Here is a 1,153,433-nt window from a genome sequence, read left to right as displayed (position 1 = left end):
TCAAGTCCTTGGGCCCTGCACCCGCATGGGAGACCAGGAGAAGCACCTGGCTCCTGGCTTCGGATCAGCACGGTGCGCCAGCCACAATGTGCCAGCCATGGTGGCCATTGGAGGGTGAACCAATGACAAAAGGAAGACCTTTCTCTCTGTCTCTGTCTCTGTCTCTCACTATCCACTCTGCCCGTCAAAAAAAAAAAAAAAAAAAAAGGATCACTTCTTTTTAGTGTATTAAATGGAGGATATTATTATGTCTTATAGTTATGTATAAGAGCTCACAAAAGATGTATCAACCTTGGGTTCTTCTTTAAAGACAATTAAGTTTCTAGAAGAAAAGAAGGGGAAGAAAGAAAGGGAAAAGAAGAAAAGGGCAAAAGAATGAAATCACCTTCGAGAAGCAACAACACAGGACAGCTCTTGTACAGACTGTTGAGGAACAGTTCTTAGCTTTTTTCATTCCATTCATTCCTTTTTCCTTTTTCTTTCTCAGATAAAACAGGAGGTGGGAGGCAGAATGGGTGGGAGGGCGGACACGGTGGGAAGAATTACTATGTTCCTAATATATTTATGAGATACATACAAATTTTAAAAAACTTCATATTGTAAGTTTATTACCCTTTTGCCATTCTTCTTTTTTTTATTTGACAGGTAGAATTATACACAGTGTGAGAGAGAGACAGAGAGAAAGGTCTTCCTTCTGTTGGTTCACTCCCCAAATGGCCGCTACAGCCAGTGCTGTGCCGATCCGAAGGCAGGAGCCAGGTGCTTCTTCCTGGTCTCCCATGTGGGTGCAGGGGCCCAAGAACTTGGGCCATCCTCCACTGTACTCCTGGGCCACAGCAGAGAGCTGGACTGGAAGAGGAGCAACCAGGACTAGAACCCGGTGCCCATATGGGATGCTGGCGACACAGACGGAGGATTAACCAAGTGAGCCATGGTGCCAGCCCTTGCCATTCTTCTTAGTTTGTTACTTGTCTATTAGTGTTTTACCACCTCCCCAAGGTGTCTACCAGGTACAAGTTTTTCATTTTTATATATTCAAAAGTATTTACCTTTCTCTTTACAATTTCTTTTTTTTTTTCTTAATAAAGCATGGTAGTTGAACAGGTAAAACCACTGCAACATTCTCAGTGAACTTCAGCTACCCTTTTTTTTTATTATTATTTGACAGAGTTAGTGAGAGAGAGAGAGAGACAGAGAGAAAGGTCTTCCTTCTGTTGGTTCACCCCCCAAATGGCCACTATGGCTGGAGCTACGCAGATCCAAAGCCAGGAGCCAGGTGCCTCTTCCTGGTCTCCCATGCAGGTGCAGGGGCCCAAGCACTTGGGCCATCCTCCACTGCCCTCCCAGGCTGCAGCAGAGAGCTGGACTGGAAGAGGAGCAACCAGGACTAGAACCCTGCACCCATATGGGATGCCGGTGCCACAGTCAGAGGATTAACCAAGTGAGCCACGGTGCCAGCCCTACAATTTGTTTCTATTTTTTAACATTTATTTGAAAGAGTTACAGAGAGAGGGATAGACAGAGAGATCCTCAATCTGCTTGTTCACTCCCCAAATGGCATCAAGGGCCAGGGCTGGGCCAGGGTAAAGCCAGGTGCTTCATCCGGGTCTCCTGTGTGGGTGACAGGAGCCCAAACACTTGGGCCATCTTCCACTGCTTCTCCCAAGCCATCATCAGGGAGCTGGAACAGAAGTGGGTGCCCATTTGGGATGACAGCATCAGAGGCGATGGCTTCGCCCCGATTGTCTGTTATTATAACACTTAGAGATTCCCACCTTCCCCTTCCTGATCCTGCCAGTTCTAGGCAGGAGAAGGATTTATCTGTATTGTCTTCTTCTGTCTGTGACAACTTGATTGTCCTCTATTTCATTTTCAAGTCAGAAATCGGCACCAAGAGCACGCGGGAGGCCTGACTGTGAGGACAGAGACAGAATAAACACCAGAGCCTCTGCCAGCTGCCTGCGGCCCTATGACAGCCCCCGCTTCTAACTGCTCTCTCCCAGGGAAAGACGCGAGGAGACAGTAGCCTCCCACAGCAAGCCCACGGACACAAAGCCCTTGACCCTGTCGTCTTGGCACTTAGCAAGGCGATTCTCGGTACTGGTCTGCAGAAGCAGGGATGACGAAAGCTGTCAGCGGTCTCTTCCCAGTACCTGACACCTGGCTGGCGCTCAGTTAATTGTCAGTTGTTAAATCCATCAGTGACGTGGTGCTTCTTCTGGACGACCTGGGCCTGGCCATCTGGAGCGCAGCCCATAAAGGAGGGGTGGTATCAGCCAAGGTCACTAAAGGCTGCAGTTTTCCATGGTCCTCAGGATCTCTGGGACACACCCCATAATGACTAGGAATTCTTTCTTGGAATGTGGTGACATGGCGAACAACTGGCAAAGATTCCAACTTGGCAACTGCCCTCTGAGCTTTCATGTTCTTTTCCTGAGAGCAACTGGGATTGCTTCTCTCACCGTCCAAGACCCTAGGACTTCTTTCTACACGTTACCCAACAATGTAGCTTAGCAGAGGTAAGAGTAAGTGTTAGCTAGTTCAGTTACCATTTGCTCCTGGGATAAAAGGATGATGTCACTCCCCCTCTTTGCGGAGGAATGACACAGGACCCTGCACTGTTCTTTTGTCTGCTCGGCCCTCCCCGGGTTTGCTGCTGGTTCTTCCCAGGTTGGCTACCGACCCTTCCACCTCCGTGGAAGGGCGGTGCCCCCTGCCACTTTCCCCACTTCCGCGGGGGAGCGGCACACCGCCAGCCGGCTCTCTCGGGGGCTGCTCAGATGTTCCTCAGGTGTTCCCCTTAGATGTTCCTGGTGCATGTTGTCTCTCTCCTCCTTTATAGTCCTCTTCCACCAATCCCAACTCTGCTACCCACACGCCGAGTACGCTGCTCTCCTCCAATCAGGAGCGGGATCAGCTCCTGCAGGTTACTGGTTGAACTGGAGGCAGCTGTGTAAAAGTTGTTTTTACTCCTCTCCCAGCGCCATATTGTGGGAGAGCAGATGCATAGAATAAGTCTTAATTCCAGTAACTTAGTCTAGTCCGAGTTGCTCCCCACAGGATGACTTACGAGTTTCCAGATACAGCTGACACTTCATCAGTGAGGGGTTTGGGGACATCAACCAGCCCATGGAGTCAAAATTCCACGTGTAACTTTCCATCCCTCAATATTTGACCACTGGGGTGGACGTTGTGGCACAGGGGTTGAGCCACTGCTCGAGGTGCCCACATTCCATACCAGAGTGCCTGAGACGGAGTCCCGCCTCCTTCCTGCTGATGGGTACCCTGGGAGGCAGCAGAAGATGGGTTGAGTGCTTGGTTCCCTACTACCTACAAGGGGGACTCGGATTGAGCTCTGGACTCCTGGCTTCTGTCTCACCTAACCCAGCCTGTTGTGGGCACTTGGGAGTGAACCAGCAGATGGAAGATCTCTGTCTCTTTCTCTTTTTTTCTCTCACTCTCTCCCCCATTGCTCCATCTTTCAAATAAATAAAAAACAAACTTTAAAAAAATGTAACTACTAATAGCCTGCTGGTGACCAGGAGCCTTAGTGACAACAAACAGTTGATCAACATATATTTTGTATGTATGTTACATGTATCATATATGATCAGAAACATAGACGAACCACCAAAGGTCACTTTTTCCTGCAATGCACAATGTGCTGCAGAGACACTGCGCATGCGGAGGCGATTTGTGTCACTTGGTGTTTTAAGCAGACACAGCACTTGAGCAGAAGCAATAGCAACAGGAGGTGGCTATGAAGTTGTTACATGAACTACACACACTGATCTGTCTGTCTCTTCCTCTCAACCATGAATGAAGCCACGTATACCTGCATGTGCATGTTTTGATAAATTTTAACTTTTTAAGATAGATTCCTGTATACTTTATGACAGTAAATAATAGGCTATTTATTTATAACTGATACATAAAAATTGTATGTATTTCTGGGGTATGTAGGTTCTCACACACGTATACCTGGTGGAATGTTCAGATCAGGGTAAACATATCTATCTCCTCAAATATTTATCATTGGTGGTAAAATAAAACTTCCGAAATTCTTATTTCTAGTTTTAAACACACAGACAGATACACACATACAGTATATTATCATTACAGATAGTCACCCTGCTGTACGACAGACCACAAGAACTTCTTTTAATTGTAACTTGGTACCTGTTAATCAACCTGTACCCATCCCTACCTCCCCCTAACCTCCCAAGCCTCTGATAACCACCATTCTACCCTCAACTTCTCTAAAATCAACTTTTTTTTTTTTAAGATTCCACATAAGGAGCCGGTATCGAGGCGCAGTGGGTTAAGCCACTGCCTAAAATGCCGGCATCTCATATGAACACCGCTTTGAGTCCCGGCTTCACTTCCACTTCAGCTCCCTGCTAATGCACCAGGGAAAGCAGTGGAAAATGGCCCTAGTGCTTGGGCCCCTGCAGCTCACACAGGACACGAGATGAAGTTCCAGGATCCTGGCTTTGGCCTGGCCTAACCCTGGCCATTGAAGCCATTTGGGGAATGAGCTAGTAGATTAAAGATCTCTCTCTCTCTCTCTCTGCCTCTAACTCTGTAAATAAATAAATAACTCAAGTAAATAAATAAAACTTTAAAAAAAAAAAACAGCTTATGGAAAATGAAAGTAGAAGGCAAGCCAAGTCAATTCTTAAAAAAACATTCCACAAGAGTGAGATCATGTGATATTTGTCTTTCTGGGTCTGGCTTAGTTCACTTAACATAATGACCTCCAGTTCCACCCACTTCTCACAATGACAGACGTCATCCTTTTTACAGCTGAATCATATTCCATTCTGTATGTGTACCACATTTGCTTTATCCACTCATCAGTGGATGGACACCAGCGTTGTTTCCATCTCTGGCCCTTGTAAATAATGCTGCAAAAACACGGGAATGCAGACATCTCTTTGACACACTCATTTCATTTCCCTTGGATACATACTCATAGTGGAATTGCTGGTTTCTAAGGTAGTTCTGTTTTTAGTTTTGTGAGGTAGCTCCAAACTTCTTTCCGTAATAGCTGTACTAATTTATGTTGCCTCCACATCGTCTTTAGCACTCTTTATCAGTGCATAGATAAAAGCTATTCTAACTGGAGTAAGATGATAACTCACTTAACTCACGGTAGTTTTGACTTGTGTTTCCCTGATTTTCAGTGATGTTGAACATTTTTTCATCTACCTCTTGGCAATTTGCATATCTTCCTTTGAAAATGTCTATTTAGATCTAGTGTCCATTTTAAATTGGATTTTTTGCTACTGAGTTGTCTGAGTTCCTTATATATTCTTGTTATTAACCCCACCTCAGCTATATAAGTTGCAAATATTTTCTCCCATTCTATAGGTTGTCTCTTCACCCTGTTGACTGCTTCTTTTGTTGTACAGGAGCTCTTCAGTTTGATATAATCCAATTTGTCTACTTCTTGCTTTTGTTTCCTGTGCTTTTGAAGGGTTTTATCCAAAAAAACACTTGCACATCCCAAAATCCTGAAGCACTTCCCCTATGCCTTCCTCTAGGAGTTTGATATTTCAGGTCTTACATTTACAGTCTTTTATCCATTTTGAGTGGATTTTTGTGCACAATGAGAGGACATGGGTAAGAGTCCAACTTCATTCTTATTCATGTGGATATTCAAATTTCCCAGCATCATTTATTGAAGAGAATAGCCTTTATTTTCTTAAAGATGTATTTATTTGTAAATCATAATTAGAGAGAGAGGGAAAGAGAGAGAAAGAATGAGAAAGAGAATCTCCTATCCGTTGGTTGATTCCCCAAATGGCCACAACAGCTGGGCTGGGCTGATCTGAAACCATGAGCCAGGAGTTTCTTCCAGGTCGCCCACTTGGGTGCAGGGGCTCATGCAATTGGGCCACCCTCCACTGCTTTTGCAGGCCATTAGCAGGGAGCTGATTCGGAAGTGGAGCAAACCGGGACTCAAACCGGCACCCATATGGGATGCCGACGATACAGGCAGAGGCTTAACTTACTATACCCTGGCCTTTCTCCAATGAGTGTTTTTAGCGCCTTTGCTAAAGATCAATTGGCTGTAAATGGGTTTACTTCTACACTCTCAATTCTGTTCCTTTGGTCTATGCTCTGTTTTTACACCCATAGCAGGCTGTTTTAATTATTACCGCTTTGTATACATTACAGCCTTGTAATACATTTTGAAGTCAGATACCATAATGTTCCCTGCTTTGTTCCTTTTGCTGTTGCTTTGGCTCTTCAGGCTGTTTCATGATTCCAACCACATGAATTTTAGAACTATTTTTTATATTTCTTTGAAGAGCATTATTGGTATTTTGATAGAGATCACTAACTCTGTAGATTACCTTGGAGAAAGTATGCACATTTTAATAATACAGATTCGGGCCCGGCACTGTAGCTTCTACTTGCAGTGCCAGGATCCCACATGGGAACTGGTTCACGTCCTGGCCCCCCACTTCTGATCCAGCTCCCTGCTAATGTGCTGGGAAAACAGAAAAGGATGGCCCAGGTCCTTGGGCCTCTACAGCCACATGGGAGACCCAGATGAAGTTCCTGGCTCAGCCCCAGCCATTGAGGCCATTTAGGGTGTGAACCAGTGGATACAAATCTCTCTATGTTTCTCCTCTTTCAAATAAATTTTAAAAAGTCTGTTTTAAAAATACTAATAACATTGATCCTTCCAATCCATTATCATAGAATGTCTCCATTTCTTTATCTCCTTCAAATTCTTTCATCATTGTTTTATAGTCTTCACTGTAAAGATATTTGATCTCTTTGGTTAAATTTATTCCTAGTATTTTTTCTTTTCTTTTCTTTTTTTTTTTTTTTTAAGATTTATCTACTTATTTGAGAGGCAGAGTTAGAGAGAGAGAAGGACAGACAGAAAGAGAGGTCTTCCAGGGCCAGTGCTGTGGCATAAGGCATAATAGGTTAAGGCTGTTCCACCTGTGACGCCAGTATCCCATATGGGTACCAGTTCACATCCTGGCTGCTCCTCTTCAAATCCAGCTCTCTGCTATGGCCTGGGGAAACAGTGGAAGATGGCCCAAGTTCTTGGGTCCCTGCACCCATGTGGGAGACCTGGAAGAAGCTCCTGGCTTCAATCTAGCCCAGCCCAGCCATTGCAGCCATTTGGGGAGTGAACTAGTGGATGGAAAATCAATCAATCAATCAATCAATCAATCAATCTCTATTTCTGCCTTTCAAGTAAATAAATAAATCTTTAAAAAACTTTAATAGCTTTTTGGTGATGCCTTTGGAGTATTCCATATATAACATCCTGTCATTCACAAATAGTGACAAGTTGACTTCCTCCTTTCTCATTTGGATAGCCTTTATTTCTTTCTCTGGCCTCGTTGCACTGGGTAAGACTTCCAGCACCAGGATTCCATATTTTATAGAGAAAGCCTTTAGCTTTTCCCCATTCACTATGAAGTGCTGTTGGTTTGTTATACATGAGGATTTTCTATTTCCATCATGCTTTTTTTAAAAAAAAGATTTATTTTATTTATTTGAAAGTCAGAGTTACACAGAGAGAGAAGGAGAGGGGTGGGGCGGGGTCCTTCCATTCCCTGGTTCACTCCCCAGTTGGCCAAAACGGCCAGAGCTGCACCGATCCGAAGCCAGGAGCCAGGAGCTTCTTCCGGGTCCTCCACATGGGTGCAGGGACTCAAGGACCTGGGCCATCTTCTACTGCTTTCCTAGGCCATAGCAGAGAGCTGGATGGGAAGTGGAGCAGCCAGGACTTGAACTGGTGCCCATATGGGATGAGGGCACTGCATGCATACAGTTACACACCAGCCCCTATCATGCGTTTCAGACTGGAGCTTTCATTTCTTGTTTTGTTCTTGTCTGGTTTTGGTATCAATTCAGGCTTCACAGAGTTTTGAAGAATTCCCTCTCATCTTATATTTTGGAATAATTGAAGAATTGGTTTTAGGTCTTGCTTACGTGTTTGGAATACAACAGTGACATCATCCAGTCCTGGGCTTTTTTGATGGGAGGCTTATCATGACTGATTCAATCTCATTACTCATTGGTTTGTTCAGGTTTCCTATTTCTTCATCACTCAACCTTGATAAGACGTATGTATCCAGGAGTTTGTCCATTTCTTCTAGGGTATCAGATTGGCTGCCATTTAGTTGCTCATAATACTCTCTGAAGATACTTGATATTTTTGTGATGCCAGTTATAATGTCTCCTTATTCATCTCTGGGTTTTATTTGAGTCTTTTTTTTTTTTCCTTTTTCTAGCAAAAGGTTTGTCAATTTTATCTTTTTAGATAACTGGTTCTTTATTTTGTTGACCTTTTTGTATTTTTTTCAGTCTCTATTTTGTTCATTTGTTTCTTTCCTTATACTAAGTTGGGGTTTGGTTTCTTTTTGTTTTTCCAGTTTCCAGTTCCTTGAGGGACAGTAATAGGTTGTTTATCTGAATCTTTTTGGGCTTTTGATGTATTTGGTTGCTATAACCTTCCTTCTTTGTTTTTAAAATTTATTTATTTATTTGACATGTAGAGATACAACGACAGAAGATGAGAGGGAGGGAGGGTGGTGGAGGAGAGAGAGAAAGAGAGAGAGACAGAGAGAGGAAGACAATCTTCCATCTTCGGTTACTCCCCAAAGGCTGCAACAGCCAGGACTGGGCCAGACTGAAGCCAGGAGCCCATATGGGATGCCGGCACTTCAGGCCAGGGTGTTAACCTGCTACGCCACAGTGCCGGCCCCCAATTTAACATTTACAGAATATGTGTTCTTCTAACAGCACATAGAATGTTCTTCTTTTTTTTTTTAAAGATTTATTTATTTATTTGAAATTCAGAGTTATACAGAGAGAGGAGAGGGAGTGGGAGAGGGAGAGGGAGAGAGAGCGAAAGGTGTCTTCCATCAGATGGTTCACTCCCCAATTGGCTGCACTGGCTGGAGCTACGCCAATCTGAAGCTAGGAGCCAGGAGCTTCTTCCAGGTCTCCCATGCGGTGCAGGGGCTGAAGGACTTGGGCCATCTTCCACTACTTTCCCAGGCCATAGGAGCTGGATTGGAAGTGAAGCAGCTGGGAAAAGAACTTGCACCAATATAGAATGCCAGAGCTTCAGAACACAGCACTGACCCTGGAATGTTCTTTTTTTTTTTTTTTTTTTAAGATTTATTTATTTATTTGACAGCTCCGGCCGTTGTGGCCAATTGGGGAGTAAACCAGCGGCTGGAAGACCTCTCTCTCTCTCTTCCTCTCCTCTCTCTGTGTAACTCTGACTTTCAAATAAATAAATCTTTTTAAAAAATGTTAAATTGAATGTTCTACAGATGTTCATTAGGTTGGTCCAAGGTGTAGATTAACTCTTTCTTTGTTGATTTTCTGTTTGCGTAATCCATCCATTTCTGAAAGTGGGGTGTTCAAATTTCCTACTATTACTGTACTGGAACCTCTCTCTCCATTTAGATCTACTACTATTTGCTGTATATATCTGAGTGCTCTGATATTGGGCAAATCTACAAAGGTACTTTAAAAAGTTCGTGGAAAATACAATTAAATAGTAATCTGCACTTTCCATGAACTTTCTGAAGATACCTCATGCTTATAATTATTTTTCTCTGGCTGAACTGATCCTTCTTCATTACAAAAAGACCTTCCTTGTCTCTTTTTACTGCTTTTGATTTAAAGTCTATTGTAGGGGCCAGCACTGTAGCGTAGCGGGTAAACCCACCACCTGCAGTGCTGGCATCCCATAATGCTGCTAGTTTCAGACCAGGCTGCTCCACTTCTGATCCAGCTCTCTGCTGTGGCCTGGGAAAGTAGTAGAAGATGGCCCAAGTCCTTTGGCCCCTGCACCTGCATGGAAAGACCCAGAGGAAGCTCCTGGCTCCTGGCTTCGGATTGGCGCAGCTCCGGCCATTGTGGCCAATTGGGTAGTGAACCAGAGGATGGAAGACCTTTCTCTCCCTGCCTGTGTGTAACTGTGTGTGTAACTCTGTGTGTGTGTAACTCTGACTTTCAAATAAATAAATAAAATCTTTTTTTTTTAAAGTCTATTGTAGTGGTGGGGGGAGCGTTTGACACAGCAGTTAAGATGCTGCTTGGGAGAAAAGAGAGGAAAATCCAGGATGGCAAAGTAGGGAGGGAGCTTACTGCTCTAGTCTGGGGGAAGATGGTTTAAAAACATTGGAGAGAGTGCAGCCTCAGGGAAGAGTTAGGGAGAAAACAGCAAAGGAAACGACATAAATCAGAAGGATACCGTGTACCTACATGGAACGTGTGATCGAGCACAACTCAGGACCCCAGCAGCCAAGAGCCTCAGCTCCAGCTTTGGAGGGAGGTGAGGCCAGACTGCAGCAGCCCAAGCCACTGGCAATAAAGCTGCAGGAAGAGCCTGGTGTGAGCCCAGCTTGGAGCCCTGTGGGGGACAGTGTACCTGGCTACTAAAGGAGGGGAAAAAAAAGCACATTTCTCTCTCTCCAACCACCGACATCCTGTAACACGCTGAGAGAGGGCAGGCATTATTTTGGATGTAAATAACAGCAACCAGCCTAGCAGAGATGCCTGAGTCTGGCTGGGAGAATTGACAGGGGGCTGAGTGCTCGTGACTGTGGGAGCCTTGTGTGCCAAGACTGTGAAAACACTGACTGTGTGGGAAGGTGTGGGTGTGGCTGGGACACTGGGCAGTCACTGTGTGCAGCTCCACACACTTGGGGCTCCCTGATTCCCTGGTGAGGGTCACTGCTGCAGGATCTGTGCTCACACTGAGGACTGCACAGATCCTTTGTGTGATTCTTCTGATGGCATAGACTAATATTGTACCCACTGGGGCTGGTGCCCAGACACTGGTCTCTTTTGAGGAGAGGAGGTGAGCATGATACTAGGAAAACAGAGCAGAACAAACCTTCACTCTGGTTAAAAAAAAAAAAAGAGGGGGTTCACCACACCTGACATGAGTGTCACCTTGGACACTCCCTTCACCCTTGGGCACTGAACAGAGCTACCTGGCCACACCCAGCACACACTTCCGGGTATTCACTGGAAAAGTAGACACTCCAATAAGCCACAGAGGCATAGTCCAAAGGTAAAATCCATCATAGGGCAAAACAAAACAAAACAAACTAAAAACGAAACAAATAAGTATCTCCACAAATGCTTAATAATAAATACAGCAATTCAAGAAAAAAGAATCAGGAAGACAACATGATGCCCCTAAAAGAACACAACATGGGGCCAGTAGTGTGGCATGGCAGGTGAAGCCACCACCTGCACTGCCTGCATCCCATTTGGGTGATGGTTTGAGTCCTGGCTGCTCCACTTCCAATCCAACTCTCAGCTATGGCCTGGGAAGGCAGTGGAGGATAGCTCAAGTCCTTGGGCCCCTGCACCCACGTAGGAGACCTAGAGGAAACTCCTGACTCCTGGTTTCAGATTGGCTCAGCTCCAGCAATTATAACCATTTGGGAAGTGAACCAGTAGATGGAAGACCTATGTCTCTCTCTCTCTCTCTGCCTCTGCTTCTCTATAACTCTTTCTTTCGAATAATAAATAAATAAATCTTTGAAAAAAACCCACAACACTTCAATACTAGAATGTAAAGATGAAAAGGTTGAAGAAATGCCAGAAATGGAATTCAAAAAATTGATCTTAGGATGACTTAGAAGCAAATCCACAAACTAATGACAACTATACAAGACATGAAAGAAAATTTCTCCCATGAAATTGAGATCTTAAAGAGAAATCAAAATGAAATTTTAGAAATCAAGAATTCACTGGAACAAATAAAAATGCAGTGGAAAACTTTAACAACAGACTTGGTGAAGCAGAAGAACGAATATCGGAGTTAGAAGACAAATCTCTGGAAATTATAAAGTCAGATTTAAAAAAAAGAAGAAGAAGAAGAAATTAGAAAACTAAAAAACAGAATTAGAGATCTATGTGATACTATGAAATGACCCAAGATATGGGTCTTAGGAGTTCCTGAAGGCATGGAAAGAGAGAATGGGTTAGAAGGCCTTTTTAGCACAATAATTACAGAAAACTTCCCCAATTTGAAGAAAGAAAGGGATGTCCAAGTATAGGAAACACACAGAACTCCTAATAGATATGACTAGAAAAGATCTTCACCATGACACATTGTAGTCAAACTCTCCACAGTAAAACATAAAGAAAAGATACTAAAATATGCAAGAGAGAAGCACCAGATTACTTTCAGAGGATCTCCAATTAGGCTCACAGCTGACTTCTCACCAGAAACCCTATAGGCCAGGAGAGAATGGCAAGATATTTTCCAAGTCTTAAGAGGAAAAAAATTGTCAACCCAGAGTACTGTACCCTGCAAAGCTTTCATTTATGAATGAAGATGAAAAAAGACCTTCCATAATAAACAGAATTTGAAAGAATTTGTCACCACTCATCCAGCCTTACAAAAGGTGCTTAAGGATGTGCTACACACAGAAACATGGTCATCTCTATGAAAGAAGGTGAAAGCAGAAAATCTCCCAATAAAAAGGAGAAAAAAACTCCCCAAAAAAATTAGAGATGAAAAAATGTAACAACAGACACCACAATATAAAAAAAAATCTGAAATTACTACAAAGTGCCATATGCTAACAAACCAGGAAACCTAGAAGAAATGGATAGATACTTGGACACATACAACCCACCTAAATTGAGCCATGAAGACATGGAAAACCTAACCAGACCAATAACCAAGATGGAATCAAATCAGAAAAGCCCAGGACCAGATAGATGGCTTCACTGCTGAGTTGTACCAGACATTTAAAGAAGAACTAACTCCAATCTTTTTCAAGCTATTCAAAAGAATTGAAAGGGAAGGAATCCTCCTAAACTCCTTCTATGAATCCAGCATCACCCTAATTTCTAAAGCTGACAAAGCTACAACAGAGAAAGAGAACTACAAACCAATTTCCCTAATGAACAAAGATGCAAAAATCCTCAACAAACCAAATCCAGCAACACATCAGAAAGATCATTCACCTGGACCAACTAGGATTTATCCCTAGTATGCAGGGATGGTTCAATATCTGCAAATCAATCAATGTGATACATCACATTAACAAACTGAAGAACAAAACCATATGATTATCTCAATACATGCAGAGAAAGCACTTGATAAAATATAGCACACTTTAATGATGAAAATGTTAAGGAAATTGGTTATAGAAGGAACATTCCTCAATGCATTTCAGACAATTTATGACATACCCACAGCTAACATCCTATTGAATGGGGAAAAGTTGGAACCATTCCCACTGAGATCCACAATCAAACAGGGATGCTCACTCTCACCATTGTTACTCAATATAGTCCTGTAAGTTTTAGCCAGAGCCAGTGGGCAAGAAAACGAAATCAAAGGTTACAAATTGGGAAGGAGCAGGTCAAACTATCCCTATTTGCAGATGACATGATTCTATATATATGAGATCCAAAAGAATCCACCAAGAGACTATTGTAACTCATATAAGATCTTGGCAAACTGGCAGGATATGAAAACAACACATAAAAATTAACAGCCTTTGTATGCATAGACAATGCCATGGCTGAGGAAGAACTTTTAAGATCCATTCAGGGCCAGCACTGTGGCATAGTGGATTAAGCTACTGCCTGCAGTGCCAGCAACCCATATGGGTGACAGTTCAAGTCCCGGCTGCTGCACTTCCAATCCAGTTCTCTGCAGTAGAGGATGGCCAAAGTCCTTGGGCCCCTGCACCCACATGGCAGACCTGGAAGAAACTCCTGGCACCTGGCTCCTGGCTTCAGATCAGTGCAGCTCCAGCCATTGCAGCCAACTGGGGAGTGAACCAGTGGATGGAATATACCTTCTTTCTCTCTCTCTCTCTCTCTCTTTTCTTTCTTTCTCTCTTTCTTTCTCTCTCTCTCACCTCCCCCCTGTTTGTAACTCTGACTTTCAAATAAATAAATAATTCTTTAAAAAATTTATCCCATTCACAATAGCTACAAGAAAATCAAATAACTTGGAATGAATTTAACCAAGGATGTCAAAGATCCCTACAAAGAGAATTACAAAGTATTAAAGAAATATAAGAAGATACAAAAAAATGGAAAAATCTTCCATATTCATGGATTGGAATCAATATCATCAAAATGTCTATACTACTGAAAGCAATTTACAAGTTTAGTGCAATACCAATCAAACTACCAAGGAAACTCTTCTCAGATATAGAAAAAAATGATACTGAAATTCATATAGAAACAAAGGATACCGCGAATAGCTAAAGTAAGCTTATACAACAAAAACAAAGCTGGAGGCATCACAATACCAGATTTCAAGACATACTACAGAACAATTACAATCAAAACAGCCTGATACTAGCACAAAAACAGATGGATAGACCAATGGAACAGAATAGAATTGCTAAAATGCTAAAACTCAACCCACACATCTACAACCACCTTATGTTTGACAAAGGAGCTAAAGTTAATCCCTGGCGCAAGGACAGTCTCTTCAACAAATGGTGCTGAGAAAACTGGATCTCCACATGCAGAAGCATGAAGCAAGACCCCTACCTTACAGCTTACACAAAAATCCACTCAAAATGGATCCTAGACCTAAATCTATGACCCAATACCATCAAATTATTAGAGAAATTTGGGGAAACCCTGCAAGGCAGGGTTCTTGGAAAAGACCCCAGAGGCACAGGCATTCAAAGCCAAAATTATCAAATGGGATTACATTAAATTGAGAAGGTTCTGCACTGCAAAAGTAGCACTCAGCAAAGCAAAGAGGCAACCAACAGAATGGGAGAAATTATTTTCAAATTATTGCAACTGATAAAGGATCAATAACCAGAATCTACAAAGAGATCAAGAAACTCCAAAACAACAAAACAACTTATTGACGAAATGGCAAAAGAGTTAAACAGATTTTCAAAAGAGGAAATCCAAATGGCAAACAGAATCATGAAAAAAATGCTCAGGATCACTAGCTGTCAGGGACATGCAAATCAAAACCACAATGAAGTCTCACCTCACTCGGTTAGAATGGCTTTCATACAGGAATCAACAAACAACAGATGCTGGTTAGGCTGTAGGGAAAAAGGTACCCTAATCCACTGTTGGTGGGAATGTAAACTGGTGCAGCCACTGTGGAAGACAGTGTGGAGATACCTCAGAGGTCTGAACATAGACCTACCATGTGACCCAGCCATCCCACTCCTGGGAATTTACCCAAGGGGGATGAAATCAGCATATGAAAGTGCTATCTGGTCCTCCATGTTTATTGCAGCTCAATTCACAATAGCTAATATACTGAATGAACCTAAATGCCCATCAGCTAAAGACTGGATAAAGTAATTATGATATCTGTACACCAAGGAATACTACATAGTGGTTAAAAAAAAAAGAAATCTTGGTGTTTGCAACAAAATATCTGAGACTCAAAAATATCATACTTAGTGAAATAAGCCAGTCCCAAAAGAAAAAATACCATATATTCTCCCTTAGCAGTGATAACTAATACAGTACCTAAAAGGTAATCTATAAAAGTGAAATTGACACTTTGAGAAGCAATGACTTTGAACAACCCTTGTCTCGACTGTTGAAGAACATTTTTTTCTATTTGTTGAACACTTTACTTAACATAGATTTAATCATATGTATATAAAGTTAATTGAAAATAGATCTTAGTAAAAAAAAAATAAGAATGTTAATAGGGGAGGGAGGAGGAAGAGGGGTGGAAGGGCAGGTACAGTGGGAAGAATCACTATGTTCCTAATGTTGTAATTATGAAACATATGAAGTTTGTTCTCCTTAAATAAAAGGTTTCTGGGAGGGAAAACATGCTACTTGAGACACTCATACCCCAAACTGGAGTGCCTGTGTTGGTCGCGTCCACCCTAACTCAGTCAACCATTCCCATCAAAACATCAGAGTTTAACAGCTGCATGAGTTTTGGGCAGACAAGTCCTGCTGTACTCACAACACTCGGAATGTGTTTTGACTTCTTGCTTATTGTTTTTGTTGTGTCTATTATAGATTGTTTGCTTTGTGGTTACCATGAAACTTAGTTAACTAATACATATCTTTTGGTTATGACAAGCTACTCAGAAATTATAGCAATATTGATTATAAAGACAGGAAAACAAAGGTTTAAAATCTAGTAAAAAAGTATATTTGTATTCCTTCCCACATTTTTTTTTTTTTTTTTTTTTTTTTTTTGGACAGGCAGAGTGGACAGTGAGAGAGACAGACAGAGAGAAAGGTCTTCCTTTGCCGTTGGTTCACCCTCCAATGGCCACCGCGGCCGGTGCATTGCGCTGATCCGATGGCAGGAGCCAGGTGCTTCTCCTGGTCTCCCATGGGGTGCAGGGCCCAAGCACTTGGGCCATCCTCCACTGCACTCCCTGGCCACAGCAGAGAGCTGGCCTGGAAGAGGGGCAACCGGGACAGAATCCGGCGCCCCGACCGGGACTAGAACCCGGTGTGCCGGCACCACAGGCGGAGGATTAGCCTAGTGAGCCGCAGCGCCGGCCCCACATTTCAATTTTTAGATCCCCTTTTGCATCTTCCTATATTGCCAGTCTCTTCCTGGCTCCTGGCTCCTGGCTCCTGGCTCCAGCCCTGGTTTTTGTGGGCATTTGGGGATGAACCAGCAGGTGGGAACTCTCTTTGTGCCTTTCTATATTGTTCTCTTTTTTTTTTTCCTTGCAAATAAATAAAAATTTAAATACAAAAAGTCTGGAGTATTAAAGAAAAGAAAAGAAATGCTAGAAAGAAAATATTTCCGATGGAAGGAAATGACACCAGAAAAGAAACTGGAACATCAGGAATCCAGGAAGAGAAGCAGAAATGATAAATATCTGAGTAAACACAGTAGACTGCTTTTTGTCTCTTAAATTCTTTAAAACATGTAGGAAGGTTGAGAGCAAAATCATCATGGTGTGTGATGGGGTTTTGGATGGATGTAAGTGTAACATACATGATAGAGAATTGTAACATGAAGCAGGGTGGGGTGGGGAGGGGGACAAAGGGTCTGACCCTGACGGAAGGTGTTTTACATTACCCTTGAAGAGGTAAGATCGTTCTGAGAAAGATTCAGAAGGCCAAGTACGTATTCGTGCATTTGAATCGCTTCAATCAATAAACCAAAATGTCAGCTGGCACCGTGGCTCACTAGGCTAATCCTCCGCCTTGCGGCGCCAGCACACCGGGTTCTAGTCCCAGTCAGGGTGCCGGATTCTGTCCTGGTTGCCCCTCTTCCAGGCCAGCTCTCTGCTGTGGCCAGGGAGTGCAGTGGAGGATGGCCCAAGTGCTTGGGCCCTGCACCCCATGGGTGACCAGGAGGAGGCTCCTGGCTCCTGCCACCGGATCAGCACAGTGCGCCGACCGCAGTGCGCCGGCCGTGGCAGCCATTGGAGGGTGAACCAACGGCAAAAAGAAGACCTTTCTGTCTCTCTGTCTCACTGTCCACTCTGCCTGTCAAAAAATAAATAAAAAATAAAAATAAACCAAAATGTATAAACAATGTTCAAGTAATCCGAAAGAAGATAGGAAAGTGCACACAGTGGGAAAGAGGGCACAAACAGAAAAAGAAGTGTCTAACTACATCCACATCAGTACTCACACATAAATATAAACATATGAATACTTAACTAAAAATGTGTGTGTGTTAGTAGGAATGGATAAAAGTCGAGACCCAACTACATGTTATCTAAAGAAACACACATTAATGACATAGGTAGGCTAAAAGTTAAAGGATAGGAAAATGCAAATATTAATCCAAAGACAGCAGAAGTGGCTATACTAATATCAAAGTAAAGTAAAAACAAGTAAAATGATCAGAGATAAAGAGGGATAATACATAATGCTAAAAGGATCAATGGAACAACCAGCCACAGAAATCCTTAATCTGTATGCACATCCCAATAGAGCCTCACAACCCGTGAAGCAAAAACTGATACAAGAAGAGAAATGGACAAATCCACAGCTATAGCCCACAGCACTGTTCTCCTAGTAAGGAACAGGTGAACAGGGAATCAGCAGGGCTGGAGAACGTAGCAACACCACCCAGCAGTGGGCTCTAACTCACACCCACAGAATACTTCAACGCCAACAAAACAGCCGGCAGGGTGGACACATTCTTTCAGGTGCACACACGATAGTCATCAAGGAAGAACACGCCCTGTGTCATAGCACCAGCCTTGGCAGACTTGGAAGCACTGACATAACTCAAAGGATATCCTTTGACCCTAATTAAGAGCAAACTAGGGATCAATAACAGAAAGACAAATGGTATATCTCAAAAATATTTGAAACTTAAATATGCCTTACGAGCCTCAAAGGAAATCAGAAAATCATTTGCAAATGACAATACACACCAAAGTATGGGATGTGGCTAATGCCATGCTCACATGGATACTTAAAGCATCAAAGGCTTATATTAGGGGAGCAAGGCCTCCGATAGACTTCCATGCTTCTGTCTCCAAAAACTATCTTTAAGAAAAAAAAAAAAAAAAAGAGGGAGCCCAGTGTTGTGGCAGAGCAGTTGAAGCCACTGCTTGGGACACCAACATCCCATATAAGAGTGCCACTTAGAGTCCTGGCTGCTCCACTTCCCATCCAGCTCCCTGCTGATGCACTGCGAAAGCAGTGGAGAATGGCCCAAGTCCTCGGGTCCCTGCACCCACATAGGAAACCTGGAAGAAGTTCCTGGCTTTGGTCTGGCCTAGCCCTGGCCATTGTGGCCATCTGTGGAGTGAACCAGGAGATGGAAGATCTCTGTATGTGTGTGTGTGGGGGGGGTGTGTTTCTGTAATTCTACCTTTCAAATAAATAATATAAATCTTTAGAGATTCCAAGATGGCAGAATAGTGACAGGGCGGTGTGCTCTAGGCTAGATAAAAATAGTAAAAAAAAAAAAAAAAAAAAAAAAGAGAGAGAGAGAGAGATAGAGAGAGAGAAAGTGCACCCTCAGGGGAGAGCTGGAGGGGAAACTGAACTGCAGTGGAGATTCTGCAGGAGGAGGAGACGCCGTGGATCTGTGTGGAAGGCGCAGACGCACAGCAACGAGCAGACACAACAAACAACCCAGCAGCCTGAGCCGGAGCAAGCGCCAGCTTTGGAGAGGTGAGATCAGACTGCAGTGGCCATGCCACTGGTGATACAGCTAGAGGGAGAGCCCAGAGCACTAGAGTGTCTCTGAGTCCAGCTCAGAGCCCTGAGGGGAACAGAGTGCCTGTTCACCCAGAAAAAATGAAAAGGGGCACATCTCTCTCGTTCCCCATCCCCCCACAACACCACAGTGCCCAGCAACTGGCTGAGAGAGGGCAGGCATTATTTTGGACATAAGTAGGTAGCAGCTTGAGGGCCAGCGCTGTGGCATAGCAGGTAAAGCCACCGCCTGCAGTGCCAGCATCCCATATGGGCACCGGTTCGAGTCCCAACTGCTCCACTTCCGATCCAGCTCTATGCTGTGGCTTGGGAAAGCTGTGGAAGATGGCCCAAGTCCTTGGGCCCCTGCACCCGCATGAGGGACCTGGAAGAAGCTCCTGGCTTTGGACCAACACAGTTCCAGTCATAGCGGCCATCTGCAGAGTGAACCAGTGGTTGGAAGACCTCTCTCTCTCTCTGCCTCTGCCTCTAACTCTGCCTTTCAAATAAATAAATCTTTTTTTTTTAAAGTAGGTAGCAGCTGCTGTGGGTCTTGTACGCATACCCAGCAACTGGCGGAGACAGTGGCCACCTCGTCAGCAGCTCCAGCGCACACACAGACTTTTACAAGCCCAGCACAACTGTGGAATTAGTAGGGCCGCAGCCAGTGGGTACTGTGCATGTGTTTAATGCAGCGATTTCACCAGAGGGAAAAATTTACACTCCCCACTGACTTTGAGTCTGGCTAGGAGTACTGACAGGCTGACAGGGTGCTGGGCACCCACATTTGACTCTGAGGTGCCCCCAGCCTCTCAACATACCACAGGCTCCAGGGCTTGGGGCTAAAACCGCCCAGGCGGAGCACCACAGGCAGTTGGCTCTAGGCATGCCTCAGCCTCTCTGTGGACAAGAGAAGCTAGTGGGGCAGAGTGGATCCTGTGGACGCCCTGACCGGGGGAGCCCTGAGAGCTAAGACTGCGGGAATTCTGTGATGGAATGAGAGGATGCAGGGAGCAGCTGGGTTTCTAGGTGGATCACGGTGTGCAGCTCCACACGCTCAGAGTTCCCTGATTGCCTGGGCTGGGTCACTGCAGCAGGATCCATGCTCACACTGAGGACTGCACAGGTCCGTTGTGCAGTTCATGCAGAAGCACGGATGAGTGTTGCACCCGATGAGGGCTAAAACCCAAGCATGGATCACCTTGGAAAAGAGAAGCTGAGGGAGTGATTACGCCAACAGAGGTGACCATATTCTTCCCTCCTGGCTACACCCGGCACACACCCTGGGTATTCACTGAAAGTGCAGACCTTCCACTAAGCCACAAAGGCATAGTTCAAAGATAAAAGCCATCAGCGGCGCCAGCACACCGGGTTCTAGTCCCGGTCGGGGCGCCAGATTCTGTCCCGGTTACCCCTCTTCCAGGCCAGCTCTCTGCTGTGGCCAGAGAGTGCAGTGGAGGATGACCCAAGTGCTTGGGCCCTGCACCCCATGGGAGACCAGGAAAAGCACCTGGCTCCTGGCTCCTGCCATCGGACCAGCGCGGTGCGCCGGCTGCAGCGCGCCGGCCGCGGCGGCCATTGGAGGGTGAACCAACGGCAAAAGGAAGACCTTTCTCTCTGTCTCTCTCTCTCACTGTACACTCTGCCTGTCAAAAAAAATAAATAAAAAAAAAATAAAAAATTAAAAAAAAAAAAAAGATAAAAGCCATCAGAGAAAAAAACCAACAAGTATCTGCACAAATGCCTAAAATAGACACAGAAATTCAAGAAACAAGATTAAGGAAGATAACATGACCCCCAAAGGAACATAACACTTCAATATTAGAAAGTGAAGGTGAGGGGCTGGTGCTGTGGCATAGCAGGTAAAGCCACTGCCTGCAGTGAAGGCATACCATAAGGGCGCTGGTTCAAGTCTTAGCTGCTCCGCTTGCGATCCAGCAAAGCAGAAGACGGAAAGCAGTAGAAGACGGCCCAAGTCTTTGGGTCCCTGACCTGTGTGGGAGACCTGGAAGAAGCTTCTGGCTCCTGGCTCTGGATCAGCCCAGCACCAGCGGTTGTGGCCATTTGGGGAGGGAACCAGTAGATGGAAGACCTCTCTCTCTTTCTCCCACTCTCTCTCCCTCTCTCTCACTCTCACTCTGTGCCTCTCTGTGACTCTGCCTTTCAAATAATTAAATAAATTTTATTAAAAAAAGAATGTGAAGGTGAAAAGATTGATGACATGCCTGCAACAGAATTCAAAAGATTAATCATAGGAATACTCAGAAGCAATGAGAAGCAAAACCATGAATTAAAGAAATCCATACATGATATGAATGAAATTTTTCCCACAAAATTGACATTTTAAGGATAAATCAAAATGAAATATTAGAAATGAAGAATTCAATAAATTAAATAAAAATGTGGAAGAAAACCTTAACAACAGACTTGGTAAGGCAGAAGAAAGAATATCCAAGCTAGAAGACAAATCTCTGTGAGTGAGACCCCAGTGGAAAGAAGTGGCCATCAAAGAAGGATGTATTTTTCTCTGAAGGGAAGAGAGAACTTTCACTTTGCTTATGGCCTTGTCTAAATACTGACAGAGTTTGTGGATTCCAAAGGCTTCCATAGCATAGGCAGCTCATGTCAAGAACCTCAGGTGATCACAGAAGTCATACAGAAGAGTGTTAATTGTTAAATTAATAACAGGAGTTACTGTACACTAACTTCTCATCTAGGACGTCTGTCCTCAACGAGTTGTATTATGAGAGTTAACTGTAAAACTTGTTCTCAAACAGTTTGTGTACATGCACAGTACCCACTGGCTGCAGCCCTACTCATTCCACAATTGTGCTGGGCTTGTAAAACTTGTTCTCAAACAGTTTCAACAAATTGTTGAAATCTTTTCTTAGTTGGTCTTCTGTGTATAAAGCTAACTGAGAATGAATCATAGTGGAGAATAGGACTGGGAATGGGAGAGGGAAGAGGATGAGGATTGGGAGAGTCGATGGGAGGGCAGCTATGGTGCGAAGAATCACTATATTCCTAAAGTTGTACTTAAGAAATGCATGAAGTTTGTATTCTTTAAATAAAAGATTTCTTTGGGGGAAAAGAAAAAAGAATGTGCTACACCCAGAAACATGGTCATCACTATGAAAGAAACTGAAGGCAGAAAATCTTCCAATAAAAGTACAACGGAAATCCTAATTACAAAATAGGTATATTTATGAAAAAATGGCAGGGCAAAGTTGTTGCTTATCAGTAGTCACCCTGAATGTAAATGGCCTCAACTCTCCAGATAAATGATACAGACTGACTTAATGGATAAAAAAAAAACAAAACCCATCTATTTGCTGCCTGCAAAAAACACATCTCACCAACAAAGATACATGCAGACAAAAGTAAAAGGCTGGAAAAAGATATCCCAGGCTAACAAAAACAAAAAAGAGCTGATGTAGCCATTCTAATATCAGACAAAATAGACTTTAACACAAAAACTGTTCAAAGAGACAAATAAGGGCACTATGTAATGAGTAAGAGATCAATTCAACAGAAAGATGTGACTATAATAAACGTATATGCACCTAATTATAGGGGACCTGGCTATTTATAAGATAGTTAATGTATCTAAAGGGATACATACACTCCAATACAATAGTAATGGGGATTTCAATACTCTACTTTCAGCAGTGGAAAGATCAACAAGACATAAAATCAGCAAGGAAACAGCAGAGTTAATCAACACTATAGACCAAATGATCCTAACAGATATGTACAGAACTTTCCAATGTACAGTTGCAGAATACACATTCTTCTCACTAGTGCATAGAACTTTCTCTAAGATAGACCACATGCTAGGCAAAAGCAAGTCTCAGCAAATTCAAAAAAAATCAAAAACATACAATGCATCTTCTCTGACCACAATGGAATGAAATTGGAAATCAACAACTCAAGAATCTCTAGAAAATATGCAAATACATGGAGACTGAAAAACATGCTTCTGAATGAACAGTGGGTTATAGAAGAAATCAAAAGACAAATTTTTAAAAATCTAAATAAATGAAGATAATATATCATATCAAAACTTATGGGATACAACAAAAACAGTGTCAAAAGGAAAGTTTATAGATATTGGTGCCTACATCAAGAAATTGGAAAGCCATCAAATAAATGACCTATCGGTTCCTCTCAAGGACCTAGAAAATAACAGCAAATCAAACCCAAAACTAGTAAGAGAAAAGAAATCATTAAAATTATAGAATAAACAAAATTAAAACAAAAAAAAAACCAACAGAATTAGCAAAATGAAGAGCTGGTTTTTGGAAAAAATAAACAAAATTGACACAGCATTGACCCAAATAACTGAAAAAAAAGGGAGAAGACCCAAATCAGAAAAATTAGAGATGAAAAAGTAAATGTAACAACAGAAACCACAGAAACACAAAGAATCATCAGAGATTATTACAAAGAGCTGTATGCGAACAAACCAGGAAACCTAAAAGAAATGGATAGATTCCTGAACACATATAACCAACATAAATTGAGCCATGAAAACACAGAAAACCTAACCAGACCAATACCCAAGACAGAAATTGAATCAGTAATAAAGACCCTCCCAACAAACAAAAGTCAAGGACCAGATGGCTTCACTACTGAGTTTTATCAGACATTTAAATAAGAACTGCCATTGTGGCCAATTGGAGAGTAAACCAGTGGATGAAAGACCTCTCTCTGTCTCTCTGACTCTGCTTCTCTCTCTGTGTAACTCTGACTTTCAAATAAATAAATAAATCTTTAAAAAAACTAACTTGAATTCTTTTCAAGCTATTCAAAGCAATTGAAAGGGACAGAATCCTCCCACACTCCTTCTATGAAGCCAGCATCACCTTAATTCTTAAACCTGAAAAAGGTAAAACAGAGAAAGAAAACTACAGACCAATTTCCCTGATGAACACAGATGCAAAAATCCTCAAAAAAAATTCTAGCCATTCAAATCTAACAACACATCAGAAAGATCATTCAGCTGGACCAAGTGTGATTTATCCCTGGTATGCAGGGATGATTCAATATTCAAAAAACAATCAATGTGATACATCACATTAACAAACTGCTGAACAAAAACCATGTGATTATCTCAATAGATTTAGAGAAAGCATTGAAAAAATACAACATCCTTTCATTATGAAAACTTTAAACAAATTGAGTATAGAAGGAACATTCGTCAAAACAATCAAGACAAGTTATGACAAACCCCCAGCCAACATGATATTGAATGGGGAAAAGCTGAAACCATTCCCACTGAGATCCAGAAATAGACAAGGATGCCCACTCTCCCCACTGCTATTCAATATAATCCTAGAAGTTTTAGCCAGAGCTATTAGACAAGAAAAAGAAATCCAAGGGTTACAAATGGGGAAGGAGGAAGTCACTATTCCTATTTGCTGATGACATGATTCTATAAATAGGGGATCCAAAAGACTTCACTAAAAGAGTATTGGAACTCATAGAAGAGTTTGGTAAAGTAGTAGGATATAAAATCAACACGTTAAAATCAACAGCCCCTGTATACACAGACAATGCCATGGCTGAAAAAGAACTTCTACAATCAATTCATTCACAATAGCTACAAAAAAATCAAATACATTGAAATAAATTTAACCAAGGACATCAAATATCTCTATGATTGCAATTACAAAGCATTAAAGAAAGAAATATAAGAAGGTATAAAAAAATGGGAAAACCAGGCTGGCGCCGCGGCTCACTAGGCTAATCCTCTGCCTAGCGGCGCCGGCACACCGGGTTCTAGTCCCGGTCGGGGCGCCAGATTCTGTCCCGGTTGCCCCTCTTCCAGGCCAGCCCTCTGCTGTGGCCAGGGAGTGCAGTGGAGGATGGCCCAGGTGCTTGGGCCCTGCACCCCATGGGAGACCAGGAAAAGCACCTGGCTCCTGGCTCCTGCCATCGGATCAGCGCTGTGCGCCGGCCGCAGCGCGCCGGCCGCGGTGGCCATTGGAGGGTGAACCAACGGCAAAGGAAGACCTTTCTCTCTGTCTCTCTCTCTCACTGTCCACTCTGCCTGTCAAAAAAAAAAAAAAAAAAAAAAGGGAAAACCTTCCATGTTCATAGATTGTAAGAATCAATACCATCAAAATGTCCATTCTTCTGAAAGCAATTTAGAGATTCAATGCAATACCAATAAAAATACCAAGGAAATTCTTCTCAGATATAGAAAAAATGACGCTGAAATTCATATGGAAATAGGAGACCCTGAATAACTAAAACAATCTTATATAACAAAAACAAAGCTAAAGGTATCACAATACCAGATTTCAAGACATACTACAGGGAGGTTATAATCAAAACAGCCTAGTACTCATACAAAAACAGATGGATAGACCAATGGAACAGAATAGAAATGCCAGAAATCAACCTATGCATCTACAACCATCTTATCTTTGACCAAGGAGCTAAAACCAAATCCCTGGAGCAAGGGCAGTCTCTTCAACAGATGGTGCTGGGAAAACTGGATCTCCATACACAGAACTGGGAAGCAAGACCCCAACTTACATCTTACACAAAAATCCACTCAAAATGGATCAAAGACCTAAAGCTATGACCCAATATCATCAAATTATTAGAGAAATTTGGGGAAACCCTGCAAGGCATTGACAAGGCAGGGTTCTTGGAAAAGATCCCAGATGTACAGTCAATCAAGGCCAAAATCAACAAATGGGATTACAGCAAATTGAGAAGGTTCTGCACTGCAAAAGAAGCACTCAGCAAAGTGAAGAGGCAACCCATAGATGAGGAAATTATTTGAAAACTATGTAACTGATAAAGGATCAATAACCAGAATATATAAAGAGATCCAGAAACTTTACAACAACAAAATAAACAACCCAGTGAAGAAATGGACAGAGGACTTAAACAGACACTTTTCAAAAGGAAATCCAAATGGCCAACAGACACATGAAAACATGTTCAGGACCACTAGCTGTCAGGGAAATGCAAATCAAAACCACATGAGGTTTCACCTCACCTCTGTAAGAATGGCTTTCATACAGAAATCAACAAACAACAAATGCTGGTAAGTATGTGAGGAAAAAGATTTCCTAATGCAGTGTGAATATAAGCTGGTAAAGCCACTATGGAAGACAGTATGGAGATACCTCAGAGGTCTGAACATAGACCTACCATATGACCCAACAATCCCACTCCTGGGAATTTACCCAAAGAAAATTAAATCAGCATATGAAAGTGTTATCTGTACTCCCATGTTTATTGCAGCTCAATTCACAATAGCTAAGACATGGAATCAACACACATGCCCATCAACTGAAGACTGGATAAAGAAATTATGGGATACATACACCATGGAATACTACACAGCAATAAAAAAAGAAGGAAATGAAATCTTGTCATTTGCAACAAAATGGATGAAACTGGAAAACATCATACTTAGTGAAATAAGCCAGTCCCAAAGGGACAAATACCATATGTTCTTGCCTGTGATAACTAATAGAACACCTAAAAGGCAATTCGTATAAGTAAAATCTACACTTGGAGAAATAATGATTTTGAACATTTCTTGCCTTGACTGTTGAGGAACAGGTTTTTTTTTTTTTATACTATTTTTTTGAACTTTTTACTTAACATAAAGTTAATTACATGTGTATAAAGTTCATTTAAAATAGATCTTAGTAAAAAAAAAAGTAAGAGTAGGAATAAGAGAGAGGGGAGGAAGTGGGGTAGGAGTGTGGATGGGAGGGCAGACACATTGGGAAGTATTACCATGTTCCTAAAGTTGTAATTATGAAATGTATGAAGTTTAAAACTGTAAAAAAAAGATTGCAAATTATTTCCTTTAACTCTAAGACACCTGCTAATTATCTTACATGACATATAAACCCTAAGAACATTTGCTGCTTGTTTCTAGCTGAAAGGGGTGCTTCAGTCCTTGAAAGACTGTTTACTCTAATTTCTCCCTTTTTGATCTCTCTTCTTTTCCCAGCTGTCTCCTACTCTCTGTAGCTTCGTCTTTCTCTCTCTCTCCTTTTCTGTTCCTTCATTTGTATCCCACCTTAATTGATCATATTTTCATCTGATATGGACACTTTAGATTATGCTTTATTTACTGAACAAAATAAACTTATATACTTCTTATTCTATATTTTGTTCAAATTCAGTGAATGGAACATTTTATGTTTCTCTCTGAAAATTAAAATATTCTGTCAAGTTACTTATGGAATTTTACTCATGAATGATTTTCAAAGCTGATACTCTCCCCTTGGCTGCTCACACATTCTCAAGAAGTGGGGACAAATTTTTTTATGATCCTGGTGAAGCAAGTACACAAAATTTCCCCCCAAAACTGATGTAACTTTCACTCTGTTATGTTACGAAGATGAAGCTTTACCTAATCTCAATTATTTTTCAAAAGTGAAACTATATTTATTTGATATTTTTTTAAAAAATTGTTTTGAGAAACATGTATAACCATTTTCCAATAACGTATTCTTTTATGAATGTCCATAAAAGGGGCTACCTCCAGGCCTGATGGCAGCACATTTGTGTGCAAAACAAGTGGACAAATGCACTCATCTAAGAGAGAAGGTTAAGGTTGACTCGCAAATTGTTGGTGTCTCTGAGTCATAGCCACTTATGTTAAAGGGTGATAATCAGGAATTAAATTGGGACTAGAAATAGATGCCAGACTTAGAAGAAAAATGGACTTGGGAGAGCATATTAAGAAGTAGATGAGCCAAACTTATTTATAGATTTACGAGGCAAAGCTAGAAAAAACCTGGTAGACTAAGAATTTCTGAACACACAGAACAGTCAAGCCAGCTCATGTGATACACAGGAAGTTTTCTGCAGAACCAAAATAGAAAAGATGTGTTACCCTCAGCTGCACTGCCGTCCACGCGGGGCCTTGCATTCTCCTCTCTGTCTTCATCTTCCGAGGTCTCTACTTCCTGGATGACCATCCTTTTCCCTTTGCTTTGGGTCTTAAGTGCAGGTTCAGAATTTTTCAGATCTCTTTCAACTTCTGACAATGTTTTCTGCAACATAGTTAAGGAAAATATTTTCCTTTAATAAAAAAAAAATACAACCTTTTTTTGTAGGAAAAAATATGAAGATATTTAAAAACAAATCAAGATAACTAAGATAAGGCTTCTTTTGGTTATCAAGTCTTTATTTCTTTACCAGAACAACTTGACTCCTTTCTCTGATTATAATCATATATGCCCACTGTAAAAAAAAAAATTTAGAATAACAAGCTTAAAAATGAAATTAAAAAGTCACTTAAACTCCTGCCACTCAGATATCACTATGGACATCCTAAGGATGTTTCTTTGCACTGAGGCACACAAAGAGGTAGTTTTATACAAATGAAATCACGATGCCCATGCTGTTTAGAGTAATGTTGAAAGTTCTTCAATAGTTTATGCCAAGTAGAATGAAAAATGTACCTATCAAACCATTCTCCTTCACCATCTCATTTTTAACAGCTTTGTTAAGATATAATTGATACAAGCCTCATGTACATACAGTGTACAAGTTGATGGATATTTTTTCCTAAGATTTTATTTTTATTTATCTGGAAGGCCAAGTGCCACAAAGAGAAAAGGAGAGGTGAAATCTATCTACTGGTTCACTCCCCAAATGGCCACAATGGCCAGGGCTGGGCCACAGTGTGAGGTGGCCCACATTCTCTTGTGAATGTATATTCACTCTCTCATTTTTAAGTAAATACTGCTCTCACTTGTGCATGGTATTTATGGCCCTGTTTTGCATTCTTATCTTTGTGGGGCAAGAACCTGGAAAAGAAGTTGAGATCTTATGCCCGTGACAGTGTCATTGTGCACTCTCAACAGCGGCAGTACCTGCACATCCTCATCACCTCGCAGGCTCAGCCCGCTCATAGTGGCATCTCACTGTGGCTTTAAATTGACATTTCCCTAATGACTAACAATATTAAGCTGCTTTTCAGATGCATCTGAACTACTTTATTTTTTGACAAACTGTACTGAAGTCCTAGGTACAGCTTTTTTCCTAGTTGTATGAAAAGCATGCATTGTTTCACTCTAAAGACCTTACTAAGGCCAACAGCCACTCTCCTCCCCTGGCCTTTTTTTTCTATTGTTTTGTTTTTACTTTTTAAAAAATTTACATAAGGGGAACAAATTTCATATGTTTCATATGTATAGTTTTAAGAGCATAATGATACTCCATACCCTACCCTCCCTCGCTCCCATTCTTCTCCTTCTTTACTTATTTTACTTTTAACTTTTACAATGAAATACTTTCAATTTACTTTCTAATCACAAGTTCAGCACTCCACTAAATAAAGTGTTCAACAAGTAGTAAGTAGAAGAACCACTGTTCCTTAAGAGTATAAACAAAGGCTATAATTCATAATAGCTAAGATATGGAATCCAACCAGATATCCATCAACTGTTGACCAGATAAAGAAAATGTGGTATAAACACAGTGGACTACTACTCAGCCATAAAAATGAATGAAATCCTGTCTTTTGCAACAAAATAGATGGAACTGAAGACCATTATGCTTAGTGAAATAAGGCAGTTCCCAAAAGACAATTATTATATGTTTTCCCTGATTTGAGATAACAGATACAGAGTACAAAAATAAATGTTATTGGGGCCAGAGCAGTGGTATGGTGGGCTAAGCCAATGCCTGTGGCACCAGTATCCCATAAGGGTGCCATTTCTAGCCCCAGCTGCTCCTCTTCTGATTCAGCTCTCTGCTACGGCATGGGAAAGCAGTCAAAGATGGCTCTAGTGCTTGGGTACCTGCACCAGCATGGCAGACCCAGAAGAAGCGCCTGGCTCCTGGCTTCAGATTGGCTCAGCTTAGCCGTTACAGTCATTTGGCAGGTGAACCAGCAGATGGAAGAACTCCCTCTCTGTGTCTCCTTTTCTCTGCAACTCTGCCTCTCAAGTAAATACATAAACTCTTTCTTAAAAAAATGATTTATCTTTCCATTCTTCAACAATGTCTTTCACAGAGAGACATTTTAAGCTTGTGAAGCCCAACTTGTCTACTATTTCATTTTTGTTTTTATTTTTTAAGGAACACAAATTTCATAAGTACAACTTTAGAAACGCAATTATTCTTCCCACCATATCAGCCCTGCCACCCACACTCCCACCCCATCTCCTCCTCCCTCTCCCCTTGCCAGTCCCATTCTCCATTGAGATTCATTTTCAATTAATCTTGTACCCAGAAGACCAACTCTATGCTAAGTAAAGATTTTAACAATTTGTACACACACTTTCACACACACAAAACTGTTTGAGAACAGGTTTTACAGTTAACTCTCAGTATAACTCATTGAGGACAGAGGTACTGCATGGGGAGTTAGTGCACAGTGATTCTTGCTGTTAACAATTAACACTCTTTGGCCAGCACCATGGCTCACTAGGCTAATCCTCCATCTGCGGCGCCGGTACCCCAGGTTCTAGTCCCAGTTAGAGCCGCCGGTTCTGTCCCGGTTGCTCCTCTTCCAGTCCAGCTCTCTGCTGTAGCCCAGGAAGGCAGTGGAGGATGGCCCAAGTGCTTGGGCCCTGCACCCTCATGGGAGACCAGGAGGAAGCACCTGGCTCCTGGCTTCAGATCAGTGCAGTGCACCAGCCACAGTGGCCATTCGGGGGATGAACCAACAGAAGGAAGACCTTTCTCTCTGTCTCTCTCTCTCACTAACTCTGCCTGTCAAAAAAAAAAAATAACCAATTATCATTCTTATGTATGATGTCAGTGATCACCGGAGGCTCTTGAAATGAGCTGCCTAGGCTATGGAAACCTTTTGAGTCCACAAATTCTGTCAGTATTTGGACAAGGCCATAAGCAAAGTGGAAGTTCTCTCCTCCCATTAGAGACAAGTACATCTTTCTTTGATGGCCATTCTATTCCACAGGGGTCTCATTCATACTCATTCATAGAGATCATTCATGTAAAACTTTTTTTTTTTTTTGCCACAGTGTCTTGGCTTTCCAGGCCTGAATGCTCTCACAGGCCTTTCAGCTAGACTAGGAAGCCTTAACGGCTAATTCTGAGGTTAGAGTGCTACTTAAAGCAATTGTCATTCTATGAGTCTGCTGTGTGAACTGCTTCCCATGTTGGACACTCTCTCCTTTTTAATTCTTTCTATTATTATTATAGGGCACTTGATCCTATTTATATGATCTCTTTAACACTTAATCCTATTTATATGTTCACTTTAACACTTAATATGATCACTGTACCACTCAAGATGGCATTTTTACCACCAATTTTAATGGGATTTGGAGTCCCATGACAAGTTTTGAAACTACACTTAGAAGTAATTCCATAGGAATGTATGCAGAACTATACAGTTCCACAGTTACTAACTTCCTCCTCCCTCTCTTATTCCTACTCTTTTTAACTGAGATCCAATTTCAATTCACTTTATACACATATGATTAACTCTATGTTAACTAAAGAGTTCAACAAATAGTAAGAAGGAAAAAAGATGAAAAAAAAACAAAGAAAATGAAACTTTTCCTCAACAGTCAAGACAAGGGCAGCTCAAGTCACCCCTTCTCCAAGTGTCATTTCACTACTACAGATTTAGTTTTAGGTGCTCTATTAGTTCTCAAAGATCAGGGAGACTATATGGCATTTGTCCCTTTGGGGCTAGCTTATTTCACTAAGTATGATGTTTTCCAAATTCATCCATTTTGTTGCAAATAACAGGATTCACATTTTTTTACTGTTGTGTATTACTTAATAGTGTACATATCCCATAATTTCTTTATGCAGTCTTCAGTTGATGGGCATTTAGGTTGATTCCATGTCTTAGCTATTGTGAATTGAGCTGCAATAAACATTGAAGTGCAGAAAGCTCTTTTATTTACTGAATTCATTTCCCTTGGCTAAATTCCCAGAAAGGGGATGCCTGGGTCATAAGGTAAATCTATATTCAGATTTTTGAGGTATCTCCATACTGTTTTCCATAGTGGCTTTACCAGTTTACATTGCCATCAACAATGGATTAATGTACCTTTTTCTCAACATCCTCACCAGCATTTGTTGTCTGTTGATTTCTGTATGAAAGCCATTTTACCTGGGGTGAGGTGAAACCTTATTGTGGTTTTGAATTGCATTTCCCTGACAGCTAGTGGTCCTGAACACGTTTTCATGTGTCTGTTGGCCATTTGGATTTCCTCTTTTGAAAAATGTCTATTTAGGTCCTTGGCCCATCTTTTAACTGGGTGGCTTGTTTTCTTTTTGTGGAGTTTCTTGATCTCTTTGTAGATTCTGATTATTAATGCTTTATCAGTTGCACAGTTTGCAAATAATTCCTCCCATTCTTTGGGTTGCCTCTTCACTTTCCTGTTTCTTTTGCAGTACAGAAACTTCTCAATTTGATGTAATCCCATTTGATAATTTTGGCTTTGAATGCCTGTGCCTCTGGGGTCTTTTCCAAGAACTCTTTGCTGTGCCAATGTCTTTCAGGGATTCCCCAATGTTCTCTAATAATTTGATGATGTCAGGTCATAGATTTAGATTGTTAATCCATGTTGAGTGGATTTTTGTGTAAAGTGTAAGTTAGGGGGTCTTGCTTCATACTTCTGCTTGTGGAAATCCAGTTTTCCCAGTACCATTGAAGAGACTAGCCTTACTCCAGGAATTGGTTTTAGCTCCTTGCTCAAATATAAGCTGAATGTAGATGTTTGGATTGATTTCTGGTGCTTCTATTCTGTTGCACTGGTCTATCCATCTGTTTTTGTACCAGTACCAGGCTGTTTTGATTAAAACATCTTGAAATCTGGTATGTGATGCCTCCAGCTTTATGTTTGTGGTATAAGTTGTTTTAGCTATTCGGTGTATCTTGTGGCTCCATATGAATTTCAGCATCAATTTCCTAGATCTGAGAAGAATGTCTTTTGTATTTTTTTGGTATCATGTTGAATCTCTAAATTACTTTCAGAAGAATGGACATTGTGATGATATTGATTCTTCGACTCCATGAACATGGAATATTTTTCTATTTTTTGTATCTTCTTCTATTTCTTTCTTTAATGTTTTAACATTTTCCTCATAGAGGTATTTGAAATCCTTGGTTAAGTTTATTCCAAGGTATTTGAAGACTTGGACTATATCTTGCCATTCTCTCCTAACCTATAGGGTTTCTGGTGAGAAGTCAGCCATGAGTCTGACTGGAGATCCTCTGAAAGTAATCTGGCGTTTCTCTCATGCACATTTTAGAATCTTCTCTTTATGTTTTACTCTGGTTAGTTTGATTACAATGTGTCGTGGTGAAGATCTTTTCTGGTCATGTCTATTAGGAGTTCTATGTGCTTCTTGTGCTTGAATGTTCCTTTCTTTCTCCAAATTACTAAAGTTTTCTGTTATTATTTCACTAAAAAGGCCTTCTAATCCTTTATCTCTTTCCGTGCCTTCAGGAAATCCTAGACCCCATATGTTGGGTCATTTTATAGTATCCTATAGATTCCCAACATTGTTTTTTAGATTTCTAATTTCCTCTTCTTGTCTTTGGTTTGTCTGTATAATTTCCTGTGCTTTGACTTCTAAGTCCAATATTCTTTCTTCTGCTTTACCAATTCTGTTGTTAAGGCTCTCAACCGCATTTTTTATTTATTATATTGAATTCTTCATTTCATTTTGATTTCTCTTTAAGATCTCAATTTCATGGGAGAAATTTTCTTTCATGTCCTATACGTATTTCAGTAGTTTGTGCATTTGCTTCTGATTATTTCTATGTAATTTTATAATCAATTTTTCGAATTCCATTTCTTGCATTTCTTCCTTCTCATCATCTTCACAATCTAGTATTTAAGTGTCATGTTCTTTTAGGGGCATCATGTTGTCTTCCTTATTCTTGATTCTTAAATTGGTGCATTTGTTGTTCAGCATTTGTTCAGCATTTTGGAGATATTTGTTGGGTTCTTTACTTTTTTTTTTCTTTGCTGTTATAGCTTTTATCTTTGTACTATGACTCTGCAGACATGTGGAATGTCTGCTTTCAGTGAATATCTAGAGGCTTATAGTAGGTGTGGCCAGGGAGCTCTGTGTAGTTCTCCAGGTTTGAGGGTGTGCCTAAGGTGACACACTCAGGTTTGGTGTGGTAAATCTTCTCTCTTTTTTTTACATCAGGAGGGAAATTTATTCTGCTCAGCTGAGCTCCTTTCCTCAAAGGAGACCAGTGCCTGAGTGCTAGCCCCAGTGTGTATAATATTCGTCTGCTCTGTCCAAAGGATCAAAGAATCTGTGCAGTCCTCAGTGTAAGTTCAGACTCCCCAGCAATGTCTCTTAGCAGGTAACCAGGAAGCCCTGAGTGTCTGTAGTCTCCCACTGGGACTGCCCAATGTCCCAGCCACACCATCAGTCCTCACACACACCTTCAGTTTTGTTTTTTTTTTTTACAGTCGCAGTACAGAAGCCTCACACAGTCACAAGCCCCAGGCCCCCTGTTAGTTCTCCCCACCAGAGTCAGGAGTCCGGAGTTTCCACTCAGCTGGTTGCTGGACACAGACAGGAGTTGGCACAGCTGTTATGTATGTCCAAAATGGCGCCTGCTCTATCGGCTTGTTACAGGATGCCATTGTAAAGTGATCAGAGAGAGAGAGGCATGTCCATCCCATCCTTTTGTATTTTTTTCTTCTCTAGTCTGGCAGGTACACAATCCCCCACAGGGCTCCAAGATGGGTTCCCTCTAGGCTCTTCCTGAAGCTTTTCTGCCAGTGGCTTGGAATGCTGCTGTCTGGTCTCACTTCAGTCTCCAACGCTGGTGCATAGTCCCGAGCCATGGGAGCCCACACCCTCCACATAGGTCTACTGTGTCCCTCTAATTTTGGTAGAGTTTCCTCTGCTGTTTTCTCCCTAACTCTTCCTTGAGACTACACTCTACTTTTTTTTTTTTTAATCTATCTTCTCCTGGAGCAGTAAGCTCCCTCCCTACTCTGCCATCTTGGAACCGCCCCTCTACTGTTTCTTTTATGGATTGTAATTTCCATATCCTATGCAGGAAATCAAGGTCACAAGGATTTTATCCTGTGTTTTCTTCTGAGCCTTTTAGTTTAGGTTTTATATTAAAGTATATGATCGACTTTAAGTTAATCTTTGCATACGGTTAAGATAAAAATGTATTTGGATAAGGCCTAAAGGTTAATACATAAACATGAAATTATCTTGGTAGTAAAATCAAAGGTGATTATCTTTGTTTGAAGTTTTTTCTTTAGAATATTGTCATAGGGGCTGGTGTTCTAGTTAAGCTGCCACTTAATATACCTGCTTCTCATACCAGAGTGCTAGTTCAAGTCCTCCACTACCTGGCTTCCAATCTACCTTCCTGCTAACATGCCTGGGAAGCCCTGGATAATAGCTCAAGTGCTTGAGTTCCTGCCCATGGAGACCTGCCATAGAGACCCATGAGACAGACCAGAATGGAGTTTCAGGCTCCTGGATTTAACCTGGCCCAATCTCAGATATATTGTGGTCATCTGGGGAGAAAACCAGTGGTTGAAAGATTTCTCTTTCCACCCTCTCTTTCTCTGAAATAAATACGTACATACATACATAAAAGAATATTGTTACACTAACTTTTTTAAAATTTTTTTTTAATTTATTTATTTGACAGGTAGAGTTATAGACAGTGAGAGAGAGACAGAGAGAAAGGTCTTCCTTCCGTTGGTTCACTCCACAAATGGCCGCTACGGCCAGCGCTGTGCCAATCCGAAGCCAGGAGCCAGGTGCTTCTTCGTTGTCTCCCATATGGGTGCAGGGCCCAAGCACTTGGGCCATCCTCCACTGCCCTCCTGGGCCACAGCTGAGAGCTAGACTGGAAGAGGAGCAACCGGGGCTAGAACTCAGCACTCATATGAGATGCCGGCGCCGCAGGCGGAGGATTAACCAAGTGAGCCACAGCGCCGGCCTTACACTAACGTTTTAAAAACAGAGCATTACAGAAAGAAAATACTCTGAAGAGGTGTTCCAAAGCCAGACTCTAAGCTTAATCCACTGAAATGCCAGCCTGACAAGTAACACAACAGGTGGATGTGGAAGGCAGGTCTCCATGGGCTTCTCCCACCTCTGAGTACATTTCAAAGCTCCTTGCTCTCGGCTGTTTTGAAGGGTGCTCATACTGAGAACAGCCTTGGGCAGCCACACTTGCATTTCTCTGCGGAGGAGTGGGCACATGTGTGAGCTCACCAGTATAGTAACCATATTTTCGTCTGGAGCACAGGTTGGGCAGATTTCTTTACAGCCCATCATAAAAGATGGGAGTTGCCACACTTCTGATTCCTCAGCTGTCACTCAAATCCACTGAACAAACTGAGCCAGTCTGGGCCAGCCCTGAGGGGCGTAGGACCGGGGGCCCTGCCAGGAACACGAAGCTCACAGCTTGGTGTGCCAGGAGAAATGCAGTCTTTTGCACCTGCCCCAGGCCACCTGATTCATTTCCCCAGGGGTAAAATGGCAGGCCCTTCACAGTTCTTGGTGCTTAGCTCTCCTCTTCAGGCCTTAATTTACTGGTGCCCTTCTGCGTGTGTCCAAGCGGTCTGCTCAGTGAGGAAGAACACCTTTCATCCGCGATACACTGACTGTACTAGCAGTAGACAGAAACGCTCTGCTATGGCCCTGGAGCTCACCCAAGTCCTACCTAGGAAACTTCTAGACCACTCTGAAGAATAAACTGTGATGGGCTCAGAGGAAAGCATGACCTACAATGCTATAAGGGAAAAATGAAAAATTTGCCCTTCAGAGGTAGGATTATAGTTTGGGACAATCTTTAAGAGCCTGTATTCTTCCAGGACAAATAAATATTAACATTTGGGGATACCTGGGATATACATGCTGTGACTTAATCCTCCACATAACTTACTCAGCAAGACCAAAACTATTTTGGGACTGGTGTGATGGTGCAGCAGGTTAAGCCACCATTTGCAATGCCAGCATCTCATATCAGAGTGCTAGTTCAAGTCCCGGCTGTGCCTTTTCTGATCCAGCTCCCTGCTAATGAGCCAAGCAGAGGGAGATGGCCCAAGTCCTTGTGTCCCTGCCATCCACATGGGAGAACCAAAGGAGGTTTCCTGGCTCCTGGCTTTGGCCTGACTCAAGGTCAGCCTTCGCAACTTTAAAGGAGTGAACCAGCAGATGGATGGTCTCTCTCTGTCCCTAGCTCTCTCTCTCCGTCACTCTGCCTTTCAAATACACAAGCAAATCTTTTTTTAAAACAATTGATATAATTGTCACATAAATACAGAAATGGCCAACTACAGAAGTAGGTGAGAAGTCACTTTGTGTACTTACCTTGGCCAAATCATTGTCAGGTTCAACAGCCAGTACTGTATTCAGATCATCTCTAGCTTCCTGGAGCTTGTTTTGGTGTTTATACGTGGTGGCACGGCGCAGAAGGGCTGAAAATTTACCAAAGCGAAAGTGACATTTTTTTAAAAGATTTTGTTTATTTATTTGACAGGTAGAGCTACTGACAGTAAGAGAGAGAGAGAGAGAGAGAAAGAAAGGTCTTCCCTCCACTGGTTCACTCCCCAAATGACTGCCACAGCCGGCGCTGCGCCGATCCAAAGCCAGGAGCCAGGTGCCTCTCCCTAGTCTCCCATGCGGGTGCAGGGCCCAAGCACTTGGGCCATCCTCCACTGCCCTCCTGGGCCACAGCAGAGAGCTGGACCAGAAGAGGAGCAACCGGGACCAGAACCCAGTGCCCACATTGAATGCCGGCGCTGCAGGCGGAGGACCAACCAAGTGAGCCATAGCGTCGGCCCCGAAAGTGACATATTTTACTACATGTTAGCGTGGTTGTGACATATGTTGCAAGTCGAGAGTATAAGTAGCACAGAATCCTAGGCAGTAACTCTGCAGAGCTGAAGAACACCCACCTTCACGTCGTAGCACACACAGCAAATGACACTGAGGTCGAGAGAAGAGGCTGCCTCAGGCGACTGGCCCTTCTAACAACCTGGCCCTCTAGCAGCCCGGGAGCCCGCCAGCTCCCACCCCAGGCCCCAGGATCCAGAAGGCCGTCACTAAACAATAATGCTTCTCAGAACTTGACTCATCAGTGGAATCTGGACTGCAAGAAGCTCCACAATGCTGAGAAGTTACTTAACACGGGGCCCACGGGGCACCTGATGACCAAGTCGGCGAGGCTGGTTCAGAATTTGAGCACTTGGCATCAGATGTTTTTGGTAGGCTTCAAAGAATCGAATTAGTTAATACTGGCCATGAATACCTTTCTTGTCCTATCATTACACAACAAGAGAACTTGTATAATAAGCCCTTATTTTGTAAATGATCAGCCTTGGTAATTCTGAAAATTCAGAAGTTTATATCTGATCTATCTTAATATGCTATTTTAAGGGCTGGCATTGTGGCGCAACAGGTTAAGCTGCAGCCTGCAACACCAGCAACACATGGGAGTCCTGGCTGCTCCACTTCCAATTCAGCTCCCTGCTAATGCACCTGGGAAAGCGATAGAAGGTGGCCCAAATGCTTGGGTCCCTGCCACCCATGTGGGAAACCCAGAAGTTGTTCCAGGCTCCTGGCTTCAGCCTGGCCCAGCCCTGACCATTATAGCCATTTGTGGAGTGAACCAGCAGATGCAAGATCTCTCACTCTGTCTCTCCTTCTCTCTTTGTAACTCTGCCTTTCAAGTAAGTAAAATAAATCTTAATTAAAAAAAAAAAAAGATGCTGATTAGCATGTCCACATCCCACATGGGTGTGCCTGGGTTCAAATCCTGGCTCTGCTCCTAATTGCAGCACTCCTGGCTTTGTAGACACTGGGAGGCAGCATCAATGGCTCAAGTACTTGGGTTCCTGCCACCTACACGGGAAATGGCTTGAATTTCCGACTCCTGAGTTTGTGCACTCTTTCTGCTACCCCCCCCCCAACTCCTGTTGCTGCAAGTATTTGTGGAGTGAACCAGCAGATGCTCCACCTCTCAAATAAATGAATGAATGAATGAATAAGAAATAAGAAAAGGAAGCAGAATGTGACTTCAGGCTTAGACCATGACAAGACAGCCAGTCACTGAGACAGGAATCGAGACAGAGTGCAGGTTTTTGGTAGAAAGACACAATCAGCTATAGACAAATTGAACTTAAAATTGAACAATTTCTTATCAATTTGAAATAAATATGAAATTATATCAATGGCCATCTAGATGGAAATGCCCACAAAAAAACCCGGGAAGGGTCATGGGTCCCAGTGTGGACTTATTATTTTAATATGTCAATAAAAATCAGAAACATCAGAAACACGATAGTAAATTATACTTAAGGTTTTTAGATAAAAAATACAAATGAGAGTATGAGCTATTTCTCTTTGAAGACACATACATATATTTTACTTCATTTCTTGGGATTGTTAGCTACCTTAGTACAAATAATTAGGGAGTTAAACTCTGAGGCCACCCAGTGGGGCTGGGAATCTGTGGGCCCCTCAGATGTAGGCAGAATGTTCTTCACAAGCAAGCTGTCAGCGGTGGCAGGAAAGCCTGTCTCCAGGCCAGCTGGCATCTCCCCCACTAACAGCTTACTGTGCCGCATGTGTGACCTTGTGGCTTTAAATCACACGCAGAGGAGGGGGCTGAGCCCCTAAGGGGATGGACAGTCTCCAGGAGACCCCCGCTACCTCCATGAGCCCCAAGCCAATCTACATATGTAAAACCCCTGTCCAGTGGGCACCCCCACCAAATGACCCAATAGAAAAAAATAGTAATGCTTTAAAAACCCGGGATAGCTCCTCAAAGCCCAGTGTCCCACGCGGGCACTCTGCCTGCTCTTCTCTCTGACAAGACACTTTCCCTGCCGTTTGCCAATCAAATAAAAGTCCCTTTTCTAATAAACGTTTCTGCCTCTTTGCAAATTGTGTCCCGGCTTTTTATTTCTATACCAAGCTGAGGAAAAGAACCCATGAAACTCACTCCTGCAACTACCCTACCCTCTGCGACCGGTACCCAACTCCAAGTTAGGTGTAATATGAAAAGCGACTTTATGAAGGTGGGAACTCACGAATGAAGTTCGAGTTTATCTGAGACATTTTTAATGCAAGTGTAGTAAGTGTCTACAAATGGTTTGGGACGGATCCTGCTGGAACTTTACAAGCATTCGGTGAGCATTTTACCCTTTATGTTTCCAGGTTCTAACTCCAGGACCTTTTCACAATCCTGAAAAGCACTATTCCAGTTCTGCAACTTGATTCCGGCCTGCGCTCGGTTGTTGTAGGCAGCTACAGTGGGAAGGGCTGAGATGCTCCTATAAAAGAAACATGCATTGGCAACCAATGGGCTTGAGGCAAATGTAAGAACAGAGAGGAATTCAGTTGAAGTGGTAAGTGAAATAATTATCCCCCGTGGACGGGCTGAGCTGGGTCCCCTCTAACTCCTCTGTTGAAGCCCCAGCCCCGCTGTATCTCAGGCAGTAGTTCTACTGCGACACAGGGATTTTCAGGAAGTTATTAGGGTGGGGCTGGCACTGTGGTGTAGCAGATAAAGCCGCCGCCTGCAGTGCCGGTATCCCATATGGGCACCGCTTCGAGTCTCGGCTGCTTCTCTTCCGATCCATCTCTCTGCTGTGGCCTGGGAAAGCAGAAGAAGATGGCCCAAGTCCTTGGGCCCCTGCACCCATGTGGGAGACCTGGAAGAAGCTCCTGGCTCCTGGCTTCGGATCGGCGCAGCTCTGGCCATTGCGGCCATCTGGGGAGTGAACCAGCAGATGGAAGACCCCTCTCTCTCTCTCTTTCTCTCTGCCTCTCCTTCTCTCTGTGTGTAACTCTGACTTTCAAGTAAATAAATAAATCTTCAAAAGAAAAAAAAAGGAGGTTATTATGGTAAATGAGGTATGTGAGCAGGCTGCAAAGCAGTACAACTGGTGTTCTCACAGGAGGAGGATTTAGGGACACGGTGAGAACGTACGAAGACACAGGAGAAAGGGCCTCAGACAAGCTAAGGAAGGAGCCCATGGAAGAACACGACAGTGCTGTCTCCCGGAACTCAGGCTTGCGGCCTCCTCAGCTGGGAGAAAACACAACCTCCCATGTGAGCCACTCAGCTTGTGGTGCTTGGTCAAGGCAGCCGTGCTGCCCACGCTTCTACAGGCACGAAGTCAACATTTCTGCCGAGGCCTAAACGCCCAGTTCATGGGCTTAAAGTGAAGTCAGGCTTCAGCAGTGACATGGGATTTAAACACTCATAGATCTCCTAAAAACCACCTTAGCTAATATCAAATATTAAACACATTTTTGAATGATTCTTTAGAACAAAAAAAAGGGGGGGGGGACAATCAATGAAAACCAGTGTCCTTTATTCAGTTGGTACTGGGTTACCAGAAACAATTAGGCTGCCAATACGAGTAGATTCTAACTGTAGGGAAATGATATAAAGTAATCTAATCAATGGAATCTGATTGAAGTCAGACAATAATCAATAGCATGAGGAATACAGATGTTAAGACAGCAAATTTTGCTAGATCAAGGGCATGAAAGCAACAAAATTAATGAAGAGAAGAATTTAAAATCTACCTGGCTGGGGGCCGGCATTGTGGCACAGTGGGTTAAGCTGTCAGTGCCATTTTGTGTCCCGGCTGCTCCCCCTGCCAATGCACCTGGGAAAGCTGTGGAAGTTGGCCCAAGTACTTGGGCCCCTGCCACCCATGTAGGAGACCTGAATGGAGTTCCAGGCTCCTAGCTTCTGCCTGGCCCAGTGGTGGCCATTCAGGCCTGTTGGGAAGTGAACCAGTGGAAGGAAGATCTCTCTTACTCTCCATCTCTCTGCAACTCTTTCTAGTAAGTGTGTGTACACACACACACACACACACACACACACTCTACTAGGCTGTTGCTTAAAATGTTGATTTTATGTCATGGAATGTCATGGAATAATGAGTACCTATGCCCAGCTCTGGATGTGTTGTGGGCATCTGGAGAGTAAACCAGAGGATGCAAGATGTCTGTGTCTGTTTCTCTGCCTTTCAAATAGTGAAAGGTAAGCAAATTGAGGCAGGTGTTGCGGCACAGAGGGTTAAACCCCTGTGTGTGATACCCTGATCCCATTTTAGCATGCCGGTCCTAGTCCCAGCTCCTCTGCTTCTGTTCCAGCTTCCTGCCAATGCACGTGGGAGGCAGCAGATGATGGCCCAAGCGCTTGGGTTCTTTTTTTTTTTTTTTTTTTTTTGACAGGCAGAGTGGACAGTGAGAGAGAGAGAGACAGAGAGAAAGGTCTTCCTTTGCTGTTGGTTCACCCTCCAATGGCTGCCACGGCCAGCGTGCTGCGGCCGGTGCACCGCGCTGATCCGATGGCAGGAGCCAGGTACTTATCCTGGTCTCCCATGGGGTGCAGGGCCCAAGCACTTGGGCCATCCTCCACTGCACTCCCTGGCCACAGCAGAGAGCTGGCCTGGAAGAGGGGCAACCGGGACAGAATCCGGCGCCCCAACCGGGACTAGAACCCGGTGTGCCGGCGCCGCTAGGCGGAGGATTAGCCTAGTGAGCTGCGGCACCGGCATGCTTGAGTTCTTATCACTGTTCTACTGACTCCTCACAGCGGCTCTGAGGTAGGCACTTTATAGCCTCAGCACACACAGGAAACAAAGGCAGGAGAGGGGAGACCCTGCTGAGGTCTGAGCTCCTGCAACCATCACCAGTCTGCTCGAATTCTTCAGCTATACGATTCCTCAACAGAACATAAGAAAGCTTTTGTTCCCTGTAACAGACAAGAGAATCTCTACTGATGGAAGTCAACAGTAGTAGAAAATGAGCAATAGCATTGTAGACATGTGCAAAGTCCCTGTGGTGAGAAGGAGCATCGTTAAGTTTCAGAATTATCTCCACACAGTTGGACTGCAGAAACCAAGTTCTACACCTCTGTGCTATCTGTTCATTCTGTCTTATGTTACACTTTCTCTGTAAAATAGGAAAGTTCTAACTAGTACTCAAACAGTATTTTTCACTTTGTGTTTCTATGTGGGTGCAAACTGTTGAAATCTTTACTTAATATATGCTAAACTGATCTTCTGTATATAAAGAGAATTGAAAATGAATCTTGATGTGAATGGAAGGGGGGAGAGAGAGGGAAAGGGGAGGGTTGCGGGTGGGAGGGAAGTTATGGGGGGGGGAAGCCATTGTAATCCATAAGCTGTACTTTGGAAATTTATATTCATTAAATAAAAGTTAAAAAAAAATAAAATAAAATAAAATAGGAAAGTTACATCCTCTGTTAAAAATAAGAGTGGGGTGGGAGCTTACAGGTTTGAGAAAAGTATTAAAAAAAAAAAAAACAAGATAAGTGAATTTATGAAACATCACAAGTATAATACCTTAAGTGATTCTGACATATTTAGCTCATTTATATTGTTTTGACCATTAAAACTTAATCATTTTGTAAAATGTTGACAAGTTCAACCCACAGCAAACAGCTACTCACCTGGTGTAATACATCACAGCCTCTTCAAAATCTCCCGAGTTGAATGCTTCGTTTCCTTTTTCCTTTTCACGAGCAGCGAGAAGACCCTTTTCCTTCTCCGTTAGACCTAGAAGTAAGTATTACAGACCTAGAAATAAATAAGTAGGTTTATATCTCGAAGTCTTGCTAAATTTGTTTTATAATTGCTCTATGTGAAAATAACATTTAATATAATTTTTTAAAAGTTTAAACCCAAGAGTGCTTATTGTAACAGAAGCAGAAAATCATAAAATAAACAAAGTCCCAAATTTAGGGATATTTTTCTTTTGTTAATCATTCACAATTTTTGAGGATTTAGAATGGTTTTATAGTTGGTTCTGTTTTGCCTGAAAGGTCCTCTATGGACTTCAAATGAAAACAAGCTCTCATCTCTTTGTTTTGAGGCAAAAAGAAGAAAATTTGGGAACTTGGAAGAAAAAGAATATTTAAAAAAAAGGAATAGAAACAAATGAAATACCATATGAAAAATTGGTCTATATTTTGAAATAGAAACCTATAGATAGGTTAATATTTGGTAGTCTTATTACATTTAAATATTTTAACTATTTCATAAAACTAGGTAGCTAAAAAGAAATGAGTGTATTTAGGGCTAGTAAATTCTGGGAGAAAATTCTATAAAACTCCATAAACTTTTAATGGGAATCTGCAGCACTCAAGAGAATGTTTTCTAGTTGACAGCTTCTATTGTAACTCAAGAAATGTAAAGACCACTAAACGACTCCTATGTTCCCCAATTACCTGATGTATCTATTCTTGTCTCAATTTTAGACAGATGTGCCCTATTGTCAACAACAATCTTTTCTTTGTAATCTTCATCGATTTTTGAACATTCCTTTTCCACATCAAATCTTAAAATAAAGAAAAACAAAAAGTGGGACAAGTAAAATACAAACAAGAAAACTTCTTATTGATTTTTTTAATTTGTATTATAGGAAGAGTATCCTTTATTTGAAATGTTTGGCACCAGAGTGTTTCAGACTTTTTTCAGATTTTGCAATATTTGCACATACATAATGTATATCCTGGGGATGGGACGTAGGTCTAGACATGAAATGTTTTGTTTCATACCTAATCACATAGCCTAAGGTAATTTTATGCCAAAGTTGCATGGTGTGGAACGCTCCTCTTACCGTACCATGTCAGTGCTTTAAAAACTCCGGGTTTCAGATTTTCACATTAGGGAAGCTCCATCTGTACCATGCCTTTGGATACATTTCCAGAAATGCATACTAGGTTAAGTCATCTGCATTCTCTCTTAAGCAAACATGCAATCTGGGGCCAGCATTGTGGCGCAGCAGGCAAAGCCGCCACCTGCAATGCCAGCATCCCATAATGGGCACCAGTTTAAGTCCTGGGTACTCCACTTCCCATCCAGCTCCCTGCTAATGTGCCTGGGAAAATATCAGATGACAGCCCCAGTACTTGAGCCCCTGCCATCTATGGGAGAGACCTGGATAGAGTTCTTGACTCCTTGCTCCAGCTTGGCCCAGCCCTAGTCATTGGGACTATTTGGGGAGCAAACGAATAGATGGAAGGCCTCTGTCTCTACCTCTCTGTAACTCTGCCTTTGAAATAAATAAATCCTTTTTTTAAAAAAGTCACTGGCATTGGGGCCAGCACTGTGGTGTACTGGGAAAAGCTACCGCCTACGGTGCCAGAATCCAATATGAGTGCCAATTCAAGTCCCCGCGGCTCCATTTCCAATCCAGCTCCCTGTTAATGCACCTGTAGAAAGCAGTGGAAGATGGCCCATGCACCCACATGGGAGACCTGGAAGAAGTTCCTGGCTCCTGGCTTCAGATCAACCCAGCTCCAGCTCTTACAGCCGTTTGGGGAGTGAACCAGGTGATAGAAGATATCTCTCTCTCTTTCTCTCTCTCTCTCTCTAACTCTGCCTTTCAAATAAATAAATATTTTTAAAAAGTTATTGGCATTAAAAAGCAAAAATATGCAATCAAGTGAGGTCTTATATATTAATCAGAACTAACTGTTCACAACTTTGTTATTAAAATTGTGACTAATTTTTCTCAATCTAAAATTTTTGCACTGTTTTAGATGACTATAAAGGTTCCATTAGTTATTTATATCAATAATAAAGAATGTAGCTTTGGGGCTGGCACTATAGCATAGTGGGTTAAGCTGCCGCCTGCAATGCCAGCATCCTATATGGGCACTGGTTCAAGTTCCAGCTGCTCCACTTTTAATCCAGCTCTCTGCTAATGATCCTGGGAAAGCAGTGGAGGATGGCCCAAGTACTTGGACCCCTGTACCCAGGTGGGAGACCCGGAAGAAGCTCCTGGCCTCTGGCTTTAGATAGGCTCAGTTTCAGTCACTGTGGCCATTTGGGGAGCAAACCAGCAGATGGAAGACCTTTTCTCCCTCTAATTCTGCCTTTCAAAATATTTTTTTTAAATGGAATGTAGGTTTTTATTTAATGAAAAAAATAAGACCAGAGTGCTTAGACAAGAGATTCTTGGCATTCTGCTAAACTAATCTAGTACCCTGAATATTTTAAAGTTTATAATATTATTTAAGAAGTTATGAAAGTGTTTTATGGTAGAGAATTTTTCAGTGGCCAATTTTATGTAGAGAAACACAAAACATACTTATCCCATTCTGCATAATCCCTTGGAATTTTCTTTTTAGTTGATCTAGTTTCAGAAGATTTTTCCTGGAAGAATAAAATGATTTACTTAAGATCCACAGGTTGTACTTTAAATGCAATGCATTGGCTTAAGACACACAAATGGAATGAATAAGAAAAACAGATACCCCTGGAGTTACAACAACTTCAGTATTATAATAAGCCTAATATACAACAGGTAAGAGAAAGGATTTTAAATTTATAGTTAATTCTAGGGATAATCTACAGCTTTTAAACTTACATATATATTAAATGCGAAAACTCATTGTGAAATGTGATTACTGATTTTCTTATAAGAAAAAAATATGGGGCCGGTGTTGTAGCATAGCAGGTAAAGCCACTGCCTGTGCTGCCTGCATTTGCATTTGGGCAGTGGTTTGAGTCCCAGCTGCTCCACTTCTGATCCAGCTCCCTGTTAATTGCTTGGGAAAAGCAGTGGAAAATGGTGCAACGTTAGGGCCCCTGACACCCACGTGGGAGAACCGGATGACGTTGCAGGCTCCTGGCTTTAGCCTGGCCCAGCCCTAGTTGTTGTGGCCATCTGGCAGCCAAACTAGCAGGACAGAGGTACTGCTAGATACAGGTTTCTCATGCCCTTTCTCCTGCTCTCCCTCTCTCCCCCTCTCCCTAGTCTCTCTGTTCCTCTCTGCCGACTGATTTCATTTCTACTACAGCTACTTGCTTTCTCCTTATAGTAGGAAACATGGCTGCAGGCAGCCTGGGATCACAACCACACAGGCCTTCCCACCACAGTGACTCCTGTCTCCACCCTCAGTAAGGATGCTACCTGATTCATGAGTGGCTAATAAGAGCCAATTCGATCATTTAACTAAGTTTTCTGACATTTTGTCTTTCCCTGAAAGTTTATTGAAATATTTTTTACTTATTCAAAAAGCAGAGAGAAAGAGAAAGAGCGCGAGAAAGAGAGAGATCTTGCACCTGCAGGTTCAGCCCCCATATTCCTGCAATAGCCAAGGCTGAGTTAAGCAAAAGCCAGGAGCCCAGAACTCCCTCTGGGCCTCTCGTGTGATTTGCAGGGATGCAGGTACTTGAGCCATCATTTTCTGCCTCCCAGGCTGCCCATCAGCTGGAAGCTGGATCAGAACCAGAGGTGGAACTCAAACCCAGGCACTGGGATATAGGATGTGGGCGCCCTAAAGAGATCTTCCATTTACTGGTTCACTCCCCCAAACGGCTGCAATGACTGGGGCTGGGCCAGACCAAAGCCAGGAGCTAGGAGCTTCCTCTAGGTCTCCCATCCTCCTCAGGCCACCCTCTACTGCTTTCCCAGGCCATTAGCAGGAAGCTAGACTGGAAGTGGAGCAGCCGGGACTAGAACTGGCACCCATATAGGATGCCAGCATTGCAAACAGTGGCTTTAACCCACAGAGCCACAGAGCCGGGCCCAGGCCTACTTCACTGACTTTCAAGAAAGTGCCTAACGAAAACCCACATGTGAAGAATACCACGCTTGTCAGTCATCCCCGCCCCCCAAGTGAAAACTGTGTCCCAAGAAAAAGTAGCTAACTTCAGCTCATAAGTCCTTTACTTTTATTTGAAAGGCAGAGTGATAGAGACAGAGACAGAGATACCACCCACCCACTGGTTCAGTTCCTAAATGCCCACAACCTGGGCTGGACCAGGTAAAGCCAGGAGCCTGGAACTCAGTCAACAACTCCCTCTGGGTGGCAGGGACCCAACTACTTGGGCCATCACCATGGCCTCCCAGGGTCTGCATTAGCAGGAAGCTGCAACTGGAAGCAGAGGCAGTCACTTAAGTACGGCATGTGGGCATCCCAAGCAGCAACTTAACTTCTGTGCCAAACACCCAGCCCTTAAGTGCTTGCTTGAGGTAACAAGTCATATCTCACTGCGCAGCCAAGAGATTTCTGCCTACTGTCACTTTTTGATGCAGAGCAAAATAAAAAGATATGTCCTCAAGGTTCAGATTTCACAAGGCAAATATCTGTTTCAAAGTCTTTATAGGTTACACTGGAATTCCTCACTGTATGGGTACAGCTGGGTGTCACAGTCTTGGTTCACGGTAAGGCACGCATCTTTCCCCTCAGTGCAAAAGCCAATGCAGTGAAAAAGACAAAGTATTACTATTCTTTAAAACAGCATTCACTTTGTGGACTCTGAAAGGATCTCTGGGGAGCCATTAGGCAAGAAAAAGAAATTAAAGGGATACAAATTGCAAGGAAGAAGTCAAACTATCCTTCTTTGCAGCAGATACGATTCTTTATTTAGGGGATCCAAAGAACTCTACTAAGAGACTATTGGAACTCATAGAAGAGTTTGGCAAAGTAGCAGGATATAAAATCAATGCACAAAAATCAACAGCCTTTGTATACACGGACAATGCCATGGCTGAGAAAGAACTTCTAAGATCAATGCCATATACAATAGCTTCAAAAACAATCAAATACTTTGGAATAAACTTAACCAAGGACGTTAAAGATCTCTATGATGAGAACTACAAAACTTTAAAGAAATAGAAGGCATAGAAGACGTCGAATAGCTAAAGCAATCTTGGACAACAAAAACAGAGCTGGAGGCATCACAATACCATATTTCAAGACATACTACAGGGCAGTTATAATCAAAATAGCATGATACTGGTACAGAAACAGATGGATAGACCAATGCAACAGAATAGAAACACCAGAAATCAATCCAAACATCTACAACCAATTTATATTTGATAAAGGAGCTAAAACCAATTTCTGGAGTAAAGACAGTCTCTTCAACAAATGGTGCTGGGAAAACTGGATTACCACATGCAGAAGTATGAAGCAAGAGCTCTACCTTACACCTTACACAAAAATCCACTCAACATGGATTAAAAATCTATTTCTATGACCCGACACTATCAAATTATTAGAGAACATCGGAAAAACCCTGCAAGATATAGGCACAGGTAAGACTTCTTGGAAAAAAGCCCAGAGGCACAGTCAAAGCCAAAATTATCAAATGGGATTACATCAAATTGAGAAGTTTTTATACTGCAAAAGAAACAGTCAAGAAACTGAAGAGGCAACCCACAGAATGGGAGAAATTATTTGCAAACTATGCAACCGATAAAGGATTAATAACCAGAATCTACAAAGTGATCAAGAAACTCCAAAACAACAAAACAAACAACCCAGTTAAAAGATGGGCCAAGGACCTAAATAGGCATTTTTCAAAAGAGGAAATCCACATGACCAACATATACATGAAAAATGTTCAGGATCACTAGCTGTCAGAGAAATGCAATTCAAAACCACAATGAGGTTTCACCTCACATACAAAAATCAACTAACAACAGATGCTGGCGAGGATGTGGGGAAAAAGGCACACTAATCCACTGTTGGTGGGAATGTAAACTGGTAAGGCCACCATGGAAGACAGTTTGGAGATACCACAGAAATCTGAATATAGCCCTACCACACGACCCAGCCATCCCACTCCTCGGAATCTACCCAAGGGAATTTAAATTGGCAATTAAAAAAGCTATCTGCACTTCAATGTTTATTGCAGCTCAATTCACAATAGCTAAGACATGGAATCAACCTAAATGCCCATCAACAGAAGACTGGATAAAGAAATTATGGGCTGTGTACTCTATGGAACACTAAACAGCAGTAAAAAAAAAAAAATGAAATTTGCAACAAAGTGGAGGAATCTGGAAAACATCATGCTTAGTGAAATAAGCCAGTCCCAAAGGGACAAATATCATATGTTCTCCCTGATCTGTGACAACTAACTGAGCACCTCAAAAGAAACCTGTAGAAGTGAAACTGACACTATGATAAGCAGTGACTTGATCAGCCCTTATCCTGACTGTTGAGGAACAGCTTACTGTTTTATTCTTTTTATTTATTTTATTTATTTTCTTTTTCTACTTAATGCCATTGGTTGAACTCCTTAATTAACACAGAATTATTCTTAGGTGTTTAAACCCAACTGAAAATTGATCCCTGTTAAAAATAAGAGAATAAGAGAGAGAGAAGATATATAGTTTGGCACATGCTCCCTCAGACTTACCCCTAAAGAAAGCTAAAAACTTGCCATGGGAATCCAAATCCCATTAAGTTGGCAGATACCAATACCATCTTACTAGTTAAAGTGATCAGTTTAAGTTCATAACTGATCATAAAGATAGGATTAAGTGTCAAAGGGATCACATAAATAAGACCACTGTCTGCTAATAATACTTGATAGCATTAAAAAGGAGGGAACGATCCAACCCAGGAAGCGGGATATAGAGCAGACTCATAGAATGACAAAAGCCCTAAACAGCATTCTGGCCTCAGAATCAGCCCTAAAGGCATTCAGATCCAGCTAAAAAGCCTGAGAGATTCTCAAACATGGAAAGCCGAGACACCGTGGCAACAACAACAAAAAAAATGACCTAAATGAAAGATCTCTGTGAGATCCCAGTGGAAAGAACAGGTCATCAAAGAAGGAGGTACCTTTCTCTGAAGGGAGGAAAGAACTTCCACTTTGATTATGGCCTTGTCTAAGGTTGGAGTTTGTGAATTCAAGAGGCTTCCATAGCCTTGGCAGCTTATGACAAGAGCCTCGGGTGATTACTGACATCATAAATAAGAGTGTCAATTGTTAAATCAACAACAGGAGTCACTGTGCACTTACTCCCCATGTAGGACCTCTGTCCTTAATGTGCTGTACTATGAGAATTAACAGTAAAACTAGTTCTTCAAACAGTACTTTATACTTTGTGTGTCTTTGTAGGTGTAAACTGTTGAAATCTTTACTCAGCATAGAGTTGATCTTCTGTATATAAAGATAATTAAAAATGAATCTTAATGAAGAATGGGATTAGAGAGGGAGTAGGATCGCTTCTCGGCCTTTTGGCTAAGATCAAGTGTAGAGAGGGAGTAGGAGATAGGATGGTTTGCAGGTGGGAAGATGGGTATAGGGATGGGGAAGAACCTCTATAATCCAAAAGTTGTACTTTTGAAATTTATATTTATTAAATAAAAGATTTCTATTTAAAAAAAAAGAAGAAAGGCTCTCTGGGACTTTAAGGGTCTCCAGACTGAGGCTATCCAGTGGCGCTAGGGGTCCGTGGGCCCCTCAGAGGTAGGTAGAATGTCCGTCACGAGCAGGCTGCCAGCTGTGGCAGGAAAGCTATCTCCAGACCTGCTGGAACCTCCCCCACTCTAGCTTCTCGTGCTGCATGTGACCTTGCAGTTTTAAATCAGCCTTCAAGTTAGCTGCAACCTTCTACCCACAGCTAGCAGAGGAGGGGGCTAAGTCCCTAAGGAGAACTGGGCTGTCTCCAAGAGACTCCCCCTGTCTCCGTGAGCCCCAGGCCAACCAGCAAACCAAATATGAAACCCCATCCAATGGGCACCCCAATAAAACGATCCAATGAACAGATAGTAATGCCTTCAAAACCTGGGGCACTTCCTCAAAGCCAGTGTCCAGCTTGGCACTCTGCCTGGACTCCTCTCGGACCAGACACTTTTTCTGTCAAATAAAAGTTCCTGCTTCTTTGAAAATTGTTTCCCGGCTTTTTATTTCTATACTGAGACCCCCTGAGCTCGCTTTGGCTTTCCAGCGGCCAGACTGCTACCCAAGAACCTCGCTTCTCTCTTGTAGGGACGCCTGGTCATGCTGCCTACTGCCCCACGAGCGAGGCTCAGCATGGACCCAGGCTAATACTGGCCCTCCAGGTAAACTCGGACATCTAGACAGCGGGCGGTCATGAGCAACAAGAGATTCTGTCCCAGTCCACAGTGGCAGTCATTTTTGGTAGAGACGGAATGTAGAGGAAATAAGGCTGCAGCCAGAGGCCAAGGAGGGAAGCGGACCCCCGACACTAACCTTGAAAAGCAGCCGCTCCCAGCTATCTGGAAAGCAGCTGTGTGCGGTTACCTTGTCTAGGGAGGGAAGATGCCCTAAGCTGTGCTTTCTGTAACTCCACTGGTAAATCTGTCCTATAATCTGCCCCAGGTGTCTCTTTTATAAACATACCAGACCAACTGACCACTGGAAGTGTGGTCCTAAGTCACGTAGGTACAACTGAAACCCACCGATGCTGTAATAGCTAAGGTGTGGTGCTGAGGAACCTATAAAGATTGTAAGAAACCTAGGCTCAGGGCTCAGTCTCAGGAAACAGTTCCACTGAGCCCACCGGCCCCAGTAAACTCCTCCTGGTCCTCCACTGTTTCTGGTGCCTGTGTGGATGAAGAGAGTTTCCCAGCCCAGGTTGCTGTAACAGTAAAAGGACTCTATGTGTAAAATGCTCAGATAAGTCCTCAAAGACTTTTACCCTCTCTGTCAGTCACTGTACACACTCCCCGTGTCCCCACAAGAGGTCCTGAGGCAGACGTTTGTAAAGAGCCTGGGGGAAAAACAGGAGGCAGTTCTGAGGCCACAATAGGTTTTCTTCACTTACCTAAGCCCTGAAAGAACAGGGAGTCCATGAGAAGTATGGACTTTAAAGGTCTTTGAGGTGTCGCCAGTCAGGACTGGCTCCAACCTTCTGATAGGCTGGTGTGAGAGTTAGACAGCTTTCAGAGTTGGAGGCAGCAGCGTTCCCAGGGGAAGAGGCCGTTTTATCAAGGCCCTCGTCCTGAGAGGCAAAGGAGTGGAGACCAGAGGTGGGATAAACCAAGACAGAGGTAGGAGTGGCAATCCCCACACTCGGAAGGTCCGTCCCAGGGGACACCCTTGCAATGATCACCCACGCAGGACTCCATCACCAGGGCCATACTGGGTTTGCCTCCCAGTGCCTGCCAGGCTGAGTCCTCATGTTACTGTTGTACAGAGAGAGGAGGTGACCTCTCTGGCCAACCCCCATTCTCTCTCCTTTATTACTCCGTGGGATCTCAGTCCTCACGAGTAGATCCCTGGTCACCTCTCACATGTATCCTCAAGAGTTGGGACCACTTGGATCCCCTGATCCTCAAGAAGAAGGTCCTGACTTTCTTCCGCACTGAGGCCTGGCCCAAATACCCCCTTAATGATGGGGAGACCTGGCCTCCACAGGGAAGTCTCAATTACAATCCCATACTCTAACTAGATCTTTGCAGTAGGTGTGAATGCAAGTGGAAGAAATTCCTTATGTCCAGCTGTTCTTCTATCTTAGAGAGCACCCAGACTTGTTACAAATGTGTAGAGTATAAAAAGTGCAAGTGCAGGTGGTGGGAGACAAGCTGAGTCTGGAAGAAGAACAAACCAGTCCAGGTGCTTCCAAGGTCACCCCTACAGTCCCCTTATCCCCCCAGAGTCCCAAGGTCAACCCTGTCCCCCTTATCATGGGCCAAGTCCCAGACAGAAAAAGGCACCTTGGCCTTATCCATGCATGCAAGGAGATGGAGTGTTTCCCTTGCAGGTGGAGGGTGGGGAGGGGTAGGTGAATTTGGCCCAGAGATTAGTATTGTGTCTTTTTCTCTGGCTGAATTCAAAGAGATTAAAAAAAAAAAAAAAAAAAAAAAAAAGACCTGGGAAAGTACACAGACAACCCAGACCAGTATGTGCAGCCTTTTGAACAACCTAAATCATGATATGATCTGACATGGAAAGACATCACCTTATCTCTTGATCAGACTCTACCGCCATTGGAGGTGGGGGGAGAGAAAGAAAGAGCAAGCTAGCAAAGTCACGAGAGGCAGGCAATGACTATTCTAACTCCCAAAATGTAAAGCAGAGAAACCGTCTGAAAATCCTAACTAGGAGGCAGGCACCGCGGCTCACTAGGCTAATCCTCAGCCTTGCGGCGCTGGCACACCGGGTTCTAGTCCTGGTTGGGGCGCCGGATTCTGTCCCGGTTGCCCCTCTTCCAGGCCAGCTCTCTGCTGTGGCCAGGGAGTGCAGTGGAGGATGGCCCAAGTGCTTGGGCCCTGCACCCCATGGGAGACCAGGAGAAGCACCTGGCTCCTGCCATCAGATCAGCGCGGTGCGCCGGCCGCAGCACGCCGGCCGCAGCTCGCCGGCCACGGCAGCCATTGGATGGTGAACCAACGGCAAAGGAAGACCTTTCTCTCTTTCTCACTGTCCACTCTGCCTGTCAAAAAAAAAAAAAAAATCCTAACTAGGGCCAAGGTGGTCCCCACTAAAAATCCTGATTGGGGTCCCGAGGATGTGAGGGACGAGCAGAATGAAATCATTATATTTACTGCTTCTTTGAGGGACTAAAAAGAGCATAAACAAAACATTCGCACCAGGAGGAATCTGAGCCTCCCATGACCTTCCCAGAAAAACTCCAGGGGACAGTGATTGAAGTTCAGGCCCCTCAGGCCCCTGCCATGGGTGTGGCCCCCTCAAGGCCCCCTGCGATGGGTGTGGTGCCCTCAGGCCCCCTGTGATGGGTGTAGCCCCTCAGGCCCCTGCTATGGGTGTGGCCCCCTGCGATGGGTGTAGCCCCCTCAGGCCCCCTGCAATGGGTGTAGCCCCTCAGGCCCCCTCGATAGGTGTGGCCCCCTCAGGCCCCTGCGATGGGTATAGCCCTTCAGGCCCCCTGCGATGGGTGTAGCCCCCTCAGCCTGCTTCAACTATGGAAAGTTGGGACACTTTCAGGACTATCCCAAGCCTGGAAAAAAGAGACCACCTCCTAGACCCTGTCCAATCTGTAAGGGGGAGCACAGGGAATCCAAGTGCCCAGGCTCCGAAGGGAGCAGGGGCCACTGGACCAGGCGTCCCACTGACGGGTGCCAGCCCTGCTCTCCAGGCTCCCAGCACTTGGGTTCCTACCGAGGAGCCCTGGGTCTCTCTGATGTGGGCTCACAAGCAGTAAGGTTTCTGCTTCACACTGGCACTAGATTTTCAGCTTTGCCCTCTTCTCCTGGACCTGGGTCCACATAAGGAGGCCGTTCGGGGTGTACCAGGCCAGCCTCTTAAATGCACTTTTTTACTCAGCCTTTGGCTTGCTCCTGGGGCAACTTCCACTTCCACCACGCCTTGGTTAAATCCCTGAGACCCCAGTCCCTCTCTCTTGGGGAGAGATATTCTAGCCAAGGTGCACGTGGGCCTGGTTCTTCCCCCTGAGGTCTGTGCCTGTTTTCCTTTAACTTAGGTAGACATTGATCCTGCAGTGTGCACAGATGGGAAACCAGTGATATGGGGAAGGCTCTTTGTGGGCTACAATACCCAGTTTAAAGAGGCATGGGGTGTAAGATGTCTACACCCAGGAAAAACTCAAGGATACTGGGACTAGGCCTATTGGAGCCAGACTCAGAGGGAATCTTCTTTCTGAATCAGTGACTGAAGACACCTACCAGGCCCTATCAACAGCTAACGCTAGAATCCGAGTCCAAAGAGAAGCAGGGACCCTGATCGTGCTAGGTGTGACTGTCCTGGCAGCATCCTCGGCTAGGCTGACATGTGGAGTGGTTAGCACTCACCGGCAGGTCCCCGACATCACCACCACTGTGGGTGACCTAGCCCAAGAAGCTGGCTTCAACTTCAGAGACTTACAAAAGTCTCTACACTCACTAGGCCAGATGGTCCCAGACCACAGACTCGCTTTGACTATAGGCTAGCTCAACAGGGAGGAGTATGTGTGGTAGCAAACACATCCTACAAAAGGCAGTGTGGTTAAAAAGCCCGTCAGTTAAAACCCACCTGACAGGTCAGGTTTGGGAACAACTAAAATCCTGCTTACCATCCACGGCATGGGTCCTTCCTCTGCGGGGCCCATTCTGTACGCTACTTCGTACTCTAATGTTTGTCCCGTGTATCCTGCACTGCCTTGTCCCATTTCTCTCTCAAAGGTTAGAATCCATCAAGATGCAAATGATATTCCAGATGGAGCCCTGCATGCAGACTGCATTCATTCACAGCTACCTGATGGCCACCACCACCACCTCAACCTTCCACACCCAAAGGGCCTCTAGGGCGACGACCCCCTGTTAGCAGGAAGTAGCCAGGACAACATCGATGCCCCGGGTCCCTACAGTAGTAGGGTGTGGATTAAAAGAAGGGGGGATTTGAGGCCGTCCAGTGGGGCTGGGGGTCTGTGGGTCCCTCAGACGTAGGTAGAATGTCCTTCACAAGCAGGCTGTCAGCTGTGGCGGGAAAGCCCGTCTCCAGACCAGCCAGCATCTCCCCCACTCTAGCTTCTCGGGCTGCATGTGTGACCCTGTGGTTTTAAATCAGCCTTCAAGTTAGCTGCAGTCCTCCACCCACAGCTAGCAGAGGAGGGGGCTAAGTCCCTAAGGAGAATTGGGCTGTCTCCAACAGAGCCCCGCTATCTCCATGAGCCCCAAGCCTATCAACGAACCAAATGTGAAATCCCCATCCAATGGGCACCCCCCATAGAATGATCCAATGAACAGATAGTAATGCCTTCAAAACCCCGGGCATTTCCCTAAAGCCAGTGTCCCTGTTTGGGCACTCCTCTTGGTCTCCTCTCGGACCAGAAATTTTCCTGTTGCCTGCCAATCAAATAAAAGTTTCTGCTTCTTTACAAATCATTCCCCGGCTTTTTATTTCTATACTGAGCTGAGGAAAAGAATCCACCCTTCCCTCTGCAACTGGAAACACAGACCATCATCTGAGAACCGGGTACCAATGCTTTAGCTGCTTCCTGGACTATACACTCTTTGAGAGCAAAGACCGAATATTATTCATTGTTATATTGCCAGAGCATGGACTTAGCACGTGGTGGGAATTCTGCAAATACGACTCTAACGATTACAGATGGTGGCGTCGTCACCACGTCACTAAGCACCTCAGTCACCTATACTCAGGCACTGCTGTTCCTGATGGGGAGTGAAAAGATCCAGGAAGACAAACTATCAGAGGTCAGAGGGAGGAAGGGCTGTGGATGTTGTTAAATACAATTGAGGAGATGGGCATTTGGGATAGAGGATAAGAGGCCACTGGGATGACCACATCCCAAACCGGAGTGCCTGGGCTTGCGTCCCAGTTGCACTTCCAATTTTAGCTTCGTGCTAGTGTGTACCATGGGAGGCAGCAGGCGATGGCTCAGTTACTTGGGTTCCTGCCACTCATATGAGAGACCTGGATGGGGTTCCCAGGCCCTGACTTTCAGCTTGGCCCAGCCCTGACTGTTGCAGGTGTTTAGGGAGTGAATGGAAGATCCTTGTCTTCCTCCCTCCCCCTCCCCTCCCCCTCCCCCCTCCCCCTCCCCCTCCCCCCTCCCTCCTAAATAAAAAAGAAAAGGAAAGGAAGAAAAGGATTCAAAGAAAAGATGAGAATAACACAAATGAGTCAACCCCCAAAGAAAGACCCGAGTTGTCACCCTGCCACAAATAACATGTCCAAGTGGATGCCCAAAACCCATTTTCAACCTGAGGTCAAATAGAATGCACCTGAAACTCCAAGGGACCCCTCCTCCACGGAGCCTGTGGGTTAAAAATAGAGACCAATCACAGAGAAATGGGGGCGGGGGCGGGGGAGGCACTAAGCAGAGAAATGACTTTGATAAGTGCTTGAAAGTAACTATTTAATATTTACATCTACAGCTAATAAGAATATATAATAAGATAGCTCTTCTATGCCTCTACTGGATATAAAATTGGTCCCTGCAACTTTCGCACACTGAATGGGACCTTACAAACTTTGGGAAAACCAGTCAGAGTAGAAGAGACGGAACAGCACAAGAAAGAAGAGAAAGGGCAGTCAACCCAAGACGCAGGTCTTCAAAGAAGAGCGCTGCTTCATTTTCACCTCCACGTGATGGGGCACAACTGACCAAAGAAGGTGACACACTCGGAGGTCCACAGCAAACATACCCTGGCTCAGCTGGAGGGCGTCACGCTCACACGCTGGCTACTCTGACTGAGGTGAGTTAGCCTCTTAGCAAACCACAACAGCCCCGGCCCGGCCCCGGCCCCGGCCCCGGCCCCAGCGGCCTACCTTGCCCACCTGAAGACAGCTGCTTGAACCACGGACCGGAGGCAAATTACCTTCCATCACCGCAAACCTTTCAGTTTCATGAAAGTGCATTTTATCTTCTTCTTTTTTAATTTCTGATACCCAGCTCTGAGAAGAATGGAGGAAAAGGAGACAAATATATGGTCTGAAATAATTAGCCAGGTGTAAAGGAAGCATTTTACATGATAGTTTCCCAGGAGTCTGGTTTTTTAGGTGACGGTGTGGTCACACCCTTCTATCTGGAATGCCATTTCTACATTTTTTCTTTTTAATTTTTTGACAGGCAGAGTGGACAGTGAGAGAGAGAGAGACAGAGAGAAAGGTCTTCCTTTGCCGTTGGTTCACCCTCCAATGGCCGCCACGGCCGGCACGCTGCGGCCGGCGCACTGCGCTGATCCGATGGCAGGAGCCAGGAGCCAGGTGCTTCCCCTGGTCTCCCATGGGATGCAGGGCCCAAGCACTTGGGCCATCCTCCACTGCACTCCCTGGCCACAGCAGAGAGCTGGCCTGGAAGAGGGGCAACCGGGACAGAATCCAGCGCCCCGACTGGGACTAGAACCCGGTGTGCCGGCGCCACAAGGCGGAGGATTAGCCTAGTGAGCCGCGGCGCCGGCTGCCATTTCTAAATTTTTAAAAACTGTAATGAATGCCCATGATGTTAAGTTGATCATTGTGGAGCTGGCGCTATGCTGCAGAAGGTTAAGCCACTGCCTGCAGGGCTGGCATCCCACCTGGGCACCAATTTGAGTCTTGGTAGCTCCACTTCCATTACAACACCTTGCTAATGTGCGTGGGAGAGCAGCGGAAGATGGCCCAAGTCCTTGGGCCCCTGCCATTCACGTGGGGGGTCCGGAAAGAAGCTCCTGACTCCTGGCTTCAAACCCACCCAGCTCCGGCCACTGAGGCCATCTGGGGAGTGAACCAGCAGATGGAAGACCTTTCTCTCTCTCTTTGCCTCTGCCTCTCTGTAGCTCTGCTTTCAAATAAATAAATGAATCTTAAACAAAAGAAAGAAAGAAAGAAAGAAAGAAAGAAAGAAAGAAAGAAAGAAAGAAAGAAAGAAAGAAAGAAAGAAAGAAAAGAAACTCCTATATGCCCTACATGCCAGACCCTGAATCACTAAGATGAAAATGAGACATAAGCCCTGGCCTCAAGGAGTTTCTAGATGAGGATGAACAATACATAGTTGATTCAAAATCTGTATGCTAATACATGAGGAGGTGCTAATACTTTTACCCAATCAGGAAGCTTGCTGAAAGGGATGATGAATATGATCTTGCAACATAAAAATAGAAAGGGAAACAGCAATGTGAATATAATGAATGCTGAACTGTATACTTAAAAGTGGTCACCATAGTCAGTGTTTTGTTTTTGTTTTTGTTTTTGGTTTTAGTTTTTGTTTTTTAGTTTTTTTTTGAAAGGCAGAGATACAGAGAGAGAGAAGGAGCCAGGAGCTTCTTCCAGGTCTCCCTCGTGGGTGCAGGGGCCCAAGGACTTGAGCCATCTTCTACTGCTTTCCCAGGCCACAACAGAGAGCTGGATTGGAAGTGGAGCAGCAGGGACTCAATCCAGAGCCCATATGGGATGCTGGTGCTGCAGATCAGAGCTTTAACCCACTATGCCACAGCATCGACCCCAAGAGTTTCTTTATAATGCTTATTAAACCAAATTGTCATGGGCCAGTGTTGTGGCACAGCGGGCTAAGCTGTCACCTGCAACACTGGCATTCTGTACCAGAGCACCACCAGCTCCAGTGCCAGCTGCTCTGATTCTGATCCAGCTCCCTGCTAATGAGCCTGGGAAGGTAGCAGATGACGGCCCAAGTGCTTGAGTTCCTTCCACCCATGTAGGAGATCCAGATGGAGTTCCAGGCTCCTGGCTTCGGCATGGCTCAGCCCTGGATATGGATATTGTAGCCATTTGGGGAGTGAACCAGCAAGGGGAGGATATATATCTCTTTCTCTCTCTCCCTGCCCTCCTCTCTGTCACTCTACCTTTCAAATCAATCAATCAATCTGTAAAAATAAACAAACAGCCTTTTGGCCAGAACCACCACCTGCCAATAATTCACCAAGATGATGAACACAAAGGGAGCGAGGGGAGGCACCGGATATGCGTTCTCGGGCCTTATAGAAAACATAGAGCTGTGCCTTTGGCCACACACATGCACATCTACAAGGAAGGTGACTCTGTAGATATCAAGGGAATGGGAACTATTCAAAAAGGGATGCCCCTTGGCCAGTGCCGCGGCTCAATAGGCTAATCCTCCACCTGCGGCGCCAGCACCCCGGGTTCTAGTTCCGGTTGGGGTGCCGGATTCTGTCCCGGTCGCTACTCTTCCAGTCCAGTTCTCTACTGTGGCCCGGGAGTGCAGTGGAGGATGGCCCAAGTGCTTGGGCCCTGCACCAGCATGGGAGACCAGGAGAAACACCTGGCTCCTGCCTTCGGATCAGCGCAGCACGCTGGCCGCAGCACGCCGGCCGCAGCGGCCAGTGGGGGGTGAACCAACGGAAAAGGAAGACCTTTCTCTCTCTCTCTCTCTCTCACTATCCACTCTGCCTGTCAAAAAAAAGAAAAAAGAAAAAAAAAGGGGGGGACGCCCCATAAATGTTACCACGGCAAAACTGGAAGGGGCTGCGGTGTTACCCAGCACGCTGTCGGCACTGTGGCAAACACACAAGTTCAGGTAAGATCTTACCGAAACAACAAATGTGCATCCTGCACATACTAAGCACTCTAAGAGCCGAGACAGCTCCCTGAAACGTGGGAAGGAAAGTGACCAGAAAGAGAGGGAAGCCAGAGAGCAAGGCACCTGGGCTCAACTGAGGCACCAGCCTCTCCACCCAGAGAAGCCCCCTTTGTCAGAACCCACTGAAAGGAGCCGCAGCTGCTGGAACCCATTCCCTGTGAATGCAAGACATGGTGAGTGTAAAAAATAAAATAAAATAAAATAAAATAAAATAAAATAAAATAAAATAAAATAAAATAAAATAAAATAAAATAAAAATAGGGGCCAGCGCTGTGTCGTAGCAGGTTAAAGCCCCAACCTGCAGTGTTAGCATCCCATATGGACACCAGTTAGAGACCCAGCTGCTCTACTTCCGATCCAGCTCCATGCTAATGAGCCTGGAAAAGCAGTGGAGGATGGGCCCCTTCACCCATGTGGGAGACCAGGAAGAAGCTCCTGGCTCCTGGTTTCCGATCCACCCAGCTCCAGTGGTGGCAGCCATTTGGGGAGTGAACCAGTGGATGGAAGACTTTCTCTCTCTCTCTCTGCTTCTGCCTCTCTGTAACTCTGCCTTTCAAATAAATACATAAATCATTAAAAAGAATAAATAAAAGACCTCTGGACTACTAAAGAAAAATCAACTGAATTGTCATAACTAGCAGGAAAAAAAATATTTTCTGTGAAATTCTATTTTTATCATTCAGCAAGTTATCTTGAGATTCTAACATTTGTCAGACATTCTTACAAGCAATAATCTGTATTATCTTTCTTATTTGTATAAAAGACAGGAAGGATGAAAAGTGAGCAAAGAAAGGTAAAAGGGAAGAAGAATTACAAAGTAGACAGTGAGTAAGAGAGAATGGGGAAGGGAGAAGGGCACAGGACTCATGAGAGACCAGGAAGAGAGAGCGAGACAAACTCAGGAGGTGGGCAGACAGGAAGAAGGGCAGGTTTTGCAACCAAAACCAGGCTTCCTGTGCTCTAAAAATCAGACCTTGAACTCCGCACATAAAAGGCCATCTTTGACTTGGGGATTAATTACTAGATTATCCAACGCAAGTCAATAAAATAGTAAAATGAAAAAAATGAAAGATTAAAAAATAGCATTCTGAGTTAGAAAATATATAGACCTTAAAATTGTTGTTTTTTTTTTTTAAGATTTATTTATTTATTTTAAAGTCAGAGAGGCAGAGAGAGAGAGGTAGGTAGGTCTTCTATCCGCTGGTTCACTCCCCAGATGGCTGCCACCACCAGAGCTGGGTGGATTGGAAGCCAGGAGCCAGGAGCTTCTTCCTGGTCTCCCACATGGGTGCAGGGGCCCAAGGGCTTGGGCCATCTTCTACTGCTTTCCCAGGCCATAGCAGAGAGCTGGATCGGAAGTGCAGCAGCCAAGCCTCAAACTGGCAGCCATGTGGGATGCTGGCACTGCAGGCGGTGTGGCCCCACCAGCTGGGAGCTTTTCAACTACTGCCTTTCTTACTAGGAACCCGGAGCAGCGATGCTAGCACCGCCGGAGAGACAGCAATGCCAAGGGCGAACTCTGCATTCCCGACCTTGACCCTCTGTGAGGAGCCCAGTTGTGCCTGAATTCTTTAACAGCACAACTAAGAACTAACACCCAATAAAAGACGGCAGATAAAACAATAAACACACAGGAAAAAATGAATAAAAATAATTTCTTAGGCAAAATGAAGCTTCACAGGAATGGTGAAAAAACACAGGTCAATATTTGTCCGGTGGAGAGAAAGTTTCCCTAACTATAAAGCAAACAAAAAGATCATAAATATCAAATCTAGAGTGTGATTATACAAAAAACAAAAAAAAAAAACTCTTTTTAAACTGTGAACATGAAAAACTCCATATACAACATCCATAAAGCAAACAACAAACTGAGGGGAAATTTAAAACACACAAAACTCTAACGTCTCAATAGAAAAACCAGTAAAGGAACTTCTGACTTGACAGACTCAGAGACTAGATCTACGCTCTCGCTGAACTCTAGAAAGCTGGGTGAAACGTCTGTAACAATGGTTTCCGGGCAGTGGACGAAAAGCAGAACAAGTCAATGATCTTTGGAAAAACAGAACCAAAGCAGGGTAGGCCCCACCTCTGCCCCGAGTTGCTGCCCAGAGTTTGCAGGCTGCAGCATGGGCGCTCACTGAAGCCAAGAGACAGAGTTTGGAAGACTGAGAGGATTTTGAGGGCCAAGTGCTGCGGACGAGGGAGCTGGACAGAGAGAAAGCTCTCTAAATAGGTTCTGAATAACCCCAAATCTATTAAAGAAATTGGATTCATAGTTAAAACCTTTCCTACAAAGAAAGCCCCAGGCCCAGACAGCATCAATGGCCAATTCTGCCAAACATTTAAGGAAGAAATAATGCCAGTTATACACCATTTTTTCTGGAAAATCAAAGAGGAGAGAATATGTTGCTACTCCTTCTATAAGGCTAGCATTACCCTGCTTCCAAAACTAGACAACAGTATTTAAAAAAAAGAAAACCACAGACCAGTATCTCTCATGAACATAGACACAAAAACCCTTCACAGAAGTTTGGCAAACCAAATCTGGCAATAGGGCTTATCCTAGAGTGCAAGATTAGTATAACATTTGAAAACAGTCTACATAATTAACTATAATGAACAGACTACAAAGAAAATCATATGTTCACTGCAATAAACAGAAAAAATCGTCTCATAAAACCTAAACCTCTTCATGAAAAAAATTCTCTTCAAACAAAAAACAAAAGGGAACTTCCTCAACTTCTTAAAGGGCATTTAACACAAATCTAAGGTTAATTGGTAGTTAATGGTAAAAGGTTGGATGATTTCCCTGTAAGATCAGGAAGTAGACAAGGATATCTGCTCTATGTCTACTCAACATTGTACTGTTGGTTTTAGCCAGTTCAATAGGCAAGTTTAAAAAAAATAAGGCAGCCAGATTTGAAAAGAAGTACATCTCTATTTTTATTTAGTTATTTATGTACTTATTTATTTATTTGAGAGCCAGAAATGAGAGAATGAGAGAATGAGAGAATGAGAGAGAGAGAGAGAGAGAACTCATCCATTGATTCACTCCTAAAATGCCTACAACAACCAGGGTTAGGTTAGGCCAAATCCAGGAGCTGAGAACTCAATCCAGGTGTCCCATATGGGTGGTAGGGGATCAACTACTTGAACCATCACCATGGCCTCCCATGGTGAACACCATTAGGAAACTGGATTCGGGAGCAGAGCTAGGACTAGAACCCAGCACTCCCATACAGGATATAAGTCCCAAGCATCATTCTACTGCTAGGTCAAATGCCTGCCTTAGAAGTCAATATCTGTTATTCACAGCCACAATCTTGCAGGTAGGAAATGCAAGGAATCTATAAAAACCATCCTAGAATTAATCAATGAATTTAATAAGATTGCAAGATACAAGGCCAGTAATTAAGTAATCAATTAGATAACTATAAACATGTAATGTGTAATTAACATTCAGATTCCACTGACACAGAGTATCTAAGGGTAATGAAACTTATAACAGAAAACAGAATGATGGGTTCCAGGGGCTAGAGAGAGAGGTACATAGAGAAGAGTTGTTTACTGGGCATAGAGTTTCAGTCTTACGAGGTGAGAAAGTTATAGAGATCGACAGTATAACAATGTGGCTATACTTAACATTACAGAACTGTATACTTTAAAATGGCTAGTATGATAAATTATGTTATTTTACTATCATAAAAATAAAGTTTTCATAACTGGGGTTACATAGACTAACAAAAAAATTGAAATTAAAAATATTAACATTTGTAATAGCATAAGATATGTAAAATACTTAGGAATACATTTAACAAAAATATGCAAAAACTAAGCACAAAAATCTTCAAGATATTACTGTAAAAATATTAAATACTGGGGTCAGTGCTGTGACGTAGCAGGTAAGGCCACAACCTGCAGTGCCAGTATCCCATATGGTCACAGGTTCAAGATCTGGCCACTCCACTTCCAATCCAGCTCTCTGCTATGGCCTGGGAAAGCAGAAGAAGATGGACCAAGTCCTTGGGCTCCTGCACCCACATGGGAGACCTAGAGGAAGCTCCTGGCTCCTGGATCCTAGCTTCAGATTAGCACAGCTCCAGCTGTTTCGGCCATCTGGGGAGTGAACTGGCGGATGGAAGACCTCAGCCTCTCTCTTTCTGCCTCTGCTTCTACTTCTCTGTAACTCTGACTTTCAAATAAATACATCTTTTTAAAAACTTAAATACCAAAATAAATGAAGTAGATAATGGATCAGAAATATCAATATGAAGATGTCAGTTTTTCCAAAATTGATCCACAAATTCAACACAATTCCAGTCCAAACACAAACAAGCAGAAATTGAAAAGCAAACATCTCGGAATAGCCAAACAACTTGGAAAAGAAAAAAAAGAGGTTGGAGGATTTGTACTATGAGGTTTCAAGGCGCTGTAAAACCACTGCAATCAAGACAATGATATATCAAAGACAGGCATTCAGGATAATGGAACATGGAACAGGACAGGGGGAGAAAGAAATAGAACACAGGTAAACAGCCAGCTGATTTCTGAAAACAGTACCAAGAAGTGCAGTGGGGAAAGGATAATCTTTCTTTCAATGGTTCTTAAACATGTTACTTTTAGATATTGTGTGTGTGTGTATGTGTGTGTATGAGTATGCATGGATCTCAACATTTTCTGCATGAAAATAAACTCTTTTAATTTCATTTTCCATGAACTTTCTGAAACACCTCCATATGTGTGTGTATGTATGTATTTTTCTCCAAAAAATAAAAGATCTTAAAACTACAAACTTTCTAGGAGAAAACCTGGAGATCTTGGTTTAGACAGAATTCTTAAATAGAACACAAAATCTCAAACTGTAAGAGAAAAACTGGTTTCACCAGAATTAAAAACTTTTGCCCTTTCAAAGATACTTTAAAAAAAAAAAAGGCAAGTCATAGAGTATCATTATCAGAAAACATTTGCAAAGCAAGTGCCAACCTTTCTCCTTTTTTATTACTTATTTGAAAAAGACACAGAGAGAAACAGACAGAACTCTCACCTACTGGTTAACTCCCTAAATGTCCCCAATAGCCAGGGCTGGGCCAGGTCAAAGTCAGGAGGCAGACACTCAATCTGAGTCTCCTATAGTACTTGGGTAGTAGGGACCCAAGTGCTTGAGCCATCACCTGTCACCTCCCAGGGTACACATTAGGAGGAAGCCGGAAACGAGCTGAAGCAGAGAATTACACCCAGGTGTTCCAATTCAGGCATGGGTGTCTGCACCCCATATCAGAGTGCCAGGGTTTGAGTCCCGGCTCTGCTCCTAATTGTAGTTCCCTGCTAAATGCACACTCCGGGAGACAGCAGGTGATGGCTCAAGTACTTAGGTCCTTGCCATCCACATAGGAGACCTGCACTGAGTTCCAGGAGTCAGGCTTCAGCCTGGACCAGCCCTGGTTATTGCAGGCACTTGGGAAGTGAGCCAGCAGATGGAAGATCTCTGTCTCTCTGCATTTCAAGTAAATGAAAATAAATAAATAAATAATTTTTAAAATACACTATCATGTTTTCAACTACTTAATTGATCAAAAAATGATCATAGTATCCAGTGAAGATACCAGTGACGAGTACCCAAAAACAGGCATTCTGAGACACAGTTCCTGGGAGAGTATGAAGGCACAACTTTTCTGAGAATATAAAAGTAGGCTTCAAGAGCCTAAAAATATTCAAGTCCTTTGACCAGGCTATTTCAATTCTAATCATTTATCTTGAGGAAATAGCCAGAAAGGTGCCCAAAAAATGTGTAAACAAACATTTTTATAAGGGATTGTTCTATTTATAGAAGCTGATGAAATCACAGTTCTTTTACAGGATGGAATATTATTCAGCCATGTAAAATAACGTGCTGCACACGCACACACCCACAAACTCACACCGTTCTCCTGGGTCTAAGAAGCACCTGATAAAACCAATGCTAAGTAAATACTACCGACAGCCCTTTACCGACCAACAAGCAGACGCACACCTACACACAAAAATGTCACTACGATGTCTACCGATGGCGAGAGTTACTCTCTACCTTTATGTCACTGTCAATTTTTTCCCATTCTTCTGCTGTGAAGCTGGATGCTGTGGCTGCGGGCTTGTCCTTCCTCAGAGCTCTGCTTCGAGGAGCCAAGCCTTGAAGACGCTTTTCACAAAGTTCTGTGAGTTCAGGATAATACCCTTCCTCGCCAGACCTTTAAAAAGAATCACAATTTCAGAGTTAGCACCTTGTCTAGAGGTCCTCTAGAACAGTGGCTCGCACGCTGGGCAGCTGGGTGCCCAGGCTTCCCACAGCCATCTCAAGCCTGCAAGGTGGGCTGTGGGCTTCAGGCCTTGAAACCCATGCATAGTTTTCACCTAATATGCATTTTCATGAACTTTTTAAAAACCTCCTCATATGCACAGATTTCAAAAATATTTTGCATCAAAATGAACTTATCTTTTAAATTTCATTTTCCAGGAACAGTTTGAAATACCCCCAGAACCTATGGGATGAACCAGGAAGAAAATGAGGAACTCCAAAGAAACCATCACACACTTTGAAAGTTGAATAAATAATGTTTTACATCTTCCTTATCATATATATGTTCACTTTGTGTTTTTTTAAGATTTATTTTATTTATTTGAAAGTCAGAATTACACAGAGAGAGGAGAGGCAGAGAGAGAGAGAGGTCTTCCACCCGCTGGTTCACTCCCCAATTGGCCACAATGGCCAGAGCTGCACCGATCCGAAGCCAAGAGCCAGGAGCTTCCTCCAGATCTCCTACATGGGTGCAGGGGCCCAAGGACTTGGGCCATCCTCCACTGCTATCCCAGGCCATAGCAGACAGCTAGATCGGAAGAGGAGCAGCTGGGACTAGAACTGGCGTCCATATGGGATGCCAGCACTTCAGGCCAGGGCTTTAACCCCCTGTGCCACAGCACTGGCCCCATATATATTCACTTTGTACATGAAGTAATTTTAAACTTATAAAGATAAATTCAGTATTACAAACAGGCAGAGAGAGAACTTGAAATTCCTTTTCAAGAAGTTTATATTCATAGTTCAATTTTTGTTTCAAAGGGAAAGGAAGAAGAAAATGGCAGAGAAAGAAGGTGCACAAGACACCCCCAACAGGGCTGGTGCTGTGGTGCAGTAAGTTAAGCACCCCATAGGAGAGCACCAGCTGCAGTCCCAGGCTGCTCCGCTTCTGATCCAGCTCCCTGCTGATGTGCCTGGGAAAAGCAGAGGACGATGGCCCAAGTGTCTGGCTCTAATGGGAGACTCTAATGGAGTTCTTGGCTCCTGGCTGTACCACCCTACCCTCTCCCCTCCTCCCTCTCTCCATCCTCACTTGCTGCTGTGGCCATTTGGGGAGTGAACAAGTGGATGGAAGATTTCTCTCTCTCTCTCTCTCTCTCTCTCTCTCTCTCTTCCCTCCCTCCCTCCCTCCCTCCCTCTCTGTTACTCTGCCTTTCAAGTAAATAAAATAAATCTTTTAAAACAAAACAAAAAAACCCAAATTCAATCATTCAAGGAAGAGAATTCCCTCCTTAGAGAGTTAAATAGAGACATCTGTTCTTTGTTTTTAAGAAAAATCAATCTTTTTTCCTTTTCTTATAGGCCTCTTCATTCTTAAATTTCTGGGAAACTAAATCCTATTTCCAAATTAAATTTTAAAAATCTCAAGTCAATACAATATAATTAAGATATCTGTAGAGTTTCTTGGAACCAACATTACAATTGTGTATTTCAAACTCTTTTTTTTTTTTTTAATTTAACAGGTAGAGTTATAGACAGTGAGAGAGAGAGACAAAGAGAAAGGTTTTCCTTCCGTTGGTTCACTCCCCAAATGACTGCTATGGCCATCGCTGCGCCAATCTGAAGCCAGGAGCCAGGTGCTTCTCCTGGTCTCCCATGTGGGTACAGGGGCCCAAGCACTTGGGCCATCCTCCACTGCCCTCTCCGGCCACAGCAGAGAACCGGACTGGAAGAGGAGCAACCGGGACTACAACCCGGCACCCATATGGGATGCCGGTGCTGCAGATGGAGGATTAACCAAGTGAACCAAAGCGCCGGCCCTCAAACTCTGCCATCTCATAGTCTTTTAAAATCACTCCCTCCTTGATGAAATATACATGACAATTGTCTGCTGAGAAAAACAAGAAAAAACAGTAATGTGACTTTTTTTCTTCTTCTTCCTATTTCAGAAAAGATGAGGGGCCAGCACTGTGGTATAGTGGGTAAAGCCACCGCCTGCAGTGCCGGCATCCCATATGGGCGCTGGTTCAAGTCCCAGATGCTCCACTTCCAGTTCAGCTCTCTGCTATGGCCTGGGAAAGCAGCAGAAGATGGCCCAAGTCCTTGGGCCCCTGCACCCACATGGGAGACCTGGAAGAAGCTGCTGGCTCCTGGCTTTCACCTGGCTCAGCCCTGGCCATTGTGCAGCTGTTTGAGGAGCCAACCAGCGGATGCAAGCTCATTCTCTCTCTCTAACTCTGACTTTGACCTAAATAAAATAAATATTTAAAAGAAAGAAAAGAGCTGGTGCCGCGGCTCACTAGGCTGGTCCTCCGCCTGCGGCGCTGGCACCCTGGGTTCTAGTCCTGGTTGGGGCGCTGGTTCTGTCCCGGTTGCTCCTCTTCCAGTCTAGTTCTCTGCTGTGGCACGGGAGGGCAGTGGGAGATGGCCCAAGTGCTTGGGCCCTGCACCCGCATGGGAGACCAGGAGGGGACACCTGGCTCCTGGCTTCAGATTGGCGCAGTGCGCTGGGCGTAACAGCCATTTGGGGGGTGAATCAATGGAGGGAGGACCTCTCTCTCTCTCACTGTCTAACTCTGCCTGTCCAAAAAAAAAAAAAAAAAAAAAAAAAATCTGGAGGAAGAAAACCAAAGCAAGCAAAAATGCTCTATTGGAATCAAAAGCACTATTTTGAAACCTACCATGGGAAAGACAACAATCTCAGTATATGAGAAGCTTCTCCCAATGAAGAACCAAAGTGACTCCATTTTTAAACAATAAAAAAAAGCAGCCTCTGTTTCCCATAGCAGACCCGGGTCCTCGTAAAAGCAGGCATTCAGGCATTCCAGAGATATCAAAGCTCACCAGGGACAGCTAGCTCGGCAGACCAAGAACAGCACAGTAGAGATTGCTGAACACAGTAACTCCCTGTGCCCAAAGCTTCAGTGCTGTATGTAACTCTTTTCTTGCTGATGTAGCCCTTTTTTCCTTTAAACTCTCCCTAACAAAGACCGGGGCCTCACTCCTTCCTCTGCTGTGCCGGCTTGTACTCTGAAATAAACCTTGCTTTTGCAGTTCGGTGTGATAGACTCTCTGGGGGTCTCTGCGGGGATCTAACAATCTGGGCACAGCATACTTTTTGGTGCCCAACACCATATTTCTAATTCTTTGACTTTTAGAAGGCAACCACATTTAAGATTGGCATACCAAAACATGAAACAACTTAAAGGCTTACCTGAGCACACAAAGGATTTTTTCCAAGTGTTTCACGTCTGAGCATTTTTCAATATACTTGAAATCCAAATGTTCAATGGGAATTTTAAATGTTTTTGTTGTTCCAAAGCCCCACAGTGATGGATACTCTTCGGTAGTCATGACTGAAACAGAGCAGAGGAAAACAGCAATGAACCTAGTGTGTGTATAGAATACCTAGTTTGGGTAGCAGTAACCATCTAGGTACTTCTGTACCTAGCGGGTGGAGGGGGGCCGACGCTGTGGCCTAGTGGGTTAAGCTTCTGCCTGCAATGCCGACATCCCATATGGGAGCTGATTCATGACCAGGTGTTCCACTTCAGATCCAGCTCCCTGCTAATGGCCTGAGAAAAGCAGCAGAAGATGGCCCAACTGCCTGGGCCCCTGCATGCATGTGAGAGACCTGGAAGAAGCACCAGGTTTCAGCCTTGGCCCAGCCCAGCTGTTGTAGTCTCTGGGAAGTGAACCAGCAGATAGAAACTCCCTCTCTCCCTCTCTCTAACTCTGACTTTCAAATAAATAAATCTTGAGAAAAAGAAAGGAGGTGGAGTTTTTTGTTTGTTTGTTTTCCAAGGAGGAAGGCTACTCTAACAGCAGTTAACACGTAGAGAGTTAAATTACCACAGGCTACACATTTACTAAGCAAAGCTGGATTCAACAACAAAGCAGGTTTTCGTGTTCAAACTGCTTCTTAAAGTGTCTTTCGGTGTTGGCTCTGAGTGACTTTCTGCCGCTTTCGCTGCTTGTTGCTACCCTGATCATCCTTGGGGTGCAGCACAAACCTACGCAGCATCCATCTGAGCCTCTCCTTAGCAGTACTCTTTCCACGCCCTGCCACTCACCCTCATCGATGAGCAGCTTCTAGAACGCTGGGGTTTTTGTTTCGTTTTGTTTTTTAAGATTTATTTACTGGGCTGGCACTGTGGTGCAGCAGATTAATGTCCTGCCCTGCAGTGCCGGCATCCCATATGGGCGCCAGTTTGAGTCCCAGCTGCTCCACTTGCAATCCAGCTCTCTGCTATGGCCTGGGAAAGCAGTAGAAGATGGCCAAGTCCTTGGGTCCCTGCACCCACGTGGGAGACCAGGAAGAAGCTCCTGGCTCCTGGCTCTGGATCGGCACAGCTCCGGCCATTGCGGTCATTTGGGGAGTGAACCAGCAGTTGGAAGACTTCTTTCTCTGGCTCTACTTCTCTCTGTTAACTCTTTCAATTAAACAAAATAAATCTTTTAAAAATATATTTATTTATTCACTTCAAAATCAGAGTTACAGAGAGGATGAGACAGAGCTCTTCCATCCACTGGTTCACTCCCCTTGGCCACAACAACCAAGACTGTGCCAGGCTGAAGCCAGGATCATTCGGGTCTCCCATGGGGTGGCAGGGACTCAAGTACCTGGGCCATCTTTCATTGTTTTTCCCAGGCCATTAGCAGGGAGATGGATGAGAAGTGGAGCAGCCAGAATGGCGGCTTTACCCACTACACAGCACCAACCCCTGGACCTGTGTTCTAACAACACCCTGTACATACCTCTGTCACAGCACAGAGCATGCAGTTGTGTTTCTTTGCCTTCTCCTCCAGGTTGTGAGAGATCTTACTTTATTCATCACTTTAGCTCCAGGACTAAAACAATAATAGCACTTTATACTCCTTAAAAAACACTTGTGGCCATTGCCGCGGCTCAATAGGCTAATCCTCCACCTTGCAGCGCTGCCACACTGGGTTCTAGTCCCAGTTGCCCCTCTTCCAGGCCAGCTCTCTGCTGTGGCCAGGGAGTGCAGTGGAGGATGGCCCAAGTGCTTGGGCCCTGCACCCCATGGGAGACCAGGAGAAGCACCTGGCTCCTGCCTTCGGATCAGCGTGGCGCACCAGCCGCAGCGCGCTGGCTGCAGCGGCCATTGGAGGGTGAACCAATGGCAAAAGGAAGACCTTTCTCTCTGTCTCTCTCTCTCTCACTGTCCACTCTGCCTGTCAAAAAAAATAAATAAATAAGCACCTGGCTCCTGGCTTCAGATCGGTGCAGTGCGCCGGGGCCGTAGCGGCCATTTTGGGGGTGAGCCAACGGAAGGAGGACCTTTCTCTCTCTCTCACTGTCTAACTCTGTCAAATAAAAAAATAATTCATTCATTAAGTAAAAACTGAATAAGACTGTGAATAAAGAGGCCTTGGACAGTTTTACTCAAATGATGAGGGTAATAACGACAACAGACACTTACTGTGTTCTTCTTTATGATTACTTTATTTGAAAGGCAGAGTGACTAGGAGGGAAAGACATAGGAAGAAACAGAGATCTTTTAACCACTGGGTCATTCCCCATATGGCCACAATGGTTGCAGCTGGTCCTGACCAAAGCCAGAAGCCAGAAGCTCCATCTGGAAATCACAGGTGGGTAGCAGGGGCATAAGCACTTGGGGCAGCTTCTGCTGTCTTCCCAGGGGCCGTAGCAAGAAGATGGATAGGAAGTGGAGCAGCAGAGACTGGAACTGGCAGTCTGATACAGGATGCTGGCGTTGCATGTGGCATCTTAACCAACTGCACCACAAAGCCAGTACCCTGACCGTGTTCTTAATGTCTGCTGGGCACCATTCTAAGTATGTTGTACTTGGGGGCCGGCGCTGTGGCGCAGTGGGTTAAAGCCCCAGCCTGCAGCACCGGCATCCCATATGGGTGGCTGGTTCAAGTCTCAGCTGCTCCTCTTCTGACCCAGCTCTCTGCTATGGCCTGGGAAAACAGTAGAAGATGGTCCAAGTCCTTGGGCCCTTACACCCATGTGGGAGACCTGGAAGAAGCTCCTGGCTTCGGATCAGTTCAGCTCTGGCCATTGCAGTCATTTAGGGAGTGAACCAGTGGGATGGAAGACCTCTTTCTCTCTGGCTCTATCTCTCTCTGTAACTCTGTCTTTCAAATAAATAAAATGATTCTTAAGTAAATAAATAAATAAATATGTTGTACTCATACATAGCACCTTATTTAACTCTTCAACTACTGTATCATGAAGGTCTTAAGTAGAGAGCAGTAATATTAGCATTTATGGGGTTAAAAAGGAATGTGCCATAGATGATTTCACTTTATTTGAAAATCATTGTCAACAAAAACATTAATAATTACTACTGCTTTACAGAGGTGTAAGTTGAAGAGTGAACACAGGATATGAATCGCAGTAGGGTAACTACAGAGCCTGCTTACTTAACCATCATACGAGTGTTTTTCAACCTATAGGTAGCAATCCAAGAAATCAATTTACTGAGTTCCATTGCTTTATAGTAAGACAGAATAAAAAAAGACTACCTAGCATAAAACATTAAGTATTTTATTTAAAAATTTTTTATTTAGGGGCTGGCACCGTGGCTCACTTGGTTAATCCTCCTCCGCCAGTGGTGCCGGCATCCCATATGGGCGCCGGTTCTAGTGCCAGCTGCTCCTCTTCCAGTCCAGCTCTCTGCTGTGGCCGGGGAAGGCAGTGGAGGATGGCCCAAGTGCATGGGAGACCAGGAAGAGGCACATGGTTCTTGGCTTCGGATCAGCGTAGCTGCGGCCATTTGGGGGGTGAACCAACGGAAGGAAGACCTTTCTCTCTGTCTCTCTCTCTCACTGTCTAACTCTATCTGTCAAATAAAAAAAAATGTATTTAGGGTCTTTGTTAAGTGGGAATTATGTGTGTATTTATATATACATGATTGCCAATTAAAGTACCTTTCTTATTGTGAGTCACTTTCTTTTTTTTTTTTTTTTAAACTTTTATTTAATGCATATAAATTTCCAAAGTACGACTTATGGATTACAATGGCTTCCCCCCCATACATGAGTCACTTTCAATGTTTTTGAAAACCACTGCACTAAAACCTATTGTGCAATTATTTTAAAAACAATGAGGGGCCTGTGCTGTGGCATAGCAAGTAAAGCCGCTGCCTGCAGTGCCAGCATCCCATAAAAGCACTGGTTCGTGTCCGGCTGCTCCACTTCCAATCCAGCTCTCTGTTATGGTCTGGGAAAGCAGTAGAAGATGACTCAAGTCCTTGGGCCCCTGCACCTGTGTGGGAGACCCATAAGAAGCTCCTGGCTCCTGGTTTCAGATTGGCGCAGCTCTGGCCATTGCGGCCAGTTGAGGAGTAAACCAGCGGATGGAAGACCTCTCTCTCTCTCTCTCTCTCTCTCTCTCTCTCTCTCTGCCTCTCTGTAACTCTTTCAAATAAATAAATAAATCTTAAAAAAAAATACAAAGGGCAGCAATGAGTCTAATTCACAGAAATATTTCTTTCAGAAAGCATGACTGCCCCCTGGGAGCCAGGTCATAGGTCAGCCTCTCCTCCGTATCCTGTGGGCTCTGACTTGGGGGTAGAGTCGAGATGATGAGACACAGCCGAGAAATCAGCAGCTTCCCCCAACCTGCAGGGCCCTGTATGATGAGTGGCTACCATCACAAGGATCACCTTAAGGGCCGAAGTTACAGGGAAGCCAGAAGAACCTTGAAGTGGATGCTGCCAGAGGAGAATGGGTTGCCTTAGAAGAACTGTTCCTGACGTGCAGGATCTTTGGCCAAAGGGATTTAAACCTCTAAGAGAATTAAAATAGATAGCCTTCAATGGAAGGGGTCTTGCAACCCTGGAAATGTCATAATTTGAATAAAATCTAATGAAAAACACGAGTCATCTCTGACCTGATCAAACGATTTCATTCTGAACAGCTGTAACCTTTCTCTAAGAGTCCTTTTTAAAAACTACCATTCTCCTTTTTTCTGTAGGATATACAGTCTCAAGACTACCAAAGGTTAATTCTCAAGTTCCAAGAAACACACGCACACTCAAAGTTATACAATCCTTTTCTGCGCTCTTTAAACCTTTTTCACACCTGAAATTTCTCTCTGGTTAGGAACGCCTTTGGTCCCAGCTGGATTTAATTGTTTCACCGTCCTGATGCACACGCATTTCCCCTTTTGTCCCCAAGCAGCTTATCAGCAACACGTTCCCCGCAAACTGCTGCGGACTCGGTAAATCAACCTCGCGAAAACCCGGGCACCGCGCACGGAGACACCTTTGCGGCACCCACAGGGCAGAGGCCCGGTGCCGCCCGAGACCGCAGGAAACGGCCATAGCAACGGTTTCTGTGTACAGCGCCGCCCGAGAGGCCGCCGGGCTAGCTGCAGGCCCAGATTCGGGGCCCTGTAGCCGACCTGCAAGGGTCCGACCCGCTCCCCGGCCCCGGGGCTCGGGTCTTCACGGCTGACGCAGCGGGCAGACACCCGCACTTCGCGGGTTGCGGCCTCGCCCCAACACCCGCCACTGCCTGTGGCTGGCCAACCCCGGTTAGGGTCCCCGATCCCGAGGGACGTTTGTCCCACAGCACGGCGCCTCCCTCCCCGCTCCTCCGCTAGTCTGGTCGGGCATTTGCTTCTCCGCCTTGGACTCTCACCTCTGCCCCCAGAGGGAGGGAGTGCCACGGGGAGATGGACTTTATTCCCGGGCGCCAGGCACACTTGTGCACTTACCTGATTCTCAGAACAGCCTTGAACAGACGGTCGCGCCGCAGGTGCAGGGCAGGGGCCGGGACCGAGGCAGGGCCTCCCGGCACGACTGGCTCCTCCCAGACCTGCCACCCGCTGATTGGCCGCTCAGGCCCCCGCTTCCCGGTCTACTGGTCTACTCCCGGGACGAAGGAGCAGCCGGCAGTACCACGCAGACAGGAGAATTCCCATTCCTCTAATGTATTTTAGGGCGAGCTAAAAGCACTGTTACTGATATTCGGGACTGCTGTACCGCCTGCTGGGTCAATTGGTATCTGTTTCTACTTCACTATGAAAATGTAATTAAAATTTGAGAGTCTGCGTTGCAACCTAAATTTACTTACCTCCTCCCTTTAAACAAGAGTAAGTGAAAGATAAATTCCTTCCCTCTTCCGCTTCACGCATTCCACATTTTCTGTGGGGAAACCTGTTTTATGATTTCAGGCTAGTTAAGATAGATAATGAACACAAAGCACTTAGGACAGCGCCTGGCACACAGTAGGAGTTCAAAAGATTCTCTTGGCCTTCTGCGCTTGAATAAGACATTAGGGGGCCTAGCGGTGGTGCAGCCAGGTAAGCTGCAGCTTCCGAGGGTTGGAGTCCCGGCTGCAATGCTTTCGAAGAAGTCCCCTGCTAAGGGACCTGCAGAGGACCCCAGCGGCTTGGGCTCCCGCCACCCATGTGGGAGACCCCGATGGAGTTCCTAGCTCCTGCTGGCCTCTGCCTGGCCCAGCCTTGCCTGTTGCTGCCACTAGGGGAATGACCCAGCAAATGGACGATCTCTCTTTCAAATAAATAACTCTTCAAAGCAAATAAATTACAGTCTGTTAGAAGGCACTGTTGGTGGTAAAAATGCTAACACTCAAGTTCTGATTAATTACACTATTTCCCTTGCCAGTGCTGGAGAATGTTAAATTTGCAAGTTTATTAACACAGATTCAAACTTCAGAATAAACCTTAGATTGATTATTAAATTTTGTCCCGGGAGCCAACATCACACGCCCCAGGTCCTATATTTTGTGTGTGTTTTTTAATATTTATTTTATTTATTTGAAAGATTTACAGAGAGAGGTAGAGACAGAGAGGTCTTCCATCCGCTGGATCACTCCCCAGATGGCCACAACGGCCGGAGCTGTGCTGATCCAAAGCCAGGAGCCAGGAGCTTCCTCCAGGTCTCCCACGTGGGTGCAGGGGCCCAAGGACTTGGGCCATCCTCCACTGCTATCCCAGGCCACAGCAGAGAGTTGGATTGGAAGAGGAGCAGCCGGGACTAGAACTGGCGCCCATATGGGATGCCGGCACTTCAGGCCAGGGCTTTAACACGCTGCACCACAGCACCGGCTCTGGTCCTATTTAAAAAAAAAAAAAAAAAAAAAAAAGATTTATTTATTTGTTTTGAAAGGCTGAGTTCCAAAGAAACAGAGAGAGAGATCGATCTTTCACCTGCTGGTTCACTCCCCAAATGGCCACTACAGCCGGGGCTAGGCCAAGCTGAAGCCAGGAGCTTCTTCCAGGTCTCCCACGCAGGTGCAGGGGCCCAAGGACCTGGGCCATCTTCTACTGCTTTCCCAGGCCATAGCAGAGAACTAGATTAGAAGTGGAGCAGCCGGGACTCAAACAGCCCCCATATGGGATGTGGGCACTGCAGGCAGCGGCCTTACCCACTACACAGCCGGCCCCTGAAGTTATTTTATACCTCACTCCAACCAGTAAACTTTCTCCAAAATAACATGAAGCCTGTCTCATTTTACTTCCAGCATAGGAAAAAAAATCCTCTAAGTTTCTGGGAATTGGTTATCATTCCACATACTCTAATTTTCTCTTCACTTACACTTAGAGTTTCTTCTGTTCATAATTATATAGAGAGAATTATGCTGAATAAACAAGATAAAAAGCAACTTGAAGGAAACAGACTACTTGGGAAATGAAAACGACAGATAGAGGCCAGCATTGTGGCAGCAACAGGTTAAGCTGCCGCCTGTGATACCAGCATCCCATATGGGCCCCAGTTCAAGTCCCAGTTGCCCCATTTCTGTTCCAGCTGCCAGACTAATGCACCTGGGAAAGCAGAAGATGGCCCAAGTACTTGGACTCCTGCCACCCACATGGGAGATTTGGGTAGAGATCCAGGCTCCTGCTTCCACCTGGCCCAGCCCTGGCTTTTGTGGCCATTTGGGGAGTGAACCAGGGGATGAAGGAACTCTCTCTCTTTCTGCCTTTCAAATGGGAGGAAGGGGGGAATAAAGGAAGGGAGGAAGGCAGAGAGGGAGGGGTTTAGAATCCCTAATCCAAAATGCTAGAGACCAGAGCATTTCCGATTTCTTTGGAGCATTTGTAGACTTTACCAGTTGAACACCCCCAATCTGAAAATCCAAACTCAAAAGCTGAAACTTTCTGAGGGTCATATTAGTGCTCAAAAAGCTTTGGACTTTGGAGCACTTAGGATTTCAGATTAGGGATGCTCAATCTGTATATATGAAATGAGGCCTGGTAAAGTCACACAGCCAGCTAATAAGGCAAAGTGTGGGTATTCGGACCCAAAGCCTTATAACCAAAGGCCATGCTGTTTACTGAGCTCTTAGTTACCAACTAGCCCATCTATAAATCCTAATGGTTCAATTTCAAAACCTAGCATATGGGGCTGGCACTGTGGTATACCCGGTAAAGCTGCCACCTGTGACACCCAGCATCCCATATGGGTGCTGGTTCGAGTCCCAGTTGCTGCATTTCTGATCCAGCTCCCTGCTAACACACTAGGGAAGGTAGCAAAGGATGGCCCATGTTTGAGCCCCTGTACCCATGTGAGAGACCTAGAAGAAGCTCCTGGCTCTTATTGTTGGATTGGCCAAGAACCAGCTTTGCAGCTATTTGGGGAGTGAACTAGCGGATGAAAGATCTTGCTTTCTCTCTTTCTGTAACTCTGCCTTTCAAATAAATAAATAAATCTTTTCTTTAAAAAATCTATCATACTACCTTTCCACAGCTATCACCCTGGTCCAGTCACCATTCTCATTAGCCTTAATTAGTATGAGACCAAACCCCTATAATGTAAAAGCAAGACCCAGCCCCTCACCTGTCTCTCTTAGCACAAAGTGTCCTTGACTGTTCTGTATCAAAAGGAATTCAATGAAGTAAAGCAGCAACACAGCTGCAAGGTTCTAATCGCCAGACTCAAGAAGTCATTTGCTTCTCCAACAGATAAAACCTTGTTGGCCAGTACTGTCCAGAGGGCTTTGTTTAGGAAATTCCAGGTGTGGGCAGGGGAATTCTGGGTCTGGGGCAGGTGGTGACTACCACCTACGTGTAACAGCCGCAGACCACCTGGGGCTCACTTAGCCATCAAAAGCTCCCTAAACAGCACGGTAGCACCAATCAAAGGAAGGTCAGGAGCACCACCAACTAACCAGAGTGGCAGAAAGCCCATTACCCGAGCTATCACTGCTGCTTCCCAGGATCCACCTCAGCAGGAGGCACAGCTGGGTCTTGAGCCCGGGCCCTGCACTGTGGGTGGGACTCAGGCATCTCAGTCACTAGGCTGGACACCTTCCCCCACCATCACTAATTTCCTACACAGAATTTACTCCAGGAGAGATGGAGACATGTATGTGTACATGCATGGGAAGAGGCACTTGTCGTGACACCTTCTCAGCCAACTCTTTAGATGTTTCTTCTGATTTTATTTATTTGATAGTGTGTCCTCTTTCACTAGTTCACTCTCCAAATGCTTGTACTGGCTAGGGCCAAGCCAAACGGAAACCAGGAGTCCTGCAGCAACCTAATCCAGGTCTCTCACATGGGTAGCAGGGATTCACCCACTTGGGTCACCTGCTGCCTCCCAGTATGCACATCGGTAGGAAGTCATGGCTTAAACCCAGACACTCTGATATGGCCTGGACTTAACTACTAGGCAAAATGTTAACCTCAACTCTTTACATTTCTATTAGTTTATTTCACCTATTGCTTTTGAATTTCCAAAAGCTCAATCTTTCAAGATCAGAGTCTCAGAGCAATTATAATTCTTCCACTTTGACAATGAAGCTGGTTAAAAGAAATGAATTAGGCAGTTCCTGAGTGGTAAAGCTGGATCTGGAAGCAACCTCCATTCACTGCTGTTCAGAGGGCAGGTTATGGGTTAATTTCAAACTCAAATTTATTAATTTTTGTATTAGCAAACCATTCAAAAGGATCTTTATAAAGCATCACCTTTTTTCCTTAAAAGTGTCCAAGTTGGTAAGAGGTAAAATTACTTCCATTTCGTAGATGAAAAGTCATAAAGAGATAGGTGGCTGACTGAAAACAGCTATTTTGAGTTCCAAGGTTGTTTTTAAGATTTATTTATTTATTTGAAAGGTGGAGTTACAGAAAAAGAGAAGGATAGAGAGAGATCTTCCATCCACTGGTTCACTCCCCAAATGGCCCTAATGGCCAGAGCTGAGCAGAGCCAAAACTAGAAGCCAAGAGCTTCTTCCAGGTCTCCCACATGGGTGTGGGGTCCCAAGGACTTGAGCCATCTTCTATTGCTTTCCCAGGCCAGAGCAGAGAGCTGGATCAGAAGTGGAGTAGCCGGGACTCGAACTGGCACCCATATGGGATGCCAGTGCTGCAGGCAGTGGCTTTACCTGCTATACCACAACACCATCCCCTTGAGTCCCAATTGGTGTAGCAGGTTAAGCCGCCACCTACAACGCCAACATCCCATATGGGTGCCAGTTTATGTCCTGGCTACTCCACTTCCTATCCAGCTTCCTGCTAATGGTCTGGGGAAAGCAGCGAAAGATGGCCCAAGTGCTTGGGCCACTGCCACCCACATTGTAGACTGGCTTCTGGCTTTGACCTGGCCCAGTCTGGCCACTGCAGTCAGCTGGAGAGTGAACCAGCAGATAAACTCTCTCTCTGTCTTTCCCTCTCTCTCTGTAGGTCTTTCAAATAAATAAGTAAATAAAGTAAATGGGATGCAGGTGTCTTAACCACTAGGCTAAACACCTTGTTTCAGTGTGTGTAGTTTTTAACAAAATATGGGTTATCACCTGATGGTAATACTTTAGTATAAATGATAAACACATCTTGACCAAGTGTGTGACTTCAGTATTGCTTTTAAATATAAAGGTTTCTGGGGGCTGGCGCTGCGGCATAGTATTTAAAGCTGCTGCCTGCAGTGCTGCCATCCACATATGGGCACCAGTTCAAGTCCCGGCTGCTCCACTTCCAATCCAGCTCTTTGCTATGGCCTGGGAAAGCAGAAGATGGCCCAAGTCCGTGGGCCCCGGTCCCTATGGGAGACCCAAAGATGCTGCTTGTTCATGACTTCGGATCAGCCAAGCTCCGGCCATTGCAGCGATTTGGGGAGTGAACCAGCAAATGGAAGACCTCTCTCTGCCTCTGCCTCTGTAATTCTGCCTTTCAAATAAATAAAATCTTTAATTATATACACACACATATATATAGGTTTTGAAAATTAGTCACAATAATACCTACATTTGAAAAACAGCAAATGCTTAGACAATCAATGTTTGGAGTATAAGTCTGTGGACTTCTTGAAATGCTAATTGAGACTGCTAATGTTTAGAATTACTAACAGAACTTCTAGAAGGTTTTGAAAATATTCAGATATATAAGGAACAAAGTTTTAAAGTACTACAATATGTAAATAAAACTTAATTTAAAATTCTGTTTAGAGTGCAAGTAAATATTTCTTTTAATATACTAAGGTCTACACCTTATCTTCCATTTTTAAAAGTCTGCTTTGCCATATGGTTTAGGAAAAAAGATTTCATTCTCCTGCTCCCTTCCTCACCCCGCACCCCCACCATCTGAAAAGCAAATGAGGTAAAACGGTAACCTTTAAGTTTGGTTTCCTTCAGCCTGATCAGGTATCAGCCTTGGCTCCCTCTGGCACTGTACCTGGGTTGACAGGTGAGGAGGAAGAGCCAGAGAAAGAAAGAAACAGCCTGTCATCAGCTGTGTGTTAAGAACTTCATTGTGGGGGCTGGTGTTGTGGCACAGCAGGTTATGTTGCCACCTGCAATGTCACATCACATCACATATGAACGCTGGTTTGAGCCCTGACTGCTCCAAATCCAACGTGCCTCCCTACTAATGCACCTGGGAAAGCAGCAGAAGATGGCCCAAGTGCTTGGGCTCCTACATCCACATGGGAAACCATGATGGAGTTCCAGGCCCCTGACTTTGGCTTGGCCCAGTCCCAGCCATTGTGGTCTTTTGGGGAGTGAATCAGTGGATGGAAAAATCTCTCTGCCTTTCAAGTAAATAAGTGATCTTTAAAGAAAAACATTTACATATATATACATATGTATATGTGTGTGTGTGTGTATATATATATATATATATATAAAAAGAATTTCATTGTGGAGAGCTGCCTTAGTGGGCATCTGAATTCTGAGTGCTTCCGAGTTTCAAGGCCATTAACTACCTTGCATCTCTTTAAGGCTTTGAATAAGAGTTGAGCCTGTACCTGTGAGCTGGAAGATGCCAAATCTTCACATCTTTGGCAGGTTCCCTAAGGCAGGTTCCCTAAGGGTAGAGGCAGGTTCATTCATTCAGCAGGTACATCAGTCAATCCAGATTTTTCTTCTGAACCACTTGAGTTGCAATATCAAATTCCTTCATCCCTAAATGCTTTTGTATGCATTTCCTAAGATTTACTTTGGGGCTGGCATTGTGGAGCAGTGAGTTAAGCTAAAGCTTATAAGCTGGCATCCTATATCAGAGTGCAAGTTTGAGTCCCAGCTCCTCTGACTTCTGACCCATCTCCCTGTTATTGCACCTGGGAAGATGGCCCAAGTGCTTAGGCCCCTGCCACACACATGTGGGAGAGCCAGATGGAGTAGCAGGCTCCTGGCTTCGACCTGGTCCAGCCCTGGCTGTGTTGCAACCATCTGGAGACTGAAACAGCAGATGGAAAATAATTATCCCTGCCTTTCAATAAGTAAATGCATTGAAAAAGATTTATTTCTTGGGGCCAGTGCTGTGGCGTAGCATAAGCTGCCACCTGCAGCGCCTGCACCCCATAAGGGCTCCGGTTCAAGTTCTGCTGCTCCACTTCTGATCTATCTCCCTTCTAATGGCCTGCGAAAAGCAGAAGATGGCGCAAGTGCTTGGGCCCCTACCACCCCCACGTGGAAGACCTAGAAGAAGCTCCTGGCTCCTGGCTTCATTCTGACCCAGCCCTGGCCATTTGGGGGGTGAACCTAAATGTGGGAGACATATCTCTCTTTCTCTCTCTCCCCTTTCTGTCTGTTAACACTGCCTTTCAAATAAGCAATCTTTTAAAAAATTTACTTCTATAGTCAATGTTATAATTATCAAAATTGAGAAATTAACACCAACAGAAGGTTAATAGAAGGTTCCCCAGTTTGGGTTTTCTGTTTCCTGGTCATGTAGGCTGGCCCTATTCAGGAGGCAGTAGTGGCAGGTTTTCCCAGTCTTGTCATTAAGATAAAAATGTCTGTAGGAGTTCTCTGTGGCAATGGTTAATATTTGTCCCTTTGTAACTAATAATTAATGTGTAGGAAACATATTAATCTATTCCTGCATATCACATCACCGCACACCTTAAGATAATCATCCCCGTCAAAATGTACAAGCATTGTTATGTTAATCAAAAAATTTAAAAAGACAAAATACACATACAAAAAAAAAAAAAAACCACTTTTGGGGCTGCCACTGTGGCACAGCAGGTTAAAGCCCTGGTCTGTGGTGCCGGCATCCCATATAGGTGCAGGTTCATGTCCCAGCTGCTCCACCTCCGATCCAGCTCTCTGCTCTGGCCTGGGAAAGCAGCGGAAGATGTCCCAAGTCCTTGGGCCCCTGTACCCACGTGGAAAACCCAAAGAAGCTCTTGGCTCCTGGGTTTGGATTGGCACAGCTCCAGCCTTTGCAGTCAATTGGGGAGTGAACCAGCAGATGGAAGACCTCTCTTTCTCTCTGCCTCTGCTAATCTCTGTGTAACACTTTCAAATAAATAAATAAATAAAACTTAAAAAAATTTCTTCCATTAAGTGGCTCTATCCAGTTAAACAAAATGATATTCACTAAACTACTGATATGCAAATGATCTAAATGTGCTGAAATTAGAATAAAGAACTATAATTACATTATCAGTAACTTAGAGTTTATCATTTAGAGGACTATAATAAAGAGCTATCATATACTATATGTGTGTATTTAGATAAATACATGTCTAAAGAAGACAAAGATAGGTTATAACATAATTCTAAGATTATGAAAGCCATATATAAAGGAAAGTCTGGACCATGGAAGCGTTCTTTAAAAATCTAAATTCATACAACTTAGTAAGTATATAAGGATGGCAGTAGAAACATGTCTTTTCTTTAAAACTGACATGGAGGGGCCGGTACTGTGGTGTAGTGGGTAAGGCTGCCACCTGCAGTGCTGGCATCCCATATGGGCACTGGTTCAAGTCCCAGATGCTGCACTTCCAGTCCAGCTCTCTGCTATGGCCTGGAAAAGCAGAAGAAGATGGCCCAAATCCTTGGGCCCCTGTACCTTCGTGGGAGACCTGGAAGAAGCTCCTGGCTCCTGGCTTTGGATTAGTCCAACTCCGGCTGTTGCAGCCATTTGGGGGAGTGAACAAGCGGATGGAAGACCTCTCTCTCTCTCTGCCTCTCTGTAACTCTGCTTTCAAATAAATATCTTTAAAAAAAACTTATATGAATAATTTTTATAAAATGTCAAAGACAGACATAGTATTAATAAAGCTGGAATATACTTACTCTTTGTACATAATGTTGAGGCCAACATGACCTTCCATAATGATGGAATCTTGGACAATCAATTCCGTATCTCAAATACTGCAGCAAAAGATTTAAACATTTATCTACTAATTCAAGGGAGGCCAATCCTTATTCTCTTTATATTCTGAAAGCAGAACTGTTTTGCCTGAATGAATGACTGCACCTGGAAAACTGTACCTGATGTAACAGTGTGTGTCATCCACTTTGCTTGGGTCAATTTTGTTTCACAGAAAGTGACCAATGGGGCCAGTGTTGCAGCACAGGGTGCCACGTGCGATGCCAGCATCCCATGTGAACACCAGTTCAAGTCCTGGCTGCTCCACTTTTGATCCAGCTCCCTGACCCTGGAAAAGCAGAAGATGGCTCAAACATTTGGGCCCCTACATCCACATGGAAGACCCAGTTAGAAGCTCCTGGTTTTGGCCTGCCCCAGCCCTGACTGTTGTGGCCATCTAGGGAGAGAACTAGAGATGGACAATCTCTTTCTCTGTCTCTCCCTACCTATCTCTGCAACTCTGCTTTTCAAATAAATCTTAAAAAAAAAAAAAAAAAAAGCAACCATTAAACCATTTCCCTTTCCTCATCCAAGGTTTGAAAAATACTCATACAGTATACAGAAAGGCCTATTACTTACCACAGGACATGTAGTATATGAAAAACTGAACTTAAAATGACATACGTATGCTGACAGCAAACACACTGCTACATTCTGTACCAAAGACACTGGAAATTTCACAAACATCTCATGACACAGTGATTTCCAAGGAATTTATTTAATTAGACTTTCAGAGGGCTCTAAAAATCTGCATTTTTCACAAAGACCCCAGATGATTCTAGGTTCTGCTTGCAAGCATAGTTTAAGAAAGTAATTTTAACCTTCATTTGTGTCACATTACATAAACAATAAAATTAAATTATAAGTCATGTAATCTAACTTCTTTACATTAAAAGATACCTAAATACAATATGGTTCAAAATGAAATCATACGTAGTTCAAAAAGATGCTAAACCAAAAGCCATACAACAATGAGAAACATTAACAGCAAATGCAAGTACAAATGAAGATATTCCTCTGAATGCACATTTCAACGCGCATCAAAGACCACCACTGTATTCATCTGAGTTAAGGAAAAAAAAAATGTAGTTGAAAATTACAGAAAAAGACTGAAGACTTCCAAATCACTTTACATGTGCAACAAGCTAGTTTGTTAATTTAAAATGCACAAAGACCTGGAATTCACTATTTATTACAACAACTAGATATAAAGTAAATAAAAGCTTTCAATTTTTATTAGCACTTTTCCCAACCAATGAAAAAAAACCCAATGTATCAAAAAGCACTGAATGCTAAAGGTAATAACTTGTGATTTTAAAAAAGTTATGTTAGAAAATTACAACTCACTCTCAGTGTTTAGTCTCATGTGTTGGCTCCACTTTTTCCTACTAAGTAGCATACACAATATTTGTATTACTCCTTGTATAATTTATTTGTCAAGCTGAACAATCAGTTCTTATGTAAATACAGAATCTCTGGAAAATAAACTTATGAGAATCAAAATCAACTAGTATTTCAATTATTTAGTGCTTCAGTTCTTGTCTATGAAAAATGCTAATAATATCTCTTTAATTAATCCAAAGTTCTTACGGTTTCTACCAGAAGTAGTGTCTATCAACCCCTGCATCACTCTACAGTTGGCTCCTACCTCAGATTTTAAAAGTAGAGTTAAAGGATACATCTTTTTGTCCTTTTCTTGTACATTATTCTGTATCCACATTCTCTGCATCTGATTGGATCCCTGGATTTTATTTCATTTTCAGTGTGACATTCTAGGGAGAAAAAAAAAAAAAAGGCTTACTCAAATTTAAAAGGAAAACAGTGCAGACAGGCAAATTATCTTAACCATATCAGGCAAGGGTATGATATTACAAAATATACTAAATGGGAAAGAAGAGAGTTGTGGGCAATGCTGTTTTTCCAGAGCAAATAAGAGTTTTAAGTGGTGCTACGAGGCGCTCCTTTATAACTTTAAACACCAATGACTCATTCATTCAAAGGATAAATGTAATAATTTCAAAAACAAATTAAGCAAAATACTCTTACTTTATGTAGCGTTATCCTTACCTCCACAAATATATATCATTGGCTGCTGCTTTGGGGGCTGAACGTCTTTCTGGGCGTCCATTGTCAGTCCCTGCAAACACAGAATCAAATCCTCAGTATTTCAAAGGGGTTCCTCACAAACCCGAACAGCCCTCCCTCCCCTTGTTTTTTCAGGAAAAACTGAAAGAGATCCCAGTTCCCCCTCATCTGCGCTCTTCTCCGTGCCTGGGAGTTAGGTCTAAGGGGCAAACCACACAGACACACACAAGTACTGAGAGTCGACCCCAAACTGGGCACGACAGAAAATGATCCGCATTTTGTTCCTTCATTATAATCTTCACAACAACCCTCAAGTGTCACTCCTGTTTTATACACGAAGAAAGCGAGGCTGAGAGATACTAGTTTGCGCAGGCAAAAGGATTCAGATTCGGCTCAAAACTCGAGTTCTCATCTAACACATGAATATCCCTCCAAAACGGAACAGACTAACCGCCGGGAAGAATACTAAAATAATTCCCAATGGCTAAACAGCTCAACTAAAAGAAACCAGGCAAAGCACTGACGGCACCAACTCCTCCACCAGCATCTCCTGACTCTAACCTCGCACTGGACCTTCTTAGCCCCCAAGTGTCTTTCTGGTTTGGCTCAAATACCCACACCTAAACCCCAGCCCCATAACTCCTTACCTGCGTAGAACGGAGAAACTCCGCATCTGCTCCCAACACGCAGTGTCGCTGTCAACTTCCGGCGCTGGCTTGTGACGCAAGACGAGCACCGCCCCTTCCGCCCCGGCCCGGCCCGGAAACCGAGTTTGCGCAAGACTCTAAAACTAGTTTCTTGCTCGCAACGGACTCTGTGGACATCAAGCACATTTTTTAACACTTAGCTATTCTCATTTTTCAGGAAAGAAAATCATTTTAACAGTTCTTCAAAGGAAGTTTGTATTTCTGACTCGTGAGATTGGCGGAAATGAACGCTTTTCCGGAAGGACCGAGACTAAGAGGGACGGAGGTGACAAGTGCCGGTGGAATCCTGAACGCGCCGTTCCTCTGATGACTTAGACTCGGTTAACCAGTGATTTTTTTTTTTTTTTTTTTTGTTACCCCGTAGAAAAGCACATTCTAGGCTGTTTTCAGGTTGTTGGGTACCTGTGCTGGGGCTGTGTGCCAGCCGCCTCCCGTCCTTGTCATGCTTGATCGTGTTTTTGCTCTCCAGCCCTTTGCTTCTCCCTCGCCTCCACGCCTGTTACTCGTTTTACAGTGCAGGCGCACCTGCGGGGCAGCGCCCTCGACACCTCGCACTTAAAGCTAAAGGATTTTGGTAGCTTTAGCGGTTCACTGGCCCTCCCTTGGTCCCATGTATTCCTAGGAGAAAAAAAAAAAAAAAAAAAAAAGACGTGCTTGTGGGAGTTGCATTCTTTCAAAGAATATTCAGTGGCATAAATGCCGATTAGATTCGAACATTTACATTCATTTACTTCTTTCACAAAAGATATTTTACTTAGAATAGAAGCAGAGCTAAGAAAATGAAATTATTACAACTTTATAGAAATAATTAAAGATTTATTTATTTGAAAGTCAGAGTTACACAGAGAGAGGAGAGGCAGAACCAGAGAGAGAGGGGACTTCCATCTGATGGTTCACTCTCCAATTCGCAGCAACGGCCGGAGCTGCCCGATCTTAAGCCAGGAGCCAGGAGCTTCTTCCTGGTCTCCCATGTGGGTGCAGGGGCCCAAGGACTTGGGCCATCCTCCACTGCTTTCCCGGGCCATAGCAGAGAGCTGGATCAGAAGAGGAGCAGCCAGGACTAGAACCGGCGCCCACATGGGCTGCTGGCGCTTCAGGCCGGGGGTTAACCTGCTGCGCCACGGCTCTGGCCCCAGAAATAATTGTTAACAGTTATTATAAAGTTAATTGTAGAAGCAGGCTTGCTTCCCCCACATGCACTGTGTCTTTGGTATCTTATTAAGTAGGACTCCATCCATCAACTTGAGAACTTTAGCTTCACCTTTCATTTCCAGAAGTTAAAACTGTGTGGTTGCATCTCCACAAACCAACTTGAGACATTCAACTGGGATTTCCCTGTCTTTCCAGGGGGCAGGAGTTTGGCCTAGCCCAGCTCCACTTCTCAATTCCAGCTTCCTGCTGATGGCCGTCCTGGGAGGCAGCAGTTTCTGGCTCAAGTACTTGATTCCCTCCCACCCACATGGGAGAACTGGATTAAGTGACTGGCTCCTGATTTCAACCAGGGCTGTTGTGTGCATTTGGGGAGCGAGCCAGCTGATTCACTCTCTGCCTCTGTGCCTCTGTAATAAAATAATAGTATTAGGGCCAGCATTGCAGTGTGGCAGGTAGGGCCACTGCCTGTGACATCAGCATCCCATATGGGCAGTGGTTCAAGTCTCAACTACTTCTCTTCCAATCCCACTCCCTGCTAGTATGCCTGGGAAGGCAGCAGAGGATGGCCAACTGTTTGGGCCCCTGCACACACGTGTCAGATCCAGAGGAGGCTCCTGACTCCTGGCTTTGGTCTGGCCAAGTCCTGGCCAGTGAGGCCATTTGGGGAGTGAACCAGTGGATGGAAGACACCTCTCTCTCTCTCTCTCTCTCTGCCTTTCAAATAAATAAACATTTTTAAATGGAGATTTTCACATAAAAAATCAAATATTTTTGGGGAAACAGCAATTTCCTGCTTCTTCCTCCACAAACATGCTAACACAGCATACATATGACCATCACCCCTGTTACAATCAAAGAGAAGCAGTCATTCAATACACGAGTCGCAATAGGCTTCTGTACGAGATGTATAGACAAAGTCATTATCTTAGGATAAAGATGAGAGAGTGGTTCTAGAACTGCAACTCGTTTCAAGCTGTCTTGTTTTCTAACAGCAATCAAAGTATCAAGGTGATTCTGATGATGCGTGGAGATGAATGGATCAACCCATGTAGAATTCGAATGGATCCTGCCTGGTACCCTATGAAATGGTAGGGTAGTGACAAATGATAGCACAGAGATTCAGATCTACACGTGTACATACTTGTTCCCAGTATGATACCTACCTTCCTAGCAGCTGGAACCGGGAGTTTCAGCGTCACTCCATAGCACGCTGAAGCATGCTCTATAGAAGCTACCCTTTGTCAACAAGAGCTAGCTTTCCTTGAGCACTTACTGCATGGCAGACATCACTGCATTGTTCTGTGCTAATGAGGGTGGTTGTCTTGCCATCTTGGACAGGAGTGCTTTTAACTTCTTTTAATATGGTTATGGAGATGGAAGTTGCTATTTTTGTCTTGAATATCTTTCCTTTTTCTTGTCTATATTTTAAGTATAGCTATATCATTTGTATGTTAGAATAATTAGAAAACTCTCCCATTACATTATTTTGAATGGTCCCCAAAGGAAATGTGAGCTCTTGTGGAAAGCAGGTGGGCTTCAGAATTCTGAGTCAATGATGCGGTGACACCAAACCCAAGAGAGGGAAGAGGGCGGAAAAAAGACTCTGATGGGTAAAAAACAAAAAATACAGCTCAGTAGCTTAAAGGTGGAGTATATATGAAATAAGTTCAATGTAAATGTAACTAGATGTCTTTTTGCCTTTTGGGGGGCAGAGGGATGAACTTGATCCATTGAGCAATATAAAAAAGTTATCATATGATCTTTTGCTCTTCAATCATACTATCTCAAGAAAAAATAAGTTACTGGGGGAAAAAAAAGAGAAAAGGACAATGTTTATTTTAAATAGCGTTTTGTGGGGAGCCGACATTGTGATGCAGTGGGTGAGTCCCATGTATCATCAGAAAGCTGCTTCAAGTTCCAGCTGCTTCTGATCCAGCTCTGTGCGAATTCACCCAGGAACGCAGTGCAAGGTGGCTCAAGTACTTGGGCCCCTGCCATCCATGTGGGAGACCAGATTGATTTTTGATTTCCGGACTCCTGGCTTGGCCTGGTTCAGCCATGGCTGTTGTAGCCATTTATGGAGTAAAACAGTGGATGGAAGGTGTGTGTGTGTGTGTGTGTCCCTCTCTCTTGGCTGCTCTGCCTTTCAAATAAATAAAAATAAACCTTAAAAGAATAAATGGAGTTTGGGGGTGTTACGTGGATTTTATTTACCCACAGGCAAAATTCCCTGCCCTGTTTACATTGGGATGGGGCCGGGGAGCAGACATTAAACAAAATAAATCAATACTGCCATGTTTCTGAAGATGATAACACAGAGGAAATTTAACCGAGAGACCGGATGAGATGATTGTCACAGAGATTTGTATTGAAGAGCTAGCAAGGGTACCATTCACTCCGAGAGGGATTGTGTGCGGGGACAGCTTTAAAGAGGTGCTGTTTTGAATGTAATTCACCAATTCCTCACCTCAGGTCTTCCTGGTGCCTCAAACTTGGCAACCCCCTTAGTTTCTCCCAAGCCTGGATTCCTCACCCTCTCGCCTTGTGGCCATGCAGTTGATTCTGCCAGCTGAATCGTCAAGTTCAGGTTCTTCTCCACCCCTACTACCTTCCAGAATAATGCAGTCTCCTTGTAGCCACCCTCACCTCTCTTAATTCTGTCCTCCAGCCTGTCTTCAGAGCAGTCTTTCTAAATCGCTCTGTGTTGCCTAGTAAACTTCAGACTTTCAACATGCATCCCAAACTCTTCATACCTTGCCTTCCGCCCCTTCTCAAGAATTTTCTCTTGCCCGTTCCGAAAGTCGTAGTCTTTAGCTCTAAAAAATTATGTGCCGTTTCACTAATGTGCCCAACTGTTGGAATCTTCCTGCTCTTGCACATTTTCTTTTGAGCTTGGAATTCCCTGTTGTCTGTGTTTTAAATTGCTCCCTGTCCCACCAAAATCCACCTCATGTCATGATCATTATGAAGGTAGCGCTGCACCCTTTTCCCAAGTAGCATTAGTTGGTCCCGCTCTCCTGTGCCGCAACACTTGTACCAATGAGGCCTTGAGCAGCAGTAGCCAGGCCTTGCTCCCTTTAGCTTGCCCTGTGCTTGGCCCAGTAATTGGCACATAGCTGGAACTTTGTTATTGTGATTTTTTAAAATGATTTATTTATTTATTTGAAAGTCAGAGTTACACACACACACAGAGGTCTACCGTCCACTGGTTCACACCCCAGTTGGTCACAATGGCCGGAGCTGCGCGGAAGCCAGGATCCAGGAGCTTCTTCCAGGTCTCCCAAGTGGGTGCAGGGGCCCAAGGACTTGGGAGATCTTCTACTGCTTTCCCAGGCCACAGCAGAGAGCTGCATCGGAAGTGGAGCAGCCGGGACTCGAACCAGCACCCATATGGGATGCTGGCACTGCAGGCGGCGGCTTTACCCGCTAAGCCACAGTGCCAGCCCCAATGATTGTGATTTTTGAGCATACTTCATTTAGGATGGCCAAGGGACAGTCACAAAGAGCATAAGTGCACGCAAGCGCGCACATGTGAATGTGTTTGTGTGTGTGTGTGTGTGTGTGTGTGTGTGTGAGAGAGAGAGAGAGAGAGAAAGAGAGAGAGAGAGGTAGTAGCGGCAGTACGAGTTCTGAGTGAGAATTATGTAGCATAGGATAATAGAAGCTAAATATTGAAGAAGGAGGTCTCATTTAGAGAGCAGGTGGGGGAAAGAAGGGGTCTTCGAAGCTGCCAAGGGCAGGACTGTGCCTAGTATATAATAGATAGCCAGTAAGGCCGGCGCTGCGGCTCAATAGGCTAATCCTCTGCCTGCGGCACCGGCACACCGGGTTCTAGTCCCAGTCGGGGCACCAGATTCTGTCCCGGTTGCCCCTCTTCCAGGCCAGCTCTCTGTTGTGGCCTGGGAGTGCAGTGGAGGATGGCCCAAGTGCTTGGGCCCTGCACCCGCATGGGAGACCAGGAGAAGCACCTGGCTCCTGGCTTCGAATCAGTGCGATGCACCAGCCAAAGCACGCCAACCGCGGCGGCCATTGGAGGGTGAACCAACGGAAAACGAAGACCTTTCTCTCTGTCCCTCTTTCTCTCTGTCCACTCTGCCTGTCAAAAAATAATAATAATAATAAAATAGATAGCCAGTAAACACTCATTGAACCTAGAGTTTAAAAAATTTATTTGGCAATGAGGGTATCTGGGAGTTTGGTTAGGGTTAGGATTAAGTTTAAACTATCAAACGCCGGCGCTGTGGCGTAGGAGGTAAAGCCACTGCCTGCAGTGCCGGCATCCCATATAGGCACCCGTTGAGTCCTGGCTGCTCCACCACCCATCCAGCTCTCTGCTATGGCCTGGGAAAGCAGTGGAAGATGGCCCAAGTCCTTGGGCCCCTGTACCCATGTGGGAGACCAGGAAGAAGCTCCTGGCTCCTGGCTTCAGATCGGCGTAGGTCCAGCTGTTGCGGCCGTCTGGGGAGTGAACCAGTAGCTGAAGGACCTCTCTCTCTCCCTCTCCTTCTCTCTGTGCAACTCTGACTTTCAAATAAATAAATAAATCTTTTAAAAAAAGTTTAAACTATCAAAAACAATTCACTTTTTCTCTTGAAGATTTATTTGAAAGACAGAGTTACAGAAAAAGAGAGGGAGAGACAGAGAGAAGGGTCTCCAACTGCTGGTTCACTCCCCAGATGGTTGTGGACGGCCAGGGCTGAGCCAGGCAGAAGCCAGGAGCGTCCTCCAGGCCTCCCACATGCGTGCAGGTGCCCAAGCACCTGGGGCATCTTCCCCTGCTTTCCCCTGCATTAGCAGGGAGCGCTCGGGCACTCCTCCCGCTGGGTCAGGGAGATGCCTGCGGGTACTCGGGCGGCCGCTGGGGGCGCTGCGGGGCCGGGGGAGGCGTGGCGCGGCGCGGGCCGGGGCGGGGCTGCGCGCAGCGGTTACTCGCGGCGGGCAGTTCAAACCGAAGGAGGGAAAGGCGGCGGCCCCAAGCGGACCTGGCGTGGGGGTTGCCATAGCCCGGCATCCCTGGGGGCCCTGCCGCGGCTCCTCCCCGACGCGCCCGGCTCCCCTGCCCCCAGTCCCGCCCGGGCGCCGCGCCTTCGGCCTCAAGGTGGGCGGCCGAGGGCCCCCAGGTGTGCGCCGGCTAACGGGCCCCCGGACGCCCCCACGCCCGCGCCCCACTGTGTTGTTTTCCAGGTGCCAGGGCCTGCTCGCAGCCGTTCGCTGCTCTGCTCCAGGTGCCGCCAGCCCGGCCTGGAGAAGGTCGCGGGAGGGCACGAGCGGATCCTCGGCGTCCCGGTGAGACCGTTACGCGGCCAGCCGCACGCAGCGCCTCAGGGGCCGGGAGTGAGGCTCCCGCTGCCTTTCCGGAAACCCGGCTGGGGAAGCTCCTCTGGAGAAAAACCCGGCTCGGGAGAGTCCTGTTCCCTGGAGGGGCTGCAGGAAAAAACAAAAACAAACCCGAGGGATCGCGGCTCCGGGCCTCTGGACGCGCTAGGAGCGCTCCCTGCGGCGCACACCTCGGTGGAACCGAGTCGTAGCAGTGTTGTGCCGCTGCCGTCGCGTCAGGATGAGTTGTTCAACCTGAGGGTGGTTTTCTTTTTCTTCCCTTTGAGGGACATGACTGTGGCATGAATTTGAAAGGCAGAGGTGAGAGGTTTTCTGATTTGGAAGGCTGCGTAGCTTTGACGTCTAAGAGCTCGAGACTTCCTGATGGTAAGAGCTGCCTCCTTGACAAAGGAAGACGATTCGAATACGGTTAAATAGTAAATGTGTGATTTTCTGAATCGAGAGATGCTTTTCCAAAAAAGAGCGCTTTAGAGATGTGTTCTTAACACTTGATCGGGAGCCGGGTTTTTAAAAAGCCGACTGAAACAGACTGGTTTGATCGGTCGGTGCACATTCCCTGATTTTACATGGATGCTTTTAAAGAATTTCGAGTTTTTGAAAAATCAAGTTTTGAGACCATCTTCGGGGTAGTCAAAGATGAAAAGAATGACAACAGGGAAAGCTCTTTGGAGGCAGCTGCAAATGTGTAGATGAACAGAAAAATATAAGGGGTGTGTGTCTGTGTGTGTGATGCCAGTAGCTTGTGGCTTTTAGGGGAGGGGATAATACTACCGCCTAGTTTCTAACTATTTTGCCTCTCGGTTTCCCAAATTCGAGCATAGTGAGACACCTAGTGGTAAAATAGCAGAACGGTTACATTTTATTTATTTGAGACAGCATCACTTTGTCACTCCCCAAATGCTGGTAACAGGCAGGGCCAGGTCAGGCCAAAACCAGGAGCCAGGAAATCTATCCAGGTCTCCCAAGAGCGCTGCCTCCCAGTCACACATTGTTAGGAAACGAATCAGGTGCTCTCATAAGGGATGCTGCTATCCCAAGGGGCATCTTAACCACTGCACCAGATCCCTGTCCTTTTAAAAGCATTCCCTGACCTAATTTTACCAAACCGAGTACAAACTGTTTTTTAATACAATGATTCTCAGAGATGGGGAAATTAAGATGTAATTTGAAAACACAATCTGTATTATTAATACTTGGAAAACAAAAAAGATTTTAAAATATGAGCACAGATTTTAAAATATGAACACATTGTAGAAAGCAAAGTTTGATCATTGTTTTGGCTCTTAACACGTGTGCAGAAGTTAGCATAGATCTGAGGGCATGTAGATAGCTAAGGAATATGTGTGGTGGGCATTGGGGCTCAGGGGCTTAAGCCATCGCCCGGGACATCTGTGTCACTTTTCCTGAGTGCCAGTTTGACTCCTAGCTGTTCCAATCCAGATTCCTGCTAATGCACTTGAAGCAGCAGGTGATGGTCCAAGTACTTAGGCTCTGCCACCCATGTAGGAGAACCAGGCTCCTGACTTGAGCCTGGTTTAGCCCCACTGTTGTGGGCATTTGGGGAGTAAACTAGCAGATGGAAGATCTCTGTACATCTCTCCCTCTCTCTCTGTCACTCTACCTTCTAAATAAATAAATCCTTTTTAAAAAGGAAGATGTGTGAGATTTATCTACAGGAGGTGTGGAAGGGGTAGGTGTTGTGGCCCAGCTGGTTAAGCTGCTGCCTGCGATGCCCACATGCCCTCCCAGAGTGCCAGTTCAAGTGCTAGCTGCTCTGCTTCTGATCATGCTGCCTGCTAATGCATCCTGGGAGGTAGCACTTGATGGCCCAGTAATTGGGTTCCTGCACCCATGTGAGAGACCTAAATGGGATTCCAGGTTCCTGGCTTTGCCCTGGCCCAACCCTGGCTGTTGTGGGCATTTGGAGAGTGAACAGTAGGTGGAAGATTCTCTCTCTCTCTCCCTCTCTCTCTCTCTCTCTCTGTGTCCACTTTGCCTTTTAAGTAGATGAAAAATAAATATTAAATTATTTTAAGGGGGTATATGATTCTGTTTTAATTATTTTAAAGATTTACGTATTTTAAAAGAGATGTAGATAGAGAGAGAAAAGAGTGAGAGATCTGCCATTGGCTGGTTCACTCCCCAGATGGCTATAACAGCCAGCACTAAGCCAGGCCGAAGTCAGAAGCTTCAGATGGGTCTCCCCCTTGGGTGGCAGGGTCAGAACACCTGAGTCATCTTCAGCTGCTATCCTTGGGCCATTAGCAGGGAGCTGGATGGGAAGTGGAACAGCTGGGACATGAGCCGGCACCCACACGGGATGCCAGCATCACAGGAAGCAGCTTTACCTGCTACACCACAGTGCCCGCCCCTGCTTTAAGTTTTTTTAATTAATTTTTTTTGTTTGTTTATTTGAAAGCCCCTGGCTTGAAAGGCAGGGACAGAGAGATCTTTTATCCACTTGCTCACTCCCCAAATGCCTACAACAGCTGGGGCTGAGCCAAGCTTAAGCCAGGAGCCCAGAGCTCAATCCCAGTTTCTGGTATGGATAGCAGAGACCCGAATACTTGGGACATCGCCTGCTGCCACCCTGGGTGCACAGTGGCAGGAAACTGGAGTCTGAGACAGAGCCAGTGCTCTAAGATAGGCGCTCTGAAATGGGATGCAGGCATCCCAAGTGGCGTCCTAACTGACGTGCCAAATGCCCGCTCTGAGAGTATCGTTTTAAAAGGTTAGATACTTTCCCCAGTAAAAATGATCTCCCAATGATCATAATACCATAAAGAAATGTTTTGTTCTGTTTGAAGTTAGCATTTTTTTAAAAGATTTACTTTATTTATTTGAAAGCCAGAGTTACAGAGAGAGGGGAGAGACAGAGAGAGCTCTTCCATCCACTGGTTCACTCCCCAAATGGCTGCAAAGGCCAGGGCTGGGCCAGACTGATGCCAGGAGTCAGAAGCTTCATCCAGGTCTCCTACATGGGTGCAGGGGCCCAAGGACTTCAGCCATCCTTTGCTGCTTTCCCAGGCCATTAGCAAGGAGCTAGATCAAAAGTAGAGAAGCTGGGACTCGAACCAGTGCCTGTATGGGATGCCAATGTCGCAGGCAGCAACTTTACCCACTATGCCACAATGCTGGCCCCAGCAATTTGATTTTGTAGCAAGCCCATTCTGTTACATATTTAACTGTTGTATATTAGGCATAAATAAACTACTATACCATTATAGTTCACTAAAATAAATTTTCTTAATATTGTTAAATTTTTTTTAATTTTTATTTTTATTTGAAAGGCAGAGAGAAGTAGAGGAAGGAGAGAGATCTTCCATCTGCAGGTTCACTCCCCAAATGACTACAACAGCCAGGGCTGAGACAGGCTGAAGTCAGGAGCCTGGAACTCCATCTGGGTCTCCCACATTGGTGGCAGGGACCCAAGGACTTGAGCTGTCTCCTGCTCTCTCCCAGGATGCACATTAGCAGGAAGCTGGATTGAAAGTCGAGCAGTCAGGACTCGAATCAGGCATTCCAATGTGGGACACGGGTGTCCCAAGCAGCTATTTCATTGCTGCACCAAACACCCCACCACTGTCCCCGCCCAAAATCTTTTAATAGAGGAAAAAAATCATGCCTTTGGCCTACAGAAAACTGAAGGAATGATAATTTTCTTCATGTCTTTTTCATAATCTGGAGAGGTATCAAAAACTGTAATACATTTCTTATCTTTGCTTTAAGATTTAATTCAAATTTCTTTTTCTAGAAAAGATTTATTTTATTTATTTGAAAGACAGAGTTACAGAGAGAGGTAGAGACAGATAAAGAGGTCTTCCATCTGCTGGTTCACTCCCCAGATGGCTGCGACGGCCAGAGCTGTGCCGATCTGAAGCCAGTAGCCAGTAGCTTCCTCCGGGTCTCCCACATGGGTGCAGGGTCCCAAGGACTTGGGCTATTCTCCACTGCTTTCCCAGGCACATCATCAGGAAGCTGGATCGGAAGTGGGCAGCCTGGACTCGAACCAGCTCCCATATGGGATGCTGGAACTGCAGGCTGGGGCTTTAACCTGCTGTACCACAGTGCCGGCCCCTCAAATAAAGAAGGAATGTGCATATGCTGTTGAAAAAGTTAAGGAGTAAAATATTGCCTAGTGTTAATCTTTATCCATATAATTACTGAGTATTCTTTAAGTAATTGATTTGAATTCATTATTTGCAACTTGAAGTGTGTTATAAACTGTGGTTACCCTGACAAATAGTTGTCTATTTGCTAATTCAAGTCTGAAACTGGAGCTTAGGTTTCAAAAACCATGTAGAAGGCATGAGTAGGTGTGGCATGCCAAGTTTGAAGCAGCCCCCTATCTGTGGTGCAGTGATTCATGTTCGTAATTTAGCAGTGAGATAGTGTCTCTCTCTCTCTCTCTCTCTCTCTCTCTCTCTCTCTCTCTCTGAGAGGCAGAAAGAGGGACAGATAGAGTGCCCATCCATTGGTTCACTCCCCAAAATGCCTGCAAGAGCTAGAGGTGGGCCAGGCTGAATCTCCTAGCTGAGAGCCCTATCCAGGTCTCCCACATGGGTGGCAGGAACCCAATTACTTGAGCCTTCACTGCTGCCCCCGGGGTCCAGCAGGAAGCTGGAGTCAGGGGTCAGAGGCAGGCATCCAGCCCAGGTACTGTGACATGGGATGTAGCAGTCTTTTTTTTTTTTTCTTTCTTTTTTCCCCCATAGCCAGATAGAATTTATCCAGAGAAAATAAACTTGCAGAGGTTGACCAACCGCCATCATGCTCACAGAGTGAACAGGTGGCAGAGGCCTTGACCCCAGCAGGCTGGGCCCTATAAAAGGGCTACGGGGCTAGGGGTTGGGGTGGGCGGGCAGTAGGCAGCTATGAGCTTCTCCATACTGGTCTCAAGTTTTGTCCCACTGGCTTCTAAACTGGGGAGCAATGCAGGGGGTGAGATTGAACTGGTCTCTTGAGAGAAGGCAGGGGTAACTAGAACCCAGAATGGCTGAGGCTTATGTCCTTGTTCCATCAACTCTGACTCTGAGTATAGATAAGGAGATGGAACCATTTTCTTTCTGGCTACTTCCTGCTGATATGGGGTGTTGATGCAGGGCCGGGTATCTATACCCCAGATCAGATTCATTGAAGAGCAGTCTTGTGTTGTTCCTGTGTGATGGCTTGGGATATAGCAGTCACTCCTTCCTGCAAGAACCTTTGGAATTAGTTAATTATCCATGGTGGAAACAGGAGCACTATGATTATGAAGATAAAAGGGGATATCAGAGATTGCCCGTGGTGGAAAAGATGGACGAAATGAGGAGGACAAAGGGGAAAACAGGAAAGCAGGAGTCCTGTCCAGTTAGTGGGAAGACAGGTGTATGCCTGGTTGCCACAGGGACAGAACACTCCCATTTTGTTTCCAAAACTAAAGACAGAGTCATTAGAGAATCTAAGAAAGGTGCTGTGCAAACCAGGAGGGAGTTTTCCCATTGAGAGGCAAACAGAAACTGACAGGAGGGGCTTGAAAATAATCAGGTGGGCATTAAGGCCTGGCCAGGTATATGTGAGGTCCAGACCCCTCTCTTCACTGGAAGAGACATCGTAAGGGAGGTGTGAACCTCCTTAGGGAAGGCACCCTGTTGACTTCCATTACCTAGCTGGCCTGGGAGGAGAGCTGGCCTGCATAGGCAGTTAGTATCGAATAGGTGGCATCTTTAAAAGAAAGTTTACAGCTCTGCCTTGATTGTTACTGGCCCTAGGCTGTCCTCCTGATGGTGGTGGTTACTTTGGAAGCTGGCAGAGTGAAGTGCTTTTTCAGCTTGGGGCCAATAGGATCTGTGGTTCTGACCCTTCAACCCCTAGGGCAGTTCTGTTTTCAGTGGCCTGGCTCTTGGAAGAGCTGACAGCTTCTTGCCCAATGTCCTGGCTCCTCATATTGAAAAGAGGTGCCATTTGGGGGTGGACTGGCCTTGTTGGGTCTCCTTGATGACAGATCATTGTGTAAAGCAGCTATTAATTGGCCTGCCACCTATCCCTACATTGCTCCTGCTGCCTTGCTCCTCTTCCTCCTGGTCTCTGTTAAAGTAGAACACACAGGAAGCCTTCAGGAATGTTGGCCAAGGGGTACTCAATTCTGTCCCTAATCTTGGTGGCCTGAGCTAGAAATCTGTGGTCACAGGCTTGACAATATTCTTCCTGTGAAACAAGACAATGCCCATGAGGAAAGCTATGTCCTTTTATGTAAGACAAAACATTAAGACCACCTCATCCAAAGTGTCTTATATGAGGTCTAAAGATCAAACATCCTGATGGAGAGCCCTACAGAACAAACTGAGTTTTCCATCTTGAAGAGAATAGAGAAATGAGGGTACAAGTCAGGCTTCCCAGCTAGCTTAATATCAAGTGAAAATTTAGTAACAATTTTAACTGTCAAATAACCTACGAAACATTTACCAAAAGGTCCAATGCCTTCTATGTTTTTAAGAGTATATGTAGTTGGAAATATTTTTTTGAGTAACACAAGTGTAAGCCAATTAAAACAGGGCTCTTACTAAATTTTCCCATGAACACACAGTGTGTATACATGTATAATACATTACAGGAGAGAGCAACAAAACAGTCTCAGTGATTAGCAAAGAGATTTTGGCTGCCACTACATAAGGCAGGGCATGAACATTCTTTGGAGTGAAGTTGCTCAGGACTTACGGCTGTTCTGGGTTTTTCTACGCTAGCCCCGCCAAATATATTACTGGAGACGGCTGGAATGGAGGTTTCATCTTCGTGTGAGGTGTGGCTCCATTATGTTAGGGTTTAGGAGTTCAGTGTTTGTGGAAGAAGAGGAGGTGGCTGGTTAAAGAAGACTTTATTTTAGGGAAGACAGGATGGGGGTAAGGGGAGAGTAGGGGAGAGAGGGCGGAGTTGGGGTGGGGATGTCGAAGTCAGGCTTCATTGCGTTTGAACAGCAGGCAGAATCCTTTCTGGCTGCTTGTTGGGGAGCTGCAGAGCGCCGCCTGGACCCTGATAAGGTGGGCGGGGAGATGTGAGAAAGGCTCCTGGGTGACGGGCTTTCAGAGCAATAAACATTGTGTTGCTTTTACTCTGTATTTCAGTGCCCAAGAGGAGAGAGTGGCAGGGGTGGGGGGATCGGCAAGAGGAGAGAGGCGGTTTCGGCTGCCAGTGAGGAGGAGTGGGGGAGCCAAACAGGCTCTGCTCCTGAGGCAGCAGCACCCCTGAGGGAAGAGCAAGAGTGGAAGATGAGACAGTCAAGGGTTCGAGAGGAGGCTCCAAGTCTATCTCCTGCCCAAGGGCTTGGAATGAGGAAAGTCAACCTCAGAGGAGGACAAAGCCTGGGATGTGGGGGACCTCTGACCATTTGCTGATTCTCTGTGTAGAGTTATTAAAATCTTAAGAGAAGTTTGAGATGAAAATGCCAAATTAGTATCATTGTCCAATTTATATCAAGGCCAAATTTTAGTGCGGAGATGGATTAATCGCCTCCACTTTATCTCCCACTTCAGGCCCAGCTTGCTGAGTCTTTTAAGAGGCAGGCCAGAGGGGAGTCAAAATTTGGAACTCATAGATTAAGCAAAATAGGGTCTGAAGGAAGAGGGTCCTTTTACAGGGTGTCCCCCGAGAGAGAATCACGCCAATGGAGAACCTAAGTTCTGAGTCCTCTAAGAGGAGTGAGAAGGAATCCCCACAGTTAGACCAGCGTCCCACTTCTAAGCTGCGATAGGTGGGCATTTCCCCTGATCAAGGGAAACCAATCTAACACCCAGGCCCTAGGAGGGGGGATGAACGGGTCACGGGCATTGTCCCAGTGCACTTAAGGAGACGGAGACCTCTCTTACCAATCCAATGGGTTGAGAATTAGGTCCGACGTGGGCACGGAGCAATGAGATCCGGAAAAGGCTCTGGCTGTGAATTTGTTGGGAAATAAGAAATGCAAGCGGGAGTGAGAACATGTTCTGGAGAGGTGTCAGCCACCCAGGTCAGAAGGGAGAAAAAAGGTTGTAGGAAAGAGAAGGTGAGGGGCACGCAGAGAGAGTCAAAAGGGGAAGGAGTTCAGAAAGGGGGAAAAAAGTCGGGGGTGGGGGTCACAGCTCTTACCCAGAGACCAGGTCCTCTGCTCCCCTCCTCACACAGGGCACCAAAATATAAGGAAAAGGGGGGCACAGAACAGGGAGGAGACAGGGTACAAACTCGCAGCCAGACCAAATTTAGTCAGAGAAAATAAATCCATAGAGGTTGACCAACTGCTGTCAGGCTCATAGACTGAACACGGGGCAGAGGCAGCAGTCTTAACCACTGAGGCGAATGCCCACCCTCAGAGAGTCCTTTTGAAAAGTGTTCAGCCTGGGAATTCAGACATTTCGAATGGGAACTGGATTTCTGCAGCAGACCTAATACGTGTGCATGAATATACACATGCTGATTGCAGTTAGAGCTAGTGGGAGCAACCATTATTTGACACATTTTCCAAAGCTGTGTTTAAAAACTAGCTTTTTATTTATTTATTTGAAAGGCAGAGTTAGAGAGACAGAAGGCAAGACAGATCTTCCATTTGCTGGTTCACTCCCCAGATGGCCACAATGGCCAGGGCTGGCCCAGGTGCTTCATCTGGGTCTCCCACATGGGTGTAGGGTCCTTGGGCCATCTTCTACTGCTTTCCCAGACACATTAGCAGGGAGCTGGATGGGAAGTGGAGCAGCTGGGACTTGAACCTGCACCCATATGGGATGCCAGTGTCACAGGCAGAAGCTTAACATGGTATACCACAGTGCTGGCCTCAGCATAGTGTTTTTAAAGTATATTTATCTACATCACTGAACTTTGAAAGGATATCCAACTGACTAATAAAGGCCATGCCAAATAAGCTAGAGCATTAGAACTGAATTAATTGCTTTAGTGCTGTTAAAATCATGAGATAATAAAATAATTTTAAAATTAAGTTGCTAGGTTTTTTTCTTTCTAGGAGTAATTCAAGAAAATGCTTGTGCACACTACTTAGATTATGGTTCAGTGAATTTTCATTTTAAAATTTTTTATGTATTTATTTATTTGAAAAACAGAGTTACAGAGAGAGGTAGAGGCAGAGAGAGAGAGAGAGGTCTTGCATCCGCTGGTTGACTTCCCAAATGGTTGCAATGGCCAGAGCTGAGCTGATTTGAAGCCAGGAGCCAGGAGCTTCTTCCAGGTCTCTCACATGGGTGTAGGGGCCCAAGGAGTTGGGCCATTTTCCACTGCTTTCCCAAGCGCATTAGCAGGTAGCTGAATCAGAAGTGGAGCAGCTGGGGCTCAAATCAGCTCCCATATGGGATGCTGGTGCTGCAGGCCAGGGCTTTAACCCACTGCACCACAGCACCGGCCCCAATGAATATTGTTATGTTGAAACATATACATCAGTGTATTGTGGAGTTGATTTTTTTTAAAAGTAAACTTTTGGCCGGCGCCGCGGCTCACTAGGCTAATCCTCCGCCTTGCGGCGCCGGCACACAGGGTTCTAGTCCCGGTTGGGGCGCCGGATTCTGTCCCGGCTGCCCCACTTCCAGGCCAGCTCTCTGCTGTGGCCAGGGAGTGCAGTGGAGGATGGCCCAAGTGCTTGGGCCCTGCACCCATGGGAGACCAGGAGAAGTACCTGGCTCCTGCCATCGGATCAGCGCGGTGCCCCGGCCGCAGCGCACCGGCTGCGGCAGCCATTGGAGGGTGAACCAACAGCAAAAGGAAGAGCTTTCTCTCTCTCTCTCACTGTCCACTCTGCCTGTCAAAAAAAAAAAAAAAGTAAACTTCTAAAAAATTGTCATACTAAGTTTCCAATATTACCTGTACTCCAAATCAGTAGTATATTTTGGGGCAAGCTTCCTGGCTGTTTTTCAAAGGAAGACTAGATTTGTTTTCGTTTTGCAGAAACAGAGATTCTGGAGATGTCACAAAGACACTCAGGCCAAGCCACCACTGGAGCAGGAAATGAGGTGGACTCTCCTACGCTCAGCTTCAGGCACTCAAGCTTCAGAGACTTGTCTTCTACATCTTCATTTCGAGATGGCAGCTACAAGGAGTCCTTCAAACCTTGCTGCTTCAATGACACAGATGAAGAATTTGGGAGGAAGAAGGAGAAAGGCCTAACATTAATCCACGAGCACCCTGCAACTTCAGGCTGGGGCTTAGCCCGTCCGTCAGAGACTCCCGCTCAAAGAAAGAGATGTGTCTTCCCTGCGAAGGAAGGGGATGAGTCCCCAGAACTGTGTGAAACTCCCAAAGTCAGTAGGAAAAAATGTCTGTTGCCCAGACGGTTGCATGTATCCTTCCCTCCCCTACAGGGGGAGCTGGAGTCACAAAGTCATTCTCTAGAGAGTGGCGTCGGCCAGATTCCCCACTTAGGAGACCCTGATCCAGGCAGTGTTTCTGGTCTTCCAAGGCAGAGCAAGCACAGCCCTCTGGCGATCACTAGCACTCTAAAGACAGAGGAAGTGCCGTCCAACAGTCAGAACCTGAGACTAGCTTTTTCTCACCAAAAGACTTCCACAGTCGATGATGCCAAAGATGACTACAGCCTGTTTGAAGTGGACTGCCTATCGCCCATCCAGGGAAACCATTTTAAAGACTCTATCACCTACGACTTCAGCGACAGCAGTTTAAGTGTGGATGAAAATGCTTGTCCTGAGCTGCTGGGCTCCTCCGGCAGTGGAGGCACCTGTGGGACAGATGAGGACATATTTGTGACGCCAATAAGTAATCTCGTGGCCAGCATTAAATTCCACGCAAGTGGCACCCTTTCCCCTTCATCGGAGGTGAGAGGTGACATTTCAACACCCGAAGACAGCGGCTTTAACTCGCTTAGCTTGGACAAGTCAGAAGATTCCCTCTCCGACCAGGAAGGTTCTTTCCAGGAACTACTTCAGAAGCACAGAGGAGCTCTCAAAGCAGGGGACACCGTTCGAAAGTCACGGCGCCTTGGCAGGTCAAGGAGACTGTCCACCCTCCGGGAGCAAGGCTCGCAGTCGGAGACGGAGGAGGAAGGGCAGGGCGTGCGCTCCAGCTCTGAGAGAGCAGCGGCCACGTCAGACCTCCCCGAGAGTCAGCCGCGCAGTGACCAGAGCGGGGCACTGTCGTCAAGCTTCACGGGTTTATCCAAGACGCCAGCCTTGCAACTAGTGCACGAGCTCTTTATGAAAAGCAAAAGGAAAAGATTCCAGCAGAACGGTGCCCATGAATTCTTAGACGAAAGGGATGGGGGTAAAATAGCTGTTCTGAAGTGCGTTCTTGCAGGACTGATTGGCAAGAAAATGGGTATAGAAAGGCTGGACATCTTAACAGAGTTAAAATATAGAAATTTAAAGCATATTCTTACTATGGTTTTAGATTCCTTGACTGCAGAGAGCCTATGCAGGTAAGAAAAGTTATGAAAAAAAAAAACTTTTTTGGGGGGGAGGGAGTTGATGAAAGAGAGGGAGAGGAGAGAGAGAGAGAGAGAGAGAGAGATCTTCTATCTGCTGGTTCACTCCCTAAATGGCCACAACGGCTTGTCCAGGTCACAGCCAGGAACCTAGAAAGTCCGTCCAGGTCTCTCACAGGGTGGGAGGGGCCCAGGTACTTGGTTCATCTTTTGCTGCTTTCCCAGGTGCATTAGCAGGGAGCTGGATGGGACAGAGCTGCTGGGACTAGGACCAGTGCTCCAATATGGGACACCTATGCTGCAGGCAGCAGCTTAGCACACTGCACCACAGCCCCAGTCCCTTTTATCATTTTTTTTAAGTTGTAGAGTTTTTTTTTTTTTTTTTCTGTGATTTGACTGATTGTCTTGGTGTATTGTTTGTTTATTCTGCTATTTCTACCTTTGGTTGTCTTAACATGAGGTGAAAAGCAGTTTCACTGGACTTTCTAATGGAGCTTGCTAGTGTGACTTTTTTTTTTTTCTGTTTAAAAGCACCAATATAATTTTTCCTGGATAAAGATCTTAATCACTGCCATCTGGCCATCTGGGAATAGATTGCCTAAAAGTTGAACTATATATTTTTTAATATTTTATTTATTTATTTAAGAGGTAGAGTCAGAGAGAGAGAGAGAGAGAGAGAGAGAGAAAGCAAAAGCTCTTCCATCCGCTGGTTCACTCCCCAAATGGCCATAATGACTGGGGCTGGGCTGATCCGAAGCCTGGAACCAGGAGTTTCTTCTGGATCTCCCATGTGAGTGCAGGGGTCCAAGCACTTGGGCCACCTTCCACTGATTTCCCAGGCTATGCAGAGAGCTGGATCTGAAGAGGAGCAGCCAGGACAGGAACTGGTGCCCATATGGGAAGCCGGCGCTGCAGGCAGAAGCTTAGTCTACTGTGCCACAGCACCGGTCCCAAAAGTTGAACTTTACATTTCCAAGATGGCAAGCTTTATTCCACAGAAATTTTTTAATGATTTATTTAATAGTCCACATCTATTGTCAGCTGCAAATTGTATTAAGGTTATGAAACTTGGCCAGAAATAATGAAAAACATTGTGGTGACTGAGAAATGGCAACATACAAAGGTTAGCACTTAATTATTCAATCAACATTCTAGAGCCCAGGAACAATGGTTAGCTTTCATTTGAGGGTTTGGCCAGAGACCAAGGGAATATGCATGAGTATTATTTCGTTTTGATTGCTAACATGGCAGGGGAAGTTAATTACTTTGGGGAATTTCAAGAAACCGGACACTGAAGAATTTTTATTCACAGATAGTTCAGTAGATTGAATGCTGCTACATAATTAAAGAGAAACTGAAGACATTTAGGAGCAGAGGGTGGGCTGTTGTTAAAAAGACTCAATTGTGATTGTTCATGCTGGCAATTTGGAGGAGCTGCAAGACTACCAGGAGACAAGACCCCTGAGAATGTCATGGCTAGGAAGGAGCGAAGTCACATGGGACAAGATTTCTGCAACGTGATGGTTGGGGGGAGAACATGGGAGGAGTTAGTGAACCTCTTTCGTGCCAGGTGTACGTCAAGAGTTAGTTCACAGTCTTTGCTCTTCTTGTGGTCACTGCTTCTGCTAAAATCTTTTCTTCTTTTCTCTCCCCACACCCACCCCACATTTAGTAACTGGGGGATATTATACAGAATTGTTGAATTTATAACTGGAAACTTTCTAAAATTTCTCGTCCAATCACTGTGTTTTACAGGTGAAGAAACTAAGATTCAGAGAGGTTAAGTTACCTGCCAGCAACCTCTCAAGAGGATAGGAGTAGATCCAGGGCTACAATTGAGCTCTCTCTCTCTCTCTCTTTTTTTTTTTTTTTTTTTTTTTTTTTAAGATTTTATTTACTTATTTGAAAGAGTTGCACAGAGAGAGGAGAGGCAGAGAGAGAGAGAGTGAGTTCTTCCATCCGCTGGTTCACTCCCCACTTCGCCAATCCGAAGCCAGGAGCCAGGCAGGAGCTTCTTCCTGGTCTCCCACGTGGGTGCAGAGGCCCCTTCTACTTGGGCCATCTTCTACTGCTTTCCCAGGCCACAGCAGAGAGCTGGATCAGAAGTGGAGCAGCCGGGTCTCCTTCAGGCCATGGCATTAACCCACTGTGTGCTGGCTCTGAGCTCTGTGATTTCTAATCCAGGATTTTCCCACAAGCTCCTATTTATGGTGTAAATTTATGGTGTAAATTTTGGAATAGACTTGTTGGGAATGTATTTCGTGTAACCCAAGTAGGATAATAGACTAGTGCACCCATATGTTTATGCTTTTTAAAAATGATCAAATGATAAATCTTCTGAATACTATAATTGAGATATAGGAATGCTATTTTTATAAGCTTTAGTATTTATATACAGACTGGTTAAAATTAAAAATGTGGGGGCTGGTGCTGTAGCATAGAGGGTAAAGCTGTTGCCTGCAATGCTGGCATCCCATATGGGTACCAGTTCGAGTCCCAGCTGCTCCATTTCCAATTCAGCTCCCTGCTATCGCCTAGGAAAGCAGTAGAAGATGGCTCAAGTCCTTGGGCCCTTGCATCTGTGTGGGAGACCTGGAGGAGGCTCCTGGTTCCTGGCTTCAGATTGGTGCAACCATCTGGGGAGTGAACCAGCAGATAGAAGATCTCTCTCTCTCTCTCTCTCTCTCTCTCTCTCTCTCTCTCTCTGCCTCTGCCTCTCTGTAACACTGCCTTTCAAATAAATAAATAAATAAATCATAAAAATAAATTAAAAAATTAAAAATGTGGGTGCTCACTTATGTGAGCAGTTGAGATTCAGTCATATTCCAGCCTTCCAGACACAGAGTACCCAGAATGCTGGCAGTGCTGTTGGTTGTATGAGGGATGATGGTGAGTTGAAATAGCTAGGGAGAATACTGAATAGAATCAATGCTATAGTTGATCTCTTTCTCATGAATTGACTTTCTGCCTACTCCTTTCCTTCTCTCTGACATAAAGCACACAAGCATCAGCCGAAAGCGAGGCAGTGGCAACAGAAGTGGCCTTCACTGGGAGAGCTTTGGTGCTGACGACTCAATGGTCACCGCCGTACCCGGTCCCTCTGCTTTTCAGTCTTTTCCTGCCCTTATTCCTTTGGAGGAATTTGTTAGAGTATTTGAAAAAGGCTAGATAGCTGTTGAAAGATTACTTTTTTCCTATGTAATTAATATGGTAGACATTATTGATAATTAAGCGATCATTGGATAAAAATTGTGGTTTTTCTTTAGCTGCTTCTTTCTCATACAGTGTGAATAATAAAATAGAAACTTTGTGGTGCTATTATTAACAGTATTTGTTCATTTATTTTAAAAATTTATTTATTTATTTGAAAGGCAGAATGACAGAAAGAGAGAGAGAGGGTTTCCATCTGCTGGTTTGCTCTCCAAATAGCTGCAATAGCCAGGGCTGTGCCAGGCTGAAGCCAGGAGCCCTGATGCCAGCTGGGTCTCCCGTATGGGTGTCTGCGACCCAAGCACTTGTTCTTCATCTGCTGCCTCCCAGGCATGTTAGCAGGAAACAGGCAAATGGGGCTCAACCAGGCACTCCAACATAGGATGTGGGCCTCCCAAACAGTGGTGTAGGCTGCTGCTAACGCCCTGCCCTCGTAATAGTATTTATTTGGCAATTAGGTCTCCTATTGAAGAATTAATTTTGCTTTTATTTATTTGATCAACATTGCAGAGATTTGTTAAATACAAAAAAGGAATAGGAGCATTGTTTTTAAAAATCTCTACAAACGGCCAGCACTGCGGCTCAATAGGCTAATCTTCCACCTGCAGCGCCAGCACACCAGGTTCTAGTCCTGGTCAGGGCACCGGATTCTGTCCTGGTTGCTCCTCTTCCAGTCCAGCTCTGCTGTGGCCCAGGAGTACAGTGGAGGATGGCCCAAGTCCTTGGGCCCTGCCCCTGCATGGAAGACCAGGAGAAGCACCTGGCTCCTGGCTTCAGATCAGCGCAGTGCGCAGGCCGCAGCATGCCGGCCGCAGCGGCCATTGGGAGGTGAACCAACGGAAAAGGAAGACCTTTGTCTCTCTCTCTCTCTCACTGTCCACTCTGCCTGTCAAAAAAAAAAAAAAAATCTCTACAAGGGCCAGAGCCGTGACATAGTGAATAAAGCTGCTGCCTGCAGTGCCAGCATTCCATATGGGCGCTGGTTCGAGTCCCAGCTGCTCCACTTTCAGTCCAGCTCCCTGCTAATGCACATGGGAAAGCAACAGAGGATGGCCTAAAACCTTGGGCCCTTGCACCCACATGAGAGGCCTGGATGAAGCTCCTGGCTCCTGGCTTTAACCTGGCCCAGTCCTGGCCACTGTGGCCATTTGGAGAGTGAATCAGATGGAAGTCTCTCTCCCTCTTTCTCTCTCTCTGCCTTTCTCTGCAACTTTCATGTAAATAAATCAATCTTGTAAAAAAAAATCTTCTCCACAGATGAGAATTGCTGCATTTCGCATTCTAAATTTTTCATCTTAGTGTCACATTTGAAGTTAAATCCTTTGGACTCATATTGGGTCTAAATGACCATTTATAAAGTAGTCATCTACCAATATCATGCTGAAATATGAATTCTTGGGGCCAGTATTATAGTGTGGCTGGTTAAGCCACTGCCTGCAACAAGGACATTCCATATGGGCAGCTGGTTCAAGTCTTGACTTCCACTTCTGATCCAGCTCCCTGCTAATATGTCTGGGAAAGCAGCAGAAGATGGCCCAAGTATTTGGGTCCCTGCACCCACATGGGAGACCCTGATGAAGTTCCTGGATCCTGCCTTCAGCCTGGCCCAGTCCAGCCATTGAGGTCACTGGGGATGAAACAGCAGGTGAAAGATCTCTATCTCTCTGGGTCTCCCTCTTTCTCCCTGTAACTTTGCCTTTTAAATAAATAAATTAAATAGTTAATAGCAATTCTTTCATCTGCTGAATCAGCATGAAGCAACGATGTTGATTAAGTCATATTTTAGGCAAAATTTAAGTTTACTGTCTAGCCCCTACTGCCTAAACTTTAAAAAATTTTTTTCTTATTAATTACCGTACACAAAAATGCTATTTATCTGAAATATATACAATATAAGGACTGATCCTTTTGTTTTAGTGTTTGGAAAGTCAGCAGAAATTGGCGTGAAATTATTGTTCAAGATAAAAAAGCATACTGGAGGAGGAGATTTTATATCACACAACTGAAAACAGGTTCTGAGGTAATGTATGTAATACTTCTTTGGAATGGATTTGTGTAAATATCTCATCATCCCACATTGCTGGGCAACCTAATTTGGTTTTTCCTGTTATCTTTTAACCTTTTACATTGAGCAAACATTCACTCACAAACTCTTGTTCTAAACTCCATTTCCACCCAGTCTATAAAGTAGAATGGACTACCAAGCGCCTGGAAGATCTTGGCTGGGTTTTATTGCTGTTTAAGTTTATACATTCTTGGCAGCCTCTGGATACCAATGACATGTTGAGTCCTATGCATAATTGGATACTTGTATACCTATTAAAAGTATTTATTTATTTGAGAGGTAGAGAGACAGAGAGAGAGGCCTCTCACCCACTGGTTCACTCTGCAAAGTGTAATGGGAGCCAGGCGCTCAATTCAGGTCTCTCCCATGTGGGTGGGATGCAAGTCCATGAGTTACCACCTGCTATGTCCCAGGGAGTGCATTAATCGGAAGCTAGAATTGGAAGAGGAGCCGAGACTTGAACCCAGGCACTCCAATATGAGATGTGGGCATCCCAAGTGGCCTCTTATCTGCTAGGACAAACGCCTATGCTGGCATTTTCATCCCGGTCTTTTGAGTGGATTCTACATGTGGGTAACTGTGCCAGTTTGTCAGACTGCAATGCATACATTTCTGATGTGATCCCTGCTCCCTGCTCTCCTGGAGCTCATATCCAGGGAGTGACACAAGTAGACAGGTGACGACAATACAGGCGTGGTCGGGGGGAAGCCCAGCATTCTATCGGACATTTCAAAGGAGTGTTGCACTGGGACTTGGGCATCAAGAGAAGTACGTCTCAGCTGGGACCCGAACGATGAGTTGCAGTTAGCCAGGTGAAGAAGACAGGGAAGAGCGCTTCAGCCGAGGGAACAGCACACGCACAGGCCTGGAGGTGAGTGAGCACAGCAGGTTACTGCCTGCGGAGCATTGGGAACTTGTGCCCCCAGGGATGCAGCTTTGTGTCACAGGCACCTGATGACCTTGCCCTCCCCACCCAATTTGATGGTAGATTCCACCTTTCGTAGGCACCAGTGCTGATTTCACTACCTTATTCTTGTTGTAGTAAAAAGTACTTAATGACAGTGGAAGTACATTTCTAATATGACTAAGCACAATAGTGCAGGTGACACGGGGCACAAACCAAAGTGACCACCTGGAAACAGGCGGATGGGCTTCTCAGGACAATGGAATGTTAGGGGTGGCCGTTAGTTACAATGCCAAGTTTCCTCTTTACTTTGAAGAAAAGACTTGCCTTCTCACCGCGATGTTGCTCAGGACAACTTACTGCGAGCGCCAGTCTACGCACTGCGGCAGCAGTGGGCTCCGGGAGCTTCTGGCCATGCAGATGATATATTAACCACCTTGTTAATACAGCGTTTCAGAGCTGCCCTACGTGCTAGGGACAGAGTTTAAAAACATTTTTAAGCAAGCACCTGTTAATATTTAAACTCTTAGTTCTATATACTTCTTAATGCTCCAAGGAAGAAACATGTGGGTATGTTGGCAACCACTCAGGCAATTCTAGATAAACTATCCCATCCTCATATCCTAGCCATGACTTAAAAAAAAAAAAAAACTCCTTAAAGGATTATGCTTTTTCCTTAACATTATTATTATTATGGCTTGCTTTTTAAAACATTTTTCAGAGTAATACAAAAACATGGCTTAAAAGCTCAAATTGGATTGCAAGGCTTCTAACACAAACCATTCTCTCCCCCGTCTCTTCCTATTCTCGGTCCAACAAGGCAATTGCTTTCACCTTTTCGATTGTTGTTTCTTTCCTAATATTTATCTCCATGTTTGTAAATAACATGCTTTTACAGCTATTTTTTTTCTACAGGGGAATTATATTAGTCGTCCAACTTCTCCCTACCACTACTGCTGCCCCTGCTGCCTCCCCAGCCTCCCCAGCCCCATCTCTGTCTCCAGCTCCTATCTCCTGACTTAATACTTACAGCATCTGGGAAGGCCTGCGACTAGCTGCTGACATCGTTAAGACTGTGGCGATCCTCCTGGCTTTGCCGTGGCTGAAACATGCTGTCCACTCTGCTTACATTTTCCTTCCTGGCTAACCTTCCTCCTCTTCCCTCGGAGACAATGATAACTGCCCAAGTTTTTCTCTCGTTTTACTCAGTGTTTCCTCTGCACCGATCCCCGACTCATCTCCTATTCCCCACCAGAACGGAAAGCCTCCTCTGTGTGAGTGCAAACAGACCATGTGTCCTACCTGTTTCTCCCTAGCCTCAGAGACATTCTTCCGGGGCCCTTTGCCCTGCTATTCTGACATGGACTGGCTGCTTGCCACCCAAACTGGCCTCAGGTATCACTAAACAAAGCAGAGAGCTGTGAAACAAAGTCGTCTAATGATTTTCCTGTCTACATACTGTCACTGAAAGCTCCTGGTTGAGTTCTTCAGTGAATTCATGCCCAACTGTATTTTAATTTCGGAGGCCCAGTATTTGCCTAGTATACTTAGGCACATATTTTAAAACTGCTAATTGTGTAATTTTCATGGCTGGCTAACCTCATTTCTTATATGAGGGTACTTCAAAAATTCATGGAAAATGGAATTAGAAGATAAATTTAGGAGGAAGGTGTTTGGAATGGTGGTTAAGTCACTGCCTAAGACACATCTACATCCCAAATCCGAGTGCCTGGTTCAAGTCCTAGCTCCTGTACTTCTGGTCTGGTTTCTTGCTGATGCACACCATTGGAAGCAGCAGATGTTGTCTCAAGTACTTGGGTCCCTGTCACCCATATGAGAGACCTGGATTGAGGTCTGGGCTCCCGGCTTTGGCCTGGCCTACCCCTAGCTGTTGTGGTCATTTGGGGAGTAAATGAGTAAACAGAAGATCTCTCTTTGTTGCTAAAACAAACAAACAAAAAAAAAAAAAAAAGGAAAAATAAGTTCAGGGTTGGGCATTAGGCCTAGTAGTTAAGATACATGCCCCAATCCCCTGTTAAAAAGCTTGAGTTAAGTTCCTGACTCCAGCCTCCTGCTAATACAGTCCCTGGGAGGTACAGTGATGGCTCAGATAATTGGGTTCCTGCACCCATGTGGGGGATCTGGATTGAGTTTCTGATTCTCAGCTCTGGCCATAAGGCAATTGGGTAGCGAACCAGCGGATGGGTGCTCTGTCTGTCTCTGTCTCTCAACTTGCTAACTATACAAATAGAATCGTTTAAAGATTGAAACAATTTTTTTTAAATAAGTTTGTTTTGGAGCAAAAACATTTGAAATCCATGCCTAATGTTTTCATAATGTGCAATATATGAAATTTTTGAAGAACCTTCATGTGCATGGATTTCAAAATTTTTGTACCTAAATTTATCTTTTAATTCAGTTTCCTACAAACCTTTTGCAGTACCCTCATACTTATGCTGCTGTAATTTCCTATGTCTTAGCTCTCCCCACAGTCAGGAGCACTTGTGGCAAAAAGAGACTCTCAAGGGAGAGTAAGCACAACTGTAGGTAGACATGCGAGGAAATTCACCCATAGTGCATTTTTTCCTGACAATTATTTAAGAAGGTCAATTTGTTTTGAAAAAGTCTTTCTTTTTCCCCATTACCAACCTTAAGAGAATAGAAGGCTAAAAGGATATTCTATTGAAAAATTATATATATATATATATATATATATAAAGATTTATTTGAGAAGTAGAGTTACAGAGAGAGAGGAGAGACAGAGAAAAAGGTCTTCCATTCACTGGTTCACTCCCCAAATGGCCTCAATGGCCATAGTTGGACTGATCTGAAGCCATGAGCCAGGAGCTTCTTCCAGGTCTCCCACGTGGGTGCAGAAGCACTTGGGCCATCTTCTACTGCTTTCCCAGGCCATAGCAGAGAACTGGATTGGAAGAGGAGCAGCTGGGACAGGAATTGGTACCCATATGGGATGCTTGTGTTGCAGGCCATAGCACCAGCCCTTCTTTATCTTTTTAATTATGTAAATATTTCCTGCTTTATTAAGGTATAATTGATGAAAATCAGATATACTTAAGGTGTGTATAACATGTTGTTCTGATAAACATGTAAATTGTGAGATCATTATCCAGTCAAGATAATTAACATTTCTTTTTTTAAAAAATGTGTTTTTATTTACTTATTTGAAAGGCACAGGGGTGGGGCGGGGGGAGGACTTCCATCCATTGGTTTGCTCCTTAAAATGACTGCAACAACCAGGGCTGGGCCAGGCCCAAGTAAGGAGCCAGGAACTCCATCCTGGTTTCCCACATGGGTGGCAGGGACCCAGGGACTTGGACCATCATCTGCTGCCTTCCCAAGCACATTAGCAGGAAGCTGGATGGCAAACAGAGCACCTGGGACTGGAACAGGCACTGGGATATGAGATGCTGCTGTCACAGCAGCGGCCTGACCTGCTGTACCACAGTGCCAGCTCCTAATAAACACATTTCTTGACTGAATATTAGTACTGTATGAATGTAGGACAGGTGAGAGGTTTTTTTTTTCTTTTTCCTTTTCAAATAGCAAAGCTGTTCAAATGAATTACCACCAGGTTATTTGCAAAAATAAGCCCAAGGCATTGGGTTTCACCATCTAAGCAATCCCCTAGTTCTCTGACATGTCCATAAGGTGAGAAAGCTTCAAAGAATTCCACGATAGGCTGCAGTAAAGACTCCCCTCTTCTTAGACCCTGCTTTAAGACAGGGGATACAGGCCGGTGCCGCGGCTCACTAGGCTAATCCTCTGCCTTGCAGCGCCGGCACACCGGGTTCTAGTCCCGGTCGGGGCGCCGGAGTCTGTCCCGGTTGCCCCCCTTCCAGGCCAGCTCTCTGCTGTGGCCAGGGAGTACAGTGGAGGATGGCCCAAGTGCTTGGGCCCTGCACCCCATGGGAGACCAGGAGAAGTACCTGGCTCCTGCCATCGATCAGCGCGGTGCGCCGGCCGCGGCGGCCATTGGAGGGTGAACCAATGGCAAAGGAAGACCACCTTTCTCTCTGTCTCTCTCTCTGTCTCACTGTCCACTCTGCCTGTCAAAAAAAAAAAAAAAAAAAATAGGGGATACAGACTGCTCTGTGGGCTAGATCCTGTCCATTGCCTATGGGTTTTTAAAAATACACATTTCTGTTTTGAATTGACACATGGCAGTTGTACATATTCATCAGGCACGTTGTGACAGTTCAGTACATGTGTAGGCCCCTTGGATGGTTGTCGTGTTTCTGTGTGTTTTAGGCGCACTCACCATCTCCTACCAGCTGTGCTGAAATACTTTCTTCATTGTTGTCAACCATGGTTATCCTACTGTGCTTTCTAGAACACTGGACGTTACTCCTCCCCTCCAGCTGTGCCCCTGCATCTGTTAACCATCCTCTCTTCATCCCTGGTCCTCCACACACTCCCCAGACCCTGGGAACCACTGCTCTGTGCTCCGCTTCTATAAGATTAACTCCTTAGCTTCCACGTGTAAGTGACATCACACAGGAATTGTCCTTCTATACCTGACTTACGTAATGTCCTCCAGTTCCATCCAGGTTGCTGCAGACAACAAAATGCCATTCTTTTTCATGACTGAATAGTATTCCACTGTGTGTGTGTGTGTATACATACACTTATTTTTTATTCATTCATGTGTCAATGGTACCTACGTTGATCCCCTTTCTTGCCTAATTTGAATAGTGCAGCAGTAAACAGGCAAGCACAGAAATCTTTTTGATATCATCCATGTTTTTAAAGTAAATTTTATTGGAACACATCCTCACTCCTTATTTTATGCTTTGTCTATAGCTGTTTTCTCTCTAACTGCAAAAGTTGAATAGCGTAGCTATATGGCCTGAAAAATCCAGAACACTTACCTTGGGCCCTTTTCAGGAAAAGTTTGCTGAACCAAGCCTTGAAATAAATGGAGAAATACTGATCATGCAAACGTAAAGCTAGAATTTATAGTTTTAATTTTTTTATTTTTATATTTCTTAGACTTTTTCATGTTTGGTGAGAAAATGTTTTTGGCTTTGTTTTTCTAAAAAGGAATAGTCAAAGGAGAAAATTCTGGTGATATAAAATCGTTTCCACTTCAATCTATGTGCACTGCAAAGCCATTCTGGAATGTTTTGATGTTCCAGTGTTGACTCTCGACTTCTACCACAGGGGGCTGTGTTAAATGTGGAGGATGCTGCCACGCGGCTTCATCTTGTAAACCGCTCAGCTTTAAGATCAGTGCAAGCACAGGCTAGGACTCCCGGTTCTCAGCAAGAGCAAGTTCCAACATTGTCTCCTTGGGGAGAAGTCTTGACACCCATAGCAAGCTCCTCCGTTGTTCACACCAGTAGTAAGCAGGAGGAATATGTTAAGGTGAGTATTTGTCCTAAGTTATCAGAAGTAAACATTGACAGAAATAAAGTGCCTCTACCTGTGAGCCCGGAGCATTTAGTGTGTGTGCTTTTACCGCAGGTTGCCAAAACACTTTTTATTGACGAAGCATTAAAACCTTGCCCACGGTGCCAGTCCCCTGCTAAGTACCAGCCGTATAAGAAAAGGGGGCTGTGTAGCCGCATGGCCTGTGGTTTTGACTTTTGTGTGTTGTGTCTGTGTGCTTATCATGGGTCTGAAGAATGTAGTAGAGGAACAACAAAGGCAAGAAGTAGAAAAGACGCTGTCCCAGGAAGTGCCCAGAGTAAGCGGAATTTAAAACGCCTCTAAAGAGACTAAGTGGAAAAGAAGCACTCCCCCTGATGCATTTCTTACTTGAAATTATGACTATTTTAAACACATGCCAATCCTCCCATTAATAACAGATGATGATTTCCTTCCTGTTTTGTATATATTCTAATCCATGTCATTGTATATTTTAAATCATTAAGTTTTACAATTTTTTTATTTGACTAAATCGTTTTTATTTATTTTAACATCTTGGTATTTTAAATAAAGACTTTTCAGTGTTGTCAAATGTATGTATTTCATTGTTTCATGTAACATGTTGAACTTGTGCATTTCATCATTATGTGCTGAAATGTGTTTCAATCATGAAAATGATATTCTAAATAACATTAAAAATTTTGAGACCTTAGCCTTATGGATTTGGGAGATGAATACTTGACTGAGATTAAGCATAAATAGAATGAATTCATAAGTCCCATTAAAATCACTCCATAATTTCGATCCTTGTCTTCACATATTTGGGTAGACTCCTGGTTAAGTAAAATTTACTTAACATTGAAAACTAAGACGACACAAAAGATAAACTATGTGGCACATGTAGTTATTCCTAATGGGGGTCTTAGTTAATAAGCATAAGTCATACTTTTCAAGTAAGTATTTCAAAAAATAAGTTATTTGTAGGAGACTCAGATGAAGTTCACCTCTCCTGAGTTTTTCCATTATCTTTGCTTAATTTATAGCACAAAGCAGTATTATACATTTATAACAAAAATTTACTAAACATATCTAAAATTTAATCTGTAACATTCTAGATTCAAATAAATTTATTTATTGTGGATTTGTTTTATTTTAGCTCAAAATAAAGGTTTTAAAAGAAGGAAATACACACTATTATTTCTGAATGGAGGCGTGTAAAGACTTCAAAGGTTGCACTCAACATTCCACAAGGGGGCACCAAAGACTCATTTATGGTTGTTTTGGCTTTTCTTCAAAAAAGTAAATTTAGCTTGTACGTGTTTGACCTTGATGTGCTGCGACATTGCCAAAGAGGGGAAATGTTGCTTGACTTAATTTTTAAAGTGTATATGGGATAAAGTTTTGCTAATAGCTATTACTCAGTGCTAATGAAAATACTCCATCTGGCTTGCAAGCATGTACCGTTTTCCCAGATGCCTTCTCACAGAACGCCCTGCGGGCAGGCCCTGGTTGGTACTTGGGCAATCTGTGTTTACTTGGCAGTGGCCCTGCGCTCCTGGCTGCCTCCTCCCGGGCTGCAGAGCCAGGTCAGTTGAAGGAGCCTTGGATTCGTGGCGGTTATGAATGGAGTCATCCTCCCACCGAGGATTTCCCCTGGGCAATTCGGTTCCTGCAGAGAGGTGACACTCTGTTGAAGTCCTAGGCACAGCCTCCTGAGATCACTGTGACTGCCTCCCAGCTGGTTTCCTTGCTTCTCACGTCTCCCCATTTAAATGTTTCCTAGAGATCCACTGCCAGGCTCTTGGTACTACTATGCAGTTCTGACTGCAGTTGCTTCCGAAAAATATATCAGGTTTTAGGATCTCTTAATGGCCCTATCAGTCTCTCTCACCACTCCCCTCTGTATGCTTTGTTACAGCCAAACTATTCTCCTTGCTGTTTTCTAAACTCTGCATGGGATTTCTCCCACTTCCTTCTTCTCTTGCCGTATTCAAGTCCCACAAAATCTAGCTAATCTTGTTTGTTAGCTTGAATCATTTTCTGAACTCTCCAACAAGGCAGAATTTCCACCTTCTCTGGGTCTTGTGTTTATTTATACCTTCCTTATGGTATCTCTGGCAAGCCTTGGTTTGCATTAAGTTCTTATCTTCCACCATGAAGCAAACTCCTAAAGGCAGAACGATTTTCTTTTTACCTTTTTTTTTTTTTTTTTTTTTTTTTTTTTTTTTTTTTTTTAAGATTTGTTTATTTGTTTGACAGGCAGAGTTACAGAGAGGCAAAGGCAGAGAGAGAGAAGTCTTCCATCCTATTGTTCATTCCCCAAAATGGCCACAAGGGCCGGAGCTGAGCCTATCCAAAGCCAGGACCCAGGAGCTTCTTCCAGGTCTCCCATGTGGGTGCAGGGGTCCAAGGACTTGGGTCATCTTCCACTTCTTTCCCAGGCCATAGCAGAGAGCTGGATTGGAAGAGGAGCAGCCGGGACTCGAACCAGCACCCACATGGGATGCTGGCCCTGAAGATGATGGCTTTACCTACTATGCCACAGTGCCGACCCCAGAACTGTTTTCTACTAGCTCCTGTAGCACAGGGCCTTGGCACATGATATAATATGCACAATGTGCACGAATGGCTGAAATCATTATTGATTGTCCCCATGAAAACAACTTCTATGCCAATCTCAGTTTTATTTCCTTTTTCAGCTGGTGGCATAGGGACTTTCAATTACCCTTATCTGTTTTTCAAAGAGCTAACGTGTGGGGGTGTGGGGACACTCCCCCACACACACCCCACCCCAGCACTGTGGTGTAGAAGATTAAGCCACCACCTGCAGTGCCAGCATGCCATATGGATGCCGGTTCGAGTCCTGGCTGCTCTACTTCCAATGCAGCTCCCTGCTAATGCACCTGGGAAAGCAGCAGAAGATGGCCCAAGTCCTTGGGCTCCTGCCACCCATGTGGGAGACTTGGAAGAAGCTCCTGGCTTCAGCCTGGCTCAGCCCTTGCCATTGCAGCCATCTGGGGAGTGAACCAACAGATGGAAGCTCACTCTCTCCCCCTTTCCTTCTCTATGTATCTCTGCCTTTCAAATAAATACAAGTTTTTTTTTTTAAAGCTAAAATGGGGACATCACCCCACTCGTCTGCTCCCCTTTCACTCCTCCATCCCTCCCTACCTCGGCCAATGCTGCTTCTCCCCATAATCACCTCTCTCTCTCTTCCCTCCTCACCTGCTTCCCTGCTGCTTGCCCTGTGTGACTCTGCTCCCGGTCACAGGGGCTATGCCCTCCCTCCCACCTCTGGTGCAGGGCGGCAGCTGGAGGGAGCACCATTGCACGGTGTGGTCACAGCCTTCATCAGAGCTTTTATGGTTTCCTTCCTGGCCAGCTCTGATGTTAGCCTAGGGCCTCAGCACTGAACAAGCAGAAACCTCCCCTGTCATCTCTTCTAACCTTGGTCTGGGTTAAGTGCTCACCTGAACACTGGTGGACAGAGGGCTCCTAGGTCAGCTTTTTATGTGTCTTTGTTGAAAATGAGGAAGTGTCACGAGTAGCCTTTTCTTCTCGGCTGCCACAGAAATGTACACGGCTGCCTCTCTCCTGTATTGACAGAGAGTATGCTTTATGCTCACGTTCAAGTTACTCGGTAAGGGCTCCTGAATTATTTCCAGAAGGGTGTAGGCATCCCAAGGACTGTTCTTCCTTACCCGCTCTGAGGCTTCCTAGTGTACTGCTTAATCCTGCAGAGATGCTGTCAATGTCGACTGAGGGGCTGTGGAAACCCGAGACAGTGACCTTAATTAAGATACTCACCGTCTCTCCTGGTCAGGCAGGGAATTATGTACCTGGTAAATCTCATCCCTTTATATTAAGAGCAACCCTACAAGGGTAGTGCCATTACTAGCTGCATTTTTAAAAATTTGTCAGATAAGTAAACTAAGAACATAGCCGGGCTTAAAAATATGTTTATTCCACATTAGTGAACTTAAAGCTGGGGTTAAATGTTGGCTGTTGGACCTCAACTATTCTGTCTTGGCTCTCTGCTCATACTGACCGCAATACGGCCCTCACCTATATAAGCCCGACATTCCCACTGCAGCTTCCCACCTTGTTAGAGAATAAACCAAACTGCTGATTGTTTTGACCTCAGATGAGGAAAAAGGAAATTCATTGTATTGGGCTTTTTTCTTCTTTTCTCTAATCACTGATAACTGATTAAAGAATTTTAAACATTGAGATCTTTTATTTTGACCCATCTAATGTTTTATAATTTTCATAATATAGTCTTCATTTCTTCCTTAAATATTACTCATTTTAAATTCTTTTAAAGACTTATTTATTTGAAGCCGGCGCCGCGGCTCACTAGGCTAATCCTCCGCCTAGCGGCGCCGGCACACCGGGTTCTAGTCCTGGTCGGGGTGCCGGATTCTGTCCCGGTTGCCCCTCTTCCAGGCCAGCTCTCTGCTGTGGCCAGGGAGTGCAGTGGAGGATGGCCCAGGTGCTTGGGCCCTGCACCCCATGGGAGACCAGGAAAAGCACCTGGCTCCTGCCATCGGATCAGCGCAGTGCGCCGGCCGCAGCGCACCGGCCGCGGCGGCCACTGGAGGGTGAACCAACGGCAAAGGAAGACCTTTCTCTCTGTCTCTCTCTCTCACTGTCCACTCTGCCTGTCAAAAAAAAAAAAAAAAAAAAAAGATTTATTTGAAAGGCAGAGTTAGAGAGGCAGAGAGAGATCTTCTGTCTTCTGGCTCATTCCCCAAATTGCCACAGTGGCCCATGTTGGTACAGACCAAAGCTAGGGTCTAGAACTCCATCTGGGTCTCCAAGTGGGTACAGGGACCCAAGCACTTGAGTCATCTTCCACTGCCTTCCCAGGAGCATTGATAGGAAGCTGGATCAGAAGCAGCAGCCAGAACTTGAATCTGCACTCATATGGGATGCCTGCTTGCAGGCAGTGGCTTAACCCGCTGTGCCACAACACTGGCCCCTGGTTCATTCATTTAACACACAGTGAATATTTACTGCAAGGTGTCAGGCTTTTTGTAAGTGCTGGGGTTGAGGGATGGACCTCACACACAGAGGATCAAAAACATCCTCTGGGGCTCAAATTCTCTCTTTCTTTCTTTCTCTTTCCTTTTCTTTTCCTTCCCTTCCCTTCCCTTCCCTTCCCTTCCCTTCCCTTCCCTTCCCTTCCCTTCCCTTTCTTTTCCTTCCCTTTCTTTCCCTTCCCTTTCTTTCCCTTCCCTTTCTTTCCCTTCCCTTTCTTTTCCTTCCCTTTCTTTCCCTTCCCTTCCCTTCCCTTCCCTTCCCTTCCCTTCCCTTCCCATCCCATCCCATCCCATCTAGAAGCCTTTTATATAAGATATACAAGCTTCATGTATTTCATATTACAGATTTAGGAACACAGTGATTCTTCCTACCCTACCCTCCCTCCCAACTGCACTCCTACCATTTTTCCTCCTCCCTCTCCTATTCTTATTTTTTATAAAGATCTGTTTTCAGTTAAGTTTATACTCATAAGATTAATTGTGCAGTAAATAAAGAGTTCAACAAATAGTATGAAGGAAAAAAAGAAAAACACTGTTCCTCAACAGTTGAGACAAGGGCTTTTCAAAATCATTGCATCAAAAAGTATCAATTTCACTTCTATTGATTGCCTTTTAGGTACTCTATTAGTTACCACAGATTGGGGAGAACATATGGTATTTGGTTTATTTCACTAAGTATAATGGTTTACAGTTGCATCCATTTTGTTGCAAATGACAGGATTTCATTTTTTTAACCACTGTGTGATATTCCATAGTGTATATATATCATCATTTCTGTGACCAGCGGGTTAACACCTTGGCCTGAAGTGCCAGCATTCCATATGGGTACCAGTTCAAGACCCGGCTGCTCCAATTCCAATCCATCTCTCTGCTGTGGCCTGGGAAAGCAGCAGAAGATGGCCCAAGTCCTTGGGCCCCTGCACCCATGTGGGAGACCCAGAGAAAGCTCCTGGGTCCTGGTTTTGGATTGGTGCAGCTCCAGCCATTGCGGCCAATTGGGGAGTAAACCATCGGATAGAAGACCTCTCTCTCTCTCTCTCTGCCTCTCCTCTCTCTGTGTAACTGTGATTTTCAAATAAATAAATAAATCTTAAAAAAAAAAGAAATGGCCTAATGAATATATTGAACAAATTACCTTCTTTTTAAAATATTTACTTGAAAGGCAGAGTTATACATGCATACACACACACACACACACACAGAGGAAGGGGTGGGGGAGAGAATTATGAACTGTTAGGAGATAGAAAAAATGCTTGTTCCCAGTTAAATGTAATAAGGATGTGGGTAGCTGTTATCTAAAATGGATAAGTTATGTAATTTAACAAAAAGGAATGATAATCAATGAATATCAAAAAGGGAATGGAAATAAACAACATAAATTTGATGATGTGTATTTCTAAATCTCCTTGCAACACGTGCAGTTATCATCAGGATTGGAATGTGAAGGCTGGTATCAACCAACATTAGATGTTGAGTTACCACCCAGCTCCTAGGAAAAACACCATAATGTACTGTCCTGTCAGACAGAATTCTATGTGTAAAATTTCAAAAAAGTTTCAGTATTTGCAGATAAAGAAAACTCAAAGGAGAAAAAACAGAGGCTATTTATTCAGAGGTTGTCATGGCAAAGGAGTCAACCCATTGCTTAGGTTTCACAGAGATTCGAAGACAGGCAAGTTGAGTGAAAGCTTTAAAGTGGTAGTGGGAGGGGCTAGGAGGGCTTCAGGTGCATTCTGAGTAGAGGGTGTTGGCATGGGAAGCCGGAGGTGGGTTAAAGTACCTAGTGGGCTTACTGTATGATTGGTTCAGGGATGTATTTGGCTTTCTCCAATCGCCCCTGGCTACATTTGGGAAGCCAGCAGCTACTGACCACACTGAACCTATTGTTGCCCAGCCTGTGGCTTGGCATTCATGGCTGGTTGCCTCAGAGGTTATGGGTCAGATTCTTATTATTGTATGTGGCCTGGCTATTTTCTTATTGTTTATTTAGACTTTCAGACATATAATATATATCATTACTATAAAAATTGAACTCACACAATATGAGTTTCATCCTTTGGTACTATTCATGTTCATACTCAGAAAAGTATAAAATATGACTTCAGTTTGGACCCTACCACACAAAATCCAAGGAAGAACTGGTATTTTTAAATCATGAAATGACAGATAAGATCCCTGAAAACATACTCTTGGTTGCCAGGAGATATGTATACAGACACATCCTAGCCAGTCTCTCTGGCAGTCCCTGGAAGATTCACTAAATCCCTGCAACAGGCTACATAGCCCTAATGCCAATTAATCCTTGCAATTCATGAGGTCAGTCCTTTCTTGATGTTTTGGTGTGGGGCTCACATTTGGAACCATGTGGTTTTTGTCTATGTGTAGCAGCTTAACATGATGTCAATTCTGTATTATCCCACAATTACACTGGCTTCTCATTATATCAAATCTTCAGCTTTTTTTTCTGGGGAGACTGTTTCAGATGCTCTGCAGGCCTCCCTAAGCTGAATTCTAAGTGTCTAAAAAAGTCATTTGGTAAAGTCATCCCAAAAAAACCCTTCAAATTTGCTATGTGTCCCTAATGAGAAAAGAATAAACAGACACTTAATTCTATTTATGTGGGTGTTTCCCATTAAATCCTTTGGTTGTAAACTATGAGGATACTCTGAAAAGTTTGTGGAAAATGTATTAAAAGATATTATACAAATTAAGTAGTAAAGTTCTTTTGGTGACAAAAATTTTGAAATCCATGCAAGAGTTTTTTCATAGTATTCATTCTTCATTAATTTTTTAAAGATTATTTGTACAGATGGATTTCAAAAATGTTTTGCACCAAAATGAACTTATTCTATAAGTTAATTTTTCCATGAGATTTTAAAAGTATCTTTGTATTTTAATTTCAACAATGATAGAGATGGGTTGTGGAAAAAGTTTTTGGGAAAACTGCCTAGGTTTTATCATGGGAGCAGGCAGAAACCAAATATAATTGATAAAAGTAAACAGAATCTAATCATCAGGGAGTTCAAATCCAAACCACAAAGAGACACTACTTCTTACCCCCAAGGAATAGCTATAATGAAAAAGTCAGATGATAAAAGTCAGATGGTAAGTACTGGCCAGCATGTGGGGAAGTCAGAGCCCTGGTTCACTGCTGCTGGGAAGGTAAAGCAGTGCAGCTGATTTGGAAAACAATCTGTTTCTCAAAAAGGGTAAACATGGAGTTCCCATTAGACCCAGCAATTCTACTCCTATGTGGATACCTGCATTAGTTACGTTTTCATTACTTTAGCTAAAATACCTGAGAGGAACTACGTAGGAAGAAATAATGGTTTACTTCAGCTCACAGTTCTGGAGGTTCACAGTCCAAGATTGGGCGGCCTCATTGTGTTAGGCGTCTGGTGAGGGTGGAGATGGTAGAGGAATAATCGCTTGGAGAGTTAGGAAACACTGGGAGACAGGAAGCATGATTGTCCTCCACGTCCATGTGTCTCACTTGATAATGCCATCATGATCTGGTCATGGGGCACCACCATAGCACCTTTTTTTATTTTTAAAGATTTTATTTATTTATTTGAGAGGTAGAGTTACAGACAATGAGAGGGAGAGACAGAGAGAAAGGTCTTCCATCTGCTGGTTCACTCCCAAATGGCCGTAATGGACAGAGGTGGGCCGATCTGAAGCAGAGAGCTGGATCGGAAGAGGAGCAGCTGGGACTAGAACTAGCACCCATATGGGATGCCAGCACCACAGGTGGAGAATTAATCTACTGTGCCACAGCACCGGCCCCCTCCATAGCAACTTAATCTAACCCAATTACTTCCCAAAAGCTCTACTTCCAGATAACATGTTTGGATCAAGACTCCACCCCTAATCCATCAACCATTAACATCAACCCATTAACCATTAACATAAGACTTTGGGATTTAAAGCTCTACAAGAATTCAGGAAAACAAACCCTGTTCAAAGCATAACAATACCTAAGAGAAATGAAAACATACATGAACACAAAAACTTGTACACAAATGCTCATAAAAGTATTATAACTTCCAAAAAATGGAAACTCAAATGTCCATTGATAAATAGACAAAATATGACAAAATATGGTGTAACCATGACAGTGGAATACCGAACAGTGGAATACTGAAATGTGTCATAACACAGATAAACCATAAAAACATGATGCTAAGTGAAAGAAGCCAAACACACGTGGTGTGATTCCATTCAGAAGAAATGTCCAAACTAGGCAATAGGTAGATGAGTGGTTGCTTAGGAACAGATAGGTAAGTGGTTGCTTAAGAAATGGGAGTGATGACCTAACGGGTTTGGGGCTTCTCTGAGGAATGAAAATGCTCTAAACGTGATGATAGTGACAGCTGCACAACTCTGAACATGTTAAGAAACCTTGGGTTGTGCACTTTAAGTGGGTGAAATTGTATGATGTTTGGGTTCTTCCTCAATAAAGTTGTGACCGAAAAACATGACCAAACGTTGGAACAGTTTATAGCCTAGGCCTTCGAGCTCGAGTTACTGTCTTGCTAACTTTCTGTTTTTAAATTTTGTGAGGTTGCTTTTTGGAGAAAACTACCACATGATATCCTGGTCCAAGAGCAAAGGCTTTGGAATCAGATGAACCCAGGTCAACTCGTGGCTTCCAGACTTTCAACTTGTGTGTACTGAGCAAATTTTCTCACCTCTTTAAGTCTCAGTTTCCTAAGTTACAAATTGAATAATATCAATCTCTTTGGGCTTTTATTAGAAGCCTACAGTGAACAGGTAACAAGTGTTAACTACGATTAATGTTCAAACAAATTACTGATTTCTTATCGGCAAGGCTGTCGCTCCCCCTCTTCGTGGAGGAACGACACAGGACCCTGCGCTGTTTTCTTGTCTGCTCAGCCCTCCCCGGGTTTGCTGCTGGTTCTTCCCGGGTTGGCTGCCGTCCCTCCACCTCCGTGGAAGGGCGGTTCCCCCTGCCACCTTCCCCACTTCCGCGGGGGAGCGGCACACCGCCGGCCGGCCGGCTCTCTCGGGGGCTGCACAGGTGTTCCTTCAGATAGATGTTCCTGGTGCATGTTGTCTCTCTCCTCCTTTATAGTCCTCTTCCACCAATCCCAACTCTGCTACCCACACGCCGAGTACGCTGCTCTCCTCCAATCAGGAGCAGGTCCTACAGTTTATTGGTTGAACTGGAGGCAGCTGCGTAGAAGCTGTTTCTCCCTTCTCAGCGCCATATTGTGGGAGAGCAGATGCATAGAATAAGTCCTAATTCCAGTAACTTAGTCTAGTCCGGGTTGCTCCCCACAAAGGCGATCTAAAAGAGAGATTAAAAAATCCTATGAGCATAATGCAGAATGATTGCAGTGGACTGCAACACCAGTTCACTTCAACAGCTACCTACTGAGTGGTGGGTACTCCGTCAGTAGTGGGTGTGTTGGAGAGGAGGGTGGTAAAAAGAAGATACAGCTCCCTTGACTCCCAGCTGTTTACTGGCTGGTGGGCAGTACTGGGTGAACAGGGTACACCTCTTTGAACCAGTGATTTTAACATGAATATGATTTTCAGATATGGGTTCATACCAAGTATACAGGGGCAAGAGGAGAGGCCAATGAAAGGAATTATGGGAAGGGATATTGGAGAAGACACCAAAACTGAATCTTTAAGAATGGGAACATTTAGCCTGATACAGACCAGAAGGGCTTCTCTGAGGTGGAGGAAAAACCCAAGCAAATGCCTGACAAGCCCACTTATGTGACGGCGCTCAAACGTGTATCTGCCCAATTTCAGGTTCCTATGTCAACTGCATGGTCAAAATCCCCATTGGGATGGCTAGATAACAGGTCCCTTAACCGCTTTCCCTCTAAATCCATGGATAGCAGCCCCAGCCTTCTGGCTAAGCAGGCCTAAAACCCAGGAGTCAGTCTCAACTACTTTGCTTCATTTCTGTATTCACAGTTGGTCAGGAAGCCCCCTTGGCTCCACCTAAAGAATCCAGGCAGACTCAGAGCCCTTGTCAAACCTGTGCTGGCTAGTGCGAGCCACCATCAGCTCCTGTCTGCTTCCATGCCTACTCGTCCTTCTCATGAAGTCACTTCTCTGTTCACACTCTCCTCCAGTGCACATTTCACTCCCAGTGAAAGCCAGCGCACTTAGCAGGTCCTACAAACGCCTCCACCTTTCTTTAACTCTTGTTTGTCTTCTACCGCCCTTCCTTAACTGCACTCAGCCCTCTGGCTTGGGCCCACGGAGTGGTTTATTTTGTTTTTGGTCTTGCCTATGCAATACTGAAACAGCAATAAACATACCTAGACAGGTGTTAGGCTTCTCGCACCTGTTGCCATATTCCTTGCTCCTTTAATCATTCATGTACCTGTGGGCCTTTGGCCAGCCTTGGAGTGTTCCCCATACAGGGAGCGAATTTGGACTCACTGAAATTTTGTAAATAGCTCAGATTCCCATTTAGCTAGATCCTGCTTTCAACATGGAGAAGTGATTTGAGAACGCCAGTTAAGAAGGTTTTACAACAGTGCAGGTGGGAGCCTGTTACTAAGGCTCTCTCTGCTGGTGGAGAGAACATTGCAGATTCTAGAAATAGTTGAACACAGAATTGGCAGGACCTAGTGCTTGACTGAATATGGAGTTTGGGGGAGAAGCTTCAGAGGGAAATCTTGCAGGATTCTGGCTTGAGTCACTTGGTAGATGGAGGTGTCCCTTAGAGAACACCAGACTTCCACCAGAAGGTGAGATCTGCAGATGAGGAATGGAGGAGATGCCGAGTCCTTTTGGACTTTTGCATTGGAAGGGCTCAACCAAGACTGGGGTTTTTAGGCTCGGGGGAGAGGAGTGGGCTAGAAATTTGATTTCCCATTTGCCATTCATGTTCATTTTTTTTTCTGATCAGAATGACTGTGGTCTTCAAATTCCATTTTTTTAACTGAAAACTCTTCCATCAAACCTTTTCACACATTAGTTTATCAATTTATCATCTCTTCAACAGATTCCTGGAACCATTTTTAAAGCTTAGATATCTTGACATCGCAGCCGTCTTAACCGACTGGAACGGCAGTGTGGGGGGAAGCTCTGGTTCCTAAAACCCACAGTTTTCACTTTTCACATGGCCATCGTTGCCACTGAACTAGATCAAGAGCTGTGTGGACGAGGCCCGGCTGGCACTTCTCTCCTTGCGCCTGCTTCTTCAAGATCGGCGCTCGGGCCTCCCAGCCTCTCCCAGCCTCTCCCAGCCTCTCCCAGGCGCTGGCCGGTTCTTTCCTCGCTAGGGGACGTGGCGTTTCCCCAGCATGGCGAGGGCAGGCACGCAAGGTGGCCACCGCCGAGCTCTGGTTCTTTCAGGGTTTAACAGGCGGCGGGCTCTACAGGGCGCCCCTCCTGAGGTCAGGGCGGAGCGGGAGGACTGGGGACTGCAGGCGGCGGCGGCGGTGCCCCAGCCTCGGCCCAGGGGGGCCAGGGGCCCTGGGAAGGCGCGTGACCGCCCGGCCCGGCCTTGGCCTTGGCCTCAGGCGCCCGCATTGTCTCAGCTCCATAGCAACTCGGGAGAGGCGGGGGCCACGCGAGGCTCCGGCCTCCGTGTCGGCTCCGGGGCAGAGACGGGCCCGGACGGGCGTTGGGCGCGCGGGGTTGCGGCCCTGACGGGCGGCGGCGGCGGCGGCGATGCCCGAGAGGCGGCTCGACGCGGGTAGGTGGGCGGGCCGGGCGCTGCGGAGCGCGGCGGCGGCTCCCGCCGGCTGCTGCCGGGCTGGGACGCAGGCCCACGGGCGCCTCAGGACTTGAACTCCTGGCCCCCGGCGTCTCCGCTCCCCAGCATTCGAAAAACGGGCGTCACTGCCTTGTCGTTGTTTCTCAGGAATTTCGGCTCCCTCCGGACTCCCTTTTGCAGCGGGAATAATGGCCACCTTTCTGTATTGAGGGTACTCCAGGGTCACGAGAACTGAGTGACCAAGCTGGGTTCCAGAGCCCTTTCCTCTCTTCCATCTTGAATTCCCACTTAAAATCCCACCCATGTGCAGAGAATGAAGAGGGCTAGGTGCTGTCTCAAATGATTTCACGTGCGCTAATTGGAAGCCAGACTTGAGTGAGATAATGTGGTATTTTATCTCGTTTCAGAGCCACCAGACATTACAGAAGAAAAATTTGTAAGTATGACTTAGACTGGCTACTTTTTTTTTTTTTTTTTTTTTTTTTTTTTTTTTTTGCTGGAGGAGTACAGTGCTAGCTGTGGGTTGGTGACCATGGTGACAATGTGTACACAAGACCTTTTTTGTTCTTTAACAGGTCCATGTTCAAGAAGGGCCAGTTGATTTGTAGGGTGGATGCTGGTCATGGTTAAGGTTCTTTCGCAGAAATGACCTCATGTAATTTCTCTCAAGCTCTGTAACGTCTCTGTGAGAGGCTGGTTTTATCGCCATGGTTTTCCTGGGCTGTGCCGGTGCAGTCCCTGGTCGCGGTAAACATTAGGAGATCGCCTTGGTTGGTAATGAGTGGTCAATTTATAATTCCACTTAAAATGTGCTAAATATTGTGCTTAGCTCACGCTTCTGGAGATGGTGAGCGATATTAAGTACTTTGCCAGATGCATGCGTAGTCATTTCAACATGTGCTGTATGTTCTAGTGTAGTTCCCATGACATATTAAGCAAATGCCCAACGCAGACTGATAGGAAGAAGCAGAGCCTAATTCCTGCTTTAAGGTCGGAGTCCTATTCCAAGAACTCTTTACTTATGTCCTCCAGCACTTATTTCTCTTGTTGGCCAATCATTGTATTTACTTTTGGCTTTTAGTTCAACAGGGGGAGAGGGGGAGAGAGAGAGAGTGAGAGAGAGGGAGAGAGAGGGAGAGGGGGAGGGGGAGAGAGGGGGAGAGAGGGAGAGGGAGGGAGAGGGAGGGAGAGAGGGAGAGAGAGGGAGAGAGAGGGAGAGGGGGAGGGGGAGAGAGGGGGAGAGAGGGGGAGAGAGGGAGAGGGAGGGAGAGGGAGGGAGAGGGAGGGAGAGGGAGGGAGAGAGGGAGAGAGGGAGAGAGGGAGAGAGGGAGAGAGGGAGAGAGGGAGAGAGGGAGAGAGGGAGAGAGGGAGAGAGGGAGAGAGGGAGAGAGGGAGAGAGGGAGAGGGAGAGGGAGAGGGAGAGAGAGAGAGAGAGAGAGAATTTCGCCAGCGACTTCTGCTTTCACCTTTTCAGACCTTTGGTCCACTGCTGAGAGAGGTACACACCACGCACGCACGCACGCACGCGCAGGCACACACGGTAGAGGTACGGAGGGCGTATTTGAAATTCTCCCCAGTCCGCTGACCCTGTTGGCAGAACTCTGTTTATCGGGAAATTTCCTTAAGCTGCTGCAGGCCTCCCTGAACTGCCCTTCCTTCCAGCAGGAGGTGAGCGTTTCTGGAGCCAGCTAATCCTTTCCCATACAGTTCTGGCACGAGCTGTGTGATGAGCACTCAGCAACACGCTGCTGCATATTTGAGCAGTTTGCTAACCGTCCCAGGCATTTGGCCCCATGCACCAACTCTTAATAGCTTGAAGACTCTATTAGCCACTCCTCCTCCTTTGACACTATTATCTCCCAGTTCTCTCATCCCTCCTGTGTGTTTCCCCCCTTTCTGGCTGTTTTTCCCTTTTTCCCATGAAAGTATTGACTTCGTCAAGATTCTGGTCAACAGGTTTTGTCTGGGGAAAGCTCCTCGTCTGCTCTTGTAGCTTCCGCCGCCCCTGTTTCTTGGGAGCGCCGGGTCAACACACCTGTTTTTGATACCAGCTCTGGGTTATTGGACATCATCTGGATGTCTCTGACTCACTCAGCAGTCTCACCTGAACTCATCCCCCCCCCCCCCCAACCACCACCACCTGTTTTGTTTCTTTCTGTTTCTGGTTGATGGTACCACTGGCAGCTCAGTCGCCCGAACCAGAGCCTTTCTTTTATTTGCCTCCCGTCCACCTGAAATCATTTACCGGGTTCCTTTCATAGCCAGATCCTTTCCTGCATCCTCCCAGCTACTGTCTTATTTCAGGCCCTGCATCCCTGGGCTGGACTCTGGCGGTAGTCCTAACTGATATCACCTCCTCCAGTAATTCCTCTGCCAACTCCAATTTTTCCTTTTCTAAAGCATAAAATGCAAACTCCTGTGCATCAGCTGTACTGGATTACTTGCTATTGCTTTGTTCTACGTACCTGTAGATTTTTTTTTTCCTGTGTGCCATTACTCCTGCCCTGGCCCAGTTTTGCTGTTAACCCTAAAAATGACCCTGTTCCTTGATTGCTCAGAACTTTTATTATGAGCTAGTATTTATTGACTGCTGGCTACATGCTGGTATTTAACCTCAAAACTACCCTATTAAGTCATGATTATTACCTGTATTTCACAGTTGAGAAAGGAAGTTTACGGAGGTTAGCTAACTGGGCCTGAGGCTACGCGTTAGTAACCAGCAGAGCCAGAATGTCAGACTCCACACCACACGTCAGCATTCAAAACCTTGTCTCTAACTTTTCAGTCCTCTTTAACCATACCTCCCAGTACGTTCTTCTCTGATAAAGATGGCATTCGTCCTGTTTTTGGTTTATAAAAGTACTTCCACATGCCTTCCATTCCGGCCAAACTGCCCTGTTTGCCTTCCTGCTTTTGCTGGTGAGTTTTGTCTCAGTTGCCTTTCCTCACCTACTTCAGAGTCTTGCACAGTCTTCAGTGCCCAATTCATCGGAGTTGCGCCGATCCGAAGCCAGGAGCTTCTTCCTGGTCTCCCATGGGGTGCAGGGCCCAAGCACTTGGGCCATCCTCCACTGCCCTCCCAGGCCACAGCAGAGAGCTGGACTGGAAGAGGAGCAACCGGGACTAGAACCCGGCGCCCATATGGGATGCTGGCGCCGCAGGTGGAGGATTAACCAAGTGTGCTACGGCGCCGACCCCTCTAATGTCTCTTGCAGCTAGTCATGTAACCAGATTCTGGCCAATAGGATGCAAGTTGAAGTGTTCTGTCGTACTTCTGGAAAGCTGAGGTTTATAGAGACCAAATAACAGACCCTCCCATCACATAGCTAGTAACTATGTTGAGCCATAGTTAGAAGCTGGGTTATTCTGACTGTTGCACGGATAAGTATGGAGAGAGAGAAGGCATCCTTTTGGTTCTTTTCTGCTGGCTGGAATAAGGATGTGATGCTGGAGCTGTAGCGGTCAATTGGATCATGAAGTAGAAGTGGTATTTGAGAAAGATAGTCACACAGGAAAGGGTCCTGTGCTGATCTGGGAGATGTGGGAAGCCACAGCGCTAAGCCTGTACTGCTGATGATCACACGAGAGAAATGAACTTCAGTTTTATTTAAATAGTGCTTTGCTGTTATTGTTGTGCTTCTGTGTTCATAGTGACTTTGTTCATATTGTGTTTTCTCAATCTGTGGATCTAAAAGTACAGTGCTATTATGGACACTTGAAAAATGCTTCCACCTTAACATGAAGTCTTCACCTTCAAAGCATAAAATAGCTCACTTACAATCAAATGTTTGTCGGGGACACACTACTTTGTATATATTTTAACTTTTTATGTGGAAAATTTCATTTCTTAACAAAATTGGGAGCTCTGTAGGGCTAGCCCTGTGGCTCAGCACACCTTACTATTTCCTGCATTGTGGATCACAGTGTCCGGGATATGCCATTTTATTAATATATATTTGTTGATAATTTCATACTTAGTGTTATTTCATTTATTTTTCTGCAAAATTTCCTTTGATGTGTATTTCATGTGTCTTAAGCCCCTGTCTTCTGGTGTTTTTCTCCTATGGTATCTTTGATAATTTTCTTAGAGGAAATATATACAAAAATTCAATATATTCAGTTTTCTTATTAGCTCCTTTAGGTCTGTATATTTTTAATTACATAAGCAAATAAGCAATGTATGTATGAGTACATTTATTCTTTTTTTTTTTTTTTTTTTGACAGGCAGAGTGGATAGTGAGAGAGACAGAGAGAAAGGTCTTCCTTTTCCGTTGGTTCACCTCCCAATGGCCACTGTGGCCGGCACGCTGCAGCTGGCGCACCACGCTGATCCGAAGCCAGGAGCCAGGTGCTTCCTCCTGGTCTCCCATGCGGGTGCAGGGCCCAAGGACCTTGGCCATCCTCCACTGCACTCCCAGGCCACAGCAGAGAGCTGGACTGGAAGAGTAGCGACCGGGACAGAATCCGGCGCCCGGACCGGGACTAGAACCCAGTGTGCCCGCGCCAGCCAGAGTAGATTTATTCTTATAAATAATTCAAATAGTATAGATAAAAGGAATGCTTCTCTTTAGTTATTCATTTTTGGCATTTCTCATTGCTTTTTTTTTTTTTTAAGATTTTATTCATTTATTTGAGAGGTAGAGTTACAGACAGAGAGAGGGAGAGACAGAGAGAAAGGTCTTCCATCACTTGGTTCACTCCCCAAGTGGACACAGTGGCCATGGCCAGAGCTGAGCTGATCCGAAGCCAGAAGCCAGGAGCTTCTTCCGGGTCTCCCACGTGGGTGCAGGGTCCCAAACACTTGGGCCATTTTCTACTTCTTTCCTAGGCCTTAGCAGAGAGCTGGATTGGAAGAGGTGGCCATTTGGGATGCTGGTGCCAAAGGCAGAGGCTTAGCCTACTACACTACAGTGCCAGCCCCAAGAAGCAGTCTTTTCTTCTGGAAGTATATGAGACATATAGACACAGTTATAGTATGAAGTGATAGGATTTTTTCTAGAGAAACACTGTTCTAGATTTTTGAAGATGAAAAAGGATAGATGAAGGAGAAAAAAATTTTTTTCAGGCAAATCATCAGAATGTGCAACGGTGTGGATTTGTAAAAAAAAACTTGCTGTGACTGGAGCATGGTAGTTTAAAATGAGGCCCAACAGATGGGCAGGAGCCAAACTGCACCCTTCAGAAGGGTGGGAGAGATGAAGGTTGGTGTCTTACGGACAGGAGCTGAATCAGGGGGCTCAGGTTTCTGGCCTTTAATCCTGCGGCTTAGAAGATGTTCAGATACCCAAGAATTTCCTCTGGGGGCGATGATAGTGATTTGGGATGTTTCCACTGGGACACAGGAGGCTAAGAAAGCTGTTGATAAGGAGCCAAGAAACTTGGTCTTGTTTCCTTATACATAAGTACACCTCCTATACATTTTATTGTGAACATTTTTAAACATGAGAAAGTTAAGAGTTGAATATAGTGAACACCAATAGACTCACTCCCAAGATTTCAGTTATGTTGCTACATTGCTTTTTCGCATTTATGTCTTCTCTCTATCCTACTGTCTATCCATCAACTCATCTTCTGTTTTTTAATGCATTTCAAAGTAAATTATCAAGACTGATACACTTCACTCCTAATCACTTCACCATGAGTATCATGAACCAGTTTTGATATTAGTTTATTTTTTTATGTTGATGCAAAATTTATACACCAAAACAAAAAAAATTTCAGGACATCATGTGGTGAACTTTGACATATGTGTATATACTGTATAGTCCAAACTGCCACCAATACATAGAACATTTCCATGATCCTAGAAGCTTCCTGAAGCCCTTCGTGGTTCATGCTTGCTACCACTCCCTAGAGACGACCACTGTCCTACGTTTTGCTTTCCAGCGTTTCTTCTCTGTTCATGCGTTTCTGCTTGTCTTCTGAGTCGCTGCTTCTCCTAGTGATGTTTCTCAGTGTAGACTTTGAAGGGATTTGAAATGTGCTTCAAATGCTGTTTTCTCCACTTGAGTCTCTTCTGGTTCTTCCTACCAGATCACATCTTTTCCTCCTTTGGAGGAAACGGTTTACATTGTAATTTTCTTATGGCATGTATTATAATCGTTCATGGACCGTGGTTTTTTTTTGTGTGTGTGTATATTTATCTTATTTCCTCCTTCTCCTTTATAAGGCTTTCTTTGGATTTCTTGCATCTTTTATTAGAGTTGTGAAGAAATTACATTTTATCTGATTTCAAGGTGCAGCCAAACAGCTTTTTAAGCAAAGAATTTTACCTGTCATAATTAGCAAGCACATAAGCTACTTTTGCTTAACTCTCTTTAAAAAGTAAGGAACTTGAGAAGTTTGGACTAAAAATGGAAAAGCTGACTTCACTTTCACAGATGGCACACCTGTAGTGCATGAAAAGCCAGGTTTCCAGAGTGGATTCATTTCTGAAGCAGTGTTCCTACCTTCCATTGCATCACTCAACAGAGTCTGTGTTGCAAATTTGCAGTCAGGCTCATGGAATGATGTAATGGAGGAATTGATTGGAACTCAGTTTTCTTGATTGTACCATTAACTATCACCTGTTTATTGGTTATTTGGAAGACATGAAGCCCAAGTATAGAGATTTTGTTCATTTTTAAAAATATTTGTTTGTTTATTTTGAAAGTCAGAGTTACAGAGGGAGGGAGGTCTTCCATCTGTTGGTTCACTTCCCAGATAGCTGCCATAGCCAGCACTGGGCCAGGCCAAAGCCAGGAGCTGGGAACTCCATCCGGGTCTCCTACATGAGTAGCAGGGGCCCAAACACTGGGGCCATCATCTGCTGATTTTCCCAGACCATTAGTAGGGAACTAGATCGGAAATGGAGCAGCTGGGTTTGAACCAGTGCCAGTATGGGATGCTGATGTTGCAGGCAGTGTCTCAACCCACTATTGCACAATGCCGGCCCTATTCAGTTCGTTTTAATATATCCAAGTAAGTGGGTTATAGTAATTGAGCTACTTCTTCAGGTCAAGGTCTTTTTAAAATAATTTCTGTGATTAAAAGGTTTGGAGAGTAAAGGGCTTATCTGATCCTCATTGGTCTACACAACTGTTTGCTTATGATATGACAAGATGGTTGAACACAAGGAGCTAGGACTGTGGTGTGAGAGCATGCTCATTCATTTGGAGAGGGGCAGGTCTTCCCATTCATGAGAAAATCAAACACATGGCACTTGGGGCCTTCGCTGATTTCCCATTGCGGAACAGCCCCATATCAACAGAATCCGCTGTGTTTAATACAGATAGATATTAAGGTGCAATTTCAGAATAGAAGTAAAGATTTGGATGTACCTGAGTACTTTATGGTTCTGCAGTTGTGGGTGCAACCTGAGGATGTGAGCAGACACTTAGGAAATGCCAAATCACTGCGGGTGGAAGGCGGTGCTGCTGAGAACACTTAGCAGTCCTTGGGGATTCACCTAGAAATCAGGAGTTGGTGTTTAGAAGCAGAGTATGTTCATATTTGTTGAATTTAATACTAAGAGATGGAGGTTACAATGCATTTTTTCCTCTTTTTGCGTAATTCATTCTTACTGAATTTTACAAGATTATACCTCTCTGAAACTGATTAAGAAAAAAAATAAAACAGGTACTTCATTGCAGATAGTTTATTGAAGTATGAGGCATCTGGAAATGAATATACAAGTATGAATCCGAGGATTCGCCAGAATTTTTCTGGCAGGGTAACTGGCCAAGTCCTAGGCAGTATTTAAGCTCTATGAAATGCACATTCTGTGGCTAAAAAATTAAAAATAAAATGTGTATTTTAGAAAAACTAACCGATTATACTACCTTACTATTACTGATTAAAAGCATAACACCCTTGAGCAGGTACTGGGTCTATTAGTGAAGATGTCGCCTGGGATGCTTACATTCCATATTGGAGTGCTGGGTTTCAGTCCTAGCTCCACACTCAGTTCCAGCTTCCTGCTGATGTGTACCCTTGGAATCAGTAGAGAAGGCTCAAGGAGTTGGTTCCTGCCATCTATGTGGGAGACCTGTCCTGTGTCTCTGCTTCTCCAATAAATAAGTAAATAACAATTTTTAAAGAGAAAATACACTCTTCATATTCATGGATTTTTTTTTTCTTTTGTGACCCAGTATTGCAAAATTTGGCTACCCTTATTGTAGCACAGTGCCCCCTAAATAGAAAATACTAAAACAAATTTATTGGGGCTGGCGCTATGCTGCAGTAGGTTAATCCTCGGCCTGAGGTGCTGGCATCTGATATGGGCATCTGTTCTAGTCCCAGTTGCTCCTCTTCCAATCCAGCTCTCTGCTATGGCCTGGATAGCATACCAAGTGCTTGGGTCCCTGCACCCATGTGGGAGACCTGGAAGAAGCTCCTGGCTCCTGGCTTTGGATTGGCGCAGCTCTGGCCCTTGTGGCCTTTTGGGGACTGAACCTGCAGATGGAAGACCTTTCTCTCTGTCTCTCCCTCTCACTATCTGAACCTGCAGATGGAAGACCTTTCTCTCTGTCTCTCCCTCTCACTATCTGAACCTGCAGATGGAAGACCATTCTCTCCGTCTCCTCTCCCTCTGACTGTCTGTAACTCTACCTCTCAAATAAATAAAGTCTTTTAAAAATGTATTGAATTCAGATGTTTTCTCATAAGAATTAGTAGAACATAGTCCAGCAAATACAGGCCAGAAAATTATAGTTTGAAAGGTTGTTATATTTATAACTTCCCTCAAACTGATATCTGACTTGTTCTGCCCTGTAATAGTATATGCTTAGAACTTCACTTGAGCATATGCTAACTACTAAGGCACCACTGCTAAGGTAGTGGATTTATTAAATTCTTAGTTGTTGTTTTGATCACTTGAGATTCTTAGTAAACTAAATCCTAAATCTCAGATGAGATTTCTATAAGTTCCTTGATATAAATTCTGTGATTGTTTATAACTCTCTTGTGACACTACACTTACTTAAAGAAATTACCCTGAATGTCTGTTTTCAAAAGTAGATGTAAATGTAGTATACTATCTTCCTATAGCACTGTATTTCAGTGAATTTTTCAAAAATTGGCCAGTATAACAAAATAATCAGCCATATGGAAATAATAGCATTGAGTCATATTGTCAACTTTCATGTTAGATTTCCAAAATTGAAATATAATTATGAAGAACAAAATAAACATATGTACTGTACAACAGAGTGTGCCATCATATGCTTTTGACACAATGGAAACAATTACTAATAAAATAAGGTGTTTTATGACTTGGAAGAAGGATTTTGTTTTGGCAGTGGCTTTTCGATTTTGCCAACTTTAAAAGTGGTTACACTGGTGGATGAGATCGTTACGGAAAAAATGTATACAATCTTTATGCTTAGAACATGCACATTTTCAGAGTTTGCTATGTAGAAGTGAGGCTGGACCCGCATTGTGAGGACTGTGCCTCCTTCGGAGGGAGAGGCAGTAGAACATTTTCTTCATTTAGCTTGTTGCTTTCATTTAGGACATTTACATTCTCAGTTTCATTTTAACCCCAAACACTGCTTCTCTCTTTATTGATTCTGTCTTTAGTTTTATGAAATATGTGTATTTCAAATAAGTCTGTGGAAATGTACTATGTGGTGGCCTCACTTTGTATTTGTTGATGTTTCATTGGAGTGCTGTACTGTGTATTTCATGTCTTCTGCTCTCCAACCGGGTACAATAGAAGGGTCTTTAAGGTTATGTTCCATTCCATCTTCTTACTCCTTCCTTCCAGAGGTGCCAGCACTGTTTCTTTTTATAGTAGGAATTCACTGTGACGGACTATGAAAAAGGTTTGAAGGTCTCCATGATAGTAAGTGGATGGCAGAATTAGGGAATAATGTCGGTGTGTTTTTATCATTTTAGTATAATCACAATATTGCTTTTTGCTTTTGCAGGAAGATTCTTTGGCAACAGATGATTTCCTTGTGGACTACTTTAACGAATTCCTAAGCCTTCCAGTGAGTATAGCATTATGTTCTTTTGAATATGTTATCAAAGTAAACTGTTTTGTTCATGAACTATCTTGTGAGACAATATTATCAGTACTATTTTCTTAAAATATTAAAGTATTTAGATAAAGTTTTCATCTTTTATCATTTGGGTTTGCATTGTTTATAAATTATTATTATTGAAGAAAGCTGGAACTTTTCTAACCATGATGAAACATTCTGTATAAAATCTGATACAGGAGTAGTTGAGCAGAGGTGATAAGGACAGTGTATCAAAAAACATAAATTTCTTGCCTCTAGGCAATTATTGTCATTTTCTTGGTGTAGCTATTAAAGTGGAATTTGTATTTAAGACAACTAGGTTTTTTGGGTTGTTTTTTAAGATTTATTTTTTGAAAGGCAGAATGACAGAGAAGGAGAGAGAAAAAAAAAAAAAAAGGAGAGAGCACCAATCTGTTCGTTCAGGCCCCAAATGGTCACAACAGCCAGAGTTGGACCAGGCCAAAGCAGGAACCAGGAACTCCATCTGGGTCTTCCACATGGGTGGCAGGGACCCTTGTACTTGAGCCATCATCTGCTGCTCTCCCAGGTGCATTAGTAGGAAGCGGGATTGGAAGTGAAGTACCCAGGACTCCTACCCAGCCTCCCGTAAAGATCGGATGCAGGCATCCAAGTGGCAGCCTATCCCACTGCACCACAACAGCCGCTCCAAGGCAACTGGAGTTTTATATCAGTAGTAAATGAAACTCATTATGCTGTTGTAATGCAGATGGGCACCAGTCTTAGCAGTGACAAAGTATTCAGAGGTTTAGGAAAAATGAAATGAGGGTTCATAAAAATTCTTATATTGTTGTGTGAGAGTGAAGTTAATCAGCAATGGCAGTTAGGTAAGACAAGGTTTTTATTATGTACTGCGAAAGCTTTTTCATTAAAATTTTTACCAGGGAAAATGTGAAATGTAAAGAAGTCACAAGTGATTTTAAAGGAAGTGAAATCTTTTACAACCTAACCACACTGACAACATCTTCTGACAGGAAAATACCCTTCAGTGCTTCTTGCCAATTGAGATTTTGTACATATGTTTGTATCTATGTATGCATGCATGTGTTTTGTGTGTGACTTTTCCCGCCTCAAAACAATTGTGTGCTCTCTTCTCTCCTTGGCATAACGGGGTCTCTGGAACTAGTATAAGTGTTAGAACAGGCCTGTGCAAAGATACTCAGGGAGTTCTTAATTGATCTCTCAACTTTCATTGTCCAGTTGTGTATTATAAAGAACCCAGCATAGATCACATAGTTGCCAGAATTTTATTTTTCCAGATTGTGTGGTCTTGCCTCAGGGCTCTGCAGTCTCCATGTAAAGTACATTTTTGTAAAAGTTCAAAAAGAAAACTCTCTAAAGAGGTCTAATTGCAGGGCCAGCGCCATGGCGCAGCAGGTTAATCCTCCGCCTGCAGCGCTGGCATCCCATATGGGCACCGGTTCTAGTCCCGGCTGCTCCTCTTCCAGTCCAGTTCTCTGCTGTGGCCTGGGAAAGCAGTGGAAGATGGCCCAAGTGCTTGGCCCCTGCACCTGCATGGGAGACCCGGAAGAAGCTCCTGGCTCCTGGCTTTGGTTCAGCACAGCTCCTGAAGGAACCAGTGGAAGGAAGACCTTTCTCTCTCTCTTCCTCTCACTGTAACTCTACCTCTCAAATGAATAAATAAAATCTTTAAAAAAAAGAAGTGTAATTGCAGTTTCTTAACGTTTAAATTTTTTTTATTTTTTTATTTTTTTTATTTTTTGACAGGCAGAGTGTACAGTGAGAGAGAGAGAGAGACAGAGAGAAAGGTCTTCCTTTGCTGTTGGTTCACCCTCCAATGGCCGCTGCGGCCAGCACGTTGCGGCCGGCGCACCGCACTGATCCAATGGCAGGAGCCAGATACTTATGCTGGTCTCCCATGGGGTACAGGGCCCAAGTACTTGGGCCATCCTCCACTGCACTCCCTGGCCACAGCAGAGAGCTGGCCTGGAAGAGGGGCAACCGGGACAGAATCCAGCACCCCAACCTGGACTAGAACCCGGTGTGCTGGCACCACAAGGTGGAGGATTAGCCTAGTGAGCCGCGGCGCCGGCCTAACATTTAAATTTAAAAATTTTTTTTTAATTTTTAAAAATTTATTTGACAGGCAGAGTTAGACAGTGAGAGAGAGAGAGAGAGACAGAGAGACAGGTCTTCCTTCCGTTGGTTCACCCCCAAATGGCTGCTACGGCTGGAGCTTTGCCGATCTTAAGCCAGGAGCCAGGTGCTTCTTCCTGGTCTCCCACGCAGGTGCGGGCACCCCAAGCACGTGGGCCATCCTCCACTGCCTTCCTGGGCCACAGCAGAGAGCTGGACTGGAAGAGGAGCAACCGGGATTAGAACCCAGTGCCCATAAGGGATGCCGGCGCTGCAGTCGGAGGATTAACCAAGTGAGCCAAAGCGTCGGCCCAACGTTTAAATTTTAAAGCTCAAGATTTGTGATTACCTTGACCTTTACTTGCTCTGGAAAATAAGTTCTTCTGCTTAACTTTCTTTTATTTTTTAAAAATCTCCTTTAGATTAGAGAAGTAACAATAATAATAATAAAGACAATTTACCCAAAATGTGAGAAAAATTCAGCCATAATCCTGTCATCCAGTCAAACTGGATTACCATTTTTGTATGTTTTCTTTTAGGCTTTGCATGAAAGTGCAGGGTGTGATTTCTGTGGAGCTCTGTGTAGTCATGTTTTTCGTCCGTCCACTCAGCGGACACCTGCAGTCCGACTCCATCATGTGTCCTACGCGGCCCACTTGGGCCACCTCTTCTGTGTTTTCTGTCTCTCCACAAATCTTCCTGTGCATACCCCTTTTTGAAAAGGTCCCTTTTCATGTGTATTTAGTGCCCACAGTCTGCCTTTTAATTCCCCATTCTTCACACCCCAAGGTGAAAGAAGGAAAAATGTTGTCACAGGAATTTGGGGGCAGAGAGAAGAAGGAATGATGGATTATCAAACCAAGTGCCTGGCAAGACTCTCAAACAGATTACTAATATTTGCTTTATGAGCACTTAGCTGAGAATTAGAAGCCAGCCTGAGTTTACTGAGAACAAGTGTGCCAAACTAATCTCACTTTTGGGGGATACTTATGGACTAGTATTTTAGGGAACTGTAAATTTAGTGTATTATGATTTCAGCAAAGTATTATAAAAATAAATTATAAAAAAAGTATCATAAAATAATACATTGAATCGTGTTACTTCCTCTTCTGCTCCAAGCCCTGTTTAGTATGCTCCTCATTAAACTAAGAATAAAATCCAAAATACAATATGATCTGCCTCTTGCCATCTCTCTCTTTTTTTTTTTTTTGATAGGCAGAGTTAGAGAGAGAGAGAGAGAGAGAAAGGTTTTCCTTCCGTTGGTTCACCCCCCAAATGGCCACTAGGTGCTTCCTCCTGGTCTCCCATGCAGGTGCAGGGCCCAAGCACTTGGGCCATCCTCTACTGCACTCCCTGGCCACAGCAGAGAGCTGGCCTGGAAGAGGGGCAACTGGGACAGAATCCGGCGCCCCAACCAGGACTAGAACCCGGGGTGCCAGCGCTGTAGGTGGAGGATTAGCAAGTGAGCCGCGGCGCCAGCCCATCTCTCAGTCTTGATTTCCTACCTCTCTCCTCTTGTTTATTCATCCAACTGAAGGCTAACCTGCCTGCTTCATGTTTCTCAAATGTGAATGTGCCAAGTATCTTCCTGGACTGTCAGCTTGGAACACTCTTGCCTGAGAGATCTGCATCCCTTTCTTCCTGACTTTAATTGCTTCTGTTCCGAAAGCTCTCCTTTACCAACCCCATCTAAAATAATATCACCAACACATGCTCTGCTTACATTATTTTATTTGTCTCTAAAGCCCTTGTTATTATCTGTGAAATTAATTTTCAGCTATTTAAACTGATCTCTGCAACCAGTGGGAGTTGACTCCTAATGGCCTGCAGATTGAACTCCAAATTCCTTAGTATGGAACTCAAGATCCTTTGCAATTTGACCTTGACTTCGCCATTCTAGCTTCATGCTACTTGCACCTCCCCACACACCCTTCTGTCTGCCCCAATCCGCCAGCCCATCTTGCCCACAATTCCTGTTTGTGTGCTTGGGTCTCACCATGTCCTGGTTAGTCACAGGAATGATGGGTTCCTGTGTTTGAGTCCAGCCTCTCACTCATTACCCTCAGAGCTTAGAAGCATTGCCTGCTTACTTAATTCCTCAATTTATTTCTCTGTGAAGACGATGTAACTATCTTACAAGATTGCTGTGAAGTGAGGTGATGTGTGTTAAGCGCCTCTGTGGCATTGGTGCATCTCTTTCATTTCCCTTCACTAATTAGACCATTTCCTCTTGTGTTTCTGAAACATAACTGGCCATCACTCCTTAATAGGACTGGTGGAGTATTATCTAGACAATAATCTGTGCCGCACAAATCTGTCATCAACTTTTGCCTCTTAAAAACTGTTTTTTTAAACTTTTTTTTTTTTTTATCAGAGTCTTGCACGGAAACTTACAAAAGAACCAATGCTTTTCCACTTTAAGGTCACTCAGCTAGTAAGTGACAGGGTCCACCCAGGGCCACATGGCTCAGAAGCTTTTGATTGTCCTCCATTATGGTGTTTACAGAACTGGTGGCAGAAGAATAAACTGTTCATTTGGATAACACATTCTGGTCTCATTTTGATCCTGACACATAGTATGAAACGGACTACAACAAAGTTCATGTATTTTTAGGATACATTAATAGAAGAATAGTCAAGATCAAGAACAACATTCATCTGAAGGTACTCAGTGAGTGTTTTCTTGAATAGGGTTGAGTTGTCAGACCACATTTGGAATATTGTGTTCCTTTTCGGTGCCATATGTTGAGAGTTGTTCTGCCAAACCAGACTTAGGAAGACTCAGCCAATGCATATTCATGTCAGATGAGGAAGGGTTGAAAGAAGTGTGGGTGTTTAACCTGGCTTCGGGAGAGATGGTAGGGGCGGAATGGTGCAGTCCTTTTCAAATATTTGAAGATCTGATTGAGAAGAGGGGTTAATGTATTCTGTGGAACTGGAGGACAGAACCAGGGCCAGTTTTATGAGGGAAACTGATCTTCATTCACTATAAGGAAGAAGTGTAACGTTTGTTTTCTAACAGTAAGATAGGCTGGCTTGTGAAGGACTAAACTCCATGCGGTTCAAGGTATACAGGCAGAGGTTAGCAAATCACCTTACAGGAATGTTACATTCGTACAGGGAATATATATACATGTGTGTGTGTGTGCGTGTGTGCACACGCATACCTGTATTTTAAAATGTTTTGAGGAAAATGGAATTAAAAGATAAACTTATTTTGATGCAAAAAATTTGAAATCCTTGGCAACTTTTTAATAGTACATACTTCTATGAGTTTTTTTGAGTCCTGATGTGCATGGATTATCTTTTATTTCCAGTTTCCACAAACCTTTTTGAAGTACACTTGTGTGTATGTGTGTATATGAGGGTACTTCAAAATGTCTGTGGAAACCAAAATGAAAAGATAAGTTTATTTTAGTGCAAAAAGTTTTGAATTCCAATCATACTCCTATATGGCGGGAGCCGGGACTTTCCCAACCAAAGAAAATTTGATTAATTCCTCTTCTCAGTATGTCTCACAAGCTACATTATAAATTTCCTGTGGGCAGTGATTGTTTTTATTTTTACATCGTCCAGGTAAGATCATGAAATAAACAAATGAACCTAATTTTTTCTCCCCTTCTCTCCCACCACAGTAATCTAAGCCTGAAAGTGTAGCTATGGCTGTCTGGTCATCTAGATTTCAGAGACTTTGTACGTCTGTAGTGACAATGCCCAAGGTCCCACAGTTGCACTGTGGCAGAAATGGGCCCAGGAATCAGTCTCTCTGACTCCTACACTGTTCCTTTCCATTACACCATTACATCCTTGGGACTCATTGTGAGATCCAGAAATTGGTGGTTGGTAGCCTGCCTCCATGTTATTTTTTGATGAGGGGAATCCAGGACAGTTGCCGCTATTATAAATGATTATGGCACTTTCCAAATCCTAGCTTTCATAACTTCATTCTGTTTGTTCTTGGGCCAAGTTCACATTCAGATATTGTTTTCATTTGGTGTCTGGGAGGTTTTTTTTTTTTTCTGTTTTATTTTTTTGTTTTGTTTGCTGTCAACTCTTTATGGACAAGTGTTTGCTTATTAAGTTTTTTTCTGTGCTATAGTGTGAAAACATTTTTTCCCCTTTGGTTTTGTTTTGTGTGTTTCATGCTCACTGACTGTTGTGGGATAGAGTAGAGGAGCCCACATAGATTTAGGTTGGTGCTCTGTGGGTGGTTTCAAATGTTTGTGACATTTATGGTTTGCAGAAGCTGAAGGGGTGGCCTGTTCTATACCCTCCTCGCAAGGATAGGTATGTCATGTGTTCGCCAGACCATGCTTAGCTATGTGCTTTTGGAATTTTACCATAACTTCTTTTTTTGGACTGATTCTCCACACTTTTTAAAATCTGTAAACTATTATAATTTCTTTCAGCTTCATGAAGGAGTTATATTCTAGGTGGATTTAGGGGGAGATTAGGGAAAGAAAATAGATTTGGGGAGCGAGTGGAGAAAGGGGGAATAAAGAGGCTTGGTATTCCCTTCTCAGAATTTAAATACTCAGAGATTGATTTTTAGAGGAGTTGTTGGAGCTGTATAAACAGGGCAGATCGCTGGGTGTTTTGGTAACCTTGTAGCTCAAACACAGAGGCTTCATCACCTCATGTAACTCATTTAATTAAAGATATTTTCTATACATTTTATGTGACACATAATTCCTTCCATCCCATTGGTGAATGTATAGTAAACAGCTTATGATTAAACATCTAAAATGTCAATAAAACTTACATTAAGAGTTGTTATTGGTAACTGACTTATTACGTTTAAGTAGTCAGATGTTTTTTATTCACTGACTAGGATGCATGTTTAAAATATAGCTTTGGAGCTCAATTAGTTGAGACAGAGTTGGAGCGGAGATGAACATGTATTAAATTAACCTAGTCATTAGTTTTTAATTTAAATACTGTTCAGCTAAATAATTTGGCGTCCGGGACATTTCAGTGGTGCTGGGCTGGCAGTTTAAGCACATCGCTAATTATTCACAGGTTTTTTTTTTTCCTTCTCTTTTCAAAGAATTGTGGAACCAGCAATTTATTGTGGTAAAAATATTTTCATGCACTTGCTTTTTCTGCGAAAATATTTTTCGCACATGGATGACTGGTACTACAAAGTTAGCTTTCACCACCTTCAGGTCAATTCATTTTAGAACATTTGGAAAATGATACCCTTGAAATACGAAAATTAAGTAAGGAAAAGGGCAGTCTGTAACAGCTTGCAGTGGATTGGGCTTGAGCCTCGTGCTGAAGATTTTTCCTGTCATATGATTAAAAACTGAGAATTCTCTATATCCACCTACTCAGCTTTTTTGGAAGACACTTTCCTTGCCATTCATTTTAATCTCCCTTACTCTATGTATCTTTTTTGTTGTTGTTTAATTGAAAGGCAGAATCTCTTTCTGTCTCTCTCTGTCTCTGTCTCTGTCTCTCTCTCTCTCTCTCTCTCCCACACACACACACACACACACCCCTCCCAGAGAGATTTGCTGGTTTACTCTCCAGATGCCTGCGGTAGTCAGTGCTGGGCCAGGCTAAAACCAGGAGCCTAGAACTCTATTCGAGTCTCCCACATTGGGGTCAGAAACCCAAACACTTGAGCTATCATCTGCTGACTCCCAGCTGCATTAGCAGGAAGCTTGTTGGGAAGTGGAGGTGGGACTTGATCCCAGGCACTCCCACATGGGATGAGGGTGTCCTTTGTGGTGGCTTAACCCACTATGCCATAACACCTGCCCCTCTATGTGTCTTTTGTTATTACATATTAAACTAACTTTGGGAATTTTGTAGATAACCTTAGAAATGGTTAAAACAAAGGGTTTAATGTATGAGAGAAATACTTTTTGAGCAGACAGCAGTAATTTGGGTTATAATGCAGCACCAGGTTACTTTGTTGTGTGTAGAAATAAACATCTAGTACCATCACATATGAGAGTACTTCAAAAAATTCGTGGAGGGGCTGGTGCTGTGGCATAGAAGGTTAGGCCTCTGCCTACAGTGTTGACATCCCATATGGGTGCCAGTTAGAGTCCGACTGCTCCATTCTGATCCAGCTCCTGCTAATGTGCCTGGGAAAGCATCAGAAGATGGTCCAATACTTGGGCTCTTGCACCCACATGGGAAACCTGGAAGAAGCTCCTGGCTCCTGGCTCCTGGCCTTGGCCTGGCCCAGCCCAGGTTGTTGCGACCATTTTGGGAGTGAACCAGCAGATGGAAGATCCCTCTGTCTGTCTGTCTCTCTCTTCTCTCTCTCTCTGCATCTCTGCCCTTCAAATACATAAATCTAAAAAGAAAAAAATAATGGAAAAATACAGTTAAACTGTTTATTTTGGTGCAGAAAATCCCTGAAATCCATCCATAGTTTTTCCATAAGATGGCTTTTCCATGAGCTTTTTGAAGTTCCCTGCTATGCATGTATTTAAAAAAAAATTTGGGGGCCTGGCATTGTGGCATGATGTCAGCATCCCATATATACGCTAGTTTGACTCCTGGCTGCTCCACTCCCTATCCAGCTCCCTGCTAATGGCCTGGGAAAAGCAGTAGAATATGGCCCAAGTGTTTGGATGCCTGCCACTCACATGGGAAACTGGATGAAGCTCCTGGCTTCAGCCTGGCCCAGCACTGGCCATTGTGGCCATCTGGGGAGTAAACCAGTCGGATGGATGATTTGTCTTTGTTTCTCTCCTTCTCTCCCTGTAACTCTTTCAAATGCATAAATAAATCTTAGATTTTTTTTTACAGGGCTAGCATTGCAGCATACAGGGTTAAGCCACCATCTGCATCATCAGCATCTCATATGGGCACCAGTTCGTGTCCCTGCTATTCCACTTCTGATCCAGTTCCCTGATAATGCCCCTGGGAAAGCAGTGGAAGATGGCTCAATTACTTGGGCTCCTGCATCCATTTGGGAGACCCAGATGAAGCCCTTGACTCCTTGCTTGGGTCCGGCCCAGCCCTGGCTGTTGCAGCATTTGGGGAGTGAACTAATGGATAGAAAAATGATCTATCACTCTCTCTTCTCTTTGTAACTGTGACTTTCAAATAAATATTTAAAATTTGTTTGTACCAAAAATAAGCTTATTTTTTGTTTTCTTATGTTTCCTTATTTATTTATTTAATATGTTTTTCTTGTTTTTTGGTAAAATAAGCTTATGCCATTTTCTTTTTTTTTCTTTCTTTCTTTCTTTCTTTTTTTTTTTTTTTTTTGGCAGAGAGAGATATCTTTTCATTCACTGGTTCTGGTTCACTCCTCAAATGGCTGCAATGGCCAGGACTGGTCCAAGCCAAAGGCAGGATCTCTCACTTGGGTGTCAGGGTCCCAAGTACTCAGGTCACCCTCTACTATTTTCCCAGACACATTAGTGGGAAGCTGGATTGGAAGTGGAGCAGTGAAGATTTGAACTCCTGGCGCTCCAATGTGAGAGCAGCTTTAGCCGCTGTGCCACAAGCCCTTCTGTGAGCTTTTTTGAAGTTCCTTTGTATATTAAAACAAGCAAACAAACGAAGTACCCTGAGAATCAACCTGAAGGAATAGACAGAATGTGGACCTTAAAATTCTTCTTAACCTAGACTCTGCCCATCTCCAGCTAAAAGCTGTTTACTTACTTCCCTATTGTTCTTGTAGGAATGGGGAACCTTTTTTCTGCAGCCATTTGGGGAGTAAACCAGTGGATGGAAGATTCTCTCTCCTTCCCTCCCTCTCTCTTTTTCTCTCTGTGTCCCCCCCCCCCCGATAACTTTGCCTTTCAAATAAATAAATCTTATTTTTAAAATGATTTTATTTATTTATTTGAGAGGTAGAGTTACAGAGGGAGAGACAGAAAGGTCTTCCATCCACTGATTCACTCTCCAGATGGTTGCATCAGCTGGAGCTGCGCCAATCTGAAGCCCGGAGCCAGGAGCCTCCTCTGGGGCTCCCATCCGCAGAGTTTCTGACTCTAGGGAGGGGTCTGAGAATTTGCACTTGTAGCAGGTTTGTAGGTGATACTGATGCTGCCGAGAACTATTGATTGGAAGGAATAACTTAAGAGCTACAGCATCTAATAGAAGGTGCATGATGAACTAGTCCTCTGCTTTTCTCCAGGCTGTACCTCGCTGTTGTTCCCTCAAATGTTAAACTTCAGCAGTGTGAAACTGCTTGCAGTTAGCCAAAAGGGCCCTAGTGTTGTATGCTCCTATATCTTGGCTCATCGGCTCTTTCCTTTTTGGAGTTTACTTCACGCCCTTCTGCCCTGTGAGTGCTGTTCATTCTTCAGGATGTAACTTTCGCATTTTACTTTCTCAGTATATCTTCTTTAGTTTCCTAAAGGTCGTTAATGAGTCCTTCTTTGCCTTCCCACCACTTTTTCCTATTTCTGTCGTGCTTATTATAAATGTCTGGAGTTGTGCTATCTATGCATGATTATACAAATCCAGCTATTTGTGCACTGCAGAGAGTGCAAGGGTGACAAAGGGTGGAGATGATTTTGTGCCATGCCATTCCATGAGTGCCTGTCCTGGAGAGGATGAGAGATGTGTGAGATGACAGCTGAGACTGTCCCCTCGGTGGGTCTCATCCTACCTGCCTCTCAACAGTGTAGTCATCTTATTATGCTAAGGATGATTCTGGTGTCAAAATGTTCTGATTTTGTACAATCTGAGCTTTAAACACAAGCACACTAGTTCTGTAACTGAAGAAAGCAGTGCACTTCCGTGCTGGGGAGGAAAGCCGACTGTAATGGGCTTGAGAGCAGTGTTGATGACAGCATTGAACTGTATGGGTGCTTCCAAGAATGTGACGGGATCATTTTGGCTAAATGTGATTTCACCTTATGTGCTGACTTCAGGGTTTGTCCTCCCAGTGCAGTGGGTCTTTATTGTCTGTCTGCATTTCTTATCTGTCTTCCTGGATTGTATGTACTCTAAGGCGGGATCCATGTCTTACTCATATCTGATTTAATAAGGATTTGATAAATACTTGTTGAACAAATGAAAGCACTAACAAAAGGAACAATGAAATTGGGTGATCTTACTAGAGAACTGAAGATGTAGACTCTTTGCCTGGAGGTTCAGTTAGGGGCCATCAGACTATCAGGTGTGGAATTATCTAGTTTATTAAAACCACTTTTTATCGATATATCTCAAAAAGGCAAACTACTTTGCCTGTTTCTTCTAGTTAATAATTCTGCTTCTATTATCCAGATCTCTCTCCTAAAAAAAAAAAGATTTATTTATTTATTTATTTGGAAGTCAGAGTTAGAAGGAGAGACAGAAAGATCATTTTACTGGTCCACTCCCCAATGGCCACATGGCCAGTGCTGGGCCAAGCTGAAGCCAGGAGCTTCATAAGGTCTCCCACGTGAGTGCAGGGGCCTAAGCACTTGGGTCATCTTCTGCTGCTTTTCTCAGGCATTACCAGGGAGCTGGATCAAAAGTGGAGCAGCTGGGCCACGAACCAGCGCCCACATGGAATGCTGATGTCACAGGTAGAGGCTTTATCTGCTAGTCACAGTGCTGGCCCTCTTAGCCAGATTTATTTCTTTTTTTGTTTAAGATTTTATTTATTTATTTGAAAGGCAGAGTTACAGAGAGTCAGAGGCAGAGAGAGAGAGGTCTTCCATCCACTGGCTGTCTCCCCAAATGACTGCAATGGCAGGAGCTGGGCCTACCCAAAGCCAGGAGCCAGGAGCTTCTTCCGGGTCTCCCACACAGGTGCAGGGACCCAAGCACTTGGGCCATCTTCTACTGCTTTCCCAGGCCATAGTGGAGAGCTGGATCAGAAGCGGAGCAGCCGGGACTCAAACCAGCACCCATACTGGACACTGGCATTACAGGAAGTGGCTTTATCCACTATGCCACAGTGCCAGCCCCGCCAAATTTCTTATAAAGTATAACCAGAACAGATGTGATCTTGTATTATTCTTTGTGAACATACTTCCCCTTTGGCATTTGCATTTATACTATTTTGAACATATTTCTGTATTTTGTTGATACTTTTCATCAGAGATAAAATGATCAAGGGCAGAAACAGTGTTTTATTCATCTTTGTATCCTCTAGCTTAGAACAATAATTGGCATATGAGCATTAACAAATTTTGATATTATTGAAATGGCAGAAGTTTTGAATCAGTTTTTTTCCACCTTTATAATCTTAGAATCACAGTGCTATTAAGAGCTTTCTGAGATCTCTTCTAACTCGTGACTTATAAAATGGGAAAGCACTTATTTACCCTTGGCAAAGACTCTGTTTCATTTTAATTAATTCCACAAAGAGGAATTCTTAAATTTAAATTTATAAATATTTTAACATATCATATATTTACATTTCTTATAAGTAGGAACATTTCATGATAAACACTATTCTTAGTTTCCTTTGCTGTTTTTCCTTGTGTTTTTCTATAAAATTCTTATTTTTGACCAGTTCCTTTTCTCACTTTCTTGCACTTTGGTTCTTCAGTTTTTCTACCTTGGAATGGAGATGCTCTGGCTCTTTCCCCGTTGACCTCCATTCACAATTCAAGTATTTTCGTGAGTGCACATGAGTAGCAGAACCCGAATCACACAAGAAGCCATAGTTACAGGAACTCTGGGAATGCAGTCTTTGGTTTCCCAGGCTTTACATCTTAGGAGGTTCGGATGGATCCTAAATGAGACTCTCCATTGGAAACCCTAACTGAAATTATGTGTCAGCCTAGGCTTAAGGCAGCTTTGTAGCCATAAATCCAGAGTACTATAGTAAGCCCCATAGGGAACTCGCTGTTAGGTAGTGAAGAGATCATTTAACCTTTCTCAGTTGCAGTTTTGCTTTGTAAGTTGAACATAAGAGATGGACAATTTAACCTAACGGTTAAGATGCCCGTGTGCCACACTGGAGTATCTGGGTATGATTCCTGCTTCTGGCTCCTTAGTCTAGCTTCTTGCTGATGCAGACCCTGGGAAGCAGTGATGATGGCTCAAGTAATTGGGTTTCTGCCACCCTTGTGGGAGACCTGGAATGAATTCCTTTATCCCAACTTCAGCCCTGGCAGTTGTTTGCACCTGGGGAGTGAACCAGCAGACAGAAGTACACTCACTTGCTCTCTCTCTGCCTCTCAAATAAATAAATAAATAAAAATTCAGAATTTAAAAAATTATATACTTTTAAAAATTGCCTTAAAAAGTTCCCTAGCACCTATGTGTGATGGGGACAGTACCCATGCAGAGAGGTGGTTTAGTGATCACATGAACCCAGGTGTGACAATAGCCAGCTCCATGGACTGTGCTGATTGCTCTACTCATGGGGTATGGGCAGTGTCCCTCCCCGACTCATGAGCTGGTGAACAAACATGACATCTTCCAGCTGCTACCCACAGAATCTTTTAAAACACGAATTGGAAGACTATGCTACTCCCTTACATAGGATTTTACCATGCCTCCCTGTTCTCAGGGTGTCAAAAGGAAACCCATACTTCTTAAAACAGCATGCAAAGCTTTTCATGATGTGATTCTGTCTCATCTATCTCGATTCTTTTGTCTCTGTTTCTTAAGCTATAACAACTGTAGTTATTCTACTTCAGCTGCATTGAACTGCTTAGATTTAGCCATGTAACACCATGTTGCTTCGTACCTCTGTGCCTTTACCAGTAAAACCAGAGCAATAGGAGCATAGGATTTAGAATGAAAGTACCTTGGGTTTGAACCCTAGCTTCACTCACTTCATAGGGTTGTTACTTAGCACAGTGCCTGGTTTACAGGAAGTGGCCAGTTATGCCAGTTTATCATATGCTAACCAATGTAGTATGGAAGGTGGATTGTGCTGTCTTTGGGACCAGATAGACTTGTTTCTGGAGCCCTAATCTAGTACTTCATAGCTCTGAGTCCATGTGCCATCGCTTAACCATCTCAATCTTCAGTTGTTGTTTTTTTTTTAAACTCTGCTGGGTATGCAGAAAGATTCAAGATGGTGTATTTACATCGTCTATCACACACCTAACACATGGTAGATGTCCAGCAAACCGTAGCTCCACCCCCTGTCATTTCTGCAAACTATACTTTTAACTATTTACTATGACTGACATTGGTTACCAAGGATCTCAGAGTGTCGCAGTACCTTTAAAATTTTTTACTTGAGCATCTTTTACTTGATTATTAGAGAATATTTTCTCTGCTCATTGAACTAATTGGAGTTCTTTGTTTTGCTTTACCACAGCTTTGTGTTCCTCCAGCTACCAGGTGTGAGGGTAGGAAGCAGAAAAAAGAGAGAAAGAAGGCAGTGAATCCTCTTACTCCGTGGATATTCAGAGCTAGAAGATCTTTCCCATGAGACTGCTGTCTGCCACCCCATTAATAGCTGATGTCCATCATCAACCGAGTTTAATTTATTTCCTTTCTTCAGTCAGATAAATTTGGACTTCATGTCAGCAGACTCCATTATCTCTTTTGTCCAACCATAGTATAGTTCAGGGATAGTATTTATGACATTTAGGTAAGTGGCACTTGTCTGAAACCCATGTTTGAAAGACAGGTGCAGAGGGCAACCAATGCGATCTCTTTACTCAAGAAACTTTGTACACAATTTACTGGTAACTGTTCATACTTGTTTGTTGAGCTCTGCATATCATTTTGGGGGGGATTTTGGACTCATCTTGTCTATGTGTTAGATGGGAAGTTGGAAATCAGCCTCTCCTGCCCAGACCCCAGTAACTTTACAGGTGGTCTCAGCCTTCCCACCCAGGGATGGCTCCCCTGGGCGAATCACGTATACTCAGCGCCAGATGGGTTCCCGGCTGATAACAACGGGTGATAAAACTTTGCAGCTTTCCCCCAAGTCAAGCTCCCTGGGGGAAGCTCCTCTGTCCATGCCAGGTGGGCTCCCCAGTCTGACAGCACTGAGCAGGGAAACCTTGGGAGGAATTTGATGCAATTCACACTCAGCACATCTTTGTCCTGGAGGAGGAAGAGGGAGGGGAGGAGGAATGGCAGGAAGAACTAGACCCCCTTTCCCTTGTAAGCCCCAGTCTGAATACGGACATCGCGGTCAGCACTCAGCTCCCTCCTGAGCCGCCCACCTGGCCTGCCAGGTGCATTCTCCCCATTAAACCATGCAACCTTGTTTTCTGCAGTCTGAGAGACTGGGCACTCTATCAGATTCTGTCTGGAGAGGGACTCATCCGTTCTGGTGGGTGCCCTACCCCATTAAACCTTGCTACCTTGCTTCCCACTCCTCTCTGTCTCTTGTCTAAATTTTCTCTTTCATGAAGACAAGAACCTACTCTACCCATCTCTCCTAATACATGCACTTTAATTCTTAGAGGGGGAGACACTGATACTTTAGAGATACTATCTGACATTAAAAAAAATATTTTTTTAGCTTCAAGTTTGAAGGGACATGCCAGTTATCAAATTTTAACTACAGTTGGTCTGCAGGCACTTAGTAAAATTCAAAAGAGTTTATGTTGTAACTAGGACACTTACTGACCCATGGGAGTTTAATGTCTTCTACCATGTGACTAAACATATATAATTTAACCTACAAGAACAAGTAGTTCACTGGAGGTACCCTAAAGTGAATGAATAGTCTAAGAGGGGGGATTTTAAATTTTTATGTTTATTTATTTGAAAAACAGTGTTATAGAGAGAAAGAGGGAGATATAAGGATCTATCATTTGCTGGTTCACTCCCCCAAATGGCCACAAAGGTCAGGGCTGGGTCAGGGCTGGGTCAGACCAAAGTCAGGAGCCAGGAACTATATCTGGGTTTCCATGTGAGTGACAGGGACCCAAGTACTTGGGCTATCTTTCACTGCCTTCCCAGGCTCACGAGCAGGGAGCTGGATTGGAAGCTGAGCAGCAGAAACTCAAACTGGTGCTCATATGGGATGCTGGCATCATAGGGGGGCAGCTTAACCCCCTGTGCCACAAAGCCAGCCCCTATTAAAGGGAGTTGATTCTGGATTTGGAGGGCGAAATAAGAAAAGGGCCCCCGTTTACTTCTCCTAGAGACAGAGGTGCTTAAGATGCTCAGTAGTTTATTCACTGTCTCAGAGCTACTTGCTGGCAAGCTGGCACTCAAACTCCCAGCTCCTGACTCTTGTACATTTGCTGGCTAGCTTTAAATAAAAATTGGCGTCACTTAGTAATTGCTGAGAAAGCTCAGAAATGTTACTCTTTTTCAGTCTTTATTTTTTTTTTCTGTCACAGCATGAAGGAATGGTGTTGAAATAGTCTTAAATTAAAAACACATTGTACTTAATGTTCTCCTTTTGGGAAGAGACGCTGCTGGCTTTCCTGGCTCCTGGGGATGAAAGAGATAGCAGGAGCGCAGTTTCTTCTTCCTTTACTCTTTTCTTTTTTTTTTTTTTTTTTTGACAGGCAGAGTGGACAGTGAGAGAGAGAGATAGAGAGAAAGGTCTTCCTTTGCCGTTGGTTCACCCTCCAATGGCCACCGTGGCCGGCGTACCGCGCTGATCCGAAGGCAGGAGCCAGGTGCTTCTCCTGGTCTCCCATGGGGTGCAGTGCCCAAGCACTTGGGCCATCCTCCACTGCACTCCCGGGCCACTGCAGAGAGCTGGCCTGGAAGAGGGGCAACCAGGACAGAATCCAGCGCCCCGACCGGGACTAGAACCTGGTGTGCCGGCGCCGCAAGGCGGAGGATTAGCCTAGTGAGCCGCGGCACCGGCCTTCCTTTACTTTTTCTCCCCTGCTATCCCACCCCCTTCTAAGAGGACTGCTTCCTAGAGACCTCGTGTGTATTTCTCTCTAGTTGTACAGAACCCCAGAAGCAGGATGTTTACGCAGAGAGAACTTTGTCACTGCACACGCTGACACTTGTCTTCTGGTGTAGGTACACTGGTAAGGATGCACTCACTTGGAATCCTGAACCTCTCGCCAAAGGCTTCCAAGCTCCTGAAAGGGAAGAGGGCATGGTTAAGAACATGAGCTCTGTGTAGGCAAACAGGCATGTCTGTAAACATCGAGGCTTCTTAGAGACAGCGACTCTGGAGTTTACAATATTTTAATTCTCTCATGTATATATTGCAGACATTTTCAGAGGCAATTAGATTTAATGTGGATTTTGGAGTTTTTGAGGTAGTTAACAATGCTCCACATAATCTGGAAAAACAACTGAAAAAAATCCTGCAAAACTACCAGCCTCGAAATCCCATCTATGACGTTGTAAGGAAAGGAAAGAATGATGTTAAACCTGTTCAGATTAATGCCCCTTATGAAGATGAGACCATTAATGTCAACTACAATATTATGGTAAGAAACTACATTTGAGTTTATTTCTTATTCGATAAAGCATTTGGTGAGATTACATGAAGTTCATTGTGCTTCCCTTTCTAAAATGTAACTGTTTGTTAACTTGTGTTATATTTACACATCCTAGCTCTGTCCCCTGTTCATAGCTATTTTAGGCTAGCAGCTTTATTGACGTTAGATGATCAATATAACAAGATCTAAATAATTTACCTTAAATATGTAGGATATAAGGTTAGTCCGAGGCAGTATAAAATATGTCTTTTATTTTATGATTGAGATTCATTCTAGAAAGTGTGGGTATATTGGGCATTATTCCAGTTGAATTTTATTTTTTTATAAATTTTTATTTTGTTTTATTTGAAAGGCAGACACACACACACACACACACACACACACACACACACATAGAGAAAGAGAGAGAAAGACACAAAAAAATTTTCCATTGGCTGGTTCACTCGCCAGATGCCTGTAACATTTAGGGCTGTGCCAGGCCAAAGCTAGGAGCCTGGAACTCAATCCAGATCTCCTAAGTGGGTAGCAGGGAACCAAGTACTTTGGCTATCAGCTGCTGTACCTCCCAAGGTGTGTACTAGCAGGAAGCTGGAATTGGAAACAAAACTGGAAACGCAGGCACTCTGATATGGGATGTGGGCATCCTAAGCTGCATCTTAACCCCTGTGCGAAATGTCTGCCCCTTGTAATGCTTTTTAACTCATTTTTATGGCTATGAAAATACTGAGACTGGCTGACTTTTATCTCATTACTCCTCCTTTAAAAAAATTAACTCTCTGGAAACAAAATGTTAATCTGTAAAATGACGACACAGGGTTGTTGAAAAAAATTAAAGAGGTTCGAGAGGCAAGAAGTGGCTGCACAGTTGTGGCTCAGGGTTATGGCTGCCTCTTGTACAAACGGCAGGGAAGGGTAGGGCTCCGGCAACAGCTGGAGGTCATTATTGCCTGCATGATTAGGCCTCAGTTGTCCTAAACGCTGAATTTCTTTGACACTCTTTTTCTTTTTTTCACTTTCTCCTGATAGTGTCTCAATCGTGAACAAGGAATTAAGTGGATCAAAAAAGAAAGACTTCCAGCATTTCTGGAAAGTGACTGCTACTTTGAATACAGGTATTTTAGTCCCATCAATATACCTATCCCGATTTTTTTAACCTAAAAGCATGTGTGTGTGTGTGTTATATGCTTTTATACATTCATTAGAGTTTATATTTCACCTGTTCTAGACTAAGGATGATGGAACATTGGCAAAAATAATTTAGCTTCTTCAAAGAGATTTAGCAGAAACAGTACCTAATAAATTTACTTTGGCTGTGCTTTGATCATTACACTTTTAAAATTATCTCTTAGTGAAAATGGTGTTTATGTGCTGACTATTCAAAAATGACTAACGGTGTGACATGAAAACACAATCTTACATGGTAGGACCAAGTTTTTCCTTTATGTTTCCTGACTTTTAAAGGTATTTACTAAAATTTGACCTTTGCTTAGAACAGCTGTTTTTAAAACAAAAGCAAAATAAATTTAAAAAAAAAAAGTTTATTTGTTTATTTGAAACAGTTACAGGGACCGGTGCCATGGCACAGTAGGTTAATCCTCCACCTGTGGTGCCGGCATCCCATATGGGCGCTGGTTCTAGTCCCAGCTGTTCCTCTTCTGATCCAGCTCTCTGCTGTGGCCTGGGAGAGCCGTGGAGGATGGCCCAAGTCCTTGGGCCCGTGTGGGAGACCAGGAAGAAGCTCCTGGCTCCTGGCTTTGGATCGGTGCAGCTCCGGCCGTTGCGGCCATTTGGGGAGTGAACCAACGGATAGAAGACCTTTCTCTCTGTCTCTCCCTCTCACTGTCTATAGCTCTGCCTCGCATATAAATAAATAAAATCTTGAAAAAAAAAAAACAGTTATAGAGAGTGGGGAAAGAGAGAAAGACAGACAGACAGACAGATAGATAGATCTTCCATCCTCTGGTTCACTCCCCAGATAACTGCAATGGGCAAGACTGGGCCAGGCCAAAACCAGGAATCAGGAGCTTCATCCAGGTCTCCCACGTTGGTGGCAGGGGCCCAAGGACTTGGACCACGTTTCTCTGCTTTTCAGGGAGCTGGGTTGGAAGTGGAGCAGCCAGGACACAAACCAGCATGCATATGGAATGCTCGTGTTGCAGGTGGCAGCCTTACCCACTGTGCCACAATACCAGCCCCAAAACAAAACATTTAAAAACAGAATACTTACTAATTAATGAATAGTCCTAGAGGTAAATCATCAATTTTAGAAGAGCCTGAGAGAACCATCCAGTGGAGTTAGGAAGGGATGTTGTGTTTGAATAACAAGTAAAATTTTAGCTTTTTTTGAATTCTACCCTATTTGAAACTTATTTTGAAATTGTATGATTTCTAAAATGCAGGTTAGCCAAATTGGTCTCACAAGTAAGATGGAGTGAATCAGGCATGAACTTCACAGTAGGTCCAAATTTTTCTTCCTGGGTCATGAAGAAAATACCCAGTCCACCGCCCCCAGATGTTGAAAATGAAGACAATCTTGTAATTATGAAAAAGTTCTACATTTCTCTTGGAGAGGTAAAAATATGAGTGTTTTTTCATGACTTGGCACTTCAGTGAAACTTCTTATTTTAAGGGTGTGAATTTCATTTGTACCACTGGAACAGGGAAACTAACCTTTTTTTTTTTTTTTTTGGACAGGCAGAGTTAGACAGTGAGAGAGAGAGAGAAAAACAGAGAGAAAGGTCTTTCTTCCATTGGTTCACTCCCCAAATGGCCGCCACAGCTGGCGCTGTGCCAATCCGAAGCCAGGAGCATGGTGCTTCTTCCTGGTCTCCCATGTGGGTGCTGGGCCCAAGCACTTGAGCCATCCTCCACTGCCTTCCAGGCCACAGCAGAGAGCTGGACTGGAAGAGGAGCAACCAGGACAGAACCGGCGCCCCAACCGGGACTAGAACCCGGGGTGCTGGCGCCACAGGTGGAGGATTAGCAAGTGAGCCGCGGCGCCGGCCAGGGAAACTAATTTTTTTAAAAAATATTTTAAAAACATTATTTGAATGACTGACAGACAGGGAGAAACAGAGAGATCTTCCTTCTGCTGATTCCTTCCCCAAATGATTACAAAGGTCAGGCCTGCGCCAGGCTGAAGCCAGGAGCCTGGAACTCCAGCCAGGACTCCCATGTGGGTGGTAGGGGCCATCTTCCTCTGCCTTCCTGGGCACATTAGCAAGGACCTGGATCAGAAGTGTAGCAGCCAGGACTGGAACTGGCACTCACATGGGATGCCAGCTTTGCAGGTGGTGGCTTAACCTGCTCTACCACAATGCAGGCCCCAGGAAAATATTTTCAGATACTTCTAAAGCAGATTTAGCATTAATTTTCGTGAGTGTGTGTTGACCAATTTGCTCTGTCCTCTTTCACCTGAAATGTAATTAGAATTGTTCTTTCCTAGTGTACAAGGGACAAAGAAGGATTGAAGAACATGCTTAGTATCACATAGAAAGCAGGGATAACATATCTACAGTTTCATTGCTTATTCAAAGATTATTATTATTTGAATTTGTTATTTTGTACAGAAAATGATAAATTGGGTCTTCTCCTTATTGTCTGGATTATTCTGTGGTAGTAAGATGCATTACTGTTGAACTGCCGTCAGATTTTATGATTGCAGAAATGCGGGGTTGTGTGAGTGCATTTGAAGAGATGCTATCTAGAGTTACATGTCCTTTTGGAGCATCACAATGTAGTAAAAGCTGTTGTTTGATCTTTTTCCTTTAATGATCAGATCTTATCTTAGGAAACACACTTGCAGTACAAGGTCTATAGTAAATCAAGAATGACAGGGGTCAACGCTGTGGCGTAGTGGGTAAAGCTGCTGCTTGCGGTGCCGGCATCCCATATGGGCGCCGGTTTGAGTCCCGGCTGCTCCACTTCCGATCCAGCTCTCTGCTGCAGTCTGGGAAAGCAGTAGAAGATGGCCCAAGTCCTTGTGCCCCTGCACCCATGTGGGAAACCTGGAAGAAGCTCCTGGCTCCTGGCTTTGAATCGGCTCAGCTCCAGCTGTTGCAGCCACTTGGGAAGTGAACCAGCTGACAGAAGGCCTCTCTCTCTTTCTGCTCTGGTCTCTGTAACTCTGCCTTTCAAATAAATAAATCTTAAAAAAAAAAAAAAAAAGGAATGGCAAATATGTGGCCCCTGTGCTGCTGCTACTCTGGTCCCTATCCATTACAGGCATTGCTGTCCAACTGTGACGGTTTTTCTGCTGAGCTAGGGCTTGGCTTCAAATTCTTTCCAACACAGTATTCTTAGAAGGCACTTGCAATTGATGGAAGATGTCATACAAGAGGAGACCTCTTCACCATCTTTGTTGGAAAATATGGACTTATCTTTGGTAACAGGAACAGGTTTTCATGTCTGGCTCCTATGTAACTTTGTAGTTTGGCATTTCTGTTAGCAGTGTTTGTCAAAAATGTTTAAAATTATCCCACTTCCATTATTTCCACTAATTATGCTTAACGATGTCCTAAAGACACGTTTTCTTCTTATACTTATTTTTTGATATTTATTTTTTTCTTTCACCATCTATATAAATGCCAGGAATATGATAACAATATGTACCGATAGTTGAAGCCAATAAACATGCAAAGAGAAGAATCAGTCCACAGGAATGAGTTATGATTCCTTACATGTTAACAGGATCAAACAGAGGGAGTCAATATCCAAGCTAGTTTGCTTCTGATAATTTTTGAGGTGAAAAAAAATAATTTCTGTTCAGTTTAATGCTTCATGTGTAAAGCCTGTGAAGTTTGAAAATTCAGAATTCTACTCCCTCATCCTTTTACAAAGGATTTATTTATTCATTTGAAAAGCAGGGACAGGGTGGGAGAGAGAGATCTGCATCTGCTGGTTCACTCCCCAAATGCCAAATGCCAGGGGCTAAAGCCAAGAGCCAGAAACCAGTATCTCCATCTAGGTCTCCTACAAAGCTAGCAAGGGTTGAAGTACTGGGGCCATCTGCTGTTTCCCAGGTGCGTTAGTAGAGAGCTGAATTGGAAGCAGAGCAGCTGGGACTTAAACCAGCCCTCTGGTGTTGGGATGCCGGCATTGCAGGCAGTGGCTTAACCTATTGTGCCACAACGCCAGCCCTCTCCTCACCCTTTTTGTGTAGTTCAAATAGAAAGGACACCTGTATATTGGTTTTTATCAGTTCCTTGAATGTTCCTTAATTATTTTGGCCTCTTCTTTTTTTTATTTTTTTTATTTTTTATTTTTTTTGACAGGCAGAGTGGACAGTGAGAGAGAGAGACAGAGAGAAAGGTCTTCCTTTGACGTTGGTTCACCCTCCAATGGCCACTGCAGCTGGCGCACTGCGGCCGGTGCACCACGCTGATCCGATGGCAGGAGCCAGGTACTTATACTGGTCTCCCATGGGGTGCAGGGCCCAAGTACTTGGGCCATCCTCCACTGCCCTTCCCTGGCCACGGCAGAGAGCTGGACTGGAAGAGGGGCAACCGGGACTAGAACCCGGTATGCCGGCGCCGCAAGGCGGAGGATTAGCCTAGTGAGCTGCGGCGCCGGCCTTGGCCTCTTCTTATTGCTTACTATATCAGCTTAGAATAGAGTAGTCAATAAATACATGTTAAATGGATGTATAGTTGATAGTAAATGACTTGGTTTTAAAGGGAAAAAAAAAGGTACAAAAGTGAATTAAAGTCTCATGGAGCCACTGTAGTGGCATAGTGAGCAAAGCTGCTGCTGGTGACCCTAGTAACCCTTATGGGCACTGGTTCGTGTCCCAGCTGCTCCTCTTCCAATCCAGCTCCCTGCTGATGTGCCTGGGAAAGCAACAGAAGATGGCCCAAGAGCTTGGGCCCCTGCCAACCCAGTGGGAGACCCAGATGAAGCTCCTGGCTCCTGGCTTCGGCCTGGCTCAGCCCTGGCCATTGCAGCTACTTGGGAAATGAACCAGTGGATGGAAAAATCTCTTGCTCTCTCTGACTTTCAAATAAATAAATAATTTTTTAAAAAAGATTTTAAAAAGTGAATTCGATGGTGCTGGTGTTGTGGCACAGTGGGTAAAGCCGCCACCTGCAATGCCGGCATCCCGTGTGGGCATTGGTTAGAGTCCTGGCTGCTCTGCTTCCAATCCAGCTCCCTGCTTACACATCTGGGAAAACAGCAGAAGATGACCCAAGTGCTTGGGCCCCTGCACACATGTGGGAGACCTGGAAACAGTTCCTGGCTTCAACCCGGCCTAGTTCTGGCTGTTGCAACCATTTGGGGAGTGAACCAGTAGATGGAAGACTTCTCTCTCTCTCTCTCTATATATATATATAACTCTGCCTTTCAAATAAATAAAATAAATCTTTTTTAAAAAAGTAAATTAGAGGGGTCAGCATGGAGGCACAGTAGGTTAATCCTCTACCTGCGGCACCGGCATCCATCTGGGTGCTGGTTCGAGTCCTGGCTGCTCCTCTTCCAATCCAGCTCTCGGCTATGGTCTGGGAAAGCAGTGGAAGCTTTGGATCGGCTTAGCTCTGGCCGTTGTGGCCATTTGGGGAGTGAACCCGCAGATGGAAGATCTCGCTCTGTATCTCTCCCTCTCACTGTCTGTAACTCTACCTCTCAAATAAATAAAATCTTAGTTAGACTCTTTTAAAGCTTTCTGCATATAAGAAACCATGTTTCTAAGAAGGCCAATGACCACACTGAGGGCGCGTCTCCTTTCTTTCTTTCACTTTGGTCTCATTGTGTGGCGTGATTTGCTCTATTAATTCTGCATAGACAGGGAATAATGTTTCTTCCATGGAGCCTTGCTTCCTCTGTGAGCATTCCTTAGGTTAAGTGCTGCAAGCTGATTTGGTTTGAGAAAGGAGAGATGAGAAGACTGCTGGACACTCCCTTTCCTGCTCGCTCTTTTTTTTTTTTTTTTTTAAGTTTTCTTATTTTTATTTGTTTGAAAAGCAGAACAAAAGAAAGAGAGAATTTCCATCTATTGTTTACTCCTCAAATGTCTACATAGCCAGTGCTGGGCCAGGCCAAATCCAAGAGCTAGGAAGTCTGTCTGCATCTCCCATGTGCATGGCAGGGTCCCAAGTACTTGAGCCATCGTCTACTGCCTTCCAGGGTGTACGTTAGCAGGATACTGGATTGGAAAAGGAGGCAGGACACTATTTCAGGTTCTGCAATATGCCATGTAGGCTTCCCAGGAGGCAGCTTTACACTTTGTGTCACAATACCCTGCCTCTTCTCTGCTCGTGTTGAGCAACTTAGGTTCTCCAGGAGACACGGTGGAGATATTACTGAGAGAGGAGGCAGAGGAGTTTTCCCAGGAAAACTGCGATAGGAGCTTGTGAGTCAGCTTGGGAACTGAGTTGGCTGTCTCAGAGGTACCATACAAACTGATGGCTGCATCCAGATGCAGGTGGAGTTGAAGTAGGCAGGCATACAGGTTAAAATCCATTAGGTTTGTGAGCTGGAAGACCACGCCTTTGCCACGCCCCTGTGTGACCCTATGCCCCTACCTGGCCACACCTGGGTGCCCACCAGCCAATCAGGTTAATTAACCACTCGCCTTTGGAAGTGGGTTAAAAGCCACGGTGTGTCCGCCCTTCGCTTCTGTTTCCTGGCCTCTTGCCAGGAGAGGGCTGGCTGCAGCCCTGCCACAGCCCTAGGTTTCCTAGCCTAGATACTCCTTCACGTGGCTGGTTCCCTGTACTCAGTTTGAACGCAGATTTACCTCTCTCTCTCAGATAAAGCTCTCACCCTTCTATTCATCTTTCACACTAAATAAAAGCTTAAAATGTACCATGCTGCCTCGTTTATTTATGCCGGTATTTAGAATTCTTCTCTAAATATTAGACAGGAACCCTCTCAGGCTTATTAATATTAGGGATTTAGTAATAAGCATATGGTGATATATAGCACCCCAAATTTAGGTAACATGTGGTACCCCAGATAGGACTTCTGAGGAGCTTAAAGGGGCCACATTTTCGTATATATTTTAGGGGGTCATTTCCTGTATCAGAGTCGGGAATCCATCTCCAGGAAGTAGCCAATCCAAGCAAAGTTGTGAAAACTGAGTCTGAGGCAAAGGGCTGGCTGAACCTGCAGACGTGTTCAGTAAGGGAAGAACTGTGAAAAACAACTGAGAGAAAGGTTGTTAAAAACACTGAGCCAGGTCAGACAAAATTGAGAGCATGAAATAATTGGAGAAGTTGTAAAAAATGTGCAGTGGATTAATATGCCTTAGTTACTGCCAAGTTGAAGTCAGATGGCATAAATCTCTAGTGAATCCGGGAAGTAGGGTTTGGTGCCCTGCTGTCATCAGCAATAGCCCGAGAGTACAGACTGGAGGAGAATTGATGAGAATTATGCTCATTTTTCCCTGTGATTATCGAATATGAAAAATGCCTGGGATGACATTTCCTTCCCATTGTTTTCTCTCTCTTTTTAATTTATTTATTTGAGAGGCAGGGTTACAGACATGGTGAGACAGAGAGATCTTTCATTTGGTTCACTCCCCAAATGGCCTCACTGGCCAGAGCTGCGCAGGTCTGAAGCCAGAAGCCAAGAGCTTCTTCTGGGTCTCCCACATGGGTGCAGGTGCCCAAGCACTTGGGCCATCTTCTACTGCTTTCCCAAGACATTAGCAGAGAACTGGATCAGAAGTGGAGCAGCCTGGACTTGAGTCAGTGTCCATATGGGATGCTGATGTTGCAGGCGGTGGCTTTATCTGCAATGCCACCGCATAGGGAGGAGGAGGAGGGAGGGGTGGGGTTGGGGAGGAGGGCATTGTTCTCTTAGCTAATGTATTTTTCTGAGCACAGTTTTCTTACATAGGATAATTTTCCCTTGACAAGTTGCATTGCACAAATTATAATTTGTTCATGTTTGTGATTGGAGGAATACTCCTAAATTTGCATTAAACTAACTTAATCCTTTCTTCCTAGGCTTCCTATACTCAAACAAAAGATTGGTTTGCATTAGCAAAACAAAGTCAGCAGCCAGTAGCCACCTTTTCATTGCCCTGTTGTATAACCCACGACAAAATTGAATCACCCAGTATTTCACCTATTTCTGGTAAGCAGAAAAGGACAAGAATGGTTTGAGAATTCCTCTTTAAATCCTTTTGTTTGTTCTTTAAAATAATTTTGGGGAAAAGATTATCCCCATTCCATTTATACTATTTTTTTGAGAGACAGCTTGGCATAGGAAAAAAGGGATGGATTTAAAGGCCAGCTGTGATGCTCATTAGCAGCGTGTTCTTTGATGAATTACTCTGCTTTAGGGAACCTTGCTTTTTTCATCCCCAAGATTAGAATATGGTACATACTAAATGTATGGAGCAGTCCTGGCTTAGTACTTGGTACTGAATATGCAGTCAATAAATGAGTATCTTTATTTCCTTTCATAGTTCACAAATTCCCATTAATCCTTTATAATAGAATGGGTACAGTGTTTCTTTCTCAAAGTAAATAGCTATTGATGGAAATTAGGTTTCCCTTCTATTTTTAAGTTGAGACCATTTTTCACCTTGAATCGTGATTAAATTTGTACCATGGGGAGCTCCTGTAGGTGGTACAAACTTTCCATGAAAGTAGAAGGAATTGTCCAGAAATAGGAATTATTAACTATAATACTCCTGGAGAAAAAACATGTAGATGTGATTTAGGAGAAGAATTTGGGAATTTACTAGCGGCTTTTACCTCTGATCCCTTTGAAAGTAAGGCAGCCTCTGGGGAAGAGAAGTCTAGATTCTTTAGGATTGAACCTGAGTCAAGGCGAAGACAAAAATATTCTCCCTAACTGAAAAATAGCTGGATTTATAAGTTTCTTGCTGTTTCACCAAAATATTGCACTAGAAAGTTGATGGAAAGAAGACAGTAAACATGAAGAAAAAGAATACCAGGAGGTGGTAAGCAGAAGTGACTGGCTAACCCTCTGCCACATTCACCCTTCCAATTTACAGGGTCTGTTGCTGGTCCATTTTTCTTTCACAGGTTTACCAAAGTGTAATCTGTCAACCTTATGCTGTGTGTCACTTTTGTTTTTCAAGATTTTATTTATTTGAGTGGCATAGGGAGAGAAAGAGAAACAGACACAGAGATCTCCATCTGCTGGTTCACTCCCTGAAGGCAGGAGCTGGGAACTCAATCCAGGTCTCCCGTGGGTGGCAGGGACCCGTGTACTTGAGTCAGTCCCTGATGCCTCGTAGGGCGTGCACTGACAGGAAGCTAGAATCAGGAGCAGAGCCAGGATCGAACCCAGGCACTCCAATATAGGAGGCAGGCATCCCAAGCAGCGCCGTAACAGCTGCACAGGTCCCACCTGCTATATTATAATTTTAACGACTGATTGTAAGCTTGATAGCATTTTTATCTTTTTAAGAAAGATTTATTTATTTATTTGAAAGGCAGAGTCAGAGAGAGGGAGAGAGAATCTCAATCTTCCATCCACTGGTTCACTCCCCAAATGGCCACAATGGCCAGGGCTGAGCCAGGCTTAAGCCAGGAGCCAGGAGCTTCATCCGGGGTCCAAACACTTTGGCCATCCTCTGCCACTTTCCCAAGCATGTTAGCAGGGAGCTGGATTAGAAGTGGAGCAGCCAGGACTCGAACTGGTACCCAAATGGAATGTTAGTGCTGCAAGTGGTGTCTTAACCCACTGTGCCAAAGCACCGGCCCCAGCATTTGAATTTTTCTGATAAAAAACTAAATTTTCTAAAAATTCTGATATTAATTTCAGTTCCTTTGGTATTATCATCTGTGGTAAAAAAATTTTTTCTTTATAATATGAAATATTATATCAGATATAATCATTTAATAGGCATATGTTTTTAATACCTTAATACAGTTGATCCTTAAATATTGAGATTCTATATCAGTATGATATATTATATTTAAAAATGTATAATGTTGGGGCCAGAGCTGTTTAGTAGGCTAAGCCTCTGCCTGTGGTGCCAATATCACATATGGGTGCTGGTTCAAGTCCCAGCTGCTGCTCTTCTGATCCAGCTCTCTGCTGTGGCCTGGGAAAGCAGTGAAAGATGGCCCAAGTGCTTGGGCCCCTGCACCCACATGGGAGACCTGGAAGAAGCTCCTGGCTCCTGGCTTCTGTTCAGCGCAGCTCCAGCCATTGTGGCCATTTGGGGAGTGAACCAGCAGATGGAAGACCTTTTTCTCTGTCTCTCCCTTTCTCTGTCTGTAATTCTACCTCTCAAATAAATAAATAAATAAATCTCTTAAAAAGATATAAGGTCTTTTTTGAATATCCTCAGTGTTAAGCATGCCCAATTTTAGTCTACTTACCACCCTTCTCCTAATCCCTGTGGGCAATTTTTTCCCCTTTGGTTCCAAATGTGCCTTTAGAATCACTTTAAAGGCATCCTGTCTCAACAGTAACTAATAATAATAAAAAAATTATACTTAGATCTAACCTAATAACCTTTTATGATTTAATGCAGAGAGTTTTATCTTTGATGATGGAGCCCACCCCAGGACAAAAACAGGCCTATCTAAAACTAGGAGGTTTCCTTCAGAATCTGAAGAAGAAGGATCTGTATCTCTGCAAGACACCCCTTCCCAAGCTCTGCTCAGAGTGTACCTTGAAAGGCAACAGGATGTCGATGAAAACCTGACCTTGCATTTCTCCACTTGCGAAGAGTTTTTAAAGTCCTACATACACTTCATTTTGAAAATGGCAATTCAGCGAATTACTGGAGAGCCTATATCAGAAAGCCCAGACTTTGTAAACTTCACCAATGTAGCCCAAGTGGTATTTGATGATTATTTTGAGTTCATCTCTGATAGGAGTACTGCCAGTCAACCAGTGCAGGCTGTCAAGGAAAAGTCAGAGGAGATGCTTGAATGGACGAGTCTAAGTTCAAAGAATGAGAGCATTGGCCCAGAGAGTAGGGCGGACTGGTGTATTTCTCACAGAACTTATGACATTGGCAACAGAAAGGAATTTGAAAGATTTAAGAAATTTATAAAAGGAACACTAGGAGAAAGATATTGGAAGCTATGGATGGATATTGAGAGGTTAAAAGTTCTTAAGGACCCTGGAAGACATCAAAGGTATTTCTATTTTTCAATAGTATTTTTAAAGAAAATTATAAAATACTCATCTGGGTTATTCAGGCCCAGGCAGAAATCCTGAAGTAAGTATAAAAGTATAATTTATACTTTTGGAGTAATTAATAATAAATTTTATTTTATTTTATATTGATTTCACTGCTCTGATTTCATAGTTTTCAGATACTAATAGTAGCAATCATTTGGACTTGCTTGTTTGTTCTTCCCATAAATTCTAGAGCTGCTTATAAATGAACCCATTTTTGTTTCTGTAAATTCTAGTGATATAGACTTTTTATACAGAAGTTCCCTAGTTAGCCTTACTAGCATAAGATAGATCTGTTAGACCAGTCTAAGAACCTGCTGCTCTGAGCTGCCTGCATAGTCAACAGATTCCGTGCCCTTTGGTTAGATGCCGTAGAGCCGGGTAACTGAGTCTCCCTGCTCTGGAGGTCTAATGGGCCTCAGGGCTTCTTTCCGCCAGCTCTGGATATTTTAGTTACTGTAAGCTTATGAACCTTAAGAAGTTCCTGCTTTAGGAAAGTTTTTAACCTGCTCTGCGGCACATCAACTGTAGTGGATTGCAATTCCCATGAAGGGTTTGATGGAGTATTTGCTACCTGTTCCAATGGTTTAATGGAATTCAGATCATAGAGCTCCTTGTGGTACAGGATTCTAAGAGCAGAGGTCCCCATGTGGTCTACTATGAAGCTTGGCTTGATTGTTGAAGGGGTGAAAAGTCATTACCACTTTCCATGACATCAGGGAAGTTACATGTGAGTAACCTGCATAGGTTTCTCAGGCTCCATAATGTAGCTCCCACTGTTGCCATAATGCACTACAGAGTTAGTTGTTTAAAGTAATAGTTACTAAGTTTGCTTATTTTCTTAAGTTCTGGAGATCAGAAGGCACCAGGCAGGAATCCATTCCTTGCCTTTTCCAGTTTTGAAGGCCACTTGCATTCCCTGGTTTATGCCCCTTCTTCAGTCTTCAAAGCCAGCAGCCCAGCATCTGCTCTTCCTTCTGACCTCTGCTTCTGTTCTCCAATCTTCTCTGTGATTCTGACCCTCCCTCTTAGAAAGGTCATTGGGATTCCATTGGGACAACCCAAATAGTCCAGGGTAACCTTAAACGCCTTAACTTAATCACACCTGCAGGGTCCCTTTTCCCATGGAAGGTAATTGGGATCTGGACTGCTTCGTATGGCCATTATTTAGCCTACCATAAACACCCTTTCCATTTCCTTCATCGTGAGAAATATTTTGTCTGCACAAAAATGTTTGGTGCGCCTGTAACTCAGTGTTGGTTTTCAGATAGTTCATTACTTGTCTAAAGCGTTTTTTAAGTAAAAACATTTGGGTAGTTGACAGTTGTATCAGTGTGTATGTATACGTGTTTTATTTTAGACATCTTGAGAAGATGAAAAAGTGCTATCTGGTGAGCAGTGGAGAGCACTACCTTTCTGCAGAAGTCTTATCGAAATTTCAACTGTTAGATGGATCTCAGTGGAATGAGGAACATTTGAAAAATATTCAGTGTGAGGTTCTAAAACCTTTACTTCTGTATTGGTAAGGAAAATAACGTGATTTAAAGTTATTTTCTTTCCCTTTTTTTTAAAGATTTATTTATTCATTTGAAAGCCAGAGTTTTCCATCTGTTCACTCCCCAGATGACTGCAACAGTCAGGGCTGGGCCAGGCTGAAGCCGGGAACCAGGACCTTCTTCTGGGTCTCTGATGTGGGTGCAGCTTTCCTAGGCACATGAGCAGGGAACTGGATTGGAAGTGGATCAGAAGTGGAGCAGCCATGTTTGAAATCTACCTACCTTTGTCGTATTTCATTAGTTTTACATGCACATGTGTGTGTTTAGTTCTTTGTCATTTTATCATGTTATTGATTCATGCATTTTCAACCACAGTCAAGACGGGGAACAATCATTTTACCACAAGCATCTCCTGTACTTTCCTCTTACAACTGCACCCACCTGCCTCTCTTCCCTTTCTTTTTCCCCCACCCCATCCCAACTCCTGGAAATCAATACTAACTGAAATTATGCAATATGTAATCTTTTGCATTAGCCTTTTAAATTCAGCATAATTCCCTTGAGATCTGCTTGAGTTGTGTGTATCAACAGTTTGCTCATTTTTATTGCTGGCTGGCATTTCATTGTTTGGATGTACTATATCCATTCATCTGTTGAAGAAAATCAGGGGTTTTTAACTTTTTACCCACTACACTAGATACATACACACACAGGTATTGGATGCAAATCGTTGGTGATCTGTGGCAAATGTTTTTTTATACTTGTTAGAGCTTAAAAATTAAGATGTATATAATTAATAGTAGCATCAAAATAATACAATGTCAGTTTTGGACTTATTGTGAAATATTCCATAATACTTAATAATTTATGTAGTGGCTAAACAAAGATTAATGCTATAATAAATAAGAGTATAAAAGGAAAATGGTAAGGGCAGCAGGGACTTGTGGAGACATATGAATATCCTCTAACGATGTCAATCAGAAAATTGAAGTACTTGATTTCCTGACCATTACCTGTATGATTTTTTTGGTAAGAGTCTTGTGGATATGTCCACTTACTGGTTGACTTGCAAATAAGTAGTAATATTGGATATTTCTAAGTCCGCAAGTAAAGGTTCTGAAATGTGGGATAGCATGACCACACACATCTGTACAAGGTGCTTTCTGATCCTGACCCAGTAATGCACTGTAGATTCTCTTCCACTCCCAGGAGATCTCTGCCTTCTTCTTACTCTAAGTGGAAGCCATTTCCTACCAGACCCTGAACTATGGAGTAGGAATTAGTTCTTGGGCTGTGGCATCATGGGTAAAACCTGGTCTAAGAAGCAATTACCAACAAGCCCAGATAGCTGGATTTAACCATATAGCCAAAAAGAGTTAGCCCACAGACTGAGGGCAGGATATCCATCTAATTTCTGACAGTCGTGTTGGTCTTTCTTTTAACAAATTGATGTAAAATCAATTTTTTAAACCAAAGATTTGAAATAGATAATATGAATAGTAAACATATAAAATTGAGCAGCAAACTTAAGCATTGTAAATCTTCATATATTTTAAAATGTTAGTTTAATTATATCAGTTTTTATCTAGTACTATAAGTATTGAACTACATTGAAATTATCACAGATTTTATGTTCATGTTATTGGAAGTTACAAGTTGTTTCAAAAACCTCCTCTTGGATAGATATATAGCTTTTTCTTATCAAGCAGTTAATGATGAACATGATTTTTCTTTTAAAATTTTATTTATTTATTTGAGAGGTAGAGTTACAAAGAGAGAAAGGTCTTCTGGGAAATTAGTTCACTCCCCCAAATAGCCACAAATGGCCAGAGCTGTGCCTATCCGAAGCCAGGAGACAGGTGCTTTGTTCCCAGTCTCCCATGTGGGTGCAGGGGCCCAAGGATTTGGGCCATCCTCCACTGCTTTCCCAGGCCACAGCAGAGAGCTGGATTGGAAGAAGTGCAGCTGGGACTAGAACCGGCACTCATATGGGATGCCAGCACCACAGGCGGAAGATTAACCTACTACTCCATGGTGCTGGCCCTTGAACATGATTTTTAAAATGATTTTTTCCACTAATGTATACTGGCTCTTTGTATGAATGAATGGGATTTCAGGCAGCTGATATGTCATAGAAAGCTAATTTTTAAGGGTAGGCCGCAGAAAAGAATAGAAATGATTAGAAAAGGGGGATAGCAAGAGTGATGACTTTTAGCACACTGTTACATATTCTGTAGGCTTTTAAATTTTGAGGTTTATTATCTAGTTTAATCTTAAATTTGTTTTTCCAAAAAAACAGGGCACCAAGATTCTGTGTTACTCATTCATCCTCAACAAAATATGTGAATGCTGAGCTGAAATTCTGGCACCTCCGCCAGGAAAAACCAAGAAAGGATGTTGACCCTTTTCCTCAAATGGCAACACTCTTGCCATTAAGACCTAAGTCTTGTATTCCACAGATGTCTGAAGTTCAGGTAGGGTGTACAATTGATGCTTTGATCCCTATTACACTTACATACTTGAGTATTTGAACTCTGTTACCTAAGTTTCATCATAAGCTTTGTTGTTCTTGCCAGTGTACCTGGTACAGCCAAAGTGAACCTCTAACCATACGTGGGACATGGGGGCCAGCATTGTGGTGCAGGAGGTTAAGCTGCTGCTGTGATACCAGCGTCTTGGCTGCTCCACTTCCCATGCAGCTCCCTGCTAATGTTCCTGGGAAGGCGGTGGAAGATGGCTCGAGAACATGGGCCCCTACCAGCCGCCTAGGAAACCCCAGGTGGAGTTCCAGGTTCCTGGCTCTGGCCTGGACCAGCCCTGGCCATTTTGCTGCCATTTAGGGAGAACCAATAGGTTGAAAATCCATCGGTGTGCCCCCACCCCCCATAACTCTGGCTTTCGAACAAATAAGTAAATATTTAAAAAACAAAATACATAGAACATGCATTTGGCCTAGTAGCGGTGAAGATGCCATTTAAGACACCTGCCTTCCACACTGGAGTGCCTGGATTCAGTACCCAGCTGCAGCTCCTCTGTCTTTCTGCTGATACCAATCCTGGAGGCAACAGTGATGGCTCGAGTAATTGGGTTCCTGCCATCCACATGGGAGGCTTCAGCTTGGCCTAACCATGGCTGTTGTGTACCTTTGGGGAGTGAACCAGTAGATGAGAATTTTCCTGCTCTCTTTCTCTTTCTCTGCCCCTCAAGTAAATTAATTAAAAATAAAGTCAAAATTTAAATGCACAATCTTGTCAAAATTCTGTAGTGGCCTTTTCTCTTAGCGTAAAACCAAAAAATCTTTTTTTTTTTTTAAGATTTTATTTAGAGGGAGAGACAGAGAGAGGTCTTCCATCCGCTGGTTCACTCCCTAAATGGCCACAACGACTGGGAGCTGGGCCCATCCAAAGCCAGGAGCCAGGAGCCTCTTCCAGGTCTCCTATGCGAGTGCAGGGGCCCAAGGACTCGGGCCATCCTTCACTGCTTTCCCAGGCCATAGCAGAGAGCTGGATCGGAAGAGGAGCAGCCAGGACACGAACTGGCACCCATATGGGATGCCAGCGCTGCAGGCGGAAGCTGCAGGTGTAGCCTACTACACCACAGCACCCACTTCCCCCCCAAAAGTCTTTACACAGCTGTAGAATCTGCTGCTAACCCCGACCTCATTTCCTACCACTCTTCTCTAATTTGCTCTACCTCAACCACACTAGTCTGTTTTTTCTCCTTTGAACAAAAGAAGAAGAAACTCCCTGCTTTGTATTTGCTGTCCCCCTTGCTTGGGGCACTCTTCCTCTGGCTGTCCACGTGGCTTGTCTCTCCCCAGCCCCCTCCTCCTTTGGGTGTCTGCGCAAGCATCTCTTAATCACAGAGGTTATCCTGGACTCCTCCACAGAGCACACATCCTGTTCACTATGTGTGCCCTTTGCCCTGCTTTATTTTGTTTTATTGTATTTATGACATGGTTTATACATGAGTACAATTTGCATAAATCATATGCATGCTTTATCTGTTTACTGTCCTTTACCTCCTACTAGAGTACAAGGAACTTTTCCTTGTTAACTGTTTATCCCCAATGCTTAGAACAGTGCCTGGACATAATTGTTACTTAGTAAATATGAACTGATGATTGAATGTAAAGTAGAAATAGCAAAATTAGAAGTAGAGTACCAATGCCATCTCACCAGTCCAAGTGATCAATTTCAGTTCACAATTGATCATAATGAAAGAACTAAGAGTCAAAGGAAGCACATAAACAAGTCTAGTACCTGCTAATACTAACTGATAGAATAAATAAAGGGGAGAGTGATCCAACATGGGAAGCGAGATACTCAGCAGACTCATAGAATGGTGGATGTCCTAAACAGCACTCTGGCCTCGGAATCAGCCCTAAAGGCATTCCGATCTGGCTGAAAAGCCCATGAGAGTATTTCAGGCATGGAAAGCCAAGACACTCTGGCAAAACAACAACAACAACAACAACAACAACAACAACAAACCCTAAATGAAAGATCTCTGAGTGAGATCCCAGTGGAAAGAACAGGTCTTCAAAGAAGGAGGTACCTTTCTCTGAAGGGAGGAGAGAACCTCCACTTTGAATATGACCTTGTCTAAACAAGATAAGAGTTGGTGAACTCAAAAGGCTTCCATAGCCTTGGAAACTCATGACTGGTGCATAGGGAGATTACTGATGCCATAAACAGGAGTGTCAATTTGTAAAGTCAACAACAGGAGTCACTGTGCACTTACTCCTCATGTAGGATCTCTGTCCTTAATGTGCTGTACATTGAGACTTAATGCTATAATGAGTACTCAAACAGTATATTTCGCTTTGTGTTTCTATGGGGGTGCAAACTGTTGAAATCTTTACTTAATGTATACTAAACTGATCTTCTGTAAAAAAAAAAAAAAAAAAAGGAATTATCAATTCCCAACTTGACTCTCACTGGGATTAAACATGACAATAGGTCTGATCTGATTTCATCATCATTTAAAAAATCATCTATTATTTTTCACTTTATGTTTGTGTGGGAGCAAACTGTTGAACTCTTTACTTAATGTATGCTAAACTGATCTTCTGTATATAAAGAGAATCGAAAATGAATCCTCATGTGAATGGAAGGGGAGAGGGAGTGGGAAAGGGGAGGGATGCGGGTGGGAGAGACGATATGGGGGGGGAAGCCATTGTAATCCATAAGCCGTACTTTGGAAATTTATATTCATTAAATAAAAGTTAAAAAAAAAAAGAAGTAGTGAGCATTCTTTGAGAATAGGGAAGAACAAAATAGCACAAAAACATAAAGAAAAAGTCCCCAAAGATATGTTAACCAACTTTATAGAGAAGAAATATATAACCCTACATTCTTTAAAAATAAAAAAGATTTATTTATTTGAAAGGCAGAACTACAAAGAAAGAGAGGGACAGAGATCTTCCATCTGCTGTTTCACTCCCCAAATGGCTGCAACTGCCAGAGCGGGGCTGATCTGGAGCCAGGAGCCAGGAGTTTCTTCTGGGTCTCCCATGTGGGTGCAGGAGCCCAAGCACTTGGACCATCCTCCGTTGCTTTTCTCAGGTGCATTAGTAGGGAGCTTGATCAGAAATGGAGCAGTCAGGATTTGAACCAGCGTCCATATGGGATACTGGCACTGCAGATGGCAACTTTACCTGCCACGCCACAGCACTGTCCCCCTTCCTTTCATTATTTGAAAGGCAGAGAGACAGATGGAAAGACATCTACTGATTCACTGCCCAAATGCCTCCAACAGCCCAGGTTGTACCAGGCTGAAGTCAGGAGCCCAGAGCTCAATCCAGGTTTCCCATGTAGGTGGCAGGGACACAAGTACTTGCTGCCTCCTAGGGTGTGTAGTAGAAGAGAGCTAGCTTGGAAGCAGAGTAGCCAGGACAATAACCAGGCACTCCAATATGGGATGTGGGTGTCCCAAGCAGTGATTTAACCACTGTGTCAAACCCTTGCCCTAGGCTTAGGCATTAAAATTTTTTATTAATATAAAGAGAACAGATTTCATGTATTTCATAGGTACAGTTCTAAGATGATAGGCATATTTCCCTCCCTCCCTCAATCAGCCTCCTTCCTTCCTTTCTTTTTTTTCTTTTTTTTTTGTTTAATCTTTGCAAAGACATAACTTCATTCCCGTTTATAATCACAGGCTTAATTTATCACTAACCATAATACTCAATAAGTTAAAACGTATAAAGACCACAGTTCCATGGGGGTATAAACAAGAGCTAAAAACAACAATCATATCACAAGATGTCCATTTCATTCCCATGCATTTTTTTCTATTATGCATTAACTGCCACACATCAGAAAAAACATATATTTATCTTTTTTTTTTTATTTTTTGACAGGCAGAATTAGACAGTGAGCGAGAGAGACAGAGAGAAAGGTCTTCCTTCTGTTGGTTCATCCCCCAAATGGCCGCTACGGCTGGCGCACAGTGCCCATCCATAGCCAGGAGCCAGGTGCCTCTTCCTGGTCTCCCATGCAGGTGCAGGGCCCAAGGACTTGGGCCATCCTCCACTGCACTCCCGGGCCACAGCAGAGAGCTGGACTGGAAGAGGGGCAACCGGGACAGAATCCAGCACCCCAACCAGGACTAGAACCCGGGGTGCAGGCGCCGCAGGTGGAGGATTAGCCTAGTGAGCCACGGCGCTGGCCCATATATTTATCTTTTTTGGAATTTACTTGTTTCATTATGCATAATAGTTTCCAGTTGCATCCACTTTGCTGCAAAAGACAGGATTTCATTCCTTTTTATGGCTGAGTAGTATTCCGCAGTGTATATATAGCACATTTTCTTTACCCACTCATTAGTTGATGACATCTGAATTGATTCCATACCTTCACTACTGTGAATTGAGCTGCAGTGAACACGGGTACAGATTATTCTTACGTATGCTGATTTGATTTTGTTTGGGTAAATTCCCAAGAGTTGGATAGCTGGGTCATAGGGTAGATCTATTTTCAGATTTCTGAGGAATCTCCATTCTGTCTTCGGTAATAGCTGTACCAGTTTACATTCCTACCAATAGTGGATTAGGGTTCCATTTTTGCCCACATCCTCATCAGCGTTTATTGTGTGTTGATTTCTGTATGAGAGTCATTCTAACTGGGAGGAGGTGAAACCTCATTGTGGTTTTGATTTGCATTTCCCTGATGGCTAGTGATCCTGAGCATTTTTCCGTGTGTCTGTTGGCCATTTGAGTTTCATACTATGAAAATGCCTATTTAAGTCCTTTTTCCATTTCTTTACTGGATTGCTTATTCTGTTGTTGAGTTTCTTGAGCTCTTTATAGATCCTGGATACTAATCCTTTGTCAATTGCATAGTTTGCAAATGTTTTCTTCTGTTCTGTTGGTTGCCTCTTTGCTTTGTTGAGTATTTCCTTTGCAGTGCACCAGGCGAAACACCCACCACTCCACGGGTAGCCTCCTAACTAGGTTAGGGCCTAAGTCACTTAATTAACACCTGTCTTGGAGGTGTGACTCAGGGAGCATGTCTTGTCATCTGGACAACCCCTGTACAAACAACATTATCCAACCGAGAAGTAATGGGGGAAGAGAAGAATGAGTGATGTAGTCAGTGAGAGAAATGGGAATAAGAGAGCAATACCAAAGGAGTGCGGAGAGATTAGCTTGTATGCGAAACGTGTTGTAAACTTGACTCCTCACCTGTATCTTCATCTGGCTTCCTGAGGATCATTACCATATGTTGTCATTAATGCTTCCTACTTGGACAACTCATTCTGATCTCACTTGTCTTTCCTTGCCAGAAAACATTCTAAGGAATAGAACTCAATTCCATTTTGGTTTTTTTTTTTTGGCCATTAAAAATGTAAGGTATAATTTATATACAATAAAATTCACCCCTTTTTTGTGTAAAGTTTTGCAAATGTTGACAACTGTATATGTCTGGAAACATCACAGCCACCACGTGGAGCTGTTGCTTTACACCACCTTCCCCTCAGTTCTGCTGCTTCCTGTTGTCAGGTTTTTTTGTTTTTTGTTTTTTGTTTTTCCCCAATCAGTTCCTTAGGGCTTCTTTTTTAGCTTGCTCACTCAATGCTGAAAGCTCAGAAGTGTAACTTAGGCCTGTCTCTGTGTAATACACTTATTTATTTAATTTTTTTCATTTGACAGGCAGAGTTAGTGAGAGAGAGAGACAGAGAGAAAGGTCTTCCTGCCGTTGGTTCACCCCCCAAATGGCTGCTTTGGCTGGCGCGCTGCACTGATCCGAAGCCAGAAGCCGGGTGCTTCCTCCTGGTCTCCCATGCGGGTGCAGGGACCCAAGCACTTGGGCCATCCTCCACTGCCTTCCCGGGCCACAGCAGAGAGCTGGACTGGAAGTGGAGCAACTGGGACTAGAACCCCAAATGGCTGCAACAGCCAGAGATGTGCCAATCCAAAGCCTGGAGCCAGAAGTTTCTTCCAAGTCTCCCACACAGGTGCAGGGGCCCAAGCACTTGGAACATTTTCCACTGTTTTCCCAAGCTATAGCAGGGAGCTGGATTGGAAGAGGAGTAGCCGGGACATGAACCGGCACCCATATGGGATGCCAGTGCCACAGGCGGAGGCTCAGTTTACTACGCCACAGCACTGACCCCAGAAAACTTTATTATTGTAGGGGAAAAAAAAAAAAACACATAAGAATGTCGGTGTTGTGCCATAGCAGGTAAAGCTGCCTGCCTGTGATGCCAGTATCGTATATGGGTGCCAGTTTGTGTCCTGGCTGTTTCATTTCTTATCCAGTTCTCAACTAAGAATCTGGAAAAAGCAGCCAGAGATGGCCCAAGTGCTTGGACTCCTACCCTGCATGTGGGAGACCCCAAAGAAACTCCTGGCTCTTTGCATGGACCTGGCCCAGCTCTGGCTATGTGGCTATCTGGGGAGTGAACCAGCAGAAGGAAGACCTATCTTTCTGTCTCTCCCTCTCATTCTGTAGCTCTGACTTTCAAATAAGTAAACAAACCCTTAAAAACAAACAAGCAAACAAAAAAAGCCCATGTAGGGTAAATTTTATCATCTTATCATTTTAAGTGTATAATTCAATAGTGTTCAGTGTATTCACAATTTTATGAAACAGATCTCCAATATTTTTTCATCTTGCTCATCTGACTTTATACTCATTAAACAACAATTCTCAGCTGGAGCCGTGGCTCACTTAGCTAATCCTCTGCCTGCGGCGCCAGTACCCCGGGTTCTAGTCCTAGTTGCTCCTCTTCCAGTCCAGCTCTCTGCTGTGGCCCAGGAAGGCAGTGGAGGATGGCCCAAGTGCTTGGGTCCCTGCACCCTCATGGGAGACCAGGAGGAAGCACCTGGTTCCTGGCTGCAGATAGCCATAGTGCGCCGGCCATAGTGGCCATTTGGGAGGTGAACCAATGAAAGGAAGACCTTTTTCTCTGTCTCTCTGTCTCACGGTCTAACTCTGTCTGTTAAATTAAAACAAAACAAAACAAAACAAAACACTAATTCTCTTTTCCCTTCTCTCCCAGCCCGGGTGATCACCATTTCACTTTCTTTCTCTATAACTTTGGCTTCTTTTGTGTGATAAACTTTTAATTATAAGCCCAGCCTCCTGTGTTCTCTCTCATTTGTTGGCTATTTGATGCTGTGCTGTGTTCTGAATTAATAACACAGATTTGGGTCATGATAGCTAGGAAGTTTCACATAGAATGTATTTAAGTAATTATGTTTATAGAAATCTTTAAAAATTATTACTAGTTATTAGATTCATAGCATATATACGTTTTTATTTTTTGTTCTTGATTATAAAACATCATAAATATATTCCTTTCTTTCCAACAATGATTATAATCTGTTAGAAGCTGGCATGTTAGAAATGTTTTTATGTTCATTTTTCAAATTATAAAAATAATAGGGGTCATTTCTGTGGCTCAGTAGGTTAATCCTCCACCTGCGGTACCAGCATCCCATATGGGCGCCGGTTCCAGTCCTGGCTCCTCCTCTTCCAGTCCAGCTCTCTGCTGTGGCCTGGAAAAGCAGTAGAAGATGGCCCAAGTTTTTGGGCCCCTGCACGCACTGCATGGGACACCTGGAAGAGGCTCCTGGCTGCTGGCTTTAGATTGGTGCAGCTCTGGCTGTTGTGGCCATTTGGGGAGTGAAACAGCGGATGGAAGACCTTTCTCTCTGTCTCTCCCTTTCACTGTCTATAACTCTACCTCTCAAATAAAGAATAAGTAAAATCTTTTTTTAAAAAAATAATAAACATAAATTTGGAGCTGGGGAATAGACAAATCACTTCTGATTCACCTACTTCTAGACAACTTCTAACTTTTAATTTGCTCTTAGACCTCTTCTTCTCTTCTTGTGAATTTATTGTTTCAATGCAAATAAACTTTTCTAGAACCCGGTGTGCCGGCGCCGCAAGGCAGAGGATTAGCCTAGTGAGCCGTGGCACTGGCCATGTGTCATTTTCATAGCTACTATTTTAAAGTACCATATAGTGCTACACTTATGTATTTTTCATACTCAGATAATTTCTTTCTCTTCCATTTGGACATTTTGTCTTTTATACTTTTGTATTTCTTAAAAAATATTTATGTAGCATTTTATAGTCTGGATTTAAATGACATAAGTGACAACAGCATCCCAGATGGGCACTGGTTCGTGTCCAGACTGCTCCACTTCCCATCTAGCTCCCTGCTAATGGCCTGGGAAAGCAGTGGCCCAACTACTTGGACCCCTGCCATCCACATAGGAGATGCAGATGAAGCTCCTGGCTCCTGGCTTCAGCCCTGGCTACTGCAGCCATTTGGAGAGTGAACCAGCAGATAGAAGATCTGCCTCTCTCTCTATCTCTACCTCTCTCTGTAACTCTGCCTTTCAAATCTTTTTTTAAAGCAGATAAAAATTCCGGGGTAGACATTTTACACATTGGTTAAGTTGCCACTTGGGACACCCACATCCCATGTTGGAGTGCCTGGTTTGAGTCCTGGCTGCTCCACTTCTGATCTAACCTCCTGGGAAGCAGCAGAGGATGGGCTAAGTGCTGGGGACCCTGCCACCCACGTGGAGACCTGGATTGAGTTGCCTAGCTCCTGACAGTCTGGCTCAGCCTTGGCTGTTGAGAGCGTTTAGGTAGTGAAACAGCAGATGGAAGATCTATCTCCATCTATCTCTTTCTGAATCTCTGCCTTTCAAATAAAAATGAAAAGAAATAAACAATTATATTTAAAAGATATACATTCTTTCTTATTGACCAGAGATACTTTTGTTTCATATGGTAGAATAGGTTTCCAAAGGAAGTAGAGTGAGGGAAGAAATCCTCTAGTGATCAAAGCAAGTACGGGGTATATGTACAGAGCTGGGCTTTACTCCTGTTTTTTTTTTTTTTTTTCACTTTGTTCATTATTTTGCTACTTTTTAGAAAGAAGAATCCAATTTATTACAACCTCCCAAATCTCCCAAGAAATCACTTAGAGTAAAACCAGCGATTCAGAAGCCTGTGAAAAGTATGCCTTCGTATCCAGTTTCTTCTAAGGATGATGTGATCGAGAAAGGGTAGGTGCAATTTTTATGTGTTAAAGTGCTTTTCTGCAGTGATAAGATTTTTGGAGAATTTCAAAATTAAAAATTGAAAACCAATACATTGATTTTTTTGATATGGGTTCTTGTATGTCAGTGACATCCATCAGAGGCCTGTACTTCCCATGCTTATTGTAAACTAGGAGTCAAAGTGTAGATCTAAGTAAATTTTAAAAAATGGTACCTCTGATCTCCAGCCTTTGAGGAACTGTACAATCAAGACTTATCGGGGCCAGTGTTGTGGTGTAGTGAGGTAAGCCCCTGCCTGCAGTGCCAGCATCCCATGTGGGTACTAGTTCGAGTCCCAGCTGCTCCACTTCCTATCCAGCTTCCTGTAGAGGATGGTCCAAATGCTTGGGCCCCTGTGCCCATGTGGGATATCTGGAAGAAGCTCCTGTCTCCTAGCTTCGACCAGGCCCGGCACCAGCCAATATGGCCATCTGGAAAGTGAACCAGCAATGGAAGACCTCTCTCTCTGTCCCTCACTCACTCTCTCTGTCACTCTTCCAAATAAATAAAATAAACCTTGATTTAAAAAAGGCTTCTCAAAGATTACCCTTTAATTCTTACTTGACTCTATTCCATGATTCAGTATTTCTCAAATTTGAGAACTCTCAAAAATATTGTCATTGTTTAATGTAGTATATTCTTTTGTTAAGATTTTTTACACACCTACTGTTCTAGTTCATTTTTCATTACTGTAAAGAAATATGTGAGACTAGCCTTTTTATAGAGAAGAAGCCTGGTGTTGGCTCATGACCCTGGAGGCTCACAACCCCAGCCTGGCAGGCCTCGTTGGTTCAGCCTCTGGTCAGGGTGTTCTTGCTGACAGATTCCAAGGTGGCACAGGGTGTCACGTGACAAGAAACAGGGTACACACACGTTTGTCTTGGTGGTGTTTCCCTCTCTCCTTATAAAGCCACCAAGATTCAGTCATGGGGACTCCACCCCTTTTATTCTTTATTTCCAAAGGGAGTGTTTTCGTTCTGTCTGAAGGATACCCTTTGGGATTAATTTTGAATAACTCTGCTTAATCATTTTTACCTCATTGTTATTATTTATTGAGGTAAAATTTACCACTTAATGTCCTGGTATACAATCTGATATTTTAAATGTTCCCAAAGTTGTGCAAACAGCACCACCGTATAATCCCACAATTTCATGACGCCAGAAAGAAGCTCGATACCCAGGAACAGCCACTCTGCGCTCCTCCTCCAGCCCCCAGCAGCTGCCCTTCTGTATCCATGGATTTGTATATTCTAGATGTTTCATGTGGATGGAGTCACAGTATGTGGCCTTTTTTGTTCATTTTTTAAAATTAACTTTTATCTGTGCTCATTTTATTTGAAAGGCAGAGAGAGAGAGAGAGAGAGATCAGCCTTCCATACCCTGGTTTATTCCTCAGATGCCCACAACAACTAGGGCTGGGACAGGTGAAGCCAGGAACGCAGAACTCAGTTGGAGTCTCCCAGGGTGGCAGGGACCTAAGAACTTGAACCATCGTCTGCTGCCTCCCAGGGTGCACATTAGCAGGAAGCTGGAATCAGACGTGGAGCCAGGCCTTGAACAAGGCACTCTGATATGGGATACAGGTGTCCTTGGAAGCATCTTAACTGCAGTGCCAAACGCCCGTCCCCCACCCCAACCCTGCCTGCTTTTGTATGACATCAGGTTTGCAGGGTTCATCTTGTGTTCACTTTCATTTTTGAATTTTTTTTCTGGATATAGAATTACAGATTGGTAGTTATGAGTGTTTTCTTTCAGGACTGTTGCTTTCAGACTCTGTGGTGTTGTGCTATTAGCTGTCAAGTTAATTGTTATTTTAAAAATATGTCTTCTTGGCCGGCACCGCGGCTCACTAGGCTAATCCTCAGCCTTGTGGCGCCTGCACACCGGGTTCTAGTCCCGGTCAGGGCGCCAGATTATGTCCCAGTTGCCCCTCTTCCAGGCCAGCTCTCTGCTGTGGCCCGGGAGTGCAGTGGAGGATGGCCCAAGTTCTTGGGCCCTGCACCCCATGGGAGACCAGGAGAAGTACCTGGCTCCTGCCATCGGATCAGCGCGGTGTGCTGGCCGCGGTGGCTATTGGAGGGTGAACCAACGGCAAAGGAAGACCTTTCTCTCTGTCTCTCTCTCTCACTGTCCACTCTGCCTGTCAAAAAAAAAAAAAAAAAAAAAATGTCGTCTTCTCCAGCGGCTTTGGGATCATCTTCTGATTCTGGATTTTTTTAGAGGTTGATGTGCTCAGGCGTTGGTTTCCTGTTATGTAGCCAGCATAGGACTGCTATATCTGTGGCTTTGATGTCTTTCATCTGTTTTTGAAAAAAACTCAGCTGTTACCTCCTCTAAGGTTGCTTCTGTCCCATTCCTTCCTCTCATTCTGGGATTTCAGTTCAACATAATTTATTTTTTAATACTTCTGTATTCCATAGTGGTGTCTCATTGTGCTTCCCTCCAGTTTTATTTCATTTATCTTTAATATACTGTATCTCTCTTTAATTAGATATACTCTACTGTTAATCACATATGTTGAATTCTTAATTTTATTAGACACTGTATTTTTTAATTTCTATCATTTCTCTTTGTTTATATGTCACATCATATTTTATAGTTTCTAGTTCTTGCTGAAATCCTGCTGATATTTTATCTCCTTGATCATAGTTGTTTACAGTCTATATCTGATATTTTTCAAATGTGGAGCTCTTGTGAGACTTTCCATTGTTTTGTGTTTAGTTGTTTTTTGTTCTTGTTGTCTTACCCTATTTTATGTCTTGTTTTTGTTTTATGCTATATCTTTCATTTGAGAAATTATTTGCAGGATCTATTACAGTTTTCACATTGTATTTTTCCATAAGGGGATTTTTTTTTTTGCTTTGCTTTTCTCAGACAACTCAAGCAGTAGTAATCAAAGATCATCTGAATTCAATTCCGGAGATGTTTTCTGAGCCAACAAAATGATTCAGAGTTATGCTGCAGTGTGTGTGGGAACTGGTGTACTTGTAGTAAACCCTTAGGGTACACTAGCATGCTCTATCTAGTCTACGTACTGGTGTGCAGCCCTGGGGCTTGCCAGCCAAAGGTGTGCAGGCCTTTACCTGTGTCCTTGACCCTGCTAAACTTGCCACCAAGTTTACTAGATGCATGCTTATCCACCAGACCTCAGGAACAGCAGCTTCAAGTGCTGAAGTCTCCATGTGTGTGTTTATCTGTGGCGTTATGATTCAGTAATTCCTCACTACATTGTTAGTACTCAGGTGCCTTCAAGCAGGTTCATGTCTGTATTTCTCCCACTTACCTTGTTGTCTTCTGTGTGAGAGTTGGTCCAAATTATCCTGTCTTCCATTTCCAAAAATAGCCTTTATGGTTTCACCACTTTGCTTGCCTTGTATCATCTAATTCTTACCCTGTCCCTGTGAAGAAGGCATTACTTCTATACTTTAGGTGAAAAGACATATGAGTTAAGAAAAAAATTTGAATTTTTAAAACTATATATTGTTATGACTAAGAGTCATAGAATATTATATTCAAAAAGTAGGAGATAGGGTAATAAAAAGATTAAGTTCAGCTTGTGAAATTTTTAATCTCATGTTAAGTAATTTGCAGGTTATTCTTTAAAAAAGATTTATTTATTATATGAAAGGCAGAATTATGGGGAGGAGGGGAGAAAGAGATGGGGATCTTTCAATCATTGATTCACTCCTCAAACGGCTGTAATAGCCCAGGCTGGACCAGGCCAAAGCCAGGAACTTGGAACTACAACAAGGTCTCCTACATGTGTGCAGGTACCCAAGTAGTTGGGATATCTTCTGTTGCATTGCCAGGCACATTAACAGGAAGCTGGATTGGAAGTGAAACAGCTGGGACTTGAACCAGCATCAGTATAGGAGGCCAGCATTGCAGGCTGTGCACTTAATCTGCTGCGCCACAAGACCTGCTTAGAAATTATTCTTTATGTACTAGATAACAACTTGAGAATTTTATGTGTCGTTTCATTCAAATTAAATTAAACTGTAAATAAACACATAGTTCAAAGATGGTGGCATGCTATACATTTATTCTGTATCCGGTTGGGTTTTTTCTTTTATTAAAAATTAACATATCTTAGAATTTCTTTCCTGGCAGTGAATGAACTATATCAATAGCTATACCATAGTCTGTTTTGATTCTCATACTTTTTCTTGTCTTATCTCCTCTTATAGGTGGTTGTCTTTTCATTTTATATATATGTTCTATTGAATGAAATGACTTGCTTTTTTTCTTTTGCTGTTACAGTGAATATTTTACATTTGCTATTTCATACATACAGGAGGGTACTTCAAAGAGTTTGTGGGAAATTGAATTAAAAGATAAATTTATTTTGTTGCAAAATGATTTTGAAATCCATATATTTTGGGGGAATTTTTAAAAAGTTCTTGAAAGGGGGCTGACGCTGTGGCGCAGCGGGTTAACACCCTGGCCTGAAGTGCCAGCATCTCATATGGGCGCCGGTTCCAGCTGCTCCACTTCCGATCCAGCTCTCTACTATGGCCTGGGAAAGCAGTAGAAGATGGCCCAAGTCCTTGGGCCCCTGCACCCACGTGGGAGACCTGGAAGAAGCTCCTGGCTCCTGGCTTCCGATCGGTGCAGCTCCAGCCGTTGCAGCCAATTGGAGAGTAAACCAGTGGATGGAGGACCTCTCTCTCTCTCTCTCTGCCTCTCCTCTCTATGTGTAACTCTGACTTTCAAATAAATGAATAAATCTTTTAAAAAAAAAGTTCTTGAAAAATATGCATTGTGAGAAAACTATGCATGCATATCAAAATATCTTTGCACAAAAATAAAGTCTTTTGGTTCTATTCTCCATGATCTTTTTGAAGTCTTCTCATGTGTATTTCTGTAGGATAAATTCTTAAAAGATATAATTTCTGAGTCAGATTTGATGTGCTTTTAAAGTTTTAGTGGATATTACCCAATGGTTTCTCATGGGGGTTGTCACAATTTATGCTTCCTGCAGCATGTAAGAATGTGTCTTCTTTATTGTTTTTTAAACCGTTATCACCACCAACATACTATGTACTACCTTTCTTATCTAGATAGATTTTAGAGATAGTAGTTCTGATTTTGACTGAAGTTGAACATTTTCTCATGTGTTTAAGCGTGATTTTTACTTTATTTTCTGTGAACTTGCTGTCCTCAGAAGGAGGTAAAGTAGAATTAGAGGCAGCAGATGATTAATTCAGTTTGGGACACTGCCTACGTAAGTGCTGAGGTATATATACAGTTTCTGGCACATAGTATGTGTTCACTTAATATTTGTTGAATGAATAAATAGAGAGACTAGATACTCTTGAAGGATGAGATAAAAATACATTGTGTTTAATTTCTCCACATCTTTTCCAACACAGATTATATGTACTGAAAATGTGAATTGTATGTCAGTAAAAATATAAAATATATTAGGCTATACATTGAGATCTCTATGTCCAAAGTAATTGAAATAAAACTCTGGAGTCCAGGAGAGAGATTAAAGTCTATAAATAAAAAGGGTTTGTGGGAAGCATTACGCTGTTTTTTAAAAAATATTTATTTATTTGAAAGAGTTTCCAAAAGAGAGAGAGAGAGACAGAAGAGAGAGGTCTTCCATCTGCTGGTTCACTCCCCAGGTGGCCTCAATGGCCAGAGCTGGGACAGACTGAAGCCAGAAGCCTGGAACTCCAACTGGGTCTCCCACCTGGGTGGTAGGGGTCCAAGCACCTGGGTCATCTTTCACTGCTTTCTCAGACCATTAGCAGAGAGCTGGATTGGAAGTGGAGCAGCCGGGACTCGAACCAATGCCTATTAGGGATGGCAGCACTGCAGGCGGCAACTCTACCTGCTGCAGTGCCGGCCCTGGAAAGCGTTACACATTAGCTTGTAGTTGAAGCTGGGGATGTGGATGAGATGATGGGGAGAGAGGAAGAGAGTAGTGTAGAATGGGAAGAGCCAAGTTGTCAAGCTTTACAATAAAGGCAGAGAATAAATAATCTGAAGAGGAGGACAAGAAAGAGGCATCTGAGGTGGAAGATGCCCAAGAGAGGAAAGGGTGGTATCCTGGAAGCCTAGCGAGGGAAGACTTTCAGGAGGAGGTTAAATGTTGCAGAGTAGTCAAGATAATAGCAGCAAGCGTTCTGTATTGTGGGTCAGTGACAGTTAGTGGTACTGTTACAAAGATAAATGCAAGCATCAGAAGCCTGATGACAGTAGCTTAAAGGATATGTTAGAGATGAAGAAGAACCAATTAGTATAGTCTGCTCTTCTTCTCACTTTCATTTTGAGATAATTATGGGTACACATAGTTTTAAGAAATAATAAGAGAGATGCCATATACCCTTCATTCAGAATCCTTAGTGATAATGTCTTACATAATCGTACCATAATATGGAACCAGGAAGTTGACATTTATACAATCCATCTTCCTTGCCAAATTTCATACATTTTATATGCCCTTGTGTGTGTGTGTGTGTTTGTGTGTGTTAATTCTGTCCCATTTCATCACAGCTGTACTTTGATTTGACTGTCACCAGAGTTGAGACAGTAAACAGTTTTGTTGCAAGGATCCATTGTACTACCATTTCATAGTCACAGCTACATCTCCCACTCCCCCTTCCTCCGATTTTGTCATCATGAGACTATTTCTAGTTGGGTAACGAGGGTTGACCACAATTGTGGATTTCAAAATAGTTAGGAAGGAGGATTTTTTTTTTTTTTTTTTTTTTTTTTTTTTTTTTTTTTTTTTTACAGGCAGAGTGGACAGTGAGAGAGAGACAGAGAGAAAGGTCTTCCTTTTGCCGTTGGTTCACCCTCCAATGGCCACCGCGTCCGGCACACTGCGCTGATCCGAAGGCAGGAGCCAGGTGCTTATCCTGGTCTCCCATGGGGTGCAGGGCCCAAGCACTTGGGCCATCCTCCACTGCATTCCCGGGGCCACAACAGAGAGCTGGCCTGGAAGAGGGGCAACCGGGACAGAATCCGGAACCCCGACTGGGACTAGAACCCTGTGTGCCGGCGCCGCAAGGTGGAGGATTAGCCTATTGAGTCGCGGCGCCAGCCAGGAAGGAGGATTTTGAATGTTCCCAGCCCAATAAAAAAAAAAAAGTTTGAGATGGTGGATATACCAGTTGCCTGATTAGGTCATTATACTTTGTATACTTACATGAAAATATAACTTTGTACCTCACAAATAGGTACAAGTATTGTGTGTTAGGTAAAAGTTTAAAACAAGGATGTTATAGAATCATGAATATGCAAACTTGGACACTGACTTTTTTCCTCTCAGTGTAATTCTCTTGAGATCTATTTAAGTTTTCGCATGTATCCATAGTTGTGCCTTTTATTACTGAGTAGTATTTCACAGTTTACCTTTTGAAAAATTCAATATACATATTTGGAGTTAATTAGAATCTTAGTTAAAAGTTATTGATTTAGGGGAAAGTATTTTTGTTAAAGTTATTCCTAAGTATTTTTATTCTTTTTGAAGCTATTGTAAATGGAAATGTTTTCTTAATGCCATTTTTGGATTGTTCATTGTTGTATAGAAGTACACTGATTTTTTTTAAAAAAGATTTATTTGAAAGGAGAGACAGATCTTTTTTTTTTTTTTTTTTTTTTTTTTTTTTAGGACAGGCAGAGTTAGACAGTGTGAGAGAGAGAGAAACAGGGAGAAAGGTCTTCCTTCCATTGGTCCACCGCCTAAATGGCCACTACAACCTATGTGCTGCACCGATCCAAAGCCAGGAGCCAGGTACTTCCTCCTGGTCTCCCATGGAGTACAGGGCCCAAGGACTTGGGCCATCCTCCACTGTACCCCCCGGGCCACAGCAGAGAGCTGGACTGGAAGAGGAGTGACCGGGACAGAACTGGTGCCCCAACCGAGACTAGAACCTGGGATGCTGGCACCGCAGGCAGAGGATTAGCCTAGTGAGCCACGGTGCCGGCCAGAGAGATCTTAATCCACTGGTTCACTCCCCAGATAGCCACAATAGCCAGGGTAGAGCCCTGCTGAGGCCAGGAGCCAGGAGCTTCATCTGGGTCTCCCATGTTGGTTGCAAGAGCCCAAACACTTGGGCCATTTTCCATTATTTTCCTAGGCACATTATTAGGGAGCTGAATTGGAAGTGGAGCAACTGACACATGAACTGGTGCCCATATGGTATGCCAGCGTCATAGGTGGTAAATTTACCCACTCTGCCACAATACAGGCCCTACGTACATTGATTTTTATAGTTATTTTATGCCCTGTGGTCTTACTAAATTAATTTTAATCTTTTGTCTGAATCTCTTATTTTTCTGTATAAGAACATGTAGTCTGAGCTGGTGCCGCGGCTCACTAGGCTAATCCTCCGCCTGCGGCACCAGCACCCCGGGTTCTAGTCCCAGTCGGGGTTCCGGATTCTGTCCCGGTTGCCCCTCTTTCCAGGCCAGCTCTCTGCTGTGGCCAGGGAGTGCAGTGGAGGATGGCCCAAGTACTTGGGCCTTGCACCCCATGGGAGACCAGGATAAGCACCTGGCTCCTGCCATTGGATCAGCGCGGTGCGCCGGCTGCAGCGCACTGGCCATGGTGGCCATTGGAGGGTGAACCAATGGCAAAGGAAGACCTTTCTCTCTGTCTCTCTCTCTCACTGTCCACTCTGCCTGTCAAAAAAAAAAAAAAAACATATAGTCTGAGTAGAAGGAGTGTTTTAATTTTTCTTTTAGATCAGGATACCTTTTGCTGTGGTTAGACCGTAGAGTACAATGATGAGTAGAGGTGGTAAGAGCAGACCTTCTGAGGTACCTTTCTCTGAAGGAAGGAGAGAACTTCCACTTTGATTATGGCCCTTGTCTAAATAAGGTTGGAATTTGTGGACTTAAGAGGCTTCCATAGCCTTGGCAGCTCATGACAAGTACCTTGGGTGATCACTGACATCATAAATAAGAGTGTCAGTTGTTAAATCAACAACAGGAGTCACTGTGCACTTGCTCCCCATGTAGGACCTCTGTCCTTAATGTGCTGTACTATGAGAATTAACAGTAAAACTAGTCTTCCAACTGTACTTTATGCTTTGTGTGTCTGTGTGGGTGCAAACTGTTGAACTCTTTACTCAGTATAGAGTTGATCTTTATATAAAGATAACTAAAAATGAATCTTAATGAAGAATGGGATGGGAGAGGGAATAGGAGGTGGGACGGTTTGGAGGTGGGGGGGAGAACTTGTAAAATCTAAAAGTTGTACTTATGAAATTTACATTTATTAAATAAAAGCTTTCTATAAAAAAAAAGTACAGACCTTCTTGTCTTGTTCCCAGTTTTAACACTAAGTGTGGTGTGAGCTGTAGGTTTTTTCCTAGATTCTCCATCATGTTAAGGAAGGATTTTGTTTGGCTTTTAAATCATGAATGTGCGTTGGATTCATCAAATGCCTTTTCTGCATCTGTTGAGGAGACCATGTGGCTCTTGATGTTTATCCATAATGTGATGTGCACTCCTTGATATTTGGATGATAACTGCCTTTTCATTGCTGAGATAAGCCTCATTTGCTCTGGTGTGTGATAGTTTTTAAATCTCTGTGGATTCAGCTTGCTAGTATTTTGTTGAGGGCATTTGTTTCTATATTCATGAAGGCTGTTGATCCATAGTTTCCTTTTCTTGTAATATCTTTGGCTTTAGTGTCACAGAGTGATACGCCCTGATAGAATAAATGAGAAGTGTCCTTTCCTCTTTTAATTTTTGGAAGAATTAGTGAAGAATTGCTGTTAGTTCTTTATGTGTTGGTAAGAATATACCGTGAAGAATTCTGGACTTGGGCTTTTTCTGTGTGCAGTGATCTAAAGTTATTAATTTAATCTTTTGATTGGAACTATTCGGGTTTTGTGTTTTTTTATAGTCATTTTTGGCAGTTTTTCTTTTTCAGGGAATTTGTCCATGTAATCCATTTACCTTATTTCTTGGCATACAGTCAGTCATGGTATTCCTTCACAATCCTTTCTATTTCTATGGAGTTAGTAGTGACGTGTTTTTTATTTGTGATTCAAGTGATGTGACTCCTCTTTGTTTTTTGGTTAGTCTAACAAAAGTTTTGACAATATTGATTTTTTCAAAGAGCCAACTTTTGGTTTCACTAGTCGTTTTCCTTTTGTTTTTCTGGTTCATTTATTTCTACTCTGATATTTATTGTTTCTTTCCTTCAGCTTGTTTTGAGTTTAATTTGTTCATTTTCTATTTTTTTTAAGGTGGAAGGTTACTTTATTGAGATATTTTTCTTTTCTAATATTGGCTTCCACAGCTCTCAAATATCTAAGCACCTCTTTATCTACACCCCATACATTTTGGTATGTTTCTGTTTTCGTCAGAAAAGGTATTGTTAAGGTAGAGGAGATTTGATCCATTGATACACACAGACTAGAACCCAGTGGAAATGGAGAAGTTGAAGACACCTGAGAAAGAAAGAAGTGCTCCATTTCCAAAAGGGAATGGGGGAAGGATTAAAGAACTAAGGGATTGGGATTAACCGTGGCCTGGAGGTAGGGCTCCTCTTTCTGAGACAAGATAGAAAGAAAAAATGATGGATGTGGGTGAAAATGTTCATTGATTATTTAAGAATGCTTTCAGCTGCAAATAATAAACCTGACTAGCCATGGCTTAGTTGTATTGAGCTTATTTTTCTGACCTACCAGGAAATCTGAGGGCAGACAACTGCCAGTATTGGTTCAGTGAATCAAAAGTTTTGGAGCCTGGGCCTTCCTTCATGATCAGTGGTGCAGGCTTTCAAGTCAGAAAGAAGGGAGAATCACAGTTTCCATGAACCCTGACCGTTTTGTCAGCACAACACACTTCTTAGGAACTCCCCAGCAAATTTCATTTTATATCTCATTAGTCACAGCTGAATCACATGGTTACCCCTTCTCTGCAAGGGAGTCTTGGAAAGTGAATGTTTAGCTTCAGAAACTCAGTCATGCTGGATATAGAAGCATGACCTTGGGAATGGGTGTTGGGTCAGCCAACGAACCATGTCTGCTGCATGGGTGTAGTGGCAACTCAAGATGTTGTTCCTGCATTTTGTTGGGGGAGAATTTGCAGGGCGACCTGCTCATGGACTGGAGTGGAAGTGTGTTGTTGAGGTAGAGCAGGCATGTTTTATGGCACTGGAAAATAAGATTTGCAATAATTGCAGTAGGGTGTGGAAGGAGTGGGATAGGACAATGTAAAAAGATAATGTCTAGAGTCACTAGTTCAAAATCTTTTATTAGCTCACCCCAGAATACCCTTATAATCCCTTAGGAATCCCACTTCTTGTGAGAATTAAATATTAGAAGTTGCATTTAGCATAATCTATGATATACGGTATTTAGTGTGCTCTTAACTGTTAGTGTCTTCATGCTTTGAGCCCATTAATTCTGCTGCATTTTTAAGCAAGGACTTTCCTACCTATCTTCATTTGTTTCTCACTATTCTCCTTATCTAAAAAATAACCTCCTGCACACAAAGATACATACACAGAATATATATCCTACTAATTTTTCAGAAGGAAACTCATTTCTTTTTCCCGCTAATACAACTCAACAAGACTTCTCATTCTAACACTCCCATAGTATTTATTATCCATTCCAGTAATTTTATTGTCTATCACATACACTCTTTTTTTTTTTTTGACAGGCAGAGTGGACAGAGAGAGAGAGAGACAAAGAGAGAGAAAGGTCTTCCTTTTCCGTTGGTTCACCCTCCAGTGGCCGCCACGGCTGGCGAGCTGTGGCCGGCGCACTGCGCTGATCCAAAGGCAGGAGCCAGGTGTTTCTCCTGGTCTCCCATGGGGTGCAGGGCCCAAGCACTTGGGCCATCCTCCACTGCACTCCCAGGCCACAGCAGAGAGCTGGCCTGGAAGAGGGGCAACCGGGACAGAATCCGGCACCCCGACCGGGACTAGAACCCGGGGTGCTGGTGCCGCAGGCGGAGGATTAGCCTAGTGAGCCGCGGCGCTGGCCTGTCACATACACTCTATCTCATTCAATGAGCAGTGATTCTGAGGATTGTCTTTCTGCGTAGCGAGGCCTCGTTTTCTCAGACCTGTCTCCAGGGCTGGAGCGGGTGTGTGTGGTGTTCACTTCGGATCCCCTCGCTTTGCTCAGAAGCTCTCCTCAGGTGTGCTGCGTATAGCAAAGTACTCAGAATTTACTTGTTGATCAGAAAGTTCTCATCCCTATAATTTAGGTCAAAGCCCGTCTCAAAAAACAGCAAAGTTGTTCGTTTAACATCTTTTACTGACATTTCTGAATGTCTGAAGCCCCAGCTGGATAGAAGATACACTTACACAGAAGAACAAAAGGTAAGTATTTTAAGAACTGGAGAACCTGGTTCCTAGTTTCACTGACCAATTTTCCCTGATTTTAGAGAATTTTTATTGATTTACCTTAATATTTACTAAGTAACACATTTTATTTTTCCTCGCAAAAGGATATTTACACAAAATTTTCCCTTTAGTTTTCTTTTATTGTATGGTGGCTGCTGTATACTGCATTGATTACTGAAACTGTGTCCCACTTTGGGTATGATGAGACCTCAGACACAAAATAAGATCCTCTAGTGTCTTAATGTGGTAAAAGTGATATTTGATGTTGTTGCCAGACAATACTCCAAACTAGTTGAAGGTGTTGTCATAGAATCCCTGTACCAGGTGCACTCACCTAATGCACAGAAATCAATCACTGGCATGGGGTAGTGGAAGAAGGTATGTATTGCAAAGTGCAGGACAAGGAGCCAGGCAGCTCATTCCCAGGTTTAATTCCCAGCCTGCTTAATTCCCAGGCTCCCCGAGTAGTTAGTAGTTAGGGGTGAAGGTTCTTTTAGATTGAAATCGGGGTTGCAAGGTGTGTGATCAGCTGGTGTCCAAGATCCTGGTTCATTAGTGGTGCTCATGACCCTCCTTTGATTGGTCAGTGATACCTGCTGTTGAGGGAATTTATGAGGGCCAGGTGGGCTTCACTTGCTCTGAGAGTTATGTGCAGGTGGCAGTCACATTCTGCCCCAGTCTTGGAGTTCCCTAAACAAACACTTCCAGACAGTACTGACCTCAAGTTTTGCATCTATCTACTGGACAAGCAAATTACTTGAGTCCATTGATTGGAACCTTGTCAGGCCAGCTGGACCACTCCCTCAATTTAGTGAATTCCTTTTGATAAAAGGAAGGCGGGAATACCATGGGCTAAGGGACACAGACACGGGGCTGCATCCTGCCTTTAGAGTGGAGGGGTTTGGGCTCAGAAGTATAGGATTTTTAAAAAGCACGGTATTTCCAGAGGGTGGTTACCCTGTTGATGTGGATTTAATGTGTCAATTCTAGGTAAAAATTTCATATTCACCAAGGATTGTATCATTTAGGTAGAAACTGCAGCAGTGTAAGGCAAATCTGAACATTTAGCTATAATTTTGTCTAACTGTATTGTTCTAAGCAAATATTTCATTTTCTTCTAATTAGGATTTTGTTCTTACTAAAATAATGTGTTTTTTCTTTTTTTTTTGGTTTGGAATGCTTATAGTTAAACATCATAAAAACATTAAGTTCTCGCCTCAATTTGTTTATCAATCAGATAAAGAGGAAGGCAGAGAGACAGTATGACAGGGAAAAAGCTGGAAGCTTACTTACACTCCAAATTGTTCACATTATACTTGGGTCAGATCGCAAGGAACTCTGAGTTATACAAAACAAATAGCAAGATACGCATGTGAATAGCAGATACCGTTTCCTATTCTGAGTTATACAAAACAAATAGCAAGATACGCATGTGAATAGCAGATACGGGTTCCTATTCTGAGTTATACAAAACAAATAGCAAGATACGCATGTGAATAGCAGATACCGGTTCCTATTCTGGGGCCACTCCTGTGCTTGCAGAAATAGCCGGCTCTCTGTGTTTCAAGAAAGATATTAGGGCTGCCAGCATTGTTGGCAGAGAAGCCATAAACAGCTGTTTTATGAGAACTTATACTGCCGTTTACTCTCCACAGGCCATGACCTGCATGGGGTGAGACTGTCCAGGGAGGAGCCCCCCTAAGGACAGTTAATGAGCAGCACTGAGAGGCCTTGGAGAGCATTCTTTTTATAACCCTCTTGTAGCTGTCATAGCAGCACCTCAAGGCTAAAATAACAGTAAATATGTAGGAAGGAGGCCACCAACTGTGATTTGGAAGACTCCTAAAGTGGTATCACTCTGTCTGAAACATGAAAATAATTGAGGTTGGGAAGTTGCTTCAGTATTAGGCTTGAGATCAGATTGGTTTATAATTAAAAGAATTCTGCTATAATTGGGCTTCATAAATGAACTTACATGACAGATGCAAGCATATTGCATTAATAATTGCATTTGTAGGACAAAACCAAAATAAACTAGTGAGAAAATGATAGTCTGGCAGAATCTGTGAAGCCATGTTGTGCCATGCCACTAAAAAAATTACAGTGTTTTCCGGTAGATAATGGACTTCTGTTTTGTTCCCTAGGTTAAAGCCACCTCAGATGTTGGTGCCTTAGGAGGATTTGACATGGAAAATTTGTTGCAATCTTTGTATGTAGAAAATAGAGCTGGATTCTTTTTTACTAAATTTTGCGAGCATTCAGGGAACAAGGTAGAAAATAATTCTTTACATGTAATTTTTCTTTATTTAAATTAAGTGGTGGAGGCTGGCATTGTGGCTCAGTGGCTACTGCTGCTGATGCTGGCGTCCCATATGGGCGCTAGTTTAAGTCCCGGCTGCTCCACTTCACTTCTGATCAGGCTCCCAGCTAATGTGCCCAAGTGCTTGGGTCCCTGTACCAAGGTGGAAGACCAGGATGGATTCCTGGCTCCTGGCTTTGACTTAGCCCACCCAGTCCCGGCCTTTTGCAGCCATTTGTGGAGTGATCCAGAGGATGGAAGACTGATATTCTCTCTCTCTCTCTTTTTCTTTTTCACTCTCTATCTTTGTAACTGCTTTCAAGTAAAATAAATAAATCTTTAAAAAATATTGAAACAATTCAGTACCCAAATAATATTTGGTATTTAAATTTCCATACCTGCTAAGAAAATTTATATCAATACTTAGTAAAAATCTAAGCATCTCAATTATAATTCTCTTTAGTTTTCCATCCTAGTAAAATTACTAAGAAAAATAAAATACAGAAAAGGATTGATTTGTATTACTAACAATGGTTTATTTTCAGATAAATTTATTTCAATGTAATATTTTTTAAATTCAGAGTTAATATCTGTTGATTCTTTAATTTTTAATTCTATCCATTGCAGATTACAATAAAGAATGCCAAAATTATCTTGTTTTTAAAAAATCAGTTTTCATTTTGCACAGATGAAAAATATTAATTGGCTCAATTATTAGAGTAATAATTCTGCTGTGGTATACATTTGCCCTTACATATATCAGAATACTTTCAGATTTTGGTTTCATGCCAAAAATATATGGTAAGTCTTTGGCCATTAACTAGAATACTTACTGTTTAAGTGACTAGTCATATGAGAGAAAAAGCAAAATTACATGCAAAAATATAGTGTGCTAGTGATAATACTAATGCACATTTTGTATATTGCCAGTTTGTGATAGAAGATTAAAACCATCTTAACTGAACCTGATTTATGGTAACAGTAAGGAGCTAAACAATTATTTATTTGAAATTAAAGCTTTGTAGAGCTTTAATAACTGGGTGGTAATAATTTATGTACTTTTCCCATCTGCAGTTATGGAAGAACAGTGTGTACTTTTGGTTTGACCTACAGGCTTATCATCAGCTTTTCTACCAAGAAACACTTCACCCTTTAAAAGTATGCAAGCAAGCACAAGTAAGTAGTAAATAATGTTGGTTCCATGTGAAGCTGTAAGTACAAAGAGAAATGAAATTTGTGTCCAGCCCCAAACAAGAGAAATCTGGGATTGCAGGCAAAAAAAGGCATCTGTTACATTGTTGCCATGGGATTTCTTTATTTAAATGTCAGCAGAATATTGTTTTATGATCTGACTGTGGGTCTCCAGTTTTATCTATTTTATTTGGTTTGCTTTATTTTGCTTTGCTGCCAACTACTTGTTTTTCCAATAATGAACATCTCATCTTTGTTTTGAATTTATACCTTTTGGGGTTGGTTCTGAGTGTTTTCAAAGAGCCCTGAGAGGAGACTCGTAGTAAATCATTGAAATGATTGGAAGCGGTGGCAGTGACCAGTGTTCTCTGAGCTGCCTGCAGACCTCAGCTGTTGGATACAGGAGACTGCTCACCTGTCTCAGGGGCAGGAAAGGGTGTTGTGATGCAGGCCCAGTGTAGCCTTGTGGGACAGGCACTCAGGGTGGGGAAGGAAGGTTTCAAGACCACCCCGAAGCCAAATAGAGGAGGAAGGAAATAAAACAGAGGAGGGAAACAGAGGATACTCTGCAAAGGGAGATGGAGAGGCCTGTTCTGGGGGAGGAAGGAGAGGGAACAGAATTATGACTTGAGCTGACTTATCTTTCCAGTTCTTTATTCTTAAGTTCTTCTGATCTTTTATGGAGAGAAGTCTCCAAGCCTAGAAAACTGCTTATCACTTCTCTATCTGTTGATGACTTAAATGATTCTTAGAATCCAGAATAACCCCACTCCAGAGGACCTCCCCCTGAACAGTGCTGGGGAAACTAGCTTGGTCATCTCGTTTATTATCTCATAAACTTACTCAGGACATCAGAGCATCCTGCTGCATGTTCTTACGGCCACCACCCTGACTCTGGCATTCATGTGCTTTGTAAATCAGCGATAGAGCTTTGTGCTGTTTACCATGAGGATAAGGCCTCAGCTCCTAAGAGCCCAGATCTGTCTCCATGAAATCCTAAAATTATATCTCTGATTAACCAGACCACTTTCTGAGACCACACAGTTGACCGTTCTGCTGTTAATACTTTACCTGTGATTCTGTATGTGTGCTCCTCTCTATAACCTGTGGCCCCTGTGTGCTCAAGTACCATCTGTTATTTTTATTGTTTTCATTACTACAAAGAGTACTCCTCCAAAGATCTTCAGAGGCTCAATTAAGTGAGGCTATGTTCGTTAATAATAACTACTTCCATGCATTTACAAAAGAGGAGTTTCTTTTTGAGCTTGGAAGAAGTAGTTATCTCTTAACACCATAGTGTAGGAATAAAAGCTGTTCACTCTAACAACAGCTTGCCAGGGGGATCACATACCAGCACTAAGATTTGGAGACCAGCTTGCCACCACAGACAACACTACAGCTTTTTGACATCACATACATACTTCAGTGAGACAGCACTGTAATATAATGAAAGATTCATGGGTTTTACTGTCTTTTGTACCTTCTTCCATCCCTGTGAAATCTTTCAAACTAATTGTGTCCCCAGAATAAAACTACCTTTGAATCTACCACTCTACATAGAATGCACTTTGATTTAAATTCTTTTAAATTTTTAGTTGACAAGTAATTGTGCATATGTATAGGTACAGTATGACATTTCAATACATGGATGCAAAGTGTAATGATCAGATCAAGGGACTTGGCATAGCCATTCTTCAGACATTATCATTTCTTTGTACTGGGGACATTCCAAATCCTCTCTACTGGATATCTCTAAATGTACAATTTATTGTGAACCATATTTGCCCTTCTTTGCTACACTCAGTAGTGGGATTGCTGGATTATATGTAATTCAATTTCTAGGTTTTTGAGGAAAATCTACTGTTTTCCCTAACAGTTGTACAAATTTACATTCCTACCAATAGTATTGAAGAACTCTCCTTCCTTCACATTCTTGTCAGCATTGGTTGTTAGCTTTTTGGTAATAGCCATTATAACAGGTTTGATTTGAAATTCCCTGCTGATTAGTGATATTGAGCATTTTTTCATGGACTTGTTTGCCACTTGTGTGTGTGTTCTTTTGAGAGAGGTCAATTCATGTCACTTGTCCATTTTCAAATCAGATTATTGGTTTATCTGCAGTTGAGTTGTTTGAGTTCCTTGTGTAGCCTAGATACTAATCCCGTGTCAGATGAATAGTTTGCAAATATTTTCTGATATTCTACATCTGCTGATCACTTCCTTTGCTATGCAAAACCTTTTTATTTTTTTGTTATCCCATTTGTTAATTTTTGCTGTAATTTGTGATCACATCCAACTTTTCTTCTTCTTTTTTTGTCCAGATGAGTGTCCTGTACTAGTTCCTCTGTTTTCTTCTAATAGTTTCAGTTTCAGGCCTTATTTTAAAATCTTTAATCCACTGAGAGTTGATTTTTGTGTATGAGGAGAGATGCAAGAGGGGAGTCTAATTTTTTTTGTTGTTTGTTTTTGCATATAAATATTCAGTTTTCCAGCACCATTTATGTATTAAAGAGACTGTCCTTTCTCTGACGTATGTTCTTGCTGCCATTGTTGATAATCAGCTCTAAATACAAGGATTTATTTCTTTGTTCTCTATTCTGCTACACTGGTCTATGTGTTGTTTTCATGCCAGTACCATGCTGTTTGGTTGCTATAGCTTTGTGGTATGTTTTGAAGTAATGTATTATGATGCCTCCAACTTTGTTATTTCTACTCAGGGTTGCTTAATCTATTTGGTGTCTTTTGTGGTTCCATACAGATTTTAAGTTTTTTTTTTTCTGTTTCTGTGGAGAATAGCATTGGTATTTTGATAGAATTGTATTGAATCTGTAAATCACCTTGGATAGTATGGACATTGTAACAATATTCTTCTAATCCATTATCATGGGATGTCTCTCCATTTTTTAAAAAAAAGTCCTGTTTAATTTCTGTTACATTGATTTATGTTTTTTTTTTTTTTTAATTTTGTTGACAGGCAGAGTGGACAGTGAGAGAGAGAGACAGAGAGAAAGGTCTTCCTTTGCCGTTGGTTCACCCTCCAATAGCCACCACGGCCAGCGCGCTACAGCCGGCGAGCTGCGCTGATCCGATGGCAGGAGCCAGGTGCTTCTCCTGGTCTCCCATGGGGTGCAGGGCCCAAGCACTTGGGCCATCCTCCACTGCACTCCCTGGCCACAGCAGAGAGCTGGCCTGGAAGAGGGGCAGCCGGGACAGAATCTGGCGCCCCGACCGGGACTAGAACCCGGTGTGCCGGCGCCGCAGGCGGAGGATTAGCCTAGTGAGCCGTGGCGCCGGCCTATGTGTTGTTTTTATGCCAGTACCGTACTTTCATTAATGTTTGTAATTTTCATTATAAAGAATATTCACTTATTTGATTACATTCATTCTTAAGGTGTTTCTTGTTTTGGAAGCTGTTGTAAATGGAGTTTCTCAGCAGTTTTGTAATTGACATATTAAAGTAGTACTGATTTTATGTGTTGATTTTCTATCGTACAACCTTACTGAATTCATACATGATTTAGAGCAGGTTCTGTGTGTGACTTCTTTAGGTTTTTCTGTGTATAAATCATGTCAGTCTACAAAGATGGTGAAATCCTCCTTTCCTATTTGGATTCTGTTTATTTCTTTTTCTTACTTCATTGCTCTAAGAATCCCAATACTATATTGAATAAGAGTAGTGAAAATGGACATGCTTTTCATGTTCTTTAAGGGAAATGAAATTAGCTGTATGATGTAAGCTGTGGGATATACCTTTTTTTTTTGTATTGAAGTATGTCCTTCCTACATTTAATTTTTTTGAGGCTTTCATCATAAAGAAATGTTAACATTTATTGAAATTTTTGTACTTCATTCTATTCATGTGATACATTACACCTGTTGATTTTCATGTGATGAGTCCTGTTTTCATCTGTGGAATGAGTCCCACATGATCAAGGTGTGTAAACTCTTTGAGGTGCTGTTCAATTCAGTTTGCAAGTGTTTTATTGAGAATTTTTGCATCTCTATTCACTAGGGATATGTCTGTAGTTTTTGTTTTTTTTTTTCAAAATTATTGTTCTTCTATGTTTGCTTTGCTTTTCTTTGTTACTACTTTTGAGGCTTTTGGGGGGAGTGTTCTTTCCTTTCTAGTTCCTTGAGTTGCATAAATATGTTGTTTACTTGAAATGTTTTTCTTTCTTGATGTAGGCACCTACTGTTATAAATTTCCTTGTTAGTACTGCTTTTGCTGTATGCCAGTAACTTTAGTATGTTGTATTCAAATTTTCACTTACTTTAAGAAATTTTTAAGTTTCCTTTTTGATTTCTTTACTGACCATTGATTATATGTCATATGTCATTCAATTTCCAGTGTTTGTACAATTTCTGAAGTTCCTTTTTTTATTTCTAGTTTTTATTTCATAGTGGTGAGAGAAGCCACTCTGTGTGGTACTTACCTTTTTCAACTGTTGAGTCTTGTTTTGTGGCCTAACAAATGGTATATTCTAGAGAATGCTTCATGTGCTGATTAACAGAATGGGAATTCTGCAACTGTTGGATGAAATATGCCATAAATGTTAAGTCCATTTGATCTACAGTATAGTTTAGTGTTTCCTTATTGATTTTTTTAAGATTTATTTATTTGAAAGTCAGTGTTACACAGAGAGAGAAGAAGAGGCAAAAAGAAAGAGAGAAGTCTTCCATGCTGGTTTGCTCCCCAGTTGGCCACAATGGCTGGAACTGCGCTGATCCAAAGCCAGGAGCAGGAGCTTCTTCCTGTTCTCCCATGCAAATACAGGGGCCCAAGCACTTGGGCCATCTTCCACTGCTTTCCCAGGCCACAGCAGAGAGCTGGATCAGAAGAGGAGCAGCTGAGACTAGAATTGGTGCCCATATGGGATGCCGGCACTGCAAGCAGTGGCTTTACCTGCTACCCCACAGCACCGGCCCCCCTTGTTCATTTTTTTTTTGTCTGGATGATCTGTGCTTCAATGAAAGTGGGATATTGAAGTCCTCAACTATTATTATGTTGGAGTCTCTCTCTCCTTTCAGATCTAGAAATATTTGTGTAATTGGATGCATAATTGTTTACAATTGTTATTTCCTGTTGTTGAATTGATGTTTTTATCATTAAATGGTAACCTCTGTTTCTTTTTACAATTTTGACTTAATTTTTTAAAGATTTTATTTATTTTATTTGAGAGGTAGAGTTACGGACAGTGAGAGGGCGAGACAGAGAGAAAGGTCTTCCTTCTCTTCTTCTGCAATACTCAAAATGCAAATATGTTTGTTTAGTGATGTCCCATAAGTCTCATAGGCTTCCTTCATTCTTTTTAATTTTTTCCCCCTATATTTTCTGTCTAGGTTATCTCAAAAGACCTGTCTTTAACCTTAACAATTATTTTTCTTCATGACCTGGTCTATTGTTCATGTTCTCAGATGTATTTTGTATTTACTGAGTTCTTTGGCTCCAAGATTTATGTTTGGTTCTTTTTTATTATCATTACCTCTTTTCTGAATCTCTCATTTGGATCATGAATTATATTCCTAATTTGTTAAACTGTCAGTATTTTCTTATATCTCATCAAGATTCTATATAATAATTATTTTCTTTTTATTCTTTTTCAGGCTATTTGTCAGTTTCCTTTTCTTTGGTGTCAGTTGCTAGAAAGTTACTGTGTTCCTTGGGAAGTGTCATTATCTTGGTTTTTCATGTTGTTTTGGCAGCTGGTTAACCAGTTGCCTTACCAGTTTTATAGGATGGCCTTCATACCAGAAGACATTTACCTGGTGATGTGTCTTTGGGTGTCAGTTGGGTAGGCCGCATTGGATATGGTTCCAGAGGGGTGTAATAGTGTAGTGTCCGTGTATTTCCTTCACCTGTGATCACTGGCAGCAATGCCTGGGGTTTGTGGGATTGCTCCACAAGCTTAGATGCAGCTCTCTTAGGTAGGGTAGATTGCTGGCAGCCCTGGGCATGGCGTGCTCGGCAGCTGGCGTGGTGCACCTGCTAGTTTCCCCAGGTCTCATGGGGCCAAGGCCTCTTTGGTGTAGGCAAGGTGTGACTGGTGTGGTAGCAGGGACAGAGCACCTTTTAGTGTCTGTGGACTGGGCTGCACTGATGGCCCCAAGCAGGGTGACCGTCAAGTTCCTGGGCTGCCTGTGTGCCTTAGCAGGGCTCTGGGGACCCGACCTGCTCAGGGCAGGCTGTTTTGCTGCTTCCTGGCATGAAGGGTGGAGTAGGGTCATCTGTCTGCTTATTCAGTGCTGGATGAGCCAAGCCACTAAGAGGACTGCCCAGCTGCTCCCTGGAGCCGCAGTAGGACAGACTGGGCTACCAGGCTGTTTCCCTGGTGCCTTTGTTGTGTGGCACTAGGGTCAGGCTGCTGAGCTGCTTCTCACGGAGTGGGAGGTTGGGTGGGGCCATTGAACTGGTCCGAAGGATGGGACTGGCTGAGATGCTGGTGGCAGCCTCCGGTCTGCTTCACCAGGACTTGGGTGAGGTCTCCAGATGGAGCCATGCAGCAGGAGCCTGGGCAGGGAAGGGCACAACTTGGGCTGGGCTCTTTCCCCAGGGCACGCGGCAGCCTGGATTTCCCGGCAATTGAGTGCCTATGAGGGCTGCTGGCTTCTCCAGCAGGTGTCCCTGGTGCGGGTGGGCCTCCTGCTTACCCTTTCCCATTGAGTGGAGTCCCTTGGTTCTGGATTCTCTCTGCCAGAGACAGGTCAGTAGATTCTGTGTGCTTAGTTCCCTTCCTTGTGAGGCCATTGGGTGCCCCTGTGCCCCACATCATTCTTTTTTTTTTTTTTTAAGATTTTATTTATTTATTTGAGAGGTAGAGTTACAGACAATGAGAGGGAGAGACAGAGAAAAATGTCTTCCGTCCATTGGTTCACTCCCCAGATGGCCGCAGCGGCCGGAGCTGAGTGGATCCGAAGCCAGGAGCCAGGAGCTTCTTCCAGGACTTGGACCATCTTCTACTGCTTTTCCAGGCCACAGCAGAGAGCTGAATTTAAAAAGGAGCAGCTGGGACTAGAACCGATGCCCATATGGGATGCCAGCACCACAGGCAGAGAATTAACTTACTGTGCCATGGCACCAGGCCCCCACCACATCTTTCTACGTCCCCACTGCTCTCTGGCACCTGGCCTCAAAAGCTCCAGTGGAATAGCTGTGGCATTTTCTTTGTTTTGGATCTTTTTTGTCAGAAGCATGCCAGGCACCCTTAGTCAGCCATCCTGTTGGTGTCACCTATGTGCATCTATCTATCTATCTATCTATCTTTGAAAACTACAATTATATTTGTTAATTTTTATTTCTATCATAATTTACACCAGTGTGTTTTTAAAAGATTTATTTACTTACTTGCAAGTCAGAGTTGCACAGAGAAGGAGAGGCAGAGGGAGAGAGAGAGAGAGAGAGAGAGAGAGAGAGAGGTCTTCCATCCCATGGTTCACTCCCCAGTTGGCTGCAACAGCCGAGCGGTGCTGATCCAAAGCCAGGAGCCAGGAGCTTCTTCCTGGTCTTCCACATGAGTGCAGGGGCCCAAGGCTTGGGCCATCTTCTACTGCTTTCCCAGGCCATAGCAGAGAGCTGGATCGGAAGTGGAGCAGCCAGGTCTTGAACTGGTGCCCATATGGGATGCTGGCACTGCAGATGGCGACTTTACTCACTATGCCACAGTGCGGGCCCTGCCTTAGTGTTTTACTATGCTGATTACTAGGAAGAAATAAAAGGACTTCACCAATAATTAATAAAACCCCAGACCTGAATCTACCACAAATGCTTAAATAATTTTTAAGAGAATTAGTTTGTAGTTGCTTTTCCAGATGTTCCAAAGGCAAACAGATGTGTTAATTATCATGCTTTATGACCTGAATTGTACTAACTCTTCCTCATAATTTTGGCATTTGTTTCTAACTTTCAGTTCATTGGGTAAAACAAAGGGGTCAAAACCTTGCTTGACATTACATTTAACATTCAGGAAAAAGTAAATACGTGTTTTGTGAATCAATAATTAAATTTAACCTACAAATGGACTTACTTGCATGAATTGGGAAACTCAATCACTCAATTAAAGTGACAATTAGAAAAAAATCAGTCTGCTGAAATAATAAGCACACATTTTAAAACATCCAAAAATAGCTTTTGACATGTATTATCTCAAGTAATCCTCTCAGTGCCTGTGCAAGGAAAGTACCATTTATTATCCCCATTTGCAATGATGCGAGTGCATCAATATATTTTCTAAAAATTAGTATGCATGTGTGATACATATATAATATACATACATATATATTATATATATATATATACACAGAGAGAGAAAGACATGCACAAATTTTTAAGATAAGAAACAGGAAGGAGGATGAAAATAAAACAGTAAAAATTAGAGTCCAGGAAAAGAATTGTATGGAAAATGTAGAATTAATGAGTGAAGAGGGAAGGTAAGCATGAAATGGAAACAAGGAATAGAGGATTGCTGGTGAACACAGAGAACTTTTACCACAGAGTGCCACTTAACGTAAATAGTTCTTGCTTCACTCTAAAAATTTTGCCTTATTGAATTGGCCTTCCAGAAAGTAATGTTATTTGAATGTATCACCTAGATCAGATGCTGTAGGTCAGAAAAAGAAAAAAAGTCACAGAAGTTGCGGTTGAAAGAAATGAATTTAAATCATAGTCTTGTTACTAATTGAACAAATCAGTCAGTTTCCAAGTTGGTTAGTTTTAATAAACCTTGATTTTGTGTTCTGTAGAATATTGGTAATGATAATATTCTATATGTTATTCCTCTGGACTGATATTTCTAGTTTTACTCATACAATTTTTTAAAAGATTTATTTATTTATTTAAAAGGCAGAGTTACTGAGAGGCAGAAGCAGAGAGAGAGAAAAAAAAGAAAGGCTTTCTATCCACTGGTTCACTCTCCAGATGGCTGGAGCTACGGTGATCCGAAGCCAGGAGCCAGGAGATTCCCCCGGTCTCCCACACGGGTACAGGGGCCTAAGGACTTGGACCATCTTCTACTGCTTTCCCAGGCCATAGCAGAGAGCTGGATCAGAAGTGGAGCAGCTGGTACTGAAACCGGCACCCACATGGGATGCTGGCACTGCAGACCGGGGCTTTAACACACTGCGCCACAGCACTGGCCCCTATTCATACAATTTTAACATGCACATTGATATCAACAAAGTCTGAAATTAAGAATTATTTTGATTCTCCTCTTAAGCAATTCAAAGATCTTAAGAATGCTTTAATTCTATCATACCTTGCCCGTTTTACACATACTTTTTATTAAAAGTATTAATTTCGCTTAATACCCTCCAAGTAGCAGTCATAAATGTTTTTAGTACCATCAGTGCATCTGTCAGCTTACTCACAAGAAAACCCTTTGCTGACCACTACAATTTTTTTTTTTTTTTTTTTTTTTTTGACAGGCAGAGTGGATAGTGAGAGAGAGAGAAAGGTCTTCCTTTGCCGTTGCTTCACCCTCCAATGGCCGCCACGGCTGGCGCACTGCGGCTGGCGCACCACGCTGATCCAATGGCAGGAGCCAGGTGCTTCTCCTGGTCTCCCATGGGGTGCAAGGCCCAAGCACTTGGGCCATCCTCCACTGCCTTCCCAGGCCACAACAGAGAGCTGGCCTCGAAGAGGGGCAACCGGGACAGAATCCAGAGCCCCGACCGGGACTGGAACCCGGTGTACCGGCGCCGCAAGGCGGAGGATTAGCCTATTGAGCTGCGGCGCCGGCCGCTGACCACTACTCTTTCATTGCATTCTCTCCTACAGGATTAATTTCTAAAGAATATCTCTTAGATGTTGATTCAGTAGGGCCTACAAGTGGTAAAAATATCTCAGGTTTTATTTGTCTGAAGGTGTCTTTTTTTATTTTATTTATTTTTTTTGACAGAGTTAGATAGCGAGTGAGTGAGTGAGAGAGAGAGAGAGAGAGGTCTTCCTTCTGTTGGTTTACCCCCCAAATGGCCGCTGCAGCTGGCGCACAGCGCCGACCCACAGCCATGAGTCAGGTGTGTCCTCCTGGTCTCCCATGTGGGTGCAGGGCCCAAGCACTTGGGCCATCCTCCACTGCACTCCCGGGCCACAGCAGAGAGCTGGACTGGAAGAGGTGCAACCGGGATGGAATCTGGTGCCCCAACTGGGACTAGAACCCGGGGTACCAGGCGCTGCAGGCGGAGGATTAGCCTAGTGAGCCACGGTGCCGGCCGGAAGGTGTCTTTTTTTTTTTTTTTAAAGATTTATTTATTTATTTGAAAGGCAGAGTTACAGAAAGGCAGAGGCAGAGAGAGAGAGAGAGGTCTTCCATCTACTTGGTCACTTCCCAGATGGCCCTAACACCCAGAGCTGTGCCGATCTGAAGCTAGGAGCCAGGAGTTTCTTCTGGGTTTCCCACGCAGGTGCAGGGGCCCAAAGACTTGGGCCATCTTCTACTGCTTTCCTAGGCCATAGCAGGGAGCTGGATTGGAAGTGGAGCCCATCTGGGCTGCTGGCACTATAGGCAGCGACCCCTGAAGGTGTCTTTTATTGTGTCATGGTGATTTAGCTTAGTGTAGAAATTGGTTGACAGCTCTTCTGCAGCACTTTGAAGATATTATGCTGTGGCTTCTGGCTTCTGTTGCCGTACTGAAGTCTGCTGTTGCTCCTCCTCACTGTTTGCTTTTGTGATTTTCTTTGAATTTGATTTCTGTACCTTGCCTCAATGTGTTTACTACAATTATCATTCTTGGGTTTAAGTTGCTTTTAGAATTAGAGAAATCATGCTATTCTTCAGTTCTGGAAAATCTATACTCTATATTTCTGACAGTCTTTCTACTTCTCCATTTTTTGGAGAATATATGTAAGATATATACACTGTATAATATATAAACATTATATTTGCGTTTTACAAATACTCTTGATTTTTTTCCCTTTTATCTTGTTTATTTTATTTCTCTTATGTCTTTAATAATTTTAAATATGTTTTATAGTCTGAAACTGTGTAAGTTAACTATTTTTTTTTAAAGTTTTATTTATTTGAAAGCCAGAGTTAGAGAGAGAGAGAGAGGGAGAGTCAGAGAGGGTGATCTTCCATCCACTCGTCCGCTCCCCAAATGGCTACAATGGCCAGAGCTGGACTGGTCCGAAGCCAGGAGCCAGGAGCTTCCTCCGGGTATCCTTCATGGGTGCAGGGACCCAAGGACTTGGGCCATCCTCCTCTGCTTTCCCAGGCTTATTAGCAGGGAGCTGGATCAGAAGTGGAGCAGCCGGGATTCAAGCCAACACCTATATGGGATGCCGACACTGCAGGCAGCGGCTTTACATGCTACACCACAGCACTGACCCTAGTTACCTATTCTTATATAACAATATTATCACTAAGTTTATAGCTTAAATCAGCACACACTTATTATCTCATGGTGTATGTGGGTCAGGGTACTGGGTGTGGCTTTGCTGGGTCCTCTGCAAGGCTGTAATAAAGCTGTCAGCTGGGACTGATTTCTTGTCTAGGTGTGGACTGAGGAAGGATCTGCTTCAGTGTTCCCGTGGTTAGCAGCTTTCTGTTCCTGGCAGGCTGCCAGACCGGGTGCCTCCGTGTCTTGCTGGTTGTCGGCTAACGCCCAGCCTCAGCGCTTTGCCAGGTAGCCCTCTCCATGCGGCAGCTTGCAACATGGTAGCTTCTCCAGGCCAGCGAGGGGGAGTTTCCGAGTGAAACAGGCATTTCCCTCCGATGTAATGTGATCGTGCACTTGTAATCAGATAGATCATCACTGTTGCTGCGCTCTGCTGGTTGGAAGCAAACCTCACTGTGTGTCTACTCTTGTGGAGAGAGGGTTATGAGAGGGCATGATGCTGGGAGAGACTGTTCGTGGGGGCCACCTGAGAATCTGGTTGCTCGCGTATTCAGTAGTTCTAAGAGTTGCAGTTCTTGGAAGAACTAGTTCTGCTATTTATTGGTTATGCTGACATGGTAGATTCTTTCCTTCTGTGTTTTGTAATTTTGAATTATGAGCTCTTTAATGGTTTTTTGGTTTTTTTTTTTTTTATCTATGGTGCTTCTGCTAGGCCCATTTTCAATGCTAGTTTCTTATCTTGGAGAGAAGAGAAATTAGCCAAATGACAACTAAAACCATATGAGGACAAACTCTCAATAATGAATTCTCTAGAGGTATTTTTTTAATATTACATGGAATCAGGCTATGATAAGCAGGCTGCTTTTTTCTTTCCTAGGCTTCAGAAGTGTAAGGAAACTTGCTTTTCTGTTACTCACTGTCACTATTAGATATGAAAACATGTGACTGCTTCTTGCAAACTTCCTTGTCTGGTGCTTTGGCTGCCTAGATTTCTTGAAAACCTTTCCTCTATAAAATAGCTACAAATATTAGATACAGTATCTTTTTTAAACTTTTAATTCTATTTTGTTGTGAGGCAGAGAGAGGCAGAGATAGATAGATCTTCCATCCATTAGGTCACTCCCCAAATGCCCACAATGGCCGAGGCTGGACCAGGCTGAAGCCAGGCGCTAAAAATTCAGTCTGAGCATCCCATGTGATTATAGGACCCAAGTATCTGAGTCACCATTGCCGCCTCCCACGGTACATATTTAGCAGTAAGCGGGAATCAGGAGCAGAGCTGGGCCTTGAACCCAGATGCTGGTGTCCCGAGTAACTTCTTCTTTTTTTTTTAAAGCTATATTTATTTATTTGGTAGTCAGAGTTACACAGAAAGAGACGAGGCAGAGAGAGAGGTCTTCCATCCAATGGTTCACTCCCCAGTTGGCCGCAGGGGCCAGAGTTGCGCTAATCCGAAGCCAGGAGCCAGGAGCTTTTTCCAGGTCTCCCATGTGGGTCCAGGGGTCCAAGGACTTGTGCCATTACCTTCTGCTTTCCCAGGCTATAGCAGAGACTGGATCAGAAGTGGAGCAGCTGGGACTTGAACCAACGTCCATATTGGATGCCAGCACTGTAGGCGGTGGCTTTACCCACTACACGACAGTGCCAGCCCCTCCAAGTAACTTCTTAACTGCTAGATAAGATGCCTAACCTTAAAAATGTCCTTTTAAATACATGGTTGAGGCCAGCGCCGAGGCTCACTAGGCTAATCCTCTGCCTTGAGGCACCGGCACACCAGGTTCTAGTCCCGGTCGGGGTGCCAGATTCTGTCCCAGTTGCTCCTCTTCCAGTCCAGCTCTCTGGTGTGGCCCGGGAGTGCAGTGGAGGATGGCCCAAGTGCTTGGGCCCTGTACCCTATGGGAGACCAGGAGAAGTACCTGGCTCCTGCCATCGGATCAGTGCGGTGCGCTGGCCGCGGCGGCCATTGGAGGGTGAACCAACGGCAAAGGAAGACCTTTCTCTCTCTCTCTCTCACTGTCCACTCTGCCTGTCAAAAAAATAAAAAATAAATAAAAAAAATACATGGTTGAGATAGTAAGGGAAATCACCATGGGCTTAGGATTAAGGAGTGTGGTAAAAAGTATGGCACTAAGCATGAACCGATGCTGAGACTGCCATGGGGTAAACCAAAAGCAAAAAGAGCCACAGGTACAGGAGACCAGGCCTTGGACCCTCATACTATGAAAAAATTACCCTGAGACCCGCATATGTGCCAAAATCCTTAAAGGGGCACACAAAGAATGAAATGTAGAATAGAAAAATAGAAACGTACATGCTGTTGAATATATTTTAAAAATTTATATATAAGTATAACATATTTTTATGCTAACTTTTATAGATAAAAAGAAACTAGGCTTCTGGATTGTAAACTTTGTCAAGGTTGCATAGCCAGTGACAAAATCGAGCTCAGTTGGGAGATACAGAAGCAATGCTGCGCCTTTCTCTCTCTGTTACATGAAAGTATTCAAGTCTACCTCATAGAACGTCTGGTAGGGTCACACAAGATGGTGTAGGTGGGAGTATTTTGTAGTGTAGCATGGTGCTGTATAGAGTACTCTATGGAATAAATAAATGATACTAATATTATTAGGGTCAGTTCTCAAGATTCTATCAATTACCTAGGTCAGTAGGTACTCACTTCACCAATACTAGAACTTATTCTGAGTTTAAAACTACAGTTAAATAAAAATATGCTACATGGAATCATAACCTTTTAAGAATCTCAGTTTTTTGTCTATTAACATTCACAGAGAACTTGTTTTGTGCCAAGCAATGTACTGTGAATAGGAAGATGATTAGGACAAAGTTCTTGGCTTAAAGAACCCACACTCTAGTGTGGGAAAGAGGGAATTACTCAAGAACTTCAATCATGTTTAAAGCAAAACATTACCCTTCCCTCACCCCACCCCACCAAAACCAAACCAAACCAAACCAAACCAAACCAGATAACAGCATCTGAACTGAACAAGGAGTAAGTTCCTTCTGTACAGAAGATAGCAATTGGTGATCGTTTTCTCAAATAGTCATCAGCCCCTTTTCAAATACCTGTAGGAGTCAGGGAATGATTCCCTTTATTCTCATTTTTGAGCCAAAAGCTGCTATTATTTAGTCTTATTCACGCACTGTAAAATAACACATAATAAATCTCTCTTTTGGTGACAACCCTTTATACAAACACAAAACAATGGTAGTGCACTATTTTATCTATATGAACAATTTCAGACCAAACCTCAAGTCTTTCCAGTATCGTCAACCCTGGCTAGATGCAGTTTTGACATTTGGAAGTCCTCCTCCTGATGTCTCCACCCAGTGATCTGACAGCTGGAAAACACTCTCTGGCCTAAAGCTCTGCTCAGAGACTCTTGTTTCTATGTACACACATTGCCACAAAGAAGTCACTTGATGGTCCCGTGGCAAATAAGTCAGTTCAAATGACTCCTCCCACCTTCCCAGGGTTTGCAGTAAAGTCACAAGTTCACTCTTGTGCTTGCAAGATTTCACAAGAGAAAAAGGAAACACAAGTCAGTAAACGTCACCAGACCTATATCAGGCGTGAGTGTTTTTAGGAAGCCATAAATTGAGGTGCAGTAGCAATGGAGAATTCATTAATGTGTTCATTCAGCAATTATTGATTATTATCCTCATCCTTTCTGGCGCTAAATACTTTCAGTGCCCTGTTAGGTAGGTGATCTTAGATACAGCGTGCACCCAAATGAGGTTAATACCAGGTTGTGCAGTGCAGCCCTGCCTGTGGGTTCTGCAGTTATGTCAGTTTGTTTCCTTTGCTCCTGCTCCTATGGCTGTTACTCCAGAAACAGGAAATTGGTGTAAACTGAGTAACAGAGCAGCAGTTACAGGCACTCATTTCCTAGCCTACAAACTCTCACTGAGGGTCAGTGTTCGACTTCAGTGTTTTGGATGCCAGTTGAGAGCCTCTCGTCCTGTGTCAGGATGCTCGGATTTGGTCCCTAGCTCCAGCTCCTGACGTCAGCTTCTCAGGAGGCAGCGGTGATGCCTCACGTGAGTGGGCTCCTACCAGCTATGTGGGAGACGTGGGTTGAATTTTTAGCTCTTGGCTTCATGGGCGACGTTGTGGGCATTTATGGAGTGAAACAGTGGATGGGAGCTCTCTCTGTCTGCATCTCAAATAAGTAAATACACATTTTAAAAACCCCTTTTGTTGATATTTCTGTAAACATTTGTCAAATATCTGCCATATCCTAGGCTCGCATGATCACACTGGCGAACAAAGCACACACAGGTGCTCCCCTTAAGTACACTTTCTGTCCAGGTTTAAGAATCTGCTATCTTTTGCCCACCTTTCCAGAGAACCCTGGAAAAGCTGAGAAAGAGACCATGCAAGCCCTTCCCATTAAGTTTGGATTGTCCTGACAATGTTCCCCAGAGAAGTCTGAGCTAACTTTAAATAACCAAGACCTTGGGTGTTACCACAGATTCCTTTGAAAACCTTTTTATGACACAAGAGAGGTAGTGTTGAAGATGTTTGTCCGATCATTAGCTTGTTTTTTTCTTTGCTCACTGTCATCCATTACCTTAATTGTTTAGCTTCTCTTTCCTTGGTGTTTGCAGGGCTTCAGTACTTCAGGGTGGTCCTGACATTTTCGTTAAAGTGCTATGAGCTAAGTGCTCATTCTCTGGGCGATGGTGTATTTTCAGGTGCATTAACAGAGCTCTTTTTTTTCTTTACTCTATGGCAGCATTAAGAACCAAACTGCACTTCCTGAAAGATGAATGGGCATAGGTGAGCGATGAGGTTGTGTGGTATTGAATGTGGAAAATCATGTACTTCTTTATAGCGTCATGGTAGATTTCACTGTTTTCATAATTAGGTTGTTTCTTGAGTGCTGAGCAATTACTGTTCCAGCTTTGTTTCATTATTTGTTTTTGTTACCAGAGAGATGGTGTCCCAAGTAGCAGTCAGGGTTGGATTCCCGGGCGCTGTGAATCACTGGGCACAGAATCGGCATCTGTGTGTGTGTGTGTGTGCGCGCGCACGTGCGTGTGCATGTGTGTGTATGTGCACATGTGCTGGGGAAGTGCATTTAGGAAAAACATTTGGTGTAGCCAGCTTCCTGGCTTAGAGTTGCCCATTCGTTTGCCCTATTGCTGATGTTTGTGCTAGCCACCCACACTCAGTTTTAAAGATCTCAAAACGCTATAGGGGCCGGCGCCACGGCTCACTAGGCTAATACTCCGCCTTGCGGCGCCGGCACACCGGGTTCTAGTCCCGATCAGGGTGCCAGATTCTGTCCCGGTTGCCCCTCTTCCAGGCCAGCTCTCCGCTGTGGCCAGGGAGTGCAGTGGAGGATGGCCCAAGTCCTTGGGCCCTGCACCCCATGGGAGACCAGGATAAGCACCTGGCTCCTGCCAGTGGATCGGTGCGGTGCGCTGGCCGCAGCGGCCATTGGAGAGTGAACCAATGGCAAAGGAAGACCTTTCTCTCTGTCTCTCTCTCTCACTGTCCACTCTGCCTGTCCAAAAAAAAAAAAAAAAAAAAAAAAAAAAAGTCACTGATCATTTGGATGTGATGGCCAGCTGGGTATTTTATCTTTATAATTATTTATGTGAAAATAGTTTTAATGAGCCACAGGATCTCGTGATGAAACATCACTCACATCAGTAATGTCCAGTGTTCTGTCTTTGTAGACATACTATGTTTGTAGGCCAAGCTTGCTCTCAATAAAGAGCCCTTGGTAAATCTCCCTGGAGCAACAGTGAAATATCCCTGTCCTCCCCTCCCCTACCCAAGGAACCTAAAAATCAGGTTGCTTTTTGAAACTTAAACTCTGAAATCAATATGTAATCATTCAAAACAGAGAGAAGCAGTTGTCTAGGGCCAGAATGGCTTCACAGACTTGCGAGGTTTGTACTGAGGGTCCCAGCACGTCTAAAGAAAGAATGTCCCAGGCAAGAAGAGGCCTTGGTCAGCAGTGGCTTCCCAGAGAGGGAAGTGCCACGCTCTCACAGCACCATCCTGAGCTGCCTGTTGCTCCGAGCATCTGGTCATCCGGGTCATGTTCCTGGGATCATGCAGCTAGCGCGCCTTGTTCATGTGAGCTTGCTCCCCAAGGTGCTGTGCTAGTTAACATAAATATCCAAGCTGATTGATGGTTGATTTTCTCTTAGTAAAGTAATCTCTTGATGCCCTGGTTTCATGTGTCAGTCTTATGTGCTTTGTTAGCAGAGAGTAGCATTCCTGTAAGACGTTTTTTCTTTTTTTTAGCCAAAATGTTAATATAATCATGCCTTTCCCATCACATTATTCTTTGTTCACTAATTTCCAAGAAATTGTTTATTATTAGGGGTTAAATAATTCCATTAGCTTGAATGCATATCTTGCTGTTGTCAAAGATTTTGTTTTAATGAGTTAAAAAATTGACAAAATAAAATCCTTTTTTCCCTAGTTTGCCTTATATTGCTTAGTGATAGCTGTTTGTGTGTATGTGTGCTTGTTTATTTTATTCTTTCGTGTACTTTATTGATTTTGCTTAAAGTGTCTTAAGCAATAGGCCAAATCAGTCTTTGAAACCTAGTCTATTTTGTCCCTTGAGTTTATGGTTTGTTTTTGGCTTTACTTAACACGTTCTGTTTTTCCCTTCTGACTTGTCTTCCTGTCCAAAATGATTCAAGTCTGTTTTATTCTTTTATCCTATTGGCATTTTTGGAGGTTCTCCTTTGCTTTGAGTTCTCATTAGTAGGGCCTGAGCGATTGCCAGACATTCTCCGTTTAATTGTCATCACGTTATCTTTTTTGTGCAAGTCTGTCTCGTGTTGATCTGGGCAGTAGTCTGCCTCTCAGTGAGTATCAGGATGTTGCAATCCCTAGATCCCATCCTTGAGATTCCTAATTGAAAAATCCAAAGTCCTTCACATGAAAATCCATCTGTGGAAAGCTCCATCTGTAATTTATTCCCTCTCGGCATAGCCTCAGTAGTGTTGTTGAACTCTTAGCGGGATATGAGAGGTCATTAGAAGTCATCATTTTTTCCTCTTTTTTTTTTTTTTTTTTTTTTTTGCAGAAAAAAAAGATTGGATTGCTTGAATTTGCTCATTATTTTCTTTTTCTGCCTCATATGAACTCAGATAATATTCTGTGCCCACAGAATAGAGCTGTGGATGGATATAAAAACAGACTTCTGTTTTTGCTGAAGTAAATATTTTGTGATTTCTGAAAGTATCCTGTATCACAGCATTTATATTCCGTTTGTAAACATCTCTAGGGACTGTTTTGACTTCAGCTTTTTGGAACAATTTCATCTCATTATTTTATATGAATTCCAAGGATAGAGTTATTGAGCCTAATCGAGAAGACTCAATGTTATTTTAAAGTTTGCCTTCAAATACAGCAGTATGTTTTGTTGTTTGTTACAGGTTGGTGAGCATCTGTTTTGTGGTATTTGATTATCTGTGAAATAATCTTATTCTCTTTGGGGTCCAGACACTGAGTCAAGATCCATTGGTACCAATTTTATTTCTCATAATGTGCTTTAATATTTTGTTTTTTGGGGGCTGGCATTGTGGCACAGCAGGTTAAGCTGCTGCCTGCAGCACTGGCATCCCATATGGGCACCAGTTCGAGTCCCAGCTGCTCCACTTCCAATCCAGCTCCCTATTAATGTACCTGGGACAGCAGTGGAAGATGGCCCAGGTACTTGGGGCCCCTGAACCCATGCGGGAGACCCAGAAGAAGTTCCTGGCTCCTGGCTTTGGCCTGGCTCAGCCCCAGCCTTTGCAGTCATTTGGGGAATAAACTAGCAGATAAAATTATTGCTCTCACTGTAGTTCTTCTTTTCAAATAATCTTTTTTAAATGAAAGAAAACATATTTTTTTTAAATATTTTTTTTATTTGAAAAGGTAGAGTTACAGAAAGAGGAGGGGAGACAGAGAAATCTGTTCACTCCCCAAATGACTGCAAAGGCCAGGGTTGGGCCAGGAGCCAGGAACTTCTTCTGGGTCTCCCATGTGATTAACAGGGGCCGAAGCACTTGGGCCATCTTCCACTGCTTTCCCAGGTGCATTAGCAGGGAACTTAATAGAATAGAAGTGGAGCAGCCGGTACAGGAGCTGACGCTTATATGGGATGCCGGTGTCGGCTTAATCCACTGTGCCACAATACCACCCTCTGTTTTAATATTTCTTCTTCTGCAAAACTGCTCTTTTTGCTTTCGCATGAGGGGAAGTTAACAAGTTTTTCCCACTAAGGCCTTACCTCTTCTGATTCACTTATCAGACTGAGGTGAAAATCAATATTTGCCCTTTGCTAAAGGAAAGATAGTTCAGAATGTAAACAATTTAAAGAAAGGCTTCCTGGATCACATCTTCCAGCTCAGCTTTACCCTAATTATTAAAGGGGACTTTACTATATTCTATTTTTAAAGACTGGATGTCAGTCGGCCGGCGCCGCTGCTCAATAGGCTAATCCTCCGCCTGCAGCGCCGGCACCCAGGGTTCTAGTCCTGGTCGGAGTGCCAGATTCTGTCCCAGTTGCTCCTCTTCCAGGCCAGCTCTCTGCTATGGCCCAGGAGTGCAGTGGAGGATGGCCCAGGTCCTTGGGCCCTGCACCCCATGGGAGACCAGGATAGGTACCTGGCTCCTGGCTTTGGATCAGCGTGGTGCGCTGGCCGCAGCGGCCATTGGGGGGTGAATCAACGGAAAAGGAAGACCTTTCTCTCTGTCTCTCTCTCTCTCTCACTGTCCACTCTGCCTGTCAAAAAAAAAAAAAAAAAAAAAAAAAAGGTGGATGTCAGTTAAACAGAACATGTAAGTAAACTGTGTTAGAGATGACCACAGTCTGGTATGAACTGCTATATTCTGGAAAGTGCTTTTGTCCCAAGTGAATAGCTGAATTGGCTGGTGTCATTTGCCTTTTTACTACTTTATTTACATGTTTTTAATGACAAGGATAGGAGAAGAGAAGTGTATTTCCCTTATACTCAGTGGTGTGATTTTACATATGTGACCATCAGCCCTCCAGGGAGAAAGCAGCCTTGGTTTGTGTGCTGTACGAGGTGTAAATCCCCTTCTGTGGGTGCCTCCAAGCTGCCACGTGATGTCGCTGGGTGGGAAGAGTGCCCCAGCGCGCTGCCATGCAGCGTTTCCACTGTCCAGTTGCAGGAGAGGTGAATCACCTGAAGGCATGCAGAGTAGTAAAATCATTTGGAAATGATGAATTTTGAGTCTTCATTGTTTCTAATATAATTTAAAAATTTTTATATTAATTTTTGATAATGACTGAGTTTAACAACTGTTTCAAAAAGTTCCTGAAAATTAGGGATTGGCTCCAGCCCACCATTGCTTATAGTAGGGGTGGAGAGATAAGGACAAGTATTACTCTAGTCCTCTCCATTTTAAGCTTTTCCAATATGACAGCTGGAGACCTTGGCCCCCCACCTACAAATTTGTCTCCTACCCTTTGGAGACTGCTTACAAACCTCTCTTGCTTACACCAACCAATAAAGACCCGACTTGAGACATTGGCATCTCATGTCTGAGTGTGTGCTTGTTTGAGCCCCAGCTGCTCTGCTTCCAATCCAGCTTCCTGCTGATATGCTTGGAAGGACAGTGGAGCATGACCCAAGTGCTGGGGCCTCTGCCACCTACATGGGAGACCAGGAAGAAATTCCTGGCTTCTGGCTCCTAGCTCCTGGCTTTGGCTTTGGCTTTGGCCCAAACATGGTTGTTGTGACCATCTGGAGATTGAGTCAGCAGAGGAAAGATCTCTCGCTCGCTCGCTTGCTTTGTCTGCCTTTCAAGTAAATACATGAACAAATAAAAATCTTTAAGAAGAAAGACACATCACCCTTACTGTAGAATTATCATGTTCTACACAGTTTCTATGCTATGAGCTTGGAGAAAGAACTTATGAAAAACCTCTGTATATTTCAGTTAACACAACATGTTTTTCCCTCTTTTTGTCTTCAGAGTGTACGCAGTAAAGTCATGGGTTTTGTGGGGTCTGTCTTCTTCCTGGGCTGCCAGCTGGGGCTTTGTTGATAGCACGCTGTTGGTCCATCAGGCAGAACCCCATTTCTTGCAAACTACCTGTAAGGAGACAGGAATAGCAACAGCAGACAGCTTTATTTCTCATATTTTCTTGGTGGACATCTTGGAAAATTACTAGAAGAATGTGAGAGATACATTTTTTAAAATATTTATTTATTTATTTGCGAGGCAGAGTTACAGACAGACACAGAGAGAGACTGAGAGGTTTTCAATTCCCTGGGTAACTCCCCAAATGGCTGCAATGGCCAGAGCTGGGCCAATCTGAAGCCAGAAGCTTCTTCCCAGTCCCCCATGCGGGTGCAGGGCCCAAGCACTTGGGCCATCATCCACTGCTTTCCTAGGCCACTAGCAGGGAGCTGTATTGCAAGTGGAACAGCTGGGACAAGAACCGGCATCCATGTGGGATGCCGGCCCCACAGGCAGAGGCTTAGCCCACTATACCACAGTGTGGGTCCTGAAAGATACATATTCAAATACCTTCTTTACAACTGACACGATTAGAATTCTCTTTTACTGCTATAGTCAAGGAGTGAGTCTAAGAAAAATGGACTTAGTGATACTAAATGCTGAGCATGAATGTTTTCTCCTACCTCTGAAATACTTTAATAAGTTATATTGAAAATCTACTTTTCAAATGTCCCCAATTTAACTTAACCTGGTGATATGTTCTGTTGGGTGTCCTATAAACTGGGATCAGGATCTCACAGCACACATGTTTTGATGCTGATCCTTAGTGTACTGAGGGACTCATTCTAAATCATGCGGTTCCAAAATTTTACATTTCTATCTCTCTCACTTCCAGTCCTGGCCTGGTGGTGACAGCAGAACATCATGCAATCAGTGTTACTAGGCAATCATAGAAAGATACATACACATGATCATTAAAATAAATACATCAAAACAAAGATGTGAAACGTTCCATTAACATAACTAACAGCTGAAATGTAACATAACAAATCAACACATGTGCTACAACATTTGGTATTATTCTTGACTTTGCCTTTTAAGGCTACACAGAAATTGTTCTTGTTTTGGTTGGAACACACATGAATGTCAAGCTGCAGCTCATCAAACAGCCACTACTTATGGAAAAGATGCCTTCCCAAAGGCTGTGCTCACCTTTGGCACAGCAAGGATCCTTTGCTGGGTGCATCTACAGCATAATTGGACTCAAACCTCATAGCTGTCATCATTTTGTCTTTGATACAAAGAGAAGTCCAAATAGCACAGACAGTCGTGGAAAATATTTCACTTTTTTTTTTTTTTTGTCTTCATAGTGTTAAAAACAAGAATATAATCAATAAGCCCACCACAGTGCTCATTTCTCAGGTATGTTTATCTAGGCTTTATGATGGAATAAGAAAATATTGATGTGGTAAAAGTAAGTCTGGAATGCATCCTGATATATTTGAAAGGAGATTGGGATCCACTTCTGTCCAAGAATATGCTCATTAACAAACACTTTCAAAGTGGTTTTGAAAACTATTAAGTGGGATACTGAAATCCTACATGAAAAATATCAGAAGGTTGGAAAAAATGTAAATTGCAATGGGAGAGGTCATGTTTGTGCCATCTCCTGTGTGGTACAGTTCAGCTGTTGTGTGCAGGGTATTGTCGGCAGCAAATGAAGCATCGGGGAGTCCCCTGAAGAGGCAAACAGAATTTTTTTTTTTTTTTTTTTAGCCAACAATATTGCTCCTCATTGTAACACACTTTAGAAACAAAATGTTTTTCAGGGTATCATTTTTCTACTTCCCACCTGCCATTTATTTGATTTTCATTTCTCCCAATTTGTTTCTCTGTTCATTTTTCCTCTCCAGTTCAACTCTTCCTCCTGTCTCCCCAGTATCCATCTACCCATCTGTTTCGTCTTGCTAATCTTTTGAACTACAAAATAGTCCTGAGTGTAAGAATTTTAAGACTGTAAAAGATTTCTAGGAGGAGGCATTGCTCTCCTCCCCCACTCCCCTCCATTGGACACTGATGCCAAGAAAGTGAGTCACAGGCACAGGTGTAGAGAGGTGCAGGGCAGGCCGCCCATTGTGCATTTCCTGATTACATAACCTTTGAGCGTCTCTAGGAGAGCTGGAGTTTAGAGCCGTGTTGTGTCCAGTGCCAAGCAGCCTGATCAGGACAGGCAGTGCTTGTGTTCCTTCTCAAAAACTTTCCTGCTGGGCTGTTCAAGCATCGTAGGTTAATGTTTAAATTGGAATCAGGTTGGCCACAGCTGTGTGTGAGTGAATCTCCAATGTAATGTGAATCAGAGTAGCTAACTGGAATCTGAAGGGAGCATTTTTTTCCTCCAGCATGAGCTACATTGTTATTTACTCTGTGGCTGGAAAAGAAGAGCTGGGTGGCCAATAAAGAAACAAATGTCCCAGGATACTTAAACTATGTTTCTAACCTATAATGAGACTATCCTATTTAGGTATCATACAGTATAATCTTTATATTTCATCTTAAAATCAATTGATGTCAGCCTAAAAATGATTTCCATCATGTTTATGAAGATGTTAAAGTTTTAAAGGTATTGTTTAGCTTTTTATTTTGTTTTATAGACATGATTACATCTGTTGTGTTTGGTGTATATATAAAGTTAGTTGTCAGTTATCCACTGATGCTTGTAGATTGCCTCTGGGTTGTTAGAAAAACATACTCAGATTTTAATGCAGTTGAATGTACAGTCAGTTTTCGCTGTGGCCTCACAGGGGAGTGACAGCTGAATTCACAGTTCTTGTCCTTACCCTTTAACCACCCTTGTCTTTAGCACCCTGGGGAGGTAAGGAAGAGCACCCTGTGGGCTTGGGATGCCCCAGAGCGGATGACCTCGCAAGCCCCTTTCAATCTTTCCAGTTCCATGGCTTCATAATAAGACTGATAAAGAATCTGGGAGATGGGGGCAGTATATTGCTTTTCAGGCTTATGCTGGTTATCATAGTGGGGGTTGCTGCTTGATCAAAGGCAAAATGCTTAAGTGAAAATGACCAATGTTCTGGTAAATTGGCTGTGAGGAAGGAAAAATAAAAAACAGCAGCACCAAAGAAGGGAGAATGGGAGGCAAATGAATACTCACATTTAGGTGCAACCATTTAGTGCATTTTTTAAAAGATTCTTTTATTTATTTGAAAGTCAGAGTTAGAGAGAGAAGTCTTTGATGCATTCTGTTTTTTAAGATTTTATTTATCTGGGAGGTGGAGTTACAGTCAGACAGACAAAGGTCTTCCATCTGCTTGTTCACTCCTCAAATGGCTGAAATGGTTGGAGCTGGGCTGATCTGAAGCCAGGAGCCAGGATCTCCTTCCAGGTCTCCCACGTGGGTGCAGGGGCCCAAGCACTTGGGTCATCTTCCATTGCTTTCCCAGGCCATAAGCAGAGAGCTGGATCAGAAGAGGAGCAGCCAGGACACGAACTGGTGCCTGTATGGGATGCGGGTGCCTCAGGCAGAGGCTTAGCCTGCTATGCCACAGTACCAGCCCAGTGCATTTGTTTTTACCAAGGAAATCTGTGATGCTTCAACCCACATTCTAAGTACAATATTACTGGTTCAAGATTTTGGCTTTTGAGAACAGCTGTTGAATTCATATGATTGGAAATTAAACAAATGTCTGATTCCTAGCAGGGAACACCCTCTGTCTTTCAATTCTTTTTTTAAAAAACTATTTAGTTATTTTTATTTGAAAGGCAGAGAGACAGAGAGCTTCCATCTGTTGGTTTGCTCACTCTCCAAATTCCTGCAGTGGCTAGGACTGAGTCAGGCAGAAGCTAGGAGTCCAAAACTCAATCTGAGTCTCCCACGTGAGTGGCAGGTACCCAGCTATTTGAGCCATTACTACGGCCTCCAAGATGTGCATTAGCAAGAAGCTGGAATCAGAAATGGGGCTGAAACTTTTTTAAAAATGATTTTATTTTATTTAAAAGTCAGAGAGGGAAAAAGAGAGAGATCTTCCATCTGCTGATTCATTCCCTGAATGGCCGCAACAAAGCCAGGAGCCAGGAGCTTCATCTGGGTCTCCCACAGGGGTGCAGGGGCCCAAGCACTTGGGCCATCCTCCACTGCTTTCCCCGGGCTCATTAGCAGGGAGCTGGAATGGAAGTAGAGCAGCCAGGGCTTGAACTCCCGCTCATATTGGATGCCAGCACTGCAGATGGTGGCTTAACCTGCTGTGCCACAGTGACAGCCCCTGAAGCGGAAACTTGAGCCCAGGCACTTTGACAGGGGATGCTGGCATTCCAAGTAGCATTTTAAATGCTATGCCAAGCGCCCTTCTTATCTTTCCTTTATTTACAGCTTTAAATGTCTGTCAAGAACTTCTAGGAATCTTATGTTAGGGAAATTTCGTAATTGTCCTTAAATAGTAGTAAATATAGAGAAACTATGTAATTTATCATCTAAATTCAGATGTTTTGAGAGTGAAAGTGGAACAATTAATAATTATGCCAAGACAGTTATCTTAGGCCAGAATGGGGGCAGACTATCCTAATTATAGCCCCTTGAGATTACCAGTTACACAGCTAAATAATATGCATGGACCCCTGTGGCTCCATAGAACAAAATGAGAATAGAAACTTGGCAAGGAATGTAGCCATTAAAAAATAGAGCCAGTGTCTGTCTTCATAGAGTTTATCTTCAAGGGGGAGAAACACGATGTATAGGGTCTTTGGGAGCACATAAAAAGGACACAGAAGTCAGACCTCAGAGGTTAGGAAGATGGGTCCTGTCAGATGAACAGGAACTTGGTGGAAGAGGAAAAGAGGGTGTGGCGGGGGGCATGGAGGGCACCATACAAAAGTTCTGGCCAGGAGTGCCTGAACATGTAAGAAAGTATAGAGATGTGAACTGAGAAGAATATAGTTGAGTGTGGAACTTTAATGAGTGCCGTCTTTTAAGAGAGGGGCCACTGCTGTGGCACAGCAAGTTAAAGCCCCAGCCTGCAGTGCCGGCATCCCATATGGGCACCAGTTCGAGTCCCGGCTGCTCTACTTCCAATGCAGCTCTATGCTATGGCCTGGGAAAGCAGTAGAAGATGGCCCAAGTCCTTGGGCCCCCGCACTCATGTGGGAGATCCAGTAGAACCTCCTGGCTCCTGGCTTTGGATCAGCTCAGCTGTGGCCATTGCTGTCATTTGGGAAGTGAACCAGAGGAGTGGAAAACCTCTCTCTCTCTCTCTGCCCCTACCTCTCTCTGTAATTCTTTCAAATAAATAAAATAAATCTTTAAAAAAAGAGACAGAGAGAGGGACAGAAGGAAAGGGTCAGCAAAAGAGCCTGAGAAGGAATGGAAATAGGCAGAAAACCAAGAGAAAGTGTTGGAGAAGTCAGAGGAGAGAGGAAAAAAATCAGCAGTGGCAAAGCTACGCAAAGGAACAAACAGGATGAAGATTTAGGAGAGAAGCTTTTGAACTGGCGATTATGTGGTCCTTAGCGATTTTAGATTGGTTTCAGACTGAGGAGTGAGCATGCTGTTTTTAGAGAGGGGGAAAGAGAGAAGTGGGGTAATGGTTTGAGGGTAAAACAATCAGGAAAAACATGTTCGCATGGGGGAGGCATTTCACTGGAACAACTTCATAGTATAAGGAAGTACATGCCATCTGTAGAAGCCTGGCTTAAGGAAATGAGACACTAAGGAGATGGTTAGTGTGATAGGCTTGGATGAATGCAGTCAGGCACTTGTGTGAATGGTTTTGGGCTTGGAAAAGTATCTTCCTTTGAGACATCCAAGAAACAAAACAATTTAGGAGAGCTCTCAAGAGGCAAGCTGAGGGCATTCACACCAGTGAATGGGAGGTCAAGTTCACTTTAAATGAATAAGCATGAGGGTATAGTTGGGAGCTTTAAAGAGGATGACAGGGTCTAAAACCAGGGAAATGGAGTTGATTAGAATATGCAAAAAACGTAATAAGCTTTTTTTGATCACAGCTGAAGTTTTTTAAACAAGCATTTCTTTATATTGGAGTCAGTCCTCATAGTTTTTATTAGGAACTCGAGGATAGAGTTGGGAAAATGAATGAATGATTCGGCTGACCGAGAATCGAGCCTGGGTCAAACTGCAGAGGAACTAAGGATGTTAGTGAGAGCACAGCCGAGGTACAGAAGAGTCTTCTGTCAAATCACGTACGAACGTAAGAAAAACGAGGTGGTCCTGACTTATTTAGAGATTGAGAAGAAGCTACAGATTGTGCTGAAATAAAGGAAAGCTTGCTGGGAGACATAAAAGGATGAGAAGTATGATCAGAGAGAGGTAATTATACTATTCATACGGTAAGTGATGAAGTAAAGAGAAACTTATTCTCAAGCAAATCATAAAGCAGGATTCCAGGGGCCAGCACTGTGGCACAGCGGGTTAACGCCCTGGCGTGCTGGCATCTCATATGGGCGCCAGTTCAAGTCCCATCTGCTCCACTTCCCATCCAGCTCTCTGTTATGGCCTGGGCAATCAGTGGACGATGGCCCAAGTCCTTGGGCCCCTGCACCCATGTGGGAGACCCGGAGGAGGCTCCTGGTTCCTGGTTTCGGATCAGCACAGCTCCAGCAGTTGCGGCCATCTGGGGAGTGAACCATTGGATGGAAGACCTCTCTCTCTCTCTCTCTTTCTCTCTCTGCTTCTCCTCTCTTTGTGTAACTCTGACTTTCAAATAAATAAATAAATCTTTAAGAAAAAAAAAAGCAGGATTCCAGAAGGTGAAAGAGCCAGGCAGTTGGGTAGAATGGCATTCAGCAGCTTGGCTTTAAGCTGGCATCCCGAAGTGTCCACCGCGGTACGGTTACGGCGTAGACTAGGTGAAGAGCATGCGGAGTCCCTCACGAGACTGAGGAGAGCAGTAGATCTTAGTGGGAAAGCGGAGAATGAGGGCAAGACTGGGACTGAAACGGAGGAGATAGACTCCAGTGTCTACCAGGGCTGATCATCATTTTCCCTGTCCTGTTATTCTGCTCACCACTTCAGCTTCTGTCATACTCCTCATTGTTCTCATTTTTTTAAACCGAAGAAGTTATCTTACTCTATATAAGAATTTGATACGTACCACATCAAATCTTTTTAAACTACAGCTTGAGTGTAGCTGACCCAGTGGTTTCCTACCTCATGGTGGATCATTTCATTGTACTTTAACCAGAACCTTCCGTTCTGTTGCTTTCACTTCACTTCACTTGACATCTTCTAATGTGTCTACTACTCTCTGTGTCTTCAAGCTCACCTCTTCCCTTGGCTTCTGCGGAATTCCTCTGACTTGGTTTACCCCTGTCTCTCTCTGACTTCTCTTCCGTAGACTGTTTGGCTGTTTCCTCAGGCTTTATTAGATATTAATACTACTCTATTTGATAATGAATATTTATTGATATTTACCTACATGTTTATGCTTCTCACTGTTTTCTAGTCCATCTTGCTTTGGTCTAGAGCCTTCCTTTAGTGTTGTATTAATTGTATGGCTGCTGCTGATGAATTCTGATCTAGTCTCTGGTTTATGATATCTTTGTTTTGTGTTCATTTTGGAAGAATATTTTTGCTAGGTACAGAATGACAAGTTGACAGTAATTTTCCTCTGGCACTTTAAAGACTTAGGGCTGGAGTATATACTAGTATCTAGTCCATGGCTACTTTTAGGGTATATTGAGAGCCTATGGGGTTTCCAGGGGCTTCCTCACTGATAGGTCCTGAACCACACTCACTATCCACTTAGCATCGCAAAACTTCCCATAGATCTCCACTTACAGGTGATTATAAGGACTTTGGGTTTTATTCTGTGTGAGAAGACGGAGGATGTGAGTAGTGTTGTGGTGTGCAGAAGGATTTTATACATTTGCCATGATAAGAATAGACTGTAAAAAAGCAAAGAGCAAACTGGGAAGACCAGCTAAGAGGCTTCTACAAAAAAAAAAAAAAAAAATGCAGGCAGGAGTTAAAGGTGGCACATAACTTCCTCACTAGCTGTTGAAATACTTCCTGGGGCCAGCACTGTGGCATAGCGGGTAAGGCCACCACCTGCAGTGCTGGCATCCCATATGGTGTCAGTTCAAGTCCCAGCTGCTCCACTTCCATTCCAGTCTCTGTTATGGCCTGGGAAAGCAGTGGAAGGTGTTGGAAACATTGTGAACACAAGTGGGAAAATGAGATTTATAATTTCAAATCAATCACCCTAATAACTTGTACATCCTCCAAATTTTTGTAATCTGAGGAAAAATGGCTAATTGACTATTTACCAATGAAGAAATGGAAAAAGAAAAGGGAAAAGGAGGTCTTTTGAATAAATACATTGCTTTGTCTTAAAGTAGTTTTGCCATCTTTTGAGAAAAAACCTACTTGAGCTTTTTGGACTTCTCTTTACTTTTGTAAATGCCTTTACTAAGGACTTTGCCAGCCGCTGCGGTCTCCCCCAACACCCTCTCCATTTCTCCTTTAGTATCTTTTTGCCACATACATTGCTCCTTCAGCCACTCATGACGTAGGACTCCAACAGGAGAAGAAAAAAGACATTTATCTGAACCTACAGCCACCGTTTGAAGATCTTTTTGACACAGCAGAAGAATATATCCTGCTACTCCTCCTTGAGCCCTGGACAAAGATGGTAAAATCAGACCAACTTGCTTATGGAAAGGTATTGTGGCACTGATACATTGTATGTGAGCCAGTTGGGTTTACTGCAAAACCAGTGATAAGAAGTGTTGTTAAATCTCTTGGGAATAACTGTAAAAAGTCTCGTATGGACCAGGGATTTAGAGTTAAGATTTGGCTGGGGCTGAGGTTGTGGCATAGCAGGTAAAGCTGCTGCCTGCAGTGCCAGCATCACATATGGGCACTGGTTTGAGGCCCAGCTGCTCCTCTTCTGACCCAGCTCCCTGCTAATGTGCATGGGAAAGCAACAAGAAGATGATTCAGGTGTTTGGGCCCCTGCACCCATGTGGGAGACCTGTAAGAAGTTCCTGGCTCTTGGCTTTGGCAGTCCCAACCATTGTACCATTGTGGCCATCTGGGGAGTGAACCAGTAGATGGAAGACCTCTCTCTCTCTCTCCCTCTCTGACTTTCAAATAAATAAAATAAATCTTTTTTTTTTTTTTCTTCAAAAAAGACTTGGGCAGGCTCAAAACTTGGGCAGGAGAAATATTTATGAACTTTATTTTTTTTTTCCGTTTCCCTATTGTCTCATAACAAAACTTAAATCTCTGTCATTTTTAATTTCTTGACCAAATATTTCAGAAGAGGAAATCTGAGTTTTGGTTTTCTGTGAGCCAGTAAAATATGCCAAAAGGGCTTTCTCCCTTCTTCCCACCGCTCAGCAGTGGCCTTCACTTTGATGAATGGAAAAAGCCTACCTCCTATTATGCTGAATGAGCAGATAGTGCACCCATGGAAAATGTAAGCATTCCATGTGTGTTATAGAAAGCAGATCCCCGGACTCAGTGCTCCGTCTGCAGGTAGCCCACCCCAGATGTGCAGCCGGTCACTCTGGTGGAGTGGATAAAAGTTACAGCTCATCTTTCTTCATTCCAAAAGAGATCATTGTAAACCTCAGTGCTTGAATAGTTTCACTATTCTTATGGATGGATGGAGGAAATGCCTTTAAATATTTATTTTGAATCATAGATTAAAACCATCCTTTGGTAGTTTCTATATTAAGTTAAGGCATGTACATTGTTCGTGAGGTCATATCGGGTGGAACTCTGCTATCGTTGATTCTTACTCTTTGTTCATGTCTACCCAGCAGCTTTTTAGAAAGTTATATCAGGAAAGATAGGTTAGATGAATAAGATAAATTTAATGCCAAATTGCCTTGGATTGACTTACCTTATTGGATTGTGGCTGACAACTCTTAGAATTTATTAATTTAATGACCATAATAAGTTAATTTTCATTCCTGTTTTCTCCTTGTTCTGAAAAATTAGCACAGCATTCTTCCTACTGCAAAGAAGCATATATTACACCACTAAAATTAGGATATGAAATTTTTAAAAATTCTTTCCAATCATTATTTTAAATATATAATATGTGGCATAGAGGAAGTGATCCCACAATAGTAAAAATGGTTTGGAATTATGACTGTCTTTCCTAAACCAAAGTTTTAGCATTAGTAAGATTCTTTTAAAAACTTTCTCGTGTGTCTTATTTATTTGAAAGGTGAACAGACAAACAGAAATAGAGAGGGAAAGAGATCTCCCATCTGCCTTTTCACTCCCCCAATAGCCAGGGCTGGACCAGGCCAGAGCCATGAACCTAGAACTTAGTCTGGGTCTCCCGTGTGGGTGGCAGGGTGCAACTATTTGAGCCATCACTGTCTGCCTCCTACAGTGAGCATCACCAGACAGCTGGAGTGGAGAGTGGAGCAGGACTTGAACCAAAGCATTTTGATATGGAATGCAATGTCTCACATGGTAGTCTAACCAGCTGCAGCAAAACTTCTCACAAAGTTCAAGGAGCAAAATATATACTATTTCCAATAAGAATAAAAATAAATCGTTCACTTTTAGTTCTAGAAGCTCCACAGCCAATTGACTGTGTTATGTAGACTCTGTCCAAAAAGAATAACCAAGCAGATTACCAAATCTGGCTATTTAATACATAAAGTTCTCAGGCAGCTACTCAGCCAAACTGGCTATTCCCTGCTGTAGAGAAGCAGAGAGTGGTCTTGGTCTCCTTCTCCCAAGTCTACAGAATAGTACATTCTATGCTCTGAAGACTGAGGTCTGCTGGGAGTTTTTTTTTCTTTTGTGTGTGTGTGTTTTTTTTTGTTTGTTTGTTTGTTTGTTTGTTTGTTTTTTGACAGGCAGAGTGGACAGTGAGAGAGAGAGACAGAGAGAAAAGTCTTCCTAGCCGGCGCCGTGGCTCAATAGGCTAATCCTCCACCTTGCGGCGCCGGCACACCGGGTTCTAGTCCCGGTTGGGGCGCCGGATTCTGTCCCCGTTGCCCCTCTTCCAGGCCAGCTCTCTGCTATGGCCAGGGAGTGCAGTGGAGGATGGCCCAGGTGCTTGGGCCCTGCACCCCATGGGAGACCAGGAAAAGCACCTGGATCCTGGCTCCTGCCATCGGATCAGCGCGGTGCGCCGGCTGCAGCGGCAGCCATTGGAGGGTGAACCAACGGCAAAAGGAAGACCTTTCTCTCTCTGTCTGTCTCTCTCACTGTCCACTCTGCCTGTCAAAAAAAAAAAAAAAAAAAAAAAAAAAGGTCTTCCTTTGCTGTTGGTTCACCCTCCAATGGCCGCCGCGGCCGGCGCGCTGCAGCCGGTGCCCCGCACTGATCCGATGGCAGGAGCCAGGTACTTCTCCTGGTCTCCCATGGGGTGCAGGGCCCAAGCACTTGGGCCATCCTCCACTGCACTCCCTGGCCACAGCAGAGAGCTGGCCTGGAAGAGGGGCAACCGGGACAGAACCCGGCGCCCCGACCGGGACTAGAACCCGGTGTGCCGGCGCCGCAAGGCGGAGGATTAGCCTAGTGTGCCGCGGCGCCGGCCTGCTGGGAGGTTTTAATTTGATTCTTGATTGTCTCCTCTCTTGTTAAAACAAGAAAGCCTTTGCTCAGAGACTAATCACAGTATGGAGCTGGTTATTTCCTGTTCTTCGTGAATTATCTAGTCCCCAAAGTGAGCACTGTCTGACTTCGTGACTATTAGTACGTTGAGTTTAAGCTGAAAATGTGACCCACATACGAGTATTTGCTCTGTTAGTTTACATGAGGTGTCCAGAAAGATGGAATGCCCACTGATGCCCTGTAGCATTACAGAGAAATGTATGCCTCTTTTATGGCATGCATTTGAAGTATGACTTTGCTGTCACTAACATTTTTAACTATAACTTTTGTCCCCAGAAGAATTTGCTTTCTTGGCAATTGTATTAATTTTGTAGCCAACTTATTAGCAGATTGTGCTTCCTGTTTCCCACTGTTTCATAATGCATGGACTATTGATGTCACAAGCTTTGTTCCTATTTTCCTAGGTGGAGCTGGAGGAAGAAACCCGCCAGTTGGACTCCACATACTTCAGAAAGCTACAGGCTTTGCATAAGGATGTGATTTCCAAGAAAACTGGGGTAAGATAACTTTCTTCTTAGAAAAAAATTTTATCCTGGACAGAGTTCTTGCTGTATATACTGATAGAGAGAGCGTGTAGTGAGAGATAATGTGTTGATAAAATAGGGGGTGGGCAGTTTGACTTTTCTGTTGTTTCTTTGCCTAACATGGTGCATTTGACAGCTGTCACATTTTTTTTGATACATTTAACCACAGAGCCAGAAAACAAAGCAGATGAGGTAGCATAGGATGCCAAACCATTCATTTAACTAAGACAAGGAACTTGAGTGTTTAAGCTATGTATTCATATGAATGCTAGAAGTCAAGTTTTGTATGACAGATAGACTTAGATTCATAAAACTATCAAATCAAATATGTACATCTGTATAGAAATCCCACTTAATTGATGTGGAAAATGAACAGAACTTATTATTATATACAAATATATGAGACTAAGACAACAAATGGTATGGTTCTATTTATATAAAAATATATGTACATTTCTACATGTATAGATATAAATATGTATATTATATATATATGGAAAAAGAGATATCTAGAAAGATACCAAATCTTAATGATTGTTCTGAGTAGTAAGGTTTCAGGTGATTTTTTTAAAAATATTTATTTTTAAAATATTTATTTTATTTGAAAGAGTTATACAGAGGGAGAGACAGAGAGAGAGAGAGGAGAGATCTTCCATCTGCTGGTTGACTCCCTAGATGGCCACAACAGCTAGGGCTGGGCCAGGCCAAAGCCAGGAGCCAGGAGCTTCCTCTGGGTCACCCACATGGGTAGCATGGGTCCAAACACCTGGACCATCTTCTGCTGCTTTTCCATAGCAGGGAGCTGGATTGGAAGTGGAGCAGCCCATATGGAATGCCGGCATTGCCAGGCCTTGCTGTTGGGTCGGGAAGGGCTGGGTAGTTGTCAGCCGGGAAGTGGGGCACACTTATTGGTACATGTTGCTCCTCTCCTGCTAGGCCCCTGGGGTGAGGCTATGAATACATTCTGTGCTTTTGCCCTTTCTCTTAAAAGTGGGGTTGGGGGAGAGACAGAGACAAAGAGAAAGAAATCATCTGCTGGTTCACTCCCCAAAAGGCTGTACCGGCTAGGGCTGAGCCAGTTTCTCATCCAAGTCTCTCACATGGGTGGCTGGGGCACAAACATTTGGGTCATTATTCACTGCCTTCCCAGGAGGGTTAGCGGAAGCTGGATTTGAAGTGGAGTAGCCAGGACTCGAATCCTTGCTTTGATTTGGGAAGCAGCTTAACCCACTGCACCACGACATAGACCCAAAGAAAGGGCTTTTTAAAGACTAAGCCTCCCTGTCTCTTAGCTCTTGGGATTTGTAAATTGTTCATAAAACAGCAAAACTCTTAAAATTACCTAAACATTGACTTTTATATGAATATTACATTAGAAGGATACACTATTAGTACCTTGGGTTATTGTATAACTTCAGAAAAATAATGTATAGGCGAAGGTTTTGTGTTCATAATGTACTGTCAAGAAAAACCGTAAATTGGATCCTGCTCTGTGGCACAGTGGGTAAAGCCGCCGCCTGCAATGCCAACATCCCATATAGGTGCCGGTTTGAGTCCCAGCTGCTCCGCTTGTCATTCAGCTCCTTGCTAATGCACCTGGGAAAGCAGTGAAAGATGGCCAAAGTCCTTGGACCTCTGCAGGCACATGGGAGACCTGGAAGAAGCTCCTGGCTTCAGTTTGGCTCATTCCTGGTTTTTGCAGCAATTTGGGGAGTGAACCAGTGGATGGAAGACCTCTCTCCCTGTATCTCCCTCTCTCTTTGTAACTCTTTCAAATAAATAAATAAATCTTTTTAAAAAGTTGTTCCATAATCTTATCTTCATTTTAAAGAAGCTACTTGTGTAATTCTATAAGAGATTGAAGGATGTACAGAAACATTAACTGTAGTTATCTCTGGTGGTAGTATTACATATGGTTTTTATTTTTTAACTACAAAAGACATATCATTCCTATACTAAGAAAAATAATAAAATCATATTTTAGAAACAAGTGCTTTGTATATTTTAAATGTTTGTGATAAGGGAATGGAGTGAAAAGGAGGAAAAGAATTTGATGTGAGTTAGAATCTGAACGACCTAGATTCTTCCCTTTGAATTTTTAAGTAACCTTGACCTAATAGTTTCTCTTTTTAAAAGTGTATATGGAGGCAGATGTTTAGTGCAGTGAGTAAGATGCCTAGGGATGGCCGCATTCCCTATTGGAGTGCTCAGGTTTGAGTCTCAGCTCCTCTCTTACGTCCAGTTTCCTGAGTTTCTTGATAATGTGTACTGTGATTCAAGTGTTCGGGTCGAATCCTAAGCTCCTGGCCTGGCCCCAGCTCTTACAGGCATTTGGGTAGTGAACCAATGGATGGAGGATCTCGCTGTCTCTGTCTCTGTCTATGTGTGTGTGTTTGTCTCTGCCTTTCAGATGCATAAAAATTACTATGACCTTGTCTAAACAAGATAAGAGTCGGAGAACTCAAGGGGCTTCCATAGCCTTGGAAACTCATGACTGGAGCATAGGGAGATTACTGATGCCATAGACAGGAGTGTCAATTGGTAAAGTCAACAACAGGAGTCACTGTGCACTTACTCCTCATGTAGGATCTCTGTCCTTAATGTGCTGTGCATTGAGATTTAATGCTATAACGAGTACTCAAATAATATATTTCACTTTGTGTTTCTATGGGGGTGCAAACTGTTGAAATCTTTACTTAATGCATACTAAACTGATCCTCTGTAAAAAAAAAAAAAAAAAAAAAAAAAAAAAGAAAAGAAACTATCAACTCCCAACTTGACTCTCACTGGGATTAAACATGACAATAGGTCTGATCTGATTTCATCATCATTAAAAAAAAATCATCTATTATTTTTCACTTTATGTTTCTGTGTGGGAGCAAACTGTTGAAATCCTTACTTAATGTATACTAAGCTGATCTTCTGTATATTAAGATAATCGAAAATGAATCTTGATGTGAATGGAAGGGGAGAGGGAGTGGGAAAGGGGAGGGTTGTGGGTGGGAGGGACGGTATGGGGGGGAAGCCATAGTAATCCATTATTCGTACTTTGGAAACGTATATTCATTAAATAAAAGTTAAAAAAAATTAATAAATGAAAATGTAAAATTATGAATGACTTTTTTGTTTCCGAGTTTTTTAATGAAAAGTATTATTTCATTAGGATACTGCTGATGAAACTGGAGCTAGTATTTTATCACTCTCGGATGTCTCTAAAAAAACAGAGTATTGGAATAACGTTCCTGAAGAATACAGGCATTTTAACTTTAATAGTCTGCTTAACAACAAACTGGAGTTTGAACATTTCCGTCAGTTTCTTGAAGCTCATTCTTCAAGGTGAGGAACATTACCATTTTTAATTGTATTTCTCAGTTTTCTAAGACACTAGTTTTGATTCAACATATTATAATAGTAATTTAATGCTAGATTTTACTCACATTGGTAAAAACTGATGGATATAATTATATGAAATCTGTATGCATTATTTTTTGTTGGAATGCATTTTATTGTAGCAACCTCCAAAATATTATTTTAAGTTGTTACACAATATTTGTTCATACTTTTAGCATTGGCTAACTCAAAATACCAGTACACTTTATTTTTTTCCTTTTTTTTTTTTGCAATTTCTTTCTTTTGTATTTCTCTAGACAGTTGCTATAATTACTGTTTCTGAAAAGTGTCTCTTTTATATTTTGCTAAGCCAGTGAAATTAGTATCATATTTTATACTTTATTAACTAATACATAAATGAGGCCGGTGCCGCGGCTCACTAGGCTAATCCTCCGCCTTGCGGCGTCGGCATACCGGGTTCTAGTCCCGGTCGGGGTGCCAGATTCTGTCCCGGTTGCCCCTCTTCCAGGCCAGCTCTCTGCTGTGGCCAGGGAGTGCAGTGGAGGATGGCCCAAGTGCTTGGGCCCTGCACCCCATGGGAGACCAGGAGAAGCACCTGGCTCCTGCCATTGGATCAGCACGGTGCACCGGCCGCAGCGTGCTGGCCGCAGCGGCCATTGGAGGGTGAACCAACGGCAAAGGAAGACCTTTCTCTCTGTCTCTCTCTCTCACTGTCCACTCTGCCTGTCAAAAAAAAAAAAAAAAAAAAAAAACCCACAAATACATAAATGAAATATTTTATTTTTACACAGAATCTTGGTACTTCTTAATATATTTATCTAATATAAGCGAAATTATTAGTCCTGTTTTTTTCCCATGTTAACAGAAACTGGTTAGACTTCTTTATAGCATATATTTAGTTTTCCTTCACTGAGATGAGGATTATTCTAAATTTGGCCTATTGTCAAACAGACATGCCATTTGTGGAAATCTTCCCATATTTGAAGTTGATGATATGAGTCTATTACTAATAGAAGAACTCTGAAACGCCCTCTCGCAGGTAGTATTGATAGATTTTTCCTCATCCTGGGCTCTTGTCTTCCTACACTCACGCATCTAGCCGGCATTAGGAGTGTACTGAAGTCAGTCTAACTGGCCCAGATGGGGATCAGAGACAGAATTGAATCCTTTGGTTCCACGATCTGATCGCTTGTGCTAACTTTTCAAGACAGCCTAGTTCTGTGAAAACAGCAACTTGTTTATTAGAATTTAGAGAAATAAACAAGAGAGGCAGTACTTTGTTTTTGTTTTCATCCTAGCATGGACCTCATGTGCTGGACAGACATTGAACAGTTCCGAAGAATAACTTACAGTGATCAGACTCAAAGGGAGGCAAAATCTATATATATTAAAAACAAATACCTTAACAAAAAATATTTCTTTGGACCCAACAGTCCAGCTTCTGTATACCAGCAGAGCCAGGTATCAACATATAAACCTATTTTTCATTTTGAAGTGTTAAAATTTTGAAATATTTCTTTTTGCCACTAACCTGAAAATCTCCTTTGTTCTTTTTAAATTTTGTTTGTTTTGCTTTTGTGACTTAAATATTAGGTAACTCTGATATATTTTTAGATATTCATAAGTATTTGTAAATTAAACATCTTTGAATTTCACTCACATATTATATACATGTGTTGGTCATTAAAAAGTAATTTATAGAATAAAAATAACTTTTATTTATCCATGTCCTTATTATGGACAATGCTCAGAAATTTCTGGGTCTAATCACAACTTTGTGTCTGCTGTACTTGCATTAGTTGTTCACTAATTCAACAAATGAGTACAAGAGATAAGCCAGACACTGTTCTAGATACTCAAGATGAAATGGGGACAAGATGGACAATGTCGCCGCACCTTTCCAACAAGAAGGAAAGCAGCTGTTCTCAGCCATTAAGCCTAATGTCTCGCTCTTTTCTGTTTCTGTCTTAATTGATATTACTCCAAACATAACTGATCTTTGAAAATACTGTCAATAATTGTCCCCCAAACCTATTTTTATTGACCAGGAACATACGTTTTACCCTTTTGTTGTACTAAATCACAACTCATTCTGGTCCCTCACCTGCACCACTCAGCCACGACTATGTGGCTGTCACACAGTCACACTAATAACAATAGTGTCATTAGATTTACAGAGAAAAAAAATAGATGGGGATTTAGCAGTGGGGTTGAGTGTTCATATAATACTTTTATCTCATAAAGTATCTTCATCTGTATGCTTTTGAAGGATAAAGAGTTAAGTATTATAATTATTAAGTTTGAAGTTTGTTAGTACAATATTACTACCTGAAGATCAAATATACAGCATATGATTTTCTAATAGTTTAAAAGAATGGATATCTTTATGGCATATATTTATAAAATTTAAATTTCAGGTTAATGCTAAATTTAGTAAATTATAGAAAAATTCAGAGTTGTTCACAATTAACAACAAACTGAATTAAACAGCTGGGTCTTGGGTATAGAAGGAACATTCCTCAACACAATCAAGGTAATTTATGACAAACCCATGGCCAGCATCATATTAAACGGGGAAAAGTTGGAAACATTCCCACTAAGATCAGGAACTAGACAAGGATGCCCACTCTCACCATTACTATTCAGTATAGTCCTGGAAGTTTTAGCCAGAGCCATTTGGCAAAAAAATGAAATCAGAGGGGTGGATACAAATTGGGAAAGAGGAAGTTAAACTATCTCTATTAGCAGATGAGATGATTCTATATGTATGGGATCCAAAAGACTCCACTAAGAAGCTATTGGAACCATAAAAGAGTCTGATAAAGTGGCAGGATATAAAATTAACACACAAAAATCAACGGCCTTTGTATACAAAGACAATGCCAAAGTTGATAAAGAACTTCTAAGATCAATCCCATTCACAATAGCTACAAAAAAAAAATGCCTTGGAATAAGTTTAACCAAGGATGTCAAAAATCTCTATGATGAAAATTACAAAACATTAAAGAAAGAAATAGAAGAAGACAAAAAAAATGGAAAAACCTTTCATGTTCATGGATTGGAAGAATTACTATCATCAAAATGTCCACACTACCAAAAGCAATTTACAGATTCAATGTAATTCCAATCAGAATACCAAAAAAATGAGGCTGAAATTCATATGGAAACACAAGAGACCCCAAATAGCTAAAGCAATCTTTATATAACAAAAACAAAGCTGGAGGCATCACAATACCAGATTTCAAGATATATTACAGGGCAGTTATAATCAAAACAGCCTGGTACTGGCATAAAAACAGATGGATAGACCAATGGAACAGAACAGAAACTCCAGAAATCAATCCATGCATCAACATCCAACTTATCTTTGACAGAGGAGCTAAAATTGACATACTACAGTGCAGTTATAATCAAAACAGTTTGGTACTGGCACAAAAACAGATGGATAGACCGATGGAACAGAATAGAAACTCCAGAAATCAACCATGCATCTACAACCTAAATCAATCCCTGGAGCAAGGACAGTCTCTTCAACAAATGATGCTGGGGAAACTGGATCGCTGCATGCAGAAGTATGAAGCAGGACCCCTACATTACACCTTACACAAAAATCCATTCAATATGGATCAAAGACCTAAATCTATGATCTGATGCCATCAAATTATTAGAGAACATTGGGGAAAGTCTGCAAGACATTGGCATAGGCAAATGTTTTGAAAGAGTTCTTAGAAAAGACCTCAGAAGCACAGTCAATCAAAGCCAAAATTGACACATGGGATTACATCAAATTGAGAAGCTCTACACTGCAAAAGAAACATTCAGCAAAGTCAAGAGGCAACTGATAGCATGGGAGAAAATAGTTGCAAACTATGTACCTGATAAAGGATTAATATCCAGAATCTATAAAGAGCTCAAGAAACTCAACAACAACAAAACAAGCAATCCAGTCAAGAAATGAGCAAAGGACTTAAACAGGCATTTTTTTCAAGACAGGAAATTCAGATGGCCAACAGACACAAGAAAAAATGCTCAGGATCACTAGCCATCAGGGAAATGCAAACTGAAACCACAATGGGGTTTCACCCTACCTCAGAATGGCTTTCATACAGAAATCAACAAGCAACAAATGCTAGTGAGGTACCCTAATCCACTGTTGGTAGGAATGTAAACTGACACAGCCACTGTGGAAGACTATATGGAGATACCTCAGAAATCTGAATATAGACATAACCATATTCAGACCTACCCTCTGAATATAGACCCAGCCATCCCACTTCTGGGAATTTGCCCAAAGGAAATGAAATTGGTGTATGAAAGAGTTATCTGTATCCCCGACACACATTGGAAGAAAAAATGCTCAATTCACAATAGCTGAGATACAGAATCAATCAAGATGTCTGTTTACTGAAGATTGGATAAAGAAGTTATGGTGTATGTGCACCGTGGAATACCACACAGTTGTTAAAAATAAAGAAGAATGATATCCTGTTATTTGCAGCAAAATGGAGGCAACTGGAAACCACTATACTTAGTGAAATAAGCCAGTCACCAAAAGACAAATAACATATGTTCTCCCTGATCTGTGGCAACTAATAGAGTACCAAGAAGGTAATCTGTCAAAGTGATATTGATATTGACACTTTGAGATGCGATGATTTTGAAAAGCTCTTGTCTTGACTATTGAGGAACAGATTTTTTTTTTATTTTTCCATACTATTTGATGAACTCATTACTTATTGTAGGGTTAATTGTATGGGTATAAAGTTAATTGAAAATAGATCTTTATATAAAATAAAGACAGGGCTATGAGAAAGAAGAGGAAGAAGTGTGAGAGTGTGGGCAGGAGGAAGTGTAGGGTGAGAAGAATTACTGTGTTTCTAAATTGGTATATATGAAATGCATTGAAATTTATATACCTTAAATAAGAGGTTTCTTAAAAAAAAAAAAAAGCTAGGTCCTTTGGGAGCGAATGTGGGGAAATAAGGGAAAGTCTTTAGGAATAAGAGAGAAGAAATTCTAGAATTAAGCAACTTTGACAAAACTGCCTTGCTTTTAGGTCCCTAAGATATAAACCTGGGACATGTTAACAAAAGTGGTTGTGTAACTCAATAAGCACAAGTATGAAATAAACACATGGAAGGCATTTGGTTTCTGTCTGGCTTCTATTGCATTGTGTGAGGTTTCATAGTATCTGATGCTACTGTGTGAATCTTCCATAGTAGATACAACGTGCTGAGAACTTGAAAGTCACCCATTGCTGTCAGAACTGAGTGTTGTGGTTACTACAAAGGACTTTGTCCAACCACCCTGCTTAATCATTGTCTTTACTTTTTTATGTACTTAGTTTTCACTTAAGGATACCCACACCATATTTATTTATTTATTTTAAAGATGTATTTATTTGTTTGAAAGGTAGAGATACAGAGACAAAGAGTCAGAACCAGAGAGAGAAGTCTTCTGTCCTCTGGTTCACTCCCCAAGGCTGAGCCAGGCCAAAGCTAGGAGCCAGGAGCTTCATCCTGGTCTCCCACGTGGATGCAGGGGCCCAAGCATTTGGTCCATCCTCCACTGCTTTCCCAGGCACATTAGCAGAGAGCTGGGGCAATGGAACAGCCAGGACTTGAACCAGTGCCCAAATGGCATGCTGGTGTCACAGGCTGAAGCTTTACCCTCTACACCACAGCACCGGCCCCCACATTTATTTCTATACTGATTGTGCTAGTCTTATTTCTGTTTGCTGTCTGAGTAGCAGGGTAATTTTTTTAAACAAAAGCAATATTTGCTATTACTTGGTTAATATGATCAAAATAGAGTTATGGGCTGGCGCCACGGCTCACTAGGCTAATCCTCTGCCTAGCGGCACTGGCACCCCGGGTTCTAGTCCCAGTCGGGGCGCCGGATTCTGTCCCGGTTGCCCCTCTTCCAGGCCAGCGCTCTGCTGTGGCCAGGGAGTGCAGTGGAGGATGGCCCAAGTGCTTGGGCCCTGCACCCCATGGGAGACCAGGAGAAGCACCTGGCTCCTGCCATCGGATCAGCGCGGTGCGCCGGCCGCGGCAGCCATTGGAGGGTGAACCAACGGCAAAGGAAGACCTTTCTCTCTGTCTCTCTCTCTCACTGTCCACTCTGCCTGTCCAAAAAAAAAAAAAAAAAAAAAAAAATAGAGTTACGAAGAGGAGTTCTCTTGTATTTTTACACAAAGCTATTTTTAGTAATATTTTATAAATATTATCGGTCAAAAGAGGACTAAGAAGAAGGTGGTTGTTCAGTGAGTAATCCAGAAATTTTGAATGATATGCAACACAATAGGTAGAAAATAGAATAATTTCTAGCATAATAATTTTGCAGAAGGAAGATTTGGCCCATAAAGAAATGGTGTTTTTTAAGTGGTGCTACCTGTGCAAATTAGTGACTATTTTCTGTAAAATATGACTTTTCTGTACTTCCTACTGCTTCTGTTCTCTTATAAGTTTTTGGAACAGCCCTCTATTGCTACCACTACTGTCATCTGCCATCTCCAACCCAGTGTTGTTGGTAACATAATACCTGAATCAAGGTTGTCTCTTAATTAATTAGTAGTAAATGCCTCATCTACAAAATCAAGTACTTCCTCAAACAGGTCAATTTGACTAAAATCACAGACTCTTAGGCTGTTTGCAAACTTAGAAAGAAAACTTAGAAATCGAAGACTAGTGCCTTCATGTTTCAGTTGAAGAAACTGAATCAATGGAAGAAAAAAATGCTGTTGCTTATGGTCATGCAGGATAAACATCCCTCTTTTGTGTTCTTTTTGATATATCCTATGCCAGCAAAATCATACATATACAGCAACCACCATATAAGCTGCAGTTCTCTGTTCGATGTTAGGGGAGTTGTCTGTCATTAACACATATGATATAAATAACACATATGATATAAATGTCATTAACACATATGATGAAAATTGTGGCACCTGTCGTGTACAGCAAATTATTTGGAGTAAGTGAATTAATGACAGTTAGTGCTTCTTCAACAAAGCACAAGTTTGTAGTTTCTGTTTCATTTTTATTTATTTATTAGATAATGCATTTAACTGGAGGTTGGGGGAAGATTCTCCATGACCAGCTTGATGCATCTGTTCTTGTTGAAATTCAGAAGCATGTCCTAAATAGGCTAGAAAATGTGTGGTTGCCATTGTTTCTTGCAAGTGAACAGTTTGCAGCACGTCAAAAGATAAAGGTATGTAAGATACTATAATTTTTTGGAGAGCAATTTACAGTATCTATCAAAACGTCTGTTTTGAAGTGCATACCTGTTGACCCAGCCTTTGTACTTTGCTGTATGGTTACTAAAAGCGTGGAGTCAGGGGCCGGCATGGTAGAGTAGTGGGTTAAGTCACTGCCTCTGATCCCAGCATGCCATATTGGAAGGCCAGTTCAAGTCCCAACTGCTCTGTTTCCAGTCCAGCTTCCTGTTAATGTGTCTGGGAAGGCAGCAGAAGATAGCCCAAGTACTTGGGCCCTTGCCACCCATGTGGGAGACCAGGATGGAGTTGTGGGCTCCTGGCTTTGGCCTGGGTGAACCCCAGCTGTTACAGCCATTTGGGGAGTGAACCAATAGATGTAAGAGATCTTTCAAACATTCTCCCTCCCTCCCTCCCTCCTTCCCTCCTTCCTTCCTTCCCTCCTTCCTTCCTTCCTTCCCTTCCCTTCCCTTCCCTTCCTTACCCCCTCCCCCCCACGCACGAGCTCTTGCTTTTGCTCTTTGTCAGTCTTCCTTTCAATAAGTAAATGAATAAATCTTTACAAAGGAAACCATGGGGACTGGCAACATGGTGCAGTGCTTTAAGCTGTTGCCTACAACACCAGCATCCTACGTCCGAGCACTGATTCGAGTCCCAGATGCTCCACTCCTGATCCAGTTCCCACTAATGCTTCTGGGAAAACAGTAGAAGATGGCCTAAGTACTTGAGTCCCTGCCTCCCATGTGGGAAACCTGGAAGCTGCTGTCTCCTGGCTTCTACCTGGGCCAGCCCTGGATGCTGTGGCCATTTGGGGAGTGAACCAGCAGATGGAAGATCCATTTCTCTCTCTCTCTCACTCTGCCTTTCCAAGAAATAAAGTTGACCTTTAAAAATTTTTTAAAGAAGAAAATCATTTAGGAAGGGAGAAAGGGAATATCATTATGTTCTTAGAACTGAATCTATAAATCACATTGAATCTGTTTAAAAAAAACTAAGTAAAAATGAAAATGAAATTTTTAAAAAAGCATGGAATTAAACTTTCCAAATTCTTTATAATTTATTTATTTATATGAAAGGCAGAGTTGACAGAGATTGAGAGAAAGAGAGAGAGAGAGAGAGAGAGAGAGAGAGAGAGAGAGAGAGATCTTCCATCTGTTTGTTCACTCCCCAGATGGCTGCAATGGTCAGAGCTGGGCTGGTCTGCAGCCAGGAGCCAGGAGCTTCCTCTGGGTCTCCCACGTGGGTGTAAGGGCCCAAGTTCTTAGGCCATCTGCAGATGCTTTCCAGGTGCATCAGCAGGGCACAGAATCAGAAGTGGAGCAGCTGAGACTCAAACTAGCGCCAGTAAGGGATGCTGGCATCACAGGTGGAGGCTTTACCTACTACACTGCAACACCAGCCCCAAACTTTCCAAATTCTAATCTCACCACTGCCACATATTAATTGTACCACTTTCCAGTTTCATAAATAGTTTCATCATTTGAAAAATGAGACTAATAATAGTCATTGCTATTTGTTGTGAAAATGGCATGAAATTAATGTTTGTTTAGTTTCTTAGCATGGGGCTTGCACACAGCAAAAGCTCAAATGTTATCTATTAAAGTGGTTATCTTTTAAAAAAGATTTATTTATTTATTTGAGAGAGAATTACAGACAGAGAGAGGGAGAGACAGAAAGAGGTCTTCCATCTGCTGGTTTGCTCCTGAAATGGCCAGAATGGCTGGAGCTGAGCTGATCCAAAGCCAGGAGCCAGCAGCTTCTTCCTGGTCTCCCATGTGGGTGCAGGGGCCCAAGCACGTTCTCAAGCCATAAGCAGAGAGCTGGATCACAAGAGGAGCAACTGGGACACGAACTGGTACCCATTTAGGATGCTGGCACTACAGGTGGAAGCTTAACCTATTACACCACAGCAGCAGCCCCCAAAATGGTGTTATCTTTAATATCATTAAGTATTAACATAAATGGCTAATAATACACAAGGACTTTCACTGCATATAATATGGGAGAATAACTAAGTGATAATTCCATACTATAGAAAACCATGCAGATTTCCATATAAAATTGGATTAAAATATAAAAATGAAATTTCCACATGTACTGATACAAAAGATTTTATTTATTGAATGAAGCAAGCAGGATGCAGAACAATATACGGAAGATAATCCCACCATTTTTAGTTCTATTCTTTATAGTTGCATATCTATCTGTCTATCTACCTCTTTATCCATTCATCCATCCTTCTCTCTGCTCATCTGTCTTTTGTGTGTGTTTAAGGAAAGAGGTATAATAGAATCTGCCTCCTGGGAATGGATTTGAGGAGTGAAAAGGATTTACTTTGTAAAATGGGTTTGTGATTTTCTTTTGTTTTAATTTTATATGAACCAAGTATTAGTTTTAATAATTTAAAATGTCACTTGCATGGCTGAGAACAGGCAAACTTGATCTTTATAAAAAAATAACATAAGGGTCAGAAAACACGTCATTTTGGACTTCAGTATACCAAGACATATTCCATTAATACTGCTCGAGAAGAGCATGAAAAACTTCCCCCTATATTATATTCAGTTTGTCAGACATTTTGAGGCCAACTTGTCTTGTAATATCCTTAGTCTTTTGAGCTGAGCAGCATATGTTAGTAAAACACAGTCCAGTGCAGAAGACAACATTTATAGGATGGAGAAGAGCCAACTTGGTTTAGGCACAAAGTTCTTGGAAATAAACTCTGGGAAAACTCAAATTTCCCCATTCCCTTTCTTCAGCATAACTCCAGTTCTCTGTCCTCAGCCAAGTAAAAGGACAATTGGCTCACTATTATTATTCACCACATTTCTTATTATGTTTGCCACAGTGATTTTTATTGTAACTTACAGTCATTTCCTTAGCATTCTTTGGGTGGCCAGCAAAATCAACTGCTTCTGGCAACCTTAAGCCAAAGACAAAATCAAAGAGTGAGCATTTATTATAAAAACCATTCTGGGGCATCTCACCCGCTTAGAGGAAGAGTTGACACCCAAGCGTTAGAAAAGATGGGTGCCAGAACAGCCCTGGAGCCCCAGTGAGAATTCTCAGACCTTTGCTCTCTGTTGCGGCTGTCAGAGACTCAGCCCCAGTGATTCTGCCCCTTGGCTCTCAGGATCAGTTCCGGGGTCTCCCTGCTACTGACATGGAGGTAGGAACACACAGCAAAGATCTGGCAGGAGCAGCTCCAAAGAAAGGGAAGCGGTTACGAGCAGGCAATAGCTCTTGAAACACAGTTATCCCTTGGTATCTGAAGGGCCTGGGTTCTAGGACCACCCCCAACAGGTAGCAGGATTTGTGGATGCTGGAAGATGTCAAATCTACATGTATGCTATTCACCTCTTCCCGAGTAGGTGCACTTTAAATCATCCCTAGACTACTTACAATAGTTAATACAATGTAAATGCCATGGAACTTTTTGTTATACTCTATTGTTTAGAGACGAATAAAAGTCTGTAAGTATTCAAAACAGACACAGTGTTTGTCCCCCGGAATATTTTTGGTCTACAGTTGGTTGGATGTGCAGGGATGGAACCTAGGGATCCTAAGGGCCAGCTTTACTGTGTTACCTTCTGTGTTGAAAGTTAACTTCTTACTCTTTTAAAATTTGTTTTGGAAGCATATGGCCAGAAAATAGCACAAAAATCTGTGAAAACCATAATTATCTGTCCAGGTTCAGTTCCCACGTGAACATAGGTGAAACTGGCTTCTGGGGCCGGCACTCTGGTGTAGCAGGTAAAGCCGCTGCCTGCCTGCATCCCATATGGGCTCCAGTTTGAGTCCCAGCTGCTCCACTTCCGATCCAGCTCTCTACCCTCCCTGGGAGGGCGGTGGAAAATGGCCCAAATCCTTGGGCCCCTGAACCCATGTGGGAGACCTGGAGGAGGCTCCTGGCTCCTGGCTTCTGATCAGCCAAGCTGTGGCCGTTGAGGCCACCTGGGGAGTGAACCAGCGGATGGAAGACCTCTCTCTGTCTCTCTCTCTCTCTGCTTCTGCCTCTCTGTAATTCTGCCTTTCAAATAAATAAATGAATCTTTTTTAAAAAGAAAGAAACTAGTTTGTGCATTTGGGACAATACAGTCAGGTGTTGTCTCAATTTTGCCGATGAAGAAGCTATTAGCGAATTTGAGTCACTCACCCACAGACCTGATTGTGGAGCTTCTATCCCTATTCTGATCTTCTTTCTCCTGAACTGCATTCTGTCTTATTCAAGCTGACCTTCCCCTCACTAAAACAGTTTTTTTATAGACTTATTTTATTTGTTTGAAAAGCAGAGAGGCAGAGACAGGGAGAGACACAGAGAGATCTCCCCTCCTCAGATTCACTCCCCAAATGCACGTAGCAGCTGAGACTGGGCCACACCAAAGCCAGGGCCTGAGAACTCAGTCCAGGTTTCCTTACGTGATAGCGAGGGCCCGACTACTTGAACCATCACCTGCAACCTCCCAAGGAGTGCATTAGCAAGAAGCTGGAGTGGGGAGCAGAGCTGCGACTCAAACCCCAGCAAGCGACCCAAGTGGTGCCTTAACCACTGTGCCAATGCCCACCCCTACCCCATTTTTAAAAGCTATTAAATGAGTAAATAATTAAAACCTTAACCATTCTGGGTAAACAGAATAAGATAATTGCTTTTGCTTTTAGATACAGATGAAAGACATAGCAGAAGAGCTTTTACTGCAGAAGCATGAAAGGAAAATCGGGGTCTGGAAGGCAAGTAATTGTTCTATTCTTCCTTTTATGAGTTTCATTTGTCGAAGTATTATTTTTCCTAACCTTTCTTTTGCCAAGAGTTTCTTTTTGCACAGCACCGTGGACACTGCTTTCTAAACCACGAGCTGACCACCAATTCTGTTCTTAATTAGCAAGTGGGACTGGGGGGAAAGTGTGACTCTACCAGAGCTCTGTTTGTGGAGAAGAATTTGACCTGCTCACACTTAAGAATGCATGATTGGCCTTTAAGTAAATAGATATTTCTTGATTCTGCTTGTGATGGTTTATTGAGATAAGCTGTTCCTTCCAGCATAAGGTAGTTTATTGTTGAGAGTGGAGTATGCCAGCAGAATGAGTGGCATGCTGCAGAACCAGCAGAATAGCTCTTCTTACATTATCCCCTTACATTTTTGCTTCAGTGAACTAATGAAACTATCATTTGGGTGATTAGTAAAGCCACAGTAACATGATCCCTTACCAGGAATTACCTATTTTTCTTCCTACCAAGCAAAACTTGTAGGAGCCTACAAGTTTGTGTCCTTACCCTTCTGCAGGATGTGAACGAATGTCAAACTGGCAAACTAAGATAAAAATTTATTTGAATGTTAGAGGAGTGTGCCTGTCTACCTGTTAGGATGCCCTTGTCTAAATTTTCCTCTTGAAAGGAAATAAACTTTTTAAATGTTTGTCTTTTGTTATTTTTTTACTGAAATACTAAGTAGACAGGTCTTATATAATGATCATTATATATTATTTTCTATTTAAATTACAGGTTTTAGTTAAATTACTAAGTTTTAGTTTCTGAAGAAGTAGATCTTAAAGCATTATTTGTTGAGTGGCTTTTAAGTAAACACTCGAAGTACATAGTTGTTTCTATTTATAGGGCTGTAATTTTAATATGTCCCATATGCTGAAAGCCTTAGCTTTTTGTGCAGAGAACATGACATGTGCCTCACTAACACAGTGGTGGACATCTCTTCATGGCATCTGGGTTAGCAGCATCCCCTTCACCTAGACTGCCTGAGGTGACCTTCATGCTTCAGTTTCCAACTCAGGCTCTATCCTTAAAGCCCTCCACATACAGGCTTTACTTCTCTGGGCTGGATTAGTTGCTCCTTCCATGTTCCTATGGCACTTTTTAAATAACACTGAATCCCTTCCATTAATGATCACATTTGATTTAAGGAATTTATTTTATGCATTGTCAGTAATGGCTATTTTTCTTGTATTTTAATTGTTACTATTATTCCTAAGCCCATATCTGTATACTAAAATCAGCTGTGGGGACCCTCAATAAAACTAAAGTATGTTCAGTAAATTCAATAAAATCCGTTTCCTACGCTTTTTCATATTACGGGGTTACAGAAGTTGAGTATGTGGTTTTAAATAGTTTAAGTAAAAAAGTGAATACTTCTATTTCAAAAGTATGAAGATATAAAATAAAATTAAAATATCTTTAAGCATTACTAAAACACCCTGGGTACTTCTCACTTGTATGTTATATAAGTAAATCCTTAAGAGAAATTTTATTGTTTTTAAATATGTTAGTAATCTTTTTAACTATTAATCATAATCATTTCTATTAAATTATTTAACATTTAAATGTCTCTCCTAAAAATAATCTTTCCAGTATAGAATTATAGTGAAGGCTAAGTAAATTTCTATTTTCACTATTGAATTAGATTTGATTTTTTCTTTAAAAACTGCTTCTACTTTTTAAAAGGCAGAAGAATTATATGTATATATTAATATATATGTAATAATAATGTAATATATGATCATAGCATGATGATTCTTTTGTTCAGTTTAAGAACAAAAATCATTTTGTGCACCAAAAAGTAGTTTTTGACCCAATTATAAACTGTAGTGACTGTTAACATTCTTACATAATGCAGATACATGTTCTTAATTGTCCAGTCATTTCTCTTACTCTCTACTTAAAAAAAAAAAAGTTGCCATAAAAAGAAGACAAAAGAAGAGAAATACAATAGGGAAAATTGCCAAATTCTGTTATATCCATCCCACAAATTTCAACAGCTAAAATTAAGGGCGATAGAAATTGGTAATTTTTAGCCTAATGAATGACTTTATTATTACTTTTTAGAACAATGCTAATTTTATGTGTTCTCTGTCTTGGACAGCCTGTGGAGAGTAAATGGATATCTTCATCTTGTGAAATAATTGCCTTTCGTAAAGCGTTATTGAATCCAGTTACTGCCAAACAGTTTCAACATTTTGTGGCTCTAAAAGGAGATTTATTGGGAAATGGGGTACTTTTTTGGCAAGAAGTACAAAAATATAAGGTACTGTATTGGAAGCTGGAGAAAAGCACCTCTTCTTGAGAAGGAAATTCGTTAACACTATTAAGCCTTAACTATAAGTTTATGAACTTAGATATAAGAAATTCCAGTATTGCCATCTTCTTCATACCAATGTGTAAACATTGAAGTGATTATTGTGCAGTGCTTAGATACATTTAATATTATAGGGGAAGAGGACGAGAGATCCCTGAAATGATAGTATTAGGTTTTAAGGTAATAACATGTATTATGATCTACTGAGAACCCTCCTGAAGAGAGTTGTATTTCTTATGTATCTTACATGTATTATACACATTTTTTTTCTGAAGATACTGATATTTGGTATATACAGAGAATCAAGATCTCTTTATAGGAATTTTCTTAACCATGTTTGTAGCAATAGTAATCAAAGCTACTAGATTATAAATAAACCAGCAGATTGAGAAAGACGATTTTTCATTCTAAAGAATGGAAAAATTCTTTTAAAATGTATGTATTATGTGTTTTCATTTTATTTGAAAGGCAGAGTGACAGAGACCTTCCATCTGTTGGTTCCCTCCCAAATTTGTACAACAGAGTGAGCTGAAGCAGACTGAAGCCAGGAGCCTAGAACTCAACAATCCAGGTCTCCCGAAGGGATAATAGGGACCCAAGTACTTGAGCCATCACTTGCTGCCTCCCAGGCTGCACATTTTGCAGAAAGCTGGAATTGGAAGCAGGGTTGGGACCCACACAGTCATTTCTTGGTTTTACGATTGTTTTTCCTTCAAAGCTGCACTTGAGCTCCATTTTAATATCTTTTCCAGAGTATTGCAGGAAGGACTTAAAATACTAGGTAGCTGTATTTTTTTAGATTTATTTTTATTTATTTGGAAGTCAGAGTTACAGAGAGAGGTAGAGCCAGAGAGAGAGAGAGAGAGAGAGAGAGAGAGAGAAAGAGAAAGGTCTTCCATCCACTGGTTTACTCCCCAAATGACTGCAATGGCAAGAGCTGAACTGATCCAAAGCCAGGAGCCTGGAACTTCTCCCGGGTCTCCCATGTGGGTGCAGGGTCCCAAGGACTTGGGCTATCTTCTACTGCCTTCCCAGGCCATAGAGAGCTGGATCAGAAGTGGAGAAGCTGGGACTCGAACCGGCGCCCATATGGGATGCCTGCACTGCAGGCCGCAGCTTTAACCCACTGCGCCACAGCGCCGGTCCCAGGTAGCTGTATTTTCAAAATATGCTGCACAACTAAAGATTGTGCTATAGGAGTACATTTGTTCAATAAGCATTTATTAAGTAACACATGTTCCAGGCATTATGCTGGATTGTAGGAATAAAAATGTGAATATAACATGTTGCCCTCCTCCAGGGAGGGAGGGAGCTAGCAGAAGAATATTATGCAATACATTCATTCTGATTCGTGTGCTGACTAGGTGTAGTTTTTGCACAGAGTTGGAGAATCACGGGGGTGGGGTAAACAGAAGGCCAGGGAAGCTTCAGTACAAGCGGTGATGTTTGTTTGCATCAGGTCTTGAGAGTTTGCCAGATGCAGGGCATTCCACCCGGCAAAGTCTTAATGAGTCTTCTGTGCCTTCCTCTCTTTAAGGTCTTACCTTCTACGCAATACTGTCCTAATGCTTTTCTTTATTATTATTTTAAGATTTATTTATTTATTTATTTGGAAGAGTTACAGAGAGACAAGGAGAGACAGAGAGACAGTTCTTCCATCCACTTACTCACTCCCCAGATGGCCTCAATGGCAAGGGTTGGGGCAGGCTGAAGCGAGGAGCCTGGATAATCTTCTAGGTCTCCCACATGGGTGCAGGGGACCAAGGACTTGGGCCATCTTCTGTTGCTTTTCTCAGGCACATTAGCAGGGAGCTGGATAGGAAGTGGAGCAGCCGGTGCCGATATATTATGCCAGCACTGCAGACGGCCGCTTAACGTGCTACACCACTGCACCAGCCCCTGTCCCAGTGCTTTTCATCCACGAGTATTTGTTGAGCATCTCACAAGGACAAGGCTAACTCCTGGGGACATGACTGTGATCAAGGCAGTGCCAAGGGAGGAACAATGAGCAATAGACAAGGAAGTCACAAGGATATGGTTAGTGCAAAGGCGGAGGGAGCACAACTAGCAGGGGCATCTCTTGAGGCTTGAGGAAATCACAGGAAGCTTATTAGTGCCAAGTGTGCTGAAGCAGAGACCTTACTACTAAGAAAGAATTGGCAGGCGCCGCGGCTCAATAGGCTAATCCTCCACCTTGCGGCGCCGGTACACTGGGTTCTAGTCCCGGTCGGGGTGCCAGATTCTGTCCCAGTTGCCCCTCTTCCAGGCCAGCACTCTGCTGTGACCAGGGAGTGCAGTGGAGGATGGCCCAAATGCTTGGGCCCTGCACCCCATAGGAGACCAGGAGAAGCACCTGGCTCCTGCCATCGGATCAGCGCGGTGTGCTGGCCACAGCGCGCCGGCTACAGCAGCCATTGGAGGGTGAACCAACAACAAAGGAAGACCTTTCTCTCTGTCTCTCTCTCTCACTATCCATTCTGCCTGTCAAAAAAAAAAAAAAAAAAAAAAGAATTAGCTAGGCTAATGGTACATTAGGGCAGAAGAATTTTTTTAAAAATTAATTAGGATTATATCCCTTCACTCAAAATTAAAGCTGCATCAGTTTATAATTTTTTTTTAATTTCACAGCTTATGTTCCTAATTATAGAACAGGCTCATACTTACCTGGCAGGGGAAACACCATGATCACGAAGGTGGTTTTCCCACGGCGAGGCTCATCCGTGCACTCCGGATGTGCTGACCCTTGCAATTTCCCCACGTGGGGGAAACTCGACTGCATAATTTGTGGCAGTGGGTGACTACATTTGCACTCTCCCCTAATTAAAAAAAAAAACAGGCTCACCAATAATTATATAAGATAATCTCACTAACAATGGCAAAGATGCACATTTAGTAACACATGGAACACAGGTGGTATAAATGGGCTTTTTCTGAAGTGATGCTAAATTGAATAAGAAGTGCTACCTGTTGCATAGTGTAAGATTTATCTTAAGCTTTCTTCACATATAACTATACCAAACAATACATAAAGTTTTACATGGCAGGAATGAGAATTTTTCTTTCTTTAACAGTATTCTTAAGACAGCTAATATAATACCCAGCATGCACTGGGTATTTAATAGATATTTAGTCATTTCTGGCCTAGAGTTAGAAGTTTCCAAATTTGTTTGCTTTCTAGTTATTTAGGAAACAACATCTTTAGTAGAGAGATGCCATAATTCAACCTAAGTTACCTCCTTATTTACTATTTAAAATAAAGAAAATAGTAACTGTACATTTGTGACTTTAAAACTGGATCATTGGCTGGCGCCGCAGCTCACTAGGCTAATCCTCCGCCTTGCGGCGCCGGCACACCGGGTTCTAGTCCCGGTCGGGGCGCCAGATTCTGTCCCGGTTGCTCCTCTTCCAGGCCAGCTCTCTGCTGTGGCCCGGGAGTGCAGTGGAGGATGGCCCAGGTGCTTGGGCCCTGCACCCCATGGGAGACCAGGAGAAGCACCTGGCTCCTGCCATCGGATCAGCATGGTGCGCCGGCCGCGGCGGCCATTGGAGGGTGAACCAACGGCAAAAGAAGACCTTTCTCTCTGTCTCTCTCTCTCACTGTCCACTCTGCCTGTCAAAAAAAAAAAAAAAAAAAAAAAAAAAAAAAAAAAAAAAAAAAAAACTGGATCATTTTAATATATAGGAATTATTTTTATCCAAAAAGTTATTTTTGTTATTAAACCTTGTAGTACAAACCTGAAAAACAAGCAGAAAACTGGCAGTAAAGCACAGGAAGTCTCTGCTCCCCAGGGAGGATGCAGAACAACACTAATAAATTAAATCCAACCTGAACGCCATAGGTAGAAATCTGTCAAGAAGGGGAAAGGTACACAGCAAGGACATAAACTCTGGACAGCCACACTGGCTAGCACTTGACTGTTTATGTCATTATTAACTATTCCAAGACAATTCAGTCTTCCCCAACAACAACCAACAAAGTGGATCAGAGGGTCTCACAGGCATGGAAAGCCATGACACGGTGGCAAAAAACAATCTAAATGAAAGATCCTGGTGAACAAGACCTCAGCAGAAGGATCAGGCCATCAAGGAGAGAGGCGCCTTTCTCTAAAGGGAGGAAGGAACCTCCACTGTGATACGGCCTTGACTAAACAAATTCAGAGTTGGTGAACTCAAGGGGCTTCTATAGCCTGGACAGCTCATGGCAAGAGCCTCGGGTGATTGCTGACATCATAAGTAAGAGTGTCAACTGTTAAATCAACAACGGTAGTCACTGGGTTCATGCTCCCCACGTAGGATCTCTGTCCTTAATGTGTTTATGAAACTCAAAAACAGCACTACTAGTCGAACAATACCCTATACCTGGTTCGGTTGTGTGAGTGCAGCCTATTGAAATCCTTGCTTAGTATATACTAAGTTGATCTTCAGTATATGAAGGTAATTGAAAATGAAACGTGATGAAGGGCGGGATGGGAGAGGGAGTGGGAGAGGGGTGGGCCACGGGAGGGAGGGAGGTTGGGCGGGAAGCCACAACAATACAAAAGTTGCATTTTATATTCTACTTAAAACTATTGGTTGAACTCTGTAATTAATACACAATTACTCTTAGGTGTTTAATTAATGCTATAACTAGTACTCAAATAGTATTTTACACTTTGTGTTTCTGTGTGGGAGCAAAATGTGGAAATCTTTACTTAATATACGCTAAATTGATCTTCTGTATATAAAGATAATTGAAAATTAATCTTGATGGGAAGGGAAGAGGGAGTGGGAGAAGGGAGTGTTGTGGGTGGGAGGGAAGTTATGGGGGGGGGAGGAAGCTATTGTAATCCATAAGCTGTACTTTGGAAATTCATGTTCATTAAATTAAAAAAAAAAAAAGTGGATCAGAGGATGCCCCTGGCAGTCACCACTGTGTACTCATATTTAAGTACTTCATAAAGAGGAGTATGTCTTGGGGTAATTGGAACAATATAGAGATTAAAAGATGTATAATGACACACCTTTTCACCAGCATGCCTGCTTGTGTTGCTCAGCTTTTTGAGCCTAAATCAACTTGCTGTTGAACTTAACATCTGGACAAGAAACCCTCTGCATCTACCCATAGTTTGAGCTAGGTGTCTGTTCTGGTGTTCTAGGAACCTGCCCTTGGCATACCTCTGTCATAACATTTATTAACTCTCCAGAATTGGAGTAGCGTGTTTTCACTCATCTCCTCCAACCAATAGAGACTGAATCCTTAAGGGCAGGGACTGTTTCTTTTTTTTTTTTTCTTTTTTTTTTCTTTTTTCTTTTTTTTTTTACAGGCAGAGTGGACAGTGAGAGAGAGACAGAGAGAAAGGTCTTTCCTCCAATGGCCGCCGTGGCCGACGCGCTGCGGCCAGCGCACCGCGCTGATCCGATGGCAGGAGCCAGGTGCTTCTCCTGGTCTCCCATGGGGTGCAGGGCCCAAGCACTTGGGCCATCCTCCACTGCACTCCCTCGCCACAGCAGAGAGCTGGCCTGGAAGAGGGGCAACCGGGACAGAATCCAGCGCCCCGACCGGGACTGGAACCCGGTGTGCCAGCGCCGCAAGGCGGAGGATTAGCCTACTGAGCCGCAGCGCCGGCCCAGGGACTGTTTCTTAAAGGCTCTGCTTGGTGTCTGGCAGATAGCAGGCACTCAGTGTGCAGTTGTTAAATGAATCAAAGAAGATGCTAAAGCTATTCCTTTGCATAGGGCAACCAGTGGTCAGGATTAAATGACATCTGGTTACGTAAGATTCATATGTCAAAGTTTTAGACTTCTCAAATCCAAGAGAAAGAAAATCTCTGATTTTTAAGGATAGCCTTGACATGTCCTAGTCAGAGCCCTCTTGACCTGCAGTTAAAATGTGTGTATCAATTGAAATACATGTTAACACTACTCCACAAACTGTTCTCGTAATATGTAGATCATGTATTATTCTGTCGTTCCTCCTCCTTCTTCAGGACTTGTGCCATTCTCACTGTGATGAGTCCATGATCCAGGAGAAGATCACAACTATAATCAACTGCTTTATTAACTCCAGTATTCCTCCAGCTTTACAAATTGACATTCCAGTAGAGCAAGCCCAGAAGATTATTGAACATAGGAAGGAGTTGGGACTATATGTATTTAGAGAGGCACAGGTAAGAGATCATGGCATATGGCTTGGCATATTTTAAAATAGATTCACAATCTAGATATTCTTTCAAAGCTTTTGCATTATTCATATTTGGCAAGGTTCCAATAGTCCCAATACTGAAATTTATTTAATGTAAACAATCTTTGCATATGCCACCAAAATGTAAGAAACTAGTAACCCGTGTGCTATTTTGTTTATGACAATGTGCAGCAAATAAATTCTACACTTCGACTTTCCATGGTTACCATTTTTTGTTTCTAACCTATAAAACTCCAACTAATTCCTCCTTCCTTTCCCACCATTCATTTTTCTATTTTAAAATCTGCTACCACAAAAATGTATAAAATATGTGGGTTCTAAGATTTGTATATTTTCAAAGATTGGATATTCACATAGCTCATAAAATAAGTGAGAGGAGATTTAAGTACCCAACCAACAAAGTACACAAACTCATGAAAGGAAAATCATGCCTGTTAACCTGCTCAAGTTACTTCTTTCTAAGATAAATAATAGAAAACATTGACTTGGTGAACATAATTTATTTGCATTTTGAAAAGCCTTTTAGTGATGTTGTTCCTAAAAAATGATTAAGAAAAATAAATTATAATAGGGGTAATAAGGAAGGCCTTGTCATGAATTAAGTGACATGAAACAGAGATTTAGGGTATGATTGCCCTTAGGCATGGAAAAAGACCATTATTCCTTAACATTCATTCGTGAGCCAACTGTGTTCTAAGTCCTCTGTGGAAATGAAAGTAGACTCTCAATCCAAATTATGCATTAAAAAGGCAAAAATATGGAGGAGTGATTGAGGATGTGCTGGAGAAAGAGAATACGGTGCCAACATTGTAGCATCTGTTAATGAAAAGATCTCAGAGACCACTTAGCTTAGCCTCGGTCTGCTGATTAAATGAGACCAGAGCTTGCCCATTTATATCAAAGACGTTGAGCCTTATAGTGAATGTCAAGAGCTGCTGATACTGGTTAGTTCCTGCACACTTGCAGGGATTAGAGCCAATGATTTTTATTGGAGTTCTCTAGTCGAAAATTTCTACCTGATTTCCTAAAACCAAGACCCAGATAAATCTTCTAGATGGACCTTGGAGTATCTAAAATTGAGAATTTAAATTTGGGGCCTCATTCCCTGAGTCTGTTACTCCTCCAGTTTGCTAAGGAAGCTCAGGGAATGGTGTCCTCTCCTATCCAGGTTTGCAAGCAAAAGATCTGAGTGCCATGCTCAAGTTTCTGTCTTTACCCCATATCTAACCAGTCCCCAAAACTTGCCCATCTGCCTCCTTGTTGCCTGTCATTCTACTCACTTGTCCCCCACTCCACACCCTGACCTTACTTCAGATCTACAGTATGTCTCACATTCGTTACCAGAACTCCTTGTCTGTGGGCTCTCTCCAAACCATCCAGCTGATGGCAGGCAGAACAATCTTTTTCAGATTATATGTCAATTATGTCAATGTTCTGCCTAAAATGTTTCCTTTAAAAAAAAAAAAGATTTATTTTATTTATTTGAAAGACAGGGCCGGCACCGTGGCTCACTTGACTAATCATCCGCCTATGGCGCCGGCATCCCATATGGGCACCGGGTTCTAGTCGCAGCTGCTCCTCTTCCAGTCCAGCTCTCTGCTGTGGCCCGGGAAGGCAGTGGAGGATGGCCCAAGTCCTTAGGCACCTGCACCCGTGTGGGAGACCAGGAAGAAGCACCTGGCTCTTGGCTTTGGATCAGTGCAACGCGCCGGCTGTAGCGGCCATTTGGGGAGTGAACCAACGAAAGGAAGACCTTTCTCTCTCCCTCTCTCTCTCTCTCTCATTCTGTCAAATAACTCTGTCAAATAAATAAATAAGAGTTACAGTGAGAGAGAGAGAGTTGAGAGAAAGGGTCTCCTATCCACTGGTTCACTCCCCAAATGGCTGCAACGGCCAGAGCTGAGCCAATTCGAAGCCAGGAGCCAGGAGCTTTTTCTGGGTCTCCCACGTGGGTGCAGGGGCCCAGTGACGCAGGCCATCCTTTGCTGCTTTCCCAGGCGCAGTAGAAAGGAGCTGGATGGGGAGCGGAACAGCCGGGACTTGAATCCATATCCATATGGGATGCCAGCCCTGCAGGCTGGGGCTTTCACCCACTGCGCCACAGCGCCACAGCGCCACAGCGCCAGCCCCTGGAAAGTTTTAGCTGCTCCACACTTCCCTCAGAATGAAGTCTACTACCCGCATAACATGCCTCTCCTATTGCTCTCCCCTAGCCTTGCTGAAGGATGTTCAATAAATGGTCCTTACTATTTTCCCTCTTGAACTTCTGCAGTAACCACCCTTCTCCCTTGTATTTGTCAGTGCCCCAACACTTAGTACACTAAATCCAAAGTGAATCTCCTCATTTCTGACTTTCCCATTGGACAATAGGCTGACTGAAGGCAGAGGATGTTTTTTGTGGGCATTTTTGAAACACATGAATGAATGATGAGAAGAGATCTGTCCTGGCAGAAAAGAGTAGTGTCAGACTGGAGATGACAGCAAGACTGAGCAGAGGGGCCGGCCAGCACACAGCTCACCCTCACGCGGGATGCTTCACAGCCTGGGAAGGTCTCTAGCTTAAGGGCAGCAGGCTGTCCCAGCTCCGCCCAGTAAGGCAAGTGACCTGCCTGGGAAAGCCCGCCGGACTCTAGCAATTCACCAGATCAGTCAGGCAGAGCACGTGAGGATCCACGTACTGACTGCACTGCAAGGGGGCTGCGGGCAGGCCAGCGCGAGGTTACAGTGCAGATCAGTCCAAGAGGCTTCTACAGCACGTGCAGGACCCTCAGGATGGGCTGAGTCCGGCGGGCTTTCCCAGGCAGGTCACTTGCCTTACTGAACGGAGCTGGGACAGCCTGCTGCCCTTAGCTAGAGACCTTCCCAGGCTGTAAAGTGTCCCGCGTGAGGGTGAGCTGTATGCTGGCCGGCCGCTCTGCTCAGTCTTGCTGTCATCTCCAGTCTGACATTACTCTTTTTCTGCCAGGACAGATTTTACCTTCATACTGCCTATAGAATTAAGTAACAAAACTATATTTTAGAAGGAATAAGTAATTTTAGCATTACTAATGACATTCATGTATGAAAAGAAGAATAATGAAATATGCCCCCATTCTGGACTTCGTTGCTTGCTGTAACATTTACTTTTTAGAAATTCCTTTTTTTTTTTTCCCCCTGAACAGTTGGCTTGGAGCCTAATGGGATGGTCCATTTTTCTCCAGGGCATTAGGTAAAGACCATTCCTAGCACTAAGATGTTGGACTTGATCTGATGTGGCAAGTCTTACCTTCTTGGAAGTAATGTAGGTCTCTGGAACTAATGGAAAAACTTGGCAGGGGAATTAGAGCAACTATTCTTATCTCTATAAATATCACAATTAATCACTTAATGTAAAGTGTCCTCATAGAAAGCATTTGTCCAGGATACCATTCTGCTTTTTAAAATGTTACTTTTCTTGCTCTCACATAAAAGGGAGATTATATCATTTAAAAGTTACTTGAGATTTATTCTCAGATCTGCAGCTTTGTTTAAGAGCTTTTCCAGAGGCAAAATGGTATTTCCTTTCTCTAAAAGAAAGAAAAAGGGGTTGGGGTGGGGTGGGGGGGTTCCCCGTGATGAACTGAATATTTGGAATACTTGCATAAAGCAGCAGAGTGTGTGGCAGATCAACTAGTGTATGTTTTAAAAGAAAACATAAATTTCTTATTTAAAAAGACCTAATGGATTCTTTATTAATACAATCAATTGGTTAGGGAAACATAAAGAATAAAGTGACTTTTAAGTGTGTTTAGTGTATTTTTTTAAAGAAAGGTTTCTTATTGGTAATAAAAAACCTTGATGATAAGCATATGCTGAGCTAAACTGTACCAAGAAGTCTGGAGACAATAAGTTAGAGGAAACATGGTGTATATTAAAGATAGAATAGTTAATCCATTATTATGGTGAATTAGAGTTTAAATCGGTACATTTGTATAAAATTGTAATCTGAGACATACTTTGTTTTTTATACAGATGACAATTTTTGGAGTTCTGTTTAAATTTTGGCCTCAGTTCTGTGAGTTTAGGAGGAACTTAACTGATGAAAAAATTATGAGTGTTTTAGAGAGAAGACAAGAATATAATAAGCAGAAAAAGAAATTGTCAGCCATGGAAGATGAAAAATTTGGAAAGGTGAGACCAGAGTCATTTGGGTTTGAATGTGACTTTTAAAAAGTGTGGGATAAGTGTGAATTTATAGAAAGATTTGAGCTGGGGAAACAAACAGAGGGGTGGTGGAATTCAGATTTGAGTGGCTTTTAAGCCTTCCCTTGGAACTTTCAGACTTGTTCTTGAATTCCTCAGAATACATCCCTTCTTTGGGAAGGCTTCCTTGCTACTCCTAGGCAATGTTAGCAGCTGACATCCCCTCCACTGTTCCTCTTTCTCCTAGAACACACTCTGTGTTGTCCTGTAATTAAGTTTCCCCTTGTGTTGTCTTGGCTGAGGTAGTCAAAAATAGTCTATGCCTTATTCACCCATATTTCATAAGCACTTATGCTAATGTTCAGTCAGTGCCCAACTACTAATCATTGTTTCTTGAGTAAATGGGAATTAATGAGCTAATATTACATGCTTGAAGAGTAATTTTTGAGTATTAAAATTACAGAATGGTACATCACCGTGAAGTTGGTAAATATGAGCCACAAATTGGCTGGCGTTATCCATCCATTCATCTGTCTTTCCATATGTTTATCTGTATCTTTTAAGTAAGAAGGGGTAATTGCTGCCAGGTGAAATATTTCATCTTATTTATCAGCTTATGCTTATTCTGTTTTTAAAAGAAATTTAAAAGATGCCAAGGTATTATGATGAACACTCATATTTGCACAGGTTAATATTTCATATCATTTTTTGTTTCCTTAAATGAAATTTTGCAAATAGAGTAAAATTCCCTAATCCCAGTTCTACATTCTATATCATGTCTATATTTAAGAGCCACTGTTAAGTTTGAGATATATTTTTTAGCTCTTTTATTTTCTTATAAACCAATAGTCAGACTCATTTACTGGTTTAGTAATTCACACATTAAAAGCACCACACTTAGTTGGACTGTTTTACCAGTATCTAACCTCTCTTTATCTGAGAGAACATTTATTCCCATTTTTACTAAAGTTTCCATTAGGGTTAATACATTATTTTTCCATGTTAACATTTGTTGCGGTATAGCCAAATTTGTACTTAGAGAATTATATTTTCATTGTGATGGTTGGGCTGAATCACGTAAAGGGAAATTTGAAGACGCTGGAATTGATTGGTGTCTTAAATGCTTAGTGTATTGCCCTTCCAGCTCTTTCAGAAGATTGTTGAATCCATGTGTATGCATTCATAATGAAGACAAGATACCATGTTGTATATATTTTAACATACTTGAATATTATAATATTGTATTAGTCTGCTGAGGCTGCTATAACAAAATAACCCTATTCAGGATGGCTTAAACCACTGAAACTTATTTCTCAGTTTTAGAAGTCAGGGATTTCAGATCCAGGTGCCAGCCAATGAGCTTCCTGGAGAGGGCTCTCTTCCTAGCACAGTAGAAGGCCAACCCTCTTGCCGTGACCTTACAGGGCCAGGAGAGGGAGCGTTCCGCATCTTGTAAGGCCACAGTTAGCGCCCTGTCATGATGACCTTATTTATCCTAATTACCTCCTGAAGACCCTATCTCCACAGTCCCACTTGGGCGTCAGGGCTTCAACACGTGAACCCGGGTTGAGGGTGGAGGAGTGGGGACACAGCTGTGTCTGCAACACTTGTTGGGCAAAATGTCTTTATCTTGCTTTTTAAACTCAGCTTTATGTCATTTAATTCTACTTGCACTGTGATACTTAGATCTAATTTATTCCATTTAATTGTTGTATCCTGTTCTAGTATATGAATAGCACTGTTTTATAGAACAGCTTCTTTAGTGTTGAGTTCCCCCCGGCCCAGTTTTCACCTTTCCAAACCGCATTCACTGCAGACAGCATTCCTGTACATGTCCCCGTATTCACATGTATAAATTAAAAAAAAAATTTTAGTTTTTCCAGGTGCTACAATGTTTTTCCTGTGAATGGATCAGTTTATATTACTCCCAGCAGTATATGAGAATACTGCTTTTTCCATTTGGTAGTCCCTGTCTGGTGTATTCAGATTTATTCATCTATATTTCATATCAGTTTTTGCCAGCTTGATGATTAAAATGGGATTTCATCATGCTAATGAATTTTTAGTAAGAGCAGCTCTTCATGTATTTATTGATTATACAGATTTCCTACTCTAGTAATTGCCTGTTGAGTTCTTTTGCTCCATTTGGGGATGTGGAATATTTGCCTTTACCTAGTTTTTTATTTTTAATGAAGTCTGGATATAAATTCCTGTTTGCTATAAATATCATAAAGATCTTCACAGAGTCCATTGTCCCTTTTTTTGCACTACTGCCAGCGATGTATAAGAGCTGAAGTTACTCCTTATCCTCGCCAACACTTACTATTGTGGATAGTTTGTTTTGTTGTTCTTAGGTGCTTATTTGCCATTTTTGTGTCATCTTTAGTAAAACACATCTTTTGCTCATTTTTTAAAAATCAGGTTGTTTGTTGTTATTGAATTTTTGTAATCCTTCCTTTATATCTTCTGGATCCATATCATTCATCAGATATTTTTCAAGTATTCTCTGATTCCACCTGTGGCCTGTGAGTCTTTCACCAATCAGATGAATCTCATGTGAGTCTGCTAATGTGGCTTTAAAGGCTCCCAACAGAGCTTCCCATCCTAGTCTTTTTCTCTCTTCTTTTATCAATTTGATTGATCGTCCACTGCATGTAGTACCTATTCTAGGTGCTAGGCATGAATATATTTTATATACAGTATAAAGGTATAGACAAACATACACACTTAACTGTAAGCTACATAAAACAAAATAATTTCAGATCACAGAAAATGAGCAATTAATTATTTTGAAAGAAGAGAGGACAGACCAATTTGAGTTAGTCTTAAAAAGTGAGGTGTTTAGCAAATGGTTCTAAGTATATATTTATTGGATGGGTGGATATAGAAGTGATGAAGACATAAAGTTCTTTTAGTGTTCCCCAAGCTCCACAGGAGAACTTCACTGCCTTCCTAGTATCAAGTATTTTTCTGTTTGCTAAGATACGTGGTAAATATAATATCTGAAAGTTGGAATGTATGACTTGACAACAGTGGAGAAATCTTAAATTGCTACTTCAGAAATTCGGGAGGTGTGCTTATATCATCCATGTTGTACTTTGGTTGTGGAATTGCAAAAGCCTTTGATTTGTCTTCCCATATCTGACAACTACTAACTGGTAACTGCTAACAGAGTCGGGTTCAGATCTTGACTATTGAAAAACAACATGAGGCCGGCGCCGCGGCTCACTAGGCTAATCCTCCGCCTAGCGGCGCCGGCACACCGGGTTCTAGTCCCGGTCGGGGCGCCGGATTCTGTCCCGGTTGCCCCTCTTCCAGGCCAGCCCTCTGCTGTGGCCAGGGAGTGCAGTGGAGGATGGCCCAGGTGCTTGGGCCCTGCACCCCATGGGAGACCAGGAAAAGCACCTGGCTCCTGGCTCCTGCCATCGGATCAGCGCGGTGCGCCGGCCGCAGCGCGCCGGCCGCGGCGGCCATTGGAGGGTGAACCAACGGCAAAAGGAAGACCTTTCTCTCTGTCTCTCTCTCTCACTGTCCACTCTGCCTGTCAAAAAAAAAAAAAAAGAAAAACAACATGTTTTGTAGAATAAATAATCCTTTAGGGGAAAAAAGGGAATTCTTTTGAGTAATCTTATTAACAATAAACATTATTATTAATTATTAGTAAATACAACTTTCACACATGCATTCATTTTAACATGGGAGATATAAGAAAGACCAATATAGTAGCAGATGTTTCTTTCAAAGTTTTATTGTTAGTAAAGACAGATGAGAAAATGCTGAAAAAATGAACATAAGAAGCCATGATTTTTCTTATAATATAAAAATGTGTGCTCCTAGAGACATCTCTTACTGTAAAAAGCATTGTACTTTCCTGGGTAACCATGGGCCTATCTCTTAACCCTGTGTATCTCAATTTTATCTATCAACGGTTGGTAACTATTAATCTTGCCTGTTTTTGGAGAGATTAACTTGATGTGTATATAAAACATATGCATAAGCTGTTCCATCATATACTTGTAAGATATTATTCGGTCATTTGCTCTGAGATAGGATAGCATAGTGGATATAGGAAAACACCCTCAAGTCAGACTATCTGCTTTTGAAGCCTGACCTTACATCAGTTAGCTGCGTTAGGTAAACCACTCACTTCCCTAGACTTTTTCTCTTTTTTCAGGAAAATGGAGATAGTGAAAGAACTTATGGTATAGAATTGAGAAAGGTCTATGAAGCATAATGCTTATCAGAAAGCAAATGTTGGTACTCATAGTATCTCATTAACTATCTTCCATAACAAAACCAATAATATCAAATATAACTCCCATTTTTAAATTTGTTTCAGGAAATCAAATGGAACTAGGTAGTCTATGGAAAGTTATAATAGGAGAAAGAATCTTGTGAAAAAGTTTCATTTAGTTTTATATAATCTAGTTTAATAACAGGTACTTAAAATTGGGGGAAACCCAACAGACCGGAGGGAAGGGGCGAAGAAGGAAAAGAGGGAGAAGGAGAGTGTAAGAGAGAGGGAGTGAGAGAGAGATCAAGAAACAGAGAGAGAGAGACAGAGCCACGTGTTCAGGAACAGGTGCCTCTTAAAACTTTGTAGAAGCAGCAGATCCCATTAGGATGGGGGTGGAGCTGACACCAGTGGTTGGGCCATGTGGTCACCTGGCTTCCAGCAATGGCAGGGGGCTAGAGCCTAGGATGGTGTCAGGGTGTAGATTACACTATAGATAAGACTGTGCCATTTTCCTAACATTCCCCCCCTTTTATTTTTTATAAAACAGTAGTTTTATGGGATTACATTAGCACCAAAAGATCAGGAGGGGTAGAGGGACGATGATCTGTCTTTAGAACTACTTCCTGCTGACATGGGGCAACAAAGTACTCTGTTGGCATGGGGTGATGTCTCAAGCCACTGCCGCCTGGGTGGGGAGCCGAGTATATCCCTGTAACAGTATTTGGTTGACTGCCTGGCTGGTGAAGGCCTTGGTTCATTCCATTATCACCTCCTGTAAACACTTAAACAGACATGGTAGTATAAAAGACAGGGTGAGAGGAGCAACCAATGGTCCTAATAGTGGCATTAACCAAGTAATAAGAGGATTTCATAGAGGAGAGGAAATGAGGAGGGGTCTCTGGACCCTTGTGAAAACTATCTTATGGATGTGGTTTAAAGCTGATCTCAACCAAGACTGGGAGAAAAGCCAGTCATCTTTTGCAGGTAGAGAGGTTTGTCTGTAGAGAAATTCTGAGCAATTATACAATATTAAGTTGGGGAGAGGACCATCAATACACACAGGTCAGGAGCAGAGCCATTAATGTAAGAGTAGAGGCTATGATTACAAATGAATAAGCCCCAAGTGGGCTAGACAGAGTCTAGAAAAAAGGACAGAGTCATTATTAGAGGACCTAAGAAAGGTGCTATCTAAGCCACAAATAAGTTCTCAGGTTGAGAGGCAAATAGAAACTGACAGAAGGGGCCTGATAATAATCAGGTGGGCTTTAAGGTCTTGTCAGTTATGAGGCCCAGACCTATCTATCTCCTCACATGGGGTGCATCCTAAGGGAGGTGTGAACCTCCTTGCAGAAGGCACCCTGTTGACTTCCATTACCTAGCTGGCCTGGGAGGAGAGCTGGCCAGGTAAAGGCAGGTGGCATCTCTAACAGGAAATTTACAGTTCTGTCTGCAACGTTACTGACCCTACTTGGCCGTCCGCTCAGCTGTGGTGGTTTGGAAGCTGGGTCAAGTGAAGGGCTTTTCAGTTTAGAGCCAGCAAGATCTGTGGCTCTTTGGCTCTGGGGAAGTTCCATTTCCGGTGATGCAACTCTTGACTGGCATAGCTGCCAGGGCTCTTCATAAGCTGACTTCTGTTGAAGCCCTGTCTTTCCACATTGAAAGCCACTGCAGTGGACTGGCCTGTTGGGTCTCTTTGAGGGCAGATCACTGTACAGAGCAGCCTTTAATAGGCCTTACACCTACCTTTGCATTTCTTCTGATGCCTAGCTTTCTTTTCCTCCTGGTTTTTGTTAAAATACACCAGAGGATGCAAGTCAAGGGGGTGCTCAAGTCCCATCTCTAATCTTCAATGGCCTAAACTAGAAGTTTATAGTCACAGTCATGTTGTGGTAGTCGTTTTTCTGAGATAGACAATGAACAGTGGCAAATTGAACAAAGAATCACAGTGATTTAACTAAATAAAAATTTCCAACTTTAAAAAAATTTATTTATTTGAAAGGTAGAGTTACAGAAAGAGAGGCAAAGACAGAGAGTTCTCCCATCTGCTGGTTCACTGCCCAGATGGCTGTAATGGCTGGAGCTGGGCTGATCCAAGCCAAGATCCAGGAGCAGCTTCTGGGTCTTGGGGGCGCAGGAGCCCAAATACTTGGGCTACTTTCTACTGTTTTCCCAGGCACATTAGCAGGGAGCTGGATCAGAAGTAGAGCCTGGACTCCAACTGGTGCCCATATTGGATGCTGGCATCATAGACAGTGGCTGTACCACAGTGCTGGCCCCCCAACTTTTAAATGGTAAAAAATAAGCAAAATTAACAGGCAAATTAGGAAACATATGATGTAAGTAGTAGAGTAAATCAGGGAAAAATACTCAACAGAAAACCAGGAAAAGAGCATCAACAGGCAATTTACAAATGAAATACAAGTGAATAAAAGCATTCAAATATGTTCAGCCTTGCTGGTAACTAAAGACATGAAAACTGGCAAGAAGAAAATTTTGGAAGACCCAGTATTGATTGAGGTGATGAGAAATGGCATGCAAGCTCAAATATTTTGGAGAAAATGTAAAATGGTACTTGCTTGCTAAAGGGCAGTTGATATAATATTGTTTAAATTGTTCATTCTTTTTAATCTAGCAAATATGCTTTTAGAATGTATTCTAAGAGGAAGAATCAAGAAAGTGCACAAAGATGTGTGTACAGAACATCATTTATAATAGTCAAAACCTGAATTAATTTATAATAGGACACTTATTTTTAAAATATTTATTTTTGTTTATTTATTTGAAAGGCAGAGAGGCAGAGAGGGAGAGTTTGAGAGAGAAAGAGATCTTCCAACTATGGATCCACTCCCCAGATGGCCACAACAGCCCATTATAAGCCAGACCAAAGCTAGGAGCCAAGAACACCCTGGAATCCCACATGGATAGCAGGAGCCCGAGCAAATGGGGCCATCTCCTGCCTTCCCAGGCACATTATCAGGAAGCTGGATTGAAGCAGAGCAGCCAGGATTCGAACCAACAGTGTGATGTGGGACGCTGGCATCACAAGCTTAACCCACTGCACCACAACACTGACCCCTTGAGGAGGCATTCAGTTATCTATGGTGTATCCCTTTACTCACCTGTTGAAAATGATGATATAGATTATTCACTTTATCATGCAACAAATATTTGCGTGGCTAAGACCATCCACCCACAGAAACTGGTGATATGCAATTTATTCATTTCATCATCCAACAAATATTTGAATGCATGTTAAATGTTCTACAAGTAGATATACAACGGTAAGTAATAACAAAAGTTCATCTTACATCACAGCTCTATATTTATTCACATAGCAACATTTGCACAACATATTGTCCATGAAAAAGTAGATTTGAAAAGAACATTTAGGGGTGGGCATTTGGCGTAAAAGTTAATTAAGATCCTGCCTGGGACACATACATCCCACATCAGAGTGCCTGGGTTCGAGTATCAGCTCCATTCTCAAAATCCAGCTTTCTGCTGGTTGCACACTGGGAGGCAGAATATAATAGCTAAAGTACTTGGGTCCTTACACACTCATGGGAGATCTGGATTGAGTTCCTGGCTCCTGGCTTTAGCCTGATCCATCCATGGCTACCTAAGCATTTGGGAGAGTAAAGTGGATGGGAGCTCTCTCTCTCTCTTTGTCTTTCTCTGTTTCTCTCTGTGTGTCTGACTTTAAGTAAAATTAAATTTAAGAAAGAACACTTCTACATTGATTCCATTTATAGAAATTTGTGTAATAAAATATAAATATTGAAAATATAGATTATAATTAGAGATCTATGCATTTTCCCTAGTGAGGAATCTGGATGGATATTCAGTAAAATGTTTATAGTGATTTTTCTTAAAGCTTTTTTTGGGAGTGATTTTTATATTCAGTTTCATTTTTCTCATTTCTAAATATTTTTATATTACTATTAAAGAAAATTAAAGAACTGAGACAGGCATTATGTCACAGCAGGTTAATCCACCATTTGGGATGGTCACATCCTGTGTCAGAGTGTCTGTGATTGTGTCCTGCTTCTGCTTCCAATCCAGCTTCTGGGTTCTGGGTTGCACACCTGAGAGGCTGTGTGTGTGTGTGTGTGTGTGTGTGTATAAAATATGTATACTATATATATCATAATACTATATATATAATACTGTATATACTATATATAAACACTATATATATATATCATATATATCCTATATATATCCTATAGGTTATATATATCATGGCCTATGTACTTGGATTTCTACCGCTCATGTGGGAGATCCAGATGAAATGTCTGCTCCTGGCCTCAACCCGCCCTGACCCTGGCTTTGAAGGCATTTAGGAATTAAATCAGCAGATGGAAGATTCTCTCTCTGTCTGTCTGTCTCTGATTCTGCCATTCAAATAAAAAAACAAAGAAAAGAAAATTAGAGTCTGGTGTTGTGGTGTCTGTCATATCAGGTAAAGCCATTGCCTGCAATGCCAGCATCCCTTATGGGCACTGGTTCATGTCCTGGCTGCTCCGCTTCCAATCTAGCTCCCCTCTAATGGCCTGGGAAAATCAGCAGAAGGTAACCTAAGTGTTTGGACCCCTGCCACTCATGTAGGAGACCCAAGTGAAGCTCCTGGCTTCTGGCTTCAGCCTGATCCAGCTGTGGCTATTGAGGCCATCTAGGGAGTGAACTTGAGTATGAAAGATCTCTGTGTTTCTTCTCTCTTTCTCTGACTTTTAAGTAAGTAAAAAAATATATTTTTTAAAATTATTTATTTATTTGAAAGGCAGAGTTACAGAGAGAGAGGGAGAGGCAGAAAGAGACAGACAGACCTAGAGATATCTTCTATCCTCTGGTTCACCCCCCAAATGGCCACAATGGCCAAGGCTGGGCCAGGCCAAAGTCAAGAGCCAGGAGTCTCATCTGGGTCTCCCATGTGGGTATAGGAACCCAAGTGCTTGGGCCATCTTCTGCTGCTTTCCCAGGTGCATTAACAGGAAGCTGGATCAGAAGTCAGGCATCCAGGACTGGTGCCCATATGGATGCTGGTGCTGCAGGCAGTGGTTTAAACCTCTGGACCACAGTCCTGGCCCCATAAAAATAAATCTTTTATTTTTTTAATTAAACAGCCCAACAGTAGACTGTCACTATTAACTTGATGAAACCTCAAGTTTAGCACTTAACTATGAAATATTTTTAATATGATGTTGACTCCTTAACTATAAGTTTCTTTTAACATAGCATTATTTGTTTTGGAATAATTTAACTTCATATAATTACAGATTGGAATCAAACAATATACAAGTGCTGCTGCAGGGTCCACTGTCAAAACACCTGTGATAGCCAGTGACTCTTTCCTAGACCTGCAGGCATACGGCCGACAGGTAAGCAGACAAGATGGCACAGATCTCACTTTCTTTCTAGAGTGTTGAGTAGCAGAGCAGTAACTAAAGTTGCATTTATTTGAAAATGAGGCTGCAGTTGTAATACCAGGAGAGACTGGAAGGGAATCCCCATGAGCTTTCCTAGAACATTAAAAGTTTAGCTGATCCTGGATAACGCAATCACAGAAAATAACTTCTCAATACATATGAAGATGATTTAAATTGAAGTTGAAATGACCATCTTATTGAAAAAGAGAATTAGAGAGATAATAGAACAACATAGAGCATATATAACTTGTTAAATTTCTGAGTTAAGAGATGGGAGAAGAACGTCAAATGCTGTCTCAATTTTTCATTTTTTTGAGTGGTCATAAGATTGGCCAGTGTTTGCAATGTTAATGTTTATATTTACATGTATAACTAGCACATTCATACTTTCTTCAAGTTTCATGAGTTTAATTTATGTCATTTTTCTGTGTGTGTGACTTGTACTGGGAACATCTATGTTTTAGAGTCTAACACCAGCTCAAGAGTCAATCTGGGGCAGGCATTTGGCTAGCGGTTAAGACATTCATGTTCCGTATCAGAGTACCTGGGTTGGACAATCACCCGTGGCTACTGAGTGCAGCTTCCCAGCGGTGCAGACCCTGGGAAGCAGCATGGTAGCTCCAGTCACTGGGTGCCTGGCACTCACTTGGGAGATCTTGATTGAGTTCCTGGCTGCCAACTTCCGCTTTAGCTCTGTCAGCCCAACCCCAGCCCCAGGCACTGTTGACATTTGATGAGTACAACAGATGGGAACTCTCTCTGCCTCTTAGATAATTTTTTATTTAAAAAAGGAAACAATCTTTTTAAAATAATTTATTTATTTAAAAGGCAGAGTGGCAGAGAGAGAGAGAGCCCTTCCATCTACTGGTTAAACTCTTCAAATGACCCCAAGAGCCATGGCTGGTGCAGGCTGAAGCCAGAAGCCCAGAAGTCCATGTTGGTCTCTCATGTAGGTGCAGGGGCCCAAAGACTTGGGCCATCTTTTGCTACTTTCCCACTTGCATTAGGAGGAGCTGGATCTGAAATGGAACCACTAGGACTTGAACCAGTGCTCTAATATGGGGTGCTGGGTGCTTAACCTGCTGTGCCACAACATTGGCCTCTTTTTGGCATTTAGGAATTTCAAATAAGTTCAACTACTCAACTGAGATAACCAACTGATAGACTATGAAACTCTTACCGAGAGAAGTGGCCAATTTTCTAGAACTAGATAGTGAAAAAGATATATCTAATAAGACCATGTGGAAATATATTTGTTAGCAAAAAACTAAGATTAAATTTTGGAAGCATGCTATAAAAATAAAGGGGAAGTTAGATACCAGGCTTCTAATTTTTACTGTCACTTAAAAGTCATTGTTATCTAAAAGTCTGAAAATAATCATATGACCTCCTTTGAACCCATTTCCTTATGTGTTGGAGAGAGAGAGAAAGGGATGATGATGATAATGCTGATGAGATCCTGTCATATAGCGAAAGATTATTTTTTTAAGATTTATTTTATTTATTTGAAAGACAGAGTTAGAGAGAGAGGTAGAGCCAGAAAGAGACAGAGAAATCTTCCATTCTGCTGGTTCACTCCCGAAATGACCACAACGGTCAGAGTTGCGCCAATCTGAGGCCAGGAGCCAGGAGCTTCTTCTGGGTCTCCCACATGGGTGTAGGAGCCCAAGCACTTGGGCCATCTTCTACTGCTTTCCCAGACCAGAGCAGAGGCTGGATCTAAGTGGAGCAGCTGGGGCTTGAACCTTGCCCATATGGGATGCCAGCACTGCAGGCTGAGGCTTTAACCCACTGCACCACAGCACTGGCCCCATCACAGGATTCTTAAGAAACTAAAAAGCTTTTGGAAACCAAAGGCATTTTTAAATATAAATTTTATTATTATTATTATTTTATTATTGCTATTTAATTACCCTGGCAACTTGTAAAATAGTAGTACATTGCTAGTTTACAAGTATGGATACCCTGTGTATGCCTTTGTTTTAGGTAGATTTTTCACAGTAAATATTTTTAATTAATCCAAATACAGAATTGGATCTTTCCAAAGTGCTGAAATTCACAATTCAATGTAATAGATAGATGTGACTTGAGTAACTATCAAGATAACTATAAAGTTTTGTGACATTGATTTATTGAGAAATAATATAGTTATTTTCATGTCCCCACCAGCACCCTAACCAGAGAATTAAAAAATTTTAGATCAAAGGGCAGGCATGTGGCACAGTGGGTTAAGCTTCTACCTGGAATGCCTGCATTCCATATCAGAGAACCCATTTGAGTCCTGGCTACCTTGCTTCTGATTCAGCTCCCTGCGAATGTGCCTGGGAAGTAGCAAATGATGGCTCAAGTTCTTGAGTTACTGCCACTCATGTGGGAGACTCATGGAGTTCCTGGCTCCTGGCTTCAGCCTGTCGAGGGGGGGGGGGGGCATTTGGGGAATAAATCAGCTGATGGGTGATTTCTCTCTCTTTCTCTCTCTTTCTCTGTCACTCTGCCTTTCAAATAAATGAATATCAAAAATTGAGAGAATTTTACATCAAGGCTCTAGCAAAATGTACCTTTATTTCATCATATTCATTTTTAAATTTATTTATTTACTTACCTACTTTGTTAGTAACTTACATGAAAGGCAGAGTGAGACAGAGAAAGTGAGGTCTTCCACCTGTCGGTTCACTTCCCAAAGGGCTGCAACAGCCAAGTCTGGGCCAAGCAAAAGCCAAGAACCAGGAACTCCATTTTAATCTCCCAAATGGTTGGCAGGGGCCAAGTACTTAGGCTGCTTTCCCAAAACATTAACAGGAAGCTGGATTGGAAGTGGAGCAGCCAGGATTCAAACCAGTACTCTGATATGGGGTGCTGGTGTTGTAAGTGGCAGCTTAACCTGCTATACCACAGCACTTGCCCATAAATATTTTCATGAAAATGGAGTGTAAGCTAAATTGATAATAATTTGTGGTACCCAGTTAAAAGGCTGCAAGTTCAGTTTGTGAAAATCTATTATCATCATAAATTTAGGATATGTACCTTCTCTTTAAATATGTTATACTGCAATAAAAGTTTAAACGAAGGGGCTGGTATAAGCTGTCTTACCTTCAGTTTATTTCTGGAAGCAAACATTTCTAGAATTAACTTTGAAAATTGTTTTGCCAGCCAACCTGGTGCTACTCAAAGTATATAGAAGCTCTAGAACAGGAGAGAATTCTTCTTAAAATCCAAGAAGAATTGGAAAAAAAGTTGTTTACAGGTAACTTTTGGTTTTTGCTTGCACAGTTGCTTTGTTATCCTCTATTGCAGGTTAATTTTTGAGGGCTTTGTCAATAATTCACTGTTTTTCTTAATTCTCTTATTTTTGTACAGGCTCACCATCTCTTACAAATTTTAGGTCTACTGGTTCAGCTCTGTCTTTGAAAAAGAATTTGTCTTCCCACACCGCCCAGAGTGAGTTTCCAGTTACAGTATGTCTTTAGCTATTTCTTTCTTATTTTTGGAGTTCTTTCTCTTACATGCCCATTTGGAATTTCGTGGGTGGAAGAGAGGAAAACTGATTTTCCCTAACTGTTCTGATCCCTATGTTGAGAGAATGTAGGGTGTGTGTGTGTGTGTGTGTGTGTGTGTCTGTGTGTCTATGTGTGTCTGTGTCTGTGGCCTGTCTTTTGTTTTCTCTCTTCTACTGAGGAGGAAAAACCAAAATATACCATTTTTCCAGACTGATAACATTCATATGAGTATATACGTCCTGCTGCTGATAGGTGCAAGGAGCAGCATATTCTGACAGTTGGTCCCATCATGAGCTTTTAGTACATACACTCATGCACATCTCTCTCACACACACACACACACACACACACACTCATATATGCTCCACTAACAAATCGATGGTAGGAGGAGAACTTTGCCTCTATTTTGAATGGCACAGTCACCTAGGAAGAAAGACCTCTGCAGAGTGATCATTTATTGCTTCTGTTTACTACTTGTCTTATCTTCCCCTCCATACAGAACATGTATGGAAGAATGGGCTCTCGCTCAGTTTTTCTAAGTTGGGAATAAAAGAAGGAACTGGAAATAAAATAAAAAATCAAGCTTGTGCCCTCCTCTCATACAGATATTGATGTGAATATACAGTTTCCATTGAATACTAACAGCATTTCACAAGTCCCTTGCCAATTAATCTATCAGCATAATGTAGTGTATGTGTAACCCACTAACCCAGTACTTTAAGAACCCGCTTAAAAGTCCTCTTTCTCTTTCATCTTGCAGATTAGCTTTTTGGTTTCTTAAAATCCTTAGTTTTCTGGTTCTTGGGAGGTCTTAATATTCTTAGCCTACTCATTTATTTTGTCTTATTTTATTTTATTTTTAAAAGATTTTTTTAAGTTTATTTGAAAGGCAGAGTTTCAGAGAGAAGATGGGGGAGAGAAAGAGGGAGAGAGAGAGAATGAGAATATTTTCCATCCACTAGGTCACTTTGCAAATGGCTGCAATGGCCAGAGCTGGGCCAGGCCAAAGCTAGGAGCCTGGAGCCACTTCCACATCTCCTATGTGTGTGCAGGGGCCCAAGCACTTGGGCCATCTTCTGCAGCTTCCTCAGGGCACATTAACAGGGAGCTGGATCGGAAGTGAAGCAGCTAAGTCTTGTACCAGCACCTATATGGGATGCTGGCATTGCAGGTGGAGGCTTAACTTCCTATACCACAACACAGGCCCCTATTTTATTTCATTTTTAATTTGAAAGACAGAAAGAGAGCGAGCAAGTGAACGAGCGAGCGAGCTCCTATATGGTAGTTCATTCTCCAAATGCCTGCAATCACTGGGGCTGGGCCAGAATGAAGCCAGGAGCCAGGAACTCAATGCAGGTCTCCCTCAGTAGTGACAGGGGCCCAATTCCTTGAGCCACCAGTGCCTCACAGCATCTGTCAGAGTCAGAGGTGGGTGTGGAAGCCAGGTGCCTGGGATGTGGGCACCTTAACAAGCATCTTAACTTCTAGGCCAAACGCCTGCCCCAACACCCCTCATTTTTTTTCTAGTTTACCCTAGCCACTGCTCCCTTCTGCTGGGTCCTGTTAGGCCAACCCCACACAGTGCTTCCAACATTTAGGGTATGCTAACACAGCTGTTCACTTTCTTGGTCCTTAGGAGAACTCCATGTGAGTTTTGTTGTTGTTGTTGTTTTGGATTTATAGTTCCCATATATGCTTATGTTTTTCTTCATTTGTTTTTCTTTTGCAGGAATGTTTTCCAATCCGAGTTAACTGACATGAGAGCTCCAGTGATTTTTTGATGGTCTGCATTGAAGCAGGCCTAGGCATCTAAATGAAGTCTGGCTTGTTTTACTTCCACAGTTTTAAGACTACAGCTAGTATACACATATGATATGCAAGACTGTAAAAAATGTCAAACTTATTTAGAATAAAATGACTGCTATCTAGATTGGAAGAATCAAACTTTTTGGTGATCACAGTCCTGAAGTAATTGTTCAACAAGTATTCCTTGAGCATTTACTGTATTTGGTTAGCAGATACATTCAAGTGTTAGGGGGTGAATATTCCTAGGAATAAATTGGCCCAAACATAAAGGGAAGTGCCTTCCCCCACCTCATCCCCAACTCTACAGGAACCATAAATTAAAGCATTAGTTCTCACACTTCAGTGTGCATAAGACTCATTTGTGACATTTGCTAGCAATGTACATTTTCTGAACCCACTCCCCAAGAATCTCATTCAGTAGTTCCTGGGCTGCACGTGGGGAAAGCAAACCCACACAGCTCTATACATTTTCTGGAGGGAAAGAGCAGTGTGGGAGAAGTGAGCTAGGAGGACCCGAGTCTATGGACCTCTTGACCCATGAACTCCAAAGACGATGACCCGGATTATCAGGTTAAGCTTCTAGTTTATGCAGTCCTGGAAACTTTCTTCAAAGTAGCAACTGTCATTCTGAATTCTCTGAAAATAATTAGACATTTTTAAAGGGGGAAGTTGCAGGAGACCTACCTCAGAAATCGTCTTTCTTCTGAAGCAGAGAGTTTGGGACTACTTTCTAAAAAATCATTGGAATCCTATAATTCTCTATGCTCCTGCAGTACCCCATCCTCTGTGCCCGTGGAGTTTGTGCCAGTTTCCATTCATTGTCCTTGTTCTTTATTTCCTTTTTTGTCTCCCACTCTTGTCCCTTCTTGTTTTTTATTTTTTTTTCCCACAGGCAGAGTTAGTCAGTGAGAGAGAGAGACAAAGAGAAAGGTCTTCCCTCCGTTGGTTCACCCCCCAAATGCTGCTACAGCCAGCGCACTGCACTGATCCGAAGCCAGGAGCCAGGTACCCCCCCTGCCTGGTTTCCCATGCAGGTGCAGGGCCCAAGCACTTGGGCCATCCTCCACTGCCTTCCCAGGCCACAGCAGAGAGCTGGACTAGAAGAGGGGCAACCGGGACAGAATCTGGTGCCCCAACCAGGACCACAGGTGCCGGCGCCGCAGGTGGAGGATAAGCCTTCTTGGGTTTTAACTGAACATTTTAGTGGTTCCATTTTCTCTTCCCCTCTTGCTTATCAATTATACTTCTTTTTAGAAATTTCTTACAGGTTGTCCTAGAGTTTGCAATACACAATTAGAACTAGTAAAATGCTACTTTAAAAGAACTGTATAGGGCTTCATGGATCTCTTTCCAGGTTCATTCCTTAGCTGTATCTGGTCTGTTGATGAACTCATCAAAAGTATTCTTCATTTCTGCTACTGTGTTTTTTATTTCTAGCATTCCCACTTTCCATATCTATGTTAACATTCCACATTTGTTCTTATATATTGTCTACTATTTTAGTGGAACTCTTAATGTTAGGTAGGAAGTCAGAAATGAGCTTATGTGTGTGTGACAAAGGCCTAAGGAGTTGACATCTAGATACAGCATCTGCATCTCAAAGTCATCTCCATAACCTTCCAGGTGCAGCCCAGTATCTGCACTTCAAACATCCTGCCCCATCCTGATCTTCCTGGGGGTCCTGCCCATCTGTCCTCTAACCAGGGTCAGGCTTCCTCCTGTCTGATAACTGCAGGGGGAAAACTCAGAAAGGAATTTTTAGTATTTACATCCAAGAAGTCCTTTGTTCCAGGAGAAGAGAGGAAGACAAGACCCATCCCCTTAAAAGCCCCAGCCTACATGTAAACCGGGAACTCTCTCAGGTCCTGTCTGGAGAGGTGCCCATCCGCTCTTACGGATGTCCCTGCCCTAATAAACCTCGCTATTTGCTTTCCCCTGCTCTCTGTCTCACGCCTGAGTTCTTTCTTGCACAAAGACAAGGGCTCTGCCTTCTCTGGTAACATTAACGTGTTAATCATAGTTATTTTAAACTTGTGTTCTAATAATTCCAACATCTCTGCCATAACTGAGTCTAATTCTGATGCTTTCTCTTTTTTTTTTTTTAATTTTTGCATGCTTCATAATTTGTTATTGAAAGTAAGACATTATTTATCAGATGAAAGTAGCTAAAGTAGGCCGGCACTGTGGCTCACTAGGCTAATCCTCCGCCTTGCGGCGCTGGCACACGGGGTTCTAGTCCCGGTCGGGGCGCCGGATTCTGTCCCGGTTGCCCTTCTTCCACGCCAGCTCTCTGCTGTGGCCCGGGAGTGCAGTGGAGGATGGCCCAAGTGGTTGGGCCCTGCACCCTATGGGAGACCAGGAGAAGCACCTGGTTCCTGCCATCGGATCAGCACATTGCGCCGGCCACGGCGGCCATTGGAGGGTGAACCAACGGCAAAGGAAGACCTTTCTCTCTGTCTCTCTCTCTCACTGTCCACTCTGCCTGTCAAAAAAAAATTTTTTTTTAAAAAGTAGCTAAAGTAGATACACCTTTAATGGGAGAGTATATGTTTACATGATTAGGGTTTAGGTGATATTTCCTGTTTGCTGTAGCTGTGGTTTCAGAGGCTGAAATTTTCTCTGTGCCCTTATCTTTGTCTCTCCTGTTGTTTTGGGGTTTTCCTATATACTCCTTAATAGAACATGAAGCTTCAAATTCCTTTATCTGTAATCCCTGATATGATACGGAAGTCCTGTAAATGTGGTGGTAGGGAATGGGGAGAGAAGAAGCATTTTAGTGTCCAGTGGTTAGGCCTCAGTGTTTTAATGGACCTGAATGAATACTTCTTTCCCTAGGCTGTTTGAGCTTCGGTAACACCTTCCTTTGTTAGATTCTGGTAAAACAGTTTCCCTTCAGGGTAGGCCTTGTTAAAAACAACTGGGAAGTCTGGATGTATTTCAATGGCTACTCTACTCGCCAGAAGCAGGGATTTTTTTCTCTATGTTCACAGATGCACCTGCTGAGCCTCCTAGAGCTAAAATTGGTCCCTAAAATAGGTCCCCTCAGAGTTTTTAATTCTCAAGCTAGTGTTACACTAAGACGCTAGCAATTTGATAATTATAGTTTGATAATTACAATTTCAAGTGTTCTACAGATACTTCTTTTCTGGTAAACTGATTCTTTGCATCTGCCTGTCTCTCTCTCTCTCTCTCTCTCGTTTTAGGGGTAGCAGATTGTCTTATTATCATAATTCTTTTATAAATATAAGAAGAGTTACTGATTTCTAATGTGTCCAGCTTCTTTCTTGTTTTGAAGATGGTAGTGTTGACCTGTAAGCTCCTTACATGTTGGCCTGGGACTGTCCACTGCATTGTAGGGTACTCATTTATTTCTTTATTTTAAAGATGTATTTATTTATTTGAAAGGCAGAGTTACAGAGAGGCAGAGGCAGAGGGAAGGGTCTTCCATCAGCTGGTTCACTCCCCAGATGACAAAAAGGTCGGAGCTGCACTGATCTGAAGCTAGGAGCCAGGAGCTTCCTCTGAGTCTCCCATGCAAATACAGGGGCCCAAGGACTTGGGCCATCTTCTACTGTTTTCCCAGGCCGTAGCAGAAAGCTGGATCAGAAGTGGAACAGCCAGGACTCGAATTGGCACCCATATGGTATGCTGGCACTGCAAGCGGAGGTTTTACGCACTACGCCACAGCACCGGCCCCTCTTTAGACTTTTGAACATGTTTTGTTTTGGGGAATCTCTGTTTACAGTGGAAAGTTTAAATTCTAGTTCCCTAGCATTTGTGTTTGAAATATGATTACTTCCTGGTTCTATAACACTGCAATAGTACCTTCTAATCAATAATGACTCGTTTTAGTTTCTATATGACTATTGTTAGGTAGGAAGTTAAAATTAGCCTATGTATATTTCTATATGACTACTGTTAGGTTGGAAGTTAGAAATTAGCCTGTGTGTATGAGAGGGGCCTGAGGAAAACACAGCATCTGCAGCAGGTCACCTTGTATTTCACACTTGGAAGCCCTGTCCAGACCCAGACAAGTTTACAGGTGGTCTCAGCCTTCCCCCACAAGGGGAGCTCCCAGGAGAATCCTCTCTCCTCAGCACCAGATGGGTTCCCGGCTGCTAGCACTGGGCGATACAACCTCACAGCCTTCCTCCAAGGCAGGCACCCTGGGGAAGCTCCTCCGCCTGTGCCAGGTGGGCTCCCCAGTCTGACAGCACTGAGCAGGGAAACCTTGGGAGGAATTTCACCCGATTCACGCTCAGCAAGCCCTTTGTCCTGGAGGAGGAGGGGGGGTGGGAGGAGAAACAGCTGGAAGAACTGGACCCCTTTCCCTTATAAGCCCCAGTCTGACTACAGACTGCTCGCTCAGCTCTCGGCTCTCTGCTGAGCCGCCCACCTGGCCTGCCAAGTGCATTCTCTCCATTCAACCACATAACCTTGCTTTCCCCAGTCTCGCTCTCTCGTATTCTGTCCCATCTGTTCTGACAGATGCCCCAGCCCAATAAATCGTGCTGTTCTCTGTCTCACGTCTGAATTCTTCCTGTGCGAAGACAAGAGCTTACCACCCACCTCCACTAACATTTTGGCAGAGCCAGCCAGGAGAGAAGAGGACCAGCGGTAAGTGCTGGCAGCTTCCCCCGAGGGATGCTCCACGGCTAGCCTGCTTCTCCCTTTCTCTTCCTGCCTTGTCCGTTTTGCTCTCTGGCAGCCAGAAGTCTCCTTGCCATACCCATTCACATATGGACCAAGCAGTTAAATGCCACTAGGGTGCCCATGACAGTGTTATCAGCTACCTTAATTAATAATAATTCATGTTGCTGTCTATTTAGATAACAATTCTGAATATCAGCTTGAAGAAAACAGGTGACATGGTAAGTTTTTAGCATTTATTCAGTGAAAGAAATACGCAGAAAAGTGAGGGCTTTATTTAGGGGAGAAAGAAGTCTGTACCAGGCAGAGAGCAGGCCGGGAGCCGTGCGGAGCAAAGTGTGCAGTTAGGAGCAGCCACAGGTAGCGAAGTGCATGCAGGAAAGCAGAGGCGGAGAGGGATAATAAGAGGAGGACCCAGGGCGCTCCTTTTATTTACTTCCAAAGGGGCGTGGTTATGTAGTCTAATTGGCAGGTGGGCGTACAGGTAAGGTCAGGCAGGGGCGTGAGATCACAAAAGGGGGCAGGGTGAAGGCGTGGTCTCCAGCTCACAAATCTAAATGTAATCCTATCTGCCTGCCCATATCAACAGGTGCCACCGCAAGATCCACATTGCAGGCACGCCTGTCCACTCCTGCGGCCAGTCCTCTTAGGGATATTTTCCGGGGACAGTGGTGTGCCCACGTCTGCCTTTAAACTAGCCACCTCAGCCTTTCCCTGTTCTGTGCCACCTCTGCTCAGTCCCTCGCTGTACCCTCTCAGGCCCTGTCAGGATTATCTAGCCAGAGACGGGAGGGGGCTGGCTCTCTTTCTCTGTCCCCTTCCTGTTCACTGCCCTGCCTCACTGAAGTCAGAAAGGGAAGGGGAAATGGCCGGCTACAGGTGGCCAGAAAGGTTTCCCACCTAAGCCTAAGCCGGAGAGAGACCTTGACCCGTTAACCCCTTCCAGCCTGATGGATGCTTCCTTCTCTAAAGTTCACAAGAACTTCCCTTCCGACTCCTGACTACAGCCTCTTGGTTTTGAGATGTATTTCACTGTCCTGAGGAATGGGCTCATATGCTGATCATCAACATTTCTTTTTTTCTGTGCGGTCCGAACTGACTTAGGTAATGAGAGTGTTCATGCATCTTGAAGGCTTTGTGTTCTTCTGTTGCCATTACTGAGTCTGGATTGGGAGGACTGAATCTTGGAGCAGTTTGTTCTCTGCCTGTTTGTAATGTTTGAATGGTTCTCTTAACTCTGACCCACAGCTTTGGGATCTGTCCCACAGCTTTGGTTACAATGCTCAGGTTAGATGTACTATTTTATTTTGACCAAATGGTTTGACTTTCGGTTTAGAATTTAAATTGTTAGAGTCTCCTGACTTTGGGGCTTCCAGTTGGATCCCTGGAACTCAAAGGATGAGAGTCTCAACTTGGTGAGATAGCAGTCGTCTTAGTGAATTCAGATTATGTGGAGGTTATAAAAAGATGCCAAATTGTAAAGTTGTACTCATGTCACTGCTTTCCAGCTAGAGTTGTTTTATGAAAAATAAATAAATTATGTATAGGCAAAGCTTCATATTGTTATACCAAAGTGAGCCATTACAGATTTGTTCAGAAAATTATGTTGATCCAAATGCCCATTGATTCACTTGGCTTGAGGGTATCTTTTTTTTTTTTTTTTTTTTTTTGGACAGGCAGAGTGGATAGTGAGAGAGAGAGACAGAGAGAAAGGTCTTCCTTTGTCGTTGGTTGACCCTGCAATGGCCGCTGCGGCCGGCGCGCTGTGGCCGGCGCACCCCACTGATTCGAAGCCAGGAGCCAGGTGCTTCTCCTGGTCTCCCATGCAAGTGCAGGGCCCAAGCACTTGGGCCATCCTCCACTGCACTCCCTGGCCACATCAGAGAGCTGGCCTGGAAGAGGGGCAACCGGGACTTGAACCCAGGGTGCCAGTGCTGCAGGCAGAGGATTAGCCTAGTGAGCCGCGGCGCCGGCCCAGGGTATCTTTGATGATGAATTCTTTCTTGTGTGAAGACAAGAACCTACCACCCATCTCCGCTAACAGTATTATTATTATTACTTGAAAAGTGTGTGTTCTCTTCCATCATCTTTGGAAGCATAATGCCTAAAAGAAATTCTCAGCCAATGTTTGTTGAATTAATAATACTTAAATTCCTTCCTTACAATTTAATGTAGCATATACTACATTTCAGTTAGTCGTAAAAGTACTCTTAAATAAATTCTAATTGTGCTATATTTTTGTACCAAATGTGCTTCTTGATTTTGAGTTCTCATTTTTAAAAAAGGTAACTTCTGGAAGTTTCCTAGGCTTTAAAAGCACACTTACTACTGCATATACTATGTCAACCTATACCCTTCAAAACATGGGAAAATTTAACTCACATTCACTTGTTGACATTATTATTTGGGGTGCATAAATGTATTTTGAAATTAATACAATAGTGAAGTAATCCAAAAGTAATTTGACCAGTGGGGCCAAATTCAACTTGTCTATTATTTTGAAAAAGGCAAATGCAGTATCAGGCCATAACTTAATTCACATCATATTTGTTAAATGTACATCTTTATCATTTATCATGTTGAAAATTATGTCACATGATATGTGAATAGTTCTTTCTTTTTTTTAACTGGCATATTCTTTTTTAAAATTACTGTGAAATTTCTGCCTCAAAAATGTATCAGTTGGTATAAATCCAGTCATTCAGTAGAATTTGATTCTGTTCCTGTATCTGTTGCTGCCTGTCTGATTTGGGGCCATCTATTTCATCTCGTCAAGTCTTAGTTTACTTACATGTAAAGAACTCAGGATCCTTTCTCAGCTGCAGTTTGTGGTTCTATGTCTTTATAATATTAGAGCTGTTTAGTGTGTAACCGTCTATAACATTTTTTTTAAAAGATTTATTTATTTATTTGAAAGTCAGAGTTACACAGAGGAGAGGCAGAGAGAGAGAGAGAGAGAGAGGTTTCCCATCTGCTGGTTCACTCCCCAGATAGCCTCAATGGCCGTAGCTGCACCAATCTGAAGCCAGGAGCCAGGAGCTTCTTCTGGGTCTCCCATGTGGGTGCAGGGGCCCAAGGACTTGGGCCATCTTCTACTGCTTTCCCAGGTCACAGCAGAGAGCTGGATTGGAAGTGGAGCAGCCGAGTCTCAAACCGGTGCCCATATAGGATGCCAGCGCTTCAGGCCAGGGCGTTAGACCACTGTGCCACAGCGCTGACCCCTGTCTATAACATTTTGAGCTATTCTTCAATGATCAGTTATTTCTATATTTTTAATTAGAAAATTAGATTGAAAGTTGAAAAGAATGATGCAACTTCTGTACTTATTTTCTAGAGTCAAATACTCAGTGTGTGCCTGGCCTGAAACAGTATTTTAGCAACCCCTTCTTTATTGTTTTTTCTATAAAACCAATATATGCACCTAGTAAAAAATTCGCCAGTATATGCAGATTTTAAATAGTGCTCTCCTTCCCTACTCCCATTGTGACAGAGTCTGCTACTTCCTGACATCCCCCCTACTCTTATTTCTAGTAAGGGAATCTCAAGTTTCAGCTGGAACTACCTAACTGGAGTTGACTGTCATTTCCTAATCTACCTCACAGATATCCAAGTTCAAGCCAAGGGTGTGGAAACAGAAGTGTGTAACGTCCAGTTACATCTTATAAAAATGAAAATATTTGTCAGCTATTTTCTCTCTTTCCCCTGCCTATAAACTGTTCCACAGCTGTGAGGCTGCATGTCAAGCTCCCACCATGTAGCTGAAATGTTTAAGGAATTATGGAGGTGGCTGACACTGTGGTGTAGAGGGTAAAGCCACCGGCTGCAGTCCTGGCATCCTATATGGGCACCAGTTCAAGTCCCAGCTGCTCCACTTCCAATCAGGCTCTCTCCTATGGCCTGGGAAAGCAGTAGATTGGCCCCTGCACCCACGTGGGAGACCTGGAAGAAGCTCCTGGCTCCTGGCTCCTGGCTTTGGATCAGCGCAGCTTTGACCGTTGTGGCCATCTGGGGAGTGAATCAGCAGATGGAAGATCTCTCTCTCTCTCTCTCTCTCTCTCTCTCCCTCCCCCTCCCTCCCTCTCTCTCTGTAGCTCTGTCTTTCAAATAAATAAATAAATCTTTTAAAAAAATTATGGAGTCTGTGTCTCTGTGTGACCATATGAAGGAGAGCTGCCTTGCTTTAGACTGTTATGTAAAGGAAAAATCCTTATCTTTTTGAGTCACTTAATTTTCATATATTTTTAACATCTTATCCTTTACCTTATCCAATGCAAAAATTGCTACCAGGAGTAGGGTACCACCATAACAAAAATTTAAATGTGATCAAGTAGTCAGTCTGTTGACAGCAAGGAAACAGGTAATTACAGGCTAGAAAATTGGTGACCTTTATAATATCATGGTAAAATATTTGGTAAAACTATTAATTCTGATAACTTGGAAGGCAGACTGTGTACCTGTTGTGTTTATAGCTTTCTAAAGGAAGAAGTGAAAAAAAAAAAAAAAAAAAGAAGAGGGGAGGGGAGGGGAGGGAGGGAGAAAGCGAGCATTAGTATATGTTTGTGTTGGCTGCTCCTTGCTGCTCTTGTCCAGGTGCAATGAGAGCTGTATTAGGCAAGAACTGACCAGTTCAAAAGTAGTAATGGAAGAGAGTACAGCTCACCTAAGGGAGGGGCATTCTCTTACTGTGGCTTACAAGTAAAATTTATGTTAAATAATTCGGATCTCAAATTTGGGAAAATCAAGCTGCAACTAAAGCAGAACCTTTGGTCACTGTCCTTTTGAGAAGTTTGTCACTACGGCTTTTCATCTGGAAAATGGTAGCCTTGTAACAAAGGTCAAGGTAAAGGTGTTGCCATCCTAATCGAGCCTGTTATTTTAGGTGCCACGTGTTTGGGAAAAGGAGGAATATTTTAGTAGCCTTCTCAGAAATAATGAATATTCTTCTTCATACTACACCACACTTGAAAAAATTGTAAGTTGATGGGACAAGACTTGCCCATGGCTCAAGATGAAGGCCAGGCAGCACATCTTGGATGGACCACATCTTTGCGTGGCTGCTAGTTCCAGTCTCCCGAGTGATGGCTAAGATGGACTGAGTAAAGTCAGGATCTCTTCTGATCTGTAACCTTGGACAGGCCATTTTTTCCTGCTGAGTCTGACCTGGAAAATGGAGATCACAGAAATAAAACAAAGAGCTATGGCAAGTAATAAGATAGTAAATACTAGAAGGCCAAGTGCAGTTGTCAGTGAACTTTAGCCTGTTTTTTCCCCTCAAATGTAGCCTAACTTTTTCCACTCTGATTATTTGGGCAAAAATGCAGGACTTAAAAAAATCAAATTAAGAAATGGGGAAAAGTTAGTGTAATTATTAACTTTAAAAGATTGAGGGGCCAGCGCTGTGGCGTAGTGGGTAAAGCCACTGCCTGCAGTGCAGGCATCCCACATGGGTGCCTATTTGAGTCCTGGCTGCTCCACTTCCCATCCAGCTCTCTGCTATGGCCTGGGAAGCAGTAGAAGATGGCCCAAGTCCTTCTGCCCCTGCACCAGCATAGGAGACCTGGAAGGAGCTCCAGGTTCCAGGCTTTGGATCAACCCAGCTCCGGCTGTTTGTGGCCATTTGGGGAGTGAGCCAGCAGAGGGAAGACCTCTGTCTCTGCCTTTCAAATAAATAAATCTTAAAAAGGTGGCACTACTGCCTGGAACACCAACATCATGGGTGCCAGCTGAGTCCCAGCTGCTCCACTTCTGATCCTGTACCCTGTTAATGCACCTGGGAAAGCAGCAGAAGATGGCCCAAGTGCTTGGGCCCCTGCATCCACATGAGAGACATGGATGGAGTTATAGGCTGCTGGCTTTAACTTGGCCCAGCCCTGGCTGAATGGGGAGTGAACCAGTAGATAAGTGGATGGAAGGTATGTATCTCTCTCTCTGCCTCTGCATCTCTCTCTGTAACTCTGCCTTTCAAATAAATAAAATTTTTAAAAATGCATTTTCCATAGATTTCTCATGAGTTTTTAATATATATATATATAGAGAGAGAGAGAGAGAGAACCCCAAAATAAAGCAAGTGTAAATTATGAGAGAAAATAGAAAATGTGGTAGGTTATTTAAGATGTGAAATTTCCATGATCTGCTGTGTCAAATCCATGGATCTATTTTGCTGTTTGAATTCATCAACAATAGTGTGTTCCTATATGTGGTGCTTAGTTGGATCACCTTGTTAATTCTTTACATATGCTCATCTATTCAATTCCCATCATACATGGACTGAATTACATATGTTTTTATGTGCCCCCTCTTTTTATTTTTTAAAGGTTTTCTTTGTTTTAATTTGAAGGCAGAGAGACAAGTAGATCCCATCTACTGGTTCACTCTTCAAATACTTGCAGGCACGCGAGCAGGACCAGGGCAGAGCTAGAAGCTGGGAACACAATCCAGGTCTCCATTTGAGTCATCATTGCTGCCTCCCAGTGCCTTATTCACAGGAGATTGGAGCCAGGGGCCAGCACTGGGTGGTGAACCCTGGCACTGCACTGGAACGTGGTTGTCTTAATTGCCGGGTTAAGAACCTGCTCATATGTAGCCTCTTTTTAAGTTAAGATAATATGTAATTACTAAACTTTGTTATGAAGAAAATAACTTAGGTTTCTTTAAAAGAATAATTCATTTGGTTCATATGAAAAATACTTTATAATACAGCAGTAACATCTGTTTTTTTCTGGAGGATTTTTATATTATGTGTCTGTATCATAAATACAACATTAGGAACATGGTAATTCTTCCCATCACCCCTGTCCTCCCACCCACTCTCCCCCTTCTCCTGTTTGGTCTGAAAAAGGAAAGGAAAAAGAGAGAGAGAGAGAGAGAGAGAGAGAGGAAGGGAGGGAGGGAGGGAAGGAGGGAGAGAGAGAAAGGAAAAAGAAAAGAAAGGAAGAAAGAAAGAAAATGGAATAAAAAAGCTAAGATAACTGTTCTTCAGCAATCTGAACTCAGGCTGTTCTTTGTTATTGCTTCTTGCAATTGTTCTCACTTCTCCCCGCCCCCACCCCGCTTCTTCTTTTCCCTTCCTCCCCCCCCCCCCCCACTTCTTTCCTTTTTGAAACTTAATTGTCTTTAAAGAAGAACCCAAGGATGATACATCTTTTTTTTTTTTTTTTACGATTTATTTATTTGAAAAGCAGAGTTATAGAGAGGCAGGGGTGGGGTGGGGAGAGAGATTGAGAGAAAAAGAAAAGTCTTTCATCTAATGATTCACTCCCAAATGGCTGCATTAGCCGGAGCTATGCCTATCCAAAACCGGGATCCAGGAGCTTCTTCTGGGTCTCCCATGCAGGTGCAGGGGCCCAAGCATTTGGGCCATCTTCTACTGCTTTCCCAGGCCATAGCAGAGAGCTGGATTGGAAGTGGAGCAGCCAGGACTCAAGCCGGTGGCCGTATGGGATGCCAGCACTGCGGTGGTGCGGCTTTACCTGCTATGCCACAGCACCGGTCCCAGGTGATACATCTTTTGTGAGCTTTTAGACATGACTATAACTTACGAGGCATAATATTATTCTCCATTTAATACACTAAAAGGAAGGGATTCTTGAGAACAAGTTTTACTGTTAAGTCTCATGACACAACTCTTTGGGAACAGAGGTGCTGCATGGGAAGTTAGTGCACAGTGACTCTTGTTTATTTAGTAAATAACACCCTTATGTATGACATCAGTGATCATCCAAGGCTCTTGACATGAGCTGCCATGGCTATGGAAGCCTTTTGGATCCAGTAGCTCAACAAGGCCATAAGCAAAGTGGAAGTTCTATCCTCCCTTCAGAGAAAAGTACCTCCTACTCTGGTGACCCTTTCTTTCCACTGGGGTCTCACCCACAGGGGTCCTCTATGTAGGACATTTTTTCCCATGGTGTCTTGGCTTTCCATGCCTAAAATGCTCCCCCTGGGCTTTCTAGCCAGACTGGAGTACCTTAAGAGCTAATTCTGAGGTCAGAGTGCTACTTAAAGAGATTGTCCTTCTATGAGTCTTCTGTATAGACTGCTTCCCATGTTGAAGCTCTCATTCTATTTTAATTGTCTATTCTTGTTTTCACACACTTAGTCCCATTAATATGATAAACTCATGATCATGTCTATATGGTCACTTTACCACTTGTTCCTATACATTTGATCTTTGTAAAACTTAAGGTCCTATTTTTATCAGTTTCTAGAGGATTTTAAAATTAATTGTTACAAAAAATCAGTATGCACTTTTCATTTTGTATTCTGTTCATTAATAAGGCTTATTAACGGAAAGGAAGAATGCACTTAATGGATTGTTATTTTAATTGAAGAATATTTTTGTCCACTAAGACTACTATGGGCCTGATTTTTTTTTACTCAGTATGGGTTTCAAGTTCCCATCCTGGGACCAGGACCAGAGCTGTGGTGCAGAGGGTTAAAGCCCCAGCCAGCAGCACTGGCATCCTATATGGACTCTGGTTTGAGTCCCAGCTGTTCCACTTCTGATCCAGGTCCCTTCTAATGTGCCTGGGGAAGCAGCAGAAGATGGCCCAAATGCTTGGGCCTCTGCTCCCATGTGGGAGACCTGGAAGAAGCTCCTGGCTCCTGGCTTCGGCCTGGCCCAGCCCAGTCATTGTGGCCATTTAGGGAGTGAACCAGCAGATGGAAGACCTCTCTCTCTTTCTGTCTCTACCTCTCTCTGTAACTCTGCCTTCCAAATAACTTTTTAAAAAAAATCTTTTTAAAAAAAGTTCCTATCCTGCCAGAAAAAATTCTTCTCAGAAAAATATTTTTGCACACAGAAAAATAATCATTAACTAGAATGTGAAATGAGACAAATGACAGGACGGACAAGGAACAAACACATTGTCATACAGGAAAAATGTGTTAGCGTGCAAGAGCTTATGCATACTGCTGTTAAGACAATTTGATATACCAGCAAAATGTAATTTACTGTGTAAAACTTTTATAAGTATGTACAGGGTATATGTGTTTGCACAATGGCCATTCTTACTGATAAGTCTTTATTGTTATGTGTCAACCTAAAGAGAATGGCTGTTTCAATTCAGAAAGAACTCACCAAAGATCACTGTGTAATCATTACAGTCATCAACGAATTGATTCATGTGCAGTTGGTCCAAAAGTTACAAAAGCTGTTTCTGAGTTCTTGTTTGTACCCACCACTTTAAGATTACATCAGAACTAAAGCATGCAGGACTTGAACTGACTTCAAAGACTAAACTTAGATTTCTAGCTAGTTTAAGTTTTTTTTTTTTTATTTTATTGGTTCATGTTTTCCATTTGGCTTCCATATCCTGTTCTAATTTGATGCCCCTTCTAGAATTTCATTTACTAATCTTACAGCCTTGATTGGTGAAATACATTAATTAATACTGTGGTAGAGGCTGAAGATTTTAATAATTGCATGTCTCCTCCCTGGAAAAATATCTGATGCTTTTCCACCCATGCCTGCCATCATACTGAACACAAAAAAATGCATCTTAAGTGAAACTCTAAATTTTATTTAATCAAAATGCATTTAGAGAGTATTGTTTGCACTGTTACATGTTACCAGTGCTATTAATCATGAAGCTCAAACCTTTCAATGCAACAGAAATATGAGATCTACTTTTTCCTAATTCAATTTTTTTCAAGCAAGACAATAAAGAAAAAAAACAAGCCATTTTATGATATCTGAAGGTCCCAAGAATGCAAAATCCAACATCACTCCATTTTAAAATGGGCGATTCTGCAGGCTTTGCAAATCCCTTATGACTGTATTAAGTAATACTAAGTTAAAGACTATTCCAGTTCCATAGGTTTTTGGCCTGCCTGAAAACCCTATACAGGCAGCCAAGCTTAGCTTTGCAGCTTTGGTTCAGCTCAATAAACTTTGGTTGCTGCTGTGGCACAGCTTTCTTACTTTGAATTCAATGAACCTGAAATCACTGGTATTGATTTGCCTACCAAGTTTGTAGCAGATCCAGAAGGTGCCAGACATTTTTTCTTGATTCTTAGGTCACTTGTTCTGCACACTGTCTCAGAATGATGTCAGTAGATATCAGGTCACTATTTTTTGAGCAACCATTTAGTAGGTTTAAATGCTTTGGAGAAATAGCTGGGTGGTTTCATAAACATTCTACCTTGTAGATTATGAGATTATAGTTAAGTTTTCAACTCTAGGTAAGTGATAAAGAGGTAAGACAAACCACTACTGAAACTCAAAATTCATTGAGCCTGGAACATAACATCCTTGTTTAGTGGGCTGACTTGGCTATGTAGGTTTGCTGCCTATAAACCAAAGGAGATGGGAAAGGATGCTTTGTGAATCTGTGCTGTAGATGTAGCAACCTACATCTATCTGCCAAGTTCAAAACTCTCTGCCAGGTTCTCTTTCTCTCCAAATCCTCATGTATTTGAAAGTTTTATGTGTCCCTGGAGACCTTCTGATGAATGTGATTCCTCCATACTTCTAGAATTAGCTAGTGAAAAGATAATCTATAATACATTTACCTTGAGCTCTGATGGGCAGTATTTGTTAATATGGCCCCTGTGTTCTGTCATGCATGTGTGCGCAAGCACAAAGGAATGATCAGTTGGTTCCAAAACAATTTTTAAAAGTATGAGGGGAAAAGCTGTATGTGGCTTACTGAAGCCTGTTTTCCTCATAATTTTAAAAGATCTTTTCCAAGATGTCATGCTCTGATTTTTCTAACATTTAATTTGAAAGTTTCTTTTAAAATTTGGAAACATCTAATTGAGACATCGATTCCCTGCCTCTTATTTTTCGAATACCTGTGACAGTCTCCCAGGTGCTTTAAAACGTATGCCATTTATAACAGTATCCCTCTGTTCCTAAAGGGGTGGGAAGAAGGGCCTTAAAATATAAAATATTTTTTACATTTTTTTCATGTTTTTACACAAAGTGAATGAAAAGTTCTGGTCAGTATAACATCTGGATTTCCTTACAGTAGTGATGGTGGTATTGATGACAACGACAACGATGATGATAATGATGGTGATGATTGTAAACATTTATTAAGTCATTTTTATGTGCCAGGCTGCTCTGTGCATTCCTCGCAACAACTAGAACTATCAGGAAAAATTATTTTGCATCTGAGATAGTAGGGAACAAAGAGGTGAAGTAATTTCTCCATGGTGATACTGTCATATCTTCTATCATGAAAGTATTACACTTTTCATCATGAATTCTCTTTTGATCCCCTCAAAGACCAACTGAAATTTGCATTGTCATGGCAACTAGCATCATTGTTGGGAAGAATTAAAACCAAGCTTCATATCAACCCAAATGGTCAATTTTCATTTGGCTTTAAAATAACATTGTCTGTTTCCTTTAAGTGGAATAGACTATCAAGTAGCAAGTACAGATCTCATATCTTTGTGGCATAATAGGTAGAATGATCTTTTTAGAAGTGTTTTTTTTTAAATGCATTGTTTGGCTTTGGTTTTAAACTTTAATGTAATATTTGGCCTAAAAATATACTGATTTTGATGACGTAGTCTTTTTTCTATTCAAATGTGATTGATAACACAGTGCTTATAAGCATAATTTTATATTGTTGGTCCTATAAAAAAGATTAGTCACTGAACTCAAAGTGTGAAGTGAGAATGTCCATCTTCTAAATGTGGAAGTAATTTTTTAATAGACTCTGAGATCTACTTTAATGACATGACAACTTACATATTTGTGTGTATGTATGTGGGGGGGTACTAAGTTGGCTTTCATATGTAAACTTTGCCATTCAAATATTAATGCATAGGCTCATTGTTGTTCATGAGTGATAACAGTATGAATGCTATGTAACGTCCTTCTTTTTAAAGAATAATCTTCTTACATGCTGTGATGGATACATTGGTAAGGGTAGGCTAGGCTGTACTGTTATAAGCCCTGAGATGTCACTGGCGTTTGCTTGCTTACTTTCCCACAGTGGTCTTAGTGAACCAGCTGTCATTCGTGGCTGTCCTTCAAGCAGTGCCTTCGTTTCCTAGACTCCTACCATTTTTTGAGGTAGCCATCTTAAAAGCACGACCTCATTCTAATATGTCTTCATGTCAGTACCACACTGTTTTGATCACTGTAGACCGGTAGTATGTTTTGAAATTTAAAAACACTCTTCTAATTTGTCCTTTTTCATTTTTTGTTTGTTTTTGTTCTCTGGGGAAACACACCATCTTAATTTTTTTAAAAAAAGATTTTATTTACTGAGGCCACGAGCTTCCTCCGGATCTCCCGCGTGGGTGCAGGGGCCCAAGCGGTCGAGCCATCTTCTACTGCTTTCCCAGACCATCAGCAGAAAGCTGGATTGGAAATGGAGCAGCCAGGACTAGAACTGGCGTCCATATGGGATGCCAGTGCCACAGGCAGAGGACTAATCTACTGCGCCACAGCAGTGGCCCTGTTAAGCAATAAAAGTCAACATCATTAGTAATGAGGACAACTGATGTTCGTGTGCCTCCTGGTGTGATGCACTGAGAAGAACACAGCGTCACTTCCACAGCATTCCTGCCATTCCCCACAAAAGAGTAAGCTGTCTTGACTAATGAGGATGTGTCAGACAAGCCCACATCGAATGATATTCAGCGAGTAATTGGCATGTACGCTGCAAAAGTTCAAGACCGTGAAAGACAACACTGGATGAATTTGTACAGATTGAAGGAATAGACACATGATAACTAAAAGTGATGTGTGAACCTGGATTGAAGGCAGGGCAGAGGGGAAGATGCATGTCAAACATTCAGTCAGACAGGAGGAATAAGTTCTAGAAATTACTGTACAGCATGGGGACTATAGCCAATAATCATGTATACTTGAAAATTGTTCAGAGTGGATCTTAAATGTTCACACTACAAAAAAGGTATTTTGATGATTAATTAGCTTGATATAGTCATTTGACAATGTACACAAATAATAAAGCATCTGTTATACACTACAAATATGTATGTATAGATTTTTTATTTGCCAATTAAACCTTAACAAAGTTGGAAGGGGGAGCAGAACAAAATCTGGACAGAAGTGAAATTTGAATGGAATCTGTGGATTAGGTGAGAACATTGTATCTGTGAATTTCATTATATCAGTCATTATATTTATAACTTACTTTGGCTCAAAAATTGTATTTTGTGTGTGTATATTGAAGAACATATGCAAGGATTTTTTGAAAAGTTCTAAGAAAAATGGAATTAGGAGATGTTTATTTTGGTGCAAATATTTTTTGCATAGCTTTTCAAAATACACATTTTCCAAAACTCTTTGAAGAGCCTTCATATACAAAGATTTCAAAATTTTTTTGCAACAAAATAATCTTTTCCTTCTATTTCCCATGAACTTTTATAATCCCCTCACACATGCCTGGAGAGACAGAGAATGATTAAACAAATGTGGCAAAATGCTAACAATTAAATGTTATCAGTTATAAAAGGTAGTTGGGAGTTTTGGGTACCATTCTTACAATTTGTCGGTAAACTTAACACAAAGTTCAACATTTAAAAAACTGGAAAAGTGATGGCTACATCCAGGCATTTTTAGACAAAAGCTGGGGAAGCTTGTTGCCATGAGATCCACACTGCAGGAAATACTAAGTTCCCAGGGCTGAATAGAAATGATCCCATGTGGAAGCCCACGTGTGCAAGAAGACCAAGGAACACTGGAAATGGTCAGAGTACTTACTGAGACATGGAAATCATTATGGTGTTTTAAGCACTGGTGTTTAGCTACTCTCCCTCTCAACCCCTAAAAACCACTGTGAAGGCTAAAGTTACAAACCCACAGAAATAAATAGGGGGCATCACTTGATCAGAGATTCCAACAAATGCCTGGAGCCTAGAAGTGCGTGATGGAGTAAGTACCGAATGAGGACGCAGCACTTCCTGGAAACACATACTGTAGCGAAGGAACCTGTACTCCCCAGAGCCTGGAAAGGCTTAGAAATGGCAGATCCTGCGGGGAGGGCAGAAACAGGAGCTACTGGAAAGGCTACATGCAGAACATTCGATGGACACACATCTCTGCAGAGAATGTAAAGAAAGGAACTTTATAACTAATTATGGCTCTGAATTGAGCCCTATTGAAAGAATTGTGATAATGTAAAAGCTTTGTTAATTTTCAGCTTTTTTTTTTTTTTTTTTTTTTTTGACAGGCAGAGTGGACAGTGAGAGAGAGAGACAGAGAGAAAGGTCTTCCTTTTGCCGTTGGTTCACCCTCCAATGGCCGCCGCGGCCGGCGCGCTGCGGCCGGCGCACCGCGCTGATCCGATGGCAGGAGCCAGGAGCCAGGTGCTTTTCCTGGTCTCCCATGGGGTGCAGGGCCCAAGCACCTGGGCCATCCTCCACTGCACTCCCTGGCCACAGCAGAGGGCTGGCCTGGAAGAGGGGCAACCGGGACAGAATCCGGCGCCCCGACCGGGACTAGAACCCGGTGTGCCGGCGCCGCTAGGCGGAGGATTAGCCTAGTGAGCCGCGGCGCCGGCCAATTTTCAGCTTTTAAAATCAAACTACTGGAGCAGGCGTTGTGATGCAGCAGATTGAGCCACTCTTGGGATACCTGCGTCCCGTATTGGAGTGCCAGTTCTAGTACTGGCTGCTCTGCTTCTGATCCAAGTTATGCTAATGCACCTGGGGAACAGCAGGTGATAGGCCCAGATGTTAGGATCTGCCACTCACGTGGAAGACCCAGATAAAGTTTCTGGCTCCTGGCTTAGGCTCGTCCTGTTATAGGCATTTGGGGGGTAAACCAAGGGATAAACAATCTCTCTCTGTCTCTCCCTCTTTCTGTGTCTTTGCCTTTCAAATGAGTAAATAAGACAAATAAATAAGATGTAATTTTTTAAAAACTGGGGGAGAGAGAAAAAAGACCCTTGAGAGCAGAATGCCCCCCTCTATCAAAATACACATTATAAAATTTGGGAGGTAGAAGGGGATAGGACTAGCTGAAAAGAAAGGTAAGATCACTTATGTGGGGAGCAACTCAGACTAGACTAAGTTACTGGAATTAAGACTTATTCTATGCATCTGCTCTCCCACAATATGGCGCTGAGAAGGGAGAAACAGCTTCTACACAGCTGCCTCCAGTTCAACCAATAAACTGTAGGACCTACTCCTGATTGGAGGAGAGCAGCGTACTCGGCGTGTGGGTAGCAGAGTTGGGATTGGTGGAAGAGGACTATAAAGGAGGAGAGAGACAACATGCACCGGGGAACATCTATCTGAAGGAACACCTGTGCAGCCCCCGAGAGAGCCGGCCGGCGGTGTGCCGCTCCCCCACGGAAGTGGGGAAAGTGGCAGGGGGAACCGCCCTTCCACGGAGGTGGAAGGGTCGGTAGCCAACCCGGGAAGAACCAGCAGCAAACCCAGGGAGGGCCGAGCAGACAAAAGAACAGCGCAGGGTCCTGTGTCGTTCCTCCACGAAGATGGGGAGCGACATAATGGTGCCGTGACTCGGATAGGAAACCTAGGAGGGAAGAAACGGGAAGAAGTGGGAAATTACCGGAGAGAGAGACTAGCAAAGAGCCTAGGGGAAAGCCGGACGGAAAAGGTGCCGGAAGAAGCTATCAAAAGCCTAGGCATAGACTCAGATACGGACTACGGGGGGAAGCTGGGAGAAATCTCTAAGGTCGAAAGCGAAAAGTGAAAGCTAGAACAAACAGACTCGGATACGGACTGTGGGGAGAAGCCAGGAGAAATGAGGGAGGAATATTGTTGGAAGAAAAGTTAGGAAACATACCGGGTAGAGAAAAATATGTTAGGGAGGATGAAGCCGCGAGGGCAGGCTGAGGCGGAGACGGAAGCCAGCTTGGGATTCGTCAAGTCAGCCTGGGGAGCAAAAGGCGAAAAGCTAAAGCTAGGGGCGGACCCTTGAGCCAGGTTGGAATCCGTCAGATTAGCCCGGGGAGCAAAAGACGGGAAGCCAAACCATAAGGCAGAGACGCGTAAGCTAGGTTGAATTCACCAGGTTAGCCCGGGGAACTTAGATTGAATACCGGTGGCGGAAACATAAGCTACGCTGTGTGACTCGCGGAAGCCGCTGCGTGCAGAGAGAGCACGGGGCATGAATAGATAGGGAACATGGGGCTAGTGCGAGGCCGTGGTGCGGGCGCGAAGGGGCGCGGAGACCGCGGAGTGCGCGCGCGAAGCCGGGAAGCCACGCAGATGAGAGAAGCGCGGGCTGAAGCGGCTCAGAGCCGGGAAGCCGCCACGAAGCAGCCTCGGGGCGGGCGCCGGGAAGCCGCTGGGATAAGAGAAACAGAAGTTTAGAAGTAAAATGAGAGAAATAGGAATGCTGGCAGATAGAAGTAAAATAGGAGAGATAGGAATGCCCGGAGATAGAGAAATAGAGAAAAATAGGGCCTCCCCACAACATGGCAATGAGAGAGCTTGGATTCGGTCTGCCTTATTAGTAAGATGATAAGCACCTGTGGGCGGCTGCAGGTCACCGAAGACAGGCATGTTATCGACACTAATAAGTCTCCCCACAAGACGGCAATGAGAGGGCTTGGATTCGGTTTGCCTGATTGCTAGGGCTTGTAAGCACCTGCAGGCAGTTCTAGCAGAGCAGAGCATGCGCTGCAGGGCACCGAACACAGGCACGCATCAGCGCCTAAAAACCTCCTCACAACATGGCAAAGAGAGGACCCGGATTCGGTTTGCCTGATTGATAGGGCTTGTAAGCACCTATGGGCAACTCTAGCAAGTAGAGCAGAGTGTGTGCCGCGGGACACCGAAGACAGGCACGTATCAACGCCAAAAAATAAAAAGAAAGGGGGATCTGTGGGGAGCAACTCGGACTAGACTAAGTTACTGGAATTAGGACTTATTCTATGCATCTGCTCTCCCACAATATGGCGCTGAGAAGGGAGAAACAGCTTCTACACAGCTGCCTCCAGTTCAACCAATAAACTGTAGGACCTACTCCTGATTGGAGGAGAGCAGCGTACTCGGCGTGTGGGTAGCAGAGTTGGGATTGGTGGAAGAGGACTATAAAGGAGGAGAGAGACGGCATGCACCAGGAACATCTAAGGGGAACATCTGAGGGAACACCTGTGCAGCCCCCGAGAGAGCCGGCTGGCGGTGTGCCGCTCCCCCGCGGAAGTGGGGAAAGAGGCTAGGGGGAACCGCCCTTCCACGGAGGTGGAAGGGACAGTAGCCAACCCGGGAAGAACCAGCAGCAAACCCGGGGAGGGCCGAGCAGATAAAAGAACAGCGCAGGGTCCTGTGTCGTTCCTCCACGAAGAGGGGGAGCGACAACCTATATCATCATCTAAAAAGAGGAGAATCGAAATATTGCTAACTGATGGACCCAAAGATAACTGTAAAAATGTAATACTTAAGAGTAACCTAATTCAAATGAAACAGAGTTCAAACTCTTTATTTAATAACTCTTTTAACATATATATAAAATCACTTCTACCTTCTTGCTCAAAGAAGAAAAATTGTAAAAAAAAGTTCTTAGTTACTTACAATTTTCAGAAAACAGTGATATTAACTTCAGTATTAATAAGTAGGGCCCGAAGTATTGAGTAAGATAGCCGATTATAACTGAAGACTTGCAGGGGTCACAGATTTCAAAGGACATGATTGTGAAGTTCATAATTCTTTTTTTTTTTTTTTTTTGACAGGCAGAGTAGACAGTGAGAGAGAGAGACAGAAAGAAAGGTCTTCCTTTTGCCATTGGTTCACCCTCCAATGGCCGCCGCAGCTGGCGCACTGCGGCCAGCGCACCGCGCTGATCCAATGGCAGGAGCCAGGTACTTATCCTGGTCTCCCATGGGGTGCAGGGCCCAAGCACTTGGGCCATCCTCCACTGCACTCCCGGGTCATGGCAGAGATCTGGCCTGGAAGAGGGGCAACCGGGACTGAATCCGGTGCCCCGACCAGGACTAGAACCCGGTGTGCTGGCGCCGCAAGGCGGAGGATTAGCCTCCTAATTAGCCTCCGTGGCGCCGGCCGTCAATTGGATTTAGTCGTTATGGTGGAGCCCTCATGACTAAATGATGAGAGCTTCTTCAGAGGAGATGTAGACAGGCACACACTCCCTCTTACCACGTGATGCTTTAGGTTCGCGTGGGCCTCCAGCATCACCAGATGCTGAACCAACGAGGCTACCCAGTCTTGGACTGTGAATCTCCAAAACCGTTAGCCAAAATAAACCTCTTTCCTTCAAAAGTAGCTTGGCTTAGCTATTTCATTTTAGTAGGGAGAAGCTGACTAATGGGTTTATAGATGTTCGGATAATCAACTAGAGTCATAGGTGGGAGTAATTGCTTATGGAAAATGTGCTAATTGTGGAGCGTATGAAGATAGAGGCCTGTGGCTCTTCATCGTAAGCCCATGTGCAGCATTTCATTTCATAATCATGAGGGTGGATCAACTTCATTGTGATCACTGGGTTGACTCTAGGCAAGAAAGTGAACAGGTAGACTGGAATCCATTCTTTAACAATGTTAGGTGCATGGACTTGGCCCCACAGGCAATGACAAAGTGTTGACAACCTTCAACTGGGGGTGAAGTGGTCAGTTATACCGAGATGGTATAGCCTAAGCAGTCACTGATGGTCCCCAGACAGGAGGGAGAGAGGCAATAGCCTTTCTTGTTCCTGCATCTTCTCCATATTCTCTCTCTTCTTCCTTTTCCTTTTTTTTCTTCAACATTTATTATGCTTCCTATGTTCTGGGAACCTGAGTGTATTAATACTGTCCAGAGAGTCAGTATTCCCTAAGGTGTGGGACAACATCAGCTGGTTTATTTCCCAAATCCTCCAATGGCCAGGCCTGGGGCCAAAGCCGTGAGCATAGAACAAAATCTAGGTCTCTCACTTGGGTGGTAAGAGCCCAGTTACTTGCGCCATCACTATTGCCTCCCAGAGTTTGCATTGGCGGGAAGCCACAGCTGGGAATGGAACCCAGGCACCTTAATGTGGAATGTGGGCGCCTTCACTGCTGGGCTAAACACTGCTGTGATCCTGTGATGTGATCTGAAGTGGCACGTGGCCACTGCATTAAAAAGAATCACACAAATTACACAAAAGGAAATTATACAAAAGGAAAAAAGTACAAGAACTTACACATCAAAAGAGATGTGAAAACATATCAATCCATTGCAGTGTGTGGTTCTTACGTGGGTTCTGAGTCAAGCAGTTTATAAACAGAAACAGAAATTCAAACAATGGCTATGTTACGATAGTGAGGGTATATCATTGTTTCAGGTTTGGTAATGGTATTGAAATTCTATTATAAAATAGTTTATCTTCTAGATGCATATAATGACATATTTATAGATGAAATTATATGATATCTAGGAAGGAAAGGGAGTTGAGATGCAACAAAGATGCTTCATGGTTTGACCACTGTTGGGACCAAGTAATAGCTTTTCATTATACTATTCGGTCAACTTTGTGTATGTTTGAAAATTCCTAAATTTAAATGTTTTTTACCTTTTTTAAAAGGCATATTTATTTATTTTAAAGGCAGAGTTACAGAGAGGTGTGGGGGGGGAGAGAGAGAAGAGAGAGAGGAGAGATATCTTCCATCTACTGGTTCATTCTCCAGACAGCCACAATGGCTGGAGTTGGGCTGATCTGAAGCCAGGAGATTCCTCTGGGTCTCCCAGGTGGGTGTCATCTTCTAGTACTTTCCCAGGCTACAGCAGGGAGGTGGCTTGGAAGTGGAGCAGCCGGGACTAGAACCAGCGCCCATATGGGATGCCAGCACTGTAGGCGGTGGCTTTACTACATGCTATGCCAAAGTGCCAGCCCCCAAATTTAAAGTTTTTAAAAATGCTGAATGATACAATGAGAAAGGTAATCCCTTTTCATCCGACTAGACTAAGGGGGATGTCTCTAACCTTATAAAGTCAGGTTCAGAAATTTCAACTACACATTCCCAGAATCATTTGATTTTCCAGTAATCTCCTGCCTTAAGCTCTGAAGTGATATAAAATTTACCTTGGCCAGCGCCACAGCTCACTAGGCTATTCCTCCACCTGCGGCGCCGGGACTCCAGGTTCTAGTCCCGGTCGGGGCGCCGGTCAGGGCCTGGTTGCCCCTCTTACAGTCCAGCTCTCTGCTGTGGCCAGGGAAGGCAGTAGAGGATGGCCCAAGTGCTTGGGCCCTGCACCCGCATGGGAGACCAGGAGGAAGTACCTGGCTCCTGGCTTCGGATCAGCGCAGCGCCAGCTGTGGTGGCCATTTCAGGAGTGAACCAACCGAAGGAAGACTTTTCTCTGTCTCTGTCACTGTCTGTAACTCTACCTGTCAAATAAAAAAATGTAAAAAAAGATTATATCATTTTATATCACTGGGAAAGCCCCAGTGAGCATATCAAAGTATTGATAACTGCACTGACTCTTGAACAAAAAATTTAGAAGTATGAATTTTTACATACTGTGCTCCCACATGCAAAAGTTTAAATTATATTTCTCTATAACTGAAGTCCATTTCTAATCTTATTTCCCTATCATAGCACTCCAGTGAGTTCTTGTGCCTGATTTCTTCCTTAACAAGAGAAAATGTGACCAAATTCAGTTTATCTCAATCTAAAATCCAATCTTCTCTGGAGTCGGTCAGGAATTCTTGTTAGAATTATCCCTCCCCTCTGCTCTTCTCTCGGGAGTAAGTCTCATTCTCGTGTCAGGGAAGAAAAAGGTGCCATCTCTGTTCTCTTCCTTCTCTGGGAGCCATTTAACTTTCTGAGTTCTTCACACCACGCCTGGGCCCTGACTTCTGTAGCCTGCTGTTTGTTTTTTGCACCTGTCCTCTGACTCCTCTGGGGTCGGGTCCACAGCTCAGTCTCTGATCCTGTCCTCTGGGGGAGGCAGTCTTGCTACTCAAAACATGGCCTGGGGATCAGCAACATCCGCATCACCTTGGGATCTTTGTAGGGAAGCCGAATGTCAGGCCCCACACCAGATCCCCTGGGTCGCAATCTGTGTGACGCGCAGGTTTAAGAAGCACGGCTCTCCAGCACCCTCTAGGATTGGCATGAGCCCCCTCTGTGCCACGCATGAAGCACCTAAGCCCCAGCTACCTTCTCCCTGATTCTCCTCCTGTCGTCTAACTTGATTGCCTTTTGAGTGAGGAACTGCATATATTTTGGAATTATTATAAGTTTGCTGACTGATACACTTAATTGTTGCTTGCCTAAAATTTTTCCTTAAAAAGACAAATCAAAACCTGTAGCTTGGAAGCCTATTCGCCTACTGGGAGGCTTAAATCATTTAAACAAATGACCACCCCGAGGACATAAGGATAGCAAGCTCTTCCTCCCAGGTATGTGGTAGAGGTATGGACAGTGAGACAGTCTCAGTGGACATCTCCTTGTATTAATGGCTACACTGATTCTCACAAGCAAGTCAACTTAGAAAAAGTTGAGTAAAGAGTAGTGTAGGGGTATGTAAATCCCTGGAGTTTGGGAAACCAGTTTAGCTTCCAGCAGCCCAAGGCTCTCATGGCTCTTTATTTGTCCTGAGTCAGTCTCTCTCTCTAGAAGGCAGAGGGCAAAGCACAGGTCATTGATACACTGAGCTTAGTTCCACCCGTAGTGGGGAAAACTGGTGATGTTACAGAGATGGGAAGCTTGTAGGACAGTGTTTTGGGGTTCAGGTGAGAAAGGAGGGATCTACAGGAGTCTGGGAGGTCCCCAAGGTTTGGGATTGAACCTATTCATCTCTGCTTCTGCAGAAACTACCACAAAGTCTGATCTCAGTAAATATCTGTAGAAAGAAAACTTTGATTGAGAGAAAGCATAATTTTTCTTGTTTATTTTCATGTTGAAAAGCAGAGCAAGAGAGAGAGGGGGGTCAGGGAAGAAAAGAGAGAGAGAATGAATCTCCCATCCACTGGTTCACTCCCCAAATGCCCTCAACAGCCAGCAGTGGGCCAGGCCAGAACTCAACCTGTCTCCCATGTGGATGGTTGGTTACCCAAGAACTTGAGCCATCATCTGCTGCCTTCCAGGGTGTACTTTAGCAGGAAGCTATATCAGAAGTAGAATAACCAAAACTTGATCTAGCCCTCTGATTTAGAATGTAGGAATCCTAAGTAGTGACTTAACCTGGGCCACAATACCCATCCCAAAAGAAATTTTGTATTTAAGCTATTTAGAGAAATATTCAGTATGGTCAGATTCCACTTAAAATACAAATGGCTTATGAGAAATTAAAACACCTAAAAATGGAAATATAATAAAATAAAGGAACAAATAAAACTATAGTATACTGATAGCTAATCTCAACACGGCAGCAAACAGGGAAGATAAAAACAAAATTAATGAGCTGGAGTGGGTTTTTGGCATAATGGTTAAGATGCTGCTTGAGACACCGCTATCCCATGTCACAGTGCCCTGGTTCTAATTCCAATCCTGGCTCCGTTTCTAGTTCCAGCTTCCTGCTAATGCATACCTTGGGAGGCAGCAGGTGATAGCTCAAATACTTGGGTCCCTACCATCCATGTGGGAGACTTGGATGGGATTTCTGGCTTCTGGTTTTGGCCTGGGCTGGTCCTGGCCATTACAGGCATTTGAGGAGTGAGCCAGTAAATGGAAGACCTCTCTATGTTATAGGTTTGTGCCTTTCTTTACTTTTCAAATTTTTTAAAAAAATTAATATGCTTTCTCAGGGCACTCTCAGGAAGAAGTGGCATTTGAGTCTATGTAGGGACTGGTAAAACTGTCATCTGCAGTGCTGGCATCCCACATGGATGCTGGTTTGAGACCCAGCTGCTCCACTTCCAACCCAGCTCTTGCTATGGCCTGGGAAAGCAATGGAAGATGGTGCACTTGGGCTCCTGCACCCACGTGGGAGACCGGGAAGAAGCTCCTGGCTTCAGATTTGCACAGCTCCAGCCATTGTGGCCATTTGGGGAGTGAACCAGTGGATGGAAGACCTCTCTCTCTGTCTCTCTGTAACTCCGGCTTTCAAATAAATAAATAAATCGTGTTTTTTTTTTTTTAAAGAGCCTGTTTACAAAAGGAGAAATGAAAGATGTGTGATTCCTATGGGATATAAAGAGGACTACTTACCATAAACATATTACCAAGAATGCCTAAGAGTGGTCTGAGGCTTAAAAAAATGCTAAAAGCATTCTATTGTTTTAAATAGCTTATTATGGAAAACATCAAACTTTTTTTGCATAATAAAAATTAATTTAGTAAATTCCCATGTACACATAATCCAGCTACAATAATGATTATTTTTAGGGGTGAAAAAATTATGGCCCAAAGGCCAACTCTAGCCCCCTGCTAATTTTGTAAAAAAATTTTATTGAAAAAGTCACACTCATTTCTTTCTATTTTGCCTGTAACTGCTCTTGTTTTCTGATGACAAGAGTTAGTTAGTGGCAACAGAGTCCTCTGTTCACAGTTACTATCTGGCCCTTTTAAGATTTTATTTTTGTGGTTTTATTCCCGCATGATAAACCCTCCCCAAACCCCACTCCTGCCTGCTGCCTACCAATCCCACTTGTATTATTTCAAAGACAATCATTATTGTGGTGTCATTTGATTGGTAAATATCACATTTTACCATATGTATTTATGAACAGTTATTATCACTTCTAAAAAGAGATTTAGCAATAATCCCTTAATATAATCAGTTGTTGAAATTTCCAACTGCCTCCTGGCCATAACTTCTCAGTTTTCTTTCTTTCTTTCTTTCTTTCTTTCTTTCTTTCTTTCTTTCTTCCTTCCTTTCTTCCTTTCTTCCTTTCTTCCTTTCTTCCTTTCTTCCTTTCTTCCTTTCTTCCTTTCTTCCTTTCTTCCTTTCCTTTCCTTTCCTTTCCTTTCCTTTCCCCTTCCTTCCTTCCTTCCTTCCTTCCTTCCTTCCTTCCTTCCTTCCTTCCTTCCTTCCTTCCTTTTTAAAAGATTTATTTATTTATTTGAAAGGTGGAGTTACAGAGAGGCAGAGGCAGAGAGAAAGAGAGGTCTTTCATGCGCTGGTTCATTCCCCAGTTGGCCACAATGGTCAGAGCTGTGTCAATTCAAAGCCAGGAGCCAGGAGCTTCTTCTGGGCCTCTCATGAGGGTGCAGGGGCCCAAGGACTTGGGTCATCTTCTACTGCCTTCCTAGGCCACAGCAGAGAGCTGGATCAGAAGTGTAACAGCCAGGACTCAAACCGGTGCCTATATGGGATGCCAGAACTGCAGGCAGTGGCTTAACCCACTACACCGCAGGGCCAACCCCTCTTCAGTTTTCTTGTCTTTCCTTTTTACAGTTTGTTTTAATCAAGATCCAAATATGTTTCAGTGTGCCACAACACCTGCCCCCGAAATCTCTTCTACTCTACTGGTTTTGCATGCATGTCTCTCTGACTTTATTTTATTCCTTGCACTTTATTACTTAGGAAGAAACCAGGTTGTCCTGAGTTCCCCACAGTCTGGATTCTGTTAACTGCGTCACTGTGGTGGTGGTAACATGTTCCTCTGTCCCTTGTATTTCCTGGAAACTGGTAACTGAGGCTGTCAAAGGGATTTTAAAGCTGTTCAGAGGAGGAAGACTACTGTCACAGCAGAAGGTGATGTAAAGACAGTATTACTCAGTCCTACTTTGTTCCTTTTTATCATCGTCAATATAAGACTTGTTAACAAAAGTATAGGCAATTAAAGCCCAAAATGGTTCATAAGGGGATGCATGATAGTTCATGGTGTAGGAATTGTTGGATTCTGAAATGTAAGCCCTCTGGGTATACAGGGCATAGAACCCTCTAATTCTCATTGCTTTTCTCTATTCAGCCCAATTTTTTATAAGCCATCATGCCACCAGGTGGTGAAAATGTACTCAATCTGCGGCAAAGTCCTCCTGAGCTCAGCCTGAAGGGGCTCACCCCACTGCAGATCTCACCTGGTGAGGGAAGTCTTCCAGGCCGGGTCCAACCTCTCCCCCTTGCTTACTTGGTCCCATGAGCTCTTTCTCTGTTTCTGGAACAGCAACCTGAAGCCGCCTCACTTGCTCTTCCCTGGGTAGGGACACTTTTCTCCTAGATCTTCATGCAGCTCATTCCTCCCGCAGGGACTCTGCTCAAAGATCACTGTCTCCGAGAGGAGGTCCTTGTCTAAAAGGGCACCCCCACCCTCTCTCTGCTTCACTTCTTCATAGAACTTAACATTGTTAGACGTTGTGAGAAGCATTTATTTGTGGATTCGTGTGCTCCCTGGGTCCCATGTGGGAACATAAATTCCAGGAGAATAAGAAGTTTTATCTTTTCCAAACTATGTCTCTAGTGCATAGAACAGTAGGCAGCATGTGGCAGATGTTTGGTAAGTGTTGAATGAATGACCTCTTCTATCCTGTAGACTTCTTTTGCATTAAATATTTCTATCTCGTTTTTGTCCTGAATGCTCCTCTCTGTTACCAGATTTCATGACTCTTTTCCTTAGCAAAATTCCCAGCTACTAGAGCTAATGGGCTGAAAAATTCCTCTCTCTCTCCCCAAATGGCTGGCACAGATCAGGGAACATGGTAGGAAGAGCAGGTGCTGAGTAAATACTTCTTGAATTATAGTGCAGGGATTTGCTTTAGCTTATTCTTGAAAATGAAGTTTAAACATTACACATAGATGTTGTCGCTCCCCCTCTTCGCGGAGGAACGACACTAAACCCTGCCTAGGCTTCATATCCGAGTCACGGCACCATTATGTCGCTCCCTGTCTTCGTGGAGGAACGACACAGGACCCTGCGTTGTTCTTTCGTCTGCTCGGCCCTCCCCGGGTTTGCTGTGGGTTCTTTCCGGGTTGGCTACTGACCCTTCCACCTCCGTGGAAGGGCAGTTCCCCCGCCACTTCCCCACTTCCGCGGGGGAGCGGCACACCGCCGGCCGGCTCTCTCGGGGGCTGCACAGGTGTTCCTCTTAGATGTTCCTGGTGCATGTTGTCTCTCTCCTCCTTTATAGTCCTCTTCCACCAATCCCAACTCTGCTACCCACACGCCGAGTATGCTGCTCTCCTCCAATCAGGAGCAGGTCCTGCCGTTTATTGGTTGAACTGGAGGCAGCTGTGTAGAAGCTGTTTCCTCCTCTCCCAGCGCCATATTGTGGGAGAGCAGATGCATAGAATAAGTCTTAATTCAAGTAACAGTCTAGTCCGAGTTGCTCCCAGTTGCTCCCCACAAGATGTGTGCATCCTTCATATGCCATAATCTGTAAGTCAGAGGAGACTAAAGCGAGGAGTCCTACCCATTTTTCATGTAGTAAAGGTCAAGGTAGTGCTTCCGGAAAGGTTTGCTTGGGGCCTCACATTGTAAATGTGACACAGTATCAGAGAGGCAGTGCAGTCCTTACCACCATGTCCTGTTGGCTCCCGGTGACTGTCTACCCAGAAGACTACGTGGACGCTCCGGATAGCCATGTTTACTGGATTCAATTGGTTCACCGCATTCATAAATGAAAATAAACATCAGTTCAAAGTGGGATTCTGAAGTAACTACTAACAGATCCTCCCCCCCCACATCAATTAAAAAATCATTATCAAGCATCCTATCTTAGAATAATTTATGTCTTTTGACTTTGTTATATCCTCTCAGAAGTTCAAGTGTGGTATTTCCCTTCCCTGTCCTGATGGTTTCCCCCTTTGAGTACACTTTGATTCTTTCACGCTGTCTCTATTCTTAATGCAGTCAAGTTTAACATGACTCTTTGATTTAACAGCTTCATTCCACAAGGGCCTTTATCACTCCAGGACATCTCTGGGTAGAGCTTCTGTGACTGATGTCAGCCAGCCCAATTCTGGGAAACTTCTCTGAACTACTGGCTCTGAAATGCCCGAAGGAGCAGCAACATGTGGAACTTCATTACTGCTCAGCTCGCTCCACTCTTAGCTTGATTATAAATAACCTTAGCTTTTCCCAGCTAGAACCTAGGAGGGCATCTCGCCACAACCAACAGAAACGCAAGACTGCACAATGATCTGCTTGGAAGAGTCGCCCTCAGTGGCTGCTGGGCACCGTCCTCTCAGCCATTAGGGACAACACCACAGAGCCCACACAGTAGTTGTGCTACTCCCTGTAGACTAATGGATGGTGTCGAGACAGATTTGGTTCTCTCCGCAGTCTTGCTATGGGAGGGAACCCTTGGGGCCCCATACTGCAGATTCTAGGCCTATTTCACACTATGACTCTCAGATTTGTTGTCTGACAAACAAGGATGCCTGTTTCTCTCATGTGATTATTATTATTAGTTTCAAAGTCTTAGTATGAAATGAGAAAATAAAAAAATGAGAAAATAAAACATCTAATGTTTAATTTTGATTACATATTGAATACTATTTTGGCTATATTTGACTAAAAGTATTAAAATCAATTTCACTTGTGTTTATTTGCTTTTTAATGTGGTTCCTGGAGCATTTACCCTTATGGCTAGTTGAGATTTGCATTTTATTGCACTTTCTAATACATAACATTTTATTTGAATTTTTAAAATTATTTTTGTGTCAGCGAGAGAGAGGGTGTGCCCATTCACTGGTCCTTCTCCTAATGTCCACAATGGCCAAGGCTGGGCCCAAGCCAGAACTGGGAGCGAGGAACTCAATCCAGGTCTTTCATGTGGGTGACAGAAACCTGATTGTATAAGCCATTGCCCTGTTTCCCAGGGACTGCATTGGCAGACAGGAGCAGAGGTCTGGAATTGAACCCAGGAGGCTAATCCTCCAAGATTTTAAACGCAAATCCTTGTTCACGGCACAGCTGATTTAAGAACTGTCCCTGTTGAACTGAAATCTAAATCTCAGTATATTCCAGCAGACAGTCTGATTTATTCCTAAGGACAAGCGAAACAAGCCCATCTACTGAGCCTTGTTTCCTTCTAGTGTTAGCTATGGGCTCAAGTCAGATTGCTGCAGTAATTCTCCACTTTCCAGCATCAAGGGAGACCTCGTCACACAAACTTCTTTTACCCCACTCTCCTCTCCTTTTTTCCATTGTATTATTTCCATGTGATGTGTCTTGGTTTCCTTCAGCCCCTCCAGAATCTAAGCTTCAGGAAGACGGGCTGTTTATAGCATTTGTTCACCAAAACAGTGCCTGGCACATTAAAGGCACACAACACTCTCTGGCTTCATACTCTCAAAGATCTGCAGGACTCCTACCTCCCAGGGCCAGTGCTGTGGTGTAGCAGGCTAAGCCTCTACGTGGGATGCCAGCATACCATATGGGTGCTAGTTTGTGTCCAGGCTGCTCCTCTTCCGATCCAGCTCTCTGCTTATGGCATGGGAAAGCAGTGGAAGATGGCCCCAGGGTTTGGGTCCCTGCACCCACGTGGGAGACCCAGAAGAAGGTTCTGGCTCCTGGCTTCAGATCAGCCCAGCTCTGGCTATTGAGGCCCTTTGGGGAGTGAACCAATGGATGGAAGACCACTCTTTCTCTCTCTGTCTCTCCCTCTCTCTATCTGTAACTCTACCTCACAAATAAATGAATAAATCTTTAAAAAAAAAAAAAAGACGCCTATGTCATCACCCAACACTGTCCCCCATCCCCTGTCTTGATGAGAGAATCTTTTCCCCCAGTTTTTTTTTTTTTTTTTTTTTTGGCCAGGTAGAGAGAGAGAGAGAGAGACAGAGAGAGAGTTATAGACAGTGAGATAGAGACAGAGAGAAAGGTGTTCCTTCTGTTGGTTAACTCCCCTAAGGGCCGCTATGGCCAGCGCTACGTTGATCCAAAGCCAGGAACCGGGTATTTCCTCCTGGTCTCCCATGCGGGTGCAGGGCCCAAGCACTTGGGCCATCCTCCTCTGCCTTCCTGGGCCACAGCAGAGCTGGACTGGAAGAGGAGCAACCGGGACTAGTACCCGGCGCCCCAACCAGGACTAGAACCTGGGGTGCCAGCGCTGCAGGCGGAGGATTAGCCAAGTGAGCCACGGTGCCGGCCTCCCCCAGTATTTTGAGCAAAACTTTTAGAACTAAGTTTCATTGACCAGAGTCCCATGCTCATCTTCAATAAACTACTGTGGCCAGAGGGATGGGCTACACTGTGTAGCCACTTCTGAGTCATATGTCCAATTGGAATAGGGTTTGACTCTTCTAGAATCCAGTGTTGGAAGTGAGGAAGGGTTGATTCCTGGGAAGACAATCAGGTACTGCTACGACAAGAAAGAGATAAGGAAGGAAGGAGAGAAGGAGGGCAGGCAGGCAGGCAGGCAGGCAGGCGGGGCTGGCTAAAAGGACAGAATGAGGAATGCATATTCAGAGCATCTATTTATCAAACACCATACATGCATTATCCCATTTAATTTGCACTGCAACCCAACAAAGAGGGTACCATTTTAGAGGGTAAAGCAGATTTACAAAGATTAAGAAATCTACCAATAGGAGCTGGCATTGTGGCACAACAGGTTAAACTTTCACTTGTGACTCCAGCATTCTATGTCAGAGTTCTGGTTTGAATTCCAGTTGCTCTGCTTTCTATCCGGCTTCCTGCCAGTGAAGCTGGGAAGGTGGTGGATGACAGGTCAGATGTTGGGCCCCTGTCGCCCATGCCAGAGATCCAGATGGAGTTCCTGGCTCCTGGCTTTGGCCTGGCCTGGCCCTGAATGTTGCTGCCATTTGAGGAGTGAATCAGTGGGTGGAGGATGTTTCTCTTTACCCCCCTTACTTTTCCTGATGCTCTACTTTAAAATAAATCTTTTTTTTTTTTAAAGGAAATTTGCCAGGTAGGAGATAGTGAGCTGGACTCAAATCCAGGCCTATTAGGCTCCAGAACAGAACTACTGCATAGCAACCGGCTCTCTGCTCACCTCTATCATGCAGGGTCCAGTCACCTGCCACCTTCCGTCATTCTCTGTGCTCACTGTGACTGGATGGATCCAGGTTTCCCTAACTACTGTTCGTAAACAACCACTCAGTACCACATCCAGGCCAGGTGCTGTAGGTTGAGCAGGACTTGTCTCCCCAAACCCACACAGATGTTTAAACTTTAATGTCTTAGTGGATTCAGGGTGGAGACTTGATCTAATGATGGCACCTGAGAGGTGGATCTGGTGGGGAGTGTTTAGGTCATGTAGTCTGGGAGAGAAGTTGTCTCTAGAAGATTGACTTGAGTTCAGGTTTGGCCTGCTTGTTCTCTGATTGCTGGGTTACCATGCAGTCGTTCCTCTGCACCAGTGATGATGAGCTTCCAAGGGGCACAGACCATGGGGCCACTTGATCCTGAAATGTAAGCTCTAAACTGTAAGCTGAAATAAACTTTTTCTCTCCTAAGAAGCTTCTCTTGGGTATTTCAGTTGTAGGAACAAAAGCAGACTAATACATCAGGCTGTGTGCCCTGACTGTGTTGTCTCAGATTTCTCCACTTTTCCATTAGACTGAGATGCAGCTCTGCTTCCATGTTTTCCATATCTTCCCTGATGGTTTCAATACAAACTAATCGTGGTTAACTCTGAAATTTACTACTTGTTCTCTAGGCCAGTGATGTGTGTGGGGGGTGGAGAGAGAGTGGGAACACAGTATCTTCCACCTGGACAAATTCCTTGTAAACTTTCAGCTAGGTAAGCCCTTGATACGAGGCCTGAAAAAATATTCTTGAGGTCCAAACCCACTAATGACTCAGCACTCTTCTGTGTGTCTGAAAGGTTGGACTCCCCCAGAGTGTCTGTTAAGTTGAAGACAGAGACTACCTGAAAAGAATACCCCTCCTGGCAGATCTGTTCCTGGCACATCGAAGTCACTTAATCAATCTTCGTTGAATCTGTGTCGTGTGTCCTTTATGTCCCAATTCTATCTTCTGCAGTGCTTGCTAAATTGACTTAATGCCTTGCAAATCTAGGTAATTTCAATAAAAGCTGAGCCTGATATCCCTGAGGCACATGAGCCTTGGCCTCCTACCCCACTTTCTACAAATTTTCATTTGCCTTCCTGCAAATTTGTCTTTTAATAAAAGCCTCAGCCCTTCCAACCAAAACTTGCTCAGCTGTGTTAGGCGGATAACTGCTTCTGCAGTGGCTGGGTCACATCTCTGTGGAGTGCCCGCTGCAAGGGATTGGTAATAACCTCTTTGTGTCTGTCTCAGTCTGCTAGACGTGAGCTCCTAGAAGACAGCTTATTCACCGTTTGTACAAACCAAATGGCTATTTGAGTAACAGTGGCTAGAATGAAAATGCTGGTTTGTGGCATAGTGGGTAAAGCCGCCTCCTGCAATGCTGGCATCCCATACGGGTGCCAGTTCTTGCCCCAGCTTCTCCACTTCCCATCCAGCTCCCTGCTAGTGTGCCTGAGAGAGCAGTCTTTGGGGCCCTGCACCTGCGTGGGAGACCCGGAAGAAGCTCCTGGCTTCCATCTGGCTCAGCTCTGGCTTTTGCAGTTATTTGGGAAGCAGATGGAACCCTGTTTTTCAAATAAGTAAATAAATCTTAAAAACAAACAAAAACCCGCTCATTTGTGCACATACTTTCGGCAATTCTTGGGCCCAGGATGATTGCTGGTGCATTTCTAAGAGTACATTAACTTTTTTTCACATATTAAATATTTCTTAATTCCCTAGTAATTTCATAACCCTGTTATTAGAAAGATTAATACTTCCAATTCACTAAGTAATCTGTTTTAGGAAGTCAAGTCCTCTTTTTCTTAGATCACACAAGAAACCGAACAAGCTGATGAACTTCACTTGAGAACGAGAACGACCGGAATCGCGCTAGGTTTGGACTCCTTCGGCTACCGTCGCCGGATCCTCTTCGCGAATTCCCTTATGCGCCTGCGCAGTACCGGCGTGTCGTCCATTTCTCTAGCAACCGGGAAGGACGTTGGTGTGGAGGTGAGTCTGGTCGCTGTCTCTTTCAGCGTTTCGGTCCTCAGACCTGCTGTCTGCCGTTCTCTCTGCCTCGGAGTTGAGTCGCGGCTCCGCAGCTCCGTCGCGGTGGAGCCTGGGACCTCTCATCCGCGTCGACCTCCGCTCGCCCCTCGGCGACCTCCGGAGGGCGGAGGGCGGAGGGCTGCGGGCGCCGGACCGGGTGGGCTGAGGCGGTCTCACGGAAGCCCGAGTTGGGCGCAGGGGCCCCGAGGAACCTGCAGGCTTCGGAGTCAGCCGGCCGGCATCCAGCTCCCTCTGTAGTCTGTGACCTTGGTTAGGTCATTTGCCCTGCCCGTCCCGGTGTTTCGCGGGTGGAGAGGCTTACGGGTCTGCCCGCAGTGTCGGCGCTCGGTCGGGGCCCGCTGGCTGCCGCGTTTGGCCTGGAGCTGGGGAGGGGCGCCTGGCCCGTCGCAGGTGGGCTTCCGCAGCCTCCCTGTGATGTAGGCAGGCAGATCGGTTTCACCTGCACCCTCCCGCGCGGTCTCCCCCGGTGGCCGAAGGTCCGCAGGGACTGTCCCCGGCTGGACAGTTAGGGCCCTCGAGGCAACTGCCGGGTTCCGGTCGGAGTTTTGATCATTGGCTGTGTGAGCTTGGAAACCCCCGCACCCGTAGCTCACAGGGTTGGCGGCGGGATGTAGAAAAGGTTTAGAGGAGGGCTGTAAAGAAGTTTGCACGGGCACGCTGCAGCCTACAGCGCCTGCGTCTCTCTCCTACGGCTGGGGGAGATTCTTGGAGTTTTTGCTCATTGGCGACGGGCGTGGCTCCCCTTGAAAGGTGTGCTGCAGCTGTTTGGCCTTCAGTTGGGTGGTGGTTCATTGTATGGGCTGGGGGACGGAAAAGATGGAGGCCGAGCCGGGCCACTCTGGGCTTTGTGGGCGGAGTCAGTGGCCTGTGGTCCTGAGCGTCTCTCGAAGGTCAGACAGGCATCATGCTTAGGAGTCCCCTCAGTACCGTGTTGGTCCTAAGGTTTTCTTTCCTTTGACCTACGAAGGACAAGAACTAGCATGGCGCCCAGTGCTTTGGCGAAACCTCAGATGCGGGGCCTTCTGGCCAAACGCCTGCGCTTTCATATCGTTGGAGCCTTTGCTGTGTCCTTGAGCGTTGCAGCTCTGTATAAGGTACGATCTATTTCTAGTGACTTACCTCTCTGAAAACCTGTTTCCTCATATGGCTGGGTTCTGAGGTACTGGGAGGTAAGGCCTAAACACAGGAATTTTGAAAGAACGCAGTCTAGCCCATGGTAGAGGAATGGGGAAGGCAGTTCTGAATGGGATTGGGAGGAATGAGCACAGAATGGCACCTTCATACTGTGCCACCTATGGATTGAAAGTTATGCCTTTTTAAAAAAAATTTTTTTTACTTATTTATTTGAAAGGTAGTTACAGAGAGGCAGAGACACAGAGAGAGAGGTCTTCCATTCTCTGGCTCACTCCCCAAATGGCCGCAACAGCCAGAGCTGGGCCGATTCGAGGCCAGGAGCTTCCTCCAGGTCCCCCACGTGCGTGCAGGGGCCCAAGCACTTGGGCCATCTTCTACTGCTTTCCCAAGTCACAGCAGAGAGCTGGATTGGAAGTGGAGCAATCAGGACAGGAACTGGTGCCCATATGGGATGCTGGCACTGCAGGCATCAGCCAGCCGTTATGTTTATGACTGATTGCTACAAAAGTTTATGATACTATATATGTTTATCACCATCTTGTCATTAATGGCTCATGAGAGATTTCAGGTCTGTCTTGTAACTGTTCCTACTTAATAATTTTCTGTTTCTTTTGTTTTTAAAGATCATTTATTTGAAAGGCAGAGTTAGAGGGCAGGGACAGGCTAGAGTCAGGAGCCAGAAAATCCAGTCTGGGTCTTCCACGACCATGGCAGGAACCCAGGTACTTGAGCCATCATTTGCTCCCTCCCTGGTACATTAGCAGGAAGAAGGGTTGGAAGCAGAGGTAGAACGTAATTCCAAGATCTCCCATATGGAATGTGGCTATCCTAAGTGGCAACTTATCCTGCTACACCACAACACCTGCCCTCTTTACTGGTTTTTATATGTGGGATGAGATTTGAATTTGGATAACAAATCGTAAGTTGAAATTCACTAAGCAGTGTTTTGTGGAGACTAAAATTTTTCCATATAATGGCAAGCAGATTGAATCTGCTTGAGCCGCCTGCCAGCTAGTTTCTTCCTAGATTTTTTAAAGGCTTTTTTATTTACTTGAAAGGCAGGATGACAAGGAGACACACACATACACACACACACACACATACATACACATACCCCACACCCCCCAGATCTTGTATGTGCTGATTCAGAGTTGGGCCAGGTTGGAGCAAGGAGCCTGGAGTTCCATCCAAGTCTCCCACACGGGTACAGGGGCCCAAGCACTTGGGCAATATTTTTTTTTTTTTTTTTTTTTAAGATTTGTTTTCTATCCTCTGGTTCACTTCCCAGTTGGCCACAACGGCCAGAGCTGTGTCAATCAGGAGCCAGGAGGTTTCTCCAGATCTCCTGCACAGGTGCAGGGGCCCAAGGACTTGGGCCATCTTCCACTGCTTTCCCAGGCCACAGCAGAGAGATAGATCAGAAGTGGAGCAGCCAGGACTTGACCTGGCGCCCTTATGGGATGCTGGCACTGCAGGTGGCGGCTTTACCTGTTAAACCATAGCGCCGGACCCGTGGGCAATTTGCTGCTGCTCTCCCAGGGGCATTAGCAAGGTTGGAAGTGGAGCAGCTGCTACTTGAACAGTGACTTAACCTGCTGTGCTATAACGTTGGCTCCCTTCCTTGATCAAGTCGCTTAAGGTCTCCATTTCTTTCTTGAATCTATATTTGTTCTCTTTTCCATTGACCTCTGCCTTATACAGAGCCCTCAAAGAATAAAAAAATGAACATAACCCTTTCCTCCCATCCTTTTCCTTGATGATGCTATAGACTTTGCAGGTTCAGGAGTTTATTTCTCTGGAAGTGATTAGTAGCCATCATGATTATTTGTAGGTCAGGTCAGTGTCTAGTCTGAGGACTTACACAAGCTCTCCTATGTTGTGGTATAAATTACCCCAAAGTCTTCTTGCAGATGGAAAGTTTCTTGTGCCTTTCACAGGTGGCAAATAGTTACCAAGTCAATTTCAGACTCCTCTGAAATTCATATTGTGTTGTAAACTGAATCAGAATATTTCATTGTACCTCATGAGTGGCATATTTAGGCTTTGCTATAGGGAAGGCTGCCCTTTTCTCTCTTTGATCTTTTTGAGTCTCATCCTCTGGCATTTGCCGGTCTGTACCCCTCTCCCACAAAACACACCCAGAAAAAGGTATAATCTGTTCTAGCTAAGGTATATTTCTATGAAACTGTTTTTCCTTTGCTTTGTCACCTCTTTCACCCTTTGTCAGAAGAAATGTGGGGTTCACAATAAAAGGTTGACACAAACATTTTATTATTTACCTTGTCTTCAGTTACTAAATTTCCAATAATCTGGAAAACTACCAGGCTGTTACTTTTTAGTTTGCAGTGGCGGAACCAAGAAAGAAGGCATATGCAGATTTCTACAGAAATTATGATTCCATGAAAGATTTTGAGGAGATGAAGAAAGCTGGTATCTTCCAGAGTGCAAAGTGATTGGGGATGTAAAGGTAATGTGGTCTTTGGAAATTAACTTTTCCTAAAGATGTCTTTAATTTTTGGTAAAATGCAAATAGCATATAATTCACCATCTTCGCCCTTTTAATTTTACAATTTACCATCTTCCCATTTTAATTAGTGGTAAGTACGTTCATGTTGTTGTACAGCCAGTCTCCAGAACTCTCTTCAGTCCACACCATTAAACAGCTACTCCTGGGTACCCTTTCCTAAGCTCTTGCAGCCACTGTTCTACCGTCTCTGGATGTGACTGCTCTAGATCCCTCATGTAAGTGCAGTCCCACAACACTGGTCTGTTTTTGGCTGGCTTTTTAAATTTGGCATAATGCTCTTAGAGTCAGGCAGGCATATTCTAGCTTGTACCAGAACTTAATTTCTTTTTGGGACTGAATAATACTCCATTTTGTGTATCTATCTTATTTTCGTTAGCCATTCATTTCTCATACACTTGGGCTTGCTTCCACCTTTTCACTATTATGAACATCTCTCTTCAAGACTTTGCTTTCAGTTCTTTGGGGATATATGCTCAGAAGTGGAGTTGCTAGATTGTAATAGTAAAGTTTTTCATTTTTTTCTCCCCATATTGGCTGCAATTTATATTGCTTACACTGCACAAAGCGTTCTGATTTCTCCACATCTTGGAAAGCACTTGCTGCTTTGTGTGTATTGATAAGTTTTAAGATTTATTTATTGATTTAAAAGAAAGACAAGACAGAGCTCTCACCTGCTGGTTCACTGCCCAAAGGTCAGTAACATGTGGTTGGGCCAGGCTGAAGTCAGAATCCAGAAACTCTATCCCAGTCTCCCATGTTGGAGCAGAAACCCAAGTACTCCCAGGTGCATTAGCAGTAGGTTGGATTGTAAGCAGAGGCAGGATTTACTGCTGGGAACTCCTAAATGGGATGTCTGTGTCCAAGTGGTGACTTAACCTGAGAGGGAGAGACAGAGAGAAAGGTCTGGAAGAGGAGCAACCGGGACAAGAACCTGGGGTGCCAGTACCGCAGGTGGAGGATTAGCCTAGTGAGCTGTGGCGCCGGCCCTGATAGTGTGTTTTCAACATATTTATGGATTTTCATGCCTTTTTTTTTTTTTGCTCTTACAGCTTCATGCTATTTTGATCAGAATAAAATACTTTGTATGACTTCCTTTGTTTTTGTCAAGTCTGTTTTGTGGCCTAACATTTAGGATGTTCTAGAGAACACTCCATGTGCACATGAAAAAAATATATATATTCTGATATTGAGTAGAGTGTTTAGTTAGATCCAGTGGTTTATAGAGTGTTGTTTAAGTCCTCTGTTTGCTCATTGAGCTTCTGTCTGGTCATTGTTGAAAGTGGTGAATTCTAGTTTCCACCTATTATTGTGGAGCTAGTTCTCCTTTGAGTTGTTTGTATTTGTTCATTTGGGTTGCTATTACTTGGTGCATGTGTGTATTTACAAATTAATTGCTTCTTGGTAAATTGATTTTATCATATAATGTCCCTTTTATAAGATGCTTTGGCTTAATATCTATTTTGTCTGATACTGGGTTAGCCATCCTTGTTCTCTTTTGATTATTTGTGTAGAATTTTTTCCCCATCCTTTCACTTTCAGCATGTGTGTGTTCTTAAGCCTAAAGTGGATCTCTTAGAGACAGTATATTACTAGATGGATTCAGGTTTTTTATCCATTCTGCTATTTTTGTAAAGATTTATTTATTTGAAAGAGATCTTCCATCTGCTGGTTCACTCCCCAAATGGCCACAACAGCTAGGGCTGTGCCAGGACACATTCAGAAGCCTGGACTCCATCTGGATTTCCCACATGGGTGACAGAGGCTCAAGACCTTAGTGCCCTTCTGTTGCTTTCCATGGAGTGTTAGCTGGGAGTTGTATGGGAAGCAGAGTAGACAGGACTTGAACCTGTGCTAATTTGGGATGCTTCTCTCTCAAACAGCGGCTTACCCACTGTACCACTGTGTTGACCCCACTATTTATCTTTTGATTAGGAATTTAATCCATTTACATTTAAAATAATTACTGATAGGGTAAGACATACTACAGTCACATCGTTTTCTCTGTGTCCCACGACTTTTTAAAATTCTTTGCTTCCTTCCTGCCTGCCTGGTTTATTTTTAGTGGTATGTTTCAATTCTCTTACTTTTATGTATATTCCTCATTTTCTTTGTGGATTACATGAACATGTTAGTGATAATCTATTTTGAATGCACAATTTGATCTCACTCAAAAGCTTGCATTGAGGCCGGCGCTGTGGCATATCAGGTAAAGCTGCTGCCTGCAGTGCCGGCATCCCATATGGATGCTGGTTCGAGTCCTGGCTGCTCCATTTTCGATCCAGCTCTCTGCTGTGGCCTGGGAAAGCAGTAGAAGATGGCCCAGGTCCAGGTCTCCAACATGGAGACCTGGGAGAAGCTCCTGGCTCCTGGCTCCAGATCGATGCGGCTCCGGCCATTGCGGCCAATTGGGGAGTGAACCAGCAGATAGAAGACCTCTCTTTGTCTCTTTCTCTCTCTCTGTAACTATGACTTTCAAATAAATAAATCTTCAAAAAAAAAAAAAAAAGCTTGCATAAATTCTACATTGCCATGACCTAACTTAGTGATGTAACAAATTAGGTCTTCTAAAATTTAGTTATTTGAGATGCAGGAAGAGACATCTACTGGTTCACTCCCCAGATGCCTGCAGTGGCCAGGGCTGAAGCTGGGAGCTGGAAACTATCCAGGTCTCCCATGTGGATGGCAGGAACCTAATTACTTAGCCATCATTGCTGCTTAACAGGTCTCAATTGGCATCATGCTGGAGTCAGGAACCAGAGCTGGGAACTGAACCCAGGTACAGTGTGAGATGTGGGTATCTTAATCTTTAAGCTAAATCCCTGCCTCACAAATTACGTGTTCATATGTTGTATACCTGTTAACATAGATTTATGGTTATTTCTTATACTTTTGTCCCTTAAATCCTATAAAAAGAATTGAAAGTAGGCTTAGAGTCAAAATTATAATACAAGATTTTTATATTTCCCCTTTACCAGGAACTTTATTTTTGCATTGCTTCAGGTTACTGTCTGGTAGCTTTTTTTTTTTTTTTTTTTAAACTTGAAGGACTTCCTTGAAGGGCAGGTCTGGTGGTAATTGTGGGGAGCAACTGGGAGCAACTTGGACTAGACTAAGTTACTGGAATTAAGACTTATTCTATGCATCTGCTCTCCCACAATATGGCGCTGAGAAGGGAAACAGCTTCTACACAGCTGCCTCCAGTTCAACCAATAAACTGTGGGACCTGCTCCTGATTGGAGGAGAGCAGCGTACTCGGCGTGTGGGTAGCAGAGTTGGGATTGGTGGAAGAGGACTATAAAGGAGGAGAGAGACGGCATGCACGAGGAACATCTAAGGGGAACATCTATCTGAAGGAACACCTGTGCAGCCCCCGAGAGAGCTGGCCGGCGGTGTGCTGCTCCCCCGCGGAAGTGGGGAAAGTGGCAGGGGGAACCGCCCTTCCACGGAGGTGGAAGGGACAGTAGCCAACCCGGGAAGAACCAGAAGCAAACCCGGGGAGGGCCGAGCAGACGAAAGAACAGCGCAGGGTCCTGTGTCGCTCCTCCACGAAGACGGGGAGCGACAGTAATGATCTCCTTTATTAATCTGAGAGTGTCTTTCCTCATTTTTTATTAATCTTAAGGATTTATTTATTTGACAATCACAGTTATATAGAGAGGAGGACACAGAGATTTCCATCTGCTGGTTCACAGATGGCTGCAATGGCTAGGGCTGGGCCAAGCGGATGCTAGGAGCTTCTAGTCTCCCACGTATGCGTCAGGGACCCAGACACTTGGCCATTTTCTGCTCCCCACCCCTTTTTTTAAAAGATTTATTTTTTATTTATTTGAAAGACAGAGAGGTCTTCCATCTACTGGTTTACTCCCCAAATGGCCCAATGGCCGGAGCTGAGCTGATCTGAAGCCAGGAGCCAGGAGCTTTTTCTGGGTCTCCCCTGTGGGTGCAACTTCGACTATCCTCCCTTGCTTTCCCAGGTACATTATCAGAGAGCTGGATCAGAAGAGGAGCAGCTGAGATGCAAACCAGTGCCCATATGGGATGCTGGCGCTGCAGGCCAGGGCTTTAAGCCGCTGTGTCACGGTGTCAGCCCTATTTTCCACTGCTTTTCCTATGCCACTAGCTGGGAGCTGAATTGGAAGTAGAGCATCTGGGACATAAATTGGTGCCCATATGGAATGCTAGCATTGCAGCTAGTGGCTTAACCCAGTGCACCACAATGCCGACCCCTTTTTCTCCTCATTTTTAAAAGACGACATTGCTGCATATAGTATTCTCAGTTGAGGGTATCGTATCCAGCCCACTTAATATGAGTTCATCACAAAGGGATACAGAGAAGATTTTGAACAAACAAGCCTTATTAAGTTCCTTTTAATTTATTACTATTAAATATCGTGCACTTTTCCTCCAATCATACTTACGCATGTCTGTGCCTAAGAAAGAATACAGTTTTTCAGGGCCAGTGTTGTGCTGCGGATTAATCCTCTCCCTGCAATGCCAGCATACCATATGAGCTCTGGTTCATATCTCAGCTGCTCTACTTCCAATCCAGCTCCCTCCTAGTGCACATGGGAAAGCAGTAGAAGATGGCCCAAGTGTTTGGGTTCCTGCCATCCACGTGGGAGACCCTGGTGACCATTTGGGGAGTGAACAAGCTGATGGAAGATGGATATCTCCCCCACACTCCTTCTGTCTCCTCCTCTCTGTAACTCTTTGAATAAATGAATCTTTTTTAAAATAAAACTTTAAAAAAAGTAGTTATCTCTATTTTCTTGGGTCTTCATTTCTGAAGGCTCCTACATCATGTGAGAAACTCACATTAAATTTGCTTTTCTCTTAAATATGCACGTACGTCAAAAAGGTTATAGAAAATGAAATTAAAAGTCAATTTTTGTAAAAAAGTTTTGAAACACACTCATAGTACAGATAATTTAAATAATATTTTTGAAGGCCTTTTGTATGAATTTCCAATTTTTTTGGACCAAAATAAACATCTTTTACTTACATTTTTCATGAACTTTTTGACGTGCCTTCGTATATCATCCTACAGCCTTCTGGCCTGCAAAGTTTTAACTGAGCAGTCACTGTGAATTGTATAGAGGCCCACTGGTACATGGTGATTTCCATTTTCCTTGCTACTTCCAAGATTCCTTAATTTTTGACAGTTTGAGAATGTCTTGGTGTAGCTTGCTTTGGGTTAACCTACTTGGAGTTTCTTATATTGAGGTATATTCATTTTTGTCTTCAAATTTGGGAAGTTTTTGGCCATTACTCTTCACATAAGCTCTTCGCCCCCTTTCTCCTTTGAGACTTATGTAATACATATGTTGGTCCTCTGGATGGTGTGTTTTATATGTTCCTTAGGGTTTGTTCCCTTCATTCTTTATTCTTTCTGTTCTTCAGATTTTGTAGTTTTCAGAATGATGTTGTCAGGTTTGCTGATTGTTCCTGCTAATTGTTTGAGTTTGCTCTTGAACCCTTTTAGTAAATTTTTTCAGTTCTATTTTTTGGCTCCGGATTGGTTTGGCTTGGCTTGGCTTTGTTTCTGTAATTATCTTTGTTGATATTCTCATTTTGTTTTCCTGATTTTTATCTAGTTGTCTTTCCTTGTTTGCCTTAGCAAAATTTAAGACATTTGTTTTAAAGATTTTGTCCAGTAAGTCAGAAAGGTCTTCCCTCCATTGGCTCACCCCCCAAATGGCTGCTACGGCTGGCGCTACGCCGATCCAAAGCCAGGAGCCAGGTTCCTCCTCACCACCACCCCCTCCCGCCCCCGGTCTCCCATGCGGGAGCAGGGCCCAAGCACCTGGGCCATCCTCCACTGCCCTCCTGGGCCACAGCAGAGGGTTGGACTGGAAGAGGAGCAACTGGGACAGAACTGGCGCCCCAACTGGGACCAGAACCCGGGGTGCTGGTGCCGCAGGCGGAGGATTAGCCTAGTGAGCCGCGGCGCCGGCCAAGAACCCACATTTCTTGATGGTTGTGAAGATTTGATTTGTTCCTTTGGCTAAGTCATAGTTCTTTGGTTTTGTTTGCCTGTGATCCATTATTGAAATTTGGTCACTTGAGAAAAACTGCCATTTTGCCCATTCTTAGACTGGTTCTGTGCTGGGGAAAACCTTCACAATCAGTCTGATGCAAATACTTGGTGGTCCTCTCAGCTTTTCTGGGAGTGTATCTTCTTGGGCCATGCACATGCTTTTGTTCATTTCCCTGTAATGAGGGTACTTCAGAAAGTTCATGGAAAATGGAATTACAAGGTATCTATTTTGATAGAAAAGATTTTTGAAATCCTTGTATAGTTTTTTCATAGTATACATTTTCCATGAAGACTTCTTGTATGTATGGATTTCAAAAAATGTTTGCACCAAAATAAACTCAATTTTCCAAAAAATCTTTAGGGATCGGCACTGTGGTGCAGTGGGTGAGATCTCCATCTTTCTTTCAAATAAATAAAACAAATTTTTGAAAAGCTTTGCATATTTTTTGGCCGGCCTTGTGGCACAGGTTAAACCGTCTCCTATGACACTGGCATCCTATATGAACACCAGTTCGAGTACTGGCTGCTCCACTTTAGATCTAGCTCCCTGGGAAAGCAGGGGAAGATAGCTGAGGTGACTGGGCTCCTCAGAACGCATGTTGGAAGATGTTAAGGTTCGACTTCCCAAATTTGTAAGACAAAAATGAATATACCCCAATATAAGAAACTCCAAGTAGGATAAACCCAAAGCAAGCTACACCAAGACATTCTCAAACTGTCAAAAATTAAGGAATCTTGGAAGTAGCAAGGAAAATGGAAATCACCATGTACCAGTGAGCCTCTATACAATTCACAGTACGCATGTTGGAAACCCAGATGAAGCTCCTGGCTTTGGCCTGGCCCAGCCCTGGCTGTTGGAGCCATTTAGGGGAGTGAACCAGCCGAGGGAAGATCTCGCTCGCTCTCTCTCTCATTCTCTCTCTCTGTTTTTCAAATAAATAAACCTTAAAAACAAAAATCCTTACTTGAGAGGATTCTGCTGGTTTATTCTCCACATGCCTGTGACAGCTGGGGCTGGGTTTCCGTGCAGGTGCAGGAATGCAATCTGGGACTCCCAAAGGAATCCAATTACTTGAGCCATCACTGCTGCCTCTCAGGTTCTGCACTGGCAGGAGGCTGGAGTCAGGAGCCATAGCTAGGAATTGATCCAAGCACTCTTGGCATGAGATAAGGCATCTTGACTGCCAGTCTAAACACTTGCTCCCAAACTGATACTTTAAAACCATCATTCCATGGATTTTCTCAAGTGTCCTCTTACACAACTGCTAACTTTTCCTTAGCGTTCTCTGCCGAGTTTCACCCCTGCTTCCTTCCGGAACCTTAGCTCTTTTATTATCTCCCTCTGCCCACAATCTCTTGCTGACAGATGCCTGTAAGTCTGCAGTATCCTTACAGCTCTCTCATGCTTTTGCGTCTGCTGTTGCTTTCTGCAGTTTCCAACCTGATAATTCAAATTATGCCATCATTCCCAACAGTGCTCTGAGTTGGGCAAAGTGGAAACTAGTCACTTGGGCAGCCCCCTGCAGGCTGTAATGTTATGTTGCAAGCAAGTTCCACCCTTTACTTTCTATTCTGAGGGAGGAGCCAAGAATTGGGCTGTTAACTCTTGATCGAGCTGCACTGTACTAAGGAGAGTGTGAAGAAAGGACAAGCAAAAATGCCAAGAAATTCCCTACTGTTTTGAATGTGGTCTTCCTTGGTTAGGTGTTCATTTGGTTGCAGAAGTTTCCAGAGTTCTCACAAAGCTTTCCTGGTCCGTATGTTTATTTGGTGTTGCTGTGTGACATCAGTGGTTTGGAGCTTTGAAATTCACCATCTTACTGATGTATGAAGTTACTTTATGTTGAAAACAGTTATGCTGTTACTGAGGAAAATCACACTTTCAGAAATGACTGCTGGAAAGCAAAACAGTGACTTGGTGGCTTTCCTAAGATTTCTTTTTGGCCTGCCTCGCAACAGCCCTCCTGGTAGAGTGAAAATTAAGATTGTATATCTAGGAAAGGACTGATTGGTATCTGCTATTAAAGTATGTTTTTAGTGCCTGATGAGCCTTCATGTTCTGGAATCTTACTGTGCATGTATTTCACTTTATTCAATCTCAACAAATGGTAAAGTAACAATTGAAATAGTTGAAAGATTGATATCTGCCACTTCAATCTGGGTGTATGCCCTATAAGTGAGTTTGATGTCACATGGAGAATGAAAATCTTCCATTTTTCCAGGAAGACTTCCCAAATGGTCATTTCAAGTGCACTGTCGTAAAAATAGTGCGAGGATCTGGGCTGGGGGAAGGAGACCTGTTGTGTTAGACTTAGATCAGTTTTCTAAAAGATCCAAGGGGAATTCAGATTATCAGTGACTTTTCCTAATATAAGATTTGATTCTACAGCATTATTTAGCTTGTTGCTTACCTAAAGGAGATATCTGAAATAAAGTAGATGTGTAGATAAATATCCAAAGTATATTTATCATAGGAAAATAGCAATTCTGATGTTTTGAAAATTAGGATTTTTTTCTCATTCCATGGAATGTTGTGTCCAGTAGTAATGATATTCACAAAGTGACATGGAATAGAAACTTAAGTTTTTTATAAAGGATGATTTGTGTTGATAAGTAAAAGGTAAAGGGAAAAAAATATTTTGGTTGCATTATAATCTTTTAAAAAAAAAAAGAGATTTATTTATTTATTTGAAAGCCAGAGTTACACAGCAAGAGAAGGAGAGGTAGAGAGAGAAGTCTTCCATCTGCTGGTTCACTCCCCAGCTGGCCACAACACCCAGGAGCTTCTTCCAGGTCTCCCACGCGGGTGCAGGGGCCCAAGAACTAGGACCATTTTCCACTGCTTTCCCAGGCCACAGCAGAGAGCTGGATTGGAAGTGGAGCAGCTGGGACTTGAACTGGTGCCCATGTGGGATGCCGGCACTGCAGACTGGGGCTTTAACCTGCTGTGCCACAGCGCCGGCCCTGCATTATAATCTTAACATTGCTATTTTCTCTTAACTTTGAAATTTTCAGGATTTCTACAGTGGGAATTTGTTTCAAAATCAAGATTTTATTAGGCTAATTTATATATATATATTTATTAGATTTTTATTCTTCTTGAGTCAAAGTTGGTTGTGTTTAAAAACCAATAAGAAAAAAGAAAAACAGGTTTGGAGACAGGAACAATTTGGAACAGATGAGCTTCCTTTCTTTAAAGAAAGTGAGAATGGAGCCAGGGTAGGCTTGAGAAGGAAAAAAAGTCAAAATTTATTAATGAAAGTAAAGAATGAGAGAATAGATGTGGTTGCTAGTCAGGGTGATTACGGAGCTTGGGGGAAGATGGCTCCGGACCCCAGGCAGCTGAGCAGAGCCTCTCCTGGGGCTAAAGGTAAGTGGTCAAAGTGTGGGATACATTAGGAAGAACAGATCTCAGCTGACCTGAAGGATGGTGGATATTAGAGAATGATTTTGTCATTAACTTAGCCATTCTGTTTCTCTCCGCAGAATTTCTTTGGATTGAATTCTGTAGAAGTTTGTCACTGACCTGTGTTCCCGAACTATGAAACATGAAATATACGGGCTAAGGAATAGTTTCTCTTGATAAATAAATAAATACTCTGGACAGTAAGTCTTTGATCATTATTCTGTTGATTGCTTGGGGATTTTAACTACTTATGAGTCACGTGAAAATAATTAAGATTTTAGTATTTCATAAACATTTCAATACACCTGTCATTGCTCTGATATTTTATTCATTTCACTGAGATAATCCTAGGTGCAGTTAGTTTGGTCCTGGGCCATGGGTTGAAGTGATTTCAAGAGACAAACAGGCGGAGTGCTATGGCACAGCAGGTTAAGCTGCTGCTTGCCAAGCTGGCGTCTTATATTGGCTTGGACTTTTGAGTCTTAAATGCTCCGTTTCCAATCCATCTCCTTGCTAATGCCCCGGGGAAGCTGTAGAAGGTGACCCAAGTATTTGGGTCCTTGATACCCATGTAGGAGACACATGTGGAATTGTAGGCTTCTGGCTGCAACCCCGCCCGGTCCCAGCTGTCTGTATGAGACCATTTGGGGAGTGAATCAGCAGATGAAAGAGTTGTCTTTTCTGCCTGTGTCCGTCTGTTTCACTCTGTCATTCTTTCAAATAAATAAAATCTTAGAAAGCCTTTCTTGAGCTTCATTGTGAAGAATAGTCTTGCTACTACCAGACAGAAGCAGATATTTGAAATATAAGGATCCCTATTCAGTATTGCTTTATTAAAGAGCTCACAGTATGAATACAGAATTCAGAATACATATCTAATCTGGAAAAATAGTCGTTTTAGTTATGTAAGTAGAATTGACTAATGTCTGCTAGTGATTAACAGTGTGCTGACTCTTTTATGGAGATCTTAGGACCTTTCTCTGCTTTAATTATCATGTTTTAGTTGTAATAAAAGTAGAGCTTTAAAAACTGTTTATTTTATCCAAAGCTGGTTTAATCACTGACCATCACTTTAGTAGCATAAAAACTGTCTTACCCTTCTTAGTTCATGTGCAGGATTCTTGTTAAAATTAAAACCAGTTTTTTTTTTTTTTTTTTGTAACCTATAATACTCATACATTTTATGGGGTACAACACCGTGTTTTAAGTTATGTATACAGTATATACTGATAAAATCAGGCAGTTAATAGTTCTATTTCTTGTTTCTCTGTTTGGGAGCCTACCAGCCCCTCTCTTCCAGTTCTTTATATAGTATTTAATGCATTATTGTGAACTATAGTTGCTCCATTGTGCTGTTGAACACTAGAACTTGTACTTCTGTTTTGTAACTCATTCCAACCTCCTTTTAGCAATCGCTATTCCAAGTACAGATGGATGTTTTCAAACTTCGGTGTCTGAGAGAATGGTGTGGTATTCATCTGTCTGGCTTTTTTTTACTTAATGATATCCAGTTCCATCTGTTTTGGCTGTAGTTGTCAGGATTTCTTTTCTGCAGCTGAATAATACTCCATTTGTGTGTGTGTGTGTGTGTGTGTACACAGTATTTTCTTAACCATCCATTGATGCACACCTAGGTTGATTCCATATCTTGGCTCTTTGTGAGGAGTGCTGCAACAAACATGAGAGTGACAGTATTTCTTATCTCTTTGCTATGCTGACTTCATTTCCTTTGGATATATATATATATATATGCTGAACTGGTGTAGCTAGGTAATATGGTAGATCGATTTTTAGTTCTGGGGGGAACCTCCATACTGTTCTCCATAAATGGCTGTAGTAATTTGCATTCCAACAATGTATGAGGATTCCCTCTTCTTAACTGCCCCAGCATTGTGTTTGTGTGTTTTTTTTTTTTTTTTAAGATTTATTTATGTATTTGAAAGAGTTAGAGAAGTAGAGGCAGAGAGAGAGAGAGGTCTTCTGTCCGATGGTTCACTCCCCAGATGGCTGTAATGGCCAGAGCTGCGCTGATAACGAAGCCAGGAGCTTATTCTGGGTTGCCCACGTGGGTGCAGGGGCCCATCTTCTACTGCTTTCCCAGCCATAGCAGAGAGCTGGATTGGAAGTGGAGCAGCTGGGACTCGATCTGGTGCCCATATGGATGCAGGCGTTAACCCACTGCACCACAGTGCCGGCCCGTTTTTTTTTTTTTTTTTTTTTTTTTTTAATATTATTTTAGTTACATTTTTGTATTAACACGTATTTACACATTTTGGGGGGTACAGTGTTTCAACATATGTATGCTGCATAAACTGATCCAAGCAGGCAACCAGCCTCTGTTTCCTGTTTCTTTTTTTTGTGTATGGTGCTTACCAGCTCCTCTCTTCCAGTACTTTATACTAATGTTCTACATTACTGGAAACTATAGTTGTCCTACTACATTATGGAACACAAGAACTTGTTACTTCTGTGTTTTGATATCCATTATGCAGCCTCCGTCTATGGTTTTTGTCTTTTTGATAATAACTGAACATTCTAACAAGCATGAGGTGATACCACATTATGGTTTTGGTTGGTGTTTATGTACCTGATGGCTAGTGATATTAAGCATTTTTTTCATATACCGGCCATTTGTATTTCCTTTAAGGAGCTGTTCAGATTCTTTGCCCATTTCTTAAATGTCTTTTTTTTGTTGCTGAGTTCTTTAAGTTCTTTATGTATTCTGGGTATTAAGCCTTTCTCAGATGAAAGTTTGTAAATATTTTCCCCTTTGTATCGTCTCTTTGCTGTGGTGACTGTTCCCTTTGCTGTGCAGAAACTTAGTTTGATCTAATCCCATTTGCTTTGGCCGCCTGTATTTTTGAAGGGTTGTATCCAAAAAATCATTGTATAGGCTAGTGTCTTTAACTGTTTTCCCTAAACTTTTTTCTGGTAGTTTTGTTGTCTGAGGTCTTAAATTTAGGTCTTGGATCCATTTTGAGTAGATTTTTGTACAGAGTAAGAAGTGGGAAGAAAGGTTCAAGTTTCTTTCTTAGGCATGTGGATATCTGCTTTTTCCAGCATTATGTATTGAAGAAAATGTCCTTTCTCCAGTGTATGGTTTTGACACTTTAGTGGTGAATCACTTTGCTGTAAATGTGTGAATTCATTTCTGAAATCTCTGTCTTGTTCCACGGTCTATATATGGGTTTTTAGGCCAGTACCATACTGTTGTGATTACAACAGTTCTGTAGTAGGTTAGGTTTTTTTTTTTTTTTTTTTTTTTTTTTTTACAGGCAGAGTTAGACAGTGAGAAAGAGAGAGAAAGGTCTTCCTTCCATTGGTTCACTCCCCAAATGGCTGCGCCGATCAGGAGCCAGGTGCTTCTTCCTGGTCTCCCATGCAGGTGCAGGGCCCAAGCACTTGGGCCATCCTCCACTGCCTTCCTGGGCCACAGCAGAGAACTGGACTGGAAGAGGAACAACCAGGACAGAATCCAGTGCCCCACCTGGGACTAGAACCTGGGGTGCCAGCGCTGCAGGTGGAGGATTAGCCTAGTGAGCCACGGCGCTGGCCTGTAGTAGGTCTTGAAATAAGGTGGTATGATACTTCCAGTTTGGCTCTTTGTTCAAGATTGCTCTGATTATTCAGGGTCTTTTGCACTTCCATATGACTCTTGAAAGGTTTTTCTCTAGTTCTGTGAAGAGTCTCATTGGTAATTTGATGGAGATTGAATTGAACCCATAGATTGCTTTGGGTAATGTGTACATTTTAATAACATTCTTTTAATCCATGAACATGGGAGTCTTCCCATATTCTTGTCTTCACTTTCTTTCATTAGCATCTTGAAGTTTTTATTGTAGATGTCTTCCCTGTGCTTGGCTAGATTTATACCATTTATTTGGGGGCGGGGGAGTTCCTGTGAATAGCAGTAGTTTTATAATTCTTAGCATGAGGCCGGTGCCGTGGCTCAATAGGCTAATCCTCTGCCTGCGGCGCCGGCACACCGGGTTCTAGTCCCGGTTGGGCCCTGGTCTGTCCTGGTTGCCCCTCTTCCAGGCTAGCTCTCTGCTGTGGCCAGGGAGTGCAGTGGAGGATGGCCCAAGTGCTTGGGCCCTGCACCCCATGGGAGACCAGGAGAAGCACCTGGCTCCTGGCTTCGGATCGCGCTGTCCGTGGCGGCCATTGGAGGGTGAACCAACGGCAAAGGAAGGCTTTTCTCTCTCTCTCACTGTCCACTCTGCCTGTCAAAAAATAATAATAATTCTCAGCATGTTATTGGTAAAAATGCTGATTTTTGTAGTCTGTAATTTATCATTTCTTAGAGGCTTTTGGTGAATCCTTTAGGTTTTTCTGTGTAAAGAAACGTCATCTGCAGTTGGGTAATTTGACTTCCTCTCCCATCTGTGTGCCTTTTATTTCTCCCTCTGTCTAACGCACTGGCTAAGATTCCCCATACTACAGTGGATGTGAGTAGTGAGCGTGGACACCATTCTCTGGTTCAAGATCTTACAGGAAATGCTATCAGCCTTTCCTGCACTCAGTGTGTTGGCCCTGGGTTTGCATAGCCTTTATTATGTTGAGGTATGTTCTTTGTATGTGTAATTTATTCAAGGTTTTTTTTTTTTTTTTTATCTTGAATGGATGTTAATATTATTAATTGCTTATTGTAGGTCTATTGAGATAAAGATTTTTTAAAAAATTATTTGAGGTAGAAAAATTATTTGAAAGGCAGAACACGTGCATGTCTGCTCCCATCCACTGGTTCTCTTCCCAAACTGGGAAATTGTTCCAGGTCTCCCACATGAGTGGCAGAAACCTGGAGTCAGGAACCAGAGTCAAGTACGGAATCCAACAAGGCTGATAACCTCTAGGCCAGGGTTGGGAAACTTTTCTCTGCCAAGGGCCTGCAGTTGCCTTGGCAGGGCCAGACCAGATGGTTTCATGGGCTTTTTACTGCCTGCAGGCCAGATGTTTGCTGCTCCTACTCTAGGCTAGACACTACCCTGATCTTGTGATTTTGTTTTTAAAGACTGCTTTATTTACTTATTTTAAAGGCCAAGTTAGAGGAAGAGACAGTTCTTCCATCTACTGGTTGACTTCCCATATGGGCACAATGCCTGGGACTAAGCCAGGCTAAAGCCAGGAGCCTGGAACTCCATCTGGGTCTCCAACGTGGGTGGCAGGGGCCCTGTGTACTTGGGTTGTCCTCCACTGCTTTCCCAAGCTCATTATCAGGGACCTGGATCAGAAATGGAGCAGCAGGGACTCGAACCAGCACTCACATGGGATGTCGGAGTTTTATGCCACAATGCCATGCCAAACCGCCCACCCCATCTGCCAAGCCAAATCATGAGTTTTATCCTTTATTCTGTCAGTGTGATGTATTGTATTTGATTTGTTTGAGCCATCTTTGGCTCCCTGGGAAAAATCCCACTTGATCACAGTGGCTGATCTTTTTGATGTGATGGTGGATTCAGTTTGTTAATATTTTATTGAGGATTTTTGCATCTCTGTTCATAGGGTTATTAGTGTATAGTTTTTGTTGTTGTGTTCCTTGTTTTGGAATCAAAGGAAATGTTCCTCTTAGAGACAGAATTTAGGATTCCTTCCCTTTCAACTTTTTGGGATAGTTTTAAGGAAGAACCAATACCAGTTCTTCTCAAAGTTTGGTGGAATTCAGCAGTGAAGCTGTCTACTTCTCAGCTGTTCTTTGATGGGAAATTTTTTTCTTAGTGACTGGTTCAATCTGAGTCATTAGTGGTCTGTTCACGTTGCTTCATGCTTTAAATTGGGGGAGTTACATGTGTCTAGCAACTTAGCCATTTCTTCTAGGTTTTCCAATTTATTGGATGTATAGTTACTCATAATAGTTTCTAATGATATTTTGCATTCTTATCGTATTGCTTGTAATGCCTCCTTTTTTCATCTGAAAAATTTCATTTTTGGGGGGTTAGTCTAAAGGTTTATTTTGTTTCAAAAAATGAATCCACCATTTCACTAATCCTTTACATTCTTCTAGTCTCTTTCATTTGTTTCAGCTGTGACCTTTGTTTTTTCTTCCGAACCATGCGTTTGTTTTGTTCTTGGTTTTGTAGGTCCTTTTGAGATGCACTGTTATATTGTTCATTCAATATCTATTTTTTGGACATAGATGCTTATTGCTATGAACTCTTAAGATCTGCTTTTACTGTATCCCATCCGTTTGGTTTATTGTTTCCATTTTTGTTTCAAGGAATTTTTAGATATCCCTTGTTATTTCAGTGTCCCATGTTCATCCAGAAGCATGTTGTTCAGTCTCCATGGATTTGTTACTGAAGTTTCTTGTTAGTGCTTTTTAGTTCTATTCCATTGTGGTCAGAAGACATACATGATAGGATTTCGATGTGTTTTGAGAGGTTTTTTTGTTCTAGTATCTGGTCTATCCTAGAGATATCTTCAATGTGCTGTTAAAAACAATGTGCATTCTGTAGCAGCTGCATGAATTGTGCTTAATATCTGGTAACTTCCATTTTGAGTAATGTATTTAATTCTGATGTATCTTTGATTTTTTTGGATGATATGTGCATTGGTGAAAGTGAGGTACTCAAGTCTCTCTCCCTTTGTTTTATAGGATTGGGTACTTGGCATTAGGTGCATACATATTTATGATGGTTAAATCTTGTGACTTGATCATTATACAGTGATCCTGTCTCTTTTTAGTTTTTGTCTTAAAGTTTTTGTCTAAGTATAGGTAATGGGGCTTGCTTTTGGTTTCTGTTTGCATGGAGTATCTTTTTTCATCCTTTGACTTTAAGCCTGTGTCTGCTTTTACTAAAGTCCGTTTCTTGTGGACAGCATTTTGCTGTCTTGATTTTTAATCCATTTGCCAGTCTTTTAATTGGGGGATTTAATCCATTTACATTTATTTAAAGTTATCATTGACAAGTAATGACTCAATCCTATGATTCTTAAAAATGTCTTTTATTTTGAATATCCTTTGTCCTTTTCTTCCCCTTTTGTTCACCTTTGTGGTTTGCCAGTTTGCTGTATTGTAAGGTTTGATTCTCTTCCATTTGGTAGGCTGTTTTGGCTTGAGTTGTATTTGGTTGCTCCAGTGTAGTGTCCCTGTTTCTTTGACTGTAATTGATGACAGCAACATTGGGGGTGTTGGGCGCTCCTCATTCCCAGCAGGGGCATGAGATGCTCAGTGGCAGCCTGTGGAGTGGCCTTGGGCTTCCTGGCTCCTGAGACTAGGGTCACTGGGGCCTTTGCAGTGGCAGGGTCATGGTAGTGCTGGCCCAGTGGCTGATGGGGACGGCACCAGCTCCTGGTTTCTGGGTAATGTCTTGATATCTGTGTCTTTCCCAGTTGTGCTGCCTGGGGTGGGGAAGGAATTGAGGGGCAATGCCTTGGCTACAATGGTAGATCACAGCTGGAGCTTACAGCCCACAAGACTAGTGCAGGATCGGCGCAGGATGAAGGCCCACACTGCTACTTGGACTGCTGATACACTGCAGTCCGCGGCTGCGAGTGATGCTGGCTGGGATGTGTATGTCTTCACTTTACCAGCGAAGGTCCTGGCCTGGGGACAGGGACTGTTAGGATCTCCCAGTGGTGGGGTTTTCCCTGCATGGCACCGAGTCCCATGTTTGGTGGCCTGGAGTCTTGGTTGCTGTTTGCCTGGGGTTGCCAGAGGTGTGGTAAAGTCCTCTGGCTGCCCAGGATGACAGGAGAGGGCCCTGTGCTGTCACGCAGATGCTTGCCTTTCCTGTCGGGAATGGTTGGGACTCTGTCGTCCTGCTGGCGTGTCTCCCCCTGATATGGGCCACGTCTAGAGGCTATGTCTGGGCACTGGCGTGGGGACAGAGGCCTTTGGGCTTCGTCAGTTGCTGGGCTTCACCTGGAAGGCCTGCTACTGGGCTCCCTTTCCTGCCTGCCTTCCCAGCAGCTGGAGTCTTGCTGCCTTGTCCACTGGAGGCTGGGAAGGGGTGGTAGAAGCGGTCCGGCTAAGGGGGCGCCAGAGGCCATGGGGCTCTGTCTGGCTTTATGTTTCACCGAGCAGGCTTGGTACTAGGTTTCAAGTCAAAAGTCTGGATTTAATTTGCTCTCCCTCCCCCAAGTGAGAAGCATTTTTCTTTGTCCTTGGAGCCAGGGAGGGGGTGTATGGGCAACTTGTTCCTTCCTCTTACACTCTCACCTGGCTGCACTGGCACTTGTCAAGGTGGCTTCATGAACGTTGGTGTATTTGTGGGGGGAGGACTGCTAGTGTCTTACTCAGCCACTATCTTGCTCATGTGCAAAATTCTTCTCAGTGACGTGACCTGTATTAAACTTACGTATCTGTGAAAGACTGCATTGTAAAAAAGACCCTGATAATAGACATTTAAAATGTATGGTAATTCAAGGATACTTTTTATTTTAAACATTTTTATATAATGGTTCTTAGAAGCAGTATGCAAAATTTCCATAAAAGAATACATATTTACATTCTTAAAAATACTCTGGAGATTGATAAAACTGTCACTTCCCTAAATCCATTTGTCATAGTCACCCTGAATGGTCTCTACAGTCGTAGTTTCCAGGAAGTTATGTAATGAATTCTTACATCCAACAACATGGGAGAATTAAAGATCAGTGGACATTTGAAATTGCATTTTCTTAGCATTTCAAAATTGTAAGTCCCAGGTTCAGATGTCTTTTGAAAACATGTTTTAATTTCATTAGACTATTTACTGAACACTGAAGAATTCTGGTGACCTGGGAATTTGAGCCAAACCCATTCTTAGACACTGGGAATATTTTTATGCTTTATCAAGTCAACTCAGCAGAGTGAACTATCTGGACCTCTGTTATTGTCAGCATTAACTGGGGTTCTTAACTCTCCTCCAGTGCCCAGGGAGTTCCTAGGAGGTTTGGTTTCTTTCACGGAGCTAAGCTTCCTGAGTACTGATAGACACAGGAGGTTTGTGAGCTTGTCTAGTAAACACAAATTGGACACTTGTTTTCCAAAATGCACCTGCAGTGTTATCAGACTCGCAAATTCTAGTAGTTTGCAGACTTCAAAGGGAGTATGTATATAGCAGCTGTTAGCAAGAGTAGCATCACATACAAGTTAGAGTTACCAAGTTAAACAAGAATCGAAACCTCTGCACACTGAGTGCCCAACCAGATGCAATTAGGAATGAAATTTTAACTCCAATTCTCCTAACTCACTCCTGACCACATTTTGCTTTAGAGAGTGACCAGATCCAAATTATAGAGGAAGTTTTGGGAGACAGCATTATGGAGCAGAAAGGAATGCATTTTCTGTGTGTACTTAGAATACAACATGAAGGATTCTGTACACTGTTGTCTTCAGGAGGGAAACAAACTTTGGGTTACTTGATTTTAAAGAATCTTCGGTGTTTTAGGGAGAATGTTACTACTAAATAGCAAGATGTTGACGTTATACTCACATTGGCTGTAGCCAGGTTTCTGCTTTTCAAAAATAAAGTGCACAAGCAGGAGTCGGTTACCTCTGGTCTCAAGGGAACCCTTTCCTCAGGGCTTTATTTTTCACCATGACAAATTTACTTACGAAGACCTGAGCGAAATGTGGATCCACCAAGTAATGGTAGGTTTTAACAGTGGAGGGGGGAGGCTCCACAGCCACCACGGGGCAAGGTGTTTGCACGGAAGAGCTGCTGGGGGCCAGGTGACAAGCTGTCTTGGTGATGTAGTCCACAAGTCTGTTGTACTGTTGCTCTGACAGTCTCTCCCGCGTTCCATCCACCTGGGACCCAACAAGACAGAGTCGTCACCTGCCAAACCCTTGTAATGAGACTTTCACAGCAAAATTATTCCTGGTCTTTTGCCCCCTGAACCTGTTAGGTCATCTAATAAAGTCATCTTATCCCAAACAGCCTCCTTTTTTATTTCTCCTCTAGCACCGCAGCTGTGGGGAGAACATCAGGACCACTTCCGTTAGGGTAAGCGCGTCGGACGCACAGTTTAAGTTGATCTGACTGCAGCTTCCAGACGTCCGCCAGTGCCCTTTACCAACCAGCCGAAATCTAAGCAACGTTAAAGTAAACTCGGCTCCCGGAAGTAAAAGCTGTGTCAGCCTCAGCACCCCAACCCCTGAAAAACCTCTTTAGGTAAAATCTGATTTGACTCCCCCAAAAAAGTTGAGCAGAGCACCTCTTGTAAAAGTGGCTTTGGACACAGCATTGAAAAAAATACCTTTTGAACTGTAACATTTTCTGTTTTTATAAATACAAGGATTTAAAGCCAGAGAAAATAGAAAAACTGGGCAGAGGAAGGGGAAATTTTTATGGAAAAAGGGAGGATACAAAGTACATTTATAGTTCATAAAAGTCTGGCTCATCTTCAGTGGAACTTGAATAGGAGAGCAGAGATAAACTACCTCAGTTCTTAAGTGAGATTTTCTGAGAAAGTACCTGTCAGAGGCAGTTAGAGCTATAAATTCTCCCCACACAAGCCCTGGGCTAGCTGGTGTGCAGATCAGGTGGAGCGGCGAGTTTGCCGTGCAAGCCACTGGCTGGGCCAGGAGGCAGCTGCTGCCCTCCGAGCAGAACCACTCCGCATGGGTTGTAAACTTTTAACAAGGGCCTTTAAATCCTCAAAGTAGTGGTAACAAAGAATTCCTATACATGTCTATGTGCGGCTCAGAAACAGTACAGCGCAAAATGGTTTAAAAGCTGCAGAAAGCCAGTGAGATGGGAGAGGGGCCTGTCAGAGGAAGATGGGGGGCATCCGTTAAGAGTTTGGGTCTCGTATTTTTCAGCTTGGGAAAGAAAATAAAGGCCCCTAAAGGTTCACTGACAGATGAAAGCTGTGTACCACCAGGCTAAAGCCAGAGCTCTGATGATATCATCTGATGGGGCAGGATTCAGCTGGGGAGCTTGGAATACACAGAGTCTTAATTGCTCCTCCTGAACAGCAGCACAGGAAACCCGTGTTGTGAAAGGAACCTGGCCAAGGAATAAACTGACCTTCTGACTCATTTTGAGCCTCTCAGAAGGGATTTCAATAATGTGCCAGGCATATTAAGCAATTATTACCCCTAAAAATGGCTGCATTTAACCAAGAAAAGCAAATGTAGATTTTTTTCAAAAAAGCTGAATCCTGCCATATTTGAATGTACTGAATGATGTCATCTACAAATTAATTCCTTCCAAAATTCAAAGGTGCTGTGTTTCCTAGCATCTAAGGCAAAAGCAATAAATCAGAAAAGCCATTTTATGTAAAGATCTTGGAAGAGCGCTCGTGGTTTTGACTACAGGACAGCAGCAGGCTTCCTAACCAAGCTGCGGATCTGGGTTGTGTTCTGTGTGCTGATGTGAGAAGGGCAACTGAAGAAAACTGTCAAAGCAGCCCGAACCCCCACTCCCACCCACACCCCCCACACCCTGACATACATTAGTTCACGGCACCTTTGATAAGCAGCGTTGTGTCTAGCTTGAATCTTCTTTGGGCTGGGGCGGGGGGAGGTTGGATGGGGCAAGTGGAGGAGACATCAGGTGAAGGCACACGGGGCAGCGCGGGCCCAGGAGCCGGTGCCGGCCGGCGGAGCTCAGGGCCCGTCTCCGCTGGCAGCCTGCCTGCTCCGCAGCCACCTTTCCCTGCCTCTGTTGGAGCCAGCGCTCAACCCTGACCCTCGGGCCGGGACACCCAGGGAAAACCAGCACTGCGCATGGCGTCCTGGGCGTCTGACTGCATGGGCTCGGTTATCCTTGGCAACTTCTAGGGGCGTGACCTCAGCGATCCTCCCAACGGCCCCTGGAGAAGCAGTGGTAACTCCTCACAGGACCCTCCTCACGCAGAAATGCAAGCGCTCACAACTGAAGACAGTAGAGTTCAACAGAAGGAGCTAATTTCTGGTCTCGGGAGTTGTAAGATGTCAGACACTGAGCAAGCAGCTAAGGGACGACGACGGTCACAGACACTGTTAGGGCCTCGGTGTAAGGATGTGCAGATAATGATCCCATTCCATCCCCGGCCAAATCCTGCAGCCAGGTCACTGCTGCTTTATTGTCAACTGGATCAGAAGATTTCGGCAGATGTAATAAAATCAGCCTGGACATCTGACCTCTGTTTATTCCCAGAAAGTCATCAACTTGCAGCAGCAATGTAGTCCTGGTGCCAAGCCCCAGCTTAAAGCCTGACTGATTAGGATCCAAGAAACTAGAGAAATCTTATAGAGTTGTTGTGCTTGGCTGCTTTCCACCTTCTCAGAAAATTTTACCCAAACGGGTGTGAGGGAGACACAAGCTCCCATATCAGGAAGAAAATGAAAGGAGGAATCGGGCTGGGCCTGCTGGGGGCACTCAGTCCTTGTCATGGGAAAGAAGCTTCGCAGGTCACACGCAGGCCCCGTGGAGCAGGCGCTCACCGGGAGTCGGGAGCAGAGAGCAGTTTTGCAGTGGGTGCACCTGCTGACCCTGGGCTGGACTGCAGGACGCTCGTGTCCTGCTCAGGGCTTGCCTCTGACCCCTGGCACTCAGTACGTCCCCTGGGAGCACCCCCTCCACTTCCACTTCTGTCGGCCAGCACATCTCGGGCCATGGAGCTGCCCCAGGAGCCCCTGTGGTACTTACGAGACGGGAAATTATCCCACGGGAAAGGGAACACATGGCCGCAGATTACAAAGCGGTGGCCGGGGAGGGGGAGCCCCGTCACAGCATTTGACCCCTGAAGTCTCAGGGGCTGGGTGTGGGGAGGGAGCTGAACTTCATGTAGGGCCCTCTTGCACCCACAGACCTGCCACAGGCAGCCCTGGGGCCCTTGTGGAGCAGTGGCCTGGGACTGCTGCTGTGAGCCTCGCTGGTTCCCACTCGCTCATTTTGGAGCTCAACTGTCACACCCACTAAAGCACCCCAGCCCTGTTTAATTCATATGGTGCCCCGTCGGCTGGAACCCACCTCCACGTCACAGGCCACCCTCGGCTGCTTGAGCTGCACGGTGAGCAGGTTGTTTTGCTTGCTGTCCTGCGTGCAGTCGATCTCCGTGACGGGGAAGGCCTGCTGCTGGGTGTCCTCGCTGACGCTCACCACGAAGAGCACTTCTGACGTCAGCAGCAGGCACCCTTCGTGCTCCTGGCCCGAGCCCCTCACCAGGACCACGTCCAGGGCCATGTGGACTTCTGGGCGGCCCAGAGACTGCAGCATTTTCCTGTTGCGGTGGAGAAAAAAGGCCAGGAGCTCAGTGCCCCGTGTGCCCAGGGTTGGGACCACCCTACACAAGTTCCCCATGCAGGGCGAGAAGGGGCCTTCACTCTCACACTGCTAATGTTAGGCTGAAGTGTAACTGGCGAATTGGGTCTCGGAGTCTGGTCCAAAGAACCCATCTCCATGGGGCTGGTGCTGTGGTGTAGCAAGTTAACGCCCTGGCATGAAGTGCCGGCATCCCACATGGGCACCGGTTCGAGACCTGGCTGCTCCACTTTTGATTCAGCTCTCTGTTATGGCCTGGGAAAGCAGTGGAAGGTGGCCCAAGTCCTTGGGCCCCTGCAACCACATGGGAGACCCGGAGGAAGCTCCTGGCTTCAGATCAGCGCAGCACCGGCCATTGCGGCCAACTTGGGGGTGAACCAGCAGATGGAGGACCTCTCTCCTCTCTTTGTGTAACAAATAAATCTTAAAAAAAAAAAAAAACAAAAAAAAAACAAAAAAAAAACCATCTCCTCCACTTCACTTAGTGCCTTTCCTCCATGAGAAGCGGCCCCCTAATTGGAACACTGGTTCCACCAGGTGCCCGCCCCTCCCCCAGGCCACTGCACAGCCCCTCCCTGAGGCTCCGCAGCCGGCTGCAGACGGGGCCCTCGGGATGCCCTTGTGCTGCTCGAGATGCTGGAGCCAAAAACAGCTGCTCGTCCTGGGTCCCCCCGGAAGCACACGGCCCATTAGCCTGCGCACGAGCCAGGAGCGAGTGTCCGCAGTTTTACCAGACGTATTTGACGTGGCTGTTTGGGGCCTGGTCAGCACGTAGATCGCTGGGCTGATAGCGCTGCCGGGGAAGCTGAGAAAGTCCAGCTCCGTGGAGGATACCTGTGGAGAGGAAGGAAGGGGTTCCGCGCGGCAGTGACGTCATCTGCTTAGAGGCGTCCATACACGTTACAGACCCAGGATGACGTCACATCTTTGGAGGCAGGCGTAAAGAGAATCACTAACCATTGCAATGCTCTCAACCCTGGTGACCCGACATGAGCTGCAAACTGAAGCAGGAAAGTGCCCGAGTCCAGGCACAGACGGGCGGCCGTGCTCACACGTCACTCGGAATTTCTGCCAGAGCAGCCACGCTCGTTAGCTGACGTCATGCAGCACGGTACCCCTGGACTGGATCTGTGCTAGGGCTGGTCACAGACTAGCACACTGCACACACGCACAGGCACGCGGCCTGCCTGGCTGCGGCACTAAACGTTAGGGGACAGCACAGCTGGGAAGCCGCGGCCGTGTACGTGAGCTCTGGGGGCCGAGGCCGGCTTCGCGCTGTCCCTGGGGCCAGCACCCAATGGGGCACCCAGCAGCAGCCACACAGGGCCCCGAAGAGACTCGCGAGCCAAAGATGGCCCCGGCTGTGTGCTTTCTGAGGCCTTGTAAACGTTTATGAACGAGGCACAGTCATTAGACTAAGAGTTAGTGGTCTGTAAAACCTTCAGTGCGGCAGTAAAAGTTTTACAAGAGTGATGGAAACCCAAAGGGCCATGTGAAGCTCTGCTCCGAGAGGCTCTTACATAAGCGAGGGCCCCTGCGGCCGACGAGCACGCGGGGAGGGGCGGGGGCGTTCTCGGAGCCCAGAGCAGTGACGGAGTACGAGCCACGTCCAGGAGCGTCCTGGGTCCGTGCACGGGAAGGGGCAGCCGTTTGATAGGGGAGGGCTTCACTTTTTCCACTTCTGAGTTGCAGGGGGTCCTCCTGGCAGCCCCCGTGTGAGTGGAGATGTCTCTGGGAGAGGTGGAGGGGCGCGGGGAGGGGAGGCCCGCACGCCTATGGCTGGGTGGTCTCTTGAAGGGTGCCCGGGGCGGCAGCGGGCGGGGGTTGCTGCCAGGAGCCATCCTCGCAGAGCCCACGTGTGCCCGTGTCCAGGGCGCCTTGCTCTGCCCGCTGAGGTGTGGGAGGCCACCCAGAGTGTCCTGCGTCTGACAAGCAGGAGAGCCCATGTGTGGTGCGTGGCACTGCCGGGCAGCCCGCTTGCCCCGTGACCCGAACAATGACAGCCGAGTCTCGGTCACATGGTTGCACAGAGCCGCATTGGGCGCACGGGGGAGGCCCTGGCATGCGCCCCCCTCACCCAAGTACACGCACGTGGGGCCGCAGGCCCACACTCTCCCTGCAGCCTGCTGGCCGAGAGGCTGCGGCCGTGGACCGCGCATTTCTGTTCTGCGTGGCCGGGAGACTCGGCAGGGCTCGAAGGTGCAGGACGGCGCCTGCAGGGGAGAAAGCCCGCACGGGCCCCTGCGGTTCACAGACTGCTCCCTGCCTGCCCCTGCGTCTTCCCCCGCATTCCTCCCAGGGAAAAGGAGGGATTCCTTCCTTTGCTACTACGGATTCGCCACACTGCTCTTCACGTCTGTTAATTGTACTGCAAACAGGTTCCGTGATGCTACACTGTGAAATTACTCAGCCATGTCCTGGTTTGTTACTAGTGTGGTCCCACCCCGCGAACAGGCACAGGGAAAGTTACTCGTTACCTGCTCGTCCGCCGCGTGAAGGACCAGAGCGGCTCAGGTCCCCCTGCACCCCCGAGGGCCGGGGCGGGCCCCTGGGCTTGCCACCAACTTACCATAGCCGGTCTGGGACACGAGCTCGGCCGCGCCTCCGATGGGCTTGGTGAACACCCCCATGAGTCCTTTCCCCACGCCCGAGATGACGCCCTTGGCTTTGTGTCCCGCCGAGGCCTGGGCCTCCGACGTCCTCTGGAAGTTCTGCATGGGCTGGTCCACGATGCCCGCGATTGCCCCTGCAAGGACAAAGGCCTCGGTGAGGACAGGGCCGCGACATGCACGAGACCCTGCGCGGGGAGCGCGGTCTCGCGCACGGGAAGTGAGTCCCACTCTCATTACGCGCTTCGCTGCTATCCACTTATGTACCACTTGGCTGAGAGACTGAGGTCTGGCCCACCCGGCTTGGGTCTGTGAGGGTCAGTCCAGAATGGATTGGCGCAGCTCTGGCCATTGCAGCCATTTGGGGAGCGAACCAGCGGTTGGAAGACCTCTCTTTCTGCCTCTCCTCCTCTGTCTGTGTAACTCTTTCAAATAAAATAAATATTAAAAAAAAAATAACAATGTAGTTAATGGTAGCGATTGGCGTGGCCCCCATCCACGCTGAGGTGCCGAGGCTGTGTGAAGAGCTTTGCCTGTATAAGATCATCCTCACGATCCTCGTTTTGCTTTTTGTTTCCATCGTGTCTCCGATGAGGACACTGCGGCAGGGACTTTCAGGAGCTCCCGAGGCCACCCGGCTGCCAAAGGCGGGGCAGCTGGGTCTGATGCGCGGAGCTCGCTGGGCACAGAGGGTTCCCAGCTCAAAATGGCGGACTTCCTTCCAGGGCGCCGCAGGCTTCTGTTCAGCTCCCACCTGCTGAGATGACGAGATGCACAGTCCTCCTGACAAGACCCTGCAGTGTAGACCGCATGGTGCCACTGAGTCCGGGTCTCCTGGGAGAACGGAGAGTCCCCAGGCTGGAGGCGAGACCTGCTCATTTCCAGCCATAGTCCGCTGCACAAAATCCAGTCACGCTACGGGCGTGCTCCTCCTGGGTTCTCATCCAGGCTTTGACAACGCCGCTGGGGTCTGTGTGCTGACAGATGGACAAGCACTGAGGTGACAGGGCCGCCTCCCGGCCTGCGGCGTCCCTTCCCAGACCTTCCCCGGGGCCGCTGCTCCCAGCTGCCCTGGGCTGGGGGTCACCACAGCTCCACACATTCGGCAGCTCCGCCCTCCAGCTCTGAGACGGGGCTCCCAGGGCCACCTGGCAGAGGCAGGAACCCTGATCTCCTCTTGGGACCCTTTCATGGCACAGGGCTCCGAGTGAACAGCTGCTTTTGGGACCCCATTATCTGATTTCTCTGCAAGGTGTCCGTGCTGAAGAGCAGACCGCTGGGCGCATGCTCTCCAGGTCACTGATAAGCTGCTGGCTGGTCCAGGTCACCTGCCCTCAGCCCAGTGCCACACCGGGGAAATGCCCGTCGCACACCCGGGCACCTCACTGGTCACCAGGTGCCACAGCCAGCGAGTATGGGGCAGGCAGGGACCAGCTGCTGCTTCGCGGCATTGCCGTGGGGAGGTGGGCTCTGGTGCCCGCATCTGGGAGGCTACTTCCCGTCATCCACTCAGACTGGCTCCCAGGCTCCACGGGGTACAAACCGATCCCAAGCCTCGTCGGCTGGTGTCGGGCTGCGGCTGGGCAGCCACATGGAGGCGGCTGTGACGTGATGAGGCGAGGTGCGGGACACAGGGCGCCTGGGAGGGCGTCTCCCCAGCCTCCACGTTGGGGCAGGCAGGATGTGGGGAGCTGTGTGTCCTGTGCCTTCCTCTGGGAGCCAGGGGACTTCATGGGTGCCCTTTCCCTCCCCTGGGACTCGCTCCCTGGCCTTTGGCAAAATTGCTAGGTCACCGGTCTCTCCAAGTCCCAGTCACCTGCGTGGCCGGTTTGATGCTGGCCTTGCCACCTGCTCCTTGTCACAGCAACAGAGACACAGGCCTAAGCCAGGACCCCAGGCGAGTACTTCCTATGCCAGACAAAAATGGGAGCCCCAGAGTGTGTGTCCCTTCCTGCCCAGGCCAGCCCTAGTGTCCAGAAAGGTCAGAGCCAGACAGGCGGCACCTTGGGCCACTCCCCCCGTGGGTGGCCTGTGGGGGCGTGCCCTGGGTGTCCTGAGGGAGGACCAGGGTCGGGTGGGGCCGCAGAGGGAGCAGGGACAGGCACTGCGCTTGCCTCCCCAGCACAGGCTCCGGGCACGGTGGGGAGTGTGGGTGTTTGGGGAAACGCATTTGGTCAATGTGGGCAAGGCTAATGCCAGTTCTGCAGGCTACGCCGTGGTTTTCCAAAGCTGTCGCTTTTGGAAAAACACCATTATGGGCTCATCCAAAAGCCTCAGCAGCCTCTCTGGGCCAGCAGGGAGGTTCGTTGCTGCCCTGGGGCCATACAGAGCCCCACTCTTGCCTCATGCTTCGCAGAGCCCCTGGAGGCTCATGGGCAGTGTGGCCTTCCGCCTTCTACCAGTAGGTCTCCCCATGGTCTCCCCACACTCGAGTTGCTTCCAGCCATGGGGGCACAGCGGAGGCCCTGGCTGACGGCCTGACCTGACCTGAGCCGCTCACTGTTCAGCGTGGGCACCTGGGGCCGTGAAGATGAAATGAGGCAATATGGAACCTGCGAGTACGCTTCACTCCCTGGGCCCTGAGAGCTTCGGTCCTGTGGAGGGGGGACTGGCTTTCAAGCTACCGCGTGCTAATGGCTCCGACTTTAGTCTGTCCAAAGCCAGCAGACTCACCCCTCCCTGCGCTGGGCAGACCTGGGAGAATCCAGAGAGAATATGGACACAGACAGGCTTCTGACCTCTTAGACGTAACGGAAGGCGGAGATGGGAGGGCCGCTGGGAACTCTGTGTGTGTGTGTGTGTGTGTGTGTGTGTCCAGAAACAGGTGCATGTTCAGGTCGTGAGCCAGGCTAGGACCCGTGCTCCCAGGAGCCCCGGGGTGAGCCAGTGCTGGCGGGTGCAGCTGGTATACACCAGAGAGGGAATTACGTCACCCCCGGAATGTACAGGTCTCTGGAAATGATGAGAGATGGGGAAAGATCACAGGTGTGCTAGGCAGTTTCCGCACATAGACTGGAGGACGCCCTGTGTGCATGAGGTCGTAGGCGGCACAGCACAGGTCAGAGCTCTGTGGCTCTCTACCCTGTCAACAGGAGCCACGGCCCAAAAGGTGGCATCAGAGGCTGGTGCTGTGGCCACCTGCAATGCTCCACTTCTGATCCAGCTCTCTGCTAATGCTCCTGGGAAAGCAGTGGAAGATGGCCCAAGTCCTTGGGCCACTGCACACACGTGGGAGGCCTGGAAGAAGCTCCTGATCATTGTGGCCATTTAGGGAGTGAACCAGCGGATGGAAGACTTCTCTCTCTCTCTCCCTCTCTGTACACCTAGATCTCAAATAAATAAATAAATTAAAGCTTAAAACAACAAAAGGTGACATCAGTGGTGCAGTCCCGGCTCCTCACGTGACTGCTCGCCACCATCAGGCACAGCCTGACACGGTGGCAGTGAGCAGCAGCGGCTCGGGCTTCTCTGGATGGGAAGAACACACAGTCCTGTCGCTATAGGGCTCACGGTGTCAAGGTGGGGCCAGCCACCGGCCAGCCTGCTCAGGTCTCTTTCTGGTCACCTGGCAATGCCATGTAGAACTGAGCGAAGGGCCCAAGAAGATTCCAGAGTCCCCAGACAGTGGTCCTCAAGATATCCTCCCTGTCACCTTTTCTGGCTACAGCGATTTCACTCACTGGACTAAACTCAAGCCAAAGCGCCCCTGCCACCTGTCGAGCGTCTGTCTTCGCTGGGATACTCTTTGAAAGTGGGTGCCTCTTCCAGCTCCCCCGCTGTCATCACACAACAATGACAGGCGCCGTTTACCAAACAGGCACTGCATGCCCACCACGCACCCGGCCACCCATATTTCCAACAGTGGTATCAGCGGCTCCAATTTACAAGAGAGAAACCCACGTTCAGAGAAGAGAAGGCGTTGCCTGAGGTCATAAAGAGGAGATATGGATGCCCAACCGCGGGCTCCGGCCTCGTGGGGCACGTGGTCTGCCCACTGCACCACACCACCTTCCCCGGACAGGCCGCCTTGGGTTGCTGAGCCACGTACAGCGCGTGCTCACTCGCGTCCCCATTTCCACGCGTTATCAGATGACAGTGCCCCACACTGCGGAATGTTACAGCCGTTTCTAGTAACTTAACCTGAACTTGTAACGTTTTACTGCTTCCTCCCAGAGCCTCAGCTGGCGGCGGCTGCAAGGGCGAGAGCTGTGCAGAGAACCCAAGGTGGGAGAGCGCGCGGAGCAGCCTCTCAAGCTCATCTTTGCTCCCCTGCGCGCTGCTGGCCGCTTTGATCTCCGGGAGGCGCACGCTCGCTCAGATGTGCGGCAGGCTGGTGGCCAAGCCATACAGTTTTAAATTCCTTTGCAAGCAAATAAACAAAACTACCCTTGAAAATCCTGCTCTGTAAACTTTCAGCACTGAAGCTTCCTTTTTATAGATTTTTCCAAAGTCTCCTATTTTCAAACATTTGTGCTATTTTAAAACAGCCACAGCAACGTGCACCTCTCAGCGTCCCAGCGGGCTGCCCGCAAACTGTGACGCCGAGACAGGCCGGGGCGGGCTCCTCCCCGGAGCTGGCACCACGCTGGCATGGTGCTGCTCACTCAAAGCCCCCTGCTGGGCCTCCCTCAGGGAGGGCCGAGGGCGGCCGCTCGTGCTTGGCAACACACACAGCTGCACGCGGCTGTCCTTGGGGTGCTGCCACCGTGCTCAGGGGACAGCCAGCCAATGTCTCGGTCCTTTAGAGAGCCACGTGGAGGCCCACACCCTGCTTGAGAGCAGAGGAAAGGAGGGCAGGGGGTGTGCGTCTGTGCGGGCAGTTGCTGCTTTCAGGGTCTAGGATGTCACCAGGAGCAGGCTCCTGGCCCCGGGGCTCTCAGAGCCTCAGCTCTGTCTGCAGAGAGAGGGGCCAGCTCCCCGCCACCCCCACCCCCACGGAGGCCCAGCGGCGCCCAGCCCGGCCTGCAGAGCCTGTGTGCACACAGCCAGGCGCGCCCCTTACCCAGCAAGCTGATGCCCAGCCCGGCCTGCAGAGCCTGTGTGCACACGGCCAGGCGCGCCCCTTACCCAGCAAGCTGATGCCCAGCCCGGCCTGCAGAGCCTGTGTGCACACGGCCAGGTGCGCCCCTTACCCAGCAAGCTGATGCCCGGCCCGGCCTGCAGAGCCTGTGTGCACACGGCCAGGTGCGTCCCTTACCCAGCAAGCTGATGCCCAGCCCGGCCTGCAGAGCCTGTGTGCACACGGCCAGGTGCGCGCTCTTACCCAGCAAGCTGATGCCCAGCCGGGACAGGCCCTGCCGCAGCCCCTCGCCCAGGCTCTCCGGGAGCTGCCGCCGCCACTCCTCCTGCCGGTTGTAGTGCTCCTCATCCAGTGACAGCCGGTCCATGTTCCGGGCCAGGCTGGTGGCCAGATTGGTGATGGACGTGAGGGTACCTGTGGGGACAAGAACACAGCGTTGGTCTCCGTGTCAGTGGCGGGACATGTCCTCTCCTGGGTCATGTGGCGTGGGAGCCTTAGGACTGCAAGGTGGAGTCGCACAGCGCAGGAGGCGGGCAGCACCCTTCCCAGGGGGAGGCGAGAGTCCCTGTCGCCACACAGAAGCCAAGAGTCGCACATCCTTCCCTATCACTGGGTGGTCAAGGCTCACTCCGACCAATTTCAAAGTCCTCAGTGAGGCGCCTTAAGAAGAGAGACAGCCAGGGAGCTCCCATCTGCTGGTTCGCTCCCCAAGACGCCTGCAATAGCCGGGGCTAGGATGGAGCTGGGGCTGGGAGCCAGGAATGCGACCCAGGTCTCCTCTGTGAGTGCCAGGGACCCAACCACCAGGAGGAGCATTAGCAGGAAGCTGGAGGCAGGAGCCGGAGCTGGGATTCTTAACTCTAAGGCTAAAGGCCCGCTCCCCAAGGCCAACCTGGGAAGCGTAGCATTTGCCTGCTCGGATTTTAAAGGGCAGGGTTTGCTTTCCACCTTAGGAGTTAAAGGCATTCCCTCTTTATCGCCTCCGTCGCCGCACAGGGCAGCACCGAGCCTACCATGTGGCATTCCGAGGCAGTCCCTGTGCCACAGTCAGGAAGCAGCGGGAACGCGGAGCACGACACAGGGGGAGGGTCGCATGTGAGCCTCGCGGCTGTGTGGTTTTCTTTCCTGCATCTTGCTCAGAACACCCCGAGCCCCTCCAGCAAGACTGCTTCTATCTCACCAGCAAACCGGGGCATCAGCGGGCACAGCCCGAAGCCCACGGACTAGCTCAGCTGTTTTCAGATCTCTGGCTTCAGGAAGAAATGGCAGATGGCACTGTCACAGGTGCATCTCTACCAGTGATCTGAAAAGATCACTCACACACACACACACAGAGAAAGAGAGGGAGGGAGGGGGACAGAGAGAGATGCCAGCAAACCAAATGGCTCTTGCTGAGAGAAGGGGAGAACAAGTGTAGGAAACTCGCAGTGAGCCAGGCTGCTAGAGTTACCGCTGAGGTTCACTGTAGCAGGTGTTGATCGTCTTACTTTAAAATGAGTGTCCGGATGACTCATCGCGCGAGTTTCTGCGGCTCACTCCCAGGCCTCCCCGGTGATTTGGGGGCTGGGGGAGTGGTCCTTTTCATTGTCCTTGGAATTTGTTTTTCTTCCTCTTGCTGTCCTCCTGCCAACCTCCTACCCAGAGGCTCCGGCCCCTCTGTGCGGATCACGGATTCTCATATTTCAAACCCAAGTGTTCTGAGGCCTTCTAGAGACTTCCGCAACCTGCCCACTTACGATGGAGTGGCAGCACTGTCTACGGGAAGATGCCTTTTATGGGAAGAAGGCCTCTGCCCAGTTCCCCTGCCTCCCGCGGAGAAGAAAAGGGGACTCACATGGCCCTGGTTAGCTCCCGAGCCACTGCCAACCTGCCCAAAATATCACCAAGCAAATGCACTCGGCTCACACTCAGATTCCTGGCAGGGGCAGCTTGGTGTCGGTGCCTTGCGCCCGTGTGGGCCACAAGATGGCACTGTTGACACAGCTCCCTGGGAGAGCGGGCCGTTCCCCCTCCAAGTCCCAGTCCTTGTCACCGCGTGTCCGGGTCCTTACCAAAGTAACTGTATCTACATTTTAAAAACTGCGATGAGGCAACATGGTGTAGGATTTCTGATGTGTAGCAGAAATCTCGAACACCTTTAACATTTGTGTGTTTATCACACGGAAGAACAGTTGGGCCAATCCTCGTTTTCCCAACGGGAGGTTTAAAATTCTGAAGTTTCTGAAACATTTTCACACACTACAGGCACGCAGTGCTCTGTTTAAAACATAAGCCATTGCATACGAGCTTTGTTACAAGCTAACAAGCCAAAGCCAGGGGCAGGCTGAAGGCACTGGAAACGCGCGTTCTTTAGGGAGCAGGAGACGGGGACGGAAGGCTAGGCCGGCGGCGGCACCAGGCGGGCCGGGGACGCTACCTTTGGAGATGTGCTTCACGAACGAGGTCGTTCCTCTGGAAACTCCGCTCACGAAGGCGCCGGGGCCCCGCGTCAGCCCCTCATACGGAAGCCTGAAGAAGTCGGCGACGCCGTTCCCGATGCTTCGCACCAGGCTCGCCGGGCTGCCGAGGATCTCCAGGGACCCAACCACCCAGCCTGCGGGGGACAGAGGGCAGGGGTTACTGGCGCCACCAACACGGCACTTACAACGCCCGGGAAACTGCGACCCCATTCTCCCTGCAGCCTGTTTTTCACACTAGGCTCGAGGGCAGAAGATGGGGAAGAGCTCATTCAGGGTGAACGCATACATGGAAAACCTTGCAACTTTATAAATCAGCGATCCTTGGGCAGCCCACAGATGGCTTTCAGCAGACTTCCTGGCCCGAGCCTCCCGTGTGCCTGCAGAAAGGGATCTGCGTGCAGGGACCGCGCACCGGCCAGCCCAGGGGAGGTGCCTTGGTGGTGCCTGCTTGCCATCTCCACAGGGCAGCCGAGGCCCCAGCCTGGAGGGGAGGCCTGGGCCCGGGGAGGAGGCCAGATGCTAAGTGGGGCACTGCAAAGGGGATGCGAACTTCTGACAAGGCTGGAGGAGTTATTTTTAATCTTTCCCAATCCTACCAAGTTGAGTGCTTCCCTTTGGAGCAGAGCTAGAGCCAGACAAATGTCTCCCCTTCAACCCCGGCTTCGGTTGTGTAAACATCAGTGACGGGGACGTACTGATTAGGTTAGCAGGAGGGGAGTGTTCCCTGGGAAGGTCCCAGGAGGGTGGCTTTGGATCTGGTTTCCTGTGGAGGCCTGGGCTTGCCAGGAGTTGGCCTGGCAGCGCGTGCTGCCTCGTGGGAATGAGGCTGGGGTGCAGAGTTCCCCCGAGGCTGCCCTGGCCTACACAGGCTGGGGACTGGGGGCTGCAGGCCCAGGGGACAGGAGGGACAGGCAAAGGCAGGAGGCCAAAGAGAGGAGGAATCAGAAAAGGCAGTTTGCTCCGGGACCCCGCTGACCTCCCCTCAGCCGGGAAGGCCGTGGGGCCAGGACCTGAGCGAGGGCCATTTCTCCCTCGGCGGCAGGCTCTCCGTGAAGCTCCTGGTCTGAGAGGATGGCAAAGGTTGAGTGCTCAGGCCAAGGCAGGGTCCCACGGGGCTCGCGGGCCCAGCTGGTGTGGACAGGAACTTTCTCCTGTTGCGAGTCCTCCTCTTCTCAGCCACACTGGGAAGCCAACACCAGGGGCTGCTCAGAGTAGGTGTGGGTTCCAGAGGAGGAGGAGCGCGGCGGGAGTACCTACAGGTGCTGGGAGTGCAGCTGATGCTCACAGCAGCCAGGTGAGACAGGTACAACTATCCCCCTTCAAGCAGAGCCAAGTAAACCAATGACTGAGCTGCTGCGTGGGGCCCGGGAATAGACCTGGCACAGGAGTAGAGGCAAGTCCAGCAGTCTTACTCCGACTTCTCGGTCTCACAGACAGGTAGGGAAAGGAGGGAACTGAAGCTCAGAGATGAGCCCAACACTCACAACCGCCAGCTGGTTAGACCCTTGGGCTGGGGTTACCTGATTCCAAAGCTCCGCCCTTCCCCCCAGCAGGAGCCCAGGTTGCAAAGAACACAAAGGGTGCTGGGCAATATTCTCGTGGGAGGGCCCAGGTGTGGAGGTAAAGAAAGGGCAGATTCCATGTAGTCTGGGATGGTTGAAAGAATAAGGGTGATCTAGAGACTTCTTAATTCTCCTTCTCTCCAAAGAGTATACAAGGAACTTATAGATAGGATTAAGTGTTAAAGAAACTATAGAAATAGCATCAAGTGCCTGGTAATAACAACAGAGAATTAAAAAGGAGGGAATATCCAACAAGGGAAGCAGTCACACAGCAGACTCATAGAATGACAATCACTTTAAGTAGCACTCTGACCTCAGAATCAGCCCTTGAGACATTTGGATGTGGCTGAAAAGCCCATGAGAGCAATGCAGGCATGGAAAGCAAGACATTATGGCAAAAATATGCTACATGAAGGATCTGTGTGAATGAGACCCCAGTGAAAAGAGGAGGCCATCAAATAAGGATGTACTTTTCTCTGAAGGGAGAAAAGAACTTCCCCTTTGCTTATGGCCTTGTCTAAATACTGATGGAATTTGTGGTCAGAAAAGGCTTCCATAGCCTTGGCAGCTCATGGCAAAAGCCTTGGGTAACCACTGAGGTCATAAATAAGAGTGTTAATTGTTAACAATAGAAGTCACTGTGCATTTACTCTCCATGTAGGACTTCTGTCCTTAATGAGTTGTACTATGAAAATTAACTGCAAAACTTTTTTTCAAACAGTACTTTTTACATTGTGTGTGTGTGTGTATGTGTGCAAACTGTTGAAATCCTTACTTCGTATAGAGTTGGTCTTCTGTATAAAAATTTAATTAAAAATGAATCTTAAAGAATGGAATGGGAGGAGTAGTTGGTGGGATGGGAGTAGGGGATGGAGGGTGAGTATGGGGGAAAAACCACTGTGTTCCTAAAGTTTTATCTATGAAAATTGTGTTCATTAAATAAAAGCTTAAAAAAAAACAGTGTACAAGGGAGAGTAACTCTTGCCAAGCAAAGACTACGCTCCCATAGGCCACCTGGGTGAGTACAGTGGGCACATGCAGTGGAATGTCCCAGACTGGCCACCTCTTTCCAGCCATATGAAAGGTGGGTGGGGGTCTCCTGGATTAGGACCAGTACCTAATGGAAGGGGGATGTGTGGACCACAGCTAACTAAGCTCAGTGGCATCTGAGCTGGCCAGAAAGGGCAGAAAGAGCAGGTGCTCCTTATTTGGTTACTGCCACCAACAGTAAATATATTTGTCCCTTGATATCTGTGGGGAATTGACTTCAAGATGCCTCGTGGACACCAAAATCTTTGGACACTCAAGTCCCTCACAGCAAGTGAGCAGTATTTGCATACAACCTGTATAGTCCTCCCATGTATTTTTAAATCATCTCTGGATTACCCAGTAGGATGTAGATGCTATGTAAACAGTTACTGTACAGTATTGTTTAGGGAGCAATGACAAGCAAGTCTGTACATTTTCAGTCAACTGCATTGTCTGGGAATATTTTTGGTTCATGGTGGGCTGAACCCATGGATATGGAGGTTGAACGTGTGAGTCTTTAGCTTACTTGTTTGGGAATTTTTTGTAAAAGGGAGTCTCCTGGCTTCCCAGGAGACTCAGTCTCACACTGAGACTTGCGGGTGGAGAGGGACCTCAAGGAAATATGAGGCCACATGTCTTCCTGCAAACAGGTTGGCTATTCATTTCTAACTGCCTTTTACTTAAGTTCCCTTCCAGTGACTGCACAAGAAATGAGGCCAGGGTGTTTCAACAATGGCAGCCGGGAAGCTTCCAGTGTCCGATGGGTGAGTGCTGACCCCAGTGAGATGAGGAGGCAGCGTGCCCCTCCCAGGCCAGCCCTGGCTCCCCCTCTATGAGAATAATCTTCCATGCTCTCCTTCTCTACCTGGGACCTGGGGATCCCTGGCCACCTTCCGCTGCTCACTCCTTCGCTGCTTTCTTTGAGGTCACCTTCAGATTGCCCACAGATTGTTTAGTGAGTGAGCTGCCAATGGGTTCAAAAAACTTGACCTCTTAGAATTCCTTGTCTCAGTATACGGCGAGACTGGGACAGTCAGCATTTCTAGGTGGTGAATTACAGAACAAAACACAAACAAAAACAGCCAAATAGACTCTTCTGTGGAAACTCATGAAAAATGCTCCACAAAGAGACCGCTCAAGCAGTGGGGTGGCAGGGGCACAGCTCCCGGGGCCACGGTGGAGCGCCTCTACCAGTTTGTCACACAGGTGCTCCCCCTGCTTGGCACCAGGCAGAGACTGCATGGGAGCCTGAATCAGAGCTCCGTAACCTACGTGCCTGCTTCTCATGGTAAAAGCAAAAGCCACCTGGAAGAGTGAGTTTCTGGAACAGTTTGGAAATATACCCGTCTATTACACTGGAAATGTTAACTGCTTATTTTTAAATGATTTCTTCGCAAGAGGGAGATACTTTCCCAATGACACGTCTGGCAGGGCCCCTCTCCCTGATCTTGTCATTTCTTTTATAAGAGAGTTCTGCATGGCCCTGCTGAGCGTATGCGTTTCATTATGGGGAAAACGTAATCTACCGGCAGGGCAGGGTTCCTGGCCGCTTACCCACAGCAGCAAGGGTCACTCACCGCCGTTGTCTTAATCTAACACAGGGATGACCTGTGGAACACGACGCTACTCAGAGGACAGAGCAAGGGGTCTCTCCTTTGTCGCATTCACAAAGTCAGATCTCCAGGGTCTTTGCTGGAGAGGCCTGACCGGGCCGCCTTAGTTCTTGCGGACCACTAGGAGGCAGGTGATCAAACCGAGAGCGCTTTAGCACGGCCTCGCAGTGGGAACTTGGGCCTCCACTCCGGGCCTGTGCGTTAGCAGTGCACATGGCCTGCAACACTCGGTCCATGTCCCGTGCACAGTACTCTGCATAGAGCACTCTGTCCGCATATCCCGCGCCCCTTGCAGCTCTGCCCTGCCAGTCTGGAAAGCGGAGCCCGCTCCTCCCCAGGCGGCCCCGGCGCAGGAGGCCACCTGCCTGGCACAAGGGCCCTTCTTCCCCTGCGGTCTCAGCTCTCTGGAGAGGCCGAGATGCCAACAGCCGTCCCTCTGCCGCCTGGCTGGCCGGGCAGTGCCACAGCGGGTCGGTAGGTAGAGGGCTCTTTGTGCACCTTAGGAGCACACAAATCCTCGGAATTCCTCACCTCCGGCTATTCATGAGCAGCGAGGAAGAAACCCACCCAGCTACAACTGGAGTTCTTTTAGGCCTGGGGAACGAAGGGCCGGCGCTAGGCTCTCTGGCTGTGCTAGGATGCTAAGAAAGGGCCTCAGTGCCCTTTAGCAAGGGGCTAAGCAAGCATTTCCTAGACTGAACTGAAGGCCCGAGTTAGGGAACAGCTAATATCACAGCTGTTCTTAGCGGCGTGTTCACCAACAGCCAAGCCAAATGCTGCGTACTTGACATACTTTCATCTGATCCCCTCAAAACTCTCTTTCTTTTTCTGTCCCCCCCACCCCCTCAATCTCCCACCTCTGTAGTGCTTTGCTTCCGAAGAGAGGAAATGAAACCTTACAACTTCACGGGAAAGACGTGAGTGAACTCACTTGGCTGACTCGTTCCACCCCAGAACTTTTTCCATCTTCACCAAACCACTTCTCTGACGAATGAGGGATGGGATCTTTGTGATGTTCCAAAGCCAGTGTCTCTCTCTATGCTCCTCCCTCCTGAAAACTCTTACACCCATTTTACAGATGAGGAAACTGAGGCTTGGCCAGGTTCAATACCTTGCCCCAAATCTTACATCTAATGCGGCAGAGTCTAGATCTGAATCCTGTTCTGTTTCATGATAAAGCCCCCTGTGTCACCTCCCACCGACTGCATCCTTGTAACTCGAGACAGTGAAGGCAAACCCAAGGTGTGTCATCTTTGCCTGGCCCGAGAGCACCATAGGCCCTCAGCTGGTGTCCTTACCTGCTCGGAAAAGGGCCCCGGCGGCGTAGTGCATGGCCAGGGCGTGCACGAGCTGCCGTGCGGTGGTGAAGACTGGGCCTCGCTCAAACATGGAGAAGGCGAGAGGCGTGTGGTCGGAGGCGATGTACAGCTTGAGGGAGGCGTGGATGCTGACGAGCAGACTCACCGGCTGGATCAGCAGCCTGCGGAGCTTCACAGGGTTCACCAGGGCCCTGGCGTGCTGGGTCACCTGTGCGGGCAGCTCCTGCTGAGCCCCGCAGGGCGCCCCCGGCTTGCAGCTGGGAAGGTACGAGTCGAACAAGGTTTTGATGTAGTACACAAACGTGTCTTCCACGTACAGCCGGGCGGGCTTCAGTTCAAAGGTGAACTCGTTAATATCAAGCCAAGAGCTCTTGCCATCGGTTAAGGTGACGTAAAGCTTGATAAAGCAGTTTTCCTTGTACTCCTCCAGGTCGGTGCCGGACGCGAGGAGACTCTGCGTTTTGGAACACTGGGTGGGCTCTGGCTTTTCTCCCTGGCAGACCAAGACCGCAAAGTGGAAGTTGGACTTGTTGTAGAGCTGGTTGTCCACCTGCAGGTCCCCACAGTAGACCTCTATACAGTGCAGCTGGAAGAGGGCAGCGGCGGGCTCCTCCCCGGGCAGCGCACTGGCCCCAGGGCCCGCGTGCACCAAGACGTTGTCCAGCGTGAGCCTCAGAAGTTCCGCGGACGCTCTGTGGTGGCTGAGGTCATCAAACACGGCCAGGCTCAGCTGCGTGACGAACGTTTTAAACGTAACGATCTTCTCCAGGGTCCTAGAGCAGAAGCGGAAAGAACCTTAGTGGCCCCGGCTCTCCTCCCTTCCTCCCTTCCATTGACGATGGTGCCTCACTCAACACCTCCTGATGGGGCATCAGGGTCTACCAGACACAGTGAGAACTCAGGTGTTTGGACAGAGCCGGACGCTCCTGGGGAAAGTTCACTATGGGACGATTACAAGCTCTTGTCGGCTCTGTAGGTGTCTCCCTTATCAACACCAGATTTGTACTCCCAAGTCCCTTGAGTCACTGTGCACACATTCTCTATTGCGATAATCACCGCGCAGAAAGAAGAAAAGAACGAAGACGCCTTCAAGTGAAGAAGTGAAGCAAACCAAAGAAAATGCTGCACGCACTCCCAGCGCCGCTGCCCACTGCCAGCGCCCGAGCCGAGCCCAGGCCTGCGGAGCGCCTGCCTCGGCCACCCCCTGCCTCGGCCGCCCCCTCCCCGCACGCTGAGCCACCCTGCTCTTCCTGCTCCAGGACAGTGCTGAGCAGGTCCCGCCCCCTCTAGACGGCCTCCTTGATTGCTCACAGCCCGCCAGGCCTGCTCTTTCTCCCTCAGATGCCCCTCAGGTCTCTCCACTCGTCCTGCAGGTCCTCTTCACACATGAACATCCACACTCAGTCTCCTGTTTCTCTCCTCGTTCTGTCTCAAGCTTGCTCCAAGCAGGCTTTTGCTTCCCATCTAACAAAACAGCTCTGGTCCAGGTCAGTAGAGTCACACGTATTTGACTACGACGGGAACTCCCTGCTCCTGCCAACACTTCCGTCCTCTCTCAGAGCCTCCTCCCCTCTGGCCACTCACCCGCAGGTGTTCAAGTGAATAAGACCCTTCTTTTGCACTAGACCCCTTGAACCGGCAGGACCAAGGCTCAGCCCCTTACCGTTTCCCCTCCCCTCGCTCCTGACCTCCCTGGGGACTGCATCCGGTCTCGCGACTTGACAGGGCACTGGAACGCGGAAGCCCTCAGCTCCTGCACACGCAGCTGCCTATCCATGTGGTCGCTCGGATGTCTGACCGACATCTCAGCTTCCCGTGTCTGGGACCAAACTCTCGACTTTCCCCACTCAACTCACATCTAGCCTTTGCCATCGCAGCTAATGGCAACCACTCCCTACCAGTGCCTTGCCCCAAATCCTGCAGTCATCCTTCACGCCTCCGTTTTCAGCTGCTTTCCGATGCACTGGGGCAGTCCTGTGGGCTCTTCCTTGACAGGACATCGAGCATCTGACCACCTGGCCTCGTCTTGCCACCTCAGCTGACACATCCACTGCAGTGTAAGCCGCCAGGAGCTCTGGGGTGAGCACCTGTCACAATCTCCTACCCCGTTTCCCTGCTTGCTGCTACCGTGTTTCTCTGTAGTCTCCTTCCACAAAGGGTCTTCTGGAAGTTTAGGGCACAGCTGTAAGTGCCCTGCTCAAAATGCTCTGACCTGCCCATTTCACCATGGCAACCCCCGAGGCCTACGCCATGTGTCTCCCAGAGATCTGGATCTCTCTGGTCCCTGTGCTACAGGCTGGGCAGCCCTGACTGGAAATGTCAAAGTCCAGAACTTTTTGTGCACTGACATGATGTCCTAATTATGAAATTCAACACTGCATCTCACGTGAGGGGCTGCAATAACAACACAGGTATGCTAAAAATACTGTATAAAGCTATTTTTCGGCTATGGGTATGAGGTATATATAAAACACAAATGAATTTCATGTTTATTTCAACATTATTTATGTAATCAACACACACACACACAGGGGCTGGCGCTGTGGTGTAGTGGGTAAAGCCGCTGCCTGCAGTGCTGGCATCCCATATGGATGCTGGTTCAAGACCTGGCTGCTCCACCTCCGATGCAGCTCTGCTATGACCTGGGAAAGCAGTAGAAGATGGCTCAAGTCCTTGGGCACCTGCAACCATGTAGGAGACTGGAAGAAGCTCCTGGCTTCGGATAAGTGCAGCTCTGGCCTTTGTGGCCATCTGGGGAGTGAACCAGCAGATGAAGACCTCTCTCTCTCTCTCTCTCTCTGCCTCTCTGTAAACAAGTAAATCTTAAAAAAATATAAAAATAAAAAAGACACATACATACACTCCTGTATCCTGGTTTACCCCACAAATGACTGCAACAACTGGGGCTCGGCCAGCACCAGAGCTAGAAGTGGGAAATACAATCTAGGTCTCCCATGTGGGGTCAGAAATTCAATTATTTGAGCCATCACTGCTGCCTCCCAGGGTCTACACTGGCAGGAGGCTGGATACAGGAACCCAGAGCCAGAAATCAAATCCAGGCACTCCGATGTGAAACGAGGCTGTGTTAACCACTGGCTAAATGACTTCTCCTAGATTTCATGCTTGGACATGGGTCCTATCACAAGGATATATCATTAAATACGAACAAATATTCCAGAATAAGAGAAATGCAGTCAGCAACACTCCGGTTGCAAGCACATTGGTTATGGATTACTCCACCTGTAGTCCATTCACTTACCCCTCCTCTGATGGGCCCACTGTGGCCTCTTCCTTAATCCTGTGATTTGCCATGCAAGCTCCTCCAGGCCTTTGGGCTGGCTGCCCTCAGTGTGGACAGCTCATCCGTCAGACAGCCACCTTCCCAAGCCGCTTTGCAGGCTTTGCTCCGATGTTAGCTCTTAGTGAGGCTCCCCCACGCCCGTCTGCTTTACACTACAGTCTCCCTGACCCTAGGCTGCGGCACTCCCCACCTCTCTCCCTGGGCTCTGTGTTTAGCTCTGCAGGATGCTGACCTTGCATGCAGCACGAGACCTCCTTCTTTATGTTGCTCCTCTGTCCTTTCCCTCTATCCCATGCCTATGGGACTGCAACCAAAGGGCGGGGAGGAGGCTCTTTCTATTCACGGATGCATCCCAAGCCCAGAAGAGCACCTGGCATCTAGTAAGCACTTGAGAAAGGGTTGCTGGGGGCATGAATTAACGAAGTTTAAGTAAATGTGCACCTTTTTTATTTATACCACGGAATATGTGAATGTTGCCACTGTCACAAACATTTATACTCTAGATAAACTGTTTTTGAAGTCATTGTGTAGGCTTGAAATGATCACTATTTAAAACTGAGTCTCTAATTTTGTGATACTATTAACTGATGTCTTTAAAAATGAGTTATTTTAAAAATCTGAGCAGTAGAGAGACAGAGAAAGAGACAGGCATACAGAGAGCACTCTCATCCATCTGCTGTTTCACTCCCCAAATGCTTACAAGGGCCAGAGCTGGCTGGGCTGGAGCCAGGAGCCAGGTCTCCCACATGGGTGGCAGACACCCAATTACTGGTACCCTCATGGCCGCCTCCTAGGATCTGCCAGGGCAGGAAGCTGGAATCAGGAGCTGAAGCTAGGAACCAAGCCCAGGTACTCTGATGTGGGATGCAGGCTTCTTAACTGCTAGGCTAAGTGCCTGTTCCTAGACTACTAAGTTGTCACAAATACTTTTAGGCAAAGAAAATATGCTATCCAACGCTGTTTGAAATATTATAAATTCAAATCAGCGAAGTTCAAATTATAGGCTTCTTAACCATATATGAATAGCAAAGTAACCTTTCCAAAGAAGGTTTTAAACAAATGCATGAAAGCTAGTATTATTTTACATTTTAATTTTCAACCTTTTTCTGATTATAAAATGCTACAGTTAAAAATTAAAATATGGAAATTATTAAATAACTACTTATAACCCCTACATCTATTAACAACTTGATTGTCTTTTCCTTTCATTCTTCCAAGAATGTTTTCTAAGTGTGATTGTGTGAATCTGTCTGTTTACATTTCTTTGATTACTTATATTTCCTTTTCCTAGGATTTTCTGTTCATGTCTTTTCCTCTTATTTTTGTTTGGGATAGGGTATCTTTACATTATTCTGATTGAATTATATGGGTTCTTTAAACTAAGAATAGTAACCCTTTGGTCATTTTTTAAAATTATTATCTGAGAAACAGAGTTACAGAGAGGGAGAGACACAGAGAAAAGTCTTTGATCTGTTGGTTCATTCTCCAATGGCCGCAACGGCCAGAGCTAGGCCAATCCAAAGCCAGGAGCTTCTTCGGGGTCTCCCATGCAGGTGCAGGGGCTCAAGCACTTGGGCCATCTGCTGCTGCTTTCCCAGGCCGTATTTGGATCAGAAGAGGAGGAGCTGGGAAATGAACTGCCTCCCTTATGGGATTCCAGCGCTGCAGGCAGGGTCTTAGCCTACTATGCCACAGCACCGGTCCCTTGGTTCATGTTTTTAAAACTTGATGGAAACAGGTCAAATGGGAAATGTGGCTCTATGGGGTATTTTAGATTTTGTGAAATTCTAATTGCTAAGTGTAATTACTATATTGAATTTCATGCTAATAATAATGGTGTGATCAGTTTGTTCAACTTGTATGACATGGAAAGGTACCCAATACCATACTCTTATGGATTACCCATTCATTAACCAAGACTTCAATGTGTGCAGGGATAACAAAGAACGGTACAGAGCAGGCTTATGACTTGATAACGAGAAGGCTACCTGTACTGCCACCAGAAAATGACTGGACCCACCTGCTGGTGGTGGTTACCATGGGTCCTGCTTTCCCTTCTGGGGCCACGGTGATGAAGACTGTTCCACACTGATGTACAACGTCCACATACACAGAGCCAAAGCCAGTCAAGAACACGACCTGCAAAAAGAATACTCAAAATCTTATTAAAAAGAAATAAGAAACACCACGAAATGGCCGACTTCATGTCTCAAGTTCTGATTCAATGCCATGAATACTTCCTGGTTCTACTTCATATCCATGTGTCGAGGCCATTCGGTTCACTTGAAATGAAAAAAAAAAAAAAAGAAAGAAAAGAAAGATCGATCAAATCCAGATTTTTCAATATCCAGCTGTAAGGTTCACAGAAACAAATGATGGATGACGGGGCACGAGTGTCTTCATTCTCTGCAAGTCTGGAGTTGGCAAGTGCTCTGGATGGCTGGAGCCCAGCCACGGGCCAGCTTTATGTGCGCATATGAATCTTGGTGGGAAAAAAACCCCTGTAACTCAGCACTTGAAATGCAATGTGCAAAAGCTTTTCAGGCTTGTGAGTGCTGACTTCCTGCCATGGGGTGCCCTTCCAGGCTGGCCACACCCATACATGTCACAACTTCCCCTGCCCCCAACAGGTCCCTCACAGAGCCTATAACAAGAATGCTAGAGGTGCCAATTTGCTTGCGGTCAAAATTATTTTTTCCATCATGAGAAGGGGGATTAAAACTTAAAAAAAAAAGTTCTATCTCAGAAGCCAGGTGCCAGGCCAGCAGAACAGATGTCCTTTCAGCATTAAATACCAATGTTGCTTAAATGGATAAATATTTGAAAACAGAACAGAACTATGTGAAAAACAACCCTAAGAACATCATGTTCACGGCCAAGATTACCTGAGAGCAGGGGCGAGAACCTCCTCGTGCTCGGCAATGTTGATTCTGATTAGCTGTAACCTCAATTCTGTGCACATCTGGGCTCTTTATTACTGTTCGACAGCAAATGAAAGAAGGCTGAAAATCCCTGGCTGAAGGAACGACGCTAGGTGCTTGCCTGACAAGTACTGAGCGTGCTCCAATTCTGACCGCGTGAAGAGTCGCCGACTCCGGTTGGGAAGAGCCGGGCATTTCTCTCGTGTAATGGCCCCTGCTTCAGAAATCGCCAGCTTCAGCTTCCAGGGCCCGGGGACGTCACCTCTGCCTCCTCCCTGCAGCCCAGCCTGGCCTTCCCTCTGCTGCTGCTTTTTCATTCCACAGCTCCTGCTCTCGCCCGGGCCCTCTGGCTGCCACTCACCACGCCCTGGCCTAGGAGACACTTTCCCCTACAGGTCCTTTCCAAACCCTGCGACCCCTTCACATCCAGCTTATAGGACACTTATTCCAGTCCCAAACGTTTCGATTCCCTTCCTCAGCTTGATGCCTGTGCCTGCATTCTATTTGGTCAGATGTTCGTACCGCGGTTACCTGTTAGATACCTGACTCAAATCACTAGACTGCAAGCTTCCTGAGGGCAGGAATACAATCAACTTGTTGCTATCTATATTCTCCATGGTCACGTTTCTCAATGGATCATTTTGCAAAAATATCTTTTTTTTTTTTTTTTTTGACAGGCAGAGTTAGGCAGTGAGAGAGAGAGAGAGGCAGAGAGAGAGAGAGAGAGTTATAGACAGTGAGAGAGAGAGAGACAGAGAGAAAGGTCTTCCTTCCGTTGGTTCACTCCCCGAATGGCCGATACTGCCGGCACTGCGCTGATCCGAAGCCAGGAGTGGGTACTTCCTCCTGGTCTCCCATGCGGGTGCAGGGGCCCAAGTGCTTGGGCCATCCTCCACTGCACTCCCGGGCCACAGCAGAGAGCTGGACTGGAAGAGGAGCAACCAGGACAGACCCGGCGCCAGAACCCAGACTAGAACCTGGGGTGCCCGCGCCGTAGGTGGAGGATTAGCCTAGTGAGCCACGGCACCAGCCTCAAGAATATCTTTCAACATACTCTGTATCCTGAATGTATCCCATTTGTTCCAAGATTAGAACTTGATTATGATAACAATTTGGCATTAAAACATAATTAATGGTGCCACAGTAGGTTAATCCTCTGCCTGTGGTGCTGGCATCCCATATGGGTGCTGGTTCAAGTCCCGGCAGCTCCTTTCCTGATCCAGCTCTCTACTATGGCTTGGGAAAGCAGTAGAAGATGGTCCAAGTCCTTGGGCCCCTGCACCTGCATGGGAGACCTGGAAGAAGCTCCTGGCTTTGGATCAGCTCAGCTCCCGCCACTGTAGCCATTTAGGGAGCAAACCAGTGAATGGAAGACCTTTCTCTCTGTCTTCCTCTCACTGTCTGTAACTCTACCTCTCAAATAAATAAATTCTTTAAAACAAACAAACATGTAATGAATGGGGAGAGGGCACTGTGGCATAAGCTTCTGCTTGCAATGCTAGCATGCTATATCACAGTGTTAGTTTGAGTCTGTTTTGCTTCTGACTCAACTCCCTGCAAATATACTTGGGAAAGCAGTGGAGGATGGCCCAAGTGCTTGGGCTCCGGCCACCCATGTAGACCACCTGGATTGAGTTACTGGCTCCTGGCTATGGCATGGATCTGGCTATTGTGGCCATTTGAGGAGTGAACCAGTGGATAGAAGATCTCTCTTTCTCTCAATCTGGGTTTCAAATATATAAATACATATTTTTAAAAATGTAATTAATGGCTTAAAAATGACTGAGCTCCTGAATGTGAAAAAAAGATCTTCCAAGATATTCTGACTCGCATTTACATAAGCCGTCTTTCTGGCTGATATATAAAGTAAGTGAACTCCTTTACTAGGCCGGAGGATGATGGGACTGTTCACTTGGCTCAGAGCGACACTCCCCTCTATACTCCTCCTTCTCTGTGACTGTGCGTTACTTCGGTGTGTAACCCTGGCTTTTGGCAGACAGGGCTGAAAACCAGAACTACTGTCCCTCAAAGGAGGGAAGGAGGGATCAGCACAGGGAAATATTTACTGCTCTGCTCAATCTCAAAGTAATCTTCCAGCATTAAGACATGAGGATACTCATACTTTCTAAATCATAAAGATAAGGCAAACTGCTGGTTTGTGTTAACTGCTCAAGGGACTTTTGAAAGCAAGCAAATTAACCTAAACCTTTAAGGTACTTCTCCTGGCCAAAAACCTGGACTATGGGAGGAAATTTTTGCTGGTTGTCCATTCCACTCACCACGAGAAAAGGAAGAAACACAGACTTTCAGCCTTGGGACCTCTCATCTACAGAGAAACCACTCATACTTTGGCCTCTTGTAGAGCGGCAGCTCTGGGGATAAGGGAGTGGGGTAATGAAGTGACAGAGGAATTAGGCACCTACACCCTGGCCCCCAGAAGTTTAAAGTGCATCGTTGTTTTGGTCTGTGCAGTATATATCACAGGGCAGTACACATTAGCTGGTGATCTGAGAGGACATCTGCCAAGGGGAGCACCTGTGCTATGGACTCCTAGTGTCCACCCACGTCAAGTTCAAGCTCGCCCCTTCTTCGGGACAAAAAGCAGCATTATCCTCCCCACTCCCCTGCCGCTCGCTACAGTCATGTGACCAGTTCTGGCCTATGTGCTGAAGGCAGAACTGACTCATAAAATTTCTGATCCAAAACATAAAAGAGTCAGTTTCCTTCCTCTGCTTCAGAGACTGAAGAAGGGCTTTGTGTTACAGAATACTGGTGGGAAAATCTGGTCCTTTGCCTGACTTGCAGAGTTTTACTGAAACGCAGTTGTGCTACTTGTTTACATATAGTCTCCGTGTAAGAGCACAGTTAAGAAGTTTCAACAGGGGCTGGTGTTGTGGTGTAGTGGGTAAAGCCACTGCCTATGATGACAGCATCCCATATAGGCGCTGGTTCAAGTCTCGGCTGCTCTACTTCTGATCCAGCTCCCTACTAATGTGCTTGGTAAAGCAGTGGAGGGTGGCCTTGGGCCCCTATACCCACATGGGAGACTAGGAAGAAGCTTCTGGTTCCAGGTGTTGGCCTGGCTCAGCCCTGGCTGTTGCGGCCATCTGGGGAGTGATCCAGTAGATGGAAGACCTCTCTGTCTCTCCCTTCTTCTCTGTAACTCTGCCTTTCAAATAAATAAATAAATAAATCTAAAAATAAGTCAAAAAAGAGATCATATAGACTGTAAAGGCCAAAACATTTACATTCTTGATCTAAAGGAAAAAGGTTGCTGACTCCTACCATACATGGCTGTGGCAGATTGGTCCCTGAGATGGGACTGTACATCCCAGCATGCAAACCCTCCTGTAGTCCCTTCCCACACTGACATTAAGCTTGGCTGTTTGCTAACAGGGCACTGGCAAACAGGAAGCTCGGTGCAGCCTGCTTATTAGGGTTTGCCCTTTGGCTACCATGTGAGGAAGCTGGGTCTAGATTCCTTCAGGCAGAAGGAGCGCAGAGAGAAAGGGGGATAAGGTCCACACTCCCGGCTGAATTCACCCCTCAGCTGACTCTCCACTGTACACTGCTGCGTGAGTGACCCGTGGCTCATCCTGAAGAAGAATCACCCAGACAACTTTTCAGAATCACAAAAAGCTGTCAGTCAGTGTTACTCTAAGGCACTAGGTTTTGGGGTGGTTTGTTACAATGGGGAAGATACAAGATGACGGAGCCTTCATCAACCTCCGTCCCTGAGTGACCATGTAGGACAGAGCCACCTAATGACAGACACTGGGCAAGAAATAAATGCTAAGATTCTGAAAGGCAGAGTAATTTAGCTTATGCTACTACTACAGATATTTGTGACGGAATAGGATTCTAGGAAAAATGTAAAACATGAGACCCTGGCTTAATGATCAGGTAGTAGAAATTGATATTAAAAGCCATTACAGTGGGAATCTGTGTTTTGAGGTAGCAAGGCATTTAGTAAAACTGTTGCTAAGACTGTTTGGGAGGTAGATCACAAATCTAATACATTTGCATTTCTAGAAGATGAGATCTGAAAACAAAACAATAGTGTGTGTTGGCTGTAACTAGAAGAGAGCGTCTCAGGAAACAGTTGTTCAAGCGATACATAAAAAGGAACAGAGATGTTCCAGAAACGCAGGGCCTTTCAAAGTTAGAAATGCTTTTAAACCTGCTCTCATCTGAATGTCCATGTGCCTCCCAAATTCAAATGGTGAAATCCTGACCCCCAAGGGGATGGTATCAGCAGGTGGGAACTTTGGGGGGCAATGAGTGACCTTAAAAAAGGGGGCCAGCACTGTGGTGCAGCGGGTAAAGCTGCTGCCTGCAGTGTCAGCATCCCATATGGGTGCTGGTTTGAGTCCCAACTGCTCCACTTCTGATCCAGCTCTCTGCTGTGGCCTGAGAAAACAGTAGAAGATGGGACACAGATGGTGAACCTAGGACTGAATTAGACCCTGGTCACAGAGAGAAGGGGCAGATTTCCGAAATAATCCTGAGGTATTTCTGAGAGAATCTGGTGATCCAGGGAAGACAAGACAAGGCAGGCATGGACACAGCAGGAAGAAGCCAGCGAGTCTAGGAAGCCAGATGTACCAGGTGTGCATCCTAGGTGCACCTGTGCAAGTCAATCTCTCTGAGGAACAGGTAGCATCTACCTTTAAGGCATACAATAGGGAGTAATGACTATTCCTTCAACGTGTCTGAGATAAAACGGGCACTCAATATAAATTTACATAATATTATCTAAGGTTTTTGTACTGGGAAAATAGTGATGACTTAAACTGAAGTAGAAGTTTGAGGGGAAGCTGGCGTTGGGTATGGGAGACGATCACCTTGCTTTCAGACACGCTGAGCCTGAGGTGCTTATGGTTCCCTCCAGTTAGGATGTCTGGTGGGCAGCTGGGAACACCGAGCTGGAGCCCAGGAGGAAATGAGGTCTCCCACGAGGAGACAGAAGTGGTGTGAATTCTCATGATGATCAAGGGAGAACACACTGTCTAGGGATGAAAGGGAACCAGCAGGTACTCTGGCTGTCATTCTTCTCTCTATATACTTTTTGAAAGCTATTTCCGGGAAATCCCTACTCCTGGATATCTTTGGAAACAGCTATGACTCAGGCAGAACACAAGGCGAACACAAAGGAGAATCCAGACCAGGGCGCTTGGCAGACACTCAGAGGGGATGCCAGCTTGCCAGGATCTGTCTGGCCCTGGTACAGCACATAAGAGAAGGTGAGTGAAGTAAGCAAGAAGCCGAAATGCCTGAACGACACCTTTGCTCCGTCAGACACTTGGAATGATGACTTTGTTTCTAAGTAACAATTCCTGGCTGGAGGCTGGAGTTCTGGGAAAATGACCACCTGCTGCTTTAAGCATCGGTGCTCAGGCCTGCCTCCCTGGGATCTGCACCACATGGACTGATGACACATCAGAGTCACCAAGACAATCAACAGTGTCCAGTAATATTCTTGTACATAAGAAATATCTTACATAGTATAGTTACAACGTACCTTTAGACATATTCCTGACGTAAGAAATATGGGCTGGGAGTGGCTGTTCTGCTGCAGCCAGTTAAGCTACCGCTTAGGATACCTACATCCCATATCCGAGTGCTGGTTAGAGTCCCAGCTCTCTGCTTCCAAGCAGGTTTCCTGCTGATGCGTCCCTGGAGGCAGCAGGTGACGGTCCAAGTGCTCGGCTCCTGCCACCACATGGGAAATGCAGTTTCAGGACCCTGGCTTTGGCCTGGTCCAGCCCTGGCAGTTGTGGGTATTCGGAAAGAGAACCTGTAGATGAAGATATTTCTGCCCCTCTCACTCTACCTTTTGACTCGATGAAAATAAATAAATAAACATTAAAAAAAAAAAAAAAAAGAAATGTGGGCTAGAGGACCACGGAGGTTGGTGTGTCACTGGCTGACTAGGTCAGTCATTAGGGGAGTGTCCAGGGATTCTCTACAGTATGTGGACCTTGGACTTGTTCTGCTCAACACATCTATTAATGATGTGGATGTAGATGCAGAAGACATGCTCACCACATCTAGAGTTGACATAAAATTACCATGGATATTTAATGCATTAGATGACAGCATCAGAATTTTTTCAGAACTGATTTCAACAAGCTGGAGTAAGCCAACAGCAACAAGACTTAATTTATTGGGGATAAATGTAAAGTCCTGTCATTGAGTTCATGAAGTCAACTGTACAGCAAGTTAAAGATAAAGACCTGGGGGATGTGGTTGACCACAAGTTCACTAATAACAAACAGTCTGAGCTCATTAATAAAAAGCTAGCTCATTCTTCTATTTTATTAATGGAAGCACAGGGAGGTGACAGCTGGTTCGACCGCATTCAGAATACTGTGTGTAATTGTGGCTGCCCGAGTTTCTGTAAAGGAACCAAACACACTGGTGTGTTCAGCCTTGGGGAACTGTGGTGACTGCTATGGAAATCACATTCGCTGAAGGACTGAATCGGGGACCAGAAATGCTTGGCCTGGATAAGGGACACTCAGAGCAGAGGCCAAAGCTGCCTTCCAGTCGAAGGGCAACTGCACGGTCTGTGACGTCCTAGGGTGCAGAGCAAGGGTGAGCGAGTGCACGCTATCAGGCAGCATCCAGTTAGCTTAAGAAGAAACTTTCGGGGCTGGCGCTGTGGTGCAGTGGGTTAATGCCCTGGCCTGAAGCTCCGGCATTCCATATAGGCGCCGGTTCTAGTCCCAGCTGCTCCTCTTCTGATCCAGCTCTCTGCTATGGCCTGGGAGGGCGGTGGAGGATGACCCAGGTCCCTGGGCCCCTGTACCTGCAAGGGAGGCCTGGAGGAAGCTCCTGGCTCCTGGTTTCGGATCGGCTCAGCTCCGGCTGTTGTGGCCATCTCGGGAGTGAACCAGCGGATGCAAGACCTCTCTCTCTGTCTCTACCTCTCTCTGTAACTCTGTCTTTCAAATAAATAAATCTTTAAAAAAAAAAAAAAAAAACAGAGAGGAAACTTTCTTAGTCACCACTGGAACGAGGCATGACCATGGCGCTGGGAGCCCTCTGAGGCTAGATGCCAGGGAAGGGACTGCTGTACTAGTGAGAAAGAGCACCTACCTGTGCTTTGAGGAATCTACAGGCAGCAGGATGTACAGCCAGGGCAGGACTTCAAAGCATAGGCAGTGACTGCAGCATGGTGCAGGACAAACCGGACTGGGCTATGTGTGAGCAGGTGCTGCGTGGTTGTGAGCCCCCTGTTGCTGAGAACTCATTAAGCCTCATGCCTTCCATCAGTAAATAAACATAAAAGTTACTGCTGTATGTTTGAATTTTTGCAGTGATCAAAGGCTCTGTATCAGGACTTACTACACTTTACTGCATTTATTTAGTTAACTCAAGTCCTTGAAGGTGGGAATTGTGCCTTATTTGAGGCAAAGGGTTTGCCATTTGATAGGTCCTCAATAAAAGTTTGTTGAACAAACGAATGAAAGAATGGAGACTGTGTATGTGCAGGCATTTTGTCAATAGTACAGAGATCCATAAATCTGCTGGGCTGTCCTTCTGCCCCAGCCCCCTGAAATACAAACAATTTGGGAAGAAACAGCAGTGACGCTGACCCTGCTAAACACAGCTAAGAGTCAAAGATCATGAGAATTTACTGGATCTTTTTAGAAAGGAATTCACCTGTGAATGAATCAATTTAATTCACTTTAGGGGGCTCCAACTGCACATTTTTCTTTGCTGTTTTAATGGCTCAAAAATTAGTCTCCATTAGCAATCTGATGACTTCTTATGGCTCTTAAGATAAAAGTCAAATTACTGGACAGGGCAGCCAGGCCCCTGCCAGGCTCTCTCTGCCTTGCCTGCCTCCTCTCCCTTCCGCTTTTCCTTCATCAGGAACTCTAAGGCTTCAAATATGTTGCTCTTTCTGCCTAGAAAAATCTCCCACCCTCTTGTTTTCGTAATGTCTGTTCCTCCGTGAAGGCACAGACACAAAGCCTTCACCCAGAGACATACTCCCTGACCTCTCAAACTAGTCTGCACTCCCTCTGTCCATCCTTCCTTGATTGGTTTGTTTCTTTGTTTGAAAGGCATAGTTGCAGAAAGAGAGAGCTTTTTCCATCTTCTGGTTCACTCCCCAAATGGCTGTAACAGCCAAGGCTGAACCAGGCCAAACCAGGACTAGGAGCCTGGAACTCCATCCAGGTCTCTCACATGGGTGGCAGGAGCCCAAGCACCTGGGCCACCTGCTTTTCCTGGGAGCGGGAGCGGGAGCTGGAACGGAAGTGCTGTATCTGGGACTTAACTGGTGCTCAAATGGGACACCAACATCATAGGTGTGGACTCCTTGTGCGCCATGACACCGGCCCCTACTCTGCAGCCCTGTCTCCTGGCTCTTAGCAGAGTTTATAGTAGCACGACTATCCATGCGATTGCTTGCTTCAATCTCTCTCCTTCCATGTAAACTCCTTGAAGGCAAGGGCCGTGTTCCACCCTTTCCAGCGTACCTTATACAGTCCTTGAACCAGTTTAAATGTTCGGCATTTATCCAGAATTCAAGAAGCACTTAATGATCAAATGAAAATGGCAGGCACAAGATATTTATGGGCTGAATGGTAAAAGCACTGTTTCCTTTGTACCTTATTTAGAAGTTTTCAAAACTCCAACAAAAAGGTTTCTGATGATCAAAAATTGGAATCCCATACACTAAGACAGGATTCTAAACTACTTCCCTGATAGGTTCAAATTATGACTTGAAATGGTCATTTTTGTAAAGTTATTGTTTGTACTTACCTATCGAGAACCTGAAGACTGTCTTCCCCCTACCGTCAGACCACCGCCCTGTTTCAAGTGAGGGATATGAGGGGCCCTGCCGGGTTCAGGGCTCGGCTGAACAAGCACAATGTGTCTGTGAGCAGCTCTGAAGCTGGCACACAGCCCTAGGAAACACACCAGCTTCCCAGTCTCGACTGGCGAGCCACAGGCTGGCAGGTCTTCCTCCTGATTCCTGGTTCCAAGACCGCTTCTTGGGGAGATTATAAAGCCATTTCCACATCTCCACTCCACTTCAAATATGACACCACACGGAGTGTCCTGAGACCCAGATGACTGGCCACCAAAGGAGTTCCCTTCCTGTACACTCTGCCTGTGCAGGCTACCTTGGAAGTGTGTAGCCGGGGCCTAAGACCGTGGGTTGAGGGAAGGCTTGTGCAAGACACACTCCCTTCCTCAGAACGACGCAGCCTGTGGGGCCCCCAGTGGTTCCCAGCCTGTGGGGCGGCACTGGGGGTGAAGAGAGGAAGGAAGCCGCGCCTGCGGGACATATGGCGCCCAGCTCTCTGGGAGGAACAGGAGGCTTGCCTGCGTCCTCAGAGGGCGGCGGGAAGGGTGTGGGAGAGAGCACCTCGGCTGAGCTTTGAAGTAGCCTTGACTACAAAGGCCTGAGGAAATTTACAGCGAACGGGAATCCCCAAAATACAGTTTGGCAGGCAGACTGCTCATTGTAAAGAATTCCCCAGTCAGATATAAGCAAGATTTCTAAAATCTTCCAACCCATGCGGGGGAGTGCAGGGGCCTTTGCAAAGCCTGCAATCTTTATTTGGTAGATGACCGAGACCGGGAGCGTCTCCTGGGGCACAGGGCCAGCAGATTCACCTGCTCGGCAGGTGAGCGCTGCAGACGGAAAGCACACCCCGGCAGCTGGGACCGCGACTCATGCCAGGTCTCCCAGGCGAGCGTGGCCCTCAGGCTGATCAGCCATCCCCTCCTTCCCGGTCTCTCCTAGGAGAGCAGTTCATCCACACTTCACAAATCGACTTACGGCCACTGAAGGACAATCGGTTGCCCATCCCCAGTACTCTGCATATCTGTCTGCACCTGTGCCCATTCTTACCTCTTCCCCCCATCAAGCAAGTGGAAGTGGCCCTTCTGGAAAAGTCGATTTCCTCTGCCTGCGCTGTGGATTTGTCTCTCTGGGCACCTGCTCGCTCCTGTCTGCCACTCTCCTTGCCCAGCTTGTCTCCCATGCTGATCTCACGTTCTTCATGGCCGCCCTCCTGGAAAGCCTACTTGTCATCTGCCCCTCCCTCACTTCTCTCCTCCTGAGTGCGCAGTTTCTAACCACGGTCTTGCCTCGCCTCTTCCCAAGGCTCTGCACTTGGCAGCCCTTCTCCTGCCAGGATCTCCCGGGTGCCCAGGTGCCCGCCCTGCTCGCCTCGTTGCCTCTGCTGCCCTGTGCTTCCGAGAGAGGCAGCTTCCCAAGGGCAGGCCTGGCCTCCTCCGCTGGCTCTCTCGGGAACCGTGTCTCTCCATGGAGGCAGCCGCGCATTTACTCATTCGCTGTTGACTGCGATCTCCCCGTGCTGACAGGCGCTCTGGTGCGAGGGGGAACGAGGCAAGTATCTGACTGCCAGCAACCTCGACGTGGTCGGAAACCATTTACAGAAGTAAGTGCAATTAAATGTTACAGATGTTACAGGAGGAGCCTTCCCGGGAGCTCTAACTCGATCTTGAGAGAGAAGGAACGTGCCAGGAGCACTGGGGACGAGGAGGCGGGGAAGCCACACACGCAGCACAGGGCTTCAGCAGGGCCCTGGACCCGGCTCTTGCCTGGACTGCCATTTCTGGAGGCCTCAGTTTCCACTTCTGTAATGTGGACGTGAGAGTCCCTAATGTGTATATGGCTCCTGTACAGGTTACATGAGAATGGAAGCGCTTAGGGCAAGGCCTAGCATAGAGTGATTATTAAATGATAACCATTACTATTACTGTAAATACATTTGTCACTTTAAAATATGTTTTTTTTTTTTTTTTAACCACTACAAGTACAAGAGAACCCACTTCACAAGGCTTGTTGTGGAGACCAAATGAACCAATAAATGTAAAAGAGCTTTAAAAAAGTATAGCACAATATTATTCAGCCATAAAAAGGAATGAAGCTCTAATTCATGCTATAACATCAGTGAGCCTTGAAGACATTATGTTCAGTGAAATAAACCAGACACAAAAGGATAAATACTTTATGACTCCACTTATCTGCTGTACTTAAAATAGGCAAATTCACAGACACAGAAAAGAGAACAGAGGTTACTGGGGTTGAGGGGGAGGGGAAAAGAAAAGTGATTGCTTAATGGGTACAGAGTTTCTATTCGGAACGATGAAAGTGAGTCACAAATAGACAAGTGGCAGTAATTGTACAACCCTGTAAATGTTATTTAATGCCGCTGAATTATACACTTAAAGTGATAAATTTGAAGAGTAGCAGAAAGGACAAGCTACTTCTGTGCCATTTTCAATGAACATTGGTGCCCACTAGCACCCAGGAGGAAGACAGAAACAAATCGGGACATTTTCTTCGTTCTGGTGTTAAGAACTGTACTCACACTTTCAGAGTTTTATGGATTACTAGGAGATGTGTATATATATATATATATATATATATAGCACATATACTACAAATCAATATATATGCATTTAAAAGTACATAATTTATTATGCTATATAATTAAATGTATATAATAATATTCATTAACAAATATGTACCATATATAAATGTCTGAACTTTTAAGACAGGGAGTTAATATAGGACTGGTATTATAATTATCCAAAAATTCAGACAGCTGGACTACCTTCTACATAAAGAGGTCTAACAATTTTATTTAATTTTGACTTTGGATCAGATCCAAGATGGCTTGCTTTTACCAAGTGTTTCTCTCTGGTAAATAGCTATATAGTGTACTTTGGAGACAAATACTTGTGTCTGAGAATTTATAACCTAATTAGGATGTAAAAATGGATATGCAAGTGGCCTCACACTGAGACAAGTTCAGCATTTAGAAAATCATGTTTAAAAACCCAACTGACACAACCTTAGAAAAGGGGATTTTTCTGTGGGCCTTGGCAAGGACACACACGGCTCACTGACCTGCGTTCCCTGACTGTTGATGTCGATGGCATCACTCCACTCAGTTATTATTCTGTCTGGTAGTTCAACTCTCAAAAGAAGGCTAGGGAGGGAGTCTTTGGTCTTGCAGTCTGGGTAACTGGAAATCTGATGATACAGCTCGTGATGAACTGAGCTCTCAGGAGGAATTTTTTTGCAATAAACTTCAAACTTTGGAATATCTGAAATGGAAGAAAACAAGGTACATGCAGACTTAGACCTTAAAGACAAAGACTTAGGGATATTACACATAATGTGGCAAAAGAAACTCCTCAAGGAAGGATGAATAATATTTTCTTTTTTTTTTTTTTTTTTCTTTCTTTTTTTTTTATTTTTGACAGGCAGAGTGGACAGTGAGAGAGAGAGACAGAGAGAGAAAGGTCTTCCTTTGCCATTGGTTCACCCTCCAATGGCCGCCGCTGCAGCCGGCGCACCGCGCTGATCCGATGGCAGGAGCCAGGATCCAGGTGCTTTTCCTGGTCTCCCATGGGGTGCAGGGCCCAAGCACCTGGGCCATCCTCCACTGCACTCCCTGGCCATAGCAGAGAGCTGGCCTGGAAGAGGGGCAACCGGGACAGAATCCGGCGCCCCGACCGGGACTAGAACCCGGTGTGCCGGCGCCGCAAGGTGGAGGATTAGCCTATTGAGCCACGGCGCCGGCTCATGAATAATATTTTCAAACATCCTTCACAAGGTACAGGCAACAACTAAACCATAAACCTCTGGAAACAATGTAAGGTTTGTGTTGTCTGAATTAATGCTATAAAAATACCTTTAATATTTTCCTTGATAAGCACCGTTACTGGACATCTGTTGTGGAAAATCACTCGAGGACTAGGGTCTTCTGAGAGGGTTAAATAAGTCACCCCGCAGTGTTCTTGGTACGTCAGCACTACAGCCCTGGAACACAACCGAACCAACCGTCAGCAATGGCTGAGGGACAATCACCGGACTCTAAAATGTCTTCTCCTTCGTAACTCAGGGGACACATTTCCCAGAAAAAGGAGGCCATTCTCTCATTTATTAATTCAATATACTAATTAAATGCTTACTGATTTTTCTGAGTAATGTGATTATCATAAAATATTAGAAAAATATAACTAGTTTTTAAAACAAAAAACTAGTCCCTCCAAGACAACTACAGTCATCACAGCTGACCCCTGCTAAGCTTTTTGCTGCTCTTTGCTCCGTCTACGCACACGGACCTTACACTCTTCACACATGGCCTCTCTTCTTCCTCGGATGTGCTTAGTACATTTTGATAAAGGAGGCGCTGACTACCTTTTAGAAGCACTAGAGAATTCTGGTGCAGGTTTTTCTTTCTTTTTTTTTTTAACATCATACATACTTAAAAAAATTTTTTTTATTATTATTTTTTATTTTTTGACAGGCAGAGTTGAAAGTGAGAGAGAGAGACAGAGAGAAAGGTCTTCCTTTTGCTGTTGGTTCACCCTCCAATGGCCGCCATGGCCGGTGTGCTGCAACTGGCGCACCGCGCTGATCTGATGGCAGGAGCCAGGTACTTCTGGTCTCCCATGGGGTGCAAGGCCCAAGGACCTGGGCCATCCTCCACTGCACTCCCTGGCCACAGCAGAGAGCTGGCCTGGAAGAGGGGCAACCGAGACAGAATCCGGCGCCCCGACTGGGACTAGAACCCGGTGTGCCGGCGCCGCAGGCGGAGGATTAGCCTAGTGAGCCGTGGCACCGGCCTTTTTTTTTTTTTTTTTTTTAATTATAAATGTAGGCAGGCTACTAATGTTGTCAACTGTCACAATGATACTTACAGGATCTACACTGTCACTATCAGAAGCAAACTGTATTGTTTGGAGTTAGAAAAAAACAGCTGCATGGGCATAGGTTGCTCTCTATGATGAACCCAGAGACATTTTTCTATCCAGATCTATAGACTACAAAATGGTATTTTGAATCAAATAAGAAAAAAATTCTCTAAAGTTTAACATGGACTTACCATCAAAATTAATCAAAGAGCACAGATAATTTGACAAGTGTGGGCCTTCGTTCACACTGATGAAAAGGGGTCAGTAAGGTACTAAAGAAACCGCTGGCCCTCTGTCCCAACCTCATCCAGCCTACTTGTCGGCCCTTCAGACTGTAGTCCTCTGAGGCACACGGCGGAGTGTGGGGAGACGCCGGCCACTGTGCGCTGCTGCGTTGAGGGGAGGAAAGCCACGTGGGGCTGGGACAGCAAGGGATGAAGTCATCTTTGGAGTACGGCTGTGGGGCTCACAGTAAAGTCCTTTCTTTCCCCAGCCAGCCTAATTTTCAAAGAGGTGGGCCAGCCAACCTCAGAGAATTTCCTCTGATAGCCAAGAAAGCTGGGGGCCAAGAACAGAGTCTGATATTTTGAATATGAAAGCTAGCTTTATATTTATAGAGAAAATTCAATTATGCTCTAATTTTCAGAATTTTAAACTTAATTTCCAAATGAAGTTTGATTCAAATTTTTTCAGTTTTTTTTTTTTTTGAAAGGCAGAGTTAGAGAGAGAGAGAGAGAGAGAGAGAGAGACATAGATCTTCCAACCAGTGGTGCACACTCTCCAAATGGCCTCAATGGCCACAGCTGGGTCAGACCGAAGCCAAGAGCTTCCTCCAGGTCTCCCACATGGGTTCAGTGGCCCAAGTACTTGGGCCATCTTCTGTTATTTTCCCAGGCACATCAGCAGGGAGCTGGATCAGAAGTGGAGCAGCTGGGACTCGAACCAGTGCCTATATCGGAAGCTGGTGTTGCCACTGGTGGCTTAACCTGCTATGCCACAACACTGGCCCCTTCTCAGTTTAAACACAAGTTTTGCTTTATAGGCTTAAGTTCACACATCTTTCAAACACACTTCCTTAAACTCAATACACAACATCTCCAGCCAGAATATAAGTATAATCACTCCACTACAGAGTTAGTTTGTAAATGTTGTGAGAGAAGAAAGGGTGTGTGCAGGGGACAGGACCTTACCATTATGGAGAACTAGAGTTAAGCTCCTATCTTTTAAAATACTATTAAAGGGGCAGGTATTGTGGCACAGTGGGTTAAACCACTGATGGCAATGCTGGCATCCCACATGGGCACTGGTTTGTGTCTTGGCTGCTCCAACTCCAATCTAGTTCCCTGCTATGGAACCTGGGAAAGCAGCAGCAGATAGCCCAAGTGCTTGGTTCTCTGAATCCACGTGGGAGACCTAGATGAAGCTGGCCTAGCTCTAACCACTGTGGCTGTTTGGAGAGTAAACCAGTGGATGGAAGATCAGTTTCTCTGTCTCAGTAACTCTGCCTTTCAAGTAAATAAACACAACTTTCAAAATAAAATAAAATACTATTAAAAAACCTCTATAATATTACATAATGTGTATATATTAAAACATAAATATGTATAGTTTCTGTATGTCATTTTAAAAAGATAAAGAAAAAAGTTAGGCTGGCTAAAATCTTAAAGTGCATGAATTTATAATCATGAGAATAAGGTACCTCTCATAAGGTCACAATATGTTTTCTTTTGTAGTTGTTACATATACCATAAATAAGTTATTCCTGACAGCTGCAGAAAGGATGGATTGCATGCAAAACAACCACAAATAGGAGTCCAGGATGAACAAACCATTACACGACTCTGGCTTGATTCTGTGGTTGTCATTTGCATAATTGGTAATCAGGAATCGGAGCAGCTTGCGTGCAGAAACAACCGCAGAATGGAGCCTTCTGTGACTTGTGTTGATCTTACTTATCTCTCTTAGTGACTTTTTGAGAAAAATTCCATTTTGAAGAAAGATACAGGACAATCAAAAGGTTTTCCAATTGGACTTTCTCACATTTCAACCCTTGTTTCTCCTCATTGTGAGGAGGCTAAGGAGGCAGCGGAGACAGCGCTCTTCCAGCACGAGGTGCTGCGGAGGTCATGGTCGTCCCCGGACAAGGTGTGGGAGCTGAAGTCTCCAGCGGGGTACCCTGGGACGACCCACCCGTGATCACGACACTCGACCAATTGTATACACATCAAGAAGCCGTTAAAAAGGAAAATAAAACCTCGTGATTACACATGGGAGCACTGGAACTATTTTCCTGTCTCTTTGGCATCTCAACGAACACTATACCGACAAGCAAGGAAGGGCATGCACATATATGCAAAGTACCTGGTGCAGAAACCATTTTCCCTAAAATCCCCCAAGGGCACTGCCACACTCTGTCTGGGAAACTCTTGTCTAACCACAGCTGGCAGGCTCCAGCACTGTGGGCCGTCGGCCCCTGCGGCTGGGGAAAAGCCCAGCAAGATCTGTTTCTGAAGCAACGATGCATCCAACACCGACAGGCTGACGTCAGGCAGTAAGTCCCAGCAAGGAAGGGAACTGGATTTCAGTGCAGGCTGCTCTCCACCTGGGCAAATGCTAAAAGTCGCACTGTCTGGAACGTGGAAATGCTGAAAAGACACAATGCAGACATGGCACACTTACTACAGTCAAACAGCAAAGGCAGGCTTTCTAAAGCGTGACTTCCCAGAAACCATACGCACATATTCTCAGAAAGTGGCCAGGCTGGGGACATGGAATGCTGGTTACGCTGTTCCCTCCAGTGAGCCTGTGAGACCATTCCTCATGACAGCGAGGACAGGCTCTGCCTGCTCGGCCCTGACTAAGCATCTTAGGGCTGGGCTAACACAGGTGACACAGGGTGACACAAGGTCCTCATGGTTCCCCAGTGTCACAAACATGGTGCCATGTGCTAGCAACGCCACGTGCTGGGGAGGGAGTCCTCTGGACAGGTGTGGATGCGTTGAAAGGGTGCAGTGTGCTGGGACTCAAACCAGCTGTCTGACATAGGATACAGGTGTTACAAGCGGTAGCTCAACTTGCTACACAACACCAGACCCATTATTATATTTTTTTAAAAAATATCTCAGACCCGCCTGAAGTAGGGTTAGAGTTGAAAAAGGGGGACACTCCTTAGCTGCAGGGAAGAACTAGGGTCTTCCTTCTCCCCGAGAGCCGAGGCGAATCAGGCACTGCTACCTGCTCATTTCCTGAGCGATCATCCTTTTCATTTAGATTTATTTATTTATTTGAAAGGCAGAGTTATAGAGAGACAGAGAGGGAGAGACACAGAGACAGATCTTCCATTCTCTGGTTTACTCCCCAGATGGTCACAAAGGCCGGGCTGAAGCCAGGAACCAGGAGCTTCTTTGGATTCTACCACACAGTGGCAAGCTCCCAAGCACTTGGGCCATCTTCCACTGCTTTCCCAGGCACATTAGCAGGGAGCTGGATCAGAAGGGGAGCAGCCAGGACACTAACCTGTGCCCATATGCGATGCTGGCATTGCAGGTGGCAGACATGTTAAGCCACAATGACAGCCCCTGCTGATTTAATTCTCAAAATACCCTTCAGGGAACTCAAAACTATGCCTATTTTAAAAAGCAGAAAATGTCAGCATGGAAAGCCTGACCAATGTCTCCAGAAACTTTAAGGTAGGGAGAAGTAGGAAAATTATTAGACACATGCTGATTTCTGGTCAAATCCTCAAAATGCAAATATCATTGACCTCTACTTCCCAGGTAGGCAATCAACTGGGAACTTCTGGTCACTTATTTTATCAATACAGGAATGAATCAGGATGAAATGCCTGACATTTTTATAAATACCACAAGCCCATTATAATATTTGAAGCCTGTTTATTTATTCTAATATAAATTTCAGGGGCTGAAAGTCAGGGGCAACAGTAAATGCAGAAAAGGTGGATAAGACCTTCCTATACAACAGTTTCACTAGCAACACGACAGCATATCATGCAGCACATTTGGTCTTAAGTTCCGCTAAATCGCTCCTTACTCTCGTAAAATATTTTAAAATATTATTTTATTAATTTTAATATTTATTTAATGTTAATATTTTAAAAGAGTGTTCCTTTTAATTGTACAAAGAGCTGAATCAAAGATTCTTCTGCACGTTCCCGGATTTTGTCTGCATATCCTGCCCCTGCAGTGTTACCAGAGATGAGCCGGTACATTTTCACATCCACTGCCCTTGCAGACACAGACCTCGCGCTCCCAGGTCCGGGCCTCAGTTCAGGCCCTAGCCTTCTGTCCAGATGGTTCCTCCGGGCGTGGTGGCCTGCGAGGCAGATGTTGGTTTCCTGGGGCTTGGGAGCCCATCCTGAGGCCCATGTCCCCACTGCTGGTGGTTTAGCAAGTGTTCGAGTGGGCCGTGCTGCAGCCTCCGAGCAGATGGGGCGCAGGCAGCATCAATCCTGTGGGGTGTCAGCTGCTTTGTAGGATTTCTGCTTATTAATTACCTTGGAAGCACTGACCAGGACATCCATGCTTTTGGTTACAGCAAAAATAAGTGAGTTTCTCTTTACTTATATTGAACGGTAGCTTTTTATCTACCCTAGGTTAAAACAGTCTATCCTGTGTATTGTTAACTTATCCTAACATAGACAAGAAGACCATGGCCTGACGGCTTACCTCCTTTTCAGAACAGGGACTGCAGACAGCTAACTGAGGTTTATAAAACAGTTGGTACGGGGTATTGTTGATTATTGTAGTCTTGTCTTCAATCTGAATAATCTGGATACCTTGCTGTACCATGGAGGAAATGCAGAACTGACATAACTGCAAGATAAGTTAGGAGAGAATCATTTTTACAATATTACAAGGGATAAAAACCTTTCGATTATTCGTAAAGGTTATTTTACCTATTGATCTGCCTGCAGCAGCACCAATGTTACCCTTTTCCACAGCATTCAATAACATTTCATTTCAGCCTCAAAACATCCTGGCCCATGAAAATGGGCTGGTATTTATACTAGGGTACTTTAGCAAAGCAGCGGCTCTTGTTGCTACTGTGTGTAGTGACAGATAAGAGGCTTGTTTTCCGATTATTGCACAAATCATATCACAGAATACCTACTTAAAAAACACTGATTTGTAAACAAGTGCCACTCACTATAACCACAGAGTTCAATCCAGCTGCCTCCTACTCACACTTATCACAGCAGCCATGTCACTGCTCGTGGACCACAGAGAGTTCTGAGACCTTCCATGATGGCAGTCATGAAGAACAAAGGTGTAGCATCTGAATCTCTTATATCATGTTGCTATACTATACTCTACCTGTTCTGAGTACTTTACGTGTGTTCACTCACAACATTCTCACAAAGCCTACACAATGGAGTTACTATTACCCCATTGCACAGAATAGGAAGGTGCGGCACACGGGGGTTAAGTAATTTGCCCATGGTCACAAAGATGAGAGAGGGTCTAGTTGGGTTTGGAGGCCAGGTTGTCTGGATCTAGGCACCACTCTAAACTACCTGAGCCACCTCATTGCCCCACCATGTTACATAAGGAACTGATGCTTAGAGAAGGTATTATTTGTCTAAAGATACCCATGCAGTAGGTGGTGGTGTCAGACTAGGCTGTTCTCACAGGGTGTTCTGGGAACCAGAATAATAAGCAAGTATTATTTATCTTCTTTATTCCCTCATGAGTACACAAAACACGGCACATCATTCCATCACTGTGATGGGTAATAAGGTATATGTTTGCATATTCTTGCGCTTTGAAAATTTGTCATAATTTGTTATTTGGTAAATATTGATATAATCCACAGGAAAAAAAGACCTCTTGGGGTCTTTGATAACTTTTGAAAGCATTTAGTGCTGAGACTAACACGTCTGAGAGTCACCAGTAAAGAACAATAAGACGTCAGCACGGTCTCTGACAGTTCATTCATTCACTCGCATTTCTTCAGTACTTGCTGTGGCTGCTCTGGAGGCGCCAGAGGTACGGGGCATTTGACTGTAGATTGTAACATTTTTCCCGCAGTTTTGATGGTAGTTCTCAACTCCCAACTATTCAACTTGGGGTGATTCATGCTTACAGCTCTTTGCCATTTACACCCGTGTTACAGTACTTTGGCCAGCAGAGCACAAACATGTGTTGCCCAGACAACTTTGAGGAAATGGATACCAGCCTTGAATACTGAAGGACGACCAAGTTCTTGTCTCGGGGAAATTTATTTTTTTAAAGTCACCAAATAACCCTAACTCTTCTCAAAGGGCTCTTCAAAGATGCCCATCAAAAATACAACTCCTGCCCAGAGAAAGGTCATCCTGAACTCAGCTACTCTAATAAAGTATCTCTCCTATTTTTAAATTTTTATTTACTTTTGCTTATATGAAAGAGAGACAGAGAGAGACCTCTCATTTCCTGGTTCATTCCCCAAATGCCTACAATGGCTTGGCCTGGGCCAGGTGGAAGCCAGAAGCTGGGAACCCACTCTTGATCTGCTGTGTGGATCCACATGCTTGAGCCACTGCCTGCTGCCTCACAGGGCCCGCACTGGTAGGAAGCTAGATTTGGAAGAGGAGCGGACACTCAATATGTATGCAACCCTAGCAGTGTGTACCAAAAGCCTGCCCCATAGTACCCCTTATTGTTCTGATTTGGAGCAGCAGAAATAATGACCATTGTAAGGACAGCAGGAGACGTCTACCTGGTACTGTACTTCCAAACAAAACAGAATGCTTGCTTATTACTATATTATCCATTTAACTTGTATTCATAGACTTATATGCGCTGGAAAGCATTCGCCATTTGTGTTACTAAACCTCCGTAAGTAGGTTTTTTGTATCCATATCTCTAAACACAGGGGTGCCTGTCCACCATTCAAGGACTCAACCCCCTCTTATAGCATTGGTTCCATGGGAGAAGCAGGACTGATCCACGCTTCTCTGCCCAGGATGCCCCTGTCAGGGACAGAACGCTCGCTGCGGAGCCTTTGTCATTGCGTTCAGTGCTAGAATGTTAGCAACTCTATTTCTTGTTCTACAAAAGCAGGCCAAGTACAATTCGTGGATGTTTTGGAGTAAGTTCATTCCACCTCCGCACATCCCCCACCACATACTATAAATCAAGTGAATGCTGAGAGTTCTGAAATAGAGTGGTTATTGGATAAATTATGTGACACAGCCTTTATCACTGGTGAAGAAGAAAAAAATACTGGAAAACAGAGAGGTCTAAGAAGTTAAGAAGTGTTTCACTGTTATAAATTACTGAGAACAAGCAATACCAAAAAGGGATTAAGGAAGAAAAGGATAGATTCCTTAGAAATAGGCTAAGAGAATGCCTTGCCATGTCCCCCTCCCAGCCACACGGACTCTGATCTTACCTTCTGATGCCCTGGGAAAGCACCAAGTCTTATTTCAGCATCAACAAATGCTTCTTCATCCAATGTCACGACTTCCCCGTTACCTCCATCTTTCCACTTCGGAGATGTCAGGTTATGGACCAGTTTAATTGCTACTGACTTGTGCACAGTGTTTGTATTTGCCCAGTATATTCCAATTTGAAAAGCTTCCTGGAAAAATAATACCTCAATTATAAAGTATTTTTCATAACTTTGATACTTTTTACCTCAGTCCTCAGGAATTTTTTTTATTATATAATAAGTCTGCTAAGGCAACCAAATATCCCTCCATGGTTTTTACTTTTCTTTCTCTTTTTGTAATAGGAACATACATTTCACTTTGATTCCCAATGTCTTTTTGGATTTACAATGGAATTCATATTTATGGAAGGGGGAAATAACCATATCCAAAAGGTGACTATCCTGTAAATACCAAAGGCTTAAAAATTGAGGGTTTCATCTCATTTGACAAGAGAATAACATGCAACATTAGGTCCATATAGGTCAACATTCCAATTCCATAAAGTAACATCATCTGATTATTAAAGTACAAAGGAGAAGAATGCAATTGAATAAAGATGTTTAGGAACTGGAATTTTTTTTTAAAAAGGACTCAAATTGTTTTTTATCAGGAAAACCTTTTATGTAAAAGTTCCTTTTATTCTACTTCCTTATAGATTTACGTGTCTTCTTGAAATGGGCTAGCCATATGAAAGTTCTCTTGTGATAGAATATAAAGTTTTGCTGGGAAAGTTTGTTTTGCAGTTAGGTTTTTCTTCCCTGGGTCATGACTGAGTCCATGCTGTTCTAATCAACCGGCTGAGCATTCATAATTATGGACACCAAGTTCACCTAGGAAGGAAAAAAGGCCCTGACGAAAACGGTTGCTCAGAAATCCTAAATACCTTGCAGGTCTCCGAGAACTTCCAGAAGAACCATAAAGAGTATCCAGTGGGCATCTCAGCACACAATATGGCTCTGTACTGAGCAGACCAACCCTAATGCTTGTCAAATATCCTGCATGCGATGGAAATGAGAATGTATCTAGTACAAGGTATCAAATTTAATAATAGCTCAAGCATGAATACTGCTGATGGGGAAAAAAAGACATCTGAAAAGTCTTTGAATATCAAAGAACATTCCATACCCCTTAGGTATGCATCTAGGAGGGCAGTTTTCCACAACTGATTCGTACTGTTAGGATCATAAATGCAACCTCAGAATAAAATGTAGTTGTTGAGAGAAAAGAATTCATATTAGTTTAAAAGTTATGGTACCTGAAAATTAGGAGGAATAATAATTTTCCCAGCAGGAACCTGTAGAACAATCTTCTCTCCTTCAAACAGCCAGAGGTCCCACTTGGACTGATTGATAAGCAGGGCCCAAGGTAGAAGTTCTATCAACAAGGTTCTAACATATGGCTTCCAGACTGACAGCTTCACTCGCATTGGGCTATCCCACTGGCTCAGCTGCTCATTCCTGTTGCAAATATACCATCCAAGAGATTCAATGAAATATGATGACTTCAATATTCATGAAATACGTTTAAGGATTCCAGACACACAATCTTACTGTGCGATACCTCTTCTCACCAGAGTTATTCAATGCTAGATTTGCATGTAGGACAGGCCAATTTTTCATGCAATTATGTTCTAGATTAAGACTTCAGAAATCTATAAAATATATCCACTAAAATGATAAAAGGTCAGAATCTTATAGATACATGCAAGTCTCTCTCTCTCTCTCTCTTTTTTTTTTTTTTTTTTTTTTGACAGGCAGAGTGGACAGTGAGAGAGAGAGAGAAAGGTCCTCCTTTTGCTGTTGGTTCACCCTCCAACGGCCGCCGCGGCCGGCGCATCGCGCTGATCCAAAGCCAGGAGCCAGGCGCCTGGTCTCCCATGCGGGTGAAGGGCCCAAGCACTTGGGCCATCCTCCACTGCCTTCCTGGGCCACAGCAGAGAGCTGGCTTGGAAGAGGGGCAACCGGGACAGAATCCGGCACCCCGACCGGGACTAGAACCCGGTGTGCCGGCACCGCAAGGCGGAGGACCAGCCTATTGAGCCACGGCGCTGGCCATCTCTTTTTTTCTTATACCATTTATTATCTAATGTTTTGGTGGGTGAAAAGTCATTTCTTAATGTTGAGAAATGTTTTTAGAAGAGGATTGCTAAAGAACATCACCTTTCAGAATCTTTCTTATTATAGGGCCACATGGGTTGAATGGACTTTTCTGTTCCATAGAATTCCTCAAGAATCTGATTGACTGTGCCTCCAGGCTGTATCTTGGTGGCTATTTGCTTAATGAGGGATGTTGAGATGGGAACTGCACAATCTGAAGGGTCATATTCTTCTCTAGGAAGTGGAAAGAAAAGACAAGAATGATGTCAGCTTTATAAGGTGGTCTATAGTTTATTGAACAATATCTACTAACAAATGTATTATACACCAATATGTTTTTGTAGGATTGAGTCAATTTTGGGCAATTTAGGAACTTAGTACACAGCTTTGAGAGGATCTGAGTCCGAGTTTTTCCTCTTTCTCATCCTGCCCCCTGGCCTCCAACACGGGTGAGATCTCTAGGCATCTCTTTTTTCACTTCAGAAATCATTTACATCTAATTCTAAATCTAAATTTCCCAATTACCTTTCATTTATTTCCAAGTGTAATCTGCAAGTCTGAATTTTATCTAAAACTACAAAAGAGGATAAGAGAACACTAGGCAAAGCGATTTTAAAATCACATTCTCATCAGATAACACACATACAACCCCGCGTGTGCTTCCCCTCCCCAGCAGCGCACGGTTCCGTTTCTACTGAATTTCTCTTGGGAAAAGGGAAAGGATACTTCTAATACCTTGCTTGGAATGTCAGGTGGTGCACGAGGTCAGGTTCTATGTTCTGCAGTGTTTTTTCCTGGCCCTTTCCTGGAATAACTTGTGATTCGCTCAACCCCAAACTCCTTTTCTCCAAATGTATGATAATGGGGTCTGGAAGATGACTCCTCATGATAAACAGAGGGCTGAACACAATCTATAAAAATAAAAGGCCAGAACAACTTTCATATTTGCTTTGCTGCAGTATTCCAGCTGTTTGATGCTGAAACGCACTTGTAATAAATCTCCTCCCTGGGTCACTCTGACCTTAATTTATTTCAGAACAGGAAAGGTCAGGGTCATATACCGTATTTTAGGGTTGGGAGAGCACTCACCATTCGTTGCTGTACTTGAGAGTTGGGTTCTAAAGTCAAAACTGTGCACCACACATAAATAATGGAGCCGTTTGAAGATGGCACCTGCATATGAGAGAGCAGAGCGCTCTGTTACGCACCAAACAACCCACTACTTAATCAGCATAAGGTCCACGTACAGTATCAGTTTGGAAGATAGGAAAAATGTAAAGGTATAGACAAAATCCATTAAAGAAAGGACAATTAAGCAAAAACAGACTTTGTTATGACATAAAGAGAATGTGCAGTGAGTTGGTGAAGCCAAATCTTCCCATAAGGATGAAGGGATCTGTCTAAGGAGCTGCGAGAATACTGGAACTTACAGGAGTGCTTGTTGGGGGGGGGGGCAGTTTGAGGAGTTCTATTCAAGCCTTCTGATGTCATTTCAGCCCTCCAACCTTTTCTATGTACCGTTTTAACAATGAACTGAAAGCACTATCGCAAGTAAAGGCATCCTGGGAAAATTTCAGCTCTGAAGCTGTTCCACTCTGTTCGGTACAACTTCTCTTACCTGAATGACAATGCTATCCTCAGGGGCTTTGGATTCCAGGCACACGTCCCTTGACCAGTCCTCATCTCCTTTGGCCTTCACACATAGCTCTGTCAGCTCGCTGTTTTCCAGGACATAGGACGGCAGCTTCTGCTTGGCCATGAGGCAGTCAAAATGTTCTCGAACCACAGCCTGGCCATCTTGAGCGATGTAATGCTGAACGACTTTCAGTTCTATGCTTTGAGACAAGTAACTACAGATGATCTGTCTCCCACAGATGATAATCTAAAAGACAACAAATTAATACGTAAGACTTCATTATTCCAGTCTTCATTAATTGGAACTAGGCAATCATTTACATAAGCTATGTTGATGTTAATGGAAAAAAAAAATGAAGTCATTAGCTTAGATAGCGTAAAAAGAAAAAGAGACTTGAAGGAAGGGCCGGCTTTGATTTGGTCACATTGAGTACGTGAGCATTTAAAGGACAGGTATGCAGGATCGGCCGGGGGCTTGAGAGGGATCCTGCAGTTGCAGATAAGGACTTGGGTGATGAAAGCCTGGCCAACCTGCAAAGCAGAAACAGCCTACCTGGAGGAGAGGGCGGAAGCACAAGGCTGCAAACTACCAGTACTGGGGGCAGAGGGGAGAGGACAGACTCCTTGAGAAGAGAAGGTGCCAGAAGGGTGAGGGGGTGTGAAGATAGGTCAGGAGAGAGCAGTTCTACTGAGGCAATCAGAGAAATGACTGACCGGAAGGTGGGTGATGGTTAGCCCTGTTATGTAATATTGAAGTCGGAAAGGATGGTGACTGAGCATTTAGCTCTGTAACTCAGAAGGCAATTGTGATTATTTCTGGAAGCTAATTTTCCAGGGTTTACTGCATCCTTATTCAGTAAGAGATCTCTGTATAAACTGGTGATACAATCTTTAACTCAGGTACATAATTTTATATTATTCAGGTTTTTACTATATTGTATAAGTATCTTTATAAAACACACAGAATTATCCACTAATCCCATGGATTACATGATTTGGCACCTGACTATGCTTCACAGTAGGTATTAAGAAATATTTCCTTTTTTTTAAAAGAATTATTTCATTTATTTGAAAGGCAGAGTTAAAGAGAGAGGTAGAGCCAGAGAGAGAGACAAGTCTTCCATCTGCTGGTTCACTTCCCAAATGGCTGCAATGGCCAGGGCTGGGCCAGGAGCCAGTAGCTTCTTCTTCATCTCCCACGTGGGTATAGGAGCCCAAGCACTTGGGCCATCTTCCATTGATTTCTCGGGTGCATTAGCAGGGAGCCGGATGGGACGTGGAGCAGCTGGGCAGCTGGGACTCAAACCGGCACCCATACACTATGCCAGTGTTGCAGGCAGAGGCTTTACTGGTTACACCACAAGAGCTGCCCAAAGAAATGTTTCTTAAAGTGGTTGAAATGGAAAAGATAATGCAAAATTTACACTTATGCCTGGAATACTTTTAGAAAGAATCCTTGTGTAATATGAATATTCACTATGATTTCAGAAAATGGGACTTTTACATATTAGATTTCCTATTTGTAATATCTTTTCAGCTTATCAAATAACAAGAACACACACACACACACACAGACACACACACACAGCATGGTTAGTTTTAATATGCCAACTTCACTGGGCCACCGGGTGCCCAGGCATTTAGTCAAACATTGTTGCAAATGTGTCTGTAATGGGTTTTCTGGATGAGATGAACTTTCTCACTGGTGGACTGAGTCAAGCGGGTCACCCTCTGCAATGTGGATGTGCAGCATCCGATCACATCACGGCTGAGGGCCAGGGAACTCATTCTGCCTGACTGCTTGAGCTGGGACACTGGTCCCTTTCAGCCTTCACACTTCGACTGAAACAATGCTTCTTCTCAGGTCTTGAATTTGTTGGCTTCTGAACTGGAACTTACACCACGGTCTCTCTTGGTTCTTAGGCCTTTGGACTCAGAGTGGAAATATACACTGGCTTTCTAGATTGCTGACTATAGGTGTGGGGACATCCCTGTGTCTATAATCATGTGAGCTAATTTATAATCAATCAATCAATCAATCATATCCTCTCTCCCCCTTTTCACCCCTCCCCCACTACTGGTTCTGTTTCTCTGGAGAAACCTAATTCATACAAAGCATTTTCACAAATGAACTCCCTTATCCTTCCAGCAACCTTTGGTAGGTGCTACTATGTCTTCCCATTTAATAAGGAGAAAATGTCAGCACAGAGGTATTGAATAACTTGCCTGCTCTTATCCAGCCTGGTTGAGTCTGTGTTGATAAACACCCTGATAGTCTGTTACTCATAAAACTAAAACCTACTCATTAAGAGAACTTAGAAAAGGCAAAAAGAGAATAAAGGCTGCCCATTATGACATTACTACAGCAGACACCACTGATTCCCTTCCCAATAGCTGGTCCTGCCTTTTCCCTCGAGGTTAAAAACCCTGCTTTGGTTTAGATATCAAAAGACAGCAAAGCACTTGGGGTAGGCGGCCATCTGCATTGTCCCCACATGCTGCAGCATAACTGTAACAAGAAGCTTCTGGTACTTCCATGCTCTCTTGCCCCATAATTGGTTTAGGGTGGGACTCTGTTTTGGCTAATAACATAAACAGGGGAGACTGGTAAAATGCTCTAGGGAGACACTTTGAAAACAGAAAGTCTTGCTTTCCCATCATAGAAGGAGCTATGAAAGGAGGCATGCTGCTTTTGCAACCATCTTGCGACCAGGAGGCACAACCAAAGCATGGAAGAGGAGCAGTCACAGCATGAGTTGCTCAATTAACCAACACAGAACCTGCAAGCATTTTTTTCTTGTTACATGAAACAATCAAGCTTTTTTTTTTTTTTTTTTTTTTGACAGGCAGAGTGGACAGTGAGAGAGAGAGAGACAGAGAGAAAGGTCTTCCTTTGCCATTGGTTCACCCTCCAATGGCTGCCGCTGCCGGCGCATCGCGCTTATCTGATAGCAGGAGCCAGGTACTTATCCTGGTCTCATGGGGTGCAGGGCCCAAGCACTTGGGCCATCCTCCACTGCCTTCCTGGGCCACAGCAGAGAGCTGGCCTGGAAGAGGGGCAACCAGGACAGAATCCGGCGCCCCGACCGGGACTAAAACCCGGTGTGCCGGCGCCGCGAGGCGGAGGATTAGCCTAGTGAGCCGCGGTGCTGGCCGAACAATCAAGCTTTAAAAGGACTTAGAATAGTGTGTGTCTCATTAACTTGCTAAAAAAATTAAAATACATATTTCATAACTTCAGGTGAAAGCATCCTAACTGAAGCATTAAGGATTCTCTATAATCATTGTTTTAAATGAACTATCATTTACACAAATATGAATGAACTATTAGTTACCCAAAATAAACATGCTAGATTGATAAATCAAAAATTTGATATTATTGTTGTTGTCACTTGCATTATTAGAAGGGTGAGATTTATCATTTTCTTAAACATTTGTTTTCCAGCTATCTGTTTATTCATTTGAATTTTCTTTAGAAGGGGCATGTCTTTAAACCAACTGTGCCTGACTGCCATAAGTCCCCCACATACTGTAGCATTATAATCCTTTTTTTTTTTTGACAGGCAGAGTGGACAATAGACAGAGAGAAAGGTCTTCCTTTACCATTGGTTCATCCCCCAATGGCCACCGCGGCAGGCACGCTGCACTGATCCGAAGCCAGGAGCCAGGCGTCTTCTCCTGGTCTCCCATGCAGGTGCAGGGCCAAAGCACTTGGGCCATCCTCCACTGCACTCCCAGGCCATAGCAGAGAGCTGGCCTGGAAGAGGAGCAACTGGGACAGAATCCGGCATCCCGACTGGGACTAGAACCCGGTGTGCTGGCGTGGCAGGTGGAGGATTAGCCTATTGAGCCGCGGTGCCAGCCTATAGCATTATAATCCTTGGAAACTATGCTTTCACAGTAACAAGCCACAAAAGCCATAGACTCACGAGTGTTAAATCAGCAGGCATGCTTTCTTCAGCGTGTGCTAGGGGTTACCTGACACTCCTGGGAAGTCTGATGCCAGAACATCACCTAAATTTAAAGAAGCACTTGAAAACTCCAAGGCAGTACTGAACTCTGCTCCTACTCCTGATGTGCCCAGGCCTGCCAAGGTGGGCACATGGCCCTTGCTTCAGAACCTCTGGAGCCCTGGAGATTTGGAAGACAATTTTGCTGTCTCTCCTAGGAACCACAGAACCCCGGCCACCATCTGGGACTTGCTTTGTTTAAAGACAAAGATCCTCTTGGTGGGTTGTTACAGTTTCATTTTCTACTAAAAAGCCCATTAAATAAGCTTTCAAATTTGATAAAAAAGAGAATCCTTCCAAGTGGGCAGGGAGGGAAGGCCATTTAGATGAAGGGGGATCCAAAATGGCCGCTCACCAGAGTGCTGCTCCAGCCGGGGTTTCGGGGAGCCAAATCTGCTTTTCTTCAAAGTGGCAAAACTTACAAGGCCTTTATTTTGAAAAGAACAGCCAAAATTTCAAGATTAATTTATCAGCTGAAGACAGCGACTTAATTTTTTAAAATGTAGGATTTCTCTTTAATACACATTTCCAGCTTTCACACTAATTCTCCTTTCTCCCCAAAGCCACCAAGATGTGTACTGAAGATTTCCACATATGATTTTACTTAGCAGGTTTCAGAACTCCTATTAGATCAGTGCCAAGAAGAATAGTGATGTTAAATAACAACTCCAGAGCACCAGATGCACTGGAAAATGATATCCTAACCATGATTAAAAGTGCATGTACAAAGAAACAAATATACACATTTATCTAACTACATTTAAGTTTTGAGAGTGGTAATGTTTTCCTCAAGGAAAGACGGAAAACACAGAAGCAAGTATGTGTATATGAGTAGTTTTATAATGTCCAAAGTTCCAGAGAAATTTTACATGTGGTCCATTTTCATTTACTTGGGGAAATGAGAGGAGTATAGGAAAGGCAGAGTAGAGATAACTAAACATCAAGTTAAAAAGAGCTTTAGCCTTCTCCATTATCCAGGGGCATATTAATGTGGTTAAGGTACATCAGGGATCTGCGTGCACTCTCCTGCCCAAATGGGCCTTGGTAATTAGGCAGCTGTGGTTTATTATAAATTTCCAGGCCCAGGTGGGGTAGAAGGAAGGCAGCCAAGAAGTGAGGTAGGCAAAGGTCCATGAAGTTCTTCTGAAGCTTGGTTCCTTTCTTCCTTCCTAGCCTTGCCAACTGAGGAAATCCTATGTCTCTGATGTACTTTAACTAGAGCTAATCTGAACACTAAACTACCCTGACCAAAAAAAAAAAAATGAAATTCAATTGAAAAAGACAATTCAAATTTTTGCATGCAGGTGTGTGTGTGTGTATATATGAGAGAGAGTGAGTGAGAGAGAGAGAGTGAGTGAGAAAGAGAGAGAGAGAGAGAGAGAGAGAAGAAAGAGGGAAATGCTTTGTATGAATGTTTTAGAATGTAATTTTTTTTTTTTTTTTTTGACAGGCAGAGTGGACAGTGAGAGAGAGAGACAGAGAGAAAGGTCTTCCTTTGCCGTTGGTTCACCCTCCAATGGCCGCCGCGGCTGGCGCGCTGCGGCCGGCGCACCGCGCTGATCCGATGGCAGGAGCCAGGAACCAGGTGCTTTTCCTGGTCTCCCATGGGGTGCAGGGCCCAAGCACCTGGGCCATCCTCCACTGCACTCCCTGGCCTCAGCAGAGGGCTGGCCTGGAAGAGGGGCAACCGGGACAGAATCCGGAGCCCCGACCGGGACTAGAACCCGGTGTGCCGGCGCCGCTAGGCGGAGGATTAGCCTAGTGAGCCGCGGCGCCGGCCTTTAGAATGTAATTTTTAAATGACCAACTTTTTTGACATCTGCACTGTGTCATATCTATGCAAGAGTATTCCACATGTTAATTTATCACTGAAAGTTAATGTCATTCCTTGAATCTACATATTACCCATGCAAGAACAAGGCACTATTGTAATAATACAACAGAGTCCAACCAGTGTTATTCATGCCTGAGAATACTGTATTATCATTTTTGTAACTAAAGTTTATGGGGCTATGACAGTGAGCCAGGTATGTTGTAAATGCTCTGTATATACAAACTCATTTAATCCTTGTGCTAACTTCTGTAAAAAGGCAGTATTACTATCCTCATTTTACTGATAAGGAAATTCATTTGCAAAGGGGTTAAATAATTTGCTGGAAATCACACGGCTATAAAAGGGATACAGCCAGGTTGCTTATGATCTTAACTACCATGACATAGCATTAAAAGCATTTGTCACAGGAGAACACTGACATTTTACCACTGCTATGTGTCCTAGCGACCACACGCAAAAGAGCTGAACAAATTTGGAAACTGGATCAGAGTGATGGTCTCAAAGTGCAGCCCCTACACCAGCAGCATCAGCATCACCGGGAAACTGCCAGAATTGCAGATTCTCAGGACACACAAGACCTAACTGAATCTGAAGGTCTGGGGGTGGGCCTAGCGATCGTGTGTGAACACGTCCCTTTGAGAATTCCGACGCATCCTCCACGTTTGTGAACCACGGTCTAGGGAGTGGGATACTATCAGGAAACATAGCGGCTCCCCGCATGCGCTGAAGGGCTGTTAGGAGCGTGACTGTGGAGTCCTCACAACAAGTTGTCGTGTACGTCTCATAGTCCTGGACCACGGTACAAGCTGGCAGTAGGGTACAAGATTTTGGTGGTGACTGGCCAGGGAAAGGGGGCTGTGTGCCTCTTGTCATCTGAACTCTTCAAACAGAGGCTGAAGCACCGTTTCCGACATGCTAGTGAAAGGGAAGGTGGGTAAGGCATTTCGGAGGGACCATGAATGACAGAATCAGGAAACTGATCTGTATTTACTGCATAGATATTTAGTGAAAGCACAGCCACACAGGGAGCCCTAAGGGAAGGTGGGGTTAGTGACTTCTTGCTCTCCTGACTCTAGGTCAAAGCTCACACTCAGGCTGGTCCCTCCTGAGTCCTGTGATGAGACTCTTCTGTCCCGTTTTTGTGCCTTTGTTTATGTAATACCGTCTACTTGGAATGCTCTCTCTTAATTCAAACACTACATATTCTTCAAAGCCTAGCTCAAGTCTTACCTTTTTTTCTCACAGATACAATTATTCTTATTTTTATTAATATAAGGAGAACAGATTTTATGCAGTTCAGATACAGCTCTAAGAATGATATCTTCCTCCCCTCTCCTTCCTTTTTTAATTTTTTAAACATGTATTTATTTCTTTGAAAGGCATAGTAAGAGTGAGTGAGTGAGAGAGAGAGAGAGAGACTGTGTGTGCATGCATGCGCACGTGTGTGTGTGTGTGTGTGAGAGAGAGAGAGGGGGAGAGAGGGAGAGAGGGAGAGAGGGAGAGAGGGAGAGAGGGAGAGAGGGAGAGAGGGAGAGAGGGAGAGAGGGAGAGAGGGAGAGAGTCTTCCATCCACTGGTTTACTCCCCAACTGGCCATAACAGTTGGAGCTGGGCCAGTCCAAAGCCAGGAGCTAGGAGCTTCTTCTGGGTCTCCTTATATGAGTGCGGGGGTCTGAGCACTTGGGCCATCCTCTATTGTTTTCCCAGGCACATTAGTAGGGAGCTGGATCAGAAGGGGAGCAGCTGGGACATCATCCATAGGGATGCTGGTGTCACAGGCGGTGGCTTTACCCATTACACCACAATGCCAGCCCCACAATAACATATTTTGAATTTACTTTATAATCACCTGTAAGTTCCCTTCACATTATCACTTGTATGTACTGTTGGGTTTATATACATCTGTGATTTAAGAGCAAAGATTGTGTCACCTATTTGGTGTCTCCCATATCGACCTTGTTAGGTAATCAGTAACGATTCTGATGACTGATCAGCTAACTGAGAAGAATCCCTCACGCGCTGTTTTTCGGAGAATTCTCTGCTACAGCTCTCTTTTCCTTTCTGCTGTCCACCAGGAGAACGTGAAATCAGCCCCCTGATTAGCTGCAGATCAAGAACGTATGGTACAGGTCCTACTCTTCATCTTGCTGCTTCCTGCTTATTCCTGGCACAGAGCAAAAGACCAGCCCCTGCTGCTCCGTCAGGGAAGCTCCCCTTCTGAGTGCTGTTTGTAGCGTGTCCTCGGCTCACATAAGCTTGGGATAGACTGTGAGAATCCAGATGCAGATGTATATGTTAAAACTCTTATGACAAATCCAGTTATTATGTGTGCCATGAAGCCAGTTTTCAGATTTTAATACTTCCTTTTTTTTCTTTCTACTCTTGTCATATGCTCTACGCTTGAAAAACATCTTTTAGAAACCACATTTTCACATCTTAAGAACACAAAAAAAGTGTCAGACATTTTTTTTCCCTTTTGCAGTCTTAGAACTTCAAAAACAGCCAAAAGGAAGTTTTATAAAATACGTTAAAAATATGTGCTGAGAGCTGAGGTTTTATATGCCAAGAGTTAGAGTGCAGTGGAGTTTTACTGCAGTTAATATTAACTTCTAGGCAAAGCAGGGCTTGCTGGAGACCCCGCCCCGTCATGGGGAGCTATCACAGCCCTTCCACACCGACCATCTCCCAGGCGGCAGCACCAACTCCTGCTTCTCCACTGGCGGACTAGCAGGGTCCTTGCTACCCTTCACTTCTCTTCCTTCTCAGGGAAGACCTTTTTGGCTGTTTCACAGCTCATTAGCACCTCTCCCAGAAGGTAGGTGATGACAGGGAGAAGAGGTGAAACTAAAATCAGTAAATTTTACTGCTCGTTAGCAGCTCTTGTAAAAGACATGGGACAAAGGGTTTGAAGCCATCTTCAGCATGATTATCAGGATCATCAACCAGACGTTAGCAAGCAACAGACCTGCAAGGTGGTAGGAGGCAGCATGGCCACTGTGGCTTTTCATGGTTAGTTATTTTCACTTACGTGTCATCTCCATTCCTTCAAGCAACTCTGAGTTGTCTGAGTCATGAACAGGAAGACACTCACCTGTTTTTGCACTGCAGTGAGTTGCTGAACCTTGATGATGAGTGAAGCGGTTCGGCCCTTGTACTGAATTGTTCTAATAAAAGTTCCGGCATGGTCCACACTGAAGGGCTCTGACCATCGCCAGTTGCCCCAACCTTCAATACAGATGTGCAGCAGCTGGATAGAAAAATAATAATCGTCATAATGCCAAACGTGCCAACAAAAATCTAGTCCTAAAACGAAAGTCTCATTGCTGGAAACCTTTCTATTTGTAATATTTAGCATCTGTTTTCTTTCTAACCTGCATTATTCATCCACTTCCAGCTTATTCCACTAGGCTAAGAATAGCAAATATGCCACGGAGAGTCAATGTGGTTTTCCAGATCACATTTTAAACCTTCTTAAAAATAATTGTCCTATCAAATGGTAAAAGGCCTGTTGAACATTTGAGAAAAGACCATTTCATTCATCTGGAGGACAAGAAGGTTGAAATGTGAGATCAAAGAACCTTGGTCTTGGCTGATAGTTTATTCCTTCTTATGGCTAGACAGTAATTAAAGCTAAATTTGGTTTATGGCATTTTTTTTATCCTAAATTGCCATTCCCTATTTTTTCTTTTGATAAAGAACAAAATAGCAATTTGAAGACGTGGTTCATTTAATATACTCTCTTTATGAGATCACATATATCAAATTAGAAATACCTTCAACATTTTCAATGTAAGATAAAAGTCTTTGCTCTTATTTTTATTGTAACTTTTAACAACTGGGTCTCCTGATTAATTTTTATATTTAGTCATACAGTATTGATTTCTTTTGTGGTCATTCAATTATTTCTTATTTCTATTCCTACCCGCTAACAACAGCTAAAAACAAATAGGCATCAGTTTAAGGGACTAGCATTGTGGCACAGCATTGCAGAGGGTTGAGGCTTGTGGCACTGTCATCCTACACCAGAGCTCCAGGTCCAAGTCTTCGGTGCTCTGCTTCTGGTCCTGTTCCCTACTAATGTGCCCATGAAAGTAGCAGATGGTGGCTCAAGTACTGGCCTCCTGTTATCTCTGCGGGAGATTGGGATGGAGTTACTGACTCCTGGATACAGTCTGACCCACACTTGGCTATCGTGGTCATTTGGGGATTGAACCAGAGGATAGGAGATGTCTCTTTTTCTCCCTCTCCCTCTCTCTGTTGCTCTGCCTTTCAAATAAATAAATAAATTTTTACATGGATATCTGGAAAAAAAATATAGTAATCAGCATTTCTTTAGGATATCTTTTATTTACTTTATTTTATTCGAGAGGCAGGGGGTAGTGAGAGAGAGAGAGAGAGAGAGAACCCACTGGCTCACTCCCTTAATGCTGGGGCCAGGCCAGGCAGGGAACTCAATTCCCATCTCCCATATGGGTGCAGGACCCAAAAACTTGAGCCATCACTTACTGCTTCCCAGGGTGTACATTAGTGAGAAGCCAGAACTGGAGTGGAACTGGGACTTGAGTTCAGGAACCCTGATACGGGATGCAGTTGTCTCAATTGGCATTTTTTTTTTTTCCTTTTCTTTTCTTAATTGGCATCTTAAGTGCTAGGCTAAATGACTACTCCTCTTATTTTTTAACAGAGCTAACTAAAGGAGAATCTCATAAAACATTCTCAATGAACAGTCAATAAAAGGTTGAAAACATCCTCTAAGAGTTATCATCACAAATATACAGGATTTACCCGGCAGTTGCCATTATCAGAAGAGTCTTGATGGAAGCAGATTATTTCTAGTGCCAACCATATGAGGTGCCCTGATAACATGCTTCAGGGTTAAAATTTCCCAAGGTCACTGGCCATTGCAACATGATTTTTGATGCATAACTAAAGTAGGGCTTTTTTTGCTTGTTTCTTTAAATACATGATTAACGTGTTTTTTAAATCTCCCAACTACCTCCTGGCTTTTGCTGTGCTCCCACTCAAAATCAGCCTCCACAGACTGCCAGTGATGCTGTGAAATCAAAAGGCTACCAGTCAAAAGACTTCTAACAGAGAAGGTTAACAGCGGAGGGAAAAAAAAATCTTGGGCAGCAAATACCTTTAGGGAAAATAGGGTCTTACATACACTTTACAACATAAAAGTACCAGAGTATCTTTGATGTTTAAATATGAGTTACAGAAAGAAAAGAAAAAAAGAAAAAACAATAGTACTGTTTGGAACCACTTCAGTTTTTTATAGCAGCAACTGGGAATAAAACTCAGGGCACACAGCAAACTAAAAGAAACAAGACAGTTGTTTTCTTTGGAGGGACTAGTAGCTGGAAAAGACAAAAAAACCATGAGGAAAGGTACTTCAGGTCAAGCTCAGCTATATTTTTCCTGATCATTCCATGGACCCTTGAGACACTTTTAATATACACAATTTAATTTTAATCCAGGAGTGTGCCTATTTGCATACGAGCTCAGTTTTAGATAGCGCTTCACTCTGTGTAGACAGCCTTAAACGATGTCACCAAGGACTATGCTGTCAAGTTTTGCTTGGCAGCTATTTATTCTCAGAATGCTGGCACAGATATTTTCTTTGAATTATGAAAATTGAGATACATTTGGATATAGTTCACACAGAAAAGCTAAGTGGGAGAAAAATATTTTATAACACTTCTCCCCACATGCCTCATCAATGGAATATTTGTAATGTCTGGTGTACGTCTAAAAAAAATCTAAATATCACTGGCAAGTAGATGTATCTAATTTATTAGGAAAGGAATCCACTCTTTAAAAATTATTTGGTTATTTTCATCCTTTTGATCTTTAATTTCATTTATTTATTTGAAAAGGCAACATGACTGGGGTCGGGGGAGAATGAATGTCTCTTACATCTGCTGGTTCACTCCCTAAATGCCCACAGCAGACAGGGCTGGGCCACTCACAGTCTCCCTGGTGGGTGGCAGGGACCCAAGTAGGTACTTTGAGCCATCATCTTCTGCCTCCCAGGGTGGGCATTAGCAGGCAATTGGCATGGGACGTGGAGCTAGGACTGCAGATGGATACAGACACTCCGACAGGGGATACAGGCATCCCAAGTGGCATCTTAACTGCTGCGCCAAATGCTCATCCCAGCACTCTTTTTTATGAGTGAAATCTCCAAAAAGGAATTCAGGAGGCCCAGGGGACCTTAGTCTTCCTTCCCATGGTGGCATCACCAGCGCCTGGGCCCTCTGACACCGGCATTGGGCACTGCACGACAGTACTCAGACAGCCACAGACACCAAGCTGGGGCAGGAGGTGGGGGAGTTTTGTTGTTATTGCACTCACCGACTAAAACTTCACTGCTTTAGGTGCTGGAAGTCTCCTTTTAATAACAAAAGCTCATATCTATTTTTATTTCTCTCCAGAAGGAACAAAACATAAAATTTGTGTTGACTACCTGATTCTAATAAGATTTATTTCAACCATTCATTGAATATATTTTCACTATTCAAGCATTTTAATGAAGGCATTAAGGTAGGCACTGAGGAGGAAGCAAGCAGGAAGAGATGTACTCTTTGCCCTACAAGGAACTTGGAATCTTAGAGGGACAACACAACAAGGAAATTGAACAAGAGACAGGAGGATAGGTTCGAACTGCTACAGTAGTCCTCACAGGGAAGGGCTGGCCAAGAGGGCTATTTAGGAACAGCTGGGTCTCAGTTTGGGTGGGATTTCAACTGCAGTAGATGACAGTTCACTCTGGGGCCAAAGAGGAGATCTGAGATGTGGAGACAGAAGCCATGCTTGGAGCCAAATTAAGAGGCTCACACGTGGGAGAGATGGGAGCATGGGAAAAAAAAAATAGGCACATGTTGTCCACACCAAGGTGTGTGTGCTCTTGTTAGGAATTGGTGTGTAGTCTGAAGCCTTCTGTAGAGTGAATAATGTGTTGATGGAAGAGTAAGAGATGTAGGAAAATTGCAATAGGCAGGGTGAGAGGCAATGTGGGATGGCAATATGGGTGAAGGGAAAGTCTTGGGCTTATCACTGTGGCCTGATGTCCAAGGTATTTTTATGTGCTATTATTAGTTTGGACATTTTTTTCACCTTTTTTTTTTTTTTTTTTTTTTTAGAATTTCCCTTATTGACTTACTTTCTTCACTATCTTCCCACCAATCTAGGCTTCTTTTCTTTCTTTCTTTCTTTCTTTCTTTCTTTCTTTCTTTCTTTCTTTCTTTCTTTCTTTCTTTCTTTCTTTCTTTCTTTCTTTCTTTCTTTCTTTCCTTCCTTCTTTCTTTCTTTCTTTCTTTCTTTCTTTCTTTCTTTCTTTCTTTCTTTCTTTCTTTCTTTCTTTTTTTTTTTTGCTTTGCCTATTTAGCTGGTGTCTGATATTTTCCATTGGGAGGAAAAGTCAAATAGGAACCACTCTTGTTGAAACTTTTCAATGACAAGTGAAACTCAGCAATAAGGCAGGTAGTGCAGTGGCCACACTCTTTGGGTGGTCCCAAGGGGCTACATTTTCTGTTTTGTTTCCAGCAGACCCCCCAGTACTGTGCCGGCAGCCAGACTAAGTAGGTAGCTTTTCCATGGAAGGCCTCAGTTGGGAGCATATACAGCTTTCAGCTCATTTTTTTTTTTTTCTACACAAAGTAAAACTTAAAAAAGAATTAGTGATTAGGGAGTTGGGACTCAGCTCTGAGGACCACCCACAGTTAGGTCCACAGGGAGAACTCCTGAATCGGTATATTCAGGAGAAAAGAAAAATGAGATGAAAACTAGGAAAACAGAGTACATCAAGTAAAACAAAGGGATGGTTATTTAAATGTTTTAAAGTTACATGATATGACAATGTGCATGATGAAAGCATCAAATTATTTTCTGTGACACTACCTATTTCACTCTTCATTTTGAAACTACTGTCAAGATTTTTCTACCTCGGCCAGCGCCGCGGCTCAACAGGCTAATCCTCTGCCTGCAGCGCTGGTACACCAGGTTCTGGTCCCGGTCGGGGCGCCAGATTCTGTTCCGGCTGCCCCTCTTCCAGGCCAGCTCTCTGCTGTGGCCCTGTGGCCCGGGAGTGCAGTGGAGGATGGCCCAGGTGCTTGGGCCCTGCATCTGCATGGGAGACCAGGAGAAGCACCTGGCTCCTGGCTTCGGATCGGTGTGGTATGCCAGCCGCAGTGCACTGGCCGCAGCGGCCATTGGAGGGTGAACCAACGGTAAGGGGAGGACCTTTCTCTCTGTTTCTTTCTCTCTAACTCTGCCTGTCAAAAAAAAAAAAAAAAAGGTTTTTCTATCTCAATAATCACAACTTACAAATTTGTCTTCAGATTCACTTGTGTATGTTTTTTGCATTTATAGTAATTTATCCCATAGTAATATGTAATGTTCTAAAAGGAACATGAAAATCTAAACAGAAAATTGCCCACTCTATTGAATCCACTGTAGACATTTTAGGAATTCTAAAAAATTTACATACAACCCCAGTGAAATAAACCACTGATTACACATATTAATATAAATGATACATACTTAATTTTACATTATATGTTAACATATATTAAAACATGTACCACTTACTAAACTTCTAAACTCATCATTATATTCCAAGAGCCTAGTGCATAGTAGAAATTCAACAAATATTTGCAAAAAAGTAAATATCTTGATATTAATGAAAATTAATCAAAAGCCAATATTAAAAAACTTCAGAGGTGGTATCTGTGCATATCATAGTATAATAAAAAGAGTATCTGACCAAAATATTTAGCAAGGTTTCCTATTCTGAGTGATCTTCTAACACAGGAGGTTTGTCTTATATGGATGACAATATGAGATTAGACTGAAAATCAATCTGTAATCACTAAAATCCACAATTCAGGCATTAGAATAGTAAAACATCAAGTAGACCCAAAATGACACAGATGAGAAGGAATGAAAATTAAGTTACAATGGAAAAAGAAAATCACGTTTATCCAAAATAATGTCTGGACAGTAAATTAAACTGACCAAAGTTCAACTGCCTGTTTGTATTGCATGTGTCTAAGTGGAACTGATACTATATTTCACACTATTAAATTAATATAAATAAAATGAAATACACTGCTCATTGTTTTTTCAAAGCAGCTGCATTTCAGGATCTTCAGAATATCTGAAATAATGCTAAATATCAAGCAGAAAAATGTTTAGATAATGGCTAATATTTGGTGTCATCATAATTCAATACTGCAACTGTTAGGATTTTATAGATATCCTTTCACGCTTATACAATACATGTGCCACTTAAGAAAGAATGATTATGTGGAAATAAATATAACTGAATTATTTTGGAGTGTTTAACTTGGACTCTTTGATGCAGTTTACTACAGCAAAAAAAAAAAAAAAAAAAAAAAAAAAGGAAATGGGAAAGGTAAGTGAACACTGCCCTTCCAAATGAGTCCTTCAAGGAGAAGCAACATGGGAGCTTCCCTGTCATGGTACAAGTGCTGGGTAACTGACTCTTCCAGAAAGTAAGGGTGCTTGTTCGCTTTCCGTCAACACCGAATTCACACGAGGTCACGAGTACTGTGCAATTAGCATAAAACAACCTTCTGGAACCCTGACACACTCATAAAATGTTAGTTGGAATGAAAATTGTAGCTGGAGGGTAATTCTTGTATCTAAAATCTTAGTTCCAGATATTTATTGACTTATTGATTCTATGACATAATTTATACTACGGTAATAACTATAAATATATATCAAGATTTATCTAGATGTATGTTCATTCTAACACTGTTTAAATAATGAAAATTTTGCAGTACTGGGAAACTGTTCAAATGAGGTATAATAGTTACAGGCGTCTGATGCCGTGGTTAGGACATTCCTTGGGATGCTCACGGCCAATACTGCAGTGCCTGGGTTTGAGTCCCAGCTCTGCTTCTGAGTCCAGCTTTTTGCTACCGCATACATTGGGAGGCAGCAGGTGACAGGTTCAAGTACTTGGTTCTCTGCCACCCACACAGGAGACCTGGATTCAGTTCCAGGCTCCGGGGCCAGAGCCAGTTGTGGTGGCATTTAGGGAGTGAATCAACAGATGGAAGACCTCTATCTATCAGTGTCTCTTTGCTTTTCAAATAGATTTTAAAATATATATAGTAAAAATAATATTATCTAGCATTTATTAGACACTAATTATATGCCAAGCACTGGGCTAAGTGCTTTATATTTTTAATAAGGTTTGCCAATTGGTTTTATTTATTTTTCTTTATTTGAAAGGCAGAGAGAGAGAGAGAGAGAGAGAGAGAGAGAGAAAGAAAGAAAGAAAGAAAGAAAGAAAGAAAGAAAGAAAGAAAAACATATTCCATTACTGGTTCACTTCTCAAATACCTACAACATTCAGGGCTGGGCCAGGTGAAGCTAGGCTCCCAGAACTCCAATATGGAATGTGGGCATTCCAAGTGGCATCTTAATCATTGTACCAAATGCCTACCCCTCTTTTTATAGATTATTTTATTTCTTAACAATTGTATAAAGTAGGTATTTCTGTTCCATTTTACAGATGAAAAACAAATTGAGGGACAGAGTGGCTGAATGACTTCTTCAGGGCCACAAAAGCTGGGGAGGGCGAGATATCCTATCTGAACACATGCTTACACAGACAGCCTCTATTCTTAGCCAACAGCATGAAGATGTTACTGCTATCAGTTAACAATAGATTACCAGGAAAAAAAAAAAAACTAACAAAACCCCCACCACATGACCAAAAGTATGAGTGGTGTATCCCATTTGTGTAAAATGGACAACTGAAAAATATATTTATTTCTAAGGGAGAAAAAGGCGAGAAATGCACCAGAATTTTAACAGTGGTTATCTTAAGGGTTGTGGGGTTATGTGTCTGAGTGTGCTTTCTCTGTGTGTTTTATGTGCTTTCACATAATTTCTAAATTTTCTACACAAATATGTATTATTTCATAATCAGATAAAATTAATGTTATTAAAATGAAAAACATTTAATAGAAAAATATACAAAGTCTGTATTTCAAATAAAAATAAATTCCCTTTCTATTTAAGTTTTAAAAAGATTTATTTACTTATTTAAAAGGCTTAATTCACATTCCCACATGTTCATATCTATAACTAACCCACAGAATCTTTAAAGTATTTTTTAAAAAATGACTATGAATAGAACTCTAAATTTAAAAATTTGTTTGTAGGTTTTTGCTGTTCAGGGATTAGTCTCTGTTCAATCTCTGGCTTATGAAAACTGTTAAAGAGGAGCATGGTGAATTGTAGTGGTGCTCTTGATTTCTACACTAGTTACAGAGTAATGGGATGCTTCATGGGTACTCTTTGCTAAAAAACTATCTGAATCTAAATTAGGGTAAACTTATGTCTCAAACATTTTTGCAACAAAGTTGTCTCATATATTAGAAATATTTTGTTTTTAAATTTTATGCATAACTTTTTGACCATTCTCATCATGAAATCAGATTATAAATGTACACAGTAAAAAAAAAAGCATGAAATGATAGATATCCTTGTTTTAAAGAGGTCACTTTAACACTGCACATATTATTGTTTTCAAGTTTCTAAAGGGTGTGTGGGCTTCTCTATAGTTAAACGATACATGACTGAAAAACCCTGAGCTGCCTTCAGTTCAGAATGGTGGGGCAGTTTTTCAGACTGTTTATTGCTGACACCACCACAACAGGTTGAAAAGTAAAACTTGGAGATGTCAGTGTATGTGTGTATCTGTAGAGTCTGCCAGAATCCATATTTTATTTTAAAATGAATAAATTTAAACTACAAAGTAAAAACTTTCTCTGATATCGTTTAATTGAGTTGTACTAGTAGCCAGGAGATTTTGGTACTGTGTAGACACACTCTTTTAATAGAATAGTAATTGGTGCTTGTGGTGTGCTTGGCTAGACCCCATTCTTCACTGGAAGAGTTAAAAGCATGTTGGATGGAAATAATAAAGAATAATTTAGGTGAGCTGAGAAATGGAAGCCAGTAAGATAAGAAACGTGGAGGGACCATGTGATAGTCATTCAGATTTGGATAAATACTCTGAGTTTGTGAGTCCAATTGTCAAGTTTTGCTTGTTTGTTTGAAGATCAATTACAGCTAAATACAAACAATAGAGAAATCTACTCCAAGTTTGAATAAAAACCTTCTTTAAAATTGTTCTCAAATGTAGCATGCATCATTCAGCAAAAGTTAGTTTAATGTAAAATAGAAGACATGCCAATTGTGTCGTAAGAAAAGATCAGTGGTTTTACGTGATGTTAAATTTAGTTTTAGTCATCACAGCAATGTAGACAATTATAATTGATATCTCTTAATTTTTAATTAGGAAAAAGAAGTCAACAGATGGGATAAAAGAAACCCTGGATTTTTTTTTACAGTTATTTATTTTCATTTAACTAAACTGCCTTGCCATACTAAGAAAACATTTTTGTAAAGGTTAAATAAAGTATTTCATGGCAACCGCTGCTTCTTAGTGCCTGTATAACAAGAAACATGAGCCAGCCAGAGTTGTGCAAGTTGGTTTTCTTTCCCAGTGAGAGAATGTGGTATCTAAGACCTTGTCCTAACTCATTTTATCCCCAAGTGTAAGTCAAGCAAGTCAAATATGAACTAATGCCTGAAGGGAAGTCCCTGACTCCAAAAGTATGGATTATTTCAAATTTATCTTAAAATCTGCTCTCAGAGTTCTCCAAATTCACTAACTTGGCAAGTCAGGAATTATCATGAGAAATGAAATAATTTCATAACTATGAAGTCATCCAACATTCCATGCATCTGACACTCACTGGGCTTGGCCATGTCTTGGGCATTATGCTGACCTTTAAATAATAAGCTCCTCAATATTCTGGAAATAATTTAAAAGCATGGAAATAATTAAAAAGTGCCACAGTATGAGGTATGCCATTGTCTTTCAATTAATGCTTTGGTTACACAGACTCGTGGTAATAGGTTATGATTAAAGACAATCACATTATGTATGCTGAAATGTTTATAACATTCTTAATCAGCATTTCCCATTACTTAAAAATGGCAAAACACCGCGTTTTAACAGTCCAGCTGCATTCCTTTCCTCAAAGCTCTCTGTCCTAAAATTCACATTTAAAATGAGTTCAGTAAAGGACCTTTATGTTTAGATACAAAGAGTTCACATTTGTAGAGCACTGGCTTGTGAAAAGACTTTGAATGTCTTATAAAAAGCTTGAAGGGATCTTCAGATATTTTTCCTCCAAAGCCGTATTTCAATATTTACAATTTATGGCCAGGGGAGGGGCCAAGAGACCGTTAGCAGCACTGGCAGGCGTTCGGGTGCCTTGCTGCTGAAACCATCCCAGATCCTCCTCTTTCATGCAGGTTCGTAGAAAACTCCAGAAGCCCTATCACAGTTCTGTCGTTGCCTTTTCTTGTGAAAGACTTTGAAAGCCTTCAAACAGGTCACACTGCAAACTGTTTTTACAAGGAAACTTTGAAACATACAGGGAAAAAGCTCCATACCAAACTTCTGCTCTGATTTCGGTGGACTAAATCTATCTCCCGACAGAAAATGAAGATATTCCAAATGTGCTCTACATGTTAGATACTAAACGACCAAACTAGGGTCCCATTTCCTTTTACAGGTGACTTTGCCAGGCACCGTGTGCTCCTCTGAGGATGTAAATTTCCTGGAATCCCCAGCAAAACTGAAAACGTTTTAAGAGAGATGAGGGAAGGGACTAAATTTACAGCCTGCTTGAAACTGAATAAAAACGAAGTTGCTGGTGACTGGACAGTAGTTCCTGAGTACTCAAATGGAGCCACTGTTTACAGAATATTTTGGATTAAAACGCTTGCCAGATGGTCCCAAGAAGTGTTTACCTCACGGTTGATTTTAGCTATCTTAACGTCAGCAACAATAAAAAGAACTTTGTTGCTGCCACTGGGGAGCACTGGCAGCAGACCCTTCTTCCTTCCCGCGTGGAAATGCTGCTTGCAGGCAGCTGTGCCCCATACAACAGCAGCAGCAGAGACCCCAGATTGCCAGGCAACCATTTCTGTGATTAGGAAAAGCGAGAGCATGTGGCCAGTTTCACTTGTAATGAAGTCTACCTTACATACAAAATCTGCAGTAACTGTGCCATGGACTTTCAGTGTGTAACAGCCAGGACTTCCCATTGGATAAACACAAAGGACTGTGCGATGGACTTTCAGTGTGTAACAGCCAGGACTTCCCATTGGATAAACACAAAGGTAAACAGAAGTGGCAGCACTGAGCACAAGTGTGGACCGGAAAGCTGGTTCCATCTGAACTAACTCCACAGCCATCAGTAACCCCTGCAGCATTTTCCTGTCGTGTTTTCATTAGCAGCCGTGGGGACAACAAAGGAGACGATACCAGGACTCTCAATTATGAGTCGCATTGCACTGACAGTGCACTGAGACATATATTTTGAGATATGTGCCTCTTTGAGTGTGTATGTGTATAGCACATGCAGAGAATAGTGCCTGTGTTTTAAATATCAGGGAAGCTATGAGAAACCCCAACATTTATTTATCCAGCAAATATTTGTATGTCTGTAAGAGCAAGATGCAAGATTAGGTACTGTGGAAACATTATCAAAGATCCCTACTTCTCTTCTTCACTCTCAGCAAATACCTACTAGAATCTCTTCTACGTTCACTCCTAGCTTCTTCTCTCCCTTCTGACTCAGAGCTAGGAGGGCACTCGTGGTAAACTGTAAATAGCCACAAGTTCTGATCAGCAACTCTCATCAAAATCCAGTCCCTTACCCTTTGGATTTGACCCAATCTTTTATTCAAAGATTTATTTTATTTATTTGAAAAAAAAAAAAAAAAACAAGAGTTACGGGGAGGAGGGGAGCGGGAGAGAGAAAGTGGGGGTAGGAGGAGAGGGGGAGGGGGGGAGGGGAGGAGAGAGAGAGGGTGGGAAGGGAGGGAGGGAGAGAGAAATTTTCTATTGCTGGTTCACTTCCCAAATGGCCACAATGACTGGGGTTGGGCCAAGTCGAAGCCAGAAGCTTCTTCAGGGTCTCCCACGTGGGTGCAGGGGTCCACGCACTTGGGCCATCTTCCGGTGCTTTTTCCAGGCCATTAGCAAAGAGCTGGATTGGAAGTAGAGCAGCTGGGACTCCAATCAGTGCCCTTATGGGGTGCTGGCGATGCAGGCAGCAGCTTACCCCTCGGCGCCACAGTGCCACCCCCCTGAGTTCACCTTGCGACCTGCTCTAACAAATAAAATGCGCAGAAGTGACAGCGTGTGAATTCTGAGCAAGACTCAGGAAGCCTGAAGTCTCTGCTGCTCTGTGAAGTGGCCTGGGCTAGCCTGAGGGTGAGGCCACAGGAAGGGAACCATGGCACCTGGCCAATGTCTGCCACCTACCAAGTATGTGGGTGAGGCTATCCTAGACCACCCACGCCCTAGCTGACCCATCACATCAGCCTGCTGAGTCAGCTGCCGTGAGACCAGCAGAAGGAGTTCCAAGTGAGTGCACCTTTATGTCACATGAACTCCTCAATGGTTTTTAAGCATCAAGTTCCAGAGTGGCTTATTAAGTGGTAACAGATACCTGGTGTGAACCTCTTCCCACCCAAAGTCAATCCTTCTACCCTCGATCTGGAGTCTTTCCTCCTTCCCCTCTTTATGCCACTATTCAAGCTTTCTGCTATGTATGTGTTCTTATATCAGAACATGTTTAAATTGACTTCATTCAAAACTTTTCTGTGACATTGCAACTGGCTAGAGCTAGTATCCAATTAAGATAAAAAATCATATTCATTCTCTCCACATCCTCATTCCCCACTCATTTCTCAACTCGCCGTAGAGTCTGGCTTCTTCTACCTGCATCTCTTCAGTGAAGGTGCTTTCCTTCAGTCAAAATCAAGTCCCAACTGCCAAACACGGTGGTAACCTCCTTGTGGCTCTTATCTCACTCTATCCCTTCCCAACACTGATCATCCTATTCCTCTACATTCTCCTTTTAAAACCTTTAAAATATCACATATGTCCTGGTTTTTCTGCTGTATCTTCATTGTCCGCAGACTTATTTTCCTTCAATAGATCCATTTCTTACCTCAATGCACAAATTCTACCACTGGTCCTTATGCAATGCTCTCGCCTCTTGTTATCTGTGCCTTTGCATGGACAGTTCCCTCTGCTTTGAGTAGACCTGACCTGTTTCACCATTAGGATATTACAGAAATGACAATGGACGACTTCTGACACCAGGGCATGAAAGGCACTGTGGCCCCTGCCATGTTTGTCTTGGGTCATTTGATCTGGGGGAAGCCAGCTGCCACATCATGAGAATACTCCAGCAGCTCTACTGAGAGCACCTGCAGCAGGCAGTTGAGGCTTCCGACCTGGAGCTACGTGACGGAACCATTTTCAAAATGGGTCCTCTGGCCCAGCCCAGCCTTCAAATGACTACAGTGCCACACAATATCCTCACTGCAACCTTGTCAGAGGCTCTGAGCCAGAACCACTGTTAAACCACTCCTGAGACTCCTAACTAGTAACATTCGGCAATCCTAAAGTTTTGTTTTAGCTACTTACATTTGGGGGTAATTTGTTACACAGCAATAGGTGACTAACACAGATTGTGGTATTTGCAAATGGGGAGCCACTGTGACAATGGCCTAAGATAGCAGGGAAGGACTAAACACTAAGCCGGAAGGAATTCAGGTAAGTGGTAAGGAATGTCTAAAGTGTATCACAGAGATTAACAACAGAAATTTGATACCTTAAAGGAGGCTGCCAGTGAGGAAGGGAGGAAAATGTTATTGGGAATGAGTGAAAAGGGGATTACTGCTATGGAGCGGCAGGAGTTTAGCAACATTATCACCTGCACCAAACAAGGAGAGCAGAAAATGTGCCTAATAAACTATGCGATCCAGTGAAGGAGATTTCCAGGCAGTCCTGAAGTGCCTCCTGGCTCCTACTTGCTGCAGACATTGAAATCTGAGTAGAGACGCAGCTTAAGGACGGGCTGTTAAATAAAAAGGGGCCAAGACTTGCTGGTTCTGAAATTTCCCAGTTTTATCAGATGGCAAATGATGCTAAGAATGAAAGGACGGCTTCCAGGCAAAGATCAAATTCAGGACATGGCCAGGAAAACTGGGTTTACAGACGAAGCGAAGGGTGTGCCTCTGAGTTTCTTTGCTGTGACCTCAGAGGAGTCTACACTGGGATCTCTGAAAACCACTCAAATTAAAGAGATTCTTCGACTCTTCGGGGTGACATTCCTCAGCACTGGCAGCTTATCCTGCAGAGATGCAGGTGAGATTCTGCTGAATATGGTGAACCTCAGTAAGATTACCAAGAGACCCACAAGGTGGTTTAAAGAATTATATTAGCAGAAGGACTGCCAACTTAGATTAACAGAGACAAGGACAGTACAAAATAAAGAGGACTACAAACCTTCAAAATTCTACCAGTAGAAGTCAGGCTGAGAAATTTATGAGGTGCAGACAAAGGCTACTTCCGGAGAAGAACAGATGACTCACGGGCCCCCATCGTCTCCTTTTAGGAAGGGGAGTGTCTGCTGTAGTTATTCCAGGCCTATGCCATGGCTGCCCACTTGTCCGCAGCAACAGACAATGGCGCCCTCTGCTCCTGGCACTACCCTTGGGCATTCAGGTCCCAGTGCTACCCAGGTCAGAATTTGTATCTGCAGGCCAGACTTCTGGGCTCCAGACTCTTACATCCAGTTTGGCTATTCTACATGGCTACCTGCATGTTTAGCCAGAATGGGAAAAGAGAGAAAAAAAACCTTTGGTTCTAGAGAGGTGAGTTCTATACCAGGTACTTTACAACTGGTTTTCAAGTCATAGTCACAACAACCTCTCAATTTTACAGAAGAGGAAGCCGAAGCTCCGGGAGATTAAGAAATGGTCCAGGGCCAGCGCCACAGCTCACTAGGCTAATCCTCCGCCTTGCGGCGCCGGCACACCAGGTTCTGGTCCCAGTCGGGGCGCCGGATTCTGTCCCGGTTGCCCCTCTTCCAGGCCAGCTCTCTGCTGTGGCCAGGGAGTGCAGTGGAGGATGGCCCAAGTCCTTGGGTCCTGCACCCCATGGGAGACCAGGAGAAGCACCTGGCTCCTGCCATCGGATCGGCGTGGTGCGCCGGCCGCAGCGCCCCAGCCATGGCGGCCATTGAAGGGTGAACCAACGGCAAAGGAAGACCTTTCTCTCTGTCTCTCTCTCTCACTGTCCACTCTGCCTGTCAAAAAAGAAAAAAAAAAAAGAAAAAAAGAAAGAAATGGTCCAACCTTATATTACTCACAAAGCTCAGGGCTGAAATTCAGGTAGTAACACCTTCAAATTTGTGCTTTTCCAAATGCCATCTATCCTCCTCCCCAAAGCAACCAAAAATGTTTCCAAAATGGGCTTTAGGATAACACTTTTATTCTCCCACTTGCACTTCGCCCCTTTCCCTGTTTCTAAAACACTGTCCAGCTACTCAGTTCCCTGGTGTGGCCAACACAACACTGCCGTCTTGTCATCTAACACTGAAACCTTACAGTCAATTCAGACCCTCTCTTCTATGACAAATAACTGAATTCTGGGGATTTTAACCTTCCACGTATCTTCCAAACAGATAATGATATTCCTGGTGTGAATTTCTTTGAATTTAGTCTGTTCAGAGTTTTTCTGAGCTTCTTGAGTCCTTAAGACACTTTCATAAAAATTGCAAAGTTTTCTGGGATTATTTTTTTTTGCCACATTTTCTCTTTTTTCTCATTCTGGAACTACAATTGCTCACATATCAGACATTGTGAGATCTTCCCAAGCCCTGAGGTTCTACTTATTTTGTTTGATTTTTTTTTCCCTCTCTTCTTTGGACAGGATGATTTCTGTTGATAGAACTTCAAGCTTACAGACTTTTTCCTTCTGTCACATTATACTTCTACTGCTGAGGAACTTACTGCCATAACTTAAAAATATATACACGTTTGCTCTCACAGAGTCTGTGAGTCAGGAGGCTGAGAAGAGCAGGGTATCTGCTTAGGGTCTCACCAGACAGCTGCATTCTTATCCAGAAACAGTAAGAACCTCCTTCTAAGTTTGCTCAACTTGGTAGAATGTATTTCCTTGTGGCCATAGGATGAAGATCTTAAGCTCTTCCTGGGTGGTGCTGGCGGTCACCTCCAGGTCCCCGGGGCTCTCTGCAGCTCCCTGCCCCCGCCCACTCTTCAGAAGCAGCTGCAGTCTGGCAGTTTGCTTCTTCCAGGCTGGCAGGAGTGGCTGCGTCTTTTATTCATCACAAAGCACTCTTGCAGGGCTTTTATCTGACCAAATTACACCCATCCAGGATTTTCTCCCTCTAAAGTAAAAATCAACTAATTCGGGACCTCAATTGCAGCTCCAGAATGCCTCTTCCTCCCACATGACCGCTTTAAAGTACACATTTGGTAGTGCCGATGTCCTGGGTTTGGCAACTATTCACTGGCTTCTCCCTGATACCAAGTAACATCTCTTTTCTCTCATCTATCAAGTCATTTTGGGTTACACTGCAGATGTTGTAAATTTTTTTTTTTTTTTGACAGGCAGAGTTAGACAGTGAGAGAGTGAGAGTGAGAGTGAGAGTGAGAGAGAGAAAGGTCTTACTTCCGTTGGTTCACTCCCCAAACGGCCACTATGGCTGGCGCACTGTGCCGATCCGAAGCCAGGAGCCAGGTGCTTCTCCTGGTCTCCCATGGGGTGCAGGGCCCAAGCACTTGGGCCATCCTCCACTGCACTCCCGGGCCACAGCAGAGAGCTGGCCTGGAAGAGGGGCAACCGGGACAGAATCCGGCGCCCCGACTGAGACTAGAACCCGGTATGCCGGTGCCGCAGGTGGAGGATTAGCCTAGTGAGCTGTGGCGCTGGCCAGATGTTGTAAATATTATGCTGTCGAGACTCTCAATTCTCTTACGATTGCTCCAAAGAGTACTGATATTTTTCATTTAACTGGGAATTGCTTAGACTCAGATTGAGAACTCTCACACCTGGGGGAGTGGCAGTTCCGATTCATTCGGTTTTTTAAGCACTGGGTGTATGCTGCTTTCAGTTTGCCCCATGTGCGTCTGTGATTCATCCAAACAGTTGGGCCAAATTTAAACATATTAAATTTCCATTTTATGGCTTTCTCTTTCCCAGGGATTTCGCCTCACTCTTGAGCAGCCGTGGCTGCCTGGCCCTTCGCCCCTGGAACCTGGGCCAGAAAGATGATAGGCCACCCTTGCACTGTTAGAACGGCAGCTGCCTGCAAGGGAAAGCCGTACAAACATACATATGTACATACATACTTCCATGTTCACATACATACATACTTACATATGTGCATACATACGTCCATGTTCACATACATACATACATACTTCCATGTTCACATGTGTACATACATACATGCATGCAGATATAGTGGGGCAACACTCTGCAGGTGGCTGGCTTATAGTTTTGACTTCCCTCCAGAACTGGCCTATTGTTTAGTCTCCAGAACCCTCAGGTAGGTTTTAATTTTTTTTTCTTTAGGTTGTGCTTAGAATTTACAGCTGTTCTTCACAGGAAGACTGGTTTCTGAGGTCTTCTAGTCCATCGTCCCTCTCCTTGAAATGAAGTCCCAGGCTCTTCAAACATGACCCTGCAAACAGTAGTTTGCTGCAGCGAGCTCACACTTGTTTGTAAACGCCAATCATTAAATATTCAGAAACGTTGTGTGCTGGCTGGTGACGCATTGGCAGCTTAAGATTAGCTACAGCAGGAGTACTTATGCTATGACAACTGGGCAGCTCAGGGTCTCCCCACCATTACTGTCCTAAGAGCCTGTGTATTAGAACACATCCCGGCCGGTGCCTCGGCTCAATAGGCTAATCCTCTGCCTGTGGCGCCGGCACCCTGGGTCCTAGTCCCTGTCAGGATGCCGGATTCTGTCCAGCTTGCTCCTCTTCCAGGTCAGCTCTCTGCTGTGGCCCGGGAAGGCAGAGGAGGATGGCCCAGGTACTTGGGCCCTGCACCTGCATGGGAGACCAGGAGGAAGCACCTGGCTCCTGGCTTCAGACTGGCGCAGCGTGATGGCCATAGCGGCCATTTGTGTGTGGGGGTGAACCAACAGAAAAAAGGAAGACCTCTCTCTCTCTCTCTCTCTCACTGTCTAACTCTGTCAAATAACAAAAAAAAGAACACATCCCTTCAGCTTGGCATGAAGGTTTTATGGCTGAGTTAAACCAAACAAAACCTGAATTCCCTTGGCCAAGACTTGACCCTTATACACAAGGGTACTTTAAAAGGTTTGTGGCAAATAGAAGTAAAAATAAGTTGATTTTGACACAAAAAAGTTTTGAAATCTGTGATTATGTGAGGTTGTCAAGAAGTTCATGGAAGGGGCTAGCATTGTGGCATAGCAGGTAAAGCCTCTGCCTGCAATGCTGGTATCCCACATGGGTATCAGTTCATGTTCCGGATGCCCCACTTCCAACACAACTTCCTGCTATGTGCCTGGGAAAGCAGTGGAGGATGGCCCAAGTGCTTGGGCCCCTGTACCCATGTGGGAGACCCAGAAGAAGCTCCTGACTCCTGGCTTTGGCATGGCCCAGCCCTGGCCATTGTGGCCACCTGGGGAAGTAAACCAGTGGATGAAGGTTCTCTTTCTCTTTCAAATTAATAAATAAATCTTAAAAAACAAAAGTTCATAGAAAATGTGTCATATGAAGAAAGTATGCCTGAATTGGATGCATTTTCACACTAGGATAAATGTATCTTTTCATTCCGTTTCCCCTTGAACTTCGTGAACCTCCCTGGTTCTGCGCAGTGAGCTCTTTCCACTGCTGTTCACAGGCCCGCCTCTAGTGCTTGTCCTCCAAACCCACCCTGTGTGGAGAGCTGGCCTCTCTAGGGGTGCGGATTGTTCCACCTGTGTGCTCTCACAGCCTGAAGACAACACTGAAACTGCTAAGCACAGCACACAAGAGCCCTCACGGCCCTCACCTCTTTTCCCCTCTGGCAGCTCCACACACACATTCTACATTTTTTTTTTTTTTAATTTTGAAGACAGGGGCAGGAGGTGGGATGGGATACAGAGGGAAGGAGAAGGGAGAGGAGGGGACAAGAGGGGATTCTAATGGGTGTCTTAACTGCTAGGCCAAATGGCAGTACCCACACATGTCTTCAAAATTGGTAAAGTTCTATGTGACTAGGCACCATTTAAATTTATTTAAATTTAAATTTATTTAAATGGTGCCTAGTCACATAGATCAATGGAACAGAATACAAAGCCCAGAAATTAATCCATGTACATATAGCCAACTGATTTTTGACAAAAGTGCCCAGACCATACCTTGGAGAAAGGATATCTTCAATAAATGGTGCTGGCAAAACTGGATGTATGTATGTAGAAGAATGAAATGAGATCCCCACCTCTCACCATACACAAAAATCAACACAAGATGGATCAAAGATCTAAATTTACAGCCTGAGACTATGAAGTTGCTGGAAGAAAATGTAAGGGAAACACTTGAAGACACTAGTGTAGGTGATGACTTCTTGGATAAGACCCCCAAAGCACAGGCAACAAAACTAGACAACTGGAAATATATCAAACTCAGAAGCTTCTGCACATCAAAGGAAATAATTAATAGAGTGAAGAGACATCTGACAGAACGGGAAAAATATCTGCAAACTACTTATCTGACAAAGAATTAATATCCAGAATATATCAACAATGCAGAAAGCTCAACAACAACAACAAAAAACAACCAATCCAGTTAAGAAATGGGCTACAGACCTCAAAAGATAGTACTCAAAAGAAATACAAGTGGTCAACAAATATATGAAAAAACACTCAACATCACTAGCCATCAGGGAAATGCAAATCAAAACTACAATGATATATGACCTCACCCTTGTCAAAATAGCTATTATCCAAAAGACAAATAACAACAATTGCTGGCAAAGATGTGGAGAAAGTGGAACTCTTATGCATTGTTGGTGGGAATGTAAATGCAGCCATTGTGGAATACAGTGTGATGATTTCTTTAAAAACTAGAAACAAACTTACAGTATGATCCAGCAATCCCACTACTGGGTATATGCCTAAAAGAGTCATATGCCTATACAGTCAAAGAGATCCCTGCGCCACCATGTTTGGAGCAGCACTGTTTACAATAGCCAAAATATGGAATCAACCAACATGTCCATCATCAGATGAATGGATAAGGAAAATGTGACATATACACCCAATACAATATTATTCAGCTATGATAGAGAATGAAATGCTATCACTCACATCAAAATGGCTGCAACTAAAGGACATCATACTGAATGAAATAAACTGGACACACACTGTATGTTCTCCTTTATATGTGTGAGCTAAAATATTTTTAAAAATCAAGAACAAGGTGCTTCTTCGATTAATAATAAAATCTGTTCTCAAACAAACAAAAAGAAATTGGTAAAGTTCCCCTACCATGTGCCTCTGTGGCTTTCACCATATTGGCCTCTTTATCTGCCCTCCCTCCATTGGCCTAGCTAACTCTTAGCATTAAAATGGAATATAAATATCCCTTATTCCAGGAAGCCATGCCAGGTTCCCACCCTCACATCGGATTTGGAAACATCTTTCCTTTGGGTTCCCATTAAGACTCTGTCCATAACCAGATGCAACTGACTGCACTTCCTGATTCTCTGGGTTTTCTAAGGCTGATGTTTTAACTAGTTATCCATCATTTCTCTCTGTTCTGAACTACTACAGCAATATCCGGACAGATACTGATCACATCCACAACAATTTGCTTTTCTGGTTCTCTTTTTTTTATTCTTTTTATTATTTAATAAATGTGAATTTACAAAGTGCAACTTTTGTATTGTTGTGGCTCCCCCCGCAACCTCCCTCCCTCCCTCCCGTGGCCCTCCCCTCTCCCACTCCCTCTCCCATCCCGCCCTTCATCACGTTTCATTTTCAATTACCTTCATATACAGAAGATCAACTTAGTATACACTAAGCAAGGATTTCAACAGGCTGCCCTCACACAACCGCACAAGGTGTAGGGTATTGTTTGACTAGTAGTGTTGTCTTTAAGTTTCATAGTAAAACACATTAAGGACAGAGATCCTACGTGGGGAGCCTGTACCCAGTGACTCCCGTTGTAGATTTAACAATTGGCACTCTTATTTATGGCGTCAGCAATCACCTGAGGCTCTCGCCATGAGCTGTCTAGGCTATGGAAGCCCCTTGAGTTACCCAACTCCGAACTTGTTTAGTCAAGGCCATATCACAGTGGAGGTTCCTTCCTCCCTTCAGAGAAAGGCGCCTCCCTCCTTGATGGCCTGTTCCTTCCGCTGGGGTCTTGTTCACCAGGATCTTTCATTTAGTTTGTTTTTGCCACCGTGTTGTGGCTTTCCATTCTGGCTCTCTCAATAGGCAGTACATGCCTTAGAAGAGTGCACATCATTACACATAAGAGATTGTAACAAATCAACAAGGACTGCTAAAAAGTGAAGGGGAGGGAAGACTAAATAAGCACACTGAGAGAAATCGTGGCAGATTGGAGGAGTCTTCGAGGAGTCTGAGTTAGTTACTAGATATTATTAAATAGATTATGGAGCAACTTGGGAAGGTTTTTTGGATAGGAAAGTAAAATAAAAAGTGAAAGTATTTACAAAGATTACATGAATTGTAATCTTAAAAGATAAATTGGAGTAAGGCCAAATGGTAACAAAGACAGTAATTAAGAGAAACTACTGCATAAGTTCACATGAAAAATAATAAAGATAGCCATTCTTTGATATATAATTACACTTGCCACTGTTTAAATTAGCATTTAAAATTCTTTTTTTTATTTATTTATGTTAGAGGTGAACAGGACAGCAGGATTTACTGAAAGGAAAAAGACAGTACATACTCAGATATGAATGTGGGCCACCTCAAGAGGGAGAACTCTGCCCACCCAGGCTGGGATCAGGGTGGTACTCAGGGGAGGGCCTGATGGAAGAACCAAAGGAGACAGGACATGAGATGGGGCTGCAGTGCACACGGTGGGCTCCAGGAGGGCATGAAGGCATCTGAAGCACGAATGAAAGGGAGGCCTTGCTGCATGACGAAGGGTGGACATGCTGAGTCTTCAGCCATTTTGAACTGACATGGAAAATGATGGGATCTGGGTGGTGTGCACGGCTTGGGTGTTGGGAAATTCCTGTCCTTTAGATTACAGAATTTTTTAAAAATTAATTTCTTCCTGATATAAAAACCTATGCCCCTTATTAAGCAGTAAAGCAGCTGAAAAGTAACAATGTAATAAATACGGGCTGGCACTGCGGTGTGGTGGGTATGGGCCAGCATTGTGCCATATGGACACTGGTTTGAGTCCTGGCTGTTCCACTTCCAATTTGGGCCTCTGCTAATGTGCCTGGGAAAGCACTAGAGGGTGGCCCAAGTGCTTGAGCCCCTGCACCCACTTGGGAGACCTGGAAGAAGCTCCTGGCTCCTGGCTTCAATCTGGCCCAACCCCAGCTGGCCATCTGGAGGGTGAACCAGTGGATGGAAGATCTCTCTCCCTCTTTTTCTGTAATTTTGACCTTCTAATAAATAAATACATCTTTATAAAAAATGTAATAAATAGAAAAACATCACTTTAACTCACCACTTAGACACAACCACTAATAATCTATTTCACATATCCTTTTCCAGCATTTTTCTTTGCATTTGTTCTCATGTTCTTTAAGATCATGTGTACCTATAGAACTTTATATTCCCCTTTTCTGACTTATATGGTAGCACTGTCCCTTTCCATGTAAAATTTTTACAGGTTCCATAATAGATCATCTTATAGGTATGTAAGATGTTATTTAACTATTTTCTTAAGAGTGAACATTTTGGTGTTAAATTTTTGCTTCTACAAATAAACATTTTCTTGTGTGTAAAGTCTTTGTTTTAATTTGCATTGTTTCCTGAGGGTAGATCATTAGATTTATTGGGTCAAAGGACAAGGTCACCTTATTAGCTCTGAAGCGTCTTACCCAATTACTTTCTAGAAAGTCAATACCATCCATTTGCAACTTCAGTGTGTACAAGTGTCTATTCATTGTTCTTTCTAAACAAACTTTAATTTGTGATCATGCATAAGGGGACACCTGGAAAATTTTATGAGTTTTTCCAACATGGACTATTTTTTTGCTCCCCAAGTTTTCTTTTTAGTTTTTAAACTGTGACCATGGCTACAATGAATAAGCTCGTCCTTTAAATAGTATGCACACCTGCATTATATAAATGGATTTGGAAAGAGTGCTAATTGAATAATAATTACAGCCAATTAATGCAATGACAATTGGCTGGAAATACCATACAAGAGGCAGATACTCAAAATCCATTCCTTCCTCTTTTAGACAAAGGGAAAAATGATTAGATCTCACTTCAGAATATTTTGACATCCAAAAATGGAACTGAAGAACTTTTGGTTTATTCACTGATTAGGCCCAGAATGAGTACAACAGAAGTATTGTACTGTTGTCTGGTGAGTACAGGTTGATTATATTAAGATTTAGATTTATGGGGCCAGCGCTGTGGCGTAGAGGATAAAGCCATCACCTGCAGTGCTGGCATCCCATATGGGCACCAGTTCGAGTCCCGGCTGCTCCACTTTGGATCCAGCTCTCTGCTACGGCCTGGGAATGCGGAAGATGGCCCAAGTCCTTGGGCCCTTGTACTCGCATGGGAGACCCAGAGGAAGTTCCTGACTCTTGGCTTCAGATTGGCGCAGCTCCGGCCATTGTTGCAGCCATTTGGGGAATGAACCAGTAGATGGAAGACGTCTCTCTCTCTGTCTCTCTTTCTCTCTGTGTAACTCTGACTTTCAAATAAATAAATAAATCTTTAAAAAAAGAATTAGATTTAAACTATTATCAGTCATTTCTTAACTTCTCAAACTCTTTACTAAGCTTTCAAGTGATAGGAATATCATTCAGGTCAGAGTGCAAACAACTTTAATTGTTTTCAAATAATTTAAAAAAACAAACTTTTGGTCTACTGAATTTTACTGAACGAGAGACCCTAATAAAGCAAAGGTCGGCAAACCCAGGCTTACGGGCCAAATGAGGCACATTGTCCATTTTCTGGATAACCTATAATATAATAATGTTATATTTTGAAATGATTGCAAAAAAATTAAAATAATAATATTTCATGATATGGGAAAATGATATGAAATTCAAATTTTACCATCCATGTATAAAGTTTTATTGGAATGTAATCATAGTCATTCGTTTATATAGCTGTTACATAAAAATGACTTTTGCAGAGTTGAATAGCTATGAAAGAGACTATCAGATCATGAAATCTTATTTACCCTTTACAGAAAATCTTTGCCTACTTCTGCCTTAAAGTAATGTAGGATTTATTTTTTTACACTTAATCTTAAAGGCCAAGGAGTGAAAGGATTTATTTTTTGACAATAAGTCTCGTTAATGAGTATTTCCAAGATGCTGTGCTGCTCATCAAAATTGTTTTTTGTCTTTTTACATTTTGTACTTTGTCATTTTTTATGAGCTTATAAAATTTCTTTTATATTAATTTTGGATAAATATTTTATTATTTTCCATAATCTCTGTTGAGAATCCATTTCCATTCTGCCTGATATTTTGATTACTAAAATTAAGTCATTGGTAATTGGAATTCTACACTTCTGAAAAAATACACATAATTTATAAATTATGCATGTTTGATAATAAAAAGCAAGTGAAAAATCCTTACTGATAAAGTGGAGGCATTCCTATTTCCAGATATTTACTTAATCAACAGTGTTCTCTGTTAACCAGAAAATGTAGCTAACTTGAACAGACTACATTCAAACCCTGCTAGGTGGTGGAAGTGTCACTGTATCAGGCTTGGCTAAATTTAAAAAAGCTTTCCTCGACTCTAACAGTAGTTATCACCCACGTTCTGGGGAAGGATCCCATATCCCCTCACCCCAGTCCCTAGACTGAATTCTGCATGCTGTGAAACACTTCTTTCAAGACTCTCTCTCGCTGGTTAGTGTTCTCCAACCTGAAATGCACTGCCCTGGGCTCTCTGTGGTGGCATTTATCACTGTGCAGCTGAATGTGTTCATTTATTCCCTAGGAAATGGTTTTGTTCTTCCTTTGTTTGTTTAGGCAAGAAATTGTTGTGAGATATCCAGAATTTTAAGTGACTCTGCCTCAGAGCATGTGTTAGAAACTATAAGGAGGGTTTATGACTTTTCAATTCTAAAAGGTTTCTCAGCTTTGGATTTCTGGAATTGGTTGTGTCCATGTTTCTTCCCATCCTACTGGGACTTACTGTTGTTAGCAACCTCCTGTGTGGTTCTAAGATATCCTGACCTCTTTGAAACCTTTCCAGGTGTCATTGCCACTCTCTTGATCTCTGCAATATAAGCCACATTGTTTAGTGGAGTTAAGTTCTGTGAACTTTAGAAATTCTCCCTGAGACTATGAATTGACTAACACCCAAGGTAGCATAAACACGCAGACACAAATGTTCCTAAAACCGAGCTTGCTGGGCAGTGCAGGATATGACTTGGAGTCTGGAGAAGGGAACATTTTGCTCACTTGTGTGTCTACGACTAGCTCCAGGTGCAGTTTGAAGCTAAGTGGCTAGTTTTCCTGATCCTCAGATGTAACCTCTCATTAGAACACAGCAGAATTTGCAATTAAGGATGTAAGGAATTCCATGAAGACCCTCTGGGCCCATTAAGGCCTCTGGCTTCAGAGAGTCCTAAAACACACTTACTTCATTATGCATTCATTATGTAAGAGACACTGGTTTCCACAAACGTGATCTAAGTTTTAGCCTAAAAAGATGAAACATGTTTACAGCTCATCTTAACATTTGCCTCCAGGGGTTACAGTTACACATTTGAGAAAGAGAAAGAGAGAGAGAGAAAGGGAGAGAGAGTGTGTTAACAGACACCTACCTTGTGTTTTCTGTTTGTCATTAAAAGGTTCCTATAGTTTTGGATACAGAATTAAGACTTTGCAAAGGTTCATATTTGGACTAAGGATCCCATAGTAGTCAGGCTTAACTCTTTTTTTTTTTTTTATTTTATTTTTTTTTTTTGACAGGCAGAGTGGACAGTGAGAGAGAGAGACAGAGAGAAAGGTCTTCCTTTGCCGTTGGTTCACCCTCCAATGGCCGCCGCGGCCGGTGCGCTGCGGCCGGCGCACCGCGCTGATCCGATGGCAGGAGCCAGGAGCCAGGTGCTTTTCCTGGTCTCCCATGGGGTGCAGGGCCCAAGCACCTGGGCCATCCTCCACTGCACTCCCTGGCCACAGCAGAGGGCTGGCCTGGAAGAGGGGCAACCGGGACAGAATCCGGCGCCCCGACCGGGACTAGAACCCGGTGTGCCGGCGCCGCTAGGCGGAGGATTAGCCTAGTGAGCCGCGGCGCCGGCCAGGCTTAACTCTGAGGGGTTTGTTAGACCAGTGATTTCTCAGCTCTTTTCTTAACACCTCACAGGTTGGCTAGTGTAACCGACAAATCATGCTGCCAAAATTTAGGGGAATGAGACAATGCTGTGGAAATAACACTATATTGAAAATAAAAAGATAAGGGGTTCAGCCCCAATTCTACCACTACCTAACACTTGTATTTGTCTTCTTACCTATAAAAATATACATACAAGAATACATATCGCATAGGTACACTGTCAAAACAAATGTTAATAGATTCAAAAAGGATCTGAAAAATGCAAGAGCATAATGAGGAAAGGCGCCATCCATTCCTTCTTCCCCACCCAGAAACCCGATGTCCACAGCACCAAGACTCCTAGCCATCTGCTGGCTTTTTTTTTTTTTTAATACTTTAACATTTTATTTGAGAGGCAGAGGCACACTGAGAGGGACAGATGGGCACAGGCAGCCCTGCCATTTGCTGGTTCATTCACCATAGTGGCTGAAGGCCTGAAGCAGTGGGCTGGGCACACAACCCAGGTGTTTCACTTGGGTGGCAGGGACCTAATCACTCGAGCTATCACCACTGCTTCCCGGGGTTCTGCGCTAGCAGGAACCCTGCATTAGGAACCAGAGCTGGGTACTGAACCCAGGCACACCAATCTGGGGTGTGTGTCGGTCTTTAGTTTGTTTTAATGTTTCCTTTAAAAAAAATCTTGATTTACTTATTTTCATGCAATTGGAAGAAAGGGAGAGCAGGAGAGAGGGAAAGAGGGAGAGAAGGGGAGAGGAAGAGGGGGAGTAGAGAAGGAGGGAGGGAGAAAGAGAGAGGGGGGAAGAGAGAGAGAGGGAGGGGGGAGAAAGAGGGAGAGAGGGAGAGCGGGAGAAAGAGAGGGAGAGCAGGAGAAAGAGGGAGGGGGGAGAAAGAGAAAGTGAGAGAGGGAGGGAGAGGGGGAGAGAGAGGGAGGGAGAGAGAGAGGATGAGTGAGGGAGAGAGAGAAGGGGGAGAGGGAAAGAGGGAGGGGGAGAGAGGGAGGGGGGAGAGAGAAAGATAGATCAGTGAATTTTCTATTTGCTGGTTTACTCCCCAAATGCCAGCTATGAACAGCCAGGGCTGGGCCAGGCTGAAGCCAGGAGCTTGGAGCCATCTGAATCTCGCACATGGGTGGCAGGGGCCGTGCACTTGACCCACCTTCTAGTGCCTTCTAGGATGCATTATCAGGAGCTGGATCAGAAGCGGAGCATTTGAGAGTCCTCAAACTAGCACTCTGATAAGGGATGCAGGTATTTCAAGCAATTGCCTAACCTGCTGTGCCTTAGCCTTAGTTCCCTGCCCCACGATGGACATGGTGTCTTCACCAGCATCTTAACTGCCAGGGAAAGGCCAGCCCCTGAGCCACTTGTTCTAGTGATCACCCTTCCCAGCCTGGCTCCAGTGCCTAGGGAATCCTGAGGGTCACAGAGGCCCAGGCTGGCCTTGTATCTCCCGGGGACTGTGAGGAGAGCTAAGCTTCTGAGGCTAGGGCTTGCATGTGTATCTGAGGGGAGGGACTTCAGGTACCTGGCAACCACGCGGTACTGCAGCTTCTCAGTGGCTTCCTTCCTGCACTGAGAGTTCCCTGCTGGGAGTGCAATCACCACGATGCCTTCAGAAGACCTAAAAGGCCATCCCAGTCTGCGTGAACACATGTCCCCGCGTGAACACACGTCACTCCGCGTGGCTCAGATTAGGTGTGCAGTTGTTTCTGTTTACATATCTGCATGCTTGCACTTTTGCAACCAGTACCAAAAAAACCACCAAAAGAAACTTACTTTTGAAACAAACAAAATGTCCTCTAACTATGTTAAAAGGGCGAACAACTTAAAAGCTTTCTAATACGGAAATTTCTTAAGTGCAGAATCAGAAAAGAAGGGCATGTGATTCACCCTAAAAATACGAGTACAATGTATCATGTGAGAAAATTTTGTTTTAAAAAGAACTTTTATTTTAAAGAGTTATGTAGTCCTGCCAGATTTATTTGAATATATTTAAATAGATAATAAGGCATATCTACTTTTGTAAATTTTAAATCAATAGTGTGGCAGTCGGATAAAAAAACAAGTCAGAAGGCAGAATTTAGCTACTGGGGAAAAAAAAGCAGCAGCAGCAGCAGCAGCAGCAGCAGCAGCAGCAGCAAATGGGGCCTGAGGCTGCCCGTACTGTGGAGCTGCTCTCCAGGCCAGATGGGGAAACTTGTTCTCTAATCTAATGACTTTCTTTTAATCACAAGCAGACAGTAGTGTCCTTATTACCCGGAGTGGAGAGACACATTATTCTGGAGAGTACTTCCTAGGATTTCTTTTACTCATTTCAGACCACATCTTTGTATTTAATCCATGCCCGTATTATCCCTGCAGGGCACATGCCTCTAATTATTACCATCTAAAGTGACAGGAAAATGGAATTACACTGCTTGGAAAACAGGCATCCTTCGCTACGTCTTTCCTCAGTGCCCCCTGGGGCATGGTTTGTCATCCTGCTCACAGCTTCACAGGTCGTGAGCTGTCCTTGGGGGCAAGGGCTGTGACCTACCTGACTTCCCATCCTCAGTGCCCGGCGAGTGCCTGGCACACAGAGTGTTCCCGAGAGCAGTCTGCTCAAGGGAGCACATATGGTAACACCCAACACGGAATGTCTCCAGGATGCCATGCACGAGCCTGGCGCCTTCTACTTGAGTCCGGCAAGCCTATGGAATAGTACTGTTTTCATCTCCACTTTACATTGGAGAAAACTGCAGCACAGGAAGTTAAGGCAAGGTTACACCAAGTCAGGAGCCAAGCCTGCGTACTTCCGCTTTTGAGCCGAATCACAGAAGCACCAGAGCCTGCTGCCAACCCCCCCCCGCCCCCCCAACACACACTCAGGCCGCGCTGGAGCAGGGGCATGCTGGCCTCCCAGCTCTCCACCCTCTAGGTGGCATGGTTCCTTGGGAGACCTGGATACAGGGGCATAAATGCAGAATCAAGGAACCGGAACCTCAACAACTGTGCGTCTACGAGGAGGCTGCAGCTGAAATACCTGTGGGGACTTGTGGGCGCGCCAACTGTACTGGTGGCTGCGGAGGCTCGGCAGCACGATGTTTTCATCGGTGTCCACCTGGCCGAAGCGCAGTGTCTCCTGTGTGTCGTTACAGATCACGAAATGGCTGAAGACCAACTCCTCCGCCTCAGGGCGTTTGTTCTGAAAGACGAAAATGGGAAAGCCAACGTGTAGGAGATTAACTGCAAGATGTTTGGCAGCTGTCTGCCCAGTGGCAATTGTTACAACACAGAAACCCTAAAAGATCTGGTGTCATTAGCTCTGGTATACAAGGTATTCTATACTTTCAGGATAAGCACACACACACAGAAATACCTTCAAGACATCTTGAAAGTTCCAAGAATGTGTTTTGACTTATATTCCTAGGAAATAAATCACACACACACACACACACACACACACAGAAGAGTAAAAGAACAATGAGATCCCGCAAACTTTTAACATTTCTTAAAATGAATTAATGTGCTATAAAGAGTGCTGTCTTGGGTAGTGCACGTTTTTGAGCAGAGTACTGGGGCTAGAATTACCATACACTCAGCCTTCTAAACTCAACAATCAAGATCAATTACCAAAGCTGCTACACAAAGTAAGGATCCTTTAGGTAATACATCGTGTGTGTGTGTGTGTGTGTGTGTGTGTGTGCGTGTGTGTGTGTGTGTGAGAGAGAGAGAGAGAGAGAAAGTAAATCTGCTCAGGGAAAAATGTAAATAAAACCATAACTTTTCCTCTATTGCTAAGAGGCTGAACACACAAAATAGATCAACTCCAGAGTCAATGTAAGCCAAGCTGCAGTTTTCAAGAGAAATATTAGTTGAAAACTGGTTTTGGTATCTGTTTCAGCTAATAGTCACCCATTGTTGTTCATTAATCAGTTATGGCTCAGCAAATTAGTATTGTACTCATGTGTTGGAATCTTATTCCTTTTTTTTTTTTTTTTTTTGACAGGCAGAGTTAGACAGTGGGAGAGAGACAGAGACAGAGAGAAAGGTCTTCCTTCCATTGGTTCACCCCCCAAATGGCCACTACGGCCAGCACTGTGCTGATCTGAAGCCAGAAGCCAGGTGCCTCCTCCTTGTCTCCCATGTGGGTGCAGGGCCCAAGGACTTGGGCCTTCCTCCACTGCACTCCCGGGCCACAGCAGAGAGCTGGCCTGGAAGAGGAGCAACTGGGACAGAATCCGGCGCCCCAACCAGGACTAGAATCCGGGGTGCCAATGCCGCAGGTGGAAGATTAGCCTAGTGAGCCATGGTGTCGGCTTATTCTTTTCTTTTTAAAACATCTATTTTACTGATCTGAAAGGCACAATGATAAAGAGAGAAGGAGACAGAGATCTTTCATCTACTGGTTCACTCCTCAAATGGCTGCAATGTTTGGGGCTGGGCCAGGCAGAAGCTAGGAGCCTGGAACTCCACCTGGGTCTCCCATGTCAGTGGCAGGGGCCCAAGCACTTGGGCCATCTGCTGCTGCTTTCCCAGGTGCTTTAGTAGGGAGCTGGGTTGGAAGTGGAATAGCTGGGACTCAATTTAGTGCTCTGATATGGGAGACTGGCATTGCAGGTGGTGGCTTACCCTGCTGTACCATAATGTCAGCTATGACACCTGCAGTTTTGAACTTCATGTCTCCAGTGGCTGCTGTTAAGATGCTGGTTAAGACCTCTGCATCCCATATCAGAGTACCTGGCTGCGGCACCTGGCTCCAGCTCCCAACTCCAGCTCCCTCCTGATACAGATCCTGGGACGCAGATGGTGATGGTTCAAATACTTAGGTCCCTGCCACCCAAGTGAGAGACCAGTGCTGAGTTCTTGATTCCTGCCTGGCATGGGCTTTTAAGGAGTGAACCAATGTGTGTGGGAACATACTCTGTTTCTCAAAACAAACAAATAAACAAAACTGCTGGTAAAGTGACAGTATTTCTGAGCCTATTCTTTTTTTTTTTTAGTATTTTTTTTAACTTTTATTTAATGAATATAAATTTCCAAAGTACAGAATATGGATTACAATGGCTTCCCCCCCCCCATAACGTCCCTCCAACCCACAACCCTCCCCTTATCCACTCCCTCTCCCCTTCCATTCACATCAAGATTCATTTTCGATTCTCTTTATATACAGAAGATCAGTTTAGCATACATTAAGTAAAGATTTCAACAGTTTGCTCCCACACACAAACATAAAGTGAAAAATACTGTTTGAGTACTAGTTATAGCATTAAATCTCAATGTACAGCACACTAAGGACAAAGATCCTACATGAGGAGTAAGTGCACAGTGACTCCTGTTGTTGACTTAACAAATTGACACTCTTGTTTATGGCATCAGTAATCACCCTAGGCTCTTGTCATGAGCTGCCAAGGCTATGGAAGCCCCCTGAGTTCACTGACTCTGATCATTTTTAGACAAGGCCATGGTCAAAGTGGAAGTTCTCTCCTCCCTTCAGAGAAAGGTACCTCCTTCTTTGATGACCCATTCTTTCCACTGGGATCTCACTCGTGGAGATCTTTCATTTAGGTTTTTTTTTCCCCCCAGAGTGTCTTGGCTTTCCATGCCTGAAATACTCTCATGGGCATTTCAGCCGGATCCGCATGCCTTAAGGGCTGATTATGAGGCCAGAGTGCTGTTAGGACATTTGCCATTCTATGGGTCTGCTGTGTATCTCACTTCCCATGTTGGATCATTCTCTCCCTTTGTTATTCTATCAGCTAGTATTTGCAGACACTATTCTTGTTTATGTGATCCCTTTGGTTCTTAGTCCTATCATTACGATCAATTGTGAACAGAAATTGATCACTGGGACTAGTGAGATGGCATTGGTACATGCCACCTCGATGGGATTGAATTCGAATCCCCTGGTATGTTTCTAACTCTACCATTTGATGTAAGTCAGCTTGAGCATGTCCCGAATTGCACATCTCTTCCCTCTCTTATTCCCACTCTTATATTTAACAGCGATCATTTTCAGTTAAGTTTCAGCACTTAAGAAGAATTGTGTATTGATTACAGTATTCAACCAAAAGTATTAAGTAGAACAAACAAAAAAGATACTAAGAGGGATAACATATTAAGGTGCTCATCAACAATCAAGGTGAGGGCTGATCAAGTCACCGTTTCTCATAGTGTTCATTTCTATTCTTTGATCACTCTGGTTAGGTGATGGCTTACAAAAACTGGAAACACTGTTGGCAATCTAAAAGAACAACTAAATAAATGACCAACTTGAGAATATAAGTAAAAAAGCATAAGCAGCTAATGAATTTGCAACTAAACAGAAAATAAGATACAACTGATGCATCTCCAGTTGGCCTGTATCTCCTGACTGTAGATCCAAACAGTGTCAAGGTGCCACACTCCATCATTTGCCACTTTACCGAGGAGAGGGAGAGGAAAGGGAATACAACTCAGAAGCATAGTGATTCAAGTGTTTAGGCAGGCACGGATCTGAGGCGTGTACGGATTAAAACACCTGAAACCCAGCCTGGACCAAGACCAGACTCAGACCCGGATCAGAGAACAGAGGCAAAATCTACTCCATATCGTCTGTCACTGCTGCCGAAGTGTGGGCAGTGTTCTGTGGCTGCAAGTGGGGAGCAGGTCCTGATGTCATTCTTCTAGAGGACTTCTCAGCCTCTATCACTGAACCTCTCTATTCTCACAGAGCTGAAGCTTGCTTTAAAGTCACACAGCCTCTGGCTACGTGAAACCAAGGCATCCTTCCCAGCACGTACCACCCCTTGTCTACTAAAATACTCTCTGCCGTGGCTTTTAGCCAGTAGCCAGGATTTCAAAGCTGCCCTGTCCTACCTGGACCCAGCCCACAGCTGCCGCTCCATCCTTAGCTGCTCTCTACTTGCCGACATTTGTTCAGGACACCCTGGCTCTACCAGCCTCCAGGACATTGGCCTCCTTCCATTCAGCCAGTGCTCCTTGCCCCAGCATTTTCCTTCTGCTCTGTACTTCTTGCCTGAGCAACCTGCAGAAACTCAGCTGTCAAGATTCACGTCTTAAAGTTACTTTCTAAGAGAACCTCAGTCATTGGGTTAGGAACCCCGATGTTCATACAGCACTCCATAGTCATTCGGTTAGGACCCCCGATCCAGGTGCCCCTCCTGAGCATCTGTTAACGCGTAGCACTCTGCATTCAGCACTGTCTCCAGGATCAGACTCCATGCTGCCTAAGGTCAGGCATTAGGGCTGTTTTATTTATAACTTTATCTCCAGTGCTCAGCTTAATGCCTGACACATAATAAATAAATAAATAAATAAATAAATAAATACTAAGGAATCATTAAAAAAGGAGAGATTTAATTTTTAAAACTATACTCGCGGCCGGCGCCGTGGCTAATCCTCCGCCTTGCGGCGCCGGCACACAGGGTTCTAGTCCCGGTCGGGGCGCCGGATTCTGTCCCGGTTGCCCCTCTTCCAGGCCAGCTCTCTGCTGTGGCCAGGGAGTGCAGTGGAGGATGGCCCAAGTCCTTGGGCCCTGCACCCCATGGGAGACCAGGAGAAGTACCTGGCTCCTGCCATCGGATCAGCGTGGTGCGCCGGCCGCAGCGGCCATTGGAGGGTGAACCAACGGCAAAGGAAGACCTTTCTCTCTGTCTCTCTCTCTCACTGTCCACTCTGCCTGTCAAAAAAAAAAAAAAAAAAAAAGAAAAAGAAAAAAAACCTATACTTGCAATATATATTCACATAGAAAAGTTGGAAAATACTGTATGACCTTTTAAAGAAAATTTCTAATTTTATATGCAGTGATAACTGCTATTCATATTTTGGTGGATTTTCCTCAAGTAATTTTTCTCTTTTGAATGTCCTGTTACTATTACAGTCTATCCTATCCAATCCTATCTTATGCACTTATCTACAAACCTTTAATCAAACTGGAATTATAGTGTATAATTAGTTTTGATGAGATCTTTCCATTTAGCATTATATAATCAACAGAAACTGCTCTCCTTGTAAACATTTTTCTCTCCTTATGGTTTAATGTACAAACATGAAGAAAGGGATATGATTCCAATCTCCCACTTAGTTACACATCCTGAGATTAAAATTCAGTTTTCTTAATGAATTGTGATCAATCTGCTGGAAATGCAGAGGTTAAGTTACCAGATGGAGCCTGAGTAGAAGAAAAAATCGTATTACTTTCCTCATCTCCAAAAACTGACCTTTAATAAATGATGAGGGTTTTAGGAAAAAATGTAAATTAAAGAACACAAGGGGGTTGTTTACATTTTTCTAAAGAATACTCAGGGTCCTCAGGGAACTGTTTCTGTACAGATCCTTCATCTGTGGAGTTCATTATAACTGAAATAAATGTAAGCGCTTCTTGGAATGTTGCATATTCTGGTGTATTATAGAGGACTCACCCATGTCCCATGTGCAGCATACTCGTATACTCTGAGCTCAGAATGCTCATTTGGATTTGGGTTAAAAGATGCCTTATTCATGTTTAAGGTTCATGGCATGCTACACAGGCATTTGTAAGTAAACAGAGATATTATTTTTGAGTTAGATAAGACACACACATGTAAAAATAGAATAGTTTTAACATGCTAATTTGTCCAAATCTAAGAATGTGTTAGAGATATAAAGCAAAGTGCAAGCGGCATTTGGGTCCTTATTAATACGGTTTCACAAAACAGTTACCATTTATTTAAAAAAAAAATCTACAGCCAGAGAACTCAGACACTGAAGAAGGCTTTTAATCTTGACCAGTGGAAGGCCAAATTGTTTCATGTTTCAACTGTCTGGTCCATCCACACTTGGTAAAAATGACTTATCTCTGATATGAATCCAGTAAGAAATATGTGAATTCAAATTCCTTATCTGCTTATTAAATTCATATTTCTCACTGGCAACAATTATATTGTGTGTGAGCATTTGTACCCACAATAAAATCCAAGTTTGGGAAACTCAACTTTTCTCTAAAGGGGATAAACCACATTCAAAATAGCTCAGAAACAATGAACTTAATTAACCTCTATCAGCTCATTTCAGTGTCAAATGTCCAAAAATTTCAAAGTAGTACACTTGATATTTACTTTAGAATACAACAGGGTTAGATGCCTACCACATTAAAACTTGGTGGCAAGTACCCTTGACATGGGAGGAAACAAGAAAATTACAGCAACAATTACAGAAGTGTATCCTCTTGTGGCTCATGTTAACATTGCCAAATCCCTGTATAAATCAGAAACAACTATTCATAGAATGTACCTGTCAGCAATATGCTACGTGACATATGGCTCTACTTAATCAAATACACAATTCCATTTTTTAAAAAAACTCAGAATATTCCTTCAAGGCACTGTGTTAGCCAGTCATTCATTCGCACTCTGATGTGGTTTAAAACATTTAAATATTTATGCACCATATTTTATGTATATGTATAGCTGTGTCTAAGAGAATATTTTTACCCTGGGAGGAAACTGATATTTCTGAAGGCCATTTTGCAGTAGTTGTTACACATGAGTCCTCTTATAATGGTTCTGATACCAAGACAAAAACATCCTGGGTTTAAATGTTCTATCAATGACTCTTTTATATTTTCTGCGTTTGTTTTGTATTAAATGCATTGTTCAAAATATGACAAAAAAACAGAAATTGGACCCATGGAGCTTTTTTTCACATTGCTATTTGAACCAGCTGCAAAGATTTAGATCACACTAGCTCTTATTTTACGCATGTCCTTTGCAACAAGAAAACCATGGAATGCCCTTAAAAAAGATTTTTAAAATATAAAACAGATGTGTTATCTTCGTTCCCTTTTCTATTGTAGGGCCATGTTAGGTAATTAATTCCTTAGTTTTTGTATAGGTCTTCGTACATATAAAGAAAACATTAAATTTTATTCCCATAAAAAATCTCAAGTTAGTGAACTAAAAATTCTTTTTAAGAACTATTTATTCTATAAAAAATCTATTTCCATAACAATTCTAAAGTCGTTTCCATAAAAATCTTTCAAAATTGTTTTTATTTAGTTCCATCAAAATTCTGAAGCTAGAGAACTAAAGCCACTGCTCCACCCCCAGAAGAGGTTAAGGGTGGATGATGAGGGCCCATTTCTCCCGGGGAAGCCAGCGCCACACACACGCACATAACATACAGGGAATGTGAGGAAATGTCTCAGCTTAAATAACTACACAAATCTAAAAGAAATACATTATAACACTAAGAATCGGTAATGAAAGCAGCAGTGATTTGCTCTTAAATTTCTAAACATATCATCCTAACATTCTATACAATTATTTTCATGCTCGTAGACACAGACAAATTTCCTCTCCTAAATATGCCATTTTGCTTAGGCTTATACTTCACTTCTTCTTAGGTAAGGCTAATTTCTGATGCGATAAAGAAACACATTATGAAAATATTCAAGAGTCTTTAACTGATCCAAAAAACCCATTATCTAGTGTTTTTAATGAATTAAAAATAAAGAGAGTACAAGAAAAATTAAGACTATATTGTACTCACATATTTCACCTGACTGTTTTTGGTCTGAAAATCTGGAAGGCCTGTTATCAGAAAAGGCTCACATAGGCTCATCATTTCTGCAGTGCACACTCAAGACATTCTGATACACAGCTAAGCTGAAACCCTGGCAAACAAAAGCCACAATACTTGGAAAAAAAGTTCTGGGAATTTGTTACTTTCCATACAGATGTGGTACATTAGTCACAAAAATGTGGGCATAATCTCTGATGCATGTGTAGAGAACCCATACCCTCCAAAGGTTTTAAAAAATAACTTGCATCACTTTGCCAGACCAGGGAAGGGCCCCAATATTACAATGCCTATCAAATTCTGCATTCTCTTCTGCATTGTGTATCTAACTTACTATTAAAAGCAATACTATGAATTACCTAAGACAAGATCATATGTGGCCAAATTGTAAAGTGCTCTGGAATGTGCATACCTGTTGCCAAGCTTGTATCGCAGTGTTTAGAGAATGAACTACATGCTGTCCAAAGTTTACAAATACAGAGTCCATCATCACGGTGCAGTCCAGCAGCTTTGCTGTCACATGGCTGGAGACTGCGATCTGTGCAGAGAGGCCAAAGGGCTTCACCACGCTTTGCATCGTAACATTTCTGCACTCCAGCAGCCTACAGTCAGCCTGAGCCGAGAACCGGATTTCCTGACTCATGGAATCATTGCTCCATTGTCTAAGATACACGTGTGGCTCTCTGAAGGACACAATCATGTATTCTAATTCAGACGGCACGTTTTTATCAGAAATGAATGGTTGTAGGTACTGTGGTGGGGCTGTTGAGAAAACAAATGAGAAAAAGAGCAATTAAGAGGAGCCAATACTTAGGAAATAATGAATGGACATTTAAATTATTTACTTTTTGGTTACTGGATTTAATATTTGAAATTTAATAAATTCAAACACTTTTTAAGATATCACAATCTTGCAATTACTATTTGATACTTGAAAATAAAGTTGTTTTGTTCAATCAGGCCTCTTAGATATATAACATTACTCTCCTTCAAAGACAAATATTTTATCACAGAACACAACAAATAAAACGAAGAGGTAACCATCAAGAGGAGTTTTATAGGAGTGCTCTGTATCTACCAACCAAATCTTAAAAACAAAAACTTGACTCAAAGAGAGTTAGGAAAAGCAAGTTAAACTCCATTTTTGCTGAAAAGGCAAGATGCTTAACAGCAGCTGTGTTTGGTTTTAATCTGATTTTCCCCCTTTTTCCATTACATGTAGGTTGAAAACCTAATACCTGAACCAAAATTTTTCTAAGAAAACCTTTCTAGAAAAGGTTTGGCACAGAATATAATGCTTTAGAAATAATTATTCAAGTAACACTAGCAAATTTATAAAAGCTCATTTTCAGTGTGTGGAGAAATTTAATTGTATTCCTTCTAGACTTGGAAAAAAATTGAATACTTTGATTTGAGAATGTGCCCAAGTGTCTATTTTTTAAAGATTGATTTAGTAATTTGAAAGACAGAGTTACAGAGAGGCAGAGGTAGAGACAGAGAAGTCTTCCATCTGTGGTTCACTCCCCAGATAGCCGCAATGGTAGAAACTGCGCGGATCCAGAGCCAGGAGCTTCTTCCAGGTCTCCCATGTGGGTGCAGGGGCCCAAGGACTTGGGCCATCTTCACCTGCTTTCCTAGGCCATAGCAGAGAGCTGGATTGGAAGTGGAGCAGCCATGATTCGAACCAGCGCCCACATGGGATGCTGGCACTGCAGGCAGCGGCTATACTCACTACGCCATGGTGGCCCAAGCCCTTGCCCATCTTTTATAGAAGGCATTCATACTTTTGAAATCAGGCAACACCATCTACTTTTGAAATCTAGTTGCCACTAAAGGAGTGTCTCAAGATAGAGAAAACCCGATGTATTTTCTTAAGATCATAACTGGAATAGTAACACCTGCATTTCTGTAACTTCCTTGAAGACTATCACTAGGAAGCATGTAAAAACGTGTCCACTCAGTACCGCTGGTAACTCACATAACACATCCTTAACCTGGCTGGAAAGTAAGGGGTCTCTATGTTGTACCAGAGCAGCTTCAGAATACCTTTGCCAGTGCTCACTTTATACTTCCTGAGAATAAATTATCTGGCTAAAAGTTGATGAACTGTGTCTTAGAAGTATTCAAAAGAAAAGAGTATGTATTAAGTGGATGCCATTCTGAAGCTAAAGTAAAAAGTACCTGTGCCCAGCTGATCAAGGTGATGACAAAGATGGAATTCCAGGTAAGCAAACTGTAAGGAAATGCAAAGAGACGGGACAAACCATGGAGTAAAACAGGAATCGACTCTGGTACAGGCAGCCAGTGCTGTTGGAGTTACAAGTTGATCACAAGTGCTTTGAGAACCAGATTCACTTGCAGAGCTATAGGAAAAAGTAATAAAATAAGTTCAATTGCCTACATTACCAATATCACATAAGTAAAATGTCTTTCTATTAGGGTTTTTAAAGCTAGCACCACAAATCCTATAATCAATATATTATCAAATTGAAATTAATTCCAAAATTAGTTGTTTTTAACAATTAAGTTCTTGTTGATTATTTTCCATGAATTGTTGGCAGAAAACATTTTTTTTTAAGATTTATTTATTTATTTGAAAGGCAGAGTTACAGAGAGGCAGAGGCAGAGGCGAGAGAGAGAGAGAGAGAGAGGTCTTCCATCCGCTGGTTCACTCCCCAGATGGCTGCAATGGCCGGAGCTGCGCTGATCTGAAGCTAGGAGCCAGGAGCTTCTTCCAAGTCTTCCACGTGGATGCAGGGGCTCAAGGGCTTGGGCCATCTTCCACTGCTTTCCCAGGCCATAGCAGAGAGCTGGATTGGAAGTGGAGCAGCAGGGACTCGAACCAGTGCCCATATGGGATGCTGGCATTGCAGATGGCAACTTTACCGGCTATGCCACAGTGCTGGCCCCTGGCAGAAAACTTTCAAATGTTTCCTTAACTCCCAGGTTAGCTGACCTACTTCCAATCCAATTTTCTTCTATCCATATCTCCCTTAACTTCTGGACAAGTTGTTCTCATATTAGTTGGAGAACAAAACAATTCAGGTATGACTCTACTGCTCAGAAACCCCAATACTTCCAGATTCATTATCAGCATTCACCTTTATTTCATTTCTCCAGTAAATTCCCATGAGTGAGCCAATGCTCTTCTGAACACTCCCTGAATACCATGGTAGGTGCCATCGAAGTTACGACCATGCCCACAAGAATGCAAGGCCTATGGACAATTACACTGCATGAGGTCCCCTCTTCACTGGCCCATCTTCTTAACAGAATTTTATACAAATAAAATCTGATTAAAATGAATAGTTAAGGCAACCATACAAAGGATAACATGCACAGTGGCTGCTGGATACACGCTGCCTTTCCCCACTGTCTGTCTTCCACCCTCTTTCCAATCTGACATTTGCTCTGTAGCTATGGTAGCCTAGCTTCCAAACCCAAGAGGAACCGGGACAACAAACACTGTGATTTCCAGTATCCTAGGGAGAACCATGACAGGAAAAACGAAAGAAATCAATCCTTGGTTTTTCAAAGAACTCATGGTCTCACTGGTGATGCTCACTATGCAGACATCTATAAACATGACAAAACAGAGCCACCACCCAGGAATAGGGAAGTCCAAAGTGCTGCCAGAGTGGAGACTTTGGAAGAACTCAGAATGGCATGAAGTGGATCCTGTGGGATCCACTCAGAGGTGTGAATCTTCGGCAAAGTTTTTAAAGAGGTTGTGAAGAGGGCTGGCGAAATGAAAGCTAGGGGCATTCCAACGTGTTTGCTGAGTTCTTTAACCTCAGAGAGTTTTCAGTTACGTGGTGGAATTTACTGCAGTGCTAGCAAATCTCCACTGCACACAAAGAAAACAAACTCTGGGGCCGTATGTTATTGACGGAAAGGCCATGTACAAAAATACAGCTAAGGATATTCTTAAAACATCTATAAATGGGCACACGAATCCAAATAACTTTCGAGGAATTTATCTACAGAGTTACAAATAAAATGTTTCATTGGCAAGGTAAAATGAAAGCTTCTGTTTATTTAGAGAGCAAAAATATATTAGTTATACACGTGTTTTACACATTTGAACTCTTTCCTTTATACTAAAGAAGTGGTTAGAAATAGGGTATAATGTTAGTCAAAATATTATTAAAAAATCCAGGCGAGTGTTCTACTGAGATCAGTTTTAAAAGAGCGAGTACATTTTATCTGAAGCATTTTTCTTGCCAACTATAATTTTTGACACAGAAATTTTCCAAGATTTATTTTTCTATCTCTTGAGAGAATAAGACATTACAACATACTGGAAAAGGTTGCTAAAATACCATGAGTATTTGCCACAATCTTTTTTAAAATTTTGTTTATTTATTTTTTGAGAGAGAGAGAGAAAGAGACAGACCTTCCATCTGTTGGTTTGCTTCCCAAAAGCAACAGCTGGGGCTGGGCTAAGCGGAAGCCAGGAGCCTGGAGTTCCCTAAGGGTCACCCACAAAGATGGTAGGGGCCCAAACACTTGGGCCTTCTTCTACCTTCCTAGCATATTATCAGGGAGCTGGACTGGAAGTGTAGCAGCCGGGACCTGAATTGGTGCTCATATGGGATGCTGAAGTCGCAGCTAGTAGCTTAACTGGTTGTACCACAATCTTTATATATAACAAGTTGACTATCCATTTTTCCTAAATTAAATGCACAGATCAATGGTTACTAAGGGCTATTTTTAGATATATATACATAATAACTCCTGAGTCATAAAATCAAACTTACATGGTTAGCAATACTCCTTCAACCTTAAAAATCTTGACAAAATGGCTACCAGGTTACTCTATATTCAAAAACTTATGTTTGAAAATAGGAGTAATATCAAAACTAAACATTTTTTAAACACAAAATTGATACTGTATATATAATATGAATATATTTTCATTTTGAATTAGTACATGTATAGGTTTTTTATATTCTTAATTTCATACTATGTATAATTAAAGTACCATCTATATGTTTATTTTATACATAAGGATTAAAAAGATCTAGTTGTAAAAGAAGTAAATGTTTAGGAGCAAAAGCTCTGTTACAGACTTATAGTAGCTACATCTGTATAATTTCTTTAGGTATGATAATAAGACTTTTATTTGATTCAGGTAGAAGAGTAAAAATATACTTTATGAGATTCATTAGAGGCAGAAATAGAGAATTAAGTACAATATTTGTATTTCAAAACTTCTCCTTTTCTCAAAATATTTTCCAAACAGTGTTCTTAGAATTCTCTGGTTCTGTTCACTTTTAACATGCTTGGATAATGGATTCTAGATGCAAGAACTCTCAAAAAGTAATAAACAGAACTCAAGATTCAGTAGTCTGTTCAAATATCTGCAAGTTCAGATGTAAACTCAAATTTTCACAACAGTGAAATAGTCTAAATAGTGGAGAACCTGGCAGGAGTTTTACATGTCAACACCTGCATTTTAGCACAGAGTTTACTTCCCAGCAGTCCTCCAGGACCTACAGGAGGGCGGCACTTCTGTCTTCTTTTAAAAACAATTTATTGTATTTATTTAAAAGGCAGAGTTACAGAGGGAGAGGGAGAGGAAGAGGGGGAAAAGAGAGAGGGGGAGAGAGAGAGAAAGAGATAGAGACAGAGAGAGACAGAGACAAAGAGAAGAAAGAGATATCTTCCATCTGCTGGTTCACTCCCCACACGGCCATAATGGCTGGGACTGGGCCAAGCTGAAACCAGGAGCTTCATCCTGGTCTCCCACATGGGTGTAGAGGTTTGAGAACTTTGGCCATCTTCAGCTGCTTTCCCACATGCACTGCAGGCAGCGGCTTAACCTCTTACGACACAAGGCTGTCCCTAAGGGGAGTAATCCTTTCAATAAGGAGTGTCCAGTATGTGTGCATGCAGTTTGAGCCCATCTTAATGGCACTGTGGGGACTCAGGCATAATCCCTAAAAACCCATCCCTGAGTGTTACTCTCCAGGGAACACCTAGAGCACACAGGTAGGAAACAATGATCTGACCTGATGACAAAGTCCTGAGTTTCTCTCTAGATTTCTATGTGGAAATAAGTTTTACTATGTAACAGATTAAGCAGAAAATGACTACGGTGAGAGAACCTTTATTAAAATAAGCACAGTTATTCTTTATATTATAATATTGAGAAAGTTAACTTCATCTGCTAAATCTCCATATTATCATTTGTAAAATGAATATATGAATCAGATCTACTTTTCTCTAAAGAGAATTTAACTTATGTTTATTCATAATTGACACATATAACAGTGCACACTTCTCGGGTACAGTGTGATATTTCAATGCAGGAATACAACATATAATGACCAGGTTAATTAGCATATCCATCACCTCAAACATCTGTCACTTGTGTTAGAAACATTCAGAATCCTGTCAGCTCCTTTGAGACACAATCAACCGCTCTCAGTGACCTCACTGTGCTGTGGATCATCCCAAGTTACTCCTCCCACCCAACTGCACCCTTGTGCCCGTCAACCATGCTCTTCCCTCTGTTCCTTCCTCTCCTTTCCAGCCGCTGGTAATCACTATTCTACTCTCTACTTCTATGAGATCAACTTTCTAAGCTTTCACACGTAAGTGGGAATCTGCAGTTTTCTTTCTGTGCTGACTTGTTTCACTTAACACAATGTCCTCCAGGATCATCCGTGTTGCTGCAAATGACAGGACTGCACTGTTTTTTATGGCTGAGTACGATGCCACTGTGTATGGGTAACCACATGCTCTTTTCCATTCATCTACCAAAGGAGCACCTAGGCTGACTCCATCCCCTGGCTGTTGTGAACAGTGCTACACTAGACACAGTCAGTATGGGCATCTCCCTGACATCCTGGCTTCCTTTCCTTTGGATATATACCTACCCCCGGGGGGACTGTTGGGTCACGTGGTAGTTCTAGTTCTAGATGCTCTGAGAAAACTGTTCCAAGAGGGAGGCACTGATTTACTTTCCCATCCACAGGTTTTGAGAGTTGCCCTTTCTCCATATCCTCGCCAACATCTGTTGTATTTTTTGTTAATAGCTATTCTAACTGTGGTGTGATGGTATTTCATACACTTGTTGACCATTTGTGTATCTTCTTTTGAGACCTGTGTACTCAGATAATTCTCCCACTCTTTAAATTGGATGTGTGTGTGTGTGTGGGGGGTATTTGTTGGGTTGAGTTCTTTCATCTCATCAGCTGACAGCTTGCAAATATTTTCTCCCATTTTATTTTTCTCAAAAATGTCATTGGTATTGTGACAGGGCTTGCACTGAATTTTAGATTAATTTTGAGTAGAAAGGACATTTAAAAAATTAGTTCTTCAAATCCATGACCATTGGATGACTTCCTACTTTTTAGCCATCTCTTCATTCTTTTCTCCCTCTTTGTTTAAATTTATTCTGAGGTATTCTCCAGTTTTTACAGCTGCTATTGTAAATGGGACTGCTTTCTTGATTTCTTTTCCATCTGATTTGTTATTAGGGTATTGAAATGCTACTGATTTTTGCAAGCTGATCTTGTATCCTGCATTTTTACTGAAATCATTTATCAGCTCTAACAGGGTTTTTTGTTTGTCTGTTTTGGTGGATTGGTGGAGGTTTTAGTGTTTCCATATATAGGATCAAGTCAACTGCATCAGGGATAATTTGACTTCCTCCTTTCCAAACTGGATGCCCTTATTTCTTTCTCACTTGACTGCCCTGAGTAGCACTCCCAGGCATTGTTGTAAGAGTGGTGAAAGGGATCCACTGACTTGGCAGAAGCATGTGGTTCAATTTCCATGCACTTGTCTAATTTTCACAGTTCTTCTGGTTAAGTACTATTTTTATTTCACTATGGTCTGAGAAAATATGATTTTTATTTTTAAAAATCTGTTGACACTTGTTTTGTGGCCTAATGTAGGGTCTATTTTGGAGAATGTTCCATATACGGTAAGAATGCATATTCTGCAGCTGTGGGAAGAAGCGTTTCAGATGGTAAGTCCATTTGGTCTGTAGCACAATTTAACTGCAGTGTTTCTTTGTTTTTTCTGTCTGGATGACCTGTCCATTGACAAGTGGGGTGCTGACGTCCCCAACTTTTATTGTTGTGGAGTCTCTACCTTTCTTTAGATATAAGATTATTTGATTTACACATCTGGGTAGTCCAGTGGTGTATATACATGCTTACAATGGTTATATCCTTTCTGAATTGATTCTTTTATCACTATTCAATGTGTGTCTCAAGGGAGTTTCTTGTAGGCAGCATACAGCTGAGTCTTGGTTCCCATCCATTTAGTTAGTCTATATCCTTTAACTTGGGAATTTAACCTATTTACATTCAAGGTGTTCATTAATAGGTAACAACCTACTTCTGTTGTTCTGTTCACTGTTTTCTTTTTTTTCAATAAATGATTCTTTATTTTTTATTTTTCACAGGCAGAGTGGACAGTGAGAGAGAGAGAGAGAAAGGTCTTCCTTTGCCGTTGGTTCACCCTCCAATGGCCGCCGTGGCCAGCGTGCTGCGGCTGGCGCACCGCGCTGATCCGATGGCAGGAACCAGGTACTTCTCCTGGTCTCCCATGGGGTGCAGGGCCCAAGTACTTCGGCCATCCTCCACTGCACTCCCTGGCCATAGCAGAGAGCTGGCCTGGAAGAGGGGCAACCGGGACAGAATCCGGCGCCCCGACCGGGACTAGAACCTGGTGTGCCGGCGCCGCAAGGCGAAGGATTAGCCTAGTGAGCTGCAGCGCCGGCCACACTGTTTTCTAACTATTTTGTATACCCTGATACTTTCTTCCTCTCTTATAGTTAATCTTTGTGGTTTGGTGATTGCCATGATAAGGTTTGATTTCCTTTCTCATTTGTGTGCTTACCGATGAGTTTATACTTTTGCAGGTTTTCATGAGTCAGACCTATTTTTCAAGCATTAAATAAGATACTGAATGCAAACTACTTAGCACGCAATGTCCAGCAGTCAGTAACAGAAAATAACCTATCCTTTTTCTTGCTGGCAAAAAAGGCACCACACTGATTACTGAGTATTTAATGCTCAGGGATTCCACAATATGCACTGTCACATTCATCTGAGTGTGGCACTGTCCCTCAGTGTTGGCTCACAACAACTCTCTCCTGTCTACAGCACTAACACTGCTCTGCCCATCACAGCCCAGAACTGAAGGACGGAGAGGACCCTGGGATGATGTGTGTGCCGGCCACACCATGTTTCTCCACTCCCAAGGGCTATCATTTTTCAAATGTTTTACCCCTAATCCCAAATAACAGACTTTTATTGTAACCCTGTAACACATATAGATCAGAGGGGTAAAGGTGTTCTGAAAATATGACATATATTAAGCTTTTATTGTGATAGGACAGTTGCACTGGCATTAAGAGCAACACCACCCACCTCCAGAACTATTTTATTTTCCCAAACTGAACTTCCATACCTGTTGAAGAATAACTCTCCATTCTCCTCTCCTCCTGGCAACTGCATTACCTTTTTTCTCTTTATGAATCTGACTACTTCTTGGTATTATATCTAAGTGGCATCATATAATATTTGTCATTATCAGACTGATATTTTCTACTTTACTAATATTGCAGTTACAACCTGATACATTATTTTATGACCCACTAATGAGTTGCAATCTGTAGTTTTAAAAATAGCCTTGGGACCAGCACTGTGCCATAGTAGGCTAGACTTCTGTCTATGGTGCCGGCATCCCATATGGGTGCTGGTTTGTGTCCTGGCTGCTCCTCTTCAGATCCAGCTCTCTGCTATGGCCTGGGAAAGAAGTGGAGGATGGCCCAAGTGCATGGGCTGCTGCACCCTTGTGGCTGACCCAGAAGGGGCTCTTGGCTTTAGATTGGCCCAGCTCTGGCCATCACGGCCATCTGGGGAGTGAACCAATGGATCAAAGACTCTCTCTCTCTGTAACTTTACCTCTCAAATAAATAAATAAAATCTTAAAATAACCTTACACAGACCTTCAGGAACAGGATTCCTTCAAACTTAACTGAAGAGAGAGAGAAAGAAAGAAACTTCCTAGTATTTCTAAAAAAAACAAATATGACACAGAGACCTAGTTAGTACCATCAGCCTGGAACTTGGACATGTGAGGCACATTGAGTACTTTGAGGGAATGTGTATCTGAGAAAGGCTACACGGTGAAAAGACTTCAATAACAAGCTCAAAGGAAATGGCAAAAGACCTCTCATGAAAAAATAAAAAAAGTAAGTACTCACTGTACCCAAGGGAGAGAGGGGTTAGTCCTGGGCAAGAGCAAGTGAAAGATTTTTCTGAATAAATCCTGGTTCATACCAGACTAGAGACACTGGTGAGAAAGCAGCTTCAAATGTCAAGATTTACGTTTGAATGTCTTATGAAGCTCAAAAGATCAGAAAAAGTTATCCCCCAAATCCAGGTATGTCTAAAAGTGCAGACTGAAGCAGTCAGACGGAGGGGAATAACACCTGGAGGTCCCAGTCATCTTCTGGTGGGGACTTAATCATTGTTGTTCTTTCTCTGATTTCCCCAGTGTGAGAATCAAGGCTTAGAGAAATAAGAAAAGGTCCCTATACACACACACAAACCTGTAGAACACTGTATCAAAGATGACCAAATCTGGGACTTCTTTGATGGGACCTTGAGGGAGTAGGAGGAAAATAATTCCAGACATGTGCAAAAGCACACACTCAGAAGGGCACTTCCAAAAGGGCATGGAAAATGGGATTAAAAATAAGTTAATTTTGGGGTAGGCATTTGGTCTAACAGTTAAGATGCCAGTTAGGATGCCTCTGTCTCCTATCAAATTCACAGGGTTCGAGTGGCTGCTCCAACTCCCATTTTTAGCTTCCTGTAAATGTGCACCCTGGAAGGCAACAGGTGATCACTCAAGGAGTTGGGTCCCTGCCTCCCATGTGAGGGACCTGGATTGGGTTCCCAGCACTTGGTTTTGGCCTGGCAGAACCCTGGCCATTGCAGACATTTGGAGGGTGAACCAACAAATGGGAGCTCGTTGTCAAGCAGTCTCTCTCTCTCAAATAAATAAGCTTCATTTACGGTTAAAAAATAACAAAAAAAAAACCTTTGAAATCTACACATAATTTTCCATAATATGCATTTCCATAGACATTTTGAAAACCCCTCACTTAATTTCAATTTTTTTGCACCAAAAAAACCTATCTTCATAATTCCATTTTCCACATACTTTTTAAAGTGCTCTCATATATATCAATACAAATACATCTGTGGGTCTCTCTGTATCTGTATCTTTATCTAGTTATATATTTACTTGGCACATCCAAGGATGAAAGCACTCGATAAATAAACCAGAGGTTCAATTTTCACAGCATGGGCTGCATGGCTCACAAACCCTTAAGCCGTTTTTTCTTTCCAGGATGCCACCCATCGTGACCCAGCATTTTGGGGGTGAGGGTATCACGTGTTTTATGTTGCAAGGAGATGACCATGCCACATAGACAACAGTGACAAAGAGTTGGTGCAGATCAAGAGTTTAACGTTATCATCCATCAATTTATAACCAAGGAACATGGACATACACATCAAGATCTGAAGAGTCATTGTGTCAGATGATAAATGCCTAAAATTTGGTGTCTACATGGCCCAAATAAGTGCTTCTGAGGTTAGTCATTTGGGGGTAAAGATCAGAGGGGAAACAAAGGAAACAGCTGTCCTGCTCCAATGGCATCAACCCCAGAGAACCTGGCAGGGTGGCCCCGTCCAAGTAGGGACTGCGACTCCTTTTCCCTTTGGTTCCTCCCAAGGCAGTTTCCTTCTGGGTAAGAAACAATTAGGAGAGTGTTCTTGCTGGATATCTTATTCTTGCTCCCCAGATCCTCTTCCTCACCCCTACCCACTTTCTCCTCTGCCCCCAGCAGACTGAGCCCAGGGACAAGCGAGAGGACCAAGTTGCTTGCTGATGCAGTCCAGAAGACTGTCCTCTGGCTTGTTCCTGGGTTCAGTCAGGGCAAGGTACTCAGAGGACGTAAGGTGGCAGGAAGGGAGAAAAGCGAGGTGGTATTTTCCTTGTCTCTTCTTGGTTAAGAGCTTCGTACATTGGTTTGTTTCCTTTACCAAAAGCAGCTACAACTGCCCAGTCTGAGTTCAAGTTTTGATTCTGGCTCTATCTCTTGCGTCCTTTAGGCCCAAGAGTGGTTCCTAGCCCCAGGGTACCACCCTACCCCTTAACCCTGTTTTCACAGGGTCCTTTCATTAAACTCTCCTCAGTTACCCAGTCTGTGTTGCCATCTGCTTCTTGTTGTGACCGGAGTAAAGGGTTTGGACTTAGTCTTCAGCAACAGACAATGAGTGTGGGCAAATACATATTGTGGGGATTAGAGACAGATCGCTAAGATGGATACCTTGACCAGGGCTCCAGAGGCTGCATCCTTTGCCTCCAGTCCAGGGTACAACAAATGAAAAGAGAAGGCTCCCAAAGGTCAATACTACCGTGGGACCTAAGTTCAAAGGTCAGTATTTACTCGGCTTCAAACGCCATCTCCAAAAAACTGTAACCATTACCAACCTGTTTGTTTCCACTGAAGACAGCAGAGTTTAAGGACTGATTCTCCTGCCTCCAGTCCCTTGCATTGGAGGCTCCCGGCCATTCCTTGAACTGCTCTGCTCCTACTCAGTCCCTAATGTCTCAGCTCGGAAATCAGTTTCTCAAGGCCAAACAGCCTGCTGATGAGAGCCAGAACTTAATACCATATCCCCTAACTTGAAATTCTCTATTATAAATACTATTTGTGGGGCTGGTATTTTGGCACAGCCAGTAAAGTGCCATCTGTGAGGCTGGCATCTATGGGTGCTGGTTTGTGTCCTGTCAGTTCTACTTCCGATTCAGCTCCCTGCTAATGGCCTGGGAAATCAGGGGAAGATGGTCCAGGTTCTTGGGCCCCAGCCACCCACATGAGAGACCTGAATTAAGTTCCTGGCTCCTGGTTTCTGCCTGGCTCAGCCCTGGCCATTGCAGCCACTTGGTGAGTGAACCAGCAGATGAAGCCCTCTCTCTCTGTCCTCCCCCCCCCCCCCCCCCCCGCCCGGTAACTCTGACTTTCAAATAAGTAAATAAAATCTTTTTAAAAATACTATTTTTATTTATAGACATAGCATGATGCCATTACCACTGTGGAAGCCATCCTAAACTGTTCCAGCTTCATCTCAATTATAGGCAAGAGGCCTTTCTTAAATAGTAATGTGCATGGAGCTTATTTTTATAGTCACTCCTTCAGTAATGTCCACTAGTCTGATACACATCCTTCTCAAACCACCGAGAATCCAAGGAGTTTTCAAAGCATTCAGGAAAAATATGTATTATGGAAAAACATGTATGGATTTCAATTTTGTTTTGCACCAAAATAAACTTATCTTTCAACTCCGTTTTCTACAAATTTCCTCGCACTACTTATGGTAAGACAACCTGCCATTTAAAAGTGCCAGGTCTTGTCCAGATTTAGATTTCTCATGTGATAGAATGTACTGGGGCTAACTAAAAGTTTTCTGTTTGTATGAAATACTCGCAGATTATGAAAGCATTTTTTTAAAAGAAACTGGATGACGTTTACTTAGCATTTTCCTTTGGAAAAATATCTTTGTAGTGTTTTATTTTCTCTACTTATACACCAGGTCTTCTAATTTTACTAATATCAATTTCTACCTGAAAAATGATTAATCCCAAACAATTTAAAGTGAGATCAACTGTGAAATATTAGATAAGATGAAAAATCCCTGGTGAGAACCAAAGGCCTGTGATTACAATGTCAAAAGCTTGTTGAAAAATTGCCTGCATTTGATTGCTGGCATAAATTTCTGTTCCCTTAAGGCTCTACATTTCTATAGTGGTAAGCTTTCCACATAAGTAATTTTTATGAATGCTTCAGGTTCAGAGGAATTAACCTTGTCTAAAATGCTTCCTTCAATGATGAAAATGCATTCTTTCATAATTAGAATAAAAAAATCATTTCTAACTTGATACTACTAGTGAAACTAGGATTTAAAAAATCAATTATCCATGGCTCCATATGTTGAGATTTCCTGGTTTCTGACTAGGTAACCTATATTTAGAAAAGACAATCTTTCTATCCATCTGCTAATTCCTCACAGGATGGGTATGCTTATTTATTGTTACACTATGTTCAGGTAAAATCAAGACCTTTCTTTAATAACATATATTTCAGTCACTGCATATTATTAGGTAATAAAGTAGGAAGGTAGTTTTTTTTTTTAATTATTTATTTGTAAGAGAGAGAGTACTTCCAGGTGCTGGGTCATTCTCCTAATGTGTGCAACATCCAGTGCTGGGTCAAGCTGAAGCCAGGTCTCTCATATGGGTGAAAGGGACCCAACTACTTGAACCATTAGCAGGAAGCTGGACTGGGTGGGAGTGGAGCTGGGACTAAAACCCAGGTACTCCAATATGGGATGAAGATGCTGAACCAAAGGCCTGCCTCAGGAAGCTAATTATTTTTAAGGAGCCCAGATGTTCTTGAAATAGAATTTATGAAATATGAAGCAGATTCTTATTAAGCATATAAAGTAATCAGTGAGAAAGACTCCGAGACTACAGGCCAAAATGTTAACAGGGGTTGCCTCAGTGGGATGTGATTACGGGTGATGTTACTTTCTTTAAGTTCCAAATGTTCTTCAGTGGATATCCACTACTACTAATGAAAATAAATACTTTCAAGGAAGAATCATTCACAATTATTGATTATATGAAGTAGGAATCAGAATGCAAAATGGTGTATTATAACATATGTCTTCATAAAATAAAGGTGACACAGGAAAGGGAAAATGATTGATTGGCAAGGTATTCAAATGATGGATGTTGTTCTCCTTCCTAGAGAATGTGTTTGCCAACAAAAAACAAAAAACAAAAAACAAAAAACAAAAAACAAAAAACAAAAAAAAAAAGGAAGGATATCATGAAAGAAGTAAGATAATACTGAAGCCAAGCCCTTGGGGGAGTTTGAAGGCGGGGCACTGAAAGCATTGGACAGCACAGCCTTCTAGAACATGCAGAACTCATATTGTATGACCTGGAAAAACTGTTCTGCTGATGTGGTTGATTTTATTGTCTTGTCTTTTATGGGAGAATGAGAAGACACACTTAACAAGCGTGTGCAAACTATAAAAGGCTGAAGAATAGGATGCTGAAGCCATTTTTCTCTACTATAAATCATGGATGTGTTAAGTGGACAAACACTGGAAATGGGGATAATCAGGCCCTTGCTGCCGCTAAACAGATAATCCCATAGGAGGTATGGAAAAGGAAGCTCTGGAGACAAGATTCATGATATCTGAAGTCCACTGCTGTAGAAAATCACTCTGGCCAGGCAGACTTCACGGCTGGATAAAACTGTGACTATCTGAAATCCCTTGGGTATAAGTTATTTTAGTTAGACAAGTTTTCCTAATTGTCTTGTTTTTAATACCATTTAAGATGTAAATATTTCCAAGAATTGCCTTTTAAAATGAGAAAATTTATTTAACGTGCTTGTTATGCCCCAGGATCTTCATTACGTATACTGATTATTGCATCACTAAGAATCTACTGAGGTATGCATGGCTCTTCTATATTTTGGAGTTTAGAAAACCTGAATTTCCTTTTAGTTTATTTATGTGCTTTTCCTCTTTATATTTAAGTAACAGGTTCTTAGTGAGGGCTGACAAGGCTGCATTTTGAGAAAAATAGCCTTTCTTCCTTGTTCTCATCTGTAGTTCCAAGAGAGACAGCTGCTGGGCATCTGAGATACAGCTAAGTGAGGGGTTATCAGACAGGAAAGACAGCTTGGTAATGCTTCCTAGCTTAATGCCACTACATCATCTTTCACGGGCTTACCTTTGGTCATCAGCTCCATTTTGATTGCTGTTCAAAACAATTCTCCAAAGATCTGAAGAGACCAGTTTCTTCTGGTCTTTCACCAGATTAATATCTGGTAGTTGCAGTTCACAAACTTTGCTTTCAGACAGACTAAATTCTCGAAATGCAACAAAAACTTTCTGGAGTTCATCCCAGTATTCCAAACTACAAGGAACCTATGCAAAAATAAAGCAGAATTTAGAAGGTGCGATTAGAAACTATGCTTCTATGTTTATTCAAATGCAAATTAGCCTTCATCAAAGTTATAACATTAAGATTTCTAAAGGTAGGAAAGGTTACAAAGATGGTAGTTCAGAACTGCTTTTCACAGTTATATTCATCCTATTTATTTTAAAAGACATATTCAAGAATAACACACATGAAAACAGCCATTTTTTAAAATAAAAAAGTAATGGGGAACAAATTCTATGAGGTATTATAGGTATTATAAAACTATAGTAATTAAAAGGTTGTAGTTAGGGGCCAGTGTTGTGGCACAGTGGGTAAAGCTTCTGTCTGTGATGCTGGCACCCCATATGGCCCCCTGTTTGTGTCCTGGCTGCTCCGCTTCCTATCCAGCTCCCCACTAATGTCCTGGAAAAACAGTAGAGAATGGCCCAGTCCATGCGGGAGACCCGGATGAAGTTCCTTGCTCCTGGCTTTGGCTTGCCCATCCCTGGCTGTTGTGGCCATCTGGGGAATGAACCAATGGATGAAAGATCTCTTCCCCCTTTTCTCTCTGTGTCTCTCCCTCTCTAACTCTGACTTTCAAATAAATAAATAAATCTTAGAAAAGACCTACCAACAGTTCGACTAATGTTCAAGTCTCTTAAAAAAAGGTTGTAGTAACATACAGATTAAAAGAGATTAAACAACATAAGAGGTTAGTACAGATGAAATTTTAGTATGTAATGAAGGTCATTTTAAACAAGTAGATGGAAAATAAGGGGGCAAGAAGAGGCTAGCTATCTGGGAAAACCACAGAGGATCCCTATATGATTCTTTACACAAAGTAAATTTTAAAAGGATAAAAATGTTAAAGTCTAAAAATGTAAAAATCTAATAGAAAAAAATCTGTTATTTTTTCATTTTATCATAGTGCAGTCTTTTCTATGTATGGCATGAAACTCATGTTATGGGCCCAGAGTGGGCAGAGGACCTAAACTGATAAAACCACATTTTAAAAAGCCAACTTGGATAAGACAGGTAATATTTAATGACAGATCAAGACATATTTGTCCTGAAAGTGGAGAGATTTCATAAGTTAATGAGAGAAAATGTAAACAAATAAATAAGAGCAGACTCTAACAAGGATGGATTTGACATACAAAATGGTCTCCATGGTCCCCAACTGTGCCAAGTATCTACTTCTTGAAATTCTCTTGATTTCCATGACATACTTTTCTCTAAATTCGCCTCTCTGAGCCATTGTTCCTATATTATTTCCCAGCCTAAAATACCTGCACATGCCCTGCTTTCTCACTGTCTCATGTCTATATCCATCTCATCTATCAAGGACCAAATCAAATGCCATCTTTTTCTGAGTGTTTTCACCTCCCTGGCTAGAAAACTTCTTTTGCTTTTCTGAATGCAAACAGGATTTAAAAATGGGAGTCTGTCTCATAGCTCTGATCACTGTATACCTAGATTATAATTATTTCTGTATAACCCTCCCTGACACCCTCCCTGGTAGGCACATTCCTTGAGGAATGATTTCCATTTGGCTAAGCTTTCGATTTCCATAGCACCTGACCCAGTGTATACAGCAAATGTTAAAAAGACACTGTTGAATGAATGAATGAATAATTCATGAATGAGTGAATGCATACACACATACCAGGTGATTCAATGTCTGGCACATTAAAGATTCTCCACAAAGAAGTATAGAAGATAAAAGTGTGAACTGTAGAATCAGATATATTGAGATTTGATTCCTAGTTTCATAAGTTCTGAGTTCTTGGGGATAGTAAGAGAACTACTCTGGTGAATTTTTGTAAGGATTAAATGAGACACTATTTTATTTAATGCATATAGTAAGAGCTTCAGGAATGTCAGTTCTTCAGTCATGCTCAAAGAACACTCCTGAAGCTTGTATATCAATAGAATCAGGTGAGCTATAAGAGTGGTACTAGTCAGGTTCCTCAGAGGGATTGGACTTGTGGGAGGAAAATAATGAATCTTGAAACTGTGCTTATGAATGCTGTAGTCAGAGTTCAACGTGACTTTCTGCACCCCTGTCAAACTGCTGTGCTATGACTTAGGAGATAAAGGAATACCTCATTGCTTAACTCCCCCCTACCTGCCACTAAGGACACTTGTGATCAGTGGTGGAAGAGAGGTGGGGGGGGGGGCATAAATTCCCAAAAAGCATTTAAGAATTTCACTGGAAGACAGCAAATAAGTTCAGACAAAGCATATTAATCTACCTGTTGTTTTCTTGAAACACAAACAACAATGTAAAGTTCCATATAATCTTAGTGGAGAGGTTATGCAGCAAATGGGGTGAGAAAATACTTGTTTCGGGCACTGTCTCCAGAAATTCTACATTAAAGTTAATATGTCCTGGCTTATGAAAATTAGCTGTCACACTGGAAAGAAGAGTACGACCTTAAGGAGAAAGTACTGGTTAGTCTTGTTGTCCACAGTGAAGGTTGGAAGAGGTCCACAACATAAGGCAATCCAAGCTGGGAATCATTGTGGGAAGTTATTATGCAGTTTAAGGGCAATGAAAATGGACTGTATCAAAACTGGGGCTTACGGAAAGAGGAATTGTGGGACTTAAAAAAGACAGATGTGGAGGAAAGCCAAAGAAAAACCTTATTTGGTTCACAACTTGTATGAGGCTGGCTCTGTGGTTACATACTTCAATTAGAATACTCCAATTTTCCCTGAAAATTCAGCAAACAATAGAAAACTACTATAGACTTACATCCCCAAATATGTCAATTATGTATTTGTTAGGATTTCCTTTATATGCAATATTTTCCTTGATTAATAAAGTAATATTAATAAACTCAAAAAACCTAAACTGTATCCCTGTAAGTACATTCACAAGTCACATTTTTTCCCATTTTAAGAATATATTTGTCTTCAATACTTCAAGACAAAAGTTAGCAATGATAACGTGTATAAGTATTTTAAAGTTAATTTTATTTAATGGTCCATTCAAATGTATATTGTCATAAGTTTATAAAAGAACAGATATATTATCTTCACATTATTTTTCCATGCTAAAAAAATTCATTGGTGTCACACTTAACATAAAATCCTAGACCTGTCACTTAAATCATCACTCTCTGACCTTGGGCAACTTATTTAATAACCCTGAGTTGAAGTTGCATCATTTTTAAATTGAGGGTAATATAAACCTGAACTCCTTTTAGGTCAAATTAAGGTTTTTGGACTTTTGTTTCAATGTCAATGGTACATTTTTGCCAATTTTTAAACAAAGAAGTGATATAGACATATTTATATTTTTTGAAAATTGTGAGTACTAGCTAATGCAATAAAAAGGGGGCATGCATGGGTGTTTTAAGACCCCATATAGAAGTCCAAGCTAGAAATATTGACAGCTTAAGAGTATGGCTGGTGGCACTGGGATAGCACAGGAGAGTGAGATATAAAAATTAGTGTCTAGATGACTGATCAGACATAATTAGTGAAAGGGAAGTGTCAAAGATGACTCCCAGGATGCTAGCCTGAACAACTATGTAGATGCTGATCTCTAGGAATATATGTGTGGAATGTGTCTGGTAGTACATGAGTTTATTTTCAGACAAGTTAGAGATACCAGCGAGCCATCCAAGTGAAAACACTGAATAAGGAGTTGGCTATTCTGGAGGGTAGAAAAGGGAATTAACTGAGCAGAGGCTTTAGCTACAGGTACATCCACCATTATTTTTATTATTTTTATTTTTTTAAGATTTATTTCTTTATTTGAAAGGCAGAGTTAGAGAGAGAGAGAACAATCTTCCATTTACTGGTTCACTCCCCAAATGGCTGCAATGGCCAGAACTGGGTCAATCCAAAGCCAGGAGCCTGGAGTTTCTTCCGGGTCTCTCACATGGGTGGGTGGGGCCCAAGGACTTGGGCCATCTTCTACTGCTTTCCCAGACCGTAACAGAGAGCTGGATTGGAAGTGGAGCAGCTAAGACTTGAACCAGTGCCCATATGGGATGCTGGAACTAGAGGCAACAGCTCTATCTGCTACGCCACAGTGCTGGCCCCATTATTAGCTTTTTGTCAGAGGCATATAATGGAAGGACACAGAGTAATGAAGTATAGAATATTTATCTGCAAGATGATGCTTTTAATTAACTTGGAATGTAAACTTGCTAAAAGAGGATGTGCAAATAGCTTATAGACAGGGAGAAATCAGAAAAGTGTACATAGGTGCACATATAGCTTAACAGAGCACTGTAGCAGGGGCTGTTGAACAAGCAGGCTGCAGAGCTAAGACAGAGTGAGGGAGACCGGGATGCAGGAACTGACGATGTAGGAGGCAAAGCCATCTGGGATGATGAGAAGCTTTTAGAGCTTGTGTGTGGGAGTAGTTAGAGGGGTTGGAAGAGATGACCACAAGAGAGATGAAATCAAGGTGGAGTCTGGGCTGGGCCATTTGCATGGAGGTTGGTGGCCATGAAGAAGAAAGTTGAGAGTCATGGGCCAAGGACTTCTGAGACCGAGAAGAAGTAATCGAAACAGTTAGTGGACAGCAACAAGAGAGAGGGCGCAAGGATGACACAATTAGATGGAATAAGTCTTAAAGGAGTGGAAGGATTTTATAGGAGGATAAAGGAGTAAAGCAAGTGACACTGAGAGCAAGAACACATCACCTCCTAGACCTGAGGTCAAAAGGATGTGAGAATAAACAGCCTCCTCGTCAGAGGGCTGCAATGGTGAGCAGGGTTCCAGGGGATAGTGAGATTTTATGTAAATAAATGAGCCAAAGAAAGGTTTGGAGAGGATGATGAGGTCTAGGGAATCTACTCATGTCATGGCAGGAGTTGCAGAGAGCTCAGCAGAAGGCTGAGGGAGCTAGAGGAAGAGGGAAGTTGGCAAGCTCAGGAAAAAGAGACACACACTTCTGTCTAGATAGGAAAGGACCAAAGGACATGGCTGATTGTTTGAGGGGTGATCAGGATGAAGAGAAGCAAGGCATGTGTTGAAATGAAGTCCTGATTTAGGAGGGGTGGGAACGATGCCTGTGGTTCCAGATGCAGCCTGTGGCTTTTATTTTTTTTTAACTTTTATTTAATAAATATAAATTTTCAAAGTACAGCTTTTGGATTACAGTGGCTCCCCCCGCCATGACTTCCCTCCCACCCACAACCCTCCCATCTCCCACTCCCTCTCCCATCCCATTTCTTTTATTTTTTCAATATATATTTTATTTAAGTTATATAAGTTTCATGTATTTCCTGTTTACCATTACAGGAACACAGTGGCTGTTTCTTAAAGCCTATTTTGCATACTATGAGTTCTCAGACCACTATTCATGGCACATGCTTAATGAGAGTTTTAAAATTAACGAATGGAGACACAGTACTTGCTGAAAAGATAACAACATTGAGTTTCTCTAACAGTCTTATTCTAAAAACATTTTACTTTATGTACTGGTTCCACCATTCAGATTAATTTGCAATCATACTCATTTTTAACAAACCTTGAGTTAGCTCACTAATTTCTTTTGTCTTTCAGTTAAGGTGCTGGCATCGCCCAGCTAGTCTCTAGGTTAGTCGTGACATAATTAAACAAAAATATCTACTGTGGTCAGAGTGTACTTACAGCTTCATATGGTAGCAATTAATTATTTTCAAGGAGTAACTCTGGGCTCTATTTTGTGTGATCTATTTAAAATAACTTTATTATGTACTTTTAGGTTTGAAAGAGATGATGTGAATGATCTTTAGTTACATATCTATAACTGAGGATTTATTACTAATGCCTGTACAGAATAACTTGAAGGAAAGATGACTATTCCAAGACAGTTTGGTTGCCAAAAAATAGTTCAGAAAGCCTGAATATCTAATACTGAGTCATGGGAAGTGGGAACAAGTAAATTGGTTTCACTGGAAAACATTTCACATATAACACATGGTACATTTCAAATGACTGTCAAGATTATATATATATTTTTATTACATTTTGTTTTCCTATCTATTATTTGACAGGACCTAACAAATTAGCCAGCCATACATAATAAACTGTACTCTAAGCATATGTGGTCTTTGCATATGAGTGTATTTTAGGTTGTATATCTGCCAGTTGGTAAGAGCACATCTATTTTTGCATTTAAGATGTGATTCTGCAATTTGTTTCCATTCGATGGCTAATTTGGGAAGATCTGCATGTGTGTCGGCCACTTAAAAACATTTTTTGCAACAAAGAATATTTTGGCACTTAATTTGTGTTTATTACTTAATGGTACTGCCAAGACTACCAGCAGGGTTATAACTGGCCATCTGTCCTCACGGACGAACAGACGAACAGACTGGATCTCTTTGGGCACGGGCTCCTGAAGCGCAGCATTATGCTTTAGCACACTCAGTCCCACTAACCAACCTAGGCAAAGGGTACAGATGGATTATCTTCCTTATATATGTATGAGTGATAAAGAACTGGTAGGTAGAGAAGGGAAGATCCAGCAACCGATGTATATCCTATCAAGCTGCTCTCACTTTCCTTTAGGTTATGAGAACAAAGCAGTTTCCATCCTGGACTTGTTTATTACAGCCTGGTTAACGCAGAGGATACTACCCTCATCGCTCCTGCCACATCTCCTAGGATGTCAAGTCAGCGGGCGATTACAACAGCTACTTCTCCACCTGCATTCTCGGGAGCAGCAGTAATGGTAATAGCGAGGGCAGCTGTGATGAAGAAGAAAACTATCTTTTGGATACCTGCTTACAACTTACAAAGGTTTTTCTTACACATTATCTTACTGAAAAGTTAATTGTGTCTCAAAGAAGTCAAGTAACATACTCATGATCACACATTTAGTAAGTGGCACACCTTTGGCTGTAAATCTATGCTCTGATAATTATTTTTAAAGAATAGACCATATAAGGTGTCATTTATAATTTCCAGTTCCAGCTTCTTTAAAGTGGATTCTTAGGAAGTGGTCTGAATGCAGAGTAACTTTGATTTTTGTCACTTTTCCCTGTCGTTTATAGTTACTTCACTTGGAGGGTTTCTCCCTCTCCCCTCCTCCCATCACTGCTCTTCTGCTTTCAGCACTGTGAATACGCCATTTCTGGTCTCTATGGTTTCTGGTGATAAATCAGCTGTTAACATTTTAAGTCTCCCTAATGTGACGAGTCATTTCTCTAACGTTGTTTTCAAGATTCTTTGTCTTTTGACAGTTTGTGTCCAGGTGTGGTATGTATGAGTTTATTTTACCTGGAGTTCACTGAGCTTCATAGATGTATAATGTTTTTCATCAAATTTGGGAAGTGTTCAGCCATTGTTTTAAAATATTTCTTCCCCTTTCTCTACTTTCTCCTGGAACTCTGATTGTACATATAGTGCTTGTGTGACAGGTCTCCGTTCAGTTTTCTTCTTCTTTTTTCTTTCTGATCTTCAGACTCAATCTCATTTGATGTTATCTTCCTTTGCTGATTTTCTTCTGCCTGTTCAAATATGCTGTTGAGCCCCTCTAGCGAATTTTACAATTCAACATAATTTTCAACTCCGAAATTTCTATTTATTTTTTAAACATCACTAGAGGTTGAACATCTTTAATCCAAAAAATCACAAATCCAAAATGCTCCAATCTGAAATTTTCCAAGTGCCAACCTGACACCGCAAATGGAAAATTCCACACCTGACTTCATTTGATGTTTGTAATCAAAACATAGGTGTACAGTGCACCACACATTTATTTTTTTAAAATATTACATGAAATTACCTCCAGGCTATGTGTATAAGGTATATGTGGAACATAAACGAATTTCATGTTTAGACTTGAGTCCTATCTAAGATATTTCATGATGGATATGCAAATATTGCAAAATAAAAAAATCCAAAACAGTTTTGGTCTGAAGTCTTTTGGATAGGGGTTGTTCAACATGCATTAATCTTTATTGTTATTCTCTTTTTTAATTCTTATTTTTTGCCATTCTGTATTTGATGAGACATAATTCTCATACTTTAGTTCTAAGACATGGCTTTCTTTAGCTTTTTGGACACAACTTAATAAACGTGATTTAAAGTGTTTATAAAGTACTATATCTAGATGTCCTTAGGGATAGTTTCTAGTTACTGATTTTTTTCTTCTTTCTTTGCATATGTCGATTTTTTTGCTGTAAATGTAAAATGTTATGTGATATGACATTTCATATTAATAACATATTATCTATATTATAATATTTATATTTATATAAATAATAAGTTATTTATATAAAGTAATATATTATTAATAATAAACAATAGAAACTGTAAAAATCAGATTCTGAACCTTACCAGGATTTACTGTCATTGCTATTTGTTGTTCATTTGGTGATGTTTATGAACTAATTTTATAAAGTTTGTAATCTTTGCCACATGGCCACTGATGTTATTGCTTGGTTAGCTTAGTAGTCAGTTAACGGTTAGATGGAGATTTTCTTCCAAGTCTGGAATCACTAACCTCTAATTCTTTCCTAAAGGGCCTTTTGTGCCTGTCTGGACAGTCCTTCAACTCTGCCTTAGTCTTCACTTCCTGCTTTCACAGAGCCTTCATGAGGTGAGTGTGCAGGACACTTGAGATCTTCTGTGGTCATGTGTACAGGCAGCATGCCTTTGTAGTTTTCCAGGAATATTTTAGAGTTTTTCAAATCCCCTGTGGACATCTCATTTCTTGACTATACCTTTTCAAGTTTCTGGTTAGTCTGTTATTTACTCCAATAGTTTTCCATTGCTTCAAGCAACTTTAAAATTACTCAAATGCCTCTAACAGCTTTTGATATTCATCTCCAAAGAGTGAGGGAAGAGGTGGTGAGGCTTTGTACACTGGAAAGCTACCAGGTAACTTTTGAAAGAGTAATCATTATTAATAAAAAGTCATTTTACTTCATCAACAAAGCAAAAGTATATACTGCTCTGGGGCCAGTGCTGTGGCACAGGTTAATCCTCCACCTGTGGCACTGGCATCCCATATGGGCACCAGTTCACGTCCTGGCTGCTTCACTTCCAACCCAGCTCTCTGCTATGGCCTGGGGAAGCAGAAGATGGCCTATGTGCTTGGGTCCCTGCACCCACATGGGAGATCCAGAAGAAGTTCCTGGCTCGCTTTGGATTGGCCTAGCTTGGGTCATTGTGGCCTTTTGAGGAGTGAACCAGCTGATGGAAGACGTCTCTCTCTCTCTTCCTCTCACTGTAACTCTACCTCTCAAATAAATAATAAATAAAATATTTTTTAAAAAGTATATACTGCTCTTTTAACAATACCAACATGGTGACAATACCAAAATGCAGAGAATTCACTGTTAAGATTAAAAAGTAGGTAAGTGCAAGAGTTTTTAACTGCTGAATGGAGAAGACTATGTGGATAGTTGAAAAACAGAGAGTGAAATAGACACATTCAGCAACTGAAAGAGACAGCCATATGCAGAAAAAAGGATGAATGGATAGCACTGATAAACACTAAAATATTAGTAAGTTAAAAAAACCAGCTTTGCTTCTAGGCAATAATAAGAGAGTTCTACTTTTGAATCTGTTAGGGCTTAACTGTCCTTTTATACATAAAGGCCATTTCTTATAATCGGTTATTTATAATTTACCATAGGAGTCACATATTCATTACATAGAGTAAAACAAATTGAGTAGAAATAATTTTCAACAGTTAATATGATTAAAATGTATCATAATGGAATCTTTTTGTTTTCACTTCACTGTAAAAACCTACTTTTTAATCACAGATAAAACACATTTTTGTGATGAAATGTTTTAGCTTATAATATTTTTATGTATCTGCTTTTTAGTTGATTTTCAGAAGAAAAAGCTTCTATACATCTTCAACTAATAGCAGCCATACCAAAAAAAAAAAAAGAAAGAAAGAAAGAAAGAAAGAAAAACCTTTATAATATTGGAACCAGTTGAGAAACCACAAGTATTCAAATGCAGGAAATCATGATTTTATAACATTTTAATGTGATCTACTCTAGGGAAACAAAGTTAACCAAACCCTATTTCTGTACAGGAAATATTCCAGCGTACAGTTGTAATACATTGTGGTGAAGGGGTACAGCTGCAGATTTTTCACCTGTGATGCCCCACTGGTATTGTGGCTTATGGTATTGCATCAAGACTGCCTTCCTGTCCGGAAAACCCTCTAAGTACAAACAAGACTCTAAGTCCAGATTTTATTTTCCCTTGGTATCAGAATATGGTAATTTAAGAGCCCTGAGAAATACTTTTTAGCCTTTAAAAGGAAATGTGTAACATTCTTTTATTAGGATCTATGTTTGGGTTGGTTTTTCAAAAAACTTAACATATGACCCAGTTATCTTATCAATTTATCAAGCTACTAGGTTTCAAGTAAATGCAGGTGTGTAATATGACATCCTTCAAAATAATCTTTTTCCTTAAAGAGAAACAATAAAAATGTATTCAGAACTTCTGAGTCAAAACTAACTCAGAGCACAGGAAACTGAACTATTTTATGATTTCTTTTAATGAGACGGTAAGCCTTAAATTCATGCTGCATGCTAGTCTCATCTCTAACAAGTCAAGCATTTTTACTCATTTGTATAAAATGCCATCATATATGGATGAGAATGAAGGAAAGCCTAATTTAAACCTCTATTTAGGTGCTAGCTAGTTTTGTCACCTTGGATTAAAGTCACCTAATCAACATGAGCCTCAGTTTCCTTAATCATAAAAATTTAGGATGATGTAAGATTACTCTGGCTCTTTCCAACTCTGAATACTGGAATTACTTTAAGTTTATATTTTAGGAAGAGAACACTTTAAAGTGACTACTTTATATCAAGATTCTCACTATTTAATTTAATCTTAATGGTAATTCTGCAGGTTAATAAGAATATATCCCATTTTATAGCTCTGAAAAGAAAAGCTCAGAAGGGTTAAACAACATGCTAAGGATCTCAGTGATAATAAGTTACAGAGCCAGGACTCTCAGATTTTAAAACCTAGCAAGCTCTTTGTTCCTCATCTCACTGACCCCCACATTTTAGTCACTTGATTGCGATAATGCTCATAGACTAAATGCCTATACTACATTAATTTCAATGATCATTTTTAAAGTTAAAAATTTAATCATTGATAATAGTTTCTTAATAACCCTTGATAAATGGAGAACTAGAATACAGATGGGCAACTCTCAATAATAGGGAAGCAGTCAACAGAAATTAGAGAATAGCAAAATATTTTAGAACAAACAGCAAGCACAGCTATTTTATATAGCCTTATCATAATGTCAAATGTTAGATTAGATCATGAGGGGGTCAGTAAACTTTTCCTGTAAAGGGCTATGCAGCAAACACTTTAGGCTTCTTCATATGGGCTCTGCCACAACTACCTGACTTTGCCTATTGTAACATATAAATTCCGTGTAGATGAGTATATCTATGTTCCAATAAAATTTTATTTGCAAAAGTAGATGGTAGACTATGCTTGGCCCACAGGCTACAGTTTGCTGATCCCTTGATTAGATGAAAAGTCATGCCCTCATGGGCCTATACTGGATAGATGATAATGCTCCATGGTTCTATCATGCTTCCACTTATGGATAATCGTACTGAGGATGTCTTTTTACCAGATTACCTTTTCAAGCATATAGGTAACAGCAAACAAACAGGAAGACAGAGCAGTGTCTCCCTATAGAGAAAAGGGCAAGCATGTTTACTGCGATTGTAAAAGGTTGAGTACTCTAAATGCAGAATTATTCTACAGCATAACCCATTCTATGTGTAGGTATCACCTACTCCTTTGCATGGCTCCCTGATGAAATTCAGGTTTGGGAAAGTGTCATATCTGCAGATACTCTGGTACAGACAGCAAACTGTCTATCTGATTCAGCACTCCTAGCTGTTTTTTTTTTTTTAAGATAAGTTTGATGATTGAGATTTTTAAAATATTTATTTGTAAGACAGACTGACAGAGAAAGGGAGGGAGGGAGGAAAGGGGAGGAATGGGGAGGAAAGCGGAAGAAAGAGAGAGAGAGAGAGAGAGGGAGGGAGGGAGGGAGGGAAGGAGGGAGGGAGAGGGAGGGAGGAAGAGACATATTGATCCTACATCTACTGGTTCATTCCCCAAGTGGCAACAATATTCAGGTCTGGACCAGTCTAAGACCAGGAGCCAGGAACTCTATTCTGGTCTCCCACATGTGTGGCAGGGGCCAAAGTACCCAGGCCATCATCTGCTACCTTCCTAGTGCATCAGCAGTGAGCTGGATTGGAAGCAGAGCAGTTGAGACTTAAATCAGCACTCTAACATGGATAGGATGCTGGTGTAGCAAGTGGCAGTCTAACTCAGTGTGCCCACAATGCCAGCCCCTACTCCCATTTTTTTTTTTTCAGTTTCCCTGAGCCTGCAATAGACTAACTTGTAACTTGCCATGAGGGTAAAACTCAGACGCTTTACAATTCCTGGCAACAGTTATGTTTTCTTAGATATTTTTATATCTATATCTCTCTATATAAATGTATGTATAAGAATGTGCTTTAATTAGTCTAGTGCTTTAATTAGTATCAACTATATTTCATTTATTTACCAAATATTATTGAAGATTTCTATGGTATGGGTATTACCAAGCCAGACATGATTCCTGCCTTTCTGGAATTCACAAAAAAGCAGTAAATATCTAGTCAAGTATGTGGGTTGCCAGAAATGAAATTTTTCTCTACCAACATGCTCATCCCCTGTTTTTATGGAAAATTTGAATCTGTCTTTATGGCCCAAATTAATGTGATGCAACTATTTATCAGTGGAAGATATCATATTCTCATATGAAAAATCTAGTTTCATACCATCTATTTGCTAGGTTTGCTACAGAGCTACTGATAAGCAGGCAAGAGAGACTCATGTGACTTAATTCTGATGGAGGTGTTGACGGGAAGAAAAATTATTAGTAGGGAGATAATAGGAAGAAAGACAAAACAAGTATGAAAAATTAAAAAAAAAAAAGGTCTACATAATCAGTTCCTGGATAAAAGGCAGACTGTCCAGTGTAGTTTTGAAAATATTAACCTTGGCTGACCTTTGGTATTCTGGGTAAGTATCCTAGGAGAATATATCTCAGCATGGTCAAAATAGAATTATATGCAAATTCCATTAACATTCCTAAGGAATTAGGTCCAAAATCTGGCACTTACCTCTCTCCCAGACTTATCTCCCACTTTTATATGACATAGACCTTTAGCTGTCATCAGTTTGTCTCCATCAGTCTTTCTTGAAATCGCATCAATCTTTTAAAACTGCTCACTACCTGATTCCCAGACAATCAAACACTAAAAACCAAACAAAAGAAACCCTTCTCTCATCATCTAGATTAGAAGTGATTTCTCGCTGGTGCCGCGGCTCACTAGGCTAATCCTCCGCCTTGTGGCGCCCGCACACCAGGTTCTAGTCCTGGTCGGGGTGCTGGATTCTGTCCCGGTTGCCCCTCTTCCAGTCCAGCTCTCTGCTGTGGCCCAGGAGTGCAGTGGAGGATGGCCCAAGTGCTTGGGCCCTGCACCCCATGGGAGACCAGGAGAAGCACCTGGCTCTGGATCAGCGTGGTGCGCTGGCCGCAGCGCACCAGCTGTGGTGGCCATTGGAGGGTGAACCAACGGCAAAGGAAGACCTTTCTCTCCGTCTCTCTCTCTCACTGTCCACTCTGCCTGTCAAAAAAAAAAAAAAAAGTGCTTTCTCTTCTGAACACTGTCCTGCACACATACATGTTTTGATTGCTTATGATACTTGGCAATAATGCTGTCTTCCATTGTTATCTACACACATCTGCGCATGTGGAACCTTTAGCTTGTGTACCTTTGCAATTCCCTGCATTGCTGTAACGGTACCCTGAATGAAACAAGCACTAATCCCAGCTGCTATGTTTTTGTCAAAATCTCTTAAGAGAAATACATACACACAAGAGATCATGATGACAGTATGTAAACATCAGGTTATAATGAAATGCAGACAAAGCCTAATTTGTGTAATTACCTATAGGGGATGGGCTCAGTATATTATAAACTAATCTTACTCTGTTTCAAGTTTTAATCCAGTCACAGTCAACACCTGTTAAGTACTATGTTAGGCATTGGAGATCAAAGATAAATATCACATAAACTCTGTCCTTGAGAAGCCCAAAGTGAAGGCTAGACTTTGCAATATAAACAGGTCCATGGTGACATGATTATCCTAAAGACAGGCAAGTTTCCCAGCCTGGGCAAAGATACAGAATATCAGGGAGGGCTTCTGGTAGAAAAGGGTTAAGAAATGAACATACAAAAATTACAAATTCATGCACATACAAGAGTGTTTGATCTTTCCAGTGTTCAAACACAACTGAAGGCCTTTCTGACCTTAGAAATATTTCATTGTGACTGAATACAAAACATATACCATTAAAACTAAGTGTCAAGTGTCACATTTCAAACATATATAAACATAAACTGTTAGGAAATGACAATATTGTTGGCAAAAGCCATTGTGGAGTATCTTAAAAATGGGTAGAGGCCAGTTTGTGGCATAGTGGATGCTAGCAACACATATGGGTGCTGGTTTGTCTCAGGTGCTTCACTTCTGATCCAGCTCCCTGCTGATGCCCTTGGACAAGCAGCAGAGGATGGCCCAAGTGCATGGGCCCCTGTACCAATGTGGGAGACTCGGAAGAAGCTCTTGGCTCCTGGCTTCAGACTGGCCCAACTCTGGCTGCTGGGGAGTGAACCGGAGGATGGAAGATCTCCCCTTCTCTGTCTCTCCCTTCGTGTCTCTCTAAGTCTACCTTTTAAATAAATAAATCTTTAATAAATAAAATGTATTTGGATATAAATGCAAAAATCAGGAAACATTAGTTTCTATCATCTATATATATTAATTTGACTTCAACACATAAGACTATTGGAATTTCAAAATGTTTGCTCAAAGCAAACCCAAATAAACTGTTTTGTTTCCCAAGACAGTAATATTCTTAAATAACCACCTCAACATTCTACCCCTGAAGTGGAATGTAAAAAACCAGAGTCAGGCATATCTCTATATCTAATCTATAGATATAGCTATAGCTATAATGATTTAAGGAAACATGAATGTCTTTGACATTGATCATGATTCTTTCCTAATGTCTGTCATGTCAGATCTGCCTGAAATAATGACTCACAGTAGTTTAGGAGCAATCACTCTTAAATTACTACTTCCTGGATTTACTGTAAGAGCAGTCAGAGAGTGTTAGAAAACATGTCTGTTTACATACCAACTAAACATATCCAACCATAGCTCTGTTCACTTGGTTTGTTTTTAAGTTTCAGGTAGCTAAGGGAACAAAGAATGCTCTCATAGACATACATAATTTTCTAAGTCTTACAAAATCATCTCAGAAAATCTACAGAGAGGCAAATTTCCTGGACTGGAATGACTGGTCGTTTCTTCATGGATTTGCGGATAGAATTTCTGGCTGTACTGACCACCATTATTTGGTGGTGACCTATGTCCTGTTAAGTGGATCATCATGTAGAAAGAATGTAATGTGGAAAAGATGAGTTTTGGGAATGCTTTTTAGACAATTTAGTTAAATTCATAACACATCATAGGCTAGAATAAAAGCCACAGACACCTAATTTGCTATTTAGGGGGTACATCATAGACTTTATGTGGCAAATTTTTCTCTTTATATTCATGGAAAGGAAAAAAAATAAAAGTGAACAACAGGAAACCAACAAACAGAATGGACAAGAATAAAAACAAAATATAAAAACAACACACTACAACCAGAGGTGCCCGTAGACTAGTCCCCACATTCCCACAGAATAATCAGGAAACGTCTCATTTGCTCCTCATGCTGATCTTCTTCCCCTGACTCTGCTGCCCAAGGGAAAACAATATTCTTGGAACAAATTACTCTTAAAAAATTCAAAGAACCACAAAGAACAAATTCTCCCTAATGTGACCAATTCTTAAAAGTTTAGTATGCAATTAAATTAAGTGGCTTTAATTTTTTTCCTTAATAAAACAAGCAATGAAACAGAATGTCAGTTTCAATGTATAAACATTTCTGCTGTAGCTTACATAATTGGACAATATCTTAAAGATTTTGAATTTATAGTTCTCAATATGTAAAAAGTGATGGTTCCAAACAATGAGAATGATGTTATTATTGAATGAAAAACAGTTTTGTAGCAACTCTAAAAGGTAGAAACTGGCACAGGTCTGTCTGAGAGGCTAGCTCTGCCCTCCCGTAACTGTGGTGAACAATGATGCTTTTAAAAACTATATATCCTCAACTACAGGACTTCACTGTACCTCAACTTGATATTGGTATTATGGCTTAATAGTTTGATCTCAGCATTAACAAAATTCTTCTGGATAAAAGCCAAATTCAAAACTTTTTTTGTTTGTATAACAACAAATCTATTTCTACTTTTGGCCTGCTTTTTTCTTTGGATCCCATCCCTGACAGACATCTGTATTTTGTAACTTTTCTTACATTCTGGCTCTGAAGATACTTTGAGTTCTGGCCCAATAATCCCTTTCTGTTTGAATCCATTAGTGTGAGAATCACAGGACTAGAAAGGACTTTGGGAGGTCATATAGACATTGACTTGCTGCTCTGGACAAGACAAACTTCAAATCATGAAAACAAAGCAATGCTTAAAGACTTGTAAAAAAATATTTTGCAGTTTTTCATTTCATAAAAATGTTATTTGGTAGATGTCATAGCTTTTTATGAAGTGGACTGTCATATAGTTTATATGTTTAGTTCATTCAAGGGAAAGTGAACATTGAAATAAATTACTTGCTGGGCTTTAAGGATCCAGAATTGGGGCAAAGGAAGTGCTTAGCTGGCAAGAAATCGGCAACACTTGAATGATAACGCAAATGCTATCAACTATTACTGTTCTCAGTTTGGTCTTTAATCTGTCTTAACCAGCTCTACATATAAATGAGAATTAATACTTTCCAGATTAATTTGTCAAAAGAATAACTCCCAAAACCTGTGAAGCTGAGTTCACATGCTTGCTGTTTGACCTTGAACAAATTAATGTGTCTATCTGCAGTCTCCCTACCTGTTAAACAGTGTCTGGAATACACAAGATGTGAGGAAGAGAAAGGCAAAGAATGTAGGTCAACTGCCAAGCAGAATTTCTGACACATAAAAATTGCTCAATCAATTCAGGCTCCATCTTTCCTCTTACTAAAAAATTTAACACTGAATTTAATTTCTGTAGGCAGGAGAAATTGCTGACAAACTATAGTTCACATAAATGGGTTCTAAAACTGCTGTGTAAACAAGGTTAATGGGAGTGAGTGTTTGGCCTAAGGGTTAAGATGCTGGGTTAAGACACTTGCATCCCATATGGGAGTGCCTGGGATCTTGTCTTGGCTCTACTCCCAGTTCTAGCTTCTCACTAATGTGCATCCTGGGAGGCAGCAAGTGATGGTTCAAGTGGTAGGGAATGAAGAACCAGTGGATTAGAGTTCTTTCTCTTTTTCCCCACTCCCTACTTCTCCCCTTCTTCCCACAAAAAAAAAAGAAAAGAAAATAAAAATCAAATGTTGATGGGGGACTTTATAATAATGGGTCAGACTGACACCATTTAACAATTTTAACTTTGCTAAAAGTGAAATAAACTGACATTTCATGTCTCTCATGGTGAAACAACAGGAAGAATATTACAATGAACTGTGAATTACTCTTTAAAAATTCAACTCATTAATCCTTACTTAAGGTATACTAAGCTGATCTTCTGTATATTAAGATAATCGAAAATGAATCTTGATGTGAATGGAAGGGGAGAGGGAGTGGGAAAGGGGAGGATTGTGGGTGGGAGGGACGGTAGGGGGGGGAAAGCCATTGTAACCCATGAGTCGTACTTTGGAAATTTATATTCATTAAATAAAAGATTAAAAAAAAAAAATGGCCTGCCAGACAAAGCTCAAGCGGTATTGTCGCTCCCCCTCTTCATGGAGGAACGACACAGGAAAAAAAAAAAAAAATGCAACTCATTATCAAGCTTCTATAACAAATTCTAGATTACAGAAATGATGAGGCAAAGAGGAACATGTAAACAACATTATAAGGATATAATGGACTGCAACCCAGAATGTGGGAAATTTTACAAATAAAATGATCCAATTTCTTCAGCAAAAACAAACAAAAAAATGGCATGGGAATAGAGGAAGAGAGGGAACTATTAAAGATTAAAAGAATTTAAGAAACATCAATTAATGCAAGGTAAGACCTCAATGGGATCCTGATTCAAACCAACCAACCTTAACAATAAACTTTTGAGATAATAGGGGAGAATTAAATACAGATTGAGTATTATAAGCTATCACGGAATTTTGAATTTTGTTGGTTCTGATAATGCAGGTAAAAATAAATATCTGAGACTCCTTTTAAAATACTCCAATACTCAAACAATACTTTATACTTTGTGTCTCTGTGTGAGTACAAACTGTTGAAATCTTTACTTAGTATATACTAAATTGATCTTCTGCATATAAAGATAACTGAAAATGAATCTTGATGTGAATGGGATGGGAGAGGGAGCGGGAGATGGGATGGTTACGGGTGGGAGGGAGGTTATGGGGGGAAAAAGTCATTGTAATCCAAAAGCTGTACTTTGGAAATTTATATTTATTAAATAAAAGTTTTAAAAAAATACTCCAGAAGAAAAACAATATCAATAAATAGTGGTGGGGGGATGAGATGTAACAAGGCATTAGGACACTGATAATCACTAGAGATGGGTGAGAGACAGTTTATTACACAAATCTCTACTTTCATAGGCTCTGAGTTTGAAATCTTTTATGACAGAAACTTAATATTTTTTTAAACCACTGGAAATTTTTCCCAACTAAAATTGATTGAATGACAGAAGTCTGTTAGAAGTAATTTAAGACATTTATCAAATATGCAAAAAATTTCTAAATTACCTCAGGTTTCTGTGAAGATCAGTTGTTAAGTCTATATATATATACATATATATATACATATGAATTATTCTCTCTCTTTCTCTCAAACACACACACACACACACACAGAGGAGGGGAGTGCTCTACTGGTTTACTCCAAAAATGCCCACAATGGTCCCCAGCTGAACTTAAGCTGAGACTAAGTTTATATTAGATCAAAAAAAAATCAAAAAAAAAAAAAAAAAGAACCTAAAAGTTGAATCAAAGTGCCATCACTGATAGCATCAAATGATATCTGTCAATGTACTCAATAATTTTATACTAGATGATGGCATTGACTATAATTATTTACTTAACTGTCCTACACTGACTAAATTAACATGACTATTTCTAAAGGTGTATTTTACATGGAAAAGTAAAACATCTCCTTAAGATATTCAATGTGGTATACAAATTTTAAAGAGACAAAGGTATTGCTTGGAAAAAATATATAGGGCTATGTGTATAAAAGCCAAATCTAAAATAGGGTAAACTATGAAAAAGATTCTTTAATACCATTTTTAATTCTGAATATACTATGATAAACTACAACAATCAGTAAAAGTAGCTTTACTCAAAGTTTAGCTCTAAATTTTCTTAACGTGTCTTAAAGGATAGTTTTTTTTTTTTTTTTTTTTTTTTTTTTTTTTTTTTGACAGGCAGAGTGGACAGTGAGAGAGAGAGAGACAGAGAGAAAGGTCTTCCTTTTGCCGTTGGTTCACCCTCCAATGGCTGCCGCGGCTGGCGCACTGCGGCCGGCGCACCGCGCTGATCCGATGGCAGGAGCCAGGAGCCAGGTGCTTTTCCTGGTCTCCCATGGGGTGCAGGGCCCAAGCACCTGGGCCATCCTCCACTGTACTCCCGGGCCACAGCAGAGAGCTGGCCTGGAAGAGGGGCAACCGGGACAGAATCCGGCGCCCCAACCGGGACTAGAACCCGGTGTGCCGGCGCCGCTAGGTGGAGGATTAGCCTAGTGAGCCACGGCGCCGGCCAAAGGATGTTTTTAAAAGAAGAAAAATTCAGTAATTTGAATCATCACCTTAAAAATTTTTTTAAATGAAATGGAATGACACTTTGAAAGCTTGATGTATATATCATGACTTAGCAAAACTTGATGTATATATCATGACTTAGCAAAACACAAAAAGATACTGGTCAGTGTTTGGAATTTAAGACTGAAATGGCTTTTTCTCATGGAGAAAATAAAAATTCTCCAAGGGTGAATATTTTCCAATCAACAAATACAAGACACAACCATGAATGTCCTTTATGTTTGTTTCAAGATGGCTGCAATAAAATGAAGCTTGAGAACTGTGCTAACAGAGCTGGTTGTGGTGATGACGAGCCCTATGAGAACCTTGGTTCAGCTTATGTATAGTGAGACTCACAACAGTAGGGAACTACATTGGTCATTTCTCTTCACAGACAATGCTTTTATTGAGTATCTCCTTGGGATAGTTATAAGGAGATATACCTGTGCTGTACATTGGATAAGCAACCATCCCATTCCAATATATGATACAAGAAAACAGTTACCAAGAAAACACACCTAACAACATTCCTTCCAACACTAAACTAAAGCTAACAATAAAATTTAGTGTTTTAGCAGCATTTTCAGTCTCTCAACTCAGAGGTTCCCATTATTATGGCTAATAAAGCAGTGAAAGAATGGCTGTCATATGTTGTTACTCATTTACCTAGGCTTTCATAATACTGTGATACCAAGATAGAGAAAACGGACACATGCTTTGGTTTTGACGCATTTTATAAAATCTAAGAGGATCTCTCCAATAACTAATAGTATACACAATAAGGCAGAAAGTGGAACATTGCTTTGTAATGGTAAAGCCAATAAAAATGCACTATGGACTATAGTATACAGAATCTAGATAGAAAAGAAGAGGTGACTTAAAAAATGTATGCTTAGGGGAGGAAGGCTGCTGCTTTGGGACCATACCCATGGACTGGCCAAACGTGAGAAACAGAGATCACACGTGAATGTGCATTTCAGGAAGTACATCTTCAAAAGGCATTCTCAAGTACCTCGGATTTCCATCCTCACAGATAAGAATACAGGTTCTCCAGAATGCCTGAGACAGACTCTTGGCTTTGCTATTTACCAGTGGTAGACCCTTGGGACAGTTATTCAAACTCTAAGCCTTAGATCCCTCATCTGGAAAATGAGAATGATAACAGTTTTTGTAAAACAAGAATGATAAGTTTTTACAGTATGAGGATTGAGATAATTATGCAAAACTCTTAACATAATGGCTAGGACTAAAAAGGAAAACAATAAATCAGAGTTTAAAAAAAAAGGTAAAAAGTAAAAAATACATCTTTTCCAGCCCTGAAACCTTAGGGTCACAAGTTTTGTGGGTTTTCTGTCCTTAGTATATCACTACTGGCCAAAGTTTGTGGGCATATAGGTGTACGTGTACATTCAGATACAGCCCAAACCCTTTTTAGTGCTTGGCATCACAGATTTTTGGTTTTTTGTTGTTGTTGTTGTTTTTTTTAAACTGACATCTCACTCCAATTTCCCCTATTTCTAAGAAGAGAGGCATCACTCAACTTCACTTATAATCCTTCCTACCAATATGCCCTTCCCTCTGTAAAACCAAGTATAAACTAAATTATAACTTCTTTTCTAATTGCTAACTTCTCTTCATCCTTCAATAGCTTCCATAAACACTGAGCAACTCCTGTACCCCTGTATTCGAACAACAGGGAAACTGGCAACAGAGGAAAGAGGCTCTATTCTTGAGGAATTTAACAGTCTGTTGAGGATGGCACACAATTAAGCTCACTGTGACCAGACCACAGAATACACAAGAGGAGATGGGTCACTAGATGTGAGCAGCTTCACCACGACACCCTGGTAACAACAGCTATTCTCTGCGAGAGAGTACTGACACCTGCAAGCTGCCCACTGTAGCTTCCTTTCTGTCTCTAGCCCACAGTGCACTCTGTGGCTGCGATACTACTGAGCTCTCAAAGCTGCCCGGAATCTTCACTCTGCCAGGGCTTTCTTGAACTGTAGTCTCTAAGGCCTTCCTCTCTGATCGCTCCTTTCTTGATTCCTGTATTGGTTTCCTACAGCTTCCATAACAAATTACCACACACTTAGTGGCTTAAAACAACAAATTTATTCTCTCACAGTTCTGGATGCCAGCAGTTTGAAATTAATATGTCAGCAGGTCCATGCTTGCTCTGAAGGCTCCAGAGAAGACTCATTCTTTGCCTCTGCCTAGTTCCTGGTGGCTCTCAGCAGTTCTTGGTGTTTCTTGTTTTTTAGCTGTATCATTCTGATGTCTGCTGCTGTCTGCACATGGTCTTTCTCCCGTGTGTGTGTGTGTTTCTGTCCAACTTTCCCTTGTCTTGTAAGGACACTTGTCATTGGACTGTAGCCCAACCTCATCCAGGATGCCTTAATCATAACTTAATTACATCTGCAAAGATTCTGTTTCTAAATAAAGGCACACTCCGGTTTCCGGTTCCAGTGGAAATGAATTGGGGAGCACTCTGTTGAACCTACAGTAATTGCTGATCTATTTAGTGGACTTAGTAGACTTTCTCATGGTTCTATCCTCAGTTCTTACCTTTGAACTCTTTCTCATGAATATTATGTCTCTGTTTTCTTTTCTTTTCTTTTCTTTTTTTTTTTTTTTTTTGACAGGCAGAGTGGACAGTGAGAGAGAGAGACAGAGAGAAAGGTCTTCCTTTCGCTGTTGGTTCACCCTCCAATGGCCGCTGCGGCCGGCACGCTGCGGCCGACGCACCGCGCTGATCCGATGGCAGGAGCCAGGTACTTATCCTGGTCTCCCATGGGGTGCAGGGCCCAAGTACTTTGGCCATCCTCCACTGCACTCCCTGGCCACAGCAGAGAGCTGGCCTGGAAGAGGGGCAACCGGGACAGAATCCGGCGCCCCGACCAGGACTAGAACCCGGTGTGCTGGTGCCGCAAGGCGGAGGATTAGCCTAGTGAGCCGCGGCGCCGGCTTCTCTGTTTCATTTTCATAGCTTCAATTTTTACTCCCACGAGCATGATATCAAAGCAATTTTTTAGGGTGGGCTTGTGCTACAATGGGTTAAGCCACAGCTTGTGATGCCCACATCCGTATCAGTGGGCCAGTTCAAGTCTCAGCTGCTCTGCTTCCAATCCAGCTTCCTGCTAATGAATCCTAGGACACAGTGGATGACAGGTGAAGTTCTTAGGCCCCTGTTACCCTCATGGGAGACCTGGATAGAGTTCTAGGCTCTTGGCTTCCACATGGCCCAGCCCTGGCTATTGCATGTACATTGGGGAGTGAAACCATCACGGAAAAGCTCTCCCTCTTTCTATCTCTGAGTTTCAAGTAGATGAAAAAAAAAAAATAAATGAACAATTGAAAAATCCACTTCTGGGCCCGGTGCTCTGGCATAGCAGGTGGGGTGCCAGTATCCCATATGGGTGCCGGTTCATGTCCCAGCTGTTCCACTTCTGCTCCAGCTCTCTACCATGGCCTAGGAGGAGAATGGAGGATGGCCCAAGTACTTGGACCCCTGCACCCACATGGGAGACCCAGGGGAGGCTCCTGGCTCTTGGCTTCAGACAGACCCAGCTCTGGCCACTGCAGCCATTTGGGGAGTGAGCCAGCAAAAAGAAGATCTCTGTCTCTCTGCCTCTGCCTCTCTGCCTTTCAAATAAATAAAATTAATCTTTAAAATAAATCTACTTCTTCAGTAACTTTGCCCTTTTTCTGAATTGTCAGCTCACATTTCCAAACTTGTGGTAGGAATTTTACTGTGATTATTCCTCAAAACCTTGTAAGTGTTCAATGAAGAATTTACAATCTCTTGCACGCTCTCAATCACCTCATTTTTTCCTAACATTTGCAATCACCATTAATGGTGATGTTCCATCCATCTAATTACCCAGGACAGATCCAATCAGAGTCATCTTTATCTTCTCTTCCCATACTGCCCACATACAGGTACTAAAATCTATTCTGCCTCCAAATACCAATCAATCTCTCTCTCCCTCTCTCTCTCTCTCTCTCTCTCTCTCTCTCTCTCTCTCTCACACACACACACACACACACACACACTCCTTTCCTTCACCTTCCCATTCTAACTGCTATTCTTACTATTTCTGAGCAATTGCAATGTGCTCTGAAGAGGCTTCTATTCATGCAGTCTACAGCATCTTCTAGTTCATCCCCTCCCTCCCCAGTAACCGGCCATGGTCATTGCTCAGCACAACAATCTTAATATCCACCTTCACAAAATAAAGTGCTATGGAATAAAGCCCAACTGTCTCAGCACAGCATTTATTTATTTAAAATAATTACTGGGAGACAGAGAGCTTCTATTTGCTGATTTGCTTCTCAAATGCCTTGGAGCTGGAAACTCAATCCAGATTTCCCATGTAGGTGGCAGGGGTCTGCTGCTTCCCAGGATGCACACTAGCAAGAAGGCAGCATCAGGCACTAGAGCTGAGACACAAACCCAGGCAGTCTGATACAGGATGTGGTAAACCAAGAGGCACCCTGATTGTTAAGCAAAATGTCTACCTTCGGAATAGCATTTAAATAATTCACTGGGGTGGGTATTGTGATGCAGGGGGTTAAGCCATTACTTGACACACTCACATGCCATACTGGAATGCCAATTCCACTCATAGTTATTCTGCTTCTGAATCAGTTTCTTGCTAATACACCCTAGGAGGTTCAGACGATGTCTCAAGGGCTTGGATCTCTTGTTGCCCATTTGAGATCCAAATGGAATTCTGGTCTCCTGGCTTTGGCCCGGCCCTTCTCTGGCTCTCTCCTCTCTCTCGGACTCTCTGACTTTCAAGTAGATGTATGTAAAAAAAAAAAAAAAGAGAGAGAGAGAACTATCTAACATGGGAAGCGGGATACACAGCAGACTCATAGAATTGCAGATGTCCTAAACAGCACTCTTGTCTCAGAATCAGCCCTTAAGGCATTCGGATCTGGCTGAAGAGCCCATGAGAGTATTTCAGGCATGGAAAGCCAAGACACTCTGGCAAAAAAAAAAAAAAATAAAATAAAAATAAAAAAATAAATAAAAAATAAAAAAATAAAAATAAATAAATCTAAATGAAAGATCTCCACGAGTGAGATCCCAGTGGAAAGAATGGGTCATCAAAGAAGGAGGTACCTTTCTCTGAAGGGAGGAGAGAACTTCCACTTTAACTATGACCTTGGCCAAATATGATCAGAGTCGGCGAACTCAAAAGGCTTCCATAGCCTTAGCAACTCATGACAAGAGCCTAGGGTGCCTACTGATCCATAAACAAGAGTGTCAATTTGTTAAGTCAACAACAGGAGTCACTGTGCACTTACTCCTCATGTAGGATCTCTGTCCTTAATGCGCTCTTCAATGTGAATTAATGCTATAACTAGTACTCAAACAGTATTTTTCACTTTGTATTTCTGTGTGGGTGCAAACTGTTGAAATCTTTACTTAATATATACTAAACTGATCTTCTGTATATAAAGAGAATTGAAAATGAATCTTGATGTGAATGGAAGGGGAGAGAGAGTGGGGGTGGGAGGGAAGTTATGGGGGGGAAGCCATTGTAATCCATAAGCTGTACTTTGGAAATTATATTCATTAAATAAAAGTTAAAAAAATAAAAGAGAAACAACAAAAAGGCAAAAAATTTTTTTTAAATATTTATAGGGGTGGTGCTATGGCATGGTGGGTTCTGTCTCTACCTGCAGTGCTGGCATCCCATATGGGCACTGGTTCTAGTCCTGACTGCTCCTCTTCTAATCCAACTCTCTGTTATGGCCTGGGAAAGCAGCAGAAGATGGCCCAACTCTTTGGGTTGCTGCGCCTGTGTGGGAGACACAGAAGAAGCTCCTGGCTCCTGGCTTCGGATCAGCACAGCTCCGGCCTTTGTGGCCATTTGGGGAGTGAACCAGTGGATGGAAGAGCTTTCTCTCTGTTTCCCTCTGTCTGAAACTCTACCTCTAAGATAAATAAACACATAAATAAAACGATTATTTATTTCAAAGGGTTACAGAAAAAGGAGAGACAGAGAGAGGAGGAGATCTTCCATCTGCAGGTTTGCTCCCCAAATGGCTGCAATGACTGGGAGTAGGCCAGACCGAAACCAGGAGCCTTTTCCAGGTCTCCCATGTGGGTGCAGGGGCTCAGGGACTTGGGCCATCTGCTGCTGCTTTCCCAGACACATTAGCAGGGAGCTGGACTAGAAGTAGAGTAACCAGGACTTGAACTGGTACTCATATGGGATGTGGCACTGCTGATGGTGACTTAGCCTGCTGTGTCACAGAACTGGCCCCAATGATGAACATAAATATTTAAAAAAATCAGGCTACTATATCTTACTTTAAAGCCTATTTTTCAAGTTCACCTCCTATCATATTAATGTCCTTCTCTGCACTTGTAACAATCACTGTATTATTCTGGGTAATCAACACCAGTGTGTGTGTTTCATGGAGTTACACTGCAAGCTTTGTGAGGTAATTCATATAACATCACTTTGTAAACATTACGTCTTATCACTGGTTTTTGGTCTTCCCCTCAAGTTTGTGGGAAAGAACAGAGTCTAGGTAAAGGGAATTAGAATTTAAAAACTGCAAATCCTAAATGTTCTCAACAGGTGAATGGCTAAGTAAAATTGGTATATCCATGCAACGGGATATTATTTGACAACAAGAAGGAATAAAATACTAGTCCATGATATAACATGTATGAAATATGAAAACATGTGGCTGGCGCCGTGGCTCACTAGGCTAAGCCTCCACCTTGCGGTGCCGGCACACCGGGTTCTAGTCCCGGTCAGGGTGCCAGATTCTGTCCTGGTTGCCCCTCTTCCAGGCCAGCTCTCTGCTGTGGCCAGGGAGTGCAGTGAAGAATGGCCCAAGTGCTTGGGCCCTGCACCCCATGGGAGACCAGGAGAAGCACCTGGCTCCTGCCATCGGATCAGCGCGGTGCGCTGGCCGCAGTGTGCCGGCCGCGGCGGCCACTGGAGGGTGAACCAATGGCAAAAGGAAGACCTTTCTCTCTGTCTCTCTCACTGTCCACTCTGCCTGTCAAAAAATTTTAAAAGAAAATTAGGATAAATGACAGAAGCCAGTCACAAAAGCCTATAAGGGTATTATGATTCCATTCATAGGACATGACCAAAATAAGCAGATACACACACAAGGAAAATTACTGGTTGCTTAGAGAGGGATTTGGGGAGACTGGAGGGCAATGACTAAAGGGCACTAGGTTTCTTTCTGAGGTGATAAAAGTGATGTGAAATTGATTCTGGCAAGACTACACAACTTAAAAACTATCAAAATATACTCTTTAGATGGTACAGTACATGAAGTATATCTCCATCAAGTGCTAAAAAGAAAAATGTGAACTGCATAAGAGAATCAAGATCCTTAAATCTGGTGGAGTTTAGATGTTACTACCAAACATGTAATCAAGTTTTTATTAAACTAAGGTTGGAATTTAAAAATCAGAAAGCGCATGTGATTGAAAACGTGACAAATGATTTTTTTCAGATAAATATTTTATGAAAGGGATAGGTAAAAGGATAAAGAATTTGCAATAAGTTTGCCTTTGGATAAAGTTTGCAATTGAAGATCCTCCAACATTTAAAATCTAGGGCAGAATGAGAGGCAAAGTAGAAGCTGGAGACATTGAGACCTGAACAGCATCTAATAATGGCTAACATTTATATAGCACCAATCATGTGCTAGTCACCATTTTACGTACTTTTCCCATACAAATATCATTCCTCCAAACAACTCAATCAGGGACGAGCTATCACTGTCCTTCATTTAGACGAGGAAGCTGAAGAACAGAGAAGCTACAAAACTCGCCCAAGGTCACTAGCGACCTTGGATTTGGACCCAGCAACTTTAGCTCCAGAGTCAGTGCTCCTAAGAACTGAGCTACACTGCCGTCTAGTACTTCCAAATTTTCCTTCTGTTTGTTGCTCTTTTAAACAATGTAGTTTTCAAAAAAAAATTTACCCTTAATGAATAACAGTTTTTACTGTGACTCTCAGAGGAGAAAATATTTGCATTTGGTGGAGACTAATTCATAGAGATGGTCATGTTTCTGTTATTTAACTTTTTTTACATCCCAAACATCTTTAATACTGAGCAGTAAACATCAAACAGATTCTGACTGATAAGCACAGTTGCTTCGTTTTCAGAAAATAACTCCCCCCTTTAAACGCAAAAATTTAATAGGAAAAGAGAAATAGACTAATAAAATTTCTACCACCAAATAAAGTGACAGGACCAAAATGACTTCAGTATTCTTCCAGTTTGCAAATGTTTTCCATTTACTTTAAAAGCACATCTTACTGACAGATTCCCTCCCCACCTCCTACTTTTGTGAAAGGCAAGGAATGTTAGTGTTTCAAACTACTTATTTTTTTATTTCAAAAATCTCATTTGCTTCTTTTCTCTATGAATTTTGCCTCAGCAGCCCTTTCATTAACGAGTTAGAAAGCTTGCTTCCTTACTGAACCACAGACTCAATGATGCGTCTCGGTCGTAGGCTGACAAGTTTCGGGGCTGGGAAACACAGCACAGCCAGGGCACAGCCTCTTAGGGATCCAGGGAATGAGGCCAGCAGGGACTGCCACTGTCTCCCAACATCTCTTCTTTCCTTCTTCCTCAGCAAACGAGTGACCCAGTTCTAGACTCTGGGATGCTGGCAGCACAGCAGCACAGGGTGTGGGTTCCAAAATTGCCCTTGACAGGAGGAGGTATAATTTTTTTTAGTTCTTTCCTCTTCCAATGACTGGTATATTCCCAAGATGCCTGGACCTGAAGGAAAACCAAGGCTGGAGACAGCAGAGCAGCCGGGAGCAGGAAAACGCGGGGGCCTGGTGACTGCAGAGCTAACTCAGTCTTAGGTGGCCTACCTTCAGACTGTTCCCTTGTCTGAGAGGAAACGCACTTCTGTTTGATTTAAACTACAAGTATTTTACATCGTCTGTCTCCTGTATCTGAATCTAACCCTCACTGATACACAGTGAATAGCCCTCATGGTGTTCCTTGTGTTACCAAGATTCTTTACCAAAGACTCAGACACAGCTTAGGGGCACCTTCAAACTTCTTGAAACTGGATGGTCAACTGCATGAGCTTTCATGCACTTCACAGGGGGAAGAGGCCCCTGACATCACATTTAGCGTTCAGACCCCGAGCTTCCTCTTCTGTCATAAGGAGAAGACAGCGCTCCTTCTGCAGGGAACAACGCTTCGCACAGCGGGCACTCCTCCTGATTGCCGAAGCTATGCAACTGCCCTTACTGTACTTCCCGCTGAGCTCACATCTCACAGTCATCTTTGGCCTCTTCAATTACCATATTCATTGTTGTCAAGATCATTGATATTTTTCCCTCCACAACATCTCCATTCATTTCCTTTTCTCTATCCCCACCGCTTCCCTCAGGTTACCGTCTTGTCCTCTTTCTGAGACCCCTCGCAGGTCTTCCTATTCCTGGTCTCTCCTTATTCCGTTCCACCTCTACCAGACTACTAGATTAATTCACCCCAAGTCCTGAACTGTCAGTGGTTCTCCAATGCCAGTCAAATGAAATATTAACTCCATACTCTAAACGTAGTCAAGGTAGAACAACACATCAGGGTTTTATCCCCTTCCTTACTTTATGATCTTGGCAAGATTATTTAACTTCTCAGAACCTGATTTACTTAGCCCTAAAGCAGAGGAAATAGGAAGGGAGACACAGGATTACAGTGAAGACAGAAAAGATATGACATACAAAATGACAAGTTGGATGCTTCACACGTATTAGGTTCTCAGTCAATGTGTTACCTTTTCCTTGCCTTCCACAGAAAGGACACAGCCTAAAAAGGTCCGTACACCTGCAGCTGACCACTCTTACACTAATCCATACCCGTCTCACTGCTGCTTGGCAGACCACGTTATCTGCCACTCTCAGCAATGCTGTGCTCTGCTTCTTCTCATCACATCCGTCAGCTTGCTCCCACTGAATCTTCCTCACATATTGGAGGAATATGGATATGGATATTGGAATCCCCTGATTAGTGACATTCTCCCTGAAGCCTTACCCTGATGTCTCCAGCCAGACAGAAATTAGCTTTATTTAAAAGGCACATTCCCAGTGTCTTTTCTCTGCACATCATAGGTTCTGGCTTGCCTTAACTTGTGTATTTGTTGTCCCTCAGGTGCCCTGAGCACAGAGCTAGAGCCTTCTCTACCTTTGTAGCTCTCACAGCAGGTCCTTTCATCACTTCTTCAGGTGAGGCTCTTCTTAGTGCACTCCCAGATCCTTTTTCCATATTTTTATAACACTATGAAGACAGAATGATTAACAGTGTACTCGGGGAATACTCTATTTTAGATTTCCCTTCTTTGTCCAAAAAAGGAGGCAATGGCTTCTGGATACAAAATACTTAGTAGTTGATCCAGCATCATTACCCATCATTCAAAAACATTTATTATTGTGTCCATTGAATACACAGGATTTTTTTTTCTTTCTTTTATTTCTTAGGGGTCTGGCACAGTCTCTTACTTCCCTAAAGCCCTACAGATGATTTTTTCTTTTCTGCATTTCAACAGCAATGAGTCTCATATCTGGCTTTGAGCACCCTCCTAAAGATGATGGATAGGAGCAAAGCCTTCTGGGACACATTAGTACAGCTGCCAGTAGGTGGGAGGTGCTTATAAAATAAAAAGCTCAGGATTCTGGGAACATATGTGTAGTTTAAGTGAACTGCCCAACACTGCTGGAAAGAAACAGGCAAGAACACTGCCTTTTATTCATTTTAAGCTGTGTGTGAATGAAGCAGATCATACTAGTTTGCAAATAACTCTCAGCAGGATTCTCTTCCTTAGCGTCACCATGTGCTAGTATCATAACTTTGCCTAACAGGTCCATATGCTGTAGAATTATAGGAAGGTTATAAATTTAAGTTTAAAGCAGCAAAAATCTGGTTTCTGATTTATTAGATAATATTGGAATCATTGTCTGACTTGGAGTACTTTCCATGTAATTATGAAAAATAAAAAAAATCCACACAACTTTAAGATTTGATGACGCTTTAGTTCAGTTTGTGGATAAGCAGCAGATAAAACTGTTATCAGAAAATTAAACACAATGAAATCACCACTAAACTTCAGACATTAATCACACTGTAAAGTCAATTTCAAAAACAAAAACAAAGAAATATGGAAAGCTCTGCCACCTCATTAGATCTGGAAGAGTATTTATAGAATCTGTAATGTTCCCAGTGTGCCTCATAGTCATAGCATCAGCTGAGAAGGCCCACCGGGGACAAGAAATCATCTCACATATTCTGTAAGGCACAGGACCTTGTCCAACCTACATTTTGGGAAGATGGTGGTGGAGGATGAGAGGTTTTAAAAGGTGGTGCAAAGCTTTTCTCCAGATGCAGACATCCTTTGATGTGCAGAGAATCAGCCTTCCCCGAGGGCTGCAAAGGGAAAAGCCAGGACAACCACAGCAGAAAAAGAGCCCGTTTTTCCCAGCATGGCAGTCCTTTCAGAGCCCCTCTGCTAGTGGTAATCCTTCCTCTAAAATCAGACTGTGTATTAAAGGCTTCCTTCTGAGAATGGCAGAACTCACTGTGCGACCTTTAGGTGATACAAGACTGGAATGAAGCACCTGACAGTGTGTGTGGCCACACTGACCATGAGCTCAGCCCATCCAGCCTGGGTAGAAAATGAGAGCAGGAAGAGCCATATGATACAGAATAGACCCCTTGGTGGGGCTTCAACCAAGTTCTTGATGAGTCTGAATCCACAGCCATGTGAGTAAAATGTGGTGCCACCTGATGGCTGTGCTGACTGGACCACGAGCATGTGACCTGGAACAAAGGCTGCACTTGCAAATGTGATTTTGGCAGCTCTGGGAACCTAGCAGGTGGCCTGAGAAGTAGCGACAAAATCTATTATGATGAAAAGAAAGAATAAAGTAAACTTAGAGGAAAAGCAGAGAAAAACGAGAGTGAGTGAATATTCCCCGGGTTTGCTGTCTTCCTTTCCTGGTCCCAGCCCTTCCAGAGGCCCACTTGGTCTCCAGAGCTCCCCAGGATAACTTGGTGTTCACCAGCTCTCTGCCACTTTTTGCTTGCTTGGCTTAAGCTAGCTTCAGCCATGTTTGGCTACTTGAAAGCTAAGGAACTGTAGCTGACACACTAGCACAGAGGCCACTGACATGTAGCTGTGGGAAAAGGGTGTTTCATGCAGCAGTCACTCTGTCACAGGAAATGTTCCATTTGGTACTCACATGCAGAGCTAGCATTCCCAACAATGCTGATGACTTTAACAGACAAAAGTGGCCTTTTCAGAAAACAAGGTTTGTTGGTCTAACATGAATAGAATCCAAATTCTTTGGTCAATTGATAGAATGATTAGAATCATTTATTGAGTATCATAAGACTTTTTAAACTTTTTACTTATATATGACACCATGCTGAATACATACATTTCCCTACTCCTTGTAAGTCTTCAGTACAGTGAGAGTAGAATTTTGGGTGGAAAGTTGTGTGACATGCTGAACAACACAGATGCCATTAGGGAAATGCCAGCCTATTGGGAAGGCAGTAACCACAAGAGGAGATTAAACGGAATGGGTTCCCCATGACCAAGACCTGGCCATCGGTCTTGTAGTCTCTGAAACTTCAGTGCTGTCCTAGCACTGACTAAACTCTGGAATGCTGACTCATGCTAACAAAGTTCATGAGAGACTGATATATAAACCAGATGCCAAGCTGCTAGTTTACCATGAGATGTATAACTGCCAAGTCGCCTGGATACTGATGCTGACCCAGCCAGTGTGTGACACCCTATAGACAGACAGCATGGGGAGCCAAACTTAGAAGGTTTTTTAGGTGGTTACATGATTTGAATGTTAAGAAACAAAAATCTGACAGCTGCTTACATTCATCTCCATCAAGGGGATTAAGCCACCAGGTGAATCAGACACTTGGGCATCATTTCTTCAGAGGCTGCCAGGAAGGCCTGTGCCAACGAATGCTTCCAGGACTATCTGGAGCTTCCAGAGCTGACCAGTCCCCCTTCTGAAGGAAACATGCTTTCTTTGTTTCTCAACAGGCCCCCACCCCCCAATTGTATGTATGGGAACCCTTCTACTGATTTAAGGTTACTGTGTATTTTTCTTCTGGACAGTAATTATTTCACGAATTAAAAGTAAAAGGCTAATTTTATTTCACTTCTTTCCGCATTTCTTCTTATGTGGCTTGCCATCACCCCAGTGTATTATCTAGAGTATTATCTCAATTTTTTACATATTGCAGAAAGACCATAGGTTTTGACTCAAACTGGGGATGATAGTCTTTCTCTCTCTCTTTTTTTTTTTCCTTCCAGACTTATTTAAAAGACAGAGCAACACTGAGAGAGGAGAGACAGGGAGATTTTCCAACTGCTGGTTCACTCCTTAGAGGGCCACAACAGCCAGTCTGGGCCACGCTGAAGCAGGAGCCAGGAACTCCATCTGGGTCTCCTACGTGGATGGCGGAGAACCAAGAACTTGGGCCACCTTCCATGCCTTCTCAGGCACATTAGCATGAAGCTGAATTGGAAGCAGAGCAGCCAGAATTCCAAGCAGCACTCTGATATAGGATCCGGCGTCATAGGCAGTGGCTTAATGGGCCTATGAGGATGAAATGACAACTTTCCCACTTTTAAGTTTTATGATTTAAGATCAATTAACTAACTTCTTGTGGTCTCAGTTTCCCCACTTGTAAAATGAGGAGGGGGCTCACCTCATAACATTTTTTATTCATTATTCTTCCAATTTGGTTTCACTTTGATTTTTATAATCACATTAGTATTACTTTAAGAACTAATTTCTCTGACTTTTGAACAGGACAAACAAAAGTGAATTGGGCATGAATTCATTGATTTCTTTGGCTTACTGTTCTTTTCCACCAGAAATAAACAAATGACACAGCTTGCTTTTATCTTTTCTCTTCCTATTTCCCTTATAAAGATGTCTTTTAAGAATTCTAGTCATGACTTTTTCATATAAGAATTCTGCACAAAATTTTGAAGCTGTTGTTGAGAAAAAAAAAACATGCTATTTGGGGAATTTTGACATCTGAAGGATAAACAGATTGGGAGAAAGAATAAATTTGATATTAAAACTGCATGATCTCATAGCTCTTGTACAAATGTATTTCTTTTCCTTTTTAATTTGAAAAGCAGAGAGAGAGAGAGAGAGAGAGAGAGAGAGAGAGAGAGAGAAAGGGAGAAGATCTTCCATCTACCGGTTCAATACCCAAACACCCGTAATATCCAGGGCTGCGCCAGCCTGAAGGCGAGAGTCCAGAACTCATTCTGAGTATCTTACAGGGGTGGCAGGTACTCAAGTACTTGAATCATTAGCTGCTACTTCCCAGGATGTGCATTAGCAGGAAGCTGTATTGGTAGGTACTCAGATAAGGGATCTGGAATTCAGGCATTCCAAGTGGAAATCCAACCACTGTACCAAATGCTACCCCAATTTCACAGTACTTCTTGGTTAAAAAAAAAAAAAAAAAGGTCTCTTCAAGCTTCAGAATTTATTCTTGTTCCATCCATATTATATTCTTGTTTTCTCATTTATTTTCACTAGTGTGTTACACTAAAATTTCAAAAAGCACTTATATTTTGAAAGACAGACATAAAGAGAGCATCCGTGCATTAGTTCACTCCCTAAATGCCTAAAATGGCTGGGGCTGGGCCAAGCTGAAGCTGAGAGCCAGGATCTCAATCCAGGTCTCCCACATGGGTGTCAGGAATCCAACCACTTGAGCCATTACTGTTGCCTCTTTGGGTCTGCATTGGCAGCAAGCTGGAGAGAGGCCAGAGTCTGCAATCAAAAATAGGTACTTCAAAATGTAAGAATTCCCTGAACTAAACTTTTAGATATCTTTATTTAGTATGTAACAATGGGTCAGGCTGAGTATCATCTTTCTCCAAGGGACTAAAAGAACAAGCATCACGGGGCCGACGCCTTGGGGCAGTGGGTTAACGACCTGGCCTGAAGCGCTGGCATCGTATATGGACGCCGGTTCAAGTCCCGGCTGTTCCAATTGGGGAGCAAACCAGCAGATGGAAGACCTCTCTCTGCCTCTCCTTCTCTCTCTGTGTAACTCTGACTTTCAAATAAATCAATAAATCTTTAAAAAAAGAAAAAGCATTGTGACACATTTATATAAGAATCAAATGCATCACTAATTTTACTACAAAGGTGTACAAAAATGCATAATTTGGGAATATGGGTATTTCCAAAATGGAAGGCTCAGTAGGCAGTGTACATGGTAGGATGAAGAGAGAGGAAAACTTAGTATGTACCAGATAAAGTCCCAGCAATTTCCTATGTTTAGGCTCCAAATGTGTAACACTCCTACCTTACAGATCCTCACTTTAATGACATCCAACTGTACTATTAACATGTAAAATTTAACATGGTAAAATTATAACATGAACAGAAAATAAGCTTTTTTTTTTTCTATGAATATTCATGTTAGGGTTTTTATTCTGAACCTATGGTTAATTTTATTTTATATTATGGACATGCTTTCCATATTTCTCATTACAACGGCAAAATAAAATCTTTAAAGTGATCTTGGGAATTTGTTTATAAAGTTCAGTATGATCATGGAATGATAAAATATTAACTGACATATCTGAAGATTCTGTAGTATAACTGAATTCTGTAAGCTGAATTTTTTTTTTTCTAAATGAACTAAGTGGTCCTGAAGAAAAAAAGCCATCCATTAGTTTTTAGGACTAAAGCCAGGGAGATTAATTTATTTTATATTTAAGAAATAGCCTTTGTTTAGGGGGCAAGTGGCTTTGGCAGAATATTCAATGATCTCACCAAGAGGCCATGTAACGTAATGACATTAGATTGTGTTTATGGCAGATGACACCACTGAAGAATAACACAATATATCCAGACCCAGTTTGGTTTGGAAAACTAAAATGCATTTATTAGCTCCAGAAAATAGTGATGAATAATGTAAAATTTTGAATACATTGAAACAGGAACATGGAAATTCATGTGTTCATTCATTCAATCAATCTATTTATTAAGCATTTCTGCTATACTGAATAGTGTGGGGCACAAAATAACAAATTAGATATGATCCCTTCCATTAGAGATGAACAATCTAGCAAAGAGAGAAGATATGGACGTGTGGAGCAGGCATATGGCATAGTAGTTAAATTAGCTGCTTAGAATGTCTGCATCCTATATTACAGTGACTGGTTTGAGTCCTGGTTAGTCTGCTGCCAATTCAGCTTTCTGATCATGTATCCTGGAAGTCAACAGACAATGGCTTAAGTACTTGAGTCCCTGTCACCCACACTGGAAGCCAGGATGGAGTTTTGAGATCCTGGCTTTGGTCTTCCAGCTGGCTGTTGCAGGCATTTTGGGAGTGAACCAAGAGATAGAAGATAATTTTCTCTTTCTCCTCCTCTCCTTTTCCATTGCTTTTCCTCCCTCTACATCTATATTCTCCTCTACGTCTGCTATACAAATAAAATATAAGTAATTAAAACATAAAAAAGATGTAGATACATAAGTTACAATGTTAGGTAAAGAAAAAAACAGCATAAAAGAAAGTCATGGCATTAAATGCTGCAGGAGTTCAGAGGAGGGTGACATCATATTTGGACATGGCATCCAGTAAAGGCTCATAGAATAGACGACATTTTTTTCTGTTCTGAAAATGTGGTTATGTTTCAACCAGCAAAGAAGAGAGAGGTTAAAAATGAAGAGGAAGTAGTATGCTACAGGCAGGTTTGTGGAATGCCAGGAGGCCAGTTTGACCAAGATCTGTGGATCCTGCCTATGGGACTAAAAGGCAAAGCTGGGGATGGGAGACACGTTATGCAAGGCACTCAAAGTCAATCTAGCAGGATATCAAGGAATTATACAATCTACTTGTATTTAAAGAACTTTTATAATTCTTCAGAGAATTATACAATATACCTGCTTTCTTAAGAACTTAATAGGTTGGAAGAAACAGAGATGGAAGGCTGGCATCCCAGTTATGAGCAACTTTTAGTGATCTACACATTTGTGTATGATGGAAGAGCTGAGGGAAGGAAATGAGCATTTATTAAAATCTCACTATGGAAGATTCTAAACGGCTAAATAGGGAAAAGATGTGCTCATTCTGACCAGCGGAAGAGAGGAGGAAGTGTATACAGGGAGAGTTGGAGAGAGGTTTGAAGTGGAAATTCTAGAAGCAAGAAGAATGCCATGGAGCAGGGTGGAAAGTGCAGGTGCACAGCAGCAAGTAGGGACACCATCCACCACCCCCGCAGCTGGAGGGTGGGAGAGACACCAGGTCTGAGAGTGAGGGAAGGGCAGACTGCGGCAGCCTGCACTACTGGTGATTTTGCACTGCAGACAGCACTGTCTTTGTCTGGCTGAGAGCCACAGCAGGGAGCAGCATACCCCCTAATAAAGTGAAGGAAAAGTGCATTTCTTCTCTCCATCCCCCAATGTGGGTGCCTGGAAACCAGAGGGGACAAGGAGCCATCTTGACACAAGTAGAGGCTACAGCTGCATACATGACTGGCAGATTTTAGCAGAGAGAAAAAGCTACGTTTTCATTGCCTCTGTTTGGCTGGGAAGGGTGACAGGGAGCTGGGCACCCACTTAGGATTGTGAGGTACTCCCATCCTCCCAAATTATCACAGGCTCTGGGGTTCAAACTGCCAAGGCAGAGCACCCACAGGAATCTGGCTCTGGAAATGACTATGTTTTCTCCATGGACAGGGCAGGCTCTGACAGTAGAGAGGTGATCCTCTGTACTCTGTGACTATGGGAGCCTTGTGTGCTGTGACCATGGGAACCCTGTGACTGCACAATAGGGCGTAGGGTATATCTGGGTCTCTGAGCAATCTCTCAGAGGCTCAGAGTGCCCTGAATGCCTAGGGTGGGTCACTGCAGAGGGTTCCATGCTCACACTAAGGACTGCACAGATCTTTTGTGTGGTTTATGCACCAGTGTGGGTGAGGGTTGTACCCACTGTGGGCTAACCCAGGGCATTGATTTCCTTCCAAGAGAGAAGATGAGGTTGTGATTATACCAATAGGTATGATCATACCCTCCCTTCTGCTGACAATACAGAATATGTACTATGCCCAACTTGGGTGTAACCCTGGATTCTCACCTCAACCTTCAGCACTGACCAGAACTCCCTGGACACACCTAGCATATACCTCTGGGTATTCACTGAAGGAGTAGACACTCCACTAAGCCACAGAGGAACAGTTCAAAAATAAAACCCAGCAGTGGAGTAAATCAACAAGTGTCCTACAGATGCTTGATGTAAATGCAGAAATACAAGAAATAAGAATAAGGAAGACAACACAACTCCCCAAAGGAACACAACAACACTTTAATATTAGAATGCGAAGATAAACAGATTGATGAAATCACTGAAAAGGAATAAAAAAAACTGATTATAGGACTACTCGGATGCAATGAGAAGCAAATTCATGAGTTAAAGAAATCCACACATGACATGGATGAAAAAATTTCCCATGATATTGAGATTTTGAAGAGAAATCAAACTGAAATGCTGGAAATGAACAATTTAATATGTCAAATAAAAAAATATGGTGGAAAGCCTTAACAACAGACTTTGTGAGGCAGAAGAAAGAATATACAAGCTGGAAAAAAATTTTTGGAAATATCTCAGACCAAAAAAATGAAGAAATTAGAAAAATAAAAAACAGTGATGAAGATTTATGGGATATTATCAAATGACCCAACATACAGGTGTCAGAAAGAAAAGACTGGAATTAGAAGGCCTATTCAGTGAAATAATAACAGAAAATTTCCCTAATTTGAAGATGGAGACCTCCAAGTAAAGGAGGCACAAAGAACTCCTGAAAGATATGACTACAATGTATTCAAATTTTCAACAGCAAAACATAAAGAAAAGGTTGTAAAATGTGCACAAGAGAAACACCAGATTACCTTCAGAGGATCTTCAATTAGATTCACAGGTGATTTCTCATCAGAAACCCTACAGGCTACGAGAAGATGGAGAGACACTGTCCAAATCTTAAAACAAAACAAAACACAAAACCGTCAACTCAGAATAATGTACCCTGCAAAGCTCTCATTTATGAATGAAGGCGAAATAAAGACCTTCCAAAATAAACAGAAATTCAAAGTATTTGTCACCACTCATACAACCTTACAAATGATCCTTAAGGATGTGCTACACACAGAAACACAGAAAGGTGGACATTACAATGAGAGAATGTGAAAGAAAATCTCCTAGCAAAAATATAGCAGAAATCCAAAGCAATCAATAGGAATATTTATAGAAACATGGCAGGGCCAAGTCCTTAGTTATCAATAGTAAACTTGAATATAAACAGCCTAAAATCTCCAACTAAAAGATACAGACTGGCTGAATGGATTAAAAACAAGACACATCTATTTGCTACCTACAAGAAACACACCTCACCATCAAGGATACATGCAGACTGAAAGTGAAAGAATGGAAAAAGATATTCTATGCTAAGGGAAAGCAAAAATCAGTAGGTATAGCTATCCTATTAACAGACAAAATAGTCTCTACCACAAAAAGCATTAAAAGAGACAAAGAAAGGCATTATGTAATGATTGAGAGATCAAGATGTGACTATAATAAATTATATGTACCCAATGCCAGGGTACTTAGCTATTTAAAACAAATGTTAATGGATCTAAAGGGAGACATAGACTCCAATACAATAGTAATAGGGGACTTCACCACCCCACTTATCAATGGAGAGATCAACTAGACAGAAAATCAATGAAGAAACAAAGAGCTAAGCTACACAATGAACCAAATGGACCTAATTAGTATCTGCAGAACATTTCATCCTACAGTTGAAGAATATACATTCTTAACATCAGTGCATAGAACTTTCTCTATGACAGACCATATGCTAGGCCTTAAGGCTAGTTTCAGCAAATTAAAAAACAATGAAATCATATCATGTATCTTTTCTGACCATAATGGAATGAAACTGGAAATTAACAACTCAAGAATCTCCAGATAATATTCAAACACATGGAGGCTCCATACCAATTCGCTCCTGAAAGAACAAGTGGGTCATAGCAGAAATCAAAAAGAAAACGATTTAACTTGTACAAATGAACTAAGATGACAATAGAACATATCAAAACTTATGGGATACAGCAAAAGCAGTATTAAGAGGGAAGTTTATAGCAATTAGTGCTTATATGAAGAAATTGGAAAGGTATCAAATAAATGAGCTGTCAATACATCTCAAGGACCTAGAAAAACAACCCCCAAATTAGTAGTTGGAAAGAAATAATTAAAATTAAGTAGAAACAAACAAAATTGAAACAAAAAAATCAATCAAATGAACAGCTAGTTTTTTGAAAAAATAAACAAAATTGATATACCACTGGTCCAAATAACCAAAAAAAAAAAAAAAAAAAAAAAAGAGGAAGATAAGATCCAAATGAATAGTCAGAAATGAAAAGGATATGTAACAATGGCTACCACAGAAATAAAAATAATCATCAGGAATTACTACAAATAGCTACATGCCAACAAACTGGACAAGCTAGAAAAATGGATAGATTCCTGAACACATACAATCCACCAAAATTAAGGCATGAAGACAATGAAAACCTAAATAGGCCAATAACCAAGATTGAGACTGAGTCAAAATAAACACCTCCCCAACAAAGAAAAGCCCAGGACCAGATGGCTTCACTGCTGAATTCTACCAGATGTTTAAAGAAGTTCAAACTATTCAAAACAATTGAAAGGGAGGGTATCTTACCATACTCCTTCTATAAGTCCAGCATTACAGTAATTCCAACACCAGGAAAAGATACAATAAAGAAAGAGAACTACAGACAAGTCCCTTACAAACACAGATGCAAAAATCCTCAACAAAATAATAGCAAATATATTCCAACAACACATTGAAAAGATCATTCACCTGAGCCAAGTGAGACTTTTCTCTGGTATGTAGGGTTGATTCAACATATGCAAATCAATTAATGTGATACATCACATTAACAAACCGAAGAAAAAAACATATGATTGTCCCAATAGATGCAGAGAAAGCATTTGATAAAGCACACTTTCATAATAAAAACCTTAAGCAAATTGTGTATAGAAGGAACATTCCTCAACACAATCAAGGTGATATACAATAAACACACAGCCAGTATCTTATTGAATGGGGAAAAATGGAAGTATTTCCACTAAGATCAGAACCAGAAAGGATGCCCACTTTCTCCACCGCTATTCAATATAGTCCTGGAAGTTTTAGCCAGAGCCATTAGGCAAGAAAAAGAAATCAAAGGGATACAAATTTGAAAGCAGGAAGTCAAATTATCTCTGTTTTCAGATGACATGATTCTATACATAGGTGAACCAAAAGACTCCACTAAGAGACTATTGGAATTCATAAAAGAGTTTGGTAAAGTGGCAGGATATAAAATTAACACACAAAAGTCACTAGCAAGTGTATACATAGACAATCCCATGTCTGAGAAAGAACTTCTAAGATCAGTACCATTCACAATAGCTACAAAAAATTTAAACATCTTGGAATAAATTTTTAAAAAAGGAAGTGAAAGATCTCTACAATGAAAATTACAAAATGTTAAAGAAAGAAATAGAGGTTAGCTCTGTGGCACAGTGTGTTAAAGCCCCAGCTGGCAGTGCCGGCATCACATATGGGCGCTGGTTCAAGTCCCAGCTGTTCCACTTCTGATCCAGCTCCCCGTTAATGTGTCTGGGAAAAGCAGAGGATGGCCCAAGTGCTTGGGCCCCAGCACCCATTGTGGGAGATCCGGAAGAAGCTCCTGGCTCCTGACTTTGGATCAGCTCAGCTCCAGCCATTGTGGACATTTGGGGAGTGAAGCAGCGGATGGATGACCTCTCTCCCTCTCCATCTCCCTCTCTTCTCTCTCTCTCTCTCTCTAACTCTGCATTTCAAATAAATTTCAAAAATCTTAACAAAAGATAAAGAGATAGAAGAAGACACAAAAAATGGAAAAAATGTTCCATGTTTGTAGATTGGAAGAATATTATCAAAATGTTCATACTAACTAAAGCAATTTATAGATTCAATGTGATCCCAATCAGAATTCCAATGATATTCTTCTCATATCTAGAAAAAAAGATGCTAAAATTCATATGGAGACACAAAACTTCAAATAGCTAAAGCAATCTTAAACAACAAAAACAAAGCCAGAGGCATCACAACACTAGATTTTAAGACATACTATAGGGCAACTGTAATCAAAACAGCCTGGTAGTGGCATGGAAACAGACATGTAGACCAATGAAACAGAATTCTTATAAATCAAGTCATGATCAACTAACCTCTGGCAAAGGAGGTAAATTCAATTCCTGGAGAAAGGACAGTCTCTTCCACAAATGGTGTTGGGAAAATTGGTCTAAATGTGCAGAAGTATGAAACAATACCCCTACATTACACCTTATACAGAAATCAACTCATGGTGGATCAAGGACCTAAATCTATGACCTGATATCATCAAATTACTAGAGGAGAATATTGGGGAAACTCTGAAGACATTGGCATAGGCAAAAATTTCTTGGGAAAGACCCTAGAAGCACAGGCAATTAAACAAAAAATAGACGAACAGGATTAAATCAATCTAAGAAGCTTCCACACTGCAGGTCACTGCAGATCCAACACTTAACAAAGTCAAAAAGCAACTGAAAGAACAGGAGAAAATATTTGCAAACTATACATCTGATAAACTATTAACATACAGAATCTATAAAGAGCTAAAGAAACTCAAAAATAAGAAAACAAACAATACAATTATGAAATGGGCAAAGGACTTGAATAGGTATTTTTCAAAAGATGACATTAAATTGCCAACAGACACATGAAAAAATGCTCATGATCACTAGCCATCAGAGAAATGCAAATCAAAACCACAATGAGATTTTACCTCAACCCAGTCAGAATGGCTCTCATACAGAAATCAAAAAACAATATAATCCACTGTTGGTAGGAATGCAAGCTAGTGCAGCCATTGTGGAAGACAATGGAGTTTCCTCAGAAAGCTGAAAATAGATTACCATTTGACCCAGCCATCCTACTCCTGGTAATTTACCCAACGGAAATGAAATCAGCTTATGAAAGAGTTACCTGTACCCTCATGTTTACTGAAACTGAATTCCTAGTAGCTAACATATGGAATCAATCCAGATGCCCACAATCTGAGGCTGGATTAAGAAATTGTGGTACTGATCCACTATGGAATATTACTCAGTTGTAAAAAAAAATGCAATCCTATCTTTGACAAAAAATAGATGCAAGTGGAAACCATTATACTTAGTGAAATGAGCCAGGCCCAAAAAGACAAATATTATATGTGTTCCCTGACCTGTGGTAACTAATAGAGTACCAACACATGTAATATATAATTCTTTGCATTGCAATCTGTATTAAATTATTACTGTGCATAAACTGGCTTAAGGTCTAAATGAACATAATTATTATCTTGTAACCACACAAGAAATATTTAGATGTTACACTGTCATTAGTTATATTTCATTGAAAGAAATTATGAATGACTAATTGACAAAAAAAGTATATTGATGAAATGGTCATTTATACATACAATTACCATTTTTAGCCATTGTCTGTATTTCTACTAGAGTCTTTTTGTCTTTTACTTGTTAAACTCATTTGCTGAAGTATTAAGCCTTTTTACTGTAATGTCAATTTAAAATATATTATCTCAAAAACCAAAAAAAAAAAAAAAAAGGGAGAAGGAAAGAAGGTGGGAGGGAGGGAGGAAGGAGTGGAATATCATTAATGTTCTTAGACTTGTATCTACAAATCGTATTGAATCTGTTAAAAATTAATTAAAAATAAAATAAAAATCTCACTATGTATAAAGTATTTATATAAGTATATTAGCTATAAAATTCCTTTAATGTAATACCTCACAACGGTTGTGAATGGCAGATAACATTAATGCCAATGTTTAGTTCAGTAAAAAAGCTTCGAGAGATACAGTTAGCCTTAGGTCACTGTTAGTAAAAAACGGATCAAGAGTGGAGACCTCAGAGCCTAGTCACCTGCATAATACCAAGCTGATAAAGGACACCCCTTTCCTTAGCTCCCTGCAATTAATCAGCTATTTTGTATTTTAGCTGGGCTTCTAGTATAGACCTAAAGGTAATCATAGGAGAATGATCCTGAGAACAGACAGGTCCTCCTTGAAAGCCAGGATAGGGAGATTCTTCAATCTCGACCAACCACAGAAACTTCCCCACTAGACTGAGATCCAAACTCATGGACAGTGCCTTATCTGTAGCTAGATTCCCAGAAGCAAGCTAGAGTATGATGCTTTAGGTATTCAAGAAAAGAGCTGTTATATCGAATCAAACATAAGCCACATATTTTCTGTACTCAACAAAACTACCAAGGAAACAGAATAGTCTGCATGGTTTTAATACTACAATTCAAAGTGGCTCTTTTCACAGATGAGAACTCCACCAAACTGTGGGACAAATTCTGCTTCTAGTCAGATTATGAGGATTGGATCAGGAGCTAAGCAGCATAGCACTAGGCCAGCTTTGCTGCCATCCTGTTCTGTTCATTCTGGCATGCATTCCTTCTCATCATTAGATCCAAGCTCTCCCTTTTTCTAGTTACTGCAACCTTATCTTGCTCCATAGGTCAGTATTCCTCTCTCTGAACTATGGTTTCTTTTTTTTTCTTTTTCTTTTCTTACAGGCAGAGTGGTCAGTGAGAGAGAGGGAGACAGAGAGAAAGGTCTTCCTTTTCCATTGGTTCAACCCCCAATGGCCGCTGCGGCTGGCGCAGGGCACTGATCCGAAGCCAGGAGTCAGGTGCTTCTCCTGGTCTCCCATGCAGGTGCAGGGTCCATGGACTTGGGCCATCCTCCACTGCACTCCTGGGCCACAGCAGAGAGCTGGACTGGAAGAGGAGCAACCGGGACAGAATCCGGTGCTACGACTGGGACTAGAACCCGGTGTGCCGGCGCTGCCTATTGAGCCGTGGCGCCGGCCTCAACTATGGTTTCTTATTTCTCCTACAAATATGAAACATGGTAGAACATTTCCGATACTAACTCTCTGCATGCTGAAACCTGAAAGGCTTCCTGCACTGTAGCGCTTTACTTATATGCCAGATTCACTGCCTCGGCCTCTGAGACTGCCCCAGATCTCTGACTCCTCCAGCTGATCTGCAGAGACATCTGTCAGACTGGAGCTCTCTCTGGTCTAGCCTGTGCTCCTGGCTTTCTGAAAAGAGTTTCAGCAAGAGTCATAGTAATAGCAGTGGTAATACTCATACGTAGGTAACACTTGCTATGAGCCAGCTACTGTTTTAGGTAAATATTATTTCTTAACAATCATCAAATTACTATTAGTCTGATTTTACTGTTAGAAAAAAGCAAAACAACAAACACAATTCTAAGAGATTAAGTTACTTATCTAATGTGACACTGTATGTAAGTGGCAGAGATTTATTTTGAACCAAGGCATTCCAGCTGCAGCTCTTCCTCCTAACTTCTATGCCTCACACCTTTAATTGCAGCAAGCAGAGAACACACCATTAGAAAACAGACTTACTATCTTAGATACCATATTTAATACTAATGACGTTATACCACTAATAATAAGCTATGTGAATGTTTGCTAATAAATGTATCAGCACTAAGCTACAGATATGAACCTAAAAATCAGCTGATTGAAAAATGACTGATTGAAAAATGACACACAGATATTCTGCCTCTAGGCAAGTTTAATGAGATAGTAAAATTCACATATATTGCTATTTCATGTAGCAAAAATAATCCAAGAGTTCTGGCAGAAAACATAATCATGAAGATGACCTTGACAGAGGAGAAACAACTTCTGAAGAAGTAAGAATAAAAGTAGAGACTTGTTGACATCTTGGCAATCTGATTGTTCTGCATACTCTGCACATGTTTCATTGTTATCCATGCAGAAGATGAACACTTGGCTAAATACATTATAACCAGGAATTTTAAAAAGAATTAAATAATATAATAATATCAATATTAATATTTTTCTTGAACTCCTCTGCTTTGTATTATTACTCTAATTTTTTAGCCACATAGAAGTTATTTTTAAAAATAATAAAATAAAATATAAAAATAATAAAATAATAAAATAAAATAAAAATAGAAGTTTTCTTTTTAAAAAGTCCGTGTGTATCTCTGTGTACCAGAGGCTGGAGACATGGGATTAAGACACAAAAGCTTACTTTATAACGGTAAAGCAAGAGCATAAGCAAGTAAGCAAATAAATGAAAAAGATAATTTTGAGTAGCCAAAGAGCTATGTGATACATACAGTGGTAGGGGTAGTTGGTTTGCCAACGTATGACATTTGCGCTGGTACCTGATGGGCAAAGTGAGCAGAAGTGATGTTCAAATGCGACAGAAGAACAAGAGAAATGACTGAAATGGTATGTTCAAGGACAAATAGGAGGCCAGTGTGGTTGGTGCATGGGGAGAAAGGGTGAGCCTGGCACGAGTTCCAGTCTGAGAAATAGGCAGCGCCTGGATGGCCATGGCAAGAGATTTGAATTTTGTTTTCAGTATTAGAGGACATCACCTCAGGGTTTTACATTAGAAGAGTTATGTGCCATGGCTTACATTTTGAAAATATCACTTCAGCTGCTGTTTGCAGAATGATTTGATTATGAGTAGTAAGCAATGGAACCATAGAAACCAATCAGGAACCAGAGTAGGGAAAGTTGATGGCAGTTTAGACTCAACTTGTGCTGGCAGAAACAGAGAAAAAATTAGATGGACTAGGAAATATTTCGGAGGTAGAACTGAAAGGCTCTGTTGATAGGTTGGGGAAAAAGAGCAATCAGCAATGACTCCTAGGTAATAGGTGGAAGACTAGGGGAAAATCAAATTTTCAGAGAAATTCAGAACCCTAGAATATTTACAAGTACAATAATAATAATAATAATAATAATAATACAATGATATCACCAGCACATTTACATTAAGCTCAGGGAAGTAACAAGCAACAAACTTTCAACCGTGGGGAATATGATCACTGGTAGATGGTTTTTCTTGATAGGAAACTAACCTACCTCAAACAGTGAGACTGTTTTCAGCTCTGGAAATGAAAACTACTGTCACCCAATTCTGGCATATTTTGTTTTGCAACAAAGTCCTAGAAACTCTTACTACATGGCAGGCACTTGATAAATGTGTGGTAAACTGAATGAGCTTGTTCCATTACAGTTAGAGAGCATGTAACCTATTCAGAACAAGATGAATAGTACAGTTGAGAACCCTGGAGATCGACAAGGATCAGGAATCTGAATTAACGGCACCATCATCCCTCTGTACCCTCAGGCTCTGTAGTCACTCAGCCAACCACGACTGCAAATATTTGGGGAGGTGCTGGTGTTGTGGCACAGTAGGTTAAGCCACTGCTTGTGATAACCTGCATCTCATAATGGAATGACAGTTGCAGTCCCAGCTGCCCCACTTTCAATCCATTTTCCATCTATTGCTCCTGGGAAGGCAGTATAAGATGGTTCAAGTACTTGGGCTTCTGCCACCCAAGTGGAAAACCAGGATGGATTTCCTGGCTCCTGGCTTTGACCTGGCCCAGTCCTGCAGTCCTGGCTGTTGCGGTCATTTTGGGGAGTGAACAACAAGACGGAAGAGATCTTTCTTCCCCCTCAATCCATTTAGTCACTATGCCTTTCAAAAAAATAGAAAATACCTGGGGGAAATTGCATCTATCCTGAGCATGTTCTTTTTTTTCTTGTTATTATTCCCTAAACAATATAGTACAACAGCTATTTACATAGCATTTATGTTGTTTTAGGTATTATAAGCAATCTAGAGATGATTTACAGTCCATGGAAGAATGAGAATAGGCTCCATGTAAACATTATGCCATCTTATATTTGTATAGGGGACTTGAATATTGATGAATTCTGGTATCAGCAGGGACCCTGGAACTAACTCCCCATGTATACTGAGAGATGATTATATTCCCTTATTTTAAAATTTCTATTATATATGTTTATATATACATAGAGTTTATTTACATACATGTGTGCATTTCTCTATGATGCTACTGACATAAGAAATGATATACTCCAAACATTTCATTTTTCCTAATATATGATCAGCACTTTGTTACAAGGTGTTCATTTTCACATTAAGAGCTATTACACACCTGAAGCACATCTCCGAGGTCTGCTGTGCTAATGTCTGGATCCTCTGTGGTGTTGAAAGGCACGGGAGTTATCCGGACAAGGGTAAGCACTCTAGGTTCCGGGTATCTCCACAGCATCATCCCTGGGCTATCTTCAGTTTCATTACAGAACAAGACTTCATAGACACCAGGTAGTTTCAAAGGTTCTGTCAAATAAATATATAATTAATTGTATGCTTTTAAAGGAGGAATATGCTGGTTTATTACAGTGAAGAAGAATATAAGGAAGCTGGTTGATAATGTTTTGATGCAGAAGGAAATCAAGAATCCCTTTTAAATGACACTGAATGGTAATGTATTAACATCCTTGTCAAGTCGTCTTGATGTCTTTTTACTTAACGTGCATTTAAAACTCTCTCTCTGTCCCTCCCTCCCTTCCCTCTCTCTCCCCCTCTCCTCTGTCTCTCATACCGAAGTGGCTGCTACTCACCAGCATCTTGTATATACTGAAACAGACCCGTGCGTAGGTCATCTGAACTCTGTTCACTTTTAAAAGTCTGGTTCTTTTCCACAGGAGATGACATTTGAGGCATGGGTTCAGAGATGTGTACATTTCCATTTTTCTTGAGGTAATCACTCAGTAATTCATGCAGAAGAACTATACAATTCAAATGTTCTTGACCCCAGAAGACCTTTAAAATCATATGAAAAATTCCAGTGATTCTTAATACAAACATTTCTTGAGAATCGTTAGTACAGTCATATTTGAATTAATGCAAGGCTGTAACACTGTTCAATTTAATTACTGATAATTGTAATTTCTATAAATTAGTTGATCTACAGGGAGAAATTCTATTACCTGTATAAATATATAACAAGCAAGTAAATTATATATTATATCCTGAGAATTTTAAATGCTGCATTAATGAAGTTATGTTGATATGAAGTAACGTATATGAAATAATTTAGCAAACACAGAAGAGAACATTTATTATACTCTGAGAGAAAGTAATCAAGATATCAAGATCCTCTAGGACAAAATGTTAATAGAATAATAATAATAACCTTATGGAGTAGCTTCCCACATGTGGTCATGAGATTAAACAAACCTGATCCTAGGGTTCCTTTCTTAGCACTCTTACTTTTTAAAGAAAAAGAGAGGGAACCTGCTCAATGACCTCACACTTACAAGGTCCCTAACATCTGTTTAGTGACAACGTGGAAACATCCAGAATTTCACAGATCCTGAGAATCAACTGACAGGAGGTAGAGCAGGGTTTGAGAACAAAGGGATTTAGTTTTTCTTCTAACAGGGAAGAGTAAGTTTTCTTCTCCAGCATGTGAATATTAGTCTGTAGTAGAAGTATGACCAGTAGGTACTAATGATTGCCAGATAATTACAATTTTCAATACTTTTAAATTTCTTCAAAGATAATACAACAATTAATTCGAAGGGAACCAGATGAAAGAAACAAAAATCATAGAAAAGAATACAGAGGTGTGAACAAGATTTAATCTATAGGTTTAGGCTCTACTCTTGGAAATTAAGAGATTCTACAGTAAGCCTACTTTTGTTCTAGTCAATCTGACTTTTATTGGATGCTGCTAAATAGAAAAAGGTGAGAAGTCAACTTGGGGAGTAGAACACCATCCTTTTGCCTTTAAATTGCTAAGTGACAGTAACAGAAGGTTGAGATGATAAGACTTGTTTTTCGCTCTTTCTGTTACTTTTAATATGGAGTGATTTTGCTGCCTTGGGAAAAAGATAATACAATTAATGTTCTCAATAAAGCAACAAAAAATCTCATGCTTAATGTTAAATATGTTGAGATTTCTGAGAGATGCTGAAAATCTCTAAAACCTCACACAGAAAAAAGTGATTAGGATCTCCCCAATCTTGCTCTATGTCAGTAAGAAAATTAGTAGAAAGCTGGGGCAATAAAACTTTTAGATGAAAAAAGAAATTCATGAATAATATACCTTCATTATTGACAAATCAGTTATTTCAATTTTCTATCACTATCAACCTTTCAAGCTTTCTGGACTCATGTCAAGTTGGGGACGGGGCAGAGACATAAAGTCACATGAGAATTAAAGTAAAATCTACCCACAAGAGGAATGATCAAGAAATAAGCTGGATACTCTTAAATTTCCCACTTGGCTTTATGACAAATGCATGAGATCTCTCTCCCTCTCTCCCCCACCCCCATTACTCTTTCAAATTAATAAATATATCTTACAAAAATACAAATGCCTGAGAAGTTGCAATGTGACATGCATTAAGTTTTAGTAATCAGACATCATAATATTGAAGGAGCCTAACATAGGGAGGTAGTATTTCATATGGGTCTAGACACTGTGCTGTGACAGGTTGAGTACTTTGTACTCAGGAAAGTTTCACATTAAAAAAAAAGTTTGACCCAGCAATTCCATTGCTAGTTACAAACTCAAAAGAAATTAATCCATATATCCACACAAACATTTGGACACAAATGTTCATAGCACCATCTTTCCAAAAATGGAGAGAACTCAATGTCTGCCAACTGTTAATAAATAAAATGTGATACATTTATAAAATGGAAAACTCAGTCTCAAGAAGGAATGAAACCATGACACCTGCTAAAACATGAATGAATCTTGCAAACATTATGTTAAGTAAAAGAAGTCAGTCGTAGGGCCGGTGTTGCAGTGTAGCAGGTAGAGCCATATGGGCATCACCTCATGTTCCAGCTGCTCCACCTCCAATCCAGCTCCCTGATAATGGCCTGGGAGGAGCCCAGAAGATAGCATTCTCTAGTGAACTAGCTGAAGGAAGATCTCTCTCTCTCTCTGTCTTTCCCTCTCCTCTGACTTTTAAATAATCTTTTTTTAAAAAAATCAGTCATAAAAGAAGAGAATATTCTACGATTACTTTTATATGAAATGTTCCGAATAGGCAAATTTATTGAGCAGAAAGTAGATTGCTGCTTACCTAGCCCCGAAGAAGGATATAGATGGTAATGGGGAGTGACCGCTAATGGGTTTTTTGGGGGAACAGTAATGAAAATGTTTTCAAACTTACCATGGTAATGATTGCAAACTCTGTGAATGTACTAAAAAGCCATCAAATAGCATACTTTAAATAAGTGAATTGTATAGCATGTGAATTATATCGTGATAAAACTGTTAAAAATTTAGTAAGACAGCAATCTGACAATACTCCTTCTCTCTACACAAAGATTTAAATTTTAGTGAAACAGTTCAAAAAATGGACAAAGGTGACATAAAAACTTTTGAGAAAAATATTGCCAGTTGCCACAGACCTGTAGCAGACCACCTCTTAAATCGACGGATATTTTTGGTATGGAGTGTTCTGGACCTGGGTTGCCACTGTGTTTACACCATCTAGCTTCCAGATTGGCAGTGGCACAACATGGTCCTACCAAAATCCGACTTCTTTCATTGAGACTTGTTTTAAGGAGAAAATCATTTATGCTGAGTTGAAATGATGATCCAAGAATTATGCCTGAAAAAAAACAAAAAAAGAAATGGAGAGAGATATGTATCTTCCTTAGCAACACAAACCAAAAGTTAGGGAAAGAACTATCTGTATTTTTAAAGAATGTTAATTCATCCTTTGCCAGAGTCTTCTTTTTCGGCTGGCTCCGCACCAGAGCGTCACGCCATTTATACAGAATTCTAGTGATGGAGCAGGTATACCTCATTCACATTCCTAACAAAGCAATATTTGCCAAAACATTATGACTTTTTCCATGTGTGAGCATTTTAAGTTTTATGAGTAGAGACATTTTCATTAAATTGTGCAAGTTTTTCAAACAACTACATTAAGAATAAGAACAGCTGCTTCATTTGTCTATCGTTAACATGATGGGAAAGGGCAATTTTCTGTGATTTCTCACAGTAACAGAGTACAGTATATTACTTTGCTAGACACTTAAGTTTTTGACTGGCCTATGTTAAAATTCAAAACAATCAAAATATATAACATGTGTTTTCTAAAAATTTTAGTTTAATCCAAACTTCACACATCATAACCACTTGAAGTTTACAAAGTCTTAAAAACAGATAGTGGCAGGTTAGATTTATGAGAAAAACTATATGCTGTAGTTCAAAGTAACTACACCCAGAAAAGGAATACACTTTAAAATGTAGGTTTTCTTTTGAACTTAAACTAGGAATGCAGATCAAAACCTTTTCATAAAACCAATGGCACACTTTAAGATACTTAGATGCAAAGTCAGAGTGGTAAGTTAACTTTCCTCCCAAGGAGCTCATATTCTAAATTGTCATTGTGAATATCGAGTTTCACCAGACCACATTTATAATGCCTATGGCTTATTTTTCTAATGATACTTGAGCCTTAGAAAAGATGAAAGATTAAAAAACACCTTAGGCACACAGTATCCACGTCTCCAAGTACAGTACCCACATTGACTTTTCAATTCTTTGGAGACTTGAAAACTTCATATGTGTTGTATGATCCTACTGCAGAAATGAAATATACAACCTCTAATCCTCTGCAGAAGGCATTGCATCCACAAAAGCTTAGAGCTAAGACTTCTGTGAACAAACTATCATGGTAGAACTCAGTTTCTTAATATTTTCATCGAATATATCATGCCACTGAAATTTCCATTTCATTTATACAATCACCTTGATTCAAAGCCACATTTCACCCAGACAAAATAAAATAAAAACAGAAAATGTAAAAAATAGAAATAGCTAAAAAATATCCAAGAATTCGTATCACGTTTTTTAAGTTTAGAGGTGGAGCCATAACTTCTTGACCTAACTGCATTATACTTCCTGACATTTTAATACTATTCAACAGTAAAAATCTGCTAAATGGAGCACATCAATTCATCATCCAGCAATTGGTCACAATGGGATAAAGGTATAGGCTCACTTCAGCATAGTAATCTAGAGAATGAACATTATGGGATGTCAGGCTTATATCATCCTTTATTTTCAATTACTCATATCTTTGAAACACTGTACATCAACAAACTCAGTTATCTTGTGGTAATCAGAATGTGAATGTCCTATTGTTCCCGCATACATAAAGATCTTAACACCAACAGCCTCCTAGGTTGCTTATCTTATATAATTGCTGTCATTATTCCTTCAAACACCCAAATTGAAAACTCTTAGGTCCTTCTTGAGGGTTCTTTCTTCCATGGATAAATTTTGAAGACACCAATTTTTATTTCACTCTCTCCAATGTCACTCTTAAGCTCTACTATTTTTTAAGAGAAAATGGTAATCTCAGTGACTGAAACATAAGACCATTTGCCATCGAGCTCCAGCAGACTGACTACCCTGGAGGCAAGGACCATCTTACCCAGGATACTATGGCACAAAACAGTTGCTATTCACAACAGGACATGTTCTACTTAGCTCAGTTGATAGTTTAGAATTTGATCCTATTTTCAGCTGTTTGATAACGTTCCACCTCCCCCCTCCCAAGAAACCTTTTATTTAAGGAATACAAACTTCATGCACTTCATAAGTACAACTTTAGGAATATAGTGATTCTTCTCACCACACCCACCCTCCCACCTACATACCCACCTCTCCTCCCCCCCCTCCTCCCTTTCTCATTCCCAGTCCCGTTCTCCACTCATTTTTGATTAACTTCATACACAGAAGACCAACTCTATACTAAGTAAAGAGTTAACAATTTACACAAAAAGAAAAAAAAAAAAGAATTGGCAGACAGGAAATAAAAGTGCTTAAATCTTTAACATTCTCCATTTTGTATGACTGCAATATAGGCTAATATGGCTAGACAGAAGGGACCTTAGAAGCTATCTGCCCTAAGTCCCCTTCCTTTAAAACACACACACAATTTTTTTAAATAATTTGAAATAACTTTAGATCTATAGAAATATTACAAAAATATATGAAGTTCTCATATTCCCTTCACCTAGCTATGTAACTATAGTACAGATATTGAAAACAGGTAACTTACATTGATATAATACTATTAAGTAATCTACAGACCTCATTTAAATTTTGCCATTTTTCCCCCATTAATGTCTTTTTTCTGGTTCTGAATTCAAGTTAGGATTCCCACTGAACTTAGCTGTCAGTTCTCCACGACTGTCTTTAAGCTGGGACATACCATGCAGCTTTGCATTTCATGACCCTGATACTTTCGAAGGGTCTAGGTCCATTATCCTGCAGAGTGTCTGACGATTTTGGTTTATCTGACGCTTTCATATTTTGGCAAGAATACCACAGGCAAGAAGCTCTTCCTGCAAGATGGTAGGCAGGGCATCTGATACTGCTGTTTTACTACTGGTAACATTAACATCACCTGCTTCAAGTAATGTCTGGCAAATTTTACAACTGTTAAAGTATCATTTTCCCCTTTATAAATAATAAATACATTATGGGAAGATACTGGAAGATTATACACATATTTTCTTTTACAAACTCTTACCCACTAAAGTGGTTAAGATGGTTCATCAATGGTTCTCAACTTGCAATTATTATTACTATGGTATGTGATAATGATTCTCCTTTATCCTTTATGGTAATAATTTAAATAAGTGATTCTCCTTATTTAAAGCTGCCCCTTCAACTTCACTTACTAATTCAATCATTCATGCCAGTATGGACTCATGCATACTTATTTAATGAGCTATAATCCAATATGATGATTTACTTTGTTGTTTAAATTGAACCAACTTTAGTCATTGGGAGCACCTTCAAGTTGGTTCTTATATCCTTCTGATATACACACATCATTTTCTGAGAACTTCTTTACTTTTAAGTCATTAAGATATTTCATGCTCATCTTATATTTTTTCCAGTCCCATCTCTACTGTCAGCTAATTCTCCAAGGAGTTTGGTTTCTTTTGCCGAAGACTGATATCTAGAAAGCAAAATCTGGTGGTAGATATACTCAACGCCAATGGGTTGTCACTGATCCTAGGTCCTCTCAACAGACAGAACTAAGAAGTAGATATGTACTTGTATCTACACTATACACAAATTTATTTCTATTTCTGTATTTATCTATTCATTTATATTCAAAACCCTGAATTTGGGCAGGTGACTGATATATTGGTAAGATGCTGCTTGGGACAGCTGTGGAGAACTGACAACTAAATTCAGTGGGAATCCTAACTTGAATTCAGAACCAGAAAAAAGACATTAATGGGGGAAAAATGGCAAAATTTAAATGAGATCTGTAGATTACTTACTAGTATTATATCAATGTAAGTTACCTGTTTTCAATATCTGTACTATAGTTACATAGCTAGGTGAAGGGAATTTGAGAACTTCCATATTGGAGTGCTTGGGTTCAAATCCTGGGTCTGGTTCCAATTCCAGCTTTCTGGTAATGTACTCTGGGAGTCAGTAGGAGGTGACTCAAGGACTTAAGTCCCTGACACCAACACAAGAGACTAAAATGAATTCTATGCTTCTGGCTCTGGCCAGGCCCAGCCCAGGTTGTTGTAGGCATTTGGGGAATGAACCAATGGATCAAAAATCTCTGTCTCTTTTACATGAAATAAAAATAAATTAATACAAATAAAATATACACTGAATACTGAAATCATACTTTAAAAAAAAACAGGTATTTATACTGATACCTCTGGTTCTAATCCAACAACACAGAGTTGTTTCTAGATTTTTTTTCCTTATATTTGTAATCTCTATGACCAGAAAAACCTGATGAGTACCTTCTTCTGATGTGTTTGTTTCTAATCAACCCTACAATATCATTTGGAGTGGTTAAAATTATAATAAAAGAACCAAGACAGACATAAAAAATAACTATATGGAAGCACAGATAATTATCATAGAAAAGACTATCAATAGAAAGGGTTGATATTAGTTTATGGAAGTCTCTTTAAAAATGCACTTGACATTTTACTGGGTACATGAAGAAGAATAAGATTACTTTTCTCACTCTATAGTAACTTCATCTATACAAGAATATTTGTAAACATGTGACAGAATCTATCTTTGTAGAACTAACAATACAGAAAGAATTTGGATCTTATAAAAATATATCTACTATTCATAAACTACTTCAAAATACTGATTTAGAACTGTCTAATTAGTTTTTTTTTTTTTGACAGGCAGAGTGGACAGTGAGAGAGAGAGACAGAGAGAAAGGTCTTCCTTCTCCGTTGGTTCACCCTCCAATGGCTGCCGCGGCCGGTGCACTGCGGCCGGCGCACCGCACTGATCCGATGGCAGGAGCCAGGTACTTATCCTGGTCTCCCATGGCGTGCAGGGCCCAAGCACTTGGGCCATCCTCCTCCACTGCACTCCCTGGCCACAGCAGAGAGCTGGACTGGAAGAGGGGCAAGCAGGACAGAATCTGGCGCCCCGACCGGGACTAGAACCCGGTGTGCTGGCACCACAAGGCGGAGGATTAGCCTAGTGAGCCGTGGCGCTGGCCGAACTATCTAATTAGTTTTTGAGGTTCTATCTAAAAAAAACTAGAAATGGAATCACAAAATATGTATATTACTCAGAAGGTGTCTATTTTTAAGGAATTTAAGTAGGTTCACGGCTCTTCTTAATCCCTAAAAGTTACACAATTTATATATATATGTAAATTGCTGTATATAAATTATATATGGCAAAGACAGAATGAAGAATTCTGGACTCAAACTATTACTAAAAACTTAGACATTTTGACAGCTTTTGTGCCACTGTATATACCATTAAACTCATGAACAATTTCTACTGTCACACAAACCCTATTTTTGCTTAGGCAGAGAGACAGGATGGCTAAAACTCTCAGCAGAGTAAAGATAAAGTAGAATTAAGAAGCCAATGTTCAAACATTTGGGAGCCTGGAACTAAAAGAAGAAAGTGGGTCAGACTTAGGTGAGCATGGAGGATGCTGAGATACAGGGCCCTTGGCATTGAGGCAAGCACTGATCCAGCTATAATTGTACCTCAACAGTACAAGAATCCAATGATGGGTTTTCCCAGAAGTAGTCTAGTGGGACTAGAGATCTGCCGCACTATAATTTCATGTTTGATAATCTCTGGAGTTTCAGCTGGTTCAAGGATGAGCATTAGACCTACTGAAAACCAAGGAGTATGATAATATTTTTGGGAGAAGGATCCTTCCCTTGCTCTTTGGTCTTGAAGAAATGGAAGTGCTAGAGCTGCTGGAAGCCATTATGTAGGAGCCCGAGGCTGGAGGTGTGTAACACAGGAGGCAGAAACCTGCTGAATTCTGCCATGCCTAATGGCAGAACTGGTTTAGAGTTTTTTGTTTGTTTGTTTTTTTAACATATGTGATATCGCTTAAATAAGTTTAGGTTAGATCTTCTGCCACTTGCAATCCACAGTGTGCCAACTAATACTGATTTTTTTTTAAAAAAAGATTTATTTATTTGAAAGTTAGAGTTACACACAGATAAATACACACACACAGAGAAAGATAGAGGGGCAGGGAGAGAGAATATCTTCACCTGCTGGCTCAATGTCCAAATGGCCACAATGGCCGGAGTTGGGGTAATCTGAAGCCAGGAGCCAGATGTTTCTTCCAGGTCTCCTACATAGGCACAGGGGCCTAAGGACCTGGACTATCCTCAGCTGCTTTCCCCCTCTGTGCCACAACACTGGCTCCATGATACCTATCTTCTAACCAATGGGATCTTAAAGGGTGATCTTCAGTCTTCTAGTCTCCCACAAATTTCCTATTTTAGTGAATTCCATAACCAGGCTTGATTTTTCAAACAGGTCCTACTCCCATGCTTTTAACTCTCTATCAGGTATATGCACACCTGGCTTACCTGCAATTGGAAATGTATGTACGCATGTGTTCATTATTCAGTCAACATTTACAGGTTATCCTCTGTGTACTGGGTTATACAGAGTTAGAGTAAGTAATTTACAATTTTCTTTCACATCAGATTCTCCCTTGGTAATCTGCTAATTGCAAGTTCTAAAACAGTAAGTACTGAGGGCAGGGGTAAAAGGGTGGATAACCAACAATATTTATGATGCTGACTCTGTTACACATGTGAACCACTGAAGAACAGAACACTTTCCTGCTATCATTCCAACCCTATAATATTTTGCTTCTTTTTCCTTACTTCATGTGCAATCAATTCTTTCACTGATTTTGGATGCCTAGGTTGCTATTTTTTTCTCTTTCTATTCTCTTTCTTTCTTTTCTCCAATAACCTACTGCCACTTTTCTAATCCTTTCACAATTTGTACCTGCCTGTTTTTCAGGTCTACCAGCATTAACCAAGGCCTAGCATGAACAGACAAATGACACTGAGAACTCATGAAGATGCTATTTCAAACAAGAATATGGCCTTAAGGCATTAAGAAAATACATGACCAAAAGATACAAAATTGTGATCCTGGTCATTTTTGTCCCCTTTCTTTTCTTTCATGCTATATACCCATAAGGAAATGAAGTGTGGGTTACTTCTGAGACACAACAAATTCAACTCAACCCTATGTGCCTTCCCTGCCCACTATGCTCACTACACATCAGTCTACCATGATCCTGCTCCTCAGAGAATCCAGTTATCTGAGCACCACAGAAAATTTTACCCACAAGTGTTGGCTTTTAGGTTTAAAATTGAGTTGTAGCTTTCCTTTGAACATTTCTTATTAAAAAAAAAAAAACACTAAAACATCAGAATAGGAAAACATGCTGATTAAAGTGGTTTTAATACTGGTGTTAGTGATAAGAGATAGTGGTGATCACTTAATAATAAAGAACAGTGATGAATTTCACATTTATAGATTACAAACCAAACTGCACACTGTTACCACAACACAGGAAGATAATCCCTGGGACTCACGATGGGGTTATTAATTCCCCTTTCCTCTTTCAGTTTGGGAAGCCAGCCTCTGGGGACATCATTGCTTCCTTTTTGTCTTCTTCACCAGGAAGCAAGCACATCAGGGTAGTTAGCTAGCTAGGTTCCTGTGGAGCCACAGTCATATGACCGTCCATGTCATAAGATAAGGAAACCACAGAAAAAAGTCGCCATACCCTCAGTATACTGACCTCTAAACTGACCCCAGGCTCATTAGAACATCATTAGCACAGTGACTGAGCTTATAACCTACCTCCAAAATTGCCCAGACTGACCCGAAAGGGGTACCTTTCAGGCACCTTGGGGGCACCTCATTCCTGGACAACCCTGCCTTCTTCACAGAGCCGGCCTCCTGCCCTGCTAAATAGTCTGCCTCCTCATGGCAGGATGGAAATGAAAGAAAAGCTCCCTAGACACTCTGGGCAGTGCAGAACCAGTAGGTAGAAGACCCTTCTCCCTGTCTCTCCCTCTGTCAGTAACTACCTCTCAAATAAATAAATAAAATCTTAAAAAGATAAAAAGAGGGTAGAAAGCAAAAATGTAAAGAAATGCCACAGAAGTTTAGGATTTGAAATCATCATTAAACCTTGGAAAACATGACTATTACTACAGTTGCATAATTATGGATCAGGTCATTTTTTAAAAACTTGCAAGGGTGGGGAATGTCCGGCCCACAGGCTGTATAAGGCCCATGAAATCATTTGGCCTGGTTCGGCCAAGGCAACCACAGGTGGGACTCAAAATTTAATAAATCTATAGCAGGCTAGCTTTTAAGCTGATAATTCTGTATGGCCTGTGAATGATGTCATAAATACCCGAATGGCCCTTGGCAGAAAATAGGTTCCCCACCCCTGCAATAATTTTAGGCTTTCAGCAAAGTTGCTGTCCTTCATCCAGCTTCCCTCAATGTTAACAGCTTATATAAAACCAGAGTATGATTTTCAAAAACCAGTGGATTAACAGTGACATAATTCTAGTAACTAACTTATAGATCTTCTTTGAATCTCATCAGTTTCTTCTCTAACGTCTTTTCTGTCCATCCCAGGCTCCTATGTTGCATTCAGCAATTGTGTGATCATTTTGACCAAGTATATAACCTTTTCTCTCTGCTTCCTTTCATTCAACATAATGCTTTTCTGCTGAATTTTTCCATTGACCATTTTCAAAAATCTGTGTTTATATTTTTGATTTCAGTTGTAGCAAACCAATGGCAGATATTTAATTAAACTAAATGAGGTGTAGCAACATTGAGAAGTAATTTCAGAAACAACTGGCGGAATAAACAGAAATAGTCTTGCTTTGTTTGCATACTGACATACTTTTCATTGAGTATAAAAATTCAGCTCAAGGAACAAATAGTTTCTTGACCTTCAAAATACTCCGTCAGAAGACTAATAAATGCAAACCACTTGTTTTGGAAAATATTTATGGAATGCTGCCAGCCCTACATCATCTGTATCTACTAGGCCCTTAGTAAGGCTTCTACTTTTTGCGTGCTGACGGAGCAATATGCAATCTAAATCAAGCTTCTGTACATCATTAGAAAGAGTACGTGATGATGACATGTGCAAGTAAAGCATATCCAGGTATTTTTTTTTTAATCCAGCTGGAAGTAATCTTAGGCTACTAGAAAAGCAGCAAGCATGTGCTAGATACATGCAGAAGCTGATTTGCATAACAGTGAAACATCAGGATGCCTCAAATGGTCGAAGACTTTTTTCCTAAGTGTGGCCCATTAAAGTATGATCAGTTCATGAAAAAAATGCAATTTTTTATTTCTAGCTCCTTCAACTAATTATGTTCAAGTACATGAAAATAGTTATTGGTGTCTTAATCATGAAATAAAAGAGTCTCATTCCTACCAATCAGAATATGTAAATTGGTCAGTCTATGTAATTACATTTAATTCATGTAATCTTTTTAAGAAGATTGGAAGTATATTTTGTACCTATTAAAACAGTCAGCTAAAGCATAAGAAAAATTGACATATGAAACAAGTCCAAACACTAAGGGATGCCTGTGCTAACAAATTCACTTCAAAGTCTAGTCATCACAATGAGAGCCAGCTGGGCTGGCCCACCTAGAATGTGCATCCCTTCCCCTAAGCACCCAGATGACTTCTCACAGGCAGGGTTCCGGGGTTCCCAGAGATCATCTAGTTCTCACTGAGGAGCAAACGCTGGGACCCAGAGTCTACTCCAGACCTTTTCTTTTCTGCATAAGAAAATGGAAAAACAAGTGCCCAAGAGGAATTCTTTTCTTTCGCACAAAGAAAGGGAGAATTGGTTCATGAGAGAAGAGGTGTCTACCGAGTTGGCTACTTATACTTGGCCCTTGTCTGGGGAAGGTGTTTTTTGAGAAGTATTTTAAAAATCTATGATCCTAAAACAAACAAACAAACAAACAAAAAAAACAAAACAAAAACAACTAAAGCTGCCAAAGAGTGATGGAGGATGTGCGTTCCCTCCTTCTTCCCCTGCAGCCTGCCATCGTGCTGTTTTTACAGTTGTGTGAGTTTATTAGAAAAATAAAACTTGACTGGATCATGTGGCTATGTTAAAGAGAAAAAGGGCAAACTGGCAGATCTGACTGTGCCTACTGGAAAGTGCGTAACGGCCCCCGCATGGAGGAAAGGACCACAGTGAACGCTCGAACACTACAGCAGCTGCTTAATTTAATTGCAAGAGGAAACCACTGCTGAATCATTTCTTTTAAAGTAAGTCACACAGATAAAAGAACTAAGATAAACGTAAAGACATTTTTAAAACAAATATCTTTGCACAGTGACTAGAGTGGCACGGAGAGACTGCCTTGAGCTTCATAATCCAGATTTTAAAGGACTAGCAGCCAGGAGAGGGGTCTTCACTTTGTCTCAGACAACCCTGGGCAAATCACTTAACCTCTCTTGTCCTTGCTCAGTGGGTCTCAACCCAGGGTTCCTGGATGCTTTCAGGTCTCCCACAGTAATGGAGGTTATGAGGTATGTTTAGTATCTCAAAGAGCCTAAAAGAAACCGTGAATCTGTCTGAAACAGGGCTGTGGTGGGATACTAACGTTCTTATCTTTGGGATATCAAGTTCATCTAGCTAGCCATCTAATCCTAAGGGCAGTATGCTTGGACTATGAGGTCTGTGGGAGAAAAAGAAAAAAAATCGGTTCTTGATAAAGAATAGGATGATTTTTAAGGTTATTTTTACCTCTGGAATTTAACGAACTATGATTTTGGCATTCATGTGGTGTGACTAAGTTGAGAGAGAGAGGAGAAAGAAACAAAAAGCCCAATACTGACTGAGCCCTTAATTTGTGCCATGCGCTGTGTAAGTTGGTCTGCGTATATTATGTCACCAGTCCTCTCAGGCACCCTGACATTAAGTGTCCTCGCCTTCATCTGGGAGATGAGCTAGAGCATGAGTCTTACCACAGTCAGTTGGTCAATAAGCAGTAGGGCTGGGATGCAGCTTCTGCCTGCCTCCTTCTGGCACCATGTCATTTCACGAAAACTACTACCGTTAGTTAGCTTTAAGTAACTTTATGTTTCCAACTGCTAACAGGGTGGTGAATAAGGGCTTTTTCCTAGCTCTCTCGCACAACCTCAGTATGCTATATGCCAACATGGCCAACAGGCCCAGGGGCCCAAGCAGAGAATAGAAGAACATTTCAGATGTGTTTTCAGTCACTCATCGCTGAACAGGGTTGCTTTGCCAGAAACTTCCCGAGCAAAGAGCCTTCTGGCTTCTGTGGGCAAGAAGGCAATTTGCTGTGACTGCAGGCAAAACGAAATTGCTGACACAGACTCAGTACCCTGGAGGATACAGATTTACTTGTAACTCTCTTTTAGCACAGCCTCAGGGCCCAGCCTACAATGCTTGTCTGTTTCCTTACTACAAACTTAACAGGTGCAATCATTAGGATGTAAAGGAGCAAGCTACCAAGGAGAAGGTCCCTAAATACTTCCTTACTAGGGCGCGAACTTTCTTCCCCAATTACATTTTGCACAGTGATGGGTCTTCATGTCAATTGATAGCATTTCTGTTGTCTCAAAAATCCCTTTTCCCTCCTGTCCAAGCAACATTCTGCTTCGTATGTGTAGATGTGAAATTTCTTATCAGTCACTCTTATCCAAATGTGTCCAAATCTAACAGAAATGGTTCTTTACCACATCTTTGTTAAAACCAGGAGAATAAAGAGCAGTGATTTTTTTCCTACAGAACACAGGACACACAGGGTCTACTATAATGAGACACAGTGCTAAAATATATATCCTAAGGCCAAAAGTTTTCTAGCAAGCAATCTAGATAAAGTTTGGAATTTAGTAACTACAACTGAGGGCAAGAAACAAACTAATTTAGCCAGAGACAAGATTTGAAGGCGGATTTACCTGGACGACTATAATGACTGCACTGGATTTCTCATTAGAAGGGAGCAGAGTCTTATGAAGACTTCATATTCCCCAAGAGAACCATATTTATACAATTAACAATTCTTTTGTTGAAAAAAAAAAAAGACCTTTTCATTATTGCGTGTGGACACATGTGGGCTGTGTAAAAATACAAGAGATGTGTAACACACACGGTAAACAGAAAGTAATGATCTTAAACAGGCCAAATCCTTGAACTCGTCATTAATAAATGTCTCTCCTGCATTCAGCTACCCGGGCTGCTGGGAGCCTGTTTTCTCCAAGTACTTCAAACACTGAAATCCAGGAACATTTATTATTTTAATCCATTACAGGCAGTGCTTGATTTAACTTTATTGGTTGTGGTGGTGGTAGCGGTTATAAGTGGGGGTACAGCAATGTTCTTTTACACATCATTTCAAAAGGGCTTAATTATATTTTATAGTTAGGGCCAGGAATTCTGCTTGTTTTTTGTCTAACAAGGTTCAAATGGAGTTCAGGTCAGTGATGAATCAGAAGAAAGAGTCAGAGATGGTTATCTGAAATGAGCTCATCTCCCTGTACGAAAGGCTGGGCAGGTACATCATGTTCACTACACCAGGCACATGCGATTGCTCTGATAACCCAAGTTTGTGCTTATTATATGATTTTTATTTTTCATGCAGCCCTGAAATTAATACATCAGAAATTCAACCCAGAGATTACCTTCTGTATCTCTGAACTTACCATCTTACATATTTTAAATGTTTCCCATTGGAATCCAAAACATCTACAGTAATCACATAGCATTAAAACAAAAAAATCTATCTGAAGAACAATAACCACATAATAGATATTTTAAGCAATGCATAAGCCCTTAAGCACAGGAAAATGTAAATACACCCCTCTAAAAGGTAGAGCACTACAGTAACAAAATTTGTTAAAGAATAAACATTCCTGAACAGTATGTACTTATTAATGTTTAAATTTTTAAAAAACTTAAAAATTTCCTTTTTAAAAACTTTTGATAGATATGTTAATATTTGGACATATTTATAGTGCACCGTTCAATGTCTGAACACAAATACACAGTGTAAACCAATCAAATCCAGGCAAGCAGCCTTTCCATTTCATGTGTGTGTGTGTGTGTGTGTGTATGTGTGTAGCCAATCAGCTCCTCTTTTTCAGTTCCTTAGTATATAATACATTATTGTGAAAAATAGTTATCCCATTGTGATCCACTAATGTTTTCATTAAGTTTCAAATATTCCTAATTTTTAAGGGTATAATGATGTTCTAAGTTACTGGTATTGATAATACTTGCTACTATCCAAAAGTCTACATAATAATGTATTATAACTATCAGAAAAAGGAGAATAAAACTTGAACACTGAGCTATTCTCTGTACTGCATATGACCTCTAAGAGGAGGACAGGAGCATTACAGTATCTCATACATCCGTGATTTTTATTTTGGGGAAAAGCTATAATTTTACTTGGTCAACTTATTTCTCATTTAAGTTTTAAAACTTTATATTCTAGTCATTTTGAATGACTAAATCGTTCAATAAAATATACAGAAAAATATCACTGTTAGAAAAATCAGTACTCTACAGGTATTTAAAGAGTATAAAAATAAAAAAAAAAAAAAAGAGGCACATGCCAGTTCATCAGTAGCAACTTTGAACCTTGTTATAAAGTAATAGGAGGGACTCTGACCAGGATTAATAGTGGTACTCAGTCCTAGGTTGGGGAGGAGGGGCATCGTGTTTCACGAACCCTAGGCCATCTGTTCTGCCTGCCTACATTTTACTTCTGCAAAACTATAAACGCACCTCTACCTCGGGGACTATAGAAAGGCATTAGAATTCTTCTGCTTTTCATTATCACAAGATTCAGTAACTCATTTCATTGTCAAGATAATCCCCTTTTACTCTTTCTTTTGCGCTTGCAGGGTATGCCAAAATGACAAATAAAATCCCAGATGTTACAGACCCAATGAGGTCTCCACCTTTCCTCGAGTGTTGGGTTTAAGCTACTTGGGACATAGTGTCAAAAATGACAGGACCCTGATGCCCACACCCAATATTCATTAAAGTTTGTTAGTGATTTGTATAGCTGTCTACAAGCTGTATTTCCACTTCAATCCTCAGTGGCTACTTAAAAGTTAAATTTGTCCTCTGGTTTTCACTGACAAAGAATTCATTTCCTATTGTTCAGGGCGTTGGAAAGAGAAGCTATTTCTTCCTAAAAGTAACAAGAGTCTTTGGGGTGTTGTAAATGGCTTACTATTGCAACATATTCTTTTAGGTAGTCATATCTAATTTAATGCTTTATTTCCCTTTAGGCTAACTTGTGGCTCTACAGCATCCAAAGGCCGCCGACACTGCCTGAGGGGCCTTGCCTCAGGAGATCCAGTGACCTGTGGAAGGAAAAGCTGCAGCTCTGCTCTGTATCTGCTAACGACCCAGTTTCACTTTTCAGTGCATGAAAAGGAACTTCAGGTTCTTTATATTTTAACGGTTGAGAACCTGGTGAACTCGAGAAGAGCCATTTTATATACTTGCAAAATAATGTGAGCATGCTTTCTTTCTTTCTAATTTTGTCGATACACAAAGGTAAGTCCTGCTGGGGCGGTGAAGGTTCTTTTAAATCCCAGCTGTTTGATCAGAAGAGGTTCGACTCACTGCTTTTTGCCAGGGTGAAAAGTCCCTCAAGTCCTCGTGGACACAGGACTTTCCCAGTTCTGACTAACTAGCCAGCCAAGATGGCCTCCCTCAGACTTGTCCTCTGTAGCATCTAGCTTGTTCACATCCTATTTTTCTTTCCTTACCTAAATGAAAGTTGCCAATGTAAGTGCCTCTGAGAAAGCCCAGGGTAGCCGCAAGCACAGCGACTTCACAGCTCTCAATTGTGTACTCCTGTTTGCAGAAATCTAAGGAGTGCCGCCCTGAGAGAGCCATAACTTACTCTGACAGGGAGCTAAAGTCTAGCTCCCTCCACACCCTCCCTGTGGAAGGTGCTACACAGCCACGCCAGAATTTATAGCTATATATATCTAGTTTCTCCAAAATGACATACTTCAAGTGGCAAAAAAGATTGTGTTATGTGTATACATGGGGCAAAGGGGCTGTTTTTTAACAAAGATATACTACAGAATGGAATAGATTCAATGGACAACAATAGCAGTGTTACTAGCCCAAAAATATTTCAAAACGTAAAATATAATTTGTTAATGTAATTCATTTTATTATTGGTAATACAATCATAGGGTTTTCTGCAGTATTATATACCGATTTTTAAAATATAAGAATTATATCTACTAAAATGAGAATTTTAGGGTCTTTTTACTGAAGACACATGCAAAAACATAATATTTCAGCAGAAATACACATTAGATTGTAACAAAGTTACTATCATACTAGCATCTGCAGAGTGGCATAAAAAAAAAATCAAGGCCCCTGAAACTCTCCTACTATGGGGTAAGCAGAATAGTAAAGGAGTCTAAGAACTCATGGAATTTATTTTATTTATTTATTTTTTTTGGTAAAGTGAAAATATTTAATCATTTCACTTTATTCCAAATGTCAAAAAACTGGAAAAACAATTGGAATTACTTCCACCACTTCAGTGAGTAATCTGCAAAAACTTGTAGAAACAGTGTAATTTCTTAATAATTTCTAATTATTTAAATGTAATGACAGTATTTTGGGAAGAAAATTAACTTCTCCTTTCCATGCTTTTATTATTTCTTTCCACATATCCACATACACTTATCAATTTATGACAATTTAGATTATAAAACAATATAATCATTAGGTGAACAAAAATTTTTTTGTACCTTTGACAAATGAAGGAACATGCCTACAACACATTCCCAATGGTGTTTCTCTAAATATTACTTAGCGCATAAGATTCTTCTAGCATTACGAGTCTATTTCAGAAACTAAATTAAAATTCATCTGGAAAGGACCATTTTTTCCCTGTTTATATAACATTGTCACATAAAGAGTGTTAAAAAAAATATTTCACTAAAAATAGCTTGCGTAAGTTAGGGATTAGAGTAGTTTCTGCCGCTATAATTGTTCCTTTGTAGTTTTTTCCATGATGTTTTTGCACAGTGTTTTTGACTGTGTTTATTAAAGTCAGCACATCAAAAAGGATCAAAGAGAAAGTGAGTGAGAACCAAAGAAACCCCAAGTGTGTTGTCTCATTGGGGAGCTATGCAGATTCGCATAAACAAGTGCAAATTGTTGAGGTTTTAATGAAAATTTTCTACAATTATTTTATCTTAAGTCATTCTATACAATAACATCTGTACAGCAGATGGCTATACTGTACCAAGGCAATGCTCCTCTTTCTTTCTCTGTTTAATAGTACATCTGAGATGACTACTTTTGTCACTGTGCTCAATTTGGTTCAGCAAATAATTTGAAAAGTGCAGCTGTTGCAGATGGTCACAACAGTTATATAAACTGTAAAATCAAAGACTCAGTTAAGTATTTCTGTATTAGATTCAAACTATAAAAATCTGACATTAACTCCATTGAGCTCAAAGATATATTATAAAAAATTCTGGTCGAATGCAGAATGATATCACTTGAAAAAGACAAAAAAAAAATATGACTACTGGTAAGTGGTTCTTTGTATATGTGTGTGTATTTCTGGTGTCGGGTACTTTTACTGCTTACTAAAACTATATCCTAAAACTATATCTGCATATATTTAATCCAAATTGCAAAGCATGAAAATATTTAGATATTTTTTTAACTACACAGTGAAATTAATGTTCAAAGCTTTTTATTTGAAAATAAAGTAAAATTAATTTTTGAAAATATGTAGCATCTCAATTATAATTTTCCTAGAAATCAGCCTTTACAAAAACTAGAAATTGACATCTTATTTCACGTAATTATAATTTATTATCTTGTTGACTTGATCTTCTTAAACTGAGTATGCTGTCACATTAGGCAGAAACAAAAAATAGACTTTGGTATTTGTTATAGTTTCATAATAAATTTTTTCCTATTAAATGGCTAACTTCAATTTTGATTTGACACAATAACTATTTTAGAACATCTGATGGGTACTACACATTCGAGTTGTATAAAGTATGTGTTGGTGAAAGCGGTAGTTTTTATTTCTGTGTTTCATTCGATTCAAGAACATTACTTTGCAAGGAGTAGGATATGTATTTTTTCTAATGTAAAGAGGGAAAAACAAGTCATAAAACCAGAATGAGTTGACTAAGTTGTATAGCTCTGAGAGAGGGACTTTATTTTTATTTTATATATATTTACCAAGTACAGACAGCCTTAAAAGTGGATGAATAGCAAGTGAATAAAAAAAAATAATACAGATGAAAAAATAGGACCTAGAATGAAAATGGTATGTTTAAGTTCTTCTACTCTTTTTAGTTCAAACTTTTCCCTGCTATGATTAAGGTGCAATGGGAAAGGCGTGGGAATGGGTCCGGTGGTGTCTGGACTGCAATTTATTTGTGGATAAATAGGACACTGTAGCCCTCCAGTGCTTCATAGTCTTTTATGTCCCATAAACCTTACATTTTTCATTTCTAACTTTTAGGACAATAAAAAAATAAAGAACTTTTTGCTGGCTTGGTCACAAATATTTCTGGTGAGAAAGAAATAAATCATCTATGTTTTGGCTGGAAAGTCATACTTCTCAACTGTAAAACTTTTTCTGTATCTCTTAAACTACTGTGTTCAAACTAGCTATGTGCAACTAAGTTACAGTTAGTTTCCAGCTGCAACTCTGTTTTTGGTAAACAACTACGTTATTCACAATTTAAGGATTTACTTTATTCCCTGCACCATACCCAAGCCTCAATTTTTTCCTTTCAAATTAAAGTTGTAAAAAAAAAGATGGTTCTCTTTTGCTACTTTTACTTTCAGAGCAAAATTTCTGGCACTGTGCCCTAGTCCTTTACAGTAGCAGTTTTGGTGACTGAAAGCTGTTATTTCCCACCTGTGCCTTGTCTTTTTCTTTCCCCATCACATGGCTTCTGTCCACCCTTTTTGATTCAGTAAGAAAAGCACACAACAGCTTAAGGTGACAGAAGAGGAAAATGTAGATGTCATTGCCAGTGACCTTCTTACCTCTCCCCCTACCAAGGACTGTCAGTTTGCAGGGCCCAGACCTCTGGTTGCTCAGAGGCGGCCCAGAAGCCAGTCTTCCCAGGTATTGCTGCCTGGTAGAATGCCCTCATGGCATTCCTGCACAGTTGAACCTTGCCTTCTAATATACTTTGTGGGTCCTCTCTGCTGCCACAGCAATTTTTCTTTAAAAAATAGTTACCAGTGACTTAATATGGTGCATGAAAGTCACTTGTGGGGCTTCTGGAAACACAGATTGCTGGGCTCCTGGCCCAGTTTCTGACTCAGTCTGTCAGGGTAGTCCGAGAATTTGCATTTCAAACAAGGTCCCAGGTGATGCCAACTCTGCTGGTTCTGGAATCAGGTTTTGAGAATCACTGACCTAACTGCACACAAAACTTGATACTCTGTGGTTCCACTACAGCTATTGTAGGCAAAAAGAAAGCAAGAATGAATGGCCTTCCAGGCATCTACAGGAAGATACCTTAAGTGGTAGACAGAAACACCCTGGCATTTAAATATCTAGGCTCAATGGATATTACAAACTTATATCTAAAACAAGATCACAAGCCCAAATGTCCTTATATCTAACAGTCTTTAAAACTTTTAACATCTACACAATACAAATGTTCAAAATGGTGCATTTTCCAATGTTAACAAATCATACTGCTTCTCTCCATGTTTCCACCCCCTATTCCCTTTCCCTCATCTGTGACTTACCAGGTACTTTCTGTGCTGCTTTGACATGAAGGCTTCCACTGAGGTTTGATAGAGATGCTAACAGGCATGGCTTACTAGGATGGGGAACAGTTTCCATGGAGACCACAATCTGAGTGGTATGGGCAGAAATTTTTTGAAAGGAGGAAATAGCTCTCCATATGTTTTCCTGAACAGAAACCTTCTGCACGCCATCTCCATGAACTTTAGGTTTGGACAACTTTCCACGGTAACCTTTGGAGACTAGAAGCTCGTCCTTATTCCCCGTGGTGTCAGAAGTCTCTTTGCTATGTGCAAGGCCATGTGCACGTTTTATCTTCTTTAAAAAGTGGTTCATTTGGTGCAGTTTGGTAAAACTCAGGTTTGCTTTCAAAGGCTTTGATATATCCAAGTTGATGTCGGCTATAGGAGTGAAAAAGATAAGAATGTCACTGAAGATTTCTTATTGAATATAAGTCTCCATTTCCCTGGCCACCTCCTCTTGAGTCTTTAGCCAGACAGAATGTTCTATGTCTTTCAGTTGTCACCTGACTCTTCTTACATACTTACCTAAAGAAACACCCTCCCTGGACGACATGAATGCCTGTATTTCTGGCTAGTCTATCTGACTGTTCCTGTACAGAGAAGGCTGCACGTGGACCTGAGGGCCATCTGTTTCCACCTCTGCCCTCATACTCCACAGCAAAATGAAGCAGGCTTTTCAGTTTGTTACTTCTCTGAAACTGGCATCCTTTCTTCCAAGGAAAAAGACTTCCCTTAACACTAGAACAATATTTGACACAAATATTGGTATTAATAAGCTCTTATTTAACTGACTAAAGTAGCCTCACATGCATGACCTCTTTGTGACCTGCTGTGAACCACGAGTGCCTGTACCTTTCTCTACATTCGGCATTGATGAAGGCCTCATCCCTTACACAATGTAATATAGGTAATATATGTAATATATGTAATATAGCATACAATGTAATATAGGTAGATTTCTTAAAACCTACAGTGCATTGTATGTGAACCATATACCAGATGTTGTCCTTATTTGTTAGTTACTTAACATTAAAATGAACTACCGTTATCATTTCATTTTCAACCTTCTTGTTTGACCTTGTACCACATCATTTTTGTTTTTATTTTCCGTAAGACATAACATATTTTAAATGTCATAAAGGCAGAGCATGTCATACATATATATAACCCAGTGCCTAGCACTGTATGTATCCCATATGCATATGTCTAATACATGTTCAAGCTTAAGTGAACCTAACAAGTACTTCTTTCATTGGAGTTTGAGGATCTAACAGAAGACATAATCCCAGACAAAGCCAGTAACAACCAAATTAGTAAGTGGATAGAGTGAATATTCTGCACCAGCCTTCCTAAAGAGGGCCCCTTCTCGCGTTCCTAGGACGTCAGCATCAGCACCTTTCAGTTTCCTCCTGGATGGCCATGCTGCCTCAGGGTCCCAGTCCTCTCAAGTGCACCTTCTCTCATGCTTGGGCATTGTGTCTCCTTATCAGGCTTAGCAAAACTCCAAGAGTGCTGGTCCCAGTCAGCTGTCCGTGGGACAGGCTCAGACATGTAAGTCACCCTTTCATAATACTAAAACCACTCTTCTCCCTAGGTACTTTTTAAATGGGAATAAACATCCTAACTTAAAGGAACCATCTTTAAAAAACATTTTATTAACATAGTAACTCAAAGGCCACAAAATTTACCTGTTTTCAGCATACAATTCAGTGGTTTTTAGTATGCTCCAAGTCTCTGTAGCCATCTCACCATGAATTCCACAACATTTTCATTACCAGACTCACAAAATCCCTGCCACTCAGCAGTCTCACCTCACCTGTGCCTCCATCCCACCGCAGGTAAACAAATTTCTGTCTCTACAGATTTGCCTAGCCAGCACATTTCAAACAAATGGAACCATATAATATGTAATCCATTGTGTCTTATTTTCTGCACTTAACATGTTTAAGAGGCTCATGCATATTGAAATATATGTGAGTATTCCATTCCTTTTTGTGACTAAATAATTTACATTGGGATATGCTACATTTTCTTTATGCATTATCAGTTGATAGATATTTGAGTTGTTTCTTCTTTCTGGTAATATTATGAATACTGTGGCTACAAATATTTCTGTGCAAATTTTTGTGTGAACACATTTTTTAATTTTCTTAAATCTCTCTGTGGGAGTGGAATCACTGGGTCAGAACTAATTAGAGCCATCCTAGTGGGTGTAAAGGGGCATCCCATGGTGATTGTGATTTGTACTTCCCTAATGACTAAGGATGGGAGCATTTTTTTTTAACTTTTATTTAATGAATATAAATTTCCAAAGTACAGCTTATGGATTACAATGGCTTCCCCCCCATAACGTCCCTCCAACCCACAACCCTCCCCTTGCCCACTCCCTCTCCCCTTCCATTCACATCAAGATTCATTTTCGATTCTCTTTATATACAGAAGATCAGTTTAGCATACATTAAGCAAAGATTTCAACAGTTTGCTCCCACACAGAAACATAAAGTGAAAAATACTGTTTGAGTACTAGTTATAGCATTAGATCTCAATGTACAGCACACTAAGGACAAAGATCCTACATGAGGAGTAAGTGCACAGTGACTCCTGTTGTTGACTTAACAAATTGACACTCTTGTTTATGGCATCAGTAATCACCCTAGGCTCTTGTCATGAGCTGCCAAGGCTATGGAAGCCCCCTGAGTTCACCGACTCTGATCATATTTAGACAAGGCCATGGTCAAAGTGGAAGTTCTCTCCTCCTTTCAGAGAAAGGTACCTCCTTCTTTGATGACCCGTTCTTTCCACTGGGATCTCACTCACAGAGATCTTTCATTTAGGTTATTTTTTTTCCCCAGAGTGTCTTGGCTTTCCATGCCTGAAATACTCTCATGGGCTTTTCAGCCGGATCCGCATGACTTAAGGGCTGATTATGAGGCCAGAGTGCTGTTTAGGGCATCTGCCATTCTATGAGTCTGTTGTGTATCTCACTTCCCATGTAGGATCGTTCTCTCCCTTTTTGATTCTACCAGCTAGTATTTGCAGACACTATTCTTGTTTATGTGATCCCTTTGGTTCTTAGTCCTATCATTATGATCAATTGTGAACAGAAATTGATCACTGGGACTAGTGAGATGGCATTGGTACATGCCCTCTTGATGGGATTGAATTGGAATCCCCTGGTATGTTTCTAACTCTACCGTTTGAGGTAAGTCAGCTTGAGCATGTCCCGAATTGCACATCTCTTACCTCTCTTATTCCCACTCTTTGTATTTTTTTCTTTTATTTTTTAATTTTTTTTATTTTTTTAACTTTTATTTAATAAATATAAATTTCCAAAGTACAGCTTTTGGATTATAGCAGCTTTTTCTCCCCATAACCTCCCTCCCACCCTCAACCATCCCATCTCCCGCTAGGATGGGAGCATTTTTTACATGCTGTTTGTACATACGCTTGTGGAAAAGTCTACTTAATACTTTTTCCCACTTTAAAATTGGGTTGTCTTTTTATTATTGAACTGTAGGAGATCTTAATACATTCTGGATACAAGCTGTTACCAGGTATGATTTGCAAATATTTTCACCCATTCTGTAGATTGACTTGTTTGGTTTTTAAATATCTCTTACAAATAACAGTATTTTTACTTTTTTATTTTTAAGGAATTTATCTATTTTTATAAAAGATTTATTTATTTGAAAGACAGAGTTGGGGAAAGGCAGAGGCAGAGAGAGAATGATCTTTCATTTGCTGATTCACTTCCCACATGGCTACAAAGGCCAGGGCTGGGCCAGGCAGAGGCCAGGAGCCAGGTGTTTCATCTTGGTCTCCCATTTGGGGGCAGGGGCCCAAGTACCTGGGCCATCTTCCACTGCTTTCCTAGGCACATTATCAGGGAACTGAACTGGAAGTGGAGAAGCTGGGACTCAAACTGGTACCCATATGGGATGCAGGTGACAGCTTAATCCACTGCACCATGGTGTCCTCGCCAGGAATTTATTAATACATTAGATTCTCAGGGTCACAGCAACTGTATAATTACTACAACTGAATTCTCATCAGTTCTCAAGTTAATGTGACACTAATACAAAGAGAACATTGAATGTAGTTCATAGATATAATACTAAGAATATAAGCCTTCTCCCTTCCTTCCTCCCTCCCACTGCCTTATTTTCTCTTTTATTTTTTGAGATAACATTTTTTGAAAGAGTATTTGAGAGGCAGAGCTATAGACAGAGAGAGGGAGAGACAGACAGAAAGGTCTTCTATATGCTGATTCATTTCCCAATGGCTGCAAAGGCCAGAGCTGGGCCAATCCGAAGCCAGGAGCCAGGAGCTTCTTGAGTCTCCACGTGGGTGCAGGGGCCCAAGCAGTTGGGCCATCTTCTACTGCAGGGCCACAAGTGGAGAGCTGGATTGGAAGAGGAGAAGCTGCGCCACAAATTGGTGGCCATATGGGATGCCTGCACAGCAGCCAGAGGCTTAGCCTACAGCACAGGCCCCTGAGATAACATATTTTTAATTTACATTATAGTCAAAGGCTTAATGCTCCATTAAATAAAGAGTTCAACCAACAAGTAAAAAGACCATGGTTCAGCAGGAATACAGGCCAGGGCTATAAGCAGTAATCAAATGAAAAGATGTCCATTTCGCTCATAACAGTAAATTTTTAAAAAATCACACATCATTAAAATATAGTAAGTCATTTTTTTTGACAGTAGTAAGTCATTTTTAACCATTGGTTTGACAAAAGTATAAAATAAAGTTTGACAAACCTATATTTGCAGCAATACTGGTACACATGTGCATTTCTGAAAGCTTTTGACTTTTTTTTTTTTTTTTAATTTTAGCTCCCACTTCTAAGGAAGAACATGAAGAATTGTCTTTCTGTGTCCAGCTTATTTCACTCAATGATGTCCTCCAGTTGTATCCATTTTGATGCAAATGGCACAATTTCATTTTTTTTAACAGGTGAATAATACTTTGGTGTGTGTGTCTGTGTGTGTGTGTATCCCATTTTCTTTACCCATTCATCTGATGAGAGGCATCTTGGCTGACTGCATATTTTGGCTATCGTGAACTGTGCTGCTCTAAAACATGGTGGTGCAGGTATCTCTTTAGATTTTTTTCACTTTTTAAATTGTCTTTTCAGGTTTTTTTTTTTTTTTTTTAAAAAGCACAAACTACTCTCATATTTGTTAAGTCCAATACATATTACTTTGCCTTTTTTTTTTTTTTGGTATCAAGAAACAACTGTTTATCCCAAGATCAAAAAGTTATACCTATATTTTATTTAAAAATTCTATAGTTTCACCTCTCATTTAGGACAATGATTCTTCATGAATTAATTTTTGTGTGTTGTGTGAGTTAGGGGGGCATTAGGAGATCCAGATCTATTGGCAACATATGGTGAAAGGAATTGTTTTCATTAAAAATTTTAACAAACATATAACCATTATATATACTTACATTTAAATACATGTATGCATTGTGGAAATATCTTAAAGGGCACTATTTTTGACTTGGAGAATTTTGGATTCCGAAAGAGGCTGGCAGTAAAAACATCTTAGGGAAGCTGGATGGGTTAAACGACCATTTACCTGTTGGCCTCCACATCCTTATCTGTGAGCTTCCAAATTCTACAGTTTTATAGAAAACAATACCCACCTTTCATCACAACGAAAAAAAAGAGGACAATCTTAGTGATAAGAGAAAAACAGAATGGAACCAGAACAGAAAGACGACTCAGATACCAGGTCTAAGCTGTTTGTGTTTTCCTGGGTTCATAACATAAGAACTTATAAGACTAAGGGTCGGAAGTGCTCATCTTGTAACCACAAAAGCAATTTAGGGACTTACCCAAGATGTTGCCAAAATACCTTAAATCAACTGCTGAACCCAAGGACTGATATTCCCTGACCTCAGACTGGCAAAGCACCTATGGAGCGGCACATGTCAGAGCTGCTGACTAACTCCACGTGGATATTCATCTTCCAGGCACTGCTGTGGCACCAAGAACACAGAAGAAAACTGTTCATAAGTCTGGCTACTTGCCTAACACATCTTTTGGACTCAGCCCTGGAGTGCTTCTCGGTAATCTTTCTTGACTCCTGTTGCTGAGTGAGGTATCTCTTCACATTGCTCCTAGAATATCCTGTGCATTTTGCCATCACCAGGCACCTATTTAGATTATTCTGTAGCCACCTGCTTAGGTATGTCACAGCTGAGGGAGCTCTGAGCTCCTGTATAGGCAGGGCTGTCCTACATCTTAATATTCTGAGTCCCTAAACTGCTGTTCTGTCTCTAGCAGGTACTAAGTGAAAGCTCGATAATGCAATGAAGGACAGAATAAATGAATACCAAAGCCTGCTGCCCCTTTTCACTAATTCCCATAGGGGCACCGAATAAATTAATCCCAAACATCCACTCACTCTTCTCAGACGTGCTATGTTCCCTATTTCAGATGAGGGCTCCATAATCCACCAAGTGGGTAAAGTCAGAAATCTGACTTTTTGACTCCTCATTTCATTTCCTCTTTCCCTGGTCCTAATCCAGTAAAAGATTGAGTTCTGTCAATTTTACTTCTAAAACACTGCTTGAGTCCAACCCCCTTCTCTCCAGTATTCAAGCACTCCCCAATTTTCTTCTCCATATCTTTGATATTGCTCAGCTATAAATATTTTCTTTGTCTAGACCAATTCCTTTTAAGCAATCTCCCCAAAGTAATTTCAAACTGATCTGCCTTAAATGAGATCCTGATTGGCTCACTGCTGCTAAAAACTCTTTACTGGTTCCTCTTCGCCTATGAAATAAGACCAACTTCCACAGAATGCGGAAACGTCTCACTGTTTCTTTTCTGCAGTCATTGCCTGCCTCACCTTTAAAGTTTCAAAACTATCAGAGTGTATGCAACTTTCTTCCTCCAGCCCAGGCTGTCATACCACTATGCCTTTGCTGTTGTTGCTCCCTCTATCTAATGTACCCTTTCTTTGCCTAACTTCTAATCTTTAGAATGCTGCTTATCATTTTCTCCAAGAAATTATCTCAACAGCTGGGGCTGGGTCAGGTCCAGTGTCAAGAGCCGGGGACTCAATCCAGGTTTTCCATGTGGGTGGCAGGGACCCAACTATCTGAGCCATCACCAGCCACCTCCCAGGGTCTGCATCAGCAGGAAGCTGAAACTGGGAACTGTGATGGAAAATCAAATGCAGGCACTTGGATATGGGATGTGGGCATCTTATCCACACCTTAACTGTTAGGCCAAAAGCCTGCCCCTTACCCAACTATCTTAATATGAAATTTATGCCCGCTAGTCTAGAAGACCCTTGAGTACACATTTTTATCCTTCACCCTTAGCACTGAGACTCAGATTCAACACACAGCACCTATTTGGTTGACTTCACGCCGGATTACTTGGGAACATTCTACATCTGGTTCTGTGGCAGGCTGCATTCGACAGGTGAGTCGCAGCCCCCAAATACCTGGCCCCTGGTTATTGAATCAAATGCTAATCTCCGTATTGTTATGCTGTGAAGGGATTTCATGGTTGTGATTAAAGCGCCAAGTCAGACATTGAGATTATCCAGTGGGCTTGATCTCACTAGGGGAGGCTAAAAAAGTCAGAGAGTCCTGAAGCATGAGAAGGACTCATTATATGTCACTGCTGTTTTGAGGATGGTGGGGTGGTCATGTGACAAGGAACGAGTGGTCCCCAGGCCTGGGGGCCATCCTGGACAACACTGGCAAGAAGTGGGGGACCTCAATCCTTTCACCACAACGAACTAGATAACGCAAACAAAGGGAACGAGTTTGGAAGTAGATCCTTCCAGATTAGAGTCTAGCCCAATGGACACACTGATTTTGGTTTTGTTAGACTCTGAGCCGACAGGCCAGCTGAACCCACTTGGACTTCAGACTTCGAGGATAGTGAGATGATACATGTGTATTGCTGTAAGTCACTTCATTTGTTTTAACTTGTTATGTACCCATAAAAAGCTAACAGAAATTCCTTATGTACATACATCCACGTGGCATTTCCAGTTTCTAATGTGAGCCTAAGTGAATTTTCAAGGCCTTAACAGTATTTGTCTCAGCTTTTTTTAAACTTTTCCCTAAATGAAAAAACATCTATATGCTCCTATCTTTTTTTAGCTGCCTATTCCCTCTAAAAATTATTTCAGGATTCCAAGAAAGATGACTCTATCTCTCCCACTAAATGAAACTCTAAAAACCAGAGAGTATACAGTCATAAAAGCTACACAGAGCGGCTTTTTGGAAAAAAAAAAAAAAAGACAACAAATAGATTGGGGAAGAAGACTAGAATTCAAAATATTACCAATTGCCAAAATGGGTGAGTTTCTTATTTTTCCTCCTGTAACCTCGAGCCTCTTCTGATCCAAATACAGAAGTGGGCATCATGTACAGATAGGGGAAATATATTTCTGGCTTGGAGGAGAGTGGCAGGAACCCTAAACACATAGAGAGACTATATACCATCTCCATAGCTCCCTTTCTTTCTTTTCTTCATTCTATTTGTATCCCAGAAAGCAAAAGAGGAAAGAATACATCTCAATTCATTTTATAAAACAATCATTACTGATACCAAAACCAGGACAGTATAACAAAATTATGCACCAATATCCCTCAAAAAACATGTAATAACTCAAATCCTCAACATGCAAAAATAATAACATACCACAACTCAGCAAGATTTATCTTGGAACTACAAAGTTGCACCAGGCAATACACCAATACTGATAATTTATAGTGGGGGGAAAAGACATCAGTTGATGCAGAAAAACATTTTGGGAAAATTCTATATCTACTCAATGATTAAAAACTCTTAGCAAATTATCAATAGAGAGGTGGCGTCCTTAACCTTCTAATGGCCGTACCTGAAAACCTACAATTAATATGATAATTATGAAAGACTGAAGGCTTTCTCCCTAAGATCAGGAACAAGACAAGGATGACCACTCTCACTAATTTATATTCAACATAATGTTGGAAATTACAAACTGCACTAAGGCAAGAAAAAGCACAGATTAAAAGGGGAGAAATAAAAAGAAGCCTACACACAGACGAATATAAAGAATCCAATAGGAATTTATAGGTAAACTTCTAAAATTAATAAGGACATTTGACAAGGTTTGGAATACAAGACCACCACACAAAAATCAACTGAGGTTCCACAAGCTAATAATGTGCAGTCAGAATAAAACCCTTAAAACACAAAACAGCTTTACAAAAGCATTAAATAAAAAATACTTAGGTAAAAGTTTAATCAAACACAGTATGCTGAAAATTAGAAAATACCTATTTAAAAAAGGCCAAACTAAATGGAGAAACATACTATATGCAACCCATATTATGGGTTGGACAACTCCACATAATATTTCCTTCTAAACTAGTCTCTAGATTTAATACAATTCCAATAACAATTCCAACAGTATTTATTTTAGAGAAGATGATTCTAAAATTTATAGAATAAAACAAAGGAATTAGAATAGCCAAAACAATTTTGAAAAAGAGTTACATTAGAGAACTCAAACTACCTGATTTTAAGTTACTATAACGCTACCACAATCAAGGTAATGTCATCTAAGAGAAGGACTATCAATGGGACATAACAGAGGGTCTAGAAAAAGGAGGGTACTCCAAAGTTCACAGAAAATGGAGTTAAAAGACAAGTTCATTTTAGTATAAAAATTTTCAAAATTCAATGCATAGTTTTTTTTAGAATATAAATTTTTCATGGACTTTCTGAAGGCCCCTAACATAGTTTTAAATGGTTTTTCAAAAAGTCAAATGCAATTAAATGGAGAAAGAATAGCATCATTTATGAATGGGTATCTATAAGCAAAAAGAAAAAAAGAACCTTGAATTCAACTTCATACCTTACACAAAAAAATTAAGTCAAAATGAACAATAGATTTAGATGCAAAATGTAAAATTATAAAATCGTTTTAAAGAAAAATACTAGGAAATCTTTAAGCCATGGAGTTAAGAGTTTTTACATATGATATCAAAAAGGTATGATCTATCAAAAAATTATAAATTGGACTTTATCAAAATTTTAAAATGCATTTGCTTTGTAAAAGGTAGGGTTAAGAGAATGGTAGTATAAAAGATAGTGTTGAGTGTTAACATATAGTGGTAAGAAAATGAAAGAGTGAGTTAAGAGAACAAATGGTAAAGTTAGGAGAATAAAACCATACAATGGGAAAAACTATTTGCAAATCACACATTTGACAAAAGATTTCTATTAAAAAATGTAAAGAATCCCTAAAACTCAACAAAACAGCCTAATTTTAAAACGAAAAAAATACTTGGACAATTCACCAAAAAGGACCTATGAATGACAGGTAAGCCCAAAAAAAAGACACTCAACATCATGAGTCATTAGGGAAAAGCAAATTAAAATGAGACACCCTGTTCCAATGAGTAAACCAAAATATACTGGCAAGACAAAGTGCCCGAGAGGACAGCAGCTGTTAGGGCTCTGGCTGTTGGGAATGTGAAATGACACCGCTGCTCTGGAAAATATTTTAGCAGTTTCTTAGGGACCCAGCAATTCCAGGCCTATGCATTTACCATAGGAGAATAAAAACTTATGTTCACACAATACCTTACACAAATGCTTAAAGTAGCTCTATCCATAATCAGCAAAGTTAGACACAGCTTTGATGTCCTTCAAGAAATAAATTATTTAACTGTGGTATATCCATACAATGGAATAGTACTCAATAATCAAAAGGAATGAAAACCTTGGATGAATCTCTAAAGTAGTAGGTGAGCGAGGAAAGTCTATCTGAAAGCATGAAATGCTGCATGATTTCATTTGTGTTTACTTCTGAAAAGGTCAAACAAATAAAAACACACAGGTGATGTAAAGCAGTGTTACCAGTGACTAGGATTTAGGGGAGAATATAGTATTTTGAAAGAATTTTGGGGTGACAGAATGGCTATATCCTAATTGTGATAGTGGCTACATGACTCTATACATGTGTTAAAATTCACAGAACTGTACACCAAAAAGGTCAACTTTACTCTTATTTATTAATCTAAAAATAGTATTTCAATGACTCTGTCATATTGGTGACATGGTAGATTTTCCCACTCTACTGAATTTTTTTTTTTTTTTTTTTTTTGCCCTTTTATGTTTCTCAAAAGGCTAAACTCAGGCTTGGATGTGCTCCTGACTTGTATACATAGAGGAAGACTGCTGTAGGCTTAAGTGTTAACCAGTTTCATACTCTTTCCTGTAGTTGGACCCCAGAGTCTCAGTGCCACTTTCATGTAGACTTGTCTTTCTCCACAGCCTCTTCAATAAGGTAATGTAAGATTTATGCTGAGCCCTTTAGTGGTCAGATCAGGGCGGCTTTCTGCAGAAGGTGAGAAAGATGGAATACTATTCCCTAGTGTCAGGAGAGCCACAAGAACATTCCTGCTATTGAAAATGCCAAAGTTTGTGGTAGATGAAAATTAGGGGCTTTAATGAAACACCTAGAGTCAGTTAAACCAGCAAAAGTCAAAAGCTTTGGTCAGGGCTGGAGTTTGATCTCACAGGTAAGCTGCCAGTTGGGGTGTCTGGACTGACACCTGGATCAAGTCCCTCTCCTTTGCCACCTCTACAAGAAAAAGTGCTGAGCCTCATTCCTTATACATCATATTCTATGTAAAAACTGAGGGGCTGGGACAATCCCACTAGGGAAAGTTGGTCAGAATTCTATGTCAAAGAGCTGGAAAATCAAGAGTTGAAATGAGGCTATACTATAATGTAGTTCTGATCAACTTTTCCAAAAAGACAAATATCATATTTTCCCTGATCTGTGGTAACAGAGCATCAAAAATCTAATGTATAGGAGTGAAGGTGACATTTTGATATTCCATGATTGTTTACAGCCCATGTCTCTTCTGTTATGGAACAGTGTTTTTTTCTTCTATTTGTTGAATGCTTTACTTAGTGTAGGGTTACCCTTATGAATATAAAGTAAACTGGAAGGTATATAAAGATAATTGAAAATGAATCTTGATGAAGAATGGGATGGGAGAGGGAGTGGGAGATGGGATGGTTGCGGGTGGGAGGGAGGTTATAGGGGGAAAAGCTGCTATAATTCAAAAGTTGTACTTTGGAAATTTGTATTTATTAAATAAAAGTTGAAAAAAAAAAGTAAACTGAAACTAGATCACTGTAAAAATTAAGATAGGGAGTAAGAGAGGAGTGCAGGTGGGAGGGAGGGTGGGGTGAGAAGTATCACTATGTTCCTAAATCTGTATATGTGAAACGCATGAAATTTGTTTGCCTTGAAATAAAATTTTAAAAAGGAAAAACATGTTTATAAATAAATAACTGAACAGAAGTTAAAAAAAATGAGGCTACATTGTAATGCCAAGTATTCCTTTCAAAACAACCAGATCCACAAAGAGACAGGAACTACAGATCAAAATAAGCAGCACCACAAATGAAACAGCACCTTATCATTGTATAAAGTACACCAACAAAGTGATTTCTTCACTTGAAATCCTAACATTGCTGTTCCATCTGATAATTTAACAATTTTTTTTTTATTATTACTCAGAGTCAACAGACTTTCACATCCTTGAACTGCCCAGTCATTTTTCTCATAGAAAGTTAGTGCTAATTGCAGATATTTTCAGTTTCATAATGACAGGATGATTATATTTAGAAATGTGGAAAACACTGTAAAAATGAAGCGGGGCAGGGGCAGGCATTGGGCGTAGGGGTTACGATGCCTCTGGGATGCCTGCATCCCATGGTGAGCGCCTGGGGTTCAGTCCTTGCTCCAATCCCAACTCCAACTCCTGTTAATGAGTGCCACCGGATGAAGCAGGTACTATGAACTTAATCCAAGTAGCTGGGTCCCTGCCACCTGTGTGGAAGACTTGGATTAAGTTCATAGTTCCTGGCTTCAGCCTAGCCTAGTCCCAATTGTTGTGGGTGGGTATTTGGGGAGTGAAATAGCATATGCGAGATCTCTGTCTTTCCATCTTTCAAACAAATGAAGTGAATTTTAAAAAAGCTTTGCATTTTGGGGACCAGCATTGTGGCACAGGTTAAACAGTTGCCTGTGATACAAGAATTGGAAGTATAACTGGATAAAGCACCAGGCACAGATTGTTAATGTGAATTTTTATCCCAATTATTATCAGATTCTTGTGTTTCAGAGTTTTGAATTTTTTCATAATCCTCATTAAACTTTAAAAAATGGATTATTTTCCAAGTTTAGATTTCAGAAATATGCAGTAACAGAGAATCTCCCAGCTGAGTCATCTCCTTCTCTGCCAGATATAATTTCTCACCATCCCTAGAACATACGTGTGTTTCATATCTTTAAGTTACCAAATAAACCCATGCCTGTCAATTATTAGATTCTAATTACCCTTCAAAACTTTCTGAATAGCTACCAGGAAGCAGAATGATGGAATGACTATTGAGCTAAAAGGAGATTAGACAAATACAAATAAATTACACTTATTTTATGCTCCCATCACCCTAGAAGATGACTTAATAGTGAAAGGAAAAGAATTATGTTGTAATAATGAAATCAGAGAGGGAGTTCAAGCCCCAGAGGTGATTCCCCTAAGTTTATGTTAATGCACACCTTGTGGGGGACCAAACATCAACTGGAAAAGTTTCCTGAAAACCGTTCCAGCTATTTTCTCATTTAAAATGTTCCAACTTTTCTTGACCCATTAGTCATCATATTACTTACATTTATGATGTATTATGAAATCTATTACCAAAAACCCAATGGATTCAATATGGCTTGTTACACTCATATCATAACATATGAAAGAAAACTTCTTTGTTAAGAGTTTCTTCCTTTGGAATTTATTTGTAAAAGACAGTTTTTTTAAGACAAGCAAGGCTTACTTGGAAAACATTCAGTGAAAACATGGGTGGTTCTATTCAGACACAGGACTGATGGTGTTTTTTTCTTCATCTTAGAATGGTCAATGACAAACACAGAAGTAACAAATCCATAATCAAGCCAGACTTTGTGGATTACAATAACTTTAATAAAAATATTTGTATTATTACTAGGTTACAGTACTTTTTTTCTCTTATTCAATGATTTAAACTCAGATTGCTGTTACAGTGTCCAGGTAAAGAGATTCATTATGACAGGTAATATGGAAGACTGAGTATTCAGAGGTGGGAGAGCTAGAAGACCTGGAAAGTTGCCCATGATAATGAAATCAATGTGTTTTTTATTAAATGTGTGAAGCATAAAGACATCCAGTGGTGGCAGGCATGAGTGTGTTAATTAAAGATGGCTCATCAAGAAGAAGTAGGTATATGCTGTCCCATGTACTATGAGGAGGCTTAGAGAGAGACCAACACAGGTCCTTGAACTGAGCCAGCCAGCAGCAGTTCATGGCGCCCATCACTGGGATGTGGGCATCATGACTACTAGCAAAATTATTCAGGCACTTTATTTTTTATGATCAAGCACTCACCTTTTACTTCACTGTTTCCCCAAAACCACAATGTAAAAGATGGCTACAGGGTAATTGCACTGGTTTTCTAACATGAATGTAGTGAATGGACATCATCTAAATGAGCTCTTCTTCCTCTATGAAGTAACCATAGATGGTAAAATAAATTCAATTGCTCCAAGAATCCTGGCAGCATTTCAGGTATCGATGTCATTTTTGTTTATTTTTCCTGCTCTTCTTAATGTAGTATTTACTCATCTTTGGAGGCAGTCGAAGGAAATTTTGGGAAGAATCAAATGTTTTTTTGAGATAAGTTTAGTGAAAATGATACTATCAAACTGCTATAAAAAAGGAAGATAACTGTGCTGTAAGAGTCAACAAACATGAAGGAAAAAAGATTACTTAAGGAAATGGAACTTGGGCTAAACCTAATGGTAGCTCAGAATAAGGGTGGGCAGAGAAAAATGGAGCCAAGATTCCAGTCTGAGAGAACAAGGTTTAAAATACAGAGAACTCAACTTATAAAGGCCTCCACTGCCATTGATGAGACAATTTGAGGACCGTTAAAAATATTGAGTTCAACATCCACTAATTGACCACCACTGGGATATGCCAGAAAACCAACTCCTGTTTGAAAATGGGTAAATAAAGGAAAAGAATTAAGCATTCACCCTGGCCTTTTGGACCAATACTACTGAGTAACCCAATAGTGCATGAGGGAATGTTTCTCTTTATAAATTTATGCCAGCAGCTAATATACGAAAACAGGAGTGCTAGAATGATAACATTACTGTTGACCCTCCAATGAACTTAGCATTGCATATCAAGAGTTGCTAAAATTGTAAAAAGAGAGACCATCAAATACTATATGCCTACTGATGGTAAAATACAAGACCTTTAAAAAAAAAGTCTTGTTTAAAAAATATATAAACAAATCTGAATCAGATTAAGCCAAAGAACAACCTCTATGTAGGACTATAGAGGACTGGGGCACAGAGGGTAGGGGCTGAGGAAAGTTTAGACTCAATGAACTGAAGGAGGTAGGTAGCAGGGATTCATTTGAGTTTGGCAGAGAGACAAATCTAGCAAAGGAATAAGGGACAGGACTGAGTAAAAGGAAAATTTGAAGTTGGGGCCATTTGTAAACCAAATGAGAAGCAATCATGGTATAGATTTTTATCAGAGGTGGCAGACATACAGAGGAGGATTTCAAAGGAGTAATTAAAAGGACTCAAGATACAAAGGATGCGTGTAGGTGTTCAGTTTAGCAGTTCAGACACCAGATATATTGCCCACATCCCACAGTGGAATGCCTGAGTTCAAGTTCCTGCTCAGCTTCTCATTCCAGTTTCCTGCTAATATGCACCCCAGGAGGCCACAGGAATGATGGCTCAAATATTTGGGTCCTTGCTACCTATGGGGGAGACCTAGATTGACTTCCTAGCTCCTGGTTGTGGCTTGGCTCAGTCCCAGCATTTGCAGAAATTTAGGGGGTGAATCAGCAGATGGAAGATCTCTGTGTTTGTCCCTCTGTCTTTATGCCTTTCAAATAAAAATAAATAAATATTTTTTTAAAAAAAGGTGAATCAAAGAGGATATAAAATCATGAGAAAATATGAGTGGAATAATATTGTTATTATATGCAGTTATAAAGAAATGTGAAGTTTATACTAAAAGAAGGAATGAACTTTGAGAAGAAAAATGGTTTAATTTTATGTGAATATGTTTAAATAACATGACACATCTAATAGGCAGAGGCAGAAATAGTCTTGGCCTGGAACATAAGTCAAAACCAAAGCTAGGAATTTGGGATTTGTCCTCATAAAAGAGAGGGGCTGTAGTACACAGATAACAGAAGGCCCAAGACTGTGTCAGTTGGAAGACACGGACCTAGAGAGGTATAGGGAAAATGCTTTACGTAAACAGAAAGTTGGAGTTGGAGACTTAAGAGAAGCCATATTACGTTCCTTTTTTTTTTTTTTTAAGATTTATTTATTTATTTGAAAGTCAGAGTTACACAGAGAGAAGGAGCGGCAGAGAGAGAGAGGTCTTCCATCTGTTGGCTCACTCCCCAGATGGCCACAATGGCTGGAACTGCACCAATCTGAAGCCAGGAGCCAAGAGATTCTTCCAGGTCTTCTGCATGGGTGCAGGGGCCCAAGGACTTGGGCCATCTTCTACTGCTTTCCCAGGCCATAGCAGAGAGCTGGATCAGAAGTGGATCAGCCGAGACTTGAACCGGCACCCATATGGGATGCTGGCACTGCAGGTGGCGGCTTTACCCTCTACACCACAGTGCCAGCCCCTCCTTTTCTTTTCAGCCTTAGCCTACTACATGTTCCTAGGACACTCCCAAATTATCCTCATTCTTTTCTGCAGAGGTTAACAATTTTGACAGAATTAGGTCAAAGAAACAATTAACTGTCAGTCCACTGATGTTCCCACATGAGAGCTGGTGCTGGCCCTTCTACCCTGCCGCCTGCACCCCACCTTCTGGGACTCTTGGGTTTCCATCCCTTCTCCAAGCAGCTGAGGAGACATTAGTCCCCAGGAGGAACCACTGTTAGTCAGACCTTGAAATATCTAAAGTTGCTTCACTCAGCAGGGCTGGAAAATATTTAGCATGACTTACAGATTCTGTTTAATTGCAATATTTAAATCTGAATAAATTTAAAAGTTTTATCTAAAAGTTGAGATTAAAAATTATCCGTTTTTATTCCTAAAATACAAGTTACAGTTGAAAAACTAAAGTAGAAGTAATGAAAGACTACTGCATCTTAAAATTCTTAGTCTATTCCTTATTTGACATCCTGACATCAAGTTTACTGTTTAATTTTGATAAATCATGGGAAAAATAAACTATGATAATATAATGCTGATGCTAGAAATTGGAAGCCATAAAGCTCAGGAAATGTAAAATTGAAGGTTCTTACAGTTTTATTAACTAGTTTACATTTCTTAAATGTAGAAGATAGTTTGCTATTGTAGCTATAAAACTGGATTATCCTAGAGGCAGGACTCCAGTAATTAGAATTGGGTCTTTGCTCTAATTCTGCAAAGAGAAAGAGGACAAAGGGTCAGATATCAAGACAACAGTAAGAAAAATAAATATATGTGTGTGAGTGTTTATGTATGTATGTATAGTTACAGATTTATTTACTTCTTTGAAAGTCAGAGCTACAGAGAAAGAGGGAGAGGCAGAGAGAGGAAGAGAGACAGAGAGAACCTTCCATCTGCTGGTTCACTGCCCAAATGGTCCCAACAGCAAAGGGTGGGCCAAGCTGAAGGAGTTTCTTCCAGGTCTCCCATGTGGGTGCAGGGTGCAAGCACCAGGGCCATCATCCCAGGCCATTAGCAGGGAACTGGATTGGAAGTGGAGCAGCCAGGACTTGAACTGGTGCTCATATGGCAGGTGGCAGGTTTACCTGCTATGCCACGATGCCAGTTCCCAAAAACATATTAATTAAAATTCACTTCCTAAAATTTTACTTCCACTTTAAATTTTCTTATATTTAAAAACCATCTTAGTTATCTTCATTTTCAACTCCAGAAAATGTCAGGAGCCTATAAGGGTTATCTTGAGTTTAAGGTTATCTTAATTCCCCTGAATCACTCACCTTCAAGACTTACTTGAATTATTCCCTGATTAGTAATGAATTCAATAAATACACAACATAAAAGTAGAGCTCACTGAGAAAAATAAAGACATTTAAAAATATACATATTTGCGGTAACATGTAAATTTCTACTTTATAGTCACATAAACAAACCTCTTTGAATGATGTATTACTTTATCTGAAAAGTCTTTTGAATACTTTATAGCACTTTAGTATATATTTTAATTCAAATCAAAAAGGTTTGTGGAAATGCAATAGTTTAGAATGTTTAGGAATCTTTTAGAAGTACAAATCAAAATCATGGTAACCTATAAGACACTAAATTAATCTGTAAAATATAAAAAGAAAACAGCATTCAAAACAGAATTACAGCTAATTAGTCAAATTAATTTTTAAAGCAAAAATAAAAACCAAATATAAAACCAAGGCAATGCTAGAATGAAATCAGAAAAACTGAAAACTACATTGGTAAGTGCACAAGTGAAACAGGATGAAACTAAAGAGGTGATTTTATTAGGTAAAGACATCAGTTGCAATATGACTCAACTACAACACCACGTACACTAAACTAAATGTGACGCTGCATTCAAAGCTCTGTGTTTGATATAGCCATGGTATTTACATTATATGATGAATGTGGTATGCATATCATTAATTTATAACAAAACAGAAATGACTTGAGAATGTTCTCCTAATTTGGCACTTTTGTTCTTTGTTGTCATCTAAATGTCATTTCACCATTACAGTGACAGTGGTTCAAAAATTTGTCTGCAAAAGAACAATGAAAAAAATACCAGGGGGCTCAAATGTTTTTGCAAATGACCCGGAGTTAATTAGAAAAATCTGCACCCTTACCAGTTCTTCTCACGTGTCAGTTCTCATTAAATTAATTTTTTTAAAAAAATCTCATTTCAAAGTTAAGAAATCCTATGGTTAGCAAAATTTTCTAACTAGGATCAAGTGGGCACATTCCTGCATTTCTGTATGATGTCACACCAAACACTTCACAGCTGAATTTGAATTTGCAAGTATGAATGAGTTTTCAATGTAAGCAGTATCTGATCTATCGCTAATTTTTTTCTCTCTAGGCTAACTGTGAGGGGAACAGGTGGCCCTGCTTTCAATTACAGAGGGGCCAGCATGCCAGTGTGAGGCCTGGATTAGTTCACCTTCTCACGGGGAATTTTCCTCGGTTGGGAATGGATTTATTATGGCTTCACACATGGAATAGAGCTCATGTCAGCTGAGGGCAGTGACACATCATATGATTCAAATTAACCTGCTGTGGACTGTTCCGCGGGGCTTAGATTGTGTATTAAAATGACGACATTTTAAAAACAGCTTGAAAGAAACCAGGACTGCTGAACTGCAATGGTTCCAATTTGTTCCAACTAATCTATCACCTGCTGGAGATATTATTCTAGCGGGTTTCTGGTAGCTGCTGTTCTCCAGGTTTCTCCAAGCCACTGACCTTGCTAATGGGTATGATTGTTGCCTCTGAAGGTAGGCGGTGGGGGGTTGGGAAGCTTTGAAGGGTTTTTGATGTAGAAGTTGGAGCCTACCATTTGCTCTGAGGTACTATTAAGTGAACAGAGGAAATGAAGGAATACTCAAGTACTCTGAATTATTTGTCCAAAAACAAATGCTAAAGAGCAGTATTTGTATCACCTTGCTTAGAGGAAATAATCCTTGATAAAAAATCCAAAAGGCTAAATTCAAAAGCTGGCAAGTTTTGGGTATCATTTAAGGGCAGACAGTTAACAATCAGTATGTCCTCTATTTTTGAGGGCTATAACTCTCATTGTTAGTGCAACCTAAACTCAAGAACAAGGAGAGAGATGTAGCTTGAGGCTACACTAACAGGCAGAAAAAACTCTTAATAACATTTAATGAGGACCTTGCCTAAGAATTAGAAGTATTACTTTTAATGCTTCTTTTTATTTTTCAGGGAAGGACTCAGTATGAAGGAATATTAGAATGTTATAAAGCTGAAGTTTGTCTCCCTGCCCTCTTCCAGTCTCAGTGTAATTGATACTACACTTAAATACAATTTTCTTGAGTTGAGAAAAATCTAGAAAATAATACATTCATATGGCAAAAAATGTCTTAATTGTCCTGTTATTCCCATTTAGTCTTAGTAATTGCTATACCTTTTTGATTTCTAAATTGATATACAGTAGCAATCTATATAGTGACAGAATATAAATGTTCCATGGAATCACATCAACTTATTTACTCTGATAATTTGCTTAAGGTAAAGAAATTTTTGAGATAAAAACTACTGGAGCAGTTCAAGGCTGTTAGGTTAGTGCTTTAGTAGAAATCTTACATAACTGACCTATCAAATCTTCACTCAAATAGAAAATGTATTTGGGTTAAAATGTTGTAGACTTTAAAGAACATTTTTAAATGCTTTGACTTTGACTTTTAAATCATTCATTGGACACTGATTTTCTGTAATAAAGGCAACATTCTGAAAACAACTCATCTTTCTATTATCTCTCTCCTGTGCCTCAAAACTTTTAGAGTTTGCCCTTCAAAATCTGTGACTGATGCTCTTTAATGAAAGCATATAAGAAATCAATATTTTAAAAAATAATTTTGATGAGTCATAAAAAACCTTTCTACCAAAGTACAAACCCTAAATCAAAAGCATTCACTTCACCCACTAGCTTGTTAAAAATATAGACTCAAGCCATACCATCCAAAGCTGCTAAGTTAACATTTGCAGTTTAACAAACTCCCTAGAGATGCTTCAAATGCAGGCTCAACTTTGAAAAGCACTGCTGTAAAATAACTGTTAAGATCCGACTCTCCAAAAATATCATCACTATTTTTGAGTGGATATAAAATCAGAGAAGGTACAGACCTATTTCCCAACCTATTTCCTATTTCCCAAATGTACAGCTAATTAAAAATCACAATTTTACTACAGAAGCATCTTAAATGGTAGAATTTTAAGTACACAATTTCTTATTCATTCATCAGTACTTCTCTTAAAATTCAATCTTTTGATAACATGGTACACAATTCACCATTGGTGCAGATTCTGTCCCTTTAATAAATCAATCAATCAAATGTAAACCACCAAAGGACTCTGTAGCCAAAGTGAGTGAAGACTGCCTAACAACAACAGAAACCTGAAACTAAAACGTGAAGAGGTAAACTCAATTCCTCATCACTCCTCCATGAACTAACCATGTTCTCATCCTATTTCATCCATTCCATTGCATTCAGTTTTTCATATGTGTACAGCACTGAAACTAGGGAGTGCCCTACAATTGGTGCAGCATTACATCATGGTGTAAATGGTACACCAAATGTGTGTGTTGTACACTGAAGGCTGCTCCCTTCTACTGATGGTGGTGTGGAGTCAGTGAAACACTGCTTCACACACTCTTGCAGTTTATCCGCGTCCTCACCCCAAAGACTTCCAACACTATAAGGACTCCCTTACCCTTCACCCTCAGTTTCTGACTTCCCCTCAAGTCTTTAAAACCCCATGTCTAGATATTTATCACGGCTGGAAATGGTTCTTCATACTTCCATGTCTTTCAAAAGCCTAGCACTGGAGAGACTTGCTGAACTGGGCCCCAGAGAAGGGGCCAGGGCAGGAAGTTCCATGCAGGCCTTTTTCTCCCTCTGTGGTTGTGGATGGTGAGCACACTGCTGCCACAATCCACACTCCCGGTGAGGTCCACAGATGGATATCCCCCACCCCCACATTCACGTCTTGTAGAGTACAGCTAGAGAGATTAACACAGCATCACATCATAATTTTAAATTCTTAATAAAGAAACAAACATTCCCTTGATGACTAACACATTCTGAAACACCGTAAGAGTAAAATGACAAAAGAAAACTGAAATGCAGCGATTTCTGCTTAAATACACAGCGAAGACCAAACTGAGGTAATGGGAGAAGAGCAGAAGAGGAAGAGGAACATAAGTTGAAGGAAGAAGAGAAAAAACGGGAAGAAGGAGGAGGGTGAGGAGAAGAGGCTGGAACATCTTCAGTCATGCTAAGATCAAGGCGGCACCCATGTAATAGCTACTCCTCGCAGTCATAAAGTCCTAGGGTTGAATGGCTCCTTTATCACTATGACTATATTCAACTGGATTCAGTTTTCTAAGTTTTAGCTTCCTTACTCATAAAATGGTGATAATTACGGCGCCTGTTCCTTGGGTCTATATGAATTTGAAGTGTTTTCTGCCTGAGACAAAACAAGCACTCAATACTCTTTGATATCCACATCTAGCAAAAGCTGCGTGCTTACTATATGTCTCAAACACTTTCCGAAGAATTTGAAAGCATGTACTTATCGAATTTACTCTGCATGTAATTTATATATGTGTATCATGTATCCCATCCATCCTTCCACTTTATTCTCTTCATAGACAGCTGAGGAAACTTAACGCACAGGAGAGCACACAGTTAACTAACAGAAAAGGCAGAAATAAAATATTGGGTTTTGGGCTTCCAGAGTGGTTAAACGATAATCACTTTTTGTCAGGCTAATGGTAACTTTTAATGCAGATTTATATTTCCCCTTTGATCTCTAGACTGGGTAGTCTAAACTTTTTAAAAGCAAACTATTGCAAATTAACTATTCCTTTTCAGCAACGAATGCCAAAATTACTCATAGGAAAAATAAATGTGCACACAGTTGACTGCAGACTCACCTGGTCCGTTGAGGAAGTCTTTGATTTGCAGCGTGATGAGGGAAGGTGGGATCCCACTTTTACTGTCTACTTCTCCAGGCACTGTCTGCAGCCACACAGTGCTATAATCAAGGGCTTCTGGCAGGGTCTTCCCAGGATCTAAAGTGACAAAATTGAAATGAAAAACATCAATTACATCACAAACCTCTCATTTTGGTATCAGCATTTTGAGTTGCTATGCAAGAGGAAAAGTGGTTAAATAATGGCATAGAACCTTCATTGTTTCATTTGTTCACATACATATGGTACCCGAGTACTTGTATCAAAAAAGACAGAAGCCCTCTCCGTATAATGTGGGATGATGAAACCAGGTTTCCTAGAACCAGGACAAAGAAGAAAAGACATTTCAAACCTTAACTTATATCATCTTCGGTTAAAGGTAACGATTCTGTACTCTTGAGCTGCTGTTTAACAGCTGGACTTAAAAAAAGTGATGTTGGAACTAAATTAAGGAAAAAGGGGAAAACCTTGTCAGCTTTAAAGAGGCATATACAGGTTCAAAGACGCAGTGGATTTGTACTACTTAGCAGTTATTTGATATGTTTCAGAGTTTTATTGACATTACAATCACTTTTACTGCTAGGCTTTTGAAGTTCACTTCGGTAGCTTCCCTATAACCTCCTTTAATGATAAAAATTGGTCAATCGTTTAACAGAACTAATTATGACCACAATTTGAATTTCTCTGTTTTGACTTTTTCTCTCTTTAACATTATGTATTCTATAATTTTTCTGGTCAATATTGTATATTTTTTTTTAAAAAAAGATTTATTGGTTATTGGTGATGGCAAAGTTAAATTACTTTTTAATGCTTGGAAATCTATGGTTTTTATTGAAATAGCTCTTTAAATAAAAATGATTGCTGTATCTTGGCATATAGTGTAATAGGCTTTTTTGAAACTTCTAAATATTCAGTTTTTCTTTAGTTTCATGATTGTTTTACTTTGTTTTAATAGCCTCTGAATGTCAATTTTATAGGGATGTTCTTGCCATAAAGCCCATCTATTCCATTTTCAGTCGATTTGCAATGTGTTATTAAAGTGTTATTTATTTTAGCTTTTATTGATTGGATTGCTTTCAAGAATAGCATTTACATACAGTGTATTATAGTCAACATATGGTTATGTAGTATTACTGTCATATGTGAACTGGGCACATAAATTCTGCATTGGAATTTGTATTTCTTGACCTTATCATGTGATCCTTATGAAATTTGGCACATATGAACCTTTATGTGATTTCAAAGAAAATACTGAAAGCAATTGATCGTGACGTTAGATCTATGTGGTAAAGATCAAACACTAAGCTAGTGCATTCTTCCCTTTTTATATGATCAGTGAATTTAAAGCAGTGAGAATACGCATAGAAGACCCATTACATAGTAACACTATACTATTTTCTCTTGTACATGTAACGGTCAAGTCTGGATGACAGCAGTCTGTTCCTGGTAGGTTCTATAATCGGGTTATAGGAACTGTGTAACCTGCCAGGGCCTGGGTATCTATTTCTAGAATCTCATCTATGCAGCTGTCATCAAAAGTGCTTATTAGCAAGTCAGGTGGTACTGTGCTAGATCTGCACAAGCACACAATTCTTCATTTTGAAGAGAAAACAGTGGTTTAACAGAATAAATATTGAAGAGATGAATTAAATTGATATAAATATTAATGTGATATATGAAAATGGCAAGTAAAATTTAAGATTGAAGAAGGGAGATAGAGAGAAGGTGGTTAATGGACACAGAGTGCAGTTGGATAAGAAGAATAACTTCCAATATTCTATAGCACAATAAGATAACTATGACTAATATCTATAGATTTCAAAATAGCTAGCACAGATAACTTTTAATGTTTCCAACACAAAGAAACTAAAATCGTCTGAGGTACTGGTTATGCTAATTGCTTTGATCATCACATATGGTATACATGTATTGGACTGTTGCATTATACCATATAGATACATACAATGTCTATATGTCCATTAGAAATAAAAAGGATAATTAAAACAAGATACAAGAACTGCATATTCAGATTTGTATTAACTTGGAAGAATCATCATCCTTGTGCCATTTAAAAAACATAATCCATTTTCTAAACTTTTCTAGGGATATGATTTCAAGTAGCAGGATAATGTATACTCAGGGAATGTAAGTCATTAACTGTCATACTGTATACTGATGACAGCAACAGTAAGACCACAGAACATAAAAGCTTTCCATAATGTACAGGACCATATAAAACTTTTATTAAATGCTACTGTGAAATATAGTAAAAAGTTAAATATCAAAAAAGACAAAACTGCAACATGTATTAAAATAACAGGTATGGTATATCACAATATGAAAACACATCAAAAAAAGTTCATAGAAAGTATATATGATGAGAAAACTATGCATGTATTTAAAACGTTTTTCCATAAAAATAAACATGTCTTTTAATTCCAGTTTTCCACAAACTTTCAGTACCTTTATACAAAAATACCAATAGAAAAATTAGTGTGGGATAGAAAAATCAATAAAGAAAAAATGATAAACATTTCAAAATATAAACATTAAAAGATACTAAATTTTAGCAATAATCAAAGAAACAAATCTATTAGAATAAAGTAGAATGTTTCACCTATCAGATTAAGACTATAATAATTGATAATATCTCTGTTAGTGGTTTCTGATGACAAGACTGCTCTTATACAGTAGTAGTAGGCCTTTCTGGAGGATAATTTTGTAATGTATAACAAATTTTAAATGTATCATATCACTTAATCTAGCAAATTAACTTGTAAGAATTTATTCCAAAGAAGAAATCAGATAAATGTGTAAGAATGCACACTCACTGTAGAAATACCATAGAAAGAAATAGAAAATAACTTAGATATCTATCAAGAGATTAATGTTCAAATAAATAAAAATGGTATCCCACACAACTGTTTAGGAGACAATCTGCATGCACTGACATAAGATAGCTACTTTATATTGTTAACAGTGAAAAAAAAAAAAAAAGCAAGCATGCTACGCATCTTCATTCATTAGCCATTCAGGATTCATCTGAAAATGTGTTTGTTCACTCATTTTCCCACTGGTCTCTTGTTCTTAGTGATGTACAAGAGCCCTTCTGTATTCTGAGTATTTAATGTCTGGTTTGCTACATAGAGCCGATGTTTCCTCTCAGAGTGTTGGTTAACTATTACGACGCTCATGGCATGCATACTTTTATTTTTTAATAAATGTGGTAAAAAATCTTAACTTTTATTTTATGAATTTATCCTTAGGTTACTATATACTTTTGCAGTTTCTTGAAACACTTTTAAGACTTTTTTGTTTTTAACTTTTAGTTGTTTAATCCATCTGGAGAGCACCGCCTCATGAAAAAATAGGAAAAATCTGCTCAGCCTCATTGTGAACCAGGAATATAAAAATTAAAACAAGAAATACAATCTGGTAAATAGCACAAAGTAAAAAGAGCAATATAATCTCGTGTGGGGACTGTAGGAGGAGAAATAGATCCTCACATCTTTGGTGGGTAAGTGTGTACATGAACTATGTTTGCTCTCGGAATAAGAAAGGCCATTTGTAGAATTTTATCTTAAAGACATACTTACATAGATATCCAAAGAAACTGACTGCAGAATCATGTGAAACATTAAATTTGGAAAAATAAAAGTAGACATTTATCTATAGAGAAAAGGTAAAACAAATTAAAACTGCACTATGGGGCGGTGATGTGGCTCACTTGGTTAATCCTCTGCCTACGGCGCTGGCATCCCATATGGGCACTGGGTTCTAGTCCCGGTTCCTCCTCTTCCAGGCCAGCTCTCTGCTGTGGCCCGGGAGGGCAGTGGAGGATGGCCCAAGTGCTTGGGCGCCTGCACCCGCATGGAAGACCAGGGAGAATCACCTGGTTCCTGGCTTTGGATTGGCATAGCTCCAGCCGTAGTCGCCATTTGGGGGGTGAACCAACAGAAGGAAGACCTTTCTCTCTGTCTCTCTCCTTCACTAACTCTGTCAAATACAAAAAAAAAAAAAAAAAAAAAAAAAAAGGAATGAAGTTGGAAATTAGCAACTCAGGAATCCCTAGAGCATACGCAAACACATGGAGATTGAACAACATGCTCCTGAATGAACAATGGGTCATAGAAGAAATTAAACAAGAAATCAAAAATTTTCTGGAAGTAAATGAGGATAACAGCACAACATACCAAAACTTATGGGACACAGCAAAAGCAGTGTTAAGAGGAAAGTTTATATCACTAGGTGCCTACATCAAGAAATTGGAAAGGCACCAAATAGATGAGCTTTCAATACATCTCAAGGATCTAGAAAAACTGCAGCAAACCAGACCCAAATCTAGTAGGAGAAGAGAAATAATTAAAATCAGAGAAGAAATCAACAGGATTGAATCCAAAAAAACATTACAAAAAATCAGCCAAACGAGGAGCTGGTTTTTTGAAAAAATAAACAAAATTGACACACCATTGGCCCAACTAACTAAAAAAAGAAGAGAAAAGACCCAAATCAATAAAATCAGAGATGAAAAAGGAAACTTAACAACAGACACCACAGAAATAAAAACAATCATCAGAAATTACTACAAGGACTTGTATGCCAGCAAACAGGGAAACCTATCAGAAATGGATAGATTCCTGGACACATGCAACCTGCCTAAATTGAACCAGGAAGACATTGAAAACCTAAACAGACCCATAACTAAAACAGAAATTGAAACAGTAATAAAGGCCCTCCCAACAAAGAAAAGCCCAGGACCAGATGGATTCACTGCTGAATTCTACCAGACATTTAAAGAAGAACTAACTCCAATTCTTCTTAAACTATTCACAACAATCAAAAAAGAGGGAATCCTCCCAAATTCTTTCTATGAAGCCAGCATCACCTTAATTCCTAAGCTGGAAAAAGATGCAGTACTGAAAGAGAATTATAGACCAATATCCCTGATGAACATGGATGCAAAAATCCTCAATAAAATTCTCGCCAATAGAATGCAACAACACATCAGAAAGATCATCCACCCAGACCAAGTGGAATTTATCCCTGTTATGCAGGGATGGTTTAATGTGCGCAAGACAATCAATGTGATACACCACATTAACAGACTGCAGAAGAAAAACCATATGATTATCTCAATAGACGCCGAGAAAGCATTTGATAAAATACAACACCCGTTCATGATCAAAACTCTAAGCAAACTGGGTTTGGAAGGAACATTCCTCAATACAATCAAAGCAATCTATGAAAAACCCACAGCCAACATCCTATTGAATGGGGAAAAGTTGGAAGCATTTCCACTGAGATCTGGTACCAGACAGGGATGTCCACTCTCACCACTGCTATTCAATATAGTTCTGGAGGTTCTAGCCAGAGCTATTAGGCAAGAAAAAGAAATTAAAGGGATACAAATTGGGAAGGAAGAACTCAAACTATCCCTCTTTGCAGATGATATGATTCTTTATTTAGGGGACCCAAAGAACTCTACTAAGAGACTATTGGAACTCATAGAAGATTTTGGCAAAGTAGCAGGGTATAAAATCAATGCACAAAAATCAACAGCCTTTGTATACACAGACAATGCCATGGCTGAGGAAGAACTTCTAAGATCAATCCCATTCACAATAGCTACAAAAACAATCAAATACCTTGGAATAAACTTAACCAAGGACGTTCAAGATCTCTACGATGAAAATTACAAAACCTTAAAGAAAGAAATAGAAGAGGATACCAAGAAATGGAAAAACCTTCCATGCTCATGGATTGGAAGAATCTATATCATCAAAATGTCCATTCTCCCAAAAGCAATTTATAGATTCAATGCAATACCAATCAAGATACCGAAGACCTTCTTCTCAGATCTAGAAAAAATGATGCTGAAATTTATATGGAGACACAGGAGACCTCGAATAGCTAAAGCAATCTTGTACAACAAAAACGAAGCTGGAGGCATCACAATACCAGATTTCAGGACATACTACAGGGCAGTTGTAATCAAAACAGCATGGTACTGGTACAGAAACAGATGGATAGACCAATGGAACAGAATTGAAACACCAGAAATCAACCCAAACATCTACAGCCAACTCATATTTGATCAAGGGTCCAAAACCAATCCCTGGAGTAAGGACAGTCTATTCAATAAATGGTGCTGGGAAAATTGGATTTCGACGTGCAGAAGCATGAAGCAAGACCCCTACCTTTCACCTTACACAAAAATCCACTCAACATGGATTAAAGACCTAAATCTACGACCACCTGACACCGTCAAATTATTAGAGAGCATTGGAAAAACCCTGCAAGATATAGGTACTGGCAATGACTTCTTGGAAAACACCCCAGAAGCACAGGCAGTCAAAGCCAAAATTAACATTTGGGATTGCATCAAATTGAGATGTTTCTGCACTGCAAAAGAAACAGTCAGGAAAGTGAAGAGACAATCGACAGAATGGGAAAATACATTTGCAAACTATGCAACTGATAAAGGGTTGATAACCAGAATCTACAAAGAAATCAAGAAACTCCACAAAAATAAAACAAACAACCCACTTAAGAGATGGGCCAAGGACCTCAATAGACATTTTTCAAAAGAGGAAATCCAAATGGCCAACAGACACATGAAAAAATGTTCAAGATCGCTAGCAATCAGGGAAATGCAAATCAAAACCACAATGAGGTTCCACCTCACCCCAGTTAGAATGGCTCACATTCAGAAATCTACCAACAACAGATGCTGGAGAGGATGTGGGGAAAAAGGGACACTAACCCACTGTTGGTGGGAATGAAAACTGGTTAAGCCACTATGGAAGTCAGTCTGGAGATTCCTCAGAAACCTGAATATAACCCTACCATTCAACCCAGCCATCCCACTCCTTGGAATTTACCCAAAGGAAATTAAATTGGCAAACAAAAAAGCAGTCTGCACATTAATGTTTATTGCAGCTCAATTCACAATAGCTAAGACGTGGAACCAACCTAAATGCCCATCAACAGTAGACTGGATAAAGAAATTATGGGACATGTACTCTATAGAATACTCTACAGCAGTCAAAAACAATGAAACCCAGTCATTTGCAACAAGATGGAGGAATTTGGAAAACATCATGCTGAGTGAATTAAGCCAGTCCCAAAGGGACAAATATCATATGTTCTCCCTGACTGGCGACAACTAACTGAGCACCAAAGGGGAAACTTGTTGAAGTGAAATGGACACTATGAGAAACAGTGACTTGATCAGCTCTTGTCCTCACGGTTGATGTACAATGTAATACTTTATCCATTTTAGTATTTTTTTTTTTGTTCTAGTACCATTGGTTGAACTCTGTAATTAACACACAATTATTCTTAGGTGTTTAAATTTTAACTGAAAAGTGATCCCTGTTAGGAATTTGGAAAACATTATGTTGAGTGAAATAAGCCAATCCCAAAGGGACAAATACCACTTGTTCTCCTTGATAGGTGACAACTGAGCACCAAAAAGGAAACCTGTTAAAGTGAAATGAACACTATGAGAAATGGTGACTTGATCAGCCCTCACCCTGACTGTTGATGAGCAGCTTAATATGTTATCCCTCTTAGTATTTTTTTTGTTTGTTCTACTTAATACTTTTGGTTGAATACTGTAATCAATACACAATTCTTCTTAAGTGCTGAAACTTAAATGAAAAGTGTTTGCTGTTAAATGTAAGAGTGGGAATAAGAGGGGGAAGAGATGTGCAATTCGGGACATGCTCAAGCTGACTTACCTCAAACAGTAGAGTTAGAAACATACCAGGGGATTCGAATTCAATCCCATCGAGGTGGCATGTACCAATGCCATCTCACTAGTCCCAGTGATCAATTTCTGTTCACAATTGATCGTAATGATAGGACTAAGAACCAAAGGGATCACATAAACAAGAATAGTGTCTGCAAATACTAGCTGATAGAATCAAAAAGGGAGAGAATGATCCAACATGGGAAGTGAGATACACAGCAGACCCATAGAATGGCAAATGTCCTAACAGCACTCTGGCCTCATAATCAGCCCTTAAGGCATGCGGATCCGGCTGAAATGCCCATGAGAGTATTTCAGGCATGGAAAGCCAAGACACTCTGGGGGGAAAAAAACCTAAATGAAAGATCTCTGTGAGTGAGATCCCAGTGGAAAGAATGGGTCATCAAAGAAGGAGGTACCTTTCTCTGAAGGGAGGAGAGAACTTCCACTTTGACCATGGCCTTGTCTAAAAATGATCAGAGTCAGTGAACTCAGGGGGCTTCCATAGCCTTGGCAGCTCGTGACAAGAGCCTAGGGTGATTACTGAGGCCATAAACAAGAGTGTCAATTTGTTAAGTCAACAACAGGAGTCACTGTGCACTTACTCCTCATGTAGGATCTTTGTCCTTAGTGTGCTGTACATTGAGATCTAATGCTATAACTAGTACTCAAACAGTATTTTTCACTTTATGTTTCTGTGTGGGAGCAAACTGTTGAAATCTTTACTTAATGTATGCTAAACTGATCTTCTGTATATAAAGAGAATCGAAAATGAATCTTGATATGAATGGAAGGGGAGAGGGAGTGGATAAGGGGAGGGTTGTGGGTTGGAGGGACGTTATGGGGGGGAAGCCATTGTAATCAATATTCTGTACTTTGGAAATTTATATTCATTAAATAAAAGTTAAAAAAAAGAAAAAAAATCTTAAAAAAAAACGCACTATGAATACTGCTCAAAACACTATGCTGTTTAAAAACAGTATGGTGTGAATTTTGTGTACTGATACAGACCTTCATAATGGATTGTTCAGGGAATGAAACAAACAAGCAGGATATTATGTTTATCGAATTCAAATGTAAAGAACTAATCTGCATACATACATACATTTTCTTCAAAGTATTAGAGGACAATCATTTTCTCAGATGGTCGTAAATATTGCTGATATATAGACCAATAAGTACTATTCAAGGCTGAAGACAAAACAGGTCTATTTGCCAATAATTTTCAAAAATTGAAGGGTAAAAAAGCAGTACCATGGGTACTTGATATCCTTTGATTTCCCTCACCAAGGTATAAACTAAGAAAACAGAAAAGTCAGATATCATAAATGAGAGTTTTCCAGTTCGGTGAGGTGTGTTTTGTATAGGTGCCTGTTTTTTGGTTGAAGTTAGAGGGACCATCTGGCAGGAGTCTTCCCTGGAGCAATTGCAAGGGGAGATGATTTAATAGGAGATAAAATAAACCAACTGACACTAATAGGAAACAGAATAGGAATTAAGAATTAAAATTATAACAACTATAAAAGTTGTTCTATCCAAAGAAGCCAAAATTTCCATTTCATTTTCAACAAAATGTTAGGCCAACTGGTTTTAAAAGTACTCCTGAATTTAGAGGGTTGATAAAATAGAGTGATTTAAATTAGGGATATCCAGAACAATACAGTTTCATGGTTGAGGAACATTGCACGTATGATACGGCCAATGGCTTCTCTTCCATTTTGACTAAAATTTCAGCTCTGAATATGCCGTTAGTCTTTGTGGTTAGATGAAGCAGCAGTACTAGTAGCAGAAGGATAGATATGTCAGAGTCCTAAAGATACGGCTCAAGTTCAAAAGTAACCAGTTAAGTCTCATGCTCTGAAGGTGAGATGATCAGTGGCTTGACTTCTAGACTTTCTCTCAGCTGAACTTCTCCTAAATTCCATCATCAAGTCTCAAAAACAGGATTCATATTACACATTCCTTAAGGTCTCTATACTTGGGAAAAGACCAGATAAACTAAGATTAAAAGAGCCTGTAAAAACACATGTATAAATGGAGTGACAAACAGACTACTGTTTCATATTAGAAACTTTCACACTTCTCCATACTTAGTAAACACTCACTTATGCAATTACAATAGCTCTCAAAAGGAATACATTGTTACTTTTGTTAATGATCACGTTTATACTGTTGTCCCAAAGTCTAGGAAACAGGACAAAGTTCTATCTTATGAAGAGACACAGAAGCTGGGAAGTGGGTCCAAACAGACAAATTGCTCACAGCCGTAAATCTTTTGCAACTTGAGATAGAACTCACTGAAACAAGACACTGGTATTGACAAAGTTATTACAATTGTTTTTCTTCTGAGTTGATCTAGGCTTCACTTCCTCATACCATGTTGCAACGAATAGCTAAAGTGGAGATTCGGAAGCTTTAACTCATTTCCCAGATGAATAAAAAGTTGCGGCTTTCAAAAACACTCCATCAAGACTCTATTCTTTGTGTTTGTAGATTATTCTGTTCTTCTGCAGAAAAACCTTAACTTCACTTAACTGCTTCGGAGGGCTTCCTGAATCTGATAAATGTGGCCTTTTGAAGTGCTGCTCACTTTTTTGTTTTAATCCATAGCAAACATTCACAAAGTCTATCTTTGCTACCCATTTGAATTACATAACCAACAACACGATTCAGTCCAGCCAACTCAAAATGAAACCCTGCAATCTTCTACTTATCAGAACGTTTGTTTTCAATGCTCACACGGAACAGCTAAATGCTACAATTTTTAAAGGTTTTATTATTTTCTGCTTTGTTCTACTCTTACAGGGTATTTTTTTTTTCATAATACAGATGAATTTTTACTAAGGTCCTAAAGAAAACATTTTCCCACAGATTTCAGTAAGGACTATTTCATTTTAAGATTTATGGGACACCGAATATATAATAGAGTGCAATTACTTTTACACTGACTACTTCTACAGGCTACCCAACAGATACAAATCATTTCAATAGTCTTTACAGTGTGAAAAAAGAACTCTGAATTTTAAAAGCCAAGCACCATAAAGATCTGTTTACTTCAAAGCTAAATATGTATTATAAAAGTGACTAGAGTGAGACTCTACCAGCATCATTTTTCTCCTTACTCTTTCCCTTTCTTCTCTAAACAGTTACTTCTGTCAACCACCGGTTTACAATGGAATTGATAATCTGTGCCTCCCTTTACTTCACCTAGCTTAATAGCACCTCCAGAAATGGACTGGTTAAGGAATGGCCGAGAGAAAGTCAGTCCAATGGTTATTTTCCTTGGAAGTCCCCATGCAAAATTTTTTGTTGTAGGATACCCAAGTAACTATAGCCACACTAATGTTTTCATTCCCTTGACTTGATTTCCTTAGGATTCCCTAGGTTTTCAACTTCTATGGACATGGATAGTACATTAAATACGAAGCACTGTCAAGGAAACTAAATTTCCCTATGGTGGAAAGTTCTTGTGCTACTGGACAAAGTCTAACTAATTAAATCAGGGATTTAAAAAATTAGAAACTTTTTTTAAAAAGATGTATTTATTTGTTTGAAATACAGAGTGAAACAGGGATGAGGGTACATGGACCACATACACACAAAGACTGATTTTCCAGCTGCTGGCTGACTCCCCAAACGGCCTCAACAGCTGAGGTAGGGCCAGGCCAAAGCCAGGAGTCATAAACCACGTGGGTCTCCCATGTAGGTGCAGGAGCCCAAGAACTTGGGCTATCTTTCACTGCTTTCCCAGGCACATTAGCAGGGAGCTGGATCAGATGTGCAACAGTCAGGACTCAAACCAGTGTTTATATGGGATGTTGGCAATGTAGGAACTGGCTTAACCTGCTTTGCCACAATGCCAGCCCCCTTAAATAAACTTTTGATCAACTGGGTTTTAGTGCTCCTCATTTTAATCATGCTTTCTTCAGCAAGAAATTAAACTGTCAGCCTACTCCAGGTATTAGATGCTTGCTGTATTAGTTGGATGCTGTTGCTACTTTCAATCCTGAGCACCACGGCCTTGCTCAGTATCACCAACTCTCAGGCAGGCATTATGGCACAGTGGGTTAAGGGGCTGCCTGCAATGGAGTGGTTCAGCATTGGCTTTAATGTAATTAAAACTAATCTTTTTCCTAAATTACTATTACTGTAGATTCACATTTCAGTAACCTCCTGCTTTGGTGTCAAATAAAATTACGCTGAATTTTCTTTCTGATATCAGCATAAGACAGAAACATCACCAGCTCCTCAGAAGCATAATAAAACTAATGCTTGTGTGATGTAGCACTGCAAACAGCCTGAAGATTTACTTCTGTCTCCATTTTATGAGTTCCAGAACGTCCAGAAGATCGATGTACTGTGATTTTTTAAAAGAGAAATAACAGGTTATATGTTTTATTCATGTTTTCATGAAGTTTCAGTGAACTGTTATTAGGGGTTACAAGCAGACTCTAGTCTACCACAGTTAATGAGCCCAGGCCAGTCTTAGTGTGCCATAGAAACAAGGCACATTTATGGCCACACAGGGAGACAGATTCCTCTTTGGCCCGATGTACATGGGGCTCTCATATCATGAAACATTACTGAGGGGACTTCTGGTGAATTTTGGAGGGGAAGCTGGAAGACAACAGGATCCTGTCCTATAGAAGAGGTTCGTGAAGAAGTCTGTCCCTGATCCAGGAGCAGGGCTTTCTCTGCACTTTCTCACATACTGCTCTGCATCAGAGTTTATAACTGGAAGAGTGTGGGCTAATGGAACACTGATTTTTGGAGGTTCTCAGATCTGGTTGTATATCCTAATCCCTTTAACCGGGTAAATATGACTTCATGAATATCCAGAGTTTGTTTCCAAAATGGAGAAAATAAACACAATTTGTAGTACTGTTGAGGAGGATATTTATTAGATTATATATATATATGTATATATATATATTTGTAATGGACTCATTATGGTAGAACTTCAATAAACAGTCACTATGTTGCTTCTTGTAGCCAAACTGTAAACAAAATGATCCTGTGTGTATGGTATGTCAATCACATATCTGCTTGTCCTAGTTTTTGTTTAATACTTTTAAAGTTTATTTCCTATCTAAAAATAGAGGATTATAAAAGTTAAAGAAAACTTTGTTCATTAATAGTAATTACATACAATTTTGATCTTAAAAACTGCTAAGCTTATTTATATTTAATTTTAAAAACAAGCATGATTTTTGAGACTTAACAAAATAGGCAGATTATTTTATTTCTCTATTAGTAACTGGCAAAAAAAAAAAAATAAACTGCAGTTCTGACAATAGTCTTTGATTTTGGTTCTGGTAACTATCAAAATGATATTCTTACCTCCTTTCTCATCCCTTATAAGTCTTTGGCCTACATATGGATCAAGGAAGTAAATAATCCACAAGGAAAAACAGACTACTTTCTGTTTTCTAAACCAGACCTTAGAGTAGTGACTCCTTTTCCAAAGTCATCTGAGTATTTCAACCTTTACATAAAGAAGATACTGAACTGAGATGTCAAAAAGACATCTAATTTACAAATAACTATTGTCAGCGCATCAAGGTTTCAAGTTTACAGAGATTTCTTTTTTCAGGAAAAGCAAGCAGTGTTCACAGCTAGCCAGACTAGAAGGGGAAGAAAATACCTTAAGAAGAATTAGTGTACCAGCTGAGCACTTAGGAGGTTCTCTACTCTCCCTTCCTTCTCATAGTTCCTTGGAACAAGATATTCCTTGATGGTGTTTTAGCTTAATCCTTCTAGGCCCATCCAACAACAGAGCAGATGTTTTAACAACAGAAACTGGATGTCGGTGCTGTGGCATAGCTGGTAAAGCTTCTGCTTGTGGAACTGGCATCACATACAGGTGCCAGTTAAGAGTCCAGGCTGCTTCACTTCCAATCCAGCTCCCTGCTAATGTGCCTGGGAAGGCAGAAGATGGCCCAAGTGCTTGGACCCCAGCACCAAGGTGAGAGACATGGAAGAAGTTCCTGGCTTCGTATTGGCCCAGCGCCAAACATTGCAGCTATTTGGGGAGTGAATTAGCACATGAAGATCTCTCTCTATCTCTCCCTCTCTCTGCCTTTCAAATAAGTAAATAAATAAACGTTAAAAAAAAAAAAACACAACAAATTGTAGAGAATTTAAAGGAAATCATTGGGAAGACCAATCCCTTTGTCTCCCTCTATGAAATGGATGCTAAAGCTCCCAACAGCCATTGGTTAAAAGCGTGGTTTTGGCTATGCTTGGTGGCCTGAAAGACAACCCCATGCAATGAGAAGTCACCATGGGAGCAGTCATTTCTTGGCCACTGGACATGTAAAAGGTGAAGCTTACTGATTTTTTTTTTTTTTTTTTTTTACAGGCAGAGTTAGTGAGAGAGACAGAGAGAAAGGTCCTCCCTCCGTTTGTTCAAAATACTTATGATATGCCATTTAAATGACATTACATTTATTCTTTTTTTAATGTAAACTCAAGTTACAAATGTAGCCCACAAGGCCACTACAATGACAGAATATTAAAGTGTGAAGGAATTCACATCCATCAAACATCGTAACAATTTAATGTCAGTACAGCAAAACAACCAACAAACCAATCCCAAACCACTTCAGATGTGAGGTAAGTGCCACCATCTCCTTGTGGATACCAGGACAGCTAGCCAATTCTATGGATATTTTTCCTCATGCCCTGTATTACGCATACTCTGTATATCATAAGATATGGGAAGAGCAAGAGGGAATTCTCCGGTTTAAAACCCCAGGTCTGCAGCCCATAGGAACAGGAAGAGGAAGGGACTAGAAGTGGCTATTGGGGGAGCCAGCATTGTGGCTTAGTAGGTTTAAGACTCCGCCTGCAGTGCTGGCATCCCATATAGGCACCGGTTCAAGTTCCAGCTGCTCCACTTCCAATCCAGCTCCCTGTTGTTGGCCTGGGAAAGCCACAGAAGATGACCCAAGTGCTTGGGCCCCTGCACCTGCATGGGAGGCCTGGAGGAAGCTCCTGGCTCCTGGTTTTGGATCAGCCCAGCTCCGGCCATGGCAACCGTTTGGGGAGTGAATTAGCAGATGAAAGACCTCTCTGTCTCTCCCACTCTCTGTTTGTAACTCTGCCTCTCAAATAAATAATATATAATCTTTCAAAAAAAAAAAAAAAAGCGGCTATTGGGATGTTTGACCTTCAGTGTCTGATGGCTCTTAATCTTAGAACTAAGTTTTCCATATGTTGCAAGAAAGACATATCTTCTTTCTCTCTGTCTTTATTTGAAAGGCAGAGTTCACCGTTTCACTCTCCCAAATGATTGCAACAGCGAGGGCCGGGCAAGGCAAAAGCCAAGAGCCTAGAATTCCATCAGGGTCTTCCACATACATGGCAGGGGCCCAGATGCTTAAGCTACCTTCTTCTGCTTTCCCAGGCTCATTAGCGGGAAGCTGGATAGGAAGTGGAGCAGCTGGGACTCAAACCTGCACTCATATGGGATACTGGCATTACAGGTGGTGGCTTAATCCCCTGCTCCACAATATCAGTCCCATGATTTAGCAAATCAATGAATTCCTTTTAATATATTTTCTGTCCCTTTCTGCAGTTTTTTAAAACTCTTTCGTATTTGTTGCTTGAATGTCAAATTCTAGTGTCAGGTTCATATATTTTACAGGACAACATTTGATCAAAATCAAGTTCAAGTAAACACAGAGTGTTGTCCAGTTGAAAGCATGGTCACGTAGCCAAGGAAAACTGACTCAATCCCTGCTGGAAACCTCTTCTCTGCTCTAAGCAAAGTCTGGGTTCTGTACTATTAAAGCCATTTTAGTGCTTTTAAATGATTCCTCCCGTTTTCAAGTAAATGTTGATCATTAAAATGGGTGTTTCTAAGTCTGGAATACCATATCCAAAAACAAAGATCATTAGGTACTCATTAGGTACTCCCTTCTACTGCTAGAAATTGCAGAAGTCCCAAATTATAGTTAAAATATTTTTCATATATCAATGGCATTTCAAAAATATTTCATTTGGAGCTTGAGTTGACCCATTAATGTACAAAGAACAGATATCATTATATCCATTTTAGAGATAAGGAAACTAAAGCATCAAGAAATTTAGTTATCTGCAAAGAATGACTAAAAGCCAAGCTTTACAATTTCTGCTCCAATATCCTTCCCCATATAACATTAATTCCACCCCCACTGGCTGGGTCATTTTTTATTTAAACTTCTCAGCGCCTTTCTCCTTGAGTGAGGCAGTAGGTGCCTCTCGTTTAAGAGATCTACTTACTTGCTGACTCCTGTCAAAGTAATAATTTCATTACACATTATGGGCCAGAAAGAAATGTTACCAGCAGTTAAATTTTCAGATAAATGTTCAAGTTGTGATCATTATGACATTGAAGTCACAGGTTAATTCTAAGTCTTTCCAGGAACATTAACAAAACCTTTAATTCTAAAGAGACATGTAATTCAATCCTTTTTCTTAAAGTCACAATAACTAAATGAAATCAAGATATGATTTATGAGGTGTAAGAAGCCAGTTTATGATTTTCCAACAGTTGGTTTACTCATATGTCTTTGGCACATTTTTTACAGTCCTACTCATGAAAGGGTAAAAAAAGCCAGTTACTGCTATTGGAATTTTTCAAACTACACAACAGCTATAATTACACTGATGCGATGTGATTCTTCTGCCTAATTAAATCACTATTTTAACCAGACTTGAAGATATTGACAACATTAAAACAATATTAACACTCATTGAGTCTTGTACACTCACTTAACTGAGCACTTCATATACATCATTTAATCCTCATAACAATCCCAGGAGGTAGCATATTATGGATGAGGAAATTGAGGCTTAGGAAGGTTAAATAATGTGACCCACGGTCACTCAGCTGGAAGTAGCAGAACTGGTATTAGAACTCAGGACTGATCAACTCCCAATCTAAAGACCTCATAGGACTCCATTCTGTTTTTCTCTTAATTGGACCTTAAGCCATATTTAAAGCATTTATAAAACTTCAAAATGCATGAAGTGTGCCATACCAGGATTATCACACCTCTTGCAGAAAAGTGTGTTATTATGATATGCTTTTTCAGTAGGACTCATTCTAGTAAATGTGACTTCTATGTTTTAGTCTAGCTGAATGCTTGAATAACTACAGTCAGGTAAAGAGGCTGCAGGAGGACAGAAGCAATTGTTTTCAACTGGTTTTGCTGTGAGGTCCTAGCACACATGATGAATAATAAGATACTGGACTGTGTACTAAGAAGTACCAGAGTTACTGAAGTTCCCTGCGAAGGGTTTGACTCCTTCACAATTGACCAGATGGCACAGTAATTTCCTCAAAAACAAACAAGGCCCCAAACAAATGCGAAGAAAAATGACATTTTGAGGCTGCCTTGGGCTGCACAGTCCAGATATGAGGCAATTTCAAATCTGGACTCCATTACCTCAAGCAAAACAAATACCAATTCTTAAATATTTATAAACACAGCTAATACGATTATGTTACAAACAAGTACATACATCTTTATTTAAATGAGCATTGCCAATAATACAGCTGCTACAGATAAAGGTGTTGGCAGAAGACCTCACTGCTGTTAGAGGTTGCTCCAGGTGGGAAGGGCATGGGAAAGACTACTTCCATATTATTATAATATTTTAAGAAATCTGCTAACCTACAAATGTATTATCTACTTGAACTACATGGAAAATTTTGTGAAGTACACTATTAATATTAACAGTCTAAAAAGAAATTCCAGCTAACTCAGTCTTTGATCTGTTAGCACTTAAACTTGAGGTAAAACATGGGGCATATATGAGGGTCCTTCAAAAAGCTCATATAAAACAAATTTAAAAATAAATTTAGGTGAAAACTTTTTAAATTCTATGCATGTAAATTTTTTCAGATATAGCTGGAGTAATTTGGGATAACTAGGTTGGCAGATCAGGGATTATACTTTATTAGTGATACTTTATAAATCATCAGTAATTGTCATCACTTTTATTTTAGTTTGCTACAACAATGTAGGCATGGATCTAGATTTAATTTAAAATCTGCTGTGATTACCATCTTACAGAATTTAGGTTTTAAATATATGTACATATAAAATGCACTTACTGGGGGCTTCAAAAAGTTCACAAAAGTTTTGCATTATCTTTTTTTTTTTTTTTTTTTTTTTTTTAATTTGAAAGGTAAAGAGAGAAAGGCAGGCAGGCAGGCAGGCAGGCAGAGAGCACCTATAGACTTGCTCATAGGCTGCCCAACTATTTGAGTCATCACCTGCTGCCTCCCAGGGTGCATGTTAGCAAGAAGCTGGAATCTGGATTCAAACCCAGGCACTCTGTTTTGGGATGTTTGTGTCTCAAGCAGCATCTTATTATTCAATCTGAATGCCTGCCTCACGTTGTCATTTAACTCCATCTTTCCATGAACTTTTTGAAGCCCCTGCATATATTCAACTCTACCTTTATATTTCAAAATTTTAAATATGTATGTATCAGTCATGTTCTGGGAAAGGCAGGCAGGCTGACAAGAGGAGCAATGAATTTCACAGCTTTTCCTCTTCTAACTTGATCTTATAATATATGAAAGGAAAGCCCAGAACACCACTGCTGTCCTTTGAGTATTTTGAGTGTATTCTTTGCTTACTGGTGACAAGGGAAGAATCCAGCTAATGCTGACAACTCCCTGGAAATAGTAATTATTCATTATAATATATTTAACTGAACTGTAACTCACAGAGGTAAGAGAATCACTGTTGCAGGAAATCCTATATTAAAGTTTCTCAGAAAATCAGTTTCTGGTTAATGGACTAGAAAATATTATTTTAAAATTTCAGAATTTCTGGTGTCAACCAAAATGGAGTAAGCTCACTGCAACCTAATGCTCATGTTGCATGCAATTAAAAACCTTATGAAAAGCAAGTAAATATGGGGTGGGCATTTGGCCCAGTGATTAAGTCTCCACTTGGGACTCCTGCATCCTATTTTGGGATGCCTGGTTTGAGTTCCAGCTCCTCAACTACTGATCCAGCTTCCCGGTAAAACACATCCTGGCAGGCAGAAGATAATGGGTCAAGAACCTGGGTTGCATACAGGACACTTGTACTGAGCTCTGGGTTCCTAGCTTAACCCTAGCCCAGTCCTGGTTGCTGCAGGCATTTAGGGAGCGAACCAGTGTGTGGCAGATCTCTCTGGGTCCATCACTCTGCCTTTGAAATAAAATGAAAATAAATTTTAAAACATTTTAGAAAGTAATAAATACCATTCTGAAAAGTGAGAAAACAATGCAAACATGTGGCTATGATTCATACAGTGGTAAGTTTCCCAGATTTACTTTTGCTTTTCTCTAACTTTGACTTGAGAGTGAACTCTAAGTTGTAGTGGAGAGTGACAGGAAGGACACAGTTGAAAATCCAACAGAAACCAAGGGAATTGTGGTTTCAAGAGTGTGGAGGAAATCTTGCCTTTTCTTTTATATCTCCTGACTCTGCATGAGAGTGTGGCCAGTGTGTATTTGTGTGGTGAGTGTGCATGCAGCCGTGCTGGGGGTGAGAGAGGGATGTGATGGCTGTGCTAGGATAGTAGTGATGTAAATATGTAAGACTCTAAGAAGCTGTTAAACTCTATTTCATGAGGTAAAAGTAAATACACTTGAATGAAAATACAGAAGTTGTAAACAGAGAAACAGTACAAAAAACAACCAAATGGAAATTTTAGAGCCAAAAAAATTCTATAGAAATCATCCAATTTGTAAATGAGAAGGAAAAAAAGAAAAAAATTAAAAGAGTTTCAAGGATCTGTAGGACAATATTAAAAAGCTTAACATAGGAGTTACAGACGGAGACAAGAAAAAGATTGGTGCAGAAAAATATTTTAACAAATAATGGACAAAACACTGCCCAAATTTAGTGGGGAAAACCCCCACAAATTTACAGAATCAAGAAGTTCCGAGAACCCCAGACTGAATAAATTCAAATAAAACAAATCCAGGTACCTCACAATCAACCTAAAGAAAGCCAAATATTTTTTAAAAATCTTGAAAATGGGTAAACAAGACATTACATATATGGGAACAGCAATGGCCACAGACATGAATTTCTTGATAGAAGCTACAGAGAGAATGTGGAATGCTACCCCTGTAGCACTGAAAGAAATGAAAACCCAACAAAATATCCTTAAGGAATGACAGAGAAATGACACCTGCGGGTGAAGGAGGAGTACGGAAATCCACTGCAAGCAGTCCTGCTCTGAGAGAAATGCAGAAGACACCTCTTCCTGCAGAAGGAAATGTACCAGCGGGAAGCTGTATGCTAGGACTGCAGGAAAAGCACTGGGCAGGGTGATACCTGGGAATGTAAGACTACTTTCCAGTATTCGGCTTTTAAAAATATGTAGCATTCCTGAGACAGTCTTCCTGTCGGGTTTTCAACATAATCAGAAGCAATACATACAGTAAAAGTTATAAATGGGTGATAAAGAAATCTGTATGATTGTAAGGCTTCTACTTTTTTAAAAATGCTAAAATATTACCTCCAAGTAGACTAGGATAGAACTGGCATAAATACTGAAAACCTCAGGGCAACCATTAAAACATATTAAAGGAAAAAAAGCCAAATAGCAAATCAATTAAACAGAATATTAAAAAATATTCTAAATTGTGGGTAGAGCTGACTCTACTACTAATAAAAAATAATTAAATTTAAAGAACAGTTCTCTGTACCAAGCAGTTTTCCTTAGACTATCCCACACAGCTGATATTAGCCTCTGTAAATTGCTTCTCCGGATGTAGAGGTTACAGCTCTGACTTAAGCCATTTAAGTGTTTCACAGCCCTCCATGTCAGGAGGATTATAGTCTGCGAAACTTTCATCATGCATCACAGCGAGTGTGGTTATTAAATGAAACAAGGTGCCTGAGGCAGAAATTGTGTCTTATTTATTACTGGTTCCTCAGCATTTTGTGCCAGTTTGATAAACAAAAGGTGTTGAAATGGAACAAATGAATGACTTCTCCCAATACATGACTGTAGGAATGGAAGCTTAATAGAAATCAGAGGTTCATGCATTCTAAAATATTAAGTCAGGTGATTATACAAGACAGGACGAAAATATAACTTTAAAAACCACATTGATATGGTTCGGTGTTGTATCACAATGGTTTAACCTGCTGCCTGCGACACTGGCTTCTGGTATGAGTGCTGGTTCAAGTCCTGGATGTTCCACTTCCAATCCGGCTTCCTGCTAATGTGCCTGGGAAAGCAGCAGAAGATGCCCCAAGTACTTGGACCCCTGCTACCCACACCAGAGACCTGGGTGTAGTTTCAGGCTCCTGGGTTCAGCTTGGCCCAGCTCCAGCTGTTTGGTCATTTTGGGAGTGAACCAACAGATGGAAGAATGATTTCTCTCTCTGTGTCCTTCCCTTTCTCTGTAACTCTGCCTTTCAAATAAATAAACACATTAAAAAAATCAAGATTACACTGATTAATTTAATGGTGACCTTGAGGTACATACCATACTCCTATACTGTTCAAAGGATCTTTAGCATTTGCTGTCAGGGTCTTTATTACAGTCTCATGACTATGTCAAATGAAACCAAATATTCATAATTAAAGTCAAAGATTTTCCATCCCTCTAGACTCACTCAGAGCTATGCTTTTAGAATAAAAAAGTCAATGTTCATGTAATGAATAATGCATTCTAGAATCAAATATTTGAGATGACCAGGCTGCTTGTATACAAAACCTGTTGTAAAAATCTCACATATTAGTAAAATGAATTAGTCATTAGTTAATAAGGTAAAAGAAATCTTTGACATGTTTTTGTTGCACATGATTTTCATATAGAGTCACATGAGCACATGTAATAATGGTTTATACTTTACATAGAAAATAAATAATTATAAGCTAAATTGTGCTGGACTTTTTTTTAACAATTAAATAATGTTGTGCTCTAAGAAAAACACCCAATGTCTCTGATCTCTGTAACACAATCAGGCATGTTACAAAATTGAGAAGAGGTAATCATTGAGATACACATTTTGAGATGTGCTAGAATGGCTACTGCCTGGCTGCCACTTGAGTTACCTTATAGAGCACCAGAGGGCATGGGCCAACAGTATAGACAGACATACTATTTTACTTATTTCATTTTAAAACTATGATGACTTTATCTTTTCCTTGACCCTTTTCAGAAAGTTAGCTTCACAGTGATGCTTCTGTCTTTTCAATTAAAAGATACCACAATGACACCTTCTCTTTAGAATTCAGAAATGGGGCTAGCCACCTCCACCTTACCACTTCCTCTCCTTTCACGAATGTTAACATCATAGTCATTCAAATTTCTCTCTCTTTTAAAGATGTATTTATTTATTTGAAAGAGTTAACAGAGAGAGAGAGAGAGAGAGCGAGCGAGAGAGAGATCGATCTGCTATCTACTGGTTACCTTTCTAGATGGCCACAATGGCCAGTGCTGGCCCAGGCCAAAGCCAGGAGTTAGGAGCTTCATTCAAGTCTCCACATGACTTTCCCAGGTGCATTAGAAGGCAGCTGGATTGGAAATGTAGCAGCTGGATCTTAAACTGGTGCTTGTAGAGGATGCAGTCATACAGGTGGCAGCTTAACCTGCTATGCCACAGTGCCACCCCCTATTTTTTCTTCTTCAATAATATTACTCTCTCAGGGCTTCCAAAGACTACTGGACATGGAACAGTGCTTTTCCCAGGATGCAGAGTGCTATACAAAGTGTTTCTGGATAACCAACTGATATTGGGATTTGGACAATTTCAATCAGTCTTTGATAACTAAGTTTTATTAAATTTGATAGCATTTACGTACTTAAACACTGAATAACGTCTTCTGTGATCACTACACATCTACACATCGAGCACATGGCTATAAAGTCACATCTGGAAAGAGGTTATAGCTGTTCATGAAGCCCTTTCCCCTCAATGCTCCACTGAAGTATCAAAGAAAATCTGCATTTTCAAAATAAATTTTTTGTTGACAGGCAGAGTTAGACAGTGAGAGAGAGTGAGAGAGAGACAGACAGACAGACAGAGAGAGAGAGAGACAGAGACAGAGAGAAAGGTCTTCCTTTTCCGTTGGTTCACCCCCAAAATGGCCACTACAGCCGGTGGGTGCGCTGCGCCGATCCGAAGCCAAGAGCCAGATGCTTCTTCCTGGTCTCCCATGCGGGTGCAGGGCCCAAGCACTTGGGCCACTTGGGCCATCCTCCACTGCCTTCCCGGGCCACAGGAGAGAGCTGGACTGGAAGAGGAGCAACCAGGACAGAATCCGGGGTGCCGGCACTGCAGGCGGAAGATTAGCCTAGTGAGCCGTGGCGCCGGCCCTCAAAATAAATTTTAACCTGGTATGGTGGTGGTTTATAGATGTCAACTCCCTGAGGCCAAAGCAGTAACTCTAAATATTTTTGGAAAGGTAAGGGTGGGAGATTAATTCTGAATTATATAATAAAGCTTTAGAGCTGAAATGGACCTTGTTGATATTTATTATAATCATCACATTTTATAAATAAGGAAACAGAAACATTAAAAAGTAGAACTACATGGCCGAGATCACTTTGCCAATTAAAGGGAAGGCTAGTAATAAAATCCTAACTTCTGCTTACTAGTTTAGTAATCTATTACATAATAACAGCTAAAGCAATAACAGCAAACATTTATGATGGCCTACTAGTTGCTAGGCTCAATATTAAGTACTTCAGAATTATTCATGAGTCATCTCTTCATTTTCTCAACACTATGAAATTAATATTCATCTCATAAGTGACAAACCCAGATTTGCCATACTATCGAGAGAGGCTGCACTATGTAGTCACATGATGAACACATTTAAGTTACACAAATTCACCAAATAAAACTTACAGAGCGACCATACACATGCCAGAAATATGGATTCACCTTTCTCTCCATTCCAAAAAAAAGCTTTGTTTATTGCTAGGACTGTGGCCTTGGGCAAATTACTTCTCTAAGCTTAGGTTCCCAGGTTCCCTATCTCTAATACAGACTGTAACATTCCCCATAGATTTGTTAACAGGATGAAATGAGGCAAGGCATTTAAAGCAGATAGTGATCACTATACATCTATAAAGGCACAGGTCATAGCTGACCTGTTCATATGAGGCCCCTTCCCCTCCTTTCCTCTGCCTTTTCTATCATCTCCCAGCAAGGGTCATTGAAGCCATCCACCCATAGAGCAACTTCAGCTGAGTGAACCTAATTAAGATTTAGGACTTAAGAATTAAGATGAATTTTTCAAACCTTGCATCCTGTCAAAACAGGTAGGCAGATTTCCAACAGGTATGTGGGCATGAGTCCTTGAATGACATAATGGAGCGTTCTATTAGCTCAGCACCACCCCATCTCCAGTACCCTTGAAGTGTCTGTTATGTTATAGGACCCAGTGAGTGAGTGCAGTTTGATGAAGGGTGGCAGGGGTTGCTGGTAAATGCTTAACAACATGCTCTCACAATGGGAGAGATGATTGAGGGCATTTACAGCATATGTGGTGTAAATACTCTCACCATGGTCCATTTAAGCCACCAGTAGTTTAACTACGGTCTTACAAAGCTCCTTAAAGCCTTCTGAGCCAGTTAAGTGCCAGCCAGCTCCAGCACACTACTGGATGGCCAGTCAGCAGTATGGTCTACTACCGCATTCTAAAGCAGGAGACTTGTATTACACCTTGGCAAGAGCCTAGAGTTTCCCACTTCTTTGAGCTGAACACTGATCACTATATCTGCCATCTACTCTCCAGGTTCCTACTGTGTAAAACGTTCACCTTGAAGCTAAGAATGAAGCACCCAGACTTCCCAGTTAGACCAATTCTCCAATGCTTCACTGATGGCTTCCAGCTCCTAAATGGGACCGCCTGATAGTAATACAATGCTTGAATTATACTTGGGCCTGTTACTAGGATGCTTATCCAAAACTGAGTCTTAGTTGACGCAACTACCATCTCCAGTCTTTGTAGCCAAATCATCTAGTCTTCACCAGCTCAGGAAAAAGGTCTCTCATACCTTCTTTGATCCTCCTGCCATTGGCCCTTGTTACTTAACAGATGGTCTGAAATTTGAAGTTCTGCTTACTTCCCCAGTCTCAACAGGCATGAAGCTTCAAAAGTTCTATATAAATATTATAGTAAAGGATTGCGGTATAATCTAGTTCTAGGGAAGGTATGGAGTGGAGAGCCAGAGCCACCTAGCCAACACTATTAATAAACAGCTTCATTGCAGATGTACAAAAATCTTAAAATCTGCAGGAGATGGGAGGGTTGCGAGTGGGAGGGAAGTGATGCGGGGGAAAGCCATTATAATCCATAAACTGCACTTTGGAAAATTATATTTACTAGATAAAAGTGTTTCTAATAATAAAAAATCTTAAAATCATCTTAATTTATTAATAGAGCTTGTTAATTACTTATTTCATGCTGCTGCAGCAAGATGACTGAATCAAAAGACCACCAAAACAATGCACATCATGTACAGTCCACCATTTTGTTTCTGAACAGTGGCGCTAACTTGGAAAGCATACCTCTGGATCGTTATGTGAAAAAGGTTATGCTTCCCACACAATGCAAATTGTTGAGCTTCTCTAGAGCCAAAAGAGTCCCTGTTTCATTCAGCTCCTAAACAAAAATGAATATTCAGTAGCACGGTGAAAACACTCAGGCTAAATACATCCCAACACAATCCAAAAACTTACTTAAACCATGGAACATGAACTTTACATATTCTGTAGAGAAAGAAATCTTGTCTGGTCTGCCAGCTGTCTCATGCTTGATCAATTCTGGAACTATGAGAATAAAACTTACGATGTAGCGGTAATGACTAGCACTGCAGTGAGTCTGAAGTCACTTACCCGTGCATTTGTAATCAGAGGCTACCCCTTTAAGGACAGCATCAAAAATAGATATTTCCACTCGCTGCTTTCTGTGGTGACAACTCAGAAGCAAGGAAGGCTGGGACACAACGAAGTACAGGAAAGGTTCTAGCTCTAAGTCACCGGTTCCTCTTCGACCAGGCTGCCGGACGATAGTGATACCAAGCGCCTGTCTAGCAGATGACCTTGTGGATGCGTGCAGACTTTCCAGAGAGAGGATACCTATTTTTTTCCCTGATGGAAAAGATATGCTGCTGCTCAAGAGATCTTCTGCTGTCACGGTGGAAATACATGCCTGGCTGGGCTTCATAACTTTGGAATCAACTTCTGGGAGATCTGATGAACTCTTGTCTGTTTTTTCATCATCCTTCTGTTCTGGTGATTTCGGTTTGGGTAATGCGGTACAGGAATAGGTCATTAGTGAGATTCGACTTGCAGTAATAAATATGTCAAAGGGAATAAAATTTAGATTTTTTACAATTGATGACTGGCGTGAAGGACGGGCAATGCGGTGCTGACTGGCCCCACTGTGTTGCTCTATTTGTACTATTCTGATTTTAACACTGTCACTGCCAATTCCACTATCCTGAGCACCACTGTACCGAGATGAGGTTTCAGCCATGCCTCCATCAAATGTATCCATTTTCTTCTGTTCTTGTTTAGAAATCTGTAAGGAAAAATAATGAAATAGTTCAAACTAGTTGCATGCCAAGTGTTATTATAAGAAAAATGTCATAACCATGTTGTTGGAAAGGGAATTTAAAAAATGGGTCTACTATAACTTTTTTTTTTAAATTTTTTGACAGGCAGAGTGGACAGTGAGAGAGAGAGAGACAGAGAGAAAGGTCTTCCTTTGCCATTGGTTCACCCTCCAATGGCAGCCACGGCTGGCACGCTGCGGCCGGCGCACCGCACTGATCCGATGGCAGGAGCCAGGTGCTTCTCCTGGTCTCCCATGGGGTGCAGGGCCCAAGCACTTGGGCCATCCTCCACTGCACTCCCGGGCCACAGCAGAGGGCTGGCCTGGAAGAGGGGCAACCGGGACAGAATCCGGTGCCCTGACCGGGACTAGAACCCGGTGTGCTGGCACCGCAAGGTGGAGGATTAGCCTAGTGAGCCGCGGCACCGGCCTACTATAACTTTTAACATAGTAATCACAAAAACAAAGTAAGTGCGTATTCAAAAAAGATTTCACCTCAAAAAGCCAAAGAATTACTAGCAAAAAAGCCTGATATATGCATTTCTTCCATGAAAATAACACGAGTTCCAGACTTTCTTTGGATTAATACAAGTAGCACATATTTTTTAAAATGCCTCTTTAAAAATTATTTTGGCTAATATTCTTTTTTTTTTTTTTTTTTTTTTTTTTGACAGGCAGAGTTAGTGAGAGACAGAGAGAAAGGTCTTCCTTCCATTGGTTCACCCCGCAAATGGCTGCTGCGGCTGGTGCGCAGTGCCGATCCAAAGCCAGGAGCCAGGTGCTTCCTTCCTGGTCTCCCAAGCCGGTGCAGGGCCCAAGGACCTGAGCCATCCTCCACTGCCTTCCCGGGTCACAGCAGAGAGCTGGACTGGAAGAGGAGCAACCAGGACAGAATCCAGCACGCCAACCAGGACTAGAACCCGGGTGCCTTGGCTAATATTCTTTATAGTAATTTTCTAAGCAGTGCAGTAAGTTGTTTCCAAGTCATGATTTTTGTTGCTGAAAATATAGTTTGGGGGGCTGGTGCTGTGCATCCTACTGTGGTGCCAGCATCCCATATGGGCGCTGGTTCAAGATCTGAATACTCCACTTCTGATCTAGCCCCCTGCTAATGGCCTGGGAAAGCAGAGGATGGCCCAAGTGCTTGGGCCTCTAAACCCATGTGGGAGACCCTGAACAAGCTCCTTGCTCCTGGCTTTAGATCGGCCCAGATCTGGCCATTGTGGACATTTGGGGAGTGAACCAGCAGTTGGAAGACCTCTCTGTCTGCAGCTCTGCCTCTCAAAAGAAAATAGTTTGAGGCTGGCACTGTTGGCATAACAGGGTAAGCCTCTGCATATGATGCCAGCGTCCCAAATGGGCACTGATTTGAGTCCTGGTTGCTCCACTTTCCATCCAGCTCTTTGCTAATGGCTTGGGAAGGCAGTGGAAGATGGCCCAGGTGCCTGGGCCCCTGTACCCACATGGGAGACCAGGAAGAAGCTCCTAGCTCCTTGCTCCAGATCAGCCTAGCTCTGGTTGTTGCCACCACTTGGGGAATGATGGAAGATCTCTCTGTCTGTAACTCTGCCTCTCAAATAACTTTTTTTAAAAAAGGAAATATAGTTTATGTAGGAGTTGTTTATATTATATACTTGGCCTGTTTATAAAACTGACTTACAGGTTTTTGGATAATAAGAAAGACAAGGAAAACTCAGTAATCCTAAATTATGCAATACAATGAAAAGTGAACTAAAATAAATGCATGCCATAGAAAAAGATGTTTGTATTCCCTACTACAACAGGATCTGGAAAATAAGCGTAAATATAAGTGATCAAGTAAAATCAAGCCAGTAATGAACTAAGCAATTAAAATTTTTGAAGGCAAATTTTTTTCCTTCATGCAATAAAGTTCTCAACATTTCCCATCAATGCCTCCCTAGGTAGAGGACAAAGACCGACCAGGGTCATCTTGCAGCGAGACTCCACGACCTTCAGACCTTTCCCAACCAGTATTTTTCAGCACTGATATAATTCACTTGCTCCTTCAGTGACATAATAGAGAATCATTGAAAGAATCATGGAAAAACTGTAGGAATAAAGAAAAACTCAAAATCCTCCCCATCACCATCTTATCACCAAAGGTAGCCAATGGTAATATCTTAGTGCACTTTCTTTCCGTCCATGCATGGGTTCCCCAAAGCCATATCCCTTGGTGTTAAAACATGGAGACAACATTTGAAACTCAATATATTGACATACTAAATATACTCTTTATAAATATAATTTTAAAAACTGTTCAATACTTCATTTTGTTAGGAACAATTTGTTCAACCATTCCCATATAATCAAAAAATCAAGTTTTAAATTTTTGTCAACAAACATCAATGCTAAGCATCTGGTAATATTTCTTTAGGACAGGATCCTAGAAGTAGAATTAATGGTGAGAAAAAATTGACATTTACTGAATATCATCACCTACTTTTCTTCAAAAAGCTTCACTAATTTACATTATTACCACAAATGGAAAAATATCCCCAGTACTGAGTAACTGGGTATAGCTTATCATTTTTCAAATCCTTTTTAATTTGGTAAAAATGTCAATTCTCTACATGCCTCAGATTTGTATAAGCTACTTATAATGGATTCTTGGTGAAAATATAAAGAACTAATAATTCAAAAATGATGTAGAAGTCATTAGAGTTTTTTCAAGTATTTCTAACTGCTGTTACAGTTGTTGATGAAGACTCATTGCTAAAACATCCCAACCTCAGCTATTTGAAACAAAAACAACTTAGCCCTGCTCTTGGAAGACAGCGTGTTCTCTTAAAGTGTTCTGCCTATTCTGCGCTCCTTCTCTGTTTGCAGCGTCCCTCTGGGCTGGCGTAGTCACCCAAGACAAATGACATTCATCGAGAATTACTCTCTCTTTTCCTTCTTGATGATCTTAGTATTTCATTCGTGGTTCTATCATAGGATGCATTATATTCCACTAAAACGCTCTGTGGTGATAGTATTGGGACAGTGCTAAAGCAAAATATCAGCTTTGTCATCAGACCTGGGAGGTACATGATTGAAGTTCAATCCTAATGGTGTGACTTCGGACAAATTACAAACCTCTCTAAGGCTACATCATCTTAGCTGTAAAACGGGGATAAGAAATCCTACCTTACAGGGTTACTAGAGGATCAGTGAGCTAAAGAAGTCAACACAGTGCCTAGCACACAGAAAACACTCAACAACAGGTAGCTATTACGTGTCTAGCGGAAAACTGCTAGAGGGAATGAACCATTCCATTCTGCTTCTGTGTATTGCTAAAGGGCACAGCACTGAACAGATGCCATAAATGTTGGACATGTTTGTTTCTTATATAGTCTTTTTTATTTAAAGATTTATTTTATTTATTTGAAAGAGTTACAAAGAGAGGTAGAGCCAGGGAGAGAGAGACAGAGAGAGGTCTTCTATCTGCTGGTTCACTCCCCAAATGACTGCAACGGCCAGAGCTTAGCTGATCCAGAGCCAGGAGCTTTTTCTGGGTCTCCCACACAGGTGCAGGGGCCCAAGGACTTGGAACATCTTCTACTGCTTTCTCCAGGCCATAGCAGAGAGCTGGATCAGAAGTGGAGCAGCCAAGACTTGAACCAGCGCCCACATGGGATGCTGGTGCTGCGAGCCGGGACATTAACCGGCTGTGCCACAGTGCTGGCCCCAATAGAGTCTTAAATGAAAAAAACAAACAAACAAACAAAAAGCCCTGTGGACTACAATTGCATGACTGTAAAGATGTAAATATATGTGGGTGAAGTCCAATACCGCATTCTTTGGGGTCTGAGAGAGGAGTCCTTCCTGATCTGCATCCTCTACCTGTGGGATGACCACACTTCAAGAAATCCACTCAGTCTCTGCTAGGTCTTCATTCTGACATTAGTACGTTGATATCCATCCCATATGGTTGCTGCATTAAATATGTTAATGTACTGAATATATGTATGTGTGTGTGTATGGTACACACAGGTACTCAATAAAGGGTAAAGCGAAAAACAAAAACAAAAATAAAATCCTTCCTGTTTGTGCAGAGTTCAGCAACTTTTCCAGGTAGTGGTAGTCTTTCCTGCTTCCATAACTAGCTACTATTATCATAGCACTATTCATAAGGCATTCTGTCTCTGAGCAGTTGAAGAAAAAGTAGATGAGTATGTTCACTGCTGTTCTCATGTACGCTTTATTATGTGTTACAACCCTTTGAGAGGTAGCACTCTTATACCATTTTATAGTTAAATGTATTAATCCATAGGTCCAAGGTCAGATAGCAAGTAGGCTATGGGTAAAAGGTAGCATTCGATAACATACCTTTCTGTTCGTCATATAGGAGAGCTTAATAACTGTGTATTGACTGAATATATGAATAAAAAGATTTCATTTAAAACTCAATAAAATGAAAATAAAGGTAACTGTGATCAAAGTAAGAGTTTACTTTTAAAGTTTTACTTATCCTTATTACAAATTTTTAAATATATCTCCAAATCCATTACCAATCAAGAATTCCCAAATAACAAGCAAAAATGCAATAAAATCAAATATATAACTTAAATAATCCAGGGCATACTGTACATGTTTTGAGGCATTATAAATATCTATAAATAATTTGAGTAAAAAGTCCTTGAGGGTGGCTTGTGCTCTGGCATAGTGGGCTAAGTCTCTGCCTGTGGCGCCAGCATCCCATATGGGCGCTGGCTTGAGTCCTGGCTGCTCTTCTTCTGGTCCAGCTCTTTGTTTGTGGCCTGGGAATACAGCAGAAGAAGGCCCAAGTGCTTGGGCCCTTGCATCCATGTGGGAAACCCAGAAGAAGCTTCTGGCTCCTGGCTTCAGATCAGCTTGGCTCTGGCCATTGTGACCATGTAGGGAGTGAACCAGCAGATGGGAGACCTTTCTCTCTGTCTCTCCCTCTCTGTCTATAACTCTACCTTTCAAATAAGTAAATAAATCTTTTTATTAACGGCTTTCTAATGAAGTAAGTGCAGAAAAAACAACTCACACTAGACAAAGTAGAAGAGCAGGCCCTGGGGCAGAGGCACAGGGGTAAAAAAAGTACTTCAGGTTGGGTTCCTCAGCAAGCTCAAATCAAGAACTCAAGCTTTATGAACAATTTTTATTCCCTCACTCAGGAAAGTCAACCACAGCTAACTCCAGGAGACTTTACTTTCTACGCAGAGAGCATTTTCTTCCTTTGATTTATAGATTTATATTTAAACTCGAGTCTCTCCTGCTTTAAGGTGAAATAAGCATTCCCATAGGTGTTAACATGAAAAACCGAGTCACCTTTAAGGGAAGATAAAGAAATTGAGTGTCTAGCCTTATTATGTGTTGAGCTTGTCGCCTTAGACTTCTGCAGATGTCAAGTGGAGTGATCTTGAGATATAAACAACTGGCAGGGGCAGGATGGCAGCTATCAGCGGGGGTCACGCAGGTTACTGAACAGAAGTCAGAGTCAGACGCTAACTAATTCTAGTCACTACTGAGCACAATGGAATTTGAACCATTGACCTAGAGATGAAAGAATCTGACTTGCATTGGAAGAAAAAAAAAAGTGTAACTTTCCCAGTACTAGAAAACTAAATTTTTGAAACTGTTCGAAGCCAGTATTTCCTCCATAAGTCTCCAAACTATTTGCAATCCTGAAATAAATAAGCCGAGGAGTGTCAGACATATGTAAAAATCCACTGATTTGTCTCTAGTCCACTGCAGATTTATCTGATATGCTGAAGAGTATCTGGCCCCCTAGCGAAAAAATTTCCACAATTAATTGTATATGCTGCACCCTGAACTTGGGCATGAATTTACCACTCCTCTGTGGAAAGCGAAAAGTTCACAATGTTACTCTGAAAGTAACTGTTGTTTTATTATTGTCCAAGGAGGCTACTAGCTTAAGTTGTCAAACACAGCACTATCTGCTTGCTGCTAGTGAGGGCAGCAGGACCATGCATCTCTGGGCAGTGCTGTTACATCAGCTCTCCCACTCTTTACCTAACTTATTTAAAATGAACAATAAAAGTTTTCTTTAATTAGCTACTGGTGTGCATTAACATGATCATGATTAAACCATAAAAACCAACTATACATTACTCTGGTCCCTTGTTCCATATGTTTTGAATTATTCTGTTTGAAAATGTACTTTGAGTCCCTTTTAAAAGTTCGACCTTCTGCTTTCAGAGAATTAAATGCATATTACTGTAGTGAAGAAGATAATGTTTCAGACCTCCAGGCATATATTAAACACACTGGCAGCACTTGAGACAAAATGCTTTACTTATTAGATACTTCCTATTCTAAACAGTGTCATCAAAGGCTAAAAACAAAATCCATATAAAAGCTGCACAATGCTTCCACACAGAACCTGTGCCAAAATCCCTGTACTTTCCAACTAATGAGGAAAGGATGTGTACTCTTAACATATGAATGTAAGATTTTCCAAGCATTCACTTTAGGAAACCGGACTATTGATTCCATATGGGTTATGTTAAATGAAACTGTATTGGTAAAATAACCTTTAAGATATCTGGCATGATAACAATAATTAAACAATATTCAAAAGACTAAAACAAAAGGGAATTTGGTTCCACAATGGCTAATTAAAATAAAATGAAAAAACACAGCATGCCATCTATCAAGATAAATTGTTATTGTTTAAGAACTATTTAAATACTGTTAAAATATACTTTTAGATAAAATCTGAAAGAACTGGAAAAATATTTGTGGCTTAAAAATGAATAGTTTGGTGAAGAAAAAAGTCTAGGACTATGAAATTTTATGCGGAGATAACAGTTTTAAGGCTTTGAGCACAACCAGATGGTACTTAAATCAGAGGAATTCTACAGTTTCACTATCAATGGGCTTCCATATGAGAAGGTTTCCAATCACAGGAAAACATGTCAAGTTGACAGTTTACTTCTTAGACCATTTCAGCGCATTTTCTCTTCCTTTCACAGCTAGACGCGGTACAGATACTAGCCTCTATGGAGGAGGTGCTGAAAGCTGTGGTAGTAGTTAGGGAACTGTGGCTAATTCCTCTTTTTAAAGCACTGAGATAGGTAAGTTTACTAGTTCACCCTGGAGTCTGGTGAGAGTTACAGTATCTCAGCAGTAGGGGAAAAAACACATTTGAGAAATGTGACAATATCAAGGAACGTGTTAAAAGAATTTCAGATTAATTATGTGTCTTTCAGTAACATTTTTCAAATGAAATTTAAAAAAATTTTTTTTATTTATGTAAGCTGAACAAATTTCATACACAGGTTCAGGAGCATAATGAGACTTCCTACCCTACCCGCCCTCCCTCAGTAGCCTTTTAGACTGGGGAAAGATAAGTTTGAATAAAACTTCTTGTTCAATCATATTAATATTTTATGAGCATATTCAAAAGTCAGTCTCAATAAAAATGCTGAGATAAATGGATGTTTAAATTTTTAAAGAACAATATATAGAAACAAACTTTTTGAGAATTGATAAGGACTAAAATAAAATGTTTGTTTAAATGGCTAACAAAAGGAAATTCAGCATCTATTTCAGTATTTTAATTCACATTATTTCTTTAAGTTTCTGGTTTCTTTTTTAGGGAAAATGTATTATATATCAAACATAAACACATCCATAAATTTTCTACCTTCCTATCATAATTGTGATTATGTAATAGCAACACTAATAGCTTTATTAGACAACAGCCATACCTTAACCCTGTTCAAAATATTCTTTGCTAATTATGAGACCATTTTTCACATTTTGTAAATTTAAAAATGCCAAGTATAAAGCCACAAAGTGACAATCACATCTGTACATCACAGTGACACTCATCCTAATTTTATTGCCTTTATTAAAATGTAGTTGTTTTCAAGGAAGTAAACATTTTGTCTTACAATATCACAGGCAGTAAGCAAAAAAAAAAGGTTTACAGTATTTTAACAGCTTCACATACTTGAACTATAAAGGAGAATTTTTACTTGAAAAAATTACATGTCTCACTGTCTAAACATGTGCAAAAGTACTCCTAACTGTATTTTGTGGAATACAGTGGGGTAGAAAGGGGATGAGGCATGCTTTTAACTCAGACATCACCTATTCTGGAAGCTTCCGGCAAACCGTGTTATTTTGGCCAAGGAAATAGAAAGAGGACATTCTTAAACTCCAGATTTTCAGTGATGTTGGTATGAGTATTATAGATCATAAACTTTTTATCATTTTATGTTTAAATTACATCTTAGCTCAGTAATGTGCTTGCTAGAATTTATCTTAGCAAATTAAAGTAACTTTAAAAAGCATTAAAAAGCACAAATTGACTTCAGTGTGAAACACCTCCTTCAATGTCAACAATCAATGTTATGTTTTATTTAGAAACCAAACTTGAACAAGCACTATGTGAAGTTGAGTATTATAGATACTGAGCGCTAGAAAACAAGGCCTTTTTATATTTTATTTCTTTAGGCCAAATGTTATACAAGATCCTCCATAATATAATTGTTCCCAGTTGGACCACAAAAAAAGTTTTCACAATACTGCTGTAGTTATGCAAAAGAGCAGAACTAATGATACCCATCACTGCCTAACAGATAGAATGGTAAAGAGTACTCCAGTTTCAAGTTTTCCCTTTCATGAAGTTACTTTTCCGGCTCTTTGAAGTAACAGTATGAGGCCACTACTGCCTGCTAAGTATCAGTTCAAATATTCACATTTCCAGAGCAGAGCAAAGTGCAATAAAAGAGGCATGGAGATAGTTCAGTCAAGGTTGTGTTTTATTGCAGTCTGTGTTTGGTCTATTGTTCTATTTTAGGTTGTGTATTACAAAAAGGGATCAGGACTAGTGCTAAACTCACTATAATACCTAGATCATTATCAGTGTTTGTTTCAAAATGATAGATCTGCTCCACCCCTGGCCTCAAGCATACACACCAACCTAATCACATGGGCACACACAAGTAAGTTCAAGTCCTGTCCACGGAGATTTTTATGTGCAGTGTTGACCTTTAGACTTTGTGTCTACATGTGCCTTCATACACACACCATTTCACAGCATAAGCTGATTTTCAGGGGCTTCTAAAAGTTCATGGGGGAAAAAAAAAACAAGGCAAAACTTTGCATACAGGGTTTTAACTCCGGAACAGTTCTCATTCTTTTCCACTCTTACTCTATGTCTCTGACATATACACTAATTAGGAGTAGGCTGGCCATTCTTGTTTAAGGATACTAGAACTAACTGATTTATACTAAATTTTGTGTTTAAGCTTGATTCATTTGCTTTTTGTAATGCATTACTTTAAAAAATTAATCTTGGCCCAGTCTGGGCCTCTCCATCAGAAATAACAACCTACCTTGAAATGGCCATGATGTTAATTCTCAAAATGTGGCTACTGTGTGTGTTCAAGGTAACTACTCCTCATACGGATGAAATTCAAGGTTCATTTCACTGAGGTCAATGTGGAAACCATTTTGTCCTATGGCTGCTTAAAGATTTTTCAATAGGATTAAATCAGCTGCAAGTCCTCATTATAGCAGGGTTTACAATTGTGTCTGAGTTGGAGTCTGTTTCTCATAGAATTTTACTCAAGACTGACTTAGATTGGCTCCTTAGACTAGTCTGATTTTACTAGAAACAACTGTATCACATCAACCACTCTCATAAACTTGCTTTAAGATTGAATCAGCCCTGACCCTGAAGCAGATGAAAGTTTACCGAGCCTATGCATTCTCTATAAGAGTTGTAGAAAAAGTTGCATTTAAGTTTCTGCAGCAATGTAGAGGTAAACTATGCTTATCAACTCTTCTAGGGGGTTTCTGCTTTATAACTATAAACTTAATTTTCTGATAAGAAAACCATAGCTGAATTGAGAAATTTCAATTGATAAAATATATACAAATCTTTATTTGATACTTCATCCCCTTCATCACACACACCCCTTTAAAGAAATTATGCAGAGCTTATGGCAACAGCAAGAAAAGAGCACACTTTTAAAACTTTTTCCCAATATTCAGTTTAAGTTGGAAAATGATGAATATGGCCAAGCATAGCTATAATTAATTTTATTCTGTAGCTGGTTTTTATTGTCAAACAGAATACAGCTATTTAACAACCTATTAAGCTGATTTATATATATATATATTTATATATTCTATGATAACTCTTTTCAGTTAACTCTTGATTCTCTTCAAAGTAAATCCAAATCTCAGTGTTCTCTACCAGGTTTCCCTGAAACATATCAAGACATAAGAGAACAGAGGGCCATCTGAAAACTTTCACTGGCCACCCTTAAACTTCATGATGACAGATCAAATCTAAATTGAACTAAGCCCACATATTGGTTCTTTCTCTGTCATATGGTATCAATACATTAAAAAGTAATGATGCAAAGGACTTGAAATACAAAATCGCCAAGACGTGAGAGAGAAACATTTGTTTACACCCTGCTGTCAATTCTTCTTTTCCATTAAAAAAAATTCTTCTTCTCTGTTATTCCATGAAAATCATCACTACAGCAAAACGACCTTCCAACAAATGGTCTGGAACACTTCTTCCTACAGTACCTGGAAATCTGAAATTGTCTTTAAATCAGGCAAAAATTCCTAACAGCAGTTCTGGTCAGCAGGCCTCACAACAGCAGCATATTATTATATGCTGATATGCCCCTAAGTAAATCTTGCTGTTCTAAGAAAGCAAGTTTCTGAACACTGATGAAGGTAATCCAACTTAAACATTAAGCTTGGCTATTTCTGGTCTTGTGGGACTGCTTAAATAAAGGTTTGAAGGCTAAGAAGATTTCCTCCTCCCAAATATCAAGCCACATCTTTACGGCATTAAAGTAGTAACCAAGTCTTGAAAATTTTCAGAGGACTTTCGCAAAAAACTCTGGATTAAAATCTAAAATTTTTTTTTTTTTTTTGACAGGCAGAGTGGACAGTGAGAGAGAGAGACAGAGAGAAAGGTCTTCCTTTGCCGTTGGTTCACCCTCCAATGGCCGCCGCGGCTGGCACGCTGTGGCCGGCGCACCGCGCTGATCCGAAGGCAGGAGCCAGGTGCTTCTCCTGGTCTCCCATGGGGTGCAGGGCCCAAACACTTGGGCCATCCTCCACTGCACTCCCTGGCCACAGCAGAGAGCTGGCCTGGAAGAGGAGCAACCGGGAAAGAATCTGGCACCCCGACCGGGACTAGAACCCGGTGTGCCGGCGCCGCTAGGTGGAGGATTAGCCTATTGAGCCGCGGCGCCGGCCCTAAAATTCTTTTAACAAGATTTTTTTATTTATTGAGTGCAATCTGTTGAAATCTTTACTTAGTATATACTAAGTTGATCTTCTGTATATAAAGATAATTAAAAATGTATCTTAACGAAGAATGGGATGGGAGAGCGAGTAGGAGATGGGATGGCTTACAGGTGGGAGGGTGGTTATGGGGCGGGGGGAAAACCCGCTATAATCCAAAAGTTGTACTTTGGAAATTTATATTTATTAAATAAAAGTTTTCTTAAAAAATGCAGAGTTACAGAAAGACAGAAGGAAAGACAAGACACAGAGAGATATCTTCCATCTGCCGGATCACTCCCCAAATGGCCACAATCAGCTGGGACTGGGCCAGGCTGAAGCCAGGAGCCATCTAGGTCTAGCTTCATCTAGGTCTCCCATGTGGGTTGTAGGGGCCCAAGCATTCAGGCCATCTACTACTTTCTCAGGCACATTAGCAAGGAGCTAGATCAGAAGTGGAGCAGGTGGGACTCAAATCAGTGCCCATATGAGATGCCAGTGTTGCAGGTGGAGGCTTAATCTGCTATGCCACAGAGCCTGACCCTGGAATTTAAATTTTAATCCTACCTGCAATATGATTACCAGTTGATCTTATCAGAATGTTCCTTATTAAGGCTATATTTTAGAAGATCATATGATGGAAGTATTACAAAATTAGTACTATTACAGAAGGGTCCTATTAGCCTGGGGCAGGCACTGTGGTACAGAAGGATAAACTGCCAGCTGGCACACCCACATCCTGTATCAGAGTGCCAGGAATCAAGGTCCACCTCTGCCTCTGCTTCTGATCTGCTTCCTGCTAATGCCTGGGAAGAATCAGATGATGGCTCAAGTACTCGCATCCCTTCCACCCACATGAGAGGGTCAGATGGATTTCCTGGCTCTGGGGTTTGGTCTGACCTAGACCCAGCTATTGAAGGCATCTGGGAAGTAATCAGCAGATCAAAGATTTCTCTCTGTTGATCTCTTTGTGTCACTATTTCAAGTAAATAAAAATAAATAATCTTTAAAGAGAAGTGCTCTCATCCTTTAAACTTTACCGACATTTCCCTAAACTAGTTAAGAACAAAAAGTTTCTGGAGCAAGTCTTGTGCTGTAGCCTGTTGGAATGCCCAGATTCCATACCAGAGGGCAAGCTCAAGTTCCAGCTATTCCATCTCATATCCAGCTTTCTGCTAATGTACCTGGGAAGGCAGCAGATGATGCCTGGAGTAACTGGGACTCTGCCACCCTTGTGGGAGACCTGGATGGACTTCCAGGCTCCTAGCTTTGGCCTGGGACAGCCTTAGCTACTGCAGTCATTTGGGGAGTTAACCAATGGCTAGAAGATCTCTTTCACCAACACTGACTTTCAAATAGATAAATAAATAAACCCTGTATACAAAAGAATAAATAGTTTCTATCTTTTGTAATATTATTTGATTAATCATACTGGAATGTTTGGGCTTTAGCTACAATAATTTTATTGTGATAAATATATCCTGAGTTTCCTGAAGTCAGAGCCAATGCCAAATCTAATTAACAAAATGTGGAATTATATTTTTTCATATCATTCATTCAACAAATTGTTATTAAGCATCTTCTATGTTCTGGGGACACAGCAGAAAAAAACTCCTACTTTTATGTAGCATACATTCTAGAAGGAGGTCACACAATAAAATGAGGGCATTTCAAAAAGACAGTGGAGGGCCAGCACTGTGGTGTACTGGGCTAAGCCTCCACCTGTGACGCCAGTTCATATCCTGGTTGCTCCCCTTCCGATAAAGCTCTAAGCTATGGCCTGGGAAAGCAGTTGGAGATGGTCTGAGTGCTTGGGCCCCTGCACCCGTACGGGAGATCTGGCAGAAGCTCCTGACTCCTACCTTCAGATCAGCCCACCTCTGGCTTTTGCAGCCATTTGGGGGGTGAACCAGCCGATGGAAGACTCCTCTGTCTCTCCCTCTCTCTGTAACTCTACCTCTCAAATACATAAATAAATAAATCTTAAAAAAAAAAAGACAGTGGAAAATGAAACTAGAAGATGAGTTCCGTTTGGTTAAATTTTTTTTTTTAAATACATGCTTATGACAGATCTTCATAAAGGTCACAGAAAATGAGTATTACGAAAAAATTTAGGCAAGGATTTGAAGAATGTTTTGGACCAAAATAAACATATTTTGTCTCAAATTTCTGAGGTACCCTCAGATATATGTGTAACACACATACAGCCTTATGTTTGCTGATAAATAGGATGCTGGGTTCTATGACAGAGACAAAGCAGTCAAGAATAACTTGAGTTTCTTGGTCTAAGCAACCACAAGAATGGAGGAAAAAATACTTGTTTAGGCCATTAAAAGCAGCTGTCCATCTTGTGTGTTACGCCAATTCTTTCGCAATCTGTCTTTCCAACCTCTTCCTGTTTTGCTAAGAATCATAAATGACCACAATGACTCTTCATATAGAAAGATGACATTCACTACTATACACAAGTTTAAAGGGCTCTTTAGTTCAATTATGTCATCTTCCTAGTTCCTCTGATAAGCCAAACCCCTAATTAGCGAAGAACCATTCAAGAAAAGGCTATGATCAGAGATAGTTTTCTGGAGTTGGACCTAGGTCTCATTCTAGGAAAATACTTACAGATGAAAGAAGTATGGTTAAGACATGTATTCATGGCTCAATCCTTGGGAAAAATCAACTGAATGAAACATAAAATACTTCTTGGGGAGCTGACTTTAGCCTAGCAGTTAAGACACCTGTCTCCTGTGGTGGATTACCAAGGTTTAATTCCTGGCTCTGGTTCCATACTCTAGTTTCCTGCTAATGCAAATCTTGGGAAGCAGCAGCAATGGCTTACTTATGTAATTGGCGAACTGCCACTCACATGGGAAAACTGAGTTGTGTTTCAGGATCCCAGCTTCCACCCCAACCCAGCCCAGGCTGTCATAGACACCTGCGGAGTGAACTAGTAGGTGGGAGCTGTTTATCTCTCTGCATCTCAGATTGAGTTCATAAAATGAAAACTCTTGGCAAGAAATTCTGGAACTGGAAATAGAAGACCTAAAATGTAATATATAGAACTGAAATTGTCAGTTAGAGATGCAATAACTTTGAATATCCCTTGTCTCAACTGTTGAGGAACAGGCTTTTTTTTTTTTTTTTTCCCTGTACTATTTGTTGACCTCTGTAATTAGCATAGGGTTAATTTTATGTATATAAAGTTAATTGAAACTAGATCTTATTAAAAATTAAGAATGGGAATAGGAGAGGGAGGAGGAAGAAGGGAGGGAATGTGGGTAGAGGGAGAGTAGGGTGGGAAGAATCACTAGGTAATAATTCTGTATTTATGAAATTCATGAAGTTTATATACCTTAAATAAAAGGTTTCTGGGGAAAAAATAAATTTTGGAACTGGGGCAGACTGACTTTTTACAGAGACAGGTACCTCCCACATGGTGGTTCATTCTTAAAAGCCTGGGAATTGGGAACTCAATTCCAGGTCTCTCATGAGTGTGGCAGGGCCCCAACTTGAGCCATCACCTGCTGTTTGCCTCCCAGGGTACACAGTAGCAGGAAGCTGGAATTTGAGGGAAACCCAGACACTCTGATATGGAGTGTGGGCATCCCAACTGGGGTCTTAATTGCTACACCAAACACTTGCCCCAACAGACTATTTTTTATTTGAGCTGGAGAATGGAAAATGGAAAGTGGCCTGAGCTCCAATCAACCTTCAGATTTCTAACTGCTACTAGGCATTTCTATTTGAATGTCCTAGTAGTAAAATCCCACACAACTCAGGTGAAACACTGTTACATTTACAAATATTTTTCTCATACATACTACCTCTCTACTTTCCCCCAATTCCTTCAGAAGGCTCAAATATTAAATATAGCCTCATGATTCCCATCAAGCACTGCTGGTCAAACTTTGATTTCATTAATTACTCTTGCTGTGTCCTTTATATTTTCTATTCTCACTGGCCTGCCCTGGTATATAAATTCCACTTGTAAGAGTTCTTTTATTAATTTCTTTCATGGGTCTCTACTTTTTCTAATATATCCTAAATAATATGGACTGATGACTATTCTCAAAACACTTTATAATATTTACTTATAAACAGTAGCCCAGTAAGAACGTATGTCTTGGGGTTGGCGCTGTGGCATAGTGGGTAAAGCTGCCATCTGCAACACCCGCATTCCAAGTGAGCACCAGTTCTGGCTGCTTCACTTCCAGTCCAGCTCCCTGCTAATGCATCTGGGAAAGCAGCGGGAGATGGCCCAAGGCCCTAGGCCCTAGGCCCCTGTAACCACAAGGGAGATCTAGAAGAGAAGCTCCTGGCTCCTGGCTATGGATTGGCACAGCCCTGGCTGCTGCAGCCATTTGGGGAGTGAACCAGTGGATGGAAGGTCTCCCCCCTCCCTGTCTCTCTCTCTTTAACACCACCTTCCAAATAAATAAATAAATCTTAAAAAAAAAAAAAAAAAGAATGTAAGTTCCACGAAAAAGATTTTTTTGAATGTTTTCCTTCTTTATCATTAGAACCTGGAGCAATGCTTAGTACATAGTAGGCACTGAATAAATACTTAATGGATGAATTAAGGAAGGAACAAATGAATGGAATCATTTGTAATATACTCCTCAGATCTCTGGGTGGGAGAGTAGACAAAGGAGCAGGGAAATGTAGAGTCTGCACTCCATTTTAGTGCTATACTCACTAAAGAAAATTTCTGGACACATTTGAACTAGGGATAAAAGAAGCCACCAAACATTTGGACTCAATGAAATGGCACTAGTGATATTGAGTCTGAGGAAACCACATAAACAACAATGAGGGGGAAAAAAGAGCACAGGTAAGTTTATCCAATAGAAAAATGTCTCATTTGAGAAAGGATGTGATCTATTACTGGAAATAAGGGAAGATGAGGGTGCCCAGACCCTTGGTGACAGGTTAAGGAACCTGAGCTCTGTTTTATGTGTCTTCCTTAGAGCAGGACCTCTGAAGCACCTGAATCAGAATCCCCTGGCGGGGGTAGGGAGCGGGGCAGACATCAGGTGCCACAGTCACCACCTAGGAAGCCCACCTCCTGTATCAGAATGCCTAGTTTGAGTCCTGGCTGCTGGGCTTCTGATCAACATTCCTGCTGTTGTGCATCCTGGAAGGCAGCATCTGATGGCCCAAGTACTGGGGTGTCTGCCACTCACGTGGAATACAAAGACGGAATTCTGGGCTTTTGGCTTTAGCTTGACCTAACCTTGCCTGCTGTGGGCAACTGGAGAAAGAACCAGCAAATAGAAGATTTCTGCCTCTCTGCTCTTCAAATAAAATGAAAATACATTTAAAAAAATTAAAAATGGTGGTGCTCTCTGCTATCCACATGGGAGATCCAGATTGAGTTCTGGGTTCTCGGCATTTGGGAAGTGAACCAGTGGATGGAAGCTCTCTTTGTTTCGTTGCTGGTGTCTATGCTTCTCAAATATATACATTAAAAAAAATCCACTGTGGTATTTGTCAAAACAGAGATTTCTCATGGCCCATGCAAGAAGCTTCTTACCTGAAGGGAAGTTCTAGCAATGCACCCTTTTTAAATTTTATTTTATTTTTTTCCCAAAGAAACCATTTATTTAATGAATACAAATTTCATAAGTACAACTTTAGGAATATAGTGATTCTTCCCATCATATCCACCCCTTCTGTCCCACTCCTACCTCCTCCTCCCTCTCCCATTTCCAATTCCATTCTCCATTAAGAAAAAACAAACAAAACGAACAAACATGTTCCTTAACAGTCAAGACAATGGCTATTCAAATTACTGCTTCTCAAAGTGTCAATTTCACTTCTACAAATTTCCATTTTAGGTGCTCTATTAGTTATCACAGATCAGGGAGAACACATGGTATTTGTCCCTTTGGGCCTGACTTATTTCACTAAGTATGATGTTTTCCATATTCATCCATTTTGTTGCAAATGACTAGATTTCATTTTTTAAACCTCTGTGTAGTATTCCACAGAGTACATATCCCATAATTTCTTTATTCAGTCTTCAGTTAATGGGCATTTAGGTTGATTCCATGTCTTAGCTATGGTGAATTGAGCTGCAATAAACATGGGGGTGCAGATAACTCTTTTATTTGCTGATTTCATTTCCCTTGGTTAGATTCTCAGGAATGGGATGGCTGGGTCATATGGTAGGTCTATATGTGGATTTCTGAGGTATCTCCAAACTGATCTCCATAGTGTTTTTAATAGTTTACATTCCCACCAACAGTGAATTAGGTAGGGTACCTTTCCCCCCACATCCTCACCAGCATTTGTTGCTTATTAATTTCTATGTGAAAGCTATTCTAACTGGGGTGAGGAGAAACCTCACTGGGCCCTGCTCTTTAACTCATCCCCTCACTATTTCTCAATCTATAAACTCTCCATTCTGGGATTTTCTTCACATTTTGCCTCCAGATTGTCATTTATGCTGCCCTTCCAGCCTGGGATGCCCTCTCTTTTAGGGCTCATTTCCTCTGTGAAGTCTTCTCTTTATAGAGCCCACAATAACCACTCTCTTTCCTACAATCCTGAAGAACATACTGTCTCCAACACTTATCAGGCACTCACCAAAAGTCTGGGATGCTGCCATCATGAGAGGTGGCTTAACCCACTTTCCCAAATTTACCAGCCTCAAAATTTAAACTTTTGTTATCAGTATGTATCCCGACTAGATGGCCAGATCAGTAACTGTAGGGACTAATTAACGCTAGTCATTGCCATATATGTAGTGCAGGGCACACAGCAGATGCTCCGTAAACAAATGCTTCGTAAATGTAAGGAAAAGGGAGGACAGAGGAATAGTGGAGGCAAGTAACAGACAACACTATGAATTTCTAAGAGGTAGGGAGTTTTCTTTATCACTACAGATTTCAGACAGATGGCTTCCCAGAGAAAGTCTTCATCAATATACGAATGTATTTTGAAATGTTGAAAGGAAAAGCCCATTTGCAAGGTGCTGGGACCAGGTGTCTCTATTTTGGCAAATCACTGTATTCAAGAACAGGAAGTAGGGCTTGCAGATAGAGCACTGCTCTAGGGAGCTGAAGACCTGGCTGAGTGCCACAGTTTCCACTAAGTCACACCTGTGTCCAGCTACGTGGGAAGAAACTGTCTTTGTTCACAGCTTTCCTTTTGTTGACATGGAGTTAAAATGGAATAATCTAGGCCAAATTCAAATTATGAGTTCAATGCATCAGAATCAAGGCTTGTTAGAACGGCAAGAGGTTCTGGAGCTCATTGTTTCCAGATACTTTAAACCACTTTTTTGGCTACAGAATCCTGTCTTCAAAGAAAATCTTATGGGTGATGGAGTAGTGGTTGAGGAAAGGAGTGGGGAGGGGTATGCACAACATGAAAAAGAGATAAGAGCAAAGTAGCTGCAGGTCACTGTGACATGTGTGTGAGTGTGCATGTGACTTGAGGGCAACAAAGCCCAGCTGGTGGGTCAGTCACTCCTTGATACAATTTTCAAATTGACAAATCATAACGACATACACTGATGGAGTACCATGTGATGTTCCCATGTACGTATCCAGTGGGGCATGATTACATCAAGCTAATTAACATATCGGTCACATCATTTGCCTACAATTTTTTTTCAGGTGAGACATTTGAAATTCTTACTTTGAAACATATATTATTATTGACTATAGTCACCCTGCTGTGAAACAGATTTCAAAATTCATGCCCCCTATCTATCTGAAACTTTGTACTCTTTGATCAACACCTCAAAATGCCCTCCTCCCTCTGGTAACCAACAATCTATTCTCTACCTCTATAAATTCAACATTTTTAGGTTCCACATTCAGTGAGATCATACAGTCTTAGTTTTTCTGTACCTGTCTTTTTCCACTTACCATAACATCCTCCAGATTCATCTATATTGTTGTAAAAGACATGATTTTCCTTCTACTACAAGGCTGAATAATATTCCATTCAGTATCTATACTTATCTCTTTATCCATTCATCTGTTGCTAGATACATAGGTTCATTCCATATTTTGACTACTGTGAATAACGGTTCAATGAACATGGAAGTACAAACATTCTTTCAATATACTGATTTTAGTTCCTTTGGATGTATACTAGGAAGTGGGATCATCAGATCAAATGGTAGTCTTATTTTCAGCTTTTTTTTGTGGACTTTCTATATCACTGTCAACAGCAGGTATAATAATTTATATGCCCATAATATACAAAACTTCCCTCTTTTCCACATCCTTGCCAACACTTGCTACTCATGATATAAAATTTTTGACAGAGTTATAGACAGTGAGAGAGAGACAGAGAGAAAAGTCTTCCTTCCATTGGTTCACTCCCCAAATGGCTGCCATGGCCGGTGTGCTGCGCCGATCCAAAGCCAGGAGCCAGGTGCTTCTTCCTGGTCTCCCATGTGGGTGCAGGGGCCCAAGCACTTGGGCCATCCTCCACTGCACTCCCGGGCCACAGCAGAGAGCTGGACTGGAAGAGGAGCAACCGGGACAGAATCTGGTGCCCCAACTGGGACTAGAACCAGTGCCCATATGGGATGCTGGCTCCACAGGCAGAGGATTAACCAAGTGAGCCATGGCACTGGCCCCTCATGATATAATTTTAAATGTCTGTTTTATTGAGATAATTCACCTATTTAGAATGTACAAATAAATGGTTTTGAGTATATTCACAGAATTGTTCAGCCATCACCACAATCAATTTTAGGACACTTTTATCATCCCTAAAAGAAATCCCATACCCAATAGCAGTCACTTGCTTTACTATTATCCCACCTCCCCACTCACTCACTGCCCTAGGTCACTACTAATCTACTTTCCTGTTTTCTGATTTGGTAATACCAGGCAACTGATAGAAATGGAATCACATACAACTGGTCTTTACTGACAGGCATCTTTTCTTCTGCAAAATGTTTATAAGGTTCACTCGTGCTGTTAATATATACTTCATTTCTTTTCTATGATCAAGTAAAGTTCCATTGCCTGGATACACTACATTTTACTCAACCATTCATCAGCTGATAGACAATGTTGTTTTCACTTTTAAGCCATTATGAATAATGTTGCTATCAATATTAATGTGCAAGTTACTGTATGGACTTACGTTTTCATTTCTCTTGGTTATATAACTAGGAATGGAACTGCTGAGTTGTATAGTAACTCTGTGTTTAATCTTTTTCGAGGAACCATCAGACTGCTTTCTAAAACATTTGTAGCATTTTATAGTCCACATCCTCAACAACACTGTCTTTAAGATCACTGCCATCCTACTGGGTATGATGTGGTGTCAGAAGCTGGTGATGATTTGCATTTCTCTGATGGTTAATGATACTGATTTTTTTCATGTGTTTAACATTTGTATATATTTTTAAAAGATTTATTTATTTGAAAGTCAGAGTTATGGTGGGGGTGGGGGGGAGAGAGCGAGCGAGCGAGCGAGAGTGATCTTCAATCTGTTGATTCACCCCCCAAGTGGCTTCAAAGGCCAGGGCTGAGCCAGGCTGAAACAAGGAGCAAGGATTTTCTTTCAGGTCTCCCACATGGGAGGCAAGGTCCCAGTCACTTGTGCCATCTCCACTGCTTTTCCCAGGCCATTATCAGGGAGCTGGACAGGAAGCGGAGAAGCTGCGACAGAAACCAGCATCCATATGGGAGGCCAGCTTCACAGGCAGTGGCTTTACATGTTATGCCACAACACCAGCCTCCTGTCTACTCTCTTTGGACTAACGTTTACTAGGATCCTTTCCCCTTATAAAAATTAAAAAAAAATTTCAATTAAGTTGTCTTTTTTATTATTGAGATGTAAGAATTGTTTATATAAATTTTGATAAAGATTTACTTATTTATGTTGCTTGAGTTTTTGATGTCATATTTAAGAAATCACTAGTCTATGGTCACAAAAACTTATTTTTATATTTTCATCTAAGTCCATATTAATATTACCTCTTTCACTCTGGATAGTTTAGTCTTCTTTTTTTTTTATTTTAAAGATTTATTTATTTAAAAGTGAGGGAGAGAGAGAGAGAGAGAGAGAAGGAGCGAGCAAGGAGGGGGGAGGGAGGGAGGGAGAGAGAGAGAGAGAGAGAGAATGAATCTTCCATCTGCTGGTTCACTCCCCAGATGGCCACGTTGGCTGGAGCTGAGCCAGCCAGAAGCCAGAAGCCAAGAGCTTCCTTTGGGTCTCCCAGTAGGTGACAAATGCCCAAGTACTTGTGTCATGTTCCACTGTTTTCCCAGGAGCTTTATCAGGGAGCTGAGTTAGAAGTGCAGCCACAGGGACACAAACCAGCACCCACGTGGGATGCCTATGTCACAAAGCAGCAGTGTTGAGTGCTATGCCACAACACTGGCTCTAGTCTTTTTTCTTGATCAGTCTAAGGGTTTGTCAATTTTGTTGATCTTTTCCAAAAACCATGTTTTGGTTCTGTTGATTTTCTCTACACTGATTTCTAGCCCCCTGATATTTTACAATGGCCTTAGAGAAAGTGAGAAGTGTGAGGCTTAGGAAAGAATGACTGGCTTTCTGATCAGCCTTCCATATAAATGACCACATGGCTGAGATGGCCTGAGATACTTCTATTTCATACACAGTCTCTTAATTTATTTGGTAATAGCATCTACTTTTATTCTCAAATATTTCCTGTTTAAGATGACAAATTATATGGTCATGTTACAAAATCTTCTGGTCTGAATCTATGGCTCACATGTGTAAGGATGACAGAAATATCATTTCAAAGAGACACACCTGCAGTGAGAATGGCAGAAAAGAGGTTTTTGAGACTGTTCACCAATTAACAAAAAAATGAAAGGTTAACTTTCATTTGTTCTGTCTCCCTCTGTACTTTTTATTCTTTTATAAACAAGTGCAACCAGTAGGTGAAATTAAAGGACTACTAAACAATAAAATGGCTTGTGATCAGGGGTTACTGACTTTCTTCTGTCCCTGTTTTCTACTCTTCAAATATGCCCGTGCATGCCCTCTTCTCCTCAGTGAAGATTGCACTACAATGCCACCATTTTGAAGATGGAAGTACCGTCCTTCTTTTCAAGGAGAGAATCCAGATCTAAGAAAAGGCAGAGATTACACTTCTTGAGCTACCCACCTCCCACACCCCAGTTAGTGTATCCCCATGTATCAGATGCCTGGAACTTAGCAGCCAGTCTCCTGCTCTGCCCTCGGCCTATAATTTACAAGGAGTTGGAGATGGTTCTACAATTCCATCTCCTTTAAAACCTCTTCTCCTAACACAACTGAAGGCAAACAAATCTACTTTATCAGTTATTGGGGTATACTTCATTCACAGCAGGAGTTAATTGTATCCTCAGTATTTCTAGAAGTACCCTTGCACTAATCAAAAAGAATTAAACACATTTTAAAGTACATATGACTCCTATTATTTTTTGCATATGTTTTATATTAGTGTAGAAATTTGATTTGTTGTATTAATCTGAGTACTGAATATTAATCACAAACATCACTTTATTTTGACCAATTGTGTTTTTTAAAAATACTATATTAGTCTTTAGATTTTATTTAAGAGAAGAACCAAAGTTTTAAAATATTTGGAGGGCTTATTTGTGCATAAGAATTTTCTTGTTATCAAAGTTAAATCCCAGTGAAAAAAACTGGTATGTTCAAGCACAAAAATGATGACCAAAAGCAAAGGGGGACTATTACTATCGTTTTTGGCAGTAAAACACAATGATGAAACAAAGCTTTCTGAACGATGTAAAGACTGGGACAGTGACTTGAGCTCTGGCAGATATTTTGATACTTTAACGTAGTTCACAGAATGCCAGTTCCTTTTATGCCTTAGAAACACATTTTACAAATGGCAGTGATGGATTTTTAGGCCTGGTTACACCTACCAGGAAAATGACGCAACCATTATTCACCCCTTCCAACTATGGTTTTTACTGGCATCTTCTGTTGAGTTACATTTTGGCACTCTCCTAAATATCATCAGGTCATAAGCTCCATCTAAATGAAATATTTTTACAAACTAAACAATCCAGTGCTAAAAACTACCTACATCACAAAGACCAATTGCTATTTCCAGTCTAAGGAATGGACTATTTTATAGGGGAAAATGCTCTTATTACATTAAAAGAGAAATGGTGCTTTAACTCAAAAGAACTAAGCTGGCCAGAGTATAAGAAAAAGCAAGCTTGTTTTTTGGCCATCAACCGACAGACATAACCCCTGGTGACCCTTTCCAGTCTTTGGATTGTCTAGGCAAGTTAGTTCATTTGATACTGGGTCAGTTAAATTAGATTCACACAGGGAAAAAAGAAAGGTCTTTTATTGTTACAGCCTATACTCCTAATTCTGGCTAACACTCTTACAAATGTTGGACCTCATTTATTTTATTATTGCAAAGGAAAAGTATATGTCCCACTGACAACAGGTGAGTAGTATTATCTTTCCATGTGGAGAATATCTGACTTTGAAAAAACTTAGTGAATACTAACTGGCAATGTTCGAAAGCTAACTTAATAAGCTAGCAGAACTTCTCATTTTTCTCCCTTTTGAATAGGTATATCAAAGCATCCTTTATAATCACTGCATCAACCATTTTCATCACCTACATCTTGCAGTTTTTTCATCACCTATATCTTGCAGAGTTAGACAGTGAGAGAGAGAGAGAGAGAAACAGAGAGAAAGGTCTTCCTTCCATTGGTTCACCCCCCAAATGGCTGCTACAGCTGGCACGCTGTGCCGATCTGAAGCCAGGAGCCAGGTACTTCCTCCTGGTCTCCCATGGGGTGCAGGGCCCAAGCACTTGGGTCATCCTCCACTGCACTCCCGGGCCACAGCAGAGAGCTGGACTGGAAGAGGAGCAACCGGGAAAGAAACCGTCGCCCTAACTGGGACTAGAACCCGGTGTGCCGGTGCCGCAGGTGGAGGATTAGCCTAGTGAGCCGTGGCGCCAGCCTATCTTGCAGTTTTGTCACATACAGCTTTATACTGGTCAACTGCTATCAGAACCAGCATAGTATTATCTTCTCAATAAAACTCTAAGCTTAAAGGCATTCATGAACTATATCAGCTTTGCATTCATTTAACAAAATAGTACTGAGCTCCTACTACGTGCCTAGTAATTTAAGGCACTGGAGATACACCAAGGAAAACAAACGAAAAAGCTATCCGTATGGGGCCTACATTCTTTTTTTTTTTTTTTTTTTTTTTTTTTTTTTTTTGACAGGCAGAGTGGTCAGTGAGAGAGAGAGAAAGACAGAGAGAAAGGTCTTCCTTTTCCGTTGGTTCACCCCCAATGGCCACTGCGGCCGGTGCACCGCACTGATCTGAAGCCAGGAGCCAGGTACTTATCCTGGTCTCCCATGTGGGTGCAGGGACCAAGCACTTGGACCATCCTCCACTGCACTCCCGGGCCACAGCAGAGAGCTGGCCTGGAAGAGGAGCAACTGGGACAGAATCCGGCGCCCCGACCAGGACTAGAACCCAGTGTGCTGGAGCCACAGGTGGAAGATTAGCCTATTGAGCCATGGCACCGGCCTGGGGCCTACATTCTGAGAAGGTAGACAGAAGAATAAATAAGTAAATTTTATAACATGTCAAGAGCTAGAAGCAGAGCCACAGAGATCCAGAGTTCTGGGAGGAACCTGTGACCTTATACAGTGGGGCTATGATAAGTCTCATCAAGAAGGAGAAAGTGAGTAAAAACTTGAGGAGATGCTGGAAAAGAGCCTTTGGAAAGGTCTCCCGTGAGGGGAGCTGCAGGAGCAGAGACCAACATGGCCGGAGCAGAGAAAGCAATGGGGAGGGCTGTGGGAGGAGAGGTGACAGTGGTGGAGGGGCTAGATCTTAAAGGGCCTTGAAAGTCATCCTTGTAGAGACCAACTTTTCTCTGAGTGAGATGGAGCCCCTGAAGAAGGCTTTTGAGGGGATAATACAATCACCTGACTTGGCTTTGAAAAGAATCACCGCAGGTGTAGTGTTGAGAATAAGAGGTGGGCAGAAGAGGATGAAAAAAGGAGACAGAAGATGACCTTAGTAACAGAGCTGAGACAGGAAGGTGGCAAACCGTGAAGGTGGTGAGAAGGAGTGCAATTCTGGATATATTTTGAAGATAGAGCCAAAAGGATTTCCTGACAGATTAGATATGAGGTATAAGAGAAAAAGAGGATGCAAGTATGATTTCATACATTTTGGCTTTAGCAACTGGAAGAAGAGAGCTGTCAGTGACTAAATTGAGAAGGCCTCAAGGTGAAGCAGGTCTGGAGAAAGGGAAACACCAGGAGTTCCATTTTGAGCATGTTAATCTCACTGAGCCAATAGATGTGGTGTTCAGACTTTGACTTCCACTTATCTGTGGTGCGACCCTAATCTGTTTGGCTCTCATTAATAACATTATAAAATAGAGAAAATACCTACTTCACAGGAATGATGTGAGATTACAATAAATGAAGTGAAAAGTTTCATGGGTCATAAAGAGTTACACCGATGTTAGCTGTAAATACTGCCCATAGCTCGCAGAAAATTTACACCTGACTTCTATATTGTTTTTACTCATTCATTCATTCACATACAGAGTTATGGATAGACATAAAACTATTATAGCCATGGCACCACCATGAGGAAATCAGTCCAAAGACAAAAGCATTGTGTCAAGCTCAGCTTAGCAGAGTTGAGGGGAAAACAAAGCTGTACAACACTGATAACTTGGACATCTCCCCTTCCTCTGGACTTCAAGTTTTGAGGTCCCAAGCATTTCCTACTGAAGAACAGTCTTTGGATTTTCTATTATGTATACCACAGGCATCATAGCTGATAGGAAAAACAATTTCAAAGAAAAATATTTTAAAGAAAAATAAATATCTAAAAGAGAATACGATCAAAGTATTATATGCACAAAGTTGTATGAAGGGTCTACTGAGTTGAGAAGGCTAAGGGAACAGTAACCATGCTGTGGAATTTCATTCCCAGATTTGGGTGCAGCAGCAGCAATAATTTTCTAAGCTTGGTCACAGACAGAACTTACATTCTTTGTGAATAACTGTCCCAATATTTCCGCCAAACATTATAAAGGAATGAATTCTAGTTTGGCTTTAAGATTCTGGATGTGATTTTGCTGGCAGCACCACACATTCATGCAACCACTTGGTCATCCAATTAGTTCTCCTTGTGCTTTTGAGGGTACTATCAACTAGGAGTCAGCAGACTCTAGCCCAGGCTTCATCAAATTACCTTTGCCATTTGAACTTCCTGGGATTGTTTCCAAACCTGCAAATCCCTGGGATTGCTCTAAGGAGCAACTGTCAGAATATCTGTGAAATACATACATTACTGTTAAGGAAATATGATGTTAGCTACTGCTCATTGCTGTAAGAGCTTTTTGTAATTTACTAATATATAAGAAACAAGATAAGAAAATTATCAAAATATACCATAGAGTAAGAAGCAGGTCCTTTGTACTTTTCTTCTTATCTTTCCCAGATGGTTAGAACATGGTGTAGATGGAACAAAGTGTAGTTCTCACAACAGAAAGCAAAGTGCCGCCTACCAAGATGGTAATACACTACCATTATGTATATTACTATACATTTCTGGGAATACACTACCAAAAAGAAACAGATTCATTCACTAAGAGATCTTGGGTCAGGTGCCTGGGCTGGGTATAAGGCTGGTAACCAACAAAAGAAAGAGTGAGAGGCACGAACAATACATTTCTTCTAAAAAATTTTTTGCCTGAGCTGGGACTGGCACTATTTATTCATGTTGTCTTAAAATAACAAAGGCCAGAAGAACTGAGGGTGGAAAAGTTTATAAATCTTTCAGTGTGATGGATGTCTAATTATAGCCTCATATTGTCTTCTTGTTCCCTACAGGAGTTACAGCAAACTCTATCCAAAGCAAGTTATGTGTTTAAAAAGTGAATGTCTTATTATTTAAAAGCAATATTTCTTGTGTAAGTTTTATACACCCATTCTACATTTTTAGGCTTAAATATTGATTCAAAAAAGTAAGCAATTTTATTTGAGATATAGGAAATATGCAATTCTTGACTCCAAACTTGCTCCACTTTTGTTATCAAATTTTTATTTTTTCAATTACTGTACAAACTTCAAATAGTGAGTGGAAAGGGGCAGGCATCTGTGGTGGCATTTAAGACGCTACTTGGAATGCCCACATCCCATTCAGTGCCTGTGTTTGAGGCCCGGCTCTGCTCCTGATTCTAGGCTGATGCTAATGTGCACTCTGGGAGGCCGTGGTGATGATTCAGTGGGTCCCTACTACCAACCCAAGACCGAGACTGAGTTCATGGTTACTAACTTCGTCCTTGCCCAGTTCTGGCTGTTGCAGGCATCTGGGAAATAAACTAGCAGATGGGAGACCTTTGTCTGTCTGACTCTGTCTCCCTGCCTTTCAAATAAGTTTTTAAAAACAGAACTTCTTTTTTGGGCGCTTGCATTATGGAGCATCCGGTTGAGCTGCCACCTGTGATGCTGGCATCCCATATTGGAGTGTGGGTTCAAGTCCCAGCTACGCCATTTCTGGATACAGCTCTCTGCTAATGAACCTGAGAAAGCCACTCCTAAAAAGAGTAGAAAAGTCCAAAGTAACTTTCAGATAAAGCACAGTAAAAGAATACAGTAGTTCTAAAATCGGTGCATGATAAAAATCCTTATTGAACCACTGATTCCTGAGGCTACTTCCAGCCTACTGAATCAGAATTTCACAAGGAGATTTTAAACTGGCTTTAATGAATACTCCTGCTGATTATCATGGTCACACAAGTTTTTAAACATCCTATCACACACACACACAATTATGCACATATATGTATCAAATAATAAACAACTGGAAGGAAGTAGGGCTTTTGAATGAATTGTTAGACTGATAATATGTCAAAAATAATCACTGAATTTTCGAAATGACAGTGGTCTTAAAATACACATATAACAGCTCCTCCTCCTCTAGTTTACTTCACATAGCAGGGAATATGGCCAGAGAGCTAAACTGACTTCACCAAGATACTATTGTTAGTGGCAAAGCAAATTTTAGAGAAATGTCTCTTAATGTAAGTTTAGATTTATTTCTAGAATATCTAAGTGTTCAAGTTTCTATTTAGTTTAGATTTGTCAAAAACAGAAAAGAAACTTAGAATATGATCTATTATAAACTAATACATATTCAAATATATAGTTTGCTTTATAGAAGGTATAATTAAAAAAAACCTTATGATCTACAGTTGGAAATTCAAGCACTGATAACTACTAATACTTTTGAGGAGGGTTAACATAATTTAATCTAGCCCTCATAATAAGATTAAGAATTAGAGTACTATCACAAATTTATAGATTAGGAGATGGGCTCAGAGAAATCAAATGATTTGCATACCTTTCAGAGTTGTAGTGCCATGAACTGAACTTAGCTTTTTGAACCATCCTATGTTTTTTGAACTATGCTGCAGTTTCATTTAGAACATGACTCATAATATTAACAATAATAATATGAGCATTACATTGAAACAACAGAAAACTTCCTGATACTGATTTTGGCAAGTAGATTTTTAATATGAAACCTGGCAAAATATATCTACCTTTTTGTTCACATATTGCCACTTCAATATGAAACAAACTTTCATTTAGTTCAAATAATGGAAGCATAAAGTTCTGTTCCCCCCCACCCCCACAGGCAGAGTAGACAGTGAGAAAGGGAGACAGAGAGAAAGGTCTTCCTTTTTGCCGTTGGTTCACCCTCCAATGGCCGCTGCGGCCGGCACGCTGAGGCCGGCGCACCGCGCTGATCCGATGGCAGGAGCCAGGTACTTCTCCTGGTCTCCCATGGGTGCAGGGCCCAAGCACTTGGGCCATCCTCCACTACACTCCCTGGCCACACAGAGAGCTGGCCTGGAAGAGGGGCAACCGGGACTAGAACCCGGTGTGCCGGCGCCGCAAGGAGGAGGATTACCCTAGTGAGCCGCGGCGCCGGCCTAAAGTTCTGTTTAAAATTAATAATGCACAACTATTTCTATATTAGATCACATCTAAATTCCCATAGAACCCTCAGGTTAAAATTACTGTAGCCATTCATACAGAAATCAACAAACAAGAGATGCTGATGAGGATGTGGGGCAAAGGGCACACTAATCCACTGTTAGAGGGAATGCAAACTGGTAAAGACACTAAGGGAGACAGTCTGGAGATACTTCAGAAATCTGAATATAGCCCTACCATACGACCCAGCCATCACACTCCTCTGAATTTACCCAAGGGAAATTAAATTGGCAAATAAAAGAGCTATCTGCACCCTCATGTTTATTGCAGCTCAATCCACAATAGCTAAGACATGGAATCAACCTAAATGCCCATCAAAGGAAGACAGGATAAAGAAATTATGGGATATGTACTCTATGAAACACTACACAGCAGTAAAAAAAAAATGAAATCTGGTCATTTGCAACAAAATGGAGGAATCTGGAAAACATCGTGCTGAGTAAAATAAGCCAGACCAAAGGGACAAATATCATATGTTCTCCCTGATCAGTGACAACTAAGCACCTAAAAGGAATCCTGTGGAACTGAAATGGACACTATGAGAAACAATGACTTGATCAGCCCTGTCCTGACTGTCGAGGAACAGCTTACTATTTTATTCTTTTTAGTATTTTTCTTCTACTTAACCATTGGTTGAACTCTTTACTTAACACAGAATTATTCTTAAGTGTTTAAATCCAATTGAAAATTGATCCCCGGGGCTGGCGCCGTGGCTCACTTGGTTAATCCTCCGCCTGAGGCACTGGCATCCCATATGGGTGGCAGGTTCTAGTCCTGGTTGCTCCTCTTCCAGTCCAGCTCTCTGCTCTGGCCCGGGAAGGCAGTGGAGGATGACCCAAGTCCATGGGCCTTGCACCTGCATGGGAGACCAGGAAGAAGTACCTGGCTCTTGGCTTCGAATTGCGCAGTGCGAGCCGTGGCAGCCATTTGGAGGGTGAACCAGCAGAAGGAAGACCTTTCTCTCTGTCTCTCTCTCTCACTATCTATATCTCTACCTGTCAAATAAAAAAAAATTGATCCCTGTTAAAAATAAGAGTGAGAATAAGAGAGGGAGGAGACTTACCCATAAGGGTAAAGCTAAAAACTTGCCATGGGACTCCAAATCCCATTAAGTTGGCAGGTTTTCAATGCCATCTTACTAGTTATAACTGATCATAAAGATAGGAATAAGTGTCAAAAGGATCACATAAATAAGATCAAGTGTCTGCTAGTAATAATTGATAGAATTAAAAAGGAGAAAATGATCCAACATGGGAAGTATGCCACACAGCAGACTCATAGAATGACAAATACCCTAAACAGCATTCTGGCCTCAGAATCAGCACTTAAGGCATTCGGAGCTGGCTAAAAAGCCCATGAGAGTATTTCAGGCATGGAAAACCAAGACACTGTGGCAAAAAATGACCTATATGAAAGATCTCTGTGAGTGAGATCCCAGTGGAAAGAAGGGACCACCAAAGGAGGAGGTACCTCTCTCTGAAGGGAGGAAAGAACTTACACTTCTACTTTGCTTATGGCCCTGTCTTAAAAGGTCAGAGTCTGTGAATTCTAGAGGCTTCCATAGCCTTGGCAGCTCGTGACTAGAGCCTCAGGTGATCACTGAAATCATAAGTAACAGTGTCAATTGTTAAATCAACAACAGGAGTCACTGTGCACTTGCTCCCCAGATAGGACCTCTGTCCTTAATGAGTTGTACTAAGAGAATTAACGGTAAAACTAGTCTTCAAATAGTACTTTATACTTTGTGTTAGTGCAAACTGTTGAAATCTTCTGTATATAAAGATAATTAAAAATTAATCTTAATGAAGAATGGGATGGGAGAGGGAGTAAGAGTTGGGATGGTTTGGGAGTGGGAGAGAGGGTATGAGGGGAAGAACTGCTATAATCCAAAAGCTGTACCTATGAAATTTATATTTATTAAATAAAAGCTTTCAAAAAAATTACTATAGCCAGGACCAGGTTGTGCTACAGCAGATAAAGCTACCACTTGTGACACCAGCATGCCATATAGGCACCCATTCAAGTCCTGGTTGCTCAACTTCCCATCCAGTCCCCTACTAATTGTCTTGGCTTGGCCCAACCCTGGCTGTTGTAGCCATCTGGGGAGTGAACCAGTAGATGGGAGACTCCCCTCCCCTGTAATTTTGCCTTTTGAATAAATAAATAAATATTTTAAACAATCACTGTAGCCCATGAGAGTTCCTGCTCATACTGATAGATTTTTTATAAAGAACTTAAAAGACTTTTAATAAAGTTATTTTTCTATAGTGAGATCACATTAGTGTGCACAGACTACAACTATTCCCTAAGTCTACCTACCAACTGGATTCTGTTAATTTTGCTTGTATATTTGAGGAATCAAAAGTAAGTAAGTACTAAGAGTTCCCATATACTCTCACATATAACATCAGTGATCATCCGAGGCTCTTGACATGAGCTGCCTTGGCTATGGAAGCCTTTTGAATCCAGAAACTCCGACAGTATTTAGACAAGGTCATAAGCAAAGTGGAAATTCTCTCCTCTCTTCAGAGAAAAGTATGTCCTTCTTTCATGACTTCTTTTCACTGGGGTCTCACCCCCTGCAGTCCTTCATGTAGGACACTTTTTGCAACTGGGTCTTGGTTTTCCATGCCTGAAATGCTCTTAGTGGGCTTTTCAGCCAGCCCAGAATGCCTTAAGGGCAGATTCTGAGGTCAGACTGCTATATAAAGCGATTGTCATTCTCTAAGTTCTGGGTGGACTGCTTCCCATGTTGGAGCATTCACTCCTTTGTAATTCTGTTATTATTACTTACTTTTAATATTTATATAATCACTTGGGTCCTGAGGTGTTTTAATGTCTGATACTTTATCACCACACAATATGAAGACATGAAAACATTTCATTTTTCCCTGATGCTGCAGAATACTAAAAGGCCCACATAAAAAAATACATTAAGCACCTACCACATAAAAGAAATGCTACTTAATGACATATAGAGTGAAGTTAAAGATGCTGCACCTACCACTTTTTTCACTGCCTTTTTGAATGGATTCAGTGGATAGAAAAATAAGAATGTAAATAAATAAATAAGGATTGCTTTAGTTGTCCTCAGAAAACTTTTGGTCTTTTAAGATTAATTTACATAACATGAATTTCTTACTGATTATATATAGGTCTGGCACTATGTGAGGCACCAGCCAGCATTGAGAAAAATAATTCATAGTGCTGATGCTCAAATAATTTAAAATGAGGTCTCCAGCCTCCAAAAATATCTACGAAGTTTAACACTATATGCATTTTGGGGCCAGATTTGTGGCGCAGCGGGTTAGAGCCCTGGCCTGAAATGCCAGCATCCCCTATGGGTGCCAGTTCTAGTCCTGGCTGCTCCTCTTCCGATCCAGCTCTCTGCTATGGCCTGGGAAAGCAGTGGAAGATGGCCCAAGTCCTTGGGCCCCTGCACCCACATGGGAGATCAGGAAGAAACTCCTGGCTTCTGGCTTCAGATCGGTGCAGCTCCGGCTGTTGCGGCCATCTGGGGAGTGAACCAGCGGATGGAAGACACCCCCCCCCCCACTCTGTCTCTCTCTGTAACTTTTTTTTTTAAAGATTTATTTATTTTTTTGCAAGTCAGAGTTACACAGAGAGGGGAGGCAGAGAGAGAGAGGTCTTCCATCTGATGGTTCACTCCCCAATTGGCAGCAACGGCTGGAGCTATGCGGATCCAAAGCCAGGAGCCAGGAGCTTCTTCCTGGTCTCCCATGTGGGTGCAGGGATCCTAGGACTTGGGCCATCCTCTACTGTTTTCCCAGGCCATAGCAGAGAGCTGGCTCGGAAGTGGAGAAGCAGGGTTTCGAACCGGCACCCATAAGGGATGCAGGCGCTTCAGGCCAAGGTGTTAACCCGCTGCACCACAGTGCCAGCCATGTCCTTTTTTTTTTTTTTTTTTTTTTTTTTGGAGATTTTATTTATTTATTTGAGAGGTGGAGTTATAGACAGTAAGAGGGAGAGACAGAGAGAAAGGTCTTCCTTCTGTTGGTTCACTCCAGAAAGGGCTACAATGGCTGAAGCTGCTCAAATCTGAAGCAGGAGCCAGGTGCTTCTTCCTGGTTTCCCATGTGGGTGCAGGGGTCCAAAGACTTCGGCTATCATCTACTGCTTTCCCTGTCCACAGCAGAGAGCTGGATTGGAAGAGAGGCAGACAGGACTAGAACCGGTGCTCATACGGGATGCCAGCGCCACAGGCGGAGTACTAACCTACTGCATCGAGCGCTGGCCTTGACTCTTATTTCAAATAAATAAATCTTTTATTTCAAATAAAATAAAAATAATTTTTTTTTTTGACAGGCAGAGTGGACAGTGAGAGAGACAGAGAGAAAGGTCTTCCTTTGCCGTTGGTTCACCCTCCAATGGCCGCTGTGGCCGGCACGCTGTGGCTGGCACACCGCGCTGATCCGAAGGCAGGAGCCAGGTGCTTCTCCTGGTCTCCCATGGGGTGCAGGGCCCAAGGACTTGGGCCATCCTCCACTGCACTCCCTGGCCTCAGCAGAGAGCTGGCCTGGAAGAGGGGCAACCGGGACAGAATCCGGCGCCCCGACCGGGACTAGAACCCGGTGTGCCGGCACCACAAGGTGGAGGATTAGCCTAGTGAGCCGCGGGGCCGGCTTAAAATAAATCTTTAAAAAACACTATATGCATTTTAAGATGCTCAAAATTGAATCAGATTTTGGTCATTAAAAAAAGGTTGAAGGATAGTAAATTATCTTCTTCATGAAAACAATTCATAGGCAGGTATAAAGGGTAAATATATTAAGGAGTTTAAAAAAAAGAAGGAACAATGATAGTTCAGGGAGATACGGAAGAAATGTGGGAATTTAAGTGATAGCTCAAGCTCGGCTTTGAAGGCTAGACAAGATGACAAGGAGATTTAGGATGAGAGGCAGAAATGTTCAAACAACAGCAAAAGTAAAGAAATAATGGTGTGGATATAGGGAGGATATCCAGGGAGCAGGAGACTGAACAAGCTGACTACCCATATTTAGGCAAAACAATTCATGGCAGAGATTATCCCACTCATGGAAGAACCTGGATCTTCCTGTCCCCCTCCTTCCCCCACCCCTGAATGCTGGTTGTAGACCTTTATTGACGCTGAAAATTTAAAACATTTCCACACAACTCTACCCCTATACCAAGTAGGAACTATGGAGAAAACATGGAGCAAGAAAGATAAACTGGAGCCCACATAGCAGGTCCAATTCTTACATGCTCACTAGGACATAAAGAAATCACTGCAGAAATTTTTTTTAAAATAAAAAACTGTATCACACTGAATTAACTTTAGAATAATTATTCTGGCTGCTGTGTATAATTTGGCTTAAAATGAGATGGAAGGTAGAGTCAGAAGAATATTTGGTAATGCGGAATAGGGGCCAATTGGCTAGGAACAAGGCACCCAGAGTCTTTACTTTGATACTATCATCTCCATAGCCATTGTCATTTACTGAGCATTTATTTCTGTGTGCCACAAATTGTGATGAACGGTTTGCTTTCTTAGTTATGCCCACAACAAGCCATACAGGAATCTATGCCCAATGAAATGTTAAAAAAAATGTTAAGAACTGGTACTCTTACTTCCATTTTATAGATGAGCCAACTGAAGTTTAAAGTTCAAGAAAATTGCGGGGGTTGATGTTGTGGCACAGTGGGACTGCTGGCATCCCATATGAGCACTGCTTCAAGTCCCAGCTGCTCTTCTTTTTTTTTTTTTTTTTTTTTTGCTCCACTTCCAATCCAGCTCCCTACTAATGTGCCTGGGAATTCAGTGGAAGATGGCCCATGTAGGGGACCCATGTGGAGTTCCAGGCTCCTGGCTTAGGTCTCACCCAGCCCTGGCCACTGAAGGCATTTGGGGAATGAACCAGCAGATGGAAGATCTGTCTCTCCCTTTCTCTCTGTAACTCAGCCTTTCAAATAAATAAAATAAATCTTAAAAAAAGAGAAAACTGCGCAAAGACATGATTAGTAAGTGGTAAAGCTAGTATCAAGAATCCAGATTGCTAGTGTTAATGGCAAACGTATAATCTAGATTGGAATCAGGGCCACAACACTTACTGATTATACAATCTCTAGAAAACAGCTGGAATCTCTGTGCCCCAGTTTCTTTTACTGCTAAAGGGAGCAATAGAGAAAACTGAGATAATACTCATTACTGAATTTAGTAAGTATACAATAAGTGATTGTCACCACCATCATCAGCTTTATCATTTCAAGTCCTCAAAAGGGTCCTAAAATTTTAGATGTTGCTTTTTATCCTCCATCTGTACATTTTATGGGAAAGTTCCACAATACTCATTCTCTGAGAACATTATTTCTGGAATGAAGAAAATGCTTTAAAGTTTACAGAAAGGCAAAGAGACTTACCCATCTATTTTACCATTGTTGATACATAAATTATAGTTAGATTGAACAAACTGATGAAGAAAGGAAAAACAAAACATCCACAACTAGGTAACTAGATGACTGCATAGAGGGTGAAAACGCTGTATTAGGGCAGTGAAATTATTCTTACAGTAAAAATGTCCATGATTACCATACTGAAAGCTTCAGGTTTTTTTTTCTTTTTCTTCTTCTTTTTTTTTTTTTTTTGGTCAATTTATTCTTAGTAAGATCATCTATTTGTTTTTCCTTTTTTTAAAAAATTTATTTATTTATTTGAAGGAAGAATTACAGAGAGGCAGAGGCAGAGAAAGAGAGAGGTCTTCCATCTGCTCATTCATTCCCCAGATGGCTGCAACAGCTGGAGCTGTGCCGATCAGAAGCCAGGAGCTTCTTCTGGGTCTCCCACATGGATGCAGGGGTCCAAGGACTTGGGCCATCTTGTACTCCTTTCCCAGGCCACAGCAGAGAGCTTGATCAGAATTAAAGCAGCCAGGACTTGAACCGGCGCCCATATGGGATGCTGGTGCTTTGGGTAGTGACTTTACCTACTACACCACAGTGCTGGCCCTGTTTCTTCCTTTTTAAAAAAGATTTATTTATTTGAAAGGCAGAGTTACACAGAGAGAGAGAGGTAAAACAGAGACAGAGATCTTCCGTCCATTGGTTTACTCCCCAAATAGCCACAACAGCCTCGGCTACACCAGGCCAAACCCAGGTCTCCCAAGTTGGTGGCAGGGGCCCAAGTAACTGTGCCACCTTCCGCTGCTTAGCCAGATACATTAGCAGTGAGCTGGATCAGAAGTGGAGCAGCCAGGTCTTGAACCAGTGCCTATGTGGGATGTCGGCATCACAGGCTGCAGCTTAACTCGCTAAACCTCAACACCGGCCCCAAGATCTGTTAATTCTAACATAGTTATTTGAGAATTAAGTGAAATAATGTGTGATAACACAACAAATACTCGGCACATGGTGAGCAGTCAAGAATATCATCCACTACTCTCCTCAGTGTTGCTGTCATCATCATCCTCACCACCACTGACAATATGCCACTCCCGAGAATTTTAAGTTCACTTTCAAACTTTTATATAACTAATTCAGTTTATTTGTAGCAATAAGAGGTTTTATAAATAAATGCACATCTCATTCTTAAAATATTTCTTCAAGCTGTTCAAATAAATTCATTTCTCATAGAAAACTGCTTAAGGGAATTTAACTTGAGAATGTTAGAATGTCAGTATAATTCAAATCTAATTTCTCAACTCTAACAGTTTTTCTATAATCATCTGTGAAGCCTTGAAGATTATTCAATGTGACAGAAAATAAAGCCTACACTCTGAACTTTGTCTGAGGCATCATGACGCTTCACAGATTTTCACTAAAGAAGCCCAGTAAAGGCTTGATTTCCTGCTTACCATTTTCAGCAAATTTACTGTTGAACATTAGACAAATAAAAATTAACTTCTAATGTTGCCTCATTCTAAAATGAGTGTGAAGATTATTGACTTTCTCAATTTCTTTATGTTATGAAACTGTTAAAGACAGTTCAAATAAGATCAAAACAACAGCACTGTCCAAAATAACAAAAAATATATTTGCTTCTGCCCAAAATGACAAATGACTCTTCATTAATCTTAACATTTCTGGGAAATATCATTTTGTGAAAGAGAGAAACAGGGACAGAAAGTGCAGTGTTTTTACCATTTCTCACAGCATGGTCCAAGGATACTTTGAGGTTCTAGAGATCCTACCAAGAACTACTTAGGATAAAAACTAATTTCATAATATTGAGACATCATTTGTCCTTTTAACCACAATGACATTTACACTGGTGGTGCACTTAACAATGGTTAATGCTTTAGCATGAAATCTAGGCAGCAGTATCTAATGGAGTTATTTTTGACTGTACCTTTCTCAACCAGTCACTTGCAGTTAAAAAAAAAACTTCATTTAAGAATATTGCTAGTGAAACAATAAAAATTATTCATTTTATCAAGTTCTGATTCTTCAATAAAGATCTTTTAAATACTCAGTGTAATACAATAGGAAGTATACACAAAGTGCATTCTCTGCACACCAAAGAATGATAGTTGTCTTGAGGAAAAACAGATGTGTAACTGCACTGCCAGCTATAATAGCTTATTTTTTTTTATGGAAACCATTTGTATTTGAAAGAGTGGCTGAAAAATCATGGTTACTCTGAAATTCACAATCGAGCATTTCACATATGTACCATGGCTTCGCCTAACAAACTTAAGGGTTTTCTCATTTGTTTATTTCTCAATGGACAAGATGCCTAGCATCATGTGAATTTTGTAGCTCACTGCTGGCTTTTCACATCAGAAAGACTATAATACGGCCGTTAGTATCAAGAAGAAGGAAGACAGACATCAGGTTCCCTTGTGATTGCATGCGCAGAACAATTGTCCCCTGAAAATATTCACATGCTAATCTCCAGAATTGCATGACCAGAGAGACTTTGCAGCAATGATTGAAGTTACCACAACTTAGTTGCTAGAACAACACAGATTGTCTTGAAAGAGATTATCTTGGCATATCTGGGTAGGTTCAACATAAGCATGGGTCCATAAATGCTGTGAATAGGGGGTGGGTGTTTGGCCTTGTAGTTAAGATACCAGTTGCAATGCTTGTACTACACACTTGAGTGCCTGGCGTCAAGTCCTGGCTACACTCCCAATTCCAGCTTCCTGTTAATTTGCACCCTGGTAGGCAGTAGATGTTGGCTCAAATGATTGGGTTCCTGCCACCCACATGGGAGACTGCGACTGAGTTCCCGACTTTGGCGTCTCAATCCTTGCCACTGAGCGCATCTGGGAAGTAAACTAGTAGCTGGAAGCTCTCACTCTTCCTCTCCCTCCCCTTCCCCCTGCCCCCGCCCCTCTCCCTCAAATCAAACAAAACAAACTCAGAGGATAAAAGATAGGATGTGACTTGTCAATTTCAGTGATATGCCAGTCTTCAACTGAGAGTGGTTGAGGGGGATTTATTATAATATGAAAGAAGTTTCAACTTCAAGGTCTCTTACTTGCACTGGCCATTTTCAAGGCATTGAACCTAATTTTGTATTTATAATTTGTATTCTTTAAAAAAACAATTGGGAGGGAAATCTTTTAGAATTATGTGAATACGGCTCATAGGAAAGATATGCCTGAGGAAAAATGTTGGAAGATGGGAGGATAACTTCAGAAAATGTTTTAGGAGAACTAAAATTAATGGCTGTTAGAAACTCCTCTAAAATATTGGAAGGCAATCTGTAAGAAGAAAAATTTATGAAATAATTATATTACAAATCAGATTTATCTATAGATTAGAGAGAGTTTATACTACTCCCTCCCCTTGCCCCAACCCTGGCCCCATGGCTCAGATTTCAGGACAACAGTGAAACGTATTTTTGGATGACTTCTGGAAATGGAGACTTTCCATTAAATATAAACAAATACTGAATAAAGTTGCAAATGTCTGTCTGCAAATAACAACACTTTTTAAAAATTATGTCATTGCTCCAGTTCATCACAAGTCACCAAGCAGGCTTTTAATTTGTGAAGCACAGCATGGGTTGCCACTGGAGGTCAGTCTTGGGCTTTCCATTAGGTCATCAAAAGCACTAATGAAGGTGATGGGGAGGTGAGGACAAACCAGAATAGTTCCAATTTTTTATCTCACAGACGAAGACGTGAAGTTTCTAAGAGTTAGAAACATGCAGTATAGAGGAGCTTTAACTACTGTTGCAATTCATACTATTAACTGATGTAAGAATTTTTTTTAAAGACACATCTTTTAAGAAAATATTTACAATATACATCCTAAATGAATAATAGACAAATCTCCTAATGTCAGATAAATCCAAACTAAAGGACATTCTACAAAATACCTAACAGTACTGCTAAAAATTGTCAGGTCATCAAAAACATGGAAAGTATGCAAAGCTGTCTTAGCCTAAAGGAGCCCATGGAGCCACAACAACTTTACACGGTATACCTGGAACAACAAAAAGACAGTAGCATTAAATCTTTAGGAAAAATGAGCAAATTCTAAAAAAGTATGAATTTCTGTTAACAATGTGTCGCTGTTGGTTTACTAGTTGTGGCAAATAAATCATATATGTAAGATATTAATAATGGGCTGGCGCTGTGGTGTAGTAGGCTAAGCCTCTGCCTGTGATGTTAGCAATCCATAGGGGTGCTGGTTCGGTTTGTGTCCTGGCAGCTCTTCTTCAGATCAAGCTTTCTGCTTATGGCTTGGGAAAGCAGTGGAAGATGGCCCAAGTATTTGAACCCCTGCACCCATGTGGGAGACCTGGAAGAAGCTCGTGGCTCCTGGCTTTGGATCCGCCAAGCTCCAGCCATGTGGCCACTTGGGGAGTGAACCAGAAGATGGAAAACCTTTCTCTGTCTCTCCCTCTCTCAGTCTGTAACTCTCTCAAATAAACAAAATTTTTAAAAAAGATGTTAATGAAAGGTCAAAGTGGGTGCAGAGTATTAGTGAAACTTTCTAAATTATTTTTACATTTATGTGTAAAAACAGAATATTTAAATTTTAAATACACTTTAAAATTTAAATATTTAAATATACTTACTCTAAAAATAAGTTATTTTTAGAAATGTATGCAATTTAAAAATCAGTAAAATCAATAAGCAATTTATTAGAATCTGAATCTTACTCTTTTTTGGGCTGTCATGAAATTTAAAGCTACATCTGAAGTTCAGGCTTTGTGGCTTGAATTTATGTTGTTTTTGTTCTTCTGACCCTAATTTTTAGAAATCTTTATATTTTACTATTATTTAAATATATATTTGCAGATTCTGATATGATTTGCCAGGTAAAAAGATGAAGTTTCAATACAGTAATCAAGTTCCAGCCATCATTTCAAACCTGAAAATTCTACCTACCATTCCTTAATAGATTACCTTATATCAGTGTAAAATAACTCATCGAATGGGCATCCCATCAATTGGACAATTTCCTATTGTCCAAATTCCCAACTTGATTTATATCTGTGGTGGTATCTCTTGCTTTCATTTACATTAGAAGTATCCAGCATTCTAACATCAACTTTCTGCTTTTTCCTTTTTTTTTTTTTTTTTGAGAGAGAGAGATATTGTAGGAACTTATACTGTTACTACTTTTCCTTATTATTCAAATATATTTCACTCTGTGTTTTTCTTCTTTTTCTATCTTATTGAAATATACTTCAACCTTTCAATATAATCCTTCTCATTGATACTTCAAAATTTGCTTGTCTTATTCATATTTAGAAATAAAGAAATAAATAATAAACCTCTTCTGAAACTAAAAATCAACAAACAAATCTAAGATTCTTATTTGGGGGAATAATGGGAATACTGATCTGGATGAGAGTTCAAGAAGAGATGCAAAATGCCAGGAGATGCCAATCTGTGGTCTTCTAATTTAGGATTAGTTAAAGCCTGTAGGCAAACATGTAGAAGAGTCACTGCCCTTTGTCATTCAATTTAGGACAGATGGACAAAAAATGATCTTCACCTCTATCTTACCTTCAATACATCTGCTGAGATATTTCAGCTCAGGCCAATGCAGAATTAGCTCACTATTTGTTCTCCTCTCCTTTCCAAAATGAGCACTTCAGTTCAGGCTCTTGTTATCTGAATTACTATAGGAGTCTGCAGTGTTGGGCCACCATGCCTAATCCACCTGCCACAACTCCAAAAGTGAATCTGATCACCTCATATTTTTATTTTGATTCTTCAATGGCTTACCACTGCAATATGATAAAAAATGTAAAAAGCCTATCATGTGAAAGGTCAATCAAGGCCTTGTAAAACCTCATTTTTCCTTAGCTCATCCTGTAAACATACACCTTTACATCAATGAGGTGAGTGAAGCACCTCAAACAGCACTTCGAAGCAATATATTCTCAAGGAAAGAGAACCTGGTTTCGATATTTACTAGCTATGTGACTTTGTCAAGTTATGGGGCTTTCTTGAGACTCAGTTTCCGTATCTGTGATATCTAAGACACAGCTCCAAAGTCGGAGAGGAACTGTGAGGATTAAAGGAAGTAAGCTGTATAAATCACTTAGACCATTATCTCACACAAAGTGAAATACTTAAAATGTTAGCTGGTATCATATTCTGGGGAGCGACTCAGTAAAAGGCATTCAGGCATTAATGGAAATCACTATTGCCTGTGGGATCTTGTGTCTTCCAGAGTTGTGCTATTGAGTGAGCTTTTCTGATGTATAACTTGTAAATAACAAAATTCACTTTTTAAGAAAGCACTGCTGGATGTGCTTGGACAAATGTACACAGCTGAGTAACCACCATCATTATATATTTCCCTCTCTCCAGTAGACTTTTGTGTCTTTCAAAGGTCCTTTATTGAATGGGCCAATCTTGAATGAGACATGTGCTGAAGTGCAGGAATCTTAGAAAATGCAGAAGGAAGCTCACTGGGCTTAGGCTTTGGTACTTATTTTATAGATCTTTATACTCAGAGAGGATTTTAATTATTTGCTGTGGAAAACCTTTGGTGAAGAGCTAACATTCTAGAAATAAGTGCTCTAAAAATACCATATGTTCTCCCTGATCGGTGACAACTGACTGAACACCAAAAAGGAAACCTGTTGAAGTGAAATGGACACTATGAGAAATGGTGACTTGATCAGCATAGCCCTGACTGTTAATGAACAACTTAATACATTATCCCTCTTAGTAATTTTTTTTGTCTGTTCTACTTAATATGACTGGTTTAATTCTGTAATTATCACACAGTTATTCTTAAGTGTTGAAAATTAACTGATATGTGACCCCTGTTAAACATAAGAGTGGGAATAAGAGAGGGAAGAGATGTACAATTTGGGACATGCTCAAGCTGACTTGCCCCAAATGGTAGAGTTAGAAACATACCAGGGGACTCCAATTCAATCCCATCAAGGTGGCATGTACCAATGCCATCTCACTAGTCCAAGTGATCAATTTCAGTTCACAATTGATCATAATGAAAGGACTAAGAGTCAAAGGGAGCACATAAACAAGTCTAGTACCTGCTAACACTAACAGATAGAATAAATAAAGGGGAGAGTGATCCAACATGGGAAGTGAGATACTCAGCGGACTCATAGAATGGCAGATGTCCTAAATAGCACTCTGGCCTCAGAATCAGCCCTAAAGGCATTCGAATCTGGCTGAAAAGCCCATGAGAGTATTTCAGGCATGGAAAGCCAAGACACTCTGGCAAAAAGATCTCTGGGAGTGAGATCCCAGTGGAAAGAACAGGTCTTCAAAGAAGGAGGTACCTTTCTCTGAAGGGAGGAGAGAACCTCCACTTTGACTATGACCTTGTCTAAACAAGATAAGAGTCGGAGAACTCAGAGGGCTTCCATAGCCTTGGAAACTCATGACTGGAGCATAGGGAGATTACTGATGCCATAGACAGGAGTGTCAATTGGTAAAGTCAACAACAGGAGTCACTGTGCACTTACTCCTCATGTAGGATCTCTGTCCTTAATGTGCTGTACATTGAGATTTAATGCTATAACGAGTACTCAAACAATATATTTCACTTTGTGTTTCTATGGGGGTGCAAACTGTTGAAATCTTTACTTAATGCATACTAAACTGACCTTCTGTAAAAAAAAAAAAAAAAAAAAAGAAATTATCAATTCCCAACTTGACTCTCACTGGGATTAAACATGACAATAGGTCTGATCTGACTGCATCATCATTAAAAAAAATCATCTATTATTTTTCACTTTATGTTTCTGTGTGGGAGCAAACTGTTGAAATCCTTACTTAATGTATACTAAGCTGATCTTCTGTATATTAAGATAATCGAAAATGAATCCTGATGTGAATGGAAGGGGAGAGGGAGTGGGAAAGGGGAGGGTTGTGGGTGGGAGGGACAGTATGGGGGGGAAGCCATTGTAATCCATAAGTCGTACTTTGGAAATTTATATTCATTAAATAAAAGTTAAAAAAAATGTATGAAATCGCAGATGAGAATTATGTACATTCTCATGATTCTGATGTTAGTATTTCTTAAAAGTTATTTCTTTCATGTATTTATAACCAAATGCTCAGAAACTGTGAGACAGGAAACCAAGTTAATCATGAGTCCTCGACAGTCAGGACAAGGGCTGATCAAGTCATTGCTTCTCATAGTGTCCATTTCACTTCAACAGGTTTCCTTTTAGGTGCTCAGTTAGTTGTCACCAATCAGGGAGAACATATGATATTAGTCCCTTTGGGACTGGTTATTTTACTCAGCATGATGTTTTCCAGATTCCTCCATTTTGTTGCAAATGACTGGATTTCACTTTTTTTTTTTTAACTGCTGTATAGTATTGTATAGAGTACATAGTAATTTCTTTATCTAGTCTTCTGTTGATGGGCATTTAGGTTGATTCCATGTCTTAACTATTGTGAATTGAGCTGCCATAAACATTAATGTGCAGACAGCTCTTTTATTTGCCAATTTAATTTCCTTTGGGTAAATTCCAAGGGAGAGGGATGGCTGGGTTGTATGGTAGGGTTATATTCAGGCTTCTGAGGAATCTCCAAACTGTTTTCCTTAGTGGTTTTACCAGTTTGCATTCCCACCAACAGTGGGTTAGTGTCCCTTTTTCCCCACATCCTCACCAGCATCTGTTGTTGGTAGATTTCTGTATGTAAGCCATTGATTGAACTCTTTAATTAACACACAATTATTTTTAGGTGTTTAAATTTGACTGAAAAGTGATCCCTGTTAAATATAAGAGTGGGAATAAGAGAGGGAGGAAGTGTACAGTTCAGCACATGCTCAATCAGACCTACCCCTAAGGGGAGAGTTAGAAACGTGCCAGGGGATTCCAATTCAATCTCATCAAGGTGGCATGTACCAATGCCACCTCACTAGTCACTAGTTTCAGTTCATAATTGATCACAATGTTAGGATTAAGAGACGACATGACTTGATCAGCTCTTGTCCTCACGGTTGATGTACAGTGTAATACTTTATCCATTTTAGTATTTTTTTTTGTTCTAGTACCATTGGTTGAACTCTGTAATTAACACACAATTATTCTTAGGTGTTTAAATTTTAACTGAAAAGTGATCCCTGTTAGGAATTTGGAAAACATTATGTTGAGTGAAATAAGCCAATCCCAATTGGACAAATACCACTTGTTCTCCTTGATAGGTGACACCTAACTGAGCACCAAAAAGGAAACCTGTTAAAGTGAAATGAACACTATGAGAAATGGTGACTTGATCAGCCCTCACCCTGACTGTTGATGAGCAGCTTAATATGTTATCCCTCTTAGTATTTTTTTTGTTTGTTCTACTTAATACTTTTGGTTGAATACTGTAATCAATACACAATTCTTCTTAAGTGCTGAAACTTAACTGAAAAGTGTTTGCTGTTAAATATGAGTGGGAATAAGAGGGGGAAGAGATGTGCAATTCGGGACATGCTCAAGCTGACTTACCTCAAACAGTAGAGTTAGAAACATACCAGGGGATTCGAATTCAATCCCATCAAGGTGGCATGTACCAATGCCATCTCACTAGTCCCAGTGATCAATTTCTGTTCACAATTGATCGTAATGATAGGACTAAGAACCAAAGGGATCACATAAACAAGAATAGTGTCTGCAAATACTAGCTGATAGAATCAAAAAGGGAGAGAATGATCCAACATGGGAAGTGAGATACACAGCAGACCCATAGAATGGCGAATGTCCTAACAGCACTCTGGCCTCATAATCAGCCCTTAAGGCATGCGGATCCGGCTGAAATGCCCATGAGAGTATTTCAGGCATGGAAAGCCAAGACACTCTGGGGAAAAAAAAAACCTAAATGAAAGATCTCCGCGAGTGAGATCCCAGTGGAAAGAATGGGTCATCAAAGAAGGAGGTACCTTTCTCTGAAAGGAGGAGAGAACTTCCACTTTGACCATGGCCTTGTCTAAATATGATCAGAGTCAGTGAACTCAGGGGGCTTCCATAGCCTTGGCAGCTCATGACAAGAGCCTAGGGTGATTACTGATGCCATAAACAAGAGTGTCAATTTGTTAAGTCAACAAAAGGAGTCACTGTGCACTTACTCCTCATGTAGGATCTTTGTCCTTAGTGTGCTGTACATTGAGATTTAATGCTATAACTAGTACTCAAACAGTATTTTTCACTTTATGTTTGTGTGTGGGAGCAAACTGTTGAAATCTTAATGTATGCTAAACTGATCTTCTGTATATAAAGAGAATCGAAAATGAATCTTGATGTGAATGGAAGGGGAGAGGGAGTGGATAAGGGGAGGTTTGTGGGTTGGAGGGACGTTATGAGGGGGAAGCCATTGTAATCCATAAGCTGTACTTTGGAAATTTATATTCATTAAATAAAAGTTAAAAAAAAAGGATTAAGAGATGAAAGGATCACATAAACAAGACTAGTGTCTGCTAATACTAACTGATATAATTAAAAAGGAGACAATGATCCAACATGGGAAGTGGGATACATAGCAGACTCATAATATGGCAAATGCCCTAAACAGCACTCTGGCCTCAGAATCAGCCCTTAAGGCATTTGGATCCAGCTAAAAAGCCCATGAGAGTATTTCAGGCATGGAAAGCCAACACACTCTGGCAAAAAATGACCTAAATGAAAGATCTCTGTGAGTGAGATCCCAGCAGAAAGAATGGGCCATCAAAGAAGGAGGTACCCTTCTCTGAAGGGAGGAGATAACTTCTATTTTGACTATGGCCTTGTCTAAATAAGATCAGAGTTTGTGAATTCTAGAGGCTTCCATAGCCTTGGCAACTCATGACAAGAGCCTTGGGTGACTACTGACGTCATAAATAAGAATGTCAATTGTTAAATCAACAACAGGAGTCACTGTGCACTTATTCCCCATGTAGGATCTCAGTCCTTAATGTGTTGTACTATGTGAATTAACAGTATAACTAGTATTCAAATAGTACTTTATACTTTGTATTTCTGTGTGGGTGCAAATTACTGAAATCTTTACTTAGTTTATACTAAATTGATCTTCTGTATATAAAGATTTTTAAAAATGAATCTTGATGTGAATCGGATGCGAGAGGGAGCGGGAGATGGGTTGGTTGCGGGTGGGAGGGAGGTTATGGGGGGAAAAAGCCACTATAATTCAAAAGCTGCACTTTGAAAATTTATATTTATTAAATAAAAGTTAAAAAAAGGAAAAAAAATGAGTCCTCAGTTACTCTGAACAGCTAGTTCACAACAGTTTTACTCAAAAGGGACAATAATGAACTAGTCACAACCTACTTTCCTACAGCTTTCCTCCTTATATGCAAGTACTTTTGTGGGTCACAACAACATAAAAAGACAGCATTGGAAATTAGGGAAAAACAAATGAGAAAGGCATAATTACTGAAAAGAGCGAATTCAGTTTCAGAGAAAACATTTAACCAAACATGAAGTAGGAAGAAATATCAAATCCAGAAGAGTAGATGGGAGGTGACTAAAGAGGGATGAGGGCAGACAGTAGCCTTCAGAGGCCAGGGGCTGACTGAAGAGGACAGGTAGCAGGAGAAGGGCATTTCGACCTCTCCTACCAGTTAGACTATAACATTTTTAAAAATGTAACCTTATCTTACCTCGGAGCTGAATGCAGCAGTTTATGTAATTTATTCTTTAAATAGTTGTAGAGAAGCCAAATACAATAAATTATAGTAAAAAGTCTGCGTCTGGGGAAAGAGAAATGTCACTTTGGGCACAAATATCTGTTACTTCCTAAATACTGAAGAAACATGGCATCATATGGTATATTTTATGATGTGATAAAGTGAATTGTTTCACAAGTGAGATCTGCCTTAAAAACATAATCCTTAGCTATCAAAAAGAGTGTACAAACAGGCACCATGCATGTATGGGACAGGTTAACAAATGAGTCTGTACTGGGAATTAAAGAGAAAGAAAAGGAAGTGCCCAAAACAAAGTGGTTAAGTGGAGGAGGAGGAGGAGGAAGGAGAGAAGGCATAGGAAGAGATGCTCAATTAATATTGTAAGCTGTGTTGATTCTCCTTCAGGACATGTAGTGTGTGGATCAAAGTACTCCCACATCAAATCTTCAATAATGTGGTTCTATTTTTTGCTCTGAAAAACATGGTTTATATTTTGCTACATAAGTTTATTTACTTTAAAACTGATCTGAAAATGAGCATGTGTTACTCTTTACATATACTACCTCTGGAAGGAGGCTTAATATGATAATTACTTGCTATTCAGGACTAGCAATAATTACTATAGTCAAACATAACCCAGGACAATCGTTTTTTTTTTAAGATTTTCTTTATTTATTTATTTGACAGGTAGAGCTACAGACAGTGAGAGAGAGAGAAACAAAGAAAGATCTTCCTTCCGTTGGTTCACTCCTCAAATGGCCGCAACGGCCAGAACTGCTCTGATCTGAAGCCAGGAGCTTCTTCCTGGTCTCCCATGCAGGGCCCAAGCACTTTGGCCAACTTCTACTGCCTTCCCAGGCCACGGCAGAGAGCTGGACTGGAAGAGGAGCAACCAGGACTAGAACCGGTACACACATGGGATGCCGGTGCTGCAGGTGGAGGATTAACCTACTGTGCTATGGTGCTGGCCCAACCCAGGACAATCTTAACCTTCTCACTGTTCTATGTGGCTCATTTGAAAAGTATGTTCATTGTTTAAAAAATAATTATAGGTTAAGTTGCCCCCTGCGACCTCTTCATCATGTACTGGAGTGCTGGTTTGAGTTTCAGCTACTCTGCTTTCAATCCAGCTTGCTGTTAATGCTCCCAGGAAAGCAGTGGATGATGGTCCAAGTACTTGGACCTCTATCACACAATGTAGGAGACCCTGATGAATTTCAAGGTTCCTGGCTTTTGCCTGGCTCAGCCCAGGCCATTGAAGCCATTTGGAGAGTAAAGAGTAAAACAATGAATGAAGATCTTTTTCTGTCTCTCCTTCTCTCTGCATCACTCTGCTTTTCAAATAAATAAATTAAATCTATAAAAGGTGGATATTCTAGGAGTATAAAATCATGGAGTAATAATGCTGAGAGGGAACAGTGAAAATCAAAGAACACAAATAGAAGCCTCTTGGTCCAGTATCCTCATCCCATCTACAGCACATTTTTCAGAGTAAAAACATGAAAAAATTTTTGCTCAATATGGGATGCCATTTGCCTAAACCATCAGCTGGTCCTTTTATTATCCAGAAATGGTTCCCTGAAGCTGTAAAGTTAACAGTTTCATTACATCTTAGCTATCCACTTAATTAAAATTGATATTAAATACTGTCTCTAGCAATAATCCTTAGATTGCACTATTGTTTTCACTTCTATTTCCAAAGAAAAGTTCATTTTTTCTTCCAATTGACTATAGTATAGATTTTTCCACTAATAAGAATTAGCTTATCACATTCTTGAAGGATTTTTTAAAATTAATCTTTCAAGTGAAACCTTAGCCAAGGTTGTCTGAAAATATTAAAAGGTAATACACTACATATACATGATATCTTCTTATTAAACTATGTGTTTTTTACATATCTATAACTACTGCATCAATATAGTGTCAAATCATGAGGTTAGGACAGTCATGACAGTGGTCTACAATTCACAAAGTCCCTAATGAATGGGACTCTTATTTTTAACCCATCATTCTTATGAAATAGAAGTCATTAACAATGTCAGTATACACATTTTTAACAAATATATATCTTTTCCTCTACTTTCCCAATAACTCAAAATTTTTCCATTTTTTAAATTAAAACAGATTAGTAATCTGTGAGATTTCTGTTATTAGATTTGTAAAATCAGCACAAATAATAGAGGAATAATTCTTTTCCAATCTAGGATACTTTATGAACTCCATTGACAATGCATGGAGAAATATTTTTCAATGTTTGTCTTTCATGTCATATAATTAGATTTTTATGGATTATCTAAATGCATATTTAAAAAGCGATTATTTTTAGGAATCCAGTTTTATGTCCCTTTTAATAAAGACACAGAATAAATAGAAATCACATATAGTAAAAGATGATCAAGCTAGAGCTACTTCCTTATAAAGTTACAAGCTTTATCATAATTAAATAAATTTTTTAAAAATAAAGAAGACAGAATGAGGTAGCAAACATAATAGAAAAGAGCACTGACTCAAACACTCCCAATTCAAATTTAAGATGGATCACCTTTTGTTACGTGTATACGATGATTTCTGGCAGTCCACCTGCGCAAGAGCCTCACCTACAACACAGGTGTAATGCTCACCTCTACCTCACAGGGTAATTATAACCCGCTTGAATACACGTGAGTTAATGTCCCATAAAAAGGCCTGGTCACACTGCCTGGCATCAATTGGCTTTCACTGAATACCTATCACTTCCCTTGTGCATAATTTATGGCAAAAATAAAAGTTACACTTTCCATACATAGCTTTTTCATCCACGTTTTTACAAAAGAGTGATTTTAAGTACAGATATGATGAGAGAAAGTGTGAAAACAAAATGCAAAAAACAAAAAAATGTATGTGGAGAGCACCTAATAAATGGCCTTCTTTGTTTCATGCTGAGAGACTTTGTGGTTACAAGACAAGCTTCTGGTGAACACGGGATCAAAATTAAAACTCTAGGCAGGCATTCAACTTTTAGGATTGTGTCCATTTTCCAATGACCATGGGAAACAAATGTTTTACAAGCTGCTTCTTGAAGATATTCCCATCGTATTTTTATGAAGTTCACTTTCAAAAGAGACCTATTCCTGCAATGCATCTGAGTAAATAAAAGTTCCACCAGGCTTCTTGCACTGTATTTTAGAAATTTCAGCAGGGTAATAAAATAATGTTTTTAACAGATTTTGCTGAGGTCAGGCCACAGCAATTTTGCAAAACCAAATGACAAATAAGAGGAACAGAGACTAAGCAAGTTTCAAAAATAAAGAACATCAATCTAAAATGACTTACAACCTTATTTTGAATAAAGTTAAACACAGAATAATGAGCAACAAGCATTTATTCTAATTATAGTTTTCTTACTGTGAATGTAAAGTTGGCACAACTGTACAAAACCTAATCAAAATCAGGTAACAGTTACCTCTGTGGTCTTGTTTGATGGTTCCAGCCCAGTCATATTTGCTACTATTAACTGATGTAAGAGTTGAACTTGAGCCACATTTAGGAAGAAGTCCAGATTTGTGGTTATATTCACTTCCAAGGAATGGCCACACACTAAAATCTCCTGAAGCGGGAGAAAAAAAAACTTTGAATATAGATAAAAAAAAAATGACAGCCTTCAGATGGTACTCTGTAATTCTTAATTATATGATTGTCACTTTGATGAACTCTCAGAATGTTAATAATAGCACAGCAACCAGACAAAATTTATTGGATTAATTCAATATATATTTATAAGGCCCTGATATGTTCCAGGCCTTGTACTAGTCACAGGGCAACTGATTAACAAGAATCATTCACCTTTCCATATCCATTTGGCTTTTTCTTACCTCAAAAACTATTTTTGTTTCAATATGCAAGCAATGATGTAATTCTCTGGCAAAACCTTTTCCTTAATTCAAATCAACAAATATTAATTGAGCATCTGCTAAGTACCAGGCACCTCAGTAGAGTTTTAGAGATATCACAAAGAGTAAGGGTGGACTTGAAGGGTAACAAGCCTTTGAGAAGGTTATCATCTGCTGGAGCAGAGAGATGCAGAGACAACCGAGGGAAGGCAATCACAATCACAAATGCTATGGTATGCATATTCTCCAAAGGATACACTTCAAATGATTTCTAAAAAAATAGAGTACTGAGGCCAAAGATAACTAAATGAATTAATTTCACTTTTTCTTCATCCTACTAAGATCTTGGCAGGATTAGGTAGATGTCCACTACAAAACTGGTGCTGTACTGCATAACTGAGTCACGTGAACATTTATCATTGGGGAAAAATACCATTCAGAGAAGGAAAACAAGAGAAAAGATAATCCAGAAGCTTTACTTAAGAAGCAGAAATCCTGCCTCTTGTCATGAAGTATACATGGACAATGTTCAAATATCTGGAAACTTTCAACAGGCCTTCCCATTATTAGTGTCATCTAAAGTAATGAATCTAGGGAGACTATGGCTAGTCCAAATACAGACTAGACAGCTTAGAGCAGCTGTTAATGAAGCTATCAAAAGAGCATGACTGAAATTCTCTTTTTTGGTTAGATAGCCTTTCCTTCAACAAGTTTCCTGTATTCACTCACTGTAGTTGAAATTCTTATTTTATTCCTCAAGTAATGATAAAAAGAAAACAAAGCACACCAATTCAGAATACTTTCTTTTTTTTTAAGTCACTGTAGCAATTCTCAAGGGGATGAAATCTGTACTAAAAATAGTTCTATTAGTATACACATCCTGTGAAAACTAGCAAACGACTAATCCTGTATTAATAGGCTAAATAGCATGAAAGCAACTGATAGAATCAGCAGATAATTCCATAAAACCATGAAAAATTTCCAGTTTTATTCCTCTTAATAATTTTTATCTCTTTTGTTCAATTTGATCCTTAAAACAATCTGGAAGGCAACTAGGTATATGAGGCAACTAAGGAATGCATACAGCAAGATATGAACAAAGACTTAAGTGAATGCTGAAGATGACAGTCCTTCGTATGAAGCTCAGAGTTCACCAAAACTAGATTTTCTGATCTTAAGCTTCATGCTTCTTTCACCTGGGAATAGGGAATTCTAGTAATGCCTTCCAGCTAGAAGATAATTTAATTAAGATGGGGATAGTATTTCTGTTAACAATGCATGTTATTAGTCTTGCTTTTGAATTTTAAGTTGACAAGCATTTGGGGACCCAAATAAAGGGTATTTTTAGGGAAAAAAGTTATAATACTTCAAAGTGATTGTATTTCCTTTCTTTCACTGAAATTTATTTTTCATCCGAATGTAATATTAATTCAAAGAGAACAGATTCAATGTAGTTCATGGAATATAACAATATTCCCTTCTACCACACCCTTCCCTCTCTCCCTCCCTTTCCTTACTCTCATTCTTTTTTCTCTGATTCTCTCCTTTCTTTCCCTTTTAGTTTTTGAGGGAACATATTTCTAATTAACATTATAGTCCAGGGCATAGTGCTCCACTAAATAGAGATCAACAGGCAAAGGGTAAAAAGATCCTAGTTAAATGGTAATATGCAAGGGTTATAAACAATAATCAAATGGAAAGATGACCATCACTTCACCCATATGAAGTAAATTTTAAAATAATCACAGGTCACTAAAACTATATAAGTATAACATTCTTAATCGCTGGTTTGACAACAACATAAAAACAGTTTGATAAAAATATATGTGCAGCAATACTGATAATACACGTTTATTTCTTTTCCATTTTAATTTAATATAAGGGAGAACATGTAGTCTTATCTGTGTCCGGCTTATTTCATTCAATACGATGTACTCCGGTTGCATTCATTTTGATGTAAATGGTAGAATGTCATCATTTTTTTTTTACAGCTGAATAATAATCCCTCATGTATATTCCACATTTTCTTTATCCATTCATCTAATGATGGACATGTTGGTTGATTCCCTATTTTGGTTATTGTGAGCAGCGCTATTATAAACATGGTGGTGCAAGTATCTCTTTTATATACTGTTTTCATGTCTTTTGGGTGCATACCCAGTAGTGAGGATTGCTGGATCACAAGGTAAGTCTATTTCTAGTTTTTTAAGAAATTGCCATACAGTTTTTCATAATGGCTGTACTGATTTACATCCCCATCAACAGTGTGTAAGTATTTCCCTTTCTCTACATCCTAGCCAGCATTCCTCTCTGAGTTTTGGTTAATAGCCATTCTGATGGGGTTGAGGTATTATCTGATTGTGGTTTTGATTTGCATTTCCCTAATGCCAGTGATGTTGAGCATTTTTTCATATAATTTTTGGCCTTTTGTACTTCTTTTGAGAACTGTCAATTGAGTTCCTTTGCCAGTTTCTTAACTGGACTGGTTGTCTTTTGTTGTTGAATTTTCTGAGTTGCTGATACATTGTAGATATTAGTCGTTTGTTGGATAGGTAGTTCACATTTTTCCCATTCTGTTGGATGTCTCTGTTCACTGTATTGATCAATTCCTTTGCTGAGCAGAAGCTCTGAGTTTGCTATAATCCCATCTGGTTAGTTTTACTTTTGCTGCAGGTCTTATCCAAGGAGTCAACACCCCACCAATGTCCTGGAGTGTTTTCACTGTATTTTCTCCCAGCAACTTCATAGTCTCAGGTCTTAAATTAGGGCTTTGATTCATTTTGAGTTTAATTTTGTATATGGTGAGAGGTATGGATCTAATTTCATTTATATATATATCTATATATAATCTCTCTATATATATCTCCAATTGTGCCAGCACCAATGTATGCATATTTCATTTTTATCACCCAAATGTACATAGGAAATAGAAGAAATTCTAAAACGTGATTCCAATGTGTGAATTTATATTTTCACAACAGTATTAGTATGAAAAAAAGAATATTTCGGGGCTTTCACATATTCTAAACCAACTGTGTTATTTCTGAGTAACTGTAAGGTGAAAGTAGATTTACTTAATCTTTATATACCTTTTGTGGATATAAAGAAGCCTGGCCTAACCCAATTCTTCATTTATAAACATCATATATATACAAAAATATTGTTTTTTAAAAATTCAGAGAAGGAATGTACAATGGAGTTACATCCTGCTAAATCTATCATAGCTGATAATTATGTAACACATTAAATCCACTGAACATCACAGCTTAGCAACATAATCCATGAAAATGGATTTTTTTCCGCTTCCTGACACCATAGTTTACTGAGAACTGTGACTTCCTCTGCTGCCCTGCATCTTGAAAGAATATTGTTCCTCGCATCACTAGCCAGCGAGAAGATCAAAATTTGAAGTACAGTTTTTGTTGAAAGGGTACTGCTTTTGTACCAACAAAAAGTCAAAAAATTATAAAATCTGGGGATGATGTTGTGGCACAGCAGGTTAAAGCTCTGTGTGAAATGTTGGCATCCATTTCAGGGCGCCAGTTCTAGTCCCAGCAGCTCTACCTCCAGTCCAGTTCCTTGCTAATGCACCTGGCAAAGCAGCCGAGGATGGCCTAAGTACAAGGGGCCCTGGTGCCATCGTGGGAAACCTAGATGGAGTTTTGGGTTCCTGGCCTCAGCCTGGCCCAGGCCTGGCTGTCGCAGGCAGTTGGTAAGTGAACCAGCAGTTCAAAGAGCTCTTTCCCTCTCTGTCACTCTGCCTTTCAAATAAAGAAAATAAACCTTAAAAAAAATTTTTTTGTAAAGTCCAACCATTGTAAATTGGGAATTATCTGTATTTAATCCATACATATTTCTCCATTCATTCATTTTTTTTCAAAAATTGCCTTGGGCCTGATGATGCGGCGTAGCAGGTTAAGCTTCCACCTTTGGGGCAGGCATACCATATGGGTGCCAGTTCAAGTCCTAACTGCTCCACTTCCAAGCCAGCAACCTGCTAATGTGCCTGGAAAGGCAGTGGAAGATGGCTCAAGTGCTTGGGCCCCTGCACCCACTTGGGAGACCCAGAAGAAACTCCTGGCTCCTGGCTTCAGATCGGCCTAGCTCTAGCCATTGCAGGCATTTGGGGAGTTAACCAGTGGATGGAAGACCTTTCTCTTTCTCTCTCTCTCTCTCACCCTGCCTTTCAAATAAATAAATAAATAATTTTTTTTTTTAAAGAGTTACACAGAGAGATAAGGAGAGGCAAAGAAAGAGAGAGAGAGGTCTTCCATCCACTGGTTCACTCCCCAACTGACCACAACGACTGGAGCTGTGCCGATCCGAAGCCAGGACCCAGGAGCTTCCTCCGGGCCTCCCATGTGGGTACAGGGGCCCAAGGACTTGGGCCATCCTCCACTGCTTTCCAGGCCATAGCAGAGAGCTGAATCAGAAGAGGAGCAGCCGGGACTAGAACCGGCGCCCATATGGGATGTCGGTTCTTCAGGCCAGGGCTTTAATCTGCTGAGCCACAACATTGGCCCCCAATAAATAAATCTTTACAAAATGATTGCTTTTTAAGTTTTTTAAAAATTTATTTTCAAAGGCAGAGTGACAGAAAGAGCTACTGGTTCACTTCTCAAATGCCCAGAACAGCCAGCGATGAACCAGCCTGAATGCTGAACTCAATCTGGGTCTTGCACGTGTGTGGCAGGGACCTAATCACTTGAACTGTCATTTGCTACCACCCAAAGTGTGCATTAGGAGGAAGCAGGAATTGGGATTGAAGCTAGGACTTGAACCCAGACACACTGATATGACATGCAAGTATACCAAACAATGTTTTCACCACTGCAAAAAACACCCATCTAATACCAAATTTTTCCTAACTTTTCATAACTGCCTATAATTCTATGAAACATTTATAATGTATTTAGGATATATTTACATGCAGAAATTTTCTTTTGAGCTATGATGAATCACATTATTATTACATTTCTATTCTACACATGAAGGTAGATCATGGTGATCAGGATTGAAATCTTGATTCACTAACTAACATTGGTCAAATTACTTAATCTGGGGGCCAGCACCATGGCTCACTTGGTTAATCCTCTGCCTGTGGTGCTGGCATCCCATATGGGCACTGGGTTCTAGTCCCGGTTGCTTCTCTTCCAGTCCAGCTCTCTGCTGTGGCCCAGGAAGGCAGTGGAGGATGGCCCAAGTACTTGGGCCCCTGCACCCACATGGGAGACCAGGAAGAAGCACCTGGCTCCTGGCTTCAGATCGGCACAGTTCTGGCGTAGTGGTCATTTTGGGGATGAACCAACAGAAGGAAGACCTTTCTCTCTGTCTCTCTCTCTTACTGCCTATAACTCTACTTGATAAATTTTTTTAAAAAAATTAAAAAAAAATTACTTAATCTGTTTTGACCTCACTTTCTTCAGTTAGAAAATATACGGATTTGGGGCAGGTGTTTGGTCTAGTGGTTTAGACACCCCAGATGTCCATGGCGCCGGAGTGCCTAGGTTTGATTCCATTCCTGACTTGGGCTCCTGACTCCAGCTTCCTATTAATATGGAATACAGGAGACAATGGTAATGGCTAAAGTAGTTGAGTCCCTGCTACCAATTTGGGAAACCTGGATTGAGTTCCCAGATAATGACTTCAGCTCCCTGTCCAGGCAGGCACCTGAAGAATAAATCGCTGATGAGAGTTCTCTCTCTCTGTCTCACCAATAATTAAACAAACAAACAGACAAATAAATAAAATCTCTCTCACATGTGTGTGTGTATGTGTGTGTGCAAAGACTAAATAGGGTCATCCATGTAGAACTCTACATTTGTAAAGACTAAATAAGGTCATTCATGCAGAACTCTACAAAGGGTAATCTGTGGAAGACCATTTATCTGTCTCACTGTTATTGTCATTTCCATTAGAAAGATGCTGTAGAAGTTAGGAACACAGAGGTCAAAGCCAGTCTAGCAGGGTTCATACCTTTTCCTTCCACTTACTTTTTTTGAAAAATTTACAATCTGGTTAGCCCCTCTAGATCTCACTCTCATCCTGAAAATGGGGATAGTAGCTAACAGCATTATTCTAAAGATTAAATGAAATATTACATGGAAAGGAACAGCTGAGTAGTACTAGAAAGTGCTCAAGAAATATTAGCAATGACAGCAGTTCTTAAGGTTAATCAGCTGATTTGGTATCCTGTGGGCTGATACTGGAAAATCTCTAATATACAAAGAGAAGTTGTTCCATTATCTAGAATAAAACGCAATCTACAATATGTTCTTACCTCAGTATGCAAATTTTCAGGAGAAATTATTTTGGTGAAAGTGATGGCAGGTGCTCCAGTTATCCGGACAGAAAAATCTGTCAAAATGGGGGTAAGAATTGCTCTCCTTTCTTGATGTCGCCGTATGCTAAAAGATAAAGCATAAATTAACCATTTTATTTCATTTTTTTAAGATTTACTTACTTGAAAGGCAAAGCTGAGAAAGAGAATGAGATTATCTCCCATCCGCTGGTTCACTCTCCAAATGGCTGCAATAGCTGGGGCTGGGCCAGGCTGAAGCCAAGAGCTTCTTTCAGGGTCTCCCACATGGGTGCAGGGGTCCAACTACTCAGGCCATCCTTACTGCTTTCCCCAGTGCATTAGCAGGGAACTGGATCAAAAGTGGAGCAGCTGGGACTTGAACCATTGTCCATATGGGATGGTTTCACAGGCAGTGGCTTAACCTGCTATGCCACAAAGCTGTCCCTTAGACATTTCATTTTGAAGGATAGTTTTCTTTAGGTTGTAGGTAAGTTAAAGAATTACATCATTATTTTGAGAGTGCCTATTTGTCTATGCTATAGTTTCTTAAATCTAGTTCCATAAGATTTATGAAAGATAAAATTCTCTATTTTTTAAAAAAGATTTTTTAAAAAATTTAACTCAAAGATAAAATTACAAAGAGCGAGGGAGACACAGAGAGCAACAGGGACATTTTCCACCTGCTGTTTCATACCCCAAATGGCTACAATGGTTGGGGCTGGCCCAGGTCAATATCAAGAGCCCAGAACTCCATCTGAGTCTCCCACATGGGTGGCAGGTGCCCAAACATTTGGGACATTTTCTGTTGCTTTCCCAAGCATATTAGCAGGGAGCTGTATCTGAAGTGGAGCAGCTAGGACCTGAACTGGTACTATAATATGGGATGCTGGCATTGCAGGCAGCAGCTTAGCCTCTTGCGCCACAATGCCAGCCTCCCTTTTTTCCTGTTTTTAATTCTTTTTATTCTTGCAAATAGTTTCTTACCTCTTTTGTTACTACCAAAAACCTTATGAGTTTTGTAAGAATTTTTCAGTTTCTATTTTTAATATTTGTGACCTTCCATTTAACAAAAGCCATTGTTTCAGGTTTTCTGAGCATACCTTGTAAATTAAGTTCTAAGAACCATCTGAGTTCATGGATTATCACTACCTTTAGAGTCAAATGGCTTTGAAGTCTGACACTGATTGCTTCCTCAAAACAACGTTGTAGGTGATGGAAAGACCAGCATTGGTTCCATATTACCTAAGGAAATGAAGTTCAGGGACTGGCTAAGACCATCCAATGGAAACACAATTTTCAGAATTCTACCTGGAGAATAAGGTGATACCAGAATGCCTTTTGGCTTATTGTAATTCTTCTTTGGGCATTATTTTCTTTCACAAATTATGTAATCATTCAAAATGACTTGATATTCAAAATGCTAATAATTTCAAAAAAAGGACTGTACACATGGTAGAAGATCAAATTGGAAAACACAACTGAGAAACCAAAGCTTTTGCTGATAACAGATCTTCAAGTCTACCATCAATATTCTTAGTTTTATTTTATGAAAATATATTTTTATTAGAAGCAATACCTCAAATTTTCCTTCAAACTATTAATTTAATATTCCTTATAAATATGCCCTTATTATTCCCTTCTGTAACAAAATGATAAAGTTGAAATCAGAAAATTGGCTCAAGTTACCTCATGAAAAAGCCTAGATAAAACTCAGTCCTTCTACATCCTTTTTGATCAGCATAGTCTAGAGACTACTAACCTTTTTTGTTAAACTTGAAATGGGCAGAGCTTTATATGCTGTCTGCCAAAAAAGCAAATTGGATCATCTGTTTCTGTGATACATAAGTATTGGATTTCAAGAAAGTCAATTTTAAAGAATTAAGAGATCGGGTGAGGAGAGAGTAACAGGAAGAAGTGTTAAAATCTGTGAATACAGAGGAAGGTTTGCAATCCAGAGAGACACCATAATTATAGTCTAATAGCTCAAATTCCATAAAAATGACCAATGTGAGAAATATGTAACATTTGATGTGTTTTCCTAGGGAGTGCTAAAATATATGATGTGTTAAAACCACCTTAAAATGGAAAAGACAACAGGAAATCAAATAAGAACAAACAGCAACTAAAAGCACTGATGTAAAAGAAGTACTCGTCCATATTAACATTTTTTTTCATGATGTGGTGGATTAAATCAGTGGCACAAAGTATCAAAGACCTGGCCTTAGAATAAAATGGAAATTTAAATAAGTCAATAGTTGCATAAAACTATAAATTTTCTGATATACAGTCCCAACTTCCCTTTTGTGATATTACTGGTAAGTATTTCAGGTAATGATGAACATTTTCAAAAAACTAAATTTTTTGGAACCAGCACTGTGGTGCAGTGGAGTAAAGCCCCAGCCAGCAGCGCCTGCATCCTATATGGGCGCTGGTTCAAGTCCTGGCTGCTCCTCTTCTGATCCAGCTCCCTGCTGTGGCCTGGAAAGGCAGTGGAAGATGGCCTAAGTCCTTGGGCCGCTGTACCCCTGTGGGAGATCTGGAGGAAACTTCTGACTCCTAGCTTTGGATCAGTTCAGCTCTGGCCATTGAGGTCATTTGGGGAGTGAACCAGCAAAATGGAAGACCTCTCTCTCTGGTTCTACCTCTCTCTGTTACTCTGTCTTTCAAAGAAATAAAATAATTCTTGAAAAAAAAAAAACTTAAAATTTTTTTTGAAGATTTCCTTCCTTCCTTCCTTCCTTCCTTCCTTCCTTCCTTCCCTCCCTCCCTCCCTCTCTCCCTCCCTCCTCCCTCCCTTTCCCTTCTTTCCCTTCTTTCCCTCCTCCCTCCCTCCCTCTCTCTCTCTCTTTCTTTCTTCTTCTTTTTTTTGACAGGCAGAGTGGACAGTGAGAGAGAGAGAGACAGAGAGAAAGGTCTTCCTTTGCCGTTGGTTCACCCTCCAATGGCCACTGTGGCCTGCGCACCACGCTGATCCGAAGGCAGGAGCCAGGTGCTTCTCCTGGTCTCCCATGGGGTGCAGGGCCCAAGCACTTGGGCCATCCTCCACTGTACTCCCTGGCCACAGCAGAGAGCTGGCCTGGAAGAGGGGCAACCAGGACAGAATCCGGCGCCCCGACCAGGACTAGAACCCGGTGTGCCGGCGCCGCAGGCAGAGGATTCCTAGTGAGCCGCGGTGCTGGCCTGATTCAATTATTTTCAAGAATTAATTCAAATGAAAGAAAAGAAACACTGAAAAACTAAAACTAAGCATGAAATTCTGCTATCACAGCACTTTCCACACTGTAATGGTTAACCAGTCTGTTTCACTGATTGAATGTTAACTCTTTTAAGGATAGGAACCTATTAAAAGTTACTCTATTTATTTAGTGTAAATGACCTACAATATCATAGCTTGGACATTCAAGAGTTTGTAACTGTCTGACATGGCCGACAAGACCATGCACATGGAGAGTAGTCTCTTCAATAAAGGATGCTAGGATAACTGGATATCCCCACGTACAAGAATGAAGTGGAGGGCTGGCGCCACGGCTCAATAGGCTAATCCTCCGCCTTGTGGAGCTGGCACACCGGGTTCTAGTCCCAGTCGGGGCGCCGGATTCTGTCCCGGTTGCCCCTCTTCCAGGCCAGCTCTCTGCTGTGGCCCGGGAGTGCAGTGGAGGATGGCCCAAGTGCTTGGGCCCTGCACCCACATGGGAGACCAGGAGAAGCACCTGGCTCCTGCCTTTGGATCAGCGTGGTGCGCCGGCCGCAGTGCACTGGCTGCGGCGGCCATTGGAGGGTGAACCAATGGCAAAGGAAGACCTTTCTCTCTGTCTCTCTCTCTCTCACTGTCCACTCTGCCTGTCAAAAACAAAAACAAAACAAAACAAAACAAAAAAACAAGGCTGATCTTCTTTGCTGATGATCAAAGCTGTGGTTTTAAAAAAGCTGGCAAACTGAGTGAAGTGGAGGAATGAGGAGGCTGCTGTTGGTTGATTATCTAACACTTAAAGAAGAGGACTGGTGTAGTGCATGTTGTAGTGTGCCACCCAGATGATCCCTCCAGGATGAGAGAACACTCATTCCCTAGCTACTGGGACACTGCCCAACAAAGGCTCGCTAATTGCAACCCTCTGCTGAAATTCACCTTGCCAGGCTGTGCCTACTTCTTTACTCAAATTTACACTCCTCCTCAGAGGCAGATTCAATCACTTGTCCGTGAAAGACTACAATAATACATTTTATTTGTTTTTATTGTTTACTTTGTTATCTGACACATAAAACGGGACATGTTTGTATGGGTGCTATGTGATGTTTCAATACATATAAACATTGTATAATTTTCAAATTCAACATTTATGATTTCTTTAGGGTAAAACATTCAAAATCTTCTGGTTTTTTTTCTGAAAACTACATAGTACATTACTTTTTTTAACAGTCATTCTACTGTGTGCTATAATACCAATCAGTACCTCATATTACTATCTAACTATAATTTAGTATCCATTAGTAAACCTTTCTTCATTCATTCCTCTTCCCTACTCTGCCAGCCTCTGGAAATCACCATTCCAATCTCAATTTCAGTGAGATTAATGTTTTCAGATTCCACATATAAATATAATCATGCAACACTTGTTCTAACCACACTGTTATAAATGACAAGAAGTCCAAATGGCTAAGTAGCATTCACTTGCGCATAATGCACCACATACACTTAGGTTATTTCCATTTCTTGGCTATTGTGAAAAGTGTTACAATAAACACAGAAATGCAGATGTCTCTGACAGAATTCTTTAATTCCTTTTGGACATATGAGAGTACTACAGAAAATTCATGGAAAATTAAATTTAAAGTGTGTTTATTTTGGTACAAAAATTTGAAATCCATGCATATGAAGGATTTTCAGATAGTTCATTAAAGATGGTATTATGAAAAAACTATGAATGGGTTTCACAAATTTGTACCATAATAAACTTTTCTTCTAGTTTCAATTTTCCTTTCTAAAATTTATTTTATTTATTTTAAAGGCAAAAAAAGAAAGAGGGAGAGGGAAGGATGCCTGCAAGAGTCAGGGCTGGGCCAAGGCAAAGCCAGAAGCTTTGAAGTAAATCTGGGTCTCCCATGTGGGTGGCATGGACCCATGCACTTGAGTTGTCACCTGTTGCCTTCTGGAAGGCTGGATCAGAAGCAGAGTTGGGACTTTAAACAGGCACTTCCGCAAAGGATGTGGGCATCCAAGTGGTGACATAACTGCTGTGCCAAATATCTGCCACCTAACTCTATTTTTTCATGAACTGTTGGAAGTACAATGTTATACTCAGTAGTGGGACTGATGGATCATACAGTAGCTGTATTTTGTTTTTCTGAGGCAGCATCATAGTGTTTTCCACAATGGCTCTACTAATTTAAATTCCCAGCAGTGTGCAAATATCTCATTTCCTCCACATCCTCATCAGTCCCTGTTATTTTTTGATTTTTATTCATAACAGACCAAATAACTAGAGTGAGGTAGTATCTTATGGTGGTTTTGATTTGCATTTCCCTGGTGATTAGTGATTTTAAACATTTTTTTTCAAGTATCTTTTTGGCCATTTATACGTCTTCCTTTGAAAAAATGTCTGTTTACTTCCATTGCCCACTTTTAATTGGATTATTTGTGTGTTTTTTTAATATTGGCTGGAGTTCTTCATATAGTCTTGTTATTAACCCTTTCAGTAATACATTTTATGTTGTGGCAGTGCTTATGTGCTACAGAAAAAATTAACAGGAGGTGATGATCTTTGTCCTCAGGATCCAGAAAATATAATTACACAAAAATACATATAAGTATTATATGTATAAGTAATACATATACATATATGACAAGAACAAAAACAATGGGTACATAGCTATGTTTTGTGTTTGGCTCAGAGAAAATCTCTTAGACAACATCTTATCTAATCAGAGATGAGATGAATGATAAGCAATTGAAAAGGGTGACTTATGAGAGTTCCAGGCAAAATCATCACAAAAATCTATGAGGAATAACTTTGCAAACCATGCACAGGAGAACAACTACATCTCACTATTTGGTTTTAGGCAAATTGCTTACTGTGATTAGGCTTCTATTTCTTCATCTATAATCAGGGAAAACAGTAGTTCTTAACTCATAGCATTGTGAAAATTTAGATAGGTTATATAGAGTAAAAACACTTTATAATCCATTATTAATGTTGTGGTTATTATTATTGCCATAACATGAACAAATACAGCTCAGTGCTGAAGAAACAGTATCAAAGCAATCAAAGTATTTTAAAAAAGCCATACAACAAAGTCTACACAAAGTGCCGTAAAGAAATTCAATCACAAAGCAACAGATGACACTGATTCCTTCTTATAAGTAGAAAAACAGATGAACAATAACAAACACCTTCTTAAAATCATAAAGATTTCTAGTTTTATAGTATAAAGCAGCTTTAATGCCTACTATTTTCTTTCTTTTTTTTTTAAAGACATTTATTTGAAAGGTAGAGCAACAGAGAGAGAGCAAGAGGCAGAGAGAGAAAAAGATCTTTCATCTGTTTGCCTCACTTTCCAAATGGCCTCAAAAGCCAAGGCTGTACCAGGCTGAAGCCAGGAGCCAGGAACTCCATCTTAGTCTCGCACATGGGTGGCAGGGGCCCATGTACTTGGGGTAGCTTCTGTTGCTTTCCTAAGTGCATTAGCAGGCAGCTGGATCAGAAGTGAAGTAGCCAAGACTCAAATTGGCACTCCAATATGGATGCCAACATTGCAAGCTCAACCTGCTGTCCTGCAATGCTGGTCTCCTAGTACCGCCTTTGTATCAAACATTGCTACCTGTCAGTCTGATGAGAACCAGTAACAGCCTAGGTAAGATAGCAGTGGCTCTCTATAAGCCTTTTATTTAAATACATGAAATCTGTAACCTTAAATAAAATTTTAAAAAATATTTTTATTTATTTGAAAGGTAAAGAAAGAGACAGACCTTTCATTCACTGGTTCATTCCCCAAATACTCATGACAGCTGGAGTTTGGCCAGGCTGACTCAAGAGCTAGGAACTCAATCTAGGTTTCCCACATGGTTGGTAGGGATCCAGGTACTGGAATCACTCTCTGCTGTCTCCCAGGGTACGCATTAGCAGAAGTCGGAATGGGAAGCACAGCCAGGACCCAAACTCAGACACTCCTACACCAGGATGCCAGCAGCATCTTAACCACTGTGCCAAACAACTGTCCCTCTACAAATCTTAGCAGCTCACATTCAGAACTAGTTCCTGTAAAAATGTTCTCCATGGGGATAGGTGTTACAGCATAGCAGGTTAAACCAACACGAGGATGCCTGCATCCCATGTGGGAGTGCCCGATTCAAATCTGGCTACTCTCATGCTTCAGATCCAGCCTCCTGCTAGTAAGCCTGGGAGGCAGTGGTAGTGCTGAGGTCACTGGGCCCCTGCCACCCATGTGGGAGACTTGAATGAAGACTGGCTTCAGCCTCTTCCAGCCTTGGCTATTGCAGGGCATCTGGGGAGTGAACTAGTGTTTGGAAGATATCTCTTTTTTTATCACTCTGCCTTTCAAATAAATAAAGCTTTAAAGACAAAAAATGTTCTCTGTGAACATAGCTAGTTTCAGTTAAAGTGGAAGGCAAAAACCCAAAGCCAGATAATCTTGTTTGCTCCCCTACTCTAACACATACATTCACACTGTAATTGTTACTTTTCTCCTTTTATAATCAGAAGCAGAAAACAGGTTAAAAAATAAATAGCTGGGGCTGGCACTGTGGCACAGCAGGTTAACACCTTGGCCTGAAGCACTGTCATCCCATCTGGGTGCCGGTTCAAGACCCAGCTGCTCCACTTCTGATCCAGCTCTCTGCTATGGCCTGGGAATGCAGCAGAAGATGCCCCAAGTCCTTGGGCCCCTGCACCCGCGTGAGAGATCTGGAGTAAGCTCCTGGCTCCTGGCTTCGGGTTGGTGCAACTCCGGCAGTTGTGGCCAATTGGGGAGTGACCCAGCGGATAGAAGACCTCTCTCCCTCTCTCTCTCTGGCTCTCCTCTCTCTGTGTAACTCTTTCAAATAAATAAATATTAAAAATAAATAAATAGATAGCCCTGAACACAATGGGTTTCTAGACAAAATATGAATGTAACCTTTAGCCTGAAGTGGATCTTTTCATCAAATAGCAAGCTTTAAAAAAATTAAATACTGACATAGTCCTAAATTTGTAATAATTACAGTATAACAGTGGTAGGACTAGAAGGATTCCAAGCAAAATCATCAGCTACAATTATAAAATATATTTTATGTTTGTAATGAAAAGCAGAAACAATATCAAGACACTTAAGTCAGACATGGTAAAGATTAAATCACCACTTGTTCTTACGGCACTAAAATATTAGAAAGTTTCTCAGTCATTCCCCACCTGCTGGCCATATTCCACTCGAGGGCTGGATTCTGGGAGTTCCTTTCACTTTCTGGTAGTGCCCCTCCTGTTCCACTTTCCTTCTCTGGTTTCAGTTGATCCCACTGTGCAGTACCAATATTGATGCACTGCAGATCTATTTGATATTGTCTGTCTTCAATTTCTGACCCAGGATCTCGAAGAATTCCTAAATTCAAGGCTCTTCTGTAAAGGCAGTGAATAAATAAGGAGATTAAATAGACGAACTCAGTATTTTATTGTGTTCACGCATATAGTACCATTATTAATTCTTTGGATTACAGGTGAAACTGGCGAGTACACTGGGTTAATCACGTCTCCGAGACTAGTATTAGACTGTTACCACAAATTAGGAGTTGAAAATGTATCTCAAACTTACCACTTAGCAATAATCTACTCCATCATGATTTATCGCATTATTCCTCTTTCTCTAAGCGTCAAGTTCAGTTCTTGGTGTATTGTAATATTCTATTATCTCCATTTTTACCAAAGACAAAGCAATTCAGAGAAGTTTTTAAATAGCCAAAGTTACAAAGCTAATATATGATAAAACTAGTATTAAAATTTAGTATTTCTCGCATTTTTTGTTAGTTTGTTTTCCTCAAAACCTTTCCCAATGGTAATCATCCACCTTCTGCTGGGAAAGGTGATGGGGCTTTTTATATCTGTCTCGCTGCCCCTCTCCCTTCTATGGGCCTTTATATAACACCTGTCACTTAGACTGAATTGTTGAGAAGGCTGTGAGAATCACTGCTACAGAATCCCAGGAGGTTTACTGCCCATACAGAGTTGGCATATTTGACTTTGATCTTATTGAGCCCTATGCTCAGCAAATGAATAAATTATCTGCAGCATAAAGCTAAATTAAAAGAAGTAAATGTTTAAATTTTTTCATGAAGGTTTTAGAGTGAAATAGCAAGGCATATGGTACAGGTAGGAAAAATCATGTTCAGACGCCAGACAAGCTTTAGCTTTGTCTGAGTTTGGGATTTTTTTCTTACATTAAATTTTGCTAGTTTAAAAAAACTTCAAAATGAATGAGCAAAATGAAATAATATTTAGCTCTTAAGAAAGCTTTCATTAGCTGAAAAGTTGACATTTAACATAGAGGATAAAAACAGTTTTACTTTAGAGATAATGAAAAAAGCTTCAGTTGTAGACATTACCAAAAATACAATTAAATCCAGTATTTTAGGGGCCAATGTTGTGGTGCAATGGGTTAGGCTGCCACCTGTGATGCTAGCATTCCATATGGCTGCTGGTTCCAATGCAGTTGGGCCCCTACCACTGATATAGGAGACTTGAATGGAGTTCCAGGCTCCTGGCTTTGGCCTTGCCCAGCCTTGAACCAGGAAGATTCTCTCTCTGTAATTTTGCCTTTCAAATAAATCTTTTTTAAAAATATTTATCTGTTTATTTTAAAGAGCTACACAGAGAGAGAAGGAGAGAGGTCTTCCATCCGCTGGTTGACTCCCCAACTGGCTGCAACGGCCAGCTGTGCCGATCCGAAGCCAGGAGGCAGGAGGCTCCTCCGGGACTCCCACGCAGGTGCAGGGGCCTAAGGACTTTGGCCATCTTCTACTGCTTTCCCAGGCCATAGCAGAGAGCTGGATTGGAAGTGGAGCAGCCGGGACTAGAACTGGCACCCATGTGGGATGCTAGCACCGCAGGCAGTGGCCTTACTTGCTATGCCATAGCGCAGGCCCCAATAAATAAATCTTTACAAAAAACATTCAGGGCATCAATTGACCACTAATCCAACTAATCATGCAGTGGTGGTGGTAGGGGTATTAGGTGTTAGTGTGAATAGTACAAAAAAAGTTAAGAATCTGTTTAAGTCACTAACTCAATGGGTAAGTAACGAGTACTTACTTAAGAAGTACTTAAGTAAGCAGTAAGCAAGTCAGATCAAATACATCTAGGAACTAAGTAAAGGATGATGGACAGTGAATGACTACTCAGGCTCAAAGTGATAAATATATGAATGGAGAAGTCCTGAAGTTAATAAATTCAAGTGAAAAAAGGAGCAGAAAGGGACTGGAATTCAATGAACAGGCATCTCAGGCAGCAAGATGCCGGAGGGAGTGGCCAACAGGACACAGGAAAACAAATAGGCATGGGTCAATAGACATGGCAGGAGCCCGAGAAACTGAGAAGGATGAATGCTATGATTCCTAAAGTAAATGTGAAACATGGTTTTCTTTTTCCCTTTCTACCTTAGGAGAAAATGCAGTTTAGAAATGGACATGAATAAAAGCTGACCTCAAATTTTACATAAATCCAAGAAACACATTAGAAATAGGGCTCATATTGAGCCCTGAGCCCTTTCTTAATTTGTTCCAATAACAGTAAAGAGAAAAGGGATGAATGAGGCTGAGGATAGGAAGCAGTGGCATTTTGAGAGTTTCTCTGTGGTAGAATGTTCTAGTTTCATTTGAATATTGGTGGAATTCTGCTAAACCATAAAAGGCCCAGCTCAGGTACAGCTTCTTCAATGAAGCCTTTTCTGATGAACCCTTCTCTTAACTCTCTCCCTCCCAAACATGTGTTCTTAGGGTCTCTCTATACTGATAAGTACAACAGTAGCACAACAATTTGTCAACCTTCCCCAATATACTATAAATTTCTTGAAGTCAGGAACTACCTATTCTATCTAGCAATCAGTAAGTGCTGTTGAATTCAATGATAAAACCTGACACAAATCTTTCCATGTCTTAAGTGGTTAGCATATCTGTGCACATCACAGTCTTGAAACAGTAAAATTTTGCTTCCGGTCCATTATAAACTGTGACATTCGGCAAATATCATGGCTGGCTAACAGCTTAGCTTATTTCCCGAGACTATTACTCCCTATATAAAAGTTATATTTACTTATTTTAAAACAGCCAGAGCTCTTTACATTTTAAATACACTTCCTAAACATATTTTAAAGTGAACTAAAGTATTTCAAGAATCCCTTTGAAGGAAGGAAAAAGAAGTTTGGCAATGCAAACCAGAGAAATCTAGAATGTTTGGAAAGACAAACCAAATCAGCCCAGCACTAACATCAGTGTTTCTATTTCCCTTGGCACATAGAGAAACTGTACAATCACAAGATTACAAGCACAAAACATTGAATTTCATCAGCATTTTCCCACTTCACTTAGGCTTAAAATTCCCTGTATTTTTGTCTTGGCTTAATTTAAACTATATTCTTCCAATCACCCATCTGTTGAAAACATGATTTCCAACAGGTTCTTCTTCCCTATGCAAAAACAGTTTGTATACTAAGATAGCCAGATACTTCTAAACATGCTAATTTTCTCTCAACATGCTAATTTTCAAACTCCCTAAGGATCCAGTTTGGGGATTTTGCATTTTCTGTTTGCTTTTAAAATTAAATCATATATTTGATATTTCACCTGATTTGAGAATTCAAAGCAATCAATAATATTTGAGTTTATGCATTCAACTTAATAGTTAGTTACAAAACCAACCAAATCTGAGTTGTAGAGTACAGGACAAGTACTCAATTCATGTGAGCTTTGATCACCCACTTTGCCAACGATCATGAATGTGGAGAAACTATTTAACCTCTGCATGCATTAGTTATTTTAACATTAACTGATTATGGGGAGAAGCAAAATACGTGATTAAAAATTGAAGTATTTAAAGAGGCAAATTATAAGTTTTATGACCACTCTTGAAATATATTACTTTATTTTGAGTTAGTAAAATCGCCAAATGATTAGAGGAGATACACAGGCACCAAGATAAAAGAAGTCCACTTCTGTAATTACCAAGGAATTTACAATGACAACTATAAACACAGGAGTGCATATTTAACACTTCCAGTGTCTCCTGCTTCTAAATATGGCAGATTAAAAACTCTGAATGAGCCTCCTGAGACAACTGTAATTCTTGAAGAACAACTTAAGCATTATTTTAAAACAATTTTAGGGATGACACCAAGCAACAGAACCTGCAAAGACCCCCAAAGTAGGACCAGGAACCTGGATAAATAAACACTTGCCACAATCAGCTTTCACCCACAGGGTTTCTGCATACATACACTGATTTTCTGGCCCGGTAACTGCAGAAGAGATGAAACTTGGGGCTTGTGCAAGTGATGAATCTACTTCCTAGGAGCTCCTGCACATAAACTTGGGTCACCAGGAATGAGTGGGTGATTTACAAACAGCCCTTCTAGGGAGTCTTATGGTGATGAAATAGCTCTGTATCTTGACTGAGATGGTGGTTGCATAAATCTACACATGCAACAAAACTGTATATAGTAATACATACCTAAACATGAATAGGTACATTAAAAGTGGTGAAATCAGAATACAGTTGTATACTGTATTGATGGAAATCTTCTGTTGTTGATCTTGTACTAATGTTATACAAAAAGTCATCGTTGAAGGAAATTGGGTAAAAGACCCAAAGAACTTACATATATGTATAGATAAGGTTGTTGGGAATCTGTAAGTATTTTGTTAAACTTAATAACTAACCATCTTAACATCAGCTGCAGGTGAAGATGCAAAAACCAAAAACCAAAAACAACCCTCCAAGATTCTGCAATGTCAAGCTAGCACTTGGGCATGTGAGTCTCAACGTGTGGTATGAAAACAATTTCAATCTGGGAAGGCTAGCTCCAGGTAAATTGTGCTGCCAGATGGCAAAGACAAAAGAGAAAGAAAAGTCTCTTGGTATGAGCTCAATTTCAATTCAAAGAATTTCCACAGATCAGATTCCAACCGAACATCACATACAAAATTTAAAATTCACACACGATAATAAGGTAACTTGAGTGAGACCAGCAGAAACTATATGCAGAAGAAACAGTGCCCAAAGACTTTTAAAAAGGGGATTAGTAGACATGAAACATAAAGTAAAAAAGCAAAAAAAGTCTTCAAAATATGAGCAGAGATTAAGTTTTTAATTAGAACCATGTAGAACTACAAATTAAAAGGGAATTACTTAAATTTAAAACTCAAGGGGCTGGTGCTGTGGTATAGTGGGTAAAGCCCCCGCCTGCAGTGCTAGCATCCCATATGTGCACTGGTTCAAATCCCCACCGCTCAACTTACAATCCAGCTCCCTGCTATGGCCTGGGAAAACAGTGGAAGATGTCCTAAGTCCTTGGGTCCCTGCATCCTTGTGGGAGACCTGGAGGAAGCTCCTGGCTTTCGATTGGTTCAGCACCAGCCATTATGGCCATCTGGGGAGTGAACTGGAGGATGGAAGACCTCTCTCTCTCTCTCTCTCTCTCTCAGCCTCTCTGTAACTCTGCCTTTCAAATAAAATAGGTAAATCTTTAAAAGAAAAACACAAAAAACTCAAGCAGATTAAATCCAAATGAAGTGATAGTGAACTGAAAGAAGATGCAAAGAAATACATAATGTAATCCAAAAAGATATATAAATCTTGTGAACAAAAGAGTATCAAGATACATGGAGAAAAGAAGGAGGAATTATAGAAACCACTCAATTGGTGTTTGAGGCAGATAACACAGAGAATGTGGGGGAGGCAATACGTGAAGAGAATACCCGAGAGTTAGTCAACAACTGTTGAAGAGTTCAACTCTCAGATCCAGGCACCCAAAAATTCCAGAGAAGTAATGGCAAGGAAGAAACTGGAAATCCTAAACAAATATCTTCAAATCAGTAGTAAAAATGATCTATAAACTGTAAGAAGAAAACAGGCTCAAAATAAGATACTAGACAATAATAGAATATGAATTAGGGGACCAAGTAATTTGAACCAAAATATTGAAAGGGTCTGCATACTTTTGAGGAGGAAGGAAAAGCTACTGATTAGCTCTGGACACATGTAGACATGTCAAAAGAGTTAGATGATCTTTTAAGATAACAGACATGGGAAACGGAATTTGCGAGTAAGGAAAGTAAAAATTAGAAGGAAAGAAAATCAATGTTGGACAAAGAGAAAGCATATTATCAGGAAGACACAAATAGTCCAAATATAAAGAGTCAATTAAGTATAAATGAGTTATACTTTCCAGTTAAAAAGTTAAAGCTACAGACCACATTTAATAAATCACAATTATATACTGCTTTTTTAAGAGACATATAAAAACCTTGAGACTACAGGAAGACTGTCAATGAATGGAAAAATAAATACCACAAAAACACCTGCCAAAAGAAAGCTGAAGTAGTTATACTGATACTAGCCACCATGGACTTTTAACTATTTAAAAATACAGTTGAGGCAGGCATTTGGCACAGTGGTGGTGTTACTGTTTGGGATGCCCATATCCCACACTGGTATGCCTGGTTCAAGTCCTGGCTTCTCTGCTTCCAATCCAATTTCCTGTTGATGGGTATTACAGAAAGCATCAGGAACTTGTGTCCCTGCCACCCATGGGAGATCCAGATTGAGTTGCAAACTCCTGGCTTCACCTCCAGTTGTTGCAAGCATTTGGAGAGTGAAAAAACAGACTGGAGATCTGTCTCTTTGCCTTTCAAATAAAATGAAAATCAGTAAAAATTAAAAAAAATACATTAACACCTCTAGATAGATGTTTCATTGCATCTAGAATTTAAATAATCCCATATTTGTTTGTAAAAATAACATCTCAAGACACATACAAGGAAAACTGACAGCTTTCTGGGGCAGAAATTGAATTTATTATTCATGGTAAAATTTTTTTTAAAGATTTATTTATTTTGAAAGAGCTACAGAGAGAGAAAGAGAGACACACACACAGACACAGAAAGATCTTCCATCTACTGGTTCATTCCCCAAATGGCTGCAACAGCACTGGGTCAAGCTACAGTTAGGAGCTAGAAGCATCATTTGGGTCTTTCCATATGGGTGGCAGGGAGGGGGCCCAAATACTTGGGCCATCTTCCACTGCTTTGCCCAGGCCATTAGCAGGGATCTGGATCAGAAATGGAACACCCAGGACAGTTACTGGTCCCATATGGGATGCCAGCATTGCCCAAAGCAGTATTACCTGCTAAGCTATAATGCTAGCCCCACGTGGTAAAAAATTTTAACCTTCCTCTCTCAGTAATGGATTGACTAAATAGGTAAGACAAGTTAAAAAAAATACAGAAAATTTGAAAAACCCTATTAGTACACTTGATGATGTGAACTTTCACATGACACATTATTCAACAACTCAAGCACACTGGTGCATTAATCAAAACTGACCACTTGTGGCTGCATTGTGGCACAGCAGGTTAATCTGATATCAGGTAATCTCACATCTCATATCAGGTAATAAATAAATAATCTTTTTTTAAAAAGCCAGAAAATAAAAATAACAAAAACCCTAACCACTTGGCTTGATTTTTTTTCTTGAAGATTTATTATTTACTTAAAAGGAAGAGCAACAGAGCCGGAAATGGACAGATTTATCATCTGTTGGTTCTCTCTGTAAATGGCCATTCACAGCCAGGTCTGGGCCAGGCTGAAGTTAGGAGAGAGAAACTGCATCCTGGTCAATCTTACTATTGTACTAGTAACTCCCTCCATGGGCTATCTTACACAGGTGCATTAGCAGGAAGCTGGATCAGAAGTGGAGCAGCCAGGACTTGAACCAGCTCTCTGAACAGGGGTGCTGGCACTGCACCACAATACTGGCCCCACTTGCTAGGCTTCCCCATCACCTGCAACCCATTTCAGTGAGTCAGCATCATGTCCTTAGAGCACAATGAAGCTAACTTAGATACTTTATTAAATCCAAGAACTCACAAAATGACATATTTGGAAACTGAAAAACACATTTCCAAATTAGTCATTCAGTGTTAACAGAAATACTAAAAATTAAGAAATAAAACATCATGTATTAAAGGTTATGGGATGCAGTTAAAGTGGCATGTAAAGGGAAATTTATTGTCTAAAAAGTTATAGCAAAGAAGAAAGTCTTAATACAATAAAGGCAGAATACATTAAAAAAAGAAATGAGAAATTAATGAAATAAAAGAGAGATCAGTGAGGCTAGAAACAGACAAATTTCCAGGATCCAAGGAAAAGGGAGATAAAGGTAGAAGGTCATATAAACTGTAACGCATAAAAGAAGGAAATATAACGACGCTAGGGAGATTAAGTAGGTAATAAGAGAATAATAGGAAGATTATTAAACACAAAGATTTTATAACTTTGTGTGGAAAAAAAAATCTTTCCTAGTTGTCATACTATTCTCAGAAGACATTTCTTAACCTTTTTACAGTGGGACAAGACTTGCATTCTCATTTCTTCTACCAAATACAATGTTACTTTTCCATGTGTAGTTCTTTGCCTACAGGAAAAGGATTTGGATGGGATACCTGGTTCCTGACTTCACCATGGCCTAGCACTAACTGCTGGGGGCATTTTGGGAAGTAACCCTTTGATACTGATGTGTCTCTCTTTGTCTCTCCCTATCATTCTGCCTTTCAAATAAATAAATAAATAAATTTTAGCATAAAAAGGCTGGCAATATATAGTAAGTGGAAGAAAACAATCAAGTTCTTCTGTTAGGGCTGTCAAAACTCTCTCTCCAAACAGCCTTTCCTCCAATGAGTCCACCTGCGCCCATTTGTTCAGCAGATATTTACTAGGCACTGTATGTTAGGTCTTCTGACCTAGGAACCTAGGTCCCCATATGGCCCCTGACCTGACGTCCCTTTTTTTTTTTTTTTTTTTTTTTTTGACAGGCAGAGTTAGACAGTGAGAGATACAGAGAGAAAGGTCTTCCCTCCGTTGGGTCACTCCCCAAATGGCCTACATGGCTGGCGTGCTGCGCCGATCAGAAGCCAGGAGCCAGGTGCTTCCTCTTGGTCTCCCATGCAGGTGCAGGACCCAAGCACTTGGGCCATTTTCCACTGCACTCCCAGGCCGCAGCAGAGAGCTGGACTGGAAGAGGAGCAACTGGGACAGAATCCAGAGCCCCAACTGGGAATAGAACCCGGGGTGCTGGCGCTGCAAGCGGAAGATTAGCCAAGTGAGCCACAGAGCCGGCCAGTGACCCTCAATTTCAAGAACTTATCTCAATGGATTCTCCCCAACATTTCTAATTTGATCTGTTTCATCAGCCCAAAAGTATTTTAATAGCCTGATGGTAATACAATAAACTCCTTACTTTTTAAGCCACAAAAAAGTTGATTGTAGAAAAAAGTGAGCTGAAAATGTACTTGTATCTTTATAAAACACATTTTTCTTCAACAATTGCTTAGCCTACTGAGATATAAAAACCAGGAAACTTCAATGTATTTCCTTTGCAGGCAGTTTACCAAATATAAAATGTAATTTTATAAGTTACAAAGGTAGGCCACTTGAGTTGGTAGGTTTACTCACATAAAGATTACCTTTGAAAAGATTAGATTAGCTACTAAGTATATACTTTACAAGTTTGGTTTGGTTTTCCTCTGGTAAAAATAAGTATAGTATTGTTTTCCAGATATGTATAGTAAAAATCCAACTTTTCTTTCTTATTCCATGGCTGGAATGACTTATTTTCAATTCTTTAAGGAGAAAACTTACTAGTGGTACAGTGAAAGTATTTGTGGATTCTTTTATAATTAACTTGAAATTTTCACTAGACTTTATTCTTTTTTATTTTTTAAGATTTAATTTATTTATCTGAGAGGTAGAGATACAGAGAGAGAGAGGGAGAGATGGAGAGAAAAGTTTTCATCCACTGGTTCACTCCTCAAATGGCCGCAACGGCTGCAGCTGAGCGCATCTGAAGCCAGGAGCAAGGAGCTTCTTCAGGGTCTGCCATGCGGTTGCACAGGCCCACGCACTTGGGCCATCTTCCACTGTTTTCTCAGGCCATTGCAGAGAGCAGGATCAGAAAAGGAGCAGCCGGGACATGAACCGGCACCCATATGGGATGCCAGCTCCACAGGTGGAGGCTTTGCCTATTATGCCACAGTGCTGGCCCCTGAGCTTTATTCTTTCAAGTGTAAGATAAGCTGCTATTTTGTTCCAGCAATCTTAAATATCAACCCCAGTTATACTACAAACTATGTAAAGCACTTTAATTTTAAGTTAAAAAAATATTCAAAATGTTCTCAAGAACTGTAAATTAACATTTGTTAGGTACTATTAGACTAAGATGCCCTCTGAAAGGTATTTTTCACATCTTATGGCACACCTGAGGTTTTTAAAGCAAAACAATAAATAAATGGTATACAAAGAATTAAAGAATAAACTTTTTGGGTTTTGATAGATTAGAAGTAAGTTAATAAGTTTACAACTTTTAAAATGCTACTTTTAGGACAAGTGGTTTGGTTGAATGGTTACCAATAATGGTTAGTATGCCCATGTCCCATATTGGGAGTGCCTGGATTCTAGATCTCATTCCAGCTCCTGATACCAGCCTGCTAATGCAGACCATGGGAGGCAGCAGGTGATGATTCAAGTAGTTGGGTCTCTATCGTACTTGTGGGAGATGCAGACTCGACTGAGTGCCAAAGTTTGTCCCCCTTCCAAATCCATTTCAAGCTCTGAGGGAATAAACTAATGGATGGGACCATTCACCTACTCTCTGCCTCGCAAATAGATAATTTCTTAAAAATATTACTTTCCCTAAGCAAAGAACTTAAATAAAGAACAGATTTTTAGGAGTGAGAAACAATCTGATTATCATGCCAAAAATCAAAGTATATTTTATTTTAGAGCATTAACTTAGTGCACTAAGTTCTCACAGCACGAAAAACACTTAAAACACTTGCAGAATCACTACAGCAAAGAATTTTAATACAATGAAACTTTACTAAAGAACTAATCATTGGAAAAAAACTATAACTCAGCCAAGACCAGAATGCCTAATATTAACAATGTCTGTCGTAAAAAATGCAATGTAACTGCTACAATAAAAAAGCCTTCTATTATTGTTTCATTTCCTAATTAAATTTTTCCTAGAAATGCTTGCTATCATAAATAGGAATCAAATTTTCTTGTCTCAAATTCACATACTTCTAAAAGCACTATGAACTTTGCTCTCTCCTTATGGCAGCCTTTAAAACCTTTTAGCAATTCAAATCAGGAAAGGGGGTGAGTTAAGATGCCCATAACTTCCTTACCCTTAACACAAAAAGCTGCTTTATTGGCTAAAATGTAGGAGTTATAATTGTAATTGCTTTGCCCTTCCGAAACTCCTCTCCCATACCATCTGAACTGTTCAGCAGGTGGTGTAGGAGGATAAACTAAAGTCTGCAATAGTTGGTCAATAATGTAATCATAAGGAACCAAAGAAGACTTTAAGTATATAACAGGAAACATAGCTTTAATGTTTTCCTTTTTAAATTGATTTAGTCTGGGTCAGGCCTTTTGTATGTTTACATAAGGAACAGCTCATGTTGAACCATTTACTGCTCACTGCTGAATAGGCATATCTCGGGAATTCACTGTAAAGAAGTAAAATTCGTTCACTTATAGCTCAATTGAGATCTACAAAATGTTAAACAAGCCAGAAAATAGGAATGTAAAAAGAATAAGAATGTTTATGTCTTGATTAAATTAAACGTCTGCATTTTTATCGCCGAGTCTCCATAAGTAACAGTAATTTTGAGAGTAACAAGGGCAGGGGATGTAATGGTTGACTGTCAGGCTGAGAGCAATGCTGAGATTCATGAGCAGTAACTGAGGGCAGAGGTTCTCATCTTCAGAGTGCAGGAGAATCACCTGGGGAGCTTGCTGAAACTGTTAAATTCCCACTTCTACAGATTCTGATTCAGCAGGTGGACGAGGGCTGAAGATGTTCGCATGTGCATCTGCTCTTTCTCTTCTGAAATAGCTCCTCTATTGACTCCAAAAATGACACTGATATTGGAGCAACACATCCCTGTGACTGGAGCATTGTATCTGCTACCTGAATCAAGGCAAAGAAAAGGAAAAGCAAACTTCCCCCTTCACTAGCCTTTTAAGGGAAGCATTTCTTTTCTTCAAGGCTACTAAAGTCTCTTTTTTCATTCCATCCTTGAAGGTTAGGCCATGTCCTTTTTTCTCACCCTTATACACACAATACTTAGACTTTGTTGTGTCACAACCCTCAACTATGCCTCCTTCATTTCCTTGACTAGATTCCTTTCTTCTGGTTGTCCCTTCAACACTGGTGTTTTCCAGAGCTCTACCTTCGCTTTTATTTTACACTTTATCTGCAACCATTTATAGTACGACTGATTCACAAATGCTGGTATGTGCACTTTTCAATTGTGACTCCAAGGAAGGAGACAGGTTTACCAGGAGAGAGGTATATAATTCTGGTCTAGTCAATTTCATGACGAATGACACACATATGTAAGGTGACTTTTAGGGTTCCATGGTCAAGAAGGCTGCAAGTTAATATTGTATTAGGGTCTGATTTCAAAAGCACTCACAATTATATTCAAATTCTGTTTTCACTACTTAACAAGCTATGTATCCTGGGGAAAGTCAGCTGAATATCAGTTTCCCCTAGAATGGGATTATTTTGGGATTAAATGTGGTGACTTTAAGTAGCATCTGTAGTATCTAATAAATTATACCTAGTAATTGTTACTACTATGGTAGATAAGAAAGCTGACTGACGTGCTTTGAAATGGCATATATTTAACTGTCTCACTTACTGTATACTACAAATCACTTAAAATGAGTTGAAAGAGAACATTATTTAAGAAAATGATTTTTCTGTAGCTCTAGTTCAAGTGCTAAGTTAACACAAAAACATTACTACTACATTTTGCATTCTTGAAAGAAGTATGTAAGAAAAAAGTAACAAAAACAGCATACCAGTTATTAAATTCTATTTCATATCTTGCAGAAACTAAATTTTAATCGATACAATCTTTTCAATGAAACAGCAATTTTGGATTAACAAATGGTTTCCTGATGAGGCAATAAAACCCACACTTTTTCAATTATACAAAAATTAAATGACACATGCACACAAACACAAATGAGAATAAGTAATACATGATAACAAATTATCAACCTTTTTGACAAAACTAAATTATCAGCAACTTTATCAGAAGATAAATATTCATCTCTTTAACTTGAAGACTTTCAGTCTCACTAATTAAGAAAAAAATATTCACTGTCTTCAGAAAAACTTGAGCTTAAAAGTTTCATGTATTTGTTGCTTATTTATTTGCTTTCTAGCTAACAGTCATAAACTTCATAAATCCTCTTTAGTTTGCTAATGTTAACAATGGGTTTTATTGGCCTCGTGATTTAAGAAGCAACAACTTCCACTTTAGTAGCAGTATATCCCAAAGGAACGCACTAACCAAGTATTATACAGAAAAGTATGTTAATGTGATCAAAGAGCCAATGTATGATCTCAGAAACTATTAGGAGGGGCTGGTGTTTGGCGCAGCCAGTTAAGCCACCGCCTGCAATGCCAGTATCTCATATGAGCACCTGCTGGGGTCCTGGCTGCTTTCTTCCAATGCAGCTTCCTGTTAACGCCTGAGAAAGCAATGGAAGACAGCCCTGAGAGCTTGGCTTCCTGCCATGCACATGGGAAACCTGGATGCAGTTCCATGCTCCTGACTTCCGCCTGGCATAGCTCTGGCTCTTGGGGCAGTTTAGGGATTGAGCAAGCAGAGAGAAGATCTCTCTCTCACTGTCTCTTTGACTGTGTTAATGCTGCCTTTCAAATAAATAAAATAAATCTTATAAAGAATTACAAGGAGAGACACTAGAGAGAAATGGGAGTGCCATTTTCATTTTGTAAAAAAAATTTAATTATCACAGTGATCATTTGTAATAAGGTTTTTGAGCACTTAAAATAAAAAGTTATATGAGTTAATTAAGAAAAAATCAAGCTAAACCAGACCCATTAGTTTTCTTGATCTCATGATCAAGATAAGAAATGAAAAATAGCATCAGTATTATGAAACTTGTTGTTATAAATTTGTATAAAAAACTTCTTAAAGGTATTTTCATTAGTATAAAAGAGAAATGTGAACTTGGGGGAAACATGGCAAAATGAATCTGGAGTGATTTAATACCAGATCCAAACAATGTCTATATGAAGTCAAGTCTTTAGTAACATGCAGAGGATCTGGGACAATTAGATGCTTTTTGTTATTAATTTGAAGGCATTCATATTCACCAGTAATTACATTTTCAGATAACTAAGTTGGGAAGTATGGTAATATGGTGAATGAAAGAATGCACATTCTACCTTACAAAATATTTGAATAAGTTAATCAAAACAAATAAAAGATGGAATGTAACAGCAACAAATGCAAAATTATAAAATAGGGTTCAAAGAGCTAACATCTGTGATGTGGAAAAGATGCTTGACATTAAAAAAAGGAGTAACAAAAAACAACAAAAGAACACCTAGGACAGTTAGGCCGGCTTGTGAAAAGAGAAAGTACAATCAGTATTTTAGGGGACAGCACTGTGGCATAGTGGGTAAAGCCACTGCCTGCAGTGCTGGCATCCCATAGGGGCACCGGTTCGTGTCCCAACTGTTCCACTTCTGATCCAGCTCTCTGCTATGACCTGGGAAAGTAGCAGAAGATGGACCAAGTCCTTGAGCCCCTGCACCCACATGGGAGACCTGAAGAAGCTCCTGGCTTTGGATCTGGCTTATCTCTGGCCGTTGCAGCCAACTGGGGAGTGAACCAGCAGATGGAAGTCCTCTCTCTCTCTCTGCCTCTCCTTCTCTGTGTAACTCTTTCAAAAAATAAATAAATCTTTTAAAAAAAAGTAGTGTTTTAATTGGGGAGTGAACCAGCAGATGGAAGATATCTCCCGCTCTCTGTCTCTCCAATTCTGCTTTTCAAATAAATAAATAACTCTTTTTAAATGCAAATGTTAGCTATTAAAATGACTTAATATTAGGGAGGCTTAAAACTAGAAACTGAAAATAATTTGCAAACTTTTTACTGATCTTATATGGTATTTCTGTGGTACACACAAATCATAATTTTTTAGGCTGTCAGTGATATTCTGTTTGACAAGGAATGGAATCCTTTCCTGAATTCAATTAATATATTATAGTCCAATTAAGCAATAATTTGAAAAATATCCAACAATTATAATGATAGCTTATACAATTAAGTGTTTAGAAAATGTTTCTCAATACTTAGTATGTGCCAGATAACTTGTAAATGTTTGACATGCATTAATTCCTGCAATACTCATAACAAGCTGATGAGGTAGAGAGTCTTATTAACCCTGCATTGCAAATGAGAAAATGTAGGTAGCTAAATACCATATGTAGGGTTCCTGACAGTCATACATATATACTGTCATGGGACATGTTGACTATTTTGAGATTTGGCTTTAGAAATTGATCCTTTTGAAAATTTGTTGCAATAGAAACTTAAAGATATAAGGTAGCAGGAAGGCCTACAATAAATTTAAGATTGAGTACAATCCAGATTTCTAGTAATAATTAAATTTAAAATACTATATATATAACTACAGGTAAGTAATCCAAGTATAGCATCTTATCAAGGCATTCAGGAATTAATGAATTTTTCCTTTTTTATCCCCTAAAGTATGGAGATATTTTGATTTACCTTGGTTATCAATGTCTTAACATAGCATGAATTATAAAAATAGAACAATATTAAAAGTGACAAGCTTATTCTTAATGCATCAAGAGTTGATTCAGTACCATATCATAAGACACATAGTGATGACTTTAGCAGCAAATTATGAGCTATTTGACCAAAGTATTTAAGCTATCCTGTCTATTTTGGCTAACAAATTTTTATATAATCTTTTTTTTTTTTTTTTTGATAGAGTGGACAGTGAGAGAGAGACAGAGAGAAAGGTCTTCCTTTGCCGTTGGTTCACCCTCCAATGGCTGCCGCGGCCGGCGCGCTGCAGCCGGCGCACCGCGCTGATCCGAAGGCAGGATCCAGGTACTTCTCCTGGTCTCCCATGGGGTGCAGGGCCCAAGCACTTGGGCCATCCTCCACTGCACTCCCTGGCCACAGCAGAGAGCTGACCTGGAAGAGGGGCAAACCGGGACAGAATCCGGTGCCCCGACCAGGACTAGAACCAGGTGTGCCGGTGCTGCAAGGCGGTGGATTAGTCTGTTGAGCCGCGGCGCCGGCCTATATAATCTTTAATTGACATGACAGAAGCCAATATTCTTTTGTAATCCTAAAATAAGATAAACAATACTAATATACAATATAAGTACATTATTCTTGGAGCTTTTCTAAGCCACACTTAAAACAGAATAGGCACAGGGAAAATTGAGGCAACATATGAACAATGTAACAATGTACATTTGACAGTTTTTATAAACAGAATTGTAACTACAAAAATATTTTTGATTCAGTATTTATGCTTCTATATAATGGCCCTACATGTTTTAAGAAAATAACCCTGTAATAGAAAACAAAACACTGAGTAATAGCAAAGACAAACATTTAAAACATAAAAGTGTAGTTATTCCAAACAGGGACTCAAGAACACTGAAAAATTCCAGAGAACAACTATAGAGCTTCTTGAAAAGAAAGGCAAAAACAAAAAGGTTTAAATCTCTCAAAAGGAATACAAAAGAAACTGATTTATATAGTAAAGAATATTATTTTACCTATAAATTCTTGGATTTCAAAAATTTAATTTTGAAAAATGACATGGTCAAAAGTAAAGGAATAACTAGGGAGTATCTTACTTATAAATTGAGACATGAAAGTGGCAATAAAAGGACCGTCTTCAAATTTTATCATGTGTGTTGAGGAAAAAACAAAGTAAAACATACGGAGAAACAAAGAGAGAAAATAGCTGCTAAAGGGATTCTACAAAAATGACTCCCAAGTTACCTGATGATGGCTTTTAAATTTCTTTCGGTTTTACAAGCATTGTAAAAATTTCTTCAAAATACAATTATTTCTAGAAATAAATGTATCCTTTTTCTGTTTTAGGGTACCAAGAGTAAGAAACAGAATATACTTCCAGTAAGAAAATGCATTAGTTGTTTTTTATATTAATTTATTCATGTGAGACAGAGAGAGTGAGTTCCCGTCCAATGGTTCACTGCCACAATACTTGCAAAGGTCAGAGCCAGGGCTGAAGCCAAGAGCTAAACCACAATCCTGGTCTCCCATGTGGGGGCACGGACCCAATTACTTGAGCCATAACTGCTGTTTCCTGGTATGACTGGTAGAGAACTGTAGTCAGGGGTCAGAGATGGCTGAACTCAGGCACTCTGATATGGGATGCAGGCATCCTAACCACCAGACCAAACACTTGCTGTCATGAAACATTAATTATCCTTCCTTCCATGCATATCTCAATCACCAATCGCCCTAACTGCTTTTACTTACTCCAATATTTTTATTTTATAATGTATCAATACTTCTGTCTCCAAATACTAAAAACATCTGCTATTTGTATTTTGCGTATATTAATAAAATCACATTTACCTTCAAATAACCATTGCAAATAATCGTTCACATGAACATGTTTTTAAATTATATCTGTTACATGTCAATATCGGAACATATGAAATAATGCAAAAGAATATGCAGAATATTATTGTATCTGTTTTTAAGGTCAACCAAGTAACTGTTTTCAAAATAATGGTGAAAAGTCTCAGTTATTATTCATTTTTAAATATTTATGTATTTGAAAGACACAGGGACAGAGACAGAGACAGAGACAGAGAATCTTCCAAACCACTGGTTGACTCCCCAAATAGCCACACAACAGTCTGGGCCAGGCTGAAGCCAGGAGCCACGAACCTGTTGTGCTATGGGGTGGCAGGGGCCCAAGCACTTGGGTCATCTTCCACTGCTTTCCTGGGAGCAAATTAGCAGGATGCAGAATGAGAAGCAGAGCAGCTACGACCCAAATCGGCCCTCCAAAATTGGACACCTATATTACAAGTGGAGGCTGAAGCCACTGTACCACAACACCCACTCCTCCATTACTTTTAAAAAATGTTTTCACTTTGTGCTTATTATACTTACAACACAATCATGATTATTTAGATTGTAAATACTAACATCACAAGGCAAGATCTGAAACATGAGTCAAGCTATGGTGATAATAGCTTAACTTAGAAAACTGATGAAGTATATTCTTACAAGATAAAATAAATGCAGATGTTACACCAATATACAAAGAAATTCTTAATTCTTCTTTGTAATTTAACTATGTCATATTTATGCATACACACACATAGGTGTCTTTGCCTGTAGAAAATGATTCTTTTTAAAAAATCAGTTAATACACTTAAGTATAATGATAAAGATGATTAAATTATGTTCCATGGAGGTGACAGCTAGGAATTTTTTGTGATCAGTGTAGTGGTACAGCTAGCAAATAATTGGCAAATTGTAAGCATTCACAAGTTATTTTGAATAAATAAAAATCACAAAATAAAACCTATTTATTACATATGGAAGAAGGAAAATTTCATTACACAAAAAACCTTTTGAGCAGCTAAGACATGCCTACATTCTTACTCAAATTAGTATGTTGGGGCTGGTATTCTGCTTCAGTGGGTTAAACACTGGGATCTCATATGAGTGCTGATTTGCGGTCCAGCTGCTCCACTTCCAATCCAGCTTCCCTGTTAATGCACCTGCAAAAGCAGTGGACGATGGCTCAAGTATGTGGGCCCTTGCCACCAATGTCAGAGACCTGAAGAGAGTTCTAGGCTCCTGGCTTCAGCCTGGCCAAGATTTGGCTGCTGAGACCATTTGAGGAATGAACCAATAAATGGAAGATATTTTTCTCTCTCTGACACTGGTGTATAATGATATACACTCACCAAAAGGCAACTTCTGAAAACATTTTGATACTCATGAGGGGAAAAAATGAAACTGGTTCCCCAAATACATATAACCAAAGTAGCCTTCAAACACACTCATGAGAATGGATCAAATATTCCTTTAGAACCCACCACTGTTATTGGCAAATTATCAAGAAGATTGAATGGGTGGAATAATGACATCATACTAAAAATAACATCTAAAAAGATTCAAAATCATATATAGTGTCATAGTATTGACAAATATGAAAGATTAAAGAATCTATTTTCACATTTTAAACTAAGTAGATATAAAACAAATTAAAAACTGAAAGGCCGGCGCCGCGGCTCACTAGGCTAATCCTCCGCCTTGCGGCGCCGGCACACCTGGTTCTAGTCCTGGTCGGGGCACCGGATTCTGTCCCGGTTGCCCCTCTTCCAGGCCAGCTCTCTGCTGTGGCCAGGGAGTGCAGTGGAGGATGGCCCAAGTGCTTGGGCCCTGCACCCCATGGGAGACCAGGACAAGTACCTGGCTTCTGCCATCGGATCAGCGTGGTGCGCCAGCCACAGCACGCCGGCCGCGGGAGCCATTGGAGGGTGAACCAACCAACGGCAAAAGGAAGACCTTTCTGTCTGTCCCTCTCTCTCACTGTCCACTCTGTAAAAAAAAAAAAAAAAAAAAAAAAAAAAAAGAAAGCAAAGCTGCCATTTTCCTTTCTACTTTTTAAAAACTCAGTTATAGAGTTCCAATAAGTCTAAAAAAACTAGGAAATATAGACTCATGATCACAGGCAATTCATTATGCAACCATACAAACTATTAAACATAGTAATGGATGAAAAATACCATGCACACAGTTTAAAAACTCCTTAGCAAACACCTGAATATACATTTAATGCTAGTAACAGACATACATATCATCTTAAAAATGGTTGCTTAGAATTTCATAGCATGGGTATTTTAATACTACATTAACAATCCTCTACAACTGAATGCTTAGATTAACAAATTTTTACCATTACATATAATCAGTCATTGCTGCTCATTTATGTTTTTTTTAAAAGCCTAACCCACTAGCAGTTTAGCATTTTCCTGTTTTTGAACATGGGGGTCTCAGCATAATAAAGACCATGTGTGTAAGTGGCACCCTTTGTTTCATTAAAGGTATATAATATTGCTGATAGTGATTCTGTCAATACTTATTTCCTGTAAGACTTACCCACCCAGAAAAACTACACTATAAAGGTAGTTCCCATCTAGAACTTTATATACCCATGGGAGACTGTGGGGAGAAAATGCTGATTTAAAAAACAGGTCCTCAAGGTAAAGTGAGGAAACTGAGCACATCTGTCTACAGTCATGTTAGTGCTGGCAGTCTCTAGTATGGAATCATCTCTTCCAAGAGAATCACCGGCACTAGGATGATTATCCAATTTGGAGAAATAAATATTTTAATGAAAATGAGGTGGTTATTTAAAGGAAAACGGTATCCTTAATTATAATACTGCTGCTAGGTATAGTTAATGACTCTATATGTTAAGGAAGGTCGAACTTTAATGACCTGGACCACACCAGGGTCACAATTGGTAGCAGAACATTGATCATCATATAAAAGCCACCAAACACATGAAAGGAATTACAGTACATCACACATCAAACATTTTGGCCTGGTGCTTCCTTCCTCTAATCCTACTGGCAGGAAATGCTCTACATATCCTCTGAGGTGACCAGACACTTTAAAAGTACTCCCTAGTTAAAAAAGCTCTTGAAAACTGCAATTTTCTCTCAAGAGGAGAGCAACTCCTGCTCACACAGTTGCACTACATTTCCACTTGCAGCACAGAAGTGGAGCTCCACTGATGAGGTAATGTAACTGTATAATGTCATTTCTTCTTTGAAGGGTTAAAAAAACTAGAGAGAATGAATTTGAAACAATGCTTTTACATTGTATTTAACACCATGCAAATTGACCAAGAAATGTTATGGATGTATCTATTTTGTTAATATATATAGCGGAAGCTAAATATTACTAGTAAGGATGTTTTAACCTGCACTGCTCTGTAACTTAGCTTCTTATAATGAATGTGTTGATGATACTAGAATACATTTTCAAATCTTTTTCATACATGATCACACTTTAATTTGGACAGGTACAAATCATTCTGGTACACTTTTCAGAAAAAGGCTGCTAAATTTTTGAGGATGTAGTTTCAAATAAAATAATTTAATGAGGTTAGGAAAAATTGTGAGATATTTACACTGAGGATAATTTTCCCAGGGGGATTATCTGTTGTGATATGATCTAAGAAATAAAATCAAAATGTACTTGTTTTTATTCTACAGCATAAATATGCTTATAGCATAATTTGACACTGTACATCAGAATGACAGAGTATTACATTATTTTTCTGTGTATCTCAATATCTGCTCTGTCATCAACTGAACAGATGACAATGCAATATGTAACTCTATACATGTTATTTTCCCCTCTAGTTCATGGAAAATTCTTAAAGTTTAGTGGTACTATACCTCAGTTTTATCAGGTGTTATTTAAAATCACCTGGAAATACTGAGGTTATGTTTCACTGAACATCAACTTCGTGTCTCCCACTCAGAATTTAAATGACTTGAGAATGTGTTCAATGGTTAAGACATGCTGTCCATAGTGTGTTTGATAAGCCGACATGGGACAGGGACTCTTTTCACTGTTGTGTCAGTTTATCAAACCCATACCTGGACGACAGTCAATTCAATTAGAGGTCAATGGAGTCACAGGATACAAAGCATTATCTTCTTCAGAAAATCTCTATATACTATGATACATAAATACCACATTCGTAAATATATGAATGTTTTCACTAAATAACTGCTGCAATAAATAAAATGGATAGGAATTGGTTAAAAAGCTCACAATATGACCATTGTTATCAAGTATATATTTATCTAATGAAAGCAGGTATTAACAAAAATTTAATCTCTATACATGGAATTTGGATTACTTCATTATGGTTGCCTATTAAGATATTTGTAGAAAATATCATAGTGAATGAATGTATTGATATTCAAGTAGAGCTAACTAAATTTAAAAACTGTGCTTTGATTCTGATTGAATTAATTTATATTTTGAATTATATGATTTTACACTGGTTCAGAAACCATGTCAGGTAGATTAATAGATGATAAATTATACTGAGAAAAAAGTTTCCATAATTTAAAAATTGCTAATAACATTTAGTTACATCAAAACTAATCTATGGTTATAGAGGACAGAGAGTTCTTTTCTTTGTATGAGACACTGGCTGCGCAAGGAATGAGGGTTTTGAGATCCCAGATTATGGATTTATATATATATATACACAATATATGTGAATATTTATGAAAAATTCATTTAAATACATATAAATTATTAATATCCTTCCTTGTTTGTAAGTTAAAACTCAACAACCAGGAAGGTAAAGAAGAAAGTGTAAACCAGGGAAAATTTTTTTTTTTGAAATTGTGTTTGTTTTTCATCATCACTGCCAATGTAAAATGCTTGTCAGGCATATCTGATTTTTTCTCAAAGTTCAATGTTAGAAATGATGAGCAAAAGAGTTTCAGATTGAGAACTACCTGTCTTCACCCCCAAGGAAGCAAGGTCTACAAACAGAAGATAAGTATTTCTAGTATATAAAAAAGTAAAACTGTGGTATTTATTCTAGAACAGTAACCTCAGTGAATAGAGAATTAGATATGAAATAAAACTAAGCATGTTTACCTAAAAGCTATTGTTTGAATTGGTGGTTTAGAAAATAATTATTTACTTATTTTCATGCAAAAATTACCAGGATTTTTGGGGCAGCAGCATTCAACCTTACTAGTGGTTAGCAAGTGCTTTTATATAACATATAGAGATAATTTATTTTAATCTTACATACTAAATGGATATATAGATACTTCTTTCATAATTTTCTTCGTGGTCAGCTTTTATATTGGTGGAAGGATAAGTTAGGCAAGGCTGAAAATGGATGCTAGTCAACAAAGGGTAAAATAGATCTTTCTCAGATTATAACTGCAGAGCCCACACAATACCACACATTCACAGGTTTCTTTTTTCAAAAATCTACCAGTCCTGTTTAATCCTTTTAGAGTGATGAGTAGATTATATCATATGAATAACTACAGAAATACACACGTTATTCTTCAGTTGTAATATCTGATCTTTGTTATTAATGGAAGAGGGTATTTTTCCTTTATATTACACATTTAAGAGAGTAACATAAGGTTTTACCCTCTTAAAAAAGTTGTCTTATATGTCATGGTGAACAGCTATCATATTCCAGATGCCCTGAAAATGCATTTTTGATTTAAAATATTTTGAAGATGCATTTTATAAGTATTTTATGCTTTCTGTACCACTTATCTTTAAACTCACTGGTACTCAGACAATAATTTCATATGAAAATTTTAGTGTCTCGATTAAAGTACACAATCAGGAATGCATACAATAAGATATTACATATCCAATATTAATATAACTAAAACAAATTTGAAATAAATATAGATTCCTTAATTTCATAAGAAATTGTTACAATATATTGTATATATTATATAGAACATATATGATGATATATTACATATAATAAATGATAATATTATGTTATATAATACATATTATTTAAGACTATATACATACAAATATATTCTATTATTTGTAGTTTCTTTCCAATATGAATTTCTAGAGGAAAGTATAACACCTATCTACAACAGGTAAGATACATTTAAAAAACATTGCAGAATGTATGACAGTAGAACGTACAGTCATTTTAAACACAAGTTATTGAGATAGCTTTTTGGCAGCAAATAGAAACATACACATTCCTACATCCTGCTACAGGAAGCCACAAAAGATGCAGTTACTTTCGTGAGGGTCGATTGTATATCCAAAGCCTTCAACTAGCTCTGCTGAAGAACCTGACGAGGACTAAAACTCTGCCAAAAGTATTTTCAAACAAAGCTTTTTAGGCATGTTACTGTAAATAGCTATTTTTCCAATCTCTGCAACTTGCTAAAAGAGGGTATTTTAAATCAACACTAAGCATTATAAGATTAGGGTCATAATGCCACTAGATATGAAATATATGTGCCAAAAATTAACACAATGATTGAGAATATTTTTATATATTATATAAAGAGAACTGGGAAGAAATTAAAGGTTCGGAGAAGGGAAGAAAACAGTTTTATGGGGATTTGTGGAATTTAATGTGAACATTGCATATGGAAACCAACGGCTCAGTGTTAAAGCAGACACTAAGTGAGATTTTAGGAGAAACTATAAAAACCCATTAAAGAAGAATTGTCATTCTAGGAATGACATTCATCAGTAGTAAAAAAAAAAAAATGGCTACTAATGTCCGCAAAGAATAATTTTCCTGTGTCTAAAAAGACACAATCTGTTAAAGGATACATAGATAATTATTTGTGAAGTTAAACTCACCTGTGAAAGGATATTAATATCATCTATGGGTTCCTTTAACTCATATGCTTCAATTACAAACTATGAATGCATATGTGTCAAATAAATTAAAATCAAGTTAATCTCAAAGATGAATTTCACAAGTCACATCAATCTATTATTACTTTTTATTGGGAATAATAACACTTTGAAGTCAGGACAACTATTATAAAATTCACCAAGAGTGTTTAAGAAAAATGAACCTGGTGGTGAGAAGTTTTTTTAAAAATACTACCAAAATTTAAAAAATTCTAAAATTATTTTTTTTAAATTGTAAAAAAACTATAAAAAAAGTATAAAAAATTGTGTCATTTGCAAATATCTGTATCTTGGATCATTTGGTAGTTAAAAAGATCTATTCATTTAAAACCCTGAAAAAGGTACTTGACTTCTGATTTTTAGTAAACTATGATTTTTTAAAATCTCAGTAAATAGATTGTATATCAAGGTAAAAAAAATTTATAGTAGTTTATAAAAAGCTCTGCTATGTTTAATAAAATGGCGATGTTCCATTTAGGAAATGTGCATCTTCTAAGTTGAACACTTACGCTATGAAATGTTAGTCATAATACAGATTCTTATAATGAAAGCTATGTTTTTTTCATTGACTATATAAAAATAAGACATGTTTTCCACTCTTCCTGTTACTGATGGTATCATTTCAGGCTCACAGTAAGTAACAGAGAGTGAACACTGCTGCAAAAGTTGCCCATAAAAAAAGCAGTAAACACATGAAAACAAATTCTTTGTACATTCATGAAAGAATTATACTAATGCAAGTTTTCTAAAGAAGAATCAGATACCCTATATTTCATAATTGCTTTAAGGTAAAATTTCATGAATTAAACTACCACAGAACATGGTACACCTGTCAGATGCTTCAGTTAAAGTTCGCCTAAATTATACATTTTTTATATAATGCTTGTAGACATTTTTTAAGAGAATGAAATTCTCTATGTAGTAAAACAGAAACCCAATACCAGATCCAAATCTATTAAGTACTGAATGCACTAAAAAGGACTAGCAAAAAAGAAATGGCTGAAAAATCTTAACAATTGACAAAATTTTAAAGAGCTATGGAATAAATTAGTCACAGATAAAATCCCAGTGGGGACATCTGAAGACCCACAAATATTTATGGCATGAATGAAAAGCTGTATGCAGAAGTTAACAAATGTTCAATTACAAAAAGCATACAGCTCTCAAGTAAAAGATGAAAGTTAAGGAGTTTTCTAATTAAAAATACTACAAAAGAGAAAAGCTATGCTTTGAATATTTGAAGTTCTCTTAATAAATTATTTTAGGAAAATATGAAATAAACTATGCTATAATTACTAGTTTATTTAAAAATCTATTACCATAGGTTATTAAAACTGAATCTTCAGACAATATGACAAAGTAATATTATAGGTAAATCAATATAGATGTTAAATGGCTTCCAAATTCATATATCTGATTTTACAAATCCTGTATTCATACATGTAGCTTGAATGCAATGTATCTCAAAGGCAAACTACCAGCATGGAAGAAAAAAACCCCAGGATTTTAGAATCCTTTACAATATACTAATTCAATTTTGATAAAATTTTGGGTTTTAAAAGATACTTGTCAATGAACATTACATAATTATTTCAAAGAAATAAAATCAGTATTCTCTTTAATATAATTTATAAAACAGTGATATATAAGAATATTCATGGACAGGAAATATAACCAAAGTTATTTTAACCAAAAAAGTCTTAGTTTGTATCCTTTTCACTTATAATTCTGATAGAACTAGACTAACAAACTTTATTAAGGAAAAAGAATATTTATGGATATTTATGTTTATATAATTATTTTAAATATTTGCTGTAAGAACCACAAAGCATAGTGACTTTACTAGCCAGATAAATTTATGTTAGTAATAATATATGGTCATAATTCATTTCAGAGCTTTTAAGAGCTATTAGAAAAAATCTTGATGACAATCAAAATCATAAGCAGGGAACTGTTTTCTGTAGATCAAATACAGCATTGAGTACATTCTGAAGAAAATTCTCTTGAAATGGATTTTATGTTCAAGTACATCCAAGGATCAAGGAGCTCAAACAATGATATTTTATAAGAGTTTTCAGCATAAATTCCAGCTCCAAGGCTATACTATTAAGCCCATCCCAGTTCAGAATATTTTAAGCAACTCAGGGAAAATGCACTAACAATGACACATAATCATTTTTTTCAATTTACTCCTTATTAGCAAATGTATTTTTAAGAACAGTAACAACCAAAAAATAACCCCCCACAATATCTAAACAATAAAACTTAATGAAATATGAATGTGGAGCTTCAAAAAAATTAAGTATAAAACTTAAGGTTACACACTGGTTTTCTGCAAGTTAAGCTAAATCCAATCTTCCTTATAAGAAACTCAGATAAGAACAGCAAGATGTAATAGAGGTATACAGCATGGATAATGAGAACTGACAGTTCTGGTTCTGTCACTTATGTGTGATCTAGGAGAAATTTTCTAATATCTATGGACTCAGTTTTTTTAATTTCTAAAATATACAAAAGCAAGCTACCTGATTAACAAGTTACTGTTAATCTGTGAGGATCATCTGAGATATAAGCACTGCTTTAAAAGAATTAACCATATTCTTTGACACAAAGAAACTTTTTGATAGATGTTAGCAATTGCTGCTGCTGTTACTATTGTTCTAACTGCACAAAAGTAGCTATGCCATTATAACAGAAGGCCAAAGAAAGGGGATATCACTTCTATGTAAAGTGATTTAAAAAGTTTTCAAAGGAACAGTATTTAAGTGAGCTGCTCAAAGAAAAATACTCTTAAGAATTTTTAAATTTAAAATAATGTTTAACACCAAAGGAAGCTGCAACCTGAGTGATGTAGCTTTTTATAACAAAAACTCCTGAAAGGCTGAACTGAGAAAAAGAGCTATTTCGAAGACAGCTGAAAATCCATACATGAACTATAGCCACAGAAAGGAACATACTAGGTATTACTGGAATAAACAAAATATTTAACTTGAACAAGTGTCTCATACAGGCAAGCAATTAGTGGTAACACTTGCAGTACGGATGAGGTCAGATCAGAGAGGAAGATGCATGTTGGGTTAGAAGATAGATTTTGTCATGTTAAAAACTGAAAACAGATGGATATTGATCAGCGTTGATATTATCAAACAATATTTTAGAGTGGTATGTTAAAGCTCAAACTCCTATAGTATTTCAACTCACACATTAATGCTAAGTTATGAGACACTTAGATTTGCAATTCAAATGGTAACAAACACTTCAGCTATAATAATTCTATTTTCCTACAGGTGTTGATTTAATTGTTTGCTAAAGACTGCCCTGCTAGCTATTTCACTGAAGGAAACAAGTCATCTTTGTTTTTACATTTTATCATGTATAATACTGTTTTGATGTCTGGAAGGTCTAGGTCCCAATATAGCATATAACAACTAAGCATTGACAGAGGTTTTTAATAGTGGAGAATATTTTATTAGTTCAAAACAGCCAGTTTTTTTGGTGGTGGTTGTTGGTTCTTTATGTTTTGTTTTGTTTTGTTTTATACAGAAAGAGGGAGGGACAGAGGAAAGGTGCAGGGAAAGGGGAGGAGGAAGGGAGAGAGAAAGACAGAGAGAACACACGTCCACTCCATTTGCTGATTCACTTCCCAAATTCATGCAACAACTGGGACTGGGCCCAGGCCACAGCCAAGATTGGTGATCACAACGTAGGTCTCCCAGGTGAGTAGCAAGAACCCAGCCCCCAAGGCATTACTGCTGCCTCCCAGGGTCTACACTGGTGGTAAGCTACAGTTAGGAGTCAAAGCTGAGAATCAAACCCAGGGACTCCAATGTGGGAGATGGGTACCTTAACCACTAGATTAAATGCCCACCCTCAAAAAGGTAGTATTTATTTAAATAAATTTTGGATATATGCTGTCAAAAACAGTTCAAAAACAGACAGGTGACTCCAAATATGATGATGAGAGGATAACTATAATACATTATTCAATTAAAACACAAGCCAAGTTACAGAACATCATGTGGAATGCAATCCCAATATTGAAGAAAAATACACATACAAAAATGGGCTGAAAGAGTATTAACAGTGCCTATAGAGAAAGGAAGTGGTACCCATTCAGAAATAGTGCTGACAAGGGGAAGAACTGCATTTTCTAGTGCACATACTCTGATATTATATAACTTAAAAAATTCTTTAATATCTTAGACATACGGTTTCATTAGCAGGCTAAAATAAATGTAGATCTGCTTTCAAAATGCATTCTCTACCAATTTTCTTATCAATTTAAAAACGTCATCATTTTGCCCCTTTTTTAAATCTTACAACTAGAAAACCAAAGTGAAATTTTAAATAATCAATACATTTTTAAAAAATGCAGACTACAAAAATAATTTGAAAAAAGACCATTAATATGTAATGCAAATGATTAATATAGTTATTAGAGATACTCATGGCAATTAATTATAATGTTCTTATTTCTGCTACTGTTAAAGGAAAAACATTTTTGAATGGAATTGAAGACCACTTTTCTCTATTCCTTTCTCTGAAAACTGCAAATATAGATGGAACTTCTAGAACCATTCTTTCCTTTTTCATTATTTTCAGAAGATGTAAGAAAGAATTTTATAAGGACATTTAATAAAAATGAGACTATAATCATGTTTTGGGTGCAAGCTCATTACTTGTTAATTTTATTTATCAATTGGGTTTCAAGGTGTTGCAAACAAAGCATGGAATATTATGATGAATACAGAAGAGCGTCACAATGCATTTTCACTGATTCAGAATGATGTGGCTGAGGTTTTCAGTTCCATAAACATATGTTCTAGTCAACACACACGCACACACAAACACACACACCTATCACTAGTGCCTAATACAACATAAATACTCAATAAGCATCTGTTGAATAACTCAAAGAATTAATGTATAATTAATAGATAAAAGTAAGGAGTAAAGGGCTGGCATTGTGGCACAGTGAGCTAAGCAGCTACCTATAGTCCCAGCATCCCATATCAGAGTGCCAGTTCAAATACCACCTGCTCTACTTCTGATCCAACTCCCTGCTACTGTGCCTGGGAAGCAGCAGAGAATGGCCCAAGTAGTTGGAAATGTACTGCCTCATGGGAGACCCAGGAAGAGCTCAGGGCTCCTGGATTCAGCTGGGCTTAGCCCAGGCTGTTGCAGCTATCCAACGAGTGACCCAGCAGATGGAAGATCTTGCTTTCTTTCTCCATGATCCTCTCAAATAAATAAATAAATCTTAAGAAAAAGTAGTGAGTAAAAGAATACAAAATGGCCTAAGTATACCAAAGATCTTTACTATTTTAATAATTGACATAGGGCTATTCTGTTTCTCATAATACAAATATTTTTAGAAAATAATTGATAACAATGACTATAAATTTAAACAACTTATGGAATATCCAGGATCACAGAAAAGGGGTTTTCAAAAAAGACATAAGAAGTTCAAATACCAAATCCAGTGTAATTTTCCTGTATCAAGGCTGTGATTGAGACATAGACATTTTATCCCATTTATAGAATTCTACTACTCAGTGGAAACAGTCATAAACTTAATGAGCTATAGGCGATGTACCAGCACACTGTATAACATTAAACTTCTAACTTATTTGTAAATACTTACACAAGAAAAGTAAAGCCAAACTGACTAAATGTTTAATATGTTTAAGTTACAAATAATTAACACTTTCATCTTGCTTGTTTATAATATCAACTTTATTCTAATTTCTTAAATTATTATATATCACTATAAGCACAAACAAATTAAAAAAAAATCTGCCTTTACAATCTCTTATCCCTGCTTCCCTATATTTCTTAGCCTGGGAAAAGAACGTGAACAATTTCACACACACACACACACACACACACACACACACAATTGTATTTGTGTAAGACAAAAGAAAACATATCATTCCAGACTGCTTAAGAAGTACAGAATAAGCACAGAAATGATTGAATACATCACAGAATAAGAGGATCTCAGATTAAATTGAAAGGTAATAGAAGATCACCATGTCCAGGAGTAAACTGGTAGATTAGCAGGCAAGGAGGAAGCAAGTAATGAAAGTAGAGGGTTAGGAAGAATCCAATGACAATACACATCAGGGTCAAGCACTGCAAGAAGACTGAAAAAATAACATATTACACATGTTCTGTTGCTTTCTAATGGAACAGGTGGTTTTTAAAAAAATTATTTCAGGGGTCAGAGATGGGGCATAGTAGGCTAAGTCTCTGCCTGCAGTGCCAGCATCCCATATGGGCACCAATTCTAGTCCCGGCTGCTCATCGTCCGATCCAGCTCTCTACTGTGGCCTGGGGAAGAAGTAGAAGATGGCCCAAATGCTTGGGCCCCTGCACCCGCATGGGAGACCGGGAAGAAGAACCTGGCTCCTGGCTCCAGATCAGTGCAGCTCCGGCTGTTGCGGCCATTTGGGGAGTGAACCAACAAAAGGAAGACCTTTCTCTCTGTCTCTCCCTCTCACTATCTGTAACTCTATCTCTCAAATAAATAAAATCTTCAAGGAAAAAAAAAAGCTGAGGCACAACTCAAACCCAGACACTCTAATATAGGATGCAGGTGGCATCCTAAGTGCTGTGCCAAACACTCGCCCTAGATCAGATGTTTTTAAGTGCACTAGCGTACAAATCATATAAGGTGTTATTAAGTTAATACAAGGGTTTTATTATTTTATATTTCCTCATAGATACAAAATTACAAACCATTTCAAGGTGGAAATTTGTGAAAATGTTGATGTTAAAAAATACACCTAAGGCAACTTTGTTAAGGAGTAGAAAAGCCTGGAAATACAAGATACTCAATTTTTCATCATGCTTGAATTTTTAGCATGAAAAGTTGCTGGAATTCATGAAAACATATTTTTAAAGAATCTTCCTAGGGCTGGTGCTGTGGCGCAGTGGGTTAGCGCCCTGGCCTGAAGCGCAGGCATCCCATATGGGCTCCAGTTCGAGACCCAGCTGCTCCACTTCCCATCTAGCTCTCTGCTATGGCCTGGGAAAGCAGTAGAAGATGGCCCAAGTCCTTGGGCCTCTGTGCCTGTGTGGAAGACCTGGAAGAAGTTCCTGGCTCCTGGCTTCAGATTGGCGCAGCTCCGGCCACTGCGGCCAATTGGGGAGTAAACCAGTGGATGGAAGATCTCTCTCTCTGCCTCTCCCCTCTCTGTGTAACTCTGACTTTCAAATAAATAAATAAGCCTTTTAAAAAAAAAAAAGATTCTTCCTGCTTAATAGGTTTGGAAATCACTGATCAAATTCTTAGTCCATAAAGTATAGTCTCTGGAGCACCACATCAGTATTAAGCAAAAGCAGCATCATGTCCAATTACCCAGGAGATTGTTAGGAATGCAGAATTTCAGACCTCATCTAAGATTAGAACTCCAAGGTAGAAACATGCATTTTAGCAAGGTTCCCAGGTGATATGCAGGTACATTAAAATTTAACATGCACTAATTTAATTCAACATAAATCATAACTCCAAGTCTTCTATGTGCTTGACCACTCTCTGCTACATCCATGAAGGAAGTTCACTACTCATCAGATGGTCTACATTTTCAAAAAATAAACTGCTCATTTTCACTGACCAACCTCCAAATCAAATCTTCCAACAGTTTTTATTCATTAATGTTATCACTCCAGTTGTATAGGCCATACAGCTGAACTATGCTTGTTTCCTCTGCCTCAAATCCTGTATGTCATACATCTGCAAATTCTCCTAGGTCTATGATGAAAATATCTCCAGAATCTGACCAATTCTTACCAACTCCATAACCTGGGCCAAGTCAGCTTCATTTTATTTTAAGATTTTTTATTTATTTATTTGACAGGTAGAGTTACAGACAGTGAGAAAGAGACACACAGAGAAAGGTCTTTCTTCAGTTGGTTCACTCCTCAAATGGCCACAACAGCTGGAGCTACGCCGACCTGAAGCTAGGAACCAGGTGCTTCTTCCTGGTCTCCCAATCGGGTGCAGGGGCTCAAGCACCTGGGGCATCCTCCAATGCCCTCCTGGGCCACAGCAGAGAGCTGGACTGGAAGAGGAGCAACCAGGACTAGAACACGGCACCCATATGGGATGCTGGTGCCGCAGGTGAAAGACTAACCTAGTGCGCCACGGTGCCAGCCCCTAGCCTCATCTTCTGTCAAGAATATTGTAAACACAAAAACTGTTGCCCTTCCCTATCTCTGCCTATTCTTCACATGGTAGGTCGATTCATCTGCTTAAATATAAACTGAATCACATCATTACTCTGTTCAACTCCTCAATAACTAAAAGAATCTCCTATCACACATTCTATTAAGGAGCAGAAATCATCCTTAACATAATTCTTTTAGAGTTGAATGTCATACTTCTATTTGTCTTTCTGAACTGTGACAACTTTTGTATTAAAATTCATATTAGACATCTTTTGAAATGTATATCCTACTCCCTGGTGGTGATCCCCTCATTGCTTTCTTTTTATTTTTTAAAGATTTCTTTATTTATTTGAAAGTCAGAGTTACACAGAGAGGGGAGAGGCAGAGAGGCAGAGGCAGAGAGAGAGGTGGGCGGGGGGGGAGGTCTTCCATTCGATGTTTCACTCCCCAATTGGCAGCAACAGCCGGAGCTGCGCTGATCTGAACCCAGGAACCATGAGCTTTCTCTGGGTTTCCCACACGGGTGCAGGGGCCCAAGGACTTGGGCCATCTTCTACTGCTTTCCCAGGCCATAGCCGAGAGCTGGATTGGAAGTGGAGCAGCTGGGTCTCAAACTGGTGCCCATGTGGGATGCCAGTGCTTCAGGCCAGGATGTTAACCCGCTATGCCACAGTGCCAGCCCCCTCACTGCTTTCTTTAAGTAGATATTCCATAAACTGTAAGAAGCATTATTTCAACATTCTGCACATTTGGATGATTCCCCTGTGCCTCTGCCAGCACATTTCAAACAAATAGCCAAATGCTCAAAATGGCCTATAAGGTAACTTTGTAAGGTCCCTATTCCCACAGCCTAATAAAACTGCTCCAGCACACAGTGCTTCAGCTCATCCTGGCTTCTTTTATGTACTTCTACCATGGAATCCAGGAACTTTCTCAGTGAGGCAACCTCTGACCAAGCCATGCTATCTATCTCTAGTTCCACATGTCCTACACACTTCCCTGCTTTGGTGGCTGTATAGTATTCATTAAATACTAATATATCACATAATTTTTAAAACTTGTGATTATCTCTGCCCCCATTAGACTATAACTTCCATGACTTCAAGATTTTTTGTATTTTTGTCTTGTTCACTGATATACACCCAGTATTGAGAACCATGCCTGATGCACAGTAGGCTCCCAACAAGTGTTAAATCAAGACTAATGAATGACTTTTATAATTTTGAAGATCACTAATTCTGTAATTAATGTTACTGGAATGTTGACTGACTAATGATCCTAGGTTTGTTCTCATCTTCAGAATGAATGAAACTATTCCCTATGATGCTCAATAAAGCTAAGTGTTAAAGAGTGACATCATGTCCACTAGTGGTTTTCTCTTCAAAGTTAAGATCTTCAGCCATTTTAGTCATATTATTTGTTCCAAAAGTAGTAAGCATTTTTAAAAATGTGTTTAAGACGTTTCTTTAAAAAAAAAAAAACAGAAAATGGCAAACATGATTAACAATAAAAGTTTATAGTCTCGGAGCCGGCATTGTGGCACAGCCAGTTAGGCTGCTGCCTGCCATGCCAACATCCCACATGAACAGATTTGAGTCCTGGTTGCTTCACTTTCAATCCAGCTCCCTGCTAATGAGCCTTTGAAAGCAGCAAGGATGGCCCAAGTACTTGGATCTCTGCTACCCTTATGGAAGACCTGGATAGTGTTTCAGGCTACTGGCTTTGGCTGGGGCCCAAACCCAGCTGCTGCAGTCATCTGAGGAGTGAATCAGACTGAAAATCTCTGTTTCTCTCCCTGTCTGTCACTCTGCCTTTCAAATAAAACAAACAAATCTTTTTTTTTTTTTTTAAAGTATATCTGCTACTCTGAGTATTGCCTTAGGCCTTGAATTCTGTGTTGGAGGTACAGATGTTGGGTAGAATTTCTCTTTCCTCAGCTCCTCATGAAGAAGTCTCTTAATCTTTGATTCCCCACTGTTTTCCCATGTTGTGCTCAGATGCAGTTTTCTTTGCATTTACAGTCATGTGTCACTCAATGATAGAGATGTTCAGAAAAATATATTAGGTGATTTCTTCATTGCATGTACATAATGGAGTATACTTAAACTAAGACAGCTAGGGCATCATTAGGTGATATAATCTTTATGGAAACAGCTTCATGTGAGGATACTTCAGAAAGATTGTGGAAAAATGGAATTAAAAGATATATTTCAATGCAAACATTTTTTATATCCATGTATGAGAATAGTTTTCAAAAAGATCATGGAAAGTGTGTTATGTAAAACCAGTGAATGAAAACCTATGCATGGATTCACATTTTAGCACCAAAATAAGTATCTTTTAATTCTATTTTCCATGAACTTTTAAACTCCATTTATTCATATATATATTTGAAAGGCAGAGGGACAGCAAGACAGAGATCTTCCATTTACTGGGTCACTTCCTAAAAGCCAGCAGTAGCCAGGGCTAGGCCCAGACAAAGCCAGAAATCTGGAACTCAATCAAGATCTCATGTCAGTGGCAGGGACACCATCATCTGGTGCCTCCCAGATGCAGCACATAAGCAAGAAGTTGGAATTGGAAGTGGGGCTGGGACTTAATCCTAGGCAGTCTGATATGGGATGTGGCATTCCTGGTAGCATGCTAACCGTTGTGCAAATGCCTGCAAATTCATCAACTTTCTGAAGTACCACTGTATATGTGGTCTGCCACTGTCTGAAATATCAATATGGAGTGTATGATTGTTATTTCGCTTGAGTTGAATATAGGGTAATTGGCTTCCCAAGTTTGCTGATTACTGATTTGTTATTTTTAGAAATGTCTCAAGGACTATCCCTCTTCCCTTTGTTTCACTCTTTCTTCTGTTTCTTATACTCCAAATACATGCTACACTTACTGTCAATGCCCCACATGTCTTTAAGTTTGTTCTCTTTCCTTGTTCCCATTCTTTTATTCCTCATCTATTTTGAGTAATTTCTATTCAACTATCACCACACTCACTAAAACTATATTCTGTGTCCATCAGCTCCCCAATGAGTCCTTAACTTAGGACACAGTGATAGTATTTTTGGCCCCAAAATTCTCCTTTTGTCATTTTTCTTCAAAATAACAACAGATATATCAAATTACCATCCATTAAATCCAATATCTCAGTTATCTGTGGGTCTTTTTCCTCTGACTAGTTTGTCTACTGATTACTTGTCACATTTTCTGGCTTCTTTGATATTTTATAATCTTCAATTATATACTGAACACCATGTATAAAAAGATGTAAGGTTGCTAAAGTTAATGTTATTTGACTAAATGGTAACCCACTCAGTACTGAGCTGAGTTAGGGTTGATACGCAACTGTATTTATATTCAGTTTAACTTGTGTTTCATTTTGAATCATTTCAAAATGATTCAAGGATGAGACTTATTTTGTATAAGTCTCTCCCTATGGTATAGCACTGTTCCATGCAAATATATTGTAAACTACAAATGTGAGCCAACTCTGTCAATTAACATCTTCAAGCAGCCACATAGGAAAAACATTTTTTAAAAAGTGGAAAATAGTTGTAATATATTTAACTCAATATGTCTATAATATTACCTTTGAAAACACTTTTGTAGTCAATATAGAGAATTTTTTTATCTTTTTTTTTTTTTTTTTTTTTTTTTTGACAGGCAGATTTAGACAGTGAAAGAAAGAGAGAGACAGAGAGAAAGGTCTTCCTTTCATTGGGTCACTCCCCAAATGGCTGCCACGGCCGGTGCTGCGCCGATCCGAAGCCAGGAGCCAGGTGCTTCCTCCTGGTCTCCCATGTGGGTGTAGGGCCCAAGCACTTGGGCCATCCTCCACTGCCTTCCTGGGGCCACAGCAGAAAGCTGGACTGAAAGAGGAGCAACCAGGACGAGAACCCGGCACCCATATAGGATGCTGGCGCCACAGGCAGAGGATTAACCAAGTGAGCCATGGCGCCAGCCCCAATATAAAAAATATTAATGGGGCTGGTGCAGTGGCACAGTAGGATAAGCCTCCAAATTCGGAGTAGGCATCCCATATGGTAGCTGGTTATAGTTCAGGCTGCTCTACTTCTTATCCAGCTCCCTGCTAATGGCCTGGGAAAGTAGTAGAAGATGGCCCAAGTGCTTGGGCCCCTGCACCCATAAGGAAGACCTGGAAGAAGCTCCTGCCTCCTGGCTTTGGACTGGCTCAACTCCGGCTGTTATGGTCATCTGGGGAGTGAACCAGCGGATGGAAGCCCTCTCTCTCTCTCTCTGTGGCTCTGCCTCTCAAATAAATAAATAAATGTTTTTTTAAAAGAATAATAATGAAGTATTTTACTTTGTTTTCTTATTAAGTTTGTGAAATCCGATGTGTATTTTATGGTTAAAGGACCTCTCAATTTGGATTAGCCACATTTTAGACACAGAACACCCACATGGAGGCGGTGGCTACCTACCATAGCGGAAAGTGCATCTCTAGTATATCCTTTTCCTTTAAGGAATGCCAAATGTTGAGAAACTCAATTTCTTCTTGTCAGCAGTTTCTCCCAGAAAAAGCATTATTGATAACTGGCTTTGTGATTCCAATCTATTAGTCTAGTACACATGACTGATAAATGCTTCCTGGTTTCCCCTTCCCACAATAAAATCCCCTCTGCTTATACTCTAATGAGGCAGATTCTAACAAATACTACTGAGCTAAAGGAATGCCCAGCCTCCACTCTTAAAGGCATTATCCTTTGTGGAATTTAATTCCACTGGATCCCTATGTAACAAAATCAGCTTTATGGAGATAAAACTGACACCAAATAAAATCTACCCTTTGAAAAAGTTTTTTGTATATTTCACTGTGCTCTCTTCATATCACTCAGCATGCATCTCATTGCATATCAACTGCTATCTAAGTCAACAACATTTTTTTTTCTCTTCCTCCAACACCCAGTAACCACTATTCCACTGCTTTCCATCTCTACTGACTTCTCTATTCTGGATATATAACATAAATTTAATTATATAATATAAGGCCTTTTGTGATGAAAATCTAAGATTGAGTCACTTTATAGCATCTATCATTCTTTAATTCCTTTCTATGACACAAGTAATATTCAATTGTATAGACATATCACTTTTTTTATCCCTCAACAAATGAATGATCTTTGAATTGCTTCCACTTTTTGGCTATCATGAACAATAGCATGCCTTTGTGTAGACGTATGTTTTTAACTCTCTTAGGTTTATGCCTAGGAGTAAATTTGCTGCATCATATGGTAATACCATGTTTAACCTTATGAGAAACTGCCAAATACTATTCTATAGTGGCCACATTATTTTACATCCCCACAGAAGTGTATGAGGCTTCTTTTGATACCATGAAATACATATTTGGTCACCCTTTCTGTTTCTTGGCACAGAGCTCCTAAAACCATAATCTCCATAGTGTTAAGTATATGTGTTTTATTTCCTAATCACATGATTAGTGGCTGGGGGCTACCTGGTCACCATGATTGAAGAGTCAGGACTTTTAGCTTGACTACTCAATATCCAGAGAAGGGAAAGAAGCTGAAGGTTGAAATGAAAACCAATGGTCAATGATGCAATCATTAACATCTGCACAATAAAACCCCCATAAAAACTTTAATGGACAGTGTTTGGATGAGATTCTGGATTGCAGAACACATAGAATTAACTAGAGAGTGGTGCACTTGGAAAGGGCATGAAAGCTCCATTTTTTTTTTTTTTTTTTTTGTATACTCTACCTAGGACTCTCTTCCATCTGACTGTTTATCAATATCCTCGTAAAATCCTTTAAAACATGGATGAAGGTAATTATTTCCCCAAACTCTGTGAGCCGCTCTAGCAAATTAATAGAACCCAAGATCAGAGGCATGGGTCATAACCTGTAGCTTACAACTGCAATTTGGGGCCAGCATTGTGGCATAGTGGGTAAAGCTGCCACCTGCAATATAGGTATCACATAGAGGCACTGGTTCATGTTCCCATTGTTCTACTTCTGATCCAGTTCTCTGCTAATGTGCCTGGGAAAGCAGTGGAAGATGAGACATGTACTTAGGTCCCTGCACCCATGTGGGAGACCCAGAAGAAATTCCTGGCCCCTGACTTTGGTCTGGCCCAGCGCTGGACTTGAACCAGCACCCACAGGTGAAGCCAGAACCGCAGGCTATACTTAATTCACTGCGCCACAGTGCTGGTCCTAGAATGCTAGGTCTTATGTTAAAGCTTCTCACCCATTTTGAGTTAATTTTTGTATGTGATGTGAAATAGGCGTCTAACGTTATGTAAATATCCAGTTGTCTAAGTGCTATTTATTTAAAAGATTCTGAGTTATCCTGACAACTTTATCAAAACCACTGACAGTGACATACTGTGTTGATTACTGTGGCTTTCCCGTAAGTTTGAAAATCAAAAGTATGGGCTCTCCAATTTGTTCCTTTTTTTCAGGACTGTTTGGTGACTATGGATCCCTTGATCCCCAATTTCCTTATGAATCTGAAGGTCAGTTGATCAGTTCCTGCAAAGGAAGCTGAAATTTTGATGGTAATTGTGCTGAATCTGTAGATCAATTTTTTAGAGTAATGCCACCTAACAATCCAAGTCTTCTGATCTATAAAGATGGGATGTATTTTCACGTATTGAGTTTTTTTTCAAAATTTCTTTCAAAAATGTTTTATGGTCTTCAGAGTGTTAGTTTTGTACTTCTTTTTGATAAATTTATTTATGAATTTTTCTTGGTAAGACTTATTTGAAAAGCAGAGTGACGCAGAGAGAGACACACACACACACACACACACACAGAGATCTTTCATCTGCTGGTTCACTCCCCAACTGCCTGCTACAGCTGGGGCGGGGCCAGGCTGAAGCCAGGATCCATGAACTCCATCTGGGTCTCCTACACGTGTAGCAGGAATGCAAGCATGTGGACCATCATCTGCAACCTCGCCAGCACATAAGTAGAAACTTGGACATGCAGGGTAGCCAGTACTCAGGCCACATTCTGAGATGGGATGTGGGTGTCACAAGAGGCAGCTTAACCAAATGCACCAACATGTTTGCCCTATTTATTTTTTTGATGCTACTATAAATGGAATTATCGTCTTGATTTCATTTTAGACTATCTGTTCATTTTTAGTGCAAATTTTTTTATCCTAATCTTGCAATTTAAAATAGTTGAACTTGTTTGCCAATAGTTTTTCAGTGGATTCTTTAGGATTTTCTTTATGTAAGATTTTGTGATTTTTCAAAATGACATAGCTTTATTTCTCCCTTACAATCTAGCTCACTTTCATTTTATTTTCTTACCTAATTTCCCTAGATAGAACCTTAGCATAATGCTATTTTTAAATGAATGGGCATCTGTGTATTGTTTCTGATCTAATGGGGAAAGCATCCAGTCTTTCAGCATTAACTGTGGCTGCATGGTAAATGCCATTTAGCAGGTGGAGAAAGTTAGAAAACCAAGACAGAAAGAAGAAACACAAAGAGCAGATTAAAAGAAAGAGAAAGTAAAAACATATGGAAAGAGAGCAGGGGAGTGAAATGACTGTATTATATAAACAGGGAGAGGGGATAACTGTTGGAAATATGAGTTTAAAAAGGAACTCAGAAAAGAATTCACAAAAAATAGCTTCTAACATATTCCACCATTAGTTAAATACATGATTGAAGGTTACTTAAATGTGTTAACATTCAAGAATTCTATGTGCATTCGTTTGTGGATTAGAAAAAGAAAATAGGGATACAGAGTATGGAAACAAAGTACCTATTTTATATGAGGCATGACAGGAGGCACTGATGATCTAAGGAGATACTCTTAAGTTTTTTATACTTGATTTACTTTTTGGCATTATATTTCTATACTCTATGAAAGAAGTCAAATAATTAAAACAGGGAAATCAGGAAGGAAATAAGAAGGCAAAAAAGAAATATAGAAAGAGAAAAGCTACATAATAAAGGTAAATAGAGAGGAAAGGAACACTAGGTATGAACAGGACAGTAAATACAAGACAGAGAAAAGATAGTTCCAGAAAGTCAAAGGGAAGGAAGCAATGACAGTAGAAATATGACAGCAGCACTTTTACAAATGTCTGTGGAGGTCCAATGCTTTATTTGTATTAACATACAAAACACTCTCTCACAGTCCTTCTTCCTTTATCTCTTCATTAAAATGAAATTCCCTCATTTTGAGCAATGTATTATGTAACCATTTCCACATGATATTCTGAAAAAAAAAATGTGAGCTTGTGAAGGTATTAAAGATAAGGCATTTGATGTCCACAAACATATAATCTGGAGAGTGAGACAATCAACAGGAGACAAATGCTAGGAGACAAAAAGTAAAAAGGCTGAAGCAGGATTTCTAGTTTGTTCTTTAAAATTTTAGACTATTGTGAAATATGCATTCAAATATACCCACCTTTAAGTTTGGAAAATTTGGCCCTCTCTACCTTTCTTTCAGGAATTCACAGGGCTCCTAGTCTTTTAAGAGCTCTGAGAAGCCAAGCTGTTACAAAGTGTTTTCAACTTTGGATAACCAAAAGTTTGCCAAACTTGTTTGAGCAACTATTAATATTGCATGAAACCTGTATTTTATGGAACACATAGTGGGAAACATTGTGAAATGGACCACAAAATGAGGGAAATTACCTTTCACCAGAGAATTAAGAATAAAGTTCACAGAAATGGAAAAAGTATAACACAAACTGCCACACAGCCTAGTCTTTAAACTCCTTAGCTCCCTCACTCCACAAAAGGTTTTAGAACTCCAGAATGACTAAATGGTAGTAGTTGAAAAGTTAAATTATCATAGAACTAGCTAAAAAGGTTCAGGCTTGCCTTACATTCTTTTCATTATGATTTTTTACATTGAGATATAAATCGCATACTATATTTCAGAACATTTCATTACCCCAATATGAACCTCATCTTCATTAACATTACTTCCCCTTTTCTCCTCCCCCTAGGCCCTAGCAACCACTGATAGACTTTGTTTCCACAGATTTATCTGCTTTGGATATTGCACATAAATGGAATAATACAGTAAGAAGCCTTCTGCATCTGGTCCATTGAGAATTTATGGTTATCATCATCACAGGAATAACAAAAATCGACTCAGGATGCAAGGCCCTTTGCTCTTGTGTGTACATTTTTATTCTAATTGAGCCACTCCCACACTGATTATTTCATTGTAATGTGGTTTCCTCCTCATGCTATTCTTCCTCTGATGTTGATGATACAGCATTTCAAGGAGACCTTAAAGTGTTTCTGATGAACTCCTATGGGAAGACCTTTGGTTAGTTCATTTATTTAGAAATGACTATGGAATATGAGCTTTCAAGATAAAACAATTCGGTTGAGTATGCTGTCTAGCACCCAGATTTTTATGATGTTTGATATTCTAACGTGTATTGCTACCCTGGGGATAGGAGGGTTCGCCAAGCTATTATACATGTTTGCAGTTCAAGTTCTCTTGAGCAAGGAGGTTAGATGGTCTCATCCAGAAAAGGAATAAAAGATCGACCTTAAGTAATGCTAACAGTAAAGGACTCTTTAGGAGGAAGACAAGAAGAATGAAAAGAAGCGGCTGGATGGATGGCTGGAAAATCTAAAGGAAATGCCTCAGAGAGTACATACTTCCAATCAACTAAAGATACATTTCAGGCAAGAACCAGAAAGGGAAAGAGTAGAGATAGGAAGGAGCTATTCTGATTTATTTTATTGATAATGAAAGGATTTTTAAAATAATGACAAGATTCCATCCATCCAAAGGAAACTGGGACCCTATTTGAGGACCACTCACATCTGAAGTAGAAAAAATAAGTAAACCTCAAAGAATTTCCAAATGTTGGAAAATTAAAGTATTTTTTACCCACATTCTACTCTCTACTATAATTCCTCCCTTAGGTTTTAAGGGATGCAAACGATATGAGTCATAATCTTGGCTTTATCATTGTTTGACTAGAGACAACTATACTTTTAGATTCTCACTATCTCAATCTATGAAATACTAGAGAAGTTGCATTATGTAATTCCTGAACCTCCATTAGCTTTTACAAAATGAGTTTTTATGCAAAGCAGTTAGAAAAATTTACTTGAGGGATGAATATCATTGAATATGGAAAATATTAAAAGGATGAGACCATGATATATAAATCAAGGGGGAAATGATCAACTCATGTATCAGAGACACTTGAGAAATAAAATCCTTAAATCCCTTTAAAATAAAAGATAGCTGTCACCTTCTAGGTGGTAAGTGAATTACCAATATTTTCCTGGCAAGGAATATTTACTGGTGAACAGTAGAAATTTCTTTTTTAGAAGAGGGAGACTACAACATCTGAAAAACAGACCAGCAGGAAGAATAAGACACTTGTTCATCTGTATTTCTGTGACTTTTCTCACTTGGTATTATTTGCAACTGTACTTTCATGTCTGGCAGCAGTGCCAACTTCAGTCCAAATCATGTTGTATTTTTATCATGTTGATTACATATGTTCACCAGTTTAGTTGTCCATATATGCTTTGTGTGGTTTGCAAATACTCAGTGACAAAATCCAGAGCACGGCATTTTCACAGAAAGTGTTTACTGTGAAATTTCTCCTTAGAAGTTTGCTTTTCTTTACAGCTTTGATCCATATGACATCCAGCCCTACATTTCAAATAATGGCTTATTCTTAAATTAAGAAAACGCTTCGCTTTGATACAACATGACTACAGTAGGATGTGGTAGTTCTAGAGAGGACCTCATTTTCTTATGTGATTAGAGATTTGGTCAAATTTGAAGTCTGCTAAAATTTTCCAAACTACGCTTCTTCAGTTTTATGGTGACTTGGTACTTACATTCTGTTATTCATCAACACTTCACAGAAATACTTGATTTGTCTGAATGAATTTAAAAACCCACAACTGAAGAAAATCAGAAAAACCTGGTTTTAAATATCAAAAGACCCCAAATGAAAAGTACTTCTACAGGCCACACTAACAATTTTTATTGATCACTGTACTTCTTGGCAGGATGAAATTGTTGCAAGATTGAACATAAGAAAATAAACTTACTGGTAAATATCTTTCCTGAGGACAGATCTGCCAAGGGGATTGTCAGCCTGGGGTGCCATGGCAACAGAGCCAATCTTCAAAACCATGGTGTCTTCTTTGCCTTCTTGATTCACTGTAACAAAAGAAAGAGACTTATGAATACACTGCAGATTTGCTTGTAACTTTAAGCATAAGGAGAAATCTGTGAGGGAATGGGAGAATGACACATTAAGATATGAGACCAATAAATGAGGCATGATAAGAGGAAAAAGTTAGGTTTAAAAATCAAGGTATTTAAAGTTGTTCTTAACTATTTTCTGCATATCCCATTGGGTGGTTATTTCTTAAAATACACAATTAAAATAGTGATGAAAAAATAAACTCTACCCCAACATTAAAACACATGATATTAAATACATTTAAGTTATGTAAGCCATATGCTTATCTAGATACACAATGAAAATACTTTTACAATTTTTCATTTATTTGAAAGTGCAATGGGGTAAAAATGAGGTCTTCCACTCACTGGTTCACTCCCCAAATGCCCACAATAGCCAGGCCAAAGTCAGGCACACGGAACTACATTTCAGGTCTCCCACGTGGGTAGCAGGGACTGAAGTACTTAAGTCATTCCCTGCTGACTCCCAAGGGATGCATTAGCAGGAAGCTGGATCAGAAACAGAGGCCGGTGCTGTGACACAGTGGGTAAAGCCGCTGCCTGCAGTGCCAGCGCCTACATGGGCACCAGTTCCAGCCTTGGCTGCTTCACTATTGATCCAGCACCCTGCTATGGCCTAGGAAAGCAATAGAAAATGGCCCAGGTCCTGGAACCACTGCACCCACATGGGAGACCCAGAAGAAGCACCTGGTTCCTGATGGATCAGTGCAGCTCTGGCCATTGCAGCCATCTAGGGAGCGAACCAGTGGATAGAAGACCTCGCTCTCTCTGTCTTTGCCTCTCTCTAACACTGCCTTTCAAATAAATAAATAAATCTTCTAAAAAAGTAGAGGCGAGCTTCAAACCCTACTCTGATATAGGTTGTGGGCATCCCAAGTGGCAGATTAACTGCTGTGCCACAAAAGCCTCTGATTACAGAATATTAAACTACTCCACTCTTCCTCCCAAGTGATGATTTTGAATGCATTTCTTTGTCTATAAACATAATAAAGGAAGTCAATGACAAATTCTCAAAGCTATTCAAATTTATATGATTAATAATAATTAAATACAGCACACAGACTCACAAACATACAGTACTTTAAAACTCTAATGCATCAGAAAATCCAGTAGAAATACGATGACTACAATGCTGAAAATGGAAAAGACTAACTACTGATTTAACATGGGAAAACATTTCAACTTGTTATTCTCAGCACTTTTTAATTTTAGTATTTTTTCCTGTGAAATTGCTTGAGGGATACAAGTAGTAACTTCACATTCTTTAAAAGTTATATATCCGGATGAAGCCTAAAATTAAGTAATCTCTGAAAACAAAGGTTAAAAAGATCTGTATCAATTCTAAATATCTTCTTTGTACTAAATGAGACATTATTTAGTAATATGTTCGCCTCATATGAAATTCAACACTTAAAAAATAACTCATGGGCTAATTCAATGTTTTTTTTTTTTTTTGTAAGGATTCTTTGGGATGGAAAGAGATTCCTGATGACTACACTCATTAAATCTTACTCTGTATCTTCCAACAGATAATTGCACTGTAGTAGCTGTTTATACATTGTTTACAATTGTTTAAAAATTGTTAACACTATGCAATAGTCTGGATTTTGAAATAAACATATTCATACATTAAACTCGTAATTTCTCTCAAGAAATTCTCATCTGCCACAAATAGAACAGAAAAGGGCTGGCTGCAAGATCTTGAAAATATCCTGAACAAAACATGCCTACAAAGGCACACAATCCATATTTCCCAAACTGTGGTGCCCAAAGAATGCAAAAGCTAGGAGATTATTTCCAGCTGCTTCAGCAGTACACTTGGTATGGTCTGACTTAGATTAGTCCAAAAAAAGAAAGTCAGAATTAAGAAAATCCAAAAAAGTAAGTAGAAAGATATTCAGTGAGAGAAAGAAGGAACCAAAATAAGAGGATCATAAAGGGAGTGGGGGAAGGCAAAATGGCAGTGAGGCAAGAGGAAGGAGAATAACAGAAGAGTGGAAAAAAAAGAGAGAAACCATCACAATAAGTACCAGCATGTGGAAACCAAAGTAAAGACAATGCTTTTAAATGTCCACAGCAAAAAAAGATCAAATAGAAAACTACTTCTCATGCAGCTGCACTATTTTCAAATGTCGAAGGATCTGGCTTGATTATAGGGCCTTATACTATGAACATTGTTTACATTTCACAGATCTTGCATTTTATGCCAAGCTTATCAAATAGTTCCATGTGGGTAAAACCTCTGATTAAGCAGCAGGCATCAATTAACTCAATAAATAGTAAGCCTGGAGAATAGACCACACCACAAAAGTGCAATTAGTATACTTGCTAACTGTTCTTTCAGGCTGCAGATACTACCCACCATATGAACGTCTGAAATGTAATAGAAACACTGCAGTAAACGAGGTACATATGGAAGAAAAATGACGTATTTGGTGTTACATACAAAGCCAGATCCAAGAACAGAATTCTGTTTCTGTTAGAGCCAAAAATGTTCTCAGTAGATTACACTGGCTATGAAGTTATAATAAAAAAAATAAGCACTTAATGCAGATCATTCATAAACTAGATTAAAACAATTAATTTTATTAAAGAAATTATTTAGCTTATCACAATATTCCATTGAGATATAAGGAAAATAATAAAATACATATTTATATAAGACTGTGCCTTGAGTCATTTCTTCAGTTACATTACAGCTAAAAAAAAAAACAAGCTTCCCTTTTTAGGTTTATTTCACCTGCATTTAATAGTTGAACCATATGAGGAAATGTTCCCTCTCAAAGCATTTTCAACATGAAAATGAATGCCTTCCTTCTTTGCTTTAACTGTATTTTTAAAAACTGAGTCTCATGAGAAACTACTCACTCCAGAAAACTCATATTAGATCCAAAAAACAGTCCTGTATGCTGAAATACTCATAAAAATCTTAAGCTAGAAGCTGAACACCTGTAGATTTAGACTCTTTATAATAATTGCACATAATGCAAATAATACTCAGGCTTAAATCCAGACTTTCAACATTACCTCTCTAAAAAATATTAGAATGCTAAATATATTTTTATCATTAACTATTAGATATATACATTATTTGAAAATTTTACATTAATGTAGCATGTATATAAGATTTTATCTTTTTTGTGGGGCAACATCTTATGTATATGTGTTTGTATGTGTGTGTGTGTGTGTGCAGATGCATGGTTGTGCATGTGTGTATGCCAAATGAAAAGGCTATACATATAGCTGAGATCATGAGCTTACATCATTAATCAAAAACTGGAATAAAGAGCAGAATTTTCAAACAATTTTTGGATAATGTAAAACTCTGTTGCTTACAACTAAGTTTTCTTTAGTCCAGCATGAGATAAATATCATCAGATTCTCAATATAAACTCAGTGGGATAAAACATCTAAAGTCTCAGGAGTATTTTAAATTGCCACTGTGTCATGTTATACTTTTATAGTCATTAAATACTGTGACAGCCCTACAGAAAGCTATCAACAAAACGTTTAATTAGTTGTTGCTATATTAGCAGTTAAAGACAGAAAGGCGGTTTAATAGATGTGTAACCATGATGCATATAAATGGAATGTTTAGCTGCATGTAGTTTATGAATCATCTCTGATATGGAGGGCTCTGTGATAGGCATAGATTACTTGGTGATATTTTTATAATAAAGTTTCTACAGGGAAATATGATGTAATGACATTTAATTATAGTATCACATGCATTAAGACAACTTACACATACATTTTCAATTTAATTAAACTGATAAAATTTTATGTGAACTTCCTCTGAAATTCTTTCTAGAATAAAGTCAATGTTATATCTTCCTAGAGTCATTTAAGTATTTAAAAAATGATTCCAATTTCTAATGGAATTTCTGCACCAATCATGACTTCCTTATTTGTTACATTATAGCACTTAACATGTATTAAAGGAAACATCCAATCTTCTATATAAAATGTGATTTAAGAATTTATCTACACTTGGGGTAGGTATTTGGCCTAGCATTTAAAATGATGCTTGTTATCTCTAAGTCTCTTATCAGAATGCCTGGATTTGAGTCGGCTCTGCTTCTGATTCCAGATTCTGCTAATGCTTACTTTGGGAGCTGCAGGTGATAGATCGTGTAGTTTGGTCCCTGTCATCTACACTGTAGACTCCAGATTAAATTCCTTTCTCCCAGTTTCAGCAAAGCTTAGTCCTGGCTGTTATGGGCCTTTCGGGGAGTGAATCACTGTATGGAAGATCCCTGTGGGTGTGTGTGCATGCATGTTTCTCCAAAAAAAAAAAAAAAAAAAAACCACAAAGCTGATCTATACTCTTTAAACATTAAAATGCTGGTTTTATATGAATTTTACTTCAATAAAATTTTTTCTGCAACAATTTTATGGGTGAATTATGTTCATTTGAATTATGAGATTCATTGCAGAGAGAAAATGTAAAAAAAAAAACTAAATAAATACAACTTAAAAAAATCTTTGCATTTTGAATGCATTTCTATATTTGTATTTTCAAAATGGGAACTAAGGAACTAGTACAAGTATAAACTGGCAGAGCTGTTTACAAAGCCACTTTAACATCTCCTAATATTCTAAAGGTATGTTTTAGCTTAGCAATCCTCTTGTTAGGAATTTATTCTAAAGATATATATAGCCAAATCACATAAAAATACCACTAAGAAACTGACTGTTGAAAAAACCGTTCACATAAGAAAAAGATTAAAATTATCCCAAAAGACACAAGCAAAATATGACAGATTATATTTCCTAAAGATGTCTACAACAGTCTCTGTGTCATATGCATGTATTCATAGTTAACTTAAAGCATCTAAGCAATTGAATTCTGGAATTATGCGTTAAAATATCTAGCAAAGTGGAAGGAAGGAAGGAAGGAAGGAAGGAAGGAAAGAAGGAAGGAAGGAAGGAAGGAAGGAAGGAAGGAAGGAAGGAAGGAAGGAAGGAAATATAGCAGAAGTCTGGAAATACTTTTGAAATTACAATTAATTAATTGAAGATTTTCTCAGCTATAGCAGCCTTGTGGAAAATTGAAAGGCAACAATAAAACTGTGTGATATGTAGCATTGCCAACAATTACAGTAAAACAGGCTATAAACAAAAGAAAACCAAAACAAAATAAAAAATACAAACAGGAAATAATGTTTATTTTTCCCTTCCATTTCTCTAATAGCCAGATTCGTAGTTCTTCTGACATGCATGCAAATCTATCAGTGAAGTACGGAACCTCTTTCAATAAATCTTTGGTGTGCATGGCAACAATAACAACAAGCTAGAGTTAATGAATTTATGACCTCTGCCTCTTCACAGAGAAGCTCAAGTGCTGAACATACAATTGCCACTACTCACACTGAGAATGAGCATCCATTGCTCTTCTTGTCAACTAACCTGTTTCTACACACTGATTGGCACTGTTCAGAAAATACCACAAATTCTCTAATCCAAAAGGACTTTTAAGCAGTTTGGCATTTTTTCAAAAACAGAATTCTAAAGACAGAATTAGCATATGAATCAGAAACTTCATTCTTAGGTAAATACATTTAAAAATCGGAAAATCAGGGACTCCAACAGATACTTGCATTCCAGTATTCATAGCATCATAACTCACATAAGCCAATCGGATGGGTTAACGATATAATTGTTCAACAGATAGATGGATAAACAAAATGTGGCAATTCAATCATAAAAAGAAATGAAATCCTGACCCATGCTACAATTTGGATGAACCTTGAAAACACTATGCTAAGTAAAATAATCCAGACACAATAGGATAAATATTGTGAGATTCCACTTATATAAAACTTCTAGATGAGGCAAATTTATAGACATAAAATAGATTATGGGGCCAGTGCTATGGTGTAGCAGGTAAAGCCACTGCCTGCAGTGCTGGCATCCTATATGGGCACTGGGTTGAGTCCCAGCTGCTTCACTTCCAATTCAGTTCTCTGCTATGACCTGGGAAAACAGTAGAAGATGGCCCAATTGCTTGGGCCCCTGCACCTGAGAGGGAGACCCAGAGAGGCTCATGGCTCCTGGCTTTGGATCAGCCCAGCTCTGGCCATTGCGGCCATTTGGGGAGTGAACCATAGGATGGAAGACCCCACCACCCCTCGCCTCTCTGTAACTCTCCTTTTCAAATAAATAAATAGATAAATCTTAAAAAAGAAAATAGATTAGGGGTTACCAGTGGCAGAAGGTAGTTACTGATTAACAAATTTCCTGTTTGGGGCAATACAAAAACATTTCAGAAATAGATAGTGGGGATGGCTTTACAACTTTATGAATACAAACAATGTTGCTGAAATATACAATTAAATGCTTAAAACAGAAATAAAATTTTATGGTATATGTATTTCACCACAATAAAAAATTAGGAAAAAAAGGTGCCCAGAACCATAATCAAGAAATTTTATAGTTACAGGCAAACTCTGGCTTAAGGTAAAACTTTTATCACTATAAATAAGACCCTTCCAGTGATGTCCACCTGAGGGCCATGATCAACACTGACACAAGCTTGTCTGTTGTGTAGATTTGTACTACAGACAGAATCAGTTACATATTTCATTCAAAGGAACTCTGCCATGAACATCAAATAGAAATCAAATAGCAATTTGTTGAGAAAAATGTTTCCTCCAGTAAGAAATCCAAAGACTTTATGAAGCAATCCATATACCATAAAATGTTTTAATACAAATGAGCAAATTTTAAGAGAAATGAGCAAATATGTATATGAACAGCTATGTTGATTCAGGACGATTAACCAGTATAAACACTACTGGACACCTCAGGCAGGCTCATGGAAAAAAATCTACAAACCAATAATGCTACATATTGGAGGTCTAGTTTAAAACATAACAACTGGAGTCAGTGTTGTGGCGCAGTAGGTTAAGCCGCCATCTGCAGTGCCAGCATCCCATATGGGTGCTGGTTTGAGCCCTGGCTGCTCTACTCCTGATCCAGCTCCCTGCTATTGTGCCTGGGAAAACAGCAGAAGACAGATCAAGTGCCTTGGCACCGGCACTGATGTAGGAGACCAGAATGAAGCTCCTGGCTCCTGGCTTCAGCTTGGCCCAGTCTGGCTGAAGTGATCAACTGGGGAGTGAACCAGCAGATGGATAATCTCTCTTTCTGTCTCTCCTTCCCTCTCTAACTCCGACCTTCACATCAATTAATTAAAAAAAAAAACTTAATAAATGAATAATGAAGCATACATGTGTTTTTAATTTATATTTTTGACCAATATTGATCTTTTATGGTATGAAATGAGTTTCCATGGAGGAAACCCTAAATTGAAACAGTGTGGTAGAAATATTAGAAAAAGAACTAAATTTAGGGTCAGTTAATATACAATTATTCAGAAATTGAGGTCATAAAATTTTGAGGTTCATTTGTAAATCATGAACACTTTTCAGTTACTATAAAAGATACAATGCTTTACTTCCTATTCCATCTCTATGGCCTGTCATTTTCTCAGGTTTTCTCATATTCTCTGTGTATTTTTCTCTACCTCAACCTGACCACTCACCTACACTATCACTTTTTGTCCATGCTTTAGTAAAATGTTGATCTTACCAAGTATTTGCATCAATTGAAAATAATTAGAGAATTAGAAAAAAAATATAAAATATTTGATGGAAGAAATTTTCAGGAAATCAGAAAACCTTATTAACATATTTTAAATAAAATATAGGAATACACTCAAGATAGGAAAATAAAGGCTTCATATCACCAGATAGATATTTCTAGACAATAATACTGTTGGGGCCAGTGTTGTGCTTAGCAGGTAAAGCCACCACCTGAGATGTCAGCACCCCATATGAGTACCAGTTCATGTCCCAGCTGCTCTACTTCTGATCCAGCTCCCTGCTGATGTGCATGGGAAAACAGCAGAAGATGGTTCAGGTGGTTTGGCCCCATGCATATTTATAATTTTTATAAAATAGCACAAAACTTCTTTATTCTTTTTATCTAGATACAAAATTTCTTATTTCTTATCTAGATACAAACTTTCTGTGATTTTAATTGAAAATACAGATATTGCAATACTGCAATATGATGTCTTTTTTTTTTTTTTTTTTGACATGCAGAGCGGACAGTGAGAGAGAGAGAGAGAGAGAGAGAGAAAGTTCTTCCTTTTCCATTAGTTCACCCCCCAGTGGCCGCTGCGGCCTGTGCACCACGCCTATCCGAAGCCAGGAGCCAGGTGCTTCTCCTGGTCTCCCATGCGGGTGCAGGGCCCAAGGACTTGGGCCATCCTCCACTGCATTCCCGGGCCACAGCAGAGAGCTGGACTGGAAGAGGAACAACCGGGACAGAATCCGGCGCCCCAACCGGGACTAGAACCTGGTGTGCCGGCGCCACAGGCGGAGGATTAGCCTATTGAGCTGCGGCGCCGGCCCTATGATGTCATTTTAAAAATATAATGGAATAACCTAGATTCTTACCAAAATACTGGTAAATTTTCTGTAATAAAGACTAATCACGTCTGCTTCTATGGTGTTTCCCTCCCATTCTCCGTTGTAAAATAAAAAATAGTTAGATAATCTCAGCAATGTTTATGTTCATGTATCTTCCTTCATGATTATGAGAAAATGCTATTAAAACTCTCCAATTGTGACCTTTCTTGTATACAAAGCTTTTTTTCAAAAATATGTAAATTTGATATATTATCTAAAACTCATTAAATTTTGATAAAATAAAGATGACAATAACTAAAAAAACACAACAGCCATTGCTTCTGCAATGAATATGCAGTTTCTTTTTGGTTATAGTTTTTTTTTTTTTTTTTTCTCTAAAGACTTATTTTTTTATTTGAAAGGCAGAGTTATAGAGAGTAGAGGACAGACAGAGAGATCTTCCATCTATATGGGAGCCAGGAACCTAGAACTCTATCTGCATCTTCTATATTGCTGGCAAGGGCTCAAGCACTTGAGCCATCTTTTGTTGCTTTCCCACGTGCATTAGTTGGGAACTATATAAGAAATGATGCACACTGCAGGTGGCAAATTAACCTGCTGAACCACAACACTGGCTCTTGGGTTTTCTCTTAAATCACTTGCAACTGTTAGGTAGCCTAACTATTGTGGGGGCCAGGTGCTGTGGCCCGTGCATCCCATGTGGGTGCCGGTTCCATCCCAGCTACTCCTCTTCCAATCCATCTCTCTACTTATGGCATGGGAAAGTAACAGAAGATGGCCCAAGTTTTAGGGGCCCATGCACCCACATGGCAGACTGGGAAGAACCTCCTGGCTTTGTATCGTCTCAGCTCTGGCCATTACAGTCATTCGGGGAGTGAACCAGCGGATGGAAAACCTTTATCTCTGTTTCTCCCTCTCTCTGTAACTCTACCTCTCAAATAAATAAACTCTTAAAAAAACAAAATAGGTCTATTGTTTACTCTTAGTGTATTTCTACAGATGAGAGTTACTGTATAGTACTATTAGAATATAGCATATTCAGGGGATAGTAACTGCACAACTCAAAGGAACCCATTTTAAGACAATCCTTACAAAAATTAGACATAAAAAGTAGGATGTTTGTATTAAGAATTGGTATTGCATATACTCAGCACTAGAGGATAAGTCATTGAGGAGCCACAAAGCTCCACATATCTTTTTGTTTTAATTACAGAATGAAATTTTTAAAATTACAGAAATGAAAACCAATATTTTTAATAAATCTTAATTACTGGTGATGTTAAACAGACTATCTTCTGTAACTTCATATGACTATGGTAGACAGATGAAGAGACAGAACTGGAAGGGAACGGAAGAAGGGAGCCAAGGTGTTTTTCCATTGTTATTTATCATCAGGACCTTTAATTCTTCCTTTTTTGCACACTAATTCAGAGGAAAAAAGAAAAAAAAGACTTCTGCTGTATTTATGTGGCACAGATTATTACATGTCCCTCAAATATCCATTCTCTCTTTTTTCTCAAGTTCACAGTGCCCTAATTATTATCAGAGTATACACTATGATTTACAGGAACTTAAACCCCAAAATGATGGATTGTAGAAACTGAGCCTTTAGGAAGTGATTAGACCATGAGGGCTCCATGCACATGGATGGGATTGTTGTTGTAAATGGGCCTGAGGGAGCAAGTTTGCTCTTTTTTGCCCTCTGCCTTCTGTCATGTGAGGACACAGCAATAAGCCACCATGTTGGAAACAAGACAGTAGGCCTCACCAGACAACAAATCTTCTAGAGACTTGATCTGGGGCTGTGAAACCTCCAGAACTGTGATAAACAGATTTTTATTTTTTATAAATGGTCCAATTTAAGCTTTTTTGGTATAGTACCAGTAATGGACTAAGCATTGCACAATCTAGATAAAAGACTGTATCCTAGTTTCTGTAGTTGGGTACAATTGTGTAAAGTTTTGACCAAAGAGCTACAAGTGGTAGTAAAATGTGGAAATTCTACTTCAAAAGAAATGATATAGCCTTGTCATGATAATAATGCCATTTATTGAGAGTTTACTGTGGGAATGGCACTATGCACACATTCTCACACTTTCATCACTTGAAAATAAAATATTAATATAGCCTACCATCAAGTATGATACTGTTATCACTTTTTTTTTTTAAGATTTTATGTATTTGAGAGGCAGAGTTAGAGGGGGAGAGAGAGAGATGGAAAGAAGGTCTTCCATCTGATGGTTCACACCCCAAATGGCCACAACTACCAGAGCTAGGCCAATCTGAAGCCAGGGGCCAGGAGCTTCTTCTGGGTCTCCCATGTGGGTGCAGAGGCCCAAGCACTTGGGCCATCTTCCAATATTTTCCCAGGTAATAAGCAGAGAGCTGGATTGGAAGAGGAGGAGCCAGGACATGAACAGGTGCACATATGGGATGCCAGTGCTGTAGGCAGAGGCTTAACCTACCACACCATAGCGCCAACCCTTATCACTATTTTTTTTAGACTTAAGGATCTTAGATTAACTCTTTCAAGTTTTATAAGTTCATAACTGGGACTTGACCTCAGGTCTGCGTAATTTCAAAGTCCATTTATTAGGCACTAAACTATAATGTCTCTGAAAGCCATTAAAGTTCTCCATTCTTTTATAACTTGGTGAGAAATAAAAATTTCAAAATCATTCTTGTGGGTAGAGGTAGTGAGATTATCAACATAATGCAGTTCAAGACATAGAATAATTTTAGAAGGCACCGAGAGGCCTAGAGAAAGTCAAAGGAACCTTGATGTATTATATTGTTTTCCCCATTCTCAATCATTAGGCAGGGTTTTAAATCATAGAACTTTTATATATTTTATCAATATGAGTAGTATTCTATTTTTAAACAAAACTTTATTTATCTTAGATATAAATGACCTAATTTGTCTAATGAAACAAATAACAGGCAATATAAGCTTTAATAGCAAAAGCTCTGAAGAAAAAAGATCTCGTATTTCATACTCTACAAAATAAGTCAGACACTTACCCAGTATTCTGTTATATCTCCTAAAGATTTAGCTGGAGAATGACTATATTTACTCTTTGAAAAATATACTAAACTGCAAAGTTCAAGCAGTTTCCAGTATTTTTTTAAAAACCCAGAAAACTCAGCACTCTAGAAGAAAATTACTTATAATAAGGACAAAAAAAAAAAAAATCAGGAGACAATACCTTCAACAGCTGGCTGCATTTCTTCTGTTTTTGGAACAAAAACTCTGATCACACTTGTGTTGATATAAATCAATGGTAAACTGCGAGAAGTCAGTGTATGGGTCCTCATGGGAAGACCAGGAGACTTTCTTTTCTCCTTTTGGGTTCTTGGTAGTTTTGCTTGAAATATACTTGCAATGGCATTAAGTAAAGGAAAACAGAGGACAATATCAAAGGCTTGTGCTGAAAGAAGAATTTCATGAAGAAAATGAGGGGAACCATCTGTTAAACCTTCAGATAATTTATGAAAGCATCTTCGTTCGTTTCTCGATGTTAACTTGTGGCGGACATTTTTCGTTACAGCTTTTGTATATGTCAGAGAGAGAAATCCATGCTGCTGATGAGAACCATCTAGAAGTTTTGTAGTTGTCTGTTCCAGGAAAAGGAAATCACAATATACATCTCATTAAACAATAAATGAAAGAAAAGCTGTTAGAAAAAACAAAATACCCTTAGCATGTTGGACTTTTACTCATTCCATACCTCTTAATAAAACACATGACTGATAATTTTGCAGCTTTGGAAAAGTGTCTAAGACTTTAAGAATGACCAAATGAAAGCAGAGAATCCTGAGTTTTGGAACATAACTAATCTCTTCAAGAGAGGTAGTTAATTTCTTTATGTCTGCATCTATGATTTTTACGTTTTTAATAACATTAAGGATTTGGAGGTTGTCTCCTGAATCTATTTTGTCATTTCTGGATGATTTTTCATCAATAGTACCAATATACCATAATAATATGAATTACAAAAGGGTAATTATTTAGAAACTTGTAGAAATGAGATTTATCTTTACAGGACATAAAATTTATTAAGAGTTTTCTTTAATAATTTGGCTAATTCACACAAAGACCAAGCCCATAAAAATAGCCTTTTTGATTTCATACTTCAATAAAAGAACAAATCACTATAGTTTACTGAAAATGATAATGTGACACAAAAATAAAACATTTCTTTCAGAATCTGACTAGGCTCAGTATTTATAAAACCTAACAACTCTCTTAAAAACTCATATTCTTTGGATATATTACCATACTAGTACACATACATTTAACTGATACTAAACTATATTTCATAAAACCTTAATATTTCTGTTAAAACTAGCTCAATTAACTCTATTCAAATTGTATGCTATAAACAAATCACAGTAAAACAGTATACTTTTTAAAAGTAGAGTAAGATAGACACTTTTGTGTTCCTCAACATATGAGGCTATCTCTTGAAAAACATTTTGCAGTACCAATTAAGATACATAAAATCCTATGTTGCAAATTACTAAACATAAAACTAGAACACAATTGGTATATGCCCAATTCCCAATGCTTGTTTCAACACCTGAAAAAGCTTTTAAATTATTAGAGTCCAAAAGTGATGATATTAAGAGAGGAGCCTAAACTGGAGAAGAAGAAAAGATTGAAATATATTCCCATTAACAGGAAAAAAGTGAGAAGTAGCAAAGCAGTAATGTATCTGAGCCTATGTTATCCCATAACTCCTAAACCTCTTTTGCTTCCTCTCATGTGGTTGCAACAAGAGCAACATAAAGCAAGAAATACTCCAATCTTACTACCCTGTTGCTGGACAGCAGGCAAGAATGAATGAAGATGGATTGCTTTGGAAGAGATCACAGCAATGTTGTCTGTTCTTGGGGTCAAAAGTGGACTTTGGGAAGAAGGTGGCACTGACCACTGATATAAATAGGCCAATTCATAATATATGTTTATTAGTAACAACATCTGAATCCTGGAAAAGTATTTCAAAGTATGAATGTTTTGATTTTGAAAAACATTTTTAAGCATATTGAACATAAATACTCTTGACAAGCAGATAACATAAAAGGGAGAGTTTTTATTTTTCAGATTGCCACATCACTAACTTTTTTAAATAAGGGAAAAAAATGAATACCTGCTGGAGTTGAAGTAATATACATATTACTTTAAATATAGTACCAATCAATACTTTACATTATTTCAAGTGAAAAGTTAGCAAACACTAACAATTATATAAATTTCAATGCAGGTATTTAACTTTAAAAAGTCAGATAAAAAAATCAAGAAATTTTTAAAGGACATTAATAATAAATTTTGGTTGTTAATGGATACATGTTAAAATTATTAGCAATGTTCCTAATAGATACTAATACACAAACTGAGGAAAAAAAATCTAAACCAAAAGGTCACATTTTAGAGATTATTTTCCTCAGTAATAAGGACAGAATATGCTAGAAAAAGCTCAAAATCAAATCAGAAACAACATGTGCTTCACAAAGAAATGATTAAATATTAAATGCATGAACAAAATTATATGAAGTGTTTTTATAATCATAGGATACATGTCTTAAATCTCTTCTGAGCTACCAAAAAGAAAATAGTTCAGATATGCTGAGAAAATACCTAGCAATTAATACTTAAATAACAACTACCATCTGTGATAATTTGCTCTTAATATTTAGAAGTATATTTTTACTCGTTTTAAGACTATCACTTAGAATAACTGGCTTAAGGAAAAAATTGAGATATGTTTTATCATTAGAAAATGCAGATTTTTTTTTTTTTTTTTTTTTTTTTTTACAGGCAGAGTGGACAGTGAGAGACAGAGACAGAGACAGAGAGAAAGGTCTTCCGTTGCCATTGGTTCACCCTCCAATGGCCGGCGCACCATGCTGATCCAAAGGCAGGAGCCAGGTGCTTCTCCTGGTCTCCCATGGGGTGCAGGGCCCAAGCACTTGGGCCATCCTCCACTGCACTCCCTGGCCACAGCAGAGAGCTGGGCTGGAAGAGGGGCAACCGGGACAGAATCCGGCGCCCCGACCGGGACTAGAACTCGGTGTGCCGGCGCCGCTAGGCGCAGGATTAGCCTATTGAGCCGTGGCGCAGGCCTGAAAATGCAGATTTTTAATCTTCTGAAATTCACTAGTGTTTATCTACTATCCATTTAATGACAAAAGTTCAGATTTGTCCAGATTTTACAAGGCACCAAATAAAATTCTTTGAATTAGCTGTTAAAAGATAATAGCATAAAAGAGGGGAAAAAAGCAATTTCAGTAAGAATCATAAAAGGAATAACAAAAGCAGTAATGGAAACTCTGGATTATCCAATACGTGCATTACTTTTAAAAACCATCACACTTAACATCCTACTTTGATTTCTCTCATTTGATGGTAAAATTTGTTTGCACTCACAAACCCAGAGTGACAACAGCATGTGCAAGTGTCTCAGAAACAGTTCAGAGTAAAAAGCTAGTGTACGATTTAAAACTACATTCAAGTTAATTTATGAAGTGAATGATACAGAGGAAAATTAAAATCAGGAGTTGACTCAAAGGATAGCTCAGTTCCTCCTCTGGGTTCCTCCTATTGGGAGTTCTGTAGCATAAGTTAAAGATGATTTCTTACAGAAGGAAAGAAGCCAGGGCAATTACTGAAAGGGTCCTGCTTGCTGACGGGTCGAACCAACAAGGTGCGTCTGTTCAGCTTGTCGGTGCAGGAGAGGAAGACACCTCCACACTGCCCCAGAGACCAACACTCTTCCCCAAGGCTTGAGGTGATGGACAGGAGCAAAGAAGGTGAAAAGACAAAAAGCAATAAAAGCCATAAGCAAAAAAAATTTGGACAGTTTTAAATCTGCTCAAATTTGCATAGATTTAGGTTTGAGCCATTCTAGGTATGGCCTCTGTCTAGACCATCTTCTGCAAAAGCATTGTTAATGGAAGTAAACAAAAAAAATCACTTTTTTTGGTATAAAACTACTACTTTTTAGTTTATGGTAAAGGACAATCCAGCACGAACACACTTGTAATGTAAGAAAAACTTCTAAAAAGTCAACATCATAATTCATAAAAGGCAAACTGTATTTATAAAAGTAATCCTACCTTTCCCTTTTTGATAAATTTATGTAATTGCTCTAACAGAGAGATGGTTACAATACATGAGCAGCTCAAAAGAATAAGAAGCTTTCAATTTATAAAATTAAATTTTGGAGAAATAGGCCATAAAGAATTTACTCTCAGCTCTAATTCTTGTAACCATTACTCCTATTGCATTTAGAACAAAGATACATGGTTTAAAATATATTTTTTAAAATTATAATTACTAAATGAGTCTCACCACAGGTTTTTCTTTGCACTGTAGAAATACTCCTTCAAAATGTCCTGACTGCCAACCTTCCCCTGGCCTGGAAAACATAAGTTCACCTTATCTGTTCTCTTTTTTTCTCAGTTAAAAATTGAGCACATATAGTCATTTCAAATAGTTATAAACAACACTAAACTGAACTAAAACAGAGATCTGATAATACAATCAACAGAGTAAGTTATGTTAGCATCACACCCTGAGAGATCTGCACTGGTGCATTTGTACATGCATTCACTGGCTGTTACTTTTTCATCCAGGAAATCATGAAGGCATTCAAAAAGTTCATGGAAAAATTATGAAAAAAAAATGGCAAAAATTTTGAAAATGTATGCACCAAATAAACCTACATTTCAATTACAATTTTCCATGAGCTTTTTGAAGCACCCTTACATAAAGACCATATGGGTAGGATCTATGTTCGTTTATATTAAACACTTTATCCCAATTTAGCATACTACTTGGAACCTAATACATATTCATCATTCATTTAGAGTAAATGAATGAATAAATTACTTTAATACTTAAAAATTACATACATTTAACAGTGAAGTCCATTAGATTACAACATAGAAGATATTCACATTATCAAGAAATTCTTGGAATCTAATATTCTATTGATGTATCGCATGCAGAGAACCTTATGATAGATATCATCTGAAACGAACTAAAGGTCTAAAGATTTCATTATCAAAAGCCAATCAGTGATTCACTTAATATGACAAAAGTAACAATTATACAGTTGGTAAGATAATTTACTTTAACAGTTCTTAATATATATCTAATAAAATATGAGGGAACAGCACAAAGTTTGTGGAAAATGCATATTATTTAAAAAGTATGCAGGGAACTCAAAAGTTTTTACATGAAAATAAGCTTTTCTTTTAATTCAATTTTTCTGTAAACTTTTTGAATCACCCTTAATATTTTATATTTCACAACTATGACACAAATCTTTAGCTTTAACAGATGTGACAGTTACTGACATAAACAATATTATATATTTTATAATGATTAAAAGCTCAAATGTTTCCAATGTAGAATAAGAAACTTTGCTGAAGAAAAAAAAAACACTAGATTTTAGGACATGTTATCTATCAATATATGCACAGAAACACTTATGTGCTTCTGTAGGCATGCAATAAAAATTGTTTAATGAATAAATATTATGAATCTAGAAAGGAATGTATTTTAAGGCTGTTTCTAAGTTTAAATATTATGAAATTGATAATATGATATCATTTGAAAATATTTTTAAAAACATCTGTGAGTTTTATGGTACATGAGTTATATCTGTGAGTTTTTACAGTAAATGAATTTTAATTAAAAAATAAAATATAAAGGGCCGGCATGGTAGCTTAGTGGGTAAAGCCACTGCCTGTAGTGCCGGCATCCCATATGGGCGCCAGTTCGAGTCCTGGCTGTTTCACTTCCAGTCCAGCTCTCTGCTACGACCTGGGAAAGCAGTAGAAGATGGCTCAAGTCCTTGGGCCCCTGTACCCATCTGGGAGACCCTGCACCCACATGGGAGACCCAGAGGAGGCTCCTGGCTTTGGATTGGCAGAGCTCCAGCCAAACAGCTAACTGGGGAGTAAACCAGCGGATGGAAGACCTCTCTCTCTCTCTCTCTGCCTCTCTTACTCTCTATGTGCAACTTTGACTTTCAAGTAAATATAAATCTTTAAAAAATAAAATAAAATAGTAATAAAGAAAAAAATTGTGTTTTTATTTGAAATAAATGACAAAATGGATAACAGAACTTGGTGAGATATGAAAAACTTTTTATCACTTTTATTTGTTATTACAAATAATATTTGCAAGGAATTATATGTCCTAGGGAAATTTATCAGGGAAGGGATAATTTGGTTCAAGAAACATTCACCACAGGCATATAAATCATCTATGTGATTAAAAAAAGTGTTTTCAAGCGGCTGCTCCACAAAGTACATGATCTACTGCTGTCAAGTGTGATTGAGGAGCATACAGCAAAAGCTTAGAGCCATCACTGTGCTCTAGGCATAGTAGGAAATATATAACCCACATGAAAAATTGTGTGAAGTGATTGGTAAATGCAAACTAATTCATTTGATATGGCAGTGTGGGTATTTAGTGATATGCCATCTTATAAAACAAAATTTTATCACATTCTGTAAGAATGAGTTCTAAGTAATATTAAGCAACCCTCTTTGGGAATGAGTATAGTAGCTTCTAAAAACAATGATCCAAATAAGAAAACAAAAATTCTTATAATCACTTTAAGAAAACAGTTTTTCCTACATTCATTATTATTTACCTGCTTCGATAATGATCAATATTGAAACTCTCAATTTTACATTTCACTTTAGTATATACATCCTGGACATCTATGGAAGCACTGAGATCCTCTAGTTCACTGACCATACAAACCTCTGCAATAAGAAGCAAACATTATTATCAATATAGTCCCTCATTATCAAAAATAAAACTTTACAATTCACATGGACATATACATTCTGGATATCTACAGAGGCGTGAACTCAAACAAACTTCACAGCAAAATTACTATCAATATAAGTATTATAATTAGGATGACATCTACTTGTATTTCAAAATAGGAGACATCCAACTTAATGTTTGAATTGCTGTATCTTATATCAAGGATCTTTGCAATACTTTTAGTGGCAATGTTATAATGTATCAATATGATTAAAAAAGAAATTTTCTCATTGTCTTTGGGATGAAGTCTAATACAAACAAAAAAGATTTAGGTATCACAATGTCAAAAAATATTAACAAGATTCAACATGTTAGATTACACATAGGAATTACTTGAGTTAGATTTAATCACATTTCCCTAATTATAAGTGAAAATACAATTAAATCTAATTTGATTATGAAAGTGTTTAATATCTGACTCTTAAAATAGAGAAGAAAAAATCACTTCTTGGTCTTTTGGCTAAGATCAAGTGTAAAAAAGAGAAGAAAAGTAACTTTGTACCTGTGCCTTTATTGTCAGGATCTGCAGCAAACAGCTTGATAGTAATTTTGGGGAGTACCCACTGCATCCACAGACTAACACGTCCACTAGATCCACCAATGTTACTGGTAGTTTGCTCCAAGGTAACAGAATCTGAGAATGGTGAATCATCTCCTGCTTGTATAGAGTCTCCCTGGGGTAAAGAAAAAAAACAACACTCTGTAACTTAAACAAAAATAACTAAAAATGTAATTTAAAATTGGCAATTATTATTTGGGACTTTTCCATATGTTAATAATAACCACATAAATGCTAATTATAACACATAATGCTAACATATAAACATATACTACTCAAATGGTTTCTATAGTTACAATGCACACGTAAGTTATCCTGGTTTCCTCTAAAAGTATGTAAAGATGCAGAACAAGTCATGATCACAAGAGTATTTCCTTACAAAGCAGAATCAACAAGCTACACTGAAGGGCCAAACCTAACTCCTTCAAACAACAAAGTTTTACTAGATCACAGTCACATCTCTGTGTTTTTATTCTCATGGCTTTGTTTCAGTGGAATTGAGAAGTTGCTACAGAGATTCTATGTTCCAAGAAAGCTAAATGTATTTACATTCTATCCTTTACAGAGAAAATTCCTTGTGACAGGCATTTGGATCAGAGAGTAAGACACAGCTGGGGACACCCACCCCTCCATATAGAGTACCTATGTTCAAGTTCCATATCTCATTCCCTAGCTTCCTACTAATGAATACCCTGAAAGGCAACAGTGAAGCTCAAGTACTTGAGCCCTTGCCCTCTATGTGAGAGACTGAGATTTAGTTTTGTTTGTTTGTTTGTTTTTGTTTTTTTTGACAGTCAGAGTTAGAGAGAGAGAGAGAGAGAGACAGACAGACAGAGAGAGAGACAGAGAGAAAGGTCTTCCTTCCGTTGGTTCACCCCCAAATGGCCGCTATGGCCAGCATGCCTCACCGATCCGAAGCCAGGAGCCAGGTGCTTCTTCCTGGTCTCCCATGTGGGTGTAGGGGCCCAAGTACCTGGGCCATCCTCCACTGCACTCCCAAGCCACAGCAGAGAGCTGGACTGGAAAAGGAGCAACCAGGACTAGAACTCGGTGCCCATATGGGATGCTGGCGCTGCAGGCGGAGGATTAACCAAGGTGCCGGCCCCTGAGATTGAGTTCTGAGTTCCTGCCTTTGGCCTGGTTCAGCCCTGGTTGTTGGGGGCATCTGGTGAGTGAACCAACAAATCAGATTTTTGTCTATCTGACTGTTTATCCCTCTCTGCCTATCGAATAAATAATTAAAAGAAAAAATTGTCTACCCTGATATTTATGAATGAATCTAGAATAACCAAAGAGAACTGGTTAGATTTTATTTATTTATTTAAGAGGGAGAGACAGACAGAAATGTCTTCCATCCACTGGTTCACTCCCCAAATGGCTGCAACGGTTGCAGCTGGGCCAATCCGAAGCCAGGAGCTTCTTCTGGGTCTCCCATATAGGTTCAGGATTCCCAAGGACTTGGGCCATCTTCTACTGCTTTCCCAGGCCATAGCAGAGAGCTGGATCAGAAGAGGAGCAGTTGGGACTAGAACCGGCATCCATATGGGATACCGGCATTGCAGGCAGAGGATTAACCCACAGGGCCACAGTAGCAGCCCCTAGCACAATTTAGAAACAAACAAAAAATGCTTCACAAATTTCAATATAAGAAGATATTCCACTATTTAACAATAGATTTTTTTCAACACGTTTTATATGGTTAAAAGTCTCTTAGGATTGGGCGTTCACAACAACAGGTAAGCCAGTGTGTGGGATATGTGAATCCTCATCAGAGTGCCTGGGTTTGAGTCTTGGCTCTGCTCTCCATTCAGCTTCCTGTTAACATGCACCTAGAGATTTAGCAGATGACGACTGACGTAGTTAGATCCCTGCAATGCATGTGGGAGACCCAGACTGAATTCTTCCTCCCTGGCTCTGGGCTGGTGGTCAGTCCTGGTTGTGGTGGGCATTTAAGGTAAGAGAGAAACTTGTCTCTGTGTGCCTTTCAAATAAAATAAAACAAACATTTTTAAAAGCCTCATAGAAATTAAGCATGGTATTACTCAATTGGACAATTTCATGCTGAACTCTACATTTGTACTTATATGAAATCCTAAAGTTGGTGCTAACAAACTTACACCAATAAACAAAGGCTTATTAGTTTGTTTTTGGCAGCTTTTAGTGGCCCAGAATAAAATAAATTTTTTATATGAAGTTCACCTGTAGCTGAATAGCTTCAGGCTCAAATGCAGGAAGACAGCGCAGGTAATCACTCATAAATGTACTAAGGTTTTAGAATTACTTAGCAAGTATTAGTTGTTTTTAAGTTTTTAAATGTATTTTTATTTATTTGGAAAGCAGAGAGAGAGAGAGAAAGAGAGAAAGAGAATCAATCTTCCATCTGCTGGTTCACTCCCCAAGTACCAGTAACAGACAGGGCTGGGCCAGGACAAAGCCAGGAGTCTAGAATTCCATCGAGATCTCCCACACAAGTGGCAGGAATCCAAGTACTTGAGCTATCATCTGCTGTCTTCCAGGGTGAACATTAGAAAGAAGCTGGATCAGAAGCAGAGGCAGGCCCTATATGAGGCATTTGGATAAAGGATGCACTTGTCTTAAGCAGTGGCCTAATCTGCTGTGGCATAATACCTATACCAGGTACTTGGGTTTTTAAAATATCAATATTTTCCGCAGCGCTGGCCGCGGCGGCCATTGGAGGGTGAACCAACGGCAAAGGAAGACCTTTCTCTCTGTCTCTCTCTCTCACTATCCACTCTGCCGGTCAAAAAAAAAAAAAAAAAATCAATATTTTCTTCTATTTGAAACCTACCAAAAAAATAAAATTGAAAAATATGGGAGTCTAAACTCATAAAGTCTAAGGACTGGTCAAATATGATATGACATGCTTATGTTTAAAATATATATAGTTCTAATTTGATACAATATCTTACTAATCTGTAGTGGTAGCCACTGTTCTCCAAACTTTGCCATGCCATCCTAGACTGATAAGAAGATGCCAGAAAGTCAGCCAAGAAAAAGACTCAGTGAACAAATCTGGGATAAAGCCATAAAGAAGTGATCCAAAGGCAAAGCTGGGACAAAATCAAAAACCTAGTTTTGCTTGACAAACTCTGTAAGGAAGTTCTCAACTGAAAGCTACAGCCCACCTGTGGTTTCTGAGCAACTGAAGATCTGTGGTTCCCTCACCAGGACTAGGACTGTGCTTCAGGAGCTGCTGAGTAAAGTACTTATCATGCTGCTAGGAAAGCACAGAATCCAAGTATCTTATATCAGAAATAACAAGGTGTAAAAACCCCCGGCCTCAACTGGACTGCGCGCTCAGCCTTCTGCCTCTCTGCTGAGCCGCCCGCCTTGTCTGGCCAGGTGTACTCCACTCAACCATGTAACCTCGCTCCTTCCTCCCCTCCCCCTCCAGTCCGAGCGACTGCACTCTTTCCAAGGTCCTGTCTGGAGAGGTGCCTATCCATCCTTACAGATGTCCCTTCCCTAATAAACCTTGCTATTTCCCCCCCACACACACACACAAAAAAAAAGAAAGAAAGAAATAACAAGGTGGATGTGCACCAGCTGCTGGTGAAGATGCATGAACAGGTACAACAAATTGTGCATTTGGAAAAATAACATATTAAAGCAAAAATAGATGTATATATATTTAAACATTAGTTATATACATGTAAGTAAGCTTAGGCAATTAAGCAGGCAGTATGTATGTACTAGGTTAAAGACTGTAGTCACCAGCCATGTGATTTTAGACAGGTAAATTCAATTTCTCAGAGTCTGTTGCCATCTTTGTAAAATGATTATTACAATGACATTTAAATAAGGACATGACCATGAATGAAGCATTTACATACATCAAGCATTTTGCCAGTGGTGGATATAATCCATATAAAAGTATGAAGCATAACCAATTCTAAGGAAATTGGTTCACATACTTAAGACTCAGGTATCCCTCTTGCCCTTCTCATTTTGTCATCCTTTTTCCTTCAAATACATTTTCCAATAGTTCATTGCTGCTTTGAATATTTTGAAAAAAATGTCATTTCCTATGCTAAGGAGTCATGATCAGTAGTCAATAGCTAGAACTAAACATCCACCAAACACTTAAGACAATATAGCATGGCCAAAATGCCATTTGCTTTGGGCAGCCTGTCAGAACAGAAGGCACTAATCCTGAAGTCAAGCTTAACACGCAAAAGCAGGAAAGATAAACAAAATCCTATACAAAGTAAATCAAATGCCCTGTTGGTTTTACTGTGGACAAGCCATCTAGACGAGGTTACATGGAGTTTCTATTTCAAGGCTTTATCTTGACCTCAGTGGTTTACGTCTTTCGATCAGAAGAAAATTCAATTTCCCTGAATTCACAGAGGGAGACAGAACCCAATGAGGAAGACTCAGAAAATGATTGCCAAGTGTTTACTATTGGAACATGTGGGCAGTAAGCACAGTAAGGCAACAGTTTCCTGAGATATACTTGGTGGAAAATTATAGGGTTAAACCTGAAGATAGTAGAGAAACTCCTTTTTCTATTTACACCAAGCAAAGTAAGTATTTCACTGTTTGTAGAGTTTTCATATAAATGCTTCTCCAAAATAAGTAGTCCTAAATTTGCTGCAATTGGAATTCTTAGAAGCATAGACAGACTATAAAAAATACAGGTTTCTGGTTAGCTTTCTAACATAACAAATAATGAAAGCACAAACTAATTCCAGGAAAGGATGCTTTTTACAAAATCAAATTAGATAAAAACACAATGTATCCAGTATGCCTTTCTTTATGGTTAGCTTCCTAGAGCAGAAGCATGCATAAATTAAACCCTTCCTCCAACTTTCAGAAAATTCTATCCCAAGATTAGAAAAATGCAGATAAAGAGTCCTTCAAATCAATGAGACCTCACTTTTTAATACTACTGAGTATACTTACTAAGAATCCTAAGAAAACTGTGTCTTCCAATTTAGTAAGCACTCCTGACAAAAAACTTTGTCCTATTTCCTCATCTAGTTTCAGTTTTCATTTTGGATTTGGTGTGGTATTGTTAAAAACTGTGTATGCATTAATTTTCTGCTCCATTTCCAAATCTATAAAATCAGGCCAGAAATGGAGATGCTGAGCTATTTTCCCACACTTCCTTAGGCCAAGTTCTAAAATAAACAGTTCAATTCATTTACCATTTTGTTGCAAATTGACCAAAATACTGAGTTTATTTTCCTAGGTGAATCTGTCTCTGTTCATCTGGAAGAACAAACACTTCAATACTTCATCTTTAGTCGGCTTCAGAGCTCAGGGATGATCACAGTTTCCAGTCAGAATGCTACTCTCTCTTAACAAAACAACCAGTGTTCTTGTTCAATCACAAAACTTCCCAAAGGGCTAAACACTTCCACCACTGTTTGTACTTAAGTCAACAGTAACAAGTGGCCTGCTGTGGTCTCTACTACCTTGGCTCTTACCATTTAGTGCGAGGGCGGGGAAAAGTGATTAACTCTTTTTAATTAAGTTCAGTACTTAAGCTTCTCACTTGCACTTCCCATTCTACTGTGACTCAGATTGCAATATTGGAACTAGAAGTATATTCACACAAGAATACAGAGCTCCCTATCAACTTCACAGCATTTAAAGACTTATTCATAAAGTAAAAAACAGCTAAGGATCATATAAATACTTTTATACTATTCAATATGAAAAATTAGAAGGTACTTTTAAAAAAGATTATTTAGGCCGGCGCCGCGGCTCACTAGGCTAATCCTCCGCCTAGCGGCGCCGGCACACCAGGTTCTAGTCCCGGTCGGGGCGCCGGATTCTGTCCCGGTTGCCCCTCTTCCAGGCCAGCCCTCTGCTGTGGCCAGGGAGTGCAGTGGAGGATGGCCCAGGTGCTTGGGCCCTGCACCCCATGGGAGACCAGGAAAAGCACCTGGCTCCTGGCTCCTGCCATCGGATCAGCGCGGTGCGCCGGCCGCAGCGCGCCGGCCGCGGCGGCCATTGGAGGGTGAACCAACGGCAAAGGAAGACCTTTCTCTCTGTCTGTCTCTCTCACTGTCCACTCTGCCTGTCAAAAAAAAAAAACAAAAAAAAAAAAAAAAAACAAAAACAAACTTTCTATACACTTTTTAAAAAAAGATTTATTAACTCTGAAAGGCAGAGTTACAGAGAGGCACAGGCAGAGAGACAGAGAGAGAGAGAGAGAGAGAGAGAGAGGTCTTCCATCTGCTGGTTCACTCTCCAAATGGCCACAACGGCCAGAGCCGGGCCAATCCGAAGCCAGGAGCTTCTCTCTGGGTCTCCCATATGGGTGCAGGGGCCCAAGAACTAGGGCCATCTTCTACTGCTTTCCCAGGCCACAGCAAAGAGCTGGATCAAAAGTGGAGCAGCCAGGACCCGAAGCAGTGCCCACATGGGATGCTGGCACTGCAGGCTGTGGCTTTAATCTGCTATGCCACAGTGCCAGTATCTCTAAAAACTCTTAAAATGTAAATTTTAATGATAAATGTTTTAAAAATCAAAACTATATTTTCTGTGTGGTCCCCAGAGAAATAACTGATGCAAGTAAGTACAAGTTTCTTCAGATTACAAACAATACTTAAACAAAAAAACTACCTTAATTTTAAACATCAAAAATCAAGAGACCAATCATGAAAACTCAGAGGTCTAAAATGTCATTTTAGGTATCTACAACACTTTCCAAAAGATCTACAGATTATGAATATATCATGTAAGCAAAGAATATGTTTGTACATTTATGCGTGTTACATTTGTTTACTTGCCATGGAAAGAAATCACCAAAATGTTAGTGCTTTTAATTTCTTATTGTTGGACTGTTCTATAATTAAAAATGACGTCAAAACTGTAATTAGTATCATTAGATACTTATTGACTTTGCTGAAAACCTACTTAGACAAAAATTTTTGACAACTTCATCTGGCTGAGGCACAGTGGATTATGTTCTCCAAGTATACTGGTAATATTTCATTTATATTTGGATCCATATCACAGTGAGTATGTCAGAAGCAGCTTCCTTGTATACCAATGTTTTTGTTCTATCTTCCTTAACACAATATTTTGTAGTCAGCAATCCAACTATTGGGTAAATTTCCTACTCCATCATTGTATTATGCATATATACAAGGATATTGCAAGAAGTTTGTAAAATATGGTACTAACAGAATTATTTTGGTGTAATTTTTTTTTCAATTCGTGCAGTTTTTTTTTCATACTATGCATTTGGCATGAGCATTCTGAAGATTCTTCATACGTATCCATGAACCATCACAACTATTCTAATCCCTATAAAGAGGAGGACTACGTCTTAAATACTTACTTGTTTTGAAAAGTTGAGCATTAATATGCTTAGTAAATTTAAGAAATAAGAAAAACAATGGAATAAATTCAAAATGAAAAGCAGTAACTATTTTAGCTTAAGTAGAAGAAAAAGTTACTCCTGTAAATTTTTAAACACAGTTCTAGAATATCTGTAGATTTGAGGTTTTGATTTATTATTATCCAAATTGTTTCAAAAAATTGCTACTTGGAATTAAAAGCACAAAGGTCTTAGGCTAGGGATAGCCCCTGGAGTCCCTGTGAGAAGCAAACATAAAACTCCTCACTGGTGAAATACCTCAATGACTTTTTCTGAAAGAGCCTCACAGGTAAAGTCCCATAAATGAAGAACACCCAACACAAAATTACATAATATACATGCAAGCAGTCTTGTATATTATAGATATACAGCTATAAGAGTTAACAACAGTAACAGGAGACTCTAGAGAAAACCAAATAGCAGATAGGACAAAAATAGAAATTATACTCGAAATTATTAAAGATAAAAAACAAAATTTAAATACATATTTTACATATAGTTATATTTCTTTAAATAAAAGACATTTGTGGAGACTTAACTTAGACATCTCTAGGCCTTATACTATATTAAAATTATTCATAGTATGAGTTGATGTTCCCAAATCAATTAGCATCTACATAGTGAAGAATAAGTAGTTTAGGGGATAAGATGTGTATACCCGACACAATCCTCTGATAATAAAGTCAGTGGGTGACAGATCGTGGTGGAGAGTTTATATTACACATTAAAACATGGCACTGAAACAACGGCTGTATAATTATTTGATATATTTACTCCACAGCCTATGGAATTCTCCTAGTCTAAATCATTTTGCTGCTAACCTCTAATGTTCGATTTACTACTGATTTTCAGATGGGAAAAAAGTGTTAAAAATACAATTTATATAGAAATCAAAAAAGCAAGAAAAAGTCAATTTGTTAATATGTGTTTGATTATTTGTATAGAATTTTTTTTTATTTGACAGGCAGAGTTACAGACAGCGAAACAGAGACAGAAAGAAAGGTCTTCCTTCCGTTGGTTCACTCCCCTAATGTTCGCTACGGCTGGCGCTACGCCAATCCGAAGCCAGGAGCCAGGTGCTTCTTCCTGGTCTCCCATGAGGGTGCAGGGACCCAAGCACGTGGGCCATCCTCCGCTGCCCTCCCAGGCCAGAGCAGAGAGCTGGACTGGAAGAGGCGCAACCGGGACAGAATCTGGTGCCCTAACCGGGACTAGAACCCGGGGTGCTGGCACCACAGGCGGAGGATTAGCCAAGTAAGCCATGGCACTGGACTTGTATAGAATTTAATTAGAGCCAAAACACTATTAGAAGTTTCTCTTAACAATAAATGAAATTATCAAAAGAGAAAACCATTTTTTTAAAGATTTATTTATTTGAAAGAGTTAGAGAGAGAGAGACAGAGACAGAGAGAGAGGTCCTCCATCCGCCAGTTCACTCCCCAGATGGTCACAAGGGCCAGAGCCACGCTGACCCGATGCCAGGAGCCAGGAGCCTCCTCCCAGTCTCCCATGTGGGCCCAAGGGCCCAAGGACCTGGGCCATCCTGCACTGCTTTCCCAGGCCACAGCTGAGAGCTGGATCAGAAGAAGAGTAGCCGGGACTAGAAGCAGCAAGCACATGGGATGCTGGCACCTCAGACTAGGGCTTTAACCTGCTGCACCACAGCGCCGGTTAAAAGAAAATCACTTTCAATTTTAATATATTGTCTTATATCTTTAAAATGAACTGGAAAATTTATTCAAAACAACTGAAAACCTAGAGCAACTGATTTACAAAAGAAAGAAAACTCTTTCAAAATGGAGAAGTAGTAAAAAGAAATCCTTTTGAAGTCCTGTAATCTTACATGTAGCAAACTCTGAAGATTACAGGGGGTCCTGAGTTGAGGCACACGCTAACCGGTCGCCTGTCACATCAGCATCCCATATGGGCATCAGTTCCAGTCCTGGCTGCTCCACTTCCAATCCAGCTTCCTGCTAATGTACCTGGATAGGAAGTGGAAAACGGCCCAAGTACTAGGGCCCCTACCGTACACATGGAAGACCTGGATGAAGTTCCAGGCTTCTGGCTTGGGCCTGGCCCATCCCCAGCAGCTGTGGCCATTTGCAGAGTGAACCAGTAGATGGAAGGTATCTCCCTCCTCTTCCCTCTTCTCTCTGTAATTCTGTCTTTCAAATAAATAATTTTTTTTAAAAAACATTGCACAGAAAAACTTTCAGAACTAACAATGAATTCAGCAAACTTGTAAGACACAAAACTAACACAAAAAAAACTTTTGGGGCTGGTGCTGTGGCATAGCAGGTAAAGCCACCACCTACAGTGCCAAATCCCATATGGGCACTGGTTCAAGTCCCAGCTGCTCCACTTCCAATCCAGCTCTCTGCTACTGCCTGGGAAAACAGTGGAAGATGGCCCAAGTCCTTGGACCCCTGAACCCACATAGGTGACTTGGAGGAAGATCCTGGCTCCTGGCTTTGGATTGGCACAGCTCCGGCCGCTGCAGCCATTTGGGGAGTGAACCAATGGATGGAAGACTTCTCTCTCGTTTTCCCTCCTTCTCTCTGCCTCTGTCTAACTTTGCTTTTCAAATAAAAAAAAAAAATTGTGCTTCTACACACTAATGGTGAACAGTTAGAAAAAGAAATCAATAAAATAATTTCATTTACAATAGCACCTAAAGAACAAAATATTTAGAAATAAACCTAACTATGAAATTAAAAGTGAAAAGACATCCCTCATTCCTACACTGCTAGACTTAATATTAACATAGTAAGTTACTGTTTCCTAGATATAAAGTATCAGCTGGAGAAGATGAAAAGCTCTGTAGATAGATGGTTGTGACCACTGTACAACAATGTGAATGTACTTTATGCCACAGAATCACACTTAAAAATATTTAAAATGGTAAGTATATGTTGTGTGTTTTATAACAATAAAAATTAATGAGAATAAAATCATAATTCTACAGTAAAATACATTATATATGTTCAGCATCCATAATAAATGTTATCATTTGCTTTATTTGACATAAATCGGACTACTACAGTGGATTTCAAGGTTTTAAAATTAAGTGCTATTTTATTACTAAATAGCATAAAATGTAATTTCTAGGGGCTGGTGCTGTGGTACAGCAGGTTAAAGCCTTAGCCTGCAGCACCAGCATCCCATATGGGTGCTGGTTCCAATTCCAGTTGTACTACTTCCAATACAGCTCCTTGCTAGTGCACTTGGGAAAGCAGCAGAGGATGGCCCAAGTCCTTCAGTCCCTGAACTCAAGTGGGAGACCTGGAGGAAGCTCCTGGCTAAAGGCTAATTCAATTTCTGGGAACACAGCAATATTAGTATTAGAGCTGGGAACAGGATCAAGATGCTTGATTTGTTCCCTCTATACTAATTAAATCACTATCCTTGGTCCATTCAGTCCTTACCATTTTGTTTTTCTTCTAACAGTTTTGTAAGTTGAAACTTCAATATCCAAATAATACCTAAACTAAGATTGTCCAGTTCAAAAAGGGGATGTGCTATAGGTAAACAGTCAAATGCCATTTCCATTAGGATTCCTATGTTATTTCCATGGGATGATACAGGGACTCTGAGACTTTTCATAAGGAGAGCATAATTTTACGGACAGCAGACAAGAAGGAACACTTTCCAATTCATGCTATGACAATCACATGATCTTGATACCAAAATATGATAAGGCCATTTCAAAAGAAAAATGTTAAAAGTTAGTTTCATTCATGCCTACACATACCAAAAACCTAAACAATTAGCAAGCTCAATCCAGCAATCTATAGGATGGAAAATATGGGGTGAACGTTTGGCCTAATGTTTGAGGTTCAGACTAGAAAGTGGGTGTCCCTCACTGGAGTACCTGGATTAAATCCCCAGCTTTGGCTCCTGATTCAAGTTTCCTGCAAAGGCAGAACTGGGGCGCAGCAGTGATAGTTCAAGTATTTGAGTTCCTATCAACCATGTGGGAGACCTGGTTGGGATTCCAGCTCTCAGTGTCAGCCCCAGTCAAGCACTGGTCATTGGGGTCATTTGGGGAGTAAATCACAGAGTGACAGCTTTTTGTCCATGTGTCTCAAATAGACAAAACTTTAGAATAAAAAAAGGGAAAATATATCACAATTAAGTTTATTCCAGAGATACATGTCAGTTTGACATTTGAAAACTACCTAATGTAATCAAAGTATCAGAACTAAGGAGAGAACAGAGATCAATCAAGTATATAATAATCTCAGATAAAAATATAAAATTCTAAGTAATAAATCTATTACAAGATGAGCAAGACTTCTAACAGAAAAAGCAAAATCTTACTGAAATTAAAGACAAATACAGATGGGAGGTGGGCAATTTGCCTAGTGGACACTCATACTGGAATGAGTGGAGTGAGTCCTGGCTTTGCTCCTGATTATAGCTTCTTGCCAATATGTACCCTGGGCAGGAGTACAACTGGTTGGATCCTTGCTACCCATATAGGAGACCCAGATTGAGTTCCTAGCTTCTAGCCTCAGCCTAGCCACGCCCCAACCATTGTGGGCATTTGGAAAGTGAACCACAGGATGGGAGCTTTTTCTCCCTCTGTCTTTCTCTCAAATAAATACAAGCTTTGAGAAATAAAATGAACATAGAGGGATATTTTATATTCATAAGGCATATAAGCAAACTATACATAAACTTGGTTAATAGTTATACCAGTAAGTTGAGATGGGAATTAATATTATTTCCATTTTAAAGTAGATGAAGTTAAAGCGGAGAGTTTAAATAATGTGATAACCTGCAGAGATAGAAAGCCAAGCTATCTGATTCCAATTTCTGTTCTATAGACTTCCTTAACTTTAAATCACTCTAACATGAATTAGTCCAGTCCCTACCTTGCATGATTCTAATTTCTATTCACTGTGTTTTGCTTTTATAGAATGTAAATTAAAATTGTGGTCTAAGGTCTCTTTTTGACAAAAATCTTTCTACAATACAGCTGTAAATTGACATAATTAAGAGAAAGACATTTGTCCACTAAGTTCTGCAAAACTATTAACCCAAAATCAGAGGAAACAAATTATTAGGACTGAGGAAAGAACCTGTAAGAAAAGGAGAGTAGCAGACACAATTTAGTTTTCCCCAGGAGGAAAAAAAAATACACCTTAGAAGAATAAATTGCTCACATTCTATTTTTTTGTTTCAAAGGTTACTATGGGAACTAAACACACTACAATTTTCCCCTTGGTACACAGATTTCCTGCCAAAACTTTGAAATATGCTTGAACACATTCAGGAATAATTCTAAGTGCTACTATAATTCTATAATAATTCTATAATAATAATTCTATAATCCACAATAGTACTAAGCAAATCATAGTGAGTTGAAAGAAATATGTTCTTCTAAGTTAGAAAATCAACACTGAGTCAAACACCTTTAATATACTTGGATGCACTTCCTTAACTTCTCCCTACCCCTACCTCTAATTTTTAAACCAAATATCTCAGTTATAAACATACTCAAAAGGTAAAGAAAAAATAAAATAGCATTTTGGTAATATATTAGTTTTAAAAAGGGTTTGTCAGGCACGAGCCTTATAAGATGCATATAATTTGTTAAAGGAAAAACTATTTAAAACTTAATCAGGGGCCAGCACTGTGGCGCAGCGGGTAATTCTGCCGTCTGCAGTGCTTGCTTCCTATATGGGCACCAGTTCATGTCCTGGCTGCTCTATTTCTGATCCAGCTCTCTGCCATGGCCTGGGAAAGCAGTAGAAGATGGTTCAAGTCTTTGGGCCCCTGCACCCATGTGGGAGACCTGGAAGAAGCTCCTGGCTCCTGGCTTTGGATCAGTGCAACTCCAGCTGTTGCAGCCATCCAGGCAAAGAATCAGCAGATGGAAGACCCCTCCCTCCCTCCCTCCCTCCCTCTGCCTTTGCCTCTCCGAAATTCTGCCTTTTAAATAAATAAATAAATAAATCTTTTAAAAAAATTATCCCCACACAAAAATGTTCAAAGTAGTGTTACAAAAGATTGCCAAAAGGGGAAAACAATCCAATATCCCTCAACAGATCAAAACTAAATATGTTATATACATATAATGGAATATTATGCATGAAGAATAGAATTTTGATGCTACTAGTAACCAGGCAACACTTTTCTTGACCACATTATTAAAAAAGAGAGAGAGAAAAACAGAGAAGCAGGTACATCTTGAAAATATTTGTCTCTTTGTCATCTAGCTTTTCCTCAACCCCTTGGCTGCCTGTCTCACTGCTCCTTACCAAGGTTTTCACTTATGTTCCCCAATAAAAGTCTCTTGTTATGCTTCCTCATTCTTTTTTCTCTCTTAATTTTCATTTGTTTATTTTTATTTTGTTTGAAAGAAGCAGACAGCAACAGGAAGAGAAAGAGATCTAGAGATCTTCCATCTGCTGGTTCATTCCCCAAATGCCATACTAGTCAGGGCTGGGCCAGGCTGAAGACAAAAGCTTAGAACTCCATTCACGTCTCTCTCATGGGTGGCAGGGAACCAAGTACTTGAGCCATCATCTGTTGCCTCCTAGGGTGCCAATACATCAGTAGGAAACTGGGATAGGGAGTGGTCCCAGGACTCAGCCTCAGGTGCTGTGATATGGGATGCAGGTATTGCAGGCAGCATCTTAACTGTGCCAGATGTCTGTCCTCTGGGTCCCCATTTGTTTCCTGAAAGTTTCTCCATTTTATGCTTTAAGAGTGGATCTTAAGTCTTTGCTTCTTAGGAAATGGCCGCACACACACAGTGTAAACCTAAAGCAGAGAACTGCAAATTTTGGACTTGGGCATGTGTAGAGGCTGAATCTGACCAAAGGAACGCACCCACAGCAACACAGGAATGTGAGTACACAGGATCTCTTTCAGAAGCAGAGTCTCTCAAACACAGAAATCTGGAATTAGAAGTCCATCTTCCCTTGCCTGCCTGATTCCACATATCTCCAATCAAGATCTGCCATGTTGGGCACTTCTTCATACCAGCTTTCTCCTACACAATCAATAGTTTTCCCTACCCCGCCCCGCCCAGGCAGGGAGGCAGATTGAGTACATATTTTCTTGCTTTCTCACTGGTGAATAATAATAATGATAATTAGCAATGAAGCCTCTCTCTCAAAGAACTGGACTCCTGGAGTGGGACTGGGTAGCAGGGCAGAGATCCTACACCATTGAGCAGCTTGTACATGGGCTTTCTTGAATGATAATTTATGAATCTTTTAAATGAATTCTTTTCACTTTTCGATCCTTGTCATATGGGTCACAGAAAATCCACAGCAAACACAAAACTACAAATCCACTATGAGCATTTTCATGACTTATATTTATAACCCTCCAAATTATCAACATTGTAATTTCCAATGAATTACAATCATGGCAGGAATTTATTAAAATCAGAATTTATTTTTAAGAGAATATCCCTTTCTAAATACCATTTTTTTTTTGACAGGCAGAGTGGACAGTGAGAGAGACAGACAGAGAGAAAGGTCTTCCTTTGCCATTGGTTCACCCTCCAATGGCCGCCGCGGCCGGCATGCTGCGGCCAGCGCACCGCATTGATCCGATGGCAGGAGCCAGGTACTCATCCTGGTCTCCCATGGGGTGCAGGGCCCAAGCACTTGGGCCATCCTCCACTGTACTCCTGGGCCACAGCAGAGAGCTGGCCTGGAAGAGGGGCAACCGGGACAGAATCCAGTGCCCCGACCGGGACTAGAACCTGGTGTGCTGGCGCTGCAAGGCGGAGGATTAGCCTAGTGAGCCGTGGCGCTGGTCCTAAATGCCATTCTTAACATCCTCACTTTAGCTAATAAAGACACCATACTTCTAGTCTATCAGATTTATTACAATCCCACTAAAACGAAATTATTAGCCATGTTTTGCTCATTTTCTATGATTCACCTCCAATGTTCCTTCCTCTACAAAGTATTCACAGATTTCACATAATGAATTTGTTCACCTTTCCTCTTTAAACATAGAAAATGTTTATTCCTATTATGTTTCGCATCAAGCCCACTAGGTTCTTTTGTATAGGGGTTATACTACATAATTCTAGTGTGTATCACTTATACTGTCCCTTCTGTGAATGGTAGTTCTTAGAAATATGACCAACAGTTGTGACCATTCCGCATGAGCCTTGTCTTTCCTAGACTTCCAATGTTTTTCAAATGTCTTTTTCCAGAAAAACTTTCAAAACAGGAAGCCATGTTTGGCTTGACATCTCTGTGAAGAGAGTACTTAGCAAACACTTGTTTAATGGAACACTCTACTTTCTGCCATTGGAATGTCTCTAAATTTAACTGTATTTATAAATTTCACTTGTGCTACCTTTATCCAGGAATTTCTAACTTCAGCCTTTGACTACTCTTCCAAAGTATTTCACAATGTGTATTTTTCACAATGTTAATAATTGGACTGTGAAAAATGGGGTCCTCAGTTGAATAAAAATTTACAAACTGCTGCATTTCATACAGCTAAATGATTTTCTTCCCAAAGCTTTTATACACTAATAACATTTGGAACCTCCAAGAAACAATTCATAACTTTAACATAACGACATGCCCCATTAAATTCTTGAGGACTCATTTTTAGATTTCTATATTTTCTTCATTTGGAAAAAGAAACAAAGATATACCAACATGTAGATTACTATATTTCTTAAGATTTGAAATGAGGTGGGCTAGAGAAGTTGCTAAAGCAAGGGGTTAAACAGATCTACTTGAACGTGCTTAATAGCCTAATAGGTGAAATTTGCACTTTTAATTGAACTGGTTTGCTTTTACTGATTTGAAGACAATAGAAATGAACATCTTCTTTCATGTTTTTCCCAATCTATAGTTTGCCGATGGTTTTGTATTTAGAGGAAAAGGTGTCTTTACCCACGCAGAAACAAAAACACAACTTCTGCCTCAATCTACTACCGAGAAGTTTATCTCCAGGGAGAAACTTCAGCCTTCTAAGGGGTGTTTTGGAAACAAATGAGGATATTTTGGTTGACTCAATGATTTAGTATCACTACTGGCATTTGAGGATTAGGAGTTAAGGATGATTCAAGAGGTCTTGTGCAGAATAGGGCAGTCTGTGAAAATAGACTGTCCTAGAGATATTCAATTTGATGAAAATCCTATTCAAAAATATATGGGCAAAAATCCATTTCAGATCTAAATACAAAATGATTTTTTTTTTGAGATTTAAGTAAACACTTTATTTTTTTTAACTTTTATTTAATGAATATAAGTTTCCAAAGTACGAATAATGGATTACTATGGCTTCCCCCCGATACCATCCCTCCCAACCACAACCCTCCCCTTTCCCACTCCCTCTCCCCTTCCATTCACATCAAGATTCATTTTCGATTATCTTAATATACAGAAGATCAGCTTAGTATACCTTAAGTAAGGATTTCAACAGTTTGCTCCCACACAGAAACATAAAGTGAAAAATAATACATGATTTTTTTTTAAATGATGATGAAATCAGATCAGACCTATTGTCATGTTTAATCCCAGTGAGAGTCAAGTTGGGAGTGTATAGTTTCTTTTCTTTTCTTTTTCTTTTTTCTTTTTTTTTTTTTTTACAGAGGATCAGTTTAGTATGCATTAAGTAAAGATTTCAACAGTTTGCACCCCCATAGAAACACAAAGTGAAATATATTGTTTGAGTACTCGTTATAGCATTAAATCTCAATGCACAGCACATTAAGGACAGAGATCCTACATGAGGAGTAAGTGCACAGTGACTCCTGTTGTTGACTTTACCAATTGACACTCCTGTCTATGGCATCAGCAATCCCCCTATGCTCCAGTCATGAGTTTCCAAGGCTATGGAAGCCCCTTGAGTTCTCCGACTCTTATCTTCTTTAGACAAGGTCATAGTCAAAGTGGAGGTTCTCTCCTCCCTTCAGAGAAAGGTACCTCCTTCTTTGAAGACCTGTTCTTTCCACTGATATCTCACTCACAGAGATCTTTTGCCAGAGTGTCTTGGCTTTCCATGCCTGAAATACTCTCATGGGCTTTTCAGCCAGATCCGAATGCCTTTAGGGCTGATTCTGAAGCCAGAGTGCTATTTAGGACATCTGCCATTCTATGAGTCTGCTGAGTATCTCACTTCCCATGTTGGATCACTCTCCCCTTTATTTATTCTATCGGTTAGTGTTAGCAGGTACTAGACTTGCTTATGTGATCCCTTTGACTCTTAGTCCTTTCATTATGATCAATTGTGAACTGAAATTGATCACTTGGACTAGTGAGATGGCATTGGTACATGCCACCTTGATGGGATTAAATTGGAGTCCCCTGGTATGTTTCTAACTCTACCATTTGGGGCAAGTCAGCTTGAGCATGTCCCAAATTATATATCTCTTCCCTCTCTTATTCCTACTCTTATGTTTAACAGGGATCACATTTCAGTTAAATTTCAACACTTAAGAATAACTGTGTATTAATTACAGAATTAAACCAGTCATATTAAGTAGAACAGACAAAAAAACTACTAAGAGGGATAATGTATTAAGTTGTTCATTAACAGTCAGGGCTATGCTGATCAAGTCACCGTTTCCCATAGTGTCCATTCCACTTCAACAGGTTTCCTTTTTGGTGTTCAGTCAGTCGTCACCGATCAGGGAGAACATATGGTATTTGTCCCTTTGGGACTGGCTTATTTCACTCAGCATGATGTGTTCCAGATTCCTCCATTTTGTTGCAAATGACTGGATTTCGTTGTTTCTTACTGCGGTATAGTATTCTAAAGAGTACATATCCCATAATTTCTTTATCCAGTCTACCGTTGATGGGCATTTAGGTTGGTTCCAGGTCTTGGCTATTGTGAATTGTGCTGCAATAAACATTGGGGTGCAGGCCGCTTTTTTGTTTGCCAATTTAAATTCCTTTGGGTAAATTCCAAGGAGTGGGATGGCTGGGTCGAACGGTAGGGTTATCTTCAGGTTTCTGAGGGATCTCCAGACTGACTTCCATAGTGGCTTGACCAGTTTGCATTCCCACCAACAGTGGGTTAGTGTCCCTTTTTCCCCACATCCTCGCCAGCATCTGTTGTTGGTAGATTTCTGAATGTGAGCCATTCTAACCGGGGTGAGGTGAAACCTCATTGTGGTTTTGATTTGCATTTCCCTGATTGCTAATGACCTTGAACATTTTTTCATGTGTCTATTGGCCATTTGGATTTCCTCTTTTGAAAAATGTCTATTGAGGTCCTTGGCCCATCTCTTAAGTGGGTTGTTGGTTTTGTTTTTGTGGAGTTTCTTGATCTCTTTGTAGATTCTGGTTATTAACCCTTTATCTGTTGCATAGTTTGCAAATATTTTTTCCCATTCTGACGGTTGTCTCTTCACTCTCCTGACTGTTTCTTTTGCCGTACAGAAACTTCTCAATTTGATGCAATCCCAATAGTTAATTTTGGCTTTGACTGCCTGAGCCTCCCGGGTCTTTTCCAGAAACTCTTTGCCTGTGCCAATATCTTGAAGGGTTTCTCCAATGTTCTCTAGTAACTTGATGGTGTCAGGTCGTAGATTTAGGTCTTTAATCCATGTTGAGTGGATTTTTGTGTAAGGTGTAAGGTAGGGGTCTTGCTTCATGCTTCTGCACGTGGAAATCCAGTTTTCCCAGCAGCATTTATTGAATAGACTGTCCTTGCTCCAGGAATTAGTTTTAGATCCTTGATCAAATATAAGTTGGCTGTAGATGTTTGGGTTGATTTCTGGTGTTTCAATTCTGTTCCATTGGTCTATCCATCTGTTTCTGTACCAGTACCATGCTGTTTTGATTACAACTGCCCTGTATTATGTCCTGAAATCTGGTATTGTGATGCCTCCGGCTTTGTTTTTGTTGTACAAGATTGCTTTAGCTATTCGAGGTCTCTTGTGCCTCCATATAAATTTCAGCACCAATTTTTCCAGATCTGAGAAGAAGGTCTTCGGTATCTTGATTGGTATTGCATTGAATTTATAAATTGCTTTTGGGAGAATGGACATTTTGATGATATTGATTCTTCCAATCCATGAGCATGGAAGATTTTTCCATTTCTTGGTATCCTCTTCTATTTCTTTCTTTAAGGTTTTGTAATTTTCATCGTAGAGATCTTTAACGTCCTTGGTTAAGTTTATTCCAAGGTATTTGATTGTTTTTGTAGCTATTGTGAATGGGATTGATCTTAGAAGTTCTTCCTCAGCCATGGCATTGTCTGTGTATACAAAGGCTGTTGATTTTTGTGCATTGATTTTATACCCTGCTACTTTGCCAAACTCTTCTATGAGTTCCAATAGTCTCTTAGTAGAGTTCTTTGGGTCCCCTAAATAAAGAATCATGTCATCTGCAAAGAGGGATAGTTTGAGTTCTTCCTTCCCAATGTGTATCCCTTTAATTTCTTTTTCTTGCCTAATAGCTCTGGCTAGAACCTCCAGAACTATATTGAATAGCAGTGGTGAGAGTGGACATCCCTGTCTGGTCCCAGATCTCAGTGGAAATGCTTCCAACTTTTCCCCATTCAATAGGATGTTGGCTGTGGGTTTTTCATAGATTGCTTTGATTGTATTGAGGAATGTTCCTTCCAAACCCAGTTTGCTTAGAGTTTTCATCATGAACGGGTGTTGTATTTTATCAAATGCTTTCTCGGCATCTATTGAGATAATCATATGGTTTTTCTTCTGCAGTCTGTTAATGTGGTGTATCACATTGATTGTCTTGCGCACATTAAACCATCCCTGCATAACAGGGATAAATCCCACTTGGTCTGGGTGGATGATCTTTCTGATGTGTTGTTGCATTCTATTGGCGAGAATTTTATTGAGGATTTTTGCATCTATGTTCATCAGGGATATTGGTCTGTAATTCTCTTTCAGTGCTGCATCTTTTTCCGGCTTAGGAATTAAGGTGATGCTGGCTTCATAGAAAGAATTTGGGAGGACTCCCTCTTCTTCGATTGTTCTGAATAGTTTGAGAAGAATTGGAGTTAGTTCTTCTTTAAATGTCTGGTAGAATTCAGCAGTGAATCCATCTGGTCCTGGGCTTTTCTTTGTTGGGAGGGCCTTTATTACTGTTTCAATTTCTGTCTCAGTTATGGGTCTGTTTAGGTTTTCGATGTCTTCCTGGTTCAATTTAGGCAGGTTGCATGTGTCCAGGAATCTATCCATTTCTGATAGGTTTCCCTGTTTGCTGGCATACAAGTCCTTGTAGTAATTTCTGATGATTGTTTTTATTTCTGTGGTGTCTGTTGTTACATTTCCTTTTTCATCTATGATTTTATTGATTTGGGTCTTTTCTCTTCTATTTTTAGTTAGTTGGGCCAATGGGGTGTCAATTTTGTTTATTTTTTCAAAAAACCAGCTCCTCGTTTGGCTGATTTTTTGGAATGTTTTTCTTGATTCAATCCTGTTGATTTCTTCTCTGATTTTAATTATTTCTCTTCTCCTACTAGATTTGGGTCTGGTTTGCTGTAGGTTTTCTAGATCCTTGAGGTGAATTGAAAGCTCATCTATTTGGTGCCTTTCCAATTTCTTGATGTAGGCACCTATTGATATAAACTTTCCTCTTAACACTGCTTTTGCTGCGTCCCATAAGTTTTGGTATGTGTGCTGTTATCCTCATTTACTTCCTTAAAATTTTTGATTTCTCTTTTAATTTCTTCTATGACCCATTGTTCATTCAGGAGCATGTTGTTCAATCTCCATGTGTTTGCTTATGCTCTAGGGATTCCTGAGTTGTTCATTTCCAACTTCATTCCTTTATGGTCTGAGAAGCTGCATGGTATGATTCTAATTCTTTTGAATTTGCTGAGACTTGCTTTATGGCCTAGTATGTGGTCAATCCTAGAGAAGCTTCCATGTACTGCTGAGAAGAATGTAAAATCTTTAGCTGTAGGATTGAAAGTTCTGTATATATCTGTTAGATCCATTTGGGCTATAGTGTCGTTTAAATCTACTGTATCCTTGGTGATCTTCTGTCCTATTGATCTGTCTATTTCTGAGAGTGGAGTATTGAAGTCCCCCAGTACTATTGTATTGGGGTCTAAGTCTCCCTTTAAGTCCCTTAACAAATCTTTTAGATAAACCGGTGCCCTGTAGTTAGGTGCATATACATTGATAATTGTTATATCTTCCTGTTGAATTGATCCCTTAATCATTATGTAGTGTCCCTCTTTGTCTCTCTTAACGGTTTTTGTGGTAAAGTTTATGGTGTCTGATATTAAGATGGCTACGCCTGCTCTTTTTTCATTTCTGTTGGCATGGTATATCTTTTTCCAGCCTTTCACTTTCAGTCTGTATGGATCTTTGTTGGAAAGATGTGTTTCTTGTAAGCAGCAAATAGATGGGTTTTGTTCCTTAACCCAATCAGCCAATCGGTGTCTTTTAACTGGACAGTTCAGGCCATTCACGTTCAATGTGACTAATGATAAGTGGTAACTTTGCCCTGCCATTTGCCAAAGATAAGTTCTAATATATGCTTTGAATTCCCTGTGATCTTTTGCTGTGAGGTTTCCTTCCTTTACCTTCTTTCATATTGATGACCGTGTTTCTTTGTTTCTGTGTGTAACACATCTTTAAGCATCTTTTGCAGGGCTGGACGAGTGGCAACAAATTCTTTCAATTTCTGTTTGTTATGAAAAGTCTTTATTTCACCTTCATTCACAAATGAGAGCTTTGCAGGATATAATATTCTGGGCTGGCAGTTGTTCTCTCTTAGTACCTGGGCTATATCTCGCCATTCCCTCCTAGCTTGTAGAGTTTCTGATGAGAAGTCAGCTGTGAGTCTGATTGGAGATCCTCTGAGAGTAATCTGACGTTTCTCTCTTGCACATTTTAGGATCTTTTCTTTATGTTTCACTGTGGAGAGTTTAATTACAACGTGTCGTGGTGAGGATCTCTTTTGGTCGTGTTTATTAGGGGTTCTGTGAGCTTCCTGTACTAGGATTTCTCTGTCCTTCTCCAAACCTGGGAAATTTTCTGCTAATATCTCACTAAAAAGGCCTTCTAATCCTTTCTCCCTCTCCATGCCTTCAGGAACTCCTAGAACCCGAATGTTGGGTTTTTTAATAGTATCCTGAAGATTCCCGACAATATGTTTTAGATTTCTAATTTCCTCGTCTTTTCTTTGGTCTGACTGTATCCTTTCCTGTTCTCTGTCTTCTAAGTCCGATATTCTCTCTTCTGCTTCTCCCATTCTGTTTGTAAGGCTCTCTATTGTGTTTTTCATTTGATCTATTGAATTCTTCACTTCAGTCACTATCCCAGTTTCCTGTTGTACTAGTTGTTTCGTTTCATTTTGATTCCTCCTTAATATTTCATTTCACGAGAGAGATTTTCTATCTTGTCCATTAAGGATTTCTGTAGTTCAAGAATTTGTTTTTGAGAACTTCTTAATGTTCTTATCAATTTTTTGAGATCTGCTTCTTGCATTTCTTCTATGTCATCATCCTCATAATCTTGAATTGGGGTGTCTTTTTCATTTGAGGGCTTCATGGTGACTTCCTTGTTTTTATTACCTTGGTTTTTGCGTTTGTTATTTGGCATATTGGAGATATTTGGTTTCTTCACTGTGGTGCTTTTTCTTGTTATCCTATGACTCTAGATTAAGTGGACTATCTGTTTTTGATGGAGCCTTAGGGCTTGAGATGGGTGTGGCCTGAGAGCTCTGTTTGGTGTGCCAAAGGTGACACTCCCAGGTTAGGCGTGGTAAACCTCTCTCTCTCTCTCTCTCTTTTTTTTGATTCAAAAGGGAAGTTATTCTGCACAGCTGAACGAAGTTGGAGGTAGTTAGCAGGCAAATGATATACCCACAGGAGCCAGAGATCGGAAGCTCTTTCCCAAGGACCACACAGGGAATCTGTTTGGCCCTCAGAGTGGGCTCAAATTCTCCTTCAGTCTCCCACTGGGTTGCCAAAGTTACGGAATTGTAGCGTCTCTGGAGAGTGCTCATGTGAATTCCGTGAGTTCTCTCCCCCACCGTCTCTTTTTTCACAGTCTCAGTTCAGTAGCACCACAAATTTACTAGGTCCTAATCTCCTGTTAATTCGCCCCGCCCAGAGTCAGGTTTTTCTGCTAGGCTCAGGGCCGGTGCAGACCTGAGGTCGCTCTGCTCATGACGTATGTCCAAGATGGCGCCTGCTCTTTGTCTTGCTTGCCCTTGAGAGGTGAGCGGAGAGAGAGAAACCCGTGTCCGTACCAGTCACCTTTTTTTTTCCCCTCTCTCTTCCAGTTAGCTTGGTGAAGTCCCCCCCCCGGGGGTCGTTCCCTCTAGTCTCCTCTCTCCGCTTGCCTGCCGGTGTCTCAGGTTATTGAGGTTCGGCTCACCTCGCGTTCCAGCGCTGGTGTGTTGAGTCTGCCGCTGGTGTCCTGAACTGTGGGCTCCCACGCTCTCCACGCAGGTCTGCTCCCCTTCCAGCGCCGATGTGTGGACTCAGAGCCCTGGACGTCCCAAGTCTCCCCGCTGTTGCACTCCCCTTCGAGCACTTGCGCGCAGACCCTGCCGCTTGCGCAGCTCAGTTCCGCGGCTCGGCTTCCGCGGCTCAGTCGCGCGGCTCGGTCCTGCGGCTCGGCTTTCGCGCGCGGTGGGCGACCTTGTTCTCCCAGTAGGTCCTCCGATTCACGCCCACTGGATCCAGAAGAGTTTCGTCTGCAATATTTTCCTGGTTCTTTTTTCTGAGGCTACCGTAACTCCCCTTTTATTAAACTAAATTTTCCCGGACTATCGGTGCACGCCCTCACTATTCCGCCATCTTGGCTCCGCCCCCAAAATGATTTTTAAAAAAAATTTATTTATTTGAAAACCAGAGTGAAAAAAAGGGGGTGGGGAATGGGGACGAGAGAGAAAAAGAGAGAGAGAGATGCATCTTCCATCCACTGGTTCACTCCCCAAGTGCAACAGCACTTGGTATCCTATGCATGTGGCAGGGACCCAAGTACTTGAGCTATCTTCCACTGTCTTTCCAAGTCCATTAGCAGGAAGTTGGATCAGAAGCAGAATGCCAAGAATTCTAAACAGCACTCCAATGCAGGATGGAAGCACCACAAGTGATGGGTAACCTGCTGCACCACCATGCCATCCCCAGCAATTCTGTTTTTTAATTTTGCATGATTTCAACACTAAGAGATTCCACAAGACAACTACTGAACTGAAATGGAAGCTTGAATGATATTTTTTTTTGACAGGCAGAGTGGACAGTAAGAGAGAGAGACAGAGAAAAAGGTCTTCCTTTTGCAGTTGGTTCACCCTCCAATGGGCGCCGCGGCGGGCGCACCACGCTGATCCGAAGGCAGGAGCCAGGTACTTATCCTGGTCTCCCATGGGGTGCAGGGCCCAAGCACTTGGGCCATCCTCCACTGCACTCCCTGGCCACAGGAGAGAGCTGGCCTGGAAGAGGGGCAACCGGGACAGAATCCGGAGCCCCGACCGGGACTAGAACCTGGTGTGCCGGCGCCGCAAGGTGGAAGATCAGCCTATTGAGCCGCGGTGCCGGCCTTGAATGATATTTTGTTTGAAACTATATTAAGAGTTTTGTTACTATTTCAGAAAAGTATAGCATCAACAGCAATACCACGTATGCTATTTAGCAGACCTGACAGCCTATTCATAGACATCACATTCAGAGTAATTCATGAACCTGACTATTCCACTGGGGCTTCTATTGTGGCCATGCCAACCCAATTAAACAATGTAATACAAATTATTGTACCTTAAAAGAATTTTTTTTATTTATCCCTTATATTTTATTTAAAAGACTGGGGTTGAGGATGTGGCACAATGGTTAAGATGCCACTTGGGACACCTGTATCCTATACTGGGGTGCCTGGGTTCACTTCAGATTACAGATTCCTGTTAATGCATACCCAGTGAGGCAGCAGGTGATAGTTCAAGTACTTATGTCCTTGCCAACATGTGTGAGACTTGGATGGAGTTCTTGGCTCCTAGCTTTGGTCTGGTCAAGCCCTAGCTGTCACTTGTATTTGTAGAGTATATCAGTGAATGGAAGGTCTGTGTGTGTGTGTGTGTGTGTGTGCATGTGTGTATCTCAGACTTTCAAAATTAATGAATAAAATTATACATTTTAAAAATTATAAATATATGCAATTATTTCATTTCAGTATAGCAGAGAGGGTGCTATGCAGTCTTTGTTATATGAAGGCGCACTGGTTTGCTGGGTGAAGTTAAGGTTGGGTAAGAAAGAAGGAGAATGCATTGCATCTGGCAGGGTTGGTAACTGTTGTTAACTAAAGGCAATAACAATACTGAGGTTCAAAAAAGAGGAGAAGCAAAGAGGTAAAGGAGAAACATAAATCTCTTTTTCACTTACTTTAGATATTTCCACACCTATAAGGAAATGTACCTTTACTGTGTCTCAGTTTTTAACATTCTACAGAGCTGTACTGTTCTGAACTACTACAATCAACTCACAGTGATAAAAACATTATACCTATGGCTAGCTGGTTAACCCATTGTCTATGATGCTGGCATCTCATTTGAGTGTCAGTTCAGGTACTGGCTGCCCTACTTCCCATCCAGCTCCTTGCTAATGTGCCTGGGAAAGCAGCTGAAGATGGCACCAGTACTTTGGCCCTGTACCACCCAGAAGGTAGACCTCAATGTATTTCCAAGTTTCTAGCTTTGATCTGGCTTAGCCCTGGCCGCTGCAGCCATTTAGAGAGTAAACCAGCAGATGGAAGATCTCTCTCTGTAATTCTGGCTTTCAAATAAATACAAATAAATCATTAAAAAAATGATGTACCTAAAATTGGAACAGCAATACACACTCAAAGCTACCACAGCTCTTTAATGCGTCTTCTAAATCTGACAGCTTCCAGAGTGGTGAGGTCATCTTCATTCACAGTCACCATAGGGAACTCTGTGTTATGTATGTATCACCCTTCACTTGGTAACAAAATCTTTCAAAAACACTTACCTCAGTAGTAGTTCCAATGTCAGCAGATGGGCTGCATGTGCTAGTATCCGGAGGAGCTGTGCCTACACTGCTTCTAACTGGAGAATTAGGGACAGGCCCGGCAATTGTCTCTGGATAGGTTGAAGAAAGATTGAGATTGCCTCTCTTCTGAATCTTATTCCAGACCTTATTCATGGTATCAGTTAGCTCATAGAAGAGCTGGACCTGAGTGTAAGAGAAAAAGAAGAAAGAAGGTTTTCAACTTCTAGTCACAACACACTAAAATACTACATATGAGAAAGTAAAGTAGTCTGGGGAAACAAGAATACACACATACAAATGTAGTATTTCACTGATCATTACTTATTCATACTTGAAGTCTCCCTCATATTTACAGTGAGATATTTTACAATCACGTAAGCACTTTTGTGGGTTAAAAACATGGTAATATAAACACAGATTATAATGGAACACTTCAATATATGAACAAGAGAACAAATACAAATGCCTCCTAAATAGAGAATAGAATCAAAATTATAAAACAAAAAAGTGTTACTATATGTATTTATTTGGTGCAATAAGAAATAATTACCACCCTTATTTCTGAATAATTTCCAAACAATTTTTCTATTTTTCTGAGTAATAAATTTGAAACTAGGTTGCTTTCTTAGCAAAACAAACTGAGAAAGAATGATATAACATAAAATACTAAAAGGAAACTCTTACATATGAGGCTTACATAGATAAAGAACATAGCCAATCTACTATTCCCTTGGGATATGTCATTCCAATATTCAGGGGAAAAAAACTGTTTAACTTGCACATTGTTTGACTGAGTTCTAAGATATTTACACAAGACTTCATAAATAAGCATTAATCATGGAATTTGTATGACAACTTATTGCCATATACTGTATAAAACAAGCCCAAGTTAAAAAAAAAAACGCAAACACAATATATAAGCAAATCCACAGCTGGATACCATATTCTGTTTGCCATTTTTTTAAAAAGTGAAATTCTCATATTTATAAGAAGTTTCAGCCCCAGGACACATCCAGATGATGAAGCTGGCTTCTTATGTGGGCAGAACAGATGCATAAAAACAGTGTTGTCAACCCTTACTTGATATAAAACAGTATTTGAGTATACAGTTTTCTTCTGCTTTTCTGTGTAACAATGTCACAAATATTAGATTCTAGCTATTTCAGTTTAAAAATAATCTAATGGCTATATATCTCCAAAAGGTCTTTGAAAAATTTAGTTCTATTTATTTTGTCACTTATACTTATGAATAAGCTTCTCTCTATAATAACTTTATTGGCAATCAAATTTCTGAAGATTATCTTGCTTTTTCTTAAACAATTAGTACTGATAAATCGAGAATGTAAGCCAAAGAAAGCAGATTGCATAGACTTCTAAGTGCATAAAGTTTATACACTTAAAGAAACGATGCTGTTTTTATTGTCACTACTTGTGATTCTTTTAACCATTAAACCAAATCATTACTTTTTAAATTGATTCCATTAAAAAGTATGAAATTCAACAAGTATATTGTATGTTTAAAGTGTCAAACGTTGACACAAAGCTTAAACATCTTTATTTACAAAGAAGAAAGCTGCTAACAAAGAATTCATATTTTCCAAATTTTAAAAGAAATAAGGGCCGGTGCCGCGGCCCACTAGGCTAATCCTCTGCCTTGCGGCGCCGGCACACCGGGTTCTAGTCCTGGTCGGGGCACCGGATTCTGTCCTGATTGCCCCTCTTCCAGGCCAGCTCTCTGCTGTGGCCAGGGAGTGCAGTGGAGGATGGCCCAGGTGCTTGGGCCCTGCACCCCATGGGAGACCAGGAGAAGCACCTGGCTCCTGGCTTCAGATCAGCGCGGTGCGCCGGCCGCAGCGCGCTGGCCGCAGTGGCCATTGGAGGGTGAACCAACGGCAAAGAAAGACATTTCTCTCTGTCTCTCTCTCTCACTGTCCACTCTGCCTGTCAAAAATAAATAAATAAATAAAAAGAAATAAGGGAAGAAATTTGGGGATAAATGTTCAACTTTTATCATACAGGTTGTACTGAAACATTATGGCAATCAAAGCCACTTAAGAGGAAGTACATGTAGTCAATGACAAGTGACTTTGTTACAAGAAAAACTGTAGTGTGACAATCGCCACCAATTCTAAGACTAAAAGCAACCTCCAGATTTTAGTGTTTTTAAGTTTTGTACAAATAGGATATCATCAAAAAGTTAACAAACAGGAAAGTCTTACAAGACCATTTGATATCTCAAAGTTCTACTGCTCCAAAAACAACTGGTTTAAAATTTGTAGAAATAAAAGAGAAAATGAGTCATTTTTGCTGGATTTATAGTTCTTGGTTAAATTTCTTTTTTATTTTTACAATGTAAATATGTGACTTTTCTGTCCTTCATACTGTCTTATAAAAAGGTATTGATCAAATCTAGGTTCAATAATTTTGTGTCATATAGCACTTTTCTGTGATACTTCAAGACTTGCCATTTATCTGTGATTTTCAATAGTTGGATTGTGATGTAGCTATACATGATTTTGTTTTATTCATCTTTATTTCCCTTAGGTTTGTCTTACATGTAGTACTCAGTAAATATATGCTGAACTCATTTGGGAAACAAAAACTAAGTTATCATTTAGAATTTTGACAGAATACAGAGCAAGTCTGGAAGCGTAAGCTAAAGAAAAAAGGTGTAGTTGATTCTGAGGTTTTATCATTACAATTTAGGATGATGAATGAGAATATTTAGAGCACATGAGAATATTAAGAGCATTAACCCCTCACCAAATCTTTGAGAACACACTGGCTTTTCAGTGCTGTGCTATTTTTGTGGTTTCAACTGTCTTCAGGAATATTGTTAACATCCCACTAGGGAAAGTAATACTCATTCATAAAGAGGGTCTCACATTTTAATCAGGGTCAGTCTAAACTAACAAAAAGATATTCACACAGCATTTTTGAATTAACGAAGCATTTTCATAAATATCTCAAACTTCCTGGCTAATCTTGTGAATCTTGGTGTCTGGGGAGCTGGATGATAGAGTAACTAGCAACCAAATGATGAATGAAAGGGTAAAAGAAAATGACTAGATATAAGTAGGAAAAAACAAGCCAAATACAGCTTTGACTTGGTTTATGTTTAAATGACAAAAAACTCTAGACTTAGGTCCAAAAGAGGTAGAAAAATAAAGATACATTATTGTGACAATATTACATTTAAAAGATACCATAAAAAAAATCACAAAACGAATGAGTATCTCAAAGTAAAAGAAAATTTCAAAAAGATTACTGATAGCAGAGTCTAAGACTAAAATCACAATATGATAAGAATTGATTTTGTTTAGCAGGGATTACAATTTGAGCAGGGTAGTAAGCATAGCTGTAATAGTCTGTCCTAAGTCCTTAAGGTAAGAGGTCCCTGCTATGCAAATCTAACAAGCAGGGGGATATTATCTGTGGCTTTACACAGAGATTAAGCTACTTTTAAACAAAACAATGAATTTAAAAAATCTACCATCTCCAACTATTTCTTCTGTAATAGTTCATCTTTTTCTTATATATTTAAAAAAAATTAATTCAAAAGACAGAGCCACAGAGAGAGAAAGAGACACAGGGAGAAAGAAATCTTCCATCCACTGATTCACTTCTTAAATACCTGCAACAGCCAGGGTTAGCCAGGGTTAGCCTAGGAGCCAGGAATTCCATTCAGGTTACCCATGTAGGTGGCAGAGACTCAAGTACCTGAACTATTAACATACTATCTCCCAGAAAGAGCAATAGCAGGAAGCTAGATCATGAGCAGAGTAGCAGGTAAAACGATGGAAAAAGGTATTCCATGCTAATGGATAGCAAGCAAAAACTAGCAGGAGTAGCCATCCTAAGATCAAAAAAATAGCCATTCTAATATAAAAAAAATAGACACAAAAGCTGTTCAAAGAGACAAAGAAGGGCATTATATAATGATTGAGGGATCAATTCAACAAGAGGTGACTATAATAAATGTATGTACACCCAATGGCCTGGCATTTGGCTATTTAAAATAAATGTTAATGGATCTAAAAGGAGACACAGATTCCAATACAGTATTAATGAGAGACTTCAATACCACTCTTTCATGAAAGGACAGACCAACTAGACAGAAAATCAACAAAGAAACAACAGAACTAATTGCCACTGTGGATCCAACTTATATCTACAGAACATTTCATCCCACAGTTCAACAATATAAATTCTTTTCATCTGTGTGTGGACCTTTCTCTATTATAGACCATACACAAGACCATAAAGACAGTCTCATCAAATTCAAAAAAATTGAAATCATACCATGTATCTTTTTAGACCACAATGGAACAAAACTGGAAATTCACAACCTAAGAATTTCCAGAAAATATACAAACACAAGGAGACTGAACAACAGGCCACTGAATGAACAGTCAATAATAGAATAAATCAAAAGGGAAATAAGGAAATTCCTGGAAATGAATGAAGATGACAATACACTATATCAAAACTTATGGGAGGGGTCAAAGCTGTGGAGTAGCAGGTTAAAGCCCCAGCCTGCAGTGCCAGCATTCCATATGAGAAATGGTTCAAGTCCTGGCTGCTCCACTTCTGATTCAGCTCTCTGCTGTGGCCTGGAACAAGTGCTTGGGCCCCTGCACCTGTGTGGGAGACCAGGAAGAACTTCCGGGCTCCTGGTTTCGGATCAGCTTGGGTCTGGCCATTGTGGCAATTTGGGGAGTGAACCAGCAGATGCAAGACCTCTCTTTCTCTCCCTCTGGCTCTACCTCTCTCTGTAGCTCTGTCTTTCAAGTAAAAAAAAAAAAAAAAAAAAAAAAAAAAAAACAACTTATGGGATATTGCAAAAGCAGTGGTAAGAGGAAAGTTGAGACCAATTACTGTCTGTCAAGAAATTATACAGGCATCAAATAAAGGATGAATCAATGCAACTCAAGGACCTAGAAAAACAATAACAAACCAAACCCCAAATTAGTAGGATGAAAGAAAAAATTAAAATTAGATAAGAAAGCAAAATTGAAAACAAAAAAAGTACAAAATATCAGTGAAATGAAGAGCTGTTTTTTTTGAAGAAATAAACAAAACTGATACACTATTGTCCCAAACAAAAAAAAGGGGGGGGGGGGAGAATAAAATAAAATAATATAAATAAAATAATTAAATAATAAATAAAATAAAATAAAACAATAAAATCAGAGCTGAAAAGGTAGATGTAACAACAGATACCACTTAAATAAAAAGAATCATCAGTAATTACAACAGCTATATTCCAACAAATTGGGAAATCTAGAAATGGATTCATTTCTAGACACATACAATCTACCAAAATTGATTCATGAAGATGTAGGAAGCCAAAAAAGACCAATAATCAAGACAGAGATTGAATCAATAATAAAGCCCCTCCAAATAAAAAAAGTCCAGGGCTACTATGACTAGAAGAGAACATTAGGGAAACACTGCAAGACCCCAGAAGCAAAAGCAAAGATAAATTAAGCAAATGGGATTACAACAAGCTAAAAAGCATCTGCCATGCAAAGGAAACACTCAACAAAGGGAACGGACATGGGAGAAAATATTTGCAAATAATGCAACTGATAAAGGATTAATATCCAGAATTTATAAAAAGCTGAAGAAACTCAACCACAACAAAACAATTCAGTTAAGAAAAAGGCAAGGGACAGGCACTGTGGCATAGTGGGTAAAGCTGCTGCCTTCAGTGTCAGCATCCCTCATGTCCTGGCTGCTCCACTTCCAATCCAGCTCTCTACTATGGCCTCAGAAAGCAGTAGAAGATGGCCAAAAGTTTGGGTCCCTGCACCCGTGTGGGAAGACCTGGAGGAAGCTCCTGGCTCCTGGCTTTGGATCAGTGCAGCTCCGGCTGTTGTGGCCAACTGGGGAGTGAACCAGTGGCTTGAAGACCTCTCTCTCTCTCTCTCTCTCTCTTTCTCTGCCTCTCCTTCTCTTTCTGTTTAACTCTGTTTTTCAAATAAATAAATAAATAAATAAATCTTAAAAAAAAAAAGAAATCTGAAAATAGATCTACCATATGATCCAGCCATTCCATTCCTGGAAATTTAGCCAAAGGAAATGAAATCAGTGTATTAAAGAGTTATCTGTACCCCCATTGTTGACTGCAGCTCAATTCACAATAGCTAGGATACGGAATCAACCCAGATGTCCATCTAATGATGACTGAATAAAGGAAATGTGGTACATATACACTTTAAAATACTACTCAGTAATGAAAAAAGAATGGAATCCTGTCTTTTGCAACAAAATGAAAGCAACTGGAAACCATTATGCTTGGTGAAATAAGGCAGTCCAAAAAAGACAAATATTGTATGTTTTCTCTGATCTATGGTAACTAATACAGTACAAAAAATGTAATGTCTATATGAGCAAAATTGACATTCTGAGATTTATTATTTACAGCTCTTGTCTCTTCTGTTGAGGATCAATGTTTTTTCCTTCTTACTATATTTGTTGAATTTTTTACTTAGTGGAGGGTTAAGCTTGATTATAAAATAAACTGAAATTATGTTTTAATAAAAATGAAAAGAAAGAATAAGAAAGGAATGAGTAGAGAGGATGGGAGCATGTGTAAGAGGGAGGGTAGAACTGGAAGTATCACTATGCTCCTAAATCTGTATTAATAAAATACATGAAACTTGTTCATCTTATAAAAATAAAAACAAATAATAAAAAAACTAAAACTGGTTTTTATATATTAATTTTGTTTTCTGAAATCATGGTATGTTTATTAGTTTTAGTAGTAGTCTCTTAGACTCCTCTGAGATTTTCTATTAGCATTTTTCCATGCACAAAAAATTATATTCTTTCTTATCTTTATATATTTATCTAGATTAATGTGAATTGCTGTGGACTTTAATCTATGGAACATCTGTTGAAAGCAGGCATCCTGTGGTCTGGTGCTGTGGCTCAGTGGGTTGGGCCACCTATAATGCCTGCATCCTACATTTTTATATATGTATAAAGAGAAGAGGGGGAGGGAGGGAAAGGGAGGGAGAGGGAGGGAGAAGGAGAGGGAGAAGGAGAGAGAGAAAGAGAGGGAGAGGAAGGGAGAGAAAGAGAGGGAGAGAAAGAGAGATATGGAGGCAGAGGGGGAGAGAGAGGGGGAGAGAGAGGGGGAGGGGGGATACATGGGGAGAGGGGGGAGGGGGGAGAGGGGGGAATAGATGGGGAGGGGGGAGAGAGGGGGAGAGGAAGGATGGGGGAAAGGGGGGGATAGATGGGGAGAGGGGGAAGAGAGGGGGAGAGGGGGGGATAGATGGGGAGAGAGGGGAGAGAGGGGGAGAGGGGGGAGAGAGGGGGAGAGGGGGGAGAGAGGGGGAGAGGGGGGAGAGAGAGTGGGAGAGGGGGGAGAGAGGGGGAGAGAGAAGTATCTTCCATCCACTGGTTTATTCCTGAAATGGCTACAATGGCTGAGCCAGGGCATGCTGAAGCTAGAAGCCTGGTAATGAATCCAGATCTCTCATGTGAAGAAAAATAGAAAAGAAGGAGGGGATTGACGGAAGGAGAGAGGGAGGGAGGGATGTATCATTATCTTCTTAGAATTGTACCAATGAAATATATGTAATCTGTTCTCTTTATTATAAAAAAATTCTTTTTGAAGTTTGTAGAAGGGGCTGGCCCTGTGGTGTAGTGGGTGAAGCCGCTGCCTGTAGTGTCAGCATCCCATATGGGTGCTGGTTCGAGTCCCAGCTGCTCTACTTTCGATCCTGCTCCATGTAAATGTGCCTAGGAAAGCACTGAAGGAAAGCCCAAGTGATGGGCCCCTACACCCACATGAGAGACCTGGAAGAAGCTCTTGTCTCCTGGCTTTGTACTGGCCTAGCCATGGCTGTTGCAGCCATTTGGGGAGTGAACCAGCAGATGGAAGATCTCTTTCTGTGCCTTTCCCTTTCTCTTTTTCTGTAACTCTGCCTTTCAAATAAAATAAACAAATCTTTAAAAAAAAATAAAGAAAGAAAAATAAAAATGTTTATGGAAAATAGAGAAAAGATATAGTTTCAATGCCATCCATCTTTGCTGGTTTCTTTCTTTTTTTTTTTTTTTTTTTGACAGGCAGAGTGGACAATGAGAGACGAGACAGAGAGAAAGGTCTTCCTTTGCTGTTGGTTCACCCTCCAATGGCCGCAGCGGCCGACGCGCTGCGGCCGGCGCACCGCGCTGATCCGATGGCAGGAGCCAGGAACCAGGTGCTTTTCCTGGTCTCCCATGCGGGTGCAGGGCCCAAGCACCTGGGCCATCCTCCACTGCACTCCCTGGCCACAGCAGAGAGCTGGCCTGGAAGAGGGGCAACCGGGACTTTGCTGGTTTCTAATGAGAAATCTGCACTGATTAAAATCATTCTTTCGGCCGGCACCGCGGCTCACTAGGCTAATCCTCCGCCTTGCGGCACCGGCACACCGGGTTCTAGTCCCGGTCGGGGCGCCGGATTCTGTCCCGGTTGCCCCTCTTCCAGGCCAGCTCTCTGCTGTGGCCAGGGAGTGCAGTGGAGGATGGCCCAGGTGCTTGGGCCCTGCACCCCATGGGAGACCAGGAGAAGTACCTGGCTCCTGCCATCGGATCAGCGCAGTGCGCCGGCCGCGGCGGCCATTGGAGGGTGAACCAACGGCAAAGAAAGACATTTCTCTCTGTCTCTCTCTCTCTCATTGTCCACTCTGCCTGTCAAAAAAAAAAAAAAAATCATTCTTTCTTATATGTAATGTGTCTTTTCTTAAAAGTGATCTCCTGGATTTTTTATATTATTATGTTTTAGTTGTTAAAAAATGTTATTAATTTTATTTGAAATGCAGAGAGACAGAGACAAGAGAGATTTTCCATCTATTGGTTCATTCCCAAATTTCTAGAGAAGTCAGGGGCACAGAATTCAACCCAGCTCTCCCTCATGAGAGTCAGGGACCCAAATACTTGAGTCATCACTCACTGCCTCTGAGAGTGCCCATTAGAAGGAAGTCAGATTAGAAGTAGAACCAACATTCAAACCTAGCTACCCTGACATAACATGTGGGCATCCCAAATGGCAATGTAACAAATTTGCCAAATACACACCCTTATAAACTTTGTCATTCTTTTTTCAGGACACAATGTGTCCAATTGTATTTTTCTTTGCATTAACCTGTTTGGGATTATGTAAATTTCTTGAATATGTAAAACCTGTCTTCCCATATTTGGGAAGTTTTACCCAATTATTTCTTCATTTTTTTTCTGCCTGAATCTCTCTTCTTTTTCTGGAATTACAATTACATTATATTAGATGCTTTTAAACCACAACCACTGAAGCTCTGCTCATTTTTAATATTTTTATTGCTTTAGCTTTCAAAATAAAATAGTTTCTACTGATTTATATATGAGTTCAGTGATTCTTCTGCCAACTCCATATTACCTTCAAGCTCATATCATATACTTTTCTTCTTTCAGATATAATTTTTAATTCTAAAATTTAATTTCAGTTGATTTTTTAAACTTTCTATTTCTCCATTCACACTGCTTTCCTCTAAACACCATGAAAATATTTCTATATTCAAGTCATTTTGCAATTTAATTATTTTTTTAAAATTTGAGAGTCAAAAGAATTTGAAAACATTCATTTATGTGGTAGTCAACTGTTAATTTTTGCATTTTTACCACAGTATATAAACAGAAGGTAGTCTGAGGTGGTTTTATGCTGCCATATTATGAATGGATCTCTTATGAGTTTCTTTTTAACTTCTGTGACACAGGATCTACAGAAGTTGAATTTGTTCTTTAAATTTTATTGGTAGAACTGGGATAATAAAGGATAATTAAATCGGTGGCTTCAAATGAGAAATTTACTGTCTACAGTTCTTGAGGCTAAAATTCTCAAGGTACTATGAAAACCATATACCCTCTTCGACTCTAAAAATCACTCCTTCCCTCCTTTTTGAGCTTCTCATGATGGCCGGTGGCTGCACCAATTCAATTCAAAGTCTGGTTCTGTGTTCAGATGGTACTTGCCAAGTGCATCTTCACATTACCTTCTGTGGATCTCCAAGTTTCCCCTCTTTATAAGTACCAGTCACAATGGATTAGGGTTCACCCTAATGGACTCATTTTACCTTGATTATCTGCTAACAACCCTATCACGTAGCAAGATCACTTTCTGTGATACAAGTGGTTAGAGCTTCACAAGTCTTTGTGTAGGGACACAATTCAACCCATCACAGTTTCATTTCCCCTTGGAAACATTTTTAAGCAACCATTAGCAGAAGTATTCTGAGAGTAATCTAAAAGATAGTAAATCACTTCATAAGTTTTCTATTCTATGAATATATCCCTATTGGTCATAAAAGAATGGCAAGTGACCACTAAAACCACAATATTTAGTATCATTCAAAAGTATTCACTACTTATTTTCAAAGAAACATAATGGTGGAAGAGCTCTTAAGATTTTATGACAGAAAATCTCAAAAAAAAAAAAAAAAAAGGTGGGGGGAGGTGGACGGCAGTGTGGCTTAGCAGGTAAAGCCACTGTTTGCAAAGCTGGAATCTCATATGGGCACCAGTTCCAGTCCTGGATACTCCACTTCCAATCCAGCTCCTTGCCAATCCATCTGGGAAAGCAGCAGCAGATGGCTGAAGTGTATGGGACTCTGAACCCATGTGGGAGACCTGGAAGAAGCTCCTGACTCCTGAATTCGGTCTGGCACAGCCCTGGGAGTTGAGGCCATTTGGGGAGTGAACCAGCAGATGGAAGTGCTCTCTCTTGCTGCTTCTCTATCTCTATTTCTCTTTCTCTCTCTGTTGCTCTTCCTTTCCAATAAATAAAATAAATCTTAAAAAAAGATTTTACAATAGTGTATGTTTAATATCAATGCCTTATTATAATTCTAATTATATGGATTTTTTAATAAGGCCCTCATCAATATTATCAGTAGGTCAAATCTTTTCAAAGTACACAAATTTATAAAAAATTTATACTAAACAGCATAGTATATGGCGGGAGAAGAAAAGAAAGGTCATCGATAAGGAGGGTCTATAAAACACGGAATGACATTTGAACCTACTTTAAAAGTTTTAAGCTATTAAAAATTTGCACAAACCCAGGTGATCTCAATTCGTATCAAATCATCAAACTGAATAATATAATGATCCTAGGACAACTGAAATCTTACAATTAACAAAATAGTAAACAGTGCTATTTTCGTTTTAAAAATATTACATGATGAGTCAAGAAGTTCTGAGTGCAAATCTGAGTGAAACAATTACCATCACAACATACTCTTCTAGTCAGGAAGCAAAATAGTTCTTTAGTGATTAGAAGCCTTACATCTGCAACTGAATTTATTCCATCAGCCAAAAGACGCATTTATGCTGTCACCATGACATTTTCAGAAGAGTTTAAATTACAAAACTTGAGACAGCTTCACAGCAATTCTTTTTCTAAAATATTTTATTAAAGATTATTTATTTATTTATTTGAGAGGTAGAGTTATAGACACTGAGAGGGAGAGACAAAGAGAGAGGTCTTCCATCTACTGGTTCACTCCTCATATGGCGACAATGGCTAGAGCTGTGCCGATCTGAAGCCAGGAGCCAGGAGCTTCCTTTAGGTCTCCCACACGGGAGCAGGGGCCCAAGGACTTGAGCCATCTTCTACTGCTTTCCCAGGCCATAGCAGAGAGCTGGATTGGAAGTGGAGCAGCCGAGACTCGAACTGGCGCCTGTAAGGGATGCCAGCAGTGCAGGCGGAGGATTAACCTACTGCACCACGGCGCTGGCCCCTCAAAGCAATTCTTAATTTAACCACCCTGATCTGATGGCCCAGTTTAAAAAAAAGATAAGATACTGGCTGGCGCCCCGGCTCACTAGGCTAATCCTCCGCCTGCAGCGCCGGCGCCCAGGGTTCTAGTCCCGGCTGGGGCACCAGGTTCTGTCCCGGTTGCCCCTCTTCCAGTCCAGCTCTCTGCTATGGCCTGGGAAGCCAGTGGAGGATGGCCTAGGTCCTTGGGCCCTGCACCCGCAAGGGAGACCAGGAGGAAGCACCTGGCTCCTGGCTTTGGATCGGCGCAGCGCGTTGGCCGCAGCAGCCACTTAGGGGGTGAATTAACAGAAAAAGGAAAACCTTTCTCTCTCTCACTGTCTAACTGCCTGTAAAAAAAAAAAAAAAAAGATACGATGCTTCATAGAAGAGAACTCTTTCACCAAAATAGAAAACAATTCTTTTAAAATTGCATTACCTTAATTTCCTTTCATAAATCAAATGTACCAACCTGGGGATTAGAGCATTTTATCTCCAGTGATTCTAGGTCAACATGAAGACAGACAACAAATGAATGTCTAGTATCAGGTCCCGTAGCGAGGAGTTTCTGAGATGTGACAGCTAGGGTAGAGGTACAGCCCATAGGCTCCACTAAAGAAAGAGTCACTTGTTTTCCAAGGAGGGTATATATGCTAAAATGATGCAAGTTGATGGTCCAAGGAAAAGCATCACCTGATAAAGAAATTGGGAAGAACAAACACACAATAGTCACTTTATAGTAAACTACTGTTTGTACCTGAAATACAAAGTACTCAATACTGTGTAATTAATAGCACATATACTAGAAACAAAATTGCTAAACAATTTATGTGCTATTAAAAAGTTACCTTTTAAAATGTTTATATTACAACATACAAAATTACTAATTATAAACATTATAATATATGAATAGAAGTGAAAGAATCTGATAACATAAAAAGAAAGTCTAATTTCCTGTTATCTCAAACTAGTTGGTGGTACTGTGTAGCTGCTGGAAATGCACGCATTATACACTGGAGACCCTACAAAATGGATTAAATTAGGAACATGCTATAATAATTGTGTAGACTAATGATGACGTTAGATTTGGCTGTGGAATGAGAGAAGGAAAGAATAAACAATCTACTATGGTCTGCTGGACCCAAATCATGTAGTATGCTTATTAAAGACAGAGGTTCCTTCAATTTCTACTTAATTAGAATATCTGGCAGTAAGACTCAAGATGCATTTCAATATACTGGCTGCATGTTCTTTATTATCAGCTATGTTTAAATGAAGTACACTTTATCAAAAAAATTAGCATGCATAAATTTCAGGATTAAAATCTAATTTTCTTCTTTTATATCTTTACTTTTATTTATTTATTTATTTATTTTTTTTGACAGGCAGAGTTAGTGAGAGAGACAGAGAGAAAGGTCTTTCTTCCATTGGTTCAACCCCCCAAATGGCCGCTACGGCCGGTGATGCACCGATCCGAAGCCAGGAGCCAGGTGCTTCTCCTGGTCTCCCATGCGGGTGCAGGGCCCAAGGACTTGGGCCATCCTCCACTGCCTTCCTGGCCACAGCAGAGAGCTGGACTGGAAGAGGAGCAACCGGGACAGAATCCGGTGCCCCAACCGGGACTAGAAACTAGGGCGCTGTCGCCGCAGGCAGAGGATTTTAGCTTAGTGAGTCACGGCGCCGGTCTACACCTTTACTTTTTTTTTTTTTTTTCTTTTTGACAGGCAGAGTGGACAGTGAGAGAGAGAGAGAGACAGACAGAAAGGTCTTCCTTTTGCCATTGGTTCACCCTCCAATGGCTGCCGCGGCCGGTGCACTGTGGCCAGCGCACTGCGCTGATCCAAAGCCAGTAGCCAGGTGCCTCTTCTGGTCTCCCATGCAGTTGTAGGGCCCAAGGACTTAGGCCATCCTCCACTGCACTTTCCTGGCCACAGCAGAGAGCTGGACTGGAAGAGGGGCAACTGGGACAGAATCCGGCGCCCCAACCGGGACTAGAACCCGGGGCGCCAGCGCCGCAGGCGGAGGATTAGCCTATTGAGCCACTGCACCGGCCACCTTTACTTTTTATTAGCCTACATTAAACAAGATTAACTCATTAGTAAACTTTATAGACAAAGCCATTTTTTTTATTATGGTTATAGATAAAGTACTCAGTCAAATAACTTAGAAAAAGCTCACGAAGAATTAGAATACTTATAAACATTTACTATCGTGATGGTAAATCTTAGAAAACCATGTTCCAGGACGGCACCACGGCTCACTAGGCTAATCCTCTGCCTTGTGGCGCCAGCACACCGGGTTCTAGTCCCGGTCAGGGCGCCGGATTCTGTCCCGGTTGCCCCTCTTCCAGGCCAGCTCTCTGCTATGGCCAGGGAGTGCAGTGGAGGATGGCCCTAGTACTTGGGCCCTGTACCCCGTGGGAGACCAGGAGAAGCACCTGGCTCCTGCCATCGGATCAGCGTGGTGCACCGGCCGCAGCAAGCCGGCCGCGGCGGCCATTGGAGGGTGAACCAACGGCAAAAGGAAGACCTTTGTCTCTGTCTCTCTCTCTCTCACTGTCCACTCTGCCTGTCAAAAAAAAATAAAAGTAAATTATATATTAATAGAACCAAATTGCAAAAAGAAAAGAAAGATCTGAATTGAATGGCCCTAAAGTCCAATTTGAAGCTTTCCCCCAAATATTTATTAACTATAATGAGAATTGGGTGATTTTTGCAATGGAGAAACCTGATGGATACAAGTTCAAAATGAACATCACCAATAACGGAACATGTGAAAAGCATGGAGAACCTGATAGGATGCAAGCAGAAGAAAACACTGTGACTTCTGTGTTTCTGAGATGTACCTGCTATATACATGGAAGAGGAATATAATCATGAGGTAACATCAGACACACCCCACTGATCGAATATTCTGCCAAATAACTGGCCTTCAAAGGCCATGAAAGTCAAAGACTGAAATAGACCCAACACTGAAATAATTAAAAAGAAGTGATAATTAAACACAATGAGTGATCCTCAATTATATTTTTTCTATAAAGCATATTACTGGGACAACTGGCAAAACATTAAGTAGGGTCTAATCATGATTTAGAAATCTAAAAAATGGAGTAATACAAATAAACCACTAAGGTAAATAAGAATTATATGCGAAAATAGTCCTTGTGTTTCACAGATGCTGCGCAGTTCTCACATCAGTTTCCATTAAAACTCAGTAAATCCAACAACAGCAAAGTTTTAACTTACAAATGATCTCAATATTCCACTTCTGTCAAAATATTTTATTAAAGTAATAGGCAACTCTTTCAAAGAAGAAAAAACAAACCTCTGCTAGGCATAGTGCAAAAACCCATCTGCTCAGAGGTGTTGGCTGGATGCAGCAAATTACATCTCCAAGTCTCATTCCAAGTGCTCCCTAACGAAACTAAAGATGTTGATTTTATTTTTGACACGAACACCCTATACCAATTGGATCTGGCTATGTTAGAGATGGTCTCTCCTCCATAACAACTGAAATGAGATGACACATTTCAACAGTCCCTCACACTGAACTTTAGAAGTTCAAGTTCACTACAGAAGGCGCCTCCTCAAATCTATAGTGAGGATTATTCTTGTTCACTTTTAATCATATATTTCATGCTTCTCTACCCAATTCTTTTTCAATTGTTTACGGATTTTGTAAGTCAGAGTTGACCTTTTCAAAGTTGTCTTCTATTTGCAATAATCCAAAATGATTCACTCTAAACAGCTTGAAATCATCAAAACATCTACAAGTGTACAGTAAGCAAGTATTCTGTGCCATGTTTTGTGTTAAGTGATAACATAGAGGTGAACAAAATATGCCTCCTGTTCTTTTCACTCTAAAACAGGAACTAGATGCTGAGTGAAATTGCTTTTTTTTTTTTTTTAAATTGGGATAAAGGTGGTAGATATAATGAGTGAGGTGCAATAACAGGACAGAATTGGGGGATAGCATAAAATATGAGAAGGAGAAGGAAGCCTGGAGATCACAAAGGTGGAAGCCATGTTTGTAGCATACAGTAAGTCCTAGTGATAAAATACTGCTGCTCTTGTTCAAAGAATACAGAAAAGGCTACTGTGAACTGAGCTGCAATAAACACATGGATACAGAAAACTCTTCCATATGCTGATTTCATTTCCTTTGGGTATATCCCCAGGAGTGGTATTGCTGGTCATATGGTATATCTATTTTCAGGTATCTGAGGAATCTACTGAGAGAAAGGGAGAGACAGAGAGATCAATTTCTATCCTATGGTTCACTTTTCAAATGTCTGTAATAGCTAGGACTGGACCATGTCAAAGTAAGGAGCCTGAAACTCCATATAGGTCTCCCACGTGCTAGGGACCCAAGTACGTACTTGGGCCATCTTCTGCTACCTTCTGAGGCACGTTAGCAGGGAGCTGGATCAGAAGTAGAGCAGCCAGGGTCCAATCAGCAGCCATATGGGATGCTGGCATTGTAAGCAGTGGCTTAACTCTACTTTTCATATAAATAAATCTTTAAAAATTAATTAGTTAATTAAAGAGAGGCTGTAGGATGGAGCAAGAAAAAGAAGAGAGATGCATGAATAAAGTACAGTACAGTTCGTAGGAATTAAAAAAAAACTGAAATTTTCAGAACTGAGACAAGTCTAACTCACTCTTCTATAGTGATACAGATTATTTTTCTAAAGGACTACCAGAATCAACTTTCTCATTCTTTTAGATGTCTCAGAAAGCTTTAAGGTGCAAATAAAATGGCTCCATTCTAATGTGGTTGTACTCCGGATGATAATCCTGAATAATTTTTAAAACAATTAAATTTTAAGTCATATTTTCTGTTCAGGGAGTTGTACAGCATACCAAAATATTTCAATAAAAATAAGATTGAAGTATACAACCTTATGTATGTAATAAAGTATTCTTTGTGGTCCATTCCATGATATATCTAAAATACTGGCTTTAGAGAATTATGATTTTAATAGAAATTTAGAACTCCTAAATGAAAGGCAAGCAATACCAAAGATAAAGATAAAAGTAATCAGGGGATGGTGTTGCAGCACAGTTAGTTAAGATGCTGCTTACAGAAAATTCAGAAGAATCAAAATCATACCATGCATCTTTTCAGACCACAATGGAAGGAAGCTGGAAATTAGCAACTCAGGAATCCCTAGAGCATATGCAAACACATGGAGACTGAACAATATGCTCCTGAATGAACAGTGGGTCATAGAAGAAATCAAAAGAGAAATCAAAAACTTTCTAGAAGCAAATGAAGATAACAACACAACATATCCCAAAACTTATAAGATAGAGCAAAAGCAGTGTTAAGATGAGTTTATAGCAATAGGTGCCTACATCAAGCAATTGGAAAGGCACCAAATAAATGAGTTAAAAATGCATCTCAAGGATCCAGAAAAACTGCAGCAAACCAAACCAAAAACTTGTAGGAGAAGAGAAATAATTTTTTTTTCTTTGACAGACAGAGTGGACAGTGAGAGAGAGAGACAAAGGTCTTCCTTTTCCGCTGGTTCACCCTCCAATGGCCGCTGCGGCCGGTGCGCTGTGGCCAGTGCGCTGTGGCCAGCGCACCGTGGCCAGCGCACCGCGCTGATCCAAAGCCAGGAGCCAGGTGCTTCTCCTGGTCTCCCATGGGGTGCAGGGCCCAAGCACTTGGGCCATCCTCCACTGCACTCCCAGGCCACAGCAGAGAGCTGGACTGGAAGAGGAGGGACCAGGACAGAATCTGGCGCCCCGACCAGGACTAGAAACCGGTGTGCCGGTGCCACAGACGGAGGATTAGCCTATGGAGCCACGGCGCCCGCCGAAGAGAAATAATTAAAATCAGAGAAGTAACCAACAGGATTGAATCCAAAAAAAATTACAAAAAATCAGCCAAACGAAGAGCTGGTTGCTTGAAAAAATAAACAAAATTGCCACCCCACTGGTCCAACTATCCAAAAAAAGGAGAGAGAAGACCCAAATAATTAAAATCAGAGATGAAAAAGGAAACGTAACAACAGACACCACAGAAATAAAAAAAGAGACATCAGAAATTACTACAAAGAGTTATATGCCAGAAACTGGGAAATCTATCAGATATGGATAGATTCCAGGACACAAACAACCTAGCTAAATTGAACCAGAAAGACATAGAAAACCTAAACAGACCCATAACTGAGACAGAAATTGAATCAGTAATAAAGTCCCTCCCAAAAAAGAAAAGCCCAGGACTAGATGGATTCAATGCTGAATTCTACCAGACATTTAAAGAAGAACTAACTCCAATTCTTCTCAAACTATTCAGAACAATCGAAAAAGAATCCTCTCAAATTCTTTCTGTGAAGCCAGCATCACCTTAATCCCTAAGCCTGAAAAAGATGCAGCAGAGAAAGATAATTACAGACCAATTTCCCTGATGAACATAGATGCAAAAATCCTCAAAATTCTGGCCAATAGAATGCAACAATGCATCAGAAAGATCATCCACCCAGACCAAGTGGAATTTATCCTAGTATGCAGGGATGGTTCAACGTTCACAAATCAATCAATGTGATACACCACATTAACAAACTGCAGAAGAAAAACCATATGATTGTCTCAATAGATTCCAAGAAAGCATCTGATAAAATACAACACCCTTTCATGATGAAAACTCTAAGCAAATTGGGTATAGAAAAAACATTCCTCAATACAATCAAAGCAATTTTGAAAAAGACATGGCCAGCATCCTATTGAATGGGGAAAAGTTGGAAGTATTTCCACTGAGATCTGGTACTAGACAGGGATGCCCACTCTCACCATTGCTATTCAATATAGTACTTGAAGTTTTAGCCAGAGCCATTAGGCAAGAAAAAGAAATTAAAGGGATACAAATTGGGAAGAAAGAGGTCAAACTATCTCTCTTCGCAGATGACATTATTCTTTATTTAGGGGATCCAAAGACCTCTACTAAGATACTGTTGGAACTCTTAGAAGAGTAGCAGGGTATAAATCAATGCACAAAAATCAACAGCTGTTTTATACACAGACAATGCCATGGCTGCAAAAGAACATCTAACACCAATCCCATTCACAATAGCCACAAAAACAATCAAATACCTTGGAATAAACTTAACCAAGGACGTTAAAGATCTCTACGATGAAAATTACAAAACCTTAAAGAAAGAAATAGTAGAGGATACCAAGAAATGGAAAAATTTTCCATGCTCATGGATTGGAAGAATCAACATCATCAAAATGTCCATTCTCCCAAAAGCAATTTATAGATTCAATATGATACCAATCCAAATACCAAAGACATTCTTCTTAGATCTGGAAAAAATGGTGCTGAAATTCAATGGAGGCACAGGAGACCTCAAATAGCTAAAGCAATCTTGTACAACAAAAACAAAGCTGGAGGCATCACAATACCAGATTTCATGCCATACTATAGGGCAGCTGTAATCAAAACAGCATGCAGATGGACAGACCAATGGAACAGAATAGAAACACCAGAAATCAATCCAAACATCTACAGCCAACTTATATTTGGTCAAGGATCTAAAACCAATTCCTGAAGCAAGGACAGTCTATTCAACAAATGCTGCTGGGAAAACTGGATCTCCACATGCAGAAAAAGCCATGGCCAGCATGAAGCAAGACCCCTACCTTACAGCTTACACAAAAATCCACTCAACATGGATTAAAGATCTAAATCTACAACCTGACACCATCAAATTATTAGAGAGCATTGGAGAAATCCTGCAAGATAAAAGCACAGGTAAAGATTTCTTGGAAAAGACCCCAGAGACACAAGCAGTCAAAGCCAGAATTAACAATTGGGATTACATCAAATTGAGAAGTTTCTGTACTGCAAAAGAAACAGTCAGGAAAGTGAAGAGGCAACCAACAGAACAGGAAAAATATTTGCAAACTATGCTACAGATAAAGGATTAATAACCAGAATCCACAAAGAGATCAAGAAACTCCACAATAAAAAAACAAACAACCCACTTAAGAGATGGGCCAAGGACCTCAATAGATATTTTTCAAAAGAGGAAATCCAAATGGCCAATAGACACATGAAAAAATGTTCAGGATCACTAGCCATCAGGGAAATGCAAATCAAAACCACAATGAGGTTTCACCTCACCCCGGTTAGAATGGCTTAAATACAGAAATCAACTAACAACAGATGCTGGCAAGGATGTGGGGAAAAAGGGACACTAACCCACTGTCGGTGGGAATGCAAACTGGTCAAGCCACTATGGAAGTCAATTTGGAGATTCCTCAGAAACTTGAATATAACCTAGCCATCCCACTCCTTGGAATTTACCCAAAGGAAATTAAATTGGCAAATAAAAAAGCTGTCTGTACCTCAATGTTTATTGCAGCTCAATTTACAAAAGCTAAGACATAGACTCAACCTAAATGCTATAACCCAAAAGTGGTACTTTGGAAATTTATATTTATTAAATAAGTTTTTTTTTTTTCAAATAAAAGGTGCTAATTACAATACAGAAAAACCCATATGGAAGTGCCAGTTGAATCCTGTCTGCTATGCTTATGATCCAGTTCCCTGCCATTTCTCCTGGGAAGGCAGCAGAAGATGGACCAAGTGTCTGTGACTTTGACCCTTACATGGGAGACCAGAATGGAGCTTATTTTGGCCTAGACCCAGCTGTTGCAACCATTAGTGGTATGGATGGAAAATCTTTCTTTTTGTGTCTCTTCCTGCTTCTACAGCTAGCTCATCTCTCTCTTGCGTGTGCACTCTCCCTTTCTCTCTTTAAAGATTTATTTACAACTTTTGGATTATAGAGGCTTTCCGCCCCATAACCTCCTTCCCACCTGCAACCATCCCATCTCCCACTCCCTCTCGCATCCCATTCTTCAGTAAGATTCATTTTTAATTGTCTTTATATACAGAAGATCAACTTAGTATATACTAAGTAAAGATTTCAAGAGACTGCATCTACACAGACACACAAAGTATAGAGTACTGTTTGAGTACAAGTTTTACCATTAATTCACATAGTAAAACACATTAAGGACAGAGATCCTACATGGGGAATAAGTGCACAGTGACTCCCGTTGTTGATTTAACAATTGACACTTATTTATGACGTCAGTAATCACCCGGGGCTCTTGTCATGAGTTGCCAAGGCTATGGAAGCCTCTTGAGTTCACAAACTCTGACCTTATTTAGACAAGGCCCTAGTCAAAGTAGAAGCTCTCTCCTCCCTTCAGAGAAAGGTACCTCCTTCTTTGATGTCCTGTTCTTTCTGCTGGGATCTCAATCACAGAGATCTTTCATTTAGATCTTTTTTTTTTTGCCACAGTGGCTTGGCCTTCCATGCCTGAGAAACTCTCATGGGCTTTTTAGCTGGATCTGAATGCCTTAAGGGCCGATTCTGAGGCCAGAGTGCTGTTTAGGGCATTTGCCATTCTATGAGTTTGCTGTGTATCCCGCTTCCCATGTTGGATTGTTCTCTCCTTTTGAATTCTATCAGTTTTTATTAGCAGACACTAGTCTTGTTTATGTGATCCCTTTGACACTTATTCCTATTGTTATGATCAATTATGAACTTAAACTGATCATGGTAAGTGATTTTTTTTAAAAGTTCAAAATAAAGTAAGTTGCTGACTAACTTAGTTAAAAAAAAGACTACAGTAACATTGTACACTTTAAAGATGAAGATTTGTTTAGTCCCTAAGACATTCATAATGTATCTAAACAATGAGAAAAATAAAATTTCTTATATATAAATACAAGTAGGAACTTTTGGCAGATATTCTGTAGGAATAAGAGGGATTTTAAATGAGGGTTAAACATATAAAGACTGTTGGGCAGTATATATCAATCCTTCTATGAAATCCAGTAGAAAAAAGGAAGTCTGATATTGTCACCACATCATTAAGAAACATCTCTGAAGGATTAGGTTTATAGCAACTTAATTGATCTACTACACTTGATAAACATGCTAAAAACAAATAAACCTGGGGCTGTCGCTGTGGCACAGCAGGTAAAGCTACTGTGTGTAGTGCTGGCATCCCATGTCTGCACCAATTCATGTCTCAGCTGCTCTACTTCTGATCCAGTTCTCAGCTAATGTGCTTGGGAAAGCAGCGGAAGATGGGAGACTGGGATGAAGCTTAGTTCTGGCCCAGCTCTGGCCACTGAGGCCAGCTGGGTAGTGAACCAGCAGAAGGAAGATTGTATTTTTGCCTCTGCCTCTCTGTCACTCCAGTTTTCAAATAAATAAATCTTAAAAATAAATAAAAATGACACATTTACTAAGTAAAATTGTACATATAGAATGTACTATGAATCAACTTCATAAAGTTTACTCATACACATATCAACAATACCTTCTTAAATTTATTAAAGAGCTTACAGGGAAAAACAATAACTATTAAGGCTAGGGAAGCCAGCAACTTAAAGTTAGGTGAAGTAAATGCCTGGAGGATGTCATAGAAAGCAAAACTGAACCTCCATGTTCACAACTAAAGCTGACTAAAGATAAAGCCTTAAAGGCCATTCACAGTGGAGAAACTGACGGAATATAAACTGGTACACATATTGGTACACACTGATGTTAGGGGAAAATACAAATAAAATTGTCCTATTCACATTCTCTCTGTATGACCCTCACAAACGCTACCAGAAAAATTAACCTTGAAGAGAAAGGATTGGGGGTGAGGGGAGAATATAGATCAATCTCACAACTTTAAGCCAGTCTTGATAAAAGTACAGCCTGAATTTTTCTAATAGGCATGAATATCTCTAGTTAAGAATTATTTCAAGGGTCCTGAAATAGGCATGCCCCTAAGACATCAAAAGTAAACTGAAACATATATATATGGAATCTTTCAGATTTATCTTAAAAAAATTTCTGTGGAGAAATTTCTAAGGATAAGAAGCAGCCCAGAAAATAAAAGAACCAACAAGCAAGAGTAGGCACAGTAGGCAAAGTCAGCAGGATGTAAATAATAATATAAATGTTTCATGAACAAAGAAAAAAAAAGGAGTTTTGAAATGTGAATAAAAATTAAGGAGTTAAAAAAAAATGAAAACATGATGAATAAAAATTTGAACTCAGGGGCCAGTGCTGTGGCATAGTAGGCTAAGCCTCTGCCTGTGTCACTGGAATCCTATACATGCAACAGTTCATGTTCCAGCTGTTCCTCTTCCAGTCCAGCTCTCTGCTATGGCCTGGGGAAGCAGTAGAAGATGGCCAAAGTGCTTGGGTCCCTGCTGCCACGAGGGAGACCTGGAAGAAGCTTCCTGACCTGTGCATCAGCACAGCACTGGCCATTGTGTACATCCAAGTAGTGAACCAGTGGATGGAAGACCTTTCTCTGTCTCTCCCTCTCTGTCTGTAACTCTAACTCTCAAATAATAAAAAATAAAATGTTAAATTCAATAAATAAAGTGCTAACTGGTCAAAAACAGGAAAATTGACCTGTGTTTTTAGATATTAAAATATGGTTTTCAGGCCGGTGGTGTGGTGCAGAGGGTAAAGCCGCTGCCTGTGGTGCCGGTATACAATATGGGCGCCAGTTCAAGTACCAGCTGCTCGCTTCCCATCCAGCTGTGCTATAGTAAGTAAAGCCACCACCTGCAGTGCTGGCATCCCATATGGGCTATGGTCCAAGTCCTGGCTGCTCCACTTCCGATCCAGCTCTCTGCTGTGGCCTGGGAAAGCAGCAGAAGACGGCCCAAGTGGTCAGGCTTCTGCACCCACATGGGAGACCCGGAAGAAGCTCCTGGCTTCAGATCTGTCCAGTTCCAGCCACTGCAGCCATTCGGAGAGTGAACAAGCAGATGGAAGACATCTCTCTCTGCCTCTGCCTCTGCCTCTCTATAACTTTGCCTTTCAAATAAATAAATAAATCTCTAAAAAAAATTGGTTGACCAGCACCGTGGCTCACTAGGCTAATCTTCCGCCTGTGGCACCGTCACCCCGGGTTCTAGTCCCGTTCGCTCCTCTTCCAGTCCAGCTCTCTGCTGTGGCCCAGAAGTGCAGTGGAGGATGGCCCAAGAGCTTGGGCCCTGCACCCACATGGGAGACCAGGGGAAGCACCTGGCTCCCGGCTTCAGATCAGCATGGTGTGCCAGCCGCAGCACACCGGCCGCGGGGGCCATTGGAGGGTAAACCAACGGAAAAAAGGAAGACCTTTCTCTCTCTCTCTCACTGTTCATGCTGCCTGTCAAAAAAAAAAAAAAAATTGGTTTGCTTCTGAAGAAACAGCTACTGCCAAAGAGAGAGAGATCTACTGGGTCCTAGGAATATTCTTTTTTTTTAAAGATTTATTTTATTTAAAGTCAAAGTTACACAGAGAGGAGAGGGAAGGAGGAAGGGAGAATGGGAGGAGAGGGAGACAGAGAGAGAGGGAGGGAGGGAGGGAGAGGTCTTCCATCTGTTGGTTCACTCCCCAGATGGCTGCAAGGACCAATCCGAAGCCGGGAGCCAGGAGCTTCCTTCGGGTTTCCCACATGGGTGCAGGGGCCCAAGGACTTGGGCCATCTTCTACTGTTATCCCAGGCCATAGCAGAGAGCTGGATCAGAAGAGGAGCAGTGGGACCAGAACCAGCACCCATACGGGATGCCAGTACTTCAGACCAGGGCCTTAACCCACTGAGCCACAGTGCCAGCCCCCTAGGAATATTCTTGACTTTGATTTAGGAAAGAAGGACTAAGCTGTGAAAGGAATACTAACACACTAAAATGCAGAGGATGGAAAATGTGGAATATCACCACATCTGGCCTACTACCAAATGTTGTAATAAAGTTTTACTAAACACAGCTTGATTCATTGACACATTGTATTTACCTGCTCCTATACCACAAGGTACAGCTAAGTACTTGCAATAGAAACCACAGAACTTACAAAACAAAATATTTACTCTCTAGCCCTTTACTGAAAATGTTTTCCAATTCCTACACTAGTTACATATGAGTAAATTTCAAAAAGCTAGTGGAAAAGTGGAATTTAAAGATAAGTTTATTTTGGTGAAAAAAAAATTTGGAAAGCCACACAGTTTTGTCATAGCACTTTTTCCTTGAACTTCTTTTAACACCTTTATACATCAATTAAATAGTATGTTTTAAAAATTAAAACAATTAAAATACATGACAATAATAAGAATAGTCTGGTCAGGAGGACTAAATTAAACTGTTTTAAGAAATTTGTTAGGGGCTGGCACTGTGGCATACTGGGTAAAATCATGGCCCTGTGGCACTAGCATCCCATATGGGCACCAGTTAAAGTCCTGGCTGCTCCATTTCCAATCCAGCTTCCTGCTAATGCGCCTGGGAAAGTAGCAGAAGATGGCACAAGTGCTCGAGCCACTGTACCCACATAGGAGACCCAGTAGAAGCTCCTGGTTCCTGGCTTCAGACTGGCCTAGCTCTGGCCATTGAGGCTGTGGGGAGCAACTCGGACTAGACTAAGTTACTGGAATTAAGACTTATTCTATGTATCTGCTCTCCCACAATATGGTGCTGAAAGGGAGTAAATAACTTCTACACAGCTGCCTCTTGCCAGCTTGACTGATGAGCTGCAGGAGCTGATCTTGCTCCTGATTGGAGGAGAGCAGTGTGCTCAGCGTGTGGGTAGCAGAGTTGGGATTGGTGGAAGAGGACTATAAAGGAGGAGAGAGACAACATGCACCGGGAACATCCGGAAAACATCTGAGCAGCCCCCGAGAAAGCCGGCCGGCGGTGTGCCGCTCCCTCACGGAAGTGGGGAAAGTGGCAGGGGGAGCCGCCCCTCCACGGAGGTGGAGGGGTTGGCAGCCAACCAGGGAAGGACCAGCAGTAAACCCGGGAAGGGCCGAGCAGGCAAAAGAACAACGCAGGGTTTAGTGTCGTTCCTCCATGAAGAGGGGGGGCGACATAATGGTGCCGTGACTCAGATAGGAAACCTAGGAGGGAAGAAGTGGGAAAATACCGGAGAGAGAGACTAGCAAAGAGCCTAGGGAAAAGCCGGACGGAAAAAGTGCCGGGAGAAATCTAGGGTTGAAAGTGAAAGTGAAAGGAAGAAGAAACAGACTCGGATACGGACTACGGGGGGAAGCTGGGAGAAATCTAAGATTGAAAGCAAAAGTGAAAGCTAGAAGAAACAGACTGGGATACAGACTGATGGGAGAAGCCAGGAGAAATGAGAGAGAAATATTGTTGGAAGAAAAGTTAGGAAACATACCGGGTAGAGAAAAATATGTTAGGGAAAATGAAGCTGCGGGGTAGGCCGAAGCGGAGACGTAAGCTAGGTTGGGATTCGTCAAGTCAGCCCGGGGAGCAAAAGGCGAAAAACTAAAACCAGAAGCGGAGACGTAAGCTAGGTTGGAATCCGTCAGATTAGCCCGGGGAGCAAAAGATGGGAAGCCAAACCGAAAAGCGGAGACGTAAGCTAGGTTGGAATTCGTCAGGTTAGCCCGGGGAACTTAGACTGAAAACTAAACCGAGAAGCGGAAACTTGAGCTAGGCTGTGATTCACGGAAGCCGCCGCACGCAGAGAAAGTGCGCGGGGCACAAGCGGAGAGAGCACACGGGGCGCGAGTAGATAGGAGAGCGTGGGGCTGGCGTGGAGGCCGTGGTGCGGGTGCGAAGGGCGCGGAGACCACGGAGCGCGCGCGAAGCTGGGAAGCCGCGCAGATGAGAGAAGTGTGGGCTGAAGCCGCGCAGAGCCGGGAAGCCGCTGCGGGGCGAGGCTCCGAGAAGCCGCCTCGGGGCGTTCGCCAGGAAGCCGCGGGGATAAGAGAAACAGAAGTATAGAAGTAAAATGAGAGAAATAGGAATGCTGGCAGATAGAAGTAAAATAGGAGAGATAGGAATGCCCGGAGATAGAGAAATGGAGAAAAATAAGGCCTCCCCACAACACGGCAATGAGAGGGCTTGGATTCGGTCTGCCTGATTAGGCGATAAGCACCAGCAGGCAGCTCGAGCAGGGTATGAGCCGCAGGTCACCGAAGACAGGCACGTTATCAACACCAATAAGTCTCCCCACAATATGGCAATGAGAGAGCTTGGATTCGGTCTGTCTGATTAGTAAGGCGATAAACATCTGCAGGCAGAATATCCGCTGCAGGTCACCAAAGATAGGCACGAATCAACATCAATAAGTCTCCCCACAATACAGCATTGAGAGGGCTTGGATTCAGTCTGCCTGATTAGTAAGGCAATAAGCACTTGCAGGCAGCTCGAGCAGAGCATGCACTGCAGGGCACCGAACACAGGCACGCATCAGCGCCTAAAAACCTCCTTACAACATGGCGAAGAGAGGACCCGGATTCAGTTTGCCTGATTGGTAGGGCTTGTAAGCACCTGTGGGCAACTCTAGCAAGCAGAGCAGAGTGTGTGCCACGGGGCACCGAAGACAGGCATGTATCAACGCCAAAAAATAAAAAGAAAGGGGGAACTGTGGGGAGCAACTCGGACTAGACTAAGTTACTGGAATTAAGACTTATTCTATGCATCTGCTCTCCCACAATATGGTGCTGAAAGGGAGTAAACAACTTCTACACAGCTGCCTCTTGCCAGCTTGACTGATGAGCTGCAGGAGCTGATCTTGCTCCTGATTGGAGGAGAGCAGCGTGCTCGGCATGTGGGTAGCAGAGCTGGGATTGGTGGAAGAGGACTATAAAGGAGGAGAGAGACAACATGCACCGGGAACATCCGGATAACATCTGAGCAGCCCCCGAGAGAGCCGGCTGGCAGTGTGCCGCTCCCCCACGGAAGTGGGGAAAGTGGCAGGGGGAGCCGCCCCTCCACGGAGGTGGAGGGGTTGGCAGCCAACCCGGGAAGGACCAGCAGTAAACCCGGGAAGGGCCGAGCAGGCAAAAGAACAACGCAGGGTTTAGTGTCGTTCCTCCATGAAGAGGGGGAGCGACAGAGGCCATTTGGGGAATGAACCAGCAGATGGAATATTTCTCTCTCTCTCTATGCCTCTTCTCTCTCTCTCTCTCTCTCATTTTGCCTTTTGAATAAATAAATAAATCTTTAAAAAAATAAAAATAAAGGAATACAAATCAAGAAGGAAGAAGTCAAACTATCCCTCTTTGCAGACGATATGATTCTGTACTTAGAGGATCCAAAGAACTCTACTAAGAGACTATTGGAACTCATAGAGGAGTTTGGCAAAGTGGCAGGATATAAAATCAATGCACAAAAATCAACAGCCTTTGTATACACAAGCAATGCCATGACTGAGAAAGAGCTGCTAAGATCAATCCCATTCACAATAGCTACAAAAACAATCAGATACCTTGGAATAAACTTAACCAAGGACGTTAAAGATCTCTACGATGAAAACTACAAAACCTTAAAGAAAGAAATAGAAGAGGATACCAAAAAATGGAAAAATCTTCCATGCTCATGGATTGGAAGAATCAACATAATCAAAATGTCCATTCTCCCAAAAGCAATTTATAGATTCAATGCAATCCCAATCAAGATACCAAAGACATTCTTCGCAGATCTAGAAAAAATGATGCTGAAATTCATATGGAGGCACAAGAGACCTCGAATAGCTAAAGCAATCTTGTACAACAAAAACAAAGCCGGAGGCATCACAATACCAGACTTCAGGACATACTACAGGGCAGTTGTAATCAAAACAGCATGGTACTGGTACAGAAACAGATGGATAGACCAATGGAACAGAATTGAAACACCAGAAATCAACCCAAACATCTACAGCCAACTTATATTTGATCAAGGATCTAAAACTAATTCCTGGAGCAAGGACAGTCTATTCAATAAATGGTGCTGGGAAAACTGGATTTCCACGTGCAGAAGCATGAAGCAAGACCCCTACCTTACACCTTACACAAAAATCCACTCAACGTGGATTAAAGACCTAAATCTACGTCCTGACACCATTAAGTTATTAGAGAACATTGAAGAAACCCTTCAAGATATTGGCACAGGCAAAGAATTTCTGGAAAAGACCCGGGAGGCACAGACAGTCAAAGCCAAAATCAACTATTGGGATTGCATCAAATTGAGAAGTTTCTGTACTGCAAAAGAAACAGTCAGGAGAGTGAAGAGACAACTGACAGAATGGGAAAAAATATTTGCAAACTATGCAACAGATAAAGGGTTAATAACCAGAATCTACAAAGAGATCAAGAAACTCCACAAAAACAAAACCAACAACCCACTTAAGAGATGGGCCAAGGACCTCAATAGACATTTTTCAAAAGAGGAAATCCAAATGGCCAACAGGCACATGAAAAAATGTTCAAGGTCACTAGCAATCAGGGAAATGCAAATCAAAAGCACAATGAGGTTTCACCTCACCCCGGTTAGAATGGCTCACATACAGAAATCTACCAACAACAGATGCTGGCGAGGATGTGGGGAAAAAGGGACACTAACCCACTGTTGGTGGGAATGCAAACTGGTCAAGCCACTATGGAAATCAGTCTGGAGATTCCTCAGAAACCTGAATATAACCCTACCATTCGACCCAGCCATCCCACTCCTTGGAATTTACCCAAAGGAGTTTAAATTGATAAACAAAAAAGCGGTCTGCACCCTAATGTTTATTGCAGCACAATTCGCAATAGCCAAGACCTGGAACCAACCTAAATGCCCATCAACGGTAGACTGGATAAAGAAATTATGGGATATGTATTCTTTAGAGTACTATACCGCAGTAAGAAACAACGAAATCCAGTCATTTGCAACAAAATGGAGGAATCTGGAACACATCATGCTGAGTGAAGTAAGCCAGTCCCAAAGGGACAAATACCATATGTTCTCCCTGGTCGGTGACAACTGACTGAACACCAAAAAGGAAACCTCCTGAAGTGAAATGGACACTATGAGAAATGGTGACTTGATCAGCAAGCCCTGACTGCTAATGGACAACTTAATACATTATCCCTCATAGTATTTTTTTTTTTGTCTGTTCTACTTAATATGACTGGTTTAATTCTGTAATTATCACACAGTTATTCTTAAGTGTTGAAAATTAACTGAAATGTGATCCCTGTTAAACATAAGAGTGGGAATAAGAGAGGGAAGAGATGTATAATTTGGGGCATGCTCGGGCTGACTTGCCCCAATTGGTAGAGTTGGAAACATACCAGGGGATTCCAATTCAATCCCATCAAGGTGGCATGTGCCAATGCCATCTCACTACTCCAAGTGATCAATTTCAGTTCACAATTGATCATAATGAAAGGACTAAGAGTCAAAGGGAGCACATAAACAAGTCTAGTATCTGCTAACACCAACCGATAGAATAAATAAAGGGGAGAGTGATCCAACATGGGAAGTGAGATACTCAGCAGACTCATAGAATGGCGGATGTCCTAAATAGCACTCTGGCCTCAGAATCAGCCCTAAAGGCACTCGGATCTGGCTGAAAAGCCCATGAGAGTATTTCAGGCATGGAAAGCCAAGACACTCTGGCAAAAAGATCTCTGTGAGTGAGATCCCAGTGGAAAGAACAGGTCTTCAAAGAGGGAGGTGCCTTTCTCTGAAGGGAGGAGAGAACCTCCACTTTGACTATGACCTTGTCTAAACAAGATAAGAGTTGGAGAACTCAAGGGGCTTCCATAGCCTTGGAAACTCATAACTGGTGCATAGGGAGATTACTGATGCCATAAACAGGAGTGTCAATTTGTAAAGTCAACAACAGGAGTCACTGTGCACTTACTCCTCATGTAGGATCTCTGTCCTTAACGTGCTGTACACTGAGGCTTAATGCTATAATGAGTACTCAAACAGTATATTTCACTTTGTGTTTCTATGGGGGTGCAAACGACTGAAATCTTTGCTTAATGTACACTAAACTGATCTTCTGTAAAAAAAAAAAAAAAAAAAAAAAAAAAGAAAGAAATTATCAATTCCCAACTTGACTCTCACTGGGATTAAACATGACAATAGGTCTGATCTGATTTCATCATCATTTAAAAAAAAAATCATCTGTTATTTCTCACTTTATGTTTCTGTGTGGGAGCAAACTGCTGAAATACTTACTTAAGGTATACTAAGCTGATCTTCTGTATATTAAGATAATCGAAAATGAATCTTGATGTGAATGGAAGGGGAGAGGGAGTGGGAAAGGGGAGGGTTGTGGGTGGGAGGGACGGTATTGGGGGGGAAGCCATTGTAACACATGAGTCGTACTTTGGAAATTTATATTCATTAAATAAAAGATAAAAAAAAAAGATGGAATGTAGGCACTAAAAAAAAAAATATATGGATATAATATGTGATGTTTAAATCAGAATAAACATAACTATCTCCTAAAAAAAAAATAAAATAAAATAAAAATAAATGCTGTGTGCAGGAGCATGAACAGATTAATTACATAATTTAATAAATTAAATTAAATATTAAATTGATATTAAATTAAATTTAATAAATTAAATTAAATATAAAAATAACATTTAAATAAATTAAATATGTTGTTAATATTTCTAAGACTGCAATTCACATTGTGGAAGAAATGCTAATGATAGTGAGGGAATGATTAAATACATGGCAGAATAAGAGGAATTAAAGAATATATTATGAAGAATATCATCAAGACAGTAAAAAGACAACCAGTAAGATTGGGAGAAATATATGCAATCATACATCTGAGAAGGATATACTTTCTAGAGTATAAAAAAGAACTCTTATGACTTAACAGGAGAAGGTAAACAACCCAGTGAAAAAACTGGGCAAAAGATTTGAACAGCACTATACTTAACAAGATATATAAGTGGCCACCAAACACATGAAAATATGTTCAACATCATTACAACAACATCGACAACATCAGCATCATCATTAGGGAAATGCAAATCAAAGCCACAATGAGATACTACTTTGTATCTCATGGCTGGAATCAACCAACCATATAAACAGAGAATAGACAATAACAAATTACAACAGGGACATGGAGCAATTAGGATCTTCAGACACTGATGAAGGATTATAAAATAATGCAGACACTTTGGACAATAGTATGGCAATTTCTATCTCACTCAACATTTCCACTCCCAGGAACGTAATTAATAAAAATTAAATCATGCCCATGGAAACCTATAAAGCAATGTTCAGACAAGCCAAAAAGCAGAAATAATCCAAAAGCTCACCAACTGATGACTGTATAAAAAAAGTGGCATACCCACAAATAGAATATTATTCATCCATAAAAGAGTAAAGACTGCTACAATATGCCAAATTAATCAACCTTAATATATTATGATAAGTGAAGGAAACCTTGGTCACAGAAGACCCTATACTACATGATTCCACTCATATGAAATGTATAAAACAGAATTCATAGAGATAGAAGTAGATTAGTGGTTGCCAGAGGATGGTAAGAGGGTGAAAGGAGAGTTACCCCCTAAGGGTATAGCATTTCTTTTTTGAGAGATAAAACTGTTCTAAAACTCTATGGGTCAACAGTTGTACAACACAACAAATATACTAAAATTGCTTAGCTTTACACATCAAAGAGAATTATAGATATGAATTATGTCTGGAAAAACTGTGAGATGTATACAAATGAGTTTTAACAAAAAAAAAGTAAAACTAATTATGATTTTACAAAAAATCATTCCAGGGATTGAAAAGAATGTAGGGAACATTCCATTTCACAAGAGTTTTGAAGCTAGCATACCCTTGATATGCTGCACAGAAGCTTTTGTACATAAGAATACCCAACAGCCAAAAACAAAGAATGAATATGTCAACAATGCTAGACAAAGGAACCTTGCATCAAGCCCTACATCCAATGAACTCTAAACAAGTTCCTCTAAGTCTTATAAATCTATGATTTTATGAAAATGGTATTCATAGCACTAAGGACCAACATTCATTTTCAGCAGTAAAATCATGCTTATTTCTGATAAGAAAACTGGAATTCAAAGAAAATATCAGTACAGAAAAAAAGGAGAAATCAACATCAACAGTGGAATAAAAAAATTGCATAGACAATGTACTTCTCAGTGACAGTAAAAGCATATTTGATGATCTGTATGATATCAGGACTCAAATACATACTTCTAATAATATGAACAAGGCACTGACCTGTTTAGCACAAAAATTTGAGCTATGTTATTAAAATATACATTCATATTACTTACTTTGTGACTTGAAACTTTTCCAAGTACATATATTGTTTGAAATGAATATGTCAAAGTTCAAAAGGTACGAATTTGAAACTGAAACACCATAACAACAGAAATCAAGTACTTCTGGGAGAATCATAACTATTTTCTTTATTTTTTTTGACAGGTAGAGTTGACAGTGAGAGAGAGAGAGACAGAGAGAAAGGTCTTCCTTCCATTGGTTCACCCCCAAAATGGCCGCTACAGCTGGTGCACCACGCCGATCTGAAGCCAGGAGCCACATGCTTCCTCCTGGTCTCCCATGCGGGTGCAGGGCCCAAGCACTTGGGCCACCCTCCACTGCCTTCCTGGGCCACAGCAGAGAGCTGGACTGGAAGAGGAGCATCCGGGACAGAATCCAGCATCCCAAACAGGACTAGAACCCAGAGTGCCAACGCCGCAAGCAGAGGATTAGCCAAGTGAATCACAGGGCCAGCCGAGAATCATAACTTTAACAATTATTTTTGCAAGTTAATTAGAAATCTAGAAATTTATTATGGCTATATAAATAATATATCCATCCAATTATTTATATAAAATATACCCATCTGTAAGTCAAATACACTAAATAAGATGAACTTAATTGTTACCCTTAGTTCAGTCTAACGGAAACAGCCAAAACAAATTTCTTCCCAAGAAAATTTTTCCTACGTTTATGTTACCATACATTGTATATGGTCTTTCATACACAATTTATATTTATATATATGAATATATAACTAGGAATACAAGGTAGATAAATGGCATTAGTTCACCACTTTGTCATAAAAATCTATGAAAAGCCTGATGTACACATACACTGGCATGTTTAAAAAACAACAAAACTAAAAATACCAGTATAAAATATTAACCATAGGAAGAATTATTTTAAATTATACCTTCTTCGAGGATGGGTCGTGGTATGACAAACGGAATCTCCTGCAGAGGCTCCATATACTTGTGACCAGCACTAATAATCTTTATTTGAGGCAAACAGAGAACAAGTGTTCCTGGCATGCTGGTTTGTCCATGGTACCAACTTCTTACTGTTCCAGGAATATCACCGGACACAATTGTACTTGGAGAAGGCAGGCTATCATTTGGAATGAACACACAACAAGACTGTAATTCAAGCTAGAAAAGAAAAGCAGAATTAAAATGTTTGAATCAGACTAAACAAATATCTAACATTTTCCCCAGAATAAATAGGCAAGCAAACAAACAAAATCCTATGAATGTAGTATGTAAGTTATTTTTAGTAAGGAACCTAACAAACACTTGAAAATCTTCTGCTTTCTTGCTATAAACTTGATCAAAAGCCCTAGTGATATGAGATGTAAATATATCTGCCCTTCCAGAGTTCTTTCCAAGAAACAAGATTTAATTAAAAAGTGTGCTGCAGATAAAACAAGGTAGGAAAGTCCTCATTCTTCTGGACTTTATCAGAATTTGTTAACACTTTGACACTTACCAAATAAGGCCTTAGAACTGACTAGTATCTTACAGCTTCTATTTTAAAAAGAGGTTGGGGGTAGGAGGCTATTTTTATGTGAAATTGGCACTCATTTTTTTTTACAATTTAAAATATGAAAAAAGATGTTTAAAACATTCAGTTTATAGCACTAAACAACCATTAAAGAACATGTTTATATTACATCTTTTAACACCTATATACAATGACTCAAGTATTGTGAATAAACAGATACACAGTAGTATGAAAAATCAGAAGACAAAAATCACAGCATTATTTCTTCTTTTATCATTATTAAAATTATCACCTAGATAGTAATTTCACATTAAATTTTTATGTTCAACTGTTCCCAGTATTGTTACTTAAGTTGCCAGGACCTTAAAGGGGTAAGATAAAACTAAGTTAAGTCCAAACCAAATACTGAATTCAATATGAGTTCTTAATTCAAAAGCAATGTAGATTAAAATCTGTTAGTCTTACTTGGCTCTTACAAATATCTGGTTATTAAATTTCCACAATTAGTAAACTTGAATTATTTTTTCCTCCCCAGATACAGAATTATTTTTTAAAACAAATATAAACTAGTACCTGTTGACTTTCTATGATCTTGGCATACAAAGATATTAATCTGAAGGTGTGATAATTTTTTTTTCCTTTATAAATGCTTGGACATCTTAGGAAACTACATTAGCAAAGAGATTTTTGTGAGAATTTTATAAAACTACAGCTTAAGATAATACTCCTTTTCATGGGGGTAATATACTCCTTAGTGAGAACAGATGACAAGTAACAGGTTTGGAATTCCTTGATATGATGAAAATTTCACCAACCTATTGATAGGCAAAACTGTCTTTGTTTCACATTTCTGGGCTTAGACAAACTAATGAACTCAGTGAAGAAAAATGTAAGTAAAATTCTGTATAAATAAATGTGTTGGTTCACGACATATGAGCTCATTTTTTTTAGTTCTAGAATTTTATTTTGCAGCTTAGAAAATTTAAGTATGTGTTTAAGTAGTTGATGGATCTAAGATCAAAACATTTTTCATTTATTCTAGAATTCGAAGTTTATATTGTCTTAGATACAATTATACCTTTAAATATTTAATATAATTTGTTCACGGTCTTTAATAGACCAATTTAAGGTGGTATATTAACAGCATATTCTACTCTATTAAATCAGGTTGAAATATCATATGATGAAGAGGCAGTATTTCATATTTCATGTAGAGGTTGATACTAGGCTGAAAAATGCTTTGACATGAGAGGTATTAGGTATAAAAAGCTGCCACAAATATTTAAATATGCCCTTAGAAACAAATTCAAATTGTACCAGAATAACAAAACATACTTTGATTCCACTAATTCAAAAATCAAATTTTTCATCAAGTTTAAACAATCTGAGCAATGAATACAAAATCAATAATATACTGGCATGACATGTATAACACCACCCAAAGAAATGCTTTCTAAAACATGATATATGTTCTGAGGATGCCTTTAATGATAAGAATTAAAACATATACTTAACCCAAATTACTGAAAAATATTATAATGTTACATCTATTATATACACTAAAGCTATCACATAAATCTTTTTACTTTTAAAATAACTGCTACAAATGTATGTCTAAAATTGTGGTTTTAATGTAAAATGTTGAGTGATTTATATTACTGAATATAAATCTGAAGCAGTAAATTTTACATTAATGTAAGGATCTGACAATCCAAGGGAAAGAAAATGAAGTAATCTGCCAGTAAGAAGTCCTCAAGCTGGGGGTCAGATCATGTTCATGGAAACCATCTGGTTGGGACCCTCTGAGCCACACCAAACACAAATGATCTTTTAAAAAAATATCCTATTCATTAATGCATCACAGCTGCACTGAGTGTTACTTCATTTTTCCATGGCAACATCTTTTCTGTTTCAAGGATCCTGTTTCAGTTTTGGTAGCAACGTGTTCTTTTGCCAATATTGAACACATTCATGTGTTAAAGAGAAGGGATTATTACAAATTCTTGAAGTAGAACCACCTCTATTTTCATTCCCATTTTGCCAAGGGCTACATATCTAAGTATTATATACTGAAGATAAACCCGTAAACTAAAAATAATTTGGTATTCCTAGTTTAATAGACCAAATAATTGCCATGCATTTTTCTGAAGTTTCAACTTTATGTGTTCTTACAGTGCACATACACCCAAACAAACACTCTTGTATATTCCTAACCCTACCTGAGAGGTTTGGCAAACAGACTGCTCTGATTTATGTGCTCTTTAATTCTGATAACAATTCATTTAAAAACAAAGAAAGATTTCTCTTACACATTATTCTAAAACTAGTCATTATGCACTGCCCATCCTAAACAGCACTTTATATACAAACTCTGTCAAACACTGTACCATATTTCTTGCCTTTTGAAATAATAATCCAATAAGCAACATATTTCTTTATTTAAACTTGAAACATGTTATCATTATAATTTGCAAAACTTCTATAGAATGAAATAATGTACCATGTGTGAATATATTTTATTCTTCAGTAAACAATTTCAAATAAAAAACAAAAGCAAAGAAATATCGTAGGTTGCATTTCATTATTTTTTCCTTTTTTTATTCATACATTCTTTAATATCTACCATGAACTCAGCTGAAAGTTTGGAGTACAGAAACAAAAGACATAGTTCCAGCCCTAAAAAGCTTAAAATATTTTTCAATATTAAAATCCTTATAAAATTTTCCCAGAATAAAAGCTATATAAAGTAAAACACTTTGTCTAGCTTATTCACTCTGTGGTCTTAGTACATGAACTAGTACGTACTAGGTATTTAATAAACAATTGTTATATAAGTGAAAACAATTATTTTTATTAGCATCAGATACTGATGCTTCATACCGATGTTTTATACAAGTATAAAACAGTTCTCTCTATAGCAGCATCCTATAAGGGTAATTATAATTAATAAAACTGAATTGTTGGTTAGATGTGTTCTACTCCAGCTGTGGGATCTTTTTTAATCTTTTATGGCTTCAGTTGCATCATCTTTAAAGAGTAAAGTCATTAACAGAATGAAGGTTTTACATAGTATATGCCACCTCAATGTTTGCTAAATAAGTCAATAACAAACACCACACATCTACTGTATGTCAGATTCAACATATTCACTTCCATAGATTTATAAAAGATAGTCAACAGTGCATTTTTAATGCAATTGCTTATGGTTAAACCATGTACTACATAGGGATCACAAAAATACAATATTCCAACTGCACTACAACAAATACATAAACTATAGCCCTAATAACTGCTGTCCGATTTTATAACTTTTCAATGCATTGCGAAAATACATTGGATATCTTCATATATAGAAATATAAATATATCCAATTAAGGGCCTGAAATTAAAAATTTCAGAAATGAACCTTGGTTTCTTCTTTTCTAGAGGTTATAAATCTCATCTTCTCCATAAAAAGTTGTCAAGCAGAAAACATGAAAAAAAAATTCCTAAATCTGAATTACTGTGAAATGGTTATCACTTGTTCAGTATCTGTAGACAAGCATGTTGGCCTGTGTGCATAATTTGTAAGCATTAAATAAAACAACTTAATTTTATAATTAAAGTGACTGACAGTTGATCCATCTGTCCTGACACATCTAGCCCTAAATTTATTCCTAAAGTTAAATTAGAGTTCACTGGATATCAGGACATCAAACAATACGATTTAATTTTCTAAGAGAGAAAATTCTATAGGTCTTGCTTAATCAGCTTATGGTGCTTTTGACACTAGACTGACACTTATCAAAATCCAACAGAATGTGGGAAGCAGCCCCACTACAGTAGTAACAAATCATTATTAGCAAAAGGGATACCAGGACAGTTGCAGTAAAAATTTTAAAGTCCATTAGATTATACTGTCTACTTAGAACACTTCAGAGATTATCAAATACCAACCAACTTACCGAACAATATAGGACATGTCATAGGATGCAATACAAACATTAGTGTAAATGGGGGAAAAAAGACAAAAACCTGAATTAGGCAGAAAACTAGGGCAATATTCTCCTTTCTTAGTGAATTCCATGCCTCAGTATTTCTCTTTATCAACTGCATGACATTACCAAATAAATGCTTCTAGATAAAATATAAAATAAAATTTAAAAAGTTTTTAAAATATGACTTTCTGAAATATAATACATTGAGAAAACTGCAAAGAATCAGTCATAACGACCTGTTGTTAAAATACTCAAAATAAAGCTCATACATGAAAAGAAAAATAATCTCAAGACTGCATGCAGATTTATAAAATTATCCATTCTAACAGAAGAAGAAAGGTCTTTTTTCTTATTAAAAAACAAATCAGGGGGCCAGCACTGTGGTATAGTAGGCTGAGCCTACACCGTGGCACCAGCATAACATACAGGTGCCGGTTCGTGCCCTGGCTGCTTCTCTTCTGATCTAATTCTCTGCTTATGGCCTGGGAAAGCAATGGAAGATGACCCACATGCTTGGGTCCCTGCAACCACCTGGGAGACCCAGAAGAAACTCCTGGCCCCTTTGGATTGGCCCAGCTCTGGCCAATGTGGCCTTCTGGGGAATCAACCAACAGTTGGAAGATCTCTCTCTAACTCTGCCTCTCAAAAAATAAATAAAATCTTTTAAAAAATCAGTTATAGCAAATGTTGTTTATATATTTAGGCAATGTACGTCTTTCTATCCTAAGTAAAAAAGAGGACAAGCTTAGCAAATACCACCTTTGGCTCCAAAAATCAACTTTCCAGAAAATCTGATTCCCAACACATTTACTTGCTCAAACATCTACTAAAAGAATTATCTTCTGATGACTCAAAGTTATGATGCTCTGCTTTGTCTGATGACAACTTCATAGTTTTCTATTTTATATGTTAGTTCATAAAACATCTTGGGAAACGGACAATAGTTTTAAAAAAAACCTCAGAATTTTAGAGCCTAGATTTTCTTATTCTTTTTTTAAAGCTTTTATTTAATGAATACAATTTTCATAGGTACAACTTTAGGAACATAGTGTTTTTTTGCCCCCAACCTACCCTCCCTTCCCCACTCCTGTCTCACTTCCTACTCCCTCTCCCATCACATTTTTCTTTAAGATTCATTTTTAATTCCAACTCTATACTAAGTAAGGATTTCAACAGTTTGAACACATACACACACACTGTAAAAAGTACTGTCTGAGAACAAGTTTTGCAGTTAATTTTCATAGTACAACTCAGTACGGACAGAGGTTCCACATGAAGAATGAGTGTATAGTGACTTCTGTTGTTAATTTATCAATTAACACTCTTATTTATGACCTCAGTGATCACCTGAGCTGCCAAGGCTATGGAAGCCTTTTGTGATCGCAGACTTCGTCAGTATTCAGACAAGGCCATAAGCAAAGTGGAAAAGTAGAAGTTCTCTCCTCCCTTCATAGAAAAGCACATCCTTCATGGTTGGCCCCTTCTTTCTACTGGGGTCCTCATTCACACAGATCCTTCATGTAGGATATTTTTGTCACAGTGTCTTGGCTTTCCATGTCTGCATTGTAGAGCCTAGATTTTAATTTTTTTTTTCTTTTGACAGGCAGAGTTAGACAGTGAGAGAGAGAATCAGAGAGAAAGGTCTTCCTTTTTCCGTTGGTTCACCCCCAAAGTGGCCGCTACGGCCGGCGCGCTGCACCAATCCAAAGCCAGGAGCCAGGTGCTGCCTCCTGGTCTCCCATGCGGGCGCAGGGCCCAAGGACTTGGGCCATCCTCCACTGCACTCTCGAGCCACAGCAGAGAGCTGGACTGGAAGAGGAGCAACCAGGACAGAATCTGGCGCCCCAACCAGGAGAGAACCTGGGGTGCCTATTTAATCTATTTGATAAAATTTGCAGGACACATTAACCTCTGGAAATGTTTAAATATATGTGCTGCCGAAGCAAGCACGGGCAATGCTTAAATATACAATATGTTCAACACAGGGCTAAGACTACAGTAAGGCAAGCACAATACCCAGGTCATATTCAAGATAACCTAACAAGGATAAACATGTATCATTTAGTATTTCTGTAATTATATGTATATTTTTACTCTGCATGCTTACAAAAAATAACAAAATAAACTGCACACTTATAAATGGTGAGGGAGATAAACTGTGTTATGTATACTTTATCACAATTAAAAAGAAAAGGATGAGAAGCACCATCATATCTACTTATAATTAATTTAGTACATATAAGATTAAGTTCATTAAGACACTAGCATTATTAAAAAAAAAAAAACAACACAGGAATGTTACAATTGGAAGTAACCTTAAACATTACATAATCTAATCATTACATACTACTGATGAGCCAAGTAAAGCCCATAGTTAACATTCAGAATTGTATACTACTGACTACTGGCTCCTCAAAATTCCACACACGCTTGGCTTCAACTCCTACATTTCTGACCACTGCCTTACAATTTCCTGATTGTAAACTCATTTTGGTTCCAAGTACATTTACTTAAATGTGTTTGGAAATGGTAGTCTCTTGATCCACTGCTCTTTTACCTTTACATGGTTTTTTGAATGACTCATTCTCCTGCTTTTAACCATGTGCAAATGACTTTCAATATTATAAATCTACTCTTTCTTAAAAAGAAGTTTTCCTTAAACTCCAGGTATGAATATATTACTCTCTAACAGATATCTGAATATCTCACAGGTATTTCGAATACAATGTGTAAATTCAAAGTCCCTATTTGCTTCTAGACTGAAAAGCTGCTTCTCCCTTCATCTAATGGTATTGTTTATCTACCCAATCTGCCTCAGCCAGAAAAACCACTAATTATCAAGTGTTGCTGATTTTACCCCACTAATTTAAGGACCAATGTCCAACCTGGCTTACTGTCTAGTGTTTGGAAACCATGTTTCCATATAAGAACCTAAAAAAATCTGGGCTCTGTTACTTCAGCCTGACAAGAAGGGGACATTCTCCAGTGTATCTTTAAAAATAAAAAAAGATTTCTTTCTTTCTTTATTTGAAAGGCAGAGTTACAGAGAAAGGAAGAGACAAAGAGCAAGAGAATCTTCCATTTGCTGATCCAATCACCAAATGGCTGAGGTGGCCAGGCTGGGCCAGGCTGGAGCCAGGAGACTGGAACTTCAGCTGGATCTCCCACATGAGTGCAGGGTTCTAAGTACTTGGGGTATCCCTCTGTTGCTTTCCCCAAGTACGTTAGCAAGGAGTCTCCAGTTTTTCTTATGTTGTGGAATACCGATGTGCCTAAATATTTGCTTATACATACTATATTTTAGATACCACTTGCAATCTTACATTAGAATACAATGGCCCTTCTATATCAAGAAGAATAAATCCCTTAGATAAAATGGTGGAGGTATCTGCATGTAACCTATGCAGTTCTCCTGTATACTTAAACTTATCTCTAGGTTACTTATAATACCCAACAAAACGTCAATACTATCAAAACAGTTTTATGCTGCGTTGTTTACATGGGTGATTGAATCCAGAAATGCAGAACCTGTGGATATAAAAAGTAGACTTCATTTTCCCAGAGTTGTCAAATAATCATATAACCTACTATTTACTATCTTTCATGACCTTTTTTATAGGACATCTCAAAATTATACCAAGGGGGCCAGTACTGTGACACAGCAGGTTAAACCATAGCCTGCAGTGTCAGCATTCCATATGGGCACCAGTTCATGTCTGGCTTCTGCATTCCAGCTCCCTGATAACATGCTTAAGAAAGCAGCAGAAGATGGCCCAAGTTTCTGGGCCCCTGCACCCATGTGGGAAACCCAGAGGAAGCTTCTCTGGCTATGGCCAGGCACATTCCTGGCCCTTTTGGCCATCTGCATAGTCAACCAGCGAATGGAAGATCTCTGTCTCTCCTTCTCTCTTAACTCTACCTTTCAAATAAATAAATATTTTTAAAAAATTATATCACGGCTGGCGCCATGGCTCACTAGCCTAATCCTCCGCCTTGCGGCGCCGGCACACCGGGTTCTAGTCCCGGTCGGGGCGCTGGATTCTGTCCCAGTTGTCCCTCTTCCAGGTCAGCTCTCTGCTGTGGCCAGGGAGTACAGTGGAGGATGGCCCAAGTCCTTGGGCCCTGCACCCCATGGGAGACCAGGAGAAGCACCTGGCTCCTGCCTTCAGATCAGCGTGGTGCGCCGGCCGCGGCGGCCATTGGAGGGTGAACCAACGGCAAAAGGAAGACCTTTCTCTCTGTCTCTCTCACTGTCCACTCTGCCTGTCAAAAAAAAATTATATCAAAAAAGAGAAACTATACCACATTATTCAGGCAAGATGGCAGAATAGGAAGGGAGCACACTGATAATCCGGGGAGAGACAGTTTAATAAAAGTGGAAATACTGCAGGTTCAAGGAAGAGTAGGGGAGGAAACAGCAGAAGAAACTCTTCCGGAACGCGTGATTCACAGTGGACCTGCGTGGAGAGCGTGGGAGCCCACAGTTCGGGACACCAGTGGCAGACTCAACACACCAGCGGTGGAACGTGAGGTGAGCCGAACCTCAATAGCCCGAGACACCGGCAGGCAAGCAGAGAGAGGAGACTAGAGGGAACGACCCCCGGGGTGGGGAAAGTTCACCAGGCAAACTAGAAGAGAGAGAGAGAGAGAGAGAAAAAAGGTGACTGGTACGGACACGGGTTTCTCTCTCTCCACTCACCTCTCAAGGGCGAGCAAGACAAAGAGCAGGCGCTATCTTGGACATACGTCATGAGCAGAGCGACCTCAGGTCTGCACCGGCCCTGAGCCTAGCAGAAAAACCTGACTCTGGGCGGGACCAATTAACAGGAGATTAGGATCTAGTAAATTTGTGGTGCTACTGAACTGAGACTGTGAAAAAAGAGACGGTGGGGGAGAGAACTCACAGAATTCACGTGAGTACTCTCCAGAGATGCTACAATTCCGTAACTTTGGCAACCCAGTGGGAGACTGAAGGAGAATTTGAGCCCACTCTGAGGGCCAAACAGATTCCCTGTGTGGTCCTTGGGAAAGAGCTTCCGATCTCTGGCTCCTGTGGGTATATCATTTGCCTGCTAACTACCTCCAACTTCATTCAGCTGTGTGGAATTACTTCCCTTTTGAATCAAAAAAAGAAAGAAAGAGAGAGAGAGAAAGATCTACCACGCCTAACCTGGGAGTGTCACCTTTGGCACACCAAACAGAGCTCTCAGGTCACACCCATCTCAAGCCCTAAGGCTCCATCAAAAACAGACAGTCCACTTAATCTAGAGTCATAGAATAACAAGAAAAAGCACCACAGTGAAGAAACCAAATATCTCCAATATGCCAAATAACAAACGCAAAAACCGAGGTAATAAAAACAAGGAAGTCACCATGACGCCCCCAAATGAAAAAGACACCCCAATTCAAGATTATGAAGATGATGATATAGAAGAAATGCAAGAAGCAGATCTCAAAAAATTGATAAGAACATTAAGAAGTTCTCAAAAACAAATTCTTGAACTACAGAAATCCTTAATGGACAAGATAAAAAAATCTCTCTCATGAAAATGAAATATTAAGGAGGAATCAAAATGAAACGAAACAACTAGTACAACAGGAAACTGTGATAGTGATGAGAAATCATAATGAAGTGAAGAATTCAATAGATCAAATGAAAAACACAATAGAGAGCCTTACAAACAGAATGGGAGAAGCAGAAGAGAGAATAACGGACTTAGAAGACAGAGAACAGGAAAGGATACAGTCAGACCAAAGAAAAGAAGAGGAAATCAGAAATCTAAAACATATTGTCAGGAATCTTCAGGATACTATTAAAAAACCCAACATTCGGGTTCTAGGAGTTCCTGAAGGCATGGAGAGGGAGAAAGGATTAGAAGGCCTTTTTAGTGAGATATTAGCAGAAAATTTCCCAGGTTTGGAGAAGGACAGAGAAATCCTAGTACAGGAAGCTCACAGAACCCCTAATAAACACGACCAAAAGAGATCCTCACCACGACACATTGTAATTAAACTCTCCACAGTGAAACATAAAGAAAAGATCCTCAAATGTGCAAGAGACAAACGTCAGATTACTCTCAGAGGATCTCCAATCAGACTCACAGCTGACTTCTCATCAGAAACTCTACAAGCTAGGAGGGAATGGCGAGATATAGCCCAGGTACTAAGAGAGAACAACTGCCAGCCCAGAATATTATATCCTGCAAAGCTCTCATTTGTGAATGAAGGTGAAATAAAGACTTTTCATAGCAAACAGAAATTGAAAGAATTTGTCGCCACTCGACCAGCCCTGCAAAAGATGCTTAAAGATGTGTTACACACAGAAACACAGAAACACGGTCATCAATATGAAAGAAGGTAAAGGAAGGAAACCTCACAGCAAAAGATCACAGGGAATTCAAAGCATATATTAGAACTTATCTTTGGCAAATGGCAGGGCAAAGTTACCACTTATCATTAGTCACATTGAACGTGAATGGCCTGAACTGTCCAGTTAAAAGACACCGATTGGCTGATTGGGTTAAGGAACAAAACCCATCTATTTGCTGCTTACAAGAAACACATCTTTCCAACAAAGATCCATACAGACTGAAAGTGAAAGGCTGGAAAAAGATATACCATGCCAACAGAAATGAAAAAAGAGCGGGCTTAGCCATCTTAATATCGGACAACATAAACTTTACCACAAAAACCGTTAAGAGAGACAAAGAGGGACACTATATAATGATTAAGGGATCAATACAACAAGAAGATATAACAATTATTAATGTATATGCACCTAACTACAGGGCACCAGTTTAACTAAAAGATTTGTTAAGGGACTTAAAGGGAGACTTAGACCCCAATACAATAGTACTGGGGGACTTCAATACTCCACTCTCAGAAAAAGACAGATCAACAGGACAGAAGATCAACAAGGATACAGTAGATTTAAACGACACTATAGCCCAAATGGATCTAACAGATATCTACAGAACTTTCAATCCTACAGCTAAAGATTTTACATTCTTCTCAGCAGTACATGGAAGCTTCTCTAGGATTGACCACATACTAGGCCATAAAGCAAGTCTCAGCAAATTCAAAAGAATTAGAATCATACCATGCAGCTTCTCAGACCATAAAGGAATGAAGTTGGAAATTAGCAACTCAGGAATCCCTAGAGCATACACAAACACATGGAGATTGAACAACATGCTCCTGAATGAACAATGGGTCATAGAAGAAATTAAAAGAGAAATCAAAAATTTTAAGGAAGTAAATGAGGATAACAGCACACATACCAAAACTTATGGGACGCAGCAAAAGCAGTGTTAAGAGGAAAGTTTATATCAATAGGTGCCTACATCAAGAAATTGGAAAGGCACCAAATAGATGAGCTTTCAATTCACCTCAAGGATCTAGAAAACCTACAGCAAACCAGACCCAAATCTAGTAGGAGAAGAGAAATAATTACAATCAGAGAAGACTATTGGAACTCATAGAAGATTTTGGCAAAGTAGCAGGGTATAAAATCAATGCACAAAAATCAACAGCCTTTGTATACACAGACAATGCCATGGCTGAGGAAGAACTTCTAAGATCAATCCCATTCACAATAGCTACAAAAACAATCAAATACCTTGGAATAAACTTAACCAAGGACGTTAAAGATCTCTACGATGAAAATTACAAAACCTTAAAGAAAGAAATAGAAGAGGATACCAAGAAATGGAAAAATCTTCCATGCTCATGGATTGGAAGAATCAATATCATCAAAATGTCCATTCTCCCAAAAGCAATTTATAAATTCAATGCAATACCAATCAAGATACCGAAGACCTTCTTCTCAGATCTGGAAAAATTGGTGCTGAAATTTATATGGAGACACAAGAGACCTCGAATAGCTAAAGCAATCTTGTACAACAAAAACAAAGCATCACAATATCAGATTTCAGGACATACTACAGGGCAGTTGTAATCAAAACAGCATGGTACTGGTACAGAAACAGATGGATAGACCAATGGAACAGAATTGAAACACCAGAAATCAACCCAAACATCTACAGCCAACTTATATTTGATCAAGGATCTAAAACCAATTCCTGGAGCAAGGACAGTCTATTCAATAAATGCTGCTGGGAAAACTGGATTTCCACATGCAGAAGCATGAAGCAAGACCCCTACCTTACACCTTACACAAAAATCCACTCAACATGGATTAAAGACCTAAATCTACGACCTGACACCATCAAGTTATTAGAGAATATCGGAGAAACCCTTCAAGATATTGGCACCGGCAAAGACTTCTTGGAAAAGACCCGGGAGGCACAGGCAGTCAAAGCCAAAATCAACTATTGGGATTGCATCAAATTGAGAAGTTTCTGTACTGCAAAAGAAACAGTCAGGAGAGTGAAGAGACAACCGACAGAATGGGAAAAAATATTTGCAAACTATGCAACAGATAAAGGGTTAATAACCAGAATCTACAAAGAGATCAAGAAACTCCACAAAAACAAAACCAACAACCCACTTAAGAGATGGGCCAAGGACCTCAATAGATATTTTTCAAAAGAGGAAATCCAAATGGCCAACAGGCACATGAAAAAATGTTCAAGGTCACTAGCAATCAGGGAAATGCAAATCAAAACCACAATGAGGTGTCACCTCACCCCAGTTAGAATGGCTCACATACAGAAATCTACCAACAACAGATGCTGGCGAGGATGTGGGGAAAAAGGACACTAACCCACTGTTGGTGGGAATGCAAACTGGTCAAGCCACTATGGAAGTCAGTCTGGAGATTCCTCAGAAACCTGAATATAGCCCTACCGTTCGACCCAGCCATCCCACTCCTTGGAATTTACCCAAAGGAATTTAAATTGGCAAACAAAAAAGCGGTCTGCACCCTAATGTTTATTGTAGCACAATTCACAATAGCCAAGACCTGGAACCAACCTAAATGCCCATCAACGGTAGACTGGATAAAGAAATTATGGGATATGTACTCTTTAGAATACTATACCGCAGTAAGAAACAACGAAATCCAGTCATTTGCAACAAAATGGAGGAATCTGGAACACATCATGCTGAGTGAAATAAGCCAATCCTAAAGGGACAAATACCATATGTCCTCCCTGATTGGTGACGACTGACTGAACACCAAAAAGGAAACCTGTTGAAGTGGAATGGACACTATGGGAAACGGTGACTTGATCAGCATAGCCCTGACTGTTAATGAACAACTTAATACATTATCCCTCTTAGTAGTTTTTTTGTCTGTTCTACTTAATTTGACTGGTTTAATTCTGTAATTAATACACAGTTATTCTTAAGTGTTGAAATTTAACTGAAATGTGATCCCTGTTAAACATAAGAGTGGGAATAAGAGAGGGAAGAGATGTACAATTTGGGACATGCTCAAGCTGACTTGCCCCAAATGGTAGAGTTAGAAACATACCAGGGGACTCCAATTTAATCCCATCAAGGCGGCATGTACCAATGCCATCTCACTAGTCCAAGTGATCAATTTCAGTTCACAATTGACCATAATGAAAGGACTAAGAGTCAAAGGGAGCACATAAACAAGTCTAGTACCTGCTAATACTAACCGATAGAATAAATAAAGGGGAGAGTGATCCAACATGGGAAGCGAGATACTCAGCAGACTCATAGAATGGCGGATGTCCTAAACAGCACTCTGGCCTCAGAATCAACCCTAAAGGCATTCTGATCTGGCTGAAAAGCCCATGAGAGTATTTCAGGCATGGAAAGCCAAGACACTCTGGCAAAACAAAAAAAACAAACAAACAAAAAAAACAAAACAAAACAAAAAAAACACAACACAACAACAACAACAAACACCTAAATGAAAGATCTCTGTGAGTGAGATCCCAGTGGAAAGAACAGGTCTTCAAAGAAGGAGGTACCTTTCTCTGAAGGGAGGAGAGAACCTCCACTTTGACTATGACCTTGTCTAAACAAGATAAGAGTCGGAGAACTCAAGGGGCTTCCATAGCCTTGGAAACTCATGACTGGTGCCGAGGGAGATTACTGATGCCATAAACAGGAGTGTCAATTTGTAAAGTCAACAACAGGAGTCACTGTGCACTTACTCCTCATGTAGGATCTCTGTCCTTAATGTGCTGTACATTGAGACTTAATGCTATAACGAGTACCCAAACAGTATATTTCACTTAGTGTTTCTATGGGTGTTGAAATCTTTACTTAATGTATACTAAACTGATCTTGACTCTCACTGGGATTAAACATGACAATAGGTCTGATCTGATTTCATCATCATTTAAAAAATCATTATTTTGCACTATATGTTTCTGTGTGGGAGCAAACTGTTGAAATCTTTACTTAATGTATGCTAAACTGATCTTCTGTATATAAAGAGAATCGAAAATGAATCCTCATGTGAATGGAAGGGGAGAGGGAATGGGAAAGGGGAGGATTGCGGGTTGGAGGGACGTTATGGGGGAAGCCATTGTAATCCATAAGCCGTACTTTGGAAATTTATATTCATTAAGTAAAAGTTAAAAAAAAAAATATATATATATATAAAAGTTAGTAAAACAAAAATACTGCTTACTCCTGAATACAGCAGGCTTGAAATGCTAGTGAGATGCTTGATATTTAAGGTAGTGTACTGGAGAAAGATCTGATATTAAGATTATTCTTTTTTTCATGAAATATCATTTATGTAGTCATAATTTACAACTTCAAAGTGAACTACAATCAGATAAGTTACTAGTAATTACACAATCACTGCAAGAGGAGTTTGTGCTTTGTGTATTAACTTATTCATCTTTTAAACTACTTATTAATCAATTCAGAGTTTACCTAATATTGAATACTAAATGCACCACAAATTACTCTTATTATTAGAGTATTACTATTATAAATAGTAGACTATTATCATTATTATTGCTAAAAATATATACTAAGATGTAAGGTAGTACTCATGAGGAAAAAACATTTTATTAATGACTTAATTAACAAAAATAATGTGTTAAGTCACTACAAGCAGAGGAGCACATAAAGTTTGGCAAGGCATTATGGGGAAATCTAAGAAATAAGAAAGTATTTTGCTCAATTTATTTTTATATGAATACAAACTAGAGAAATCTAAGAAGACAGGTCATGTTTGATTAAATTGAGAAAGAGAACACAGATCATGTACCATTTTCATTCCATTAATAGCAAGACATCCCTTAGATAAAGATTTTATACTGAGAAAAGCTACATGTAATTAAGTAAATAGATATAGTTATCAGGAACAAAAACATTTGGCTCAGTTAACCCTACTCTGAAAGAGAGTATGGCTATGTGGTTTTAGGCAGATTGAGTGGTATGCAATGAAACAGATTATAAGATGAATGACTAACATTGACTAGCAGAGCTCAGCAACAACTTGGATGAATTGTGATATTCTACTTCTACAATCACATATAATATAGATTAAATAAATGTTTCCTGGATTCATCTTATCTCATCCGTCCCATCTGAGATCCATGGCTACACTGAAAGAAGCTTTAAGGAAGGGCAGGTGAGTAAACACAAGGAGTTACCAGGGAAATAATAATAGGAAAAGGCATCCTTTTGCTGGTTGAGATTAGTGAGACAGATGACATCTGCAAAAAGTCACATTCCTGCAAGCTAAGAGCTAACAAAAAAAAAAAAAAAAAATGACAAGCCATGCTTTAACCTTCCCACTCTTCTCTTAACTCTCCTTATAAGCCGTATAGTGACAAAAAAGAGGCCGTAAAGTACTGTGAAATTGCAGGCTACTGGCTCCTACATTAAGTAGCATTTCAAATTGTCATTTTCACTAATACTATGCAATAGAGGATGTCCTACACATATTTTTAAAAAACGATTCGTGACAAGCATTTTTTGTTACAGTAATTAAGATGAATACATTATATGTATGTATGATGTACCTTTTCCTGTATTTATTTTCTATCCTGTAAAATAAATTACTACAAATGGAGTAGGTTAAAACAATGCATATTTGTCATTTTATCACTTCTGCAGGTCAAGAATCTAGGTATGGGTCACCTGACCATTCAAATTAAGAGCTCAGAAAATTGTAACGAAGAGACTAGCCACTGGTATTTTTAGTTAGAGGCTGTCTGAGGAAAAATGTAACTTTTAAGCTGAATTTTAGCAGTGATAATCTCCTTACATTCGTAGAACCAAGAACTGACCAGAATACAAGAAAAACTAGAGATCTTGGAAACACTTATGGATAATTAACTGAAATTCCATTTAAGCAATGAGTTCTTACTGAATCAAAGCTCCTTCATTATGACAAGTGTCACATTTTTTTGAATACTGAAATAAATTTCAAAGGAGAAAGAAAAGCTGATATAGCCAAGATATTAAAAAACACTGATGGGGTCAGCGCTGTGGCACAGTGGGTAAAGCCACCACCTGCAGTGCTGGCATCCCATAGGGGTGCCAGTTCAAGTCCTGGCTGCTCCACTTCCGATCCAGCTCTCTGTATGGCCTGGGAAAGCAGTAGAAAATAAACCAAGGTCTTGGGTCCCTGTACCCATATGGGAGACTCGGAAGAAGCTCCAAGCTGCTGGCTTTGGATCAGCACAGCTCCAGCCATTGCAACCAATTGGGGAGTGAACCAGCGGATGGCAGACCTCTCTCTCTCTCTCCCTGCATTTTCCTCTCTCTCTGTTAACTCTTTCAAATAAATAAATCTTTAAAACACACACACACACGTGTATTTCTGAATAAAACATATTTTTCTTTAATATTCACTGTTTTTCAATACATTCACTTTTTGTAGTATACTTCATTACTGCTTGAAAAACCTAGATTCTATATGTTATCATTTGTTTTCAGCCTAGAGAACTTCTTTCAATGTACCTTGTAGTAATTGCATGTTGGAGAAAAGTTCTATCTTTACATATTTATTTTGCCAAAAATTTTTGCTGGATATAGACTTCTATGTTAGCAGCTTATTTTCCTGAGCATACAAAAGTGGCTATTCCATTTTATTCTGTGGGGAGCAGCCCGGACTGGACTGAGTTACTGGAATTAAGACTTATTCTATGCATCTGCTCTCCCACAATATGGCGCTGGGAGAGAAGTAAACAGCTTCCGCACAGCTGCCTCCAGTTCAACCAATAAACTGTAGGACTTGCTCCTGATTGGAGAGCAGCGTACTCGGCGTGTGGGCAGCCGAGTTAGGATTGGCGGAGGAGGACTATAAAGGAGGAGAGAGACGGCATGCACCAGAAACATCTAAGGGGAACATCTAAGGGGAACATCTAAGGGAACACCTGTGCAGCCCCCGAGAAAGCCGGCCGGCGGTGTGCCGCTCCCCTGCGGAAGTGGGGAATGTGGCCAGGGGGAACTGCCCTTCCACGGAGGTGGAAGGGATAGTAGCCAACCCGGGAAGAACCAGCAGCAAACCCGGGGAGGGCCGAGCAGACAGAAAGAACAGCGCAGGGTCCTGTGTCGTTCCTCCACGAAGAGGGGGAGCGACATATTCTATCCTCCATTATTTTTTATGAGATTTTAGGAAAAATTCTTACCACTGTTCATTTGTATAAAGTGCCTTTCTTCTCTCCCTGCTTTGCAATTTTTCTCTTCATCTTTAGAATTTTAGGAGTCTGACTATAACTTAATTAGCTGTGGTTTCCTTTTTATTTACTCTGCTCAAAGCTTTCTTAGATTCTTGGATCTCTGGGTTGCTACTCACTTTTGGATTTTTGCACATTGATGTTAGGGGAATGTCAATTTGGGACCTCAGTTCTTTGTGTGTTTCAAATAACTGTAATTTTATAGACCATCTAGCTTGCTCTCATTTTTAAGGTGAAAGCAACTTTCACTTGCAAATTTTTAGATCTTCAGCACAAGTGGAAGGATTCAGGACTACTGCCTAGTACACATAAAATTCTATAATGATACCTCTAGGGTATGTCATATTTTATTCAAAGAAAAAATATCATATATTAAAACCTAAAATTTATAACTATTGAGTTATTTTAACTATGTTTGTGGGATAAGGATATAGTTACATATTTTTATCAAGTTAAACATGATCTGGAAGGTAGATAATTCACTAAGCTTGAGTTGTATGTACTTAAAAGTGAAAACAATGGGACTGGAAGAATGGCACAGTGGGTAAGCTACCACCTGCAATGCTAGCATTCCATATGGATGCCAATTCAAATCCTGGTTGCTTTATTTCCAATCCAGGTCCCTACTAATATGCCTAGGAAAGCAGCAGAGGATGACTCAAGTGCTTGGGCCCTTGTACCCCTGTGGGGGACACAGATGAAGCTCCTGGGTCCTGGATCAGCTTGGCCCACCAGAGCAAACAGCAGATGGAAGATCTCCCTCTCTTTCAATCTCTGTACTCTGCCTTTCAAATAAATAAAAATAACTCATTTTAAAAAATGAACACAAGAAGAAAATTCAGTAACAATAAAAGTAAATAGTATTAGTTTTTGTCGCTCCCCCTCTTCGTGGAGGAACGACACAGGACCCTGCGCTGTTCTTTCTGTCTGCTCGGCCCTCCCCGGGTTTGCTGCTGGTTCTTCCCGGGTTGGCTACTATCCCTTCCACCTCCGTGGAAGGGCAGTTCCCCCTGGCCACATTCCCCACTTCCGCAGGGGAGCGGCACACCGCCGGCCGGCTTTCTCGGGGGCTGCACAGGTATTCCCCTTAGATGTTCCCCTTAGATGTTCCTGGTGCATGCCGTCTCTCTCCTCCTTTATAGTCCTCCTCCGCCAATCCTAACTCGGCTGCCCACACGCCGAGTACGCTGCTCTCCTCCAATCAGGAGCAAGTCCTACAGTTTATTGGCTGAACTGGAGGCAGCTGTGCGGAAGCTGTTTACTTCTCTCCCAGCGCCATATTGTGGGAGAGCAGATGCATAGAATAAGTCTTAATTCCAGTAACTCAGTCCAGTCCGGGCTGCTCCCCACAGATCCCCCTTTCTTTTTATTTTTTTGGCGTTGATACGCGCCTGTCTTCGGTGTCCCGCGGCACACACTCTGCTCTACTTGCTAGAGTTGCCACAGGTTCTTACAAGTCCTATCAATCAGGCAAACCGAATCCAGGTCCTCTCTTCGCCATGTTGTGAGGAGGTTTTTAGGCGCTGATGCGTGCCTGTATTCGGTGCCCTGCAGCGCATGCTCTGCTCTGCCCGCAGGGGCTTACAAGCCCTAACAATCAGGCAAACCGAATCCAAGCCTTCTCATTGCCGTATTGTGGGGGAGACTTATTAGTGTTGGTTCGTGCCTATCTTCGGTGACCTGCAGCTCATACTCTGGTCGAGCTGCTTGCTGGTGCTTACCGCCTTAATCAGGCAGACCGAATCCAAGCCTCCTAATTGCTGTATTGTGGGGAGGCCTTACTGATGTTAATTCGTGCCTGTCTTCGGAAACCTGCGGCGCATAAGCTGCTAGCCGCCCGCAGGTGCTCATCGCCTCACTTAATCAGGCAGACCGAATCCAAGCTTTCTCATTGCCATGTTGAGGGGAGGCCTTTCTATTTCTCTATTTCTCTATCTCCGGGCATTCCTATTTCTCCCATTTTACTTCTATCTTCCAGCATTCCTATTTCTCTATTTCTCTCATTTTACTTCTAAACTTCTGTTTCTCTTATCCCCGCGGCCTCCCGGCGCCCGCCCCGAGGCTATTTCTCGGCGGCTTTCCGGCTGAGCCGCTTCAGCCTGCTTCTCTCTCATCTGCGCGGCTCGGCTTTGCGCGCATACTCCGCGGTCTCTCACTAGCCCTTTTGCGTCTGAACCACGGCCTCGCGCCAGCCCCGCGTTCCCTATCTATTCACGCCCCGTGCTCTCTCTGCACGCGGCGGCTTCCGCGAGTCACACAGCGTAGCTTGCGTGTCCGCCACTAGCATTCAATCTAAGTTCCCCAGGCTAGCCTGGCGAATTCAACCCAGCTTACGTCTCCGCCCCACGATTTGGCTTCCCGTCCTTTGCTCCCCGGGCTAATCAGACGGATCCCAATCTGGCTTACGTTTCAGCTTCTGGTTTCAACTTTTCGCCCCCTATTCCCGGGCTAACTTGAGAATCCCAAAGTGGCTTTCATTTCCGCCTCGGCCTGCCCCCCGCGGCTTCAATTTCCCTAACATTTTTCTCTACCCGGTATGTTTCCCCAAGCTTTCCTCCAACAATACTCCTCCCTCATTTCTCCTGGCCTCTCCCCACAGTCCGCATCCGAGTCTGTTCTAGCTTTCACTTTCGCTTTCGACCTTAGAGATTTCTCCCAGCTTCCCCCCGTAGTCCATATCTGAGTCTATGCCTAGGCTTTCAATAGCTTCTTCCGGCACCTTTTTCGTCCGGCTTTCCCCTAGGCTGTTTGCTAGTCTCTCTCTCCGGTATTTTCCACTTCTTCCTGTTTCTTCCCTCCTAAGTTTTCTATCCGTCCTAGGTTTCCTATCCGAGTCACGGCACCATTATGTCGCTCCCCGTCTTCGTGGAGGAGCGACACTGAACCCTGCCTAGGCTTCATATCCGAGTCACGGCACCATTATGTCGCTCCCCCTCTTCGTGGAGGAACAACACAGGACCCTGCGCTGTTCTTTCTGTCTGCTCGGCCCTCCCCGGGTTTGCTGCTGGTTCTTCCCGGGTTGGCTACTATCCCTTCCACCTCCGTGGAAGGGCAGTTCCCCCTGGCCACATTCCCCACTTCCGCAGGGGAGCGGCACACCGCCGGCCGGCTTTCTCGGGGGCTGCACAGGTGTTCCCCTTAGATGTTCCCCTTAGATGTTCCTGGTGCATGCCGTCTCTCTCCTCCTTTATAGTCCTCCTCTGCCAATCCCAACTCGGCTGCCCACACGCCGAGTACGCTGCTCTCCTCCAATCAGGAGCAAGTCCTACAGTTTATTGGCTGAACTGGAGGCAGCTGTGCAGAAGCTGTTTACTTCTCTCCCAGCGCCATATTGTGGGAGAGCAGATGCATAGAATAAGTCTTAATTCCAGTAACTCAGTCCAGTCCGGGCTGCTCCCCACAGTTTTCATATTTAATTTATAATCAGAAAATATAAATTTTATGTTGATTTAATTTCAATTAAAATTTTATCTCAGTATTGCAACAAAATGTGATCTGAACACTGAACATTTCATATTTTTTAAATGATGCTTTAAATAAACAAAAATTATAATTTTTTTAAATTCAAGAAACATCTCAAAGGACAGGTGTCTGGCATAGTGGTTAAGATGCTGCTTGGCACATCCACATCCCCTATCAGAATGCCTGGATTCAAACATCAGCTTCACTTTTTTTTTTTTTTTTACAATTACTTATTTCAAAGGCAAAATTACAGAGAAGAAAAGACAGAGATACTCATCAACTGGCTCACTCCCCAAATAGTTACAATAGCTAGCACTGGGCCAGGCCAAAGCCAGGACCTTGGAATTCCATGCAGGTCTCCCACATGGGTGGCAGAGGCCCAAGTGCTCAGGCCATCCTCTTCTGCCTTCCCAACAACATAAGTGGGGAACTGGTTGTGAAGTGAAGCAGCCAGGATTTGAACTGTAGTTCATATGGGATGATGCCATTGTTGCAGGTGACTTAACGTGTTTGGCCAAAACATGATCTTATTTTTATGATTTTTTTATTTGTTTAATTTGAAAGGCAGAGTGACAGACAGAAAGAGAGATTTTTCCATTAGCTGGTTCACTCTCCAAATAGCTGCAACAGCATGGGCTGGTACAGGCCTAAGCCAGGAGCCCAAAAGTCCATCCAGGTCTCCCATATGGGTGGCAGGGGCCCAAGTACTCAAACCATCTTCTGCTACCATCCCAGGAGCATTAGCAGGGGGCTGGAGTAAAAGTGGAACAGCTGGGACCAGAACCAGCACTAACCCCTCACAAGCAGCAACTTAAGCTATGACACCACCACGCTGTGCACTCCATTTTCACTTCTAATTCAAGTTTCCTACTATAAGCACACTCTGGTGGCAAGTGATAGATCAACTAGCTGGGTCCATGGCACCCAGGCTGATTTCTGGAATCTTGAACTGCACCTTACTCAGCCCCAGTTATTGGGGCATTTGAGGAGTAAACCAACAGATGGAAGATGGCTCTCCATGTCTCATTTCTCTGCCTTTCAAATACATAAAAATCAATCAATAATTTTTTTGAAAAATGAGCATCTCAAAAATGTAGTTTTATAACTTTATCATGTTTATAAATAGGAGATCCATACACTATTGCTCACTATAAGCAATTAAATAATGTCTCCAATTAAATTATGGAAATGAGATAGTATACATGAGCATTATTCTGTGAAAAAATTTTCATCAATATTAATGATGCTGAAAAGTAAAATGGATTTTAGAAATTAGAGCTACAATATCTGTAATTTTTACTGTACCTGTAGTGTGAGTCTCTTCACTGCATTCCATACGATTCCAATAAATTCTTTCATTCTTTCTTCTGGACTTCTACAGCCTTTGGATACACTCAGCATGGCTTTCACAGGAATTGACAATGGTCGGGATTCTAGCATAAAAACATGTACTTAATTAACAGAAATCTACCTTATATGTTTGCAAAAACATACAAGAAGTATTTTCAAGACTGTTTCTTTCTTTTAAATTATAACTTTCATCAGATTATAAAATTTCATGTTACATTTCCTATGCTACAAAATTATTTATCAAGAAGGAATTTGAAACATTTTTATAAAAAGGATTTATTTTACTTATTTGTATGCAGTTACAGAGAGTGGGAGTCACAGTGAGAGAGCAAGAGAGAGAGAGACATCTTGCATCTGCTGGTTCACTCCTCAACTGGCCACAATGGCCAGGGCTGGGCCATACCAAAGCCAGGAATACCATCCAGATTGTCCGTGTTGGTGTCAGGGGCTCAAGTACTTGGGCCATCTTCCACAGCTCCTAGCCACCTTAGCAGAGAGTTGGATTGGAAGTGGAGCAGCAGGGACTTGAACTGGCGGTCAGTGGGTAGCCTGCATCGCAGGTGGCAGCTTAATCCACTGCACCACAAAGCCGGTTCCACATTTGTTACTTTTGTCAGGGTTTGGTGACTGGGAGGTAGACTTGTGCAGAATCATATTTCTACTAAGGTTGGTGATACCTCAAATAGTTTAGAAGCAATCTGATTTTTTAATTCTCACTGGAGCTATATAAAACCTACATTTAACATGGTAGTCTGATCGCAAATATAACTATTACAATTTTTATCTTCAGCAATAAATAAATAAGGTAAACTGAGACCCAAACTTAATTGGTTAAAATAATATTAACAGGAGTAGGTGGTTAGCCTGGTACTTAGGACACTCACGTTCCACTTCGGAGTACCTGTATTAAATCCCTCCAGCTCTGGCATCTGACTCCAGCTTTCAATATAGACCCTGGATGGCAGTGATGATGGCTCAAATAATAGAGTCTCTGCCACCCAGATAAGAGTCTTGAATTGAGTTCCTGGCTCCTGGCTTTAGTCCTAGCTATTGTGGGCTTCTGGGGAGTGAACCAAGCAGATAAGAGCTTGTCTGTCTGCCTCTCTCTTTCTCTCTGCCTCTCTCTGTCAGCCTCACAAATTAAAAAAAATTAAAAAAAGATACATTGATGATTACTTCTTAGGGATGTATGATCCAACTTGGTACAATACTATCCCTCATTCATACCATGGAAAATGTACCACACTTGGAGCCAACTTAAGTTAATGTTTTAGCTGTGCCATTTGCTGGATGATTTTAGAAAAGCTATCTAATCTCTTAAATTGTCAGGTTCCTGATCTATACAAAAGTAAGTATTATTAACCTTAAGTGCTGTAATATAAAATATATATGTAATATAAAAAGAGATTATGAAAATGATAACTCAATAATGATTTCATATAGAAGAAAACTTGAAGATTACCAGATCTGAAATTTGATTTTTTTTTCCAATTCTAACTTAAATGTCATTTACTCTGAGAACTGGTAACTGACTTTACAAAATTCTATTTGATCCTTCCCTCTATAATCTCTTAGAATTTGAAAACAATGCTGTAGAGTACTTCATCTTTCTTGGTGACATCTTAACCTGTTGAATGTCTCTCTCTCCCAAAGAAGTAACTTAGCATAGTGATAAGGTAAAGCCAACACATGGAAGGGAAGGGGAGAGGGAGTGGGAGAGGGGAGCGTTGTGGGTGGGAGGGAAGTTACGGGGGTGGGGGGGGAGGAAGCTATTGTAATCCATAAGCTGTACTTTGGAAATTTATGCTCATTAAATAAAAAAAAAAAAAGCCAACACATGGTAGTTGTTAATATTTGGCTGGTGAAGACATTATCTGGGTTATGCCCATTCCCCCACTGAGAAATAATCTTTATATGCACATTTATTAACATATTATCAGTTTAATAAAATTGATAAAGAAGTGAGCTAGAAATTTTAGTCCCCAAAATCAAAGGATGGCATTTTTTTATTTCAACATTTCAATGATTTATATCAAAACATTTCTTTACCTTCTTCAGGTTAAACTGGAACCTGGTAACAATTACCCAAATTCAGTATGTCAAAAATCTCTGTTCTTATTTTGAAGGGTTGAGTAATGATAGTAAATGGTAACTCTAAGTACCTGATAATATGTTTAAACCAATGGCACCAAACATCGACATTCGATACCAAATGGATTAGGTTCTTGAAGTTCAAGTCTCACAATAATAAGGTTACTTCATAATATCAAAGAGTCAAAAAAAAAAAAAAACTTGGCTTTAAGATTTAAAATGAAAATGAACTAAAACTCTTCAGTGCTCGAATTTCACATACCAGTGGGACTGATATATGTTTCTGCAAAGAATGTACTAGAGGGAATCAGGAAACCTAGGTCTCATTTTTTATTCTACCAATTCAAGATACATGATCATAAGATCATTTCAATTATTAGATTTCAATTAGCTCATCCATAACTTTCAAGAGAAAAATAATGCGGTTTAAATCTCAATGGAAAATCATAGGGCAGGGTAGAGGTTCTAAAGGTCTGTCAAGAAAGAAAAAGAAAAAAGGAAACAATGAAGTAGTAGAGAGAGGGAGGGAGAAGTGGGTAGGGAGAAAAACAGCACTGATTAATACTTTCTTACAATGTGCAAAGGTACTTCAAACAGTAGAACTTGAAACTAGAATTAAAACATAATTTCTTCCTGGTGAAAAAAAATTTTGAAATCCTTGCATGGAAGGGGGTCTTCAAAAAGTTCATGGGAACTTTGATGTAAAGCAAAGAAACCAATGTCTCTAGAATCTACCCTTCAAGTTATTTACAGATTACCACACTGATCCAATGAAACCTTTAAAATTCTTTCATCCTCACCTTAATTCCCAAACAAATCACTCTCTCTCTACATATATACATACATAGATATATATACATATACCTACATATATATATATATATATATAAAGTTTTATCTTCTATAAGCATCTCAGTGTGTGTATAGCAACAACCAACATGTCTGCCTCCAGATATAACAGTACAGGGTAGGGAATGGGCCAAAATGCTTCCTCACAATACCAACAGATCTTGCTTAAGCATCAATAATTTTTAGCTTGGAAAAGGATGCCTTTTTGCTTACAGCTGTATCTCTTGCCAGTCTGGCATTGTTTTCCAATATTATATGCTCATAACTAAGTTTCATAAAAAAGAACAAATTGCTCAAACTGGGCCTATAAAAACAAGAAAGCTGATTTTCATGTTGGACTATTAAACTAGTATAAATATTTGATGCCTGACCTTCACTAGTATCCTTCACATTCTTTCTCATTCTGTAGTTAAGTCATTACCTGAACTTTAATCTTGACAGTTACTTACAAGGGGTTAGAGAGAAATTAAAACTATAAAAAAGAGAAGAAAGGAGGAAATGGAAGATAGAAAATAATCTTGATCATCATAGACTCAAAAATATTATTCAATGTCTCTTTACTACATACCAGAGCACTAAATGAGTATACAACGATTACTATAAAGAATGATAAATGCTATACTATAACATGTTCTAGGAACACAAAAAGACTGAATAATTCAAGCAACCACTGGCAAAGGAGTCTTCACAAAGGAAGTTGCACAAAGTTGAACTGAGATAAATTCAGAAATTGAAGACAGAACAAGAACAAAGGCACAGAGGTATAAAATGCATGACAAGTAGTTTAGTGTGAGTGAAATACACTGCACAAGAAGTCAGACAAGTATAGCTGAGGTAGGGTGAAAATAGTAACCAAGATTTAGTCCATGAATATCACACTAGGGGCTGGCACTGTGGTATAGCATGTTAAGCTACCAAAGAGATGGCATTCCTTATGGGAGCACAGGTTGGAATCTTGGCTGCTCCATTTCTAATCCATCCCCTTGCTGATGTGCCTGGGGAACAGAAGATGGCCCAAGTGCTTGGGTTCCTGCCACCTACGTGGGAGACAAGGATGGAGTTCCTATTTCTTAATTTCAGCCTGGCCCAGACTTGGCTATTGCAGGCATTTGGGGCGTAAAACGGTGGATGGAAGATTGATTGTTCTTTCTCTCTCTCCCTGTCACTCTGCCTTTCCAATAAACAAATATAAAAAAAACCATTGCAGTAATAAAGTTAATCCTTAAGGTTCTAAGATAACAGTGGAAATTTTTAAGCAGGGTAGTATAATACAATTTGATTCTTTGTTTCTTATTTTTAATAAAGATTTATGGAGCCGGCGTTGTGGTGCAGTGGGTAAAGCCGCACCAGTTTGAGCTCCAGCTGCTCCACTTCCAATTCAGCTTCCTGCTGATGCAACTGCGGAAGCAGAAGAAGATGGCCCAAGTGCTTGTGCCCTTGCACCCACATGGGAGACACAGAAGTTCCTGGCTCCTGGCTTTGGTCTGGCTCAGCCTTAGCCATTGCGGTCATTTTGGGACCAAATCAACAGAAGGATGATCTCTCTCTGTCTCTCTGCAACTCTGCCTTTCAAATAAATAAAATAAATTCTTTTTTTTTAATTTTTTAATTTTTTAATTTTATTTTTTTGACAGGCAGAGTGGACAGTGAGAGAGAGAGACAGAGAGAAAGGTCTTCCTCTGCTGTTGGTTCACCCTCCAATAGCCGCTGCGGCTGGCGCGCTGCGGCCGGCGCACAGCGCTGATCCGATGGCAGGAGCCAGGTACTTATCCTGATTTGTTTACTTACAAAGGCAGAATGCTAGAGAAACAAAGACAGAGACAGAGAGAGACATTCCATCTGCTGGTTTACTCCCAAATAGCCATAGAAAGCAAGTCTGGTCCAGGCAGAAACCAAGAGCCCCATCAGGAACTCCATACAAGTTTCCCAAGTGGGTGGCAGGGGCCCAAGCATTTGGGCCACTTTCCACTGTTCTTCTAGGCACATGATTAGGGATCTAATTGGAAGCTAAGCAGTTGGGACTCAAACCACACTCTGATATAGGATGCCAGTATTGCAGATAGAGGCTTAACCTGCTGTGCCACAATACCAGCTCCAATACTTTTTTTTTAAATTTACATTCATTTTATTTGAAAGGCAAAGAGAGACACACAGACATCTTCTCTCTGCTGGTTTACTCCCTATATGCCCACAATAGCCAGGGTTGGGCCAGGCCAAAGTCATGATGAGCCTGGAACTCAGTCTGGCTCTCTCACATTGACAGCAGGAACCCAAGTACTTGAGCCTTCACCTGCTGCCTCTTGGAATGTGCATCATCAGGGCACTGGACTGGAAGTAGGAAGGCCAGGATAAAGATCAGGCACTCTGATATGCATATTCCAAGTGGAGACTTAACTGCTGTGGCAAACACCTGCCCCACATTTTGAATGCCAGAAGATATATAGAAGTTCTCTTTTTTTTTTTTTTTTTTTTTTTTTTTACAGGCAGAGTGGACAGTGAGAGAGAGAGACAGACAGAAAGGTCTTCCTTTGCCGTTGGTTCACCCTCCAATGGCCGCCGCGGCCAGCGCGATGCGGCCGGCGCACCGCGCTGATCCGATAGCAGGAGCCAGGAGCCAGGTGCTTTTCCTGGTCTCCCATGGGGTGCAGGGCCCAAGCACCTGGGCCATCCTCCACTGCACTCCCGGGCCACAGCAGAGGGCTGGCCTGGAAGAGGAGCAACCGGGACAGAATCCGGCGCCCCGACCGGGACTAGAACCCGGTGTGCCGGCGCCGCTAGGCGGAGGATTAGCCTAGTGAGCCGCGGCGCCGGCCTAGAAGTTCTCTCTTAATGGAACTGCTTCCATTGCCTCTTGTATGTCAACAGGTAAGTTATAAAGGTCATTCAGTTTGGACTCTCTTCTCTTTAATAGCACTTCTAAATAGTGTGTGTGTGTGGCACACACCACAGAGGTAGGAAAGACCATCTTTAATAAATTATACTCTTAATTGTGAAAAATTTCTGAAAATAAGATTGACAAAATGCTAACCCAGACCTCTGATTGTCCAACAGGCCTACAGACCCTCGGCCTCCTGTTGGAAGAGTTAATCCCTGCAGTGTTGCAGCCTTTGTAGGGCACTTGGAAACAAGATCCACCAGGGCTCCAAACAATGGCACTGGGAAGGCCTCTGGCGCGCTCAGACCACGTAGCCCTGCTGTCAGAGAGGGCAGTGATTCTTCTGCTTCACCCACAGGGACATGCTGCAGTTGTGAAAGCAATGATCCCATTCTCCCCAGACCACAACACAATCGTGTTTGTTTTCAGCTTGACATCTAGGACAGGCATCCATCACCTGGACCCTGCAGATGGTGCGTGTGTTGCACTTCATGTCCCAGCCCCACATGGCCACTTCTTCAGAGAGTGTGCTCCCGGAGTGAGAGGACAGGATGCAGATCTACTCGTCATCTTCCACATCGGCCATGGCAGGAGGGCCTCCGAAGTTACATTAATACCAAAGTGATCTTATCATTAGTGGAAAAGAATGGAAACAAAGAGACCAACTGGGGAACGGTCATGTTAATACACCCCAAATATTCCCATTTTATTTGATTAGTAATACAGAAAACTTGGTTTGAATTTAATTTGATCCCAATACATCGTCCAAATTTTTTAAAAAATAAATTCATGAAAAATATTTATTTGACCTATGTTTGATTTTTTACTTTTAAGTGGAGAAACGAAAAATAAGTTCTGATCCTTCACTACTTTGTGGGGGTCCATGTGGTAAAAAGAAAACTTCTAGGCCTAGAAATTGCATTTTATTTGGTGACTTAAGTTGTCCTATGTAATTACAATCATTGTAAGTATATAATAAAGATGTATTATTGATTGTATCATTTAAATTTCATTTCCTCAAACTTGTTTCAAATGCTCAGGGATTAACAGAGGTTCCCACTTCTAAGGATTGCTCCAGCATTCTATTTTTATTGCCTGAGAGAGGGGATGATGACATAGAATCCAGGTATGAGTCAAATTCCTGTCTCAGTATCACTCCCCTGAAGATCAGCCACAACTCCAGGAGACTCTCAATTGACCCTGTATTTACTTTACTTCTTTAACCCAATAGAAATGAGAATCAAAGACAAATTAAGTTCTGTAACTGCTACAGGAAATAGTTAAATTTTGCACAACTGATTGAGAGGGTCTGCAAATGGTGTCTGATACATATACTCCTGTATTGTTATAAAGTAAGAAAGCCACACAACCTAAGTAATCCTGGAAATACCATATCTCACTCCCTCTCGCTCCCCGCAGCCTTGTCATCTAATTCTGCTTTATAAACCTCAGTGTAATGCCTTCATACCCTTTATCTTCCATTTACATCAGCAACTGAGTGAAGCCCAAAAATTCTGAGAGCACCTCAGATAATTAAGGTTCTCAACACCCATAACATTGTCGTGTAGTGGGTAAAGCTTCTGCCTGTGATGCCAGTATCCCATATGGGTGTTGGTTTGAGAGCCATCTGCTACATTTCTGATCCAACTCACTGCTAAAGTGCCTAGAAAAGCAGTGGAAGAGGACCCTAGTACTTAGGTCCCTGAACCCACATGGGAGACCTGGAGGAAGTTCCTGGTTTCTGGCTCTGGACTGGCCCTGTTCCAGCTATTGTAGCCATTTGGGAAGTCAATCAGCAGGTGGACGATCTCGCTCTCTGTCTCTCCACTTGCCCCTTGTAAAACTCTGCTTTTCAATAAATAAGTAAATCTTAAAAAAAAAAAAGAAAGATTTGATTCTCATCACCCAGCAGATTCAGGAAACCCTCATCTGACCACATCTCTCACTCTACAACATTGGAATCTCCTGGGTTCTGCCATCCAGAACTCATGTTACATCATTAGCAAAATCTCCCAAATCTCCTAAAGCTGTTCTCTGAGCATGAGGCCCTCAGGACCAGCAGAGTGACTAAATGGAAAGTGCCTGACTCACTGCTGGAGGAGCGCTACCAGACTGTGAATGTAATAATCATCTTTCTTTGACCAAGAAACGAATTCTACTGTGTTGAATCACTGAGACTCTGGTATTTTTTTTAGAGCTATCCGACAACACTAACAGCTGAAACAGTGGGTCATTACCACCTCCTGGAAACACTTTCTTCACTTCCTCTCTATGTTCCCCTCCAACTTCACTGGCAGATCCTTTTCCGTTTTCTTACTAGTTCTTTGTTTTCCAGACTTCTGAATGGTGGAAGGTCCAAGAGTTCAGTCCTTGGACCATTTCTCTTCTCTACAAGCACTCTCTTCTCAGATGATCTCACTCAAAGTCATGGATTTACGCAACCTCTACAAAGATTCTGTTTCCAGGGAGCAGTCTGGATTTATCCTCTGAACTCTAGACTATTTATCTAATGCCCAACTGATATCTATATCTGGATAGTCAAGGGAAATTTCAAGCTTACCATGGCCAAAATAAAACTCTTGAGTTTCCCTCTGCCTCCATATTCTTCATATTACCGGCCTTCAAGTCTTATTTTTCTGTATGTCAGGAGGGGAAAAAATGACTCCTCTCCTTTAATCACACATACTAACAATTACCACAATCTTACTGACTTTATCTCAAAATAGACACTGAATTTGACCTTGTATCCTCTTGGAAACTAACCTGGTCCGTGTAACCACAATCACAGGCACACTCAATGGCAATGGCTATATGGCAATTGATTGACCTACTTATGTACTTTCAACCCTGCAAGTTCTTCTAAACACAGCATCCAGAGAGATACTAGTAAAATAACCCAAAAGTTATTCAAACCCTTCTATGGCATCCCATCTTACTTTTACTACCATTAAGTTCTTGCAATGGTTTATAAGTCCCAATAAAATCTGGCCTCCTCCTGTCTCCTTGAGTTCTTCGTCCATGCCTCTTTGCAGTGCTCTCTCTGCGATGTCTGTGTTATTATTCCATGAAGGTTAAAAACTGGCAAAAATACTGGGTTGTGGAACTGCAGAAGGGATCATTCTCTGCTAGCTTTCTCCCAATCCCTTATTTCCTCAAATCTTAGGAGATCTCAGAAGGATTTAGGGAATTTCAAAACAACAGGAATAAAGGCAAACAAGATGTATTTGTGAATCTTACTATACTGCTATTCTTCTATTCCACTCATGTGGCTGGGAAAACACTTGAAGATGAGATAAAGCAAAATGCTGGCTTCTTCCAAGATTTCTGAGAAGCTATAGAAAAGCTGCTTAGCTCAATTCAAAAGCACTACTGAGTGCCTACTTGTGGATAGGTTCTGGAGAAATAAACACATATAAGATGGGGTCACACCTTTGAGAAGCTTACATTCTAAAGAAGAAATGGATGATACGAAAAAATTTTAAAAATCGTAGAAGTACAGTTTTTTGATAACCTCACCACCCCAATCAATGTCTTAACCCTGTTTTTCCCATCCAAGTAACTGCCCTCTCTTGTCGGCTCCAAACTCAGTCCATTTCAGCAATCTCAAGTTGTACTTCTGCAGAGAAAACTTTTCCAATTCTAAAAGTTTGTGCTACTGGTTTCTATCCCTAAATTTTGCTGAGTTCTAAAAAGCCCATCTTATTGCATTTTACTTTTCTTCTTCCAGTTAGAACCTAAAATTCACAACTGAAGCAATGGCATATGCTAGCTAAGTTTCCCAAAGCACTTAGCACAAACTTAAGAACATCACAAACTATATTCTTAGAATCGTATCTATGAGAAAAAGAACATGATAGAAACCTAAGATTACATTTATTGACTGAGCGACTAAAGGTAAAATTCTACCTCAGCGTCCTTCATATACTTGGATTATAATTTAACATTTTAAAAACATATCGAAATTTCTGATGTAAGAGGACTGAAAGATTATGTACACCAATTGAAATTGTACCACAAGCTTCTACCACCACCTGAATCTTTGATAAATATAATTGGTAAACCTGGGAAAACAAATGAAAAGGACAGAAATTTAAATCCATTAAAGGGCAGGTGGTAGAAAGGATTAAGGAATGTCATTTTTCTGCTCCTCAATAAAAAACAGCAAAAGAGAAAAAGATTTTATTCATTCATGTAAATACTATTTATTACATGTCTGCTCAGTGCCAGAGATAGCTGTTACATTGAGGAAATACTAAAGTGAACAAGTCATAAAGGTCCCTAACATATATTCTAGAGAGGAGGACCCTGTCTCTACTCCTCACCCAAAAAACATTTGGGAGTGTAAGACTTGGAGTATAAAATAAGTACATAGCTATGAAGAGAGAAATAAAATAATGGGAACTATAGAAACAGCATATGCAAAAGACCCCAGAGAAGAAGCATGAAATGTATGAGCAAATGCAAGAGGATTGATGTAGAGAAAACTGACAAAAGTTGGAACAGAACACTCAGATACACTTGAGAAAAGGTCAAATGTCAGAAGCCACAGTGAGGGGTTTGGGTTTTATCTAAAGTTTAATAAGGAGCAACTAACACATTTTAAACATAGAATGATATGACCCACTTTAGACTTTTAGTAAGAAGTTTTTTTCATCTGGAAAAATGGAACGGGGTAAGTGAAATCAGGATGAAATAAAGATGGATTAAACCAATGAAAATAGTTAGAATACCCTTGCACTGTTCTGCACAAGAAATGATGTGGCTTGTCGGGGACATGATATACAAAGACATAGTAAGATTTAAGATACAAGTTGGAAGCAGAGTGGACAAGAAAAAGAGATAATGAGGGTGAATCCTAGATGCCAGCCTTGAGTAACATGGTCAACAGTGATGGAAGGAGAGGTTCAAAGTTGTACAGATTTACAAGGCAAGCGGAAAAGGATGTTAGGCTTGAGTGCTTGGTAAGATGTGGGGAGCAACTGAGACTAGACTAAGTTACTGGAATTAAGACTTATTCTATGCATCTGCTCTCCCACAATATGGCGCTGAGAAAGGACCAAACAACTTCTACGCAGCTGCCTCTCGCCAACTTGACTGATAAGCTGCAGGAGCTGATCCTGCTCCTGATTGGAGGAGAGCAGTGTGCTCGGCATGTGGGTAGCAGAGTTGGGATTGGTGGAAGAGGACTATAAAGGAGGAGAGAGACAACATGCACCAGGAACATCTGAAAGAACACCTGTGCAGCCCCCGAGAGAGCCGGCCGGCGGTGTGCCGCTCCTCCGCGGAAGTGGGGAAAGTGGCAGGGGGAGCCGCCCCTCCACGGAGGTGGAGGGGTTGGCAGCCAACCCGGGAAGGACCAGCAGCAAACCCAGAAAGGGCCGAGCAGACAAAAGAACAGCGCAGGGTCCAGTGTCGTTCCTCCGCGAATGGGGGAGCGACAGTAAGACATCTAAGCAGAGATACTAAAAACAATTAGATATGAGACACCTTTTAAATAGAGAAAAAGAAGATTAATGTCAGACAAATAAAAAAGGATCATCAATCTTTTTTTTTTAACTTTTATTTAATGAATATAAATTTCCAAAGTACGATTTATGGATTACAATGGCTTCCCCCCCATACCGTCCCTCCCACCCACAACCCTCCCCTTTCCCACTCCCTCTCCCCTTCCATTCACATCAAGATTCATTTTCGATTATCTTAATATACAGAAGATCAGCTTAGTATACATTAAGTAAGGATTTCAACAGTTTGCTCCCACACAGAAACAAAGTGAAAAATAATAGATGATTTTTTTTAAATGATGATGAAATCAGATCAGACCTATTGTCATGTTTAATCCCAGTGAGAGTCAAGTTGGGAGTTGATAATTCTTTTTTTTTTTTTTTTTACAGAGGATCAGTTTAGTATACATTAAGTAAAGATTTCAACAGTTTGCACCCCCATAGAAACACAAAGTGAAATATATTGTTTGAGTACTCGTTATAGCATTAAATCTCAATGCACAGCACATTAAGGACAGAGATCCTACATGAGGAGTAACTGCACAGTGACTCCTGTTGTTGACTTTACCAATTGACACTCCTGTCTATGGCATCAGTAATCTCCCTATGCTCCAGTCATGCGTTTCCAAGGCTATGGAAGCCCTCTGAGTTCTCCGATTCTTATCTTGTTTAGACAAGGATCATCGATCTTAAATAAAAAATATGTAGCCAAGAACTGATATACTAGGTTTTAGGGCAACTTGCAGATAGCTGGGATCTAAATAGGAAAAGAAAGAATATCAAGGGCTGTTAACCTCACCACATGTGAGGTTTACAGCTTTCTTTAAATTTAATTTATTAATTTATTTATTTAGAAAGCTTTTATTTAATAAATATAAATTTAATAGGTACAGCTTTAGGAATATGGAGGTACTTTGTGTGTCTGTGTGGGTGCGAACTGTAGAGATCTTTACTTAGTATAGAGTTGGTCTTCTATATAAACAGCTTTCCTTTTAAGATTCAAACATTAAAACTGTGATCTATAAGGAAGGTCATTTGGTATAGCAGTTAAGCCACTGGCCAAATGCCTGCATCTCACATCAGATTGCCTGGGTTTATGTCCCAGCTCCATTTCCACTTCCAGCTTCCTGCTAATGCACGTCCTGGGAGACAGCAGACAATGGCTCAAATAGTTGGGTCCATGCTATCCACCGAGAAGACCTGCACTGAAGCCCAGCTCCCACTATAATCATCTGGAGCATGAACCAGCAGATTGGAGAGTTCTCTTTCTCTCTTTCCCCCTTTGAACTAAATTAATAATAATAATAATAAACCCTGGGGATTTTGCTCCCAGTCTACTGGCTTACCTCTCATATCTTTCTAATTATCTCTATATATTTTATATTGATTATTTTAGCAACTTTATTTGGCAATAGAAATTTAAATAAAGAGAAAGTGATTTTATATGGTTAATACGCTGTTAAATTTCTAAAGATTATATAATATTTAATGTTTAAAGCAATTTACTAAAGAATTGCAATAAAGCCTGAGACTTTTCATCAAAATACAAGCTATGTTCTATACTATCACTCTTGAAAGCCCCTTGGGAAATAATGGCTTTTGGATTCTGCAAGTCAGCGTGACATGGCATGCAAAATTGCATCTCATGCTGAGCCAACTAGGAAAATATATGTCATCACTATGTGACATTCAAAATTTCATCTGGAAACTATAATCTTGTTCTGACTGCTAAAAGGGGGTGAAAGACTGCATGCAAAACAATTTGGTTGAATTTCTGCTGAATTCTTGCCAGTTCATATAAAAAAGAAGAAACTTATTTCCAAAGAAATCCATATTTGAAAAACTTTCAATGTACTTCTTAACATCACAATGTACTCTTAGAGAGCTTTCAAATTACTGGCGTAACAGTTTAAATCACATGTTATGGTAACTCAAATTAATGAAATTCTGGGAAAAATCCTTTAAAAATGAAACAGATAACATTGGAAAATTAAGTGCACAAAGCAGACCTGTACTGTTCAAAACTATACAACAAAAAACACATTCTAGGGGCCATTTTCGTGGCACAACAGGTTGTCTCCTTGTACAACAACGGCTTCCCATATGGGTAATGGTCAGAGTACCAGCTGCTCCACTTTCAGTCCGGCTCTCTGCTATCACATCTGGGAAACCAGCAGAAGACAGCCCACATCCTTGGACCCTTGCACCCATGTGGGAGACCTGGATGGAATTCAGGCTTCTGGCTTTGGACTGCAGTAGCCCTAGCCATTGCAGCCATTTAGGGAGTGAACCAGTAGATGAAAGATACCTCTCTCTCTCTAATTCTGCCTTTCAAATAAACTAATGTTTAACACACACACACACACACACACACACACACCCCGAAACTATGCCCCAACTAAATAAACCTTTGCTTGAAGAAAACTTGTTGTAAAGTCCACATTGTGTCTTATGTATACCATGTCTTTCCCTAGATTTTTTTTCTCCTGATCTCTGGTTAACATGTATAGTATCTTTATAACCCTTACCTTCTATCAAAACAGAAATGTGTGAATATGGCTTACTCCAAGTGTTCTGTTTCACACATCTGCTGTGACTAATTGTAAAATAAAAAATTCATAGATACAAAGTGGAAAGTGGACTAACACAAAAATTATCCTCATAAGCCATACTTCTTCTATACTTACATTTCTGGTATTGTATCTCATACCCCTGAACACAAGTAGAAACATAACCCAACCTGGCCAATAGTGTGCCAACCATAGTGCCTCACCTCCCTAAGAACAGTGACTGTCCAAGATGTGGACACATGATCCAAGACAGGTCAATCAAAATCTTCCTCAAGTATATTTTCTTTTCTTCTTTTTTTTTTTTTTAAAGATTTATTTATTTATTTGAAAGGCAAAAGTTACAGAGCGGCAGAGGAAGAGAGAGAGAGAGAGACAGACAGACAGAGAAGTCTTCTATCTACTGGCTCACTCCCCAAATGGCTGCAATGGCTGGAGCTGTGCTGATCCGAAGCCAGGAGCTTCCTCCAGGTCTCTCACGTGGGTACAGGGGCCCAAGGACTTGGGCCATCTTCTACTGCTTTCCCAGGCCATAGTAGAGAGTTGGATCAGAAGTGGAGCAGCCAGACTCTAACCAGAGCCCAGATGGATGATGGCACTGCAAGTAGTGGCTTTACCACCTATGCCACAGCTCTGGTCACCTTAGGTACATTTTCAAAAGACAATGAATAATATCTGATTTTCTTTGACCCCAGAAAATTAAGGCTGTGAGTTCAGAGCCACCATAGCCATGTACCTTATGTCAAGAAATCTAGGTAAATCTAGGTAAGTTAATCCAACACAGAATGACAGTAGTGTCGGGTCTCTGGTACTAAACAATTCTAAGAAAATGACTGGTCTTTGCCTTTCTTATCATTTTGGTTGTGATAATCAACAATTAGTATACTCTCTAACCATGTTTTTATTTTTTACTTAAAATCATTAATACAGTTCCTGCATCGCACAATCAAACAATCCTTTTTAATTAAAAAAAAAAGTCCATTCCTCAGTAAAAGAATCACAATATAGAGTGGGGGGTAGATAATATGTTTGTTTTATCTACCCTATTCTAAGACCATCATAGCATAGCCTGCACAGATCTCCAAGATGCTTTAAGCATATCATCAAGGCTTATTTCCCTATTCCTTAGCTTAACTCAATCTCATCACCTTCTAGCTCACTGGGTTCTCAGTGCTTCCATTACCATAGTCACTGCTCATTATCCCACTGAGATACTGCCTGACTGCGCAGATTTAGAAATATTATCAATTTTTTATATTCCTCAGATATTTTCTTCACTCAAGATTTATTTAACTATGCCAGTCAAAACCTTGCACCTTTGTTTCTGAACTAACCCAGTTTTCCCCTCATTTTAGCTTGTAGGTCTCAAGAATAATTACCGAATGTGCTGGAAACGCAATATCCTAAGATGGTGAAGGACAGGCACCTAGAAACACGACTCTTCAATGCTTTAGTTGACAAGTCATAAGGCCCTGGGATATAAAAGCCAGAGCTAATCATTTTCTGGGGTCTCTCAACTGCAGTACACATAGTGCATGCACAGAGGAGAAACCATATGCCCCAAGCCGTTATGCTGAGCCTTAAGCGACAGCTACAATGAATCGGAGGCTTCTGTTGTTCCTTCCTATCTATCTGTAAGTAATAAATCCCAGGAACTTGTTACATATGTGTCTGTCTCATCAGACAAGTTGGTAACCAATGCACAAACTGTTCAAAAGATCTCCAACCTAGGCCCCAAGAGGCTTTCTTGAGGTAACCTGGATAACTACATTCCAAAACAGCAGAGCCATTCACAAATGTGGCCCACAAAACTCCAAGACTATCCATAGGGCTGTTAGGAAAACTGTTAGTTTACCTTTATCTAAGTATGACTTTACTAATATTCAGTAAAGGAGGCTGGCACTGGGGCCAGTCTTCGTTGTGTCAGAAGGCCATAGATAATACTATGTTCCGCATACTAAAGGAAGTGGGTGGACTTAGAACAAGGAGGAGGAGTAACTGGCAGTGGCTCTTCAATCCTTCATTTGTTTTCAGTTAATGTGATGTTCTGTAAGTTTACATATACATAACTAAGTAGAATCTCGAATATTGTGATCTATTTTTAACTAAATTAATCCTCACAATATGAATACATACTTTAGAAATATTCATGAAAAGACAAACACCCAGTTTTATGGGTTAAAGACAAACCTAACCTATTTAAGAGAAGAGCAATACCTTTCCATTAAGTTGCAATAATTATCTTATGCATATAGGGAGATGGAAATTTACCAGCACAGATCACTGCAAAATGATGAAACTAAAAAATAAGTATCCCAAGTGCAGTCAATGATGTCCTTTCTCCCTCTCGGATCTATGTATGTTAGTGAGGTGATCTTTCAATTATGAAAACCATGAAAATCAACTACTCACATAAACTGAATTAAAAACTAGACGTTGGAACCAGCATTGTGGTGTAACCAGTAAAACCACTGCCTGCAATGCCAGCATCCCACATGGGCTCTGGTTCAAGTTCTAGCTGCTCGACTTCTGATCCAGCTCCCTGTCTGAGAAAGCAGTGGAAAATGGCCCAACTCCTTGGGCACCTGTACCTACAAGAGAGACCTGGAAGAAGCCCCTATCTCCTGGCTTTGGCCTGGCCCACGTATTTGCCAAAGCCCTTGAGACTATTTGGGGAGTGAATCAGCAGATGGAAGATCTCTCTCTCTTTCTCTGTGTAACATTGCCTTTCAAATAAATAAAATAAATCTTAAAAAAAAAAAGCTAACATAACAAAGCATTAAAGAATATTTGAAAACTGGGGTACATTTTTTCACAGAAATATTGCTGTATTATTTAAATTCTACCAGAATAACAAGATTAAAATGTTCATAAGGTTAAATTATCTTATATACTTTATAATAAAGAGATACATATACTTAATATGTAAATAATTAAATGATATACTATGAATGCTTACTCAAAAATAGTACTGATAGAAATACACTAAGGAAAAAAATTTGAAGACCACTATTATAATGCTCAAAATATTTTAAAATGGCCTGCATTCATTTTAAGATTTACTTTTATTCATTTGAAGAAAGAGTGAAAGAAAGAGAAACAGAATGAGAAAATCTTCCATTCCTGTTCACTCCCCAAATGGCAACAACAGCCAGGCCGGGGGCAGGCCAAAGCCAGGAACCTGGAACTCTATCCAGGTCTCCCTTGTGGGTGGCAGTGTTCAAAGTACTTAGGCCACCAGTTGCTGTTTCTTAGGGGCATTAGCAGGGAGCTAGATCAGAAACAGAACAGTTGGGACTCAAAAATTGGCCCTCATATGCGATGCTGGTGTCCCAGGCAGTGACTTCACCACAACGCAGGCCCCAATCTGTGTTCTTTAGATTTTTTTTTTTTTTTTTTTTTGAGAAGCAGAGTTAGAGAGAGAGAGAGAGAGAGAGAGAAAGGTCTTCCTTTTCTGTTGGTTCACCCCCTAAAAGGACACTACGGCCAGAGCTGCACTAATCCGAAGCCAGGAGCCAGGTGTTTCTCCTGGTCTCCCATGTGGGTGCAGGGCCCAAGCACTTGGGCCATCCTCCACTGCATTCCCGGGCCACAGCAGAGAGCTGGATTGGAAGAGGAGCAACCAGGACAGAATCAGGCGACCCAACTGGAACTAGAACCCAGGGTGCCGGCACCTCAGGTACAGGATTAGCCTAGTGAGCCGTGGCGCCAGCCTGTGTTCTTTAGATTTAATATATTCTCCCTTAGTATTTAATAATGCTTTTTACAAAATGCGAGATTCCTCAGCTCTGTTGAATGTAATCAACAGTGTTTTGGGCATTTTCATTTTGTTTTGTTTTGATACAGGCTTTGGTAAACATGTTGAAAGGGAGTAAAATAGTATTAAAAGTAATCAAAGTAAAGTAAGTCCAATTGGAGGTAAAACTAGAAGTAATTTCTTAACATTAATTTATCTCCTAAATGACAAAATTTAATAGAGTCTACACCCTACCTTTGACAAAAAATGAGAGGCAAAATTGGAACATAATAAATGAAATCATGGGCAAGAATTTGGTGCAATGGTTAAGAGGACATTTTGGATGTTCACATCCCATACAGGAGTTCCTTGTCCAAATCCTGGCTCTGTTCCCAATTCCAGCTTCCTGCTAATGTGCCTTCTGGAAGGAAGCACATGACAGCCACCCACACAGGAAATCTAGATGGAGTTCTTGGCCTTTGGCTTTTGAATGGGCGTAGGCCCGGCTATTGCGGTCATTTGGGAAGTGAACTAGAAGATGGAAGATCGATGTCTGTCTGTGGATGCGTGCGTGCATGTGTGTGTGTGTGTGTGTGTGTGTACCTGTCCTGGCTTCAGGTTGGCCCAGTTCTGGCTGTTGTGGCCATTCTGGGAGTGAAACAGTGGAAGGAAGATCTCTCTCTGTCTCTCCCTCTCAGTATCTGTAACTCTACCTCTCAAATAAATAAGTAAAATCTTTCAAAAAAAAAAAACAAAAAGTTAAAACAGTAAACTTAATTTGCTTAACAACCTGAACACATTCTTGGAACCAGGCAACAAATCTAACTACCATATATTCTACACCAACAGAACACAGAGGGAGACACATTAAAAACTGTCATTACATTTCTTTATGAACTGATAATTTAGGTGAGTCCTAAAATGAACACTAGCAATGCAAGACATACACATATATAGTAAATGCCAACTGATTAGCACTACTGATAGATATAGCTATCAGAGATTATCCTCAAATGATCAAAGAATGTTTAACAAAACAAGAATGGGGGGAGGAGGCAAGATGGCGGAATAGGAAGGGAGCACACTGATAGTCCGGGGAGAGGCAGTTTAATAAAAATGGAGATACTGCAGATTCAAGGAAGAGTAGGGGAGGAAACAGCAGCAGAAACTCTTCCGGACCTTCTTCTCAGATCTAGAAAAAATGATGCTGAAATTTATATGGAGACACAGGAGACCTCGAATAGCTAAAGCAATCTTGTACAACAAAAACGAAGCTGGAGGCATCACAATACCAGATTTCAGGACATACTACAGGGCAGTTGTAATCAAAACAGCATGGTACTGGTACAGAAACAGATGGATAGACCAATGGAACAGAATTGAAACACCAGAAATCAACCCAAACATCTACAGCCAACTTATATTTGATCAAGGATCTAAAACCAATTCCTGGAGCAAGGAAAGTCTATTCAATAAATGCTGCTGGGAAAACTGGATTTCCACGTGCAGAAGCATGAAGCAAGACCCCTACCTTACAGCTTACACAAAAATCCACTCAACATGGATTAAAGACCTAAATCTACGACCTGACACCATCAAGTTATTAGAGAACATTGGAGAAACCCTGCAAGATATTGGCACAGGCAAAGAGTTTCTGGAAAAGACCCGGGAGGCACAGGCAGTCAAAGCCAAAATTAACATTTGGGATTGCATCAAATTGAGAAGTTTCTGTACTGCAAAAGAAACAGTCAGGAGAGTGAAGAGGCAACTGACAGAATGGGAAAAAATATTTGCAAACTATGCAACAGATAAAGGGTTAATAAACAGAATCTACAAAGAGATCAAGAAACTCCACAAAAACAAAACAAACAACCCACTTAAGAGATGGGCCAAGGACCTCAATAGACATTTTTCAAAAGAGGAAATCCAAATGGCCAACAGACACATGAAAAAATGTTCAAGGTCACTAGCAATCAGGGAAATGTAAATCAAAACCACAATGAGGTTTCACCTCACCCCAGTTAGAATGGCTCACATACAGAAATCTACCAACAACAGATGCTGGCGAGGATGTGGGGAAAAAGGGACACTAACCCACTGTTGGTGGGAATGCAAACTGGTCAAGCCACTATGGAAGTCAGTCTGGAGATTCCTCAGAAACCTGAATATAGCCCTACCGTTCGACCCAGCCATCCCACTCCTTGGAATTTACCCAAAGGAGTTTAAGTTGACAAACAAAAAAGCGGTCTGCACCCTAATGCTTATTGCAGCACAATTCACAATAGCCAAGACCTGGAACCAACCTAAATGCCCATCAACAGTAGACTGGATAAAGAAATTATGGAATATGTACTCTTTAGAATACAATACTGCAGTAAGAAACAACAAAATCCAGTCATTTGCAACACAATGGAGGAATTTGGAAAACATCATGCTGAGTGAATTAAGCCAGTCCCAAAGGGACAAATATCATATGTTCTCCCTGATTGTCGACAACTGACTGAGCACCAAAGGGGAAACTTGTTGAAGTGAAATGGACACTGTGAGAAACAGTGACTTGATCAGCTCTTGTCCTCACGGTTGACGTACAATGTAATACTTTATCCATTTTAGTATTTTTTTTTTTCTAGTACCATTGGTTGAACTCTGTAATTAACACACAATTATTCTTAGGTGTTTAAATTTTAACTGAAAAGTGATCCCTGTTAGGAATTTGGAAAACATTATGTTGAGTGAAATAAGCCAATCCCAAAGGGACAAATACCACTTGTTCTCCTTGATAGGTGACAACTAACTGAGCACCAAAAAGGAAACCTGTTAAAGTGAAATGAACACTATGAGAAATGGTGACTTGATCAGCCCTCACCCTGACTGTTGATGAGCAGCTTAATATGTTATCCCTCTTAGTATTTTTTTTTGTTTGTTCTACTTAATTAATACTGTAATCAATACACAATTCTTCTTAAGTGCTGAAACAACTGAAAAGTGATTGCTGTTAAATATAAGAGTGGGAACAAGAGAGGGAAGAGATGTGCAATTCGGGACATGCTCAAGCTGACTTACCTCAAACAGTAGAGTTAGAAACATACCAGGGGATTCGAATTCAATCCCATCGAGGTGGCATGTACCAATGCCATCTCACTAGTCCCAGTGATCAATTTCTGTTCACAATTGATCGTAATGATAGGACTAAGAACCAAAGGGATCACATAAACAAGAATAGTGTCTGCAAATACTAGCTGATAGAATCAAAAAGGGAGAGAATGATCCAACATGGGAAGTGAGATACACAGCAGACCCATAGAATGGCAGATGTCCTAACAGCACTCTGGCCTCATAATCAGCCCTTAAGGCAGGCGGATCCGGCTGAAATGCCCATGAGAGTATTTCAGGCATGGAAAGCCAAGACACTCTGGGGGGGGGGGGGAAAACCTAAATGAAAGATCTCCAAGAGTGAGATCCCAGTGGAAAGAATGGGTCATCAAAGAAGGAGGTACCTTTCTCTGAAGGGAGGAGAGAACTTCCACTTTGACCATGGCCTTGTCCAAAAATGACCAGAGTCAGTGAACCCAGGGGGCTGCCATAGCCTTGGCAGCTCATGACAAGAGCCTAGGGTGATTACTGAGGCCATAAAAAAGAGTGTCAATTTGTTAAGTCAACAACAGAAGTCACTGTGCACTTACTCCTCATGTAGGATCTTTGTCCTTAGTGTGCTGTACATTGAGATTTAATGCTATAACTAGTACTCAAACAGTATTTTTCACTTTATGTTTGTGTGTGGGAGCAAACTGTTGAAATCTTTACTTAATGTATGCTAAACTGATCTTCTGTATATAAAGAGAATCGAAAATGAATCTTGATGTGAATGGAAGGGGAGAGGGAGTGGGCAAGGGGAGGGTTGCGGGTGAGAGGGACGTTATGGGGGGGAAGTCATTGTAATCAATATTCTGTACTTTGGAAATTTATATTCATTAAATAAAAGTAAAAAAATAATATTAAATGTAAAAAAACAAAACAAAACAAAACAAGAATGTTCTATGAAATATTAAAACAACCTAAGTGTTAAGGAACTCAAGTCTATGGCTCCAAGTCTAGCCTGCAGTATGACTAACATATCAAATGATCATCTAATGTCTGCCAAGTCCTTTGGGAGACTAAATTTTAACAAGTTACGTACTGGGGCTGGCAATATGCTGTAGTGAGTAACACTGCTGCTTATGATGCTGGCATCCCATATGGGTAACAGTTCATGTCCTGGCTGCTCTACTTCTGATCCAGCTCCCTGCTAATGGCCTGAGAAAAGCAGTGAAAAATGGCCTACTGCTTGGGCCCCTGGCACCATCGTTGGAGACCTGGTTGAATGGCTTAGGCTGGCCCAGCTCTGTCCTTTGTGGCCATCTGGGGAATGAACCAGCAGATAGAAGATTTCTCTGTCTCTCCCCTTCTCTTGGTAATTCTTTCAAAATAAATAAACAAAAATAAATATATAAATACATCTTCTAAAAAATGTTACCTATAAAAAGTGCCACCATAATCTGGCAAAAATTATCCAAAATGTCCAGAATAATGTAGTAGAAACAACTTATAATTTAAATTTCCAGAATCATTTTAAATTTGGCAGAGACAGTTAATACTTTTTTTCCTTAATTTTTGTTATGAAATAAAAACAATTTGTCTTACAATGTATAAAAGAGAAAACAATTTAATAAATCTATATTTTCATTAGGTTATCTGATGTCTTATTGAATACTTTCAAGTTGTTTTATTTTAGATGTACTACTTCAGGTTACTCTCAGCCTTTTCTATTCCAAAAATGGAAAATATTTTTAAATCATATTTAGCCCCATGTAAACAATTATATATTATACATTAGTGTCTACTATGATGCTTAATATTTTTCAATGAAATTAACTGTCTAATGAATTATAATGGAATGGATTTAAGCTAAATCACATAAATAAAGCAAATATATAGAAGTCCACCAAAATTCTATATTACTACTAATTCTTATACTGTAATTATTAACATACTTGCTCAACATTGAAGATAATCAAACTAAAGATGAGTTGAACAATTTTAGATAATTCACTGTACTGATGTAATCCATGTTGTTTATAACCCACAATTCTTCAAAATTAGAAATTCAAAATATACTAGTACCTTCCAGAGTAACTATTACTGTTATAAGTAAGTAGGAAGTCCCTTTACTTAAAACTATCCTACAACATGCAGCACCTCTGGCTAGAATGACTTTAAAAAGTTTCTTAGATTTAAAACTTGAAATAACATGTTAAACTGATTAAAAATAAACAAAAGTCAAGTATAATATCTTGCTTTGTTTTCATAGAAGGAACATAATACTTGGAAATAAGGAGCTTGCCCTGAGTAAATTACAAATTTCCTCTTCTATTTTCTGGAACTGTGCATGAAAAACAATAATTGCGGGGCCGGCGCTGTGGCACAGTGGGTTAATGCCCTATCCTGAAGCGCCAGCATCCCATATGGGCGCCGGTTCTAGTCTCGGCTGCTCCTCTTCCAATCCAGCTCTCTGCTATGGCCTGGGAAAGCAGTAGAGGATGGCCCAAGTGCTGGGGCCCTTGCACCCGCGTGGGAGAGAGACCCGGAAGAAGCTCCTGGCTCCTGGCTTCAGATTGGCACAGCTCCGGCTGTTGTAGCCTTCTGGGGAGTGAACCAGTGGACGGAAGACCTCTCTCTCTCTGTCTCTACCTCTCTCTGTAACACTCTCAAATAAATAAAATAAATCTTTAAACAAAAAAAGAAAAGAAAAACAATACTTGCATGCTGGTAAGTAAAATAACCAAATTGATCTATATTGATATATATTCTTTTCTTGTTTCTTATCCACCCCAAAGGAAGAGATAATTCTTTTGAATGTTAAATCCTACATCAATGTGTAAAATTTAGAACCTGCTCATCTGTGATCTTACCAAATAAATCATTCTGAATCTTTCTGTATCTCTAATTATGCCTTCCTCTCCTCTTTATTTCTGTAAAGCAATCCACACCCAACCATGTCGTATGGTGAAAATTTTTCGAGGAGTGGTTCCTGCTTCCTCAATCCCCATTCATTCCCTAACAACTAAAGCTCCTTTGGCCAACTAACCTCATACTAACCACCTGTTTTTGGTCTCATTATTCTTGGTGACTCTACAGCACATCATGTAGTTACTCACCTTGAAACTCATTTCAAGTGTGTCATTAAGATAAGCTGACTTACCGCCTACTTCTCATGTTTCTAAGCTTCCTCCATTGGTCCTACTCTTGGGTTTTGATGAAAAAGCTACCAGATTTAATTTAAGAGGTCTCTTCTCATCCTCTTGTATATCGTCCCCAGAAACATCTTACTCCGTGGCTTCAACTACGATGCACATGCATTGGTAACTCCCAAATCTTTATCTCTTACTGTGAAAAATTTAACCACACTTCAAACAAGAAACACTTTTATCAGCTTTGGATTTCGATATCCCTACCAAAAGGAAAATAGTTTGATTTTCCAATTTCCTTCCAAAATTCAAACTATGCTATTCCATTTTAAGCTACTGTGACAGAAACTTCTAAATGACCCCTAACATCCACTCTTTGAGTTGTTTCTTCTTCCCTTCTTTCCCACAAATCTTAGCCAGGAACACAGCTTGAAAGAAGAAAGAAAACAGAATACACCCCCCTCCCTGCTCCATGCAGCCAGCTGTGAATATGGGACTAGCTTCAGACAAAAGTAAAGGATGTAACATCTGGATAGTTTTTGAACAGTTAACGGATGCTTTTCTTTTGCATTTAGTCATTTCTGTTCACTGAAATGCAGGTTCACTTAATAATTGAAGCAGGGTTCATGACTTAAAAGCCTGGCAATGAAGGCCATCTAGCATGGACAATGATACTACTTCATCGTGGAGGACCATGACAGTTTTAGGATGCCCACACAAGCTTTCAAATGAAAGACAAAAGAAATTTAATTTTCTCTTACTAACAATATTCAGGATTTTCAGTTTCTGCCACACTTAATTCAACCCTGAATAATATAGCCAAATTTTTTTAAAGTTGTTCACTTTATTTATTTATTGATTTATTTATTGACAGGCAGAGTGGACAGTGAGAGAGACAGAGAGAAAGGTCTTCCTTTTGCCGTTGGTTCACCCTCCAATGGCTGCCGCAGCTGGCGCACTGCGGCCGGTGCACCGTGCTGATCCGATGGCAGGAGCCAGGTGCTTATCCTGGTCTCCCATGGGGTGCAGGGCCCAAGCACTTGGGCCATCCTCCACTGTACTCCCGGGCCATAGCAGAGAGCTGGCCTGGAAGAGGGGCAACCGGGACAGGATCCGGCACCCCGACAGGGACTAGAACCCGGTGTGCCAGCGCCACAAGGCGGAGGATTAGCCTAGTGAGCCGTGGCGCGGAACTCAATATAGCCAAATTAACATGGTCTTGCTTAGACTGAAAATATTATATTTTGGAATGTTATAAAAAATGTAATTAGAATTTTTCTACCTGATTATCGAAGTTCATTCTCAAGAGAAAGCGTCTTAAAAGAAAATGGTCTCAGAAATCTTTCACGGGGCTGGCACTGTGGTGTAGTCCACTGTGGTGCAGTCCCGGCTGCTCCACTTCTGATCCAACTCTCTGCTATGGCCTGGGAGTGCAGTGGAAGATGGCCCCAGTCCTTGAGCCCCTACACCCGCATGGGAGACCCTGAGGAGGCTCCTGGCCTCGGATCAGCACAGCTTCAGTCACTGCAGCCATCTAGGGAGTGGAGCAGCAGATGAAATACCTCTCCCCAGTCCCCTCCCTACCACTCCTTCTCTTCCTCCTTCCCTTCCCCTGCCTCTGCTTCTGCTTCTCTGTGGCTCTGCTGTTCAAAGGAATAAATAAATCTTTTTTTTTTATAAAAAGAAACTTTCACTATCTACAATAAAAGGAAAGTGTTTTTGAAGATTTCAGTATTTTGCATATTTAATTATCTTTGCAAGCTACCCACAGGAATATATTTTCTATATGCCTGGAAAAAATTGAAACTTCTGAAACATTATACATTTTTTCTCTCCTTGGAAGAAGTATTAATGACTCTGGGATATATCTGACACTAAAAGGAAGAAAACTACATCAACAGTAGTATTTCACTTTTAAGTGTCCAGTAGGAATTAACTGTACCAATGAAGTGACATCCAACTGAAGATAGATGGGGCCATGCATGGTCAACATAGGTTAGGTGTTTCTTAGTAGTATCCATTCTGGTAACATATAAAATTCTTTATTCTTTTAGTATTATGGGATTGGGCTGAAAATTAAGAATATTCCTTAGTTAAAAGAAAAAAGACCCTGTGAATTTGGCTGGATAAATAATTCTAAAATAGGTATTGAGAGGAAATAGATTACTAAGTTTGCAAAAAACCTCATTTTCAGGACTGGGTATGACAATATGGAAAGAAAGAAGGAAGCTAAACCACCATTATCTGGCACTTTCATTTGAAAAAGTCTCATTGAGCATCTTTTTAACCTTAGTTAAGTTCCTTTTTTTGATTTTTTAGGATTTCATTTATTTATTTGAGAGGCAGAGTTACAGACAGATAGAGAGAGAAGGGTCTTCCATCCGCTGGTTCACTCCCCAAATGGCTGCGACGGCTGGAGTTGAGCCTCTCTGAAGCCAGGAGCCTATCTGAAGCCAGGAGCCTGGAGCTTCTTCTGGGTCTCCCATGCAGGTGGCAGGGGCCCAAGCACTTGAGCCATCTTCCGCTGCTTTCCCAAGCCACAGCAGAGAGCTAGTTTAGAAGAGGAGCAGCTGGGACTGAACTGGCACCCACATGGGATGCCTACACTGCAGGCAGAAGCTTAGCCCACTACATTACAGCACTGGCCCCTGGATAAGTTCTTGACCTCCTCATGACTCATTCTCCTTAATTATGAAGATAAAGGATTAATAATCCCAAATAATTTATCACCCAATAGCCACATGGTTCATACCTTAACCTGCTTCAAATATATGATCAAATACATACTACTGGTTGGAACTACCCTCACAACCTTAATTAATTTTCCTATGGTTCACTAAAGCTCTGTACATTTTAACATCTCTTTTCAAGATATTTGTGCTCAATTTTGGCATGTTTCTATTATTAGGTCTTCAAGTTTCCTGATCTCTTCTGTAATACCTAATCTGGTAATTCCACTGAGCTCTCTACTGCACATGTTATAGTCTTCACCTCTAGAGTTAGCTGGGTTCTTTTTTATCTCTTCCTTTTCTCTCCTCAGTGTGTCTTTCTATAAGTACCTCAAAACAGTTTTAACTTTTTAAAAAAATATTTATTTTATTTATTTGAAAGACAGAGTTACAGAGAGAGACATAGAGACAGAGACAGAGAGAGAGAGAGAGAGAGAAAGAGAGAGAGAGAGAGAGGTCTTCCATCTGCTGGTTCACTCCAAATGGCCGCAATGGCCGGAGCTGTGCTGATCCAAAGCCAGGAACCAGGAGCCTCCTCCGGGTCCCCCACATGGGTGCAAGGGCCCAAGGACCTGGGCCATCTTCCACTGCTATCCCAGGCCATAGCAGAGAGCTGGATTGGAAGAGGAGCAGCTGGGACTAGAACTGGCACCCACATGGGATGCTGGCACTTCAGGCCAGGGCGTTAACCTGCTGTGCCACAGCACTGGCTCCACAGTTATAACTTTTATAAGATAAACATATTTAATATAGCTGCTATTGGTCTTAATTTCTCAGTTTATTTCTATTTCTTTGCATCTCCTGTAGTTTTTGACTGAATGTTTGACATTGTTATATGAGGGTACTTCAAAATGTTCATAAAAAATGAAATTAAAGGTATGAACTTATTTTTGGTGAAATTTTTTTCATATTATGTGGAAAATGCATTTTATGAAAAATGCTTTTATGTATTTAAAAATTTTCCATGTAGCATAAAAATTTTCCATGCATCAAAATTAACTCATATATTTAAATCTATTTTTTAGAAACATATACTTTAATCCCAAAACTGAGGGACACCCTTATGGGGTCTCTTTTGCATTTACTGAATGATCAATGTGAACCGTATACCATGACAGTTGGAACGTGAATGCATTCCAGCCCTGTGTGAGTCTGTGAATGATTAGGATCACAGTTTTATGTCATTCATCGCCCAATCATAAGGATGTTCAAATCATGCATGTATTTCTTACTATTCCGCAAATATACTCAAAGAAAAATCCATTGCTTTTTCTGCATTTTTTTCTACAAAGCTTTCTCTCTCTCTCGCAAACATTATCCCACAATTTCCAGTCATTTCTGCCTCCTTAAACTTTAATCCCTGTCTCTACAATTTAGAAAGCTCCGTTTGAGATGTCCCACCCTGCTCAATGTTCTGGAATGTGCCTTCAGCCAGAAAGCCAAGGCAATCCTAAGGCTAATCTCATTTGTTTCCCTTCTCTGAGGGATCATGGTCCTGAACTGTCTTTTGTTCAAAGACTAGAAACTGGGTTCTTTCCCCTTAAGTTTTATCCAGTTTATTAGTTGTTTACAACAGGAAACTAAAGTACCATACTTTAGTTTATAGCATATCTACAAAATGTTAAATCATTATCTCATCTTCATTATTATCTAGGTAGTAATCAGACTATGAAAGACTTCTATTATTTTCACTACGTACTTAATGCTGTTTCATTCAGAATAAACATTAAGATAAATAGTTATTTGTATTTTTTACAGAATTATCATTTATGACCCACCTTTTTATTTTAAAAAATTTACATATTTGAAAGGTGGAACAGCAGAAAGAGACAGACAGACACATGGAGACAGAGCAAGAGGTATCTTCCACCTGTTGGTAGGCTACCCAAATGGCCAAAGAAGCCAGGTCTAGGCCAGGCATAAGCTAGAAGCAAAGAACTCCATCTTGGTCTCCCAAATGGGTGGTAGGGGCCCAAGTACTTGGACCATTTTCTGCTGCCTTTCCAGGTACATCAGCATGAAGCTAGATCAGAAGCAGACCAGCCAAAACTTGAATTGGCACCAAGACACACAATGCCAATATCAAAAGCAGTGGCTTACCCCACTGTGCCACAATGCTAACCCTTCTTATCCTGCTTTTAAAAGTTTAACTTCTCAGGACCAGCTCTGTGGTATAGTGGGTAAAGCTGTAGCCTTCAATGCCAGCATTCCACATGGGTGCTGTTTCAAGTTCCAGCTGCTCCACTTCCAATACAGCTCCCTGTTAATGCACCTGGGAAAGCAGCAGAAGATGGCCCAAGTACCCACTTGCAAGGCCTGGAAGAAGCTCCTGGATCCTGGCTTCAGATCAGCCCAGCTCCAGCCATTGTGGTCATTTTGGGAGTAAATCAGCGGATGGAAGATCTGTTTGACCATTTCTCTCTCTCTCTTTCTCTGACTTTCAAATAAATAACTCTTTAAAAAAATTTACTTTTCCATTATAAAATACTACACCAAGAGTTCTAAATTAAGGTTCATAATATTTCAAAACATAGGATAGCTGTTAGTGATTTCGTATTTTAAAGTGTGTGAATATATATATACAGATTCTCTAGTAAATGATTTAGAATTTTATGATAATACATTGTCTTCATGAGGAGCATGCTTTTATTCTGGCTCGCCCTGACCTACATAACTGTCACTGAAACAGTGCTATTTTTTTGTAAACACATTCTTTGCCATCAAGCACATATTCTCCCTGCAGTCAGCTACTTAATACTAATTGAGATTGGAGGAGGAAAAGGTCTGATTCGTGTTGAATAATGAAAAAGAAAAATCAGAGACAGTGCAGAATGAGCAAGTCTTGGACTTCATGCAGCAAAACCACTACACATATAATTTGTTAGGCATGAACTTAAGATAAACATTGAATCACATGTACTGAATATAAAAATAAGAATTTTAATAAGAATCCAAGCATAAAATCAACACTAGTATCTCGCCATTGTAAAATGCAATTAAAAATAAAGATGCATATAATAATGGTAATATACTTAACACTGCTGAATTGTATATCTAAAAATTCTTAAGAAGCTTAGAAAACAAAAATAATGCTTACATGTATAAAAAGACTATTAATTGTGACTTATGACTCAAGACAAATGATGTTTAAAGCAATATTACATTTAAATGTATGTACAAATTTAAAGAAATAAACATGTTTTTTATTTAAAAAAGAGACTGTATATTTAAAACTAAAACAACTTGTGAAACTTAATTCTAAGAAAATGTTTAGCACAGATTATTATCACAAACAAAAGAACACTACCCCCAAGTTCCACAGGCACCTGAGAAGGAAAGATATATATCATATACATATATATACATATATACATATGTGACATGTAATACATAAAAAATAAATGTTATGCTCAGGACTTTTTACTTTCTGTAAATGCTTACAGATCCCAAAGAAGAGGCATTAGTTTTACAGATGTTAATTTTTATGTCAACATGGGTAATAATCTATATTTGGTAGAATATTGATGTCCTTATCTATAAGAGTAGTTACAGCATATGTCAGGTTTCTAAAAATGGGGAAACACTAAGGACAAAAAGGGGGAATTAACAGGGTGAGTGTCCGGTGAAGCAGTTAAGATACTGCTAGAGATGTTTGCGTCCCATTTTGGAGTTCCTAGGTTCCAGTCCTGTTCCACTCCCAATTGCTCCCTAAGAAGCAGCAAGTAATGGCTCAAGTAGTTGGGTCCCTTCCACCCACATTGGAGACTCAGACTGAGTTCCTAGCTCCTGGATTTGTCCATTGTCTGTCACTGTTGTGGGAAGATGGGGAATAAGTCAGAAGCAGGGGATTCTCTGTCTCACTTTCTCTTTATGCTTTTCAAATGAATAAATATTAAAAACAATTATTTTCAACTCTAGGGCAAAGAACTATGGTTCATATTTGTAATTTGAAACAAAAATCAAGGTGCTATTTGTTTTCAGGTTTTATTGTTCATTTTAGTTAGAAATATTAATTTCTTAAAAGGACATATAAAGCATAATAAAACAAAGGAATTTTCATATATTTGATAGCATTTGTGAATTGATGTGAATCACATGTGAATTTATATATAAAACTTTCCACACACACAGATGAATTTCAAAATTAATGATCACATTTTACACAGCTCTGTATCATGTATTTTCATTTACATTATAAGAATTTCCTGCCCCCAAAACATTTCCTGCCATAATTAATCCTTCTGAATAATTATTTTAAACAAATTATCAAGTGTGATTTAAAGAACAGATGTAAATGATAAATAAGGGATCAAAATGTGGTTTATATGCATATAATACAAATGTACTTTTACCAGTGGACAGTTATTTTATTAAAGTTTCATTTATAAAACTGTATGTAAATTACCCAATCAAGAAAACTAAAGTCTGAAAAACCTTAGCATGATATCTAAATAAAAAATATCTAATTTTATAATCAAAACTCAGCACAAGTTACAGATAATCTGTCTATGACACAAAACTAAGCATATGCATTCTTGTCCATTGATAAAGAAAATCTCAACACAATAAAAAGGTTGTGGATATGGTTAGGTAGAAGTTAATAATTCCCCACAATAAATAAAATATCATATTTTTGGAAAAGAAATATAGACCAATAATACTTATATGTAAAATTTCACAGAAATTTATTTCATCATTCTCTTATTAAGTCTGATAAGAAAGTGATACTATCTCTTCCTTTCACCACAAATGATGGAGTGAGCATTTAACCTAGTGGTTAATGTGTCTGTCTCCCACAGCAGAGTACCTGGGTTTGGTTCCTAGCTCTGGCTTCAGAATCTCACCTCCTGTCAATGATCCAGTAATGGCTCAGGTATCTGGATTTCTGCTACCCACCTGGGAGATGCTGCTGACTGCATTCTAGGCTGCCTCTCAACACTGGCCCTGGCCTACCCCAAGCCATTCTGGGCATCTGAGGAATGAACTACTGGATGGAAGCTCTCTCCTATCACAAAAGTTCATCTGAACTTTCTTGTGTATACAATCATATATTAAACTTTTTAAAAGTAGGAACGATGTCTTACATTTCTGTCCTCAATTTTACTTAAAAGTCTTATACACAACAGATATGCTATAAATTGTTTTAACTTATTGCAAACATTAAATCATTATCAATATGGTAGGAAAAATCTGATTATAAGAAATAAAGCTTGGCGCCGCGGCTCACTAGGCTAATCCTCCGCCTCACGGCGCCGGCACACCGGGTTCTAGTCCCTGTCGGGGCTCCGGATTCTGTCCCGGTTGCCCCTCTTCCAGGCCAGCTCTCTGCTGTGGCCAGGGAGTGCAGTGGAGGACGGGCCAAGTCCTTGGGCCCTGCACCCCATGGGAGACCAGGAGAAGCACCTGGCTCCTGCCATCGGATCAGCGCAGTGCGCCGGCCACAGCGCACCAGCCACGGCGGCCATTGGAGGGTGAATCAACGGCAAAGGAAGACCTTTCTCTCTGTCTCTCTCTCTGTCCACTCTGCCTGTCAAAAAAAAAAAGAAAAAGAAAAAAAAAAGAAATAAAGCTGGCCAGTGCGGCGGCTCAATAGGCTAATCCTTCACCTAGCGGCACCGGCACACCAGGTTCTAGTCCCGCTTGGGGTGCTGGATTCTTTCCCGGTTGCTCCTCTTCCAGTCCAGCTCTCTGCTGTGGCCCGGGAGTGCAGTGGAGGATGGCCCAAGTGCTTGGGCCCTGCACCCCATGGGAGACCAGGAGAAGCACCTGGCTCCTGGCTTCGGATCAGCGCGGTGCACCAGCTGCAGCGCGCCAGCTGTGGCGGCCATTGGAGGGTGAACCAACGGCAAAAGGAAGACCTTTCTCTCTGTCTCTCTCTCTCACTATCCACTCTGCCTCTCTCTCTCTCACTATCCACTCTGCCTGTCAAAAAAAAAAAAAAAAAGGAAGAAAGAAAGGAAGCTGAAGATCTAATGAAAACTAGATTATCATCTATAGAAACCATAAAACATAAAAAGCTGAGGTTAAAGGAAAAATACCACTTAAGTGAAATTACAAATTAGTTTTACTACACAAAGGTAAATAAAGTCATTTTAAGGAAGATATATTTCATATTTGCATAGATGACCTAGCTAACAATGTGAGAGAAAAACAAAATAAGAAGATTGAGACACACTATGTTATGGTTTTCAAATTCATTTAAGGCTGAACATGTTATATTGGGAGTCACTTCTTAATGGGTCTCCTGTGTTACTACATATCTTTCAAGTACAGGCAGTGACTACCTTTAATCCCAATTGTGTTTTCAAGGACATTTATGTAGTGAAAAGCCTCAGAAGACAGTTACCACTAGCCTTCTGAACATGGGCAACCTAGTTACAAGCTTCCAAAGTAGACAAAAGGTATCCCTCTAAAGGAAAGGTTAAGCATCCTCTCTATCCAGTATAAAAAATTCAGGTTCCTTAAACTCAGGGTTCCATTCAGAGTTCCACCATATATAGTTGTCACCCAGCCTTTTTTATGTTACCCTGTGGGAATTAAGCTGGGAAGTAATACAAAGAAATGTGAGTACTCTGATTATTGCTAATGTTGTGGGTAATAAAGTACTTTGTCACCAGCTCAAGAGTTATGTGCCATTAGCTGGCACTCAAGAAACTATGACAGGATAACTTGTTAGTCAAGGTTCAGTAAAATAACAGATCCTTACATACCTGTTACTGTTTTCGTTTTTATAGGACTGCTGGCATATTCAGAGGCCTGATACGACTGCTGCTTTGCCAAGGGTGCACTTCCAACAGACACCTCATCTTCTTTCCTTCTATTAATTGGCATAACAAGAGGAACAGCTACCACAGGCTGCTGGAAAGAGCCAGAAAGGATAACTGAATTACTGACATATTTGAAAAAACTGAAAGTTAAACATGTCATAACTGAACACAATCCTTCACAAGTTGAGGCTTTATTGATTTAAATTAATCTGTCTCTTCCAACCTGCCTCCACCTCCCCGCTCCTTCTCTAACATCCAGGAGTGTCCCCTTATCCATAGCAGGTAAGGTCCAAGACTCCCAGTGGATGTCTAAAACCAAAGGTAGTACTAACCCCCCGACACACATCAAATGGGTTCCACACATAAGAGTCAACCAATCCTGAATGTAAACATTGAAAAACAATTTTGTCCATACTGACCATGTACAAACTTGTGTTCTTGTCATTATTCCCCCCTGCCAAAATATAGACTAACAACTATGTATGTAGTATTTACAGTGTGTTAGGTATTTTAAGTAACCTAGAGTTGATGTGAAGTATATGGGAAGATGTATATAAGTTATATGCCAACACTATGTCATTTTATGTAAGCAACTTGACCTTATGCAAATTTTGATATAGGCCTTAGAATCAATCCTCCATGGACACTGATGGATGACCGTACTGATTTTCCTAAATACAAATATTTATGATGCAATTTAATTTATAAATTAGACACAGTAAAACATGAACAATAACTAATAAAACAGAACTATTACAAAACTTCTTAAAGTACAAGTCATGAAATTATTTCTGCAATTGTTCACTTACATTTTCACACTGTGGTTGACCACTGTGGGAAAACTAAGAGACAGACTAGAAGTACTCAGCTAACATAAATTTTAGTAAGAAGTGTAAGGATAATACAAAAAGAGTAAATCAAAATTAAAATACTCTATGAAAATTAGGATTCCTAGAAAAAAGAAAGTTATTGTCTTTTTTTAAATATTTATTTATTTATTTGAAAGTCAGAGTTACACAGAGAGGAGATGCAGAGAGAGAGAGGGCTTCCATCCAATGGTTCACTCCCCAACTGGCCACAATGGCCAGAGCTGCACCAACCCGAAGCCATAAGCCAGGAGCCAGGAGCTTCTTCCGGGTCTCTCACATGGGTGTAGGGGCCCAAGGACTTGCGCCATCTTCCACTGCTTTCCCAGACCATAGCAGAGAGCTGGATCAGAAGAGGAGCAACTGGGACTAGAACCGACGCCCATATGGGATGCTGGCGCTTCAGGCCAGGGCGTTAATCCACTGTGCCACAGCACTGGCCCCTAGAGTTATTCTTATCAAACAATATTTTTAGGAGCATACTTTTCTAAAGTGATAATTTCCATGGTAACATGGACATTCCAATATTTTAAAATACTGAAAATCTCTATATTTTGTCTGACAAACTTATATTCAAAGCACATACAGAAAATACATAAAAATATCTATAGTTACAAAAAGCTGGAAAACATTATGATCCTATATTGAGTGCAGGAGTGCTGAGCTGGACAATAAAGCAGCTGTTTCATCTTTATTCTCTGAAATAACATCTGATGTTGCTGATGATGATACCCAATACAATCTTGTCAGATTTTTGGCAAAATAAAAAACAAAGGTATTTTTAAGTTTGCTATAGTATCAAAGATCAATGTTGAACTGAATGGAAAACAATCATCAAATGTTGGGTTTTAGCCACAAATTGAGAAGGAAATTGCAGCTGGGGAAACAACAGATGATAACTGTAATATTGCAGGATCAGATAGAGAAGCTGGCATGGTCTGGCCAGGCTGCAGTGGAGTCAGATGTTATTCTCAACACCACTACAACCAAAATTTTTACAGATAATACAATCAAGCACTTTAATAAGTTAAAACAAACTTCAGGATTCATATTAATACATCAAGAGTAATGACAGAAAACATGTGTGCTGCACAGTGTGATACTGAATTCAAGCACAGTGAATGAAAGATGAGATTAATGAAGCTGTGGCAAAGGCATCATCCAAGAATAAACAAAAGCTTTCTTTCTGTGCCTATATTTTCACATAGTAAAAATCCATTAAGTGGCAAATCACAAACTCTTTCTAAAATGAAAGCAAGGCTCTTGTAGGTTGTATTCATAGCAATATTCAAAATACCTAAAATGGTACCAAAGAAATCCTCAAAAATATTTGTTGAATGACTGCTAATACAGATGGTGCATGTCAGGCATGAAGAGATACTGAGAAGGAGTAAGACCAGTTATTCCCTCCACTATTCTGGAAATAGGCCACTGCAGTATAAAACATCAAAATATAGGAATATGCATTTGGCATAGAAGTTAAAATACCATTCGGGATGCTTGCATCCCATATCAGAGCGCCTGGGTTCAAGCTAAGCTCTGCTTCAGATTTCACCTTCCTGCTGACATGCATCCTGGGAGGCAGCAGGTGACGGCTCAAGTACTTGGGTTCATGCTACCTGCATGGGAGACCAAGAATGAGCTCCAGGATCCAGACTTTGGTATGGCCCAGAACTGGTGCTTGCAGGCATTTGGGGAGTGAACTAGCAGAAGAAACATAGATTGAATAATCCTACTCTCTTCCTCTGTCCTCTCCCCCACTCTATAACTCTGCCTTTCAAATAAATATTTAAAAGTCTATATTTTTATATTCCTTTGAAATATTTTTATTACATAAACAGAACTGATTTCATGTAATACATCAATAAAGTTTTAAGAGCATAATGGAGGCTGGCACTGTGGCACAGAGGGTAAAGCTGTTGGCTGCAATGCTGACATCTGATATGGGTGCCAGTTCATGTCCCAGCTGCTCCACTTCCAACACAGCTCCCTGTTAATGGCCTGCGAAAGCAGCACAAGATGTCCCAGTATTTAGGCCCATTCCACTCACATGAGAGACCCAAATAAAGCTCCTGGCTCCTGGCTCCTGGCTTCAGCCTCGCCCAGCACTGGCTGCTGCAGACATCTGAGGAGTGAATCGGCAAGTGGAAGACTGTCTCTGTCTCTCTTGCTCTCTTTCTCCCTCCCTCTCTCCCACTCTTTACCTCTGACTTTCAAATAAATAAATAAATCTTTCTTTTTTAAAAAGAGCATGATACTTACCATCCCCCTCCTCCTTCCTTCCTTATTTTAATTTTTGTGATGACACATGTTTTGAATTTACTTTATAATCACAAGCTTAATCTTCTACTAAAAAAAAAAAAAAAAAAAAGAACTCAAGAAGCAGTATTTCTGAGAGGTGAGAGAGGTTTACTCCCAGTGAGGCAAGGCCAGGCTGAGGCTGGGAACAGTAGACAGAACCTCAATCCAGGTATCTCATCTGGGTGGTTAGGACTCAACTAATTGAGACATCACATGCTCCCTCCTAGCAGAAAGTTGGAAGGAAGAGTGGAGTTGGGACTTGAACTCAGATACTCCAGTATGGGATGTAGGTGATTCAAAAAGTATCTTATGACATCCATCCCCTAAAGGGGATTTTTAAGTCCATTTTTCAATATTGCTGAATTGTAGTGAAATAGTAACATTCTAAATTGCTGGTGAAAATGTGAACTGTAGGGGGCTGGTGCCCTGGCACAGTAGGTTAATACTCTGCCTGCTGTGCTGGCATCCCATATGGGTGCAGGTTCTAGTCCCGGCTGCTCCATTTCCAATCCAGCTCTCTGCTGTGGCCTGGGAAGGCAGTGGAGGATGGCCCAAGTCCTTGGACCCCTGCACCCACATGGGAGACTGGGAGGAAGCACCTGGCTCCTGGCTTCGGATCGGTGTAGTTCTGGACATTGTGGCCATTTGGGGAGTGAACCGACAGACGGAAAACCTTTCTCTCTGCCTCTCCCTCTCACTGTCTATAACTCTAGCTCTCAAATAAATAAAAATTAAAAAAAAAGAAAATGTAAACTGTAAACCAATTAGGAAGCAATTTGGCAATATAACAAAAGTCCTAAAATAATGCTTTAAAATTGCCAAAGTATAGCTCAAAGATACTAATTATACTTCTGAAAATAATCTGTTTGAACATAATATGAAAAATATTCTGTGAAAATGCTTACTATAATATTATTTGTAACTGAATAAGTGGGATTGTGTTAGATTACATAAAAATAAAACTACTGCTTTTAATTTAGAAAATATGAATTTAATTTTAAAAGTTATAATACAAATATAATAAAATTTAAAACTAATATCTTGAATGCACTTGGTACCAATAAGAGCATATCTAATTTACTTAATTAAGGGGCTGGAACACTTAATTTGACCTTTACTGAAAGTCATAACTAAGAATAAGAATTTGCAATGAAAATAAAAATTTAGAATGAAAAGTTTTCTGGGTTCCTGCCAATAGCCTTAACTTCTCTATCACACATAGTTTACATTTTACTAGAGCAAAACTTCCTAAAATCTAGGTCTATTATGTCACTTTTCTAAAGTTCCTCATATCCCACAAGATAAAAGTCAAATACCTAGCAGAATATACAAAAGCCTTTATGAACTGATTTCTACCAATCTCTGTAAGACCACTTGAATCCAGTCTAGAATGGATGAAGGTGTCTTTCTTGTCTTGTTCTTTCATCTTCTTTGTCTTTGCTCAAACAGTTCAGACTAAGAAATCGTTCCCTCATTTACTCCTATGATTTTCAGCTTATTAACAGTTGTCTCACACACATAACTCTGCTTGTGAGAACGAGTTCTCTTTTTTGTTTTTATATAACCCTGGACAAATATTTGCAATACACTTCACAATTACCAAAAATGGCATTACTGGGGCTGGCATGATGGGGCAGTAGATAAAGCAGCTACCTGCAACACCATATGAGTGCTTTTTTTGTGTCCTGTGTGCTCTACTTCTGATCCAACTCCCTCCTAATGGCTTGCAAAAAACAGCAGAAGATGGCTGAAGTCCTTGGGCCCCTGCCACCCACATACATAGGAGACCCAGGTGAAGCTCCTGCCTCCTGGCTTCAATCTCCCTCAGCCCTGACCACTGCAGCCATTTAGAGAGTGAATCGATGAATGGAAGATTCTTATTCATTCTCATTCATTCATTCTCTCTCTCTCTCTCTCTCTCTCTCTCTCTCTCTCTCTCTCTCCCCTCCCCACCTCTCCCTCTCCTCCCCCATCACCCATTCTTTCTGTAACTCTTTCAAATAAATAAATAAATAAATCTTGAAAAAAAAATGGCATTACTATAATCCTTAATATTCTCAAATACACTTAATACATCTAGGAGGGATATTCTCAATAAAAACGTTTTATTTCTGTAGATCTGGTGTCAGGCATAAAGTCTTATATTCTGTTACAACTTGTTAAAAGAAAAAATGGAATGAGAGCAGAAATTTCAAATGAAACTAAGAGAAAGTAAAGAAAAGCCTTTAAATGATGTTCCCTACAATGTACATTTCCCTTTTTAAATTCTTAGATAATATAAAATAATTACTTTTCAGCTACCAACTATTATGTCACTTCATAAAGAAGATACAAAACTATTAAAAACAGAATAATGCAAAATTATAATCAGTATGGAATATGGTTTCAAAATTTGTAGTTCTACCATCTACTAGTTGTGTTACTGTAGGTAAGTAAATCTCAGTAAGCATTAGTGTCCTCATCTTTAAACTGAGAATGATAAAACTGTCAGAATTATATTTAACTGTCCTGACAGAGAATTCCATTTAAGCATTCTAGAAACCACAATCACCACTACTCGCTTTGTAATTTACACATTTTTAAGCAAAATATATCTAAACCTTTCTGCATCAACCATCCCAATGCTAGGATTAGGCATTCAAAGATAAAGGAGAAACACAGTGATAATAAAAACAAAACCCAACATCTACTGTGAAAACAGAAATCTAATATTATAAAGGGAAACCACACAAGCAAAAGTACTGCCATTATAGTCCTCTATAAACTTTCTCCATTGCAAGCAACTGTACACAAACTCCACTTAATAGACAAAGAAATTTTTTGATCCATTTTTTCTTGTATGGAAATTGACGAACAGAATTTTTACAGGGACTGAAAAGGAGACAGAGAAATTCTGATGTAGCTGTAAAAGGAGAAGCAATGGGCCAGCATTGTGGCACAGTAGACTAAGCTGCCACCTGCAGTGCTGCTATCCCACATGAGCGCCGGTTTTATTTTTGGCTACTCCACTTCCCAGTCAGCACCCTGGCAATGCACCTGGGAAAGCAGCAGAAAATGGCCCAAGTCTCTGGGCCCATGCCACTCACGTGGGAGACTCAAAGCTCCTGGCTCTTGGCTTTGGCCTGGCCCCTCTCTGGTAGTTGCGGCCACGTGAGGAGTGAACCAGCAGACAGAAGACCTGTCTCTTTCTCTCTCTCCCTCTTTCTCTGTAACTGCCTTTCAAATGAATAAAATAAATCTTAAAAAGAAAAACAAAAAGAGAGAGGCAATGAAAAGACAATTTAACTCTATTAAATGACTGAGAAAACATTTACTCATTGAGAAAAAAAATTATTGAGCTGGCGCTGTGGCATAGAGGGTAAAGCTGCTTCCTACAATGCCAGCATGCCATGTGGGCATCGGTTCGGGTCCTGACAAATGGAAGACTTCTCTCTCTCTGCCTCTCCCTAACTCTTTCAAATAATTAAATAATCTTTAAAAAAGAATTGTAAAAATTTCTCACCTGTGGCATATGTCGGCTTGTTCGTTTCTGAGGCAGATAAATAAGCCATGTGTATAAGACTGGGTCAATATTAACTGCCAATCCTTGTACATTACAAAGAAGTACCGCACCTAAAAACAAAGATTTAAAATTTGTTACATTTAAATTTTTTTTTACCTTCAAAGATTGCAAATTTTCCATAAGAACCTAAATTCTTCTACTTTTCAAGCATCACAAGTATACAAAATAAAGGTTTAAAATGCTACACTAAATTAGGAGACTAGGACTTTCTTAAAATTATATCCAATTTTCAACCAATTTTAGTAACTCTATTAGAAGATATAACATTATTATCTTATCATAATGTAAATATAATATAAAGCAATATTTATTTTGTATTGTTCTAACTTTATAACAATTTCTTCTATCCTGCACACATAAAAATTATTTACTAAGGCCTTTTGATTTTAAAAGATGAAGCAAATACAACTAGAGTGTAAAAAAATTTTAATTCAAGAATATATATTTCAATCTTAAAGTTTAAAAGATTTTTCTAAAATCCACATAGAAACATGAAACAAGAATTAGAACTAAATTTCCATGAATTTCTTCCATTTATATGAGCTCAATGTAAAACTTGTAACTTGTTTTACACCTAAAATCACCTAAATAAAAAGGATAACAAATAATGTGATTAACAAGGGCATGTTCTACTAAAAATGTAATCACACCAAGAAAGCTTGTTTGGATCCAGAAACAAAGTATCCAACATGGAAAAAAAATAACACGAATCTCCAGAATTACAAGAACGTAGTGGCAAGTAAAAGGAAAACTTATTGGGGCCAACAAAAAGGTATAGGGGATAAAGCCACCACCTGCCATGCTGGCATCTCCTACAAGCACCACTTTCAAGTCCCGGCTGCTCCACTTCCCATTCAATGCCCTGCTAATGTACCTGGGAAAGCAGTGGGAAGATGGCCCAAGTTCCAGGGTCCCTGACACCCACGTGGGAGACCCGGAGTAAGCTTCTGGCTCCTGACTTCAGACCAGACAAGCTCTGACAATTGCAATAATTTGGGGAGTGAACCAGAGGATGGAAAATCTCTCTGTCTGTCCCTCTCTCTCCCTGTAACTCTACCTTTCAAATAAATAAATAAATCTTAGAACAAAAAAAAAGGAAAACATTAACAAAACATAATTATTAAACAAAGGGAAAAAATGTCACTTAAGAAAAAAAGATAACTTATCATAGGATATAACACATCATGTATAGCATTTGTAACTGGACTCTGAATTCTGAAAAAAAAAATGATCAATCAAATATTGAGAGTAGATGTATAGAAAAAGATTAAGGACTAAAAGCTGGACTTGAAAGATGGCCAATTAGCATTTCTATCATAACAAGTCAATAAATAATGCTCTAAAATGATCAAAAAAGACAAAGAAAAGATTATTTAAAAACATGAAAAGTAAACATCAAAATCACTAGTGAAATGAGGAAAACAGTTACCTCGAGAATGGAACATTTATTTATTTTTTAAATTTATTTATTTGTTTTTTATTTGACAGGTAGAGTTAGACAGTGAGAGGGAGAGACAGAGAGAAAGGTTTTCCTTCAGTTGGTTCACTCCCCAAATGGCCGCTACGGCTGGCACGCTGCACTGATCCGAAGCCAGGAGCCACGTGCTTCCTCCTGGTCTCCCATGCAGGTACAGGGATCCAAGCACCTGGGCCATCCTCCACTGCCCTACCAGGACACAGCAGAGAGCTGGACTGGAAGAGGAGCAACCGGGACAGAACCGGCGCCCATATGAGATGCTGGCGCCTCAGGTGGAGGAACATTTATAAAGTATTTCAGTTGCCTGAAAAAAAATGTAACTGAGATTCTGAAACTTTGAACAGAGAAAAGGAAGGCACACGAATCTTAGCTTTTTTTTTCCTAGAGTAAAACTCTAGTTAAACTAGTGAAAAGGCAGAGTAAAATTTTCCCTTTGAGATGCGTTCAATTCATTTTCATGTAAGATCCAGTTTTCTCAAAAACATCAGTCAGCACTACAGAAGCAAGCCATTGTAAGAGTCAGAAATATTTTTTAAAAGCATTGCTTTTTTTAAAGATTTGTTTTATTTTAAAAAGACATAGTTACAGAGAGAGGCAGAGGCAGAGAGAGAGGTCTTTCATCTGCTGGTTCACTCCCCAGATGGCCGCAATGGCCAGAGCTACGCTGATCGCAAGAAGAGCAGCCAGGACTAGAACTGGTGGCCATATGGGATGCCCACGCTTCAGGCCAGGGCTTTAAACCACTGTACCACTGGGCCAGCGCCAAGGAGTCAGAAATATTAACAACAAATTTAGACCTTCAGGGGCCAGCACTGTGCGTGGCAGGTTAATGCCTTGGCCTGAAGCGCGGGCATCCCATATGGGCACCGGTTAAAGACCCCGCTGCTCCACGTCCCATGTAGCTCTCTGCTATGGCCAGGGAGAGCAGTAGAAGTTGGCCCAAGTCCTTGGGCCTCTGCACCCATGGGAGACCCAGAAGAAGCTCCTGGCTTCGGATCAGCACAGCTCTGGTTGTTGCGGCCATCTGGGGAGTAAACCAGCGGATAGAAGACCTCTCTCTCTCTCTGCCTCTCCTCGCTCTGTGTAACTCTGACTTTCAAATAAAATTAAATCTTTAAAAAAAATTTAGACCTTCAAGTGTTGGAGGTATTAGAATACAGAATATAAAACTACTATGTATAAAATGGCTTAAAAAAACAAAACTATAGAATTGGCCGGCACCACAGCTCACTAGGCTAATCCTCCGCCTGCCATGCCAACACCCTGGGTTTTAGTCCAAGTTGCTCCTCTTCCAGTCTAGCTCTCTGCTGTGGCCTGGGAAGGCAGTGGAGGATGGCCCGAGTGCTTGGGCCCTGCACCTGCATGGGAGACCAGGAGAAGCACCTGGCTCCTGGCTTTAGATCGGCGCAGTGCCAGCTATAGCGGCCATTTGGAGGGTGAAATAACGGAAGGAAGACCTTTCTCTCTCTTGTTGTCTAACTCTGCCTGTCAAAAAAAAAAATATATAGAATCATGAAGACAATAAGAAAATTAAGAAACAACTGCTTGTGGCAGTGTTTAACATGTTTTTAGGATATCTGTATCCTATATCCAAGTGCTTGGCTTCTGTTCTGGCTCCTCTGCTTCAGATCCAGCTTTCTGCCAACGCATACCCAGGGAGGCAGCAGATGACAGTTAGAGTAACTGGGTCCCTGCCACCCATGTGAGAACTTAATGACTGGTTTTTGGCTCCTGGCCAAAAGCTTTTTCAAATCGATATATAAATCTTAAATAATTTATTTTTGACAGGCAGAGTTAGACAGCGAGAGAGAGAGAGAAAGGTCTTCTTTCTGTTGGTTCACCACCCAAATGGCTGCTATGGCCGGCACGCTGCAATTCAAAGCCAGGAGCCAGGTGCTTCCTCCTGGTCTCCCATGTGGGTACAGGGCCCAAGCACTTGGGCCATCCTCCACTGCCTTCCTGGGCCACAGCAGAGAGCTGGACTGGAAGAGGAGCAACCGGGACAGAATCCAGCACCCCGACCGGGACTAGAACCCAGAGTGCCGGCGCCACAGGTGGAGGTTTAGCCTAGTGAGCCGCGGTGCTGGCCTTTAAATAAATCTTAAACAAATATGATAACAAAAAATAAATGACAAATCTAGTGCATGCATGTATATATTTAAGTATAGCTACAAAAAAAAGCCAAGTGAAAAATAACTTAAGGACCATGTTCATCATGAATATGAGATGGTTATAAACAGAATACCAAAAGAAAAGAGAAATCTGAAAAGGAAATTAAGGAATTGTCAAAAGAATAGTCAAGATGCAAAAGAATCAAGACATATAGCAACTCTTATTTCAGCATTTTCAAGAGAACGGCACAAAGCACCAAATACTGATCAAATCAGGATTTAAAAACATTTGAGTGGTGGGCATATGGCCTAACAACTAAGATGCTAATGGGCCCTAGGAGGTAGCAATGATGACTCAAATAATTGGGTTCTTGCTACCCATTTGGGAGAGTTCTGGGATTCAGTTATTACTCCCAGCCTCAGCCTAGCCCATTCCTGGCAACTGAAGGCAACTGGAGGATGAACCTGCATCCCATATCGTAGTGCCTGTGCTCAACTCCCAGCTCTGCTTCTGAGTTCAGCTTTCTGCCAATGGCATGCTCTGGTAGGCAGCAGGTAATAGATGGCTCAAGTACTTTAGGATCCTAGTCCTAGAGTTGTTTTTTTTTTTCTTTTTTTTTTTTTTAAGATTTATTTATTTATTTGAAGTCAGGGTTACACAGAGAGAGAAGAGGCAGAGAAAGAGAGAGGTCTTCCATCAGCTGGTTCACTCCCCAGTTGGCTGCAACTGCTGGAGCTGCAGCAGTCCGAAGCCAGGAGCCAGGAGCTTCTTCTGGGTCTCCCATGTGGGTGCAAGGGCCCAAGCACTTGGGCCATCTTTCACTGATTTCCCAGGACACAGCAGAGAGCTAGATTGGAAATGGAGCAGCCAGGACTCGAACCAATGCCCATATGGGATACCAAAACTGCAGATGGTGGCTTTACCCGTTATACCACAGCACCAGCACCTAGACTGAGTTCTGAGCTGGTTCAGTCCAGGTTGCTGTGAGCATTTGGGAAGTGTGCCAGCAGATGGACGATATCTGTCTCTCTCTACCTCTCAAAAGAAAAAAAATTTTTAAATTTATGTTATGAATTAAATAGTGCTCTTAACTCAGGTTGTCCTCCCTTTGGTTCTCTTTCCTTTAAATTCATTTCATTTTTCTCAGGTAAGCTTCCTAAAATAGGGCAAATGGCCATAATACGGTTCCAGATTATAATTGACTTTCTTGGAATCACAATGATAGTTTACCTTTCTTATTAACCCCAATAAAAATCATAGAAATCAACCTGACTTGGTACATGGGATCACCACTTCAAAAAAACAAAAAACAAAACACGATTTCCCAGGCTCAGGTCACATGCTAAACTCTAGAACTACTCTATGAAATCAATTCCACTTTATTCTTATGGCTCGGAACCATCCTATTTTAATCTAATAACTTACAGCCATTATCAAATAAGGAAGAAACGGATGCAGAACAGGCCAAAACAAAAGCAGCATCACACTTAACAAAGAGGAGACAGTATAGTAACTGATTGTGATACAATGATTTTTTTTGTTGTTTAACATAATTAAAAACTTTAAAGCTGCAAAACTAATACAAGGAATTCTAAAACACCTGTCAAACAAATCACCCAATTGTTTACAATTTGGAACCAACTGCTTTACTTGCACATACAAAAAACACAAATCATTTAGTCTATTTGAGAATAATTGGAAGTCATGTTCTCATTTACCTCTAAAGATGTCACTGTCTATTTACTAACCAAGGGCATACTTTTATATAAATTTACATTTTTGAACATGGTACTGTTAAGACCCTTTTGTGCACGGTTTAAATTTTTTTCCTAATATCGAATGCTCCTTAATTAAAAAGAAAAAAGTCTGTCTCACAAACTCTCTTAGTATTTCTGAAAAGGAGAGATATTTCCATTACAAATAAAGAAAAAATGAAACATCACTAAAATGAAGTATTCCTTGGTCTATTTGTTTTAAAACATGTGATTTTCATTATTGAGGATTATTCACTTTTTGCCAGTAGTCATAAAAGAGATTCGGATTTCATTCTGAAATCCTAGGTGAATAATCAATGTCCACAACTCCTGACAACGCACACCAACTGATTATTTCCCCACACCAACCTCCATGAAGTCTCCTCTTCACAGTAGAGTGCAAAGCTCAAACATTTAACCCCCAAGACGGTGACGATATACAGACTGATGAGATGAATCCTGCATAGGCATCCCAGCAGGGTTAATTTGAATTTGGCACTCTCTGGGCCTTATTTTCTTCATCAAAGAGGAAAAGTTTTTGCATTGTACCAAGATAAAGTAATAGGAAAATTATACATAACATATAATACATATTGCAATATATTTTACCTTTTGTAAGCTATGGAAATCACTCAATAAGGTACACTGAACCCTGATATATGAAAAACAAATGAAGTGAAGCCTGAAACCATTTCATTTTACCGCCATGACAGACACTCTGGGACATGGTGCAGAGAGGAACCCATAGACAATCAAGGACTTCCAAAGTCGAGAAGATGGAACTGAAAGTAAAGGAGACTCAAGTGCAGAGTTCTCAGAATAGAGGACAAAAGAGGAGAGGGCACTTTAGAAGAGACAGTTCCACAGGTCTTCTAAAGAGCTTCCTCAAGTGTTCCACAGAAGGAGGAAAGAAAAAAAGATACACAAATGCCAACAAGCCCATGAAAAGCTGTTCAACATCATTAATAATTAGGGAAATATAAACCAAAACCATTAATACTTCAAAATCACAGCTATTAAAAAGTAAAAGCCAGTTATGACAAATATCAGGAAAGATGTGAAATACAGGAACCCAAATGCAGCACTATTCACAAAAGACAAAAGGTGAGAACAGTTCAAATATCCATAAGAGACTCATAAAAAAAATCATGGTCTATTCATACAACAGAGTATTATTTGGCCAAAAAAGGAATGAAGTACTGATACATGTTAAAACAGGGATGAACCTTGAAAACATTATATACATGAAGAAGTTAGACAAAAAGAGACTGATAATATGATTCCACATCCAGAACAGGTAAGTGCATAGAGCCAGAACAGACATTAGTGCTTGTTATGGGCAAGGGGGATGATGAGTAATTATTTAACAGGTATGGAGTTTCCTTTAGAGATGAAGAAAATGCTGTAGGACCAGATAGAGTTGGTAGGTGCACAACATTCTCAACATAATGTAAACCACTATATTTGTTTAAAATTTTTATAATGATTATTTTGTTATTAATCATGCAGACATAATGATGTTTCAGTCAACTGCAGACTGCATGCATAAATGGTGGTATTCCCGTAAGTTTACAATACAGCTGAAAAATTCCTATATCTAACAGTTATTTTAACATCATGGCACAATACATTATTCACATATGTGTACTGATGCTGATGTAAAAAAAACCTATTGTGGTACCAGTCATATAAACGTATAGCAAGGACAAATTATGGACAGTACATAATTGATTATGCTTATCCTAAATGGCTGTCACTGGTTTATATATTCACTATATTTTTGATCATTATTTTGGAGTGTACTCCTACTTACAGAATAAGAACATTTAGGAGTGGGCATTTAGAAGCTAAGACGCCCATATTACAATGCTTGAGTTTAATTCCTGGCTCTGGCTCCTAACTCCAATGCAGACCTTTGGAGTCAGTAGTGATAGCTTAATTGTTTTCCTGCTACCCATACGGAAAATCTGGAATGATTTTCCAACTACTGGCTCTTGTTCCAGTCTTGCCCCAGTTGTTGTGGGCACTTGAGGAATTAAACAGTAGACCAGGAATATGTATCCCTCCTCAAATCTACCTCTAAACTTCAAATAAATAAACATGCCATGTAATGCCAGCATCTGCCTCATTTATTTTATGTTTACCCGTTTTATTGCATTTTTCTCGAGACTGATTTAATCTTGTATTGTTTGTACATCATGGCCCTAGAAGCAATAGGAGATACCATATAATAAAATCATATAGCCCAGGTATGCAATAAGCTGTACCAATCCAGGTTTGTGTAAGATACTCTATGATACTCAGACAATGATAAAATTTTCTAAGAAAGTTTTCAGAAATTATTCTTATCATCAAGTTATGTATAACTATATATGAATTTCAGCTCAACATTTTAAAAAGATGTATCTACCTATCTGAAAGGCAGAAAGAGGCAGAGAGAGTATCTTCCCTGCACTGGGCCACTCTCCAAATTCCAACAAAGACTGGGACTGGTCCAGGCCAAAACCAGGAGCCAGGAACTCAGACTGCTGTCTCTTAGGAGAGTGGCAGGAGCCCAAGTACTTGGGCCACATATGTTACCTCCCAGGCACACAAGCAGGAAGATGGATGAGAAGCAGAGCAGCCTGGAGTGGAATCAATGCAGCAATATGGAATGCCAGCATCACAGGTGGTGGCTTAAATCACAGAACCACAACACTGGCCCCCTACAATTTACATTAACTTCAAAAATACAGAATTTGAGAAATAAGTCTGACTAAAGATGTATACTGTAAGTACAAAATATTGATAAGAACAATTCCTGAACAATTACGGAGATACACTGTAATCACACATCAGAAGAGTCAATAGTATTAGTACATAGATTATTCTCAAAATGATGTGCAAAAAAATACAATCTAAGTCCCAGACCAGATCCCCCAAGTCATATGGTAACACAAAAACTAAAGAATAGCCAAAGTAGCCATTTCATTTTGGGTATGTATTAAGAAGAAATGAAAGTACATATCTATGTAAAGACATTTACGCAAATGGTCATGGTAGCTTTATTTTTAATAGATAAATTCTGAAAATAAATCAAATTGTTATCAAGAAAAATTTGACAATTTATGGCAAATCTATGAAATGTAATATTATATGGCAATAAAAAGGAATCAATAATTTCATGTGTGTTAAATAACTTTATGATACATATGTGATTTTGTCACATTTAATTTTTAAAAGTACATATGGGAAAACAGTGTTGCAACACAACAGCTTGTGACACTGGCATTCCATATCAGAATGTTGCTCAAGTCCAGTGTGCTCTGCTTCTGATCCAGCTCCCTGCTAATGTGCCTGGGAAGGCAGGGAATGATGGTCCAGGTATCTGAGTTTCTTCCACCAATATCCTATATCCCAGTTGTTCCTCTTCCAATGCAGCTATCTGCTATGGCCTGAGAAAGCAGCAGAAGATGGCCTGAGTGCTTGGGGCCCTACACCTGCATGGGAGACCCAGAAGAAGCTCCTGGATCCTGGCTTCAGATCAGTCCAGCTCTGGCCATTGCAGCCACTTGGGGAGTGAACCAGTGGATGGAAGACCTTTTTCTCTGTTACACTACCTTTCAAGTAAACAAATAAATCTTTAAAAAAAAATTAGCCTGCTATAGAAGGGTTGAATTTTGAGTCCAGCCTGCAGTGGCCTTGCCTTGGCAGGGCCATGTCAAGCGGTTTTGCAGGCCACCGGCACGACATTGTATACCCTGATACACAGCGAAGTTTACACCATGGTAATTTGGATAAGTGCAGTTTTAATGGAGTAGGGGGAGAAAAAACTGACTAGGGTGAGTTTAGAAACAGGAAAACAAATGGAGGCAGTAATTATATAGACAATTCCTCTGACAAACTTTTATACAAGGAAGGCAAATAAATGTTTTGTTAGCTGGTGAGAAGAAAGTGGGATTCAAGGAAAGTTTTGTATTATTTGTTTGAAAGAGAAAAATTGGCATATTTATAGCTGCAAGGAATAGTCTGGGACAGCGGGAAATACAGATGATGCAAGCAAATAAGTTCAACTTTATCTCAGTGAAAACCTTGAGCAAGAAGAAAGGAAAGGAATAGCAAACAATTTTTGGACAGGAATATGGCTAATCTTCTATAACAGTTAAGGTAGAGATACTGAAAAGTAAATAAATGTTACTGTCTGAGTATTTAAGAATTTCTTTTCAAAGCTTGAATTTTCAGAGAAGTAGGAATCAAAGTCATCATCCATGAAATAGGTGTGAGTCTAGAATTAAAAATGAGGTAGAGAGGGCCAACACTGTGGCACAGTGGACTAAGCCTCCACCTGTGGCACTGCTGTCCCATATGAGCACTGGTTTGAGTCCCGGCTGCTCCTCTTCTGATCCATATCTCTGACTGGGAAAGCCATGGAAGATGGCCCAAGTGCTTGGGCCCCTGCTCCCACATGGAGACCCGGAAGAAGCTACTGGCTCCTGGCTCTGGATTGGCCCAGCTCCTGCAGCTATTTGTGTCTCTCCCTCTATCTATAACTTTCCCTCTCACATAAATACATAAAAATCTGAAACAAAAAAAAAAAAATGCAGGAGGGTTTAAAAGGGCAAACGACTGAGAAATGGTGGTTTAATGTACATTTGAATCATCTGGGGGATCTTATTAAGTGCAGATGGTGGCCGGCACTGCGGATCACTAGGCTAATCCTCCGCCTGCAGTGCCAGCACCCCGGGGTTCTAGTCCAGGTCGGGGTGTCAGATTCTGTCCCAGTTGGGGTGCTGGATTCTGTCCAGGTTGCTCCTCTTCCAGTTCAGCTCTCTGCTGTGTCCTGGGAGTGCAGTGGAGGATGGCCCAAGTCCCTCGGCCCTGCACCCGCATGGGAGACCAGGAGGAAGCACCTGGCTCCTGGCTTCAGATCAGCACTGAGCGCCGGCCAGAGCAGCCATTTAGGAGGTGAACCAACATAAGGAAGACCTTTCTCTCTGTCTCTCTGTCTAACTCTGCCTGTCAAAAAAAAAAAAAAATGCAGATGGTGATTCTATAGCCAGAGAACATGTATTTCTAACAAGCTCCCAGATGATGCTAATGCTCTACTCCAAAGTGAGGACATGTCCAGTAACAGGGATAGGAAAGCAGATGACAGATGGACTAGTGAAAAAAAGGATGATGAGCAGCAAGCAGTAAAAGGTCACATTTAAGATAGTGGTCATGTAATTACAGTGAGACCAGCCAGCATAACTATGTGCGAGGGACATAATGCTAACACCTTAATTGGTGGTTATTATCATATCTATATGTAAAAAATACACAAAAAATAAATACCAAAAACAAAACAAAACAAAAGCAAAAAGAGTAACTGAACTGTGATTCTTATGATTTTCCTTCAGGTTGCAAAATAAAAATAACAGCATTTTTCATGTGATAGGCATTACTCTAAGCATTTCCTAGGCTTTATCTCATTAATTTTAACAACAATCTAAGGACGAGGTTATACATTAAACTCATTTTATAGATGTTAAAACCAAGTCCAGGAAAAATGAAGCAACATATCCAAGATCATAAAAGCTAATAACCTCAGAGAACCATTCAAAACCAGGTCTGTTAGACTACAAAGACCTACACTTATAACCTTTATTCTATAATCCTCTCAAAAAGTTCTCACTTGCCTATTCTCCACTGATGGCTATTTATAAAATACATAATTCAAGCAAATACCCCCTTTTCCCATGTCCCCTAAGTCTTCTTTCTCCCCATTATTTTAAGTTTTACTGGAAGCCATGTTAGTTCCCATGGCTTTTTTTCCCAACCTTTCCTCTATTAACATTATTTTCTATCCTCTAATGATATAGCAGGCTTTGACTTCATGTTTATTGTTATACTAAGGATTAAAAACCCAAAGACAGCACTTCTAGTACCTTGGAGTCAGAATAACGTCAAGATCTATTAATTTTGAACTAAAATCCTAAGTTTAAGCAGCTGGCCATTCTACAGTCCATGTTCCTTTAAAGCAAGTTAGCTAAATTGTGATTGGCAAATAGGAAAAGGAAATCAATATAAATAGAACCCAAGAGTTGTGTTGACTCAGACACAATATTTCTCAGCACCACTGAAATTATCCATTTCCTCACAATTAAAGAGAAAGCCTTTGCAAAAAATGATAATCTGAATAAAAAGGCAAAACAACTCATAGTGTACCATGATTAAAACTTACATATACTTGCAAAAGATAACTTTTAAATTGAGGTCTTCCTTAGTTTTTTTCTCCTGGTTATCAAGATGTATAGTAATGACAGGGCATTAAAATAAATGGTAGGGTACAACAGGCACCACAAGGTGGTGCTAATATCCTCTCATAATTGGCTGGTAGACCACTGAGGCCATTTAGATGTGTACTAAAGTGAGATTCTCCAACCTTCAGGGTGGCTACCAATTGTAACATTTTCTAGTCCAAGAGAAAAAGAACAATTTAATTAATAATATTTGAAGGCTTTTGATAGTTGGTTATGTGAAAAAAAAAGGTGGCTTTAATTTATTTGAGAGGCAGAAAGAGAGAGACACAGAATGGTGATTCCTTTCACTGGGTCATTCTCCAAATGCCTACCAAAGGCCATGGCGGGACCTGTGGTCAAAGCCAACGGCTAGAAGCTCAATCTAGGTCTCCCACATGGGTACCAGGGATCCAATTATCTGAGCCATCACCTGCTGCTTCCCAGTATTGAAGTCCACAGGAAGCTGGAATTGAACTTGGTGCTAACATGGGATGGGCATCTTTTTTTTTTTTAATTTATTTTCCTTTATTTGAAAGTCAGAGTTAGAGAAGATAGATGGACACAGAGAAAGGTCTTTCATCCACTGGTTCACTCTCCAAATGGCCACAACAGCCAGGGCTGGGCCAGGCCAAAGCCAGTAATGTCTTCTGGGTCTGCCACGTGGTTTCATGGGTTTAAGCACCTGGGCCATCCTCCAATGCTTTCTCGGGCAGGGAAGATTAGAAGAGAGCAAGATGGTAAGCGGAGCAGCCAGAACATAATCCAGTGTCCATATGGGATGCCAGCATTGCAGCTGGTGGCTTTACTTGCTACACCTCCACAATAGCCCTGGGATGTTAACCATTGTCTTAACCACTAGGCCAAATGCTCAGCCAGAAAAAATTTGTAATTTATAATATTCTATAATTAATATTTAGGTTCACCAGCTTCATTGTCATATGGTTGTAATATTTTCCATGTACAGGAGGTAAGTTTATAAGCAACTAACTTTATACTACTATCAGATACATTAATTACATTTAATGGTGAGTAAACTATCGTCAACCACAATCAAGACTATTTTATTTAAAGTGTTCTTGTGGCACACTTCTGTAAATGCTAATAAAATATCTTAGTATTATGAAACCCATACTGATACTGCCAAAATCTGTTGCCCAGATTAATACTTTTTTTACTTCTGTATACTTACTCATATCATACTCTGAATGTAATAGACTCTCAGAAAAACATGTCAGAGTTTCCCCACAAGTGGGATTCTGAAGGCATTAAGCCAACTCCTGGAGTCAGACTTCCTGATGTTGTCCCCGAACCTGTCAGACACACAGAGGTACAGAAAGATGGATGGAGGGAGGGAGGGAGGGAAGGAGAGAAGAGGTAGGGAGGGAAGGAGGGAGGGAAGGATATAGCAAAGAGGAAAAAGGGAAGAAGGGCAGGAAGGGAAGAAGTTAGGCAGAAAGACAGGCAACTGGTCTGGCTAAAAAACAGCAGCAGCGGCAGAAGCAGAAGCAGCAGCTGCCATTTATTTAAAAAATGGGGGGGACGGGGCTCCGTGGCATAGCAGGTGAAGTGGCCTCCTACAACGCCAGCATCCCATATAGGCATTGGTTAAAGCCCAAGCTGCTCCACTTCTGATCTAGCTCCCTACTAACGCCCCGGGGAAAGCAGTAGAAGATTGCCCAAATGCTTGGCACCCTGCCATCCATGTGGGAGACCAAGAAGAAGCTCCTGGCTTTGGCCTGGCCCACCATTGGCTGTTGCAGCCATTTGGGGAACGAACCAGGGGATGGAAGATTTCTCTCTGTGTGTAACTCTCCCTTTCAATTAAGTATATAAATGTTTTTTTTTTTTAAGGAAGGGCTTCCACTGGGCACATTTATTATATAAGCTACATGCATACAAGTATACACACACACACACACACACACACACATGCATGCATGCACAAGAGTACACCAAGAGTTCATGGGAAAATGGATTTAAAACACAAGTTCGTTTTGGTCCAAAAGATTTTGAAAATCATGAATAACTGTCTCAAGATACACATTTTCCATAAACTTTTTCAGGACTTCTCTATATAGAAAATCTTTAATTCTCATATTGTTATTCTCATTTTATCAAGGCAAAAATTGGATTTTAGAGAGTTAAAGAAAGCTGCCCATAGTTATACAAGAAGCATGGTCCATCTGATCCCAACACTTCTTCCACTGTGCTATAAAATAATGCTAATATTGGTAAGGATTATTAGTGCTTACTGAGAGGTAATTTGTGTTAAGGGCTGTAACACTATTTTCTCATTTATCCATATAACTGCCCTAAAAGGTATTATCATTTTCTACATTACAGACAAAAATCTAAAGCAAAGACACATTGACTAACTTTCCCAAAAACTTACTATTAAGTAGAAGAGCTAAGATTAAAATCAAAGTTACAAAGACAATGATAATTATACAACTGAATACATCAAAACATTACCATTCATTAAATACACAACTATTTTCTCATGGGGTGAAACGCAATGTTGCTTAACAGAGAATAAAAACAAAAAATTATTAATCACATAAAATGAATGAAAATTCTAGGGCAGATAATATGAGAAAGAGACCTAAAAAGCCTTGAAATCCAGGTAGAAACATTATGTTAACTTGAACAACAAAGTAACAGTTAAAAAACACAAAGTAGAGCAAGTAAAATAATTAAGTAAAGAACATAAAATAGATACAAGAAGTGGTAAAATAAGATTCACTGGCAATAATGGCTGATGTGAGATAAATATCGCTTCATACACATTAGGTTGGGAAAGTCATTAGAGAAAAGGTAGATTTTGACGGAATTGTTTCTGTAGACATAGGTTTTAATAGGTAAGATGAAGTATATGGGTAAAAATGGCTGGGTAACAACAATATCTGAGTAAAAGCATAAAAATAAAGCAGCAAAATTGTGTCAAAGAGTTGATCAGTTTGACTGAATGTGGAATGCTTTACACAGAAAAATATTGAGACAGAAAAGTCAAATGACCATAGTACTCAAAACCTAAAAATGAATAAACATATCCATATTTCTGATAAAATAATCCCACTTTTCTATATTTTAGAAAGCAAAATAAAAGGAAATTTCAAATTACATGAAAAAAAATCAAAAGAAACTGGATGATTACAATAGGAAAAGAGTAGCAAAACACGAATTGAAAAAACTAATGGAGAAAAAGTTGAACAAATTATGAAATCTAACCGTTTGCAATTCACAAAATATCCAACAGCAATACCAAAGATTCTTCAAAGTATTTCATATTAACTTACATCTCTGGACAACACATATAGTACAATTATAACATAAAACTAAAACTCATCTTTTAAATACATCACTTTATCTGTAAAAAGATACTCGTTCAGTATTTTCTTTCTTTTTTTAAAAGAGTAAGAGAAAACCTCAGTTTGTGGAGTGTTCCATGAAAAACATTTTTTTTTTTTTTTGACAGATAGAGTTAGACAGTGAGAGAGAGAGACAGAGAGAAAGGTCTTCCTTCCGTTGGTTCACTCCCCAAATGGCCACCATTGCCGGCACTGTGCCAATCCGAAGCCAGGAGCCAGGTGCTTCTCCTGGTCTCCCATGTGGGTGCAGCGCCCAAGCACTTGGGCCATCCTCCAATGCCTTCCCGGGCCACAACAGAGAGCTGGCCTGGAAGAGGAGCAACCGGGACAGAACCAGCGCCCCGACCGGGACTAGAACCCGGGGTGCCAGTGCCGCAGGAAGAGGATTAGCCTAGTGAGCCGCGGCGCCAGCCCATGAAAAACTTCTAAATCTACTATTTATCTCAGGACATTATGAGAAATTTTTATTTTTACATAAAAAGAAATAAATATAACGACTAAGCCTAAATTAGGCCTCAAAATGCAAAGACCTACACCAAGTTTTCCAGACTTTTAGTATCACTATTAGGAATCAATTTTCATTACAATAAAACTTATATGGTGAGCAAATAAATTTTGTGAAAATGATGGACATCATTATCTGCGTAGATACATGTATGGACTACAAACTGTGTGTGTGTGTGTGTGTGTGTGTGTAAAATACACAAAGCTTTTTAGAATGGAAAGGCAATCAAAATCACAGGTAATATTAGACAATAACAGAGTGTAGTCTTCAAAATCCTTTTTGTAATTTTTAAAAAGATTTGTTTATTTATTTGAAAGGCAAAGTTGGGGGCGGAGAATCTTTCATCTGCTGGTTCACTCCCCAAATACTTGAAATGACCAGAAATGGGCCAGGCTCTAGCCAAGAGCCTGGAACTCTATCCGAGTTTCCTACATGAGTACAGGGGTCCAAAAAACTTGGCTATTTTCTGCTGTTTCCCAAAGCACATTAGCAATGAGCTAGACTGGAAGTGCAGCAACCAGGACACCTGCTGCGTCACAATATGGAGGGATTGGGATGAGAAAGAGATTTGATATTTTTGCAGCTACAAATGAGCCTTAAAATATATAATCCAAGACTTGTTTGGAATATATTATGCCACATTAGGGAGAAAAGACTTTTGGGGAGACTTAGGGTCAAGTAACTGGAATGATGAGAAACAGATCCAGGAATGTTTCCAGGCCTATCTTTGCTTAGCAAGTGGTAAAATGAGGTCAGTTCTATGAGGTAATAGGCTAAGCCTCTGCCTGCGGTGCCAGCATTCCATACAGGTGCTGGATTATGTCCCAGCTGCTCCTCTTCTGACTCAGCTCGCTGCTTAGGGCCTGGGAAAGCAGTAGAAGGCCCGAGGGCTTGGGCAACTCCACCCACGTGGGAAACCCTGAAGAAGCTCCTGGCTCCTGGCTTCGGATTGGCCCAGCTCCAGCCATTGCCGGTCATTTGGGGTGTGAACCAGTGGATGGAAGACCTTTCTCTCTGTCTCTCCCTCTCTGTAACTCTGCCTCTCAAATAAATAAATAAAATCCTTTTTTAATTTTATTTATTTTTTACAGTGAGAGAAAGACAGAGAGAAAGGTCTTCCTTCCGTTGGTTCACTCCCCAATTGGCCACCACAGGCCATGCTGTGCTGATCCGAAGCCAGGAGCCAGGTGCTTCCTCCTGGTCTCCCATGTGGGTGCAGGCGCCCAAGCACTTGGGCCATCCTCCACTGCCTTCCCGGGCCACAGCAGAGAGCTGGACTGGAAGAGGAGCAACCGAGACTAGAACCAGTGCCCATATGAGATGCTTACGCCACAGGCGGAGGATTAACCAAGTGAGCCAAGGCGCCGGCCCCTAAATAAAATCTTTTTTAAAAAAAGTGGGAACATGAGCAAACGAGAGCTGTGTACAATGTTCTTGTAAGCAAACTGCTACATTAAGAATGTGTTTTCTCTAAGGAGCATGTCAATGTACTCTAAGGTTATCCTTCTCTCTAAATTTATGAGCCAACTTTTATTTTCCTGATATTATTAACCCTTCAATCCCTCATTACATACAGCCTCACATGTCAAAGAATTAGAATGCTAAGGATGTTATACCTAACTTGATACATTTAAATGTTTTACTACCTTTCTTTAAAAAAAAAAAAAAGATTTATTTATTTGAAAGTCAGAGTTACGCACAGAGAGGAAGGGGGGGGGGAGGGAGGGAGGGAGGGAGGGAGGTCGGTCTTCCATCCACTGGTTCACTCCCCAGATGGCCACAATAGCCAGAGCTGTGCCAAGAGCCAGGAGCTTCTTCCTGGTCTCCTACATGAGTGCAAGGGCCCAAAGACTTGGGCCATCTTCTGCTTTCCCAGGCCATAGCAGAGAGCTGGATCAGAAATGGAGCAGCTGGAACTAGAACCAGCGCCCATATAGGATGCCAGCACTGCAGCCAACAGCTTAACCCGCTATGCCACAGCGCTGGACCCCACCTAACCTTCTATCATGCAATTTTCCTAAAAATTATAACGATCACAACTGGTTTTTTTTTTTTCCTTTTATCGGTTATTTCCCAGGACTGATTATGTGTGAGCAGGTAAGAAGTTTTTGTTTGTTTGTTTGTTTAATTTCATTATAACTTGGAATCTAGAAGAAAAATATTCAATTAAATTATGTTATTAGTGCATAAGATTTTTACAATTTGCCTTCTGGAAATTCTTAAAGCACAAATCTGATTCTTCAATCACATAAAAAGTTATTATCTTTGGGAACAGGCATTTGGTGAGGTAGTTAAAGTGCCACTTAGGATGCCTGAGTCCCTTATCTGAGATCCTGGGTTCAACTCCGGCCTTTGATCCCAATTCCAGCTTCTGCTAATTTGCACCCTTGGAGGCAGCAGGTATGGCTCAAATGAATGGGTCCCGGCATCCAGGTGGAAGACCTCGCTTGAGTTCCTGGCCTCTGGTTTCAGCCTGGCCCAGTCTCAGCTATTGCATGCATTTCCGAAGTGAACCAGCAGATGGGAGATCTCTGCCTCTCTCCCTGTCATAAAATAAGTACAATAGGGGCCAGCACTGTGGCTCACTTGGTTAATCCTCTGCCTGCAGCACCAGCATCCCATGTGGGCGCCAGGTTCTAGTCCCAGTCGTTCCTCTTCCAGTCTAGCTCTCTGCTGTGGCCCAGGAGGGCAGTGAAGGATGGCCCAGGTACTTGACCCCTGCACCCACCTGGGAGACCAGGAAAAAGCACCTGACTCCTGGCTTTGGATCAGCGCAGCGCCGGCCGTGGTGGCCATTTGGGGAGTGAACCAACGAAAGGAAAACCTTTCTCTCTCTCTCTCTCTCTCTCTCTCTCTCTCTCTCTATAACTCTACCAAATAAAAAAATAAGTACAATAAGAACTTTTTAAGTTATTATATTGGCTCCGGTGCTGCGGCATAGTAGGTAAAGCCGCCATCAGCACTGCCGGCATCCCATATGGGCGCTAGTTAGAGATCCCACTGCTCCACTTCCGATCCTGCTGTTTGCTATGGCCTGGGAAAGCAGTTGATGGCCCAGATCTTTGGGCCCCTGCACCTATGTGGGAGATCCAGAAGAAGCTCCTGGCTTCGGATTGGTGCAGCTCCGGCCATTCAGTCCAGCTGGGGAGCAAACCAGCAGATGGAAGATCTCTCTCTCTCTCTCTGCCTCTCTTTCTCTCTGTGTGTAACTCTTTCAAATAAATAAATAAATAAATCCTTTAAAAAAAGTTGTTATATTTTCTTTGACAGCTAAAAACTCAAGCATTTTGTCCATATATATTTTATCTTATATCTTTCAAAATTTTGCTTCACTCTTTTTACTCCTCATTTCTTGGAGGATACCCTAAGGTGTGTGGTTTGTTTTTTTTTTATAATGAACTAAGAGAGCCTCATGTTGACTAAGAAGGCTGCAGAAAAACTGAGTCTTGGAATAAGGAGAAGGAGTTGTTCAGAAAAGACACTGAATTAGGTCGTTTCATTTGTAATTCAGTAGGAATTATAAATTCCTACTGGCTACCAATAATAAGAATAATGGTCTGGGATTATGTATTTGAAATTATTTTGTTTGGGAAACTAAAAGAAGGACTAGCTATAATTAATTGGAATAACTAATATCAGAAGTTTTTAACAATACAGGCAGACTCATTTTGGTCCACAGGAAGAGGACAGAAAAAAAGAATCCATCTAATACAACACAAGCATGACAGACTTTACCTCTATATCAAAGGGAGTTAACCAGAGCCGAGCTCCTCTGTGAACATGAACTGACCAATTCCTAATCTATACTCTCAAGAGAACATTCATCCAGCCTAATACTTCCACCATTGATTTTTAGTATGATATCTATAGGCTTCTTTTTCTTTCTGGATATTAAGATATTTATGTGACTATCACCCACAGACAGTAATAAAATATCTCTATCACAACAGGATTCATAACAGCAAAGGCTTACTCAGCAACCATCATATGCTAGTTTTCTTGAAAACTTGTAGGTACTAAGAGTTTTTAAACAAGTAACTAAACTACACATTAGTAGTATAATCTACGGTATAGGTATTTATCTTTTATACATCTAATTCTGATAATTTATTAAACACCATAAACAAAGCCCTATGTAAAATTAGAGAAATCAGACAAAGAAAACTGCTAAATATTTTAGGGGAGAATCAGATTTTGAGACAGACACTTTGATTGGGTCCAGAAAATTCAGCCAGTATCTTCCAGGCTAAAATGAGATTCCAGAGGGAAAAAAAAAACCACAAGGACACTGAGGCATTCATACTCACACTCATTCTTCAGGAAGAAAAGAAAAGGAATCAGTGTAAATAGACCAAGAAGGTGAGGGTAAAGAGCTCATTTAAGTTTAAAATTAATTGTTACAAGGGTATGGTGATTCACAGAAGAAGCTGCTGGCTCCTGGCTTCAGATGTGCTCAGCTCCGACCAATGTGGCCATTTGGGGAATGAAACAGCAGATGGAAGACTTTTCTCTCTCTCTTCCTCTCTAACTCTGTCTTTCAAATAAATGAAATAAATCTTTAAAAAAATTCTCCATTTTTAAATCTGACATATTTCATAACAGAAAGAAAAAATAACTGATCTAACAGAATGTGATAATAAGGTTTGAAAATCAGTATGAGTTGAATAAAATGCTTTCAAGGAATACTATAAACATCACCATCATTTAATGTGATTATTAGATAGTTCTAAAATTGATTTGATTTCTATATTCTAAAAAATATCAAATATAAAATTAAATTAACAGGCACAGAAGAGGCATTCTTTAACATGTTAATTAGATACCATCAAAATTATTAATTCTTATAACTAAAGTATTTCTCTGTAATCTGTAATTTATAAATAGCTGTAAAATGTTTAAATACAAATATATATTATCAGAAAAATAGTGTAAAGGTACCTAAACAGATCATAGAAAGGAATAAATATATGGAATCCAGTAATTAAGAAAAATTAGAATACCTACTGAGGAAAACTGAAGACCTAAATAAACAGGTACACTATGTTAAGGGAATGAATGACTTCATAGTATTAAGATGTCAGTTTTTCCTCAAGTTTATCTACAACTCAATGAAATCTCAATGAAAATTCTAACAGGTGTCTCTAATAGAAACTGCTAAGTTGATCTGAAAACTTACATAGCAAACAAGGAATTAAGAATAACCTAAACAATCATTAAAAATAACAGTTTTAAAGGACTCACACTACCTGATTTCAAGATTCAGTATACAGCAACAGCAAATGAAACCAAGAAAATCATCACAAGGATAGAAAAACAAATTCATGAAACCGAATGGAAATTCCAGAAATAGACTATCACAAATATTGTCAACTGACTTTGAATAAAGACGCTATGGCATTCACTGGGGAAATGAAAGTCTTGTCAAGAAATGATGCTTTCATAACTGGATAAACAAATGGAAAAAAATCTAAAAATTTGAAACTACTTGATACTATTCATAAAAATCATATAATATCATTATAATCATAGACCTAGAAATGAAAATAAAACCATAAAGCTTGTAGAAGAAAATACATTGGAAGAATATCTCAGATTCCTCTGAGAAGTAATTAATCATTTTAAAAACTGATACATCTGACTGTCAAAATTTTAAAATTTGGCTCTTTCTAAGACACTGTTAAAGAGGAAAAAAAAGTACAGACTAGGAAGAGACCACATACAAGTGGTCTTAAAAATGTTCATAAAAATGCACACTATCTAAATTTCATTATTCCAAAAACTTTATCCAACTATATCTGACCTGAATTCACAATATAAAAGGAAGTCTTAAAACTCATAAACATCTCAAAATAAAATGGGTAAAAGATTTCAATGGATGTTTCACAAAAGGAAGTATCTGAATGCAGAAAGCACATGGAAAAATAAACAATATTAGATATCAGAGGAAAACAAACCAGAATAAGATAACATTGCATGCTTACTAAAATAAAAATGAAATGAATGACTACACCTTACACTGACAAGTATAAGGGTGTGTCGCTCCCCCTCTTCGTGGAGGAACGACACAGGACCCTGCGCTGTTCTTTCGTCTGCTCGGCCCTCCCCGGGTTTGCTGCTGGTTCTTCCCAGGTTGGCTACTATCCCTTCCACCTCCGTGGAAGGGCGGTTCCCCCTGGCCGCTTTCCCCACTTCCGCAGGGGAGCGGCACACCGCCGGCCGGCTCTCTCGGGGGCTGCACAGGTATTCCCCTTAGATGTTCCCCTTAGATGTTCCTGGTACATGCCGTCTCTCTCCTCCTTTATAGTCCTCCTCTGCCAATCCCAACTCAGCTGCCCACACGCCGAGTACGCTGCTCTCCTCCAATCAGTAGCAAGTCCTACAGTTTATTGGTTGAACTGGAGGCAGCTGTGCGGAAGCTGTTTACTTCTCTCCCAGCGCCATATTGTGGGAGAGCAGATGCATAGAATAAGTCTTAATTCCAGTAACTCAGTCCAGTCCGGGCTGCTCCCCACAAGGGTGGAACAACTCTAAGTCTTGTTTTAACATTGTTAGTGAGAATATTGGAGAATTGGTTCAGCAGTTATTCTCCTAAAGTTAAGAATAAACATATTCCATGTTAGCAATCCAACCACCAAATATGTAAGCAACAGAAATTAAGATGTCCACAAAAGACTTAAGGAAGAAGGCCATGGTAGCTTTTGTCACAGTATCTACAAAACGGATACAATCCAACTGCCTATGACAACAGAAAAGGAGACAAAGTGGAATAGTTTCAAATCGTTTTAAAAATCTGATATACTCATACACACAAGTGATTTTGAAAACATTATGTAAGCAAAACACTAGACACTGGTATACATATTCTTATCTCTACAGAACTATACTGAGTGAAAAAAGCTAATTCTCAAAAGGTTACATATTACATAACCTTGAAATGTCTCATTTTTTAAAAAGATTTATTTATTTATTTATTTGAAAATCAGAATTACACAGAGACAGAGAGAGGGAGAGGGAGAGAGAGAGAGACAGGTCTTCCATCCGCTGGTTCACTCCCCAATTGGTCCCAACAGCCAGAGCTATGCCGATCCGAAGCCAGGAGCCAGAAGCCAGGAGTTTCTTCTGCGTCTCCAACGTGGGTGCACGGATCCAAGGACTTGGGCCATCTTTCACTGATTTCCCAGGACACAGCAGAGAGACGGATTGGAAGTGGAGCAGTCGGAACTTGAACCAAGGCCCCTATGTGATGCCAGCACTGCAGGCTTTACCTGCTACACCACAGCACAGGCCCCGAAATGTCTTGAAATGACAAAATTGTGGTTGCCACTGATTAAAATGTGGATTTGGAGTAAATGGAGAAGGAAGAGCGGGAGAAGACTGAGTATGAATATAAAAGAGTGACACGAGGGATTATGATCATGGAACTATTCTATACTTTGATTCATATGAGTCATATAAACCTGTATATATAAAATTGCACATAATTAAACACACACACATGCACATATACAAGTACAAGGAATTGAGGAGATCTGAAAAATGTTTGCAGACTGAACTGAATGTAAATTTCCTGGTTAGTGGGGGGCTGGCATTGTGCCATAGTAGGTAAAGCAATCGCCTGCAGTGCCACCATCCCATGTGAGTGCTAGTTCAAGTCCTGGCTGCTCCACTTCCAATCCAGCTCTCTGCTATGGCCTGGGAAAGCAGTAAAAGATGGCCCAAGTCCCGGAAGAAGTTCCTGTATCCTGGCTTCGGCCCTTGCGGCCAACTGGGGAGTAAACCAGCAGATTGAAGTTCTCTCTCTCACACTGTCTCTCTCTTTCTCTCTGCCTCTCCTTCTCTGTGTTGCCTCTGACTTTCAAATAAATAAATAAATCTTTAAAAAAAATTTCCTGGTTGGGGTATTGTATTATAGCTTTTCATTGAAGGAAACTATATAAAGGATATATAGGATACCTCTGTATTAATTCTTACAACTGTATGCAAGTATATAAGTATCTCAAAATTTAATTAAAAGAGTAATTTTTTTAAAACCACTACATATAATAGCCTCTACTTTCCTTACACATCTTTGTCCAAGAGCCAGATTCTGTGGGTATTAATATTACACCCCTCTAGTCCCCCTCAGAAGAAAACAGTTTAAAGATAGAACACGATCTTTATGTGGTTTTTAAGTCTATTCATTTATTCAAGAGAGAGAGAGGAAAAAAAAAAAAAACCTCCACCTCGATCTGCCAAGTAGATGGCAGGGACCCAAGTTATTTGAGCTATCACTTGCTGCCTCATAAGTCACGTAATTAGGAAGCTGGATCCTGACAGAGTAGTCAAGCCTTCAACCAAACACTGATACGGGGTATGAGCACCCCAAGCAGCGGCTTACAATGCCCTTCTCTGAAGTTATGTTTTCAGTGTTGGATTCTTTTCTAAAATATGTAAACTCCACAACAATTCAAACTTTCATTATGAAGTTATGACTAAACCAGTACTATTTAAATAAAGTACTATGACCTATTACCGGAAGATTCCTGATACTTAGATGTTTCTTTCAGACATGTATTAAAAGATAAAGCATTGGGGCTGGTGCTATGGCATGGTGCCACCACCTGCAATAACAGCATCCCACATGGGCACCAGTTAGTATCCTAGCTGCTCCACTTCTCATCCAGCTCCCTGCTAATGACCTGGGAAAGCAGCAGAAAATGGCCCAAACTCTTGGGATCTGCCACCTTTTTGTGAGACCCAGAGTGAACTTCTGGCTCCTGATTTGGTCAGGTCCAGCGACAGCTATTGCAGCTATCCAGGGAGTGAACCGGTGGATGGAAGATTTCTCTTACTCTTTCAAAATAAATACTAAATCTTTAAAAATAAATAAATAAATAATTATCTAAAGTCTACATTTTTTTCTCTAATTAGGCCTTGGAAACATTTTTCTATTTCATCTCTAAGGAAAATAAATAAGACTATTTTACCAATCCTTTCTTATCAACAAAAGATTAATGCAATTCCACCAGAATTTCAAGACAACTAAGTACAAAAACAGTAAGCATATTTAAAAGTATAAAATTCGGGCCGGTGCCGCGGCTCACTAGGCTAATCCTCCGCCTTGCGGCGCCGGCACACCGGGTTCTAGTCCCGGTCAGGGCGCCGGATTCTGTCCCGGTTGCCCCTCTTCCAGACCAGCTCTCTGCTGTGGCCAGGGAGTGCAGTGGAGGACGGGCCAAGTCCTTGGGCCCTGCACCCCATGGGAGACCAGGAGAAACACCTGGCTCCTGCCATCGGATCAGTGCTGTGTGCCGGCCACAGTGCGCCGGCCACGGCAGCCATTGGAGGGTGAACCAACGGCAAAGGAAGCCCTTTCTCTCTGTCTCTCTCTCTCACTGTCCACTCTGCCTGTCAAAAAATAAAAAAATTTTAAAAAGTATAAAATTCATATAGGAAGTTTTAGGAATCTTTACTTGGAAGACTATAAAAAGAAATGGGTAGAAACTCTTCATGTAGAATTTTTGTATTGTTTCCTATGCATTTAAGAATGCTTTTGAGGGGCTGGCATTGTGGCGTAATGGGTAAAGCCACCGCCTGAGAAACCAGCATCCCACATGGGTGCTCGGTCGAGTCCCAGCTGCTCCACTTTCAATCCAGTCCCCTGTTGATACACCTGGGAAAGCCACAGAAGATGGCCCAATTGCTTGGGGCCTTGCAAATGTGAGAGACCTGGATTAAGCTCTTGGCTCCTGGCTTGGGTCTGGCTCAGCCCAGTCCCAGCCATTGCAGCCATTTGTGGGGGTGATGGACCAGTAGATGGATGATCTCTCTCTCTCTCTTTCCAACTCTGCCTTTCAAATAAAAAAAATAAATCTTTAAAAATAATTAAACAAATAAAATAAAATAATGTTTTGAGAGACAGGAGTTGTAGCATACTGGATTAAGTTACACCTTGTGAAGCAATTACCCTACCATGCAGGTTAGAATCCTAGCTACTCTGTTCCTGATCCAAGTTCCAATACAAGTAACTGGGAAGCAGAGGATGGCTTAATACTGGAGTTACTACTACCCACGTGGGAGACCTGGATGGAGTTTTTCGACTCCCCTCTTCAGCCTAACCTAGTCCCAGCTTTTGCAGCCATTTGGGGAGTGCACAGGCAAACAGAAGATATTCTCTCTCTTGCTCTCACTTTGTGTCACCTTGCCTTTCAAATAAATCAATGAATAAACCACTTAAAAAAAAAAGACAATGTTTTGAAGGATAATCTATGACAATGTACATAAGTCAATGAAGTTAAGCAAGGATATAGCAAAAGTATAATATTGGCTTTGTACTTATAAACATCCTTTCCATGCTGTCTCTTGGGACACTCAAAGAATTTACTGAATGAACTACTCAGAATATATCAAAGAACTTTTGATTTGACCTTGAACTGATTAAAAAAAATAGTAACTCTTCTCTTGCTTGAATAAATGGCCATTTCACGAAAGGATTAATGTGGTAACTATAAATCTTAACTTTATTAATTCCTGATTTTCCTATTTCCTTGCAAATACTTGAGACTTGTTAAAAATAATCTTTTTAATCCAATCATCTCAAGTTTAACATTGAGGCCTTTCCTGTGTGAACCACAAGGCAAATATTGGAAAAAGGGTAAGTCACTTGTCATTATTTAAACAATCCAACAAATCTATACTTTGGGTTGAACTGATACAGCTTCACAGAAGATCACTCAGATTTCTTCTATTTGATGTATCAGTATTGTTGTAAGAAATGCATTAAATTCAGAATTTTCTACAGTAAACAAAAAAGAATATCCTATTCCAATATACATTGCTGGAGTTGTAAAAATGTTGCCATAAAAATGTCCAAACTTCTTTCCAAAAATGACTTTGAAATATTTTAAATTAAGACATTAATTGGACAAAATGGAATTTAAATTTAACATATTATGGCTATTTCTATCAAATTATGAAACTTATCCTATGTAGCTACAATAAGCTCAAAATACTAAAAATTTCTTTTCAACCACCTATTAAATGCTGTAATAATATTCAATATATTCTTTTTCATGAACACATCCAGCACTTTAAATCAAATTCATTATTTCTATGGCAGTTTTCATTCCCACCCTTAAATTTTACTATTTAATCTATTCTAAGCAAGAACCACCAATATCAAAACGTATAAACAACTCTATTGCGTTGATTTGTACAGAAATGCGAATACAACCCACGTGTCATGCATGATGATAATAAACTGCCTCTGATTAATTTTAATTTCTTAATTTTCTTAATTCATTTTAAAATTTGTACGTCAATATAATTACTAGCATCACTTCGGCTAGTAAGAATGGAAATCTAGTAAAACAGAAACTATCCTCATAAAGTGATATGATCTGCCATATAGCTATCAAACTGCCAGATTCCACAATTAAACTATAAATATAGTGTTGCTGGAGAGACAGTTCTGCAGTCATTTAGCTATTCTTGTAGTAGCTACTGTAGTATATGACTAACGTTCAAAACAATTAGAAAAGTAAATTTCCTGCAGTCTTCATTTAGGTTTAATTTTTCTTCTGCAGATCTCTCTCCTGACACAAAACAAATAATTAAGATTTTAGCAGAATGCCTATCCTTATTCTGACAGGAATAGAGGGAATTCAATTGATATTTCATAAAATTATCTATGGTAAAATAACCTGAAAAAGATTTTAACATATGCAAGAATAAAAGCAGAAAGGTCAAGAACAATCCATAACTTGAATAAATAGGAGCTTTCTTGAAGAGCCAGTACTCTACTGCAATTAAAAACTAAATTGGTCTTAATGTTTTGAAAAAAGAGAGGCATAAAGGAATAAATTTTTGCCTAACGGCTTTTAGATAGTAGAATTACACATTACCATGGAAAATTAGAGAATCTCTAAAAATTAATTTGAAACAAAACAAAACAAGAAAATGGGCAGGTGTTTGACAGGGCAGCTCATTGCTACTTTGGATGCCTGCATCCCATTTGAGAGGGCCTGGCTGGAGTCCTGACTTCTCTACATCTGACAGAGCTGGCAATGTGCATCGCGGGAGACAGCAAATAATTGTTTAAATACTTGGGCTTCTGCTAGCCATATGGGAAACCCAGACTGAGTTCCAGGCTTCTGGTTTCCATCCGGCCTGGTCATAACTGTTGCAGCCATCTGTGGAGTGAACCAGTGGATTGAAGATCTCTCTCTCTCTTTTTTTTTTTTTATATATATAAAAAAAAAAAGGACAAGGTATTTATCATTTCAGTTCTATTTGCAAATAATGAGTGGGTAAAATAACTTCCTGAGGTAGTCTACTGCAGGATTAGGACTGATTTCTAATCTTTAACTTTTCTTTTCTTTTTTTTTAAAGATTTATTTTATTTATTTGAAAGTCAGAGTTACACAGAGAGAGAAGGAGAGGCGGGGGGCGGGGGAAGGGTCTTCCATCTGCTGGTTCACTCCCCAGAGGGCTGCAACGGCCAGAGCTGCGCCGATCCGAAGCCAGGAGTCAGGAGCTTCTTCCAGGTCTCCCATGCGGGCGCAGGGGCCCAAGGACCCAGGCCCTCCTCCACTGCTATCCCAGGCCACAGCAGAGAGCTGGATTGGAAGAGGAGCAGCCAGGACTAGAACCAGCGTCCATATGGGATGCCGGCATCCCAGGCCAGGGCCTTAACCCGTTGTGCCACGGGGCCAGCCCCTCTAATCTTTAACTTTTCAAATCAGGATTCCACTTCCCCATGACTTAGATGTTAGGAGATAATTAGACATTAAAATACCAATGATAGTTTCTTGGGTAAAACAATGGAAGGACATAGAGAAAGAACACTTGGGAGATATAATTAATTCAGAACAAGGATAGAGTTAGGGTGGAAAGAAGGAATAATGCATAAGCTTGAATTCAGGGATAAGAAACAAATTTGTTAAGTGATAATTCAGAAAGCGAAATGCTATTTTTTCACTCTCTATTCAGTTCTTCAATTCCCAAACTCTCCTTTCTCTTCCAAAGTTTCAACCTTAAACAAATACATACCCTATCACTGGTCCCTGATTAGGACTTCATATTTTCTATAAATGGTACTTCATCCTTTCTGTAAATTTTCTGTAAATATAACAACGAGGACAGTACCATTATTTTTTAGCATTATGTATGTGATCAAAAGTTTTGTTAAGGGGTACTTTAACATAAAACATGTCCAGTCCAGTGTGTTCTCAAACAGTAGTCCTAAGATAACTAGTCAAACAATATGTTCAAATATTTTAGACTAATTACAAGTTCTTTTCTCAAAATGCAAGGGAGACACTTCTCTAAACAGGCACCTCTTATAAGTTAATATATGTTCACAGAATGAAACACATACTCCAAACGGTGGTTCTCAAGGCCACTGCTGTGGTGTAGCAGGGAGAGCCACTGCCTGCCATGCCAGCTTCCCACGTGGGCACTGGTTCATGTCCTGACTGCTCTACTTCCGAATCCAGCTCCCTACTAATGACCTGCGAAAAGCATTACAAAATGGCCTAAGTACCTGAGACCCTGCTTCCCACATGGGAGTCTGGATAAATCTCCTGGCTCATGGCCTTGGCGTGGCTCAACCCCGGCTGTTGTACCCTCCTGAGGAGGGAATCAGCGGATGGAAGATTCCTGTCGCTCTTTCAAATAAATAAATAACTCTTAAAAGAAAAACATAAAAGTGGTTCTCAAATAGAGATGACTTTGTTACTCACAGAACATTTAGCACTGTCTAGAAACATGTTTTCACTGTCACAACTTGAAGGGTGCAATTGTTATTTTGTGGTATGGAAGATAGTAAATATGTAAAAATACACAAGACAATTATCAGGCACAAAATGTCAATCATGCCACTATCAAAGAACCTAGTTCTAAAGTAACACTGAAAATTATCATTTATCTTATTTACAGTTAGAATCACCAGGTTGCAGTGTGTTACTTGGAACTGTCAAGATGGTTAAAAAAAAAAAAAAAAGACACTATTAATGGAAATTCCAGGAATACTCTCATAGTAAAAAAACAGGAAGATAAAGATCATTGAGAATATTTAGTGGTTATGTTTAATGTAATATAGTGCAGCAGATGCCTCATAAAAATAGTTGCTTCAAAAATAAAATCAATTTTACTTGAAATCTAGAACAAGAGTTCTTCTTATAACAGATGGTCATTAATTTACTAAAAAGCACATACTGTATTCAAGGCAAAAAAAACCTACACATAAAATTTTGATCAGCATTCCCTGAATTGATTTTGTCCAAATAAATTAAATAAACCACACATTACTTCCAGAATACTATACAATAATACCTTTTCAGAATCAATAGTCCTTGCTAAACACATGCAGAAAACGGGATTTATTCTAAGAAATAGTTGTTTAATATTAAAATGGATTTTTCCAAAGCAATATTCAGAAAACTAAAATCTAAGGTTTACATCTCTCAAAACAATGCAAAAAGATTAAAAACTTCACTCACTATGTTTTACTTAATGAATAGAAAGGCAGTCTTTCACAAAGTACAGGTTTCAAAAGCCTATAATCCAGGCATACCAAAATGGAATGATCATGGAAGTCATCTTTAGCTAGACGTCTTAAAAAAGATACTCATATCCCTTGCTTCAAAAAATCTTGAGTCAAGAAGTACTCAAATGAGAAAATAAACACAGTAGATCTTAATAGAGAGCACCTTAACTTAATAATTAGAGGAAAGAAAGGCTACATTAAAACAAATACAATGCATTATATGGCCAAATTACATATGTTTTTAACCTAAAATAAGAAATGTCAAATGAATTTTCCTTCAGTGCCTGATGCTTTGCCCTAGAATTTGCAAAGATATAAATTCACACTTGTCCTCTACTAAAGAGAAGTAGGTAGACAAACTGAGAACTCCTCATAATATATCAAAAAAGCATGTGAATTAACTTAAATATAACTATACCCTTTATTTCATCAAATGTCCACTTTATGAAAAGACTAATATCAATTTACTATGGATTAGTTATTGATTATATATTTACATTTATAAATTGTAAAGCTTAACAATTCTTGATATTCTATTTCCTTGCAAATACTGAGACATGTTAAAAATAGTCTTTTCAATCTAACCATCTCAGTTTCACCGTTTAGGTATCTTTTTTTTACAAGACACCCACATTACCAAAGGTGGAAACAGGGACCAGGTTGTCCTTGTGTCTCTGATTTCATGTGTGTTTTGCCATCTTGGCTTCTTGCCTTGCTGACCTAAGCAACAGCAACTAAAACGCACACGCCTACAACTTCATTAGACTGTTTTGCGGCATAGCAGGTACTGCCAGTGATGGCAGCATCTCATATGGATGTCGGTTTGTGTCCCATCTGCTCCACTTCTCATACAGCTCTCTGCCAATGACATGGGAAAGGCAACAGAAGATAGCTCAACTTCCTAGGCTCCTGCCACTCATGTGGAAGACCCAGAGGAAGTTTCTGGCTCCTGGCATTGGCATGGCCTCTCCCTGGCTATTGTGGCCATCTGGGGAGTGAACCAGCAGATGGAAGATCTCTGTCTGTCCCTAACTCTACCTTTCAAACAAACAAACTTTTAAAAAACAAACAAACAAAAAAAAAAAACTTCCACAATTGAGTATGGAGAAATCTTTGTAATAAATCTCATATAAGTGCACATCTAGGAATTCATGGTAAAAAGAAAAAGGAATTAAAAATAAGTTTATTTTGGTACAAAGAACTTTTAAAATCAGTACAGAGTTTTATTCACGTACTCTTTGAAGTTCCTTCATATAGGTTTACCCTCCTAATGGTGATGCTTCATTGATTAAAGCTTGATGAATACAGACTTTCTGTAAGGGACACTGTATGTATTATCTGAGAATACACTACAAATGAAGAAAAACAGGATGACTAAGACTCAAAAAATGTTAATTATGGACAATGAATAAACTAATATGGAAAAAGTTAGAACTCACAGAATGTGTTATTAAGCAAAGGAGATATTCAATCACAAGTAGAATTAAATAAAACATGCTAAATACAGATAATAAGTCAGTCATGTGTAGAGAACAGGAAAGAAAGAGAGAAACAAAACATATAAAGATTCTAAGGTGCAGGATTCAGGCAGTGTGGTCTTTCTGATCCACTAGCATAACATATTATATGCTAACTGCCCTATCTATCCACTTGCTTCTGGTGATCTCATTAATTTGATTGTGTTCTGACACAAATTTTTGCATTTATTTTACTCACCACTTGTTTTACAGAGTTAATGATTTCTTGAATATCTCAGAAGCAAGTCCTTGACAAAAACTTCTATTTTAAGGTAAAATTACAAGTAAGGGTTTTGTTAACCTGACATTTTGTAGAAAGATAAGATATACTGTAAGAACCTACTTTCTAATAGGCCAGTACTGTGGCATAGTAGGCTAAGCCTCTGCCTGTCTCTCCATCTCTCTAACTCTACCTCTCAAATAAATATTAAAAAAAAAAAAACACTTTCTAACCACCAAGCTAAAAACCCCAATATGACTCTATCATATTAAATGAAAGAAATATTAAAAATACAGCTTTGACTTTTTTGTTCCTCTTTATTTCTCCAGAGTTTACCCACTAGCAGAGAGTACAGAAAATTTATCAATCTTTAAAACATATTTACATCAGCTTCCTCTTAATTTATTTTATCAAGGCTAACAAATATTAGGATCAATGTAGAAAACATTCAGTTTTCTGTACTGCTATTATACCATAGCAAGACACCATCTTTAAAGGTCTAGATGAGAGCTTTTTATATTCTCTACAGAATGGTAATTTCTTCTAAGAAACTAACAGGGAAGATAACTCAAAGGATTTATATAAATATTAAGTCCTGTAGAAGAGCCTGTTGACTCATCTCCAGTCGTGACTCTCCTCATCTTCCATTTGAACAGAATTCTAATTTTATTCAGGAACCTAGTGCCTCCTTTTGGGTCCAACTATTCATGAAAATAGTATTCCCTTTGGTTCAGAAGCCAATGAAAATGAAAGCCAATCAAGGCACTGCATATCATGGCAATTGCTACTTGTTTAAAGATGAGCATGTGACTTAGATTGAATCCATCACACTAAATGACAGAAGAGCTTTTTATTCCATAGATTAAAATGTTTCTACTTCTATTTATATAGCATACACAGAATTTAAATAGAAGATTTTATATTTAATGTACTACTTCTCAGATGAAAAAATTAGCATTTTGTAAGAAATGAGTCAAGCAACTAAAGAGAAACTAGTATAGAAAACATAAGCTATTCCAAATATTTCAAAAATACTACATTTTATAATTTGGACATAGGTGATACACTTAGGCTAATGCTGTACTAGAACAAATTTCATCTTAGAGGAATCACAAAGTAATTACTCATTAATAATATTGGCATTTTTAATCATTAGTGAGCTTCAAAATGTAAACTGAGCCAACTTTATTTCCTATAGTTGCCATTTCACTCAATTATGCTGAATGTAATACTGTAGTTCTTCTTACCCATAGCACTATCAATTATGACATACAGTTATTTTATGTGTGCCCAGAGTTGGAAGATCCAAGGAATACAACACAAGAATAGGAATAAAACTGATAAATTAACCTTTGTATTGGGTAAAGGTTTGGGGAAGAAAAATCCTCATAAAATTTAAACTGATTGGACTGGTGTTACAGCGTAGCAGGTAAAGCCTCCACCTGCAACCGCAGCATCCCATTTGGGCACCAGTTCTAGTCCTGGCTGTTCCACTTCTGATTTAGCTCCCTGCTAATTCACCTGGAAAGCAGCAAAAGATTTCCCAATTGTTTGGACCCCTGCACCCATGTGGGAAACCCAGAAGAAGCTGCTGTTTTGTCTGGACCAGCCATGGCCATTGCAACCATCTAGGGAGTGAACCATCAGACAGAAGCTCCCGCACACACTCTCTCTCTGTAACCCAGCCTTTCAAATAAATAAAATAAATTTTAAAACAAAAATTTTTTTAAGCTGAAACCAAGTATTCATGTAATATGGAAATGTAAATTCACACTAGCAGAAAAATCCAAAAATTAACCAACAAATTAATTATTTCAAAGTAGTCTCTGGTTGTTGGTATCTCAGATGACTTCTAGAAGTAAATACAAACTCACTCTTTTAGAACTAGTCTTCAACTTGGATCAATACCAACAGTATAAGGCTATTTTAAAATGCAGGCTAATTTCAAAAATGTTAAAACCTGAAAATTTATCTCAAAATGGATGATACATGATATATAGTGAAAAATGATATCTTTGGAAGAGACTATAAATAGATGAAATTTCATCATTAATATGGAGGGGGAGTAGACCATAAAATACCTATCAATTATTGTGCATGTAGTTTTATATTTTATTTTTTAACGATTTTTGTTTATTTGAGAGGTAGAGTTACAAAGAGACAGAAAGCTCTTCCATCATCTGGCTCACTCCCCAAATGGCTGCAAAGGAGTGAGCTGGGCTGACCCGATACCAGGAGCTTCTTCAAGGTCTCCCATGTGGGTGCAGGTGTCCAAGCACTTGGGTCATCTTCCACTGCTTTCGCAGGCCATAAGCAGAGAGCTGGATTGAAAAAGGAACAGCTGGGACTCAAACTGGCACCCATATGGGATGCCAGCACCACAGAGCTTAGTCTACTATGCCAGAGCACCAGCCCCCATGCATGTAGTTTTAAACTGGCTGATGATGAAATCAGTTCCATCACCCATTTTTGCAATAGATGAATTTCTAATGTACACCCACAGAGTCATCTTTCCAACTATCTTAATACTTTATCATATGCTAAAAGAAGCTTAGTTTTGTGCTACTTGTCCTTCCTGTTGTAACCACAGGATTGTAACCAAAGAAACTAACGTTTCAGGCATTTATTTATACACAATTTAAGAGTATCATATGGATATTAATCATATTAATCATAATATACTGTATTAGGAAATTCAAGTTTCTTTTCAACTCTTACAAGTATTATCTTAGGTCAAAGTCAATCTGTCAAATTCCATTTATAAGAAAAATTACTTTTAAAGACTAATCTGCTTTTGGACAAATGGACAAAAAGAAATTCTTCCATATTCTGAATTATTAACATTTTCATGAACTAGTTACTTATTAGCATTCAGAAAAATCTGCATGCTAGAACAATTCATGGTTTTAGCACTTCTAAGGTGTAAAATATCTCAAACAAAAGTACGGCAATCACCCCTTATCTGTAATCTATTCCAAGACCTCCTGGTGGATGCCTGAAATCACAGATATTATCAAACCCTCTATTTTTTCCTACATATACATACCTATGATAAAACTTAAAAAAAATAGGGACAGTAACAAAGTCATGCTTTGCTGAACAGGAATATGTTTTGAAAAATCCATCTCTTGGTGATTTCATCACGGCTCGGCCCTCTGAAGAGCATACTTACACAAACTTTGATAGTATGGATCAATCACTCAAGGTGGTCCCATAATGCAACCGAGAGATAAGGTGAACACAGGACAAAGAAAGTTGCTGCCAGTATAACACTGTGTATATTGTTTTGTAGCAAAACTACTACACTCCAAGAGAATAATAAAAATAGAGTATAATGGGGCCAGCATTGAGGTGTATTGCAACACTGTAATGCACGACTGCCATCCCAAATGAGCACTGTTTCAAGTCCCACCTGCTCTTCTGAACCAGCTTCCTACTAGTGTGCCTGGGAAGGCATCAGAAGACAAGCCAAGTGCGTGGGCCCCTCCCAACTATGTGAGAGACCTAGATGAAGTTACTCAATCCTGGCTTCAGCCTGGCCCCAGCCCTAGCTGTTGTGGCCATTTGAGAAGCAAACCAGCAGATGAAAAATCTCTCTCGCTCCACTTGTCTCTCTCTGTTACTCAGCCTTTTAAATAAATAAAAAATACATGTCTATAGAAATCAGGTAGGATATAGAGCATGAATCTGCTGGACAAAGGGATGAATCAGGTCTTGGGTAGGATGGAGTGGGAGTCTCAAGACTTCTTTACACAACTTAGAACACTGTACCATCTAAAACTCAGAACTATTTAATTTCCAGAATTTTTCAATTAGTATTTTTGGATTATTGTTGACCATGGATAACTGCAAATGAGAAAAGTGGAATCAGATAGGGTAGACTACTCTAACACAAATTAATTCACTCAACATACACTGAGTATCTGTGTGTGTACAACTGCATAGTCTTCTCAATCAGGGTTTCTCATCTAAACCACAAAACACAGAAAATCTGAGTGAAAATTTTCTCAAATGTTCCTCATATTATACATGATTATATGTATAACAGATGTATTTTTTGTTTTCAAAAAACTAATTGCAAAGATATATAAGTAATTAGGGCTGGGGTTGTGGCATAGTGGGTTAAGCTGCCCCTTGCAGTGCCAGCATGCCAGTGGGCACTGGTTCCTGTCCCATCTGCCCTACTTTCAAGCCAGTTCCCTGCTAATGCACCTGGGAAGGCAGCAGATGATGGTCCAAGGGCTTGGGCCCTGTTATCCACATGGGAGACTCAGCTTTGTCCAGTCCTGGCTGTTGCAGCCATTTGGAGAATGAACCAGCAGATGGAAAATTGAGCTCTCTCTCACTCTCTTTCTCTCTGTTAACTCTGACTTTCAAAATAAATAATGAGGACAAAAAATACAAAGAAGGAAAAGGTTATTTTTGTTGACAAAATAAGGACCCAGAAGGGAATGCATGATGTAAATTATGTGTAATGTAGATACAGAGGGATAAAATAAAAAGAAGTATTGACAAGCATTTTGTATTGGATATAATCAAGAAACTGGTGAATATTTGAAAGTTGAAATGCCTGTTTCCTATCAAATGTGATTTTTTTTTCTCTAGAAAGAATTAGGAAAAACATCTTGGCGACATCCTTGTCAATCATGGAAAATAATGTCAAGAGAACTGAATCATAACTCTCCCCTGAGATACCAGATTTATGTTGACTGAGATTTTACTTAAAGTCATGCATACATGGAGATTAGAATTACTCTGTCAAGGCTGCTCTTAGTAATAAATTTTACAAAACTGCTTTTGAGAGGTAGGTTGGGTGTCAGTATCTTTTAGCTTGAAGGAATGTTCTGGAGAACAAAGGAAGCAAAAAATTAAGTTAGTTATTTCACCAAGGAAGAATGTATGAGCACTTTCAGAATTTGAAACATTTGAATTTCATCTGACAGACAATACAGAACTATACAGAATGAATTTTCAAAAGGCAGCATAATTAACAAGACAATATTCAAACTTCTGAATCATGTAATTGATGCTGAGAATATAGTTAATAGTATGGTAAGTGGGAATAAAAAGCACAGAGTTAAGTTTAAGAAAATCTCAAAGAGAAAAGTTTAAGATCAATTAACTAATTATACACTGGCAAAGAAGAGGATAGAAATATATTGTTAACCACTTGAGAATCACAGTGTATACCAGCTAACATGGGCCATCTTCCACTGCTTTCCCAGCCCATAGCAGAGGGCTAGATGGGAAGTGGAGCAGCCAGGACTTGAACCTGCATCCATATGGGATGCTGGCACCACAGGCAGTGACTTCACTTGCTACGCAACAGTGCTTGACCCTCAATCAGTTCTTTAAAATACAAAAGTCAAGGTAATCTACACCATTATGCTCTATCACCAGATATACATTATCATAGATATTCTGAAAATATATTTAAAAATTAACAATCTTTGGAATTAAACAGTAGTTGAACATTAAATTAGCCTTCACAATTTCTTAGGAGCAAGATCTTTTTCTCCACTACAAGTGAAAGCTTACAGGGTTTTCCAGCAAATCTGAGGAATAACCAGAGCTGCTTTGACAGCATTCAGAAGTGAGGGCCCAAGCCCCACCCCACAGCAACATTAAGAAATCTTTGGCTCTACAGAGTATAAGTTTGAATGGAAAAGAGAACACAGCACGTTGCTTTAATGCAGTGGAATAAAATTTGCACAACTTTAATTAAATTAGCTCTCTGATCAACAGACAGCAGTAAGCAAATAATGGCACAGATATTACTTGAAAGCTGAAAATAATAAAAGGCTAATATTTGGTTGGAAGAAATAGGTACATGAAAATTATTTATTTCAACAGTCTGAGAAAGTGAAAATTACCATGAGAGACTAGACTAGCTTAACTTTAATTACTTTCCCATGCACATACCACTGGCTGGCTTTTAAGCCTAAATTTCAGGAAAAAAATTTAAGATTTTCTACTGCTTTTATCTTTTAATAAAGCTACTGTCTACAAGACCTCCCCCAAGAATCATGGAGTATGAACTATAGGATTGCTCCTGTCTGGTTGCTTCCAGCCCGCATTCATTACTTCACCCCATTAACATTCCACACTGGGAGTCCTTTGCCAGTTTTATGAGGCGAAACCACAAAATGTCAGGTTAACAAAATCCTCACACAGCAATTTCATCTTAAAATACTGCCTGTCAAGGACTTGCTTCTAAGATATTCAATAAATCACTAACTCTACAAAGCATGTTGCAAGTCAAATAAATGTAAAACTTTTGCATCAGAGCACAATCAAGAAAATCAAAACACAAGCTGATTTATTTAGAACTACAATCTTATCAAGAACGGCAGCAATATGATTTCAAGTGTACCTGGTGGTCCATCTTGGTTTTTACTGTGCTTATAGTTACATATAACTAAACTCTATTACCTCATTTTCCAAATACTTGATTTGAGACAGCATGATAATACAGAACTTCTGAAACATACACATGCTGGATCAATTCTTAGTTTTGCCACTGATTAGCTTCGTGTCTTTGATATATAAACCACCTTGTAATATCTACGCCTAAACACATTTTCTGAACAATAAATTAAACGAATTCTTTCTTTATAGGCTATTCTGAGCTTAAAAAAGCTAGAAGACAGCATCAAGCACAGTGTCTGACAACAGTAAATGTCCAATAATTGTTAATTTCCTCCCCCACTATCCTTCATTCATTCTAGAAAACTTCCAACTTCACTAAGAGCTATTGTGCTGCCATGTCTTCCAAGAAGATCAATAAGAAATCTCTTGTCTTTTTACCTACAGATGTACAGTAAGTCAGGGTGAGTATGAAAGGAAAAAGAAAAGCTAAAATGAGATTTGTGTGTAACCATAAGTGAACATGCACCTAACTAAAAACATCCATCTATACTCTTTATTCTCTTGCTCAAAAGGAACTGGAGAATATTAACTGACCAAGTCTGTCTAGCCCATGCCACAAGCTAATGATCACGGTCACTGAAGATTAGCTTTCTCATGACAATTTTTTTAATGTTTATTTATCTGAAAGGAGTTCTTTCATTTGCTGGTTCACTCCTCAAATACTTGCAACAGCTAGGAGCCAAACTCTATCCTCCGTCCAGCTCTCCAATATGGGTGGCAGGGATCCAAGTACTTCAGCCAATACTCTGCCTTAGCATTAGTATGAAGTCTGGTCTGAAGCAGAGGAGGGACCAGAACCCAGGAACTCTGCTATGAGATCCAAGTGTCCCAAGCTGAAACTTAACCTGCTGTGCCACAACACCTGTGCCTGATGACAATTCTTTTTTAATGAAATTAATAGTTTATTTATGTAAGCATATTCCACACTTTGGATTTGGAGATTAATCAAACAAAAACATTTACTAAGTTTAAAATATTTTATGAAAGGTTATTTCTTATTTTTAATTAATTTATTAAAAAATGTTAAGGTGAACAAATTTCAAGTATTTAATATATACAGATTTAGGAACATAGTGATACATTCCACCCTATCCTCCATCCCTCCTGTCCATGTTCTTACCCTTCCTCCTCCTTCCTCTTTTTCCCTCTCTTAATTTCTAATTTATATACTTACAGGATTAACCCCACACTAAGTAACAAATTCAACAAATAGTAAGTAGACAAAACAATGTTCATCAACAGTAGAGACATGGACTCTAAACAATCATCGAATCTCAAAATATCAACTTTACTCCTATAAAATACATTTTTGATACTCTATTAGTTACCAAAGATTGAGGAAAACATATTGTATTTGTCTTTTTAAGATTGGCTTATTTCACTAAGTATAATGATTCCCAGTTGCACCCATTTTATTGCAAAAGACAGGAGTTCATTTTTTTATGAGTGAGTAATATTCCATACTAAATATACCACAATTTCTTTATCTAGTCATCAGTTGATGGACTTCTGGGTTGATTCCACATCTTAGCTTTGTGAATTGAGCTGCAATAAACATAGCGATACAGATAAACTTTTTTCATGTGCTGATTTCAATTTGTTTGTGTAAATTTCCAGGAGTGGGATTGCTGGGCAATTTGGTGTACTGATTTTTAGCTTTCTGAGGTATCTCTATACTTTCAACTGGCTGAACTAAGTTTACAATTCCCCAGCAGTGGAGTACGGTACCTTTTTCCACACATCCTTGCCAGTATTTATTGTTTTTTAATTTCTGCATGATAGCCATTATAACTGGGGTGAAGTGAAATCTTGTTGTGCTTTTACTAGCATTTCCCTGATGACTACTGTTCCTGAGTATTTTTTCATGTGTCTGTTGGCCATTTGAATTTCATCTTTTGAAAAATGCCTGACAAGCCTTTTGCGCAATTCTTAACTGCATTGTTTTGTTATTGAATATCATGAGCTCTTTATAGATTCTAGATACTAATTCTTTATCAGTTGTGTAGCTTACAAAATTTTTCTCCTATTCTATTGGTTGCCTCTTCACTTTGCTGAATGCTTCCTTTGCAGTACAGAAGCTCCTCAGTTTGATGTAAACCCATGTCTATTTGGGCTATGATTGCCTATACTTCTGGGGTATTTTCCTAATGGTCTTTGCCTATGCCAATTTCTTGCAGAGTTTCCCCACTGTTCTCCTCTAGTGACTTGAAGGTATCAGGCAATAGATTTAGATTCTTCATCCACTTGCAGTTGATCTTTGTATAAGGTGTAAGGTAGGGTTTTCTTTTTTTTTTTTTTTTTTTTTTTGGACAGGCAGAGTGGACAGTGAGAGAGACAGAGAGAAAGGTCTTCCTTTCTCTGTTGGTTCACCTTCCAGTGGCCGCTGCGGGGCGGTGCACTGCGCTGATCCGAAGCCAGGAGTCAGGTGCTTCTCCTGGTCTCCCTTGCGGGTGCAGGGTCCAACCACTTGGGCCATCCTCCAATGCCTTTCCGACCCCAGCAGAGAGCTGGACTGGAAGAGGAGCAACTGGGACAGAATCCAGTGCCCTGACTGGGACTAGAATCCGGGGTGCCAGCGCCACAGGTGGAGGATTAGCCTATTGAGCTGTGGCATCCGCCAGGTAGGGTTCTTGTTTCATACTTCTGCATGTGGAGATCCAATTTTCCCAGCACCATTTGTTGAAGAGACTGCCCTTTATTCAGGGATTGTTTTTAGCTCCTTTATCAAAAACTAGTTGGTTGTAGCTGTATGGATTGATTTCTGTGGTTTCTAATCTGCTCCATTGGTCTACATGCCTATTTTTGTGCCATGATCAGGATATTTTGATTATAACTGTTCTGTAGCCTCTAATTTTGATTTTGTTGTTTAAGATTGCTTTAGCTATTCAGGGTCTCATGTTTCCATATGAATTTTAGCATCTTTTTTTTCTAGATCTGAGAAGAATGTTGTTGCTGTTTTGAGATTAATAGTATTGAACCTGTAAACTGCTTTTGGGAGTATGAACATTTTGATATTTTACACTTTTTTGCATCTTCCTCTATTTTTCTTTAATGTTTTGTAATTTTCATTGTAGAGGTCTTTGACATCCTTGGTTAAATTTATCCCAAAATATTTAATTTTTTCTGCATCTATTGTGAATGGGATGGATCTTAGAAGTTCTTTCTCAGCCATAGCATTGTCTGTGTATATAAGGGCTATTGACTTGTGTGTTAATTTTTTTCATCCTATTATTTCATTTTTTAAAAATTTTATTTGTTATATAAATTTGATGTATTTCATATATACAGAATTAGCAACACAGTGACACTTCTCCCCCTACCCTCCCTCCCACCCATGCTCTAACCCTTCTTCTTCCTGTTAGACATTCCCACTCTTAATTTTTACAAAGAAATAAAGTGCAGTGATGGTTAAGGCGCTGGACTTGAAGTCCAATAGGATTTTCCTGAGTAGGTTTGAATCCTGCTCACAGCAGCACTATTTACACATTGAGAATCTTGTTAATGTTTTAATTTTATACCTTGCCCCTTTATTAAACTCTTTTATGGGTTCCAACAGTCTCTTGGTGGAGTCTTTTGATTCCCCTACATATAAAATCTTGTCATTTGCAAATAGGGATAATTTGACTTCCTCCTTTACAATTTGTATCCCTTTGAGTTCTTCTTCCTGCCTAATGGCTCTGGCTTAAACTTCCAGGACCATACTGAATAGCAATGGTGAGAGTGGGCATCCTTGTCTGTTTCTGGATCTTAGGGGAAATGCTTCCAACTTTTCCCCATTCAATAAAATGCAGGCAGTGGGTTTATCATAGATTACCTTGATTTTATTGAGGAAGTGTTCCTTCTATAGCCAATTTGCTTAAATTTTTTTATCACGAAAGGATGTTGTATTTTATCAAACACTTTCTATCTACTGAAATAATCATATGGTTTTTGTTTTTCAGTTTTTTAATGTGATTTATCACATTTATTGATTTGTGAATGCTGAACCATCCCTGCATACACATTTGGTCCAGGTGAATTAACTTTCTGATGTGTTGTTTTATTAGATTAGCCATTTTTTAAAGGATTTTTGCATGTATGTTCATCAGAGATATTAGTCTATAGTTTTCTTTCTCTGTTTTGTTTCTGGTTTTGGAATTAAGTTGATGCTGGCCTCATGGAAGTTTGGGAGGATTCCCTCCCTTTCAATTGTTCTGAATAGCTTGAAAGGAATGGAAATTAGTTTTTCTTGAAAAGAGGTAGAATCCAGCAGTGAAGCCATCCAGTTCTGGGCTTTTCTTTGTTGTAGGATCTTTACTACTGATTAAATTTCCATCTTGGTTATTGGTCTGTTTAGGTTTTCTATGTTGTTATGACTCAATTTTGATAGATTGTTATGTATCCAAGAATCTATCCATTTTTTCTAGATTTTCCAATTTGTTGGCATATGGCTGTTTGTAGTAATTCCTGATGATTCTTTTATTTTTGTGAAATCTATTAAAGGGGCAGATTACCTTTAAGATTAGATAAAGTGCCTGCTTCTTCCCAGAGACTGCCTTTAGCAACACTTAGTTTTTTCAGGACAGAAGGGTAGACAGGATTACAAACTGGCTTTTATACCTGCCTCTGATTGGTTTTTATCCTAGCCCTCAAATTGGTTTTTATTCTAGCCCTTTGACTGGCTATTAGCTGTTATTCTATACCTACCCTGATTGGTTAAATCTAGATGGCCACTTTAACACATAATGGAGCCAAAACCCACAGGCTTCCCTGGCAACTCCTCCCTTCCAGGCCTGCTCCTGATGTGGAAGGAGGTTATCACTTCAGTAAAACTCATTTTGTTCACTGTCCCTGTCCCATGGAAACTCTTCTTTGATGTGAGCCAAGAACTGAGGTCATTTTCATCATCCCATAACAACACTAATCTTCACATTTAAAATGCACTTAACTGTCATTTCTGTTAAGGGGATATCTGGAGAAATATTTTTCTTCTTAAAAATTACATTTTTACATCCAGAGCAACATAAAGAGCAGCAACATACTCTTTAAAAGCCCACCAAATATTCAGACTCTCTACTGAGAAAAAAAGCTCTTTTAATTACGTGAAAACATTAACGACTTATTAAAAACAAATCTAAAACTTCAGTCTGATCTCACCAACTAAAATATAACCTGATAGGTTTGCAGTAACATTATCAAATGTTCTTGAATTTGACCTTGGTAACATAGTATGTCCCTGATAATAATTCCTTATCATTTGTAACTGACCAAATGTTTATTTAGAAGATCAGATCATTGGGTAAATTAGATTAATGCTAATCATTTGTTTAGTTTTAAATATTTAGTTTAAATATTTTAGAACCCATTTAAAATCAGAGTAAACAAAGGTAAAGGACAAGCAGATTTCTAATGCTTGACCCCAAGGGTGATCTACAAGAATCAAAAGAGAAAGTAACTAGAAAAATTAAGCTTTTCCACACTGTAAATATCAATGCAAAATAATTGCACTAAGAACTCTTGTTCATAATAATCACCACAGCACATAAGTATGTTAAAATTTTGATTAACACCCATTTGAGGAAAAACCTCAATCCGTGGAAGGTTCCCAATTCCATAAAACACTGAGCATAATTTGCAGATTAAGTGCTTCCTCTTTTAAATAACTCAATGACAACTTAAAAAGGAAGACAAGGATACCTTATTGTTAAAATCGCCCAAAGTAACTATTTCATTTTAGTGTAGTAGTCAATGGTTTTAATTGATTATGGTGAAAATTAAATCAAGTAAAAAAAAAAAACAAAAACAACAAATATTTACTAAGAAAATACGCAAATATTAATGGTCAAATCACAAAGTAAGAGAAGAAGAACTGAAAAAGAGACAAAGAAATCACTGATGAAGGGAGGTCCCTGAGCCTTTTACATATTTCTTCCTGCTCTTTCTTTACCAATTTCTTCCTGACATAACTAAAGCCACATAAGTAAGCATCAGGAATCTGGAAAACTAATGTGCTTATTGATGTAGAGCTTCATCTCACATTCCCAACATACAATAAAAATGAGTACATTAATATTATCTTACATTCTCTTACAAATTGGAGACCACAATTTCAAATACCTGGCATTCTCAGCTAAGATTAATGAGTTCAAAAGAGAGGACAAAAGTCACAGATGATAGTTCTGGTGCCCATTACAATTATGCTATCACATGTAAGTTTCTACTAGCATTCAAACTAGCAGACCCACTGCCATCCCAATATGAAACACATGTGTATGTTGACTATATTATAGTATTTTATATACAAAAAAGCTCTAAAATATTATCATTTCAATCTTCCAGAGAAGGAAACTGATACTATGACTCTCGTGTAGCAGTTGTTCTTTCTATAGTCAGTTAATTCTGTGTGACAGTGGTATCATTTTTAGAAACAGTGTTTCTGAATGTCACAATGATTAGGAAACACTGCTGACAGAATATATCAACCATGAATGAGTAAGTTCAAAACCCAAAAATCACTAAACAAAGAATGGCCCTGGGGCCAGCACTGTGGCCCAGCAGCTTAAGCCGCAGCCTACAGTACTGGCATCCCATGGGTGCACCTGTTTGAGTGTGGCTGCTCCACTGCCAATCCTGCTCCCTGCTAATGAGCCTGGGAAAGCAGCAGAAAATGGCCCAAGTTGCGGGACCCTGCACCCACCTGGAACAGGCACAGTCTTGGCTATTGCGGCCATTTGGGGAGAGCACCAGCAGATGGAATATCTCCTCCTCTCTCTTTCTTTTTTTTTTCTTTTTTACAGAGAATGCAATCTTTTTGTTTTTTAAGATTTATTTTATTTATTTGAAAGACAGAGTTACAGAGAGAGGTAGAGACAGAGAGGTCTTCCATCCTCTGGTTCACTCCCCAATTGCCTGCAATGGCCAGAGCTGCACCAACCCAAAGCCAAGAGTCAAAACTTTGCTTCTTCCAGGTCTTCCATACGGGTGCAGGGGCCCAAGGACTTGGGCCATCTTCTACTGCTTTCCCAGGCCATAGCAGAGAGCTGGATCGGAAGAGGAGCAGCTGGGACTTGAACCGGTGCCCATATGGGATGCCGACACTTCGGGCCAGGGCTTTAACCTGCTGCACCACAGTGCCGGCCCCAACTCTGGCTTTCAAATAAATCAGTAAATCTTCAAGAAAATTAAAAGAATGATCTATGTCCTGCACAATTTAAACATTTTGTCAGACATACATTGTGGGGAGCAACTGGGAGCAACTCGGACTAGACTAAGTTACTGGAATTAAGACTTATTCTATGCATCTGCTCTCCCACAATATGGTGCTGGGAGAGGAGGAAACAGCTTCTACACAGCTGCCTCCAGTTCAACCAATAAACAGCAGGACCTGCTCCTGATTGCAGGAGAGCAGCGTACTCGGCGTGTGGGTAGCAGAGTTGGGATTGGTGGAAGAGGACTATAAAGGAGGAGAGAGACAACACGCACCAGGAACATCCGGATAACATCTGAGCAGCCCCCGAGAAGAGCCGGCCGGCGGTGTGCCACTCCCCCGCGGAAGTGGGGAAAGCAGCAGGGGGAACCGCCCTTCCACGGAGGTGGAAGGGACGGTAGCCAACCCGGGAAGAACCAGCAGCAAACCCGGGGAGGGCCGAACAGACGAAAGAACAGCACAGGGTCCTGTGTTGTTCCTCCACGAAGAGGGGGAGCGACATAATGATGCCGTGACTCGGATATGAAGCCTAGGCAGGGTTCAGTGTCGCTCCTCCACGAAGAGGGGGAGCGACAATACGAGTAAAAAAACAGTTTATAACTCACTGAAACATTCTCTAAGTCTGTTTTAAATCTAAATACAAAGTGGTTCTCACCTACTTTTAATAAACCCTGATGGGTCCAGAAACTTAACTATCAAGAATATAGGAGAAACTAATGTGGAATTTGATTAAGATGTGTTTATAGTTATTCCTGGTGATTATTTGCATTCTCAGCCTGTGACTTACATAGTCAGGAAAGATCTGTAATTGTCCTACTATAACACATGTAGCAGGCTGAATATCTTACCTGAACTTTTTATTATGTCTTCTACTTATGAACTAAACATTGAAATGCATGTTTCTATTATATTATCAAGTACTTCCCTCTTTCCCTCTTGATATGACTATGGCATTATATTTATTTCTTCCTAAATTGTAAGTTTAGAAGGATAAACGGGGAATTTTATTTTGAGATAGTAAAGGGCCACCAGAAAATACACGTTATAGAAAGAAACATGAGAACTGACAGGATTGAAAAGCATTGCACTTCATCATTGGGTCTTAACTATGATTAGACTAGATCCTTGGCCTTAAAATAACACAAACGATCCATCCCAAGTATAAGACCAGCTCTATCCATGAAAGTTACACTCAATGTCAGGACATTTCATTATATTGAACCAAAGTTGCTTATTTTATTATTTATGTATTCTTATCTTTTTCTTAAAATAATAGTGCAAAACTAGAAGTACCTCAAAGAAGCTATATTTTATAACTGGAATTTATTTAACAATATTTTTCTTTTAATTGCCATTTTGCAAGTATTCAATGAGCATGTGTTTATACAACTGACTGCAAAGCATCCTTATGCTATCTCACTATGCTCATGATGCCAATAATCCAATGTAGAAACTATTTTATGAATGACTTCTAACCAATCTTTAGATTGAAAAGACCCTAACACTAGCCCTATTTCATGAAAATTCAGAAGCCATGTTTAATTTGTAGAGGTAGTAAATCAATTCAGGCACACAATGGCGTAAGTGTCATATCCAAATTTGAAATTGAAGGCTTATTTTCAAAATTTATTTAATCATTTGAAAGGCAGAGTGACAGAGTAAGAGAATGAGAAAGGGAGGGAGAGAAGAAGAGAAAGAGAAAGAGAAAGAGAGACAGAGAGAGACAGAGAAAGAGAGAGAGAGAGAGAATCTTCCATCTGCTTGTTCACTCCCTAAATGACCACAACTACAAGGCCAAGACAAAGCCAGGAGCCTGGAATTCCACAGTGGTCTCCCATATGGATGGCAGGGGCCCAGAGACTTGGTCCATTAGCAGCCAGCTGGATGAGAAGAAGAGCAGAAATACCACAGCAGCAGTGCAAGCTACAGCTTAACCTACTGCACCACAATGCTGAGCTTACATTTTAAATGTTGACTATTAAATAGTTTTCCAAGGGTCCCCTATATTTCCTTCCCCAAAATACAACAATTGTCTGGAAAACAAATCTATAGGAAATAAGTAGCACCTACTACTTGATGATTTTATGGAGTACTTTGGTTCATACACCTAGGTTGGTGACAATTTTTTTTTAAAGTAACACTGTGTTGAACAATCTTGCTGCACTGAAAACCCTTATTAATACCAAATGAGTCCTTCAGCTTTTCTCAACTCAAAGACTGAGATACTCCTTATTATACAAATGAATATTCAGCTTTTCTAGCTGTCTTTCTAAAGTTTATATCTAGGGCTGCTCACTAAAATAATTATGTAAGATACAACACCATGCTGAAATGGCAGATGTGGAGTAATGGCCAAAGAGGTCTTGCTTATAAACACAGAGAAATACAGTAGCTCAATTCCTTACCTTTCCTTACCACCACTATCCACTAAACAAAATCCTACAAAGGCCATTCTAAACCACTAGTTAAGCGTTTCATCGGTAGATACCACCTCCTGTAGCCTAAACCCAGTTTACTTTTCGGTTATATCAATGCCCATGCATTATAGGACATCAAAGATATTATTAGTTATATGATTCAGCATTATTTACAACTAAAAAAGAGAAAAAAGTCCAGGAACAGAATCTCATGGAACCATTCTGCATGAAAATGGTACATCACAGCTGCCAGTGCAACAGGAATCAGAAATGAGACCACCAGCCAGAAAAGTAAGTTACAGGACGTAAGCTCTACATGGGAGGAGGAAGAAAAGCAAATCTTTGGGAATTTAAACTGTAAGACATTATTAAGGCAGATTCGTAATCTGAATCCATACTACCAACAAATTCTAAAAAAAATTCTCAGATAATTTAATGTAGTCTCAAATTGTAGTGCCTCCAAATGACCAAAACAACTAAACCCACACCTGCTGAAGTAGAACTGACTGCAACTTAGATGAACAGGAATTTTAAAACATCATTAATTATACAAGGACTCCTAATTTCAGAAACTTTTAAATCTGGAAAATTGGAAGTCTAATAACTAAAAAAGAGCATATAGGTACTTTCAGAATTAACAAAAGCAAACTAATGAAATCATGCAAAGGAAACATGAAAAGAACTTAGTATGTCAACAATTTAGGGTTTGCAAGGGAAAACAATTTTAAGTATGGAATTTCTCTTTTTTAAGATTTATTTATTTACTTGAAAGCAAGAGTTAGAAAGAGAGAGAGAGAGAGAGAGTTACAGAGTGAGTGAGTGAGAGAGAGAGAGAGAGAGAGAGAGAGGTCTTCCATCCGCTGGTTCACTCCCCAGATGGCCACAATGACCAGAGCTGCGCCTGTCCGAAGCCAGGAGCCTGGAGCTTCTTCCAGGTCTCTCACGCAAGTGCAGGGGACCAAGGACATGGGCCACTTTCTACTGTTTTCCCAGGCCACAGCAGATAACTGCAATGGAAGTGAAACAGCCAGGACCTGAACCGGTGCCTAAATGGGATGCCGGCACTGCAGGTGGTGGTATTATCTGCTACACCACAGTGCCAGCCCCTTGGAATTTCAATTTATTGTTCAGAAACTACTAATATATCTTTTTTTTTAAAAAAAAATTCATTTATTTAAAAGAATTACAGAGAAACAGACAGGTCTTCCATCTGCTGGTTCACTCCCAAGTGATCATAATGGTTAGGGCTGGGCCAGAACAAAGCCAAGAACCAGGAGCTTCTTACAGTTTTCCCACATGGGTGCTGGGGCCAAGCACTTGGGCCATCCTCCACTGCTTCCCCAGGCACATCAGCACGGAGCTGGATCAGAAGTGAAGTAGCCAGGACTTGTACTAGTGCCCACATGGAATGACTGCGCTGCAGATGGTGGCATAACCCAGTATGCCACAGTGCCAGCTCCAATTACCTCCTTCTTAATGAACATTTAAAGATGGAAATTTTCAGAGTTGGTATTGTTTGGAGCCCTGATGCTGCCATTTCAGGAATAAACCAACAGTTTACCCTCTGTATCTATAAGTCTTCCTTTCAAATAAGCAATTAAAAAAAAAGGAAAGTTTCAATATCTTTCCTTGCTTTTATATGTCAGTATTATTATACATTTAAGTACACAAGCTATAAAACCTAAGGATGGAATTTCTAACAATTTTGAAGGGTCAAATTAACTGAAATCTCGACATTTTAAAGTAAAAGATATTTAAAACTTAATTTACAAAAATACTTTTAAAACTTAATGTTACTTCATTTGAAGCCAAATAAGCATGTACAAACACATACAGACACACAGTACATAAATGAAATGCTGAATTATTGCAAATCTTTTATCAAGAGAATAAAGGCGAAAGGTACATCTTTGTGTGTCCTTTAATATTAATTAAGCTCAGATTCACAATTTTATCAGCACAGGACCTGTTACTACATCTTTGATAGATCTAAAAGAGAGTGTACTTTTAGTCATGTACTAATACTTGTTTAATTGAGTTAATTAATTACAGCCTACCCAAAAAAGCTCAAACAGACCTCACACAGCATTCAAAGTAGCTTGAAATCTAAGCTTTACTCCCTTTCTTTTAAACTGGCCCTGGGGATGAAGTCAATAAATTGTCAATTAATAACATACTTGCTTTGATGACTCCTTAGTAATTTATCTTCATCCCAGTTCATAAATTCTTTAGTCAAAGTTCTGGGATTTCAGTAAGATACCTCTGCCATGGGAAACCTCAATTTAAGAGTTTTCTTCTGCCAATAAACCAATAAGACAAAGTGGCTGATAATCCTCCCACACTCTACTGTGTAGGCATAAAGCACCCAACCAGTGAAAGTTTAATTTGTTCCGCCAATGGCACAGAAAACTATTCCACTTTATTCGTTTAGTAAATCTGAACATTACCTTCCAGTGTTTGATTAAAACCTAGGTTATTAACTAGGTTATTTGTAGGCAAAACAAATAGCTCTGAACCTAACAGTGTCAGTACAACACATATAACCTGATGTCACTATCAAAGCCAAGATTCTTCACTAAGTTTATGCTCTGTCAACTTCTATGGAAACTCATTGTCTCATGCCCATAAATGATAATGCAACACACAACCTCTATCACATAGTAGTCTCAACATCTCTTTTACCTCCTGTATACATTTTCCAGACCTATTTACTCAGATTCTTAGCCTCTTACCCACGCTCAAAGCAAATTCCCAAACTGGTGGCTAGCACTGTGGTGTAGGGGGTAATGCCACTGCTTGCAGTGCCGGCATACCATATGGGCACCGGTTCTAGTCCTGGCTGCTCCACTCCCAAATCCAGTTCCCTGCTAATGCACCTGAGAAAGCAATGGAAGATGGTCCAAGTCCTTGGGCCCCTGCACCAACATGGGAAACCTACAAGAAACTCCAGGCTCCTTGCTTTGGATTGGCCCAGCTCTGGCCATTGTAGCCATTTGGGGAGTGAACTGGAAGATAGATCTCTCTTTCTTTCTCTCTCTTACCCTTGCTCCCTCCCTCTCTCTCTGCCTCTAAAATAAATAAATGAACCTTTTAAAGAAAATTCCCAAACTGATCTATTTATCCTGTCCACATTGTTCTCTGGCCTCTTTTCCTATAAATGACTGGTCCCTTAATTTACTCCAACAATTAGACTTCCCAACCAATGTTCCTACTTGAGCTCAATGAGTCTACTTCACATTCATTACAACAAATGTGCCAAAAACAGGGGGAAGCTTTTATATATTAGTCATCTAGTAAAACTAAAATAAACAGAATATGAAAAAGCTATATTTTAGAAGACTGATGTTATAGTCAGGTTAAAAGAGAAATGGCAATTTTTGTCAAAGTGGTTAACTATAAGAAAACAGATGAGATCAAACTGTGATGCTAACATGGTCAACAAATAAGAAGAAAACACTAGTAAAATGATTACTATCAAATGGGTAAAAGATTGGATATCAATCTATTCCCTTATTTTTGCCTCAGGAATAATTATTAGCAATTAATTTCCATTTCCCACTAAGGACAGGCTTACTGAATAACTGTTAGCAAAGTTTTTTACCCAAAACCATTTATTAATTTAAAAGTGTTATTATTCAATAACAACATTAAGCATTCACAGATTAAAAAAAATAGTCCCTGAATACTTTATTTTTTATTTTTTTTTTAATTTTATTTGACAGATAGTGTTAGACAGTGAGAAAGAAAGAGACAGAAGGTCTTCCTTCCGTTGGTTAACCCCACAAATGGCCACCACGGTCGGAGCTAAGCCGATCCAAAGACAGGAGCCAGGTGCTTCCTCCTGGTCTCCCATGTGGGTGCAGGGACCCAAGCGCCTGGGCCATCCTCCACTGCCTTCCTGGGCCACAGCAGAGAGCTGGACTGGAAGAGGAGCAACCGGGACTAGAACCTGGCGCCCATATGGGATGCTGGCGCCGCAGGCAGAGGATTAACCAAGTAAGCCACGGCACCAGCCCCCTGAATACTTTTTTAAAGCTTTTTTTTTTTTTTAAAGGTGGAGTGACACAGAGGGAGAGATGGCAGACTTCTTTCATCAAGTGATTGACTCCCCAAATGACTGCTGCAGCCAAATCTGTGCCATGCTGAAGCCATCCTGTTCTCGTACATGATTGGCAGAGGCCCTTGGGCCATCCTCCATTGCCTTCTCAGGCACATTAGCAGAGGGCTGGATCAGAAGCCAAACAGCTGGAACTTGAACCAGCACTCTAATAAAGGATGCTGGCACTGCTAGCAGTGACTTAAACCACTGTACTTTATGCTGGCACCCATTGCTCAATTTCAGCTGTTCATAATTTAACGGGAGATACTGACAAAAAATAACCATCCTAGTGTTTGATAAGTGCTTTAATAAGAACAAAGAAATTACAGAATGCAGAAGAAAATCAAATTTGAGAGGCACTTAATCTGTCTCAGGAAGGGTTTCCATGAACAAATTTTCAATGCAAGTAATGCTTTAAGTTGAACAAAATAGTAAGAATAAAATATGAATAAAATCTGGGAGCTTCCTGAGCACTAAACATTCTAAAAAGGAGTGAATGACCTAACCAGATTTGTCTTACAGAAAAGTTTTATGGAAAAGTCCTAGGATTTGATCATATAGGCAAGATGAGAAATGAAGGAAAACTTTAAAGTAATCCTCACTTTTTTACTGGGTTGATATCACCAATCAATATGTAAAAAGTACAAGTCAAAGAATAGCTTAGAGGAAAATCATAAAATTATCCTGTAAGTTTTGGTGTAACATATCTAAAATTACCCAAGAGCAGTTGTGCCATAGATGACTAAAAATTCATCTGCAGTTCAAGGAAAATGAAGGGATCATACATGGTAGGGAATAGGAAAATTTTAACATTTCATTTTTACAAAACTGATTAGAATTATACATGGCTGCATATATAATATTAATTCCTTTTAGGTACTGTATTTAATGCCTTATTTCATGAAAATAAACTGATTTCCTTTAAAAACTATAACATTTGCCAATAGAAAATAAGAACTTAAAATTTTCATTCTGTCCTTATCTCTGAATATCTTCCCATAGGGAAGTGCTGTCTGCAAAAAAAGAGAAGAAAGACTATTTAATTTGCTTTTTGCTTCTGATCACAAACTCCTGCCATTACAGTAACTACTACCCTTTTGATGTGCTAAATCTTACCCTAAGTGATTTACTCACATGAATTCATTTAATCCTGTGATACTCCCCCCTTACCAATGAGAAAACAACATTTTTGAAGATTTACTATGCAGTGGAGTCAGTAATCAATCTGATTATTACATCTGTATTTTATTCATTCATTCATTCAGCAGAGAGAGGCAGACAGACAAGGCTGGTTCACTCCTCAATGCTCACAATGGCAGGGAGACAGGCACTCATTCCAGGTCTCCCATGTGGGCAGCAGGGGCTCAGCCACTTAAAATTCATCACCTGCTACCGCCCACAGTATATTAGCAGAAATCTGCAAGCAGGAGGAGAACCAGGTCTCAAACCCAGTTACTCTGATTTGAGGCTCAGCTGTCTCGACTAATGGTCCAAAAGACGCAGCTTGAAACCTATTAAACCACTATACTATGCCTTGAGTCATAAAGATTATTGTAATAAATTAGGCTTATACAAACATCAACTTTGTTCCGAAGCTATGAAGAACTACTATGTGTTGCAGATAGTATTGCAGTATTTATCAACAGTCTTCAAGAAGTATGTGTTTTTAAAATTGACAAAATTTGTTTTCCAAGTTGATGTAACATTATCTAGAACAAATGACCTCCTGTTTATCAAAAAGCAAATTCATGTACATGTGCAATTCACACAGGCATAAGCAGAAATAAAGTGTCCCAAGTAGTATTTGGGAATGGAGATGAAAGATAGATTCCATAAAAAAAAGGAGGGGCATAATAACCAATATTATGCTGGAGAGAGCAATGCAAAGTTGTGCTCATTTCTACTTTAAAAACACACATCGATTAGTTTAAAGGGACCTACGGAAAAAAAAGATGAAAAGAAGCAGACTCAACAATTTAGAATCCTATATAGGTTCAGTCTTGGAGCAGTGATTGGTGTCCCAGCTGCTGTTTCCAATCCAGCTCCCTGCGAATTCATCTGGAAAAGATGGTCCAAGTGCTTAGGGCACCACCCACTCTCCTGGGAGACCCTTATGGAAATCCTAGCTCCTGGCTTCTGCCTGCCCAGCCCTGGCCACCTTGATCATTTCGGGAGCAAACCAGTGGATGGAAGATGTCCCTGTCTCTCCCTCTGTTGCTGTCACTCTGTATTTCAAATAAATAAATATTTTTTAAAAAATTTAGTCTGTTATGCAAGTTCACAAAGATAATGTAACAAAGCTTTTTTCATCATTGCTTTCAATTTTAAAAAATCCCAATATCCACCAATAGCTGTACTAATTTCAGTGTAGCTAAATAACAGAATGCTATAATGTCATGAAAAATGAAGATGAAAAGTCTATTTACTGGCAAAAAAAAAAAAAGATTGCTTTAAAACACAATAGAAGAGAAAATATATAATGAAATCATTCATGTACTACCATATTTTGTCTTTTTTTTTTTTTTTTTTTTTGACAGGCAGAGTTAGACAGTGAGAGAGAGAGAGACAGAGAGAAAGGTCTTCCTTCCGTTGGTTTGCCCCACAAATAGCCGCCACGCTGCGCCGATCCGAAGCCAGGAGCCAGGTGCTTCCTCCTGGTCTCCCTTGCGGGTGCAGGGCCCAAGCATTTGGGTCATCCTCCACTGCCTTCTCCGGCCACAGAACAGAGCTGGCCTGGAAGAGGAGCAACCAGGACAGAATCAGGCGCCCCAACCGGGACTAGAACCTGGGGTGCCTGCACCGCAGAGAATTAGCCTAGTGAGCCACGGTGCCGGCCTTGTCTTTTTTTTTTTTTTTTTTAATTAATTTATTTATTTGAAAGTCAGAGTTACACAGAGAGAGGAGAGGCAGAAAGAGAGAGAGAGGTCTTCCATCTGCTGGTTCACTCCCCAGTTGGCCACAATGGCCAGAGCTGTGAGATCCGAAGCCAGGAGCCAGGAGCTTCCTCTGGGTCTCCCACACAGGTGCAGGGGCCCAAGAATTTGGGCCATCTTCTACTGCTTTTCCAGGCCATAGCAGAGAGCTGGATCAGAAGTGGAGGAGCCAGGACTTGAACCAGTGCCCATATGGGATACTGGCACAGCAGGCAGTGGCTTTACCTGCTACGCCACAGCGCCAGCCCCTGTATTTTATCTTTACATAGAAAATTATCTCAAAGAAACTTTGCCAAAATGTTAACAGTAAATAATCTTAGGTCAAAACATTTCATATGATAGTTGGTACTTAATATTTTTCTTTCCATTTGGATTTTTGCATTAAGCATCTATCACAGCAAAAATAAAAAAGCACTTCCATTTTGTAAAAACAAACAAAAAAATCAACATCCTTATTTGAGGAAAATGACAAAAATCTTCACACAAGTGGCTGTGAGGTGTCAAATTTGCCCCAAAAGCACAATACAGAAAAAATATTGTGTGACTTTGGAGACACACTTTATACTCTTTTTAATCAAGTGAACAGTTTCTATGATAACTCATTATTGATATTTTTAGTGATCTGAATATATGTGATAAATGTCTGCAAAGTAAAAACATCTAGGTGTTTTCATAAATTTCAAACAGATGATATCTAAAAATGATATTTAAGCTACAAATCACAAAGGCATACTTTACAGACTATAATCTTTACAAGTAATGGATAAAGCTGGTCAGTAATTAAATTGATCACATCTTCCGGAAGGTTAAAAACCTCGCAGATGACAACAGGGCTCAATATTTACCAGCTGTTGAAGAGCAAAAGCTTTCAACATTTGTATATAAGCAGGCATCTTATTTTCCCAGGATTTCAAAGTCCACATGCAGGCTGCTGTTCAGTTATTATAAATGAGTAATTCAAGTAGGGCATGACTGCTTCTTGTATTAACTTGATAAAGATGTTTCACTCCAAATGCATCAACAGTTGGGTTAAATCATCCCTTCTACATGCTGAATGAGGCTTACTTATGCCATGCTTTGTTAACAACAAATCCAAGTTTAAAAAAAGCTTTATTCATATCTGCATTTGTACTTTTAAGGATAAAAAATCAAGTTCTATTTAATAATTAACTCCAAGCTAAACCACATAAACTAAATATAACCTAATGGTAACAATATTTCAGTTTTTAAAAATCTTAGAAAACAAAAGCATCACTGACATTTAAATTTTTAAAATGACATAAAATTTTACATTTTATAATCATTTTAAGATTCAGGAATGCGAAATGCTTAAGATTCAGGAATGTGAAACGCTTTAGAGAGAAAATTACCTTAATATAAGTATACATATCAAACACTTTTTAACAATAAGTATACATTTCATACTTTTCTAAATAATGCCCTTCAATAATTAGCACTTAAAGCAATATAATCCAAATGAAAATATTCAGTGCTGAAATAAGAATTTTCAACTACAGTGCCATCTTTCATCATTTAAGGTTTAAATGTCAATTCTTCATTCATAAACCTTTCTCAAAATTCCTCAATTCTCCCTGTTTTTGTTGAAATTGATCTCTCCCTCTATCTTCTGATAACACCACTTCTAATCAGTTTCAGCATTTGTTAATGTGATATTCATTTTTAGAATTAGTTGGATGTGTACAGTACTTGGCCAGGGCCCTACAGAATATCATTTTACACCAGCTAACAGTGTCGTACATGCAGCTAGCAGTCAAAAAATACAATTAAATAGGATTCAAAAAAAAGTGAATAACCCATTATTTAGAGTATGAACTTTGGTGTAATAGGGAAGATTTTGAGTCCAGAATCAAACTGCTTAGATTCTATGTAAAATTCGTAGAATGACAGCTAGTATATAAGAAGAACTAGAAAACGTTAGCATTATTATTGGCATGGATTTAATGTCCTCTCCAAAACTAACGTTGAAATTTAACTGCTGGGGCCAGCGCTGTGGCGCAGTTGGTTGAAGCCCTGGCCTGAAGCACTGGCATCCCATATGGGTGCCAGTTCTAGTCCCGGCTGCTCCTCTTCCGATCCAGCTCTCTGCTGTGGCCTGGGATAGCAGTGGACGATGGCCCAAGTCCTTGGGCCCCTGCACCCACAAGGGAGACCTGGAAGAAGCTCCTGGCTTCGGATCTGCACAGCTCTGGTTGTTGTGGCCATCTGGGGAGTGAACCAGCGGATGTAAGACCTCTTTCTGTCTCTACCTCTCTCTGGGACTCTTTCAAATAACCAAAATAAATCTTTGAAAAAAATAAAAAAGAAATTCAATTGCCATTATTTGTTAACAGTTTTGTCAGTATCTGAAAGACCCAAAGAGGTCACAAGGGCTTCTACCTCATGAACAGATTACGTGGTCAGCACAGGAGCGGAAGGGGTTAGTTATCTCAAAGAGGGTTCTAGAAAAAAAGGATGAGCTTGGTATCAGTGCTGTGGTGCAGCAGGATAGAGCCCCAGCCTGCAGTGGTGGCATCCCATATGGGTGCCAGCTCAAGTCCCGGTTGCTCCATTTCTGATCCAGCTCTCTGTTATGACCTGGGAAAGCAGTAGATGGCCCAAGTGCTTGGGCCCCTGCACCCTCATGGGAGACCCAGAAAAAGCTCCAGGCTCCTGGCTTCGGATTAGCACAGCTCCAGGTGTTGTGGCTAACTGGGGAATGAACCAGCGGATGGAAGACTTCTCTCTCTCTCTGCCTCTCCTTCTCTGTGTAACTCTGACTTTCAAACACATAAATAAATCTTAAAAAAGAAAAAAGAAAAAGAAAAAAAAAGGGCTGAGCTCAGCTGTGTTTTCTGCTGCATGCCCTCAAGCTCTTTCACTGTGTAATGTCTTCCAGCATGTTGTGATGCAACAGGAAACAACTCACCAGGTGTCTCCCTGAATATCATACTTCCCAATCCTCAAATTTGTAAATCAAATCAACTTCTATTGTTGATAATATACTAAGCCTGTGGCGTTATATTATAGCAGCAGAAAAAGAACTAAGACCAATTTCCTTTATTACCGAAAATAAAACTTGATTTTTCTCCCACTATTTCCAATCTCAAGGAACTCTGTTCTCCAAACCAGCGAACTAATTGCTTGCCTGCTATGTCCTTTCTCTTAAGCATCATATTCAGTTAGTCATCAACTCTTACTGACTCCAACACATTAATATCTCACAAATCTGTTAAGTTCTCTCCATTGATATTACCATCTTTTTCTGCAATATTTTCATGCCTCTTATACTCATCCATATAGTTGCCCAAATCAATTTCTAAATTTTTTTTTTTTTGACACGCAGAGTGGACAGTGAGAGAGACAGAGAGAAAGATCTTCCTTTACTGTTGGTTTACCCTCCAACGGTGCACTGCGCTGATCCGAAGCCAGGGGCCAGGTGCTTCTCCTGGTCTCCCATGTGGGTATAGCGCCCAAGCACTTGAGCCATCCTCCACTGCACTCCCAGGCCACAGCAGAGAACTGGACTGGAAGAGGAGCAACTGGGACAGAATCCGGTACCCTGACCGGGACTAGAGCCTGGTGTGCCAAGCGCCGCAGGCGGAGGATTAGCCTAGTGAGCCGCGCCAGCCTAAAGTGTTAACATGATAAAGTTTTTTGATTGTTCCCATTAAAACTGAGCCTAACCCCTTTAAAATGACTTTCAGGGCCTTTCATAATTTGAGGGGGCTTGTTTATCTCATGGAGCTTAAACTCGGATCATGGATTCCACCCCATTTTATGCTTCAGTTATGGAGGAATTACGTAGAGTTTTCCCAAACTGGACCCAGTGGTCTTGCTCCAGCTTGGAATTAAGGAATCATCGTGGTCATGACTTATTTCAGGAATCCTTTCCCAAGCCATAAACACTTCAACTTGACTCATACTACCTTGTTTTTATATGTTTAATCATCTTTAAAATATTTTTATTACCTTAATTTTTTGAGAGACGCAGACAGGAAAAGAAATGAGAGTGTGCTTGCATCTGAAGGTTTACTCCCAAATGCCCAGATCCTCAGTGTCTGGGCCTGGTCAATGCCAGGAGCTGGGATCTCAATCTAGGTCTCCCATGTGGGTGGTAGGAACCAAACCATGGGAGACAAAACTACTGCCTCAGAAGGTATGCATTGGCAATTGCTATTCATTATTTCAGAAAATTTCATGCTTAAATGTAGTAATGGATATTCTTTAAATCAGGACTTTTCCTGTCTATAGTTGCCTCAAGGAATTGTTCTACTTCTCAACTTGAATCCAAAAGGAACACTAATTATAGCTAATAATACATAATGGTTAATGACTCAAGAAGAGACCAGTATACTGAAAAATATCAAAACTGTCATCAATTTCTAATGTCTTGGAAATGCTGGTAAATACTATCCAGTGTCTCCATAAAGAATCTTTATACTATCTTCTTCTCCTAACTAAACCTTTTACCTACAGTAGAATAATGATTTTAGATATTATTCAAATTATTGTTCTTCTTCTTTTAAAGTTATTATTTCTAGAATATTAAATCCAAATAGCTTCAGTGATTTTGGAGTACATACACTCCTCAATTTATGATGGAGCTATGTACCAATAAACCCATCATAAGTCAAAATGCATTTAATATGCCTAACTGACCAAAATATCTTAGTATAGCAGTAGGGAATCAGTTGTTTCCCCCTTGTGATCACTTAGCTGATTGGAAGCTATGACTTGCTTCTGCTGCCCAACATTGCAAGAGTATTGTACTGCATATGGCTAGCCTGGGAATAGATCAAAATTCAAAGTACCATTTCTACTGAATGCTTATTACTATAGCACCATCATAAAGAAGAAAAATATTAAGTGCAACCAATATATGTCACAGACTATCTATATTTACATGCCTTATGGGTTTAAGGAAAAAAAAGTTTCATGAATTGGCCTTGGATTCTAACACTGATATTATTTATGTTCCTATGCAAAAATGTTTTAAAATTTTCAATTAACTATTTTTAATGTGAATGCTTACATCACAACATGTTGATGATTTTGTTGTTTGTACTGTTCCAGATAGGTAGGTAACAAAATGTCAACTATATTTCTAAAAGGAGACATATTTTAATTACAAATAGAAAACAAGCTCTAGGGAAAAAATGAAGGCATTTTAAATAGCTAGATTGAAACTATTTAAGGAGAAATATGAATTAACTATCTTAAAATTGGGCATTTTAATTAGATGCATATATTAAGATCCACAAACTATCTTCAAAAACTAAGCTATACAATCTGGCTTTAAGGATACACATATTATTTAAAAATGAAATTTAACATAAACATTAAAGGAATTAGTGTGCAATTAGTCCTATTTGTGGGCAAAATAATGACCTATAAATAACTTAGTTGAAAATAAGTATTATGGACAAAAAAATTATAAATTATGCTTACATAAAATCTTTAATACCATGGAAGAGTGCAAATATGAGGGAGATGACCCATGATATCAAGTATTAATGTATTAATAATCTATGAATACAATACATGAATATATGTGCACATATTCATATGCACATCCTGAGAGAATTATTATAAAACTAGAATCTTATTAAATGTAGGTATGCATTTTTATTTTCCAGAAAAGCGTATTTTTAAGTTTATTAGAAAGGCAGAAAAAGAGAGATCGTCCATATACTGGTTCACTTCTCAAATGCCCACAACAGCTGTGGCTAGTACAGGCTGAAGACAGGAGCCAGGAACTCACATAAGGTTTCCCAAGTGACCAACAGAGATCCAAGTACTAAGCCATCACCTGCTGTTTACCAGGGTGCACATTCGCAGGAAGCTGGATCAGAATCAGAGGCAGGACATTATTCCAGGCACTTCAATGTCAGATAAGGGCATCCTAAACAGCGGCTTAACCTGCTTTGCCACAATGCCCATGCAATACAAACTTGTAATTTGAAAATTTTCCTGTGACATCAAATATTTTCTACTGGCTGATTTCAAGATGCCATTCTACAGATAAACTCTAATTTCACATTTTTCCAACTATGAAACAATAAAGATAATTTGTGATTTTCATAAGTAAATATGAATATCTTTATACTTTAAATATAAATCTTTAAATGAATCTTATTATTACTCCCTTACAGTCTTAGAAGGAAGATTATGAAGAATGACGCCCTCCTAAATCCCTCATAAACTTTTCTAAATTGATTTCTGGAGACTGTACCAATTCATACTCTTAATCAGAATTTTAAGAAAGTGCTCCTCTTATTATAAATTTCTTAGCTTTCAGTTTTGTAATTCATTAAATATTTATCCATATCACAGGTCAGAAGTTTTTCCTTCTTTAATGCTCATTTGCTTACTACTTGCTAGCTTTAATCTTTTTCATGTATTTTAATCATTTGTATTTCTACTTTTGTCTCTTTTGGCCATTATCTTTTAGGGTATTTGTGTTTTAGTTATTTGTCTATAATTGTGTTTTTGGGCCGGCGCCGCGGCTCACTAAGCTAATCCTCCGCCTTGCGGCACCGGCACACCGGGTTCTAGTCCCGGTCGGGGCGCCGGGTTCTGTCCCAGTTGCCCCTCTTCCAGGCCAGCTCTCTGCTGTGGCCAGGGAGTGCAGTGGAGTATGGTCCAAATACTTGGTCCCTGCACCCCATGGGAGACCAGGAGAAGCACCTGGCTCCTGCCATCGGATCAGCGCGGTGCGCCGGCCGCGGCGGCCTTTGGAGGGTGAACCAATGGCAAAGGAAGACCTTTCTCTCTCTCTCTCTCACCGTCCACTCTGCCTGTCAAATATATATATATATACACATATGTGTGTGTGTGTATATATAATTGTGTTTTACACAATTATGTATAGTATATTCTTGCAGTAATTTCACAATATTCTAAATTTCCATATTTAAAGTGGAAGAAATTAAAATGTGATTTTTACATCTGAAGAAGGGTTTCTGATGAATAATATTACATAATGTATTTAATTTTTGTAACAAAATACATTAACAAGGAAGATACAAAAAAGAATTTTATTTCTGTAAGGACTAGGAACTTTGTGTTTACTTAATGTTTAAAATAGTCCTTAACATACATTAGACATTCAAATATTTGCTGTATGAAATTGCTTATGAATATTTTCCCCAAGAAAACATTTCAAAAAGTTTTAGCACATTATTTACTTAACAAAAACCAAGTTAGAACATTTTATTGATTCATTTAACTAGCAAAAAGCAAACCAAAACAAAAAAAAGTGCCTTATTCTGGAAAGTTTCAGATATTGACAAAACAACTGGCTGAGGGCAATTTAATAGGCCAAGATTTTAAATGTCAAACTCAAATTAAGGTCTACAAAATTAGCCCAGAATTACTCAATAACCAATACTTCCTCTGGACATGAGGAAACTGTTACTTCATCACTGCCCTCTGCCGGTGGTATCATTTCCCTTTAATTTTGCTCCATGCACTGAACCTTGGCTTCACAAAATTGCTTCTGACCTGCCTCTATATTTAAACCACTCAGAACTAAAAATAGCCTAGCCATCTGGAATTTAGTAGCTTATAGGAAATACATTGTGCTTCATCGTAAAGCTCTGCATTGTTTAGAGCACATCTTGCCATGTTATCTCAGTCTGATTCTATAGTGCTCTTGAGCTATTTACAAATCAAGAAATTACAGACAGCTGAGGGCAAAGCAAAATAATTCTTATTACATACATGCAAATAAATTCTGCCAGGTTCAAGGAACATCATTTCTTTAGTGTATAAGAACACAATTCATCCATTTCCAAACTCATTTCAGTATCAATGATCTAAAAATGTCTGTTTTTGAACACTTTTGTTATCTGGCTGTGACATCTGCCTGGTTCTTTCATTAACAATGAATTACATAAAAACTTTAACACATTAACATTTTTATATCTAGACAAGAGTCAGGATTTTAATTTCTTTAAAAGGAAAAAAAAATATTTGCCAACAGGCTAAACCAAAACTACATGTTATCCTGAACAGAGACAAAATGGCAAAAAACCATTTCCTTTACACTATTCTATGTTTACAAAACATCGTTACTCATCATGCTTCCTGGCCTTAGGAACATCAAGGTTTATGGGGAAGGAATCCTCTAAACAGTTCTAACTGTAGTGTGATATAGTCAAAGTGCTAGGGTGATGCAAAGGATTAATTGGAAGGAGAGAAAAGACAAAAGTCAGGCAAAGGTGAAAAACAAAATAACCCTCAGTGAAGTACTTAACTCTTACATATTAATGGGCAACTACTTATTTATACAACACAGCAATAATATCAAGATGACTCCTATGTACCCTATACTAACACCAAAGCTACCTGCAGAATCAAGTTTATTCTAGAGCGAACAACTAGAAGGGGCAAGTAACAAAAAGTGTTGTGAATTTCATCCCTAAGTAGCTTGAAAATTAACTGCTACTGGTTAACTAAGGTTTCTACTCCTCACTTTTAGCCAGTACTAAAGCTACTACACAGCCAACTTTAAAATCTAGAAAGGATGGCAAAGTTAGTGTTATGGAACCTTAGACACACAAGCTCAGAACTGCAAAACTGAAAACTCACTTTGAATATTTATATTACTTTCTAAAATGTAAAATAAGCTGAGGTAATAATGGTAGTATTTATTTCATATAAAATATACTTATTTAAATAAATTATAAAACATTAAACTTTTATAGTGAAGTTTACTTGTAGCCACTGCAACTTGAATACTTCTTGTATACTAATTTACTACTTACTAACGAAGCTACTATTTATTTACTTGGAATACCACTTTACTTTTACTACACAAATCGTAAAAAATGCAAAAATTTTGACCTTTTGCAATAAATGAGGGAAACAACTGGTCACCCACAAGACTCAAGGGATTTCCCCTTCTGGCTTCCTTCCAGAATCTGGGACTTTTCAAAGGAGCAAGCAAAGTAATTTCCTGTTGCTATTGTGACTGTTCCTGACTCTTAGCATCATGGCTTCCAGGAGCCATTTCTATGTGGAAAGAGAATTTTGGAACTACCAAACTAAAGGATTTACTCCTAGACTCTGAAATGCATACCCACAGGTTTATAAAGTTAACTTGAGAAAAACTGAAAGTGGGTAAGGAGTAGGCAGGACACAGAGAACAAAAAGGACACAGAGAAAAATCTTGTTTTAAATGATTAAATGTTTAATATAGAGTACTATTTGGTAAAGAGTAATTAATACATAAAATTTACATGATGCTTTACAGGTTACAAGGCACTGAAGGATGGAGCATTTAAATAAACCTTCACAACAATTCTAGCAAACAACTAGAATATCTTCATTTTATAGAAATGATAGAAATACTCAAAAGATTTAACTTTCTCAAAAAATATAGTTTACAAAGAACAAATCTGAATTTAGAATATAAGTATTTTTTATTATCCATTCAGCAACAGTAGCTTATATACCTATTTTCTCAAGATATTAGGAATTATTTTACAGTAAAGGCTCTGTGCATTATACTTCTACACAAAACTTGCAATGAGTATTTGATGAATAAATGATTACATTAAAAAGTAGAGCAATAAAAATGAGAATGGCAAATACTGAAAAGTTTTTCTTTAATAAGGATTTTGAGGAGCAACTGGAACATAAAATAACTTTATGATCTGAAAAAGGAAAAAAGCCTTAAATGTGTATTTGCCTTAGAAACTTAAAATACATATCTATTTTAAATGTTTATCAATTCCCTAAATTGTTTATATTTCTTATACTCAAAAATATTGCACTCCTTTTACAAGTTATTTATTAAATTTGTATAAAAAATTATACTCAAGAAGCATATGGCAAATATTTTACAGACCCTTTCATTGTGGCCAAATTGCTAAAAGAAGAGTAACAATAGATTTTTAAAAGTAATTAGTAAGACTAAAAATTTCTTTGGTACAAATGCAATGTTCTCAAAAAACTGTATCCTAGCAACTATCATAATCCTTTAGAAATTGTTTATATTATGCTTAAAAATCACTTTGTTCCTATATTCCCACAACTGGTTCATATGGTAAAAAGATCAGTAAACTTACTTTTATGCGTAACATCTTTAACATTTGCTCCCCTTTCTGTGCTTGTGATTAAATGTAACATTTTGAAATCCCAAAGTTCTGAGAAAAACATAAATCCTTGTCTCACAGCTGCTGTTTGACTCTGAAAACACATGCATTTTCCTTTCAAACATCTACCATCAAAACTCCCAAAGGGCTTGGACTGCAGAACACCTGCATCTCTTCATTTAGTTCCAATAACAGAGCCTAAACTCCAAAATTACAAAAATAGACGTTCTGTTCAGCTGTAGTTACATTTTGCCCCTAATTCCCGTGAACGAAAATGCTAGGAGCATGAAATCATTCAGGCAAGCTCTGTCATCAAGAGGATAAGATTTTTTGCACCAGAAGCCCAGTGGGAACATGATAGAATACTGGCAACAATTACAGATAAAGTACATAGTAAAGTCCTCAGGGAGGAGAGAGGAAATGTAATAAGATAGATGGGTATAATTTTTACACATTTATGCCCAAACCACAAATGTGAATTGTCTTTAATTGCTACAATATATAAGCATTCCTACTCATGTGTTCTGTCAAAAATACTAAAAACATAACTTCAAGGCAATTCACCTAATTTATGACAATATTGTGGGAAAAAAAGACATTGCTCATAAGCTGAAACTTTCAGTGTATAATACTATTACCATTTAAAAACAAGCTGTAACAATTCATATTCTAACCAAGTAACTTTGATGTTCTAAGAGTGTATGTTTGCTGATATATTTTAATCAAGAAAGAGAACTGCCTCTCAAATTGTAAATATCTTGCAAACAGAATTGTAATTGGGACTTTCTTTTTTCCAGTAGTAATGACCAAAAGTTCCACATAGTTGGTGAAAATATGAAGTAGCTTTTTATTTGTGGCAATATTGTAAAGGCAAAAACTTTACATTTAATTTATGAAACTGATTAAGGAATAAGACTGGTTTAAACTGGCAGTATAATTAATGTTTTAAGAGAAAATTTGTTTATATTATTTTTTAAAAAATCACAACTGATAATTCAGTTTTCTGAATCTTAGAAAGAAAATGTTATTTTGAGCATTATATATTAAAAGCAAAAAGAGCATGTGCACATGACTTGCACTAGTAAGAACAGCCAATCAGATACTTTAAAAAGGAATTTCTGAAGGGCCAGTGCTGTGGCATAGTGGGTAAAACTGCTGCCTGTAGTCACAGCATCCCATATGGACGCAAGTTCAAGTCCTGGCTGCTCTACTTCCCATCTGGCTCTCTGCTATGGGCTGGGAAAGCAGTGGAAGATGGCCCAAGTGCTTGGGCCCCTGAATCCACATGGGACACCTGGAGGAGGCTCCTGGCTCCTGGTTTCGGATTGACTCAGCTCTGGCCTTTGCAGCCATATGGGAAGTGAACTAGACTTCTATCTTTCTTTGCCTCTCTGTAATTTGGCCTTTCAAATATATAAATAAATCAATTTTTAAAAAGATATCTTTTTTTTTTTTGACAGGCAGAGTTAAAGAGAGAGAGAGAGAGAGAGAGAGAGAGAGAGAGAGAGAGAAAGGTCTTCCATCCGTTGGTTCACCCCCCAAATGGCCGCTACGGCCGGTGTGCTGTGCCGAACTGAAGCCAGGAGCCAGGTGTTTCCTCCTGGTCTCCCATGTGGGTACAGGGCCCAAGCACTTGGGCCATCCTCCACTGCCTTCCTGAGCCACAGCTGAGAGCTAGACTGGAAAAGGAGCAAGGGGGACAGAATCCAGCACCTCAACTGGGACTAGAACCCAGGTGCCGGCACCGCAGACGAAGGATTAGCCTAGTGAGCCGTGGCAACGGCCATAAAAAAGATATTTGTTAATAGTGTAGCAAAAACAATTATGTAAAATTTCATGGAAGTATGAAGCTCTCCATGTGGGTTCATATTCTAATATAGATAAAAATAATATAGAAAGGCTGGCGCCGTGGCTCACTAGGCTAACCCTCCGCCTGCGGTGCCGAACCTCCGGGTTCTAGTCCCGGTTGGGGCACTGGTTCTGTCCCAGTTGCTCCTCTTCCAGACCAGCTCTCTGCTGTGGCCCAGGAAGGCAGTGGAGGATGGCCCAGGTCCTTGGGCCCTGCACCCGCATAGGAGACCAGGAGGAAGCACCTGGCTCCTGGCTTCGGATCAGCGCAGGCGCCAGCCGTAGCGGCCATTTAGGGGGTGAACCAATGGAAAGGAAGTATCTCTCTTTCTCTGTCTAAATCTGCCTGTCCAAAAATATATATATATATATAGAAAACCAGTTTAAGAGTTGTTCATTTGAAAATCTATAATCTGTAATTGATCACTGAAAATCTGTAATTTCCAGTAGCATATAAGGCAAAAACAAACAGCAACTAAATACAAGTCCACTGAACAACACTGAGAAGCATGTGCACTAGATGCTGTGCTATGTGCAGGATTCTGTTAAATTTTGAAGCACTATTATAAAAGAAACATTCTCAAACATGTAGTACAAGTAATCAGTATGGCAATGGATCTGAAGATGAATTCTATGAGGCTGGTTGAAATAAATGTGTGCTATTTTGTCTGGATTCATCAATTTCTTTTAAGTTTCTGTGTACCATCTACCACATGAAAGGAAAAAGTAAAAAGAATTGACCTAGTACTGAAATTAACAGTATTAAGAGATAAACAGTATTATTAAATGAAACTGCATAATAGATTATGAAATAGGGTAGAAAAAGTATATTGAGTTTAGTCTTAAACATGTTAGGTTATTAAAACATCCATAGAAACATGGTTACAAGGTGGCCAAAATTTGGAATCTGTATATAAGAACACAAATGAACAGAGGTATATAAACTTATGGTCATTTGCTAAAAACAGAAGTGATAACCCCAAATAGAAAAGGACCAATAACATAATTTTATAAATAACTATATTTAAGACACACACACACACGTACGTACGTTTGAGGGAAAGAGCAAAGCAAAGAAAACCAAGAACACTATCTATTAGGAATTGTGAAGGGCCTAAGATTTTACCTGACCATACTTCATAAATGCTGCAGATGACCAGACCTCTGAATCAGAGACTAAGAACTTTATTACTCATGGCATAGGAAGTAGAAGTGAATATCAACTTATCTGCATCAGGTAACAATATGTGGATCTGTCCAGATGGATGCTGTACATGCAGTGAAGTATATATTAAGAGATGAACTTTAAATTGAGGAATCAAATATTTTATTACAGGCAGAAGGCATACAATCTTCTTTTTTTCCAAACAGAAATGGCACACTGTTTCTTCTAAGTCTCTATACTATACAAATATCTTAGAAAAAAATATGGACAGAACAAAGTACAGCCAGTGCCTACATTCACAAGATTTGAAAAAAAAAAAAAAAAAAAACAACCTATAAAGACTTGATTCTTAACACGTGGAAGCCAATGCAGAAGAAGATTCCTACGAAAAGGATGTGATCATATAGTTAAACGCTAGAGACTAAAGAGGGTGAAAGAGAAAATAAGATTATGAGACATAAGATTCTCTCAGGTATATTTAAAGCTGATATATTACTTCACGCCATTTATAAGAGTAAAACCAGGCCAACAAATGGAAGTTTTTTTCCAAAGAGCAAAGGATTTAATAATTAGAACTATCTAACAGCAGAAGATACTGATGGATATCCTCCAAAATGGCAGATATATGCAGGAGGAGAAGAGGAGGAACACAGGAAGTAACATGGAAAGGAGTTAACATGTATTAGGAACATAATATATGCCAAACTCATTCATATCCTTGACCATATGTCAAAAGGTTCATTCATTTACTCATTCATTGAGCAAATGATTTCTCAAGCATTCCTTATGTGGTAAGCACTGTTATGATCTTAAAACCTTAAGCAACCAGTGACTGCCCTAATGGAACTCACTTTCAAGTGATGAAGCCAGACAATATATGCACTGTCACAGGATCTATGAAGAAAAAGTACAGTGAGCTATGAAAGAATTTAACAGAGATACTTAGTCAAATTTTGTGGGAAGACAGAAGTGGAGAGGCAGTGTCAGAAGACTTACTTAAACAGTAATTGACATAAGAGCTTAAGACTAAGCTGAGATTAAATGGGGATAGAAAAGGCAAGGACTGTTGTGAGAGAAAACCAGGAAAAGGACAGAGCATCTAGAGCAAACAGGGACACATGTAAAAGAGACTCCCAACACTGATTTAGAAACTGGAACAATAACCTTTTAAATTCTTACGACTTTAAGTTGCTAATACTTCATGATTATTTTAAATTCCCAAATAGGAAATACTGGAGGATGCAATTTTTAGCAATGTGGATCCTAAAATTAAAAGACAAAATGGTGGGGTAGGTATTCGGTGCAACAGTTAAGCTGCTAGGGGCACCCACATCTCCTATCATAATGTTCCAGTCAAGGTTAAGCTTTCCATTTCATCTTCCTATAAATGTGCATCCTGGCAAGCAGCAAGTGATGCTGAACTATTTCAGTCCCTGCTACACACATGAGAAACCTGGACTGAGTTCCTGGCTCCTGACTTCAGCCTCACTCAGTCCTGGTTGTTGCAGGCATTTAGGGAATGGACCAGAAGATGACAATTCGTTCTCTATGTCTGTCTCTCTTTCTCTTTCAAATAAAATTTTTTAAAAAAATGAAAATGGTAAGCATCGTAGGAAAGTGATAAAATGTTATAGTCTGATACACCAGGGTCTAGTTCAGAGTCCATCTTGGTAGGCCTACGGCCAAGTCATTTAACTTCTAGACCTCTATTTCCTCCTCTGTACCACACAAATAATACTTGCTTTGCCTAAAACAGTCTTGTAAGGAGAGCAGTCTAACTAAACTCCTCTCAAATGTCACTTCCTAACTGCCTTTCAGACAACTTGCACACCATCACCTGGTCCCCAGCTTTAGTCTCCTCCTCACCCTTGATTCAGGAGCACATGCACAACAGCAGCTATCTTCCAAACATCACGGCATTTTCTTCAGAAGCCAGTGGGTTTAGTCATCATTCAAATTCTCTAAGCCCATTTTCAACCTCTGTAAGTCACTGACAACCTCACCTGGATATCTACCAGTTTGGGAAAAAGCCAACAGAGATTATGGGTGCTTGATTCTCATTTTTCATCTGGAAAGGTTTACCTACCTAGCATTTCTACTTTTTTTCGGACCCCAGGAAAGATATTTGTGTCATTTCCACTAACTACTCCAGTCTTAAAAACCAAAGAAAAATAAATGTCATCTTAACTTCCTTGACCATCCATGCACTAAATATTTACTATTACCCTACTATGTACCAGGTATCATTCTACAATAACAAGAAAAGACAAAAACTCCAGCACACATGAAGCATAAAATTCTAACAGCAGGGGGAAAAAAAATCAAGGCAAATTGGTAATACATAGTATGACAGACTGTGGTAAGTACTAAGTAAAGCTGTAAGATCAGGGAAATGGCAAGTATGTATCATTGTGCATATGTGCATACACACAATCATCTGTGTAAAACACAGAAAAAATATTTAGACACAGTGGCTAGGAAAATAGTTGCTGAGAGAATGATATTTTGGTGAAAGTCTTGAAAGCCTGTTAATAAATAATTTACTTATTCATGTTAGATTTATTTATTGGTCTATAACATTAGTCACACACACAAAAATACCCAATTTAAATCTCATTAATGAATAAAAGATTAATCGAACTTACACTAAAAATGGCTTTTAAAAATAATACATATGGGCTCTCTAAACCGTATCATAAATACTTAAGCCACGAATGTATACGGCAGTTCCAACGAGGATGGGAAATTCAAATTTTAACATGTCCTAAATAAGTATGTGAATGTAGTTTAACTAAAAACACATTATATTTTAGGATTAAAACATACCCAAAGGAATATTTTCAAAGCACTAAATACATGATCACATAAAACTTTTATAGAAAGATCCATAAACATATCACTAAATCTAACACTAATGTTGAAGATTAGTGAATTTCCTTAACAGCAATAAATATGAAACTTCACATTCTAAATGCCACAGATGTCATAGAGAATTTTTCACATATCAGTTCATTTCTAGATCTATAAAGAAAGCTTAAAAGGCAAATACAATTTTATGACTCTAGAAATTCATTTAAATCACAAAGAACAATATGAATACTCTTGGGAGAAAGATTATTAAACAGGCTTGACTCATTCATTCATTTAATTGTGTATATGATCAAACATACAAAAGTAGAGGCAAAAACATATGAAAAACTAGAAGCTCTTATTCAACTGGAGAGTATATGGTAGATTCAGATAATAGTAATCCCTTCTTAGGTTATCTGGTCATTTTAATAACATCTTAATAACTTGAAAACAAATGCCCCCAAATTATGAGTAATTATACAAACAAGTTTACTAAAGGGTATATTTAAGGAACTTGATTGAATATGCATTTTAAAAGTTGTTTCTTTAACCACTTATCCCTTCTCCTTAAAATAAGGGTAGGCAAGCTGCACTGGCCAAATATGGTTCACTTCTTAATTTTGTAATAAAGTTCCATCGGGGGCCAGCATCATGGCGCAGCCCATGTGGGAGACCCGAATGGAGTCTGGCATGGTCCAGGCCTTGCTTTGGTGCCACCTGAGGAGTGAACCAGTAGATGGAAGATTTCTCTCTCTCACCCCCTCCCTCCCTCCATTCTGCCTTTCAAATTAAAGAATAAATCTTTAGGGACCTAGGAGCTGGCATTGTGGCGTAGTGGGTAAAGCTGCTGCCTGCAGTGCCAGCATCCCATATGGGTACCAGTTCAAGTCCCGGCTGCTCGACTACTAGTCCAGCTCTCTGTTATGGCCTGGGAAAGCAGTAGAAGATGGCCCAAGTCCTTGGGTCCCTGCACCCACATGGGAGACTTGGCTTAGCAGGTAAAGCCTCCACCTGCAGTGTTGGTATTCCAAATGAGTGCTGGCTCTAGTCCCAGCTACTCCACTTCTGATCCAGCTCTCTGCTATGGCCTGGGAAAGCAGTAGAAGGTGACCTAAATTCTTGGGCCCCTGCACCTGCATGGGAGTTCCAGAAGAAGCTCCTGATCGGCTCAGTTCCAGCCATTGTGGCCAACTGGGGAGTGAACCAGCAAATGGAAGACCTATCTCTGTCTCTCCTTCTCTCTCCGTATAACACTGACCTTCAAATAAATAAATTAAGTCTTTAAAAAAAAAAGGAAAGAAGGAAGAAAGGGAGGAGGGGAGGAGGGGAGGAGGGAAGGAGGGAAGGAGGGAAGGAGGGAAGGAGGGAAAGAGGGAAAGAGGGAAAGAGGGAGGGAGGGTCGGTCATAACCTCTGTCTTTTTCTGGGTTCCAGGAATAAAATCTCTCCCATTTTGCAAAACTACAGAAGGCCAATCACCTAATTTTAATATTGTAAACTGTGGATCACAACCAAAATGCTACTATCCCAGAAAAATATATATTACACGATACACTATGTTTTAAAACTGAGTTGGACTTCAAAGATGCAAATCTGAGGTTAAGTGCAATATATAAAGTTAAATTCTCATAAAACAATCATTACTGTTAGTAAACACACTTCAATTATCAAAATTGATATACTTCCTTATTTGAATTTTGAAAAAGCACAACAGTCAAGAATATCTCATGAACATAAATTGCTAAAAAGGAAAAAAACGCCCCATTTAAAAAGCCTTTCTGAAAAAGAAAATGCAAAACACAGGAATAATGATTGATTTGTACCTACCAGAGTTGTGGCAGTAGTCCATACACTGTGGAACTTGGATTGTGAATGCTATCAAATCTGGAGCTAAGAGGGATTCTGGCTTTCTACTCTCATTTAGCCACTTTGTGCTGTGAAGGTCTTTCGTGTCAGAAGGACCTTGAAGCAAAGGAATCAATTTCTCTTTTCCACTGTCACCTGAATAGAAATATTTATGAAACAACGATTCTTATTAAGTGCAACATAATAGCATCTTGAGGATACTGAATCTTAAATTATAATAATATCATGATAAAACATTTAATTTAGATTCATAGTTTTACCAGTACATTTAGTAACATTCTAAAGAAACTGACCTATACAATTAAAAACATTTTTAACTCTTGAAAGTTTTAGCATTTTGCTAACAAATTCAGAAAAGTTTATAGGAAACAACTTTAACACATTATCTTCACAAATTTGTTAAGAATATGTACCACTATAAACTTATGCTGAAATTTAGTTTGTGCTGAGAAAACTATGAATAGTTTGAAGAAAATGATATAACAGAATACCAGTAGGAAGGTAAAGTCAATTACCTTAAATTTTAAAATAGGATTTGCATTCAATTCTAATATACTAACAATATTTTAGTGTCTATATAACTATATATCCTATCCCTCCAAAAAGTTTAAGAATAAATAGTTTTTCCTCCCTAATAACCAATCTTGCAAAAATTTTTCCCTTAAATAAAAATTTGGTAAAGTAAAGAAGTATCATCCTGGCACTATTAAAAAAAATTAAGTAAAAAAAAATTTAAAGCCTCTGATTCATAGGAACAATGAGTAAATTCTTGTTTCAGTAACGCTCCTTGTAAAATGCAAGGCCAATTCTCCTATACAGGCAATAAAGTTTTACATGGTCCAGCTGCACATACCTGGGGCTTTGGCACAAATTTTTATTGATCCCACGGTCCCAGAGGCACATTTGACCAATGATGTGCTGCAGTACTTCAATTCAACATTCTGGATAGAGCCCTCAAGAGTTGGCAGGGGATTCTTAGATTTCACACCTAATAAAAGAAAACTGCAAATGTACTAGCCGATTGAATTTAAATAATTTTTATACTCCTTCACCAAGGCATTTAAACTTAATTATACTTTAATTATCTACCTCAGATGTTCTTACAGAATTTGTGTTAGGTTTCACAGTTCAGTGTTTAAGGAGGTAAACAGATGCAATTTTCAAATGAATGGGTTGATTTCTCATAACTACTTATGCAGTCCATTCTTGATTAGTCAAGCTCAACAAATAAAAGCAAATGCACAAATATTTGTTTAAAGAATGAGAGATTTCAAAAATTAACTTTTGCTTTAGAATATACAGTAAGATCTCCTTTTTCAACACACATTTAACTTACAAATTTTATTTCATTTAGGCAGACATTTAAACAAGAAACTACCTGTGTAACTTATTGACCAAATTGGCTAGTTAGGTGGAGTGAGGACACAGAAACAAAATAACCAAAAACACTTCCTAAGTTAAAAATGCAATAAGTTATAAGCCAAGTGTAGTAGAAAGATAAAATGAATGTTTACCAATTATCAAAATAGTAGATACTAATGTCCCTACCATGTATTATTTGTTGAAAGAAATAAAAGCACAGAAGGTAATAATTAGCATAAGTGAAGGCCGGCGCCGCGGCTCACTAGGCTAATCCTCAGCCTAGCGGCGCTGGCACACCGGGTTCTAGTCCCGGTTGGGGCACCGGATTCTGTCCCGGTTGCCCCTCTTCCAGGCCAGCCCTCTGCTGTGGCCCGGGAGTGCAGTGGAGGATGGCCCAGGTGCTTGGGCCCTGCACCCCATGGGAGACCAGGAAAAGCACCTGGCTCCTGGCTCCTGCCATCGGATCAGCGCGGTGCGCCGGCCGCAGCGCGCCGGCCGCGGCGGCCATTGGAGGGTGAACCAACGGCAAAGGAAGACCTTTCTCTCTGTCTCTCTCTCTCACTGTCCACTCTGCCTGTCAAAAAAAAAAAAAAAAAAAAAATTAGCATAAGTGAATGGTTGGGAAACTGAATTTGAAAGGAGGAATCTCATTTTGGTCCTGGATAGATGAGAATTACACGAAGAAGCCTTAAGAACATTATACTGAGATAATCACCACAACAGCAAGAGGAAAGGAGTTGGGGACAGGGTGGGGTGGGGGATCCTAATAAATTACCATTTACTGTGGACCCACTACATGACATGTAGATTATCTCTTCCATTCCTTATGAATGGTTTATTTTTTTAAATAAATAACTAAGTTTTATTTTATTTATTTGAAAGTCAGAGTTACAGAGAGGCGGGGAGAGAGAGAGCGGGAGAGAGGTCTTCCATCCGATGGTTCACTCAATTGGCCGCAAGGGCCGGAGCTGCGTGGATCCGAAGCCAGGAGCTTCTTCTGGGTCTCCTGTGTGGGTAGAGGGGCCCAAGGACTTGGGCCATCTTCTACTGCTTTCCCAGGCCATAGCAGAGAGCTGGATCAGAAGAAGAGCAGCCGGGACTAGAACCGGGGCCCATATGGGATGCCGGCATTTTAGGCCAGGACTTTAACCTGCTGCGCCACAGCACTGGCCCCGAAAGGTTTTTAATAATGATATACTATTATCCTCATTTTACAGTGGATTACAGGAGTTCACTAATTTTTGCCCAAAGCACTACAGTTAGGAAACAAAAAGAACTAAGGAGCTTAATACAGTCTGGTTTATCACAGAAAACTTTATTATTTGTTTTTGCCTATATTCATGAATCATCAGTAAACCTAACTTTGCTTCTTTTCCCAATTCACATTTTGATTATATATGTAGTATTACCTTTCATATTTGAGGTTTCTTTAACTATGTCTGAATAATTAAGAGAAATATTAAATTTTCCAATGACATATTAAATATTATTCTTAAAACTCTGGTTTCAAAACATCAATGTATTCAAGAAAATGCAAAAATATCTCCTGAGATTATGAGTGAGTCTTTGAGAGCTATTACCCATGAATCTGTAATTTACCTGACACACTAAATGATCTGAAAATTTAGAAGCTGTCATCTTGAGAAATACCATCTCACATACTGCCAACTTCACAAGGAGATACAAATTTGCTAATTTGCATTTTGCCATTACGTAATTGTATACTGACAGGCTGTTGTCTTCCAGGGTCTTACCCTCATTGTCATTTCCATCAGAAGTGGCGTCTATTATTATCAGAGCAGAAGTTCTAAAACAGTGGTCTGTAACAAACTTCAATGAGTTCATGAAATCTATGAAGTTATATTTCAAATACAGTGTACTTATTATTTTTCTGAGGCAATTTGTATGAGATGTTCAAAATCTATTACTCAAAAATGTGAAGTAAATCACAAAATCTTAAATTACATCAGCAATATTTATATGATCATAATAGCAGCAGTACTACCTAACATTCACTGAGTAATTCATGTCATGCACTATGCCTAATTTTTCTCTCTCTCTCTCCCTCCCTCCCTCTCTCTTTCTCTCACACACTCACCCCCCCACACACACACACACTCCCACACACACTCCCACACCCACACTCACACAAACAACCTGAACTAACTATGATGATTTCCATGTTACATGCAGGGAAACAAAGATTTATAGAAACAAGGATTTTGGCCAGCGCCGCAGCTCACTAGGTTAATCCTCCGCCTGCGACGCCCGGCACCCAGAGTTCTAGTCCCGGTCAGGGTGCCGGAATCTGTCCCGGTTGCCCCTCTTCCAGGCCAGCTCTCTGCTGTGGCCCGGGAGTGCAGTGGTGGATGGCCCAAGTTCTTGGGCCCTGCACCCACATGGGAGACCAGGAGGAAGCACCTGGCTCCTGGCCTCAGCTCAACGAGGTGCGCCGGCCAGTGCTCCAGCCGCAGCGGCCACTGGGGGGTTAACCCACGGAAAAAGGAAGATCTTTCTCTCTGTCTCTCTCTCTGTGCACTCTGAGAAAGACAGAGAGAGAGAGAGAGAGAGAAAGAAAGAGAGAGAGAGAGAGAGAGAGAGAGAGAGAGAGAAAGGGAAAGAAGGAAAGAAGGAAAGAAGGAAAGAAGGAAGGAAGGAAGGAAGGAAGGAAGGAAGGAAGGAAGGAAGGAAGGAAGGAAGGAAGGGGGGAGAGAGAGAGAGAGAGAGAGAGAGAAGGAAGGAAGGAAGGAAGGAAGGAAGGAAGGAAGGAAGGAAGGAAGGAAGGAAGGAAGGAAGGAAGGAAGGAAGGAAGGATTGATTTTGCCAAAAGCTTAAGTTAGAAAAGTGGCAATGCCTGGGCAACATTCCATCCTTATTAACAAAAGGTACATATCAGCACTATATATTTAACATATGCTGGTTATAAATTGGTGGATAGAGGCTGGTGCAGAGGAACAGTGGGTGGGGCCGATGCCTGAAGGGCCGCCATCTATAGGGGTGCCTGTTCGAGTGCTGACTGCTCCACTTCCCATCCGGCTCTCTGCTGTGGCCTGGGAGAGCAGTGTAGGATGGCTCAAGTGCTTGAACCCCTGAACCCATGTGGGAGACCAGGAGGAAGCTCCTGGTTCCTGGCTTTGGATGGGAGCAGCTCCATCAGTTGCAGCCATCAAATAAAAGACCTCTCCCTCTCTCTTTCTCTCTCTCAATCTCTCAATCGCTACCTCTCTGTAACTCTTTCTTTCAAATAAATACATAAATCTTTAAAATAAATAAATAAATCGATAAATAATTTTCCCTGTTCCAAATACTGTGCTAGATGAAGAGGGGATACAGAACAGAACAATGCCCTCCCTGGTTCTCAAGCCTCATGGATTTTCATTCTATGCAAATATCAACTGATAAGAACTATTCAAAGATTTTCACAAAATATTGCTGACAGAGTTCAGAATCAAAAAAACTGTATCAGTTTCTGTTATTTACCATTGAAAAGGCAAAAGAATTTGGGTGCAATATTTTTGTTTTTAAAGTATTTTATAACACTGCTTCTTCTACAGTTTACAAAGTTTAGAACTCTACCTTAAATCAAAAATGATAGGTCTTTGCTAAAATATCTTACCTATATTATACTCATAAATAAGACTATTATCAGCAAAGTTGCCCAAAACCTCTGAATGATAAGAATCTCATATACCTATAAAATCTATCTTGATTTAGACTTAATACTACCAAGAACTTAGTTCTACATTTTTATGATGATTACATCTTAGATATTTAAAAATCTGTTTTTCATAACTAAATCATTATCTTATCATGTCTCGTTGAGAAGCTTTTCTGAATAATTTACTTTCTGTGCCACAAGCAAAAATTATTTTCAAAGAAAGATAAATTACAGTAATCCCCTATAGACCTTAAAAATGGAGGAAAGTGGCTTATAAAAAAATAATCTTGGTAGTCAGTGTGCGGCACAGAGCATCCCATAGGAGTGCTGGCTCAAGTTCCACCTGATTTGAATCCCAGCTGCTCTACTTCCAATTTAGCCTCTACCAATGTGCCTGGGAAGGCAGCAGGAGATGGCCCAAGTGCTTTGGCCCCTGCACCCATATGGGAGACCAGAAGAAGCTCCTGGCTCATGGTTTCAGTCTGACCCAGCCCTGGCCATTGCAGCCATTTGGGAAGTGAGCCAGCAGATGAAAGCTCAACCAATCTCATTCATATTTCTTTCTCTCTCTCTCTCTCTCCCCTCTGACTTTCATATAAATAAATCTTTTAAAAATTGTCATTTAAAAGAATTTTTATATAATTAACCTGCTCCTCTTTAAGTTTATTTACTTAACTTTGATTGCTCTATTCCAGGTGTGAGAATGTGAACATTTCTGGGTACAAGGGACAAGAAAAAAAAAATGTTTTTATTTGGAATAAAAGGCCAGTATATCTGGATGCTACAATGGTTCTTTATAGATGCTCAGGAGGATAGAGTAGAATAGAATATTTTTATTTATATATTTTCAAATATTTATTTATTTATTTGAAAGGCAGAGTGGCAGAGAGAGAGAGTACTTCCATCTGCTGGTTCACTTCCCCAGTGGTTACAATGGCCAGGGCTGAGCCAGGCCCAATTATGTTTGTTTGTTTGTTTGTTTGTTTGTTTGTTTTTGACAGGCAGAGTGGACAGTGAGAGAGAGAGAGAGAGAGAAAGGTCTTCCTTTGCCATTGGTTCACCCTCCAATGGCCACCACGGCCGGCGCTGCAGCCGGCTCACCACGCTGATCCAAAGCCAGGAACCAGGCGCTTCTCCTGGTCTCCCATGGGGTGCAGGGCCCAAGCACTTGGGCCATCCTCCACTGCACTCCCGGGCCACAGCAGAGAGCTGGCCTGGAAGAGGGGCAACCAGGACAGAATCCGGCACCCTGACCGGGACTAGAACCCAGTGTGCCGGCGCCGCAGGCGGAGGATTAGCCTATTGAGCCGTAGTGCTGGCCAATTATGTTTTTATTTGAGCCTAGTTAGAATACTGATTTACAACCTCTGGATATAGTGTAGCAAAAAAAAGATTCATTAACAAACTTTGTTAGAAAGAGAACAATAATAAGACTATATGTGCTTAAAAGAATTCCAGGTAGCTTAGTACAGTACCTCAAATACAATATATGTTGAAAAACATCTTCATTGACATCTTCATCACCAAGTGTGGGAAACTAGAAAACTAACATATAAGTTGCCCGATGATGTCATTTCTTTTTCCTCTGATGTCTTTAAAGGTTTGAACATATCTTCAGCACACCAGAGTTTCCCCTCAATGTGTCTCCACAGAGGTTTAGGTTTAATTTTCCTGCTCGATATTTATGATTCTTAAAGCTAAAGATCTGCATCTTCTATCAACTTTGTTAGGAAAAAGGGTTGTAAATATTGTTTCAGAACCAGTGCTGTGGTGTAGCAGGTGAAGCTGCCACCTGCAGCACTGGCATCCCATGTGGGCAGCAGTTTGTGTCCTGGTTGCTCTGCTTCCAATCTAGCTCCCTCCTAATGTGCCTGCAAAAGCAGGTGTACTTGGGCCTCTGCACTCACAAAAGGAGACAGAGAAGAAGCCTCTGACTCCTGGTTTGGGCTTGACTCTGTCCTGCCTGTCGTGGCCATTTGGAGAATGAATAGAAGATCTCTCTCTGCCTCTGCCTCTCTATAATTCTGCCTTTCAAATAAATAAATCTTTTAAAATTATATAAATAAATAAACAAATGTTGCTTCTATCCTACTTTATCCTCCTGAACATCTATAAAAAACAATTTCATGCTAACATCCAGATCTACTGGCCTGTTATTTCATATTTTTTTGCTACAGTCAGTGCTACATTTGGGTAATTTCATCACAACCACTATCAAGTTCACTAATAGTGTTTTGGACATGCCAAATTTGCTACTCAATCCATTCAAAAACTTCTCACATTAAAGAGTCTTTTTGATACCTTTGCCTCTTTTGTATTTTCAACTCCATCTTTTACTTCTGTAATCATTTAAACAGTCATTTTATCCTGTTTCCAATAATTGCACTACATGACATTCTAGGAATCTAATACTGCCATTGTGGGTTTCTACAAACTCTTGCTATTGTAAGGGCTGTATCTTCAAATTCGTTGTAATTTCACACTTAAATTTATGTTTCATAGGACTTTTCAAATACAATGCCAGAGTTGAGGGCACAAGCCATAGCAAACATCTGTATATACTACTAGATATCCATAGATGTAACCAGCCCACCCAGGATCACATTTGACAACTGACTGCCTTATTGGTTCCTAGCTCATTTAATAAATAAAAATAGGAGAGGACAGTGCTGTGGTCAGATTCTCCAGGAAAGCACTCTCCCCTTTTCCCAAAGTCAACACAAAGAACCTGCTTTATTAATTTAGGATCTCTAAAATAGTCTACTTTTTGAATAGTCCTTTGACGTTATGAGCTTAAAGAAGCGGAAGACGCCTAACTGATATGCGGAAAGTGCCAAGAAGGAATACAATTTTGTGAAAACTTAAGTAGGAAAAAAATGGGGAAAAATATTGATAAATCTGAGCCTGGTGTGCAGGATATATAGAGAACTCATAAAAGTTGGTAACAAAGAAATAATAGCTATTCCAAAAAGCAGGCAAAGGATTTGAATATTTCTCCACAGATACACAAATGGCCAATAAGCACATAAAAAGATGTTCAACATCAGTAACCATCAGGAAAATGTAAATCTAAACTACAACAGGATACCACCACTTCATGCTTATCAGCAAAGCAACTATAATCCAGGAAAAAAAAAGATAACTAAAGAAGAGTTATTAAGGACAGGTGAACACTAATTTTAACTCTGGAACCCTTGGTAGTGCTGGTGGGAACATAAAATTGTACAGCCTCTATGGAAAACAATATGGTAGTTCCTCAAAATATTAAAAATAGAACTATAATATAATCCAGCAATTGGACTTCACTTTATATACCCAAAGTAACTGAAAGCAGGTTATCAAAGAGATATTTCTATGCTCATATTCATAATGTATTATTCACAATAGTGAATAAACCATGGACACAGCCCAGGTATCTATGAAAGGATGAACAGATAAGCAAAATGTGCTATATAGATACAACAGAATATTATTCAGCCTCAAAAAGGAAGGAAGTTTGACATGTGCTTTACCAAGGGTAACCCTTTAAGGACATTGTAAGTAAAATATCTGGATGGTTACAAATACTACATGATTCCACTTATCTGAGTCATTTAGAATTGTCAAAATCAGAGACAGAAAGAACAGTGGTTTCCAGGGGCTGAGAAGAGAGACGAAAGGGGAAAATTTGTTTAATAGGCACAGAGATTCAGAACTGCAAGGTGCCAAGAGTTTCAGAGAAGAATGGTGCCAATGATTATACTTGTTGTTTTTTATTTTTTTTAACTTTTATTTAATGAATATAAATTTCCAAATACAGCTTATAGATTACAATGGCTCCCCCCCCAACGTCCCTCCCACCCGCAACCCTCCCCTTTCCCACTCCCTCTCCCCTTCCAGTCACATCAAGATTCATTTTCAATTCTCTTTATATACAGAAGATCAGTTTAGCATACATTAAGTAAAGATTTCAACAGTTTGCTCCCACACAGAAACATAAAGTGAAAAATACTGTTTGAGTACTAGTTATAGCATTAAATCTCAATGCACAGCACACTAAGGCCAAAGATCCTACATGACGAGTAAGTACTTAATTGTAAGTGCACTTGACACCAATGAGCTACTCAAAACTGGATTAAAAGTAAATTTTATGGTATGTATATTTCACAATAAAGAAAAGTCTCATTTAACCAAACTTTTGAAATAAGTGCAGTCTATTATTATATACATTAAGCCTCAATAAAATTTTTATTTAAGAAGCATTCAAAATAAAACATAAGGAGGGGAGGAAGTTGTGACAATGTTCCACTACTCCCACAATGTTGGAATGCTGTCTCTGACTAGACAGAATGTTGCAACCAGGATGGCAAACAGATCATTGCTATGGTCACCATTCCATTCAGACAAATATACACCAGCAAGTCCCATTTTCACACAGGTAACAGTAAGAGTTGTGATCACTGACTCCTTGATTCCATATCTTGGCTACTATGAATAATGCTGCAATAAACTTCAGAGTATAGATCTCTCTTTAACATACTGATTCAATTTCCTTTGAATTTGTACCCATATGCTGCATTATTTAGTAGTCCTATATTTATTTTCTGGAGTAACGGCCACACAGTTTTTGATTATGGCTGAACTAATTTGTATTCTAAGAATGTGCAGAGCTTCCTTTTTTCCAGATCCTCCTCAACACTTATCTGTCCCTTTAATATAAGCTATTCTAACAGGTCTGATGTTAGCTAACAGGAGTTTTAAATTCTTGGTCTTTGATAATTAGTGATGCTGGGCATATTTTCATGTATCTATGGGTCAAATTTTTGTCTTTCTTTTAGAAATATCTTTTCAGATCATTTATTGTTTATTACTGAGTTGTTTCAGATCCTTATGTATGTTATGTATTAATCCCTTACAAGATGCTATTCTTTGTAAATATGTTGCTTGTCTCTTCATTTTGTTGATTGTTTCCTTGGCCATGAAAATTCTCAGGTTAATATAAGCCAAATCTTTTACTTTTGTTTACTGTATATTTGAGTTCATATCTATAAAATCAATTCCCAGATCAATGTCACAGAGCTTCTCCCTAATGTTTTTTATATTATTGTTACAGTTTCTGCCCTTTAAATATTTTTAACTGAATTCTGAATTTTTGTTTTTAATAGGCACAACACTACACAAAATGATTGGGTACAATGTGATGTTTACATGCCAGCGGGCGTTAGCTTTGTTCAAATCAGGCTAGTTTACCCATAGCCTCCAACATGTAACCTTTCTTCAAAATTCTTTCTTCTAGGCCGGCGCCGCGGCTCACTAGGCTAATCCTCCGCCTAGCGGCGCCGGCACACCGGGTTCTAGTCCCGGTCGGGGCGCCGGATTCTGTCCCGGTTGCCCCTCTTCCAGGCCAGCCCTCTGCTGTGGCCCGGGAGTGCAGTGGAGGATGGCCCAGGTGCTTGGGCCCTGCACCCCATGGGAGACCAGGAAAAGCACCTGGCTCCTGGCTCCTGCCATCGGATCAGCGCGGTGCGCCGGCCGCAGCGCGCCGGCCGCGGCGGCCATTGGAGGGTGAACCAACGGCAAAAGGAAGACCTTTCTCTCTGTCTCTCTCTCTCACTGTCCACTCTGCCTGTCAAAAAAAAAAAAAAAAAAAAAATTCTTTCTTCTACTTACTTTGAAATGCACAGTACATTATCGTTAACTATAATCACCATACTATGCAACCGAACACAAGAATTTACTCTTTATACTAACTCTAACATTGTATTCAAATGATTTTTATTATGTTCAATATAAAAAAAATGCTATGAGTTGTTCCTCCAAAAAGACATGGCAAAGTATATGAATCAAGCAATATAACTGCAAAAAATGTGAAGCAGAAACAGAACTGAAATGAAAATAAATGAATCTATATTTACAGTGGGAGATGTCAATATCCAGATCAACGACTGACAAAAAGATCAGAAAGAATATCAAGGACATAGATGATGTCAAAACCAGCATCAATCAATAAAGTTCTGTGTATACACAGAACAGCAAAATACACATTTTCATGTAACAAGAACATGTAACTAGATCTGCTGGGCCATTCTAACCTCAACAAAATTAAAAGAATTGAAGCTATACAGAATTTATTCTCTGACCACAACAGATTCAAATCAGAATTCAAAAAGAAAAAAAAGTACAAAAATCTCCCTATACTAAGAAATTAAACAGATCTAAATATTCCACAACTTAAAGAGGAAGATGCATGGATTTTTAAAAAAAATTGAATAAAAATTGAATGTATCAAAATCTGAGACAAAAGTGAAGATACACAAAAAAATTTGTATTATATGTACACATTAGAAATAGTAAGTCTAGAGTCTATAACCTGAACTATCACTTCAAAAACCTAGAAAGTAAATCTAATGCAAGCAGTGGATGAAAATAACACACATATGAGAAATCCATTAAATTTACTTTACAAACTATTTTTAAATAAATATTGATAAAATTGACAAAACTCTAGAAAATCTAGACTATCAAACAGAAGTCAGAAGATATCAAACAGAAGTCATATCTTACCAACATAAGGAATTAAAGGGGATATCATTACAGACTCTACAGATTTCAAAAGATTAAGAAGAGAACACAAAAAAATTCAAAAACAAAATCAAAAAACTGTAACTATATGGATCAATTCCTCAAGGGGAAGAGGGCAATAAGTAAATCTCCAGATTCACAAGCAGAAATCTAACATATCTTTAAAAAATCAGTATCTCTTATACACATTATCTCTCAGACATAAGAAAGAAAGAAATACTTCTGGTTTCATTTTATCAAGTTAAAATTACCATAACACCATAACCAAAGACATTATGAAAATGAAAATCTACAAATATTATTCTATATATGAAACCATTTAACAAAATATTAAAACATAAAATCAAGCAGTATTGTTAGTGGCTATATGAATTTATATATATATATCATATACAACAGCACATTATGGTTCATTTCAGTACTGGATAGCTGCTTCAACTTTGGAAAAATAAGTGTAATCCACCAAACTAACAGGCTAAGAAAAAAAACACATGAGGATATCAACTGCTGCAGAAAAATCATCTTGCAAACTGCAACACCTATTAATGATCTAGCAACAAAAAATATATATACAGGGAAATAAAAAAGGAATTTCTACAACATTAGAAAAGCATCAACAAAAACACCTAAAAATACAGAATGATAAAAGAATTCTTTCTTTCATGCTCAGGTTTGAAAAACGTCAAAAATTGTAGCTCTCACTATTGTTAACTCAATGTAATGTTCGCAGTTATGGCCAATGCAGTAAGCAAGAGAAATAAAAGGTATACAGATGGAAAAGTAAGTGGTAGGGGAAACCTGTCCCTCTTTTCATATGATGTCATTATGTATAAATCTCAAGGAATCTTAAAAAAAAAAAAAAAAAAAAACCTCATGGGCCAGCACCATGGCTCACTTGGTTAATCCTCCGCCTGCCGCGCCAGCATCCCATACGGACACCGGGTTCCAGTCCCGGCTGCTCCTCTTCCAGTCCAGCTCTCTGCTGTGGCCTGGGAGGGCAGTGGAGGATGGCCCAAGTGCTTGGGCCCCTGCACCCACATGAGAGACCAGGAATAAGCACCTGGCTCCTGGCTTCGGATCAGCGCAGCGCTGGCTGTGGCAGCCATGTGGGGAGTGAACCAATGGAAGGAAGACCTTTCTTTCTGTCTCTCTCTCTTACTATCTAACTCCACCTGTCAAATTAAACCCCCACCACCACACACACACAAATAGCTCCCAAAAGAAATAGCTGAACTTTGTAAAGTCACAGAACACAAAACAAAAATAGAAAAATCAGGATATTTCCATATACTAGCAAGGAATACATACACACACACACACACACACACACACACATACACGACATACACACTTTATTTAAAAAAATGTATTTATTTGAAAGGAGTTACATAGAGACAGATATCTTTCCATCTCCTGGATCACTCCCCAGATGGCCATAATGGCCAAGGTAGGGTCAGGTCAAAGCCAGGAGCCAGGAGCTTCTTCAGGGTGTCTGATGTGGGTAGCAGGGGCTGAAGCATTTGGGCCATCTTACAAAGCATTTCCCAGGCCATTAGAAGGGAACTGGATCAAAAGTGGAGCAGCTGGGACACGAACCAGTGCCCATAGGGGGTGCTGGTATTGCAGGCAGTGGCTTACCTGCTATGCCACAATACTGGCCCAGGTACTTTAATCTAAAATGCAATACCAAAGGTGGATCATTTGGCTTAGTGAGAAGAAGGCTTGCTTCCCATATTGGTGTACCTGGGTTCAGTATTGACCTCTGGCTCCTGATTATAGTTTCATACTAATGCAGACCCTGGGAGGCAGCAGTGCTGGCTCAAGGAATTCAGATCCTGCCTCCCTTATGAACATTTGAAATAAATTTCCAGTTCCCAGTTTGTGCCTGGGACAGTTCCAGCTAATTGCAAGCATTTGAGTAGTCAACCAGAAGATGGGAACTCCCTTTTGCAAGCGCTTTCTAATAATAAAAATATTATTTTTATTTCTAATAAAAATAAATTTTAAAAATTCAATGCTATTTGCAAACATTAGAAAAGTAAGTGCATAGTTAGATGTTAAACTAACACACCATATGAAATATTTGGATGATGAAAACAAAATCGTTAAAAAAATAAACCAAAAAACTCTGAAAATTGGGTAGAGATGGGTCCAGCAATCTGGAGTATCAAGTAAAGCTGACACCTGTGATGCCCGCATCCCAAATGGGTGCTAGTTCAAGACTCGGCTGCTCAACTTCCGATCCAGCTCTTTGCTATGGCCTGGGAAAGCAGCAGAAGATGGCTCAAGTGCTTGGGCCCCTGCACCCATGTGGGAAACATGGAACAAGCTCCCAGCTCCTGGCTTCAGCCTGGCACAGCCCTGGCTGTTGCAGCCATTAGGGAATAAACCAGCGAATGGAAGATCTCTCTCTCTCTCTCTCTCTACTTCTCTCTCTTTGTAACTGTGCCTTTCAAGTAAATAAAAAATAAACCTCTAAAAAATAAAAATTGAATGTTTTTGTAGATAATGACAATATTATTCTAAAATATTTATAAAGGAACAAAAGAACTAGAAAAGTTAAAAATAAGTTCAAAAAAGAATTAAGTCAGACGAAACAGTCCACTCAATTGAAGATTTATTATACATGGCTTTAATAATCAAGACTATGTGGGATTGGAGAAAGAATAAACATATTTGTCAGTGGAAGAGAACAGAAAACACACAAATATGCCAAATAATTATTTACAAAGGCACAAATACAGTCTTTTTAGCAAATAATGGAACAGATATCTATAGAAAAAAAAATAAACCTCAACCTAAATCTACCACCTCAAAGAATTAGGTCAGACAAAAGCACACAGGGACATTTGGGGGATCCAGAGCTAGGCCGAGTTCCTCAACTTAACAAAAGCACAATCTATAAATGGAAAATATTTGGCTTGATCAAAATTACAAAGCTCTTCTTTCATAAAAACTGGTAAGAGAACAAAAGGAATGCTGCTGAATGAGAAAAGATATTGGTGAACAACCTGACAAAGGAATAGTACCAAGAATATATAAAGAATCCTCAAAAATTAACAGTAAAAGTACAAACAATAAGAAAACAGGCAAACAGTAAGAGCAGACATTTCACTGAAGGGATATACAGATGGCAAGTAAATACATAGAAAGACATTCAATATTATTTGTACTGTCATCAGGGAAATGCAAATTACAACCACAGTGAGATATCACTGCACATCTATCCAATGGCTAAAATAAAACACAGTAACAAAATCAAATGCTGGTGAGTATGTAAATAAACTGGAAAGTCTACAATGCTGGTAGAAATATAAAATGGTACAGTCACTTCTGAAAATAATTTGATAGTTAAAAAAAAAAACAAAAAACAAAAAACTAAGCATAGAAGATGGGTGGTTAGACCAGCTCTTAAGAAGCCCATGTCCTGTATCAAACTACATGGATTTGATGCCATACTCTAGCTCCTAACTTTTAACTCTACTAATGTAGATCCTGGAAGGTAGTAGTGACGGTTCAAGTAACTGGGTTCCTCCCTCCCACATGGGAGATGCAGATTGGGTTACTTGACCCAGTCCCAGCCATTATGAGCATTTGGGAGTAGACCAGCAAATGGAAGTGTACACCCCCTTTCTTTCTCTCTCTTCCTCTCAGTCTGCCTGCCTCTCAGATAAACTAACAACACTTTTTTAAAAAAGAAAACATTCTAAGTATACAGATACCATATAGCCCAGCAACTTCCTTCTTGGGCAGTAACATAAAAGGAATGAAAATTTTAATTAACATGACTGTTTATAGTAACTTTATTTGTTAACAGCCAAAAACTGGAGAAATGTCATGTGTCGTTCAATAGGTAAATTGTTGAACTGTTACAACCATATGATGGAATATTATGCCAAAATAAAAATGAATTACTGATACATAGAACTTGAATAGATCTCCAGAGAATTATATTGACAGAAAAATGCCAATTCCAAAGGGCCACATGCTATATGATTCCCTTAAGCTAATATGGCCTGAAAACCCACAGAGACAGAATGAAGACTGGAAGATACTAGGGGAAGGGGAAGAAGAGAAATTGGAAGCAATTACTTAAAGACGTCAGGATGTTTTTATAAAGAGAAAAAAAGGTCTGAAACTAGAGAAAGCTAGTAGCTGTACACTAACGTGAATGCATGAAATATCACTGAAATGTATACTTTAAAATGGTTAATTTTCTGTCCTAATACAGGAAAGGACTTGGAAGCAGAGAGGCAAATTAATGACTAGTTTGCAGAAAAAACACACTGGTTCAAAGAGTTAAAACCTTAAACAAATTTGGAAAAGATCTATTTTTTTACCCTTTCAATTTCCCTTTTACTTCATGTTTATAAGAATGAATTTGTGAAAGTTTGGTTATTGTTTAGGCAATAAGCAGGTGCTTGTTCTCTCTACAATTTAGAGTGTCACAAGAGAAACAAAGACACTTGTATATGTACCATAGGTGGGACACTACAAATCTGTATAAACTGATATACTTTTTATCGCTTTGGGGTGTTCATACCCAATTACAATGTTTTTTAATTTATTCCACATTATAAAATTTATTCAATCATAATGCCTATAAAATAATCTATAGTTCTTGGAGAACAAAAGCTGAAAACTAACAAGAAGTATTATTTAGGAGTCCTTCAAAAATATTTTGAAATACATATATGTATTTTAAAAAAGGAATTTTCAAAGTGTTATTCCTTTATCATTAACAAAGAAAAACTAGAAAACTTTTCCTGTGTCCCCAAAAATAACATTTCATAACCAAGTCACAGACAAATTTCACATACTGTACAATGTTATAATGACAACCATCAAACCCTGATCATTAACGGTATTTTTGCAATACTCTAAGCTTCTTGATATTATCTGGTCAAACCACTGGAAGCTAAGTGCTATCTATACAAACCAACCATTTCACCAGGAGTTTTATATTTCTTTAAAGCCTCATATAAAAAGCACCTGCCTAAAGTGAGTAATGAAGTTTTATATTCATTGCACTTAGGAACAGCGTATGTAACCTATTCCGTTTTCCTCCCTTGTGGAATATATTTCAGCTTATATTGCACAACACATTACCAATGCATAAAAAGACTCTCTGATCAGCCATTTGGACTGCCGTCAGCAATCTGCATGAGTGCATTATATTTTTTTCACTGCTCTAAATAAAATACTCATTTAACAAGTCAAATAAAAAATCTTAAGATGTTGATCTTACTTTCTGAATACATATATAACATACATACATTAGTATGTATGTATGCATAATAAGTAGTATTTGGAATGCAAATAATGAGACAAAACTCCTGAACAAAACTTGTGCTGTTAGTAGTTGAAAAGTAATTAAACACATCATTCCAAGGGAATAAAGCAGAAATCTATATGGGACACTTTAGTGTCTTTTCTCTGTCTTGAGCACACACAATTTTAAAATTATTGTGACCACACTGCCAACAAAAGCTAAGCTAATGTTGACCTGTTATTGATTTGGATATAGGGGGAAACTATTATTAAAACTGGATCAGGGCCAGTGCTGCGTAGTAGTGGGTAAAGCCACCACCTGCAGTATCAGCATCCCATGTAAGCACCCGTTCAAGTCCCAGCTGCTCCACTTTCGATCCTGCTCTCTGCTATGGCCTGGGAAAGCAGTAGAAGACAGCCCAAGTCCTTGGGCCCCTACACCCACATGGGAGACCCAGAAGAAGCTCCTGGCTTCAGATTAGTGAAGCTCCAGCCATTGCGGTCGATTGGGGAGTTAACCATCGGATGGAAGAGTTCTCTCTCTTGCTCTTCTCTGCCTCTCCTCTCTCTATATAACTCTGACTTTCAAATACATAAATAAATCTTAAAAAAAAAAACTGGATCAAGTTTGTATCTATCAGAACCCCAAGATATTTTCAAGACCAAAATATCCCTGTCATATTCAAAACTCTCTGAAATAGTGATGAAAGTAAATTCTAAAGTAAAATAATGATGGTGAAAATGTGGTATGTTGATCTAAAATTTAAGTAAAATGTAAGTAGTACTGATAGAAGATTTACAGAAATAGAAGAAAATAGAAGAGAGAAAAATGTTATATATTATACTATAAAGGAATAAGTTAAAAAGAAAATATAAAAATTGAAAATATGCAAGGCAAAAGCTTGACATTGCCCCTTGCTGGTACCCACATGCAATAACCTAGGGCCAACAGCTAGTACCAATCAATAATTAACTGTATGCATAATTAACTATATTAGATATAGAGCATAATTAACTATATTATAGAGCATAATTATCTATATTAAATAGAAAGCAATTCAAGGAATAAATAGAAATTGTAGTGCATGTCTACAAATAACTCACAATTAGGCAACAAATTAGGCAATACATTAATGAAATACTAATTAAACATGAAAGCTAAGAAATGTCCAAAAAACATGATAACCAGAACTCATAATCTAAAGTAGGGATCTGCAGAAGCAGGTATTTAGTACAGTGGTTAAGCTGCCACTTGGAACACTCCACATTCCATACTGGAGTGCCTGGTTCAAGTCCCAGCTCCTTCAGTTCTGTTCTAGCTCCCCGTTAATGTATATGCTGGGAGACAGCAGGTGATGGCTCAATTATTTGGGTCTCTGCCACGTATGTCAGAAACCTGGTTGGAGTTCCAGGTTCCTGGGTTTGGCTTGGCCCAGCCAGGATATTGCACACACTTGGGGAATGAATCAACAGCTTTAACATCTCTTTCTCCCTTTCACATAAAATTGGAAATAAATAAGTAAATAACATAGTTGCAAAAAACTTTTGTAAAGAAATATATATTACAAATTTTCCAGACGTACAGTGTCTCCTACAGTTATTCAACCCTACTACTGCAGCACAAAAGAACTAAATGTAATAATTAAATGAACAACCAAGTTAACAATGTTCTAATCAAAAACAAGTAATATGCTAGATGTGTTCCCCGAGCCATCAAATCTCTGTCCTAGAGCAGTTCTTCTCAACTCTGGTACCACATTACATTAGCACAGAAATTTCCTTTTTTAAATGGTTCTTTTCATTTGGTAATTTTTACTAGGTTGCAACCTCAGAGATTCTGTAATAGCATGTCAGGTGCAGACCTTATTCTGGAAGCTCTATCTGCTGCTCAAGAGCCAGAGGTTTTGATGTAAAAAAACTGCAAACCCTGAAGGCTTACGTTCTTGAACCTTTCTATTTTTGGCCGAAGAATGCAGAGTAATCATGACAGCATAAACCAGTCCAGAAACCAAGATACATATACTTACAGAATTAACTGGCACTAAAACTCAAAGATAACTGAAAAATAACAAAAATCAAGAATAATTTCGTAGAATAGATAAACTTAACAGAAATCAAAGTACTCATATCCCTTCATCTATATTTTAAAAACAAGTCAGCATTGTTCTTATTTCTAAGTCAAGGTGTTTGACAAGAAAGGACTGCTATCATTAAAGAAAATCAGCCAAAAATAGGCTCTTTGATATTTACAGAATCAAATATTCTTACTGAATTCTTCCAGTATTCAAATCACATTAACAGATGCTTGGAAAGAAGCTAGGAGCAAGACAAAAATTTCCCTCTCACCAGGATTATATGAATTCTAGCAGAAAATGGCTAAATTTCACTGAACCTCTGAATAAGTGCAAGGCACCAGAAGTAATATTTTACATGATTTTTCTTAAATACCACAAAATTAACATGAGCTAAGTAGTGCTATCATCATAGAAAAATTGCATATTTGAGAGGTTAATTTGTTTGACATCACAAAGTTATGACCAAACTGGGACCTCAGATAAAACAGTGCAGACCATGTTCTTAAACATTATGTTATAAAGACTCATTACCTAGTAAAACCAATTATAACACTACATTGATTGTGAAATCATGAGAGAAGAACCAAAAGAGCCAAAGAAGAAGAGAAAATAAATCAGCCACATTTGCTTATACTTTTTCTCTGGATCACTGATAAGAGCTCTGGAAGATAACAACTAAGCAGGATAACTCTTACTTCTGGGAGACACACACATATACACATATTCATGAATACGTGCACATTCATCTTAAATATTTAAATATGTGCATGTGTACGCTAATCTAATACTTACAGTCCTTTCTGTTTAGATTAGGGAGTAAGCATTTTATGGACTGCAAGTAATACTCTGCTGATTCAGGCTCTCATAACAGTTTATCAATTTTGAGATTTTACGTATAAAACGATGAATACCATTAATGTTATTATGGAACTATCTTCTAAATGTGACTATTTTATAGACTGATTCAGATTTCTCCCAGAGTCATGTTTAGATAACTTCAAGGAAAAAAATGAGAGGATTACTTTTTTAAATGAATGGGTCCTTGAAACTTTTTCTCCAGAAAAATATCTGTTCTATAACCAGGGTAGTTTCTCATGTGTTGAAATGTGTGATATGTCTGGTATATGCATGATATTTTAAAGGAAATACTAAATAATGTGAAAAAGTTCACCTCTATATCTAAAAATTAACAATTAACTCATGAAATCAAAATATCAAGAAAAACTATGCTGTTTAGGTTTCATTATTTTTTAATATCAGTAAATCTTAATGCAACTTGAAACATTTATAATCGTGTAAGTTTCAAAGAATTATTTCATAACGTGGCTTAATTTGTGAGAAAACAGCATATATGAACGCCAGTTGTACTTCTTTGGAAAGACAAATGTAAACCTATTTAGTGATCTGATTTTCTCTTTCATCTTGTCTACAGTTTCTGTGTAGATTTATAATGTTCATTGTTTCCAATTTTAACAAATCACCTAATGGCAGAAAGGAAAATATGTTAACCTTGGAATTATTTGCAGTTGGAGAAATCCCTTTTGTCTGGCCCATACAGGGCCTGCAATCTGTTTTAAACACAGATTGTCTGTCTTTCGTCTGACAGCCACCAAGCTGCACAAATTACTTTCTGCCTGTTCACCTGTTTGCAGCTGTGTCTGTAAGCTAAAGATTCTGCAGTTTGACTTGAGCAACCACTTCAGGATTGATGACATGTGCTGCTGATAAAGTGAGCAATTTGAAGAAATTACTGGCTATAGTTATTGAAAGACATCTGGGCACGAGCTGAGAACTAGAAGCCTTCAATCATGTGCTCGCAACCTGCAGTGGCGGCAGTAGCGTTTGAAGTGATACCCGACTAAAGGCAGTTGGCCCTGGCACTAAATAACCAAGCAATATAAGGAACATAATCTCTCAAATGAGTAATAAAAGGTTCTGTCTTTTAGCTGTAAAAATTGAGGTTTGGTTCTTTCTTTAAAATATTCTATAAGAAATAATATAAGGCAACAATTAAGCTTTCTTGATTTCATCCTTTTCTGAGTCAATTTTCCACATCTCATTTCCTATATATTTTGAGCTGTGACTAGTACTGCCATATTTTAAAAAGTCAACATTTTTTGACTATTTACTATGTATCTCATATCGTGATCCAGAAGAGTTTCATGTCCATTATCTTAACACTCATCTCAATATTATACTAGAACGGTTCCTTTTCTAAAATTCCCTGTAAGTGTTTGGTGTCATATAATTATGAGTAAAAGGAATGGAGTCCGTGGGTCTTCTGATCAAGAATTCATTCAACTATACCATATTGCTTTTCTGTTCTTCTCTTGGGATCTTCTGGTTTCTTGATATATTTTTGTTGTAATGATAAATTGAACATTTTGTCAAAAACATTCTCTCTCTCAGGTCAACCATTAGGAGATATGGTTTCTATTCCACCTTTCTGTCTCATTACATAAAACTTATTCAAAATCAAACTGTCATCATGAATTGAGAAGACTGATTCAGTCAAAATTCACACTTTTAAGGCTAAGGGACAATGCTAAACACTGAAACCCTCCCCCCCACTTGCTGTAATTCACTGACAGTAAAGATTCAAGTAAAATTATGCCAGAAATAATATCAAATATATTCCTTTAATGAGGAACAATGCAACATGCCTACTATTAAAGAAAAAGAAATCATGCCTCCTTAAATGCTACTTAAATAAAAACAAAAGCATTCTAAAAATATTTATAGGTTTTATGTCAATAGAAATGAGTAATTAAGCTTATAAAACATTAGTGAATATTTTATATCAATATGACTTTGGACAAGTATTTAAGCTCTTTCTCTCCACCTGGAAATATTTATAAACCAGAACAGATGAAATAGAATGAGCTAAAGACGGGAAAGAATTTATTGGTAAAGCAAAAACAAATATATTGTGCAAGGTCTAAAATATTTAATTTGTACATATATTTTAAATACAGTAAAAATTGGTATTTTGAAAATGGTTCAATGAAACAGACCTATTAATACTAGAAACCAACTATATACTGCAAAAATTATCATGAGCTGGTAAGCTCTGAGAGTTATTAGAGAATGACTGTAATAAACACAAATGAAAAAGGAGAGTTCCAAATCAGAGTTTGTAGTTAATAATAGATATGATAATTTGAAGAACAACTTTCTAATGATTAAACCAGTATTTCTTGTTTAGAGTGAGAACACTAAAATAAAACATGTTTCTTCATTTAATGATGGGGAAATATGGTCAAAATTTTTTTAAAAAACTTTTTCATTCAAAAGTGCTTTGAATAATTGGTTTTAACATCTTCATAGACTTGGAAAATATTATCCCTGCTAGTTACAGGTACTGATAGTTCTTTCAGAACGAATTGAAATATATTGGTAAAATTGGAAAACTAAACTATTATTTCAACTTTTTGAAATTAAGTATGCTTAAAAAATATAAAAGCCAAAGTCTTCTTGCTAAGTAGACATATAAATTTGACTTCAACATTTCAGTATTCATAAAATGAATTCAACACAGACCTGAATGAGTCCCACCATGAAAGGATATATATCAATTATAATAAAAATTTATTCAACTAATTATATAGCAACATTCCTATACATAAAGATAATAGTTAAGAAATATCATCAATGTCACTATACTCTTTCCTAATCATGTCTTGAGTTCATATTTTTAATAGCAGCTTCTATTTCAAAAGACTTAAGTCGTGAGAACATTCTTACATACCACTTCATAACTTTGACACAAAGTACGTATAAAAAGATTAGACTTTATTTGGTATAAAATCAGTTGGCAGCTTTACATCTGTGCATGCAACATAAATACACCAGCTGGCATCTCAAGCACACACACATATGGACTTCAAAACAGAAACTTCCTTATTTGCAGCACTGCCAGGGTAATTTTGTATCCTCTGCATACTACAGCTATTTGTCAGGCCCCTGCAGGTGTGCACTGCACATAAACACACAGCTGTAGTCCAGCAAGCCAAGTATTCCATCAAACACATAAAGGGAGACCTCAGCAGTTGGATTAGTCATCCCTACAACAGGTCCAGGGAGAACAATATGGGTTAGTATTTTTGGAAAAAGCATGGATGGGAAATTTATGATTATGCTCGTCTTACCAAATAACTGGTGGATTGTGTCATTTTTAAAGTAATGCCTACTTACTTCTTGTTAGAATGGCTAGAGAAAGTTGAAATTTGTTTCCTAGTTTTAAATATAAACAAAATTAACTACAAAATGTGGAAAGGTTTTTCAAAGTAGATTTTAGTTTTAGAAGTTTTGGTTTGGGGAAGTTTATGGTAATTACATGCCTTAGCTGTATTATTTATATATATTTCATAATTAGTATGTTTCATACATTTTCCAGTTCTACATTACACTGTATTTGAGTTATACTTTTTTCATATGCATTTAAGATAAAATTCGCAATGCAAGCTAATTGAGTCCAGAATTATGCAAAACATTTAACCACCTAAAGTTACATACTGAATTTGACCATAAATACTATTAAGATACTTCTCAAATATATATATATATAAAAGAATATTAACCTAAAAATGACTATAGAAATATATGAAAACATAAAACACAGTCACTTTATAACCATGTGAAAGTTCCCACACAAATTAAATGTGGCTCAATTAATCTTTAAAAATACATAGGAAGCACTTGAGGCAGTTAATAATTGTGACTACTTTAACTACATTTCCCCCAAAAATGCTCAGCGTCCACCTGGCAGTTGACAAAACATGAAAGATAACTTAGAAAATGAGCTTGAATGCATTATGTCTAATATACTAATCTTCAGTGAACCTGAGGTCAAAGAGTTAGTCATCAAGCAACAACAGTCTCTGAAATCAGGGAATGCATATTTTCTTGTACCTGGAACATATAAAGTTTCTTAAAAATTATGAAACTCTGATACAAACCCTACCCTTTTATATGAAGTCTAATTTTTATTAAGTTCTACTTCAATTAACCCACCAAAATACCATCTAAAGTAGGAAAAAAAATAAATGAAGGGAAGGAATAAAAGGTTTATAATTATTTAATTGAATTCCTTTAAGGTAAACTATATCAGATCTTATTTTATTGTTTTGTGTAACTACAAATAGGAAAGGCTTAAAATGGATCTGGATCTCCGTATTACTGATGGATCCCTGTGTGATTCATGGCTCTTTAAAGCTTCCTACCAGTTTCAGTTTGGATTTGGCTCAGAGGTTGATTCCTAACCTCCCAACCTCTCTCTCTATCTGCAGTTATGACTCAAACATTTATATCATTATCCTTTGGCCCCCAAAAAATGACTTCTAGAAATGTGTCAAGGGGTAAAGATGAGAAGAATATCTTACTCCTTAATTTTCATAATAAAATACCTTTAAAACAAATTTTAATTAATGGTGTCTATTCTAGTTGTTAATTGCTTTGGAATGACTCCAGAACTTGATGGCTTAAAACAATAATCTATTTTTACCATGTACATTTCTGATTCATCTGGCTAGTTCTTGTTTTTCTCTCTCTCTCACACAGCGACAGTCAGATGAAGGTTGTGGCTAGAATCAACTGAAGTCTCAGCTGAGCTGGAGATCCAATATGGTTTTGACATGTGTGATACACCAGCTGGAATTACTTAAACAGCTAGGGGCCACATAGGCATGTCTCTCTCCTTCCTTCCTTACACTGACTTATGCTGCTAGTTTGGGCTTCCTTACAACATGGTACTCTACTAATACTGTACTTCAAAGATGGAGGGTTGGCTTCTCCCAGATCAAATATTCCAAATGACCCAAGGATTCTCATAACCTAGCCTCAGAAGTAAAACTGCTTCACTTTTACCACAATCTACTGGACAAAAGCAAGTCACTGAGCCAGTCTAAATTCAAGGGGAAGGGCCCTTAGTAGGGCATGACATGTGGGAAGCCTACTCATGGCCACCTTTGACACTGGACAATCCAGTCAAGCAATACTGTTTTATTTTTAAAATCCAATATTTCTATTTTTTCCTAACAACCTGTTTGTGATTCAATATTTTTGTAATCATTTGTTAATTTAGTAATGATATTAATTTTCATGGACTTGATTATAAATTATGATGACCAATGGATAGTAAGGTGTTTTGCTATTTGAAGTTGGTTTCATAGACTCCTTCAAAGTTGTGGGCATTTGGGGAGAAAAGCAGTGAATGTAGGATTTCCCTGTGTCTCTGTCTCTGCTTTTTGAAATAAAGTGAAAATATTTTTTTCAAAATCTTCAATACACACACGCACACACACAAACTAAGTCTCTGAGCATTTGGTCTTGCAATTAGGATACTGTAAAGATGCCTGACTTCCAACTAAGAGCACCTGAGTTCAGGTCTGGCCCCAATCCTAGCTTCCTGACAGTGTAGATGATGATTCAGGTGTTTGAATCCCTGCCACTTATGTGGGGGACTTGGATTGAATTTCTACCTCCAGATTCTAGCCCCAGTCATTGCGGGCATTTGGGGAATAAGCCAGCAGATAGGATTATGTGCTCATTCTTGCCTGTGTGCGTGTGTGTGTGCATGTGCGTGGGCTCGCGCGTGTTTTCTCTCTTTCAGCCTCTGCCCGTTTGCCTCTGAAACAATTTTTTAAACAAAAAGAAAACCATGAAACATAAAAAGCAAAACTTTCCCATAATTGCATAGCCTTTTAAAGGTTTAAAGAAGAGGGGCTGCCGTTGTGGTACAACGGGTTAAGCCACCACTTGCAATACCAGCATCCCACATCAGAGTGCCAATTCAAGTCCTAGCTACTTTACTTTCCATCCAGTTCCCTGCTAATCCACCTGGGAAGGAAACAGAAGATGGGCCCAAGTACATGGGGCCTGGCCACACATATGGAAGAGAATGAAATTCCTGGGTCTTGGAGTCAAATCAACCTGGTCCAGACTTGACTAATGCAGCCAGTTGAGGAATGCACCAACAGATCAAAGATATCTCTTTCTGTCCTTCAAATATTATATATATATATAGATAGATATATAGATATAAAATACACACACGTACACACACACATAAATGTGTGTAAAGAAGTGGACCTCACATATTGTAACCTATGATTACAAAATTAAAACAAGAACTGCATTTGGGGGTGGCATGTTTAGGGTTAACCAAAAGGGAATACTAAGAAACATTCTGAAATTCAATCTGAAAAACTTTGAAATTATTTTTTGGTTCGAAGATATCAAATAAGCACATGTATCAACAGACCATTTATCACCTTTGATTCTGGGGTGGGAGTCTGATCTAGCTAAGGCTGAGTACATGGTTGGGATGTCCATAAGTTGAAGTCCCAACTTTGGTCCTGATTCCAGCTTCACGCTGACGTACACTCAGAGAGGCAGCAAGGAACGGAACAAGTGGTTGGGTTCCTGCTACCCAAGCAGGAGACCTAGATTGAGTTCTTGGTTCCCAGCTTTGGTCGGCCAGCCATTCCAAGAATTTGGAGATTGAACCAGTGGAATAGAGCTCTATTTTTCTGCCTCTTGAATAAATGTATTTTTAAAAATATATCTTTGCTTTTTCTTCAACTGCAAAAGACAACTGACTCCCAAATAGTGTGATTTTCCACATTTGGAAATATTAGAGAAAACTAAGGTTCTGAGAGGTCAAGAAACTTAACTAAAATCCCATCACTAATCAGACACAATTCATAACCAGAACTCAAGTTTTCTCAGCCCTTTTTTGGAACTATTTTTCTTTTCTTTTTTAATTTTAACCTTCCTAGATTATATTACAAACAGATTTTTTCAGTTGTTCTCTGTAAGCAAAAGAAGTAGGAAAAATAAATACACATCTGTGCTTAAAACTTCAAGGCCTTAGAAAGAAAACCTATAAATTAGGAAGTTGAAATTATTCTGCAAAATCTTCTTTGTAAGATAAAAATAAACATGAACACATTTGTAATAGTACATTGGAAAGCAGCAGATATTTAATTAAAGAAAAATAATTGGAAAAATAAGCTTTATCATGTTGAATATGTTTTGGTGTTAGATTTGTAGATCTTTATTTCATTCTTGGTGTTTCCTAGTAATTTCCATATTCTATAATCTATTTTTATAATAAAGGGGTAGTGATAGGCATTTGGCCTAGCCATTAAGATGCCACTTAGATTTTCATGTCCCGTATCGGAGTACCTGGATTCAACTGCTGGCTCCAATCCTGATTCCATCTGTCTGCTAATGCAGACTCAAAAGAGGCACCAGTGATGGCTCAAGTGATTGGTTTCCTATCATCCACAAGGGAAGCCTGGGTCAAAGTCCCAGATCCAAGCTTTGGCCTCAGCAGGGAGCCACTGCAGGCATTTGGGAAATGAACCAGAAGATATAAGCTCTCAGACCGACTTTTTCTCTCTCTCTCTCTCTTCCTCCCTCTCATACACATACACATACTGCCTCCCAATTTAAAATAAAAATAAACTGCTTAAAACATCAAACATTTTATAAAGCAAATTAAGCTGAAATAGACATTCTTTTTGACCCAATACCCCAATTTTTAATTTAAGGAGAAAAAAAAGATGTGTAGAGATTTTACAAGCAAAAATATTTATTGTACCATTATAAGCTGAGGAACAGAGAGAAATATTCTAAATATCCACCAATAATAGAATGACTAAAGAAATAATGGCATTCCTACACTATGGAATACTATGCTGCTTTTAATAATAAGTTACATTTTATGATAATACTGTAAAAATAACCATAATATGGTATTATGTGAAAATGGCAAGTTCCAGAATACAGATATGATCTCATTCAAATATACATACATGCTCAACAGAAACCTACACATGTGGTAATGTTTTTATCAACACAGAGAAAACAAGGTGGGATAAAGGAAAGATGGAAACGTGATTAACTTTAAAACAAAATTTTTTGCACACCCACATATTGCTTTACATATTAAAATGTACATGTATTTATTTAAATTAATAAAAAATTAGGCAAAAACTAAAGTAAGCAGCTAAGATTTGCATCCTTTAAAAGCAATCCATAATCAAACAATAACCATGATGAAGATGAAAATTATTCACCTACAAAGCTTATTAGGGAACTATAGTAATATATGTTGACAACTCTTTAAAATCCATATAATTTACCTCTGATATTAAGATATAATTACTATCAGAAATGTAGATAAGTAAACCATATAATAAATACTAATTACTAAAATTAATTTTTAAACTCTTGAGGATTTCATTTATAGAATATTCACCTTTATTCTCCCACACACCATAATAAACAAAACTGCTTGTAACACAATTTATTCTGAAAATCTGTATACCCAAAAGGATTAGAGTAAAATAATCTGACTGATTTTATCAATTCTTACAGGGAAACTATGCATTCAACAAGTTAACAGCACATTCAATTTACTTAAGAGCCCTCAAAATTCATGACAGATGGATGTAACCTTATTTGATAGGAACTTCAGATTCATATGGAATGTGTGATGCTGCCACTGAATGGCTCAAAGAACAGGGTCAGTCCTGAGTACTAACATCACTTAAGATTCTTATTAAAAGTCAGATGAAAAGGCTTCATATGCAAAATTACAACTAGCCTAAGAACCTGTGCTAGCACACTCCCAAATAATCATTACACAAATAAAGTTTGAGATATTGTCTTGTGTGATTTGGCCAGGCCAAAGAAATACATTTCTCACATAGTAAGATTTTTTGGAGGGGTGACAAATGTTTCATAAGATCAGAAATTCAAACTTTACCAATGAACATACATATCTAAAATACATTCATAATCATTTAGATTAAATAAATCATTACAGAGCATGGAAATGCCACTACAAATCATATTATGTGTTTTATAAATAATGGTATTTCTTTTTCAACATCTAGTTAGTCTCTTAGTACCTAAAAACAATAGTTTTAACTTTTTTTGTGATGAATTACAGATAGGCTGGCCAATACCTGTCATTATTAATATCAAGCATCTAAACATGTTACACTTAAAAAACTCTTTTCATATGAAATTAATTTCTTATGAAATATATTTTCCCAGTATAGAGCTTATTGCAGTATTATATCTTTATACTTTCAATTCTACCAAAGCAGTGCCAAAATACATAAGAGAAAAAGTTCTTAAGAAAGTTTAACCGACATTTATCAGCAACCCAATCCAGATACAGCTCAAATATGATCACTTTTTCCCCCCTATCTTCATATGGCTGAACTAACTGGTAATATTTAAGCAGTTAACAAAAGTTTCCTGAATTTTAAAACTAGTAAATATTAGATCCAGAATCTACTCATTCAAAACATGTATTTTGTGTTTACCATCCACAGACATGTCTTTTCCCACAAGAACTATCACACACTGACATGGAGAAATGGGCGCTTAAACATTACAATGAAATACTACTATGATGGGGGAAGTATAAGGTACTTTGATATTATACAAAAATGGATTCCTGGCTTGATCTAGAGAACTGACACTGGATATAAAAAGAAAATGGGGCCAGCATTTTGGTGCAGTGGGTTAAGCCACTGCTTGTTCAAGTCCTGGCCGCTACAGTTACAATCTAGCTCCCTGCTAATGCTCCTGGGAAAGCAGGGGTGGACAGCCCAATTACCTGGGTCTCTGCGTGCCACCCACGTAGGAAACCTGGATGAGGCTTCCGGCTCTTAGCTTTGGACTGGCCCCGCCACAGCCATTGCAGGCATTTGGGAAGTGAACTAGCAGATAGAAGATGTCTCTCTCCTTAACTCTGCCATTTAAGTAAACAAATAAATAAACCTTTAAAAATAAAGAGAAAGAAGCAAGAAAAAATGGTGAGGACAGATAGAATACTCCAGGGAAGAGAAAAGCACAAGCAGCCCGCACCGCGGCTCACTAGGCTAATTCTCCGTCTGGGCACACGGGGTTCTAGTCCCAGTCGGGGTTCCAGATTCTGTCCCAGTTGCCCCTCTTCTAGGCCAGCTCTCTGCTGCGGCAGGGAGTGCAGTGGAGGATGGCCCAAGTCCTTGGGCCCTGCACCCACATGGGAGACCAGGAGAAGCACCTGGCTCCTGGCTTCGGATCAGCATGGTGTGCTGGCCCCAGCGGCCATTGGGGGTGAACCAACGGAAGAAAGACCTTTCTCTCTGTCTCTTTCACTGTCCACTCTGCCTGTAGAAAGACAGACAGAAAGACAGAAACAAAGACAGAAACAAAGACAGAAAGACAGAAAAGCACAAGCCACAAATATGAGGAAAGAACCAGAACTAAAGGAACTCACAGAGCTCACTGGGAGTGGTGCCTGTGGACAGGCGGGAGTTAGAAAAATGCTGAGATGAAGTTGCTGAAAAGGGTGCCACTAAGAATTTTATAAGGAATTTGGCCAATCCCAAGATTAAAAAAAAAAAAAGTTATCCCAACCTGCATATTTTAGTCAGGCATCAGAAATAGTCCCTAAATTAATTCTATATCCCTATAATAAATCATATTGTCCAAAAATATTCATTACTTTTTTCCATTTAGTCAAGATTTTATATTCAATATTTACTCACTTCTCATTTCTCAGTAACAACACATTTTCAGAGTCTATTTCTTCTTACTAAAATGTTTTCCTTGCCTCTGCTTTATACCGTCCTGGTCACTTGCCCCATCATTTTCACAAAATGCCTCTACTGTTACCCTTACATGGGTAACATATTGAAAGATTGACCATGGAATGTAGAGTTATAATCTTCTATTTTCATAGTGATTTTTGAAGTTTTTACCAAGTAATCCAAAAAGTGTCTCTAAAAACAAACACCAAACATCTGGGGAAGAAAAATATTATCAGATATCTCATTTACTTCAAAAGTTAAAATGTGGTTAAAGAGCTAGAATTTTTTGAAATTACTCTGTGTCTAAGACAGCTGACACAGCTTCAATAAATGGTAAGAAATCCCAGAATGCTGTACACAACATCTATGAATTGTTTTCTCCATTCTCAATTTTTATTTTAAAAAGTAAAAGCTATTTTATAGGATAAGTGTAGTAAGACATAATGACCATTGGTAACTATAGATAGAAATAAATACTTTTAATTCATCTGCTCTCTGCTTCAGCAAACATTAAATGACTACATGGTAAAACCATTACAGTTTCATCTCAAAAGTCATTAGGAAAAGATTTTAGATAATCCACTGAATTGACATCAACAAAATAACAATATGGAGACCTATCATTAAAGCAAAATCCATAAAACTATTTTCCAAACTTCAGATAATGCCTCTATGACAGATCTGGTCAATGAAAGTGGATGAAAAATAGTAGTGCTTGGAAGCATCAACCAGTAACTTGTGGCTTACCATGAGTGAGATGAACGTATTAGACCACAGTTAATTAAGTCAGTTCTTGCATTAAAATATGTACAGTATTACTTGTATACTACACACCTTTTAAGCTTTAAGAACTACACTTCCCCTCCGCCCCGCGGTGCTGGCACACGGGGTTCTAGTCCCGGTCGGGGCGCCAGATTCTGTCCCGGTTGCCCCTCTTCCAGGCCAGCTCTCTGCTATGTCCCGGGAGTGCAGTGGAGGATGGCCCAAGTGCTTGGGCCCTGCACCCCAGGGGAGACCAGGAGAAGCACCTGGCTCCTGCCTTCAGATCAGCGCGGTACGCCGGCCGCAGCGCGCCAGCCTCGGTGGCCATTGGAGGGTGAATCAAAGGCAAAGGAAGACCTTTCTGTCTGTCTCTCTCTCACTGTCCACTCTGCCTGTTTAAAAAAAAAAAAAAAAAAAGGCACAATACTGTGCTTTACTTATCACTCTCTGTTTCACAGTAAGTAGTCTTTTTTTTTTTTTTTTTTTTTTTTTTTTAGATTTATTTATTTGAAAGGCAGAGTTATAGAGAGAGAGGCAGAGACAGGGGCAGGGAGAGAGAAGTCTCCCATCCGCTGGTTCACTCTGCAAATAGCCGCAACGGCCAGAGCTGCACCGATCCAAAGCCAAGAACCAGGAGCTTTTTTCAGGTCTACCACATGAGTGCAGGGACCCAAGCACTTGGGCCATCTTCTACTGCTTTCCCAGGCCATAGCAGAAAGTTGGATCCGAAGTGGACCAGCCAGGTCTTGAACCAGTGCCCATGAGGGATGCCGGCATTGCAGGCGATGGCTTTACCTACTACACCACAGCTGCCAGCCCCAGTATGTAGCTTTAATAACTATCTTATTTTATGAAAGAACTGAGAATATATATGACATGCATTGATCTTAGAGCAAACAGATAATATGTTTTATGGCAGTCTTTCTTTGTATATAAATGATATTGCAACGTACTTCAGCCTTTTTTTAAATGTGAATTTAATGTAATGCATTATCTATTTAAAAATAAAGGTCTTTGGCAATGGTTCTGATGGTACATATTCAAATAAAGGACTTCTTCGAATTCTATATATAATATTCAGTCTTTAATTGCTAATTAAAATTCAAACTAGCCTCAAAATATTTAGGCTGAAAATACTAAACTTATCCAACACTATATATAATTTGGATGAAATAATAAATTTTGTATGTACATAAGAAAAAAGGTATAAATTTTACTGCTTTCACATTATTAAAATATGTAACACTAAGTTTTAGCAAAAGATAAATATCATTAGGGAATGCACTTCTGAAATATAAAGAGTAACTACAGCATTTAACAAAAAAGTAATTTGCATTATAAATTTCTATTAAGTATATTAATATTTCTATTAGGTGTGTTATATATTGATTACATTAATAATGTATATTAATGCTATGTTGATGTTATATATTAGATATATTAATATAGTCTACATAAATACATTAATATTTCTATTAAATATATGAAGAGATAATTTTTCAAAGGCAGAGATATCTCCCACCCCTTGGTTCACTTTCCAAATGCCTATAATTGTCAGGGACCATACGGGCGGAATATAGGTCTCCCACGTGGGCAGCAGGGATCCAACTACTTATACCATCACCTGCTGCCCCCTAGGGGGAACATGAGCAAGAAGCCAGAATCGGGAGTGCAGCCCAGACTTGAGCCCAGGCACTCCAGCATGAGATTCAGGTGGACCACCAACTAGCTTCTAACCACTGTGTCAAACACCACTCCCTAGAGCTAATTTAAAAAAAAAAAAATTTATTTTATTTATTGCAAAGACAGAGTTACAGACAGAGAGGTAGAGCCAGAAAGAGAGAGGTCTTCCATTCTGTTGGTTCACTCCCCAAATGACCGCAAAGGTCAGAACTGAGCTGATCCGAAGCCAGGAGCCAGGAGCTTCTTTCAGGTCTCCCACGCTGGTACAGGGGTCCAAGAACTCGGGCCATCTTCCACTGCTTTCCCAGGCAATAGCAGAGAGCTGGATCAGAAGAGGAGCAGCTGAGACTCGTAAGGGCATTCATATGGGATGCCGGCGCTACAGGGTGGGGCTTTAACCCACTGTGCCACAGTGCTTGCTCCAAAAGTGATTTTTAATATGACAATACAGTACACAATTTCTCACCTGCTGTCAACTGCTTTATTATTTCTATAGACTCTAGTTTGTTAAATTTCTAGTACTAAAGTAGGAGCTCAGTTTGAACTGAAATAGACAGAGGAGCAAGATGTTTTTGACTAGCACTGATGATGCTAATGCTTCTAGCAAATTAAGTGTTTCTTCCTCTATAATAATCATTCACTAATTAAAAATCAGTGTAAGAATTTCTGTCATTGATGATGCTGATGTTTCTAATAAACTGAGTTTTTCTTCCTCTAGAATAATAATTAATTAAAAAGTTATATAGCAATAGCTGTAAAGTATTATTATAAAAGTCTGTTGTTTTGGCCAGCGCCGCGGCTCAATAGGCTAATCCTCCACCTAGTGGCGCCGGCACACCAGGTTCTAGTCCCGGTCGGGGCTCCGGATTCTGTCCCGGTTGCCCCTCTTCCAGGCCAGCTCTCTGCTGTGGCCAGGGAAGGCAGTAGAGGATGGCCCAAGTCTTGGGCCCTGCACCCCATGGGAGACCAGGAGAAGCACCTGGCTCCTGCCTTCAGATCAGCGCAGTGCGCCGACCGCAGCGTGCCAGCCGTGGTGGCCATTGGAGGGTGAACCAACGGCAAAAGGAAGACCTTTCTCTCTGTCTCTCTCTCTCTCACTGTCCACTCTGCCTGTCAAAAAAAAAAAAAAAAAAAAAAGTCTGTTGTTTTAAGATGGAGAAAATAGGATATGAACTAGATATTTCATTCTCTTCAGCACTTCCTTCTTTTCATATTTATATTTTTTCATTATTGTATTTCAATTATTTTCTTGAATATTATTAACCATTTGGAGTTATCACTCCAAAAACATTATTATTTCTCCATTTAATTCAGTCTTACAAGATGTAAAGCCTTCCCCAATATGAATTTACCTTTGGAGGCTTGTTGCTAAAATCAAATCATGTAATTAGAAAATGATACTCATTTTAAAACTGTATTGACACTAGTACATTAAACACTTCTATAAATTACATAAAATGATATAAAACAACCTCTATCAATAGCTTACTTTTAAGTGAGAATTTTAACTTAGAAAAATTATTATAAAGATCTTCAGAAAGTTATCTAAATGATGTTACATCGTTAATACTAACAGTCAATCTATTAACCTAATTATTGAACTTATAAAATAATTACTTTTGTACCTGAAATTAACAGCTCCCCCAATCACTGACAATTATAATATTTCACTCTTACTATTTATATTCTCACTGAAAGAACACTGATACATAAAACCTATGAGGTCAGGGCTGGTTCTGTGGCACAGTGGGTTGACGCCCAGGCCTGGGGTGCCAGCATCCCATGTGGGCAAGTGTTCAGGTCCCAACTGCTCGACTTCCGATCCAGCTCTCTGCTGTGGCCTGGGAAAGCAGTGGAGGATGGCCGGAGTCTTCAGGCCCCTGTGCCCACATGGGGGACCCAAGGATCCTGGCTCCTGGCTTCAGATCAGTGCAGCTCTAGCCATTGCAGCCAATTGGGGAATGAGCCAGCAGATGGAAGACTTCTCTCTCTCTACCTCTCTTCTCTCTGTGTGACCCTGACTTTCAGATAGATGAATAAATCTTAAAAAAAGAAAAAAAAAACCTACAAGCAAGGGCTGACACTGTGCCACAGTAGGTTAAGCCATCACTGTGGAGCCAGCATCCTACATGGGTGCCAGTTCGTGTCCTGGCTGCTCATCTTCCAATCCACCTCTCTGCTAATGGCTTGGGAAAGCAGTGGGAGACAGTCCAAGTGCTTGGGCCCCTGTACCCACATGGGAAACCTGGAAGAAGCTCCTGGCTTCAAATTGGCCCAGCTATAGCTGTTGCGGCCATTTGGGAAGTAAACCAGCGGATGGAAGACCTCTCTCTGTCTCTCCCTCTATCTGTGACTCTGTCTCTCAAATAAAATAAAATATATTTTTAAAGAAAGAGAACTAGGAGGAAATATTCATTCTCATGTTACATTTACTAGTCTCTAAAAATTAAAATTGAAATATTAATATTAAATCCAAGCTATATACATTATTTACAAATGTGATATTGTTGGATTACTATATATGATGCAAATCATTTTCACATACAAATTCAAGAATGCTAGAAATGATACTGAAATGACTACTCTCTTATCAAACCTTCCAAAGGCCATACATAGAGGTTAAGTCAAAAAATAAATTATAGGTGAAGACCCAAAGTGAATCTATACTTCCATATATCCCTAATAAAATATTAAAAAGTTACAATAACCACAGCAATAATTTCCATTTATAGAACAGTCAAAACATGCCAGATATTCTGTATTATTTTGTATATTTCTCACTATGGACCTATAAGGCAGATATTGTCAATGTATCCCATTCTACAGAAGAAGAAATGGAAACTTAAAAAGCTAATGAGACTTCCTAAGTCACATGGTTAACAAATGATGTAGTCAAGGTTCAAACTCAGGTACAGAGAAGATACTTCTGAGAACTGGAATCTAATTCTCAGTTAACAATGTTAAGTTCTAAATAAAAGTCAATATAACTAATGTTCTCATTTAGGCAAGTCAATATCTTGACGGGGATACAGTCCAAAATTTGAATTTCCAAAAATGGGAGGAGGGCAAAAGAAAAATGAAAGCAGCTCTGGAAGCCAGCACTGTGTGGGTCCCTACTACAGGCAAGAAACCTGAGATCTTTAAATTGTGTCCTGTAGTACACCAGAGAACTATATGGATCCATTGAGGGACTAGTTAAATTTTAAAGACTCTCAACACATTCACGTGAGTTTAAAATACCTAAATAAATTTCCTACACAGGTGTTTACTTGTTTTTTTCAGACCTAAGAATAGGCAAAAACAAAAATACAAAATATTCAACTTCCATATACTCAACAAAAAATTAAAATATGGTTCTTGTAACTGGGTAACAAATAGTCACTGAAAAGCAAAAGAAATGACTAACTAGTTACTATAGAAATATAAGCAAGAGGTAAACTTTAATAGAATTAATATGTATGTATGCATACACACACGTGTATTCTGCAGCTGCCAGTAATATAATTCTCCAAGTGACTACTACATACAGTGTAAGTCACAGTAAGTCAGAAGTCAAGATATATTTGCATTGTAATTATTAAATGTGGAAACTGGTAAGCAGGATTAAACTTTCTAAACCATAAGTCAAACTGGATCATCCATTCGCTTAAAATACTTCACTAACTTCCCAGTGCAGTTAGAATAAAATCCAAAGTCTTTAATGTCGCTTTCAAGGCTCTAGAACATGGCTACTTTCAAATACTGACCTCATTTCCTTTATTCTTTTTCATTATTATTTTTTCAGAACTCTCCAAAGTGGCATTCTGTTGCTCCTTTATGCCAACCTCTTGCCTATAACATGTACTTTTCTACATGATTTTCCTTTGGTTTAAAACATTCTTTCTCCCTACCTTTGTCTTACAAAAGAGGGAGATAACTATTTTGTTCACATCATCCATCCCAGCACTAACCCTACACCACAGGAAATAATGAAATTACTGAATAAAGGATGATTAGCACCATCCCAAGTTCCATCCCCTCCCTGGTCTCTATGGCAGATCCACAGATATGGTCCTTAGATTACCTTTTAACAAAGAACACACTATCAAGCTGCCGGCACCATGATTAGCTGGCAGCTTGCTTAGAATTTGTCCCAGTTTTCCTCTTGAGTAGCCAATACCCAATGACTCAACAATGGTGGCAGAAGGGTCCTGCCATCTCTACCCAGTATAGGTATATTCATAGCCGGTGTTCCAATGGTCTCTGTTGAGATAAGCTCTTACTTTGTCAAATCCACTTTACAATGTGATGACTCTTCCTGTCCAATCTGGTTCCTACCCTTTTCTTTTCACAAATGCTACACCCCAGTAAACAGTTTGCAGACCTAACTCCATCTTATGCCCACTACCTGGAGAACACAACTAGCATTATTTCTGTTTCCGTTATTTCCAAATGGGCTGCCACCTGTCCTAGAGTTTAAGACTCTGGTTGGAATGCCCACATCCTATATCAGAATGGCTCAGTGTAAGTCCTGGCTTTGCTCTCAATTTCAGCTTCCTGCTAAGGTATACTCTGTGAGGCAGCAGGTTATGGCTCAAATGGTTGGGTTACTGCCACCCACACTGAACACCTGGCTTGAGTTCCAAGTTCCTGGCTTTGGGATAGCCCAGCTCCAGTCATTACAGACATTTGAGGAGTCAACCAGAGAATGGGAGCTCTTGGTCTCTCAAATAATTAAATAAATAACATTTTTAAAAAAAAAATCACTCCTTGAACCTACAAATAAAATGGTCAGTTTTAATAGTTCAAAGATGATTCACATATATCAAACATATGACCAAAGAGCTACCACCATGTTCTCCCCCCCCACTAACATTTATACACACACACACACACACACTCTCTCTCTCTCTCTCTCTCTCTCCTAACAAAAGACAAAAGGTCAACTCATCTATTAAGCATTTAAATACAATCATCTGCTCTTTTGTGCTTTCCTTTTGAACAACTAATAGTACTTACCACACTATTACAATTATATGCTGTTTATTTCCATATTAAAAATATAGCCCCTTCATGCTATGCCTGCCTCACGTTAATAACCCCAGGGCTTTATAACATTCCTGGTACAAGTAAGACACTCTATAATTTTTAAATAATTTATTTATTTTCATTTATTTGAAAGGCAGAGCAAGAGAGAGAGAGAGAGAGAGAGAGAGAGAGAGAGAAATCCATCTACTCTCCAAAATGCCTTCAACAGCCAGTACTGAGGCAGGCCAAAGTCAGGAGTCCAGAACTCCATCCAGCTCTCCCAAGTGGGTGGCAGGAAGTCAGGTCATTATCCTCTGCCTCCCAAAGGGCTCATTAGTAGGAAGCTAGATGGGAAGCAAAGGCAAAACTTGAACCTGGCACTGCGATGTAGAATGCAAGCGTCTTAACCACCGACTTAACTGCTGACTCATAATAACCATCCCTATAAAATTCTTGATGGTGAGAGGCAATGAAGTAAAATCACATTGAATTTTTTGAAAACTAGAAGCATATGCTCTTTGCATAGTTTATATATAATTGTGAGGTTGAATAACTTCGGCCACCATTTCAGTCCCAAACATTCACATGTTCTAAAAATAACTATTTTTCCTAGCAAATAAAATTCATTTTCAAGACATATTTATTAATGCTAAAATTAAAAGCTATTGGTCAATTTAGAGGCCTATTCATTTTGGGCTACTTCCTTACAAATAACATATTAGTTACCAAGGAAAAGTAAAGTACTAGATTTACAACTCATTAAATTTCTTTTCAACTTCATATAACCTGTCAGTTCTCAATTACACCCTCCTAGGAAAAAAATTTGGCCAAATGTTCCTAGTACATGAGCATAAAATAAAACTAGTCCATGAAAAGCACACACACACAAAAATCTACCAGAAAGGCATTTATAAAATTTTAATTTTTAGTATTGTTTAACACCAACAGTTAAGTCATATTACTTGTTTTCATTCACCAAGTTAAAATGGGGTAAATAGCTTTACTCCTCCACCCCGTAATCATAGAATAGGTGAACAATTTAAAAATCCAAGTATTTTAAAGGAGGGTTAAGCCTCCCATAGGAAATAAAAGTGGAAATGAGTCCAATGGAGAAAACGGCTAGGTTCCACACCCTCAAAATTGCCTACAGCAATGCATCAAAAAATATAATAAAATAAGCCCCCTGAGTCTGGGTGAGCAGCATAGTGTTACAACTTAAGCATTGGGTCATCAGTGGCAATGGAAGGCTGATTAAGGATTGAGGTAATATATTTACTTAGTGTAGTAAGGAACTGTGTAACAGTACCGCCAATAGTACAAAGACTTCTTGTGTAGATACCATGTACAAACTATAACTTATATTTTAATAGTAAAATATGAGCCATACCATAACAGTTCAAATATCAACTATATTATAAATATTAATAGTTCAACTTGCTAAATTGAGCTTTACTCAGCAATCTATTAATTATATTTTTCAACAAAAAATACCTCATTTTTATTCATTATTAAAACTAGCCCCAATTCAAACTTTCCTCTAAAGAGTAATAGCAAAACTACAATGTTAACATGGAAAAATGCAATTTTTAAAGTAATTAAGCTACTCTCAAATATAAATAATAAACCTTTTAAATTTATGGTATTAATAGGTTAAAACCAACATTAATTTATACTCATATTTAACAGGCAGTTCCAGTAAGTAAATTATATTATGGATAGAACTATTCAAAGCTCTTGAGGAATTTGTGTTTTTTTAATATTAACTAAGACAAGAATCAGGGAGGGCAAGAGTTTTACTCTATGTGTACCCAGTAACTTGTATAGAGACTAGTATACAACAGTGTCCACATATGTTTACTAATGTAAACATTAATAAATATTAGATAAAGGTAATTTTTTTTTAAGAATAAAACTTTTTTTGACAGGCAAAGTTAGACAGTGAGAGAGAGAGACAGAGAGGAAGGTCTTCCTTCCGTTGGTTCACCCCCCAACGGCCACTACGGCTGGCGCACTGCACCGATCCGAAACCAAGAGCCAGGCGCTTCCTCCTGGTCTCCCATGCAGGTGCAGGGCCCAAGGACCTGGGCCATCCTCCACTGTACTCCCGGGCCACAGCAGAGTGCTGGACTGAAAGAGGAACAACCGAGACAGAACCGGCACCCCGACCAGGACTAGAACCTGGGGTGCTGGCGCCATAGGCAGAGGATTAGCCTAGTGAGCCGCAGCGCCGGCCAGAATAAAACATTTTTTAAACAGAAAAAAATGTGATCAGTACAGTTTTGATTTTCAAAAATTACCATATTTCTATATTTATGTATTTGGTGAAAAATTGATAAGGAGAATTAGCATTACCCAAAAGATAATAATTAAGAGTCATAAAAAGTATTCCTAACCTCTGAGATATTTCTAATCTTAGGAATTTCTGCAGGAAAGTTAACTTTTAAAACTGCTAGCATGCATAAAGTCAGAAAATAATTTATCAAATAAACAATTATAAACTAAATCCAGGTGTCAGTAAATTATCCCCAAAAATCAAATCATTGGAATAGTACTAAAAACTCAGTGAAAACTATTTTAAGGCACACACTGTATAAATGACACATCATATTAGATAGCATACACTGACAGCATAAAAATACATCCATATAAAGTTGAAGAATATGAAAATTCAGCTATTTCTTAAAGGAAAACAAGTTTAGTATTCAAGGAAAAGAATGGTATGAGGGTAGGAATGTATTCCAGGCAGATTTAACAGCACGTGCAAAAGCTAGGACATATGAGAGACTGGGTTTGTTTGGAGCACCCTAGTATCTTGGTAGTTAAAAATAAGAAAAAGGGGCTTGAGGAAGATGAGAGGACATAAAATGATCATGTGCTAACATGGAAAGAAGTTCTGGTTTTATCTTGAAGACAAATGGGAAATCATTGAAGATTATAAAAGATCACTGAGGCTTCAATGGAGAGAATGGATTGGGGGGAAAAAAAAGGCAAGAAAGGACTCAGAGATCACTCAAGAAGAAACACAGTCCCAGGCAGAAACAAAGGCATGGAAACAGAGTAATAGCATGGGGCCCAGAAGAAGATACAGGAGGAAGAAATAGCAGAACATTACTACCTAGAGAGAAAGGCAGAGATAATTCCTAGGTCTTATTCCACACAAGACAGTGATGATACCGTCAACCACAATTACACAACAGTAACATTTAACACTAGCATGGTGAGTTATAGATACACCGGTATGTGCGCATGAATTTGTCATGGTCAAGAAGTTGTTCTGAGCTAGAGAATTAAATGATACAATTAACGTATATAGGTGGTAGCTGAAGCCAACTTGGAAGAATCATTTATACAAACTACTTCCTTCAAGATCAAGGATAAAAGACAAGTGGGAAGAGCCCACAAATTAAGAGGACAGATTGACATATGTCAAGTATGGAATCAAGTAAATTAAAATTACAAAATGTACACTGGACTCAGCTTCAAAGCTAATTGGAGAGGCAACATGTAATATCATTCTAGTCATTTCTCTGTAACAAGAGGAAGAAATAAGGAGAACTTGAGAATTTAGAATCTAAAATACTTATCCTCTGTATACTTTTCAAAATAAGAGTGGTATGTAGCCAAACAGAAATTTTAAAACATAATGTTATGAAAAGAAAAGCATAACATAAAATGATATATATATAATAAATTAAAACCATGTAAAATTTTATACATAAGGACATGGGTTAGAAGGGTATGGAAAACGAAAAACAGTTGTATTATACTTCTATTTTTTCCATTAATGTTTTCCTATGCTTTTATAATTTAAAAATCAGTAAAAAGAAAATAATCACTCTATACATCTCCTCACCAAAATCCACAATATTAAAATAAATAATTAGCTAAGGACAGCCTTAATGACTAACAACTTAAGGAAAAATATACCAGTGATTTAATCCCAATTTTTTTTTAATAATCATGTCATGTAGTTCTAAAACGTGCATTCTAAAAGTGATCTGGTTATTTCCAAACATCTCAGTACTCTAAGATTTCCCATGTCTCATTAAACTTGGAAAATATGAGGTAAATGACATATTAACATGAACAATCATAAAAATGCTTAGAAAGTAAAAGGTTCATTTAATGAAAAAAGCTTAGAAATGTTTCCATATGTTTCTATGAAGTATTCTTTTCCCACTAAATGAACACATTCAAGATTTTATTTCTGGCTTTGTTTCAGAAAAAAACCCATCTGCATAGTACAGCACTTACAAGTACATCTCAGTCATGCAATAGTTATGTCACAGCTCATATATCAAATAAAAATCACATGCAAGCCCACACAACCTCACAGACCCAAAGTCTTCCTTTCTATTAAGAGTATTCCTGAGAGAGCACTCACTGCACCTCGCTGCTGATGTCACATGACTTGTTAGGAAGTGAAATCCTTAAACTAAAATATCAAACAGTTTGGAACACAGTTGTGAATGACCTAAAAACTAACTTTCACTACTTATAAACTATGACTATTTCCTTTTCACAGAAGCAAGTGCAGAAGGGGTGAGAAAACTGTCACTATACTTCACTGCACTGTGATGTTTTTAAAAAATAAAGCATTTCATTCTATCAATGATATAATTAAATAATATGTCTTTTAATACTTAGAATAACTTTGGTAGATTCTAAATTTTTTAAAAGGCAGAGAGAGAGAGAGAGAGAGAGAGAGAAACAGAGACTCTTCTGTCCACTAGGAGTATACTTCTATTCTATTCCACACATGCATACATGTTCATCGTAGATTTAAAATATTGCCTAGAACCATTTTTACAACTATGTATATGTATTTGCAGAACTTTAATACAACTACAGCATCCCTGTGTCCTTGCACTATGATTCACATAAAGCAAATAAGAAATACTGCAGAGCAGCTAAGAGGTTGGGCACTATCACAGTACATGGACTATTCTAACTCTTCCACTTAGCAGATTCACAACAAGGGACAAGACTGTTCATCCCTCTGCACTCCAATTTCTCAGTTTCTTATTTGCATAATGAGAATAACAACAGTACTTTCTCCTGAAAACTGTTGTGAGGACTAAATAACTCAGTGTATGCTAAAACTTAGAAAAATGTCATCACATAATACACACTCAATAATCAGGGGCCGCTGTTATGGCACAGAAGGTTAAGCCACTTGCAACACAGGCTTCAGATATCTGAGTGCTAGGTTGAATCCTGGCTACTTTGCTTCCCATCCAACTTCCAGCTAATTCACCTAGGAAATCAGCAGAGGATGGCCAGGTACGTGGGCCCCTGCCATCCATGTGGGAGACTCAGATGGTGTGCCAGGTCCAGCCCAAACTGTTGCAAGCCACTTGGGAAGTGAACCAACGGATGGAAGACTAAACTTACTTGCCATGCTCTCTCTCTTTTCCCCTCTCTCCTCCTCCATTCTCCCTCCGTCACTCTACTTGTCAAATAAATAAATAAATCTTTAAAAAGTAATTAATACTATTAGGGTGGGTGCTATGGCACAGCAGGTTTTGCCACTCTTGCCACTCAAAACATATCAGATTGCCAGTTACCAGCTTCCAAACCTGCTTCCTATTAATGCATACTGGTGGCAGCAGATGGTAGTTTAAGTGCTTGGGTTCCTGTCATCCACATAGAAGACCTGGATGGAATTCTAGGCTCCTGGCTTTGTCCTAGTCTAGCCCTGGCTGTTGTGAACCAGTACATGGAAGATCTATATGTCTGTTTGTCTGCCTATCTGTCTCTCTTTACAGATTTGTTTATTTTTTATTTGAAAGGCAGAGTTACAGAGAAAGGGAGAGTCACCTTCCATTAGCAACTTCACTAAGTAAATGGCTGCAACAGCCAGGGCTGGGCCAGGGCTAAACAGGAAATATGAGCTTCATCTATGTCTCCCATGTGGATGGCAAGGACTCTAAGCATTTGGTCCACCTTTCCCTGCTTTCCCAGGTGCATTAGCAGAAAGCAGGATCGGAAGTGGAGCAGCTGCGACTTGAACTGGCACCATATGGGATGCCAGCAATGCAGGTAGCTTAACCCACTGCACCACAATGCTGGCCCAAATAAATATTCTGAAAGAAACTAATTATACTACTAATATTTTTCTTTAAATTCATATTTTTTTACTTTTTATTGAAAATAAATTTATTTTATTATCATACTTTAATTTTATTGAAAATAAATTTATGATCATACTTTTACTGTACTTTCATCTTAAGCAACATCTGAAATCATGGGTATAACATGAAGGATATATTTTTTCAAAATGTACAGTAAAATAATTTTTAAAATTAAAAAAATGCCCTACATACATCTCCAATACCAACACTGGTATACACATACTAATAATGAACACCTGATCAATACATAAAGACCATCTTTTATATTACACATTCAAAACTATTCACCTCACAAAAAAAATCAAGGTATGTGGAAACAAAATACCCATACAGTCCATTCACAGGAAATGGAGACATTTAGCTAACTAGATGATAGCCTATGCCTATGACAAGTATATTGCTAGATATTACATGAAAAATACAAAATGCCTTCTGTGGAGAAAGGATACTAGAAAATAAATAATATAAGCCATAAAATAAGTGACTAAATCCATTCGATTTTTTTTAATTCCTATTCGTTCTTCCTTTTAAAAAAATAACTTATTTTTACCTATTTGGAAGGCAGATGACAGAGAGATGGAGAGTCATAAAGAACTTCCATCTGCTAGTATACTCCCCAAATGGCCACAATGCCCAGCCCCTTGGCTGGCAGGCAGAAGCCAGGAGCCTAGAATTTCGCCCAGTTCTCCTACATGGTTGCAGAGGCCCAAGCACTTGAGCCATAGTCTGCTGCTTTCTCAGGTGCATTAGCAGAAAGCTAATGGAGCAGCTGGGCACTCACCAGTGCTCCAACAGAGGATGCTGGCATTGCAGGCAGTGGCTTAAAGTGCTGTGCCACAAGGCCCACCTGGTTCTTCTTTTCATCAAACTAAATTTCTTTTAGTTTCAATTCCTTTCTTTGCAGATTAGAAATAACATTATCTTTAACCTGAGACTCGACCAATGCCATATAAGTAAATAGTTACCAATAATTAAGCCAGGCACTGTGATATATGTAATTTATAACAATCAAAATGTATTATTACCCCTACTTTAGTATTTAAAAAAAATGTAAATTTCAAGAATCTAATTAACTTGCATATAATCCCACCAGTAATAAATGGCAACAATGAGCATACAGTAGAGAAAAGGTTACACGGGGTTATCATTTAAATCATCAGGTAGTGACTATGCTGTACAGTGAATTAACAGATAGAAAAATGTTTTAGTCTATATAATAGTACTCATAAACTAACCAGTGTTTCATTGATAAAAACATTTTGGAAATGCTTCTCTCACAACTGCATTCAAGGCCTACAGCTCATTCTTCTGAACTGCCCCAATGATAACAAATCTCAATCACCTAAGAAGTGAGTCTCAGGCCGGCGCCGCGGCTCACTAGGCTAATCCTCCGCCTAGCGGCGCCGGCACACCGGGTTCTAGTCCCGGTCGGGGCGCCGGATTCTGTCCCGGTTGCCCCTCTTCCAGGCCAGCTCTCTGCTGTGGCCAGGGAGTGCAGTGGAGGATGGCCCAGGTGCTTGGGCCCTGCACCCCATGGGAGACCAGGAAAAGCACCTGGCTCCTGGCTCCTGCCATCGGATCAGCGCGGTGCGCCGGCCGCAGCGCGCCAGCCGCGGCGGCCATTGGAGGGTGAACCAATGGCAAAGGAAGACCTTTCTCTCTGTCTCTCTCTCACACTGTCCACTCTGCCTGTCAAAAAAAAAAAAAAAAAAAAAAAAAAACACACAGAGAAGTGAGTCTCAGTATTTGAAAGAATTATGATTTGGAGTGAAGAGCAAAGGAAACAGTGATCCTGGATATCAACAAAGGTTTACATTCTAACACATAAAATGACTCCAAAACTGTGAGTCAATGCAATTCTGTTCATTATAAATTACCCAGTTGATGGTATTATTTCAGCAGCACAAAATAGACTAAGATAAACATAGCTCTTGAGAGAGAAATATTAACCCCTACTACACCACATGAAGCAAAACTGCAGGTTTCATAGACCACTTGATACATGAAAGTTTCCCCAAAAAATCAGGGTCTACTTCACCAATTATTTGACGACTAAACTGAAATTAAATGGTGTCCACTATGCTATTGTGCAGTTCATCTCTGCTCCAGCTAACTGAGCATATAAAGTAGTGGGCAGAATTCAAGGCTATCCTTTTAATGCTAGCCAACAATACTCCCAATGAATCTTGTTATACAACACTGACTGGTTGTTGCCAGTAGCCTATTTATTCTGCCACTTGAAAAACTACATAGTGGCAGATCTAAAGATTAGGAGCTACAAATTACAGAATATCACAGCCAATCAAATCATCTCGGTTAGTCATCCTCTGATGAGACCAACTAAAATCATGCAGCTGAATGAGGCTACACCACTGAAATTATCACTGCTGCTGCCTGAATCCAAGCTGTATCAGACCTGAATTCATATCCACCAACATATATATGAGGCAAAAAGTAAAAAATCATGTTTCTGAATGCAGACATTACAAAGTATGACAGACATGCGGCAACAAAAGTCAATGCTAAAGAAGGCCACATGCATGGGGCATTCTATCACATCCCTATCCAGTGACTCTCAGGAAACTGACTACAGCTGACTTTAACACCTACCCCAATTCATCCTTATCAGAAACACCATTGTGACCATCAAAATAAAGCTGTTAAATAATTTTGGTTTTCAAGATCATTTACCAAGTGACAACAGTATACCTTTTATTATTAAGAGCACACAACTACAGCTCAACAGCTCCGATATTTGATGGACATTCCATGCACCCTGTTAGGCACACAATATTGTCAAGCACTGGAATACCTCCTAATAAGTAAACTCAAAAAGATCTATGCCTCTACGTCTCTCAACCTCTTTTGGTTTGTAACACTCAATAAAGTATGGTTATAAATGCAGCTGTCCTTACACAGGGCTCATCTTCTTTTGGCCATTTCCAGGACAATGATCAGGAAAAAAAAAAAAAAAGCAGTGAGAAATTATAAAGACCAAGGGTCAATAAACTTTTTCTATTAAGGGCCAGATAGTAAATATTTTAGGCACTGTAAGCAACATATGGTCTCTGCCACATTCTATTTTTTAAAAACTTTTGTAAAAAGTAAAAAATATTTCAACGTTTAACTTGTAGGCCATACAAGTACAAACCGCAAGCCAGATTCAGCCTTGTACATTTCAGTCTGTCACCCCCTGGTATAAACTTATTGTGAAACTCATTATTTCACTCTGACCAGTCTCAATTATGAGATAAGCCTACATTTCCCAAAATGCAATCCCAAATCAGACTAGCAGACCTTCCAAGAAGCAGCCCAGCCAAAGACAACCTAGAAGATTCTAACTTAATTGCAGTTAAGTCATCTAGAGTCTCAATATCAGACTGACATGGTCATGAATCAGGAGGTGGGAGACATTTTATGCAAAGGGCCAGATAATATACGTTTTAAGTTTTGTGACCCTTCATATCTCCCTTGCAATTACTTAACTCTACCACTGTAGTATAAATATAACCACAGAAAATGAGTAAACAAATGAATATAACCAGATGTGGGCAAAGTAATCCAAGCAGATTTCTTTTTTTTTTGGAAAAACTCTTATTGTTATATAAAATCCCTCTTATTTTATCCTGGAGGGATTTGCATAAAAAAGGAGTTGGTCAACTCATGTATCTTTTACAATGAGGGTTAGTGAGGTTAATGCGCTTCATGCATGTGTACCTCTTTTGTACTGAGATTCAACACTATTATATTATCAAGAATAAAAGACACAAAAATACATGTAAAATGGCTAACAAGTACAAAGTAAAATCTATAGATTCTCAGTTTGCTTCAAATCAAACCTCATGATTGCCTCGTATATGAGAAGCCATATATAGTAAGTCATATGGCCAGAGATCTGAAAGCACATTTTCTCACTGAATCCTCTGAATTACATTCTTAAGTCCTATCATTAACAGAAATAAAAATTAAGATTCAAAGATGCTGTGTCCTTGATCATATTAGTTAATACCTCTGTCTTCCCGTTTCCTTATCTGGACCAAGGGAATCAGAATAGTATCTAACAAAAGGGCAATTCTAAGGATTATATTGGTTAATATATATAAGCCACGTAAAATAGTACCAGACAGAAATAAATCACTATATATTAATAATTATTACTCTCACTATCGTGAATGTTACCACGGTAGCTAAACATAAACTATATATAAAATATGCCAGGCAGAGTTAGACAGTGAGAGAGAGACAGAGAAAGAGTTATAGACAGTGAGAGAGTGAGAGTGAGAGTGAGAGAGAGAGAGAGAGAGAGAGAGAGAGAGAAGGTCTTCCTTCCGTTGGTTCACTGCCCTAATGGCCGCTACGGCTTACGCTGCACCAATCCGAAGCCAGCAGCTGGGTACTTCCTCCTGGTCTCCCATGCAGGTACAGGGACCCAAACACTTGGGCCATCCTCCACTGCCTTCCCAGGCCACAGCAGAGAGCTAGACTGGAAGAGGAGCAACCAGGACTAGTACCCGGCACCCCAACTGGGACTAGAACCTGGGGTGCCGGCGCCACAGGCGGAGGATTAGCTAAATGAGCCACGGCACTCACCAAAACTACTATATTTTAATAAACATGTCATGTAAACCTATATAATTATTTTGATCAAATAAAAAATAAGTTCCTGCCAGTTTTCCTCTGCAACAATACTAAAAAAAAAAAAAAAAAAAACTAGCATACCAGTTTTCAGTTACTTTTCTTTGCTAACAGCCAAAGTTTAAACTTTCAGGATCTCACAATAACATCAAACCTCACTGTCTCACTTTCTGAGCAAGTGTTAATAGAAATATGAACACATATAAGCCATATTTGTAAAATTTTGTAACATTAAATTAGTACACATAGGTGAAATAAATAACATTCTTATTTATTCAAACATATCTAAAACATTATCATTTAATGCTTTTAAAATCTAAGGGGTAGACATTTGGCACAGCATTTAAGATAACCACTTAGCTGCCCACATCCGATACTGCAGTGCCTACAGTTGAGTCCTGGCTCCACTTTCCATTCCAGCTTTCCACCAGTGTGCACCCAAGGAAGCAGCACACAATGGCTCAATGTACTAGGTTCCATGCAACCATGTAGAAGACTTGAATTGAACTTCTAGCTCCAGATTTCAGCCTGGCACAGCCTGGGCATTTGGGTAGTGATCTAGCAAAAGGGAGATCTCTCCATGTCTGTCTTTCTCTAGGTCTGTCTCTCAAATAATAAATAAAAATGTTTGAAAACTAAAATGTGAAAAGTTATAATTCTGCAAGTTGTGGAGCCCATTAAATATTTTAATATGTATTTCTCAATTCAAGGCAGCCCGCATTTAAGTATCTAATAGTCATAGGTGATTAATGGCTACATTATGAGCCATTGCAATTATGAAATATTAAGTATAAATTTTTCAAAAATGCCATATGATTTATAATCTCTTTCCCTACTTTTCCTCTGGCATTCCCCTTTCCTCCCCTTACCCAAATCTTTTATTCATTCATTCATAATGCAGGATGAGAAAATGTTACCTTAGAAAAAGGAAAGAGACAAGTGGAAAACAATCTCAATGAGAGATCTTCAAAAAATTCTTATAAATATAATGTGTAGGTTTCAAAATTTCTTTATACACAAATAAACATAACTTTTAGTTCCATTCCTCCACAAATTTTGAAAAGTCAACTTGAGAGCAGCTAACTCAAGAGACATGTAGTTCATGGGCTGGCGGGATGAGATATGATAGAAGTTTTCCAAATTGAGACCAGGATAAGCCAAGTTAAAAGGGGAAGGACTCTGCTAATGCTCCTAAGAAAAAGTATATTATGGCCCTTTCTCAACTCCAAACACTAACAGAACTTCAAGTTTGTTCAGGGAAGAAATGTATCCAGTAAAAGATACCTCCCAAATTAGAATTAAAAGAAGTTATCATGAGGCTGGTGTTGTGGCACAGCAAGCTGAACTGTCTCCTGCATCCGTATCAGATACCATCCAGTATCCCATATCAGACCACTGGTTCACGTTCCAGCCACTCCGCTTCCCATCCATCTTCCTACTAATGTACCTGAGAAGGCAGCGGAAGACGCCCCTGCCACCCATGTTGGAGACTGGGATGGAGCTCCAGGCTAATGGTTTGGCCTGGATCAGCCCGCAGCCACCGTGGCCATTTGGGGAGCAAAACAGCATACAGATCAATCTCACTCTCTCTGCCACTCTCCCCTTCAAGTATACAAAAAAAATCTCTAAAAGATAACAAAATAAAGAAAAAAGCAGCTATCATTATGTAACATAATTTAAAGGACTACACAAAAAAGACTTAATGGAGTACCCATACAGCTACTATCATTAGAAAGGCTTACTCAGAAAGGTGGCTCCAACGGGTGGCATCTGGGAACTTGACTTACATCCATTCTCTGATAAACTGGTTTACTGTGCCAGTATTGCTTTTGTACTTTTGTACCAAAAAAAAAATTAGTTTAGACCAAAGAGATGCTTCCCTTCTGGGACTCTGCAATTTTAGTACATCCTAGGCAGAGGCTGCTTCTATGATCAGCCCTAAACAAAAACCTGGACACTGAATGAGCTTCCCTGAATAAAAGAATGCACACATTATTTTTCATTGCTAGGGAAAAAAGGCATATACTAAAATGCAATCCCTCACAAGAGACAGAGAGGGCATAAGGGAAAATGTCCATGGATTTCTCCAGACTCTGTCTATTCCCCTTACGATCCAACAATGTATCTTTACTACATTGTTCTGATAAATTTTAATCATGAGCGTAATGATATGTCAAGTCCCATGAGTCCTTCCAGAGAATCTCCAAATGAAGGGATGCTCTGGGGAGATCACAAACACAAAAATGCATTTATCGACTCTATTTTAACAGTTTTTCACAAGTAACTTAAATCATCTCCCATGATTTAATGATAGGAGACTCATTTTGCTTATTCCCTGACAGAGGCAGATCTCATCTCTTATATCACAGATAGTGTCAGAAGGACAAGAGAGGTGATCCTTAGGAATTAGAGATATTTATAAACTGTACACATTTAGAATATTCATCTCAAAAGCAGAATAACACTATGCTTAGCTATTCCCCAAAGTAAATACTAGTTTCTGAGGCTAAGGCAGAGGAATAAATCAGGCAAAGTATCTATCTGCCCTCAGGGAAACTACTTTCTACATGAAGAAGGCTCCTCTGAGGAACTGACATTTGAGCTGGGTTCTAAAGGACAACTTGATATAAACAGATAAAATAAACAATGGTATTGCAGAAAAATGAAATAACTTGGTTAAAAAAAACAATATCCAAGACTAAAAGTAGGCACAATTCAATTCAGAAGGTAAAAGTTTAATAGAGTGTAAGGCCAGCTTTGAATTTTTAACCTACAATTACAAGAAATTCAATTATGGAATAGTAATATGATCACATCTCAATTTTCCAAAGTTTACTGTGATACATGGTAGACAATGGAAGGGCTCAAAATAATGATGGAAATGGGGCCGGAGTTATGGCATAGTGCCGTTGGCATCCCATATGGGCACTGGTTCAAGGACCAGCTGCTTCAATTTCCATCCAGCTCTGTGCTAATGCTCCAGGAAAGCAGCAGAAGATGGCCCAAGTCCTTGGCCCCTGCAACCACAAAGGAGACCCTAAAGAAGCTCTTGGCTCCTGGCTTCCACTTGGCCCAGGCCCAATCATTCCAGCCATTTGGGCAGCGAACCAGCTGATGGAAGATCTCTCTCACTGTCTGTGCTCCCTCTAATTCTGCCTCTCAAATAAATAAATAAATAAAAATGTTTGAAAGAAATGGAGTTTCCCTAAGGTAATAGATGTAATGAAGGAGAAAAAGTGATATTATGAAATTAATTATTCAGCAGATAAATTTCACAGTATTTGATGACTGATTCATTGTGGTCAATGACTTTAAACAAACATTAAAAAGTGTCAATAAGAGGGGTCAGCACCTGCAGTATTTATGTCCCAACTGCTCCATTTCCAATTCAGCTCTCTGCTATGGCCTTGGAAAGTAGTCTTGGGCACCTGCACGCCTGCATGGATGAAGCTCCTGGCTCCTGGTTTCAGACTGGCACAGCTCTGGCCGTTAAGGATATCTAGGGAGTGAACCAGTGGATGGAAGACCTCTTTCTCTCTGTCTCTACCTCTCTCTGTAACTCTTTCAAATAAATAAAATAAATCTAAAAAAAATAAAATAAAATGGGTAATCAACAGAGCATAATCTGGCAAAAAGGTCTGCTAGTAGATTGTGGTGCATACCAGATTCAGATGACTAAAATTAATGAAAAATCCCCAGAACCTATGGGAGTCTAGAGAGGAAAAATCTTAAAAATAAAAGATTAAGAAGGTATTTATTTGAGAGGTAGAGTGACAGAGAGAAGAGGAGGCAGAGAGAAAGGTCTTCCATCATTCACTCCCCAAATGGTTGCAGCAGCTAGAGCTGAGCCAATCCGAAGCCAGGAGCTTCTTTCGGGTCTCTCATGCAGGTTCAGGGGCCCAACTATTTGGGCCATTTTCCACTGCTTTCCCAGGCCATTAGCAGAGAGCTGAGTTGGAAGTGGAGCAGCAAGGTCTTGAACCAATGTCCATGTTGGGATGTCGGCACCACAGGCCAAGGCTTAGCCTACTATGCCAAAGTGCCGACCCCAAAAATTCATAATTTTAATATTCGATGAGCTAGGATACCACCGAATGTGTTCCAGCAGATTAAATAAGCATCCAGAAACTGAAATGGCAGTTCAGGATGGAAGCTTACTAACTCAAGTAGATGTACAGTTAACTGGGCTAAGCACAAAGGCAAATCAGGATTAACTGTAAAGTTGAAGAGATGCTCCGAAGTCAGCTGAATATTGAATATGTATTCTTAAATCATTGCCAGATTCACCATAGGATGGGTCCCAGACCTTGAAGCATGGCTGAAAAAAATAGGCAGAGATCAAGTGGTTCCAGCTGTAGGGAACAGTGGGGTAGGTATGGAGTATCGAGCAGTCTGAGAAATGAAGAATTGCTGAAATGTGACTACTTATGGAAAAAAAATCTATAAAGCAGGTCAAGTTAGAATGGGAAGAAAAATTTTGCCATTTTACTAATGAGTTCTATTTTCTAATTTAAAAATATTATTAAGCTAATGGCACATGAAATATTAATGTTTTCTTCTCATACTCAATTAAGAGAAAAATCTGTTATTAGTTTTTTTTATAAGTTTTGTCAGAGAACTATCTGTTCTTTACTTTTAGAAAAATGTGAAGTAAATATTGTGTTTGCCAAGTAAAACCAACGACTTTTAAAATTTGTTTTTATTGGATATTTGAAATAAATTTAATTATCAGGATGAAGTAGTAATAATGAAACTACGTAAGATATATCTAAGAATATGTAGTACTTGCAGAGAATACTTACAAAGGCTAATTCTAGGCACCTATACAAATATTAGGTTTAAAATAAAAGTTTTTCTCTCCCCACCCTACCCTACCAAGACATCTACCAAGACAATCAACGTTCTGTAACACAAATAGGAAACAGTAAGCACAGAATATTTTACAAAATTACAATGGTGGCTAAGTAATCAAAGATCAGTAACAAGCGATATGAAATATAAAGAAAAAAATTAAATAATCAGATATTGAAGTTTGTCTTTCACTATTCTGGTTGTCCAGGTAACAGTGAAATAACTTTACTTTGATTACTTTATGTCAGTAATTACTATACATGTACTTTTAAAAGTTCATGGAAAAGAGATTTAAAGGTTATTTTAATGCAAAAATAAATCAAACCCAGGCAGTTTTTTCATAAAACACATCTTCCATGAGCCTTTGGAAGTATTCTCATGTCATATTGACAGAGAAGACCCACAGCTGTCATGCAACCTAAACACATTATAAAAGACATCTCTAAAATTACATTTTAAGTGGCAAAATTGGTCATTTTAGATCTGCTTGCTAATGGTAATGATCTAATTCTCTCATTAGCAGTGGGGGACCAGCAGGTATTCCTGGGAAAGGAGTCACACAATTTGAAAAGTATTAACACACAAAAGTGCTGGAACAGGTTCCATGCAGAGCAAAAGCTTCTATCTTGCTGCCCTAATGACACCTTACTTTACCAACTGTGACATATACTACATAACTTTCACTCTGAAATCTAACTTTTGTAAATCCAACAAGAAGGACCATTTGAAACCCTGAATGGCAAGGGTCTAATGTAAAAAGACTGCTACTTGGGACAGATAGCAAACCAAGTCCTCTATGCTTTTTCCATTTTTGATGCAATCCTCACTCCTGCCATATGGAAAACAGGTGGAAGATATGAAGCAGTGGCAAGAATCCAGCCAGTGGGCAAGAATCCAGTGTAAGTTAAAAGAAGTAAACGGCATACAGCTTCAAGTTTGTACTCAGATGTGAGTACAGAGACTGCCAGTCATCAGAGGGCAACAGAAAAGAAAGATACTTTTTGTTCACCCTTCCTCACAGCATCTCTTTACTTCAGGAAGACTTCACATTAAGAAACTGTCTCATCTTACCATCAAGGTAACAAGGAGGAATGTATAGGAATCAATGGATTTTTCAGAAGGAAAGATGTCTGGCTGACAGACTCCCACAACCAAGGACTACCTCCTGTGCCTCAGACATTGGTCACCTGAGAGAGTTCTCACATATATCCTTCATTTCCTAGCCCAAAGAATGCCACACCTATAGGAAAGACATTAAGCATTAACTGTTTTTGATTTTTTTCTTGTAATTTATAGCAAGAAAAAATTTGATGTATTTCATATACAGTTTTAAAAGCATAATGATACTTCCCACCCTGCCTTTCTCCCTCCCTCACTCCCATCCTCCCACCTCCATTTCTTATGCTTCTTTTAATTTTTACAATGACATACTTTCAATTTCCTTTATAATCACAAGCTTAACCTTCCACTAAATAAAGAATTCAACTAGAAAAAATAAACAACAACAACAACAACAACAAAAACACTGTCCCTCGACAGTATAGACAAGGGCTATAAATAATAATCAAGGGGCTGGCATTGTGGCATAGCAGGTAAAGCCACCACCTGCAGTGCCAGCATCCCATATGAGTGCCAGTTCGAGACCCGGCTGCTCCATTTCTGATCCAGCTCTCTGCTATGGCCTGGGAAAGCAGTACGAGATAACCCAAGTCCTTGGGCCCCTGCACCCGTATGGGAGATCTGGAAGAAGCTCCTGGTTCCTGGCTTTGGATCCGTGTAGTTCTGGCCATTGTGGCCAATTGAGGAGTGAACCAACAGATGGCAGACCTTTCCCTCTCCCTCTCTCCCTCTCTCTCTCTGCCTCTCCTTCTCTATGTAACTCTTTCAAGTAAAATAATCTTTAAAAAGAAATAAAAAATGAAAATGTCAATTTCACTCACATACATTAATTTTTTTGCACTCCATATATTAGCTACCACAAATCAGGGAAAAGATAATATTTGTCTTTTGGGGACTGGCTTATTTCACTAAGTGTAATCCATCCAGTTGCATCCATCCAGTTGCATAAGACAGGATTTTGTTCTTTTATGGCTGAGTATATCCCAATGTGTATAAATACCACAATTTCTTTATCTAGTCATCAGTTGATTAACATCTGGGTTAATTCCATATCTTAGCTACTGTGAGCTGAGATACTATAAAAATAGAGGTACAGGTAAGTCTTTAATATGAGGAAGTAAATTTCCAGGAGTGAAATGGCTGGGTCATTTAGTAGATGCATTTTTGGATTTCTGAGGAATCTTCATATGGTCTTCCATTATGGTTTTATTAGTTTACACTCCACCAACACTGTATTCAAGTACCTTTTTTGCCACATCCTTGCCAGCCTTTTTAATTTTAGATTTTTGGATGACAGCCACTCTAACTGGGGTGAGGTGCATTTCCCTGATGGCTATTGATCCTGAGCATCTTTTCATGTGCCTGTATTTCATCCTTGGAAAATACCCTGAGCCTATTTCTTAACTGGATTGCTTGCTTTGTTGTTGTTGCTGAGTTTCTTGAGCTCCTTATATATCCTGGATATTAATCCTTTAACAGATGTACACTTTGCAAATATTTTCTCCCATTCTGTCAGTTGCTTCTTCACTTTGCTGAGTGTTTTCTTTGCTGTGCAGACATTTCTCAGCTTAATGAAATCCCAACTGTCTCTTTTTGCCTTTACAGTCTGTGCTTCTGGAATCTTATCCACGAAGTCTCTGGCTATGCCAATGTCTTCCAGTGTTTCCCCCTATGTTTTCCTCTAGTAATTTTATGGTTTCAGATGTATGATTTTGATCTCTGTCACACGTGAGTTGATTTTTGTACACGGTGTAAGGCAGGGGTCTTGTGTCATACTTCTACATGCAGAGATCTAATTTCTGGTTTCATTGGTTGACATGTCTATTCTTGTTTATGTTTAAGCCCTTAAAACATGTCTATTATTGAACTTTCAGATACTCAACTTTGAAGGAAGTTTTAGGAATGCTCTGTGTCTAATACAAGACTAACAAATGCTGATACACACAAACACTACAAAAATGAGCTGAGATCTGACCCAGTGAGATCAACAGTGGCCATGACAGAAAGACATTTAAGACTATGACATTAAAGCGCTTTAGTACCCATGTGCCACACAAAAATACAGTTCAATGGAAATTGAATTTGAGAACACTGGAGCCAAGAATTCTGTACCGCAGGTCTTAGAGATGAGGTGCAGAAAATTTCTAGTATAAATTGAGTTATTCTGCTTTGGAAAATTATTCACAGGGTAGGGAATCCTAATTCTGAGAGCACATACAAGAATGTACAAGTAAAGCTAACTAAAAAAATTAGGTTTCCAGTGAAGCATTCATCTGCTCTCTTATTATTCACTTAAACATAATCAGCCCAAGTAATTTATTACACAGAAACCACACATGAAGCAGCATTTTGGCCTACCAGTTAAGACACTCACATCCCATATTAGAGTGCCTGATTTCAAGCCCCAGCTGGGTTTCCATTCCATTTCAGCTTCCTGGGATGCAGCAGGCGATGGCTCCAGTACTTGGGTCCCTTCCATCCACAAGGGAGACTCACGCTGAGGTCTGATTCGTGGCTTTGGCCTGACACAGTGCCAGCTATTATATGCATTTGAGGAGTGAATGAGAAGTTGGGAGATCTCTCTCTCTCAAATAATGTTTTAAATACATAAAAATGTGTACATATTCAGAAAACATTTAGTAAATTCTTAATTCTTCAAACTATAATGAAAGAAAATCAATAATTATGTATATGGTTACACCTTTTTAATTGTCTAGTACAGTAATTAAGTGTCATACATGGAAATATTTTGAGACCTAAAAAATTTGTATCTATTGTCTTTAGACAAAGAAGCTTGAGCCCTAAGCCAAATATTAACTGTTGGTATATGTATTATAGGTTAGATTTCTATTAACTGGAGTACTTGAGATCTTAATAGAATCAAGTAGCTCCAGTATTTTTCTTTGAGCCTCCTTTTTCTAAAGAACACTTAATATACTTGGGTACCATGGAGAGAAATCAAAGTAAGGAAGGTCAGGTAGACAAAGAGTGTTAAGGGTTCCCCCCACTGATGACTTTGTAATGTAAAGGAATGTAAAGGGTTTTGGTAATTAGTCAGAAAAACCTGCTCTGGCACCAAGGAGATCAAGTGGCCTGTTTATGGTGGTCATATGCCTTTAAATGTTTTCAGAGTATGAGGAAGATAAGCAACACCCCTGACAGGTCCTAAGATAAGGTGTTTTTGCAGTTCCATAGAGTCATTTTGCTATACATATATCAACCCCCACTACTAGGTCAGTGGATGGCGTTCCCCTACTGTTAACAGGAGTTCTTGCCTTTCTCTTCTTTCAATAAAATTATTTGCTAATAACCTTCTTGTCTGCTCTTTCAATAGCCTCACACTTCATCACCAATAGAGCACGTTCCTGGTATTCACATCCCAGCTGTGACACCATTTTAACACACAAGTATTTATTATTTATATTATAAAATAAAACAGTAGTGAAAAATATAAATCTGCTACAAAGTAGTTATACCTTTACTTTCTAAAACAGAAAAAAAAATTAACACACATATATTGGTCTTATCTTTACTATTAAGATCAGTAGGGAAAGTTTCAAGGACTCTAATAAATCCATGAAAAGTCAATTATTAACTGTATTCTTTTTTTAATTTTATTTAATTTAATTTTATTTTTTGACAGGCAGAGTTAGACAGTGAGACACAGAAAGAAAGAGAGAAAGGTCTTCCTTTTTCCGTTGGTTCACCCCCCAGGTGGCCACTATGGCCAGCGTGTTGCAGCCCGCACACTGCGCTGATCCGAAGCCAGGAGCCAGGTGCTTCTTCCTGGTCTCCCATGCGGGTGCAGGGCCAAGGACCTGGCCCATCCTCCACTATACTCCTGGGCCACAGCAGAGAGCTGGACTGGAAGAAGAGCAACCGGGACAGAATCCAGTGCCCCAACCGGGACTAGAACCTGGGGTGCCGACGCCGCAGGTGGAGGATTAGCTTAGTGAGCCACGGCACCAGCCTAACTGCATTCTAGCAATGCACTTGCCATAATGAGTAGTTATTTTAAAATTTAGGAATATAATAAATTATAGCATATTTAAATAAACAAACACAAGCAGTTTCCTGAACCCCAACTTGTGTTTCTGTTATTTCTTACTACTATATAGGCTTGCAAAATATCTTTTATGGCTTTCAAACCTATAAAATACGGTTCAAATTTTCTACTTCAAAGCATGTACTAGAGATAGTAAAATTATAGATTAAAAACAACTTTAGGGCCGGCATCATGGCTCAATAGGCTAATCCTCCACCTAGCGGCGCTGGCACACCAGGTTCTAGTCCCGGTTGGGGTGCCGGATTCTGTCCCGGTTGTCCCTCTTCCAGGCCAGCTCTCTGCTGTGGCCAGGGAGTGCAGTGGAGGATGGCCCAAGTGCTTGGGCCCTGCACCCCATGGGAGACCAGGAGAAGTACCTGGCTCCTGCCATCAGATCAGCGCGGTGCGCTGGCTGCAGTGCGCCAGCCGCAGCGGCCATTGGAGGGTGAACCAACGGCAAAAGGAAGACCTTTCTCTCTGTCTCTCTCACTATCCACTCTGCCTGTCCAAAAAAAAAAAAAAAAAAAAAAAAACTTTTAGAATTATTTTATGGTGCTAGTTTTTCTGTGGAATTAAAGCACTATTTTAAATTAGAAATTAAAAAGTAAATCTATTATAATGAAGCTTTATTATTGAATCTGTTGCAATTATTTATGTTCCATGAAGAACTAAAATACCTAAATACTTAATATCAAATCAATCTTTCTATAAAAAAGCAAAATTCAGTAAACTAATATAGTATTTTCTCTTACATACAATATAAAGATGTATAAATAATGAAGTATACAAGGGTATTTCTAAAACCTCATGAAAAATGGAATGAAGAATGTTTTAGTATAAAAATTTTTTGAAATCTACACAGTTGATTGATAATATACATCTCCCTGTTACATTTTATTTATAAATGTTTTTTTTTTTTTTTTTTTGACAGCTAGAGTGGACAGTGAGAGAGAGAGACAAAGGTCTTCCTTTTTGCCTTTGGTTCACCCTTCCAATGGCCGCTGCGGCCGGCGCACCACGCTGATCTGATGGCAGGAGCCAGGTGCTACTCCTGGTCTCCCATGGGGTGCAGGGCCCAAGTACTCAGGCCATCCTCCACCGCACTCCCTGGCCACAGCAGAGAGCTGGCCTGGAAGAGGGGCAACTGGGACAGAATCCGGCACCCCGACTGGGACTAGAACCCGGTGTGCTGGCGCCACAAGGCGGAGGATTAGCCTAGTGAGCGCGGCGCCGGCCTATAAAAGTCATTTTAAAAGACTTGATAGAATTGAAATGCCTCAAATTAATGGAACTTTCAACTAAAATTTTGTGTTAAATTATGAAATTTTAATGATATGTAATACTATTTTCTTATTTTTCACTATAAACAAATATTTCAACATAATATTTATATTTGGGTTTATCTAGAATTTCAGTATTGTCACACATACATACATACATACACACACACACAATTTATATGAGGATAAGTGTGGCCAGTTATTAAATCACAATTTTAAGTATCAGCATTATACTCTCAATCAGCAGTTCATCAACAGATACCAACTTACACACTCTGATCAAAGTGACTTAACTGACAAAGCCATTTTTTATGGATCCAAAAAAATGCATACAAAGTAAATATACACTTTTGATAGATGTCTTTTGTTTTTGTTTTCTTCATCTTATTTGAAATAGAGATGCAGAGACAAAGATCTCCCATCCACTGAGTCATTCCTCCAATACCTGCATTGGCAGGGGCTAAGCCAGAATAAAGCCAGAAACTCAGAACTCAATTCAAGTCTCCCACATGAGTGGCAGGGACCCAAGTACTAAAAGAGTTACCTGCTTCCTCCCAGAAATACTGCGTTAGCAGAAACCTGAAACTTGGAGCAGAGATGGAACTCAAACCCAGAAATTCTTCATGGAATGTGGGCATCCCAAGTAGTATCTCTTTTTATTCTGTCATTTTTTAAGTTTTATTTAAGTTATACAAGTTTCATATACTTCATATATACAGATTTAGTTCCCTCCAAAACCTCCTACCCACCCATGCTCCAACCTTTCTTCCTTCTCCTCCCTGATTCCCACTCTTAATTTTTACAATGATCTATTCTCAGCACATTTAATGATTGTACAGTTAACCCTACTCTAAGTAAAAGAGTTCAACAAATAGTATGAAGAAAAAGAAAACAAAATGAAACACTGTTCCTCAAAGGAATAGATAAGGGCTATAAATAATCATCAATTCTCAAAATGTCTATTTCACTCCTAGTGGTATCTTAACCACTGTGTCAAATGCCCACCATATGTGCTCCATTTTAAATGTCTTATAAATAATCCCAGTATAGAAAAAAACATACCTATGAAAATATGATTTTTCCTAAATCTTCTAAATTAATCTTATTTGTTCTATTCTAATATAAATTGTTATGTCCCTATATTCTGAAATCTTCACCACTCTTAAATCTTGCTATTCTAAAAAATGTAGCACTTTTTATGTCAAAGGGAGTATTTTTAAACGTCAGAAGGTTTAATTGTGTCTCCTAAAAAAATATGAAGTGGCCAGTACCTCAGAATGTGCCCTTGTTTGGAGATACACTCATTGCGTTTGTAATTAGTTAAGGGGAAATCATACTTGAGGAGGTAGGCCTCTATGTAACTGCTATCCTTATAAGAGAGACAGATTTACAAAGGAGAATGTCATGAAAGGCACAGGTTAGAGATTCACCTGCAACCTAAGAAAAATAAAAGATTGATGGTCACCAAATGGAAGAGGCAAGAAAGAATTCTCCCCTTGGGGATTCAGAGACAGTGTAGACTGCCAACACTTCACTCTTGGACTTCTGGCCTCAAGAACAGTGAGACAATAAATTTCTTGTTAACCCACCTAGTTGCTGGTACTTCATTAGTATCCCTAAGAAATAAATACAATGCTCTTGTTCATCGAATGTCATTAACCCTGTTCATTTTTAAAACCCTATCTGGCCTTGTCATAGCAGACACAGAAGACTTTGTAACCCTTATAATAGTCATATTGATATCCTGTCAGCTATCTGCTACCAAAACTGAAAAGATTGCATAGCAAATATTTTCAAACATTTAATAAGGGACTATAACCTTATTCCTTATAAATATATTCCTTATATATATAAGGGACTATAACCTTATATTCCTTATAAGGAATATACTTTGTGAACAACAGAATGAAGTCAGTTAAAAAAGCAAAATGGGTTTTTTCTGTTTTTTCCTATAAATCAAACATATTCCTCTTATTAATATCACATTACAGTAAAAAATGATTTATGAAAAGTTTTTATGAGATTGTTTATAGAAGATTTTCTATAAGACTGATAAATCATACTAATGATTTTTACTAATTTTCAAAAATCCAATGAAATATACTTAATTATACTTTAAGAACATTGTCTTTCAAATCTACTCTGCACACTCAGATATTGTACACAGTATTTTCTGCTATTTAGAATTAGTCAATTAATCATCACTCTATTCTCCTTTATCAGATGGCACCTGAAATACATATTCCTATGCCAAGAGAGAAAAAATTTATAAACATTATCAAATGTCTGAGACAGAATATATGAATAAAATCAAATTGAACTACCAATGTTAACATTCAAAGTGAGTTTCTGAACCTTCTGTAAATTATTCATGTTAATAATAATCACATTATAGTCACATATTCTACAAGTGACTCAATACCTGGACATGCATTTAAAAAAAATGTAAACTTTAAATTCATTAAGTATTCACAATATGAACAGTTCATAAAAGGGCACTTTAACAAAATTCAAAAAAGTAATGTTTTCTTGCTCAAATTTAAAGATCAAGAAGTCTTATTGTTGTTAATGCCAATCACACTGAATTTATAGACAGTGCTTATGTCCGGCAAGAAAAATTTTTAACAACTCAAAATTATGTATCTTAGATTATATTAGAGATGTTTTTCAGATAGAAGGGAGTAGTTTGGAAATAGAGTAACAGAAAAAGCATATCACTATGCCTCAATCTTTTTCCTAAGTGGTTAAAGAACTATTCAACAACTCCAAAATCCTTTTTATATGCACACCTGGGAAGAATACCAAATCCGTAACTTTGCTCAGTTACACTGATGTGGTTTTAGACCAGATGTTTAAATGTTACAGTATGTACATTTTCTTCCCCTCTTCTTAGGCAGAAGTAAAGTAACAGGAATATTTGACTTCACTCCACAAGAGACCTATTTAATAGTTTGGCGGTTATGTAAGTAAAGGTAGCTTGGCTAAGTCAATGTTGACGACATACAGAACGACATGATCCTAATGAGTTGGAAAATATTGGCTCTCTTGAGAATAGACCAGATGCTACTGAGCTGAGAGAGCTACTGTATTATTGAATTTCATTTTTATGAGGTAAAATTTATTATTCAACCATTAAGGTATCCCACATGAAATCTTACATAAAATAGTTTTACAGTTACTTTCTTAAAAGTACATTTTCTATTTTAACATTAAGATACCACTTAAATGAGGGATTCAGATCTCCATTTGATCACCTTTAGCACAGATTTTAAAGTCTGTAAATTATTTCCTTGCAAATACCAGATTATTGGAACTGGATTGTCAACAAAGTAAACTATCTAAATAAGAAAACATGTACTAGCAAGTCTGTTTTGCAGAGCAAATCACAGCCATGTGTGACTTTGTATTTTATTTTCCTACAAAATGACAAAGGTTAGAATTTTTGTGATTTGAGTACCAGCAGAAACATGCACAGAAACACATAATTCAATAATCTGAATTAATCACACATATTTAGTTCAAATATTAACGTCCTTGCTTTATCTTTTGTTTTAATTAAATTTCCAATACTTGCTATACTTTTATTAACATGATTCTAAGTGAATAATAAACTTCAATTATCTTACTCTATTTCCAATCTCATTTGCTAGGAAGATAATTTGGTATAACACTCCTAATAGCAAGAGAAAAATCTAAAGGCCTGGCTTCAAGAACTGACTTGGCAAATAGATGTGGATTATTTCAGAAAAATACTATATTGTTCTGAGCATAAATTTTCCCATCTATAAAGCAGGATACATGACCTGCCAACAGCAATATTACTGGAAAGCCGTCCATGAAATAAGCGCATGAGAAATAGCAGCCTAAGTTAGTTGAGCCAATTCAGACTATTCCAGTCTCCTGGTATACAGTTCCTATTTTATGTAGCTCATAAGAGGAAACAGCTTAGTAGACATATGAAAAGTAAAGGAAAAGATAAGGTTTCACTTTTCTATTATCCCATTGTACTGTCACACCCATTTACAAGTCCATCGATGCATTCCCCTTTGCAATCCCAAGGAGAATGGAGACTATACAGTTCAATAAAGGTTTCTGTGATCTGGTGCTGTCTCCTGTAAACAGCTATGAGTACATTAAAAGGACACCATATATACTCAGACCTAACCAAAGTCTTAAATTCTGTTCTTTCCTCATCAACATCACTATTCATTATCCCATTTGCTTTCTTGCCTTATTCTTTGTTCTATTAGCTGCCCCCCACCCCACCCCAGGTAAAACACTAGATCACCTAGACTCCAATTCTCAGTCTCCTAGAACATTATATCCTACAAACACTTTCATAAGTAATATCCCCATAGGTATGATTCCAGCAAGATTCCATGCCCAGATTACAAAAAAACAGGTCATTTCCACCAAGTACTCAAAGACGGTAAGAGAAATGAGAAAAATAACTGAAATTCATTGTAACAAAGACTTTCATTTAGTCATAAATACAGCATTGCTACAAAAAATTCATAGAAAAGGATAAAAAGAATTTATTTGGTGAAATAAAATTCAAAACCCATTCATGGGGGTTTCCTCAAAAAGGTCACAGAAAATGTGCATTATGAGAAAATTATGTACTTCAAAATTTTTGCACCAAAGTAAACATTTTATTCTCCATGAACTTTATGAAGCACCACACAGTTATTGAGAGAATCTTCACACAATAATTTAGTGATCTCTCCACAAATGTCAATAGTTGAAAAACAAAAATATTTTTCCTACCTGGCAGAGCCCAGTAATTCACTATACCAATAATCCATAACAGATTAATAAAAATAATTGCATAAAATCAAATATCTAGCAAGCACTGGCATATAACTTATTAATATACTTTAAATTTTGATGTTTGCAAGAGCTGAAGAATCAAGATTCATAATTGTAGCTTTATGAAATACATAATTCAAAATTCACAAAGATATTCACTTAATGTTACTTATTTAACTAATTCATGCAGGCCAGCATTGAGGCGTAGTGGGTAAAGATATGGCCTGCCAGTTTGAATCCCAGCTGCTCTCCTTTTGATCCAGCTCTGCTAATGTGCCTGGGAAAGTCATGGATGATGGACCAAGTACCTGGGCCCATGACACATACTTGGGAGACCTACATAGAATTCCTGGATCCTTGCTTTGGCCTATCCCTGGCCCAGTTCCACCTACCATGGCCATTTGGGGAGTGAACCAGTGGATGAAGACCTCTCACTAGTTCACTGACCACCTCTCTCTCCCTTTCCCTCCCCCTCCTTTTCTCCCTCTCTCAGTTACTTTGCCTCTCAAATAAATCTATAAAATCTCATTTACAAAATTAAAATGATTAATTATTCACATAAAATTGTGCCTTATTTTTGTGAATATATTATAGTTTATCAAAGAAAAAGTCTTTCCTAAGGACCTTTTTTTTTTTTTTTTAATTTTTTGCCAGGCAGAGTTAGACAGTGAGAGAGAGAGAGACAGAGAGTGAGTTACAGACAGTGAGAGAGAGACAGAAAGGTCTTCCTTCTGTTGGTTTACTCCCCTAATGGGCGCTGTGCTGATCCAAAGCCAGGAGCCGGATACTTCCTCCCGGTCTCCCATGCGGGTGCAGGGACCCAAGCACTTGGGCCATCCTCCTCTGACCTCCCGGGCCACAGCAGAGAGCTGGACTGGAAAAGAAGCAACGGAGACTAGTACCCAGCACCCCAACCGGGACTAGAACCCAGGGTGCTGGTGCCGCAGGCAAAGGATTAGCCAAGTGAGCCACAGCGCCGGCCACTTCATAAGGATCTTGACATTAAATTTGGTATTCTGAATGTTGGTAGGCCAACATCTCAAATGAGAAGACTAAGACAAAAGTTGCTGCATATTGTTTTTCAAACCAGTGAAATCTAAAAGTATAAACTCTGCTGTATAGGCGTGGATATCTTTAAAAATTATTAAAATGAAAAAACTTAAATAACTACTTTTTAAAAATAACAACCAACCAGGGTCAGCGTTGTGGTGTAGCAGGTTAAGCTGCCATCTGTAACACTGGCATCCAAAATTGGTGCTAGTTCAAGTCCTGGGTGCTCCACTTCTGATCCAGCTCCCTGCTAATGGCCTGGGAAAGCAGCAGAAAATGGTCCAAGTGCTTGGGTTCCTCCACCCACGTGGGAGACTTAGATGAAGCTCCTGGCTCCTGGCTTCAGCCTGTACCAGCCCTGACCATTATGGCCATTTGGCAGTGAACTAGCAAACCGAAGATATCTCTCTTTCTCTCCCTCTCTATTTCTGCCTGTGTGTGTGTGTGTGTGTGTGTAATTCTATCAAATATGTAAATCTTAAAAAAATCACATTAATGAAGTAGTGAAATTAATTCTGTACCTGTAAATCCGAAAGATTTTTATATGCTTAATTTTCTCTATATAAAAGGTAAAATAGGATATATATTAAATGTTAACTATTAAACTGATTTATTTCCTTTGAGTGATAAATTGATATATATTTCGCATATGTATGAATATACATATTTCACAACTTAATATCTGTCATTATTTAAGTATCTATTTTTATAATCAAATAATCAAAAATAGATTAATGTTTGCCTAGAGCTGAAGGAATGAGAAACATGGAGAGTAATAGATAACAAATGTGGGAAGTCTTTTGGCAAAAATGAAAATATTGTAAGCTAACTACAGTGATAGAAATATGTAACTGAATACTAAATATATAAGGGTACTTCAAAAAGTTTATGGAAAGTTGGAAGATAAGTTTGCTTGTATACAAAAACATTTTGAAATCATGTACGGTTCTTTTATAATATGCATTTTCCATGAAATCTATGAATATGCATTTTATGCATGGATTTCAAAATTTTAATTGAACCATTTGAAATACCTTCATATAAAAAGCACTGAACTATGTATTTGAAAAAGCTAAACTATATGGAATGAGAATTATATCTCAATAAAGCGGTTTTAAAAAGAATGGACAATAAGATTGAAAAGAGGGGTCAGTGCTGTGGTGTAGCAGGTAAAGCCACTGCCTGCAGTGCCAGCATCCCCTATGGGCGCCAGTTCGAGTCCCAGCTGCTCCAATTCCTATCAAGCACTCTGCTATGGCTTGGGAAAGCAGTGGAAGATGGCCCAAGTCATTGGGCCCCTGAACCCACATGGGAGACCTGGAAGAAGTTCCATGGGACTAGTGCTATAGTGTAGAGGTTAAAGTAGCCACCTGCAGTGCTGGCATTTCATATGGGCACCAGTTCAAGTCCCAGCTGCTCCACTTCCAATCCAGCTCTCTGCTATGGCCTGGGAAAGCAGTAGAAGATGGCCCAAGTCCTTGGAACCTTGTCCCCATATAGGAGACCTGGAAGAAGCTTCTGGCTTCAAAACTGGGCAGATCCAGCCGTTGCAGCCATTTGGGGAGTGAATGACTTCTTCCTCCCTCCTCCCCTCCCTTTCTCTCTCTCTGTGACTCTGCCTTTCAAATAAATAAATGAATCTTAAAAAAAAAAAAAAAGAGTAAAATATTTCTAACATGGAGGATAAGGATAGATTGGAACAAAGACATGAATATGGAAGAAAATGTAATTTTTTTAGGAAAAACAAAAATAGACTAATATTAGTATAGTCTTAAAGCCAAGGGGAATGACGTGTTAAAGTAGAACTAAGGATCAAAAAAAAAAAAAAAAAAAGAAGAAGAAGAAGAAACTGTAGAACTGTAGAAGGATAGAATCAAATAGGTTTAGGTTTAATGTAGGAAAAAGAAAAAGTGACAGGAAAAAAAATAAATATTGTTGGTTAGTAATTAACAACAATATGAAGATATCAAGAAGTACAAAGATAGGTAAGAAGTACAACATTAAGACAGAAAGTGGTTTACAGTCAACTACACACAACAATAAAAATCTTTTTCTACACATCATCAGAACTTGAGCCTAAATGTGCACAGCATGCACAATCTCTTTACTGATATAGTAACTGAGAACCAGTTGTAATGTAAAGCAAAACACTCTTGAACCAAACATATTAAATGAAGTTCAACAATGCTGAGCATTGTCTAGTACTATTCCTCAGATGTAATGTAATAAAACGCTAAAATTTTACACTTGGGACATCAGAAAGAAAATCTGGAGGCATAATTCTATCAGCACTCTACTGAAAATAATATAAAAGTTAAGATTGTTTAGGGAGGATTTAAAAAGACCTAAGAAAAACAGTCACTTGGGAATCTGGCTTTTAAAAATATTTTAGGGGTGGGTGTTGTAGCACAGGGGTTAAGCCACAACTTGGGATGCCCACATCCTATATTGAAATGCCTCGGATCAAGTTCCACCTCCACTTCTGATCCATCTCTGCTAATGCATACCCGGAGGCAGCAGATGATGATTCAAATACTTGGGTCCCGGACAACCACATGGAAAATCCAGATGGAATTCCTGACTTCTGACTTGGCTCCTGTTCCACAGCTCCTGTTGATGTGGGCATTTGGGGACGGAACCAACGGACAGAAATCAATCTCTCACGCTCTCTGGCTCACTCTCATTCTCATTCTGACTTTCAAATAAATGAAAACAAAATAAATCAACTTTAAAAAAGTAAAATAAAAATATTTTAATTTATATTTTCTATTTATTATAACTTTTGTACTTATTGGATAAAACTAAAATTCTTTGCCAAAAGATGAAACTTCCTAATATTCCAATTTTCTCAACTTGTCAATCTGTATAAATTAGTTCATCTTTGTTTTTCAATAATAGAAGACAAGATTACAAATAATATGTCACTTGTCTGATCCATTTCTTCAACACCTATGCCAGCATTCCTTCAGGACATAATATTTCTATAATGTCTTTTTCATACCACAATTCATTTCATAAGCTCAAAAATGTAAAGATGGGATTTGCAGAATAATTATAAAAATTTATAAAGCTAAATGACAATATCATCCACCTTAAAAATATGGTCAAGCTATCTAAGGCAACTAACAAAAACAAAAAAATTAAATAAAGGTAGATAAAAATATGAGACAATAAACCAAAGAAACTCCACAGTGAACATGACATGAAACAGAACTAGGACAAGCAAATTAGATAATTTTAGGCAACGATAAGTGCTACTGTTGAGGAGGAGCTCAATATAAAGAAAACTTACAGAAGGACCAGAATCAAAAATGAAAAGATTTTGTACACTAACTCCATATTAAATAGTTACAAAATGTTGGATTAACATGCTTAAATATTCATAATTTTAAAAGGTTTTTGAATAAGATAAAATTCAAATACCATAAAAGTCACCCTTTCAAAGTATATAATCAAACTTATAAATAAGACCTTTAAATCAACACTAACTACTGAATATTTTTATCACCCCAAAAAAGATACTCTCAGAGGGGCCAGAGCTGTGGCAAAGCAAGTGAAACCTACTACCTGCAGTGACAGCATCCCACAGAGGCGCTGGATTATGTCCTAGCTGCTCCTCTTCTGATCCATCTCTCTGCTATGGCCCAGGAAAGTAGCAGAAGATGGCTCAAGTCCTTGGGCCCCTGCACCCACGTGGGAGACCCAGAAGAAGCTCCTCCAGGCTCCTGGCTCCTGGCTTCAGCTCAACTCAGTTACAGCTATTGTGATCATTTGGGGAATAAACCAGAGGATGAAAGACATCTCTCCGCCAGCCTCTCCCCACCCGTGCGCCTCTGCCTCTCTGTAACTCTGCCTTTCAAATAAATAAATAAATCTTTAAAAAAAAAAAAAAGAAGAAGAAGAAAGAAACTCATAGAGGAATGCTATCTGCAAGATGGTAAAAGAACAAGTCCCCAGTTCCAAGCCCCCTCAAAAAATCTAACTATTCACAAATATGAATATCTTTATGAATAATCTAGATTTGAGGACTGAGGCTGAAACACTCTCTTGAACTACAGAATTAAGAAAAGCCACTTTAGAAGAATAACGGGAATGGTTTTATTTTGAGTATATCACCCCTGCCCCCATGGCAGTCCAGGGCTACACAAACATTGCCCTGGGCTCACAGTTTCTACAGTGAAAAAAGAGCTGAAGCACACGTCAAACTTCTTCAACATTGTCGAGCATTTCACAGGTGTCCACTTTCTTCTCCACTTACGGTAAACGCTGGAGCTATCAGCAATGCTATATTGCCCATGGTCAGCTAAAATACACCAACCTTGCAGTTTTGCATAAGTCTTACCTAGATAGAAAGCAAGCCACCAATCACACAAATCATCAAAGCCGAGTCCTCAAGTTCACACCATCTCTAGTATCAGGCAGTGACCCTGATAAGCGATGCCCAAATACAAATACCAAACAGCAGTACAGCCCAGCCAGGTAATGCAGCCTGTATCCCTACCAAACCAGAAGCCATCGCAATGCCAGGCCAGTACTCTTCCTTGCTGTAGATCACACCCAGTGGTTTCATTAAACAGTGAAGCATAATCAGTACCCCAGCCCCAATCTCAGAGAACACACACAATGGCCAAGTACAACTGGAGAACCTGATAGCAAAATCTGCCTGTCAGTGGTCACCAAGAACTGACTATCCAGCATCCTAGGCTAAAATAAATCATGAAGGCTCATCCCCACCAAAGAGTACCTGTGAAGGCCAGAAGAGGCTGCTTTCTCACATGCACAAAAAAAACAAAGCGAATATGCAAGAATAACAGAGTCACAGAAATCTGACACCACTAACATAAACTATTAAAGTTCAAAAAATGGACCCTAAAGAAATTAAGATCTATGAAATGACTGACAAGTAATTCAGAATAATTTTCTGAAAGAAGTTCAAGTAACTATAAGAAAATACAGGGGCCAGTGCTGTGATATGGTGGGTAAAGCCACTGCTTGCAGTGTCAGAACTTCATATGGGCACCAGCTCAGGTCCCGGATGCTCCACTTCCAACGCAGCTCTCTGCAATGGCCTAGGAAAGCAGTGGAAGATGGCCTAAGTACTTGGGCCCTTGCATCCGCATGGGAGGCCCAGAAGAAGCTCTTGGTTCCTAGCTTCAGATCATCCCAGCTCCGGTCGTTGTGGTCATTTGAGAAGTGAATCAGTGGATGAAAGACCTCTCTCTTTCTCTTTCTCTCTCTCTGCCTCTGTCTCTTTGAAACTCTGTTTCAAATAAATAAATAAATATTTTTTTCAAAAGAAGATATGCCAGATTCTGTCCCAGTTGCTCCTCTTCCAGTCCGGCTCTCTGCTGTGATCTGGGAAGGCAGTGGAGGATGGCCCAAGTGTTTGGGCCCCTGCACCCACATAGGAGACCAGGACAAAGCACCTGGCTCCTGGCTTCAGATCGGCGCAGCACACCGGCCGTAGTGGCCATTTGGGAGGTGAACCAATGGAAGGAAGACCTTTCTCTCTGTCTCTCCCTCACTGTCTAACTCTGCCTGTTCGAAAAAAAAAAGAGGATACAAGTAGAAAATTAAATGAAATATGGAAAAAAATAAACAAAACTCAAAACTTTGAAAAGAAAATAGAAACTTAAAAATAGAAACCCTACAGATGATGAATATAATACATGAAATGAAAATTTCAATAGAAAGCTTCAAGAGAAGAATAAACACAACAGAAACTAAGGGAGCACTAAGACAAGATATCTGAAATTATCCAGAGCAGCAAAAACAAAAAGCAATTACAAGAACAGAGAAAGTCTATAGGAATTATGGAACATACTTAGAGAACTAACTTGCGAATAATAATAAAAGAAAAAGAGAATGAAAAGGGTCAGAAAGCATGCCTAAGAAAGTATTGAATGGAATGAATGGAAATTTCCCACGTCTGAGAAAAGATGTCAATATCCAGATATAGGAAGCTAAGAGACATCCAATCAAATTCAACTAAAAGGAGTTCATCAACACACATCATGATCAAATTACAAAAAATCAAAAACAATTTTGAATGCAATTATGGATGAGAAACAAGTCACATATAAAAAAAATCACATATAAAATAAGTAAATTTCTAGCAGAAACTCTGATGGTCAGGAAGCGTGGGATGACACAGAAAAAAGGCTAAAGGAAAAATACTGCCAACCGAGAGTACTTCATGGTGCAAAGCTCTTTTAGAAGTGAGGGAAGAGTGGGGCCAGTGCCACGGCTCACTTGGCTTATCCTCTACCTGCATGACAGCATCCCATATGGGTGCCGGGTTCTAGTTCTGGTTGTTCCTCTTCCAGTCCAGCTCTCTGCTGTGGCCCAGGAGGGCAGAAGAGGATGGCCCAAGTGCTTGGGCCCCTGCACCCTCATAGGAAACCAGGAAGAAGCACCTGGCTCCTGGCTTTGGATCGGTGCAGCGCCGGCCGTAGCAGCCATTTGGAGAGTGAACCAACGGAAGGAAGACCTTTCTCTCTGTCTCTTTCACTATCTATAACTCTACCTGTCAAATAAAAAAAAAATTTTTTTTAAGTGAGGGAAGAGTAAGAATTTTCTAAGAAAAATAAATGCTAAGGGACTTTGTCACCAATAAGCCTGATCTACAGTATTAATAAAGGGAATTCTTTAAACAGAAAGGAAAGGTTGCTAATAAATAGCATAAAGCACAACAAAATAAAAAACTCAATAGTATAGTAAATGGAAAAAGATAGTACACACAAATGGAAAATAAGAGAGCAGGGATGGAGCTGGCATGTGGCGCAGCAGGTTAACCTGCTGCTTGCAACGCAGGCATCCCATAATGGAGTTCCAGTTCTAATTCTTATTGCTCTGCTTCCAACTCAGCTCCCAGCTAACATGCCTGGGAAAGCAGTGGATGATGTCCCAGTACTTGTGCCTCTACCATCCATGTTGGAGACCCAGATGGAGTTCAAGGCTCCTGGTTTTGGCCTGGACCAGCACTGGATATTGCAGCAATTCAGGTCATAGATAGAAGATATTGCTCTGGTGTGTGTGTGTGTGTGTGTGTGTGTGTGTGTGTGTGTGTCACTCTGCCTTTCTTTTTTTTTTTTTTTTTTTTTTTTTTTTTTTTTTTTGACAGGCAGAGTGGACAGTGAGAGAGAGAGACAGAGAGAAAGGTCTTCCTTTGCCGTTGGTTCACCCTCCAATGGCCGCCGCGGCTGGCGCGCTGCGGCCGGCGCACCGCGCTGATCCGATGGCAGGAGCCAGGAGCCAGGTGCTTTTCCTGGTCTCCCATGGGGTGCAGGGCCCAAGCACCTGGGCCATCCTCCACTGCACTCCCTGGCCACAGCAGAGGGCTGGCCTGGAAGAGGGGCAACCGGGACAGAATCCGGCGCCCCGACCGGGACTAGAACCTGGTGTGCCGGCGCCGCTAGGCGGAGGATTAGCCTAGTGAGCCGCGGCGCCGGCCCTCACTCTGCCTTTCAAATAAGTCTTTAGATAAAATCAAAAAGAGAGCAGGGGTAGTTACCCTTACATCAGATAAAACAGATTCTAAGAGAAGAATCTGTAAAAGAGTAAGATATCATTTTATAATGAAAAACTGCCAATTCATCAAGAGGATATAGAAATTGTAAAGACCGATATTCTCAATATCAGCACACCTAAATGTATAAAGGAAACATTAAATGATCCAAAGCAAGGGATACAGTGCAACACAATAATGGGAGGGGAGTTCAATACTCCACTTTCAACAAAGGCTAGAAAGATATATAGAAAAAAAAAATCAGTGATAAAACACTGAACTTTGATTACACTTGAGACCAAATGGGCCTAGCAAACATATAATAGCATCCATCCAACAGCAATAAAGCACACATTCTTCACAAGTACACAAGAAACAGTCCCCAGGATAGATTTTATGTTAGATCCAAGTCTTAACATGTAATTCATATCAAGTATTTTGTTATGAAACTAGAATTAAATAAGAGAAGAAATCTGGGAAAATACAGAAAAATGTAGAAATTAGGAACCATTTTCTTGAATAACAAATCTGTTCATTTTTTAATAAAATAAAAGGGAAATCAAAAAACGAAGGGTGAACATTTAGCCTAGTGGTTAGGATGCTTGCATCCCATACTGGAGGACCTGGGTTTGACAGCCATCTAAGGCTCCTGACTCCCAAGGCAGACCTTGGGAAGAACCAATGATAGCTCAAGTAATTGAGTTCCTGACACTCACATGGGAGACCTAGACTGAGATCCAGGCTCCCAATTTCAGCTCCCCTGGCCATTGTAGGCATTTGGAGAATATACCAACAGATGGAAACTCTCTCTTATCCTTCTCTAGCCATCTCCCTGCCTGCCAAATAGTTTAAAAAAAGTTTTAATTAAAAAATATTACCATGAATCCCACATGCATATGCAATTATGACTTCTCAATTTAAAATAATAAAATATTTAAATGTATGCTGTTTTAAGCCTCTTAGTGTGTAGTAATCTCACACACAGCAACAGACAACTTAAACAGACTTATTAAAAGTTTTCGTGTATACAGTGCTTCTAAACATAGTTTTCCAAACCTTACTGAGCTTGAAATGTACACTACAGTGAAAATTATGTGAATTTAAAAATACTTATTGATCAATATACTGGTGAATTCATAAGATCTTTTAAAAAATATTTTCAAGATTTCTAAAAACTTAAAATATACAGCCACATATGTATGCAGATAGATTTCATTTAATAATTTTCTAAAATTATGTTTTTTGTTCAAATTAAATTTTTACTTCTTAATAAACAAAAAGAAACTCAAAAGCATTCGCTTACAACTTATTCCACCTTTCCCCACCCCTAGCCACCATATATCTACTACCTGTTAGTATGAGTTTGTCTAGTCAAAGCATTTCATGTAAATGGAATCAGATTTTGTGATTTTTTTTTTATTCCTAGCTTTTCCTACCAAGCATGATTTTTTTCATGGTCATCCATGTTATAGCATGTATCAGTTACTTTGTTCACTTTAATATCTGAATATTCCATTATATAGATATTTCACATTTTGTTTACTGACTAGTTGGCAGACACTTTATTATTCCCAATTGTGGGTATTTTAAATAAATAATGCTATGAACACTAATGTTAAAGATTTTTTGGATACAGATTTTTAATTGGGTATATAGTACAACAGTTTGAATACAAGTTGGCTTCTTAATGCATGGCAACAGTTAATCCCCAAATTGTAAAGTTAATGGTACTGCAGGGTGAAGAGCTGATCAAATTATGTTGTTGAGTAGCCATGTTTTAGATATTCAGTTATAGTAAGGATAAACTAATACATGCATTTAGGAAAAATTTTTCTGTGTCACATAATAACTCAACCTTTAACTTTCTGAAAAAATACCAAACTGTTTTAAAATGTACCATCTATTTTATTGTTAATAATTCAATAAGAATATATAAATGCCAAACAAGTAGAAAGAGGAAAATTGAGAAGAATAGCAATTGTTTCAAGTATCATAGGAAAAAAACAGTGCAAAAGGAAACAAGAAAGTTAACATTATAAAGTAAACAAACTATTATAGGAATGGTCATTTGGCCCAGCAGTAAAACTGCCACTTGGGATGCCTGAATTCACTTTCAGAGTAACTGGGTTTGAGTCACAGTTTCCCATCTCAATCCTAGCTTCCTGCTGATGCACACACTGGGAAGCAGCAGGTGTGATGGCTCAAGTACTTTTTTTTTTTTTTTTTTTTTTTTTGACAGGCAGAGTGGACAGTGAGAGAGAGAGAGAGAAAGGTCTTCCTTTGCCGTTGGTTCACCCTCCAATGGCCGCCGCGGCCGGTGCGCTGCGGCCGGCCCACCACGCTGATCCGATGGGGTCTCTACTAACCACAGTGGAGAGACAAAATGAAGTCTTGCTCCCAGCTTCAACGTGGCTCAGCCCTGGCAGTTATAGGAATTTTGGGTGTGAGTTAATGGATGAGAACACTCTGATTATCTGTCTTCTTCTCTTTCTTAAATAAGGGTCAACAAAAATTTATTTTAAAAGACAATTGCACTGAATAAACTGATTGGATTTACAAGTTAAAAGATAGATTATTGGGCCTGTGCTGTGGCTTAGTGGATAAGGCTGACACTTGCAGCGCCAGTTCAAGTCCCAAATGCTCCACTTCCAATCCCATTCCCTGCTAAAGTGCCTGGAAAAGCATCAGAAGATGTCCCAAGTACTTGGGCCCCTGTATCCACTTGGGAGGCCTGAAAGAAGCTCCTGGCTCCTGCTTTGAATCGGACCAGCTACAACTGTTGGAGCAATTTGGGGAGTAAACTAGGTGATGGAAGATATCTCTCTCTCATTCCCTCTTTTCCTCCCTCCCTCTCTCTCTCCACCTCTGCCTTTCAAATAAATAAATACATCTTTTTTAAAAAGATATATTGTAAAATTCATTTAGTGATAGCCACCAATTAGAATGTCCACATCCTGTGTCATAGTGCCTATGCTTGAGTGCTGGCTCTACTGCTGATTCTAGCTTCTTCCTGTTGCACATACAGGGATACAGTAGTGATGGCTCAAGTGGTTACATCCCTGCCACCCAAGTAGGAGATTCAGATAGAATTCCAAGCTCCCAGCTGCAATGTGGCCCAGCTACAAACCAGGCTATTATGGGCATTTGGGTAGCAAACTAATGGATGCAGGAGCTTCTGCTTGTAACTCTACCTATATCTCCAATTATATGCTATTTCTAAGACAAACAATCCATAACAAGAGACAGGCTATAAGTAAAAGACTAGAAGAGAAAGTACAGACAAATACCAACCAAAAGAAAGCCAGTCGTACCTACATTAGCATGAGGAAAAAAAAGTGAGTCAAAAGAGGAACATCATACATTTAACATGAATATCAATTCAAAATGAAAACATAAATATATAAACATGCAATAAATTAGCATCAGGGGATTCAGAGACCTCCTCTTTCATAAACCCAAAGTAAAGCACCACTGGATTAAGGCAATAGATGTCTTATCACCATTCATTATGGAATCCTTAAGCCTGGCAATCAAACAGCTGTAGCATTGTATGTTACTCACTGGCTAGATCAAATAAGAGGAATATAATTACAATGAATTCTTTTATAATTTATAGTAATTCCCGATTATAGATCTTAAATTAAAAGATAAATGCATCAATTAAGAAAAAGAAAAATTATTTTAATAAATTCATGGAATAACAAAAACTAATGTTATTAAGTGTGGTTTACTTAAAATACATTCTTTAAAAACTGAATAGCTGACAAAAGTAACACGATGATTTTGAATAGATTTATACAAAAGTAAGTCTATAAGCTTTTTGCTTAAATGCCATTTGATGGACAAACTGACATCAACACAGAAAATTTAACTTTTAATAGTGAATTAACTCATATAAGGTATAATGAATATCAAAGGTATAAGATTAATGTTTTCCACAATAAAGGAAAATGTGCTTACAAAGTCTTTCACTTTACCAGCATAATCAAACAAATTTCACTTATATTTCATTTGGATATCATTTTAAATATACATATTGATTCCCTCAAAAGTCATACATATCAGGGGAAACAGTAAATTATATTAGCAGTTAATGGAAAAATAATTTTATGCAATTAAAAAACATTACCAGAAACTGATGTCATTCAGCAAAATTGAATGTATTAATTCATAACCAGGATTTTAGACATCAGCTATAAATGTCCAATTTCAAAGAAATATATTACAATTTAACTTCAGCGTGTTACACATATGGATATGAATGATAAAGTATTAGTCATTTCTAATACAAAATTTCCATATATTTGACAAGAAGATTATGCTCTTACCTATACTTTGGAAGACTTCATTCATCAAAGCTTCATTCACTGCTGAACAGCTGACATTTCCAATATGAGACCAACTTTGATAGATTGCTTGCAGCAGAAGTGTCTGTGCTCTTGTAGCTTGAATTGTAAGATTTGGAAGTTCAAATATACCTTCAGTTATAGCAATCTGAGATCTTTTAGACCTGCATAAGCAAACACAATCCTGTATAAGCAAACACAATAACAAGACAGTAAAAAGGATTTTTAAACACCACCTTAATAAATGAATTAGGATGTATGGGAAATAAGAATTTGCTTTCAAAAGATATTAAGAGGACATTAAGTCAATTAGATATGCAATTGTGCTAATGGTTTCTTTATTTTAGAAATTCATATGAGAATAATGATACAAAAATACAAGCCAGAATAAGGTTCATACACATGTATATTCTGCTCAAGCAATTATAATTTTTCAATCAAGTCAATTATCTAAAATAACAGTAGCTGCCATGGTTGAGGAACAAAGACCCATGTACTGAAGGCTTGACCTCATAATATTACATTAATGAATAATGGGATTAATGTTAATGGTTAAAGGAATAAGGGTGGAGACTTGATCCAATATGGTGTCTAGGAGGTGTGCCCAGGTCCTTAGAAGCAAGCTCTCACTAGGTGGTTCTCTTGGAAAGATGAGTTATAAAGACTGTGTTCACCTTTAGCTGCTCTGTTTCACAACTCAGAAAGTGATTGTTCCTCTATACCCAATGTGTCACTGTACTGTACTTCCACCAGTTGCCTGAACCAATGGAGCTCCCTAATTTTGGTCTTTGAAACTCCAAAAATATGAGCCAAATTATTCTTTGTTCTTAAGAAGTTTTTCTCAGATATTTTAGTTAAAGTAAAAAAAACTCTAATACATTCAACACTTACAGAGATTTTACTTGCAGATATGCATTGTTCAAATGTCTTGTACATATTAATTCACTGAATTCTCTCAGAATAACTCTGTGTGAGGCAGTAACTATCATTATATTCATTTTTCGGATGGGCACAAAACCAAGACACACACAGATAAATCCAGGAATTAAATATCATATTACTAAGTAATAAGTAATAAGTAAGTAAGAATTTAAATTCAGTGATATGGATGGAGAGTCCTCTATCCCACAAATTATCTCACAAGGATTTACGAAACATTTACAATATATCCACACCCCTCCTTGATAATAACATAAAAAATGATTTTTAAAATTTCTGTACTACAGAGTTCCCAGAACATAACACTAAAGAAAAGATAATCTCTTCAATAAAGTGTGTTGGCAAAACTGGATATACAACTTCGAAGAACGAAATGAGTTACCTCTCACTACATACAAAAATCAATTTAAATAAATTTTCCAAGTAAGAAAGCCTTAAAGGATACAATTAAATATGTCTGTGAGCAACAAGCTGATATTGAATGTTAATAAACGTACGAAGTAGAAGAAAAAAATGACAGAAATACATAGAAGAACATATTAGGATGCTACTGAGGTTTAGTCACTCCTCTGTTTCATCAACCCCACAAATCTGCACTATTTGTCATTTTCCCAACCGCATCCACACAGAGAGAATACTGGAAATCTCTTGTCTATTACCTCAAAAGCCTCTCAACTCCACTTATTCTAGCCACTGCTCTGGACATGAATTCACAGCAAACATTGTTTGGCATTGCCCAAGGCCACAGTGCAGTGTGAGCATGGTGGAAGAATCTTTGCATTCATGTATGCAGACCCTGGAAGTACAGATAATTGTTTCCCCCTTTTCACCCTCGAGCTGATAATTTTAAGTTGCATTTCACAAATCTCTGATTCAAGAAATACAGGACCTGGGAAGAACAAAGACTGAACAGTTGGACAAAGCCTCAGTGAGTTTTAGATCAATATCACAAATAGAGGTTACTGCAGTCCCAAAAGCATATAGACAAGTGACGGAAGGAAGTAGAAAAAACATTCAAGGAAATAAAGTCCAAATTTTTCTAAGTTTGAGGAAAACTATAAACCCAACAGTCTAAGAAGTTCAACATACTCCAGACAGAACAGACTTTAAAACACAACAGGGTATTCTGTATTCAAATTGCTGAAAACCAGTGTTAACATCTACAACAATTAAAGCCACAAAAACAAAAAGAGTGGGCTAGTAAATTCAGGCGACAGAATAGAATTTTAAGAATGGAATGGGGTAGATGGAATTGGAATCAACCTAAATATAGTCAGGAAAAGAAAAACAAACAAGAAGATGGGACAATAAGAAAACAAACAACAACATGACAGGCTTAAACTCTAAAACATAAATGACTATATTAAATGTTAACTGTCTAAGCATACCAATTAATAACAGAGATTATCATACTGTATTAATAAAAAATAAAATCCTAGACCAAATTCCATTCATAAAAATGCCACATTAGATACAAAGAAAACAGGTCAAAAGGAAAGAGATTGGAAAAGGAAACAGATGGAAGTAAAAAAAAATCTTATAAAAAAAGAGTCACATATAAAATTCAGGCAAAGCAGATTAAAGAACAAAGAATATTTTTAATTATAGAGGGATTTTTTTCATAGTGATTAAAGAATTAGGTTTGCATTGAATACATAATTTCAAAATATATAAAAATAGTAACAGATAAATCCCCAAACTAGCAATTTAAACAATCCTCTCTCAGTGACTGATGGACAAAATAGTTGAAACTCAATAAAGATTAAAAATATCGACACTGCCAGTCAAACTGGCCTGACACTTCTAGAACACCTCCCAACAACCGCAGAATAAACATTAATCAAGACACTATATTCTGGGCCACAAAACAACTATCAATAACATTGAAAAGACTAAAGTCACACAGACAGCATATGCTAATAACAATGTATTTAATCTACAGTCTAGTAATTTAAAGATATCTAGAGAGCCCACTGATACTGGAATTAAATAAAGAAAATATAATTAGAAATACAGTCAGGAACACAGTAGATAAAATTCAGAAATTCACACAAAATTAAATTTTTGAAATAATTTTAGAAAAGGAGTTTGATAAAGGGCAATCCAAAATAACATAATCAGTGTTCCTGTAGAAAAAGAACAAAAAAACTAGCAATTATGCCTAAAAACCTGATTTATATCTACAAAGAACAGTGTATCACAGAAAATACTGACTGATTATTATCCCACAAAAGTTTAAACTCCAAGAAAAATAAAGAGAAAAAATCCATGGGCATTCATGTAAACAAGAAACATGGAAGCACCACAATTTCTCCCTAATTTCCCTATTTTATATTTTTCATATAATCCTCCCTAACCTAGTCTATATACACAGTCAATTTAGGTATACGACTCAACTTTAGAAGATATAAAGGCCGGCGCCGTGGCTCACTAGGCTAATCCTCCGCCTTGCAGCGCCGGCACACCGGGTTCTAGTCCCAGTCGGGACGCCGGATTCTGTCCCGGTTGCCCCTCTTCCAGGCCAGCTCTCTGCTGTGGCCAGGGAGTGCAATGGAGGATGGCCCAAGTGCTTGGGCCCTGCACCCCATGGGAGACCAGGAGAAGCACCTGGCTCCTGCCATCGGATCAGCACGGTGCGCCGGCCACAGTGCGCCGGCTGCAGCGGCCACTGGAGGGTGAGCCAACATCAAAGGAAGACCTTTCTCTCTGTCTCTCTCTCTCACTGTCCACTCTGCCTGTCAAAAAAAAAAAAAAAAAAAAGATATAAAGAAAATGGAGTGTTTAGCCTAACAGGTAAGAGGGTAAGAGGTCAGTTAAGATGTCTACATCCCACAGCAGATTATCTGGGCTTGGTTCTGTGCTCCAGCTTCCTACCAGTGCAGACCCTGAAAGGCATGCCACAGGCAGTGGCTTAGATAGCTGGGTCCCTGCCAACCATGTAGGAGAGCTGGACTGTGCTCCTGGCTATAGCCTGGCTTAGCCCCACTCCTTAGAGGCATCTGAGGAGTGAACCAGCAGATGGGAATACACACATATGCACACATATGCTGTCTCGCTCCATTTCAATTAATTAATTTTAAAAAAGAATATAAAGGGATTTAAAACTACCACTCTACATAGTTGAGACACTCATTATCAGCTCAATGTTTATTTCTGTAACTCAATAATACTTGAATTTCAATCATCTTTCAAGTCAATGAGCTTCTTACCTAGTCACTGCTATGGTAGCCAGGGTCCATATTGTTAATAAACCTAATTTCCTTCAGTCAAGATTGAATTTTCACTTTGCAGTTTATAGGCCCATAAATATACAAACTATGATGTTTTGCTGCCATTCTAACTATTTAAGTCTCAGATTATACCTAGCTGTCTTCAAGCTTCATAATGGAGCTATTCTCTTTAAAAAAAAAAAAACAGCAAATATTAATTGCTTATTCTGTAGTATTCCTTTTAAGAAATATATTTTGGCAATTTATTTTATTTTTAAAATTTTTTTTGGAGTTATAGACAGTGAGAGAGAAACATAGATAAAGGTCTTCCTAGGCCAGCGCCGCGGCTCACTAGGCTTATCCTCTGCCTGCGGTGCCAGCACCCCGGGTTCTAGTCCCGGTCGGGACACCAGATTCTGTCCCAGTTGCCCCTCTTCCAGTCCAGCTCTCTACTGTGGCCTGGGAAGGCAGTGGAGGATGGCCCAAGTACTTGGGCCCTTCACCCACATGGCAGACCAGGAGGAAGCACCTGGCTCCCGGCTTCGGATCGGTGCATCGCCAGTCGTAGCGGCCATTAGGGGAGTGAACCAATGGAAGGAAGACCTTTCTGTCTCTCTCACTGTCTAACTCTGCCTGTCAAAAAAGAGAGAGGCAGAGAGAGACAGAGAGAAAAAGGTCTTCCTTCCTTTGGTTCACCCCTGAAATGGCCACTACGGCCGGCACTGCACCAATCCGAAGCCAGGTGCTTCCTCCTGGTCTCTCACGCCGGTGCAGGGGCCCAAGCACTTGAGCCATCCTCCACTGCCCTCCCAGGCCACAGCAGAGAGCTGGACTGGAAGAGGAGCAACCGGGACTAGAATCCAGCACCCACATGGGATGATGGCGCCACAGGCAGAGGATTAACCAAGTGAGCCAGGGCATCGGCCCTATTTTAGTAATTTTAAATTGTCAATGGACAAAACAAAAAAAATTAAAATCCCTATCCTTAGGGAGCTTATATTCCAATGGCGAAGGGAAGACAAAAATCAATAAACATAATAATCAAATTATATAAGTACATTATAACAAACAGCATTGAAAATATAGAAAAACAAAACATGGTAGCTGAAATGAGATTGCTACAGGGTGAGCAATTTCATATATGGTCGGCACTCCCTATTATAAAAACAGATCTTACTACACTGAAACCTGAGCACTCCTAAAGTGTGTTATCTCTGTAAAGTATTTGCCGCAGAGGAATTTGTGGAAATGCCTTCAGGTAGAACCAAAAAAAAAAAAAAAAACAAAGAACCCTGTCACCATTTGATAATCTAATTTGCTCATTCAGTTGGTGTTCAATGACTTCTACCTATAAGAAATATTTTGATAGAATTTATATGGCTATTCAACTAAGATTTCATCTAAATCTGACTTGATAGGGATTGATTTCCAGGGTTTTTTTGTATTTTTGAATACCATCTCTTAACTTCATCGTACGATTTACCCTGCGAAGATTTCTGTGTAAGAGGCTTAATCGCAAGTGCAGCAGTGCTGAGGTGGTAGAACTTTCAAGAAATGGAGTCTTGGGGGCCAATGCTCACGGAAGGAATTAAAGTATTAGCGGTCAGATCTGGTAAGAGTGGTTATAGTTTCCCAGAAATCAGGCTGCTAAGAAACCAGTGGGCCTGATCCCTCACCAGTCTCTTCTTTCCTGTCTCACCATGTGACCTTTCCCTCACACTCCCACCGAAATGCCATTTGTGTTTTGATGTAGCCAGTGGGCTGAAGCCATGAGCCTGTCTGATTGTGAACTTCCAGCACACAATACCATAAGCTAGCTAAACCACTTTTCTTTATACCCTCTATAATGTCAAATATTTTGTAACAGCAACACAAATCAGACTAATACATCCTAATTTCAAACTTTTACATTTAAGATAATATACGTAGGATAAAAATATAAATCTAGGTGAAACCCTTGTTTTATGTTTTTAGGGGAAAAAAAGTCATGTATCTTTTCTAAGCTTCATTCCCTATTCAAAAAACAAGTATACTGGTGTAAGCATTTAGCCTAAAAAGTTAACATGCCAAGGCCGGCGCCGTGGCTCAATAGGCTAATCCTCCACCTTGCGGCGCCGGCACACCGGGTTCTAGTCCCGGTTGGGGCGCCGGATTCTGTCCCGGTTGCCCCTCTTCCAGGCCAGCTCTCTGCTATGGCCAGGGAGTGCAGTGGAGGATGGCCCAGGTGCTTGGGCCCTGCACCCCATGGGAGACCAGGAAAAGCACCTGGCTCCTGGCTCCTGCCAGGATCAGCGCGGTGCGCCGGCTGCAGCGGCGGCCATTGGAGGGTGAACCAGCGGCAAAAGGAAGACCTTTCTCTCTCTGTCTCTCTCTCACTGTCCACTCTGCCTGTCAAAAAAAAAAAAAAAAAAAAAAAAAAAAAAAAAAAAAAAGTTAACATGCCAAAACCTGGGTTTCATAACTAACTCTAGCTCCCATCCAACTTTCTGCAAATGCAGATCCTGGAAGGCAGCAGTGTTGGCTCAAGTAATTGGGTTTCTGATATCTAAATGGGAAACATGGAATGCATTCATAGCTCCCACCTTTGGCCTAATTCAGCCTTGGCCACTGCAAGCATTTGGGGAGTAAATCAGGAAAAAAAAAAAAAAAGTATTCTCTCTACCTCTCAAATTTTTTAAAAGTAAAAAACAGATATAGTAACCCCTGCCCAATGTACCACACAATGACTATACAGAGAAAACACTGTATTTAATATTTAAATCTTAACACATACAACATCCTTTACTACAATTTCAGGAGATGGGCACAATGTTTTCACTCAAATAATTGAGTTTAGTAGTGAGAAAAATAAGTAAATTAATAATTACAATTCAGTATAACTAGGGTTAGACCAAAGTTATAAAGAGATCCCTGTGAAATAGACTGAGGAGTAAACTGTAGATATTATATTTGAGAATATGATGACTTCAGCAAAAAAATCGCTTTGTTTATTCAGAATATAAAGAAAAAAATTCGAATAGGGAACAAAATGGTCAAATATTTTAAATATGGACCTCACTGAAGATGAAAAAAAAGGCCAATAAACATGAAAAACTTCCAAATCTCCCAAACAGGGAAATGCAATTAAAACAATTAAGACTATTTTAATGTCTCAGATTAGTAAAGCCTGTCAGTCTTTAATCCACTTTCTAGAAATCTATCACACAAAAATCCTCATGAATCCACAGGAAAATGTACACAATGATATTTTCTGTCGTGTTATGTAAAACAGCTGAAACCATTTCATTGTTGAATAAATTATGGTACACTGACTTTATGTAAGAATACTTAGATATTAGAAAGTAGATAAATCTACTGGGGTAACAGGATACTGTGAAACATGGTTGAGTAAAAAAATACACAGTTACAGAATCACATGGTCCCATGTAACAGCAGGAAGTAGTGAGTTACACACAGATAAAACAATGTCAGCATATATTTTTATGCTGGGATTAAAACTTCCCAATGTAACTATTAATAGGAACTATTCCTAGAAGAAAAGTTGATTACTTTCAAGTGGTCGGTTCTTTTGTCCTTCAATTTCAATGTCTGTATTATTTTATTTTGTCCTTTAAGAAATCTGTACAACTTATTTGGATTTACCTTTCAAAAAAATTAGGACACTGAGATATTTCAGGAATGAATAAATAAAATTATAAATTATATCAAAATGAATTGATTTCATACACACATTAAAAAAAAAGGAAAGCTAGGATTATCAATGTAACAGAAAGCAACCACCTGAGGCCAGTAAGAAGAAATCATCAGACCAGAGCACAAAAAGAAGTAAACAGAGGAAATAGTGGGCAGGCAGGTCAGGTTGAGGGTGACATTGTTGCTAAACACTACAAGGGAGCAGCAGGCTAACAAGGCCAGAAGCAGTGCTGACAAATGCTGCAACAATGGACTACAGTCTGGGAGAAATAAATCTGAGGCAGATTACCTCTTGCTAGGAGCTCTTCCATTACTAGTGATTTCCTTATTCCTGGGTATTTTTATCAGGGCTCTTTATTGCCAGGAGTTCAGGCAACCTCAACAATCAGCATTAGGAATGTACCCAACTATCCCCCACTCCAATTTTGGATTATCAATTTCTTACCTCCTCTTTGAAACAAACTTGACTTAAAATCTCCCTAAAGAGAAGCTACATCAACAAAAATGACAGAGCAAGGAATACCAAAAATCTGCCCCCCCCACCCCGTAAAAAAAAGACAAAACAACTGGCAAAAATTGTCAGGAATTAACATTTTCAAAACTCTGGAAATCAATCCAAAGCCTGCAGCAAACAGGAGAACACTTAATGAAGAAAAACTTACTTCCAGTAGGAATACTTAGCATTGTGCTATTTTCCCTCACTGGGTCCTCTGCTCCCCATCTCAGCAAAGATGGTAGAACACAGCCTGCATTCCCAGTGTAACTAACACTAACAGCAGAAGCAAAATAGTTCTCACTCACAAAAAAATTGTAGTGGTTTTGACCTGTCTAGTCGCTACCTAAAAGACCAATTCAAAGGGTTTGCTTGTCTCTCTTAATTCAGAACTCTCACGTTAAAAGAATTCATTATTAGGGAACATCTGTAGAAAAAGTGTACAGTAAAATATATCAGTACACACTGTGTGGGACAATGAATAAGAGATGGGGCAAACAACAGAATATCCAAAATCTGTGGCAGAAACTTCTGAAACCTCTGAAATTTTCTGAGGATATAAAAGGTCACATGCATGTCCAGGCCTGTGTGCATGTAGAGGAAACAGAAAAGCTGTAAATTCTCACTTTGGGTTGACTTTCAGAGTCTGGACAAAAAACAGTTCTAAATCACCTCATTGAATTTTGAAGGTGTTCTCCATTAGAAACCACAAAGGCCACAAGGCAGTGAGATGAAAAATTCAAAGTGCGAAAGAAAAAAAAAAAACTGTCAACCAAGAATTATAATTCTGGAAAACTAGATTTCAAAAAATAAAACAAATCTCTCAACAAAGGAAAGTCCAAGAACAGAAGGCTTCAAAGATGAGTTCCAATAAGCATTTAAACAATAAATACAATCCTTTCCAAAAACTTGCAAAAAAATAAAAAAATAAAAAAAAAACATTCCACTAACTATGAAGGGAACTACCTCAACATGATATAAGCCATTTATGATGAACACACCTTACTTAGATATTCCTCTCAAGATCAGGAACAATACTAGATGTCTGCTCTTTCTGTTCTATCCAACATGACAGAAATACCAAACAATAAGTAGGCATCCATATATTAAAGGCATTCAGACTACGAAGGTAAAATTAAAACTGTCACTAAACACAGATTACATATAAAACTCTAAAGAAAACACACCCATACACACACAAACTATAAGAGCTAATACATACATTCACCAAAGTTGCAGGATACAAGGTAATTAGACAAAAATCAGTTTTACAACTATATACTTGGAATGAACAATCCAAAAATAAAATTTTGAAAATAATTTACATTAGCATTAATAAAAATAAAATACTTAGGAATAAATAAGTATAAGATCTGTACTATGAAAACTATAAAATATTGCTAAAAGAAAAGAGAAAATTTACTCCTGACCTGTGTGTATTGATGATGGTCCTCTCCCTTACTCAATGTTGTATGATTGTTCAGAATTTCTACAAACCCCTCTACCTACAAAAGATGAGTGGCAGGGCCATCGCTGTGGAGCACTTGGTTAATCTTCCACCTGCAGCGCTGGCATCCCATATGGGCACTGGTTCCTGTCCTGGTTGCTCCTCTTCCAGTCCAGCTCTCTGCTGTGACCTAGGAAAGCAGTGGAGGATGGCCCAGGTGCTTGGGCCCCTGCACCCGCATGGGAGACCAGGAAGAAGCACCCAGCTCCTGGCTTCAGATAGGTGCAGCTCCATCTGTTGCAGCCATTGGGGGGGGTGAACCAACGAAAGAAGACCTTTCTCTATCTGTCTCCCTCTCTCATTTTCTGTAATTCTACCTCTCAAATAAATAAATAAAAATCTAAAAAAAAAAAAAAAAAAAAAAAAAAGATGAGTGGCTTTTCTCCCGGTCTTGGTTGGGTTCAGCTTTAAACCATGTCCGTCAAACAGTCTTCACAAGGGTCCAGAGACCCCCCTCATTTCCTCTCCTCTATGAAATCCTCTCATTACCTGGTTAATGCCACTCTTAGGATTATTGGTTGCTATTCTCACCTTGTCTTTTAAACTACTGATTCTGCTTAAGTGTTTAGAGGAATTAACAGTGGAATGAACCAAGGTCTTCAGCATCCAGGCAGTCAACCAAATGCTGCTGCTACTACAGAGATATACTCAGCACCCCACCCAGGAGACAGTGGCTTGAGACATCGCCCCATGCCAGAGAAGAGTACCTCGTCACCCCAGGCAAGCAGGAAGTAGCTCTAAAGACAGGTCATCATCCCTCTACCCCTCCTGGATTTTTGGGACTAATGTAACCCCATACAACTCCTGCTTTATAAAAAAACAAAAGGGGGGAATGTTGGGAAAATTACGCAGTTATTCATGGTACAATCTACACCCTGACACTTTCCTAGGCTCTAGCCACCCCCCACACCCTTGCTGGAAGCCAGGTGGCCAAGTGGCCCAACCATGGGCTCCACCCCCATGCTAATGGATTCACTGCTCCTACTTCCCTGCCTGCCCCCTGGCAAAGTTTTAAAAGAACCTGTTTCTGAACACAGGGCTCTCTCTTTCTCTCCTGATCTCTCTGTCACTCTCTCTGTCTCTCGCTCTCTTACAATCTCCTTCTCCCTCTTCCTCCTTCTTCACCCCTTCCCTCCAGTCTGTTGGGTTTTCTCCAATAAGCCCTTTCCCTTAACAACAAAAAAAAGAAAAGAAATGAGAAAATTTAATAAACAAAAGATATCCCATGGAAATGGCAATACTCGCCAAACTGATCAACAGATTCAACATAACTATGTCAGAACAGCCCCCCAAGCTAGTTGGAGGTGCTTTAACACCTTCAAACCTGGGTCTGCGATCTCAACACATAGAAAGCCAACCACAGACATCAGGATGGTGGAAGAAAGTAGGAGAGCAGAGCAAGGAACCAGGCAGGCTTTGCTTAACTCCTGGGCTTCCCGATGAGTCACAGGTGAACGTTCTCACACACTGAAATTGGGGCTAATAGGTGCACGTCCATTTCTTGTCCAAGTTCTTGGTTGGTAAGTGGTGCTTGTGACCTTCCTTTGACTGGTTAGTGATGCTAAGCTCTTTAGGCAATTTTTAAGGTGGCCAACTGGGCACCAGTAAGTCTAGGGGGTAACAAGTAGGTGGCAGTCACATTCTGCCCCAGACCAGGAATTACCCTGTCTGGATCTGAAATTCCCCAAAACAGACCTCTTGGGACAATACTGGCCAGCATGGTTTTATCAATTGGAGAATCAAATGACTCCTTGAGTCTGGTGATTAGAATCTTGTAGAGACAGCTGTACCACTCAATTCAGTGAATTTCTTTAGCCTTTGTAAGGAAAGGATAAATCCTTTTTTTTTTTTTTTTTTTTTTTTTTTTTTTTTTTTAAATTTTTGACAGGCAGAGTGGACAGTGAGAGAGACAGACAGAGAGAGAAAGGTCTTCCTTTGCCGTTGGTTCACCCTCCAATGGCCGCCGCTGCAGCCGGCGCACCGCGCTGATCCGATGGCAGGAGCCAGGAGCCAGGTGCTTTTCCTGGTCTCCCATGGGGTGCAGGGCCCAAGCACCTGGGCCATCCTCCACTGCACTCCCTGGCCATAGCAGAGAGCTGGCCTGGAAGAGGGGCAACCGGGACAGAATCCGGCGCCCCAACCGGGACTAGAACCCGGTGTGCTGGCGCCGCAAGGTGGAGGATTAGCCTATTGAGCCACGGCGCCGGCTCGGAAAGGATAAATCTTGAGCTAAGAGTAGGAGACTGTGTGCCAGTGATTTCTTGCCTTTGCTTTTAGGGATTCTTGAATAGGGGTTCAGTTTCACAATCCCTATCAAAATCCCAAGTGTCTATTTTGAAGAAACAAATAAGCTAATGCTAATATTCATACGAAATTGCAAGGCATCCCAAGTGGCCAAAACAATGTTTCAAAAAGAACAGAGATGCAATACTCAAACTTCCCAATTTCAAAACTTGCTACAAAGGGACAATAATGAAAATAGCATCATAAATACAGACATACAGACCTATGCATCAAAATTGAGAGTCTAGGAATAAAGGCATGTATCAATGGTTAATTGATTTTTTTAACAGTGAAAAGATTAATCCAAAGGAAAAGAATCATCTTTTCAACAAAAGGCTTTGCATCAAGCAATGTAAAAAGAATTGGGGCTAATAAGAATTGAAACTAATAAAAATAATAAATTGGGACTAGTATTTCAAACCACATACAAAATTAACTCAAAACAAACCAAAGAATTAAGACTATAAAGTTCTTGAAAGTAAAAGCAAATATAAATCTCCATGATCAGGCACCAAAACTGACATGAAAAACAGCAAAAGGAAAAATATTTAAATTGGACTTCATCAAGATTTAAATTCTTGTGTATCAAGGTAAAAAATCAAGAAAGTGAAAAGGCAATATGCAAAAGGGGAGAAAATACTCATTTATAATTCATACATTTGATAAGCATTCAGTTTTCAAAATATATAAAAAGAATAATTCACTAACAAAAAGATACACAAAACAATTTTAGAAATTAACAAGGGATTTGAATAGACATTTATCCAAAGAAGATATAGAAATCTCCAATAAGCACATGAAAAGAATCTCAACATAATTAGTTATTGCCAAGTAAAAATCGAAAACCACAAGATACCACTCATCTCCACCAGAATGACTAAAACAAAAGAAAAAACAAAGTATGGTGATGATAGAAATTGGAATATTAGATGCAGTGGTGTAGCAACTATACAAAATATAATTTGGCAGTTCATGAAAAAGGAAAATACAAATGACCCACAAATGGCCATTATTGTAATATCTATATACCCAAGTGAACCAAAAACATGTAAGTAACTGAGTACATGTTAAGTAAGCCATACATCAATGTTACAGCAGCGTTATCCACAACAGCCCAAAAGTAGAAACAACCCAAATGAATCAAAGGAAAATTATTCACCCATTCAAAGGAATGAAATTCTCACACATGCTACAACATGGATGAACCTTGACACCACCAGGCTAACTTAAAGAAGCCAGAAAGAAATTACCACATACTGTATGATTCTATTTATATGAAATGCACAGAATCATAGGGACAGGATTTCATTTTTGAAATGTTGAAATGTTACGGAATTACATAGTGTTGAGTGCACCTTACTGTGAATAAAAACCAATGAATTATACACTTGGAACTGGTTAAAATGGTGATTGATGTTACATGAATTTCAGCTCCAAACAAAAAAGTTCCAGAAGTATTCAAAACTGTACTCTTAGGATCACTGGTTCAAGTACCACTACTACCTTCTCTTACTCAAAAATATTAAACAATAGAAACATCAAAACCCTGGTGTCATCCATCACTGTTAACGTCAAATGATGAGAATATACAGTTATGTCACCTAAATGTTCATACAACTTTCTAGTACATAACACCAATATGTGATTCTTATCTAAATTTATCCTTCAATCCACAATCCTGAACATATTTTGCCACAAAATAAATATGCAGTCATAAAATATATTTTACAAACAGTTGAAATATTTGAGACAAAGGATGAGTGTTGGGTTTAGCGGTAAAGACTCCAGTTACGATGCCCACAACCCACATCAGAGTACTTGGATTCACCTACTGGCTCCAGCTCCTGATTCCAGCTTCCTGATAATGCAGACCCTGGGAGGCAGCAGTAACAGCTAAAGTAACTAGATTTCTGCCACACACATGGGGGACTCAAATGAAGTCCCTAGTTCCTGGCTTCAGCTCAATCAGCATTTGTGGGCATTCAGGAGTGGACCAGCAGATAGGAGTTCTCTATGTCTCTTTGCCTCTCAAATAAAATTTTCAATAGTAGAGATCAAAACTCAGAGTAAGATTAAAAAAAAATGACCTAATTCAGAAATTTGAATATAATTATTATTGTTTTGCAGGAATAAAACTTCACATGATCCTTATCTTTGTTAACTACCCATGGTTATCTATCTCAGTTGTTAACCATCATTTCCCCTTTGAAGGACCATGACAGTCATCACAAAGGCTATCAGAAAAGGAAAGGTGGAATTAAGTTAACCTGTAGAACATTAACGTGCCAGGAAGTAATATACGTGAAATGTTTCTTTTTTAAGATTTATTTATTTATTTGAAAAAGGCACCGAGAGAGAGAATCTCCCACCCTGGCTTATTCCCCAAAAGGCTCCAACATCCAGGGGTGGCCAGGCCAAAACTCCAAGCCAGGAACTCCATACTGGTCACACACATGGGTGGAAAAGACTCAAGCACTTAAGCCATCTTCTGCTGCCTTCCCAGGCACTTTAGCAGGAAGTTTGACAGGGAGTGGAGTAGCCAGGACTCTGATATAGGATTCTGGTGTCACATGGGGTGACTTAACCAACTACACCTCCAGCCCCTGTTAGTATTTCTTTTAAAAATACATTACAGAGGCCGGCACAGGGGCTCACTTGGCTAATCCTCCGCCTGCAGTGCCGGCACCCCAGATTCTAGTCCTGGTTGGGACACTGGATTCTGTCCCGGTTGCTCCTCTTCCAGTCCAGCTCTCTGCTGTGGCCCGGGAAGGCAGTGAGGATGGCCCAAGTGCTTGGGCCCTGCACCCACATTGAAGACCAGGAGGAAGCACCTGGCTCCTGGCTTCGGATCGGCGCAGTGCCGGCCGTAGTGGCCATTTGGGGGGTGAACCAACAGAAAAGGAAGACCTTTCGCTCTAATTCTGCCTATCTAAAAAAATAAAATAAAATAAAAATAAAAAGATCTCTCTCTCCCTTTCTGTAACTCTGCATTTCAAATAAATTTTAAAAAAATCTTTAAAAAAATTAGTTAGCAATGGGCCACCTTCGTTCACAAAACACTGTCCTAGTCCATATATCTTCTACCTCTAGATCCTCAAGTCTTATGACTACCTAAATTCTCCTTTTGCTTTAAGTCCCTAATAAATCACACTCTGAATAATCCTAGATATATTTGCCTCTTTTCTTTGGTATCACAGCAATTTCTACCTTAGCCAGCCAGTTTGTATATACCAGATTTTCCAAAAGTATGCTTCCTTCCACTTTTCCAACTTTTGGACCCTTTTAAAACTCATTTTCAGGCCTGTGCTGCGGCACCTGCAGTGCCGGCATCCCATATGGGTGCCGGTTCGAGACCTGGCTACTCCACTTCCAATCCAGCTCTCTGCTATGGCCTGGGAAGGCATAGAAGATGGCCCAGGTTCTTGGGCCCCTGCACCTGTGTGGGAGACCCAGAAGAAGCTCCTGGCTCCTTATTGGCACAGCTCCATCCAATGCGGCCATTTGAGGAGTGAACTAGCGGACAAAAGACCTCTCTTTCCCCTTCTCCCTACCTCCCTCTCCCTCTCTATCCCTCTCTGTTTCTCTTTAACTCTGCCTTTCAAATAAATAAATCTTTTTAAAAAAAAAAAAAAGCTCATTTTCATTTCTGCCTTATTTTCCTTCTTTTATAAGGATTAAAAAAGGAATATTTAAACTTCTTAGAGGGACAAGTGGCGTTCAGCCACCCGAGATTGAGCAAAAAAGGAATAGCTTCTCTCTCTGCTATGTTCTTGCATTTCTGTTCAAATTCTTGACCAAAAAAACCATTTTTAATAACTTACACTTCTTTATCTATACACTTTTTCTGTGATTTTTTTCATATAAATTTTAAAAGATCATTAAAACTATAGTAATATATAATCCTTAACAATTTGTTTGATAAAGATTCAAAACAAAGTTTCTAAAAATGTTTGATTAACATGAAATATTTGTCTTTCTTTTTATGAGTGAAGCACTATTGATAACTATATACCAAATGATATAACATCCACACATTTTTATATTCTATATATTAACTATTACAAATAAGAGGAAACATGATGTCTCTTTTTGAGTTGGCTTATTTTCCTTACCAGGATGTTCTCCAGTTTTTATTTTTACAAGTTTATTTTTATTTATTTGAAAGGCACAGTGAAAAGAGAGAGACCCACAGAAAGATCTTCCATTTGCTGGCTCCAAAGCCAGGAACACCATTCAGGTCTCCCATGTGGGTGACAGGGATCCAAGTACTTGAGCTATCATCTGCTGCCTCCTAGGGTGAACATCAGCAAGAAAATGGATTGGATGCAAAAGTGGAACTGGTTCTCAGGCACTCTTTCAATATGGGATGCAGGAATCCCAAGTAATAGCTTAGCCCACTTTATAGCAAGGCCGCCCCCAAAGAAACACTTTATTAGTAGTGATACTAAGTAAGAAAAGCTGAGAATTGGAACACTTCCTATATAAAATCTGAAAATGAACTAGGCATTCTATCTTCATTCACATACCCTATTACAATGAGAAGGCCCTATGGTGTAGTAGGAGCCATGTTCTTATAACTACAGCAATACTTATTTGTAAGATGTAATCCATTTTACGAGAGGGTCTTTACTATTTCATAATAAATTTAGCTACTGTATATGGTATTCTAAATTTAAATCCATCATATGCCACATAAAATGGTTCCCAAAAGGATAATACAGACTTAAATAAAAACTTAAACATATGCAAATTTTTAAGATTAATTTATTCTGCCATTTAGAGATCCCCAAGGGTAAAGAAAAATTTTCTCATTCATATTTAACATCAAAGGAAATTATTCACTTGGCTCAAAAGAATTTACTAATAAATAACCTAATTATATAATATACACATGACATGCTTTGTGGATTGCTTTTTATTCAACTGTAACTGACCACGAAAGTATATTTTATTACACTTCCGTTAAATAATCCAGTAGCATTTAAGCCAAAATAAAAGTTAATGATTGGCCAATAGATGACACCTTACACAATGCATTTGCTATTGGTATTATTAGTATAATAGTAATACTTTTGTCACCTCTGAAATATTGACAGCAGCTTAACAAATAAATGAAGTAAAAATGGTTATGCACCTATTACCTCAAAAAACTGAACTTGCTTCAGAAATTTTTTAAAAGATCAATAGCTTTTATAACTTTTTAAAACTATCTGAGGGACTCATTAAAATGTCAATAAAAACACACATTAAAAGTGTAGTTTTCCTTGTGATTTATACCACTACACATGTATTAAACTTTGTTTAAAATAAAGCAAGCTCAATCCTCCACCTAGCGGCGCCGGCACACCGGGTTCTAGTCCCAGTCGGGGTGCCGGATTCTGTCCCGGTTGCCCCTCTTCCAGGCCAGCTCTCTGCTGTGGCCAGGGAGTGCAGTGGAGGATGGCCCAAGTGCTTGGGCCCTGCACCCCATGGGAGACCAGGATAAGTACCTGGCTCCTGCCATCGGATCAACGCGGTGCGCCGGCCACAGCGCGCCGGCCGCAGTGGCCACTGGAGGGTGAACCAACAGCAAAAGGAAGACCTTTCTCTCTGTCTCTCTCTCTCTCACTATCCACTCTGCCTGTCAAATAAATAAAAAAAATAAATAAATAAATCTCAATACAAATTCACACGAACATATCTAACAACGTGTGGACTTCTCAAATTTTTCTGAAATATCATTGAATCTCCACTTTAACATGAATAGGTGACTATAAAATAAATTATTTAACAAATGCCTATTTCTCATATCCAGAATCCTTAGTCTGAACATACACTCATTTTACAGAATAGGTTTTAAAATATCAATGCAAACATTACTCTCTAGAGAAAAATTAATCCCAGTGTAACTAGTGGGATAAACAACTCATTAAACTCAACTTGGACAAACTCCAGGATAAATTGAAAGAAACAGAAACAAGTAGGCCTGAAATGTATAGTAGCAAAGACTAAAAATAAAAATGCCTTAATTAACAAATGCTCTGAAATATTCTGTTTGGACAATTTGCTGACAAATGGCACCTGAAATTTCTGAATGATCCTGATTTCTATACAGAAAATCATTCCTTCAAAATAAAACAAAAGACTGAACAGTGGTTATTACTACTCAATACAAAAAATTTAAATCATCCATTCAAGTTTATAGGAATACCATAAAATTTTTGCTATATGAACACTTGAGGAGCAGCCATCCACTCTTCTACAATCAGCATACCTCAGAGAAATTAAAGAAATACTCTCAGGAATATCTGAATCTAAAGATTTACATCAAATCCCCAAAGGTAAAGTCTAGGTTTTTGGTTCCCAAGAAATGCATTTTTGCCAGCGCCGCAGCTCACTAGGCTAATCCTCCATCTGTGGCACCGGCACCCCAGGTTCTAGTCCCGGTTGGGGTGCTGGTTCTGTCCCGGTTGCTCTTCTTCCAGTCCACCTCTCTGCTGTGGCCCAGGAAGGCAGTGGAGGATGGCCCAAGTGCTTGGGCCCTGCACCCACATGGGAGACCAGGAGGAAACACCTGGCTCCTGGCTTCGGATCGGCGCAGTGCCAGCTGTAGCGGCCATTTGGGGGGGTTAACCAACGGAAGGAAGACCTTTCTCTCTGCCTCTCTCACTGTCTAACTCTGCCTGTCAAAAAAAAAATTTTCATTATTACTCATAGGCTGCAAAGTAAAATAAGATTCATTCAGATTTTCAAAAAAAATGAAATGAGTATAAAACTTTGCTAAACTCAGAAATGAAAGCATTTAAAAGGATGGGAATTTATTATTTCTTTGCACAATGGCAACTTACACATCAACACTCAATGAAAAAAAATTTTTAAGTTAAAATTTTAAAAGCTCCTACTCCTTACTTTAACCGACTCCATTCTCCATTGATACCCACTTTTTAAGAGGTTAGGATAGAAACCTACAGACCTCTGTATATTGATTTCATGCATTCAAACAGGCATTCGTGATTTTAATAGGAACATATACAAATGTATCTACAATCTTCTTTTGATGACTAAACTATATATCCTTGAGATCACTGAACCTTTTCTGCATGATTACTCATGCTTTTTAATGCATATATATATATATATATATATATACCACACCAAAAAAGCACATTTCAGAAGCCATGTTTCAGAATACCCCTTTCTCAGTATCTTCTCAAGTACTGGCTGTTATATAAAAATTTTAAATATAATTCATATTCGCAAGTTAGTAATAAAATGCAAATTTTACCCCATGCTGAAATATATTATTTTATATTTTCAAATTTCTGAAATATTATGTGAATTTAAATGTTAAATGAATAAAGTGGGAAATATTGTCTATCATTAAAATAAAAATTAATGAATATCTATTATTGTATTACAAAATCCAAAGTATTGCAATGTACTAAGCAAAGAAAAATGAATTCTGATAAAACCACCATGAGATACCATTTCACATCAACTGGAATGGACATAATCAAAATGACAGACAACTGTCACTGTTGTCAAGACTAAAAAAATAGGAACCTTCATACAGTGCTGGAACAAATGTAAAAAAATGGTGTCACTCTGGAAAACAGATTGCTCATTTCTTTAAAAAATAATTAAACTCTAGGTATCTACAAGAAGTGAAAATGTAAACCTGCACGAAAACTACTAAATAATCTATAAAATTTATAACTGTCATAAAACTGTAAACAACTCCAATATCTTAACTAGCAGATAAAAACACAAGGCACAGCTTACTCATGCAATGGATTACAATTTTACTCAGTAACCATGGGGATTGGCTCCAGGGCCCCTTCCCCACACCAAAATCCAAGATACTCAAGCACCTTACATAAAATGGTATAGTAATTGCATATAACCTATGCACATTCATCCATACACTTAATCTCTGAATAATTTAAAGCTAATAATTAAAATGCTATGTAAACAGTTGTCAAACTGCATGGTTAACAAAATAGGAAGGGGGGAAAAAAGGGCTGGCATTGTGGCACAGCATGTTGAAGTGCCATCCCATATTGAAGCTCAGTGTCCAGTCCCAGCTAACTGGGAAAACAGCATAAAACAGCCTAAATGGTTGAGTCTCCACAACCCATGTGGGAGACTTAGATGGAGTTCCTGGCTCCTAGTTTTAGCCTCCCCCAGGGCATTTGGAAAATGAACCAGAAGGAGGATACTCACCCCTCCCTTTCTCATTTTTCTCTCTCTGTCTCTGTTACTCTGCCTTTCAAATAAAGAAAAAATTTTAAAACCAAAGCAAAGGAAAAAAGCCTATATATCTTAAGTATAAATGCAGTATTTTTTAAAATATTTTTAAATGTGGTTGGTTAAATCTACAGTTGTGGTACCTATAGACATGAAGTGCCAACTATATTATTCAGCAGTGTAAACAACTGGTACATGCTTCAACATGGATGAACCTTGAAACTACAACATACTGTAATATAACTAAGAAAAGTCCTTTCTATAGATATAAAAAGGTCGATGATTCTCTGAGACTGTGATGAGAACAATGAATAACCATGAGAAAGAGTATTTAATTGGAGTGTTGGAATTATGGTGATGATTGACCAACTTAGTAAATTAAATGTTACTGAACTATATGCTTAAAACAAGTACATTTTCTGGTATGTGACTTATACCTTAAGGTTGGTTTTTTAACAAATGAATACTTATAAATTTACAAGAGGATAATAGTCATTATGATTTTTAACACTCTGGACACAAAAATATACTACACTAAGCCCTGATTAAACAAACACCAAGCATTAAATACAATTACATAGTATGCAATAATACAGTTTAAAAAAAATCAGTTTTTATTGAGTTTAACATCTAACATACCAAAAGATATTCACTGCTCATTCAAACATATGCAGTGCAGAAACCAAATACAATATACTGGGCTGTATATCTCCTTAAATCCATCTACACATCTGCACTTTGAACTTTCTATCTATTATGCCCTAGAGTAAAATTTCATTTAAATAAGGATTCTCATAGGCAAAGAAAAGATTGGAAAAGATCTCAGAAGCACAGGAAATCAAAACAAAAATTGACAAATGGGATTACATCAAGCTGAGAAGCTCCTGTACTGCAAAACAAACACTCAGCAAAGAAGCAACCAAATTAGATTAGGAGAAAATATTTGCAAAAACTATGAAACCGATAAAGGATTAATATCCAGAATCTGTAAAGAGCTTAAGAAACTCAACCACAAACAAAACAATTCAGTTAGGAAATGGGCAAAAGACTCAACAGGCATTTTTCTAGAGAGGAAATCCAAATGACTGACGGACTCGAAAAAATGCTCAGGATCACTAGCCATCAGGGAAATGCAAATCAAAACCACAATGAGATTTTACCTCACCCCAGTAAGAATGGCTCTCATACAGAAATCAACAAACAACAAATGTTAGTAAGGATGCTGGGGAAAAAGGTACCCTAACCCACTGTTGGTGGGAATGTAAACTGGAGCAGCTACTGTGGAAACAGTATGGAGATACCTCAGAAATCTGAATAAAGACCTACCATATGATCCAACTATCTCACTGCTGGAATTCACATAAACAAAATGAAATCAGCATATAAAAACAATGATCTGAAGCCCCATGTTTACTGCAGCTCTATTCACAATAGCTAATATATGGAATCAACCCAGATGTCCATCAACTGTTGACTGCATAATGAAGTTATGGTATATAATACTATGGAGTACTATTCAGCTGTTAAAAAAAATTAAATCCTGTCTTTTGCAACGAGATGGTTGCAACTAGAAACCACTATACTTAGTGAAATAAGCCAGGCCCAAAAGACAGATACCATATGTTTTCTCTGATATGTGGTAACTAATAGAGTACTTAAAAGGTAATCTAAAGGACTGAAATTGACATTTTGAGATTGTATGATTTTCAGTAGCCTTTGTGTGGGGAGCGACTCGGACTAGACTAAGTTACTGGAATTAAGACTTATTCTATGCATCTGCTCTCCCACAATATGGCGCTAAGAAGGGAGTAACAGCTTCTACACAGCTGCCTCCAGTTCAACCAATAAACAGCAGGACCTGCTCCTGATTGGAGGAGAGCAACGTACTCGGCGTGTGGGTAGCAGAGTTGGGATTGGTGGAAGAGGACTATAAAGGAGGAGAGAGACAGCATGCACCAGGAACATCTAAGGGGAACATCTGAAGGAACACCTGTGCAGCCCCCGAGAGAGCCGGCCGGCGGTGTGCCGCTCCCCCGCGGAAGTGGGGAAAGCGGCAGGGGGAACCGCCCTTCCACGGAGGTGGAAGGGACGGTAGCCAACCCGGGAAGAACCAGCAGCAAACCCGGGGAGGGCCGAGCAGACGAAAGAACAGCGCAGGGTCCTGTGTCGTTCCTCCACGAAGACGGGGAGCGACACCTTTGTTTTGACTACTGAGGGACAGTGTTTTTTTCTTCATACTATTTTTTGAACTCTAACTGAAAATAGATCTTAGAAAAAATTAAATATAGAAATAGGAAAGGTAAGAGGAAAAGGGTTAGAGCGCGGGCAAGAGGGAAAGTAGGATGGGAAGTATCACTATGTTCTTGAATAGGTATATATGAAATTTGTATACCTTAAATAAAAACAAAACAAAGGATTCTCAAACACAAAACAAAAACACAAAATAATAAATCATTAACATACATAAGCTTCAATATACCATCAATAATGAAAAGCTAATACATTAGTAACCCCAGGACTGAAGCAGGTGTTGTGGCAAAGCAAATTAAACCACTATCTGCAACACCTACATCCCATACAAGATTGCCAGGTTGAGTCCAAGCTGTTCCATTTCCTTGCTTGGGATCCAGTTTCCTATCTTGGGAAGCAGTGTGGATGATGGCTCAAGTGCTTGTAACGCTGCCATATAGTGGGAGACCCAGATAGTGTTCCAAGCTCCTGGCTTCAGCCTGGCGCAGTCCTGATTGTTGCAGCCATTTGGGGAATGAACCAACACATGGAAAATCTCTCTCTTTCTCCTGTCATTCTGCCTTTCAAGTAGATGAAAATGAATAAATATGTTTAAAAAATTCTAAGACTGAGATGGAGCAGAAATGGGGGGCATAATGACACATCCTAGTACCTAATTCAACAAAGTGTTATTGCTAAATCAAAAAAAAAAAAGACTGCAACAGGAAGAAAAAGGTATGTGAAATACCTTTAAATTAAAAGGCATGGGTTTATTCTGATTTCTCCATTTCTAATATCAAGGTATACTATGATCTTCCTTTTTAACACATTTGTAACTACTCCACAGGTTATAATCTTAGGTATCATTATCCCACTAATGATACACAATTGTGTTTATCACAAGTTTATTATATTTTATTGATCAGTTGTATACTATGGAGTAAGTATGCCACAATTTGCTAGCCTAATCAATGGAGTTTCTTTAAAAAAAAAAAGGGGGGGGAGGTGTGGGGGGCAGTAGCTTAATCCTCCACCTGCGGCACCAGCATCCCATATGGGCGCCGGTTCTAATCCCAGATGCTCCTCTTCCCATCCAGCTCTCTGCTGTGGCCTGAGAAAGCTGTGGAAGATGGCCCAGGTCCTTGGGCCCCTGCACACTCCTGGGAGAACCAGAGGGAGCTCCTGGCTTCAGATCGGCACAGCACCGGCCGTTGGGGACATTTGGGGAGTAAACCAGCGGACGGAAGACCTTTCTGTCTCTCCCTCTCATTGTCTGTAACTCTACCTCTCAAATAAATAAAAAATCTTTAAAAAAAAAAATCAATGGGGTTATTTCCAGTATGAAATTGGCCAACAAAAAGGTATTATCATAATCAGTGCATCTGATTTGATTTTATTTATTTATTTCAGAGGCAGAGAGGAAAAAATAGAGACAGAGCCCCTATCTACTGATTCACTCCTCAAATGCCCCCCAACAACCTGGGGGTAGGTCAGATAGAAGCGTAGCACCAGGAATCAGAAACTCAGTCCAGATCCCCAGTGCACAAAACAGGGATCCAACTAGCTGCCCTATTATCTGCTGCCTCCCTGGGCATATGTTACCAGAAAGTTGGAATCAGGAGCACAACCCTGATTTGAACCCAGGCACTCCTATCTGGGATGTGAGCAATGATGGAACAAGGACATAAGCCTCAGACATTTTTAGCTCCTTGCCCGAAAGCAGATAAAATTCGCTTTACTCCTTTATCCCTGCTATCTTTCAAGAAACCAGTTCAGTCTCATGTCCAGTATTCTTCCCCACCCCATCCTCTGCAATCTTTTTTTTTTTTTTTTTTTTTTTTTTTTGACAGCTAGAGTGGACAGTGAGAGAGAGAGACAGAGAGAAAGGTCTTCCTTTGCCGTTGGTTCACCCTCCAATGGCCGCCGCGGCCGGCGCGCTACAACCAGTGCACCACGCTGATCCGAAGCCAGGAGCCAGGTACTTATCCTGGTCTCCCATGGGGTGCAGGGCCCAAGCACTTGGGCCATCCTCCACTGCACTCCCTGGCCACAGCAGAGAGCTGGCCTGGAAGAAGGGCAACCGGGACAGAATCCGGCGCCCCAACCGGGACTAGAACCCCGTGTGCCAGCACCACAAGGCGGAGGATTAGCCTAGTGAGGCGCGGCGCCAGCCTGCAATCTTTTTCAAGTTTGAAAGTCAGTGAAAAATCTGTACGAACTAGCTCAGCTCCCCCGACTGTCTTTCCCTTCCCTCAGACCCTTACTCTTAGCCCACCCTAAGGTATGTAGGACCCAGCCTGCTGGAAGGCTGTGCTCTCTGCCACTTGTTCCGTCTCTGTGCACACTGGTAATTGGCCACCTCTAGGAACTTATTTTTCTTCTTGAATAAATTCGTTTTGGGTATCCTATCTCGCCTCTGCTCTGCTTCCATTTTCCTTAAAAACATCCTAAGCACTACCTTAACCACTGCACCAAATGGCCACCCCATGATAAAATTCTTATAACCAAAACATATCTTTAGAAAAACACTTCTTGTAGCTTAGTAAGAAAAAAAGACAAGGGCCAGCAGCACTGTGGCATACAAGGTTAAGCCTCCACCTGCAGTGAGGACATCGCGTAATGGTGCTAATTCAACACCTGGCTGCTTGAGGCTGGTGCTGTGGTATAGCAGGTAAAGTCACCGCATGCAGTGTAGGCACTCCATATGGACACCAGTTCAAGTCCCAGCTGCTCTACTTCTGATCCAGCTCTCTGATATGGTCTGGGAAAGCAGAAGATGGCTCAAGCCCTTGGGCCCCTGCACCCACATGGAAGACCCAGAAGAAGCTCCTGGCTTCAGATCAGCACAAAATCAGCACAGCTCCAGCCATTGTGGACATCCAGGGAGTGAACCAACGGATGAAGACCTCCCCCTCCCTCTCCCTCCTTCTCTCTCCCTCCCTTTCTCCCTCTGCCTCTGCCTCTCTCTCTCTGTGCCTCTCCACAATTCTGCCTTTCAAATAAAATAAATAAATCTTAAAAAAAAAAAAGACCTGGCTGCTCTATTTCTGAACCAGCCCTGATAATGGCCTGGGAAAGCAGTGGAAGATGGTCTAACTGCTTGGGTCCCTGCACCCATGCAGGAAAGCTGGAAGAAACTCCTGGCTCCAGGCTTCTGATCAACCTAGCACCAGCCACTTGGGGAGCAAACCAGCTCTCCTTGTGTCTGTAACTCTGCCTCTCAAATAATTAAACCTTAAAAAAAAAAAAGACAATCATTTAAGATATACTTCACATAGACAAATACATTCAACACATGAGAAATTCCAGTATCTAGTTATAAGGGAAGATCTAATTAAAACCATATTGAGGAGCAGGCATTTGGCACAAGCTGCCAGTTAGGTCCTGCTAATGTGTACCCTGCGGGGCAGCAGGTGAGAGCAAGTAATTTGGTCTCTACATCCATGTGGCAGATTATGTTCCTGGCTCCTGACTTCAGCCTGGCCCAACCCTGGACATTGCAGTTAGCAGACAAGAAATCAATCTTCCCCATTCTCTAATATTAATTAATGAAAATTAAAGAATGCAGCCTACAATCTCATTAATCAGAGAACCAAAAAAATTAGTGAAACTGCTGGAAAAATAACCAGCTGCATGACAACACATACTCATGTCCACCATAGAGGCAAAGAACAGAGAGGTCCTTGTGGGGATTAAAATGAAGCAAGTAGGAAAGGCTTTTATATAATGACACAAACTAAGGAAAATTAGGTCTGTAAAAAGCACTGTGAAAAACAGCATTATACCATGAAGGTTATAGTAAGAGGATGTGACTCAGAGCCAGCACCGTGGCTCACTTGCCTAATCCTCCGCCTGCACTGCCAGCATCCCATATGGGTGCCAGGTTCTAGTCCCGGTTGCTCCTCTTCCAGTCCAGCTCTCTGCTGTGGCCCAGGAAGGCACTGGAGGATGGCCCAAGTGCTTGGGCCCCTGCACCCGTGTGAGAGACCAGGAGGAAGTACCTGGTCCTAGCTTCAGATCAGCGTAGCTCTGGCCGTAGTGGCCATTTGTGGAGTGAACCAATGGAAGGAAGACCTTTCTCTCTGTCTCTCTAACTCTGTCAAATTAAAAAAAAAAAGAGGATGTGACTCAATTCAAAAAATTATTAACTGGGCCAATATCTGAGGAATAAGGATTATTTAAGATATATCCTAGTGAAACAATATACTGAATTGCTTACAGCCCTTGCCTCTACTATTGGGGAACAGTGTATTTTTTTTTCTTACTATTTGTTGAATTCTTTACTTAATGTAGGGTTAATCTTATCAGTTTAAAGTAAACTCTAAGTAGATAATTGTAAAAATTAAGATGGAATAAGAGGAAAGAGGAGGAAGGGTAGAAGTATGGGTGGGAGGGAAGTAGGGTGGAAAGTATCACTATGTTCCTAAACCTGTATATATGAAATAGATGAAATTTAAATAATTTCATAAATAAAATCAAAAAAAAGAAAGATGGACTAAAAGGAGAAAACTTGAAAACACATAAGGAAGGAGGGAACAGGTACCAAAACCTTTCAGATGAATCTAGAAAAAGTCAAAAGTGGTAGGGTATCACAAAATGTTTTAATGACTTTAATCTTCACCATGCTAACTATGAAAAGCAAAATATTTTAGTAGTGGGAAGAACATTATTAAAACTTTCAAAAATTAGCCAAAAAATAAAGCTGGTTGGAGATGTGGAGTTAGCAAGCACTCAGGAACACTTCTCTAAATTTTTAGAGGATCAAGACAGAAAAAACAGTGGCCTGTGTTGTGATACAGCAGGTTAAGCTGCTGCCTGCATGGCCAGCCTCCCATATGGGTGACAATTTTGAGCCCCAGCTGTTCCCCTTAGGATCCAGCTCACTGTTAATGTACCTGAGAAAAGCAGTGGAAGATGCCCCATGCACTTGGGCCCCTACATCCATGCAGAAGACCCAGATGAAGCTCTTGGCTTCAACCTGGCCCAGCTGTGGCCATTGTAGCCATTTGGGGAGTGAACCAGCAGATGGATGATCAATTAATTGATCGATCTCTCTCCCTCACCCTCTTCTCTAACTCAGCCTTTCAAATAAATAAATCTTTAAAAAAAGGGGGGGGGCAGTGTTGTGACATAGTGGGTTAGGCCGCTTCTAGCAATACCACCATCCCTATATGAGAGCTAGTTTCTGTCTTTGCTGCTGCACTTCTGATCCAGCTCCCTGCTAATGGCACGGAAAAGGCAGTGGAAGATGTCCAAGTGTTTGGGGCCCTGCTACCTATGTGGAAACCTGAAAGAAGTTCCCGGCTCCAGGCTTTGGTCTGGGCCAGCCTGGTGGTTGCAGCCATCTGGGAAGTGAACCAGCAGATGGAAGGTATCTCTCTTTCTCTTTCCCCCTCTCTCTCTGTCTTTCAAATAAATAAATGAATCCAAAAAAAAAAAAAAAAAAAGAAAGGAAGAAGAAAAAGAAGAACGAAAAAGCAAACACATCTATTCATACTTGCATTCCAAGGCCTCCAACACAATGGTTTTCACATGGTAGGTGTCAAAAATTTATTTTTAAACAAACAAATGATTCATTAGTCAGTTGAAACTTTAAGACTGCTAAGTATTCACAGATTATTCTAGGAAAATTGGAATACTTTTTTAAGTTACAAGTCATTAATGAATAATACAAAGTTATTCACGAGAACTTGCTAACAGTTACCAATGTGCTATTAATGGTTCCATCACTAACTAATTAAAAGTTGTCTAACGCAGACAACTTTACTTCTCCAGGTCTGCCATATCACCTTCCCTAACCACCAATTTCCATATCTATAAAAATAAAGATAACAATATCTCTTTTTTTTAAACTTTTTTTAAAATTTATTTGACAGGTAAGAGTTACAGACAGTGAGAGAGAGACAGAAAGAAAGGTCTTCCTTCCTTTGGTTCACTCTCCTAATGACTGCTACGGCTGGCACGCTGCGCCGATCCGAGGCCAGGAGCCAAGTGCTTCTTCCTGGTCTCCCATGCGGGTGCAGGCACCCAAGCACTTGGACCATCCTCCACTGCCCTCCTGGGCCACAGCAGAGAGCTGGACTGGAAGAGGAGCAACTGGGACAGAGGATTAACCAAGTGAGCCACGGCACCGGCCTGGATAATAATCTCTCTTTATTCTAAATGCTGGTAATGGAATTTTTAAAAATCCCAGTTTGCAATAAAACTTAGTTAAGTAGAAAATGCTATACTAGAGGACTGTGCTGCGATCATTAGATTCTGCTCTGCCATTTAAATGCACTATTTTATCATTTAAATATGGGAACCTCCAATGACTATTTGTTCTTAAATTTCCAGTTATCAATTCAAAAAGTCATTAAATCATCAAGACACAGTTAAATAAGTTTAAAGGCAGTGGTTTTTAAAACACAACTATTTTGGACTATATTCAGTGACTACTAACCAAGATACTTCCTTTTAATAAATATACTCACAACATATCATTCTTTCGAAAAAACACTGCTAAGTTTCAGTCCCCCAGAAAATAATGAAACACAGACATACTTGAAAGATACTGTCACTACAATAGAATGTTGTCACAGGATAATAGTCTCCCATTGTTTCACACAGACAAAACCAAATATTAAGAAAAAGTGAATAATATACTTCTCATAGACACCATGTAACAACATTCTTCAATATCTAATAATCAATTTTGAGGTGATAATCTAAAAATGGAATATAAGTGCTCATTTGTACACTAGTAAACAAATTACTTTACGAAGTTTAAAACTTTAAACAAGGGAATTAGAAATGGATCACATTTGCCTATACAACTTCACACCCAAGTGATCATAAAATTGCATGTGGCAAACATCAAATTTTCCAGAATCAAAATCAAAGGAAACTCTGTACTCACTGAACGAACACTCCCTTGCTTGTTAACGTGTCAAATGCTTTTTGAGCCATTAAATTAAAAAAAAAAAAAAAAAGAATTTGGGGGGGAGACCAAACTGATACAGACAGTTATGCTTTTTATATGCTTCTAATTCTATACACAAATAGCCTTCTAAAGACTATAAAAATATGTATTTCAACTTGTCATTTATTTAAACACATTACCAAATCAGAACCAAAACACATTAAGAAACAAAAAGTAGTAGTGTCACTAACATATATAAAGATTGGTCAGACTTTTCAAGCAAACAATAATGTATTAATATTCTAAATAATCACTGTACTTTATTAGTAAAATAAAAAGCAACAGAAATACAAATTACTAACAATATTTATAACTTCATAAGTGAATATTTTTACCTATAAGGTGGCAAAGTATTGAAAATAACCAATGTTAAGTCTCAAATTAGCTTAGAAGTGACTTTACAAGTTAGCACTAAAAGACAAAGACATCTGACAAAAACATGTTTGGAACCAATGTTTTCATTGTTAAATTTAAGATTTTGAGCTATTATTCACATAAAGATTACTCAGAAGGCATCATTTCTACAAAATTTTAAAATGTATTTGTTACTTAAAAATCATTCATTCCAGAGAAAATTCATTCCAGAAAACATCCAAAATCAAGAAAAAGTCCAGATTCATTTCTATTTTCAACTTCCCAAGCAAAAACTAAGTACAAATATTAAAATGGACTTATATAATAAAACTATTATTTTGCTATGAGCAAATAATACTTCAGACTCAAATGCAATTCAGGTAAAATTTTCACATTCATACAAATCCAACACTATCAATAAAGCTATCAAACTGAACAATGTATATAAAACAGTTTAAAGTTTTTAAAGCTAAACTTATCTAAAAAGTAGACTACTTGGTTTATTATCCACAAAATACAATGAGTTCTGTATTATCTCATATACAAAAATTATCTTTCCAGTCTTCATTTTTACTATTCTCAATGTTTTTTAAATTACCTTAGCAAAAGATGCTCGATGAAATGAAATCAAAATATGTGAATGTGTATACAATCTAAACACTAAGCCCTTTATTGTGTACTGAAAATGCTATGTGCTTCAGTCTCTGGCAGTCCTGTGGACTAGCAAAACTCAAGACTCTAGTAAAGAGATTCAGTCACCAGCAGGGTTTGGATAAACGAAGGAGAACAAAGGAAGGGGCAGTGGGTTGCTAGCTAACCAGAAGTCAGCAGGTCATCCATTATCATCCCTGTTCATACCCTACAACCTGGCAAACTGAAACAGATATTGCCCTTTCCTATGTACTAAGTACCCTCAGCAGAAGATGAGACACTCCATGAGAAGAAAGGACTGGCTGCAATGAATAAGAGGAAACTGGTAGAGGTGACAGAAATGTTCTAAAACTTGATATTGGTGGTAGTTGTTACATGACTGTGTATTTTCTAAAAATCACTGAAATATACATATAAAAGTATTAAATTTCAGTGTATTTTAAATTTTTAATTCCAAAATGAAAACAATGTAACTAAAACATTAGCATAATTAATAAACTATTAAACAGGACATTATAAACATTCTATACAATTTTGAAGAATTCTATGACAGCTTGTTCAGATTATATTTATTTCCAGGTGTAATCAAGGTTTCTGTTACTCTTGTAATTTTTAAATTACTCCTGAGAATTTATGAAAGAGTACTATGAGAAATAAATTATGAAAAATTAAGTATTCATTTAAAAATATTATTCTCTGCCCCCTCACCCCCCAAAAAACCAGCAAATATCCAGAGGTGCTCCAACAGCACTGAAATACCTAACCATCTGTACTTATTAGGATAAATAAAAATGGAAGATACTTAGATGCTAGCATCTAAACTCATCTCTCATAGTTGCTAGAGTATTTAGAATAATAAAATTCCATTTATTTTTAAAAAGATAAACAAAAGAAGGGAAATAAGCTTATATAGTTCAACTGGCTTTTCTTCCTAACAGTAAGTTGATTAAATACATGAGTTATCCTGGAGCCTGTGTTGTGGCAAGTCAGGTGAAGCCACCACCTGCAGTGCTGGCATCCCATATGGGCACCAGTTCAAGTCCTGGCTGCTCCACTTCTGATCTGACTCTCTGCCATCACCTGGGCAAGCAGTAGAAGATGGCCAGGACCCTTGGGCCCCTGCCCCCACGTGGGAGATCTGGAGAAAGCTCTGGCTCCCAGCTTCAAATTGGTGTAGCTCCAGCCATTGCAGCCATCTGTGGAGTGAACCAGCAGATGAAAGACCTATCTTTCTCTCTGCTTCTGCCTCTTTGTAACTCTGCCTTTCAAATAAATAGATGAATCTTTAAAAAAAAAAAAATTGGTTATCTTAAAATCTAATCTAGCTAAACAGTAAATATTTGATTAATTAAATTCCAGTTCAATCAGTTGCAATTACTTTACCATATGCTAGGTCCTGGGTCACAAATGCAAATATGAAAAGTAAAACTAGTCAAGATGCAAAATTGACAAAGTCCTATAATGACAAAGTTTCAAAGTCAATTCAGTTACCAAAAATTTAAATTAAAAAAAAAAAAACTATTCCACTGCTGTTTACTGATCTTTATGCAAAATGCATACAAAACTCTCATACAGAGTTAAACTCTACAATTAAACGAGCTTTCAATGAGAAAAATCACAGGGCAAGGAGTACAAACACTATTCACCCTTATACAATGTCTCAAAAATTATGACAAAAGTTTATGGCTATTTGAGGATGAAGAGGGGAAAAAAGATTTTCTACAAAGTCCCCACAGTTAAAACAGCAACTATAGCAACGTCAACTGGAATTTAAACATCTCTGGATGTGAGTAAGAATAGTTACTTGATAAACGTGAATACATTTTATGTGGGTAAGAAAAGCCACAGAGACACAGAATAAAAACAAGTTAACTATTTGTGCATGCTATGTTGAGGAACCACAAAAACCATTCAGCTAAGTGAAAGAAGCCAGACACAAAAGATCACACAGTATATGCTTCCAGTTACAGGCCAGAAAAGTCAAATGTACAAGCAAAGAAAGCAGATTAGTGACTACTAGCGATAGGGAAGGAGATTAAATGTAAATGGGCATAAAAATCTTTACTGTAGGGATGATTTACTGTGATTTATGATAACAATCCTTGGTCCCATCACTGAGTAAATTTTTGTACATTGAAGTAGATGAATTTTAAGCTATATAAATTATACTTCAAAAGGGCTTTTTTTTAAATACAGTTATTCCTATGAAAGGATACTTAAGGATTCAAACATACCACCAATTTGTAGTGTACTCTTGTCAGTGCTAGAAAGGGCTCCTAATTTTAGGTCCTGATTTAGATCAACGAAGTTAAAAATGAACTGCAAATTTACTATTTACAGTGCACACAAGGATACTTACAAAGTTCAAGGAAAATATAATTACAAAAAATTTACTTTGGCACAAAATAATTTTGATATGTATGCACAGGTTTTTTTCATAATTCACATTTTCAACAAACTGTTTTGAAGATTCCCAAAAATAAATAGTATGTTCAGTTAAAATTATAAACTGGGTAGCATGTGTCTCAAAGCTGCTATGAAGATTAAATGAAATAATGCATATAAGACTCAGTACTAAAGTTAACATACATATGCTATTAATACTAATCCTAAGTCATTAAAACTCTCCCCACAAATTTCTCACATAACTACACACACAAGTTGAAAGTAATTTTATTCATGAGTTTTTAAAATATAAAATATTTGCAAATTAGAAAAAAGATTACTCAATGATTACAGAATGCAATACTCAAAGTTGTGATTATAACTTAATGATCCACCCTTGAAAGTCATGTAACAAAATTTAATTCATCTATAACCAAAGAGAATATATCTTCAGATACTATGGTTTTAAAATTTTATAAAATAAAAAGTATCTTAGTAACGGAAAAACTGTAGGCCCACTAGTTTCAAATAAGGTCACAATTTCAGAAATCATCATATATTTTAATGAGTTTGAATCTTATTTTATTAAATATGCATCATACTTTGATTCATCTACCTCTTAAGCAGAAAAATACATCAGAAATTTTTGTCAGTTTCAGGAGGATTTCATAGAGCTAAAAAGCTGGGGGTTTTTCCCCCCTAGAATCTAGTGTATATGATTTCCAGACTATCCTGAAATGTCCAGGTATATGATCATACACAGGATTAATGTTCATTATCTGCTTGGAATTTTGAAAATATATTATCTTTCAACAGATGGTGAAAAATCAATGTTAACATCTACTATCTAAGAAATAAAGTTTGTAATCAGAATGGTAAGTGCCTGGCTGAATTGATTCATTGCTTAAGAATACCTCAAAGAGTTATACTGTCACATTCCTTTGAATTTCAAAATTGAATATCAAGAAGCATTAGGTCTACAATAGTATTTTTAAATGAACACTGTTCACAAAAATAATTATGGATTCCTTTAATATTAGTGCCCTTTAAAAATCCCATTTTCCAAAAATAATTACTATTGTTAATAACAAAATGTCAGGAAGCCAACATGTTTATAGATTTCAAAACATGAAATACGAAGGGCTTTAAAAATTTGTGGGAAAGTGGAAATAAAAGAGTATGCTAATTTCCCATGAACTATTCAATGTTCATGCATATGTGTCTGTCAGAGAGGATGTATGGAAATGATAAAGCACTTATAAACTCATCTGAAAACCTGGTACTAAGATATCAGTCTTTCTATTGTTTCCAAAACCCTTGTATCCTCTTGAAACCTATCCTGAATATATTAAAATAACCAGCTGTTACAGTCTAAATGTTTGTGTCTCCACAAAATTCATTATGTTGAAAGTTAAATCACAAACATGATAGTATTTAGGAGGTGGGACCTCCGGGGAAGTAACTTGTGAAAAGGATTAGTGTCTTTATAAAAGAGGAACAAGGTAACTCCTTTCCCACCACACCGTCTGTGGACATAGTGGGAAGGTGCCAGCTATGAACCAGAAAGTTGGTCAGAGGCTTCATCTTTGGCTTTCCAGTCTGCAGAACTAAGAGAAATAAATTTCTGTTGTTTATAAGCTTATGGTATTTTGAAATAGCAGCTTGAACAGACTAAGATACAAATGAATGGCCATTTAATTGGCCATATATTTGCTTTAATTTTGATTCTCTTTAGTAATATTGAACTCATCTATATTCTAAGCCTCTTAATGTCTATATGTCACATACTGTATCTACTGAAGAAGAGTTCAACAGACACAAAGCTTCTAAACATGTTTTAAGAAAGAAGAAAATTAAGTTAGAAAAGATCTTCCGACACTGCAGAAAATTACATCTTTCTGCAGACAATGTTACATGCCAGTCATCATTGAAAATAGTGAGAGTAAAGACCACTATGAAGATAAACTGATATGAAAAGATAAACTTAGAAAACAACCCCCAAAAATTCTAACAATTCATCTCTCTCCAACTTGAGAAATATCCCAAAGAAATACTTGACTACTTTTTATTTGGTCAGCCTATACCAGTTTTTAAGAAAAACTATGTGAAATCTAAAGGATAACCTCAGACAAAATGCAAAAGATACCAATGAGGTAAAACCCAAACTTGTGGCATTGGAGTTACGTTAAGACAGAGACTTAATATTCAAATCAATGTGGTCATACAGAATGAGAGAAAACACCTACAAAAATCACATATCTGATATGGGTTTAATTTTTAAAAATATAAAGACCATCTACAACTCACGAACAAAAAAAAGTTTTAAATGGGCAAAAGAGTTGACTATACATTTCATACAAGATGTACAAAGGACCAATTAAGCACAAGAAAAATGCTGAACATAATTAATCCTTAGAGAAATGCAAATTCAAACTGTAATGAGACACTACTTCATATTCATTAGGATGTTTATTATCAAAAAACAAAATCAAATAAGTATAAATGAGGATGTGGAGAAATTGGAAAACCCTCATATACTATAAAATGGTGCCATCAACCGTGGAGATCAGCATGGCAATCCTCAAAAAATTAAACATGGAATTACCATATGATCCAGCAATTCCACTGTTAGATGTTTACTCAAAAGAACTGAAAGCAGAGACTCCAACAGCTATATTGTACTCACATGTTCATAGTAGCATTACTCACACCAGCTATAAGGCTGGAGGAAACCAGGTGCCATTCAGTGGATAAGCAGGGAACAAAATATGCTTTACATATATAATGAATACACAAATTTTTGTCTTACAAAGGAATGAATGAAGAATAAATAGGAATTAAATTCTGGTACCTGCTACAAAATGGATGAATCTTGAAAACATCATGCTAAATGAAATAGGCCAGACATACAGGACAAATATCAAATGGTTGTATGAAGTACCTAGAAGAGTCAAATTCATAAGAGACAGAAAGTAGAATAGTTATAAGGAGCTGGAAAAGAGGGTAATGAGGGATAGTTCTGGTCACAGCCGTTGGTGGGAATGGAAAACAATGAGAAAGCACTTAATGCCACTGAATTTTACACTTAAAATTTTACTTAAATTCTGTGTTATGTGTATTTTACCACAATAAAAAACTGCAGTAGTTGTAATAATAATAAGAAGAAATTTTCAATGCAAAGTAATACAGCTTAAAGACTATGGAATCAACAAAGAAATTATCAAACTGAGGCACTTATATTGATTATGTGTTTTCAGGCAGGTAATTTGATCACTCTGAAACTAAGTCTTCTTTTCTTTGAAAGAAGATTATACTAGATGATACCAGTGTTTCTTTTCAATTCAAAACATTCCATAAAAGTACTTCTGGGTGCCAGAAGAACCAAAGTTGAATATTAAGGCTGCTGTCACTTAAATAGAAATAAAAGAATTAACATCCAGTTAAGTGTTTGTCCTCTTAAGATGTTCAGTTAATCAGAATGTTAATTACAAAAGCAGACAGATGAATAGAAACATGCCTCTGGTAAACAAGGAATAGAAATCTCTCTCTCCAGGAGCATAATAAAAGACCAAATCTAAGTTTGAGGCCTAGCGGCCACAAACTTTAATATCATTAAGGACAGGGTAGTTGAGCAAACTATTTTACTCCCTGTGGGGTTACTTATTTTCTTTATTTGCTAGTAAGTATTGCAGGCATTTTTGTTTTTTTTTTAAGAATTGAAGGGCCGAGCCGGCGCCGTGGCTCAATAGGCTAATCCTCCACCTTGCGGCGCCGGCACACCGGGTTCTAGTCCCGGTTGGGGCGCCGGATTCTGTCCCGGTTGCCCCTCTTCCAGGCCAGCTCTCTGCTATGGCCAGGGAGTGCAGTGGAGGATGGCCCAGGTGCTTGGGCCCTGCACCCCATAGGAGACCAGGAAAAGCACCTGGCTCCTGGCTCCTGCCAGGATCAGCGCGGTGCGCCGGCTGCAGCGGCGGCCATTGGAGGGTGAACCAACGGCAAAGGAAGACCTTTCTCTCTGTCTCTCTCTCTCACTGTCCACTCTGCCTGTCAAAAAAAAAAAAAAAAAAAAAAAGAATTGAAGGGCCGAACTTCCATTGATGTTGAAAGGATATAAGGAGCAGTATCTGCCTCACCTGTAATTCAGACACCAGATCAATACCCTAAGCCTACTAGCACGAATTCCTGTTATCTTCTGATTACACTAACTGAAAAACAGATTCCACAGAAGCATCTTTCTCTAACAAATGAATTGCTCAATAACAGCACTAGTTAAAACCAAATCTTTGGCACTGTGCTAAGTAAGGAATGGGTGGTTGGATGGATCCCTCAATATTAAAAAACAATGTGTTTTTGCACATTCCTCTTAGAATTAAAATGGCAATGACATGTATAAGTAATAATTATGGAAGAGGAGGAACATCATTCTTAGGCAGAATTCCAAACAGCACAAACTTCAAATAAAAGCAATTTTGCTTCAATAAAAGAAATTCAGAGCTGCACAGCAATGAATCTGGCTGCCTCACAAAGTAGCTAACATTCTTTGAACAAAATGTTCACGCAATGGGTAGATGACTATAAATCAGATGTGTCATGAACACTCAGAGATTGAGATAATGTCTCATATTTCACTCAACACAAATACTGACAATTCTATGAGATTAGCATTACAATAATATCTATAAACTATTAATTGCAAACTAGCAGAGTTCAGATTGAGTAGCTCTTCTGTTGAAACTTCTCAATCTCATGGAAATTCATTTCTACTACAAGACATGAAGCACACTGTGAATTCAAAGCTGAAAAAGGATAATGTACAACTTCACTCCTTCAAGTAAAAATGGTATGAAACACTTTAGAATAACATAATCCTCCATGAAAATCCTTGTCCAGCCACTACATGACTTTAGATAACTTATTAACTTCTCTGAATTTTAGTTTTAAAAGAAGTAAATATCTTATTTCATAGGGTCCTTATAAAAGCTTTATTAAATTAGATACCTAGCACTATATAAAAAATGCAGTATTCTCTTTCATTTCTTACCTATCCTGTAATAACACACTTAAAAGTTACCTTCTCCATGTTCTCCCTGACTTTCTAAGCCACGTACTATTTTCATACTCTGAACGTAGAAAATATGTAGCATGTGTTTCTCTATAAATAAACACAATTTTGGAACCTTCTAATATAGGAGAAAGTGAATTTGAGACTATATTATGATCTTTCTCAAATATAATCAGGAAGAAAGAGGGCTAATGAATAGTTTAACTATTTTTAAGGGTTTACATAAAAAAAAGTATATATCCTCATTCAAAGAAACTTAGAAAATTCCTCCTCCACCAATCCAATGATATTTGTGTATTTAATTATATCATTAAAGCACAATTCTACAGGATGTCTTCTAAGCCATCCCTGAAAGTCCCAGGGAAATTTTCTGCTTTCTTCAAAGTATAAGAGATACTGCTTCGACCTCACTTTTTCAATTTAAATACATTTATTTTCATATGTGTCTTCCCCATCAGTCTAAGTTTTCACAGTCAGTGACTATGTTTTACCCTGTTTGCACTCTACTGCACTCTTTTCCCAAACCAACACATAGCAGCACAGAGCCTATCATAATTCAGGTAATCAAAAAATATTTAAGGAATGACATCTAATCTCTATCAGTAAGTTTTTTGGGGCCGGTGCTGTGGCACAGCAGGTTAAAGCTCTGGCCTGAAGCACTGGCATCCCACATGGGTGGCAGCTCTAGTCCCAGCTGCTCCTCTTCCAATCCAGCTCTCTGCTACAGCCTGGGAAAGCAGTAGAAGATGGCCCAAGTCCTTGGGCCCCTCTACCCACATGGGAGACCCAGAGGAAGCTCCTGGCTCCTGCCCTCAGATCGGTGTAGCCCCGACCGTTGCGGCCATCTAGAGGGTCAACCAGGGGATGGAAGACCTCTCTCCCGCTCTCTCTCTCCCCGCCTCTCTGTAACTCTGACTTTCAAATAAATAAAATAAATCTTTTAAAAAAATAACTTTTTTAAGAAAAAGAGTAAATAGCAAGGTCATAAAAAAGAAGTAAACATAAACTTCAGGAACTTATTTTTAAATTAAAATTATAGTTCAAGAATATATAAATCACCAACATTCATGTAATGGAATTCTGTACAGCAACAAAACCAAACAATATAAAAACTATATTCCACAGCATGACTATCCATACTGAATGTAACAAACACGTAGAGTGACAGATACACATCAAAAACGAATATATGTTGTACAATACCATTTATATTAAGTCCAGGAAAATAAACTAATCTATGTTACTAGAAAACAGGATAATGATAAACCTTGGAGAAAGGAGAAAAAGAAATATTTTTGGATCCTTTTAATGTTATTTATGATCTTTGAATTGGTTACCAAATTTTCAGTTCAGTTATTAATATGTCAAGCTGTTCACACACAATATACTTTTCTGTAGATAATTAATATTTCAATTAAAATTTTAAAAACAGAATTGAAAATGTACTATTGTTCTGTTTTGAAAAGAAAAAGAACATTAAGACCCAGGAAGCATCTTGAAACCCAGCAGCACTGTCACTACAGAAACATGCACAGCACTATCTGTAAGACTAACACTTCATTCTGATAGGAGCAAGAGGGTTGCGACACTTACTGCCCACTGACCAGCTCTTTAGTGATTCTCAAATTTTAACAAGAGATAAATTCAAACTTAATTAATGCACTTGAGATTCCAGCCATTAAATATTACTGATCAATGTGTCTTCTCTAACAGAACCTACACCAGATCCTATACTTTTCAATCCTTTTCTAAGGGCCTAACAGAACTAAATGTAAATACAATGTAAAATAGTAAGCAAATAAAATATTTCTGAAAAGTATACTGTCACACATTTGGAAGCCATGTAGAGCAGAATTAACAATAAAATATAACCAAAAAGTTCACAAAAAGTAAATTCTTAGAGATACAGTAATAGCTCGTCCACGGACGCTAAAATATTCAAGTATTCGGCCGGCGCCGCGGCTCACTAGGCTAATCCTCTGCCTTGCAGCGCCGGCACACCGGGTTCTAGTCCCAGTCGGGGCGCCGGATTCTGTCCCGGTTGCCCCTCTTCCAGGCCAGCTCTCTGCTGTGGCCAGGGAAGGCAGTGGAGGATGGCCCAAGTGCTTGGGCCCTGCACCCCATGGGAGACCAGAAGTACCTGGCTCCTGCCATCGGATCAGCGCGGTGCACCAGCCGCAGCGCGCCGGCCACGGTGGCCATTGGAGGGTGAACCAACGTCAAAGGAAGACCTTTCTCTCTGTCTCTCTCTCTCACTATCCACTCTGCCTGTCAAAAAAAAAAAAAAAAAAAAAAAAAAACAAACAAACAAAAATATTCAAGTATTCATGTTAATAGGAAAATGTAAATGAGAAAAATAATTTATTTTCAATCTTACAGTACATGTTTATCTGTACTGATTAAATTTCATTAGCTTCTAGCTCACATGTAATTAAGTTTAATTCAGAAATTATTTTAAATAAAAAGTAATATAAACTGTTGTTGATTTACATATAGATTAGTAATTCAAAACATTAAAATTTTTTACATTGACTAAAGCCTTATTTTGAAAGCTGTAGCTTATAGTAAAAGTGTTTTATACAAAATATAAAAGGATACTTCCAAAAGTTTATTGAAAAACAGAAATAAATTTATTTTGGTGCAAAAAAATTGGAAACCCATGAATACTATAGGTCTGCCAAAAGTTCATAGAAAATATGGACCACATAAAAGACTGCATGGTTTTAAAACTTTTGGGGGCTGAAATAAGTGTATCTTTTAATTCTATCTTTCCACAAAATTTTTTGAAGTACCTTAATATACATATAATCATATCTGTAACTTTAATAAACTCTAGAATGTGGAATCCAAATGAAATAGCTTGTATAACTTGAAGAAGGGGAAACCATGAGTGGGAACAGAGTTGACATTTAATGACATAACAAAAATTTACTCTACGAAAATAATCCTCACTCACCACAGGAGTTAAATAAAATTCCCCATCTTCATACTGATTTTGATTTAGTCAAGCAGTATATCATGTATCTGGCATTTCACTGAGTTCAAACTGCACTTAACTAAGCAGTATCTAAATATACTGAATTTTCTATTTACTACTTTGAATACAGAGTTGCTAAGAATAGACTGATCAAAAATAATTTATTTCCTATTAACTAACTTAAAGCAACTATTTGAAAGCAATATATTTCTGTCAAACATAGCAAAAATATCACCACAGAATAATGCAGAAGTGGTCTTATCTACAAAAAAACAAAGCATAACCAAGTAAATATTAACATTCTGTGATCTCAGGCTTTCGTTATTTAATTGGACTATTTTGTTACAAATGTCTACAGACATATTAAACCACAGACAATATTTATAGTAAGTCCTACACATACTTAAAATAAGCCTCTCTTATTTAAATATTCTTTCCTATACAGGTGATAACTTATTTTAGGAATTCTGGCTTTTTGAAGAAGAAATCTCTATAGTATATTGCAATATTTATACTAAAATTGTTTTAGCCTTACACATAATAAATAAATCAGCACATAACTGAGATAAGTTTTCATAAATACCTATTAAAACTGCTAGCAACATCTCAACTGGTATAAATCCCACACTATTTCTTGATAGATCAGAATATAGAAGTTGGAATCAAACGCAGCATGTGCTATGTATTTGCAAACAAAAACTTAAATGTATCTCTATATAACATAATAAAGAACATTAAAATATGGGTGAGTTAGAACAGCATGAAATTTATTAAGATAAATCGTCCCTTTTCTCCTGCTCTCTCTCGGCCCTTCTCTCCTGCTCTCTCTCGGTTCCTCTCTCTAGCCTCCTCCTCTGGGCTCTTGGCTCTGCTCTCCTCTCTCCTCTTATCTGCTCCATCTTCTCTCCTTGCTAGCTCCTCTCTTCTCTGTTTCTCTCTTATATTCTGTTTCTCCTTTTTTTCTTCGCCGCCCCTTCACTCTGGTCTGCAGGTTGTACCCCAATAAACCCTTTCCCTTGCAAAAAAAAAAAAAAAAGATAAATCAAGAATAATCATCAAATAATGGAACTGGTTTCAACTACAATTTCTATTTTGTTTTTAATTTTCTCTATCAGTATAAAATGTCCCTGAAAATGTAAGAATTTACATTACTGATTCCATTATTAAATCTATGTATTATTAAAGGAACACTGAAATATTTCAGATAAATTATTTTTCTTAAACATCACTGAATAAAAACTTAATGGAACATATATCTTATAAAAATAAATTACACACTATGATGAGAATGCAAAAGATGTATTCCAAATTGAAGTAATTCACCTTTTAAAATACTAAAACAATTTTCACTAGAAAATAATTTCATATATTTAAGCAATTATTTCTTTTAATACATGAAATCATTCCTTTCAACTAAAAATGTATGATTAGCAACTATTGGCTTGCTTTCTGTGAATCTCTTCAAATTAAAGGTAATGTGATCTTCAATTAAAGCAATTCCGCCCTGAATGAAAAAGATTAAAATCAACATTTCCCAAAATGTAGCTACTAGCGACATCAAATATATTCTAACTCTATATAATGAGTATAATTTTCACTCAGTGGCTATGAATGAGTGAAATTATTATTCAATAGATAAATATTCTGGCCTTGATATTAACTCACAGTACTTTTTTTGAACCTTTATAGCCCCTCAAAAAAAAAATTGGGCACTTGTGCATTTTATGTCCTATTACAATATGAAAAAGCAGTACTTTATAATACCTCCAACATGGATTGTCATTAAACCAAAGAGTTATTACTGGACAAAATATACTATGAACATATTTAAGAAATTAAAAAGATTTTTTAGTGTATCAGTAAAAGCCAGTACTTCAGATATTTTCTAATGTTTTGCATAAAACAAACATATGGACATAAGACGTTTGGTTTTTTCCCTTCCAAGATAATAAATAGAAATTAACGTAAACCACATTTTAACGTAATACTTACCAGCATGTGGGGAGTTTCAGAAGTTTACCATAAAGAGCAGTACTGAAAGAGGGAATAATCGGTACAGGTAAGCAATAAGATCCACTACAATCCAAAGACGTTAGTCCTGCCTGGAAACCGAATATCTGAAACAAAAGAAAAGATCCAAATGTTCACAGAAACAATCTTTTAATAAGCACAGGATGAAATACTTCAGTTTCAATTTGCTGTACGACAGCTGCACACTAAGTGTGTTCCAATGTCGTCTTCCACTTTCCAAGCGATCAGAATTTTCTTTTATTCAATTTGACATTAACCAAATCAAAATTAAGATATATAAATATACAGTATTTCTTTCACATCTCTGAAAGATCACCACTCTTTCTATTGACTAAATTTGTAAGTTCCACATTTCTATATATAGCCCTAATATAGTAGTTTGTTAAAATGTTCATTTTTTCATAAATAGCTGACTGCATTTTCTACCTTCTAAAAAATAACCTTAATAAGTGTTAATATTTTATAATTAACGTAACATTAAGTACAAGAACAATCTTAAAAATGTGTTTTGCCTTCAAATTGCATTATACATACATGAAAATGAACCTACAGAATGCTACTCCTTCCATTTTCTTTTGTGAGGTTTTACACACAAGGAAATTTGAAATATGGAAATTTGAAATAAACTACTCTTCATATGTTTATAGTTAAAATGAGCAGATCACACAAAAGAGTTTATAAGCAATCCTTGAAATTCATAGACAAGATATCTATCCCAACAGAAAGAAACAATGTAACATCACATTTGATATGAAACATTGTAGAAAACTGGCATTTCTGCTTCAATTATTCCCAGTGTGATAAAAGATAAACATCTTATACTGGGAATTCTGAAACAGCAATACAAAGAGCTATTGTTATTCAAGATGCAAAAGCAATTTAACCCCAAAATTTGTCTTATTATTTTTTATTCCTTGGATTTACAAAGTAACAACTTCCACACAAAGGTAGCTTAAAATATTCAAGGAAAATGCACATTATGGAAAAACTCTGCATAGATTTCAAAAAAATTGTGCACTGAAAATAAATTATCTTTAAATTCTATTTTCCATAAGCATTTTGAAATAACTTTACATATACTGATTAACTATAAAATTATATTCTGAGACATGTTTAAAATTTCCTAATTTTTGAAAATATTTGTTTAATGAGTATAAGATGATCAATTTTTTAAAAGTGTTAATCCATTTCCAAATGTTTTCAAAAAGTTATCATGTCATGATTATTCATCAAACTGTCAAGTCAATTGTTCTAAAATAAATTTCCACTGAATAAAGTAACATTTCAGAAATAAGGCATTATTGAAAATGAATCTCGATGTGAATGGAAGGGGAAAAGGAGCGAGAAAGGTGAGGGTTGTGGGTGGGAGGGAAATTATGGGGGGGAAGCCATTGTAATCCATAAGCTGTACTTTGGAAATTTATATTCATTAAATAAAAGTTTTTAAAAAAAGAAATAAGGCATTATTAGCAATGACATTTTCAGAGAAAATTCATTTCAGAAGACCTACCCAAGTACTATCAATTCACATTATTTAATAATGTAATTACTATCAAACAATGTATCAAGGTGAAGTGATACATCTATTTAACTTCTATAGGTCTTTATTAACCAACTGGTAAGAAATACAGGATTAAGAAGGGAAAGGAAAAGTCACACTTCTAATACTAAAGCGATTGCTTACAATCATTCATTAAAATTTAGGTATTTCACACTCATTCCTTTTGAGGACCTGTTCTGAGCAACACTGTGTGCTGGAACTGTGCTTTCTAATTCCTTCTAAAGGCCCATTATTTCAAGGATACTGAAAACTACAAATTAATATGACTTAATCCCAAACACAATTATTCAAACAATGTCTAACCTTCACATATTTCTAGTCATATGAATAAGGGTAATACCTTAACATGTCATATCACCTTATGTTCAATAAGAACTCTCAAAGCCACTTTCTAATTTTCCATTACATGCTCCAACAGTATAATCAGAGACACTATCATTAACCACACTGCAGAGGAGATCCCCTGCTGGTTGTGTGTAGAACTGCAAAGGAGTACTAGGGAAGTTGCCTATCACTGTTGTTTTCTAAAAAGTTTATATTTCCATCTTACACAAAGATGCTTCTAAGGAAAAATTCAAGTACATAAAAACAGTATGGAAGAAGGTACATTCAACAAAGTAATTATCTTCTATAGATAGCCAAATTAATTTTATACTTAAAGGATCGTATTGGGCTTCCTATCATTCACCACATCAAAAATAACTATTTCAGTTTCACACCGGTGTTTGGCAACATGTGGAATACATGCATTCCAGATCAAAGGGCCTAGTTCAAATCCTGACTACTCTGTTTCCAATCCAGCTTCCTGCTAATGCTTATTCTGGAAGGCAGCAGATGTTGGCTCAAGTACTTGGGTCCCTAACACCCACATGTTATGGGATCCTGGCTTTGGCCTGGCCAAGCCCTAACTGTTGCAGGCACTGGAGAATGAACCAGCAGATGGAAAATCTCTGTGTCTTTCCCTTGGTTCTCTGTCTTTCAAATAAAATAAAAATCAGAAGTTTTAAAAATAATTATTTCAATAAAAAATTTTAAACTCCTTCTAAACTTCATCAAAGATATACATATTTACAGTGACTATGTAACATAATAATTTGTCAGCATCTTTTGACCTAGATTATAAATACTGAATCTGGAAAAAGGAGATCCAGCAAAATGTGAATCTAAGTTGCTAAGGAGGATAGTTTATATAACCAGAAATAAAGTGCTGAATATTATAAACCAATAGTCTAAAACAGTAAAAATGTATGAAGCAATAACTACCAGAAGCAATTTGAGTAAAAGGAAACGCAAACTTGAATAAGATTAACTACAAATAACATTAAATGGAAAGTTAAACATGTAAGGCCACTTAAAAATATGCAATTAGCAAATAATAAAATACAACATCGATACTCCAACATGTTACAACAAATGTTCCTGACAAGATCTCAACAAAAAAAAAACTGTAATAAATTTAGCAACATCATAATACAAATTATTTCATTTTAAACAAAAATTACTGTGATGAATTAGTATTTGCAATTTTAAAATCATAAAAATCAAGTGATAACAAAAACATAAGTTATGTAAAATCATTTTTATGTTGTTGCCATTTTAAGACACACAGTAAAATAATATAGCTAGCATCTTAAAGATGCTTCAACAAAGACACAAGTAATCATTGTCCCTTTCTCCTGGAAAGGGAAGGTTGATTCTCCACTTACCCTTAAAGAAAAACAAGCTGTCAGACCACCACCTCCTCTGCAACAAGCAGTAAAATAACATTTGTCTCCTTTCATCAGCAAGTATCTTCAAAGAGTAGCCCAAAGTCTACTACAATTTTTTTTTTTTTAACCTACACACTTAAACTCCCCAATCTAGTTTCTGGGTAAGTATTCACTGAAACAAAAGATAACTATGGGGAAAATGGTACTTAGGTTTTTCAATTATGGAGGGAAAGGAAGAAGTATTATTTCTTGCTTTTTCCCCCCTACCAATAATTTAAGCAACTAAAATGAACACTGTCCTGGTGTCATCTTTATTAAAAAAAAAAAAAAAAAAAAAACACTGGCTCAAAGACTTGGACCCCTGCCACCCATGTGGGAGTACAGGATGGAGTTCCAGGCCCCTGACTTCAGCCTCAGCCAGCAAAGGCAGATGGAGCCATTTGGGGAGTGAACCAGCAGATGGAAGATTTCTTTCTTTTCTTTCTTCTCTCTCTCTCCCTCTCTCTCTTCCTCCCCTCTCCTCTCTCTGTAACTCTGCCTTTCAAATATATAAATCTTTTTTAAAAAGAAATAAAATCACTTCGAATATTACAGCAAGAACACTTGCAACTAAACAATCAAAAGAAAAACCAATTTAAAAATCGGCTGAAAATCCGAACAGCTGTTTCTTGAAAGAATAAATAGAAATGGCCAATGAGTAATAAACATGTTAAAAAAGAGCTGAGTATCACTATTCATGAATTCTACATAAACATAGTATCTTTGAAAGGTCTAAAATTACATCTGCTTCAAGAAAACAAGGCAAATACTTATCTGATATTCAAATTTTGTTCACAGAACACAATTTGATTGGATATATTGTCTTTGATAAGCAAAAATACTTTCCACTCAACATTTCAGTTCATCATTGTGTGAACCTGTGCTGGAATGCACTGCTTATGTAAAAAAGGAAAAATGGAATAGCTGGGCAAAAGTTCCAATAATTCTCTTCACATAATTATTTAACAAGAAATTTGTCTTTTATATCAAGAGATTAATATAACTTTGAGAAATGTCACCAGAAAATGTGGTTAAACTTTTCTTTAAAGACACATTTATTTGAAAGGCAGAGTAACAGCACAAAAGAGAGGGAGAGAGATCTTTCATCCAATGGTATATTCCCCAAATGGACTAAATAGCCTGGATTGGGCTAGATAGAAGCTTAGAGACACGAAGTCCATATGGTCCCACATGGGTGACAGGGGTCCAAGCACTTGGGCCATCCTCCACTGCTTTGTGAGGTGCATTCGCAGGGAGCTAGATTGGAAGCGGAACAGCAGGGACTCAAACTGATGTTTATATGTGATGCTGGAATTGCAGGCAGCAGTTAACCCCCTGTACCACAATGCCAGCCCCAAACCTTTTTTTTTTTAAGATTTATTTTATTTATTCAAAAGGCAGAGTTCCAGCAACAGAAAAAAAAAGGGTGTGGGGAAGGGGAGAAGGGGATAGAGACTTCCACCTGCCGGTTCACTCCCCAAATGACCTCAACAACCAGGACTGGGCAGGCTAAAGCCAGGAAACAGGAGCTTCATCACGGTCTCCCACGTGGATGCAGTGTTACCTGCCAATCATTATACATACTCTGGGCATCTTTTTTTATAGATAACTTTTTTTAACATTTATTTATTTATTTGAAAGGCAGAGTTACAGAGAAGCAGAGACAGAGAGATGGTCTTCCATCCACTGGTTCACTACCCAAATGGCCACAACAGTCAAAGCTGGGGCTGATCCAAAGTCAGGAGCCAGGAGCTTCCTCCAGGTTTCCCACGCAGGTGCAGGAGCCCAAGGACTTGAGGCCATTTTCCACTGCTTTCCCAGGCCATGGCTGAGAGCTGGATCAGAAGTGGAACAGCCGGGACTCAAATAGGCACCGACATGGGATCCCAGTGCTGTAGGCAGCAGCTTAACCCTTTATGCCACAACACCGGCCCCCTCCCTTTTTTTGTTTTTAAACAAAACAGGTTGCCTCACAGAAATGTTCTCTTCAAAACTGTGTTTTGAAGCATCCATATTGAATCACATGCTCTTTCATTATGCTTACAAAAACTGACAGAATCTCCAAAAGTTCAAATTACTATAACCTTACAAATATTGATATATGAACCTCAAGAAACTGACAAAAAATCTTCAAAAGATGTACACATGTATTTTCCTTATTTAAGTATATTGGAATAATGAAGAAACCTTACATATTACTTAAATCTTAAGTTTCAAAGTATCAAATTTATGAAATTACAACTTCAAGGAGAAAAAAACTTACTTGATGCTCCTGAGGCCAAACAGATTAATAATAAACAAAACAATCACTTTTCTTACCTTAAGGTAACAGTGCACATAGCAATAATGAAGCAGATTATCCGAAGGCTGAGTAAGGCTGCTGACCACATGCACCAACTGTTCTGCATACATTGGCACAGAATGTTCCAGATTAACTTTATCCACAAGTATCTGAATGGATGGCAAAGGTCGAAGAGACTGGAAATTTGTAGCATTCATGAAGTTACTTGAGGTCTGGAAAAATTGTGTTCAGTTTATTAATTCAGGAGTAGAGTAGCGGCTGATGTGCTGTTCCCTCTATTAAGGCTTTAACCTAAACATTATGCAGTAACATCAAATCGATCTAGTAAACATGCCTTTCCGTATAACTCTTGCTATAACCAAACACAAACATCTATTTTTAATATGTCTCATATTTCAAAGAATATGTATTTATGGCAAAATTATCCTTACTTTTTTACTAATACTTTTTATTTCTTGATGTAGGTATTTTCTTCACTATAAACTCAATCATTCCAAAAACTTTTCTAGATACCAACAGCCAGTCATCTTTTACTTTTCTTTCCCTTTATTCACATTTATATAACTAAAGAACTAAGTGTCACACTTACAACAGGCAAAGTTTACAGGAAAAAAAGAACTTCAATGTTCCATACAGTATCTACTAAAATTACATGTTAAAGTCTCAGAAAGTCCTAAGAATCCTAAAGAGGACTTAGTATTCTCAGTGTTACAGAACCTTTCTGAGTTTCCAATAAATTTTAAAGATGCCCAGAGGGGCCAGCGCTATGGCATAGTAGTTGAAGCCACCGCATGCAGTGCCGGCATGCCATATGGTGCCCGTTTGAGTCATGGCTATTCCACTTAGATCCATCTCTCTCCTATGGCCTGGGAAAGCAGTGGAAGATGGCTCAAGTCCTTGTGCTCCTGCACTCGCATGGGAAACCCAGAGGAAGCTCCTGGCTCCTGGCTTCAGATCAGCCCAGCTCTGGCCACTGCAGCCATTTGGAGAGTAAACCTGGGGATGGAAGACTTTCTCTCTGCCTCTGCCTCTCCAACTCTGACTTTTCAATAAATAAATGAATCTTTTTAAAAATATGTTATCTATTAAAAAATAAAATAAAGATGCCCAGAGTACATATAATGATTGGCAGGTAACCCTTTCCTGCTTTTCCTTAATGCCTTCAAAATGCCAAACCTATGTTACTCAAGGAGAACACTATGACTTCCCTCCCAAGAAGAATGTGAAAATATGACAATAACAAATTCATTGTTCTGTTTTCTCTTTTTAAGTATCACAATACTACTGGCATTCACGATGCATTGACCACACAATTCCAAATTTTGTGGATGTAGTAAAAATGGTGCTTAGAAAGAAACTTAGAACATTAAGTGCACATATTAGAAAAGAAGAAATCTAAATTCAACCTAAAACTAGAAAAAGAAGAGCAAATTAAATCCAAAATAAGCATAAGAAAAGAAATAATAAACACTGGAGCAGAAATCAATGAAACTGAAAACAGATCAAGGGGAAAAAGCAAGAAAATCTGGTTCTTTGGAGAGGTCAATAAAAATTTGTATGCCGCTGGATAACCTAATTTAAAAAAGAATACATGACTTAAAATATCTGCAATGAAAGAGGAATGTCACTAGAAATCCCATGGACATTAAAGAAATACTATGAAAAATTTTTTGTCTATAAATTTGATAACCTAAATGAGATGGACTAATTTCTTAAAAGATACAAGCTGAGGACCCTGGGTACAGTGATAACTTTTAGATAGAACACCAAAGACAGAATTCATGAAAGAAACAACTGTTAAACCAGACTACACTAAAATTAAATTTTTTTTACTTTGTGAAGCATACTATCGATATGAGAGGACAAGCCACAGAAGAATGGAAAAATATTTGCAAATGACATATCTGACAAAGGACTAGTATCCAACGTATACAAAGAAGACTTAAAATCATGAAGATAACAAATAACCCTATTAAAAAGTGAGTGAAAAATCTGAAGAGACTCCTCATGTAGGCAAATAAGCCTACAGATTGACGCTTACACCATATATCATCAGGGAAGCAAATCTGAATGAGACGTCACTACACGGTTTTAGAATGGAGAATTCTAAAACACTGACAACACCAAACGCTGGCAGGGGATGTGGAACACTCATTCACTGCTGGTGAGAATGCAAAATTTTATAGTCACGACACATACATACAGATATTTATATCAGCTTATTCCTAATTACCAAAATGTTGAAGCAACCAAGATGGTCTTCAGCAAGTGAACTGATAATTTTGGTATACCCAGATATTGGAATACTATTCAGAACTAAAAAGAAATGAACTTTCAAGCCATGAAAATAATGGAGGATCTCTAAATAGGTATTGCCAAATGGAAGAGGCCAATCTGGAAAGGCTAAAATACTCTATGTTTCCAAATGTATGACATTCTAGAAAAGGCAAATTACAGTGACAGTATAGAGATCAGTGGTTGTCAGTGGTTACAAAGGGAGAAAGATAAACAGGTAGAGCACAGAGGATTTCTAGGACACTGAAACTACTCTGAATGAAACTGTTATGACAGATGTACGTCACTACACATTTGTCAAAACTGATAGAACATAAAACACCAAAGTAAACCCTAATATAAATTAGCAGCTTTTGGTAATGATGTGCCAATGTTAGTTCATCAATTCTAACAAATTTACCAGTCTAGTGTGGGATGTTAATAATGGATAACTATGCATATGCATGAGCAAGCAATACATGGGAAATCTCTGCACCTTCTCAAATTTTACATCATCTTAAAACTGCTCTGAAAAAATATTTTAAAATATTACATTACATTAAAAATGGAACTGACAAAATACTGATGGCTTTCATTTTCTCTAGTGAAATTTTCTCTAGATGATCTCTTATTCATAAAGCAATGCAATATAATAGTTATGAGTGCTCAATAGGAAGCAAATATACAAAATGGAACTAATTCATCAAGCAATTCCCTGCCATACTTCAAGAAATTATTATTAGTTAGTACGCTTTATAATTCTATAATCATCATGTGGCCATCAAAAGAAATATGTCCAAGAAAACTAACAAATTTAAATTAACAGATAAGGACTAACATGTATAACTCAAACTGAGAAAGCAACATATTGCATAAGAACTTTAAACTATTAAGCATTAAATAAATCCTCATTGATAACAACAGTAGTAATCACTGGGTTCCTAGTATGTGCAAAATGGTTGACATACATTATCCTATTCAATATTCAAAATAATCCAAGGGGAACTGATCTGTGTCAGCACCTGATAACATGACACAAATCCATGTCACAAAGGCAAGGTTTACCCGCAGCAGACACAAGCCTTAGTAGAATGTATAGTGATATTCTAAGAACAAAGGAAGACAAGGAGTCTTCTAAAGGGCTGCGAAACAACTATTTCTCAGGCATTGTCCCACCTTGAAGGAGGCCATCCTGAGACAGTTTCTTATCATCATCTCATTCAGATAATATGGTCCTCCCCACCTAGCCCTCTTAAGAGTATACCAGCAGGGGCCGGCGCCACGGCTCACTAGGCTAATCCTCCGCCTTGCGGTGCTGGCACACGGGGTTCTAGTCCCGGTCGGGGCACCGGATTCTGTCCCGGTTGCCCCTCTTCCAGGCCAGCTCTCTGCTGTGGCCAGGGAGTGCAGTGGAGGATGGCCCAAGTGCTTGGGCCCTGCACCCCATGGGAGACCAGGAAAAGTACCTGGCTCCTGCCATCGGATCAGCGCGGTGTGCCAGCCACAGCGCGCAGGCCACGGTGGCCATTGGAGGGTGAACCAACAGCAAAGGAAGACGTTTCTCTCTGTCTCTCTCTCTCTGTCCACTCTAGCTGTCAAAAAAAAAAAAAAAAAAAAAAAAAAAAGAGTACACCAGCAGGATATATAATTGCTAAGCAACTGTGTGAAATGGCATCCTCGCCAACAAGATGCCCTACCATGCATATTGCTAGTCATCTCACATCTAACACCATTACTGATTTTTCTTTTGCTAAGTAGTAATAAAATATCTGAATCTATCTGTGCTTATTATTTATTTATTGATTAAATCTGTAAGCTTGCTGGGAAATAAAACTCTTGTTTTCCAGAAAAAGCAAAGTTTAGAGATAAAAGCAATTGTCTAAGCTGTTAAAGATAACATATGCTCTAACTTCTAATAAACCCATGATCTTCAACATTTCTTTACACAGCTTTAGATTAAGTTCACTTTATTAAAATACATACATTTTACTTTCTAAGAACTAACAATAATTACATTGCTTTTATTGCATTAAGGATAATCATTTGAACAGAAGTTCTTTTATGTAATAACTAAATACATGCATATATGTAGGGGAATAACGAAATATACCTTTTCTCCCATAATGACAGGTATCAAGTGGTCCAACAAGTTGAATTCAGCCATGAAAATTGTACAGGTACATTTGAGGAGAGTAATAGTTGTATGTCGAGTAGGAATATATTCCTCCAGGGAAGCTACTTCTTCAGGATTCAGTATTCTTTCATTTTCATCCTTCATATCTAAAATTAAAATGAAAATTTAATGAATAATACTTTAAATGATTTTCTTAAACAACTGAAAAATTAATCTGTTAACAAACTTCATGGACAAATTCTGTTGGTTTTTCCAATAATGAAACATTTGTACAAATAAGTTACCCTTAACAAATAAAATACTACTCAGGAATGTAAATGGGTCTTTGCTACGTAAAAACTTACTAGCTTATTTTAAAACATTAAGAAATTTTCAATTTCTTTCTTCAAAATAACAACAACTTCTGATACCACTGAAATACATGTAAAGCCCAGACAGACCAGGAGAAAGTATTTGCCACAGACAGCTAGCTACATATACAAAGATTTATATCCACAGTATATATTAAAAAGATAAAACTTAAAGAACACCGAAAAATCACTAAGAAACATATAAAAAACTTAAGGTGATAAATGGGCAAAAAAGACTTGAATAAACAAGAGATAACACGTCCAAAAAGCCAAAAGCTGGTCAACATTTTTAGTCACTGGATAAATGAATATAAAATCACAGTATGATGGTACTACATACCTCTCAAATGGTTAAAATTAAAGATTCATGTTGACAAGCATATAGAAAAAAGATCAGCAAACTTGTTGTCAAGTTGTGGTGTAACAGGTAAAGCCACAACCATATGGGCACAGGTTTGTCTCCCAGGTGCTCCACTTTCAACCCAGCTCCCTGCTAATAGCCTGGGAAAAGCAGTGGAAGATGGCTTAAGTGCTTGGGTCCCTGCCACATTTGTGGGAGACCCAAAAGAAGTTCTTGACATCAGCCTAGCCCAGCCCTAGTCATTGCAGCAATCTGGGGAGTGAACCAATGTATGAATGATCTGTCCCACCCCCCCCACCCCCGCCCCGCCCCACCCACCACATTCCTGTAGCTCTTTCAAATACGAAAATAAATAGCAGCAGCAGGAAAAGGGGGGGGGGGGAGGCAGTGGAAGAGAAGAAGGGAGAGGAGGAGGAGGAAGAAAATGGAGAGAAAACTTATGAAAAAAAAAACAGAAGAATTACATAGAGGGGCCAGTGTTGTGGTTTAAAAGGTAAAGCCATTGCCTGTGACACCAGCATTCTATGTGGATGCAGGTTCGTGTCCCAGCTGTTGCACTGCTGAGCCAGTTCCCTGCTACTGCCCTGGGAAATGCAGAGGAAGATTGCCAAAATTTTTGGCCCCTGCCACCCACATGGGCGACCCAGGTAAGACTTTGGTCTCCGGGCTTCAGCCAGGTTCAGCCCTGGCCTTTGCAGCCATCTGGGGAGTGAACCAGCAGATGGAAGATCAATCTGTCTCAATCTCTTTTTTTTTTTTTTTAAAGATTTATTTTATTTATTTGAAAGACAGAGTTACAGAGAGAAGCAGAGACAGACAGAGAGGTCTTCCATCAGATGGTTCACTCCTCAATTGGCCACAATTGCTGGAGCAGCACCGATCCGAAGCCAGGAGCTTCTTCCGGGTCTCCCACGTGGGTGCAGGAGCCCAAGGACTTGGGGCATCTTCCACTCCTTTCCCAGGCCATTGCAAAGAGCTGGATCGGAAGAGGAGCAGCCAGGACTAGAACCAGTGCCCATATGGGATGTCGGCACTTCAGTCCAGGGCGTTAACCCACTGCCCCACAGCACCGGCCCCATCACTAACTCTTTCAAATAAATAAATCTTTAAAAAAAAAAGTTATATAGAACATATTTTAAACTTTGTGGCCAATACTGTCATCACAATTACTCAAATCTACCACTGCAGCACAAAAGCAGCCTCAGATAATACATGTAACCAAATAAACATGACTATGTCAAAATAAAACTTTCTAGAACCTCAAGATAAATTTCATATAATTTTCATTAGTCACAAAACAGCAATTCTTTTATTTTTTCAGCCATTTAAAATGTAAGAACCATTCTCTGCTCACAAGTTATACAAAACTGGTAGGAATCATAATTTGATTAAGAACAACTAAAACTCTTATACACTGCAAGCAGAAAGGTAAAGGGGTTCATTCACTCCTTCAGAAATAAACACATCATGGCAACAGACACTAAAGATGAATACATGCAATCACTGGACCTAGTGTTTCTACTTTTAGATACCCTATAAAAATGTGTACATTCATAAAGAGCCTTCAAAAAGTTGATTTTGAATGAGTGCGATGGGAGAGGGAGCGGGAGATGGAAGGGAAGTTATTGGGGGGACAAAGCTACTGTAATCCAAAAGCTATATTTTGGAAATTTATATTTATTAAATAAAAGTTTCAAAAAAAGTTCATTTCAAATATGTTAAAATATGTTATGAAAAAATGGTACAGGGATATCAAAAATATTTTGCAACAAAATGAACTTATCTTTTCATTGCATTTTGCCATGAACTTTTGGAGCACCGTTATGTTTATTAAAAGATAGGTAATGCAATGATTGTGAAATCACTGTCAAAATATCCAAAAAAAAACAAAAACTAGGGGCAGGCATTTGGTACAGGAGTTAAGTCACTACATAGACAACAGCATCCCATATCAGAATGCCAAGACTCAAGACCCAACTTCAGGGGCTGGTGCTGTGGCCAAGTGGGTAAAGCCACAGCCTACAGTGCCAGCATCCCATATGGGTGCCACCTATATGAGTTCTGGCTGCTCTACTCCCGATCCAGTTCCCTGCTAATGCACCTGGGAAAGCAGCTGTAGATGGCCCAAGTGCTTGGACCCCTGCACCAAACTGGGAGACTAGGAAGAGGCTCCTGGCTCCTGGCTGCAGCTTGGCCCAGCCCTGGCTTGTTTTGGCCATTTTGGCAGTGAACCAATAGATGGAAGCTCTTGCTCTCATATGAACTCCCCACTCCTCTCTCTGTAACTCTGCCTTTCAAGTAAATAAAGAATTTTTTTAATGTTTTATTTATTTGAGAGGTAGAGGGACAGAGAGGAAGATTTTTCTACCCACTGGTTTACTACACAGATGGCTGCAATGGCCGGAGCTGAGCCAATCCAAAGCAGGAGCAAGGAGCTTCCTCTGGGTCTCCCATACAGTTGCAGGGGTCCACGCACTGGGGCCATTTTTCGCTGCTTTCCTTGGCCATAAGCAGAGAGCTGGATCAGAAGAGCAGCAACCGGGACACGAACCGACACCCACACAGGCTGTCAGCACCGCAGGCAGAGGCTTAGCCTAATACACCCCAGAGCAGGCCCCAAAAATACATCTAAAAAAAAAAAGATGAAAAAGATGCAACTTCAACTCCAATTTCAGCTTCCTGCTGATACATACCCTAGGAGGCAGTGGCATAAGTACTTGGGTCACTACCACCCAAATGGGAGAACTGAATTAAGTTCTGGGCTCGTGGCTTCTGCCTGCCCCAGCCTTAGCTGTTGCAGGCATTTGAGGAGTGAACAAGAGGGTGCACAATCTCTCTGTGTCTGTTCTCCTCCTCTGTATCTCTCTGCCTTTCCAATAAATAATAAATAAAATTGTAAAATACAATAATTAACCCAATTCTCATCAGTAGTAAAACAGAAAAATACACTGTGGTACATTCATACAACGGGAATCCATACAATAATGAGAATAAATTTCTCAAACATAATGTCAGTTAAAACAGAGACAAAAAAAGCATATACAGTGTGATCCCATTTACATGGATTCAAAAATAAGCAATAGTGAAGATGTTAGACTCGATGATATATAATCTTGTGGTCAGGACAGTAACAAGAAGGTAGCACAATGAGGATTTCTGAAAGCACTAGTAAATTTCTACTTCTTGAACAATTAGTTACACAGTTGTGGTTAGGGTTGCAAATATAAGAATTTGCTATGGAGCTATATGTAATCAAGTCAGTATGGAACTGACAGAGGAGAAAATCACAGGTCTATTAACAGACAACAGACTAGAAGATCCAGAAACAGACCCACACGAATATACTCAATTGATTTCTATAAAGGAGGAAAAACAATTCAAGAGAGGAAATTGTGCTGGGGTTATTGGAAATTCAAAAGCAAATAAATAAGGCTCAAACTAAATCTTATCCATGCTGTAAAAAATTAGCTCAAAACAGGTCACGAACTTAGATAAAAAATTTTAAAATGACAATAAAAGTTTTAGAAAAAAAGCAATCAAATTTAAAAGTGTACAAAACACATGGACATTTCACTGAAGAATAAAAAAATGGCAGACAAGCTCAGGAAAAGATATTCAACATCATTATCTAGTAAGGAAGGGATATTTACAAAAACAATGAGATTCTTGGACTGCCAATTAAAACTAAACACCTATCTTAATGGGTAAATAGAGAAGGGACAACATCAAATGCTGGGAAGATAGAAAGAAACTAAATCAATCATTCATTGCTGATAGCACTGTAAAATGGTACAGTCAAATCTGCAAACAGTTTGGGTGTGTTTATAATAAGGCAATATGAGAAGATTAATAAGAACTGCAAGCCAGATTTGAAACCACAGTCTGAGGTATTAACTATTATCCTAAATTCCCTCTTATGCTATCATGTTCTAGTCTTCTTAAGAGATGTTTCACTGCATTAAAAAGCAAACTTTTATTTTATGAAACTATGATAACTGTATCTTCATACCATGTTGAAAAAATTTGTTTGCAGCAAATTCTTTTTTACTAGTGGTATCTAAATTTTCTTGAATGTTAAGTTACTAACTTTTGAGCCTGGTTCTTCAAAAATCATTAATTTGATAAAAGGATGACATTTCCTAAGTATACTCTAGAAAAAGTATTGCAAAGGTATGATAGTTAAATACTAATACATATTGGCAAAGTACTTGCACAATTTCCAAATCTTGACTTCTCCTATAACTTCTACATAAAATTTAATCTCTAAATAAACAATGAAATAAATAAATCCTTACAGATAGGCATAATACAATAAAAGTTAAACTCAATAAAATAGGACAAATTTAATTATGTAATCAACGAAAATCAGCTAGCAATAGATTAAGAATTGAATCACAAACCAACCTGGTTTTAGCCTACTATATGGCTCATATTCATGTTCCAAAGCACAAACAATCATTTTCAAAATCCTATGTACTGCACTGCTATCCAAGCGCAAGTCAAGGGGACCTATAACAAGGCTTTTAGTAGACTTCTCTTGGACTATTCCCACATCTTCACTTTTTCCTGAGGAAAAGTCTTGTTGATTTGCAGAACCTACAAGAAACCAAATATTATATAACTTAAGCAGGAATCAGACATAAAGTACACACATTAATATTAGTCCTCTCTCATCTTGTTTGTACCTTCACGCTTTAATATCACTATCAGCTGGATACAAAAAACTCTGAAGATCTGTATTTTTCTCAATGCAGATAAGATATTCCTGAAAACAAAAGCAACTGATTCAAAAAACAATTATCCCTGTGATCTGCTTAATAACATGGCAACAAGTGCTATAAATCAAAATGGTCATTCTTAGGAAATTACTCTATAAAATTTAATTAGCATATATCCAATATACTATTGTGTTGAATGGAAAGGGTGATTCTGGAGGAAGTTGCATTACACTACTAATATATCTTAAAAGTTTCATTGAAAATAAGATTTTTTAAATTATACATTCATAGGACACCTTGAGAGTTTTTTTTTTTTTTCAAGATTTATTTATGGGCCGGTGCTGGGGCATAGTGGGTAAAGCCACCACCTGCAGTGCCAGAATCCTGTATTGGCATTGGATTGTGTCCTGGCTGTCCCACTTCCGATCCAGCTCTTTGCTATGGCCTTGGAAAGCAGTAGAAGATGGCCCCAGTCCTTGGGCCCCTGCACCCATGTGGGAGACCCGCAAGAAACTCCTAGCTCCTGGTTTGAGACAGGCACAGCTCCAGACATTGCAGCCAAATGGGGAGTGAACCATCGGATGGAAGACCACTCTCTCTGCCTCTCTTTCTCTCTGTGTGTAACTCTGACTTTCAAATAAATAAATAAATCTTAAAAAAAAATGATTGGTTGATTGATTTGATAGGCAGAGCTACAGAGAGGCAGAGGCAGAAAGAAAGAGAAGTTTTCCATCTGCTGGTTTACTCCCCAGTTGGCTGCCACGCCAATCCAAAGCCAGGAGCCAAGAGCTTTTTTTTTTTTTTTTTTTTTTTTTGACAGGCAGAGTGGACAGTGAGAAAGAGAGAGAGACAGAGAGAAAGGTCTTCTGTTGGTTCACTCCCTAAATGGCTGCTATGACTGTCGCGCTGCATCAATCCGAAGCCAGGAGCCAGGTGCTTCTTTCTGGTCTCCCATGCGGGTGTAGGGTCCAAGCACTTGGGCCATCCTCCACTGCACTCCCAGGCCACAGCAGAGAGCTGGACTGGAAGAGGAGCAACTGGGACAGAATCCGGCGCCCCAACAGGGACTAGAACCCGGGGGTGCCAGCACCGCAAGCAGAGAATTAGCCTAGTGAGCCGCGGTGCCAGCCAGGAGCCAAGAGCTTTTTTTTTTTTCCAAGTCTCCCATGTGGGCACAGGGGCCCAAGGACTTGGGCCATCTACTGCTTCCCCAGGCCAGAAGAGAGCTAAAATGGAAGAGAAGGAGCCAGGATTTGAACCCATGCCTCTATGGGATACCGGCACCACAGGCAGCAGCTTTACCTGCTGCACTGCAGTGCCAGCCCCTCCTTGAGAGTTTTCTAGGGACCGTGGAAATGAAAACAGGTATTGTGGGGAGCAACTCGGACTAGACTGTTACTGGAATTAAGACTTATTCTATGCATCTGCTCTCCCACGATATAGCACTGGGGAGGAGTAAACTTCTACGCAGCTGCCTCTCACCAACTTGACAAACTGCGGGAGCTGATCCTGCTCCTGATTGGAAGAGAGCAGCGTACTCGGCATGTGGGTAGCAGAGTTGGGATTGGTGGAAGAGGACTATAAAGGAGGAGAGAGACAACATGCACCAGGAACACCTGAGGAACACCTGAGCAGCCCCCGAGAAGCCCCCAAGAGAGCCAGCCGGCGGTGTGCCGCTCCCCCGCGGAAGTGGGGAAAGTGGCAGGGGGAACCGCCCTTCCACGGAGGTGGAAGGGTCGGTAGCCAACCCGGGAAGAACCAGCAGCAAACCCGGGAAGGGCCGAGCAGACAAAAGAACAGCGCAGGGTCCTGTGTCATTCCTCCGCGAAGAGGGGGAGCGATAGGTATCATCTGCTTTGTACTTTTTTCAAGTTAAAATTATGATGGCCATTCTCCTTGATGCAGAATTCTAGTTCCTTGATCCTTTGTATGTTCATATACTGAAGAAGAACCAAGATTGTTTTCTAAAGAAAATCTTGCCTCTTTCTACAGATATTCACATTATCTAATATGAATACTTCTTTGAATACATATATCAATTATTGTACATAACAATGTATGACACTTTTTAATTCTTAAGCCATTTTATTTATTCAAACAAAAACAGGAAAGATTTTCATAGCACTTAATTAAAACCTAGTGTACAGCACTCCCATCACCATCTACCTGTACTACTATATTTCATACCTCCTGACAAAAAGTTGTCTTCTTATCCAACTCAATTTTCTTAGAAACTTGCAAGCTATCAAACAATTCTACCAACTATTTGCACTATCAGAGTGCAAACCCTGACTTCAATGATGAGAAACTAAAAACCTTCAGTTGCCTTTATTCACTAAAGCCCCGGCTTTGTTCTCCCACTGCTACTCATGAAAACTTATACCCATGAGGCTGAGTCTCTGTGTAAGACTCACACCTGTAGAGAAAAGAAAAAACACCTGCTTTAGCTCTATCCAGTGAACTAGAAAATTAATCCTTAAACACAATAATAAAGAATCAAGAATCCTACTCTAGGCTGGCGCCGCAGCTCAATAGGCTAATCCTCCGCCTTGCGGCACCGGCACACCAGGTTCTAGTCCCGGTCGGGGCACCGGATTCTGTCCCGGTTGCCCCTCTTCCAGGCCAGCTCTCTGCTGTGGCCTGGGAGTGCAGTGGAGGATGGCCCAAGTGCTTGGGCCCTGCACCCGCATGGAAGACCAGGAGAAGCACCTGGCTCCTGCCTTTGGGTCAGCGCGGTGCGCCGGCCACAGCACGCTGGCCGCAGCGGCCATTGGAGGGTGAACCAATGGCAAAAGGAAGACCTTTCTCTCTCTCTGTCGACTCTGCCCGTCAAAAAAAAAAAAAAAAAAAAAAAAAAAAAAAAGAATCCTACTCTAACATGTGGTTATAGAAATAAACAAATGTCAGGACACAACAAATCAAGAAATTTAAATAAAATGCATACTAGAAGCATATAAAAATTATACTCTTGTTGGAAAGTCAAAATACTTTCCTAGGTTCATAAACTCTACAAACCATTAATTTCTTGATTCAAATTAGATTGGAAAGAAATATGAACACAGTAGTTATCAATGTAGGCTCTAGAGCTAGACTAACCAGGTTCAAATCCCAGAAAACAAGGTGTATAATGTTGCAAGTTACTTAATCTGTATAGAGCTGGCTGTTTCCTCAATTGTAAAATGAGGATAATGTTGTTTGCCTTACAGAATTACTATGAGAATTAAACAATATATATAACTACACATTATTTTATTATACATAATATATATAACACTTAGAACAAAGCCTTGCATTTAAACCAATTTAAAACCAACATTATCATTACCATCACCATCACTGTATATGCAAATACAGATTCACAGACTAATATAAACATAGCAAGAGAGCTACTTAAAAGCAAGCAATAAATGAACAGATAATTGAGAGAAAAAAATGAACACATTTTTAAATTGTATGTAATATTGTCAAGAGAATTATATTATTTAAAAAAATTCAGCCGCACATCAAGAAATTAATCATAAGCTGGCATTGTGGCACATTAAGCCACCATCTGCAATGCCAGCATTCCATATTGGAGTGTAGGTTCAAGTCCCAGCTGCTTCATTTCTGATCCAGCTCCCTGCTAATGCACATGAGAAGGAAGCAGAAGGTGGTCTAAGTAGTTGGGTCCTTGCCAATCACTTGAGAGACCTGAATGTACAATCTGGTTCCTGGCTTCAGCCTCGTCCTGGCACAGCCCCCAACTATTGTAGCTATTTGGGGAGTGAACCAGTGGATGAAAGATCTGTTTCTGTCTCTCCCTCTCTCTCTCTCTCCTCTCTCATTCTAACTTTCAAAACAAACCAAAAAAAAAAAAAAAGGAAAATATGTGGATGAGTGGTAAATCCAAGCAAGAAAATGATTCCCTACAAACCTCAAAGCAGCAGATTCCTCTAGTGAAGAAGTATGACAGAAAAGGAACACACCACACAAGAGGCTCCCTAGCTGCTAGAAATTTTGTATTTCTTGGTTTGTGTGAACACAGATACACTTTACAATTAACTATTTAGTACATAAAATGTATGTTAGTAATTCATTTAGTACATAAAATGAATGTTTCTATATGATTTTATCTTCTAACATTTTGTCTAGAAAGCAAAGGTGCCGGCGCCGCGGCTCACTAGGCTAATCCTCTGCCTGTGGCGCCAGCACCCTGGGTTCTAGGCTCAGTCAGGGCGCCAGATTCTGTCCCGGTTGCCCCTCTTCCAGGCCAGCTCTCTGCTGTGGCGTGGGAGTACAGTGGAGGATGGCCCAAGTGCTGGGGCCCTGCACCCCATGGGAGACCAGGAGAAGCACCTGGCTCCTGGCTTCGGATCAGCGCGGTGCGCCAGCTGCAGCATGCCGGCTGCGGCAGCCACTGGAGGGTGAACCAACGGCAAAGGAAGACCTTTCTCTCTGTCTCTCTCTCTCACTGTCCACTCTGCCTGTCCAAAAAAAAAAAAAAAAAAAAAAAAAAAAAAAAAGGCAAAGGTAAAGACTAAGGTATCTATTATTTACAGAAGTAAAAAAAATATTAAAAATTTAAAATGTCAAACTTTTGGTTTCAGAAAACATAATGAAGCAACTACAAAGGTTTTAATATTAAAGACTACTAAATCTGCAGGTGTAAGAGATTACTTAATGATTCCACCTTTTCACAAGATAATGATATTCACCGTGTATGAGTAAGATATCACGACATCACACTGAACAAGAAGAAACCTGCCAGCTTACAATTGGCAACTGTAACACAATAATAACCAGCAAAAATTTAACACAGACTTCTCAGACTTTCACATATCTGACTAAGGAACATTTCTACCTCAATGTTCACGGGTACTTTCCTCCAAAATTTTTTCCTCAAAAAATTTTACTTTCTTCTCTATAGCTAGCTTTTTTTAATGGTTATCACTACTGACCAAGTAATTCTAGAACACAATCTGAAAAATTACTCTCATTTTATTATTAAATAAATCAATGCAAAAAATGTGAGGATTTTTAAGGGATTAAACCAGTGTGATCACAGGAGGGCAGGAATTCTTTTTGTGTCTACCAAATGGATGGTAAGACTCCAAGCACTTGGGCCATCTTCCACTGACTTCCTAGGTGCAACAGCAGGGAGCGGGATTGGAAATGAACCAATGAGGACTCAAACTAGCGCCCACATGCAATGTTAGCATCGCAGCTGGTGGCTTAACCCACTGTGACACGACACCAGCCCCTATACTCAGTTTTGAAATATCTGTGAGACACCTAAGTGAATATGTCAAGTATGCAGTAGATATTTAATTCTGAACATTTAAGGAGTCTGGACTAGAAATACAAATACAAGTATCAATAACATATAGTAGTAGTAAAATTCATAGAAAAGTATTAGATTACTTTAAGTGAGATCAGAGAAAGCAATGAATTCAGAGACTGACCAATGAGAAAAACATTTAGGAAGCACTACAAAGGAAAAGGGCAAAAAATTACTGCTCACTTCTCTGTATATCCCAAAAAGTTACTTCAAGATCACCTCAGGGGCTGGCACTGTTGTGCAGTGGATTAACGCCCTGGCCTGAAGCGCTGGCATCCCATATGGGCACCGGTTCAAGACCCGGCTGCTCCACTTCCTATCCAGCTCTCTGCTGTGGCCTGGGAAAGCAGTGGAAGATGGCCCAAGTCCTTGGGACCCTGCACCCCCATGGAGACCCAGAGAAGCTCCTGGCTCGTGGCTTCGTATTGCCTCAGCTCCAGCCTTTACGGCCAATTGGGGCGTGAACCATCAGATGGAAGACCTCTTTCTCTCTCTCTCTTTCTCTCTCTCTCTGCCTCTCCTCTCTCTGTGTAACTCTTCCAAATAAATAAATAAATCTTTAAAAAAAATCACCTCAGAAAAGTCTTCAACTCCTCAAACAAATTAATACTTTCTCATTTGGACCTCTTTCTTAGCTCACTCTTTATACAATTGGTCTTAACATGATCTATTAATAATAATATTAATAATGTATTAATAATAATTTAACATTAAACTATTAATCTATCTTATAACTATCTAAATATTTAATTCAAAAGTATTGATTGGCTTCTTGATAAATGTTTTGGTCTTCTTTGTATGTGCAGAGGTTAACAAATCATCTAGTTTAACAAATCATCTTTTATACAGAGATCTAGTTTAATCATCTAGATTAACAAATCACCTTTTTAAAGCTATGAAAAATCAATTTTCTGACCCCAGAGAACATCCGCTTCCAGTTCCCAGACTTCACTGGCGGCATACTGGCCCCAAGGTGGCTGAGTCCAGCCCACCAGGCCTCACCAAAGATGGACAGCCGGATTCCTTACAATGACTACACAGTGGTTTTCCTAACTGCCCATGAGAATCCTCCAGCATAGATTCCACCTCATGAGACAGTCTTATCACCCAGACAACAACAATAGGTTGACCCAGTGTCTAACCCAAATCATCACACTGAAGAAGCCTCCTGGAAGCTCAGCTAGGATTTAACATCCGAGGAGGAAAAGCCTCACAGCTGGGTATCTTCAACTGCAAGGTGATTCCTGACTCTGATGCACATCAAGAAGGATGTCAGGAAGGTGATCAAGTACTAGCCATCAATGATGAGGATTTCTAAGATACTGAGCACAGCAAGGCTATTGAGATACTGAAGACAGCCTGTGAAATCAGTATGTGAAATCAGTATATGTATCTGCTTCTTTCCCTATAATTATCATTGCCAAAAAGAGAGGACTATGCACTAGAGAGTTGCATCCCATAGTCCTCCATGTGGAATCTGCCAGGATAAGCTGGCCAGGCCAAGGAAGCAACCTGAGACATTCTCTCAGCCCCTCCTTGGCACACTGGAGTTGGGGCATGAGGACAGCTAGCCAACTGTGTCACTCAAACTGTACTGCACTTTTAGTTCCCTAGTTTACTAGGTGAGCTTCATTCCCAGAAGGGAAGATGATGATATTTAGGTAGAACCTAGTCTGCTGGGCACCTAGCTAACAAAGGCAACTTGACATTTTTATTCTATACCATATGTTAGGACTTACACAGGACCTGTCATTTTAATTACAGAAATCAATAGGAAAAGAATCTTAGGGACCTTCCATCTGGCTTGCCTGGCCATCTCATCCTGTCCTTGTACTGCCAAAGGTCTCATACACCTGAGACCCCCATAAGACACTTGCCCCTTCTACTCCCCATTCTTGAAAGAAAAAAAAAAAAAAAAAAGACATAATGCTGAACAAATGTTGGTATAACTTTTGAATATTACCGATTGGATGTAAAATGCTACTGAGGGGCCCAGCGCTGTGGTGCAGTGAGTTAACAAGCTGGCCTGAAGCACCAGCATCCCATATGGGTGCCGGTTAGAGTCCTGGCTGCTCGACTTCCTATTCAGCTCTCTGCTATGGCCTGGGAAAGCAATACAAGATGGCCCAAGACCTTGGGCCCCTGAACCCGCATGGCAGACCTGGAAGAAGCTCTTGCCTCCTGGCTTCAGATCGGAGCAGCTCCGGCTGTTGTGGCCAATGGCAGGGGGTGGGGGGTGGTGGTGATTGATCAGATGAAAGATATCTCTCTCTCTCTCTCCCTCCCTCCCTCCCTCTCTCTCTCCCCCTCCCTCTCCCCCCTCCTTCTACCCCTCTCCCCCTTCCTCTCCCCCCCCCACCTCTCTCTGGTTCCCCTCTCTCTGTCTAACGCTTTCAAATAAATAATTAAATCTTTTTAAAAAATGCTATTGACACCAAAAACAAAAAGATCATCTAAAGATAGGAACCTGCAGTCCTATACCATTCACAACTATCTGTGTCTGGCCAGACCAATAGGGAGGCCCAGGAACCTTAGCTACAGTGTAACCGAGTTAGGGCATGGGATGGAGGGTCCTAGAAGAAACAGTGCTCTTTCTGCTCCCAGCTTTAGACATTTCTCTGCACAGGATGATAGGAATTTAATTCTCTTTTCTTTCCCAGAGTCTAACCTGGAATGTAAGCCAGAGAAGGGTCTTAGATGCATTTCTTTTCAGAGGCAGCAGTAAGAAATTGGTTCTCAGTTTCTAATTTATAAGGTAAGTTGTATTAACAGCTGGCTTTGGCCTTTTCTTCACCCAAACCCTGAATAACAACCTTTTGCTATGTCCTTAGATTTTTTTTTTAATCATGCCTTTAGATCTTGAGTTACAGACCCATTATTTGTGATTCCAGGTCACACCCCTCCACCTCCACTGGCATGTTCAGATCACCCATTCAAAATTTAAACTTTCCTGGGCAGGTATGGGGTGAAGTGTCCCCAGCCAACATTTGCCTTTAAAGAATCTAGGAGCTTCAGTGGTTTTTTCCAAGCCCTTCCCCTGGAACGTGATTATACTGGTCTGAGGTAGAACCTGGAAATCTGAAATTTTAAATAAACAAGTCTTCAAATACAAGAAAAATATTAACCCAAAAAAATAAATTTTCACTAACATTTGAATATAAAAGACTGAAATAATAAGCATAATACATAATAATATGACAGTTAAACTTGAAGAAATCATTTTTTTTTTTTTTTTTTTTTGGACAGGCAGATTGGACAGTGAGAGAGAGAGACAGAGAGAAAGGTCTTCCTTTTGCCATTGGTTCACCCTCCAATGGCCGCCGCGCTGTGGCCGGCACATCGCGCTAATCCGAAGCCAGGAACCAGGTGCTTCTCCTGGTCTCCCATGGGGTGCAGGGCCCAAGCACTTGGGCCATCCTCCACTGCACTCCCAGGCCACAGCAGAGAGCTGGCCTGGAAGAGGGGCAACCGGGACAGAATCCGGCGCCCTGACCGGGACTAGAACCTGGGGTCCCGGCACCACAGGCGGAAGATTAGCCTATTGAGCCATGGCGCTGGCCCACAATATGTCTTTCCACAGAATTCACAAAGAACAATTTTAAATGCCAAAATTCTAAATAAATCCTAGTATGACATTAAAATTACACCATTCCTCAAAGTACTAGAAGATAAATCTGGCTAATAGAGTACAACTGGTAAAAGATCAACTGATTCTGAAGATGTCTTTGCTTCTGTTGTTCAAGGAAAGGCAAACATAAAGGAAAGACACCAATACCTTTGCCACTGGTATTCTCCATTGTATACAGGTAATCCATGTAAAAAGCCCCAAATCTTTGCATTCCAGCCATCTCAGTGTAAGTCTCCTGCCAACAAAGAAACAAACAGAACACAGTATAGAAAAAATTTTTGAGTTTAAAATCTGATGGGTAAGATACATATAATCTTACATACAATGTATGTCAACTCAAAGGATTACCAAAAACAAAAGAACAGAAGTTAACTAAAGAATTTACTTCTAAGAAAAGTGATGTTACTCCCATCACAGAACACACAAAAGGATATACATAATTCTACTAGACATTTTTGCTACTTCACCAATAATACCTAGCTAATCAACAGCTTTAATGGGGCCGGTGCAGTGGCATAGCAAGTAAAGCAACCACTGTGGTACCTTCACAATGCTCCACTTCCAATCCAGCTCCCTGCTAAATGTGTGGGAAAGCAGTGGAGGATGGCTCCAGGTCGGCCCAGCTCCAGCCACAGAGGCCATGTGGGGAGTGAACCAGCAGATGGAAGATGTCTCTCTCTCTCTAACTCTGCCCTTCAAATAAATAAATGTTTAAAAAAATTTTTAGGGGTCTGGCACTGTGGCATAGCAGGTAAAGCCACCGCCTGCAGTGCCAGCATCCCATTTGGTCGCTGTTTCGAATCCCAGCTGCTCCTCTTCCGATACAGCTCCCTTCTATGGCCTGGGAAAGCGGCAGAAGATGGCCTACGTCCTTGGACCCCTGCATCCACATAGGAGACCTGGAGGAAGCTCCTGGCTTTGAATCGGCACAGCTCCAGCCGTTGGCAGCCAATAGGGGAGTGAACCAGCAGATGGAAGACCTCTCTCTCTGCCTCTCTTTCTCTCTCTCTGTAACTCTGACTTTCAAATATATAAATAAATCTTTTTTTAAAAATTTAATGGATCAGATAATACACATTTAACCTTTATCATTATCACAAAAATCTAATAATGTATACTCTCAAGAGTTAGCCCTTACATATTTCAAGAAATTTACATGAAACAATTGAAACTCTAAACTAAAAATTATAAATAAATATTTAATTATGCAGTTCAGTATTAACCTAACAGTGAAAGTAAATGCTAAAAAAAGTTTAAACTATGCCATGGCGCAGAAGATTAATCCCCCGCCTGCGGCGCCGGCATCCCATATGGGCACCAGTTCTAGTCCCGGCTGCTCCTCTTCCAATCCAGCTCTCTGCTATGGCCTGGGAAAGCAGAAGATGGCTCAACTCCTTGGGCCCCTGCATCTGCATGGGAGACCGGGAAGAAGCACCTGGCTCCTGGCTTTGGATCGGCACAGCTCCAACTGTTACAGCCACTGGGGAGTGAACCAACGGACAGAAGACCTTTCTGTCTCTCCCCCTCACTGTCTGTAATTCTACGTCTCAAATAAATAAATAAAATCTTAAAAAAAAAAAGAAGAAATTCCTTTAAAAAAAGTTTAAACTATCAAAATATTTATTCTATTAATACTCAGGTAACTTTTTGAACTACTAAATTTAGTTCATAAACTTGTTAATATTCCATAAATATATTATTATAATCTTACATTAAAAATTCAAACAATAAAAAGTAAACATAGTAAAAAGTAAAATTCCTCATTTCCTCCCACCAATCTGAAACTCCAGACATAATAAAAATTCTACATGTATGCTTTCTTCCATGACTACTTTAACCATAGGATACAAATAAACAATTATATACTATATAAAACTAAAGACCCCTAGCACTCCTCAAATCTTTATAGATATAAAAGTTGAGCCACAAAATTATAAATGTGTCAGTATTTGTCAATAAGTTATTAGTATTCATAAGATACTATTTGAGAAGAAAGATGTTAATCACAAAAATTCACACAACATGTCTACTCAAATAGCCTAGAATTTGCATCATATATATATATATATATTTTCTGACCTTATGATGAGCTGCATCCAAGATAAATTCTGCACGAGTACCATTATTTTCTGGGCTCCGGTAATCAAATAAAGAATTTGTAAGGTACGTCAAACCTTTTGTACTCAAATTTTCACCACAAATGAAGAAACAGGCTTCCTAAAAATAAATGCAAAACTTATGAACAAGATGAAAATCATTACATTGTGAAGGAAAACAAACCTCTTGGTTTTATAACACTCATTGAACAGTCAATAGAAATTAGTAAAACTTCAAGTACTATAAAAATATGAGTAATGCATTCTCCATTTTCATCATCTATTATTTTAACAAACCAACGAAGAGCTCCAAGTAATTGCATAAACAAGAAAAAAGATGTATTGGAAACTATTTGAAATTACTAACCAGGTTTTAAATGCTATCAACTCTAAATTCCCCAGAGTTCTATAATTTCTTGCAGGAAAAACAGTAAAGCTCCTCTTTTAAGACGGGGCCAATGCTGTGGCATAGCAGGTTGATGCCCTGGCCCGAAGCACCGGCATCCCATATGGGCGCCGGTTCGAGATCCGGCAGCTCCACTTCCGACCCAGCTCTCTGCTATGGCCTGGGAAGGAAGAAGATGGCTCAAATCCTTGGGCCCCTGTACCCATGTGGGAGACCCAGAAGAAGCTCCTGGCTCCTGGCTTCAGATCGGCACAGTTCCAGCTGTTGCAGCCAAATGGGGAGTAAACCATCGGATGGAAGACCTCTCTCTCTCTCTGCCTCTCCTGTGTAACTCTTTCAAATAAATAAATAAACCTTAAAAAAAAAAAAAAGACAGATACATAGTCTAACAAGTTTTATAGGGCTAAACATTTCAGTAAGCATTTCATTATACCAGCATCCTATCTACAAAAGGGAGGAAAGGGAGTTTTTGACTTACAGTTTCACTTCTATTCATATTCTCTTCAAAATCTTTTACACCCATAATTCCTTTAAGGCACATGGCTCTGCAACCTACAAACCCAATCTGGCAGTCAAAGAAAGGTTCTCCCATCATAAGCGCCTTTAAGAGGAAAGGAAATATTATAATTAAAAACTTGTATTTAACAAAAACATTATAGAGGACTTGCACTATGATGTAGCAGGTTAAGGCACTGCTTATAGCACCAGCCTATATGGGAGTGCCAGTTCAAGTCCCAGTGGCTTCATCTCCAACCAAGCTTCCTATTAATGAAATTGGAAATGCAGTAGAAGATGGCCCAAATACATGCATCTTTGCCACCCACATGGGAGATCCAGGTGAAGTTCTGGGCTCCTGGCTTTGGCCTGTCCAGCCCCAGCTGTTGGGGCCATTTGGAGACTGAATCAGCAATGCAAGATATCTTTCTGTGTCTCTCTTCCCAAACCTCCCACCTCTGTATCTCTGCCTTTCAAATAAATAATTCTTTTTTTAAAAAATGTCATAAGATTTCCTTGTAGATTTTCTAAATTACTCAAATGTCTTTAGGATTATGGCCTTTCCAAATGTATTCGCAGATCCCAAACTTTATTAAAACAGCTTCTTAACAGAATAGGTGTTGTGATGTAGTAGCCTAGGCCACTGCTTGGAACATCCACATCCCACATCAGCCAGTTAGAGTCCCCACTCTCTAATTCTGATCCAGTTCCCTGATAATGTGACCTGGGTAGCAGCATATGAAGGCTCCAGTTCTTAAGTTCCTGCCACCCACTTAAGAGACCAAGATGGCACCCTTGGCTTCAGCCTGGTCCCAACCTGGTTGTTATACCCATTTGAAGAGTGAACCACCAGAAGCAATTGGATCTCTATCTCCATCTCCATCTCCCTCCCTCCCCATCTCCATCTCCCTCCCTTCCTCTGTTTCTGACACTCTGCCTTTCAAATAAGTAAATAAATAAGTTTTAAAAAGAAAGAAAGAGGGGCTGGCGCTGTGGCATAGTAGGTTAAGCATCTGCCTATGGCACCAGCATTCTATGTGGGTGCTGGTTGCTCCTCTTCTGATGTAGTTTCCTGCTGTTGGCCTGGAAAACAATAGAAGTGCTTGGCCCCTGCACCCACAAGGGAGACCTGGATGAAGCTCCTGGCTCAGGATTGGATTAGCCCAGTTCTGTCCGTTGCAGCCATTTAGGGAGTAAACCAGTGGATTGAAGACCTGTCTGTCTGTCACTATGCCTCTCAAGTAAATAAATAAATCTTAAAAAAATGGAAGGAAGGGAGGGAGGGAGGGAGGGAGGGAGGGAGGAAGATCTTCCTTATCTGTGTGTCCTCAAATCTTTGTTTCCTCAATGACTGGCACTTCATGAACAGTCTACATTCACACATCCAAACATACAGAAGGCAAATGAAAAATTTAAAGACTAAATTAATGCTGCATATAACAGTAAAATCTTTCTTAAAGGAGTAATTCATAGACTCAGTATGCTGACTACAATAGAAATACAGAACCATAAATATAAGGATTTCTACTATGCTACTTGGGATAAACATCTGTATTTATTAAACATTAATTTTAAGAACCACTCAATTTTTTAAAAATATTCTCATTGTTGAAACATTACCTCAACTGTAGTTCCTTCTTGTTCCCAACACAATACTTCTTTAGATTTTACTTTCTGGGGACTGTAATAACTATTCTCGGCTTGCATTTCAGTGAGCTAAGAAATATAAGAATATTAAGTAAATCAAAATTAGCATTAAATGGCAATAAACTGTCATGATTATGATGAACTGATGAGAACAAGGCCAATTTTAAGATTCGGGAAATTTAATTATTAAGCAGGAAAACAGGTGCAACAAAAACAGCTGTAACAAATTATCCATGGTTTAAAGGTTGAATATTCTGGTCTAAACTTATTTAAATGCCACTTTTTCTAACTCCTCCTCCTTAACATTGCTTTAAAAGTGAAAGCTATACAAATAATGGTCATTAAATAGTTCATGTACTTATAAAACAGTTCATTTATTCTGCCAAAAATTTACATATATAACCTAGACATTCTATATTCATTATTATAGCCATCCATGTTTAGTTCAGTCACTTCCAAGATTTCTCACTATTTCTAACAAAAAAGAAAGCTGTGAAACACAAATAGAATCTACAAATGTCTTTCCAATTCTTATGCAATTAGTAGGATTATGGATGTAAAATGTCAAAGTATGTTAATATTAAGTATATCTCAGAGACCTAATTAGTCATGTAATAAATGCTGAGTGCCTACTAGATAACAAGATAGATACTGACAAAAGAAAAATAAGGTTGTCACTCCTCTTAAGTTTACAACATATTATTTAAATTTATCAAAAATCAGATGTCTTAAATTATAAAGTATTTTTATAATTGCCATGAGGTATCCTGGTTTGAATCAAGGCACAGAAAAAGGATAGTTTAACATTCAAGTAAATTCTGGGATTTAACATTAATGCATCAATGTTTGATTTCTTAGCTTTGGCAAAAGTACTATGATAGCGTAAGATAGCATAAAAACAGGGGACACTTGGTAAGGAATATAAGTAAACCCATTTCTGTGATTCTTAAAATTACCCCCCCAAAAAAAGGTCTTAAAGTTATTCTGCCTTTGTTTGCAAATGACTTAACACCCTTATTCTTGTGAAATGGAGGTATTCTTCAAACTCAAATGCAAAGTCAAACATCATACTTCTTAAAAACCAGTACTGTCTATAGCCATACCACACTGAAAGAGCCCGATCTCATCTAAAAACCAGTATTTAGCTTAGGCCAAATAAGTTACAGAACTGAAAAGTTATCACTCAAAGCATGATAACTTCTTTATACTGAGAGTCAACCTGACTTCTATATATTCAGAATCAACTAATTATTCTTTTCTTACACTAGAGAAATTTTTATATATTTTGTATTTCATAAGCTCTTTTTTGAATGTTTCTAGTACTGCTACTATGTATAATGTTGCTGTTTAAAAGTACAATTCCATAACCTACAGTGTTTAAGTAAAACTGAATTTTTTAAACTTGATCATCCTTCAGCTGTCTACCATTATTGCAGAGAAAAAAAGCAATTAATTGATTAAAAGGACTCAAACATTATAAGAACAATTTTAAACATTATTAGAAAAATGCTACATTTAATTTGGCATGATTTTTGTTGGACTGATATCAACTGTTCAAAATGCTAATGTAGAAACATGACCTTATTTTCTGACCAAAATATGAACCACAAATTAATTCCATACATTCCTCAGATCTAAGCTGAACAATGAAATCTAATGTTTTCCTCCTAATAATCAACATATTTTCCTTAGAGAAAACTCTGAGAAGCATAAATTATTCAAAATGTTGAAAAGATACACAAACCATAAATACTACCTAACAGTCTGTAAAAGTTTATATGTAAATGACTATCTTCAGCTGAATACAATTCTTCTCATCAATCGAGTTAATAGAAATGCACCAGAATAATTTCAAATTTCAAAGCAAGCAGGCAAAAATTACACAAAAAGATAAAACTGAACGAGCAAACCTTGACTTTACAAATCAACACTAAAAATAAGTGTCTTAATCTGATATTCTAAAATTGACTAAATACCTAACAATTGTTGGCAACAGTAACTTTTTATATCTTTAAAGATTTTAACTTTACAAATTTATATCTAATCAAAATTAAATCAGTTAATTGAATTATAAAAATGTTTCTCTAATTCAGAAAAAATGATGGTGCTGAAACAGCACAGCTTATAAATCTTTATTTTTGTCCCACTAATAACCAGAAAAAAACTTTTGATTGATTTAAATCAACTTGTTACAAACTCTCACTGAAACTTATTATATGAATTTTTTTCAGTTTTTGTCAGAATAGAAAATATTAAATGATTTTTAACTAGGAAAAGTTCTTAAAGAATATTTTAAAATATATTTTAACCTGCCATCTGTTGTAGTTATAAATTATATAGCTTTACTACCAAATGAAATAAATTTATTTCAGGCAGTTAACAAACAATCCAAGTTAAATTAAAAACATTATGATAGCATAAATTTGACTTCCTTTTTATACTGTTATCTCTCAAAAATCTAACAAGCTACCTGAAATAATACTTGTAATAACATTTTACTGGTTTAGTTCCTTACTTCCCAAAAATGCAGTAATGAAGAAATAAATTCACAGAGAAAAACTGGGGAGGAAACGAAAACTAAAAAAAGGGTCCATAAACTTTTGGAAGATGAAAAGCAGATGAACAGATGGGTCGGTGCACAGATAACAAATAGAAGGGTAGGTACATGGATGTCAGAATACATACCAGAAAATTTCCAAGTGCTCAAGACACAAGAGAACATTTTGTTGTTGTTGTTGTTGTTGTTGTTGTTGTTTGGGAAAAAAAAAAAAAAAGAGAGACAGAAATATATTCCTTCCGCTAGTTCACTCCCTCAAATGCTAGTAACGGCCAGGACTGGGAAGCCAAGAGCTACAAACACAAACCAGTTCTCCCACGTAGGTGGCAGAAACTTATGACACAACTGCTGCCTCTCAGCGTGTGCATTAGCTGGAAGCTGAAAGCTGGAATCAGGAGGAGCCAGGTACTGAACCGAGGTACTGTGAGGTAGGAAGCTGACATCTTAACTGCTAGACTAACTACCTGCCCCAACAAACCATTTTTAAACAACCACTTAATGACTTTTAGAGTACTATCAAAAAAGAATATCCACAATTTTCTTAGTAAGTTATTAAAATATTCCTCCCCTTCCAACTACATATTTTTGTGAGACCAAAAAGTATTTGCATTCACCAACCAAAACATTTCCAGACTGAATGCAGAAGCATATACAAAGATCTAGCTGTGTTCTACTGAGCCACACATTAGAAAATATTTAGAAAAAAAATATTTAGAAAAAAAAAGTCCAAGCCCTGCGGCCGGCGCTGTAGCGTAGTGGGAAAGCCACTGCCTGCAGTACCAGCAACCCATATGGGCACCGGTTCAAGACCCAGCTGGCTCCACTTCCCATGCAGCTCTCTGCTATGGCCTGGAAAAGCCGTGGAAGATGACCCAAGTTCTTGTGTCGCTGCACCTGCGTGGGAGACTCAGCAGAAGCTCCTGGCTCCTAACTTTGGATAGGCCCAGCTCCACCTGTCGTGGCCATTTGGGGAGTTAACGAGCAGATAGAAGATACCTCTCTCTCTCTCTCTGTCATTTAACTCAACCTTTCAAATAAATAAATAAATCTTAAAATGAAAGAAAAAAAAGTCTAAGCCCCATAACCCAAAATTCAAAGATCAGGCACAAGAAAAGCAGCAAAGACTAGTATGAAAAAGTATCAGACATGAAATGTTTAAAGAAAGGGAAGTGTTCAAATAGCAAATACACGTATCTAGAGAAACTTGAACATAAGAGAGGTCTTCAAAAATGTGTATTATGAAAAAACGAGGCATGACATGAAAAAATTTTTGAACAAAAAAAAAAGCCTTAATTTCATTCTTCCTTGAACATTTTGAAGTAACCTTGTAAATGTCAGTTTTCAAAGCAGCAAAAATAAGGAATAGATTGTATGCTCCAAAACTCCTCCTCGCTGTAGTCATGAAATCAAATCCCCAGGTCATTCCATTCATTCTATGGAGATTTCAGTCTTCGATTCTGTCCCACATTAGCACTGTCATAATTCTTGGCGATTTCAATATTCACAGAGATGATCATTCCAAAAATCTGGTCTCCTCCATTTCTTAATCTCTGCTCCTATTGATATTGTCTTCTACCTAGCCTTCACCATTTATCTTTACACAAGTAGCAGAAAATGGCTACAGAAAAATTATGCAACCATGATGACTGGGGTCTCTTCAAATTCACAATCAGTTTTGTCTAATAGGTCCCTACTGTCAGTAGTGAACGTATACAGTATTTACTAAGTCTATTTACTCCTCATTCTCCCCAAGATGATTCATATATCCCCTTTCCTCAAATCTTTACCTTTCTCCCTCATCCTAATTCTGAGTTAAGTGAACTCCTCAAAGATAGAAATAATCAGAAGACAACTTCCAGAAGCCTATACCTAGCCATTCTTGGATTCTCTTTATTTCATTCATGGCCCATAATAAGAACTATCGAAAAATCCTACCCACTCTCAAAACAGATCCAAAATCCAATCATTTTTTACACATCCACTTGCTACCACCCTCATCCAAGCCTTTATTATCATCTATTACTTGAATATTGCATTCCTATGTGATTGTCTAATTTCTGCTTTTCCTCCTCTATATTCTTATAATAATCACAGTGATCCAATTTAAAATACAACTCAGATCAACATGTAACTCTTCTGCTAAATATTATCCAAAAGTTTCCATCTCAGAATAAAATGGGAAAAAAACTCAAAACAATCTACACAGTTTTACAACTTACAGATTGCTCCAGACTCCTAAACCTCTTGATCTGATTGCATACTTTTTTCACACTGGCCCACTGTGCCCCAGTGGCCTCCTTACATTCCTTGAAGTTTTGGGGTGCCTATATTTGTAATCCTGGAATGCAAATTCACACATATCTGCAAGGATTCCTTGTTCACAACTTTTTTGAAACCACTCCCTATTCCATTTCCTTCTTTTTTCTACATAGCCCTTAACATCAATACATCTTTCTTACTTGTTTTTAACAACAATTTAAGTTCTAATAGGCAAGAATCTTTATCTGTTCACTGTAGCATCTCCAGACAACAGTGCCAGGAATACAGCTGGTATTAATAAAAATCTACTGGAGCCAGCGTTGTGGCGTAGTGGGTAAAGCCACCATCTGCTTGGCCAGCATCCTATATGGGTGCCAGTTTGTAACCCAGCTGTTCCACTTTCAATCCAGCTGCTTGCTAAAGGCCTGGGGAAAGCACTAGAAGATGGCTCAAGTGTTTGCAGCCCATGTGGCTCCAGCTCTTGCCCAACGTCTGGGGAGTGAACCAGCAAATGGAAACCCTCTCTCCTTCCCTCTCTTTAACTTTTTCAAAATAAATAAATAAATCTTTTTAAAAAAATTAATAAAAAGATACTGAATAAATTAAGATACTGTTAAGGAATACTACATGTATGCTCACAGTATTATAAAAAGCCAGGGAGGGGGGCAGAGTTGTGGCACAGCTGAAGCCACTATTTGTGGCACCTCGCATCCCATTCAGAGTGCTGGTTCAAGTCCCAGCTGCTCAGCTTCCAATCTAGCTCTTTGCTAACACACCTGGGGGGTGGCAGCAGAAGGTGGCCCAAGTACTTCATTCACTCCTGTCACCTTTGTGGAGACAAGATGGAAGTCCTAGCTCCTGACTTCCGTCTGGCCAAATCCTGACTGTTGCAGCCATTTAGGGAGTGAACCAGCAGATAGGAGACAGACTGATTCATTCATTCATTCTCTCTCTCCTTCTCCCTCTCTCTTTCCCCTCCTCCTCCCTCCCTCCCTTCAGTCACTCTGCCTTTCAAATAAACAAATAAATCTTTAAAAAGAGAAAACAGTCAGGGAGGGGTCTGGAACTGTGGCATACCAGTAAAGCCACCGCCAAACTGCTAGCATCCCATATGGGTATCAGTTCAAGTCCAGGTTCCACTTCCTATCCAGCTTCCTACTAATGCACCTGGGAAAGCAATGAAAGAAGGCCCAAACACTTGGGCCCCTAAACCCATGTGGGAATCCTGGAACAATCTAAAGCTTCAGATCAGCACAGTTCCAGCTATTGTGGCCATATAATGAGCGAACCAGCAGATGGAAGATCTCTCTCTCTTTGATATGCTTTCCTTTTTAAAAGGAAGTATTAAGGCATGACTGTACAGCAAATGAATGATTTGGCAAGAAGGAAAAAAAGTCTCCATGAAGTTGATAAAGAACAAAACTGGTAGGAGAAGCCTTTAAAGAATAAGATGTCCGAATCCCAGATGGGAGTACCTGGGATCAACCCACAGCTCTGACTCCTAATTTCAGCTTCCTGTGAATGCAGACAGTGGAAAACAGCAGATAGCTCAGGTAGCAGTGTTCTGGCCAACACATGGGAGACTTGAACTGTGTTCCCAGCTCCCAGCTTCAGCCCTGGCCACTGCAGGCATTTAGAGAGTAAACTAGTGGATTCTACTGAGCACAAAACAAACTTTTGAGTTAAGCTGTAATCTTACTAGCAACCAAAAATGAAGGATTAAAATAGGCAGAGATAATGGACTACAAGAGGAAGAAAACATACCTTAAAAGTCACAGTTGCCTTTGTGCAGTAAAATCCTATAGAAACAATAGGATCCTTCAAAGTCTGTGCTTTTTGCTGATGCATGGTTGACGCAGGATCATTACCAAGATAGTCTTCTTCACCATCGTCATAACTCACAATTGCAGGTACGAATGACCATGCCCATGATACCCATCCCTGTTGCTGTTCATCATCTTGCTGTGGATACAATTCTTGGCCTTTGTACTGAGCAGGATACTGCATATCTATTCTTGTTTCATCATCAGTATCTATCAATCAAAATCAAGTCATTTTAAATCAACAGGATTTAACAAGGGGAAAAAAGAACTATAAATCCTTTAAAATGTCTTCCCACGTTCATCATTGTAAGGTAACAACAAATCATATACTAGCTATTATTTCAAATCAATAATTTACCATTATCATTCTCAAAGTTTCTTTATGGTGCACTATGTAATTTTCCTTTTCTAGATATGGTTAATGTTATGTGGAAAGTAGTTTATCAATCACATGTAATTTTAAAAGTATTTGACAAATACAAAGAATAAGCTAACATTTCACTTATTAATTTTGTCTCTCAACCAACAACAAAAATCCTACATCTCAAACTTTCCTCAAAAATGCAATAGCAGAAAGACCCAGCTCCCTGCTAACATGCCTGAGAAAACAGCAGAAGAAGCCCAAGTCCTTGGGTCCCTGTCACCCACATTGGAGACCCAGATAGGGTTCCAGCCTGCTGTTTTGGACTGGCTCAGCCCCAATCATTGTGGCCTTTTAGGGGGTGAATCAGTGGATGAAGATCTCTCTCTTTCTTCTCTCACTTCACCTCTCCCCCTCTTTCTCTCTGATACTCTTTCAAATACATAAATCTTCAAAACAAAAAAAAGTAACTCAAATTGAAATTTTCACTATACTTACCCGAAATGTTTCCTAACATATCTTTATTGTGACAAGTAGGATCTTCTGTTTCTCCATCTTTAAAACTGCCTATTTCTCCATAGTAAAGAGCAATCCCAAGTTGCATTATGCGGATAAACATAGGGAGTTGTTGATCGGTGATAGAAAGTTTCAAACTCTCCACTAAGGTATGAATCTGTATTTTAAAAAATAAGACATGAACAAAAACTTGTTTAAGGAATATTTTTTAGGATAAGTAAAGAAATTTTAAAAGTCTTAAAATGCAATATCATAAAATAGTGATTTCCAAAACATTTCTAATATTTAAGCCAAAATAATACTGACTCTAAAATTTCAGGGATTATAAACATTTTTCTGTGATGATCAATAACCTTTGGATAGAAAATTAAGCCAAATAATGTAGATATATCTACATAACAAAATATATTTACATTAGATTTCCAGATAACTAGTCCAGGAAGAAAGCTATGTAACCAAATATCGACTCTGTAACATTAAGAATATGATAGTATTTCCTCCAAAAAACAAAGATCTCTGACAAAACAAGAATAAAAGTTTCATGATGTCATTTTAGTAAAACTTTAATCATTCTTTCAAGTTTTATTAACCAAAAGGAATACATACACATCCTAAAACCATATGTTAAGTGGAGAAAAGACTAACATTATAACTATATAAGTGTGGAAATAAAATTTTTATTGTCAAACATGAAAAACCAAGTAATATACATTCAAGAAAGTTTTTCAGAAAAAGTTTAAACAGATTTAAATGTGATATGAAATTTATAACATGAATCAATTATAAGAAAGAAATAAGATTAATTAGTAACAAATAGGATATAGAGCAATCAAAGTTCTCCTTAAAGAAACATACATCAATGGAATATAAACACAACTTTAGTGTAATAGTTTCCTGCTGTTATATAAACATGGAATAAAACCAATTAAGCCATAAAGTTAAGTCTCTTAGAGGGTTTATTTTGACTAGCTGGTATTTGAGTGTCTATGAAACATGAAAAAGAAATAATGGTAATCATCGTACTTTTAGAGCTCAAAGCATAAAACAATGTATTTGCAAAGGGAGAAAGTTGTAAAAGCAGGATGGGGGGCATAAAATAGCATATTTCAAAGATGAGCACAGGTTTTTTAAAACGGACATAAAAATCACACAGTGAACAAAACATGAAGAAGAAAATGGGGGGGGGGGCATGGGGAAGGAGTATGCAAGTCTACTAAGCTTTTCTTAATTAAGATTTCTCTGTCAAATCCTTTTAAATATTGATTGTACCAAAAGCACTAGTGATCAGCAGTCTTAGCAAAACCAATGACACAGAATCTTTATTATATATGTAACAGTTATTTTAAAGTCAATGAGAAAAGACTAACCCTCAACAGAAAAAATTAGACAAAGAACTTGAATAATTCAAATAACCAGTGAATATATATTCAAAACTCTAAATTTGCTGATAAATATCCATTAAATTATATATTTTGTTCAAGAAATTGGTGACTTTTAACAATATAATTACATTTAAGAAAGCAGGCAGTACTTCCATTAATGCATGAGTATATATTCTAGTTAAACCTTTCTGGAAACAGTTTTGCAATACAGATCACAAGTCTTAAAAATATTTAAACCTATTAGTAGGATATTTATAATCACAGAAATCTTTCTGTAGGAATCAATCAGATATGATTTATGTGCAGACTAATTTCTCTTAAAAACTGCAAAGTAAATTTTTGGAAAAATAGAACTTTTAACATACTCATATGCTCTTTATCTCATAAATGTCATAATCTGTAAGACTTATTTTTTTTTCACACAAAAGATAGAAAGCCACAGGAAGCCTACCAAAATATAAATAAGTAAGTTCAGAAGTCACTTAAGTAATTTTGTTTAAAACAAATTTAAGGTATCTGAAACATTTTGGAAACTCTGTCTTTGAGGTAACCAATGAGATTAACTACATCTGTTTAGAACATAGTTCCTAGGACTACGAGTTGGAAGAATGATGGGTCTAATCCAAATGGCAAACCTTATATAAAAACATATATGAACATATAGGAAATTTTTATTTGCTATTATTTCCTAAATAAGATAATAAAACAATTGCTTACACAGTGAAAAAAAAAATTAACCTGCTGTAGATTTATTGAATTTTGAATCCTACCTGGTTTTCCTTTGGCAGGGCCAAAGGATTTCTAGAACCTTATACAGCCTGAGGGCTGGACAGTCTAAGAGCTGTGTGTTTCTAGAACTGTACTCAGTAATTTTCAAATATTACCTTAGTTTGATTCTTAAAATGATCATTTGAATAAACATTATATGTCTTACCAGTGTGTTTTTAAGACTTGGAGGATTTAAATAAATGGTTTAAATCATATAGTGGGGGCTGGCACTGTGGCTCACTTGGTTAATCCTCCGCCTGCGGCGCCGGCATCCCATATGGACGCGGGGTTTTAGTCCCTGCTGCTCTTCTTCCAGTCCAGCTCTCTGCTGTGGCCTGGGAGGGCAGTGGAATATGGCCCAGCTGCTTGGGACCCTGCACCCGCATGGGAGACCAGGAGGAAGCACCTGGTTCCTGGCTTCGGATCGGCGTAGCGCTGGCCGTAGCGGCCATTTGGGGAGTGAACCAATGGAAGGAAGACCTTTCTCTGTCTATCTATATCTCTACCTGTCAAATAAAAAAATCATATAGTGTAAAATCTGGACATATTTCTAAAAATAAAATATACTTACAGCTATGATTTGTTTACTAAGGGGGGCTCTGTTCTGGGAAATGCATAAATGGTCAATTTTATCACTGTTTGAACACCTGACATCCTACTGTGTATTACACAAACTTGGATGATATAAGTCAATGTGGCCTCTTGATGCAATCAGAAGATATGTTAAACATAAGATGTAAGAAGCTCCTGCTGGCGTTATGAACTGCACCTAATTGGATGTGCTATACATCTTATACACTGGTTGTGTAGTAGGCTTGTTTGCGTCAGTATCACCACAAACATATGAGTAATGTGTTGTGCTACAATCTTATGACAGCTAGGACATCACTAAGCCACAGGAATTTTTCATTTTCATTATAATCTTATGGGACCACTGTTACAAATTCAGTTCTTCCTAACCAAAAATGTCTTTGTTACTGTGGCAAGAAATGTTCTACGTGAAGGATCTCTGTGAGTGAGAATCCAGTGGAAAGAATCCAGTGGAAAGAAGAAAGAAGGATGTTTTCCTTTTCTCTGAAGGGAAGAGAGAACTTCCACTTTGCTTATGGTCTTGTCCATAAGCCTTATGGCCTTGTGTACTCAAAAGGCTTCCAGAGCCTAGGCAGCTCATGTCCAAAGCCTAGGGTAGACACTGATATCATACCTAAGAGTGTTAATTGTTAAATTAACAACAGGAGTCACTGTGCACTATCTCCCCATGCAGGACCTCTGTCCTCAATGAACTGTATTGAGAGTTAACTGTAAAACTAGTTCTCAGTTTTGTGTTATGTGTGTGTGTGTGTATGCACAAATTGTTGAAATCTTTACTTAGTATAGAGTTGGTCTATTTAGTATAGAGTTGGTCTTCTGTGTACAAAGTTAACTGAAAAGAATCTTAATGGAGAATGGGACTGGCAAGGTGAGAGGGAGGAGGAAGAGGAGGGTCAGGAATGTGGGCAGGAGGGCTGGTATAGTGGGAAGAGTAACTATATTCCTAAAGTTGTACTTATGAAATTTGTATTCCTTAAAAAATGAATTTAAAAGAATAAAGTCTTTGTGTGATACAAAAAAAAACCAATATTAATAAAAACTCAAAAAATGTTATCAGTTGAGCATACCATAATGGTAATTCAAATGTGGCTATTACTAGAGTAAAAAACCACATGTAAAAAAGCTTATAATTTATGTTAAGGCATTTTTTACAATGAAATGTCCTGGCTAATAAATTTTCATAACAGAAACTTACTTATAAACCAACACTTAGTTTTCCTCAAATAAATTTATTTCTACGTTTCTCTAATAAAGCCAAATCCTAGATCAGACAACTAAATTTACACTAATGATCAATAAGAATACTTTATATAGTAAACCTTCAAAACATTACTGGCTGTCAAAATGTTTTCTGAATTTACCTTCACATTTCCAAACTTCAGTAACAAATTCTAGGCTAAAAAAAGAAAATCCCACTGACCTGAGAGATATCAATACTATCAAGTTAATGTTTCCATACTTATCTCTGCCACAGAAGTTAATTCAAAAAAAGAAAAGAGTAACATAATTCCAACAAACTAATGTGCAACATGCATACTGATTTTGAACAAAAGCAAACAGAATGAGTAATACCCCTCCCCATCAGAAAATAACAAGATTTTATGTATAAATATAAGTATGGCTATATGAAAGAGAAAATGTTTTATTAAAACAATGCACAAGAACAACTAATTTTTTTAAGATTTATTTAATTACCTAAGGCAAAGTTACAGAGAGGCAGAGGCAGAGAGAGAAAGTCTTCAATCCACTGGTTCACGATCTGGCGGTGGCTTTACCTGCTACAGCACAGTGCCAGGCCTAAAAGCAACTAATTTTTATACAGTCACACTCAAACAGGCAGAGTGGTCAATATCAGTTTCCAGAAATTAGCTCCAGCCCTTGCATCTTAGAACTTCCATGGTCAGAAATTCATAATTCAGTAATAAAAAGTTATTCCACATTAATAAAAAATAAGATCAAAAGTCGGGGAGGTGGGGGTAGCTGGCACTGTGGCGTACTGGGTAGAGCTGCTGCCTGCAGTGCTGGCATCCCATGCAGGCACTGGTTCCAGTTCCTGCTGCTCCACTTCCAATCTAACTTTCTGCTATGGCCTGGGAAAGTGGTAGAAGGTGGCCCAAGTACTTAGACCCCTGCACCCTTGTGGGAGATCCGGAAGAAGCTCCTGGCTCTTAGCTTTGGATTGGCGCAGCTCTGGCAGTTGCAGCCACCTGGAGAGTGAGCCAGCGGATGGAAGACTTTCTCTCTCTCTGCCTCTCTGTAACTCTGCCTTTCAAAATAAATAAATATTTAAAAAAAAAAAAAAGCTGTTAGATAAAGCTCAGAAAAATGGTTAGGTAACAAAAGATAGAAGGATTTACACTTGGATACAAACCATAAATATCGAAAATGCATACCACTAACTTGATGAACAACAAATTTTCACATGAGTATCAGAGAGGATGTTTGGCCTAGCAGTAAAGATGCCCACAATCCACAGAAGAGTGCCTAAATCTACTTGGAGAAACACTAATAAGCAACCAGGCAAATGAAAAGGGAAATCGTAGTTATAGAACTGAGAAAGTTCTAAAGTTGTACACAAAACATCTCTACTAGAACACACTAAACAAAAGGTGATAAATGAAAATAATCATAAATATTAGCCGGCGCCGTGGCTCAATAGGCTAATCCTCCACCTTGCGGCGCCGGCACACCGGGTTCTAGTCCCGGTCAGGGCACCGGATTCTGTCCCGGTTGCCCCTCTTCCAGGCCAGCTCTCTGCTATGGCCAGGGAGTGCAGTGGAGGATGGCCCAGGTGCTTGGGCCCTGCACCCCATGGGAGACCAGGAAAAGCACCTGGCTCCTGGCTCCTGCCATCGGATCAGCGCGGTGCGCCGGCTGCAGCGGCGGCCATTGGAGGGTGAACCAACGGCAAAAGGAAGACCTTTCTCTCTGTCTCTCTCTCTCACTGTCCACTCTGCCTGTCCAAAAAAAAAAAAAAAAAAAACATAAATATTAATAAAACTGTTTCATGAAAACAAATGACATAATTATGAAGTTAATTTCTTCTTGCTTTTTCTTCTTTCTAAATGTTTGTTTACTTGAGAGACAGTGATAAAGAGTCCCTTATTCCCCAGTTCACTCCCTAAATGCCTACAAGGGCCAAAACTGGGCCAGCTGCAGCTGGGGGCTAGGAACTCAATATAGATCTCTCACAAGGAACCCAATTATGTATATGGGCACTTCTGCCTACCAAGGTTCACTCCGATAAGGGAGGCAGGCATCCTAACCAGCAGGCCAAACATGCACCCTCTTCTTTGTTTTTTTAATAATAATTAGCACAAGAACCAACAAACAAAAACAGACATACAGAACTTTACTTAAAGAGACACCTACTTTAATAACAGAGGGCATCTTGGAATTTAGGTTATCATATGTAAAATGCAGACGAGTCCTGAAGGAACATTTGTATAATAAAGGATCCTGGTAAAATTCTATTTTACCACTGGCATTTCGTTTATCAAGACAAACTGTACAGTCAGAAAAATTGATAACCTTTCTCAACACCAGATCAGTTGCTAAAAAGAGAAGAAAAACATTTTAAGTGGGAGGAAAAACTAGGAGGAAAAGCCAACTATTATTTATTAGTATAAATAATAAAAATAATTCAGCAGAAATTAAAATTTCTGGAGCAATTTAACACATGATGCTCTACCCTGTGATAAGAACTTCTCAGTATATCATTTAAATCTTCCAACAACCTTATGAAATAAGTACAATTATCCCCATTTTTCACTGAAGAATCAAATATAGGCTTAAGTAGAATGCCTTCAGTTTGTATAACTACAAATTTGAGACAAAATTTGTGAAAAAAATCATAAGTCCTTTTGTCGAATGAGATAACAATGAAATAAAACTGGATAATTTATCGAATTTCTATATTAACAACTCACTGCTACTCTAAATCTGCACTGTCCAATATAGTAGCCACCAGCTGTATGTGGCTAAACTTACATTTAAATTAAATTACAGGGGCCAATGCTGTGGCATAGTGGGTAAAGCTGCCACCTGCAGTGCCAGCATCCCATATGGGCGTCGGTTCAAGTTCTGGCTGCTCCTCTTCTGATCTAGCTCTCTGCTATGGCCTGAGAAAGTAGTAGAAGATGGCCCAAGTCCTTGGGCCCCAACACTTGCATGGGAGACCAGGAAGAATCTCCTGGCTCTGGATCAACCCAGTTCCGGCCATTGCAGCCATTTGGGGAGTGAACCTGCGGATGGAAGACTTCTCTCTCTGCCTCTGCCTCTCTTTCTCTCTGTAACTCTGACTTTCAAATAAATCTTAAAAAAATAAATAAATAAAGTAAAAATTCATGTGCTTAGTTGCACTAGCCATTTCTCAAATGGGCAACAGCCACATGCAGCTAGCTAATGGCTACAGTATTGATCAGTAAAGATTAAAAAAGAAAAAAAAAACTAACATCACAGAAAATTCTAGTTATAGCACTGCTATGGCAAAAATAATGAAATTACCTGGGCCTGGTGCTGTGGCACAGCAGATTAAGGTGCCACCTAGAGCACAGGCATCCCATATGGGCACTGGTTCTAGCCCAGATGCTCCACTTGTGACCTAGTTCCCTGCTAATGCACCTGAGAAGGCAGTGAAGGATGGCTCAAATGATTGGTCCCCTGCCACCTCATGGTAGACCTGCATGGGGCTCCTGGTTTCAGCCTGGTCCAGCCATTGTAGCCAATTGGGGAGTAAACAAGTAGATGGAAGCTCTAAATCTCTCCTTCTAACTCTGCCTTTCAAATAAATAAATCTTTAAGAAAAAAAGAAATTACCAGTAACAGTAGGTTACTTTGAAACAGTAGGTTACCAAAGAAAAAATAAAACAAAACAATTGTTGGTATAGGATAAAATTAGAAAATTAAACTTTTATCAAATGAATAGTTTTATTTCTAATTAACAAGAAATTCCTATGCTCAAATCTAGTTTGCCATTGATTTTAAGTTAGCAGCTGTCCATATCTAAGCAATGGATGGACATCTCAAAGCAATCAGGTAGGGTGGGCTTGTGGCACAGTGGTAAAGATACCACTTGGAACACCTATATCCAACTGCCTGGGCTCAACTCCTATTTCTGCTCCCAACTCCTGCTTCCTGCTAATGAGTACCTTAGGGAGCAGCAGGTGATGTCTCAGCATTTGGATCCCTGCCACCCACATGGTAGACCCATGGCTTCTGGTTCCAGGCTGGCCCAGCCCTGGCTATTGCAAGCATTTGTGGAGTCAATGGATGGAAGAGCTCTATCTCTCTGCTTTGCAATAAAAATGTAATTAAATAAGTTTTTGAAACAGATAAACTTAGTCCACTCTGTTCTAACACTATTCCTGAGTATATCCTCATAATTTCTAATTAATTCAACGTTTTATTTTCTGATTTTTGGAATCAAGTTTCTAAGAAGTAAATTTAAAGAATATGTATATATGTCAAAACAGAAAAGTTTTACTAGTAGATGAATTTGAAACTTGTATATTAGTTGGAAAAATGATTTATATGGGTGTCCCAAACAGCATATTAAACATAGTGCCAAATGCCTGCCCCTGATAAGGTGTTCTATTTTGAAAAAAAAAAAAATTTTTTTTGTTTAATTTTACTTAGAGGGCAGAGAGACAGACAGGATAGAGGGAGGGAGAAGCAGGTTGGGAGGTGGGGGAGATTTTCCATCCATTGGTTTACTCCCCCAGTTGCTCACAACAGCTGAGAACTAAAGCTGGGAGCTAGGAACTCAGTCCAGCTCTCTTTCCATGTGGGTGGCAGTTACTTGAATGATCACCACTGCCTCCCAGGATATGAACTGGTAGGAAGCTGGAATCAGAAGCCACGGCTGGAACTTGAACCCAAGCACTCAGATGTTGGGCACTGATTTTTTTTTAAGCTTTTATTCATTTATTTGAAAAGCATAGTTACAGGGGTAGGGAATGGGGGAAGCAATCTTCTGATCACTAGTTCACTCTCCAAATGGCCACTACAACCAGGGCTGGTCCAGGCAGAAGCCAGGAGCTTCCTGTGGGGCTCATTTAAGATGCAAGCACTGCAGGCTGTGGCTTAACCCACTGCACCATAGCATCGGCTCCATGGATATGGATGGATGTTTTAATTGGTGTCTTTATTACTAAGCTAAATATCCTCCTCTAAACTTACCTTTTATTTCCATTTCCACAAACTTACTGAAGTACCTTCATATTACACATCACATTTGAAACAAATATGAAAGAATATTCAGACCTTTCAAAAATGAGTCTAAAGTTCCTTAACCTAGTAGTCTATTAATCTTCTGTACTTATACACCCAATTTTACACTTGAGAATTTTTATACCAGCTTTCATCAGATTTATCAAGGAGCCACTTGGCCCCAAAAAAGGTTAAGAATCAAGGCGGCCAGTGCTGCTGCTCAATAGGCTAATCCTCCGCCTACGGCGTTGGCACACCGGGTTCTAGTCCCGGTTGGGGCACCGGATTCTGTCCTGGTTGCCCCTCTTCCAGGCCAGCTCTTTGCTGTGGCCCGGGAGGACAGTAGAGGATGATGCAAGTCCTTGGGCCCTGCACCCGCATGGGAGACCAGGAGAAGCACCTGGCTCCTGGCTTCAGAACAGCGTGGTGCACTGGCCGCAGCGGCCATTGGAGGGTGAACCAACGATAAAGGAAGACCTTTCTCCCTGTTTCTCCCTGTCTCTCTCTCTCTCACTGTCCACTCTGCCAGTCAAAAAAAAAAAAAAAAAAAAGAATCAAGGCAACTGTTTCAATTATGAAAAAATACACTTAACATTTACTTACCAGAAATATCCATAAATGCGCGATCCCATAATTCACCTACTGTATAGCATTCTGCTGAAGTAATATTGACTGAAAGAACAATATCATCTTCAACATATTTTAAAATGAGATTATTTATAACAATGTTTACATTATTTACAACTCGTCTAATCAGACTCTGCACATAACCTATAAAATAGGAAAAAATGATTCAATTAGCAAGCAGTCCATCAACAAATAAATTACTTCTTAAAATATTACTGAATTGAATGTATGTGAAAGGTGGGTATCTTATAGCTTATTCTACAAAGGAAATTAAGGTTCATACAGATTAAGAAGCTTGCCGAAGTGACACAATCAGTAGCAAATCCAGCCCAACAAAAAGCATAACCAAGAAGTTCTAAAATGAAGTATAAGTGTTCTAAGAGAAACCACAGAAACTGAATCTTATCAGTAACATAACATTAAATCTAATTCAATGCGTCTCCTATAAATGGTCTATCTGATTTCTATTTCAAAAACATTTTCCCAGAGAAAGAAAAATTACTATAAGCAGATTAAACAATATATTAGAAGAAAAGTTTCTGGCCGGCGCCATGGCTCAATAGGCTAATCCTCTGCCTGTGGAGCCGGCACCCCAGGGTTCTAGTCCTGGTCGGGGCACCGGATTCTGTCCCGGTTGCCCTTCTTCCAGTCCAGCTCTCTGCTGTGGCCCGGGAGGACAGTGGAGGATAGCCCAAGTCCTTGGGCCCTGCACCCTCATGGGAGACCAGGAGAAGCACCTGGCTCCTGGCTTCGGATCAGCACGGTGCACCGGCCACAGCGTGCCAGCCACAGCAGCCATTGGAGGGTGAACCAATGGCAAAGGAAGACCTTTCTCTCTGTCTCTCTTTCTCTCACTGTCCACTCTGTCAAAAAATAAATAAATAAAAAAGTTTCTTTAAGCTTCTTTTTGAACCATCATCTCTTCCAACCTTAGCCAAAATTTTATCATATATACATATATATTCATATATATTAATATTCATATGTATATTAGTATTGTTAGTAAGTGGACATAGTTTACATATATATGAATATATGTATATTTATATATACATATATATTCAAAAGTTATGTCTAAGAGAGGAAGGATAAGAGAAACATGTCCATCTAAACTATGTTCACTTATTAACAATACTGAGAAATAGAAGAGAAAAATGAAAGAAAATATAGAGAGAGTTCAAGAAAGCTCAAAAAAAGTACACAATGAAGCTACAGAAAAGACAAACAAATGTATAGGAGACTAAATAAAACTAGAGTGCCAACACAGGGAAATCAACAAGTAAACAAAACAATAAAAGTAATCAGTGTACATCCTTCTTTTCCATAGCTTGTTTATAATCTCCAAAATTTTCTTTTAATTTCATGCTACTCTGGAATACTCTACAATCTCTAACATTTCTCACATTGTAAGTGTGTATATAGGTATTTCACTGGGGAATTTAACTGAAAGCACAAAACAAATTAAACATAAACAGCATTTAAAGGACAATTTTTTTCAGTAAGTCTAATAGTCTTCAATTGCATTCATTTTGTTGTGAAAGGCAGTATTTCATTCTTTTTTATGGCTGAATGTATTCTGCTGTGCACATATACCACAATTTCTTTATCCAGTCAACAGTTGATGACCAGTCCCTAAAAGACAAATATGTTTTCCCTATTTGTGGTAACTAATAAACAGAATATTAATATATTGTTTATATCCCTTATCTATACTCCTAAGGAATACTGACTTTTCTACTTATTACTTGTTAAATTATTTGAGAGTTAAGCTTGTTATTATAAAGAAAACTGAAAGTTTGTCATTGTAAAAATTAAAGAAAAATAAGAAAGGAAGGGAGGGTGGGAAGGAGAGAAAGAGAGTAGCGTGGGAAGTAACACTATGTTCTTAAAACTGTAATAATATGAAATACATGAAATTTGTTCCTTTATATAAATTAAAGTTTTAAAATTACAATTTAAAAAAAAGAAACTTCACATTACTCTAATACATGTCCACTATTTAAAAAAAAAGATAATTACGGCCGGCGCCATGGCTCACTTGGCTAATCCTCCGCCTGCGGCGCCAGCACCCCAGGTTCTAGTCCCGGTTGGGGCGCCAGATTCTGTCCTGGTTGCCCCTCTTCCAGTCCAGCTCTCTGCAGTGGCCCGGGAGGGCAGTGGAGGATGGCCCAAGTGCTTGGGCCCTGCACCCGTATGGGAGACCAGGAGGAAGCACCTGGCTCCTGGCTTCGGATCAGCACAGCATGCCAGCCCTAGCGGCCATTTTGGGGGGTGAACCAATGGCAAAGGAAGACCTTTCTCTCTATCTCTCTCTCACTGTCTAACTCTGCCTGTCAAAAAAAAAAAAAAAAAAAAGTAATTAAAATTTAACTATTTCATGAAATAACCACATGCTTATATTCACTAAATCAGAACTTTACTGGATAAAACAGAATCAATTTCTGCCAGCAATTGACACTGCTAACACCTGCCCAGAAGACTGTTGAGAGAAAGCTTATTTAACTCTATTCAAGCATAACATGTACAAAAACCAGCCCACTTCATTCATTCCCAATGGATGCAAATAAGAAGGAAATGTAATACAATTTAGTTTCAAGGTTTTCTCCTATATGGAAACTATTATCAGCTTCTACAGCACCAATTAAGATATGCTATAAAATAACCACATAAAATATTAGATTTAAAGCAAATCTTCAGATGTTAAAATAATTCTTAATGAATCAAAATTTTAACTTTATAATGTATATTGCTACTACTCAACCCAGATGGTAAAAATAAACGTTTCTAAAAGGTAATCATAATTAATTTGGTTTTCCTATTTTAGAAAATCTTGTCATCAATATAGAACACATAAAAAGTATGTAAGAGGTCATGAGTTTTTATTATCTTCAAAATACAATGAAGGATAGCAAAGGATAAAATATGTCAAGTAGTATATAAATGCATTTTAACCTAACACTGATGATGAGTCTTTCACCTCTTTTTAGTATTTCCACTCAGTTTCTCATTATAAAACTGACATACAATTTGAGATAAATAAGCCAATTCACCAAAGAAAGAATCAAGAATCTAAAAAAAAAACTACTTTTGGGCCGGTGCCGCGGCTCAATAGGCTAATCCTCCGCCTTGCGGCGCCGGCACACCGGGTTCTAGTCCCGGTTGGGGCGCCGGATTCTGTCCCGGTTGCCCCTCTTCCAGGCCAGCTCTCTGCTGTGGCCAGGGAGTGCAGTGAAGGATGGCCCAATTGCTTGGGCCCTGCACCTGCATGGGAGACCAGGAGAAGCACCTGGCTCCTGCCTTCGGATCAGCATGGTGTGCTGGCCGCAGTGGCCATTGAAGGGTGAACCAACGGCAAAAGGAAGACCTTTCTCTCTGTCTCTCTCTCTCACTGTCCACTCTGCCTGTAAAAAAAAAAAAAAAAAAAAACAAAAAAAAAAACACCTACTTTTGCAGAAAACTATATAATCTTTTAAAAATGCAATGCTAAAGTAATAGGGACTTATCTATGGTATAAATGACACACTATCATTCTTCATAATAACTTGGTGCTAAGCAAGCTACAGAATAGTATGAAACAGATCAAAGAGCTCTTCTCACTCCATATATGGAGACTCCTGGGAGTGTGTCTGTTTAAATAATTTAAGATTAATCCAGGTCTATTCTACTGGCATCTGAAAATAGAGTCACGGATGAGAATCTGAAAGATGTACTATTAGATGGTCCTAAAATAGCCTGTTACTAGCCAACCTGTCCACAGATTCTTTTTCTTTTTTTAAATATTTCTTTATTTCAGAGGCAGAGTTAGAGAGAGGCAGAGGCAGAAGCAGAGAGAGGTTTTCCATCCACTGGTTCACTAACCAAACAGCTGCAACGGCCAAAGTTGGGCCAATCCAAAGCCAGAAGCCAGGAACTTCCTTTGGGTCTCCAAAGTGAATAAAAGAACCCAAGCACTTGGGCCATCTTCTGCTGCTTTCCCAGGCCATACAAAAGAGCTGGATTGGCAGTGGAGCAGCCGGGATTTGAACTGGCACCCATATGGGATGCTGGCACTGCAGGCCACTTTACACGCTATGCCATGGGACTGGCCCCTACAAATTCTTAGTATCTTCTTCTTTCCCACCCACTGACTCCATTCTCCTTAACACAACCTATGCCCAGAAAACCAGATGAAAATACTATGGATCATCACTGACTTTGTACATGTTCTTCCCTCTGTTTACAATACTTTTTATCATTCTCCCCTTTTGTACAGATCCAGTATAACTGTTCCCTCTCTTACATCTTCTGCTCTAATGTCTCCCTTTCTAGACATTAGCATTAAAGCAAACTGCCTCTACCACCGCTCTTGGGCTTGTGCTACTACTACCACTTACATACTTATCTTCTCTGTTGAACTAATAAATTCTAGAGGGAAAAGACTGTATTTTACTTCTCTGATATTCTTAAATTAAAAGGCATGTACCAAATAATTTTGATTACAAAAGACATCATCTAAAACAGTCACTGGGACCACTTCAAGCTGCACAAAACCAGAAATTCAATGGTTGATGACTTGGTTATAAGTAACTTAGTTAAGTTTTTGATGTACAACTTATTCTAGGGTAATAAACATCATATAGGCAAACTTATACTCCAACAGTTAAAAGGAAAATAATTTCCTTTTTAAAAAGAAGAAACTACTTAGTTGAAAGGCAGAGTTACAGTGTGAGAAGGAGACAGAGATCTTCCATATACTGGTTTACTCTCCAAATGGCCAAAATGGCCAAGATGAAACCAGGAGCTTCATCCAGATCTCCCATGTGGGTACAGCGGCCCCAGCACTTGGGCCATGTTCTCCTGCTTTCCCAGGCCCTTTAAAGTAGGGAGATGGATCAGAACTGGATCAGAAGTGGAGCAGCCAGGACTCGAACCGACACCCATGCGGGATGCTGGTGGGACTAGCAGTGAATTAACACAATACACCACAATGCCAGTCCCAGGAAAACGATTTCTTGATAAATGCTCTTAGCCTTACCTAGGAGGCTAAAATTGTTTCAAAGTAAACACTTTCTTAAAAGGCTAAGAATAATAAGTAAGCTTTATTGTCAAAGCTTGCATAGAGGTCCAATAAAACACAAATTAAAAAGCATTCATCAGATTTGATAACTAATACTTCAAGGCAGCTACTGTATGAGCTAAAGAAAACAGCTGTGAATTGAAGATATTATCAGTATTAAAGATGGCCACAAAAGCTCTACACAACTAAATAAGGAGAAGAAAATCAATTAAAGTATTGGTGAAGATGACACAAAATCATCATTTCACAAAAATCATTTTATAGAAAATCCAAATGCATAAATTACTATTCTGTAGATTGATAACATTTTTCTCCTAAGGAAATAAACACAGGTATGTGCCAAGATTTACCTACCCTTATGTTTGCTAAGCATTTTACAAAACTGAAAATGGCAAACAAGCTAAATATCAAATAAAAATGGGTTCACTAAATATAATATAGAACAGATATATAATGGAATACATGCTAGTGATTAAAATAACATTGTAAAAAATATGAACATCCTGGAAAAATGCTGCTGGCGTAACATCAAATAGAAAATGGAAGTTACAAAAGAAAACGTGTGTGTGTGTACAGAAAAAAAAGAGCCTCCACAAGGTCACATACCCAAATCCTAAATGTTAGCAGGTTCTGATTCTGGGTAAAATAAAGTAAGCATCCCACCCCAATAAGAGGAACAAGGTCTGATGTTCTATCACATAGCAGGGTGACTATCATTAATAATAATGTGCATCAAAGCAGCTAGAAGAGGGGATCTTTTAATGTTCTCCCCACAAAGAAATAATAAATGCTTGGGGCGATGGATATGTTAATTACTCTAATTTCATCTCATACTGTATATATGCATCAATATATTATAAACCATAAATATGTATAATTATATATTAAAAATAAAACAGTATAAGCATTTAGCCTAGCAATGAAGGCACTAGTTAAAGACCCTCACTCATATCCCCCATCAGAGCACCTGGGTTCAATATCAAGCTTCTGCTCCTGACTCCATCTTCCTATTAATGCAAGCCCTCGCAGGCACTGGAGATGATGGTTCAAGTAATTTGGTTCCTACTACCACATGGGAGATCTGGCATGCATTTCCAGTCCTTAGATGTTTGGAGAGTGAACCAGTGTATGGAAATGTTCTCTTTTTTTTTTTTTTTTTTAATCATTAAACTCAAAAACTTGGAGAAAATTATGAAATAGCTACTTCAGGACTCTGAAAACTAAACCACAGGGACTGGCATTGCGGTATAGCAGGCAAAGCCACACCTGCAACACCAGCATCCCGACCCAAATGCTGGCTGCTCCACTTTTGATCCAGCTTCCCTGCTGATGACCTGGGAAAACAGCAGAGAATGGCCCAAATGCTTGGGCTCCTGCCACCCACGCAGGAGACCCAGAAGATGCTTCTGGCTTTGGACTAGCCCAGCCCTGGCTGTTGCAGTCATTTGGGGAGTGAACCAATAGATGGAAGATCTCTGTCTCTCTCTCTCTCTGTAACTCTCTTTAAAATAAACTCTCTCTTAAAATAAACTCTTAAACTCTCTCTTAAAATAAATTAAGTCTTTAAAAAAAAAGACAGAAGAGGAGAAGAACAAATAAACAGAGCTTACAAAGGAAAAACAAAAGAAAATGGTGGACATAAATTCAAACATATCAATAAATAATTGTAATTTAATTGCATTTTGATCAAAAATGAGGATTCACTGAAATTTGTCAAATTTCCTTTTTGAACAAATGTTTGTCAATGTGTGCGCTAAACAACATGCACTGTCTTCCATGCTGAGTGCAGATTCACATGTATCTACTGAAACAATCTAAGTAATTCTAATACGCAAGATCTAATTTGGGACTTGTTTTTCCTATTTGGCTAGGTTGTTAGGTACATAAAAGTTACTGTATATTCTTTGGAGGAATCTACTTTTAATTAAAATTTAGTATCTCAATTACTTATATCCATTAAGTGCTTTTTGCCTTAAGTTTTATCTTGGCTCACAGTTTTTTTTAAAGATTTTATTTATTCATTTGAGAGGTGGAGTTACAGAGAGAGGGAGAGACAAAAATGTATTCCATCCAAGGGTTCACTCCCCAAATGGCCGCAACAAAGCTGGGCCTATCAGAATCCAGGAGCCAGGAGCTTCTCCCTGTTCCCAGGTACAGGGGCCTAAGCACTAAACAGAGAGCTGGATCAGAAGAGGAACAGCCAGGACCCAAACCAGCGCGCATACAGGATGCCGGCACACAGGATGCTTAGCCTAGTACATTACAGCACTGGCCCCACTGGCTCATATGTTTATATTTAGATTATAATTTACTTTTGCCTATTATTTGTCTGCTATGTCATTTCTCATCCTTTAATTCTTCATCTGTTATGCCTCTGTTTTACATGAATGTTGTAGGAGTCATACATACCAATCAAAACCACTTCTTCCTTTAGTACTCCCCCAAAAATAGTAATCATGGTTTCATTAGTGCTGCTCTTCCTCTGGCTTTGCATTAGTTTACAGAAGTCTCCTATCCTAAACAGTAAGTTCTTTAAGGGCAAAGACAGTCTTCCACAAGCTGTTCTAGAAAATTCTCATTCACCTTCTGTTAAGTGTGAAATTCAATATAACTAGAACTAAATAACTGCTCATTATCACCTTTGTCATAATAAAAAAAATTTAGGTATTTTGAAGCAGACGGTATTTAAAAATGGATTGAGGGCCTGGCATTCAGCATGGCAGTATAGATGCTGCTGGGATACCACATTCCATATCAGAGTGTCTGGATTTAAGTTCCAATTCCAGATTCTTACTAATGCATGCCCTGGGAGGCAGCAGATGATGTTGGTACTTGGTCCCTGCCACACAACTGAAAATGTGGATGGAGTTCTAGACTCCTATGCTTTGGCTTGGCCTAACCTAAACGTGGGTGTAGCAGGCATTTGGGGAGTAACCAATGGATGCAAGATCTCCTCTTTCTTATTCTCTTGCTCTCTTTTGCTCTCCATTTCAAATAAATAAAAAACTTCAAATAAATAAAAAAATTTCAAAAAGCTCTTGTGCTCTATTGCAAGGTAGGGTGACTATAAATAATGGTAGCATAAAGTATATTTCCTTTTTTAAAAAGGATAAAGGATCTTAAATGTTTTCAGCATAAATAAAGTTTGAGAAGATATGTTCTCCCTGATAGGCTATTATACAATATATACATGTATCAAAACATCTCATGGAACCCCATAAATATGTACAATTTTTATGTGCAGTTGAAAGTTTTTATAAAACACTAAAATGTTAAAGCATAAAAAAATAAATAAGTTCTGCATTATTTTTTTATCATTCACCACAGAGTTTTTATTGCTTTTAGATGTTCTAGAAAGGAAAAGCTTTTAAATTCTTGTACTCTTAAGGCAAAGAAGAAACGTGTATACTATCTTCTGTAATGTTACACTGTACTTCTCAGCTCAGGCTCTTCCACAGTCAAACAATTACAATATTCTTAAATCATTTGACACTATTAAACTTCTTTCAGGATTTTTTCAAAATATTAAGCCCTAAAAGCCCAAGATCGAAAGCATTTAAGCACATGTACACATGCAAACAATATTGTCTTTCACAGTCAATATTTTCTACAAGAAAAATATCTAAATAATTAACTAATTTAATAATAACTCCATATGTATATACCAAAATACCAGAGTCCTCCACTTTCTCATTTACACCAAGTTTCCTCTTTCAGAGGCTTAAGTTGGGGCTTATGTTTGGACTCCAGAAAATATGTGAATACACTAAAGTCAGACACAAATTATGAATCTGCATTTGCAGGTTTATGATTCTTCTAACAGACTTTCAAAGATCCATGACTTTAAAAAACATTGGCTGTTAGACCAGAAAGTCTGAGACAGCTTCTTACTGCAAATGTCATAGAGTCTATCTAAGCCTGAGGAAAATATTGTCTGACTTTGTACAACTGAGTAAACAAGTAAATGCCTGTTATGAACCAGACATTATATTTGATCAGGGACTAGACAAACAAGTCTTGTGCCATCTGGTTTCATAAAGTTTTATTGGAACACAGCCATGTTCATTAGTCTATCAAATGCCTATGGCTGGTTTCTCACTACAAAGAGTAAAATACCTGGATCTGAAAATATGCAGAGGCTGGCACTGGGCAAAAAAGGTTAAAGCCCTGGTTTGTAGCACTGGCATCCTATATGTGCACCAGTTCGGATAACGGCTGTTTCACTCCCAATCCAGCTCTCTGCTGTGCCCTGAGAAGGCAGTGGAAGATGTCCCAAGTCCTTGGGCACCTGTACCTGCACGGGAGACCAGTACAGCTGTTATAGCCATCTGGGGAGTGAACCAGCGGATGGAAAAATCTCTCTCTCTGCCTCTACCTCTCTGTAACTCTGAGGGAGAGAAGGGTGGAGGGAGGGAAGAAAAGAAGAGAGGAGAAGAGAGGAGGGGAGAGGGGAGAGGAAGGAGGGGAGAGGGAAAAGGGAGGGAGGGAGGGAGGGAGGGAGGAAATGTGGAGCTAAAAATCCTAAAATATTTATTAACTGGCTATTTACTGAAAATGTTTGCTACCTCCCTGTGCGAGATGAAGATCGAAGTTGACTAAGTTACAACTTCTGACCAACAAAGTAAATAAATTTTAATTATATCCTAAGTATTCCCACTGAAATGTGTATGTGTGCACTGCATTGTAGACATACACATATTCTGAGTCAAGGAGTAAGGAGAAGAAAGAAAATGGAAGAGATTAAATCCAACAGCTTCCAAGAGGAAGCTAATACAACAAACATCAAATTTATCTCTGACCTCTCTAGCAAACAAGACATTTTAAAAAAAATCAGTAACTTTTTAATAAGAAAAAAGTTAATTAAAACATACCCCAAAAAATTAAAGAATAATATCATTTAAGGCCATTTTAGAGGAAAGGCAGAAGCAGCCCACAAATCAGTTAATAATGTCTTTGATTAAAGTCAAAGGCTATATAACTCAGAGTACATAACTGAACATTCTATCTGACTTAGAAGTGTTCTCATTTTATACTGAGACAAAATGCATTGAAAACTGAGGAAAACATGAACAGATGGATAAATAAACAGCCTTAAATTCTCTCTAAATAAAAAATTATCATCAAATACTGTTGCTAAGCTCACATTGCAAATCATTTTATTTTTATCAGTAACAGAAAGTCTTGGCTTATATATCAATAATTTAAAGAAAATGTGAGGCCGGCACCGCGGCTCACTAGGCTAATCCTCCACCTTGCAACGCCAGCACACCGGGTTCTAGTCCCAGTCAGGGCGCCGGATTCGGTCCCGGTTGCCCCTCTTCCAGGCCAGCTCTCTGCTGTGGCCAGGGAGTGCAGTGGAGGATGGCCCAAGTACTTGGGCCCTGCACCCCATGGGAGACCAGGAGAAGTACCTGGCTCCTGCCATCGGATCAGCGCGGTGCGCCGGCTGTAGGGCGCCAGCCGCAGCGGCCATTGGAGGGTAAACCAATGGCAAAGGAAGACCTTTCTCTCTGTCTCTCTCTCTCACTGTCCACTCTGCCTGTCCAAAAAATTTTAAAAAAAATGTGTATGCTTCAAATCAGTTAAATTCAAAGTCGTTGGAATTTCTCCCAGTAAGAAATACTACTTCACAAGTATGAACAGGAACATGCACATACACAAGTTTCTAGAAATGTTATTTCACTACATGCTAATATGCTTCGAGAGTTTCTATTCTATGCCATACATTTTTTAAATATTTGCTATGACCCAGTAAATTGCTTTAGCAATGCTGTAATTGGTCAGGATCCACAGACTATTCTAGATACCAAGAAGCAAGATTGCAAAGATGTTAGAAACAGACTCATAAAGAAGCACGTATTCCTCATACAAATAAAGTAAATACCTGTCTACTGGTAACAGCAAAACTTTTATCAAAAATTATCGCTGTGGCCCGGGAGTGCAGTGGAGTATGGCCCAAGTGCCTGGGCCCTGCACCCGCATGGGAGACCAGGAGAAGCACCTGGCTCCTGGCTTCGGATCAGCACAGCACGCTGGCAGCAATGTGCAGGCCGTAGCGGCCACTTGGGGGGGTGAACCAATGGAAAAAGGAAGACCTTTCTCTCTGTCTCTCTCTCTGTCCACTCTGCCTGTCAAAAAAAAAAAAAAAAAAAGGTAGAGATACAGAGAGAAGGGAAGAGTGAGAGATCTTTCATCCACTGGTTTCACTACCCAAATAAACGCTACAGTGGAGCTGGGCCAGACCGAAGCCCAGGAAACAGGAGCTTCTTCTGGGTCTCCTATCTGGGTGCAGGGGCCCAAGTATTTGGGCCATCTCCTGCTCCTTTTCCAGGGACTCCGACTGGCACCCATATGGGATGCCAACACTGCAGGTGGAGGGTTAACCTTCTACACCACAGTGACATTCCTAGAAATAACTTTTAAAAAAGAATGAAGCTGGCACCGCGGCTCACTAGGCTAATCCTCCACCTTGCAACGCCAGCACACCGGGTTCTAGTCCCGGTCGGGGCGCCAGATTCGGTCCCGGTTGCCCCTCTTCCAGGCCAGCTCTCTGCTGTGGCCAGGGAGTGCAGTGGAGGATGGCCCAAGTACTTGGGCCCTGCACCCCATGGGAGACCAGGAGAAGTACCTGGCTCCTGCCATCGGATCAGCGCGGTGCGCCGGCTGTAGGGCGCCAGCCGCAGCGGCCATTGGAGGGTAAACCAATGGCAAAGGAAGACCTTTCTCTCTGTCTCTCTCTCTCACTGTCCACTCTGCCTGTCCAAAAAAAAAAAAAAAAAAAAGAATGACAACTCATGGCTCTTTAGATTTTCGGTATGTATGTCAAGAATTATGTACAAATTGAAATGTGTGATGTGTGTACCGATTCTCAACACCAATAAAATCTCAATTATAGACAAAAAAAGAAAAAGAGGGAATCAGAGAAACAAAGAGATCAATACTTCTGTACTATGAACTAGTATAGGAAGTTCTGAGGAATAAAGAGATTATAAGGACTAGCCCAATATTTGGAGGAGTAAAGGGTTGCTTTAATATTACTTCTGAAATAAGTACAAGCTACAGGTTTAATTTACAATGTAATTTAATTCCCCAGGAATTTTTCCCAAGGAGTTAGTAAGTTTAAAAAATAAAAAAACTTGAAAATTCTGGAACTGTAACAGTACTCTAAAGCAGAACTGGAAATACTTTTTTCTGGCACCCTCTCCAGCTTGTAGCAATTAATCTATCCAAAGCCAGACACATTACCAAGGCCTATTAGGTCGAGTTCTGAAGAACACAAAGCAACAGCATACCATCACTGCGGCACTAGCCATCCATGTTCAAATGAACTGTAACTCAGAACATATATTAGAGAAAGCAGGCCCTACGAAATAGTGGACATAACTTTGGCCTCTGACAATAGATGGCACCAGAAGACTGTCAAAAATTAACTGGGTTAAAACCTTTAATAAACAAAATAAGCTTATGACCACGTCTATTACCTCACAAAATAGAAGTAACCAATAAGTAAAATCAAAAGAGAAGCGACTGGTAACTCTAATTGTAAGAAACGTAGTTAATAATGCTTTCGTCACAGAGCCAACAAGTAATGATCATTTTTTCCCCTCATTAACTATTTACCAAGGAACTGTTTTTTGCAAGCCACTGCTGCCCCAAGTGAATAAAAGCATCAAAAAATAAAACAGATAAAATATAAGGTCTCTCCTAGTTAGAAAATCCTGTGACTCAATTAGTGAATTTTAAAGTTTTCAGATACTCTGAACAATCTAGCATCCTTCATTTATCAAGATGCAAGGAGAAGGAACAGATCTTGAGTCTTGGCTTAGAGAGACTGTAAGAAACTCAAAGAACAGCTTACTGCAAAAAATGATCAAAATTTGAATGAAAGCCATTTGTGAAGGGTCTGGACACAACATGTTCTAAAGCTGCACAACATTAAAGAAGCCTGAAAATGCATATTCTACAAAGGACTAAAACAATGCTCAGTAACAACTGACATGCCTTTATCAATCCCACTGGAAGTTACCTGGTGGTAAATCAGGATCTGTAGGCGCAGCCTGCTGAATTCTTCGGGGTTTTATTGATGATTTTGTGCTCTCATTAACACTGCGGTTGGTGGAATTAGAACCACAGCTTTCATGGTCATCCTGTTTTTATTTTAAAGAAAGAAAAAGCAAAGCATCAATCACATTCAAGAACAAGGAAAAGCTTTATTCCCTATATGCAGTTTATGAGTACCCAAGGGAGGTAAAATAGACTTTCTAGTTTTTTAAGCTCTAAAAAACTATATAGGGGCCAGCACTGTGGCGTAGCGGGTAAAGCCACCAGCTGCAGTGCCAGCATCCCAGATGGGTGCTGGTTCCAGACCCAGTTGCTCCACTTCCAATCTAGCTCTCTGGCTATGACCTGGAGAGCAGTGCAGGATGGCCCAAGCTTTCTCAATTTGCATCCTCAAACATCATCTAAAACAGTTTAAAAATATAAATTCTTCATTTCTTCAGCTGGAATCACAATAAACTACTTGGTAATACCCTAAGAATAGTTGTGGTTAGAATTAAAAAAAAAAAAGGCTATCTGATGCAAGCTTTTAAGCAATTTGCGTATTTGAGTATAAAACAAATGAAAAGGGTCTCAAGGTTTTCCTTTATGTGTTGTTTATATGTTGAATTCCTCACTATTCTGTATCGAAGCTAAATTCTTAGTCATTTTTAAAAATCAATCTTAATCATCCTTACACTCAGATATATGGCTTAAGTGGATTTATTTTCATTTTATTCGAAAGACGGAGAAACACAGAGAAATCTTCCATCCACTTATTCACTCCTCAAATGCCTGCAAGTCTGGGGTTATCCAGGTTAAAGTCAGCAGCCTACAACTCTGCCTGGGTCTCCCATGTGGGAGGTAGAGACCGAAGTACTTCAGCATCACCTGCTGCTCCCATGATGCATATTAGCAGGAAGCTGGGTTAGAAGCAGAGGAGGACTCAAACCAGGCACTCGGATATCTTAACTGCTGTGTCAAACACCCACCCCAAAGGTTAAATTAGGTTTTGATAATGGATAACATAAATTTAAATCAAACATATTTTTTGAAATCCATCCCCTTATTTATAAAATGCAAATTAATATACTGTTCCTGTCCTGATTCAACATTTATATAAATGTTCTTATGTCCCAGTTGCTGAATTTACTACACTTAATTAGGTACAATGCCTGTTCCCAAGGATTTCCAAATTTATCAAACATACATACATAACTAGTTCTACAACAACAGCATATTTTTGGTTTGTTGCTAAGAAATAGTAATACAGTGTCATTCTATTTGGAAAAACAAGATAAGGTAAGCCTTAAAACCAAGTATATGGTCTCCAGGAGGACACCAAATGTTCAGTGCACCAGGAGGGCCCAGAGGCCCTGAAATGTGAAGTCACAGCTGTTTCGCAGTGGCTTGTGCAGTAGCACCTGGGTGTGAGCTTGCAGAGTCAAGGACAAGGAGTGGCTCCCAGACACCAAGCCAATCAGTCTACTCAATGACACAAAGATCAAGTCCCTAGAAGAGACCTATCCCTTCTCCATGCCCAATAAAAAATCTGAGATCACTGACTTTTTCCTAGAGGCATCCTTCAAGGTTGAAGTTTCTTTATTATTTCAGTGCCAAAGAAGTCCACGGTGGCCAACAGATGAGGTTCAAAGCATATTTTGCCAATGGGGTTATAATGATAAAGTCAAACTGGCTACTAAGTGCTCCAAGGAGGTAGTTACCAGCATCCTAGGGCTATCATCCCTGCCACATGTCTCCGCTGTGCCAGTGCAGAGAGGCTACTAAGAGAACAAGGTGTAAAGTCTCACACCATGGCTTGCAAGCTGACAGGCCACAGTGGCTCCTGCTGATGCACTCAGCCCCGCTCCCAGAGACTCTGGCATGCACTCAGCTCCTAAACCCCAAAAGATGCTGATGGTGGCTGGCATCCACAACTGCTATACCTTAGCCAGGGATAGCACTGCCACATTAGGCAACTCTTCCAAGGCCACCTGGACAATGACCTACAGTTATCTGAAACTGACTTCTAGAAAAAGACTGTGTCCACCAAGACTCCCTATCAGGAATTCAATCTGACAGTCTTGTTAAGACCCACACCAAAGTCTCTGTGTAGGGGACCCAAACTCCAACTAGGTTTTTATACAAAGAAAATAAAATGAATTAAGCCTGTCTAAAAAAACAAAGAGTAGGAATGTTTTAGGTTAAGACTGGAGCCTAAATAGGAAGGAAAACCATAAGCAAAAACAAAATGATATAACTATAAATAGCACATACAAGGAATGATGATTGAGCAAATGAAGTCAGAGTATAAAAATGTTTAATGATAGAACAAAACCAGAAGGTTAAAGACAGGAACCGGTTCAGTAAAAATGGCATAGTAAGGGCCGGCGCCGCGGCTCACTAGGCTAATCCTCCGCCTAGCGGCGCCGGCACACCGGGTTCTAGTCCCGGTTGGGGCACCGGATTCTGTCCCGGTTGCCCCTCTTCCAGGCCAGCCCTCTGCTGTGGCCAGGGAGTGCAGTGGAGGATGGCCCAGGTGCTTGGGCCCTGCACCCCATGGGAGACCAGGAAAAGCACCTGGCTCCTGGCTCCTGGCTCCTGCCATCGGATCAGCGCGGTGCGCCGGCCGCAGCGCGCCGGCCACGGCGGCCATTGGAGGGTGAACCAACGGCAAAAGGAAGACCTTTCTCTCTGTCTCTCTCTCTCACTGTCCACTCTGCCTGTCAAAAAAAAAAAAAAAAAAAAATGGCATAGTAAGGCCTATGAAGAAATTATCAGTCTTCGATCAAGTTGACCTGTTACATGATTTGATAATTAGAAGGAAGCTGCCAATATAAGGAAGAGAGGTCATAGTTCTAGTAAAGGGACAGGTGTGGGAACAGTAAATGAGTGAATGCCAAGTTAAAGTGGAATCAGTAAATACAGGTTGCTCATTTAGGGAAACAGGCAATTGAATGAGAAAATAGATGGGGTAGTAATGAAGGAAATGCATCTGGCAACTTACCACCTTTTTAAGAATAAAATAGGGGTAGGCATTGTGGCACAGCAGATAAAGTCGCCACCTGTGATGCTGGCATCCATATGGGTACTAGTTCATGTCCCAGTGCTCCACTTCTGATCAGCTCCCTGTTACCTGCCTGGGAAGAGCAGCAGATGGCGGCCCAAGTGTTTGGGCCCCTGCCACCCATGTGGGAAATACAGATGAAACTCCCTGGCTTTGGCCTAGCCCAGTGCTGGCTGTTGCAGCCATCTGGAGAGTGAACCAGTGGACAGAAGATCTCTCTCTCTCTGTGTCTCTTCATCTAAGTCTGACTTTCAAAATAAATCTTAAAAAATAAATATAATACCATATTTATGCTGGAAAAAAGATGGAGATGTGGAATGGGAGCACAAACGTACCTACACAAAGGGTAACTAACAGTGCACTGTGCACCATTAATTCCATTAATCAATAACACCACTTTATAATATTTATAACGAAGTCAAATTTAGTTCTTTTATATTAGAGCAAATAAAAAGAATATTAAATTTCCTAATCTGATACTACAGGCTAGTAAGAACAATGATAAAACCCAATTAAAAACCAAAAATTCTATCCAGCACCATATTACAAAATAAACAATAAAAGGTGAAATCCCATACTGCATATGGCTTCAGATGCTGTTATACACTGGGGGAAAAAAAACTTGAAACTGAATACAAGCAAAAAGTAAAATATTTAATATCATAAACAAAGAAATTTTTCACATGAACTTATGTTCATTTTAAGTTATTGCAAAACAAACATCAGAGTTTCATTCCACAAAACAATTTCATTATTCAATCTTTTGATTATATTTTCTGTTATTTGAGGAATGAGATAGTTTTTAAGTATTAAAGGACTACTACTGTGAATAAAACTTTACTGTAATTACTTCTAGTTGAACTTATTTCCATAGAAATATTTGTGGTCATACACTTCTGCACGTTAACATTAAAAGCACACTATTAATTTTTAAAACATGTGGTTGCTTTGCTCAAAAGTCCAGAAGTAAAACATGTTCATTAAAGAGATGTGAAAAAGTTCCAAGTGAACTGCCAAAACTAGCATAATTATGAAAGCATTTGACACTGAAACCAACTGAAATCACATACTGTATATAGATTACAGTGATGTCATAATAAACATTCCAGCCAAAATGCACTGAAACTACAGCAGTCTAATAAATCTGGCATACATAAGATGACAAACATTTTACAGCAAAAGAAGGAATATGTTATTTTTGTTTGATTTTTTAAAAGTTATTACCAGCAAAAAAGGGTAAGGTAGACTAAATATGAGTTTTCAAGTTAAAAAAAAAAAGTGAATAAAGCTTCTTCGACAAGCTACACATTTTTATTATTCCAAAGAAAATATCTGGAAATTATTTGCTGAAACAAAATTTATAATAAACCTGAAATTCTGGTATAGTTACAAAATTAGCATTATTTAGGGCACTCATAAGAATATACACCAACAAATAAACATTATCAAATGTGTAAACCTTTCTTAATCACAGTTGAGAAATTACTACCACATCTATTTACCAAAAAATTCTTTTGATGATATGAATTTGTTTTCATTTAATTACATTTTAATTCTATCCATCACAAGTAAGCTTCAATTCAAATCCTGTCCAGCGTTGTGATATAGTGGATAAAGCCACCACATGCAGCACTGGCACCATATGGGTGCCGGTTCAGGTCCCAGCTGCTCCACTTCCGATCCAGCTCCCTGCTAGTATGCCTGGGAGAGCAGTAGAGGATGGCACAAGTGGTTGGGCCCCTGCATCCACATGGGAGACCCAGAAGAAGCCCCTGGCTCCTGGTTTCAGATCAGCCCAGTTCTGGCCAGCTGTCGCAGCCATTTGAGGAGTGAACCCGCAGATGAAAGTATCTCTCCCCTCTCTCTGTCTCTCTCTCTCTCTCTAACTCTGCCTTTCAGATAAATAAATCTTTTAAAAAATAAAGTAAAATAAGATTATAATATTTACCACTTAAACTAGAATTACTTATATCATTGGTTTTGAACTCATCTTCTTTCAGCCAGCAGGTACCATTTTGGACTATTATACATTTTTCCTTCATTCAATTACTAAGAAAAGAAACCCTGTTCTCAAATACACTAGTTAAAATATTTTGAGATAATTTTAACCAACACATTACAGTTGTATCTTTCTTATTTAAGTTGCAATTTTTCCAAAATTTCTGGCAAGTATATTTCATGGCAAAAGAATGTTTTCTCTTGGGGACCACATAGCTATTTCTGAAAATACTGCCCTTTGCTCCTCATGAAACAAGCAAGAATGTCATTTCCTTACAAAAGTTCCTAACAGAAGGAAAATGTGACAAACACTGTATGTAAATAGATCCGTTACTTTCATACTGACAGACCATGGGTTCATGTTGCATGCTTTTCCCCTCAGCCCTTATAGGGCTCATCTACTAAAACTTAAAAACCATCAACTCCAGATTTACAACGCTGTGAATAAGACAGAGGACAAAACTTAAAACAAGTAGCTGAAACATTCCACCTCCTTGTTTAAAAACAGAGCAATAGGTTAAGATACAAAAAAGAACTGAAGAATGAAAAACTGAATGATGGAAGTAAGAGTACCTTACCCTCTTCAAACTTCTGGCAACAAACTTGGCAAGCAGAAAGGACTAAGACTCTTCTAGCAGCTTTGGCCACTAAAAAGACTGCTGAAACAGTCAAAGGGGGCTGGGAAATGAACTCTTATGAGGCTCTAAGGGAATAGTCACCTCTATCCTCTCCATTAGCAAGTATAGAGGCAACTGTCAGATGCCATCGAGAATAAAAGTAACATGGCACTTCGGAAAGTCAAAGAGGCAAATGTACTCACTCAGAAGTATGCTTTGAGAACATGAAAAGTGAAAGTGAAAACATATTAACTACCCTAAGAGTAATATTAATAAACTTAATGTTAGTTGTTCCTACGGTATGACTGCACCCCTAAACTTTCATATGCTGAAAACTTAATCCCCAAAATCATAAAAAATGGTATTTAAAGATGGACCCTTTAAGAGGTAATAGTAGATGAAGTCATGAAGGGCCCCCCACCCCACTAATGGCATGAGTGGCTTTATAAAAAGAGACTTGCACTAGCATATTGCTTTGCCTCACCATGTGATGACGCTCTCTGAAATGTTAGCAGGCAGCAAAAAGGTGCTCCACTGATGTCAAGCAGATGATGGTGCTAAGCTCTTGGAATTCCCTGACACAAAAAGCATGAGCCAAATAAACGTCTATTCTTTATAAATTACCAGGCATTGGGTATTTTGTTTGAGCAACAGAAAACAAAGATAGTTACTCAAGCATGCTTAAATGAAGGAGGAATGCGCAGCATCAATCTCTTAACCTGTCAACTATAGCCTAGAGAAAACATTACTTCTATCTTTTCTCTCATCAAGAGTGGGGAGGAGTTATGATAGGCTGACAGAGCTGCCCCTCCTTTGTAGTTCTTTTACCTGACCATCTCAAAAGGAGGATTAATTATAATCTTACTGAACCAAAGCTGAATATTCATCAGGTCACATTTTAATAATAGAGATAACTGGGTGCTAGTACTATGTATGCTGCAGTAGGTTAAGCCAACAACTGCAAGGCCAGCATCCCTCACATCACGGTTCTGGTCAATGTCTTGGCTGCTCTGCTTCCAATCCAGCTTCCTGCTAATATGCCAAGGAAGGCAGCAGAAGATGTTCAAGTGCTTGGGCCCTTACCATACATATGAGAGACCCAGAAAGAGTTCCCCGCTTTGGGCTGGTCCTGACCTGGCTTTTGCCAGCATTTGAGGATGAACCAGAGAAGGAAGATCTTTAAAAAAAAAAAAAGAGAGAGAGAGATTTGTTGATTTGAAAGGCAGAGTTACAGCGAGAGAGACAGCAAGAGAGAGATCTTCCACCCACTTGTTCTCTCTACAAATGGCTGAAAAAGCCAAGACTGGGCCAGGCCAAAGCCAAGAGCCAGGAATTCCATCTGAGTCTCACATATAGGTGCAGGGAGCCAAGCATTGGGGCCATCTTTCACTGCTTTCCCAGGTGCATCAGCAGGGAGCTGAACTGAAAGTAAAGCAACAGGGATTGCAACTGACATCCACATGGGATGTCAGTGTTGCAGGTGGCAGCTTAACTTGTTATGACATACTGCCAGCCCAAGATCTTTTTCTGTCACTCTGCCTTTCAAGTAAATAAATCTAAAAAAAAAAAAGGGGGGGGGGACATATGGTAGAGTCCAGAACATCAGTCCAAGAAATTTAACCATTATTTTATATATTGACAAGTCAATGAAATTTATGAACACAATTACAAGATGGATTTCTTCATTCAGCAGTAAGAATTTTCTTCTTACATGACAACAAGCGAAGCAGATATCAAAAATTAGTAATTATAAAAGTTTAGAAACTGAATGACAAGGGAAGCTGTAACTAAGGTTTTTTTTTTTTTAATGTTAGCACCTGAAATTCAACAAAACACAAATTCTGCAACTGATTCAGCTCCTTTCCCCCTACTTCCTCATCCCCCTCTCCCCAAAAAATCCCCATGTCCTTTATGCTATAAATCAACCAACAACACTACCACCTTCTTAGTCTCAAGAAAGTGGAATATGATCTTACTTTTGTATCTGATCTAGCTGGAAAATTATTCTAGTGAGTTTTACAAATTTTAGGGTAGAAAAATTAATGCCTAACCATGAATCTTTTTTTTCCCCAACCATCAATGGCATTTATTTTGTAAGTTTATATGTATTATATAGGTATTAACTTCCTTGTCCCTAGTCCTTCCCTTAAAATCTAAAAAAAATTTTTAAGAAAACAAAACAATGTATATAAAAAAAACTTCATCTAATTTCTTTAAAGTCTTACATTAAAAAAAAAACTTAAGAGGAGCTTCTTTATCAAAGAACTGCTTTTTAAGGAAAATTCAGTCTGGCCTTGTGCTCACTATAGATTTTTATTCCTTCTTGGGGAAAAAAGTGGTCAATGTCTCTTCCTTTTAATAAAATCACTTCTTAATTATTACACATTATCATTCCTCATTTGACACTTTTTTTTTTTTTTGACATTTATGCAAAGGCCCTGTCAGCCCAGGTGTTGGGAAGGATAAAGAGCATCATACTGCCAGAGTGCATTTCTATCCCTAACTCAGCCAGGACCCGGAGCTTCCCTAACTCCATAATACATAAGGCCAAAATGAGGTATAGAGTTGTGTGTCATTCTAGGTCGTGTGGAAGCTGGTGGGTACAGGCCCTCCCTCAAGACCTGGGTGTGCCCAGAAGGGCAGAGAATCTATCCAGAAGAGTGTGCCTTAATGATTTTCACATCATCCACAAGGCGGTCCTGGAAATTGGTTGCCACCATTCCTACTCAATCCACCATCCCTGGCACACTTGGCCAAACACAGTGTGTTTGCCATCAATCCAGTGGATGAGACTGAAAGTCACAAAGAACTGGCGGCCGTTGCTCTCTAGTCCTGCACTGGCCACTGTGAGAATCCAGCACCACTGAATTTCCAGTCTGGATGAAGTTCACCTTCAAACTGTTTACCATAGATCGATGTACCACCTCACTGGGTCACCTCAGTCTTTGCAGATTCTGTGGAATTTGGTGCCACTGTGGTAACCTTGTGGAGCCAACTCAGCAAAGTTCTTATGGGTTTTTGGAGCATGCTTCCAGTATAGATCCAGCACAATGTTGCCCATAGTGGTCTCCAAGTAAACGCTGGGTGGCTAACAGGAGTCTGGGGGAATCGCCATCATGGTAAACCTGGCAGAATCCTTTTCTACCTGACCATGAGTCATCTAGGATGACAATACTCACTAAGCTCCAGACTACTCAAGAAAAGACTAATCAAATTTTTTAAGAAATTTTAAAAAAAGGATCCTTTTCATTTTTTGTCCTGATTTTTATTTGAGAGGCAAAGAGACAGACAGACAGACAGCATCTAGTGGTTCACTCTCCAAAATGTCAGAAGCCAGAAACCAAATCCAAGTCTCCCAGATGGATGGCAGAGACTCAACCACTTGAGCCATCACCTGCTATCTCTCAGGACATTCACTAGCAGGAAGCTGGAATCAGGAGCAGAGCCAGAACTTGAACACAGGCATTCCAATGAAGACCTAAGTTTTATCTTTATATACAGGATATAAAGATAATTGAAAATGAATCTTGATGTGAATGGAATGGGAGAAGGAGCAGGAGATGGGAGGGGTTCGGGTGGGAAGGAAGCTATGGGGGAGAAAAGCCATTGTAATCCATAAACTGTACTTTGTAAAATTATATTTACTAAATAAAAGTTTTTAAAAAAAGACCTAAGTTTTAAAGTAAAATAGTGGATGCAATTTTAGACATCTGGGTTTCCAGTAAAAGCACATCATAAGAACATTTACATCCATATGGGAGCCAAAGGTGTACTAGTAGAGATTAAAACAAAGATCAGTTACATAAAGACTTCAGACTTATTTAAATAAAAGTGATAACTGAAGCAGTAACAAAGAAAGATTTATGCTTCTGATAGTACAGCATACGGGATACACAGAAACACTGGAAGCAGGGTTGGGAGAGTACAGGGGACAAGAAATGCAGTAACCAATTTAAAAAGAAGAAAATTTCAGCGAAGTTCAAAACACTGAATCAAACTGAAGACAACATATGCTTATTTTCAAGATGCAAAACTCAGAAGAGGCAGGCAAGGAATAAGCAGGACTCAAATTGGTCACTTATGGTAGACTATTACCAGTATCAACCCTTGATATAGAGTAAAGCCCCGATTTCCAAAAGGAGGGTAAAAAGTACTATTGCCAACTGCTGCCAACAACATATCATGAAGCCATATAAAAAGGATGTTGGAAGCAAACAACCCTTATAAAAAAAAAATTAAGCAAAGCCTGGTATACACACATCCCTTATCAGAGTACCTAGATTCAAATCACAGTTCTTCTCCTCATTCCAATTTTTGTTTAATGCATACCCTGAGAGGCAGAAGGTAATGGCCCAAATACTTAAGTCACTGCTAATTCACATGGGAGGCCTGGATTGAATTTCCAGTTCCCAGGCATTTGAGGAGTGAACCAATGGATGGGAGCTCTGTCTGTCTGCCCACATTTCAAGCAAAACTGAGATAAGCAGCTCCATTTAATCACCAGATATCAACACTGCAAGAGCCCAGAATTACCAAGAGAAGACTTGGTTCTAGGCTAGAGACCAGAGGAAGTAATTGTAAAACTACCAAAGAGTGATGAGCTCAGGAAGGACAAAGAGATAGAAGATGGGTAATGATCCATTGAAAACCTTACAACACAATATTCTAAAGCATACACTCTTAAAATGTTTAAAATTTGTCTTATTTGAATACAAAAAATGGTAATTTATTACATTTTATTAAAGGCATATTTAATCTCTTATTGGCTTTTCTTTGGTGCATATGAAAATCCTGTTGCTTGAATTACTATATAAAAGAACAATTTTCCCTTTTGTGGCACTGGCATTTATATTGCAAACGTTAGTGCCATTTTATTTACGGAGGAAAATGACGTTTCCTATCTTCCCTTTAAAATATGATTCAGAAGGGCCAGTGCCGCGGCTCACTAGGCTAATCCTCCGCCTAGCGGTGCCGGCACACCGGGTTCTAGTCCCGGTCGGGGCGCCGGATTCTGTCCCGGTTGCCCCTCTTCCAGGCCAGCTCTCTGCTGTGGCCAGGGAGTGCAGTGGAGGATGGCCCAGGTGCTTGGGCCCTGCACCCCATGGGAGACCAGGAAAAGCACCTGGCTCCTGCCATCGGATCAGCTCGGTGCGCCGGCCGCAGCGCGCCGGCCGCGGCGGCCATTGGAGGGTGACCCAACGGCAAAAGGAAGACCTTTCTCTCTGTCTCTCTCTCTCTCACTGTCCACTCTGTCAAAAAAAAAAAAAATATATATATGATTCAGAAGGGCCTACACTGGAGCATAGAATGTTGGACCTCCATCAGCAGTGCATCCCATGGGAGCACCGGTTCAAGTCCCAACCACTTCACTTCCAAACCAGCCCCCTGCTAATGTGCCAGGGAAAAGCAGCAGAAGATGGCCCAAATGCTTGGGCCCCTGCACCCATATGGGAGAACCGGAGGAGGCTCCTGGCTCCTGACTTTGGCCTGGCACAGGCCCAGCCATTTGAGGAGTGAAACTGCAGATGGACGATTATCTCTCTCCTCCCTCCCTCCCTCCTTCCTCCCCCTTCCTTCCTTCTTCCCTCCCTCTCTCCCTCCCTCTCTTTCCCCTCCCCACCTTTTCTATCTGACTTTCAAATAAATAAATCTTTAAAAAAAAAATAAAATGTGATTCAGAGGCAAATAATGGCTTTACTAAACAAGATACTGAAGTTAAGAATGAGATTCAACTTGGAGGAATATTTGGATTTAGACAAGTTGAGGCACTCCTTAAAATTATTTCACCTCCCAATACCAAATTTAATTATTCACAAAGATAACGAATCTGAATATTACAGTATTCATAACCATCTCAAGCTAGAAAACAAAAAAAATAATATCAATATTATCAATACTGACAAGTACCCACAAAAGTTTGAAAGGGTGTTCCTATTAAGAGTGGGGAGGGAAGAAGTCAGATTACAGTGGATTAAGGAATGAGCAGATGTTAAATAAGAAAGGGCACTATTAAGTTTATATATTTTAAAAGGGCTTGAAGATAGTAACATAGAATGAAGTGGTATAGGCTCACTCAAAGCATCTGATACACAAGAGAACTCCAAAAAGTATATGGGAAAAATGGAATTTAAAGGTAAGTTTAGGGGTCAGTGTTGTGGCATAGCAGGTAAAGCCACCACCTCCAGTGCCAGCATCCCATATGGGCACCTATTCCAGTCCCAGCTACTCGGTTTCCAATCCAGCTCTTTGCTATGGCCTGGGAAAACAAAAGATAAGATGGCTCAAGTCCTTGGGACCCTGCACCCACATGGGAGACCTGGAAGAAGTTCCAAACTCCTGGCTTCCGATTGGCCCAGCTCCAGCCCTTGTGGCCCTTTTGGGAGTGAATCAGTGGATGGAAGACCTCTCTCTCTGCCCCTGTCTCTGTAACTCTGCCTTTCAAATAAATGAATAAATCTTTTTTTTTTTTTTTAAAGATAAGCTTATTTTGGTACATAAATTATTTGAAATTCATGAATACCTTTTTGGTAATATTCACTGTCCATGAACTTTTTTGAAGGCTTCTTGGATGCATGGATTTCAAAAAGTTTTGCACCAAAACAAACTTGTATTTTAATTCAATTTTCCATGAACTTCTCTGCAGTATCTTTGTACATAGGATATTATGCACAATTAAGTACAAGGGACAAAAGTTGACAATGGGAAAAGGAGTCCTTGACTTCAGAGTATTTGCTATTTATAAAAGGGATTTTTAATATTTTGACAGGCAGAGAGACAGAAGCTCCCATCTCCTGGTTTACTCCCCCAGATGCCCACAACAGCTAAGTTTGGGCCAGGGCCCAAACTGGGAACCCAGAACAAAATTCAGGTCTCCCACGTGAACAGCTGGAGCCCAATTACCTGGGCCATCACACTGCCTTCCCAGGGTGTGGGAAGCTGGAGTCAGAAGCCACATCCAGGTACTGACCCCAGTCACTCTAATGTGGAATGCTAGTGTTTTACCCACTAGGCTAACCATCTGCTCCCTATAAAGGAGTATTTTTAAGGCAACTAAGTGTTAAACTATAATCCTAGAACTAAATAACAGTCTGAGTGACTAATCACTGGTACAAACAATGCAAGAAGCTTTATATTTTATTGCTCAAAATCATCCCTAACATGCTGTAAGAAATCATAATTCTCATTTGATAAATGAGGAAAAGAGAGTTCATGAAGTTAAATAGTTTATATAAAGTGAAGTATCTGAGGCCAGCACTGTAGCACAGCAGGTTAAACTGCTGCTTTGGATTCTGCATCCCATACTGAAGTGCTGGTTCAAGTCCCGGCTATTACATTAGTCATCCAGCTTCCTGCTAATGCACCTGACAAAGCAACAGAAGATAGCCCAAATACTTGGGCCCATACCACCCATGTGGGAAACCAAGATGGAGTTCCTGGCTCCTGATTTTGGCCTGGTCCAGACTGGACTATTACAGCCATTTGAGAATGAGCAGCAGATGGAAGATCTCTGTCTCTCCCTCCGTCACTTTGCTTTCAAATAAAAAAGGCAGAGTTAGAGATAGAGAAGGAAAGGGAGAGAGGGAGAGGGAGGGGGAAGGAAGAGAGAGGAGAGAAAGAGAGAGAAAGAGATTCCACCTACTGGTTCACTCCCCAAATGGCTGCAACAGCCAGAGCTGGGCCAGCTCTAAGCCAGGAGCCAGGAGCTTCTTCCTGGTCTCCCACTGTGGGTGCTGGGGCCCAAGCATTTGAGTCATCTTCCACTGCTTTCCCAGGCGCACTAACAGGGAGCTCAGTAAGAAGTGGAGCAGCTGACACAGACGAACCAGAATCTGTATGGGATGCAGTATCAAAGAGGGCAGCTTTACTTGCTACTTGCTTTACATCACAGCACCAGCCCCTAACAAAAAGGATTTGAAAAATAACAGTAAGCAGTACACTGAACACTTGTGAAAGGTCAGAAAAGGAAGCAACTGTTTCTGTTATTCTAATATTCTTTCATCTTCGAAGTTTTGGGTCATCTCTCTCTCATTGCACTCCTCGGTATCTCCTTTTAATTCAAAGTAGATAGAGCTACTATTAGAAAAGGCTTGCAAATAAGATAAAAGAATAATTACCCTGTGGCCAGCGTTGTAATATAGCAGGTAAAGCTACCACCTGTAATGCCAGCACTACATATGCACACTGGTTCTTGCCCCAGCTGATCCTCTTCCAATCCAGCTCCAGGCTAATGGCCTGGAAAAAGCAGTGGAAGATGTCCTGTGTTTGGGTCCCTGCCACCCACATAAGAGACCTGGAGGAAGCTCTCATTTTTGGCCTGGCCCAGCACTGGCCACTGTGGCCATCTGGGGAGTGAATCAGCAGATGGAAGATCTCTCTCTCTCCCTCTCTGTAACTCTTTCAAATAAATAAATAAATCTTTAAAAAAGAATTACCCCCCCATGGTTAAATACAAACATCAGAATTTTTAAGCCAAGAAAGTAATAAAGACTTTTCAAACAAATAAAAGTTGAAAGAATTTATAGAAAGAAAAGAGTTAAAATAAATTCTTCAAGCTGAAATAAAATGCTGTAGATGAAACCTTTGATCTCATAAAGAATATCAAAGTGCCAATTATATGGGTAAATTTAACAGATTTTTTAAAATTATTTAATTTTCATTTATTTATTTATTTATTTGACAGAACTAGACAGTGAGAGAAAGAGACAGAGAGAAAGAAGCCAGGAGCCAGGTGCTTCCTCCTGGTCTCCCATGCAGGTGCAGGGGCCCAAGCACCTGGGCCATCCTCCACTGCCTTCCTGGGACACAGCAAAGAGCTGGACTGGAAGAGGAGCAACCAGGACTGGAACCCAGCGCCCACATGGGATGCCGGCGCCGCAGGTGGAGGATCAACCAAGTGAGCCACAGAGCCGGCCCAAATTATTTAATTTTCATTTCATCTGAAAAGCTGAGACAGACAGAAAAAGAAGACCTTATATCTCTTAGTTCACTCCCCCAAATACCAGCACAGGGCAAAGCCGAAGCCAGGAGTCTGAAACTCAATCCCGGTATTCCATGGGGTGGCAGGGACTCAAGTACTTGAGCCATGATCTGCTGCCTCTCAGTGTGCACATTAGCTGGTAACTGGACTGGAAGCACTGATATGGAATGTGGGTATTCCAACCAGCGTTTCAACTGCTGCACCAAAAACCTGCCCCCATTTTCAACTTCTTAATAATGACTATTTAAAGTAGTAATAATGGGCCGGCGCCGCGGCTCAATAGGCTAATCCTCCGCCTTGCGGCGCTGGCACACCGGGTTCTAGTCCCGGTCAGGGCGCCGGATTCTGTCCCGGTTGCCCCTCTTCCAGGCCAGCTCTCTGCTGTGGCCAGGGAGTGCAGTGGAGGATGGCCCAAGTGCTTGGGCCCTGCACCCCATGGGAGACCAGGAGAAGCACCTGGCTCCTGCCATCGGATCAGCGCGGTGCGTGAACCAACGGCAAAGGAAGACCTTTCTCTCTGTCTTTCTCTCACTGTCCACTCTGCCTGTCAAAAAATAAATAAATAAATAAAATAAAAAGTAGTAATAATGGCCGGCGCCACGGCTCAATAGGCTAATCCTCCACCTGTGGCGCCGGCACCCCGAGTTCTAGTCCCGGTCGGGGTGCCGGATTTTGTCCCGGTTACCCCTCTTCCAGGCCAGCTCTCTGCTGTGGCCAGGAAGTGCAGTGGAGGATGGCCCAAGTCCTTGGGCCCTGCACCCGCATGGGAGACCAGGAGAAGCACCTGGCTCCTGGCTTCAGATCATCATGGTGCACTGGTTGCAGTGCGCCAGCCGCAGTGGCCACTGGAATGTGAACCAACGGAAAAGGAAGACCTTTCTGTCTGTCTCTCTCTCTCACTGTCCACTCTGCCTGTCAAAAATAAAAATAGTAATAATAATACATTGTGAATTTATAATATAAATAGAAGAGTTAAGACAGTATCAACATAAAATTATGGCAAAAGATAAACAGAAGTGTATACTAATGTAAAGGATAACACCTACATTATTCACAAAGTGATATAATATTATTTGAAAGTCGACAGCAATAAATTTAACATGCATTCTGTCATTCCTAAAATAACCATTAAAAAATAGAGATATAGCTATTAAAGTAATAACAAAGACAAAATGAAATGTCAAAATATAGAAGTCACCCAAAAACCCAGGACATACGTTACAAGACCCCCAGTGGATATCTCAAACTTTAGTACCAAAACCTATATGTAGCATATTTTTTCTTACACAGACTTACAGTAAAATTATATATTAGACAAATAATATTAACAATAATGATATAGCAATTTACTATAATTTCCAGCATCACTACTATTATACTTTGGGGTCATTATTAAGTAGTAATAAGGGTCACATGAACACAAGCACTGTGATACCAGCAAGTGTCAACTGATAACTGAAACAAATGTTACTAAGTGACTAATGGGCAGACAGCACATACAGTTGCAAACACACCAGACAAAGGTATCATGACCAGCGTGGGACAGAGTAGGATGGCACAAAATTCCATCATGCTACTTATGACTGCACAATTTAAAATTTATGAATTGTTTATTTCCAGAATTTTCCACTTAATATTAGAGACCTTGGTTGACCTTGAGTAATTGAACCACAGAAAGGAAAAGATAAAGAAGACTACTGTGTACTTAATTTAGAGGAAAGTAGGAAACGAAAAAAGGGGGAAAATCATATAGGAAATAGAAAACAAAAGACATCAGACTTAAACTTAATCATATTTTAAAAATCACATGAAATGTAAGCAACCTATAACACTTCAATAGAAATTGTCAGACCAGGGCCCAGTGCTGTGGTGCAGCAGGTTAAAGCACCAGCCTGCAGTGCTGGCATACAATATGGACACCGGTTTGAGTTCTGGCTGCTCCACTTCTGATCTAGCTTTCTGCTAATGGGCATGGGAAAGTAGGGGAGGATGGTCCAAGTCCTTAGGCCCTTGCACCCACATGGCAGACCCGGAAGAAGCTCCTAGATCCTGGCTTCGGACTGGCTCAGTGCCGGCTGTCGCGGCCAACTGGGGAGTGAACCAGCAGAAGGAAGATCTGATTTCTCTCTCTGTCTCTGTCTCTGCCTCTACCTCTTTCTGTAACTCTTCTTTCAAATAAATAAATCTTTACAAAATGGAAATTTTCAAACTAGTAACACCCAAATATAGTTTGACTATAGAAAACTCAGTTTAGATAACTCAGTACAGTTTCTAAATGCTAGACATGTAAAGTCTCAAAAAGAAAGCAAAATGAGCAAGTTCAAGAAAAAACAAAATCAGCAGCATCTATCTAGTCATCCAAACAGAAGTCAAAGAACTGTGACATGTGAAGAGTTGGAAGAGAAGCTATAGAGTCCATGTGCCATACACAAACAAAGCAACAATCTACATTCCGTGTTACCTTTAGTGTCCAGTAACATTTGAATGGCATAAAATAGGGAAAAGGAAACTTGAAACCAGCAAGCCTGTAAAAACTCAAAGTAGGATTTTCTTCTGTTTGCAGTACTTAAACACATAAATTATAGTGTCGAAGCATTAAACACTCTAATTGAGGGTGTACTTGCACTTCTACTACAACCCCATATTTTCACTCATTCATAACATTCTTAGAAAGTCCCTCATGAAACTAAAGTCTTCCTTAGTTCTCTCCATCCAAATGTTTCTTCTTCCTTAGAAGAGTCATGAGAGAATAAAAATAAATATACCTTTTTCAATTCAAACTGGAAAAAGTCTTTCCAAAAATACAAAAAAAACTCCAAAAACTTTTTGTGGCAAAAAAAAAAAAAAAGATTGAAATTTCCTCAGTAAATAAAAGAAAAAATTTTCACTTAACTACTTTATGTCATTTGGTTTTTATGTGCAATAAATTTTAAGCTTACTACAAAGCACAAAACAAAAAGATATTTGGATTTAAATTAAAACATGTATCTGCTTAGTGCTTAAATCAGTTAGTTACTGATATACTATGGTTATATCATAGAGCCTTAAGATTTTCTACATATCAAAAATTATGATGCAGGGGTAGGCTTTTGGCGCAGTGGTTAAGACACTGCTTGAGGTGCCAGCATTGTGGTACCGAGGGTTAAGCTACCACCTACAATGTCAGCATCCCATTAGGGTGCCAGCTGGAGTCCTTGCTGCTCCACTTCTGATTCAGCTCCCTGCTGATGTGCCTAGGAAGACAGCAGAAAAAGGTCCAAGTTCTTAGGCTCCTGCATTCACATGGAAAACCGGGATGAGGCTCCTGGCTTAAGCTTGGCCCCAACCTGGCCATTGAGGCCATTTGGAGAGTGAACCATTGGATGAAAGATCTGTCTCTACATCTCTCTCTCTCTCTAACTCTTTCAAATAAATAAGTCTTAAAAACAATTTTTTTAATTTTAAAATAGTTATATTCATATCCTGAAATATCAGAGTATTATCTTTCATATTACAAAAGAAAACAATATTGTTATTGTGTCAAACTATAGAGTTGCAATTGTGTTGGTTCCAGAGTTCCATGCCTGGTTCTATGCCTAGTAAACTACAAACTATTTGGTGAGCAAATGAGGAAACTGATCTACAAAAAATTACTCTACCAGTGGTCAAACATTTTCATCTCAGAACTTTTCTCTATTAAAAATTACTGAGAATTACATAGACATTTTAGATTTGTGTGCTATATTCACCCAAATTTACCATATTAGAAATAAAAAAGTAGAAAAAGTCATAACATAGTGATATTTGTATATACATTTTATAATTTTAAAATAAGCCATTTTTTCCTCCATGATGCCTGAGGTGATACTACCATTTTTTATTTATTTATTTATTTGAAACGCAGTTACAGAGAGAGACAAAGACATCTTCCATCCACTGGTTTGTTCTCCAAATGGCCACAATGCCTAAGAACGAGTTATGCCAAAGCCAGGAGCCTGTAACTCCATCTGGGTCTCCCATGTGGGTGAAAGAGTCCAAGCACTTGGGTAATCTTTTTCTGTTTTCTCAGGCACATAAGCAGGGAGCTGGATAGGAAGAGGGGCAGCTGGTACATGAACTAGCGCCCATATGGGACACTGGCATGTGGCACCTTAACAGGCTGCATCACAACACTGGCTGCAAGTGGAAATTTAAAAATAAATGACAAGTGTTCACTGGATTTTGCAGCAATATTATTAAATGACCTATACCAAAATGCTTAAAACAGCATTGTAGAGGCACAGTAAAAAGAGGTATAACGCCAACTTGTAAATTTAAAACAGGTAGAGAGCATATAGATTGGAAACAAAGTAATCAAATGGCATCTATTATAGATGTTTTCATTATCTATGTCAGAAATCTAAAGGATCTACCACAAAAACATCTCTTAGAATTATTGTTAAGCAAGTTCACAGGACACAAGATCAATGCACAAAAACCAACTATACTTCAATAACCTAATACCAAACAAACCAAAATTATTAACTTTACACATTTGTAACTGCTCCAAAGTATTTTAAAAGTATGTATATTCTGAAAACACAAAACATTGATGAAAGAAATCAAACAACATAATTGGAGAGACATACGGTGTTCAAAGACTGGCAGATTCAACATGAGAGGTCTTCCAAAATTCATAGAAAATTCATTTATGAAAAATCTATGCTTGGACTGCAAAAAATGCATCAAAATATTTCAATAAACTTTCTCAAGCACTTTTTTTTTTTTTTTTTTGACAGGCAGAGTGGACAGTGAGAGAGAGACAGAAAGGTCTTCCTTTTCCATTGGTTCACCCTCCAATGGCTGCTGCGGCCAGCATGCCGTGCTGATCTGAAGCCAGGAGCCAGGTGCCTCTCCTGGTCTCTCACACAGGTGAAGGACCCAAGGACCTGGGCCATCCTCCACTGCACTCCTGGGCCACAGCAGAGAGCTGGACTGGAAGAGGAGCAACTGGGACAGAATCCGGCGCCCCGACAGGGACTAGAACTCGGGGTGCCGGCACCACAGGCAGAGGATTAGCCTATTGAGCCACAGCACCGGCCTCTCAAGTACTTTCTTAGCAAAGATGCCAATTCTCCTGCCTTCATCTAAACATTTAAGGCAATTCCTACTAAGATAATCTTAAAGGACAGTTCCAAAAATTAACAAGAGTTATAAACCAAATCAAGAAATGAGACAGGGCTGATGTTGTAGCGTAGCAGGTTAAGCATAGGGGCCCAAGCACTTAGACTATCTTCCATTGCTTTCCCAGGCACATTAGCAGAGAGCTGAATCACAAAAGAAACAACTTGGACACAAACTGGCACTCATATGGGATGCTGGCATTGCAGGCAGTGATTTAACCCACTATGCCACAACTGTGGTCCCAGCTGCTGAAGTAAATTTTAAAAACAAAAAAAAGGTAATTTCATTTTGGAGCAAAAATTTTTGAAATCCACACATATAAGGGATCTTCAGAAAGTTCTTAGAAAATGAATATTATGGAAAAAACGCAAATTTCAAAATTTTACAATAAAATAATTTTCTTTTAATTGCATTTTTCTATGAACTTTTTGAAGTACCCTCATTTTGCTACATTACTTGATTTTGTTTTAAAGGTTTAGATACTTATATTTATTAGGCAGTGTGTGGGGGTGGGAGGAGAGAAAGAATCTCCCATCCATTGGTTTATTCCCCAAATGCCCACAACAATCAGGACTGGGCCAGGCTGAAGCCAGGAGCTGGGACCTCAATCCTAGAGTCTCACATGGGTGGCAAGGACTCTACTACTTGAGCCATCACTTATTTCCTCCCAGAGTTTGCATTACCAGGAAGCAGGTGCAGATCCATGTCTCAAATCCAGGAACTCAAGATATGGGATCTGAGCACCCCAAAGAGTGTCTTAACTGCTCTACCAAACACCCTCCCATTACTTGGTTTTGATTTGAACAACTCCTTCACTCTTCTGTCTGAACCCAATACTAGGGCAGATTCCAAAATTTTATATCTACTTTTTGGTTCTACCTTTGCAGAATCCTCCATCTTCTTTGCACAAAGTCAGAAGCCCTACTTACCAACCCTATTTTACCATACCAATTACAACACCAGAAACAAGAACTCACACTCAAGGTCTAAAGTTTATAGGTAACAGATATGGTCATTGGCTTGGAATTACTTAGCCACACACTCCAACTAAGACATTCATTCAACCAGATCGTAAACATATGAAACTAAAGTTATAAAGTTTATTAACAATTACACAGTCTGAGTTCTTTCACAGGTGTATGTGCCAGACTACTCATCTCCTTCACAACATATAGGGGTTTTCCCAGCGGAAGCAAATACATTAGCCATAATTTATAGGAAACACACTTATTTCCTAGTTTTGAGAAAAGGAAGCTATACACTGAATATGGACTAAGTTATCATCACATTCATTATTAACCAACAGCAGTGAAAAGGAAAGAACCAATAAAAGTAAAATAAATTCCACAGCCTAAATCAGCATTTCTGAGCCCCTTCTGATAATAAATCAAATGAACCCAACTTTCTTTAAGAAGCTTAAATGTCCTTTATTTTTTAAGCCATGAAAACATTGTAAATTGCCCTACCAATACTTCTAGCAAAGTAGGGCTGTGACACAGCTTCACTATTCAAGCTTCTCTATTCTTTTTTAGAGAAGGCAGCGAAGGATTTTCATAGCACCTAAGATGCAAGGAAAGAATGCAGGCAAAATTGTCCTTTAACTTTAGGCATTAACTAGGGTTTAAAAGTATATACATTAACAAAAATCTTAGTTCTTTAACTGAAGTTCTTAGTGGTATTTTATAAAATTGAAGTTTTGGTTCAAAGCTTTTTATAAAAATTTTTCATGAACACATATTATTTCCATAAACAGTCTTACAAACAATTGCATTTATTCAGTTAAAATATCTTAAAACATTTACTTCCCAAGAAACATCAAAACCAGAATATATAAACACTTTAAAAAAAAATTTAGGAGGCCAGTGCTGTGGCGTAGTAGGTAAAGTCTCTGCCTATAGTGCCAGCATCCCATATGCGCACCGTTCAGGACTCGGCTGCTCCACTTCCAATCCAGGTCCCTGCTAACAGCCTGGGAAAGTAGTAGAAGATGGCCCAAGTGCTTGGACTCCTGCACCTACATGGGAGACCCAGAAGAAGCTCCTGGTTCCTAGCTTTGGATCAGCCCAGCTCTGGCCATTGCAGCAATCTGGGGAGTGAACCAGGAGATAGAAGACCTCTCTCTATAGCTCTGTCTATAACTCTGCCTCTGAAATAAATAAGTAAATCTCAAAAAGTTTACAGTTCTCTGTAGGTAGAAATATTTTTCACAAGATCTAATACAATGCACAAAGAAATCATATCAATCACAGAATAAACAACTGCATAGCATTCTGCCCTTTTTGCAGATAAAATCCACAGAAGCTGTACAGGCAAGATGACAAAAAAGAAAAGTACATAGTCAAATCTAAGTTGCCAGTAACGTTGTAGCTCTTTAGATTAGATTACCATAGCATAATGTGTTCATGAATCAATCTGTGTATCTGAAGTCCACAAAAGAGAAAAACAGTTCACAACTATTAAGTCCACATGATCTAAAGGTAGGGACATGATTGACACATATTACACTCTGAGCATACAGTTAAATATTTTATGAGTAAAGTTTCAACTCCAAAAATAATTCAGAGTATCTCTTCCAGAACAGTGTTTAGAGATGGTCAGAGTGGTCCAGCATTTGACATATTGTAGTATGTCAAACAATACCTACAATACAGCCTCCAACAAAACTAGACTGTCCAAACTCATGGTAACAGAATTGTTTACCACCATACTAAGAATGTTGGGAAGGCACCAAAACTCTGTATGAGGCATGTGCTTGGGCAGACTTCCAGGGATTCATGCTGTGAGAACTAAAGTGCTGATGAGATTGCCTATAACAAAAAAACATGTCAGCAGGACCTATGATGGTTCCATGAGTGCTAAATCTATCTGTGATGGAATAAAGCACTTTCCTTATCACAGAGCAAAAAATCATTGTGAAAGTGTTGACAGTAGAAGCACAGAGTCAGAAGGCAAAATAAAAAAACAATGAAGCTTTTGAGCAATTAAAAAAAGAATTCATAATGGACATCAAGGTGGCCGTTATTCCAAACACCACAACTTTTTCACCAGCACTCCAATTCTAAAAATCCTTATAATTAAAACTGATGAAAAACCATCAAAGTGTCATCAAAAGTGATGACAAAGTCACAATCAAACATCTTTTTCTGAGTGGTTTTTACTAAGAATATAAATGTCTTAGCAATGCTTTCCAGTTCATAAAACAATCAACAATACTAACAGAATTAAATTAAGCCTTACAAACTAGATATGACTCCCTATCAAGGCACTTAATTCTGTACTTCTGGAATGATCTTATCTGAACTAAACCTCATGTCTTTTTTTTTTTTAAGATATATTTATTTTATTTGAAAGGCAGAGTTACAGAGAGAAAGAGGGGCAGAGACAGAGAGAACTTCCATCTACTAGTTCATTCCCCAAATGGCCTCAAGGACTCGAGCTGGGCCAATTTGAAGCCAGGAGCCAGAAGCTTCTTCCGGGTCCCCCACATGGGTGCAATGGCCTTAGTACTTCTGCTGTTTTCCCCAGCACATTAGCAGGGAGCTGGATCAGAAGTGAAGCATCCTCCAATGGCCGCCGCAGCCGGCGTGTTGCAGCCGGCGCACCGCGCTGATCCAAAGGCAGGAGCCAGGTACTTATCCTGGTCTCCCATGGGGTGCAGGGCCCAAGCACTTGGGCCATCCTCCACTGCACTCCCTGGCCACAGCAGAGAGCTGGCCTGGAAGAGGGGCAACCAGGACAGAATCCGGTGCCCCGACCGGGACTAGAACCTAGTGTGCCGGCGCCGCAAGGCAGAGGATTAGCCTAGTGAGCCACGGAGGGTGAACCAACGGCAAAGGAAGACCTTTCTCTCTGTCTCTCTCTCTCACTGTCCACTCTGCTTGTCAAAAAAAAAAAAAAAAAGAAGAGAAGCATCTAGCAATTGAACCAGTGTCCATATGAGATGCCAGTGCTGCAGGTGGTGGCTTTACCGCTTACGCCACAGCTCCATCCCCTAAGCCTCATATTTCTATCTTCTCATTATTTCTAATATATTCCCATATACAAGTAGTAACAGTTTTTTTTATATTCATATCTTCAGCTACATATAACTTTAAAAGGCACTTTCTCTATCATCCATCCCAGTTTCATTTAGAAAGTAAGTCTTTGTTTCACTGTGATTCTATAATGCAATAACTTGAAATAATTTAAATTTGGAGTTACTCAGTTTTACTAATACATGTATAATTGAACAATTACATACTAATCAAAGCTTAAAATTGGAAAATAAACTATTTTAAATGTTTCATACATAATGTTTTACTCAGAATTTCATTCCAATCACTACTATGAGTACAAGTATTACTCTCCAGGGGTATAAACTACTAAATAATTTGTCCAAATGTCAACTGCAATTTTCAAAACACCTTTCTACACCAAAATTTTAAACATCTGTAAAAAAAATACTTGTTTGGAGAGTGGTTTACATTCATGACACTTGACCTTTTGCTGTACACACCACAAAATTTAAGTCTCAAATGCCATATAAGTAGGAAATCTGATCATTCCTGCAGTAGCCATCTGCATGGCCCAATATCAAATATTAGTTCTAGGTTGCACTAAAGTCATGTGTTACAAATCTTTCTCTGCAGCCTCTATAATTAGTTGTAATTTGCCTCTTTTAAAATGTGTTTCTTATGGGACATCTGGCCTTGAAACTTTCACATTTCCACTGAAATAATACTTAGTGTCTGGATTTTCTTTTCTTTTAATATGGAACACTACATGGGTGGTATAACCAAATCCAGACTCTTAAAAAAAAAATCTAGTAACAAATGATTAAGAACCACTTAAGTATTACCAAATACAAATGTAAAATAAAATTTTGTAATATAACTATCTCTAGATTTCAAAATCTCTGAAATATTCAAAGTTCACAAAATAAATTTCCAAGGAAATATAACATTGGTCTATTTACTTCCAGGAACTACATTAGTTATGTTAAATTGGATAATATTTGTACAAGTTTCCCAACAAAGATTTCATAAACAGGAAAAAGAAGGTACTTAAAATAGGAAATAATTTTAGCAGTTCATAAATAACCTTAATTTCATAGCAACTGAAGTTATATTTAGTAAATTATATTTACTAACACTGCTTTCAGGTTCTTATGAAAAGTCATTTTAACAATATTTATCAATTCACTTAATTCTAGACACTTTCCTTAAAACTCAGTTAAATTTTAATGTGTGCTAAAGTAATAAAAATGAATGAAAGATGCATTACTTTTCTGCAACATGAAAATAAAAATGTCTTCACAAAATGCTGCTGTCCTGACCTACTTGCTCTCTAGATTAGAAAAATTTTGGTATAAGCTCCTTAGAACCTATATTACACATCTGCCAAAACCACTAACAAGAAATGTAAAATGGACCAGAAAAGAAATAGATAAAAATTTTTTGGATAATATCACTTTCTGATAGTAAAACTTCAACAGCGCCAATGAAATTTGAAATAAAGGTAAATACATGTTCATTTTCCCTAAAATTTTTTCTTACGTAGATGTATCATATAAATAAATTACTTTGCAAAAATTCAAAACTCTCAAAAATTGGACTCAATCAGTCCCCACTTCTATAATTAATAAGCAATCTAATTGATCCCCAGTAAGGCTATAACCAATTAAGTATAAGTAATCTGAAAAGATCCTTTAGGTGTTTTATATAAATCTAAGAACACCCTTTTGAAAATGGTTATGTTACTACGAAATGGGCATGTAAAAAACAGTTAGCATGCGGCTGGCGTTGTGGCATAGGAAGTTAAATGATCGACTCCAACACCAGCATCCAGTATGGGCACTGGTTCCTGTCCCTGCTGCTCTACTTCTGATCCAGCTTCCTGCTAATTGGCCTCGGAAAAGCAGAAGATGACTCAAGTGTTTGGGCTCCTACTACCGATATGAGAGACCCATATGAAGCTGCTGGCTCCTGGTTCAGCCCTGGCCCCTTTGGCCATCTGGAGAGTGAGAAAGTGGATGGAAAATTCCTCTTTCTCTCCCTCTGTAACTATGACTTTCAAACTAATTAACCTTTAAAAAGAAAAATATAATAAGTGCATAAGCTAAGTTTTATTTATGTCATGGCTGACATATTCCAAAATTTAAAGAAACATCAAATACTAATAACCATTAAGATTAGTTAACAGAAATAACTGGGTTCAATAATTTCTTACCTGCATTCCATCCTTAAGTTTCAAAATGCATTCCATTGTATTGATGGTAATTACCACTGGTTCTGAACCCAGTTTTGTCCATGGTACATGAATCCTCAATTCATGAATATGTCCACTTAAAAATGTGAATGGTAATTTCAGTTCCTTAAAACATAAAACATTAAATAAAGTTAGTATGTGCTTAAGATTTTTCACTGTTTTAAGACTTATTTTCTTATTTAATGAAAGAGGGACAGAGAAAGAGAGAGATCTTCCAAAAAGACTATCACATTATCAAAATGTGAATCAAATTAGCAGGATACAATTGTGAGGCAAGTTCAGAAGGAGGCTTAATAGGATAGGATAATTACCTGACAAATTAAAGCTGACCAACCTAAATATAAATAATTCTTCACCTAATTAAAGATTTATATAACTGGGGGTAGGCATTTGGACTAGCAATTAAGACGTTCACATTCCAAGTTAGAGTACCACGATTCCAGTAGTGGATGGGCTCTCATTTCCAACATCCTGGTAATATACACCTTGGCAAACAAGTGATGGTTCAAGTTTTTGGGTCCTTGCCCTCTATGCAACAGACCTGGATTGAGTTCCTGGCTATTGGCTTTTGCCAGCATTTGAGGAGTAAACCAGTAGGTGGAAATCTCTGCCTTTCCTTCAAATAAAAAAAATTTTTTATATATTATACCTGTATACTTTAGTCACAAATTTTACATGTTTTCTGACTGCTTCCATTATTAAAGAATTTAGAAATGAAAACACAAATTTCAACACAATCACTTTATACTTATTTTACTTCCATATAAAATTATTCTTATAAACCAAAGAAAAAATTCTATTTCCATCATATCTGTCGCTCCCCTTCTTCGTGGAGGAACGACACAGGACCCTGCGTTGTTCTTTCATCTGCTTGGCCCTCCCCGGGTTTGCTGCTGGTTCTTCCCGGGTTGGCTGCTGGTCCTTCCCGGGTTGGCTGCTGGTCCTTCCCGGGTTGGCTACCGTCCCTTCCACCTCCGTGGAAGGGCGGTTCCCCCTGCCACATTCCCCACTTCCGCGGGGGAGCGGCACACCGCCGGCCGGCTCTCTCGGGGGCTGCACAGGTGTTCACCTTAGATGTTCCCCTTAGATGTTCCTGGTGCATGTTGTCTCTCTCCTCCTTTATAGTCCTCTCCACCAATCCGTGCTCTGCTACCCACACGCCGAGTACGCTGCTCTCCTCCAATCAGGAGCAGGTCCTACAGTTTATTGGTTGAACTGGAGGCAGCTGCGTAGAAGCTGTTTCCTCCTCTCCCAGCGCCATATTGTGGGAGAGCAGATGCATAGAATAAGTCTTAATTCCAGTAACTTAGTCTAGTCCGAGTTGCTCCCAGTTGCTCCCCACAATATCTTTAGTTATTTGTGAAAATTATAATAGTTTATTCATTCCTTTTTTTGCCTATCTACTTAGTTTAGCAACATATCAGGAATGCAATAGCTAACTACAGGCAGTACAGCAAGGTGGTTATGACCAATAACTCTGGAGCCCTCAGACATGAATTTAAATCCCATTTGCCATTTATTAATCCAATGACACTGTGCCTCAGTTTCATTATCTGTACCTCAGTTTCATTATCTGGAAAATATATTGAAGATTAAATGAACTTATTTATTTGAAGTGCTTAGAACACTGTCTTGCTCATAGAGAAATCATTATAAAGATGCTAAATGTCATTTTAATTACAAACATGTGAGCCTAATTTATGTTTCCAGTTTCTTAAAGTCAAAATACTAAATACTTACTGTTACTATTCTTTAATGGAATGTCACAATTATTATTTTTATTATTACATTAATTTTAAAGATGCAGCAATTTCTTCATGCATTATTCAGCTGGCACAGGAATGACTAGGGTCTACAATCAAAACAATACCTACTAAGCACTGACTACATCCCAGGTACTATTCTAAGCACCTTACCTGCATACAATTATTAAATCCTCATAAGAATATATACTTTTCTCATTTTACAATGAAGAATCTGAGGCAAGAAAGGTCAAGTAACTTACCACAATGTATCATCTGGGAGAGCTAGGATTCAAAACTGAGAAATAGTATGCCAGAGCCTTGCCCTTAACCACTAGTACACAGCCTCTTCACTTGCATTATGAGCATTCAATGTTCCCACCCGCAAAGGATCTACTTGAACAATAAGCAAATGACATCTACACTTCTGTCACCCTCTGACCTATGAAACAATGCTATGTTTTCAAGATGGCTACCCACGGTTTTGAAGTCTATGGTCACAAATCAGATTTTCCCAGGGAGAAGTTAAAAGACCTGAATCAAATTCAAGAAGTCAGTGTTAGCAGAATGCTAACCAAATATTAACAAAAAAGGCAGCTTCCCACACTAGAGTATGGAATTTGAGGGCAAGTGTTTGAGGTTAAGACACTAATGCTGCTTGGAACACCCACCCACAACCCATACAGGAAATGCCTGAGTAACAAGTCTCTGCTCCACTCCCAAGTACAGCTTCTTGCAAATGTGGACCCTAGGAGGTAGCAGGTGAAGGCTCAAATCAGTTAGATCCCTGCCATCCACATGGAATATCAGGATTGATTTCCCAGCCCTAGTCCAGTGAACCAGCAGATATGAGATCTCTGTCTATTCATCCGAGTATGTGTCTTTCAAATAAAATAATTTCTTCAAAAGAACATGGGGGCCGGCGCCGCGGCTCAATAGGCTAATCCTCCACCTAGCAGCGCCAGCACACTGGGTTCTAGTCCCGGTTGGGGTGCCGGATTCTTTCCCGGTTGTCCCTCTTCTAGGCCAGCTCTCTGCTGTGGCCAGGGAGTGCAGTGGAGGATGGCCCAAGTGCTTGGGCCCTGCACCCCACGGGATACCAGGAGAAGCACCTGGCTCCTGCCTTTGGATCAGCGCGGTGCACCTGCCGCAGCGCGCTGCCCGGGGGGGCCATTGGAGGGTGAACCAACGGCAAAGGAAGACCTTTCTCTCTGTCTCTCTCTCTCTATCCACTCTGCCTGTCAAAAAAAAAAAAAAAAAAAAAAGAACATGGGATTTTGAGACCTATGGCTCATGCTGAAAGTCCCACTGAAGTTCAACACTTGTTACTCATCTGTTAGAAGATGGCTTCCTCATCAGAGTTGTTGTGACAAGAACATACATATATATATATATATATCTTGCAAAAGATAAAACATGAATGCCGATTGTTTTTAACAAATATGTCCTCCTTGAAGTTATCATAAACAATTTTTTTTATGTTTATTCTTTTCCCTTCTTGAAATACAATTCTACCACGTAAAAATACATTCTTCAGGAGGGAATTTGGCCAAGGAGGTAAGACATCAGTTAAGATACCTGCAACCCATCTCAGAGTGCCTGGATTTGATACCTGGCCTAAGTTCCTGACTCCAGCTTCCTGAGAATGCAGATCCTAAAAAGGAGCATGCTCAAGTAACTGTTCTTACTCTTACCATCCTCACAGGAGACCTAGATTGAGTTCCCAGACCTTGACTCCAGCCTTCCCCCACCCCAGCCCAGAGCCACTGCAAGCAGTGCAGGGAGTGCAGTGGAGGATGGCCCAAGTACTTGGGCCCTGCACCCCATGGGAGACCAGGAGAAGTACCTGGCTCCTGCCATCAGATAAGCACGGTACGCCGGCCGTAGCGTGCCGACCGTGGCAGCCATTGGAGGGTGAACCAACCTCTCTCACTGTCCACTCTGCCTGTCAAAAAAAAAAAAAAAAATATATATATATATATATATATATATAAAATAGGGGTCAAAGTTCTGTCAGAACGGGTTAAGCCATCATCTGTGATGTAGCCATCCCAGTTTAAGTCCCTGCTGCTCCACTTCTGATCCAGCTCCCTGCTAAGTGCCAGGAAAAGCAGAAACTGGCCCAAGTATTGGGACTCCTGCCATCCATGTGGGAAACCCAGATGGAGTTCCTGGCTCCTGGCTTTGGCCTGGTGGAGCCACAGTGGTTGTGGTCATTTGGGGAGTGAATTAGTGGATTTAAGATCTCTTTCTCTGTGTCTCTCCCTCTCCATCACTTAATAACACATACTTAAAAATCTTTATGGAAAGAACCACCACTAGAATAAAATGTCAGGGGCAAGTGTTAGGTCTAATAGTTTATATGCCAGTTAAGACACCCACTTCCCATATCAGAGTACCTGGTTTTAATGCCCAGTTCTTCTCCTAACTCCAGATTCCTGCTAATTTGAACCCTGGAAGGCAGCAATGATGACCCAAGAAAGTTGGGTCCCTGGCACCCATGTGGAAGACCTAGACTGGATTCCTGGCTCCACTGAGAGCATTTGGGGAATGAACCAGCCAATGAGAGTAGTCTATTTGACTCTATTTATCTCCCTCTCAAAATTTTTTTTAAAGTTTTAAAAGAAACTATCTCAGAATATTTTAAAAGTATATTCAACAATAAAATATCAAAATACTAAATTTGTACAGCCTTAATAACATAATCTTAAGACAAAGAAAGTGAACACTGACAAACCTAAAAAAGAGAAACAGACATGCACAATCATAGAAGACATTATTACTACTCTCCCAATATTCAGTACAATAACTAGATAGTGAAAATCCATAAGGGTTTACAAGATTTGAAGAACTCACTCTGGTAACTTATTTGGTTCTAAAACACTGCAGCAACAACTGCAAAATATTTATTTTCTTCTGATAATTGCCCATGGAACACTTTACAAAAATAGACTATATAATGAGTCACAAATATTAATGGATTGGAATCACAGAGAATGTGCTAACCACAGTGGAATTAAATGAGAAATTAATGACACAAAGATAATTAGCAAATCCCCAAATGTTTGAAATTAAGCAACACATTTTCTAACAATCATTGATCAAGGAAAAAAAATCAAACCAAAAATTATAAAAAAATTTTAACTGAAAAAATATACAATTCTACTCAATGGAGCTAAACATATGGTTACAGAGAAATTTATAGTATTAACTGCATACAAGTGTATTTGAGTAGGCAGAAGTGGAAAAAAAAACTCAATGATCTAAGTTTTTATCACAGGAAGAAAGGAAAAATAGTGAATCAAATACAAATAAAGTGGAATCAAATGAGATGATTAACCAAAAAAATGACAAAGTATGATGCAAAAACAAAACAAAAATTCTTTGAAAATATTAATAAAATTGATAAGACCTTTGTTTTGTGTGTGTGTGCATCAAAATGCAGGGTTGGTTCTGCTTTTTTTAATTTAAGAGGCAGACAGACACACACACACACATGCACAATCTTCCATCCACTGATTCACTCCCCAAACGTCCACAATGGCCAGGTCAAAACCAGGGGTAGGAAACTCAATCCAGGTCTCCCACATGAGACCCAACCAATCTGATGCCTCCCAAGGTATGTATTGCCAAGAGGCTAGAATCCAGAGCCAGAGCCAGGACTCAAACTCAGGTACTAGAATGTGGGAAGCAGATATCCCAATCAGCACCTTAACCACCAAGCCAAACACCCACCCTTAGACTTTAGAAATATTGATAAAGAAAATACAAATTGGGGCCAGCACTATGGCGTAGAAAATTAAGCCTCTGCCTGCAGTGCTGGTATCCTATATAGGTGCCTGTTTGATACCCACCTGCTCCACTTCCAATCCAGTTCCCTGCTCACGTGCCTGGGAAAGCAGGAGAAGCACCCACGTGGGAGACCCAGATGAAGCTCCTAGCTCCTAGCTCCCAGCTCTGGTCTGGCCTAGCCCTGGCCATGGTGGCCATTTGTGGACTGAATCAGTGGATGTGATGTAGGCAGGCATACAGGGTAAAATTGATTAGATTCGTGAGCTGGAAGATCCAGCACGCCCCCTTTGTGATCTCACATCTCTACCTGACCACACCTGTGCATCTACCTGACCATACCTGTGCACCCACCTGCCAATCAGACTAATTAACCACTCCCCTTTGGAAGTGGATTAAAGGCCTGAAAAAACGGTGGGCCAGACCTTTTTTGCCCCTTTTTCTTTTTGCCCTTCTTTTTCCCTCCCTGCCCTTGATCCCCTTGTGGCCTGTGCCTTCAGGCCACCCGCTCCAAGCTTTCTGGCCTGCATGCTCCACATGGCTGGCTCCTACCGCTCCGTATGAATCCAGATTTCCCTTTCTTTCTTAGATAGGGTCCCCACTCTTCTACGCATTTCTCTCACTGAATAAAAAGCTTAAAACTTACCATATTCCCTGATTTATTTGTGCCAGTATTCAGCATTCTTTGAATATATGGCAAGAGCCCACACAGCTTATTAATGTTTCAAATTATTAATAAGCAAATCAGTAACAGATGGAAGATCTCTCAATCTCTCCTTCACTCTCTCTCCTTCTCTTATTTCTGCCTTTCAAATACACAAATCTTTAAGAATACAAATTACCAATATCAAGAATGAAAAGAGGATACCACTGCAGACTCAGATTATTTAAAGCACGCTGATTTAAAAACAAACCAAACAATTTCATATCTTTAAATATGTCAATTTAGAGCAGCAGCAAGTAGGTTTTTTTTTTTTAATCAGCCAGATAGTAAATATTTTAGTCTTTTGCAAACAATGCCATCTCTGTCCCAATTACTCAACTTTGCCATTTTCATGCAAAAGCAGCCACAGACAATAAGTAAACAAATGAGGGCAGCTGTGTCCCAATAAAACTGTATTTACAATAAACCTGGCCACAGTTTGCTTACAGCTAGATTTCAGAGAAAGGAGAGATTCACTGAAAAACAGAACTCACCAATATAATAAGAAATAAAATCTAAATAGTCCTGTATCTGTTACAGAATTGTCAATAATTTACAATTTTCCAAAATGACCCAGCGAACTCCATGATTCATTTTTAATATAAACACTAAGAAGCCGATATCTCACACTGTCCCAATACTTACTAAAAAGCTACAATGATCAAAACAGTTTGATAGTGATTTAGTTACACATAAAGGCATACATGTAAACTGATAGAACAGTATTCAGGGCCTAGAAAAAAAATGCTCACATCTAAGCCAGATGATTCTTTTTTGTTGTTGTTAAGTATTTATTTATTTGAAAGGCAGAGTTACAGAGAGAGACAGAGACAGACACAGAGACAGAGAGCGAGGGAGGCGAGAGAGCGAGGGAGGCGAGAGAGCGAGGGAGGCGAGAGAGGGAAGGAGAAAAAGAGACAGAGAGACAGAGAAGATTTTCCATCTGCTGGTTCACTCCCCAAATGGCTGCAATGGCCAGAGCTGGGCCAATCTGAAGCCAGGAGCTAGGAGCTTCTTCTAGGTCTCCCATGTGGGCGCAGGGGGTGCAGGCACTTGGGCCATCTTCCACTGCTTTCTCAAGCACATTAGCATGGAGACGGATCAGAAGTGGAGCAGCCAGGACTCGAACAGGCACCCATAGGGGATGCCAGCGCTACACCACAGCACCAGTCCCTAGAACAAATGATTTTCAACATGGGTACCAAGACCATTCAACAGAGAAAAAGACAGTCTTCAACAAATGATGCTGAGAATATCTATAAATAAATAGGATTTAACACCTACCTTCTACCATACACAAAAATTAACTCAAAATGGATCAAAAACCTTTACATAGGAGCTAAAAATGAGGGGGAAAATATAGTAGAAAGCTTCATGAAATTAGACTTGTCAATAATTTCTTGGACACAACATCAAAGTCCTAGGCAACAAAAGAAAAATCACCTAAGTTGGACTTAATCAATTTAAAACTTTTATGCAACGAAGGGCACCATCAACAGAGTAAAAGACAAATCACAGAATGGGAGGAAAGGTCTGCAAATCAGATATCTGATAAGGGAGATTAATATCCATACTACACACAGAACTCCTACAATTCAACACTAACAAAACTCTGATTCAAAAGAGCACCAAGCAGGGCTGGGGCTGTGGCATAGAAGGTAAGCCTCCACCTGCAGTGCCAGCTCCCATATGAGCACCAGCTTAAGTCCCAGCTGTTCCACTACCAATCCAGCTCCCTGCTAATGCACCTGGGAAAGCAATGGAAAATAGCCCAAGAACTTGGATCCCTGCACCCATGTGGGAGACAGGGAAGCAGCTCCTGGCTCCTGATTTCAGCCTGGTCCAGCCCTAGCCATTGTGGCCATTTGGAGAGTGAACCAGCGGATGGAAACTCACTCTTTCTCTCTGTATTTCTGCCTTTAAAATAAATAAGTCTTTTTAAAAAATGCACCAAGGACATGAGCTGTTCAATGTCATTAATCATAAGGGAAATGTAAATTAAAACTATAATGAGGGGGACTGGCATGGTGCTATAGCGGGTTAAGCCACCACTTGTGACACCAGCATCCCATACGGACGCCAGTTCTAGTCCTGGCTGCTCCAATTCCTATCCAGTACCCTCTTCCAAGTGCTTGGGACACTGCCACCCAAATGAGAGACCCAGATAAAACTCCCAGTTTCTGGGTTTGGCTTAGCCCAGCCCTGGCCATTGCAGCCATCTGGAGAGTGAACCAGTTGATGGAAGATCTTTCTATGTGTGTCTCTCCTTCTCTTTCTGTAACTCTGCTTTTCAAAAAAAAAAAAAAAAAAAAATCCTATGAGGGGTAAGCATCTAACCTAGCAGTCAAGATGCTAACGTACCCAGATCCGAGTACCTGGGTCCAATGCTCAGCTCTGCCTCCTGACGTCACTTCTTGATGCAGACCCTGAGAAGCAGCAGTGATAGGCTCAAGTGATTGGGTTCCTGTCCACCCTCATGAGACCTAGATTAAGTTCCATCTACTCCAGCCCAGCCCAGCCCAGGATACAGGAGGTATCTGACAAGTGAATCAACAGATAAAAGCTAGATTTTCAAAAAATAGAAATCCATAAGATGACATATCATACTCATTAGAATAGCAATCGAAACAAGAGACATAAAAAGTTTTGGCAAAGATATGGAATTACAGGAACAACTGGAACTCTTGTGCATTTCTGGCAAGAATATAAAATGGTACAAACACTGGTAATACCTCAAAAAATTAAACATAGTTACCATATCATCTACAAAGTTAACTTCTGGGTACACACCTAAAGGAACTAAAAGTAGAGTTCCAAAAAAATATTTAAACAACTATGCTCATAGCAGCTTTATTCACAGTGGCCAAAAGATGGAAATGCCCATCAACAGATCAATGAGAAAAAAGTAGTCATGGATTTCAAAAAATTTTTGCACCAAAATAAGTTTACTTTAATTCCATTTTTTCCTGAGCTTTTTGAAGTATCCTCAGATGTACAATGGAATATCATCCAACCTTAAAATCTAAGAGAATTCTAACACATGCTAGAACACAGATTAACTTTTGAAGATAATGAATTAAGTGAAATGAGTCATTCACAAAAGGACAAATATTGAATGATTCTACTTATACAAGGTACTAAGAGCAACCATATTCATAGAAGCAAAACAGAATATGGTTAGAAGGGGTGAAGAGGAGAAAAAGTTCTGGATATGGACAGTGGTAATGGTTGTACAACAATATAAATAGAATCACTGCCACATAAGTATACACCTAAAAGTAGTAAAATGATAAGTTTAAAGTCATATATATTTTGCAACAATAAAGAAAAAAACTAGCAATATCAATCATATACACTCTTCCAAGAATTATAAAATGAGGAAATACTTCACAAATAATTTCATGAGGCAAGTACATCTCAAAGCCTGACAAGGACATTACAAAAAAAAGAAAATCACATGCAGATAACACTTAGAAGCATACAAAATTAATAAACCTAATAACATATAAAAATAATTTTAAAATAACCAACTGTGATTTACTTCAGAATGCAAGGCAAATGTTTAAAAACTCAATTAGGGGGCCAGGGTTATGTCAGAGCAGGTAAAGCCACCACCTGCAAGGCCAGCATCCCTTATGGGCGCCTGCTGATGTCCTGGTTGTTCCACATCTGACCCATTTCCCTGCTAATGGCCTGGGAAAAATTCCCTGATTAACTCCTGCTTCCTGGTTTCAGCCTGGCCCAGCCCTGACCATCACAGCTATCTGAGGAGTGAACCAGTGGATGGAAGAGCGATCTCTTTCTCTCCCTCTCTCTGTAACTCTTTCAAATAAATAAATCAATCTTTAAAAACTCAATTAAGGGTAGACACTGCAGCACAAGTTAAGGAGCTGCTAGACGCAATTATAGCACCAAGTCAAGTCCCAGCAAACTCTGCTTCCCATTCAGTTCCCTGCTAATGCATCTGGGAGGCAAGAGATATTGGCTCAAATACATGGATACCTGCCTCCCACATGAGAGACCCAGATGGAGTTCTTCTCCTGGCCCAGTCCTGGCTACTGCAACCATCTGGAGAGAACCAGCAGATGGAAGACATCTATAACTCTTTCTCACTCTATTTATTTATTTGAAAGGCAGTTAAATCGGGGCGGGGGGGGGGGGGGGATGGAAAAACAGAAATATTTCATCCACTGGTTCACTCCCCAAATGGCTGCAACCTCCAGGGCTGGGCCAGGCCAAAGCCAGGAGCCAGGAGCTTCATCCTGGTTTCCCACGTGGATGCAGAAACCCAAGGACTTGAGCCATCTTCTGTTGCTCTCAGGTGCTTTAGCAGGGAGCTGGACCAGAAGTGGAACGGCCGGGACTTGAACAGGCACCCATACGGGATGCCTGCACTACAGGCGGTGCTTAATAACATCATGCCACAGCTCTGGCCCAATAAATCTTTTTTTAAAAAACTGAATTGGTGGGGTTGGCGCTGTGGCAAAGAAGATTGAGCTTCCGCCCGTGACACGAGCATCCCATATGGGCACCAGTTCATGTCCTGGATGCTCCTCTTCTGATCCAGCTCTCTGCTTATGGCCTAGGAAAGCAGTGGAAAATGGTCCAGTGCTTGGGCCCCTGCACCCAGAAGAAGCTCCTGGCTCCTGGCTTCAGATCAGCCCAGCTCCAGCCATTGCAGCCATTTGGGAAGTGAACCAGTGGAAGGAAGACCTTTCTCTCTGTCTCTCCCTCTCTCTGGCTGTAACTCTACCTCTCAAATAAATTTAGAAAAAATAAAAATAAAAACCACCTCGGGGCCCACACTGTGGCATCCCATATGGGAGCCAGTTTAAGTCCTGGGTGCTCCACTTCCAATCTTGTTCCCTGCTAATGTGCCTGGGAAAGCAGATGGCCCAAATCTGGGCCCCTGCACCCACGTGGGAGACCCAGAAGAAGCTCCTGGCTTCAAATCTGCCCAGTTCCAGTCATCCCAGCCAGCTGAAGAGTAAACCAGTGGATGGAAGACCTCTCTCTCTGCCTCTAACTCTGCCTCTCGAATAAATAAATCAATCTTTTAAAAAACTCAATCAGTATAATTTACCATATTAACAATTTTCTTTAAATTAGGTAACCATTAAAAGACTCATGTGGTAAAATTCAACACCCATCAGTGATTTTATAAACTCACTGGAAAAATCAAGAGAAATTCCTTAACCCAATAAAGAGCATTTACAACTAACATACCTCCTTATAAAATACAATCACTTTCCCACCAAAGGTGGAGACAATATCAACAAAATTTATTCTCATGACCTCCACTCCAAATGATATGAGACCCTTGCTGGTGCCAATAATGAAAGAAAAAGAAATTAAAGGTACAAGTATTGTATAGAAAGATATAAAACTGTCATTATTTGTAGATGGCATGAGTGTGTATACAGGCAACCCAAAGGAATCTACCAAAATGTGTTAGACAAGTTAGAAAGCCAGATTCCTTATGTACTACATGAAAAGCCCTAGTTACAAGATTGACAAACTCTACCTCAATAAAATCACAAACTTCTGTCATCAGGATACTTTGGAGAAAGTAAAAAGATAAGCCATTAACTGAGAGAGAAGCCATAATCTGGCAAAGAATCCCAACACATCAATAGGAAAGACAGAAAAATCCAATTTCTTGCACGAGCTGTGGCTGCTAAGGCCATGTGGGGAGTTAACCAGTGGATGGAAGATCTATCTCTCCCTGTAATTCTGCCTCTCAAATAAATAGATCTTTAAAGAAAAAAAAAAAAGGCAAGACTTAAGAAAAGTAACAGGGGCTGGTACTGTGGCAAAGTAAGCTAAGCCACCGCCTGCAGAGCAGGCATCTCATATGGGCGCTGGTTTGTGTCCTGGCTGCTCCTCTTCCATTGCTTTCCCAGGCCATAGCAGAGAGTTGGATCGGAAGATGGCCCAAGTGCTTGAGCCCCTGCACCCGCGTAGGAGACCTGGAAGAAGCTCCTGGCTTCATATCTGCCCAGCTCCAGATACAGTCATTTAAGGAGTGAACAAGCAGATGGAACACCTCTCTCTCTCTTTCTCTCTCTCTGTATGTAACTCTACCCCTCAAATAAATAAAAATTTAACCAATAATCCTATGAAAAAATATTCAGTTTCATTAGTCATTAAGGAAATGCAAACTGAAATGAGATATCACAACACACTATGCAGAAAGGCTAAAATAACATACCAAGAAGTAGCAAAAACATGGAATGACTGGAACTCACACATTGTGTTGGTAAACTTGTAAACTGGCATAGCCACTTAAGACAACTACTTCATCACTATCTTTTATTTTATTATTTTCTTCATGTTATTTGGGAGGAAGAGGGAGTCGCAGAGAGTAACCTTCCATCTGCTGGTTCACTCTCCACATGCCCACAACATCCAATATAGGATACTGGCTTCTCAACTGCTAGGCTAAACACCCACTCCCAAGGTTGTTCACACTTCTAGCTGTAATGAAGCAAGCTTCTACAAACATTCTTGTACATGAATTTTGATGGACATCAATATTATTTTCCCTTAGCTAGGTATCTAGGAGGTAGGCATGTTTAGCTTTAATAGGTACTACCAGGGGTGGGTGTGTGGCACTTGTGGCACAGCAGTTCAGTCACCACTTGGGACACTTGCATCGCATATCAGAGTGCCCACAATAGCCAGGCTGGGCCAGACTGAAACCAGGAGTCCAGAACTCCACCCAGGTCTCCCATGTGGAAGGCAGGGACCCAAGTACCTGAACCATCATGTACTGTATAAATAACTCAATATCCATTAATAGGAGAATAGATAAGTAAATCGTGGATTTTTTTTAAAAGATTAATTTATTTGCACTTGAAAGGCAAAGTGACAGAGGGAGAAACAGAGAAGAGAGATCTTCCATCTACCGATCCACTCCCCAAATGCCCACAATACCCAGGATGGGCCAGACTGAAGCCAGGAGCTTCACCTGGGTCTCCCACACAGGTGAAGGAAACCAAAGTACCTAGGCCATCATGAGCTGCCTCCAAAAAAGGCACATCAGCAGGACATTGGATCAGAAGCAAAGTGGCCAGGACCTGAACTGATCCTCTGATACGAGATGTGGACATACTATGTGGCAGTCTAACCTGCTGTGCCATACTACTCTGATACAAGATGTCGACATACTATGTGGCAGCTTGACCTGAATTGTGGACTCTTTATACAAGGCAATGCAAAAAACAAACTGTTCATCCAACAATACAGGTTAATCTTAGCCGATTGCTAGCCAAGCAAGTGGTAGAAACTACACAAATGATTCCAATTTATTAGAGGCTCAAGAACAAGTAAAGTTTATACTGACAGAAGTCAGATTAGTAGTCCTCTCTTTTTACCACTGAGGAGTACTAATTACAATGAGAATCTTTTAAGGAATAGTCTCTCTTGAGCTGGCTAGTAGTTGCACAGGTGTACACATATTTACAAGTTGCATTGCTACTCTTAGGATTTATGTTCACTTACAGTAAAATGAAAATACTAAGGCATCCAATTAACCTTGGGAGAGAAAGGAGAAGGCGCTAAGAGTATTATTTCCTAGTGTTAACTAGAAGAGGCAGGGGAATATAACTAAAGATTACTGATAACAATGACCTTCAGATTAAGCCACCACTTTATCTTCTAAAAAGTCTGACTTCTGAGCTTCCACAGATATTTCCCATCCTCAATACTGCTAGAATTGCTTAACATATGTTACTAATAAAAGTACTAAATGAATGAACATGTGAACTTTGAAGTAACAGTTCATCTACATCGGACTATTCTCATGTTAAATGAAAGAAACTAAAAAGCAGCAGTTAGAGAAACGTCCACTTGTACTGCCATTCTCAATCTGTGTCTATTCAACACTGTGGGGATGCCACAGCTAATGTCATCTTTCCTTCTGAGAGAGAGAGAACGTCCCTCAAGAGCTGACCTTGCTCTCTTTCATACCCTTCCTCACACTGTCCACAAAGGAAGATGTATTATTTTCAACTTCATACAGAATTTGGACAATGTACCTTTAGCATATTCGGTAATGCTTGAGATTTGAGGACAGGGTAACAATTCCGACAAGAACAATGAAATTGTTTTCCTTTCAGTCCAAGCAACTTTTTCGACGTCTACTATAATAAACCTTCTCTTAAAATTCTGTAAAACAAGGTCTCTAGCTGCAGTGTAGCCCAAAAGACAGCAGAAAAAATTACCATATTGTAACACAGAAATCAAAGACAAGGAAATGGATTACATCCTAGCATATTAAAAAATGTTTCCAGTCCACGCCAGCTACCCAGCTTACCTGTTCCAGGACATCCAACTTTAACTCGAGCTTGCTCAGAACCACGTCTCCACCCCATAGTGAAAGCTGCAGATCGGAAGGCTTTAAGTTCTTGATGTAGCGATTCACATAGCTCATTAAAATTGGAGTTACATAGGACTCCAGCATATTTTAACGCTAGGAGCCAACGTCAGAAGCTGAAAGGGATAGACAGAAACATCAAGGAGTCAGCAGTGCGGCGAAGGAAAAAGTATTTCTCAGGAGCGTTTGGAGAGGCGGAAAAGCAACAGACCCCACCAAAGAGGCGGCACGGAACACTCCAGCGGTCTCCCAGCTCCAGCCACGACTTCTTGCCTGGAGAGGGTCAGGAGGAAGCAGCGGTGACCTGAAGCGAGCAGGTCCCCCGGAGTGGGTGAGCGCTGGGCTCCCGTGCGGGTGCTGCAGCCGCCCAGCCAGGCCCTCGCCTCCCGGAACCTGGACGGATCTACCACAGTAGAAGCAGCGCTGCAGCTAGAGCCAGGCCCGTTTCCACACTCCACCCTGCCACCACACTCCACTCTGCGCTGACACCCACGCCAAAGAGTACCGTGGCGTCTCCTCTCCCCTACCTCATACCTGGCACCCGCCCCCCCGGCGGCCGCACCGCTCCCGTACCGCGCCACTTCCGGGTGTGCTCCGCTCGGAACTCAGAACAAACTGTCCCTCCACCGCCACCGCTCCGTGCCTTCGCAGCCCATAGAGGTCCCTCACGCTGGAGAAGACACTTGATGCATTCTCCCGCAGAGCTCTTGGCGCTCCTCTAGCGTCGGCCCCGGCTTCGACCAGGCCAGTGGCTAGGGCGAAGCTCTAGGAAGTGCCGGGGCGGAGGTGGGGTGGCAGCGGACCGGTAAAGTGGAGACACCAGTGATCCGGAAGTGGCGTTCCGGCCAGAGGGTGACCGCGGGTGGCGAGGCCCGAGCGCACGCCGTGCTTCCAGAGCTGGCGGACGGGCCAGGCTGGGTTCCTGGTCCTTAACGCTGAAAAAGAGCTTATTGTTCCGAGAAATGGACGGACCGGGAAGAGGACCTCGGGTCCGTGGGGAGGGCCATGGCGGTAGGCTGCAGGTGGGAGGAGCAAGATAGGGGGCCGTCTTAAAATTAGATCCGAGGTTTATTTGCCGGAGGGAGTGTGGGCGCTGAAGGAGAATCGCGGGCTTAGGCTGTTCAGCTTTTGAGCATGTTTGGTTGTAACCAAAGGAGTAGACGAGCTTCGTGGAGTGTTAGCTTTCGGGAAGCGGCGGTGAAATATTCCCTAGGTAGCTGATGGGCAGCGGGCGAGGAATGGTAGAGACGGCTGTGGAGAAGCAGAGCCACTCAGACACAGGGAAAATAGCTGACAAGAAATGCGTTCAGTTCTGCGGTCAGCGTTGGTTTGATGAAGGCTGTGTAAAATATTATCTTCTAGTCGCCTGTAAGTTCACGAAGCCGGACTGAAAACACCCAGCTCAGAAAATGGCTTAAAGCAGTAGCGTAGGACGTGCTGCTTAATTTTTGGCCAGTTTATTTTTGGTAACCCCTGAAGAAGACAGCTACCACCAAATTTTTTTAAAGTACTTTCTTTATAAGGTTATTAGAGGGTGGGGAAATGCCTAAAGCTCTTCCCTGGAATTAAAAACAGCTTCTTGGAAGAGCTTTAGTAACAATAGAAAAAAGACGTACGTGAGGCCGTTCAGGTGTCCAGATTTGTTACTGCAAATAATGAACTATGTTTCACCCCCCCCAAAAAAAGCAGCAGCTAATTCGGAGCAGCTGTTTCCTAAGAAAAAGCCTTAATGAGTAACTCAAATAATTTGGGTTTTATGAAGACCTTGTAAATTAACCAAATAAATAAATTTTTAGTTATCTGCTTCACTTGAAAAGCAAACAGGTTGAAGCCATGACTGAGAGGGCTTAATAAAGAGAGTGGTTTCCATAATTACTTAAATCTGAGCTCTTGGTTGAGCTCCGGGTCTTACCATTTTTTTGAAGAAAGAAAAGACCTAGTTTTATTGTGTAGCAACTGAATAAATAAAAATACTGTATCGAGAAATTAGCCAGGTATTTCAAATAAACAGAAAATATGTGATTAAGATATCTGAACAATATATAGAATGCTGAGTTTTTTTTGTTGTTTTTCTAGTATCCCATTTTGGTCTTGGAGCCAACCCAAAAAAATTGCCGAATTCCTAACTTGGGAAAATTATCTGGGCATTGGTTTTTTTTGTTGTTGTTGTTCTGAAGTATCAAAAATTAGTAATTTTCAACCTTGTCTTCCATAGTGCCCTCTTCTATAAGCAATGAAGATAAATTTAATTCCTTTTTATTAATGTTTCATTGCTCATGTTTTTAAAAATGTCAAATAGAGAGCCTTTCCCATATCTTAGTAAGATCTTAAATCTTGAGAAGAAAACCTGTAAAGAGAGTTGGTTATATTGACAGTAGTACATATTCATATGTATGTATGCAGAATGATTTTCACAAAATAATACTTGAATACATTAAGCTCATGACTTGTTAAAGTGATTTTCAGTCACTAATGATTTCTAACCTACAGTCTGAAAAACATTGAACAAAGTTACATATTTGTCAACATTAATAAACCTGAAAATATTAAGAAAAACGTAAGTAACCAAATAAGTATAGCATGTCATAGATACGTAAATACATTTACATTCCAAGAACTGCATTATACTGTGATACTTACATATATATTTACAACTAGTTTTTGAAATTTTAATGAGGGAAAGGCATTTGGCCTAGTGATTGCCATGATGGTTGGGACACCAGTGTCCCCAGTGGGAGTGCCTACATTTGAATCCCAACTCAGCTCTACATTGTGGCTTCTTCCTGATGCACATCGTGGAAGACAACATGGCTCAAGTTGGTTAGGTCCCAGCTACTCATATGGGACACCTGAGTTAAGATCCTGGCTCACAGCTTAGGCCTGGCCATTGCAGGATTTGGGGGTTCCAAACAGTGGATGAGAACTCTTTCTTTGTGTGTGTGCCTCTCAAATAAATGATTAAATAGAAAATATTTTTTAGAAAACATGTAGTTGTTCCTCTGGCCACATAGATGTGCATTTACAATAATGGTGACATTGTAGACATCAAGGAAATAGGTACTGTTCAAAAAGGAATGCCCCTTAAATGTTACCATGGCACCACTGGGAGAGTCTGCAATGTTACCCAGCAGGCTGTTGGCATTGTTGTAAACAAACAAGTGAAGGGCAGGATTCTTGCTGAGAGAATAAATGTGTGTAAATGTGTGTAAACATATTAAGCACTCTAAGAGCTGAGATAGCTTCCTGAAACATGTAAAGGAAAATGATCAGAAAAGGAAGCCAAAGAGAAAGGTACCTGGGTTTGACTAAAGCGCCAGCTTTAGTTGCAGCCTGAGCTGCTGGAACCCACTCCCTATGAATTCATGGCATAATAAGTGTAAAAAAATAATAATAAAAGACCTCTGGACTGCAAAAAAAAAAAAAAAACTTTCATAAACACTAAGTTCAGGATTGTAATTACTCAAGAGATGGGATAATTAGGAAGAAAACAGAGTACTTCAATTAGACAAAGGTTCCTTACAAAGGTCATCACAAAGTGGGCATTTGACCTACCAGTTCAGCCACCCGTTAGGACCCTCACATCCCACATTGTAGTACCTGGGTTTGATACCCATCTCTACTAATTCCAGCTCCCTGATTCCAGATCCTGGGAGGAAGCATGATGTCCTAAGTGATGGGTTCCTACCACTCACATAAATACTTGGACTGATTTTCTAACTCCTGGCTTTGCCTGCCAACACCACACCACAAGCTGTTATGGATATTTGGGAAGTGAACTTTCTCTCTCTCACTGTCTCTATCAAATGAACAAGGAAAAAAATTCGCAGAAAAATGTATATTAGGAAAGAACTATGCATGGATTTCAAAATTATTTTGTACCAAAATAAAATTATCTTTTAATTCCATTTTTCATTAATTTTTGAAGTTCCCATGATTTTATTATGAATTATGTCTTCTAAAAAGGAGAAAACAAAATAGGCATTTGACACAACAGTTAAGATCTCCACATCCCATTTCAGAGTGCTTGAGTTCAATTTCTGGCTGTGCTCCTGATTCCAGCTTACTTGTAAGGCAGCAGTTAATGGCTCAGGTAGTTTGGTCTTTGCCACCCATGTGGGACACGCAGATTTAATTCCTAGCTTCCACTTGACCCAGCCCTGTCTGAAAGAACCAGCAGATGGGCAAGATCGATCGATCGATCTCTCTCTCTCTCTCTCTCTCTCTCCCCCTTCCCCTCTCCCTCTCCCTCTTCCTCTCTCCCTCTCCCTCTCTCCCCTGCCCCTTCCTCTCTCTCTGTTTCTCCAATAAATTTTTTAAATATATTAAATAGGAAAAATTAATCTTAATAGGCATTGAGTACATAGATTTGTTTATATATACAAAATATTTTCTTAAAAAGGGTAATATTTCTCAACTTTACATCACACTTTGAAGAATCATGAGTCTCTAAGAAGGCATTTACAATCATTTGATTATCTTAATCATTTGGAGTAAATTTTAAAGAAACAAAAGCTTTAGTCATACTTGAGAAGTTGTCTTAAGGATCTTTTTTTCCCAACTCATTAGTAGTAATGCTAGTTTAGTGAGCAGAATGGTTCCCCCACCAAAAAATATGGCCACATCCTGATAATCTCCAGAACCTGTGTATTAGCTTATTTTGTATTACTTACTATAACAAAATATGTGAGACTGCTAACTTATAAAGAGAAAAATAAAATTTTATAGGGTCATAGTCCAAGATGAGACAGGCCCCACTGGTTCAGTCTCTGGTGGTACCAACACAGCATAGACTATCACATGGCAAAAGTATCTATCTATATGGTATCATATAAAACTATCAGGACTTAATCTTACAAGTTCCACCCTAGTCATTTCAATCCCATCCAAACACTTCCCAACTTCAGTACAACTACAGTACTTCAGTTGTACTGGGCTGTTCTGGGCCCACACAAAAGTTGGGAAAGTCCCTAATGGAGCTAAGAGGGTCTTCTGTAGCTACAAGTTAGGAGTTTCTTATTCCCAATTGGCTGAGCGTTGATGGAGCAGTCTGTGGTTGCAGGTGGGCAATGGATAGATGGTCGGATTGCAGATGGATACATGGTCAGGTCTGGAAGGGCTTGATTTTGTGAGTCAAGTCCCTATTTCTGGACTGTCACAAGATGAATGCAGCTGTGGCTGTCACCTTGACTACAACTTTATGAGAGAGGCTGGGCCAGAACTCACCAGATAAGCTGCTCCTAAATTCCAGAACCACAGCAGAAAGTCTGAGATGATAAATGTTTATTGTTTAATCTACTAAATTTTAGGGTTATTTTTTGAAGATTTATTTATTTGAAAAGTAGAGTTAGAGGGAGAGACAGAGAGAAAGAACTCTTCCATCTGCTGGTTCACTCCCTAAATGGCCTCAACAGCCAGAGCTGAGCTGATCTGGAGCCAGGAGTTTCTTCCGAGTCTACCATGTGGGTGGCAGGACCCCAAGGACTTGGGCCATCCTCTGCTGCTTTCCCAGGAGCATTAGTGGCAGGCGCAGGGTGTGGGGGACCAGAAGTAAGGAAGTTGAGTCTTGAACCAATGCCCATATGGGACATTGGTGATGCAGAGGGTGTCTTTATCTGCTACGTCACAATGATGGCCCCTGGAAGGGGATTATAAATTCTGTGTGTGTGTGTGTGTGTGTGTGTGTGTGTGTGTGTGTGTGTGTGTGTGTGTTTTGACAAGCTGAGTGGAGAGAGAGAGAGACAGAGAGAAAGGTCTTCCTTTACCATTGGTTCACCCTCCAATGGCTGCTGCGGCCAGCGCACTGCGCTGATCCGAAGCCAGGAGCCAGGTGCTTCTCCTGGTCTCCCATGCAGGTGCAGAGCCCAAGCACTTGGGCCATCCTCCACTGCACTCCCGGGCCACAGCAGAGAGCTAGACTGGAAGAGGGGCAACCAGGACAGACTCCAGCGTCCCGACCAGGACTAGAACCCGGGGTGCTGGCACTGCAGATGGAGGATTGGTCTATTGAGCCGCGGCGCCGGCCTGGGGATTATAAATTCTTACATAGCAGATAGCTAATGCATTGATGCACCTTCCAAATAAACTGTTCAGAAGGCTTTAATAAAACAAATGTCCCAGTCAGCAGTGAATCATTAGAAGCTGTCACATACAAAATGACTCTTGATGTCACTACTGTCTTATAGTGAGCTTAAGAATAAGACCAGGGCCGGCGCTGTGGCGCAGTGGGTTAACGCTCTGGCCTGAAGCGCCAGCATCCCATATGGGCGCCGGTTCAAGACCTGGCTGCTCCACTTCCTGTCCAGTTCTCTGCTATGGCCCTAGAAAGCAGTAGAAGATGGCCCAAGTCCTTGGGCCCCTGAACCCACATGGGAAGACCGGGAAGAAACTCCTGGCTCCTGCTTCGGATCGGCACAGCTCCGGCCATTGCGGCCATCTGGGGAGTGAACCGTCGGATGGAAGATATCTCTCTCTCTTTCTCTTTCTCTTTCTGCCTCTCTTCTCTCTATGTAACTCTGACTTTCAAATAAATAAAATAAATCTTAAAAAAAAGAATAAGCCGGCGCCGCGGCTCAGTAGGCTAATCCTCCACCTTGCAGCGCCGGCACACTGGGTTCTAGTCCCGGTCGGGGCGCTGGATTCTGTCCCGGTCACTCCTCTTCCAGGCCAGCTCTCTGCTGTGGCCAGGGAGTGCAGTGGAGGATGGCCCAAGTGCTTGGGCCCTGCACCCCATGGGAGACCAGGAGAAGCACCTGGCTCCTGCCATTGGATCAGCGCGGTGCGCCGGCCGCAGCGCGCCGGCCGCGGCGGCCATTGGAGGGTGAACCAACGGCAAAAGGAAGACCTTTCTCTCTCTCTCTCTCTCTCTCATGTCCACTCTGCCTGTCAAAAAAAAAAAAATAAGACAAGTCAGGTGGGCTTTGTGGCAACACAATTAAGTCATTGCTTAGGACACCCACATTCCATATCAGGTGACCTGGGATCGAGTCCCACCTCCATTTCCAATCCAGCTTCCTGCTAAAGTGCACCACAGAAGGCAGCAGATAATGGCTCAAGTACTTAGGCCCCTGCCACCCATATCAGAAACCCAGACTGAATTCCAGGTTCCCAGCTTCAACCTGGCCCAGCCCTATATATTGGAACCAATTAGAGAGTAAACCAGTGAATAGAAGATCAATCTTCTATCTCTAATTATTTATTTCAAATACATTTAAATAAATGAAAATAATAACATTTAGGTGCTGGCGTTGTGGCCTAACAAAAAAGCCATGACCTGCAACATTGGCGTCCCACATGGGCGCTGATTTATGTCCCAGCTGCTCCACCTGCTAATGGCCTGGGGAAAACAGCAATGTGAGAGACACTGGTGAAACTTCTGCCTCCAGGCTTTGACCTGGCCCAGTGCTGGCTGTTGCAGCCATCTAGGGAGTAAGCCAGCAGGTGGAAGACCTGTGTGTGTGTATGTATATGTCTCCCTCTCTCTCTTACAAATAACTTTTTTTTTTTTTTACAAAATAACATTTGCTTAGTAAGTACCACGTACTATGAATTTTACCAATGAGAAAACTCAGCCTTTGAGTACTATGACTAGAATTTTTTTTTTTTAATTTATTTTACTTACTTGAAAAGTGACAGAGAGAGAGAGGAAGTGGCAGAATGAGAAAGAAATGTTCCATCTGCTGGTTCATTCTCCAGATGGTTGCAGGATGCTTGCTGGACCAGGCTGAAGCCAGGAGCTAGGAACTCCATCTGGATCTCCCACTTGGGTGGCAGGAGCCCAAGTGAATGGGTCCTCTTCTCCTGCCTTTCCAGATGCATTAGCGGGGAGCTGGATCAGAAGCAAAGCAGCCAGAACCTGAACCAGCATCTGATATGGGATACTGGCACTGCAAGCAACAGCTGAAGCAGCTGTACTACAACATCAGCACCAAATATTTTAGAACTTCTATGTCCACTTAGTCTTTTTATTTCTAGATTACCTCACATTCCTCCAATCCTCCCTATTCCCATCTTTTTGTGCTAATCTAATTCCTATAAATGTATTTAAGTTTGACAATGTTCTACTTAAAATTAAGCCTCAGGATTGAAAATAGTACTGTGATATAATCTAACTACTGGGCCGGTGCCGTGGCTCACTAGGCTAATCCTCCGCCTTGCGGCGCCGGCACACCGGGTTCTAGTCCCGGTCGGGGCGCTGGATTCTTTCCCAGTTGCCCCTCTTCCAGGCCAGCTCTCTGCTGTGGCCCGGGAGTGCAGTGGAGGATGGCCCAAGTACTTGGGCCCTGCACCCCATGGGAGACCAGGAGAAGTACCTGGCTCCTGCCATCGGATCAGCGCGGTGCGCCGGCCATGGCGGCCATTGGAGGGTGAACCAACGGCAAAAAGGAAGACCTTTCTCTCTGTCTCTCTCTCTCACTGTCCACTCTGCCTGTCTAAATAAATAAATAAATAAATAATTTTTTTTAATTTTTTTTTTATTTTTTATTTTTGACAGGCAGAGTGGACAGTGAGAGAGAGAGGGAGAGAGAAAGGTCTTCCTTTGCCGTTGGTTCACCCTCCAATGGCCGCCGCTGCAGCCGGCGCACCGCGCTGATCCGATGACAGTAGCCAGGATCCAGGTGCTTTTCCTGGTCTCCCATGGGGTGCAGGGCCCAAGCACCTGGGCCATCCTCCACTGCACTCCCTGGCCATAGCAGAGAGCTGGCCTGGAAGAGGGGCAACCGGGACAGAATCCGGCGCCCCGACCGGGACTAGAACCCGGTGTGCCGGCGCCGCAAGGTGGAGGATTAGCCTATTGAGCCACGGCGCCATAAATAAATAATTTTAAAAAATAATAATCTAACTACTAAGAATTATGCTTCTTAGTATCTATAAAATATACCCATAAATATAGCCTGAATTTATTAACTATAATACAAATTTAGCACATATTAAGATCATGATCAATTGAAATTCTCAAGATTTAGAAATGGGCACTTAAGGTAGCAGTTAAGGCATTTGTGTCCCATACCAGAGTGCTTGAGCTTGACTCCTGGCTCTGACCACTGACTCCAGTTTCCTGCTAACACAGATGCTGAGAGGCAGTAGTGATGGCTCAAGTATTTGGGTTCCTACCACCCATAGGGAGATCTAGATTGAGTTCCCACCTCCTGACTCCATCCTGGCTGTTGTGGGTATTTGGAGAGTAGACCGGCAGAAAGAGGAGTACTCTCTCTTACCCTCTTGCTCACTCTGTCTTCTTTCAAATAAATTTATTTCTACATTATAGGTGCCAACACTGTTGCACCCAGATCAGCTGTCAACAAGAATAGGTCTTTCAATGGAAATTTTAAATGAGTATGGTCAAGATCCTAAAGCATTTCTTCAAAGATGTCAAAAGGAAATGAAACAGAGCTTTATCAGTATGATCCTGAAGACAAAACACAATCAAAGCAGTGGTTACCAAAAAGTGGAAGTAGTCCATTCAAAGCAAAAGCAGACCAGTTAGGAGCAAGGTTATTGCAGATTTTTGGATATTTGAGGCATTTTGCTTGTTGGTCTTAAAAGCGACAAAGAACAGAAACATCTCAGGGCTGATGCTGCGGCACAGTGGGTAAAGCCACTACCTGCGGCGCCAGCATTCCATATGGGTGCTGGTTCAAGTCCCAGCTGCTTCACTTCTGATCCAGCTCTCTGCTATGTCCTGGGAAAGCAGCAGAAGATGGCTCAAGTCCTTGGGCCCCTGCACCCACATGGGAGACCTGGAAGAAGCTCCTAGCTCCTAGCTTCAGATTGGTCCAGCTCTGGCCATTGTGGTCAGTTGGAGAGTGGACCAACGGATGGAAGACCCCCCCCCCTGCCTCCTTCTCTCTCTGTGTAACTCTGACTTTCAAATAAATAAATAAATATTTTTAAAAAGAACAGTAACAACTTATTAACAGTATTTCAAGAAACTCAGCCAAAGCTTTAGCAGATAAATCCCCTCCCCAGGGGAAAAACAACTTTATCAGAGAGACCTTCTCTATCACTACAATGCTCTTGCTTGTTCCTGTCATCAAACAAGGGAAATTTTTTCAAGCATTTGAGTGGGAAATTATTAGTCACATTTCACTCTTTATTTATTTATTTATTTTATTTGAAAGATAGAGTTACAGAAAGAGGTAGAGCCAGAGAGAGAGAGGGGGCTTCCATCTGCTGGTTCATTCCCCAGATGACTGCAACGGCTACAGCTAGCAAATTTAGTGTGGAATGACTACAGCCATCAAAAGCAACAATAAATCCTGCGAAGAAGAGAGAATCTGATTTTCAGGGTTATATTGCAATATCAAAATATCCAATTTTCGAGAAAACAAAATAAAATGAAACAAAAAGCATACAAAGAAACAAGAAAGTATAGCCAATTACATAGCAAAAAAAGGTGGGGGGGAGCTGACAAACCAAATATGAAGAAGCCCAGACATTAGACTTAATACCTAAAGGCATTAAGTCAACTGTTTTCAATATAAGCACACTTGAAAAAGTTTCAAAATTGCAAAAAACAGACAACCAAACAAACTCTGAAATCCCTGTATATCAAGAATCTTCAAAAAGTTCATGGAAAATGCATGTTATTAAGAAAAACTGTGATTAGATTTCAAAGAGTTTTTTTTTGGTTTTTTGGTTTTTTGGGTTTTTTTTGCAGCGGGGCTGGCATTGTGGTGTTAACAGATTAAGCCACTGCCTGCAATGCTAGCATCCCATATGGGCACCAGTTGCTGTCCCAGCTGCTCTACTTTAGATTCAACACCCTGCAAATGCACCTGAGAAAGCAGAAGATGGTCCAAGTGCTTGGGCCCCTGCTACCCACTTGGGAGATCACAATGAAGCTCCAGGCTCCTGGCTTCAGCCTGGCCCAGTCTTGGCCATTGTGGCCATTTGGGGAGTAACCAGTGGATGGAAGATCTCTCTCTCTCTTTCTCTCTCTCTTTCTCCATACCACTACTATAATTCTGCCTTTCAAGTAAATAAAATAAAAAGAATTTTTGTACCAAAATAAACTTATTTTTAATTCCATTTTCCCACAAACTTTAGGAAGTACCCTCATATACTCAAATAAAAAAAAATGGAGAAAAGCAGAACAATGTATGAACAAATAGAAAATATCAATAGACAAATTATTATAAAAATCTGTAGCTGAAAGGTACAGTAGCTGCAATAAGAGAAAACTAACCAAACAACAAATTTAAGCAGACAGAATAAAAATAAGCAGACTACAGGATAGTACAATTAAAACTACGCAGTCTGAGGAGCAGAAAGAAAACATAGTGGAAAAAAATTAGAGTCAAAGGGACTAACGGGGGGCTGGCGCTGTGGTGCAGCGGGTTGAAGCCCTGGCCTGAGGCACCGGCGTCCCTTATGGGCACCGGTTCTAGTCCCAGCTGCTCCTCTTCCAATCCAGCTCTCTGGGAAAGCAATAGAAGATGGTCCAAGTCCTTGGGCCCCTGCCCAGGTGGGAGACCCGGAAGAAGTACCTGGCTCCTGACTTTGGATCAGCGCAGCTCCAGCCATTGTGGCCATCTGGGGAGTGAACCAGCAGATGGAAGACTTTTCTCTCTGTCTCTACCTCTCTCTGTAACTCCGTCTTTTTTTTTTTTTTTTTTTTTTTTTGACAGGCAGAGTGGACAATGAGAGAGAGAGACAGAGAGAAAGGTCTTCCTTTTTGCCGTTGGTTCACCCTCCAATGGCCGCGTTGGCCAGCGCGCTGCTGCCAGCACATCGCGCTGATCCAAAGCCAGGAGCCAGGTGCTTCTCCTGGTCTCCCATGCAGGTGCAGGGCCCAAGTACTTGGGCCATCCTCCACTGCACTCCCAGGCCACAGCAGAGAGCTGGCCTGGAAGAGGGGCAACCGGGACAGAATCCGGCGCCCCGACTGGGACTAGAACCCAGTGTGCCGGCGCCGCAAGGCAGAGGATTAGCCTATTGAGCCGCAGCACTGGCTGTAACTCCGTCTTTCAAATAAATAAATAAATAAATAAATCTTAAAAAAAGGAATAATGGGACACTTGCATCCCATATATAAAAATCCCACATATAAACAAATTAAACTCAGAAGAGATCGATGCCAGGACATATAATAAAATTGTTGAAAAGCAGAATATTGAAAGCAGCAAGAGAAAAGTGGTTTAACATGTACCATGCAACCTCAATAAGATTAAAGAAGGCCGTGGGATGACATATCGCAGGTGGTGAAAGAAAAAAAAAAGTTAGCCAAGGGTTCTATATCTGGAAAACCATCTTTTTTTTTTTTAGATTTATTTATTTATTTGAAAGTCAGCATTACAGAGAGAGGAGAGGCAAAGAGAGAAAGCAGTCTTCCATCCACTGGTTCACTCCCCAGTTGGCTGCAACAGCCAGAGCTGCACCAAACTGAAGCCAGAAGCCAGGAGCTAGGAGCTTCTTCTGGGTCTCCCACGGACTTGGACCATCATCTGCTGCTTTCCCAGGCCATAGCAGAGAGCTAGATCGGAAGTGGAGCAGCCAGGACTTGAAATGGTGCCCATATGGAATGCTGGCACTGCAGGCAGCAGCTTTAACCACTACGCCACAGCACCAGCCCCAGAAAACCATCAAAAATAAAGAAGAAATTAAAACATTCCTAGGTAAACAAAAGCTGAGATAATTCATTGCTAGTAGGCCAGCCCTACCAGAAATGCTAAAAGGACTCATCTAGAATGAAATGAAAGAACACCAGTCAATAACTCAAAATATAGAAAATAAATACCAGTAGAGGTAATTACATAGTTACATAAGGAAATGTAAAAGCTATTTTTATGTATTTTTAGTTTGAAACTGTTTTTGTCTCCTAGATGAATATTCTTTCAAAATATTCATGAAAAAATGGAACTAAAATACAAATTTCCAAAGGAGCCAGGTCTTTAACCAGAATATGGTATTTTAGCACCAGAGGTGGAGGCTTAGCCCACTGCACTACAGCACCGTCCCCATGCTCTAATTTCAATTTACCTCTCTGCCATGGCCTGGGAAAGCAGTAGAAAATGGCCTAAGTCCTTGGGCCCCTGCACCCACGTAGGAGACCCAGAAGAAGCTCCTGGCTCTTGACTTCGGATCAGCCTAGCTCTGGCCATTGCAGCCATTTGGGGAGCGAACCAGCGGATGGAAGACTTCTTTCTGCCTCTGCCTCTCTGAAACTATGCCTTTCAAGTAAATAAATAAATCTTTAAAAAAACTAATTATAAGTCTATGTTAATGGGAAACAATGAGTAAAGATATAATTTATGACAACCACAACAAGCAAGGAAACAAAGCTGTATAAGTTTTTGCTTGCTATTAAAACTAAACTGGTATAAATTCAAATGTTATAAATTAAAGTTGATAATTGTAATCCTTAGGGTAACTAAGAAAATAAACTAAAAAGTAGACACAGCAAAATTGCAGAAGCCCATCTTTATTAATAATCACCTTAAATGTAAATGTATTAAACTTAAAAAGACCATCCACATGTGATTCTCAAAAATATTATGTCTGTTAACAAAGTGTTATTGGTACTACTCTCAAATGCCTTGTTTTCTAGGCTAAATATTTTCCTGAGACTCCTAAGAGTTCACAACACTTTGGTAAAGTAACTTAATGTTTCCAATGTTAATAAAAAAGCACTTTAATGTTTTCAAAGTTCAAAAGCGGCTTTAAAATAACCATGGGTTAAAATTATGTATGTTCTTTTAAAGTGTGCTAAGTGATGGGCTCATGCCGATATCACATGCTGATCCTTTTCAGTCAAAGTTTTTCCATGTTTTTTAACTGACCTAGGTAACAAAGTTTTATGTGTCTGAGGAAAGTTCCATGTGTTTTCTGTTGCCTTTATTAATTGCTTTAGAAATCTGAATCCTAAAGGAGTCAACTTTATCTGAATAGATGTGGTTCACAGCTTTGTTTATGATGCTCAGATTTTAACTTACTTTGATAATTCTTTTACATCTAAAGCTCTAAAACGGAGTCTCTGGTATTGAGGCTTCCAGCAGGATCCCTGGAACTCTAAAAAGAGATGCTAAGTGCCTTATGTTTTTGTTATCCAGGATTAAACAGCGTGAAGGCATCAAACTTCACGTGATGCTTCAGACAATGCCACTTAGGAAATCCACATTTCTACCAAGGACCCTTAGATTGACCCTCAGAAGACTACCCTACTGCTGCCCCTCAATGACACCCTTTGCAGCATGAAGCATATGGTGTTTGTACTTCAGTTTGTTAATGTGATGCATTACTTTGCTTGATTTGAGAATGTTAAACCATACCTGCATACCAGGGATAAATCCCACCTGGTGCAGGTGACTGATCTTTCTGAAGTGTTGTTGGATTTGATTAGCTAGTATTTTGTTGAGGAGTTTTGCATCTGTGTTCATCAGAGATACTGGTGTATAATTGTTTCTCTGTTGCATCTTTTTCTGGCTTAGGAATTAAGGTGATGCATGCTTCATAGAAGGAGTTTGGGAGGATTCTCTCCCTTTCAATTGTTTTGAAATGCTTGAGAAGAATTGGAATTAGTCTTCTTTAAACGTCTGGTAGAATTCAGCAGTGAAGACATCCGGTCCTGGGCTTTACTTTGTTGGGAGTATCTTTATTATGATTTAATGTCTGTCTTGGTTATTGGTCTGTTTAGGTTTTCTGTGTCTTCATGACTCAATTTTGGTAGATTGTATGTGTCTAGGAATCTATACATTTCTTCTAGGTTTCCCAATTTGTTGGTATACGGCTCTTTGTAGTCATTACTGGTGATTATTTTTATTTCTGTGATATCTGTTGCTACATTTCCTTTTTATCTCTGATTTTATTGATTTGGCTCTTCTCCCCCTTTTTTATGTTGAATTAGTTGGTCCAGTGTTGTATCAATTTAGTTTATTTTTTCAGAAACCAGCCCTTTTACTGATCTTCTGTATTTTTTGTTTCAATTTTATTAATTTCTCCTCTAATTTTAATTATTCATTCCTCCTACTATTTTTGGGTTTGGTTTGTTGTTGTCTCTTTAGGTCCTTGAGATGCATCAATAGCTCATTTATTTGGTACCTTTCCAATTTCTTCATGTAGGCATCAATTGCTATAAACTTCTCTCTTAACACTGCTTTTGCATCCATAAGTTTTGATATTATATATTGTCCCAGCTGCTCCACTTCTGCTCTAGCTCTCTGCTATGGCCTGGGAATACAGTGGAAGATGTCCCAAGTCCTTGGGCCCCTGTGGGAGACGCAGAAGAAGCTCCTGGCTCCTGGCTCCTGGCTTTAGATTGGCCCAGCTCCAGCCATTGTGGCCACTTAGGAAGTGAACCAGTGGGTGGAAGATCTCTCTCTCTCTCTCTCTCTCTCTGCCTCTCAAATAAATAAATAAATCTTTTAAAAAACATTTCCATTATTTTTATATCAGTAGGGAGCTAATGATGTAAATAAAGGATTAGAATGGACTCAAAATCTCCTTTTCAAAGTACCTCATATAGAAAGGTTCCCATCATTTGCTGAAAATCAGTTCCTTTGCACTTACCTCCTTTTAAAAGTTATTCCTTGTGGAGGAGGGGTGGGAGAGTGGGTGGGAAGGCAGGTATCATGAGAAGAATCAGTATATTCCTAAAGATGCAATTATGAAATGCATGAAGCTTGTATTCCTTAAATAAAAGGTTTCTTTGGAGGGATAAAAAAATGAAAAAATTTTTAAATTTTTTTTAAAAGTTATTCTTTAAAGCATTAGACTAGATGAGCTAATTTCAGATGGCTTATTTACCTGCTCATGGATTTATATGCCACCTGCTTTTGCCTTTTTGATGGATGCAAAATCAACCTTTAGGGCAAAATTCCACCTTTCTCTTTCTACCACACAAGTGGTAAATAACATTACCCAATAAATTTTAGCATTTCCCCAAATGTGTAGGATACAAAAAATGTATTCATTCGTGTAAGATATAAAAATGTACACTCACACTTCTGAAATCAACAGCCAGCCATTTCACACTTGGGCCAAAGACAAACAAACATAATTCTCACTGGCAGCTGGACAACATTCCACGCTGCCACCACATTAATTAACTCACCTCAATCAGATTCCACTTCAACTTGCACAGCTTGCTGCCAAGACGCCTAGCAATAAATTGTTAGGTTAAATACTGAACAAGGTAGGGAAATGCCATATGGTATGTTGCTATAGAGGTTAGGATATTCTTATTCAACACTAGTAGCAAGATTTTCCATTTACTTTTTATTGTTGTCTCTAATGATTTGAGAAAAATGAGTAAATATTCTTTTAGATAAATTATCTTGCATGTCTTATGGTGAGGGGGAGTGAGATGGTAACATGATAACAATATACCTTTGTCCACAAGTTTCTATAGTTGATATTACCTAAATTTGAAGGCAGCAGCTACTTAGCAAGTAGAAGGAGCCCATTAATGGTAAATTATTGGTATTAACTCTTTAGGGGAATGTCAAGGAATTAAGAACTAAAATTCCCTTTTCACCGAGGTCTACAGGAAATTTACAAATGAACACAAACTACTTATAATTGAAAAAATTCTAACTTGAGAGTCAAGATTTGGGTCTCAGTCCAGTTTCTAACTCTTATTGGCTGTGCCACTTTGGCTAAATCATTTCACTTTTCTCATTTCTTCATCTGCCATATGAAGAAGTTTAACTATATGAGTGGTTCCCAAACATTAGTGAACACAGCAAATTAAAAAGCTTCCTACAAATGCAGATTTTTGGATTCGATTCTTGGAGATTGTTTTTTTTTTTATATTTTTTATTTATTTGAAAGTCAGAGTTATGCACAAAGAGAAGGAGAGGCAGAAAGAAAGAAAGAGGTCTTGCGTCTACTGGTTCACTCCCCAAATGGCAGTAATGGCCGGAGCTGTCCCGATCTGAAGCCAGGAGCCTGGACCTTCTTCCAGGTCTCCTACCAGGTGCAAGGGCCCAAGGATTTGGGCCATCTACCATAGCTTTCCCAGGCCATAGCAGAGAGATGGATTGGAAATGGAGCAGCCAGGATTTGAATCAGAGCCCATAAGGGATGCTGGCACTGCAGGCGGTGGCTGACTTTACCTGCTACACCACAGTGCCAGCCCTGGAGGTTGATATTGATTAGTTTTAGTTTGGGACCCAATAGTCTGCATTTATAAGGAACAAGAAATTAATACTGGACTATGTGATATCTGAGACCCCTGTATTTCTGACTGCATTTTTCTACTCACCCATCCAAATCACTGCTTTCATAACTTATCCTGTGATTTTGAAAAGTGATATAATTGGGAGCATTGACTCAAGCTTTTATCTGCATTAGACAATTCAAATACCTAGTGAAAAAGACAAAGGACTCTGGAATATGACTACTTCAATTCATGTGAGGATTTGCCTAAGATTGTGGGATGAGTTATAGAGATGATGGCTGATGATGATTCTTCCTAAAAATCCTGCCTGTATGTATCAAAGATTCTAAACCTAGACAAAGAAAACCACTGAAAGCCATCCTGCAGATCAACACCATTCGTATTCTTGATCATTCACACAGCAGAAGTCTTTTCTTTGCTCTGAGAATATTACGATGAATGCTCATTTCTTTGGTTTGTCTGGTGCATGCTGCTTTATTTTTAAATTCTAGAAATAAAAAAAGTGTACTTGTTTACAAGACTGTAAAAACTAGGAATGTTTGAAAATGTCATTCTTCTTCCCTTTATGATTTGATTTGATTTGATTAGGAAAAGAACAACCTTAACTGGTTCACATAAAGTAGTGTGCAACCTAGCCTTTCTCATCATGTTACAGCTTCACAGACTTGAATCCGCAAAAAGAGACATCATTATTCCACTTCTTAAAACTGTCAAATCCCCTTTATTAGTTTGTATCAATGGAGGATGGAAAAAGGCAATGCAATAATTGCTTTACTATTCAATCTTCACAATAGAAACAGATTGTCTTAGGTGTCATCAGTTCATTCCAAGGCGCTCTAATCATTACCAACATCCACAAGCTCTAACAATGTCCTTTATAATACAAATGGATATTCTCCTTGAGCTTTGTTTTTTTTTTTTTAATACTTATTTTATTCATTTGAAAGGCACAGTTAGAGAGAGAGAGAGGGATAGTCATAGGGAGAGAGAGAGACCTTCCATCTGCTGGTTCACTCCCCAAATGGCTACAATGCCCAGGGCTGGGGCAGGTTAAAGTCAGGAGCCAGGAGCTTCACCCAGGTTCTCCACGTGGGTGCAAGTGCCCAAGAATTTGGGCCATCCTCTGTTGCTTTCCCAGGCCATTAGCAGGGAGCTGAATCAGAAGTGGGACAGCCAGGATTCGAACTGACACCCATATGGGATGTTGGCACTGTAGTCAGCTGCTTAACCTGCTATACCATAAAGCCAGCCTCTCTCCTTGATCTTTGTATTCCCCCAACCACTAATATCAAGCTGTTTACTTAGTAGATGCTCAATAAAGTGTTTGATTGATGATACTCTGGCAGAGAAGGAAGTGGTGGATCTTGCTGCAGACTTCCTCCTCCCCTGCAGGTGGTGCTGGGAGATAGGTTCTCTATTTAATTATTTATTTACAGAATTATTTGGGCTAGTAAGAGTTCTCAGTACTTAAAGTTGTTGTAATTACCTAAATTATGGCCTTTCCTTTACTCTAGTTACTGAACCACAGGGGGAAAAAAGTGGAAAGACTGAAGAAAGTGATTCAAATGAAGAAAATGGAGATTTTAAAATAATTGGTAGTGTCTCCCATGCCAATGGTAGAAAGATGCTAATGGGCTTCAGGAGAAAGAGGCTTTGCACATTTATGGTTTCAAAAGAGAACATATATTCAAATTATTCTATAGTACCATCTGACCACTTCCCCAAATCTACTGTATTTGCTCTAGTACAGTATCTATCATCCTTACACTTCTAGTGTTTCTCACCATGGTTAGCTATCACTTGTTATATTTGGAACTTCATTTAAAGATTTCCTGTCCAATCCACAAACTGTCTACTATACCCTCAGTCACAGTTAATAGCCTTCTCTGTGTTCTTCTAGAGTAACATATGTAATAATTACCTTTTTAATATCTGATTCTCCCACTAAATTGAGATGTCCTATAAGTTAGAGATAGTGTCCTTATCATCTTTGTATCTCTCATTTTACCTTGCTCCATAGACTGTAATAACTACTAAATAAAGTGAATGAATAACACACTCAATAAGAATACTGCCACACATATTATTTTAGAATTTCCTGGGACCAAATATGCATTTCTTTTCTATCACTGCTGCACTGAAGCTTTCTGAAGCCAAAAGTAGAGGTCAGTAAAGATGGTCATAAACCAAGATGCTGACATTATTTAAATTTATGTACTATGATCCCCAAACTACATTTCTAGTCATACCTCTTCCACATCCCCCCTGAGTCTGTGACAGCTATCAGCTTGGTCTGGTCACTGTTTCTGATACATGTCACGCTTTCCCACTTCTGAGATTACACTGTAAATTGCCATCTGTTTTAATCTGTGGTTCTTAAAGTGGTTCTCATGGGGCCTACAACATCAACACAACGTTCATAATAATACTAAGACCTCTTTCTCTTACAAGTGTACAGTGCAGTTCTCCCGAGGCCACATGGCTTGTGATATCACAACAGAAGAATGAGAATTCAGGTGTCTTTTATTAAACCATATATTAAAACACAGAATGTAAAACCACACCACTTTCCTAACTGTTTTTGTTTGGGAAAATAGTTATTCTTCATGAAAATATATTATTTTTGTTCACATGAAATTTTATTTTAAATTAATAATTTTAAATTTTCAGTTTTAATTCCTAAAAATGAAAAAACAAAAGTGCCGTGGGGTCCTAATAATTTTGAAGAATATTATACCAGGATTCTAAGGAAAAAAGAGTTTGACAAAATTGATCTTAATGTTTTGCATCCTTTAAAATCCAATTAAGGGGCCAGCTACATAGTATAGTAGGTAAAGCCACTGCTCGCAACACTGACATCCCATACGGGAGCCAGTTAGAGTCCCAGCTGCTCCACTTCCAATCCTGATGGCCTGGGAAAAGCAGTGGAAGATGGTCCAAATACCTGTATCCCTACCACCAACATGGGAGATCTGGATGAAGCTCCTGGCTCCTGGCTTCAGCCTGGCCCAGCCCCAAACATTGTGTCCGTCTGGGGAGTGAACCAGTGGATGGAAGATCTCTCCATGTCTTTTTCTTTTTCTATGTAACTGACTTTCAAATAAATAATCATTTTTTAAAAATCCAAATCAAAGCTTCTGCTTTGATAAGTTCTTAGATTGCTGTCACTTGAAAGGATACTATTCTTTGTCTACTTTCAATATACATACTCACACATCTATGCTTTCTCATACCATTCACCTGTAAGAGTTTGTGCCAAAAAAGTTTTATTGCTACATTGTTGAAGAATGATAATTAAAGACCTATGTGGGGGCCAGTGCCATGGCTCACTTGGTTAATCCTCCACCTGCAGCACTGGCATCCCATATGGGCACGGGTTCTAGTCCTGGTTGCTCCTCTTCCAGTCCGGCTCTCTGCTGTGGCCTGGGAAAGCAGTGGAGGATGGCACCAAATGCTTGGGCCCCTGCACCCGCATGGGAGACCAGGAAGGAGCACCTGGCTCCTGGCTTCGGATTGGCGTAGCTCCGGCCATTGCGGCCATTTGGGGAGTGAACCAACAGAAGGAAGACCTTTCTCTCTGTCTCTCTCACTGTCTGTAACTCTACCTATCAAAATAAATTAAAAAAAAAAGACCTATGTGTTTGATGGTGAATCATGAACAGTCTTCATATATTCTAGTCATTGAGTATAGCCTTCACATTATGAAAGGAAATAATTTTTCTAGACTTTTCAATATACATTTTTCCTAAGGAAAATAATAAGAAAGTTTAATGAAAATGTATATAATATTTGTCATGATTTTTGAATTTTATATCTGACAAATGTTCCTTTGAAAAGAATGTAATAAAATAATATAAATTTAAAATATTAAATCTACCTACAATGCCATCATCCTGAAATGACAACTGCTGATGTTTTAAGCTTTTAATGTTTTATTGATTTTTACTTATTTTAAAGGCAGAAGTGACAGAGAGAAGGACACTGACAGAGAAAAACAGAGACAGACATTGTCTACTTGCTGGTTCATGCCCCAAATGGCCACAACAGCAGGGCTGGGCCAGGTTGAAGCCAGAAGCCTAGAATTCCATCCAGGTCTCCCACATGGCTGGCAGGGACCTGAGCACTTGAGCCATTACCTGCTGTCTTCCAAGGTATGTAATAGCAGGAAGTTAGAATTGGAAGCAGAGGTGGGACTCGAACCCAGGCATTCCCATATGGGATGCAGACATCCCAAGCTGCATCTAAACTGCTGTACCAACTTTCCCCTTCTAATATTTTAGTACATGTATATATGTGTAGGTAGATAAAGGGAGCTAGTTTCATGTATTTCATAAATACAGTTATATATAATGATACTGACTTTATAGACATCACTGTTATTACAGTCTTTCCTCCTGCACCAAGGGTTTGCTGCAACATTCATAACCCTTTCCTAACAAAGTATTGGAGAATTTGAGACAAATGTTTAATTATTAGAAATTATTTTCAGGAGTTTCCGACATAGCTGAATAGGGCACAGATGTGCTGATTTTGACCAGGGGACGATAGCAGAAGAAAAGCTGAGGAAGTGTATTCCAAAGGGAGAGCTGGAGAGACGTTTGCAGTGGAAATTCTACAGAAACAAGAGGAATGCCGAGGAGCAACATGGAAAGAGCAGATACGCAGCAACAGGGACACCACGCAGGTCTCCTGCAGCTGGGGTCTGGAGGAGATGCCAGCTTCTGAGAGCAAGGTGAGAGCAGACTGTGGCAGCCATTGCCACTGATGAGACTGCATGAGAGAGAGTCTTGCAGACGACACTGACTTTGAATACAGCCTGGAGCCCTAGCAGGGGGCAGGGTACCCACTTAGTCCAGCAAACGAAAAGAACATTTCTTTATCCTCATCCCCCTACAAAGGTGCCTTCAACCAGCAGGGAGAAGGCGCCATATCATGACAACAGTAGAGGCTGCGGTGGCTCTTATGTGTGCAATCAGGAGACTGTACCAGAAGGAAAAAGCTGTGTTTCCCACTGACTTTGAGTCTCCCTGGGAGGATGACAGGGTGTCGGCACCCACTTAGGATTGTGGGGTGCTCCCATCCACTCAATATATCACAGGCTCTGGGGTTCAAACTGCCAAAGCAGAATGCCCACAGGCAGCTGGCTCTGGGAATGTCTCTGATATCTCCGTGGACAGGGCAGGCTTGTGGGGCTGAGAGTGGATCCTCTTCACCCAGTGACTCTGGGTGCCTTGTGCGCTATGACTGCACTATAGGGTATGGGATGTAGCTGGGTCTCTAGGCAATCACAGTGTCTGGCATCAGAGGCTCAGAGCTCCCTGACTGTCTGGGGTGGGTCATTGCAGAGGGTTCCATGCTCACATTGAGGACTGCACAATCCACTGTGCAGTTCATGTGCCAGCATGGGTGAGGGTTGTATCCACTGTGGGCTAACCCGGAGAAATTGATCACTTGGAAGAGATGAAATGAGGTTGTGAGTACGCCAATAGGCATGATAGCACCTTCTCCCCTGCTGACAATAGAGGAGATCTACCAAGCCCAACTTGGTTGTCACCTGGATACTAGAGCACTGACCAGAGCTCCCAGCCCCATTCAGCACATACATGCCTCTGAGTATTCCTGGGAAGTAGTGAAGATGACAATATAACATATCAAAACTTAGGAGATAAAGCAAAAGCACTATTAAGAGGGAAGTTTATAGCAATTAGTGCCTACATCAGGAAATTGTAAAGGCATCAAATAAATGACCTATCTATGCATCTCAAGGCCCTAGAAAAACAATAACAAATGAAACCCAAAATTAGTAGGAAGAAAGATATAATTAAATTTAGAGAAAAAAATATACAAAATTTAAAACAAAAAGACAAAATATCAGTGCAACAGAGCTGATTTTTTGAAAATATAAATAAAATTGATACACCATTGGTCCAAGTAACAAAAAAAGGAGAGAGAGAGAGAGGAGACCCAAATTAGTGGCCAGCACAGTGGTACAGTGCGTTAAGCCACTGTCTATAGTGCTGGCATCCCATATGGGCCCCAGTTTAAGACCAACTGCTCCACTTTCAAGTCCAGCTCCCTGCTAATGTACCTGGGAATGCAGCTTAGGATGGCCCAAGAATTTGTGTCCTGCATCCACGTGGGAGACGCAGAAGAAGCTTCTGGCTCCTGGCTCTGGCCTGACCCAGCCCCAGCTGCTGCAGGCATTTGGGGAATGAACCAATGGATAAGTTCATTCTCTCTCTCTCTCTCTCTCATTGTCTTTGTCTCTCCTCTCTCTCTGTAACTCTGACTTTCAGACAGATAAATAAATCTTTAAAAATAAAAGAAGACCCAAATCAATAAAATCAAAGATGAAAAAGGAGATGTAACAATGGATGCCACATAAATAAAAAGAATCAGGAATTACTACAGCTACATGCCAACAAAATGGAAAATATAGAATAAATGGATAGATTCCTAGACATATACAATCTACCAAAATTGAGTCATGAAGACATGGAAAACTTAAACAGACCAATAACCAAGACAGACATTGAATCAGTAATAAAGACACTCCCAACAAAGAAAAGCACAGGACTGGATAGCTTCACTGCTTAATTCTACCAGACTTTTAAAGAACTAATTCCAATACTTCTCAAACTATTCAAAACAACTGAAAGGTAAGGAATCCTCCCAAACTCCTTCTTAGAGGCCAGCATCACCTTAATCCAAAAACCAGAAAAAGATACAACAAAGAAAGAGAATTACAGACCAATATAACTGAAGAACATAGATGCAAAAATTCTCAACAAAATATAAGCTAACAGAATCCAACAACGCATCAGAAAGATCAGTCACCCAGACCTAGTGATATTTATCCCTAGTATGTGGGGATGGTTCAACATATATAAATCAATAAATGTGATACATCACATTAACAAATTGAAGAATGAAAACCATATGATTATCTCAATAGATGCAGAGAAAACATTTGATAAAATACAGCGTCTTTTCAGGATAAAAACCTTAAGCAAATTGGGTATAGAAGAAACATTCCTCAATATAACCAAAGCAATACACAAGAAATCCACAGCCAGCATCATATATAATGGGGAAAAGCTGGAAGCATTCAAACTAAGATCCAGAACTAGACAAGGATGCCCACTTTCATCATTGCTATTCAACATAGTTCTAGAAGTTTTAGGCAGAGTCATTAGGCAAGAAAAAAAAAATCAAAGGGACACAAATTGGAAAGGAGGAAGTCAAATTATCCCAATTTGCCAATGACATGATTCTATACAGAGGGGAACTAAGAGACTATTGGAATTCATAAGAGAGTTTGATAAAGTGGCAGAATATAAAATTAACACAAAAAAATCAATAGCCTCTGTATGCATAGACAATGCCATGGCAGAGAAAGAATTTGTAAGATCAGTCCCATTCACATTGCTACAAAAAAATTAAATATCTTGGAATAAATTCAACCAAGAAGATGAAATATTTCTACTATGAAAATTACAAAGCATTGAAGAAAGAAATATAAGACATCTTGATGGTTGAGGAACAATGTTTTTTTTTCTTCATATTATTTGTTGAACTCTTAGTGTAGGGTTTATGAGTATAAAGTTAACTGAAAATAGATATTTGTAATGATAACAATGGGAATAAGAAAGAGAAGAGGAAGAAGGTTAAGAGTGCAAGTGGGAGGGAATGTAGGGTAGGAAGAATCACTATGTTCCTAAATTTGTATATATGAAATACATGAAGCTTATACACCTTAAATAAAATTTTTAAAAAAGAAATAGAAGAAACAAAAAAAGGAAAAATCTTCCATGTTCATGGGTTGGAAGAATTAATATCATAAAATGTCTACTACTAAAAGACTCCACTAAGAGACTACTGGAACTCATAAAAGAGTTTGATAAAGTGGCAAGATACAAAATTAACACATGGGGGCCAGCACTGTTGAGTAGTAGGTAAAGCTGCCACCTGCAGTGCCAGCATCCCATATGGGTGCCAGTTCAATTCTCGGGTGCTTCACTTCCAATCGAGCTCTCTGCTATGACCTGGGAAAGCAGTAGAAGACGGTTCAAGTCCTTGGGCCCATGCATCCACGTGGGAGACTTGGAAGAAGCTTCTGGCTCCTGGTTTCAGAACGGTGCAGCTCTGGCTGTTGCAGCCAATTGGGGAGTGAACCAGTGGATGGAAGACCCCTCTCCCTCTCTGTCTCTCCTTCTCTCTCTGTGTAACTCTGCCTTTCAAATAAATAAATAAATCTTAAAAAATAGAATAAAAAATAAAATTAACACACAATAGCCTTTGTATACACAGACAATGCAAGGGCTGAGAAAGAACTTCTAAGATCAATCCCATTCACAATAGATACAGAAAAAATTAAATACCTTGGAATAAATTTAACCAAGGATGTCAAAGACCTCTATAACAAAAATTACAAAACATTAAACAAAGAAATAGAAGACAATGCAAAAAAAAAAAATGGGAAAATCTTCCATGTTTGTGAATTGGAGGAGTTAATGTCATCAAAATGTCCATACTACCAAAAGCAATTTACAGATTGAATACTATCCAAATCAAAATAGCAACAACATTCTTCTCAGATTTAGAAAAAAAAAAGATGCCAAAATTCATATGGAAACATGAGAGACCCTGAATGGCTAAAATAATCTTAAACAACAAAAACAAAGCTGGAGGCATCACAATACCAGCTTTCAAAACATCCTGGTTATAGCACAAAAATAGACGTGAAGACCAATGGAAGAGATTAGAAACCACAGAAATCGATCTACACATCTACAACCAACTAGTCTTTGATAATGGAGCTAAAAACAATCTCTGGAGAAAGGACAGTCTTTTCAACAAAATGGTGCTTGGCAAATTGGATCTCTGCATGCAGAAGAATGAAACAAGAACCTCACCATACACCTTATTCAAAAATTAACTAAAAATAGATAAAGTATCTAAATCTATGGCATGATACCATCAAATTACTAGAGAAGAAAACTGGGGAAACTCTGCAAGACATTGACATAGGCAGACTTCTTGGAAAACACCCCAGAAGCACAGGCAATCAAAACCAAAATTGACAAATGGGATTACATCAAATTGAGAAGCTTCTGCACTGCAAAGGAAAGAAACACTCAACAAAATGAAGAGGCAACTAACAGAATGGAAGAAAAGAGTTGCAAAATATGCAACTTATAAAGGATTAACATCCAGAATCTAATAAAGAGCTCAAGAAACTCAACAACAACTAAACAAACAAAACAGTTAAGAATTGGGCAAAGGGCTTAAAAAGGCACTTTTCAAAAGATGAAATTCAAATGGCCAACAGACAACAGGATCAATAACCATTAAGGAATTGCAAGTAAAAACCACAATAAGATACCACCTCTTCCCAGTTAGAATAGCTCTCATACAGAAATCAAAAAACAACAAATGTGGCAAGGATGTGGGGGAAAAGGTACCCTAATACACTGTGGGAATGCAAACTAGTACAGCATTGTGGAAGACAGTATGGAGCTTTCTCAGAAATCTGAAAATAGATCTACTATATGACCCCATCATCTCACTCCTGGGAATTTACCCAAAATCATTATATGAAAGAGTTATCTGTACCCCCATGTATTTTGCAGCTCAATTCACAATAACTAACATATGGATCAACCCAGATGCCCAACAACCAATGACCGGATAAGAAAATGTGATATATATATAACTATGGAAATCTACCCAGCCCTAAAAAGAATGAAATGCTGTCTTTTGCAGCAAAATGGATGCAACTGAAAACTATCATTCTTAGTGAAATAATCCAGTCCCCAAAAGACAACTATCATGTTTTCCCTGATCTGTGGTAACTAATAGAGTAACAAAAAATGTAACTCATATGAGCAAAACTGACATTTCGAGAACTGGAGATTATTGTTTACAACCCTTTTCTCTACTGTTGAGGAACAGTGTATTTCCCTCTTACTAGCTGTTGAATTCTTTACTTAATAGAGGGTTAAGCTTATGATTATAAAGTTAACTGAAAGTATGTCATCATAAAAGTTAAAAGAAAGGATAAGAAAGGAAGGAGGAAGGAGGGTGGGAGGAAGGGTAGGCTGGGAAGTATCACTATGGTCCTAAATCTGTATGTATTAAATATATGAAATTTGTTCACCTTACATAAATTTTTAAAAGTTGTAAAAAAAAAAAACACATAATGATACTTCCCACCCTCCCTTCTCCTCCCCTTATTTTTCTTTTAATTTTTGTGATGACGTACTTCGAATTTACTTTGTAATCACAAGCTTAATCTTCCACTAAATACAGAATTCAACAAGTATTAAGCAGAAAAACCACTGTTCCTCAGGAATATAGGCAAGGGCTGTAAACAATAACCAAATCTCAAGATGTCAATTTCCCACAATGAGGTTTTACATCATCCCAGTTAGAATGGCTATCATCCAAATATCATAAAATAACAGATACTGGTGAAGATGTTGCAGAAAAAAGGTACCCTAATACACTGCTGGTGAGAATGTAAACTAATATAAGCATTATGGACGACAGTATGGAGATTCTTCATAAATCTAAAAACAGATCTTCCATATGACCCAGCCATTCCACTCCTGGAAATTTTCCCATAGGAAATTAAATCAGCATATGAAAGCATTATCTATAGCCCAATATTTATAGCAGCTCAATTCACAATAGCTAAGATAGGGAATCAAGCCAGATGTCCATTAACTGATGACTGGATAAAGAAATTGTGGTATATACACATGACAGATTACTACTCAGTTGTAAAAAAAAAAAAAAAAAAAAAAAAAGAATGAAATTCTGTCTCTCACAACTGGAGATTGTTGGGCATTGCCTAAAATCTCCATTACAATATGATGCCTGGCAGATGTTAGAGGGGCGTGTCTGTGGCTGCTGCGGTTAAGATCAGACCACCAGCAGGTTAGGTCCGCTTTAGTTCCAGACACATGGACAGTACGTGATCCCTATACTTTACTTAAAGTGCCCCGTGCGTGCCCCACCCGTGCCTGCATGACTTTTTCTCTGATTGGCTCCCCTACTGCACATGTCCTTCGTAAGCTTTATAAGCCTGTACACTTCTTCAATAAAGCGGTTCCTGCTTCGACAGAAGTCACGGGTGCTTGTGGTGTGTTGATCATCCGTCGACCTTACCCTTCCCGTTCGCCTTATTGGGAAGTGTCTGTACTGGCCCCTGCTGGTCAGGGGCCAGCCTCAGACTTGAGACCCCAACAGGAGATCATAATGCTTGGTGAAATAAGCCAGTCCCAAAAGGACAAAGGCCATACGTTTTCCCTAATTTGGTAACTAATAGACACAGTACAAAAAAGCTAATGTATATGCATGAAATTGACATTTTGAGATTTGATTGTTTATAGTTCCTCTTGAGGAACAGTGGTTTTACTACAAACTACTTGTTAAATTCTTTATTTAGGGTTAAGCTTGTGTATATAAAGTAAATTGAAAGTATGTTACTGCAAAAATTAAAAAGAAACATGGAAAGGAGAAGGAGGGAAAGAGGCTGGGACTGAGTGGGGAAGGGAGGGTAGGGTGGGAAGTATCATTATACTCTTATATCTGTATTTATGAAATACATGGAATTTGTTTCCTTTATATAAATAAAAAAGGAAAAATTAAAAAGGAGAATGTATATTATGAAAAAGCCACAAAGATCTCAAAACATTTTGAAACTAAAATAAACCTACCTTTTAATTCCGTATTCCATAAACTTTTTGAAGTACCTTCATTTGCTTGTTTCACTGCACTCCTTTTATACCATTACATAAAGTACTTTTTTTTTTTCAGGATTTTATTTATTTGAGAGGTATAGTTACAAGACAGTGAGAGGGAGAGACAGAAAGAAAGATCTTCCTTCCACTGGTTCACTCCCTAAATGGCCACAGTGGCCAGAGCTGAGCCGATCCAAAGCCATGAGCCAGGAGCTTCTTCCTGGTCTCCCACATGGGTGCAGCGGCCCAAGCACTTGGGCCATCTTCTACAGCTTTCCCAGGCCATAGTAGAGAGCTGGATTGGCAGAGGGACAGCTGGGACTAGAACCAGCACCCATATAGGATGCTGGCACCACAGGCAGAGGATTAATCTACTGCACCAGGGTGCCGGCCCACATAAGGTACATTTTGAATGCTTTTAAAATGAAAATGAAAAAAAGTGGGAAAAAAAATGATGTAAATTTCACTCATTTTTTTTTTGTACTCTGTATATTAGTTTCCACAAATCAGAGAAAACATGATATTTAGGTTTTTGGGGGGGATTGGCTTATTTCACTAAGCATGAAGGTGATATTTTAGTGCATATATTCACAGTCTTCTCTTGTACATACATTTTTTTCACTAAATTTACATTATATTGACCACACTATATTTTACTATTTTTAGGATCATTTTTGTTTCTTTCACTTACTGTAAAATGGCATTTAAACAAATTGATAATGTTCTTTTCAATAGTTGTGATAGAAATATGCTTATTTTTCTTCAACTTTAAAAGGATAACTATAATATGAGTTTTCATAACAAGTGAACTTTTCTTTTTTTTTTATCCTCTGCTGGCACTCTGCCTGCAGTATTTTCTTTTTTAAAGGGATTTATTTATTTATTTATTATTTGAAATGCAGAGTGACAGAGAATGGAGAGACAAGGAAATTTTCCATTCATTGACTCACTCCCCAAATGCTCACAATAATCAGAACCAAAACAATGCCAGAAGCCCAGAACTCCACCAAGATCTCCATATCCGTAGCAGAGGCCCAAACACTTGTGCCATCATCAGCTGCCTTCCCAGGCAGTTTGCAGGTAGCTAGATCCGAAGTAGAATAGCTGGGATTCAAACTGGCACTCTGTTGGTGACCCAGGCAGTGGCCTAAATCGTGTGCCACAATGTCTGTCCATAAAGAAAGATTTTAAACCATAATGTAATCACTTTTTGATGCCACTTCTACTTTCTCCATAGAAGAAAAACAAAACTGTAATTTAAGAGAAAAGGAAAAATGTTTAAGAGGTACTGAGGAAAAGCTAGGAAAGCAAATAGAAGAAGTAAAATTCAGAAAATAATTGGAGTCAAAGCAGAAAGGTAAGAAGGGAAAGAAGAGCAGGACGCATGAAGACGGTTGGACAATGCCTAGAAAGGGAGAAAGCGGGGCTGCTGCCATGGCGCACTAGGTTAATCCGCCTGCGGCACCAGCATCAAACATTGGCGCTGGCTCTAGTACCGGTTGTTCCTCTTCCAATCCAGCTCTCTGCTGTGGCCTGGGAAAGCAGTACAAGATGGCCTAAGTCCTTGGGCCCCTGCACCTGCGTGGGAGACCAGGAAGAAGCAGCTCGGGCCGTCGTGGCCATTTGGGGAGTGAACCAGCCGAAGGAAACCTTTCTCACTGTCTGTAATTCTACCTCTCAAATAAATAAATAAAATCTTAGAAAGAAAGAAAGAAAGAAAGAAAGAAAGAAAGAAAGAAAGAAAGAAAGAAAGAAAGAAAGGGAAAATGAAGAGGGAAGGTTTTAGAGCCAGGCAAATGTAGATTTAAAGCACACTCATCCATGATTAATGCCCTTAGGCAAGTTATATAACTTCTCTCTTCATCAAACTTTTTTTTTTTTTTAACTTGGGAATACAGAGCAAAACAGCCTCAATACTCCTTACTTTGCCTGACCTTAAACCCTGAGGCTTATACTTTATACCCATGTTCGTGCTTGTATACACACATGCACACCTTATCTTTCTTTTCTGTCAAGCAAAGGAGGAGGTAGTAACACCCTTTTAACACTCTGCTTTCTGCTATTTAACCTCAGGTCTTCAATTTCTCTTGCACAAACTGAGGATAATAGTAGGGGTTAAGAATCTTCCTTCTTGAATTTCCTTAACTGGACTAGAAACCTTGAGAAAACAGGTTGTCTTTTTCTCATGAAATTTTTTGGCACTTCATGCTTCCAACTGTGCCAAGAATGTCTTGAGACATTTTATTTGGCTTTTCCACTTGAAAATCTAAATAGAACCTGCCTTCCCAGAGATACAAACACATCACCAAAATTTAATATGACTGAAAGAGAAAGCTAACCCAAATCTTAAATGTGCATTGTTTAAGTTAATGGTAAAGACTTGGATTCATTTTTATTTAGCTGGAAATAATGCATTCCTACTGTTTTTAATGTCTAACAATTCAGATGGGTGGAACAATCACCTATAAGGGTAGTAAAAAATTCACTGTAATTGATTTCCTTACTTGAAATCTCTTTATTCTTTTGAAGGATGCTTCAGTTACAGGTTATAGAGGCTTTTCACACAGTAAAACTTTTTTAGGTACCAACCAAGAAACAGTAAAATGTTATATAGCAAGCAGGTCATATGTTTAGTTGAGGAAAGTGATGTTCTACAAAATGTAAAGAACCAAGTGAAATTAAAATATAAGTGACAATTAAAGGTGATTTTCATTCCAATCTAACAGAAGCACTAAATGGGGTTAGACCAGATCATACATCTGATTTAATTTGAACTGTGCAGGCTATCCATTAATTTCATCTCCTCCCACACAGCAACAATGTCTTCCAAGCAATTTTCCTTTGTGGTCATTCAGTTTCCTAATATCTTTCTTCCCAGAACTATGAAGTAACCGGGGATCACACTAGAATCTGGTTAAAAATCTGTGTACCCACTCTAGATAATTAGATTTCTTAAATCCAATTAATTACATTTACTTTGTTTCCTCTTTTACCCTTGCCCTTTAACATTTTCCTTTTGGTAACTCTCTCCACTGTTAACCCCAAAGCAGAGACTTCAATATAACAAAAAGTTTTTTATTACATCCTTATGGTGGTGAAACTCTTAGATGATTATTAATATGTAAAATTTCTGTCTCTCAAGTTTCCAAAAAGGTTAGTCAAATATTAGAGATTCTCAGCAAATATAATGAAAGAATATTACAAAATATACCAACTAGTCTACACTAAAATTCTTAATATGAACTAGCTCCATTCATCATCTTTTCTGTATCTACATTATAAATCCCTTAAGAACAATGATAGTATTCTTTTAAGATGATCTGTTCACTTAACATTATCAAGCACATTGAATTTTTAGGCCATGAAGGTATTTTTCATACAAAAATCTCCATTCAGTAGAGACATATAATCAGTATTATAGATTATGTGTCAACTGATTATGGGTAACACTTTTATTACACCCAAGTGCTTTATTTAACACATTTTTAAAGATTTATTTATTTACTTGAAAGGCAAAGTTTTAGAGAGGCAGAGGCATGGGGGGGGGGGGGGGTCTTCCATCTGCTGGTTCACTCCCCAAATGGCTGCAATGGCTGGAGCTGTGCCAATCCAAAGCCAGGAGCCAGGAGCTTCTTCTGGGTCTCCCACGTGGGTGCAGAGGCCCAAGAACTTGCGTCATCTTCTATTGCTTTCCCAGGCCATAGCAGAGAGCTGGATCAAAAGTAGAGCAGCCAGACTTGAACCAGCGTCCATATGGGATGCTGGCACTGTAGGCAGTGGCTTTACCTGCTATGTCACAGCACTGGCCTCTATTTAACACATATTTTAAGAAACCTCAATGGGGTAGGTGTTTGGCTCAGTAGTTAAGATACACTTGGGACTCCCACACCCATGGTGAAGTGTGTGGTTCAGGTCCTGGCCCCTCTGCTTCCTGTCCAGCTTCCTGTAATGCATAAATTGAGAAGCAGTAGATGATGCCTCAAGTACTTTGGTCTGTGCCACCTACACAGTAGACCTGGATTGAGTTCAAGGTTCCTGGCTTTTGCCTGGCCTAGTTCCAACTATTACAGGCATTTGGAGAGTGAAGCAGCAGAGAGAATCTCAATCTCTCTCTCTCTCTGACTTTTAAATAAAAATGAAAATAAAGAATTGCAACATTACTTACTTAAAAAGAAAAAAGGCAACCTTTCTGGTGATATTGTATAGCCTAGAATAGCATTGTCCAACTTGATAGCCACTAGCCAATGTGGCTATTTAGATTTAAATTTAAATTTTAATTTTAATTAAAATGAAATCAAAGTAAAAATTCAGTTTCTCAGCCACAACAGCTACTATGTGCTCAACAGCCACATATACCCATCAGCCACCCTATTGGCGAGCAAAAACATAGAATATTTATATCATCACAGGAAACTATCAGATAGCACTAGTCTAGATATATTAAATATAGCATCAGATAATTATTGACATAATTGTTAGCCATAAGTAAAATTTAACTATATAAAAATGGGATTTTTAACCTACCTTTTAAACAAGTTATTTTTTGCGAGATAGCTCCCATCCACTGGCTCTCTCCCAGATGCCCGAGTCAACTGTGGCTGGGCTGGGACTGAAGCCAGGAGCCAGAAACTTAGCCCAGTCTCCCACATGGGTGGCAGAGACACAAATATTTTATCCTTCACCTGTTGGCTCCCAGGATGCACAACAGAAGGAAGCTGAAATTAGAAGCAGAGCTGGGACTTGAACCCAGGTTCTCTGATATGGAGTGTAGGTATCTCAACCCAGCATCTTTTTTTGTATTTATTCATTTATTTATATTTATTTGAAAGGCAGAGTTAGAGAGAGAGAGAGAGGGAGAGATATAGACATAGAGATCTTCCATCTGCTAGTTCACTCCCCAAATGACTGCAATGGTGGGGACTGGGCCAGGCCAAGGCTAGGACCCAGGAACTTCATCCAGGTCTCCCACTTGGGTGCAGCAGCTCAAGGACTTGGATCATCTTCTTCTGCTTTCCCAGAGACCTGGATTTGAAGTGGAGCAGCTGGGATTTAAACCAGTGCCCATTTGGGATGCCAGCATCACAGGCAGTGGCTTAACCCATTATATAACACTGGCCCCTCAACCAAGCATCTCTTTTTTTCAAAAAAATATTTTTATTTATTTAAGATTTATTTATTTATGTGCAAGGCAGAATTACAGAGAGACAGGGGCAGAGGCAGAGAGAGAGAGAGAGAGAGAGATCTTCCATCCATTGATTCATTCCCTAAATGGCTGCAACAGACTGAGCTGGACCTATCTGAAGCCAAGGTATAGAAGCTTCTTCTAGGTCTCCCACACATGTGCAGGGACCAAAGCACTTGGGCCATCCTCTACTGCTTTCCCAGGCCATGGCAGAAAGCTGGATCAGAAGTAGAGCAGCCAGGTCTCAAACCAAAACCCATTTGGGCTGGTGGCACTGTAGGCAGCAGCTTTACCCACTATGCCACAGCGCCAGCCCCTCAACCTAGCATCTTAACTGCTAAACCAGATGCCTGTTCCAGTCTATGTCTCTTAATTGGAGAATTTAATACATTTACATTTAACATAAATTTAAAATCTTATTACTGCCATGTTGTTACTTGTTTTCTAGGTTTTTGAAGTTTCTTTTTCTTTTAGAGACTTTGTGGTTAAATGATTTTCTTTAGTGATGTGTTTTGATTCCATGGGTATTATTTTTGGTGTACCTGTTATAGATTTTTGCTTTGTGGTTACATAAGGTTATAAAAGTATCTTTTGGGTTATAGTAACCTATTTTGATATAATAGTAACAACAATGATCATAAAGATAGGAAAAGAAACAAAAAAAGTAAAAAGGTAACAAAAACTATACTTGTATTCCATCCCTTCCCACATTTTGAATTTTTAAAAATGTTTTTAAAACAATTTTAAGGGGCTACTGTTGTGGCGTAATGGGTATGATGCCAGCACTCCACAGAAGCACTGGTTCATATCCCAGCTGCTCCACTTCCAATTCAACTCCCTGGAAATGGCCCAAGTCCTTGGGCCCCAGCCATCCATGTGGGAATCCCAGAAGTTCCTGGCTACTGACTCCTGGCTTTGGTCTTGCCCATTCCTGATCATTGTGGCTATCTGGGGAGCAAACCCGCAGATGAAAGATCTCTCTCTCTCTTTCTTTCCCCTTCTAACTCTGTCTAACTCTTTTTTAATTAATCTTTCAATAAATTTTAATGGACAAATAAAATTATACTTTTTATGAGGTACCATGTGATGTTTTGACGTATATGTGGTATGCATTGTATAATGTCTGATGAGGGTAAACAATCAATCCTCTCAAATGTTTAACATCTTTATGGTGAAAACATTCAAAATCCTATCTTCTCACTTTTAAGATAGAAATATACACTATAGTAACATTTATCTATATCACCTTACTGTGTAGTAGAACCCCAGAAACTTTCTTCTATCTAGCCATAACTTCATACCCATTAATCACCCTTTACCCATCCCCCCCTCCACCCTTCTTTCTCCAGCCTCTGTTAACCACCATATTTCAACTTCCATGAGATCACCTCTTTTAGGCTTTCCATATGAGGGAGATCATGTGATATGTGTCTTTCTGTGCTTGGCTTATATTTCACATAACATAATAACCTTTGGTTCCATCCATGTTGTTGCAAATGACAAAATTTTATCCACTTTATGGCTAACTAGCATTCTGTTGTGTATATATACCATATTTTCTTTATCCACTCATCAGTGTATGTACATTTAGGTTGTTTTCATTTCTTAGCTATGAATAGTGCTGCTATACACATGACAGTGTAAATATGTCTTCCACATACTGATTTTTTTTATGCTCTTGAATATACACCAAGTAGCAGGGATGGCTGGACAATATAGTAGTTCTATTTTTAGCTTTTTAAGGGACCCCAATACTATTTTCAACAATGGCTGTACTAATTTACATTCCTATCAACAATGTACAAGGGTTGCCTCTTTTTAAAGCTTTATTTATTTGAAAGGCAGAGTTAGAGAGAGACACAGGAAAAGAAAGAAGGTGTGAAGGGGAGAGAAAGAGAAAATCTTCCACCTGCTGGTTCACTCCCCCAAATGGCTGCAACAGCCAGGGCTGGGCCAGGCCAAAACCATGTTTGTACTGACCACCTGGAACTCCACCCAGGTCTCCCATGTAGGCAGCAGGGACCCAAGTACTGGGGCCATCCTCTGCTGCTATCCCAGGCACATTAGCAGGAAGCTGAATCAAAAGTAAAACAGCCAAGACTGGAACCAGCACTCATATAGGATGCTGGCATCGCAAGCAATGCTAACCTGCAGTCCTGGCCCCAAGGGTTGCCTTTTCTCCACATCCTTTTTGATAATTGCCAGTATAACTGAGGTCACACTGTGGTTCCAATCTGCATTTCCCATATGATTAATGATGTAGGAAATTATTTAACATACCTATTACCCATTTATAAGCATTCCTGTGAGAAATGTGTTTAGATCAACTGCCAATTTTTAAATTGAATTATTTTTGTTTGCTCTTGAGTTGTTTGAGTTCTTTATATATATTCTGATTATTAATCCATTGTCTGATGTATAGTTTGCAAATATTTCCTCCCATTCTGTAAGCTGTCTTTTCACTTTGTTGATTTTATGTTGCTGTGCAGAAGGTCTTTAGTTTAATGAAATCCCATTTCTCTGTTTTTCAAAAGCGTTTGTTGCCCATGCTTTGAGGGTCTGATCCTCCCAAAATATCCTGGCCCAAACCATTATCCTGAAATATTTCCTTTGTTTTCTTCTACTAGTTTCAATCTTTCAGGTGTTTGGAGTTGATTTGGTGATTTGGTGATTTGGTGACAGATAAGGGTCTATCTTCATTATTCTGCATGTGGATGTCCTTTTCCCAGCACCACTGAAAAATAGTTCTTTTTCTAATGCATATTCTTAGTACCTTCATCAGAAACCACTTGGCTATCAATGTGTATGCTCACTTCTAGGTTCTAAATATCATTGGTCTAAATATCTGTTTTTATGACAATACCATGCTGGTTTAATTATTATAGCTGTGTAATATGTTTTTTTAAGATTTATTTTATTTATTTGAAAGAGTTAGACAGAGAGGTAGAGAAAGAGAGGGGTCTTATATCTGCTGGTTCGCTCCCAAATGGCCGCAACAGTTGGAGCCAAACCGATCCAAAGCCAGAAGCCAAGAGCTTCTTTCAGGTGTCCCATGTGAGTGGAGGGGCCCAACGACTTGGGCCATCTTCTACTGCTTTCCCAGGCACATCAGCAGGGAGCTGGATTAGAAGTGGGGCAACTGAGACTTGAATTGATGCCCAAATGGGATGCCGGCACCACAGGCTAGGGCTTTAACCTGCTGAGCTACAGCTACAGCCCCTGCTTACATGTTTTAAGTTAGTGTAATGCCTCCTGCCTTGTTAATTTTCCTAAAGACTGCTTTGGCTATTTGGGGTGAATTTTTGTTGTCCTATTTGACAACTGTTTATTATGGCCTCTTTTTTATTATATTATATAATTATTTTTACTTATTTTAGTTTTCATGCTAAGGATATAAATGGTTTCTACATCTGCACAATATTAGAGCATTCTCAATTTGCCTCTGTAGTTAACCCTCACCACTAATGCCTTCAGATATTTTTTTCTTACTTTTTAGCATCTCTTTCAGTTTGAAGAATTTTCTTTAGCATTTCTGATAGGACAGGTCTGGTGGTAATAAATCTTCTCTGGTTTTGTTTGTCTCCTGGGATCTGTACTGTTTTTAAAATGCTTACCTCTCACAAATTCTAGGGAAATTCTTCTTCCAGAAATATAGGGAGGAAAGAGCCAAGTTTTCTGAGAAGTGGCGGAAGTAGAGATTAGCATTAATATGTTCCTTAAATGTGTTTAAATTTTTGTTGTCTTTTAAAAGTTCTTTGAGAGGTTAAACTTCATGAACTGTAGAAATGTAGAAAGCTGGCTGGATGAAAGCAACTTTTTCCTATTGCCATCTTTCCAAGCCTGTGGACAGTCAGAGCATTCCAATATATCTCCTGCCAAAGGCTTTTGGAGAATGGTGACAGACTGAGGTTGTTCTAGAGCTGGAATCAGTTAGCTGTATTTTTCTCCCTGTTGTCAACATACACTGGGAAATGCACCTGCTACACAGAACTTATATCTGAAATGATCTGAGAGTTGACCAGTCATGCCAAACTGTCTAAGTCAGGTATTTCCACAGAACAAACAGAAAAGTCCTGGGATACAGAAGCTTCAGGGTGTAATGATGTGGCTCACTCCCTTACCATGAATGGATTCAGAGTAAAAAACAGTTAAATGTTTATGTTATTGGATGAGTTGCCTTCTATCAATAAAGCTGTTCAAGACATATAACATGCCTTCATGTTTGCTGTAGAGTTCCTTTTTATCAGCACCCTTTAGTACATATGACTTTTTCTTTTTACATAGACTTGAGAAAAGGTCAATAAAACAGATTTTTTGTTTACAAAATTTTCTGTCAAAAAGCAAACTATAATTTGGCTCCTGTCCTCAATGAGCTCATTCTCTACTGAATGGTAGCCATCGGTAAAAAGATAAATGCTATGAAACAGCAAAGTCTGTCATGGAAGATAAGACAGGGCCACATGGTAAACCAGTAAGACTTCCTGGAAGTAATAACATCCAAGCAGAGTCTTGAAAGATAAACAGTGGTTACCCAGGCAAGGAAGGAGTGAAGAGATCAAAATTTTAGGCAAGGAAGAACACGAGCAAAAGCGCAGAGGAATGATAATAGCCTAGCAAATTTTGGAAATTACATTGTAATCCTATATAAGCATCAGGAAGGTAGGCAGGGGCTGCTTCATTGATTGTTTTTTGGTTTTTTGGTTTGGGCTTTTGTGTTTTTTTTTTTTTTTTTTTTTTTGGTAATTCACAGAGAGTTATCAAAATTTTTAAAGGCGGAATGATCTGTTCATATTTGTGTAGCAAACCAAGTCAGGCACTAACCAGCACCAAAGAAACCCAACACACAGAGCTGAGGAGCAGACAGTAACTAGTTAAGGAGATGAGGTAATTACACTGAAGGAAACAGGAAAAGCAGATGAAAAAATTAACACATTTTACAGAAGTCAGCAAAAGGCAGGTGAAAACACAAGTTAACTCCACATTAAGCCTGAGCTTTCTGAGGCCTCAGGAACTGTAGTACTCAAATCTCAATCTACTAGAAGACTTTTTTTTTTCCGTAAACGGATGCCATAAAAATTATCTGGCCAGTCAGGTATTTTAAAGAGTAGGGAGAAAATTTATTTGACTTAAAAATCAATAGAATTTCTCAAAATAGGATTGTATTGTTTCCTGCCTTCAAAACATTCATGACACCATCTGCATCTTGAGGATTTGGATTAGGATTTTATTGCTTTTGTAGATGTTCCAACAAATGATCTGACATACATACAAACCCTTTCAAAACTGTTTTAATTACTTAGCCTTCCAAAATGAACAGATTAATGACCAAAGGAAAGAAAGCAAAATGCTGCTGAATAGGAAATCCAACCAACTAATAAAAAAAATAATGTGCAGGAATTGGAAGCAAAATCTTTTCTTGCTCATGTGGAAACATAGCCAAAAACCTTAAACTAACATTGGATTATTGTGCGTAAACAGTCCCTGACTCGTTCACTAAATGAAACAAAAAATGCAAAAGTTTTTCTACCCCTCTTCTACTATCAAAGGCAAGTTTCCTGAAAGGAAAAAAGAATGAATAATAATTATTTGAATCACATTTACATAGAAAAATACTTTTATTCCTCCTTAGGAAGAATTAAACTACCTGAATAACAACATCCATTTTAATTTTGAAGTGAGTCATTAACGTTTAAGTAAAAGCTCTTTTTTTTTTTTTTTTTGACAGGCAGAGTTAGACAGTGAGAGAGAGAGACACAGAAAGAAAGGAGTTAGACAGTGAGAGAGAGAGAGACAGAAAGAAAGGTCTTCCTTTTTCCATTGGTTCACTCCCCAAGTGGCCGCTGTGCCAATCTGAAGCCAGGAGCCAGCTGCTTCCTCCTTATCTCCCATGTGGGTACAGGGCCCAAGGACTTGGGCCATCCTCCTCTGTACTCCTGGGCCACAGCAGAGAGCTGGCCTGGAAGAGGAGCAACCAAGACAGAATCCGGCGCCCCAACCGGGACTAGAACCTGGGGTGCCGGCACCGCAGGCGGAGGATTAGCCTAGTGAGCCGCGGCACCAGCCCGTAAAAGCTCTAATCACTATTAGGGAATCATTTTTTTTGGTAGGAAGAAAAAAACAGTTTGAGAAAAAATATTAAGGAAGTCCTAGCAATATTAAAAGTAAGTCAAACAATTATCCATATGAATTCTAAACTGTTACATTTAAACTATTTTACTGGCTGGCGCTGCAGCTCAATAGGCTAATCCTCCACCTAGCGGCGCCGGCACACCGGGTTCTAGTCCTGCTTGGGGCGCCAGATTCTGTCCCGGTTGCCCCTCTTCCAGGCCAGCTCTCTGCTGTGGCCCAGGAAGGCAGTGGAGGATGGCCCAAGTGCTTGGGCCCTGCACCCCATGGGAGACCAGGAGAAGCACCTGGCTCCTGGCTTTGGATCAGCGCAGTGCGCAGGCTGCAGTGTGCCAGCCATGGCGGCCATTGGAGGGTAAACCAACGGAAAAGGAAGGTCTTTCTCTCTGTCTCTCTCTCTCACTATCCACTCTGCCTGTCAAAAATAAATAAATAAATAAAAATAAACTATTTTACTCTGTTATCTTCAATTGGCTAAAATTTCTCCTTCTGGGCAAAATATCTGTTGCTTATATAAAAATGAAATATAAATTATATTTACCTGACATCAAGATAAAACTTAGTCAAAATTGTATAATTCAAAACATCTGCTTTTACTCAAATAACTAAATGTGATATTACTATATGATCAAGTATGGAACAATCCAGATTGACATACTTTAAAATATTGAATTCAAAATATTCGGGGGCAGGCATTGTACCTGCGGCTTAGGCTACCTCTAGGAATGCCTGCATCCTATACTGGAGCGCTGGTTCAAGTCCTCTCTACTCTGCTTCCAGTCTAGCTCTCTGCTAATGTGCCTGGGAGAGCAGCAGATGATGACTCAAATGCTTGGGCCCCTGCCACCTATGTAGGAGACCTGGATGGGGTTCCTAGCTCCTGGCTTCAGCCTGGCCCAACCCCAGCCATTGCAGGTATTTGGGGGTGAACCCAAATAGATAGACAATATCTGTCTCTTTCTCCCTCTCTGTCACCTTGCCTTTCAAATAAATAAACAAATCTTTTTTTAAAAAAGAATTAAGTATCATAGAATAACTGTTAAACAATTAGTTTGAAATTTTTATTTTCAAATTATACAATTATAAATATTAATATTATTTTACATAAAGACTTACAAAATGGAAAAAATGTATAGTAAATAAAACATAAAGGGGTCAGCACTGTGGCCTAGTGGGCTAAGCCTCTGCCTACGGTGCTGGCACCCTATATGGGCACCGGTTCATGTCCCAGCTGCTTCTCTTCTGATACAGCTCTCTGCTGTGGCCTAGAATAGCAGAAGATGGCCCAAGTACTTGAGCTTTTGCACCCACATGAGAGACACAGAAGAAGCTCCTGGCTCCTGGCTTCAGATCCATCTAGCTCCAGCTGCTGCAGCCATTTGGGAGTGAACCAGCAGATGAACACCTCTCTGTCTCTCCCTCTCTCTGTCTGTAACTCTGCCTCTCAAATAAATAAATAAACCTTTAAAAAAAAAAAAGAAAGAAATCATAGATCATATTTGGGGCAAGAGTTTCTGCTTAAGAGAACCACAGAAAATGTGAAGCATGAAAAATAATCTGTAAAAATTATGCTAATAGATTATTAAATTTTTAAAATATTTAGTTATTTAAAGGCAGAGTTACAGAGGGGCAAAGAGAGAGAGAGAGAGAGAGAGAGGTCTTCCATCTCCAAGTCTCTCCCCAAATGGCTGAAGCCAGGAGCCAGGTGCTTCTTCTCGGTCTCCCAGGCAGGTGCAGGGGCCCAAACACTTGGGCCATCCTCCACTGTTTTCCCAGATGCATTAACAGGGAGCTGGATTGGAAGTGGAGCAGCCTGGGCTCGAACTGGTGCCCATACTGGATGCCAGCATTATACGTGGCAGCTTCACCCACATTTCCATAGGGCCAGCCCCCATTATTAAATTTTAATATGTGAAATATAAAATGATTGAAAAGTTATGGAGACATATACAAGTAGATAATGTTAATAGCAGTACCATTATTAAGTATTCACTGTGTCAAACAAACATTGTCCTAGGCATTTCATATATATATCATCTTACACCATCACCACCTCACTAATTATTAATACATGTAGAGCATTTTTAAACTTACAAAGAGCATTCTTATAATGATCTCCTATTACCTTCACATTATGTTATGAAAGAAACAAAAACAAAAGCAAATATCAGCCCCATGTAAACTACAGATAAAAACATGGAAGGACATGGAGATTAAAATCATTGAGGGGGTCGGTGCTGTGGCACAGTGGGTTAATGCTCTGGCCTGAAGCACCGGCATCCCATATGGGTACCGGTTCAAGACCTGGCTGCTCCACTACTGAGCCAGCTCTCTGCTGTGGCCTGGGACAGCAGTGGAGGATGGCCCAAGTCCCACCCACATGGGAGACCTGGAGGAAGCTCCTGGCTCCTGGCTTCAGATCGGTGCAGCTCCAGGTTTTGGGGACAATTGGGGAGTGAATCATCAGATGGAAGACCTCTCTCTCTCTCTCTCTCTCTCTCTCTTTTTCTCTCCTCTCTCTGTGTAACTCTGACTTTCAGATAAATAAATAAATATTTTTTAAAAATCATTGGAATTAGTTTTAAAAGAAAGGAAGGGAGGGAGGAAACAGTATTACAGACTTGGTTTTCTTTTCTTTTTAATTTATTTTTGACAGGCAGAGTGGACAGTGTGAGAGAGAGACAGAGAGAAAGGCCTTCCTTTTCCGTTGGTTCACCCTCCAATGGCCGCTACGGCTGGCGCACCATAGAGCCAGGAGCCAGGTGCTTCTTCCTGGTCTCCCTTGCGGGTACAGGGCCCAAGCACTTGGGCCATCCTCCACTGCACTCCTGGGCCACAGCAGAGGGCTGGACTGGAAGAGGAGCAACTGGGACAGAATCCGGCACCCCGACTGGGACTAGAGCCCGGGGTGCCGGCGCTGCAGGCAAAGGATTAGCCTAGTGAGCTGCAGTGCCAGCCAGACTTGATTTTCTAACATCTAACCCCAATTAATTATCCACTAGACAACATTAAAATCAGAAAGCCTTAGTGATCCTAAATGTTCTAAGAAATAACAGCATAATCACAAATATTGAGTGAGCTTTTATATCCTAAGAAGCACAGAAGTATATGTATAATACAAAAAGAAACAGAAAAAATATTTGGGAAAGAAAGGGAACATGTGAAACATAAAGGAAGAAACAGATGATTCCTTTGAAGAATTTAGTATCTGGCTAAGAAGAAAATATTAATTTTTAAAATAATTATAAGACAAGATATCATTAAACACCATATAACAGTTGTCAAAATTGCCTGTGGTAATTTAACCCTATCCAAGTCTGAAGGCAATAAATTATGTATCTTTTATCTATCTGAATTAATTTAGTCCCAGAAACTTTTATTGAATTGACCTAATTATTTGGCTTTTGAGAAACTCTATTATGTAAATTACTGCCACAAAGAAAAAGGTCTACAACTGGAGGATACCTGGCAATTTTTCCAGAAACTTCTGTTCTTTTTTTCTTTTTAA

At 40.5% G+C, this 1,153,433-nt stretch overlaps 6 protein-coding genes, 4 non-coding genes and 4 pseudogenes across 50 annotated transcripts in view; 8 read left to right on the top strand and 6 right to left on the bottom strand.

The window, feature by feature from the left end:
- SPAG1 (sperm associated antigen 1) overlaps window positions 1-86,434 on the bottom strand; it is a 132,976-nt gene extending 46,542 nt beyond the window's left edge. Inside the window, exons 1-12 of one of the 8 annotated variants that reach the window (XM_070075361.1) lie at window positions 86,311-86,434; window positions 84,785-84,951; window positions 70,320-70,461; window positions 66,899-67,058; window positions 58,068-58,193; window positions 57,521-57,553; window positions 46,195-46,259; window positions 44,327-44,436; window positions 43,550-43,655; window positions 40,255-40,385; window positions 37,420-37,526; window positions 28,001-28,160 (exon numbers count right to left, since the gene is read on the bottom strand). In XM_070075361.1, the coding sequence (XP_069931462.1) occupies window positions 28,001-28,160; window positions 37,420-37,526; window positions 40,255-40,385; window positions 43,550-43,655; window positions 44,327-44,436; window positions 46,195-46,259; window positions 57,521-57,553; window positions 58,068-58,193; window positions 66,899-67,058; window positions 70,320-70,461; window positions 84,785-84,893 (1,249 nt within the window). In that variant the 5' untranslated portion in view covers window positions 84,894-84,951; window positions 86,311-86,434. Of the gene's footprint in view, window positions 1-28,000; window positions 28,161-37,419; window positions 37,527-40,254; window positions 40,386-43,549; window positions 43,656-44,326; window positions 44,437-46,194; window positions 46,260-57,520; window positions 57,554-58,067; window positions 58,194-66,898; window positions 67,059-70,319; window positions 70,462-75,181; window positions 75,422-75,818; window positions 75,949-84,784; window positions 84,952-86,310 lie in introns of those variants that run through there. The other 7 variants (XM_051843956.2, XM_051843958.2, XM_051843957.2 and 4 more) reach the window with 7 other exon arrangements.
- Window positions 51,073-51,291, top strand: LOC138850265 (U2 spliceosomal RNA; annotated as a pseudogene).
- On the bottom strand, window positions 85,362-88,097 carry POLR2K (RNA polymerase II, I and III subunit K). The gene is made up of 4 exons (XM_017341461.3): window positions 87,395-88,097; window positions 86,730-86,799; window positions 86,342-86,434; window positions 85,362-85,715 (listed from the first exon to the last, which is right to left on the bottom strand). Exons 2-4 carry the CDS (start codon window positions 86,788-86,790, stop codon window positions 85,693-85,695), a joined length of 177 nt encoding a protein of 58 aa, XP_017196950.1. The 5' UTR covers window positions 86,791-86,799; window positions 87,395-88,097; the 3' UTR covers window positions 85,362-85,692.
- A 5,468-nt stretch (window positions 88,098-93,565) lies between these two features.
- Window positions 93,566-117,488, top strand: FBXO43 (F-box protein 43). 6 transcript variants are annotated; one of them, XM_070075357.1, is made up of 6 exons: window positions 93,581-93,704; window positions 93,791-94,309; window positions 103,841-105,323; window positions 110,457-110,559; window positions 116,690-116,893; window positions 116,993-117,488. In XM_070075357.1, the coding sequence occupies exons 2-6, from the start codon at window positions 94,225-94,227 to the stop codon at window positions 117,239-117,241; spliced, it is 2,124 nt and encodes a 707-aa protein (XP_069931458.1). In that variant the 5' UTR covers window positions 93,581-93,704; window positions 93,791-94,224; the 3' UTR covers window positions 117,242-117,488. The 6 variants fall into 6 exon arrangements, 5 of the variants coding, with proteins under 5 accessions (XP_002710758.3, XP_069931459.1, XP_069931460.1 ...); XM_002710712.5 differs by having other exon boundaries at window positions 93,566-94,309; XM_070075358.1 differs by having other exon boundaries at window positions 93,566-94,309; window positions 116,973-117,165.
- On the bottom strand, window positions 116,819-129,350 carry LOC108176523 (uncharacterized). The gene is made up of 3 exons (XR_011389265.1): window positions 128,241-129,350; window positions 120,367-120,490; window positions 116,819-116,906 (listed from the first exon to the last, which is right to left on the bottom strand). It is a non-coding gene; the product is annotated as an uncharacterized protein (transcript).
- Window positions 129,351-129,471: 121 nt separating this feature from the next.
- Window positions 129,472-274,752, top strand: RGS22 (regulator of G protein signaling 22). Of its 4 annotated transcripts, XM_051844671.2 has the most exons (28): window positions 129,582-129,628; window positions 130,057-130,085; window positions 139,558-139,620; window positions 153,962-154,237; window positions 156,792-157,013; window positions 158,052-158,137; window positions 159,425-159,596; window positions 165,971-166,100; window positions 168,484-169,096; window positions 170,500-170,661; window positions 172,935-173,109; window positions 182,038-182,171; window positions 194,394-194,508; window positions 196,677-196,802; window positions 197,906-198,007; window positions 227,810-228,004; window positions 231,336-231,428; window positions 234,619-234,791; window positions 236,105-236,267; window positions 241,863-242,021; window positions 246,685-246,753; window positions 248,895-249,056; window positions 255,074-255,253; window positions 259,279-259,437; window positions 268,963-269,064; window positions 272,263-272,356; window positions 272,470-272,550; window positions 274,339-274,752. In XM_051844671.2, the coding sequence occupies exons 5-28, from the start codon at window positions 157,011-157,013 to the stop codon at window positions 274,359-274,361; spliced, it is 3,471 nt and encodes a 1,156-aa protein (XP_051700631.2). In that variant the 5' UTR covers window positions 129,582-129,628; window positions 130,057-130,085; window positions 139,558-139,620; window positions 153,962-154,237; window positions 156,792-157,010; the 3' UTR covers window positions 274,362-274,752. The 4 variants fall into 4 exon arrangements, with proteins under 4 accessions (XP_051700628.2, XP_051700630.2, XP_051700629.2 ...); XM_051844668.2 differs by lacking the exon at window positions 153,962-154,237 and having other exon boundaries at window positions 129,472-129,628; XM_051844670.2 differs by lacking the exons at window positions 153,962-154,237; window positions 156,792-157,013 and having other exon boundaries at window positions 129,472-129,628.
- Window positions 251,764-251,924, top strand: LOC127490885 (U1 spliceosomal RNA). Its single transcript, XR_007919274.2, has one exon. It is a non-coding gene; the product is annotated as a U1 spliceosomal RNA (small nuclear RNA).
- A 35,905-nt stretch (window positions 274,753-310,657) lies between the features above and the next one.
- COX6C (cytochrome c oxidase subunit 6C) lies at window positions 310,658-324,162 on the top strand. Its single transcript, XM_002710711.5, has 4 exons — window positions 310,658-310,794; window positions 311,822-311,948; window positions 314,328-314,455; window positions 324,039-324,162. Exons 2-3 carry the CDS (start codon window positions 311,835-311,837, stop codon window positions 314,439-314,441), a joined length of 228 nt encoding a protein of 75 aa, XP_002710757.1. The 5' UTR covers window positions 310,658-310,794; window positions 311,822-311,834; the 3' UTR covers window positions 314,442-314,455; window positions 324,039-324,162.
- An 8,146-nt stretch (window positions 324,163-332,308) lies between these two features.
- Window positions 332,309-1,110,786, bottom strand: VPS13B (vacuolar protein sorting 13 homolog B). 26 transcript variants are annotated; one of them, XM_051844655.2, is made up of 62 exons: window positions 1,110,289-1,110,786; window positions 1,109,695-1,109,870; window positions 1,095,105-1,095,248; window positions 1,069,086-1,069,206; window positions 1,055,980-1,056,147; window positions 1,052,539-1,052,720; window positions 1,046,408-1,046,582; window positions 1,045,490-1,045,758; window positions 1,038,883-1,038,978; window positions 1,037,246-1,037,368; window positions 1,036,345-1,036,482; window positions 1,034,413-1,034,500; window positions 1,025,007-1,025,198; window positions 1,019,868-1,020,037; window positions 1,015,501-1,015,695; window positions 1,009,834-1,009,958; window positions 966,855-967,036; window positions 889,974-890,108; window positions 889,082-889,255; window positions 816,429-816,538; window positions 809,703-809,850; window positions 776,373-776,500; window positions 753,456-753,690; window positions 731,948-732,168; window positions 719,673-719,876; window positions 693,347-693,518; window positions 692,663-692,777; window positions 689,635-689,776; window positions 686,201-686,609; window positions 674,400-674,511; window positions 630,970-631,173; window positions 622,547-622,673; window positions 615,840-615,983; window positions 564,341-565,028; window positions 538,685-538,822; window positions 515,911-516,309; window positions 497,180-497,382; window positions 494,368-494,569; window positions 493,899-494,083; window positions 445,514-445,710; window positions 431,843-432,024; window positions 430,074-430,423; window positions 422,145-422,306; window positions 392,768-392,923; window positions 383,817-384,080; window positions 383,288-383,371; window positions 382,934-383,109; window positions 382,262-382,432; window positions 381,358-381,559; window positions 380,063-380,251; window positions 377,356-377,502; window positions 375,032-375,315; window positions 371,665-371,792; window positions 370,875-371,074; window positions 358,066-358,184; window positions 352,724-353,517; window positions 347,179-347,355; window positions 345,006-345,176; window positions 339,703-339,879; window positions 337,865-337,967; window positions 336,843-337,092; window positions 332,309-333,691 (listed from the first exon to the last, which is right to left on the bottom strand). In XM_051844655.2, exons 2-62 carry the CDS (start codon window positions 1,109,839-1,109,841, stop codon window positions 333,443-333,445), a joined length of 12,042 nt encoding a protein of 4,013 aa, XP_051700615.2. In that variant the 5' UTR covers window positions 1,109,842-1,109,870; window positions 1,110,289-1,110,786; the 3' UTR covers window positions 332,309-333,442. The 26 variants fall into 26 exon arrangements, 22 of the variants coding, with proteins under 22 accessions (XP_051700615.2, XP_069931449.1, XP_051700618.2 ...); XM_070075348.1 differs by having other exon boundaries at window positions 809,703-809,847; XM_051844658.2 differs by lacking the exon at window positions 689,635-689,776 and adding an exon at window positions 690,346-690,412 and having other exon boundaries at window positions 1,110,328-1,110,778.
- On the top strand, window positions 652,161-652,217 carry MIR875 (microRNA mir-875). Its single transcript, NR_162707.1, has one exon. It is a non-coding gene; the product is annotated as a microRNA mir-875 (primary transcript).
- Window positions 652,307-652,364, top strand: MIR599 (microRNA mir-599). Its single transcript, NR_162687.1, has one exon. It is a non-coding gene; the product is annotated as a microRNA mir-599 (primary transcript).
- LOC138849949 (RING-box protein 2 pseudogene) lies at window positions 782,391-782,946 on the bottom strand (annotated as a pseudogene).
- Window positions 1,031,572-1,032,209, top strand: LOC108176522 (PDZ domain-containing protein 11 pseudogene; annotated as a pseudogene).
- Window positions 1,077,283-1,078,060, bottom strand: LOC138849948 (peptidyl-prolyl cis-trans isomerase-like 1 pseudogene; annotated as a pseudogene).
- Window positions 1,110,787-1,153,433: the final 42,647 nt, after the last annotated feature.

Source organism: Oryctolagus cuniculus, chromosome 6 (assembly GCF_964237555.1).
Source record: "Oryctolagus cuniculus chromosome 6, mOryCun1.1, whole genome shotgun sequence".
Lineage (NCBI taxonomy): Eukaryota > Metazoa > Chordata > Mammalia > Lagomorpha > Leporidae > Oryctolagus > Oryctolagus cuniculus.
The sequence above is the reverse complement of the archived record's forward strand: the minus strand, read 5'-3'. Positions and strand labels throughout refer to the sequence as shown.

Coding starts and splice junctions, on each gene's coding strand:
- RGS22 (XM_051844668.2), top strand. CDS start 129,604: ATGCCCGAGAGGCGGCTCGACGCGG. Junction 129,629..130,056: donor CGAGAGGCGGCTCGACGCGG/GTAGGTGGGCGG, acceptor ATCTCGTTTCAG/AGCCACCAGACATTACAGAA. Junction 255,254..259,278: donor ATGTATTTAGAGAGGCACAG/GTAAGAGATCAT, acceptor TTTTTTATACAG/ATGACAATTTTTGGAGTTCT.
- COX6C (XM_002710711.5), top strand. CDS start 311,835: ATGGCGCCCAGTGCTTTGGCGAAACCTCAGATGCGGGGCCTTCTGGCC. Junction 311,949..314,327: donor GCGTTGCAGCTCTGTATAAG/GTACGATCTATT, acceptor GTTACTTTTTAG/TTTGCAGTGGCGGAACCAAG.
- POLR2K (XM_017341461.3), bottom strand. CDS start 86,790: ATGGACGCCCAGAAAGACGTTCAGCCCCCAAAGCAGCAGCCAATGATA. Junction 86,435..86,729: donor AATGATATATATTTGTGGAG/GTAAGGATAACG, acceptor TTTTCTCCCTAG/AATGTCACACTGAAAATGAA. Junction 85,716..86,341: donor CAAGAAAAGGACAAAAAGAT/GTATCCTTTAAC, acceptor AGATGAATACAG/TGGTGGTCTTTGATGCGCGT.
- VPS13B (XM_051844655.2), bottom strand. CDS start 1,109,841: ATGCTGGAGTCCTATGTAACTCCAATTTTAATGAGCTATGTGAATCGC. Junction 1,036,483..1,037,245: donor ATATGAATAGAAGTGAAACT/GTAAGTCAAAAA, acceptor ATTTATTTTTAG/GAAGCCTGTTTCTTCATTTG. Junction 494,084..494,367: donor TCAGTATATACAAGATGCTG/GTGAGTAGCAGC, acceptor TTTATTTGACAG/AACCTTTGAAACTACCTGGT.
- FBXO43 (XM_002710712.5), top strand. CDS start 94,225: ATGAATTTGAAAGGCAGAGGTGAGAGGTTTTCTGATTTGGAAGGCTGC. Junction 94,310..103,840: donor GAGCTCGAGACTTCCTGATG/GTAAGAGCTGCC, acceptor TTCGTTTTGCAG/AAACAGAGATTCTGGAGATG. Junction 105,324..110,456: donor ACTGCAGAGAGCCTATGCAG/GTAAGAAAAGTT, acceptor CTTTTGTTTTAG/TGTTTGGAAAGTCAGCAGAA.